At 36.8% G+C, this 924,208-nt stretch overlaps 2 protein-coding genes, 2 long non-coding RNA genes, 3 other non-coding genes and 1 pseudogene across 39 annotated transcripts; 4 read left to right on the top strand and 4 right to left on the bottom strand.

The window, feature by feature from the left end:
• Positions 1-35,108: 35,108 nt before the first annotated feature.
• Trnaa-ugc (transfer RNA alanine (anticodon UGC)) lies at positions 35,109-35,182 on the bottom strand. Its single transcript has one exon. It is a non-coding gene; the product is annotated as a tRNA-Ala (tRNA).
• Positions 35,183-130,329: 95,147 nt separating this feature from the next.
• On the bottom strand, positions 130,330-644,257 carry Pde4b (phosphodiesterase 4B). Of its 8 annotated transcripts, none has more exons than XM_021731099.3 (17): positions 644,073-644,224; positions 551,764-551,876; positions 543,492-543,730; positions 246,852-247,046; positions 238,116-238,152; positions 237,922-237,992; positions 229,409-229,458; positions 171,569-171,681; positions 148,523-148,616; positions 142,942-143,120; positions 141,077-141,175; positions 140,630-140,794; positions 138,693-138,792; positions 136,378-136,532; positions 136,163-136,285; positions 135,265-135,447; positions 130,330-132,370 (listed from the first exon to the last, which is right to left on the bottom strand). In XM_021731099.3, the coding sequence occupies exons 2-17, from the start codon at positions 551,803-551,805 to the stop codon at positions 132,002-132,004; spliced, it is 2,214 nt and encodes a 737-aa protein (XP_021586774.2). In that variant the 5' UTR covers positions 551,806-551,876; positions 644,073-644,224; the 3' UTR covers positions 130,330-132,001. The 8 variants fall into 8 exon arrangements, with proteins under 8 accessions (XP_021586774.2, XP_021586773.2, XP_040144732.2 ...); XM_021731098.3 differs by having other exon boundaries at positions 643,475-644,221; XM_040288798.2 differs by lacking the exons at positions 543,492-543,730; positions 644,073-644,224 and having other exon boundaries at positions 551,764-551,779.
• On the top strand, positions 189,428-194,108 carry LOC144368083 (uncharacterized). Its single transcript, XR_013427855.1, has 2 exons — positions 189,428-189,716; positions 189,976-194,108. It is a non-coding gene; the product is annotated as an uncharacterized LOC144368083 (long non-coding RNA).
• Positions 535,872-541,057, bottom strand: LOC144368082 (uncharacterized). Its single transcript, XR_013427854.1, has 2 exons — positions 536,122-541,057; positions 535,872-536,032 (listed from the first exon to the last, which is right to left on the bottom strand). It is a non-coding gene; the product is annotated as an uncharacterized LOC144368082 (long non-coding RNA).
• Positions 644,258-742,420: 98,163 nt separating the features above from the next.
• Positions 742,421-745,148, top strand: LOC101960696 (protein NDRG3-like; annotated as a pseudogene).
• Positions 745,149-747,693: 2,545 nt separating this feature from the next.
• On the bottom strand, positions 747,694-912,479 carry Lepr (leptin receptor). 26 transcript variants are annotated; one of them, XR_013427851.1, is made up of 27 exons: positions 912,159-912,462; positions 911,954-912,060; positions 886,898-887,029; positions 884,376-884,418; positions 874,092-874,137; positions 840,331-840,416; positions 837,780-838,444; positions 823,651-823,726; positions 813,650-813,979; positions 811,481-811,604; positions 793,179-793,387; positions 789,131-789,276; positions 787,484-787,628; positions 784,541-784,831; positions 784,268-784,385; positions 781,165-781,364; positions 779,173-779,321; positions 777,793-777,952; positions 777,593-777,675; positions 772,373-772,589; positions 770,619-770,801; positions 769,050-769,145; positions 767,031-767,136; positions 765,966-766,073; positions 763,002-763,091; positions 762,435-762,739; positions 753,737-756,197 (listed from the first exon to the last, which is right to left on the bottom strand). XR_013427851.1 is itself a non-coding variant. In XM_078026434.1 (26 exons), the coding sequence occupies exons 9-26, from the start codon at positions 823,688-823,690 to the stop codon at positions 752,021-752,023; spliced, it is 3,486 nt and encodes a 1,161-aa protein (XP_077882560.1). In that variant the 5' UTR covers positions 823,691-823,726; positions 837,780-838,444; positions 840,331-840,416; positions 874,092-874,137; positions 884,376-884,418; positions 886,898-887,029; positions 911,954-912,087; positions 912,159-912,213; positions 912,329-912,479; the 3' UTR covers positions 747,694-752,020. The 26 variants fall into 26 exon arrangements, 22 of the variants coding, with proteins under 22 accessions (XP_077882560.1, XP_077882565.1, XP_077882558.1 ...); XR_013427853.1 differs by having other exon boundaries at positions 765,998-766,073; positions 912,159-912,461; XM_078026434.1 differs by lacking the exons at positions 753,737-756,197; positions 762,435-762,739; positions 763,002-763,091 and adding an exon at positions 747,694-752,833 and having other exon boundaries at positions 765,998-766,073; positions 911,954-912,087; positions 912,159-912,213; positions 912,329-912,479.
• Positions 804,765-804,872, top strand: LOC144368792 (U6 spliceosomal RNA). The gene has a single exon (XR_013428371.1). It is a non-coding gene; the product is annotated as a U6 spliceosomal RNA (small nuclear RNA).
• On the top strand, positions 870,537-870,642 carry LOC120891020 (U6 spliceosomal RNA). The gene has a single exon (XR_005735459.2). It is a non-coding gene; the product is annotated as a U6 spliceosomal RNA (small nuclear RNA).
• Positions 912,480-924,208: the final 11,729 nt, after the last annotated feature.

Raw genomic sequence — 924,208 nt, 5'->3', positions numbered from 1 at the left:
AGGACACATGTTTCAGTGGCCTCTAAATTTCAAAATGAAAATCTCCAGAGACACACAAATACTTGTGACTTTTCCCCCTTATGTCTATAAGCTGAATTTTAAAAGCACAATGAATACCGAAGTAAAACCTACTTTAAGTACAAATTACACTGCTCTGAAATCTGCAGGAAAATTATCACAAAATGATTGGTTAGTGTGTGTATAGTTAGCAAATTGCTTTTTTAAAGTTAAGGACATGGATAAATATTATTGTCAAACAAACTGAGATAAAGTTGTGTCTCTGCCCTTTATCGAGGTGTTTGATCCTGGGCAAGTTATTCAACTCTCTGTGCCTCACAGATTCCTTATCCATGAAATGGAGATCATAATAATGATACCAAGTTCATAGAGCTATAAATAATGATAATAACAAACCTGTGTTATTCACTTAACTATGTGCCAAACAGTGTTCTAAATATTCTGCCAGTAAGTTACTTAACAATGTGTCTGGAGCATTCTAAGCCATCCATACTGGCTTTTCAGAATTAGCATTATTACTACAGAAGGGCTGGCAGGCACATCAAAAAAATTTGAGGCCAACTAGAAATTGTACACAGGCATAGAGAATATCTTAGTGAAAGACCAGGTAGGTGAGGCATCTTTAGTGGTAACATTGGGGAGTTCTGGGGGTTTGCTAAGTAGAAGAGTGATTAGGACCAAATGAGGTGAATTTGGAGAGGTATTTTTTTTTTTTTTTTGGTACCAGGGATTGAACTCAGGGGCACTTGGCCACTGGAGTCCTATTTTGTATTTTATTTAGAGACAGAGTCTCACTGAGTTGCTTAACTCGCTTTTGCTTAGGCTGGCTTTGAACTGGCAATCCTCCTGCCTCAGCCTCCTGAGCCACTGGGATTACAAGTGTGTGCCACCACACCTAGCCTGGAGAGAGATGGAATTTTAGAAGCTGGAAAAATATTGGAATGGTTTAGAGTGGCAGTTCTAAAGAATTTAAGGAACTCTAAATAAGAAATGAAATGAAAGCCCAGAAGTGCAGGAATAGGGGATACTGTGAGCAGAGTCCATGAAGCCCAGGCTGCCTACCCTCCCCTCCCACTGTAAGTTTCACAGTGTTTACCCAAGGTTCACAACAGTTTTGTTTTCAACAAGCAGCAAGGCTACCAGATAGAAAGTCAGTTTAAAGATTTTCTTTTGTTCTTAATATATTTTAAAATTATTAACTGGTAGATAATAATTGCACATATTTATGGGGTAACAGTGTGATACACAATATTTAATGATCAGATCAAGGTAATTGGCATATCAGTTACCTAAAAAGCAAATTATTATTTTTTGTGTTTTGAATATTCAAAATCTTCTCTAATAGATATGCAAGTATTTATGGTCAATCATATTTATTCTACTGTGCTATAGAACATTAGAAGAGATTCTTTGTTTCTAACTGAACCCTTGTGCATGATAACCATTATTTGTCCATCTCCTCATCTCCCTACACTTCTCAGGCTTTGGTAATCACTGTTTAACCTCTACTTCTATGAGTCAACTTTTTTAGCTTCCAGGTATAGGTGTAAGTGAGAAGTTGTGGTATTTGTTTTTCTGAACTTGACTTCACTTAATGTAATGTCCTTCAGGCTCATCCATGTTGTCACAAATGACAGGATTCCATTTCTCAGTGTCTAAAAAATATTCAAGTGTGTGCTTATGTGTGTATGTGTGTGTGTGTGTGTGTGTGTGTGCGTTCGCGAGCGTGCGCACATACTTATGCCCAGGAGTTCATCAGGAATGTGAAGGTATGTCCAGGATTTTAGTAAGCCTTTTGTTGCTGTGACCAAAAGACCCAACAAGAACAATTTGAGAGGAGTAAAAGTTTATTTGGGGTCTAAATTCATACATAGTCAGCTCTATTGCTGTGGTCCTGAGATGAGGCAGTCAAGTTGTGGAAGTGCATGGTGGAGAAAAGCAGCTCAGGACATGACAATCAGGAAGCAGAGATAGATGGATAGATAGATAGAGTGAGCAAGTGAGCTGTGCTTACCAGGGACAAAATATAAACTACAAAAGGACTCCCTCAGTGACCTATGTCCTCCAGTCATATTCTACCTATCTAGAGTTACACCTGGTTAATCCATATCAGTGGATTAACTCACTGATTGGGTTACAAAATGATCTAATCATTCACCTAGGAACCATTCTGCATTCTCTTACATAGGAGCTTTTCAAGGGATGCTTCATATCCAAACCATAATACCAGGTATGCCCAGAGATCACTGTACATTGTTAAATAGTATTTGCAACTGTCCAAGATTCTAAGACCAAAAACTTAATGGATGAAGTCACTAGGCATTTAATTTGTTTTCTGAAATAACATTTTTAAGGGAGTGATGATCTATTTCTTGTGTGTTTTGGAACCAAACTTCTTATATTCTTGCTATAAAAGTTGAATTCCTTCACTATTTCCCAATTTTAGTGTTTTGAAGGGCATGATCTGTCCATATTTTAGAAAGAGAAAAAGATCCTGAGAATTCAGTTATGAAGGAGGGAAGAAAATTAACATAATGGAAAAGTTCAGGAGATAATGATCTTAGCACTACTTTTGACTCCTGAGTCTTTCCATCTTGCTATCCCTTTTGAGACAATCTGATGAATTTGGAAATATAGACTTTAGAAAATATCATCCAAAGTCTAGAAATCAACAGAAGTTCTCACTTGAGAAGTTGGATTTCCCTGGGATGATATAGGTAAAAGATGTACACCTATACACAACACACACACACACACAAACACACACACACACACACACACATACAAACACTCACACACATACTCTCACATACACACACTATTAGGGTAGCTCACAGAATTATAGGAAGAACCGAACAACTGAGGAAAGCAACAACAAAAACATTGCTACACTCAAGTAAACTGAATCCTCAAAACTCTCCATTTCTCCCAGCATTTCAGTTCCTTTTCTCTTACTAGTTTTTATCCACGTGATCAGGGATCTGGCCATTAGACTATTCTAAGATCACATCTTTGCAATTTGACTATCCAAGATATCCTTCAACAAACTTCCAGGGAAGACCTGGCTAATCAGTGAGGCCAAGTTGATGGGGTCTCTTGATGGTTTTTGAAAAGCTAAAACCTATGTTGAAATTAGTCATATGCCCACTATTGTGACTAAACATGGGGTAGAAAGAAAGTCAAGTTTTGATGACAATCTTTAACAGTATGAACTCCTGATATGATTGGAGGGGTAGAAAAGATGTTGTCAAAGGAAGAAAAGGTGTTATTACCAGAAAAAATATGGGGAAAGAAACTAGGAAACAAAAGCTATAAACTACATAGATTTTACTTATGTACCTAAGATGAAGCTTACCAAGGACTCACTGTAGCAGAGGCACACAGTGGGGCACATTAATCTCATGAAACAGACTAGCTACATCCAGAAAGAAACCTGAAGACCTTGTAGCCACCCTCTTCCCCACTGGGGATAAAGATCCTTCTTGTTGGGCCACTTACTCTAAAGACAAGGCATGTCTTGTGATGCTTGCCACTCATTGGTCTATGCTGGTCCAGAGAGCCCTGTATCCATACCTCTGTGTGAGTGCTAAAGGAATTAATACCAACTGGGAGTTCTGCTTAGTTTATATCTATGTTGAAAAAAAATAAGCAGTAAGAATTGAATATATGAGGAGAATCAATAGTTTCAGAAAAGAAGGAAAGAACACAATTATGGTTTGCTACAGCAGAGGAAATAGCCTCATTGAAGCAGAGGAAATGTAGAAAACTGGAAAGATATTTTTTATAAATCTATTTTTAATTTTTATATAGTTTCAAGGATACAGAGCATGTTTCTATGATAACATAAGAACATAACAAGAGTCAGAAAGAGTACACAAAAGTAGTAAAAACATTAAATAATTTTAAATGCTACAACTATAATCAATGATGTAACAAATGCTGCCAAGATTATACATTGATAGGTCAGTGGCAATATTTTTGAAGCATAGACCCACAACCACAATAGCAACTGGCCCAAATATAGTGGAATTCTCTCTCCCTTTGCAGAATCAGTTAACTCGATGCAGCTTTAACAGTTCAAGAAAATAGAAGAAAAGAAGTTTACTTTATGAATTTTAGATCATGACAAAAATAATAAAGAATAGACTATAGTTCAGTCTCACTTATGAATATTAATGCAAAAATTAAAATAATTACAAACTTAATCCAGCTTTTCAAAAACATTATATATATATATACACACACAAATGCACAATATAGATCATGATATAGAAAAGTAATTCAAAATTTAAAAATCTAATAATATAATTCATAATATTAAACTATCAAAATAATTGCATCATTGTCTCCATAGCTATTGAAAAAACACTTGATTAATTTCCACTTAAGTCACTCATTAAACAAATTAAAATCTTAACATAAAAGAGATTTAAAGAACTTCCTTATGATGATAAAATATGCAAATCTCTGCCCCAAATCTACACCCCAAATCTACTATCTTGTAAATGGAGACATAATGAAAATTTCTCATTATTAGGAATAAGACTTAAATGTTCTTTGTTGTTTAATATTTAATATTGTTCTACAAATATTATTCTCAAATTAGGAAGATAAAGAAATTAAATTGTGTCAGAGACATTGATATGTGCTCATCACACTATTTTTTTTCTATCTGGGAACATAACAAGACTGTATGTGTCACCTTTCCTTATATTTGGGTGGGGTCATATAACTAAATTAAGGAAATGGAATTTTCCAGGCCTAGCCTTTATAAACATCCTGCATACTCTCCATATTTTTATTCCCCTTGAAAATGCTAGAGAGCTCCCTGATCTTCATCAGACTTTGTGAAAGAACTAAACTTTTATAGTGTTAATCTCTACACTATTCATATATATCATGTTTATATATTATATATGTGCACTATATATCATCCGGGGGGTGCTGTAGCAAAGTACCATAAACTGGGTAGCTTATAAACAACAGAATTTTATTTCTGGAGGGTGGAACTCTAAGATCAAATTCCCAGCAGATTGTCAAGTGAGAGTCTGTTGTTTGGTTTTATGTTCTCATGTTGTAGAAGGTCAGGAATCTCTCTGGATATCTTTCATAAGGGCTCTAATCCAATTCATGAGTACTCTGGCCTCATGATCTACTCACATCCCAAAGACCCCACCTCCTAACACTGTCACCTTGGAGGTTAAGATTTCAACAAAGGAATTTTAGATGGACATAACACTCACTTCATTGTGATATATGCCCACAATCTTTTGTGGGTGGTATGTTTTAAAATATGTATTTTTAATAAAAAGCTACAGGAAGAGTAATTCAAACATAGGAAACTCCTAGAAGAGAGGCCATCAAAAAGGAAAGAACTATGTATACTCTACAATAATGGTTGTCAGTTGCTCTGTGTGCCGATTCAGCCCTTGAAATATGCCTAGTCTAAATTGAGATATAACTATAAAATACATACCAAAATTTGAAGAGCATATAAAAGAGAACGTAAAACATATCATTAATAATTTTATGTTCATTACAGGTGGAAATGATAATTTTTATACACTTTGTGAAATAAAAAATATTACTAAATGGATTTCATCTGTTTCTTTTTAATGTTGTCTACTAGAAAATTAATTAGGTGGCTCACGCTACATTTCCATTGGACAGCACCCTTCCAGATTCTGAGGGTCAACTCAACGAAAACGAGCAAGGAAGACTGGCTAAGTTGAAGAGGTTGCATGTTGCAGGTGCATATACCCACCACACTCACATCCCATCATTTCTTCATCCAACAAAGACATGTTAAGAATTATCTATGCCAAGGCATTATGTCAGATTTAAGGACACAAAGATGGAAAAGGCACAAGCCTTTCAAGAAGCTTATTTAGTAAGGGGAGGAAGCAGATAAACAAACCAACAATGATAGTGTAGAATGCCACAGCAGCACAAAAAAAGGAGCGCTCAGGATGGAGGAGAGAAAACAAAGGCTCTCTAGCACAGGTACTCCTTGAGCTGCCCTTTTGAGGACAAGTCAAGTACACACTCCTACTGAACCCATCTATCTACTCCTACCCCCTTCCTCATCCTCATTTCTCCTCAACTTTAATCTCTCCTCCAATAACCCTTCCAGGGTTCTGTATGGATATCCAGTTCAATGGTGGACTGAAACATCTGTAGACACTTTAGCATCAACTTGCCTAAATCCAACCCTGGTTTTCCTTTAATGAGATGGTTTCTCTCCTTCCCCTGTATCTGCTCCAGTGGAAGCCATCACTCTTTCCCATGCCCTATCTTCATCCCCAACTCATTGAATGAAGAGGAGGGGCTGGTTTTATCTTAGTTCCCACCTGAGTTTCTGTGCCAGTTTCTCACGGCCTACTCACCTCCCAAGACCCCACCTCCTAACACTGTCACCTTGGAGGTTAAGATTCTTCTACGATGCAGCCTGCCTGCTTTCCCTCATTTTGGTGTTTTTACCAACCTCAGATCCCCTCCAGGTCAAACTTTCCTCTATGACTTCAGCAACTATATCACAGTCCTCTTTAGCTCACCACCTGTCCTGTCATTCATGACTTAGCATCTCTTCCATAATCTTGCATCTCTACCTTAAAGTTCCTTGACTCTCTGATAACTTTAATTTCTATTGTAGTTTATTCACCAAAAATATAAACCTATTTTGGACTTCATCTTTGTGTTTAATATTTTAAATCTAATTTGTCATCTTTGATTTATTTCATATATAGTCCATCATTAAAAAGAAATCTACACAAAGAGGACCATAAATTTCTTTTAACATTTCTTACAAAAAAACAACATAATGCTGGATGCAGAACCTACTTAGTGCCCAATAATTACTTTATAAACAAATATATCATATTTCACTTTGTGATATAAATCCAATAACAGTAATATTATTCTGCTTATTTTTACTATCTTTTTGGCAATGAAGAAATTTAAGGAAGCATAAATGTTTCTTGTTGGATAAGCCCAGAAAGCCCCAGGAAAATCTCAGTAGGAACACAAGCCCAGAAAATTGCCTCTCAGATTGGGGCTCTTAAGCCTGTCCTAGTTGGGTAGGAGAATTATTAGAGAAACCAAGAAGAAAAAACAAATTATTTATTATAAAAACAAATGTTATTAGAGAAACCAAGAAAAAAACAAAGAATATTATATTATTATATTAATAGCCAAAGTTTATTAAGTACTTTCTGTAGGCAGTCATCTAAGTGTTTTGTAACCATTATTTCATGTAATTTCCCCAAACCTATGGCTTTGACATTCTATTCCCATTTAACAGATGAGGAAATAGCGGTTCAGAAGTGATAAGTAGCTTCTCTAAGAAAACCACAAGTTACAGAATTGAGGCTTAAGCTCTCATCTATCTGACACTAAAGCCCACTATTTAACTTTGAGATTGAAGGAGTATAAACTTGTTTTGTGAACATTAATTGCCTTTGGCCTCCAAAATAATCCTTCTTTTATCTAGTAACACAACTCCTATTTTTAGGGAAGAAATTCTATTCTCTCTATGTACCTCCATAAAGAAGAAATGGTTTCTGTCATCTCCTTCCTCATGATGATGATTAGTCAAAAGAAACATATCTGGCCCAAGGTGAACCAATAATACCTTATGCCCCGGGCCATAAACCAAGCTGGCCCAATTAGAATCCAACACTAGGAGTAAAGATTCTAAAGAGGAGACTTTTCCTCTGAGGTCCTAAGTTTATAAGAATGGAAACCCAAAATTATGAATTGCCATGTCCCTCACCTTGAAAAAGCCTCTGTGCAGAAGAGAATGAAATAACATGGAGAGAGTCAGGTAGGAAGTCAGTCTTTTTGGCAAGTGAACCTTTCATGTTTTTTGTTCTTGATCTTCCCATGGTTAAGGGAACATAGTTCATTTGTGATTCTATGACAAAAGACCACAAACTGATTACCTTATAGAAATTTATTTCTCACAGTCTGGAGGCTGAAGAATCTAAGACCAAGGCACCTGTATGCTCAGTGTCCAGTAGGAACTGCTCTCTGTTTCTAAAATGGTGCCTTGTTGCTATTTCCTCCAGAGGAGATCAATGCTATGCCTCACCTGGTAGAAGGGATGAAAGCACATATGCCGTGTGAATCCCCTGTTACAAAGGCCTTAATCCCACCCAATCTGTGGAGCCCTCACAATCTAATCACTTTCAAAGGCCCCTTCTCTCCAAACAACTGCAGCAGGGACTAAGTTTCAACATGAATTTTGGAGGGGACATATACATTTGAACCATAGCAGGAACTGATAACTTCCCCATTTTGCTTAGGCAAATTCAGGTTGGCTGTCTGTCACTTGCAAAGGAGTGGCAAGATCAAAACCAAGAATATTGACAGGTAGAAAACCTTGTCCAAGAAGCAAAAGAAATGACAAAACTAAGAGATGAAGGAAAGAAGAGGCAAGTCAGAAAATACCAAAAGTAGTTCAGTGAGACAGACATTGGGAACGAAGCCATCTAAGATCATTTATTGTGCAAGAGCTCCAAGAAACATAAAATTCTTTCTTTTTAGGGTTTTCTAGCCAAAATAAAAATCAACAGGTCAACTTAATTTAAAGACATGAGCAGGGGGTAGCAAAGTGCTTGCTCAGCATGCACAAGCCCCCTGCTCCCTAAAAGACATAGACAGAGTAAGAACAATGATCAGAATATCATAAGATAAAATAAATTCTTTTAAGAGTCAAGCCCAAAGAAGGCCATCCCCATCCTAAAATAATGTTTTTCACTGGTATTCTTGCCAGTTTTTAAATGACAATATATATATATATATATATATATATATATATATATATATATATATATATATACACACACACACACACACACACACACACACACATATATATATATGAGACCAGAGGACAAAATCAAAATAAAAATCAAAGATATTTGCATATATAACATGTCATATTAGCCTAGAAACTTAAGTTATGGAGAATGAACTCCTACAAGAAAAAGAGCCTTAGTTTTTGGTAGACTTAATTTCACCCAGATGATGTGTTGAGGTTTTTACACGAGGAGATATTTAACCTTTGACAATGGACCAAGGGTGCACACTCCATTTCTAATTATATAGCTATAAAAAAAAGCAGCTTTCTCACTCTGCATTTACATTTGAAAATATAATTGCATGAGCTTAATTTCCTAACTGGGTTTAACTGGGATCAGTGTCAAGCTGCAAGCTCCAAGATGTCTATAGTTCATTGGTTCACTTTGTGATTGCCATAGCTACCAAGGACTTCAGTGCCCTGGTCTCTGCGAGGGAGGGCTAAAGGCTTGGATTGAAGCTTTATTTAGCAAATCCTTTCCATTTAAAACCCATAAGCTCCTTGTCCCTGTCAGCAAGTGTCCAAAAGGGGCCTTGTCAACAGATGCCACTAGACGGGGGGCACTACTGAGAGCAAAGAGAATTAGGAGAAGCCTTGGAGCTTCAGTTACAATCAGGCTTTTCATGTGTGTAAGCGCATGTGATATGTATGGTGTGTAGATGTGCATGTAGTCAGGCAGGTGTGTTTATCAGCTGAAACTGAACTGTGCTTTCATACTGCAGAGCCAAATTAAAAATAGTTCAACTGCTAATAGCTTCTTATAGATTTTATGATCATGGTTCAGAAAAGGAATAGTATCCAGCTTAATTCATTGTAGAATTTACCACCAGTACACATATGACCAAAATTTTTTGAGAGCTGCTCATTTAAATAGACACATGTGTCCAAATTATAATATTAATTGTGCAACATATTCTTTGCAGGCTTCAAATGTTTGGAGGGCTTAGGGTTTACACTCAAGAAAAAGCAGAAGGGCTTATACTGTGGCTTCCTTTTTCTTCTTTAAGAAAATAGTTGTACTCTTCTTTATTCACTTCTCTGGAAACAGGCCATGCTGAAGTGTTTCTACCATAAAAGGGACAAATTACTAATTTCTCTAATCTTATCACTTTTGCAGTTGACAATTACATCAAATTATGCTACTCATAGAATGGAATAAGAGAAGGGTCTTGATGAATAGATCATTTCAGTTTCAAGGTTGCTTGAAAAATAGTGATAGGGATATAAATTCTATTAAGTGAGAAACTCTACACTTTAAATTGGATACACATGGTGAACTTGAGAAATGGATTTGAGATGAGAAATGTATTCTCTTTGTGAACCAAAGTAATGCAGTGATTTCTAATTTCATTACAGCATTAGCTGATAATAATTCAGTGTGTTAATTTAATATTATGGGTGATAAGCTGTGCCCTAGTTCTAGTTCTGAACTGTAATAACCCCAGGTGTATCTGTATCCCCATTGTCAGACCATGCCTTTTGAAAGTGCCTTTGAATCAGCATCCTTTCATCTGTAGCTTCAATTGCACTGGTGGTGAACCTAACCTGAAAAAAAAAAAAGCTGGAAAGAATGTTAGGAATTGCATTTATTCCAATTAGCAGGCAAGGCCTCGAATTATTTGTGTTTACAGGGGAGCATCAGCTTGCAGAGAGTGAACTCTGGATTCCAGAGAACCCTCCACCATTTTATTCTGGTCCATATGCCAGATCTACCCTGTTTTGGTACTGACATCACAGGACCTGTTTCCTAGGGGCTCTGACATCTTTTCTGGCTTTATAACACATCCTTTAGTATCCATTTTCTGCTTGTAGTTTTACATCACTGGACATAACAGCCACAGAGGCCATGGGTACTGAATATAAACCACTGACAGATGGGCACTCAGTGTATCAGGCTGAATTTGTTCAAGAAAATAGAGCTATTATAGGAAGTAATGGGTATAGATAGATTTCATAAGGAAAATGTCGCTTACACAAATGTGAGAAGAGCTGGAGAGTATCAATCTGGAAGGCTGAGACTGGAGAATCAGAAAACAGTCACCATATTAGCCTGAAGCACAGGAGTTGGGAAAGAATGGTGTCACTTATGGAAGAGTCTTGAAACCTCTGTGACTGCTAGGTGGGAGGTTGTGAAGCATGGAAACCCACCCAATGGAGTGGCAAGGACATTTCAAACCCATTTACTTCATCTGTACCTTCCAAATATCTTGCAAGTTATTCATATTGGAGAACTCTAATCCAGAGCCATACAGGGAGATTTTAGGAAACTGATTTCCTAAGCTCTAAATGGAATCCTCAAGTTGCTACCAAATTGACAACAAACGAATACACTTGGCATCTTCCAGTATTTGCTATCCGTTTCCAGTTTTTTTTTATATTTAATAACTTCTAAGAAAAGAGTATAATCTCACATGAATTTCTTTATTACAATGTATACATCTTTTAACAACAAAAGACCACAAAATCCACAAAAGGAGATTCAAGTTCTATAAGTCATTTTTATTATCTCTGGATGATGTAAGTCCCTCTTTAGCCAAGTTAGTTACACTTTTGAGATCCTGTATATAAATACTAAAATATATGGGGGATCATTATTGTAATGTTTCCTATTACAGAATATGAAACTGATGATAAGATAAAAAGAAAAATAATCCATTAATCTATGAAAATATAAGAAAACCAAAACAAAAAAGTACATGAGCATAATTACTACAATTATTGTTTCTATAATTGATGATCTAGCCATAATTTGTACTTTTATCTTTCTTAAACTTTCCTTAGTCTATTTGTTCCCACTGAGTGGTGCAGTTGGTTGTAGTTCTGTGCTTAGTGTAGTTACCCATGTCTTCCTGAAGGATCTCTGTCATTAGTGGTCCTGTCTGCAATAATGTCATATAGTTTTCCACTGCCTTTTGCCATAGGCTCTGAGTACCAAGAGACATTTCAAAAAACCTTCTGGGTTTAGTCACACCCCCATTCCTGTTTTGCAGTACCAAGTGAATTTCCCCTTTATACATACACAGGATGAATTGCTGCATCCTTCCTAGTAACATCCTACTGTGCTGTTGGTTCTGTGGCATAGGTGCCTATAGTAGTTAGACGGCAGGTGTAATTTTTATTTCATAGTAATTATTGCTAGGTCTGCTCTCCTGAGGAGTTATGCTCTTCAAAGCAGCAAGGCCAAGATGCAAGAACTGAAATTAAAAATAAAGTTTAATGGGTTATTAGGGATGGCAATGAGAAGAGTCAGTATTATTTCCACGGTGAGTTTCCTAAGTCCATGCTTCCTGGCTGTAGGTGAAATAACCTCATGAACTGATTGTTAATTCAGAAGACCTACAGCTCCTTCAGGACATTTCCCAAGCCCTGTAGTTTATCAAGCAGCTAAAACCCTGTGTTTTCAAAACACTCATGCCAATGTTATATTAGGCCAGCTGCTTCAGAATGATGGAAAATACAGAAAGGCAAGTGAATTCTGAGGGTATGAACCTACCACTACATTGCTTTCACTGTACAATTCTTTCCTTGGTTAAAGAGAATGCCTGTGTGGAACACACAGACAGTGAGTAGGCATTCTGTAAGTCCACAGATGGTAATTTTAGTAGAAGCACTGTAGGTAAAGAAGGCAAATCTATCTATCTATCCATCCATCCATGTTTTATTTTTTTCAGTAAAAATAAATCACTGCCATCAGGAAGCTGGTTGGGCCTCCTAGGAAATGGTATCATACTGTTGAAATTAGTATTGATCTTTGCATTTGGCAGGTTGGCCACAGATTACAGTCAGCAGCCCTGGTGAGTGCAGTCTTCATTCCTGCTACAATGGCCATTTTGATCCTAAGCACATTGAGCAAGGGAAAGTATGGCTGGAGAATGAGATTGATGGACATCTGCACCTAGGATCATCCTGTTCCTGTGATTATTGAAACTTTTCCCTGATGTGTTATGCATTTAGTAAGTTTACATGGGACACAAATATCCAGATATTCTATGTCAATTTGGAGAGTTTTACTCACATATCTCTTCTTCAGATCTCCTTGTAATTAAATGTCCAATTTTGTGGTTTTTCAACTCCAGGATCATCTACCATTTAGATTCACTGTTATTGCCCACAAAACAGTATATAGGTCCATTCCTTAGCATCGATTTCCCTCCAAGGAAAATGACCAACAAGGGGCATTGCTCAAAGTTCTTTTCCCTGAGTATGTGCTACACTCCCATTCCTTAGAGTCACTCCTGAATGGTCTGCAGTGCTTCAATTCCCACTTCCAATTGTGAACACCTATGATGCAGTACCATAAGCAAAGAAACATTGTTTTCATCAAAGAACTGGTCATAGGTAACTCACCATGAGGTCATAGTTGCTGATTGAGGGAGCTGATGCCTTGCAGCTAGTGTCTCCAGGACCTACTTAAGCCCTGTCTTGTGTGTACTACTTCTACTTGATGATGAAATGTTGTTGTGTGCATGCAAATTTATAACTTCTTGAGCCAAGAAAGAAACATTCTATGGTTAGAAACTAAGGTCACATGGTAAATTGGCAGCCAATTATCCAATATTTAATTACTTCTAGGATCTAAGAACAAGTCAAAAGCTGTTTCTCAAAAATAAAATACTTATTACAGATGTCAACATAGCTTCACTTCAAAATTCAAGAGGTCTGTAGTGTAGTTTATTGATAGTGATCTAAGCCTCCACACAGCATTCATATCTGCAATGGGTGCTTTTTTATTCTTGGGTCTACAGAGTTATGTGGCTTAAGTGGCAGAGCAGCTTGGACAGTGGCCTGGACCTGTTGCAGAGCCTTCTCTTACTTTGTCCCCCACTGGGGACTGGCAGTCTCAACAGGTTACTCAATAAATGAGTCAAAGCAGCATGACTAAATGAGGCACATATTGCTTCAAAATTCAAAGAGGCGCCCTAAGTATTCCATCTTTTTCTAGTGTTTGGAGCCACATGTTCCTCACATTGTAGGGAAGATATTGATCCATTCCAGACTACAGAACTCCTAGAAATCTTACTGAGTTTGGATGCTTCTGAGTTTTCAATAAATGGGCAAGTCCTGTATTTTGTCGTCCCACACCTGCCATGCATACAAAAATATTATCTATTTCCTGTTTTCTAGTTCTAATCAGCCTGATATCATCAATGCAATGGGTCAGAAAAATGTCCTATGAAATTGCTCAACAATCATGGTTCCTGAGGACTGGGTTATAAAAGAAATCTGAGGTAAGGTAAAATATTGCTGTTCCTGTCACGTGAAAGAGAAATTAATTTTTTTCCTAATTGTGTTTACTCACTCTTATTCTCTATACTAATAAGTATAGAAAAAAAATCTACTAGATTAACAGTTGCACACCAGATATCAGGGGCTGTGTTGATACCATAAAAATTCACATCTGGTTGAAGTTGTCGCCTAGTTAAATGTATGGTAATTCACCATCATTTCTAGAATTCATCTTATCTTCTCACAGGCCAAGTTCATAGTATAATGGGCAGAGTGGGTAGGGACTAATATACATCAATTTTTCAAGTATTTGATGTGGTATCATGTTTGGTTACTGTTTTAGCCGTGAAAGGACTTTCTTTCAAGAATACCTGTCATTTCACAAATCAAGGAATTAAAGTGGCATGTCCCAGCATGCCCTCTCCAACTATGCTTTCCAGAATTAGGGAAATAGGTTGGAGACCTAAAAGATCTATAGTGAGACAGTCATGAGCCAGGACTTAATTAATCACACAGCCTTCATAAGCCCTAGTTTGACAATTTGTACACAGTTGGCATTTGGGTCTCTAGGGATGAACATTGGTTCAGCATCAGTTTCTACCAAACCCCTGGAAAGTTGGTAGGGCTACTATCCTTCTGGAGGTGATAGAAAATTATCTGTTTTCTCAATTTTTTTTATCTTTTAGAATCTACTTACATTGGCTCATTGCCCCCTTTTATCTTCAAAACCAATAGTGACCAGCAGAATCTTTCTCATGATGCTATATCTTTGATTCTGACTCTTCTGCTTCATTCTTCCATCTGTGTAAGGATCTCTGTGATTTCATTGAACCCACACAGATAATTAGAGATAACTTTCTTATTTCACAGTCAGCTGATTATAAACTTAATTCCACCTGCAACCTTGATTTCCCCTTTGCCATGTAACTGGACATATTTACAGAATCTGAGAATTAGGATGTGGGCATATTAAAGGGGCCATTATTTTGCCTATCACATCTGACCATCTTTTAAGAAGAACTCTAGATCTATGATTTATCTCATATTTTGGATTTTGTCAAGGTTACATGACTATGTATTGTAGTGATTCTTGTTAGAATCATAAGCTCAAGTTTTGGGTTTCATTTGTTTGTTTTGCATATACAAATCTAGAGAGATTTTTTTCCATTTCTATTGGTTTTATTTTTTAAATACATGACAGTGGAATGCATCACAATTCTTATTACACATATAGAACAAATTTTCATATCTCTGTATATAAAGTATGTTCACACCAATTCATGTCTTAATACATGTATTTTGGATAATGATGTCCATCACATTCCTCCATCATTGCTAACCCCCTGCCCCCTCCCTTCCCCTCCCACCCCTCTGCCCTATCTAGAATTCATCTATTCCTCCCATGCTCCCTCTCCCTACCTAACTATGAGTCAGTCACCTTATATCAAACAAAACATTCACTATTTGTTTTTGTTTGGCGGGGGGGGGGGGGGGTTTGGCTAACTTCACTTAGCATTATCTTCTTCAACTGCATCCATTTACCTGCAAATGCCATGATTTTATTCTCTTTTATTGCTGAGTAATATACCATTGTGTATATATGCCACATTTTTAATCCATTCATCTACTGAAGGGCATTTAGTTTGGTTCTACTGTTTAGCTATTGTGAATTGTGCAGCTATAAACACTGATGTGGCTGTGTCCCTGTACTATGCTGTTTTTAAGTCCTTTGTGTATAGATCAAGGAGAGGGATAGTTGGGTCAAATGGTGGTTCCATTCCAAGTTTTCCAAGGAATCTCCATACTGCTTTCCATATTGGCTGCACAAATTTGCAGTCTCACCAGTAATGTATGAGTGTGCCTTTCCCCCTACATCCTTGCCCAAACTTATTGTTGTTTGTCTTCATAATAGCTGCCATTCTGACTGGAATAAGATGGTATCTTAGAGTAGTTTTGTTTTGCATTTCTCTAATTGCTAGAGATGATGAACATTTTCTCATATATTTGTTGATTGTTTGGATATCCTCTTCTGAGAAGTGTCTGTTCATGTCCTTGGCCCATTTATTGATTGGGTTATTTTTTAAAATTTTTTATTTTTTGGTGTTTAGCTTTTTGAGTTTTTTATATATCCTAGAGATTAGTGCTTTGTCTGATGTGTGAGGGGTAAAAATTTGCCCTCACACAGATTCTCTATTCACCTCACAGATTGTTTCTTTTGCTGAGAAGAAACTTTTTAGTTTGAGTCCATCCTACTTATTGATTCTTGGTTTCAATTCTTGCACTATAGGAGTCTTATTAAGAAAGTTGGGGCCTAATCCCACATGATGGAGATTAGGGCCTACTTTTTCTTCTAATAGACTGGTTGTATTCCTAAGTCCTTGATCCATTTTGAGTTGAGTTTGTGCATGGTTAGAGATAGGGGTTTAATTTCATTTTGTTGCATATGGATTTCCAGCTTCCCCATCTCCATTGGTAGGCTTCGGATGGTGTCTGAATTCGTTTACTAGTTCTAGAAGTTTTCTGGTGGAGCTTTTTTGGGTCTTCTAGGTATAGAATCATATTGTCAGCAAATAGTGCTAATTTAAGTTCTTCTTTTCCTATAGGTATCCCTTTAATTTCTTTTGTCTGTCTAATTGCTCTGGCCAGTGTTTCAAGGACTATGTTAAATAGAAGTGGTGAGAGAGGGCATCCCTGTCTTGTTCCAGTTTTTAGAGGGAATGTTTTCAGTTTTTCTCCATTTAGAATGATGTTGGCCTGGGGCTTAGCATAGATAGCCTTTATGATGTTGAGATATGTTCCTTTTATCCCTAGCTTTTCTAGTGTTTTGAACATGAAGGAAGGGGCGCTGTATTTTGTCAAATGCTTTTTCTGCGTCTATTGAGATGATCATATGATTCTTATCATTGAGTGTATTGATGTGATGAATTACATTTATTGATTTCCTTTTGTTGAACCAACCTTGCATACCTGGGATGAATCCCACTTGATCATAGTGCACAATCTTTTTGATATGTTTTTCTATTTGATTTGCCAGAATTTTTTGAGAATTTTTGCATCTATGTTCATTAGAGATATTGGTTTAAAGTTTTCTTTCTTTGATGTGTCTTTGACTGGTTTTGGAATCAGGGTGATATTGGCCTCATAGAATGAGTTTGGAAGTGCTGCCTCTTCTTCTATTTCCTGAAATAAATTGAAGAGTATTGGTATTAGTTCTTCTTTAAAGGTCTTGTAGAACTCAGCTGTGTAACTGTCCAGTCCTGGGCTTTTCTTGGTTGGTAGGCTTCTGATGGTGTCTTCTATTTCATCACTTAATATTGGTCTGTTTCAATTGTGTATTCTTCCTGATTTAATCTGGGCAAGTTATAAATCATCGATGACTTCACTATCTTCTAGTTTATTGGAATATAAGTTTTAAAAATAATTTTTAATTATCCTCTGTATTTCTGTAGTGTCTGTTGTGACATTACCTTTTTCATCACATTGGCTGGTAATTTGAGTTCTCTCTCTCCTTCTCTTTGTTAGCATAGCACTAAGGATCTGTCAATTTTATTTATTTTTTCAAAGAACCAACTTTTTGTTTTGTAATTTTTTTCAATTGTTTTTTTTTTGTTGTTGTTGTTTCGATTTCATTGATTTCAGCTCTAATTTTACTTATTTCTTGCCTTCTACTGCTTTTGCTGTTGATTTGTTCTTCTTTTTTCTAGGGCTTTAAGATTTAAAGTGAGGTCATTTATTTGTTGACTTTTTCTTCTTTTAAGGAATGAACTCCATGCAATGAACTTTGCTCTTAGAACTGCTTTAATACTGTCCCAGAGATTTATATATGTTGTGTCCATGTTCTAATTTACCTGAAAGAATTTTTTAATCTCCTCTTTGATGTCTTCTGCAACCCATTGTTCATTCAGTAGCATATTGTTTAGTCTCTAGGTGTTGGAGTAATTTTTATTTTTTTATTTTGTCATTGATTTGCAATTTCATTCCATTATGATCTGATAAAATACATGATAGTATCTCTACTTTTTTGTATTTGCTAAGAGTTGCTTTGTGGGATAGAATATGGTCTATTTTAGAGAAGGATCCAAGTGCATCTGTTTGATGTAGGTTGAAATATTCTAAATATGTCAGTTAAGTCTAAGTTATTGATTATATTATTGAGTTCTATAGATTCTTTACTCAACTTTTGTTTTGAAGATCTATCCAATGGTGAGAGAGGTCTGTTAAAGTCACCAAGATTATTGTGTTGTGATCAATTTGTCTCTTGAACTTGTGAAGAATTTGATGAAGAAGATGCACCATTGTTTGGGGCATGTATATTTATGATTGTTATGTCTTGTTGGTGTATAGTTCTCTTGAGCAGTATGTAATGTCCATCCTTATTCCTTTTGATTAACTTTGGTTTGAAGTCTACTTTATTTGATACGAGGATGGAAACCCCTGCTTGCTTCTGCAGTCCGTGTGAATGGTATGATTTGTCCCAACCTTTCACCTTCAGTTTGAGTCTTTTCCTATCAGATGAGTCTCCTGGAAGCAACATATTGTTGGATCTTTTTTAAAATTCAATCTGCTAGTCTATGTCTTTTGATTGGTGAGTTTAAGCCATTAACATTCAGGGTTACTATTGAGACTTGGTTTTATAATCCCAGCCATATTTGTTTATTTTTGTTATTTAACTTGACTGACTTGATTTTCTTCTTTGATTAGTTTTTTCCGTTATGGTATTACCTCCCTCTGCTGATTTTCATTGTTGTTTTTTGTTTCCTCTTCATGGAATATTTTTCCAAGGATGTTTTGTAGTGTCAGTTTTCTAGCTATAAATTCTTTTAAACTTTCTTTTAATTGTGGAAGGTTTTTATTTCATCTTCAAATCTAAAGCTTAATTTTGTTATTCCAAGATTCTTGGTTGGTACCCATTTTTTTTTTGGAGCTTGATATATGTTGTTCCAGGATCTTCTAGCTTTCAGGGTCTGTGTTGAAAAATCTGCCATTATCATAATTAGTTTTCCCCTACATGTAATCTGACTCCTTTCTCTTGTGGCTTTTAAAATTCTCTCCTTATTCTGTATGTTGGGCATGTTCATTATAATGTCCCTTGGTGTGGATCTGTTGTGATTTTGTACATTTGGCATCCTGTGGGCTTCTTGAATTTGTATTTCCAATTCATTCTTCATATTTGGAAAAATTTCTGATATTATTTCATTGAATAGATTGTTCATTCCTTTGGTTTGGACCTCTATGCCTTCCTATATCCCAATAACTCTTAAATTTGGTCTTTTTATGCTATCCCATATTTCTTGAATGTTCTTCTGATGTGCCTTCCTTTCCAGCTCTGTGGGTCTAGGTTGTTATTGTTTTTACCCTATAGGTTTGTTAGTGCTCTTATAGTGTTATAAGACCTCTCCTTCGTGGGGAAGGACAATGTTAACAGATCCCAATATCAACAATATACTATCTATGAATAATTTGTTGTTATTAAGACGTTTACAGTTTAGTCTTGATGTATAGACATGTTGGATTCAATTATTATCTAAAATATAATCAGTAGTTTTGTGAAAAGGTTTACAGCTTCTGACAGTGGACAATAAACTGGGGGTGGGGCTTAGGACAATATGCTGAGGAGGTAAGATGTGAGGATGTAGAGTTAATATATCTTAGGAAGTACGAAGAAGAAAGCTAGTGAAGACGGTTAATAGCAAGAGAATAGACAGGAAGTAATTTAGGGTAGGCAAGTACGTGGGATGACAGCAGAGTACATAAAATAAACACACATATATATTTAGAAAAATACAGATGTTAAAACAGTAAAATTTGGAGGGGAAAAGAAAAATAAAAGAATAAAAAGGAAAAGAAAAAAGGGCATATACAACACCTCTATATTATATTATTCAGATGACTCAGTCCTCAAAGACCTATTTTAGTTTTACATATGTTGGGGATGTGAGGGCTGGAGGATGGAGGGGTAGAAGGGAAAAAACAAACAAACAAACATACAAAAAACTCAAAGGAAGAAGCCAGGTTTGTAGCTAGCTTTAGAGATCCATATCTTTCCTGCTTCTCTTCTCATCCGGTAGGTGGGGTTATCTATTTGTAAGCAGGTGTCTCTGCCCTCAGGATGGTGGCGGTAACCAGGGTGGGAAGACTGGTCCTGGCACAGGGTGCCTAGATGTGTGGAGTGGCACCACCAGTCCCTGCACAAAGCACCCCACAAGTCTCTTTTTGGATCTGCTCATATGACTTGAGCGCCTGGTACTATTTCCCTCTCTTGCCTGGAGATTTCCCAGTTCCTGGTCTCTCTGTTAGGCTCCAAACTTTAGCCTCCTCTCCCTCTCCTAGCAGTTCCCAATTAAGGAAACTCTCACCTGGGGATCCCGTGGGCGGCTCCCTGGTCACACTGCACACCTGTGTTGGGCAGCTACTGTGTTGGGTTACTGCCGCTGGAGAGGGGGCAAGGTTGAAAACCTGGTACCTGGCCACTGGAGATCCCATCTGAGAACTGCCCCACCTAATATGGCAAGAATGTTAAGCCAAGGTGGCGGCGGTCTGCTTTCAGCAACGGGGAGCCTGGTGAGGTGGGGAGACTGTGGTGAGGCGGGAGGAGCCGTGCAATGGCATTGTGCTGTGGTAGGTAGCAGCTGAGTGATCTGGAGATGTGTTGATAGGTGATTCTGCTAAGGCGCTCGCTGAGTCTTTCGTGGGCTGGAACTTCGGGCTTTGGGTCCTGCTCCAACACAGGGCATTCTACTCCAACCCTAAGGCCTGGAGCCCCCCACGGAGTCACAGAGCTGGTGATTTCTGCAGAGAGCATCTGGATAGGGGTCCTCTAACACTCCCGGAGGTGCAATATTCCGACTAGGTGAGATCTGCGGGTGCAGTGGCACGGGGCACGGGGTGGCTCACTCCCTTCCCGCTGCCAGCCATGTTTTCTATAATCTTTTTTTTTTTAAAGTCTTCTCATTTTTTAGTTGCTAATGGGCACAATACCTTTATTTTATTTATTTATGTGATGCTGAGAATTGAACCCAGTGCCTCATGCATGGGAGATAAGCACTCTACCACTCAATCTAGAAAGATTTTAATAGGCACTACATTATGGTCCTGGGAATCGCTTGATAAATTAGTCACCTCCAAAAAATTGTTTAGGCCAAATCATTCTGATTACTTCTTGATTTTATTACCCACTGAATTAAGGAAGTTGATTCGTTCGAACTCTTCCAGCAGCTCTTATTTGCTTTGCAGAGAACTGCCACTACAGTCTTTTAAGGATACTGATATTGTTTTCACCAAGTTGTTTCTTACAGGGTTGGTGAAGTGTATGTGCCCTGAACCCTCATAGGTGACATAGAGAGCAAGTGGGTAAGTAGCTCATTCATAATAAATTCACTGTAGCTTTCATAGCTCCACAAGTCTACGGATGCCCTTCTCTACAGCAATGATTTTCAACTGGGACCAGTTCTTCTCCCCTCCCAGGGACATGTGAGAATTCCTAGATACATTTTTGGCTATCATAACTTGGCAGAGGTGCTACTGCCATTTAGTAGGTAGTGGTTAGGCATACTGTTTAACATCTACAAACCACAGTCTTCCTCTAACTCCCAACAAAGAATTACCTAATCATGTGAATAGTGCCCAAACTGAAAACCATGCTCTAAAGTATACCAAGGAGTTTTCTTTTTAATATTTAATTTTTAGTTGTGGGTGGACAAAATATCTTTATTTTATTTTTATGAGGTGCTGAGGATCAAACCCAGTGCCTCACACATGCTAGGCAAGCACTCTGCCTCTAAGCCACAACCCCAGCCCTATCAAGGAGTTTGATATCATTAGCCATAGGCCACTATGGGATCCAGAGATGAGTTAACCAACCAGGAAACTTAGAATCATCCCCTGCAACTTGAGCTAATAATTTAATTCAGAATCTCTAGTTAATGTATTTATATTAATAAATTCAATCTGTGCTGGTCTAACATCCTCAAGAGCTCTTCCAAATTTTCCAAGTTTCTGCTGATATAAATTGGCAAAACTACATATTTTATACATATTCATATGGGGTATTATGGATTTGGGGCCATATTATAACATTAAAACCAATAGAATTAGTGCAAGCTGGTCTTGAAGATCAGTATTCACTTATAAGGAAACTATCCCTGGAGTAGTCATTATAGGTTTTGTAGGTACTCAGGGAAGGAAAGACTGCTTCATCTGGCAAGAGATCCTCTGGGGAATTTGGAGTTTCCAGGCCTTCAGCTTAATCAAAATCCAGACACATATCTTTTTCCCAATTTTTGCAAACTTGCTCTTTCCCAATCAATGTCCTAAATTTCACGTGAGAAACCCTGTGAATTCAAGTTGATGTAAATACAAATTGTGATTTATCCACCCATAGGATAATACTTTGGATTTGGTTGTTTAGAAACTTCAACTCTGAGGCTACAGGAGATAAGTTTTTTTCCAGGATGCACACAGAATTTTTCTGATTAACCTAGTCTTGAGGTAGAATTTTAGAGCCCAAAGTTGAATCCCCACCCTAAGTTCTTCATTATACTTAGAAGCAACCAATCTAACCCACAATCTTGATGCACATTATTTCCATTATAATGTTCTATAGCAGCAGCTTACAACTTTGGTTTCTGTGGGTCCTTGACTCTAGATGAACTACAGTGATAACTTAAGTAATTATATTGCCTGCCATAAACTACCAGTGGTCCATTACTCCTGAAAATGAAGATTAATACCTTCAAATCTAAGCATGTCAGAGAACTAATACAAGATCCTTATCCATATGTTTCTGTGTGCCTGAGACGACTTCTAATTTCAAAAGTTTCACTAATCTGGGGTTGATTGGGAAAACAGACTAGAATATATGAGAGTAAGTATTTTAACATAGAAATTAGAGTTTATGCAAATTGGGAGGATTTGCAGGGGGATTGAAATATAGGGAGTGTTGAAGTTGGACACCTGGAGAAATTTTCACTGTGATATCAGGTTAACACTGTTCCTCAGCACTTCTAGAACAGGGAAAGCTGCCTCTTGTGGGCAAATCTGTGAACTACTGCAATGAACAGGAAGCTGGTGAGGTCTGGAAACCTGCCAGGAATAACTGTTACCATCTTCCAAATGTAATGTTTCTGCTTTGCCTCTGCTTTCCAAACCACATGCAAATTCCTTCATGGGAAAATTCTAAAGGGTAAGGGTATTCTGCTGTTATAATACTCAGCCTTTAAAGGGACTGGTGATACCGAGTAGACATCAATAAATGTAGCACATTCAATTTTACAATTCCTCATGGATCTCCATCATGCATCTCCCTCCTTGACAACTCTTGTATTTCGATATCTGCTCATTTGGTTTTGGTCTGCTTTGAGACTCTTCTGAGCATTAATGAATTATATTCCAAAAGTAACTGCTGAGCATTTGTTCCTAAGATGTTTTAATTTTGCTTGCCAGAACATTACACTGGCTTGGGGGACCATGCTTCTGGACTTGTTGGCTGCTAGGCAGTAACTTATGGGGGCTGGAGTTTGGAGAGCTGAATCATTGAAGGAATGGCTCTTAACATTCCTTTAAGTTGTTCTTTTGTTTCCAATAAGGCCCTCCAGAGACAGCTACAGGAAATCAGCCAAAATTGTCCAGTCACTTAGACTCACTCTTGTAGGTGAACTAGAGTAAATTTGCTCATTATAATCTCATTGTAATGTAAAATTTGAGACATTCCCATTTGTCATTTTCTGACATGATATGTACGAAGAAACATCACTTCTAGCTGAGCATGTTCGGAAATGTGTCCATCTCTGCATGTGATATTGAGTCTTTCCAAAATGAACATGTTTGAGTTTCCTTAATAAAAGCCTCTTGCTTTGTTTAGAGAGAAACACTTCTTTGGAAAGGATCTCCAGCACTCTCCTTACTTAGACAAGTAATAAACATTTCTTCATTCTTTTATCTCCTGGTTGTGCTTATTGCCTTTGGGAAAAACCCATGGCGTTCAGTTATAGACTGACAGATTGGTTTGTGTATTTGAATTTGGTTTTGGCTTTAATATTCTTTGGGTTTTGGGAAACCAAATTTTTGTAGCATCGAAGCTAGAAAACCACTCTGTTTTCCTTTGCTCTCTGGCCCCATTTCTTCCAGATTTTTGTCCAAACATCACCTTCTTGGAGATGTTTAGCCTGACTTCCCACAGATCTCATCTACCCAGTCAGGTCAGACTGACTGCATTCTCAGAGTAGCACTGTATGGCTTTTATAGTGCTCATTATAGTGTGTAACTGTATAGTTGTATAACTATTTGATAAATGTCTCTACTCCCACTGAACTCCCACTAAGTGACATTTTTGCTCACCATTACCTCCTTTTGCTTGCCATTACACCACAGTGCCTGATACATAATAGGTGTTCAGTAAATATTTGATGAGTGTGTCATTTGAGAACATCATACCACCTCCTGCAGAGCTGACAGCATGACATAAAGAAAAGAGTGCTAATGGATGACCAGGAGAGCTCTGTTCTAGTTCCACTTCAGTTACTATCATGTCAGATGACCTTGGGAAGGTGACTTAAAATTCCTGTGTTTCAGCTTATTCATCTGCAAAGTGAAGCAGTTGAACTGGAGGGAGGGCCCATTATAGGTATGAGTCTGTAACTTCTCTGTATGACCAAATACTGTACATTGGGTTTTCTTAAAACGGGATGGCCATCAGTTACTCTCATTGAATATGGAAGGAGGGGATGGAAGACACTGAGGGTTTAACTTTGGGAACTGGTGTTTTCAATTTAAACAATAGCAGCTGAAGTCAGTAACTTGAGGCAGTGTAAGGGTTTAGATCTGGAATGTTCCGCAAAGGCTCACATACTGAGGGCTGGTCTTGGGTGCAGTGATGCTCAGAGGTGGGAAGTGATTGGATTGTTAGGAATATGACCTAATCAACAAGGGTTTCACAGCTGAGTGACCTGTTGGGAAGTGGCAGAAACAGAAGGAGGTGGAACCAGCTGGAGAGAGTGAGTCCTTGGGGACATGCCATTGAGGCTATATCTTGTCCCCAGTCCCTTCCTCCTTCTCTGCCTCCTGGATGACATGAATTGAGCAGCTTCCCTCTTCCATGATGTCCTGCCTCATTCAGGCCCCAAACAATAGAGTCAGCCTTTCATGGACTAAATCCTCTGGAACCAAATTAAATCTTTCCTCCTTCAAGTTGTTTTCTTCAAGTGTTTTGTCACAGTGATGAAGAGCTGACAAACACAGGCAAGAATATTTCTTTGGATTCAATATTAGCAATGTCTTTCTTATGTTTTTTTCATTTTTCTTCATTTGGTCAGTTTTATGGACTGTACTCACACTTCCATTTTTCCTGGAAGATGGTAGCCTGCTTAGTTAATGTCAGAGGCCTGGGCTCAGGAGTTGTCTACAAGTTTTCTATACTTGCTGCTCACCTAATCTTGATGAAATAACTATGCATCTGTGAGTCCCAGATTTTGCTCCTATGAGAGTTAAATATTACTACCCTATAAGATTCTTCGAAGGATTTAATCAGATAATTTTTATGATTACCCAAGCCCAGTGACTAGAATACAAAGACAGTTTAAAAATTGAATTAAATTTACAAATGGGGAAATTGAGGCAACAGGGAAACTGTGTGTGTTTCCGTGTGTGTGTGTGTGTGTGTGTGTGTGGGTGTGTCTGTGTGTGTTGCCCAAGCTCATGGAACTATAGCACTTGTTTCTCAATTCTGCCTGGATCCAAGGTCTATCTGGAAACATTGCAAGAAAAGAAAGATGATAAATTATGGAATGGGATCATCCACAAAAGGAGCCATGTGATGTAAATAACAGACATATAGGTGGCATAAATAGTTTTCTGTATCTCAAAGGACATTAAACACCAAGGACACTGGACATTTTTGTTTATCTTCTTTAATATCTGTTTTGGAAGAACACATGAAGGACTTAGCACAATGAATACCATTTTAATACTATACAACTTTCAAAAAGTTAATTCTAAATGCAACAGAATTTTCAACTAATTAACATGTTCAGAGAACAGGATTTTGACCGAGAAGGAACTCTTAATGCCATTTTTCCACTCTTGACTTAAAAACCTTTTAAGAAAAAAAAACCCCTTTTAATAAAAAGGTTTTTAAAGTTTCTAGCTATAATCTATAAAATATGTACATTTTGGGGATTTTCGGCTTATATATAAGAATCTAATAATGCCTGTGCAATCATTGATTATGTTATTTATTATTTTTCTATTTTTAATTGAAATGTAATATTTGTAAGCCTGGGGCAGTGGCGCACACCTGTAATCCCAGCGGCACTGGAGGCTGAGACGCAAGGATCGTGAGTTCAAAGCCAGCCTAGCAACTCAGTGAGACCCTGTCTCTAAATAAAATACAAAATAGGGCTGGATCAGTGGTTGAACGCCCCTGAGTTCAATACCCAGTACCAAAAAAAAAAAAAAAAGAAAGAAAGAAAAATACTAATAATATTTGTACATCTTTATGGGGAACATTATAGTAATTTAATATATATATATAACATATATATATATGTTATATATAACATGCAATAAAAATTTACTTAAAGGTACATTCCTCTTTAACAATTTATCATTTTTTTGTGTTGGAAATTTTATACTATTCTAGTCATTTCAAAATATATATATATTAGATTGTTTTAACCAATAGTTACCCTACTGCAGTTAAGAAAAACCAAAGTAATTCATCCACTCAGGGTTTTGCTGCCCCTTATTTAACTTCTTTCAATCCCCCTCCCTTCCCAGGCTCAGTGGCTGCTATTTCATTTCATTCTTCTAAAAGATTGTTTTCTTAGTTTTCGTAAATGAGTTGCAACATGACATACTCATGTTTCAGTGACTGGCTTAGTTCAACATGATGACCTCCAGTTCCATTTATGTTTCAGCAAATTCTAGAATTTCATTCTTTTTATGACTGAATAGTATCTCACATTTTCTTCATTCATTATCTACCAAAGGACATGTTCTGATTCCATGTTCTATATATTGTGAGTAGGACTGAAATACCATGAGAGTGTAAGCATCTTTTTGGTAGAGTGATTTTCTCTCTTTTGAATAGATACCCAGTAGTGGTAATTTTATTTTTAGTTTTTAAGGGAATCCTTATCCTACTTTCCATAATGGCTATTCTAATTTACATTCCCAGCAGTTTATAAGAGCTCCCTTTTCTCTGCATCTTTGTCAGCCTTTTCTATTTTTTGTCTTTTTGATCATAGTCATTCTTACTGGGGTGAGATGAAATCCAACTCTTATTTTGATTGCATTTCTTTTATGATTGTATGTGTCTGCTTTAGAGAAATAACCGTTTAGTTCTTTAGCCATCCTTAAATTGGATTATTTGCATTATTGGTGTTCAGATTTTTGAGTTCCTTCTATAGTTTGGAGATCAACCCCTTATTGGATGAACAACTTACAAATACTTTCTCCCATTCTGCAGGTTGTCTCTTAGTTCTGTTGATTATTTACTCTGCTGTTATATAGTTTGATATCATCCCATATTTCTATTTTTGATTTTGTTGTCTGTACCTTTGAGATTCTATCTAAAAAACCCATTGCCAGCACCAGTACCTTGAAATGTTTCCCTATTTTAGGTTTTAGTAGTTTCAGGTCTAACATTTAGGCCTTTGATCCATTTTGATCTAATTTTTATGTATGGTGAAAGGTAGGGATGTAGTGTAATTCTTCTGCATCTGTGTATACAGTTTTGCCAGCACTATTTATTGAAGAGACTGTCTTTTTTCTTCTTCCTTGGTGGCTGTCAAATATCAATTGGCTGCATAACCATGGATCAAGTTCTGGGTTCTCTACTTTGTTTCTGTTAGCCTGTTATTAGTTCTTAACCCAATACCGTGCTGTTTTAGCATAGTCAGGTATTGTGGTGCACCTAGCATTTTTTTCTTCCCAGGATCATCTTGGATATTCTGAGTTTTTTGTGGTTCCATGTGAATTTTAGGTGGCCCCTTCTTTCTGTGAAGAAAGTCTTTGTATTTTGCTGGGAATGGTATTGAATCTATTGATCCTTTGGGCAGTGTGGTCTTTTCCACATCATTGATTCTTCTGATCCATTAAAATGGAGTATCTTTCCATTTTTTTGTGTGTCCTTGACAATTTCTTTCATCAGTGTTTTAGAACTTTCATTGTAGAGCGCTTTCACTTCCTTGTTAAATTAAAAATTAAATACTTAATTTTTAATTTAAATATTTAATTCACAATAGTGAATGGGATTGCTTTCTAATTTCTTTTTTAGCGCATTGATTCTCGGTGTATAAAAGGGTTGTTTGTTGTATGTTGATTTTGTGTCATGCAACTTTACTGAATTCATTTGTGTGTTCTTATAATTTTCAGATTGGTTATTTAGGTTTTCCATGTATAAGATCATGTCATCTGCAGACGTGGATAACTGAACTTCTTCTTTTATAATTTAGGCTACCTCTGTTTTCTTTCCAGGATGCTCTTGCTGAGATGTCCAGTAGCATATTAAATAATAGTGATGAGAGTGAACATCCCAGTCCTCTCTACATCCCCCACCAAGACTGTGGCTGTTGCAACCACAAGCCTCAAGGCTATCGGGGCTCATCTCCGCGGAGCCTGACGACACACACCTTTGGAGTACTATGTCCACTGCAAAGTCACACAACTGCCTTCAGAACAGGCAGTCGAGGCACTCGGCACTGCTGACTTCAAAGATGACAAAAATCAGAGATGATGTTTTGGAGTTCCCTTATACCCAAACCCAAACCCCATCCAACTGACATCCTGCATCCCATCTAAACAACAACAACAAAAAAACCAACTTTTCCTACAAAAGCTACTTCATAAAATTGGAAGCAAACAAACAGTACATTAGATGAGTAGCCATCAACATAAAGATACAAAAAGCATGAAATGAAATGTTAACTTGTCTATCCACATGTATTATCCAAGTACTTGCTTTAATAGAAATTTTTGGTATTAGGGATGCAAAGACAGAGGGTAGTTTCTTTCCTCAAGATTTTCACAGCCTAGAGTTATGAATAGTAGACAAAATAGAAACGACTAAATACAATCATCATTGCTTTTATTTAATTATAAAAGCTTTCCTTTAAAATACAAAATATATAAAATAAACAGGCTAAGGATTTTTTTTGGGGGGGGGGTTGGTAGTGGTACCAGGGATTGAACTCAAGGGCACTTGGCCACTGAGTCAAATCCTCAGCCTTATTTTGTATTTTATTTAGAGACAGGGTCTCACTGAGTTGCTTAGCACCTTGCTTTTGCTGAGGCTGGCTTTAAACTCTTGATCCTCCTCCTCAGCCTCCAGAGCTTCTGGGATTACAGGTATGTGCCACCCTGCCCAGCTAGGCTGAGTTTTAAAAGGCTATTTCTTATTACCCTGAGTGTTTGAAGGGGGCTTCCCACGTGTTTTCTTTATGCAGTTCCAACCAAACTGATGTGTGATTTGTCCTTTCAAAGTTTTAAAACCAGGTTGGATTTTTTTTTCTTATTAATGGGTGCTGTCTTAGGTAACTTTTCATTTTTTTTCAAAATAGATCAGTTTCACCTACATTAAAAATAGACTGTTAATCACTGCCCCAACACACACACACATATTAATTCTCTCTCTCTCTCTCTCTCTTTCTCTCTCTCTCTCTCTAATACACACACACTAAGCCTCTTCAGGGCACCAAAGTCTCCCAGAAGCTGTTGGCTTCCTCACTGTTTGTGTTGTGCAGAGTCTAATAGGCCTGGAACCATGGCACATGCAAGAGCTGCACTGCAGTGTTCATCAATAGCATTTTCATCTTGCTGATCGCTAATCTTTTGACAAATTTGGAACCTTCTCCTGAGTGAATGTTAACCTAGCAGGCTTCCATGTGGACTTCTATCCACATACACAGACGCTCATCCATTGGGCCCATAGTGTCCTCAGGTCTTGCTGCGGCATTTTACTTACCTGTGGCATAATTTAATAGTTTCCTCTCAGAATATTTCCTTCTTATCATACTGTAAATTTACAGTGTTCATAATGTCACCATCCTCTGATTTTAGAAATCATCCTTTTTCCCCATTGTACATATTCACCTTTTATTATTAGCAATTACCATGCACTGTCCACCATCACCAGTGAAACACAGGATAATTGTCTGGAAGCAATTCAGACAATTCTGATGTGGGAACTTAAGATGATTTTCATTAGAATGGTTGGATAGTTTCCCTTAAGTTCCTCCAACTGAGATGTGGAACAGGGGAGATTTGAATTTAATCAGGTTGTTATTTTGCCTGCAAGTAAGATGAAGAACAATGGGCAAGGAATGGGCAAGTCAGCGGCTATAAATATTGACTTTGGAGTTTTTAAGCTGAGTAGGAAGCAAGAGAGGATATTGAAGCTTGAAGTGATAATGAGAAATGACCAATTGACTAGAGGTTCATGGAGAGATCAAGATTGTTGGAACTAGCATTCAAGATAGAGGGAATAAATAGGAAATATGAGAGATGGTGCTCAGAGTGTGGAGTGGGATTATGGCTTCATTGCAGTTAACAGTTTTAACAAGGTCTACAGTGTGACTGGGAGTGAGGAGGCTGAGGAAAAGTGGACGGCAAGGTAACTGGGGGGCGACATCAAGGGTCTAAACAGGAAGACAGTGAAATCTATACATATATATTACATATGTATGTATATATATGAATATACATGTATCTAACATGTCATATATATACTTAATATTAAGAAGATGAAAGTGAACTAGGAGCTTAAGTGACCAAAAATTTAGGGTAGAATGATAACCTATAGGTTAGCAAAGGACCTCAATTCCGTTAGATATGACAGTAATATTACTAAAAATCTCAAAACTGGGATAAAACACAACAAATGCACTTTGGACCAGAAGTCAGCAAAATACTAATACTATGAATTGAATGAAGCCCTTTGATGTTTTTATGTGACAGACAACACACTCAAAAAAAAAAAAAAAAGATTTGGATTAGTTGTTTAGTTGTCAACATAGAAAAACTGGGAGCTATCTGAAGTAAGCCCAGGTTTCTATCTTCTCTTGGAAAATAGGAAGATTGCCAATATTAGGCTCAAACTAACACACAGGAATAATGAGCTGGAAACCCAAGAGGTGACAGCCTGTACAGCACACACTACAATTTGCCAAAGGCCCCCGCCACTCCCTCCTGATCACACCTCATCTCTTACCCCGCTACTTCTTGGACCTGTATGCATGTGAGTTTTCAATCCTGTCCCAACATAATATTTTGGATAAACAACTACAAGGACTGCTAAAACTGCCCAGGAGGAGGGAACAAGTAACTTGATCTACCTTTCCTGTGGAATTCTAGCTTTGTTCTCCCTTTCCCAAGATCCTGTGCTCAATAAATATCTGGAAAAAGAGAAGTTTTAAAGTTTCTGAGTTGAAAACTGAAATAGAGAAGTTGTGGAATACTTGACCCAGGAGGTTTTTGTTTTGTTTTGTTTGCACAGTTAGCAGGCATCTCTTAAAAGTGAAGTTCAAAGAAAAAGTACATTATTTTTTTCAAATGGACTTGGGAATTACTGAAGTTTCACCATATTGCTCTCCCAGGGTACAATGACACACATTGAATTCCTAAGTGACTTATTTCAAATTACATTCTATATTTTTAGTTTTACATATGTAGAATAGTAGCCCCAAAGGGGCCTTAAGAATTACATTCAATTCTCTCAATTTGTGACTGAATGGAGCAAAGATAGTTAAATGAATGTTTTCAATGTCATGCAGTCATATTGCATGGCAGAACTTGAGTTCAAATTCTTAATTCCCCAAATTATATTTAAAGGCTCAAATTGGCTCAAATTGCTTTAGTTTAGGACCTTTGGAAATACTTACATTGTGAAATATTTCAAGCACAGAAGCTTATACTTTCATATATTAATGTGCATATTTATACCACTCTAGTCTATTGAATTTTAGTATGTATTTACTTATATTTGGGAATGAAATATTATTACAGTCTAAGCCCATTTCCTCATTTCTCCTCCCAAATTCTCATCCCTTCTCTCTGCCTTAGTGGTAAACATTATGGCAATTTTGGTATTTTTCCGTAACCCCTTTGAAAGAAAATAAGTTCTAAATGTAATTACATATTTACAGAGATATTTTATTCATGTGTGAATCTTTAATGCTAAAAGAAGAATGCAAAGAAAGTCTATTTACAGAGCTAAATCACCCAGTGTAAGAAAACTGAGTGTCCCAAATATGCCTTCCAGCAAAGCCCCAAATTGAAACTAGGCTTTCCTGAGTCAAGATCATATATAAGACACATTTGTTTCAGTAATAAGACTCAAGTCCTTTTTTTTTTTTTTTTCCCTAAAGTTGGAAATGAAGCGAGATCCTTCTAGTCAGGGCCAGCTTGATGTACATTTAACCAGTGTACTCACACATAGCCCAGGAACTCAAATGGTTAGGTTTAATTGTTAGGTTTAATCCTCTGTTCCCATCTTAAAATTCTAGATAATTTTTAAACAAGGGGCTTGATATTTTTATTCTGCCTTAGGTCTTGCCAGTCCTGTAGCTGGTTCTGGTCCCAAGGCAAGTTTCATGGGGCTGTGACAATGGCTGTCAAACCTACTTTGTCCTCAGGAGGGCGCTGTTCCTCCTTTAATACTCAGTCCTAATCTTAGAGGCAAACTTGTAATGCAAAGTTAAACATACACAGGAATTGTAACCAGGATTTTAAAGGATAGCCAGTTCAAAAGGGAAACTGACAGGGAAATACAAAGAGAAAAGAATGACAGCCACTTGTCAAGCTCTTACCTTGTGCCAGGTGCTATGCTAAGTATGGTAAATGTTGTTATTTCTTTATTAGATGTTTAGTAAAACATCTAATGATAAATACCTGTGATTATCCCCATTTTACAGATAAAGTTGAGAACCAGAAAGCTTACATACAAAAAACAAATAATTAGAAGAGAAAGAATTAGAATCTGAGCCCAGTTCTGTCTGCTTGCAGAGACTGAGAAAAGCAGTTGTTTTGTTTGTTTGTTTTAACCTAAGAATAAAAAAACTAGAAATAACTTCCCCAAATAGTTGTGTAAAAAATGTTTTTAAAAGGCTTTCCATGTTTTACATCATGTCATTCCAATAACACAAGAAAGAGTTTTCTTCGTGCATCATGTGCTTTCTGGATTAATCCTGCTAATTAAACCCAAAGCCTTGTATTAGCATCCAGTTCCAACAGGCATGCACCACCTCAAGTTTCACAGAAGAGTCTAGATTTCAACTATGCTGTCCCATTTTCTTCTCAAGTTCTCTTATGCCTGAAGTTATGAGCTTTGATTTGATGCTGTGAAAACAGCCACTGAAATTGAGACATAGATTAAAACTGGTACAACCCAAACCACCACCAACTCACTTTCACCAATACAACTTGGAGAGTAATTCATCAGCCATCTGTGCTCCTAAGCCACCCATGCACGCCCGACTGCAGGATGGAAAAGTTGACTCTATTGTTATGTTACAGTGCAACCCACTATAGCTGACTCCCCTGCAGAAGACACACCTGCCCTTGCAAGGGTTCCGGTTATTTTAGTATTAGCCAGTCCTTTCGTAATACAAGGAAAACATAAGTAATACACTGAATATGATATTTTCCTGTAGGGTTTGAAAAGATAAAACATATCAGATTAAGGAAATTACCTTTGTTTCCTCGTTTACAAAAATTGTTATCAGGAGTGGCTGTTGAATTTTATTGAATGTGCTTCCCACATGTTCGAGAGTTTAATGGGGCTTTTCCTCTCTTTTCATGAGAACATACTGTATCCAATTATATTAATTTGTCTCTAACATTTAAAATATTGAATAGTTGGGATAAATTCAACACATGTTTATTTTGTTATCCATTACTAGGTTTGGTTTGTTGAAATTGTCTATTTCATCTTGGTGGTCTCTTCAGTCAATTTCTGATTTTATTTTTAGAATCTTCTTCCAATAGCACCATTTTCAGTGCACGATTCCTTTAAATATTGCTCTAGTTCAACCCCACTTGTTTCAGTGTGTTTTATTTTTTACATTCAGTGTTGTGTATTTTGTTTTCCATTACAAGTTCTTTTTTGATCCATGAGTTCCTTACAAATATATGCTGAAATCAGTAACAAAGAGGTGGCTAAAAATATCCTCTAAAATGCCATCTGTGAAATTCCTTCAGTTTCAAATTCCCTAATTATCTTATTTGTGTCTAATCTAGCTTTTCCTTTGGGTATTAATTTCACTTATTATATATTTTTTTCATTTCTAAAGGTTTTGTTTTCTTTTTCATATTTTACTGATCATACTTGGATACTCATGGGTCATTGGTTTTTTTTTTTTAAGCTTACTAAACATTCTTTTAAAATACATTACCTGCCTATTAATTTTAATCGTACATCTTTTTGGATAAAATTCTGCAGTTGGCTGTTTCTCATCAATATTGCTTCATAAGGTTTCTGACTATAAATTCATGACTGGAAATTGTTCTGTATCATTTTTTTTTGGAAAACTCAATGTGATTTCCTCTAAAAGTCTTTTATGTTGTAAGATACCTGCTAGACACCACCTAACATTCAACTGGGTTTTTAAATTTCAAGTTCACAAGATTATGCATCAGTGTGAATTCTTATATCATGTGATCATGGGCTTGTGTTTAAGTACTTTTTACTTTTTTTTAGATCTGTCAGTGAGTGCTGTGCAGGCAACATCTTCCCTGTCTCCTTCTACAGGGCTCTGTCCCATCTAATTATCTCTTCAGGATATCATCTCTCTAGTCTGAGTGAAAAAATAATCTCTGGACCATCTTCCCACTGACTTTGCCTTCAGGAATAGCTTCTGGTTTATGAGCTAAGTCATTAAGGACCAAAGACACTTTCCAGGCAAATTTGTATTTGCCTGGAAGAGCTCTCATTTTCCAACTGGTTTCCTACTTTCTTATCTTTTCTGGCCGTATGTTGGTCTAACTCAGTTACATCTTTTTTTTTTTTTTTTTTTTGTGGTGCTGGGGATTGAACCCAGGGCCCTGTGCATGCAAGGCAAGCACTCTACCAACTGAGCTACATCCCCAGCCCTCAGTCACATCTTTAAAACACTTTTCGTAAGCACCTTTTGGTGCCGGATTGCAGGAAATTTTCTCTGCATCACTGAAGAGTCTGTCAGAAATAGAAGTCTGGGGATCCGTTCTAATAAAAAGAAAACGATAACACGGACCCACAAAATATTTTTATTCTTATTTTTATACTTTTGTGTGCTAAGAAGAAAGCTCAGTTTTAACAATTAGCGAATAAAACAAAGAACAGTGTTTAGTTAAATGATCAAATAATGGTAGGTTTGTCCAGATGGGTCCTGGTCCCTCTTGCTTCAGGTCCCAATTTTATTATTTCTCCACTTAATTTAATAGTTTTCCATTTCACTCTCAAAAGCATTCTTGCTCAGAGGAATGAATTATGGTCATTTTTACCAAGGAAAAATTTCTTAGATTTATCTGCTATATTTTTTTTGTTTATTGTAAAGAGATAATAACCTCTCTTAAATTTTTCTAATACATAACCAATCTGCCTTTACCTGTTCAAACTGTAAACATTCATATTACATGTAGATCCTACTTCTAATGGTAAAAGTACTTATGGGAAATAAAAAATCATGGCTAGGGAAGTAAATAATGACAGCTAAGAGTGTAAAGATCAGGATGTTGAAGCACTTAGATCAAAGTTATCGTTCTCTTTTAAAGTATTGTGAAATATTTAAAATATATAAAAGATAAAAATCTAATGTCATAATGTTAAGAAATACATCTTTAGCACGATTGATTGGGTTCCTGTTTATCAGCCTATAATGATACAGTACCACCCACTTGAAAAAGCTGACCCAAATTTGATTGTAAGATTCCAATTCCTTAATTTTTATTTTTTGCACTCTATGTATGTTCCTTTAACAACGGTTTCATTTTAGCTTGATGTTAATGACATCTCATTATGTGTATTGAATTATAGAATATGCCTTTTAAAAAATTTATTAAATATTGCTCAATTGTTTTCAAAAGTGGTTCTACCCATTTGCTCCCTCAGAGATATGTATGCTCCTCCACACCCACCCGCTCCCAGTATTCAGTAGAATGGACTTTTGAACATTTGCCTATGTGAAGGATGGTTTAAATTTTCCTGGAATGAAAATTAGAGGTGAGATGGAGCTTCTTTTCGTGGTTCCTCCTCTGAGATTTGCCCATTCATGTACTTTGACCTTTTAGATTGTTGGGCTTTTTTTTTCTTTTTCTTTCTTTTTTTTTTTTAACTGATTTGTAATTATCATTTATATGTTTTGAGAATAACTATTTTCTGTTAGTTGCATAAATATTTATCTTGTCATATAACTTACCTTTTCATACATTTTATGGTGCCTTTCATGAACAGATGTGTTCAATTTTAATGTAGTTGAGTGACTTTTTTGTTTGTGTGTGTGGCTTTTGTGTCTTATTCAAAAAGTTTATTTCCACCCTGAGAATGTGTAGATGTAGATATTTTTCAGTATATTCTAGATGTCTGACTGTATTTTTTTTCTGTCTTACAGGTTCCATTCCACCTGACAGTGATTGTTATGAGTCAAAAGAGGTAGAAAAATCCATTTCATTTTTTTCATTAATCTCAGTTGACCCAGTGCCTTTTCACAGTCCATGGTCTACCTCTGTGGTCTATCGGCTTTCCTTAAACACTGATTCTGCGCCCTCTGTTCTCTTCCACTGGCCTATTTGTCACTGTTCCAGTTTAGATAAATGTCCCCCAAAGATCCAAGTGATAATGGCTTGGTCTTCAGGGTGGCCCTATTGAGAGGAAGTGGAACCGTTATGAGATAAAGACTTATAGGAGGTCCTTAGGTCTTTGCAGGTATGACATCAATGGGGATGGTGGGCCCCTGGTCTATTTTTCTCTTTATCTTCCTGGATCAAAATGTAACCGGTTTGTTCTGCTACACGCTTCCTGACATTGCCATTTGGCATTCCCACCAGAGGCCCAAAGCAATGGAACCCTTCAAAGAAGGATCAGAATATCCCAAACTATGAACTATGCACACCTTTTTTTCTCTTATAAGTCAATAATCTCAGGTATTTTGTTATAGTGATGGAAAATCTACAAATATAGTCTTCTACCACAACTACTCTGTTTTAACATAGCTTTATAATAAAATTAATAGCCTTTAGAGCACCTTGTTTTTTCAAAATTTGTCTTATCTATTTATGTTTCTTTGTTCTTCAACACAGAATTCTTGAAAAATTTTACCATGATAGTGAATTGCTGGGGCTGCCATAATAAGCACCATGTATTGGGTAACTGAAGAAACAATTTTTTTTTCCTTACTGGAGGCTGTAATTCCAAGATCAAGGGGTTGGCAGAGTGATTCCTTTTGAGGGCCATGAGAAAAGAACCTATTCCCTTTTGAGGGCCATGAGAAAAGAACCTATTCCCTTTTGAGGGCCATGAGAAAAGAACCCATCCCAGGCCTCTCTTCTTGGTTTAAAGATAGCCATCTTCTCCCAAAAGGTTCTTCCTGCGATCTTCCCTCTATCCTGGTCTGTGCCCGGATTTTTCCTTCTCATAAGGACACCAATAATAGTGGATTAGGGCCCATGAGTGATGTGCCTAAAAATTACATAGTGGTTTATTATCAAACTATGTCTAGTAACTAACATTTGGTGTTCTTTAATTTTTTTTATTTAATCTTTGAAAGCAAGGAATATGAAAATCTACCAAACTTGCAAAAGAGTTTGTAACCCACTCATGAGAGAGAGCCACTTTATCCACATCCACACTAATATTTCACATTGCTTCCTTTTGTGATGCTTCACGGGTGTTTACAACCCAGGGTAGTTCCCATAGGCATTTAGTGTGATGTTGCCTGTTCGTTTTGTTTTTAAAAAGTAGAGGAAGGGAAACTTCCTTCACAGGTGACATCTCAGCTATATTAACTTTAGGAAAGAGTATAAATAGAAGTTGGACAGCAGGAAATCAATTTTTTTGTTTGTTTGTTTTGGTACCAGGGATTGAACCCAAGGATGCTTTACCGCTGAGCCACATTCCCAGCCTCTTGTTATTTTATTTTTTTTAATTTTGAGATAGAGCCTCATTAAGTTGCTCAGAGCCTCTCTAGGTTGCTGAGGCTGGCTTTGAACCTGCAATCCTCTTGCCTGTGCCTGCAGAGCCACTGGGGTTACAGGCATGCACCACCACACCTGGCTGGAAAGCAATTCTTTTAAAACTATCCTTGCTAGGATTCTCCTTAGAATGTTTTTGTTATCCACAGAAGCACACAAGACAGTGAGGAGTCATTGACAACTTTAAGCAAGGAAGTGGCCTGTTCAGATCTGAGGGTTAGAAGCACATCTTTGGCCAAAGAGGAGAGAGAGATCAATAGGTAGGTGGTGAAGTGGAGGAATTGGCACCAGAGGCTAAAAGAGTAAAACAGAAGCCACTCGGAACTACAGGACAGTACTATTAACTCACGATCTCCTTGATGTTGAACAGTCACTTGGACAGGAGGCACCATGTAGGAAGAACCTCAGGGAACAGTCTGGCACTGCCTGGCGAAGGGGGCACATTCTGAGAAATGGATCCTCAGGTGGTTTTGTCATGAGAACATAATAGAGAGTACTTGCACAAAGACAGCTACAATGTCACTAGTGATTTAATCTTGTGGGTCTGCCTTTGTTGCATGACTGTGTATATGTGAACTCACCTTGAGATTTCTTTTAAAGTAAATTTTCAGTAATCGCTGTTCAAAAAGAAAATATCCAGAAATGATTAATAATTTCCTGGAGTTGTGTACATTTTGGAAATAAGTAAAATAAATCAACTTTTATTCCCACAAAGAAATTATTTTTGGTAAAGTGGCTTGGACAGCATACTGGGAACCTACCTGAACACTTGTTCATCTTTTAAGATATGATCTTATATCTGATTTCTGAAGCATTCTGAAAGGAAGCCAACCTGTGGCAATCTTCATTTTATACTACATTGTTTACAATTAACTTCCCACTGCTCCGGACCTGGTCATTTCTTTGATATCATTTTGCAACTCCTTTTGGGGGAATTGTAATAAATTGCTACGAATTTTGCTTACGCACTTGATATTTAGCTTTACTAATGTTTATGCCTTGCAGCTCCCATGAGATTTTAAGTTTAAAGTATTCTGAACTTCTGGAACCTAGGTCTAAGGCTTCTCTGAGTCATCCCAAACGTCCAACGCAGGGTCATGCAAAAGAGACTTAATGGAGGTTTTCCAGTGGATTCAGTTATACCTCTTGCACCTTTCTTGTTTTCATGACCATTTATAAAAGTTGTATTATTCAAGTAACAATAAATATTGGCAAAGATGTGGGGAAAAGTTTTACTCATATATTGTGGTGGGACTGCAAATTAGGGCAATCACTCTGGAAAGCAGTATAGAGATTGCTCAGAATGAAACCACCATTTGACCCAGTTATTCCACTCCTCAGCATATACTGAAAGGACTTAAAAATCAGCATACTACACTGATGAAGCCACATCAAATGTTTATAGCAGCTCAATTCACAATAGCTAAGCTATGGAACCAACCTAGGTGTCTTTCAACAGATAGATTGGTAAAGAAAATGTGGTATATATACACAGTGGAGTATTACTCAGTCATAAAGAAGAATGAAATAATGACATTTTGCCAATAAATGGATGGAACTGGAGACTTTCATACTAAGTGAAATAAGCCAATCCCAAAAAATCAAAAGATGAATGTCCTCTCTGATATGTGGGTGCTAACCACAATGGTGTAGGGCGAGGGAGAATAGAAGTTCATTGGATTAGACAAAGGGGAATAAAGGAAAGGGAGGGGAGATGGGAATGGAAAAGAGTGTAGAATGAATTGGACATAACTTTTCTATGTTCATATATGAATACACGACCAGTGTAACTCAACATCATGTACAACCACAAGAGTGGGATCCTAATTAAAATAAGTTTTACTCCATGTATGTATAAAATGTTAAGATATACTCTAGTGTCATGTATATCTATAGAGAACAAATGAAATAAATTTTAAAAGTTGTACTCTTTTACCAATTTCTCTCTTAAATAGTATTTTCCATAAGCAGAAGTATCCAATAAGCACAAAGAGAAATGAAGATGTAACCAAAGCTTTTTCATTATTTTTTAAATTTCCTTCCTCCAACATCATTAAACACAGTGTTTTGTACTTACACCAGATTTTACCTTTGGTTGTAAAATGAATGGAGACTTGAAAGCCCAAAGAGGAAAAGAGAAACAGGAAGATAGCGCCTGTTTAATGCTACTCTACAGAGGATATTTTATACACGTTATCATACTAGCAATCTCTTGCAAAGATTGGGGAACAAAACACATGAGAATTGAAAGCTTTCGTTCCCAGCAGCCCTGTACTGATGGTTCCCCCTAGTCCTCTGGAAGTTTCGAATAGCAGATGTCTTTTGGTAACCCAGGACGTGGAGGCTCACCTAAATTTTTATATAGAGATGTGTTATGGAGTTATGGTTTGGATATAAGGTGCCCCCACAAAGCTGCTCTGTTAATGCAGAAGTGTTTAGAGGTGAAATGATTGGATTGTGACAACTGTAACCCAATCCGTCTGTCCTAGTTTGAATGCACTCAGTGGTAACTGAAGGCTGGTGGGGCGTGGCTGGAGGCTATGAATTACTGGGGGTGTGCCTGGAAGGGTGGTTCTTCTCTGCGATCCTGTCATGACTCCTATGACTTTTATCTCTGCTTCCAGACTCCCATGAGTGGGGCAGCTTTGACCACGCTCTTCAGCCATGATGGTGCTTCACCCTGGCCCCGGAGCAACGGAGCCAATCGTCTATGAAACCATGAGCCCCAAATAAACTATTCCTTCTCTAAACTGTTCTTGTCAGGTGTTTTGTCACAGCAATGCCAAGCTGACTAAGACACCATAGATCTTCTGCACATCAGTTTCTCTGCTAGGTGCTGGGGACACACTGGTGAGCATGGATGTGTTTCCCAGCCTTACGAAACTTTATTCCAAAACAGTATTTCTCAACCTCAGATCTATTGATATTGGTAGTGGGTAATCACTTGCTTTGGGAGCCTATCTTGTGCACAGCCTGGACTAGTATCTCTCCCTGACAGAAGCCAGTAACACTTGTGTCCCAGTCATGACAGCCAAAAATGTCTCCAGACGGCCATATTCCTCTTAGGTGGTTATAATCCTATCTAGTTAAGAATCACTGATCTCTGATGGAAAACAGGTGACTTCTTAGAAATGAAAAGCAGTGTTTCTCTCTTTTTCCTACTGAATGTGGATTGGGAAACATTTCCTGGTGGCTGCCATATTATGATCAATGGGAAATCAGCTGATGCTCTACGTGATGAAATAGAAAAATGGGAATAACATGGGATCTTGGTAACATAGTTTTTAGTTAGTTTTTTTTTTTTCTTAATCACTGTGACCAAAATCCCTGAAGAGAACAACTTAGAGGAGCAAAGTTTATTTTGGCTCACAGTTCCAATGGTTTAGTCTATGGTTGGCTGACTCCATATCTTTGGGCCAGAGGTGAGGCAGAAAGTCATGGTGGAAGGAGAACAGCTCAGGACATGGAAAACAGGAAGCAGAGATGGGACTCTGCTCACCATGGATAAAATATGAACCCCAGAGTCACACCTCACAACCTACGTCATCCAACTACGTCCTACCTACCTAGAGTTACCACCCTGTTAATCCATATCTGTGGATGAATCCACTGATCAGGTCACGACTCTCACAATCTGACCATTTCATCTCTGAAAATTCTCATATTGTCTCACACATGAGTTTTTTGGGGGACAACTCACATAATCTATAATACATGGTAAAGTCTTAGTCGCTGGGGTTTGTCTATGGACCTTTGAACTTGTTGAAATGATTCATTTCCACATTGTTGAAGCAAAAGCATTTCAGTTGCTTCCAGATAATCCTGATATGACCTTTCTGAGTCTCTTTGTCACCACTGTCTTTGTCTGAAGTAAGGGCAAAATGTCTGTAAAACACATTGCCCCCCCACTGGGCATACTGAGTCTGATTAATCAAGTAACATTATCGTTGTAATGACTATTATTTTATTTCCAAATGCTCAGCATCATTTGTGTATGCTTCTGTCTAATTCTGACTCAAGGGGTGCAACAAATACTAATTTTAATCAGTCAATTCCTTGGGGGAATGTTTTTTTTCAAACATACTTTGAAACTTGCCAGACATTATTACTTATTAATTTAATAGTGAGACAAGTCTATATTTAAACCTACAGTATTCTTAATAACCTTATTGTCCTCACCTCTCTAAATGTGTGTTCACTGTTCATATTGTAGATCATTAGTACAGTGAAAGGGTGTGCTATTACATTCCTTATCTTTTGGTGCCACTTCCTAAGAGGGTCCTGAACTGACAGCTAGGTCTCCAGTTAGGAAGGAACATGGACATTATGAATCTTCACTGTGTGCATATTGCAGCAGCCGTGTCGAAGGAATGTGGGTGAGATAACTATTGCTCACCACATGCAGCTTCCTTTATTTTCCTGGGCATATAAGAAAACACCCAGGCCCTTAGGCCAGGTGAAGCCACATGACTAGTTCTGGCCAATGCTTTGTTAACAGAAGTGACATGCGCTCTTTCTGCACTGCAGCATTTAGAGTAGGTGTGAGCTCTTTGAGGTCTCACTTTTGTGACTTTGGAAGCTATTTGTTCAGAGCATAGGCCCCAAACGGAAGCACTCTGGATCCCTGCTTAGAAGATGTCATAGTCCATTCAGGCTACTCTAGTAAATTACAGGAGACTGGGTGGCTTGTGAAAAAAAACATACATTTATTTCTGAGAGTTCTGGGGGCTAAAAATCCAAGATGAGAGTGACAGTATAGTTGGATTCTGGTGAGACCACTTTTCTGGTTGCAGACTACCAACTTCTTATTGTAGCCTGGAGGAGAGCGGAGAAGAGAAGAAGCAAACTGCTTTCACAAGAGAACTAATCTGGTTCGTGAGGCTACCCTGCAAAGGCCCCACCCCTAATGCCATCACCCCGAGGTTAGGATTTCAAGATAGGAATTTGAGGGGAGGAGAACACAAATATTCAGTCCATAGCAGAAAAGCACAGTCTTGGAGCGCTCTTTGAGATGTATGTGAATAAGAAATAAACTTGTCCATGTAAGATTGATAATGTTTCTGGGGTTGTTATCGAAACACAACCAATCCCATTTTAACATAGGAATGTTCTTTTTTGTCCATTTCATAGAATATAAACCCTGTGGCTACACTTAATTCCTCTTATCTGGAATATTGTGGAAAGGAGATATTCTACATTAGTGAATTTTACAAATACACAGAGCCAGTATGTCGAACAAGAACTACATGTGACTATCTCCCCTTATACTTTGAGAGAAGTTGGGAAGACCTCATGAATCTTCTGCTCAGTCTTGGGAACACACAGTATTATAGTTATTTTAAGTTGCAAGTACAAACTAGGCACAGTGCTAATCCCAGCACTTTGGGAGGCTGAATCAGGAGGCCTGGAAAGTTTGAGGCCAGCCTTAGCAACTTAACAAGTCCTTGTTTCAAAAAAAAAAAAAAAAAGGTATGGGATATAGCTCAGTGGGAAAGAATGCCTGGATTTAATCCCTGCTATTGGAAAAAAAAAACTGCAAATATTGTCTCAATTCTGTTTTTGGACTACCTACACAGTGTATGAATTGCATACTCTATTTTAACAAAAATTCTGAACTCATTTTGTTCCCTTTTCTAGCTGGAGGTCTGCTTTAGGCTGGAGGACATGGAGGGAGAGTCATGATGCCTGACCATCTAGTTTCCACTCTGCTCACATGTGGTTTTCACAAAGTAAAGTGTAGGAAGAAAAAAGATGGGATTGATAGCTTTTACTTGTCTGTTTTGTTTTATACCCTGTGGTCCTAGTAGTGGATGATTAAATCAGTACCTCTGGATAGACTGAATAGATAATAAAGACTGACTTTGAGTGCTTTTGTGGGCCCTACGAAGGTACTGTGCTGATTCTACTCTCTTTCATTTGTTTTGACCTGGGCAGATGCACCCTTTTCCACATTGTATAACTTGTGATTATGTTTTCAGCTTTTATATATCTTCTTGATCTCTAGGTGGCTCTATTGTGGATAGGACCCAAGAAACTACACACTGGTACTCTCCTATATAGCCCCGGAATGACCTACAGAAAATATTATTGCATCGTTTGCCCTGATGAATTCTGAAATAGAAGCTGATCCAATGCAAAAAGGGCTCTTTAGCCATTTCTGTAATTAGTCACCTCTTTTCTTTCTCAGAAGACCTTAGCCCCGAGACCACTTTGCTTTTCCTAAACATCAATCTTTTTGGCATCTCCCAACTATAGAAAACACATAACTTCTCTCCAAATGATCCTCTTGAAGATCATTAGATTTGAGGTGAGAAGACTGCAACTTCACCTCTGTTCCAAAGTTGTAACAGATGGACTAACAGGAAGGTAAATGTACTTCTCAAATATGTCTCCTTTTCTATTTTTTTCTATATGATCTTATGTTTTTATTTTTAAATTTTAATTTGTCATATATGTCATATTGAATCTCTCTTCTAATATTACTCAGCACATATGCACAGAATGCATTAAAATTCATATTACACATATAGAGCACAATTTTTCATATCTCTGGTTGTATAAAAGTAGAGTCACACCATTTGTGTCCTCATACATGTACTTAGGGTCATTCTACCATCTTTCCTATCTCTATGTCCCCTCCCTTCCCCTCTCTTCCCTTTCCCCTCAGGGATTTAAGAGATCTGAATTCTTTTCTCACAATAATTTGTTATAAATCTTCATTTGGGTAACCTACAGAGGCACTCTGTCTCAGGCTAATGTTGGCATCTTGATGTCTACAGTGTGGGTGCCTTACTTGTTACTGAGAGGGCAAATGATCTCCATTATAATGCCCTGTTGCATGATATTTTATTATTGGTGATGTTAATCTAATAACATTGATTACACACACATTGTTTGTGAACTTAAATAATTTACAGATGCCTGAAGAATTTTATTGTGTATATTCTTTATGTTATGTTCCTTCCCCAAATCCATGCTTTTAAGGAACACTGAAGAATGTGGATTTGTTGATTTTTGTATCAAATGGTCCCTACTGGCCATACTTTAAAAATAATGTCTCTGTTATAGTCAGGTTCTCCACTGATGTGACTGAAAGAACCTGGCAAGACTGATTGTAGAGGAAGAAAAGTTTATTTAAGGGCTTCAGTTTCTGAGGTTCCATAGACAGCTGGTTCCATTCCTCGTGGCTCAAGGTGAGGTACAACATCATGGCGGGAGAGTATGGCAGAAGGAAGCAGCTCACATGATGATCAGAAAGCAGAGAGTGAGTCTCCACCTGCCAAATGCAAAACATATACTCCAAAGTCATGCCCCAATGCCCACCTTCTCCAAGCACACCCCACCTGCCTCCACTCACCACTCAGTTAATCCCATCAGGGGATTATTTCAGTGATTGGGTTAAGGCTCTCATAATCCAATCATTTCTCCTCTAAACTTTCTTGCATTGTGTTTTACATGAGCTCTGGGGACACCTCACATTCAATCCATAACAGTCACAAAAAGAAATTGAAGAAAATGTGGAGCATTATGAAGATAAACAAGAATAAATGTTGGCAAGGATATGGGGGAAAAGGGCACACTCATACACTGCTGGTGGGACTGCAAATTGGTGCAGCCAATATGGAAAGCAGTATGGACATTCCTTGGAAAACTGGGAATGGAACCACCATTTGACCCATCTATCCCTCTCCTCAGTCTAAACCCAAAGGATTTAGAAACAGCATACTACAGGGACACAACCACATCAATGTTTATAGCAGCACAATTCACAATAGCTAAACTGTGGAACCAACCAAATGCCCCTCAGTAGATGAATGGATTGAAAAATGTGGCATACATACACAATGGAATATGACTCAGCAATAAAAGAGAATAAAATCATGGCATTTTCCGATAAATGGAAATAATGCGACTTCACCTCTGTTCCAAAGTTGTGACAGATGGACATTATTTGGAGAAAATAATGCCAAATGAAGTTATCCAATCCCCAAAAAACAAATGCCGAATGTTTTCTCTGATAAAAGGTGACTGACCCATAATGGAGTAGGGAAGGAATATAGGAGCATGGGAGGAATAGAGGAACTCTAGATAGGGAAGGGGATGGGAGGGAAAGGGAGGGGGCAGGAGGTTAGCAATGATGGTGGAATGTGATGTACATCATTATCCAAAGTACATGTATGAAGACATGAATTAGTGTGAACATACTTTATATACAACCAGAGATATGAAAAATTGTGCTCTATATGCATAATAAGAATGTAATGCATTCCACTGTCATGTATTTAAAAAAACAAAACAAAACAAAACTCTGAATTCATGTGGTTCCCTTTTCTAGCTGGGTCTGTCTCAGGCTGGAGGCCATGGTGGGAAGGAGTCACAGTCTCTGATGGAAAAAAATTAGATATACAAGAGGTCATAAAACAATTCTTTAAACATTTGAGGGATTTTTCTTAGGGAAGAGGGATGAGAATTATTTTATATTGTAGTGGGAAGAAGCAATCTCTGTGGAATTCTGGCTCATACTAAGAAGGAACTTTTGGCTGGACAGAACTGTGGCTGAGATTGACTTCCTAGTTATCAAACTTGTCTCTCCTCATCTGGAATGGGACATGGGTTTCAATAACACTTCTCAGCCTCCCTAGTAGTTAGGTGTACTCATGTGATTGATTTCTGGCCAACAGAGTATGATGCTTGTTGTTTTCAGGACTGGATTAAGATACCTTCTTTGGACAGTCTTCCATGTTCTTTCCTTCCACTGGCTTGATGCTAATGAATCTGGAAGATTTTGAAGATATATGCCAAAGGTGGGAGGAGATTGTGTCTTAATCAATACTTGATGGGGAGCCCGCTATCAATCAGATAAACTATTTTGGACTTGATTATACTTATTTGAGTATTATCTATTATAGGCACTAGCATTGTCCATGACGTAAGAATCATCTGAAAATGCAAAGGTCTCCATTGAGAAGTGCAGCCACAGTACTCCTTTAACAAGGATGCCTTAGAACGAATCAGACGTTTACCCCGGGGTTGAATTACACATTCTCTGAGATTACCCTCGAATCCTGATATTTTCCTTATTTTATTTGACCAAAGATTATTCTAATTTATGAAGCTCATTTGTTTTACAGTTGAGAGCGTATTTCCCATTAACAGTCTTTGAATCTCTCTTCTAATGTTATTTTTCTAAAAAGCTATGCACATTTAGACAATTAAACATGTTATCTTTGTGATTAAAATAACAGTATGAGGAAAGGTAGAATATAAATTTTATAGAATGCTTCTTATTTCACAATAAGAATATTTATTTCACAATAGTGAAATAAATACTATATTTCACAATAGTCTTATATGCCTATGCTTGTGAAGAAAAAAGATTAGAAGGAAATATACAAAATAGTGAATTGTGATTATTTCTGTGTGCTGGGATTATTATTGAATGCTTTTCTGTATTCTATTTTATTTATAAGTAGAAAAACAACTTTTGCCTTTAGTGATCTTTTTAAAAGCTAACCAATAACTATTAAGATTATTTTTAAATTAAAAATGAGCACACTAAGCTAAAATGAGTGGTAAGCATGTTCGAAATAGGCTTTAATTTGAATTTTGTCCTATCTTTTGATTCCATACAGTCAGTCTCTGTAGTCAGTGAATCAGGTGACTGATCATGGCCAGTTAAGCAGTATTACTTTGCCATGCACACACTTCTGTTTTATTTATACCCACCACCAACTTCCATTACTTATTGCTCCATTAAAAGGGGAAAGCAAGGAAGAATCTGCATTTATAGTTGATGTTGCAACTATTTATCTCATTTTTTATGGTTCATTTCATTAACTGATTGTTTATATACCACCTTTTGTGACCTCACTTAAATCTTTGATTGGAACAATTATTTCCAATTGCAGGCCTTTCAATGAATGTTTTTATGATGGAGAATTTGATGGGGGTATTATTTCTTATCCCCCCCCCCATAGAATGATAATTGGATAGCTCTCATTGTGGCTCACCCTTGTTTTATTACTCCCTGGTTCCCAGTTTACCTTTCAATTACGGTTTTGTTTAATTTTTCCCCCTTAAAATCTGCAGCTCCCGTTTTATATAGTCATTAGAGAAGCCTGTTTCTGTGATCTATTTTATCTTTCTCTTTAAAACAACTAGAAAGCTAACCATGGGAGGGAAATTAGGCTGAAAGGTTATATGTCAACATGTTTAGTTTGAAAATCAATACAGTTACCATGAGAGCCAGCCTAGAGCCTTGCCTGAGCTGGACAATGACAGTGCTGTATCCTTGCCCCTAGGACATTACCCTTTCATGTCACATTGAGTTTAATGGTTTTGGCTATGAGTGCTCAAGGGCCTTGGCTTGTCCATGGTGAGCAGTTTTCAGCCAGGAAATTTTCAAGCAGTTATCAAAGAATCCCAAACCAGAGAACAAATGTCCCTGGAGCCTTCTATCCAGTGGGTCCATGTATCTACAAATAGTTGATAGTGTTCCCAGACTGATTGAAGGTGCCTTCCTGAATGATGTGGATCCAGATCAAACAGCTAAACTATTTCAAGTTCAAAGAAATATTTTCCATACCCAAAGTCAGGAACTAGGTCTGTCACTATAAGAAGGACATAAAAATCTTTAATGTAGAGATGATGATCATGGTGACACAGTGTTATGGTTTAGTTACAAGGTTTCCCCCAAAAGCTGATGTGTAAGACAATGCAAGAAAATTTAGAGGTGAGATGGGTGGGTTATGAAAGCCTTAACCTAATCCGTGTGTTAATCCCCTAAAAGGGGTTAACTGGGTGGTGACTCCAGGCAGGTAAGGTGTGGCTGGAGGAAGCGTCCCGAGGGCATGCCTTTGGGGTATGTTTTGTCCTTGTTGAGCAGAGCTCTCACTGCTTGGTTCTGCCCAGTGCCCAGCGGCTTTCCTCTGGCACACTCTTAAGGTCCTGACGTTCTTCCTCATCTCGTGCTGAGGGATGGAGCTGGCTGTCCACGGACTGAGACCTCTGAAACCCTGAGCTCCTAAGTAAACTTTTTCAAAGCTGTTCTTGTTAGGTCTTCTGATCAGAGTTATGAAAAAAACTGACTAAAACACAGAGCTTTTCTCTTGCATTCTCTTTTATATAGCAATGAAAATTGGAGGCAAGTGAGGACTAACCTTATTCCTGTACTACAGATAAGAAACCAAAGACCAGAGAGATCAAACCATGTGGTCAATGTTAGATATTATCTTGAATACTTAATATTAGGGTTTAAATTAGGGACCATATTTGATAGCAAAAACATGAAGTGGATACATGATCATACTTGTTTACATACATATCTCAAATCCTATACTAAGGTCCTTGCTTAGCATCTGGATGGCCATCTTAACAGCCTAAGGAAAAAGTTTCCCTTTCCAGCCCAAGGGCGTTTCTGAGAAAGGCTCACCACTCCCTCCTACCAACCAACCCCTAAATGCTCACATTTGGACCTGTCTGGCTTTGATTCCTGAGCCTGCCCCGGAAAAGTCCCAGAACCCAAGCCTGTTTTGCTTCTCTGTGCTACAGAGAGATGGCTGTTATTTGTCAGCTTGGACAAATAAACTCTTCTGTGTATCTCTGCCTGATCTCCATCTTTCATTTCTTGCTTACCAGTCTCTTCCGTTCCTTGCTTTCCCTTCACTCATGGTAATCCTACTAGCCAGATAGATTGTCCTATTTTCCATGAAGGAAGTGAGGTTCAGTTTTAGTGACTTATGGTCAACCAGTGGGAACTGGATGGGGCTGGGAGAGAGCTCAGGTCACCTGATTTGAAAACCCAGGCTGTTTTACTAGATCACATGGCCAGGAACATTCTTACTGGAGTTGGCTCCAGAATATCTTCTTTTCTATGTTCTCCCTTCTCCTTTTCTGACTGGTTAGAGAGGTGATTCAAGAAATTGAGAAAATTAGGCTCTAAAGTAGTCTGGATAGTAGGAAAATTATTCCTGTTTTCTTCTCTTTGGAATTCAGCTATGAAGGTGGAGTGCAATCCTCTCTGTGTGAAGATAAATATATGATAGCACTGGTGGCCAAATGGCATTGTGAGCACCAGGTAATCAAGAAAAGATTACGGTGATGGGGGAAATAAAACACAGCTTGATATGAACAAATAAAGGCATAAGAGGCAAAGAAAGTAAGTCTTCAGAGAATGGAAGTCTGGAAAGATTTTATGAATCAATTAATTGAAATTTAGATTCCAAGAACTTTGTAAGCAATACACATTTAATTATACATTACACAGTTTACTCCAAAGATCAGGGCTATTCCTTTATAAACTCACTCTCTCTCTCTCTCTCTCTCTCTCTCTCTCTCTCACACACACACACACACACACACACACACACACACACACACACACAAAGAATGCTTATCTAATGAATTAAAGCTCTCAAGCAATGTGTCTTTTTGTATATATACAATCTTTTTGAGAAGAAAGAAAGAAATGATAATAAAATAAATTAATACTCTGGTTTAAACTCACACTTCTTTTAAATTCTGATTCATAAAATCTCAAGTTCAGGCTCGTTTATAAAGTCATCACATTATAAAATGATATATTTGTTCTAAAGTTAGTGTAATGATTAGGTGAAATAATCTCTCAGTTTCTTTCTATATCTATAGGGTTTTACAATAAGAAGTATTTTTTGTACTGCTGATAATCATGACTGCTACAAGATTTAATGTGTGATCATAGTTCATTAAAGATTCACTCATATGTATGAGTCATCATTAAAAATGCAAGGATTTAAATCCATTAGAAAAAGCTTCCATGTTTTTTTTGATTGAATACTTACTGTAGAAATTTTTGTATATATAAAAATCATAGAATGAAAAAATAAAAAATTTCCATGATCCTCCCAGAGATTATTCCTAAAGATACACATATATCCTTTTAATAGATATAGCAAATGCTATCAAAATTTTAAAAACTGACAGTAGCTGCTCCTGCCTTCTAGATTAAAGACAGAATTCTATCTGTAGGGGAGGCTTTCTGGTTTATTTGCAGAGATGGAGGTCAGAAAGCATTTGATGAGCCATTTTGGTGGCAATAGGTGAACAAGCTACCACAAACCACCAGCCCACTTACACAGACCATAATTTGAATAGATAAAGGCCAGTCAAGGGTGTGGTTCCATGCAGAAAAAGTAACAAGAAGTGTATCAGCATCATATTGGGAAATTTAGCACCCCAGTACATGGCTAGAGTCTCATAGTGCGATATAGCCAGTAAGAAACGGAAGAGAAATGAAAGATCGGCAGTTGTTAGATTTCTAGAAATGGTATTACCTGCCATTGAACTGGAAATTATTTTTCTTCCTGTGTTTAGTTTATTGTTTCCTCAGCAACCCAAACTTCTACCAACATTTGAGTACAATTTCATTATATACAAGAGCACTGTGTCTGCAAAATATTGGGTAAAAGGCATGTTGATTGAATTTAAAAGTTGAGATCATACTGTGTAGATAGAATATTGAATATTAAGTTTATAAATCATAAGGTTTCCCATGTCACTTGTTCATAAAACTTTTAAATTGTTGCCTAGAACTTTTTCCTGTGGAAGTGCTCTCTTTTAAATAATGAATCCCTTAGGTTGGAGGCATACACACACACACACACACACACACACACACACACACACACACACACACAGAGTTATGTGTCAGCTGGAAAGGCTTAAACAATAGTGGATTTATTATTTTACAAAACAAGACATCTGAAGGTAGGTGTCTCCAAAGTCTGCCAATCCAGTGGGATAATGCTCTTATAAAGAACCAGGTGGCTTTACTCTTTCCACTCCATGGGCAGGGCCTCCTCTCCTCTTAGCTGAAGCAGCATGATGTGCTCACAGTCATAGATAGAAACATAGGAGTTATTCATCATCACCTACATCTTTTTATCAGGATAAAAAGTATTTCCCCAGAGTCAGTGAGTCCAGAAGTATGTTTCCCCAGGCTATTGGCCAGTGCTTATAACATATCCATGAATAGACCAATCCCTTGGGAAGGGAAAGGAATAACCATAATGTTGGATGAACTGTAATAATTGGCTTCTCGCCTTCAGGGAGTGGGGAGTGTGTTCATTAGCTTTCTGTCGGTGTAATGAAATGTCTGAGATAATTAACTTATAGAGAAAAGGTTTACTTTGGTTCATAGTTTCAGAGCTTCCAGTCTATCACCTGATGGACCCATTGCTTTTAGGCCTCTGTTTGGAAGCCAGATAGCAAATCTGGGGACTATGTGATGGAGCAAACCACTCACCTCATAGCCATGAAGCCAAAGAGGAAAAGGGAAAAGGCTGGGCCCCTATAATCACCTTAGAAAGTATGCCCCTCATGATCCCAAACCTCCCCTAAGCCCCACCTTCTAAAATTTCCACCACCTCCCAGTAGTGCCACTCTGGGATTGGCAAACTTTGGAAACACCTATCTTCAGATGTCTTGTTGTGTAAAATAATAAATCCGTTATTGTTTAAGCTTTTCTAGCTAACACATTACTGTGTGTGTGTGTGTGTGTGTGTGTGTGTGTGTGTGTGTGTGCATGTGCTTCCAACCTGAGGGATTCACTATTTAAAAGATAGCACTTTCACAGGAAAAAGCAAAATGCTATAGCATAATCAGGTAATGCAGTAATGACTATCTTTAAAAATTTTGTATCTCCTCTCCCATAAGAAATAGCTGAAGTTCATAGAGGTTATGCAACTTGATCATGACCACCTAGCAAGCAGATGGCAAATCCAGCCAGAACAAGGCCCGTATCACTCAGGAATCTGCTGTCCACTCTGTCATACTGTTCTTATTGTCAAGGGAATCACAGAGCAGAGTGGATTTGGGGCTAAATATTAATGTAGGAGAGAATTACCCCCTGCTGTTTCTCAAAATTTTATAAATGCCAATCATGGGGTAGAAAGAGATATAAATGTAGAATGTAACAATGAGTCAGCTCTAGCGTCTGCCTTCATAAGACTATTCACAACCTGGTTAGGAGCTAAGCTATTTTATTTTATTATTTTATATTTTATTACTTTATATTTGGGGTCCAGGGATTGAACTCAGAGTCACTCAATCACTGAGCCACATCCCCGGCCCTATTTTTTATTTTACTTAGAGACAGGCTCTCACTGAGTTGCTTAGCACCTCGCTTTTGCTCAGGCTGGTTTTGAACTTGTGATCCTCCTGTTCCACCACACTAATTGGAACACTTTTAAATCTCATGCTGTCATAATCACATCAAGTTTGCTCAGTTTTTTAATACTGCACATTAATATCCTCTCCAGGTTCTGTAGACAACTTAAGATTCCTTAGTCTCATCCTAATGACCATCTTTGACTCCTTTTCTAAGGCTGCATGGTGTCTTTATCTCTGCCTCTTCTGCCTGTTCTACTACTCTTTGCTGGTGTATTTGCTAAACATCTCCTTTGTATCAGCATCTTTTATTATTATCCAGAATCCATTTTGATACAATGGTACAAGCATGAAATATATCATATTCTAGTTAGGATCCCACTCTTATCTTACCCATGCCTCCATGATTTCTTCTGGCAAATACTTGGACCAGAACAATTTTGTTTACCCATTTACCATGTAACCATCTCCTGAGTACCTAGTTATCCAAAACAAAACAAAACAAAACAAAACAAAACAAAAACCTACCTGATGAATTGAAAGGACAGCAGCAATTATCTTCAAGTCCTACCTTTTTCTAACAAATGTAGTTTTTTTCTCATGCCTTACTACCTTAAAACATGTTTATGAGTTAGTAGCAATTCTCAAGGATTTCTTTATGTATGAAGATACTTTTTCAGTTATGGAATAAGTTAAAATAATAAACTTTAATAAAATACTACAAATAGCATCAATTGATTTACAATCTAATTTGGATTTTAGTGATTTAGGGCCATAGAGACCTTGGGAGTCAAACTGGATATCAGAAAGCCTGAATTGCAGAAGAGTTTGTTAGTCTTCAATGATGTCAGACAGTTCCTTTCATATTTCTGAATACCTTAAAAATGTGAAAAAAAATGGACAATATCTATGTTCTGAAACATTCTATCATTATAGCATGTTACAAACATTTTTAAAAGAAATAATTGCTAACTTACTTTAGGCTTCTTTGATATTACTGTAATCTACCAGAAAATTTTTTTCTACATGGAAAAAAAACCCTACAAAACGTCTTTATACCACTGATTGAGTTTCCTGGTACTCTTATGTTTATTATCCCTTTGTTATCTGTGTGTATCATAAAATTACATTTATATGTACTAGTTCTTGCCTCATCTGGGATAAAAAAGATTAAGGAAGAGGCCCAATGATCAAGCTTTGCCAAGATTGTGAAGGTGTATGCCAGCATGATAATATCACAAACAACTGAAAGCAAAGAGTGACAGGAGAAGACTTGGGCTGATTCACCAGCCACCCTTTACCACTGATTCTTCTTTTGTCTCCCACCTAGAAGGTGACGAGGTTTATATGCATTAAGGAAAAAAGCTCTTCATTATGTATTTACACATTTATATATAACTTTTGACTTACTCCCCATAAAATAATAATCCTGGCAGGATATTGTTAAAATGTACTTGAGTCCAGTTCAATGGCACATGCCTATAATCCCAGCAGCTCAGGAGGTTGAGGAAGGAGGATTGCAAGTTCAAAGCCAGCCTCAGAAACTCAGTGAGGCCCTAAGCAACTTAGACCTTGTCTCTAAGTAAAAAAATAAACAAGGACTGGGGATGTTGCTCAGTAGTTAGGCACTCCTGGGTCCAATCCCCAGTACTTTTTTTTTTTTTAACATACTCCTAGTCCCGCTTATATTATAAGGCCCACTAAATTGACTTTCAAAGCCTGCATTTGGACCAGATTAAACTGATCTAACAGATTCTTCTTCCTTCACCAGTTTTATTAAAGTATAATTGACTAATAAAACTGTATACATTAAAGTCTATGAAGTGATGATTTAATATCTATTCATTTTCATGGAGTAGTTACTACATGTTAGGTGTCCGTCTAGGAACTGAGATGCAGAGGGAGCGATGCAGAGGGCTCAGCGTGTGAAGCAGGGTAGTAGTTGAAGAGCCAATGATAAGCACCAATTACATGATATGGAAAGCTCTATTGGTTTCCTGTAACCATTCCCCTGCCAACATTATCTTCTTTCCTGTACTGCTCCTTACTCTACAGTGGAAGGCTGTGGGAACAATTTTAGGAAAATCATACCTATAGTATGTCTTTCTTCTCAGCCCTCTTTAGCCCTACAGTTTGGTGCCTCCAACTCCCTTGTCATAGTCCATTCAAGCTGCTACAAGAAAATACCTTAGAGTGCGTAACTTATAGATAGTAGAAATTTATTGCTCACCTTTTTGGAGGTTAGGAAGTATAAGATGAGGGCATTGGCAGATTTGGTGTCTGGTAAGTGTTTCTTTCTGCATCATAGATGGTGTTTCCTAGCTGAGTCTTTACATGTTGGAAGGAACAAACGAGCTTCCTCACACCTCTATTATAAGGATGCTAATCCCATTCACAAGCATATAGCTCTCATGGCCTAATCATCTCCAAAAGACCTTAACCCTTAATACCATCATTCTCGATTTAGGCTTTAAGCAGCTGAATTTGGGAAAGGACACAAACATTCAGACCATAGTAAACCTGCTTTGAAGAACTTTACCCTTTGATACATGCGATGAAGTCTCATTCCTGTATCTTATCTAACATGTTCGGCTGGAGACAAAGGGGTTTCCTTGGTCCAGGATTTGATATCTCAAAAATGCAAAGATGTACGTTCTTAATCAATGAATGAGGAAGACTAAGAGAATAAGAGGTTGTTTTTTTTTTCAAATTATTTTCTCTTTCAACAAGATCTGTGACTGATTGCATCACAAATTAACTAGGAACAAACATTCCTTGCCAATGTATGTAATAATTTGATCTAACATAACTTACATTTATTATGAATTTAAGAATAACATATTTTTCCTATTAGAATATCTTTTGACCTTACTCCATAGGAAAGAATAATCCCGGTAGAATATGCTTAAGAAGAATTTAATGTACTCCTTAAACTTATTTTACAATACTTGTTACAGTAACTTTGTAAGTGTGCTTGGACCAGATCATCCCAATGTAAAAGATCTTCCTCCTCCCCAGCTTTATTAAGTTATAATTGATAAAAAATTTTATATGTCTAAATCATAGAATGTGATGATATATATGTATGATATATAATGTATTTTACTTATATAGTTTACTTATATATATATAGTGAAATGGTTACCATAATCAAGCCAATTAACACATCGATAACCTCCTGTAGTTACCTTTTAAGTGTGTGTGGTAAAAACATGTTAGATCTACCTTCTCAGAAAACTTCAAGTACACAGTACAGTATTGTTAACTGTAGCCACCATGCTGTACATCATTAGATTTCCAGAACTTACTCATCTTATGACTGGAAGTTTGCAATCTTTGACATTTCTCCTAAAAGACTATTCTTAATCATATCATCTCTTCTAAAATAGAAGCTCAATTCACCCAGTTCATCCAATTATATTATGAAGGATTGTAAAACCAGGGAATGAATAGACTTTGTCTAGGGGCACTGGTTATAAAGATTGTTAATGGGAAATGGCAGCAAAAATCTAAATACCATCTTGCTGAAAGAGGATCCAAATCAACATTAGGAGACATTCAAACCAATGTCGTGATCCAGGCCTGTCAACAATTTACAGTTTTTTTTTTTTCCTATTGATTCATTTACTCATTCAAATGTATACTGCATTATGTATCATGTATGGGATAAGATGGTAAAGACAGAAATTTTCTCATGTTGGTTACAATCTTTCGGGGCCTTTTATCTATCAAAAATATACAAATAGTTGTGACACACAAAGAAGATAGTTTTAGCACACGCTGCTTCTGTACTGAGAAGTATCAGAGATCTGTGTTATTCAGTTCGGATGAAAGATTTTCTACTACCCCTTATCTTTATTATTGAGAACATAGACAAAAATGATTCTTTAGCTTGCTGCTGATTCTCCATTGTTTGGGAGAGAAAGACTCAACTGGTGTCCTGGAAACCCATTAAAATAAAAGCACATTCTTAAAAAAATATAACCTGGATAATAAACCCAGTTTCTTAGCCTATGAGCCAGTCTTGCATTGTGGTTCTGTTACTCATGTTCCACCAACTGAGATGATCCTAGAAATGGTGGCAGATGAAGACCAATGCGCAGCTCAGTACAAAGGCTAACAAAAATCCCACAAGCATGACTTGGCCCTATAACTAATTCAACAAAAGTAACACAGAGCTAAGGAGCTTGTCATTTCCTATAAACGTCTGTAATGTTGGACCTTGAGATCCAATTGAGCTGCACTTGACTGCATGTGAATGGTGTTCCCTGTTAATTGGAAGAATCTCAAGTGTTGTTGGCTATGTTTTTGAGAGTGTCTTGAGTGTTCTTAAGCCTTGTAGAGCAGTGCTCAAAAAAATCTGTCTTTGGGGTGTTGGGATCCTGATGAAAAAGCTAATGAACTTAGGCTATATTCATTGAAGTGTGTCATAAAGTTGAAGACAGACTACAAATGGAATATCGAGTCCCATACTGGGCTATATTTCAACAGCCACACTGAACAGATAACATGCAGGTAGCGTCATCTAGGGCCAAGCCTAGAAGTAAAATTTTTTGGATATTTATTGAAAGGATACTGATGATTTTTCTGAAGAAATGAAGATTCAGGGATGCAGAAAATGGAAAAAAACTTGAAAGAATTGGTGTTATAACAGACACTAGTATGGCAGTATGTAAAAACGTGGATGTTTAACTGATATGATTCTGCAATCTGTATACCGGGTAAAAATGGAAGTTCATAACCCACTTGAATCAAATGTATAAAATATGATATGTCAAGAGCTTTGTAATGTTTTGAACAACTAATAATAAATAAATAAATAAATAAATAAATAAATATTTTAAAAAAAGAGAATTAGCTCCTTAGGTTCGCTTCAACGGGCTATCTAAAAACCCAGTGGAAGTTTCTGGTTGGCAAATGTAGGGATCTAAAGTAAGAAAGAAAAACCAGAACTCCTCGAATATAGAAAGAACTACCTCTTGAAACAGAATCTACCCCAGACTGAGATATTCCTGATGAATACAGGAACTCCACTCCATGTAGTCTATAGAATAGAATCCTGCAATTAGAGGAAGTGGATCTGATTTAGGTACACAGGATCCCAAACGCCTTGGGGTTGGCCATAACTGCATTTGTAGACCAGCTCCATAACTTCTTGCAGTAAGTTTGAGAAAGATATTTACTTTATCTGAAAAAGTCCTATCATTTAAAAAAAAATTCCTTCAATATGTTTGCTTTGAGATGAAAAAATAAGGCCTTTTGTGTCAATAGGCAATTAAAACGTCTAACACAGAAGACACTCCTCTTAATAACTTCTAGTTTTAAGAATTCCAAATTGAGAGAATGATGCAGGGAGTATGTAATATTTTTTATTAGGTAATTTTGTTCCATGCTCATTCTGTCTCTTTTTATACATGTTATGATCCTACCTAAATATGACATTTATTGAATTGGGGTACCTTGTATGCAAAGCTGTGGCTAGAGGATCTAAAATCAATGTGAAGGTCATTCAGGTGATATTTAATATTTTCCTCACAATTCCTCATGGAATTATATTCAATGTAATTGAGTTAAATTTAAGATGGTTTGTTTTGCATTATCTCTTGGAAAGAAAACAATAACACTTTATTGTCTACTGGGATAATAAATTTGTGTTTTGGCTTTATTACAAAGTAGTTCTCCAAATTTGGAGAAGTCTTTTTACCTCTGACGACCTCAGATTCCCTATCATTAAAACATTGATGTTGGTTAGATCTTTAGAAATCTTCCTATCTATAAAGAAATTTTACTGTATAGATAACTCTGTAGGATTTTACTGTATAGGTAACTCTGTCAAAAAATTTCCCGAATAAAAAGGGTAGATAGCACCGTAAACATTGCAATTTGAATTCCAAAGAACTCTTTTTAAGTCAAAGGAGTAAAAACAAATCAACAGAAAAGTGTTGTCTGTTGGACACTTTTCTAATGCAGGAAAAAGTAAATGGAACTAACTCAAGGTAAGAGCAATGCCAAATTTGGGTTACAGAAGAGACCTTGACTAACATGAATCAGGAATTACAGAATAATGAAAAGGAATGTGCAGGATGTTATGGAAGCTCCATATCTTATACACAAATGGTCAAGAAAACCTTTAAGATCTCTTCTTGATGGTAGGGGTGGGCTGCAGACAGAAAAAGCATTTAGGCCTAAGGCTCCAGTATGTAGGAGAAGACTCACTGCACTTTTCGAGTAGCAAGTGGGTTCAGCACAATAGGAGCTCCCAAGAGGGAGCAGGACATGAATTGAGAAACATAGGAAAGGGTCAGAGACTGAAATCAAATGGGATTCTGAGCTACAGTGCAGTGATAAACATTAATAGGAGCCACGGCAAAATTATTTCCCTCATTTTCTTTTTATAGAAAAAACAAGTATTTGTGGTTATAAAATACACAGGGATCATGCAAAACCCTGTACAAAAAGAGCTAACCCACTAACTTATTTCTTTCCTAACTTCCTTCCATACATATTTACTGTGCAGCCACATTAGAACAGACCTTGTGTGAGGTTCAGGACATTCAAATCCTCACATAGGCTGCAGGGCATCTCTCATCTGCACAACACTGTGATTTGGGAAATTTAGTCCATATTTAACTTAACTACCCCCAGTTTCCCAAAAGGTACTCCATCCTTCTGGAGCCCTCTGATTCAGGAGGTGACCTAGATTAAGGTCACATACCTTTCTTGGAGCCATGTGCAGAAATCTCAGGGGGACAGGGGACAAGCTGCTTCGCTCCAGTGCTTCTCAGAGCTGATATTTTCTAGTTCTGTCTTCTCCTGTCATGGGTGGTTAAGAGGTTAATAAACTACTAACCGAGCAAATTTCTGACTGGGAACAAATTATTTTCTTGCTGCAAACACCCCAAATCTTTATGGGCAATTCTCTTGGAGTTCACTTGATAAAGTGGAAAGGAAGCAACCATTCCTTGGCAGGTGATAATGCAGAAGAAACACTCTCTTGAGGGACTCCGTTCTTCCCCAAGGCCTCACTACCTTTCTTTCTTGTGGTTCTTCTTGTGCTGAGTGGAGGTCTGACAGTGTGGTTACCTCTCACTACACCCTTCGGGCAAGTGACTGAAGGCCCCGTGTTCTTGAAGTGTGGCTTACTCTGAAATGCCTTTGTCCTCTGCTTTGGGCCTTGACTTCACATTTATATTGTTTCTAAAACTTCATGGTGCCTAGAACTGGGCTGTGCCTTTTGGATATGGGAGTTTAGAATAGCAGAAGACAGTTTAGAAGTTTTGATCTAATTCTTTTATTGGAGAGATGAATTATAGAGACCTGAAGGGTTTTGTCCAAGATCGTGGGTTTGTTATTGGATTCCAGAGCTATGTCAGTTAAGATGCTGTCAGTCACCAGAAACAGGAAGCCCTGTTTAACCATGTGAAACAATAACAGAGTGTGTTATGTCACAGGACAGGAAGGGCAGATTTGGGGCAGACACAAGCCAGGGACAGTCCAGAGCACTGACTCCTTTACTCTGCTAGTTTCTCTGCTCTGCTCTTCCACAGGTGTCAGCTCTGGCTTCAGCTTTGCACCCTTCATGCTCTCAGCATGTTACCAGCCAAATAACTCTTTGACCTTGTCTAACCTATGAAAGAGATTCTTTTCTCCAACTATTGGATACAAGTTCTTCTTTGCAAACCAACCAGGCCACGTTGCTCATGGACTCGATCCTGGACCACCCAAGTCAGGAAGGAAATGCCTGAGCACTGGTTAGCTTAAATCTGAACAATCTGGCTAGTGGATGGAATTGCTATGACTGTCTTAGTCATCTGAATCCATTTCTGGAGTGCTGATGAGCTCAGTTCTTCTGAGTCACAAATACGACTGTCAGGTGGAAGTGTGTCTCCCCAAAGAAAAGTGAAAAGCGGGAGAAGGAAATAGATGTCGTTTACTATGATAAACAACCGTATCAACTGAAAGCACCCAGGGATACCCTGTGTTGATTGGAATAAAAGAAGAGTGTGTTGGCTTTTCATTGCTGTGACAGATGCCTTAGAAAAAACAATTTAAAGGAGGAAGCATTTATTTTGGCTCACAGTTTCAGAGGTTTCGGTCCTTAATCAGCTGACTCCATTGCTCTGGGCCTGATGCAAGGCAGAACATCATGGCAGAAGAGGGTGGCAGAGGAAAGCTGCTCAGCTCATGGCAGTTAGGAAGCAGAGAGGAAAATAAATAGAAAAAAAAAAGAAAAGAAAAAGAAAGGAAGGTCCAGGGGCAGGGTACAGTCCCCTAGAGCATGTCTCCAGTGACCTACTGCCTCCAACCACGCCTCACCAGCCTACAGTTTCCACCACCTCCCCATAGGCAACTGAAATTCTTAATACATCAAATGTGTTAGTCCACTAATGAGGTTAGAGCCCTCCTATTCTAATCATTTCCTAAAAACCCCACCTCTGAATATTGTTGTATGAGACTTTGGGGGACATTTCAGATCCAAAGTTATAATATAGAGAGACATATTTTGGAGAAATCTAGTGCTTAAAATAGCATCACATTTAAGCCTGGTGCAGTGGCACACGCCTGTGATCCCAGCGACTGGGGAGGCTGAGGCAGGAAGATCAAGAGTTCAAAGCCAGCCTCAGCAAAAGTGAGACACTAAGCAACTCCCTGAGACCCTGTCTCTAAATAAAATACAAAATAGGGCTGGGGATGTGGCTCAGTGTTTGAGTGCATCTAAGTTCAATCTTTAGTACCCACCCCCCAAAAACATGGTATGATTCTTTCTGTGAGTAATGTTGCTAAAACAGTCCAAACAGCAAGTCCAGAGAGCAAGCATTTTACTCTGTGCCAGGACAGTGCCATCTGCTGTGACATCACAGGTGGATGCAGCAGCATATTTTATCTTGTGAAGTTGCCAGGGCAACAAAGTCTGACCATGATAGCGGAGTAGAGCGGCAGCATAGAAATTGACATTTTTTCCACTGTGAAAAAACAATTTAGACTGAAACAGATCTTGTTAGAGAATATTTTAGATTTCAAGAGGTAGGGTAGCCAGACGAAATGGTCATTAATGCCTCTAGATGAGTGTTTTTCTTGGGCATTCGTAGGTCAGTTGAAATGATCAATAAATCTTTATGACCAGAGCCATCTAATGTATTCTCAGATACTTTGATTCTTCCTTGTCTAAATCTTTCAAAGTTTCTTATCAATAAGGCGCAAGTACGTGCAGAGCTGGATTTTTTTCCCTTGATTTTTTTTTTTTTTTGCTTCTATCAAATTTGTTGTAGCTGTTTGATGAATCTCATTATAATACTTTTTTTTTTTAACTACTCTTCACAGTGCCTGTCACGGAGCTGGACAAATGGAAGCATTAAATTATTCTTGTATAGGGATTAATTTTTTCTCATGCCTTCAATGCCAATTTTCTAAATTAAATTTTCCTTATTTGCTTCTTGTAGGGATATATCCAAAAGTCATAATAAGTTGACAATAGAGTTTACAAAACAACATGAATCTTATGTAAGAAGTGTCGCCACATGTTCACCAAACTAGATGCAATTTGTATACCTATATTTAAAAAAAAATTTAGTTCAGATGAACACGGTAACTTTATTTTATTTATTTATTTTTATGTGGTGCTGAGGATCTAAGCTAGTGCCTCACACATGCAAGGCAAGTGCTCTACCTCTGAGCTACAACCACAGCCCCTGGATACTATTTTATTTTTTCAATTAAGGGCTAAATTCCCATTAACTTTTGTGAGCAACATAAAGTCCAGTTAGAGGCTTCAACACTAACCATAGGAGAAAGCAGGGATTATCATATTCATTCATTTATTCATTAACCAAATTATCATGGAGTGACTGCTGTGAGTCAGGTGCTGTCCCAGGCACTGAGGACACAACAGTGAAAGAATTCTTCTCTCAATTGAAGAGAAAACTAGGAAATTATGTCTCAAACACCGACACTTTGATATTGTCTATAGGCGGAAGGCCCATTCTGCATCATTAGGTTGAAACCTGTCCACCACGCATCTTGATGCCTTTTGGTATTGATCTTCATATTCTTAACCAGTGTTGAACTACCAGCATGCCCTTGGGTTCAGAGTTCTAATTCCTTAGTTCATATTCTCAGCCATTGTTCTCTAAAGCTCAAAATGGAACAAGAAAAAAAAATATCTTGAAGGAACTATCTGCTATGCCACCAACACTGGCTTCATTAAAGAAGGTTGGATTCATGAGTAAATGCTAGAGAGTTTTAAATTAAAGAGACAAGACTCTAATTACCTTTAAAACCAGCTCCAGGACGGCTTCTCCTAGCTCCTGCCTCCAGCCACCTAGTGCACTGAGACTAGAAGAGACTAGAGAGGGAGAGCACGCCAGGGAGTGGGCTTTTATTGAGGAACAAAAAATTTCAGGGAAAATCCCATCCAATGAAGGTTAAGAAGGGCAGCATCCCAAGGTCAGGGGCGACGATTGGGTCTTCGGGGGCAGTGGCCAGACACGCCCCTGCACAGACAAGCCCTTGGACCTGGAGAAGGGTGGGGAAAGCTCTGACACAGCTGTGTCTAAGCGCCTCTCACCCAGCCAGGGAGGTAACTCAAATCACGTGCGAGGATGGCCTCTCACAGAACCATCTTTATGTGAAATGATTTCTGGCTAACTTTCACTCTGGTTTAAATTTTTTATAATGCTTATGCATTAAAATTATAAACCAAAACTAAAAATAAAATCAAAAACAAAATGAGACTTTTGAAAAGTACATCTGGGGACATTCAGTTTCCAATTAGGATGATAAAAATTGGAAAGAATACTGCTTCTATCTCACAACAGAAGATTCCCGAACATCTGCAAAATCCTTGAATTTTATTTGACAAATAATAATTAGACATATTTTGGGGATAAAGTGTGATATTTCAGACATATGCACATACATATCTAATCATGTTTGCCTTATAAAACTGGGTGTTCCAGCATTCAGGGCATATAAGTTTACAATTTTTTAAATTTTCTTGTTGAATTGAACCCTTGATCGTGACATAGTGAGTTGATCTCTTTTTACAGTTCTCGTCTTTAAGTGTATTTTTTCTAGAATAACAGTAACTACTCCTGCCTACTTTTGATTTCTATTTGTTTAACATTCTGTTATTCTCAGTCTGTCTTCACTGTGAAATAAGCTTTTCATAAATAGCATATCATTGGGTCTTCTTTAGTTCATTTATATTCAAGATTAAATATGAGATTTACTTCTGTCATGTTGTTAGATTTCTTCTCTTTGTTTTGAATACAATTTGTTCTATTTTTCAATTTTAATTTTTGGTACTGGGGATTAAACCCAGTTCAATTTACCACTGAACCACATCCACAGCCCCTGTTTATATTTTACTTAGAAACAGGGTCTTCCTAAGTTGCTTAGACCCTTGCTAAGTTTCTGAGGCTGATCTCAAATTTGTGATCCTCCTGCCTCAGGCCCCTGAATCATTGGGATTATAGATGTGCATAACGAGACTCACCCTATTTTTCTTCCTATACAGTTTATGTTTAGAAATCTACTCAGTCTAATGTGTGTTACCTTAAACGTGATTTGGTGCTTTTTCTATTAATTTTTGGAATTCTTTCCTTGTCTTAGACTTTTGGTAGTTTGATTCTAATATGTTGGGATGAATATCTTTCCTGGTCTTACCTATTTTAGGTCCTAATGGTCTCCTGTACTACCTGAATGTCCATGTCTTTTCCAACAATAGGAAAGTTTTAGCTCTCATTTCATTGAATAGGTTTTCTATGCCTTGCCCTTTATCTTCTCTTTTGAGTGCTTCCAAAAGGTGAATATTTCTTCATTTAAAGGCATCCTAAAGGTCTAAAAGTCTGTCTTCATTGTCTCTTTTCTTTTTGTCTGACTGGTATATTTCAAATGACTTGTTTTCAAGTGCAGATCTTTTTTTCTTCTGCTTGATCTAGTCTGTTGCTGAGGCTTTCTGTTTGGTTCTTTTATAAGCTCCCTATGTCTTTGCTGAGTTTGTCATTCATCTGGGCCTTTTTTTTTTTTCAAATTTCATTCAACTGTCTGTATTCTCTTGAATCTCACTGAGCTTCTTTATAAGCACTCTTTTAAATTCTTTAGCAGGCATTTCATCAATATCTTTTCTTTGTAATATTGCTAGAGAGTTCTTGTGACCTTTTGGAGACATGGTGTTACCTTTATTTTTTTATATTTCTTGTTTTATTACATCAAGGTTTGCACACCTGGTGAATTAGAGTAGCCAACGCTTATGGAACTTAGCCTTGATTCTAGCTGCACACCATAGAGTAGTCTCTCTATAGCTTTAGGTTTAATGACTTTGGGCACAGTGCATACACGTAGAGTTGAAGAAACCCACTGTCTCCAAGGACCATGTGGGAATGGGAACAATCTAGTGGCTGAGGTATAGCTCAGGTACGTGCTGTATAAACAACAGAGGGTGTGGGGTACATTGTGCATGGCCACCAACAAGGGGAGTGGTACACTCATCAGATGGTTTGTTTAGTCACCACTGCTGAAGCTCTGCAGCACTTGTATCAGCTCTGACACTGGCAAGGGCCTTTAGCACTGGCAGCCCCAGCAGTGGTAGGGGTCCGGAATGACCTCCATTTAGACCAGGCAGTTGAATGGGCCCATTCACTGCTCAGGAAGAAGCAGCAGCAGGAACTGCAGAGCTCTGCAGTGCTCCCAGTCTTGTCAGCATAAGCATCCAGATGGAGTATGGGGTGGGGTGGAGATGGTGATGGGAGAATCCATGGCACTAACTCCTATGCCTGAAACAGTGTGTTCTCACCCTCAGTATGGTCAGGGGCATGACCACAGAAACTGCTTGGATTTTCATTTTTAGTCCTAGCATTGATTTGAGACCACATGTAGCTGGCCATACCCTAGTCTGGGAGGACAAGTGCTCCAGTATCTCAGGGCAACTCTCCATTCCCCTAAACACCTATCTCCTTTAATGCAGAGCAATGAGGTGGACATGCATGTTGAGGTCACAGTTGATTTTGTAGAAAAAGTTGGGTTCGTGAGGCTGCAACCTTTTGTCCTAGAGTGATAAAATGTGTCTGGGATCCCAGAAATGGGGACACAAAGGAATTTCTGTCCTCTGGAGCAATATAAATTTGGACAATAGCACACTTTTCAAGAAGGAATCTTGTCAGGGAAGACTTGATTCTGGGGATTTGTGAAGTATTATGTGAGTTCCTTCTCCATAGCAAAACTACTCTGCAGATGCCAGATAGGTTGCAAGTCCATAATGACTATGAAACTTTCCAATAACTAGGATTGCTTGTATTCATGCTGATATGGTTTTCTAGGACTCTCTTGCTCACCCTGCAAGGGGGAACACTGTACGCTCCCAGGCTCAGGAACAGGGGTGGCAGTTACTTGCATGTTATGTGTCTCTTTGTATGCTGTGGTCTGAGGTTTCTGAGTCTTACATGGCTCTCCCTTGCTGGGTTCCAGCATTTTCCTATGGCTACTCACCTCAAAATGAAGGTATACACCTGTTGCTTTGGTTCTTCTTTATGGAACAGGAGGTGAGTGTTCAGCACCTCTATTCAAACATTGGAATCTTCCTCAATACATATATTCAATGTGCAAGGACTAAATCAGGATAATTAGCATTTCCAGCTCCTTATCATTTCTTTGTGTTTGAAATCATCCTTTGTTCTATTTTGCCATAAAATATATAATAGGTGATTTGTAAAGTATACTCACATTACTGTACTGTATACAGCTATAATTTAGTCCTCTGTGAATGTATTTTGGTACTTATTATCTATCTTTATTCTCTTCCCTCTCTATTATCCTTTCTAGGCTCTAGTAATTAGTATCCTATTCTAATTTGAAATCAATCGTTTAAGATTTCATATATGAGATAGAACAAGTGGCGGTTGCCTTTCTGTGTCTCACTTATTTTATTTTTCATGATATTCTTCAGTTTCACTAATTTTGTCACAAATGACAAGATTTCATTCTTATTTTATAGCTTAATTATATTCGATTGTATAACACACACACACACATCCATTCATTTTTAGACACCTCACTATATTGGTTATTGTGAATAGTACTATAATAAACATAGGATTCAAGTATTGCTTTTATATTTTTATTTCATTTCCTTTGGTAAAATCCAAACTTTTCTTAGTGGTCTGGAAAAGGAGAGTAGCCACTGTTAAGGGAAAACACAAAATCCTGTCCAACTTCTCCTTTCCTAAGAACTGAAAGACTTTGAGTTATTGGAAGAGCAGAAAAAACCCCTTTTCCTGGGGTGTAATTGAAGATTCATTTCCATTTGTGGAAGGAAAAACACTATCTGACTTGTGAAGTGGTAGGAAACCGAACAGGGCCCGACTATTTAAGGTATCCTACTCTAGGGGAGGGATAAGATCACTGAGAATGCCCACACTCTAAGATCCTTGGACACAGGACTTGTCTGAAAATGAGCAGAAGCAAGGCAACAGAGAACAGCCCACCACCATGCTAGCAAGCACCATGTAACAAGTGACAGAGGTCTTTTACCAGATGAAAGGGAAAAGGAATGGACAGATGACTTCTTTGATATGCAGATAACGGAGGAAGAGCCTAAAGATGGGAGTAGAAAAGACTCACTGAACAAAACCATCAGGCAAAATAGCCCCACCATAAGCACTTGCTAATGCTGGTTGAATATTGAAGTAACCAAACCAAACCAAACCAAAACCAAAACCAAAACAAAAACTTAAACCCAGCCAAATTTCTGACCTCAACATTAATTACCAGACAGAAGAGGTATTTGCATCTATAGGAATAAGTACTATTTATCTTAGTGTCTGCTGTTCAACATAGCATATCCAGCAATAGATGCAATAAAGATAAAATTACAAACATCAAGAGACAAAGCAGTCAATAGAATCAGAATCAGAGATACTGGTAACTATCAGATAAGAATTTAAATGAACTATGATTAATATTTTAAATATTCAAGGAGAAAATATGTATAACATATATGAACAGATTAGGAATGTCAGATCAAAGAACTAAAAATAAAAGAGAAGTAATAGAAATTCTTGAAATAAAAATCATAGCAACTGAGATGGAAAATCACTGTAATGGACTTTTTGGGAGACTTAGTAAGCACTTTAAGAAAATATCCAATCTGAAATATAAAGGGGGGGAAAAAGAATGAAAACAGAACAGAGGATACAGGGAAAAGAAAACAGAACAGAGAATTCAGGAATTGTGGAATATTAAAAGATATAGCATTCATGTAATCAGAACTCAGGAAGAAGAGAGAAATGAGGTAGAAAAATGGATATGAAGAGATAACAGCCAATCATTTTCCCACAGTAAGATGAAATACGTTAAACCACATATCTAAGAAGCTCAGAAAACCTCAAGCATAAAAATAATAAGCACTACCCCTGCCATGCCCTCCCCCAACACACACACACTAAGAATTAGCATATTCAAACACTGGGAATTAAAGCTAAAGAAAAAACTGTAAAGGCAGTCTGACAAAATGAAACACAGAGAAAGAAAAAAATTATGCAAGACTCTTTGGCGTGATGTATACAAACTAGCTGATAATGTACTAAAATCATTGTAGTGCTTAATCAAAAGAAAACTATCAACCTAGAATCATACACCCAGTAAAATTTCATTTCAAAAATGAAGGGAAAAATAAATACTTAAAAAAAATAAAGTTAGAAGAATTCAATATCAGAACATTTGCACTTCAAGATGTGTCACAGACAGCTCTTCAGGCAGTAGAAATATATTATCAGAAAGAGACTTTGATGTGCCCCAAGAATGAAGATCTCTGGATATGATGAAAGATAAATTTTCCTTACTTTTAATGACTCTAAAAGATAGTTGATTTTTCTGATGCAAAAATAAGAGTGATCTATTATGGGAGAGAGGGATTGGAAGCATGTACTAAAAGTTTCTTATGCTACCTTTGAAATAGTGTAATATTGTTTTAGGAACTGTGATTTATTGTGTTTTGTTTACTTATTTTTATTTAAATATGTTTTAGCTGATTGATAAATAAAAACAAAAAATTATACATATTCATAATGTTTCAATATATGTAAAAGTTTTGTGATGTTTAAACCAGGTTAAACAAATCTAGCTACTCAAATATTTATCATTTTTTTTTATGGTGAAGCTTTCAAAATCCTTTCTTCTAACTTTTGGGAATCTGTGCTTTATTAATGATGTAAACACTGGAACAACCACTAAAATTAAGTGTTTTTGAAGTATATATGAATAATAGGCCAAAAGCCAAGATAAGATTGATGTTAAATGTAAAAGTTAATGAATCCAAAGCAAACAGAATAAAAGGAGCAAAGAATGGATGAAATGAATTGAAAATAATTTTTAAAAATGTAGGTTTTAATAAAAATAAATCAATATTTACATTAATCATAAATTGTCTGAACATAACAAATTAAAGATAAAGATCATTAGATTGGATAAACAGGCAACTCATAAACTACATTCTGTGTACAAGAAATTATTTTCAAATATAGGTTACAATTAAAGGGATGCAATATGATGTACTATAAGAAAACTAACAAGAAGAAAGCTGGAATTATTAGATATCAGATACAGTGTGCTTTAGAAAAAGAAATATTACCAGGAATAATGGAGATCATTACATGATGATACAGAAGACATAACAATATGTATGTGAACCGAACAGTGAAACTTCAAAACACTGAAACAAAAACTAATAGAACTGAAGGTGAAATTGACTATCCACAACATTAGTTGGAGACTTCAATACTCCTCTCTCAATAATTGATAGAACACATAGATTTTAAATATCAGTAAGGACAAAGAAGAACAGTTCAATCAACAAATTGACATAACTGACAGTAACAGAACATTCTACCCAATGATATCAGAGTGTACACCATTATCAAGTTCAGCTGGACATACAACAAAACAGTCCATTTTGGGTGGCCATAAAACAAACATCAACAAATTTAAATGAATCAAAATCCTAAAAAACATAAAATGTATATTCTCTTATCATACTGAAGTTCATCTAGAAACCAACAGAGAAATGTCTAGAAAATTCTACCCAAAGTGAAAATTAAACAATATCATTCTAAGGAATCCATGGCTAAAAGTGTAAGATACAATATAAATGAGAAAATATTTGAAAGTTAATGAAACTAAAAACACAGGGTATTAAAATTTAAACAATTCAGTTAAAGCAGTACTTGAAGGAAAATTTATAGCATTATATAAGCTTACATTAGATGAGAAGACAGAGGTCTCTAATCAACATCTAAGCTTTTAGGTGGACCAATGGTACAGAATAGAGGACACAGAGACTAATCCACAAAGTTACAACTATCTTATATTTGATAAAGGGGCTAAAAACATGCAATGGAGGAAGGATAGCATCTTCAACAAATGGTGCTGGGAAAATTGGAAATACATATGCAACAAATGAAATTGAATCCCTTTCTCTCGCCAGCCACAAAAGTTAACTCAAAATGGATCGAGGAGCTAGATATCAAATCAGAGATACTGCGTCTGACAGAAGAAAAAGTTGGCTACGATCTACATATTGTGGGGTCGGGCTCCAAATTCCTTAATAGGATGCTCATAGCCCAAGAGTTAATAACAAGATTAAGTAAATGGGACTTACTTAAACTAAAAAGTTTTTTCTCAGCAAGAGAAACAATAAAAGAGGTAAATAGAGAGCCTACATCCTGGGAACAAATTTTTACCCCTCACACCTCAGATAGAGCCCTAATATCCAGAATGTACAAAGAACTCAAAAAATTAAACAATAAGATAACAAATAATCCAATCAACAAATGGGCCAAGGACCTGAACAGACACTTCTCAGAGGAGGACATACAATCAATCAACAAGTACATGAGAAAATGCTCACCATCTCTAGCAATCAGAGAAATGCAAATCAAAACCACCCTAAGATACCATCTCACTCCAGTAAGATTGGCAGCCATTATGAAGTCAAACAACAATAAGTGTTGGCGAGGATGTGGGGAAAAGGGTACACTTGTACACTGCCAGTGGGACTGCAAAATGGTGAGGCCAATCTGGAAAGCAGTATGGAGATTCCTGGGAAAGCTGGGAATGGATCCACCATTTGACCCAGCTATCGCCCTTCTCGGACTATTCACTGAGGACCTGAAAAGAGCGCGCTATAGGGATACGGCCACATCAATGATTATAGCAGCATAATTCACAATAGCTAGACTGTGGATCCAACCTAAATGCCCTTCAATAGATGAGTGGATAAAAAAATGTGGCAGCTATACACAATGGAGTATTATGCAGCACTAAGAAATGACAAAATCATAGAATTTGCAGGGAAATGGATGGCATTAGAGCAGATTATGCTAAGTGAAGCTAGCCAAGCCCTAAAAAACAAATGTCAAATGTCTTCTTTGATATAAAGAGAGCCACTAAGAATAGAACAGGAAGGAAGAGCATGAGGAAAAGACTAACAGTAAACAAAGACGAATGGGGGGAGAGAAAGGGAGAGAGAATGGAAAGCATATGGAAATGGTAGGAGACCTTCAATGATACACAAAATTATAAGAGGTTATGAGGGGCAAGGGGGAGGGGAAAAAAGGGAGAGAATTGAACAACAGCAGAAGAGGTAGAGAGGGAAGATGGGAAGGGAGGGGAGGGGGGATAGTAGGGGATAGGAAAAGTAGCAGAATACAATAGTCACTAATATGCCATTATGTAAAATTGTGAGTATGTAACAGATGTGATTCTGCAAATGTAGTTGGGGTAAAAACGGGAGTTCAAAACTCAATTGAGTCAAATGTATGAAAGATGATATATCATGAGCTCTGTAATGTTTTGAACAATCAATAAAAAAAAGTTAAAAAAAACATCTAAGCTTTTAACCTTAGGTATTAGAAAGAAGAGAACAATTAGAAAATAGGAACAAAGAAAAAAATAGAAAAATAATAGCAGGAAAAAAGCAGGGTTCATTGAGATTAAAAAAAATTTTTATGAATCTCTAGTTAGGCTGATAACAGAGAAAGACACAAATTGATATTGGGGAAGAGAACAGTCACATCATTGCATATTCATATAAATTAAAGGATAATAAGGAAACATGTGAATGACTTCATATCACTAATTTTGTGCCATGGGCTGGGTGTTTTAGAGAAATGTTTGGCTGATTTTCTAGGGTACCAGTGGACTACAAAGTGACAAAATGAAGAAATTTTTGTGAGTGATGGAACTGTTTTATATCCTGATAGTGATAATATCTGTATCTTGATTATAACATATGGCTGTATACCTGTGTGTATTTGTCAAAATTCAAAGAACTATACACAGAAAAGTTGATTTTATTTTATGTAAAATTAATTAGTTTCTGTAGTTAAGTTTGTTTCTTAATTATCCTTGACACATGCAATAGTTGTATATCACTGTGTGTAATTTCTATACATTAGAAGACTTATTAGATATAAGAATAGTTACTAAAAATTCATGTCTTTGGAGACATGACAGCTTCATGTAATATGGGCTCTTGAATTGGATTCTGGAGTAGAAAAAGAACATTGGTAAAACTGGGAAGATTGGAAAACAGAACAGGGGTTTGAGATACACTGTTTTTAACTTTTGCATTTAAACATATTTTTAAAACTAAAGAATGTAAGAATTCAGATGAGACCAAGAAAAATCGAAAACAAATTCCCCAAACCCTCCTTTATCCTAGGGTAATTGAATAAAGTCCCAGTGACACTCATACTAGCCATCTCTCAAGATGGCCATCTGTCAAAGCACAGGACATCACACAAGGAAGCTGTGCATGAGTGTGTGCAGCTTATATCTCTGGGCTCTCGATTTGGGGACATGTGTTACTCATTATTCATCAAGAGGCAAGGCTCAGAATCCCTTGGGGTCATGACTGAAAGTGAGAGGCCAAGTCTCATCTAAGCCTTGTCACAGACAACTTAATGAAGCTTTGTGTGGGATAATGACAACAAATAGAAAATTAAGAAATCCACAACTTTTTGCATTCCACTTTTCAGTTTTGATGACTATGAAAATCCTTACTGTTGAATGAAAGATTTCCTTGTTGATATAACCATTCCTGATATCCTGGGCAGGTCCGGAGATGCCCAGGAATTTTAGAGATTAACTCCCACTCTCCTTTTGCAATCCTCATGTTTTCCCCACACAATCTGGCACTCACCTCTTCCTTCCCATGCAGCATCTATGCCTTTACTTTCTACAAATTCATAATACATTTGGATTACAATGCTTCTACTCATAATTCCTCTAAATGAATGTCTTTTCTTAAAAGATACACATATATCAGGTACAAATTTTCAAGCCACATGCTTAACTATATAGAAAATATTTCTTTTATTTCCCTTAGAACTAAGTATGGTTTCTTCCTGAAACACCTATTTCATCAATAGTGGGACACAGTGTTGCCAATTCAGAGTAAACTGTCCTCTTAGGTTTTCATAGTTGATTTAGGAAAAATGTTTTATACTTTTGTCTCAATCCTTTCTTTCTCTGGTATAGGCATCTAGATTTCTGGGGACCTCAGAGCTTCATGACAATGGCAGGATGGGAGACTTGTCCTGGCTCTGGGCACCTCCAGTACCTCTGTCTGCTGGAGTCTTACCCATGATCCTCTTGGCCATACCGGAATCACCCTACTCCTTGAGTGCTCCACAGTGAGTGAAGGAGCCGAGCACCTGCATCTGGCCCCTCAGCCTGAGACCCTCCTGCAGCATTTCCTCTCTATTCCCATAACTGTGTTGGCAATTCTTTGTGTGCTACTTGCCTTCCAGTACAGGTGGGAAGCAACACACAGGCCTCCACTATTACAAACTCCTAGATATCCCCGAGTACATGATTGTTGCAGTCTGGCTGGGCACAAAATCACGAGCCACTCAAGCAGGAACAAACTTTATTTTTGAAACTGCCGTCAATGCCCCATATGCTCCCGGGAAATATGCCGACCGACATACTCGGCACTCGGCGTTCTCCTGGACCCACACACCAACAGGAAATCCCTCCTCCAGAATTCCCTCCTACCGCACTTCCCCAACCAATGAGAACTCTCCAGGAGTCCCGTAGCAGGCCAGGTGGACAACAGGGTCTAATATCCATATGAATGCAGATCTTAACATAATCATATCATTTCAATGGCTTGCTGGCGTCACCTTTCAACCAAAAATGCCATGCATCATACTACTTGGCTATGGCTCTTAGCACATGATCACTTCCATCCACCATAAGGGAGGACAGGGATCAATGACCATTTCTCAGAAGATTCTAACTAGTTTCTCTCTTCTCAACTCAGAGATATTTTAACATCTTTTCAGAACTCATGATTGTTTATTTACTTATTTATTGTGTGTGGGTGGCATAGAGGAAGGTTGAGAAAATGGAGTGGAGAAAAGTGACTAGAAAAACATCCTTCCCACTCTATGATTTATACCAGGACTTCTGCTTTTAACATTTCAAGAGATAAGAATTAATTTAATTTTCCTGAAATTCAGCTAAGGCCTCACTTCTAAAAGGCTATAAAAAAGGAGTGTACAATGGGAGCTAAAATTATTTTCCACAATTGTCCTGAGCTTTTCAGCATATAAATTTGCATATATCTCTGTAGTTAGATGTGACAGCTATTGAGGGCATAAAATGCATAGAAGCTTAAGGGACCTTTTCCTGTCCCATGGAATCCCGGGCTCCAGGAGAGATACCAGCAAACAATGGAGAGCAAACAATGGCTCAGGGATCTGGGGGGGAGAGAAAAGTCACAATTTTAGGGTAGCTTCTGAGAAAGACAGACACATGACGGGTAATGAGACCTTCTGTGAGGATGGCCTTAGGCCTGAGCCTAAGCAACTCCTATTTTAAAAACTCCAGTTTAAAAACTCCAGTCTCATTAGGCACACCTAATACAGCCCTCCAGTATGGCCTCAGACAAGACACTTCCCCTTACCTGGATAAAGAGTGAAGCCTCTGGCTGTCTGTCCTCACCTGATAAGAGGGAAAGGGGAAAAGATCAGGGTGGAGACCACCAGACCTGATGTTTCTGACCCCCGAGGTAAATGATGTCATGGAGAAATCCAGTGGTAGCTGATAAGGATTGAAAGGGGAGGGTGTCAAAAGCCCCCAATTTAGTATAAATAATCGAGATGATGAACAAGGAACAGGCTGGAGAGCCTGATGAGGACCTGGACTAACATCCCATCACTTGTCATTGTTTTCCTGATCCCCTGTGTGATCCTCACTGCTCTCAAACTCTATCATCTCATCTAGACCTTGGTGAGAGCCGCAACTTTTCTCTAGGACTCTCTCCTCAACTGGCTGTCCATTCCACGCCAGAAGAAGCTGCCTTGGTTCCGAACCTGGTCACCACGGTTTGAGTGAGCGTGCATCTGCTGGACGTTAAGCCTAAGACTTTTGAACTTATCACGCAGAGGGAATGTTTGTCATTAGCCTGTCATCGTTAAGTGGGTTTGTAGTGCTTAGAATTAATCTAGAATTGTTTGCTGTGAATTAATTAATCTAGAATTGTTTTCTGTGGATTGATTATGTTTAGTGCAGTGCCTTGCATTAAAGATTGTCTTTTTCTTGATGAAGAACCTATAGAGTGAAATTGTATTGAGTAATCTGAGTGAATAAAGCATTGAAAGGGGCAGACACATATGGACATTCTTTATTTCTCCCCCTCGACTGCATATGTCGCAATTTTGTCCTCTCACAATACCTTCTTACCCTGCTCTCTGAAATAGGAAGCAACTCATCGGAAACCCAGTCATTCCTTCATTTAATCAAGAACCAGTAACTTACTGACTGCAAGCCAGGTCTCGTGCCTTTCTCAGTGAATTGACATACAGGTCACTGAAAGAATATTTACTTATAAAGAAAGCCATGTAGACTGAGCAGTAAAGGAGAGGTGAGTACCACTGTCCCCAAAAGAACTAAGAAATACTGACGGTTGCTTACAAAGTATACTATTGCCAGGAACTTTTCTGAAGTGTTACCAACATTTTGTTGACTTTAAGATGCATCCTTCATTGTTATTTTACAAATCACTAAGAAAGAAAAAAAATGCTGCCAATTAAATATGAACAATGCTTTTTTACCACTTTGAATTTTTACATTGTTCTAATCAAAAGATGATCTTTATTTGCAGCAATTTTTAAAACCAGAGATAATCTTTATTCACGCATAAAGAGGAAAATGCAAGTAAAATAAAGTATTTCTAAAACTCCTTTACATTATTAGGAGGCCATCTAATCACAATTAGTTTTGATATAGATGTCAAAGTCCAGGTTTTTCCAGAGAATAAAAGAGTTATCGCCATCACTAGATTCATCATGTCATAGTTCTTGCAAAGGTACTTCAGGATTCCAATTCCAGAATTTTCTTCTAATAGTTGTTCCCCAGTTTTGATACTCGAGCTTTCTGGATCTTGCTACAAGGTGTTATGCTGCAGTCTGGCTGGGCACAATTCAGGAGCCACTTGTCAAAAGAAACTAACTTTATTTTTAGAACTACAAACGCCAAACAAAACAGCTCCTCAGGAAAAAACCCTCAGAGCCCAACTGCCACCACCGGCTTCCACAAGCCTCTCACCCACACAAGCCTCACCACCTCCCACAATCCTCCTGCTCTTGAGGCCGATTGGCTGGGTCGCATGGGCGGAGCCAAAGAAGTCCCCCAATGAGCAGCTCCGTGGTCTGAAAGGGCAGGGAAACAGCCCAATGAACATCACTGCAGAGGAGCCAATCAGCTAGATGTTGCTGGGGCCACTGTGAGCCAATCATCAGCCAGCAGCTGGAAGTTTGCTGGCAGCTGGAAGTTTGCTGGGGCTCCTTTGGCTGTGGCTCTCAACAGTGTTACACACAACATTTACAGCAATCAGGATTTTGTTTTTCTTCCTAAAATGGTCCTTAAATGATTTGTTGCACAGAATGGCTGGAGGTGTCCTATAGCTCACCTGGAACCACCACAATCTTAGCTCATCTGCTATCAGTAACAACTTCATCAGAACTGCTACAGGGCTGTCCACAAGTGTGAGCCCTGTTCATTGTAAGAAGTTCTTGATTTTGAGATGTTAAAATGTGGGGAAATGGTGGGCTGGGGTTGTGGCTCAGTGGTAGAGCGCTCACCTACCATGTGTGAGGCACTGGGTTTGATCCTCAGCACTACATAAAAATAAAATAAAGATCTTGGGCTGGGGTTGTGGTTCAGCTTGCCTCGCATGTGCGAGACCCTGGGTTCGATCCTCAGCACCACATAAAAATAAATAAGTGAAATAAAGGTATTGTGTCCAACTACAACTAAAAAAAAAAAAATCTTAAAAAAAATGTGGGGAAATGTGGTCTTAGAATTGAGGCATCCAGTTTGCTATGGTGGTTCAGATATGGTTTGTTCCCCAAAGATTCATGTGCTGGAGGTTAGGTCTTCAGTGTGGCAGTGTTGCAACGGTGGAGCCTTAAGAAGGTGGGGCTTGTAGGAGGTTGTTAGATCACTGGGGGCATCCCCTTAGGAAGGGATTAGTGCCAGACTTGTGGAGTGAGTTAGTTCCCGTGTGAACGAGTTGTTACGAAAGAGCAAGCCTGGCTCCTGAATCACTCTTGGCTTCCTGTCTTGCCATGTGATCTCTCCTTGCACGTGTCTCCACCACACTGCCTTCTGCTAAGTGGATGTAGCCCAGAGGCCCCAACTAGAGCTAGTAAATGCTGATGCCATATTCCTGGGCCTCCAAAAATGTGAGCTAAATTAATCTTTTCATTTTAAAGCACCCGGCTTTGGATATTTTGTAAGAGTGATGGAAAACAGACTAAAATTAAAATTATACACAAATAAACCATGTAATCCTCACAACACTTTGAAGAAATTATAATTATTTCCACTTTTATAGATAAGGAATCCAAAGCATAGAAAGTTCTAGAAAGTTATTCAGGTACACACAAAACAGGACTCTGATCCAAGAAGTTTTGCTTTCAATCCTCTCATCATATGGTTCCCTTGTTACTTTCTCATGTGTGTGCTAAAATGTCACCTGCTCAGAAAGTCCTTGCCTGGCCACCTCAACTAAGGTAACCCCTCATTACCCTGAGTATTGCAGGTCCAAAGGAGGAGTGGGGGTTTGCCCTCCAGTGTTGCAGTATAGACCCTGTTGTTCTCATAACAGGTACCACAATCAGACATTAGTAGACATTCATTCACTTTTTTAATTTTTGACCTTCTTTTATTTTTATTTATTTTTATTGTTGACCTTCTTCTCTAAATCACAATCTCCATAAGTGAAAAAAAAACCTCATTGTTCTACCCATTTATCTATACTAGCGCCTGGCATATAGAAGGCACTACATCATTGTTTGTAGAATAAATTGAAAAGGTAGAGTCAGAAATCTCAACTACACAGATTTCTCTCTACAAAGCTCAATGGATTTTTTTCCAAGGCTACCATATGTATTGTATTCCACAGGAGTGTGTTCAGTGCTTCCTTCCTATGTCTGCCTTTGAGAGTAGAGAATGCAGAGGTGAAGATCATAGATTGCACAACTGTCTGTCTGGGTTTAAACATTGCCTCTGCTACTTATTTGCTGTGTGAGCCTGGGCAACTTATTTAACATCTTTGAACCTTAGTTTTATAGCCTTTCAATTGTTAATAATAATAGTATACTACATGGTGTAGTGAGGATGAAATAAGCTAACACAAATGCTTAAAGCAATGTCTGGCACATTTTTCACTTGATTTAAATGTGGCCTATTAATATTATTGAAACCAGAGTCTGACACAAAGCTCCATTCTCTTATTCTGCTGGCGGTGGGACCTGTGCAAAGCGGCAGGCCTCTGTAGCTGAGAAAGCCTGTGCTAGTGTTAGCAGCCAATCACAGCAGGGAATGCCTACTGGTGTCAGGTCTGAGGGTGGCAACCAGCAAAGCCAGATTCTTCTCCACCACTGTCAAGTGGTATGTTGCTACTCTCAGTATTGCAGCTCCAAAGGAGGGGTGGGGGTTTGCCCTCCAGTGTTGCAATATAGACCCCAGCAGCTCACTGAGCAGACAATGGAAGGCAAGAGCAAAATGAATGAGATTTATTCAACTGTGAAGAATAGAAACAGAACTCTTGCAGGTGTAAGAGGAAACTAGGTAGCAGGTTACGATTTGAGTGTTATAGTCTAGTTGGGTCAACACTGTTGATCCAAATTTGTGCTAACAGGGTTTGGAAATGTACTACTGCTATTGGTTAGCCCTGCAATCCCATTCAGGTCTGCCCCATTCCCGTTTTCCTGCCACTTGTGGGGAGGCAGGATAACAGATGCTTGGGGGTCCCAGGCTGCGTTGTGGGCATTGTGGGCGTCCACAATGGACTTGCCTTGCCTCAGGCATGTGCCTGCATGGCAGGTTCCATGAAGTCACAGCCTGGGGCCATGCTCGCCACCCATGCTCCTGCCCACCTGCCCACCTAGGCCTCAGCCCACCTGAGCCCTCACTCTGGGATATACTTCACATTATTTATTTATATATATATATAGTACAGGACTCACAAACATACAATCCATTTTATTTATTTTTTAAATTTTTTCAATTGTGTATAGACACATATCTTTTATTTTATTTATTTTTTTATGTGGGGCTGAGGATAGAACCCAGTGCCTCACACATGTGAGGCAAGTGCTCAACCACAGAGCTACAAACCCAGGCCCTCCATTTTATTTTTCTACATATCCTGGAGGAAGGGATGGGCCAACAAATAGGGCCAAGGGCACACAGGTATAGCCACAGTTGAAAACTCACAAGGCCGTAAGGTTATTTTCTGTGATCGTTATGGTAATAGTACAGTTTGGAAAAAAAAATTCTGGGGATTCAGGCCATTCAAAATGCACTTTTACCTAGTTCTATGATTCCCAGGCTCCATTAACTTAAGAGTCTGTCATTCTTTCTTCAATAGCCCATCGTAACTACCCTGTTGTTGAGAACCAGGTGAATGTCAGAATATGCTTCCTTTTGTAGTCAGCCTCAATGGGTCTTGTTATTTATTTTAGGTGTAGGACACTGCTTTCCAGAGAGGCCATTATTTGCTAGCAGATTGAAGCAAAAGAACTTCTTGTATAAAAGATTGTGGTGCTTGACTAAACACTTTCCCCAAAGGTTAAACTTGTTCCTGTGTTCACTGTTTGCCTACCAGTGGACTAAAAGTGTAGCTTAATGGTAGAATCCTCACCTAGCAGGCCTGAGGCCCTAAGTTTGATCCCAGCACTGTCCCCCACTACTACTGCCAACAGTAAGACAGAGTATGATTTACATATTTTTTTTTAAAGTTTGATACTAAGCTGTGTGGCACAGCACATATCTGTAACCCCAGGGTGGCTGGGGAGGCTGAGGTAGGAAGGAGGATCATGAGTTCAAAGCCAGCCTCAGCAAAAGCAAGGCACTAAGCAACTCAGTGAGACCCTGTCTCTAAATAAAATACAAAATAGGGCTGGGGATGTGACTCAGTGGTTGAGTGTCCCTGAGTTTGATGCTGGATACACCCCCCCAAAAAAACCCCCCAAAACAAGAAACAATTTTGATACTAGTAAAAACTGTCAGCTTCCCACACATGGAGACAGTAGGCTGTTCTGTCAGTCTTTATAATAGGCACTGCCCTTTTTTTGGGGGGGAGGGCAGGAGGGAGTTACTACTAAAAGACTATATCTTCTAGTACTAAACATCATTCTGTTCATTTTACAATGTGTTGCTTTCTCTGACATAGATTCAGTTGAAAATGAATTAGCCTGGGTCATCAATTCAATAAATCCAACTGTCCCAGAGTAAAGTTCATATTGAGATTCTAAAGAGTAAACATAGATACCACCTCCTGATGTGTTTGGCTGAAAGAAAACAAGAATTATGGATCTATTGTTTAAAACAATATTCTAAGTGCTTTATGTGTAGTAACTAATTTAATCCTTAAAACAACCGAAGAGGTTCTCATGACCCTTAACAGTCATAATGAGCTTCTACTGCTTTTAGGCCTGAGAGGCCTGACGTCATAGATTAAGGAATGAGAGGGACCTGTCTTAGAAGACTGTCCTAGAGACCTGGCCAACCTTTGTGATAGTGAAGGTAGCAGACTAGAGGAAGCTGGAGGAGTAACAAAGAGAGATCTTTGTGATGTCGGTATAGGTTTTTATAATTAATGTTTGCTATGCTCCTCGTGTTTATTGTAAGGCCCACACAAATTGGAGGTTCTTGAATAAATACTTGGTGATTGGATTTAAAAATGGACTGCATGAACAATTTTGAGCTTCAGTGACAGTATTGCTTTATACCACTGGATGGTGCTATAAAACCACTCATGCAGACACAAAATGGCCTTTGCTGCGTTCTGGATTTCCAAGCAAAAGATTCCTCTCCACTGTCTAAGCTTTTCAGAGCATCTCGATGTGGATATCACGTAGCCTTTTCTTTCTGAGAAAACCTGGTAATGTTTCTGATCCATCTTTAAAAGCAATGATTGTTCCAGCAACATTTCTACTAAATTTAGATCCACACTGAGTTTTTATTTTTTCTTTCTTTCTTTTTATTTATTTTTTTTTATTTATATAGGACAGGGGAATGCATTACAATTCTTATTACACATATAGAGCACAATTTTTCATTTCTCTGATTGTATGCATATTCTCACTAATTTGTGTCTTTATACAGTACTTTGGATAATAATGGAGGAATAGATGAATTCTAGATAGGGCAAAGGAGTGGGAGGGGAAGGGAGGGGATATGGGGTTAGAAACGATGATGGAATGTGATGGACATTATTATTCACACTGAGTTCTGCAACTCTGACACCCAGAAGACAGATAGTCTGTGGGTCATGGTTGTTGTTATTTTGATCGGGGGTGGCTGTGTAGATTAATAAATGGAAGAAAGGAAACCAAAACCCTGAGGTTTGGATCCCTTCTCAAAGTCCCTGTATGACTTTCCTCAAAATGAAAATTGTCAACCTATCAGGTTTTGAGAGTGAAAGGGATAAGATGCCGAGGGAAATTCAAAGAAAAGGCATCAAAACTAGTGTGAGTGGGTTTGAGGGGCTTCCTAGAGCAGCTAGTTTTTAAATAGTACTCTCATTCCTTCTCCATGGCCCAAGGAGTCTTCAAAGATATTTTAGCTGCCCAGGTGTGCACATGTGTGTATGTGCAGATGTGTGTGTGTGTGTGTGTGTGTGTGTGTGTAGTGATTGCAAAGGGAATAAAGCAGGACTGTCTCTTCCAACTCTTTGGACCAGAAAAGCTACATATTGGAATGGGGTCTAATTTTTTTTTTTTAATAATGCTGTGTTAGAAGAAAATTTGAGTGAGTTATAAGGCTCCATTATCTTGATGCTCTCTCTAGTCCTTAGTTTCTGTGGGTCCAACTTCTTTGGTTTTCATCTTTGAATTTTTTAACCCTGGACTACTCACATGCACACTAAGAGGAAGTGGAGCTCCGGACCAGCCTGAAAGTGGCACCCTGCAGATCTATGCTCACCCTTAGCACCCTCCTCTTTCATCTCCAGATGCTATCTTCTTACTATCACTATGAGATTGGGCTGGCTTCCTGACCCAACTAAGTCACCACATCAAACAAGAGGTATCTGGAGAAAAATTGGAGGGACACAGAGCTTTCATGGCAATACAATTAGCTAAAGAAGAAAAGATGCCCACTTTTTATAGTGACTTGGAGGAAGTACATAAGCAGAAACTGAATGTCAGGGCCCTCAAAGAGAAGGCATTAACCCAGGGCAGACTGTGCACAGAGGGAGGAACAAAATGCCCAGAGAAGAAGGTTGCAGAGATGGGCAAGTAGGAAGACAATGTCAAACAGTTCTAGGAGTATGTTTTGAGTATGTTGTGGGCTCTCAGGACAGATGAATGTAAGGAGATCTCAGGAGACAGGAAGCTGATATATAGCAAAAGAGCTATCAGGCTATGTTTAAGTGCTTTGAGAGTTGAAGAAATAAGATGCTAGGAAAATTCAGAGATAATGCACCAAACCTAGTGGGTTTGAGAGATTTCTGGACGAGCTAAGGCCCAAATGAATTGTCAATTGACCTGGACACCACTGCTATAGGCCTTCTTGATTAAAATGTTTTTGTTAGATATTCATGGACTTCTTCATCTTCTGCTTATCTCTGGTCAGTTTCACACAAGAATGTAAACTTAATAGCTACTCTTTATTAAATTGTAAGCATAGTGCTAAACACTTTTAATACAATTCCACATTTAATCCTGACAAAAATCCTGCAAGGTAAACAGATAATTAAGATCCTTATGTTTGAAAATCTTTTATGGAAAATCTCAAGCTTTCCCCAAGCCCCTTTCCCTGCTTTTTTTTGTTAGTGGGAATTAAACCCAGAGGTGCTTTACCATTGAGCTATATCCCCAGCTCTTTTTATTTTTTATTTTGAGATAGAGTCTTGCTTAGTTGCTTAGGGTCTCACTAAGTTGCTTAGGCTGGATTTGAACTTGCAATCCTCCTTCCTAAATGTCCTGAGCCACTGGGATTATAGGTGTGTACCACCATTCCTGGCCTCTATTAACTTTTGTTTTAAGTACAATTCATTGTTGTATCCATCATACTGTTTAGATTGTTATCAGCCTGGGTACAGCTGTGTTTCATCTATGTTCCACACACTTTCAGATGTCAGGAGTATGTTAAAACAAATTCCAAACCTCAAGTCTCTTCATGTGTACAAAGGTCAATATGTTAAGCTGAGAGATGAAGATACTTCAAAAAACATAACCACAAGTCTACTTCCAACCAAGACAGAGTGCATGCTCCTGCCTGAAACTATAAGGACAAAAAAAGATATGATACTCACAACCATGTTCTTCAAGACTCTGGACAGCGGGCAATGAAGGACAGTGAGACCTAAATGATGAGAAACTAATCAATTGAGCTCATCACCCCATGTTATTGACTTGAGAGGGTTCAGGTATGGCATAGGGAGGAGGAATAAAGAGGAGCTGGATGGACTTCCGAAGCAGGATTGTGTGGAAATTGACAATTTGATTCTAAAATTCAAATGAAAATGTAAATGGCTTAGAGCAGCTAAAACAACTTTGAAAAAGAAGCATGAAGTTGAAGTAATAGCACTAGCTGATTTCAAGATCTAAGTTACAGTAAGCAGGACAGTGCAGATTGGTATCATGAAAAGCAAATAAATCAGTAGATCAGAATGGAAGGTCCAGAAATAGACTACATATATATATGACCACTGATTTTTGCTAATGGCGCAAAGGAAATCATGGAGAAAGAATGATCTTGTGTTTATTGTGCTAGAACAATTGAATACTCATAAGCAGAAATGAACTCTGCAATATACTTTTCATAATACAAAAATGGGTCATAGACCTAAATTTAAAACCTAAAGCTATACAACCTCAAGACTATGAGAAATTTTTGTGTCTTTGTGTTAGGCAAAATCTTCTTAGATATGACATCAAAAGCATAATCTATAAAGCAACAAAGATTAATAACTTGGACTCCTTCAAATTGAAAATTTGTGCTCATTAAAAACAATGATTAAAAAAAAAAACACCCATAACAGCGGCTCATGCCTGTAATACCAGCAACTTTGGAGGTTGAGGCAGGAGGATCACAAATTCAAGGTCAGCTTGGGCAACTTAACAAGATTCTGTCACAAAATAAAAAAATAAGAAGGGTTGGGGATATAGTTCAGTGGTAGAGTGCCCTGGGTTCAATCTCTAGTACTGCAAAGCAACCACCACAACTGTCAAACAATTAAAAGATAAGCTTTAGTTTAACAGCAGATGTTTGCAAATCATTTATCTCATGAATGACATGATATATATACGTGTCATACATAGCATACATAGATTAAGGGGTATGTTCTGAAAAAATGCATTGTTAGGTAGTTTTGTCATTTTTGCAAACATCATGGAGTGTCTGTACACAAACCTAGATAGCCTAATACACCTGGGCTATATAGTATCTATTTACATACCATATAGCCCAGGTGTATGTGATCCATCACACCATTGACCAAAATATTGTTATTTTATGTCAAAACATTGTCATGTATGACTGTATATAATGCGTGTACAATTTTATCAAGATACTTCAAAGAAAACATATGTATGGAAAGTAAGAACTTGGAAAGATGCTCAAAATCACTACCCATTAGGGAAATGCAAATTAAAACCACAGTTAAAGACCACTGCATACCTAGTAGAATTGCTAAAAGTAGCAGACTGTATCACCTGTTGGCAAGGAGGTCGAGCTTCCACTAGCCCAGAAGCTGGTGGCAACTCTCTAAACACATTTCAAATTGCCTTCCTTTGTCGGTGCCACTAGGCTGTTTTGATTAAATGCTTGCACACCTCATTAGTGAACCAATGTCTGAGGAACATGCAATAAATGAAGACCTCAGAATGTGGTCATCTGCCTTCCAAGTCAGGAAGACTGAACTATTAGGTACCTTAAGAGAGCTGAAAGTTGTCACTACTTGAATCAAAGTGTGAAATATGATATATCAAAAACTATGTAATGTTTTGAACAACCAACAATTAAATAAATAAATAAATAAATAAATAATGGTCCTGACTATGTCCCCCCCCCCCAAAAAAAAACACAAATCAAAATCACAGTAAAAAAAATCACTTTTCTGTTGGGATGGCTATTATGTGAGAAAAGGAAAAAAATCTCAGAAAATAACAAGTTTGTGAAAATGTACAGAAATTGAAAAAAAACATTGTACATGCTAGTGGAAATGTAAAATGATACAGTCATGATGCAAAACAGCATGGTAATTCCTCAAAAAATTGAAAACAATTCTTATCTGATCTAATAATTCATATATGGTTGGTTATATACTCAAAAAGAATTTAAAGCAGTGACTCGAACAGGTATTTGTAAACCTAAAGCCAATAAATGGATTAACTTGCAAAAAAAAAAATGCACACTGAGGTTTCAGTGGGCTCTAGATATGGACCAGGATGTAGGCCTCACAATTGGGAGGGCTCTCATCAGCAGACACTTATTCTTTTTGGGACTCTCAGGCTCCACAAATGAAATATTCATCACGAACTGAAGTTTGATATTGTAACTCAAGGATTAAAAAGACAATGGATTGAAAAGGGGATGGTGACAGCATCATGGAGAAACACTAGGTGCTTTTCCCCTGGTGAGAATGACTCAGAGTGTGAGGGAAAAATTCAATAGACCTTTTCAAACAATCAGGACCACAAATTTATTACAAAAACATAACACTAACTTCAGATCTTGTTTGTGATCAATAATTTAACACTACAATTTAACAAGGCAATAAATAATGAACATTTGACTTTAGCAGTTGCAGAAAAGAACAAATTCAAAGAGTCAAATTATAGAACTGAGAATTGGGAATTTTTTATTGTTCTGGACATAGTTCCTCTTATGCCCTACTGCCCTCTGCCTTCTTCTTTGGTCAAAGTTGTTGGGTTATCTTGACTAGTCCATTTCACCGTCTATTGCCTCCATTTTCTCATCTGAAAATAGATAATCATTATTGTGCTAAAGAGCCTGATGCAGGTCTAATATATATTCCTTAAGTGAACTAATGAACAGTTTCACTGACTCTAAAGTGCTATCACGGATCACATCAATGACCACACTCTTCCAGGGACACTAACCCTACAGAGGATATAAACTATTTCCTGACTCCAACTGTAAAACCCAACTTCCTCATTTCAATAGAAATGACACATTGACAATGAGTCAATGTAATAAAAGCGTGCATTTCCTAACACTGATATATTTTTCAAGAAAAATTTCTGTGCCTTTTCTGTTTCGTAAAGTTGGAAAGCGTTTCAACTGCCTTCTAGTTGTTCTGTTTTTTTACAGATGCGCAAAATCAAAGTCCCAATGACTGGATGACCAGCTTAAGCTTACATAGCAAAGACCCTGGCCATTGATCTTTCTTCTTTCAAAGAGTAGGTATTAGAAGAATTAACCACCTCCAGTTAAGTCCCAGGATAAATAAAAGTATCTAATGCCCCATTAAACCTGCTCTTGGGATTAGGTGGCAGATGTGAATCTGTTGTAAAAATTGACTAACGGGGTGGCAGGAGCCACATTGATAAAGGAGTATGGCTGCCTGGACTGATTTAATCCCCAACCACTTGAATCATCCTGAAGTTCTAATAAACAAATAAAACAAGGAAGCAAGTAAACCCAAGAGGGTGGGTGTATTGGAGAGAAAGAATGAAGAAGGTTTGCTTGGTCTTGCAGGTAGAGCATTAATGCAAAAAGACAGGGTAGTTTTGACTTCCCAGGAAATTATAGGGCAGGAAGAAGGGAAGGAGTGGACAAACTTTTCAGTACGATCCATGCCTGTTTGGAGACCCATTCCAACCCAGCTAGTCACAGTGAGATCCAAAGTGGTGAAGTAGGAAGAGAGAATTGTTGAAAAATAACATGGGTTATAATCCACTGGAACACAGTTGCCATTTCCAGAACATGGAACTTAAGAATAAGAGACAGCAGAGGAAAAGATACTCACCGTGGGTACTGAGGTTGCAGCCATCACATTTACCAAGTGCTGTTTGAAGTGCGTACCATCTCAAGTAAAAAATCCATGGACTGATTTCCAGTGGGCCAGGAAGAACTCCTGTCCACATGGTACCTACTTTCTGGGTCAGTTATTATAAATACAGTTAGGAGAGGAGAGTGGGGCATTCCTGGCCATGTCCATCCTTACCCATCATCCCCTCTTTTTAAGCTACAAGAACACTTATAAGTCAGAGTTGGAACACTGAAAGGAGAGGATCCCTAGAACAAGGATTCTATCCTGGTATTCCTGACATTTGGCAGTCATTCTTTTTCTGAAGGCTTTTCCTGTGCACTGTAGGGTGCTTAGCAGCATTTCTGGTCTCCTTCCATGAGAGGTCAGAGAGCTGTTCCCCAGGAGTCACGACCCAAAATGTCCCCAGAAGAAGGCACCCCCAGTTGAGAACCATTGCCCTAAAATACTGCACCCAACCATTACCACATCCAGTACACAGATAAAATAAAAATATTTGTAAAGATTAAGGAGTAACTGTAGGAGATATGTGATTAACTGAATAAAGTTCTGAAAAAATGATATGATTCACTTTTTACACCATGTATCATAGGAAAATGAAACAAGATATTTAGGAAAATATTAAGTTTATATAAAAGTTTTAAATAAAATTATTTATAATTTTTAGGTGAGCATTTGAACTTGCTTCCATTGAAAATATTGTGTTCAAATGGCTGCACACTTCACTGATTAAGATTCTTTAGTGGCCATTGCTTCAAATTTCTAGTAGTGTGGATCAACAACAAAGTTCATTAATTATGATGAACAATGTTCACCATCAAGAGGATGATTAAAAAATTTCAAGCCATTGTTTACAATCATTTGAACAATTGCAACATTTGAAACTGAAGATGCTAATAACTTGTCCTTTCCTTATACTGAGAAATCAATGCATAATTTTTTATGGTAAAGCAAAGGTGTTTCAAATTCAGACTTCTATATACCTTGTGATTCAAATTAATAAGGATCTAATTTGTATATTGCATATAAATTGTAAAGGCAGCTGACCTACAGCTTGCATGGAAGCCACTAAATGGGCTTCTTTGTATAGCAGCTGCAGATGGATATATATAAAGATAGGAATTCTGTGCTACCACTTATTGCTGAGAAGAGCAGATGCCCTGACCCCATCTGTTCACTCATTCACCCTCAACTGGCTGAATCTTGGAGTGAGCTCCAAGTTTCTGGGCACCTAGGCACAAATGCCCTCCTGGTTCAGTTACTGTTACCTTCTTCTTCTTTTTTTTTTTTTTGCGGGTGGGGGGAGGACTGGGGATTGAACTCGGGGGCACTCAACCACTGAGCCACATCCCCAGCCCTATTTTATATTTTATTTAGAGAGAGAGTCTCACTGAGTTGCTTAGACCTTGCCATTGCTGAGACTGGCTTTCAACTCGAGGTCTTCCTGCCTCAGTCTCCTGACATGCTAGGATTGCAGGTGTGCGCCCACCACTGTGCCTGGCTCAGTGTGACATTCTGTAACTGGCTGCTGAGAGACCCAGGCAGTAGAGAATCTTCTGAGCTGCATGCAGAGGATAATGGTGGAACAGTGCAGGGGAAATTGGCTCACTGTGACCACTGCCTTCTCTGAGGACAAGGAGACCCCTACGCTGCTCAGGCTCCCCCCATGAAGACCATGATGAGGCTCTTCTTGACAACAGGCAAGGGTCTCAGTAATTCTGGTGTACCTGCCATCTGTCTGTACTATGCCAGTGTGATACTACACATAGGAGGGGAAACTCTGCCTTATAGAGTTCTGCCAAACCCTGTAGCCCAGAGAGGGGTATGACTCACCTCAGGTCACACACTAAGTTAATGACAGAGTTGGGATCAGTATCTGATTCTTCCGGCCTCTGGCACCACACCCCTATGGAGTCTTCATGTCTTGTCTTTATTTTTTCCCCAGTCTTCCTTCCTCCCATTGACGTATTTACCACAGATTCCTCATGTCCCTCGCCCACACCCACTAGTCAGAGAGTTTGGCTTATACAACAGCAACCATTGAAAGGGCAATTCTTCTTAATCGTTGGGGTATGTAAGAATAGAACTTTGCAAATAGGGCGCAGTTTATGGCTATGTGTTTGTGCAGAGAATAGAAGCAGAAAAAGAGAAACAGGAATAAGACCTTGTAGCTTTTGCTAGATGATGTCTCTAGGGTAGCTTCTACTAACTAGTGTTGTAAATTATTTTCTAAAAAAAAACAAAACAAAGGAGTAAAATTCCCTCTCCCTTCCTTCTGTGCAGTTCTCCCCTCGTTTTATCTATTTGGAAGCTGAGAGATGTTCAATTTTGTCCTTAAATGAATGCAGGCCATTTATATGAAAACCCTGTGATGTATGGAATAGCTATGTCCAAGCTTCCCTGGTCCTGTGAGTCTTTGATCCTTTTCTATGTACCTCAAGTCCAACTACCAGCTAAGCCTTCCCTTGTTTGGGGCAACCTGAGTGGACATGTTTGTGCTAGGCACCCATTCTATGCTCCCCAGAAATGACAAAGCACAAGAGACACAGTGAAAGCATAAGACAGAGGTAGTGTGCTAGTGATAGGCTTTTTGAACTAGGGGTGTGGTGAAACTTGGAGCACCTCTGCCAGTCATGGCTGGGTGTAGCCTCATGTCACCATGTGGTTAAGTCCAGAATATAACCCAGAAATGGGCTCAGAAACACATTCTTACCCTGAGTCCATTTCTTCTCCAGATCCTTTTAAATAAATCACACTTGTGAGTGTGTTGTGTTGTTATGTTGTACATGTGGGTTTTTTAATTGTGTGTGTGTGTGTGTGTGTGTGTGTGTGTGTGTGTGTGTATGCAGGTAGATAATGAATGATGACCATGTTACTCATGTAGAAGGAAATGATTAGGTGTTCTTGATATCCACATTAAACACTACGGTGTATTTTCATCTCTACTTTGTTATTTGAGTCTCATAAAAGTTGTGTTAGGAGAGTAGAGTTGACAATATTTTTTTCTCATTTTGAGAAAATGGGAATTTAGAGATTTTAACATATTGTGTAACTTTGAACAAGTTATCCTCATCTGAGTTTCTGGATTTATTTTTTGTTGTTGTTTCTTTTAGTTTTTAATCCACAGAACAGCTATGCCAATCTTATGGTAACACTATATCATAATTAACACGTCCCCAAATTAGAAAGCTTGGAAGGAACATGACCTAGATCTTTCTTCAAGAAGCACTGCTCATCAAAGAGGGCAACTGTATGAGCAGTTAATTGGGGACCCGTCAATCTTGCTCTATCCAGGGTAATAGAAGCAAGAAGCATTCCCTGCACTGTTGTCTGTTGGAAGAGCCAGGGTGGTCCATGTGAATCAACACCCTTCATGTGGCCTGTGTTAGGGTCACCCTGCCCTGGGCAAAGACATTCCCATAAAACCACATGCTCAGAGTCTGTGAGTCAGGAATGTGGTGAGAAAATCAGGTTGGCCGCAGCAGCCCCTGTACAGGATGGTCCTGCTCTGCCACCACAAGCAGACATCAGCTTGCTAGAGGTTTTAAGGCCATCTCATCTGCTCCACTAGGCCTTAGTGTGGTCTCTCTGTCTTGCTACTTTTTTATTCCATATTTTTATTGGTGCATTATAGTTGTACATAAAGGTGGGATTTGTTGCTACACATTTGTCCATGCACATAATACAACAATACAATTGGGCCAATATCATTCCCCAGTACTTACCCTTTTCCTACCCTCCTCTCTCCCCCGGTCCTTTTCCTCCATTCTGCTGATCTCCCATTGATATTCGTGAAATGCCCCCCACCTTTCTTTTCTTTCTCCTCTCTGGCTTCCACATATGAGAGAAAACATACAACCCTTTGCCTTCTGAGTTTGACTTATTTCACTTAACATGATGTTCTCAAATTCATCCATTATTCTGCAAGTGACATAATTTTATTCTTCTTAATGGCTGAGTAAAATGCCATTGATATATACCACATTTTCTTTATCCATTTATCCATTGATAGACATCTCTCTGCCTCACTACTTTGAAAAATAGTGCCTTCCTTGCAACATCCAACTATGAGATGTAAACCTTACCCAGGATAGCAGGAACAGGTATAAATCAAGCTATAAATCAGAAGACTTCATCCTAATCCCAGATAGCTGTGTGAACTTGAGAAAGTGACTTGACCTCTTTTAACCCCAGTTTCTTTTTAAAAAAAAATGTTTTATTAGTTCTAATGAGTTCTACATGATAGCAGAAAGCTTTTCCATTCATTGTACACAAATGGAACACAATTTTTCATTTCTCTGGTTGTACACGATGTAGAGTTGTACCACATGTGCAGTCATACATGTACTTAAGGTAATGATATTCGTCTCATTCCACCCTCTTTCCTTACCCCACTCCCCCTTCCATTTCCTCCCTCCCTTTGGCCCAATCAAAGTTCCTCTATTCTCCTCTCACGCATTATGGATCAGTATCCACTTACCAGAGAGAACATTTGGCCTTCGGTTTTTTGGGATTGGCTTACTTTGCTTAACATGATATTCTCTAACTCCATCCATTTACCTGCAAATGCCATAATTTTATTCTCTTTTAATGCTGAGTAATATTCCATTGTGTATATATACCACAGTTTCTTTATCCATTCATCTGTTGAAGGGCATCTAGGTTGCTTCCACAGCTTAGCTATTGTGAATTGTGCAGCTATAAAGATTGAAGTGACTGTGTCACTGTAATGTGCTATTTTGAAATCCTTTGGGTACAGACCAAGGAGTGGGATAGCTGGGTCAAATGGTGGTTCCTTTCTAATTTTTCTAAGGAATCTCCATACTATTTTCAGACTCGTTGCACCAACTTACAGTTCCACCAGCAATGTATGAGTGTGCCTTTTCCCCACATCCTTGCCAACACTTATTGTTATTTGTATTCTTGATAACTGCCATTCTGACTGGAGTGAAATGAAATCTTAATTTTAAAAAATGCAAATCAAAATTTGATTTGCATTTCTCTAATTACTAGAGATGTTGAACATGTTTTCATATATTTATTGATTGACTATATATCTAAAAAGCTTCTCAGCAAAAGATATAGACAATGCAGTGATGAGACAGCCTACATTTTGGGAACAAATTTTTGCCACACATACGTCAGATAGAGCACTGATCTCCAGGATATATAAAGAACTCAAAAAACTTAACACCAAAAAGCACAAACAACCCAACAATAAATGGGCTAAGGAACTGAAGAGACACTTCTCAGAAGACGATATATGATCAATGAACCCCAGTTTCTACATCTTTAAAACAGACATGGTGGATTAAATCATCTCTAAGGCAGGTGTTCTTCAACTTTTAACAGGCTTTAAGAATCACCGGGGGAGGCTGCTCAGCTGCACACTGGTAGCAGTCCTGGTCCCAGTGATCCTGATTCAGTAGGTTGAAAGAGTAGTAAGGCACAGGAATTCTGACTTTCTAGCAAGTACTCTTAAGTGATTCTGCCAGAGTTGGTCTGTAGACAACAGAATCCAAAGAAATGTAGATTTGGGGCTCCTCTAGCTCCTCCAGTGTATATTTCCCCGTCTGTCGTTAACTGGTCACTAAGAGCTGGGAATTACTCAGGCACAGTCTTCCTCTTTCACCTCTTCTTTTCAATCCCACGGCAAGGAAGGCCAGTATTCTGTGCAGATTCTGGCAATGACTTCTGATTTGAATTCCTGCCTTCCTTATTCTACCTTTCATTCTCTCCCATTATATTTGCTTATATTTTTCTTAAAATCTTCTAACCAAAAGGCAACCAATGGCTAATAGTTGTCTGTAGGATGAAACGTAAACCCCTGATCCTCACCACGTTTCCTAGTTCTTGTCTTCCAAGCCTCCTCCATATGAATGTTCTGCCCAGTGAATAGTTGTGTGTGTCCTCACCATTGTGCCCTCTGCTGCTATCTGGTGTCCTTCCAAGCATGCTGGCCGTTCTGCTCTCTACCCACTGTCTAGATTCTATTCATATTTTTTTTTTTAGACAGAGAGAGAGAGAGGGAGAGGGAGAGAGAGAGAGAGAGAGAGAGAGAGAGAGAGAGAGAGAGAGAGAGAGAGAGAATCTTGTTTTTTGTAGATGGACACAACACAGTGCCTTTTTAAAATTTTATTTATGTTGTGCTGAGAATCAAACCCAGGGCCCATCCATGCTAGGTGAGCACTCTACCTCTGAGTCACAATCCCAGCCCTTTATTCATATTTTAAAGCCCAACTCTTCAAGTTCATGCCATTTACCGTGGTCTTTTTTGAACACCCCTTTTGCCCCTCAGCTTATCTTTATTCCTATAACTCTAGTTCCCCACCACAAAATGGTCATTTCTCTTTTCTGCCTTCATGGTATATCTTGGTATCCTTACTCATCCTTAGTAGGTGGTGACTGAGTAGCCATGCATTTCTGTATCCTTCACAATGCTCTGCACAGAAACACAGAGCTCACTTTAATTAGTTTAAACAGAATAGGTATTCAATACGGATTTTCTGAACCAGCTTTTCCCACAGAAGGCTTTTGCAGGTTCAACAGCATATGTAGTTTACACATGCATGAGCTAATTAACTTCTGACATTTTTCTGTGTTTGCAAAATAGAAAAGCCAAAACAGGATACTCCTCATCCCAGGATGTTATAAGAAACAATTTCTTAAATGAATAATTGTTGAGTAAGAAACACAACGTACAAGTGCACCTGCCTGCTTAGATTAAAGATGCTTCCTTTAAGTAATCACGCAGGATTTCTTCCCTTGGTGAAGGATTTCCTGGCCTCTTCAGAAAGCCTTGTTAATAATAATATTATTATTGACCTGTACAAGCCCTTCACCAGTAACCAACACAGTATGCACAGTATTGGATCCTAAACCACTTTCTAACTCCTACAATCTATCTGCATGTCACCCAGGTTATTAGCTACAAACACAGAGTTCACTTTAATTAGTTTAAGCAGAAAAGGAATTTAGCAAGGATCTTAGGGAGCTCACAGAATTTTCAAGAGGGCCACAGAATCGGGCTTTAGGGGGCTATTCAAGGAAAAACAACCCTTTGTGAATGAGGTGCCTGCACCACTGCTGCAGCTGGAAACAAATGCCTTGGTTCAAGACAGCAATGCTAGACTGAGGATCCTGGAAACCCCAAGGCTGGGCACCGCAGCCACCCCTTTGTTAAAGGTGGAGTCCATGGAGGAGCTGTGGCAGCTCATTGTTCTCAAAGAGTGTGGCACCTCTGGGTGGAGGAGAACACTATATATTAACATTCAAACTTCAAAAAAGTTGGAGAAAAGATTTCTTGCTTCTAACTTGGCAGAACAAAATTCAAAATGTGAGTCATTATCTCCAATGGAGGGAGGTAGTTGAAAAGATACTGAGAATGCCGTGAAATATAACTTTCATTAATATCTTACAGTCACATCAGAGCTGAAACTTATTGAGTATTTACTGTTGCCATGCATTTCGCACACAATCACCTTTCCTCCTTGTTATAGCCACACACCTGATAATATCAGTATCCCTATTCACAAGGGTAGAGAGTGAGGCTGGGAGAGGTTAGTTTCCTAAGGTCATACGTCTAAGGTGTTCTTGCCACTTCCCTGAACTTCTCCTATCACAACACTCTTCTCACTTGATTGCTACTACTTATTTAGCGATGTATTTTTTTCTAAGCACCATGTACATGTGAGGCTACCTGTTGTGTGCACTCTAGCATCTCCAGAACAGGTCGTATGAACCCATTCCATTAACAGATACTTAACTTTCTCTATGCACCTGGCACATTCAACCAGTTATTCAACAACAGTTTGTCTGACACGCAGGCTCTGCTGCTAGATACTGAGGATACCTACCGTGGGAACCAGATATGTAAGGTCCTTGCATCATGGAATTTACATTCTGCCTGAGGGAAACAATCAACAAAAACCTGTGTGTAATATAACTGGAGATGATAAGTGCTTTGAAGAAAAATAAAGCAGAGGAGAGGAGAGCGTATGGGGTTGGGTGATGAGGAAGTTTACTTTAAAGAGATGGTGTTTGATACACCAGATGTAGAAAAGAGGCAGTCTGGGGCTGGGGATGTGGCTCTAGCGGTAGCGCGCTCGCCTGGCATGCGTGTGGCCCGGGTTCCATCCTCGGCACCACTTACAAACAAAGATGTTGTGTCCGCCGAAAATTAAAAAATAAATATTAAAATTCTCTCTCTCTCTGTCTCTCTCTCCGCTGAAGAAGCAGTCCCATGAAGACCTGAGGAACTGTCAGAGTTTGGATCTCAACAGTTCCCCAAAGGTACAAGTATTAAAGGGCTTGTTCCCCAGCCTGTGGTGCTACTGATGGTGGAGCCTTTAACAGGTGGGGCCTAGTGGAAGGGAGTTAAATCACCGGGGACTTGCCCTTTAAGGGTATATTGGAACATCAGCCCTTACCTCTCCTTTTCTTTGCACCTGAGTGTCATTGAGGTGAACAGACCTCCTCTGCTATGTGCTCACACCGTGATATTGCCTATCCATAGGCACGAAGCAACAGGGTCAAGTGAACCTCTGAAATTGTAAGCCAAAACAAACCTTTCCTTGTTGTAATCTAATTATCTCAGGCATTTTGTCACAATAAGCTAACACAGAAGTCAAGCTCTGGATGTTGGGAATAGCCAGTGCAAAGGCACTGAGGAGGTCATGCAGTTGGCCTGCCCCAGGACAAGAGGACCAGTGAGTTAGAGTATCATGCGAAAGGGGAAAGTGCTTGGAGATGTGTTCAGAGATAATCAGGGACCAGGTCCCATACAAACTTGAAGCCACTCTCTTACTTAGGTTTTGTTCAATCTGAAGGTAACATTGAACGATACCAGAAGGTAGCAGAATTACATTCTGACCAAGGGAAACAATCAAGAAAACCTGGGTATAATATAACTGGAGATGATAAGTGCTTTGAAGAAAGACCTAGCAGAGGAGAGGGGAGCGTATGGGGTTGGGTGGTGAGGAAGATTACTTTAAAGAGATGGCATTTGATATACCTGAGTGCCATTGAGGTGATCAGGCCTCAAATGAATGAACAGACCTCAAAGGAATGCCAGATCTGATTTAGTTTTGACGAGACTTAGTTTAAACTAAGACCACAGTGGAGATATTGGCCTGGGACCAGGGCAAGATCAGAAATAAGGAGCTTGCATAGGAGACTACGTTAACAGTAGAACAGAAGAGCATGAACTTGTACTGGGATGATGGTGCAGGGGATGGTATGAAGTGATGGGGTTTTGACAGGTTTCCTAATGTATTCATTGGGGTGGGGAAGAAAAGGGACTAGAGGAACTGGGTAAATGGAGATTTTCTGAGATCAGAAGACTTGGGCAGGAAACTCTTTGGAGGAAAACCTCAGACTTCATGGTCCTTCCTAGACATCCAAGTGGCCATGCTCAGAGGCTTTGGGTACAGGAGCTGGGGTTTCAGGACAGGGGCCAGCCCCAGAAGCATCAACTTGGATGACATGACTAAGCAGATGTCGTGTCAAGTCTCAAGACTAGATGGGATCACCTTCGTTTGAACTCAATGAATATTTGTGCGAAATATCGATCAACTGTTTTAGGATAGAGACTGGGCTTGAAACATGGCTCCGACTCAGAGCCTTGAGATATGTCAGTTGTACTACTCAGCTGTATGACCTTGGACTAACAACTTTGTCCTTCTTGAGCTTCAGGACGAGAAAAAATGATTTCACAGAGGGAAAGAGAGAGAGAGGGAGACACTGAAGGAAAACACTGTGGAAGGAGTAGGACAGTTGGAGCAAAAAAATAAAACAAGGGAGAAACCAGCAGGGAGAGGGGCAGAAGAGAGCAAGACCCACAATTCCCAGCTGGGACACCTCTAATCTTCCATTCTCACGCACAGCCTTTTGCTTGATTACCATCACCTTCTGCCCAGTGAGTGTTTTCCTTGATTTTGTCAATCACATTTTCTAGAATTGCCCATCAAACACACTTTTATAAGACCTCTTGGGAGAAATTTATTTCTCTTTGTATAATAAGCTATCTTTCTGAGGAGGGTAAAACAAACTCCAAGAAAATCTAAGAATCCCATAACCTTCATGGGGTTTTCCTTTTTGTCAGTGCTGACAAGCTTAGACCACATGAGTGACATTTTTGCATGACCTTATTTCAACTAGATTTTATACCCGAGTCGTGCTTGTCTTTTTTTGTTTATAGGGACTTGTTTATGTTTTTTTTTTTTTTGTGTGTGTGTGTGTGTGTTTAAATATCTCTGACAGTTACCTAAACTTCTCTGTGGAGTAAGGCAGGAAATAAATAACAAACACGGCATCTGAAAGAATCTTTAGTTTCAAATCATACATATCTCTGCCCTTGTAAACTCAGCTGTCTGACGTCTGTTTGAGAAATACTGTCACTCAGCTGTCCATCAAGAACTATGCCCCAAGTTGCTTCCTTACCTTTCTTCTTCCAGGCAAAGGAGAAAATAAGCTCAGTTCTTTCCCCAGTTACTCTGAGGATGGGAGTTGGATGAGTTTAACTACTTCAGGAATAAGAGAGCCAATTGTTGACAGCACACTTATCATTAGCTCTTGGTCAAGCCTGAGCTGGTTCAATTCCTGATGCAAAGCCAGTGCAGACGCTTGATGGCATCAGCTTGTATCAGGAGTCCTAGTTTCCTAAACTGAAATTGTCTGCATCATGAAATACAGATGGTTCCAAGCACATATGAAGGACTGTGGGACGGGCCTCAAAAGGCACGTCCTTGCAAAGGTCTACTGCCTGGGCCAATGTCAGATCACAGCTGGAATGGAGAGGTCACCACGTTTCAGAAGCAAAGTCATAGCATAGTGGCTCTGGCATCATGGAAATTCTAATCTTGGCTTTAAGAGAAGACATTACCTCTGTAACGGGAAAAGAGGAAAATGGTGGTTAAGACCTCTTCTCAAGAGTCCAGTCCTTGAGGGCTCCTAGAATAAGCAAGGGAGGAATTTGAGGGGGCTGGGATCACTTTAGCAGCAAGCAAAGAAAAAGGCAGAGAAATATTGTTTTCTTAAAGAGTTATTGAGACCTAAGCTGGTCTGGCCTGGAGGAATACTGGTTACAGACTATTTTTAGAAGTAGTTGGATCATTAAGGGCTTGGAGAATGTTTATTTAAATCTTTTTCTGATAGTTTCCATGAACACTAAATTTGTCTGTAATGCAAAAGAATTGTTGGGAATAAGTCATATGCTAGAGAAAGGAAATGTATTTCTGGTCATCGATCAGTCATTTGTGAAAATTAAGAATTGCTAACAAGCTTGCATTGTGCTTCAGGCAGAACTACTTACAGGGAAAAATGTGGTTGTCATGGAAACTGTGGACAATTATCACCCACCACCCCCCACCATCCAAATGAGAACCTACTAACCCCCTGGCCAAATTTCTGTCTCCAGCCAAAAGCTTAGGAGCTTTAAAATTGTTCTAAAACTAGATTTTTGGGTTTGTGCATGACTGTCTTGTTCCAGTTCTGAAATGTGCCGAACACTCGAGGCCTCTCTGATGAAGAGGAAGATAATAAATCCACTAGGTAGCACAACCCTCCAGGTGCAAATCCATCCTTGTCTTTGTGCCTTTGCCTGCCTTTAGTTGCTGGTTGCAGAAAGAGCAAGGGTATAGGGAGGGGGAGATATCTTATACCCCAGGAGAACCAAGGGATTTATTCTGATACATACTTCTCTCTCTTGTTCATGCTAATGTTTTCAACAGGCCTAAAATCCCAGGGACAGATGACACAGTCTAGGACATTGGGCTTGAAATGCCCACTTTCCTCAAATTCCAGCTCTACTACTTAATGGCTCTTAGAAATCAGATAAATTCCTTAAGTCCTTTAAGATTTGTTGCCTTCTATGTTACACGGGGAAATCAGTTATCATATCACTTGATTTGCTTGAAGATCAAATGAGAAAATGCATGTGAAAAGTGGTTTTCTTTTTTCCTTTTCTAAATAGGAGTTTATAATTCTTATATTTAGATTCAAGGAAAGAGGCTTGCACGCAGTTCAGATCAATGTTGCACCTTATTTACCTTGTGTCCTCAGTCTAGCAAGGTACCTGGCTTCCTGACGTTTAGTAAATGTTTGCAGATGAGGAAATGACAGAGGGCTGTAATGTCTTTGCCTGGAATTTTGACATTTGCTTCCAAGAATTGGTCATCTGGTTCATGCCTCTGCCTCTGGCCACACAGAAAAAGCCGTCTGGTATGCAATGATTGGTGATCCAAGAACATCAATGTCCACGTATCTCACAGAGGATCAGGAGGGGCTTGGGACAGAGTTCTCATGGGACACAATACAGAGCAGATATGATCTAACTTCAGCTAACACAGGGTGTTTCCTGCTCTGGCACTATCAAGTTTATTTCTGTGAAAATAATCCCACCATCCATGTTTTCCTATTGATTTATGGGATAAGAAGACTCTGATTGAAACTACAAAAATGTTCTCTAAGAATAGGAGCTTACAGAGTCATTGATAAGTTCTTAATGGGACCACTGGATAAGTAAACTTTTCATGGACAATGAGAGTACAAAGGATTTAGGTTATTTCTTCAGGAGACTACACCAGCTAGTATGCCTCGGTAGATCCCAGACAACCTGAGGACAACACAAAAACACTGGGGAGAAGATGACCCAGAACAGAAATTATAGGAGAGGCATCTAAAGAGGGTGTGGCAAACTCCATCATTTTGACTAATCTTTAAGTTAATTAGAAATGTCAAGTATAGTTACCTTAATTGTATCATGGCAGTCTCATGACAATTGTGGGAGGTAGTCAGAGAAGATTTCTATAATCACTTTAGAGATTCAAGTGAGGAAACTGAGGCCCAGTTCAGCCAAGTGACCCTTGTAATGTCACTCAGGTAATTATGTGGCAAATAAGTCCTGCTGCCTCTCTGATTTGGACAACCTAACAATAAAACAATGACAGTAAAATAAAGATGATACTAGCAACCCTTTTTATATGGTGCTGTTACTAGTATCAGGCATTGTGTTAAACTTTTTATCAGCTGTCAGTGATAACTGATAAATTGTATTTTACTGGTGTGGGAAATGGGTCCTGGAGAGTATATATAAGGTTCCATAATTGTGCAGCTAGTGAGGGGTGAAGCGCTAACTCAAACCTCTATCTGTCTGCTATCAAAATATGGGAGTACTTAGAACTCTTGAGGATCTCTATACTGGAAGGATCTTAAAAGTACCTTGGTCTCATCATCCATCTAAATCCTTCTCCAATTGTCGCCTACATGGTTCTCTAGAGAAATCAATCTCCATCCCTCTTGGGGCATCCTGTTCTGCTTTAGGACCATTCTCATGGTTTTATCACCAAAAGTAGAGAATTTTTTTCTTTCAGACACACTTGTAAGAACATTTCATGAAAAAACACATTAATAATCTCCCTGGCAGCAGATCTCAGCCCCTGAAGGCCTGGGCTTTGGCTGGTGATGCTTCAAGAAGGGACTAGAGGATTGCATGAGAGAAAAGTCATAGATCCTGGAGGCCGGGGAGAATGAGGATTTAAGAAATGGAAAAGGAGGAGGAAGGGGAGTAAAATGGTGGCAAGTTGTTCTTCAGGAAAGCCCTCTGGTCCTCTCTCCTTGCATCAAACAAACAAAACTTCTGTGAAGTTTACACATCCCTAAAAATCCATTTGGATTTGTTTGTATATTTGCAGGATGGTTGGCCTGGGAATATTCCCAAAGAACTAGAGATAGTCCTTGTAGACAAAGGAATTGCCCAGAGAACTGGCAATGGAGGCTGAGATATATCTTCCCTAGTTGGTGGATTTGGAGGCCATGGTAATTCCAATTAGATCTTGATATTGGAAGGCCTCAAGGATGCTTGTACTATGGTATTCTTCCCACATGCACCCATGTGTTTTTCCCCCACTTTGGCTGGCTCATTCATTACAAGATGAGAAAAATTACTCCAGGAGACTCTTGATATATATAATGACATATTTTTGAGATGGTCTCAAATCTTTATCCTTGTGAACATTACCATATCCCATGATCTCTTAGAGATTAATATATAAATGAGGGTGATAATATTTCTCCAACAGGGCTTTTTGGAGGATGAAATGAAATCATGCATTAAGTGGAGACAAAGCTGCGTAGAGGTAGATGTCAGACAGTCTGTTAGGTTCACTTATTTGATAAATGACTTGCTTCTCCTTGTTTGATCCAAATGAGTGCCTCAGAAAAACTTTTAAATGATAGCATAACATACCTTGGGAGGGTAGCTTGATAACCATTGAGATCTCAAATGTTGGTATCTCAAGCAGTGAGCCCAGGGCATCTGCCATCTTTCTGTATTTTGTGTGTCAGATCTCAATATTGCATTTTAAAATATGCATGATCCAGACTGATAGTAGCAGGTCTTTCTTCTGTCTAACAATGATCTCATCTCTGAGGCCTAATTCTCTCTTCTACTAATTAATATCCAGGAGCAGGCAGTTACTATTGATTAGATTCCCCACTCCTTGCCTCTTATGTCATCAGCAAAGCTAATGAGAGATGCTGTTTAACTGCCACTAGAGTCATGTGGAGGACCAAGGGAAGGGCTGAAATCAAAGACCAGAGCTTGGCTGAATGCCAGGTTTGTGGGCTAAGGTCATCTTGTGTATACCTCCCAGGGGATTTGTGAGAGGCAAGAACTCCATTTGTTTGATTAGAGAATATGAATCTTTGCTAAGAGAATGGGTGAGATTGATACTACTGATAATTTTGGAAACAATAGGGTGGTACCAAATATTCTGTAGCCATCCAAGGGTGAGTTGGAATCCCAAGCCTGCACATTTATACCGTCTATGTGAGTCCTTCAACTCCCACCATGGTGGATGATTGACTCTTCTTGGAAAGTGACCAGCTCAGGTCCTCTAGCTCTCTAAAGATAAGACAAGGGAAGCAATGACAGGAGGCAGGAGGTTGAGAAACTGCATTCCCAGGATGATCAGAGGGAACTACAGAATGACGAGGGAATGTTATTCTTTGCAGGAAAGACGTGGCATTATCTCAGGACCATCTGGTAGCAGCAGGAATGAGAAGGGGAAAGGAGGCCGTGAGCGGTGGTCACGTAGCCTGTTCATGCTGTTTGCAAACGTCCACAATCGAGCTATTTCCTGACAGAAGGTCAATGAATGGTCTGGTCTTAGTAAAGAATAAGGCTTCAAGGGGATAAGAGAAAGGATCTACACAGGCTGCAAGGCTCCTTTAGCAAGGAAACTTTGAGATATAGCTTGAAGCTTCCTGTAACGTGGGCCAAAGTCTCTGGACTTGGTGAGAGTACAGAGTGTACTTGATCTTTCAGTGTGAGATTCGTCTGAATTCAGGTGGGCCAATTCTCTAGGAGTCTCAGCATCAAATGCCATTTGTAGTATCCCAGGGCTCAATCTGGACCACCTATACCTTCTGCATAGCCTGCATTCATGAGGACAGAATGGTTAAATTAGTCCCTAATTTTAAAATATCAAGATGTTTCAAATAAAATACAATTTCTGGCTCCTCTCAAACAATGAAAAGGCAATTGGGGGTCTGTGTTTTCACATAGCAACATTTGGCCGCAGTGAGTAGCTACTGCCTCCAGAAGCCACTGAGTAACTCTGCTCCCCCATGTTCCCCACCATCCATTTCACTCAAAGCCCCATTTTCCTTTGTATTTGTGACTCTTGCTCCAGAATGCAACATCACTGAAGGCAGGACTGGGATATGGGAGCACATATCCTGAGGGGTGTGGTAGCCCCAGTACATTTCTGAGCAGCATTGGGCATAGCATATTTGTTTAATAAAAGTAAAGAAATGAACACAACCGCGTTAAAGCAAAGCAGATCTGCATTTACATTCAGGCCGTGTGATCTTGGGTAAAGGACTGCATTGTCCAAGCCTCTGTTTTCCTCATCTATAAAATAGGGATAGAAATACATATGGCATAAGGTGGACGGACAGGGTGAATGCATCAGGCTTAGCACAGTGAGTACCCACACTTGCTGAATGCCTGAAAGAATGTGTAGTGAAAGAGTTGTGACCTATGGACCTCTTGTTGGATGAACCGGAAATTCATCTTATCAAGCAAACAAGAGAATCACGGTGGGCTAGAAAGGAATCCCAAATAGTGACAAAACAAGCAATTCTCTTGCAGTGAAGGGTTGCTGGGCAGGGAATGGTGACTCGTTCTTCTGTTGAGTTCTTGGTGAGCAGTGGTGACAGCATGGTTTGCAGCAGGAGGGGCAGGCTGCTGGATAAACTGTAGGGGTGGAGGTAGGTCTTATGGGTACAGGTTTTGGAGACCAACAGATGTCTAATATGTCCCAGACGTTTTGATAGGCTACTAAACACATTGGAGACCTGTTTTCTCTTTTACAAAATGAAGGTAGTAATACCTATTCTGTGGGCTTCTATCTGATTAGTTAATATACAAATCCATGTAGCACACTCAACACAATGGCTAGCACACAGGACGTGGTCAGCAAATGGCAGATGTATTGGTAGGAGAAAGCAAACCCTGCCTGGAGATTTACATCCTTGAGCATTACTATTTATTCTGTCACCTTAGTGTGTGGCCCCAGGCCATCCACTGTTTTCTTCTTTAGGATTGTTTCCTGTGAAGTGCGAGTCCTAGCTTGTGTAGTGGATGCTGTGGTGTGCCACTCAAGTACCTGTTCAAAGTGAAGGCACTCAAGGGCCCCCAGGGACTGGGAGCATTGGCTGGTGGTAGCTGGAATTAACTGATGATCCAAGGTTGTGTAGCCCTCTCACCCTTGCTGGGGGAAGGGGTGCACAGAGATATGAGGAGCAGAGAAATTAATTTGGGACATCTCTAAAGGGTCATCCCACCCTCAGAGCTCTCCCAGGGACCAGTTGAAACCTCTGCTTTGTTCCAGTTCAGCTTCTCCCTCTGCCCAGTCCTGTTGCTCTCATTCCCTGTGGACACTACCCCAGTGTCATGATTTAGATATGAGGTGTCCCCCCAGAAGCTCATGTGTGAAACCATGCAAGCAGGTTTAGAGGTGAAATGATTAGTTTGTGAGAGCCTTAACCTAATCAGTGCATTAATCCACCCATAGGGATTACCTAGGTGGTACTGGGGGTAGGGTGTGATTGGAGGACACAGGTCACAGGTGTGTGTGTGGGGGTGTGCCTTTGGGTATATATTTTGTACCTGGTGAGTGGAGTTGCTCTATTTCCTGGTGCCATTCTGCTTTCCTCTGCCACACCCTTCCACCTGATGATGTTCTGCCTCACCTGGGCAGAACAACGGAGTGGGTGGGCTATGCTCACCAGAGCAATGAAGCTGGCTATGGATGGATTGACAGCTTTGAAACTATGAGCACCAAATGAAATTTTGCTCCTCTAAAATCATTCTCTCCAGATCTTTTGGTCATAGTGGCAAAAACAAACAAACAAACAAAACCCAACTAAACACCCAGAGAGTGTTCTTCAAGACATCTGGGCACAAATCTCCCTCTTAGAGCCTGTTTCTAGGGAATCTTACCAATGAACCTTTGGATAATTTCAGCTTCAGTCTCTCTGAGCTCAGATTTGTTTGGCCATCTGTATTTGGGTTTGATTATGGGGCACTGACATGCATTATAAAGGATGGTCAAGAATATCTTCTTGTGAAATCCTCAATAGAGGATCTTTTGAATTCTCTAATGGGAATCTTGAAATAATAGAGGATTAAGGCAAATATTTTCTAGAAGAATAGAAGAATTGAACAAAGTGTCAGACCTCTAGAACCTTATGCAGGATCTTGGAGCTTTAGACACATGTAGCATGGCTCTGTTAGACATGCCTTCCAAGGACCTACATAGAAATGTGGAAGGAAAGATCTTGTCTCCAGCCTGGGAGAAAGATGCTGGAACACTCAGGCTTTCTTCCCCCAAATGCTGTCTGCAGGTTCTGCTGAGATCAGATCTTTTTGCCAGCAAGAGAGAGAGGTTTTGGTGCATGCTGCCTCTGTCCTAGGAAGAGGAAATTGTGAAAATCAGCTGGGAGAGGAGAACCAGTGCAGTCTAGTAGCACTAAAACTTGTTGGCAATTTCCTCTCAGACATTGGGCATCTCTATGCTAGGCCTGGTGTTGGGAGCCCAGCTTTTCCTGCAGCAAAGTAGATATCTTGCCCACTGCAGACTGACCCCCAGGTGTCCCAGGAGAGTAAGCTCAATGGGTCAAGGCCCCTTCACAAACAGAGTGTGCAAAAGAAGCCCCAGCTGCAGCTGGTGTTTGTACATGCTGTCCCCAGGGACCGACAGGCAAAGTCATGTGAATCCTCTGTCTGTTTCAGAGTTAAAGGTGCAGCACCAGGAAGCTAAATTTGTCCTCCCACGAGAGGAGCAGGAAAGTACCCTGGGCTAGACTTGCGGGAGGCCCAGTTGCAGCCATGATTTTGGGGTTTGAGGGGAAGGAGGCCTTTTCTGCAGGTCTGTCTGTAGACAATCTGCCAGGTAAACTGATTCCCTCTTGAGTGAGGTATTTTACCTCTGTGAACTTACATTCTTCCCTCTGTAAAGAGTATTGTCTTCCCTGGATGCTTTAAGGACTTCGTGAGGTCACGTACCTGGAGAATTTAGCACAGGCCCTGCCTTTCCGTACGCACCCCACATTGGTTGCTCTGCTTATCTTCATTCTCCAAGGTGGTTAGAGTGGACAGGTTCAGGCTGGAGGAGTCTGGGCCCCAGGTGCTTTTAGGTCTGCAAGATATAGCAACTCAGACCTGAAATTGTTATCTCATCCAGACTGGGCTGCCCTCCTACATTTAAAGTCTAAATCACTATCATAGATAGGGGAAAAAAAATAGTCTTTTCCTTCAAATATTCCAAATGTGCTTCTACTCATCCCTCCTGATTCCTGTGGCCTGCAGAAGGAACTAGCAGAGTTGTTTTCCTCCATGATGGATGCCGTTATTACACCAAATTGCAATTTCCTGTTATACCAAATTGCAATGAGTGTCATCTCATTTAATTCCCATACTCACTAGTGAGTGAGGCAGCTCCATCACATCAGGTGAAACTCTCACGGATACAGGAAGAGAACAAGCAAATGCAGTAGAAGCAACACAGTAGCCAATAAAACTGGTTCATGAATACCTGTGGATCCACCTGGAGACTCTCAGAGATCACTGGGGCATACTCTTAGGGCGAGGAGGCTCTTCAGGAGCAAGCAGAAGCAAGAGTCAGCCACAGTACACCCTAGAGAGTCCTTCTGAATTAACTCCTTGTCAAATGTTTTATGTTTGCTGTGAAACACCATCATTACCTTTCTCCGTGTTTCTGCCCAGGGTTTCTCTATGCCAGAATAAACAAAGTCAACTCTTAGCTCTTAAACACTCTCCTTGATAAGAGAGTTTATCTCTTCAATTAACCCTTTCAATCCACACATGGTGGGAGGGAACCTGCCCTCCAGGTGATCTCAGGATTATAGAGAAAAATCCAGTGTTGCTCCTGAGAACCCAGGACTCCTTTGTGAGCATTTCTCAGAAACTTCCTTGGGGATTTCCCTACTGGCGGATGCATTCCATTTCTGTAGAATAAGCCAGACCTTTCCAGAGTTTCTTTGCTCTGGAAAGATCGTAAGCAGAGAAACTGGCTTCCTTCCTTCCTCCTTCCTTCCTTCCCTCCTCTCCTCAGATCTCTTCTTTCTCTCTTTTTCCTCATCTTTTCTTTTTTAAAAAAGAAAAGTTTTTTTTTTAAGTTTTTTTTTTTTTTTTAAAAACTTACCCCCAATCCTGACTTAACTGTTCTCTCTGTATGTGTATTTGGGCAACTTATTCATCTTTTCTGAGCCTCAGTTTCCTTCTCTAAAATGCCAGAAGTGACTTTTCCAGCATTCTTTTCAGCCTAAAATAAAAGTGACACCAACACCCAGGATAGTCAATAAAACCTGGGGCACTGGATTCAGTCAGGAATTGGACTGAAGCCCCACTTTGCTACTTTCTGCATGAACATAGGCTGGAAAGGCTCACCTTGTGCCTCTATTTTTCTAACATAGGGAAGAGAATTTGATGTGATGACCGTGCTGAGCACATTTACCAAGCGCCTGCTTTTGCTCCAGATTTTACACGTGCTGGCTCAGCTCACTAGGAAATACCTGGGCATCGAGGCTTTTCATTTTGGGTCTCTGCTCATTTTCCTGTCTGTTTGCTTAATTAAGCTTAATTCCATCATTTCCTACTTTTGACTCAATTGCAAACAGCACAGGTGACTTCTCTGTCTTCTTTCAGTCTGTTCTTTAAACTCTGTGGTAAAGGCTATGGCCAAGAATCAGACATTAAGAAAACAGGGCTCAAACTTTGCACATTAGAACCCTAGAGTTTTTGAAACATTCAGCTGGCTGCTGTCCACACCAGATAAATGAAGTCTGAATCTCTGAGGGCGGGGCTAGGTATTGATGTGTTTTAAAGCTCCCCTATCTGTCTATTCAGGTGGCAGGACTGAGAATCACTGGCCTAGGTCATCCATCTAGAGATCCTGACTAGACTAACTCACCATCAGTGTGATTCAGGTAAGGAGGTCACTAACTGTGACTCTACCTTATCATCATATCCAAGCTTACACAATTAACACAACAGGCTGACCCCCCCGCCTTGAAAATTTGAATGAAATTTTTTTTGCACATGGCTGATCAGGGTACTCTGATAAACCTAGCAGATAAATGCTAGCTCCTAGTAGTGACTATTTTCATGACTAGATGTTTAGACATATTTTTTAGGGTTTTGCCCATATTGATGGCTCAGGTTTATCATTTCTGAAACTCAGCTTTTTTGAAAAAGGAAACTATATCCAGTCTTTCAGAACCTCACTCCGCACTCTTCAAAGATTATAAAAAGTGGCTCCCTCCTCATACCTGAAAGGTTTCTCAACCCTGTGTGTTATAACTTGCATGCATTTGCAGCCTCAAGGTTAATTAAGGAAGCTTAATGTTCTTTTTCTATCCCTTTACCCATTTCAGGTAGTGTTCATGTATTGGTCATTCAATCATTCCTTCAACAAATGCTGTTGAATATCAACTATGTGCCCAGAGCTCTGCCAGGAAAAAAAAATGACATATAGTAAACTCTGGGTGGAGCTGAGACTCAGCTCACTAATATTCTCTCTGAAGAGATTCTCTCTGAATCCTCAGTGTCCCACTCCACCCGTGCAAATCATCCAATGCTTTCCTATTTCCTTTCACACGTGTCTGAGTAGCAGCTTCAACTTTTACTGCAGAGCCTAGTATCTAGTCTGTCTCTTGTTGCTACGGTTTAGCATCTTCTTATACATGGAGGTGTGTGGACCACCTCCCATTGATTAAACCTGGAAAATGATGGCAGAGTACAAGCCTGCCCTGGGGATTGTTTCAACAAGGCGGAACTTCCCAGCAGTCACACTGGAAGCCAACTTGTGTTCTCCAAAACACTGCTCCTTGTCCTGGGAGTCCAATTCAACACAGCCTACGTGCCAGCGATCAGATCCCTGTGCTGAGAGTTTTCACAGTACACAGAAAACAACTGAGAAATCTGTGGTGAAAAGGTGAAATAATTGGCCTTTCTATTTTTTCCTTCCTGCTCCCTCGAAGGTATTTCCAACTTTTAATATTCCATGATTGTTTTCCTAACTGCCCTTTACATACCACGGAAGTTTATTATGATGGAGTCCATTATGTGCTGGATATTGAGCTCCTCGAATCCACACAAAACCCCTTGAAGGTGGATATTGTTACATCGATTTTGCAGCTTGGGAAGCTGATATTGCTAAATTGTTAAGTAAACGTCCCAAGTTCTGACAGATGCTATGTCAAGGCAGAGTTGTGATTCATACCTGGGTTGGGCTCGTGCCAGACCCAAGGTGCTTTCTGCACCCTGGGTGACAGCAGCTGGCTCCTGCCCATGCCAGGACCACTCTGCGAATGAAGAACAATATGCATTCTCACTGGATCCAGAGAGACCCCCTAGTGTCCCCTACATGATTCTATAGCCACTAGTTGTGATTCTGAGTTGGCAGGCAAGCTGAGGACTGTCACGCCTTCACAATATGATTCTTCTGTTGTTTTAAACTAAATCTAAACAGATTGCTTGAATTCCTATAGTCCGTATTACAAATCTTAATTCTTTTTACTGAGCTCCCTCCCTGTTTGAGGACACAGACCAATTCTATGAACTCCCCAATGACCTACCAACCTTGGCCCCTTCCTACCTTTCAGTCCTCATCTTGAACCTCTTTCTTCCTCTTTTACTGTGCTCCAGAGACAGTGAGAATATTTTAGCTCCTCAAATAGTTCACGTTCCCTTCTCCCACAGGACCTTTGCACATGCGATTTTCTCTGTAGTGTTCATCCTCCCCTTCTTTACTAGTTAACTTCTCTCCTACCTTTAGAATTTTTCACACTTTCTTTTATGTCTCCGGCTCAAGATTAGGTCCCCGTCTACCCTTTAGCTCCTGAAGAACTTTCTTGAATCATTGTTATCATCGTGAATATTCGTTCATGCTGTCTATTATTTAGTTATTTACATCATTCTTGCATTCACTTCTGTAGCCCCAGTTCTGGCACACAGTAGGCAGACAATGAGCAAACAAATAAATACAGACCAATGCCTTCAAATTCTGAAGAGCCACGGGAGTCACCAAGATGCTGACTTCCTTTGTGCTTTGACCATTTAAAGTATTAACCAAACGGCAGAGGACCTGGAAGGAATTTATTATGTGTTTGTCTAGTGAGGCAAAACCACAGATGGCAGCCCTCCTGTCCCCACACACAAGCAGCACACCTGTACACACACACACACACACACACACACACAACCCATTTCCACCTGGAGCGGTTGGAAGTGTGATGAGGGAGAAGGGAAGTGGTGGCATGAGGCTGTGGTTTGAATTGCAGCTCTAATGCTCTGAGGCTGTGTAACATCAGTCATGTGGCTTAACTTCTCAGTTCTTCTTCAATATCCTCCTCTGTTAAATACCTCACACATAGGATTGCTCTGGAGATCCACATGGGATTATGAATCTGAAGCATCCATCTAGCAGAATCTGATTTACTGTTTAAAACTTCTCTTCTTTCCTCTAGGGTATACTACAAACTTCGTAAAAAAAAAAAAATGACAATACATTCCTTGAATCAAATTACATCATATAAGTAGCTGATACTAGGTCAATATACTGTTCTAAGCATTTCCTTCCTATTAAACATTTTAAAATTTACAAAAGCCCCTTGAAGCAAATCCTAGTACTATCAGCCTCATTTTATGTATGAGAAAACTAAGATTTAGAGAGACTAAGTAACTTGTACAAAGTCACACAGCTAGTCATTTTTGGGCAAGGATTTAATCCTGAAGCATCTGGCTTCAGTTTATGCTATCATACCACTACACAATTTTTGTCTCACCACTGCAGAATCAGCAAGGAATCATAGGCAATTAAAAGAATATTGGCATTGAAAAGAAGAAAATTTCCCATTTCTACTACTTGCTGAGTGATCTTGGCTGACTTGGTTCTCCCTTCCCTGCAGTGGGGGTAACATGTCCCATTATCAGCATGACAGCCAAGTGAGGCGATGGTGTAAAACCCCCGCACAGTGGGCCTGGGCTGACACTGGCCTTCTCTCCAGCCTCATGCCAGCCTCTTAAGACAATCAGGCTGAGCAATTGATCTTCCTTTTATAAAAGAGTAGCCTTTGAGTTTTCCACCAACGACACAAACAGGGTAAAGAGAACCCTGGCCTTGGGCCAGCTCTAGAGCTTCTCCAACAAATATGATTGACAAGGAGCCTACACAAACCTGGAAACTCCCAGAGGGATCACTGCACCGACTCTGACCCAGCAAAGATTTCCCCTGAATTGTACAGAGTTTCAACACATCTGAAGCTCTTAGAAAGCAAAGCCCACGGTTCCGGAAACAGAGTCCAGCCTAGGGAGGGGCGCTCTGCTCCTTGCAATGAGAGCCAGTGTTCAGCCAGTGGCCGAGTTTAGCACTAGAGACACACTGCCCCTGTCCTTTAGAGCTGTCATGGATGTCTCTAGGGGCTCCTGCCCCCAACTCCAAAAGCATCAAAAGAAAAAAAAAAAGTGCCAACAGTGGTCTTTCCAATCTCAGAGTCACTCTGCTTTATTAAGGATAAGTAGGCTCAGGACATAGGCTGAGCCCTGTGAGCTCCAAGGACAGGCTGTGATCTACACTGTGCCTACATCTTCAGCCATGAGAGCCAGAAAGCAATGACCCCCCTCTCCAGGGGTCATGTCAAGATGCATTGTAATAGAAATGTCCAACGCCCAGGATGAGGCCTCGCCCTTAGGGAGCCTCAATGGACAGGAAGTCGCACAGCTGTACGGTTGCACCACGACAGGGGCCAGGCCACTTGCCCAAGATCAGACAGCAAAAGAAGTAAAGAAACTAGAACTGGAGCCAGGTGTGGTGGCACACTCCTGTAATCCCAGTGACTCAGGAGGCTGAGGCAGGAGGAACACGAGTTCCAAGCCAGCCTCAGCAAAAGCGAGGCACTAAGCAACTCAGTGAGACCCTGTCTCTAAATAAAATACAAAATAGGGCTGCGGATGTGGCTCAGTGGTTGAGTGCCCCTGAGTTCAATCCCCAGCAAAAAAAGAGGCTAGAATTGGAACAGAGATCACAGGGACCGATGAGCCCATCTCTTTCTACCCTCAAAAGCTCATCGGTCCCTATGCTGGACCTTGGTTTCCTACCATACACACTAGAAGGGCTAAAGCATATTGGGGAGTCTTGTAAGATATACCATGTGAAATGACCTGCTCCCAGCCCTCCACCTCATTCTGTTTGCTCCCCCTGGGTTCTGCCTCTTTAAAATGGTTCCCAGCCCCTTATCCTTCTGGGCCCTCAGGGTCCCCAAAGGCTTCCTCCAGCCCCAGAGATTCCCTGTGAGATCAAGGCACAAGCGGATGTTTTTCATCAGTGTTTTACTCCAAGTTCCCATCTTTCGCCACGCAGCGGGGCTCTGGGTGTGGTGGAGCACTGTCAAAAGGGGTGCCTGTGACCCACAGCTGTCTGGAGCCCTGGCACATCTGGTTATGTCCTGGCCTGGGTCAGCTTGGCCGGTTAAACAAAGACTCTGCTCCAGGGCTGCCTGACTGAGGGGGCAGGAGCCAGGTTGCCATGGCAACGGGTGTGGGGGGCAGTGGCACTCAAGGCTGGTGGAGACTGGAGCTGGAGGAAGCCTGGATCAGGGACCAGGCAGGAGTCTGGGAGGTACACAGAGTTTTTGTTGTGCATCAAAGGAGCTTGAGACATTATCCGAGTGGTTTAGCTTCCCTGAGTTTTAACTTTTTTTTTTTTTTTTTGCAAGCGGAAGATCTCAGTACCCTCCCTCTTCATTGGGCCCTGGGAGAACAAAAAGGATAATTCATATAAAAGAGATTGACTTGTTCTTTTCCTCTTCGGTTCTAAAAGAAATATAAATAGTGGGGCCTGGGTTCCAGAAAGATGAAAAGAGAACTTTCTAAAGTTTACAGTAACAATTCAGTGTTATTCACAGCCTGCGCACGGCATCCTCCTATCTTCTCAGTGGCCCTTAAAGATAAAGACGGTTACTGTCCACTGGGCACATGTGAGGAAACTGAGGACTGGAAGATAAATCATTTGCGCATCATCACCAGAAAGTGGTGGAGCTGGGACGTCAGCACAAGCCACTGTCTTCTAAGCTCATGAGTCATCCAAGCATGTCTGTCACCCAAGACTAAACTTGTAGCTCTCAGTGGAACAGCTGTGGAACAGGCTTCCTTTCAGCCTTTCTGGAGATTTCTCTCACAGCCAAAACTCTTGTGAGCAGACTGCTACTTCCTCTCTTGGTCTATCTCAGCTTCACCATCTTCTTTGGAAGCTGTCGATCTCCTCAGGCTGTCCCCTTGGAGACACAGGAGAGGAAGATGTGAGCAAGGGCAGGAAGGACAGATCTGCAATCTACACCCTTCTCCGAGAACCCTTCTCAGGCTGGCCTGAGCCTGGGGATGGTGACTTTGTGTGTGGCTCTAGCTGTCTCAGGGCTGTGCTTCTGGTTCGATTCTGGGCCCATCTGCCCCCTGTTGGTGGTGACTCTTCTCTTCTCTTGGGACCTGGGCTCTGTGGTGCACAGTTCCCACTTCCTCCCATGGTCACCCCTTTGCTTTCGACTCTGCAGTTCTCCGCTCAGCCTTCCAGGCTTCTCACAATCCAGCCCCAACAGCTGTCATTCCTCCCAACTCCTGGCTCCCATAAAGCAGAGCTCTCCTCACACCTCACCTGAGCATGACCCTGGCATACCCTGTTCCCTCTGCTTGGCAAGTCCTCCCTTTCCTGCCTCCTCTTGATGGAAAACTCCTCACCTCCTTCAAGACCAGGGCCAGCACATGGCCTGACTCTGCCATTTACAGTGTAGTGTATGGATTGCCCCCACCACTACCCTGGCCAGTCACCACCTCTACCACCAACCATAGCCCATAGTTTTAAGATGAAGTGTACTAGAGTATAAACCTGAGAACCTTGGGATACTTGGTGTGTGGTGGATAGAATTTGATGATTTCCTCAGTTACTTCACCTCTCAGATACATATGGAACCTTACAAGTCATGGACAAAGGAGCTCCAAATCTGTTCAGGGGTCTGGGTAGGAAGGACTGAGACCCGGTCATATCCTCCACTTTAAAGTTTCCAGCAGGAAGGGCCAGTGCAAGAGAAGAATTGGAAAATTGCCATTGGCCGTCTGTGCCCTTCCACACCCTTCCAATGTCCCTGAGATCCTGGAGGTGGAGGGGTGTCAGTTCTCTCTGTGGGTGCCTGAAAGGGATCCTCTGAAATAGGGTGGGTCTTAGGGATACATATTTACTCTGCTTGAAATAACATCTGGCCTCTGCCCACCCTCCAGCTCTCTGAGGCTGGTGCATAGGGGAAAGGAGGGGATTGGTTAAACTTCTTGCTAGTGCTCTTTCTACCCTTGACAGCCTATGGCTGATGGTCAAAGCTTTACAGAATATTCTTTATTCTTTTTGTCATGAAATAATGCATTCCAATTGTAGAAACGTTGTTTAAAATAAAGAAGCCAATCAAAAGTTTATACCTGAGAAAAAGCCAACATTAATGCATCCATGTTAACTATTCTTTTTTCTTATAGTAGGTATTTGTGTGTGCTCTTGTGTTTATCTGTTTATGTGCTTATTATGAAGCTTTTTAATTAATTTAAACCTAACCACAGGGGCTGGGGATGTGGCTTAAGTGGTAGCGCGCTCGCCTGGCATGCGTGTGGCCCGGGTTCAATCCTCAGCACCACATACAAACTAAGATGATGTGTCCGCCAATAACTAAAAAAATAAATATTAAAAACATTCTCTCTCTCTCTCTCTCTCTCTCTCTCTCTCTCTCTTTAAAAACAAACAAACAAACAAAAAACCCTAACCACAGCATGAAGCTAAATGGACATCATTCACAAATGTTATTTTCGTTCCATCATAGGATTCTATCATATAATTAGTTCTGTGTTGTTTGATATTAAGAATATTTAATAATATTTGAATGAGTATCTTATCTAGAAGCCTATATATATATTTAAGTCCTTCTCTTAGTCAATGTCACATAAAATAGAATTGCTAAGTTAAAGAATTGGACTGATTTTTAGGCTTTTGATATGTACTGCCCAAGACACTTCAAAAATGCATACTCCACTTCTGCCGCAAGTGAGTACAGAGCAGTTTGAGTTTTACTAGAATCTCACTGTTGGGCTTTAAAAATAATAATAATAATAATTACGTGGGCTGGGGTTGTGGCTCAGTGGCAGAATGCTTGCCTGGGATGTGTGAGGCACTGGGTTTGATCCTCAGCATCACATAAAAATAAACAAAATAAAGGTATGGTGTCCATCTACAACTAAAAAATATTGAAAAATAATAATTCTGTCAATTTGAGAAACTATTCTATTGTTATTTTCACTTGCATTTATTTTTTATTTATGTCTAATATTTTTCACACACAGTTGGCCACTTGAACCTCTTTTTACATGAATCCTCTGTGCATGAGCTTCATTAACTTTTTGAATACCCATATATTCTTTTTCTTATTGAATTAGTTTGCAAATCAAAATTTCAGCAAGCTACTCAAGGCTAATAATCATTTGCTTTCCATATACATGACATGTGTTTTCTACATTTGTTGTTATGCTTAATTTGGTTTATGGTGTTTTGACATAAAGATTTTACATTTTATGGAGAAAGACATCGATTAATTTTTTTTTCGGTCCCAATCCTTTCCTTGTTTTTATGCTGGGAAAAATCTATTTCTGTCTTGAGATAAGATAGCCTTGTAATTTCTTGTAATCCATTTCTACCTTTGACTCTGTAATCAATTTAAATTTAAGTGACATGTAATATGAAGGGAAAAACTATTTTTCTTTAATGATTAATAAATAGCTCTAGGTTGATCAATATTTATTAGGACTTCCCTTCCAAAATGACTTACTCTAAAGCCTCCATTACATTTTAAAATCTTACATATAGGAGCTGGGGCTGGGGCTCAGTGGTAGCTCACTTGCCTGGCATGTGTGAGGCACCGGATTTGATTCTTAGCACCACATATAAATACATAAATAAAATAATGGTCTATCAACAACTAAAAAAAGTATTTTTTAAAAAACTTTACACTTAGGGAATTCAGTTTACAGGCTTTTAGGTCCGTTTTATGAGTCCATTTTTTTTTTTTATCTTATTCCACTATCCTTTTTCTTAATTATCATGGTGTCTAATAATTTTAATTACCTGGATGTTCTTGTCCATTTTTTCTTCCAAAAATTATTCAGCTTATTTCCTGCTTTGACCATTTAGATGAATTTTAAAATTAGTTATTTATATCCACCCCCAAAACTACCATCGATCCTTTTCCTGAAATTATCCTAGGCCTGTATGTGAGTTATGTTAGGATACGAAGTCTTCCCACCTAGGTGTGAAGTGTGTATCACTACTTGGTAAAGTCTTCAAGTGTTTCTTTCTTATAGGTCCTATTTCCTCTTAAGTTTCTTCTTAGATTCTGTGTTTTTATATCCTTTGCTGAAATATTGCTAATGTAATTTAATTTTTGCTGTTTTACTTGTTATTATATCAAATTTTATATTTTCACTTTATTACTGGGCCCAGTTTACTGATCTGTCTTATTAATTTAACTTCTCATGGTAGCATGCAAGACAAATTAAATAACATTTCTTATTTCTTAGCAGTGCTGGGAAGCAGGGAGCTTGTTTTATCTCTGTTGCTAAACTCCATCCACCCACCGTCAGCCATTCTTTCCTACATACACTGAGTGCTTTTCCTGTGCCTGGATCTGTGTTTAGGTAATGGGGTTCAGCATCTTCTACCATCTATTCACCTTTCAGGTCCATTTGTCCTCAGAGTCTTCTGCCCCTAAGCCCCAGCGAGGGGTTGGGGGTGTGTGTTAATACAGTTTCTGGCAGCCTCATGATGCTCATTCAGAGGCTTCTCAGATTTGGCAGCACTAACTTCATTTTAATTAGCTTCTCAGGAGGTGTTTGCACAATTCATGAGATAAGCCTGCCTAGGGAGGGAGAATCCCAGCTCACAGTTTACTGGTGTCCTGGAGCAGAGTTTCAGAGAAGGTTGATTGATCTAAATTGGGCCAAAGGAAATGGCAAATGGGAAGCTTGAGCTGTTGCTGGAATTCATTGCAATGCTGAACCATATCAGAGATCAGAATGGGAAAAAAAAAAGAAAGAAAGAAAGAAAGAAATGATCAGTAATACTGACACCATCTTTACTTGAAACTTTTAAAATTTTGTTTACCACTGACTTTTTGTGTTGATTTTGATTTTAAAAATATTTCATGAAACTATTATCTTGATGACTGAATTCTGGGGTCTGTCCTTGTATTTTTCACCTGGCGTGAGTGCCTGACCCTTCTCCCTGTAGTCCTGCCTCTGTTGGAAATGGCCACGGAGTGGTAAATGTACCTGGAATGGCTCCCAAAACGATAAGCCCATGTCCTTGCCCCTAAGCTCTGTGAATGGGACCTTATTTTAAAAAAGAATCTCAAGATCATCCTGGGTAAATGAATAGGTTCTAAATCCAATGATCAGCATCCTTATTAGAGGCAGAAGAGGAAAATACAGAGACGCACAGAGAAGAAGCTGTGTGGAGACAGTTGCACAGATTGGAGTCACACAACACAAGGAAAGGAATGTCTGGAACCACAAGTTGGAAGAGGCCAAGGACCATTTTCTTCTGAAGTCTTGGGAGAAAGGGTGGCCAGGTAGCACCTTGATTTTGGACTTCAGGCTTCCAAAACTGTGAAGAAATAAATTCCCCTTGTTGTAGCAAGTTATGGAGTTTGTTACACTTGTTACAACAGCTCTAGTGGCCCAGTGGCAGCCTCAAAGGCAGGTGTGTTGACAAGAAGTCTGTAATTGGTGGGGGAGAAATCTCAACACTTAGGTCCAAAGCCAGAGGAAGCTGTAGGTGTTCCAGTGGATTGAAACAAAAATACCATACACACACACACACACACACACACACACACACACACACACACACACACACACGATTGCCCAAGCACAGATGTGTGTGATTTAAATATCTGGAAAGATCAAACTAAATTGTGAAGCAAATAAAGAATTCTGATTAGCTTTTCCCAGAATACTAGCCATACTCTTCCAGCCCCTTAAGGAGACCTAGCAAAACCTACTCCCAAGGGACTTCCCCTGGCTCTTTGTTGACCGGTGGCTGGGAATTTCCCCCCCTGCGTTGCAACATGAGTTTCACCTACCTTCTCCTCCTCTCCATGAATTAAGCTAAGTGAAGCTCAGAAAAGTCTAATTATTTTCTCAAGCCTTTATTCCCCCAGCACTAACTGTACATGTGTTGAAAGAATAACTTAAGCTATTTTTTATAACAGAACCCAAATAACCTTTTGAGAAAAACAAAGCTCCCAACGTATGACAGGTTGAACAAAGCCATAATAATCTTAACTTAGAAGATTTAGCAAGCAGATATTCCCGTGGGGTGGGGGTGGGGGAACCGAGAGGACATATTATGCAGTTGTCAAGCTTGTAGATTCTGGGACTGAGTTTCTGGGTTTGTGTCTCTCTGTTCACTAGCTGGACCCACGGTTCTCTCACCAATAAAGTCAGACTCAAAAAGGCATCTGCCTTACAGGGCAAAGGTAGGATCTGGTACAGGTTATTATATGTAAAGCGTCAATAACTGTTAGCTATTATTGTTATCCAATGAACATAGAATTTTGAACAATATAATATCCTTATGTGTCCTGCAAAATATACTTCTAGAAAAAAAATGAAGCATTAAAATGATATAAAAAGTTGTTAATTTTGACCTGGTAAATGTTGCTGAGGATTGAACCCAGGGCTTTGCATGTGCTAGGCAAGTGCTCTACAGTGAGCCACAACCCCAGCTCCTAGTTGTTTTTTTTTTTTTTCCAATACTTTAATGATATTGTTCTACTGTCTTCTAAAACTTAAATTATTTCTGTTTCTTTCTTCTTTTTTTGTTCTTCTTCTCCTCCTCCTCCTCCTCCTCCTCCTCTTCTTCCTCCTCCTCCTCCTCCTCTTTCTTCTTCTTTTTTGATTGAACCCATGTACTCTTCATCTCTAAGCTATATCCTCAGCTCTTTTACTTTGAGACAGGATCTCACTAAGCTGCTGAGGCTGGCTTTGAACTTGGACTCCTCATGCCTTAGGGTCCCTACTTGCTAGGATTATTATTGTGATTACTGGTGTAAGCCACCATACCTGGATCTACTATTTCTAATGAGAAATCTGTTGACATATTTATCTTTGTTAGTCTGTACACGACATGACATTTTCTCTCCTCTGGTTATGTCTAAGATTTTTTTTCTTTATCAAATTTCTTTGAACAATTTGATTATGATCTACACTGACGTACTTCTAGTTTCTTGGAGTTGGGTTTCATTGAGCTTCTCAAATTTGTGGCTTCTCAAACTTTATCTTGTTCACTGCTTGAGAATTTGGGTAATTTCTATCATACTCAGCATTTACTTTTATAATATTTTAACATTTGTAGATATAAAATATAAATATATTAAATCTATAATATTATATTCCTTAGAGAGGATGTGAATCAGAGTTTCTCTCCTCAGGGACTCCCTCTCCTGAGGTAAGCCAATACATATTATGAGACTTTTTTTTTTTTTTGTACAGGGATTGAACTCAGAGCATTCATCCACTGAGCCACATCCCCAGCCCTATTTTGTATTTTAATTAGAGACAGGGTCTCACTGAGTTGCTTAGTGCCTCCCTTTTGCTGAGGCTGGCTTTGAACTTATGATCCTTCTTCTTCAGCCTCCCTAGCTACTGGAATTATAGGCCTGCACCACTGCATCTGGCCATTATGAGACGTTTTGAAGTTGTCCCAGAGTGCAATGATCTGAATGGCAATTTATTTATTTTTTAAATTCTCTTCTCTCTGCGTTTCCTTTGAATATTTTGTTGTTGCTGTGTCTTTAAGTTCTCTAACCATTTTTTCTCCAACATACTATTGGTTATTAATAATATTTGCTATATTTTTTATGTCTCCCCTATCTCTACTTAATGTTTTGAACAAATGAAATACAGCTTTTATTGTATTCCTGTCTTCTAATTCTAATTTTTTTTATATCAGTTCAGGGTCAGTTTTGTTTGATTAATTTTTCTCCTCTTCACACGTTATGATCTCCTCTTTGCTCTGTGTCTGATAATTCTCTATTGAAGGTCATGCATTGTGGCCTTGACCTTGTTTGGTGCTGGAGAATTTGTATGCCTAGAAATATTCTTGAGATTTATTCTGTGATGGAGTCAAGTTACTTAGAAACAGCTTGATCTTTCTGAGTCTTGCTTTTAGGATTCATTGGGTGGAATTGTTGCAGCGCTTATTCTAGGACTCATTATTCCTTACTGACAAAGTTCTTCCATAGTCCTCCAAATGAAGCTCCATGAATCATGACATTTTCATTTGGACAGGTGGAGACAGGCACTATTTTCAGTGAGCACAGGACAATGTTCTCTCTTATCATTTCCAGCAGTTCTTACCATCACTGCAAGGAGTTTTCTCCCCCTTACGAGGTCAGGACTCTGTGGTATACTTGACGGGGGCTTCCTCTTTGCAACCTCCTCCTTTCTGTCACTACACCCCCCAAACCCTGACTTCTTCATTCTCCCCGACTCTGCTTTGTCTTTTCAACTCAGGGAGTCAGCTGGGCTCTGCTTGGATTACCACTCTCTGCAAAACCCTCTCCATGTAGTGAACTGGGACAATTATGGGGCTTCCCTCATGGTTTTTACCTCAGGGATCACTCTCCTTCATCAGCTAACATCTAGTGTCTTGAAAACCACGGTATTATGTTTTGTCAGGTTTAACTCTTTTAGTTGTTTAGGTAGGGCAGTAAGTCCAGTTCCTATTATGTCATACTGACCGGAAGTTTGATTCTGCCTTTTCAAATTTCTCATGTCCTGGCCCCTCTGTTACAGATCTAAAATCTGCTCTATCCTTTCTAGAATCTGCTTTTTTGTTTTGTTTTACAAAAGCAGGATAATCTGATGGCTATTTCCAGTTATAAACCAGAGGACCGGATCCTTGCTCTTCATAGCGTTAACCATGTACTAGCATCATTGCCCGAGAACTTGCTAAAAATGCAGAATCTCAGGCCTCACACCAGCTTGCTGATGTAGAAATAGCATTTTAACAAGATCCTTAGGAGATGTGCATGCATATTCAAGGTTGAGAGGTACCAGGTTGGCTAGTTTCAAAGTTTTCTTCCAACTCTAGATTCTATGTGCCTATGAAATGGGTAAGGTGAGGTGGATTTCTAAGAGAATAGGGTATATTGTAGAAAAATCATACTGTGTGAAAGAGACATGTTTCCAAGGTAGGTTTGCCATAATAACTGCAAAAAAGACCTAGCAAATGGAAAAATGAAAGAGCTATTAAAGAGGAAAAAAAAGAACTACTTGCTTTGCTTGCATTTATTTTTATAATTATTTGGTTAATGTTGCTCTATGTAGTCTGTGTAATTTTTTTTTTTAAACTTTGTATCCTAAGGGTCTAGACAGTGCTTAGCAAATGGCAAACAGTTAGTAAGTCATTTTTGGTTGAATGACCAACAGAATGAATGATTAGATACATTGTCAAAGTTGGGATTTGTGTGGCTCAAAGGGGTAATTTAGACACAAAAGAGCCAAAATAAGTTTACTCAGAAAGAGGTGGCTCAGACTACCTAAGAAACATCAGTGTTCAAGAGAATTTGATACAAGAAGGTCTCAGAAAGTTCACTCAATCATTTAATCAGCATTTTTTTTGTAATTGAGGAACTAATTAAAGGAACTGCAATTCCATGTAATTGCATCCAAAGAGGAAGAATGTGAGGAGGATACAACAGGAAGTTTTGGAGAAAGTGATCAAGCCCACTCCAAATTTACAAGAGCCCAATAGCTTGGGGCAGCAAATTTGCATATGAAAAGAGTTTAGACTTTAAGGTCCTACAGGTATGGATTCCAGTCTACTTTCCAGCTCTCCTGGAAGACTGGAGGCACTTCTCTATAGTCTTCTCTGGATCTCAGTTTCTTATCTTTAATATTGAGATGATTATCATAGTAAGGAAGGTGGTGGTGATGATGTTGGAATTGGTGGTACCTAATTTGCATTTGTAGAATCATTGGGATAATTGCAGTGATGTCTATGAATGGACGATGTAAAGCAAATAAAGTGCTGTACAAATGACCCTATTCTGGATTTTAGGAAGCAAATGAGAAAAGCTCATGTGTCTACACAAGAATGGTCTCTGAAGCATTCAGGTTGTACAATAATAGATATAAAAATTGAAAGAGGAGGGACAAATTTCTTGAATGAATAATGCAACAACAACAAAAAAATGGTGCCATAAAAGAAGAGTCAAGAAGGCCATTCAATGAATGTGAGAATGTGATGCACAGAAAACAAACAAACAAACAAACACAAAAAAATGAGAATAAACTAGGTGAAAATTGCTGGAGACAATAAAGGGGGTTTTCAAAGCTCTGGTGAAAACCAAGCCAAACAACACCCCCCACGCTGCAAATGCAAACACAGTCAAGGATAGGACAATCTTACAACTTGGACCAATAGTGTAAAGATAATAACATTCACATAAAAATTCTAGCCTGGCAACTTTTTTACTTCCTGTCTCTTCTTTCCCAGGGAGAATGAACTTCATGTTGAAGGGTACAAAATATATATATATATATATATTAGTTGTTGATAGACCTTTATTTTATTTATTTATAGGCGGTGCTGAGAATCAAACTCAGTGACTCATACATGCTAGGCAAGTGCGTTACCTCTGAGCCACAACTCCATCCCAAACATATGTTCTTTATGATAAAAATGGTAGAAGAGCATCTGAAGAAAAAGAAACTCACAACATCTAGCCTTCCGTATCATGCTTGAGTTTCTTCCTTCACATTTTCCCCAAGAAGTAAAAGTCTCCTTGAACAAACACTTCTAGAATCTGGAGATTCACCACATCTTAAATAAAATTATTTCACTTGGGGGCAAGAACAGTAAAAAAAAAAAAAAAAAATCTAGTTTTTCTTACTTCTAATTCCCGTAACTTCCGTTAGCTTGGGTCCCACCTGTAATATAATTAAGAACAAATTACTTTTCTTTTTACACACCATAAGAATGTCTTGCTATCATTTCCTTCTCCAAGTAGAGCTGTCCTGTCGACAGTTTCAACCTTCTCATTATTCTCCAACAATTTCAGTCTCTCAGCATCCATCCTCTGAAAGTGTTTAATTTGATTTTAACCAAGTGTTCTTTTTGATTAAAAGAAATGGTGAGAAGATATACTTTGTTTAAAAGAAAACAGAAGAAAGGAACACCTTCAATTTCCCTCTATAAATCCACTATACATGTGCCCCTCCTTTTCTAGTATACTGGAGAAAGTGACTTTTCTTCTATGACTGTTTTTTCCATCAGTGCTTTGAACCCCAGCACTTCTGCCTCACTAGAAAGATGTTGTCAATGATCCCATCTCTCCCCTGTACTTTCAGGATACTCTTGTTTCATTAGAATATATTTAAGTACCACCTATACTTTGGAAATTCTCCTTTACCTCTCATTCTTTTCTCAGTCTTCTTCTTTATAGCAACTTATCTTTTCTGACTTTTTCTATTTTCTTCTTTACCTCCTTTTAAAACTTACTGAAAACTAGCTACGAGGCTAACAACCCATTGGAGATATTCTCTAAATTCACTAGTGGTATACACATTTCTAAATAAAATGGAAATTTCCCTTCCCTTTTAAAAATCTTCATCTCTCAATAGGACTTAATATTATGAATCACTTCCTTCTTCATATATTCTTTCTTGGTAAAGTTCCTGGTTCTGTAGCTTCTCTTATTCATTCCACCTCTTTTACTGGTTTATCCCTTTATATTCATCTCAGAAATACCCAGCCAAGCATGGTGGCACACACCTATAATCTAGCTACTCTGAGGCTGATGCAGGAAGATTGCATGTTAGAGGACAGCCTCAGCAACTTAATGAAACTCTGTCTCAAAAGGAAATAAAAAAGGGTTGAGGGTGTGGCTCAGTAGCAGAGCATGCCTGGGTTCCATCCCCAATGCCAGAAAAAAAAAGAGAGAGAAGGGGCGGGGTGGGGAAAAGGCAGACAGACCAGAGTACCACATGGATGTGTCCTTTCCCCTACCCACATTCTCATAGATACACTCTCCCTACCATGTTCCCCGGCAACATGACATACCTATGTTCTATATGATAATTCCCAGCCTGAACTTCATGCATTCTAGGTTGTTGTATTCAGTTATCTACTTCCCAAGTGCTTGGATGTCAACACATCCAGCATTGCAATCCATGCCAACTAGCACTTCCCTACTATTTCTTGTTTCACAGAATGACTTTACCACCTGTCCAGTCACAAGAGCTCAAAATGTAATGTTTGTTCCTGTCTTTCCCCCTCTATCATAATCCATCACAAAGTCTGTAAAGGCATTATCTAAATAACTCCCCATCCAGCCATTTCTCTTCATCCCCACGGCCCCACCCTGGTCTGTCTGATATCATCTTGTGTTGGCCGCACTATGCAATAGCCTAATCGCTGATCTCCTACTTTCTTTATCATCTCCTCTCAGGATTTGTCCTCACACTATGATTAAGATGATGAAATGGAAGTAAGATTATGTTACTTCCCTACTTAAAATTTTTGGTGGATTCCCTTGGGTTTAAAGAGCCAAATTCTTTTAATGGCCCACCAGGCCTTGTGGGCTCCGGCCTGTGTCACCTCGTGGGCATCATTTCTTACTACTCCACACCTCAAGCCATACCAACCTTCTTTCAGTTCCTCCTAGGTGCTCTGCCGCCTCCCACCACAGGACTTGACGTAACTGTCATAAAATGCTTCCATTCCCCTTCCTTACAAATTGGTTCCTTTTCATTACTTTCATGTAACTGGTTATTTCTTTTGATTACTTTCATGTAACTCTATTTCCATCCTTGGGAGAACCTGCATCAGTTCCTTGGCTGCAGCCTTACTGAATGATAGGGAAGCTTTTCTCTGTTTGTGTCCTTCTGCTTCATATCCCCAGTGTCTACTAGAGCCCTTGGCTCATGGTTTGAACCCCCCAAAATATTTTTTTAAATTAATGAATCTATGAATGGGACTGAAAAATACTAATTCAAGTCCTCGACTGACTTTTTACTGGTTTTCCTTCCTCCTGGAATTCAGGCCTCTTGGCATTCCTTTCCAGATCCATTTGGTCTTTCGACTGCTTCTCGTTTAGGCTTGTTAAGCTCTTTCTCTTAATCTGTCATTTGTCAGAGGGCTTTGGGCTGTGATCTTTTATGATGGGCCAAAAAAAAAAAAAAGACTCAACTTTGACTCCTGATGAGAAATACTCCCGATTACCTCCCACCAGATGGAGTTAGGCATTATGTTCTTTATGTCTACCTCGAGGTTAGCACTTCTTAAAATGAAACTGAATTTTTTATTTGCACATCTGTTTTTCTACATCCTCCAATATGTAAGGCACAGGCATATGTCTTAAGACAGTGCTTAGAAAATGTTGGGAGATGGTGAGGGCTTAGAAAATGATACCCCAAAGTGAAGGCCTCAGGAGCAGTTGCAGAAGGAAACTTCCTCTCTGACCTTCCCCTACACACATACACACAAACACGCACCCTCCATCTCTCACCTCTCATTCTCCAAGGCAGGCCGTAGAAACTAGAATTCATCTTCCCCAAGGTGGTTCATAGAAACCAGATCCCTTTACCCCCAAGCCAGCATAAAGCTTAAAAGTATTACTCTAACTTTCCTCCACCTTTTTGGGTCAGAGTTGTCCATAACAAAATCTCTGGTCTATCATGTTTGATTGTAGGCCATAAAATCTTCCTTCTAGAAAGGATTCTTTCCATACCCAGAAGAAAGGAATGCTGCAGAGGAATGGCCATGAAGAATCCAAATAGACTAAATCATATTTTTTTGTGTGTCCAATTATATTTCTATTTAGCTGCCCCTGCTCCATCAAACATAAGCATAAAAATGGATAGTCACCCTGGATCTTTGGATCTCAAATCTGAAACCTCCATGTTACATAAAACAATGGTCGAATAAACTTGTTAAACTCTTTCTCTTAATCTGTCATGTATATTATAGGGCTTAGGGCTGTGATCTTGTATGATGGGCGGAAAAGAATTAACTCCCTTTCTTACCCCTTCAGACTCAGTATGCGTTTACTGAGTTACTCAACTGTATGTGCTGAAGCACCAAAATGAATTAGTGGAGGCTCCCCTGTCCTCCTTCACTGCTCCTTGAGCACCCCTCCTGAAACTGTAAGCCTGATGGAGGACTGTCTTCCTCAGTGAAAGGGAGATGCGCACTTACCTCAGCGTGCACAACTACCATGCTCTCCTGCTGGACTCGCCAGGTAAAGCAAAGTGCTGAAGGGGTACCTCTGCCCTTTAAGTGGTTTTATGTCTCTAAGCATGTGATTTCCCAGGCCACTGAAAGGAATTGACAATGTGTTTTTGGCTCATAATTGGTGTTATTTGAGAAATTAGAGAGAAAAAATAGGCCATAATTCTGGGAGAGTTTTCCATTTTCTAGAAAGAGTCTGGCACTGCAGTTGGCCAAACATAGTAGCATCAATTGTATGGAAAAATCCTAGAACAGATTATTAATATATGTTTAGTAGGCTCTATTCAAGAAAGAAGTAGCTGGCATTGGTTCTCTAATGGGTAAGCCGTGCTATCATCTCTTCTCAGTCAGTTAGGATTGAGGAGGAGAATGCTGATCTGAAAGTTTGCAGGTGACTCATCACTCCTCCATTCCATGTCCCATTCTGATTACCATTTGTACTTACAATGTTAATGAAAATATAAAATAGATTAGCATCGAAGATGAGATTACAGATGTTGAGGGAGCATTGGAGTTAATGAATTATCAGAATCAGAATTCTAGATAATATTTTAGGCCCCAAATAATAGCATCTAATAATATGAAAAATTTTTTCCATGTAAGTGTTATCTCATTTAACCATCATAGTAGGGAATTAATATTACTAATAAATCTCACTTATTCTATGCCTGGAATGTGTCAGACTCTTTGCATCTAAGTGATCTCAGTCTTCCTAAATAAACTTTTGATGTAGGTATCATTCTTCATTTTTACAGAAAGAAACTGAAGATCAAATAAGTGTGTTCTCTAAGGTCACAAAGGTGTATGTAGCTGGAATTTACAAATAGGTCAATCTGACACCCCAATTGAAAATTCTTTCCTGTATTCTACTGGTTTTTCAGATGAAATGAAGTAGGAAAGTATAAACTGTGCATTAATGTTCAGAAATTCAATTGCGTAAGTAAAAGAATTGAGAAGATTCAGTTTAGGAGTGGTTCATGTGAAAAGACATGGAAGGTTTTGTTTGTCTATAAGCCCCTTATGAATCATCCAGGTGAGTCACTGACATCCCCCAAATGAATACAAGCTTGGGCTTTGGAACAGGGCCCAGAACAAATAAGGGTAAGAGTTACACTGTGCTCTACCATGAATGAAACAGTGCTTGATTCTGGGACATTGAACCTAAGGAAACACTGTTATTTGAGCAAACCCAGGATAAGTTGACCAGAACTGTGAATGAAAGTCATATGAAAAATGGTAAAAGAAACTACAAGGTAGAAAACATTCTGCCTCTAGTTATATACAGCTAATATTTGTTAATGCATACCATAGCCCAGGTACTAATGTTTGAGCATTAACTCTCTATGAGGTATGATGCTAGAAATGTAGAGAGGGGAGAAAGCACCCAGCATGGTCCCTACCCTCACAGGTTACAGCTGGCTTGTAACCAGTTGGATTCCCAAGTCGTGGCCTGACTCTTCTTAAGATTTCCATGTAGGATAATGCTGGGGATGTAACTCAGTGGTAGAATTGCTTGTTGAGTGTGCACAAGGCCCTGGGTTCATTTCCCGCACTACACACACACATACACCACCATCACCACCATCACAACAACAACAACAACAACAAAACCCTATGAGATTCCCATGTAGGAAACTAGTAACATCGTGTAGTCCCATCATACCTGGAAGTTAGGTGAAAAGTCTATTGGAAAGAGAAAACTAGAACATAACCAAAATTACCATAAAAAAATTTCTTGACTATGCCATGCAGGCCATGATAGGTGCAAAATGAATGTCTAAAGACATGAGTGAAAGCCGTAGCTCCAAGCATGGTTTGGTTCTGAAACTATGATTCTCTACTCCCAATCACACAATGGAATGACCTGGGAAAAACTTCAACAATCTGATGCTTTGGGCTCCACCAAGATCACTTCAATCAGAAATCTGGGAGGAGAATGGTGCCCAAACATCAGTATTTTTAAAAATATATATTTTCCATGTGATCCTCATTTGTAGCAAGGGTTAAGGACCTCCTTCTCAATAGAAAAAAAAAGACTTGCAAATATTTATAGCTATAGGCATATTAAAAAATCATGCCTGTAGCACTTATAAGCAATCTACTTTGGTCACTAAATCAGTGGAAACTCTGCAATGGTGAGATATCACCAGAAGTCAAGGGTGATGGAAAGTCCTGGGGATGCTGGCTCTGCAGCACTGGCTTCTCTTCCCTTGTCTTTGCAAAGAAATTCAGTAATTTCAGCTTATAAAGTGCAGTTCTATCAGAGCACACCCTCCTACTTGTTAATAGACTACTTCTACTTACCACTTATAGTAAGAACAATTGACAATTCTTGTTTTTTTTTTTTTTTTCCCCAGTTCTAGGGATTTATTCAGGAGTACTCGACCACTGAGCTACAACCTCTAGAACCTTTTTAAATTTTATTTTGTGACAGGGTCTCCCAAAGTTGCTCAGGCTAGCCTTGAACTTTTGCTCTTCCTGCCTCAGCTTACCAAATTGCTGGGATTACAGTGTGTGACCCACTGATTCTTTTTTGCAAATGCCCCCCAAAACACACACACACACACACACACACATACACACACACACCTCTGTATAAATTTTTAAAATGCTGACTTCTAAGATTTCAACAAAACATTTAAGTGCTTTGCTTATGCTCATTCTTTCCAGAAAGAAAAGCTTAACCATACAACTAGCAAGATAGTCCTTGGATCATTGAGAAGACCATAAAAGTCCATCCCAGCTCTGTGGATTGTGGTTTAAGATGACTCTGGACCTCAAATTTGTCCTGTGTGGAGGGAATCAGTGAGTCTCTCTGACTACATTAAGCTAACGTGCTATGCTTCTGATTCACTTTTCTGAAGCACCCAGCCAAGCTGAGGACGTCCTGTAAGTCTCAACACATCACATTCTCAAAGCTGGTTCAAGGTGAACAAAGTGTTTTTTTGTGCTTTTCTTCACCACCTCCCTGCCTGTACCTCTGAGCTGAATGAACAGTTGCTGAATGAACCGGTGGGATTCTTTGGTAATAAATTCTAGAACCCCAGTTTGATGTTGATCAGGTAAAGTGTTTGATTTTCTTTGTGGGTTACAATTGGAGAAAAGAGAGGGAAACAAGATCTGCTTTAAAATACATCAGAACTAACCACAAAATAATTGGGCCTACAGTCTAATCTAATCATGCTTTTGTTTATTCACCTCATATAAAAGTCTCTTAGGAATGCATTTGAGCACAATATATAATAATAATAATAATAATAATAATAATACTATAACATACATTGTGAGAAACTTGAAAACAGTAAAATGTCCACCTGAAACAATGCAGTGTTTATAGACATACAAACCCATTGATCATGCACATTTGTGCCATTTTTTAAACTACTGAGTCACAATGCTGAACCGAAGCATGAAACATATTTTACAAACTGAAACTGACACCAGGAAGAGGCCTAACAAGTGTTATCAGAAGAAGCTTCACATTCGCATAATTTACTACATCAGTTCACATTTTATTATAAAAATTCACATTGTTTTATCATTTTCTTTCAGAATGAATTGGAACATGACATTGTCGCTTAGTGGCAGGCAGGAGGCTAGCTCTTCAAAGTCAGTAGTTTGGGAATACTTAGAAGAATCATCTGTGAGCAAATGTAGTGTTGCTTTTTGAACCGAAGCCACAATTATAGTAGAAACCGGTTATAACCCAACTCATGCCGTACACAGACTTGGATAGAACATGGGTAAAAACAACATCCCATCACCCCCTACCCCTATCAAACCATACAAAATAAAAGCTCAGTATAAACCTTTTAGTATCGAATATGAGAATCCTGTTTGCAAAACCTGTTCATAAAGGGGCTGTGCAGTATTAAGAACTCAGACAGGGAGAGGGCAGGCCCTCTTAGCAAAAGGCCCGTCCCTGTGTTCCGTGCAGAGGGGCCTGTGTCTCTCTTAAGCAATGTTTGGGTTATAGAATACACAATACAAAACATAACAAGAAAAAGTCGTAACTCTTAGGCAGAGTTTTCTACACAAATTCAACACCACCGTTGGCAGGCAATGTTAGATATATAAATTAATAACTTACAAAATATTACAGTATATACATGAAGTAATAAATACACGGTTATAAACAGGAATGGAGGTGTTAGCGCAGAAGGCAGTGCAAGAGGAAGACGGCAGCGTTAAATGGTAAACGGCATAATGGAGTGACTAGCATCATGGAGTGAAGGGGGTAGGCAGAGAACAGGATGGGGCTGTGCAACCCACAGAGGCACAGAGGCTTCAGGACACAAGGGGCACACTGCCTTATTAAGTTGAGTGCTATACAGACAGGCTGACATGGTGAACAATACAGCCACCTCCCCGCCCTGCCTCATCCCCTATTTTGTTCAATGTTATTCTGCTTAGAGCAAAATAGTGAGACCCTAGAGAGAAACTACTGTTAGAAGCCGGCAAATAGCCTGGGTTACCAGGGCTACTGTGGAGCTAGACTGGACAACAGGGGAAGGAAGTAGAATGTGGTTAGAGTTGTGTCCTTCCGGTCTGTTTGCAAAAGTTAATTGTAGTTAAAGCAAAAAATATTGCCCAAGAAAGAAGGAAGACTATTTTCTTTCCTTCCCCCCCCCCCCCAGAAAGAGTCAAAAAAAAAAAGTGTATGTCAGCTCTGAACACTTATCTGTGGAGAAGTTGGTACTAAACTCTAGGTATTCAACAGGCATTTTTAAAGACATGAAAATGTTTTACAAAAAAGGCACACAGGTTGGCAGACAAGGGGACAGGTGAGCAGATTTATAAATGGGGTTATTAATCAGTGAGTTCAGTCACTTGTCGGGACAGGTCCCGAAACTTAGTGCAGAGAGATCTCTCAGTTTTGTGTCTTCCATTTTTCAAGCCATTGAGTCGCGATGGGATACTGGCCTCCACTACCATAATAAAACTTCAGCTCTCCACCAAGCCTGCAGGCCAGGCAAGTCAACCACGGGATTCCTGAGCTGCTATTTGCTTCATGGCCTTGCATTCTGGCTCCAAACTCAAGTAACTGCAAAGGCCAGGTGACCTTTGTCCGGTGTGGGCCTTGCCCTGGTGATGGGCTGGCCCTACCATACAGCTGGCATGCTTGTCAAGGGTGGAATGTTCGTCTCCACATGAGCAGGGAGATTATGTGTCAATCGGGGACTTGTCTTCTGTCACAATGTCCACATCATCAGTCTCTCCCAGTGAATCCCTGTTTCCTGGATCGATGACACAAAGTGTCTTTGTGCTGCTGAAATAGTTGTGGCCCTCTCCCTCCTTTTCAGGTCCTTCAGAATCCTCCTCTTCCAGAGTCAGTTCAAACTGAAACTTCTCCATCAGACCCTGGCAGTCTCTGTTTCTTTCGTCCAGTGGTGGGGAGGGACTCTGGGGTATCATGCTCTGATACCAGTTCCTGTTGTCTTCTAACGTGTCCAGAATGTCCTGAGCGTCGGGTTGTACCAGATCTGCCCAGGTCTCCCACAGTGGATGGACAATGTAGTCAATGAAACCAACCTGGAGAAAAATAAGATTACACATCTGTCATTGCAAAGGGCCCTTGAAAATCAAACAAGCAGTCTTGGTTCCCATGCTAAGAGAGAGCCATTCCAACCTCAGAGAGGTCAGTAATACCTATTGCTTTAACAGAGTACTTTCTCTATGGTAGGTCCTACCCTGGATGCAATATATGCAGCATCTCTTTTTCATTTTGCAAAGTAAGTATTGTAGTCTGCCATTTGCAAAAGAAGAAACTCAGGAAATTAAAGACCTTGTAGAGGTCACATAACTAGTAAGTGATAGAGTTGGAACTGAGTCCCAGCTCTGTCTGATTCCAAAGGCTGTGCTCTCACAATATCACACTGCTTTTCCTTTTACATGTTCCAGGTAAGAAGACTGGCTGTAACACTGGTGTTGGGAATGACTGTGTCACTCCTTGGACTCTGTGAGTCATTCTCTGAAGAAGGCAGCCCCAGGTCTAGAGTGTTCTGACTCAACATTCTTTCCCTGATAACTTCAAAATATGCTGTTGTGCCAAAACAACAGGAGCGGGCATCTGTCTGCTCTGGAATTTCTCAAGTTCTGGGGGCTGCTTCTGACTTGTAGAGGAGTTTGATTACAAAAAAGAACCTGAAAATAACTCAAGCCCCGAACAAACAAAGATCCCCTCTATGGAGATGCCTGCCATTGTTTTGGATACATAGGACACATAGTCATTTCCATCAGAAGAGAGAAGGAAAATAAAAACAATTAAGCAATTCCTTTTGCTGGTGTTCCTGTGAATAAATCCAAGGCTTACGGTTTTGTGGTGGTTGGTGTAGGGGCTATGCATCCTGCAGGAGCTAGCCATGTGGCCTCATGTCGACCTCTACATTGTCAGACAAACAGGAAACGTGGGGGTGGGGGCAGGTAGAGAGAGAGAATAGACTATAGTTGGATGAGGGAATGGAATTCCCCTGTCATGGTCTTGGGAGCTAGAGAGATACTGGCTTGGGATTCAGGGGGAGATGAGCAAGGGCCCCCAGGGGACATTACATGGCTATCTTTCCACTCCATTGGAAACTTTCCTGTATTAATATTCTGGTGTTTGTCCAATCATTCGACCTATTCAAGTTGTTACTATATACATAACACTTGATCATATGTGACTCTTTCAAATATCTGGTTCTTTCTTAGCCTTCAAAAACAAGATTCACACCAAAGTTGGGCCATCTGTGATTGACATTGGTTATGACAACTTGACTGTGGATGAGTCAGATACTTCTCTTCTGCCCACATTTCATCCCTCCTCCCTTCTACTTCTTTATGCATATTTAATGGATTTGAGACTATTTTCAAGGTGTTTTCCAGGGACCAGAAATCAGCTCAAGGCAATGGAGAAAACTGAGTGAGCTGAACCCAGTGCTGTCATTTCCTTTCCTCGTTTGCTTTTGTTGCTGCTAAGAAATGCTTAGGACATTTTAAAAAGGTAGGGGCTAGTTGCTTATTTCCTAGCTCATGGGATGAAAGAACCCACAAATTCCAAGAGCACACAAATTCCATGAACTCTTTACTGCCAGATGAATCAGATAAAGTTCAACAGAGGCCATCTGTGGGAAACACCAGAGCGAGGTGGGGGTGGGGTGGGGGGTGATGTCATGGCATCGGGGAGACCTGACCAGTGATGGAGAGTGAAAAGCTTGGGTGGAGGGCAACCGGGTGACTAAGAAGAGAACAGCTGTTTCACTGGACACTGGGGAAACACCTGCTTTATCTGCCTTGCCTAGTTGCTTGGGGATTCACGTAGGATAATATATGGGACCACACAGAACATCATATAAATATAAACCATCACTGTTAGTAAGAAAAATGTAAATTACTTTTTATTTTATCTTGTTCCAGTTAAAGCTCTAGGTTATTTGATTTGGCCCAGATTAATTTAATTATATCTTGAATCTTTATAGCATTTAGATCACTTTTACAGATATTAAACTAATTTAGTTGGATTTCTCTAAGAAGCAACAAAATACTAACTGCAAAGAAACTACATATGGATACTTTAAGTATATACAAATATAGGGCTTACAGGTAGTGGGGAAAGAGGTTAGATGCTAACAAAAATCAGTCCCAATTTTTTTTGTGATGAACACCTTGGATATCCCATAAACCCATTTTGAATAATAGCACCTGGTTCAACCCATTTGTTGTCCTGAAAAAAAAAAAAGCATTTCAGCAGGTCTTGAAGCTATTGTAGGAAGACAGATACTTTCTAGTATACATATTCCACAACTATTAGCATCTGGGGTATTTCTGCAAACACACACCCTCAAAGTATTATTTCCCATTCTCAGAACACAGAATTTGTAGGTTTGGACACAACTGGAAAATGCTAAAATATTCCTAGAGGCACAGTTACAAAGTGGAAAGGGGACACAGACAGGGCTTTGATGCCCTCTGATGATGGTGGCAATGCATTTGATAATAGAGAAAGAGCCACAGCAAAGAACTGGACACAAGAGTGAGGAGTTGAAGATAGAGCTACAAGAATTCTGGAGAAATGGGATGAAGAGACAGCAGTAGTCAAGGATCAGCCAGATTTGCTAAAGTCATAGATGACTATCTAAATGGTTTGGGTATACACAGTCCAAATATTGATGGGTGTCTGGTGACCACTTCATTCCTGCCCTGTGAAATTGAGTGTAATGGAGAAAGCTGATGAGTCATGAGCACAATGAAATAACGGTGTGGCTGTCATTTCATTATTTCATATGTAGAAACAAGAGAGAGAGAGAGAGAGAGAGAGAGAGAGAGAGAGAGAGAGAGAGAGAGAGAGAGAGAGAGAGAGAGAGAGATTTTGTTAAAATAAAGAAACCAGATAGAACTCTCCAGTTCTACAAACACTAGAAATCACAAAAATTTCTCCTTTTGAATACCTGGGATTTTTCCACAGAAGCTGTGTGTTTATCACACATTGGGCTAATCTCCATTCCCCTCTCTCGTTCTTTGTCTCCTTGTTGGAAAAATTCCTCCATGATGCGATCTGTCCATTGTCGATACAATTCCAAGGACTTGGTGGGGTTGCTCAGGTCTGCACAGTGTACCATGTTGCGAAGGACCTGAAATCATTGAGTTTTGGAAATCCCATAAAATTAAGTGTAAATACTGCCAGAACATTTTATCCTTCTCTTATTTGTGCACTTAGTACCAAACCAAGAACATTTTAGTTGAATTATAATTATGATACATGCACCAAAAAAAAAAAAAAGTGTTACAGTGGTGCTGGCAAGAGTTGATTATTTATCATTATGGGGCCCAGAGGGGGATACAGATATAGATATTGACAAAGATATCTTCTTAAACTGATAGTCTTTGAATTTAAGAATTGAAAGGGACACGGGAGTTCAGATGCTGCTATCATTTCCTTTCCTCAGTTTGGAAAGCATCTAAAGAATTACTCAAAGTAGATGTCTTCAATTTTTCTGTTTGTGGAAAGAGGAGACTAGCTGATAGCACTATCTATAACCAAACAGACCTAATAAGTTTTAAGTCAGAGGGATTCAGGTTCAAATTATGAGCTTTGGGCACCAACAGTTACATATGTCCTATTATAAAAAGATTTTGCAACTTATTTTTAGAACTAAGAAATTCAATAAATGGAGTTATGTTTTTCTCATAAATGAGAGATAAATTTGAACATCCATTTTCTTCAGCTTGTTCTTAAAATAAGGCCAAAGTTGTAGCAGCAGCCTAGGACGTATCTAACCGAAGGGTGCTTCCTTTTTCTAGATGTTATTTGTTGTGCTTTGTAACACACCAAAATTCAGCACATACCTGTATACGATCAGTATAGTTGTCCAGAAGGAGAACACCTGAGCTCGTCACTTTCTTTGTTTCTACCATTGTTTTCAGGTCTGCCAGCAGGCTCATGTGTTTAGACATATCAGTTGCTAAAACCTTGGGTAAAAGCAAAATGAAAACTCTCGATAAACTTCGTCTGTAAGACGGTGGAAAAAGTAAATGAGGAATATACAGAGGTTGATTCTTACCATGTCAATAACCATTTTCCTGAGTGTCTGACGTTGCTTCTTGGTGAGATTCTGGAAGATGTCACAGTGCTCTTCTTGGAGCAGTTTGAAACCCACAGCCAGGTGATGGTTTTCCAACACAGACTCATCATTGTACATCAAAGCCAGTTCTGAATCTAATAGATAGGAAAAAATGATGCCTTTAATAAGCATACAATAAAAGTCGTATAATTAAACATGGTGAAATCAGATTTAGTTCTCACTAGATGATTTTAGAACTATGGCCCATAGGTCCTTGCCTCTTAACATAGTGCCTCTCTATAAACAGAAGTAGTCAGTTTCAACTATGCTTCTGGTAGATACTGGCGAATAAGATTTCACTTTGATTAAAATTCACTGTCTCTTAAAATCCTTTTTCAAGTTCTTCTCCACCTCTCATGAAAAATATGACATCAAGTAGAGGCATTCTTGAGCAGCTGAATTGCATTTTTAATCTCAGCTTGTAATTTCCTTTGTTTCCACACATTTCATACTTTGGAAAAGAACAAAGTAAAGATGACACTAAACTTCATCAAGTATATTAAGCTTTCCAAACTATATCCACTTTTATTTTTAAATTTTATTTATGTATTTACTTATTTTGTGGTAATGAGGATTTAACCTGGGGACACTTACTCACTGAGCTATACCCTGAGCCCTTCTTATTTAAAAAAAAAAAATGTTTTTGAGACAGGTTCTTTCAAAATTGTCCAGGCTGGCTTTGAACTTGAGAGTTTCTGGCCTCAGCCTCCTGAATAGCTGGAATTACAGGCATGTAACACTGCGCCTGGCCTATCTTCCCTTTCATATATGTTTCCCTCCATCTCTGGTAATTGTGAGTTTAGGATTTTCAAAAAAGATAAAGTGCTGGTGTGATTTTTTGTTTTACCCAAAGAATGTAGCTTTTTTTGGTGATTTCAGTAAATGTGACACTAAACATCAATAATTTTTTCGAAGAATCCTGATGTTGACATTTCTGCCTTCTGGCTCTCTATACCAGAAAGAATAATATCTAGGTACCTAAATCACAGCTTTCAGCCCACCATTTACACAGAAGAATTGCAGAAATCTTGTGCAGAGCTCTGCACTACAAACCCATGAAATCACGCTTTCTCTTAACAAGCCTAACAACCAAGTGACGTAATGTGTTACAGTCAGAGGTGCTGTTACTCATATACCATTGCTTTCATCCTGTGCTTTGAGTTATGTCCTGAGAAAGGGGATGGGATCTCTGAAGTTATGTGAGTTCCCTTGTTCTGGTCACCCTATGATCAAGAGCAAGCATCTATAGATGGCTATGGCACAAAAAAGCTTGAGCCTGTGTGGCACTAACTGGCCTGTATCTGGATTAATTTATGAAAGCACGCTTAGCCAGCTGATGCAACCCGTGCACACAAGCAGCTGGCTGCAGTTTATGTTCTTTCAATAGAAGAACACGTTTTTTAAAAAAAACAGTGTACCCCAAATCCAGATTACTCATTCTGATGATAGAGGATGAGGACTGACAAAAAGGACTCTTTTATAGCAATGAGCTCAAACAGTATTTTTATAAAACTATCAATGCTTGGTGTTAATCATGACCATAATGGGATAAATAATATCCTCAGAAGAAAAAGTACCTGAATTTTCAGCACAGAGAGAGATACAGCATTAACTGAAGGAATGAATGAATCATCAATAGCATGAAACTGAACATTTTGAGCATAACAAAATCTTTGAGTATGATTTGGAATCCTAAGGCTAGACCAAACCAAAAGATAGCTGGGTCACTCTCCTTGGTACAGATCAATCCTTGATCAAATCTGCATAATTGGAAAAGGGTGTGTGGAACTTTTAATGGCTTTCCCTTGAATTGTGAAAGGCCATTCCATTGCTTTTTGGGGAATCTTATTTCTGTTTGAAGCTTCTCTGCCTCCCCAGCGGAGAAGGACCCTAGCATGTTATGAGGTAGTGTGTGAGAGCCCTACATAATACTGAAAGTTGCAGTATGCATCCCCAAGCCTTTTCTAGTCTTACTGGATAATTCTACACATTACTCTTTCCTTTCCTAATGTATTTTCCAAACTTTGAGCCCTTTTTAGGACTTCCCTCTGACCCTCTCCAAGTTCTCTCTGTAGCCCAATCAATGAGCTGCCAGACTGGACACAGTATCCAGGAAAGGCCTGACCCAATTTGAGTGGAATGGAAGGATTACCTCCTTATCACCCTTGTTATTATCTATAATGAAAACATGAGGAGGAAGAAATGCAGTGAATCAGACAATTATCTCAAATGCCTTTTTCTAGTAGTGAACTCACTTGTGTTGATGAGAAACTGATTGGAGACTCCAGGGTGATCCACGTCGTGGATGGCAGCCGCAAAAATGGCAGCCAGGATTTCTAAATCGGTGAAGACGGCCTGTGGAGCAAAGTGAGGGAGTTTAATGCCATATCCAATTCACCTGTCCTGCTCGTTCAATTTCATTTGAAAGTAATGTACTTCACTCTTGTTGGGAAAGGGATTGTTGATGTATATAATATGCTAATTTAATTAAATGCAGAATCTGTTCATCAGCCTAGTCTTTGTTATGAAAGCGACGGTGGTGGCCAGAGCTCACTCCCACATCAAGCCCGCAGGCTGAGGTTTGGAAGGTCATTAGCACCATGCTCATGGCATGTGAATACCTGATGTCTGTTTCTTGGATCAGTGGTATGGCAGCACAGTGCTTATGGAACACAAGCACATACAAGTCAAAGAAGCGAGTCAGACTGGCTCTGCTCTTTATATTCAGGCTGAGTAACTTAAGAGGAAAAAAGGTTAAATTCCAGACTCGATAAGATAAGCAATAAATTATCACTCAAAGCTAAATTTATAGTGTTGTCCCAAGCTGTCATATATTCATTAATTCATTCATTTAATTCCTATCCACTCAATCTCCACCACAGGCAAGATCTGAGAATGTTACCAAGAAGTGAAACTTAATGCCGACTGCTCAACAACTTCATGTCATGTCATGAGAGTGTCTCTGTCCCCACCCAGGCACATTGATTTAAACCTGGTATTTATTAGGTATACATTGTTGCTGACTGTAGGACAGAAATGTCTCTCCTGATCCTCTGTGATTACTTAAATCTTCTAGGCCTTCAAATGACAGCTCAGCTTCTACCACTCCCCCAAAGACCAATCCTATTACTCATGGACATATTACACTTTCCTTTTCTAGAAGCTTGTGGCACTCATAGCCAATTTCTTGCCACATGATAGTTATCCTATCAATAACACTGCAAGGGTTATAAATGGTGTTGTTCTGCTCCATGATATTTATAGGAGCATAAAAACAATACTCTTTCTTTCCTTCCGGGGATTCAAACAGCCTTAGTTCCATCTCACTTGCCCAAGTCTTTTTGGATTCCTTTTCTTAGAAAATATGAAAACAAGTGACAGAGTTCTGGACAGTTTAATCTATCTTTAATTTCTAAAGTTAGTCTGAAAATGTGTCTGGATAGGGTTTGGCTAACCCCTTCCTGCAGTGGGTCAGTACATTTTGGAAGTATCTGACCACCATTTCCACGTGCCCAATGATAGCATGGCTGGGCCATTGCTGATTGTACTGTTAAATAGGAAAACGTTAATCTGTGAGAGAGGGAGTCATGGCCATCTCTTCAGATCTTGTTAAGTTACACAGAACATGGTTCCTCCTTGCTTCTACATTATTGATTTCCTCTGATGGAGATTTTCAGTTACTTTTTCTTCAACCTAGAGAATCAGTTTGCTGAATTTCTAGAAGAATAAGCCTATCGATGCTTATTCCTAATAGGAACTATACAGAGCATTGTATAGTATATTTCTATGATCCTCCACAGGGCCTGTGATGGTGTTGGGCAATTCTGATCAGTGCAAGCAGGTTGAGGATGTATGATAAACCAGATGTTAAACAAGACACGGAGATACAATGTATCCCTTTACCAGGAATACAATGAAGAACAAAGCTTGGACCCTGCTAATTGTTTGAAAATTAAATAATTTTCAATTGGAATGATGTAAAGGGAGGGTTCTTCTGATAGTAGAGAGCAAAGTAAGTAGAGATGTAATACCTTTTTATAAATAATCCAATGGATGGATGCTATATGTAACAAAGAAGCAGTTCAAGAATTTGGGGTCGCCCACTTACATTATTTTTGTAAATATATTGCATATTGCATGGCACTTTTAAAAGAGGTGGAACAGGTATGAAAAACAGGTTATAATTACTCACATCTAATGCTGGCGTAGAAAGAAGAACATGGGTTGACTGGGCTACATCAGCAGCGTGCAGGCTGTTATGATATGCCACGTCAGAATGGTAATGGTCCTCTAAAGTCATCATGTAGGTTACAAATGTGTCAGATGAAATTTTGAATGTCTTTAGGAGGTCTCTTTCCTATGTGGTAAAATGGTTTAGAATATGAATAAGCAGATGTCCAAAAATGGAGGAAGGTGGGGCTGGGGATGGAGCTCAGTGGTATAGCACCTGCCTCACATGCACCAAGCCCTGGGTTCAAGGTTCAGTCCCCAGCACCACACACACACACACACACACACACACACACACACACACACACACACACGAGGAATTCAAATTACGAAAATAAACTGTGATAGAATAAATATATCACAAACAGATATTCAATTGGATAACCAACATTCATTCCTGTTTACTCACCTGAAATATGGCATACATGATGCACGTTAGGGGCCGATTGTGAGAGTATCCAGCCACATTAAAGATATTAAGGCCCCATTTATTCAGGTCTTCAAGCTCCTGTAATTCAAATTAGAGAAATTTAGGAATAAGGATAATTTTTAATATTTTCTTTTAGAGATGAAGGGGTCTTGCTGTGTTGGCAACACTGGTCTCAAAACTCGTGAGCTCAAGTAATCCTCCTGCCTCAGCCTCCCACGCAGCTGGAACTACAGGAGTGAGTCACCATGCCCAGCTTTAAATATTTTAAAAAATATTTTTAAGTTTTATTTTTTGGGGGGCTGGTGTTATAGCTCAGGGGTAGAGCACTTGCCTAGCACAGGTGAGGCACTGGGTTTGATCCTCGGCACCACATAAACATAAATGAATAAAATAAAGGTATTGTGTCCATATACAACTAAAGATTTTTAAAAAATTGTTTTCTTGGACATTGGGTACCTAAGTCCTCAGAGCATTTATGTAGTGTGCTCTAGCTGCATGAAAATCTGAGAGTGGAATGGCTCAGGAGGCTGGGTGTCCTTATCATAATGACAAGTTTGTGCATATTTTTTTTTTTTTTAGAAAAGAAACAGTGTGTCTTCATTTGTAATAATTTTGTTGCTGACCAACTCTGCCATGCGTCACTCCTCAGCCATTGTTGCTTTTAAAGATAGCTGCAAGTGAATAGAGATCACTCTGGTCCCATTTCTCTGATTCTCCCCTTGCTTCTCACTGGTCCATCAGTAACAACTAGAAAACGGCACCAGGGAAACTTCTCTACCCTTTGGTTATTATCACTGAATTCAGGTCAGGGAGACTCAGCTGTCAGAATGTGCAGAAATAGGCCCCAATTTAATGCAAAAGGTCAGAAAGAATGCTGTTCTTGAATTTTATTCCAGGGCTCCGAGGCCACAGATAGACCTGGAGGAAGCAACATCCAGATCTGTGTTGTGGGATTATTCCAAGATTATCTGATTTAAGGAACAACTTATTCCATACTTAATAACTGCCCACAGGCTTGGCCCCATGTTTAATCAATCTTACTCTAATGACAGCTTTCAGCAAGTCTCGCTGAATGATCATTTCCCGAGAGTGAGCTCCTTTCACACTCTCACCAGGCTACGTGACCTCAGCAGTCATTTTGTGTTGCCTCCTCAAAGATATATGAATTTTTTCTGTGCCTTCTTCCAGTGTGAGGGTTTGGGAAAAGGAGCCAGTGCTGTCCCTGTCTCCTCATTTCTCCTCTGGCCCTGTCAATCAGTGCAGATTTTCTCCCGGCCCCTAGCATAGAGTTCCCAAAATATCCTCTGGGATAATTCAGACCTGCTCACTGGCTTTCCCTTGGACTTTCCCTGTATTCTTCAGAAGGATGCTCCACTCATAAGGAACTATCCACTACTAAATTCAATTCAGGATAAAAGAGGGAAAAAAAAAAAAACACAAAAATTTGGTATGGAATAAGGATCTTCAACCAGGTGCCCCAGCATAGACAAAAGAGAACACAAAAGACCAGGCACAGTGGCACCTGTCTATTATCCCAGCTACTCAGAAGGCTGAGGCAGGATTTCAAGTTCTAGGCCACCTGGGTTCCATAGTGAGACCTGTCTCAAAATAAAAGATACAAGGCTGGGGATGTACCTCAATGGTAAAACACTCCTAGGTTCAATTCCCAGTGTAGCCAAAAAAATTAAAAAAATTAAAAATAAATGTCATGTAGGACATAAGTTTCATTATCATAAAGTTTAACAAAGTAGAAGTGATTCCTACTATTTTCTAAATGATGACGGGGGGCCCCTGTGTGCTGTAAAGTTAAGAGCCACACGCACACAATCCCAGCTCATGCGCACCTTGGCCAAGTGATCTTCATTCTCGGTGTTGACTCCAAAGCGGGAGATGCTCGTATTGTTTAAGCTTGAACTGTGCATCAGTTTCTTCACTCCGCTTATCTGTGTCATGAGCTGCTGCTTCTTTTTCTTCTCTCTGTCTTTCTGGGTGGGAGACGGGATCTCCACATCATTCTGCTTGTCTACAACAGACAAAGAAATATGTTTTTAAGTTCCAATGAGTAGGCCCAGAGATATTCAAAATAACGCTAACTGTGGGTAATGGATTCTGACTCCAATAAAGAACTCTCATAGCATGTTCTCACTGGATAAAATATGGTCTGTTGCTCCATTTTATGCTAGGTGAACTGAGACCCAGAGGAACGAACTTGTCCAAGAAGAAACAGGGAAAGAACCCAAGCATAATCTTCTGTTCTTCTGTTCTCATTTAAAATTTTTTTGTTACAATGAGGTCACAGCATTTGAAAAAAAAAAAAGTGTCTAGCTGCTCTAAAAGTTCTTTATTTTATGCTATTAAAAATTTCAGCCATCAACTATTCTATTTCATAGTAGATGTATCCTGAGTACTTCTGGAAAAAAGAAAAAAACATGTCTTAACTCTTTCAGGCCACAGAGATGGCTGTGAGGGCACAGAAACAATAATTGATTAAATTGCTTAACCACTACTTCATTGAACTAAATGACACCCTGTGGCCGAGAAAGAGTTAATGCAGCTTTCAGAAGTGGCGGACATTTATCTCTGCTTGTTACAGTGAAAATTAGTACAAAGACAGCTTCTCCATTTGAAAATGACATGCTTCCAGATGGCATGCTGGCATCCACACTATCTGCGTTTAGACTCTTAGAGATGACAGCACAGTCATATGCTTTCCCCAGGGACCTCTGCCTGCTCACAGGCCCGGCTGACACTTCATCAAAGCAAAGTGAGACAGTACCAGCTTCACCTTCACCTTGCCACCTGGCGACAGGGCCGGAACAGGGTATTCTCTATTCCCAGCACACCCTGATGTGGTCTGTAGGGGATCCAAGCTCTTTAAACTATAGCTTTTACTTAGGGAATAATTTTAGTCATCTCAATTAGTTCAGGGGTTTCCAACTTAATCCAGAATCAGAAGCACCCAGGAAACTTTCAAAATATACAGATTGACGGGCCCCACCCAGCTCTATTGAAACAGTATTTTTTTAAAGATTCCCCTATGACTTGGATAAACAAAACCAAATCTAAGAACCGATGACAATCACACACTCTTATTTTTCAGATGAAGTCAGCAACTTGACCAAGCTCAAAGAACAATTTATTTAACAATTTTTTTTTATTCTGCAATTACGTTGTTCCAGATAAAACTATTTAAGAGCATAGAACCCAGGTCTTGAGGTTCCTGTTAAAAATCTTTTTCCTGCCATGCAATCTCTGGCATAGAAACCATACATTATTTTTGAATAATAATATTTCTTCCTGTCACTTTATGCCTAATAATCACAACTTTTTCTAAAATGAAATGCCACAATAACCCCTGCCTTTCCTGGCAACCATTTTTTCACATCTGGTTAAGAGGCTGTGAAATTCCCCTATACCTCTGCAGATGTAATAACCATCTCTAGTGGGACTAGCAGCTTTCCCCCTTTGTTTAATTAAAGAGTCCCTGCAACAGTGAGTAATTGAGCTGAACTACTGCTGTGTCTGGAACATTGCAATAAAGAAGAAGGTCATTATTCACAGAGTGCCAATTCGACTTTAATGGGAGTTTCCCTGTGCAAGCATTGGAACAACTGATAGGCTTCCCTGTTCTGAATTTCCTCTGTTAAATGCTTAGCCAGCATAGGATGAAAACAGCCTGAGACACAGACTCAAAAAAAAAAAAAAAAAGCACAAAAAACACAGTGAATTTACATATACAGAATGTCCAGAATAGAGTGGGGGAAATGGTTGGCCACTGTAAAACAAACATAAACAGACACAAAATAATGGTATCATCCAATCTCTTTCAATGGCATAATCTGAGGTACTTTGCTTGCTGAAGCCCAGCAGCATTTTACATCTGGAATATTCTAAGTTCTAGCTTCAAGACAGTAAGTAAGGAATTCAAAAAGATATTTTTTTTCTCTTGTCTGTAAAAACATTAAATTGTCATGTAATATCGAAAAATCTTGTTTTATTTATGTTCTCTCCATCTACATCCTGCTTTATTTTCCCATGAAATTATATTCTTCTATTTCTATTTGTGCCAGCAACCTGGAGCCCATCATCATACAAGAGCTGCAACACATATCTGGACTAGTAATTAGGACACCATCTTTTTAGATGGAAACCACACAAGTTTCACAGATCCCCAGATTAAGGGAATTCCCTCCTCCCAGGATGATGCATTTTAACACTAAATGACGCTTATTGAGATATTGCTTTTAAGTTTAACATTGCTAAAACCATCTCATTTTGCTCAGAGATGATTGCCATGCTCTGATCAAAGCCTTTTATAGTATCAGAAACTGTTAATAAACATTTCATTTTTAGGTCCAACAATTCTGTTTCCTAAAGACATTTTTTTCCCAAACAATGTGCATATTACTCATGTCATTTTCTTCTCTGTGTTCCGACTTCCTATCAGGAGTGGTAGGTATTTCGGTCTAGAAATCTAGGTGCTGGTTCTGGCTCTGAAACATATTAGCCAAGTGACCTAGGTTGATTTCTGTCATTCTTCTGGACCTCAGTTTTCTCTCTTATAAAATGAGGAAGTTATACCATGAGAACATTAAGGTCTTTTGTAGACATGGCAGTCTATGAAGAAGGCTTCATGGTCACCTGGAAACACTTATCATGCTCAAAAGATATGACTAAGAGTTCTAGGTTCTGCACTGGCAGTTTGGAAATAAGCTTTATTTGTTTGTTCATTTTTTAAGACTGTCAAATTGCAAGGCTAGGCTTTATCACAGAGGACCCAGGTTGCCAAGCATGTCTTAGTAAAACAGATAAATTTAGTCCATTTGAGAATCACAGAATGTTTGAGTCGGAAAGGATATGGAATGTCATCTATCCCCGTGCTCCCATTTTACAGATGGAGCAACCAAGGCATCTTGTTTTATATAGTTTTTCTTCCTTTATTTTCCCAAGAATTCCAATATACCTGTCTAGTCTGTTAATTGGGGTTTAGCACACATATATTCTCCTGTACACCATCCTCTTAATGCTAAGAGCATGTAAGGATTGGGATTCTAATAACTTTCCTCAACAATTTGTTCTTGATTGTTTAATTTTCAGAATAATGAGAAGCCAAAAAATTGGTGTTCCTTAAGGGATGTGCCTATAAGTGACTTAGTGAAATCATGTCTCAAAATAAAAACTAATAAGGGATGGGGATACGGTTCAGGGGCTAAGTGCCCCTAGGTTCAATCCTTGATATGAAAAAAAAAAAAAAAAGGTAGACATCTCTCTGTTCTTGACATATAGTTTTGAGACTGAAAGTTTATCTGTATATTTTTTTTCTTTTTCTTTTTCTTTTTTGGTATCAGGAATTGAACCCAGGGGTGCTTAACCACTGAGCCACATCCCCAGTCTTTTTTTTACTTTATTTAGGGATGAGTTGCTTAGGGCCTACCTAAATTGCTGAGGCTGCCTTTGAATTTAGGATCCTCCTGCCTCAGCCTCCAAGTTGCTGGGATGAAAGTCTTGTGCCACCATGCCCGGCCTATCTTTATATCTTATGCAATTTCCCTCTTGATAGCCAATGATGATTTAAAAAGAGATTAATTAGTATACCCAGGCCTTCTTGCTATCCTTGGTAAATGGATGTTCCAAGAGACTAGGAATGAAGAGGATTGTTTTGAAGGATTAAGGGCTCAGACTTCATGGATCTTTAATAGTGAGAATCTCTTATTTCTGTGTGTATATATGTGACTGCATGACCAATGTGATTCTGCAACTGTATACTCAGAAAAATGAAAAATTATATCCCATCTGATTCAAATGTATGATAGGTCAAGGTCATTGTACTGTCATGTGTAACTAATTAAAACAAATAAAAAAAATAGTGAGAATCTTTTCTGCAAAGACATATAAGCCATTGCATTTTAACATTTAACTAAAACAAGTTATTGCACTTAATTAATTTTATTCTTCTCTCCTGTAGTCAATAACCTGTAAAATGTAACTAAAACAGTACCCAGCTTATGCAAAATAATTGAATGTTCCAAAGAGTAGGATTTATGAAATGGTCAATGGAAGATTCCTGTATTCAAAAGAATACAGGAGAAAGCGGGGGAAAGAAAAGGCTCAATATGTCATGTTCCCTCTTCAATTAGATCCTAGACAATTCTGGGAGATAGGAGGTATAAAAAATTCTTCCTCTTTGTTCTCTGACGAGGTTGCTGCAAATGCAGCTGAAAAAATCCAAGGGCTACAGATACATATAGAAACAGAAGGCACTTGTTAATCCTGCTCAGAGACCATTGGCTGCACAGTAACGTGCCAGCTTTGTACTAGGCTGCTCAAAGAGAAAGCTGATTGATCTGCTGCTGATAGCAGGAACTGCTTTGGTGTTAAAGAAATAGGATTGATCTTTTCATTAACAGAACTAAAGAGATATGTGCATCCATAGGCATCAAGGCAGATGCTCATTGATTTAATGATATGTGACTATTCCAAAAAGGAGAGTGTGATGGTCAGCTGTTACAATGGGTCATTTCCCTGGAAAATGGAATTTCATAAGCAAGTCTAACTCAACACTAATTGAAAGTCAACAGAATAAATATCTAAATGCTACCCATTCACTTTGAAATACAGATTTGCCAATTCTCGAGGCCATATTAAAGAAGTCAAAATAGGTTCATTTTACAACAGAATTGCCTTTAAGCCTGAGATCAGAAATCCCTAATAATCAAACAAGATGCATGATGGTAATTGAGGGTCATTCATGCAAACCTTTTTGGTCAGTGTCGTGTGTTAATGTAACAACGGAGAATGATAGGTAAAGGATCAGCAGACAATGATGCTGCTTAGAGAAGAATCAAATCTTTTAGAGATATGAAAATTCTCCTCTTTCCCACTGTTTATTTTTAAGAAATAACTTAGCAAAGCAGTAGTCAAATTACTTCCAAAGCTAGTTCTCTAAACTCACTATGGAATTAGTCTTCCAGCGTATCCCTTAAAAAGCACCTTTTTCTCAAAGCCCAGTTATTATTGGAAGAATGGAAATAATACTGTGTCAGAGGAGCTAATGGAGTTGTCACTAGGGTTTGGGGAATTGCATGTTCTGTGCTACTTCAGAGATCTTGGCAGAGATGGAATTGGGCTGGTAGATAAGAGGGACCTACAGTCATATAAGTCAGCCCATAATAAACGTCTGTCTTTAATAGCATTTGTATTCATTTCTATTTATTAACTTAATAAGCATTTGTACTCATTTCCCCCCATCATTTTCCTGCTTAATTTTTTTTCCCTTAAAGATTGGCTTCAGTTCTTATTTTAAATGGATTTTTTAAAATAACTTAGCCCCATTCCAAATTCACATGGAATATCCTTGATGGGTTGTGAAATTAATCTTGAAAAAGTTCAGTTATGAGACAGCTTTTTTCCTTTTTAATATCTTACCTAAGAAAGTATTTGAAATGTATTCAGACACCTGGTTCCCTGATCGGCTCATCTCTGAGAGATGTGTCAGCTCCCGGTTCAGCATTCTTTTGAACTGTTTGTAAAGAAGAAAAAATGCATTAACCACCATTAAAGAAAGAGCAAATTATCACTTTAAATGTTTCTAACTTTACTTTCTAGGAACCAAGAAACTGGACTAGCACCAAGAAACTGGACTAGCAGATACTGTTAGATAAATGATACCGATTCTAAAGAACATAATATCCCCTTAATTTGAAATTATTCCAACGTCACTTTAGGAAAGAAGGTTTTCTTAAGATATTTTAGAAGTAACAACTGATTTTTTTTTGAATATTCAAACACAGGAAAATAAATTCCATAGAGGTCAAAAAAATTTTTTTTACTTGAAAAATGAAATCGCTTTTAAAAATACATTTGTGGACAATTAACTCTAAAATATAATTGAGTTGATAACCTATTCAGCGTAAGGAGAGTAGATGTAAAGTTTAAAGGAAAACAAAAGCATTCTTTAAATATTAAGTTGGGTAAGAACAGGATTAAAATACATTACTGTATATTTAAATACAATTTCACAATCAGAAGCCAGTGGGTTAAATGAACACACAAATCATTACGGATGTTTTCCACTTCACAGAAAACATACAAATGTAAAGGTTTCACATTCTATCACACACAAAACACAATCGAATTAACCCACCTTGATATAACCCCAAGATACAGATAACAAATAGTTTGCCTCAGGCATTTTGAATGCTCTTCTTGATACAATCCACAAATCCCTTTGAAAGAATTCAGTTCTGAGAGAGAGCAATCCCGAAAGGATCAGGAAAGCCCTGCAGATCCAGTGGTAAAATAATCAAAACTTAGAAAAGACAAAGCCTCCAAAATTTATGGCATTTCCTAATCCAAACAAAGCCCATCACGGCACTCCGTTCTTGTTAGAAGCCTATGCTCCCTGCTTATTTCCTGGCAGAAGAGAGTAATGAAATCAGGAATTGTACAGAGGAGCAAGAGTCTGTCCAAATGCATTCAGCTGGCTGGCTTGAAACACTTATCAATTATGAAGAGTCCTGGTGGCCGCGGGGGGTTTCCACCCTAGATTAGTCCTACTCTGCTGAACTCTGCAAGGAGGCAGCAATTCTCCAGGCTGGGAAACACAGCCATCTTTTTAAAAGGAGAAGATTAAAATGGAGGAAGCCCCATGAATATTTAAGTAAATTTGAAGTCCCACCCTCCCCCATTTCAACTAGGTATTCCTTAACCCTCTCTTTCCATTGCAGACCAGCCCTTTGAAAATGCAGCCTCCGCACAAAGCTCAGACACTCTAATTGTCTCAAAGCGATGGTGCATTTGATTAATTCACTTTCTGGGTTTTTTTTTTTAATTGAAAAACGTCAGGAATGTAGTTGTTTTCAGACTATGCTTCCAGTATACAAGATTTTCTTTTTTTTTTAACTAGCTTTTTGTAGGGTTATGTGCCCACCAACAGTGTGCTGATGCATTTAGCCTTCTTTCACAATAAAATGAATGGGAATGGAATTAATTTATTTTTTGAAAAGTACTTCCTTATGCAGCCTGCAATTTTCTGCACTCTATCAGTTCATTAATATGCATGGTAGATCACATTCAGCAAATGGATTAAACTCATTTAACCTTTCCCTCCAGGATTTAGAGTGTGTTAGGAAATACAAGATATTTGCTGAGTGAACCATGAACAACTATTCAGGGTTGAGTGACTTGCTGGTTTTGTACTTTAGTGTTACATCCTCTAATTCATGTTAGAAATAATTAGGAGTTAAACTAATTTTTCTTTTAACAAGCTAGGAGATGTTGAGAATGTCATTCCTTTCCTGTAGGCTCCCCTGCAGCCCGCCACCCCCCACCCCACCTTCTCCTTGTCATCATTATTGCACAAGAAAGAGGAAAAGTGGAAGAGCTGACTGCAGTGGGATTCCCCACCCAGGCCCACTCGGCTCCTCTCTTCCCTCCCCTCTGTTACCCTGCCCTAGACTCCCAGGAGCTCTGTACAGCTTGTTGAAGGAATAGTCGAGTGCCATGGCAACAGCCTTAACTTGCAATTGGCTCTCTTTCCTGAGAGGCATTCCCCTTCCAAATGAGCATCCTGCTTCCGACAATAGCTTCACTTCAGGCATCCAAGCCCGGGGTCATGCCATTGCCTGTGCCCAGGAGACCTGGCCTTTTGAGGTGAAGCCAATGCAAATCAGTAGGGCTGCCTGCTGACTTACTGCACTATGCATTGTCCTCAGAGAGGCTCTATCGCCCTCTTTCTGGGTAATCCTGCTTGCATATGTATATGTTTTCCCATGAGAAAATATGTTAGTAACAGTAACCAGGCATCATCTGAATCAATCATCTCAGCCACTGTATTTTACTTGTTGAAATTCTGCAATTTTGAACTGCAGGTAAATTGCATAAATTCCAAGCTACTTATTTTTAAAGATGCAACTGGTCTGTCACAATGGCCTCTCATCTTCTGTCCTCTAAGACTTCTACGTGGAAGTCTTAGAAGCTAGAAAAAGCAGGTTTATATGCTCTGACTGATCTGCTCAATTTTAGCAAAGAAGCAAACTTTACTTAGACCATTGTAAAAATATCTTGTAAAAAGCTTAGAGGCAGATGATTTCCTCCCTAATTTTTTTTTTTCTGTACCCGACTTAGCCAAATGAAACAAACAATTATCCTCCATTTTATTTCTTTGGAATCTCTGAAATAGTTGGAGTCAATCTGTCTTGCACTAATCAATAATCCCATTTTACCAAGTATTTAACAAATATTTATTGAATGTTCAAAATGGCCAAAGCAGTGGAGATAGAGCAGTGAAAAAAAGCAAACAAACCAACAAAAATTCTTTTCGTGCTTTTAATCAGCTTTCATTTAAGTAGAAATACTGGGAAATATTAGGGTGTGTTGGTTAACCACAACAGTTAACAGTCTGGAAGAGGGGGCTTGTTCTTTATTAGCTATATTGACCCCTCAGCTCAGGGAGATAGGAGCAGGTAGAAAACAAATCATAAAACGTTAGAAGAGGCAAGATTTTTCTCCTCATTTTTTTTTTTTTTTGTAACTTCCCATTGCCATAGGGGGCCCCTGTTGGGATATATTGTCAATAAGTCCCAATGTGGAAACAGGGAGGTGACTCTCATCTCCAGCTTCTCTCTTCTCTTGCATACTTAGAAGGGGTCCCTGTAGTCATGGAAGTAGTGAACAAATACTACTTCCCTTCTTCCCACACTCCAATTAATTCTCCTATGAGTCTTGCTAAGGGTGTGGCAATGCCATCAAAAACCAAAGTCATCTTTAAGCAACCATAAAACACAACGTGATGAAGTACGCAAAAGGAGGTCACTCAGTGTCAGAAGCCAACCCACTCCTTTAAGTGTTGCTTAGCAACAACCGTTGGTTTTCCTCCTCCATAAGGGAGGGCCCAGCCACAAGTGACCAAAGCAATCATTGCTCTCATCATAAAAACACTTATGAAGTGCCACACTTATGTTGGGCTGTGTATGAAGGAAGGAGGGGGGGCCAACGTGGCTTTAAGGACAGAGGGTATCGAGGTAGAGTCCAATTTGTATGATTAGCTCTGGCCTGTGTGACCAGACACATCAAGGAATGGAATGGATATGACATATATATGAGGTTAAAGCTGGGAAGACACTTGAGGAACTCAGTTTGTTTAGGCTTTCAGAATCTGACTCTCAATTTGGAGTTGCTTCTGGTGAGCTAGAGAGGTGGCCATGATGCGGTCAACGAACCTTGACTTTCATTCTCAGTTCTTACTACCGGTCTCATAAAGCCACTTCACCTCTCAGATGTGAAATGAGAAAGATGCATGATTTTAGGATCTCAGTTTCTCGGCCCTGAGCTTTCATGATTCTCAGATAAATTTTGTGGCAGCCTCCTACAGTTTGAATGCATTACTTACCAGCAAACAATACTTCCCAGAAAATAAAACTCCCTCTACAATACCGAGAAAATAGCAAAGAAGGGAAAAAAAAAAAAAAAAAAAAGGGAAATGCTTCATTCTGTAAGAATAAGTCACCAACAAAGGAAGAGAGCTATTTATCATATCTCAGAATTTTCCAGTCTAAGACTCTTGGAGTCTCCTTGTCTATCAAGTTAGGTGTTTTGAATACGAAGGTAAAATAGCTTCTGAGTAAAACCATGCCCCTAGGAATTACGGGATTGAACATTATTTAGTCTATCAAATTCAGTAAAGAAATCCATAAAACAGGAGCACACTATTTCAAAGATAAATGTGTCTCCACTATATGTACACAGATCCTATTTTCCTTTAAGAATCTGCCTTCACACACACAAAAAAACCCCTGCTAGAGCCTACCTAGAAATAATGTCCCCAGAGTAAATGACCAAAGCCCCTTTTCAACACAGACAAGCAAAGTTTGTGAATGAACCCTTAGAAGACATATTCCTCCAGTGCCTACCAAAGTTTATGCCTAACATTGTAAGCATTGCTAAGAAATTAGTTATTTTTTTATAAAGGGTAGAAGGTACTAATTTTTATATAAAAATTTAATATTGTTTGCTAAGGATACCTTCTCTGTAAAAGCAGCTATGATTTTTTTTTTAAAATAAAGCTTCCTTCAATAATAGAAGTTGTTTTAAAAAGACACTAAATAGCAATAGCTAAAATTCAGCCACACTTGATAGTGAAATTTTGTTTCATGGCTTCAATTTTTTCTCTGGTTTCATTATTACATATGGAGGTTGTTTTCTTCTGAGCCAGTTTCTTCTAAAGTGATGGAACACTTCAAAGGACTAACTTAAGGTTTATGCAAAGGTCCACAGGCACATGAGACACTATCTCGATATTGAGTTATTAGTTAAACTAACCACACAGGAAAGGTGGACAGGTATGGTCTCAAAGTCTCCATAAATCTAAAATTTGTTGATTTTATGTTTCTCAGAATAAAACAATCCAGGAGAGAGATAACTGCAGGGAACTAATATCAAGAATGTGGAAGAGCTGCTATTAAGAGTAATCTAGCTTTGTTAGGGGTAAATCCTAAGTGATTAAAAAAAAATACCCTTCAGCCTGTGAAAGACTAGACAAGGCAGGTACTTTCTTCTCATTGATAACCTCCTGATGAAGTCAGTAAGAGGAAAATTGTCAGGAAGGAAAAAAGAGGTGCCAAAGAGAGGAAGACAGCCCCAGTAGTTAACTCCTGTGGGTGGCCGTCTACACATGAGCCCAGCTGTGAGACAGGCGCCTTATTGTGTGGGATCTTCCTGTTTTTGCTGTATGAAAACAACTGCCGAAGTCATTAAAGTCACAATGACTTTATTAGGGACTAATTTTTGACTCATATTTTATACTTTGTTAGTCATAACTTTGTAAGAATTCCTGGGCATCAGGAAAGCAAAGTGGCTGAAAATTCCTCCTGAAATTACAGAATGCTAGTGGCGGCAGAAGGAGGTCAAAGCTGGTGGCATGGTTTTAGTGAGCTGTGATTGCAGAACTTGTCTCTGTTTTCTCTTGCATTAAGCAAATGTGTAATCTTGTCCATGAAGAATGGACTTCTGGGGGCTTTTATTCCTTAGTTGTAAAAATGGCTAATTTTTAAGGTCCCTTTTGATTTTTAAAAATATTGCTTCTTCCGTAGGAAGAGATGAAAATCCAAAAAAAAAAAAAAAAAGGAACGTGCATTCTTTAGCATCTACACTTTCCTTTGAAAAATCTGGCTCTAAAAGAAAAATACAAGAAACGGAACAAGGGTATAGTGGACTTTCTGTAAAGCCCTTTATAAAACTCACAATTTCCACAATTCTCGACATTTCAGAGTATCTGATGATGAGCATCTCATCTCTTCTCTCCTATCTTTCCCTGTGAACTTTACCATTCATTTGAAACCCAGTGATCCTTTTCTTTAATAGCAGATTTATCTTACTTGAGAGGCAAGTAAAATGGAATTGGGTGAGATGGTGACGAGAGAAAAGAAGGAATAATGGAGCTACCATTGTCTTCTAATATGTAGGGAGCTAGAGGCTATAGTTCCAGGACCATCCTAGCAAAGCACGGCCCTGCGACCTGGAGATGTGTGTGGTGCTCACTATCCCTGCACCATGTCAGAGGAACTCTCCTAAACACATTAGAATCGAAGGATTGCTCTGCTAAACTGTGCGGTTATGTAGTAATATTTAATGAAAAACAACCATGAATATCTCTACCATAAATCTGCAACAAAATATTGGCATTTATGATGAAGCGAAAACAATCAATTCCATTTGTTGGTTAGAGGACCAATATTTGCTCAAGTGACAAAGGGTGAAGTAGGAACAACCCACAAGTGCTCTCACACAGAAAACTGAAAAATTCAAAGGAATTTGAATATAACTCCTCTCCAAGTTGAGATTCAGTGGCGAACAGCCCTTAAAATCCTTAGGCATTTCTTCCACCTTCCCTTTGCTGCTAGCCATTTTTTTTTTTTTTAAGAATTCTGAAATCTTTACAAGAGAAGATATGACACATATTATTAGAATGCTAAAAAATGACCCTTCCTAGACCCACAGTAATTCCCATTAGGATGTTTATAGGAATTTCTCACGACCCAACATTCCCTTAACTTTGAAAGTCGCTGTAGTAATGAGATTAAATAGACAAACGACACTATAACTATTTATGCCTAAAGACCGATATAGTCATAGCATTTTTATACTAGATATAATATTTATAAACTGTATATATTTGTAATATTTTATATATAAGTATATTTATGCTTTCACATATGTGAAAGGGTTTCTAGATTTAGCAAATAAAAATTCAGGATGCCCAGTTAAATTCGAAATTCACATAATAATTTTGGAAATAGAAAAATGTTTCAGATATTACATGTTCAAATATCCCATAAAGAGATACCAAGCCATTCAAGTCCTCATAACATTTCAAGGTTAGAGGTACTGTATTTCTTTAAATAATTTAAAATTTTTAAACTTTATATTTTTGACAGAGGCCTCTCCTTCTGTTGAGAAGATCTGCCGCTGTTCCTGAAACTTTATAGTATCATTTTATGTTCTTGACTGCTCCCTTTTAATTTAACTTTTATTTTTAATTTTTCAATTACATATACATTGTCAAATCTTGAGCGCTGGCCTAAGAATTAAATATAACATGACTTTTTTCAATAGATGAAAAAGTCATCATAGCAACCAGCAAAAGTTGAGGCATTATGATCACTTATTTAGTTTCTCTTGCTTTTCCATTTAAGGCTTCTGTAACTTTTTCTGGGTAGCTGTGATGGCCAATACTTAACTCTAAGATTGAGTCAATTCTTAGGCCCCGGGGTGTTAGTGTGATTCTGAAGTAGATGATTAAGTTTTCTACTGAAACATATTACAGCCAGAACCTCTTCAGTGTAGACTAATCTTTTAAAAATAGAAATCGTAGAAATGGACCGTAGTATCCTCTCATGACGGTAGAAAACAAGACCTAGGCTTCAGGACATTGGTATTTGCCTTGAAAGTCATTGCAAAGAACAGGAAACCACCACCCAAGTGTTTATAGACATTATTATCATGGCCCGTAAATATTGCTCATGATTCCTAAGAACTGATTTCCACTTTTCAGTCGGTAACGTATCTGGGATTGTTTTAAATCCTGCTTTGTTAGAATCTCCAGTATTTTTGTAGCTATAAAATTCTACCTAGCCTGTTTTTGAAATTATGGCTCTATATGATGTGTGTGTGTTTAATATTAATTATATTGATCTCAGATAGTGACTTACACATACTCCTTGAGGTAAAAGGCAATGGGAGGCTTCAGAGTTGCCTTTGGAATCCCTGCTTCTGGATTAGCACTTTCTCAGAGCTAGGGCAGTCCGTACTATGGAGATTTTCAAGGTCCGATCTGGGGCTTACCAATTAAATAAAGGAAAACCCTGGACTACGCATACTGAATCTTTTTTACCCCAAAACATACGTCTTATCTGTTTTGGTAATTTGATCATAAGATCATAAGACTATACCCATGATCAAAAGACTATATTCATGCAAGAGAAGAACTGGCCACAAGTTGGAGGTTCCAATATATTTTTAAACCATAAAAGATGAAAAAGGCAGTCTTAAGTAGTTTTAACCTATTCACAAAAGATACCTATATATTTTGCTTTTCCTATTATAGTTACTGGAATTTAGAAGAGATGAAGGCATGTTTTGAAGAACAATACCCCCCAAGATGTACAGGTTTCTTGGGTTCACAGAAGGCTGACAGAGCAGTTCAGAATTGGCTGCACAGCTCAGACATGAAGGCAGGTGCTGGTTACAGGCCTGCCTTATTAGTGGGCTCTAATAACACAGAGTAGACCCCAATAGCAAACCCAACTTCATAACAGCACCCGAGTCTGAAAATAAACTCCTAAACACTATAACTTAGTCTGAGAAGTCTTCAATTCAGTCAGATTGATTCACTTAAGTTTTCTCTAAAATGGGAAGATCAGAAATGGTAGAGTGGTTGGCAAGGTGATTGAGACCCTGGGGGTGCCCTTCATTCCACAGGATTTGTACTTGAAGCCATGTTTTGCCTCTGGATTTTAAAAGAATAGGAACTCCTGATATTTTGCTCATTTTGGACTTGCTTTGGGTGGAGGTTTCAGCTGACTCTTTGGCACCTAAAGTCTTTTCATTGTTGACAGTGGCTTATATAATTAAATGCAGGTTTCCCACAACGCAGCACTGCAGGTGTGACGCAGTGTGGTGTCACACAGATTATGTGACACAGGAGTTACTCATAGAAGCTCAAACTCACTGGTTGACAATAAGATTATTCAACTAAGGAGTGTAAACCAGAATAGCTAGAAAAATAGATAAGGCATATCAAATGAAAACCTTAACTCAAAATGGCTTTATGTTGATACCATACCATAAAAAATAAAAAAGCCTATTTGGAAAGGTCCAACTATTGGTAATTCATCCATTCATGCTTCCTTGATGTAGCTGATTTCTTCAAATTAAGAGACTTTAGAACTTTTCTTGTATGTCTCAAAGCCATGAATAACCACAGATTGCCTATGGATAACTGTATAAAATATGAATTTTGCTCAGATTTTGACAGATTAATCCAGTAACAGATATGAATTGATTGCAAAGGCAACTGGGGTGAGGGAAACTTTAGAAATATGCCAGGAAAGAAAAGCATAAAAGGCTGCTCTTCTCCAGACACAAGAGATAGGGAGAACGGTTAAGATTCAGACAGAGCACATGCTCCTGAGTAAGCTCCCCAATGACTGTTCGACAGCTACTGCCAGTCTCTGGAGGGCTCAGATTCTTGTCCATAGGATGCAGACTTTTTAAGAGAAAGGTAAATCAAGCAGTACCAAACCAAAGCAACCAACCAAACGAAAGTGCACATGTGCATGCACACACGTGCATACACACACACACACACACACACACACACACAACCAAAGATGTGCTTCACATTCCCACTCACAAGAACATCTGTCCCTGAAAATTTGCAATTTGTTATCTGGGTTGGAAGGTTAGGAGAAGGCCTCAGGAATGTGCTTCCAAGTGTCCATTCCATTTCACACACCAAGTACATTCAATTAATTAATACATGTTACCCTTCCAGGGTACTTTGAGGAGTCATTGTGAGCTAAATTGAAATTTTTCAGCTAAACTAACAATTAGAAAAACTTGAATTAGGCATGCCAAGTACCTATGTGTAGCACAATAGAAAACAGGATTTCTGGGTTCTAATGCATTTTTCCACTAACCTTCTAGTGGATTCTGAACAACTTAGATTAAGTTTCTGAACCTTATGCAATGGATACTTATTGAAAATGTGTATTTCAAAGTCTACCATGTACTTAGAGCTATTCTAAATGCTGAGAGTACAATAATGAACATGGTGTACATGCTCCTCACAACCTTACAATCTAATGGAGGTGATGAGTAAAAAACCAATATCTACAACCAAGGACAAAAACCATGCATTGTAATACCAACAAGCTGCTGAGTGAGGGTCACAGTGGAGAAGGTCTAAAAATCATAAGGAGCCTTGGTTGACCTCTAGCACCAAATTTTTATTGATTATGTGTGTTATTAATGAATTATATAATAAATTACCCTGGGGGTTTCCCTTTAGTTTTTATTTTTAAATCATTGAGCAAAGAGAATGAAATTTCAGTCTAAGCCTCAAATCCATTCTGCACAAATCCATTCTTCCACTTGAGTCTTGGTTTTGCATTTGAAAATGGGATAACAGGATTCTGCTCAGGGGGAGCATCCTGTGAGAGTAGAGGGGAAGCAGGATCCAGGTGTGTTTCATTACTGTGCTACATTTGCATCTAGCAACATGGAAATAAGACAGAGCCATACATTTCAAGAGAATGACTCTTTATTTAATAGTCTATCCTGGGACCTCAGGGAGATTTCACAGAAAAGAAGCTTTAAAAGAAGAAATGGGCCTTAGAAGTCTCTGTTGCCCCATTACCAGTATTTCCCTCAGGCCGATGCAGAGTTTTCTGGGAATTGTAGTTTTGGATCATGTGATTAGATTTGAAAAGCAGTACTCAAAACAGAAAAAAAAAAAACCAAAAAAACATTTTCTGAGTTCTTTTAACTAATGTTTACTTATGAAAAGAAGCTCATATTTTATTCATCTTAATTAGAAATATTTACCATACTTGAAAAAAAAAAAGACCATTTCTGCCCAGGGGTTCATATTTTGGCAAACTTTTCCTATTTTAGCACTTTATTAGGGGCCCTAAAGAATCTTTCTTGAAAAGATATATAATTTCCGTTTGCAAATTTTAATGTGCCAGACATAGAAACCAACATTAGACAACAATCTTGAGATTTTAAATATATGAATGAAGACTATAAGTAAAAGAGTTTTTATCTATTTAAAAAACTTAATTTAATTATTATTAAAGTTATTTTAATTACTTCCTATAAAAGCAACAAATTCTTGGGAATTAAATGATAGTAATTTTTAATTTTTTTTTACAAACAACTCTAGAAAATCTTGACATATTCTCAAGGAAGCTTCCATACAATGGATAAGAAAGATGCAAATAAGCTTTGTGAAATCAGATCTTCAATGTAAAACATAGCAGGAAAAAATTCAGTGGCAGCTCACCCTGACAAGCACACAAATAATGTACTGGCCTAGCCAAGAAAAACATATCCATTGCATCAGTAAACACAGACATATCTAAATCATCTGTCTCAATTATAGACTAGAGCCACGAGTAGCAATCACAACGGGGGTGGGGGGGCTGCAGGCCAGAAGGGCACTATGCCCCTTTAGCTTGGTGGGTAAATGGGGAGCATCTGTCCAGTTAAACCAAAGTATATGAGTGGAATCGCCAGAGTGAGAGTTGGAGACTATTTCATTAGAGACCCATCATAAGGTCCCTAGCTTCTCATAATCAAATAGATATGCAAAGGTATATTGGAGTTATTTGGGAGGCTGAGGCAGGAGGATTTCAAGTTGGAGGCCAGCCTTGGCACACTTAGCAAGGCAGTGTCTCAAAAACAATAAAAAGGCCTAGAGATGTAGCTCATTGGCAGACCCTGGTTTTAATCCCTAGCGCTGAATAAAGAAAACAACTACAAAAAAAGTATATTGGAAGTTCACACTGGATAGTCTAAAGATGTTCCATAAATTTAAGTTTTTTGAAAATGCTGAAACATTTCCCTCTTTAGTATTGTGCCTATCAGTGAGGGTATTCCCTGTCCTAGTATTGGTTAGAGGAAATAACTAACAATAATCAAAAGTTGCCATATCAACAAATGTCTTAAATGATCAAATCAAGTAGAATTGCTCACATCTTTCTAAATAAAACAAACCCCAAATCAATTACCACCAACTGACAAAAGCTTTCATTTACTTTTCTCTTCCTTGCTTACAATTAATCAGAAAGAGAGCTAGGCCTCCTGGATACTTTTGAGCCTATCACTATAAGCCAAGTGGAGTCCCAGATATTCCAAAATCTGATTTCAAGCCCTAAGGGTTTGCAGTCTGGTGCAGACACAACTTAAATTCCAGGCAACCGAAATGTTAACTGTGACACTTACAAATACAATTGGTAAGAGGATGGTATGGTCATCTGAGAAAGGCTAGAGTAGGCAGAGGTCTAAAAAGAAACCCAAGAAGTTTGTACACCAGGGGTAGGCCTGATGCTACGTGTGAGGCAAGGGGAAGTTTTCTAGGCAATGGAATTACATTCATTCTCGAGTGATGATAAACTCTTACTAATATTCTTAAGCCATGTTTTTAATAGATGTTCTGACATCAAGGGTAAGAGAGGAAATTGGAAGCCCACCGTTTTGATTCAACAGGCGTTACTCATGTTATTTCCACCTCTCTTATACCAGCATGATTACTCTGGCTCTTAAATGTTTTCCCCCTCAGTGGAATCCCATTTTAAATATTTTAGTTTTTTAGTTCAAGCTTTTTAAATATCCTATCCCAATAGACAAAACACCAAACATTTTTATTCACGCAGGAATTAGAAATTTTCTTCTCATTTCTTACATTATATGTTAAGAAAAGTTTTTTCTTCCTTTGACCTACTTTATAATGTAAATAATTATTACAAATGAGGAGATACTGAAAGAGTCAAAGTTAGAATGTCAAGAATTTTTTAGGCAGGGAATAGTTTCTCTAAATCACATCATACCAAAAATTCTCCCTTAGTCATTTTCTCTTCATTTTTCTACTATATTGCCTCATTTTAAATAATTAGATGAATAGAGCATTATCTGCACATATTTTATAGTAAAATGTTTGCAATATCTGATAAACTCAGAGGTCTAAATACTAAATAAAAACTAAAAGTCATCTTAAGCTAACTGAATACATTTAAAAAATCTCTTATTTATCTTTTTGTCTCTTGTTTGTTTTACTTTGCGTAATGTTTTCAAGGTCCGTTCATATTGTAGCATGTATCAAAATTTCATTCATTTTTCCCATACTTTTTACTGGTGTATCATAGTTGTGCATAATGTTTGGATTTGTTGTTATATATTTATATATAAATACATAAAAATATCTCTCTAAATATATGCTGTGAGTGACGTTTATGTAGCATACCCATTTCTCATGCTATCAATATTTAAAATTCATACAAGGCATTCATTCCATTGGTATTATTTCTCAATATGTAGTTGACAACACTACTGAACCTAACCAGAATGTTGGAAGTATGGCTCAATAATCAAGAAATCAGTTGAATAGTGAGAGCTTCACACTGAGGCATTGGGCAGAACATTCTCAGGTAGGGAGAGGGTCAAACTGCCATATTGATTTCAACTTCCCAAGCTAACAGCTCTGCTGAGTAGTGGAAAGAATCTAAGGCTTGGCTACTTTCTCACCAGAAGGTTAAAACTCTCCAATTTATCATCTTAAATTCAGAGAGAGGCAAGGAAGAAATGGAAAAAGGTTAAAGGAAGTTACACTAACCACAGGATTTTTACTACTTAAAACTCTGGCAATGGGATTAGTAAGAAAGCAAACAGGGATCAAGAGCCTTTAACCCATTAATTCCATTTGTGGGATTCTAACCTAAACTAAGAAAATAACCAGAGATAGTAGAAAGTTATAATGATGAAAAACTGAAGACATTAATTACAAATTGGGTAAGTTATTAACAGTACAGTTTTTAAACTGAATATCATATAGATATTAAATATCAGTAATGAAAATTAATTACCAGAAGAGAGAGAGAGGCTATTATTATATTAACTGGAAAAGTTGAAAATAAATGATCTATAAGCATCATTTTAATGGAGGATGAAAATTCTAACTCTGGTTGCCTTTGTAAGATTTTTTTTTTTGGTTTTACATTTTTGTTTTACTTTTTTAAATTAAGAAGTTAAAATAGCAAGAAGTAAAGAAAAGCAATGAGTGTCAATGGCATTTAAAGTAACTCCTTTCAACAATTTCCTGCTATATATGATCATCAAATTTTCAGTAAACTGAATTTATTCTCTTTATTTGAACTGATTATGACACACACAGCTTTTACTCAAGAAAGATAAATGGAGAATAATAAGGTTAAAAATTAGTGCAAACTAAAGAGGGGATGTCTAATGTCTTCTTCAAGCATGATCAGACTTTTGTTGAAGATCAACAGCAAGTTGGACTTGGACCCATATCCTAGTTGCCACGGTCCCACTAATTATGCTTATGACTCTGAGAACTCATTCCATAACAAAATTACTTTTTCAGCAAGATTGTGCTTTATATTTTACAAAGTTCTAAAGAGTACCTTGTATTCTTAGTCCCTACTTTTTGTTAATGAGAAAATCTATACCTCAGTTTTCTCATCAGTAAAATGACTTCAAATAGATAATATTTAAGACTCCCTTCTGGCCTTAGAATTCTATGAATTTTGTCTAGTAACAATCTCTATAAAAATAAAATATTTAGATCGTTTTGGTGGTTTGATTTATCAAATGTTACCGTCATCAGTGTCCAAAGACGTTAAATAGTTGCCAATTTAACACTTTACTCTGTCTTGTCTGATAAGTTTTTGCACAGCTAATATGATTGAATTGGAAAGGAATTTTTATTTAGTGACATTTTTTCCTTACTGTCTTATTTCCAAAATAATTATTTAAAATTTTTCTTTTCAGGTATCAGATGCCAACACTTCTTGTCTTAAATATAAAATGTTTTAATTGGTCTAATCATTTTGTGCCTTTAGGTGTCTGAACTCCAAATTTATTTTTATAATTGGTTAAGGCCTAAGATTATGCATTGTCCTGTGATCAAAGACAGAAAGTAACATGGCTGTGTAAAGCTTTTAGTAATCAATACAAAATTCACTATTTTGTATTGATTTTTTTAGTTGTCAATTTTTAGTTGTCAATGGACATTTATTTATGGTGCTGCGGATTGAACCCAGGGCCTCACACATGCCACTCAAGTGCTCTACCACTGTGCCACAACCCCAGCCCCAAAATTCACTATATTTTTAATAGATTAAAAAAAAAAGACAAAAAGTGACCGAACCACGAAGATGAATTTTATTTTAATAAGCTTGCTAAACTTTAAGCTTGGAGGGTTTTAGGTTTGTAAAGTGATATATTTTTAAATTGCAAGTCATTAGCGGAAAGGAAAATGTGACGACTGATGAGCAGAATTGCACGGTTTACAGCTTTAAAATCTACTCCATAAAGAGGAAAAACTATCAAGCACTTCCCAAAACAGAAACAAAAGGAACAGGAGTTTTACTGTCTTCTTCATTTCTAAATAACTTAACAGTCCTTTCTTTGTGGAAGCACTTGGCTACTTTAAAGTAAATCAAACAAAGGAAGTTACAGTAAAATATCCGAGAGAGACTAAACAGTTTGGCACCAGTTGAGGGAAACATCACGTACAAGTGGGCAAGACACAGAGGGGCTGGCAAGTCCCTGAAAAAATCCTCCAGTGAAGGGATGTGCAGGGAGGCACATCGACAGTTGGCACAGGGCCTGCAGGAGCGTGACACCTATTGACTGTGGCGCAAGTTTGCCCTGGCATTGTCTGGTTTAGCAAGTCCTGGCTCCCAAAGAGTCCAGCTTTCTGCACTACTGAGCCATTCTTACTTAGAAGTAAACAGTGCCCGAGCAAGCTCCGCCCTTAGCTTTCCTTTCATAGATAACAACGTCACAGAACTTGGTGGGCTTTTAGATTGGGTTGTACCCAAGAAGAAAGCATGAATGATAGAAATCAAATATTTATTCCATTTATGTACTGTAGCTTTATTTTCAAAGATTGGTGTTCAAGATTTATATTGGACCATCTAAACATGACTTTCTGAATGTTTTTCCCAGGTGGATAGTGAGGCGTCCTTCACTAAAATGACATTTATTAGATTTTTGAGACTATCATGCCCTCTTGTCAGTGAGCCAGAGTCACATCAATCAAAGGTGATGCCCCTCACTTAATTCCTGTCTGCATTTTAGAGATTTGCCCACTTGGGAACTTTCAAGTGAGTTAGCAGAAAGCCTGATCGAAATGGTTCTATGTACATATCAATGCAAAAATATTAAATTAAGCAAAATAGACTACAAATCAAATTTATTACAAAGCACTAAATAACTTCTAAGCTCTATAGTTTGTTAGTAAGACTGGAACTTAAAATATTGAATTGCACCCAATAAGAGAATTCTATTTTGCCATAGAGTAATTGCAACAATGAGACATAAGGAATAATCAGCTAATTTTCTCTTTCATCTCTGTTTGAAGGGAAAGAACAAGGGAAATAGTCTACAGGTTACTTTGAGGCAATTTGCCTGTGTGTCATTGCTGCTGAAGCATCAAGTCTCTGCCTCATGGTCATATTACATGCATTGAAAAGGATGTAGTACTTGATAGAATTGCCCAATCATTTGAATGATAATAAAATTCTTAAAAAATAAGAATGGTAGAATAGCTTCTCTCTGTTTTCTTTTTTATCTTGGTAGGCAGGGAGAAAAAGAGAATTTAGAAGTAGGCTAGGGCACTTTAAGCCAAATTTTATTGTTATCTCCGGCCATGTTGGAGAATTTTAGGAAACAAATAGGTCTTGAGTTTAGCACACTGATTCACAAGAGTTTAATGTTTAATATTGTTGTTCGCATTCGTTGCCTATAACTATAAATCTTCCCCCTTATCTATGTTAGTAGATGCTACTTCCAAGCCAAAACTGACCCTAGAGTGATGAATGGCTGGCCTAGGGGAGGAGAATATGGTAGTTGGCAGACTAGAATTTTGAACCAGATGTAACTAATAATGGACAGAATTAGAAACATAAGACCTCCCACCAATCACTACAATATTCCCTTAGAAGAATTATAAATACCTCCAAACTTTTTCTGCATTTATCAGTTTCATTAGGCTCATTGATAGTGAGCCAGATGGCCCTGGCTATGAATCCTGCCTCCCATTTTTTTCCCCCCTTTGGTGGTAATAGGGATAGAACCCAGAACCTTGTGCACGCTGGACAAGTACTCTCCCACTGAGCCACATCCCAATCCTCAAGGAAAAAAGTTGTGTGTGTGTGTGTGTTTGTGTGTGTGTGTGTGTGTGTGTGTGTGTGTGTGTTGCTGGAGATTAAACTATGAGCCTCACACATGCTAAGCAAGCACTCAAACACCAAACTATACTCCCAGCTGTGGCTCTCATTTATTTACCTCGGGCAAGTTATTTCTACTCTCTAAGCCTCACTTTCCTCATCTGTAAGACAGGGATAATAATAGTACCTATTTCCCAGGATGACTGTAACCATTAATGACAGATTGTAGGCAAAGAGTTTAGTGCAATGTCTACAGAGTCTATAGCTGTAAAAGTAGTTTGTTTACCATTATTATTCTATCAATGAATGTAGGATCTGAAGGAGACCATGGAGATAATCATCTTCAACTATTATGTTTCATAGATTAAAAAAATGTGGAGATCAAAATGATATAATTGTCCTTGGTAATGTACCTAACTGCAGGCAGCTGGAACTCAAACTTATAGCTTATTCCTGAGCTCTCCTCATACTCATCCTGAGCTGTCAATACTTTATAAATCTGACCAGTAACGAGAGAGAGAGAAGTCAAACCAAAAAAAACTCATGCATGCCTAGTTGGCTGTCAGAACTGATTTTCATTCTGTCCTGCCCTCTAACTCAAGGTCATCACTAACATTTGTGGGCCATATACTAAGTCTAAATAAATATATGAAGATGTCAATTAAGCTATCTCCAAAACTCCTACCTTGACAGATATTCCTTCATCACAGCTGGCAGGTCAGCCTGAGTTGGGAATTATTGAACTTCTTGGATTTTATGGTAGGGCAGGGGCACCTAGCTTTGGACCACTCCTTGCCCTCTTTCCTCACCACTGTGGAGCTCAAGTGCAGGCCTGTGTGAACCTTCTGCCATAGCCTGCATATTCAAGTCTTTACCCCACTATTCTCCCCCACCCCAAGTTGCTACCTCTTGGCTACTGGGCCCAGGGGTGAGCACTCCTGTAGTCCATTCAAGGAAGAGGCCCTGGACATTGAGTCAAAGTCATTTGAGCAGAGAGTGGAGGATCAGAGGAGCAAAGAGTGGTCTAGAGGGGTGAGAACATTTGTTCCTTTGGCCTGATTAACTCCTCACCTCCTGGATCAGATGGCAGCTGGAAGAAGCCCAGGTCAAGGCTCTCTTAGAGCATGGAGTCCAGGAAAAGGACCCCTCTTGTTACTAAGGGGTGTCAGTGCTCCAATCATATCACTGAATTTTAGGCAAAAGTGGCACTTAACCCTTTCAACAACTGGTTTCCTGCACACCATCAACTGAAAGAGTTCTAAGGTGTATCAGATGCCTCAAAGATCTATGTCCTTTCAGTTCTGCTGAATGAAATATTTCCCCCAGTATTCGTTGTTCAGTTATATAGAAAATGATTCACCCAACGTTAGGGCAATCAGCCTGTCACGATCACCTTCCAAGGTCATGCAACCTGGCTCCCATTCAAGAGCGTGGACAATCAGTTGCTTTTACGCTCAGTGTTTGCTATTCCAGTATAGCTACTCCTGGAACATGGGAGAAATATAGCTGGGCAGCCAGGAGGACTCACTTCTCCAGCAATGATGTCTGCAGCTGATTTCATGAGGCTTTAAGAAAGGACCGCCCGTTTCCCGTTCCTATCTGGTAGGTTTGCCCAGCAAACCTTCACTGAAGTGTCCAGTTCTAATGCTTTGTTCTAAAGAATGAATTGACATCCAGTACTACACTTTTCAAAAGCAGAACATCTGTTTTCACAGCTTCATTGTGCACGTAAAATTGCCCCTGGGCAAACCTAGCAGAGGAAGAAAAGGCCAAAGGAGAGCCTTTGGGAGACAGTTAGGACAGTGACTGGTTGCTGGAATATAGCTCTTTACTGAGTAGCATGGCATGTTCATCTTTTGACAAACTTCAACATCCTGGGTACCAATGACCTCTTTGACTTTTTTTCCACCTGAAAATCCTAGATGAGAGCTCATACTTCTCAGTAAAATAGGGGAGGGACCACTTCCCCATCCTCCTGTCAGTCATCACAAGATACCTTCCTGGGGGTTGTTCTGGGTTGGTCCTTCCTCAGCCACTGTTGTTGCAACCCTGTACTTTTCTGACTGTCTGTCAGGAAGGAGACAGGAAATTCTAGTCACCCTCACAGCAGCTGCGCCATTCCCCCTATCCTCTTCCAATGACGTTGGTTGGCTTTGGCGACAGGAGGTCAGGAACTGAGCCATAGTGAAGGTCAGAAAGACAGGTCACTGTTTATGCCGTTGTTGGGCTAGGGATCCTGCTGAGGGCTGTTTGCTTTCTTCCTTTCTATACTGTTTCTCTTTCCGTTCCTCTTTTTATGCTGCACAACCAAAGCATCCTGTTTTCAAAACATGAGACTGTTTTGCCACTGAGGAACTTTTGCTCTGAGGCATTTTGCTGAAGTGTAAGACAATTCTAATTCAGGAGGTGATGAACATTGAAACACAAAATTTAATGAACACATCTAAGAAGGCAATCTGTTTAAGCAGAACAGCTCTAACCCATCTAACTGAACTTGAGCGGCAGGCAGAAGATTCACTAGACATCCCCTCCATCATGAAAAACAGTGTCACTGCCTTGTAAACTCCTGCTGACCATATTCCATCTTCTTGTTTTTTTTTTTTTTTTGAGAAGATGACCTATATGCAATATTAATGCACCTGGCTACAACTTTCTTGAAACTTTTGAAGTTCCATTTGACCTGTGACTAGTATTAAGCGATCAAGAAAACTTGGGTGAAGGAGAAGACTATGGTCTTGTAAGTCACATAATTAGTTCCTTATCTAATTCCCTAGGTTCTGAAGTACACTTGGGAAAGGCAATTGTAATCTCTGAGTCACTCACTCTTCTTCAGACTCTAAAAGGGTTAAAGAAAACAAATAAACAAGCAAAAGGACAACCCTACCCAGATGAGACAAATATGCAAGACTGTTTGCCTCTCCCACTATAAACAGTTGACTCTCCACCATATGCATGTCGACCAGCACGTATGTCATCTGCACATGCCCCTTCTGTAATGCCTCTGGCTTTCCTATCTGCACCCTAAAGTTCAGACATCACAAACAAAACTCAGTGCTCACTTAGCTGAATCAAAAGCAGGGACAGAGATCCTTAGGGGAATCAGAAGTAGGGGCACAGATTCTTTTTTGCAAAAAATGTAGTGGGTGCTATTAATAAGTGATCATCTATTGAATATTTTCTAGTGGTCAGGTTTCTTATGACATATTTTATTTCAATCTACACAGCAACCTTCATGAGGGAGGTACACCACTTTTATTCCCGTTTTATAGATGAGAAAATCGAGTCTTAGAGCAGTTAAGTAATTCAGTCTCAGTCAAACTGATTACTAAATGGAACTGACAGGATTAGAACCACAATTTTTCAATTCCAAAGCCTGTACTTTTTATAGTCTCCTTCTCTAAAATGCATTCACATTTCCAGTTCTGTAACTCAGATTTGCTGTGGTTCCTTTGTTCAGAGAAAGGAAATGACAAATGTCCAGATAAGCTACAGCTACTTGGTAATATTGTGATAGTGAGGATGATATTTTTAAATGGCAATTTGGATGAAGACCTCAAATAATTCTGACAAAATTTAAAGTTGAATGTGGAATATTATTTTTTATCATAGACAATTCAGTCCCCCCCCCCAGTATAAATCAAGGGATTTTTTGGTGGCCACAAAAACATTCTCATTGTTTTGTTATCATATGTGTTGTGGTTTACATTATACTTGAGCTTTACCCCATATAACTAACGGAATAATTCAGACTAAGAATAGCTAAATGAAAAGAGACTTTTTAGCTAAATAAAAAGAGATATTTTATCAAAAATTGAAATCGACTTCACCTTTTGGGTTGACTTTGTTTATCTGCTGGATAATTGTTTTGCTCTACAAACTTGCTTTAGAACTTGAAAATTGGTGAAGGACATGGGTCTACTTGAGCTGTGTCATTATTGAGCTTTAGCCCTTTATTTGGGGTTAGCTCTATTCAACTTTCATTGTTTCCTGCACAGGATACCATAAAGGAGGACTAGAAACCTGGGGGGTTGGAATTCTCACCAGGACCTACACAGCCCCTGGTTTTAAGCCTTATAAAATAATATGCTGAAGATGAAATTATTTTAATTAATTTGAAAGACAGACAATGTCTAATGTCAGCATTCCAGGTACTATTGTTAAAATGCTATGATGCATCAACACTCAAGTTGAACAATAATGACACTCTGTAGTTTCTCTGTGAGCATTCTTTTTCTCCTTCTGGAATTAGTCACCTGCTTTATCTTGGTGACTCCAGAAGTTCACCATGCCCTCTAAGATGAAACATGCTGGAAAAAATCATCCCCAAATATTGGATCTACATCTTGTATAAGTTTCAAGTGTCACGAAATACAGAGACAAGCGTATTTGCTAATGCTTTTAAATAGTCTAAGCATGTATGAAAGTCCTTCTATGTAGAATCCCATGTAGTGTGATTTGGAGAAGTTACATAGGTTAGCTCCCTCCTGGGGAAGCAGTTGGTTAGGTTTTATACCAGCCGGAAAGTCCCAGAACTTAGCACTCAACTGAGAGTTTCGAAGTCAGTGAATGATATTTAAACCTCAAGGGTGCCCTTTTGTTTTTTCCCCCTGCCAAATTGAACTCTGAATTACAATTTCAGAAAGAGACTTATTTTGCCCTTTTATCAACCAATAAACAAATAACGAGTTCCAGAGTAAGAAAAGCTGCCCCTCACCTCACACCTCCTCTCCTTTTCTCCTTCAGGACCTCCTAAGGCTGCACTGCTTCCTCTGCTCAGATGTTTTGAGCAGGAGCCAGCCAGCCTCAATCCAAAGATGATTCTTTAACCCCCGGGGAAAAAGGGAGGAGGGACACACATTCACCAGGGCACCTCAGGCTGGCAGGTGTGGAACAGAACCTCTTCCCAATCTCAGAAATGTAAGACAATAACAGAATGCCTCGGGCTAGAATGATTGGGAACTCTAAACAGTGCTCTTGTGAGGGAATAGGGACAAGGCCTTCTATTAAAGTGTAATATATCACACATACATACATATATATATATATATATGTATATATATCACATATATGTGTGTGTGTATGTGTGTGTGTGTGTGTGTGTGTATGTGTGTGTGTGTGTGTGTGTGTGTGTGTGTGTGTGTATGTATGAGCGAGACAGCGCCAGCATTCTCCAAGAGGGTAAAAATACAAACAACAAGCAACAACTCTCACTATATAACCTACATAAATTAGCACCCTAAGTCCAGGTGTTAATTAAACAAATGATATAATGATAGAAAATTAAAGCTTTTCAAAACTACGTTTTGTCTGGAGTTGGTAAATAAATCCATTTTTTGGCAGTATGGGTAGACCTTAATTTCAAAGGATTCCACTTTGAAGATCAGCAAACTTTTAAAAAAACTCTGTCTTCGACAACAAGGTATATTGTTACTTTTTTATCTTAGGTCATGTCAGCATCACAAAAGAAACATTAGATTGTCTCCCACTGTCTTTCTTAGAAGGAATTTACCAAATTTAAGGGCAAATCATTGTGTCCCATCCATGTAAGGAGGTTGAATTAATTTACTAATTAATTAATTTCATATATATATATATATATATATATATATATATATATATATATATATTTGTTTTTTCACCTTACTGCAGTGCAGCCCTGTGGACTCTGACTCAGATTTTAGTTTTCTGATGATGGTAAAATTTTTAAAAAGGAAGCATTGTCATTTGTATACTAGCTTGGAAGACATATCCTTTGCCTTTAACATATTCTGAACTGCATCAGTTAGAGAAGCTTGGTTTCTGGTAACAAAGCTACACTTTTGCTATATAGCACGGAGACATAAAGTGTAGCCCTTCGGAACAGTCTCCTGAGAGCTCAGCAGTCTTAACAGTCGCTTGTGCGGTCTGCTACATGCTGCTGCAGACCCAGGCTCAGGGAGCCAGAGCTCCGGAGGGAGCAGGTCATACTTTAACGTAGAAGAAGACGGTGGTGGTCGCTTACCTTGTTAGAAGCCATCTCACTGACAGAGCGGTAGGTCTGTATGGTCTGTAGCTGGTCTAAGCACCAGTCTAGTTCCTCCAGCGTTTCCATTGCTAATTTTTGATAAGATTCTTCTGCAAACAAACACACAGACATGTAGTTAGGCTGGAGCGGCTGCAGGCTGTCCATAGCAGAGTCAACGCTGCCACTGCTGATCGCCGTGCTGCTGAAGGTGCCCCCTTGCTCCTTCATTATTTGCTTGCGGACTCCTTCCTTCCAGCTCTCTCCACCAGGAGAACAAATCACCGTGGTGCTCTGCCCCAGACGGCTGGTGCCAAGTTCTCAACTCCTGCCTCCCCCCCCCCCAGCCCCCGCCTGGATGAGGTGTCAGTGATCTACCAAGAAACTTCCTCTGAGGAAGAAGGCGGGGGAACAGTCTCTTACACGCTCATCTGCATACATGTGCCCTAAAACTAAAGGCAGACGAAGGGAAGACTTTTCTCAGGCTCTCTCTGCCTTAGTCATTCCCGGGGCTCTTTAGGGTATGTGAGGTCATTTCTGAGTGTTTGCAGTCACAGAGGAGAAATGAGGAAAGCTTTTCCTCATTTTGCTTTTCTTCTAAATGGAACCGACATTGGAAAGCTGGGGGAGAACCCTTTGACCACTACGTTCTGCTACATCGTCATTCATTCTGGGAATGTGTTGGTGTTGGAATAACTGTGGATTCAGCAAACACTGACCTGCACAGATAAAGGGGCGTTCGCTGCTCCTGAATCTCACCTTTAACTAAAGGCAAAGTGAGGTCTCCCTGATAAGACTCCAGTCTAGGAGAAACAGTCTGGAGTTTTTACGTGAACACGTTTATTGGCCTGGGAGCCCTGCAGCTCTTGTTATACTAAACAAAGTAAAACTTCCCTCCTGCAAGTGCCAGGGTCACAGGGAAATTCTGAACCGGACTTTCAGGTGGAGCCAGATGTGAACGCTGTAGATTTTCATTTTAATTAAAGCTGGGGGCTCTGATTTGTGGGCTCTGATTTGAAGCGAGAATTTCTGGGAATATTTCTAAGTGTTTCATACAAAAAAATACTGTTTTCAAGATCACTTTTGCTGGACAATTAAAACTTTTTTACTAATTCACCGCATGTCATTCCATATCCAAAGATTTGTGGGTCTGAACAAATACTTCAGGTTATTGACTTAAGAAACCTATGTGAATAAACACTAAATTAATTTTATAATCCTAGATGAATTAATGAAGCTACAGGCAGTTATAAAAAGCAGTCGGACTTTCCCACTTCTTGAACATTTTTGAGGGAAGTGACATCCATTCGTCCTGCTGAGCTTTCTGGAATGCACACAATAGGCACTAATAAAATAAGAAATTTATTTTGGAGTCCTAATATAACATTCATGTCCGATTTAGAGCACATTTCTTATACAATTATACAGAAATCCTAGTGAGACCACATAGCTTTTTATTTTTATCTGAATAATTTTGTGTGTGTGGCACTCCAGTACTTGAGACAGAAAGGGAGTAAACAGAAGTGTAATTCCAAGTGAATGGAATCAATTGGCCACAGATGCACATTTCAAAGAATCCTTTCTTTGTTTATTCCCCTTATACTGGTACACTTCAGGATAAAGAGGGGTTAAAATTCAATATCCTGTATGTCATACTTGAAAAGCCACAAAACCACCAGACGTAACTTCCTCCATTTTTTTCACACTCCTCAAAAATGTGTAGACAAGAATTGAGGTGTTTTTAATAAAATGCTTTTAATGGCTTTCTTCTTCTCTTTTGCAATACTGCCTCATCATGAAGATTTTCCTCACTCTATAATGTGTCCCCAAACACCCCCTTGCCTCCTGGGTTTACTTCCAGACGAGCACTTCTTCCAACGAACCTTACCCAAAGGTAAAGAGCCTTCCCGACCCCATTCCCTCTAACAAAATAAAAAGTGCAACCATCTCCCAATGCCTTGGGCTTTACTGTCTTGTATGCAAAACAACTGTAAGATGATATAGCATGGTTCTCCTTCATGAAGAGGAAAAAGGAAAAATCATTCTACTCTAACCACATAGAAAACATAGTAAGTATACCAGCAGAAGCTCTGAAAACAGAGGAGCACTCTTCAAAGACATAATGATTAGGTATACCAGCATACCAGCAGCTCATTTGTGGCCATGACAGCATAAGCGCATAAGTACTGTGCTTCCAGACTTGGTCCAAAATGAGGTGTGGGACTGGCTGATAGATGCCAAAGAATTTTGCACCATGGCCCTCTATTCTTCAGGTCAACCACAATATTTTTTTTCAGCAAAAAATTATTATATTTTGAAGTTATGTAGTTAGACTTGTCACTTTCCAAAGTCTTCATCCACAGTCAAGACTGCCTTATCATTTATCATAGCTGCTAACTAAGGTAGGAGGCACAGGCATAAGATTGGGCTGTGGCTGTGGCTCAGTGGTAGAGCACTCATCTGGCATGTGTGAAGCACTGGGTTCGATCCTCAGCATCAGAAAAAAATAAAATAAAGGTATTGTGTCCACCTACAACTAAAAAAATACATATTTTTTAAAAATGGACTATATATGAGGTAGGAGGCCTGAAATGCCTTCTTGGACACAACCAAAGAAAGTGACCATTGCAGCTTAGGGCTGGCCTCCATGCTGCAACTTTGCAACTCTGGCACCACACCAGTGTTTGGTCCCCTAGACACCCAGGAAATACTTGGAGAAATGGAAACCAAAGTGCCTGCCCAAGCTGCCTGCCAAGCCTTGGGTATCTGGAGGCAGAACAGCACTTCGGCAATTACTACATAAAAAGCACCAGCTTTGAAGTAACAATCAGAAATATTGACTTTCTCTTCTACCAGTTATTGTATGATACTACATCTCAACTTCCTACATCTATAACATACGAAAAAAGAATATTTATCCTATGAAGTTATAAAGGGATTAAATGAGATAAAATATATAAAGTGCCTAGTAGAGTAGCCAGTTCTTAGTAGGTGATCGATACATACAAGTAATTATTAATGATACTCAAAGAAACTCAAAGGCCTAGCACTGAGAGTAAAGAAGAACAGGAAGAGGAATTGGAAGGAAGAGCTGCATATTCAACAAGGGATATTACAGTAAGAATTGCAGCATCATTTGCAGGACTCAATGTGCAATTGAAAGTGCAGGGACCCTTGTTCCTAAAGCAGGAAAAAGTGCTGTTAGAGGTACTAGTGATGATGTTTCTTCCTTTCTTCTGTCATGTTGGGGTTCTCTCTACCCCCAAATTTCCAATTTTAAAATACTTTTACACTGGCTGAAAAGTTGCAAAGATAATGTAGAAGGTTTTCCACTTACTCTACATCCTGGTTTATCCATTGTTGACATCTCACATCTTATGGTATGCTTGTCACAATTAATGAATGGCTTCATGAGTTTTACTTAATGTCATATTCTTTCAGGCATTGGCATATTGTGAGGTGAGTACAGACACTCCCAGGAGACCAAAGGCTTTGCCTGTTACAACTTAGGGCATACATACATACAGCTTACCAACTACCGGGTACCTGTCTTGCCAGTTGCCAGACTGCTATGCCCCAGCGAGAGGTGGGCCCTCCACAGCAGAAAAATCCTTAAGGTATTATGTGTATCCTTATGAGTACCCCCAAATTCTTTTCTGGGATGTGCTAGTTACCTGAATCAGAGGTAAGCAAAAGGCTTATTCCCACCAAGACATGGTCTCTGTCTACCGCATTACAGCCTTACCAGCCCAGGGCAGGAACAACTACAGCCATACCCACACTTTATACTTTGCAAGGCACATGTGACCAAATCAGATCCTCCCTGTACTTGCACCCAGAGACCTGGTGGGGATGGAGAGAAGCAGTGATCATGCATGGGGGCAGGAGGAAGGAGGCTGGAAGAGTCTTGGGGTGCCAGGGATCAAAGGAAGAGGATGGTAGAAACCTAAGACTGGGGATGTAGCTTAGTGGTAGAGCACTTGCTTAGCATTAACAAGGCCCTAGGTTTGACCCTTAACACTGAAAACAATACAAAACAAAATAATAACTAGGTGAACCAGCCCAGGGAAGACAGGAAGGTGGCAGGATGTTGGACAGTGTGTGAGTCAAGTGTGTGCCATTGGCACACACTCCATTATCTCATCTGATTTCACTTACCAAACACAAGTACAAAAATAAATTAGGAGTTTCAAGATGGCAAACATGGAGTCCTTCTGAGCGTGGGGTCCTGTGCAACCACACAGGTTGTATGCCCATGGGGCTGGCTCTGTGCTTATCTTACTTAAGATGGTCCAAGAAAAAACAAGCTTAACTCTGTAGAAGTAAGTCTCAAAAGAGTAGCAGTAGCTAATGTAACCATGTATGGTCATTAAATCAACTCTGGTTTCAAATATTTTCAGAGGGAAGGAGCAAGGATAACAACTACCTTCCTTTCCTCCTTTTTTTTTTTTCTCTTTCTTTCACTCCAACAAGAGTGGCAAAGGAAGAATTTCTTCCTTTTGCAGGCCTGGTAGATATTATATTTGATCCTGAGAAACAGGAAAAGAAAATGGATGAATAATTATATTTACTATAAATCTGGTAATAATACTTGGCATTCAAATAGTTCTTTTCTTTAAGAAGCTCCAGACACACTATTCATTAATCCTTGCAACACCTCTGTGCGTTGGACATGGAAGAGGTGTGATTATCTCTGATTTAACTTTAAGGCACAAGCTAAGAGGTCAGAGGTTAAATTGTTAAGAGAAAATAGTCCCTCTAGATTTCCAGCCAGACTGTATCTTGGTCTGTGAAATCGAGGTTTCACTTCAGCACTGAAAAGCACAGGTATTATTGAAAATGCTGCATTTAAAGTTGCATGTCATCTTTTGAGTCTTTTCTAGCTAAAGTTGCATAATTGCTTTCCTAAATGTTGTCAGCTCTTGAGTCTCCTCTTCCCTTTTCTGATCCACTTTATGCTGCCCTCAGGAAAGGGAGGCTGTGCAATATTTACTTGGAAGACCAGGTATAGTTCTCATCTTGCGTCTTGCTTCAGTGGGCAGCCTCAGGAAAATTACCTAAGTAATCTATTTACTTCTAAACTGAGGTTGGAAAACTATTCTGGTCTCATGATGAAAGCAGAGTCATAGGAGAATAGATATAAAAACATGATAATTTTAAAATTATTGTATACCTCTTGCAAATATCTCATTTATTATTACAGATGGGATATAAGTACACTGTAAAAATTTTAAAAAATTACAAAGAAGACAACTTTGACATGATAAAAATCTCACATTTTTTTTTAAATGAGAGATCACCACTGTTAATCCCTTGGTGTGTATCCATTCATGTATATATGCATGTATATGTGGGTGTGTATATACATATGACAAATAGAGCCACAACTATGCAGATGGTTGAGCAGAATAATCTTTTTTTCATTCAATGTCTTTACTTTTTTCTGTTTTAATAGTTTTTCAATTCAATTATTATTTGGTTCATAGTCCAGTTTCTCCAGTTATTTCTTGAGAATTCAGTACCAATGTGTGTGGGTGTTATAAGAATGGAGTTGGGAAGAAGGACATATCCAGAGAAGGGTGACATTAGGAAAGGTAATTGGAAACCTCTGCCTGGCCACGGATAGTTAGCTGTTCGTTGTTAGAAAACATGGGAAGAGATTTTTAGCACTTATGAAGTCAATGGCTGAGCTGGTAACAGACCTCAAGTGCCCTAGAAGCTGGTCTTCAATCTGTGCAGCCAAGTGTGATCTCATTATCCAACTGATCTCATGAAAAAGTAGGGACAGAGGCTCTCTAACATTTAACATTGAAACTCTTCATGTCATCACTTTCTTTTTTTAAATGTTTATTTGTTCTTCAGTGGATATCATCACTCTTAATACAGATAAGTATACTGAGGTCCAGAAAAGTCAGTGCCCAAATACACATGATTAGCAGGTAAAACCTTCACAGTATACCACAAATATAAATTTGCTACAAATTCCATCTATATGTATTTTTAATATAGCTCGGAGTAAATCAGAAACCTGTCATTTTCCTCCACATAGAAAAGAAATGCAAATCATCATTGTTTATCAGCTTCACATCATTGAACTTTCCTCTCATTACAGAGGGTGGTTTCTACTTACAAGGCTATATTAGTGGTTAAATCAATCAGAACTGCCACATGCATCTCCTAAGAATAAATGAATGCTGTCTTCTAAGTGTGGAACAAAAGAAACCAAATGTTAAAAAATACATGAAAAAAAGTACGGTTCAATTTTTTAAAGTTCCAAAGATGCAAAAACGGATCTACAATGTTAGAAGTCAACATAGTGGTTATCTTGGGGTAGGGGATTAGTGACCAAGATGGAATTGAGAGGCTTTCTACAGATCTGGCAATGATATATTTGTTGGTCTGAGTGTTGATAAAATAACTTTTCATTTTATGAAAATTTACTGACTTCTAAACTTACGATTTGGGAGCTTTTCTCTGTCTTTCAGTTTTTCTGAGCAAGTTTTCAGATGGAAAAAAAAAAGCAAGAGTAGGATTTGCAAAAACACATTTCCTTTCCTTTGGTTAAGCTGTAGCCATGGTTATTTGAAAGAAAATTTTAAGTCTCACAGAGCTGAGTTATAACAACAAAAAGATGTTGGTTTTGAGATGACATAGACTAGGTTGCTCCTACTAATCCAAAATTCAGTAGATTACTTTAGAGTCTTATAGCTGTTTATAAATCCTGACTGTGCCACTTGCTAGAAGTGTGATCTTAGACGAGTTAGGTAGCCTGTTGTATCTCCACCACTTCACCTGGGAAACAGGAAGAGGCCTAAACCAGCTGTGAGAATTGAATGAGTCATCATACACTAAGCATTTGGTGCAATGCCTGACACACGTCAGGAACTTTTTCCTCCCTTCTCACCCCTTCGTCTCTGGTCCTGGGTCACTTTCTTGAGGGTAGATGGATGTATGTGATACTAAATCAGGTGGAGTTTAGCTTTGACCTGAGAGAAGAGAGCCAGTGTAAGGTTGGCCAGGGAATCCTAAAATGTCCCTCCCACTGCATAACTTCATAACCTCCTTTAGTTAGAAGTTCTTGGTTTACACCAAACTCTGACACACCTGAGCAGTGGTTCATTAAACATGGAGAATTGTACAAAAAGCTGTTCACTTATTCATTTGTTCCACAAAATACATAGGGCATCTCTTATGTGTCAAGCCTGTCGCTGGGTGGGCTGCTGGGTCACAACATGGGATAAAAGATGCCTCAGGAATGGTAGTGTCCACTGTACTGAGTTATTATACTGGAAACACCTTTACCGTTCTCCAAATTATCAGTCTAAGAAGATAGGTTCCTTCTTTATTCTTCAGATCCTCGCCAGTGAGAAGTGTGTGTTTGTTCGATTCTTCACATTTGGTATATGACTAGCTTCTAGCCCTGTAGATGTCCTTAGTCTATTCCTCCATAAACTCGGGGTGCTTTGGAATTAGCATGCTTACTTCATTTTCCCCATAATACAAAAAATTAAATCCTTTTTTATATGTAAAAAAAAGTAAAATAGTTTCATACCTATGAAGATCAGTCTCTCATCCAAAGGGGTTAGGTTGAGATTATTGGCCCATGTATTTAATGGTCTTAGTATGGTTTTTCCCTTATTGTTACCAATATATTTCTTCATCATAAATTTTGATGTTCAAAATTGATGAGAATGTAGTAAATGCAATACACTTGTGTGAGAGCTCAACATTTCAAACTTAAGTGAAACATTCTTATAACAAATCACAGTAACTGAAATATAAACTGCACAATGCAATTCTTCCAAAGGCAAAGTTTGGAAGCCCTATGTGGCCTTTCTTTAGACAGGATTTTGTTAATGTGTTTTTATGAATATGGAACTTTGCAACTGTATGTGACAGGGATTTCACTCTGGGTGGATTCACTGAAGAAGAGGTCCACAGCCCTCAAGGGAAATCACAGGGAAAAGTAGGTCATTTTGATGCTGTTCTCTTTAGCAAACTCCTCTAAGACAGCAAGCTTAAAAATCTCCAATCACAACCAGCTTTTGTATATATAACTTGATAGTGTGCCAGACACTTTCACTTGCATATCTCATTTTTCCTTGAAAAAGAAACCCCTGGAGATAGAAATTATTATTATGATGACATGCATTTTCCATTATGCACATGAGAAAAGTGGGGCTTGGACATGTTTAACCACTTGCTCAAACTTATTAGAGGAGAGAAATAAAAGGGGGTTAGGGGAGAAGAAGGAAGAAGGAAGGGAGAGGGAAGGAAAGAAGGAGAGAGATAATTGAAATAAAATTGTATGATCTAAATTCTGTGATTTTTTTTTTTTTTTTTGCTAAGCCATGGGGCCTATTACAAATAGGCCAAGGTTCTTTATGTCACTGAGGTGGTCTTAGACAAAGCAAAATGATATCTTTGATGTGGCTGCCTCATGATGCACTCTCTTTTGCTCCTCCTCCCATTCTTTTAGTGTCTACCTTAACAGAACCTGCTCTCCAAAAAGACCGACTTTGGCATTGACTTACTTATGAGACTCTGTGCTCATCCAGTTAAAACAGAACCACCAATGTGAAAGGGACTTTCACCACCAATGCTCAAGGAACTTAATAATCTACCTGGACTAGTATTAATGACCAATGGCACATGGAAGTGATCAGAAATGGAGGAAAGTTGCTGTCCAATCACTTTTATAACAAATTAGGCATATATAGGGAAGATTTATGAAGATTATAGAGTAGGGGTTAAAAGCTTGGTCTCTAGAGTTAGATTGCTTAGGTTCATATTCTAGTACTGTCACTTGCTGTTACTTATTGAACCTTAACCTTGGGAAAGTTACTTATGCTATTTAGCCCATTTAATGAGAATAATAATAATAGTATCTATTTACATGTGACAGCATTAAAAAGTGAGGCCTTCAGTAGATCATGAGGGTAGATTCCTCATGAATGGGAAAAACAACCTTATTCAAGGACTGAGGGACCTTGCCAGGCCTTTTGTCTATTCCTCTGTATGAGGATGCATCCTTTGTCTCCTCCAGAGGTTGAAGCAGCAAGGTGCCATCAGGAAGCTAAGAGAGCAACTCTCCTCAGACACAGAACCTGCTGGCACCTTGATATTATATACTTCCAGTCTCCAGAACTCTGAGAAATAAACTTCTGTTCTTTATAAATTACCCAGGCTCAGATATTTTGTTCTAGCAACAGGAACGAATTAAAATCGACTGCTTTTTAAATTCCAGTAGCCTGTACAGAAGATGGAGATGCGTAGAAACAGGTAGTAGCAGTGGAGATGGCCGTGCATGCCCTTGAGACATTTGTGACTCACAACCATTGACTTCAAGGGTGGTGGTGCTTGACTACTGACCAAAATTCACAGTGGCTGCAGCTATTCAGGTCTAGAAATGAGATTTCTATCAGTGCATTTTGAGTTCACTCAGCTCAAACTAGCCCAACTCATAAGAATTCAAAGAAATCAGAGGCCAATGCATTTACATTGAGAAAGAACAATCATCTACAAAGAGCTTTCCATGTCTCCTGGTTATCTCATGCTTTTCTACATGGGAGACCAAATTATAATCATAAGGATACTTGGTAGGTGTAAAATCCGAGAGGAGTCAGTTGGATGGTTTAGAGGGCTCCTTTCTCAAGCCCGATAGACTCAGCTCTGTGACTGCAGCATGAGAGCTGTTTCTGTTCAATCATTTCCATCTGCCCAAAGTGCTTCTCCTGGGCTTTTTTTTTTTTTTTTTAACCTGGCTAACTCTTACTTACCTTTTAAGACTCAGCCTAGAGTATCTTTTCTATACCATTTCCTAAATGTTCTGAGGTTGAATTAAACTCCCTTCCTCTAAGCTCTCACAATATCACCTGAAATCTGCTATTTTCTTTCTGGTTTTGGTGGGTGCACTGGAGTTTGAACTCAGGGGCACCCAATGACTGAGCCACATCTCCAGCCCTATTTTGTATTTTATATAGAGACAGGGTCTCACTGAGTTGCTTAGCACCTCACTTTTGCTGAGGATGGCTTTGAACTGTGATTCTCCTGCCTCAGCCTCCTCAGCTGCTGGGATTACAGGCATGTGCCACGACGCCTGGCTGGAATCTGTTATTTTCGACTGATCATATTTTGTAACTGTTTCTGTTTATCTCCCCTATTATCTGCTAACCTTCCCAAGATCAGGCTTGTCCTTCATGCTGCTCCTACCTAGTTGTGGCTCAAAAATATTGCTTGTCCTATTGACTTGCCTAACATATTAAAAGATGGGATTCCCATTCCCAAAAGGAAAGGAAACTACTACTGAATGGGATTAAAGACATGCTATCATAATTCTTGTTTCTTATCCTTTTTGCCAGTACCCAAACAAAACACCTTCTTTTTTGCTGATTTATTCAATGCTACCACAATTAACGAGCTCTATATTTCTCTGCAATCTTGACTGGATTTCTAGGGTGAATAGTTTTTAAATGGGGAAAATTTTGCCTCTATGGGACTGTTGCATAATCATTTGCAGATTTTGTCATTTAACTTTCCCTAAATAGCCCAATTCAGGAAATTTTGTGCAGGTTTCTCTGCGCCACATGTTACTAGAATTCCAAGTGGATTTTTCAGTTGTCATAAGAAAGAAGATAAAAGCAAAGTTCACAGGCAGCAGAGCTAGAACTTCAGAACATGGGGAAAGGGAAATCAGGAGAGATTTGGAGGCTGATGAAGAATGAGTGGAATTTCAAGAGATGGAAAACTTGAAGTAAGAAAAATGAAGTTAGAAATATGTCATACCATTCAGTCCTGTTTGAGGAGGACAGATATGCCAGTCCTATTTGGTTAGAATATTTGGTTTGAGTAGAGTGGGATTAACTAGTAAAAGTAACGTGGTCACAGCCAGGACTTGAAGAACTTTTTATGCTAAACTAGGGAATCTGACTTGACTTGGCAGGCACTGGGGAGTCATCTAAAACTGCTCAACAGGAGAATGACATGCACAGAGTGCTTTATAAATCTCTTAATACCATTTTATATTTATCTAATGTTTTGCAGATATAGATCATTTTCGTATGTGTCATTTCTTTTAATCCTCATCATAGCCTGTGAGAACACTATTATTGTCTCTATGTTATAAAGGAAAAAAAAGAAACTCAGAGAGTTTAAGCATCTCATGCCAACTCCTATAACCAGTAAATGCAGAATAAAGAGCCTTTAATCCAGTTTTGCTGATTCTAGATTCAGTGCCCTTCCTATATGCAACATAGCCTATAAGAAGATGAATTATTAATTTGATGGCAGTAAGCTACAAGAGTCTAAAATGTGGTAGAGAATAAGCATGTGGTAAATTATTAATATCAAACAGTAGTATTTGTGGGAAAAGTTAGGAGTTTAAGAACAATGAAGTTTCAAATTAAGGTTCTATCAGAGGGAATGCAAAGGTTTATTTATATCTCAATTTTAACTTTATTTTAGAAGGAAAATTGTCAAAGGTATCTCAAAAAGGTGAGAAGTAGAAGCAAACATGTTTGCTGTTAGGTGTAAATGTGGAGGGTAGGGAGGAAGAGAGGAGAAGCTCTCCAATTTCCTGAAGCATTAGCTGCTTAATCTCTTTCATCTGCCTATAGGAAAGCACTATCTACCCAGTACTATCTTAGGTGATATCTCAGATCACATGGGGCTTGGGGTGGGTCACCCTCTGAGAAAAGCATTGCATTTGATAGTGCAAGTGTTACAAAGAGCAGAAAGCCTGTTGCTTGCAGTCTTTTCCAATTAACAAAGAAATTTCATTTTTTTTCTACAAGCAAAGCCATTAAATGTATTTCTGTTTTTACAAATGAGTCATTGAGTGCTCATCAAGGTGAAGGGACTTACTTTAGAAACTGGAATTCCCACATTGTCCAATGTTGCTACTAACCACATGTACCTATTGAGCATTTCAAATGTCACTAGTCTGATGTGAGATGCATTGAAATATAACATAACATTTCACAAAAATATAAAATTTTACAGTATAAAAATGCTGTAAAATAGCTCAATAGATGTTACTTCATGATTTTAGATAAAATAAATTAAGTAAAATACATTGTTAAAATAGTTGTGCTTTTTTATGTGCTTACTAGAAAATTTGAAATGGTCTATGGGGCTGGTGCTGTATTTTTATTGTTTATTTTATTGGGTCATGTTATTCCCAATTGTGAGACTACAGCTGGGACTTGACTACTCCATGGCCTGCATTCATTCCACATAAATGCTTACTTTAAAAGAGGTGATAATAGCAACAAGAATCATAGCTAATATTTATTGAGTACTAGTCAGTATTTCTAAGCACTTCACATCCATTAACTATTAATCTTTATCATAATTTAATGACTTGAATATTTGTTTCCATATAATAGATAATATTATTTTATAGATGAGAAACAAAGAAATTCAGTATCTTTCCCAGGGTCACATACTTGGTGGAGCCTGAATTCAGATTTAGGAGGTCTGCCTTCAGTACTATTAAGATTGCTTTAGTTTGGCTTTCTCTTTTGGCTAAGTCCCAAAGAAATGTTTGGATTGGTACAACTTTATTTTTTACCTACTGTAAATGAGGCAATGCTTGAGAGACTTTGTATATTATCTCATTTAATCTCTGCAATAACCTCAGTAAGTAGTTGAGTCTCAGAGAGGTTACACAATCTGCCCAAAGTTACACCACTAAGTACATGCTAAAACTCAATTTCTAATCCAGCCTGAATCCAAAGTTGATACTTATCACTACTCCAGTCTGTAAAAGTGCTGCATCTGAAGCTCCTGGGGGCGATTCCCAGGTTAAACCCCAGGTGTGTGGAGCAGTCTCCCCAGGGTGGCTTCTGGGAAGTGTTCTTTTTAGAATTGCTGCAGGAGATCTCCATCCCCAGCCTGATGTGATAACCATCCTATTTGAGTCTATGATTTTCAAACTCTTTTTCTAGAAGTCCCATGTCTTCATTCTGGTCTAGGAGCTGATGAATTTTTTTTTTTAAACAAAGAAAATTAGAATATTTCTTTCAGGCAGTCTTCAATAGGGCTGACCATTCACCTTCAACAAAATCCCTGCTGCTCTCAAATCTCACCATCTGCCCTAAAATGTGGTAGGCAGTGGTCTAATTAAGCAGAGATCATCATAGAATCCAGAGAGAAAACGGTCTCTCCCAAACAACCACCACAACAAAACAAAAACAAAAACCAAACCAAACCCCCAAACCCAACTCTTTTAGCAAACTTCTCAGCACTTGCAGCCTGTCTAAGGTGTGAAAGGTAGGACTTTCAGAAGTACAGTCATGGTGGGTTCCAGGAAGGAACACATTAGCAGGAGACTTACAGTCTCTTGAGGTGATTTACGGGTTGTGGGTGATTCAATAAGAACCACTGGATGTGAATGAAGACTCAGAATCAACAAAGCCAAGCGACTTTCAGGTGTGGGTTTTAAGTGTGTGCGTGTTGGGGAGGGTTAACAGTGTGCTTTTCTTGCAGCCTCTGTGGGTAGACAGACAGTTGCTTTATACAAGAGATTCAGAACTTCCAACGAAATATAAAATTAGGCTGGGGTTTCATGGCAACCCAACTCTACACAGTAGCAAACAAGAATTGTTTGAGAATCAGAGAAAGAAGCCAACCCTGTGTATGTCACAGCTCTGCTTTCCTTTGGCCAGTTTCTCCTAATTTAGCAGTACTTCCGTCCCTGCCCTAATTTCCCTTGGTTCGTAAACGACGTCACTTAACTGAACACCGCTCCAGACTTTAGAAAAACAAAATTTTGTATTTCAGCAGAGGTTTTCTTGGCATTTCTCCCTTGGAAGAATTTTACTTAATTCTGATTTTTCCCTTTTTTTACTCTTGAAAGATCATAGCTATCAGTTGTGCTCGCTTTCCTCCTGTTTCTTCCTTTCCTCTGCACTGTCTGCTGGAGAATAATGCAGGGTCTGTTTAAATGTGATTAAAGATTTCAGTGTTTGGTTCAAACCAATATTTACCAGTGAAATGCTGCCAATGTAAATGTGCAAGCAAGGTAGAAAATATTGGTTTAAATCAATCTCCCCCCCACCCCTTGACACACGCATACTCACAAGCACTGTGGATGTTTGACATGTCACTTCTGATATCCTGGACTCTTTGCCAGCTTCATGCATATAGCAGCTGGACACGGATTCAGAACAATCTTAAAAATAATATAATCTAGATAATAAACTCCTAGAGGAATTGGTTCTAAACTTGTTTTCTTACTAGCTAATGTGGTTGTTATTGCTATTTATTTATTTTTTGTTCTGGTGATTCCTCTGGCATTTATCACACGAGGTCATGTTATCTGGTTGAAAAGGTTCCCCTGGAGTAGGAAAATTTGAGTTATTTGACACAGTAGTAAACACGGGAATGCTAGGTCTTTAAGAAATAGGTTATACTACAAATCTTATTGCAGAAATATAGAACAGACATTTAGAGATTCAGTCAGTCTTGCTGAGTGATTGCTTTAATTTAGCAAACCTTGATTGAATTGGATTTATTCACTGATTGAATTTATTGAATGAATGAATTATGGTTACACTTTGAATGAATTTCAAATAGTTGTAGTTTGGATTAGAAATTAGTGTTCTGAAACTGAATCGTCTAGCCAACTAGCAGACAGAAAGCCCCAGCTGGCACCTGGCAGCTCAGTCTCAGGAATGAGCCCAGCAGGGTGGAGAGAAAGTGAGATTTACGAGGGAGGTGAAGGCTCGGAGCCCAACCCTCAGCAAAAACTTTTGAATTGCACAGTTTCCATACTTTACTTCCATCTAGGTGGGAGGGTTGGTCTGAGCTGAGGAAGAGGGCACGGCTCATCTATAAGAAAGGCCACTGAAGTTGCTAATGGCAGCCCTGCACAGTACCTGGTAAACAGCAGGAACTTAGTAAATGCTTGCCTCCTGAGGAGGGGAAATGAAATGCCTTAATCTAACGTAATTTATGTGGCTAAGTGTGGAATTTTCCAGCTCAAACTTAGGGGCAGGAATAATAATGTGGATGTCTCCTAGTGATAAAATCCCCTCTGTTACTTTCTCTAACTGCAGATGCACCAAAGACTGAAGCACTATGGATGAATGGACAAGAAGGACAGCATTCACCATCACAACCATCATCAGACGTCCAGTCTGAGCAAAATATCTCTAAGCTTCAAACAACGCGGTGAGGGAGATTTATTATCATCAATTTATTCACAGGACAGAAGAGGTGAAAAGGAAATGGCAAATGGGTCAGGAAAGGTGGTCTGGGTGGCTGGACTTAATAGCCACAATTGGGGACAGAAAGAGCCAAAATTCCAAAGAAACACTGTCCTTATTATGGTTTAGATAGGAGGTGTCCCCCCGCAAAAGTTCATGTGTAAAAACAGTGCAAGAATGTTCAGGGGTGAAATAATTAGATTATGAGAGTTCACTGATATGGATTAACTGGGTGGTAACTATTCAGGTAGGGTGTGGCAGAAGGAAGTAGGTCACTGGGGGTGTGCCTTTGGGGTTTATATTTTGTGCCTGATGAGTAGACCTCTCTCTGCTTCCTGATTACCACGTCCTGGTTTCTCTTTTCCTGTCCCACACCCTCTTGCCATGTCTTCTGCCTTACCTGGGGCCAAAAACCTATGGTCACCTGACCATGGACTGAACCTCTGAAACCATGAGTCAAAACTTTTCCTCCTCTAAATTGTTCTTGTCAGGTCTCTTGCTCATAGCAATGAAAAACTGATTAAGACAGTCCTCAAGAGGTGTCTGGTCAGTGTGGGGTGCAAGAATGAGCAGATGCAGAATGATGTGTCTGAATGAATGGAAACAATAAAGGCAAACTGTAGATTGCAGGGTGGATTATCACAGAATGACCGGCAGCAGCAGAGGTGTACTTGTGCTTTGAACAGAGCAGGCCCTTCCTAAATATTTGTAGAAGTACACTGAGTTAAATTAATAAGAAGCCAGGTAAAGGTAATCGGAGGAGGAAGGACAGGGGACCACAATGAAAGGAAAAACAGAGAGGAGGCCATCTGACTAAATAAAAGAGTGTTGAAGAAAAACAGAAAGGGCCAGATTATGCAGGGAGCAGAGGAGTCTAGATTTAAAGCAGGAATAGAAAGTTCCAGAACAGGGGAGAGTCATGAGGAAAGAGGGAATGTGGGACAGTCAGGCTGATGGGAGTCTGTAGGATGGTTCTCCTTGGGAAGTAGCTAGGGTTAGGAATGCTGGGATGACCCTACTGCAGGGGTCCTTACTGAAAACAATACAGGCTAGAACAGGTGGTGACAATAGAATGGGAGAGAAAAGGTAAGTTCTAAGCAATATTTGGAAGGAAAAACATGTAATCATTAAAGATGGGATAGAGAGGAGTAGGGAAGGGAAGGTGTTCAAAGTTGTCACCAAGGTTTCTAGCCACAAGAGCAGAACCACTGATAGATATAAGGGACCTGAGCTAGTGGGGGTTCATTTGTACTGCACTGAGTTTGGCCTGATTCCCCTGTGGGTCTTTAGCCAGTGGACAGAGACTCAGGCATGGGTTGCTGCAAAGGAGCATATTGCTCCCTCCAAAAGGCCCCGGGAGCTGCCTTCTAACCAGTTCCTGGAGAATTGACAATAACAAATACCTATAAGACCACGCGCCCACCCGCCTAAACCAGGTGATCTCAGCCAGTCCTTGCTCTCCTACTCCCTGTCCTACGTGTCATCACTCCCCAGCTGTCCCACTATAAAAGCAAAGCTATGAGTGATGAGGTCTTGGGTGATTTCCAGCTCTTCAGGGCACAAGCTAAGGCAGGAGATTTCTCTCCTCAGCGTCTGTAAGGTACTGGAAAATCCTCCCAGATGGAAAAGACCACTGAAGCTATTAGGGCCCTTAGAGACTGACCATATTTTACCCAGATCCTTAGTTGGAGCTAGGTGTTAAGACTTAGGCTGGGAGAAGGGAACTGACATCTGCAAGAAAATACAGCCTTTCTCCAAGGAGCAGAAAAAATCAGCAGGGGGATACCAAAAAGGGTAAAAGTAACAGTGACGGCCATTGGGACACTTACATTCCAGAAAGACTGTTCAAGAATAGTACTAATTACTGGTCCTTGGGTGGGGGTGTTTTGGGAAGAATTCTTAGAGGAAGTTATGCTTTGGCAGGGCTTTAAAGGATGAATAGAAGCTTGCCTGCCAAGAGGTAGAGAGGAAAGATGAATGTATTCCAGGCAGGAGGCACAGCATTTGTCAAAGTAAAGGGATTTGACATTCTACGGTGCTTGGAATTGTTGCAAGGGTTGAATAGTTTCATGGTAACTGGAGATCAAGAAGGAACAATTGGAGAGTCAGTCAGGATACTGATAGAACTTAAATTGGGGGTGGGTGTGGAGGTTGAAGAAAAAAAATAAAGAAGACACCCCCAAGGTGCCTGAGTGATGTTCCAAGGTGTTACAATCACAACCAGATAAGTGTATATGGAGTATCACAGAGAAGTTAGTACTGTTTTCTAAAGGGCCAGATAGTAATATTTTAGTCTTACGGGTTATATGGTTTCTGTTGCAAATAGCGTACTCTGCCGTTTTAGTATGATAAAACTACAGACAGCACATAAGCAAATGTGTGTGGCTGCATTCTAGTGAAACTTTATTTGCATAGACAGGTGGCTAGCATATGGGCCATAGTTTGCCAATTCTGCTGTACAGCCTTTGAGATCCTGAAACCACTTTCTGTATACAGAATAATGGCCTTTCAAAGATGCTGACCTTCTCATCCCCGCAAACTTGAACATGCTTTGCTATATGGCAAAGGCGAATTAAGGTAGCAGATACACTTAAGGTCATTACTGGGCTAACCTTAAAATAAACAAGGAGATTATTTGGGATTAGACCAGCGGGCCCAGGGTAATCAACAGATCTTTACATGTGGAATAAGGAACCAGAGAAGTCAGTCACGGGGATGGGATGTGAAGATCTGACTTGCTGGCTTTGAAGATGGAAGGGGGCCAGGAGCCCTGGATCATGCATACCTTCTCAGAGCCAGAAAAGGCAAGAATGTGGATTTTCCCCTTCAAGTCTCCAGAAAGGAATGCTGCCTTGCCAACACCTTGATTTATGCGGTTACAAGCCACTATGTTTGTGCAATTTGTTACTGCAGCAATAGAAAGCTAATACACCACCCAGGTGAGTTAAACCTTCTAAATATTCTGGAGCAACCCAAGACCCCAGAGTTAAGAAAGCAGGTTGGACATCCACTGAAATACCTCATTTAGATGCAAAAAATAGGCTAAAGGCATCTGGATGGGGATGCTGGGAAATGAGGCAATACTTTCAGGGAGTGTTTAGAGTAAGGAGCTGTTTTTACAACTGAAAAGGCTTTATGGGTCCCTGATGTAGTATAAGAGGCATTGAAATGACATTCTCTTTATTTGTGTTTCTCTAGGGCTTCTTAGACCTACAGGCTTGCAGATTTATATCTAAGGAAGGAGAACCTCTGGGCATGAGGGTAAAGATGAAAGTCTCAGAACTGTCTCTGTGTGCGCTACTCAGAGTGGGGAAGTGGGTTGTCAGAAATCAGCCCTGACTTTCTATTCCGCTGGCATTAGGCCACCCTCTGCCCTCCTGCTGTGCCACTGTACCATTTACGTCATGGGGAATACAGTTTTCTGCTTTAAAATGTGTGTTATGAGGGAAATGAGAATATGATACTGATGACATTTGACAAAGGGGCCAGCAGACAGGCTTGAACAGGCTTGGCATACGCATGCTGTTACAGGGTCACTTCAGAGACTGCTGCTGCTGGGCACCCACTGAAGAAGTCGACTGAGGTCAAAGGCCCCTGCCCAGAAGTTCTCTCAAGCTACCTGCCATGGCTGTAGGCGGAGGCTGTGGGCTGTGACCTCCCATCCACACTGCAAACATCTTGAAAGCAAAGACCTCACAGCACATAGCCAAGGGATCTTCTGTATGCATGAGCAGTCATAGCAGTGACTAATTAATTATTAGGTAAGACAAAAGAGACAACGAGGGCAGATCTTCTCACAGTGATGATCCTTGCAAATTTCTAAAGTTTATGTCAGTTTACAAAACACTCTCTCATACATAATCTCAAATTATCCTTAAAACAGTGCTGTAAAGCAAGTAATAGCAGAACCATTTGGCTAACAAAGAGAATGCGTTTTGCAGACATTGAGTCACTGGCTAAAATTCTACAGTCAGTAACTGGAAAAACTTGGGCTTGAACCCAGACCTACAGTTTCTTAGGATGGAGCTCAGCTGTATCCCACAACTGTTCCACCCTTCTTTCCTTCCTTCTCTCCATCTCCTTTGAAACATGGAGTACCTACTGGGAACCAGACAACACCATTCTAGTGGACACAAACCCAACCAATGTGAGGTTCTAAACTTGTAGGATATAAAAGTTGAACAGGGGAGACAGACAAATCAATGTGCCAATTGTGACACATCCTACTATTAAGATATTTGAGTACTCACTATATGCTAAGTTCTGTGCTGAGAAACTTCACACTATTCACACCATATGAGGAGGTCTTGTGTTCCCCACTTTACAGAGAAGGAAATGTTTAGAGCCCTTTTATACCTATTATCAGCCAGTATCCTCATTCTCTCTTGGCTCAGATCTCATTCTCTTAGCCACCATACTGTAGTAGCTCAACAAAAGCATTAGTGTATAGCCGTACATCTGGGCAGGGCAAGGAGATAGTAAGGGGAAGATGGATTGACTGTCCATGGCAATTCAGTTTCCCAGCCACGGCCCTGACACACCTGTAATCCCAGGAATTCTGGAAGTGAAAGCAGGAGGAGGATGGCAACTTCCAGGCCATTTGGAGAAATTTAATGAGATCCTCAGCAACTTGGTGAGACCCTATCTCAAAAAATAAAAATGACTTGGGATACGGAGTATAGCTCAGTGATAAGGTGCTCCTGGATTCAATTCCTAGGCCCATTAAATAAAAGAAAACAACAACAAAAAGGAAGTTCTCCCTAGAATGCAAGGCATTTGCCAATACTGCAGCATGAAGAAATGAGCCAGTTATTTAAAGGTGCTCTTTGAAGTTGGTCTCTGCTCTAAAAATTGAATATAAGAAGAGAGTATCCTAGAACTTTCACACCACACATTTTTTTTTTCCTGAGTGGCTATTGTAGGCAAACATTGTCTAGGGGACTCTAAGAGGAATACCATTCAAACTCAGCTCTTGAGGAGGGGCAATCCTATATTTGCACTGAGAGGATGGGCCCCTTCCTGAGGGTGATTTGTTGGAGAAGAAAGACTCTGACCTGGGAGTTGGGAGAAGTGGGTACTAATCCCAGTTCACCTTAGACAAGCCCCTCAGCCTGCCAGAGCTCTGACTCTTCAGCTGTGAAATGTGGGTGTTAGGCTAGATGACGTCTAGAGGTCTCTCAGTGCTACTGTTCCTTTATTCTAAGACTTGTAGAGGAAATATAGGAAGGAAGAAGGTGTATTTGGGAGGGTGCTGTGGAGAGAGGACAGTAGCTCATCTCATCAGAAGCCCTCTCACCTGAGCACACTCTGGCACCTGAACCCTGAAAGTGCCCAGCCACCACAGAGTGTGGACTGCTAGGGTCCAGGGCCTGACCTCTGTCATTAATCTGGAAGGGTTCCCGTACATAATATTACAGCCAAACAGAGAACCTGTCAGGTACCCCAGGAAGTTAATAAACATTAACACATCAGCAACATTAAATGGCTGCTTGAAGCTATGATACTATTATTATTATTATTAACATTATAGTATTATGGTAACTGACACTATTTATTAGAATAATTCTATATACCAGGTGCTGTGCCAGGAGGAGTGCTTTACTTACAATTACCTGTTCCCCTTGGCGAATCTAAGAAGTGTTATTACCTCCTTTATAGAAATAAGTTTATGTTTCAGGAAATTAAATAACTCATCTGAAGTCAAAACCATTGCTAAGTGGTAGAGCCAGTATTCTCATCCTGTCGGATGGTCCAAAGCATTGTTCTTCCTCACCTTGCTAAACTTTGCTGCAGTCTGTGGTTCTTTCCATCTGGGTTTTCACCCTTTACGATGACACACAATGAGAAACAGAAAGAACATACAGCCAGTTAAGAGTAATACCATATTCTTACCTCACGATCTGCAAGGTGCTTTCTCAAGCCACATCATCTGATTCTCACAGCAACTCAGAGAACTGGATGCAGCATTATCTTTATTTTATAGAAGAAACGGAGACTTAAGGGAGATTGAGTAACTTGGAGGTTTTAAAATCCATTTGCTACACTAATCACGTACTTGCTTAAATTTCTGACCACTTGGGGACATGGTTTTTCAGAACATTATGTCTTGTGTCTTAAAGTGTATCCAGTTATTTATATTTGTATTGCAGAGTGGTTAACAGAGGGCCTTCCCGGACAGATATTACTGAACAGCAGCTGGTGTTTCCTTAAATCTTCTTCCGGGACTACGTAGACATCATTCCCAAACAACTGAGAATAGTTTGGTGCATCCTAAAGTTCCAAACCCTTGTATAATGATAGTTTTCTTCCTTCAACGTCAGTACATTGAACCCTTTACTGAGTTGACTATGTCTATGTAAACTATATTCAATTTTGCACCTACATTTCTTATTATACGGCTGTATGTAGTGCTGTAGAGTAAATTATGCAGAACTTCTTTGGAAAGTTTCTATTATGGTAAATGCAATTTTAATAAATCTCCATATGTATTAGAAATGTATCTGTCAGGTCTCCTCCCACTTTTAACCCAGAGAAAGCACATAGAAAAGAAAGGTACATAAGTTCTTGCTTATCTGCCTCATTCTCCTTCATTAGAGAAGGTGGTGATTATTTGCAAAATTAAGTTCATGGTTAAGTTCAATCAGAACAACTGCTCCATGCAACAACAGGGAGGGATGACTCTTGCAAGACCAAAAAAAAAAAAAAAAATACACACACACACACACACACACAAAAAAAAAAAACCTCATGAAAAAAGTATGATTCAATTTACTTAAAGTTTCAAAGAAACTAAAACCAATCTGACGTTAGAAGTCAAGACAGTGGTTACCTTGGGGGTTTGGTAACCAGGAAGGACATGAGGCTGGTAATGATCTGTCTCTTGTCTCTGGGTACTGGTTACAATAGTGTGCTCATCTTATAAAAGTTTGCTGACTTCTACACTTGTGAATACAGGTTGAGTATGTCCTTCAAAAGTTCATGCATTGAGAACTTGGTTCTCAGTGTGGCAATATTGGGAGATAATTTGATATCTTTAAGAGGTGGGGTTTAGTGGGAACTAACTAGGTCATTAAGAGTACAGCCCTCAGAAAGAATTAATGTAGTTCTCTGAGGATCCTGGTTAGTTCTCTCAAGAGAGTTGTTACAAAAAAGCACATGTGGCCCCTCCCAGTCTCTCTGGCTTACTGTCATGTAATCCCTACCGCCATAATAACATCTGCTGTGATATAATATATGAAGAGGGGCCTTTGCCTGAGCTGTTACAATGCTGTTTGTTTGGACTTTCCACCTCCAAAACTGAGAAAAATAAACTTCTTTTCTTCATTCATTAACCAGCTGCAGGAATTTTGTTATAGCAGAAAACAGAATAATATAATGTCATACTTCAACAAAAAGTTTCTGGGGGAAAAAAAAAAACCTCAAGAACTCTCTGAATCCCTGGGCCTTCCCTTATATCTGTAACTGGCAATTTGCTTCTTCTATCATGGCTGCTTCAGTTAGAGCTTATCAATGTATTGGAGCTTATCAATGTATTGGAGTTTATCAATATAGAAAGCATTCCATTTTAATGCTGAAATTCCTCTTCTATTTCAATCACTGATTTGCCCAACTCTGCATATTCTTTTTGGCAACTGGAGGTAACAGCAGACATGGTTGGAAGAGGAAATTCTACCATTTACAGTTGTGTGTCCTTGAGTAAACTGTTCACTCAATCTGAGTTTGAGGATGTCTAATTGGGGTGATCGTGGTGACCTCATAAGGTTATGGTGGCTGATCATGAGAACTAAATGACAGAACATGTGCCAAGGCCAACAGGAGGATGGATGTCAAGGTACTTTTGGGAAACCTGTGACCCTCTATGTGACTTCAATCTCCTAACTCCTTGCTCCTGCATTTTCTCAGTCAGCGTGGCTCTTTACCTTACATGAAATCCATCATGTTTATAGCAGTAATTTAAAAATTAAGAAAAAAAAAAACAAGAAGAGAACATTATCCTATCTGGGAATTTTGGGGGAAATTCCCACTGTCCTTATTTTCTCCTCTGCTTCCACAGTTAAAAAGCATTAATACTAGGTAGATTAGGTCTAACCCCAAATGTACTACTCCAACCCCAGCAGGCCTCCTAAATGAAGTTTTATCCTGACCCTACTCTTTCCCCACAGTTGTGAGGGCAAAACATTTCCACCACTCATAAAATCCCCATCCCTACTTCTCACCTCTTACTTTTTAGGATCCAAACTCCCACTGATAAGATAAAAGTCACTTTGAATTCTGTCTGCTTTCCCCTTTCATGTTTCAAGAGGTTTCTTTGTTCCTGCTTCTCTTCATCTCTCTTCCTCCTTCTTATCTCCTCTGTTTTTTTAATTTTTGGTGCAGGGCTTCACTAATTTCAATGATGCCCTCACTCATTTGCCCCATCAAATTCTCATTTGTCATGCATGGCCTTTGCTGCTGCTACCTGCACACCCATTTATGTTCCATCTAGAAACAACCTAAAAGGTCTTGGTTTTGTTTTTGTTTTTAGACCTTGCTTCAACAATATCTCATCTTTCTCCTTTTACTGCCACCTTCCAGATACATTGTTTTAAATCCTTTTTTTCACTTCCTATAAATGTTTATAACCTTGCTTTTCCTCCCACTGTTCAATCATAATTCCCCTCTTCACCCTCATTAGATTTGTCTGAGCTCTGTCTGTTTTTGGAAATATCACCTACTTACATACCTTCAAATGTTATGTTCATTTAGATGTCTCCCAAATCAGTGGCCCTGATCTGTTACCAAAGCAACACATCTACATTTCCAACTGACCACTGTAAGTCACCACGTGATTCTATGGCTACAAACTCATTGTAAGATGGATCATGTTATGAAAGGAACACCATTTGGGAGAACCAGGAATTAATATTTCCCAAATCAGCTATTTTACTAGCTTATTAAGCAATCACAAGAAAGTCATTTACTATCATTGGACTTCATTTTTACATTGAACAAAGGGATTAGGCATTATCATGATGACTTCAATGGCTGTGAAATTCTCTAACCCAGTGTTTAAAGATAAAGTCAGCATCTTCAATCCACCTAAAATCCACCCCTTTTACCAACTTCCATATTTTTATTTCCCTAGTCATCTAAATTTAAATCTCAGCTTTATTATCAATGCTTTAATTTTCCTTAACTTCTACATTCTATCAGTTGACAGGCTCAGGGGTTTTTACCTCAAAAATATCTACTTCATTCATTTTCATCTTTCTTTTTCTGTTGCTATCAATTAGAGTCTTATTTAATTAGGCCCTTACAGTCGCTTTCTTTCTGGTCTCCATGTTTTATATTGCCCTCAGACTGGGTTTATCCATTTTTGGCTCTTATTATGTAAGTGCCAGATCAGGAGTCTTTTTGTGGACTCCCCTAATTTCTCTCACACATCAAGATTCCTTTATTTGTCATTCAGGATTCTTTACAACCCTGGTTGAACATCTCCTAGTCTTCTCCTTTGGTTATTCACTGCTGCAACCACATAATTGGACAAGTCCTGTTATTTTAACTACTTTCTCCTTTGAGCAATTTTCCCTGGATGATGTTCTCTATAATCCCTTAGGAAATTCTTGCCATCAATCAAGGCCCATGTCAGATGTTAACTCCTGTATGAAGGTTTCCTTGATTCCTATGACTGAAAGCCATTTCTCCCTATTTAGATGTTCAGATCATTGTGTAACTGTGCTGCAGCCCTTTATCATGATCTAAGCAGATTTAAATGACTTGAATAAGCTATTTTTTTTCTATTTTACTTGAGGGTAGAGGCTGTGCCATCTTTTGTATACAGAAAAGAGTCATTATTGTAAGATTGCAATAGAGGGGAGCTAAATATGAACTAAGAACTTAATTTTGTACTTAGAATATGATTTTTAAAAAGTTAGAGGTGATATGCCATCCAATGAAAGACCACTAGAAAAAATGTAAGATTTCTGAAATATCAACACCAAATTGAATTGTGTCTGCTTTAGATGCAGATTTTGTTCCAGATCAGCTCCAAAGGAGCTGGATGACATTAGATATGATTTATCATGGGCCACTTTTTCCTATGAGTAAAATGTAGGCTTATTAGATTTAGCTCAAACAAACAAACAAACAAATCCAAACAAAAAACAAGGCACCCCAGTTAAATTTAAATTTTAGATAAACAACATTTTTTTTTAGTTCTCATACTATAATAAGTCTTTATACTAAAAAAATTACTTCTTGTTCCTCTCAAATTCAAATTGAACTAGGAATTCCTGTATTTTATCTGACTACTCTAAAGGAGAGAACTGTTTTTGTCACCTTTAGAGTCTTTCTACTGCAATATTATTAAGTTCAATAACATTTTCAGAAAAGGGAAAGATGAAAGCATGCTGTCCCCTCTGCCTACAGTTCTCCTAGATCTCTGTACTCAGGGTTTAGCTGGTTGCAGCCTCCTCAAGCCTTCCCGACCTCCATCTAAAGTAGCACCTCCTTATCCTTCCAATCCCCCGCTCCGGGCACTCCTTATTCCATTTATCTTATTAGTCTTTGGGCACATGTTGTTGTCTATCTCTGCTATTTCCAGAGACAAGAGCCTTTATTGTCAAGTTCACTGTTGCATCCCCAGTACCCAGGACAATGCCTGGCCCAGGAAAAACTTAAATAAAGGTGTGGTCTTGGGGGACAGTGGGAATTGCTTGAATAAGCTGAGGAACCTTTTCAAACAATCTTGTGACCCTGCTTTTCTGTCCTCACTGGCCTATGTGTACATATTACGAGAGAAGAACACTATGTTTAATGTCAAAAGAGTTCTCAGGGGATTCTGATATGTACCCTTTACCCCACTGAAGACATCTACCATAAAGGATGAGTTGTATTTGACTAAGCAGAAAATACGAAGAATGATATCTGCACAGAACCATGTGAGAACGCAAAGAAAAGAAAAAGAGCATTAAATATCAGGGAGGCTGAAAGCACTCTTCAGACTACAGCACAGAGGCTTCAGCTTGTGGAAATTGGGGAACACAGGAAGGATTTTCAGAAGGAAATAGAATAGAGAAAATGGGAATTGGTAGCTACCATTTGTTCTGGGCATGGAGAACTATGGTATACCAAACATGGTCCACTTCCTATATTTGTATTGTGCTTTACTGGAACACAGTCTTGGCCATTTGTGTACCTATTACCCATGACTGCTTTTCCTTGAAGTTCCCCCACAATGCCTGTAGTGACCATCCTTTATCAAGCTCTGCATGTTCTTTAAAAGATTCCGCCATTGCAGATGGCCTCACTGGAAAGAGTGGACTGATTCATTTCATAAGATGTTATGTTTGTATATTCATTAATTCCTAAGTACTGGAAAGGATTTTATTTATTCAGGTACAAGGTTAAATGCTGAGATCCATATTGACATGCCTTAAGAGTCCTAGGTCTTGTTTATCCTGTGTCATATTTATCATATTCCTTCCATATGTGGTTCAGATAATATATCTCAGGGATATTGTGGGACCTTCCAAACTGACCCCAAATAGGAAAATGTTTATAAATAACCACATAAGCAAGTCCATGTCTTTTCCTGAAAGGGATATCTGACAGCTAAAGGTTTGGCATGAAATTTGGTTTCCAGAATAGCAGCAGACACATGAGTAGGCCCAGTGTCATAGTTCAGTTTTCCAGTAACTCCAAAAATATCTGCTCTTATCTTTCCCCATTTAGTTACACAAACACTAACCTTCATCTATGTCACACTTTCAGTCCTGCTCCAACTCCAAAGATGACTTCTGGGAATGATCTAACATTTTAGGCAAATGGCTTGAGTTTGATTTCCTGAGAGCCCCTGTCTGGAGATGGTAACTGCTTACATAGCTTAGGCTGGACAAAGTGGTAAGGATCCAGTAAGTTCTGCAGGTATGTTGTACAGCATGGTGAATATGATTAATAATAATGTGTTGTATACTTGAACATTTCTAAGAGAAGAGATCTTAAATGTTCTCACCCCCAAAACAATGGTATGCATGTGAGGTGATAGATTGTGCTAATCAGCTTAATCACTTCACGTTGTATCACAAAACATTACATTATACAGCAAAACATATACAACTTTTATTTGTCCATAAATATAGCTTCAGAAAACTGGGGGTGGGATAGGGAAAGAGACTTCAATCCCTTCCTACCCCTGAAGGCAATGTAGAGATGAAACTGTCTTGTGGCTAGGGTAGACTGTGAAGCATTTTCTTAAGAAACATTTATCTAGCACCTACAAAGGCAAAAAAAAAAAAATAACAATTACTTGAGACTGACTTACGAGTAACAAGTCAGTGCCTGGATGGAGTCACATTTTAACACAGGCAATTGAATTAGAGGGGTGAGGATGAAAGTGGTGTTTATCACTGAAACACATAGGATGGGTATGTCTAACAAAACCTTCTTGGAGGATGTGCTTTCCAGAAGAGGAAGTTGAAGAAGTCACACCGTCAATGAGGTTGGAAGAGGGGGAGATATAAGAAGAGAAGGTGTGAAGGCCTTGAAAGAGTATCTGGATTACCTGTTGATGGTGTGCTACAATCAATTGTTGACTGAGGGTAGAAAGCTTTACAGTAGATTAGAATCACCCTCTGGTATGTTGCACAATGAAGAAAAGACCTTTGGCTTTTATTCTGCTTTTTGTATTGCCTCATTTTTTTTTTTTTTTGGCAAACCCTGGCCAGTCCCTTTTACTTTTAAAACATCACATTTCTCATTTGTCAAATGGTGCTAAGAATATCCTCAAAGGGCTTTGTAGAGATCCAGTGAGACAATGTGTGGGAAAGTGCTTTGCAACCTCTGAAATGCAAGGGATTATTATTTTTCACTTAATTCTAGCCACCACCCAGGACACTCCCTGTTTCCATTCTCCATTTCCCATCCAGATTTGTTCAGCTAATGTAAGCTAATTTTAATATCATCTGCTGACAGTTAATCAAATAGGTGATCAAAAGCCAAAAGCCTAGTTTTTAGATTCCCTCAGTCCACATAACACAACAGCCCATGTCATGGTAACAGATAACAGAAAGATGACCATTCACAAAATTTATTAAAATGGGAATTCTGTAACATTCTCTCCCCACCCCCACCCCTTATTTGACAAATGGGGGAAATTGGTATAGAAAAGGGTCTTATGAATGTCATCCGCCTAGGAAATGATAGGCTGCTTTGTGGATGAACTATGCATTTTCATGATCTCCCATCTCCAAATCCAATGGATTTCTTCTGCTTCAGGCCTTTCTCAAACCCTCCAGCAACCAATATGGGCAGTGTACTGCAATACGGAAGCAGTTCAATTTTGCCAGTTTTCCCTCAGCAAAGCTGTGTCCTGATCTCTCCCTGTTCTTAGGCTTCCTATAATTGAACAGTACAAAGTTATGTGGTTTGGGAGGCTAATAGTCACCTTCCAGACTAAGTCAATCTGTTGGATGAGCAATAAGCTCCCAGCTTCCGGAGAAGCTTTCTTTAGAGTTATAAAAGCTAAGTGACCATATTACTTGTATCTGTTCCATCACAAATTCATTACCTAGGAACAGTCCAGTAGCAACCCCTGCAAGAAAAAGGTCTTTACAACTCACATGAGTTTAACTTTCAAACCTGTCATTTGGGAAAGTAGTTCAGTCATGCCCATGGGTAGGAAAGGCTATGGGATGGATTCATGACCTAGTTTTAGGTGGCATTGGAAATGAACTTTAACATTTCACTTTGCTGTTATTATTCTATTATGTGGTCACATTTATGTGCTTGCAAAAATTTCTTTCTCTAGTACCTCCTGTGTTTTTAAAAACTGTGGATGGGTATATACAGAAGTAAAAAAAAAAAAAAAAGCCCTACTGTATTGGATAGAAGACCAAGGATCTGGCCCCAGCTTTACTGCTTATTAGTATTGAGGTCTTGGCAGGTCACTAAAACTTCTGGACCTCAGCTTCCTCCTCTCTGATGGAGTAATAATATTACTAGTCAAATGGAGAAAGAATAACAATAACAGAAGAATGTGAAAGTGGGTTGAGGATCCTCACCTCTGACTCAGTAGCCATAGGCTAAGCCTCCTCCAGGGCCGGGACACAGCAAGCCCCAGAGGAATGCTTGTTGCTCTAAAGAGGAGCTCCAAGTTGAGTTCTTAAAATGATGGGGCAAAAAAAATGTCCCTAAATTATTAAAACTTACTAACTGAAAAAAATATGCTCATCTAATATTGGTGGTACAGTGACTATTGCAGCCACAGGAGGCCTAAAGTATACTTGTAGCTTATACTGTGGTCCATACCCCATGCACACACACATACACATACACATGCACAAACACACACATACTATTCTCTTTAGAGAGAAAATGAAGCCTCTTTGTTGATCCTTGTTGATTAACCTTAGGTTGATCTTCAGATATCATCAAATATTATTCATCATTACTGCTACATTTGGGTGAGAAACCCCAATAAGAAAGTTAAAAGACCCATAGAACAGGTCATTTATAAAAAATACATTTGGTTACTGAAAATACGACCGTATATGGCCAGTAGGGATTGCCTAACCCAGTCAGGGTAGAGAGACTGCCCTGGCATAGAGTCACGTTCCTAATGGAACACAGACCCTCTGGGAAATCAAAAGCACAAGTCAGGGTGAAGGCCTCCAGTGCAGGGAGTAAGCCTAATTCATCTTTGAAGTCACAGTTACTCATACACTATGGGCATCCAATAAATGTTAGATGAGTGTATGAATAAGTGAGTGACTAGGGGTGGAAAGTGTTCTGGACTGGGGAGTCAGGAGATGTGAATTCCAGCCCATATTTTATCAGCTATGCAAGCACAGGGAGGTCACTTCTCTCCTCCACACACATGACCCTGAGAAACCAGCAGTCCATCATCAACAGAGTGCACTTGAATTGACTGATGTCTGAGCAGCGACATGGGGCCATATTTTCCTTTCCATTCAATGTGATTTTCAGTTCCCTGGTGGACAAGAAGAAGGGAGTCCAGCCAGCCAGGAACTCTAGGCTACACCTGGGAATGCACTCCAGGTGCTGAGCAGGTTCCTGGAACTAAACGGGTAATATTCAGTTTTTTGATCAATGTTTTTCTCAGGAAGGCTTGAGAAGAACTAAAATCCACAGAAAATGGATTTATTCAAATAAACTATCAGCTTTCGTTGTTCACTCTGCTTGTTGCTGGTGAGCCCACGGACTCTGAGAATGAAATAGAATCCCTGAAAATATCCTCATTTGGCTAAGGGAGATAAATCAAGAACAATTGATCCCTGAGCACGTCCAAGATTGTGTCACAGAGTGAATGATCCCAGTATGTATTTGGTTGGTGTTAGCGTTTGTGCCTTTTTATGAGTTCATATTATAATATTTGATTTTTCTTATAATATTTTCATTCAGAAATCAAATTTATTATTATTTTTTTTAAAACTATACTACAGAAATGGCTAGTGTGAACACAACACTTCCCACTTCATTAAATGTTTTCAAATCTACCTAAGAGACTACTCAGGCCTCAGCGGAACCATTCAGAGTAGAAGGCTGAAAAGATGGTATCTCAAGTTCATTATGTGGAAACTTTCCCCTTGATTTGTTGGAGAGCATCTGTAAAGTGCCAATGTAAAATTGTCAAATGCAACACATACCTGACTGGCCACCTAACAGGTTTAACTGGAACCTTCTGAGATTGTGTGGTTACTTTTAAAAGCACAAATTTTGAATGCTTGGATTCAAATACAGATCTGCCCCAATAAGAATTCTGTGCCTTTGTGGACAGGTGATTGAACTTCAAAAAGTTTTTTTTTTTTTTGATAGGCAGCAGTTAACTTATTTCTCAAATGGGTGCAATAATCTTTCCTGGAGTTTCAAGGTCAGATTGTAAAAGCACACAGTAGGGTTCCAGAAATGGTAGCCCTATTCTTTGCTCCAGATAGCTCTATATCCTGGGAAGTACTGTGACCCTATCTGTCCCCTGTAACTGAACTACTTAAGTGCAATGTACTAGATAGTCAGGGAAGCTTCCCTTTGTCCTAATTTGCTTAGTAAAGTGTATTCTTTCCCCTCAAAATAGGCTTCTCCTCCTATGTTCAACATTTCAATGAGGAGCGCCATCCAGCATGATGTGACTGCAGTGACTTTGGAGTAATCTTAAATTGTAGAACAGAAGTCAACATGAGAACAAAAGTATCTAGCTCTATGGTTAAAGTTAAAATGGCATTAAATTCCCAGCACTTTAAGTTTTACTATTCTCTTGTATACGTGCTCTCTTAGCATATCCTCAAAGAATTTGTGAGAAGAAGTACACTTCCAAATGGTATCTAAGTTCATCCACAAATGAACTATCCACAAAAACAGCTTTTGGTCAACATTAATACACAATAGGCAGCAGTTATCTTATTTCTAATAAGGGTGGCTAATAGGACAACCCTGTGGTCCAATGTTTTTCAACCCTGTGAATTGTCAGGTAAGCCACCATAGTGGACTAGTAATCTGAATTGTTTACTTCTGCTATTTAAAAGTTTCTACAACGACTTCTACAATTAAAGGACTGTTAGGACAAATGTATGAGAAAGTAAAGGAAGATGAGAAGATTCTCTGGATCTCTTTATGTTACTATTGATTTAACATATTATAGAAATGATGCAATGCAATTCTTTAATTCAGCCTGGCTTGCCAAAGAATTTGAGAACTGCATTTTAAAATGTCTCTCTCTCTCTCTCTCTCTCTCTGTGTGTTTAATTTTGGGAATTGTGATGCATAGAGATGTCTACAAGCTGATGAAATTTTAAAATGCTCAAAAGGATACCTTTGTTATGGGTACAACAAGTTATTTGAAGCAAAACAAATAATAAAAATGGGAAAGGCCCAAAATGTAATCTTGGAGTACAAATATCCATTCATGTAATAGGAAGCAACAAAGGACATTAGGCAATAATGGAGATCCCTCTCTTGTGGAACTTACATGAGATCTTTACAGGGGAAGGGAGAGAAACAACTCCAGGAACACTGAGAAATCTCATAATTCATCCCAGTTCTTTGACTCAGAAACTGTGTGAGTCTATCTAATGTTCAGTGAATAGTGACATGGAGGATAAGAACAGAGACAGAAAAAGAGGAAAGAATGGAGCACCTACATGTAGATACTCAGAAACAGAATTGCAGAACTTCCACAGAACCAAAGAGCCCTGAAATGACTAGACTTAATTCTTGCCAGCCTGAAAAGCAACATTCTTGAGGAAGACGAATGCTTCTACATATATCTGTCCCACTGCATGTTGGCTCTGGAGCAGTGTCTCACAGGGTGGGAGCTGAATTTCTGATCACATAGAACATAAGTGATTCTCACACACATCAAGCATATGTCAAGGAATCCTGCACACGAGTTGTTGAGAGGTTCACCCGCATCAGGGTTGCCATGAATTAAAACATCCGTTGGTTCCACAAATTAGAATCGTTGTTTCTAAGTCTATGACAGTAAACCAAAGTTGACAAGAACTGCCCTCATGGAGTTATATGCCATTATTCAACAACATCCTCAGAATCCTAACAATAGCTAGAGAAGATTTTTATTCTTATTTTGCAGATGAGGAAACTGAGATTTTAAAACAATTAAGTGACTTGACTAAGTTCCAATTCAAAGAAGCTACAGAATCTGAGTTCTTAACTACATTGCTATGCCACCTCCTATTAGCAGCAGCAGCAGTACCACCACCACCAACAACCACAACAACAAGGAAGGACTCCAGTGGGGTCAGCTCTGCAAGGCATATGAACATTCTTCATAAAAGCATGTTTCTTGTTTGTGGTGAACAGACTACAGCTTATCAAAAAGACAGCCCACTCCATACCAAGAGACTATCAATAAGACATTCTCATTTATCTGAAATTTATTAATCAGGCAAGTATAAAGCATTAGACCAATATTTACAGATATAAAAGAAGACATGACTTTTGCCTTCAAGGAGTCTAGCGGGAAGGAAAAGCATATCAATGGATCATCACAACATAGCATGATAAGGTTGAGAAAAAGATAAACCCAGAATGTTCAGGAGTATGTTGAAAACAAATAAATAGCTAAACATCCTGAAAGGAAGGCACCTTGACCATCCCCCACCCCTTGAGTCTTCACCTGCTGGAGTTGCCTGGTGAGGAAAGGGGAGGTGGAGTGGGAAAGTACTGACTCTCTGAGCAGAGAATGTCTGCGGGGAAGTGAAAGACAGCATAATATTGGAGGCACTGCAAGTACTGTAGCAGGAAGGATGAAGAGTGAGAGACGTTCTTGAAAAACCGGCTGTGCTGTATTTTAATAATGTGTATTCTTTGGGGGGATTTCATTGGTAGATGCACTTAGATATCCAGTAGTGAGTTATAGAATCTATTTAGTAGGTCTTGGCCAGCATTTGTTTAAAAACAAATGAATAAGATGGAACAGATTAGAAAATATCCGGCATAGTGAGTATTGTTGCATAAAACACAGGGATATGTGGGGACTAAGTCTTGAGGTAAAAAACCCACATCTTACTGTGAGTCATGGTAAAAAAAAAGTTTGAAAGCCGCTCACCTAGTATGCACCTTCCACAGGTCTGTTCAGGTTGCCTTAGGGACCTACTATCTATCTGTTCCTTTGAGAGACAAAGAGGCTGCTAAGAACAAACCTGTCCCACTTTTTTAAACATTGTTCATATTTCAAAGTCCATGATCTAATTTAAGTCTCAAGTGGCTATACAGATAAACTCTAATATCAGGGCTATTTCTGATAAGCAATTAATATTTCCATTATAGAGAAATGAGGAAAATGAAGCTGCAAATAATTCCAAGAAAGTTTGGGGCCTTTAAAAAGGGTCTCAGACCCAGCACTGTTTTGCACCACATGAGTCTCAGGTACAGAGCCAAGGCATGAGTCATAAACACACCCTATGCTGTACCTTTGTGGTCTTTCCTCTAAGGGGGTGTGGGGGGGATTTTCCCTAAAAATCCCCTTGGATTTTATTCCTCACTTTCTCTTCTACTCCAATCAATGCTTTTCTACTTTCTCTGTTCTTTGATTTTTCCTATACTGTGTTTTATTTCTCTTTCATCTGATGATCCTGAGTTAACAAAATTAGTTAATATATAAAGAACATATCTATAAAATATTGCTTTAGAAAGGAAAAACTTGAACTGTATTGCTTCTTTTATATCTATGCCTGACCTGCTTGCAAAGCAGAAGAGTCAGAGAAAAATATTGACAGAAGTAGTTTAATAAATATCTCTTAACTGAAAAGACTGATAAGACATGAGTCAAAAATTCAATTTGGGCCTAAATTAATTAGATTTCGTGGCTGGTTATCAGTAGAGTTTATCAGAAGATTGTGTTTTGGAGGTTAGTCTATGAATAAACAATCAGAAGTTGATGCTGGAAACGACAGATTATCCTCCAGGTCCTCATGGTTATCCTTTTCCAAGACTGTCTTTCTCTTCTCTGAGCTAGAAAAGCAGCACCTCTATCATGAACAGTTATCAAAGAATCACAGATTTTCGAACTTGAAAGAAATCTTCAAGAGCATCTGATCCAGAGTTTATCAGGCAAGTATATGGTCGAATATCACATACTCAGAATTTATGTGGTTTTGGATGGCCTCTTGCTTAAGATTCTGTGCTTCTTATGTATCTATTGGCTAATATGATTTCATCAAGTTTTATTTTCTCTGGTTCCTAAAGTTTCCTCCTCCTCCTCCTCCAACTCCTCCTCCTCCTCCTCCAACTCCTCCTCCTCTTCCTCCTTCTCTTCCTCCTCCTCCAACTCCTCCTCCTCCTTCTCCAACTCCTCCTCCTCCTCCTCCTTCTCCTCTTCCTCTTCCTTCTTCTCCTCCTTCTCCTCCTCCTTCTTCTTTTCTTCTTTTTTCTTCAAATTTTGAAGATGCAATGGTGAAATATTGCCTTATTAAGCTATTCACAGAACTTGAGAGTTAATAGATGTAGTCCTAATTCCTGCTTGACAGATCAGGAGGATGAATCCCAGAGATTCTATAATTTTAGCCCAGACTCTATCCTCCATAAACCTGGCATAGTACATGCAATCTATATAGCAGGTATTTAGTAAATATTCAATTCAACCAACTTTAAAATTATCATAAAGAAAAAGGAGTGATCAAAGAAGTGAATGACCAGAAATAGACTCATTGAGCTACAATCCGATGGCTAACATTTTGCTCAGGAGGGTGATTCCCGAGGGGATTTCAAATTTGCCCTACATTTCTGTCACATATTAGTCACTTTGCCAAGAGCCCCATAGCAAATGGCTGCTGCATGTGAGGGGACACTTGTCAAAACAAGCCATGTAAAAAGAAAGCTGCTTTGTGTACAGTGCCCAGTGCTCCTCTCCCTCCTTCCTTGCCTGACCTCAAGAACCTCAATAAAGGTCATTTGTGAAGCTCTCCTGTGTACCTGAGAAAACCTGAATCATCGTATGTCACAATCAGAACCACTAAGCCAAATGCCATGGGCCAGAGGTTACCATGCCATCCCCAAATAGGTAATTATAGCAGGTCTGGGCTTCTAGGTCACCAAACATTCCAGCTGAGTTTGTTTTCAACTTACCCCCAGGGAGCTCTGGCCCTTTGCAAACATCAATATCTAAAGTTATTAAAAAATATATCTTGACTTCATTCAAACTTACTTAGAAAGGACAGAGAAACAACAGAAATATTTATGTCACTTTTGGAATTATGTAGAATTAGCGTTTTAGGGAGTCTCAGGCACTGATCACATCTAAAAGAACAAAGGGTAGGAGGAGGTAGTGCTGATTATCACGGTTAACTGGGACATTGAAGACAGTGAGAGAAGACTGTGTTTTATATGGGACAAGTACATGTTTACTCATTATGGCAATCAAAATCATGGAGTACTTGCTTGACCTTGCAGCTGTCTCCATCTAATAATGACAGCCACCACTTAATGAGCATCTACAACCTGGAAGGTGTGTACCTGATGCTTTATATATATTGTTCTGTCTTTTTTACAATAGCCATGCAAAATAAGTATTATTAACTTCATATTTAAGCTGGTGAGTAGTAAAGCTGTGATTTATATACACGTCTGGATATAAATGATTTGACTTTCAAAGGGTATAGTGACATTCTCAGTTCTCATTTTGCCTTTTAGTAACAACTGTGTGTGACCTCAACCTCCCTTCATTTCATTTTCCTTATTTTATAATAGAAGTAGTGATAGTCTCTGCCTAAAAATTTGTTACATACGAAAGAGGAACATAAAGCACCCAGGGGCTCAGAGTAAGCATTCAATCAGATATTGGTTTTTATTATTTATCATTGCAGTGAGAGTCAAACCTGTGAGACAATATCATTTAATTATTCTCAATATGGAAAGGACAGGAAAGAAATCAAACAATTAAAGGATGATTATTCATTTTTAAGCTTGAATCATTTGGGGCTTTATTTAAAAATGCAGAGTCTCCAGACCCTATTATAGAAATTGAAATATCAAGTTCAGTACTAATGAGTAGCATTTTCTCTGATTATATGTAGAGAGTGAGGGTGGATCCATGCAAATCTACACATTCTTCATGTACAGAAAAGACAGTTCACAGGCTGCAGCCACCCCAAAGTAGGCAGTCATTGAGACCTTACCATCTGTATATACACAAATAACCTAGACAGTTATGACACCCAGATATTTGAGACTGAAATTTTCTTATTTACTTCAATCATCTAGAATTTGTTTTAAAGATCAAATCTCAATTCATAATTACATAGTGGGAAAAGGTGAGGTCATCACCAGTTCTTAGGGCCCATGGAGCTTGGTTTATATTGTGTCACATTTCAGTACATTTGACTTCAGGGGAAATTCCTAATGTAGGTCACCAGGCTTGCTGAAAAACCAGTAATCCATAAACTTTTTAACAGGCTGATGCTCCAAAAGAAAAGAAATATATGTGTAAAATCCATTAATTCTCTAACTGTCCCCAATAAATTAGTCCCTTATTTTGAGAAGATCAGAGAATAGAAACTGGTCTTCATATAGTTGGAAATAAACCCCATACCTTTCCCTGGTAAAATGTGTGGAATGGCAGCAGAAGATACATGCAGCAACTTGATCTGTCAAATATACTCCCTGACTTGCTGTCACACAATCCTTGTTGAAAGAGCTGAGGCTTTGGACTCAATTGCCTTGTATCTACTCTTGACTTCTGTACTTGTTAGCTTCCAATCTTAGAAAAAGTGGTTAATCTGCATAAAGTTCAGTGTTCTATCTCTAATGTGGCAATTGTAAGGATTGTTACCTGACTGTGTTGTTTCAAAGATTAAGAACAATTCCACCTATAAAAGCACTTAGCCCCGTTCAATAAACATTAGCTATTGGTATTTGTTGTTATTTTAAAGCATTACGTATCAAGTACAGATTGAACACCCCTTCCCCATTCATGAAATTTTGGTAAATGGGAGAGTTGCTGGTGAATTCCTGGGTAGAGGAGATACCCTTGCCCCACTGAGAACCCTGGCAAGCTGTGAGGTAGATCAGGACAGAGCACCCGGCTTGGACCTCTTATAGGTATAAAGTTTAAATTCACCCATCAGTCTCTCACAGTCTCAATCAGCTCTTCTCCTGATGGGCTGCTATAGTTCACTCTGCCTATCATTATTTCACGGACACCACAGCTAGGATGCTAGGATGGAGGACCAGCATGGTGGGTGGAAGGCTCCCTGTGGCCAAATCTCCAAAGTGGCCTCATGAAAATACATTTAAGGCTAGGATACTAGGAGGGGATTCTCATGGGCTTGATTAATACTCCTGGCATTGGAAATTATCCTTACCTCCACATTAGATGTCAATTAAGTCAGGCTGTTGAAGATGATGGCTGGGTACTATGATAAATCACTTTCATTATGTTTTAGATTCACTTTGTAGTCCTGATTGCAAATCTCTAATGAACTCTCAACACAGCCTGGAAGCCCCATTCCTGTCACCTCCTTCCCCACCCCCCTAATCCAATTTATCATGCACATTAAAGTATGAGAGAGTTTCAACAAAATGTATAATTTTTCAATTTTTAGAGCAGTTTCTAATTTGTTGTAATATAATCCACACTGCTTAGCATGGCTTATGAGACCCCCACAAGCTCCAGCACTACCCATGCACCATCGACTCCATTTTCTAGTACTCATTCCCAGCTCACTCCACTCTAGTCACATTGGTCTTCTTTCTAAAACAGACCACTCTCAAGGCCTTTGAAGCGTTCCCCAGCCAGAATAGTCCCTTATTCCTTCTTAACTTTCTATCCTCTGTGAAAACATCACCTCCTTGGAAAAATCTTCTTCCATTTTCCCATCTAAATAACCCTCTGTCACCTCTTATTATTTGCTACTGCTGTAACCCCTTAACATCCTTTAAAGCACTTAAACCAAAATTAGTTTATTTTCTTGTTTATAGTCTGTCTTTCTCTTTTGGGTCAAAGGGATGGAAGGTCCATTTCCGTTTTACTCACCACTGCCCCACAGAATGCATGGGGACTACACACGTACTTTCTCCATAAGTAACTCAGTAAGTAAGCTGCTACCAAAGCGTTAATATTCAGCAGTTGAAACTGTAGAACTAAAGCAGAGGTTTGGCCAAACTCTCTTAAAAAGTTGGACCATGACAAATTGTTCTCCCAGAAACTGGGGCCAAGTCCTGTGGGTGATAGAGCATCTTGTGACTGTGACCTGATCCTTCCTTCCTCCAGCTTTTGCAGATTATATGCCTCCTCTGTGAACTCCCTGCCTCTGCCATTTAATCCCTAACCCAGGTCCAGCTTGAGTTCCTTGTCCTTGATGAAACCCTTCCCCATCTCTTTCTTTCTTTCTTTCTTTCTTTTTTTCTTTCTTTCTTTCTTTCTTTCTTTCTTTCTTTCTTTCTTTCTTTCTTTCTTTCTTTCTTTCTTTCTCTCTCTCTCTCTCTCTCTCTCTCTCTCTCTCTCTCTCTCTCTCTCTCTCTCTTTTGTGATGTTTGGATTGAACCGAGGGCCTTGTGCATGTGAGGCAAGCACTCTACCAACTGAACTATATCCACAGCCCCCCTTCCCCATATTTCTAACTCACAAAATCTTCTTGATAGCACTCAATCAATATTTATACTCTATTTTGTGTATTTATTCCAAGCTAAGCACTGGTTGAGGAGATGGAGACAAACAAAGTTCTTTACTACTCATAAAGCAGTTTTTGTGACTGGCAATGTCGGGCCTTTGTAATAGTAACACTTATTAATTCTCATAGCAAACCAAGCTTCCGTTTTCTTTAATTTAACAAACATGTTTATAGAACATAATATGCACCAGGGCCTGGTCTAAGAACTAAATTGGAATTAGTTCATTAAATCCCCACAATAAAGCTAAGGGGAAGATAGTACAATTTGAGTTTGGTAAACTGAGGCAAAGAAAAATGATTTGCTCATAACCACAGAGCTGACAAATGATGAGCCAGAATTTGGGCCCAAGAATGAAAGCTCCAAAGTATTCATCCGCAACTACCATCAAAGGTCACTTCCCAGCTCCTGTGAAGAAGGTGTGATGACGTCTATTTTACCAGAGGAATAGAGACTAAAGGCTATCTTTGCTGGTGCTATACCTTTATCTTATGTTTTCAGCATCAAATATTTACAAAGTATCTACTAAATGTGAGGCAATGGCCAGCTTCTGAGCTACACCATGTTTAAACAGGCGTTTTCTTCGGTGACTTCAAACTCCACCTAACACATAGGCAATGTGGGATGCAGACTTACTAGTCTCCAAAGCTCACTGTCTTTCTATTTCTTTTCTGATCGAGTCAAATCAAAATGGTTGGGTTCAGAGATTAATTCAAATTGCCAACAGAGGGGGCTGGACTGCTCTGAAGTTCTTCACTAAGGAGAAAAACACCACTTACGAGAGTTTTATTGTCATATAACAGCCCCCCACTGGCCCTCAGCTCACAGTGCTTGGGTCTTGTTACAAATTACTGCCAAGGAACTAGGTATTTTGAATAGGCTGTGACTCGGTTAATTTCTTGTAGCAGCGAAGGAAGCTGGCAGTATTAGTTTTGCTGCGTTTAAGATTTCTCCAAACTTCTTCAAGCTTGAACACTTAATTACCAGGGCAGACATACACTAGCTTTTCCTGGCTTTGGGGGGACAGTGACTCAAAGACTTAATGTCATAAAACCAGGGAGTATTTGGAGCTCTCTACCACATGGGCTGAGTCCTGTGCACTTCCAGATTCAATATTGTCCTCCCTAAGGATGCTCACAGCCCCATCCGCTGGCTACCAAGTCCTCCGGAACAAGAAGTCCTGACTCTGTGACCACAAATTGTCCCATGTTTATGTTGCCAAAATAGGCAAACCGTGAATTCTCGCGTTTATTTTTCACCCATGCAATGGGGAAGCTCCAATACACTGGTCCAAGGAAATGATGAAAAACCAACTCAGATGTATGCAGAGTAAACCCCACTGTTTGCCATACTGTCTTGTTTGTTTTGGGAAATGTGGATTTATTAATAATAAAGTTTCACAATGTGGCAGGCACATCAGTGCCACAAAGTATCAGTCATAGAAAGTCATGTGGGGGAAAAACCCCATTAAGTCACCTAGTCCTGCATCTGCCAAGGCTGAGGACTACATTTCTGCCTTTGGAGTTTTAAGAGCATTTCAAAATAAAAGATGAAATGTGAGGTGTGCTGCCTTACCTGTGATTCATAGCTGTCATTAATGATGGGGCTCATGATGGGAAAATGTAAAGCAAAACATAAAACTTTTCAGTTTCTCAAAGTTCTAGCTAATAACCCTAAGTAGGGCCCCCTCCCCCCCTGCAAAAAAAAAAAGATTTAAACAAGAAGAAAAATTAACTAGTAGACTTCAATCAGCAGAAGCACGTGGCTTCTTCTACACAGACTCGTGCGGGAAGAAGAACTCTTATTTATTTAGTAATTATTTATTTAACCTTCTGGCTGGGTTGGGTTGTTGGATTTGGTTTTACATCCTGAATGACAAAGTTTATGATGGGAAAGTGTGTCAGCTGTTTGCCAAAGGAAGGGAAGACCTCTGTTCTTTGTCTTCCCTTGTTAACAGAACCAAGTCTCTCAAAGGCTCATTTAGAGAAGTGAAAGTCTAGTAGAAGTGAGAGCACAGCCATACTTGGCTTCAGCTACATCTTCTGTTCTTTCTCCCAACAGCATCCCGGGTAGGCTTCTGGTATTTCCAGATAGGACCACTGTGCAGCCCTCCACTCCATCTGGCCTGGGGCCACTCAAGTCAGAGTGAGCTATGATTGTTTGAGAGCCAACCATGGCCTGCTCCGTGCACAATGTGACCAAGCATCCTACATTTAATTCAGTGACATGAGGGAGGATACAATATGGACAGTGGCCAAGAGCACAGGCTCAGGTTCAGGCAGGGAGAGTGTTGCATCCTAGTTCTACTATTTTGGGGGGAAGACTAGGAAAGTCGATATGCTCATATGATAAGTAGGAGTAAGAATAGTGTCCAATTGGCAGAGCTGGTTTGGGTTTGTTAAATAACCTTATTGAGGCATATTTTGCAGATCATTTACTTCACTTTTTCAAGTGTTCAAAGATCTTTTAGCAGACTTACTCAGTTATATAACCCTCAACGCCAATCAGTTTAAAAACATTTTTATCACCCTAATAGGATCCCTCATGCAACTTTACTATTAATCTCTGCTCCTGGCATTACCCCCAGGCAATAAGCAATATATTCTTTGTCTTTATAGCTTTGCCTTCTCAGGACATTTCATATAATTACCATAATACAATGATTGGTATCCTTATCTGACTTCTTGCACAGGGCATATCATTTACGAGGGTCCTCTGTGTCTTACACAGCACATATCTTTAGTTTGTTTCTTATCTGTAAATATTGTTTTGTTGCATAGACATGGCACATTTTGTCTAGCCAGTATCATTTGATAGGCAGTTAGGTTGTTTGCAATTTTTGGTTGCCATAAATAATGCTTGTAATATCATTTGTGTTCAAGCCTTTTTGTGGATACATGTCTTGGGGTCTCTTGTATAGATATTTAAGAGGGGTACTGGTGGGCCATATAGGTTAATTTATATTGAACTTTTTAAGGACCCATATCATTGTTTTGAGGCTTAAACATTACAAGTAAATGGTCTAGCACAATGCTGCTCACAGAGTAGCAATCAATAAAAATTACTGTGATTGTTGCTGCTGTTGTTTACAATGGGTTTCACCTTGCTTATAGTATAGAGGAGGAGGCTAAAGTTCAGAAATGGTTTCAAACTTGCTCAAAATCACACAGTTAACTGATGGCTGAACTGGACTTCGTATCTCTCTCCCTTGTCTTCTAACTTCAGGTTTGTTTCTATTTTCTTTCACCACAGCAATGCTATATCAATTGTCCCCCACACCATAACTCCAGTAATGTACCACCCTTTTGAAAAATATCAGTGTCTTCTCACTGCACATGAAATAAAAGTTCAGTTGTGTGATAGATATAACAAACCATCTAACCCTCTAGTTTTTTTTCCTACCCATCCTTCCTGCCCAACCTCCTGCTCTGTCCCCCTACCCTCACAATGTCAGGATAACTTTCATTCCAGTAACAACTCACACTTCTTGGGACTCTACACCTTTGCTTGAGCCTAATCTGCTTTCTTAAACAGTATTTCTCACTTTGTCTTTTGAAGTCTCACCCATCCCTCAAGGCAGAGCTCAAATTGTATCTCCTGTACATTCCTTATTCTAGTGGCCCTGATCAAAATGAAGGTGTGTTCTCCTAATTTACTTGCTTAGAATAGGTGCTCAGTAAATGTGTTGACTTGAACTGAAATGACTTAAAATTTAAGCCATATAAGAAGGACCCAGCTGCAAGAAATACTAATTTTTAAAATTCCATAAAACCCAATTTGTAAATTTCCTAGGCATAGTGCTGTACAAAGTGTGATTTTTACCTAAGATAGGATTCTGCTTCTAGCTATCTGCCTTCTTCTATCCTTCCAGAGCACTCTATTCATGCTTCTGGCAAATTCTTATCACACCGAATTATATATCAACCTCTGTTTGTATGCCCACAAGACTATGAGCTCCTTCAGGGAAGAAACTATGGCTTACTCATACCTGTGTCTCCATGACCCAGGACAACGCCTGATTCAGGTTGTAGCAGTGAGTACTCACTAGGTGCTTTTAGAGTGAATGGATTAGTGAACTAGACAGTGAGTGAATGAGAGGATGAGTCTTTCTCTTCTCTCTCTGATACAGAAAACATATTAAAAGCAGATGACTCTCTCTTGTCTGACCAGAGTTCTGAAAGATGTTTCTCTTTTAAGAAAGATTAACCTTCCTATTAGCATGTGGCTAACCACCCACTCCTGGACAGCTCACCTGATTAAGTTAGTCAGTGTATACTAGAATGTCTCCCTACTCATTGGTATCCTTTATAAACAAAGGGGAAGAAAAGAGAAAGAAAAAGAATAAAGAAAAAGGAAAGAAAGGAAGAATATTTTAAAAAGAAAAAGTCTCCAAATTACACTAAAATAAGCTCTAAGGCATGGTAATATTTTTCCCAAGGTAAGTTCTAAAGAGTTTAGTTTCTAAACTAATCCAAGGATCTATCAGAGGGCTTTTCATATAACAGAAGCATTATGGATATTTTTGATAATTGTTTCTAATAGTCATACATTAAGTGCTAATGAACAAGATCCAATTTCAACTTCCTGAGATGCCTGGCTCAAGGTGGGTGACAAATACACAATTGTCACAACTACGTCAATGGTGTAATCCATCATGACTCTGACTGGCACAATTTTCAGTGTATTATATGAAATAACATTCATCCTTTATAACATCCTTTATAACAAGAAGGATGAAAAAAATGAGAAAGAAGAAAATCTGGGGTGTGTAAAAGTGTTAAAAAGTAATTAGCTTAAAAAATAGTATAATTGGGATCTAAACGGAGGCAGTTTGGATCCGGAATCTTCCTACAAAAATGCTTTTAAGCTTAATGAGGCACCAGGTCCCTTTCTGTTTTGTTTCTTTAGCACTCCTAGGCATTCACTAAAGATTTGCTATTGCATTGTACCAACAACAAGGCTAAAAGGGATTGGGAGAACATTAAAGACACACTGATTTATGGAATCATGGTGGGGCCTGATGTCAGGGTGGAAGTGAAAGGTGCTCCAGCTCAGTGCACTCAAGAACACGTTGATCTCCAACTCAGTGCACTCAAGAACACGTTGATCTCCAACTCAGTGCACTCAAGAACACCTTGATCTCCAATTCAGTGCACTCAAGAACACCTTGGCTTGATGGAACTCCAGATTCCCCAGTTACTAGCTCAGGGGCCATTTCTTTTCTGAAAAATAATTTTCCATCCCAACACCCCCACACCACCATATCTAGATCACAGGCCATTCTAGAAGATTGAGGGCTCTGAAATGGAATCTAGACTCAAAGATTCAAAATGAAGATGACCAAGTCTGGAAGGGTTAAAGGATTGACTTCAGGTCACACATCTGATTGGTACGAGGACTCCAATTCAGGTTTTTTTTTGATCTCCAGCTCAGTGCACTTTCCCCTAAGTCACACAGTTTCACCTAAGGTAGAGAACTTGAACAAAGAAAATTATATACAATGGGACTTTCCAGAGCTAGTCTATAAGTGGGGAGCTACCTCCTTGTGTTCAAGCAAGACATATCCCAGTTTCACTATAGATCAAAAATCTAACTATATCCTTGTGATGTCAGATGCCAGGGATAGCTTTCTTGCAGTAGGTAAGCTCTGCTCTGCCCTAAAAATTCCTCCTCTCCCTGCCAAGATTTCCTATTCCCAAACCCCATGGTCTTCCAGTGGGAGACTCACTCCTGGAAGAGAGGAAGGCACAGTCACTTCCCTGTTGGCTCAATTCTCTAAAAGAAGATGAGAACCCAAAGCATCTTTTCTCCTAATTTCTCCTAAATTCTAGTTCTAGAATCTGGAAAAGCTTAAATGTAGCACAGGAAGTCATTGTGACTGGAACACCAGATGCAAATATCATGACCTGGGAATGTACCTTTAGAACAGGTAGGTATCATCTGCAGCACTCTTAGTTGGTGCCGAGCAAGCCAGAGTTCCACTCCTAGCTCTGGAAGACCCTGGCTGATATGCTCATCATCATGTATCATATTCTTTATTTCCAGAAGGTGCACACTCAGGATCAGAGACTGGGTCTTATTTATAGGAGTGACTCTTTGCCTCCCGGTATCAGGCCATAATTAAAGGATGTGGCTTAAGAAATACATACCACCTGAACACATGGGTGAATGATGTAGGAAAACACAGGACATGTATGGTCCAATACAACATGAATGAAGTAATTACTGATAATAGACAGGACTAACCATAGGAGGTTTCCAGAGATCAAACTTTAAATTAGACTGAGAATATTATACAGAAGGTGGCTGGGAAGTGTGAGGGGCATAAAGAGAGAGCTAACTCAGGAAGGCCTAGAAAATGATCTGTGGGTGAAAAGAGGCAGACAGGCTACACTTGCAATGAGAAAGGAAAGAAATAATGGAAAAGCAGGTCAGTGAGAACAGAGCCCCATTGTGTTGACAAAATACATGCAAAGAACTCCGATTTTTCCCTGGAAAAGAAAAGTAACAGACCAATGCTCAGGCATGCTGGTGTGTGCATACACACATGGTACAGAACTGGAACATTCAGAGAACTGGAAGATTTGCTGTTTGTCAAGGCAAGTACCCCATGTAGCTGCATGAAGAAACAAAGATGCCTGTGGTACTGAATGCCTGCAGTCTCCAAGCTTACAAATACACGAAGAGACTCTTCCAATGCTCACGTGCCACACTTAGGGTGTTTTGTGTCCTTCCTTGCACTGAGCCCATGTTCCTATAAGGCCTTTGTAGCAACGAGAGCTGAAAAGGAAGTCACCGTGTCCTGTCCCTGGCAGGACGACTGACTCTTTTGGTGGATCCGTCTTGCAAAGGCAGAAAATTGAGAACTCTGGAGGTTTATAAAGGCTTGCCTTTGCCTTCCAGAGAAATAGTCACATTGCCTAAGAGAATGAAAAAGCTCTTTCATAAGCTCAATTTTCTGTTTGTGCAGATGGCAGTGCACATTGGCATCACAGATTTTGAAACAAATTTTTGTCCCATGGACATTGTTTCAAGTTCCCCAAAGCTGTAACAGCTGGGCAGCTGCAAAGTCACTCAAGTTTCTCTGTCCCCAGAAGCAAACTCCTTGTCAAGACAGACTCCAGGAAGTCCGTTTTCCAGAAAGGACAGCAATCTTTCTCCCCTGCTACTTCCAATTGCCTACATTACCTCTCTTTCTTTGTGTATTCACTATTCAATAAATATTTTTTGAGCACCTGTCCTGTGCCAGGCATTGAGGGTCAAGCCTAATGATGTAATGAATTAAGAAAATAGGCAGAAAATACACAAAACAGCTAATATCTATTTAATGCTTTCTGTGTGCCAGACACTTTTCCTACAATGAACTAATTTTTGTCTTCTAACAATTCTATGCAGTAGGTTCTATCATTATTCCCATTGTAGAGACGATAAAGCCTTGCCCATAGGTATAGAATCAATGTCTACAATCATGGGGAAAGAAAAGAATAGAACTGGACCTAAACTCAGGCAGTCGAACTCCAAAGCCATCTTAATCCTAGGTGGATAGAAGGGTCAAGAGCTGACAGTTGGACAGAGAAGCTCAGTATCGGGGAGCACTCAGGAGGTGCTAGTAACCCCCACTTAGAGCTAAGAGAGAAGCTTTGTATTTAAAATTCAAGTCAGACCATATCTACCTACTTCTCAAAATCTTTTAATGGCTATCAACTGAATTTATAATAAAATATACACATCTGCCGTGACCTCACCTCTCTCAGTCTGGCTGGCCTTGTTCCTCACCATTGCTCTAACAAGCCAAGTCCCTGGCTGAAGTACCTTTGAGATGTCGGTTACTCTCATCCACCCACCTCAACTCCTTATCAGTGTTCAAGTCTCAAGTGCAAGGTCACTTATTTACAAAGGTCTTTTTGTTGCCTAATCTACTTTAGTTCCCTAATAACTAATGACAATAATAATTACAGCAAATATTAAATACTATTAGGTGCCAGACAGTGCTATAAATTTTGATTTATGTATAATAACTCCTTTAACTGTTACCACAACCCTTTTGGTAAGTATTGGTGTTATTCCCACCATTACAGATGAAACAGTGAGTCCCAATGCTTTCCTTCATTACAATGATCCAATGTACAATCATTCATTTATTCATGTGATACTTGGTAGACTGTAAGCTCTATGAAATCACTGTCTAAATGCATTCCCTTCCTCACTGAATGCTCCACAGTAGTGCCTTATATACAATAAGCATCTTCCACATGTTTTTTTGCAGAAATGAATGAATGAACAATAGCACATATGAAACATACTTTTTTAAATACTTAGGCATTTGATTACTGCTTGGATTAAAATCAATATGGTTGAAAGGAATAAAATAGATAATTACTGTTAAAAATAGCTGTTATTAGGGTTGCTGATAATCCAGTAGCATTTTTGTTCCCCTGTTGTGACATACGCACCCTTCCTTCCCTTGAGCTATTATGTCCATGGTTTACAGGCAGAAAGAGCACTGGTTGCAAGAAACACAGATCTGCTTCAATTCTGATGTCATCACTTGCTAACTACACTTTTGAGTAAACCCCAGATACTCCTTTTCTCAAACCAATGAAATAGTGACAGTAATATCCACAAAATTAGGGGAGATGATAGATGAAAAGGTCCTAGCAGAGCGCCTGGCACAGAACAGAAATGTCAAAACTACTAGCTCCTTTTCCTCTCCTGAAATCAGACACAGGGCACATTAAGCTTTGGTAATGATCTAATTTGCTATGCTAGCAGGGCTATCCATTCTAGACCCTAGAAATTTGAAATCCCCAAATACAATTGGTGGTTAGGAGGTGCAGAGAGAAAGCCTTCATTCTCTAACCCACTGCCTCCACTCGTCCGTCGAGCTGGATGATTACCATGGCCCCAGCTCACTCCGTGGACACAGCCAAAGAGGGGCTAGGAAAAGTCCACAAAACTCTGAGGAGTCACTTTTGGTCCTTGTCAGCAGCTTCTGGCCAGGAGGAAGTCAAGACAATAAACTATGAACCAGTGAGTTCTGTGGCCTGTTCTCTATTTCAAGGGGACAGTCCCTGCTTTGTTTCTCTTCTCTTGGGTGAAAACTGTTCCCTGAAATGCTCCTGGCTTCCGAGAACAGCTCTGGAGGTGACTCCATAATGTGCTGGCCAGCGGGTGATCAGAAGTACGCAAGCAGAATGCACCCTGCCGCCAGGATCCTGCTGTCTCAGGGATGCGGGATGCAGAAAAGGGAACTTAGAGGGTCCTCTTCCTTCCTCCTTTCTCTCCTAGCAAATGTCCATATTGTTCTCCTCCAGACCAGCCCTGACCTGCTTTTAAAGAGAGGAGAAGAGGGTAAGGTGAGTATGAGGGTGTTTTCCCATTCTCCATAGTAACTGGAAAGGGCACGAAATCTTTCCAAAGGAGTCAAACTTCTCTCTGATTCTTCTCCTTCTCCCTGCTGAGTGGCTTGGATTAAAGAACCTGTTTCTGCATTGGTGTGTGCCAATCGTGGGTTTGAACTTCAGTACAGTTGTGATGAGCTCTACAGCTGTAATCATGCTACCTTAAAACTGTCCTCCTCTCGGCTTATTTAAAAGAAAGTTCTCAGTCAATGCAGATCTATTTCATCAGAATCCTAAGTAATTTGGCTTTCTTCTTTCCACTCTGCTTTTAAGAGAAACCACCATACTGAGGGTCCTCTTATATTTAGTGTTTCCATTCTGTCTCTTGGGCTTTCTACTATATGTCTTAGAGAATCCTACCTTCAGCTCTAAATCTACTTCTACATCATTGGATTTTTATGGTCGCAGGGGAAAGACTCTTAAACTTCAAAGAAAGAGGGTTTTTTTTAAAAAATAAATTATTTATTTTATTTTTTAGATTGTACAGTAGTTCCCTCTTAACTGTAAGGGATATATTCCAAGACCTCCTGAAACCACAGATAGTACTGAACCCTTTAAATGCTGTTTTTTTTTTTTAAATCCATCCCTCTGATAAAGGTTAATGTATAAATTAGACATAGTAAGGGATTAACAACAACTAATGATACAACAGCTCAATTATTGTATTGAGTAAAATAAGGGTTGCTTGAACACAGCACTATGATACCACAGTGGTCACCTGATAACCAACGTGGCTACAAAGCAACTAACGGGCAGGTGGAGTATACAGCATGGATATGCTAGGCAAGGTGGTGATTCACATCCCGGGCAGGACGGAGCAGGATGGTGCAAGATTTCATCATGTTATTCAGAAGCGCATACAATTATAAAATTTTGAAATTTTAAATGGAATTTTTAGCTTGATATTTACAAATCATGCTTGACCAAGGGTAACTGAAATCATGAAAAGTGAAACACAGATAAAGGGGGACTACTGTATTACCATGGAAGGGAAGTAGACAGGAACCTTCAGAACCATCTCAGCACAGCTTTCTGTTTTGGTTCCCTACTGCTACCAGAAGGCCTGTTCTCTATGGACCACACTCTGAGGGCTTGCCCTGTACTGGGCGCTGTGTGAGGCTGCTTATGGACTGATACCACCAACACTAATGCCGGCAGCTTTCCAAATGCTTGACCTACGTTAGCATGTTTAATCCTCACCACAAACATGTGAAGCAGGTGCAATATCCAACCCAATCAACCCAATGCTGGAGCTGAAGCAAATGAGAAACAAAAATCTGAAGTAATTTGACCCAAAGAAACCCAGTAGGAGAGCTGGACTTTGAAAGAGGCAGCCTGGTTTACTTAGAAGCACTCTACCTAGGATTTCCAATTTAATCCTAACAACAATCCTATGGAACAGAATATTAAAAAGGTCATTTTCCAGATAAGAAAACTGAGTCTCAGGGAAGTAACCTGAGAGATTGATTCAGATTCCCAAATTAGCATTCCATTGAAGTACCTACTTTGTGTCTGGTCCTGTGCTACAAACTAAGAGGAAAATATCGACATATTTAGTCATTTTGTTTTCTTCCATTTCTTTTAACATGACCACTTTGTGCTGAAGTGATATAATAAAGAGGTTACTTCAAGTGCATTGAAAAAAATCACATGTAGTCAAGGTCAGCCAGGGATGCCAGCGCTGTACACATGCCCTGGGAGCCAGCAGATATTTAGGCAGGCCTGAACAAAGCCAAATATGCACCTAGTTCCTTTACAGTACTTTTGGATTCAGGCATGGCCAGGCATTCATTCAGTTGTATTTGCTCATACATTTATTGGGCATTGATAATGTTTTATGTTATACATCAGGGCTACAAAAAAAAAAGAGGATTAGTATTTGAATTTGGAATGCTGCTCTTGATTTAGAAGAGGAGGAGATTAATAAAATAATTACAACTTAATATGACAAGTACAATAGTTAAGATTTTTGAGACCATAATCAAACAATAATTTTGGGTTTGTTGAAGAGACTGAGACAGCAAATGGGATGAGTCCGGAAGGATGAAAAAGGGACTTTCCAATTGGGAAGTAGTGTTTTGTAAGCATTTACTATATACCAGGCCTAGAATAAGACTATATATATATTTTTTTCACCTGACTCTAGAATCTAAGAATTAGAGAACATAACTTGTTCATAGTTTCAGTGTAAGAAAATCCCTGATCTGAATATGTGATGATATTTTTGGGGAGAGGCAATCTAAGGAGAGGGAAGAGTAGGTAAAAAGGTGGGGAGACCAAAGAGCCAGTACTTGCAGGAAGAGTACTCTCAGAAAAGTCCAGCCATCAGTGAGGTGCATGGGGGTATAATAAGGGTCATGAGGTCAGAGAAGGAGTTAGGAGCAAAATTCCAAGGGCCTTTGCATACCTGGCAAGAAATTTGGATCTGATCTTAAAGGCTAAAAATAGCCAAATAAGAAAATAACATAACTATAACTGGGTTTAGAATAATAGTTCTAGAACCGGAATAGCAGCTGGATTGGAAGGTAGACTATGAACCAAGTTGAAGATGACCGTCATGGTTCAGGTGTAGGATGAGAACGTACTGAACTCCAGGAGAAGCAATGGAGAAAACACAGAGGAGGGAAGATTAAAGACAAAAAAAAAAAAAAAAAAAAAAAAAACCCAAAAAACAAAAAACAAACAAAACCAACCACTGGCTGTTATATAGACAATAAGAGAGATAAAAGAGGTGGTTAGTGACGTTGCTCCTGAAAGCCAGGATGCAGGAAAAGGAAGAGTGGTGGAGGGGTGATGGATCCGGGTCTCCAGATGGACCAAAAGGGGTTGCCAAAGGTGTTCAGATGGCTGAGTTTATATGCATGCTTAGTGATGAGCCTGGGACAGCAGGGAGTGGCAGGACAGGGACTGAAGTGAGAGGAGGATTATACAGCCAGTGTGTGGTAGACTCTGACAACCAGACTTTGAGAAATCTGCTGAAGGTGGCTCCCTGACATTGAGCCTGGGAGGTGGAAGCATGCAGGTGTGAGGTGAATTTTTGGCTCTGACTCCTGAGGCTGCCCAGGTAAACAGAGCTGTCAAGAAGATCCAGGAAGAGGCAGCTGTTTTTTGAAGGGCTCTCTGACACGCCTGGGAGCTGCATGATCAGGCTTGAGGCAGGCAGCAGCTGGGGTTTGGGAGGACACAGGCACGTGGACAGCCTCCTGCAGAAGCACTGCATGAGGCAGCCAGGAGAAGGGAATCTTTCTTCCCAGCCTCCTCCTCCCTTTGCTACACAGCCCCGGTGCCCCAGCACCGTGCTGGCTGCATAAAGAAAGGTTGATTCATAGATGCAGCAGTTTGAGCCACATGGAAGCAGCAGAAAGGACAAATTGTGTGTGTGTGTGTGTGTGTGTGTGTGTGTGTGTGTGTGTGTGTAGGAAGCTGTTTATTTAGAAAAATATATATCAAACACAACCTTACTCGCAGACAATTGCGATTGGACTAGATAATTTAAGCCACCAAATAAACATCAAGATTGGCTGGGTAGAGCAAAAGGTGAGACTCATTTTTCCAAGTGGGGTACCTCCTGTCATGGTCTTAATTACAGGAGATACTTTTGCACACAAAACATCCGGGAACAATATCTGGGTATCTTTCTGAGCCTACTGTATGTAACCAAAGAGAAAGAAAGGCCGGAACTAAAATGCAAAAGAAAGAAAGAAACTGTTTGGAGATAGGTCTGCTACAGTATAAACTTTTCCCTTTCTCTGGCTTACTGCTATAGCAAAACCTGATGGTTGTCTTTGTAAAAAACGTGTCTGTATCTAGGTCTCTGGCAGTGATTTGCCTCTGGGAGGGCCAGCAATCTATTTAATGACTCCATTGACGTCAATAGCATAACTGAAATACTTACTAACATGCATGATTCCAACTTTCAAGGGGGGTGGGTGGATGGTGTTTCTCAGCAGTACAAAAAACATGAAGTGGAGTCCATGCGGAACGAACTCAACTCTTCAGGCAGCTGGTGAGAGATTAGATGCTGCAGGTCTCATAGGTTCCATTTAATATGAAAAAATATCCATGTTAAATTTAGAAATTAATTTTAAATGAGTAAAATTAGCTGCCAGTGAACAGGGCATTATTTTTGGCAATGTTTGTTCAAGGGTAACATTTTAACTATTCACACTTTAGCTAACTTGCTAATGTTTTTGCCACTGCCCATACTTAATTTTAGACATATATGAAATAATTGCAAATCAATATAAACAGCTAAGTGTTGATGCTCTGGGGGTAAACTTTCACAAGAGGGCTATTTTAGACAAAAGCAATTCTTACAAAACAACCATTTAGGGAATTATTCTAAGAATTACTTGGGACTTTTCTGGTGTACTCGTCCTATCATTTTGTATGCAGGTTGCTTAAACACTCAAGGTGGGTAATTAAGCCACTTATCCCAATAATTCAGGTCACACAGCATTAAAAATGCTGAGGAAAACATAGTTTGATATTTCTACTTTTTCTATTTGTCATTTCCTCCAATCTGTCCTTTATTGTGATTGGACACAGCCTTTGGTAACAAGATTGATTTTATTCCTATTTGCCCATAAGTGTTGTAATCCTGCCTGACATTTCTTGCTTAATGTAGAAACCAAGCAAAGGTTCCGCTTGTGCTAGGCTTCATTTCCAGTCATCTGACATAGATGAGCTCTCAGGCCATTGTTGGATTCTCAGACAGCCCTGTGCCCCTTTCTCTTTCCAGGCCTTGGAAACTCTGGCAAAGAATAAGAACTGAATCAATGTTTTGACTTTCTGAATTGCTTAGACTCAAAGACAATCCAAACTGAGCTCTCATCTACTCCTTGAACAGATCCTGCATCTGGTACCTCCACTCAAATCTCAGAAATACTCATAATCAAGAAAAGATATGGGAAGAACCAACATAGAAAAATAGGCTTTCCAGGAGAAAACCTTTCATTTGTCAACTGGTAAAGAGTCATTTCCTCCTTCAGAATAGCCTGGATATATATATATATATATATATATATATAAGAAGAAATATATTTTCTGAAGCACTGGAAAAAACCTACCGAAACCAGTTTTTTCACTTAGGTCAACCCATTTCAGACTTTACTGGAAAATGCTGTACTACCTCATTTTATCTCTCTGAACACAGTCTCTTCTAGAAATGCATCCTAATTGACTAATGTTAGAAACCACCATAAACCAAGCCTGTAGATACCCAGGCTGAGATAGACTGCACCTGCAGCAGTCTGGGCTGAAGTCCTTAAGACAATTTTCTAATCATTTGGGTGGTTTGCTGTCTTTTTCGATGAACCATGGACTTCTAAGTTATTCTTATAATATCTGATCTACAAGTGGTGATGTTCCTACTCAACATGTTTCATGGAAAATTCTAGAACAAAAAAAAATAGTATAGAACATCCTACTTTACACATCAGTTTGACTGTTAAAATATTATATATGGTTCATTTTATTATAAATCAAGTCACATTCATATGACTCAGTGGTGCTGACTATTAAAAGCAATAGTTCTCCAATCCTTTTATAAAGCAAAGAATCATTTCAAAGGCAGAGATCACTTGGTAATTGTTTTTCTGAGTAAATCCTCACATTAATGACATTCCTACAATCCTTAATAAAATTAAAAAATTACATGATGTGATTTTTCTCTATTGAAGATAGTTTTGGGGCCTGAAATCCTGTGAATTATTTCAGTTTTCCATTTTGAATACGTAGAGGTGACAGAATTCGAGTTCCTGCCTTGTTTTAGAGTTTCCTCTCTTCTATTTTTTAAAACTTTCTGTTTCAATCCTTGAGCACCACACAGAGAAAGCCTGGATTTCAAGCTTGTGAAAAGGCAAAATGTGAGACAAATGGAGATGCTCATTAGACTCCAGAATTTGCATTTTCTACACCCCCAGGAGGATTTATTGCCTGATTTTCCTCAACCTGGGAGCATATGGCTTCCACTCTGCTCTTCTCCCTGGGTTGAAAAATCATTACTCTTCTCAGTTTTCCTCCTCAAGACTTAACTCTTTTATATTGTCTATTTTTTGGTACTGGGGATTGAACCCAGGGTACTCTACCACTGAGCCACATCCCCAGCCCTTTTTATTTTTCAGTTTCAGACAGGGTTTTGCCAAGTTGCTGAGGGCCTTGCTAAATTTCCTAGGCTAGCCATGAACTTGCATCCTCTGGCCTTCAGAGAAGCTGAGATGACAGGCATGCATCACTAAACCCAGCTAGATTTAACTCTTTTTATTCAAAACATGCACAGACACACTGAACATGTATGCACAATTATTCAATGCAGCAATTGATTTTAATATGAAAGATAAGCATGACTGAATATTTTTCATAGTCACAGAGATAAAAATACTGGCTCATTATTAAAAAATTAATTTTATGAGCATTTTCCTCCAGTTGAAGTCCCCACATTTTATGTGGTTGTCCTGGTTGATTCAGCATTTATTGCATTTCTACTATGTGAAAATCACTGTTGATACACTGGGAATGATAAAGAGAGGAATATAGCACAGCCTGAACCTTCAGGAGCTTCAGCTCCAATGGACAAGCCATTCCAGCCAGGAGTTACAATGCATCGCAGAATTAAATCAATGCCATGACACAATTAAGGAACAATTATATATAAAAAAAATTTAAATGTCTTTTCAAAAAAGAAAAATTTGTGTTGAGCTATGAGAGCTGAGAATTAGCTTGGTTCAACAATGAGAAAAAAAATGTATTTCAAACTGAGAGATTTCTTTTGACTTTTGCGTGAAGGATCAATTTGCAAGAATAAATGTCTCAGTTTTTTGACTTCTGAAAATTAGCTGTTAAAATGAGTTGTACTTCCTTTATTTATATAGAAGATAAAGAGAAGGAGAAGGAGGTAGAGGAGGAAGAGAAGAAGTAGGAGGACATAGAGAAGCTGCCTTTTAAGAAGATTCCACTTTTTCTCTCTCAAACTTGCTTGTGTGCAAGAAAGCAGTTGTCTGAATCAATCACGCTTTGCTAATGAACTACTTTGTTGCTAAATCTGCTTACATTATTGTGGATTTTTTTAATCTTTTATTTTAGATTTCAATTGAAATACATGAGTACAGTATTAATAAGTGAAAATCTGATCTTATTATCATGAAAAATCATGTTTCAAAGCAGCCACTCTGGTTCTCTATTCTGTTTGCTCTGAGCCATTTATTTTTCATTCCCCTTTAAAGTTTCTATTTAAACACACCTCTTTGTCATATGCTGATAAATATTAAAATAACAGGAAAAATCTGCCTGACTTATTTAAGCTGATAATAAGAACAAAACACGGGATGTGTGTCTCCTCCTTCCTTTTCTGACTGTGGTTAAGAAGATTTTGAAACCCATAATTACGTAATAATTGGTATCACTACATTCTCTTCCCAGTGAAAAGCCAGGATTTTTTGTAGTTTGCCACAAAGACAGACAAAAACAAATTGCCTAAGTGGTATTGTCATTTCTGTGCTCCATTGTTTTAAAGGAATTTAGCAAAAGAATCTCTAGCTGCCAAGCTGTAGTTACTGTGCCAAAAACCACAAAACAATCTTTCCAACAGCATCTTTGGCTAATGAACTAATTTATAGAACCATAAATGTCACATATTGTCCTAATATCTGTCGGTATGTATCACAAGAACAAGGAAACAGTCTAAATATTCAAATTGATCTCAAAAACATCTTAGCAAATTTGCCAAACAGAAATACCAGCAGCCGTTACCTGACTGGTCAGCTAGTGAGATGAAATGATAGATGTTTCAAACCCAGCTCCTTTCATCTCCAAGTATGCAACACCAGTTATATGATAAAACACTCTATTTTGTTTATTTTTGTAAAACTTCTAAAGGAAACAGTACATCCAGCACCCTAGGTTTTTGAAGTCCATAGTTAATAGTATTATTTACTTCTATTTATTTCCTATCATGGGGCTCCAGAGTAAACTCATCCTTATTTAATGTCTTTCTCTCACTTTTATTCTTGTCTGCTATCTTTCTTTTGTAAAAATATTTTTAGAAGCGTCTGCCATAAATACTTTGGAAACCCATGAGCCAATAGAATCGAAGCTTTTGTTCCCTTCTTTTAGAAGCTGGGCTTTTGTGATACTTTCGTGATACTTATGGTCATAGTACTAGCATGAGATCAGAACTTCCAGGTAGGGAAGAGCTAAGTCTAAACGGGAGGGTACCGTGCTGCTAGAAATGGAATCTTGTGAGAGGCAGTGTTAGATGTGAGGTGGGTATGCTTTGAGTTCATCTTAATAGTTTCTTCTGTTGTTTTGCTGAAATTCACTACTACAAGAGTAGTGCAGGATCAAGGGGGAAAAACTGCATTTGGACTTAAAAAAAAAAGGTGATCTAATGGTTTGTGTATTGTGTCAATAATTTGTGTTCAACTCATCTGCATGGTGTTCCCTTATGGTGGGCCTTCCTCTCACCATTCTCAATACTGCAGGAAAAGCAGATGCACAGTACTGAATGATGAGAGATTAGGGTTTTTTTTTTTTTTTTTAAGAAAGTAACAAAAAACACCTTGGAGGAACAAAGTTTGAAAATCTCCACGAGAAATGATTTGTGACCTGGAAGAACCTTCGGTTTCACACCTGGAAAAGATGTAGGGATGTAGGTGTGGTGACAGCTATAATTGATGCTAAGAGGAAACCACTAACATATCCTTGGAACCCCTGAGGCCAGTGTGGGCACCTGGCGGGGGGGGGGGGGGGGGTGTCACTGAGGTCAGCTCTCCTGGAATTCACTGGAGCCTCAAGGCTTAGGTCAGCCTGCACTCCATCACAGCTCTGATGGCTGCTCCTCTGGTGGGAAAGAGCAGCCCCATTCCATCCATCACAGTTGGAAAATTTGCCCAAGCATAAAATGGGCAATTTTTTTTTTAAAAAAAATACTGCTTTTAATTTGGTTTTACTTGGCATGAAGTGAAGTTTTAGTATACCTTTGAAAAAAAAAATCACCAAGAGACATTCTTCTGAGAGCCATAGCATGCAAACAAATGTTATTCCAAAGGCAGTTCTGAATAAGAGGCACAGTTCTGATTTTGAAACATGGAGATAGCTCTGGTGACATGGCCTACCTTGCAGGTTGACTCTGGAGACAGGAGGCTGACTAGCCGCTGGGGACCTCCTGTGGAGAATGAGAAAAAGAAGGGCTGAGTTCGTGTATTAATGCTCCCACCCCGCTGTGATCACTGAGGAGTTTTCCAGGTCATAATGAGCCATCAAGTGACATAATGCTATCTCCGGAAGGCAGGCTCCTGTAACGTGGGTCGATGACTACAATTCTCTCACATCCAGATGGCCTGGAATTTCCCTCTGCACAGCCTCAGGATGTTCTCACTCTTCAGGAAGGAAGTTGTTTACCAGGTCCCTAGTCAGCCCCTCTGTTTGGTGTTTTGCTGTCCCAGGAGTCATCGTTCCAATGTCAGAGTGAATTCTAGTTCCTTTGGGTAGTGCTGCAGAACGTTACAACCAGAGGAACCCTTAGAGAGCAAAAAAAGTTCAGGCCCTGCAGTTTTTGTATCTCAGGAGACTGGGAACTCAAGAGCTGAAGTTACTTGCTAAAGGTCACCCAGCCACCAGCCACAGTCACCCAGCTTGCTTAACTTCGGGAACTGCCTTTTCATGGAGGAACTGGGGCCTCATTCTTCATCCTAGCAAGTTTCCTGATAACAACACTCAAATGAAACAAGCAAACAAACCCATGTTACACTAATAGTGGGTCTTTTTTCTCCTTTTTGTTTCTTTTTCCTATTCTGTACCTCTTTCCCTAATTTTGCTGGTTTTACCAGCCTCGTGCTTTGCAGAACTAATGTCGGCAGACTCTTCTGGATTCCCAGATTCCTGAGAATCTCCCAGTGTTATCAAATTTTAGGGTGCACTAGAATCACCCCACGGGCTTATTAAAACATTCTATTAAACACTACCTTTGGAGTTTCTGATTCAGTTGACCTGGGCTGGATTTGAATGTTTGCATTTCTAATAGGTTGCCAGGTGCTGCTTGCTGTTGGGGGCTGGGGACTCTACCTTCAGAACCACTGGTATTAAGGATTCTCTATCCCTCTAAGGAGCAACAGGATGTTGGCAATGAGCAAGAGAGTGGCACCTTAGGCCAAAAGCTCTCAAACATGGATAAGCATCAGACACATTTGGGGGGGTCTCTTGAATCCTTTTCTGAATCCCTGAAAGTCCATTCCAGTATATCTGGGATGAGGCCTGGGAATCCATATTTTTACTCCTTTGTGCATTCCCAGGCACAGAGAAGTTTGCCAAAGAAGCCAAATTCTGAACGGTAGAGAAAGACCTACCAAGTTGTTGCCAAAGAAGGCTCTTCCTACTGATTTTCCTACATAATTATTTTTCTAAGTACTCTATCAATCTCTGATCCCTTATGGGTAATCCAGCTTCGACATAGTCATGCACTGTAGCTAGAGTCTGTAGAGAGGGTCCATATTCAGGACTAATTTCCTAGCTGAGTGATTCTAGGCAGGTACTTTTTTGTTTGTTTGTTTGTTTGTTTGGTACCAGGGATTAAACTCAGGGGGACTAGAACACTGAGCCACATCCCCAGCCCTATTTTGTATTTTATTTAGAGACAGGGTCTCACTGAGTTGCTTAGTGCCTTCCCATTGCTGAGGTTGGCTTTGAACTCGCAATCCTTCCGAGCTGTTGAGATTATAGGTGTGTGCCACCACACCTCGCTAGGCAGGTACTTTCAAATCCTTTGTTGCACCAAATTTTCATGTGTGACAAGAGAAGGGAAATTATCATCCAATGATCATTTTCTCTGTAAGACACTGTACTGCTTCCTTTGGTGAGAATACTATTTCATTTTAAGGATAAGGAAACAAGTTCAGAGAAGTTATGAAAGCACACATAGTTTCCGACCGGCAGGATTTCAAAGCCAAGTCTTTCTGAATCCAAAGTGCAAGCTCTTTCCTTTATACCCTCTGCTGATAACACCTGCATGAATACTGAGGGCTGTTTTTCAGGAAAACTGAGAGATTAAATTCCAAACCCTTGGCCTGGAGTTCAAAGTCCTTCACTCTCACGCATCAACATACTTTTTCTAGGCTTATCTGAATTCCTCCTGCTTGACATTTCTTCTCAAACCACTGACTATGTGTTCTATGCATCTTGTACTGCTCCTTTGTAGAACTTTAAACTTGTAATTAAAATAGTCCCCAATTAGAGTTCCATAGATGACTCCTTCAAGGTAAACTGCATATGGGTAGGCAATGACTTGTTCACACCTGGATCCCAGCATGGCATACAGGATGGTATTTCACTTATCGATCCCTCAGCAATACTTGTTGAACTAAATAAGAACTGGATGGATGGATGGATGAATGAATGAATGAATGAATGGATAGATGGGTGGACTTGGAAAGATTTGATTCATGCTTGGCCAGTGCCAAACTTGATTACTTTTTTTTCCTTGAATATGTGTTGTCTGTTTCCTGCTACTGCTCAGGTCATTCCTCTGCCAGGGAAGCATTTCCCACCTTATATATCACCTGCTGTTCAAAGACCAAGCATCTTTCTCAAAGGATACTCTGCTCAGTTGAAAATCATTCTTCCTCTAGACTCTAATGTGTCTTTGAAGTAATTTCCCATGTTATGATTCATATAGGTACATATATCTCGACCAATAATCTGTGGCAGAATCCAGTTCTTTATATCCTATGCAAGACCCACCAGCTTCCTGGCAAATAGTTGAACTCCTAAAGCATTGGCAGACTTTTGATTGGATGGACCTTTGGCATAAAAGTGATTTAAGGAACCAAATACTCCATAGGAATGTGTTCCTTTTCACATAACAGTCTTGGTTCTATATATGTCTCACTGTCTCTTGAACACGCATAATCTAATTTATGGCTGTGCCTTTGCATACGTTTTGTTTAGTTGACCATCTTTCTTCTCCTTTTTAAGTAGCTAATTCTTTCATGTGACCTGGGACTGCACTCAGAGCCTACGAGTGGGCTTTGACTGGTGCTATATTTCCTGAGTTTACCCCATCATTGCTGTGCTTACAGTGTATTGCATTTACCACTTTTCTATCCGTTTGCCCAACTCATCTGTGAGAAATGTAAGCAAAGACTGAGTGTTATTCATAGTAGTACCTCTAGAATCTAGCATAATATTTGGTATGATGTAGGTATTCAAAGCATATTCACTGGACTAATAATCCATTTTTAATGATTTTATTTTGCATCAATTCTTGAGTTCCAAAGAAGGCTTTGTGAAAGGAAAGAGTAAACTAGGAGATTCTAAATGTTGTCCATCTTTGCTTACAGCACCCAATTCTCTCAATGACTTCTTGGAAATTAAACATATTACATAAACTCCTTCATCTCAGAAGTTGTTTTTTTGAAAATATGACTTTCATTTAGAGTTGATAATTCAGATAAGCATCTCTGTGTGTAAGCTTTAGAAAGCCAGGAACCATGGTTATGTGGTTCATCACTTATTCTTGAGATCTGGTGCAAGAAAAAGGTTTAATGATTTTAAATGAATGACTTCTGAAAGCCACATTACTGCTTGGAGGACATAAGAATTCCAGTGAGAAAAATGTGATGAATTCAGGGGGAAATGATATTGTTGGCCTAACTTCCAATGGCCCATAACTTAGGGAAAGATCATAAGAAATTTTCTGCCTGGCTGCTGGAGATGGTGATATGAACAGGGAGGGCCACAACACTTAATTTTTTCCAGCCCTGAATAGTACAATGGAGAGAAAACTGGACTATGAATAAGAAAGCAGGAATTCTAATCCTGGCTCTAGCACCTTCCAACTGAGTAGCCCTCGGCAACTCACATGAACCTTTTACTTTCTTCCGGACTTGGGGAGAGCAGGCAGCAGCTAACATCTACTTCTGATTTACAATGTGCTAGGCCTGTGTGTGGGGTTTTTCATATATTTTTCTGACTTACTCTGAGGAAATCTGGCTAGGTTCTTTCCAGCCCAGAATGCTCAAGATTTTATGATTCTCAGCTAATTTAAATCCCATGCCAAAGTACATAAAGCAATGAAAGGCATATCAGACATACACTTTAAAAAAATGAGATCATTAATTCTCTCCCAAAGATTATTTATATTTTAATTAGATTATGCTTTGGAAGAATGTTAATAGAAAGATGTGGCGTTGATTTCCTGACAGTCACAGGTAACATGCATGATGTTAGTGACAAAGTGGGATGAGGAAGGACACCTTGCTACAGGCTGGTTACTGGTTACTGACTCCTGGGCTGTAGGCACTTTCACACAGACATCTGATTACTCCATCAGGAAAAGTCTGAAGCCAGTAAATAGTTTAGGGATGCTTATCTATATTAACAACTCTAAATGAAAGCCATATTTTCAAAATTAACTCCAGGGACAATGGAAATAAGGCTGAATGTGCAGCCAAGAAATACAGGCCCAATCAAGTGTCCCTCTGTGTGATACACCATGGAGATGCAAAGAAATCAGTTCAATGGGAACCTTTCGATTTTCACCCTTTGGGTGGTAAAATTCAGGCAGACAATGGACTACTTTTATGCAGAGCAAAGAGCCAAGAGATAAAAGAAACCTTCACTCTGAGAAGTGCTATTCTATGTGGGAGTTCCTTTTCATATACAAACCACACTAACCAGATGTCTCATACAAACCACTCCAAGGAAATAATTATTGCTTAAGTGTTTCATTCAAGACAGGGAGTGGCACCCTGAACCCAAGTCAAATATCCCAGAAAGCAACTTCTGAAGTCCATGAATCTTATATTCTTGATATATGTGGAGGCTGGGGTTGGGAAATAAGTGTACATCTGAAATGTCTTTCATTGCTCTTAGGATGCTGTATCCACTCCTGGCAGATAATATTATCTGCACTTCCTTCTCTTGGATTTTCTCCAGTTGTTTGAGGTTATTGACTATCAAGGAATAGACTATCGAGAATTCATTAAATGAACCCTCAGTTCTCCAACCTGCCCTTGCCAGGCTGCTCCAACTGTGATCCAAACCCATCATTCTGGTACACTCCTTTTGTAGCTCGGGCTACACTTCCTTTGGTGAAGCTCTAGTGGGGGTTTTCCCTGTCTTAAGTTTTTTGTTGCTTGCTATAGGTTATAATAGCAATTAATAACAGGATCAATTCTGTACAGACATGTTGGTGGATTTAAGAAATATCAGTCAATGCAGCTATCTTATAGCTGGAGATCTATTCTGTTTGGTAGTTGTGGTTTGCTTTGGACCAAAGGTGACACAAAGGGCCACGATTTGAGAGGGTAGAAACAGGCTGTAAGTCAGGTTTTGTATGGCAATTATGGTCTCAGGATATTTGATTCATAAAAGCTTATATGGCCCCAAACCCACAGGACTATCTGAGGACCTGATTGTTAAGAAAGTAATTTAAGCTGACATAATTTATTTGTCAGCAGGGATAGGATGAATGCCCCAGTACTAACTAGGAAAGACCACCTAACCCATGCTAACGAATCAGGTTGAAATCACTAAGCCCGCCCCTCTTTTTCCTTGGAGCTACACAGTGTAGTGGTTTGGGTACAGTCATGCTAAAGAACCCTTTAAAATGTGTCCTTTTTCATCCTTCCTCTCCATTCCCGGCTATAGCATTTTGGCCCTCACATTTTATTTCCTGCAAATACTATCTTAGCTAACGTCTCTGTCTTTGGGCTGTCTGACTGTCATCAGTTCCATCAGTTCTTCTTAAAGGTTATTGTTCCAAAGCTCTCCAGGGACTTCTTCCCATAACCCAGAGGACTTAGTTGGGGTAGAGAATGGGAAGAGCTCTGCAAGGAGAGCCAGAAAGCCAGGTTTCTAGTGTGACTGCTGCTCCCAAGACGTGTGTGGCCATATGCTTGTCACTTCCTCTCCTGAAGCTGTGTTTCCTAACCCATAGAGAGGAGGTGACAAGGCCTGCCATGAGATTGATTTATGGTGGTTGTCACTGAGAAAATGGCTACGAAAACACCACAGTGTTACCGTGCTTCTGGATTTAGCAAGAGAAATTGTCTATCATTAGAACAGTTTGAATTTGCTGGGCTCGATGGTGTTTTGAATGCTTTGCAAATATCGGCTCATTTAATCCTCAAAACAACCCAATTTTACAGATTAGGAAACAGAGATTTAGAGAGAGGAATTAACTTGCACAAATGCATAATTTTAAGTTATTCTACAGAAAGCAAAAACAAAAATATAGGGATAGAGGAGAAATCACTTCTAGAAAATAATTTTCTAAAAAATTGCGGAACTTTCCTGAATCATTACTTATTCAGAAAATCATATATATGATGACTATTTATGGAAAATTAAACTGGGTGTCCGCATTCTACTAATTCTTGGGAATTCAAAGAAAAATAAATCCAAGTTTCCCTCTAAGAGCTGCACAGTCTAGTGATTGGCCAAGATCCACAAAGGAATGTGCTAGGGTCTTTAGAATATCTTCCAGTCACATGAGGGCCCACTATGCTATGGAAGAGTAAGGGAAAGCATTCTGATAAGGTGATCCTAGAAGGGACACCATATCATATTATCATAAAATAGAGCTAGGACCTGGCCAAGAGGACACCACTAGGAGGAAGGAGACATTTCAGGAAAAGAGAACAAAACGTCCACAATTAGGATGGAGAAGAGAGCATGCAGGGAACCGCTAGACCACAACTATTGAACACAATCCCATGTGGCTGGAGACCTGGTCTGGTTATTCACCACTGGATCCCCAGGCACTTCCTATTAGACAGTAAGCCCTGAAAGGGCAGAGAACTTGTCTGTTTTGTTCACTATTATATAATCAGTACTTGCCAAAAAGTAGGTGCTTAGCTAATATTTGTCAGTGCACGTGTACATGCATGAATGAATAGTACATACTGAATAAGTCCTTACTGGATGGATTTTGATAAATAAGTAAACAGAGAGTACCACTCCAGAAGAGGCTGGGTCAAGTCTCAGAGTTTCATATACTGGCTGACTATCTGATATCTGAAATGCTTGGGAACGGAAGTGTTTCAGGTTTGGGATTTTAGAATATTTGCAAATACGTCATCATATACCTTAGAAATGGGACTCAAGTATAATCACAAAATTAATTTTTTTGTTTATACACACCTTATTATACATGGAACCTGAAGGTAATTTTATACAATATTTTTAGTGCCCGTGTGTTTTCAGTGCAACCCATCATGACAGGTCTGCTGTGGAACTTTTCACCTTTGGTATCATGTTGACTAGCACTTAGTTTCAAATTTTGGAGTTTCAGATTGGGTGTTCAATCTATCCGTACATGACACTAAACATAAACCCAACCAACAATCAGTCAAATTAATTTGATCTGGGCTGTAAGGTACCTTGGGTACTAAGCACTAGCTTCTAAATTTTTTTCTTAATGATGGGAGTGGACCACTGCAATGGTCCACAAATATGCATTTTATTCATTAACCACGTGAGTGCAACCAACAATTCTGATCAAACAGAAAGTTTGCTCTGTTAGAAATCTGGAGAATAGTTTAGAAAAATAGAGTCCAAAGGTGGGAAAGCCTCTGCTCGGGTAGGCACATTCGTCTCACATGGAGGCTTAAAAACAAGTTATAGGACAGTGAACCGAAAAGAAATCACTCAAAATAGGCTACTCTCACTTTTAATAAGCCCACTCTAGGGAGATTTGAATGATCACAAAATAGAGGATGGGTGAATGACTTTACAAAGACCTCAGACAGGATATTCTGTACCTTGAACACTGAAAAATCAAAAGACTTAAGTTTTGGCCCCTCTGTGTCTTTTACCTATGTCATGGTTGCTAACTAGTTGCTGGGCTCCTGAGGGCTTGCATTTATCTTTCAATTAAACAAAAAGGTTGAGCATCATGGATTCTATGACCCTCAGAGCCTGAGGATCTATTAAAACATGTAAGAGAGTGAACTGTATAGCACTTATATTAGGCTTATGGATTGAAATGATTTTGGAAGAGAAAGTTATTGTCAGGAATAACAAGTTCAACCCCATCACCTTACAGATGAGGAGACCAAGGATTGGCAATGTTAATTGAAACAAGAAAGGTCCTGTATTTCACTAGGGAAAGAGAAGAATGTAATTCCACTATTAATCATCAAACTGCATGAACCTGCTTTATGTATTTTCAAAAAAACACACCCCTCAAAAAAAGGAAAAAAAAACAAGTAACTTGAACTTGAGCTTTGGGTATCTTTAATTTTAAATTTGAGTCTCTTAATTCATTAACATCTTATTAAGAATTTTTGGTCATTTTTGGCCAATATGACAAATATAAAAATTTTAAAATTATCCTCATCTCATTATTTCATTTATTGAACTCCTCTAGTATAGTTAAGGGTTCAAAAATCAATAAAACCCAGACTAGATAATTTCTAATGTCTTACCAGTTTCAAAATACTGTAGTGTTCTATCTTATTTTCAAATTTCATTGTGTGTGGAAATACAAATTTCATTGTGTATTTAGTTTGGAGAGCAAATTTCCATGCAATACTTGTTTATTTAGGGGGGGTTTAAAAACTGCTGTTAGGTGGTTTTTGTTTTGTTTTGTTTTTGCTTTTATTCATAACTCCAGAGAGTCAGTGCTTACTTGTTGGATGTTCCATGAAGGTTTGTCAGTAGAGTGAAGTTATTTCTCACACTTCGCAAGCTGGCAAGGACCTATAAAGAAAAGGTTTCAAATGGTTAGTGACAAAAGGGGACAGATGCCAGACTCCAAGGCCACATTTAGGAACCACACCCAGGGACAGAGTGAGATTGAGCCAAGACCAGCATAATACGTACCTGGGCAAATGGAGTGACAATCAAGTCATCGCCGTGTCTAAAGAAAAGAGAGAAAAAGAAACATTCAGAAACACACCTCAATTGCAACCATGACACACAAGCTATAATATAACTTGATCAATATTAGCAACACATGTATTCTATAAATACGTCTACCTGGATAGAAGGCAGGATTTGCAATCAGGCAAAAATGGGGATCCCAAGAGATTTTAAGAAAAAAAAATAGCACCAAGTTCATGACTCCTAGATTTATGGTGATTTCACATACAAGCATTTACAAGTAAGCTTATATCCTCAGGGTATCATTCCATTAAACAGCAGACCCAGAGTACTGTAATTCAAAGCGACTTGTGGATTTTGGTTGTTAGAGCCAGGAAATTCAAAGGGAGGGCTGCTCACAGGCACACACAGAGTTGGAAAAAATGGTATAACAGTCTGGATAAAGGTTAACTTTGGATTTCCTGGCTTTTGTTGATTTAAACCACAGCTTTAATGCCATTTAAACACAGATTTCTGTCTGGGAATCCCATTACTTTTTTAAAAATTTTTAATATAATTTTTTTTTCTTAAAGTACCCAAGGAAAAGCTTTTAGTGGAAGTGAACAGACTGAACCTCCTAAAACCATACCATTGTTACTCATTTGGTCCTGAAGGCCTGATTAATGTGTAGCTAGTGTTTTGTAAATCTGTACTTGGGACTAGTCAGAAAAGTGTTTTCAGAAGTGTACCTTCGCTCTCTCTGATGCTTGCTTTAATAAATCCACTTATGCCGACATCCAGCAAGCTCTCTACTGAAGATCTTAGGCCACGTGTCAGCCTGAGCTGCAGTCACAAAATCAGGACAATTTTTTTGTCACGGTGTGAATCATAACAGCACTGAAACTGGTGACAATGAGCTCCCCTCACAGTCTGTCTCTCCCTTCTCTGTCCTCATGATTGCCATATGCATGCAAATATGGCAGCCTATTCATTAACCATATGAGTGCCTCCAACAATTATTAGGCATGTGCCTCATACCAGCCACTACGTGAGGCCGGGGGTGGGGTGGGGGTGTCCAGATTTGAACAACACATGCCTCCTCCTTGACTTCTTCTTCTCTGGCTCAGGCTTTTAGCCTGGGCCCTATTTAATACTCTATGTCCCTTTCCATCTTTGTCTTTAGCTACGAGCCTCATTCAATTTAATCTAGCAAACTTCTTGTGTGCCCACTTTGTACAATGATAATAAAAAGAATATCAACAAAAGGGAAGCATTCTTTGTGTGACTCACAACAGCAGCACAGAAGATGGTAATGGTGGGCTCCCTTCTGTCTACCCCTCTGTCCTCATGATTGCTACATAAATATGTGTGTGTCAGCTCCTTTATGCACATTATCTCATTTGAATCTTAGAACAAGTCTTTCAGGCAGGTACTGTTTGGTATTCACATGTGATAGGTGATGCCAGCTGCAGAGCAGTTACCCAGTTGCTTAACCAAAAATGTTAATCAGCCAAAGAACTGAGACTGATTCCCACAATCTGTGCTTTAAATATTATGCTTCCTATTTTACGGTGACACTGCACAGTTGACAAATCAAAATAGGAAAGGCTAAGTACTGTTTGAGGTGAACTTTGAAGGGCAGTCTTTCAGAGAGGGCTACAGACATTTGTAGAGAAGAAGGTGAGAAGGTCTCCACACCCATATTCTGGGTAGCCTGGTGAAAGATTATGGAATTGGTGCTTAATTTGGTAGGAAGAAATAAGCAAGTGAAGTTTCTTAGTGAGATGGGAAGTAAGAGAAGCAAACTGAAAGTGTTTTTGGAGGTCAAATGCTAGGGAGGCCAAGGATAGATCAGAGAGGGGACATACTCAGAAAGAAGAGTAGGAAGTATTGCAGATGAGAAGGTATGGGTATGGCCAAGATAGGACAAGACTAGCTCAAGACATTCCAGAGGTCTTGCTAGGACTCGGTATTTAAATGAATAAAGAAACATTGCTTTTAGTTTAAAAATAGGTATCCGAGACAACAGTCATGAGTAGGAACAAGTGACGAGGAGTTGGGGCGTTTGGAGGATTCTCTGAGTTTTCAGAGCACATGTGGTATTAAGGCACTTGGCAGAGACATCAAGCAATAAGGCTGAAATGCAGTAATTAGATCTATAAAGTTAGGAGTCTCCTACAATCATAAGGATACTTAAGGCAATAGCAGGGGATGTCTTTCTCTAGGTGGCAGTATATATAGATAAGAAGTCCAGGGAAGAACCTTAGGGCTCTTGCAAAGTAGTCCAAAGGAGAGAGAATAAAGAATTAGAAGAGGAGCAGTTGTGATAGATGTATGATGAACTGTATCAAAAACTGCCCCTTCCTAGTTGTTTTCTTAAGATGAACTTTGAGAGGGGTGAAAAATCTTGCTGCTCATTGAGATTGCTGATGCAAGGTCCGTATTGTTCCTAAGATGTCAGAGTGAGTTGGTCATGAATCAAGCAGATCTCTTATGACTCCTAGATTTCTGGAGTGTAAATATCTGTTGAAAGCAAATAGCACAATCAAATTCATATACTTGTGGTACTTAGAGCTGATGTATTGGTAAATGAATTGGGAAGCTACTAAAACTTCATAAAGTAATGATTAAAGAAGATAAACAAACATTAATAGGGAATGTTATCACTGTTGAGCTTTTGAAATTCAGAAGAGAATAATGTTCCAGAGCAGGAGATGGATTTGATGGATTTGCAGATCCTAAGCATGTTAACCCACAAAGGATTTGAGCTGCAAAAGCCAATGCTGGATGTCACTGAGGGCTACTAGAGAAAATATCAGATAGTTTATAATGAGTATCAGGACAGAAACAAAATAAAATTGTTGAAACAAACAAAATATTCCAAGTTATGAGACTATTTGAACTTTGAAAATCATAATTTAATGTATTACCAATTAAAAGTATACTGGTGTGGAAATAACAAAACACTTGATTAGAAACACTAGTGCCTTTCTTGATTTTCCAAACAACCAGAAAAAGCCATTGTGCTTAGGAACAAGGCTGGATATTCAGAACTGTCGCATGAGCAACATCTAGTGAAAAAACCAGCACATTACAATTTTGTAGAATAATTGGAGATGAGAACTATAGTCTTGAGTCTTAGCAGTGGGTTTTGAAATTGACTGCATGTCTCCTCAGAACAATGAAATGTTTCCCCAGAAAGCAAAAAATCCTGCTTCTAACTGCTGTACTCTACACTTTATGGATTAACTTCATCTTCCTCTGATATCTTCTTGTGCAGAACTGTAATTTTAGTCTGCTTTATAGAGATATGCATACTATAGTGGGTAGGAGCAGATTTGGGAGCTAGACAGCAAGCTTTGCTTTACAATTGTGTTATTACTAACTCTAAAACATTAGATAACCTGTGTTATATCTTCTTCATCTGTAAAATAATAATTAAATGAGTTATTATATATGTACAACTCTTAATGGGGATTGTCATATAAAAGCATTTATTTATTTCATCATAGTTATTTTAAGTTAATAGTAGTATCTTTATATTATTTTATTTTTATATTTATTTTATATTTACTTTTGTTAATAGTGGTATCTTTGTAACTATGATTAAAGAGTTGCATGTCTATCTTCTAAGCTGGTGAGAACTTCTTCAAGATACACCTGCCTGTCCCTGTTGCAATCAAGAGGACGTGAGTTTACAATGTACTTTACAGTTTACAAAGTGCTTTCATAGACATTATTTCGTGTGATCAAAGGAAGCTCCGGATCCCAAGAAATGATGCGACCACTTATCTCTTTGACTAAATTTGAAACTTCCTTCTCCTCATCCCAACAATCAACTATAGACCCCTTTGATCCTAACTTGCAAATGCTTATTAATCATCCACTGGACCTGCTCTGAGAATTATTCTCTATTATATGGATTACCCAAGCAACCTACCACCTGCTCTTTAGGCTTGGTTGCTCTGCAAACCATCCTTCACTGTGCAACCAGAGCTGTCTTTTAAAAGCAAATATCTGATTATACATTTTTTGGCTTAAAAAAGTCTAGTAGTCCTGGTGCTTGTCTATAGCTGAAGACCAGCCTGCAGCACAGGCCCTTCATGGCAAGGTTCTGGCTTCCTTCTCCAGCCTCTCACACCACATCCCCACCCCGTCAACTTCTCTGCCTCAGTCATGCTAAGCTGTGGTTCTCCACACTGCTCCCCTGCAACTGAAGACTTCATTGGCATGGCCTGTCCTCCTGTACACCCTTTCAGTCAGCCTAACTCTTCTGAAATGTCACCTCAAAGCCTCTGTTCAGCCTGCCTGGCCAAACTTTTCAGTCCTATGCAAATCTCTGTGCCTTTGCCCTTACCTAAAAGTACTGAGATCACCTGTTGACTAACAAATCTTTTAGTTCTCTTGAAGGAATTGAAATTGTCTCATTTTTAATAAGGTGCCTAAGTAAATATTTATTTAAAAAAGAATTGAGCTGCGAGTGGTGGCACACACCTGTAATCCCAGCAGCTCAGGAGGCTGAGGCAGGAGGATTGCAAGTTCAAAAGCCAATCTCAGCAAAAAGCTAGGTGCTAAGAAACTCAGTCTCTAAATAAAATACAAAATAGGGCTGGAGGGGGGATGTGGCTCAGTGGTTGAGTGCCCTGAGTTCAATCCCCTGTAACTGCCCCCCTCCTCCCTAAAAAAAGAAAAAGAATGAATGGGATCTTGTAATGATTGGAAAGTTAGGCAGAACAGAGATGTTCAGTCTCATTTGGTATTTATGTGCTCAATATCCACTTGGTTTAGCCACCTGGACTCTTGGGACTCAAGCTTTGATTCCTATTTGGTTTCCCAATGTTCCCCTCTTTAAAATAAGAAAATGATAGTACCTTCCACATTGTAGATGTAGATTTTGAATGAATTAATATATGTAAAGGAATTTAAATAGTAAATAGCATGAGGAACTTGATTAATAAAAATGTGCTTTTACTTACAGATATGAAAGCAATTCAATGTCTCAACAGCCATGGTGAGAGAATGGGATGGTTACAGTCTTTAACTTAACTCATAGGAACCACGTTGTACTCTTTGGGTCACCCATCAGCCATCAGGTCTTACGTTTGAAAAACTGTTCTTTGTGCTGTTCCTCTTGGTTTTTCAGTCTCATTTCCCTTGACAACTCTCTAGAAACCACTTAGTTCTCATGTAAATTGCAGCTTGAAAAAACTCCTTGACTTCATAGAGATTTACAAATGGGATGACCAAATGAGAGAAGCCAGGAGCCTCCTTTCCTTAGTTTTGCAGGTGCATAATCAAGACTTCTTGTTGTCTGGGGCAGTTCCTGTCACAATTTTGGGCAATGAATCTGGTTTCGTCAATTTTTAGGACTTTCTGTACCGATTGGGAAATCTGTACCCGGGTATGCAAAGGCAATACGTGAGAGATGACTGCAACCCAGCAAATGAACAGAAAACAACAGATTCTTGCCACATCTAGGAATGCATCTAAGATTTCCTTTTGGAACTCCATGGTGATCTTGTTTGACTTCTCTAGAAAGCCATTTTTATTTTCCATTCACATTTTTATGCTTAATAACTAACCCATTCTCTCTACTTTAAATTTTCTCTTACTCTTCTGAAAGAGTTCAGACAAAAAAAAAATGTTTAAAAGCTAGTGTCTCCCCTATTATTAGAATTTAATGCAGTGGAATTATGCAAATTTTTCCACTTCGTATAAATTCATCATTGCTCTGCTGGGTTGAGGCACTCCTGAGCAGAGAACATCCTGTAGCCCACACAGTGGCCTTCATTTCAAAACTCTTAGTTTATCATCACCCATTTTCTTCCTGGATCTATTGGGAGAAGATATGGGAAGCTTAGGGACTGCTTCTGTATTTATTGCAGTTCATTCTGAAGAGTAAAAATGGGAAGAAAGAGGTTTACAAGCATTACTTCAGTTTAGATCCAGATGCCTGTGTGGAACGGGATTTTCCAACATAGTGCTGATCAAATGAAATACCAGAAGAACCTGGGTATTATTTAAATTCTGATTTTTTTGGTTATGTTCATATGTATAACACCTTACACTAGCAAAACAAAAAAAGATTTTATTGTAATGTTGAAATATTTTAAAACAAAATCTTTTGCTATTTTTATTACAAACAGTTTAATATAACCTGTTATCTGCATAAGGTGGCATTAAGTTGCCAACTCTGTTTTCTCAGGAGAGACTATTATTGTGAAACTCTGACCTTCCATCATTTTTTAAAAGTCCTTAAAAAGTAAGAATGATACAAGATAATTTACCTTTGTAAAGCTTACTTGTCTAAATTTAAAGTTGGCATCACTGTGTGGATTCTAGGGTTGGGGGAAACTTTTATTGGTCAGTAAAACTTCAGAAAAGGTAACCCACTAGCAACAGGGATACCAGGTGCAGAGTAATCCAAAACTACATCCTGTTTTCATCAGCTACAGACTGAGTTGGGTTGTGATCTTCAAGGTCTCTTCAAGGGCAAATTTTCTCTAATGTTTGATTCGGAGGAGAGAAACACCAGAGTTGAGTCTGAAATTTGGATGGAGTCTTCTGTGAACATGGAATGCCTGGAGACTCATCATACTACCTAGCACAAGTTTGGTGAACTATACCTGAGGAATTAATTTAGGGAAAGACTTTTTTTCCAAAGCTAGTCTTCTATCTGTAAAATGCCACATGAATGAAGTTTGGATTCTTTGAGCTCACTACATTTCCAATGCTCTCCTATGATGAAGTCTAGAAAAGTCTTTATCAAGGTGGAAGTAAGGATTCCTAGTGTATTCACTGTGAATGGTTACCACCCAAGACATAGTCAGAAAATATGGAGCCTGCATAAAGCATAACCAAATGGCCACCCCTCCTCCAGCCTCAGGTACCTCTATTTTTACTCACGTTTTCTACCTTTACAGTATAAAGAACATAGACAACAAGAGTTCAAAACTTTTGAATATGACAATTGCTATGTCATATTGGTATCTCCCAAGAGTTCATATTGCTCAAAGTTGGGTCTTGGTATGGTGATGTTGGGAGGTAGTGGAACCTTTCAGAGGTGGGACCTAGTATGAGGTAATTGGGTCATTGCAGGCATTGCTCTTGCAAGGAATTAATGGAGGTTTTGTTGAGTGAGTTCATTCTCATATGATAGCAACTTGTTATAAACCAAGTCCAGCCTACTCAGTTTGGCCCATTTTGTATGTGGTTAGTTCCTTTTTTATTTCTCAGACAGGTTGAAATGCAGTCAAGGGGTCAGTGCCATGCTGTTTCAACCCTCCAGCTGCCAGAATTGTGAGCCAAATAAATTTCTTTCATTTATAAAGTACCGAATCACAGGCATTTTGTTACAGCAACAAGAAATGGACTTGATTCTTAGCTACATGGGGGGATATAGTATGAGACATAGTCATGAGACAGGGGCAAGTTTCTGAATCTCTCAGAGTCTCAGTTTCATCATCTACAGAGTGGGGATAATAATGGGACCTACCTGACAGGGTTGCTATGACAAATAACAGAGAATACATGTAAAGGAAACTGGCCCCAGGGTAAATGCTCATTAAATGCCATGTTCCTTCTACTCTGTAGAGTAAAGTGTGTCTGTGTGTGTTCCTTTGATCATTCCTGGTTAGTTGCAATCTCCATGAGAACAAGCAAACTTTGGGGGAATGCTTTTAACTCATCTGTGAATTCTCCACTGTGTTGTTCAACATTTATCCCCACATTTGTCTGGCACATTACACAGCACATAAGAGTGTTCAGTAAATATTAACTAAAAATGAGCGAAAAAAAAAAGAATTTTGGTCCACACAATGATTTAAATATTTTAGGGCTGGGGTGCTTCTGTTAAAGTTTTCTAGTAGAAATAACCAAGGAACATTTTCTTCCCCCCAGCTTTAAAATGCCCTCTGCCCCTTTACAAGAAGGTGAACCTTTTTGGCTTCCTCTCTAATAGAGAAAGAGAACCCAGTGGAATTTTCCAGGCTGGAGACTTTAGGGAGCTACTGATATTTTTATAACATATGATGTTAAAAGCAATTGTATGTGTGCCCAGAAACCTTTTAAGGCATGGATTTTAGCATCCAATTTTATTTGGTTTCAGAAATTTAATAAGCAGGCAATACAACCCAGTCATTGTTCTTTAAATAAAAATTAGAGATATACAATTAATAGGAGCAAAACAAAAACATCAGCTGTGCTTTGCGGGGCGGTGACGTGTGCTGTGTCTCACCAAGGAGTCAGGCAACAAGCGGGTATTGTGTTAGGTTCCAGAGAAAGGACAAAGGCATGTATCTGAGTGACGACCTAAATGCCACCAGACAAAGGCCAGTGTAAGAAATGCAGGTGACCAACCACCATTTTTTTCTTCTCTGTGGGAGCCTCATGCAAACTGCACATGCAGCTGACAACTCAAGTGTGATTTGCGAAATGTGTTAAGGTTCTTATTCCATAAATGATTCAGCAGTTCAGGAAATGAAGTTCAATGAAAAAAAAAATTTAAGGGTACATAACAGATGTGGACTGAACGCTGTGCCTGAGGTGTTGAAACACCTTTGGAGACCCTAGTTACAAATTCACATGCTGTAAAGCACTGATGTCGTTAAGATGGTCAACCCTGTCACCTCTGGTCATGTTCATTTTTTTGTGTCCCTTCTCCCTCAGGTTAAAGGGCAGCTGATGCTGCCGCTGCTATGACAGGGTGAAGATGAGGTAATGCGAGGCTGGGAGCCAGACAAGAAGAACACTACTCACTGCTCGCTTGGAAGTGATGAGTTTCTTGACATCGCCTTTGGTGACAAGTCATAGTCGCTGTCTGATCGGTACAGAAAGGACTCTCTGCGCTGGCTGTGCCCAGGAAAGGTGGCGTGAAGCACCAGCCCAGAGGAAGAGCTGGCCTGGGGGTCCAGTGGGCTCCGACCTGGGGAAGGGCCATTTTCCACATCAAAGCTTAAAGAGAAAACAGGAAACTCGGGTCATATGAGAGTCACAGAAGAAGACATCCAACATACTTGGAAAACCCACATGTGGCACTACTGGGTGCCAAGCACACTGCATGAAGCTTTATGCTTTATGGAAAATTTTAATTCATAAGATAGCTCTGAGTTAGAATCATTATGATTCCCATTTTTTAAATATAGGAAACCAAGTCCCACAGAATTTCATTCATTTACCTAATACCATCTTCATCAATAATGACCATCAGAATCTGAACCCAGGAACAAATCCCATGACCTCTTTCAGCAACATGAACAACTATGACAAATTAAGAATGAGAGTTGGAAAGTAAAATAATTTGTGATAATAAGCAAGTCTGGAGGGGACATCTAGCACAGCTCTAGGTGTCAGACACAGAGCTGTTATGTGAATGAGACTTCCTAGCTGGAAGATTTCTTCCTGCCATAAATAAATATCACAGTCTCATTAAAAATACAATATGCACACTTTCCAAATGTTTTGGGAACAAAGTGTTATCATGAAAACATCCACTCTCTGATTAGATGGGAGGCCCAGCCTGAGATTTAATATTCATATGCAAGTTTAACCACAGAAAAGGATTTAATTAATCTGATAACACCAAATTACTCTCCAAGGCTGCAGAGCTTGGTCTCTGGAGAAGATGCCCTCGATGGCTCCCCCAGAGGAGTGCCAGTGCCATTTCTGATCATCTGCTTCTCTCTGGGGAGATGCCCTCAAGTTCAGAATTATTTGAAGACCTCATCAATGATCACACAGACAGGTGTAGCAGAGGTTTTGTCTCTTGTTTTCTTTCCCCTTCCTGGTATCACCTAGGCACCGTGTCCTTCCTTTATTACCCCATATGCATTTTTTTCCTGCACGCACAACCTCCCTCAGCTTCAAATCCACAGTAACACTCCTCTCTAGTACTTCCCTCTGACATGCACGTCTCCCCAGCTAACAGTTTGCAGAGAGAGGTATCATGAAGGGGGCTCAGGGCTGGGGTGTTCTTTCTTCCAACTTAGACCACAGTTGGCTTCCTTTAGTTACTCAGTCAGCTGCTATAATTGTTTTCTACATTTTTGGTCCTTTTCTTTCATTAATTCGGACAATGCTCCTCTCTTCTGGTGCATTTTACTTAATGTTTCTTCAGTTTACAATGTGTTTTCTGATAGATTATTTCATTTAATCCCAACAATTTGGCAAACAATATAATAGGATTCTACTCTACTTTTGAGGTAAACAAGATTTAGGGAGATATAACTATTTGGGTTAAAGTAACAGGCTAGAACAGTAGTTGTACCCACACCCTTATCCATGGGGGATATGTTCTGAGACCCCCAATGGGTGCCTGAAATATCAGATGGTACCAATCTCTCTGTGTACTGTTTTCTCCTAGAAATACATACTTATTTATGTATATTAGGCAGAGTAAGAGATTAACAACTGATTATAGAACAACTATAAAAATATACTGTCATAAAAGTATTTAAAAGTTATGAAGTTTTAAAAAATTTCCATGCAACAATTTTGAACTATGGTTGACCACAGGTAGCTGAGACCATGCAAAATGAAACTGCAGATAAGGCAGTTTCTACTGAAACTTGTAGATGAAGCACCAGAAGACCCACAGTCTTCCAACTAGTCTCCCTACAACCTCAGATGTTCCTTATCACTGCATTCCACAGCAGCCCGCTGGATAATGGAATGCGTTTCCTCTCAGTCTCTGGATTCAAAGAGAAATTGTGCTTGGTATGTAAAGAGTCAGCCAGACTAGAAGCGACCTTGGGTGCTATTTTGTATGAACACGGGAGGCAGAAAATTACCCTGAAGTAGTTTTTCTTGAAACAGGAAAAGACATGACAGGATGTAGGGTTATAATGCTTCCCAGAGACCACTCTGAGGCAAGGCTCTGGGGCAACCCACAAACTCCAGGTGTCTGATAAGAAGCAGCAAGTGAGAATCTCTGGGCAAAAAAGAAAAGAAAGAGCCAATTCAATATATTTGGGCTTTCAGGATACCACAGATGGATTTTCTCAGCAGGCCAATGGTGTGGAACAGGGCTACCTTTTAAAGATTGCAGGCCAGTCAGCCAGGGCAGGTAATCACCCATGTAGACCAGCTTTCCTGGAGGTAGAGTTACGCTGTGAGCCACCTACATCACTGCAAGTAAAAAGTACAATGAAACAGACCCCCAAACATCCCCTGGTGAGAACTGCATTAGCTGTTGAATGAAATGAAGAGCTGTTTTGTGGGATAAAGGCTCTTTCATGCATCCCCAATCCTGCAGAACCTGTAGGCCCTGATACTGATCCCTTCTTAAGGTCAAAGAGGACAGGTTCTTAAAAGGTGAAGGTAGGATCACACAAAGCCTGACAGTAGACATGAGCTTTGAAATTTCATGTATAGTCCTGTTGTTATTCATCTGGTATGTATCTGCACAGCTTTTTGGATCTTACAAAAGCAAAATACGTTTTGAACAGTTGACATCCAGCAGCCCATCAATATGAGTTGGACTTCGTCATGATCCAGTAACCAAAGACTTGGTATCTGCAGCAGTGGGGGATCTCTAGCTCCAGTACTATGGCCTACAGCCACTAAATTGGTCAGTGCTCATGGGGTACCAGTCATTAAATGTTATGAATATCACCGCTGTGTACCTGTGCTAAAATCTTAGAAGGGAGGCCAAGTGCGTCTGCCCACCAGTCTTAGAACTTTTTCCATTGAGGGTGCCACAAGGGCTCACTCTGCCTGCTTTTTTTGCTGGAGGCATTCCTACTGGGCAAAGTAAGTCCACAAAGCTGGGGCCCCAGGGCATTCCGTCCCTAGTGCCGGTGTCAGAAAGTTCACCCGTGCCAGGTAAACTGGGACTAGACCCAGGTACCCAAACTCCCTCCATGTCATTCCTGTTTGGGCTTGTTTTCTTTCTCCCTTACCCTGCCTAAACTCATAGGGGAGATTGCTGGAATTTAGAGGAAGCCAGGGAAGAATTCTCTGGTGCAAAGAAGCAGTCTTAGTGAGACAAATGGCCTTTCATATTCCCTGGGGCACTGTTTCAAAGCAACCAACACAGATGTACGACTTTGGAACAAACATGAATCACCAACCAGACACCAGCCCCAGTCACAGCAAAATTAGCGGGCAGACATCACAATACTTCCCACAGATCCAGGGAGTGAGGGGGTGTGCTCATGGGGGAGACTGAGGACAGACCTAACGAGCAAAATGAATATACCACACGAACTGTGATGCAATTAGGAAGAAAACTGAATTTTCATGGGAGAAACAAACACATCAAGGGGGCTATTATTTATTTAGGGTCATTTTTTGTCTCTGCTCTAATCAGGACACACATTTCACCCTTAGGTTTCTTTAGATTAAAAAAAAAAACATATAAGATTAATTTAAGAATGTTATATAAAACATGAACAAAAGAGAAAAGAATAGCTTCAATAGCTTTGTATTTTTCCATCTGAATATTCTTTTCATCCAGGTTTGAATCTTGATTGCTTTTAATAGGGTTTTATATACTGCAGTTTTCAGAATTATCATTTTCTTTGGGCTACTTAATAGTTCATCCGATATACCTGTACTACATTTTTTTTTCTTTTTACTGTTTTTCTTACCTCTTTGGTCATCATATTTATGATTCTAAGTATTGTGGCAGTTGATAACTTTGAGTTCTAGCTACTCTAATGTTTCACTAACGTCATACAGAAGTTTCAGGTAGTTTAAGAAAGGGCGTCATTCGCAGGTTCTTAAAAGGTGAAGGGAGGATCACACAAAGCCTACTCAAATATCGCAGGTTTCTGGACATATACCTGCCAAGAAGAAATTGCCTATATCCAACACATGAACTGCAGCAGCAGTAAAAGTGGCCTTTCTGGCTGGGCGTGGTGGCGCACGCCTGTAATCCCAGCTGCTCTGGAGGCTAAGGCAGGAAGATGGCGAGTTCAAAGCGAGTCTTAGCAAAAGCCAGGTGCTAAGCAACTCAGTGAGACTCTGTCTCTAAATAAAATACATATTGGGGCTGGGTATGTGGCTCAGTGGTTGAGTGCCCCTGAGTTCAATTCTCAGTACAAAAAAAAAAAAAAAAAAGGCTTTTCTTTTAGGATCAGAGACCCCTCCCTCCCAATCCTATTTTCTGATCTCCAGAATTCTGTGTGCTCCCTCCCCACTTGCATCTGCCTGCTTCTCCCTGCCGCTGCTGACCTCCTTGCACTGAATCAATGGCTTGTTGTCTAAGACCTTACATTTTAACAACTTCACTCTGCTTTGTATCTAGAGTTCTCAGTTTGTGGGGCATGGTGGTAGATGACACCATATCTAAGAAGTGATGCTCCCTGTAACTGGAGTGCCCTTCCCATTATTGACTCCAATAAGACATCACCATCTAAATTCAGGTCAGGTCACATCTACAGCCAGTTCTCTTTGACACAGATCAATTTAGATACATTCTTCTCACCCAAGCTCCCCAACATTCCTTTATCACAGTATAATGAGCCCTTAGTATCTGCAGAAGATTGGTTCCAGGATTCCCCATAGATACCAAACTCCACAAATGCAGATGCTTATGTACCTTATATAAAATGGCATAGTATCTGCTTATAATATGCAAACATCCAGTGTATATCTTAAATCACCTTTTGATAGCATAATACATAATGCAATGTAAATGCTATGCAAATAGTTGGTGTTCAGTATTCTTTAGGGAACAATGATCAAACAAAGTCTATACAAGCTCAGTGTAGATGTACTTTTAAAACAAATATTTTCCATCTCTGGTCAATTTTAACTACAGAACTTAGGGTGCAGAGAACCAACCAAGGTACTTGTGCTTCTTTGTTTAATTCTCTATTTATATAGGTGCCTCCCAATAGATTGTTATATTCAACAGAGAAATATTACTCATTTTATACCAGGCATCTCTGTCAGAGCCTTGTAAATAAATAGTAGACCTTCAAAAAAAAAAGTCAACTGAATAATTTGGAAAATAATGTAACTTATTCCAAATTATTTTCTCCTATCACCTTCTTCTTCCTGACTCCCAGGCCTCATCTCAATTCCCACTCAAACAGATTTCTTCTGTCTCCTTTAAATGAGTCTATGGAGATGTGGCTTTAATTTCTTTTATTGGCCTTGTGAGACAATGATCTAAATATAAATTTTTTAAAAAATTAAAGCACAGCTGTGTTCTCCCTGAGCAAAACAAACCTGCTTAGGACTATCACTAGTTTAGTGTCTGAGATGGTGACATGTTTGCACCAACCCCTGTGCTGGAAAGGCCCTCTGTGCCTGCTTCTGTCTGCCTTGTTCTCCTCTCTGTTTTTTCAGTAAAAGTAGGAACATTCTCCTTCCCCACACCCTCTCTCCTGGTGGTCTGCATCGCCTAGGTATCCCTGCAAAGCCAGCCAGCACAGGCTGGTGACTGAAAGGAAGGAGCCAGCAGATGGCAGAAGACTGCCACCGCGTCCTCAGACTCCAATCTGAGCAGGTGGGGCAGCTCTGCAGTCTTGGAGGGAGAAATAGGACTCCAGCAGCTTCTTCCTAAGCCTGGGAGGAAAAATCAGGGATAAAGAACAGACCCACAAGGTGCACATGAAACCTTTGATTAAATGAGGAGAAGCTTTACCTCCAAGAATTCAAGCTAAGCCAGGTGGTCACAGAATAGCCTGCAATGGTCCCCACGGTGGTTGTTTCCTGATCCCCAGCTAGAGCACAAACCCCAATTTCTGTAACAAAGACTCAGGAAGCAACATCCTAGGAATAATTCATTTCTAAACCAGTGCAGATTTTTCTTTTTCAACTCAGCCATTCTCTAGGTGAGTTTCTTTGGCTTAATCTAAAAAAAAAAAAAAAAAAAAAAAAAAAACAAAAAAAAAAAACAAAAAACCAGCCCCACTGAAAAGACTGCAGACTCTACAAAAGAGATTTAAACTCCTAGGTCAACAGAGTGCCTCTCCGCCACTCAGGGAGAGAGCTCTGCTGTCTTGAGTTTGCCTTTCTTTCTTGAAAATGACTTGCTAAGTATCTTTTGCATCACTGAATTCTTCCAGCAATTCCAGTGGGCTAATTCTCTTTGTCCTGATTCAAAAAGGAGAAGACTCCAAAATGCATTTCATTTGAGAAATCCTGAAGTGTGACTTTCTTTCATTACACCCTGAAATCTGTGCCCAGATCCTTTCCTCCACAGTCCCTTTGATCTCTTCTTGATCTCAGAATCTGCCATGTATTTCTTGGTTTACTTCTCTCTTGTGACCTCCTTGAAGCAGGAACTACGCCTTTGTTCATTTCTGTATTCCCATGGCCTAGAGCTGAGTCTCACACCTGAAGGCCCACACAAATACTTGTGGAGTGAATGTGGAGACATCACAGTTTACATATCTCATATGACAAAAAAAAAAAAAAAAAAAAAAAGCCAGGGTCATTTGTATTAAAAATCTTTGGCAGGGAAAGGCCACAGTGGAATTCCTAAATGGAGCCACTACGATCTGATCTTTGATTCCCCAGAGCCACCTTCCCTGCATAGCCTAGGAGGCTTATCCCAGGAGATTTTGCAGATGAAAACTGTTTTGTCTATAATAAGTTGTTTTTTTGTGGGGTAGATTGTATGTATAGGAGGGGTGTTATAAATGCTGTTTCTTTAATGTCCTGTTAGAAAATTTCTATTTCCCTCAATTATGCTTTCAAACTAACATCTTAACATGCTAATCATTTTGATAAAAATAAATAACCATTTACCCATTTACTTACATACTTACAATGGCCATCACCTCAATATGCTATCTGCTATCTATCAAAAGGGAGCTGGATAGGGACATGTATTTTACTTGTGAAGACAATGACCCATTTTTATAAAATTAATGGCTGCAGACAGCAGCCAGTCTTAATTTCTAATGAAGGACTTAACTATGCAAAATCACAGCTAGCATGATGGAGAACCCATATCTTAACTGAAGGCAGACAGAACTTCTTTGGTCACAGCTACAGCAGAATCTTGCTTTCCTTCTATGACTTTCCTTCCACAGACCAGGAAGGAGAACTCTGATATTCAGCTCATCTGAATTCTAGAAGCAGCTCCCATAACTTTCTTCTCTTCCCAGGGGTTTTGAAAATTACATTCACGGCAAAAGTACCAAAATGCTTTTCCACAGAAAGGCTTAACCAGAGGCAGCCTTGGAATGCTGAAGAGCTCTGCACACTGGGGATCTGGCCTCCAGTTCCTGCTGTGGGGAGCCAACTGAAATGAAACAGACTCACTGTCTCCCCCACCCCCCAAACACACACACCTCCATTGGTCGTTGACCACTGAAATGAAGCTGTGAGATAGATCCGTAAGATAAGCCGTCTTACAGACATTTTGGAGATAGACAAAGATTGGCTCTCAAGTGTGGTTTTTGTGTTAAGGGTAATGATCATGCACTCATTCAATAAATAAGAATAAAACACCAACTCTGAAAAAAAGTCACTGTTCTTGGCCTTTGAATAGAGCAACACAAGATAGAAAATGTGGTAAATGCAAATCAAATAATATAACTTCAGATAAGATAAATGCCATGAAAAAAAAAATAAAACCCAACATTGTGGTAGAGAGACAAGCTGGGCAGAAGACTGCCTCTCTAGATTGGGTGGTCAGCAGGTCCGTACAGCCACATGGTTGCATATTGCCCTACACCAGGAAAACAATCCATCTTTCTCAAATGGTGTCATTTGAGTTGAGATCCGGTAGAGGTAGTAATAAATGTTATCCTGGGATCTTTTCTACACACCCTTTACCCAAAGAATTGAGTCAGATGAGGCTTAGGTTTGAATTTGGTACCAGTTGTGAAATTAGTGATTTAATTTTCTCCATCCCTACCTTCCTTTCTGAGTTATTTGCTCTTTCTCATACAGCTACATCTGTATTGATACTGGTATTTATTCATCTGGACCATAGTACTTGTCCTGCATACTTGTTAATTTGCCCCAAGGACTGTGTTTCCAAGAACGCAGAACAGCTTTTCCATGTTTTTCACCTCAGTGCTAAGGGCCATGACTGTCAGAGTGTAGATGATAATAAATGCCCAATCAATAATCAAATGAAAAAATGAATGGCTTGAGGACAAGCAACTTTTACAAACTGCCCAATTTACCCATCATCCACAGCACAGATGTCCATCTCCAACCAGAACTGTGTGGTATGGGGAAACTGAGACACCTCTTGCCCCTGCCCTAATCCATCCCTCCATAAAGAAGAACCAGGGGTTTGCTATTATATACCACCTACAAAGAGGGGCTGGAATATCTCCCATAGGACACCCAGCCCACAGGAGAAGGCCAATGACCACGATGCACGGCAGCAACCTCTCTCATCCTTTGGTGTTGAGGATGTGACATACAGAAACACCACAAATATTCCCCATGGCATTCCTTTGGTAGAAAGCTTCACTTTTACTAAGAACTTTATCTTGCAAGTCATCTAAGTTAACACTTGAGATCCTTTCTTGGGGTATAAATATTTCACCAAAGAAATGGGAGAACCAAAGTGATACAAATGCCTGATTTTTATAATGAGGTCATAAGATAAGGGCCATTTTTAAAATACTTTGCTTTCAATGCTTGAGAGCATATTTTGGTGTAAACGTTTATTAATGTTGTCCTATGTCATACTACTTAATGCACAAGGAAAATAAGACCAAAAATAAAGAATCCTTTTTCATAAGAACATTATTTTTAACAAGTTTTTTTTTAATGCTGTTCTTCTATTTCAGTGTTCAAAAATGTTTTTAGGAATGAGAATGTTATAAATAAATACACATTTCTCTTTGTTTTCTAAGTATGGCTGAAATTTCATGGAATCACTCTCAAATTTTCATCTACTAAAACCCCTTAAGAAATGTGATAGCTCCTAATAGTGATAACCACTTTCTATAGGACAGTCTTTCTCAGGAAAGATAGGGGTCCCTAATGAGAATAATTTTGTGTGGGAATGTGCTTTGTATGAAGAAATTATAAAGGGTAGGGGGTAAAATTTGTTTTGTTTTCCTCGCAGTATGCACTGTGGGTACACACATTATCCTACCAACTCAATATTTTTCAGACTATACTTTCCACTTAAAAAAAAAGTTGTCATAAGAGATATCCAAGTATTCCTTAACAAGATATAAATATTCCAATTTATAAGTTAAGTAGCCTTACCAATGACAAAATCTATTAATTAAATAAAACATTTATTGTGTGCCAATTTCCAGTAGCTCATAGGCAATTGGGCAGATGAGAGCAATCTGGGAAAACTAGATGTTTTTCAACCAATGATGGGTTCAAAAAATTGCTGCTTTCTTCTATAAATTCTCACATACCATGGAGAAATCAGTTTTAGAAACAAGTTTGAAACCAGTGCCTAAAATATTGGAGATCAACGGTCAGTTGGCCTCTGGTTGGCATCTTTTACATGCCAGTGATGGGGCCATGTTAACACCATGAGATGGTGAGTTTCATTATTGCATTGATTTAATTCTTTAGGAATGTATTTTATCTGTCCCCCCTGCTAGTTCCCCTTTCTTTCTCTCATCTACTGACTCACCCTGATTATCCCTCATTGTGTAAATGCAGTGACCACCTACTCAGTTCTATAAAAGAGAATCATCAATAATTTTACTTTTGTCCTTACCCCCTTTGCCTTTCAGTTGCTTGACATGTGCTGTCCATCTTACACCCAAACTATACCCTTCTCTCCATCCTGCCTACCACTGTTTCAAAGCATTAAAACCTTCATATGGCCTAAAAGTCCCTGGCTATGGATCTCCCTGTTTCACCTCCTCTCCCCCACTCTTCCCCATGGAACAGCAAGACCAGGCTTCGAACCCAAAAATAAAATTCTGACATTGTCCTGAGAATAAAATCCAAACAAATTCTCCTCCACAGATTGCAAATGCCCCCATCATCCAGCCCTGCCACCTCTGAACCTCCTCTTATACCACACTGCTCTCTGCTCAGAATGTCAGCCTCAGGGACTTATTTTCTGTTTCAGAAATGTCCAAATCATTTCCCTTTTTGGCAATGGCATGCGTGTGTTTCATTTACTGGTATATCTTCTCTGCTTCTAACAAAACCTGGCTCATAAAAAGTGCTGAATAAGTATTTGTTGAAAGAATGAATAAATAGTGATCTCTCTGCTTGGTTTCTATATGGTTGCCTTTTGGTCTCTATGTTGTGCCTTATCCTCATTCTTTTAGCCTTGGATTAAGTCACCAACTAGAAACTTTCTTCTCCAACACATTATTTAAGTAGGTCTTCTTTTCTTCAGTGCCGATTCCAGCTTTTGACAACATTTATTTGTCTTTTTAAAAAATCGTCTTCCACTCTTATAAGACTCTATGCCCCATCAGGCCATCTGTTGTGTTTTCCAATGCATTAACCATAGTGCCTGGCACTTGCCTGGGAACGAATGTCTTCTCAGTGCATTAATGAATGGATCATTGACTGTGTGAGAATATAAACACCAGCAATCACCTTGGTGATTCACAACAGACCCAGCTTATTCTTATTTTTCAAAAGTAGTTTTTCATTTGGAGAGGAGATCATTTATTTCCTAACATTTGTCCAGCTCTAACATCAAACCTCAGAAACTCGAATTTAAAATATCAGTTGGGTTGGGCATAGTGGTATATACCTGTTATTCCAGCAACTCTAGAGGCCAAAGCAGGAGGATCCAAGTTTGAGGCCAGCCTCAGCAACTTAGCAAGACCCTCAGCAATTTAAAGAGATCCCATCTCAAGATAAAAATAAAAAGGGCTGGGGATAAACCTCAGTGGTATAGCTCCCCTGAGTTCAATCCCCAGTACAAAAAAAAAAAAAAAAATCAGTTGGTGTACAATCTTGTCACAGATTTAAAACATGTGTGTGTGTGTGTGTGTGTGTGTGTGTGTGTATGTATGTGTGTTATAACTCTGGGCTGATTTCAGGAAATGAGACTGGTTTTCAGATCGGATCAAATTTCAAGTCATTGGCCTTTCTGATTGAGCTTCAAGGTGGCGGTGTTCTATATCAAGGATATATTCCCAGTCCTAGGTTTGCAAAATGCCATTAGTTAACATTTTAAGAACTTTCTATTCAAAAAAATAATTTATATTCTCTTGAGAATGAATAAGCTCTATAACTCATTTTTGGTTGAGGTGGAAGGGGGTGGACGGAGTGGTAATAAACTCAAATAATAATCATAAAATTGGAAATCAATGCCTCAGCCTCCGGTCTACATAGCACTTAATAGTGTTTACGTCAGTTAACATCTGGCCTCCAAATGTTATCAGTCTTGAACACTGCACCTGCAGACAGCCTGGCATTTGGATCTTAAATATGTTCTTCTGGGAAGAAGGGCGAGTGAGAGAAGGGGGAGAAGAGAAAGAGGTGGAAAAATGAGATCCCAGAATCCTCCTTACTCCTTTACTTGGGCAGTGAAGCATAGAAAAGCTACATTTTTTTTTTTTTTTTTGCTTAAAGGTATTGAGCACATACAATGTGCCAGACCCAGGGCTAGATTTGGAAAACACCACCTCATCTCATTGCTGTCATCACTTTGGGAGGAAGGAAAGAATTTGTTTTTATGAATATGAAAGCTGAAGGTCAAAGGGTTTGAATAACTTGCTGACAGTCACTCAGCTATTTAGTGGTAGAGCCTGATTCAAACCCAGTTTGAGCAGATCAAAAACTGATCACCTGTAAGCATCTCTTCTGTCTTCTTGTTTCTACAGATAAATGAACACGGTTTTATTTGAAGCCAGTCCCTCTGCTCTGATGGCCGCCCTTTCTCTCTCACACAGACTGTGCTCCGATGGCAAGTTTGCTCCCTCCTGCCTCCACAGTTTCCATTTTGCACATCAGCAAACAATCACACTAGAAAGATTTATACGTAAAACAAGCCAACCCACAAACAAAACCATAACCACTCAAAATGTGTCCATCAAACACATAAATGTCAGAAAGATTCATCACCGGCAAAACCCAAGGGCAAGAAAAGTTAAAGGAAACCCTTCAGGCAGAAGAAAAGTGATACCAGATACACAAGGGAATATTATTAAAATCTCTTTAAAAGATAATTGATTGAGAAGTAAAAATATTAATGATGTATTGTGAGATTAAGAACATATGTAGAAATAAATCATATGACTATAAGAGCAGAAAAGACAAGGAGGGAGAAACAGAGGTATATTGTGGGAAGATTCTTACATGATATGTGAAATATTATATTGCTTGAAGGTCGATTGCAACAAAATAAGATTTACACTAAAAATCCCAAATTAACCATTAAAGTAAAATCTGAAGGGTTATATTTAATAAACTAACAAAGAAAGAAAATGGTAGCACAAAACATTTCGAGTGTGAAATTAAATTAAACTTTTCAAGCTGTTAAATTGAATTAAATTTGGCCTGAGTATGCCTCCTTACTTTGAATCCTTATGTAACGAACTATGGTCCATTTCAGTACTAAACAATCTGAAAGGCTAACTTAGGAATATACTTTTACAACAAATAACAGAATCTTAAGCAATTACAACAGCTGAAACTCACTATCATGGGCTGTCAAATGATCAGGCCATGTTCAAACAAGGCAAATGCCAACCTATAACCAATCAGGCTGTTTCTGCATCTAACTTCCATTTTTTCTGAACAAAAGTACTGTCTACACACAATATGGAGTGAACCATTCTGAATTTCATTTGGTTTTGAGGATTGCCCCATATGCAAGCAAATCAATCTTTCTTTCTTTCTTTCTTTCTTTCTTTCTTTCTTTCTTTCTTTCTTTCTTTCTTTCTTTCTTTCTTTCTTTCTTTCTACTTTTTAGTTACATATGGCAATAGAATCCATTTTGACATAATTATACCAGCATAGAATATATGTAGATATGAATTAGAACAAACAATTCTTTCAATGATTTAACTGTATTAATAAGTTTAGAGTTTTCTCTTTTAACAGAATAGATAAGACAAATTAAAAAAAAAAAAGAGCATATGGAGGATTTAAATCTGTCCACGGCAATAAATCTCTTTATATAAATGGTTTAAACAAGACAATTGAAAGATGGACATTTTCAAGATGGATATAGATAGTATGACCTGACAATAATGTTGCTTATAATAGGACATTTTAAATACAAAGACACAAAGAATTAGAAGGAAAGGAATAGGAAAGATATATCAGAATGATACTAATCAAGAGAAATCAAGAATGGCAATATCTACAAAGACAAGTAGATTTCAGAGCTAAAAATATTACCGGGTATAAAAAGATTACTTCAGTATGATAAAGGAACTAACTCATGGAGCAGGTATACCATTCCTCATTTTTATGCACCTAAAAACATAATTTCAAAGTTCAGAAGGTAAAAACTGAAAGGGGAAATTGAGAGTTCAAAGGGGAAATAAGAAAATCCACAAGCATAACCTCATTAATAAATAAATAGAAAGTCAGTAAATTTATAGAAGACTCCAACATCATGATCAATTTGACATAATGCCTAAGAGAAGGTGAACATAGAGTTTCTTCAGGTTTTCATGGAACATTACCATGATAGGTGATGTATTCTAAAGTATAAAACAAGTTTGAATACATGTAAAAAAATCCAAGTTTTACCAAGATTTTTCTCTAATCAGAATAAAATTAAATTAGAAATCAACAACAGAAAGGTCTCTGGTAAAGACTCATGTATCCAGAAAACTAAACATATTTTAAACAACTCATGGATCAAGACAAAAATCAAAAAGGAGATTAACAGTATTCTGAATTGAATGAAAACGAAAATGTTACACATTAAAATTTGTGAGATGTAGCTAAAGCAGTATACACAGAGAAATCTATAGCACTAAATGCCTTTATTAGAAAATAATTTAATAATTGACTTCAAAACTGCCTTTAAGAAATTAGGGAATTAAACAAAATGAATCCCAAATAAGCCAAAAGGGTGAAAAAATAAAATAAAAAGTGGAAATAAAAGAGAACAATGAAGCAAAACAGGTTCTTTGATCCATAAAACTCAGAAACCTCTACTTGGCTTTGCAAAAATAAATAAATAAAAGGATACAAATGACCAATATCAGAAATGAGAAGGGAGATAGCAGAATAGACTCTAAAGAATTTATGAAGATAGTAAGGAAATCTCTGTAGGCCAGTAAATGTGACAAATTTTATGAAAAGGTTAAATTTTGTGAAAAGACACAAACCTCCAAAGTTCACTCAAGAAGAAAGAGATAATATGAATAGATTCCTATCTATTGTAGAAGTTGAATTTCAAAGTTCAAAACATTCCCATACAGAAAACCACATGCAAACATTTAATGAACTTTATACTGGTTCTCCCAAACTTTCAAAGCACCAAGGAGAAGAATACCTCACAACTGATTGCATTAGGTCAAGATTTCTTTGATACCAAAAATCAGAGAAAGATAATCTCAAAAAAGAGCTTCTGATAATATCCTCATAACACAGGTGGAAAACTTCTTAGCAAAATTGTAGCAAATGAAATCCAGTAATATATGAAGAAAATTACACATTTTGATCAAGTAGAGCATATTTAAGGCATACAAGAGTGTTATAAGACTCAAAAATCAAGAAATGTAATTCACCACATTAAAGACTGAAAACCAACCAACCAACCAACCAACAGATAGTCAAACATGATCATCTCAGTAGATGTAGTAAAAGTACTGAACATAGTCTAACACCTGTTTCTGATGAGAACTTACAGAAAACTAATAGAGAGCAGTTCCTCTACTAGGTACATAGCATCTATGAAAAACCATAAATTAACATCATAGTTCAGTGAAATAATGAATTATTTTCCCCTAAAATGTGAGAATGTTGTGTCCTTAAAACCTTAGCCTACATCTCATTGGAGATTCTAATCAGTGATGTAAGGCAAAACAAAGATACAAAAGCATCCACATGAGAAAGGCAAAAGTTAAATTGCCTTTACGAATAGATGTGATGATTGGCTATGTAGAATATTCCTTGCAGCTTTGTTATAATGAAAAGCAGGATATAATGCAAATGTATCAGGTGAATGGATGATCAAATTGTGATGTATCTGATAATAGAATACCCTTCAGCAACAAGAAAGAAGGAACGGTTAATACCTGCACTGACATGGATGACTCCTAAACTAATTATGCTGAAGGAAAGCAGGTAGATTAAAAAGAGCTGCTTCATTTACATGAAATTTATATAAAATCTTGGAAAATAAAACTAATATTTAGTGACAGAAAGCAGACCAATTTCCTGAGTGTAAGCAAGATGATAGAAGGAAGAGGTGGCAGGGGTTACAAAGTGACACTTTGGGGTTTGATGAATATATTATTATCTTGAATATAATGATAGTTTCAGGAGATTATATATGTCCAACATGTGTACTTTAAAAAGTGCATCTTTTGCATGTCATTTATACATCATTAAAGATATTTTTAAAGAAAGCCATATGATTACCCTTAGGCGACTGACTTTCCATGCTCACTTTTGGGTACCTTTTTAAATACAAAGCTCTTCCAGTTGTTATTCAAGAGGTAAGAAATATTGGTGAGGGTATAAAGCAGATAGGATCCTTGTACATTATTGATGGGAATGTAGATTGCTACCATCATTATGAAAAACAGCATGGAGGTACCTAAAGAAATTAAAAATAGAACTACTGGGGGGCTGGGGCTATAGCTCAGTTGGTAGAGTGCTTGCCTCGAACAAACAAGGCCCCGGGTTCAATTTCCTAGTACCACCAAAAAAAAAAAAAAAAAAAAAGCAAGAAAAATAGAACTACTATATGACCTGGTAATCCCTCTTAAGTATATACCCAAAGGAGAGAAAATCACTACCTTCCTTCCTTAAAAAGTCTGTATTCCCATGTTTGTGGCAGCATTGTTCATGATCACCAAGAAATTAAAACAACTTAAATGCATGAAAAAGTTAGAATCTGCCATTTGCTATAACAAGGGTTGAACTGGAGGACTTTATGGTAAATGAAACCTAAATAAAGAGACAGAAAGAAAAATACTGCATGATATATAATAATATAATACCTGATCTCATTCATGTTTAGAATATATATTTTAACTATGGGGATGTATACATTCTCTAAACATGGTGGAGTAAGGAGGTGAAAATAAGGATGGGCTTCAGGGAGAGGAACTGGGGAGATATAGGTCAAAGAATATAAAATAAGCAGATATGTAGGATGAACAAGTCTAGAGATCTAAAGTACAACATGAAGAATAAAGTTATTATATTTTTACCATATAAGGGATTTTTGTTAAATACGTAGGTTTTAGTTGATTGCTACCATAATCATAGAAATGTTGATTTGCTTTACAATAGGAATCATTTTACTATCACACATATCTGATAACATCATGTGTAAAGCCCAAACAGACACAGTAAAATTCACTCCAAAATATAAAATACAAACATTCAAACTCTGCAAAACAGCAATAAGTGTTAAATGCAATGGCTCTAAAATACAATCTAGAATTTGTTAAAAAGGTGCTTTTCTTGTCTTCATTTCCTTGATACCTATCTTGTTCTCGACACACTACAATCAGAAATCCCTCTGATCAAGGTAGTGTCCTACATTTGTGTTCCAACCAATGGTCAATGCTCAGTCTTCATCTCTCTCAAATGTTGGGGATATCTGGCCCAAGTTATCCTTTTCTTTATTTGGCTTTCAAGATATTACCTTCCCCTAGTTTTCTTCCTATTTCTTTGACTCTCCTAGGTTTTTTAATCTTTCCCCAACTGTGAGATTTGGAGAGTCCCTGGGCTCAGCTCTCTTTTGTGTATGCTCATTTCTGAGGTGATTTTGATCATCTGTTCACCAATGACTCCCAAGTGTGATTAAAACAGTGAGAAGTGTGGGTCGATCCAGCTGGACAGACAAAGCCAACATGCTGAAGCTCCAACAACGGCAAAGACAGTTCAAAGGATAAAACTTAGAAAGTGTGGTGCGGATGCCAGGTGCTGCCTGAGAGGCACCCAGACGTTGTTCCCAGGGTATTCCAGGCACTGTCTGCAGGGCTCTTGTGCGTCACTGTCCTCAGCTCTGGTGGTAATCTTATGTAAAATGCATCCAGTTTCCATAAAACTACTTAGCATTGATTTTGCATCTGAAGAGTTTCAGAAACGTCAACATTCCAAAAATAAATGGTATTGTGATTCTATTAGAGCTCAAGCAAAGTCTCCAGGCTTTGCCATTATTTGCCATTATTTTTAGAAATTAAATCTTCCTGTAATTTAAACCAAATGCCTCTGAGCAGGTCATAGCTTGCCCTTCGTCAGGCTGGGCAGTTCCCCAAATGTCAAGGTAAGGAGGAACCAGGTAGATCTGAAGGACAGCCTCACCATTACAGTGTTCTTGGAGAGCTATGACAATCCCTTACCTGGCACTTGGCCCTTGTGTGCAGCATGAAAAGCTTAAATCACTATGACACGCTTCAGTTTTTCTTTCCAAAGCAATATTCATAAGAAGGATATGGGAGCAGATTTTTGAAGTGGACAGAGAGGTTCTTCCTCTTGGACCCATGTGAATTTGTTTTCCTCTTCAGTTATCAATTGCTATTGAGATTTCTATTTTGCAAAGGGCATTGTTACTTTGCAAATCCATCTTTTTCATAACAGAAGCAGTGACTACCTCACAAGCTAAGGACTTGAGAACACACCTTTGTAAAGCATTCCTTTCAATTGCTTCCCTTACAAGCTTGTCCTTTGTCTCACTCATAGTTCAAGGAGTCCTTTTCATTGTTGACTTATTCAATAGAGTCATCCCTGAATACTTCTTGGTTCTATCAATAAATCCACTTCCTTGTTTTATCTTTTCACAATCAATCCTACCAACATGGGTTTCCTCTTTAATACTCAATTATCTTAACTTACTGGTAAATCACGCAGGTTAACCAAAACACCACTTTCAGTAATCAAAAGAACAGAGGGCTCTTCACACAGTATTTCTGACCCACATATCTCTGACTCACAGATGAATGTACTGTTTTCTCTGCGGCCTCAATAATGTGACATTACTTGGACAAATAAAAGCCACCACCTTAAGCAGTCTAGATGCATTTATTATTTGTTGCTTCTCAGTTTTATTAGTGAGTCATTTAACTTCTTCAGCATTCTTCCATGTTGTTTTAAGATTCTATTCTGAAGTATGATTCTAGCATACTCTAGACAAAGAAGCCATAATACTCATTCCATCTTCCATGCTGGCTTTATAATCCAGAAATAATTTTAACATAGTATTGGGAGATGCTCAATGTCATTTCTTACTTAATGTAAGTAGCAGTGACTTCTATTCTTACCAGGAAAATTGAACCGGTAGATAACTAATTTTCTGTTTTTGTCTGTTTGTTTAAAGGCTAGCAATTCTTCTGATGCACAAGCTCTAAGTCCCATTGCTATCTGGGAAAAATGACCATAACAGAAAAAGAATCAAAACTCTTAAATTTCCCTTAGTAATTCCTGAAGTAGGACTATCATGTTTGCTTGGTTCTAAAGACAATTCTCAAAAGAAAATTTGAAGTTGGAGCACAGAACACAAAGTGCCATTTAACTCTCCTGTATTGAAACCTCTCATTTATCACCACTGTTGACAAAAGAAAGTTCAAATGTCTTTGCCTGGCAGTCAAGGTTCGAATGGTAGGATGTGGTCTTGACCTTCTAAACTTCTATGCTACCATTATTTACCTACACTTTAACCAAGTGGAGTTATGGATTCTTCCAGAGCTATGTCGACTCACTTTTGTCTATGTTGACTCACTTTTGTCTATGTTCTTCACTTTACTAGACTTTCTGTCCTTCTAGAACATCTTTCCTGGCATTGCACAAATCAAAACCCAAATGCAAGCCAGGGTCTTGGGTGGCAAGTGGAAAGCCATGAATTAGGGAATATTCAGCAACTCTAAGTGGGAGTGAATACTTAGAAACTTCTAGGATTTCCTTAGTTCTTAAAACCATTAAAAATATGCAGTTACCTAGCACATCCTATAGATAGTAGATTATAACTGTCTTGGCGAATATATATTTAGAAGTACTTTAATGTAATGAGTCAGGCAAAAGCTTTGCATTGAGGAAGATCTGTTTTTGTTTTTTTTTTTAATGGAAGTCCAGCCACTTGCTCACTAAGAGGACTTGGATGAGACATAGTCTAGTCATATATGAAATTGTAATGAGAGATTAAGCTAAAAGATTGCTATGAGGACTAAATTAAACAAAATGTGTAAGGATTTAGATGGTCAGCTCTTCAGTTTTCCAGCCATGCCCGCACTGGACAAATGTGATAGAAAAGAAATAACAGTATGGTTTATTTAGACAGAGAGCCTGAGAGTTTTGCTCTTACATCTCCACTCCCTGAAATGTAATGTCCCAAGACCTGTAGATACCACACAGTGGACCCTAAAGTTCTCATGTGGCCAGGGAAGCTGCTGAGGAGGGGAATTCAGCAGAAGTGAGAGGCCTAAGTCATGAAGGAGTGGTGGCCATCCTGTAATGTAGGCTCCAGGGAGGATGGCCCAAAGCCAGGAGACTGGGTAGACTTTTGGAAACTCAGTGATTCAGGAGCAATGAGATGGCTGCCCCATAGGCTCACAAGATCATTGACTTCTACTCTCCCTTGAAGTCAGGAGTGTCCTAGTGACATAGCTCTGGCTAATGAGATAAAGGCAGAAGTTTCTGGAGGAAGAGGCTCTCCAACCATTAAGAAAGTACAAATGAATTGTCATTTCCATAGGTTAATATATGGTTGAAAATCAGCCATATCAGATAGTTCAACCTACAGAAAACAAACCTGACTAGCTAGGATAATTCCTTCCTGTTGGTTTTGTGTCCTCCTCTTTTTTTCTGCCTTTGATAGGGAATTGATGCATAGGCAATCAGTAGCATCATTATGGCTTTGAGGTAAGCACCAGGATAGTGGAAAAAAGATTAAATGATTTTGAAATTTTGGTGGTACCACAGCATGATGTATGGCCTTAGACTAACCGCTGAAATTTTCATTGCATAAGACAAAAATACAGCCCTACTTGTTTAGACACTGCAGTAGAGTAGCTTATATTGCAGTTGGAAAGAATCCTAATTGATGCCAAGGTGCTGAGTCCATGGGAAGAGGATAAGTGGACCTTCACTGGATGGAAAAACTGGCTTTGGGGAGTACAGTACCTCTCAGAATGGGCAAACCATTTGAATAGAAACAACCCTGGTGCTGCCTTGGAGGGAACAGGGTATATTAAAAAGGAAGGAATGGGAGGGAAAGAGGAGGGAAGGGAGAAGAGGGGAGGAGTACAGGGATAGCTTCGATCTTAAAGGGTGGTCAGGCTCCCAAAGCAAGACATCAGGGAGGATATTGGGATATTTGAGTGTCGGGCTGAGGAAACAGCAAAGTGCACAGGCAAACATACATCTGGGAGTTGAAATAATAGCAAGCAGGCCACTCTGCCTGCAGCAGAGTGAGTATGGGGGAGAGTAGCAAGAGATAATGGCAGGGGTAACGCAAAGCCATTTTACATGAAGTTCCATAAAGCATGTGTGAGAAAGACAGGGACCAACACGGACTATAAAGGGTTATACCTGAGCAATTAGAAGACCCTAGATGGTATCACCTGAGATAAAGAAGACAGCAGAAGAAGAAGGTTTGAATTTGGGGGCAAGGGTCAAATCATATTTAGTTTGAGATGATAGATATCAAAGAAGAGATGCCAAGGATGGAGCTGACTATAAAAATCTGGATTTCAGTGGAGATACACATATTTAGGTTCATTGGAATGTCTCCTAGATGAATGTTGCGGGTAGTCTGTGCAGGTATTCACATTCTGAAATGTGAAACGTAAATTGTGTTGGCATGAATCTGTTTCCAGTCTCCTACAGACCGATTTAGTGAAAGTGGTGATGTGATGTGTTTGGGAGGATTAGGTCAACCGATGTACACAAAGGGAATATTTCAGAGGAGACGTTCAATAAATAATACCTAATAAATATTTTGCGCTTATATCTTTCCAGGCACTTTGTTAAGTACTTTGCATAAATTAAACGATTTAATCTTCATTATCAACCTAACAAGGCACATAATATTTAACATTGTTATATACATAAGAATTCTGAGGTCTAGACAACACAAGGATTTTGCCCAAGGTCACAGATCTGATAAACAGAAGAACTTCAATTCAAAGATCTTTTTGTACTTTTCAACTAGTTTTCTTAGCTACCATACTACACCAGACTTACAAACTCAGAAGCCTTCAGGGGTAATGTCCATGGAAAAGTGACTCCTAAATTCATTGCCTGATCAACATTTATACATGGGCCTAATGGGCATTTTCAACTGTGTGTGCTAAAACAGCATTCCCCTCCCCCACAAATGAATAGATTCCTCCTTTATCCTTCCTTTCTCAGTAAATGGCACTGTTATCTGCCCAGTTACTGAAGTCAACAATTGTCCTTGTCTCCACTGTTTCCCTCATCAGGTACATCCAATTTATCAGGGAGACCTTATGGCTCTATTTCCAACCCCTAGCCCATATTTATATATTCCATTCATATTAATAGTTCCAAACCTCATTCAAGCTTCCATTGTCTGTTATCTGGATATTCAGTTGTAACTGGTATTCTTGTTTCCATTCTTGGATCTTATAAACTATTTCATCATATTATCCCAAAGTTTAAAAAAATAAAACAAGATCAAGCCAGGCACATTGGTACACAGCTATAATCCCAGTGACTCCAGAGGCTGAGAGGAAGATCACAAGTTCAAAGACAGCCACAGCAAAAGTGAGACTAAGTAACCCAGTGAGACCCTGTCTCTAAATAAAATACAAAATATGTCTGGAGATGTGGCTCAGTGGTTAAGTGGCCCTGAGTTCACTCCCTGGTACATCCCCTACTCCACAAAAAAGATGACTCTTTAAATCTTGCATATCTGAACATCATATTTAGAGTACAATTCAAGATCCTTATTATGGCTTATTTCCAATCTCTTTGTGTATTACCACTCTTCTTGCTCTTATTTTGTACTGGCCTTCCCTTCCTTGAACAAACCAAATTCTTCCTGTTACAAGCTATTTACCCTTGCTGTTGGCTCTCTTTAGCATCCTCTCTTTGCTTCTTCACATAGTAGCTTGTTCATATGATAGAGTCCTCAGAGCAAATATCAACCACTCAGAAAGGCTTTCCTGGTCTTTGCAATCAACATTACCAACTCCACTGCAAATACTCCACCTTATACACCATCTTACTTTATTTACTTCAATGCACTTGTCATTATTTGAAATTTTCTTGGCCATTTATTTTTGTATTCATGTTCATCAGTCTCCCAACATTAGAATTCAGGTTTCATGAGATTTTGAACTTTCTTCTAGCTTGTTTTTTGGCTATATCTCCAGGCTCTGGAACAGTGCCCAATACATAGAAGGCCCTTAACAAAGATTATATTAGTAAAACTAGTTGGATATAAGATAACAGGAAGTAATGGAATTCTTAGCTTTAATTTATTTAAAATACTTATTGACCAAATCGAAAGGTCTGTTGGAACTCATAATCTCTATTCCCTACTATTTATTTCCCCTATTCATTCACTTTTACCAATTCCATAAGTTCAAGGACCTGAAAATACAGAGGTAGGATGACACTGAGTTTCATTATGAAAATAATTTTTTTAAAGACAAATATGATGCATACAGTGAATATGTTATTTCTGGGGAACTTATTAATGAGAAATTGTTGCAAATCCATGAAATTAAAGTTTTATTATTGTTGTTGTTGTTTTTAACATTGGGAACTGGAGCTTCCAATCATCAGGAAAACAAAATACAAAGTGAGATTTAAAAAAAAAATCAACAGTTTGAATGTACATTATTTAAGCAAAGGTTGATTAAAGAATATTTAAAATATTCACAGCCTAGTTAAGCATCAAATATTTCTTCTCTCATTGCTGGGCTCAAGTGTTCAGTCTATGATATTTGAAGGCCAACTCTAGATGAATCCTGGTTGGCATTGTGCCTAAGAAATCTAGCTTCAAAGTCCATGAGGACCGTGCTGAGGGAGCTGATGTACCTGAATCAAAAGGAGAGACAGGCCCTCCCCACTTAGTTCCATTCAAATCCACTTAATGAGGGCAAAGGAATTCAGGTTCTTTAGGGACACTTATAAAAATGTGAAATTGGAAAAATATTTGAGTTCACATTAAAAATGCAGTAATCCTTAGAAATATGTACTGAAGAGACTAAAATAAGTATTGATGGTGTGCTATAGGTTTTGATGAAGGCGAGGATACTATTTTTTAATCTATTTTTTTTATTAATATACCACAATTACACATAATAGTGAGATTCATTATGCCATATTCAAACATGTACAATACATACTTTGATCAGTCACATTCTCCAGTACCTTCCCTTTCAGGGGAGAACATTGTTGATGCTATTTCCATTTGGGTATAGTAGACAAAGTCTTATTAGAGTGGGTTAAGGTAAAAATGGGAGCTGAGGAAATAAACACAATTTTCCCAAAAGCTTTGTTGTAAAGGGGAGAGTAGAGATAGAAAAGTAACTGGCGGGGGCTGTGGAGACCATTTAAACCACACTTGTGTGTTTGAGAAAGGGAAGTCTTTCAGGAGGCAAGATGGGATGGGGCCCAGTATACAGTGGAGACGCTGAACTGGGTGCACAGACTTTGGTGCATCCAAAGAAAAAGCCAAGCCCACTGGTAGATTTTTGTGACAGATAAATTATCTTGCTTGTGATTTCTTCTATTTTTTTTTAAATTTTTTTTAGTAAGAGTGAGACAGATGAATGTGGTTTGGGAGGTTTACAAAGAGATAAGGTGGTATAAAATAGTTGTTTTGGATATTGGGAAAGTGAATTGGCATGAAATAAAATTGTACAGTGATTCTAACAACTCATCTCAGATTTGTGTTCATTAATATAGAATCAGTCCAAGCAGTATAGTTGAGTGTTTTTCTTCAGTCATGTTTGTTTGCTCTTGTCCTGATTCTGAGTAGGTGAGAACTAATTTAACCAACTCTGAAATTTTGCCCAGAATTTTGGTAGGCAGCTTAAGGGTGTTTACAAAGGAATAATTTTAAAACAAACGCTGAAATCTAAGCTGGGTAAGGGAAAGAAGTGGGGGATGTCTGTGAGAACAGTTGAGGGGAGTAAGGGACATGAAAAATTGGTAGGGTCAATGAATTGGAAGTCATTATGGAGTCAAAGTCTAAGTGAAAAATGGAGAGATGAGCTGGAAAGATAGGAAGTGGGAGTTACACAATGGAAGGCTTGACATCAATATTTTAGAGACAGTTCAGTTATTGTGTCTAAAAGGAAATGGGTAAACAAGAAAAAGAAAATAGATTAGTGTGGAAAAAAAGGATGATTTGTGCCCGGTGTGGTGGTGCATACCTGTAATCCTAGCAGCTCCAGAAGCTGAGGCATCGTGAGTTCAAAAGCAATCTCAGCAATTTAGTGAGACCCTACACAATTTGTCAAGACCTTGTCTCTAAATAAAATATAAAAAGGACCGGGGATGTAGCTCAGTGGTTAAGCACCCCTGGGTTCAATCCCCAGTACCCCCACCCCCACAAAAAAAAAGATGAAGTGATAGCAGATAACTCTTTGCTAGGATATTGAATAGATTACCCACATGGATACAGAAGTGATCAAATAATGACACCATTTGTTGTGGAGACAAAAAAAAAATGAGTCAGAGTCAGACGCTGTAGTATCAAGTGAATTATAAGAAATGGCATAAGAATGGCCATAACAAGGAGAGGCAGAGGGTGGTGTGGTCTGATGGTGTGCACTTTAAAGGAGCCATATTTTTGAGACAGGGAATAAAATGGTCTCCAAGCAACAATGAAAAGTAAGGAAGAGGTCTTGTGTACCTCTAGGTCCTACAATGTGGGATATGGGATAAATAAATCAATCAATAGGAGCTTTTTTTTTTTTTTTTCTTTTCTTTTTTCCCTAAGGACATTGCAAGTGTAGTTTGGAGACCAGGGGAGAACCAGGAGTCGGTTTGAACAAGGAAAGGGAATAACAGCTGAAAGACTAATGATGGAGGAAATCTTGATGATCCCCAGAATAGGACTCAAAAAACATGATGAAAAGTTCCTGGGAGATTAGTTCACCTGAGGGAGTGAGTCAAGCCACCTGGGCAAAAAGTCAGGGTGATTATGGGAGGCTTGGACTTTGGATGGTAACTGAGAGAAAGAGAAACAGAAGGCAAGTTGGAGTTAGTCCCAGTAGAGGAGGGTCCCCTGGGTTGACAGCTCCCTTCGGCTGTTTGCTGTGGTTGTCAGGGAGTTCTCACCAGGCTTCCTTCCAGATGTCTTTCCAGAGAATTTCATCTGAAAGGGCACTTGCCATCTTCTCTGTCTCATTTACCTGTTTGTCTTCACAACATGTGTTGCTGCATGAAGTTACATTATTCATGTTTTTTGTTTGTTTGTTTGTTTTGTGCCCCTAAATGTGTTTCAGAAAGAAAGAAACCTTGTCAGTTCTTGTTGATTACTGAATTTCTATGATCTGAAACACCTGGCACACAGTGGGCACTTCATGAATATACATTCAAGTTGATGTGGCCATTAACAATGATAATGAGGGACCATCGAATTCAAAGTATTTCTGAGTTCACAAGCAAATTGTTTAAGTTGTTTTTATTGCTTCTTTATTTTATTCTTCATTTCATAAAATCATAGCAAAAATCCATAAACTTGCCAACTTTTGAACCCCCCCAAATAAAAGCCACAATTAATAAATGACTATAAATCTTTGTGATGTAGAGAAGGCTGGAGAAAAGTAGTCACATTTCTTGAGTACCTATTAGGTGAGGAACAAAGCTCAGAATATACTTTTTACACTCTATGGCATCAATTCCACAAGGTAGACTTTTATCATTCACCTTGAAGAGCGAGGAGATAAAGGATAAGATAGGTTGAATTACTTGTTCAGGGGCAACCAAGTTGGTTAAGACAATCTTTGACATTTGGATGAAGTCCTAACTGACTTTAAAGATTCTATTTTCTCTTTTAGGCCATGAGATTCCACAAACAACAATAACAACAACAAAGGAGATGAGCCACTAAAGGTAGCATGGGTATTATAAACTTTCACTAGTGCTTATTATTTCCCTTTTGTGAAGAAGTGCACACCATTATCTCATTGAATCCTCACTACAATTCTAAGAATCATCATTAATTAAAGGTCAGGAAACCTAGGCTCAGGAGATATTATATTTACGCTTGGATTGAGCGTAGCCATGTGAGTAAATTCTGACCAATGAAAGAAATAAGAGCAGAAGGTGTTAGGAGGGACTTCTGAGAACTTTTCTTAGGAAGACCATGGACAGCGAGGGGAAACTCTTATATGCTCTTCTGCTCTTTCTCCTTGTTCTAACCTGGAGCCCCTGGAATGCTGGCTGGAGCTCCAGTAGCCATGATAACTAATAAAGAGGTTTTTAAAATGGAAGATAAGACCAAGAAGGTGGAATGGAAAGAGAGGAGAGACAGACAGACAGACAGACAGACACTGACTTTCTAGGGCTTTTGTTCCACACCTGGATCACCTAAGCTTTTATGTAAGAGAATAAATCTTTTCATGTTGAAGCCACTGTTACTTTAGAATTCCCAGCAGATTCAGCCAAGACTTATCCTAATTCATATAAACGTGGGAAGAGAAGACAATTTGTCAATACGCTGTGTACCTGACATTCATCTTTTCATATCCAAATTACTTAGGGAAGACAACCCAATAAGCTTTCAGTAATGTTAGCCAAAGAGAAAAAGGAATGCTGAAAGAAATGAAGATGGAGGGTGGGAGGGCAGAGAGAGGAACAAAGAAAAGATTTGGGAATGAAAGTTCCTCAGGGATCCTATTGATTTGAATATTAAAGCACCAAAGCATAGGAGAGATAACAGGGAAAGACCATAAAATATATCATCACTTAATTGCTAAATTATTTGAAAGAATTCATCTGATATGGGGGCTGGGGTTAGAGCTCAATGGTAGAGTGTTTGCCTCGCACATGTAAGGAAGGCATTGGGTTCTATCCTCAGAACCTCATAAATATAAATAAACAACAACAGAAAAATATATGTAAAATAAGAGAATGCATTCAATATATTGAATCCAAAAATTCAAATAAATAAAGTATCTAATCTATAAAGTAATTATATTACCTTCATATTTCAGAGTATTGCTGTAAAATGATATGCTTTACATTTTTAATAAAAAACTATAAAGCACAATGATTCTTTTTTTTAGTTTTGGACATTCATTTTTCATTTTTAATAATAGTTCAATTTTCCCTTAAACAATTCTTTCTTTCCTATTAGGGTCTGATAACTCAGTAATCAGAGGTCCAGCATAACCCAACAAGGGGCCCACATATGATGTCAGCAAGAACAAACAAGATACCCTGACCTTGGAATTTGAATTCTTGCTCCTCTCCATCCCAGCAAGGTGGGCATTCTCTGATGGTTCTGATTGGGGGAGGCCTGGTTGGAGGGGACTGGTTTTGTCTCTAGAACTACCTTGGCTCTTGCCTATTTCTAGGGCTGGCTCTTCAGATTTCTAACAATTGTAGGTGCTCCAAATATCTTTTCAATAAATCTTCTTTTAAGTTAGTCAAAATCAATATCTGTTGTAAGAAATCAGACAATCCTAACAGACATATTAATATATATATATTATGTAAATATTGCTATTGCTACTAGTAATAGCAGTAAAAATAATGTCTGTTTCTTACTTTCCACAGAAATAGCCAAGGCTTAATTTGGGGGAAAAAATAAGAAAAACATCCACTTCATGTCATTTCCTAGAGCCCTGGCAACATTTTCAACTTACTCTCCTTCGAGGGACCATCAATTTCGATTGATGTTATTACCCATCTCCAGAAAACTCTTGGCAACAATTTTAAGACACCTTTCTAAAGCTCTAAATTTTCCAAATCAGTGAAAGCAAAGCCAAACCTATGTCACTAAGAAATAGTGGCAGAGGGACAGGCAGTTTAAGAATGTGGGTGGAAAAGGATAAATCACTGATAAAAGGATAAATTAGCAACCTGAAAAAGCAATGGCTTAAAAAGGGAGCATTTATTCTAATTTATAATGCAAAAGTCTCTGCTGCTGTCATCCGTCTTAGCCTGCAAGCAGCACATAAGGCTTCCTTGCAATTTCAATAATCAGTTTTGATAATATCCACATTAAAAGCTGCTCGACTTCATACAGCATTAAGAGGATGCTAATGTACCAGGCTCCAAAATGTCTCCTACTTTATCCCTTAGAACTTGTGAAGAGACAATTTGGAAACTATGAAATGTTTTCTCACTCTAATGGAAGGGAGGTGAGGCTAAAAGAAAAGTACCTCAACAAAGAAACACTGAATATTAATCTAGAGCTATAATGCTTTGAAGTAGAGGGGATCAAAGGACATTCTTTTTATCAGCTACTCTGCTCTTCTGTCTCCCAGCAGTATGCAAAGCATCCAATCATGTGAGCATTTTGGCTGCTCTGCCCCATATCACCTTCCAGCCTCCACAAGTTTCCTGAACTCCCTTCCTTTACCTAGTGAGTCCTGCCATTAAGAAGCTTTTTCTATCTCTTGGGAATTTTCCCCCAGCCTCTAATTCCCTGTTGTCTTGGAAGATAAATAGGTATGTTGCTCCAGTTTTGTGGCTTCCTATCATTATAGGAAAACTATCAAGAAATAAACAACTGGGCTGGGGATGTAGCTCAGTGGTATAGTGCTTGCCTAATATGTGTGAGGCACTGGGTTCAATTCTCAGCATGAGTGAGGCACTGGGTTCAATTCTCAGCACCACATACAAATAAATAAATAAAGATCTATCAACAACTGAAAAAATGTTAAAAAAAAAGAAAAGAAAAAGAAATAAAAAACTGTGGTGGGCACAGTAATCCCAGTGGCTCTAGAGGCTGAGGCAGGAAGATTGTGAGTTCAAAGCCAGCCTAAGCAATCTAGTGAGGCCCTAAGCAACTCAGGGAGACCTTGTCTCTTAGTGGTTGAGTGCACCTGGGTTAAATCCACTGTAGAATAAGAAGAAGAAGAGGAGGAGGAGGAAGAGGAGGAGAAGCAGGAGGAGGAAGAGGAGAAAAAGGGAAAAGAAATAATGAATTAATAAAATGGTATAAAGTGGTAAGAGTTTCCAGAATTCAACTGAGTTTGTAGTCTCTGGTCTTTTCATTTCTCAATCATCATGGACTTGGCAACCAAAAATCTTTTTAGGTCTTGCACTCTAATTTTATTATCAAAGATGAGGCTTATATCTAATTCTATACTTTGTCTGATCCTATTCCTCTAAAAGGTCACACAAAAAATCCTTCCTAAACTATATCTTCTTGCAGGTGATTGACCAGAAGATTCCAACCAAATAGTTTTTATTTGGATAATTTGATCTCTGTGTTGCCAGTTAAAGTGACACTCCTTCAAATGCCATTGCCCCACCAGCAATCATTATAACCTCTTAAAATAGCATTAGAAAAATAAAAATGGGGCACAGAATCTAAAGGTACATCTTTGTACATTTCTCTGGATTTCAATATTCCCCATGACTTGGACTCCAACACCATAGATTAAACAGAGACAGGCAGAACACGCTGTGACAACAACCAAACCACAATTGGGGAATATGTTATTATGTATGAAATTATTCCTATTAACTAGAAACTCCTTCTAGAAGAATTTATGAGTACTTCAACATGTGTGGAATTTCTCAGGCACTAAGTAAAATCAGTGGATTTCTACTAGCAGTCAACAGAGCTGGTTAAAAAGCTGCTATCTTTGCACAGTACCATCTAAGTCTACCAGGATCGGCCACCAATCCCTACCCTCATTCTGTCCTTGCCTCTGGACTGTGTTCCAGGAGAATCCATATTAGAAGACTACTGGTGTCTTAACTTTCCTGAACCTACATTTGAGAGGTTATACAGGTCTAAGTTCCCCACTGTTGTGAAATTAGGTAGCTCCTGATGAGATGTAATTTGAATTTATTTATTCAGCCTGAGAAGACAGGAACACTGACCCTATGAAAAGCTATTGGCATAAGTAATTCAATTAATAAATTCACAGATAGCATGATTTTTCTATAAGAAAAACAAAATTGAACCCCATAATTAAAACTGATAAAATAGACTTTAAAAAAAAGATGGCTGCTGCTGTAATTCTATGTAACCATTTAGCCTACATTTATTTCATTCTATGAAATGCGAGACCCCACGCTAGATATTCACAATGCTGAAGTGAATAAATATCTCCGTTTTCAAGAACATCACAGTCTAGAGGTGTAATAACCGATGCACAATGATCTGACAATGGATTTCTTCCAAGAAATTTCTGAACAGTAAGGAAGAGGCCCAAGAGGGGTCATGGGAAGATTAAAAATTGCTAGAGTGGGGGTGGTTGGTGAGCACGGATACTGAGAAAAAGATTGATTATCTAGGAGGAGTATAACTTTTTGGTAAACAAAAGACCATTAAAGAGAAGAAATAGTAATAATCACTGAGCCCAAAGTATGGTGAGTGAGTCATCTCCCTTCTCCCACTTTGGTACTTTCCAAACAGTTAAAAGAGAAGGTGAAGGGGGAAAGAGGGCAGGGAGGGAGAGAGAGGGGGGGATAGACAGGGGAGTGGGGGATGGAGAAAGAGACTGACTCTGTGACTTGGGGCTTGATTCATAGTGGAGGCCTGGAACCACTCCTCTCTCTTACTCTTGGAGGCCAGGAAATTCCTATCTTAATTTCTATGTCCTTGGAAGTCAAGAGCCATACTCTCTGTCACTGCATATGAGATCTCAGCTGACCCTGTGAGCTGACCTTGTAGGTCCCTCCTTGTCCTGAATCTGGTAGTTAGGAGCTACTGCTTTGGATGTGTACTGAGTCATCCTGCGCTTCTCATGCACTGGATAATAAACCACTAATTTTGCACCAAACAACCTGAGAGATTTGTTGGAAGGATTATTACCAGGCTAGTGTTGCTTCCTCCAGCATTTTCCCCAACTGTTGTAGTTTGGATGTGAAATATCCCCCACAGACTTGCATTGAAGGCTTGGTTCTCAACGCAGCAGTGTTGAAAGTGGAGCTTTTAGGGAATGACTGGATCATGAGGGCTCTAATTTTATTATCAAAGATGAGGCTTATATCTATTTCTATACTTTGTCTGATCCTGTTTCTCTGAAAGGTCACACAAAAAATCCTTCCTAAACCATATCTTCTTGCAGTTGATTGACCAGAAGATTCCAACCAAATAGTTTTTATTTGAATAAAATAAAAAATTCACCGATTTTACTTAGTGCCTGAGCTTTTAGGGAATGACTGGATCATTTGATGGATTAATAATTTGGTTGGATCACTGAGAAGTGACAGAAACTGCAGGAGGTAGGACATAGTTGGCGGAAGTAGGTTGCTGGGGGTATTCTTTTGATTGGCCTCTTCCTTCCTCTTTGCTTACTAGAATCCATAAGCTGAGTACTTTCCTCTGCTATGCCCTTCTGCCATGATGTTCTGCCTCATCTGAAGCTCAGAGCAATGGAGTTGGGCCACCATGGGACTGAAAATTCTGAAGTGTAAGGTAAAATAAACCTTTTCTCCTCCAAGGGGTATGTGTCAGGTATATTTGTCATAGCAACAAAAGACTGATTAACACACCATTAATCCATTAGTTATGATGTTGTCAGCTTTATCATTTCATAATGTATTTTTAAATAAGCCACTCCCTTTATAAGTATGTCAAAATATACTCTACTGTTATTTATATCTAAAATAAACAAATAAAATTAAAAAAATAATAAACTACCTCTTTCCATATATACTTCAATGTTTTCTGATTGTTCATCAGAACCTTTGCTAGCCAATGGAAGCTCTCAATGATCTGTCTTAAAGCTACTCTTCCAGCCTTTGTGTCTTCTCCCTAAACCCTAACCAGCAACTAAATAGAATTTCACAAGTCTCCTGTATATCATTCAATTTTGGCCTCTGGATTTTGCTAAGTTTTCCATTGCTTGGTGAACACTTCTCTCACACCTTCAAGTCCCAGCCGTCCTCCAAGGTTCTTTCAAAGGATGCCTCCAGAAAGCTTTCACATGATACAACACGTATACTTTGTGGAAAATGACCTTTTAATTTAATTCAAAAGATAGTCAATAAACAGCAATAAGTACATGATACTATTCAAAATACCTAGGATTTAGATGGGATATAATTTCTCATTTTTCTGAGTATACATATTGTAGAATCACATTGGTCAAACAGTCACATACATACATACAATAATAATGTCTGTTTCATTCTACTACTTTTCTTATCCCCATTCCTCTTATCATTGGTCATAAATAAATGATATATTAGATACATTATTTGGAAGATCCCAATGCAGTTTCAGAATCATGAATGTTACTAGACTATAAATAACAATTGCATAAGAATACTCAGGCTTTGACAGAGAAATAAATTTATTTTTTAAAATAGTATTTCAATAATAAATGCAGAACTAATAAGTCTAATATATCAAGCCATTTAAATACTCAAAATAACTAGGTCAATTATTCCCCAATAGTCTTTCCCTACCCTCACCCCAAAAGCCTTCCTCCACCTGGTTTGTGGGCCAGGGGGCCCAACCATGGGTTCCCTTGTCCTCTGACTTTTGGGTGAGTTCCACCAACAGGAGACAGGAAGGCAGGAGAAGAAAGACACTTCTGGTCCCTTGCTGCTTCCTGTTTGGCACTCAGTTGTGATGGCTGCTGGTATTCTGTACCATTTGCATCCTGTTTCTTCCTGCTGCTGCTCAGGCCTTCCAGTAGTAACCACTTCCTACTTTGAACATCTCAACATCCCTTATTGGTTCCCTTAACCCCGACTACACTGTGTAAATAAATTTTTAACTATTGCCATTTACAATCCTAGCTGGGTGTGCTTTATGTCCCCTGCCTAGCCAATGACAGCTACAATGTTGGGGTAAACTCTTGATGACTAAATGTCCCAGCCTCACATAGACTTCAAGTATGAATAAGTTTGAACTGATCCAGGGGACTACATATAGACACCAAAGACATGCACAGACAAGAACCTTGAAGAGAGTAAACTGAGACTGTCATAAACTACCTCATTCCCCCTCTTAATGACCTGCCATGTTTTTCATGTTGAAAGAAAACACTTGGAGCAAATGAAGCAGGTAGGATGGCATAAGAAAAGAGTCATTTAAATCCCAGGCTTTCTTCCATTTCAAAGCAAAAGTTTATAACTTGGGCATGACTTGTCCTCAGTCCACTTTGGTATGAGTCGGTAACGAGGCTGAGATTGAGAATGTGCTATCCAGAGAGTCACAGTCACATCTAAAAAGGCATCTAAAAAGAAGGAGGGCAAATTAATAATTGTGGTACTGCAAAAATTGCCTTCTTCTCCAAACAGTCTCATATTTTCTGTGGCTGAAATGAGTTATTTCAGTCCCCCTTTTCCTTGACGCCCTTTCTCACTGTAAACGAAAAGTGAACCCATGAAATTCTGTCCCTAAATAATAGTTAATACTTTGAGACATTTTCAGAGATGATGTCTTAAGAAAGTAGGGCCCTGATTAAAATGCCTTCCCTGGGCTAATAATATGGTATGCTTCTGTTAAAAGTAACTTGTTATATTTGAATACTAATTGGATAGATGTGCTAGAACTAAACTCATAAAACCAGTGAAGGTAATTCAGAGATATAGTTGAATATTCATAACTATGTGATGTGATACTGTTTTATAACACCATTATAACCAGTTTACTGCAAAATTTCAATTTTCTTGGGAGTAAACCAAGAATAATTTTTAAATTGTTTTCTTAAAATATAGTGTATTAGTGTATTAGTCTAGACTCTCCAGAGAAACAGAATCAACAGGAAATAAAGCCTATTACCTTGAAAAGGCAGACTGATCTACCCAAACTATGGTTTAGAATGTTAATCTATTCCAAATATATCATCACAGACAAACCCAGAATCTGAAGTAATGACTTTATGCCAAATCTGAAGCAATGACTATAATTTGTTAAAGGGTTTTAGAATTATCCAGACCTCAACTTACATCTTCGGTCTTCCACTCATGACTTGGGGTATATCATCTCCCTGATCTACAAATTCTTGGTCTACAAATCTTAATACAGTTGCTGTCAGATTAAGCAAGGAATATTTTATCAAATATAAAACACCTGATTTTTTAAAGACATGTCTGCATAACCAAATACTGGCACACCTAGGGGACCAGTCAAATTGACACGTAAAATTAACTATCAAATATACAGTTTCCATATCTGAAATGAGTTCCATATCTGAAATGCTTGGGACCAGAAGTGTTTCAGATTCACAGCATTCTATATGTCAGAATATTTGCATAGATCTTACCAGATTTGAGGATTTCCAAGGATTTTAGATTTCAGGATTAGGGCTTTTTAGTCTGTACTTTTTTGGAGTTTCCCTTTGCCGAGACACTTTAATAACATCCTAGGTAGTTCCCATCACTTTGCATGCACCGTGAGTTTTAGAAGTGCAACCTATGCCACTTTAAAACTGCAACCTCCTATCAATGTCATATTCTCTTCTCCCTCATTGCTGGATGCATATTTCTCTTTGCTCTTTTCACTACTCCCAGCCCAGCACCTTGAGAGATGGGATGTGGAATTTGGTACTGTGTCACTTCTTCACGTCTCCCTTCAAGACTTAACTGCTCTGGGGCTAAGGGAAATGCTAGGGAAATGAGGGGATGCAGGGATAAACTTAGCTAATGGATCACTTACTGGTCCAGGGGACTTCTCCCTCATTTTCCTGTGGCCGATGCTGATGAATTGCTTTGAATATGCTTTTCCTGTGGCATGTTCAGCTTTCAGCCAAACCTCCAGCAGAGACAAGACATCGTATTGCTCATTGGCCTCAAAAGGAATCTATGCCCTTGTACAGCTAAAGGCAGAATGCCATGTAACTTGAGCAGCAGCAACCTGGCCAGCTTATAGATCATACCTCTTCTGTGGGCACCTATGTCAACCTTCACCACAAGAGTCAAAGTGACTAAAGTGTAATTCTTCCTATTTCTATCAAAGCAATGCTACAAATCACAGTTCCTGCATCAAGCCTAGGGTTCTTTGCATTATGTTATTTGGCTCTCTCATCTTCTGGTATCTCCCAACCCCAGGATTTTGTTCTATGTGCCATCCTAGAAAAATCATGTTCATCAATGAGCATCAAAACTATTTGCCTCCAGAGTGAAAATATGTGCAGGCATCAGTGTGTGTTGTAACCTTTCTGTGGACGGGTGTCTGTCACCTGCTACTTGTTGAGAGATCTCTGAGGTTCTCTGTTTGCATCGTCTTGTACTGTTTGTGCTGAGCTGTCTACCGCCCAGGCTCTGTCTGCCTGACAAAACACACCACTACCTCTAACTAAACTTTCCCTCACTGGTCACAGCAAATTTCTACTGCTATTCACTAGAGTCTCCACTTTCTTTTTTTGATCCTTACCTGATGCTAGTCACTTTTCATCCCCATGCCACCCACTACCTTTCCTACTTCAGTAGGCATTTGTGATTCTTGGCCTGGACTCTCTCATTAGTATTTCCTCCTTCAAGTCTTGTCATATGGTGAGAGTGGATCTCGTCTCATTTCATTTAGTTCGGTTACTTTTGCTAAATGAGATGATTTTGGACCCTAAATTGTCATAATGAATAGTAGTCATTTACTCCAAATCTGAAGTAATAATTATAATTTCTAAAGGGTTTTGGAATTATCCAGATCTCGGCTTAAATCCTCATTCTTCCATTAGTGTCTTGGGATAAATAATCTCCTTGATCTACAGATTTTTGGTCTACAAATCTTAAAGAAGTTGATGTTCAGATTAAGCAAGGAGTATTTTATCAAATATAAAGTATTTGATTTTAAGACATTTCTGACATATTCCAATTTTAAATAAATGTGGATCTTAGATTTATGTGTATAAATCTAAATTATATAAATTAAATTCATATAAATTAAATTATATATGAATATAATAATATATGATATGTAATATGTACTATGGTATCATATCTAAGATATATATACACACACACATATATACATAGCCCTCATTCCAGTTCCTCACTAGCAGTAGGTGTTCAGCTGACAGAAAATTCCTTCTAAGACCCTCATCTCTGTGACTTTTCTCAACCTCACTGCTTCTTTCCTCTTCAAAGATCTCTACAAGTTAGACCAAAATTGAGAAGAAAATGAGAAGATGAATAAGAAAATCTAAGGAAAATTTTTATTTTTATTTTTGCCTAAACAGAAGTTTTTCTTTGTTTAAAATCTAAACATAGTCCTAATACCAGATAAATAGTTTCCTGAAAAAAAAAAAAAACAGTTGTTCCAGTTTTGAAGCTAGGGGACATTTCATAGACTAAGAATCAAAAAAGTTTTTCACTTAATAAAATAGGAATGTGGCTTAGCTTCTAGTGTCTTCTTCCTTAGATCATATTATTTCTCTTACCACAGGTATATTTAGGAGGATACTTTCATTTTTTGATAACAATATTATTTTTAATATAGTGGGTTTCTGTCTGGCTGGAAGAAAGTTCTGGAGAGACAAGCAAGACTAAACTATAGTGAATTTTTGGTTATGTTAATTAGTCTAAACTCTTCCGATGAAAGTGGAAAAAAATGGGAAGATTCTTTGTGACTATGAATAAGATCATCAGGTAAGCCTATATGCATGTCCAAAAAATTATTCAGGGACAATGTGACAAAAAAAAAAGAATGAATGAAGTAGAAGTGCTCTAAATATACATAGGAGCCAAAAGCTACAAATTATCTTAAATTTCAAGTCAAAATAAATATATGGTAGAAGAGCAATGGACAGAAAAATAAGTCAACATTGGGAAGTCCAGCCACACATGTGGTCTCCTATCAAGCAGAAAGAAGAAAAACGTTAATTTTAAGAGTTGCTTCTTTCTTATTCATCTTCTTATTCATTTTCTTATTCATCTTCTGATTTTCTTCTTCATTTCTTCTAACTTGTAGAGATCTTTGAAGAGAAAAGAAGCAACTCTAAAAATTAATGTATAGAGCTGGTGATTGGTTACATATTCAAGTGTCAGAAAGGAGTTCCTAAAATGAAAAAGGCACAAATTATGTTACGTCAGTTCAAGAGACTCTATGTAGCTTACAATTTTGCAGTAATAATAAATGAATATGATGCTTAATCAAAAATTTCTATAAGAAGCCACAGATATATAGCAAAGATCTAGAGATGAAGATATCCCATGGCACCAAAAATCCTAGCTGCACACTTAATAGACATCTTAGTGTAAATGTTATAAGTAATTTCAGGATTGATAGTCTTTAGCTTAATGTATGGGGGAAAATACCTAGAAGAGCATTCTCTGTGTGGGCAACAAAATCATTCCAAAGAAGCAGCTCAGATATCTTGGTCCTTTCTTGTGACACTTATTCATGTTGTGCTGTTGAAATGTCATCCTGTTCAGCTTAAAAACTCTGTTCAGCTTCCTTAGAAAGGAGATTTCCTTTAGGAATTTAACGATGCACAATGAAAGGATGTTTATAGGAATGCAGACTAATTAATCACAATGTCTCTTAGACCCAAATAAACGAGCAGAACCTAATTTGGAAAAAAAAAGAAAATAAAAACACAGAAAAGAAAAAGATAACAAAGAAAAAGAAAAGAAATTCTGGGTCTGAAAAATAAGCCACTACCAAGAGACAGGAACAAACCTGGATGGGCCTCCATAGACTTTGGAAACAATAAATACCACACTATGGTGTGCTGTCTAGACTTCCCCAGCAGGTGCCCTGAAAGGTTTTCAGCTTTGAGGAAGATCCAGAGCAAGAGGAGGTCTTACTGCTGTTCTGTGCTGCAGTCAAAGCAGCCATTCGACTTTGTCCATTTTATCAATTATGTTCTAAGTGTTAGCATAGACTGGGGAGCTGTATGGAGTCTACAGTAGGCCTCAGAAAGAATATCAGGATGGAAATTGTTGTGGTTTGGATATGAAGTATTCCCCAAAGACTCATGTGTTTAACTCTTGGTCCCCAATGCATCAATGTTCAGAGGCAGGGCTTCTAGGGGATGACTGGATGGATCATGAAGGCTCTAACCTTGTCAGTGGATTAATCCATTTGATGGATTAATAATTTGGATGCATCACAGGGATCGATGTAAACTGGAGAAGGTGAGACCTAGCTGGAGGAAGGAGGTCACTGGAAGTGTGCCTTGGAAGCATATTTCCCTTCCTCTCTGCCTCTATATGCTTCTTGGCCATCATATGCTGAGCACTTTTTATCTGCCTTGTTTTTCCAACATGATGTTCTGCATCACTTCATGACCAAAGCAAAGGAGCCAGATGATCATTGACGGAAACTTTTGAAATCATGAGCCAAAATAAATATTTCCTCTTTTAAGTTGTTTGTGTCAGGTATTTGGACCACAGAAATACAAAGCCAACTAAATGCAGAAGTCTCCAGAATCTGCGTCAACTCAACATATAATTAATGAGAAGACCAGGATTGTCCAAGGACGTCAGTGAACACAAAAGAAATGACATCATGGAGTTTACATTCTAATAGGGAGAAAAGACAATAAAAATAATAAATAATTAAAATATATAGTATGTTAGAAAGTAATGAATGCTATAGAAAAAAAAAAGTAGGTAGGATCAGGAGTTCTAGTGGGATAGGAGGAGACAGCAGGTTTCCTGGGGAATGTTTAATTTGAGCAAAGGCCTGGAAGAAGTCAGAGAGTTAGCCATGTGGACGTGGAGACGGGGAGCATTCCAGACAAAGGAAACAGCCCAAGCTACTCTCAGGGCAGGAGTGTGCATACATGGCTTGTGTGAATGACAGTATGGAAGCCTCTGTAGTCGAAAAGAAAAGAGTGGGAAGGAAATCAGAATTCAGAGAAGTAATAGCAGGGCCAGCCAAAAGGGCCTTTAGGAGAGGAAGAAGATTCAAGGTTTGGTACCAACTGTAGACAGATTCTGTGACATGAACTAGGAGAGGTCACCTAAGGGTGGTCACAAAAGAGTGGGAAAGAAAATTTTCCCAGTGACTGAACCCTTTGGTGTCATCCTTCTTGAAAGAGGAGACTAAGGTATAAATTCAAATTTATTCATTTGTTATACATAAAGGGGGTTGGGAAAAACATTGAGGGAGTCAGATGAATTCTTTAGATTACTTTTAGATACTCCATGACAATCATAGAAGGCACAGCAAGTGTATGTCAGTGCTATGCATTCAGGATGTCAAGGACAAGACCCACCAAGAATAAAGGTTTGAACTTCTCACTGGGTAAGAACATGTATCTGCTGGAATGCAGACTGAACTTATCGGTTCACCTGGAATGAGACACCTGGTGAACACCAGTGTTATTTTATCCCCTACAGTAAAGAATACCACAAAATTGGGAGAAAAAACTAGAAGTTAAGTAAACCTGTCACATACTGACGGTGTCATGGTGGACAAGTTACTCAGCTCCACTAAGCTGCACTTAATTTATGAATCAGAGCTAATTAAAGTCCCTACATGAAAACTGGATGAGAGGATTTAATGAGATGAGGCAGGCATAGAACTTAGCAGTGTTATTTTATTATTAGGAAACTACTATCATTTACTGTATTATACAGTAAATGATACAGTTACTATTTTATTGGCTTTAGATAGAAGGATAGGTAATTTATCACTAGCCAAGAAGTATATGAGTCCAGATGCTAATATCTGGGGGAGGGGGGGTCTGTGAAAGTCCTCTTTTGATAACTTTAACAAAATGAAGAAGAAATCATTGATAGAAGTTGGGGATGGACGAGGAAGTGTCAATGGGTTATAAACCAGTGAATTCATAAAATGCTCATTTAGAATTTTAGAGAGAGTAGACTTGGAATGTACAGATTGATTGCCAATAGAAGTCTATTCCATTTGCACAAGAAGTTGCATCTGACTAGTGAGTGAGTCTCAGGAAAGACTAAATCCATAAACCCTTTCATATCGTGTTCGCACCAAATGGGGGTCAGGTGATCCTGTGGCCAATCTGTCCATTGTGAATGGAGTGTCTTCTCCATTCCATTCCCAGATTTGAACTCAGTCATACACCACCATTCATACTCCATTCCATTCTCCATTCCCAGATTTGAACTCAGTCCTACACTACCCTAGGGTGTTAGTCAGCAGGAGGAAAAGATCAAGAAAGTCTTGATGTTACAATGAGAAAGCAAGGGCTTTTGATCCACACCTGAAGTATGTCTTCTGCTGATCTATTATTCCTGCCCAGCTCAGATCAATGGCCTTGCTAGAAGTTTCTTAGGTACAGCTGTATAAAGATGAAGAGGAAATGGAATAGGTACTATAAAGTGAGTCATGCATAACTAATGATGGTTTTATTAGCAGGAACAGAAATAGAGAGTCAAGTGTGGGCAGCTGTGACAGCAGAATTAGCAGCGGACTGATTTTGTTATATGACCCTGGCAGCTGCTTAGCTTTCCTTGTACCTATTTGTTTGCTAAACCTTCTTCTACAGGTTCTTGGGGATTGTATGAACTTCTCTATATCCCGACCACAAATTCACCCACTTTTAGTGGTGAAACTGAATTGGTTTCAGTTGCTAGGAACTAAGAAGCTTGACTGATAACAGTGATGAATTTGACTTGCGTGGGAACTGAAGAGATCACTGACCCTAAAAGCAATGTAATCCAGGGGAAGGGTGTATTGTAATGAAAATTGTTATTCAGTGTAACGTATAACCAAAACATACTGGCCAGTAGCTTAAGTTTGAGAAATTAGCTGATGTCATGTTATATTCCATGAGATAGGGTTGTAACCTTGGGAAAATTACCGCAGATCATTGAAAACTGCTATCCTCCCTTATTTTAAATGTGGTTAAAGGAGATAACATATGAAACTTCCCAGTATATAGTAGAGACTCAATAAATAGTGGTTTTGATAAATAACTAAACTGGATGGATTCACGATACCATAAGTAATATACCATGCAAGCTTTCTCTGAGCGAAGCAGAGGCTAGTAATTCTTTGCATGTAGATTGTATGAGAAGAAATTGCCATCAAATTGAAGGGTGACAAGAAATTGCCATTAAACTGAAAGGTTGTTATCTATAAAATGAACATAAAGAAGGTCTAAGCTTTATAAGGTGGTCTGGAATGAGACTCAAGATTCATATTACTGCTTACATCATTGAGCATGACCTCATGTTGTTGAAAGAAACTGAAGCTTATATGGCTATTTAGAATTAGAGCCTGTTCTTTGGAGTCAGCACTGTCCTGATCTTACTAATTAAAAAACTGGGGCATGCAAGTGCCTTCTCTAAACTTGAGATTTTCATCTATAAATCAAAGTATATATTATACATTCCTCAAAGAGTTGATATGAGAATTACATGAGATGATGCAAGCAAAGCATTCAGCACAGTATTGTTTTATAATTTATGAAACCAATGGTTTTTTTTTTAACATTTATTCAATTGACCTATTTATTTGTGATAACTTTCCATTAAACAACAGATAGAACATTTAGGTGACTTTGGAGGAGCAAAAACTATATTATAGGAAATTTAATATGCTTATTGCATGGTTCTAGTTATAACAATAAACTTACTATGTTAAAACGTATCTTAGGTTCCCCATGGGTACAAAGACAAAGAAACAGGGACTTCTAAAGGGGAAGAGTAGTATAACTTCTCTTGACAATTATCTTAGTATTCGTCCCAGAAGAATTTTCAAGGAGTCACACACATATTAATAACCTGTGTGGGCACTTCTGTCCGTGGTCCAGCTAACTGGAAGTTGGTACTACTTGGATCATGAAATCTTTGAGGATTCACCAATCTCTCTATTCCCATGGTCTGCCACAGCCTAACACTCAACTCAGTTAGTTGGCATGGGGGTGGGAGAGAATAAAAGCAACCAGAATCAATAATTGCTTATGTAAGAGAGCTATGCTTGTCCCTCAAGGTTCCCATAAGGGATTCTTAAGTAGTGGCTAAAAATGGCAGAAAATACTGAAGAGAACACACACAGAGAGCATGCAACATTAGCAACACAGACTATTTATACAGGAAGCTGTTATAAGTAGTAGAAAAATATCCCATGTCATTGTGAAAATAAGAGGTTTCCCTTAGGATTTATTTAAAATTAGTCTAAGTAATTGAGCCATACAAAAGATACAGAAGTCACATTTCAACACCTAGGAAGCTACACTATTAATTGGTAAAATCAAATATAAAGAGGATAAACAAGCTGAGATCAAACCTTATGATTCTTTGTGCAATTGTGAAGACTTAATTTCAGGATACGAATGTACTCAAAGAGTATTTTGTAATTACAAACCAATAAGAAGATCCAACCAGGAGGAATAATTATATAATTTCTGCATGGCTTCATTGTGCGAGGCTTAGAGAATTGCAATAAATAGATTCCTCTATCATTATGACTGCTACTGGCAATGACTCACCATTACAACTGGGACCACATCCTAGAATAGTTCCCCCCCCCTTGGTGTATCATATAAAAAATTAAGCAGACTATAGTTCCAAGTAACTTAAAAATTTTGTAGAAAACCCTGAAACTTGATTCCATTTCTGAGATTCTTGCCAGTAACAAGGTCAGCAATAGAGTTATGATACAAGAAATTTCTGTTTTGAAATGGTTTCCATTTGCCTTAAAGTGCTGATCTTAACTGGTAGGAAACTAATTTATATTTTCGGTGACCTGTGATTCATGAATATTTATGAGAGCAAAATGCCACCTGTGTAAATAATTGGGGTTCAGTTCTTAAATTCTTGAGACTAATGCTATAAATCACATTAAGAACCATTTAATTTGCATGAGTTTCAATCAGTGAATATTATAACAGCCTCATTATAAACCTGCCTATTATTAATAAGAAATGATGGCATGAAAAGTCTAAAAATCTAATAGATCAAAAAGAAGCAACATGACAACACAAGTTACTCAAAAAATAAAAATACAAATCTTAAGCTTTTGATCATCCATTAATCTCAATATGAGTCAAGAATTTATAAATGCTCTCTGAGTTACATGTATTTAATCAGTTCCATTACTAATTCCAGAAATGTGGTGGCTGGATTAAAAAAAAATGTAGCATTTCTTTTCAGTACAACTCTTAGTAATCTTTCACCATACAGTGGGCACAGCCTTGAATTTTTTTTTGCCCGAAGACATAACAAAGCACTAAAGGACAGCTAGGGTGATCAGTCCATTATAAGGCATGCTGTAACACAGAATCTTGTTCATGTTTACTCTGTAACCTATCTTACTGTTTAAACTCCCATGAAAGAGTTTGAAAGACAAATGAAACCCGTTCTTGATCACACAGCCTCTGAATTTTACACATGATGAGATTAGTTGCCCTATGGCTAATCAGCTGTGTCAACAAAAGCCACTCTCAGATTTATATTCCAACTCTGCCACTCACCTGACTCCTCCCCTGTGATAAATTGCTAAAAAGGCATATTTCTGAACCAAGCCAGCAGCTGGCAAAATGAATTCAAGGTCATTATAATAGGTGAACTGCATTTTCCAATATTACTTATTATTATCCCTTTCGAAGGATTGTGTTAAGATAGAAAATGATCCAGAAGGCTTGGTACAGTTAGCCTGACCTGAGCTTCTTGCTGTGTCCTCTACCTTCCTTTTTAGGGTTAGTAGCACCCCTCCATTCTTTGGTCATTGGGCTCTACTTCAGATGAGATGCTGGGACATGGAGTTGGGCCACCTTGCTCCTTTAGATGTTTTGATCTGTTTTCTGTGCCAAATAGCTTCCTGTTGTTGGTTATTGAAACTAGTTCATAACTGCATATCTCTGGAAAATTTTGAATTTTCCAGAAGAAAATTGGATTGGGAGGAGAAACAAAGAGGGGCTTCTGAGAGAATATGCCCTGGTGTGAGGAAGCCTGGGTGCAGTCTATGAGGAGGATCCATTGTCTAGGGAAAAGGAGAGACTATGCCCCATCATTTGGAAGCCACATTGTCACCCTTACCCAACTAATGCCTTGATTTCCAAAATGTTGGTTCAGCTCCCCCTCCCAACCCTTCCCTTTGTCCCTGTAATCAGTGAATGTCTATAAAGTCACTTGCTAGAGAGATGTTGCTGCATACTTAAAAAGTATGCCTTGAAGAGTAACAGCAGAGAAAGTTTCCCTGAATGCAGAAGAATACCAGGGGAGGCATCAGGGCATGGACTCCAGGGAATAGGTTAAAATCTGACTAGAAAGGACTATTTGCTAGTTGGACAACTTTTGTTTCCTTTTTTTCCATTGGAAAAATAGGGACATCAATAAGAATGCCATGTTTCATAGCATTGTTGGGATGATGAAATGGAATGAAAGCTATGAAAGTATGTTGTAACCTGTAGAGAACTGTAAGCAGGTTAATAAATATCACTATACGGTGGGAGTGAGCAATCAATATTATGTAAAGTTCTTATCAGCAGAGTACTTGCTTCGTGCTACTTACTGTAGTTGCCACTACTTTGTAGTTTTTGCAGGGCGGGGAATGCAGTGGGTGAGTGCGAAGGGTGAAATATTAATTGCAAAAAGCAAAAATTTTATAAGCAGAATGGTATTAAAAACATTAAAACATATAAGCTTAAGTAGGGAACTAGAAGAAAATATATCAAAATGTTACCAGTAACAAACACCCTGTGGAGGAATTATAGGTTTAGAAGGGAGATGTATTGGAATGTCTGTCTCCACTCCCAAGTCCTTGGATGCAATGGAAGCAACTTTGCCCTTTCAGCAGAATCTTCTACCTGTCCTGGGCTATGCATTGACCTAAATTGGGCCCACAAATCTCTTTCTGAAGAATCTAGGTATGGAATGGTGAGAGACTATGATAAGTAGTTGTTTGTTTGTTTGTTTTTCCTGCATAGGTGGGGCCATAAATTCTAAAACTTGAGGGATTTGGTTGTATTTTCTGTTACACAGCTAAGAAGACTAGACTATCCAAGATGGTTGAGAACACAGCAGAAGCATAGAGAAGATCAGGAAGAGACTAAAAGTGAGTCCTAATGGTCTCTGAGGCTTTGGAAACATGTGCTCTCCTACCCATAGATTCTCTGAGACACCTCATGATACCCGCAACAAATGCCACTTTTTGCTTTATCCAATTTGAATTTGTTTTATGAGTATTTTACCAACTACAAGGAAAATTTTTTCTTTATGACTTTTTGTTATTTTTATAAATTTTCCACAGAGGACACACATTTCTTTTATAAATGGAAAAAAAATATTAAGTTATGGACGTGAGAGATGTAGAAAAATAAGATCTGGAGTCTCTGATACCAGCTATTTTTAATTTTCTCAGAAGAGAGCTGATATAGATGAGGTTTAAGAAATGACTTCTATATCCAGAGAATACTAGAAAAGGAAACTGGGGCCCAAGGCAGAAGAGTAGCCACTTGGTTTGTTCTTAAGTCTCCAGATTCAAATTAACATTAGTGACATTAATAGGGTATTAATATAAAGCCACAGCCTACTTGATCTCCACTCACATTCTTCTTGCAACTGCGTATTTCTTACAGCAGTCATGGACTTGATCCAAAAAAGCTCTTTGCAGAAAGTATTAAAAGCAATGTGATTTCCTTGGCTTGCTCTCTTCACTTGGTTCAAGCACACTCCACAGAATTTTGCCAACTCAACAGAAACCTGTTCCTTTCTATTCCAGTGAAACAGAAGTAAAATTTGAACAGAAATATATAGCATTCAGATCTTCTTTTTCTTTCTTAGATTAAGTGCTAGTGAATTTGAATATTTTCAGGATAAATTATAGGTTGTAGGGAATTCTAAATTTTGTCTATGAACTGCATGTCTGCTTTCCTTAAAATCTTATATTTATTGTTCTTTCTTTTTTTAAAAATTTTGATCTTTGGAGGGAAAGAACAAATTTACACAAAACAGAGGAGCCAAGAAACAAATAGAGTATTTAGTAGGAACTGATGCCCTTTGAGATTTATGTTCTCTCATAGTAGCACAGAAAAAGATCAAAGAGTTAGTCCTGCACCATAGTTTAGGTGAGAAACATGATTTCTGAGTAGTATTCTATTTTATTTATTTTTTTTAAAGAGAGAGTGAGAGAGGAGAGTGAGAGAGAGAGAGAATTTTTTAATATTTATTTTTTAGTTCTAGGCAGACACAACATCTTTGTTGGTATGTGGTGCTGAGGATTGAACCCGGGCCGAAAGCATGCCAGGCGAGCGCGCTACCGCTTGAGCCACATCCCCAGCCCCAGTATTCTATTTTAAATAAGCATATATATGATGTGTGTCTCTGGCTGGTATTTTTTATTCCCTTTAACAATAGGAAAGTCTGCTGCTAGTTATAAGAGAGTAACATCTGAAGGTTATTTTGCTTTTTGACTGGGAGAATTAAGTTGATTTATCATCTGTTATGGCCAAGAAAATGTCTCTAGGCTGCGTGTACAATTAGACACAGTCCCTTTTCAAGTGCAAAAAAGAGGGAAAAAACACAAGCTTTTGAAATACATTTTTTATTCTAAATAAAGATATCTAATTTAGGCCTTAAGTGGGAGATTCACAAATATCTATACCTTCCAGCTGCATTGAAATTAAATTACCAAGAGTGATATTCCTATTTGGCAAATTCAAGAGGGACTGCAGCAACACAATTGGGTCCAGATTTCAATCTTTGAAATCTGATTTAGCAAAGTCAATTACTGGCCTGACTTCAAATTGCTATGGTTTTCACTCCTTTAAAAAAAAATGTTTTCTTTATTCCCGACTCCTGCTTATGCTTTTTAATTTTGCTGTTTTTATGTTCCATTTGCTTCTTCTTGTTGTTGTTGTTGTTCTTTTTACTTTCCATTTAGCAAATTAGCAAGATTTTCATCTAAATTAGAAATGTCAGAAGCAAAGTACCTGCAGAATTCTTTTGTTCACACTGGGACAACTGATCTTCCCTTGCAGTGTTGTGCTGGCCTGAGGGTCACATCCTTCTGCAGAAGTCCTTAGTGTCTGAAGCTTTGACCACATCACAAGATGAGGACTGAGAACCTCCTATGCCCTAGGCAGCATCTGTCTGGGAGAGCAACAATGTCTGAGTCCCAGCACTGTAGATTGTCAGATGCAGAAAAAGGCCTATCACATCATTCTCTTGCTTTAGAATGAAGTAAATAAGATCTAGAGAAGAAAAGTGTCAAGCCTCAGGTTATGTAGTTTGTGGAGAGCTGATCCTGCACTCAGGGTTCCTGGATTCCTGTGTAGAATTCTTTCTCATCCCATCTGGCCTTGGCAGGCAGTAATCAATCTTCACTTTCAAAGCTATATACTTTTTTTTTTCTTTTTAAAACTTAATTCCCCCCAAAAAAGCAACACGTTCTCAGAGACTTATAGCTTTGTGTCATTATCAAGTAATCAATATCACTCTTGAAAAGAAATTCAATAAAACGTTCTATCAAAGAGTTTCAGCTGAGTCTTGCAGGGGTCCCTTAAGTCCATGGAACGTACTGGTTTTGGTCATCCGACTCTTACTTACAAGATAGGCAAAGAAAAAGAGTCCCGAAGGTAGCAGTAGGCAATGAAGTTGCCAAGACACCAACAGTGCTGTGAATCTTACGATTTAGGTGACATATTTTCATTTTACAGAAGAGAAAGCTGAGGTTAGAGAGGCTAAGTCATTTTTCATAGGATCTGCATGGGAAAGCCGTGGCAAAGCTAAGATCTCAACTAGGAACACTTGACTGCAAAGCTCATGTTCCTTGAACCAAATGTTTGTAAACCAAGTAAAAAGACAGGGAAGGAGCTCTTTAGAAAGATCTAAAATTTTATTCACTGCTTTTAAAGTCTCTGACATAAAAAATTTCCTGAATAATTCCTCTGGCCCTTAGACAGTATTCTCCCTGGAAGGTCAAGTAGTTAAAGGATTCCTTTTAGTCATGTTGTTAATAAATAAAACCATGTTATTTAGACCTTTGGTTGCATTTGTCAGTCAAAGATATCACTGATTTTCTCTCCCCGCTAGGGAAATATTTTACAAGGTCATGTGTGCCCTGGAAAAAATATAAATTTTTCAGAGTAGTTCTGTTCTCCTGGTGCCAGGGAGACTTTTTATTGGCTCCAGAAGGTCGCCTTAGTCACATCTCAGTACATTTGTCATTATCAGATTGCTCATCAGAAGAGATCAAGCATTAAACTCCAAGCAGTAAGCTTTGCACCATTGATTGTTCATTTTGGGAAAGTTGTTTTTAGATACATTTTTAAAAGATGTGCAACTAATGGATAACAGAAATGTTCCTGAAGAGACAAGTGTAAATCAAAGTTGGGTTTAAATTTTTTTTAAATTCACAATTAAAATTATTAATAGTCATGATTCACAGTTACATAGAGTTCAATAGTTGACTAAATATTTTCATGTATATAATCTCATTTAATTCTCACAAACACTCCTTCAGTAAAATCCAAGCACATGTGGATATGTTATAAATTGAGCTAGGCCCTGGAGATAGGAAAATAAATAAATTAAAAAATGGTCTTTTTCCTCAAAGACTTTACTATTAAAATTACTATCATCTTCTGTAACATATGAGGTAAGTAAGGCTCAGAAGTTCCAATATACATTTTCATTGACTCCTTTTATAACCAGGGCTGAACCTGGGGTTGTTTGGTAACTCAAGTTAACTGTCTTTCTACCTAAGTTCTGTTTAGCCTGAGAGTAGAAACTTACAGTGAAGCAGGCATGGACATATTTCATTCAATTATTTTCTTTAATTATTGTTTTGGGTTCATAATTTTTATAAATTTGGAATTTTTAAGAAAATGTACACTTATAATCTCTCTTGCTATCAATACAATGCTTTGCATTTCTATTGATAAAAGAAAGTATTATCATTACATGTTGGCTTAATAAATAGAAACAAAATCCAATTTTAAATATCTAAGATATTCAGCCGTGTACTTTATAGGGCATTAATAGCTACGTATGCCTATATATATATATATTATTCTAGGTCTCACAGCTATGACGATGAAGACCTGCAGAGAGCCATGTGTGCAAAAGGCAGGTTACAAAAGGACAAGATAAAAAGAAATGATGAAGAAAGATTCAAGGAATTTGGCTTTGTGGTGAAAGATGAATAGCATCTTGATGGCAGTTTTCATGTACATGAGGAGGTATTGTACTCTTTGTTTTTTTACCTCTAAGGACAGGCAAAATGAGTTCAAACTGAAGCCCTAGGGATTTAGATTAGCTATGAAAAATGATTTGCTGACAGGTGAGATTCCAGTTACTGGAACAAGATACCAAGAGAAGTTGTGGACTCTCTCTTAAAAAGAAAAGAAAAGAAAGATTTCTAATTTCTTTTTTAAGTTTCAAATGTGACATGGCCCTCGGCAGAAAGTTGGACTACAGGGCTCCAAGTTTCCTTCCAGCTTAATGATGATTACTCTGATGTCTTCAGCCATGCAAAGCATTTTTGCATGGTGTACCCAGCCTCCCTTTTACTTCCCATATAAGAATTCTGTAGAAGTAGTATCTTCAATTTATGGGTTTTTTCCAAAGGTCAGCTACAGTCAGTTTAAAGGTGCCTTTATCATTGTTTCTAAAGGTTACAAGACTGAATGTAGGAAATTGCTAACATTTTAAAAACTGTTGTCTCTTTCATTCATTAAGTTTCATAATGACCCTAAATCATGCAGAATCCAGTGGAAATTGTTATTTTAAAGCTCTAAGATGAGAATATCCACTTGCAAGTGTCCCCCAAGTTTCAGGCTTTCTCTCACCAAGTTAAAAAGATCTTGGTCTTCAGAGGATGATTGGAAGCCAGGGACGCAAAGATGAATGGGCAGGAATGGATACCATGAACCCAGGACATTATTTCACTCAGTCATGGGTTTGAAAATTAAGAAATACACTCAGGTATTGTAAGGAATTGTGCAGGATCATACAGCTTAATAAGTACACATTCTACATTAGAATTCCTGTCTTTTGGCTTCCTATACAAGGACTGTTTAATAAAATGTAGTTTTCATTTTTGAAGACCAAAAGAAAAGCAATTTTTAAAAAACCCTCATATTCAAAATATATCCAGATGTTTTAAAGGTCAATTAACATGAAATTCCTTTCGGAAGCCTCTGATTTTCTCTCCATCTGATGATCATAAAATCAGGTATCTTCCTGTACCAACAGACATATATCAGTCATTTGATTAATATGCAACTACGTACGATATTGTAGTTCTGTGTACAAATATAATCCATATCTTTTCTTATGGGTTTTCTATGTCAACTTGCCAATTTTCTATAACTGTTAAAAGTAGGCTTCAGAGGTAGAAAAAAACTCTGATTTGACCTCAAAATTTTCACATCCAAATAGCTGTATGACTTGGAGCAAGTAACTCAACCTTTTTTGTTTCTTCTTCTGAAAAATGAGGATAAGAATATTTACCTGGACTGAGTGAGGTATTAGGATGTGCTAGGTGCTCAACACAGCAAGGGCAGGCACTGAGCACTCAGTAAACTATAGTAGCTGCTGTTGTTACTATTGTCATTGTCATGGACCTCAACACTCAGAAAGTTACCCTGAAAGAATAAGCCAGGCAGCCTTTCTAGTAGGCATAAAGGATAAAGGTTCTTAGAACAATGGAACTTTCTTCTACAGCTCTGAAAGCCATGCCTCCATTGTCAAAAGAATATTCAGTTGAAAAGACATTTCCTGTGTTTCCGGAGGACCTAATACATGCCAGAGGAAGGAGAGGATCCTGCTCTTTAAGGATTTCATGGCTCAGAAGTCAAACAATCATCTACAGAAACAAATACAATATGACATAGAAAAGAAGAGTCAGGACAATGCACAGTGAGAGGGAGCTAGAAGAACAGGAAGGGTGTTGGGCAGAATAAGGAAAGGTTTGCCAGAGACTGTGAACAGTCCAACTGTGTCTAAATTCTAAGCAAAATAACAAGGGATGATGATTACTAAGCAGCTTTGTTGTTAAACTGAAATTTTATTGACAAAAACAAGTCGCTGATCAAGTTAGCTACTTAACTGCCTCATCTCCATTCAATTGGGCTGAAAGAATCACATCTTCTATAGGGAGTGGGACAGAGTGAGACAGAGAGAGGCAGAGATATTTGGGGCACCAAGCCCTTAAACATATACACGTACATATAGTATTTACAGTATTTATTGAGTCAGACTTTTTCAGTGAATTTGCATTTCATGGGGAAAGATAATCGGTGGGTCATTATCAATGTGAGAAGGCCATTTTATAGCATCCTATTTTTACTAAGAGGACTCCTCAAAGACAATCATGCAGGTAATGTTTTCAGATCTCCACTTTTGCTTGCATGTGAGTTCTCGTTCTTACCTTGATGAAAGACACATAAAGAGGGTCATTACTGATATCCCCAGGGATTCTATTGACTGGATTATCTGATTATATGGCTCATGTTTACTTAGATGTGAAGTAAGATTTTAAATTCTGCTAACTTTTAAATAAATGTGGTTAAAAAAACTTACTAATAAAGTGCTCAACAGATTAAGCCTGTTAAATAAAGTTCTGCCCTTAAACCACCCGCATTCTCTGTAATAAACCATTATATTAATAACCCCAAATAGATGGTTAAATGTTTAAAGCATTAAATGCTTATGATGATACAGCTTGCAAAATGTATTAACACATAAGACATGATCTTTCTCCATTAGGCAGAGGAATCTGTATATAAGAATTAAGGGCTCCCAATGTAACATGCAGTATCATTTTTCAGAGCATATACTACAATAGCATATAAGTCAAAATCACAGCAACAATGAGATAAAAAGATTATATGGCAAAGTAAGTTCTAATCAGCATATGTATTAGTCATTTCCTTTGAAATAACTTTCCTGAGACTATTTGAAAACTCACAATGAATATAAACATATTTCAATTAATTGATTTTAAATGATAAGTAAATTTGGAAATAATTTACCAGATTAACATCTTAAAATATTATTATATTACTATGAAAACACACTAAAAACACCATTCTGAACTCATAATAATAATATCTCTCTCTCTCTCTCTTTGAACCAGGGATTGAACTCAGGGGCACTCAACAACTGAGCCACATGCCCAACCCCCCTTTTTTGTATTTTATTTAGAGACAGATCCTCAATGAGTTGCTTAGCACCTCTCTTTTGTTGAGGTTGACTTTGCACTTGTGATCCTCCTGTCTCAGCCTCCTGAGCTGCTGGGATCCTAATGATAACCTTTAGATAGCACTTCCTTGCTTTGCCCTGAGAAGCACTACTGGTGCACCAGAGAAGGTGAACTTCGTAGAGAAAGTGCCTTTTTAATTAACTAAAGGGTGATGGGCATACTTTTTCAAGCAGAGAAATTCCCAAGTCAGTCCTCAATCTTCTTTCATTCAGAGCTGCCTGCTAGTAAGTACTGTTCATTCTACCCCACAGTATTTGGAGAATCTTTTCCCTCCTTTACATTTTGTCTTATAATGACTGAAAGACCTAGGAAGGCAGAGAATTTAGTCAGTCTGTTATTACTATATTCTCAGACTTAGAAGAATGCCTAATTGATGGTTGATATTCAATAAATATATTTAAGCAAATGAATGAATTTATAATAGTCTCAATTTATTGTTCTCTCAACCTCCTCCCTTCCTGTGGAACCTCCTAATTGGCATCAGGAGCCAGGTTTTCTTTTCTCTTTCGCACCTTATACAAGACTGCTTAACCTTGTATAAAGCACAGATTTGTTTTATTTCTTTGCTTGAGGCATTTAAATGCAAATGCCTCATTATTATTAGAAACTCCTCAGGCTGGCATGCTGGCATATAAGAATTGCCACTAATGGACCTAGCCTGCCTTTCACCAGATCCCAGTCTTCAAACAGTACTGTGTCCCTCCTGTCAGCCCTCGGACCATCTTGTGTATTTGATTCTGTTCATGCAGGTGTCTTGGCCCAAAATGGTCTTACCATCACCTTTACCTATTGAGCTATTACCAGCTCTTAAATATTTCTCTTGAAATGCTCCCTCATTCAAGATGCACTGTCAGGTGCCATTGTCTATGATATCCCTAAGGATATCCCCATCTGTGTTATGCACCTTGTGATACAGTCAATGCCTAGATCCCCGTCTTATCCCCAGTTTGCTAAGCTTCCTGAGTCCAACAATTATGTACTACTTATCTTTTACCCTAAAGCACCTACCACATGTAATAAATGGTCATTACATATCTGTTATATTGAAATGATTTCAAAAGGGAGGTCGTAGGATCGGATAAAATGGTCATCATTAAATTAGTTACTTGTATTCACTGTCTCTATAGCTTAATTAGGAAAATGAAAGTGATGATGTTTTGTAAACTTTAAAGAACTATAAAGATTGAGTTGTTTGAATCATATGCCACAGAGCTGGTTGCACGAATAAGAAATCAAAGCTACTTAGTTATTGTCTTTCCCTGCTATTTCTGGTGGAGAATGGGGAATAGAGTAAGAGATCATTTCCCTTTCCTCAGCAGCCAAATTTCCCAGCAGAGGAGACATTAACATTCGAACATACTTTAACACCAATGCTCAGTCATGTCACTAAAATGCTATGTGACAGGATTTAGAAAAATTCCCTATCATATTTTGAGGATTAGAGTTTATCATGCATTTAATGTATTAAGCTCATCAAGAAGCTTTGGTTTAGTTGTATAATTTTTAAAAAAGAAAACAAATCTCCAAATAAACAAAAAACCTTTCTTGGAAAACACTGTAACTCCCGTCTATGCTCCTGTCATTGTCTATGGGGGGCCCCTATTTAACACTCAGGTCAAGAGGCTGCATATGAAGAGGAGAGGAGGGAACTGTACTGGGGATTAGTTTGGCTAGTGGCCCTGTCTCAAGGGAAGCTATTTCCCAGGCCATTTTATGCTTCAGATACTCCTGATTTTAGAGACAAGCTGGATACAGGTTATGATATCTGAGAATCCTGGACAAATGGGGCTCATTGGGATATAATCTGATTTCAGAAGGGCTTACGCAATTCACATTCCTTGTCTGAGGCTTTCCCACATTGCTGGGTAACTGATGATATTTCTTTTCTTCTCTTTCTTGCTTTTTTTTTTTAATGCAGGAAAGAAGAAAACATCTGCCCATTATCTGAGACAACAGAGCAGCCACCTCTTTGGAGTGAGGGCTGGGTTATGAATCAGTGTTTATCTGCTTCTTCCTTTCATTTACGTGCAGGTTTACTAGACACCCTGGGCTGGTTTGAAACCTCCCAATGACGTCAATGGAGCAGAGAAATTGGAGCAGCGGAGACAGCTGCAATGCACCAAGTCTACTGAGGTTTTATTCTTTTCTCCCGGGGTGACATCTGAGACAGATATTATCAATCAAGCCCTCCTGGCTCAGCACCAAATCAAAGGCACTTTATCATTCAAAGCAGTAAAAGCTGCAATTAGAGGATCTGTTCAGCTTTTTTTTTTCCCTAGGAATATTTTGTTCATGACAATTAATAATGCAATTAAAACTGAATTAAACAAGAGAATGCTTGCTAAAATATTTAATTTAAATATGGGAGCAACTTTCTTTAACGTTTCATTTATTAAATTATTAGACTCTTCTGTACATGTTTTGTATAAAAATTTCAAAACAATCAAAATACTAACTTTTCCAAAAATACAAACAAACGCCACATGATCAACTTAAACCAGTATCCAGGAAATATCCACATGTCCAATAATAAAGAAAAAAATAAAAGTACATATATAGCATAGCTTTACTGTCATTTAAGAGACAAGTACAACAACAACAAAAAACCTGTGACAAGTGACAGGAAGGAAACTAGTATTCTGCGAATTAACATTTCTTTCACAAACATTCAAAATCAAACCAAAAAGAAGAAAGCAAGCAGAAAAGAGCCAACTGCTTTTTTTGTTTTGTTTTTCTGTTTTGTTTGTTGAGAACAACATATCATTTTTTCAAGCTCTTTCTGACTTTTCAAGCTCTCTTCTTAGGTATAGTTTTACTTGCTTGAGTATTTAATAGCATATTGAAATCTAAAAGAATATAGCACTTAATCTAATTATATAGTTTTAAGGACAAGGTCTCCACTCTGTCTCTTTTCTTTCTAATTTTTTTCAAGGAGGTAACACTAAACTACTAAGGATATGCAAGGCCAATCTGAGCAATAACAAACATCCTTAAGGAGAATTTTTTTTTTTTTAAAGTTACCCAGGAGAGCTAGGCGTAGAACATTCCCACCAAAGAAAAGGATACAGAACCAACTGCAATCCCTTTCCTTATTTTTTTTTCCCCTGGAGTGCCTGTTAGCATACAGTGCTGGGGACAAAGTAAGTGAAAACCGTAACAGAGACAGGACTCGGGTAAAAATATGGGAGGAAACATCAATGTCATTCTCAAGGTTTGGTAGCCAAACTGAAGAGGCTGTAAAGCCATTTAGTTCAGAAAGTCAAACTGGCCAAGAATAAGAAACAGGAAACAATACTCTTCAGCAAATTATCCATTGTCCACGAAACATCATCATCAATTCACTCTGTGATTGCATCTGCAAATAGATATGTTTTGCGTTCCTCCAACTTAATAACAGATTCCCCAACCATGAAAGACCATGCAGGAGTCTTGGTGTTTCAGTGAGGAGCAAACAAGAAATCTTGTGTTTAAAGTCAGCACTAAAAGTTTAGATAAACTAGGATAACAAATTTCTTGCCAATCCAGTGATGTTTACCCCAGGGAGGGTGCTCTTTGTTACTTGGATTTAAACAATAAGCTTCTCTTTTCATCCTTTTCCATGCATTTAGCTGGTGTTTAAAACTACAAATAAGTTGTGCATTATTTATATGATATACATATTTCTTTACTGAGTCCTGAACTTTCTACCACCACTGGAGTCACCATATCATTTCTTTATTTAGTGGAGGGCATTGAGAACTGATGGATGTGAGAGTGTAGCCCAGCTTCAGTTTTTTTGTAGATACTTGAATGATTATGCATATGCACATTGATAATGAAATGGCCGCACTCAGAGGCACTCTAAGTGTGATGTTTAAAAATATGTATTATGATGCATCAGTGCCAAGTTCTGTGCTAAATAGTGAGAAAACACTCGCTCTCTGTCTGTCTGTCTGTCTCTGTCTCTCTCTCTCAGAGCAAACCTAGACAACAACTTGAAAATCATTCTTACCACCCACACCAAGAAAAAGCAAAGTAAGGCCCTTTCACAGCGGTGAGAAATCTGATTTGTCTTATCAGCCAGTGGTCTACCAAACCTTACCAACGTCATAAGCAAGGGTAATGGCCTAAGTGGTTACCCAGCCTGGAGGTTGCCCTTGAATTTCTTGAGTTGGTTTCCTCTTTTCAGGCAATGGATGCCCTACTTCATTTCAGTAACATCTTTCATGGTTTTCTGCAAGAGCCTCCCAAGCAGCTCTTCAGCCTTGAATTCCGCCTATACAATCATCTTTTTACATTATGACTGGCCATGCTACTTGCTGCTTAAAAATGACTTCTCAAAGCTTCTCTGGAAGTTTCTGTTTCTCAGCCTGTCACAACAGACCCTATATGATATGGAGCTTGATCACTTTTATAACTTTACCTTTCCTGATATGACACTTCATATCCACTAATACCATATTCAACTCATATCGTTTCACATTTCCAAATATATTTTTTTGTCCTTTTCCTCTATCTTTACTCTCCAATTCCTGTTAATAAGTGCTTTTTTGATGACAGATACCAAATGGCCATCCATGTGTTTGCTCTCTCCTCTGCTTCCTCCTTACTTGACCGTGAGTTCTGAAGAGTCATAACTACAGGTTATCTGTTTCTATTTCTCCTAACTAAGTACAGAATGGCACACTGCATTGAAAAAAGGCTGAATGAATCAGTGAACATCAGTATTTATGATTTCAATTGATCTACCTCATCAGAGAGATGTTAGAAAACATTCTGTGGAAAAGGGCTGGATCTTCAGGATGCCTACTGGCCATTTAGACCTCCCCTCTGGAAATAAGTACTGGATAGATTCCGGAGCCATAGGAGATGATAACGGAAGTTCTAGAATTGAGTTCAGAGAAATGGACTTCAAGTTCACACACACTCTAAGGCGTTCCCTGAGCTTATAAGAAGTATAAAGTTTACCACATTAATCCAGAAACTGCAGTGAAGTCAGAGGTGGGAGCCTATATCCATGCGGACAGCAAGCATATTAGTCATTTGATAACAACTTGCATTAAATGCCCTAATGACCTAAATGTCCTGGATCATTTACTTATTCATTCATTAGGCAAATATTGACAGATAACTCTGCCATCCTAGATTGCAGACTCAATGATGAGCAACAGTTAGCTTGTATTTAGAAAGCATCTACTCTGGTATACTTTTTTCTTCCTTCCAATACATTTTGATGTGTGATCAGCTCATGTAGAGGGCCCTTCGTACCCATGCGCAGATCTCACCCTCAGTGCTACATTACTGAAGTTCCTTCTCCATGGAACTTTTGTTCCTGTATTTGGAATCTACCCTCCATCATACTCTGAATTCCTCCCCCACCCAGTCTCTCTTTTGTAGTGCTGGGCATAGAACCCTGGGCCTTATACATGCTAAGCATACACTCTACCACTGAGCCACATCCCCAATCTTCTCCATCATTTCTATGTTGTTACCCATCCCAAATGCAGTCCCCACCATCCATTGACAGGTAGAAAAGAGAAGGATCACTGCTTTCTACGCATGCACAGATACCTACATAGTCTGGTATTGGCCATTTACCATTCAATGGTGCTTTGGTATTAATAAAGAATTGCTGGGTGAGTTTCCATAGTAAGATTGACAAACACTAGTGAACCAGTGTCTTTTAATCAATCAAAGCAATAAAAAGTCAAGGTGGAAAAAAAGTGAAGGTAGATCCTCTTTGACAGATGATTGATATTCAGAGTCTAGATATGGAGTATATATGCTTCATTGGCCAGACAATTGGAGGATCTTTGAGAGCCTTTCACTTGTTTGCAACAGTTTTAGTTATTCCTTACTTGTAATATAAATGCCATAAAAATCTGTTGATTGCTATATTAGTGAAAATATTTTTAGACAAGTGCACTAAAGAGTTTCAAATAAACTAGGAAATAAATATTATTTTTGTTCACAAAGGTCAGAAATGAATTTAAATATATTCATTATCTAAATTTTAAATATTTATAAACTTCATAAATAATAATTTGAAATAAAAACCATGACCAGCAATTATAAAAATTGTATTTATCACGTAGAAAGAGCAGAGTTTTAGAATCTATATTATTAGGGCTGAGTTTTCATTCAAATTTTGCTTAATATTTGCTCAGTGAAAACTGGAAAATTAACACCACAAAAAGCCTTTAATAATTTAATCTGTAATATAGTGACAATAGTCCCTATCTAATAGGGTCTCAGGAAGGATCAATGAGTGTAAATCAACTACTACAAATTGTCAAGAGTGGATATTTTATGTTCCTAAACAATATAAAATTTTTCAATAATTTTGAAGTTGTTAGAGAAGAGAAAATCACTATGTGATAATTTCAGAATATATCACCTATAACTGAGCTTTTTCAAAAATATATAAGAGAAAAAGAAATGCATATACAATCTCTTCCTTTCTTTCTTCTTTTTTTTCCTTGAGGGATGGAAGTCATTGCAATGAAACTTTTGGTATTATGAAATGTGAATTATAATTCCACTTCTGCTTCCTTTATATCATAGAAAGTGATTTTGGATGACCTGACTAACATTTCACTGGATTTTCACTGAAAATACTGCCTACCAAATCCTGTGTTGACTCTTCTGAAATTATCTATTTACAAGACGTCCCCTCTCTTTTAAGAAAGGCTATAGAACATTCCCACAGTCTGATTGATTACTTGGAAATCGATAAAACACCAGAACCTGCGCTAAATACCCTTGAAGTGAGGTTCCTAAATGTTACAGAGCCTGAATATTTATTATCTGGCTTTATTATATGTGCTATGGCCCAAACCCTACACTTGACTTATTCCCACCTGCAGCTTATGATACTGCTCAACAAAAATAGTCCTTTATGGGACTTTGAAACTTTGTTGCTATTAGAATAAAGACTACAGAATGATCCTTTATTTTTTAATAAAATCCTCCTTTAGGTTGTTTTCTTGAGGATGCAAACAGAGTCCAAGACCAAGGCATGTCAGAAGTCATTTATACAGTTAAACTCTTGGGTATATCTAAGTACCAAGTCACACAGTTACACACACACACACACACACACACACACACACACACATTAGGTTAAATATTTATTGAGCACTTATATGCTAAATGCTAATAATTTTAATTATCAACTGATGAGACAAAAATTCTGCCCTCATGGAGTTCACATTCCATCTTGCTGAGGTGAATAATATGGGAGTCTTGGGGGTAGAACTAAATCATACATAGAATACATTCAGTAATCTTCATCAGTTTCTGGGCCAGTCATACCCATTCCTGTCTCCATCCCATTGCCTTTGGTTCGGTTTCTCTCCAGAATGCCTCCCATGTTATCCTGCTAGACCAAGGTCAAATGTCACCTTCTCTGTGAAGTCTGTCTATCTCTCCTTGGGGCCTTGTAGGACTTTACGTATAGCTTTGCTCTTGCATTTCTCAGACTGTCTTCTTACAGGTAGGTGTCTGACTCTTCCACTAGAGGATAAGCTCCTCTTAATTCAGACCAGTGCTAATCATCAAGATGACTGACCCAGAGTACAATAGAGTAGCATTCTTAATAATGTTCACTTGGCAAGTGAAGGCAGCTGTATTCTACCATAAAGAAAAGAGAGATCGATTGTGAGGTTAGCTGTAATTTGGAAGCTTCTTTGCATGCCATACATACCAAAGTCTGAGTAATTCAAGAACTTGACTGTTTTGCTTGAAATACAGTCATTTTATTTAAAATGCATTAGCACTGTTTCACTAACAAGTGATTCAGCAGGCAAGGTAATTCAAAAGTTAACTTTTAATTAGTTGACACAAATAGCCTTGATAAAAATACTAATTTTATGACTTGATTATCTTTTAAAATGCTTAATTTCATCGGTGCTTTCGTTGTTTGACTTAGTTGAGGACTATAGTTAAACATTTATTTTCTTCTAATTATCACAAGAAAATTAAATTAACTGTCCTACTTTAAGAGGGGATTTTTAGCCATCTGACTAATTTAGTGTGATTGGCACAACAGAGCTTTCTTTGGAAAGCCCAATTTAAGGCAGGGAATGTCCACAGGTGGATGTCCCTGAGCCATCAGTGCAGCGAGCCCATGCCTGTCTGATGTGCAGTTTTGTAGATGGGGCTCTCTAGACATATCTGGCAGATTAGCTGTTTCTTTGCCAATTAACCTCCACCTCCAATCTTGGGAACTTTTTGTTGTTGTTGTTTTGTTTTTCAATGTGTCTTCAGCTTGGAGAACTTTACCTTTCTTGATTCAACTATGCAATCAAAGAGGAAACTGCATTTCTGACAGGGAGGAAGGTCTTGAGAGACAGCTAACATCCCTTCCTGTAATCAACTCTCAGGATAATTTTAGGTCTTCTATTGAATTGATAGCTGGAGCCATCTGCCTTGAACTAACTTGTAAGTGCTAAGTACCTTTTGGAGTCAATAAGAATATGCTCCTTCTTGCTCTCCTGTCTTCTGAAAATAAAATCTTCTGTGTGGCTTTTTCAAGGAAATAATCTCCTGGAAAGAGTTTGTTTTCCTGTCCCCAGTGTGAGGCAACTGCAGTCACATTTCTTTTGTACCCCATCCCCTGGTACCTTGCTTCATGGAGAGCCCAGGAAACATGAGCTGAGTGATAGATGACTGACTTGTAAGTGTGTGTTGTGCTTGAACAGGTTTGTGCAATTCTTTTAAGTAGTAGAAGAAGGAAAAAATAATGTATGTCTTCCAAAGTTATATACATTTTTCCTCATCAAAGTAGATTATAGATATTTCCCTCATACTGTTTGTTCAGCTTATGGCTAATGTCTCAAGAGGAGGATAATGTTCATGGCACAGAAAAAAATAACCACAGATATTTCAAGTCTTGAATATATGTAAATAAATTAGTTGTTAATTGAAATGAATTCTTCTGCTGTTTGTACCGATCAGTGACTATTAGTACAATATAACGTATTCAAATTGTTGTGAGTGTTCAAATTTTACTTGGCTTTTATGAAGATCCCAGGGACTTGATCTCAGGCACATTTTTTTTTTCTCATACTGGCTTTGGTAATTAAGCAAAGGGTCTTTTCCAAGCTTAAAAAAAAGCTACCTTTCACAAGAGATCTACACACAGGATTGTAACCTAATGGTTGTCAAAAATTGCCTTTTGATCATTATAGTCTGCTCAGTGGTTAGCAGTGACAAATACACTCTGTCAGGCTCTATGGATTTTCTATTAGTTCAAAGAATAAATATTTACTGGTTTCTGGGAGTCTTTACAGATCTATAATATAGCTTCTAACATGATGGCAATGGCAGCCAACATTGTTTTTGCTTAAACAGTTCATCCTACCTACTAAATATACTAATATGTTCTGCTTTAGAAATATACATAGTACTATATATATATATATATATATATATACACACACAAATAAACAAACATATACATGCATACATACATACATATATATGTATATAAACAAATAAATTGAAAAGTAATTTCACTATCAGAATAATTGTTCTCATTACTGATGATTTTTCCTGGGGATCCTTTAAAGTTCAGCTTCCACAGTGCATTTAAGTGATAGTTTGTTTACATATAATTAATTGATGTGGGTGTACTTGAAAAGGGAGATTCAATTTTGTTACCTAACCTGAATTCACTGTTAGCTGTAGTTCAATAGTAAAAGAAATGCAGATAAAGTAACTTAAGAATTTAAAGTCAGATGAGTTCAACTGGAAAAAGAAATTACACATAATTCCTAAGGGGTTATTTAAAGGGAGATAAATAATTTTCAGATAGATGGCTTAAAAGAGTAGTTAAGCAGGTTTTGAAGCTTTCACTGATGACACTTGAAAACATTTTACCACTTTAAAGTTCAACAGTCTAATTGGGATATTCCATTTCCAGGTTGTCATTAAGAATTGACTGAACTGATATCCAGCAACAGTTGACTGGAAAAGAAAATGTGGTATACATACAGAGTGGAGTTTTATTCAGACATCAAGAAGAATGAAATTATGGCATTTGCCAATAAATGAATGGAACTGGAGAGCATGATGCTAAGTGAAACAAGGCAGACTCAGAAAGTGAAGGATTGAATGTTTTCTCTCATACGCAGAAGGTACAGCAAAATAAGGGGGAGACAGTGGAGGGACAGAAGAAGGGGATGAGGGGCAGAGAGAAGGAATGGAAAAAGGGAGGAATGGTGAAATGAAATTTCAAATCATCCTACATACATATATAAATATGCCACAGTGAATTTCATCTTTATGTATATCTATAAAGCACTAGTTTTAAAGATGAACTATAAAAAAAGAATTGATTGAGCCATTGGTGTATTGAGCCATATACCTCAAAGATTATATGGAAGATGCAAATAGACTGTTGTGCGTTTCACAGCACTTGCCTGAATTCTTTCCTCCTAAAATGGAATACAACGTCAAAGCATCCTTCATAGAAACCAACCCAACTAGCCACTCCTCCATGCTGGTTCCAATGGGTGATGTTCTTTCCTGCTTTAATATCCTTCATGGATTCCCATATCTTCCAGGATAAAAAGACACCATTATGAAGTAGGTTATGGTATATTATTCCTGGAAGTTCTTTCTTTTGGTTTTCTATTTAGTTATGGCCTACTTTTCTATCAAAATTCTTACTATGGGGCTGGCGTTGTGGCTCAGTGGTAGAGCGCTTGCCTAGCATGTGTGAGGCACTAGGTTCAATTCTCAGCATCACATATAAACAAACAAATAAATAAAGGTCCATCAAAAACTAATAAATTTTTTTAAAAAAATTCTTACTATGGGTCACCTCCTTAATGCCCCCATCTGATAAAGGTGCAAAAATGCTCTGAAAGCAGATTGTGTACATGTCTATCATTATTGTGACACTAGTGATTTATACTGGTTAGTAATTTAACAGTGGTTGATTTATTTGTGGGTGCACCCTATCTGATGGTTAGACAACTTATGATTCCAGAAGCCTACGTTATACCTGTTACATAGTAAATGCCCAATAATCATTTGTTGGGAAGATAAATGAATCAACCATTTTAATGGATAAGTGAACTTGTTAAAAAATTGATTTGAACAACATGTCAGAAGATCTGGACTTTCAACAGTGCTAGACAACTTACAGACAATATGAAGAAGAGGAACAAGCAGTAAGGAGGTTTATATTTACAAGTTAATTCTTTTTTTGAGAGAGAGAAAGAGAGAGAGAGAGAGAGAGAGAGAGAGAGAGAGAGAGAGAGAGAGAGAGAGAGAGAGAGAGAGAGAGAATTTTTTATATTTATTTTTTAGTTTTCGGTGGACACAACATCTTTGTATGTGGTGCTGAGGATCGAACCCGGGCCGCACGCATGCCAGGCGAGTGCACTACTACTTGAGCCACATCCCCAGCCCATGAGTTAATTCTTTGGGCACTGGGCCAAGTGCTTTGACATCTCATATAAGCACCACAATTAGAGATCAGACACATAATACCAAAATTATATTTTCATTTTTCATCTCAAAATTCAATTTAGTTTTTATTAAGTACTTCATTTGTGCCAGTACCTGTGTTAGGCACTTATTCTATGAGCCCAAGATCATAGTTGTAAATTGGAATTTTCAACTGTGTTGTTCTGGTTCTTGAGGTAGAGTTTTTATTGAAACAATATCACCACTGGGTGTGGTTGGTGCACACCTGCAATCCCAGCTTCTCAGGAGGCTGAGGAAGGAGGATCACAAGTTCAAGCCTCAGCAACTTAGCAAGACTCTGTCTCAAAATAAAAAATAAAAAGGGCTGAAGACTTTACTTAAGGGGTACAGTGCCCCTGGGTTCATTCTCCAGTATCAAAAGAAAAAAAAAATCACCACCCAACCTGTGTTCTAGAGCTCCAGTGAGATATCCGTAGGTATTTTACCCCACAAGGGGTGATCAGAGCAGTTTAAATTACTTTTTATCCTTTTTCATATGTCTTCCTTTGAGAAATTCATGATAACATTAATTGTACATCACAGATCTGAAAACCAAAACTGGGCTTAACTTTCTAATCAAGTGTTTCCTAGTTTTATGAAACTGACCTTTTTTTCATGTCTTTGCAGAACATTAATGTTCCACCCTGTGAGTTCATGACTTCCTTCAACTGAAGGTATATTAAAATGTGAAGGAAATGGTTCTTTTATTCTGAGCCAATGACTCAAAATTCTTTTTTGAATTCCACAGTTGAAAGGAATAGTAAAAATTCTAAGCTCCTTTTCCTTGCCTGTCCCCCACATTGTTGATTGATCCTAGGAAAAAAAAAATGTGTTCAGGAAAAATTGTGTTTTGACATATGAGAACTCATTATGCTCAAAATTAAGATTTTTGTTTCTCTGATTTCCTTCTCAACCCACCAAAAATATTTCTTGAACGAACCAAAGCACGAAGCTAGGTATACTGTGCAAAAAAAAAAAAAAAAAAAAATGCCAACTATCATTTCTGCCTTCTGGAAGCCTTGGCATTTATACCAGTTCAAAATTTTAACAAGCAATGTCCATTTCAAAAATATACACTCGATTCCTTTGTTTTTTTTTTAATACAAGTAGATTGGGGACTATTAGATTACACAAATGAATGAATGTATAACACATCAACTGTCTGGTGCTAGATGGTGATGCCCTTATACTCCCCCACAATCCCATGTTTCTTACTGTGTTAACCCTCAAAATGGAGACACAGTTCATAGACAACAGAAATATTTTAAATAGTGCAAAGTATTTTAAATTTCTTCCACAGTTAAAAAAAAAAACAACATTAAAATAATCATTAACTATTCATTAACCATATTATATATATGGCTGTTATACTATATTATATATAATATGGCTAATGAATATACATATGTATATCCATTAAATATGATTAAAATATGGAGTGGTTAAAAAATCTTTGTAATTTACAGTGATTTTGTTCATCACCTTATATTTCATTTTGTAAGAGTTTAATAGATGAAAACCTTTCAACTGGAAACTTATTTTAAACTTCAAGTCAAGAAAAATTAATAGCATTTATGAATTTTACCCAGTCTGAGGAAACAGATAACAATATATTCTTTACAGAAAAATTCTACTCCATTCACTCTCCTAAATTTTTTTTTCAAAAGCAGAAAGTCCAGAACTTTTATTTCATGAATCTACTGAAGCATTTCCCCCCGAATCATGTAACTCTACAAGGTATAACATTTCCCCATTGCATTTCACTTGTTTTCAATTTCTTGTTATTCTGTGATTTAAATAAGAAACCACCTCCCAGCTCGGTTACTGAACTGTCAGATAAAGTTTGCTGCTTGTAGCATCACGGCACCTACCATATCCACGAATGTCGCCGAGGAGGGGGCAAGTCACTAACGTGCAGCATCCCGAGAAGCTGACGCTCTCAGCATCCCACCACTCAACAACTTAGTTCATTTTCATTAATTCCCCTGTGTTCTTGCTGCCACATAGTTATTACTGAGCTCTTTGTCCTTCTATTTTTCTTTCTGATGGCATGTCACTTTCCAGTGCAGAGTAGATATCATTTTCAATATGAATACAAATGACTTAGCAATCAACATATAAGCGTTCAACAGGAACAGCCTCAGTAGTTTCCTTTAGAAATCAAATGAGAAAAAAAAATCGATCTGCAGCCAAATCTGAATGATAGCTTCCCAAGGAGTGTGTAGCATTTCATCCAGTTTACCTCAGGAAAGGCAAGAATTGGAGTTTCCAAAATTGTAGAGAAATCTCCCTTTAAACAGTATCGTCTGTTTTCTCTGTCATTCTGCATTTCTCCTCCGTGCCTGGTGATTTGTCTGCATGTTTGGGGTTTTTCTTTTATGCCGAAGTTCTCAGGGATCAGGTTCATCAAATAAAATTCTCTCTCCTTCTACCTTTTGCATTGCATTTGGAGCTATCGAACCTCCTTGTCTGACTCGTTCTGCATTGTTTAGCTCACTCAGTGCACGATGAGAGAACACCTAACATACGGGTCAGATTTCCTGAATGACATATGTTGGACCACAACAAAGGAGAAAACCCCTGGAGAGATTATAAGGCCTTTTCATTGCAGAAGATTACAGAGCAAAGAAAATGTCTATGTTACACAAAGAAATAACAGTGTGACTGGAATAATGAATTCCACTTTCAGGTTTGGGACCAACTCCCCTCGCTGCTCTCAGCATGCTGGTGTGTATTTAAACTTTCACCTCTGGCCCAGGAAAATGGGTCTCTAAGCAGACAGAATGACCCTTGAAGGTCAGTGGGCTCACCGTTAATTCAGCACAACAGTAATAGGTTCAAAGATCCTCAGATCCCTGAAGAACTAAAGGCATCTCACAGAGTGACGAATTATTCAACAGGGACAAGGGTCTCAGCATTCTGGATGTCTGAGCAGAATACGATCATTAATACTAGTCTGCCATCAAATGAGAAGGCATGTTTGAGTGACCTCTCTTTTGTCTCTTGTTTTAGAACTTAGTCTTATGTATCTTCCTTTTGGATCCTAATAATCCAATATTCTTATTGGATCTGAATTCCTGGAGGGCCACCTGATTTCCCCATCTATATCTCAACTTCCCAACCCTCACAATGTCCCAGAGAAGGTGACTTTTGGACAGGACTGATTTTGTTCAATGGCAGAAACAGGTATGAAAACAAAACAAAACAGGTTCACAGAAGATGAAAGCTTACTCAGGAAAACCAGTTTTCTAACAGGACTTCCTCTTGTGCCCTTGCCCCTCTATACTTTCAAAACAGCATCTAGGATAATCCTTTAAAAACCTAACTCAGGTCATACATAATTCATCAGCCAAACACCTTCCAACTGATCTCCACTTCATTCAAAGTGAGAGCTGAAGTCCTTGCTATGGTCTAGGGCTCCTGGACCCGGTCCCTATTGTCTTACTAACCCCTTTGCCCTCCTTCTTCAAGCTGCTGGAGTTACTGTGGCCCTTGGCTGTTTCTAGAACATTCCACGAATGCTCCTGTCTCTGGGGTTTTTCAATGGCTATTCTCTCTGCTTAAAAATGCTCTTCCCCAGTTTGCTGCATGCCTCACTCCCACATTTTCTCAAGTCATTGCTCAAATGGCACCTATCCTGCCTATTGAGACCTATCCTGACCACCGTTACCCTAGCCCTCTCTTTACCTTGCTTTATATTTTTTTCAAAGACTTTATTGATAACATGTCATAATTTGATTATGGTGTGCATCATTTGTATCCTTGCACAAAAATGCAAATCTGAGAGAAAGAGGGTTGGTGTATTTTTTTTTCACTGCTTTATTGTCAGTGTCTAGCACAAAGTTGGTGCTCAATAAATACTTGTTGAAAGTTAATTAAAAACAGAATTGAGTGACAGTCCACAGGCTTATAGTTAACAAGGACAAAGATAATTGGCTTATTTCGTAACTAGATAGAAGTGATGTTTATGAAAATAGTTTGGGGCAGCACCAACATTCAAGCTAACCATCTTATAGGAAAGAACCACTCTGGTGTCTAGGGGCACAATGTAATTATTGAGAAGGGCTAAATTTCTAGAAAAGAAAAAGGCACTGGTGAATGTGGTTCACTTAGGCAGCAGTATTATTTTTGAGAAAGCCACTAAAGGGTCATTTTTAGGTTGTGAAGAAATGTACATTAACCAAGGCTATCTGGGGACTTTTAATGAGGGGAATTTTAAATTCGATGGGTGGCTAATTTCCCACATAATTTATCACTACAATCACCAGCAGAGACTATGCTTTTACATTTGAGATGGAAAAAAAGTTATTTTCTTGTTCAATTTGATAGAATTATCAAAAAGCTTAAGTTCTTTGTTTCAAATAACAGATTTATTAAGCTATAATCCCCCATGCTCTCCTTCAAATTCACCCTTATAAAGTGCTCAATCCAGTAGTTTTTACTATATTCACAGTTGCACACCTATCACTGCTATCAAATTTTATCACACTTGCATCACCCCAAAAAGAAATCCCAGCTCCACTCCCATCCCACTCCAGTCTCTGGCAATCATGAATACATTTTTCTTTCTTTATGGATTTGCCTATTCTAAACGTTTCACATAAATTGAACCATACAATATGTTTAAGTACTATATATGTCAGACTGATATATGCCATGTATACAATCTGTGACTCTTTTCACTTAACATAAAGTTTTCAAGGTTAATTCATATTGTGGCATATACCTAAATTTTTTCATTTTCAAAGAAGATTCTATTGAATGGAAATATCATATTTTGCTTAGCTTGACTGCCATATGAGTAGTTTATTTTTTAGCTATTATGAATGAATAATGCTTCTATGAACACTTGGGTACAAGTTTCTAAGTGAATGTATATGTTCTAGGGCTCTGGAACCAGACTCTATTATCTTACTAACCCTGTTGCCCTCCTCCTTTATGCTGCTATAGCTACTGTGGCCCTTAGCTGTTTCATGCCAGCAATGCTCCTGCCTCTGGAGTTTTTCAATGGCTATTCTCTCTGCTTAAAAATGCCCTACCCCAGTTTGCTGCATGGCTCACTCCCAAATTTCCTCAAGTCTTTTTCATTTTTCCTGAATATAAATCTAGGAATGAAATCTGTGTATCATACTATAACTGTATGTCTAAGGTTGTGAAGAACTGCCAAACTTTTTCAACACGTATGTGTCATTGTAGAGCCCCACTAGCAATGTGGGAGAGTTCCAGTTTCTCCACATTCTTTCCAACACTTGTCAATTTCTGTCTTTTCAGCTATCACCATCCTAGCAGGTGTAATGTAGTATCTCATTGTGGTTTTGGTTTGCATTTCCCTGATGGCTAGTAATGCTGAGCAAATTTTTATGTGGTTATTTGCCACTTGTATATCTTCTTTAGAGAAATGTCTATTCAAATCCTCAGCCCATTTTTAAATAAAAATATTGGTTACTTGGTGTTTAATTGTTGAATCATAAGAGTTCTTTATATATTCTAGAAACAAGTTATTTATCAGATACATGATTTAAAAATATTTTCTCTTCTCTTTGAGTTATCTTTTACTTTATAAAAAATGTCTGTGGATGCAAAAAAAGGTTTTAAATTTTAATGAAGTTTAGTACATCTATTTTTGTTTTATCCCAATGTTATTTGTGCCTTTGGTGCCATATCAAGGAGATCCTTGACTAATACAAGGCTATGAATATTTACTTTTATGTTTTCTGACAAAATTTTTATGGTTTTAGTTCTTAACTTTCAAGTCTGTGGTTCTTTTGAGCTAATGTTTTAGATATTATGAATTAGGAGTCCAACTCTATTTTTTTTGCACATGCATATCATTTTCTTAGCACTATTCATTTAAAAAAAACTATTGTCCCCATTGAATTGTCATGATATCTTGTTCAAAAATAGATTTGTCATACATGTATGAGTTTATTTCTGGATTTTCAGTGTTATTATGTTGATCTGTATGCCTACCTTATGACAACCTACTGGGGTTTTGTTTTTAGCAAATTTTTAAATTTGTGAAAGTATGATTTTTCCCACTTTGTTCCTCCTTTTCAAGTTCATTTCAGCTATTTTAGATTTCTTACATATCCATATTAATTTTTGGATCCTCTTGGCAATTTTTCCAAAAAAAGACCACTGGGATGTTGAGAAAGATCATGTTGACTCTGTAAATCAATTTTGGGAAATGATACCATCTAAAAAATTAAGCCTTCTGATCCATGAACATGGGACGTTTTCCTAGGTCTTCTTTAATTTCTTTTGACAATGTTTTGTAGTTTTCCGTGTACGAGACTTACACTTCCTTGGTAAATATTTTGTTCTTGATGCTATTGTTAATGTAATTGTTTTCATGATTTCATTTTCAAGTTGTTTCGTTAATAATGTACCGAATTACAATTGATTGTGTATTTTGATATTGTATCCTGCAAAGTTGCTCACTTATTATTCTTTTAGTTTTTCTTCAGGGTATTAGGGTTTGTGTATTCCTTAGGATTTTTCTTCATAAGAAATTATGACATCTGTAATGTTAAGCTTTTTAATGATGAGATTTATTTCTCTTAATCACCAAAGCTGAAGGAGTAAAAGCATTCTTTTTTTGAGTTCCCTAAAAGAAACCTACTGACCCTAAGATAAGTCTTTAAAAAAAATAATAAACTATTATTTTTACTTCTTATCAAATGTTATAATGTTAATATTGATATAACAATAGGAATAATAATAACAATATATATGAGGAACCACACTTTTCAATTTTATCTTAATCTTCCCAACATTCCTCTGAATTAACAATTTTTCTGTTCTCATTTTATAACAGGAAGCAAGCCTGAGAAGGGATACACGACTTACCCAAAGCCACAATTAATTAGATAAAGTGGCATTGTAGGGATTCAAATGCAAGGTGAAGAAACTAAGTCTGAGAGACATGGATTCAAGAAGACCCCAGCTTTGGCAATGGAGTTCTTTATTATTTCATTTGCAATATGCCCTAGGGCCTCTAACAGAGATTGTTGGTCATTTTCTAAGAGCTGAATTCATAAGAGTAGGGATTCCTCTGGATGGGGGAGACCATACATATGAAAGGCATTACTCTATGATTACACCTGAAAATGGCTCTCTTGTGACTTTCTATTAAAGTATGTCTTGCTGATAGAGTAGATCTTGGTTTCCAGCTGAAAAGGCTGGAAATAAATGGAAGAAAAATGATGGCAGAGACTTGCATACTTATAGACAAATACATCTCAAGATTTGTGCTTAAAGCTCACTAGGAGGAAAAGCAACAAGGAATAAATGTTATCTGAGAATGGAAAGGCACGTAGGCAGTCCATCAATAGCTAACAGCATGAAAGACACCAAAACAACCTTGCCTGAGCAAGCAGTTTCATTCAGTAATAAGTCACGCACTAGTGCCAGGTGAAGATCTTCTACAGGCTGGCACGAAAAATCTGAAGTGTGATTGGCAGCTAAGCAGCCAGTAAGTACTTAAACAGGGAAGCACTTCACCAATTTTTTAGCTTTCCTAGTTTTTAAATAGCATTTTAAAAATTATTTCATTCCAAACCATTTTACATGTTAAAATATGACTTGATTAAAGTGTATTACAGTAAATGTTGTATTTCTGAACAAAATAGGTTGGACTGAAGAACGTGAAGTTTTATTTTCAAGCGATATTTTTACATGAGCATTTGTTTGATATGAAAAATCAGAATCCGAACTATTTGACTTAGAAACAGTAACAGCTGCAATAATGATTAGTGTAATAATTATATATTCAAAGGACCATAAAAAGGTTAGTAATAGGTTTAAAAATTACCTTTAAATATTATTTTGAGTTTCCAAATGGTTTTCACATATATCATTGCAATTAATCCCTACTAAGACCTTTGAAAGTTGTATCATTATCTCAATTTAATAAATAAGAAAATTGACATTTAAATATAATCTCAACAAACATCAGTGTATCAGATACTATGCCAGGTGTTGCCCCTCATGGGATTTTATCTACCAATAAATCTTATCTAGCACTTACAATAACTATTGAGGCAGGTATTGTTAATTCCTTTCTGCAGATTAATCTCAGGGAGAAGTAAAAGCTTCCTGATCCTGTAACTAGTAGGACAATGGAAGGATTTGAGTATAGTTCTTTGGAGTCTAAGGCTAGTGATCTTTCAGCAAGAAACCTTATACCAACCTGTAAAGGACAGTAGCATTATTATCTTTTTTTTTTAATACCAGCGATTGAACACAGGAGTGCATAACTGAGCTGTATCCCAAGCCACTCTTATTATTATTTTTTTTTTAATTTTTAAGACAGGGTCTTGGTAACTGGCTTTAGGCCTTGCTGAGGCTAGCTTTGAACTCGCTATCCTGCTTTGCCTCCCAAGTCACTGGGATTACAGGCAAACATTACCACACCTGACAGCAATATTTTCTTGATTCAGGATATTGAAAAACAGAACTGAGAAAAGTTCAATAGCCTGTCCATGACCACAGTAGGACTAATTGAATTCAAGTCTTATTGAATTGGACCTTCTATTTCTTATACACAAAACCAGAATTTATAATTAATAGATTTATTACCCAAACAACTCATGATGTTTAACTCTTTCCTCAGTTTATCTAAAGTCCAGCAGCACCTGATCCATACATTACAGCTAGAAGCCAGTGTAGACTGAGCAGCATTTAGAAATCTACAGTTACAGAAAATAGAGAAGCTAGCTGGGTTACTCAAAATCTAATGCACAGAGTTGACCAGCTCTGCTTGATACTAGTTCCAGATGACAGCACTAAGGGAGTACAGTCCGGTCTTCTTCCCTTTCTTGGAAACCACAGACTGCTAGATTCTATGTGTGTAAGTTTACACACAGGTGTGTTTGTGGGAAGGAGGGTTAAAGGATCACCAGAATGGCAAAACGTAAAGTAGGCAAGTTCATGATTCTTATCACCAAAGAAGGCTGCAAAACCCCAGAGTTTGTCCCTGTGCAGAATTTTTCAAATAGCAATAAATCAAGGAGGTAGAAACTATAAAAGTCGCACTGAACATATAGACATTGGAGCTTCCACAGACCTTCTTATATCAACCCTAAACAGCATTTTTTTTTTTTTTTGGCGGGAGGGAAGGGGAATCAAAACCACTTGGATTAAAACTAGAGCTTTCATTTGATGAGTACCTGCTACACAATGACCAGGGTTTAATATAATTCCTCAATTAATAGTCACAACAAGTTTATAATTTTGTTACCATTAATCCCACTTCAGAGATGATGGAAGCAAGAATGCAAGGGATTAATTGGCTGCTCAAGGTCACAAAGCTAGTAGGTGAATTTGGGATTCCAAACCAGATGTGTATATCTCTAAAGCCCCTGATCTTTGACTGTTGGAAGCCTGAGTAGAATATCAGTGGTGTAAGTGGCCTATCCTGAGACTCACACCACTTATTAGCTGTGTGTTCCATGATAAGTCATTTATCCCACTGAACCCGAGTCTTCACCTTTAAATGCAACTAATGAATTGCTTTGTTGCTAATTTAAATAGGTAATTTTATAAAAACACCTGAATAATAAAATAGCATATGAATATAAATTTTAAATAATGAAAGTTTTTTTTTATACAAAAGAGAATCTAAAAAGATGAATTGATGAGTTGATTCTCTTATTCAAAGAATTGAGTGTTAAACCAGAAATGCATTTGGGGGTAACATTATCCTAATCTTTTAAACTTGGGTAAGTATCAAAAAGCTCCTAAAAGGGCCAATTTCCCAGAATCCAGTCTAAGAACTCATTCCAAAGACAACAAAAAGGCTCCTCTGTGTGCATGTACGTGTGTGTGTGTGTGTGTGTGTGTGTGTGTTTGTGTGTGTGTGTTCAGGTTTGCATGTCAATGCCTGTTAGGGCAGGTACTGAAATGAGCTTCACTGTACTATCTTTACTCACAACATGGCCATCCCTGGAGACCCAGTGTTCTATAGGAGCCATTAGGCACCCAAAATGAATGCCCAAAGAAGGTGCTTACAGTACCCATTCCAAAGGAATGCGTTTCCAGAATGTGCGAGGGTCTACTCTGATTTTCAAAGAGGAAAAGAAGAACTGTTTTTTCATCTTCCAGTGGATTGATTGTGACTACTTTTTAATGACTTCCTGGCAGTGCACACATGTCCTTCAGGATGGAACTCTGATCTGGAAATAATAACACACTGGTGTTCTGACGGTGCTGCTCTGGAGTTATTGCTGGGGGCAAGACGCCAACTTGGCTCAAGATCACCAAGTCTGACAGAGGCACCTCTTCTTGATGGCGCTTTGTTTTCACATTTAAATAAATCCTAGAGGCACAGTCAGTATAATTAGATCTTTGGAAGCACTAGGAATTAATTTGCCTTTAGAAAACTTTCCATTAAAAAAAAAAAGAGAGAGAGAATCTCAGAGGTCAATGATTCCAACTTGATCATTTTACGTTTTACAAATAAAGAAACTTAACCAGGGACTTGTATGAGCCACTGGAAGAGCTCAAGTTTTTTTGGTTTTTTTTTCCATCTTTTCTTTTTTAAAGGTTTATTAGAAGCTGTATCCATGTTTTCAAACACTTAGCAAATGTCTCATGTTTAACTGGTTGAGTCTATGTCCTTCAGAGAGGTACAGATTTGTGGCACCACAGTGTGGAAGACAGAAAAGGGGGGATGAGAAAGCCTATAGACCTGCACTGGAATCTCATTTAGCCTCTTAAAAGGTAACAGTAATTTAGTTTCTCTATGCTTCAGAATTTGTCTCTCTAAAATGATGACATAATGTACTATGCTACTTAGGGTTCCTGCAATTGCTAAGACCAAGCATCCAGTCAAAATGCACATAAATAACAAGAAGATACAATGAAGCCATTGTAAGAACTGAAAGGATAGAGATGGTGCCAACCTCAAGAGAGACTGAATGGAAGGATTCAAGCACCTTGGGGTCTGTCTGTCTCTATTCTCTGTATGTCCTGTAAATTCTTTCAGTCTAGCTACTCCACATGGTGGAACATGGTCATAGTCTTTTCCTTACTGTCTTGTGATTAGAGGATATTTTTCCCTTTTAGTACTTTCTGTAAAAATTGGCTTATCTTTGGTTACCCGACAATTTCTCTGGCCAGCAAATAAGAACTGCAAAGATCTTATTAAAATAACCAGGACTAGAGTGTCCTACAGCAGCAGGCTCTTGACTAGTATGAGTGAGACCTGGGTTCACTCCCAAGCACCACAAAAGCAAAAACAAAAACAAAAAAGCCCTTGGATGGGGAAGAGGAGTTTCATATAAAGAGGGAGGAGGCTATTATTCGGGACAAAGAAGATTATAGATGTATATACTCCAAATACCCAACTCAGGAACTTAGAGATCAAATAAAACATGAGACTTAAAATGCTGGACACAGTAGGTGTACCATAAATGACAGCAGCTCCATCCTGCTGTAAAGTCTTATTTAAGTAATTTTAAATGTCTGCCAAGCCAGTGTGGGGAACCCTGAATTCATGAGAAATAAATACAGAGAATGCAGGAGTTTTTAAAAGTCATCTGTACAGGAGAAAAGAACGCATTACCCCAGTAAGCCAGCACTGAGGTCACTAAGCAGCCCCTGGACAATATTCAAGCCCTGTCCATGATTCTGTTACCCATGGAATTTTGCAAGCAGATTTCCTGAAGGGCTTTAGTAAACTCACATTTTATTTTCTGCTCTTTTTAATTTCCCTAGGTCAAAATGCAAAAACCTAACGATTTCTCTTTTTAAAGTGATTCGTCTGCCACACTTGCACTGCAACTAAATCTACACAGTGGGATATTAGCGTGAGATTACTCTAAAGCAGTGGAGAAGGTGCTGATGTCTTTATCATATCCACCCCACCAACATGAACTGCCGTTACACAGTTGTCCTGGTAAGATGCATCACCATTTATCTAGAAGAATCTGAAATCAAGGTTCTCAAAATGTCACTCCAGAATATTCTTGAGACATCAAAAGATATAGAAAAATGACCATTTTTCGTGTGACCTTTGGGCCATGGGGAGAGCACTTGACCTCTAGTCCCAATATTTACCATCAAGTCTCATTTCTTCATTCCACAAACACTTGTTGAACACCTACAATAATATTGTACTAGTCTCAAAAGTAGAATCTTTAGGAGGGAATAAAATTCTTACCTTTATACTCTAGTGAGAGAAAGAGGAACCATAAATAAGTAAATACAGTCTATGTTGACAAGTAAGTTAATGAGGGAAAAAAAAAGAATAAGGGACCAAAAGTTTTAGGATGGTTGGGAAGGTATGAAGACCTTTGAGCAGAATCAGAAGGAAGTAAGGGAATGACTCGGGGAAGATCTGGTAGAAGAATATTCCAGACAGCACTAGTTAGTGCAAACATCCTAAGGTTGATATAATCCTGGATCGAAAGGCAGGGACCAGACAAAGCAGGCCCTACAGGTTTGGGGAAAGAATGTGTTTCAAACAGAAGGAGAAAGGAATCCCACCAGTTAGTCTACATTTAAAAGGACGACTTTGGCTGCACTGTGGCAAAGTGACTGCAAATGAGGCCAGAAAGGAAGAGGAAGACCTGGTTAGAAAATTATTTCTGAAGTCCAGGCTGGTAACTGATGAGATGCTGAGTCTATGGAAACAGAAGCCTTAGGGATAATACTTCGGTTTTCAGCAAAGGTACCTTGAAGAATTTGGTATCACTTTGTGAGAAAGAGAACACAGGTGCTAGAACAGGGTCTTTCAGAGTTCTGTTTCAGGAATGCAAGCTTGAGATCCTTATTTCAAAAGAGTAAAGAAGGCAACTGGATATAAAAGTTTGGAGCTTAAGGGAGAGGACTGGGTTGAAAGCAGTAGCCACCATTGACAGATAAAATTGAGATCCAGCTTCCTGGTTGAGATCACCTTGGATGTGAGTATAAAGAAGAGACAGTGGGACATTTAGAAGTATAGTGGAGGAGCAAGTGAAGGTGTCAGAAATCCCATGGAACAGACGGCATAAGAAGCTCAGGACAGAAGAGCATTTCCAGGAAGTGAATAGAAGAGATGGATGCTCTCAGTGATCTTGACAAAGGCAATTTCAGTGGTGCTGTGGGCCTGGCTACCATCTTGATTTCAACTCCAATCAGATCAGAACTGAACGGACTGAGGAAAGAATCTCAGCTGAGAAAGTTAGAGACAGTGAACATTGTCAGCTCTTGGCCTTTGCTGCAAGAGAGAAGACTCACAGGGTTTGTTTCTCATGGGGGCTACTATGTGGAGAGAGGGAATGTTAAGGACAGACATTACAGAATGCTTGCACACCAAAGATAGTCCAGTGGAGACTGAGAAATTGAGTTTAAGTGGGATAATAAATGTGAGTGTGCTGTAGGAGTGTCAGGTGTTTTGTAATTTGATTTTAAGTGAGCACTCATAGTCTAACCTTCCTTAACCCACTTCTCCTAAAACATTGTATCATGACCCCATTATAAATATTTATGGTGGTATCATAAATGCTCTCCTGACCATTGAACACAAACTATTTCTTGTTTGTGTTCAATTGATAACAGTTGCTTTGTTAGCCACAATAATAGCTATTGAGTTTGGAAAAGGATGAAATTGTTCATGTCCCAATGAACTCACCCTTTTGGGTTCCCTTTCACACACTCATTCCTACCAGATCTGAAGCTGGATGAACAAATGGTACTTTTTAATTCCACTCTCACAAGAACACATCAAATCCTTACTGCGTAGGTTTTGTGAGATTTACATGTTAGTTAAGATATGATCATCTAGACATTAAATTCTATCAACCTGTCTCTTGAATTTATCTTCTCTTACCCTGTGATTTCTCTTTCTTTTAATTCTGCCTCATTTTAAGGCAAGAGCATAAAATAGCATAAAAATGTCACAGAACATTGGCTTTTTAGAAGCATAAAGTACAACAAATTTGACAGGGTCAGGAAATAAAACTAGCAAAGTTGACAATAGATATCCTCATATAATTTGGATGATAAATGCCATTAGTGATTTTAAGGAAGAAATATCATGATTTGATTTATGTTTTGGAAACTTCACTCTTATGAAGGTGGAATTAAAGGAGGTTAAGTAAGGAGGAAGGGTTATCAGTTAGCAGTCATTACCACTAGCACAGAGTTTGGTTTTCTCATAGTGGTATCCTCATGTTATAGGTTGAACATGGTTTGTGTTCTCTAAACTTATGCTGAAATTTAATCCCCATTATGGGATATTAAGAGGTGGGACCAAGTGGTACCTTTAGAAGTGATTAGGGATCCCACGCTCCTGAATGGATTAATCCTTTCATGAGATTAATGGTTAATGGTTAATGGGTTATCTTGGCTCGAGTTTGGCTAGTTCTCTTGCCAAACCCTCTTTCTCATTGTGGGATGGCCTTTACCACCTCAGGACTTTGCCAACAGGAGCTCACCATATCAGAACTACGAACCCAAGTGAACTCTGTTTATAACTTACCAAATCTGTAATACTGTTACTGGCAACAGAAAATGGACTTGGAGACTCTGTAGCATAATTTCTGGCATCTCACAGGGCCTACATATTTAATAGAGTACCTCGTATAGGAATATAATAAATAATCTTGTGACTAGAACAGGTTAATTATAATACATAATCAGCTCTTGATTAAAACAAATTTTCTGTTGTTCAATCCTGCTAAATATTAATTTAAAAAACCCATTTGTGGACAAACTTAAGTTAGTATGAGTGAGGGGGTATCTGTTTGAAGGCATATATGTTTGAAGCTAAGACATCATGAGGTAGGGAGAATCAAGGGCAGCCATGATGGTTCATGTGAAGTTGTGAGGGGGAAGAAATTATAGTGAGCAGAAGACATGAAGAAAGAGAAGAGACACCAAGGGCAGGCAGAGCAAGAGGAGAAATGGGGCAACTTTGGACAGAGAAGAGACATCATGAGAAAGAACTCATTCTGTGAAGAATGGAACAGATAATAGGAGACTCCCATGGCGCCCTGGCTACCATCTTGATTTCAGCTCCAATCTAGAGGCATCTTTAAAACTCTAGACCTAGAACGTAAGGATATGTGTGTAGGTCTGTATTCCTTACAACCATAGAGGACTTGGAAAAGCCACATTTTGGATGTTGTTACTTGATTATTCTTTGAAGCAAAGGGAGCCAGTAGGGGATGGGAGAGAGTGGTACAAGAAGGAGATTTATGCTCTCTATTTATGCAAAAGTAAAAGACATGTTGAAAGTACTTTTGCTTTTATAAAGGAAGTATGTGTAGCCACTTTCACACTTGACAAAATTCTTCCAGGCAAACTCCTGCCAGCCGATGGTGCATCAGATTTTGTATTATAGAACAAAACAAAACAGAAAAAGGCATATTTAGTTCACCAAGTGTTTTACCCAGGAATGAACCCAGAAACTGGACAATAAGGACAGCTGGAATTAAGGGTGGCCCCAGGCACAAGAGTGGTTTCCCTAAGGTTCTTTTTCTTCTACCTCAGTTGTCTTTCATCAAATTGTCTCCTACATATGCCTAGGGCTTGTTCAATCAAAGAGGAAAAGCAACGTATAGATGCACCTTCACAGAGAACCACAGAGTCATTCTAAAAGCCCTTAAAAAACATGCCATAATGTGTTTGGCACTATGCTAGGTGTTGGAGTCACAGAGATGAAAGCGATTTTTTTTTCTTTATGATCTCAGTGTAGTGGAGGAACTCAGGCAAACAACAAACATAACGATAGAGAATGAAGAACCTATCCTGTTGTAGATCTAGCTGTTGGAACAGGCATAGGATGTTACAGGGATCCAGAAAAGAAGCCTCTAATGCCTTTGGGTGTTGGAGTCTTCCAGGAAAGGTTTTTGTTTGTTTGTTTGTTTGTTGTTGTTGTTTTGTTTTTGCTAAGTTTTAAAGGAGAAAGAGAAATTACAGATGTTAAGAAATAAAGGAAAGGAATTTGAAATAGACATCAGCATAGATATTTAGTAATTCCTTCCAGATGCACTTGCTGACAGATTAATTCTGAACAATGAATGAATTACCAAGAGTGGTATGTCAGGCATCTTAGCAACAGAGATATTTTTGGATCGTTTGGCCTCCTTGGTGCTCCTCAAATCACGTCACACACACTGCTCCTGTACAAGTCTTATGAGGACAGACCTTCCCTGTTCACTGCAAGCCTGCCATCTGCTCTGGGTTATGTCTATAAGCAGGAGTATTATGTTGAGGGCATGCTGGGGTTAAAAGACTATTCCTCTACAGTAAGAATGAGTGAGTTCAACAAATACTGATAGACACCCACAATTTACTGATTTGCCTTTCCCATGAGACCACAAAGTCTCAGGGTGCTGGAAACTTGTTTAATTAATTGATCTTTGTGCTTCTGGATAGTCAGCACAGTACCTGGCACAGATTGAGGATGAAGACTGGTGCATGAATGAAAGCTTTATACCCTGTGAGGAACACAAGAATCAAAACAAAACAAAGCAAAAATTCATAAAGGTTCTTCCAGCCACAAGGAATGGAGAATGGTTGCCGTGAATATATTTAAGAATAATGCAAAGCACAATCCAGAGTTCCTTCATTCATTCAAAGCAGAGCAAGGTGACTATCTTGCCTGGAAGTCTGCTGGGGGTTCAAGAGATGATATTTCAATAGGAAAGCAGTCAACATTTGGGAAGGAAAAGGGCATTTGTATACAGTCCAGGGGAGATGATTAGAAATTTGACAAATGGGATGAAGAAGAAGGAGAGAGAGAATCTGGAAAGAGATAGAATGCCTGGCAAAGGCATCAAAAGACACAGAAGAGCAGGGCTCCTTCAGAGCAGGGTTAGAAGTCTGGCATGAGGTATGAAAAGGCTTGGAAGATGTGAGCTTGGAGAAGGAGTCTGGTGCTACACTGAAAAGGTCCTTGTGATGACTGATTTTACCCTAACGTGACTACACTCTAGCACTCAGTTAATGCAAGACTCATCTGTGTGGCCGTGAAGGTGCTCCACAGATCTATATCAGCTGACTTTAAGTGAAAGAGATTCCTCAATAATGGAGGTTGCACCTCACCCACTCAGCTGAAGACCTTAAGAACAAAGACAGGTTTCTCAGAGAAGATCAAGTTTGGCCCCAAGACAATAGCACCAATACCTGACTGAGGTTTTGGCCTGGTTGCCCCATTTAATGAATTTCAGACTCAATTTCCAGCCTAATTCTCTATTTTATCCGCTTGCCTAAAATATTTTGACTTGCCAGACCTGATAACTGCATGAGCTCCCCCTACACACACACACACACATGTATGTACATACATGTCTATATACATGTGTGTGGCATGAGCCACATACACACGTATGTACATACATGTATTTATACACACCTGTGTGTAAATATAAATATACATGTATATATCTACTGTGTTTCTACATATTTTTATTGATTTGATTTCTCTGGAAATTCTGGCTAAACTCTGGTGCCTGAATGAAAGCTTTATACCCTGTGAGGGACAAAAGAATCAAAACAAAACAAAGCAAAAATTCATAAAGGTTCTTTTAGACACAAGGAATAGAGAATGGTTGCCATGAATCTATTTGAGAATAATGCAAAGCACAATCCAGAGTTCCTTCAAATGGGTCATATCAGACCTTGGGCAGGGGTTATAACTCAGTGGTAGAGTGCTTGCCTAACATGCACAAGGCCCTGGGTTCAATTCCCAGCACTGTATAAAATGAAAAGTACAGACCTTGGTGAGGTACCACTGGTGTGATGCTGCTGCCACTCCAATCCTGCCACTCCACCTGTACACCTTTATCTTATAACAGGGAGAATATAAGAAACACTAGCTCTCTTTGGGGACCCTGCGGTGTTCCTGAGTTTCCCATATTCTGCGGCAGTTTAGTAAACAGCACTGGGAATTGCTTCCAGACACAGAAAACAAAGCTTGTCACTGAAAAGCTTATAAAATGGATTTCCCTTCTCCTAGTATCAAGCAGTATTATTATTATAACAACCAGCACCCCCAAACACAGCTCAGTTACACCACAAATCTTCAAGTATAATTATGTATCAAAACACAACAAAATTGTTTTTGTATTTTCAAAAAGAGATGTCATCCAAACAGATTTTTATCATTTCAATTTTTATAGCTACTTTGAGGCTTTAATGGTGCCTTTCTACTGAAGAGTTCAAAATGTGCTACTGACATTATAATATTAATTTGTCATTCAGTAGAGATAATGTCAACGAACATTTATCAGCATTAAACCAGGTGCTGTGGGAAGTATAAAGAAGTACAATCACATCTCAGCTATCCAAAATGCTGGCAGGGGTCCTCATTTTGAATAGCTGGGTGTAACCATTAATTCAACAATTATTTATTGAGTTTCTACCATGTGCCATTGTGGTAAGCAGGAAATAGAGAAGTTAAATGTGGTTCCTGCCTTTAAAGAATTTATAACAGGGGGCTGGGGATGTGGCTCAAGCGGTAGCGTGCCCGCCTGGCATGCGTGCGGCCCGGGTTTGATTATTAGCACCACATACCAACAAAGATGTTGTGTCCGCCGATAATTGAAAAATAAATATTAAAAAAAATTCTCTCTCTCTCCTCTCTCTCTCTCCCTCTCTGATTCTCTCTTTTAAAAAAAAAAGAATTTATAACAGTAGAGAAGCAGAGAGATTAACAAAAATCACCCAAAATGTTGGATGTTCTTCACTGATATTTTATTTAGGAACATAAAAAACTCTTTTGGTGAACATGATACTTGAGATGAGCCTTAAACCCTGAGTGGGCATTAGTCAATTGCACAAGACAACATCAGGGAGGAAGCAGGAATGAATAAAGGTGTAGTTTATCCTGAGGAGTAAGAGCTTTAAGAGCAAGGTCATGAAATGGGAAATTATTTCTAGGAAATTGAAAATAAGGGTTCATTGTGAACCGTGACAGACTTAATCCAGTGCCTAGAAGAGAATGACTGGTAGTATCAATAGTTTAGCATGAATGACATCTAGTGTATGAAAGAAATTTAATAACAAGTGAATGCATCTGAGAGGTTAGGCAAGTTCCATTTTAGGGAGAGCCATGAATCTAAGACTGAGGAGATGGGATTTTAATAGGTAGGCAATTGGAAGTTACTTCAGCTCCAGCTGCTCTGGCTTTCTGTTATTTGAAAAAATAGTCAAATTCTATTACACCTGATTATTCTCTTTGCCTACAAATTCCTTGATCTACAAAACACCCAACAAAGAAAATCTCCGGGCCAGATGGCTTCACTGGTGAATTTTACCAAACACTTAAAGAAAAATTTCACAAATTCTTATCACACCCTTGCAAAAGAAGGAAAAAAAGAGGAAGCACTTTCCATCTCACCCTATAGAGCCAGTACTATTCTGATTTCAAAACCAGACAGAAACATTACTAAAAAAGAAAAACATAGGCCAATAGCTCTTATGAATATAGACATACAGATGGGAAAATCTTCAATAAAACGCTAAGGAAATTAATCCAGCAACATATTAAAGCCTCAGACACCATGATGGAGTACATTGAACTTAAGAATCTAAGGACAGTTTTATATACAAAAATCAATTATAGTAATATTTCATGTTAATAAGATAAAAGGCAGTAGTTAGTAGACACAGCAAGTAAAACATATGGCAAATTCCACATCTTTTCATCATCAAAACATCCAACAGATTAAATAAAAACAATATCTGTTAAAAACCACAGCTACCATCAAATTTAACAGTAAAAGGCTGAATGTTTTACCCGTACAATCGGAAACAAGTACTCTCATCATTTCTTTTCAACACTGTACTTGAGGTCCTAGCCACTAAATTAGACAAAAATAAATAAATAAATAAATAAGATCCACTGGAATTTCTATTTGGAGATGACATGATCTTGGTAGAAAGTCTTGACTCTACTAGAAAACTAATTGAAGTATAAATAAGTTTGGCAACATTGCAGGATATAAACTCAAATTATAAAAATTAGTTGTATCCCTACATGCTAGCAATGAATAATATAAAAATAAATTAAAACAATTTTATTTACAATAGCATCAAAAAGAATAAAATACTTGGAAATGATGTATAGTATATACTATAAAAAACTATAAAACTGATCCAAAAAAAGGAAAAAAAATTTGAGAAGACATCCCATGTGTATTGATTGAAAGGCTTAATACTGTTTAGATGATAATATTTCCACGAGCAATCTATGGATTCAATGCAATCCCTATCAAAATCCCAGTGGCTCTTTAAAAATCTTTTTACCTAGCAAAAATGGAAAAGTTGATTCTAAAATTCATATGGGATTCAAGGGTCCCTTAATGGCCAAAATCACCTTGAATAAAAGCAAAGTTGATTGGCAATTTCTGGATTTCAAAACTTAACTTAATCAAGACAGTGTGGTATTGACATAAAGTGTGGTATAGACAAAGAGACTGATGGATAGAATTAAGAGTCAAGAAATAAACTCATGCTTCTATGTTTCCACAAGGGTGCTGAGACAATTCAAAGAACAGTCTTTTCAATAATTAGTGCTGAGACAATTAAATATATCTACACACATAAAAAATGTAGCTGGATTCCTACCTTATAACATATTAAAAAAAAACCTCAAAAATGTATCAGAGACATAACTATAGGAAACAAAATTTTAAACTTTTATAAGAAAACACAGAAATAAATCTCAATAACTATATTAGGTAATGATTTCTTAAATATAAGACCAGATCACACATTCATATAATTAATATGAGTTAATATTTAAAATTTAAAAATCTTGAAAGAAAATAAAAGACCAGATCACAAATGACTAAAGAAAAAAACCCCATATATTTGATTATATCAAAATGATGTGCCACAAATGATACCACTGAGAAAGTTAAAAGTCAATATAGAGAATGGGATAATATAGTTGAAAATTATATAACTGATAATTGGACATACTTATGTCCAAAATGTATAAAGAACCAAATAATTAAAAGACAATATGATTTAAAAATAGGAATTTAAATAGTACTTAAAAAATGTATACAAATAGCCATTAAGCATAAGAAAAGATACTTATTACTATTCAATAAAAATGCACGTAAAACCCACAATTATATCTAACTTATATTCACTAGGATGGCTAAAACAAATATGGTAATGAAGACAGTCAATGACAAGTGTAACAAGTGTTGGTGAGGATGTGGAATACTTGAATGCCTACCCATTTCTTGTGGGATTGTAAAGTGGTACATCCACTTTGGGAAGTTTGGCAGTTCCTCTACAGGTTACTAGATGACGTACCAAATCCTCTCCTGGTTATGTACAAAAACTTATACACTAATACTCATGCCAGCATTATTCAAGATAGTCAGAACATAGAAACAACTCAAATGTCAATAAATTGATTAATGGGTAAACAAAATATTACATGCCCATACAATGGAATATTATTTGACAATAAAATGAAGTATTGTAATAAGCTATGTGAATAAATTGTGACAATATTGTACGAAGTGAAAGAAGCCAATCACAGAAGACCACATATTGTCTGATTCCATTTATATGAAATATCCAGAATAGTCAAATCTACAGAGACAGATAAGAGATTAGTGATGCCTTAAGGACTGAGGAGGGTGGGAGGGAAGGAAGAATACCATTGGAAAGTGAATGCTAAGTCCAGGTTTCTTTTGAGAATTATAGTAACAAACAGATTTTGGTGATAACAGTACAATTCAATGAATACACAAAAAAGAACTAAATTGTACACTTCATGAGGGTATATTTTATGATGTATAATTACAACTCACTAAAGATGTTAAAAACAACAAACATAAACTAAGTTATAGCAAGTCAGGTATGAAAGTTATCATAGAAGATAAGTGTTGGTGAGGATGTGGGGGAAAAGGTACACTCATACCCTGCTGGTGGGACTGCAAATTGGTGTAGCCAATGTGGAAAGCAGTATGGAGATTTCTTGGAAAATTGGGAATGGAACTACCATTTGACCCAATTATCCCTCTCCTCAGTCCATACCCAAAGAACTTAAAAACAGCATATTACAGGGACACAGCCACATCAATATTTATAGTAGCACAATTCACAATAGTTATACTGTGGAACCAACCTAGATGCCCTTCAATAGATGAATGGATAAAAAAAAAGTGTGGCAAATATACACAATGGAATATGACTAAGCAATAAAATAGAATAAAATCTTGTTTAATTTTTTGAGTTCTTTGTATATTTTGGATATTAGGGCTCTGTCTGAAGTGCGAGGAGTAAAAATTGTTCCCAGGATGTAGGTTCCCTATTTACCTCTCTTATTGTTTCTCTTGCTGAGAAAAAACTTTTTAGTTTAAGTAAGTCCCATTTGTTTATTCTTGTATTTAACTCTTGGGCTATGGGCATCCTATTAAGGAATTTGGAGCCCAACCCCACAATATGTAGATCGGAGCCAACTTTTTCTTCTATCAGGCGCAGAGTCTCTGATTTGATATCAAGCTCTTTGATCCATTTTGAATTAACTTTTGTGCATGGCGAGAGAAAGGGGTTCAGCTTCATTTTGTTGCATATGGATTTCCAATTTTCCCAGCACCATTTGTTGAAGATGCTATCCTTCCTCCATTGCATGCTTTTAGCCCCTTTATCAAATATAAGAAAGTTGTAATTTTGTGGATTGGTCTTTGTGTCCTCTATTCTGTACCATTGGTCCACCTGCCTGTTTTGGTACCAGTACCATGCTGTTTTTGTTACTATTGCTCTGTAGTACAGTTTGAAATCTGGTATCGCTATACCTCCAGATTCACACTTCCTGCTTAGAATTGCTTTTGCTATTCTGGATCTTTTGTTTTTCTGTGTGAATTTCATGATAGCTTTATCTATTTCTACAAGAAATGCCGTTGGTATTTTGATTGGCATTGCGTTGAACCTGTGGAGAACTTTGGGTAATATCCCCATTTTGATGATGTTGGTTCTGCCTATCCATGAACAGGGTACATTTTTCCATCTTCTAAGATCTTCTTCTATCTCTCTCTTTAGGGTTCTGTAGTTTTCATTGTATAAATCTTTCACCTCTTTTGTTAGGTTGATTCCCAAGTATTTTATTTTATTTTTTTGAAGATATTGTGAATGGGGTGGTTTTCCTCATTTCCATTTCAGAAGTTTTGTTGCTGATATACAGGAATGCCTTTGATTTATGCATGTTGATTTTATATCCTGCCACTTTGCTGAATTCATTTATTAGTTCTAGTAGTTTCTTTGTAGACCCTTTTGGGTCTTCTAGGTATAGGATCATGTCGTCTGTCCGCAAATAGTGATATTTTAAGTTCTTCTTTTCCTATTTTTATGCCTTTAATTTCTTTTGTCTGTCTAATTGCTCTGGCTAGTATTTCAAGGACTAAATTAAATACAAATAACCCTATTAACAAATGTGCCAAGGATCTGAACAGACACTTCTCAGAGGAGGACATACAATCAATAAGTACATGAAAAAATGCTCACCATCTCTAGTAGTCAGAGAAATGCAAATCAAAACCACCCTAAGATACCATCTCACTCCAGTAAGATTGGCAGCCATTATGAAGTCAAACAACAGTAAGTGCTGGCAAGAATGTGGGGAAAAGGGTACACTTGTACATTGCTGGTGGGACTGCAAATTGGTGCGACCAATATGGAAAGCAGTATGGAGATTCCTGGGAAAGCTGGGAATGGAACCACCATTTGACCCAGCTATCGCCCTTCTCAGTCTATTCCCTGAGGACCTTAAAAGAGCATACTATAAGGATACTGCCACATCAATGATCATAGCAGCACAATTCACAATAGCTAGACTCTGGAATCAACCTAGATGCCCTTCAATAGATGAATGGATAAAAAAAAATGTTGCATTTATACACAATGGAGTATTACGAAGCACTAAAAAACGTCAAAATCATGAAATTTGCAGGGAAATGGATGGCATTAGAGCAGATTATGCTAAGTGAAGCTAGCCAATCCTTAAAAAACAAATGCCAAATGCTCTGTTGATATAAAGAGAGCAACTAAGAACAGAACAGGGAGGAAGAGCATGAGGAAAAGATTAACATTAAACAGAGACGAGTGGGGGAGAGAAAGGGAGAGAGAAGGGAAACTGTATGGAAATGGAAGGAGACCCTCATTGTTACACAAAATTACATATAAGAGTTTGTGAGGGGAAAGGGGAAAAAAACAAGGGAGAGAATTGAATAACAGCAGATGGGGTAGAGAGGGAAGATGAGAGGGAAGGGGAGGGGGGATAGTAGGGGATAGGAAAGGTAACAGAATACAACAGTCACTAATATGGCATTATGTAAAAATGTGGATGTGTAACCGATGTGATTCTGCAACTTGTATTTGGGGTAAAAATGGGAGTTCATAACCCACTTGAATCAAATGTATGAAAGATGATATGTCATGAGCTTTTTTGTAATGTTTTGAACAACCAATAAAAAAAATAGAATAAAATCATGGCATTTGCAGGTAAATGGTTGCAGTTAGAGAAGATAATGCCAAGTGAGGTTAGCCAATCACCCAAAACCAAATGCCAAATGTTTTCTTTGATATAAGGAGACTGATTCATAGTGGGATAGGGAGAGGGAGCATGGGAGGAACAGATGAACTCTAGATAGGGCAGAGGAGTGTGAGGGGAAGGGAGGGAGCTTAAAAATTATGGTGGAATGTGATGATCATTATTTCCCAAGTACATGTATGAAGACACGAATTGGTGTGAATATATCTTGTATACAACCAGAGGTATGAAAAATTATGCTCTATATGTGTAATACGAGTTGTAATACATTCCGTTGTCATAAATAAATTTAGAAAAGAAGAAGATAGGATTATCATAGAAAACTTTAGAGACAGGGATTTTAGTATTCCTGAAGATAAATAGGATTTTGAGTGATAAAGGACCAGCTCATAGAAAATTCCATGGGGAAGCTAGTGCAAATTATTATACTTGTATGAATGTATTCCTTTAATGATAGAATCAAGATAATAATCCCAAAAAGGAGAGAAAACATGTTTAATCTTATTTCTAATTTCTGCCAGGCTTGGTAGGGTTTACTTTGGTACAGTACAAATAATTAAAGCCTTAAGCGATAGAGTAAGGCCAATTCATTAAGGACACCTGTCAGGACATAGCTCCTACAAATCTGGCTTTCTCATTCTAGTTTCTCTTCCTGAGTGATTTAAAATATTTCCAAGTGGGATTCCCAGAAGTAGAATAAAGCAGGTAAGAAATACCTCCCTGGAAGCACACGATTACTGACATCTATAATTTGTTCATTCCATCATGAAGTCTGACTGAATCCAAGGTGACAGGAAGATTTACCTGATTTAGAAAATAGCTTTTACACTGTACCAGGCATCTGAACCAGAAAGGGCAATGTGATAGATATGGACTACTTTCCCTCTTCCTCCAAATGGTGTGGCTGAGAGGAAACTGAAAGTTGGACATGTGGAAGGTGTCCCAGTGTCAAGGATGGTGTACTTTCAATGCACCTGTGGGCAGGGGCTTTAGGGTTTCTCTTTCAATTCTGCCATCAGCTAACCAAACTACCTTGGGAAAGTCAATATTGAACCTCAGTCCCGTCTTCTGCAAAATGGCAGTATTTTTCAATTTACAGGTTTCTGGGCAGGCCAAATATGATAAATGCTAATTGACTTAATAGACATTTATTAGAATCTATTCTGGTCTATGGTGATGGGAACACAGAATTTAAAGATGGTCTTTGACTGAAGAAACTCACAGTCTAATGTGAAAGCACATTATTTGGCCTACCCAGATAAAATCCACCGATCGATTTTAAGATGTTATTTTTGTTTTCCTTCCACGTGAATTGTTCCTTACCTCAGAAATTGGCTTACTTTGGTTTCATGGGCTGTTGACCTATTTCAAGGATATTTGGGTGTTTTATTAATATAACACAAACCCTTGAGAGCATGGACCCCAATATCAAAACAGATTGAATTGTCAGGCTCTAGGGTTGCACAGGGCAGCTCATCAGAGAAGCTACCCTTTAGGTTTATCCATCAATTTTTGTGTGCAAATAAGTACAAAAAAAAATTTACAAGATTGTAAACAGGATAAGTTTTCCTGGAACATATTTTTTCTTATATGTGTACTCAATTTAACATGTGATTTTTATCTTAAAATAAACAGACATATGTTGGAATAAAAGTGAAATTTACATTAAAAATTCGTATGTAACCTCGAGTCTTCAGGACAGCAAACAGACTCCTAATGTGTTTGGTGGTGCTAAGTCAGGCATATTTCAAATATCTTAGTTCAAAGCTATGAGGTTTGACCATGTGGATTGTTTACTGCACAACTTCAGGGCGACCATTCACAGGGACTCTGATTTGCTCCCGGGAGTTGTGCAACAGTAGTAATTCTCTCGAACTACTCATCTCAGGAAACAGTCTTGGTCAACTCTATAAAAACCTTGTTGCCTAGGCTCTGGTCTCCTAAGTTTTGTTCAAGATGAGTGGTTTTGATATATTCCTGTTTTGCTATGACCAGAAAAGAAGGATAATGATGTGTAACAGCCATGTGTTAAAAATCACTTCCAGAAATGGGGAGTGGACTGGTTGACCAGTCAAATGCTTTTCTATCCTTGCCAACTTTTGTGAAGCAAAGCAAATATCACAGTCATGCAGTTTTCAAAACTCGTACAAACAATTCTTCATACCAACAGGGATCCTTACTCAACATCAGACAGCTGATACTATCACTAAGGAAATAAACAGGAGAAAAATAATGCTCAGTATCTACCCAACAACGTATAAAACTTCACTTCGGGAAGCAAAGCGGCATTGGCATTGAACTTGGCTGGAAGGTACCTCCTTTGTTTTAGCTCATAGGAATAAGGCATAAAAATTCTGTGGAAATCACTGACCCCCGTGTGAAGACCACAGGATAATCACTTAAGTAGAAAGCTTAGAAATGACTTTCAAAGCTCCTTGATATTCAAGACCTCAGGTCACACAAGGCATGCATCACACAAAGGTAGGTGATTGAAGGGAAGGAATAGGAAAGACAGTGGAATGAATCTGACACAACTTTTCTATGTACAGACCACCAGTGTATTATTAGAATCAGTTGTATTCCACGTATGTATATTATGTCAAAATACACTCTACTGTCATGGAAATATAAAAAGAACACATTTTTACAAAGTAAAGATAGATGATTGAGTGCCTTTATTCTCATAAAAGGGCCCTGTGTGGGCTTTTGTGGTATGGAAGAGCTCACAGCACCTGAGGTATAGATATTTCCTTGGGAGCTCTTATCTACCTCTTTGTAGGATGGTCCAAATATCAGGACTGAGAAATAATAGTCTAAACTCATTGTTGCAACATGATTTCTAATGCTGCTTGAGTTATATAATCTACAAGATTCTCTAGGGTCTGATACTATCAAATCTGCATGGGCTTCTTGCAAATTAACTATGTTCGTACTTCCTATAGCTCTCATAGTTCCTATTTCCTTTTGTAGGTGTGGACTCCCAGGAACTTGAGGGCAAGCACCTCACCACTCTATTTTGTTTTATTGTTACCTCCCATGGTGTCACCTGCATGCTAGGTGATCAAGAATGTTCAATGGATGTACAAAAACAAATAAATGAATGTTCAATCAAATATTTACTTTAAACACTAACAGTCAAGATTTTGGATTGCTACTTGTAGCCAATAGGATCATCAAAGCGTAAAGAGGTGATTCCGTACACCAGCCCTTTCTACTATGCGAAGAATTTAGATGTTTCATGGGGGTACAGTGGTTCTTAAAAGTGGGATTGGGAGCTTCTGGAAAGTCTATCAAAGCAGAGTAACTAGCTGTAACTGTCCATTAGTAGTATTTATATCTCTCCCAAGATGATCAGTATTTTGCTTTTTAACTCATTTTCCTTTAGGAAGACCCTGATTTTGTGTTCTCTTATCTCAAAGTCACTGGTAAAAATGACCATGGTCCCTTTTTTCTACAGCATTAACAGGATGTTTTTCTCATTCTTCCAGCATTTTCTGTGCTTCTTATTTTAATTCACTGCCTGACTCCTATAGTGAGGTCCTCACGGTGTATCCAAAGCCTTTTATAAATGCCTGCACAATACAGATGCCAGACTTAGTCCCTCTGACTAATTTCATTCTTCATCTTACCCACCCATTCTCTGATGCCAGGAAAATTTTGTGTAGAGATATTTCCTGGTGGTTGATGTGAGGGTTGAAGACAACCCTCAAATGTTCTTTCCTTCTAGCTTCTTTTTTTCTGAACTGAAGGTTGCAAACACATAAAAATTACCAGATGTGATGGATGTCAACAAAAGAACAAAACCCAGACATTACAAAATCATTAAATCAGAATATGACTATGGCACTTCAAATAGAATATAAAGCTTTGTCCACAATGCAAAGGACATGTGTAACTAGCAGCAACTTTTTATCCTTCTTATTCATTTATAAATTTTTACACACACACACACACACAAAAAAAAAAAACCAGTCCAGAAGTTGTTTTCTCTTGACAGTAGGATATTTTTAAAGCAGGTGTTCTTATAAATGAACTCTATTTTGCTTGATTTCTAATGTTGCACTCCATCAACAACAACAACAACAACAAGAACCATTGTCAGTGTGTTGGCATTCTGCAACAAAATTCAAGTTTCTCTTATGGCTCTCTTTATTAGAAAATATTTGCATACTGAATTCTTGGCAAAGGATTACAGCTTTTCTAATTTTGGAGTGCTTTGAGCCAAGCAAAGCAACATGTGAACTGGCAGAAGTGACTCTGAATATCTCAGCACTATCATTTATTGACTTCCTTGGGGTTATATCAAATTATTCCTACTCCCATGCTGTTTTCAAGGCACCTCAAGTGCACAATACATTGGATTGCTGTCTTATTTTGAGCAATGACTGACCTGGAAAAGAAGCCCATGTGGCTATATGTAAAACAGATCAACCCTGGCCAGGGAGATGCTGCTCTCAAGGTGAATGTTCTAAGTCTTTGAAGTCCTGCCTCTCATAGGCCCAGAAAGGATTATTTACTGTGCTGTGACTTCCTCAGAGTGAGTCGAGAAGATGGTCCCCACTCCTTGCTCCTAAGTGGATTGAAGCAGGGAATCAATCACCTGTAATAGAAGTTACATCCCAGAGCAAATCATACAGGTCTCTGAGAGAATTGCTCTATCTCTTCTCATTCTCATCCTCCTTTCCTTCACATCTCACCTTCTACTAAATTGGGGAATGAATCTGGTCTAAAAAGATACCATAAAAAATCAGAAACCTGAATAAACAAATTAGTTATCTTCATGACTTGCTCCATTCTTTCTGCATCAATTTAGAGTTTTACTTTTAGGTATTTCCAAATACTTGCATATGTTGCTGGCTGCTATCGCAGCATTAACCATAATATAGCTTCAGTTCTCCCTCAATTAATATTCTGAGAGCTCTATGTGTGTAACTAGCTGCAACTTTTTATCCTTCTTACTCATTTCTGGACCCGGGGTCCCGTTTTTAAGAACATCAGTATTCACAGCATTCAGGAGTCTGTGTTCCTATGTTGTACAATCTCCATAAATGAAATGGAGAGTGAATTTTCCAGATGTAGTTTATATATACATACACTTATCAATGCAGGTGTATAGTGCATATACATGTTTATATATGTATGTGTATATTTAGCTTTTCTTAGATTGATATCTTTGACAACCAAAACCTGGTAAAATTCTGCATCTGCCAAAGAATAGCATATGTGGAACTACTGTATCCAGACAGAGACCTAAAATGTTAATATGATGTTTTTAAATATATCTCACAAGCTTCAAAACAGAGATCTAAAATGTAAGTGGGTGGCAGAAGTAGGAAAACCAATTGCCACAGAGCTAATTTTCGAGAGAGCAAAAAATATATGTGAAACCATATTCCAAGTAGTAGAGCAATCTTCAATACACCCACTCCTCCCAATGGAAATGTGTCCTCCATAAATAAGACTTAACTATAACTTTAACAGGCACACATACAGCATTTAAGTACTGTCGTAAGTTAAATAATACTCTCCTATGCTCAAATACATGCACAATCCTTGAAAGTTATGATGATTTTTAAAAGATGAATATTTTTAAAGTGGGTAAAATAAATAGAAAGATTCCTATAAACAGTAGGAAAACATGACGGACTTTTGTATTTTTACATTACAAGACAATGCCATTTTTACTTTTCATTTTTTTTGTATAGTACAAATTGAGATGTTTAACACATTTTGCAAGTTTTTCTCACATGATTAAAGAATCTTCAGTTCTTTTGACATTTAAATTATATTTTATGCTGCTTATGTAATGATGTGTCACTCTTTGCATTTAATTTGTGGTTGTAAAATTTTGCACCAAGTCCTTTGTTTCTTAGTTTTCTATATTTAAACCAGTGAGCCTTTATTGACCCGCCCCAGTTCCTGCCCTCTCTGTAGTTGTCTCAAGTGGCTGGCCTTCCTGGATTTAAAAGACTGGCACTGCATAGAGGTAAGTAAGTCACATGGCAAAAAAAACCTGTGCTCTCTACCCTCTTCATTGTTTTTATCTGGGTGAGGATGGTTTAAAATGAGCATCAAGAACAGCCATCAAGAGGAATAAGAAGTACTTCTTTTAAAGGCATTACTGCTGCATCTTATATTTATCTGTACACTTGTCATTACTCTGAGGCACAGGCTTTGTTTGAGTTGCTTTGAATCTGCTTTGGTAATTAGCATACTGTCTTATGTCAAACCTAGTAGGACCATGGCCAACCTCACCATCACAATTGCTACCTTTTACTGAGTTGAGAAAGGTTCAGAATTTGATCCATTGACCTCTGTCCTCAGTGTACACACACACGCGCGCGTGCACACACACACACACACACACACACACACACACACACACACACACACACCCTTGGAGGGAGAATTGTCTTGCTTAGGCAGAAGAGATGTTTGGCAGAAGGAAAAGACAGGGAGGATGTACCTTTGCTGGTTTAAAGATGAAGGGGTTGATGTGACAAGGGAAGTAGCTAAAGTGAAGGAGCTGAGAGAGGCTCCTCACTGGTTTTTATCAAGAAAACAGGGACTTCAGCCTTACAGCCATAAGGAACTGAATTCAGCCAACAATATGCATGAACATGGAAGCAGTTTCCTCCTTGAATTCTCCAGAAAGAAAGGCAACTACACGGACACACATTGATTTTAGCTTGTGGGTCTCCAAGTTGAGGACACAACTGAGCCCTGTCATATTTGGCCTAGACAACCATGAAATAATTAATGGATGTTCCAAGCCACTTGCTCTGTGGTAATATGTTATGTCAGCAATAGCAAACTAATACAGAGGTTGGAACCAGACCTTTGGTCCCAATACAAGCTTTTCCTTCTAAGATAGCTTTGTCATGTGGCTAACTTAGAAAATACTTAAATCTTATGAGAATCAAAGAACTTACCTAGAAGGAAAAAAGATAAAGTCCTTCACCCACTTATTTATTTATTTATTTATTTTGGCATTCAATGTTATTAGAACCTATCACAAGGCTGGGAAGGTCCTAATTTAGAAGTTAAAGGCCTAGGTAGGAATTTGTCCTAGAGGAGGAAAAGTCTGGCTTGGTGTTCTGGTTTTAATATCAGAGTAAAATAGTTTATATGAATGCACAAAAAAGTCCAGGTCAAGTCTACCTGGACTATTGTAGTTTAATCAATTCAATTCAACAAACACCTTTTAGCCTTTGATATTAGTAAGATATGTGCCAATGTGATATAGAAGTGAGTAAGGTATGGTCTCAGACCAAGAATCCTGATAGCTTCAGTACATCCAACCAATAAATACTGGTTGGATGGAGGCATGCACAAATAAATGAATATGAATTTTTGGCTTTGTCTAAAACCGAGCACTTTCTTTGTCCATTTTCTCATGAAAATGAAAGATGGGTATAATTTTGATGGAATCTATGACGGTTGCTGCCTTTTTTTCAAACTTCATCTACTCTTGCCTCTCCTCAGATTAGAGTAAATCAAACCATTTTAATCCTACTTGCAAAGTAATCTAGTTTACAGTAACTCTACTTCCTGCATTTCTAGTCATCTGGACTAGTCATTTTTTGGTTCATTATGCCCTGTATTTTTGTTGTTGTTATTATTATTATTATTAGTTCTGTTAACTCACCCTGCCATTGACTTTTGCTTTCCCTAAAGAAGATAAACTCCATAATAGTAGAAATAATTGCAGTGGGCGGAACTATGGACATTGGAGCTAAGCAAGCCAATATTTTCACCTAATATCTGTTTATAAGTTAGTTAACCTCATTGAATTTTGGTTGCCTTCTGTATAATATAAAGATAATAAGAGTTTTCCACCCTCATTGGATTGTCATGAGGATTACATTCATTTAAATGTGCACTTAGAATAGTTCCTGGCACAAAATAAGTGTTCACTAAATACTAGTTACACATATCATTTTTCATCACAGCTCTTCTCACAGTGTCTAGAGATATTAGATATGCAGGAAATAATTGGCAAAGCTTGGTTATTGAAAGGAGAGGGCAAACTTGATAAAGGATATTTAAATGTTGAACTATATAATTTTCTACTTTCCCCCTGTTTTTGGTGGACTAATAAAGAGGAAATATAAAAATCTCTTGAGATTCTCAAGTGTCAGTCTCCTAACAATCTGAAGACCCCTGATGCAGTCCAGACTCTAACATTAGACACTTGGATGAACTCGAGCAAGTCACTTAAGGGTTCTGAATCACTGTCTCCACATCTCTTATGTTAGGCATAATAATACCACTCCACTCGACTCAGACCTTCTAATTTCTAAATGGGTGGATTAGAAGAGGTGACTCAGATTCTGACTCACCATGTTCAATATCTTTATCCCCTGTTTCAGTGAGAAAACTAAAGCCATCCAGTATGATCTCTTTCAACTTTCTGCCACCATGAACAAACACATCAAAATGCGTACTCATGTTTCTCTTCTCCCTTTTCAGAGGACAAAATATTTTTCTTCTAATCAGTCCTAACCTCTTTCCCATGCTCTTGATCCCTTCCTCCCTGCACCTCATTAGACCATTCAAGGGCTCATCAGAGAAATATTCAGCTTCAGCCACCCACCCCTCAGTAATACTGTCTTTCCTGGCTCTTCAATTTAGCCCTCACTGATGGCTGCTTTCCCTCATCCTGTGAACATTGCTTGTTCTAAAAACACCACTTTGATCCCATATCTTCACAATATAACATCTAGTCTCTCTTTCTCTCTCTCTCCAAATTTCTCAAAGACCCTTACTGTTAGAGTCTGTAAACAAGTCTGGATGGCGCCTGAGGGAGTGGTTTATGAGGTGGAGCCAGCGAGCCATTAAGTGTGGAGATTTCTTATTGGTTGACTGCTGTATCTAGTTTATGTTAATTAAGATAAGTGGAATGTATAAATACCTCTGTTGTCCTACAATAAACGGCTCCCACTCCTGCTGTATCAATGTACACAAGTTGTTTGCAAACACCCCCCCCCCCTCCGTTATTTTGCTGCAGCCAGACTGCGGCAGATGGTGGCCCATACGGGGAACGAACCTGCGACCTTGGCGTGCGCCATCCAGACTTGTTTACAGACTCTAACACCTTACCATTTTCCCTCTTTTTAACTGGATTTTCTTAATACAGTAACAAAGGATTTACTCATTGCTAAATCTAATATTTTCCTTCTAGTTCTTATCTAGCTGTACCTTTTTTTTTTTACAACTTTTTATAAGTCATTTATGACCTCCTTGTAACTCTCTAGTTGGCAATTTCTGTGACTCCTCATTATCATGGTTCTACTTCTATCTCCATGCCCACTATTACATCTCTGTCTCTCCTTGTCTGCCTCTGCCCACCTTCCAAATGACGGCTTCCCCCAGCAGTGTGTCTGTATTCCAATTATCTTCCTCTTGTAAGTATTCTTTCTCATAGGGAGCAGTTGAAGAGAGAGAAAAGACCCATCTTTTCATTACCATTTCTAATTGAATGATTCACACATTTCTAAAATAGAACACAAAGTGGGTTCCTCCCACTTTGGTTTGGTTAAAACCTCAAGTCAACAAATTTCAACTAGTACTATATTTTGGAATAAAGTACACTGAGCAGATTTTGAAGGGGAAATGATATTTCAGATTAAAGCCATACAAGGGTATCATTACAAAATGGAGTGGAAGATAAAGAAGAATGAAATTATGGTATTTTCTAGTAAATGTATGGATCTAGAGACTATCATGCTAAGTGAAATAAGCCAATCCCCCAAATCCAAAGGCCAAATGTTCTCTCTGATAGGGGTTGGGGAAGAATAGAAGAAATTCACTGGATTAGACAAAGAGGAATGAAGGGAAAGGACAGGGGATGAGAATAGGAAAGACAGTAGATTGAATTGGACATAACTTTCCTATATTGATATACAAATACAGAAAGAGTGAAATGCCACATCATATATAACCTCAAGAATGGGAAGTTATACTCCATGTATGTATAATATGTCAAAATACACTTTACTGTCATGTATATATAAAAAGAACAAGTTAAAAATTAAAAAAACAACAACAACAACAAAGTGGAATGGCAGGGATGAGGGTAGAGAGGTGTTCTAAGTAGTCTTTGAAGGAGACATGCTACTGACATCAAAGGAATTGTAGTCAATACAACTCAGTAGACAATTTTCCAATGAGTCCATGAAAGTGACCACAGGGGGAGGAGTCACCTTGAAACATGCAGAACAACAAGAGCAACAGATTACATTGGTATCCATCAAGAGAGACCTTCTAGACTTCCTACTTTTCCTTCCTCATCCCATCTTTTGCATTTTCAAAGTGTGGAAGGGCAGAGATTTAGCATAAAATACCAATTTGAGATTTCACCTACGACAGAAAGTCAGATAATTTAATTAATGAAATGAAATTGTTGGGGAACTGAAAGTGACCAAAAGGGTCCTATGATTGCAGTCTCTTAAGATACACTTATTAAGTGTATGAATATATCTATATTTCTTGGTCATCACCCTTCTCAGAGCTTCAAGTTCATGATCCCAACATCTGACAGTGCCTCTTTGATTCCCATATGTAAGAAACAATTCCAAGGGCCAGATCAATTGTCAAGCATTGCTCTATATTTTTATGCTTGATATTTATTGTCAGTGTGTTAATTCACATCTTTGTCATTGCTTTTCTGGAATACCAGTCTAACTTGTGTCTCTGACACTCTTCTTGATATCCCAAATCTAACTAACACAGTCAATCACTTCATTGTGGATGTCTATTAAAAATAAAAATCTGGTAGTATTAAATTTTTCAATAATTTTTCATCATCTAAAGAATCATACTTTAGTTCCTCATAAGAATAAACTGTCCCTTTACTATCTCCTCATTTGCATCTCTATTGCACGCTACATGTTGCTTCAAATTGCACACTCCAGCTGTATGTATATATCTGTGGACACTTGCTTCCACAAACACACCAGTACATGGGGGCTTGCTGCTTTGCTATCTTTTTATATTACATTATTGCTATCAGGAAGGTCTTGGCAAACTCTTTATTCTATAAAATTCAAATTAGGAATCAACTTTTTCATGAATTCCGTTACTACTGTCTCATATAAACTATGCAGTTATCTTTCTTGTGAATAATATGATGAAGTTTTATCTTCTTTATGGATACTATTTCACACTGTACCTTTCTGTTTATTTATCTGTTCCACTAGACTTATTGTTTGAAGGAAGTGACTGTATTTTATTCCTATGCATAGCTCCAAAGCCTGGATAACAACAAAGTATGAGCACATTATGTACACATAAACTTTTTATTTTTTGGAAATAAGCGAGCAATAGTATAAAACAGAATTTTATAAATCACCTGTGTTAGTCACCTTTTTGTCACTGTAACAAAATACATGACACAAATCAACTTAGAGGAGGAAAGCTTTATTTTGGCTCATGTTTTCAGAGGTTTCAGTTCACGGTCAGCTGGCTTCATTGTTTCTGGGCTTGTGGTGAAGCAGAAAATCATGAAGAAAAATATGGCAGAGCAAAGCTGCCAAAGCATGAAGGAGAGAGTGACAGAGAGGGGAAACAAGAGGAGGAAGGGAATAGAAACAAGATATTATTGTCCCCAAGGGTGGACCCTCAAGGACCCACTCCTTACAACTAGGTTCTACCTCCTACAGTTTCCAGTAGTCTATTCAGTTTTCAGTGGATTAATCCAGCAATGAGGTCAGAGCCCTCGGATCTAATCACTTCTCCAAACTCCACCTCTGAACATTGCTGCACTGGAGACCAAGCCATCAATCAGCACATGTGCTTTTGTGGGATGTTCCACATCAAAATTGAAACACCATCTTTTTTATAATATTTCATTTGACCCTCAAAACAAAATTATGAAGTAAATATTTTTATTTCTATTTTACAAGTAAGGGAAATAGTCCTAAATAGCATCAGCCACCTACTAAAGACCACCAAATGAACTAAACGTAGCCAGGGATGTGTACTACATCTTCCTGGCAAAGGATCTCTATTTAGCCCACTGAGTTACACTGGCATCTTTTGATGTTGAATCCAAATGAATCTGTGAAATAAGGTAAAGGGCATCTGTCAACAATAGGGGTTTTCTCCAGCTCCAAAACATCAAAGAGAGAAGAATCAAATGCAGTAAAAATAAAAGAGAACCAAGACATTCCAGAGACTCAGTAAAGGGCCACGGTACCGTTGAAAGCTTTGTTGTTTTATCTGCCATGTGTATTTTAGTGCGGGTGCGTCCTATTATTAAATAGAGAGGTTTTTAAACTACCACATAATTGCACTGGCTTATCCAAAGCAACTCCACAGTGCCAACTCTGTAGCTCTCTGCCTAAGACACCATTGTTTCTTGGGCTGAATCAAAGTATGTTTTCCCTAGGAAGTCAGCATGGTTCTGGCACAACAAGAAAACTGTTCTTTTAGTTTCAACATATTCATCCAGCTCATCTCGGGAAAAGATTTCCACTCTTTAACGGCAGTTTAGAAGTCTTTTTTTTTTTTTCCAGTTTTGTCTATATGATCTAGGAGACAGCAACTTATGCTTTTCTCCTCCTTCCTTTTCACTCTTCCATTCTCTTCCATTGAAGCAAAAGGTATGCTCTGAGCTCATTGCCCCAGGGAGACAAAGGGCAGAGTGGAAAGCTTTTAGGATAGCAGCTAAAGGGTACTTACAGAGAGTGAGCATCTAGTCCCTACTACCAACTTCTTCTCATTCCCCAGGCTAGCATCCTAGAAAGGTTCTAGGCTCTGCTTCCCAGTGCTATCATTGAGAAGGTGGCAAGACCCCAGACAAGAGATGGATCCGGGGGCTGCTAGTAGTCAGGACCAGAGGAAAGTTTCCTTGAGATTCCTGGGTCCCAGTGATGGCAAGGAAGCAACAATAGGAGCCAGTGTAAACCTAAAGAATTGGCAGGATTGGGAAAATGGGCTTTTTCTGATGGGCAAATTGTCCTATAGACCCAATGGCCAATGATAAGGTTGATCATAATTGGCTGTAAGATCCAGGAATTGTAACTCACCATTGAGGATAAGAACACCAGGGAGACAGAAGCTTAAGTTCCCCACCAGCTAAGCAGAACAAGACACAGAGACAGAAATTAAGATACTAATAAAAGTAAAGGCAGTAATGTGTCACAAAATAAGCAATGATAATAAGAACACATATTGGGATTTTCAGGTACCTGATTGATTGTGATATTCAAAGCGGCCTCTAGCATATGGGAAGTTAGGAGGTTCATCTGGACTTTACAATTTTGAGGGGAATTATATTGTGCGGAAAATGTAGGTAACACTACATAAAGACTATGTATTACTGACTGAAGAACAGAGACAACCTTCCAACTTTTGTACATGAGTCCTTGTCTCAAGGTCTTCTCCTCCTCCTCCTCTTGTGTTCTTCTCTTTTAACACAACAGTAAAAATACAACATGGGAGGGAGGTTTCTGGGACTCTTTACTCCTTGATACAGTCCCTCTAAACAAGCAGACCTGGTTGTATGATCTCTTGCATCTAGCCGCCACCTCAAGAATAGATTTCCCAAACATGACAGTTTCCATGCTGTGCCACTGCTGCCTATGAGCCTTATCTGAATTTCCTAATCTTAAAATGCCTGCTAAAAATTTGGATGACCTCAGTCTTCCCTAGTGTCATGTTCTTGAATCTTTGCAAAAAAATCAAAGAAGAGAAACATTAAATGCAAATTCACCCATTGCATAAATGTATTTTAGTCAGCCCAGGCTACTACTTAAGGTTGCTTTGTGTGATCTGCAAACAACACAAACAGTAGGCCTGAGGTCTCAAGGCATACAATTTCAAGGCAATGAAAAAAAGATGAAGAAATAAGAAAGTAACATTTCAGTCTTGTGGCCTCAGCAGCCCTTCACTGTGAACTACCTTTGAAGCTAAAAGGCCACCAATAAAACAATTCTTTTTCTCTTGAGAAAGGACAGAGTTTATTTCTAGGTCCAAAGCCAACAACAACAAAAAATAATATCAGAAAGAAGATAGTACAATATACATTGTGATCTTATATTCCACGTTTGTGTCCATAATATAATATGGAGAACTGGTCTGTGTTCAGAGTTGAACATGTGTCACTAATCCTAGAAATGGCCCTGCGACCTAAATTTCATCATTACTGTTTACAAACAGGGAAATTGGGACTCTAGTTTCCAGTTACAAAGAAACAGCTGATTTTGAGCTTAATCAGACTCCAAATCTTACGTTCTCCCTACTGTCATGTACTACTTTCTCAGAACCTCCTCTTCACCACACTACTATAACTAACACTTGATTGTCTGCTAAATATGCTCACATTTCTCAGGGCCACTCCAAAGTCAGAATGATATTACAAAAATAAATACAAATAAAATCATTTCACTCCATGGCTTAAGACAAACTTCTTAGCACAAATACAATTCATATCACTGATTAAACAGAATTCTCTTCACACATAGAATAAAATCCAAATTCTTTCAGGGTCTACGAGGGATTAACTCTTAACCTAACTCTGAAACCTCATCAATAATTTCCCCATCACTTTTCCTACTCTATCAATCTTGCCTTTCTCTCTGTTTTGCAAAGCTTATCTCATTCCCGCATAGAGCTCTACATTGGCCTTTTGCCTAGAAGCTTCCTCTCACAGAAGTGGCTGACACCTCACTGCTCAGATGTCAACAAACAGGGAGGTATTGTTCAGGTATTTGCTGACTTGTCAACTATATGTTAGAGCTTGGTACAATGTAAGATAATGAAAACTAGGACTATGTCTCTTATTCATTGTTCTATCCCCAATGATTAGAACAATGCCTGGTACATAGTAGGTCTTCAATACTGTGGATTGAACTAATTTCTTATTATAGGTTGGGCATCCCTAATCCAAAAATCTGAAATCCAAAATCATAAGCTTTTTAAGTGTTTACTTGATGTCACAAGTGGAAAATTCCACAGCATTGAATTGTTTTATGTAAAAAATTATTTAAATTATTGTATAAATAATAAATAGCCTTTGTGCTGTGCATAGATTATATGTGAAATATCAATGAATTATGAATAAGTGTTTGGGTCCCATTCCCAAGATATTATGTATATGCAAATACATAATATAGAGATAAATACATAAATAAATAATATGTAATACATAATACATAATATAAATCATTATGTGTCATTTTGTCCAAGTAAATATATCCAAATCCTAAAAAATACTCCTGCTACTGAGGATTTCAGGTAAGGGATATTTAACCTGTACTAAAAAAATTCAAAATATTAAATTATCACCCTTCACTTTTTAGTAATATATATTTAGCATTCACAAAATATTGAGGGTTAATATTGGCATTATCTCATTTTCCCATTTTCATAGCTAACGTAAATATTTTCAAATATAAATGATAATTCTTGATTCAGTACTCTTTTCTATGTCACTAATAGATTTTTTTTTAAAAAAAACATGATTTCTCATAAACATTTAATGTTCTTATAGTTCCTTATTTTGATCATCTGATTTTTTTTGTAATTTGAAAATAAGATTTCATAAGTATCTACTTAGTGAAAGTGACTTCTTAACAAGGTCCAAATGGTATAAATGTCTGGTATAAATGTTTGGTTTGGTATACCAAGCCAAATGGTATAAAAGTCTGCTTTCAATTGCTGAAAATGCCAAATTTCATTTGTCACCAGCTTCTGTTGTCTTCCTGTTAATGATAACAGCAGAATTATTCACCCTACCTCTAGATTTACTTCTGCATAACCTTTGGCAATTCTGAGAGCTTCAGACTGCCTGTCTGGAATGAGAAGTTAAAGGGTAGGAGCTATTCCAACCTTGCATCCCATTTCTATTTGCTGAGTAGTTACATCATGCATGGCATCTGGAGTCTGCATACTGACCCCAACTTAAATTGCATGTATTTAGATTCTCCATGAATAAAGCCCAGTGTCTAGGAGTGAGACTGTGAGTCTTAGAGATTTACTTAGAGGTTTACTGGCCAGTGCTGTTGGGAACACCACACCTAAGAGGGCAAGGAAAACAGGATCAGACAGAAGAAATGCACTGTGATTTTGTTGCAACAAAAGCCTCAGCTGAACCTACAGGGGTGCTGGCACTGGAATAGCACCTCAGCAATGCCCCTAATTGGGGCTACATATAATGTATTTCAAATAGTAATGGGATTCTGCCTCCAGGAGGAAGGATGACTCTGGACAAAGTGGCTGTCCTTGGTTGAGATAAAGTTTCTGGGTGGGGAGTCAAGTAAGGGCCTTTCTGTGCCAACATTTGCCCATGCTTGGAAAGTGAGTGTAATTCAGTATGTGAAGGGATCTGGTTGGTAGCTAACGACATCCACTGCATGTGCCTAAACATATTCCTTGCCAAATGTCATGTGATTTCAAATAAGATCTTGTACGTGCTGCTATAAACATTGATGTGGCTGTGTCCCTTTAGTATGCTGTTTTTAGGTCCTTTTGGTATAGACTGAGGAGTGGGATAGCTGGGTCAAATGGTGGTTATGTTCCCAGTTTTCCAAGGAATCTCCATACTGTTTTCCATATTGGCTGCACCAATTTGCAGTCCCACCAGCAACATATGAGTATGTATTTTCAATAGCTAAAGTGTGGATCCAACCTAGATGCCCCTCAGTAGATGAATGGATAAAGAAAATGTGGTACATATACACAATGGAATATTACTGAACATTAAAAGACAAAAAAATCATGGCATTTGCAGGTAAATGGATGGAATTGGAGAATATAATGCTAAGTGAAGTAAGCCAATTCCCCCCAAAAAACAAATGCCTAATGTTTTCTCTGATATAAGGAGGCTGAAATATAATGGGGTTGCAGCAGGGGTCATGGGAAAATTAGAGGAACTCTAGATAGGACAAAGGGATGGGAGGGGAAGGGCGGGGGCACTGGGGTAGAAAAGATGGTGGAATGAAATGGACAACTTTACCCTAAGTTGGAGTATAAAGACATGAATGGTGTGAATATACTTTGTATACAACCAGAGATATGAAAAAATCGTGTTCTATATGTGTACTATGAACTGCAATGCATTCTGCTGTCATATATAACAAATTAGAATAAAAAATACAAATAAAAATATTTTTTAAAAAGATCATGTACATGCACAGTATCTAACCTAGTCCTTGGCATTAAATAAATGTTATACAAATGAATGAATATATACACAAATGCTTTACTGATGCCATAAGTTGTTGTCAATAGTCTCTTTTATTTTTGAAGAGGCTCTTCTGGTTTTCCTGCAAAGGGCCTGTTTCCGTTTCACATGTTGATCCATTTTTTTTTTCATCCACTTTGGTGGACAATCTATACTTCTAAGTCACATAATGGTTTGGGATGAGTGGGTTGAGGCAAGCAGCTACATGTTAGACTTCTGAAGACAGAATTTGGGGCATTTGTAGTAGCAGTTAGGTTGACGGAAGTGTAGACTTTCACGGAATTTCAAAAAGAAATCATTCCTATTTTTTCGATGATAGGGATCAGCTACCAAGTAATATTTTTAAATTATTTCACGTTGTCTGGCCCATACATGAGATCTGTACAAATAAGAAAACCGTAATGCATCTCTTGAATTAAGAGAGTCAAATTACATGTTTATTGCTTTGACAAAGTAAGAATTCACACTCCTCTTTATGAAATAGTTCTCATATTTTAAAGAAATTCTTCCAATAAATATATTTTCTACACACTTTATCTTAATTAACAACCTTATGAGGTACATACTTCTTTCACCATTTATAGAGACTCAGTGATATGCTGTGATAGGACTAGGAACAGGCCAAGCTATGATTTCTTATTTTGACCATTATGCTTTTGCACCAAATTCCATAGTTACTTTGTTTTCTACCTAGAAAATGTACTTTTTAGTGTATAATCAATGAATTCTTTCGTTCCATCATCAACATTTTTTTTTGTAACACTTGTGATAAGCCAGGTCCGGGCTGAAAAACAAGTGACATAGTGTCTCTAAAGCCAAACACTCCCATGAGCAAGACCAGGAACCGAATAATGAGAGAGATCAGAACACAGCCTCAGATTTCTGTGACCTGAATTTGTGACACTCAATTCCATATCTTTTATGCAACCAGAGAGTATGCAAAACCATGCTATTTGAGTGGTTTTGATATTTTCTTTAGGAGAAGTAGTCATCTCCAACTTCAAATAAATACCAATAAAAAGTGAAGTTCTTTTTCAGCCTTTAGGGTGACAAATATCACCCTTAGAACAGACTGTTTCCTCTCAAATGGACATCCTGAATGTGTGCTATTTAGACTCCAATATAAACATAACCTAGTGGTCAGAGAAAAACCGCATTCTCTCAGAATTGGACATTTTATAACTCTAATAAGGTGATGACAACAACTCTGTTGTTAATTTTTTGAAACCTGATATCATGATGATTACACAAACACAGGATGATTTTGGAGGAACAAAAATAAAGTGTTCTTTTGGAAAAATCTTCAATGAGAGCTATCTTATGACATGGTATCTCCCTGGAGACTGGCTATGGAATTTTCTTGCAGAAAACATTTTATGTGATAAAAATGGAGTGCATTTGTTTCCTTGGAAACAAACCCTTTCACCTTGATTGCACAGAGTTTTAAGCAAAGAAAATTTAGTAATTAAGCCTAGAACCTACCTATTTTAAACTAGTGAAATTGTCAAACACATGATATTATTAGAAATAATATGCAATAAAACCCACTTAGCTCAGCTGAGGTCAAACAAATAAACCTTTACATGACTTAAAAGTATAGATGTCTTGCATTCAAAATACTGACATAGAATTACCTAAAACTCATTGTTGAATAGCTTAGAAAATCCCCTAATTAAAATCATCCATTGATTATAACAATTTCTGTCAAAATAGAAAAGCTAAGAAAGGTATCAGTTGAATAACAAAAATACTAGTTATTAGAAAGTTTTATAATGTATAAGTCAATACTGTGATGTCAGGAGTCTCAAGCTATAATATCTCTCGGGAATAGAAAATGTTTTTTAAAGGAAACAAATTCTGGTTTCTTTACTAAGGATGGGCCTTCAGGCCCCACTCATTTTTGTGCTTCAGAACCAACTCCCTGGATAGATTAGAGAAATCACATGGTTTCTTTTTTGTATTGCATTTTATTTTTAGGGTAAAGATCTAAACATAGTTGGACACTAAAGAGGTTAAGACTTATTCTGAAATTAAATAAGACTACTCTTGGGCTCAAAATAATTACCTTGGCAAAAATCAATCATATACTTAAATTCTATACTTTATTTAAATTCTAGAATAAAGAAGTTACAGAAATGCATCCATTTTTTCTCTATTTTAAATTCTTTTAATGCAATGAACATTATATCCTGCATTAAACATTATACTCTATCTTCCAAGTTCAAATCACTGAGAAGCATCTCTGATGTGTAAATACAATTATCTTTTAGATTTTTTAAAATTTTGAAATAATTTTAAACTTAAGCAAAAACTGAAAAAAATAGTAGAGATTTTTCATGTACCCTTCACCTAATTTCCCTAATGTTAACATCTTGCATATCCACAGTATAGCTCTAAAAACTAGGATTTTTTTGTTACATAATCCAATCCAGTATCTCGTATTACATTTTGTTTTCACATTTCCATAATCATGTCTAGTCTGTGATAGTTTCCTTCTCTTTGTCTTTCATGATCTTGATACTTCAAAGAGAAGTGATCATTTTGTAGAATGTCCTCAGGAGTGATCCACCCTCTAAGTGTATCTTATGAGGAAGTAGATGATGTTGATGCAACTTACTGTAGTTGATATTAAAATTGAGTACTCTGTTAAAGTGTAATCTACTGGGCTAAAAAAAATAGTATTTCTTTAAAATTAGTATTTCTACTTTTGAAGTTATTAAGTATGTTATAGTAGATATTTTAAGACCATGGAAATACCCAGGCTTTCTCAAACTTTTTCCCAATAATTTTATCATTCATAGGTGGCTCTTGCCTGAATCTATTATTATTACTGCTGTATTCTACTGACAACTTTCTGTATTTTTTATTCCTACTACATTTACTCACTGGAATTCTTCTTAAAGGAGGAACATGTCAAAAATACACTCTACTGTCATGTATATCTAAAAAGAAAAAACAAAAAATGATGAAATAGAAAACAATAGTTTTTATTTTGAAAATAAGTGATCATTTTGATGTTTTGCCTAGGTTTTTCTGAAACACACATAAGTTTTAGAAGACCATAGCTTTTATCTTAATATGTCCAGGCTGAGATGAATCAATGGCATCATCAGCCAAGAGAAAAGTTGAAAAGAGGAGATACCTGGAGTAAATACTCTAGTGGAAGATTTAATATTGAAAAAAACACATGTGTATTTGATATTAGAAGCATTAGAAGCTTACTACAAAGTTATCAAATCTTGATCATTTTGCTAGATAATGAGTTGAACTTTCTGTCAACAAAATTTTTCTTCTCAAAATACTCTGACACTCTCAGAAGTAATTATCCACCCTTTTTCATTGTACCTTAGTGGATTTGCCCTATATATCTGCTACATTTATTATATTGTACTTAATTGTCCAGACCTTCCTGTCTTTCTCTCTCCATTTAAGACAAAGGCTCTTTGAGATCAGCCCACCACATTTTATCTTGTATCTTGATAGCTTAACAATATACTGATAATACATATGTGCTGTGAAGGTTTGAAAGTGTCCCCCATGAGTTCATGTGTCAGAAACTTAATCCCCAAATTCATGTTAATGTATTGGTTTGTGAGACATTTAGAATTAAATGAGGTCATGAGGGTGAGGCCCCCAGGATGACAGGAGTAGCTTTGTAAAAAAGTGAAGACATATATTTGTTGATTGATTGTATGTCCTCTTCTGAGAAGGTACTTGGCCCATTTGTTGATTGGGTTATGTGTTTTTTCAGTGCTTAGCTTTTTGAGTTCTTTATATACCTTAGAGATTAGTGCTCTATCTGATGTGTGAGGGGTAAAAATTTGCTCCCCGGATGTAGGTTCTTTGTTTACCTCACATATTGTTTCTTTTGCTGAGAAGAAACTTTTTAGTTTGAATCTATCCCATTTATTGATTCTTGATTTTAATTCTTGCACTATAGGGTCTTATTAATGAAGTTGGGGCCTAATCCCACATGATGAAGATTAGGCCTACTTCTTCTTTTATTTGACCCAGCTATCCCTCTCCTTGGACTATACCCAAAGGGCTTAAAAACAGCATACTACAGGGACACAGCCACATCAATGTTAATAGCAGCACAATTCACAATAGCTAAACTGTGGAGCCAACCTAAATGCCCTTCAGTGGATGAATGGATAAAAAAAAAAAACGTGGCATATATACACAATGGAATTTGACTCAGCAATAAAAGAGAATAAAATCATGGCATTTGCAGGTAAATGGATGGCGTTGGAGAAGATAATGCTAAGTGAAGTTAGCCAATCCCCCCCAAAAAAAATGCTGAATGTTTTCTCTGATATAAGGAGGCTGACTCATAGTGAGGTAGGGAGGGGGAGCATGGGAGGAATAGATGAATTCTAGCTAGGAAAGAGGGGTGGGAGGGAAAGGAAGAGGACAGGGGATTATCGAGGATGGTGGAATGTGATAGACATTATTCAAAGTACATGTATGAAGACACAAATTGGGTGTCAACATACTTTATATACAAACAGAGATATGAAAAATTGTGGTATATATGTGCAATAAGAATTGTAATGCAAAAAGCAACAAAGTACATGTATAAAGACATGAATTGTTGTGAACATACTTTATATAAAAAATATGAAAAATTATTCTCTATAATGTGTAATAAGAATTGTAATGCAAAAAGCAACAAAGTACATGTATAAAGACATGAATTGTTGTGAACATACTTTATATAAAAAATATGAAAAATTATTCTCTATAATGTGTAATAAGAATTGTAATGCATTCCATTGTCATGTATTTAAAAAAATAAAATCAATTAAGTAAAAAAAATGAAGACAGATATCCCAGCACACTCTGTCTGCTTGCTATGTAATAATCTCTGCCATGTTATGGTGCAGGAGGAAGCCATGTGTCAAGCAGATTCTTGCACCATGCTCTTGGTCTCAACCTCTACAGTCATGAGACAAAAAATTCCATTTCCAATTACCCATCTCAGGTATTTTGTTATAACAAGAGAATGGACCAAGACATGAAGCTTTAATTAATATTTAATAAATTCTTGATGAATGGGTGGACAGATACATTGATGAGTCAAAGCACCTGTCCTCAGAAAGTTAAATCTAGCAAGAATCCAAATTATCATAGGCAAAAATGGGGACAATATATTAAATGAGCCTGGCTTAGTCCTTAAAACGTCATGTGGCCATAGCAAAATCACTTTACCTACTGAATTTCAGACTCTCTATCAAAATAACTGATTAGATGATCTATAAAGTTACTTTCCACAATGCATCCATCATTCTAACATCTACTTGGATGTTGCAGAAATCTACACACTGATTTCAAGGTACCCAATTGACTAAAATTTATAAGCAAGTACGTGCGTTCTTCCTAGCACTAGAAGTTTTATACTTTATCTAAATTGCATCTGTGTAAAATTAGATCCTGTTTTATATTACTGTCAATCTGTTAGCTCTTCAAAACTAACCTCAATGAGTGATCATTTTCCATTTCAAGCTATGGCAAAAAGTAAGCATACTTTTGGTTCTTTCTCCACTCTTCTAGAATTACACTTATGCATTCAGCTGGTGTTGCCTCACTACAGCTGATGTTGTTAAGCACATCACCTTCACGAGACAAAATTATACCTTGAGAAATAAAATTAAATGCTTAATGGCATCACACAGATTTGTTTCAGTGCAGAATGGCTTTCTCTGAACTTGCTAGTGAAAATAATTAGCCTTGCATTTGCTTTGCATTTTATATTTCCAAAGAGCTTTTACCACCATCACTTTGTACATGGGAACATTTTAAGTACTTTCCTGAGATGAACAAAAATTAGGTATTGTTATTAGCATTACTGTGATATGATAACCTAGTGTAGTACACAGGGAAAGAGTCTTTACCTCAGTGCATCAGTCAAGTAAAAAAGTCCCAGGCAGGCTCAGGGATTTCTCATGATCACATGTGCTATGAGCAAATATTCTTCTAGCTATTCTGGAGGACACGTTGTACTTGATTTAAAGGCATTCACAACTTAATAGATGGAATATAAACACAACTCAGTGTTTTTATTTGATGAATTAGTTTATTTGATGGTGAAAAGTGAAAATTATCTGCAACAAATATTTAATGGCGATGTGTACTAGTTTAAGGGAGGAAGGAGAAAGGGAGGGAGGATCATATCCCAGTTTATTCCATTACCTCACTTGAAATATCAAATGAGAAACTTGTAATTTAAACATCTGAATGTGCTGATGAAAACAGAATTTTAAAAAGTATTCATAGACATACAGAGGTACTATAGAGGGACAATACCTTCAAAAACGATGTCAAAAATGTTACATTTGAACTTTCTTTTTGAACTTATGAGGATCCAGGTTGTCAAACCTATTCAACTCACAGGTTATTAGAAGAGGTCTAAGTTGTGCTGTTTTTCTCTTATTAAGCTCACTGTCCTAAAAAAAATAAAGGAATCAGAATTGTACTGTGTCAACAATTTCAAGTAAACTATGCTTACTTATGTGTGGAAGAATACTGACCTTTTCAAAGGTCAAGGTAAGATGGGTTACATATTCCCGAGAGAGAGAGAGAGAGAGAGAGAGAGAGAGAGAGAGAGAGAGAGAGAGAGAGAAAGGAGAAAGAACTACAGATAAACAAATGTTTAAAACACAAAGGTCCTGAAATGTCCCCAAAAACTCAAGACCTTCTCAATATGTCATATCATAGCCAAGTTGTTCTACCTCAATCAACAAATAGGATACATCTTCAGCATAGCATATGCTTTTAAAAGTGATCTTATGATAATATGGTTAAAATTAACTGACTTATCATTCAGTATCCAATAAAATATTTTATTAACTTCACATATGTGGGTATATATACTATATGTTATTCCATAATAACAAAAGTCTTTGCAATACCAAAATAAATCTCTTGCGTCTAAAACTAAACAAAGAAAGAGCTATAATTTACTTCTCTCTATATTTTCAAAAAAATCTATCCTCCATGCAAAGGAAGGTGAAAAAGAAAAGCAGAAGTTATAACAACTGAAACAATAGCTAACATGAGTTCTTAACATGTGCCGGATACTGCACTGTTTTGAATGAACTCATGTATGAATATTCCCGATAACTCTATAAAGAAAGTATTATTTTCCCATTTTGTTGATAAGAAGGCTAAATCTCAAGGAAGCTAATAGTTATCTCAAGCTTCTACAGTTAATTGTAGTGCTAAGATCATAACCTAGGTCAGGTGACCCTTAGGTCAGGTGACCTCAACAGGAAGCAAAGAAGGAAAATGGAGAAAAGAGATGGCAAAAGGAGGAAGGAAAGAAAGAAGGGGAAAGACGAAAGATATGAAGGGAGAAAAATAGATAAGTGATGAAGAGAGGGAAGAGGAAATTGAGAGGGTGAACGAAATGTAGAAAAAATGTGAAAGGAAATGGATTATCTAATTCAAGTTTGGACATGACAAAGTCGTTTTCTCGGTACACAGTTATGGAATTCAACTAATAAGTGATTGAGAACACTTTTAAGAAAGTGAAGAATGCTGAAATGCTCACAGCAGAAAGTTGGGGAAGGGGAAGTCTCAACAGAAATAAGAATACCATATTGCCACTTCAGGACTGCCTGCCAAGAGCTGTTGTTTTGTATCACTTTCTCTCCAGACTGCCACTGTTAGGAGAGTGAAGAAAATTCTACCTTGAAATCTAGGATATAAATATGAGTGGTCATTTTTCATTTTGAGCTTAACCAAAGGTACACAGCCTTCTTGTCTGATACCAATTATGTCCAAAGAATAAGCATAGCTTCTTTAAGACTTATAGCATTGCAGCCTAAACTCCTTAGTTCTGACATTCATGCCACAGTCAGATAGTTCCAAGTCATCCTCTCCAGCTTTTCCCCATGATTGTTCTCAGCTTAGTCAAACAGAACTATTTGTTATTTTTCAAAATTACTCCATAGTTGCCCAACCTGATGCTCATTTTTCTTCACATTTGGCCAAATGCTACCATTTTCCAAATCCCTGCTAAAATGTCTTCCCCCTCCACTCAAAATGCCCCAATGCCCCAGTCAGAAGTTCTTTCTTCTTCCACTGAACTCTCTGCTGACATTGTCCATATTGGATGTCACAGTTTCACTCTCTTCTTAAGTCTCCCACATACAGGACTCAAGATCTCATTTCCTCACAGCAGGGTGAATTCCCAATGTAGCACCACCCCTTTTTAAAATTTTTTTTTTAGTTGTAGATGGACCTTTATTTTATTTATTTATTTATTTATGTGTGGTGCTGAGAATTGAACCCAGTGCCTCATACATGCCAGGCAAGTGCTCTGCTACTGAGCCACAACCCTAGCACCCGCCTCCCTCCAACCTATCTTTATAGAACTCACAATACTTAAAAGATTGGTTTTTAGATAATGGACAAAAAGATTTTACATAAATTTTATTAATTTAATTTACATAAAATTTCCACCAAGTTTATAATACTACAAGGACATTTCCATAATCATACATATATAAAAGTATATAATGTACACTTGTACAACATGTGAGGCATATAAAATCACTTAAAATAAATTTTGTATTCCCAGTGAAAATAGTAGGAAAGTAAATTGTTCTCACCATAATGTCTACAGAGTGCCCAAACTACATTGTCTGTAGGTCCAGAGTGAGGCATTCATGACTGAAGAAGGACTGGGTCTTCTGTAGCAGAAATGGGCAAAGGTGGGAAAGTGACAAAATAAACAGTGCACACCCCTTCATAGGTGACCACCTCTCATTGGAAACGAGTTAGAAATAGCCAATAAGTATTGCATAAGAAAGATGACCCACTATGCAAGAAATTCAGATGTCTTTATAGAATCATGCAATTTTAAAATCTTGTTATTTAAAAAAAAAGTTAAATAAAATGATGTGCAGACAAATAAAATTCATCTATGTGCTGAATCCAGTATGAGACCTCCAGTAGGGGAAGTTTGGTCTGAAATTCAGGTAGATAGGACAGGAAAGTAAGGGGTCAGAGATCTAGGACATTTTTATGAGTCACAATCTTTCCTATAATTATTGCCATTAGTACTGTGGTGGTGGCTGGTGGTGGGGAGGACTTAAATTTCCTCAGGAGACTGGAGAAGGGCGAGATGTTCCTAGCCATGCCTGATCCAAACCAAAGGTCTAGGGAAGGAACTCAAGGGGAAGTGGTAAGTGAGGTGAAGCTGCACAACCTACTGCAGATGGATTCAGGGAAGTTAGAGCTAGAGATTACGCTGTCAGTTCCCAGCTTCCTTTTGGAAAAAAAAAGGAACTGAAATTTAGAGAAGTGACATACAGAGATGAAAGCAAGTTAGTAATTGTATTAGTTTCCTACTGCTGTTGTAACAAAGTATCACAAACTTGGTGACTTGAGCAACAGAAACTTATTGTCTCAGAGTACTGACACTAGAAGTCTGAAATCAAGATGTCAACAGGCAGGTTACAGCCCTTCTGAGGGCTTTAGGGAAGATTTCTGCTCCATGTCTCTTTTTTAGTTCCTAGTAGCTTCTGCATTTCCTTGGCTTATAGATGGTGGTCTCCATCTCTTCCCATTGCCTTCCCTCTGTGCATGCTATGGATATGGTTTAATTGTATTCCCCCAAAACATTACATGCGGGAGGGTTGGTACCTGGGGGGTGCTATTGGGAGGCAGTGGAATCTTTAGAAGGTGGGGTCTAGATGATGTCTTTAGGTCACTGAAGCCACACTCTTGAAAAGGTAGCTCTTGGGAGTTCTGTGGAAGAATTGTTGGAAAAGGAGAATCCTGGCCCCTTCCATTCTCTTTGGCCCTGGTTTGAGACATAATCACTTGCTTGCTCTTACATGCACTGCTACCACTGCTATCTGCGCCATGAGGGGATGAGTCAGGTGATGGCCCTCACCAGAGAGCCAGAACTATACCATTGGGCTTTAGGAGCTAAAGAAACCTCTTCGTCATAAGTAGCCTGGTCAGATACTACATTAAAGTGACAAAGAGCTGACAGAGTACATACCTGTCTCCAAGTCCAAATTTCCCCTGTTTATAAACTCACTAGTCCTTTTGGATTAGGGCCCATTGTAATGACCTCATTTCGACTTGATCTGTAAAGACTTCTGTTCCCAAATAAGGTCACATTCACAAGTACTGAGAGTTAGGACTTCCACATCTTTTTGGAAAACACAATTCAGCTCATAACAGTGACAGTGTCTACAATCTGTCGTTTTTGCAGCGCTCCCTCTGTAATTGGAAATCCCAGGAGAAGGTTGGGCCAGGAAAAAAGAATTGGGAATTGTGGCAGTAACATCAGTTATGAGGCAAAGTCTGGGAACACAGGATTGCCCTTCTACTTCAGTTTATAGAGAATGATAGACATTGCATTATTTCTCTTTAGAAATAAGTAAATATATTATCCTGTTTTCTGAGGATACTCTCCATCACCTGTGTATGTTGTCAATGCACAAACAAATGTTCTATGTGCCCTACTGCCTTTAGGGCCAGGTCCCACCTGATTCTGTGGGTCTTAATGTACTGGATACCTCTCTCTCTGACTCCACACGGGCCAAAACCACAGTGAGCTCATTGCTGAGCTCATGCAAATACACAAATTACACTAGTAAAGAGATTTCCTACAAGTGTGTCCTATAATGAACTCTTGGTTGCTCTACTCCCCTGTTCACTCCTCAGACATATTTCACATTCAGTCAAAATAGAGATGATCCAGAAACCAGTTGTGCCATGCAGCTGGATATACAGAGATAACACAGGTCTTGATTGAAACATCTCTGTCTCTCTGACATTAAGCTCTTTCCAGGCTTAATCTTAATAATGAAACTATTTCTCTGTGTAAGATTTGCTTATGGTAAACTGAAGAAGTTGAATGTTATGTATGAAAAGGAAGGTGATCCCTAGAAGAGACAGCACTAACTATTCCTGTGGGAGTCTGGGGAGGCCTCACTAAAGAGGTAACATTTGAACTGATTTGGGGGAAGGTTAGGAGTTCACAGAGAAACAGGGAATGAACATTCTAGGCAAAGGAAAAGCATATGCAAAAGAAGAGAAGAAAGAAAAAAATAAGGTTAATTAACAACAAGGAAAGATTGTATTCACCTAATTCTTCAGTATCCCCAGCTCTAAGATACCCATCAGTGCAGCAGCAGTAGTGGGCTTTTTTGGAAAAACAAGCACTAATATCTTATCTGTACATATCAATTTTCATACACCTCTTATTTTTCAGCAACAATGACACATAAAAGAGAAGAATGTCCCAGAATATAAGAAAAATTAGATGACCTGATAAATTCCTTCTAGCTCTAATATTTTATCAATTGTTGGTTTATCAGGCTCCCACAAACTTCTTTACTAGTAGAAAATTGAGTCCTTACTATGGATAAATATCTATACTAGATGCTTTGAGAGGGATATATAAATGCTTCAGAAATTAGATATAGCCCTGTGTACTTAAAAATGTCTAGGAAAGTTCTCTCTGTGTTATTCTCTGCTATTGTTTGGATCTAAAATGTCCCTCAAAGGCCTCTATGTTAAAGCGTTGGTCCTCAGCATGCCATTATTAGGAGGTGGTAGAACCTTTAAGAGATAGGGCCTAGGGGGAGGACTTAGGTCACTGAGAGTGAGTCCTCCCTCAAAGGGGATTATGGCACACTATCCATCCATTTTCTCTAGCTCTTCTTTATTTCTTAACCACAAGGTGAAAATGTTTTCTCTGCCACATACACCCGCCATAATGTATTGTCTCACCATGGGTCTAAAAGCAAGGGGACCCACCAACCATGTACTGAAGCCTTCAAAACTATAAGCTAAAACACACCATTCCTCTTTTTAAAAATGATTATCTCAGGCATTTTATTATAGTAATGGAAAGTTAACACACTCCATGTCTTCTGACCTATATACTTCATCTGTAGTTTGCCTGCATTCAAAACACAATCTTGCATCTACCAGTATTAAATGTTACCTTGCCAATATTAAATGTTAACTTGCCAGATGATTTCCATAATTATAGCTCACGAATATCTTCTTGACTCTTGAGTCTTTTGTTGAAACTACATTAAGTCAGCATCACAACAGAGTAGTTGTTCATAGACAACTGCAAAGAGAGTTGGAAGTAATTTCTTGTAAACATTGTAGGACCTGAGTCTATGAATTTCATTTAAGAAAAATCTCTATTCCATCATCCTTTTTAAAAATAGTACAAACTTTCTTGACAAAAAAAAGAATGGAATGTAGCTAGAAAATTAGAATTGTGCATAGTCTATATTATTTAACTTTATGATGCAGCCCACATGCAATAATTTCCCTAAATGTTTGCTTTTTCTTCATTCACAGGTATTTGTTTCTTTTCCCTCCTTAGATATTTTTAAAATGAAAGTGAAATTTTCAAAACAGTGATAAATGCATAATGACAAAGAGATTAATAAATTGTGGTCATCAGCACTTTGGAAAACCAAAGCTGAACTGAGGAGTGGTAGATATTGAGTTTGGGCACAGCTAGATTTAGCTCAATGCCATCTTAGGGGCTGTAGTTGAAAAAAAAAAAAGAATCAGAATGAACACTGGACTGAAAATCTTACAAAAAAAATAATCAAAATCTTTATAAAGACCTCCAAGTAACTAAACCTATATCCCAATCCTCAAAAAAAAAAAAAAAAAATTAGAAGAGCTCTTCTAAAGAATTTGACTAAACCAGACGAAAACTGCCTTCCAGGGTGTGTGTGTGTGTGTGTGTGTGTGTGTGTTTGTGTGTGTGTGTGTGTGTGTGTGTGTGTGTGTGTGATGGGTGGTGGGGTAAAGAGAGCTTAGCACAAAACTGCCAGTTAAATGCCCTGTCTCCTCTCTCTGCCTGATTACCCTAAAGCTAGGCTTACCCTTGAACATACAGCTCCAAACCAGCCACTTAATTGACTCATTCCTAAATATGAATTGACAATCAAGAATCATTAAACATTGGAGGAAAGCCTAAAACACGAGAGAGACCCAGAAAAAGAAACAGAAATGGAGGTAATTTGACAAAGCTTTCAAAATTTGGTTACGGTCATGCAAGTGAACATCAACCTGGATGAGCATCGCAGCAGAAAAGTAGGTTAAGTGCTGACTGCTCTTGTAATGTTTGCTCCATCCCTCCAAGTTTTTGTCATTTGTGCACATGATGAGCATCCTATAGGCTCTCTGTTTCAGGAACCTGGAATGGACCCTTTGATTAATATGATCTAGGAAATACGATAGAAATAGAAAGCAATCAATCAATGCTAAAAATTACTCTAAGATGAAAGCAGGGGTGATGTATAAAATCGTAGAAAAATAGGAGTAAAAGAAGTAAATTTGGCAGTGTTAATTTATAATATCCAAAGAACCTCAAATCTGTAGGACAAAGAATTTGGAAAGTATTGTCATCAGTTTTTGAGGCAGGAATATTTAAACAGTATTAAGTTAAATATTCCAACATTATCTACTCTTTCTGCTCAGCTTCCAGCCTTCCAGAACAATGACTTGATAAATTTGTCTGTCTAGCTAATATAAAAAAAAATGAGAGTTTTCAGACAATGGATGCGTACCAAGAAAAGTCCCCATAATTTCAGTATTCTGATATATCCAATATCACACATTTCATATTTGATTAACATGTTATCAATTTCCTAAGGTCTGATTAACTCACACACAGATAAAATCAAATTCGGAATTCAGTGCTTGATAAACACACAAACAAATGCCATTGTGCATCTCCTTAACTACCTAGGGCAGCTTAGGCAGCTAGGTAGCTCCTTGTCTGGCTTAATCCCCTATATTTAATGTGTATTTCCCTATATTTAATGGGTCTCACATTTGCATCCTCCAGAGAATTATAAAAAATTCTTATGCTCAAATTAGCTTTAGATTTTCATGTCAATTTGATCTCCAGCAGGAACTTGGCACTGACGTGTTTTAAGTACTTCTTAACTAGCCCAAAAGGATTCAAGAGAAGAGAATCATTGCTTAAACTACATTGTGGCAGGTTGGGAGTTTAAACTAGTATTGAGCTGCTGACAGCTCAGTATGGATTACATTATGTTGCCTTATCAGTATTTGTTAGACTCATTTATGGTAAAGGATCAGATAATATTGATGGAGAGAAATTATAGAGAAAAATTATTACCTAAGAGATTAAAGACTTTTTTGGTATCTAGAACTTCTCAGGAGTAGATGGGATTATAAATTTCTGAACTTGGAAGAGTTTGAGATTGCACAAAATTCAATACCAATGTTTTCTTTTTTTATTTGTTTTACTTAGTTACACATGACAGTACAATGACTTTGACATATCATACATTTGAATCAGATGGGATATAATTTATCATTTTTCTGAGTGTACAGGTTGCAGAATCACATTGGTCATACAGTCACATATATACCCACAGTAATAATAAAAAAATATCTGTTTCATTCTACTATCCTCCCTAGCTCTCCATCCCCTCCCCTCCCCTCCCATCACTTCTCTCTACCTAATCTAGGGTAATGCTATTCTTTTTTTTCCCCTCACATCTTCATACCTGTATTTTGTATAACAATTAGAGTCTCCTTCCACCATCCATGTAATTCCCCTTCTCCCTCCCTTTCCCTCCCACCCCTCTTCCCTATGTAGAGGTAATCTTCTTCCCATGCTCTTCCTCTCGTCCCCATTTTGAGTCACCCCCCTTATATCAGAGAAGACATTTGGCATTTGTTTTTTTTGAGATTGGCTAACTTCACTTAGCATAATCTGCTCTAATGCCATCCATTTCCCTGCAAATGCCATGATCATATTATATTTTAGAGTTGAGTAATATTCCATTGTGTATATATGCCATATTTTTTTTATCCATTCATCCATTGAAGGGCATCTAGTTTGGCTCCACAGTGTATGTTTTCTGTTGGACTGTTTGCAAGGAGATCCAAAAATGGGTAAGATAATGTTTTTGTTTCCAGTTCTCAATCTAATTTGCTTTTCATTGTAAGCTTATGCAACTAACACTTCAATTATTTTTATCAGACTAATAATAAAATTCAAAACCAAATAGTAGTACTTTCTTCTTTTTCTTGGGCTTCAGTTTTATCTGAAAATTGGCTTTATTATTTGATGCTTTATCTGCCTCTTACTGACTGTAGAACCTTAGGCAACTTAACCACTATAATTGTCAGTTTCTACATCTTTGTAAAGTGTTCCTCTCTCAGTTGGTTCAGGCTTCTGTGATGAAACACCATAAACTGAGTAGCTCATAAGCAACACAAAGCTATTTCTCACAGATTCAGAGGCTAAGGAGACCTGGATGAAGGTGTTGGCAGATTTGGTGTTTGGTGAGGGCCTGCCCTCTGGTTCATGGGTGCTGCCTTAGGCTGTATCTCTGAGGCCTCATTTAGAAGGGTACCAATCCCATGTGTGAAGACTCCACCCAAATGAGTTAATCACTTTTCATAGACTCCAATTCCTAATACCACCACCTTGGTGATTAAATTTAAACCACACCAGTTCGTAATAGTGGAAGGGCTTACTCTCAAACGATTCTTGAAAATATTAAATGAACTTGTGTCTATAATGTCCTTAGCACAGAGCCTAGCTCAAAGTTAGTGCTTAATAAAAATTTACTATTATCTATTGACTCTCAAACCAATATATCCAAGGCACAATATATGATATCTTTTCTTCCTGTTTTTATTATAACTTAGAGAAACTTCCCTAACCCACCAGCAAGAAGTCTATGGACAGTATATGGAGCAAACACATTTTTGTGCATTTTCAAAGGAGATATGAAAAGTAAGAAACACCTTACATATGAAATTATACTTATTGTCAATCTAGTTCCAACTGCCAATAAGGCAGACATTCAATGCACATTTTATCATCAGCCGTTTCATTTTCCTATTCATCCTGGTGCTCTTCATTCTCTCAGAGCAGCTGCATAATTCAAAGATTAGAATTACCTTATTATGGATGAGCACAGTGAAAATGAAACACATGTATGAAAATAACAGGATCTTGTATTAGGAAATGATTACAACATAGAGCAGCAACAGCAATTTTGTACTCACTTGTCCTGATGAAACCCATTTGGGTTTTATAAATCATTAGATATTTTCCAACTCTGCAAGATAATGTAAATTGATGTTTTCCTTCACAAAGTGCTAGTTAAAGTAAAATTTTGATGACAATTATAATTGTAAATTGATCATAAGCTTTGAAATACCAAATGCAAATAAAGCCACTCAAAGCATAGGACATCTGGAGGAGCCCAGCAATGCAACTTCCCAGTATTTTCTGCAGTGCAAAATGTTCTGGTTGGGTAAACAGATTAACCTTTCTGGATGCTATTCGCACATTTGATTCAAATCCATGGGGAAAACCACCTTTCAGAACTTGTGAATTCTAAATGCAAATCCCAATTGTTATCTCAAAAATGCAACACCAAGGAAGAAAAGAACAAAAAGGAAACTTGGCCCCTTTAGAAGCTGCCATAACCACTATAGACAAAGTGCAGTCCCATCCCACCGCTCAGGGCAGCATTGGATTTGGAAGTGGAAGACCCAGGTGGAAATTCTGTTCTGCTATTTTCTTAAGGTAATATCTTGGGAAGAATCATCACTTTTCTCTGAGCCTGTTTCCTGTTTTGTAAAGTGGGGAGAATCGTACTTGCTCCACAGAGCACCTATGGGATTTGTTGGTTTGTGGGCAAGAAGCCCTATGCAAACTCAAAATTATGAAATAAAAATTATTAAATATGATCAGGAGTGGATGCACTGATGCTGGAGACACAGAAGGAAAACACAAGCCTTAGCAGAGACAAAGGCAGACTCACCTTGTATACATCAGGCAGTGTCAACAACAGAGGATCCTACACACTTGGGTTGTCCTCACTGCCTTGTCTGTAATTGTCACTGTGGTTATGTCAATTAAATGAGAACCTATGTAAAGAATTTGACTCACCGTAGGCCCCTCCGAGAGCTGCGACAGTCACAAATTTCAGTACTGTTCCTCTGCTCATGGAAACACTAGGTTTGGAAGTAGAAGACCCACTTTGTGAATGTGATTATCCATTTTTAATTGCTAACCTAAGGCATTTTTAATATCTGGATTTATGTGGTCACTTAATTCAATGGATATTTATCAGTGCTCATCATCACAGGAGTGAAAAAATGGTTCAAGTCTGCCCTCCTTGTAGGCAGGAGTGAGATATTTAATAAACAATTTCTCCACATTTATAATTATAATTTGCAATAAATGATATGAATGTAAATAATAAAAAGAAGTATGAAATAAAAGTTGTTAAATATGATAAGGAGTAGATACACTGGTGCTGGAGACACAGGAAGAAAACACAAGCCTTAGCAGAGACAAAGGCAGACTGACCTTGTATAACCATCAGGCAGCATCAACAACAGAGGATCCTACACACTTTGGTTGTCTTCACTGCCTCGTCTGTTCCCAGAACATCCAACTGGGAAGAGGTAGAAAAAATTTCTACCTTGATAGTACTTTTACTTGTCAGTCACATCTCCCTTTTCTTCATAAATACTCCTAGGCATGATTCAGTTAATTACGTTTTTTTTTTTTTTAATGCTCTTGGCATCTCACCTGATTTTTTGCCTATAATAAGTACTCAATGTACATCAATTGATCAGCTCATTGTATACACTGCTTTTTGGTCACTCTGTTTTAGATTTATTCTTAAGTACAATGCAAAGGTTCTAAAAGAGAAAACTTCTAGATTTATTTAGATTTAGAAATTGTGGGTTTCCATCAACATGAGTAGAGAAACAAAATGTAGAATATATGTGAGTGTGTAATATTATTTATTCAACTTAAAAAAAAAGAATAAAATTGAGTCAGGTGTGGTGGCAAATGCCTGTAATCCCAGTAGCTGGATTATTGAAGGAGTATTGAAAGTTCAAAGCCAGCTTTAGCAACTTAGTGAGACCCTTGTCCAAAATTTAAAAAAAAATTAATTAAAAGGGCTGGGGATGTGACTCTGGTTAAGCACCGCTGGGTTCAATCCCCAGTACCAAGAAAAGAAAAAGAGAGAGAGAGAGAGAAAAAAAAAAGAAACACACATCAACTATTTTAAAACACATAGAGTAACTTATTAGAAAATAACTGTCAATCTTATTATTTAATCAGGCCTTTATGAAGTTAACAATTTGGTGTGCCTTAAACCTGTGATTAAAATAGTACTGTTTCATCTCTACCTATAAATAAACCATGTGATAAACTGATAAAATGCTTGTTTTTTTTATTAGATAGCTTAATCCTCATGATAACCTCACATTGACTTCAAAGATGTTACAAAGTACACTTCAACCCTGCCCAAATTGGTCAGATTAGTCTAGTTGTGACTTGTGCAATAGCTTGTCCAAAGCCCTTACAATTTTCCAGACAGTTCCTAAAAAGACAGGCAAAATAACCATAGCTGCAGAACTAGTGGTGATAGTAGTAATGGTCATCACTATCCTAGTTATAGTAGAAATAAGTGATTGTTAAGTTGGGTGCTTAGTACATACCAGGTGTTGTTCTACTTGTTTTGTGTGTATTCTCACTCATTTATTTTCCAGACAACCATAATTGATAGATGTTATTATTATCTTTAAAGTCTTAGGGAAGTTGAATATCAGTCTCAAGTTTACCCAGTTGGTATGGAGTAAGCAATATGAAAATATACATATCCCAATCTGTGTATGATGTGTCAAAATGCATTCTACTGTCATATATAACTAATTAGAACAAAATGCAAAAGGAAAACACAAATGATTTGACTTCAGAGCCTATGTTTTTAACCCTTCAGCTTTCCTACCCTCTTCACTATCTGCCAGGAACTGTGCTGTGGGTGCTTTGGTACCCTATCTCACACAATCACATCCACAAGTTGGTTTAGTAAGGGCCACTATTTCTGGAGACAGTTCATCCATTGCCCCTTTTACTTTCTCTAAGTGGATGCCTGGAGCTAGGTTTACCCACTGGAAGTTTCCCAATCTAGTAAAAGTTGCCTAAATTAGAGGCAGCGAGAAGCTCCCAGTTCCTGTAAACACCTTCACATCATTCTTCCATTCTTAGAATTGTTTAGAAATATTATTTTTACTATATTCTTTAATTATGATTTCCTCAAACTGAAAACCAAGTTTTAAGTAATGATTTAAAAATCAGGATCCTGTTTACCAGCATAGTCCTGTGTTTATGAGGGCTTTCAAATGGTTTGCTAGAGTAATTAGATTTATACGTTCCCTAAGTCCTGTTGGAGATTTACATTAAAGTTAATACTGCAATTGAAAAGTACTAACAGTGAACACTCATTTTTCGGCAACCAGACAATCAGAAAACCTCTAAGCTAGGAGTACTACACAGAAATGAACCAAGTCACCTGGGTATTATTTTAAGATGAGCCCCGAAGATTCCACCCATGATATCCTAACAAGAAAGCCTACTGCGAAAATTCTAGCAATTTTAAGATGGTCTTTTAACTCCCCCTACAAAACTATTGTTATGCTCACTCAAAGGATTATCATGTTATCATTTTTGTATTTTGTATTTTCATATGTAATTTGATAAAGAAATTCTAAGAAATGAAAAGAATTTTTAAAAGTTTCCCACAACATCTGTTGGCTTATTTTAGATATGTTTCCACCAGGACATTCCAAAATAGTTTCACAGATTCTATGCCCTAATTTGATGCTTTAATCACTTTATCTCTTAATGATCACATACAATAATTAACTTGAAATATTCAAATATGTTGTTTATTTCAGTTAATACAGACTTCATCCCTCCATTGTCCATCAGCATTGCAATCAAGAATGTTTGGACAGAAAATGTTGATTAAGACAATAATGGAATAAGGCCAGTGGTATAGGAATAAGGACTTTCTACATGACAAGTGGTTTGACTTAAATTCTGTCAAAAACTAGGAATGCAATCCAATTGCATTTGAAAATGATATCACATCATTTGATGTGACAAATCAGTTGATTTAAAATAGCTCTGTAAGTTAAAACTGAACATTGTGGATACCAGACAATAATCATTAACATAAATTGACAGCAAAATGTCATTGATTAAAGACAATAAAATGAACTTGCATCTCCCTGATGATTGGTGATGTTGAACATTTTTCCATACATCTCTTGGACATTTGTATGTCATCTTTTGAGAAATGTTTTTTTTCATATAAGTTGTTTGTCCATTTTTAAAATCAGGGTTTTAAAAATTTGTTTCTGTTTTTACTCTTGAGTTGAGTTTTGTATCCATTTTGAATATTAACCTCTTCTTAGCTCTATGGTTTACAAATATTTTCTCCCACTTTTAGTTGTGCTTTTCCTCTGTTGATTGCTTCCTTTGCTGGGCTTAGCTTTTAAATTTCATGAATCCCATTTGTCTAGGATTGCTTCTGCTGCCTGTGTTTTTGGGGTCAAATCCAAAAAGTCTTATCCAGACCAATGTCCTGTAGCATCTCCCCTGTTTTCTTCTAGTAGCTTTAGTTTCAGATCTTATGTTTAAGTCTTTAATCCATTTGGCTTAAGTCTTTAATCCATCTGGATAGATTTAGAGGACACTATGTTAAGTGACATGAGCCAGGCACAGAAAGACAAACAGTACATGCTCTCACTTATTTGTGGAATCTAAAAAATTCAAACTCATGAAAGCAGAGAGTAGAATGAGGGTTGCCAGGGGCTGTGGTAGTGGTGATGGAGCAGGAGTCAGAGGGATTGGAGAGAACTGATCAGAGGATAAAAATTTAAAAAAAAATTTTTTTAGTTGTTGATTGACCTTTATTTATTCACTTACATGTGGTGCTGAGAATCGAACCCAGAACCTCACACATGCAAGGCAAGCGCTCTACCAACCCAGCCACAACCCCAGCCCAGGACAGAAAATTTTTAATAGGTAGAGTAAATTCAAAAGGTCTATTGCACAACATAGTGACTATAGTTAATAGCAAAGTATACTTGAAAATTACTAAGTGATTTGATTTTAAATATTATCTATACACACACAAAGTGTGATATAATAGAAACATATGTCAAAATATGTTGTATGTCACAAATACATACGATTTTATGTGTCAGTTTAAAAGAAAATTAAAAATAAAAATGTATCTTTTTAAAAAAATCCAAATGAAATGTCTCTCTCTAGTTTCACCACAATGTGTGAAGATTTGTTGTTACAATTGTTTTATATTGACATTTATTTCACAACAGTGAGAGCTGCAAAACAACTTTTATTGTCTTGGATTGATGCTTTTACGACTAAGATTGTACATATTCACCTGGTAGCTTAAAATAGTCTTGCATTTTGCAGTAGCCAATTTGTCTTTAGAAAGTCTTGCTTTATCTATCTCGTAAAGGGTTTAGAATCATGAAAGCTCCTAAAGGGAAAAACACTAGGGAATTACTTGGTGCTCAGCCTAGAAATGAATATATCTCAATAACAATATGTCATTTCCTATAGCAAGGAGACTAACAAGTAAAAAGTCTGATTGGTCATCATGCTGGACTTACCATGAAAAATCCAACAGGAAGGCTGGTATGTTTTTACTGTTTTCTAAATTACATGAACAACTGAAAAAATTTTGTAAGTGCAAAAATCAAAATAGTTTTTAAGTTAATCAGTTTAGAATATATTGTTTTCATAAAAAACCCCATAGAATCCTTTCTTTTATATAATTATAATTAGATATAACATTTTCTAATAAATAGGGGGAAATGGGTTGACATCAACAATCCAAGTTCTTTTTGTGCTTTTTTTCATTTCTGGGACATATTGAAAATAATAAATGATGCCTCTCAATCCTAATATAATTTGTATATAGTTGGTATTTTTTATGCATTCACGGTAGGTTATTACTCCCTGTTTCTTGGAAATGGGGCTTGAATATAAACAGATTTTGCAAGAAAAGCTGAATTTCACTCAGAGACCAGAATGTTCTGGCAGACTTCATAGAGGGAAAAATATCTATAGCTAATTCTTTGTGGATAATGGTTTTCATACCAATTCGATGTAATGGAATTATATTGCATTATATTATTTGCATTTATTTGCTTTTGTGTGTGTGGTTTAAGTATATACTGAAAGTAAGAAATTGGAAAGGTTGCCTTGGCTAGTGAAGCCAAGGCTCCTTCTAGAGCTTCATCATGCTGAATCAGTGTCTACCATGTCAATGTACAGAAACAGATTAAATTTCATGGAAAGGGGAACTCTATGGCCATTTTTTCAATGATAGATATGTTGGTTCCACATCAGAAGTTTAAAACACAAAGTTGGAAGCAGGGCAAGAAACTGGTATCTGGGGCAAGGAAAAGGACAGATCATATAAAGTTCCAATCCCTTGGACACATACATTCATCAAAACTTTGTCTGAGGTCTGTGAGCTTCCTAAAGGTGTAACACACAAGGAGGAAGCAATGTGAGGAAGTTTACTTACATAAGGCAGGATTTTTCTCACTTCATTATTCTCAACATAACAACAACTCATTTTAACCTTTAGGTGAAGAGTCATAGTGTGTCTTTTGCAGCAGATGCAAGTTGTTTAACAAAATCAATAATTTACAAATTTTAGAATATTACAAATTCTGTAGACATGCAACTAATCAAGATATCATTAGGAAAGCAAAGAGATTTTACTCTATCCCTAATAATAAGCCTTAGCTAGTCAATTGTAGGACATATTGTTTTCATAAAGAACCATCAAATCCTTCCTTCTATATAATTAATTTTCTGAAAAGCAGACTGTGTTGTATTTTCTGGTGTATCTATCTCTAAGAGGGAAAAAAAAGGACAATTGAAACAATACTTAGGGCATAATATATAAGGTATTTGGAATCACAGAAGCTGAATGAGTTTGCAAATCAGATAGGGATTAGTGATTTCTAGTCCCAGCTGTCATTAACTTCATGTTTTTGAAAATGTCATGATCTGACTCAAGAAAATGTATCTCAGTTTTTTCATCTGTGAGTTGAAAGAGTGGATCTAAATGATCATGGAGATCCCTTCTATTTCTGTTCTTTTATTCTAATGATAAAATATTTCTTTGCTTTGTTTTATTAAGTAAATATGGAAGTCAAATCAAAATAGAAGAGATATATTTTAAAGGGATTTTAGCAGAAAGCCCCCTATTAGGATTTCAGAATAATCCTAGTGATATTCTTGGAAATCCAAAATGTGTAATTTTTTTTAAAAGACAAATTTCCAAAACATCAGTCACTAAAGCAATAGTCCTTCTCAAATTCTACTGGCTATACTTATAGCAAAATTAATTCCAATATTTCCCATGTGCTACTAGAATGATAGTTTCTGATTTGCAAATCTAGTCTCTCTGAGACTAGTTACATTTTAATAGCATTTAAAAATAAAGAATAGACACACTTAATAAAGGTAGACACATTTATTATCTTTGAAAATCTGATGATGAAATTCTATACTCAAAGCAGAGAACTAGTTCAATGAAAAAACCTTTTTCTTAAAACACAAATTAAAAAACTCTAAAGATCTCAATATATAAAACTACTGATGTCTATTCAAATTAATTATTAGAATCAAAGGAAAAAAAATTTATAGTTTAGCTTACAGATAGGTAATAATAAAAGCTTTAGGTATTTTGATTCAGCAGTAATGGCTTTTGAGTATATACAATTAAACTTGACACACAGAATACCTTCTTCACAAATATTAGCAGGACTGGAACTATTCTTGATGAGTCCTAACACAGCTGTTCAGCAGTGGGAGAGTCTAGTAAGCTATGATCATTCAGGCTAAACTTGAGCATATCCATACCTATTAATAGGTAATACGACATTTAGTTTTATTCATTCATTGATTAAGCAAATATGTATTAAGCAGTTGCTTGTGTTAAACACTGTTCTAGACTTACAGATGCTATGATGAACACACAGATCAAAATTCATCCTCTCACAGAGCATACTTTGAATGAGAAGGAGAGGAGAATAAAAATATAAATACATAGTATAGGTAGTGACAAAAGATATGAGGAAAAAAATAAATCAGAGCAAAAGAAGAAAGTGTAAAGAGGTAGTCCTAAATTAGGGAAAAAAAGTCCTGGGAAGTCCTCTTGGATGAAGTGACAATTAAGCAAGAGCTTGAATGAAGTAAGGTTCAAGATGGGAGATATGTGGGTGAAGTATACTACAAGGTGGGGGAACATCTCGAGCAGAGAAAGCAATCTGTTCTGATGGCACAAGGAAAGAACAGAATTATGGAGTGTTTCTGCATGAGGAGAGAGCCCACATTTCAGCTCCGTGTATTTCCCAGCACCCATCCCAACATGTTGCACAAAGTGGGTGCCAATATGTGCTTGAGACTGGGATATATTAACTTTAATTTACTTCTTGCTGACTCCAGTAGTCAAGAAAAGAAAAGAAAGGATATCAGCAGTGGACTTCCATTTTATCAGAGTTTACTGAATATCAGCTATGTGTTCAGCACTGTCAAATAGAAAACAAATTCATTCACTGCTTTAAGCTGGACTTTTACTATTAAAATCATAATAACACGAATCACTAAAACATAATCCTCCAGCCTAATTGAAATTTTATACCTTTGAATCAATAGTTCCCTTTTCCTCGTCTTTCTCTTCTATCTCCTGGCTTTCATTTTTCTGAGATCAACTTTTTAATTAAAAAGTAAAAACATTACAAAAATCATAGTAACATAAAAAAAGAGACATCAGAACCACAAAGTATAAAAAAGAGTAAAAACTACTAAAAATATATTAAATGGCATCCATGGACTCATTACTTTACATTTTTTAACATTTTCACCAAGCCAGGAACAAAAGATCTGAATATTAGATTTTATTGTAGACATTATGGGGTATGTATTATTGTGATTTAATTATTCTCATTCCCAAGTTTGTGTGTGTATGTGTGTATGTGTGTGTGTGTGTGTGTGTGTGTGTGTGTGTGTGTGTTTTAACAGAAAGTGCAATGTGTTTTAAATGGCCTTAATGAAAGCTAAAAATGCAATACTAAAGTTTAGCTGAGAAAGCAATTTATGGGAGAATTAAAGAAAAATGTCCCAATTAAAATGTTTTTTAATGCCTAATTTGATATAGAAGGGAAGCCTTAAAAATTTAGAAATGGGCATTTTTATCCTAGCCTGTAAATTCTTACCTGGGTTTCTCTCAGCACCTAGAGAACAAAATTTCAAAACTGATCTCTATGAGAACTACCAAAGGTGCCGATATTTGGAACTGTTGATGGAAAAAAAACCCTCATGCTGTGCATTTAATATGTGTGGGTTTGCAAGATAATATTTTATTTCAAAGTTAATGCTTCCAGCAATGATGGAATAATGAAATGGATTATCACCGTCACCTTAAATGATTGAATTACTGGAGAGAATCAATGAAATAATTGACTGCCTGAGAGAAGGTAAGAAAGAATGAGTTCAATGATGCCCAGTGTAGGGCTTGATAGCAGTTGCTAAGTTGCAGTTAAGAGAGAGGAACCTGGACAGACAATAGCATTTAGCTGAGTTAGGAAAGAGATCAAAGTTTAGGAAGAGCAAGGGGGCTAGATATTGCAAGACAGCATACCAGAGGTGAGGGAGTCACACAGAGGGTGAGCTCCAGAAATCTGTTAGGGGCCTCTTGAGTATGGCTGAACACTGATATGCAATTGTATGAGAAGCAGCTACCCAACACCAAAGAGCTTCAATCTGAACTATTCTCAAAGTTCATGTGGAGTTAACCTTATTTAAATTTGCACCAGTCAGTGTGGTTGCATAGAACGTCAAGAAAAATCATCATATAGTTATCACCATAATAATACAGATTAGTTAGACCTAGACTAATGAGTACTGTGAGCCCGCTCCAACAAAGTTTAAAAGCCTGCTTCAGAAGAATCAAACTGATTCCAAGGAACCCAACTATGTCAGAACAAAATCTATCTGGGTTACATCCAGCAGTAAATATTGTAAAAATCTAAACTGTCCAACAATTGAAAGTTAGGAAAATAAAATCAGTAAGCAATAGAAAATGAACCAATTAAAAATAGATCCCCAAAATAACAAATATAATAGAACTACAGATAAGGATCTTTAGAAAATACTACTACAACTATATTCCATTTGTTTAAGAAGATAGAGGAAAAGATGAATATGGAGAAGAAAAATGTATAGAATACAACAAAGTGCTGATGGGAAATTTAGAGATGAAAGCTGAAATACCTAAAATGAGAAATGGAATATACTCTATTGCCAACATACTTAAGTATTATAGAAGAAAATACAGTGATCTCACAGACAGAAAAAAAGTGATCACAACATTTATAAAGAATTCTTTACTCTTTTGACTCAGTAGACAAGTTAATTGAAAGAAAATAGCAGGGGTGGAGGTTAAAAAATGTGAAAGACACTTTTTACCAAATAAGAAATATAAATGGCAAATAAACACCTGAAAAGATCCTCAACATTACCAGTTATAAGTAAAATAAACTAAAACTACCACAATGACATAGACAGCCACCTGAAACACAGAAATTAAACAAGAACCACAAAACCAAGTTGAAGAAAATGTGGGGTGACCGAAATTCTTTCTTATTTATTACTGATGGGGATGTAAAGTGCTCCAATCACTTTGGAAAAACTTGGCAGTTTCTTCTAAAGTTGAACATATATTTATCATACACCCAATAATCCCATTTTGATATGTTTATCCAATAGAAATGAAAACATATGTCGATAAAAAGATGTGAAATGACATGTTCATACCAGCTTGATTAAGAATAATCAAAAACTGGAAACAAGCCAAAGGACCATCAGTGGAAAGGCGGAAAAAACAACGTATGGAATATTCATTCATAGATACCATCCAACAATAGAGTATCAAACTACTGATTCATGAAACATGGATTAATCTTAAAAGTATGATGCTAAAGAGTTGTCTTTATCATCACATGATAGTGGTTACCTAAACCTGAGCATTTGTGAAACTCAGAGAACTGTACTCTAAGTTTGTACAATTTGTTGTATGTAAAGTATCTTTGAACAAAGCAGACTGAATAAAAAACACCAAGTCATTGATTTATGAGTTTGCTAACATAAAAGATCTTTCCTAGCACATTTGAGGGTAAAGCCCAAGGATACAGAAGCACTGTAAAAGCAAATAACAAGAAGCAAATCCCTGTGTGAGGATTTTATTACTTCACTGGGAAAGCAAGAGTGATACCTATTATATGATACAGAAAATAGTATTACATATAATATGTAAGTAAGAGGATCTATACTCAAAATTAAGCAAATTAATTATAGGAAATAATATCAGAGATTCTAAACTAGAATAACAGACATACAGAGGAATTAACAGGATATTTTTCTCTAAAACTTGTCCCTACTAAGTCCTTTGTGTGGTTCATTGCAAGAATTACAATACATAGGAAACCTGATTTGTATCCTGGACATCATATAAGTACCTACCATGAGATAGAATTTCTCTAAGTTCCTTATAATTGTTTCATATACCATTGCCTCATACATACTCAGTGCTCTTTTAGACACTTCAAATCATTCCTTTCACTTGACTATATTATTTTGACTATATTATTTAGTAAGTATGAAATATCCAAATTTTATAGACAAGCAAACTTACAAAAGTTAACTTGCTCAAGATTACAACTGCCAATCACAAAACTGGATTTAAACAAAGGTTCTTCTAGTTTCAAAGTCCGTGTGCATTCTGTTTAACAACATTACCTTTCTAAATGGAGTTTTAGCTAGACATTCTCCAAGGTCCATGGTACTATGGAGCCATAAAAGTAGTCATTAAGAACTCAAATTCTAAACTCATACAGAACAAGCCTGAAATCCACCTCCACTGTGTAAGGGTGTGATTTTGGAAAACGTACTTCATTACTCAGTCTCAGATTCTTTATACAGTCTAGTATATAATGGTTAAATGCAAAAATTCTGGAGCCAGACTACACAAAGTCATTGCTTAATAGCTGTGTGACCTTAGGGCAGTTACTTAACCCTTGTGTTCCTCAATTTGCCCCATGTTACAATAGAGTCCAGAGATTATTATAATAGAGTCCGAAAGATTATGAAAACTAAATATGTTAATCTGAAATGAACATTTATAATGATAGCCAGCTCTATAAATAGTAGCTATTATAATTGTGCTTTAGATGAATTCAAGATCTTTTTAAATTCTAAAATTATTTGATTCTATAATTTATAAAATACTGTGCAACCAACATAGAAACATATTCTCCCTGGAGAGAATGACTAAGTCAAATAATTAACTTATGCATTATCTCATATAATTATTTTTGTAGTGAGAATACCTAAACTCCACTCAGTAATTTTCAATCACCCAACAGTATATCTGTATTATCTGTAGTCACCAGGTTGTATAACGGATCTCTAACTCATTCCTCTTGATCCATTGACCAACATTTCTCCCACTCTCCCTCTCTCAACCTCTGGTAAATACCTTTCTACTTTCCACTTCTAAAGAGTTCAGTATTTTTAAATCCCACATATAAGTATGTAATGCAGCTTTTGCCTTTCTGTGCCTGGCTTATTTCACTTAACATAATATCCTCTAGATTCATGTACATTGTCATGAATGACAGCATTTTCTTCCTTTTAGGGGCTGAATATTGTTTATATATAACATTTTCTTTATTAATTGATGGATGCTTAAGTTGTTTTTACCATTAGCTATTGTGAATAATGCTTCAGTAAACATGGGAATGCAAATATCTCTTCAACCTACTGACTTCATTTCCTTTGGAAAGATAATCAGTGGTGGGATTGCTGGATCATAATTATGGTAGCTCTAGTTGTAATTTTTTGAGGACCCTCCATACTGTTTTTCATAATGGCAGTACTAATTTACATTCCCAACAAGAGTATACAGAGGTTTCTTTTTCTCCACATTCTCTCTAATGCTTGTTATCTTTTGTCTTTTTTTTTTTTTGATAATGGCTATTCTAACAAAGGTGAAACGATATCTTATTATGGTTTTAATTTGTATTTCTCTGATTACTACTGATGTTTAGCATTTTTCACATATCTCTTATCCATTTTATATCTTAGAGAAATACACAAATATATATTATAAATATATCTATTTAGATCCTTTGCCAATTTTAAAATGGTGTTCTATTCTTACTGTTAAATTGTTTGAATTATATATACTTGTATATATATGGGGGAGAGAGAGAGAGAGAGAGAGAGAGAGAGAGAGAGAGAGAGAGAGAGAGAGAGATTGATTAACCCTTCATCTCCTGTATGGTTTGAAAATATTTTCTCTCATTCTGTTTGTTGTCTCTTCACTCTATTTTTTAAAAATATTATACAGAAGCTTTTTAATTTGATACAATTCCATTTGTCTGTTTCGAATTTTGTGCTTCTGCTTTGGTAATAAAAAAGCCAAAGAATCATTGTCTATAGAAATTTTCTATTTTTTCTAGTTAGTTTTATAGTTTTGGGTCTTACATGTAAGCATTTAACCCATTTTTAATTTTGTATAGAGTGTATGATAAAAATCTAATTTCATTGTTATACATGTGAATATCCTTTTTCTATTGTTCTGCATATCTAGTTTTACACCACTACCCCTATTTTGGTTACTGTAGCTTTGTAATACATTTTGAAGTCAGGTAGTGTGAGGCCTCTAGCTATTTACTTTTGTTCAAAATTGTTTTGCCTATTTGGGATCTTCTGGAATTCCATATAAATTTTGGATATTTTTTCTATTTTGGGAAAAAATGTCATAGGGAATTTGATAGAGATTGCATTGAATATGTAGATCTCTGAGTAAGTTGTATGGACATTTTATCAAAATTAATTATTTCAATCCATGAACATGGGGAATCTTTTCATTTTTGGTGCCTTCCTCAATTTCATAAACATTTTGTAGTTTTCAATGCACAGATCTCCAATCTCCTAGATTAAATTTGTTCATATGTAATTTTTTAAAGATATTGTTAATGGTTTTGTGTTAACAGTTATTTAATGGCCTCTACCAGCAGGCCTTGACATTGACATATAAGTCTCTAAAATATACCTTGTTAGTAAAAACAAGACAGTATTATTGAGCCCTATTCTTGAGCAACTATAACTCAGCAGTCTTCATAATTGGCCTGTCATATGATTTTTGAAGCATTTAATTTTCATTTGCTGATATGTCTAAGAATAGTAGTCAATTAATTAAAATCTATAGAAAAAGATCAGAAAAATATTAGGATGTATGACAAAAATATCAAGTATATGACAAAGACCATGAAAAAGAACATATAATCTAAGATATGATTTTATTTGCAATCTCCACATTAACATTTATTAGTGTTGTTAATGCCCATGGGAGAAATTTCTTCATTATAGACACTCAGCAAGCAGTAACCTGAATTTTTTGGAATCTCATTCTTTAGGAGGGCTTTCTTCTCTGCTTTTGAAGTTGCCCACAAGAGCTATGTCATTGCATATAACCAAGGAAACCACAGGAAACTTGGTTGCTAGGAAACCACTGAATTGTCTCGGATGAAGATCACCACAGTAGGCTTGGCTTGAATAGAACAGATGCTAGGGAAATAAAATTATGAAGTTACAGTTACTTTTTTAAAAAAAAAAAACTTAGGATGCCTCTTTAATTGCCAGTTAAATCTTTCCTCCTAGGAGAAACTATCTGTCATTTCTGAAAGGCCATTACACAGGTAGAACAAGGAGGCCACAGCAGTGTGCTACCAGGGACTGATGGGAAGGGGCTCCAGACAGTGTGAGAGGCACAGCTCCTGTAGACATATTCTTCCTTTTCCCACTTAATTTGGTTACCTAGGGAAAGGGATATGGGGACAGTTACTATCATTTAAGTAGAGGGATAGATTTTAAAGGAAACACTCTTTAATTGAATATTGCCAGAACAATGACTTTCAATATTCTCTAGCCTCCTTAATCCAGAGTAAAAGAATTTTGTTTCTTTCCTTAAAAAAAGTCAAAATGCTTTTTATCTAGTATTTCATAATGTCTATAAACATAAAAACAAATACATGAGAAAATTATTTTGTCATCTATGACTCTGATATACCTATGGCTATTTATTCCTCTGTGTAATTGTATTAAGAATTCATAAATATAGGAACAAAGGAATAGCTAAACTTGGTCAAGCTCTTGAGCCAGCCAACATAAGTTCCCTTTTAGAATATAAAGCTACCCAAAGTTATTCTCAAATATCATGTTTATGTTCCTATTACCTCTCTTGCCCTCCATGGTACATTACTCATGTATTTACAAATCTATCTAAGCCTGTTTAGGATCAAAATGTATCTGCAGGTTGTACCATCCCTGGAAGAAATCAGTTGAACAGGATTTCTTGAGAAATAATCCTTTCTTTCTACTCTTCTAGAAATAAACTTACCTTATTAATACTCTTGTCTTTTTTTTCTATCCCTGTTACTTATTTATCAGCTAAGGTCACTTTGTCCCTGAATTTTCATCTCCTCTACAATTCCAACCAAGTTTATTTTCAAAATCAATTCATGTTACAACCACAAGAATGAGAAGTTATACTCCATGTGTGCATAATATGTCAAAAAACACTCTACTGTCATTTGTATCTAAAAAGAACAAATAAAAAATTTAAAAATAAAAAGACTAAATTTGTGAGATATGATTGCTATCAACCCTTCTATTTTCTAAGAGTTGAATTTACCCTTGACTTACATGGAAAGTCAAGGGTATATTAGATGCTTTTCCTTAGGTAGATTTAGATTTTCACTTGATATGCAAGTGGATAAAGTTTTCTATAAATATCATCCTGCAGAACCAATAGAGAGCTTTAAGTAAGGGAAATGGTATAAGCAGGTGATCAGATCAAGAGAAGTAAATCTGTGATGTCACAGAGATAGATGTTTGGGGTAGGATTGCATTAGAAGAAAAAAGAACACTTGAGAAACGACTTGTACACTTCATATTCCACAGACCAATAAACTTGTCAGAGGAAAAAAAAAGGCAAAATAGCACTAAATAAATAGTTTATAATTGTTTAGGAAACCTATGTGATTCTTGGCCCTTTTTAGAAATTGTTCAGATAGATAGCATATCTGAGAATCTGAATGCAACATTAATATAAGAGAGAATAAGCATCACAATCTATAACAAAATCAATACATTAAAAATGAGTAACTGCCTTAAAAGATGGAGATTTTAATGTGGGAAATAGCTACTGTTTATAAGGTTCTTTGCATATTTTGTCTTCAATGCTCTAAAATTCTGACAAATTCAATATCATTATTCCTGGCCCCCAAATAAAGAAACACAGGCTCAAAGAAGTTGTATAACTTGCTTACAATTAATTAATTAGTGAAAGAGCCAGGACTTGACTCATTGGTTAAGAGGTAGTCAGATTGGCTAGTTTAGGCTTTGAGAAAAGCAAAAATAATCTCAGCAATTTAATGAAACAAATTTCTTTTTTCGTTCATACTATCTGTCTACTGTGGGTCATATGGGGAATTCTGTTCATTTAGTCACTCAGGAAATGACTGGTTGATGGGGGCTCCTATCTTCAAAGGTATAGAGGCAAGAAAAGGGGATGTGGTAAATTGCAAATTAACTCCTAAAGCTTCTGCCCAGAAATGACATGTTCTGTCTGTTCTCTTATTTCAAAAGCTAAAAGTTAGTCACATAGCTTCCAACTCACATAGGCTGAAAAATATACAGAAATACAAGCACAGCATAGATTAGATCTCTCCCACTAGCAACATGTATAAAAATGCTTAAGAATTATTAAAGTAGAATCTTGAAATGAGCCATCTATATAATGACCCTGAGTGACTAGGTTTTATTAATAGCATTGTAAGTCATGATTCAACTGGCCAGTAAGAAGTCCCTTCACTGCCAAATCCATCTCCTGTGGAAATTTTTCCCAAATTCCAGACTTCTTTATCTAACTAAATGCAAGACATCACCATTTGGATACCAGAGATATGAATCATTCCATAACTGATCTTATTCACTTTTTTATTTATTTTTTATGTAGTGCTGAGGATTGAACCCAGGGCCTTGCACGGACTATCCAAGCACTCTACTACAGAGCCACAACCCCAGTCCCCCTTATTCACTTCTTAACTTTAAAACATACATCACTTTATTCTATATATGCCTTATCTAGATTTACATAGTACCAGCTAACTCCCTAAGAACCTCATTCCCTCTGTTGTTTCCCTCTCCTCTCTCTCAAATGGCCAATCACCAACTTCATTTATCCTACTTAGCAATCTCTCTCCATCCCAAAGGTCTCAGTCCAAGTTTTAGTTCCTCTCAGGTATTCTCAAAATTACTCCCATAAACTATTAACTAATCTCCCAGCTACTAGCAGATCCAACTCCAAATAATTTGGATACCTTCAACTAGAGTGATCTTGCCAATATGCTTTTTAAAATATTGTCCACCTACAATATCCATAGAATAAGGCCCAAGCCCAATGTAGAAGAACGTAAGGAGCTTCACAATATGGATCCTACATCTCTGGATTCATCTTTTCCCCTTCCACTCCCATTTTATGAGTTAGTTCTTGAATATACCCTCTGCTCTTCTACAATTCCATACTCTTTTACTTTCAGGTCCCTTATCCTGGCATGAGTACTTTTCCTTTAAAGTCTTGTGAATTCTTATTCTGTCCTTTAAGATCCAAATCAAATATCACTTTTCCCCATTACACTTCTCTCTTCAAATACCTCTATGCATACCATTGTATCACTGGCATTGTATCATTACAAGTCTATCTCCTCTGCTAGACAACATGCTGTGGTCGAGTTAATAGTCCCAGAACTTAACATGAGCCTTAAAGTTTTAGAAGAATTAGGATGGAGATGAGCTGGAGAATGAAATGCTAATGGGATGGAACTAATGATAGAGTTTTCAGAAAAAACAACAACACTGGGTTAAGATTTTTCAAAAACTAGAAGTAAAGCGTGAAAATGCCACTGGCAAGAGAGAGAATTCATTTATAAAAAGTAAAATGTGATTATTAAGAGGATTAATGTTATTGCCCAGATTACAATAAGAATACTAATTAGAATTCCCTAATACTTAATGGCATAAGAAAATATTGAGAATGTGAGAGAGTAGTAAGGTAAAAAAAAATGGTTTAGAAAGCATTTAATAATAAACTGCTGGCCTGGGTCAGATGGCTGCAAAACACTCAGTTGATATTTTACTCTACTGCACCTACAAGCTCCTTCCTGAAAAATCTCAAGCAGCAAGATGCCAAATATTAACAGCACACCTTACTGCATGCTCTTTGAGGAATTTTAAATTAGCACAAAGGAAAGTGTTTCCCTTGAGAGCCATTCTGGCATTTCATACTCACGTACTGCAACTGGTATATGAGACCAAAGCAACACGCTTTTAATAAAACACCCCACAGACATGGGAGGGGTGTTTTTCATTACCCTGGTGATAATTCTGCTTTTTTTCCCCTTCAGAGTAGAGAGGCATTGAACCCCACTGAGCTGATAAAATAGGCTGATGAATCCCTATGGAGAGAATAGCATTAGCAATGGGATTGCATAGATTTCCTATTGCAAAAGCCTAGATAGCATTTCATTATTGAAGTTGCCTGATTGCTCTGGCTCAAACCTTATCCTCAATTCCTTTCTTTCTCTATTTAAAATCACTACAACAAATAAATGAAACAATAACACAACCAGTAGCAGCGTGGGTTGAGCTCTTCCTCATCGAAGACAGCTACACAAACTTGCAGTCAAAACATCCATTTGAGTCTCACCAAACACAGCTTGCCATGATTCCGTACAACCTATCAACACCAAGAGAAAGGTGCACTGCATGAGCTGGATCTTTGTGCTCATGCTGATAAAATGTGTCCAGAACCAGGGGAACCTTCTGGAGACTGAATGCCATGCTACTCTGCTTATTACAGAAGCCTATCCTCCTGTTTTCCTTCACTGCCAAGGTATTATTTCCCTAGTTACATGGAGTGACATTCTAGATTTTCTTTCTCCCAAAATAATACTTCCAGATGCTCTTTGAGCTGCTTCACAGGAAGGTAAATGGCAGGATGTGCTGCTAGCTCATATTAAAACTTCCCCTTTCATTAAATTTTTACCTTATCCCACTAATGAGAGGACTTCTAAATTTCCCCGTCTGCATTTCTCTCATAAAAAAAGCCTTTTTTAAATTCAGTGACTTGCTTCTAGCCACTTCATCATTCTATGTTTCATAAAAAATGTAGTGGTATCTAATCCTCTGAGTCCCACTGAAATTGCTCTGTGCCCAATGTCAGCCCCAAGTCAACCTCAGAGCAGGTACTTCTATCTGAAACCTATAGGTTCATCCTCACTTCGTCTGTAATTCAGTGCTTCTCAAATTTTAGTCCTCGGGAGAATCACTTGGGGAGTTTGCTAAACATGCAGCTGTCCAAGACTCAGTGGGTCCTGGGTGGGCCGTGGGAATGTGCATGCTGACAAGCACCCACAGGTAAGTCTGCTCCACACACTGAAGACCACTGCTGAACCTGTGAGAACAAAACTCAGCACAGACATAGTTACAGCCCCACCTCACTGATCCTAAAATTCAATGTGCCCTTATTCCTCTCTACATCCACTACATTAATCCCACAGTCTCGTCATTCCCACTTTAACTCTCTGTATGTGGACCAGTATTAGCTTTGGTTTCTCGCCTAGTTCTTCTGCTCCTGGACAATACAAGAACTATGGGCAGAATCTCAGTCCAATTTGCCTGGGCCTTGCCTACTTCCCATCAGGAAGAGTCTCTCCCAGTCTTTAGCCCCCATCATACTCTGAATTTCTGCTAAATTCCAGACAGACCCTAAGTAGAATAAAAAGGCTACCATAAATCTGAAAAGATTATGAAACAGTTAAGATCTGGTTCCCCTGGATACATGCTATATTCCCACTTCTGAACCTGAAGCTCTATAAATCCCTGAAGTATTGATTTGGACCAGAACCTTCTTTAAGCGTTAATACGACAGCTTTGCTATTGGAAAAATTTCTTGGGGGCCCGCATCTGAGGAATTCTTACTGTATTTCACTTTGTTGCTATGATGTCACTGGCTAGACTGTAGAACATTATAAGCAAGATTTCTATGAAACTTTTTATTGTGACCACTGTAACAATATTGGCAAGGATATTGTTCACTACTTTACCCAATTTCTCCTTAATGAGACTCCATGGGGAGTAATTTCTGTCTGGACTTGATACCAAAAAATAGATTTATTGCTCATGAGCAGTTGATTTACTTTTTATCTCATGGACTCTAAATTTTATAAGACAGAGGCTCCTTTTTTACCTTTGACTGCTAGGAAGCAGACTGTACCTCTCTAGCATTATGGTGTATGTTTTAAGTTACATTCCTGGCAACATTGTCCCTAATTTTATTTTTATGTTTTCTTTCATCCCCAAACATGCTCTCATTATATTTCTCATAGCTCTTACGTCTTAATTTTTTTTTCTATTTGAATTAAGGCTTACTCTTGACTCCTTCCTGTACCACCCATTTGAACCCAAGAAAACACAATTACTGAAAGACTGAGGATGAGAACCCTATCAACAGGTCTGTATTTTTTAGTCACCGGAAGCTCAGAAGAACTGCAACTTGTCTTAGGGATTTTTGAAGTAAAGCAGAATATTTGTTCACAAAGTACCTGCAAAGTCACTGTGGAGAAAAGACAAACATATAGAGAGTAGTAGCACATAATTCAAGGGTAAAGGTGGTATGAATGATTAGTATTTCAAGAAGAGTTAGACGTTTTCCAAGAGATAGAACTTAGGCTGTGAAGAAAGACTTTCTGGGTCAAATGAACAGCACAGAGTGGAGGCACAGTGAATAAGATAAGAAAGTTGAGGGAAACAGATTTGGGTTTGAATCCTGGATTTCTTAACCAATTCTTTGAGCTCTCAGAATCCTCTTCCTCATTTGTAAATCAGAATGATAATACCTAATAATCTTGCTTTCAAAAAATTAGAGAAAAGCTGTGTAAAACAGCTAGTGCAAAACCTAGCCCATATAAGCACTCTGATTCTACAGGCTAGCCATTCCCGTGACAACAGTGACAATAAGTATGGAGGTGAGATTCAGTGTCCCCAATATGTGGATTCCATCCTCACAGATGCAGCTACTCAGCCCTAAGGAGAAATGGAAAACCCGATTCCTTAGTTAGTCACCCACCTCTATGGTGAGTAGTTTTGTAAGTCAGCAGTCAACTCTGGATGTGATAGAGGAGGAACCAGTGAGCTATTTAGAGTCACAGAACAGGGCAGTGACAAGATGAAAGCAGTGTTTAAAGAAGATTAATGTGGCTGTGCAGGAAGAGAGTGAAGGAGAAAATACTACAGGCATGGGCACTAACTAGAAGGCTGTGTGGTTCAAGGTCTCAAAGTGACAGAGTACAGGATGAGGGAGGTGGCAGAAGACTATAAAAGGGCAAGTTTGAAATACTTTAGAGAAAATATTTCTTTCCCTTTCTTTGGAAAGGACTTTGGAACTGATACCCAAGGTAGACAAATGAGACCAAGGTCAAGCTTAACCATAGTAATTGTCCAATAATCTCCCGCTGTTCATCTCCAATATCTACTATAATCTGAATTCCATAAGGAAAAACACTATTTGTGAATTCTTATTCTGTCCTTTAAGATCCAAATCAAATATCACTTTTCCCCATTACACTTCTCTCTTCAAATACCTCTATGCATACCATTGTATCACTGGCATTGTATCATTACAAGGGAGTATCTGTTCACCAGGGAGTTCCATAGCACTTCAAGTATAAAGGATACTTGCAATATTTCAAGCAAATTTTGCTGGTGAAAAATGAATTAATGGAATTTTGTTCTTAGAAAATAAATTTAATGGGTACATAATATTAATGACTGCCACAAAATATTAAACATTTATTGAGCACTTTCTAAACACTTTTCGTCTTATTTCAATCCTTACAAGATTTCTGGGAAGCCAGATACAAATGTTATTTCCATTTAAACTCATAAAGAGGGGCAGAAGCATGTCTAGGCAATCACCCCAGGTCACTTAATTGGAAAAGTAGAATCCAGACTTAAACATAAACCTCTGATATCACAGCCTATAAACTTATTTAAAGAAGTGGGAATAGGACTTTTAAAAAGAGGATGTCCTGTCAAAAAGAAAATGTGACAGAAGCCAGTTAACTCTTGTGTATCTTGTACTCCATAAACATTTAATCTTTGTGTCCATTTCATAGGCAGATATTCACTTTGGTTTAAAATTATCTCCTACTGTATATAAGTAAGGTGCCACCAAAGGGAGACTCCCTACTTTTAGGCATATGACAGAGGAGAGGAAATGTGAAAAGCAAATTAAGCATAAGACACAACTGTTCAGGATGGAATGTGAAGCCACACTTGGCTAAGTGCAATGAGCGTGCAGAAGATTAACAGATGTTAGGATGTGGGGAGGAGGAGTGAACACTATCATGTGTCTTCTGTCCAGTGCTCCTAGAGCTTGTTTTCTTACTTTTTTTTCTACACATATCCTTTCAATTCTACCTCTGTTATAAGGTCTATAAAATATGTTAGCCTATCTTAAGAGTATTTTACCCAAAGCTCCCTTTCCTGGTATTGATTGGCCTGTGAAATAAGAACATGACATTTTAGCAGACAAAATAGTGCTTTTGAAAATACAGGTTATTTGTGGTATGTGTATTCGAAGTGTGTGTTTTCAGTCCTATGTAGTATGTTTTTACAGAAGAGGATGGAGCCAGGTGTGGCACACACTTGTAATCCTAGTGACTGAGAGAACTGAGGCAGGATCCCTAGTTCCAGCAACTTACCAAGACCCTATCTCAAAATAAAATTCAAAAAGGCTGGGCATGTTGCTCAGTGGGAAAGCACCTCTGGGTCAACCTCCAGTACCTCAAAAAGAAAAAGAGAAAAAATTGAAAAGGATGGGTGTTTTATATATCACCTGTCACAAACAGAGTCAACTTTGACAACATCAACCAACCAAATGGCAGAACATCCGATGCTCATGTCTTCTGTTCACCATACCTGTGTTCCTTCTGGTTATTCAGCATCTGGCTCTTCCTCATTCATATATGGAAGGTTATGTCTCATGTGGCTTATGGGACCTGAACTAATTTTAAAATCCAAAAGTTCCAGAAGTGGGTTCCCAGATAATGTCAGAGACTATCACTTCTTGAATATTTATCTCATGGCAGGTTCTGGAAGAAGGGATTTTTTTTCCCCTTTGTTACCTTATTTGATGCTCACAGGGACCCAAAGAGTGAGTGTTTTGTTCAGGGTCCTATCATAAAAACCAAAAGCATCCTAGATATTTCAAACCAAGTGAATTCATTACACAGATGAAGTGGTTGAGAAAGAAAAAGATGCTGAGACAACCAAGGTATGAGAAATGCGAAAAGTAGCTAATAGTCCTCTAGTTGGAGAAAAAAGAAGGTGTAAGTTAACAGAATCCATAAGTTCAGGCTCTGTCAGTACCTACCCAAAGAAGCCTTACTTGCCTGTGGACTTTCTCCCACCTCCCATTTCTCAACTCACTAGTGCCTCCCACTGGCAGAACCTGACTGGAAGCTATCAAGTGAGTTCAAGAAAGTGGTCCACAGAGCTCCATCTCTGGCGCTGCAGAACAGTATTAAAAGAGAAGGTTTTGAGGCTGAGAGAAATAGGAATATAAATAAACAGGAAGGTATTATGATTTTCCTTGATTTTCTAGAGAGAGAGCAAAAAAAAAAAAAAAAAACGAAATAACTTTCCCAAAGTTAAAAATAGAGGAGAGAAAATTCAAATCTGTTACCACATCTTTGCTTTTAACTGCAGATCAACACTGCCTTCCATGTGGTGCAGCCTTAAAAATTTCAGGCCATATTAAGATAATCATATTACTTAATGAGGGTAAGGATTTTTTTGAGCCTTGTCTGGGTGACAAGCTTTGGGTTAAACCCTTTATATGAATTAGTTTCTCTCACAGTAATACTACTAATAATTCTCACAATAATATAGTACTATATTATCAACCTTGGTGATCAACACCAGGAGCTCTGAACTCTTAGGTAGCTGGGTTCAAATCCCATTATTATCATTTATTAATCTAATATACTCTAGGAAAACTATTTTACCTTTTCACATTCTCTCATCTATAAAAAGGACATTAATAATTCTTAGCTCAAACAACCATAGTGGGAGGGTTAAATGAGCTGATCTTATTAAATTCCTAAAATTTCAAAGAAGTATTCCATAACTATTAGCTACAATTGTTATTCCCACCTTGAAGATGGTAAATGTGGAACTCTAAGAGGTTAAACTAGACTTTTACAAGTGAAAAAATTAAATTTATGTGACACAATCAGAGTATTCAGACTCTAGATTAGTGGCTATCCTAAACTTTGTTATATAAAATTTATAAAGATAATCTCAAATTCTAATACAATGGTATAATAATAATAAACCTTTGTATAATACCTAGCTTGTATCAGACAATATTTTAAATACTTTATATGTTGTAACTAATTTAATCCTCAAAATTCTATGAGGCACATACTATGATTTTCATCTGTTTACATATTAGGAGACTAATGAGATGTTCAGTAATTTATTGAAGGATGCATAGATAGTAAATGGCAGGACTAGGCTTTTTACAGGAAGGCTTCTTAGTATACAGAGGGAGAGGGAATAATTACTTTTTATGTATCTAGAAACGAATGTTCAGCAAGGTGACTAACTTAAGGTCAAGTAGCAAGTGATTCGAGGGCCAGAAAATTTTTCTGGCAATATCACCTCAGAACTTTCTCCTACTTCATGTTGCTACCAAGTTCTCTGCCAAAAAACGAAGGCTCCTTGGAATCATCAACAATTAAGAATTGTACTGCTAATTCTATGAACAGAATTTTTTGTATTTCTGAATTACTTATTATATATCTTTCATTCTACTTTAATAGAATCTAATCATCACATATTGATGATTAGACTTCTTGTTTCAATGCAATTGTTTTAAAAACATGACTTAAAGAGAGTTACTTTCAAATCATGTTTTCTGTAAACTGATTTTTGTCAAGATTTTATGGGGAAAGTGTAGACCACAGAATGGTGGGAATATGGAATAGCAACTATATTAGATTCTCAGACAAAGGCTGGTAGAACTTAACATGCAAGTGAAGAGGATTCAGAACTAAAGGTTTTTTAAAGTATTATTATTATTTTGAGCAACAAATCCTAATTTATGGGACACAATGTGATTTTGTTATCTATGTATCCAAATGGCATGATTAAATCAAACTAATTTACATTTCCATCACCTCATTTACCTATCATTTTTATGGTAAGACCTTTGAAATTTACTCTTTCAGTTATTTTGAAAAGAATATAATAAATTATTACTGATTGTTGTCACCCTGATGTGCAAGAGAACTCAAAGACTATTCACCCTAACTGAAACCTTGTACCTTTGGTCAATAATTCCCGATTCCCTCCCTCCTCTCCATCTGCCAGCCTCTGGTAACCATCATTCTCCTGTCTACTTCAATGAGTTCATGAGTTCAATTTTATTCCATCTCACATGTAAATAAGATCACATGGATTTTGTTTTTCTGTGCCTGGTTTATTTCACAGGACATAATGGATTACAGACTTGTTTGTGTTGAACAAGTCACAGGCTCTCCCCTTTAAAAAGGCATATGCATAAATCTGAATGAATCTGCAGAAATCCCTTTGACATATTGCATTCTTCTCCATGTCAATATCCAGTTTTACAACCACTAAAGACACTCTCCTTTCTGTGTGTGTGTGTGTGTGTGTGTGTGTGTGTTCTCGACACCATTGTCAAAAGTCAGTCAACCATAGATGGGTGGGTTTATTTTCAGGTTTTCTATCCTGCATCATTTGTCAGTGTGTGTGTGTGTGTGTGTGTGTGTGTGTGTGTGTGTGTGTGTATTTATTTTTGTGTGGTTCTGAGGATCGAACCTAGTACCTCACATTTGCTATAGAAGCACTCTACTGCTGAGCTACAACCCCAACCAGTACCATGATGTTTTGATTACAATTACTTCAGAATATGTTTTGAAGTCAGAAAGTGTACTGCCTCCAGATTTGTTCTTTCTGCTTAAGGTTGTTTTGGATTTTTAGGCTCATTTGTGGTTCTGTGTAAATTTAAAGATTGTTTTATCCATTTCTGTGGGGAAATTGAATGGGAATTTTGATAGAGATTGCAGTAACTCTGTATATCACTTTGAGCGGTATAGATATGGACATTTTAACAACTTTGATTCTTTCAGTCCATGAACACAGCATAACTTTTCATTTATTTGTGTTTTTAAAAATTTCTTTCATCACTGTTTTATACTTTTTAGTATATAGGTCTTTTACCTCTTTGGCTACATTTCATCAAATGCTTTTTCTGCATCTGTTGAGATGACCATGAGATTTTTATCTTTCATTTTGTTAAGGTGGTATATGGCATTTATTGATTTGCAAGTATTGAACCATCTTTGTCTCCTTGGGATATACCACTTGATCATGGTGATGATTCTTTTAATGTGTCCTTGAATTCAGTTTTTTAATAATTTATCAAAGATTTTGGATCTAAGCTCTTTAGGAATATTGGCCTATAAATTTCTTTTCTTGTAGTGTCTTTGTCAGACTTTGATATCAGAGTAATGCTAGCTTACTAAAATTAGTTTGGAAGTATGCCATCAACTTCAACTTTTCTGGAATAATTTGTGGAGAACTGGTGTTAGTTTGGCAAAATTCAGATGCAAAGCTATCCAGTTCTGAGCTTTTCTTTGATGGGAAATTTTTTGTTACTGACTCAATCTTCTTATTCATTATTGGTCTGTTCAGAGTTTCTGTTTCTTCATAATTTAGTCTTGGTAGGTTGGATGTGTATACGAATTTATCTTTTTTTCTAGGTCATCCATTTTATTGGCTATTAATAGTTCATAATAGTTTCTTATGATTCTGTATATTTTGGTAATATCAATTGTAATGTCTCCCCTTTCATTTCTCATTTATTTAGGTAAGTTCTTTTTTCCCCTAAGTCTAGCTAAGGGTTTGTCAATTTTGTTTATATTTTCAAAAAATATTTTATTTTTCCTATTATATTTTCTAATCCCTGTTTCATTTGTTTTTGCTCAGATCTTTGTTATTTCCTTCCTTCTGTTAACTTTGGGAGTACTTAGCTCTTCTTTTTCTGGCTCATTGAAGTGTAACATTAATATGTTGACATAAGTTCTTTCTTCTTTATGAAATAGGCATTTATTGCTATCAGTTTCCCAATTAGGACTACTTTTACTGTTTCCCATAAGTGTTAGTGTGTTGTATTTCTATTTTCATTTGTCTCAAGGTATATTTTGATTTTCTTTTTGATTACTTCTGTGGCCCATTTGTTGTTTAGAAATATATTGCTTAATTTACACATATTTATGTATCTTACAATATTTTCCCTTTTCTTGATTTCTATTTCATGCTATTATGATCCCCAAATATACTTGATATGACTTCAATCCTCTTAAATTTGCTGATACTTGTTTTAAGGCTTAACATATGATCTATCCTAGAGAATGATCCCTATTCAGGTGGGAATAACATGTATTCTGTTGCTATTGAATGGAATGTTCTGTAATGTCTGTTAGGTCCACTTGATTTAAAGTAGATCTTATATCAAGTTTTTTTTATTATATATATGGATGATCTGTCCATTGTTGAAAGAAGAGTATTAAGTTTACCTATTATTATATTATTGAAATTTATTTCTCCCTTAATATCATTAAATGCTTTATGTGTCTGGGTATTCTGATGTCAAATGCATATATATTTATGACTGCTATGTTTTCTGGGTGAATGAATTTCTTATTAATATATAATGACTTTCTATCCTTTTATAGTTTTTAAAGATTATACTATCTGATATAAATATAGCTATCATTGCTGTCTTTCAGTTTCCATTTGCATGGAACATCTTTTTCCATCTCTTCATTTTCAGTTTATGTGTGTCCTCACTAGTAAAATGAGTCTCTTATAGGTAGCATGTGGTTGGATCTTTTTAAAAATCATTCTTTCATCCATTCTATATCTTTTCATTGGACAATATAGTCTGCTTACATTCAAGGCAATTATTGATAGGTAAGGATTGTTGTTCTGTAATTTAATTTTTGATTATTTAGTAGGTTCTTTGTTTTTTTCTTCTTTTCCCCCTCTAGCTACTTGGTCTGTCGTACGTGTGTGCGTTCTCTCTCTTTCTCTCATCAGAAAATTACTTTGTTTTTCTTACAGAATATTTTTCACTGAAAAAAAATTCTTGGTCTGCAGTTATATTCTATTAGTACTCTGAAAATACTAGATAATCTTTTATTTCTATTGTTTCTGTCAAAAAAAATCTACTGTCAGTGTACAAAGGGTTCTCACTGGGAAGAATCTGTCTTTGTATTCCAGATGTTTTAAGAGTTTTTACAAATCTTTTACTTTTTAGCAACTTTACTTTTTATATGCTTATTTATTCTCATTAGAGTTTGTAAGATTACACGAATATATGGGCTGATGTCTTTAGTTTTGCCTTCCTTCCTCTCTTGCTGTCTTCTTTTGTGGTTTGATGACTTCCTGTGGTTGGATGTTTTTTGGTTTTTTGTTTTCCCCAGGACTAAAGGTTTTGAATGAGATTAAAAGTACTGATAACAGAACAGACGTATATACTGGATGCAAACTAATCACAATCTACAACAATGTTAGAATCTTTATTACATGAAGACTAAACATTATTTTTTGTGAAAGGAGAACATGAAATAATAAATTTTAAAAAAACTCACTATATGAAAAAAAAAAGGCCAGGGAGTAAGCTCTCTAAGACACGCAACAGCAATAAGGAAGACCATGAGAAAGAAAAGGATGCTTAAAAGGTCTGCCCTAGGAACCACATGCATTACAAATGGTTTCTCCTTTAAAATTTTATAAAATTCTGCGAATGGATAATAAGGCCAAACAGCATGAACCTGTAATGCACAGAGGTCACCTCAGTGTTGCCTCTATAGTAGGGGCTGTTAGCACCTGGGGACACTCCTCCACTTTGTTTTCTTGTTTCCCATTATATGTTAGGCTTTCTATCACTTTTTTTCTGGATTCAAGTTAGCTCAGAAATAGCATCCAAATGCTAAATTCCTTGCCAATGTTTTTAATGATTATATGTTAAGTTTTATTTATGTCATCAAGCTTCCTCTTTTTCCATTCTTCCCCATCCAAAACTGTAGTTTAAGTTATAAGCCATTCTCATTTCACTTAGTAGAAGATAACTATCTTATTAGGTTGGCTTTGTCAGAGTAATGATTTATCATTAAATTCTTTATGTATCTAGGTATTCTGATGTCATCATATTTTTTCAGTTTTCAACAACTCATATTACCAGTATGTTCCATTGTTTGTCTGCTAGTCATTTGGTGGGCTTGGTTAATAAAACTTTGACACAGTTCTCCTGTGAAACTGAACTCACTTTCTCAGAATAAGTAAACACAGTGGCATAGAAACATGGAAAAGTCATCGGCTGGTCAATGATTCACATTGTTCTCAGAAATGAACTAATGAAACAAAGTATTAGAGTAGTTCTTTTAATATTGGTATATTGGCCCTCTTGTTTACAGACTGATTATAGGATTTTCAGTACATTTACTATAGAAATATTTAGGGCACTTGTTGAAATGAAAAGATTGCTCAAATTGGAAATTAATAAGTACCTAAAAGAAGGTCATTTAAACTGTCCAGCAAGTATTACATTTAAAATTGTATTAGTCTATTTTCCTATGCTTATTTTTTATTTCTTTAAAAAGAGGGTTTCACACTACAATGAGAAGACTACTTCATAATTTCACAAATTTTATTTTAACAGATTTTGCAATACTTCTTTTAAATATTCTCATTCTCAATTCTGTCTCATTGCTGTTAATAGTACTTCCTTGTATTATATAAAACATTTTTTTCTCCTTGACATTTTGTGTCTTCAAATAATATCAAAGAGCCATTAACTCTTCTTTTAGTTTCTGTTCAGTCAAGCTGTGCATAATTAACTCCTTTAATCTTTTCTCTAAATAACTCTCTCCATTCTCTTAATCAGTTTTTGATGCATTTCTCTGGAGTTTCTTTAATTTACTGGCATTTGTTGAACTGCATTACTTGTAGCTTTACAGGTATACTACAAAAACCATGAAAAATACACTTGATTAACTACTTTGCAAATGTCCACAGGGGAATTAAGAGCACCAGCAGGTTAAGGTGACCTATTTTCCATGAAACCTCTGCAAGAAAGCCAGGAGGTATATTTTAGTCAGCTTTTTCGCTGCTGTGACTAGAAGATCTGTTAAGAACAATTTTAGGGAAGAAAAAGTTTATTTAGGGGCTCACAGTTTCAGAGGTCTCTGTTTATAGATAGCTAGCTGCATTCCCCAGGGCCGGAGATAAGGCAGAAATTCATGGCGAGAGTGTGGTGGAGGGAAGGAGCTCACATGATGATCTTGGAAGTAGAGGGAGACTCCACTTGCCACATTCACAATATGTACCCCAAAAGCATGCCCCCAGGACCCACCTCCAGCCATACCTTACCCACCTTCAGTTATCGATCGGTCAATCTTATCAGAGGATTAATTCACTGATTGGGTTAAGACTCGCACAACCGAATTATTTCTCCTCTAAACCTTCTTGCATTGTCTCCTACATGAACTTTTGGGGGACACCTCACATCAAACCATCACAGAGTATATATCCTCAAGCTCCCTCAAGTCACCCACAAGGACACCTGTAAATTCATCAGGGGTTTTAACTAAAACTAGTTAATATATATAAATTAATATATATATATATATATATATATTTTCACACTTCAGAGTCCACCTAGAAACCTTTAAGTGGGATTGAGAAATCCCAAGGGAACAGAAAAGAAAAGCAATGCAGAGACACATGGGAACGCAGAGAAAGGGTGCCTAGAGCACACATGCCCATTTTGAATCCTTTTTAAAAAGAATCGACAATATGCCATTAGAAAGATACACAGGCCATATGCTTGCAGACTTGTCACAGTTTTAGTCACCATGGTTAACCCATCTGATCTAGCTTTATCTGTGGTTAAGTTCCTCAGAAACAAGGAACAATCTACATAAGCACCTAGGAAAGGCCCTGAAAGAAAGAATACTTCTCGAATAGGTGAATGAGGCATAAATGATGGGGGGTTAGTTCGTCACCTTCCTTTCCTTACTGCCCATCCCCCCCAAGCTATAAGTGACCTACATTTCAAGAAGACAGGAACATTCTTTGATCCCAGTTATAATGCTGTTCTACCTACCTGCTAGAACCTCTCGCATGTTATGTGCTTTTCCCACAGCTATGCTGTGGTGCAGATATGATATAAAAGATGTGATCCAAAAATCTGTAAGATTTAAAGCACAACTTAACATAATAGTAGAGGGAAAAATATCACAATTTTGTACAAAATGAACTACACAATAAACACCACAGCAGATCAGACAAGGGAGAGACACATGTTTCTGACTGGGTTCTGGGTTCTGGGTGGAGGGAAAGAGAAGAGGAATTCAGCTTTATGCAGGTAGTAAGTACCGCAGTTGGAATGTCAGTTCTGCTAGTCAGGTAACCTTGAACAATTGCATCAATCTTTCCACAATTCAATTACTCCTTAGTAAAATGGGCATCATCATAATAATGACAGCCAACTGTGCTAAGTGCTTACTGATATAAATGCTTTGTATGAACTAACCCATCTAACCCTCAAAAATTCCACAAATTAGGTACCATCAAGAGAGACAATTCCTATAAAACTCTTAGAACAATACACAGCACATGGCAATCATCCAATCAGATTAGATATGACTGATTACATCACTGTCACCATTTTGAAGATAATTAAGATGAGGTACATAGATGTATGCTATCTGACCAAGACCAAACAAATCACAACCAGCAGAAAAGATTTGAATCAGGAAGTCTGCTTTTATTTACACACCTAACACCTTTACACTGTGAACATTAGGAATGAGTTAATAACTGTGGCAAGTATCTGGCACTGTCATAAATACACAGAAAGCCTTAAATATCAGTGATTGTTCACTTTTAGAATTATATTCAGGGACAAGCACAATTCATTCAATGACTTATCTAAAATTTAAAAAAAATATCTACATGCATTTTGCACAGGAATCAATCCTGGTGTCATACGTGTAAAAAAGAAAATTGTCCTTGGCCTTGCCCAGAAGCAGTCATAATATGTAAAGAAAGTAAAATTGAGAAATAAGTAAATAAAATAGGAAGTGCTACTGGAATGTTGGGAATGAAATTATTCCTACTTCACTGGGTTGGCATGAGAATTGAATTAAGTTGACATGGGTCAAACGCAAATGCTTAGAGTAGTAGCTACAAAATGGTATTTGGTATAAACGCATTAGCAAGTATGGATTTCACTATTGGTATAATCTTCTAGGTGGTGATATACTCACAAACAAAAAACAAGCAGCCCAGACTTGTTGGGCTTGCAGAGGGTATTTGTTTTGTTTTGTTTTAAATGTTAATGAGTTGCCACCATTTAAAAATTAGATCACATAAAAATTTCCAATGTCTCCTTAAAAAATCGAAAATCTGCAAGTCCATCTCTGCTTGGCAGAAATCATTAAGAGCCCAGGTCTAACCAGCTCATAAGGTTTAGAGATCCTCTTACTCTTAGATATATGCCAAAAACAATTGAAAACAGCTGTTCAAATAAAAACTCATATAAAAATGTTCATAGCATAAAGATAGCATAGCCAAAAGATAGAAAGATGTATATGTCCATCAACAAACAAATGGACAAATAAAACATGGTATATCCATCTGATGGAATATTATCCAACCTTAAAAATAAATAAAGTACCAATACATGTTACTACATAAATGAACCTTGAAAACATGCTGAGTAAAAGAAGACAGACACAAAAAGCCATATACCATTTGATTTCTTTCACATGAATGCTCAAAATATGCAAATGAATATAGACAGAAAGAGAAAGCAGCCTAATGTTAGCCAGGATCCTCAGGAGAGGAAAATGAGGAGTGATGGCTACTTTCATGAGTGTAGGATTTTCTTTTGGGGTAATGAAAATATCTGGAACTAGGTAGTAGTAATGGATGCATAATATTGGGAATGTACTGAATGCCACTGAATTGTATATTTCAAAGTGGTCAAAATTTAAATGTTATATTTATTTTACCACAATTTGTTTAAAAAGCTGTTGTTCATAGGACACAGGTTCCTAAAGAACAGTAGATGTTTTTTGTCCACATATCTTTGTTCAGGAAGCTTTTCTTAAATAAGTAAATGGCTTACTCAGGACCAGAAGAAGGAATATCAAATCATTATTTAGTGAAAGAAAGCATCATATGCCTATTCTTCACCAAAGGCATTGGTACTAATACTTTTCTGATGAAGGACACATTTGAATATGTTTGCCATTATATGCCATGCATTCATTCAACCAAAGGTCCTGTAACTCCTTTGCTGAGGATATAACAATGAGTAATCCTGTCTCCAGAACCTTTTCTGAGACAGGTGGTGAGTCTGAAATGGACAGGGGTGCCTGCCTAAAAAACAGGTGCTGTCTGCCTATGATCGACTTACAGAGAAAAAAAAAAATTATAAGCAATGGCTAATGGACTTCCAGCGTGGGGGTTCCCAAGAAACACGCCACTCTGCATTGACACCATCTCTGCATTTAAAGATGAATGTCAAATACATTGTGTCTACTCTTTTCCATACTAAATATCACTGTCTTTCTACCCTTTCCTTCCATGAAATGCTTTCCATAATTAAATTGCATATTCCTCATCTGCCTCTCCTACTCCTTCCTCCCCTCCCCTTCCCTTCCTCCTCTCTTACTTTGTTTATGCTCTTAGGGACAGCATCTAAAGCTAGGCTGAGTATTTCAAATGTGGCTCATGGGTTGCCAGAGAAGGATTTCCAGAGTTCTGGAAACTTCTATTGATGCACTTTAAATTTATATTTGCTTTGGAGAGAAGCATGTTATCTGGTGTCCTATTGAGTTTGTGACCATCTAAAACATGAAGAAGGCCACAAATGATTTTGTTTTTCAAAACCATAGGGTGAGACAAAGTTGTTCCATAGTTGCTTCGTATCCCAAGGAAGGGACCGAAGGTAGGAGTCAGAAGAGTTTGCTCAGAACCTAGAATACTAGTTTTCAGGAGATATTTATTATGTGTAGTTTAATGACCTAACTGTCACCATTTTTTTCCTTTGGCAGGGAAAGGAGTGAATTGGCCATGTGGGGACCATGTGGAAAGGCTATATTGTATAGGTGCCAAATCTTCAAACCTGCCAAGCTGAGTCTATGAAAAGGAAGCTTCACTGTTCTGTGCCTGAATAGACTGGAGAGCTACCTAGCTGCTCCCCCAAGACATGTTGAATTCACAAACTAAAATTGGCTGCTAAAATCATTTTGATAGTAGAATCTTTCTCAGAGAAGTCACAAGAAAATGTCCACACAATGAGGTGGAAAATGTTAGCACTAAGCAAAGAGAAGTTTTCACCAAATGATTATGGAAGAAGCTGAGTCTGTCTCCTTTACTTGGGAGGGATTTGGATGCTATTTAGGGGAGGTAAATCCTCTTTAGACACAAAGACACACTCTTCACCTTTCTTTTTTTTATTTTTATTTGTTGTTCAGAACATTACAAAGCTCATGACATATCATCTTTCATACATTTGATTCACGTGGGTTATGAACTCCCATTTTTACCCCAAATACAAATTGCAGAATCACATCGGTTACACATCCACGTTTTTCTTAAGCAGCCTCCATGACATTCGCAGGCATCCAGGACTTTCTTTAGAATCATGCAGTTAAGGACTTCTCAAAGTTTCCTTGGCATAATGATTTCTTGGTGTGTGCACTTGGTTGTGGCAGCTGAGGAGTAGGTTCATGGAGATGAGGGTGTGGGCTACAGTATGACCAAAGGTTCTGGAGATATACTTGTGCCACGGAGAGCATGCTAGACTGGCAAATAAGAGACATGGCCTTCAGTACAGCACTAAACCTCTTTGTGCCATAGTTTTCCTCCTTTAAAATGAAACATTTGGAGGCATTCACCTCTAGGTTCCTCCTACCTATAAAAATATATGAAACTAAGAGGATTTTTTTTTAGTTGCCTAGAAAGTCTGAAAACCCAACATGCTCTATTTTCCTATAATCTTATAGCATCTGAAGAGGATTTTCTTGTAACCTACTTTCTAAAATATAAAAAATCATAATAATGGGTGGGAGAGCATCAGCAAAAAGTCTACATGCTCTTTTTTTTTTTTGGAATGCTAAACTCTGAACACAAAGAGAGGAAAGCAATTCTCAAAAAAGAAGGTAATTCTGTCTAAGTATGACAATTAAGGTCTATCAGTATCTAGGAGGAAATCATGTATTCTCTGTGAGCTCTTCACATTTCAGTTTTCCAGGATGGAAAATGTAAGGAATCATTTCAGAGTACATTATCTAAAATATTCTGCAGAGGGAACTTTATGATTGAATCCTACAAAGTTAGAGAGAACACTTATGTTCAATATCCTGCTTTATCAATTTGAATTTGTACAGGTTGCATTTCTATATACAGGGGACATTTTGAATCACACAATTTCTATATATTTCTCAACTACAGACATGTTGTCTGTAACTCCCTCATGTTTCTATAGTGATTTGATGACCAAAATAGCCAAAATAAAATTTTAAAACTAAAAAGGATCTCAAAATTCATGTCATAAAAACGTGTTTGGAGAAAAAGCCTGTTTTTATTGAATCATAACACTTGCAATGTTCTTCTCATAGTATTTATAGAGTATTTCCTGCACTATCCAGTGCAGATAAGAAGCAATAATTTAAATTTCATTAAGGAAAATGTCATTGTTATCACATACCCCAAAGAAAGAATAAAAAGATTCATGTTTAAAAAATAATGCTTTCATACCTTATATGGTACATATATCATATTTTAAATGGATTTTATAATCCTGAAAATGATGCTTACAAAACAAAAACCAAAGAATAATTCTTAGAATTCCTGTGAATATAACAACTATGGTCTGGAAATAATGTTCTTAAATCTTTGGTAATGTTAAAAACTAAACTACACCAATCACTTTGGATTAATCATTTATTTAGCTAAAATAAATAAGAAGAAATCCTTCAAGTGCATGTCTCTGAATGTCCAAGTTTCCATGGCAACTATCTCTTTTCTTTCCTACTTCCTAATAAATTTGTCGATCAATATTTTATGATAATTGTTTCCATGGAAATTTGAACTGGTCTACCTTCTTCTTAAACCAATCTCCACCTTCCCCAAAGGTGAGACAAAAATATAGAATTTATCAGCAAAGATGAATTTAGAATAGCCAGAACATTGGGATAATTTTTAAATGCTTTATTTTCACTTTGTGTTTCACTTTATCACCTTTCACCACCCCCAGCCTCCCACTCCATCAACTTCTCCCTCTGCTTTCTCCTGTACACTGACACATTCTTTCTTCTCCAGCTTGCAAATCTGTCTCTTCCACCCTCAAAGCCTTTTTCCTCTATGTAGTTACAGACTATATATAGTAACAAGAACACTCATATAATCCAACTAAAAATTGCAACAGTCCTTTTCCTCCTGAGGGGGTAAAATGTATACAGACACATTAATCAATCTAGTTCACCACTTTGACAAAGTTCCTGCCCTGCTTTATAAGCACTAAGCTGAGCACCTTTGGAAATGATTATGAGTACATGGGGGCACTTATCCCAAAAGAACCCACAATCTTGTAAGGTGTACAGACACAGAAAGGAATTGAAACTTCAAAGTAATAAGTATACAGAAACACTGTATGACCTGATCAAGATTTTACTGTCTCACTGAATAAACTCACATACAAACCCATAGTAGACACACACACACACACACACACACACACACACACACACAAGCGCACACATCCATAAATATCAGTATAAGAAAGCATGGAATAAATATTTTAACAGAGATTTGCAAGAAGAATTAAAAAGGAATAAATTTTATTTTCAAAAATTTTTTAAAAATGGTACTGAGGATTGTACTCAGCTACATCTTTAGTCCTTTCATATTTTATTTTGAGACGGGGTCTTGCTTGCTAAGTTGCTGAGGGTCTTGCTAAGTTACTGAGGCTGGCCTTGAACTTGCCAGCCTCAGTAACTTAGCAACTTGAACTTCCTGCCTCAATCTCCTGAGTCACTTGAATTACATGCATTCAACACTGAATCCAGAAATAAATCTGATTTTAATAGTCATAAATATATGAGGTAAAGTAAAAAATAAAAAAGAATTCCACCCAAAATGATTTAAATAAGATAATGCAACAAATGTGTATTTATGGAATTTTTTAAAATTCTATAAATTGTTATATACAACAGCAGAATGCATTACAATTCATAGTACACATGTAGAGGACAATTTTTCAGATCTCTGGTTGTATATAAAGTGTATTCACACCATTTGTGTCTTCATACATCCATCTCATTCCACCATCATTTTTATCGCCATGCCCCCTCTCTTCCCTTCCCTCCCCTTTGCCCTATCTAGAGTTCATCTATTCCTCCCATACTCTCCCACCAACCCCACTATGAGTCAGCCTCCTTATATCAGAGAAAACATTTGGCATTAATATCTAGTTTCCTCCTGAAAGTTTTTTCTGAACAAGACTCTCACTGCTACCTAAAATGAAGGTTAACTGAGATGTCACTACTCTGTTCCCCTTGACACTCTGTTTTGTACTATCATGGTAATTGCTCCATTTTAGAGATTTTTGTTTTTGTGTCCTAGAATTGAGTTCTTGGAAAGCACAGAGCATGCCCATTTCATCCCATACTGCTAGTATCCAAATACAATATATGATCAATAAATGTGTGACATCTGTTCGAAAAGACAGAATTATGGATAATTAGAGTTATCTAGAAATTAGTATGATGCAAAACTAACTGTAGCAAATTCAACAGTCAAATTACAAAAATATACCAGGGGAGAATTGGGATAATCAAGAAAATTGTCTTATTGGACAGTGACAATTTGAGTTCTTATTGGACAGTAACAGTTTAAACTATGCTTTAAAGTTTGGTTAGGCTTTCATCACATGAAGATAAGGATCAAAGGAATGAAAGGAATATTATCTGTGGCCTTGTGGGAATGAGAAAGACATAAGATGGTGCTCAGAGAAAGAAAAATCTTAATTGGATATTGAAGGCACAATAATGGGAATAAGTTGATTGGAGCTGTGGGTCAGATCTAGTCAGCTGATGAACTTCCATGACGGAGTCCAAAAGACAATAAGGAACCACTAAGGACAGAGCAGGGAGTTAACACAGGCACCAAAAAGAAATAGGCTTATCTGGAAATTATTCTTAGAATGGCTACAGCCTGTTCCACCCACCCTTTGTCAAACAATTCTTACTGCATTTATCAGTGAAGTATCCATCTGGTCCTGGCATCTATCTATGTAATTCAAAGTTTTATTTAGTACTAATATAAAAGATTGGAATGCTTCCAATTAAGATTTTATAAAGACAAGATAAATTTTAATTCAAAGTGATTTAGTCACATTGTGAGGTGAAATATACCTACAGTTAATTAAACAGGGAACCGAACAGACATCTACATTCTACAAACTGTAAATAATATACTTATGATTCCGGTAATAGGGCATTGATCAAAACAATGGAAAATGTCTGGGTCCTGATCTCATTTGGGTCTCCTTTATCCATGATCCTGGACTAGTTTTCTTCTGGGTCCCCTTATATTCTAGGTCCCATTTCAGTCTATATTATAATAGCTTTATATTAAAATATAATTTGTATTAGTGAATATATGTAAATGTAAAAAATGATTCTATATTTTCTTCATTGATTGTTCAAAGTATATTAGTTAACATAACAAAGCATGTATTATCATATTTCCTCCATCAAGAGATGTGAGTTGATTGTAAAACACAAAATTAATTCAATTTAGTGGAGGAAAAACAGGACCTCCACCTCAATTACAAGATTAATTTCAAATTCATAAATATGAAAATACAAATTCTGAAAAGTGGTTGAGTGTTCTATGGATTTAAAATATGAAGATATATTCAAAATCTTTTCAATTCTTAATCATTCCATAGTTCCAGTTATTGTCAAATTTTAATAATCGCTGCACAAGTCTCCAAGGAAGTCTTCTCTTCTCAATTGCAGGCTTTACAAGATTCCTACTGACTCTTGCCCTCTTTCCCTAGGAATAGCTTCATTGGTTTAAAGCAGTATTTCAGCTGTGTGCTGTCCTTAAAGACAAGTTCTCCATGCAGTGTTGTACTCCTGACTCTTCAGTAGGACAAGAACAATTTATATATACAGCCCCCTTAAGGCACTGACTTTGGTTTCTATAATTGTATATGTTCTGCAGCTCTACAAATCTAATCTTTGTTGTGTAAATATTGCAAAAATAAAAACAGCAACTAAAACATATCCACCACTATGCACTGAACCCCAGCTCTCCACCCCATTATATTCATTTTCTTGCTAAATTTTAAGAATAATCTTGAGAAGTTTCCATTATTTTTCTATTCTATATGCATGAAAACTAAGTTGAAGAAGATCAAATAGCATGCCAAAAATCACACAGCTAGTTAGCACTCTGAGCCAAGATTCATATTTAAGCCTTTGGACCTAAAAACCAACATTCCTAAAACACTAGGCTTTGTGTGTTATGCCTTCAGAGATTAGCTGGGGAGGATGAATAAGAGCTGTAGATAAAATGCATTGAAAGGCAAAAATGAATATGAAATTACAAATTTTTAGCCAGAATGAAGAAAGTTAAACAGTATTTATATGCAAAATTATGTTCTGTAGCTTTTAAGGAATATATGAATCCACCTGGAACTTTCAATTTTTATTTACATTTTTCTGAATGTTGACACATCACATCTACGTTAACATTTCAACAAAACTAAGTGCCAAAGTATGGTAGTTAAATTTAAAGTCAAAATCAGCATTGTTTACTCAATAGAAATACTACCAATCATTTCCTACATATGTTAAAAAATAACTTATCCTTGAACACTTAGGAACTTCGTAATAAGTACTACTCACCAAATCTACAAAGCTTCAGGGCAAGCTTTTTATTTTCATGTAATCAATGATACAGAAGTAAATTTAGACAATTATATACTAGAAAATCAGTATATTAAAGCACATTGTTCTTATGGCAAAATAAAAAATATTTCAGTGTATTCAAAATGTATGTTTCTGAATCCCACAAATCTATATGACTCTAAAATATATAGATAATTTAGGTTAATTAAGGGTGCAGATGAGGGTGAGGTTATCTCATTACTAAGTACAACAAAAAAAGTTAAGATCCTGAGAATACTCATCATAGAAGTTGAAAATTGCTTGATAAGAACTGCATGATTAAACGATCAAATTACTTATATATATTCTATTTTTAGGCATAAAAACACATACAAATTACTTATACTTTTAATGTTTTTATTAGTGAATAATAGCTATAATAATAGTGGAATTCATTTTGACATAATCACACATATGGAAGATAATTGGTTCCATTGTTTTGGTCCGCAGTATCTCCTCCCTCTCTCCCTTCCCCACCCCACCATTTCCCCTCCTCTACTCACTGACCTTCCCTAATCTATTTATTGTTTTTTAAGTTGGTACTTTAGAGGTATATAGACAGGTAGAATTCACCATGGTACATTCACACATGGACATATTAGCACTTCTCTGATTCCCTCCTTGATAAACAAGGAGACTCGATTAGATCACTAAATGATCCATAGAGTCTCTTCCATTATTAATATTCTGTGACTCTATTCTGTAGTCACACTACAGAGAATATTAAAGAATAACACACCTCTTGTATTTAAGGCACAGACTTACTGAGAAAAGAAGAGCAACAGGCAAAAATGACTAGGACTCAGATAATCTAGTTTTGCTTTGCTTTGCTTTGTTTTATTTTCATTATCTCTGGTTATAAATCCCAGGTTATAAGTTATTTTCCAGCCATAAGTTATTCTAAATAGCTTGCAAATGCACTATTTCAACATAACGGATATTAATTGTCCAATTCTAAAACATACATTTTATTTTTAAGTTGTAATGCTTCTTAAGTGAGAATGCTACTTATATTTGATGGTAACTTACATTTAATGATGTATGTAATAGTCATTGAATGAATATTTCATTCCATGAATAAATGGATGGATGAAATAAAGAATGTTTGGTGTTAACTAGAAACAAACTGATTTTAATTTCTTATTTCATTTATATTAATGACAACATAATATAAAATGTTCCTTTAACATTTAAAAAATTAATTTATTATTTTAAAATCTACCTCTAAACCAATATTTTGATCTAAAATACTGAAAGAAAATGTTCTATATAGAAATAGCAAGTATATAAAATATTTTAAATATCAATAAAATCAGCAAATTTCATATTTATTATTTAAAAGTAAACAAAATTTTAATATGAATTTCTTAAATTCATATTACAGAGTTATAAAATGGAAAGAACAAAAATATCATTTCCCCCCAGACAAAACTGTAAAAATTTCTGAAAAAAAAAATAATTAGCCTCTGATTTGGCAAGGAATACCAAAGACATAGAATTTATTCCAAATAATTTTTTAGTAAATGCTACTAATAGGAGTTGGCACCCCAAGGAAACATATGGTGTAACATTTTAATAAAGATAGGAGAGCAGAGTGCAGAGTCCAAGAAATCAATAAGACAGACCTACTGCAACTATACAGTTCCATATCAGTAGCAGGAAAAAAAAATAGATTTCAGGTCCAAATAAAACGATAAACCAAGACAAAATAAGTCAATGAGAAACATGACAGGTAAATGTTCTAAGGAGGAAGATCCATGTAGCTTCTGTTTGGATTTGATTAACATTAACCCCAGCAAGAAACTGAAGGGCAAAAGAAAGACAGGCCATGACTTTCTCTCCCACTCCTCCTAGCTCTGGTCTGCTTCCCTTTAATCCTTTTCTTTCTTTCTTTTGTTTTATTTTTTCTTTCTTTTGTTAGCAGTCATGACCTTTCATTGGCCGAGCCTCATGGGGTAGCACTTCTCTGCAGCTTTAGCTCATTGCCCAGGTGACGCTATTTTACCCTTTGCCCCTTCAGAGCTATGCTTCCCACTGTTGCTAGTCTCTTGGTGGCTCATCAACCACTGCTTTGTCCCTTACCCTGACCTATCTCTATAAGCAGTTTCTTCATTAACATCTCCTGATTAGAACCCTATTGGGTGAATTCTGCTTTTGCCGGGTCTCTGACAAAAGCTGAGATACATTTCAGTGTAACTTAAAGTGTGAATAATCGTAAGTCTGAAAATCTAATTCTGCTCAGTTAAATCTAATGTTTTTTTGTTCATAAGTTATCTCATTACTCTCAGGAGAAAAGCACTGACTCAAATTTGGGTAACTCAATGGCCCATTGTTAATTCTGATTGTCCCCAGATGTCATTTTCATGTTCAGTATTGGGAGTTCTAACTAAATAGAAAAGCATCTTCTCATTTCAGAGAAATTAGAAAAAAAAAATTAGATTTTCTTTATGGATTACTTTATGTAAAAACATCCTCTATAAAAGTTTCTGCTTCTAATTTTGGCACTCATAGTTCATTTATCTTAACACATTTAGAAACTGTCTACTTTGAAATTTAAGAAATGAACATATCAAAAGGAAAAATAAACTCACTCCTTTACGCAGTGTTTTGTTTTGTTTTTTTAAAGAACTGCTGTATTTTGGGTAAAGGCTAAGCTTTTATAGAACTCTAGAGAATACGAATAAAATCATTTATTCACAACAGAATTTTAGAGAGATAAAAACTACAGCAGAAGCACTCCTGGGACCTCAGGTAGATCATAGCTGTTAGATATGACAGTACTCAGGATAAGAAAGCTTGCAAGAAGCGAAAAAAATGTCACATGAGAACTACCTGAGAGGTGATTAGACTAGCTAATGAGTACCTGAATTACAATCCCTATTTTCCTTATGTTTCAGGCATAGCTGTAGAATGGGTCTGTTGGACAAAGACTTAAGTAATTTTTCTGAGAACTCAAGGTTTTCTCGGTTGGGAAAGCAACTAAAATGCTAAGTAGTACAAAGACAGCTGAGTTCCTCAAGAAGCACAAGGTCACAGTCATTGTGTAGGGAATAGGTTCCAGATACTCCTGGAATCACAACTTAGAAGGTTGCAGGTCATATACTCTGACCCCCAGATTTTTATAACTCACTTTGCTTCATTGTGACACTTTGAAGATTAAGGTCTTATTCTCACAATCATCAAAATGCCCCCTTTCATGGTATTGCTAGGAAACAGCCAACATCACCCGTTCCTGAGGGTCTTCCACCCTACTTGGACGCAGCCTTTGTTGTTGCCAAGACTTAAGATATGAGATGTTTTGCTTCCTTATCAAAGCAAAATTTTTGTGACATTCTTCATATATTTACTTAACAGTTTAAGGCAGAAACCCATGGTCTTAACATTTGTTTAACCTGTTGTAGCTTCTCTATGAGAACAAGAATCTTTGCATCTTCACTTACTCATTCATGCACCTTCTCAATTGTTTATTTTAATAAATTTTTTTTGAGGCTAGCAAACACATAATCCATGCCAAAAACTATACTAAAAGGTGCATCAATGGATTGAGTCTAGGTAGTATGCTAGCTTTGAGGAGTTTGGGTTTTTATGTGAAGGTAAACAAATTGTACAACAGAGGATATATCATTCTGAAGAGAAATGAACTGACCATGCCATGGAGGAGAGCTGCTAATACTTCCTGGAAGACATTTAGGAACACTTCAGGGACAATGATGCAGGAGTCAAATTTTAAAAATGAACACGCATTCTGTTCTTAAGTGAGAACAGAGCATATCAATCTTGTCAGTCTGATGGTGTGCCAGGTGCAAAGGTTTGGAGGCAGAAAAGAACAATTGTTTCCTTATATCTTTAGTTCTTAACTCTTACTTCTACATTCACCACCTCTGAATGTGAGTTTAGAGAGCGGGAGGCAATAATTCCTAGGGAAGATGGTTTCTCTTTAAAATAGAGCCAAACAAAATTTCCCTACAGAAATGAATACTGGATCTATGGGACAACTGTTAAAATAAAGAACATCTCTTCCCGTTATTTAGAAAATGTTTGAAATTAATTTTAAAAGAGTAGACACAGCGGTTACCTAACTTTTCAAACAGTGTTTTGAAATGAATAAATGGTGAGATGTTATTACCTATGAGAAAAAACCAAATGGCAGAATATATAGGAGTTTGTAAAGAGGAACTTATTTTAATTCAAGTATCAAGAATACCTCTATGATATTCTTTTCATTTACATGCCTTCTGATATTCCCTCATGACTGGAATAAAAAGAAGACATATAACTGTCAGATCAAGGACATATACCAATGGATCTATGCCATCCCTTATGTGGTCTCAACAGAATTTCTGACCCATCAATTATTTTCTGCCCTTCTTTAAAATTATGGAGGAAATTGGCATATTGTCCATGGACATCTTAGCAGGTCTATATGCTCATGAATAATCTGAAATACTCCAAGAAAAATTGATTTCTTCTGTTTGAGAAATTAGAAAAGAATAATAGAATATAAAAAAATCCTTTATTGGGATTAAATAAATAATATATTCTTTAAATCATCATAAGTACTAAATTTTATAACTCAGTATCAGCATCTGTTCCTTGAAAATAGTGAACATCAAGAATCCTAAAAGTCTTTTGTATAAATATCACTATTCATGAAAATTTTTATAGCATCACAACTCAAAGATTATTTATAATAGCATTATTCTTTACCATTTAGAAGTTTATTAGATTAAGAACCAACTTTTCAATTAACTAATCACTTCCAAGTTTTCAAGGGGTCCTTTTAACTCATTGTATTTTTAGATTCCGAACAGAAACTCCTTGATACATAAAATATTCTTTAGTAAGCAGATAAATTTTAACCCTGATAGAAAATTATAGTTTGTCACAACTGAGTAGCAATTTTTTATAGGAAAACCTTTCATATCCTCATCAGAAATGATCTTCCCTTTCACTCAGCTCAGCTAATGCTGTTCATCCTCCTCTTCATTATGAAAGCCTTCCCTAGACATCCCTGTTTAAGTCAAATCCCCATTTTACATTTCCCCATAGACCTTTACTTCTCCTGTCATAGCCACAATTTTACAATTTAAAAAAAAATTAAACAAATAATCACTTGGAGGACAATGACAAAATGTATATGTACTATGGGACAGATGGGCACAAATAAGCTTCATAAGGTCTACTATATCTCCAGTGATGCATGAATGAATGACATATCAATTAGATAGAATGTTAAGCAAGACGGTTCCTGGAATTGAGTTTTAAAAAGGATACAGCTTGTTGTAGTATGAGAAATATCACAATTTGGAAGAATCTGCCAAAATATTAACCATGAGTATGTAGGAATGCATGGTCAGGAACAATAGAGAGGTCTTTACCAAGTCGAGCAGGGTCACAACTGGCCTGCTTTATAGACCCTGACAGTCATCATCACATTGCAACAGTGAGCATGCTGTACTGGCACTGCTTTTTGGTGTTTTAAAGTATCTTTCAGACTCAGGTATATTGCTGAGACTTAGAACTTTTGAGAACATACTACAAACTCAAGTAAAAAGTAGGGAAGACTGGTGCTTCTCAACATTTGATTCCCATTAGAATCAGCTGGGGAGCTGTCAAAAAAAAAAAAATACCAGAGCCCAGCAACCAGTTCAGATCCATTGCACCAGAATCTCCGAGGGTTATGACCAGACCCTTCAATCTCCAGGCAATTCCAAAGAATATACAGAGTTTAGAATTACTGAAATAAATTATGACTACCTTCTCTTCTTGCTCTAATGTTTTGTTATTCCAACTGAGTAAGAAACTCAAGATGCATTCCCAGCTTCACATCCTTTGTGAAGTTTTTAAGTTCAATGTCTTTTAAATACTCATTGTACAAAACGTTTAGGGCACAAAATGTGTATGTACTATGGGACAGGTGGGCACAAATAAGCTTCATGAGGTCTTAACTGGTCAGTGTTCAAATGAGGTCAGAAAAGAGACAAGCCGAACCAACAGAACTCTCAGCTCCCAGGCTGTTGCACAGGGGAGGGCTAGAGAAACATCTCTCATCATCCATCTCTCAGCAAAAGGGCTCTTCTTGAATGTTAGGACCCACAGTAATAAATATAATCCCAACTGCACTGAAGAGGGGATGCAAAAGAGATCACAATGAGTCATAGTACAAATGGCCAACTACTTTAAATACATAAGTGCAATTCACTGGGATTTGCCATGAACAATGTGATACAGTTATTGAAAGTTTTGTTGTTTTTCAGAAAACTGATAAGACAAATCAATAATTGATTTTCATAGAATATTAACAAGTTGAAGGGTCTTTGAACATTGGCTTATCTAATAGTCTACCTAATTTCTCTATGAAGTGGAAATCCTATTCTAGCATACATTATAATAGACTGGTGTCACTCCTCTATCTAATGTATTTCTGTCATGGATAGCAAACTCTCCAGCACCACCAATTTCACTATTATTTCTATTTTTTAGGAGGCTCTTTGATAAATTTAAATTAAATTGCCTTCTTGTTTAACATTGTTTCTTCTTCATATTCCAGCTGAAGTCACGAAGAACAAGTCTAATTTCCTCTATCATCCAAGTGCATTTTCAGTTCTTAGAAGAGAGGAATCCAGAACTCCTAAAGTTGTCTCACTAAGTATATTTTCAGTTATCTCCTGTCAGCTCTCCATTGATGCTAAGAGTCGTAGCTACCACTGTTTCCATGAATAGTACCCAAGGGCTTATCTATTAAACCAGAAGATTGCATTTTGTAAAGAAATCCAGAGTATCTCCTGATTTTTATTTTAACAATTATATTATAATGTTTGAATTTGCTAGCTTGGACAAAATCATGCCTGTTTCATGGCTCAGGATATAGAATATTAGCAATTTTCATATGCTAAAATATTCAATATTTTGCAAAACTAGATGAATAAGCAACCTCCCACCTCTTCTCCTAAAACAAGCAAAGGCCCATTTGAGGAACTAAGTGTGATCATTTTTAAATTGCTTTCATAGGAACCTCACAATTATGTCCCTTTTTCCCTGGAGATAATTAAGAATTTCTAAAAACAGATGCTCATAAGTAGTTAGAGGATATTGAAAATCTCGTCCTTTTTGCCAACACAGGGCTCATGGTTCCCTTTGGTGCATCAGCTTTAATAAAATAATAAGATTCAGATGAGGAGAGGGTAATATTAACCTTTTACCAATTCCACACAAGAGGTGTCATCCTCAGCACTTCAGTAAAACCTTGAAACAACAGAAGAAAGGACCTTATAATTGGATGAGGACTTGGAGACTATGATTTAACTTCCTCTTCTTGTCTTCATTTTATATATAGCCTATCTATCTGCCTACCTCCTGCTCTCTGTGAAATTAAGAAGTCTTGGTGGGAGGAGAGTCTATACCTGTGTCCAGCAGACATCAGACTTGGTTTCTTCCTGAGAAAACATTGGCACTTGGATAGCCCCTTCCCCATGCTCTAAATACAGCATAACAACAAAATGACAAATTATATAACTCCACACAATTTCAGTCATTGTCTAATATGAAAACAAGGTGAAATCACAGTGTTTAATCCATCCTATCCAGTCCTCCCTATTCCCTCAGTAAGGTTAAAATCTGTTATTCTCACATTCTGTGGGTCCACATTTCTTGCTAAAGACCATATGTGAGCTTTATCTGGTGAGTAAAGAAATGGTTTTTCCCATTTTCAAGAGACAGATTCTAGAGATTTCCTGAAGAAAAGGACAAAGAAACTAGTTATTACTGACAGAAGATGCGGCACACTCCTCTTTGTCCATTAGGTTCGCTTCTTTTGATGGCATTCACAGAGATTCTCATCTTTCTGTTGTATCTGTGACACCTATTATCCTCTCTTTTAACCAGACACCCCCTCTGCAACACCAGACTCCAGAGTGGCTTCACAGAGCAAGCAATATCTACCTCGTGGTTAGTTTTTGAGCATCCAAACATGGTTTCCCATATTCTCCCATAATTGACATGATTAATCTAATTATATAAAGCATTAGTGTCCATTAGAAATATGACATAAGTCACAAGAGCAAAGCACCTATTGCAATTGTAATTATTCTGGTAGCCATATTTTTAAAAAGAAAAAGGAAAGGGTAAAATTAACTTTAACAATACATTTTACCTCGTCAAAAATATATCCAAAACATTACCAATTCAACATATAATTCAATTTGTTATGAAATGTTATGAAAATACTTTTTTCTTTTGAACTAAGTCTTCAGACCCAATGTGAACATCTTACTTGTGTTACATACAGTTTCGACTCAGCATATATCAAGTGCTCACTAGTCATGTGTGTATCTAATTGCTACCATCGGAAAGCACACAGACACTGTCACATCTTTCTTTCCAGGAAAAATAGATATTATACTATGCATTTCGAATCTGAGGAGAATTTTTATAGTAAGTATAAACTCCTTGAATTTTAGGTTCCATGTATTTTTCTTCCTAGTTTTTGCTTAATGCCTAAAGAGTTTGAAGTAGTAGTAAAGAACACTGGAGAAAGAGTCCACATCCATTTGTCCTACAAAATTAATTCTAAAGCTTCTGAACCCAATGACAAATGAAGCAAGACTGAAAACCACAAGACATAAATTGTTGGCTGTAGTCCCTTCTCAATCAAATACGAGCTGTTGACATTCATGAAACATGCCATGCTATAGCAGTTGAAGAATTAATCTTGGCAGATCTGTCATTTATGATTTAATTTCACAGACCAACTTACTTAAAAACTGTTTCTGAAGTCAGTGTTGGATTCCAAATGTGTGTCTAGACTTGGAATTCTATTTGGGCTTTTTCCTTGCTCACTGCCGTTTTGGCCAGAAATTGTTTAAAATTCTCCAAAATTCCACTGTAAGAGGTGTATCTTAGAAGCAATGAGATAAACCCAAAGAAAATGAGCTCTCTCCTGATTCCACATTAGATGTGGAAATATTAAAGTACATGAGCATACATGTCTTAGCTTCAAAAAGGCTTCTGTTCCTGGAAAACTGTTTATGTCATAATGCTCGAGTAGTGTTGAGTAGAAACAAAGGAAGAAAGAATCCTTATCAAGAAATGTGCAATCTAAAAGGGGAAAATCCTGGCAGAACTAGTCATGACTAACATTGTGATAATGTAGTAAGAGTAGGAAACATGTCTACTATTCTTTGTAGCATCTCCAGCACTCAACAAAATTCCTGGTATATGTGAAATGCTCCAAAAATACCTACTGAATGCAGGAAACAGTTCTTTGTGAGCTTATGGTGCAGCAAATTGAGACTCCCATACGTGAATTTGCTTGGGTAGGGGATGGTAACTTATTTAGGTATTACTAACAGATCACAGCAGAGGTGAACAGACATAAATTCAAAACTACAAAATTATATTTATTTCCCTCAGTGTAACAGAAAATGTGCATATGATTGCATTTGTTATTAATCACTGCTGTACTAATTAACTCAGATTTAGTGGTTAAAGCAATGCAAATTTATTTTCTTATATACATGTAATTCAGAAGTCTGACACAGGCTTTACTGGGCAAAAATCAAGATGTCAATAGGATTTTTAATCCTTCCTGGAGTCTTTAGGGGAGAATACATTTCTTTACCTTTTCCAGATATTAGATGCTGCCTAAATTTCTTGACTCATAACCACTTTCCAATATCTTTGAAGCCATATTATTCATATTATTCTCTCTCTATTATTCTGTAGTGATATTTCTTTCTGACTACAGACAATAAAAGCAGGAAATGTTCTCCACTTTTATAGATGCATGTGATTAGACAAGGCATATTTGAATAATCCATACAAGATGTCCATGTCAAGGTCTATATCCTTAATTTATATCTACAAATTCTCTTCTACCAACAAGATAAAATATTCACAGGTTCCAAGTACCATGGTGTAGATCTCTGTGGACATCTTTGTGGAGATGATTGTTTTCTGTATACCACAATGATAAAGGTGAATTGCAAAACTGTATGTATGTGTGTGTTTGTGTGTGAATACATAAGTTTTATATATATATACATACATATATGAACATGAGAGAGAGAAAGAAACTTTTCTTGCTTTTATTATATCTAGATGCCAACTGCATTTATCAGTTATCCTACATTCTCAATCAACATTGCATCTTTCTGATCATTGATTTCATTTATTTCATATTTATTTATTTCATTTATTTCATATGCTCCTCTGACCACAACCACAGAAGGTATTTTACACACACTTCTCTCCTATCTCCTTCTCCCCACAAGCCCCCATTATTGTCCAGGGATCTAGAAGAAAATAAATTGCATGAAAATAGAAATTTAAAATGCTTCTTATTTTTCTCAGTTTATTATTGCCTATAGACATCGGAATAGCCTGAAAAATCACTGTATAATAGAATAATAATTAGAAAAATAAATAGCAGTAAACATCACCTACATGGATAAAATATATTCAAATAAAAAAGCTGAATCAATTATAGGCAAAACACAAATGAAAACACTTTGCCCCCATTATTTTCTACTGGAGGTACTATAGTCAGTAAAAGTTACAGACATTGGTATTTACAAAAAAAGTAGCTCTGTTTAAACTATTAATGCAAACTATATTGAGCAAGGAAACATTTCTGATAGTTTCCCTTGTGTGAACAAAATATACAACCACAAACTCCCTGTGTACCTAAATCTAACATCTAACATATCAACATGTTTAAGGTAGAATTTTGTCTACTGTAAATATTCTGGTGTTTAACATGTTACTTTATAGGAATAAGTATGTTTTAAAAAGTTAAAATGTCTGTTTCCTCAATTTTCAGTACTGAGGCACAGGGGGAGAGCACCTACATAAATCCCAATGCAGACAAAGAAGGCGTTGCTATAGATGGAAAGAGTGGGATGAGTTTAAAAATAGTTTTTTATTCCTGACCTAGAGTACTAACCACAAACATCCATTCCCATGTACTTGTTGCTGCAGCAGAATATTTGAAAAAGCAGAAAATCAGTTGCTTCTTAAGGTACTTTTATTCATGAACATAATAATACTTCTGTAGGTAAGACTAATAACAGCTACTATGTGCCAGGTACCAAACTGGCTATTATATTAATCCTCTCAACAGCTCTACATGTCAGGTATTGCTAGCCAAAAGATTACTGAGGCTCGGAGAAGTTGAGACAAATGCTAGCCGAGTTTCTTCCTGATCAGTGTTATATAAGTATGTTCTGTACAATGCAAGAGCTTTTTCCACGCATCTATGATATACCACCTTCAAATACATAGACTCTTACCATTGGTTGATTCAGGTTGTTTTCTATGCCTAAGGTCATGCAATATGAATTAATATTCCTTAGTTCCTAGACTGAAATCTCCTTTCAAAATATAAATTAGCAAAACCAAACCTTTGATATTACTGATGCTCATCTAAATCATTTTCACCCTTCAAAAGTCAGCTCAATTAATATCTCTATGAAGGTATCCATGACAACACTAGTCTAAATGCATTTCTCTCTTCTCTCAAATCCTAAGGCAGTTTTATCAGTACTGTATTATAGAGGGGTGTAATGAAAATGATGAAGGAGGTATGGAGAATGGGTTAGGGAAATGATAATACTTAGAGAAGGAGGGGCCTAAGGAGGAACCTGATGAGAGAAGGAAACTGAGAGGCTCCTGTGGATACTGAATGTATACATCAACTCTTTCAGACCCAGGTGGGAAAGTAAAATTGAAGGAGAGTACACATGAGAAAGGTTTCGTTCAGGAAAGACCCATAGGAGAAGGGTTAATGAGATATCTATGTGTACCACAAGCCCACAGAGACTTATGGAAAATAAGGAATAGGTACATGACCCTGTAATCTTCCTCAAGTTACTTTATATCTCCGTGTCTCAGTTTACTGATGTGTGAAAGGCCCATACTAGTAACTGTACAAACTTTAATTGGGTTGTTTTGAGAATTAAATAATTAATATACATGAAGCACCTAGAGCCTGTCTAGGATATTATAAGCAGCAAATGCAAGTAGTTATCAGAATTAAACCTTGTGGAAACATGTTTTCTTCTCTGAAAGAAGAGATGAGGAAGGGATGGGACTATAGCTCAGTGGAGGAGTGCCTGCCTAGAATGTGTGAGGCACTGGGTTCGATCCTCAGCACCACATAAAGATAAATAAAGGTATTTTGTTCATCTATAACTAAATATATATATATATTATATAATTAAATAATTATATATATATAATGAGATGTATATATATGTATATATTATATAATTAAATAATTATATATATATATATATATAATGAGATCTTAAATAAAACGTCCCATAATTCTCCAGTGTGTGAATATAAAAATTTGTATGGTATTATTTATTCATCAAACATTTAATGTATTTATGTGAAAGTGTTGAGGACATGCTAAAGAGTTATAAAAATATTATTAAAGCATTGGAGAAAAGATAAACAAATCTCAACTACTTATTTGCTTAGATATAAGATGAAAACAGAATAAGTCCAGATCATACACCGTGTGACGTAGTTAGCAGTAAATACAGGGTCTTTCCACACTGCAAAGGCTAAAATGTGCTCTGAAATAATGTGTTTTTCTAAACCACAATACCCCCTGGGGCACTTTATTGAATCTGAAATACTGGATGCACTTCTTGCACTCCTGGGAGGAGGATACTAATGCGTAGTCCTGAATGTGGAATGAGGAACACTGTTCATCAGCCTGCCTCCTGGATACGCAGAGGAATCCTGGCTTCACCTTGGAGAACTGCTTCCTGTCATAGGGTTTAGAAAGGGCTCTCTAATTTGATGAATCTGAAGCATAGCTTCAAGCTGGCAGAATTACAGGAGCTACCTCTACCCTTTGTGTACCTTCACATACACCACACTCCTAAGTGTTTCTTTGAATAGATTTTGCAGTTCTGGGAAATAGCTTAGGGATATGGGGAGGTAAATCAGGTTCAAGAAACAGAGGAGGAAAGAGGAGAGAAGAAAGGCAGAAAAAAAATGGTCTCCAAACACAGAAAGCTAAAGGAACTATAGGCCTGCCTGTGTTCTAACTCCCGTGTAACTGCCAGTGAGTCCTTTAATCCGCTGGGCCTAGGCTCTCCCATTTGAAAGAGTGAGCTTTCCAGCATCCTTAGGGTCTTCTTAAACCCTGTAATTATAGGCATTAAAATTATAGGCATTATAGTCTGAAAAGTCTTTTGTAGCTAAGATTCTGCATATAAAACATAAGTAAACTGAAATTTTGTAAGACTTTCTTCCTTTCTGTATGAATTCATTTTTTTTAAGATTGTATAATAATATTTTTCTCCAACATTTTTTATTGGTGTGTTGTAGTTGTACATAATGCTAAATTCTTACAGAATAATATAGATAATTTGAAGCCACACGTCCATTTGAAATCTGACTTTTTAACTTTATGGATATTTCAAGTGGAAAAACATAAATTTACCCACATGAGAATTTACTTGCAATACAAATAAGTACATGATGCCAGTTCTGGTCTACAAAAAGCAGAGTGCCACAGTAAGTTGTTTCATTAAGGAGTGTTGTTGGATTTGACACATATGAAAGGGAGGGGAAGGAAATGAGATTAGCATTAGAAAAAAACTGAGCTATGATGATATCCCTCCCACTAACTTGGTCACCTCCACCAGAAGTGTTCTCTTACACTTACACTCCCACCTCCACCAGCCATGAAAGTAAGTGGCTCTGGAAATGAATTAATGACCTTGGACAAAGAAGGAGGAGCTGGGGCAAGATTTTCCCTGAAGAGGTATCTCAAGGCACATTATGCTGTCTACTGGAGAATAGGAATGATATTAATCTGTGGGCAAACATTTCTAGAAAATATGCTAAATTGTATAGAAATAGTACTTTTTATATTGTAATCATGGCAAGGAGAGATGATTAAAATAAAATTTTACTTTGGGAATTTATCCAAATTAGCAGATGACTGAATCATATCAAACCTTTTAAGATCTGTTTAAAGGTCAAAAGTAACATTTTAATAGCACTTTATTGTTTCATTTTGTGATCTAATTATATATTTATAGATACAAAATAAATATTTTCCACCTCTGTTCACAGTGTTCAAACATAAACAAGTTATTCTCCTTTTTAGGTGGTTGAATCAAGAGTGGGGGAAAGCCTCCTCTTTTCATCTTCTCTTCACTCTCAAATGCTAAAATAATTTATATTCCCAGACTCTATGTTCCTTCCATGGGACAGGGCTTAAATTTGGTTCTCCTCATTTTCTCACCCAGTAATTGTGAGGTCAAGTGACTTGTCCCAAATTCTGGTTCAGGAATCAAATACATAACCTAGCACATACTTCAATATTTTCCTTATTTTGCTTTCTTTCAAATTTAATTTCAAAGAAAACTTAAGGATTCAAAAAAGGAGCTCACCAGGCAAAAAGATAGGATCTGCCTAGTTTAGAAGAAAATTTAATTTTCAAAAATAGAAAGGTCATTATTTCTTTGTATCTGCCCAAGCTGTGGTACTGTTTCCCATATTTCCTTCAGGAATTTTCAGTATCTCAGTTCTACCATCTACTTCATGCTATTATTCTCTCAATGCAGGATTCTTGTGTAGAATCTTCTATTCTCATTAATGGCACCCCTTCCTCCCGTTGCTTTTCCACTTCTCAGTTTTCAGTTTGTCCTTTGTGTGTCCATGACTGGAACAGCACTGGTTTCCATAGCAACAGTGATGTTCCCCTCACAGATCTCCCACACCAGTATAGCCATTCAGGATACCCTCCATTTCATCATTTTTAGTTAGTGAGGTCGAGACAGAAAAACTGAAAAAGATCTTTTTTAAACGAAGGTGTGTTTCAGTATGGAATTAATGTTCTGTGTTTCTTGGCCCTGTTAGGTCCATATGCTGTACAATTTAAAGATATTGCTTTTAAAGTAGACCATGGCCTCACATTTCAAAATCAACACTCTTCCCAGAGTCTATGGGTATTGTGAAATTTATAATTAGTAAGAAAATTTAGATAAAATATTTGTTATGTATGTGTGTGCACATATATATGCACATATAAATATACACATACATAGATATATACGAATTAAAAAGTATACATATAAAAATTAACACAGTCAATTGCACTTTCTTAGTATTCATTAGGTTCTCACAGAGTCAAGCAAAGAAGCCCCTCCTTTGTTCCCCAGATTTTCCGAATTCTATTTCCACTAAATGATGTCACTAATGTCATGGTTACAACAATGCTGCACAGAGCCTCATTCCTGCCACTGGCCACTGATACAATAGATCCCTTGAGCAGCTGAATCATTAGTAACAAACAATAGATTTTCTACTGATATTGAATTAAATGATATTGCCAATTACACATAGGAGCTATGGAAACAAATTTTTAAGTTTCTCGGTTAAGTCACTTATATTCTTTAATTATTCGAAGTCATATTAGTCTGATTGATAAATCTCTGAATCAAAGAAACCGAGCTATTCCTCAAAGCTACTTCGTTTTCAAATTATTATTCTAGAAGTATTTTAACACACATTCTTATATCTTTTTGTAGGATCTCCACACTGCTTTTCTTTAATTCTGCGCGTTACTGTGGGAACCTTAAATATGTTTTTCCATCTTTAGGGCAAAAAGTAGCTCAGGATTCAATTTATGTTTCTGTAAAAAGAAAACAGGAAAGCATTTGGGGAAGTCCATAGTAGGAGAACATTGAGGGCCAGCAAGATTGCTGGTATCCTGAGCCACCTTGCTGCCTTCATGTTTACACTTTCAGGAAGACCCATGCGGCACTGCAGGGAGCTTAAGTCTTTTAACTATGACATCTCCTGCTTTAGTCCCTTGAAAGGTTATTTAGGAATTTCATGCTTCTTCAATTCAGTTTTAGGACATATCATGCATGTCAGCACACTACTTTTAATACAAACCAGCTATATGATACTTACATGACTATATTTTTTAATCTAAAACAGAAAGCTAGTTGAAAAACCTCCCAAAATTTCCTAGTGCTCTCACCCCAAAATCCCCTTCAACATCTTCTCATTACTTTGTGGGACACCCTGAGAAAGTGTTTTGCTGTTCAAACCACACTAAACTCCTGTTTTAAAGCACACCAGCTGGCAATACTAACAGAAATGCCAAAACAACCACCCTTGTCCCTCCAAAAACCAGGCACTGGAAACACAGGAAATGAGATGAAATGATCTGAAAACTGTAACATTCAAGGATTGTTGCTTTTCCCATTCATAATAACTAAAAGGAAACCCAGACAAGATCATTTGGGCAATGCTCTAATTTTACACATAAGGAAACTGAGGTACATGTAGGAAAGTGACTTTTTCACAATCAGGCTTCATGTTCTAAGAGAGAATTTGGAGTAGAATCTAATGTCCTTCAGGTTTATAATCTTTCCAGTCTCAATGAGTATTTAAATATTAATTCAAATATAAGATATGGAGAATCTAGTAATAGTTCAGGATGCTAATCCCTTACTGAAGCAATCATAACACATAGATTCAAGAAATATCTAGAGTCTGAGAGTTTTCTCCCCTCCCCTAACAGTACAACTTAAACTGGTGGAGACCACATGTATTTCTCACTTAATCCATCAGTGAAGTATTGATATATTAAAAGAGTGGGCTTCTTGTGTGGCCTTGCACATGTCACGTGAAAAAAAATGTGCTCTCAAGGAGGCTTCCAACCAAAAGTAATATGTTGGAAGAAGTATCAGGTATAAAATGCCTGAGAGCGAAGAGAACTGGGCTGTGAATCAGAAGACTTTATTCCAGTGTCACATGTCAAGGCAATCGTATTACTTCTTTTAGTACTAAATACTCATGCATCCCATGGATAATGTACCCTTAATTACTTCCATTGAAGCATAAATCATATCTAACATGGTAGTTACAATTTCCAGATAAAGGATTTAAAAGCATATTGAATAGCATACACATATTGTCCTATTCTCCCCAATCTAAAAATATCTGGTCAAGACTCTTCACCACCAGCCCCAAGTCATCAGAGGATACAATTGTAGGATCCTATAGTATTGACTGCAGATAAGATTATTCATTGCTATGTAGGAGGACGGTGGAGCTGATTGCTCCTTAGCTGTCAGGAAACGGCTCATCTAGAAGCCTTGGAGTATGGGGGTGGCTCAAAAGGAAAAGTTTACTCATAAATACAAATTATGCCTAAAAAAAATGAGAACTTTACTGATCAGAAGCCAATGGCAGTGATAATGGCAGTCGCCTAAACCTTGTGCACAGAGGATGGTGCAAGAGGCATGGCAATGAGAGGACAGTGAGCATTCGCCTGAGTAAAGGGACAAGATGCCAGGATGCAATAAATAAATGAGGATATTGGAAGCAAAGTCTGAAAATGGCAGTGGGCTGCCAGGACCATTGCCTAGTCACAATCCAAAGAACAGAATTGATGGGCATACCCTGTGGAAATGACTCATCTGTCACTTAATGTGTGGCCCTATTTACACCCACAGGTGCCCAACTCCAGTATTAACAAGAGCTCAAATGCTAAGTAAACAAGCAATCCCTTCCTTAGCAGGACCAGACAGCTAACACTGGGGTGGAATTTACTGCTTTGGAATATGCAATCTGCCTTTTCAAAGGGTCTGAATCTACACCACCAAAAACAGGAGAGGCCAAAGTCTTACCAAAATTGATGATTCACATGCTCCACAAAAGTCCAAGCTTACAACAGTATTTCCCTGACCTCCTCACATAGAAAGGTTATTGTTAATCATCTTCAGAGATTGTCCCCTGTAGAGTTGAATTTATGGGTCTGGGGCATGAAAAACTGTATAGAAGTTTCATCGACCTCTAAAATATTTATAATTTAGTTCAACACTTAAAGGAATCAGGTATCATCTCAGAACACCCTATTGGAAAACAGTTTGAGAAACTGGACATGAGCTCATCATACTTTGCCACAGTAAGGAGAAACAAATTTTGGAATCAGAATAACTCAGTTGTACAGGGATTTCTAGGCTAGTCTATGGAAAACTGTTTTCTTCAGATAACAACAATAACAAACCCTTATATAATGCTTAAAATGACAGGAACTGCTTCTAAGAGCTTTCTGTACCTTAACACCTAGAATCCACTCAACACTTTAGTAAGATAGGTGCTATTATTATTCCCACTTAATAGGTGAGAAAAATTAGGCACAAAAAGATTAAGAACAACCAGTAATAAATGAAGCCTGGAGTCCAAATTGGTCAATCAAGCTCCAGAGTTCCTACACTTGATCTTTATACTATACTTTCTCTCAAATAGAGATAAAAAAAGAAAAAAAAAACTTCAACAATGGCATATTTCACTCAATATTGCCACATTTCTCACGGCAGTCCCTGGCTGTCTTGAAAATGTGAACAGAATCCCAGGAGTTAATACTGTCAGGCTCATATTTGTTATGCTCCAAATAAAACAATTTACAAAATCTTGTTTATTCCTAGTTTTGCTATCTTGTTTCTGCTCATATACCTCAAGTTCTGTAAAACTCTAATTAAAGTTCGGAAAAGTTTGTCTGCAATGATTCATTACAGGTTTCAAGACTTTGGGTACTGGCAGAACCTATCATATCTGAATAATGGGGGACATTTCATTCATCAAGATACAAAAATAATAAATACTACAGGGGGATAGTGTTCCTATGTAAAGCAAGGTCACACGGTTTCTCTTCATTTCCTCATCTCCTCCTTCACTCTTATTATTAACAATTATCGTCATTATTCTATTCTCATGGCCAAAAAGTATGTCATTCCCAATAATTCAAAATCTTCATGATAAAAGAACTGAAGATATTTTATGCAGAAAAGGAAGAACAGGCCTCTGTCTGAGCTGACTGTCCACCAGACAGGGCTGCTGCTCATCACCAAGAACAAAAGGTTCTGGGACGGATCATTCCCTCTCCTGATTCTTTTTGAATGCTGAATGTCATCTCATCGCTGTCACATTTCTTCATGTTGGGAGATACTAGAAAGAGCACAGTTTTAGCATGTGGCTTAGGAGAAGCTGACATGAAAAAACATTCAGTTTGTGCTTAATGAGCTCTACGTATTTTTCTGAATTTTGGTGAGGCTTGTGAGCTTAGTCATTTGCTTAAAATGCATAACCTTGTGATTTTTTTCTCATTCCAAATAAATATTTGCTTCCTTGTTTAATTTCAAATTGGTAATTTTACTCTCTTCCTTTTAAATTGCATTGATTCAGGCCTCACAAAATCTGGCTTTATTCTTACTACTCAGTGTGAACATGAAGAACTGCCATGCCTTACATGATTTATTTATTAAATCATGTAAGAACTGTCTTCTATTCCATCTCTGAACCTAGTCCCAGTCTTCAGCATATATCCAACCTAGGCCATTTACAGTCACTTCTTGACTAGATTCCTTGCCTCCAGTGATGCCCCTTTAAAATATCTCTTCCATACTGTTGCTAGAGAATAATTTAACTAATAAACACTCCAGAAGCACCCCCACCCCATGTACAAAATCAAGGCTAGTTCCCTAGCATAACCTCTTTATGGCCTGGTTCCCTCTCCATAGCTGACTCTCCTTCCACCTCCCTCACTTCTGTACACAGCATAATTTAACTGCACATAACTTGTAGAACGCAGTGCATAGCTCCATGTCCTTTGTCCCACTGCCAGTCATTTTCTTAGTCTCTTACTTCTCATTTTTGAAGAATATCTCTTCTTGCATCAGATCTTGTATAGATACATCCACAATATTCCACACATTACATCTTTATTCCCATATTTACAAGAGCATCTTGGGGGCTGAGTGGTTGCCCTAGCTATATCTATATGCAGAACACTCAAATAGTATCTCCAATAGATGAGGCAATTTATCAATGCTTAATGAAATTCTAGCTACATTTTTAAACAAAATTAGGAGATACTTGTCAGGAAGATATGGAAATGGAAGAAAATTTTAGTAAGACTCATTTCAGTAAAACATGCTAGCGGAACCTATTTGAAGGGAACTTGGTGACTTTGGTCAGACTTCTAACTTTAAGGATGTCTTAATTTTGAGAATAAGCATTACCTGTGAAGATCAAAGGGAATTATATTAGGTTTCAAATCAATGTCAACAGACATTTGGTAACCTAGCATTACTTTGAGATTCTACAGAAAATGGAGGGGGGAAAAGAAGAAGTATGTCTGGAAAGAGAATAGTTCCTGATAAACTCTATCAGAAGACAAAGATTATCCATGTAGAAGGATCTTTACCTGTACCATATGGCTGGAATTAGAAAGCAGGTAGCCAAATACATGAATTGTTGGTTATTTTACTCCTGTCATGGGGACTTTAAAATATTTTGGTAATAAAAATACTACAAAGAATTGGGTAATATAAGTATTTTTTTAAAGCCAGCACTAGTTTTTACCCAAGATTATTTCATAAAAATTGCATCAATGTCAGTTAATGAAATAATTCAATAACTAAAGTTTATAATGATGCCCCTGAATTCCAAGAAAAGTAAAATTTTACTCAAGAAATGGTTACATGAGACAGGGTAATATGGAATTTTTTAGAGAGATCTTTACTCAAAATTCTAAAAATAAAATCTTTCCCTCATAAAGTTCAGTTTTAGCTATGTGGAATATTTCACTACATTTCATGATATGTAAGAAATTAATAAAATTTTGCTAGACACATGAATTTTAACTACAATGATTTTCCAAAATTCCTCTGCTCACGGTGAGTCCATAATTTTTAATCTAATTAAAGACATGGTCAGTTTTTCCAACATTTACTTGAAAAACATGAAGTTTGTGACCAATCTGCTAAAGCAATTTAAACAACAAGCCATTCTAGTTCTAAATATTCAGAGAGAAGCCCTGGATAATCTACAAATTGTTCATTATTTTTTCTCTTCTAAAAGATAAATCTTTTCATTTCACAATAGATATCCAATGGTGTTGATATTTGTTCAAAGGCATAATTAAAATGTTGAGGCATGCAAATTCTCTACAATAATGTGTTTTGAAAAACATCTGTCAATATTTTGAGGGCAGCAGCACAGCCTACTCTTACTATCTGTAAATCCATACAACTGAGAGACAAATTATAAACATCTCAACATAAGTTGTGAAGTACTGAAGAGAGGTAGAGCCGCAGCTGGGATTTGATCCTGGATCTACCCCTTCCAAATCATGTGATCTTCAGAAAGACACTACATCTCTTTGGGTCAGTTTCTTCAGGAACTACAGAGAGCTTAAAATACTTCTTATCCATTGAGGTGGTAAAAAAAAAAACTAGATGAGAAAGAACATATAAGAAGTTTAGCATAATACTTGACAGACCCTCAATGAGTCAACACCCTCTCATATCCAAGAGAAAGACAGGTTTTCTGTTTATCATTTCAAATGACATCCATATAGTCCTTCCCAATCATGGTCCCCAGCTATTTGTAGTTGACAATGCTTAATCTAATCTTCTCATTTGCCTCTAGATTATTTCAAAAGAGAAACAAAATTCTTGCACCATCTCTGCTTCACTATAAAACACAATTCTGCCGCCTATTTGGTTTTGGTTCTGTTCTGGACTCCACTTACATTTAGGTAAACCAGTCCAAGTGCTTCTGCACATTAAGGAGATTAAATTGGATTTCCTCCTCTCACTGCCATTAGAAATTAGTTTTCTTAAGTTTGACTTTCCATGGTTTTATTGGTCATTGGGAGAAATTCAGGAGGGAAAAAGGAAAAAAGAAAACCCCCAAAACTGAAGGGTCCTGCAACTTAAGAGACCTCTGAAATAGTAGTTGATCTCAGGTGGTGTAATGAAAAGTTTACTCTCTATGTTCCCCTTGAGTTTCCATATGGAAGTTATATAAATTGAAACCACTAAACCAGTTCAATGAAACCCAAACTGCTGAGTTCTGTACTGCTTTTAAAAAGACCACTGTTTCCTATCCACATGATCTTGGGAAATTTTCCATTTAGTTGGATAACCGTCATGTAAGCTGCTCGACCAGTTTTGCTCAACAACTCAATACGGATTGACTGAACCAGTGAAATAAATCCCATTAACTGACATCTACATTTCACTGTATTTTATAAATGGTCAGAAATTCAAAGCCATTTTTTTAAATTTCCTTTCTTTCTTCTGAAAGCTCTAAAAAAGTATTAAGGGCTTAGACTTTTTTTTATCCACCCCCCCCCAAAAAAACCTTAGTAGGCACAATAAGAGCACAACAGGCACACTGATCCATAGGTACCCCTTTTCCTTTATGAGGTCTCCTGAAGGATGGATTTATAGCCTTAAACTCACAAATTACATCAGACTTTTATAATCCCAGGTTCATTAATGAACATGTGAATTTCATAAGAAAATAGTCAACATAATAAATGACATTGCATAGAACCTCATCATGGCTAGAAGAGAATTTCAACTTGATTTGTTAGGATTCATCCTACCCTTCATGTTTAGAAACTGAAAAAGCATTGGGTACTTAAATATTTCTAGGCAATACATCAAATCTATTTTTATGTTAACAACAAATAGTTATAAAGATTTATCTTTCTTTAACAGGTATGAAACTTTTCAATTACCATGAAATATCTTACTGAATCTAGACAAACTCAAAACCAATGCTTTAACAACATCCTTAATATCTTTAAAGAAAAATAAAATTCTTAAAAGAAATGATGTGAGATACCTGGGTCAAATGTTGGTTTCATTCCAAGTTTTCTGAGGAATCTCCATACCATTTTCCATAATGGTTGCACCTATTTGCAGTCCCACCAGCAATGTATAAGTGTAACTTCCCCCCACATCCTCACCAACATTTATTGTTGCTTGTATTCTTGACAATTGCCATTCTGACTGGAGCGAGATGAAATCTTAGAGTAGTTTTGATTTGCATTTCTCTAATTGCTAGAGATGTTGAACATTTTTTTTTACATATTTGTTGATTGATTATATTTCTTCTTCTGTGAAGTGTCTGTTCAGTTCCTTAGCCCATTTATTGATTGGGTTATTTGTGGTTTTTTTCTTTGTTTGCTTGTTTGTTTTTGTTTTTGGTATTCAGGTTTTTGAGTTCTTATATATCCTGGAGATTGGTGCTTGTAGTAAAGAGTTTCTCCCATTCTGTAGATTCTCCCTTTACATTATTGATTGTTTCCTTTGTTGCTATCCCACTCCTTGATTTATTTCCAAAGGACTTAAAATCAGCACAGTGACACATCCACAACAATGTAGCAGCTCAACTCACAATAGCTAAACTAGGGAACCAACCTAGGTGTCTTCAACAGATGAACGAATAAAGAAAATGTGGTCTATTACACAAAGGAATATTACCCAGCTTTAAAGAAGAAAGAAATGATGGTTTTTCTGGTAAATGGATGGAGCTAGAGAATATTCTGCTAAGCAAAATAAGCCAGTACCAAGAAACCAAAGGCTGGATGTTTTCTTTGATATGTGGATGCTAATTCACAATGGAGATGGCTATGGAAGAACAGAGTTACTTTGGATTAGGCAGAGGGGAGTAAAGGGAAGGGAGAAATGAAGAGGGTAGAAAGGATAGTAGAATGAATCTGACATTATTACCCTATGTACATATATGATTATATGACTGGTGTGATTCTATATCATGTACAACCAGAAGAATAAGAAGTTATAATCTATTTATGTATGATATGTCAAAATGCATTCTACTGTCATGTATGCTAATAAGAACAAATAAAAAATATCTTAAAAAAAGAAATGATGCTTTATTGGGCACTGGTTGTATGTTTTCCCCCACATTATTTCTTCAAACCTCTTAACAATTGAAGCAGGTGACATTATCAACTTAGACAAGACAAGGAAAAGGGGTTTAAAAAATGGCAAGTGACTTAGCAGACTCCAGAGCCAGTAAGTGAGGAGGTTAGAGTTTCTGCTCTAGCTTGTTTGCCTCTAGTGTTGTCCTCAGGAACCTCTCAGCTCTGGCCTTGCCTGTACTTTGCTCTAAATTATTTTCTATATCTCAAATTCAGTAAGTAAATCTCTCATTCAAAAATTTACTTCAGACACACGAAAGAAATTCTTGACTTTATGTATATAGCAATGAACCAGCACTTTTAAGATATATTTGGCCTCAACATTTACTTTCTTCAATAATTAGCAAACATATAATTATTTTTAAATTAATTAAGGTTAAAATATATCATAAAATTAAGTCACAGTAGTCTAGCTTCCTCGTTTTAGAAAATACATAAAGAAAAACCTGTTATTTTTGGTCTGAAATGTTACTATTAAAATACTTCTATTTTTAGCTACTTAAATTCTAGTTTATATCAATCATGCTAATGTCTAGGAAAATAATTTTAACAATTACTTAAATTTAAGTTTTTGGGGAAGAATAATCACCAGAAGTTTCTTGAAAGGTTTCTTGAATCACTACATGATTAGTGATCTCCACATCACTAATTAAATACATATTTAAACTTTTTAAAATAAAAATAGAATTGAGGGATTTATTTTCTTCAGGAAAATTAATTCCTTAGAAAACATTTATTTAACACTTGCATGTTATATATCCATTATGTAAAGCACTTGAAATTCAAATATTCATTTATTCTTTCACCTATTGATACCTGCTGAGTCGGATACCATGTTGATTTATGCATTGGGTTGTGTGTGTGTATGTGTGTATATCTCAAAGCAAAAGTAAAACACCGTCTCTCTCCTCAAATTTAATCATGATCCAGGAAGAGAAGCAATGTCACTGGAACACATTGGAGAGACAACTATGTCACTGAATTCATCCTGCCATTAGCCTTCCTTTCAGGAGATCTTGAGTCTTGTCTTAAGGATTCAGCAAATGAGGCAAGTGGAGAAGTGAAAATGTTCCAGCCATTTAGTACAATATAGGCAAAAATGGTACATGGTTGAAGCTACACACAGAGCTATATGCTAGGTCTGAAGTTTAGAGAAATCGGGCCAATAAGGTCTAGTGACCTCTACCTACCCGCCCCCCAAAAAAGAAGTTTCAGATGCTACACTAAATATCAAAGGATTGCCACTGAAAAGATAGTGGTCATTTGATTCTCAGGGAAATGCTAAAACATTTTTGAGAATCTATTAGATGTTAAAAACAAAACAACTAGAAGACAAAGAGGAAAAATCAAGCAACGTTAAATAGTATTTCAGCAAGCAGGAGGTATGCCAGTGGTTTATCTTTAGGCCATCATGATCTTGAAGCTTCTTTGCTTAGCATGTTTATCCAAGGAATAGTTAGTTACCACTACGCACTCCTAATACACACATTAATATGGATCAGTTCTAGAATGAATTACTCTAATCAACAAGAAATCACTTGAGGATATACCCAGTTCCTATCCATTCCAGAAAAGACTGATGAAAAAAAAATTTAAAGAAGGGACCACTAAGCCAAAATTAAGCCCATCTGGTTTTTATTAACAAAATTATCAAGTGATAAAGGTATGGTTTTTGTCTTTTCTACTTCTCTGCCCCCCCATTCCTATCTCCTTCACTCCCTCTCCCTCCCCAATACTTGAGGTTCAAGGTTAACTTCCCAAATAAACCAGATACAATGCACTTGAAATCATCCCTACCAATTGGACATAAATTGCAAATTCCTCCTTTACCTGGGCTCTCTCTATTCTAAAACTCAATTTACTGGGTAAAGTTGCTTCTTTAAAACTGGATCTAAACAGTTTCAAACACTAGATGATTACATTTTTGTACTGTACTAGAAAGGTAACTTCTTTTATTCCCAGTTGTCATCAAACTTTTACCTACTCTTTATTTTCCAACACCCTGTACCTCAGCATGTTCTTATTAAAAGAATCCCAAAGCAAGCAACTTTTTTTTTTTCCTGGATGCCTGGTTTATAAAAGAGAAGTGTCACCTGTCATTTTAATTTCTTAATGCAGCAAAGAATTGTAACACCCAGCCTACTCCCTTTCCATAGCCTTTCTCTTTGAGAGTGGGAAGTAACATGCATCCATCCCCTTTCTTCTTGCTGGCTAAGGAAGCAGAGATAAATGAGCAGAATTGTAAAAGAGAACCTGAAATTCCTCTAAAATAAAATAGGGTTCTTATTTCTCCATTCAGTAACAGTCAGGGCCTGCATGTCCTGGGTAACCTCTGCTAAAAAATATTATGTATTAGGATTGGGCATAGACACATATACACAAAGGAGTATCAAGACACATTCTTCCTTCACTAAGATGGTCATCCTAATGGAAAACGCTGAAAGATGGATCTAGAGTCCTAGGGACCATCAGTGTTCAGATGGTGCAACTATCTTTCCTAGCAGCAGGACTCATATCACCCACCATCTGAAGGCTCCAGTTTAGATGCTCATGGAGAGAGAAGAATGCAGAATCTTAGCTTCTTCCTCTCAGCCCTTTATTCTTAAACAGTCAGAATCTGAAACAAAAGACATTCTTCTCAGATGCCCACCAAAATTGATGAGAAACATTAAGCCAGTTATTGAAAGCCATAAACACCAATGCCTATTTACAACTGCATAACAAAGGCACCATCAAACACACACGAAGTTAATAGCCACTATGAATGGGGTATGAATTATTAAATGCTTCCAAGATATTATTTCTAATCCAAAGCAAAACAAAAACTTTACAAGATGAGAAAATTTTCACCATTTTAAGATGCAGAAACTAAGGCTCAGTGACTATATGACATTTCTGGGTCACAGCTAAGTGGCTCCAAAAATATGTAAATCCGTGTTTACCTGGATTCAGAATACACACACACATACATGCACACAAGGTTATAGATTAACAGAAACAAAAAGAGGGGGTATAGAGAGAGAAAGGGTGAACTGTATTATTGGGGAATTTCTAAGACCAAACACTAAGAATGGAAAAGCCGAAAATAACTGGATATATTTAATACTGAAAACTAAATAATGATACTATTAGATAACTCAGTTATCATGCACGCTATCTTGAAAAGCTACCGATCTTTCTGCTTTGGACATGCAACTGATTTCAACAAGGTAAATACTAGCTCTTTCTAAATTATAGCCTTTTACTAGAAGATACACTAAGACACTAAGCAACGAGACAGCTACTGTGGAAAAATATGAAAACTGCAAGTTTTGAGCTTCATTTCACTATTCAGTTGATCAGTAACAATATCTGTATGGGCACAATATTTTCCAAATCTTGCCCTAAGTTCCCTGTATAAAATAAACAACTATCCTAGCCTATGGAAAATTAACTGGTTGATTCAGGGAACAGGGACATAAATAATTAATTGTTTGAGGTTGTGGGTTAACAGAGGTAGAAATAGAATTCTGTGGGCTTATGGGGGAGTAATAATAACTCCTCCTGAGAGAATAGGGCAAGATTTTACCAAATATGACTTTCGAGATACACAGAACCCCACTTATTTAAACAAAAGTGAAAAAAGTCACAAAAGCAGAAAGCATACACAAGACATGTTTATCATGGACATTAAGCCATCCTGATTCATGATCTTATTATCCCATGCCTGTTTATATGTAGTGATCTTCCACCCAACTTTGTCTTTAGCCCTATTTTGCTCCAATTACTCCACAATCCATTGCTACCGTTCTTAAAGCAATACCTTCACCACTTCACTTCCTGCTCAAGATGTTATTTACCAAACAATTATTTTTCACCAAAATGTGATCTCACCAAAAATCCTACATCTTCATTTTCTATTTCTACTATCTCAGATGTCTTCCTTTCTCATTTTCAACTGCTCTCTAAGTGCTGAATTCTTCTCTTTAAATTTTAAACTGTAAGTTTGACAACAGTTGTTAACCATACATCAAAACAAAATAAAAATACTTTTTTTTCACTTTAAATTTTGGCTAATATCATTTCATGGTGGAAACACTGCTCAGAGGTTGGATTTGGGGGAAGCAATTGGATCATGAGGGTTCTGATTCATCAGTGGATTAATTCACTGATGAATTAAAAATCTGATGGCATTATTGGTAGGCGGTGGACATTTTAGAAGGTGAAACCTAATTGGAGGATGTAGATCACTAGAGGTACGCTCTGGAAGGGATTTTCTTGTCCCTAGCCTCTCTCTTCTTCTCCTTTCTGGTTATGAGAAGCTGAACAGCTTTCCTCACCGTACCCTCCTGCTATGATGTTCTGCCTCACCTCAGGCCCAAAGCAATGGAGCTAGTGGACCATGAACTTCAACGTCTAAAACCATGAGCTAAAATAAAGCTTTCTCCCTTGAAGTTGCTCACATCAGGTATTTTGCTCACATTGACAAAAAGCTGACTATCACAGCTGGGAAGCTGTTCTCTGGCAGAGAGAAGATTGATACTAGCAAGAATGGAGATATGATGGTGAACTGAAGGTGAAAATATTTAAGTAAAACCCCTCCTTCCACTCCATCAAAGCAGAGAGATGCTTTAGCAGACAAAAATAACCAATTTGGTGTGGTGCAGGGGCTTCCAGAGAGAAAGTAAGTATAAGATCAAAACTTGATGGCCAGAAAAAAAAAAGCTGGAGCAGACAGAGCCGAACAGAATTAGAAATAAAAAGGGCATCGGGTCTGAGTTTCAGCATGTACAATGTAAATTTCTAGATATCTTAGGATCTGAACACATAAGAAGTCTTCCAAAGAAGAGAAGGAACAAAGAACAAAGGTAGTAAGTTAGTTCAGTGCATTTCTAGGCTGAGATTTGTGCAGAATTTTTCAGTATTTAGATGCTTTCCCTTTTTTCTACCCTCTTAGTATATATTTCAAATAATGGTTTCTGTAGTTAAACCAGTTCATGAAGCTTTGTGGCTTAAAAATTATAGAAACAGGCAACCCAGCAATATTCCATGATAACATACACACATAAAATTTCTTATATCTAATAATATTAATGCTTAATTTAAGGATGATGATTCCTTTTCTAACAAAATATTCTGATTTAATGCCAATGGCGGTATTGGATTATATGAAAGAAATAAAAAACCACTTTCCCTCTCTTTTGAAGTGTTAAAGTTTAAGCTTCCAACTTACATGTTACTTAAGAAAAAACTAAGATTGTAGATAATTATTAAATAACTTCAGTTATTATTTTAAACACTCAACTCAAAATCCATAGCATATGCAGACAATAGTTAAACAAATACCAAAACATTTTGAGAAAAAAAAAGAAAGAATGCTGCCTCAGAAAAAAAAGGGAGAAAGAAATATAGAAACATAGAAAGACAGAGGTAAAGATTAGGAAAACAGAAGAAGATGCAGAACAGGAGGCAAAAGAGACTTATAAAATGGGATGAGAGAAGTATGTGAAAGTTTTCACTTCCATAGCACATATGATAAAATTAGAATGATACAGACAAGATTATAGATGATCTCTGTGCAAGGATTACCCTCAAATTCATGAGGTGTTTAAGGAAGAATATCAGAGCTTGAAGATAAGCCTAATAAAATAAAGAAAAAAAGACAAGTAAGATAAAAAGAACACAAAAGATCCCTGGGACATTATACAAAGATCAAAAGCCCACAAACCTGTCATACCTGAGGGAGAAGAACTACAGGCTAAAGACTTAGAAAACCTATTCAATGAAATAACAGCAAAAAAAATTCCGAATCTTGAGAAAGACATGGAAATCCAGATAGTGGAAGCATTTAGAACCCAAAATAGGCATGACTGGAAAAGAACTTCTCCACAAGATATTGTAGTCTAAATTCCAAAAGTATCAAACAATAAAGTAATATTAAAATCTGCAAGGAAAAGCAACAAGTTACATGAAAAGGCAAACCTAATAGCAGATTTCTCAGCATAAACTCTAAAGCCCAAGAAACCATGGAATGATGTATTTCAAGTCCTGAAAGAAGATAACTGCTAACCAAGATTGCCGTATCCAGCATGATTAGCCTTCATAATCAAAGAAGAAATAAAGATCTTCAAAATTAAGCATAAACAAAGGGAATTCATGACTCCTAGACCAGCATTTCAGAAGATACTTAGGGAAATTATATCTAGAAGGGGAAGAAAAATCACAATTATGAGAGCATATGAAAGAATAAATCTCACTAGAAGAGTAAATGCACAACTGAGAAACAGAAAAAGAAACGAATGTTATTAATACAATAGATCAACAAACTCTAAAATCAATAAGAGAAGAAAAATATAAAGTATTAAAAGCAAAAGAAAAATAACAAAGTGTCAGGAATAAGTGCATACTTTTCAATAATAATTCTCTATGTAAATGGTCTTGGTTCCCCAATTAAAAGACACAGAATGGATAAATGGATTAAAAACTAAGAGCAAGCAATGTAGATTTCTTGAATGAACAAGAAACTCAGCTCACCTGCAAAGACATGTGCAGAATGAAAATGAAAGAATGGAAAATGACATTCCAAGCAAATGGAATATGGAAAAAAAGCAGGAGTAGCTATATTTATATCTGACAAAATAGACTTTAAGACAAAAACAGAAGAGATAATAAAGGTCACTGTGTATCAATCAAGGGAACAATTCATCAAGTAATAAAAATGAATATGGGCCAAATTTCAGATAATTTAATTTCATAAAACAAACACTAATCGATTAAAAAAAAGAAGAGATAAGCCCCAATACAATAATGGTGAGTAACTCCCATACCCTAGTCTCATCAATAGATAAATCATTCAGACAAAAAATCAAAAATGAAACATAAGAGTTAAATTATACCATAGATCAATGGGACATAAAAGACATATATATAATATTTCATCCAACAGCTGCAGTATACAAATTGTTTTTATCAACACATGGAATACTTTCCAAAATAGACTGTATATTAGGCTACAAAGCATATCTTAACAAATTTTTAAAAACTAAAATAATTTCTTTCATTTTATCTGAAGGCTATGGAATGAAACTAGGAATCAATAGCAAGAGAAATTGCAAAAATTATATAAAATCATGGAGAATGAACAACCCACTATTAAATGAATAATATGTCACAAAAGAAATCAGAAGGGAATTTTTTTATTTCCTTGAACAAAACACAAACGGAAACATATCAGAAAAGAAGTATTAATATGAAGGTCTATGGTAATAAATGTCTACATAAAAAATAGGAAGATCTCAAATGAATAACGTAATGATAAATAATCTAATAAATAACCTTAGGAAAACAAGAACAAACCAAATCCAAAATCAGTAGAAGGAAATAAATAATAAATATAAAAACAGAATAAATTAAATAGAAATAAAGAACATCACAAATGAAACAAAGAGTCAGCTGATTCTTTGAAAAGATAACAAAATTGACAACCTTTAGCTAAACTAACCAAAACAGAGAAAAGATCCAGATAAATAAAATTAGAAATAAAAAAGGAGATATTACAACAAACACCACTGAAATTCCATGGTTCATTACAGAATATTTTGAGAAGCTATAAGAGAATAATTTGAAAAAAATCTAAAAGAAATTGCCAAATTTCTAGACACATCCGACCTATTAAATTGCACAAAAAAGATATAAAATGCCAAAACATATCAGTAGCAAATAGTGATATTGAAGCAGTAATAAAAGGTCTGCCAACAAAGAAAAGTTCAGGACAAAATAGATCCACTGCTAAATATTACCAGATGTTTGAAGAAGAACTGACACCAATGCTTCTCAAATTATTACACAAAAAAGAAAAGGATAAAACCCTTCCAAACTCATTCTACAAATCTAGAATTACCTGATAAGGACACACAAAAAAAATCAAACAACAGAACATTATTCCTAATGAACAAAGATGAAAATTTCTCAATAAAATACATGTAGCAAATCTAATTTAATAGCACATTAAAAGGATCATAAAGGGAATGATCAAGTTGTCTTCATTCCAGGGATTCAACAATGGTTCAAATTACACAAAGTGATTAATTTTATGTTGATTTGGTATTCTGCCACTTTCCTGAATTAATCAGTTCTAAAAATTTTGGTGCAGTCTTCAGGATTTTCCATGTATAGAATCACATTGTTTGTAAATGGGGATAATTTGACGTCCTCGTTTACTGTATTTTATCTTGCCTAACTGCTCTAGTTAAAATTTTAAGTACTATATGAAAAATGGCAAGAGTAAGGCTGGGATTGTAGCTCAGTGGTAGAATACTTGCCTAGCATGTGTGAGGCACTGGGTTTGATTCTTGGCATCACATATAAATAAAATAAAGATCCATTGACAATTTAAAAAAATATTTTTTAAAAAGTGGCAAGAGTAGAGATGTTTCTCTTGGTCCTTAGAGGAAATGTCAGTTTTTCCCCATTCAGTCTGATGTTGGCTATGGGGTTTGTCACAGTATAGCCACTATGGAAAATGGTATAGTGACTTTACAAATAACTAGAAGTAGAACAACCATATGATCCAGCTATACCTCTCCAAGGTATATACCAGAAGGAAATGAAGTCAGCATGCAAAAGAAATCCCTGCATACCCATGATTATTGTGGCACTATTCACAGTTGCCAAAATATGGATGGAATCAGCTTAGGTGCCCTTCAACAGATAAATGGATAAAGACAACGTGGCATATGTTATAAACAATGGCTATTATTCAGTCATCAAGAAAAATGAAATCTTGTCATTTGCAGGAAAATGGACAGAACTGAAGAACATCATTTTAGGCAGAATAAGCCAGAAACAGAAAGACAAGAAGCACATGTTTTCTTTCATATGCATACACAAAGATAACATTACATATTATCTGAAGGTAGATTAGGGACTACTGGGGACTAGAAAGGGACCAGAGAGAATGAGGAGGAGAAAGCAAGAAAAAAATAGAAGGGAAGATGGATATTAATAATGCAAAATTTATGCACATATGGAAATGTTATGGTAAAACCTATTAATTTGCACAATTAATACAAAATAATAAAAAGGAGCACATGAAGATTAAGATTTAAGGAGGGAATTCTGGAAAGCCAAGTGCAGGATAGGGGTGGGGCTGGGACCTGTGTCACTAGGTTAGTCAAGCTGTCATTTGGAACATGTGACTCACAGAATCATCAGCCACTATCTTTATATGAATGTTAATTGACTGAAGTCTAATTTGTAGTCCAAGAAGCACAAGATGATTTGAATGAAAAACTTAACGCAAAATTAAGGGAAAGAGAGAGACAGAGATGGAGACAGAACTTCAGCCTTTTCTGCTCCTGCTTTGCAATTTGGTGCCCTTGTCTTCTTGTTTGATGCATTTACCTTCTCTCTGGCATCTTTCCTGACTTTATCTTGCTCTCAGCTGGCTACTAACATATTCCAGAAATGATTCTAAATAAAAGTAAAGCAAACCTAAGTATACTACTTCTCAGTAGCATGTACTTTTTGTTTGTCTTAAGAAGAGCTCTTCTAATGCATTCAATAACTTGAAGCATCATATGCACCAGGCCTGGGACATAAGAGTAAATAGATCACTAATCTCTGGGAGATGAGTGCAGTATGCAAAGAAGCCCCTGCTAGTGTGGCAGGATGAACAAAAAGAGCCTGGGCCAGGCAATTCCTGGCAGGAAATGATGGGAAGCGAGTTAGTTTGGCAAATAGAGAAAGAATGAGAGTAGCATGTTCACTGCTCCCGTCTGCCAGTGCTATCTTGTAGGATGCTTTCTTCTGGTGCATCTGCCGAAGAGTTTACTTGTGCACTCTGAGATTAAAGTAACATCTAAACATAGAAGACTTAGTGGGTAGTGACCAGCCACTACTTAAGAGACTGTGGTACTAATTTTACTTCATTAAAAAAAAAATGGTGTTTGGTATTAAGGAAGGAGATAAGAAAAAGAGGGAGAGAGGGATGCAAAATGAATTGCTTACTTATTATTGAAATAATGCCATGGTATTAAAAATGTCCACTTTAGAGGCTCTGTTCTGAAAAAATATAGAGCATATTTGCATGTGGAAAAATTGGATTTGCCATCTTCCCCTGTGAAATTACCTTAACTGTTTTTATATACTGTCAAAAATTATATTGAATCCTAAGGATTTTCACCAATTCAGTATCTTAAGGGATAATTTACAACTTATCAATTTAGAATAGTTGAATTACATATCTACATACATCATATACATACACTCATTATATATATACATACATATTTTAAATTATACACATATATACACACACATAAATAAATCATATACACACACACATACATAAACCTTAGAATTGAAAAACCATAAACTATGTATGTGTCAAGAAAGCCACAGTGTAACTGGCATTATCTCCACCATTTCATCATCCTGCCAGCCTTTTATCACTATGAGTATGTCTGAACAGGGATTATTAAATATTGATATTAGTAATAATACATGACAGGCACTTTCTGTACATTACTTCAACTTTTAGATTGGTTTTATGAGGTGAGCACTATTTTTATTACCATTTTAATGAGGAAAAGTGATGCTTACTCAAGGTATCAGGTTAGTTGATGGTGAGATCATGGTTTGCATGCAGACAGATCTGTCTCAGTCCTGCATCTGAGCTATACTCTGACCATTTTATCATCTGCATCAGTACTTCACAGCCTGTTCAATGGAAACCCCATGTCTTTAAGGAGCTACGTTTGGGGCCACCAGAGAGGAATGGAAAACTGAATGAGTCATGAAGAAATACTCCTTCTTATATAAAAACCCCAAAGCTTGCCTTACACACAATTTAAAAGTTTAATTCTAAATTATAATTTAACTTGAGATAATATTTCTACTCTTGGTGGGAAAAAGACAACTTTGAGAACCACTGATCTAGATTTTCCAAACTTGATGGGTTTTTTTTCCATGATAAGTTTGAATTATTGAAGAGCACTGAGCATCAGAACCATATGGGGTTCATCAAGAGCTAAAGAGCAAGGAAAAAACACAATTCCACCTCCACATTAATAGAAAATGAACCTTACAGGCAGCCAGCCGATCAATAATTAAAAATGAAAACAACAAGTGCTCTCTAATTTATTTGCAGGCTACAGCCCAATTCTGGAATAATAGAAGAGAAAAATACCACACCCACACACATCCACACATATAAATAAGTATATGGGTCACTGAAATATTTTATTTTCCTTCTAAGTTATCAATTCAAAAAATTATGATTTTAAATTGTTAATTTAAAAATATAAATTTGATTTTATATTTTAGGTGTGCTGCATTAAATTATCACCAATGGGAACTAGCTCTGCTTCCCACAAAACCATATTTATTACTGTAAATCACTTTCCTTTTTGGACCACGTCTCCCTGCCCCATCCCTTTCCTTGGCCCTTGTCTTCAAAGGAATGCCAGATGAGAGTGAAAATAAAAAAGGGAATATCAATTCCTTTTTTATTAGTCTGTAACAAGAATGCTATATTTTCACCTGCAATTTTCTAATCAATTCGTTTAGTCTCTTCACCCTAAATACCTGTAAACGTAATATTTGGCATCAGAAGTTCAGGTTTGAAAATCACCTATGTGATTATACTTCATTATGTCACTTAATCCCTCAAAGTCTTCCGAAAATAGGGTTAACAATTTGCGATGAGCAACAGAAAGAGAATTGCTGGAGCATACTTTTGTATAAAAAGCAAATATCATACATTATTGTGATCACTGGGAGAGACATTTGAAATTGGCCATTTCAAATTTAAGATCATCTGAAGTTAGCCCACGATGGTGGCATCAGGCCTTTAATCCCAGCTGCTCAGGAGGCTGATGCAGGAGGATCAAGAGTTCAAAGCCAGCCTCAGCAATTTAGTGAGGCCCAAAGCAAGTCAGTGAGAGCCTGTCTTTAAATAAAATATAAAAATGGGCTGGGACTGTGACTCAGTAGTTAGGTGCCCTTGGGTTCAAACCTCAGTAAAAAAAAAAAAAAAAAGATTATTTGAAGTCAATTCTGCTTTCCATAATATTGAACCAGAATTTCTTTAAATACTGTTATCCCTGAGCTTTCCAAGGACTTTGTAATATCTACAACTCTCCATCCTTTTTATTATTTTCTTTATGTTCACTTAATTTTGTTTCATTAAATAAAATTTTTAAAAGAAATAAGTTTGTATGAAGTCAAATATATCTTAAATTACATATTTAACTTTTTGCCTAGCTAAAAATAAGTTATTTCATTACATTATGGTCACTACAATTAAGAAATGTGGTCAATAGTGCTTAATACTACACTAAATATGACATATTTTGCATCAAAAAGTTAAATAATACTCATAAATTTTATGTTTGAATCAGTGTTAGTTACCTGATTTAGTTTAAGAAAAAAGAGTCAGAAGACTTTAGATCATAAATCTAAATCACTTTTTTAGCAATGATAAAATGTCAAAAAGTATGCCATAAAATATTTGTAATATAAGTCCTATTTATTTCAAGATATTTCTACCTACTCTATGACATTAAATTACATTCTACCAACTTAGAGCATACATCTATCTGATCATATATTTTTTTTAATTTTACTAGGTTATAATACTAAAATAGGGAAGTTTGTTAGAGCTAATAGGTAAGGATCAAGAATTTGAACATACACATTCACAATGACACTGAGCACAAACAAATAAGATTGCTCAAAGCAAATATTGGTTTACAGCTGCAAAAAATGCACAGTAAGTTTCCTGAGCCATGTTATGTATTGTAGTTGAGACCTTTGCAGGCATGTGTTATGATTAAAAGGTGAAGCACACGCCCGTTCTTAGGAGGCCATTTACCAATTCTATTTTGTTGGTTTGTTCAGTGAAGCAAAGAACACGAATTTGTATTTTGTTTTTTTGTACCAGGGAATGAATCCAGGGGTACCCAAACACTGAACCACATCCCCAGACCTTTTTTATAGTTTATTTAGAGACAGGGTCTTGTTAAGTTGCTTAGGACCTCGCTAAGATGCTGAGGCTGACTTTGAACTTGCAATCTTCCTGCCTCAGCCTTCCAAGCATCTGGGATTACAGGCGTGCATCACCTTGCCTGGCAACACAAATTTGCATTAAGGATATACTTCTATTTGTTTTGCATTGTAACCAAAGTCTGAAATAAACTTAAAGAAATTGGAATGCAGTTCCTGGCAATAAGAATGATAGCAAATACTTAGGAAGCACCCTATGCCAGGCTCTAGGCTGGGTGCCTTATATGAATATCATTAATAACAAACACTTAGTAGCTACTAGCGCTAGTTGGGGTTCTAAGTACTGTTTCATATATTAACTGGTAGGATTCTCAAAATGACCCTGCAAATAAAGTGCTTTCATTAACCTCATAGATCACAGAATAAAACAAAGAAATTGAATCCATTTTCCTTCTTATCATAGTATGACGTGTATCAGACCCTCTGATACTAAACCTGAGAATTGAATCTTGGTTTGCTGTAATTTCACCTAACTAGGAATACATGGGATGCCAGAGAACATGAGACACAATGTTATCTAGATCTAGAAAAGGGCCATTGACATTATAAGCACAAACTCTATTCTGAGTGAGACTTTGAAGACTATTAAATCTGTAGGGTGGTTATCTAAACTGGTAAGAAAGAAGGGTAACAAAGCATTATTTTTTTCCTTTTTCTTTCTATATCTTAAATTTTGCCTCCATGCAACTGTGTTCTTCAAAGATATTTATTTTAATAAAATCTCAGATTTCTACTCTATGGGGTGATTAGGCCTCTAAGAAGAACAAGATTCGAGCTTATTTGGCACTGTTTCAAACTTTACTTCTTTTTATGTGCTGTTACAGTGGACCTTCGGTCCTTTACCAATTCTATGTTAAAACCACATAACTTTCTTATACATTTTTTTTCAGACATTCATTATATCATATCCTCCCTTGAAGTTCTCTTAAGTTTCTCAATGTCGTCTCAGGGTCTATTTTATTTTATTTTGGTGAGTTTAATGTTCCTGAGCCAAATTTTAAATACTACCATATTGCAAGCACTTCAATCTAATTAGAAAAACAAAGATGTAATGGTCACTACAATGCTATTTTCAAGAGAAGTTAAAGATTTGAATAGCTAAGAGAGACACAAATCTCATCCTTATCGTGGTCTGCAACATGACATATATGTTTTATTATATAAAATGTGTTTAAATATGCCTAGATTACATATGTAACATTTTAATTCAGTAATTCATGTTTATAATTTGAAAGTAAAGACATAAATGTTAAATTTGCCTGAGTTTTTCTTCACTGATAGGGTATGCAATAATAAAAATATTATGTCACCACTCTAAGGGGATATTAGGACATTAATATGGTGCATTTTCATATCCTTTACTTAACATGTAATACACCAAACTTACATCTCTATCAAGAGTTCACCCATTATTTAATAATGAAAGGTAAAAACTATTATAATTTATTCATCTCTCCACCCATATATTGAAGCAAAACATTAACCAGAATCTGTCTTTCCACGGAGGACAAATATATTCTTATTTGTAATTTTATCACTTGAGAAACCTAGAAAAAATTTTATACAAATTATGTGTCAAATAAATTGTGTCAAAAATTTTATGAATTTACCTTGTTAGTGTATCTTCCCTCAAAAGAAACTGGAACAGTAGATTTCAAGTCACAAGGACAGACTACAGCTTAAAGCAAAGCCTTTCCAAGTGAGTCAACAGTGAAATGGCTACCTTGGAACAGTTAGCTTCTGTCTGAAAATCTTCAAACAGAGGCTGGTGACCAGCCACCACAAAGGTAATGCAGGTTGGATGGCTACCTGATTATATTGGGGGTAAATGAGATTACCTCTGAAGTACTTCCAATTGCAATATATTTTCATGCTATATTTATATTTTGGTAGACATTCTAAAAATGTCTTGGCAAATTAAGTACTATTGAAAACAATGTTTGTATATTATCTGTAACCATTGAGTAATTTTTTTCTGTCCTCTATGACTCTTTGCCAGTATAAGCAACTCTACTTCACATTAATAGGGGATATTTTATGGAGAGTCCCTCAGAAAGCTGTATCCAAAAGTCAAATTGGGCAGGAGCATAAGCAGTGAGTGAGCAGGCAGCTCAAGAGGTAAAAATGAATTCTGCTGAAATAACATGATGAAAGATCAAAATATGTATAACTAAGATCTTTCAGATACAAATTTTTTTTCCTTTTTTAATGGATTTTCTTCCAGAATTTAATTTTTCAGCTAAGTGAAAACATCATATACTTATAAAAACTAATACAAGAACAGAGCATAGTAACTCAGAGACAAAACTTCAGAAAGTGCCCTACTTAGCCCTATCCAATACTGATCATTTATTCCTAAGATTATCTCCTAAGCATTATTATTAAGTTTGTGCTCTCATTACTTTGCATACTGCATAAATAATAATTCTAACATTAGTCTCTGGTTACATGTTTCTTGTCTTTTAATGGTCTTCCTCTGAAATCAATGGAATGTTGATGCTCTTTCTCCACCTGGAAATCCTCTCGGGTCTCTCAGGTTGTCTGAATTTGTCTATCATGATAAATAATGTGCGGAAACTTTCATTGGTTCTATAGCCCTCAGCAACAATTTCCTTCACTAAACTCTGTTTATGGTTTCTACCTCTAATTGTACGAATTGGAGCAGAGCATATGCCATCTTGTCCTTGGCAACACTTGTCCTGTCTCAGCCAAAAAAATGTTCCTTTCCCTGGAGAGAGAATTTTCCAACACTGTGAACTCCTGATAAGCCTATTTGTCTTCTGCAGTGTGTAGGAACCATGAAGAACCCCAAAGCATTGCTCATGATCTGGTACTAGATCCAAAAGTGTTTTAATAGGCTTAAGATGATGTCCGAGCACCACACAGATTAGTCACAACAAACTGGAGTGCGACTGCAGTAAATACCTTTAGTCTCACCAAATGAAAGAACTATTCAGGTAACCCTAAAACTAGGAGAATGAAAGGCCTCAGTAGAACTTTAACAAGATCAAAGTCAGAGGTTATTGGGAGCTCTCCAAAGTACCAAGAGACAATCCCCAGTCTCCCCACTCAGTGTAAAAGGCCTTGATTCTTAGTGCTCTATAAGTGATATGATATATTTGGAATCCTGCTTCCCTGACTTCCACTACTATGATGTCAGACACCTGTTTTAATCAGAATTCTACTCTACCTGACATATTCTTGCAACTGGCATAGCTACACTATTGACCAGAAGCAAAATTTCCTGGCCAGATTTAAAACAGACATTTTTAAAATATACATATATAATCTCCTAACATTAATGAAAATTCTTGAAAGAGAAATTATACCTCTATGTATATTTGTTGATAATGATGAATTTGTTTTTCTTTGTACAGGTTTGAGTCAAGAGTGACCACTTAGTGAATTCTTATTGACTGGCTGACCTAAACTAAAGAATTGAAACCTAAGAATAATACCCACAAATGAACCAGAGAAGTACCCTCAGCTCCTGTATCTCTCTGAGTGCACTGTTTACTTAAATAGTTCCTCCAAACTGCACCTACATAGGCTCCCAGTTTGAATTTAGGTTAGGACTATACAAAGGATTAAACAAACAAGAGACTAGTTAGATGTGAAAATATCTAATTGTCTGTGTCTCTGGATGCAAAGGAATTCCCATATAATATTGGTTTCCAGTAACTGTGAAAAGATGTAATCTTTTGGAAATAATTTTCTAAAAATTAGTTAATCCTATAAATTTGCACAGGACATTTAAATAACTTCATGTGACCTGCAACATATTCTAAAAATTGCTTTTTAAGTTAATTGGACTTCAGTTCCTTAATTAATGATTTCTAGGCTAGAAAAAGCACTAATACATTTAGTTTTCATTGCAATGATATGAAAATAAAACATGCCAAAGTCTAATAGCCCCAGGCAATGCTAATAAAATTTTTTAACAATATTAACTAGGTCATCAAAATTATATGTCATCATATGAGATGTATTTAAATGTAAAAACTGTAAGAACTCCAACCATTAATTTGAGGGTATAACTATCCCAAAAGCAGAAAAAAGTAAAAAAATGTTTTCAATTTCATAGGTAGTTCTATCATTATAATGTGAAATTATCGCAATTCCCACAACGGGTAACATTTTGTCTTCAAATCACACTCTGTATCACAAAAGCTTTTAATTGTTATAACACAATTGTTATCTACCTAGCATACAGTATGCCCTCAGTTGGTACTGGTTGGACAAATACATAATATAAGCATATTCTATTAATTTGATTGTGTTCCATAAACATTCCTTAAAATGATAGTATTTGATTTCATTTTGAAATCAGTCTGATCTCTAGTTGTTTCTAAACCCTACCCTTAAATTGATATATTTGAAAGACCGCCTAAGCTGCTGATATCACTGCCAATTTCTAGGCACTTAGATATTTTGATATGGGATATTAAAATATTAATCTTGTATTATAAATGTCTTGTAAGATTTATGTTGCATCTACACAAGCAAAGCAAAAAAAAAATCGAAATACATAATCTTAAAACCAACTCAGCAGACCCCACTCTACTCTAAAAGTAAAAACCACACACCCTTTAGGTGAAAGTGTTTCTCTTATTTCACTGAGATAGCTTAATGCATCATTTTAAAAGAGTAAAAGCAAAAGAAGAAACAACTTCTACCTCTTATACTCTGATCTATATAAAGAGAATATAACAGATAGCCATTTACCCCGGTGTCAATCTGTAAGTAGTCTTAAAATATAACTGTAATAAATGATGCCAGTTAACTCTGATTTCTGCATGAAACTGTTTATATACCTGGTGAAATATAACTTGCTCTTTGAACCCTTGAATGTAAGTTTTTAAGAATTCTACCAATACTTGCCTATGGCCATTAATATTTTTTTTACTGAATAATATATAAAGTCAGTGAATAATAACTAATTACTTTCAACTGAGTTTCTGAACCCAAAAAAGGCAGAGTATAGAATCATTCTCTGGGAAGGAATTTATTTTTAAATTTCCTAAAGAGTTGGTTGTTCTCAAAGTCATAAAGAAGCCTAAAAAATAATACCTATAGAACTATGAAAACATTTTTTCTCACTCTACAATATTGATGATGCTTGAACAGAGCAAATTAAATTAGCAAGATAATATGACTCCATCTGAAAATTTGGGCCACAGAAAATCAGTTGTCTACTACTACCATGGAATGCATGCAGAATAATTAAAAGGCTATTGGTTTATAGAATGCTAAAGAAATCCTGGCTACAGTAACCATATATTATATTGATATGTTTTACTGAGGTAAATTTAAATTTTTAAAATATTTCAATATTGAACAAAGTGCAGTAAGTTAACTATGGCAGTATATGATAACCTTCTTCCAAACTTATCACTTCATTAATTGTTCTAGTAATTCAGTATTATTTACTAAAGATCTTTTATATACACAACACAATGAGAGATTCTGGTTATTCAAAGACAATAAATTCTCTGCTTTCAAACCTTTGCTCTAATATTCAACAGTCTAATTTTGAATATCAATATGTAAACCTAGAAATGGCATCAAGTGTTTATATTGGTACAATTCAAATTCCAGAGAATTACCCTCAGTTTTCCTGCTCTCACACAAAACCCCCTATCCTAGCCCAGTTCTGCTCCCCATCCCCTAACGGTTCACCTTTTTCTACTGCAGAAATCTACTCAAAGAGCCACACTCCTCCCTTTTAGAAGGTGCCCTGTATATTATTCCCCCTAGAATAGCTCCTTGCCCAAATATCACCCCCATCTCAAATCTGCTTTAGGTATGAAAGCAAGCTACATTTTTCTGCACCTTATCTGTTTATGGCCAGCCCACAGAAAAAGCATTAAAGCCCTTTTGGTTGTATTGCACTGTTAGAATAGTAGAAGATAAATATACAAATACATGAAATATGGGCAGATTAGGGAATCTACAGAGTTATTGATTATTCCATTTTAATGGCATCTTGTATTTTAAAAAATATTTACAGTTGTAGATGGACAGCATGCCTTTATTTTATTTGTTTACTTTTTTATGTGGTGCTAAGGATCAAACCTAGTGCCCGATACATGCTAGGCAAGGGCCATGCCACTGAACTACAGTTCCAGCCCCATCCTGTAGTTTTTAATCTCTTTTTATTGTATGTCTTGGCTAGAAACTTTTATCATCTTTGATTCCTTTTTTATGCTCTTTGCATTTTTCCTCTCACTGACTGGATTCCACTTATCATGGTCCACAATTGCAATTAAACAATTGTTTGTGCAATTTATGTCACTAAGTTATGTATTCTTCCCTGCACTGAAGGTCTCATTGAAGAGAAGGTGTTAAAGTTTGACAGCTGAATAGTTGCATCAAAGACAATCCAGGCAGCAAGGAAGAAGTATGCAAAAAAGCAGAAAAACAACATCTGGAACATAGTAGGCACTTGGTATATGTTTACTAGACAAGTCAGTGGTGAATGAATGAACTCAAACTTCCTCTCTTCGATTTTCCTAACTTTTGGACTAAGTTAACTAGTTTCTTTATGCCTTTTTATAAAATCATCACAACAAAAATAGTTAATAGTTACTGAGTCATTACCATGTCTCCAGTACTGGGTTTATTTTTTATTTTTCAGTTTTTTAGTTGTAGATGGACACAATACCTTTATTTTATTTATTTATTCTTATGTGTGCTTATCTTGTGAACTTAGAGCCTCACACATGCTAGGCAAGTGTTCTACCATTGAGATATAACTGCAACCCCTCCAGTACTGTTTTAAATGCTTAATATTCTCAACCTCAGAAATATATAAAGTAACTCAAGAAATTCCTCATTTTATATGTGGAGATATTCAGACACAAAAAGGCTAAATACCTGACAAGGTCATATGGTCAATAACTAAGAGTTCTATCAAACCATCCATCCATAAATACACACCATGGGCTCCCTGGCATAGACTTCTCTCTGATTCATCTCAGTCTCTCTGACACTCACCCCTAGAATGGTGTCTAAAATACAGGAAGTGCTTGGTAGTTTTAATAAATGGATGAAAGTATACTCAAATATTTCAACAATAATGATCATATGAACCAACCTTGAAAAACAAACCAATTCTTTAACTGTCATATTTTTATTTGTTCTTTATATATATATAAAACAAATTCTTTACAAATCTGCTATTATAATTTGGATCTGGAATGTCCCCCAAAGGTCCCTGTGTTAAAGGTTTGTCTTCCAGTATGGCACCAATGGGAAGTGGTGGGAACTTTAAGGTGGGAGCAGTGAGAGGTGACCACAAAGGGAATTGTGGAGTCTCAGTCTCTCTCTCTCTCTCTCTCTCTCTCTCTCTCTCTCTCTCTCTCTCTCTCTCTCTCTCTCCCTCCCTCCCTCCCTCCCATTTCCTTGCCAGGAAGAGAAAGGCTTCCTCTGCCTTGCACTCCTCCCACAATGTACTCCGCTGCCACAGGCCCAGAGCTATGGAGCCAAACCGGTTATAGACTGAAACCTCCAAAACTGTGAGCCAAAACAAATCTTTCCTCTTTATTAGTTCATCATATCAAATATTTGTTAAGGAAAGAGAGCTGACTAATATGTCTACCAACTTCAGATCTCTAAGGTTGAGAGGCTCTCTCAAACATTCTCCCTATTCCAGGGAAGTTCTATTCAATAATAATTTGATCTGTCATATAAAGCCATTATTATCCTTCCTAACTCATATTATAGTTTCAATGGGCTTATTTTTATTTCTCGAACATGCCAAGCTTGTTCTCACCTTAAGAGCTTTGCCATTGTATTTTCTAATCTTAATGTGGAAATACTCTTCCAAATTTTCTCATGGCTGAAGACTTTAGCCAGTCAGGTCTCAGCTCAGTCATGGCCTCCTCAATAAAGTTTTCTGATCATGACCATGCGATATAAAATTTCCCTATGCCCTAGCTCAGTTCAGCAGAGCCATGCTTTTGAAAATTAAATCCAACTATATGTGTAAAATTTGCTTATGTACAATAACTTATTTCTTGTTTATATTGTCCTTTGGGCATTTTCTCCTATAAGTAGCTCAAAAGTAGAAGTAGTATCTGGGCCAAGAAGGCTGTAGACGTTTTTGTAATCCTTGTTCAGAGTTGAACATTAGATTCTATCATTAACCCTACAATGATTTGCTTCCTAACTGAAAGGAGAAAACTAAAGAATAAATTAGTTTGTACATTAATTTATAAATTAGTTTTAGGGCAAAGTCATCGTGAATGAAAGTGAGAAAGACAGCCTTGATAGCAAAAATAAAATGCCAAATAGCATTCTGTCATTAAATACCTAACAGAATATATCTGAACTTCATGTCTTTTGAAACCAGCTAACCATATATATGGGTCTGTGATCTTGGATTCTCCAATTTTCAAGTCTTGCAACATTGCCCTAACTCATTGTACTCTAGGTCAGGGTTTCTCAACTCCAGAACTATTGGTTCAAAGGGAACAGATAATCCTTTATTGTAGGGAGGTGTCCTAATCTTTGAAGGATGTTAAAGCAGCATCCCTGGCTTCTGTTCCCTAGCTACCAATAGCCCCATCCCCTGCCCCAAGAAGTTACAATGAAAAATGTCTCCAGATATCACCAAGTGTCCTAAGCAAGAAAAATGGCTGACAGTGGAGAACTCTAGAAATGATTCCTTTTAAATCCATTTTTATTTGAACCAAAATATGAGAATAACTAAAGGTTTATAGTTAGATGGTTTGAGTTTCATTTAAAACTGTCTTTTCAACAAATGGTGTTGGAAAAGTTGGATATCCACATGAAATAAATAAGTTGGACCCTTACCTTACACAACATAAAAAAAAATCAACTCAAAATTGATCAAACATTTAAACATGAGAGCCAAATTTAGAAAATGCTTATAAGGAAACTTAGAGGAAAAGCTTCCTGACCTTGGATGTGATAATGGTTTATTGACTATGACACCACAAAGCATGAGCAAGAAAAGTAAAAATAAGTAAATCAGACTCCATCAAAATTTAAGATGTCTATGTATGCAAGGACACAATCAATAGAAAAAAAAGACAGCTTGAGGAGAGAAAATATTTGCAAATTATTTATTTAACAAGGATTAATATCTAGAATGAAAAAGAACTCCTACAATTCAACAACATCCTATCAAAAATGTCCAAAGGACTTGAATATATATTCTCTAAAAAGTCTATTCAAATAGTCAGCAAATACATAAAGAATTTTAACATCACTAATTATTAGCGAAATGAAAATCAGAACCATAATGATGTGCTACCTCACATCTACTAGGGTGATTATTGTAAAAAAAAATCAGAGAATAACAAACAAATATTGGTAAAGACATAGAGAAAATGAAATCACTGGTGCACTGTTATATTGTCAAATGGTACAGCTATTATGGAAAATATTAAGGCATTTCCTCAAAAAAATTAAAAATAGAATTGCAATAGGATCCAGCAATTTCACATCTAGGTATCTGCCCAAAAGGCTTGAAAGTAGAGTCTCCAAGAGATATTTGTACACCTATGTTCATAACAGCATTATTAACAATAGCCAAAAGATGGAAGTAACCCCAATGTCCATAGAGAGATGAAAGAATAAACAAAACACAGCTGTTGCTGAAAGCTGGAAAGAAGGGTAAATGTGGAGTTGTTTGATTGGTACTGGGTTTTAGTTCTGCAGATTTGCTGCTAAACAAGGTGAACACAATTCTTCTGAACTGCACACTTAGAAAGAGTTGATAGTAAATTTTATGTTATTTATTTTACTATAATTAAATTTAAAAAAATAATATTAGAGATAAATTAGAGAAACAGTTTTCTCAGATTTGAAAATGCAAACTCCAAAGCATGATCTTGATCAGACCAGGGCTTTAAATATGGGTTATCCTTGAATCCTGGAATCTACCGGCATTCTGAAAGAACAACAGCCTATCCACCAGCTACCACTATAATTTACCTTTGCTATTTAAAAATATGGCAAACTTAGTTATTATTGCATGTGTTCTTAAACTTCAGAATAAACAAATGTTCATTAATTGCCAACTATGAGTCAATTATGCTGTTGGAGGGAAGTTACCTAGAATGTACAACTCAAATCTGGGAAAGTAATGATGGATTCTTGGGCTAGGGTTGTAGCTCAGAGGCCCTGGGTTCGATCCTCAATACCACATAAAAATAAATAAATGAAGACATTGTGTCCATCTACAACTATAATAATAATAATAATAATAATAATTATTATTATTATTATTATTATTATTATTATTATTTCTTGTAACTCTGCAGCACACCACTATCAATCATAGACTAGTTTTGTAGTTAGGACCATGGTGTTTGGAATCTGAGTACCTAGATTTGATTTTTGACTCTACCACCTGCTAGCTGTGGTATTTTTGCCTCAGTTTCCTCACCTTTAACTAATACTCTTCTACCAATCAAACCTTATTCATAATGCTGCTCTGAGGATCAAATGAATTACCACGTGTGAAGCTGTCAGAGCACTGCTTGGTGTATAGGAACAGCCACTCACTAAACAAACCCACGAACATGCATTGAACTTCCAACCACAGAGAAAACCCTGCCTAGAAGCTTTGAACTTTTGCTCAAACTGTGCCCCAGAACCTACTACTTAATCCCCTTAGAAAAGGGGATTCCTAGTTGTTTGACTATTTCAAGAAAATGTTCAAGCTCTTGAAAATATCCTCTCCATCTGTGATGACTGAGAACAGATTGTTAAATAAAGAGAAACTATGACGACTGCTAAGCTTCCTTGGACTGGGCTCGCAGTGTGGTTACTTCTCCTGCTCTGGCAGCTTCAAACTACACAGAAGGAGTAGGGAATAAGCTTTGTCCTCATGGTGTGCACACTATAATTATTTTCAGAGAGAAATGAACCGATAAAATCAAATTTTCTTCCTAGGTTTAGAAAAGAAAAAAAAAAGGCAAAACAAATCCAAAGTTTTAAAAGCATCTCCTCTATCAGACTGGAGTCATGGATAGAATTATAATGATGCTTTCTGAGAAGAAGTCTGAGCTGCATTACAAATGTGAAATCTTTTATGAGGACCAGATGGAAACATTAAATGCCTAGAGAATTTGAGAACTTGTTAAAAATGAAAATCCTAATCCAAACACAATAACTATGTCTGATGTATGCTACTGCAAAACCAAAAAAAAAAAAATTAGGACATAAACTCCTTAAAAGATTGCTTTTCATTGAAAACTAAACAACCCTTAAGAGTTCACAACTGGAGACAACTTGGCTAAAACATTCTGGTATGGTATGGAGGTTCAAAAAACAGCATCTGGGCCTGAGAAAAATGGTAAAAATGTCATTCTTGATACTTTTCATTATTATGAAAAGGAATACAATGGTAAGTATTAGGTCTTAATTAACAATGAACTCTTACCTGAATCTCAGGAATAAAGAGATTTTAAATGAATATAACCTAGAAAACCATGCATAAATCATTACCTTTATATCAAAAACACAATGGGTTGTTTTCATTTTGCTAATATCTGTGGTACAACTGTTCATATTTTCATTTTTTTGACAAATAATCTAATTTTTAATAATTCTGATAATTCTAGTTTTTTGATAAATGATATGTGGGTTCATTCCTTGGGGGTCTTTATTTTCAAATGTTATGTTATTATAGCCCCCTGACTGCCAATCTCATTGGCAAAATACAAACTTAAATAAGTCTGTCCCACATGCAACCAAAATATAGACGCCTCAGAGAAAAAAATAATTAAGAATTTGAACAGCTACTTTCCAACTATCATGTTCAGTGAAACAGCACCCGTCCTCAAAGCGATGAGGCTAATAGAATGACTCCTGGTTATTTTTTCTTCACATAATGCCCTTGAAATAACATTTACAACTGTGATTCTCTTTTCTGAAAATACTCATTTGCCATTGCTGTTTCAATAGCCTGTCTGCAGCACACACAAAAAAAAATTAGCAATGGTTTTGATCTATGTATAACTCCTTATGCACTTATTCAATGAATGTCCTTTTCACTTCCACTGATTCATGACATATCGGTGGCATGATAAGAACCACTGTTCTAGTGTGAGTCAAAGAGATGTACATCCAATTAAAGAATAAATACTCACTTATTACCAACCTGCAATGTGACAGATTTATTCGACTTTCCATCCATAGAAATAGAGCTAAAGGACACACTAGTTCTTTGAATATATTACATTGTTGAAGCAAGGGGACAAAAAATGATTAATCTTTTAACGGTAAGGCTGATTATAGCATCACAAAAACTCTTAACGGGAGGAAGAATGGAAGAAAGGCCATGAGATGAGATTTAGAAAATCAATGAGAAATTATACAGGAGTAGTATAGATTATAGAGGGCTAATCTGTAAATATAAAGTGAAGCACTGGACATGTGAAGAAAGAGAAATAATGTCTACTGAATGCTTATTTTGTGTCATATTATGTGACCCAACCTTCACAAACATAAAACAAATTTGATAATATAGTAGGAACAATGGGAAGAAGACACTGAAATAGTCATTTGCTTAAGTTCCTACAATATAATGAAAATATGAATTTTGGCAGGAATAGTAACATTAATGATTTTTATTTTATTTTTCTCATTATATTTCAACTTATCTGTTTATATGTCCCTCTCATTCAACTAGGAAGCTAAATGCTTAAAACAGCCTGCAATTCATTTATCACTTCATTCAAAAAATATGTATCAGTTGCCTCCCATATGCTAGCTTCTATTCTAGCTTTGGGGATTCAGCAATGAACAAAATAAATAAGGTCTCTGTCTTCATGAAGTTTATATTCTAGTAGGGGGATTCAGACAATAAGATAGATATAGATTAGATAATAGGTGGTATGAATATGAATATCAACATTGATATAGATATTTATATATACAAATATAGGTATGTATGTATACATTAGGTCATAAAAGTGCTATACAGAAACCAAAGCAGGGTCAAGAGTGATAGGTTATGGTAGGGAGGGTTATGTAATTTTGATGGCCAAGAAAGTCTTCTACAGTTAGGTGAATTCAATCAATGATCTGAGAGAAAAAAGAAAAGGATTATGCAGATATCTGGAAGAAATCCTTTCTTGATAACAAAGAATAGCAAAGCCTTGATAAGGGATGCTGCTTAGATTGAGGACCAACAAGTAAACTGTTGTGGTCATAATGGTGTGAGGCAAAGGAAAGAAGCTGGAGAAGTAATTAGTTGAGAGAATGGAGCCATGCAGGCATAAGTACCTGCACATTGACCCAAACACTTAAGTGAGGTGAGATGCTACTAGAGCATTCTAAATGGGGGAATGGCACAACTGCTGAGACATCATTCAGGATCAAAGTGGCAAAAGCATGGGAAATACATTGTAAAAAGGATAGTGTGAAATTAGGGAGATAGGTAGGATGTTAATTTAATAATCCGAGGACAAGGTAATGGTGACTTGAATCAAAATGTTTGGCGATGAGAAGCTGTAAGATTCTGATTTCATTGGAGAAGTAGAGCTTGTTTATAGGATTTGGAATACAAATATCAGGGGAAAAAAATACAGCCATGCAAGACTCCACGACTTCTAGGCTGAGCAGTCAGAAAACTGGAATTTCATTTTACTGAGTAGGAGAAGATTGGGAACAGACTGCAAGGAGAGTAAGATGTGGGAGTGGGGGGGAGTGAAAACCATGATGTCAAATTTGGCTGTTTTGACTGTTAAGAAAGCTATTGGAAAGATCTAGGTCTAGAGTTCAGAAGGAAAATAAAATCCTGGCTAGAGCTATAAATTTGAGAATAATTAGTATACAGATGTTACTTATAGTCATGGATCTAAGTGAGATACTTGGCCTAGAAAATGACTGTAGACAAAAAAAAAATGGAGGAGAAGAAGGAAGAAGAGGAAGTTGGAAAGGGAAAAGGGGTAAAATGAGGTCTACATGCTTCTGGGACATTACAGTGTTTAGAGTTTGAAGATAGGAGGACAACTCAGCTAAGGAAACTAACAAAGAGCAACCAGTCCATGAGGAAGAAGAGATATTAGTGTCCTGGAAGATAAATAAAGATAAATAAAGACAATGTTTCAAGATAAAAGGAGGAATCAGCTGTACTGTTTGCTGCTGATGGGCTGAAATCAATGAGGACTAAGAGTTGGTCAGAAGATTTGTCACATGGATGCCATAACCTCAGTAAGAACACTGTTAGTGGAGATCTGAGGAGAAACCTTGATTAGAAGTTTCCAAAAGAGGACTGAGGAGAGGAAATAAGAAGAGCAGTAAAGAATCCATTTATGGGAGTTTGGCTATAAAGGGGAAAAGAAATAGGGCAATAGATGATCAATGACTCAAGAATATAAGTCACCAAATAGAGGCAGATTCAAGACTCACACACATCCAAAAAAGGGAATAGCACTATTGCTCTTCTAAACTTGTCTCATAATCAGATTGGCATTGCTTGGTAGCAGTGGAAAAGCCATTATATTTTGTACTTGCATAATTTTAACACTTTTATATGTGCAAATAAAGCTATTTCACACGCCAAGTGACCACACACTCTCCTATCAAAGGTCCTTGGTGGCAATGTGAATTGTATTAGCATCATCCAATAATAAATATTTGTTTACTGGCATTTATCATTAGGTAATGGGCTATATAAAAGCAAGAGGTTCTGATGCACTACTGCATGTAGTGTGACTATAGATAACAATAATGCATTCTACATTTCAAATTAAACAGTATTTTCAAAGTTTTCACCATTAAAAAATGATAAATGAAGAGATAAACATATTTAACATGATTGAAACATTACTATGTAATGTTTACATGTGTTGAAACATGACATGGTAACCCATTAATATGCACAACTTTCATGTTTTTATGTATCACTTAAAAATTTAAAAATCATTTTTTAAAAAAGTGAAAATGCAAGCCAAACATCAAAGTTAACTCACTATGGAACGTCCATCTGGGGTTTAACCTTTGAGTAAGTACTAATGAGCAAAAATGCAGCAACACTCTAAGAAGCCCTAAACACAAACTTCTTACCATACAGAGTACATGGCAAAAACATTTCTAAGATTCACATAAAATATAAAATTTACTAATATATTTTAAAGCTAAGATATTTTTAAAAAGTGAATATGTATAAATATTTTTAAGAAGTTTTTCTTTTTCTTCTAAATGCCTCTGTCATTTTACTTTGCAGAAAACCAGACCACCCCATAAACATTGGTATTGAATATTCATACCAAAATTCATAAGGTAAGGGAGGTACAGTATAATTACCAGTCCCAATTGACAAAATAGTTACTAGCAGAAAATATATGTGTACAGGCTCCCAAGACATTCAGAATTAAGCTGGCATTAAAACTCAAATCCCTTGAATTCCAAGCAAGCATTGTGCTTGTGAAGATAGCTCCTTCAAAATATTAGACCTTGCAAAGTTGTATTCAGGCAAAGCAGCTGCTTAATTTAATCTACAATTTCCAGATAGGTTTCTAAAAATCCTACTTTTATTAATTTAGACAACCAGAAGCCTGGAACAATTCTTGTAAAAGCCTCAAAGTATTTTATTTTTCACTGTCACTAAGTTTTGAGTTTATTCGAGGGACTATTTTTCAGTAACATACCAGTTCATTTAAATACAATCCCATGTCTTAAAGATATCACTGTTATCTGCCTTTAAATTCCTAGGAGAAGAATCAGGCTGATCAAAGATAATGTGAAAAGGAAGTCTTTGTCAAAAGAGAAGAAATAACCTTTATTTTCCTGCTCTCATCCTTGAATATTCTTGGAAATGACCAAGAAATAAAGAGCAATTTGATTTAAATGTTGTAAAGTCATCCAGATAAAGGTTAACTACAACTTTCACTGCAGTACATATTGCTCATATGAACTTGTTATTATCTTTCTGCAGGAAGTATGAGAATGATATAAAGTCCCTTGGAGGTAGATAAGGTCCAAAAGTACCATTTAGTCTCACTCCTGTCTCCACACAGTCTCTTACTTAAGTGGAATCATACAGTAGAAATTCCATTTGCCTTTCATAAAATAAATCTGCACAATGATTAAGGTATTGAAAATGTTTATTAACAGAATGTTCTACACATAAAACCCAAATACACTTGCAGTATTGAAGTGTAGTACATTGCTTTTTAAACAATTACTAATAGTTCATCATTATTTTCTGTCCAGTAAATTTATCTTCCTGCACCCATGTTTTCAACAATATTTGTAAATATCATAATAAGAGAAATAATCATTACCGTTTATCTTTAATTTACTGAGTAGGAAATTGAAGCACCCAAAGAGTAAATAAGTTCCCCTTCCCCTCTCAAAAAGTAAAAATATGTAAAAAAAAAAAAAAAAAAAAAAAAAAAAAACACTTTGTGAATGGTAGCACCAGGATGCATGTCTAGATATTTGACTCTCTAGATCCGAGGTGCTTTTCCAATGCCTCAGGAATAAACTTTCTTATATAAACAGGTCAAGGGGAGGTTAGATTCAACTCACTAGGAAAAACAACCTAAAACATTTTAATACTTTGAAAAGACTTTTTTTTTTTAGTTTAGTAGAAATTTATTGCCATTTACTTAAAGAAATAATGTTTCATTGATACTAGTTTTATTAATGAAGAATATTCAAGAAGATAAGTAGAATTTTAAAGAAGAAAGATTATTATATATGGCCAAAGTCATTTACAATTATCTCTGTGAAGAATGAAAATAATTTATACATAGAAAAAAATTCTTTATAACATGTTTTTAAATTTTTTTAGTTTTTGAAATTTCACTGGACTTTAACTAAATTTTAATATGAGCTTTAGGACAAAGTAATATCTTATGAAGCTAAGTCACATCTGAGTGGTCTAAAAAGAGTGATTTTAGGATTACTACAATTGCTCAATCAAAGCTTATTTAATTAAACTATGGCATATAAAATATTTAGTTAATTTATGTTACATATACTTTTAAATGAGATCATAATGTCTATGTACATTCATGAACTAATGTCTGCTGGTTACCTGTCATTGGGCCATGGATTGTACCAGTCATTTTACCAACATTACTTCATTTAATCTACTGAGATATAGGTAGTATATTTATAATTTGCAGATGCAGAAAGAGGAACTAAGTTAGACTAAATGTTTTGCCTAAAACCTTGTGTCTAGTAAAATGTGAAGTTGGAATTCAAATGCTATACTCTTAGGACCACACCACCTGGCTTCCTGAAGTCCCTATGTTGTTTTGGTAAACATGAGCATGCTAGAGACACACTCTATTTTAGGGATAAGCTCACATCTGGCTAAGTAGGCTGACTGGTGAGGGCAAAGGCCACAGTTATCCCCATAAAATTAAAATTTGCATATGGATTAAAGTATAAATCTCAGGGGAAAGTCTTGGGCCGTTAAGACACCTGCAAGAGAACCTTGGTGCTCAACGTTTATGTGTTCTGTCTTTTCGGATCTCTCTTTAAGAGGCATAAAAAGTCATGATGGTGAGATAAAGGTTTCCCGTATGAACTGCTGGGGTAATTATGGACAAATAAGCCACAAAAGCACTTTAAGGTCCTGTGAACTGCAACCGTTAGAGCTTATTAATTTTGTAGAGGAATAGAAAGGATGGCAAGAAGACATTTTGAGATAAATGAGTTTTTGATGACACTGGAATTCTTCCCAGGCATTTGTTCACTGAATCTATATTGGCTTTTATATGTGGGATCCTGAAATAGACAAGACATCTTCTTGTTTTGTTTTTTCTTTTGCTTTCAAGTTTGTTGGTGCAATGGGATGGACTGACATCAAAGTGGTTCTCACCATATCTCTTTCACACAGTGGATAATAATATTTTTTTAAAAAAATATATTGATGATAGCGAAACAAAGCTATGAAGTTTCCTATTGGAGATATAAGGTATTCACATTGGGGCTTCTGAAAATTAGTGCATTTTTGTATGATTTAGCTTGGCTCATTAGGATGCTATTTTACTTAACAGTAAATGAATGATAATTGTGTTTCTCCAGTATACTGAATGGTCACAGTCTGGACATTATAAATTACTTCTTTACAAACCCATGTGCACTTTGACTCTTTCAAATTGGCACATTTCATACACAAAGATACTTTTCAAAAAATAAAAATGAATTCTTGCTTGTCAATCAAATCTGACAATACTGTGCATGTTTGTTAATGTTTAGAGATTCAGTAATATAATTAAACAGCAACATATATTATGTGACTTATAATACTTGAAGTATTATGCTAAGTACTTCATTATCTCAAGAGAGAGATAGCTGGCTAGACAGGTATGTTTTTAAAATTAAATTAATATTTAAAACTATTTGAACATAAGTTTATTTTATTCATTTTGTAAATGAAAGTATTGAAGTTTAAGACAGTTAGTTGACTATCTTTAATGTAATAGTACAGAGAAAATACTGATACACAACCTAGTTTCCTTGACTCTAGATAAAGTGGCATGAAAATGGTCAATAGTAAAAAATAAAATTCAAGATGACATCAAATTTATACAATAATAGGGGCTGGGGCTATAGTTCAGTGGCAGAGTGCTTGCCTTGCAAGTGTGAGGTACTGGGTTTGATCCTTAGCACCACATAAAAATAAATAAATAAAGACATTGTGTCCATCTACAATTAAAAAAAATTAATTATATAATAATAAAACCCTGTGTGTAGTTTAGGATGCTGTATAATGTTCCATACTAATGGTCAAGTTAAATAATTTTAGAAAAAGAAATTGCATCCTTTCTTAGAAAAGGAAAGTTTGAATGTTTACAGACATCCTCTTAGAATTCTTCTAAGCCTCCACTATAACTGTTTCAATAGTCTAAAAAAGTGGGGCAACTAATTTATTCATGACTTCCAGTAAGTTAGCACACTGTTAAGAATTAAACTCTTTAAATTGGGTATAAGAACATACTGTTGGAATGGAAGTAATTCCATACTGTTAAAATATATATTAGCCTCTTTCATCTCCAAAATACCACTCTTCATCTGAATCTTCAATCAAATATATATATTTGTGTATATATATATATATATATATGTATATATAAATATATATATATAGAGAGAGAGAAAAATACAGAGATACAGAGAGATAAATATGTACAAATAATAATAATTAATAAATTAAAAAAAACTAAATAAAAGGCACTCAATGCACTAACCTTTCAACTTCTGGAAATTTTATATTTTCACTACCAGTGACCTCTCCTTGATTCACATATATCTCTGTCCTCTTTCTTTATCCTGTTGCCATTGCTGGACATATTAGATGCACATGATTTTAACATTATCAACTATCTAGAAATTTCTGTAACTCTATGAAGCAGAGCTACACTGCTGTTTTCTTTCCCCCCACTCATTTCTTTCTTAAACTTGTGGTTTTCAAGTACATGGAAATAATCATGGAATCCATGTAAGGATCCTCTGGAGTTCTCCAACTCTATAGTTCTCCATGTGGCTTTGCTCAGACACGGGACAGGGAATAGAACATTGATGTTCAAACACTGATGTTCCAGAAAACAGAGTTTGAAAAAAGCTCTACTTAAAGTCACACCTTTGTTTCCAATCTGATCTTTTGCAATGAGCCTGAGTTGTAAGAAGGAGGAGGACAAGACAGCCTCTGTCTGTGAAAGAGTGTCACAGGCATTTTCTGTCACAAAGGTCTTGCAACACAGTCAGTCCTAGTCTCCCTCAAAGGCAAAATGCGTAAGTTCTAGCAAGAAGCAATCTAAGAGAGTCAACAAGTTACATTTTTAAATTTTTTAAATGCATTATTCATATAGAACCCTGTGTGTAGTTTAGGATATTGTATAATATGTCAAACAAGTTGTATCAAACAAATTCCTAGGAGCAACAAAGGTTTCCAACCTACCAAATCAGAAAAAATGATATGGAACCAAGTGAAAGTCCACACCTAATCATGTCTTTTCTAGAGGGTTAGGGTTAGTCATTCACACTTTCCTCCATCTGCAAGTCAAGGACTTTACTTCTAAGCCCAGGAAAATCCCATTAAAAATCTCACATTACTGAATCTATTGCTAGAATTAGTATTATAAATGTTGCATCAGTGCAAAAATGTAATTGAACATTCTAATATATAATACGTAAACACTTAGAAGTCAAAATAACAAATAGATTTCTTTGTTCACACTAACACTCAGACAGTTAATGAGAGATGCATAGAGTTTTCCTGAGCTGAAGCACCAACTGTGCTGTTTGATGCATGAAGAATAACCAAATAAACAATTCTTCAGTGCCATAGACAAATATTGACTTTATAGCACTACAGGCTAGGTAGTATGATTTGTACATGGTGGCTTAATTAAATAGGCTACCATGTTAAACACTTAGCCTCTAGTAAGATATTGTAATTAAATCTGCATCTGCAATATCATAGAACATAAAATAAGAAGCAAGTTAGAGTAGTTCTACTGGCAGAAAAGGAACACAGCTATTAAGAGATGGATGACGTAAGGGAATGTTTGTAGAATTAGCATCAACTAAGCTTCCTTTCCTCCTCCTTCATATCAGACTAAAGGAAATATAATATAAAAATAAAGAGCCAAAAACAAGAAACCATGTTCATGCTCTCTTTTATTTTCTTCCATAAATAATTTTTAAATACCAGCTTTTCTTATAGTTTCCTGGGATGTAGAAAACAGGACATAATCCATGCCCTCATTACAATTTGGCAGAGATAAAGACAATAAAAGGAAAAACAATATAACAAAGAAGCATGTGTGTAATGTATGTTCAGGTAAATATAAATGCCAAGAAGAAAAATAGAATAAAACACTAGAATGTGAAAATGTGCTATCTTAGTGGGGAGGGGGGCGGTCAGAGGGAAGTAGTTATGGCCTTGCTAGCTTGATATTGAGTAGAAGCCTGAATGGAAATATGAGAGTGAACCATGGCAACATCTGTGGTACTAAAGCCTCCCAGCAGAAGAAAGCCAGGTGCAAAGGCCCAGAGGTAGAAACACGCTCGGTTTGTTGAAAAACAGAAAGCCTCACATAGTTAGAAGACAAGGGATGAGGTCAGAGTCAGCCTGAGGCCAGACAATGTAGGGCCTTATAAACCTCAGTTAGCCTTTCAGATGCTTTTCTAAGAGCCTCTTAAATGCCCCTAGCATAATGTTGCTGTGGCTTGACAGTGATGTTATAGAAGGAAACATTATAAAATCCAAGGAGAAAAACTGGGAGATAATGAAAGAGGAAGGAATGCAAAAATGAAGGCAAATAGGATTTTGCAAAAGGATCTTAGAATTTAGCAGTCAGGGGCTGGGGTTGTGGCTCAGTGGTAGAGAGCTTACCTAGCATGCATGAGGCACTGGGTTCGATCCTCAGCTCCACATAAACAAAGGTATTGCGTTCACCTTCAACTAAAATATAATTTTTTTAATAAAAGAATTTAGCAGTCAGGCAGCAGGCAAGTTTCCTGGGCTTTGTTTCGTCCTAGGAGTTTTTACCATTACTTTACAAAGCCCTTTTAACAATAAGTATTTTAAAAATTCAATATATGGAGGACTTGAGGACACTAAAAGTCAAGAGAAATACCATTTACAGACTTACTGATAAAATTTTTGCCCTTATTAAAGTAACAGACTCAGGATATGAAGTACAGTTTTCTACTGGTATTTGATTCAAATTGTGGACTAAAATAATTCCTGTTTAAGAAAGAATAAAGAGGAATCTGCATTTAAAGCATAACATAAAGCACTTCTAGTAAATTAAGACAGAGTTAATAGACAGGGTTTTCCCAAGATGTACCCATCCTCCTATGTACCTTTGCTGTGGTTGTTTGATACATGGGGTGGGGGTGGGGGTAGCATACCAGACAGTCCAATGCAAAACATAAGCTGTAGGTGATAAATCCAAGGGATACCAAGTTCACATACTTTCCCCCCATCTACCATAAACAGTAATTTGTTAAGTCATAAAGAATGTCATAAGCACAGTTTTCAATGTTATGGGATTTACGATGTAATTAGAATTCATTATCTCTCAAATGCACATTCTTCTTTCTCCCTTTGCCTCTCATCTCATCCTCCAATCCATTCTTCTCTGTCTACAAAATACAGCTCCAAAGTAAAAACCATTTATGGCAACCTCTTCTCTCAACCTTGCAATCTCCCCACTGATGTTGGACTAAAGCCCCAAGTCTTGTTCCTGATATTGGAAGCCCAAAGTATGGCTCTGGTTGACTAGCATAGTCTTATTTTCTACATTTCTCACCTTACAATTTAGACCATAACCCCAGTAAGCAATGCCCACTTCCCCATATTTGGAGTATAATCTTAGTCTAGCCACTTTCATTTTCTGTAACTCTGAGAAAATTACTTATATTCTCTAAGGTTCATTCCTTTGCCTATAAAACAGAAATAATAATACAGGTTCAGTCTCACTAATCCAAAATTCCAAAATCCAGAATGCTCCAAATTCTGAAACTTTGGGGACACCAATATGATACCTCACACAAGCAGAAAATCTCACACCATGAAATTTTGTTTCATGTATAAAATTATTTAAAATATTGTATAAAATTACCTTCAGGCTATGCATGTAAGATGTATATGAAACATAAGTGAATTCTGTGTTTAGACTTGGGTCTATCCCTGAGATAGCTCATTATGGGTATGCAAATATTCCAAAATCCAAAAAAAATCCAATGTTTGTTTCCAAACATTTCAGATAAAGGATACTTAACTTGTAGTACATAATACATGGGCTTTCCATTGGTATTAAATGGGTAAATACATTTAGAACAATGTCAAACACTTTATAAGTGCTGAATAAATGAGAGCATTTGTAATTTATTTCCTTGCACTCCCTCCAACCAGGGGGGGAAAAAAAGCCCTTCCTGCCCACTCTTCTCTTGGAAAACTTCTATTCATTCTTCGAGAGCCCACATAAATGGCATCTTTTGTCTTCACCTTCCCTAACATATTGACTCATTTTCTAATGATAGTCATTTCTTCTGTGCTTAATGATATGTTGAACATTATACTTCAATAGCATTATTCACACTTCATTGATTAGTTATTAATGCATATGTGTCTTGCAGCTGTTATATGAACTCCTTGAAGGCAAAAGCTTCTTCTCCTTTTGTATCTTCTAAGCCCAGGACAAGGCCTAGAGGATAGTAGGCTCTCAACCAATGTTTATCTTCAATCAATATTCAGTCAATATGTTTTCTTTTTATTCTCCTCCAATTACTCCAACTTCGTCATACCACATATAAGTTCCTTTATAGTATAAACATAGCCTTAAACTTTAGGATATAAGCTATAATATTTTTACATTCAAATATTAGGTGCAAAAGCCCATTTCATGAACCTTTGTTAAAACAAGAAAAGATTTTCAGGATGTAGGTAGAACTAAATGAGGGAAAGGAAAAAGAATACAAGCTTTTTCTCTCAGTCACTGCCAACCAACGCCAGCTACTCCCTGTATGTAAGCATGGACAGACAGAGGATGGTACTCATCTGTATATTTGCCCTTCAAGCACACTGTGGGCAGGTGTGCAGTGGGGCCTGGATGGATTCAAGATCATCACCAGCAGCTTATCTCATGGAGAAGTGATGACTGAGGTTGGGACATGATTAAAGGAGGGAAGTTTGAAAGAGTTGGACACTGTGTAGCAAGTACAAGGCGAAGCAGCTGGCCATACAGCTCAGGTAGAATGGCTTGGAAGTTGTCACCTTTGATGTGGGGTTAGGGATAAATAATATTCTGACCTGAGAATTCCGTCAATAATCTCCTGACTCCCTATTCAGCAATGAAGAACATTCCATTAATACTTTGTAGTGTATGACATGTTTTTTTATTTATATATTGTCACATCCTGGAACAATGAATGGAGCATCCACTTTGGGGATTTCAAAGAAGAATTTAGAAATCTGGGTGGTGTTCAGAGTCAAAATAATGACTAATGGAACTGAAATACTTAGAAAAAGCTAAAGTAATTCAGAATACCTTTCATATCTGCAACATGTAATACTGGAAGAAGCAAATTTGAAATACAAAACTTAAATGAGATAACACAAACATTTTGGTGAAAAACTTAAACTATACTAGATGTTGGAATACAATTGGCTCAAATCAGAATTTTTGCTCTTCATGTTCATAGCAGGGTTCAATTCTGTAAGTTAAGTGAATAAAAAAGAAAATTCTAGGACCAGTTGATAATGAGTTTCAGATTCATGCAGGTTCTTACAAATCTTTTCTTAATATCTACTGAGGGGGGTGGAAATAGATTATATATTACATAAAAATTATATAGGTTAACATGAGGGAGGATTTTCCAATATCTAGACTATGAAATAGTAAAAGTGTGTATGTACTAAGGAAGGATGCAAAAATGTTTTCTCTCCCATCCTAAAAGTAGAGCAGATTTCCCTATGTCAAAGATGGAGTAATTGTGGCTCTATCTAAGGGAAAAAGGAAGCAGTGAGATAATCACCCAAATCCCTTCCAGATTTGGGATTGTATAAATATTCTGATTGTAACAATACATTGAATATCTATATTTCTTCAGATATTTTAAAAATAATCGAAGAGTTAGAATTTCACAAATGTTTCCCACATCTGCCGCCATTAGTCCATACTTCATAACTTGGGTTCTCAAACCAGGACTACACATTCATCTAACCAAAATATGAAATCTACAAATAAATCAAGATTTTAAAAAACTGTCTAGTGGATTAAGATATAAACTGCATCCTCTGCATTGTTTAGCTTCATCATGAAAATTACTTTAATTTTGATGCTGGAATCAAAACAATCCAATTCCCTTAAAAGAAGCCTACTGTCTACTGTAAAGTAATAACATGTTTTTAGAGACTTCTAAGTGCATATCTTGGAATTTCTAACTTAAATGGATGGTTTGGAAAATACCAATCGTTGATCATAAAAGGCTGGTTACACTTCTTTATGACAAAGAGACAAAAAATAAAGTACTTATGCTTTTATTTCCTTGTGTAACTATTTCATATGATATGCAAAAAAGCAGCACATAACTTTTAATATTTGGAAAGAAATTATTCAAATAGATAAGATATATGCCTATTTTCCAAAAAGAGATTTTTATTGCTTGCTTTATGAAAGTTAACTTGAAAACTGTTAAGCACTTAGTCAGATATAAAACAATAGAAATAAATATAAAGGATAACTTAATCAGGAGCTGGAAGCAAACTGTGATAGAGCTTCACTAAGAAACATAAGAAGGGGAGTATATGATTATGAGGGGAAAAAGGATGAAAATGAATCATAGTCATAACTGAAGTTATTTTATAAGTTCGATGATTAATGAATTCTTCAAGCCTATACTATGGTTCACTATACCAAAGTTATGTGCTTTCTTTTTTGGGAATTGTGGAAAATTTTGTTTTAACTCACCTAAAAGAGGATCATTTTATTAGCATAAGTTACCTCAAGATATCATTAAATTGTTCTTTTTGCAACTTGCAGCAAGAAAATTTGTATAATGCATGAGTAAAACTGGCTCTTTAATCATTCTAAAATTTGGGTTATTTTGAAAAGAAAAGAAACACCAGTATTTATAGCTCTCTGTTCCTAGCACATCAAAAAAAAATCTATTCTAAGAAAAAGAAAGGTCACATTATTATACTCAAGAATTGAAACTATCTTAAGGAAAATATTACCACAGTTTTTTAAAGATTTACCATCATTTAATGGTTAAATATTCATTTGAGTAGTAAGGCATATGCACATATTAATCAATTACATATTTTCTATATATGTTCCTTTCATGAGAACTAATAAGGAATACTCTATTTATCTTACCCTATTCAGTTATACTACTACTCAACAAACTACTTGAAAATACACATCTTGTTAGGGGTAAAGTATGAGAAAGAGGATTTCTTTGAATCAGTACATACTTTTATTATAAACCTTCTCTTTCTACAAATGCTATCACCATCAGTAGGTTTTGAAAAAGTAATCACATATTCTAAAATAATAAGATTTAATTCATCAAGGAGATGTTTAAAAAACTCCCCTAAAAAGCAAACAGATACATAACAGTCTACAGTCAGAAAACAAGAATAACCATATCATATTTAGCCAAGTAAAGTACACATTGGCAAACCATGTGGTGTTCATCAAAAGCAAGCTACATCTTTCTATGGGTAACTTTAATTTGCCAATATGCCATGCAGTAGCTTAGGCAGACCAACATTTCAGATGAGTAGAAAACAATTCAAGTGAATATTAATTTTTGAAAATCAGATATCCTCAGTTTGTGATGCTGATTGGCAATCTAGTGTGCAGACACAAAATCAATGTGTTAGAATTGCCTTTAAGAGGCACCAGCTCCCTTTAATGCTATGGTCCCTATTAAATAAAACTGAAGGACACATAATTAGTTTTGAAGGGTACCTTGATCTGAAAGAAAATATATCCTTCAAAGAAATCTGAAATGGCCTAGATTTTACAAGTCCAGGTTATTTAATTTCACTGTGCTTTTCCTTACATGACATTATCAGGCTGGTTTAAGGAAATCATTCTACTGTATTTACATTTCTTGTAGCACATATATTCAAGGTGGCAAGCTGGGTGCAATATTTGCAGAGGGTTCCTGAATTTATTTACTTGGCATTTTCAAAACATTATAAATTTTAAGTTAACTTTCTAAAACAACAGGTTCTTAAACATAGCAGCAATTTGGAATCATAAATAAAAGTAATTAACTGTGCAATTCAGAAGTAGTAACTTAGTTTTCCTTTCCTTAAGTAGTGCAACGATAAAAGTCAATAAATCAAAAACTCAGGGGCTTGTACACTATAAAATATGGGAATCTTATAGCTTAAGTTGGACTTTATGTATCCTTTTAACAAATAAATTAGAACTAATATGAAAATATTCATTCTAGTATCCAAAATATACTATTACAAAATCATCAATAACCACAGAACAAACAAAAAAAAGTCACCTATCACTTTAACAGAGTCTAAACAAAAATCTCACTTCTAAAAACTCCTTTATTACTGCATGAATCTAGAACTAGCTACATATTTTTATAAGCAGCAATTTTAAGGAATCTCTACAGTTAGAGACACATTTCATTTGGAAACAGCAGGTAGCACCATGACAATTTAGCACACAGTGCATTTATGATTTCTTCAGCTGACCCGGTCTCTCCATTCATTTCACACTTGTGCTATTTGGAACAAAACTCAAAACGTTCCCATTTCCAACATTTCTAAACCACGGCTGCTAATGAATATGAAAAGCACTAGAGATACCTCTATGCCCTGTCTTACCATGTATGAGCCACAGTGAAGCGACGACGCTGCCGGATGCTTTTATTCACCAGCAACTTTCTGAAAAAGCATGGTGAGTTCCTTGGCGAACTGCGTGGAGAAATTTTGGGAGATGTAGGTCTGTTTCCCGGTAGTCTTGGAAGCTCAAGTTCTAAGTGCATTTGCTCCTTGAAAGTCTTAATGCAAACCTCAGACTCAGAAGCAGTAAGTTCCTTTGAAGAATTTTTTGCTGTCATGTCTTGTATGGAGTGCTAGCTTTCACCATCCAAAGCAAACCCCTCAAACATAGCAGAGACACTGCTGTAGGTTAAAAGGCTGATAAGTCTGCAAACTCTTTAATTTGGGAAGCTGTGGCTCCAAGGTTGGAGCTGCTCAGAGCAAGAGCAGCACACTCGAAGAATGGCAAGTCAGGCTGTCACAAGGAGCTTTATCAGGCTGGCTTTGCCTCTGAAAATGCGCCAAAGTGCTTCCTATGTCAGTAGCCTCCTTGTGGATGAGGTTTGTCTGCAAGCTACACACTGACACTCACTGAATTCATTCAGCTGAATATATCAACTCATGAAATATTCATAAGGGCTCCTGATAAATCCTTCACATGTATTTTTTTAAAATCTTATCAAATGAGCTGCATCCACTACCCGATAGTAAGCCAAACCCAGTTAGTCACCTAGTCACTTATTTGCACAAAGAACAGAACTAGAATCCGTCCAGCATGTGAAATGTTTAAAGTCTTCATTCAGAATTATCTTGCTCTGTAATGCACACAACAGTAACTCCACCTACCAAATGCTATTGGCCCAAGATTATTTAAACAACTGCTCTCTGTTTCCCCCTTAAAAACATCCTCCATCTCTAAGATTTTTCACAAAACGTGTGAGGCTACTCTTCTCATCACAGTACGAACAGAATAAATCAAGGATTGTCAAAAAGCCTCGATAAAACAGCCTTCTAAATTCCATTTCTGATTCAAAGAGCTCATTTGCTGATTTTTTTTTCCCTCCCTTCTCTAAAAGAGCCAGAACAGCATCAATATAAAAAATGTCAGTGAACAAGAAAACATTAGATTTGGTTCCTTCCCCCAAGGAATTTCAAGCCTAATTTTTATTCCAATAAACATTACTCTCATTCTTCTGTTTAAGCTCATTGTTGTCCACAGCAGCCACTCTATGTTGAGTATAAAGGCAAAGCTTCCACAACTGAACTGCAGGAAACAACTGAGAAAATGAGTGCTCCCAGTTAAAGTGGGAGTCCAAAGTCAGCCACCACATATGTGTTGGTGAGTGTGCAGGTAGGTGGTTATATGCCTACTTGAGACGTGTGCGCACTGTGTTCACAAGGACTGTAAGTGACACATATGGACAGGGGAGTCCAAAATACATCTCAAGTCCAAAAGCAGATCATTATAACTTGACATTTTATTTAGTACTGGCATGCAGCTTCTATACTTTAAAAAGCAAATTTACATAGAAACAATATATATCATGGTGCTTGAAGTTTCTAAATGTTGTGAAATGTCTATACCAGTAATGATTGTCACCAGGACCACCCTGATCTCAAATAAATCTGACAAAGCAGACTCGGGCTAGAAAGCAGGATTGAAAGGAAAGGGATGATTCATAGTACAATTTAGGTGAAAAAGGAAGACATTCATTTGCTCTACTAATGGGTAAGGTCTTCCACTCTCATAAAATCATTCATATATGTCAGATTATACTCTGTCTTAAAACATGCTAAATATCTCACAGTCTAAGTAAGAGCAGATCATCACCTACACATAGGACAATCATCCCACACCAGATCATGGGGAAGTGGTTCAAGCTTAATAGGAAAGGCTTAAACTTCCAATTTTAGCAGGCACTACCTTGGGAAAGCTTATCAATATTCATACCCCATTTGAATCAAATGTATGATATGTCAAGATCATTGTATTTTCTTGAGCAACTAATAAAAAATATATTCCAATAATTAACTAGAATACATTATGAATAAAAACATAATCATGGAATTTTAGACTTGTGTTGAATCCTAGTGACCACTTGGTTCATCTCCTCATTCCAAAGCAGGGAAACAGTTAAGAGAACTAAGTGACCTATGCAAAGTCATACTGAGTTGATGTCACAACCAAATCTAAGGCTCAGGTTTTCTGATTCCAAATTGAATGCTCTTTTTTTTTAATTTATTTTTTGTTGTTGTTGTTGTTTTTAAAACATTACATCTTTCTTAATATATCATGTTTCACAATTTGATTCAGAATGGTTATGAACTTCCATTATTACCCCGTATACAGATTGTTGAATCACATCGGTTACATCAGTTACATTTCCATTGATTTACACATTGCCATTAATCCAATAACAAAGTTGTGATTTTGGCCAAACAGATCCTAGTGTATATTTTTTTAATATATGGAAATATTTTAACTGTCCTATTTGAGAAGACATGTTATTAATAATATCATGGGAGAAGATATGGCTGATGCTACCTACTATTTGCTGTATTATGAAAAGTCAATTTGACACTCATCCCCAACAAAAATAGGACTGAAAATTGGGACATGAGATAATGTGATTCTGCTATTACTTAAAGTGATTTAATAATAAAAATAAAATATCAATTTGAACTCACTAAAGCTACTTTTCATATTTACTTTTCAAAGCTGCCAAAATACAGTGAGTATTTTAGGGATTTCTTTCCAAAAATATTATGGCAATTGTCACAATGCAGATCTAGTTATATGTAGAAACTGGGATTCATAACAGAAAATGCTGATGTAAACTCATCGAAAGCAAAATAACAGTGCCATTATATACCTTGCCATCCTTATTGCCAATTCATGAGATATTGTGTGACACTCCACATCATTGTTCCCACCTTACATCCTATTCCAATGTCCCAGTTAAAGATGATTTTAGAATCATCCTAAGAACTAAGGTTCTCACAAATATGGAAAGTCCATTAACCTTAATTCTAAAAAATATTCAGGAGTATCAAAGACAGTTCACTGAAATATAAAATTAAAAAGATAGTCAAACAGTGCAAAAATCTGAATTCTTTATCACTGATGGGAATAAAACAATGCATGTTGACAGGTAAATGCATGAAAGTTTGTTTCCCGAATCAAAATGCCAAAGTTGGGGGAGAGGGGAACATAGTCAAATGCTAATATCAAAAATGAGTCAATAAGGCAAGAAGAAGGAGATGCTAAGAAAAAGTAAACAAAAGCACAGTAAAAGAAAACGGCCTGAAATTTTTAGCAAAAAAAAAAAATACTGTTTTGAAGAGAACAGGACAGAAAACAGAGTTTATGGGCCCCTGTGTAGTATCCAGGAAGGAGCTAACAAGTAAAGCGAAAAACCTTCCTATCCATATATAATCCTTGGCACTTGTCACTTCAAAAGGAGGAATGAATAATTCTCAGTTTATCAGTGTACAAATATTTTCCCTATGAATTATTTGAGAATTCTAACTATAGCTATGTCTTAGTATTAAATAATGAAAATTCCAATATCCATCTTCTATCAAAGCAATAAGAATCAAGAATTTATCATAATAAAATAATATTAAAATTTTAAATGAAATTATAGTCAATAACAATCAAATAATGTATTACTAACAAATATTATGAAGATTGAAAACATTCCATTTTGCTAAAGTGAAAAGGAAAGCCAATTAATTATAAGCAAAGACAATTATAAATTTGTAGTAAGAACATAATATTATGGTTTAAAATGTTTTTAAAAGTCAACAGCTTTGTAATAAAATCAGTTAAGATGAAAATAATTACATTCTCTTTATATTTAGTATCCATTGAACTTTAAAGATTGAATTGGAATACATTTTCTCTGAGTTGGAATTTTTAAACTCTCATAAAACTAAAGCATTTTACAAACATAAAACTGTAGTTTGTAATGATATTTTACCTGTATAACACTGACTTCAAAATAACATTACTCTCATGTACTGCAAATGCAAAGCAGGATATTTGAGAAGACAGAATTTATTCAGAAGTTTCTAAAAAAGGGAATAGATTTAAGACTATCAATATTAACAAGTAAATTATTAATGATATTATTTCACTGTCTAGTTCCTTTTTGCTAAAATAAATATCATCTGAGTACTGCCATGAGGCTCTATTCAATTAAAGACACTTAAATGCCCTTTCTTCAGTCAAAGGCAATGTAATGAGTATGAATGAACACCAGCCACCATATAAAACAAATACATGGCTTTACACATCACTGCAGATCACAACTTCTCCCAATTTTTCTATTTCAGTTTTAAGAAACTGAGCTAAAGGATTATTCTAATATGATTGATGTTATATAACATCAACTGAATGAAAATGGTTATTTAGACATCTCGGGAAAACACATTAACTGAGAAATCTCAAGAATGAAAGGGATTATGGGGCTGGCAGTGTTGCTCAGTGGTTGAAACCTGAGGCCAGGTTTCACTCAAAGGCCAGGTTTCAATTTCACTGGGTTGAATCCCCATCACTATCCGCTCCCACAATAAAGGGTTATGGAGATATAACTTACATTTAGTACAGACCTACTGGGTATAGACATGGCAACAAGCATTCCAAGAATTGTTTTCATTTGACCTTCCTAAACATCTCAGACAAATACAGTTGAAATTGTTGATTTGACTTCTTTATATTGTGAGATCCTTCAGGGCTGGGCTGAGTCTGTATTTCTAGTATGTGAGACAGTCTGGCAGACAGCAGGCATTCAATAGCTATTGATGTACATTATTTTGTCCACTTTCAGATAAGAACAACAAAATAAAAAATTATATAGCTATTAAGGAGTTGATGCAATAATCAAACCCAGGTCTTCCCACTCTTATTATAGCATCCATTCTGTTATACTTCACCAATGCTACACAATATTATCATAAGAGAACACCACTAATGGGACAGGCAAGGAAACATACACTTCCAGAGTGCTCTAGTCAGACCACTGGCAGTTTATCTTCACAAGAACTAGGTATCCTGAGTCTAACAATATCTACCATGCTGTCTTTATAAAATGATGTGAATGCTTCACATTTATCCATATGATGCTACGCAATCACTCATCATTAGTGAATTGGCGCTCCAAAAAAAAAAAATCACTTACAACCTGCACCTCTTAGTAATGACACCTGATTCCTAGGGAAGAGGAGGGAAGCCTGTATGTAGATGCTTAAGCATGATGACATGTTTCTTAGAAATTGTAGTGTCAGGAAAGAACTGCCCATTCAAAACCCTCCAGAGATGCCTCAAAACTCAGTGGAATAGTCACAAAATAGTCCTTGGGGACCAACATGGGCCCTCCTATCCCCATCTGAAGTACCCCTCTGACTTAACCTCCTTCTACTCTCCCAAGCTCACTCTGCCCCAGCCATACCGACCTTGTTCACTGAGCAGGTTGTTCAAGCATCCTTTTTTTCCCAAGACATCTGCATGAACTGCTTCCTCATCTTCTTCCAACATTTGCCTAAATAGTACTTTCTTCATGAGTCCTCACACAGTCACCCTCTTTAAAACTACAATCTCCCCTATTTGGCTTAATTTTCTCAATAGTATTTGTCACCATGTATAAGATAATAAATATCATTTAATTACTTGCTAATCATCTGTTTAATTCCCTTAGAATTTAAGTTTTATAAGGGAAACGACTTTTTGGTTCACTCATTTCTATAGTCCTAACTCCAGAACAGTGCCTACCCCATAGTAAGTATTTAAATTAATACTTTGAATGAGTAAATCACTGATCTTCTCCGTGAAGAACAAAAGGGAGGGGGCATCAAACAAAACTGGATAAAAATCACTTTCTCCAGTTATAGCAAGAGATAATGTTTATCATTTTAACTATCTTTTTTAAATTGTTATTGTTGTTATTCACATCCTTACTGTAGTGCACAAGTAGAATACAGGTGTTGTAGTCTATTCATTAGGTGGTATACTAGTAGGATAGACTTGCCAAACCCTCTCCTCATAGTGCTTTTCTGGTATTGGCAGAGTAATTAGCTGCTTCTTTCACAAAGCACATTCTGAGAAGGAAGATCATGTAGAAGAAAAATGCTAAGGAAGTTCCTCTCTTTGTTTCCTAGGTCATTGTTAACATCAAGTTATATTAGCAAGGATGAGTCAGATCCTTAAATGCAAGAAGAGAAACTGTTCCCATGGTAGGTATTTTAAAAACTGTACCAAAGCGGGTACTCTAGTTCCCAAAGATAATACCAGCCTGTCAGCAAATTGCCTAAGAGGGTGATTTCAAATGAATAAAATATCAAGGACAAAGGCATTTAATGTTAGAAACAAAGTCATATTTGGGAAGACCTCTTTTTCTAACATGTGCTTTTATCTTTTCAGTAGGTTCTATCGTTCTGCAGTCTTCTATGAATTAGGTAAGAAAAGAATGGTGCAATATTGATCCATCGTTAAAGATTTCAAAGGCAAATAATTACATAATTCTAATTTACTGTGATGCTACGAAGATTATAGAAAGAGTGTACCCACATATGAAAATGAAATGAAATTAAAACCATTCCATTACTCCTGAAAAGAGAGTATGTAGGGATTTGTTTCATATTCACATTTGCAAACTATTTCACAGCAATAAGATTGTCCTAAATTAATATTTTAATGACTTTTTAAATGGTACATAACAATATTTCAAAAAATGCTTCAGAAATAGTGAGTCAGATCAAAATTGCCTCACTTAATGTCAATATTTGTTTATTCACTGCATATATTGCTAATTTTTGTAGTTCTTTTTATTCTAATTTGTTATATATGACAGCAGAATGCATTACAATTCATATAACACATATAAAGCACAATTTTTCATATCTCTGGTTGTATACAAAGTATATTCACACCATTCGTGTCTTCATACGTGTACTTAGAGTAATGATGTCCATCTCATTCCACCATCTTTTCTAATTTTAAATATGTTTATATTAGAAATCTTTGTTTGGGACTGGGGTTATGGCTCAGCAGTAGAGCGCTTGCCTCGCACATGCAAGGTCCTGGGTTCGATCCTCAGCACCACATAAAAATGAATAAATAAAGTTATTAAGAAAAGGAAAAGTAAAATGTCTGTTAGAAAATATTTTTAAAAAAGAAATATTTGTAAATCCAGTAGCATTAATGATGATGGCTTGCTGGTTTATAATGAAGAAAATAGAATTTTTTTCTATCAAGACTTTCCATGAAATCCTAAAATTAAGAAGTAACTCTAATTGCATGTAAATATTTCATTTCACTAAAACCATGCAATATTAGCATATTTAAAATCATATTGAGATATTTTGTATGTAAGCATGCTAAACTTTATAGCAAAGACTTTAAAAAAGAATCTATTTTAGAACACTTCCTTGATTACATTTTCATCTTTGTTTTGTTTCAATTTATCATGAAATAAAACTGACTATATTCTTACTCTCAGTACACTGTTCTATAAAATCTAACACAGGTGTGGATTCATGCAATCACTACCACAATGAGGATGTAGAATAGTTATTTCATCTCCAAGAAACCTCTCTCCTGTTACATCTTCATATTCACAATCTTCTGTCACCCCTAATTCCTAGAAACCCCCACCTGTTCTCTATCGTGACACTTGTACCTTTTCAATAGTGTCAGCTAAATGGAATCATACAATATTTAAGCTTTTGAGACCATCTTTGTTCACTCAGCACAATGTCTTTGAATTTTCAAATTTATTATTAGTTCACTAATTTTTATTGCCAAAATGCATTTCATTGTCTGGGTGTGCCACAACTTGTTCAGTTATTCACCCATTGTTTTCCAGAATGATTATAATATCATTTTGCATTCCTACTAACTATATGAAGTCTCTGGTTGTTCTACATATTTACCAACCCTTCTTCTTGATAATATTTTTAGTGATTCCAATAGATGTACAGTGGTATTTTATATGGGTGTTATTTTTTGTTTCCCTAATGACTAATATTAATCATCCTTCTATGTGCCTACTTGCTCTCTGTATATCCTCTTTGGTTAAATATCCGTTCAAGATTTTAGCTCAGTTTTCAAATTTTGTTTCTGAGTCTTCTCTCCCAATCTGCCTATTAGTGGTAACATAAAAAATTCTCCAACAGTTATACTTTGCATTGTTCCCCAAACTTAAAGCTATACCTAGAAGTAGAGTCAGAATGGAACCTACTACCCCTATCTTAACATAGAACCAAACCTTTAATAGATTAATATCATAAGAAAAATTATGAAATTTCCAAATTGGTTTTATAGTTATAACCCTTTTCATTAACTCTCTTCTCAAAACTTCATTGTTTATAACCTTGATGTTACTATTTGCTTAATTTGTAGGTATTGCATCTTGAACCACCAAGGGTCATTTCCTAATGTTTACTTCTGCTGTGATTAATCCTCAATGCTACTGAGAAATGATATTACTGATGAACAATACAAGGTTTAGTGCCATTTGTAGTTATTTAGTGGGAACCTCTTCTAGCAGTGGACTCCAATTGCCTCCTAATTTATATCTCTTCTCCTGACAGCTTTCCAAAGCAACAGTCTCCTTTTTTCATTGCTGTCATGATGTCATGATAAGGCTTCAAAATATAGAAGAAAGGAACATCTTCTGTTTTCTCCTCCTCCTCATTTTATATTTCTACTAATTTATACATTCTTCAAACATATACTTACTGAATAGACACCTTGTGCCAAGAACAGGATTTCTATTACTTTAGAAAGCCAAGTTTTTTCTTGAAGTTTGCATATTTGTTACTAAACATAAAATCAAAGTCTTATAAAGCTTTATGAAATTTCTATTACAGTTGACTTGATCAACTTTCCCAAATAACATTATTGTCAACTACCTTTTTTGTTTATTTCACATTTGATTATACACACAGAATAAATCTCCATTGGAATACTTAGTATACTACTTAAGAAAGTAATTGCTTTCTGACATGTACATGCCTCACAAAAACTCTATACCCTTAGTGTAAGGAGCACAATTTATTCTTCTGTGTTAGCTAATTTTTAAATAAAATATAGCTTAATTTAACTTTAAAAAAAAGCAAAATGATATCACATGGGAGATATTTTACACATACCTTATTAGTACAAATTTAAAGTCTGGCAATTTTAAGTGTTGGCAAGCCTGTGGCACAATGAGGTCTCATAAACATTAGTTACATGTGCTATGATCACTTTGGAAAACAACTTGACACGATCTAGTATAGTTGAGACTTCTTTTCTCTTAGGACTCTTAGGAATATGTCCTAGAAACACTCATGACCACCAGGTGTCAAGTTCAAGGCAGTACTGTTTATATGAATAACAAAGTGAATACAAATTAATTGTTCACCAATAGGAGAATGGACAAATCAGTTGTTATATATTCATAAAACAACTGCAACAATAAAAATTAATCAACTGTATAATTGAATCTCAGAAATTTAACATTGAAAGAAAGAGTCATGAAATATGTTATTTTAGTAAACTTGGAAAATAAACTAAGAAGCAATAGTTTGTTTAGTGATACATAAAAGTGTGGTAAATTATCAACAGCAGGAAAGGGATGATAACTGGTAATGGTTGCCTTATAACTTTTTTATCTTAAATTATTTCATACATATCTAAAATACTTGATCATGATAAATGAATATTTTAAAACACAGGAATATGAATGAACATTAGGTATTCATTTATTGAGCTGGTCTCAGGGACACTATGTTGAGTAAGCTAGACCGATCTCTGCCCTCATGGTACTTACAGTATAATGGCAGAATTGTCACAATACAATTCTAATCATAACTATGAACCTATTTGCCACCTTATTCAATTGCTCATCTTTTAAAGGAAACCAACAAAGAATTCTCTTTTTTCTCAGTAATTGGGTCCTTCTCCCTTTCACGTGGATTATCCTCATTCTAACTATCCTACAAAATTAAATATGGAGAGATATTCTTATTCTGAATTTCTGCATTTCTTTTCATTAGTCTATCCTGTCATTCCCTATTCTTTGCTCATAGTTAGACCTTTGACTTTTCAAAAAATATCAAAGGAATGTAAATACCCATCCAATGACACATACCAATAAATTTTAAAAAAATGAACAAACACATAAAACATCCATCTATTTTACCTCTCCTTGAATTTTAACTAGAACAAAGGTAAAGTTCTGCATAGTTTTAATTGTAATTAACAAGTTGGTTTTTCTTTATATTGAACAGAATTTTGACTCCAAGTAATGTGTCCTCACTGGTCCCACAGTTCTACCACCTGGAATTACAATGAATAAGCCACATAAGCCCTTCAAAAATGTGCTCTAATATCTTTCTTTTCCCATCATAAATAGGTATATCTCTTCAACCATTCCTAGGTCACATAGTTTAGGAAACCCTCATAAAAGGCTGAACTTCTGACATATACAATAGTAGTGGGGGAGGGCATACTAGTTTGCTGAGGCAAGGACTACCACAACAAAGTGAAGAAGACTGTGTTGCTTAAACAACAGAAATTAATTATCTCACAGTTCTGGAGGTTGGACATCCATGAGAAGGTATTGACCAAGCTGGTTCTTTCTGTGCATTGTAAGGGTAATAATCTGTTTCAGCCCTCTCTCCCTGGTTTAATAGATGGGTGCTTTCTCCAACTGTCTCTTCACATTATCTTCCCTCTATCCATATCTCTGTATCTGAATCACACTTTTTTATAAGGACATCAGCCATACTGAATTAATACCAACCATAATGACTTCATTTTTAACTTGATACTCTCTGTAAAGATCTGTTCTGATGGGTTGGGGCTTAAAACTTTGTGTTAATTGGTGTTCTGTTTGTTCCCATAACAAGGAAGAGAAAAGATCATTTTGGCTCAAAATTTTAGAGATTTTAGTCCATGACTGGCTCATCCCATTGCTTTAGGCCTGTGGTGATATATCACAGGGGAAGCACTTAGTGGAAACAAAACATTCACCTGATGGTGAGAAAGTGAAAAAGAGAGGGAGAGGAAGAGCAAGCTCCACAGTCCCCTTTGAGAGTATGACCTAAATGATCTGAAGACTTTTTTTTCTTTTTAATGTTTAAATGAAAATTTTGTGTTTTTTTTTAATTTTATTTGTTCTTTTTAGTTATTCATGACAGACCTGAAGACTTTTAAGAGGCCCCACCTCTTAAACCTTCCACCACCTGCCACAACACTGCCATGCTATGGACAAAGTCTTAACACTGGACTTTCAGGAACACTGAAGATTCAAACTAACACAGACTTCAATATATGAATTGGGGAGTGGCACAAGTCATCCTGTAACAGTCTGTCCTTCAGCCCCCCAATTCATGTCCTTCTCATACACAAAATACATTCACCCCATCCAAACATCTCCAAAAGTCTTTGTCAAGCCAGTATCAACATAAGTTCTGAGTCTCATTTAAATCATCCAAATCAGTTATGGGTAAAACATGGAGTATAATTCATCCTAGGACAAAGTTTCTATCCATCAATGAACTGTAAAACCAGACAGATTATCTGCTTCCAAAATACAATGGTGAAACCATCATAGATTAGACATTCCTATTCTTAAAGGGAAAAGTTGGAAGAAATAAAGGGGGCATAGATACCAAACAAGTTCAAAATCTGTCAATCCAGCTAGTAGTGTTTTGCATGATATAAAACTCTCAAAAATCATGTTGGCTTCAAATGCAATACACCATCAGACAAGAGATTCCTCCACAGATCTTTGCTGCATAACTATACCTCAATTCTTTGCATTTTTACAAGATAAGTTGATTGGATCCATGATTTGCATACCCTTTTAACAAGATGTCATTCACTCATACCCTTGACCTCCTTCCCAGAACATGGTTTCTCATATTTTAAAATATAAACATATTGAAATTTTCCAAATCTTCAAGTTCTGGTTAATTTTTTATTAATAATACCTCTTTGATCTGTCTCTCCATATTTGACTATAATCACCAAAGAGAAAACAGAATTTATTTGCAATACTTTGCTCAGAAAGCTCTTCAGCTAAATATCAAGTTCATCACTTTTAAGTTCTGTTTTCCAAACCAAACAAAGCAAAACAAATAAACAAAAACAAAAATACAATTAGGCCAGTTATTTTCCACTTTCTAACAAGGATCGTCTTCCTCCGGTTTACAATGAGATGTTTCTCATTTCCTCCATAGACCTCATCAGAAATACCACAAACATTCATATTTCTATCAATTGTCTCCGAAAGACATTCTAGAACTTTTCTACCAAGCACTTCAAATCTCTTCCAGTCTCTGTGCATAATCAAATTCCAAAGCCATTCCTATAATTTAAAGTATTTGTCATACTAGAACCCTAATACTTCTGGTAGTATCAGAGATGAAGTGACTTAAACAACAAATATTTATGGTCTCTGAGTTGTAGAGGCTAAAAAGCTAAAAATGAAGAGATGAGCAGAGTTGGTTCTTTCTGAGGAAAGGATCTGATCCAGCCCTTTCCCAGAATGAGGGAGAAATAAAAGAAGCAGAAGGAGAAAGAGAGCCAGCTGAGGAATAAGATATGATAAATAGTATTTATTGAGAGTTTTCTATGTATAAGGCACTTGATATACATTATGATCATATTCAATTCTATAACATCCCTTTGAAGCAAATAATCTACACTGTACAGATGGAGCAATTGAATTATAAAGTTCCAACAAATTATCCATGGTCACCTAGTTAATAAGAATAAGAACCCAAGGCCATTGAACTCAAAACATACACTTTAATCCACTCTGTATCACTAAAAAGGAAAAATGAAAAAATAAATAGATATTCTCTCAGCAAAAATACAACCCACCATATTAAAAATCTGCTAATTATAATTGTTATATCCTTAAACTAGAATCTCTTTGTGTCTTCATAAATGCCATATTTTAGTACATCACAAAGGAACTTGAATATTTGACAAAATTAGTTTTACCCAGGAAGTAAACTAATTTTATTAATGAGTTATTTTTTAAAACTAATTTTGTCTGAATGCTTTTTATATCAGTCAAGTCAATTTTGGAAGAGAAAATATTGACTTAGTGTGCCTTAGCACTTTATTAATTTGTAGTTCAAAATTAAAATTCCTTTGACTTTCTTTTCTTGTGTTGTTAAAATATAAAAATTTTCTTATGTGCCTCCTTCACTATCTTTCTTATCTTCAGTATTCGGGATAGAAATACAGTCTTACGATTCTATTCTAGCCTCTTTTACCTTCTAATAAACAGTTCAGAAATTTATATTTGAGTACTCTGAGGTTAGGTACATAATTCTCATGACTATCATTACTATGAACAGTGATCTGGTGTGAAATCTACACAGGTTTTGCAAATGCTAGGCTGGAATTTGAAACGATTTGATTTGTGCTCCATTAGTTACAACCAATATTTTCATTTTATTTTGGTAATTTAGAAATGTTTGAGGTAAGAGACTACATTATTAATAATTCTACTTTTGTTTTATCTCTAAAATTCTCTCCTTATTTTGATGAACTCTTAGAAGAAGGTGCCAATTCACATCAACCACCAAAGTAATATACATAGACTCTAATTCCTCCTTCCTATCTCTGCCTAGCACCATTTCTGGGTTTAATTTTCAGGATTTCCTGACATATATCAAAATTTGTTGGTATAGCATCCATTAAAATAAATGGACACTACTTGTTATAGACTGCAGCCAAAAATTTTTTTCACTTCATTAAAATGTGAACAAAGTCCAAGTACAGCACATTGAGAACACAAATGAGAATCACATGAAGTAAAAAATGAACACCAACACTCCCCCCCTTATAAAAAGGGATTCATATTCCAAAATCACTGCCTATGATTACAGTTGTGGATTCCATCAGATTCTTACAGCTAAAGAAATGTGCCTCCTTGGGCAGAGGTCCAAATCTCTGAATCGTGACAGCAACAGCTGAAGACTAAAGATAGACAGTCAAAACACCATTTTCTGTACATTTTCAGTTGTTAAAAAAGCAGTTACAGTACATTATGTGTGAAGTATATTGTTTTAACTCTGTGATGGTTCTACTGGGAGCAAGATTTATGACAGAAAATATTACTCTATGCCTTTATAGGTAGTTTTTAAAGTGGTCACGGGTCTTCTTTCTTAATGTGTTATTTTCAAATGCATTTTATAACAATGTGTATAATCATTATCAACAGAAAATCCTCATTTTTAAAAAAGAGCTGCATTTACATGTGGCCCCTGTCACATGACCAAGCATACATACTCCTCAGGGGATATTTTCTTTTACCCCTACCTGGAAAATACTTTCTCTAGATATTTCTGTGGTTCCCTCCCTTATTTCCTTCAAGTGCCTTCTCCTCATAAGGTCGTCCCTAATGATCTTATGTGAAACAGCACCCCCGTCCTCTTTTCCTTACCCTTTTCCTCTGACAGATACAATCACTCTCAGGCATTGCTATGGTCTGGCACACCCACTGGAATAAAAGTCCCTGAGCATAGACACCTTTAAGATTTTACTTACCACTTACTCCAGCACCTATAGCAGTGCCTGGCATATGGTAGGTGTTCTGTAAACATTTGCTTAATAAAGAAGAGTCACAAAGTTTGCCTGCAAAAGCTCTGGGCTACCGCGAAGCACCATTTGCCTCATTCTCAGTCACTTCAACCAAGTTCCTAGGCAATTTCATTTTTATAGCCACCGAGAAGAGATGTGGAAAGATGCACTCAGAATAACAAGACCATAGCAAGGATAAGCCTTGTCTTAAATTTACAACTGCTGGGGATTCTATTGAAAGCCTAACCACTTTAAGCCACCACTGCTGGGGTTTCATTGAAAGCCTAACCTTCCATAAGCAGAGACATACTACAATTCTCTCTTCCTTAGAGGAAGAGAGACTGAAGGCAAAGCAGACATGAACTTGTGACCCTCCCAATGGAGTAGCTGTACCACCACCCAGCAGGGTTTGCTCTTTCAGATAGCACAATGGTAACACTGTGTACTGAGGAATGATTCACAGGAGAAGTAGGAGCTCTGCCAAACACAGGAAGGCAATCTGTACAGAATACTATAAGCTGAGAGGGCTTTCTTTTTATTTCAAAATGAGAAGCGAGCCGTTTGTGGGGGATGGTAACTGCCCAAGTGATGTTACATGTCCCTCAGGTAGAAGACCAGGGATCTGTGAATCGCTTCTTTTTTTCCTACTGTGGAATGCCAGTAAAGGGCTTCATTTTAGCACAGTAATCAAAAGGCTCTTTGAATTTACTTTTTAACAGTTTTTCACAGCTCAATAAATATGGGAGAAAGGAGAGGATGAGAATGCTAAACATCAGGGAAACAGTTCAAATACTAAGTTAGATGACCAAAAACATAGAAAGCAATAATGTTTAATTGTATTTGTAAAAAAAAATCTATTAAAATTCCAGTTGGTGAACAGGAATAAGATGCCAAGGTGAGAGACCTATACATCTGTATAAAATTCTAAAATCTTCAGTATCCAAAACATTAAGCTTGTTGTCAGGGAGATTTATGGTACGCATAATAATTCTCTTCTTAATTCCAAGCTATCATTTATACTGTCCAAAAACATGGCATTGAAATTAAGAACTATTTTGTCATAGATAACACTACATTTCCTAAAGAGTACTCCTGATACTTTTATTAAGATTAAGCACAAAAATACAACAATCTATAAGGAATCTGCATGTGAAAATACTTACATGGAAATAAATTAAACCCCTCATAAGTTGGAGAGCAATCAAATAGAAGAATGACCTAAATGAATGAATTATTTATTAGAAGTCTGTGCTTTGAGATCAAACCTAAGCCAACTTCTTTATCACCCTTGAACAATTCCTTTGAGCTTTCTGTTTCTCAATTCTTTGTCCCTGGACGTAAAATGTTGCATACCAAGTATTCTGCAGGGTAATTCATGTAAATGAACAAATTACAATGTAAGATGTAAATGGCACTACATTTGCAATGCAATCTGGTACATATATTTAGAGATCATATTCCTTACAAGATCTAAAAGGTGCTATAGACATTATCACGTTCATTTTTAGGTATTATCTGGAAAGAGAGAAATTCTGGCCTCAATGTGACTTTAAGCTTCTAACACCGTCATCTTCTGGACGTTTGTCCATTTAACAAGCTTCAATAAAGTAAAACTTTCTCCTTGGGACCTAAAGCAAGTTTTCAGAGCAAAGGGAAAATATGGTATGATCTTTAGGATGATATAGAGTGAGTGCCTGAAGATGAGAATATGTAATGCTTCTTAGAACAAAGAACAAGAACAGGACACCATTGGCCCCATCTTCCTATCATATCCAGAACAATCTTTTATTAGTAGTATTGCAAAGTAAAAAAAAAAAATGTACTCAAGGGGAACAACGGTTTGCTGAGGGTTTATTTCAATTAAATGCTAGAATTTTCAGGTTATGCTTAAAATACTGCCATTATACATGTTTTATTATCAAGAAACTAAAGAGGGGTTGAGGCTGTGGCTCAGCAGTAGCACACTTGCCTGGCATGTATGAGGCACTGGGTTCTAGTCTCAGCACTGTGTATAAATAAATAAAATAAAGGTCTATCCACAATTAAAAAAAAATTAAAAAGAAACTTTGTAGAGAAAATTTGAGGCTCAATAGATGCTCAGAGCACTACTAATGGTATTCCCTAGGCTTTTCTGTCTGTGATTCTTTGTTACTTTCATCATATCAGTGGATGATACCTCCAGAATCACTTGGGGTTATACTTCCTAAAGGTATTTTGGACCTGTTCTTAAAGACTGTTACCTTCTAAATCAGAAACTCCAGAGGTGGGGCTTAGCAATTTGTGCTTTGACAAGTCTTCAGGTAATTCTAATGCACATCCAATGTTTGTGAACCATTGTATTCTGCCAGTTGATATCATGTAATCTCATCATGTATTGAAATAAGAAAAGAGGACGTCCACAATAAATCTAGTTGGTCAAGTTTCCTAAATACAGATTTACTGGGCTAGAAAGTCACTTCAGTTAAGATAGTGAGCATGTGCTGTCTCAAACTCAGAATGCTTACACCAGGATGAAAAATGGGTATTATCTCATGTGTCAAGCCAAATAATTGGTTGTGACTGCCTGAAACACCAAGATAGGAGGTTTTTGCATTCAGTGGGAAAAATTGCCATGATCAATGTCTGCCATGGACCAGGAAGAAGAGGACTGTAGCACCCAGGCAGTGGAGAGATCAACAGTGAGCATCTGTAATTATGTTGGTATCTGAATATTTCCTATGCAAGAAGCCAACATAAAGAAATCATTTTAAATACTTATGGTTTACAACAGAGAGAATTTAATATTGAATCAAAACAACCCATGATAATTACAAGCACCGTCCTACTTCTTGTGGTTGGACCATTATTGATAATGTTTCTCAATAATATCTCTGAGTTTATTAAAAATACTCTTACTATGTCCACATCTAGAGAGAAGATCTCTAAATAGAGACTGGAAGAGAGGAGAATAATGATCTAGAATTTCCATCTTGATGAATTAAAAATTATCCCTGCACTACAGTTGTCGTGTCGTATAATACGTTTTGCATCACGATTGTTTCCAATTTGCCTGATGTGCGAAAATATCTACTCCCCAACCAAACTGACAATCTCCTTTAAAGACAGAGATCTTATATTCTTCTTCTTATATTCTTCTTCTTTGTGTTTCTCCCACAAAAGTTTCCTGTACTCTTTTGCTCATAATAGCACTCAAATATTTATTAAAAATAAATTAACAACAAAAATAAAATAGCTACCAATTCCTGGGTGTCTACTCTGTTTTAATAGCTTTGCAAATGTTATAATAACTTACACAATGTATTTTCATCTCCCATTATACATTTAAAGAAAATCATGTTCTGAGATTCAAAGCCAAAGACCACTAAATACCAAAGGCTTTATTCAAATCCAGCTCTGTCTCACTCCTAAGTTCTTTCTCCAATAAGTATATCTTCTCTAAAAATCAATTGCTTTATAAAATAGACTGAATAAATATAAGAATAGCCATTGTGTTTGACTGTCTACCTTAGGAAACCTATATTTATTCATAATCATCTGTGAATTGAAGCATTTCTCTCTCATCCCTTTACCTCCAGTGTACTTTTATGGAAGTAGGACTACATGAAGGAATATTTCCATGTGGCATTCCGATTAATGAGGAAAAAGTTTTGGTTATGGAACTGTTTTCCTCCCTCCTTTCCCCCAATATTTTGAATTTAAGCTAATGCTCACAGCTGGGTAGCCCTGGGTTTTCCTGGAAAAAGTAGAAGGGACAGATTTTCAGCCAATAGAACACTTTGCTCCTAGATCTTTGCCTAAATCCAATCAAAGAATATTCAAGGGCTGGCAGTGAAGCTCAGTAACATGTGGAAGGCCCTGGGTTCAATCCCATACCATCAAAAAAAAAAAATCAAGACAAAATAGTGACTAACCTGAAAGTTTCCTAAGGCAACAATTTATCATGTTCAGTTTTAAAGTATAAGGCATGACACAAAGTAGCATTCAATGAATGAATGGTAGTGAAGTTCAAAACTAGAATGTGTTATTTTCTCCTCTCTTTATTGAAAAGGTATATTTGTAAGAAAATTCATTATAGAATACCTTCATCTAGGTCAGAGAAAATAAATCAAAGTAATGATATAGAAACACCAAGTCAGTCAGAATACATCAAATAGAATATAGTCTCATAACTTTTCCTCTACTTCCAGTCAATTTTTTTTTCAGAAAATAACATAGAGCTTCAGGTTGGTTCTGTCTCTCATCTAATTCCACACTCACCAAGTGAAGAATGCCCTTTAGTCAAACTACTTTCCGTCCAAGAAAGGGTGAAAAAGAAGATTACAGCTTGTTCCTTCCTCAGAAAGATATTCAGCTTCACTACACCCCTTCTAAAATAATAGAGAACTACAAAAAGTTTTATGAAAAAAATAATCCTAAGACTCAAAAGGTTAAGATTTCAGAAGAACTCAACAGCTTTAACAGATACATAATGCAAAAGACAAAAAGTCATTGGTAAGATGGCAAGAGAAATGTCTGAACTTGATCAGCAGGCCATTTATAGGAATAATCTCCTAGCTTTTAGGAGACTGTCCATCCAAAATGGGACACTGATTCCCAAAACAAACAACTATTTCTCCACAAAATATATATATCAAAACACAACTGTAAATGAAAGCACACAGAATCCAAATGCCTTAGAAACTTAAAGTTCAAGTATATCTATTTGAAAGAAATAGAGAATTCTACAAAAGCAGTCATTAATAATTATTTTTTGGTACCAGAGTCACTACACAAACTTTGGCAAAAGCAGTATAATTTTATAACAGAGAAGTAATGGTGATGGGTGGCTGTTTCCAGGTGGCACAGACCATGACTTTGTATTCCTAAGATAAGGACATAGCATTTCAAAGTCGAAGAAAAGAGCATATCTCACTTTGCTTCATTCTTGACAACAAAGGTCATTTCTGAAACCTCTCAAATGATCTATTGTTATAGTTACAGGAACATAGCAGAACACCTGCTTAGGCATTCTAGAAATGATATTTAGAGTTAGTCGATTTTGGCACTGATCATTCTCCTTCATTTTTATTCTTGATTTGTCTAAAAGAGCTGATCATGCTGATAGCTGCATCCTCTCTGAACAATGTCAAGAACTCTCATATTCACTTTTAAAGTAGTTGGAATAAATATCACTCTCAGCACTTTTATTTTACTTCAGCTACACATCACGCTTCCAACTATGCCGATAGCTTTAAATGTGACAAAACTATTCACTAATGGGTTCTTGAATTTAAGTCACACAAGGCTCTTCATGAAATGATCACTTTAGAAATCTCCCCAGTATTCCCATTACTATCTATTAATAGAAAAATCTAAATAAGTACTTTGTACTGCATAGACTTTCATAGCTGAGAGAGCCAATGACTATTATAACAAGTCTGCTGCTTTCTAACAAACACATCAGTACTTCAAAGAAAATTTAATGGAGTTTAATGGAGAAAAAAGCAACAAAGTTGTTAAAGGACCAGTTTCCATTTTTCTAAGTATATTCATAAGATTTTAAAGTACAAGAATTAGTCACCCACTCCATCGCCTGGAACCTCATCACTGGAGAAGTAAGCTGAAGATGCAAAGACCCATTTTGTGTGCCTCTAGGTCTCACTGTCTCTAGTTGATCCTTGGCTGTTCTGAACATCCCAGACTGACCATATCACTCTCTTGCTTTGTAAAATTCATTGATTCCAGGTATCTGCCAGATAAATTCCAATTCTTTTAGATAATGCCTTTCTGGGAGCTCTCTGATCTCTCCTTTCTTATTTGGAAAGAATATGCTGAGACAAACCCAAGTCAAGGTCCTATTCTGTTGGCCCTGCAATCTTCTTTCAGTATCATCTCCTGCCACTCCTCCCCACCTCTCACTTTCACAGGCCTCCACCTGCACATTTTCATGCTTCCATGCATTTAATTATTCGTGTTACTTGTTACACTTCAGTGTTCTCTTCTCTACACCAGCACATCTCACCTCAAGACCCTAGTCACATCCCACTCCATTATCCACTTGTGAAGATCTCACTGGTACCTCCAGGTCAGTTTTCTACAACTTCATTATGTTTCCATTGTACTCAAGAGGTTCTCTCACCATAGTACATATTATTCAATTGTTAATTACATATTAACCTGTATTTTTCCAGTTGACTTTGAACTACATGAGAATATGAACTATTGTTTCTTATTGATCTTTGTGTCCTAAATTCTTACTAACATGTAAGACCTACTGTACATACATAATCACTTTGGGTTGGTTAAGAAAATATAAAACCAGAATCCCTAATAGTGACATATGCTAGTACCACCAAGTCAATAGGCTTCCAAATGCATGCAATACTCCTCTGCAAAGGGCAACACAAAAGAATGAGTCTCATCTCCAATCCTGTATTTCAAAATGTACTTTCTGTTGTTAGGCATGTACTGGCAGTTTCAGATAGACTAACAGGATCTGTAGGACTCTTGAAATATAACTTTCTTTAAAAAAATTATTATTTTACTTGTAAATTTTTAGTTAAAACTATGTAATAAAATAAATTTGAGTGCCTCCTACATAGAAGGCGCATAATAAAGGTGTGTTGAACAAGTGAATAAATACATTAATACAATTATTTATATATATATATATATATAAATAATACTTCAGATTAAAGATGTAAATTAAAAGGTATTCTAGACTGTTTACCACTTTAGTTGAGTAATGAAATCAGTCTTTGATACTGATATCTGGAAGTACCTGAGAATCTAAAATGATTTGACAAATTTCTGGCTTAGGACTAAACATTAGAATGAATAATTAGCAGAGTACTTTCAAAGAATAATACTGAAATTAAAAAGCAAACCAAAGCCCTGAAGAGTCTACTAAAGGTGGTGGGGGGGCATTAAAAAAATCTACTATAACAAAATCCTAGAGCCATTGGCAAAATTATAGAAGTATGCTTCATCACAGTATTGTTATATTTCTAAAATTTGAAGATATTGATAGAATTCCACCAATGTATCATATAATGCAGTAAATCTTTTTGAGAAACTAATGCTTTGACATTATATTGGTCAACTTTCTCATCAATGTGACCAAAATACCCAACTAAAACAACTTAGAGAAGAAAAAGTTTACTTTGGGCTCAGAGTTTGAGAGGTTCAGTCCATGGCTGACCAACGCTATTGTTCTGGGCCCGAGATGAGGTAGAACATTATGGAGGAAGGGTGTAGCAAACAGAGTAAAGCTGTTCATCTAAGGGTAACCAGCTCAAAAGGAGCCAGTGTAAAGATACCATCTCCAATGGTATGCCCCAGTGATGGACTTCCTCCAATCATACTCTACCTGCCCATTTACCACCCAACAGTCCATTCAAAGTATTAATCCATTAAATGGATTAATCCACTAATAAGGTTACAGGTCTCACAATCTAATCACCTAAAATCCTCACTTCTGAATCTTGCTGTATTGGGGACAATGTCTTAAAAACATGAGCTTTAGTAGTGGGCTGTACTAAAGATCCAAACCATAACATATATGTTGTAAAAGAAATTATTTCTCAAATTACATATTGTTAGGAAAATCAAGAGTTAATTGATTCCCTAGCAAATTAAGAGAGCTAATGCCTGAAAAGAATTCTTTCATACCATGCATATGATATGAAAATAATGAGAGTTACTCATCATGTATCCCAGCTGTCTTCCTCCTAGGCAGATGGTAGGATAGCACTTTCTGGCTCTGTACAAGCATACAGAGCACATGACCAATTCCTACCAATGATTTGCAATAGGATATAAGCACACAGCTCCCTGAAATGAGGAGAGACCCTCTGAGGCTCATTTTTCCTTCTCCTACTTACCATGGAAACATTTGAAATGATGGCTGCTGGTAGGCTAGCCTGAGTTCCAGTTCATCCATACCCAAGATGAATGGGTTATAGAATTAAGAAGGAAAACCAAAGTATTTTAAACCTCTGAGAGTTCAAATTTGTTTGCTACAATATCATAACCAGCCTCCTGATTTATAAACCCTGATAAAGTAGAATTTTTCTCAGGTAAAACTAGATGAGATATTTTAATACATTCTCTCTTGTCCATATTATTAGATCAAAGCAATAAAAACAGCCATGCTGTGCCAAAATAGGGCTGTAAATATTTTAGTATAATTATCTCCTGCTTTGTATCAATGTTTGGAGATGCAATGCATTAAGAAAATTTTTAGATTAAAGAAAAGTACGGGTTGGGTAGTGACTACATGATAATCTGACTCATTAGACAGTAGCAAAACATTCAATTTACTCAAGTGCACTAAAAATGTAATTGTTTACAAAATATGACTTATAAACTTCAATATAATGTGAAATATACCCACAAAGTCACTAAAAAGCTAGAAAACCTCAAATCTGTGATTATTTTGATCCATGCAAATAATTCAAAAAGAAATGCAAATTAAGAGTTTAGTCTTTCTAGATTCTTCTGTCTCATCAAAGAGCACTCTGTAGTAATAAGCGATTTCCTCCATAAAAATAACTTCCCATCCCTCTAAGATCTTATTTTAAGTGAGGAATAAACTTAAAACATGTATATATTATGTATATGTATATGTGTGTATATATACACATAAATATATATAGTCAATCAAGCAAAGGAAACACAATTCTTTTACTGGAGAAAATCCAGAAACTGTGTATGTTTGCCTTGTTTTTTGGCCTGTTCTGCATGATATAGCACAAAGCCTGACATACAGAGAGGACATTCAGTAAGCATCTGTGGAATACATCAATAAATACATAGCTTGTGCAATAGGAACAGAAAGGAAAGAAAGCCTGAGGGATAACCTGTAACTATAGGTACTTAGATCTAAAAGGAAACTCCCAAAGGAGTTAATCTAGTCCAATCCCTTTTTTAATGCATCAGTAAATAGAGTTTCAAAGGAGAAGCCATATATTGAGTTAATACGAGAGCTGGGATTAGAACTCATGTCACTGATCCCTCAATCCACAATTCTTTCCACCAGGTCATTTAACAGCAAGCACAGATTAGGAACCTCCAGGTAAGCATATTTTCTTTCTCTATCCAGTTTCATATTTTATGATAAGTTTGAGTGCATGTTATGTGTCAGGAACTGTATTAAGCCCTAGGGGTGAAGGATGAATATGATGTAATTTCTGCTTTAAGGAAATAAATTCATGGGAACATTGATCCATTAATTGGGATCCATTACAGTTGACCATGTTTATAATCCAATTACACATTTTTCACCATCAGATAAACTGTTTAAAAAATGTTAAGTCTCATGTTTCCATGAAATAAGAGCATCAATTTTAAGTAAAAAGAAAAAGAAAAAAAAAACCTGAAAATCCCCCTGGAACTATTCACCACTGTTTTATATTTCAACCTGTGAAAGTGGCTAATGTGGTTTGCTCTATATCAAATGTATTTGATTTTTATCCCAAAGATGCCATCTTTCTGTGCTGGATTAACTTTGACAACAATATGTGCTTTGTAACCCATTGAGAATAGGATCCTGCACTAATTTCACTGAAGTTCGTAACCACAGTCTATGCAAGGCAGAATTCTAATTAATATTACAATAAAAGCTTTGTTCTCCTTGCTCCAGGGAAGATGTCTTAACTCTTTAAGCAGGCATCAATTCGTGTTGCCCAAGGTGTTGTAATTCCTCAAGTTATCCCTCTTCACCTTTGTAAAACATATCCCTAAATAAGAAGGCAGGAATTTAATGACTGATTTAGATGTCCCTGCTCCAAAAACTTAACACACATATGCCTCATTTTATAGTAAATTGTGTAAGACTATGCCCTTTAACGTTCAGTAAGCTCATGAGAACACAGCAAAATGAAAAATATAAATAGGAGAATAAAACAATATGACTTTTATCCCTCTACCTAGATATAGCCACTGTATGTAATTACCATTAACAGATCATATTTTTGTAGTCCTACTATCTATCACAAACAAACACATGTAAAAAATGTTATTATAAAATTTTATATCTTGTTTTCACCACTTAGTAATATCTTTTGAATATCTTTCCATAGCAGCAAATACATAATTTAAGGCAATCCATTATATAGATAAAAATTAAATTATGCTCATTTATTGGAGATAGAGAATTTTTACTCTTTATTAGAATTTTAAACAACGCTTTAGCAAACATTTCTAAGGTACTACTTTATAAACATCTATTATTTAGATTCATGTCATCGTTACTTTGCATTTACAAGTTAACATCAATGTACATATTAAAGGGCAGAGAACTTTCTGTGAATTGATTATCACACTATGGTTTACAAAACTTCATTTCTCTTACTACAACCAAAAGTCCCAAGAACAGTGAATCTGGGCTTTCTTAATACTAATGTATATGTACTGACAGTTGGGACTCAAGAGTCTCCAGTTACAAATGTGATTTCATAGCTTATTTTTACAGTGCTTTGGAATAATTTGTCTTGGAAACCTTTTAATTACTTAACCATTTTTTTTTATTGCTTGGCATGTGATCTGGGATGACTTTTGTAAATAAACAATTGTTTAAACAATATTCCTAAAAAGGATCGTGTTAATTCAAGTACAGAATTGTCACTTTACTAAATTCAATTTTGTCTGAGAACTACCAGAAAAGAAGGGTGTGTGAGTGTGTGTATATGAGAGTGCATGTGAATGTGAATGTGTGTGTCTGAGAGACAGGCTGTGTAAGTGAGTGTGTAGTATATATTGTATGTGTATGTGTGTGTGTGAGCTCATTCATATGCCCGACTTGAAATAGATTTTGTTCATGCCTAAGTGCTATATCAATCATTTAACGCATTTAGGACATTCGGAGGATATGTTGTCCACTCTTTTCACTTCTCAGAAAAAAAGTTAAAATAATTGCTTTCAGGAAATCTGGTAGAAATTGAATTCTCATAATATTTCACAAATCTGAAAATGTGTAAAGATCTTTAAAAATAAAAGTAACAGAAATAGGAATGAAAAGGAGGGAAAGAAAAAATCTAGATTCCAGGTGAGAATGTAATTGTATGATCCAGTCTCAACCAATAAGCTTGGGTAACCAGTTTCTGTCCAAAGCAGGATGGGAGCAGATTCTGCTTTTTGGAAGGCAAATATTCTATTACTTGAAGAATGAAGACTGGACATAACATATTTGCCTCAGGCCAATGTGAACAAGCTAAGAAGAAGCACTAATCAGGCAATGGGCACTCAAGTAGCTATAAAGCAAGATCATCCCATAGCTGAATCAATAAGCTTTATATTCTGTTTATGGACTACAGCTGACAGAGGATGGTGAGTTAACGACAATAAGATCTGGGTAAGAAAGTCAGATCCCAGGTCTCAGAGTTCCCTAAGAAACTGGTGTTTACTGCTGTCACAAGTTACTTTCTAACTACTGACAGACAAATGGGAAATCACAGCAGAGCAACCTTGCCATAGGGGTACAATGAGTGACACCTGAAGCACTCATTCAACAGGTGTTTTTTTTTTTTTTTTTTTCCTGACAGTTACTATATGCTCTTCATTGTGCTGGGCATGACAAGGAACAAAAGAGAAGTTTTAAAAGTTTTTTCCCCCCTTGAAGGAGCTTGAGAGCAGACTTGGAGATTGATTTCCCACAGCCTAGTTTCAGGTCCAGGTACACAACTCTTCTAGTCAGTACTTTTGGAATACAAAGGTCACACACTCAAAGAACGCAAATAAAAGTGAAGGGAGGCCACAGAGGGAAGGATATTCGATAGGATAACAGGAATCCAGGGGTGTGCTGGAGTCAAGTTACCTCAGCTTGAGAAAGCTATGGTTCTATTTTCAGGAAGTTTTCAAGCCAGTAGTTATCATACCTGTGGCTGGCAATCAGCCATGGAGGGATTATTTACACCAAGGAAATTGACAAACACTGCCAATCAGATTTTGGACCATTGTGGTTATTATTGCTGCTGCTTTCTGGAGAGAAGTTGCTGAACACTTCCTAACCCACCCCTGCGTACACCTGTTTCCCCAGGACTTTTCCAGTTTATACCTGTAGTTATTAATAGCACCCACTTTCACTCTCAAAAGTGTGCCAATTTGGATCATAAATGATACGGTCCCATAATTGTAGGACAGAGAGATCTCTAGGATCCAGGACAGGAGATAGACCTGCCTTGTGAGAGCTAAAAAACTGGAAACTAAAAATGTGAGTGAAACCCAAGATCTGCTCTCTCCACTTCTTTTTCTCAGAGATCTCATGAGGGTTTGACTTTGCTTCTGGCTGCCCTTGCTCCATTTTCCTCTTTTAGTAGACAGCTTCCTAATCAGTTCGAAGGTAGCCTCCAATGACTTATTCAGCCCCCAAATTTGGATAATCTCCCTATTTCAGAGTCCTCCATTGACCAGCCTCATGGATTTTAAAGAAAGCATCTGTTTCAGCCAACTCATCTATTTGAGACAAGCCACACAAGTCACAGGTCCCTAGTAAAGAAATGCATCCAGCTACATTTGGGTCAGGATTCTACCTCTGCCTAATCAACCATTGCAAGAGCAGACCCTCCCTACACAACCTGCACATAAACACCTCTATCACATTGGATGCTACAGACTCTCCAACCACACCTAACTGCTTGCTATTTCCTGCATACACATACCATGCTTTTGCAAGCTTCCATGTCTTTTTTTCCGTGTCTTGTTTCTGCCAAGAGATTTTTTTTTCTCTCTACTTTCACTCTCAAGGCCCCTCAACCGTATCTTCAAAAGCACAAGTCACATGGCACCTCCCTCGGTAGCTTTCCATAACCATTCCAAGTTGTTAAGCATTTTTCACTCATCCATCTTTCCATTGAGTAACCCTGCACACAGAAATAAAATAAAATGCTGCCCCACCAACTTACTGAATATGTAATCTTAGGAAAGCTATTTAGATTCTCTGAACAGTAGCAGATAATTATATTTATTTGGAAAGGTTACAAGGACCAACCTAGCACATAGCAGATCCTCAATGAGTACTAATTACCATCATTATTCTTATTATGAACACCTATCAAAAATGAGCTATGGAATTATAATATTATAATAGATATCATCTCTCAAAAAGATAATGAATTACACAGAAAATCCAGTAATTAGTATATATTTCCCTGGCCTCCCTGCTGTTTTGCAAATATCCCATGCACACCCTTCCTTATATTAAAGCCTTTGACTTTCTGCTCTCTCTTCCAGCAACTCACTTTTCTGAGATGTCTAGGTGGCTCATTCCTTATTTCATTCAGATATTTTCTCAGTTTCTACCCTCTCAAAGAAGGCCTTTTAGATATCTGTCTAGACTAGCAGCCTCCATCATTCTCTAACTTTTGAAGACTTTGGGTTTTCTGCATATGACAACTGTGTCCTACCTATGCCACCCTTACAAGGATGAGCTCTAGGGGCACAACCCGAGTCTCTTTTGCTCATTGTTTAATCTCCAGTGCCTAGAGAAACACACATTATAGGTTCTTAACATATATTTTTTTAGATCAGTGAATACTTCCCTGACATGTACTGGTGCTCAACAGTATATTGACTTGAATTAACTAGATGAGCACATAAGTATAAGAATTTAGCAATTAGAAGTTGAGTTCAGAGAAAGAAGCCTTTATAATGATTTTATATTTTATAAGGCTTTACAGTTTATTAAGCATGTTCACAACCATCTTTTTTTCCTACTCCTAATTTCTTGCTTTCTAGAGACACCTAGTGGCTTCAATGGGCACTGCTCAGAATTGCAGATGACTGAGTTAAAGAAATGTGTGCTCTTGTCACAAAGCAGAGCAGATTTTAAAAACCGTAGCCATTATTGATCTAATGTGTGTGAGAAAAAATATATTAATATGTGTGTGCACGTACACACACATAAATACATATATTTCACAGTTCTGAAAAATTGATATTTATTCTTACGCTTGTTTCACTAATGAAGAATCTAAGACTCAGGGAGTTTGTCCAAGACCAAGAGCCAGAAAACGGCAAGACTGGGACTAATATTAAAGTATGTCTGACTTTTAAAGTGATGTAAAACTCAAAAGATACAATTCTTGGGTAGGAATAAATAGCAATATCTCAAGAATGTTAGCCACTAGGAATGACTGAAGTCATTTCATTTTCTCTTTCCAAAAGTTAAGATGGAATCCTAACTTCCACATCCATCACTGGCAGAAAATGGAGCTGGAGCTCTACCATCTTTGGTACCTTGGTTTTCTGGTGTTATGTGAACCTACTCTGATACATACAAAAGCAAATATCCACTTCTCATTCACTGATTCACTGGGATAGTGAAACAATTCCAAAGGGCACTCAAGAGTCTTCTGCACCTCTCTTGAGATCAAGATTCTAGACAAAGGGCACGAAATAATTCTCCAGATGTGAAACACTAGAAATAATGCACACAATCCTAAAATAGAGACTTACATAGCATTTTATATTTTATGTTCCGGGTTACCTAGACCAAGTCAAATATATGAACTTGATGTGATAGAGGATGGAGAAGTTCGAGTATTCATCAAATTACTGTTTTTGTAGAATCACAGAATTTACCCTCTTTTACAGTTGATGGAGAGGCCGTGTGGAGTGGGGAAAGCCTGGGGTTCACAGTCAGCCCTGGCCCTTATACGTTTCATGAAGTAAGAGGTAAGTCAGCCATACCAACCATCCTTGTCTGTAAAAATGGAAGTATTAATACCTGTTTGGCAAGATTATTTCATTTTAAAATATGTAACTGAAGCAAATAAAGAATCTAAGATAATGAGTAGCAGAAATATCTGGTATTTATTATTACTACTAACATTGCATTCCCACCCCACCCTGCATCTCCAAATGAATTAATCCTATGGACCTGCCACAACACTCAGCCCCATTTCACTTTCTCAGCCTTGTGTTGCATCTGAGCAGAAACTCATCTGCTCTGGGGTCTACTCATCCTTGATAGCACACAAGTCTATCTCCTGATACCCTATTTCCTGGTAGTATGATTGAAAGGTCTATGTTTATAAATTCACATTTCTAGAAAATTATAATAGGTTGCACAATAGAAAGCACAATACTATGTAGGCTTCTTAGAATCGAGTGACTGAAGCATCAGAAACAATGAAGGAAATACAAAGTGTGTATGAACACTCAACAGGGGAGACTGTTTTCAAATCTAGTATGAAAATGAATGTCATGCAAGTGACAAATAGCCAGAGTCTATGTTTATATAAATTTTGATCCATTTGGAAGAGGCTTCTTTGAATTTAAACTATACAAACTAACAGCAGCATTGTTTCTACAGGAAATGAATAGTGCAACAATGCTGCCCCCTTGTGTTAAAAAATTTAAAAATTAAAATGTTTTCTTATGGGTTATTTGGAAGCACAAATCAACTCAAATTTAAATGATTTCAATATATCCATAGCATTTTTCTAATACATAGTTACGAATTTAATTTTTACATAAGTTTTATAAAAGTAAATTCACAATCAGAAGTGAGGTTCCTTAAGTCAAAGCTTCTGTAATGTCAATTGCTTCATCGGCCTATTGGGCTTTCTGTTTTGCACAGCTCCCTCCTTATCTAAGACAAACACTCTGCATCCATTGATTAATCACAGCTTTGGCTTTCAAAACTTTTTTTCAGCAAGACTTGGCCTGAAATCCCCTCTTGTACATCATGGAATATACATGTATATTTTGTTGGTAATTGGTTTACTTACCAGGAGGAAGAATGCATGGGGCCCAGAAGAATTAGGGGTACTGTGGCATGGATTCTGTACTCGGTGCAACTATGTCTAGATCAGCTTTTAAACTTGATGACTGGAACATAATAGATCTTCACACCTGTTGTGTATTTCACTCATTTGCTTTGATGTCAAACTTTTTTTAGAGGGAAAACAAAAACTAAAAGCAAGAAATAAAATATTGTTTGGATGAAAAGGCAAGTGTATTTGTTTTCAAGGCAGGTATATTTGTTTCTGCCAACAAGAAATTACTAGAAGATTGAATGGCTAAAACCACAGGTGAATTCTCTCAGGACTGCAGAGGTCAGAAGTTAGAAATCAAAAGTATCCACAGGACCATGCTCCTCTGAGACTCTGAGTAAAATCCTTCCTTGCTTCTTCCTGGCTTGTGGGAGTGGCCATAAACCCTTCGCATTCCTTGGCTTTCAGCCACTGGTGTCTCTCCAAACTCTGCCTTTGTCATCAGAAGGTGTTTCTCCTCTGTCTACTTTCCATGTGGCATTCTCCTCTCCTTCTAAGGATATCAGTCCTGTGGAAGTAGGAGACCCACCTGACCCAGTATAAATTCATCTTGATTATATTTTCAAAGACCCTGTTTCCAAATAAGGTCACATTCCTGATACCAGAAGTTAGAACTTCGACATATCTTTCAGAAGGGAAAAGAAATCAATCTATCATGGCAATAAAAATAATTTCTCCTAAGATTCTTGTGAAAATACAATTATTTCAATATTTGCCTAAATCTTTTGACAATTAATCTACTAGTAATCAGAGAGCATGATTCCAAATGCAAATAGTAGGGGGGAGGGGACCACCTAATGGAAGAAAAATGTCAAAAGGTATTGTCTTAAGTTAGGCTGCAAGAAAAAAAAAACATAGAACAACAGAAATTTATTTTCTCAGTTTTGTAGAAAACTGAGAAGTTTGAGATCCAGCATGGCTGGGTTTTGGTGATGATTCTTCCTGGCTTGATGATGGACACCTTCTCACTGAGTCCTCACAGGGTCTTTTCTTGGTGTGCATGAAAATGGAGAGAAAGCTACCCTCTTTCTTCCTCTCCATATAAGACAACTAATCTCATCATAAGGACTTCATCGTATGGCCTAATGAACTCTAAGAGTTAGAACTTCAGCATATGAATTTGGAAGAACACAGATTCATGAAGGGCAAGGTTGAGTTTTGTTACAAAGCAATAGTAACAAAAACAGCATGGTGCTGGCACCAAAACAGGTTGGTAGACCAATAGTACAGAATAGAGGACACAGAGACTAACCCACAAAATTACAACTATCTTATATTAGACAAAGGAGTCAAAAGCATGCAATGGAGGAAGGATAGCATCTTCAACAAATGGTGCTGGGAGAACTGGAAATCCACATGCAACAAAATGAAATTGAATCCCTGTCTCTTAATATGCACAAAAGTTAACTCAAAATGGATCAAGGACCTAGGAATTAGACCAGAGACTCTGCATCTAATAGAAGAAAAAGTGGGCCCTAATCTTCATCATGTGGGTTTAGGCCCCAACTTCCTTAATAAGACTCCTATAGCACAAGAATTAAAAAGCAAGAATCAACAAATGGGATGGATTCAAATTAAAAAGTTTCTTCTCAGCAAAATAAATAATCTGTGAGGTGAATAGAGAGCCTACATCCTGGGAACAAATTTTTACCCCTAACACATCAGATAGAGCTCTAATCTCTAGGGTATATAAAGAGCTCAACAACATAAGAACCAAAAAAAAAACAAATAATCCAACCAAAAGATGGGCCAAGGACCTGAACAGACACTTCTCAGAAGAGGATATCTAATCAATCAACAAATATACAAAAAAATGCTCATCTCTAGCAATCAGAGAAATGCAAATCAAAACTACTCTAAGATACCATCTTACCCCAGTAAGAATGGCAGCCATTATGAAGACAAACAACAACAAGTGTTGGCGAGGATGTGGGGAAAAAGGTACACTCATACACTGCTGGTGGGACTGCAAATTAGTGCAGCCAATATGGAAAGCAGTATGGAGATTCCTTGGAAAGCTGGGAATGGAACCACCATTTGATCCAGCTATTCCTTTTCTCGGATTATACCCAAAGGACCTAAAAACAGCATACAACAGGGACACAGCCACATCAATATTTATAAGAACACAATTCACAATAGCTAAACCATGGAGCCAAGCTAGATGTCCTTCAGTGAATGAATGGATAAAAAAAAAGTGGCATTTATACACAATGGAATATTATTGAGCACTAAAAAATAATAAGATCATGGCATTTGAAGAGAAATGGATGACATTAGAGAAGAAAATGCTAAGTGAAGTTAGCCAATCCCCCCAAAACAAATGACGAATGTTTTCTCTGATATAAAAGGGGTGACTCAAAATTGGGTAGAGAGGGAGAGCATGGGTGGAAAATTACCTCTAGAGAGGGAATAGGGGTTGGAGGGAAAGAGAGGGAGAAGGGGAATAGCAAGGATAGTGGAAGGAGACAGGTCATCATTATACAAAATTCATGTATGAAGATGTGAATTTGGTGTCAACATACCTCATATACAAACAGAGATTTGATAAATTGTGGCATAAATGTATATTAAGAATTGTAATGCAAAAAATTATGAATGTAATGCACTCCTCTATTGTGATGCATGTAAGAAATAATAAAAAAAATGGACAATGGACCTTATTTCTCTTTTGTTTAGTTATTCACTACACTCTATCTTGGATCCATTCTGAGAAATTTTGCAAAACCTTGAGCTTCCTTTCAGAGCTTATCTTAGACTCTTTCTAATTTGGTTATGACTAATGAGATAAATTATGACTAAAAGAGTTACTGTACTCCAACGAGGTCCCAAGAGCATAAAACTGAAGACAATGAACATACAAGCATTTTATGAAGAGTTTGTGCTTCCAGAGTTTCTATTATAAAGGTAAAACTGTACTAAACCATACTAGAATTTTATCTATTTAGAACATATTGACAAGAGATTACCCCTCCTCCTTAAGAATACACTGATGGGTCCAAGGTAAATGTTAACTGGTTTGTATCTTGCTAAGGATAATCATTTTACTCAGTGGTTTATAGCTGCCATGTCCTACATTACAGTGTGTTCATACGTTCCCAACCTTTTCTCCACAAAGATCCCTTTGATTATTTTCTTCTGGAGTCTATATGCTTTAGAAGAGTTTGGGTGCCTTTCCTAAAAACAGTACCAGGTAACATTTGAATGAGTACTACATCCCAGGCACCATGCCAAAAAGTTGCAGTTAAATGACTTATATTCACAACAACTCTATAATTTTCAAATGGAATGCAATTCTGTTCAATGCTTAATGAGCTTGCCCCACATAGCATGTGGATAAATTACAGAGCTCAGATATAAAGCTAGGAAATTCAGTTCCAGAGCCCACTGACTAAGCCTTACTAATTCTTGTTTCTTTCACATGGTAACTGTTGTAGCAATATTTTTTAATTGTTCTTTTAACCAGCAAATTGCAAATACATGCAGGCCCTGTTACCAATATCTTTTCAATGAAGATAGAGATTCATACAATATTGGGGACAGAGGCAGGATTTGATCCCACATCTTTCAGATTTCTAAACAGCCCATTCCTCTACCTATACTGAACTGTCTTTCTAAGACCAGCCATTATTACAAAGTCCATGGAGAAATAAAATCTGGGAATTCTTAATCAAAACTGACTATGAATTTCAAGGCGCAACAGAGTGTTTCATCAACAGCTAAGACTTTCTGAATGTAGGACTCTGTGATACAGACCACATTCAGGAAGCCAGCTCTGCATCTATTCCATGCCCAATAATTTTAAGGGTTTTGTGGGAAATAAGCAAGACCTGTTAAACTTCTCTGTTGTAGTATATTATTTGGCTTTCTTTTCAATAATTCTTCCTCCTCCTCCTCCTCTTCTTCTTCTTTTTCCTTCTTTTTCTTTTTTTGGTTCAAAAGTGTCTGAAAATAACAAAAACATTTGGCAAAGAGCCCAGCAGGGAACACAGCACTTTAGCTGGTAAGTGCCGGAGTCTCTGAGGCATGGACCCATGGGTAACCTGAATCACAAATTATAGGGGATTTAAATATCAGAGTTCAGGCCCTTTTGTTTGGAGGGAAAAAAATGAGACAACAGAACAAGTTGGTGACCTTTTGTGAATTACTTAAACTCCAGAATCCAATTTTTCATTTTAGAATATTATACTAGATTATTTGTATATGGTTTCCAGGACTGAAATTCATGACTTGGTGAAAATATTTTAAATATTACTCTGGAGGGAGAAAGGAGCCGTCTTAGTGCTAGAACAATTTTAAAAGAAAGATTAATTTAGGTCAAGTTCTCCCAGGAAAATAGAATCTGAGATAGAGCTACATGTGGGGAGCAGGATTTGCAGAGACACTGAACGGTGACATAGGTGGCTCCGTCAACTCCGCAGGGATCTATAAACTAGGGTGTTCTTTGAGTGGCGTTGTGAATTGAAGGTGCATAGTCAGACATAGACGATCGTCATTGGGCATGCCATTCTCTTCTGACAAAGGCAAATTAGAGAGGATAAGGGTCATATGTAGAAGCCTACACTCTCAACATCTAAAGAAATGAGTACTCAAGTCCTGGACAAGAGCCTAGAGAGAATACTGTGACTCTCCAAAACATGCACCACAGATTCTACACAATTTTGTTAATAGTCACTCCATAGATTAACAAACATTGTCACTTTCTCTCCAGACCTTCTGCTCCCAGCAACATGGTAAACTAGACTTTACCAACTTTCTTTTATAAAGCAGCCAGATTCTTCATAGGACTACATTTGTAATATAGTACTGTGCTTCCAAACCCTACCCTACCTAATAAAACAAACAATTCTTACACTGGGACAGCAACCCAATACAGTGAACAGAGAGGGTGATCACAATACCTTGGCAGTAGGATTCTGAGTGAGAGGAACCAAGCCTGTGGTTCCTTCAGCAAGCCTGGCTCTAAGTCTTAAAATAGAGCTAGTTCAGTGACACCTCCTAGATCCTGACAGACACAGAGAGAGAAGCCACCTCGGTTGAGGTTAACAGGATTCCCACACAATAAAGATCAAGTAATAAATACACATTAAAATATCACAAAACATATTTAGGTGGCAAGCTGTGATAAGTAAAAGTCAGGATATTGACAAATCTAATGCTTATGGGTTTTGGAATATCCAAAACAGAATGCAGAATTGTTAGGCTTGAAATTTTTAAAAGAGTAAAGAATAGAATCTTAGTGATATTGCATTGTAGTTTTGCAAGATATTATTATCTTTGGGGGCATTAGGTCACAAGTAGACTAGGTAAAGTGTACACAAATACATGTGAATCCATAATTTTAATTATCTTAAAACAAAAAGGTTAGGATTCTATAAATAAAAGCAGTTGGAGCAAAAATGATAGATCGCTTCAAAAAACAGATTGTTAGAGATCATGCTTCTGAACAACATGAAAACCAGGAAAGAGTAGGTGGAACTGGTGAAGAAAAATGACTGTCAACCTAATATTGTGAATCAAGCAAAGTAAGCTTTCTAAAAAAGAAGAAAGGAAAGACAAATTCAGACCAATGAAACTGAGTGTTGACACCTTCAAACTTTCACTCAAGGAAAGTTGACGAACATACTTCAGAAGGTAAAAATGATTCCAGGGTGACAGATCTAATATGAAAACTACAAGAGTAGAAGCAACCAAAATGAGAAATGCATAACTTAAATGAAATAAATACAGAAAGAAATAACGAGGGTATCAAACGTGTAGCTATTATTTAAAAATTGAAAGCTGAAACAGCATGTGAATCAAGGACATGTTTGAGGTGAAAGGCTTTTTGGAAAGCAATGGTTTAAAAAACCTCTGCCAGAAAAGAGTGGAAGGCAGACAATAAAATTAAGAAAAAAAAAACTTTTAATCAATCCAAATAAAAAGGAAGGAAAAAATGCTTAGGAAAAGAGAACAGAAAACGAAAGTAACATGAGAGAAACGAGCCCAAAGTTACCAATACTCATGATAAATATGAGCAGATTAAGGATCTGTTTAAAATAGGATTAATTGAAAAAATAAAAACAAAAACATATTTCATATATCTACCATTTAAAAGAGATAAGGACATGAAAATCTTAAAAAGAAATTCATGGAAAAAGGCATCCAAGAGAAACATGAGTTAGAAAACAATAAAACCAAAACAAAGAAATAAAGAAGATAGAGGCAAATACAATAGCGTTATTATCATTATAATTACTATGTAGGGATGAAAGTTCAGTATATCGAAAATATGTAAGAATTATAAAGTTATATTCGAGTAAAAAATAACTTCAAAATTCACCAATTGAAATTGATAGAACTACAAAGACACATCTCCATCAGAATGGATGATTTCCACCAAATCTCAATTACATACAGATCAAAAAAATTAAAAAGAGAAAATCTGAACAAAACATACACACATATACATGTACATATACATACAAATTTTACACCCAATAAATAGAGAATCTATATTAAAACACACACAGAGTAGATAGCACACCATGATAAATGAATTTCATCTCAGGGATGCAAGGTTGGTTCAACATAAACAAATCAATAAATTTAATTCACCACATAAATAGAATTAAGGACATAAATCATATGATCATTTCAATAGATAAAGAAAAGGCCTTTGACAAAATCCAGCAGCCATTTGTGTTAAAAAGCCTGGATAAACTAGGTATAAAAGGAATTGAACTCAACATTATAAAGGCTATATATGACAAACCCAAAGCCAAATCACACTGAATGAAGAAAAACAGAAAGCATTCCTATAAAATCAGGAACAAGACAAGGATGCTCACTCTCACCACTCCTATTCACTACAGTTCTTAAAACTATAGACTGAGCAATAACACAAGAGAAGGAAATTAAAGGTATTCCAATAGGAAAAGAAGAAGTCAAACTATCTGTTTGCTGATGACTTGATCCTATATCTAGAAGACCCAAAAAACTCCACCAGAAGATTTCTAGAGCTGATAAACAAATTCATCAAAGTACCAGGACACAAGATCAGCCTTCATCAATCAATAGCTTTCCTGTATTTCAATAGTGAATCTGCTGATAAATAAATCAGAAAAACTATCCCATTCACAATGACCTAAAAAATTTTAAAAAACAATTAAAATGGAAATAAGTCTAACCAAGGAGGCAAATGCCTCTACAATGAAAACTATAAAGCACTGAGCAGACTGAAGAAGACTTTAAAAGATGGAAAGATTTTCCATGTTCTTAGATAAGCAGAATTAATATTATCAAAATGGTCCTAGTATCAACTGCATTAAACAGATTCAATGCATTCCCCATTAAAATACCAATGAAACTCTTCTAAAAACTAGGAAAAAAATAGTTCTAAAATTCATTTGGATGATTTAAAAAGAATAGGTAAAGCAATCCTGAGGAAGAAGAGTGACACTAGAGGTATCAGAATACCTGATCTCAAATTACACTGAAGAACAACAGTAACAAAAACAGGCATCACAATAGACCTGAGGACCAATGGAATAAAACCCGCACAGTTAATGCCATCTGATACTCGGCAAAGTTGCCAAAAACATATATATTGGAGAATAATTTTTCAAATAATGGTACTGGGAAAACCAGATATCCATATGTAGGAGAAAGAAACTAGGTCCATATCTCTCACCACGCACAAAAGTCAAACCAGCATGGATCAAAGACCTAGGAATTACACTAGAAATTTTGCAACTGCCAGAACATGGGGTCAACACTCCAGCTTATTGACACAGGCACCAAGTTCCTAAAATTCAAGAAATAAAATTCCTAAAATTACACTAGAAACTTTGACTTAGGAATTACACTAGAAACTCTGCAATAGCTAGAAGAACACAGAGGGTCAATAAATACCCCAGCATATTGGCACAGGCACAAAATTCTTAAAATGCAAGAACTGAAACCAAGAATCAATAAGTGAATTAAATGATTCTACACAGCAAAGAAAATGATTAAAAGCATGAAGAGAGACCACAGAATGGGAGAACTCTTTGTCAGCTATTCCTCCAACAGGGGATTAAAATCCAAAAATACATAAAGAACTCAAAAAATTTAACATCAAAACAACCAATCAATAAATGGGCAAAAGAACTATATAGATTCTTCTCAAAGGAAGAAATATAAACGCCTAACAAATAAATAAAAAAAAATACTCAACATTCCCGACATCAGAAACATGGAAATCCAAATGACATTGAGATTTTATCTTACTCCAGTTAGAATGATAATCATCAAGAACACATATAATAATAAACGTTGAGGAGGATGTGGAGAAAAAGGTACACTTACACATTGCTGGTAGGACTGCAAATTAGTACAATTACTTCAGAAAGCTACATGGTCATTCTACAAAATACTAGGGGGAAAAACAACATATGACCCAGATAACCCATTCCACAGGAGAACTAAACCCAGCATACTATAGTGATACAGGAACATAAATATTTATAGCAAAGCAATTCACAATAGCTGTTATAGAACCAGCCTAGGTACCCATTAACAGATGAAAGAATTAAGAAAGTGTTAAAAAATAGTTCTAAAATTTATATATATATATATATATATACACACACACACACACACACACATACACACACACACATAATATGGAACTGAAGAACATAATGCTAAGTGAAATAAGCCATATTCAGAAAGTAAAGGGTTGAATGTTTTTCCTCCTATGCAGAAAGTAAAACAAAGTAAGAGAAAAGGGGAAGAGATATGATCTAAAAAACAAAGGGAAGATCAGTGGAAAAGAGGAAGGAAATTAAGGGGGAATCATGGATGGGGAAAAGGAGGAAACAGAAAATAAATTATTTGACAAATTATGTTATGTACATATATGAATATACCACAGTAAGTTCCACCTTTACAATATTTATAAAGCACCAATTAAAAAAAAGACGCAGATGGAAAGTCACTAGTGTAGAGAACAGGGAATAGGAAGAGGGAGAAGGGGAGAAAAAGAAGAAGCACTAGGGACAAAATGGAACAAATTAAATTCCATGCATGTGTGACAATGTTAAGCTGAACCCCATTATTATGTATAATTATATTGTACTAATAAAAGCATTTGAAAATAATAATAAAAAGAAGTATACACACGCACAAAAAAAACCCACTGAAATTACAAAAGAAAATAAGCCGGAAATACATATGCCAAACACCTAACGTAAGAAATTAGAAAAAGACAAAGTTAATGTAGATAAATTAGAATGGAAACGTCAAAGACAAAGACATGCAACAATGAAATGGAAAACAAATATACAGTAGAGAGGATCGTCAAAGCTCAGAGTGTTTCTTTGAAACGACTAAAATTAGATAAAGTTCTGACATGATGGAGCATGAAAAAGAGAGTGCACCAACAAACAATATTAGAAATGGAAACAGGAAAATAATTGCAGATACAACTGAGATTAAAAAGGTAATAGGAGCCAAGAAGACTGAATGGATGGATGTGCCCTTTGCTCAACTGTACTACAAATAGGGAAAGGCAGGGAAAGAGAAACTGTATTTCAAGAAGAGAGAAAAAGGGAGTACTTTGGAAATTAGAGAAAACCCTAATTACCAGACTCAGAAACAGCCAATTAGAAGGGGGGAAAAAAAAAAGAAATTTGCAACTTCGACCCTGAAAATGATAGAGAACCTGCTACTCCTTAACTAAAGTGCCATCAACCCCAATCACAGTAGCAGACTACAGTCTTAACTGCAGAATTCCACAATCCTTGCAAGCTTCAGACCCAGTTTGAGGAGCTGTTGGTCTAAAAGTGACTCCTCTGCTCCAAAGGAGTGCTCACTTTGGACCTCCCCCAACCCCCCCCCCACACCAAACTTACACTACAATAGTTACTGTTAGGCACCATCTTGGCTTAAGAAGCTGCAGTGTAAATGTTGAACTCTGCAAGAAGCCTGGAACCAGGGCACACCTCACTGGGCAGAAGACAGTCCCCTCAGCATCCTGCACCTTCAGGACCATCTGCTGCTTTAACCACAAACCTGAATCCCACCAACACTACTCCAGTGGGAAGACCTAGGAAAGGTCTTCTCCACAGCCTATAACTTTGGGACTATAGCTCCTACTGCAGTCTCAGTTTCCCCCAACTCTGTCCATCAGGAGCTGGGATAGCTTAACGCTGTTCTCTAAAGCACCAGGAAAATGGCTGCCAATGTCCCCAATCCCCTCTCCGCCACCACCAACACCTGCACTCACCCTGAAAGTGCTAGGAAAGGTCTCCTTGGCAGTCCTCAGCCTTGGGACAATAATTGTTGGTGGAAAAACCTAGACATCACTCAAATATGTCCCTGGAGACTGGGAAAAAAGGCCCACTAAGGTTCTTCAATTCCAAGGACACAAACTTTGTCCCCACCAAATATTTTCCCTTATGACCCAGGAACATTCCTATCCACACCCTGCAGCATCAGGACCACACATTCCAAAACAAAAGCCCTGGCCTAAGAAAGGTCTCCCCCACCTCTAAAATGTAGATACCAATGCCACAAGTCCAATCATTATCTGCACATGCCCTGAACACCTAGGGAACATCTCCTCCATAACCCAAAGACTTTGGACCACAACTGCTGGTGCCAAAAGTTCTAGCATCCCTTGTGCTTGTTTTCTGGAACCTGAAGAAGGTATCATTTGAATTGCACAGTGCCATAAAATCTGCTAACAGCACTACAAACCTCAGAACCAACTGTAATGACCGGCACAGGACCCAGGTCAGGTCTCTTTTGTGTTCCAAATTTTCAAGAACATGGATACCAGTACCACAGATCCCAGCACCACCTATGCTCATCCATGGGATCTGGGAAAGACTCTGTCTGATTCTTTGAATCCAGAACTGTGGCTGCTGATGTCACAGGCCCAGATATTACCCATATTCATCCCAAGTGTCCTAGGGAAGGGCTCCTTCACTCATGAGACCCAAGGATCATGACTTCTGGTGTCAGGACTCTTGGCATCATCTATACTTTCCTTGAGGGATCTGGGGACAGTTCTCTCCATATTCTGCACAACCAAAAGTACAGAAATTGCTATCACAAGCCTCAATACCATCAGGATTCATCTCTGTGGAACCTAAAAACATACACCTTTGGAAGCCTATGTCCACTGCAAAGTCATGCAACTACTTTCATGAATTACTGCAGTCTAGGCTACTGATGCACTAATAGACACTGCTGATATCAATCAAAGGTAAAGAAATCAAATAGAACCTATACTTTTGAGCTCCCCTATAACCAAACCCAAGGCACCTATTTCAATTGATGTTTTATATCCAATCTAAACTTTAAAAAAAAATTCCCACCAAAGCTACTTCATAAAATTGAAAGAAACAAATATTATTCCAGATGTGTAGACATCAAAAAGTAAGGACACAAGAAACATGAAAGGAAACATGATATCTCCAAAGAAGAACAATAATTCTCCAGAAACTGATCTTGATTTGAAGGAAATTTATGAAGTGCCTGAAAAAAAAATTAAAATAATGATCCTATGTAAACTCAGGGAGATGCAAGAGAATACCAAAATACAAAGAAACTGGAAAAACATTTTGGGGTATGAATGGAAAGTTCACCAGGGAAACAGAAATCATAACAAATAATTAATTAGAGGGGCTGGGGTTGTGGCTTAGTTGTAAAATGCTTGCCTACCTATACTATTGCAAGGCACTGGATTCCATCCTCAGAACCACATAAAAATAAATAAATAAATAAAGGCATTATGTCTAACTACAACTAAAAAATTATATATATATATGTATATATAATTTTATTATATATATAATTAGAAAAGAACTAATTAGAAATTTTGGAAATAAAAACTTTAGACAATAAAATAAAAATATACAATAGAGAATGTCTATAACATAAAAGAAGCAAAAGAATGAATTTCTGAATATGAGAACAGGTCTTTTGAATAAATGCAAATAAGAAAAAAAGAAAAAAAAATTTAAAATAAAGAAAGCTTCCAATTCTGATTGGACACTGTTAAGTAAACAAATATTCACATTATGAGAATTCCAGAAGATAAAGAAAAGGGGGAACACATTAAAACATATTTCATGAAATAACAGCCAAAAATTCCCAACTCTTCAAAGGGAAATTGACATTCAGATTTAAGAAGCACACAAAAATTTCATTCAAATTAAAAAAAAAAAAAACAGTTCTTCACAAGACATGATTATAGTTAAAATGTCAAAAGTACAAGGCAGAAAGAGAATCCCCAATACAGCATGAGAAAAGTATCAAGTCATATGTAAGGGAAGGCCCATTAGATCTGTAGTACATTCCTATGCAGAAATCTTACAGGTCACAGAAGAATGGGATAATATATTCAAAATATTGAAAAAAAAATGACTGCCGATTAGCATAGTGGTGCGGACCTGTCATCCCAACATCTCTTTCCAACTCTATACTGAACAACCAATGTAATCACAAGAAAAAAAAAATTTAAAGTGTAAAGATGAGAAAGGAAGGAATGATATTTACAGAAAAAGGTCTATGCATAAAGCAAAGAAACCTCTAGACAAGTTATTCTAAATAATAATAGGGTAACAAGGAGCCAGCAGTTAAGTCAAAATACAAAATCTAATTTTATTTTCATTTTCACAGAAAATTGATACTATTCACAATAGCAGCAAAAGTAAGGAATGCCTAGAACTAAATCTAACAAAAGGTGAAAGATCTAGGTCAAAATTATAAATCTTTAGTAAAGATTTTTAAACATCCAGAATAATTGGAAAAACATAGTGTGTAAATGGATAGGAAGGCTCAAATACAACAAAAAATACCAATTCTCCACAATGGCTCCAGAGAGTCATTGTAATTACAATCACAATCCTCATAGGTTTTCATAAAATTTAACCGATGATTTTAAAATCTGCAAGAATGAGCAGAAGACCAAGAATAGCTCGCCATTTCTGAAGAATAAAGGGACAAGGCAGAAGAGGTGTTGCTTAGAGACAAAAATTACTAATTAGGCTCAAGGACAAACACACAGGCCAAACAAATGAGAATAAAAAGCTCATAAACAGCCCTGTGCAAATGGAGTCTTCAGAGATGACAGAGATGGCACTGCAGATCACTGAGAGAAGGATGGGTCAAGGAGTGCTGAAATCCTAAACTTCAGATTTTTAAGTTGAAATGTTTAAATCTTAAAACATTTAGAGAAAATTTAAAAGAAAATCCTCTGGACTCAAGTTTGAAAGGATTTCTTAAACACAAAGCATGGACTACACAAAAGATTCATCAAATTCAGCTACACAAAGATTAAGAACTTTTATTTGTCAAGAAACATTATGAAGAAAATTCAAAGAAGCCAGCCCAGAATAGAATATTTATAGCACCTACAATGGACACAATATTTGTATTCAAACATATGTTATCAATGCCTACAAATCACTAATCAATGAGAAAAAATATAGAAAAGCAGACAAAACACATTCATGGGCTTCTTCCAGAAAATAAAACAAATGGCAAATAAATACTTGAAAATTGCTGAATTTCATTATTAATTGCAGACACACAAATTAAAGCCACGGGGAGACATCATTGTGCACTGACTAGATTGGCAAAAATTAAGAAGTCTAACAATGTGAAGGACCAGAGCGTGTACAAATAAATAGGAACTTTCATGCACTGATGGTGATAGTGCAAATTTTCAATCACTTTGAAAAATAATTTGGTGTTTCCTGATAAGGTTGGAAGCATACATACCTCTCAAGCAGCAATCACACCTGCACCATCATTCTTGTATAATAGGTTATCAGGAGACAGGTATCTATAAAACATTCAAAATAATGAATAGCAAGGTAGCAAGGTTATTTCAAGCTCTACCTGAAGGTAGAACTTGACTCATTCTCTCCTTTATCGTTCACATAGTTCACGAGCATTTACTCAGGTTCACTATCTCACAAGAAAGACCCAAAAAGGAAATCCTCAAAACTTCAAAAAACTGTGATCTATACTGCTTTCTATACCACACTTAAAATAGCATTGCACAGGTGTGTGTGTGTGTGTGTGTATGTGTGTGTGCACATGCACACATGGCCTGTAGATGTTTGTGGTGTGAGTTAAAGAGAGTAGCTTTATTTTTTTTATTGGTTGTTCAAAACATTACAAAGCTCTTGACATATCATATTTCATACATTAGATTCAAGTGAGTTATGAACTCCCATTTTTACCCCAAATACAGATTGCAGAATCACCTCGGTTACACATCCACATTTTTACATAATGCCCTATTAGTAACTGTTGTATTCTGCTACCTTTCCTATCCTCTACTATCCCCCCTCCCCTGCCCTCCCATCTTCTCTCTCTACCCCATCTACTGTAATTCATTTCTCTCCTTGTTTATTTTCCCATTCCCCTCACAACCTCTAAGAACATGGAACAAAGAGTGATTTTGCTTGAGAAGGATAAAGGTTGACAGGCTTCAAAGACTGAAAAACAGTGTTCAATGTGCTATGAACTCATAGTTTAAACCAACACCTTTTGTTTTGTGAATTAACACAAGACTATTTTCCCAAGAAGCTAAAAATACTGACCTTTAAAATATGCTGGGCTAAGACTTTCTTAGGCCTTAAATACATCCCAGTCATAAGAATGAAACTCTGACAATTCCAGCAACTCTCTCAGGGCCTCAGTGTGTCATTTACAGGTTACTGCGTCAGGTTAAATATCAGACAGAATTTGCTGACAACATTGAATGGCCCATATTTGAATAAATTACTGAAGAAAACTATGGAATTTTTTCAAGAGTTCTCTTAAAACATCCCAGTGGCCATTCATCTGGGACCTAAAGACATTTGAATGGCTTCTAAATGTCATGCCCATACTTATGGAGCTATATTTGCTGAAATAAAATGGTACTGGGTTTCTTTTTTAAAATCTAGAGCTTCCTTATTATACCATATTCAGCTCCTAATACAATCTGTGGAGCCTCAGAAATGCAGGAAAAAGTAAAACACAATATCTGCCTCCTTGATATTTGTATCAAGAATAAAAATAATAATAAATTCTGGGGGTTGGGAAAATAACTCAGTTGGTAGAGTGCTTGCCTAGCATGCACAAGGCCCTGCGTTCAATCCCCAGCATCACCAATAAACAAATATATCATATTCATAATAAATGCTAGAGAAAATGTAGAGAAAAAGGAATACTTTACACTGTTGGTAAGAGGCTAAATCAGTACAACTGCTATGGACATTGGTATGGAGGTTCAAAACACTAGACATGAAACCACCGTATGACCCAGCTCTACCACTCCTGGGTATTTACCCTGAAGATGACTAATTAGTCATCTCCCTACAGTGAAATGTTCAAACCTATGTTTATAGCAGCACAATTCACAATAGCCAGACTATGGAACCAGCCTTGGTGTCCATCAACAAATGAATGGATAAAGAAAATGTGGTATATATCCACAATTAATTTTCATTAAGCCAAAACAAAAAATGAAATTATGGCATTTTCAGGAGAATGGATGGAACTAGAGACCATCATGTTAAGTGCAATAAGTCAAAGAAGGTTAAGGGTCCTGTGTTTTCTCTCATATGCAGAAGCTAAAAAAGGAAAAAGGAAAACAAAGGTCAGGGTGGCTCTCCTAAAAATCAAAGGGAGATCAGTAGAGAAAAGGGGTGAGAGGTAGGGAGTGAGGGGGAAAATGCTAGGGAATGATATTGGTCAAATTATATTTATTATATTGTATGCATGTATGAACATGTAACAACAAATACCATCATTATGTATAACTACAAAACAACAATAAAAAAATGTGGAAAAAATCCAATACCTGCCCTCAAGGAAATAAGTAAAAGACTATCATGCAATCCAATAAAAAATTAAATACAAGTGTTACTTGTAACATCAGAAATATGCATACAATGTTCAAAAGAGAATCAGGAATCTTCCCCCAAAGAAGTCAAATATGAGTCAATATGAGATCAATGTGAAGCAGACCTGGACTTAAATCCCAGATCTTATTGTTACTGATGCAAATTTGGGATACACTAATAGAATATACCTTGGTTGCTATAGTCCTCTTTCAGGTAATAGGAGAAAGACAAATTTCTGTGAGTAAAGAATGCACCGTCTAGGGGGCTGGGGTTATGGCTCAGTGATAGAGCACTTGCCTAGAATATGTGAGGCACTGGGTTTGATTCTCAGCACCACATATACGTAAATGATTAAAATAAAGGTTCATCGACATCTAAAAAAATATATTTTTTTTAAAAAAAGAATGCACTGTCCCATAATAAGTTATGTTCCCCAGTACCAACCTTAGTATCACAGAGCATATCTTAAACTGCCCACGCTCCAGAAAACACTTCTCTACATCTTGTGTCCCAGTTCTCAGAACAAAAGGCCATTGGGTGTCAATGCCTGAAGGTTTATTTATGGGCTATGCTCAAATTGGCATCTTATACAGAAGTGGCTTCAGCATATAAGGAAGGATTAAGATAAAAAGGAAAGGCAAATTAATTACTCAAATCTGACCTCTAAGATGGAAGAAATGCCATGGATTCTTGCGTAACAACATATCATTTTGTCCAGAAGTGCTAAACTCCATTATCTTACATCTCTCTATGTTCCCCTTCATAGTTCTCAAGGCACTCAGAAATTGGAGCCGTGTGAACTGGCTTGCTATTAATAACTCAGCAAAAGCTTACAAAAATACAAACAGATCTAGGTTTGGTTACTTCATTTAAAAAAAACAAAAACTGTTTTTGAATTTTTTGCATATGAAATATCCAACAAAGTGACATTCAGATAAATTATTTAAAAGTTAGAAAAAGAAAATAAAAATGTGGGCAGGAGGAGCATGAAGGAGAAGATTCATGCGCAAATAAATGTTGAGACTATATTCTGGCTCTTTTAGACCTAGTTATATATCTGTTAAATGAAACCAGAGAGTTGAACAAATTAAGCAGTATACTTCTATTTTTTTTTAATTTTTCTTTTAATCCCCCAGTACTGAAAAGATGAGGAGGGGATCAGAGTAGAACTTGAAGCATCTCAATATTGCTTTATGGTTATTGAAAATCATATCCCAAAAATTTATTTAATCAAAATAAATATTTGCTGGCAATATTCCCAAGATTATAACAATGTATCATATATGACCCCATTAAAATGTGTAGATATGACATAAAAACTAGCAGTTTATTTCTAAATCCAAGTATTCTTCAAGAAATTTAATTACCATTCGGTTGCTACTGCCTTGGTAGAGCCATTTCTCCACATTGAAATCAATTTTTAAAACTATCCCAGAACTAAAATAGTTCAAGAAAAGTGACCTAGTTTGGCAATACTGTCTACAAAAAAAAAAAAAAAAGAAAAAAGAAATCTCACTCAGGATTTATGCTAAACTAAAGGCAAGAAAAATGTTTGAAACTTAAAAATTAACAAATTATATCTTTTTGGTTATTCATTCAAATATCTCTGAATCATTCAATGACGTTGCTATACAAAATAATCATTAAATCCAGCCATCACTGATATTTCATCAACTTATAATCATAAAAACATTTGTACAAATTCAGAAATTCTTGTTGTTATTAAGATAGAAGGGTTATTAGTTTCACATCTGCCAACTCCTTTTATCATGTAAGGTTAACATGTTCACAGATTCTAGAGATTGTGATGGCTGTTATTTGGCCTATGCAGAGGATAACATGTTTTATAACCTGCTCTGTAGAAAAAAAATATAAATACAGACCACATGACACTCCAATTTGCACCCCTTGCTCCAAGCCATGCAAATGCTGGGCATGGAAACTGGTGTTTCCCAGAAACCACAGCCTAGGTGACAGGTTTTCAGAGAATGAATTACAATGTGGACTGTGGGAGTCATACATGGAGGATAGAATTGCTGCATCTCTTTTGGCTAGGACTCCAAGGACCCAAGGCATGCTTACAGACATCTGAATTCTAAGAGTAAAAAGTGTTCCATGCCCTGTGGCAGTGGCTTAGGAGCCATGAATTGATGATGGCTGAGCTCAACAGTGACTTATTACTCTTTAATGATCACCTTCTATGAGTCAGACACTTTGAGTTGCTCTACCATCATTACCTACTTAATTCCCAGCAGTCTTGAAAGGTAGGTATTATTATTGCTATCATTTCACAGGTGCAGAACCTTCATATCAACATGATTAAGTGACAAGTTGGAATCAAGGTCTAGTTTGTCTGACTACAAAATTGGTGCTTTAACTAGTAGAATATATTTGCATATCTTATGAATCGCTGTTTCCAATTACACAATAAACTGGGAATTTATGACCCTTTTATTATGGCCAAGCCATTAGGAAAGTTAGTTTAAATGCTACGCCATAAAAAATTAAGGTTTGTTGTGGTCTGAAGTACTAAAATTGGAGAGCATCCCCTGAGGACAGCAGTGTGGCATCAAATGTGATCAGTAAGGGACTCCCTCTGACAAAGGTTCTCAAACATGGTAGCTTTCAGAATTACCTGGAAGGTTTATTAAAACATGGATTGCAGGGCACCACCCCCAGAGTTCCCATGTGTTTACGTATCTGTGTTTTATTAGTGCATATTGATCGTACATATTAGTGGGGTTCAATGTGACATTTCCATACATTCATACAGCATATATTAATCATATCCAATCACCCTTCTTCCACTCTTGTCCCACACCCATCACCCTTCCTAGTCCCTAGTAATCACTATTCTACTTCCAAGTCCACTTTTGTTGTTGTTGTGGTGGTGGTTTCCATATGTGAGAGAACACATCATATTCATTCAGTGTTGGCCTATTTCATGTCACGTGATGTTCTCCAGTTCCATCCATCTCACTGCAAATGACAGGATTTCATTTTTCTTCATAGTTGACTAATAATATTCCATTGCATAAATATGCCATATTTTCTTTCTCCATCTATCTGTTGGTGGGCACTTAAGCCAATTCCATAGCTTAGATGTATGGTGCTGCAAAGCATTTTCGTTTTTAACAGTCTCTCTGGTGATACTGATACTCTGGCCTGGAGACCACACTCTGAGAACACTGTCAGAGATGGTTTCTTAGAGGAAGGAACTTCAGTGCACAATAGTTGAAGCCCCCAAGTTTCTGTCACCATTTTTCCCACAGGGATATTCATCCTCCATGTTGATCTCTAGAGTACCAAAATTTGCTTCCTCAAAGTTAAGTTCAAACCCAAGTCCTAGAATCATGGGTGAATTTCAAAAACTAGAAGTTCAAAAGTGAAGGGGGCATTCTGTTACAAGCAAGAGAAAGAGTCAGGCTGGAGCAAAGGATTTAGATATGGGGGAAATGGGATATAAGAAAAGAGACAACTTCATTATCAACTTTGGAGAGGTTTATTGAAAGCCAAACCAATCCTCATTTCTGTATGGATTTATTTTTACAGTTTTCAAAACACTTTTGCACATATCACTTTTTATCAAGTGGAGCACAGAACAGTGGTGTGCTGAGTTGTGGGAAGTAAAGAGGAACAGGATGCTTCTCATTGTAAACTGCCTCAGGTCAATTCAGGGAGACAATGACTTATTTCTAGACCCCTCAAAAGCACTAAAGCCCTGAGTTGAGGTTACACTTTTTTTTTTACTTGATCAAGAAATTCAAATTCCCAAACTCAAAATGAAAACATAGGAAACCAAACTCTCACTCTTAAACATTTGTGCATTGTTTTTGGATCAGTACTTCCGTTTTTCCTTTATTACTGACCTCTTTTCAGAAATAGTACATATTAGAATAGGGACATTCTCATGTGCACATGAAAAACAAAATGGTAAAGCATTGTTTTCCTACCACAATGCTAATGTAAGTAGAAAAATATATCTAAAAAGAGATACATCCCTCACATTATAGAATAAGAGTAAAGGTGAAAAGGAGGAAGAAAAAGATATATCTGACCAGAGGTTAGTGGAGACTCTAAGAGTGAACAAGATGAGGAGGGGAAGTCTCATTTGCATTAGGGGTCCTATATGTTGGGCAGACAATATGGAATCTATGACCAGTTTTATTGAAAATAATCTACTGAAAAGGAGAGAAGATAAAAAACCTTCCCTCCCAAGCCTAGGAAAGACTTTCAAACAGTTCTCAAGGAGGATGCAGAATAACCCAAAGAATTTGCTAATCACTTGCAGATCATGATAGCTCTGCACTGCTATAGTAGATGCTGTTGATATCTACCTAGATCCCTTCCACTGGTTATACCATCTCCTATTTGCTGTGAGTGATAGAGATGACAACAAACAGTTCACCTGTTCCAGAGACATGCTTTGCACCAAATGGAATCCATTTGCCTATGCCTCTTCTTCTCCCCCATCAAGACTGACTTGGCTAATAACCTGCTTACATGGGATACATAAGGCTGGCCTCTTTGTCTCAAAGTGGGATTAGTCGTGTCATGTTATTTATCCTTCAGAGTGTTTCATAGAATCAGAATGAAGATAGTCCCTATTTAAACCACAGTCTTGTTTGATAGTCCCTTTGTCCTTAGAACATACCCCTCAAGCTTTGCTCTGGGGAACCCAATGTAAGACCATTGATGCCAGAAGTGTTCCTAGGAATCAGACTTTAAAGATGGAGATTCTGGAGTTCAATCATTTTCCAGCTGGTTCACAGTGAGAACCCTCACTGGTGATAGGTAGAGTACTAATAGTCCTTGGAAAGCTGGTGCAATCTCCTGCCTTTAACCAATGATGACCTGAGATGGAATGCAAATGGAAGGAGCTCAAGAGCTGGAAGAATATCCAGGGTATTTTATAAGTAGGAGGAAACAGCATCTATAAGGATTGAGGAATTGGTTGGCTGTCTCTAAGCACTGCTGATTGAGGAGAAAAAAAATAACAGGCTCAAGTTATTAACCAACAAATTAAAGCAAAGGGTGACAATGAGAAGACCTCCTTGGCAACATGTAAAGAAAGCGTTCGCTCCCACAGTTGGAAAGCAATCATAGCTGAAGAAGAGGATCAGGACTGAATTACCAGCAGAGCTTCAAAGAAGGCTAAATTTCAGCTGAAGCAGGTCTCTTAGACAAACTGAGGATTCTGATAAGAAAGGAAAAGAACCTGACACTTGGATGGGATATCTATGGGAACAGAGTTAAAAAACTGAAACTTTGGGATTATCCTGAATCCTACATGCCTAAAGAAATGGCCAGTTCACCCTCATTAGATCGATCTCTCTCTCTCTCTCTCTCTCTCTCTCTCTCTCTCTCTCTCTCTCTCTCTCTCTCTCTCTCACACACACACACACACACACACACACACACTTGAAGTTATACAAATACCTTGAATGGGATGGGTGGCTTAGGTGACATTTATTGCCCTCTTTAGAATTTGACCCACTTCCTCTCATGGCTCATAATCAAGTCAAATCTCAGCACAATCTGAATCTTGAACTGCTGGACCACCTAAGGAAAAAGAGAAATGCTTTGCCTAAAAAGTCTCAGAGCCTGGATAACATGTTACTACTGGGAATTTGGGGTGATTTCTGAGGGCTGCTAGATCAAGAGGGACAGGATATAAAGCTGTATGAGGAAGAGTCCTCCAATATGGGTAAAAACCTCCATACAGAGATGAGAATAGCTATAGGCAAATGATGGATTAAGGACTTAAAAGGCTCAGAGGAGCATGCATACAAGAAATGGGATCCATTCCAGAAGACAGAACACCCTATAACTATCCATCCATATTCCTTAAGGAAGCCAGACACTTCCTTTATCAAGGCAATAAGGTTAGAGGGATACTTGTATCACCCAAAAGTCTAGGAATAATAGTAGGCAGACATAGTAGCAATAGGGATAATAGAATCTGAGAATTAAGAGTCCAGATGGCCACACATACCTATCAGAACTGAGGAGAGAAGAATTGCTATAGTCTCTAGCAAGTTTAGAATGAGTCAGCAAGTCCTGACCCACAGAATCTATGGAAATAGCTCCCAGAATATATTGTCCTTAGAGGAAATATAGATGACAGCCAATAAATTTAGTCATATCTTGCACACATTGCAAATCCACTGTACACCAAGACCATATTGCTAGGCCATAGCCTATTGCTCCTAGACTACAAATCTACACAGCATGTTACTATACTGCATACACAATTATGCCACAATAGTATTTGTATACTTAAATATATCTAAACATAGAAAGAGCACAGTAAAAATACCACAGGAGTAGTGGCCCCTTTATGATTCCATTTAGCATAGTATTCAGGCTGTGCAAAAAATGGGAATGAACCATAGAAGATTGAAATAGACTATCACAAGTTAACCAAGCAGTCACTTCAACAGCAGCTGCTACAGCACATGTACATTTACTAGCTATTAATACATTCTCAACTATCTGGTCACCATTGAATGAATAAATGTTTTTATTTTATTCCCATCAGGAGGAAGGATCAGGAAAAGTTGCTATTCACATAGATAACAGTATTCATTTACAGTCTTACCCTAAGGCTGTGCTAATTATACTGCTCGGACCATAATATTATCAGAAGAGTCTTGGGTCATCTAGACATTCTGCAGAACATCACACTGATTCACTGTATTAAGGATGTCATTTTAATTGTATCTGATGAGCAGGAAATGGCAAGTATTCTGGATGCTTTGGAAAGGAATGCATGCTCCAGATCAAGCTGAAACCCAGAGAGACTCCTGAGGCTGCCACATAGAAATAGTGTTTAGGGGTCTAGTGTTCTGAGAATACTGGAATATCTATTCCTAAGTAAAGAATAAGTTATTTGTTGTCGTCTCCTGCCACTGAAAAGAATGATGATATTTTATAGGCCTCTTTGAGTTTGAGAGGCAGAATTTAACACACTAGAAAATACTACAATGATCCATTTGTCAGATAATGCAAAGAAACACTAGTTTTAAGTGGAGCCCAGGACAAGGAAGGGTTTTGCATAAGGTACAGTATTGTTTCTTGGATTCACATTACTACAGTTGTTTGTGATAGGAAAGTATGTTTTGTATATTGCATACTTTTAATGTGCCAGAGCAAAGCTATTGCATTTACAGTACAGACCTATAAACTACTGATAAACAAGTCTTGTTATGTCATTGGGCCCCATTAGAAACTGAGCATTAAATTCCAAGACTTAAAATGACATCATGAGGCCATATGGCCAGAACTGCCCATCACTGTGCTAGAGACAGTTTGTACCAACACATCTCTTCCCAATTAACATTCTGTGACATCATTTTGGCATTTGAAATCAGTAATAGTGGAAATATTTACACAATAGAACTCAGCAAGTGCTACAAACATGGGCAGTGTTTTTCAAGAAGAAATTATTAAATATTTACCAACATACCACAAACACTGCTAGACTCAACAAGTCACAAAGCCAAATAACTCCAGCAGTAATTCACCATAACAGGGGTGTGATACATCTGGAATCAAACTTCAGCAGGTCCAGAGGGTATAAGAGCACTGCAAAAACACATATCACAAACCCGCATGCCATCTGTCACTGTTGCAATGAGTACTCTTTATATCACACTGTAAACTCATGAAGGTTTCACTATGATCTGTTGATGAAGGAGACGGAAAAGGTCCAAAATGGATTCATGGATAGATCAACTCAATATGTAGATAAACTAAAAATGAACCGCTACTACACTAGAGAAAGCAGTAGTTAGGAGAAGAGAAGTGGACTGTAATTAAGCTATATAGACCAATGACTGTCTGAGCAAACTCAGAAGTTCTAGCTAAGAGGCTTATAGATGGACTTACAGGAGTGAGAACAGAGTATGGGGAATGTTATATTGTATGTTCATGCCTATCATTGGAGAAAAAGCCTAAATAATCCCAAAGGTGCCTTGCCCAGTAAATGTCAGTCAGTTTTTGATGCCTAGGTAATGGTCTTGTGAAGAGCAGCTGCAGTGGTAGAGGTGGAGGCTATGAAGGCACCTAATATCATCACTTCAAAGCTGACCCAGTAACTGATCTGCTGAATACTGGGCCTGCTAATGATAGAAAGCAATGTGGGTATCATCTCTCAGGAAGCCCACCCTGCCCCCTGGTGGCAAACTGATTGCATAGGACTCTTTCACCCAAGAAAAGGCTTTATTCAATCTGGCCAGAATTAACACTGTATTCTTGGTTTGGGTTTACTTTTCCTGCTCACTGTGTCTCAGCCATTCCAAGGTGGACAGGAAATAAGCAAGGGGTTCACTGATTATAGTGAAGCAAGAATTAAACACAGGCAGTCACTGTAGATAGGTGATGGGGTTGGATCAAGAAAATGGAAGCTGGTTTTTGAGTTCAGGAAGTTAAGAGACAGCACCTGGGAAACTGGAATGTTAATGTCTCCGGAGTCCTTTGATTACCAAGATTACCTGCCTATGTAACCCCTTCCAGAAGGGTGCAGACAGGGAGTTGTTAGTGAATGTCTCCTGGAATGCTACTTGTCTGATCACTCCATTTGGCCCTTCCCCCTGCCCATCTGCTTCTTATCTTTTGGCCATTCCACCCCCTGGCATCTCCTGGGCCTAGTCATGTACACAGGAAGAGAGAGATAAGGAGGAAGAGAGCAGGAGAACAAAGTTTAAAATGTATGAAAGTGGAGCAGGATGCTCTCACTTCTTGGGATACTAGGATACCAGCTATGGCCCTCTTCTCCCTTCTGGGAGAAGTCTGTGTAACTATTAAAAAAAAAAAAAAAACCCAAAAAACTGCTTTATATGCTTGCCTCAGCATGCTTTGCAAATGTTCAAACTTCAACATTTGAGGAAGCAGAACTCTTCACTGATAACCAGTGGTATCGCTACTCCCACCACACCATCCAGAAGCCACCAGCTTAAGAAAGGAACGTAATGAACTCTTAAAATGTGCCACTGAGGAGCTCGTGTGGAAATGACACCCTATAGGATGGGTCACTGTCCTTTAAGAAGAAGTACCCACTTTAAATCAATGTCCACATAGGCCAAGGAACTATGGCATAGGAGTGGCTACATTCGCCATCAGTGGAACTCTTACTGTGTTTCCTGGTAGAAGTATCCTCATTTAGGAACCATGGCTACTAGATTCTTAGAGCCTAGAGTGCGGAAATAGGAAATCATAAATGGTCTTCAAATTGCCAGACTAAACCACACTTCCTGCTCTTATTTTACTTATCTGTTGCATGAAAAACTTAATGGCTTTGTTCTTCCTGACTCAGATCTCCTTGTTCCTGTACTGCCGGGGCTGCTCACTAGTGCTTCATTGTCTTCTCTTGCCCTTTACACCCCCGCCCTTTTTCAAATGTCCTGTACTCACTCTCGAAGCTTTATGAGATTTCATCTTCCTTGTCTATAAAAAATTCAACTATCAGTTTATCTACTAAGACTTACACATCAGCATCTCTACATCTAATCTTGCTCCTGAGCTACACAAATATTTCCAGTTGCTTGACTCTCCTCCAGGGTTGTAATTTTTTCATATAAATATGTTCCTTCTATATTATCAATATTGGAAATTATGTGGTAGTAAATATTAGAGGAATAAATGAAAGGCACAACATCAATATAACTAAGAAGGGAGACTCTCGAAACAATGATTTTAACATTTGAAAAATATGACAGTCTATACTAGACTTTCTTTAAATGCCTACTCCAATGCAAATGTTCAAAGTATATGTGGAAGTGTCTATTATCCATATGGGGAAGTCAGCATTTTTGGATCCAAATTTATGTATTTAACTTGATTTAAATAAGGCATATGGTCATACTCATAAGAGATTAGAAATGCAGAATTTATTTAGGTTTGACCTCTGATTTATATGACATTGGTTAGATAAAGACTGCTGTTGTTGGGAAGTTACTTCTGACTTTGCAATAATCTTTCATAATGTAATTCATAATAACCATTATTTAGTGCAATAATCTTTCATAATGTAGTTCATAATATAAATATCATTTAGTGTAATACTGATGTAATTTGTAAGAATAATTTGACAAATGTTTTTTAAAAAGGAAACCTATCAAAATACTGACAGCAATAATCAAATATATTTGGGAAATTAAATGAAAACCCTTAAAAGCTACTCTTCCATTGTAATCTCATTGGCCAGAGGAGGGACTAGATTAAGTTAGCAATTAATTAATCATTAAATTGAACCAATATATTGATATTCTACACAAAATTTACATTTTGTTGATAAAAGGAGGTATAAGGGCATGTTTATGACTACAAACAAGCCCTTGTTGGATATTCGCAAAACTAAAATATTTCTTTAAACCATATTTATAACCTATTGCAAAATATCATTTATTAGTATTTTGTTATTGATACTTTTGCTTCTGGTTATTACTGTTCCATAAACAGGACAAAATATTCAGGAGAAATAATTGAAAATGAGCAATTTCTATTTAAGAAGTCTTTTTTATTAATTTTTTAATTTGTTTTCATTAGTTATACATGACAGTAGAATGCACTTTGCACTTTGATATTCTACATAGATGGGATATAATTTCTCATTTTTCTTACTATACATGTTGTAGAATACTATTGAACATACAGTCACAGTCTTGACCAAAAGCCAGGCACAAAGACTGTGTAATCTAGTTATATTACATCTGGACCTAAAGACTTCTTTGCTTATCTCCAGGGACACTTGAAAGTCAGGTGCTAATTCTTGGCCAAGACTACCATGAGTAGGCTAATGATAAATCATCTGCTATTTAAACTCTAACACTCTACCCATGGCACTCAGGCCTGTTTGTTTGTTGATGGCTTACAACTATTTTAACCACTTAAAGAGCCTGGCATGGCTATGTGACCAAGGGAGAATAAGGCTTTCATGAGTCAGTTCTGTGGAATAAAATATCCAAAGTGTACAATTCTTGCTGAAGTTGCAAAGGTTTCTTGACTTATTAAAGTCTAACACTGCAGTTAGTAAGTACTTTTACCATTTTCCAGACATCTGCATCTTAGAAAGGAAGACTGGCTCTGCCTCCAAGCATTTTAGTCCCACTCCTGCTGGAACTAGGCTGACATGACAGTCCAAGCCCCTGGCTGCGGGTCTCTTGAGTCTCTACCTATTTCTACTGCTAGGGTCCTTCAACCACTGTTTTATTTTCCTATTTCACTTCAGGTCTAGAGATTTTTTTTAAATCTTTAATTGCTGTGTTATTTTTTTTAAGAGAGAGAGAGAATTTTTTTTAATATTTATTTTTCAGTTTTTGGTGGACACAACATCTTGATTTTATTTTTATGTGGTGCTGAGGAATGAACCCAGTACCCTGTGCATGCCAGGTGAGCGCACTACCACTTGAGCCACATCCCCAGCCCAATTGCTGTGTTCTTAAAGAAGAACTTATATTTTATTAGAATTCCTCATATATGTATTTCAAAGTCTATTTAATTCTCAATTTAACTATTCCTTAAAAACAGCACGATGATTAGAGTGCATTTGGTCCAATCTGAAAGCCTCTGTTTTGATGAGAGTATTTAACCCATTAAAATTTAATGATAAAACACCTGTATTTTATTCTTTCATAATTTTTATAGTTATTAACCCTATAAAGCTAGAGGAGAAATTCTTACTTTGTGGCATCCGCCCTGTACTTTTTTTCTAATTTGATAAATGCATATTCATTTTTCCAACTGTAGTTTGGAAAGACTACTCTACTTCAGCATTCTATTAACAGTTGCTTCACCTTTTCCAGTGCTCATATTCAAACCAACTTTTCTCTATTACATAAGAAGACATTAACTATGTCTTTTACCATGATGTGCTCTGTCCCTATGGCCCCAAATGTGATCAAACTTTTATATCTTCCTCTCCAAATTCTCATCCCCCAAACTATTCAGAAAAAATTTTTGGAAGCCTTTTATTGAAATCACCAAATCCCATGCTGTGCTGAAACAGTTATTGTGTTTATTTACAGATATTTATGAGTTTTTCTTTCCTCATGTCCATTTAATAATTCTTATTTATCACTCTAATATATTATCTAATAGTCCATAATTTTCCATTTCATTTAAATTTTATATGTTGTACAGTTCATTTCTAATCATTGTTACCAAACTGTTATCTGGAGTTTTCTGTTATAATTTGCCACCATTTTTAGTTCTTTATTGAAAACTTTCCTCCATGTAAATGATAAATGCTGTAAACCAATCTATAGCTACAAATACCTTTTTTGGTTTGCAAGAGGGATTTTATTCATTTTTTTATTCTTTCTGAAATAAATCATGACAAACTAGTGGCTAAGAAAACGCAAGCTTGTTAGTTTACAGTTCTGTCGGTCAAAGTTCACTACAGGCCTCACTGGGATAAATCTTGTCTGTGGGGCTTGCCTTTCTTCCTGGAGGATCCAGTAGTTATTACTGTAATCAGCTTTCACCTCAATTAATAGACTCCTATATTTGCTAATTTATTAACCAACTTCCTTAACTTAGGGTTAAGTTAATACATTAAATAATGAGACATAGGTTGGGATCACCAGCTTCAGTCTCTCTCGTTGCACTGGTTGGCACACCTATATGCAAGGAGCTTGCACACTACCTGATCCTTCTGGTCTGAGGAGTTCTCACTGGCCAGCATGTGCAGACTATAAGCCTCTTCCTTGCATGCAAATTCCAGCTAGCACTTATTCTGAATGATAACATGCTAAGCTTAACAGATTCCAATTCATTTACATAATTACATGGATTTAAATAACTTATTCTCTTAGGTGATTGCATTTGTGGGGTTCATGGCTTATGCATACCCTTCACATAAATCTCTACTATAACTGTATATCTCCCCTATTACTTAAGATGTAGGTTCAGATTCTGTGACAAAGAAACCCCACCAAAAAAGATAGAATTTTATTTATTTCACATTAAAATCCAGTCTGCTGTGGTGAGTCTCCTCCATGAGGTCCTCACTCACTTAGGGCCCTTCCATCTTGCTGCTCCATCAGCAGCAAGCTACATGGTGCAAGAAATCCCACCACTGCAAACCTGCTTTTGAAGGTTTGATCGAGACAGACTCATCTACCAGCTTCATTGAAGACTGAGAGGAAGCTGCAAGAAAAGTTGAAAAGTAGTCCATATCCTGAGTAGCCAAGTGCTCAGCCTCAACTCTGGAGTTTCCTGTTGAGAGAAGAAAGGAATAGGGGCTTCTCTCCTATACTCGGTGAGAATATAAATTTCATAAACATAACTTCTCTGCCCTCTTTCAGCATTGAATTTTGGCACCTAAAACAGCATTGGGTACATTTGTCTCCCTCTGGCCATCATCACTGCTTGCTTAGAGAAAACAGTATTGTTTCAAAGTGCCTTTTTTCCTCCATTCCTCCAATCTATTGTCTATACTGCCATCAAAGTGAGTTATATAAATACATTCTTCCAGAATGGAAGAACTCTGGATTAGGCAGAGGGGAGTGAGGACAGGAGAGGCCGCATGGGGGTAGGAAAGATGATGGAATGAGATGGACATAATTACCCTAGGTACATGTATGATTGCATGAATGGTGTGACTCTAAATCATGTACAACCAGGGAAATGAAAAGTATGCTCCATTTGTATACAATGAGTCAAAATGCATTCCATTCTGTAAAGCCCTTCAAAAGCTCACCAGTGCCCTCAGGAAAAGGAAGAAAGGAAGAAAGGAAGGAAGGAAGGAAGGAAGGAAGGAAGGAAGGAAGGAAGGAAGGAAGGAAGGAAGGAAGAAAGAAAGAAAGAAAGAAAGAAAGAAAGAAAGAAAGAAAGAAAGAAAGAAAGAAAGAAAGAAAGAAAGAAAGAAAGAAAGAAAGAAAGAAAGAAAGAAAATCCAATGTACCAGCCCAGCCTTCAAGGCCTTTTCTAATTGGATCTTACATAGTCACCCTGCCCTCCAGCCAAATAAAAGTAAGTATTGTTTTCTCAATATGCAATACTCTCTCATAATTTTATGACTCTACATAATTACTTTTCAACTCCCTCTTCTGTTCTTATAGCACCGTGTAAATGCTATACAACATATTTCTTTATAGTGTGTTAACTTACATGTCTGCCTCTTTGATTAGACTATAACACTAAAGAGAAGAGCAGAAGCCAAGTTTTGTTCACCTTTCAGTTCTGAGCCTTGAGTCAAGTACAATTTGTTTTTTAAAATCTGAAATGGCCACACATTTGTTGAACTAAAGCATTAGCCTATCTAAAACTAAGAGACCTGTTGTATCTGGCTACCCAGCATCCTCTGCTGGATGCTGAGCAGTCCCCTGCCCAGAAATTTATGAATGTCAGGATGAAAGGCACATAGCAGGAACAGAAATGAAAAGAAGTTTACAATTCTCATGCTTCCCTAGCAAGAGGGCTCAGGTTTTGTCTAAGGTGAAACAAGAGGAGATAGGGGAGGTGATGTCTTAGTGTTTTATTATGGTTAAGGGTTTGGAGAAGGGATGAGGATTCCTAGACAGGACAGGAATTTGGATGGTTTTGAAATTCCCCACCAGCACCAATGGAGTGTTTAACTTTTCTTATCTTTCCCAGATATAGTGGAAAGGGGAAACAAAGAGCAGTAGGAGTTGTATAGAGGGGATGATGTGAGGTTTTAAATATCCTTTGTCCATTATCTCACACACCTGAGGTGGGCAGCCCAGGCGGGTCTCAGCGAATTGCTGACTTGTCAATTGCTGGGCTTCATGCACACACCATAAATGCTGTTTCTGAAGCCGAAGGATTTCAGTAGGAGGTGAAGCCTGGAGAGAGCTGAACAGATGTGCATGTCATCAATGTCCTATCCTCACACCAGCTTTTGCTGAATGTCTGGCATTTGCTCACAGCATCTGAATATTTTAATGTTTAAAAATGGGGTTTTAGAATCTGTAGTTGAGAGGCAGCCTAGCAGTATAAAATATTTGCTTTATAAACCTCATCAGTTGGTCAACTTGTGAGCAATAAATCCGAGGCCCAGAGCTGCCACCTCTATGGACCAACCCTTTCCCCTTCAAGATAAAGAGAATACAGGAAAATGCTTTCCAGCCTTGCAGGAAGCCCTGGGCAAACAGACCCTGCTCTCCTTGATGGAGGTGAAAGGCGAGACTGTGGACATTAAGGACATCACACCTAAATTAATAGATGCCCAAAGCATGTTCACAACTAAAACACTTAAAGAAGCAAAGCACAGCCCTTAGGCTAATGGAGGTAGGAGACAAACATATATTTATATCTTCTTTGAGGGAACAACAAAGGAGAAACCAGAACTGTTCCTTATGAAAAATGCACCTTAAGGAAAACTCGGAAATAAGAGTCCTTGCCTTATTTATTTCTGTGCCTCTTCCTATCCAACTGAAAACAAGGCTGCCAACATTTCCCTGATATCATTATGTTGCATTTCCCAAACATTACTGTGACCTAGTGAGGCCAGGGGACAAAAGGACAGTCAGTGTAGGTAATGAATAATTGGGTCAGGAAGATGGGGGCTGATTCAAGAGGAAATAAAATGCTAATACCTCCAGAGCACTTTCCCTCCTCCACCTGTTGCCAAGGTTACCTGCCTCCAGGGATATTTTTCCTCCCAACAAGGAGCTGTTAATGAATGCCCCCTGGGCCATACTCTGGAAGGTTCCTTTCCCACCTTTTGGCCACATAAGGGGAGGAGGGGGCATGAGAACAAAGCAAATATGAAATCTATAAAGGGGCAGGATACACCCACTGCCCTTAGGCATCAACTTGAATCCCCTCTTCTGCAGAGGACCCTGTGTGTGTGTGTGTGTGTGTGTGTGTGTGTGTGTGTGTGTGTGTTTTCTATCCTTTAAACAAAACATTTTGCTCTTGCCTCAGTGTTTCTCAGGCATTCAGTCTTCAATACCAGGCGAACAAGACTTGAACTTGATTCTCAACACCAGTATCAGAAGCACCTGGAAGGAAGTTCAATCCTACCAGGGGTCAATTTTCCTAGGACTTGGCCTAAAAAAATAATGTCGTAGACAAAAATCCTCTGCTTGCCTATGGCTGAGAGCAGAGGAGCCGTGCTTGTTTATTCTCAGCAGATGACCTCATAAGAAAAGTAAATGTAAGCCGATAGTTCCCCAAATGTGGTGCAAAAGCCAATACTACAAATATGCCTCAGGATTTGATAGAAACTCAAAAATCTCAGATCCTCCCCTAGACCATCAATCCCAGGGTTCCAGCAATGTGTGTTGTTGCAGTGTCTTTCCAATGATTCTGATGCACCTAAGATTTGACAGTCTCTAATCTCCACCTTTGGACATGAGGTTCCCCTATTTTTCTCCCTGTCATTTCTAATATATTCATTCCTTTCTTGACTTGGATTTACATATCGCAAAAGAAGAAGTTTTTGTCTAAAGTCAATCCTCTACCCCACACAATGCTTACCATATTCTACAGCAATTACTATCCATTGCTTTCCTCTTCCATCTCTCCCTCTGAGTGCCTCCTAATCAGCATCTGTGGGCAAGTCTCCACACTGCCCCTTCATCTCGTTTACCCCCAGTCAGCTTCCATTCTCCCTTTCCTTTACCAACAAAAATCTTAAAAGAGCAATTTTATTGCTATCTTTTACTACCTCCAATGCGTGCATCTTTTAAAGTTTTATTTTATACCCTAGTATCACTTTCACTATAATATCCAATGTGCAAGGGGAAAAAATCATTAAAACACAGAACTGGAACATTACCAATGCATTTCTGTTCATTCCTCCTGACTTGGGTCACCCAACTGGGACTGTGTGCAGTAGGATTACTAACGTCCACTAAATTGATTTGTCCAAAGGCTTTTTGTCAGTCTTCATTACACTTATGCTCTGTGCAGCCTGTGTCTTGGAGTGCTAAACCTTCTCTGTGACCTAACTTCTGCTTTTTCAGAATCTCTATTATAGCTCTACTTATTCCTCCTTCCTGATTGCTTGTTTTTTACCTTCTCTATAGCTCTTTCTTTTCTTTTTTTTTTTTTTTTTTTTTTTTTTTTTTTTTTTTTTTTTTATTCCTTAGGCTGTGCCCTTAGTTCAAGGTAAAATTGATGCTAGCTAGCTAATCACTACACATTTGGTCTGGAATGTCTCTCATTCCACTGCTTTATTATCATTTGCAAACTATGATCTCCAAACTATGACTACACACACACACACACACACACACACACACACACACACACACACCACTGCTTCATTAGCATCTGCACATATGATCTCCAAACTATGACCATGCACATGCACACAAACACACACGTTTTTAACTATTCTCAATGTCCACTTAGCACAATGTTAAATGTACTTTAAAAATCACTGTTTAAAACTGAACCCATCATCTTTCACCTTACACTTTATCCCCTTATCCATGTTTTGTTCATCCATAGCATTACATTCCTCTAGTTGATTAAGCCAAAAACCTCTGCATGATTCTTGGCTTCTGCCCCATCTCCCAATCTATACCCAACTGAGCACCAAACTCCCATCCATTCTATTCTAATACTATTCAATAGTGTCTTCTTCCTTTCCAGTTTAGTTATCTCCGTACTCAAATTTCTCAGCATTTATTACCCACATTACTCTTCAACTTTCCTCTCTTGCTTTATAGACTCCAACCTCTGTCTTCTTATTACTTTATCAAAATACATATATATATTTATTTTACTTAAAAAATTCAGTGGTTTCAATTTATTAAAGCCAGAATTTCAAGACTCTTCATGATGGAACCCCTGACTATGTTTTCAAACTCATCTTTCCCACATTTTAAGTCATATCTCCACCAGCACCTTCTCACATACCCTACATACAATATGAACATTTTCACTTCTTGAGTATGCCACTTTGTCTCAGAGTGATGAATAGCATTCCATTGTACAGGTGTATCACAATTTGTTTATCAAGTTATCTATCAAAGGATATCTTGGTTGCTTTTGATTTTTGGTAGATTTTTCAAATAAAGGTGTTAAAAACATTTGTATGCAGGTTTCTGTGTAGATACGTTGCAGGGCAGAGGGGCACCCCTGAGCTATTTGAAAGGCCTCTAGTCAGCCTTGGAGCCAAGGAGATTTGGGTCTGGCATTGAAAGACATTTTGTGGTTTCTCCCACGTAATGGATTACGCAAACACATGGCGACCTCAGTCTTCGCTCAGCTAGAGAGGCTGTTCAGTAGCTCAGGACTTAGGCGTTAACCATTGGTCTTGGAAAGCCCTCCTCCTACTTTATTTGGCAAAAGTACACTCCATGAAGATCCTCTGAAGCCCCCTTGTATAAATAAATCAAATGTGGGCTCTTCTCTCTCTCTCCTTCCAGTGTGGAAGCAGGATCCCTAAGGTTGTAGAGTCGAGTCGTCCCATCCCCACTTTTTGAAAATTACTTTCTGTGTTCTGAAGTTTTCACTATGTTTCTCACACAGCACACTTCTCACAAGGGAAACCAAAATTCATAGCCCGGGGCACAGGACATGGGTGAGAGATCTACTTCCATATCAATTAGGTAAATATCTAAGAGCACTATTGGTAGATCATATGGTAACACTGTAGCATTGGAAGAAATTGCCACAATGTCTCGGAAAGCAGCAGCACCATTTCATTGTTTCATCAACAATGAATGAGAACATTTCTGTTGCCATGAATCCTTGCCAGTCACCTGTATAACAAGGTCTCTGAATATTAGCCATTCTAATAAATATGCAGTGCTACCTATTATTGTTTTAACTTGTAATTCTCTAATAGAATGATGTTGAACAGTTCTTCAAGTGCTTATTTGTCATCTATATCTTTTCTTTAGCACCGTATCTCTTCAAATCACTTGCCCATTTTCTAATTGAATTGTTTTCTCATTGTGATGCTTTTAAAGTCTCTTGTATATTTCCTGGATATAACTCCATTATCAAATATGTGTTTTGAAAATATTTTCTCCAAAATACATAGATTTAAAAAAAATTCTTTCAACATAGTCTTTCACCGAGCAAGATTCTGAATTTTAATAAAATTCAGTTTATCCTTTATTTTTTGTTCATAGGTCTGCTTGATGCTAAAAGCTTGATGCCAAACTAAATGTAACCTATGTTTTCTCCTATGTTATGTTTTAGGAGTTTTATAATTTTTGCTTACATTATGTCTATGGTCCCTTTTGAGTTAATTTTTGTGAAAGATACAAGATTTATGTCTAGCTTTACATTTTTATATATAATAGTCAATTTTTCCAGCACCATTTATCGAAAAGGCCCTACTTTCTCCATTAAGTTATCTTTGTCTTTTGTCATAGATCAGTTGACTATATTTTTGTAGGTAAAGTAAAGGTCTATTTCATTCCATTAATCTGTGTCCATTCTTTGGCCAAGACAATGATGTCTTGAGTAATATACCTGTTTTAGTTTAGATTGGTGGTATCCCCCGAAAGCTCATATGTGAGACAATGCAAGAAAGATTAGAGGTGAAATGTTTGAGTTATGAGAGCCTTACCCTAATCCACTTGAATGGATTAACTGGGTGGTGACAATAGGTGAGTAGAGTAGGGTGTGGCTGAAGGAGGTGGGACACTGGGAGTGTGCCTTTGAGGTTATATTTCATCCTTGTTGAGCAGAGCAGTCTCTCTCTGCTTATTAGTACCATGTCCTGAGCTGCTTTTCTCCACCACATTCTTCCACCATGGTGTCCAGCCTCATGTTGAGCCCAGAGCAATGGAGCCATCTGTCTTTGGACTGGGACCTCTGAAACCATGAACCCCCAAGTAAATTCTTCCTCCTCCAAAATTGTTCTTGCCAGGTCTTTTGGTCACAGCAGAGAAAAAAGCTGACTGAAACAATACTTTTAGGGGAAGTCTTGAAATTAGGTACCTGAGTCCTCCAACTTGTGTTGTCAGTCTCCTCCCCTCCCCTCCTATGTCTCCTCTTCTTTATTCTCCCTCTCCTCTTCCTTCTTTTTCTTCCTATTATGTTGCCTATTCTAGGTCTTGTGCTTTTCATATGATCCTTAGAAAGAATTTAAAACAAAGATACCTGTAAGTATCTGGGAAAATCCTAATAAAAACTGAATGCGAAATATATGCTAATGTTCTATGGGTAAGTATAGAAATAATTAACATACAGGAAAAGTGTAAGCAGGGAAGAACTAGAAGGAGTTTGAGTGTTCTGAGATCCTCATGGAGAAAGGTTAAAGTGATAGATTAACTGTAGACTTTCAAGGTTCAGAGTTGACTTATTTCCTATGTTCAGTTATGGGAGGTTGCTTTGGTAAATTTGCTGATCAATAAATTCCTTAAATCATTTAAAAAGTGAAGCCTGTCAAGAGACCTGGCATTGCACTAACATGACTTCTGTGTGACTGAAGGAACTAGAGCCTTCACTCTGATGATGCTGAGGCTGCAGCTGGAGAGGAAACCCCACTTCACGCCAAGCCTTATGAGCCCACTGACAAAGTAAGAGACTTAAGAAGATAGGGAGGATGAATTTGAGGCTTTAATTTCATTGGGCTTTAACTTACAAAGTAGGACAAGAAACTTTGATTTCAGGTTTTCCTGCAGGTAGTTTTGTGAGAACAGCTACACAAAGATTTTGTAAGATTGCCTGGGTATATTGCTGACATCCCCCTACAGAACTGCTGTCCCCAGTGTGGTGGCCCATACCTGTAATCCCAGCTGCTAGGGAGCCAGAGGCAGGAGGATCACAAGTTCAAAGACAGCCTCAGCAATTTAGGGAGGCTGTAAGCAACTCAGTGAGACCCTGTCTCCACATAAAATATAAAAATAGGGCTGGGGATGCAGCTCAGTGGTCAAGTACCCTAAATTCAATCCCTGGTACCAAAAAAAAAAAAAAAGAACTGCTGTCCCCCCTCCTGTTGCATGTTGCATTAGACTTAAGGTGAAAAGATTGAACAAAATCAATTGGGTAAGGTTAAGAAAGAACATTCCTACTAGCTTTGGATGTCCCTCTCAAGGTTTGGGAATGCCACCAGCCTAATATTTCTAGCCTCTTTATTCTTCTTTCCTCATTCTTCCCCATAGAGGAGGAATTTTTAATTCTTGTTGATGCTTCCAAAAGGAGAAAGTGGCCATACACAACCCAGCTGACTTTCTCACATGATCAGGATTTCTACAGATCCTTCATGTTGCAAGTTTTATAGGCTAGGTTTTCTGTGTGTGTGTGTGTGTGTGTGTGTGTGTGTGTGTGTGTGTGAGTGAGTGTGAGTGTGTGTGTCTGTGTAGAGGGTGGAGGGGCGCCTGCTCTGACCAGGAACCCTCTATTCCCAACTAGTAGGTCAGTGTAATTGTGGTGTTCAATGTTAGGAAACTACTTGCCCATAGATATAAATTACATATTCCCATGTCAACTTGATCGGCAATAAAGGTAACAACTTGTCCTCATATCTAACTTCCTCTCTCACCTGATTTCCAAATTGATTTCAAGAACCCAAGTGGTTAAGTTCCTTAAGAACCACCAATAATGGAAAATACATAACTCTAGCTATTCCATCTGAATATAACAGTAATATGACAATGATAACAACAACAAAATAGCCTTGGTCACCAGTTACTGTGCTACCCTCACCACAAACGTTTATTTATCATGACAAAGCTGAAAAGTAGGTATCATCACCCCTGTTGTTGGTTCACTGGAGTCATTGAGGGAGAAGAAACAAGGAAACAGGACAGAAATTACCCCATAAAACTGGACTCAGCTCATTTCTAACTCTTTCTTGCTCTTGTGATCAGTTAAAGTGCTATCCTTATATTCCAGGCATTTCACCTGCAGTGATGGCCCGCTCCCATCATTAATATGATCTCCTGAGGAAGCATTATGTTTATGGTAATGTTTTATATTTAACTTTATGTACAATAAGGGAATATTTTTCATTTGTACTCAATCTAATTCTTTTCGCTGGCTTTGGTGGCTTGACCTAGTGCACAAAATCCCATACTGATGACTAATTTGGCACACCCTCTAGGATCTCCAGGTCAGTCTCTGCCCTTGGTAACTATCAAAGCAATTACAAAATTGGAGTCATGTTCTCAGTATCTTTAGTAGTCTAGAACCGGGGTCAAAAAAATTCTGACTGATGAGCCAAATTCAGCCCACAGTCCATTTTTTTTTAAACAAAGTTTTATTGGAACACAGCTACTTACTCATTTATACGTTACCTATAGCTACTTTCACAATGCAAGAGCAGTGTTGAATCAACATCACAGAACTTAAAGTTCACAAAACTGAAAATATTTGCTGTTTATCACTTTACAGGAAACATTTGCTGACTTCTGGTCTAGATATAGGGACTGGTCCCATATTCTCAGGGCTCTGAGAGGTTAGTGTAATTCTTTCTCACGCTGGCCCTAGGCTGTCATCCTCTCCTCCATAATCATTCACCAAGTTGATGGCAGCTATGATAGCTGGAACCCTACTCACTTCTCACTAGATGATCTTGAATCAGATTCCCTGCCAGCCATTCTGGCTGTCTCCAACCACCAAGACTCTAATAGAAGCATTTTCAGGGGAGGTATAGAAAAGCTCTTAGTTTTAAAGTGAATTTAGACCTAATGACTGGACACTGTCACGCTTTCACAAATATATAGTTGATTAAAATAAAACAGACATGTTTCAAATGAATTACAAACATGATGGTAGCTTATTATACAATATAAACTCTCTGGACAATGGCTAACTCCTCCATTTTGCCGTAAACTACTAACATCCAGCATGAAACTACTGATATCTGAGAATGGGGTATCAGTATTTTTGAAAGGCTTTATTGAGTACTGAATCAAGAAGAGGGAAAGTAATCTGTGCTGGTTACCTAATATATGTTTTTTACTAAAATAATTAGATTATTTAATCCTTTCCATACCATAAAATGTGATCATTGTCATCCTCTTTGTACAAATAAAAACATTCCACTTAGAAAAGTAAACAAGCATGCCCCAAACGTCAAGGTCTAGATTTGATATTTCTAAGAGACAATTCCACAACTCCTAAAATGCCCTTGAGTTAAATCAACTCAAACTTTAAAAGGTATACTTCATCTGGGATGGTATTCACGATACCTAAGAACTGCTGCTATAGCACCAACACTCACCAAAATAAACTTCCACTTGTTGGTAATCACCTCGTTATTGTTGGATTACGGGGAACTCTAGGGGCTTTGGGGGAAGAGTCTCTGTGGCAGGTGCAATCAAAGAGCCAAGGCAAGCATATCTTCATCAACTGGTATGGAAGCAGTATTTTAATATTTTAATAATTGGTAAAACTGTACCAGTGCCAACTTGCTGAAAAATAAATCTGGAAGCCTTTAAGACTCCAAATTCACAATTATGCACAGCATGACCATGATTCATCATGTGAGCTATTTGCCTAAGTAAGCTGTATGGGAGCAATATGCCCACTTTAGTTGTTGAGCTCTTACTGTTTTAATATTAATTCAGTCAAGCAGAAGATAGAAGGCAGCACTTCTCAAAGTTGTAACCCACTTTCCCTGCAGTAGCTTAGCATGCTTCTCCGATTGTCTGATGAACTCTTTCACGCTGGTAACTGTGGTGTCTGGAGTTTCAGTGATCTATTTCTTGGTATAATAAATAAACACGGACTAAGGGAGGTCCTGTGGCATTCAAAGAGCACACATGGGGCCACACATGAGCACTGTAGAACTCAGCATGCAGCAAGGTACACAATACACCATAAAAGTCACACATTGTCAGGACTTACAGAATGAATTTGTGAATAATTAAATGTTTAGTCCCTCTCCTTTATAATAAATCATCTAAACCAAGAGTGATTTTGAAAGTACCACATTATAATTTAAAGTTACAGACATCATCGAGAAATTATTTTTTTTTGTTTTAGTGATAAATTGCTATATTATAAAAGCAAGCCATTCTTGGGAAATATTTGTAAATTAAGTTAAATATTTGTAAATCAAGTTAAAAGTAGTCACATTTTAACCATCGTTATAAGAGTTTATGTTCTTGATTAACATTTTAACACTAGTTAAAAATAGCCTCTTTCACAAATATAGACTGTTAATAGTCTGATCATCTCTCACAGCACGATTTCCATTTCTCTTTTGATTTACAAAGAAGTGTTTTATTTTATAGCAGTAATAACTGCAGTTTGCTAGGTGGAATTATATTTAAAAAGAAGTAAGGGATATGTGTGGAGTATAGCAATGGAAATACACATATCATATATATATATATATAATCTCCCATAGAATACACTGATATAATTTTCTTCTTCTAAATCTAAAAGTATTGATGCTCACTGAACAGTACTTTTTGAAAAAAACTCAGAGCACAGCATTTTTCTTTCCTTTGACATTAATGTGAATGCATCTCACTCCCTCCCCAGCGGGTTCCATATAAAATATGATCCTTCCCATCTTAGGAAGTAGAAAATATCACTTCTGTTTAAAATGCCTCCTCTTGATACTCAAAAGGAAACAAACTCTCAAAATGTCAATAGTCTTAGTTGTTCCACAGATAACTAACATTTTAATAACATGAAACTGTATTTAGAGTAAGTGGAAAATAAAATTCAGAATTGACATTTAACATGCACCATCTGGGATGGTATTCAAAATACCTAAGGCTACTCACCACTCCTGGCTTACAGTTGTTATAGCAATGCTTGGAAGTGTCATCAACGGTAGCGTGATCGGCCTGGAAATGCCATCTCCCTCGGGGGTCCTGGCCCGTTCACTCTGTCTTTGGGACAATGGTGGTAACTGTAAGTTTCCTGAGCAACACCTTCTCCCTCTCCAGAGGTCGATCCCAAGTGTGTTACTGGAAGAACTGTAGGATTTACTCAAGCTACATTCAAAATAATCTTTAACATTCTGGAGGAACCACAGGGAAAGAAAAAAGAAGAAAAAGAGAATAAAATTCAAATGTATATCAGGGTAGAGTGAAACAAGAAACTAAATGGTCAAGCTGTCACTTACAAAGTCTCAATTCATGGTCTCACAATCGAAATCTAACATTGATGTCAAATGCTAAAGAGACCACAAAAAGGGAGGGGTAACTGAGTCTCAGCTTTATGAACAAACCTATTAGTTGCATATTCCTGGAGATTTGTAGGTACATAATATTCTCCCTGAAGAGAACATGGATTAGAGTGCTGCTTCTTTTCTTTCTCTTTTTATTTTTCCTTTTTTTTTCTTTGTTTTTTAAATGTACTAAGATGAAATTTGCTAGATTCAAAATACATTTTGCAAATCCATGTTATCATTTTGCCATATGGGAGCAAACTTTAATAAAATATGGAGTTCCTTCTTCAATGTTTTAAAGTAAAAATATTTTCTATCTTAAGATAGGAGGGTATTGAAAATCAGGAACAACTGACTATGTCTGTTCCTATTTTTTTTTTTTTTAATCTCATGATTGATGATTTTCTGTTTTGTTCCATTTTGTTTGGGTCAAATCATATAAAGGCTGAGATCTAGTCCTGAACTGCCTTGCTCAAGTGCATGCCCTGAAGCTGATATAAATCGAATCCTTGTGAGAGGACAAAAGCACAGTGTTAAACCATGATAAGAGTTATTCATCCTTCCCATATGTCTTGGTGACTGTGGTTCCTGGTGCTGTTGGGAGTGGGATTCCCAAGCGATCCTCTGCCTGTTGAACCATTTATATCAGCTCAATGGCAAAAAATGCTGCAGCACTGCAGTGGCAGCTGAGAGCAAGAGGAAATATCAGAGCAATCATTTCACTCTCCACACTCATCTTAACAGAGAATAGTGGAAGCATCAGGTCAAAGTTGCTTAACTGAAAGTCATCCTAAGAACACAAGCACTTCCTACCAGTCTGTCAGACTAGACAGAAGGATCTGAGACTTGACCCCCTAGGGATTAAACGAACAAAATCCTCTACTGCCCTGACCTCTACCCAATTGGCCCAATGCTAGTTCGTACAGGAATAGTTAACTCAAGTTTGAAGATCTGAGTTCACTCAACAAATATCTGATGCACGTCTATTACAGGCACACCCTGTGCTACTTTAGAACATAACTAGCAAGAAGAAACATCGTGGGGCTGGGGATGTGGCTCAAGTGGTAGCGCGCTTGCCTGCCATGCGTGCGACCCGGGTTCGATCCTCAGCACCACATACCAACAAAGATGTTGTGTCCGCCGAGAACTAAAAATAAATATTAAAAAATTCTCTCTCTCTCTCTCCCTCCTCTCTCTCTCTTAAAAAAAAAAAAAAAAAAACAAGAAGAAACATCGTATCTCTCCTCAGCCCAACCTGCATTCATTTAACTGATCTATACAAGACTCTATTTCCATGGCAGAAATCTGGACCAGAAGAGGCTTGATAATTTTTACAAGCCCCACGCTCCCTGCCTGGAAATGGGATATTATCATATTTTCTTCTTGACTTATAGTTTTGACATGTCATTTGTCTGAAATTCAGGAGAGTCACAAATTGATAACAAGAAGAAGAAAAAACAATCCAGAATTTGAGAGTTTGAAACATCCAGGAATGCATCAGGTTTACTGGTTAGTAACTCGTCATTATAATAAATCCACTATAGGTCTACTAGCATATACTGCATGGCAATGTGTGTGTTAAAAATTAGAGACTGAAGGGGATGGTTAGCATATAAGTTTCATTTTTTTTTTCCATGGTATTGGCAATACTGGGGTTGAAACCAAGGGTTGATCTGCCACCAAGCCACATCCCTAACCTTTTCTATTTTTCATTTTGAGACAAGGTCTCACTAAATTTGCCCAGGCTGGCCTTGAACTTGCTTTCCTCCTACCTCAGCCTCTGGAGTTGCTGGGATCATAGGTGTGTACCACTGTGACAACAAGTTTCATTCTTAGGGTGCAGTGGCACAAGCCTGTAATTCTAGCAACTCTAGAGGCCAAGGCAGGAGGATCATAAGTTCAAGGCCAGCCTCAGCAACTTAGCAAAGTCCTAAGCAACTTAATGAGATTCTGTCTCAAAATAAAAATAAATAAATAAATAAAAATGGGCTGGGGATGTGGCTCAGCAGTTAAGAACTCCTGGACTCAATTGGTGGTACCAAAAATAAAAATGATAAACTAGTTCAGGGGACAAAGTATACAAAATATTCCTGAAGAGATTTAAAAACAAACTAAAGGCCAGTAATCATAACTTTAAGGATCAACATAGTTCCAAATATGCAGATTGAAAAAAAAGTATTAGCTATCCAGAAAGCAGACTCAACTATACTGCTTACCTCTTCTTCAAGAAATATTTCTTCAAGAAATATATCAAAGAACAGAAATAATGATGTAACTTAGCTAAACCAGGGCCTGGTTTACTTGCTGGGTATTTTTTTTCCCTTCACAAAAACCAAACAATACCAGTCAGGTTTAATTGCAGTAAATAAACTAAATGTCCTTATTTAATACTTTTTATTTGAAAAGTAACAGAGTCACATACACCACAAAATATTTTCCACACTAACTTGCCAATGAGCTTGAATTTACAGATTTGAAGTTATTCTTTTGAGTTAAAAGGATTTGTTTTGGAAAACCCCAATTAATGTGCAAATACATTGCCACAAAAGAAGAACATAAAGGAATAGTTTTTCAGAAACTAATTGAAATATGAAATCATTAACATTGTTTTAAAAACACTCATTAATCCATGTAGAGCCATTCATAATTATCTTAAACCCTATAATTCATATTCATAATGTATATAGTATTCTCCTCAAATTATTAACAATCTCAAAGAAAAACTCTAATTCAGTCATTTCTCAATTACTGAATTTGTGGTCTTGGTCTTATTTTCCTAATTTAAGCACCATGATTCTGACTGATGCTATGCCTCTCATCAGATCAAATATTTTGGGGAAAGGATCATGAACTTGAATGTCATTTCTGGAAATCACGACTTTTAAAATGCATCCTACTTTCAAAAATTTACTTTATGTCTAGATAATCCCTAAAGAAACAACCTAGTTTGAGATTATACATGTTTCTAAAATACTTGTCTGTTTAAAAATCAGTATTCTTATCAATGCAATTCCAAATAGTTACCACAAAGGAAAAACTCATGTGAAATCCTGCACTTAATTAGGGTAAGTATGCAGGAAGGAAGGCAGGGGATACCATGGGGGTTTTATCTCTGTCTCATCCTCACATCAAAATCCAGTCAACACTTGAAATATCCAGAGTCAAGACCCTAAATGCTTTGGTTTTTCTTTTACTTTGTCAATTTCAATCATTTTTTTAGTGTTCTTATTTTTTTTTAATTCTTCCAGTTAAATTCAGGTTAGAATCTGGAAAGCAGGATGAAGATGCCTCAGAAAACTAGGAATGAAGCAACCATTTGACTCGGTCATCCCATTCCTTTACATATATCTAAAGGATTTAAAATCAGCATGCTACAGTGACACAACCACATTGATGTTTATAGCAGCACATTCACAATAGCTAAGCTGTGGAGCTAATCTAGGTGCCTTTCAACAGATGAATGGATAAAGAAATTGTGAGATATATATACACATACATACATACACATGCACACACACACAATGGAATATTACTCAGCCATAAAGAATAATGACTTTATGTTAATAAATGGATGTATCTGGAGACTATCATGCTAAGTGAAATAAGCCAATCCCAAAAAAACCAAAGGTCAAATGTTTTTGTTGATATGTGGAAGCTGAGCCACAATAAAAGGGGTAGAGAGAGAAAAGAAGTGTAGTAGATTAAACAAAGAGAAATGAAGGGAAGGAAAGGGGATAGGAATAGAAAGAAAGTGGAATGAATCTGACATGATTTTCCTATGTAGATATATGAAAAAAACCTAAGTGAATCCTACCATCGTGTATGTCCATAAGAATGGAGTCCTAATTACAATAAGATAGAATCTGTGCATGTATAATTTTATCAAAATAGATTCTACTATCATGTATAACTAAAAAAAAATCAATAAAAATAAATAAATAAATTCATTGTTAGAAAACTGGATAAGAAATTTTTCCAAGGACTTGTAACATGCTTTGGTGCACTTTCCATTGGAACCATGAGCCAAATTTCTCAAACCTTATGAAATTAGAGACAGAAATTTTGGGACACATTAAAGGGACATTCAGGCTTCCTACTGAGGATAAATGCTTAATGCTCCATGAGACAACAATAAAAGTAATTTTGTCTTTGAAAAATTTGGTGTCTTCATCAATTACAAAGAAGTTTGTCTGAAGGTAATTTTTATCGCTCTTACTGATTACATTTCCTTCTTTTGAAATAATCTCCAAACATCAATGATTAGAAAAGCAAAACTATGACTGAGTTGTGGATGTGGATATATGTCTTTGGTTATAATACTATACATAGACACATACACATACACATATATTACATGTGTAATATAGGTATATATAAATATCTATAGCATTATATATGTATATGTGTTGTGTATATATATATACACACACATACATATTTATGGCACATTATGTGTGTTCACACACACACATACACACTTCTCTCCCGCTCTCTCACTTATATGCATATCTCTTGATTCTTCCCTCCTAGTCTTACTCATTTTCCACTTTTCAACTCCTCTCCAAATCTTCATCTTCCTTTCCTCTAAGCAATATTATTATGCCTTTTATCATGATGAATTCTTGTGTTTGCACTTAATTTACCTCTTACTTCTAGAACTCAGTTCACAAATGCAAAGCTTTGAATGTGTGCTGTTCCTGTGACATTCCTCACACTGAGTCTCCTATTATTTATATACTACAAGAATACAGAGCCTGAAGGTTCTTCTCTGTATTCCTACAGACCCAATCACGGTGTCCTGAATGCAGAAAGGGCTTTGCCACACTGTTTCCTTCCACAGAGCATCCGAGGGCTCACTTCTCTCTGCTTGTGAGTCATCCTGCCCACATGCTGTCTCCTCACACTGTCCTTTCATAAAGACTGTAGTCTCACTATCCAATCATTCTTTGTACCCCTGACCAACTTCATTTTCTATATAGCCTTTTTCATAGACAGGATTATTTCATAAGCTGCTAATTTATTTTTGTTTTTCCCTATAGATCATGGAGACAGGAACTTTATGCTAATGCTTCATGAATCTTTAGAACTTAGAACCATATTTGACCCACAATAGATGCTAAATTAATATTAGGTTTATGTTTAAATAACTGAATAAAATTTTTCTGAGTTCAAATAATGAAAGTATAATAAGATATCCTTGATTAAGGGTAAAAAATTATTTAACGTGTGACATATAAAATACATTCTGCTAAATCGATGTTGTTTTGTGGGACATTCGATAAGGCTGAGCTGCACAGTGAAAAGTTCTAGGTTGGTACTGTCCTAATGTGTCATTTAAATTTTTCTAGTAACCACATTAAAAAGTAAAAAGAAATAAGTGAATTCGTTTTCATAATATATTAGTCTAATATGTTTAAAATACTATCATTCCAACATGCAATCAATATTAAGAACTATTAATGAAATATTGTGCATCTTTAAGATTTGTATATATATTCAAAAATCCAAAATATTTTATGAATATAACACATTTCCATTCAAATCAGTGTTTAATAGACCCAAGTAGCTATAGTTACCATATTGGACAGGATAAATCTATGTGATATTTATCTGTTCTGGTTGTGGTGAAGTTAATTATTAACTGTGGTTTTCTTTTTCTGCTTTTTCTTTTTTTTGGGGGGGGGGAGGGCGGGCTGTAATCAGGGATTGACTCTGGGGGTGCTAAGCCACTGAGTTATATCCCCAGCCCTGTTTATTTTTTATTTTGAGTTAGGGTTTCATAAAGTTGCTTAGGGCCTCAATAATGTGCTGAGGCTGGCTTTGAACTTGTGATCCTTCTGCCTCAGCCTCCTGAATCACTGGGATTACAGACATGGGCCACCACCCCCAATTTGTTGTTTGTTTTGCTTTGTTTCATTTTTGCATATTCTGGCAAGCCATTTTCCTCCTCTTTTGATTGTGGCAACCGAACTCTCAGGGAAGGTCAGCATTATTTCTATACATTTACAATGAGAAAGGAAAACATGGGTTGTCCATCTTTTATGAACATTTCTCAATTTTAATATTCTAAAAAAACAGAGTTTTGTGCACACCATAAATACATAGTAATAAGTAAGGGATAATCCCAAGGTTTTTTTCTCTTTCTCATTTTTCAAGAAGAAAAACAATTTCTGAATTCTAAATGTTTCCCTGTAGATATCCTAAGCAGAGAATAGATAATCATAAGGCAGGGTTTTTTTTTCCCATCAGTACTGAAAATTTAGAATGTAAGAAGGGAAATTCCCTTTTGGTCCAGGAGCCAGGAAAGAAGAAAAGAAGAAAGGAAATATTGTCTCGGATGAGGACAGAATTGGTTAACTAGGTCTCTTAACACAGAGGAGGAGAAATGGCAATAGCAAAGGCATGTGTTCGGGAGGCATTACCCTAAATAGCATGCCTGTGTCTCCCCCTGCACCTGAGAGTCCTTGAAGTTCCCATAAGGCCCCAGGGTCACAGAAGGAACCTGAGAATCAGTCCCAACATGTCTGCCAAGTGTTGGCTACATCATAAGGTGAAAGAACCACGGAGTCCAGGGAGTGAGCACCCAAAGATAAGGGTTGGGCAGTAAGTTGAGCTGTCTCTTAAATGAACAGAGCTCCACAGAGAGACTAGGTGAAGGGCCCAGGAAGTGAGACTTTCAGTGAACTGAGAAAGGTGCAGGGCTCACACGGAAGACAATCATGCCCTGCTATATATACCACCCCACCCCCCAAGCAATGCTTGACCAAGGCAGAGATTGCAAACCAAAGACCTGGGTGAATGAGCCATCTCACACGTGGACAACAGCAGGGGTTAGTAGAAAGGGACAACACAAGATGAGGACAACACTATTCCCTTTCTGCTAGAGCCTAATTGAATGTTAGTTTTCCATTTGACAACATGCCCCCTAATTAAAGAAAAAGAACAAGAGCTGAAAGACTAAAAGACCACTAATTGGCAAGTTCAAGTCCCTCCCAGCCCCTCCCCCCATTTGTGACACAGGAGCTTAGCAATAAGATGAGCTATGAAAGAAAGCAAAGAAAAATCACTGCTTTTCCTTCCTTCCCTACCTTCTTTTCTTGTGCACATCTGATTAATTGGCATTTAATTTTTATCTCAAAGAATAACTAGGTAAAAAATAGATGATTAAAGATACACTAATGTTGGATCGACTTGTCTGTTGAAAGCAAGGAAATAATTAACCTCAACTGACCCAAATCCAAAATCATGAGGATGGCGAGTTTATGGGCATCTTCAAATGACTCAGATTAGAGCTTCTCAAACATGATGTACATGCCCACTCACACTGGGATCCTGTCAAGAACACCAATTGGTTGGTAGATCTGAGGTAGGGGCTGAGAATCTGCATTTCCAGTGAACACCCAGGTGAGGCTAAAGCTACTGGTCTAAGGTCATTCACAGCAAAAGCCTAGAAGATGTGTGTATCACAAACTTCTTAGGAGTAGGTGCCAAAGACCCTACCACAGGGAGTGACTTTTAAGGGTTAGCGGTCCATGGTTACCAGTATGGAAGAAAGTCCTTGAAAAATGGATAACACAAGAAGCTGGAAAGAGGAATTAACCAGGGGTTAGGATGTGAACATAGATCAGTGGTTGGTGACTGTGCAGTGAAAACCCAAAGCTGAAACAGCCCATCTGCAAACTGCAGAGAAGGAATGGTTCCTGCTGTCCACCTCTTAGAATGCTGGGTCCAGTGCTGGCATTGCCCACTTCATCAAAACCTCTGGTCACAGAATGGTGATGCTGAACACTCTTGTCTGCCTTTGAATGGAATTATAGAGTGATTTCTTCACTGAACAGACCAAGTGTGGGAGGCGTGCGACAGCTACACCCTCTGCTACTTACATCATCCGCCGTCACCGTCATCACACTCCTGCTTTTCTTCATTATAGAGCTGGGAAATGTTCCCTCTTAGGATGTCTGCTGTTTGGTGCAGCTTGGCTGATAACTGTTATGACCTATAGGAGAAAAACACACACAAAAAGTACAGCTCTTTATCCTTAGTCAAACAAAATAGGTGACATATTCTCTAAACTGACACTTGAATGTGTATGATGTGCATGAGGAAGAAAGGAATATCACAATTTACCAAGCCAATTAAGTACGACATGCTGAGTAAGATTAAAAAAACTACTAAAATCCAAGACATTTGTGAAAAGAGAAGAGGAGATAAGTATTAGGCTCCCAAATGATCGATGATCATGAACAATATGTAGATAATATGCATTTGATGTGAAGTTTTGTAGTTTACAAAGTACCTTCTCATAAATTATCTCATTTGATTCACAAGACATCTGCAAGATTCTTTTCATTTTTTTGAAATGAGACAACAGAGGGTCAGAAAGATTATTTGGCTGAAGTAACACAGATAAAACATGTCAGATTTAGAATTTAAAGAATGGGATTCCTTGACACTGTCTAAAGAAAAAAGGAAAGAAAAAAAATTCAGCAATACAGATGTACATGAGAGAAAAATAACAATCTCGAGTTTGATTACTGGTTTAAACCTGTCACGTGTGTAAATACACAGAAAGTATTCATCACAGATAACTTTAGCAACCAATCTTTACAAAGAGCCTGAATCTCCTGGTTTAAATCGTCAATCGGGCACTTTTGAGGTAGAGATCTTGAAGTTCCTGGCATTTGTTTTGGGCAGATCACCAGAACAAACAGAGAACCACAATAACATTACCCAAATTTAACGTTTCACCCTGATTTTGCCAGCTTCAGAATAAAAACTTGCCTTGGGTTTCTGAGGACTCAGGCTAAACAGGCCAAATTTAAAGTCTAGTCCTATAACCAATGACAACAGAACACAAAGAAATCTGAGTTTGCAAAATTTAACTGGAAATGGATGTACTATAAAAATTATCAAGTCCAGGAAGTATTCGTCCATATGGTGGCTTGGTTTCACAAGATCTTGGTATCAAAAATGTCCTGTACTGTTGCTGAGCTCGGGAACTCCTATGTATTTCTTACTCGGTATGTTCAAATTCTTCGTATGTGCCTGATTGGAAAAGTCTGCTTCCCTAACATGAAGATATATATAGATTAGGAGCATGATGGAATCATAGCTGTGTGACTAGGAATACTAAGTAGTCGTATTGTACCATCACCCAGGAAACCAGGGTTGAATTTCTAACACATAATTTGACTATATTATGCAGGAATTGGCAGTGAAACTGACAAAAGAGTGTGGGGTGGGGAGGTGCCATTGCTTTTGTGAGTGTGCAAGGGATAGAGAATAAATGAGTAAAATCTAGTCTCTTCAGGTGTTTGATCCCAGGCGTCAAGGAAAGGAATCTCCTCCACATACATCAGGGGACCATCACAAATGCTGTGCTCTTTTAAAGCTGACCAAATAGTAGCAGGCAGAATTTTAAAGCTTTTCCTCTCAGGTTGCTTAAAACCTCACAGAAGTAGACAAGTAGCAGATATTTTATCATTGAGTTTTATTCAATCTCAAGGGCCTCTTAAGGGCTTACCTAAAGCCAGGGGCAGGAGTTATGCTGCTAAGCTAAAAAAATAAAACAAATAAGATTCAATTTTAGTTCTACATGCAGGATCTAGAACTATACAGACACAATGAGGCATAGAAAAAACTATTGATGATAACAATGAAAATTACATAAAGGTTGAAGGAGATTTTCTTTTTGTTATTAAATAATGAGTAGAATGGGGCTGGGGTTGTGGCTCAGCGGTAGAGCGCTCGCCTCGCACGTGTGAGACCCTGGATTCGATCCTCAGCACCACATAAAAATAAATAGGTGAAATAAAGGTATGGTGTCCAACTACAACTAAAAAATAAATATTTTAAAAAAATAATGAGTAGAATGTGTTTAGTGGAGATAATGTAGAACAATCTAGTATTCAAAAATATAGGAAGGAATTTAATATGCCAAGAGTGTAATAATGCATAGAAGAAGACACCATGGTAAGTAAGCACAGGCAAGCAGGAAAACAAAATGTTCCAGGGGAATATCAGTACATCTTATTGTCAAGAATATTCTTTGAGGTCTTAGCCACAGAAATAAATTTTATATTTTATGGATTTTTTTTTTAATGTGAGAACTTACTGGATAAATTCATGTGCCTTCAACCAGGAACATGTCCTGGCTAGGGAAAAGAAGGATTGCAAGTTACAGTGCAGTTTTCCAAATGTTCTACAATAAAAATATAGTATTTTTATGTTCAGAAAAAAAAAGGCAACATCTGTTATATAAGACAAGACCAAAGAAAGCAAGAAAGATGGATTATTTCCTGGATATTCCTCATCTCCCCTACAGTTCCACGCCCCTCTCCATCTGCTCTGTGCCTGGGAGGTTGATTCTCAGGGATTGTGTCCATGATCTTTTTAGCCTCCCCTAGTGGCCACCAAGCTCTTACTGTAGGACCCAGCTCCTGCAGGAATCCCTCTGTAGGCCTGTAACTGGCAGCAGCTTCTACTATTGCTACCTTCCAGCTGGTTCATCGTGCGTTTGGTTATCCTCAACCCTGCCCATAGGTTTTCTCAGTACTACCTCCACTAACTTTTCCCTGTCTTTGGGAGTACAATCCATTCCCTACTAGGGTCCTGATTGATATAGACTTGCTCTGAAAACTTTACAAAGTCAGAGGACAATTTAAAAATATTCCCCCTCAGTGCCTTAGTACAGTAACTGACAATAACAAAGGTCTCCATAAAAATTGTTTGAAGAATAAATGAGTAAAATCTAGTCAGAGTTCTAAAATGGTTTTAGTACTTAAAAAAAAAAAAGGTCAACAGGTAATATCTCAATTTGCTTTGAGGCAGATATAGTTTATGTCATCAATCCTGGGTGGAAATTTTGATTCTGCTCATGGATTCTGAGAAATATGAGAATGTGGAATATACATGCTGTATTATTCCTGATTGTTTGTGACTACTGCCTTTCATAAATTGGCTAACATAAATTGAGGATTTTCTTTTTTTTCAGTTTAGCACTTTACATGCATGATTTTAACGATCTCATAAGAGCAACCAACCAAACGAAGCTGGTATAATTATCATGACAAGCAAGGAAATCAAGTCTTGGAGTAGCAATGAAACATGACCAAAGTTGGGCAGTCCACTGGTTATGGCCAAAAAATTCTAGTTATAGATCTTTAATGCATCAGCAGCCTATAAGTGATTGGGTCTTATGAAAAACTTTTCAAGGTATAAGTAAATAAGTTTCTACTTTTTTTAACTTGTTTTGATGTTAGAAATAGAAGTTAAGTTGGTCTGTTTTTAAAACCATGCTCTCTAATAATGTAAGAACAAAAAGGAAGTGATGTAAAAAGCTACTGAAGTTTTAAAATGCCTGAAATTCAAGATAAATATAAATAAGAGGTTAGAGTCTCTAAATTTGAGATTATTCTTCCAGCATTAAATTTACTTTCCAATAAATAGAACACCATATGCTTCACTAAAACAAAGTGTTTCTAAGGATTTCTAAAGTGATGAGTAAGAGTGATGACTCTAAGTTCCATGTCTCACATATTTTCAACAGATTTTCCTGTGGCTTTATATTTTAGCACTTAAAAGATGCTCTTATTCAAACTCCTATCCACCCTTCATAGCATTCTGTTACACTCATTGATAGTTATACTCTTTATATCATTGCACCTCATTAAAAGTCTAAAATGAAGGAAAGACCTCTGGCTACTATAGAAATGATGTGAATTTAACCTTCAACAGGTTACAGGTACGAGTGATCCCTGGCTCATAAGAATTTCAGAGAATAATAAGAGTCATTTAAAACTCCTAAGTTATACTTACATGTGAAACCAACCCATGCAGAAGTGAGGAAAGTAAAATTGTTAATTTGAAGTTATTAGGAATGGTACTGTTTTTCTGGTTGAAAGACAGTTCTTTATTCTGGAGATGATGCATAATAAAGTCTCATTTTGTTGTTTATTAATTTATTTATGGAACATTCTGAACTTGATAGAACACAGATATGAATAAACTGGTTTAATTTTTCTCCAACGAGTGCATTCCATCTGCAATGTAAAACCTCTTTCTTCTTCCTTCATAACAGTTTCGATGGAGTTCATAATGCCAATCCTATAACTCCTTCCCTTTCTTCAACTCAGCTGGGTGGAACTTGGAGTTAGGAGTGGGAATAGTCTTCATCATCACTCCTTTCCTCTTCAGGAAAAGGGAGTGGCAAGGTAGAAGAAGAAATGGAAATGGGAAACATCTTGCTTAATTGGGTCCTCTTTTTAAGTGCCAACACTTCTCTAGCAAAATCATGTTTCCCATTGATGCCTTCTCCAGGGCTTGTGTCCAGATGCTGGCTATCTCTCAAGGAGCAAATAGGAGCTTTCATGCTAGGAAGAAATAAACTACTAATGTCCCCTGTTCAACCTGACTGGTACACTCTAAGACCCTTGCTGGTAGGTTCCCCTTGCACAAGTGTCTACCTTCTTAGAGTATTGACAGGTGGTTTTGAGCCAAAATGTTCACTTAATTCAGAATACTATGTAGGCTGCTTGGCTGAGATTGTGAGTCTCTGTCCAGAGACTCCATTTTTATTTCTCCTTGTTCAAGAAGACACAAAGAGCAGATCAGAAAGTCTTCTGCATAAGTGACCGATGGACAAATAAGGTACCATGAGTTATTTACCAAGTTCTTTCAGCCTCAAGCCAACCATCCTAAATTCTGCTCTGTGGCACTGCAGACTCCATTTGCCAGCTTCTCTTCACAGCTGGCTTCCCTTAGGTGCTGCCAAAAGGAATTGCTGGTGGGAAATCACAAGTGAGCTAGAGAGAAGGGGTCTTCTCTTCCAGGACTGTGAACAACTTGGATACTCCCTCATGACAGACCCAGAACAAGCCCCAGGAACCCCGTCAGAGGTCTTCTCACCACCTTTAGTGCACCCTTTGGTGGTCCCAGCTCCTACAATGATGACCCTTCCTCTGGCCTCCTCGCTCTTGTGACAGCACCTTCTACTTTTCTCAGCTCTAGCATGGTAGCTGGTTAGATTACCTAGAGGCCCATTTTCATTTTCATCATCCAGTAACTGTATACTATGTTTCTTGTATTAAATCACTTTTACCTTCCTAAGAAACCCAAGGAATACACAATACTTCCCCTTGCTGAAGTCACCCCCCCCCGACCCTGCACCATCTCTAGAAGGGGTTCTTCACTTTCTGTAGGCCAATAACTCACTACTCCTACACCTTTGTTTATATAAGTCTATTGACGAGAACTGAGAGTTGCCAAGATGATAATTGGTATTGAACCTGTTGGGTTCAGAAGGAGGTGCCTGGCCATATACGTACGCAGCACTGGTTAGAGAATGTGGAGTACATCGGTGGTTCTCCATCCACTGTTCAGTCACATGGCCCTTTCTAGCTTAACAGGAAACGTCCTATTCATCATCCTTTCAGATGTGAAAACGCCCACTTATGAAAGGATCATAAAATAATGAGGCAAGAGTATGTCTTCCTTTTGTTTCTTAATGACCTTAACTTCACTAAAAATGGACAACTCCGTATTAGTCCTTTTCTAAACTCTTTGAAAATTTCACTGAATTTATAAATTATCAATGTCTCCACTAAACCAACGAGTCTTAGTGTCTTAAAATAACTAGCATAAAGTCTAGTTCAAGAAAATGAGTCTGACTCATTTTCTGGTCTGGATGAGCATCAAATGCAGGATGAATCAGGGAAAGGGATGATGACAAGAGAAGAGCCTGACTGCCCTGTCTGCTCCCAGCCCCTATATCCTAGGTACAGCTATCCACTGAGCTCTGGGTCTTTGGCTTCCTCAAGTGTCCAATGAAGGAACTGGATTATAGTTATCTATGAACTTTATGATTCTAATGAAATTTCAGGAAACTGCTGAAAACAAACCCAAACTATTAAAACCACCTTCAAGACACAACACTGGATAAACACGTCCTGAATTCAATACATAAAAGTACTAAACTCCTCCCTTGAGTTTGCAGATACTGGTCTCATCATACTTTCAGAAATCTGGACCATGGCACTCAATTACTGCTGCTTTCAGATTTGAATATGGGGGAGATAAATAAGATAGACAAATGTGCTTCCTGCTAAAAGATTGTTGGAGTGGGATGATGCAAATAATGGAGAGTAAACAAACAAATTTGAGAGGGGAAAAGTATATGCAATGTACTAAAACAAGCAGATCGGGTTCTGTGTAAAATTGTTCAAGATCATAACAGCTTGAATCCAACATTTAGATATAAGAATTTCCTAGAAAAAAAAAATCAGCTTGTTCAGTTAGGTAATAAGCATTAAAGACTTTTGATATAAAAATTGCAAAGCGTTAGGAATTAATATGAACTTAAACCATTAGCTTAGCCTGAGAAAATGATAAGTAACGAAGAGATAATGATATTCTTTTAGTAGTCGTCAAATGGCAAAGCAGCTATGCTAAATGCTGCTCTGAGTAAACTGTCTTGAAACAACCACTTACAACCAAATTCTACAATAAAATGTGTTTTTTTTGTATATTACTAATAAGGGTACAAACTTTAAATCAATACCCATGTTGGCAAAAGAAGAATTTTAGTATGTAATTTGTTTTGAAGAATGTTAATTTCCAACAGTAACATAACAGAGAGAAAGTGACAGATTAATCCCATGTTTCTCCTTGTGTAAATTATACCTTAATGGATTTCTTAGTGAATTTCTCTGCAGTAAACACTAAGTGAGAAAATTTTAAGGAATTAAATTATTTCTCCTATTCCAAAAAAAAAAAAAAAAGCAACCAATACCACTAATTATTTTTTTTAGGTTAAAATACCATAAGGTGAAATGTAAATTGTTTTGTTTCTCAGCCACTTTTGCTTTCATCTGAAATACAGGCGAGAAAACTAAAAAAGCCCTCTTGTGTTAGCTTTCCATTGCCGTGACAAAATACCAAAGATAAACAATTTATAAGGAGGAAAGATTTATTTTGGTTTATGTTTACAAAGGGTTTAATACACGACCACTTTGCCTTATTGCTTTAGGTCTATGGCAGCACAGTACATCATGGTGGCCAGGAGACAGAAGAAGAGAGGGAGGAAGGGGCCAGGGTCCTAATTTCCCCGTCAAGGGCACACCCTCCATGACCTAATTTCCTCCCATTAGGCCCTACCTCCTAAAGCAACCCCGCATAGTACCACAGGGTGGAGAGCAAGCCTTCAACACATAGCCTCTGGGGGAAATTCCAGAGCCAAACTTTAATGCCTATCTTCCAATCAATGAGTAATTAGATATTGAAAGGCCTTACAACATCTGAGGGTTCTGATTTCTGAGTTCTCACAGAAGCAAAGTGAAGATGTGATTATGGAAGGTTTAGGAAGGATTAAGGAATTCTTTTTTAAAAACTGTATTTTATTTATTTATTTTTTATGTGGTGCTGAGGATTGAACCCAGTGCCTCACAGGGGCTAGGCAAGCGCTCTACCATTAAGCCACAACCCCAGCTCAGATTAAGGAATTTTTATGGTCTTCCAAACTGAATTATAGAGGATATAAAAAGAGATGAAAGAGCAAATACGTTGGAAACATGTTCAATTCACTTAATAAGTATTTGCTGAGTACCTGCTCATGCTCAAGTTTAGGTCTTCAAATGCCGCATCATAGCTATTCAGTAATTTTATAAGCCTATTATCACTGCTCTTATATTTGAATTAATATTACCAATTTCAATGTGAATATAAAAAATTAAATTTCATTCATGATCCAAAAATCCCCATTTTCATCAATTATGAATATGGACCACTTCTCTTTTGATTAGTTCCTTGACCAAAAAAAAAAAAAAATGAGAACCCCAACATGTAGCAGAGATTTGCTAGAGGCTATGAGTAATACAGAGATGAATCTGATATAGTCCTTGGCCTTAAAACGCCCACTGTCTATTCTTGGGAGAGAAGAATCAATGGTTATTCATTCTGCAGTATTGAATGCAGCCTTGGCATGTGTCAGTCTCACAGTGCAGTGTGAGACGGACCAGACAGGAACAAAATGAGTGAAAGCTACTGCATAGGCAAGAAAATTATCAAAGACAGCTACCAGGCTACAATCCTTATACGTGTACTGTGTAGAAGGAACAAAGAAAGAAACCCTTCTATCCACTCACAGCTCTTCTCCAGAGTAATCGTTTAACAATGCAAATGTCCTTATATTACTCCCCTGCTTTGCCTCCATCACAGCTTCCTGTTATTTCTGGAATAATGCAAAGCCTTTGATATGATATTTAATAATACGAGTTCCTACAGATCTGATCCCAACTTGCCTTTATAGCCTTAACTTCCTTTTCTATCACCGGCCGGCTTCCCCACGTTATCTCTTTAATTCATTTTCTTTAGTCAAATGACGTAGAGTTTATTTAGCATGCCTTGTCTCAGAACTGTAATGATTCCTCAATTTTGCCTAGCTAAGTCACTCTTTTGCCTTTACTTTTAATGTTATTTCTTCCAAAATGCCTTTACTGATTTCCCCTAATTGTCATGAATTCTTAATTTTCTTATTCACTATATTAATCACAATTTATATTCATGTATGAATGTATATTTTTATACTTCATAAGTTCATAGTGAATACTGTATTCCTGTGCCAAGCAATAAATATTTGCTAAAAAAAGTTTTGAATAACTAAAATGAGTGTCATGCCTCTTCCTAGATGCACTAAAATATCATCTCTCAAAGGCAGCAGCTAGGAGGAGGCAGGAGATAGAATCGGAATGCAAGATGAACATCAGATCACAGATACTAAATATTGACAGGATATATGTTCGTACTCTTGTGATAGGGAGTTGATTACCTTTGTGACAAGTGTCACTCTGTAGTCCCTAAGTGTGCCCACTCATGTAGTTCTCACAACTGTTTATCCCTATTTTAAAGTTGAGAATTCTGACACACAAAAGGGGCAAATGATTCATTCAGGCTCACTCATCTAGGAGAAGGCAGACAGTATTCACACCCAGGCAAAAAAAAATATGCTGGTGGAGCTTACCACATTAGCCATTATCCTCTACTGTCTCTTGGCAGCAGCAAACAAGCATCACTTATCAGAAACAAGGAAAAGAGGGTGGTTCAGGGCCAAGGTGTAAAGGGTGATTAGGAACAAAAGTGGGATCTCAGAACCAGCAAGGTAATCAGGTATTTTTTAAATAATGAAACAAAAAAGAAAGAAGACTCTGATATTTGCCAAGTGTATGGAACCTGTGAACAGCTATTCCTTTATGTAATCTCATACAAGTTTACATGAAATTAAAAAACTTAGGCTATGTATATGAAACTGTGGCTGTAAAACATAACCAAAAATGCGTAATAATTTGCCTCTGCTTTATCTTATGTTTAAAATGAGAATTTGCAAGTATTTTTCTTCTAAATTTATTCTTTCTTTGCTACAATATTTAAAATTATGTTTTTTTTAAGTCAATGCAGATGGGATTCATTCACTACTGCTGCTTGTACAGATTTCTAAGTGGTCCACCAGTGCTATGTTGTCCAAATGTGTTCATGAGACATGTGTAAAACACACAGATTTTGTTCCAAGTCTTTGTTTTAGGTTCACAGACCCTAGTAATTTGTTATTAATTGCATTTTTGTCCTTTAATGAGAAGAAAACTAAACCAAAGTGTTAATCATTCATTAAAGTCTTAAGGAAGCATATAAAATTTCTATATATTCCTTTTGCAGAAATATAAATACTACATGATTACAGATTTCTTATGAGGAAGATCGCAGACACATGTAAGGAATCTTCGCAGGACCTCAAATTAATTAATGGCATGATATTCACTGTTTTAATTGGATTAATTGAATATTAACTGGCAATGATTACTGCTTCCTTAAAAAAGCAGACACCTGATTTTGAGACAAACATTCTGTTCATCCATATTAAAAGGTCAGAGGATCCAGATCTTCATGTACACAAGAAAAAAAAAGAAGCAATTGCAAGAACATAAGGTAGAAACTAATGTGGTTAATAAAAGAATAATATGTAATATTGTCTTGATAGAGTGCAGATAAGCACAGAAGGCATATTTGGTCTTTAAGTATCTCCATATTTAAAGTATGATTTCCATGTTTATTATGTTTATTTTTAAGATGCAAAATTAGGCTATACCTAGAGATGGAGTCATCCATGAATTTCACAAGCAACTAATATATTTGATAAGCAGAGGGGCAAAATGGTAGATTAGAGTATGGCAACATTTCTCCTAACTCTCATAACTCATCAGGAATACTACTTCTCCCCAAGGCTTAGCGTGACTGGAGGGGCAGTCTGCCCTTACCAAACCAGAGCCTGTTTGACTCATTAAATGGATCTTAAAAAAAAAAAAAAAATCCCTGAGTTTATCAATCAGCTGGGGGGATCTCATCCAGGAGCCATCTTGGGACTGTAGCTCAGTGGAGCCAAGGGATACTAGAAACTGTTGAGTTTGCAGCTAGGCCTGTGTGGGCCTGTCTGAGCCTAACAAGGACTTGTCAGGGCTTGCAAACCTGTGGAATGTCAGAAACTAGAAGCATTTTGCTTGGAGAACACAGGTTAGAGAGCCTGGAGAGCCCCCTGGCCCTGCTCAACTCTCCCCAACCTGGTGAGTCCTGTGGCTTGCAGGGAGTAAGGGCGGGGCAGGTGGATTTGGTGGCTCTCAGCTTGTCTAGCCAGCAGGGCTGGCACCGGCCAGCTTCCCAGAACCGACCTAGGCTCGCACCATTTTGGTCCCAACACCCTCCAGAGTCCCGCATCCACTGGCCCCTGTCCCTGGGAACCCCAGGTTTGGCACCAGTCCAGCCCCCATCAGGGCCTCCCTGCCCCACAGTCCCAAGTCTCCCAACCCTCTAGCCCCAAACCCAGCCCACCACTCTATCTACAAGGCCCACAGCTTTGCCACCAGCCCATAGCCCTGCATGCCAGGCTTCTGCTTCACTGCCAGACCCATCTGGCCCAGCACACAGCTTTGCTGCCAGTCTGTATGACCCAGAGCCCAGGGCCCTGACACATCTGACCCAAGCCAGCTGGGGCCCCACTCCTGGCCAGCCACTTGCTTCCCATCTGCAACCCATCTTGTCCCACATGCCACATCACTGCCAGGCCTGCCCAGCCCTATACACATCGTTGCCATGAGCCCACAGGACTCAGCATCCAGCCCTGATCTATCTGGCCTAAGTCAGTTGGCTCCCTATACATGGGCACCAGATCCCCTGGATGTGACTAGCACCTCAGCCGCTTACCTACAACACAGCTTACTGGGCATGCAACTTTACCACCAAGCCTGCCTGACCTAGCAGCCACTTCTCACTCAGCCCACAACCCGGCCCACTCACACTAATCTCCCCATAACAGAATTGGGAAGTCTTAAACCTCAGTGTTTAACTCAGTGAGCACATAATACAAAGGAAGGACTAAATAACCCACAGCCTATACTCCCACATTTAGTTCATACCTCAAGAAGAAAAGAAAATCAACTGGGCACAGACAGTGACCATATATGCTCATTGACTATTTTGTCCACCATAGTGGAAATGACTCCTTAATTTCTTAACATTTCACTAAGATGTGTTGTTGTTGTTCTGTTTTGCTTTCTATTTTAAGTTTTCTATATTGAGTTTTTGTTTTATTTGAATATGTACTAATTGATTCAAGGATGCCTGTACATATACGTATTTGTTTTTCTCTCAATTCTAATATTTTTTCCCTTCCTTTTATTTTTTTAATGTTATTTCCCCATGCCCTGTATTTTGAGGGTTGGGGTTTTTGATTAGCATATTTTAATTTTGTTTTGTATCATCTTTGTCACTACTCTATCTTTCTTGTCCCCTCTCTCCTTTTTCTATTGCTGCACCAAATTCCATTCTCTCTCTCCTCGTTTATAGTCTTCTATTTTTCCTTTCACATTAACAACATGTCCTAAGTTACCACAGCACCTGCCTTATTCGCCCTTTTAAAAAATAAACAATTTTCCACCCTCTTATCTCTTTTTCTTTCTTCATACACAAAAAAATCCTTAACATCTCTTAATACTAATTGAGGCACAAAATGTCTTCCCCTACCACCAATATCACAGCAATAATTAACACAGTAGAAATTGATAAACAACATCTATTGTTTGATTTTACACCAGACATAATGCATGATTATATGATTTTTTTTACTGATGGAAATTCCTAATCCTATTATTTTTACATATTGTACCAACTAGTACTAGATACCAAAATAGGAACTAAGAACCTCGTCTACAGCTATATATTGTTTACATAGATTGTTGTTATCATTGGACTCCCCCCCCCCACCCTATCTGTGAGGTACTGGTAACATAGAGGGACACTATAAACTCCTAATGTATTAACTCTACAGCATCAGATTCATCTAGAAAGATGGGTAGACATGCAAACAATATGAAAAGGGCAAGGAAATTAACCATCCCAAACAACACAGAATACCTCAACAATAGACTCCATTAACACCACAGTGGAGGAAATGTCAGAGTTGGAATTCAAAAAGTTCATGGTTAAACTGATCTATGAGTTAAAAGATGACATAAAAAATGATATCAGAGAGAAAACATAAAAAGTGAAAGTCATTTAAATAAGGATATAGAGATCTTGAAGAAGAATCAATCAGAAATCCTGGAAATAAAGGAATCAATAAACCAAATTAAAAATTCACTAGAAAGTATCACCAGCATACTAGGCCTTTTGGAAGACAGAGTTTCAGGCAAGGAAGACAAATTTTATAATCTTGAAAATAAAGTTGACCATGGAGAAAAGATGTTAAAAGACCATTAAGAAAACTTCCAAGAAATATGACATAACCTGAAAAGACCAAACTTAAGATTTATTGGGATCAATGAAGGCTTAGAGATATAAACCAAAGGAATGCACAATCTTTTAAATGAAATAATATCAGAAAATGTCCCAAACATGAAATTTAAAGAATAAAATTTAAAACAAAATACAGGAGGCTTACAGAACTCAAAATACCCAAAATTACAACAGACTCACACCAAGGCACATTATTATGAAAATGCCTAACATACAGAATAAGGATAGAAGTTTAAAGGCTCCCAGAGAAAAGTGGCTTTTGGAGGAAAACCAATCCAGATCTCAGCGGATTCCTCAACCCAGACCCTCAAAGCTACGAGGTCTTAGAATAATATATACCAAGCTCTGAAAGAAAATGAATGCCAGCCAAGAATACTATACCCACCAAATTAAGCTTCAGAATTAACAATGAAATAAAAACCTTCCATGATAAACAAAAGTTAAAATAATTCACAAAGAGAAAGTCTAACCTGCAAAACATACTCAATAAATATTTCATGAAGAAGAAATGAAAAATAGAAGTGAAAACCAGCTAAGGGAGAAACTTTTTTACCAAAATCAAATTAAATTAAAAACCAGGAATAAAACAAATTAAAAAACATAAATCAATAATAACATTGAATGTAAATGACCTAGACTCATCAATCAAATAGAAATAGAATGACAGATTGGATTAAAAAAGAAGTCCAAACAATATGCTGCCTCCAAGAGACTCACCTCATAAGCAAAGACACCACAAACTGAAGAGAAAAGGATGGGAAAAACAACAACAACATATAATTCATGTGGATCTCATAAATAAGCAGGGGTTTCTATTCTCACATCAGAAAAAAATGGACTTCAAGCCAAAGTTAATCAAAAGGGACCAAGAAGATCATTTCATACTGCTTAAGGCAATTATATTTCAATAAGATATAACAATTATAAATATAAATACATATACCCACAAACAGTGGAGCACCTATGTACATAAAAAATGTCCTTCTCAATTTCAAGAATCAAATAGACCACAACACAATAATACTGGGTGATTTTAAGGCTTCTCTCATCACTGAATATATCCTCCAAACAAAAACTAAATGAAGAAGCTACGGAACTAAAAAATACAATTAATAATTTAGACTTAACAGACATATATAGAATATTTCAGCCATCAAAGATAGAGTACACTTTATTGTCAGCAACACATGAACCCTTCTCTAAAATAGGCCATATCTTAGGCCACAAAGAAACTCTTAGCAAATACAAAAAAAAAATAGAGATAATACCTTGCATCCTATCAGATCATAAGGGGATAAAATTAGAAATCAATGATAAAACTAAAAGCAAAAGTTACTCTAACACCTGGGGACTAAATAATATGTTATTGAATGACCCATGGATGATAGGGAAATCATGATAATTAAAGTTAAATGAGAATAGTGATACAACATATGGAAATCTCTGGGACACTATGAAGGCAGTTCTATGAGGAAAGTTCATTGCACTGAGCATAGACTTTAAAGCACTAGAAAGTCACCAAATAAATAACATTACATCTCAAAGCCCTAGAAAAAAGAATAAATTAACATCAAAAGCAGCAGAAGACAGAAAATAATTAAAATCAGAGCCAAAATCAATGAAACTGAAAAAAAAATCAAGGAAACAAAATTTGTTTCTTTGAAAAAATAAATAAAATCAATAAACCCTTAGCCAAGCTAATGAAGAAAGAGAAAATACCAATAACTAAGTTTTATGATGAAAAGGAATTATCACATGAATACATTAGAATACAATAATAAGAAATTACTTTGAAAATCTATACTCCAATAAAATAGAAAATTATGAAGACATTGACAAATTTCTAGAGACATATGACCTATCCAACTTGAATCAGGAGGACATAGAAAATTTAAACAGATTGATTTCATGTAAAGCCTACTAACAAAGAAAAGCCAAGGACCAAATGGATTCTCAGACAAGTTCGACCAGACTTTCAAAGAAGAACTTACACCAACACTCCTCAAATTATTCCATAAAATAAAAGAGGGATCCCTTCTGAACTCATTCTATGAAGCTAATATTACCTTGATACCAAATCCAGACACATCAAGAAAGGAAAATTTCAGACCAATATCCCTGATGAACATAGATACAAAACTTCTTAATAAAATACTGTCAAATTGCATGCAATATTAAAAAGCTAGTGCATAATGATCAAGTGGGGTTCATTCCAGGGATGCACAGTTGGTTCAATATTCAGAAATCAATAAACATTATCCATTACATCAAAGACTTAAAGACAAGAACCACATAATTATCAACAGATGCAAAAAAAAAGCATTTAAGAAAATTCAACATCCATTCATGCTCAAAACATTAGAAAAACTAGGGATACTAGGAATATACCTCAATATTGTAAAAGCTATATATGCCAAACCCAAAGCCAACATCATTCTAAATGGAGAAAAATTGAAAGCCTCCTCTCTAAAAACTGGAACAAGACAGGGATACCCTCTTTCACCACTTCTATTCAACATAGTCCCTGAAACCATAGCCAGATCAATTAGACAAAAGAAATTGAAAGGATACAAATAGGAAAAGAAGAGATCAAACTATCCCTATTTGCCAATGACATGATCTAAATTTAGAAAGCCCAAAAAAACTCCACCAGAAAGCTCCTTGAACTTATAAATAAATTCAGTGAAGTAGCAGGATATAAAATTAACACCCATAAATCAATTGAGTCTATGCACATTAGTGATGAATCAGTTAAAGGAGAAATAAGGGAAAATACCCCATACACACACACACACACACAAATATATATATATATATATATATATATATATATATATTAATCTAACAAAAGAGGTGAAATACTTCTACCTTGAAAACTACAGAATAGACTAAAGAAAGAAATTGAAGAAGACCTTAAAAAATGAAAAGATCCCTCATGTTTTTGGATAGGCAGATTTATTGTCATTTTTATTAAAATTCCAATGATTTTCTTCAATGAAATAGAAAAAGCAGACATGAAATTCATTTGAAAAAATAACAGGCTCTGAATAATCAAAACAATCCTTAGTAAGATCTATGATGTAAGAGGCATCATAATACCAGACCTTAAATTATACTATTAAATGAGAATAGTGAATAGTAAAACAAAACAAAACACAAAAAAACAACAACATGGTGTTTGCACAAAAACAGACATGAAGATCAATGGTACAGAACAGAAAACACAGAGACAAAGCCACAAAAATACAGTTATCTCATACTAGACAAACATACCATAAACATACAATGGAGAAAAAAATAGCCTCCTCAACAAATGGTGGTGGGAAAACTGGAAATCCACATTCAGCAAAGTGAAATTAAACCCCTATATCTTGCCCTGAACAAAACTCAACTCAAAGCAAATCAAGGACTTAGGCATTAGACCAAAGACCCTGCACCTAGTAGAAAAAAAAAAAAAAACATAGACCCAACTCTCCATCATGTTGGCTTAGGAACCTACTTCCTCAATAACACTCCTAAAGCACCAAGAAACAAAATAAAGAATCAATAAATGGGATAGTATCGAACTAAAAAGCTTCTTCTCAGCAAAAGAGACAATCAAGAATGTGAACAGAGAGCCTACAGAATGGGAGAAAATCTTTGACACCTGCACCTCAGATAGAATATCAATCTTCAGGATATAAAAAGAACTCAAAAAACTTAACACCAAAAATACAAATAACCAAATCAATAAATGGGCAAAGGAACTGAACAGGCAGGCACTTCACAAAGGAAGAAATACAAATGGTCAACAAATATATGAAAAACTGTTCAACATCTCTAGGAATTAAAAAAAAAGGAAATTAAAACAACACTGAGATTTCGTCTCACTCCAGTCAGAATGGCAATGATCAAGAATACAAGTAAAACTAAATGTTGGTGAGGATGTGGGGAAAAAAATCTTCACTCATACATTGCTGGTGGGACTGCAAATTGGTGAGCCACTCTGGAAAGCAGCATGAAGATTTCTTAGAAAACCTAGAATGGAACCATTGTTTGACCTAGTTATCTCCCTCCTTGGCTTATACCCAAAGGACTTAACATCAGCATACTACAGTGAGGCAGCCACATCAATGTTTATAGCAGCTCAATTCATAGTAGCTAAGCTATGGAACTAACTTAGGTGCTCTTCAACAGACGGATGGATTTTAAAAAGTGTGGTTTATATACACTATTGAATGTCACTCAGCCATAAAGAATATTGAAATTATGGCATTTGCCAGTAAATAGATGAAACTGGAAAACATTATGCTAAGTAAAATAAGCCAGTCCCCCCAAACCAAAGGCTGAATGTTCTCTCTGATATGTTGATGTTAACACACAGTAAGGTATGGGGAGGGAAGAATAGAAGTTCATTAGATTAGACAAAGGGCAATGAAGGGAAAGGAGGAGGGATGGAAATAGCAAAGAAAGTACAATAGATTGGACATAACTTTACTCATAAATGAATACATGACCAGTGTAATTCCACATTATATACAATCACAAGAATGGGATCCTAATCGGAATGGGTTGCACTCCATGTATATATAATATGTCAAAATTTACTCTACTGTTGTGTATATCTAAAAAAACAATTTTTAAAAATAAATAAAATTTTAAAATAATATATTTGATATATAGTGAATACAAGACCAAAGAAGAGGTATTAGAGGACAAAGAGGCTTGGCTTAGTAGCCACAGAATCTCAATTTTATCTGTTCGCCTTCTGGAGCTACGTCAAATTTAGGTTGAAAAGAGTTCTTCCTCTTAAAAGACAATGTTGGACAACCAGTAGAGATCTACTCCAATGTCCTAGAACAGTGGTTTTCTAACTTTATTCAAGTGACATTTTTGTAACTTTTGCCATGTACGATTCCCTCATTTTACTAGTGAAATACAGAGCTCTATAAAGGTTGACTTGTCATGCATCAAGTTATTCACCTACTTAGGACTAAAATTGCCATAACCTAGCTTTTGGTCCAGTTTATTCATGACAGTGCATATGTTTGTTGCCTCTAAATTAGAGGGTTATTTTGTCTTGTATTTAGAAAGGCTTATTCATACTTTAGGGAATATCATAAACTTTAAAAAATATGTCAACATCATGAATTTCTTTATGAATTCATATGTTCATGGACTCAAGGCATTTATTTTTTCTTTCATCTATCCATTCATTTAGTCAACTACTTGCTGAGTACTAATGAGTGTCATATATTATAAAGGTACAGATGAAAAGAAATGATTTCTCTCTTCAAGGACAGTGGGGTATAAGTGGAGGACTGAGTAGTAACGGACAACTGATAAACCAGTTATATTACAGAGGTACTCAGAGGTACTCAGTTATATTACAGAGATTCTGTAACATTACAGTAATATCATGGAGGAAGGCTCTGTATGTTAGCTCACCACGACCTGGGAAGGGTTCATGAAGAAGATAAATCTGAACCATGCTTTTGTAAGATACATAGAACCTTATTGGAAGATGAAAGAGAATTGTTCATAAACAAAATAAAACTTCTCACTGATCTTTAGCTACCAGTTAGAGTTCAATTAGCAGTTATGCAAACTTTAGCAAGTCATTCAATCCTTCTTGTGTTTCTATTGGTGAAAAACAATTATTATATGTAATTATTATCTGTATTCATCCTATGGCTATAATAATTTGTGATGAATATAAGAAAATGTTAAAATGTTGCATGCTTTTAGGAGGAAAAGACCAGTAATATTTCTGGTAGCAGTAATGGGCTCTTTGCAGATTTTTCTATGTAAACTCTATTCAATACAAGCCAGGATTGTGTTCAGGAAAGCTCTCTAAAACTGAATTCAGAAAACTCTGGATTGAGATTCAAATTCTGTCACATATTAACTGTGGTACATTCCACAATTGACCTCTCTGAAGCAGTGTTTTTGTTCATAAAAATAGGGATAATGCTACCTATTTCACAGGGTTATATCATGAGGATTAAATTAAGCTGAGTGGTGCCTGACAGGGTCTTACACATAGTAGGTCCTCATTACTTAGTTTACTGAATTGCAGTCCCATTAACACATTTCATGTTTTATTCTTTTCACCTCACTACCAAGATGTTCTCTTTCAACATTACTTCCTCTTAAAAATCACAACTGAAATAACATGACTTTATGTAACTCTTCTCTAGAGCTATTTATGCTTGAATTTTCTTATTACCAGAGACTGTAACACATACCTCATGAAGGAGAAACATTCTCCTGGGATCTGAAGAGGTACTTTTGATGAATTTGACAAGGTAAATATAATCACCATAAAAGGACAAACCATAAGATGAGTAAATAATAAAATCTAAAATGATATTAATCTCAAGTCCTTTAGACTACAGTCTACTCAGAAATGATCAAAGGAAATAGCAAACAGACAAATGATATCCACATGAATGTAATCCTCACCAATATTCCCCCAGCGATCAGTGAACAAGTAGCAACATCTCCTTCTATCTTTTCTTATGAAGCTAAAAAACATTATCCAGGTCACAAAACGTCTTTTCAGATCCATTAACAAATGGATTATATATACATTAGCCAACCCAGGCTAAAAAGTTTAATGCTTTTTCTACTGGGTGTGATGTAAAAATTACACATAAAAATTAGGAATAAAGATCAAAATTTTAAAAAAATAATAGCTGCTTTCAAATACAGAATGCGAAGGTTACACAGAAACTTACTCACTTCTTAGGGAACTCTTATAGATGACTTCAGGTAGTAATATTATTTTCATTTTTATCTTTACCAAGATGATAATAAAATAACTGCTATTATCATTCATTAAAATGCTAAGTCTAATACTGTGTTAAATAACACTGAACAGAGAGAAAATTATCTTCATATTACACAATTTTTACATCTGTGAGTTTTCCTCTTTCATTATCATCTGGTCATAATTTTTAATACTCGATGGGAAATGAGGCGTTGGTCTCCATTCTAAATCTTACAAAACGGTCATTCATTTATTTAAAGAAAATAAATAGTATGTCTTTACCATTTGACAGATGCTGCTAACAAAAACCAGTCTGCTTACCTAAGAACTCACAGCCTAAGACAGGTGTAGACTGGGCAGTGATGGGCACTGTGTGTTATATATGACACAATACATAGGAGGGACTAACCAGCACTAAGGGCACAGATTTATACCACACATGGTTCTAAAGGATGAATGGACTCCACTGGAGGAAAACACTTGGAAGAAACATCACAAAGACATTCACCATCACCAGGTGTTTGGTGAGTTAAATGCAGCTTGTGTGGGTCTGAAGAATAGGATCCACAGGATGAAGAACAATGGAGGATGCAGTTGAAAAGATGTCTAAGTGACAGAACATGTCGATATTTTAATGTAATGCTAAATGATATGGATTGTATTCCATATGTAGATGGAGGTGGCAGATGATTGTGAATAATTTTAAGTGAGAGATCAAATGCTCACCTTTACATTCAAGAAAAATGTATTCTTGTGGCGATAAGAAAATAATCTGAAGGGAATAGATTCTTGAATGAGAGTAGTGAGAAGACCAAAAAGGATTATCAAAAAGAAACTAAGAGGACAAAAGGTGTAGAAAACTTTTAAGAGACACAACATACAGTCTTGGGGCAGAAAAGTCAATTAAAATAAGGACGGAGAAGTAACTGTTAAACAGACAAATTAGGTGGTCATTAGCTGCCATTAGAGAAGAGTGTCCAGGAAATAACAGAGATAAAAGCTTAACTTTTAGGGGGCCACAGGATGGAATTAGTATAATTCTAAACCCTAAACCCTGAAAAGATTAGAATGTATCCCCTTGTGGAATTCAAAATAAAAACAATCCTGCTGAGCCATTTTATGTTAGCTGAGAAGAAATAAAGACTAAAATAGGTCATTCATACACTTAGCTCTGACAGAAGAATTTGTTTTGTTCCTAAAATTTCTGACCTCACTCTCAAATAACTCCCCAAAATGTCAGTCACGAACTCACTTTACTCAGAAATTAGTGAGAATCAAAAGTGAAAGACACAAGATATATGCAAAGAAAATAAAAGAAAAAATTTTTAGGCAATGTAGACATAATAAACAGATGACAAATTTTCTCTATATGGAAAATATTACCATGAAACCCAGGTAAAAACTTTTAACCAAGCACACTACCATTCAATTTTGTGTGTGTGTGTGTGTGTGTGTGTGTGTGTGTGTGTGTGTAGAGAGAGAAAGACAAACATCCAGTTTTTCAAATGTCACTTTTAATAATCAGCATATCTGAAATAAAAATATAATATTAAAATTCACCAGATTTGAGTTTATTCATATACAGCATTCTGATGTTAGGGGGCCGAAGGATAGAATTAGCATAATTCTGTCATTTACAGAGCTCTGTATATGACTCAACACCACCATAGTCATGATGAAGGAATTTCCTCTTGCCTGTTTATGATACATCCCCCATATAGCTCCTGGCAACCACTGATCTGCTTTTCATTATACTTTTGATTCTTCTGTGATTTAATATGAATGAAATATATAGTATGTGGTCTTTCACATATGAATTTTTCATTTAGCCTAATGCTTTTGATATTGATTCATGTTGTCATCTCTATCAGTAATCCTTTTGTTATTTCTGAGTAATATTCCATCTAATGGGCTTACCACAGTTTATCCAAGGACCACACATTTGGTGTTTTGAGTTTGGACTATTATGAATAAAGGTGCAATGAACATTCTAGTAGAATAAAATATTTTAGTATGCATTCCTCAGAGGTAACTACCTAGGACTGGGTTTTCTGAGCCACTTGGTAAGTACATTTTTAACTTGAGAAGGAACTGCAAAGCTGTTCGCCTGAATGGCTAAAGTATTTGCATTCCCAGCTACAGTGCATGAAAGTTCCAGATGTTCAGCACCCTTGCCAAAATTTTCCATTGTCAGGACTTTTAGCTTTTTGTTTCATTTTAGCCATCCTAATGAGAGTATAGCAGTATCTAATTATGGCTTTGATTTATATTTTGATAATAAATAATAATTTGAGAACATTTTCATATGTTTATTTTTCATTCATATGTCTTCTTATGTGAATTGTGTGTTCCATTTTTACCATAATTTTATATGGTTGTTTTTCTCCTTCTTGATTTATAAGAGTTACTTGTGTATTCTGAAAACAAATTCATTACAAGATGTGTATTTTCTAACTATTTCTTCCAAAACTGAGGTATTTAGTTTATTTTCTTAATAGTATCTTTAAAAGAACAAATGTTTTTAAGCTTAAAAATAAACTAAATTATTTATTTATGTTGTGTGCTTTTTGTATATTCTAAGAAATTTTTAAATCCATGATCACATACTTTCCTTCTAGAAAAGTATATATTTAAATTTATGTATATGTCTGTTCATTTTTAATTAATTTTTATATATGGTGTAATGATCCACGTTCCAAATTAAAAAATTTTTCCATCTGTATGTCAAAACGTGAATACTAATTGTAAAAAATATTCTTTTGACTCACTGAATTATGTAGGCAGCATAGTTTGAAAATTTTATAATCATATTTGCATAAAACTATTTCAGGACTATTTATTCCATTAATCATTAGTGTCCATGAAAATACAACATCATATTAAAATTCATTAGTGTAGATCTTTCAAGTTTAAATTGTTCAGCCATCCAAAGACCTTTGCATTTTAATTTAAGTTTAGGAAATACTTGTCAATTTTAACTAAAAAATAAACTTGTCCACATTTATTTTTTAGTGTAATTTAAGTCCAGGGTAGATCAAAGACTGTAGGGGAAAAAATTCTGCAGAAAGAATATCCCTTCCAAAGAATGACTCCTAAATACCTCTCTTCCACAACCACCATCCATCAACTCGGCTCTCCTTCCTTTAGGAAATACAATTAGCCTTGGTTACATTGCATTTTATTTATGAATTATACCTATTTACTTTTATGTCATTGTTTATTTCTCATGTACTTTTTTCAATGAATAAATTTTGTTTCATGGAAATTATGAAATTTTATGAAAGAACTGAGGGGTGAACTGGAGCTAATAAAATGAAGTAAATGTGGGCAATTTATTCATGAAACTAAGCTTTAGAGCAACAGAGAAAAAGATGCAATACTTAGGAAAAGCAACAGAAGAGTCTAGAAGACTGGCAAAGCCTATTTGCTAAGAGGGAAAAGCTGAGATGCAGGGGACCTTTGAGGGGAAAAAGGATCATGATGAAGTAGAAGTTCAAGGACAGTCCACCTTAGGAAGCCTGAGATGAAGACAGTTGCAGACCCAGACACATTTTTACATAGGGAAAGAGGCTAAGTAGAGAGAGCTTATATCTAATAAACACAATATTGGGTTTTTTTTAAATACTGTCTGATGGGAGCTGGGGACATGATTTTCAGGACTTAAGAGTCAAGCAAGAGGCATAAATAGGCTGCTAAGGGTGTTTTGTTTGGTGACTCCCTCTGACAATAAACAAAGGTCCTGACCTATTTAAATAGCATTGTTCAAACCGAAGTAGTGACTCAATTACAATAGTCTCTGTCAAAATGCCTGTTGTATGCTTAAAATAGTGTGACTATTAGTTGTCTCTCTGGTTTGAAGATACTTAAAGGCAGAAAATATTAGTTTTCCACAGTGATTTTGTCACTATGGTCTTAAGCAAGTATGATAACTCTGCTGGCCTCAGTTTCCTCAACTGTAAATTAAAGGAACTGTGGGAGACATTATGTACTCCCTTCCAGCTCTAAAACGTTATGGTCTATGGCTTTGCTAGACCTTAAAAGGCAAATCTACTAATTACTATTATAAAAATTTCTCTTCAAGGAATAAATAGATGAATTGAAATGAAAAAAAAGAAGATACATAGAGGATATTAATAGAGCAGCTTTCCTCCAGACAAGGTCAAGTACAAAGGAGGTGATCAGATCCCAGGGGTCTGACATCATAGGTCATCTGAGGCAGTATCCAATCCTATCAGTGACTCTTAGAGCAGCTTCGTCACTTCTAAACAACAATGATTTCATGTTCCAAATAAGACGTTAAATAACATGCTCCTTAAAATATTAATCACACAATCCATCACAACAATTTACATAGATGTCAACAACTATAAGTTCATTGTACCACGGAAACTCTACTATGGCTTTCATTAAATGAAAAAGCATTTCATCCTAAAATCGATTAAAGCAATAAAATAACAAAAGTGAGATAACTAAGATTTGTTACATTGAACTGAATCTGTTTAATGTTTCTTATGGAACTTAGACTTTTGTCATTGAAATAAGAAAATTACCTTTCTAAACAATGAACTTGAACATGTGTGATAGGCTAGTGCCTTCCCTGGGATAGGTACATGGCAGATAATTCATCAAAGATGTATATAGCATAATCATACTAGAACCTTATAAGGGCTATAGTAACTATTCATGGAGCTACCACAGAAATAAAAGTTACTGATCCTTAAGACAATATACAGTTCCATTGGCTGATAACTATTTACTTTAATTCATCAGGTAATAATTACATGATGTGTTCAATGATCAGATGCCCTTCTCTAAATAATACAACTCACTTTGAGCATGATGTTTAAATAGATACTCCAAATCTAAATGTTGAATGTTAATTAAAATAAAAGACATAGGCTCTGGTCTCAAGGAACAAGAGCAAACTGACAAAATAAAGACACTCATCTATGCATGAAGGCTTTACCCTCATGACCCACACACTTTCACTAGGTCCTCTCAACACTGCCACACTGCAACCTAATTTCAACATGAGTTGCAAAGAAGACAAACCATGTTAAATCATAATATCTATTAAATGTCAAATGCTCCTGTTATCTGTAGGATTATTAGATTTCTTTTCCATTTACAATCTTTATTGAAAACCATATATGTTTATATATTTGTACATATTTAAAGCAATACATAAAAATATATAAAAATATTTTTAAATTCCTCATCATTCTTCCATGAACTGGCCCATTTATATACACATAATATTTCTCAAAGAGTTACCATCTGCAAGCAAATTTTATTCAAAACCCATTTTTAAACCTACCTTTATATTAGAAACCGTTTACTGTGCAGCTATTCAATGTTAACAATGGTTATTAACTATATAGTATTCTATTATGTCTTTATTACAATATCTAACTACCCATATAATAGACATTGAGATTAGGTCCAGGTTTCTATTAGAGAATATGTTGTTGAGAATAAAATGTTCCTGCACTTGTAAAAAGGTTGATTATTCTGTAGCCATGGTAATAAGTAGCTACTCAGCTGAATTTAAACCTGTATAATTGGTCAACAATTCACTTCAACAGACATATTTCTAAAAGGCATTTGCTCAGGATTCCGAAAGCCAAACAATTGGGAATAGAGTCACTTCAGTGACAACACTTCTAAAGTCAGTCAATTGGCATGTTAGGGTTTGGATCTGGATTGTTCCCCCCAAATGCTCATGTATTGAAAGCAGTGATCCCCAATGCAGCAAGTTCAGAAGTGGGGGGTTTTAGGCAAAGATTGGGGCTCTGACATCACCCATGGAGTTGCCATGATAGCTGAATGAACTACTTGGTGGTTGATAACTGAAGTCAGGTCCAGCACAGCTAGAAGAAGTAGGTCACTGGGAGCATGCCCTTGTCAACTATATCCGTCCCTGGCCCCTTTCTCCTTTTCTTCTTCTCTCTCCCCCATCCCTCTCTCCCTCTTTCCCTCTCCTTCTCCTTCTTCTTGGTTGCCAGGAACGGAGAAGCTTTCTTCCACCACACCCTTCCATCATGATGTTCTACCTCCCCTCAGGCCCAGAACAATGGAATAAGCTGACCATGGATGGGGATCTCTGAAACAGTGAGCCAACATATACTTTTCCTCCTCTCAGTTGTTCTTGTCAGATATTTTGGTCAGAGCCATGAAGAGCTGACTGACACACAGCCACAGACCTACAATGGTAACCACATTTCCACAACTTAAGATCAGAAGTGGAACATTTCCATTGAAGAAGGCCCTTAAATCCCTGGACTCCACATTTCCGAAAAGCCTATATAAACTCAGTTTTATACATTGCTCACAGAGGCTGTGCCTCATCATCAAGACTCTCCTTTGCTGTAAAAGGTAACAAACTTAGTATTTTAATTCAGATATTGAGTGTTGGTCTCTTCTTGCAAAACAGAAAATTTGTGTATATAGATTTCTTCTGTTTTTAATTGCTTCAGAATAAATTCTCTAGAAAGTGCTTATTAAACCAAACATCATAATGATATGCAATCTTATGCTATTTTTCTCAAGGGTTATTTTGGTTTATGATGTCTTCAGCATTGTATAAATACATCTGTGCCATAACAACTTCAACAATACTAGAGGCTATTTTAAAATGTTTTCTGACTTAGTAGGCATAAATTGGTAGTTTAAGGTGGTTTTAATTAGTATTTCTAGATCATTTTTCAAGAGTACAGTTTAACATGAGTATAAGACCATAAAGGAACCCAGGAAAAGAAGCACATTTTTTTTTTTAAGAAATGGTATTATAAATCCCCCAACCCCAACATTGAGATCAGCATTCCATGTTTAGAGTATTCTTTGGATCCACATGTTTGGAAGTATGGCCAAGGAGGCAGGTCTGGCGGTGCTAAGTTTTGGTATATTCCAAATGATAGTCTCTAGTAACCCAGTGGATTTCCCAAGTTGGGTCCAAATGGCCAGGCTATATACCTTGATCATTCTTTGAAGGCACACTAGCCCAGAAAGTGGACTGGACCTCTATGAGGTCAAGTGAGAAGGCAATTCCTGAGAGCTGGGCCATTCATACATCAGTCCTAACAAGTATTCATCATGTACCACAGCATCCAGCACACGGAGAATACACTCAAAGGATTTAACTAAAGAGCATTAAATGAAGGGACATGTCACAGAGGTACAGGCAGGATCAAGGACACAGACAGGAGATAGTGAAGCACCCAAAGACTAGCAACGGTAGGGTGTTATCACCTATAGGCCTAAGGAACAAGGGAAAGGGTTTAGTGCTCTAGAAACTTGGTAAGAATTGGAGCCAAGATTCAGGAAGTAAGACACCTCACTCCTCACAGAGGAATACAGCATCTGCAAAACCACAAACTGAAAGGGAGGAAGAGGGCTAATAAATACCTCAATCACTCTCTTCACTTTCCATTCCTTCTATTGCTTCCCACAAGCCTAAACCAAATGGAATCCAAGGGGCAGGCAGCATTGCCTTAGTCAGTTAGGGCTGCTATAACAAAATACCACAAACTGGGTGCTTAGAAACAACAGAAACTTATTTCTCACAGTTTTGGAGGCTGCGATGTCCAAGATCCAGAGCAGGTAGATCTTATGTCTTATGAGGGCCCACTCCCTCCTCCTGACCTGTGCCTTCGCATTGTGTTTTCACATGTTAGATATATGGAGGGGTTCTCTGGGGTCTCTTTTATAAGGGCAGTATTATTCATGAGTCCTCATGATGTAGTCAAGGCCTAAAGACCCTGAACCTTGGTGGTTAGGATTTCAACATATGTATTTGGCATGGAGCATAAACATTCATGACAAGAGGCCTAGAGATCAGCTTCTTAGAGCACAGAACAGAGCAGAGAATGGTCTAGGAGAGCAAAACAGAATAACCAGCATAGACAGAAAAATATTTTGCCACTCAAAGACTTACATTGCATTGATGGCAACCGATGTGGGCCTGACACGCTTCACTTTCATTCAAAGTCTGAGTCCTTAGTAATCAAGGAGATGCAGGTGTTCACAGTGGCCAGCATGACTGGAGATGGCAGCTGATCAAGCATTAAAGGGACACTGAAGCACAGCTTGAGCAACGGCCTGGCTTATTTCTTCCCCAGCAAGGCTTCTATCTAGCCAATGAAGGTACAAAGAATCAGGAACCAGACACGCTGCCATCACCTGCACAAGTCTTATAGTAATCACGACACACACAAACATCTGGGGAAGCCAACAATACTAATTGTTTGAGGAAGGCAAGCAGATTGCATTTTTCCTTTGTAATTCCACATCATGACCCTTACATAATGCAAGAGAAACACAAAGACCAAGAATGGCACAGAAGATGGATACAACTAATCTTCAGAAATCTGGGAAGCATATAGCCCTTTAATATTTATTTGTGGGTCGATTTCATCCCTTACTAACAAGCTGCTGGTTTTATTTCAATCACATACACAGAGCAAGTGCTTAACATTTTTCAAACAATGAATGACCAAGGAAATTTCATGTGCAATCTGGAAAGATAAGAAAAAAGCAGCATACTTTTGCCTGCTATGCAACAGTTATGTGCTAGTTTTGGGCTTGTGTGCACTGGATCCCCTCTTAACCCTTCCCCTGCTTTGCTCTATATTTCTAGAGTGTTGACTCTTGAACACTGTGTTTTCCTGGCATTTCTGGCCCCTGGCTTCTGTCTGGATTAGCCAATGGAATCACTGGTGGGGGACTGGAGGGCAAGACAAGGGGAAAGAAAATAGCTATAACCTTTCTATCTCCCAGTTGTTTGTTTAATTTCTAAAATGAAAATAAAACAAAATATAAAGTGTGTAAAGAGTCTAGATAACAAACAGAACACAATAACCCCAACAAGTTATTCTCATAATTTAAAGATTTTCTAAATGTTTTCATATTTATTTTAGGGCTGGGAGTGTAGCTCAGTGGCAGGGTACTTGCCTAGCATGTGAGAAACCCTGAATTCAATCTCCAGTACCACCAAAAAACCCCCCCCCAAAAAAATGAAGAAAAGAAAATTCATATTGACTTCATAATTTTTTGAAATTTCTCAGATCACATTAATTTGAAAATGTTACACAGAAACATACTTTCAGGCTATAATTCCCAACCATGAAAACATTTCAAATGTTATGAATATAAGTAGTAGTTATTAATAATTTTATTGTACAATGTGTCAAATTATACAAATGTATTAGTCAATAGCTGTATGATCATATATTTAGGAAACCTTAATCACTGAAAATTAAAATAAGTTAGTGATGAGGATCCTGAGGAGTATGGTCATGCACTTCCACTAACACAAAAAAGATTTGATTGTAAATAAAATAATGTCTTTTTTAATTTAATAAACTTCTAACAATAGGATTTTACACACATGCAAGTGTTATGTAATATGCCTTATGTAGCTGTATTAATTTTTTTAACCATTGGACAAAATATATGTATTTTTACATTGTCTGCTGCAATATTCATAAGAAGCTTTAGGATCCTAAACAACAGATACTGATGACTTCTTAGGGACAATGTTCTGACTATTAAATCTATGTAAGGGCTGACAGCATTAAACCACAAAACAAAATGTCCACAATAAGAAGCTTAAACTGTGCATTTATTACTAAGAGTGGGAAAAACTACAATAAAATAACTATCAGATGATTCAGGTTAAATAACAAGGTTTATGATATGTAATAAAAATCTTTTCATCTCTATTGTTCTTTAAATCAGAAAAAATTCATTCTTCTCCCTTACCTATATTAATTTTTAACTATTTCAATTGTCCATGAAAATAAGTGAAGCAACAGATCAGGATGAGAATATAAAGAAAGATGAATTTAGAGGGAATGTCTTTGAACAAGCTGCAGAGAATAAAGATAATTAGAGCTTAAAAAAAATCTCTAGCTCTATTTGTAGAATATCATGTCAAACCCTGGCACAGACATGTAGAATTTTATGCATCTATGAAATACTGCACAGGTCTTAGACAATGATCTCATGGAAAAATATCTTGGTAAATGAAAGAGGAGAATTGTTCATTCCATATACTCAATCAAAAGAGTTCTTTTATATTAAACTCTAAATTAATAAATTTAAATTCTTAATTATTCTAAAATTAAATTCTTAATTATCCCCAAATATACAAAAATATCTTTCACATATTTCAAAAGAATAATTAAGTAAAGTCTGTTATAATTATTATAACAATTGCACTGTGCAATATAATTAATTGTAGAAGCCAAATGCTTTAAAACATTCATCTAAAAACTCATTTTGTTTCTAATCTCACACATTGCAATGTACAATTCACAATCTACCACATGAATCTTAATTTATCTTTTAGATCATTGTCATCCATAAAACCTCTCAGCAATCTCCCCTTCCAAAGAATTCAAACTTTTTACCTGGTTTTTCAGGGCATGGTCCCAAACTTTCTTTCTAGTCTTTTGTTTGTTGTTGTTGTTGTTGTTGTTGTTTTGTTTTGGTATTAGGGATTGAACCAGGAACACTTAACCAATGGGCTATATTTTGTCTTTTATTTTAAGATGGAGTCTCACTAAGTTGCTTAGGGGCTTGCTAAGTTACTGAGGCTGGCCTTAAAATTGGGATCTTCCTACCTCAGCCTCCTAGGTGCTGTGATTACAGGCATGTGCCACCACTCCCAGCTCTAGTCATCTTTCATTGCTGTCTCCTACTTTTCTTGTACTTCCTGGGTTCCAACGAGCTGCTTTGTACTACCTCTCCTTCCCTTTAAAGGAAAGCTTCCCACAAAAATTTAACCTCAATACAGCAGAAATCAAGTTTTGCTTCCAAAAGTAAAAAGTGCATTCCATTTATCTGCATCACCAATCCAGAGCCTAGCATGTCCCACCTAGAACTGTACCCCTTCCATCATCCCTTCCGATGTAAGAGCCCAGGCAGAGCAGGATTTCTAGGGTTTGCAACAGCACCAGTGCTTGGCACCATGCTTGCCACGTAATAATGCTCAATAAATACTTTTGCATGAATGAATCCACATTTACGTATGAAGATGTGAATCTGATGCCAGCTCCATGGGTCACTGAGAATATCATTCAATCTCAAAAGACCTCAGTTGTCTTATCCATAAAGTGGGAAAAATTATAACATCTATATTTCTTCTTCACAGGGATGTGGTGAAGAACACAAGATAATCTATACAAAAGAATTTTCTTTGCCTAAAGAGTGCTATACAAATTCTCATATTATCCTTTTTTATATTCTTCCACAATGCTCAGTATACAGAGCTTTGTTCACCATGCTTTGCATACAATAAGTATCCAATAAAACATGATAGGTGATTCAAGATGGAGAAAATTCCACATCCATTAACACTGTCATCCTGTCTCCCTTTGAAAATTGTGATGCCTTAATAGCTGCTTTCCCTATTCTTCACTAGACATTAAACAAACTGAGCTTTACTTTGGCAATCTAGTCATTGAGTGCTGAGGATTACAAAGCAGCCATTGTTCAGAACTGTTAGAAACTCTTTGATCTAAGTACCACGCACAGGAAACATTAAAATCACCACTGTTCTTCATTTACTTCTCATTTTCTAGTGAACCCAGTGTCAGCTGAAACTGACCTAAAAGAGCTCTGTCTGCTCATGGTTTCAGGAATTGTGAATTATTTGAGGCCAGAATCTTTCTCTTGACTGTGGCTCATTATTTGTCATTAATTAATAATAATTATTCAATAAATTGCACATGTTATTTCACGACTTACAAATGTAATCATTTTTCTGAGAGTGATTTCAGGCAAAGTCCTAAATAATTTGGTGACCAGGCAGGAATGACTGTTCTAAAAATTACATTTTATGTAATTTATATGACTAAATCTGCCACATATGAATTTGTGGAAAAAACACAAGTTTGATAAGCACAAAGGAAGAAATATGATAGTAACTTAACATGATTTATATAGGGTTTTCCCATAAAATTATATAGGAAACTCGAATAGTAATCATGACGAGAACAATTTTTAGCTTCAACCAGTCTTTGTAAAAAAAAAGCACAATCTTCTTACTCTTAACACATTGTTCACATTTCACAGAACAATTATATCTGCAAGAAATAAAAAGCTCTGCATTAAATTCAGGAGTGAAAAATGTCATATTCAAAACTTAGGTAAAAACTGATCACTATATTAAATGGACATCTATGGATAGGACATCAGATGTTGTGTTTCTTGGCAAACATTATTACAGGATTTTTATTGATACTTACAGGACTATCACACAATTCAGCCAGGCAGGCAGGCACTATTAAAGAGGCAGAAAGAGCAGCTTGCAAATTCATGGTCACACTATGAAAAGCCATGTGTCATCTGGAGCCTGATTCAATCCTTGGCAAACTTAAAGTCTTCTTTTCCTACCTGATAACTATTAGTAGCAAAAAGACTACTGAGGTACGTGCCATGGATTACACAAAGAGTCTTACATCAATCCTAACAATAATGCAGTGAACTAATTTTCTTATATGAATTTTATAAATAAGGAAACAGAGACTTTAAGAAATTAAAAGCCTGACATGGGCCCCAAAGCAATAATAAGGGTAGCTGTTGGATACCAATAACCTCTAACTTTAACCACCACGCTACATTGGTTAATAATTAAACTAACAGACCAGTTCAGATTAGAGGGAAAAGGAACTGTGTTTCACCAGGGAATGAATCATAAATGGGAAAAGTTGATATTTTAATTCTCACTCATAAGCCCTAGTGCAACATTCCCAGATCCAGGACCAATTCTAATCTTGGTCATAAAAAGATTTAAAATATTACAAGCAGTTCAAATTAGGCCACCATTTGAAGGGTTCTATCTTTAGAATTCACCCCAATAGCCAAGCCTCTATCTTGTCCTTGGGAGCAAATCTGTACCTTGAACCCCAGTTGTAATAGCTAGGTACCCATCAGGATAGGCTTAGTCCTCTCATGTGGTCTTATTGCTGGTGATTTTGTTAAGTGGTCTAAGGTATGTGGGGAAAATGTAGTCCTTCTTCTCCCACTATAAACGTCAGCTCCTTTGTGATTTGAAAGATGTGTTGTCATTTGTTGAAAGGGTTGTTGTCAGTACTTTGCTGATTTTCTTTTTAGTCACAGAGACTTTCTACTAAGGAGTGTTATCTAAGTAATCAGATGGAAAAGCATTGATTTGCTTGTTTCGTTTCAAGGTTTTAAACTTAAAGCTCAATAATTTCTGAATAATTTGGATGTGACTTAAAATAGAAAGTGATTTTTAACTATTTTATTCCTTAAATTTTCAGTAGTATTTTTTTCCTTGGGGATGAGGCTGTAAGGAAGTGAAGGAGTTAATAGAAAACTTGAGAAATGGCTAACTTCATGCTCAATATGCAATAGAAGGTGCCGTAGTGAGCATTCAGGACATGATTCGAAGACAAAATAACATCTAAGAGCATTAATATGTTAGTTCTGGAGACACAATGAGAATTTGAAAAACTTTCATACATACCTTGGCCTTGCTTTGCAATTTATTCAGCCTAGATAAGAATGTATGCATATATTCTTGGAGAAGAATACATTCACATATGCATAATGAATCAGCCCTCTTGGGAAAGAATTCTGTCTCTCTGGTCGAAAATCTCTTGGTTATTTTAAACTTAGCAAGATACTGTAAAAGTGGAGAAAGTAAGTGAGCATTGAATGGAAAAAATATCTGGTCTAAAATTAATCTTATGACATATGTGAGCTGTCTTAGTTCTCAAATCCTTCCCACAGCTATACTTATATTTTCACCCTCTCTAATGAAAGCTGTTGAAGTTATAGCTACAACGATTAATGGCTCTGATAGCCTTTATGGGAGCATTTCCATGAGCTGATGGCCAAAAAAAAAAAAAATCAGTATTTATAAGCTAAAATAAACCAGAAGTTTGTCTTTTCTACTAAGTAATATAAAAATGCACATTGTTTAAAAGGTGATAAAAGCAAGTCATGGGTACAGCTTTTCCAGTGCCCTGGTAACTAAAAACTAAAACAAACTAATAGAAATATCATCTCAGAAATTTTAAGAACTGAATTTAAGCCAGCTATTGACACATGTGCTGAAACCATACAACCCTTTTAGAAAAAAAAAATGCATGTATTCTTTCATTGGAACTAACAACTACTACTTACATTATTGATCACTAGTTCACAAATTAATTTTTTCATTAAGTTCCTTCACACTCTATGTATACACTAAACACATGTACACACACACACACGCACATAAGCACCCCTTGCTGTTTGATCTGTCAGGAAATGCTGCAAACTAATGTTAGTTCAATATCCCCAAATCTTAAATACATTTATTAAGCACCTTCAGGTGACAAAAATTCTTGAATTCTTGAATTATAGAAACTATTTCTAATATCCCAATAACCTATAGGCTACGTCCTCTTTGTTTCATTTACAAATATAGAAACAAGGACCCAAGATAACATAATTTTGGATGTGAACTTGCATAAATGGTACAGATTGTATCTAAAGTGAAAAGTGTTATCTACCTGAACTTCCAAAGCCGTGTGACCACACCTCTGTCCCAAATTCCTGAGATACACAGCCTCTGCCAAGAATCAGACCAGGTAGATTTGATCTGTGACTGACTGATCCTATGCCACTCCCCTGCCCTAACCCAGATTGTCTGCATTCCCTACATGGTCTCTTTGCTGGCTCACTGCATATTCCCTGTTCAATCAGTGCTTAGCAGAGTCCCTGCTGCATAGGAGATGTTGAATACTTTCTATTCAGTGAACAGCTATGTGGAAGAGAGAAGAACAATGAAAATCAAATGTCAACCCATCCCTCTGTGTCGTCCTTTCAAACCCAGGCTAATGCTCTCTGTGAAGCCTCCCTTTAGCCTCTTGCAGCATCCCTTACAACTCTCTATTTCTGGTATACTTTTGTTCTATCATAGTATCTATTAACAATCTGTGCACCAATGGAATGCCAGGTTCCCATAGCCTTGTACAGAGTAGGATACTCCACTCCTGGTCAATGAATGGAAGATAACAGAAATACCTATATTTCATTAAAGGGCATATCAATTGATGACTTTTTAGAAAAACAGAATAAGCTTCTGCCAGACAAAATCTAAGAAACCATCTGGAAACTGAAAAATAATTATAAAGTTTCTATAAGGCAAGGTCACCCATGGCAATTTAGTAATGAAGAAAAAAAGTCAAAACTAAGAAAAGAATAAGGGAGTAAAAATCATGTCTTACATATACGCCTCTCTGTCTCTAAGATCAAACCCCAAGTCAGACATTGCCATCCCATCCACTCATTATAAGTTTATCAGGTGACCATGCAGGAAGTGTACTGCTGAACTTATGACATCAGTGTGAGTAGAATTTGCAATAACAAGTAAGTGGAGAATTAAAGGATTTTCTAGAGAACAGATGGTAAGACAAGGTACATGTCTTTTTTCTCCATAATCTCTAGGACACCAATAAATATATGTTGGTTGACAGATTGGCATCTGCTTCTCTCTGGCATATATCTGAACTGTTCAGAATTGACAGCTCTGAACATTAATGTGGGATATAGAGAATAATTCTAAGTAGACGGGATCACGGGTCAGATTTATCATATAGTCTTGTACTTCCCAAGCATTTTTAGCATCTGACACATATAAAATACAACAGTATCTGCATAGCATATTAGTGCAATGCAAGGCTGCAAGTAGCTGGAGATTGGAAGCCTTAACCCATGAGTTCAAACATTCCAGTTATTCCAGGAACAAAAGTCAGTCATTCTTGGCACACAGGTCAGGAAGCCATGGGAAGGAGACTGAATTTATAATTCCTTCAGGCTTTCAGTAGACTAGCCCTATCCAATCAAAAACTATGGCCACCATCCTTCAAGTGGGTAATTTACTCCCCCTCCAAAGACAAGAATAAGGGGCAAAACAAGATACTGGAAGTATTTTTCTAATGTTTATCTCTCTGCAGGGAAATAAGAAGAGTGGAAAAATTTCCTAACAAACAAGCAATTTAACTTCATTAGTTTAATGTGCTATATAATTTTTTCCGAAAACTGAATTGCCAACACTGATTACACAAGTGGAAATCTAGAGGCTGGGGCTGGGGCTCAGTGGTAGAGCACTTGCCTAGCACGTGTGAGCAAAGGGTTTGATCCTCAGCACAACATAAAAATAAGTAAATAAAGGTATTGTATTCATCTACAATAAATAAAAAGCTATACTTATCTAGGTCAGTATTTATGTTTTTATGTCAGTTATTGTTGGCTTAATTATTGTTGTTTTGAATATATATTTACCATTGATTAATTTTCAGTATATTCTCTTCTTAACAACAAACTATTTTTGGACACCAATTGGTCATTATGACAACTGGTACAATATGTACATTTTAGTGTATATACAATAAAATACAATAATAATTTTAATACTTTTATCAAAATATCTTCATTGCATTACAAAACACAAAGGAAGAAATGTTGCAACATATACAAAACAGGAGCTACCCAGTGACCCAAACACATTCACTTAAAAGGTAAACATGGTATGCTAAATATTATCTCGTATTTGACATCTCTGTACCAGGCTCCTGAGATGATTCAACTCTCCTAAATTTTTCCCAATTCAAACTAATGCTAAACTTTGCATTAGTTATTTTGATGTCAATTGATGTTCACTTTGTTTCAAAGTAAACATAAATGCAAAGTGCAAAAAAAAGTATCTGAATAATCCAGAATGTGTTGTATCAATTATCAAATAGAAAATATAAACATTCTGATTATATTTATGAATAATCAAAAATAAAATCCAAGGATCTATTATGAATGCCACTTTGGAAAATGCTGGGCACTGAAGGGCAATATACAAATATCTGAGATAGAATACCTGAATGCCAAATTGCAGCATTATAGTATATACATGAGATTCAAACATCCCAAAGAAAAGTAAGAATTCACATATTGCCAAAAGCAAATATCTCTCAAATGAAAGCAAAAGGCTCCCTCTTCCCACCTTTCTTGATAGAATGAGAATTGTTAAATAATGTAAGGGATGTTGAAGTACACAAAGATAAAGACATATATAAAGTCCTATGTAAAGTTTTGAGTCAGGCTAGAGACATCATCTAATCCCATACTGGTAATGGAGGTTTACTCACTTTTCTGAAATATTGTGGTCTCTTTTTACTATAGGTCACTCTGAAATTCCAAGGGACCACAGTTATAGCATCATGACGGCAGGAATACAGATTTTCTGCAAAAATGTGCCAGACCAGCATTCAGAGCTGAACTGCACCTCGTGTCTCTCATTCACCCTGTTCAAAGATGCCTGGGCTAATGAAGGTCACAAGAATGATCCCTGGCCATTCTGTGATCAATTCTCTGTCCCTCTGTTAACAAAATCACCAAAGTAGTTAAGTGCTAAAATAGTCAATCTTAATATTTGATTTTCTAACCAAGAGAGATAGACTCACAAGAAGAAAAGACTATAGAAGGTTGCTAAGATAAAACACAACTTGAGAAGAAAGAAGAATAAAAATGCTGTAAGATAAGTTTAGAGTATTTTTGAGATCTGAAGATTTAGCCAAGGCCTGACACATGCTAGGCAAGTGCTCTATCACCAAGATCCTCCTCCAGCCCTACTTAATACTTTTAAATTTCCAAATCCTACATACATTGATCATCACATTTGATTCGAGATAATTAAATGTTTCCAAGTAAAGGTAAACTCCCAACTTGTCATCAGGCTATATATCAAAAATGTTTGTAGATCAATTACCTGGAACTTACAGCCAGGTAACCTTCACAGTTGCTCAGAAACTGGATACAGTTTCTCACATAAAAAGATTATAAACATCATACATATAAAATTATTAGAACCACAGTTCAGCTTCATGTGAATAAAATAGGCTTTTGTGGGTTGGCCTGTGCACCAAACCATCATTTAAAATAAGAGGTGGCAAGGAATAAACACTGATTATATGAATTCAAATGTTCACCACTGAAACGAACTCATTTTTAACACTTGCAAAGTGGTTCCTAGTGACTACAATAAATTGCCTTGGAACTTAAATTAATGTTGCCATCTGAGAATGAAACCTTTAGAAAGAAAACCACAAATGACAAAATTAGTTCTCAGCAGAAATAACCCACTCCAAAAGATATATACCTGAGTCTATTTGGAGACTTCCAATTCCAAGCCAAATAACCAGTTTTCAAGTCCAAGAAAATATGTGTGAATACAAAAGAAAGCTCTAGCTGAGTCAACTGTATTATGTAACCTGCCTGTGAAAAAAAGAACTTGGCAAAACCAACACCAGTGGCCTGTGGAAGTCTAAAAAAAAAGGGGGGGGGACAGGAAATCAAGAATCTGGAAGTTTTTGTACAGCACTATCAAAGACAAAGTACTGTGTCACTAAGATAATTGACTTCAGATATCATATTCCACAAATCTCTCTGGAGTATATACTATGTGCTCAATGGTGTTTTAGGCAACCAGGATGTTCCAGTGATTACAACAGTCAGAAATTAAATTCTAGGTCAGATAAAGGAAAAATAATAACAAACTGATAAAATATTCAGAACAATGTTCAATGATGACAAATGCAACAGAGTCAAAATGGAAAAAAGAAGAGGAATCGTATAGAGAAAAATGAGCAGCTTTAAATAGGTTGATCACAGAAGACCTGAGAATAAAAAGTCGTTGACATTTAGAGAAGCAATGAAGATACCTGATGAAAAATTAAAAAAAAAAAAGTGAAAGGACAGAAATGCTATGGCCCTCGGGTGGAAGCATTCCTACGTGACAGAAAAAGCAAGGTCATCACTGTATCTGGAAATAGTGAGTGGTAGGAAAGGAGAAGTAACTGAGGTCAGTCTGCCTCAGATTCTGTAGGCTGCTCTAAGAACTCAGCTTTGGGGTGAAGTGGAAAATCATCAGAGTTTAGAACAGAAGATTAGTATGATCTGACTTACATTTTATGTCAATATTAGGGAAAGGGATAGGTGCAGGGAGTTAGGAAGTTATAACCTTCCAGGCACAGAATAACATCGTTAGGCACCAGAATGGTGGCAATGGAAATGGACACATGAGGTTGAAGTATTTTTTTATATTTATTTTTTAGGCGTAGATGAACACAACACAATGCCTTTATTTTTATGTGGTGCTGAGGATGGAACCCGGGTCCCGCCCATGCTAGGTGAGTGCTCTACCATTGAGCCACAATCCCAGCCCTGAGGTTGAAGTATTTTGACAGAATTTGCTAGACTGGGTTGTATTAAAGATGACTTCAAGATAATTTGGCATGATCCACTGAGGTGGGACAACTGGGGAGGAGCATATAAGACTGAAAGTGGTTGTAGACTTTTCTGTGGCTGAGGCAAACATACCATTCAGAACTTCCACCTCCTTGTACACTGATTCCACACTCAACAGAAAACCTTTTAATTATTAATGCAATCCACCCAGTAGACGGAGAGATTACATCCAAGATAACAAGTAGGTGTACTTTGGTCATAAGAAAGTTTCATCTTTTACCAAAAATTAATAAAGAGTCAAGATGGTGGGTTAGAGTATCTTAGAGACTCAGATTTTTGGATATATTGAACAGAGAAGAAAGAGCCCATTGGAGCAAAGCCACTTGGGACAGTCACAGAAGGAGTGGTGCTGGTTCACCACAGAGGGAGGGAGGACAGAGAGAGAAAAACAACACACATATTTGGTATGGGAAAACCTGAGATCAGAAATGAAGCCTGAACTTAGCTGATCCAGAGACTGCACTGTGCAGCCGTGTCTGAAAAGTGCTCTCCCAGCTGGCCTCAGAGAGCTGAAGCAGGAGCCATCTTGAGGAAGCCATGCTCCAGCTACTGCTGTGGGAGCCAGGAGATCAGAGCAAACACTGCCATGCTGTTCCAGCAAGAGCCTAATCTGTGGAGTGAAACAGGCACAGAGAAAATTGTACCCAGTGGAATTCAAGTCCGAAAAATGAAGAAGAGCCCAACTCACATCTCCTTTGAGTCTGGAGGACCAGTTGAAGCAGTTTTGGAATATGAACAGGTAGGTGTGAATACTCCCAAGGACTAAGCCTGGGAAGGCTGTTTTCTTGGGCACCTGAGTTCTAACCAGAGTGGAGAGTCTTCATGGACCCCTTGGAGTAACAGTGAAGTTCCAGAAGTTCTCCTCCAGTAATAGGGCCAGGCTATCTCCAAAAGAAGGCACACTCTAGATTCATTTTATCAAAACTTCTTGAAAAGTTCTAAAAGAATCAGGATAATCTGAAAGTAATGTAACCAATAACTAGAAAAAAAAAAAGCTCAAGGAAGAGAACAATATCCAGGCACTCAATAATGTGAAATCACGATAGCTTGAAGCTAATAAGAAAAAAAATAGTCATGGAAGAGAAATTTCTAAACGTGGTAAGTCTTATCCAGGAAAAATTTCAATCCACAAAAACCAACCCTGAAGATGAAGATAGAATGAGCAGGAAATAACATAAAGGCAGATATAATTACCTTCTAATATTTAAAGGAAAGTGTATATATTATGAGAAATGTGGAAAAGAACCAAATGGACTATGTAGAAATAAAAAACAATGTTAGAAAAAATTCTTTGATAGTATTAAAAGATTAGATACCATGAAAGGAAAACAGTAAATTTGGGGGGGGGAGCAGAATATATATATGTGTGTGTATATATATAACATATTATATATTTTTATGTGTGTTTGTGTATATATGTATATATATATATATATATATATTATATATATACACACACACACACACACACACACAGAGTGTTAACGGAAAGAGTGCACTAGTGAACAATAAACAGAAACTCGATGACCTGATACACAATACTAAGGGATCTAACACTCATATAACTGGAGCTCCAAAGGAGAGGAAAGAAACATGAAAAATACTGGAAAACTTAATGGCTAAAATTTTAATAAATTTGATTAAAATTATAAACTTACATTCAAGAAAGTAAAGAAACCCAAGTGGGATATAAAAACAAGACAGGCACACCAAATAAGTCAATTGAATTGCCAAAGGCTATATAATAAATATAAATACTTTAAAGCAGCTACCAGAAACAAGATACATGACATGTAAAGAACCACAATGAGAACGATCACAGATGTCTCCAGTCAGCAGTCAACAGAACTGCAATGAAAGAAAAAAATTGTCCATCTAGAATTCTAAGAGAACATTTTTTTTAAATGAGAACAAAATAAAGACTTACTCAAACAAATGCTCAGAGAATTCAATACCAGCAGGCATGCAATATAAAATAGGCTAAAGAAAGTTTTGCAAGCAGAAAGAACATGATAAATGAAAACTGAGTCCAAAACATGAATGAAGAGCTTGAAAATCTGTGAATACATAAGGAAATGTAAACTAAATTGTACACATTTTTAATTTCTTTAAAAGAAATTTTGATCTTTAAAACAAAAGTTTATTGTGCTATTTATAGTATATGGTGATGCAAAATACAAGGCTATTAAAAAATAGGAGAGAAGAGGTAGAGATGAAATTCTATTTTTTCTTACATATGAAGTCTTCTAATATTATTTGAAGATAGACTGTGATAAGCATACTGCAAACCTTCTTAGAGCATCTGTAATCAGCCTAGAGCCCTGATTTGACCCACAGAGTGCAGAAAACTATGTGAATGGCTATTTTTATTTATTTATTCATTTTCCAAAAGATGATAACTAGTTCAATATTGAACAATTAAGAAAGATATTGAAAGGCAACAGAATACAATAGACACTAGTATGGCAATATGTAAAACAGTGGATGTGGAACCGATGTGATTCTGCAATCTGTATACGGGGCAAAAATGGGAGATCATAACCCACTTGAATCAAATGTATGAAATATGGTATGTCGAGATCTATGTAATGTTTTGAACAACCAATAATAAAAATTTTTAAAAAAAGAAAACATCCGACAAACTCAAAAATTAAAAGAAAGATATTAGTTTGTTATATTTAATAGATGTTTTCATGAGATAGAAATTTAGAGATATAGAGAGAAAACTAAGGCTCTGAAGGAGAAAAATGCCTATTGGAATGCAGAATGGGAAGCTTGTAGACAACTCATGAGCCATTAGTTGGACCAAGGAATCTAAGGGACAGAAAGAGACCATTGACCTCGTGCAGCTAGAGGACAACATTTGATAGGAGGATGACCCACTACTTGATCACCTGATAGACCACCTGGCTGCCAGAAATATTTATGTAAACTAAAATCTACATGCCAGCCAGACCCCCAGCGAGAAAATACAATCCTGTTCAATATTTCCCAATCCTGAGGGAAATCCAGCCCCTTGGGATCATGTATATTCTGCCTACTTATATACCCTAATAAAAAACCCAGTCTTACACCCTGACAGCTTGTCTCACTCTTGAGGCAGCCCACGTTCTGCTCTGAGGATGCCTATCTTTTCTTTTCACTTTCCAATAAAGAAAAATTTTCCTCTTAGCTAAAACCTGACACATTCTTAAATTTTTTTCTGAGATGTGTCAAGAACCTGAAAGGTTCAAGTAGAGGTCTCCTCTGCCTCTGAAGAGACCTTCTCAAACCCTCTTATGGTGATCTTAGGAAATTACACTTTAATTCTCTCCCCTTCAATTCTAAAGATTGCCAGCTTCTTAAAAAATAAAGGGGTTGCAACCAAAAAGCTAACAGTGGAGGGTAATATTAAATATTTTGAAATATTCAGAAGAAAGTTTGAATAAAACTTTGAGAAAAAAAATGATGAGAAAAAAATAGGGGAAAAAACAGATGATAGATTTAAACTCAACACTTCTATAATGACATTAAATAGAAGTTTAAACACTCCAATCAATTAAAATCCAGTGATTGTTAAATTTGACAAAATAAAGCACATGACCCAATTATATACTGTCTACAAGAAACACACAGAGAAAGAGAGAAGGAGAGAGAGAGAGAGAGAGAGAGAGAGAGAGAGAGAGAGAGAGGAGAGATTGATTACAGGGAAAAGCATAGAAAAAGAAATATCATAAAACCTGTAATCACAAAATTACTAGTCTTTCTAATATTGACATAATGTTATAAAAATAGACTTTAAAACAAGAATATATGACAAAAATAAGCTTGTCTTAATGATAAAGTCAACTAATCCAGGGAATATAGCAGTTGCAAATGTATATGTACCTTACAACAGCCTTTAAAATACATGAAGCGAAATTTGACAGAACTGAAAAGACAAATAAACCCACATTATAACTGGAAAATCTAATACTCTTCTCTCAGGGATTGAAAGAAAAAAATAGGCAGGAAATCTGTAAGAATAAAAAATTCCTGAACAACATTACCAACAAATTTTCCAAAGTGATATTTATAACATATATACCCCATGACAGCAGAATCCAAATTTTCTTCAAGTTTATATGAAATATATACCAAGATAAATAAGAGTAATGGGCCATACACAAGCAACTATTAACTTTAAAGGGTTGTAATAATTCAGAGGATGCTGTGTAAATAAAACAGACAAACTAAAATCAATAGGGAAAAAAATTACATGGAAATCCTCAAATTGAATAGATTAGATAAACATTGTAGGGCAAATGAAAAACAATGTGTGATGAACATTTAAAGCAGTATTTACACTGAATGGTATGAATTTAAACTAGAAAATAAGTCAGAAAAGTCAATAAGCTTTTACATTAAGATTAGAGAAAAAGCAAATTCAAAATAGAAATAAGAAAATAATAAAGTTAGAAACAAATTAATAAAATATAAAATAAATAGTAGGAAAGTAAATGAAAACAAAGTAAGGTCTTTGGTAAATTGATAAAAAAAAATTCCTTGAACAAAAGTTTACTAAAATCAATTTAATAAAATAGGAGTGATCCTACCATGGATCAGTGATGATTTGGAGCAATGGAAACTCTCAACCCTCACTAGTGAGAATACAAGTGGCCCAACCACTTGTAGAAAATACCTTGGCAATTTTTATATTAACATACAATAGTAACATGTGACTCAGCAACTCTGCTTCTATGTATTTTCAGTGTGCCAGTTACCAGTCTACTGACTCAGCTCCATACCCATTTTTCATTGCCTGCTCTCTGACAACAGAGCAAATTTCTGTTCATATCTCTCTTTTGCCAGGTGGGACAACATAAGGCATTATAAGAGAGTGATTTGGAAAGAAAGTAGAAGAAAAAAGGTTTCTGCTTTTGGTTCTGGCATGTTCCTTACATTAGGCCCTTGCAAATCACGCAGGTTTTTTTGTTCCTGTTTTTGTTTTGTGGTGCCTGGTAGCCAAAAGCATATGGCCACTTCCCTTAGTAGCTTCCCTTGGCACCCCCTCAGACAGCTTTGTAGGGGAGTCACACTGTCAGGGAATCTCACTGTGCTTTGTTTCCTCCAGGGACCATTAGAGTGGGTTCCCCACAAGTGCCACTTGCTCAACACATTCCCTTGAACAGCTTTTCCTGGCAAAGGGAAGTGTCACCGGCAAAACAACTCCACTCAACCAATTTCCCTTAACCCCTCAAGGTGCTTAAAAGGCAGTGGAGCACTGACAGCCTAGAACCTCTTTGTTTTCAGCTTCCCCATGACCCCTCTAGGATACTTTCTCATGAAGTGCCACTTTGGCCCCCTTCTGGATAAACAGCTTTTGTTGGCAACCCAGATAGTAATTTCCTAATAGTACATCTAACTAGGCACCTCCCACTTGGACAATTTCCCAGCCTTTCCCTGGGAATCTGTGCAGTAGTCCACAAGTGAAGCACGTCCCTGTGGACATCCCCTGGCCCCACTTCCCTGGCACTCCTAAAGGCATATATCCAGTGGAGTCTTGTTGGCGAAGCACTTCACAGAAATTCTCTACCATCTTTGAACCATGTCTGTGCCCTCACAAATGAACCTAAATCAGTCCAGGAAGGGAGTGGCCTCTTCCTTGGATATTCAGTTTCTCTTAGGGATAATGGTTACTCCCTCTTCTACTAATCCCATATTGTTCAGAATTCTCTTTACCTCTTATTAACCAATACTCCTTTATTTTAAACATCGAATGATGATCTACTAGTAATATCATATACTTAGTGATTTTATAATATTTTTTTCCTTAAACTGTCCCTATTCAAATCACTGTATGGTTTCTGTCTCTTAAGTGGAATTTAATAACCCAAGAAAAAATGAAAAGTTCAAGTGCAAAAAGACTTGTACACAAACATTCAGAATAGCTTCATTCATGATAGCTAATTGCTGAAAACAACTTAAGGTTTGGCAAAGGTCAACGGACGACCAAGTTGTACTATATCAATATAATAAAATATTATCATCAATAAATGAACTACCAATACATGAAACAGCATGAATAACCCTTGGAAACATTTTGTTGAACAAACAACAGAAACTACACTAGTGTATATGACCCTTTATGGTCAAATAGAAAGAAAATTTAATCTATAATACCGGGAAACATATCGACATTTTCTTGGAGTTGAAGGTTAGCACATGAACTGACTAGAAGTTGGTACAAGAGACTTTTTGGAATAATAGAAAGTTCTACATGTAGATTGTGCTTGATGTTTTACTATTTCATACATTTGTCAAAATTCATTAAACTATATATTTAAAATATAGATCCAATTTATCATCTAAAATTACACCTCAAGTTGATTTAAAAAGTAATTAATTCATGAAATTAATCAATACATTTGTTCCCAATTTAATTTTGATGAAATTATCTCACTGAGCTTACTCAACTCTTATTATACTGACAAAAATGAGTTTTTGGATATTCCAACTAAGAACTTGATGCTAAATGATAATATTACATTAAAGAGCTGCCACCTTCAACAGCTTTCCTTGATACCAGCCACCAATTACTGGAAGGTAGGGTTGACAATTAAGAAGGGACAGTCAACTCACTTGCAGGCTATTGAAAAAGATAGAAAATCAGGGAAACTCACATTAAAGATAGATGTGAAGAGAACAGCTGTATAAGTTTACTCATAATAAGCCTCTTACCACATCCCTCATATGTCTGCATATACTAGGAGACCCATCCTGAGTCTTATACTTCCCCAATCAAGGCTGCATCATTGAGGAGCTCAGCAGTAGAACCTAGACGGCTTAGATGATTTCCTAGTTCCACCTTTACTTATAAAATAGCATCATCAAGAAATTTAACCTCTCTATGCCTCGGTTCCCTCAAATGTAGAATGGAGATAGTGACAGTGCCTTCCCCATGGTACCTCTGTGGGGCTCAGTTGAGCCTGAGGAAAGTGGTTTACAAAAGAGAAGGGATATAGTAAAATCTCAATAAATGTTAGATCTTGTTGCTGTTTTTATTTTACTTTACTATATGTTGCCATCCTACAAATTCACAGTGGGTAGAATTGTGAATATACAAAGGGCAATCAATGATATTTCCCAACAATATCAGAAAAGCTTATGACAGCTGAAAGCTTGTTTTTAAATCCACATCAGTGAACATGTTCAATAAGAACCTATTACTGTATTGCCACTGTATTGTTATAATTCTTTCTCCAATCAATCAATACCAAGGAAGAGTTATTTACTGTATACAAAGACTATATTGTTATCTCTGTAACTCCAAGTAAAGACTTTCATGGAGTGGTACATTTTATGAGACCTACTTGCTGAAAGCGAAGAAATTTCTAATCACACAAATTTCAGATGAAAAAGATTTAATTGGTGTCAGATGAATGAAATATAAACCACTGGAACTCCCAAAAGCTATAGTAACTCTAACAAGCACCAGAATCTAGAATTCTAGAGCTTCAGAACCACTTGCTACTAACCATATCAGCCCTGGAAATGCAATGCAGACAACAGTGTCCAAACTTGTAAGCATCTGCCACCTGGTTTTGTTCATGACTATGTCCTTAGCATCTAAATTCCTAACTCCTGGAATCTTTTGTTTCTGTGACTTGATTTTTCATTACTTCCCTATGTCACAACCAAATTAGACTAAGTCTTTGTCTCTGAACATGTCCATATTCTTCAACTCTGTGTTCATGTTCATGTCTCTATCTGAAATCTCATAATCTTGCCCTATGTTTACCTACTGATATATGATTTATCCAGTATTTACAGAAGCTTCTCAGTCTCCACATGCTTTGGGGAGTGCAGAACTCATGCTATTTCTGGGCTTCCCCCTTGCTAGAACTATGTGAGAGAGGCTCCAGGAGATCCATTCTCAGAGACCCAGACAGCACTGACATTCACCCTGGTTGGATAGTTCCCGCCATGGAATTGAGCAAAATGAGGGAAGGCTTAAATTACAAAAAAAAAAAAGTTGAGAGATATGTGAATGTAGAGGTTGGGTCCTTTTCTGAAAAAGAGATTTTTAAAGATGGAAAGATCACCAAAATGGCCAGGCCAGCAAGGCTGAAAGCCACTATGATACAGTGTGCCTTAAACAACAAGATGGAACCCACTTCCCTGTTCCCAAAGTTCCAGAGAAGGCACTACAGCTGGTGTTGGGGGTTTACCTGTGCTCCTATAATGAGAAACAGAACTCAAGAAAGATTTGACTCCCTCAATCTGAAGGAGTTCTTGGGAATAAAGAAGGCAGCTGAAAAGCTGAGCTCTGCCCAAAGATGAACATCCTAGCACTTAGGTAGCCATCACTCTACCTCAACCAGAGACAACCAAGATCAGCCAGTACCAGGACACACTACTGCAACAGCAGGGCGGCATTCCAGCATCATCAGCAGGACAATCATACTATAAGATCTCTGCTTCCTGGTTCTTTCATTCTGTCCATGTTTCCCTAATCTAAAAGAATTTGACCTCAAAGAGCAAAGCCCAGAAGGCATTTCAGAACCAGAACATATTTCACCACTCAATAAAGCAGGCTTCCAGCAGTAGCCCACACTAGGGGAAGGAAGCTTTGAATTACAGATGAGATTGAAGTCTTAAACTGAATTACACCAAGTTTTAATAACTAAAATATCATTAGAAAAGCCATAGAATTGATCCCAGTTGTTGTTAAAGGATGCTAACAAGGAATTCAAAGATCAGTGTTGAAAATTCCAGATTGAAAAAAATAAAAACCTTTCATGTTTATTCTGCAATAAATGTGTGTGTTCTTCTCCAAGTCATTTACAATGGTTGATACCTACAGAAGTAAATATATTACAAAAATTCACTTCTGAGTTGCCAAAGTTGTTGTGTTGGGTGCTGAAATATTATCTAGAGAAGGAAAAATGGTTTACAATACTAATTAAAAATAATTTATCATATCATAAAAGCCCAGAGGACAGAAATGATAGGTGCCTTCGACAGATGCAGTGGGCAGAACTTTCCACTGTAGCTGCAAATTCAACAGTTGGGGCTGTCCAGGCTCATGGATACCATTCACATGTCAAACCACAACCAGTTCCAAGTGATCCAAACCCCCACAAACACCTCCTGAGTAGAACTGCTTTACAAACCATTTTCACTTCAGAAGTCCTTAATAAATCTATAGTCAAAATAACCGAAAAAAAAACTGCCTATAATAAAGAAATCCTAAGAAGCCAAATGAGTTTTTGTTGTTGTTGTTGTTTCCATTTCTTAAAATTTCAGATCCAACACAAGATGCATTAATAAACTACTTTTGTCTGTCAAGGTAAGAGTAACGAATGAGCCTGTTTAGCTGGCAAGCTTCCACGTGTCTAGGAGACCACAATGGTCTCTAAGATTCCAGCTCTGACAGAGTATTTCTTTGGTAATGTTAGACTTATTATCCAGGCAATGCCAAGCACTCCCATGTGCGCTACTTTTATTCTTCTTCAAAAAAGCATTTGTGTTTAGACTGCCTAGCTAAATTGTAGGCTTACCTGAAAGCATAGAAAATATTTTCTTTCTCAATTTTGTTATCCCCTGAAGCACCCAGTGCAATCATTAGTAGCCAACAAATGCTCTTATTCTGTTGACTACTTTTGCTGTCTTGCCCACAAGGCCCAAGTCCACATTTATAAAGCAATTTATGAGTGCCGGATGTCAGGACCTTCAGATGTACCGAGTATTAGGATTACATATTGAAGATATGCAGGTAAGAAATGTTTGAAATAAATGCAGTTAGTTTCCCTCGGGGTCAAAGAGAAAGTAAAAACCGGGAGAAAAGAAACAAAAAATCTAAGCCATCCACTCATAGAAGACTTAGATTCTGGTAACTCTGTTAACCAGAATTGTCTATAATTATCTTGTTCCCATTTATGTCACATTCTATAAACAGGCAAGTAATATTCAATTGCACCAAGCAAACATATGTAGAGATATGCCATTTTTAGAATAATTATATTTAACCAAAAGTAAATTTTAAATTACAGCTTTAGAAATATGTCTTTATTTTTTAAAAATTTGGAAGAATGATATGTTTGGGTACAAAACTTCTTATTTGCAAATGTAAGAAGAACTCAGCCTTCCAACTCTTCCAACATCCACTGATTTAAACATAATCCAACAAATTGATGAAATGCATGCATTTAGTTTTAAACTTTTAACCTTATTCTTTTAGATGAAGAAATAAGTTTAGGTGTCCTAATGAATATGCCTCCATGTCACACAGTTAGGCAGTAGAAGAGCCTGAAGCCTAAATATAGCTTAGGTTTTTACAGTGTAAGCATAGAATGCCTCTCCATCTCCCTGCCCCAATGGCTTTAGTAGCTCTTAACAAATGTACCTTGTAGAAAGAAAGGGCCAAGGGGCTGGGGATGTGGCTCAAGTGGGAGAACGCTCGCCTGGCATGCACAGGGTGCTGGGTTCGATCCTCAACACCACATAAAAAATAAAATAAAGATGTTGTGTCCACCAAAAACTAAAAAATAAATATTAAAAAAATTCTCTCTCTCTCTCTCTCTCTCAAAAAAAAAAAAAAAAGAAAGAAAGAAAGAAAGAAAGGGCCAAGTTCAAGTTCCCCATATAGGAATAAGAGTATCCAGGCCATACCAGGCACAATGAAACATACCTGTAATCTCAGCAGCTCCAGAGCCTGAGGCAGGAGGATTGAGAGTTCAAAACCAGCCTCAGCAAAAGTGAGATGCTAAGCAACTCAATGATACCCTGTCTCTAAATAAAATACAAAATAGCACTGGGGATGTGGCTCAGTGGTCAAGTACCCCTGAGTCCAATCCCTGGTACCCCTCCACCCAAAATTGAGTATCTAGGTCCTAAGGTGTGAAGAAAATGATGGAAGCGATGCCAGCAAATGAATCTCTTTAAATATCTTCTTTAGTAATTTTCCAGGACCTTCCTAAAGGGTATGACTATGCTAATAGTATGTAGAAAGCTGGACCTTCTCAACCTGACTCTTGCTTGCAACTATTTGTAAGATTATAACTCCTACATCACTTATCTTCATAATCCCTCAGCATACCCCAGTCCTTGAAAATAATTCAGAGTTCCTTAGTATGACAGATAGGTCCCTTAAGAAATGTACATCTCCAATCTCATCTTTCCCCTTTCCCTTGTCCATACACACCCTATAAACCTAATTAATTTCCCGACAGTTCATGCCTACACAATGCAATGTCTTCTGTCTGGAATCCCTTCTTCTACTTCCCTGTCTGCCTTTCATGAGCTCCTACCCATCCTCCTTGATGCCACTCACATTCTGAGAATGTCAATGTGTTTTCTGTAAAGCCTATTTGGATTTACCTCTTTTGATTTCCAAACAGCTCTGCAACCACGTAACACATTGTTTTGTATGATATGAACTCTTTGAAGGCATGAACGTATCTTCTTTGCCTCTATTCTAGATACTTTGCACAATCCTTAGCATAAGTGGTTATTGATTGATCTTTTTAGTGAATACATTATTGAACACATGCCAAGTGCTAGACACAATCTTAAACTTGGTAAAACAAATCAGATGAACTCTATAGAACTTTATGGAACTTATAACCCAGTAATGCTCAATAAATAATAGCCCTTGTTATAGCTTTCTTAAATAGTTCCATGTGGGAACCTCCATGCATGCTGGTCCTTGAGCCTAGAATGTCCAAATTTCTCCTCTATGTTTACCCAAGTTCACTTGCCCTTCAAAGCCCATATTCTGTGCTCCCAAGCTTTACATGACTGTTCCCATCCACGCTGACCTCAATGAGAGTTAAACGTCTGCAAGCATCATTCCTTCCATAAACAATTTGTCCTCTTGACTTTCTTATTTCTGCCAACATCAACAGCGTACTCAAAAAAAAAAAAAAATCTGACTCATCTTTGCCTGTTACCTTGCTCAGTCCCAAACCTCATGCACTGTCAAATCCTGCTTCTCTGCCTCTGCAATACCACAGAAATCCATTTCCTGCTTTTTATTCCCAGTGGGCTCACCTCTGTCTAGCTTCTAGCATCTCATTGCTTCTCAATGAACTACTGCTATAGCAGATCTTCTGTCCCTGACCCTCCCCACATTTCCATTTACCCTAGGTGAAGCTTCTGAGAACACACTTCTGTCTGTTCTTTCCTTTATGCATAAAACCACAATACTTTTCTCTCCCCAGGATAAAGTTCAGTCCCTACCCTTGCCCTGTGCTCTAGGTTAAGCAGATGATGTATTGTGTCACAAATGTGCCCTTAGCCAATGTCTCTGCCCTTGATGCCAGGCTCTGCTCCATCTCCCCTATTTATAGATTCCAGCACAACCACAGTTCCATGTCTTTCACAGGCCTTGTTTTGATCATTCTCTCATGCCTGCTTCCCATAGATGACAGAGAACTCTCCTACCCCAGATGCAGCATGACACTTAGTAACTAATTATGATATAACATATGCTGTCCTATATTTCAGTTTTTTATATATTTTTTGTACCACTCAGGCTTGAGATCACTGAGAGTCAGAACCAAACAGGGATCCTTAGAATGGCTCTTCTATTTTCCCTTACAACTTTTCATATCTGAATTAAAATACTGAATTACAACACGATGATTATTTGTTTCTGTGTTTATTTCCTGCACTATAATAGTTTTTAATGCCAAAAGACCCTGTATTATTTATTAGTATTTTCTTGTGTCTGGCATAGAGTCAGTACTCATAAATGTGTCATGCATGAATAGATTAGCACAGCACTTTGAATGTTATCTCCTTAATAACAGTGCTAGAATTAATCTCTTTCAATTAAAGCCAGTATAATCTTCAATAGAGCTTCCCTCTAATCTTCCATGTTATAAGATTCATCTCAACAACAATCTTGAAAAGGAAGACTGGGTTGATTTAATCTTCCTAATTAGTGGATTCTTTGAAGAAAGATTTTGGTAGATCTTTTGCTAATTCCTTTTGTTATTACATTTCAAAATATATAATGGTTTTCAATAAATGTCCATTAGTTGCTTGATGGATTAATTACACTATAAATGTAGAAAATGGGGAATAACCCAAAATGGCATTTCTCTTGTGTAATAACAAGCTGAAAGGTTTCTATTCTGATTTTAATGTATTGATTAAAAGTTTTGCATGTTATTCTAAAGATGATTTTTCAAAGTAAAATAATGATTTTTCAAAGTAAAATAAACTCTAGAGACAACATTCCCACATCATTTTGCACACCATTCTGTCTTCTGTCTTCTTGAATTCTAAATCATTCAAGACCTCTAAGATCATCTGTGACTTCAGGTTAGCATCTTTCTTTGGCCTACATTCTAAAGATGGAGAAATTGCCATCTCAACGATGGCAGTTGCTTGCCCAAGATCTCATAGGTTTCTTATCCTCAGACTCCTGCACTTGCCATTATACTAAGCATTAACAGAAATGGAAAAAAAATTTAACTTTCTAAACTGTAACTGCAATGATTTTATTGAATACTGTTAAATCATTTGCATCCTAGAGACCTTAAGAGAATCTACAACAGGGTTCTCTGCCATTTACAAAATTTCTAAGAAACCCAAACATGATTCAACATAGTGATTCTGAAATCTCAATTGTTCACTCTGACAAATATTTGAATCAATGCAACAAGCAGATATTGATTGCCTTTTATGTCTTCAACTCCGTGCTAGATACCAAAACTATAAGATGCACACAAGCTAGTCACCTCATTTGTCCTTAGAGACAGAATGTGAGTTTAATTCATCCAGTGCCCAGCACAGGGCCTGGTAGCTTATGAAAACTCCTAAGGTATTTCTTGACCTTAAACAATTGAAGAGGTAGCTAATGCCTTAAAAAGCTCATATTTTCTATGAACATTTTTTCACTTTTATTTTTATTTCCCAGACTGAATCATTAATCTTCTGTTTTGTTTTGGTTTTTGTTATTGTTAATGCTTATCATAATATCATAATATTGAAAAATGTTAAAAATAAATCAACCAAACTTTTATTATTAAAGTATAACTTTCTTTAAAAATATATCTATTCAAATATATACATGCATATATAGAGATACCTATATTTAAACTACAATCCTTACCATAATTGTTGAAGAACAATATAATTAGCAGAACTATTTATTAACTGAGTTTTTAATGATACTGTTAGATTTCATAGTGTATCTATTTTTAGTAATCATCTTTTCTATCATGTTTTGTAATTTACACACCCTACTTTCATTTGAAGTATTTCTTTTATTGTTTTTCTGCATTTGAAATTATGCCAAACTGTGCATCGAGCAGAAGAATTCAGAGTTAATCGTGGAAAGCTGGAGGAAAATAATATAGAGACTTTTAATTCAGCTGTTGTAGTTATTTTCATATCCTAAAGAATAGAACAAAAGTAAATATACCCATTGCACATGCCAGTAGTTACAAAAAAATTAATTTTCCTTAGTTCAATCTTTTTAAGTTTATCATACAACAAAATGAGATTATAAGAACATTCATTAGTTTCCAGGTGTTTTTTAGTTCCAAGAAAACCTTTGCTTGCACTTTTAAGCAGTAGAAACCTGAGATCTTCTGAATCAGTAAGAATAATTAGCATTTGAAGAGCCCTTTGAAATATGCAAGAAACTCAGGATTTTTTTTTTTTTGCCTTTCTTATTAAAGTGAAAAAGAAAGTGAAGGAATGCAATTAGGTAACCTGCTATTATCAAATCATCTCCCAGGGATAGATCAATCACTAGCACTATGTGTTCCTGCAATAAATAAATTGGAGGGGGGAGGGCGGAATATACATACGCACACACAACATGATCTATAGGAAAGTAGAATTAAGAGGACTGAAATGTAAACTGTCCTAACCCAAATTATTTCTGCATTTGAAAACCTTGAAGGTGTACTTCTGTTGTAGATTTTATTTCTACATAAACTCTAATTTCATCCTTCACCACCAAGAGGCAATTAGATTTCTTGTCACTGTGTAATTTTTAATGATCTAGAACACACAGTAGCAAAAATATTAGTGAAGTCTCTTCACTAATTGTTTCAAAAACCAATGTTAGTTCTGAAATTATAATCAGAAATTTATTGGCTCAGAGGTACATTTCTAATTTGAACAGAAAAAGAAATTGATAGGGAGGAAAAACAATTCTTTCACACAACTAAATATGTTCCATCTAACTATGAAACTAAAATAAGATATATTTCATTTTGTGATATGTTTTATAACCAAAGAGGAAAAAACGACAACATGAAAGTATAGCAAATTAGATCTGCTTAAAATCAAATCATTTCCCTGAAAGGCTGCAAGCAGCTTTTACCTCACACTCTGGTCTTCAGGTTCCTGGAGCAATTAGTGTATTGGCAATAGCATCATTGTTCTTGAGAACCAGTACTGTTTCAAAAGCTAACTACTTAGACTTGATAAGCACTCTGTTCTTATATATGTATCTTATGTAGTGTTTAAAAAAATGCAAATTGTTCTTTATATATGTGTGTCTAGGATATCTATCACCATGGTAGCTTAATGATAAAGAACTGGTACTGGCTGGTATATTTAAAACCAAGAAGTATAACATTTCCAACAATTGAATTCTTTATATTATGAGCAAATCATACTCAGCAAGTTTGATGGAAGTAAAAGAGTAAGTATTTTCCATGAGTTCTGAAATCCCTTTTAAAATCAATATGTTTTCCTGCTTCAAGCCTTATAAAGCAAATAGTGTTTCTTATAAGGAGAGAACACAAAGAATGAGTGGGCATGCATGCTCCTTTGACTTCCAGAAATGGGCAGCCAATGACAGAACACCACCCTTTCCCTCATGAATAACTCTGCAGCCCTCCTGCTCTAAAATATAGAAAACAACCATCTTTTAGATGATGATAGACATAGAGATGGCGGTGGGGAAAGAGTGACAGAAACAGAAACATAAGAATTAGAAACAAAAACTGCAAGTGATAAAGGGTTAAGGTTATTTAGAGTAAGCACAGAATGCCAGGGCAATAGGAATCCTTAGGGATCCCCTGGTCTAATCGCTTCATTTAACACTTGAAGAAAATAAAACCCAAGGAGGTTGACTGTTCAGGAGGAAGATTACTGTCTGCCAAATACCAACTTTTGTTAGCTATTCACCCATGAAACGTAATCAGTATTGCATGGGGCAAGTGACTATCAAAAGATATAAGCACTGGCAAATAACCTTATGGAGTAGGGATGAACAGACATAGAGCATTGGGAGATGGAAGGGATGGTCCTGAGCTGGACAGTGTATGACCATCTAATGGAGTTAAGCACCAAAACTTAGCTCAAGTGGATTTTCGCCTTGTGGTTAATATAGATCTTGAGCTGCTGGATATACTGAAATTTTAAGGGAAGTCAGAAACCCAGATTTTTTAGTGGAAATTTGATATTTAACTGGGGAAACTAATTCAGTTTTTTGAGCTTCCATACAGATCAACTTGTCAGTAGCCCAGATACTGTCTACAGATTTCTAACTCATGAACCCTGGTCTATAGCAGTGCAAATATCCTCAGACAACATTTTTTACTCTGTGGCCAAATGGGTCAAAAGGTGGTACCTCTAGGGCTTTCATCAAGACAACCTGTGCATTTCAGTCTGGGGAATGTCCCAGCGAAACCTCTATAACAGTGGGAGTGACTTCGCTTCATTTTATTTGCTCAGCCTTCGGGGAGGGCCACCTAACTGGTCCTGGATTCTGTGCACTGATAGACAAACCACTTCACAGCCTTAGCTTCTTCTTTAGCTTTGTTGAGATTGCATTTGGGGGATTAAGATTTCTTTCTGAGTGAAGATCTCATTTCTTTGCCTGTAAAATCAGCACTCTTGCCTGCAAATACACTTGTACTGAACAGAAGGAAGAAAAAGAATGTCCAATTTTTCTTCAGGAGCTTGTGAATGGCTCAGGGATTACTCTGGGAAGCTCTTTGGAGAACTAGAAGAGATCATTTCGTTTGCAAACTGAATAGCATTACATGCCATTTCTTACATGTTGTCCCTGTAAAAACAGCCAAGGCAGGCAGACCAGAAAGCAACTTCTAGTTTCGACTCATGCTCCTTGCTTTCTCTCACCATGATTCTTTGAAAATTCTGGCTGGCCCTGATGTGAGTCAGTCCTTAGTTTATACAATAAATTAAAATGTTTCCAGAACTGACAACACTGAACATAACAAAATTTGTATCCTCAAATTCCAGAGGTGGAGACTTGGATGGATACAGTGCTGTGGGGGTAAATATTTAACAAGCAGTTCCCGGGAACAAGGCTCTAATTTGTTGCATTTGATACTTTCTGAGGTATAAATACTCCCACTAGGGTGGATTTCAAGCTACTAATGTGACACCAGGAATGCAAAAGCACACTGTACATTATATAATGTTCCCACTATCCAGACAGGATAGATATAAATAAGCTTAAAATAACAAATGTAGCCAAGAAACTAGGAAGTGGTGAGTTTTGAGTGTTATAACCTAGTTTTTTGATATAATTTATTTAATTGTTTATGTAATTTAATTTTTTAATAATGTCTGTGCTTAACAGCTAGCTCTGAAAATTTAAACATTGGTTCAGCATACTAGTAGACAGACATAGTAGATGAATAGAGTTTTAGTATAAACAACTTATGAATTCAATGAAAAACTAAAGTGAGAATGAGATAAAGAATAATAGAGGAGGTTATTCATTCAAGAGGCCTGAGAATCAAAACTTAGCTAGAAATGGGCAGCCAATGACAGAACACCATCTCCCTCATACCTGTGCTGTGTAGCCAATCAGTGCTTTAACACTTCCTGTGACAGCCGCTCACTTGAGTGCCTTGTTCTATCTTTGGCCATTTCTCACTGAAGGAAAGAACTTCCTTTTATTGAGCCAAAAGTCTATCTTCTGTAGCTGTGATTTTTCAATTGTATTTTGGTAAGCCTTAGGAGTTCTACAAATAGGCACCAACAACCTCCGAGGCTAGTGAGAGGAGGAGGTGGGAAGGCTGTTAGAAGGGGCCATTCTCACTACTGCTTCTAACAAAGCTGCTGCACCATTTAACTGGTTGTATGTTGGCAATCTCTGCAAGTTTGTGTTTGAGAAAATATTTTTATAGCTAAAATCCACTTCCACAATTACGTCTTATATTGTCAGCAAACTAGAAATTTTGATATGAACATATATCTTGAATAAAGGATGTATTATGCAACAGCAACAAATTATCTTTAAGATCTAAATGGTTTAACATACAGAAGTTTCTTTCTCATTCATGCACATTTGCATGAATGAGAGTCCATATAACATTGATCCCTCTGCTCACTTGTATCCATTACAGAAAGTCATGTGGTTACATTATCTACAAGGAAGAGGCAGAGAAGGGCAAGGTCCCCTGAGCTCAGGAGTAAAACTGAAAATATGATTAGCAGCACTAATTTGTACTACAATCTTGTAATCATTTGGCTACATGATTTACACCTCCCTAATAATTTAATCTGGAATATATACAATTAGACCTTTAGAAGTTCCACATGAACTTCTGATAATTTATCACAACCATTGCTTTTATACCCTTCTGAATATCAGTTCAGAAGACAAACTTTTCTACCACCACTAAAGTTGTTTTCTATCCAACCAAGTCTTGGTGATACCTACAAGATCAATCATATTTCCCCAGGTCATAATCAAAATGCATCTTTCCTGTGGTCTGTGGTTTGGTATCTGAGATAGTGTTGGTACTTCTGGGCTTTTCCTAATTATTTTCTCCTGTGAGTCACTGGATGCCGCAAGCATTCTCAGTCTTATCTTCCTTCTCTGTGGCTCAGCACACAAAAACAACACTCATATGTTTATCTGGACCAAATTTTCTTCTACTTCCACATTTAGTGTAAGTCAATCTTGACCAAGTCAGCTAGATGCCAATTACATTTCTTGCATGCAGATCATGATTTTCCGCTTGAGCCAAAATCTATTTCAGTTCTTATTCAAGTTTACAGACAGCAGCTGTTTAACTTCCATATCGTCTCTCTTCTGAAGTTTCATCCTGCAGTGGAAACACCAACTGTGTTCCCATGTGCTCCCAGATTCTTAAGTGTCACCTTCTAACTCAAAATCTTTATAAGAATCTCTCTAGACATTCTGATTATTTCTTCTAATCTTATATATATCTTTAGGAGTCAAAAAATTCATGAATAAGAAAATTCACAGTTGTATCCTAGCATCTTAAGAAAATACCATGCACACATTTTGTCACTTCTCTGTCTTCCAAAGGAAATTCATTCATTTTATAAGTTGTTTATACTAAAACTCTATCCATTTACTATGTCTGTCTGTCTAGTAGTATGCTGAACCAATTTTTAAATTCATTAATAACTAGGACCAATCTCTTTCTCAAAAAGTTACAATGAAATTCTTCTTGTCATCATTTGGGGGACACCCAGAACCTAACATGTTAGGTACATGGTAAATGTTGGAAAATGTAAATTTAAAAAATCTGACTGAAGGTATTTTTGCTTTCATTTGGCTCCAGATAGGTGTCAATGGGAGGACTCCCACACGTCTTCAATTTTCTGCAAACCAGTGTTTTTTAAAAAGAGAATATTTTATCCTGAAATGTTTTGTAAAATTTACTAGTTTCCTTTTTTTTGGGGGGGGGTTTGTAGGAATTTTAAACTAAAGTCCCTTTATATAATAAATAGAGGGCTATATATTTGGATTTTCCAATCTTCTTGGATTTAGCAATTTTTTCCTTTCAAGGATTTTCCCTAATCTCTCACAGTAACTGAATATCTGATAGGACTCCAGAAGGAAACAATCTATAAGAAAGTTCGATGCCCATTTCTGTGGACCCAAGGATTCTAGTCCATAGCCAGCCTTCGGAATTTATTTTTAAAAGTCTAAATATTCCAGTGTATATGCCACCTTCATTGTCTACTCATTGTGAACATGTGATCCTCCTGCCTCAGCCTCCCAAGTTTCTGGGATTATAGGCATGTGCCACCACACCCAGCTTGCTGTTGTTTTTATAACCTTTTCAAAATCAGTGGTTTTTGTAACCATTTCAAATGTATTTAGGTCCTATTTCTCTTGCAGGTGCCTCTCTCTCTCTCCAAATTGCATGTGTGGTGTTGGTTATGAAACCTCAGTTCCTTGATAGGTTCCAAAGAAAATATTAATTTGCAGTTTGTTGCACTTTATTCTTCTTATAAGTGTGAGAGTGGAAACTCCTTATAGTTATCTACATTTCTAAGCTGAAACCAAAAGTTACCTTCACATTTATTACACAGATACAAATGCTAGGGTGCTAGAATATTATCTTCTCTTTATTTTCTGTTACTCTCCCTTATAACTCCTCTGTTAAGTACTCCAAGCTGTTCTACCTATGCATTTGAAGAGGTACAAGTTTCTTACCCTTCCATTCTGGAAAAACCTGCTAAGACAAAAAGTAGCTAACTATAGCCTGTGAGTCCAAATGCATCTTGTACCTTATTTCTGTATGACCCACAAGCTAGGAACAGATTCTATATTTTGAAATGTTTATAAAAACAACAGCAAGCTGGGTATGGTGGCATATGCCTATAATCCCAGCAGCTTGGGAGGCTAAGGTAGGAGTATCACATGTTCAAAGCCAGCCTCAGTAACTTATCGAGGCCCTAAGCAACTTAGCAAGACCCTATCTCAAAATAAAAAATAAAAAGGCCTAAGATATGGCTCAATGGTTAAGTGCTGGGTTTAATCCCTGGTACAAGAAAAAAAAAGCCACAGTGGCCATATGTGATCCATAAAGACTAAATTATTTAATAGCTGGCCCTTCATAGAACAAGTCTGCTAACTCCTGTTGTACATAAAAAAACAAATATGCATTGAATATCAATGCTATAAGGTCAATGATCAGGAATTTAAGGGGTATGGACAAAATGATAACTTAAACTACTACAGTTATTTTGCAAGGAGCATCAAGAGGGTTTATTCATTTATCTAGCTCCCAGAGGGCAACTTTTTCAGATTGAGAAGTACCATGAAATATTTAGAAAATGTGAACTTTAGAAAGGAAAGCTATCCTGTAGATGAAGAACTTGTTTAAATTCTCCAAAGAAACAAAATCAGAAATTCCTCAGTAAACCAGGCTATTCGGACGAGTCCAGAATATCTGATGTCAGTTCTGATATAAAATATGATGAAATCTGAATATGAGTCAGATTGCCATAAGATGATGATTCCATGACTTTAAAAGTATTCACAAATGTGCCAGAAGGATATTGTATATTAAGAGAATGAGTAAGAAGTCGTTTAAAAAAGTTTTAGGGAAAAAAAGAAAAAAACAACTAAGGGTGATTCTTGAAGATCATTTCAAACATAACAAAAAATTACTGAGAGCTTGTTGAGATGATGGATAGATGGATGTTTGGATGGATATATAGATGATAGATAAATCTTTTCAGATTAGAGAGGGAATTATGAATGAATGACTCTTTCAACATGTGACTATCATCAGGGTACATTCAGCTCTGTGTAACAGAAAACCCAATAAACAGTAAATGAAAAAGCACTTATGGTTTACTCATACACATGTATGGAGCTAAGCTTCTCCACAGTTCATGGCATTGCTCAGAGGGCCATGATGAGTCCATCTCTCCAAGCCTTGCTTTCTGCACGTGTAGTCGTTAGGGTACCCACTACAGTTCCAAATGTAGTATCATCTCACCAGTATTCTAAGAGAGAAGGAATTAAAGAGGGAAATGCCAATGATCTTCTTGTAGTCACATCCCTTTCACTGGGAAACATATTATCTTCTGAAGGTCCTCTTCAGTCTTTCTCTTACACCTCTTTGACTAGAACAGGGTCACATGCAAGTGTCTGGATTCTCAACTTCTAACGTAAAGGAACCAAAATAAAAGAACAAAGGGATAAGAAATGCTCTGGGGTCACATTCAGATCTGCTGCTGATCTAAATGCGATTGGGGATTTCATGAAAGACAGGTACATTCCTCCATCACTGTGAGAGAGAGCCTAGTAGCTTTAATGGACATTTGGTATCACTCAAACTAACCACTCTAATAATGGAAGCATCACTAAGGAGCCTGATTCAGCTTGGCTTCAGAAAGCCAATCCTCCTTATTTTCTGCACACCAGCCCAACTCAGAGACCTGAGGAAGAAGCAATGACTTTCCATTCAGTATCATTAGCATACACCACCATCAAGAAAGGCTTGTTGTAATATAAAATTATAAAACACCAAGGATGGTTTTAAAATATATACACAAGAGAATTTACTGGTATATGAATTTTACAAATATGGAGATTGTTTGGGGATAATTATATATTTTCTAGAAATGCTGTCCTCTCTAAAAGTGTTCCTTGGAATATTCACATAGAAATTATTTTAGAGCAAATTTATAAGTCACATAAGAAAGTCGGTCATATTCCTTTATATTTCCATATAATATTCTTTTAAAAAATTTTTTTTAGTTGTCAATGGGCCTTTATTTTACTTATTTGTTTACATGCAGCACTGAGAATCAAACCCAGTGTCTCACACATGCTAGGCAAGCACTCTACCACTGAGCTACAACCCCAGCCCTCCATATAATATTCTTAATATTATATCTTTAAGATTTTTGCATATAGAGTCCCATCAATTTTTTGTGAGAAGTAGTATTACATAGTTACTTAATTTTATTCACCAGGTTTAATACTCAATAAATTTAAACTACTTTTTTTTAAAGAGAGAGGAGAGAGAGAGAGAGAATTTTTTAATATTTATTTTTTTAGTTCTTGGCAGACACAACATCTTTGTTTGTATGTGGTGCTGAGGATGGAACCCGGGCCACATGCATGCCAAGCAAGTGCGCTACCACTTGAGCCACATCCCCAGCCCCTTAAACTACTTTTTAAAGCAAATTCACACTAAAATACTATATTTCATCACTAAGAATTCTTTCAAAGTGTATTTATTCTTAAGGGTACAGTTAATGGTGCACTTTTAAATATAGTTTCTTAAACAACAATAATGCCCATGGCTTCCATTTAATTTCACATTAAGCATATAAAGATGCTGTGGGAAAAAGAACGCACATGCTTCAGAAGACTCAATTATTGGCTTTGACTTTATTGATTTTACAGAAAGGGAAAAAGAAGACTGAAACCTGAGACCTAAGTCTATTTCTATATGGTTCTATTTCCATTTCACAATCTCATTCATTCATATCCCAAAATAGTATCATCACCTAGTATATAAAAGATGTCAAGATGGATGGGGATGAAAGACTACCTCCCTGGACTACCCAATGGTAAACACAACCATAAAACCATAACACCAGGTAGAATGTGATAGGGAGGACAAGGAAAATAAACGATTACAAAATATTATAACAGTTTAGAAGACAGTGAAAAAAAGTGAGATTATTTCCAGCTTTTAGGTGATAGGTGGCAGTAAACAGTGGAGCTCATGGATGGCTAAGTACAGAAGGAAGAAACAGTGGTGCTCACATTGAGATTAAAAAGATACTGGATCAGCAGAAGTCAAGGGTAGGTGATAAAACTAGAGGAACTCAATATTAGAGGTGCAGGTAGATATGAATACACAAGAAGTTCAGAATTGAATTGCAGGCAATGAGAAGTCACCGGTACTTTAAAGATGAGAGTTAGACATCATTTAGAACTGGCATCCAAGAAGAAGTACCTATTCAGATGCACTGATGCTAGGGAGACTGGAAGCTCAGAGATCAGTGGCAAGAATACTGTGATAGACAAGATGCTGAGTATCTGAACAAGTGCAGACATAATGGTACCAATGAAGAAGAGACACAGGGAGAGACATAAAGGCAGTCACATGTATCCTCAGCTGCTCTTCAGAATTACCAGTGGAATTTTTTAAATGCAGGGGAACAGCAAGAGATAAATAATAATTTTTCAGAAGAAGATGCAAAACTGGCAGATATACATAGAAAAGATACTCAGCCTTATTACTTATCAGAAAAAGGAAAATTAAAATCACAATAAGGGGTTAGGGGTATACCTCTGTGGTAGAATGATTGCCTAGCATGCACAGGCCCCAGGGCAATACACACACAAAAAAAAAGAAAGAAAAGAAAAGAAAAAGAAAAAGAAAGAAAACACCATGAGATACCACTTTATATTCTCCAGTATGAAATTTAAAAAAATCTTGAGTTGTGTCTTAGGCTATTCCTGCTGCTATTATAAAATATGACAGACTGAATAATTGATAAACAATAGACATTTATTTCTCGTAGTTCTGGAGGCTGAAAAATGTAAAATCGGGCCACTGTCAAATTCAATGTCTGGTGAAGGTTAGCTCTCTCCACTTCCAAGATGGCACCTTGGTGCTATATCCTCTAGAAGGGACAAACTTTGTTCTTTAAATGATGGAAGAAATGAAAGAACAGAAGGTTCTAGCTAGTGCCCACCAGCTCTTCTATAAAGACACTAACATGACTAATGAGGGCACAGACCTCAAGACCTAATCACCTCCCAAAATCTCCACCTCTTAATACTATCACCTTGGAGTTTAAATTCCAACATATGAATTTGCAGGTGCACACACACATTCAAACTTCAGCAGGCAATAACAAGTAAGAACAGAGTTAAAAAACAAAGTTCTCATACACAACTGTGGTGTTAAATGGAAACAACCACTTTGGCAAAAATAATAATAGTAAGTATTATTTTGCAAAGTCGAAATGCAAAGGTGGACATAGTCCAGCAATTCCACTCCTTAATATATGCCAGAGAGACATTATTTAATATGCACACTGTTCCTTCCCCCTAAAAAAATCACTGGAAACAATCCAAATATTTATCCATGGGAGAGTGGATGAATAAATGGTGCTACGATCATTAGTGGAGTATTAGACTAAATAAATGAGCCACAGCTGCAGGGGCCAGAATGAATGAATACCAAAACCTTAACACAGAATAAAAAGGCAAGTTACAGATTCTATAGAGTCTGACAACATTTACATAAAACTCAAACAAAATTCAACCATCAATTGTTTAGAAAGACACATATCTATAATAAAATATAAGGGAAGGGTGAATATAATATTTATAATAGTAATTACCCATGAAATGGAGGATAAGGAAATGATGGATCAGGAGAACACAGGAGGAATCAGCTGTATTTATGGTGTTTAGTTTTCTGAGTGGGGTTATAGATAAACAGTCATTTTATTATATTTTATTTTTGTATTATCCTTATTTTTCAATATCTATGAAATGTTCAGGACACAATATATCCGGGGATGGATTTCAAGAGTCACATTTTCAAAAGGCTCCACGGGGGGCACTCATGCATGGCAGGAATGAGAACCATGAAACCAGGTAGACAAAATCGGAGATCAACAATTTTAGATTTGAGGATGAGGTATATAAAATAACACTGAATTTTGAGCTTCTGTCTGTAAAAAGAGAAACAGATACCATTAACCAAAATGGGAAGTCAGAAGAAGAACTGGATTAGGAAGAAGTAGAGACGAAATACATTTAAAGTACAAGTAAATGAATAAAGCAGCAAATTTTCCAGTTAGTGTTCATAAAATGAAGACCAGGACTAGAGAAAGTGGTTTTCCTCAGGAAGTATTTTTTAGCCCTAAGAATGATTATCCAGAACTTATGCTACTTTCCAGGGAAGTGTTGCAAAAGAACTAAATTGCTTTAAAATGAGGAGGTTTTGAATAAAGAATCAAGGTACTAGAACTTCCCAAACCTCCAGTCTCTCTACCAAGGGTTATCCTTGTACTTATCTGAATTGGGAAGGACAGCTGTTGCTATGGCAATTACTCTCCTGCAACCTTAAGCAAGAATAAAAAGGCTGGCTGTTTATAAATGAGTCACCACTGTAAGCTTTCTAGGGGCAGCACGAGCTGTGTTCCAGTGTGCCTGACCAAGCTGTGGCGGAGTTAGAGTCATCCTAAGAGACAGAGTGCCCTCTTTCCGGCTCTGCACTCATCTCTCCTCAGTAGATTCGGACAATCCACAGTTTGCACATTATGACCAGGGTACCGGGCAATTATTTATTAAGATTCCAAATCGCTTCCTGGATCTTAAGGCTCTGGAGAAAGAAATTTCCACTGCTGGGGATCCTCATGTAGCACTGTTAAACCCAACTTACCTGACCATGATAGTTTGAATTTGGTCTCCCAAAGACACTATGTTAAAAGGCTTGGTCCTCAGCTGATGGTGCTATTGGAAGCTGGTGCAACTTTTCAGAACTGGGAAGAAGTTATATCATTGGTGACATACCCTCAAAAAGAATAGGGACCCTGGACGCTTTTCTCGTTTTGCTTCTCAGTTGCCACGTGGTAAGTCGCTTTGCTCTACCACATGCTCCCCAAACTCCTGACCACAGCCCCAAAAGCAATGAGCCAACCAACCACAGACTGTAACCTCTGAAACCATGAGCCCAAGTAAATCTTCTTCCTTTTATTCTAAGTTATCTTAGGTATAAGGCCCACCTTATTTCAAACCTATGTTCTTAGGTTACCTCTATAATTTCTGTTAAGAAAATTCGCATTGCCCTTCTGAATAGATTGTACTAACATACATTTTTGACCTTCCACAATCTAATCTCAGAAGTGAGAAAGCAATGCTTCAAGCCAGGCACAGTGGTGTACACCTGTAATCCCGGCACCTCTAGAGGCTGAGACAGGAGGATAGTGAGTTCAAAGCCACTCAACAAAAGTAAAGTACTAAGCAACTCAATAAGACCCTATCTCTAAATAAAATACAAAATACAGCTGGGGATGTGGCTCCATGGTTGAGTGCCCCTGAGTTCAATCCCTCGTACCCAAAAAAAGAAAGAAAAAAAGAAATTCTTCAGTGATTTTTTTATGATTTCATAGTTACTTTAACCATAAGAAAAGACTATTAGAATCTCCAAAAGTGCCTATCTAACCTACAATATGTGAATTCCAGTTTTTTCTATTCTGAATTGTTAAGATGGTTTTTAGTCATTCAAGAAGATAAATGTGGTTATTCAGAGGTAGAACTCATTCTTCATTTTTAAGGCACTTGCTTCTCTGTGTCTGAGAAGCAGCCCATCTAAATACACTGCAAAAAGAAAAGCTCTCTAAACATTCATTATGGACATTAACTCCATCTCTGATCTCAGAAAGTCCTAAAAGATAAGTACTTTCACTACCACATCTACCTTTGAAAGTTTGATCACCTGAGAATCTCCACTATTTGCTCTCTTGGCTCCACTGAAATATCTGAAAGCAAAGTTTTTTTCCAACCAAATCTTACCATCCATCTTTTTTTTCCCCTAATCATTATCTTGTGCTTCATACTGTCTCTTATGCTTTTCCTTGGAAGTTTTTTTTCTGAACGCTATTTCTCTGAAACTATTCATTCCTGGCCTCATTCACCTTCTGTGTACATTCTTTTTCTAACTTCTTTTATAGCCATAGCAACTAACTCCCTGCTATTGACAGAATATTTTAAAACAAAGCAAAAATAAGGGCTATGGTTGTAGTTCAATGGGAAAGTGCTTGCCTGGCATGTGTGAGGCACTGGGTTCAATCCTCAGCAGCACATTAAAATAAATAAATAAAGTACATCTGCAGAATAACAAAACTTGGTACCCTTAAGGGAAAAAAAGCAAAAATAAGAGGAAAATGAGCAGAGAAGGAATATTAGTAAGCACCTAATACGAGTGACAATATGAATAGGAAAGTCATTCAGAGTGGTCTCTGAAGTCAGACTAATCAAATCACAGCCCCAGTACCCCTACGAGCTTTGGAACAGTCAATCCTTCAATGACCAACTACTGAGACCTACAGTGTACAACGCACAGGGTGCTGGATGGGCAGTTAGGATCAGCAAAGCAGTTAGGATCCCTATGATAGGTTATGCTGTTTTCTAAATATTTCATTCTTCCTCTCTGCAGGGCCATCCCAATAGAATTTCACATACCCTCCCTGCTATACTTAGGAAGACCAGGTGACTTGCTTTGGCCAATGAAACATGGGCAAAAGTTCAAAAGACATTGTGTGGTTCCATGTCCCCTTTCCTGCTGCTGTGCAACTGGCAATGTTCCACCTAGAGGCTGATCTGACAGGTCCCAGAGTTAAATCTAAGTGTGGCAGAGTAGCATCCAACTTCCAGTGAGCAAATAGTATGTGTGAGAAATAAACTATGTTGTGTTATTTTTTTTGGAAGCTACAAAAATTGGGGGATTTTTTTTACTGTAATATATCCTAGCCTATCTTGATTAATACTTTCCCAGTCTTTGCTGAGCTTACCTTCCAGTGGCAGGGATAAATACTAAGCAAATAGCAACACAGTAATTAGAATATCTCCAAGCTTTATTTTCTTTTTCTTTATCCTTATTAAAATACCCATCTTATGAGTTTGTTGCAGGGTTTAAAAATGTAATATATTTGAAAATCAAAAGGAGATTGGTAGAGAAAAGGGACAGGGGAGGAGAGAATGGAGAAATACTGGGGAATGATATTAGCCAAATTAGGGGTTGGGGTTGTAGATCAGCGGTAGAGTGCTTGCCTAGCATGTGCAAGGCTCTGGGTTCAGCACCACATTAAAATAAATAAATAAGTAAAATAAAGGTATTGTGTCCATCTACAACTAAGAAAATATTTTTTAAAAAAGAAAGAAAATAGATGACTTTTTTTAAAAAAAGATATTAGCCAAATTATATTTTTACACTGTGTGCATGTACGAATATGTAACAAGTAATCCCACATAATGTACAACTAAAACACACCAATAAAAATATGGAAAAAATAGTAATAAAAGGCAATGAATTTATTAGCTATTACACATACAATAAAAGGCAATGAAGTTATTAGCTATTACACATATAAGTATTAAAAATTTATTTTATGCCAGGCACAGTGATGCACATCTGTGCATCACCTGTAATCCCAGTGGCTCAGGAGGCTGAGACAGGAGAATTGAGAGTTCAAAGCCAGCCTCAACAAAGGCCAGACACTCAGCAACTCAGTGAGACCCTGTCTCTAAATAGAATACAAAATAGGGCTGGGATGTGGTTCAGTGGTTGAGTGCCCTTGAGTTCTATCCCCTGTACCCCATCCCCTGCAAAAAAAAAATTTATAACAAGCCCTTAGCTAGTTGAGGAGAAGGTATGATTCTGGCTTTTGAAAATATCCTAATATTTATTGGGGAAAATATATGAAGAAACAAAATTACAGGTGTGTACCTGTGGCATTGGGAACTCTGCCAGATAGAACCAAGCTCATTAAAGGAAAGTTAATTGTTTTCTCCAAAGAAAGGAACAGTAACAAAAATGAAGAAGGAAAGAGTAAAAAACATGAGAAATAGAGAAAAAAAGCATGAAAAAAAAGGCCACAGCGCTCTAGGAAAATTACAGGTGATTTAATAAGGCTGAAGACTAGGATGCCAATAGGAAGGAAGCAAGACACCAGGGAAGACGTGTAGGCAGAGTCCTGAGGGGGAAGGGCCCAGGACACCAGCCTGAGAGCTGGGTTTTACGACACAGGAAGCAACTGAAGAATTTTAAGCAGGGAAATATCACAGCCAGATTTGCATTCCAGAAACATCCCTCAGAAGGCTACACTGAGGATGGAAGAGGTTGGAGTGGGAACACGAGGAGTCTGCTGAGGCATTCTAAATGAGAGATGACGGGGGCAAAAATCAATGGCAGTGACAGGTGAAATGAATTTACCCTTGTTTTCTGGTAATCAAAGCCAAAGTGGCCCTATATTCTTGTCTGATGAAAAAAAAAAAAAACAAATCTTACAAGTTTATCTGGAGAAACATTTTCCTGAGGTGTTCAGGATGAATGTAGTATGTGTATCATAAAATGCAAATCACATAACACCATGGAGATCTGGTTCAGTGATAACTTCATAAAAGACATTTTTGTAATATATGTTTTGTGCATAAATTATACACATTTGGTTTTGAAAATACAAGGAAGACTAAAGATGAGAATAAAATGAATAAATAATCCTACCACTAAAAGACCATTATCATTAATTTTGAGTGCATATCCTTCTAGACCTTTTCACTCATTCGGAATGAGTGCAAAACACAAACACAATTCTACAAAAAGCAAAACGCAAATTTATTTATAGAATCAGGTCAACATGTCAATAAGAGTTAAAATAATAAAGGAAGATGGGCTAGAGATTGACATACCACAACAGGGAAGAAATAAACCCAATACATTCCAGGGAGTGTGGATCCCTCAGTAAACCACACACACACACACACACACATACACACGCAATTATGAATAGTCTCAATTTGATAGGTAAAGCTCAGTTCTTTTGTTTTTAAATTTCAACCTTAAACTAAATCCAAGCTCCTCTAGAGATTCTTCTGTCACCAACAAAAAAATGGACCTTGGCTGACTCTTACAAGTGGTAAAAGTAAGGAGAGGCATCCCTAGGCACCACCTTCTCACACTGAAAGACCAACTCTTCCAAGAAGAGGAAGAGAAGCAAAATCTCTCCTAACATAACAGGAGAGACTTCCATGCTCGCTCAGATTATTCTCCTGGTTGTTATTTCTCTGACACGATGGCTGGAGATACCTTCTGCATAACACACATCACAGTAATGCCCCTTTCACTGGCCCTCTCTCCCCACACATCTTTCTCCCCAGAAGACACCCACTTCTGCAAGGTGCATGGTGACCTTTGCTCTCAGCTTCAAACTTCAGCTACAAGTCCTGAACACAAGATTAATATTTCCAGTGTGGTTAGGAACATGGTTGGTTTTGTTCTGTTACAAAATTATTTTTCAAAAGTATAATTTTAGAAAAATGCTTTTTACAAAACTTATTTTGCAGCGAGAGACTGCTTATGAAATGGATTACATTGCGCACATGGGATTTACCTTGCTTTTATCTAATTTATACTATAACCTATTCATTTTCCCAGTTCAATAAATACACTTCAAAGCTGCTTTTCATGGCTTTAATCATAAGTAGCACAATATGCCCATATTACACAATAAAGCTCTTTCCCACTTTTGCCCATTATACATAGTGCAGTGATTAACATTCATGTTTATAAGTTATTATGTGACACTTTGATAAATACCTTAGATTTTACCCTAAGCTTGAAATTGAGTATGAACATTTTATGGTTATTGATACAAATTGATAACTTGCCTTTTAAGAAAACTGTATCAATTTACATTTCTATTCACAGTGTTAAAGTTCCTTTTACTACAAAGCCGTCAATTCTGGCTATCTTTCCTTCTGAACCCTTTAATCAATTTAGTAGTGAAGAATGGTACCTTCTTGCATTAAGCTGCATTTTTAAAATTACTGTAAAGAATAAATATATCTTCAAGTGTTTATTAGCTGTCAGGGTTGGGATATTTAATCAATCTTCCACCTTACACCCAAATCAAATATTTCCCCAATTTTCTCTTTTCTATACATACACACATGAGCTCCCATGTGCCCTCACACACACATAGTACACTAATAATCACTCAAAAATAGAAACAGGAAGCTAATCATAAAAGAATATTTGAGTTTTGATAAAACATGGGCTCTTCAAGATTCTTCTAAAATTGAGGGTGGGGGTTGTAGCTCAGTGGTAGAGTGCTTGCATAGCATATGGGAGATGTGGGGTTCGATCCTCAGCACCACTTAAAAAAATAAATAAAGTTTAAAAAGGAGTCTTCTAAAATTGAAATACAAGCAGCAGAGGTGCATCAAAAGGAAAAATAGAGAAAGAGCTGCACCGCGTGTGTGTGTGTGTGTGTGTTTTCTCCCAAATTCTTAAAATCAAATCATATAGGTAAACCCTCCCTATTGCATTTAGGACAGAGTGAAAGACAGGGAAATTGGAAACTGACAAAGTCTTAGACCAGCTGAAGCGTTCTTGCATAGAAACAGGAAGCAGGTGACAGGGCTGCTTTCTTACTTAATAATATAAAAATTATTTTACTGTTTGCTTCTATGTCACTGGCCCATTTTTCTTTTAAGGAATTAGCTCCCCTCCACCACCAGGGATTGAACTCAGGGGCACTCAACCACTGAGCCACATCCCCAGCCCTACTTTGAGTTGTTTAGTGCCTCACCGTTGCTGAGTCTGGCTTTGAACTCCAGAACCTCCTGTCTCAGCCTCCATAGCTGCTGGGATTGCAAGGATGCACCACCACACCCAGTTGAATTAGCATTTTTAATATTGACATGTGAGTGCATTTTATTTAATCAGGATGTATTTTTGCAACATACACATTAAATATTTTTCTTGGGTTATTTTCAGCAGTAGAACAATTTTAATTGAGCAAAAACTCTTAATTATATATTAAAATAAGCTTTTTATTTTTGAATCACTTTAGATTTACAGAAAAGCTGTAAAGATAGTACAGATTTCCCATACACACTTCACCCATTTCCCACTAATGTCCTCTTACTGTTCCAGCATCCAATCCAAGGTAACATATTGCATTCAATCTCAGTTTGACTTTTAGTTTTGGTTGCATTTCCTTCTGATTTACTGAGCCAACACAGTTCAATTTCTTTTCCCAAGTTGACCAAATATTTGATAAATAATTATGTTCTCCTGTGATTTGAAATACCAACTTAATCACATACATGGCTTCCAAATTGGTATTTCTTAAATTAAATTTCAAAATTTAAAGCAGAGATGCAATATTTAACTTTGGCTCTTAAAGCACAGTGTGTGTTTGCTCTAAAATGTGTATTGACTGAAGAATGAATAAATTCACTTATTCTGGGAAATGCATTAACTTTCATATAGTCATGAACTTTTTGATTGCCTAAAACAAACAATCTGTAACATAACTGTTTGCCCAAAAAACAAATGAAACATATGTCCGCACAGAGACTTATACAAAAATGTGTGAATTTACAATAGCCTACAACAACCTGAAAGCCAGGCATGGGTAAGTGGATAAAGTGTGGTATATCCATACAGCAATAAAAATAAAAATCATTCATTTTTTTTAAATAGACAAAAGGAATAGATATTATGTAAATACATTTATAAAAATTCTAAAAATTACAACCTAATACACAATGCAATAAATCAGAACAGTAGTTGCCGAGAAAAGAACTATGAAGCAGATGGAGAAAACTTTTAATAGTCGTGGAAATATTTTTGTTTTGGTGGTTTCCTAATTAAATACATTTGTCAAAAATCATCAAATTGTAGACTTTAAATAAGTGTCATTTATTGCACTGAGTCAAGAATTCGATAAGAACTTAAAAATGCAGAAAGCATAAAGAATACTCCATTGGTTCTAGGAATGTATGTTATTATTTACCTTTTTATTGATTTATTTTATCTTTAAAATTCTCTGTGTCCATCTATTCTTAAGAGAATCTTCATACATACCTATAATATGACAGATTATTTAAATAAATTTGGTAACAGGGATGAGGGAGGAAAAGATTTGGAGACCAACCATCTAGCACCCTAGAGGAAAGGGTGCTTATACCTAGCCTGAGTCTCAACCAGCAGCTGCTGTGAGCAAGGCTTTGGCAAGAGATGTGCTGCAGTCCAGTGCCTGGAGTGTCCCAGCCCTTCTGTTCACCTGGCTCTCTACTCTGGGTAATGCCCAGAGCTCAAAACCTGGCCTTCTTCACTGTTCTCTCTCTAGCCTAACCTTTTGCTGAATGCTCACATATGCTCAGGGCTTCTGATATCATCACACTACTGAATACCCACAAATCTGTATCACAGATCTCTCTCTCACCTGTTTTCCTTTGCCAACCAACCACTCCTGCTGTCCATGAGACATTTTATTTTCCAAGGTTCTATCTGAATTCAAATACCTATTCCTAATCATGCATCTTCCCCCTCAAAATTCTTTCATACTCTTATATTACTGTCAAAGAAAAATAAATGCCTCTTTTACATTAAAAACATAATTCCTGCCAGTCTGTCCTTCAGGTCTTAATTACTACCTGCACCACTAGTTCTTTGAAACTACGAGAACCCTCTCCTCGGAAAAACTCCACCATATACATTTTACTTACATTGTGCTATGATTTCCATTTTCCCATCATGAAAACATAGATCTCTACAAGGTTCACTTCTAAGAACTGGTTTCTTTGAGGTGACTCTCAAGAATTCCAGAAGCACTTTTCAGATAACTGTAATTGCATACTGCACAAATGTCTCCAGACTTGGAGACTAAATATGCCTTCGCCCTGCCCCAAATTTGCACCTTCTTCCTGATCCTTTATTTTTCAGTCAGTGGCAATACAATGCCCTCAATTAATTAGAACACTAACTTAATAGTATCATTGACTTATTTTTTCCTATACATTCCACTTTTAAATAGTAATTATGTTGGCCTTCCATAATTGGTTAATTGTGTAAATATAGTCTCTTGGCAAGAAAGGTGTTAAATAAATATCCAATTGCTGACCCATCCTACACATTCCAGCCTTTTCTATCTGAATAAAAATGAGTCTCACTCTTTACAAACTATTACAGTTTGGATCAATGTCTCCCAAAGGTCCATGTGTTAAAGGCTTGATCTCCAGAGCAGTTCTACTGGGAGGCAATGAAACTTTGAAAGGTAGGGTCTAGTGGGAGGTCCATAGGTCACTGCGGATGTGCCCTTGACGGGGATTGTGGGACCCCAAACTCTGTCTCTCCCTGCTTCCTGACTTATGATGCAAGTGTTTTGTTCTGACACATGCTCCCTTCCATTGCTATCTGTAATCCTCACGAGAGGCCCAAAGCAATGAGGTCACTCAATCTTGGATTGGAACCTCCAGAACCACACGCTAAATAAACCTTTTCCCTTTATAAGTTAATTTCCTCAGGAATTTCATCATAGTAATGTGAAGTTGACTAATACAGTAACCAATGCACCAAACTCTCAAAACTTCATTCCTGAATTTTCTCCATAGTCTCCTAACTCTCCCTATTCCTAATCTCTTTCTAGTTCTAATATCTCCCAGTATGTTTTTAAATGGACTCTGCTATTCCTTTTTCAAGCTCCACAGAAACTTTGGTGTCATTGTCCTCATTCTGAAAGCTTTCTATTCCTGAGACAACTTTTCTAGGACTAGCTGATACTTTCAGATAGTTGATAGAAGAACAGAAATAAGGAAGCTAGGGAGTAATTCTTATGTATTTGTGTTTCCATGGGGGACCTTAGAATACAGCTTCCCAGCCTCTGTGCCTCTATACATAGTGTTGACAAGAAGCCGAGATAATCATACTCTCCATTTCCAGGACAGCCCTGCGGGTCCTGTAATCAAGAACAGTTTTACTTGTGTATCCCATAATATTAACATTTCCAAAGCATGCCAAAATGATGGGGAGAAAAAAAAAAAGGGGAGGCATTTAAAATAGGCCTTGACAGGCACCATGAAATACCATGCAATGGTATTTTATTGTCTGAGGAATTCAACATCAATGACCTATGGTGAAAATCTTCATGATTAGATCCAATTATGTTTGGAAGAGATATTTCCCAGTTGGCCCAGGACCAGAGGAGCAGGAGATGAGAAATGTCACCTCCAAGCAGCTGATGCATCTCGGGTATAACAGGGCATAAATGTCATCCCCTAAGGATGAAGTCCAACCGAGAAACAAAAGCCACTCAGTGACTACCTGAGAGGGGACCCAGGAATCCAGTAAAGGAAACCTCAGAGCAAAAGCTGAACAGCCAAGAACAGAACCCAAACATGAGTCAGAGGAAATGCGACAAAAGGTCAGACCTTGGGGAGGGAAGCGAGAGGTGCCAAGCCAGCAGAAGGCTGAGGACTGGGATCAGGGATGTGTCCATCTGAGGCCAAAAGAAGCTCTCTCCCTTGAGCCACCAAGAGGGTTAATAATTCTTTACTGAAATGAAACAAAACTTAATTCTTGGTTGAAACCTGAGTGATCTCAGGAGGTTATTTTAGTCTGTAAATGGGCCTCTGTTTGGGGTTTGTTTAGCTTTACTTTCTCCCTCTATTCTCCTCATTTATCTGTGTGCTTATTCACTTTATGTAATTTTTTTTAAAATTTAATCTTAATAAGATAATAGCTTTCAAGTTAGCCAGATAGATAAAAGAAAACCATTTTTTCTAAATTGATTGAAATAAAAGTAGATCTAACAATTTCATACAGGGAAAATCCAAACCATTTATGATCATTAAAATATTTGTATTACTGCTAGCTACTATTTACTTATTTTTTTTTAATTGGTGTCATGCATTGTACTCGTTGACTTCTGTATGTTCATTTATTGATTCCTAAATGTATTCACAGAAGGGATTATTATGGTCCTAGGTAGATGAGAAAAGCAAAGCTAAAAGAGATCAAAAAATTTCTCAGGATTCCATAATAAGTAAATGGCAGGAATGAGATGCAGACCTGTTATGTCTAATTCGAAAGCCTGTGTTTAATTACTATCTTAATTACTGTACAAAATAGGTTTTATTTAAAATATTCTGATTTAAATAGGACCCGCATAAAGCATGTCATTTGTTTAATGAACATCTGCCAAAGCACTGCTGGATATTAACTACTTTTCCAAGTACACTTGGGACCAAAGAAAAAGAGAATTTAACTGTCTCCAGCCTTTCCGAGCTCTCAAGTTAAACTTGAAGACAAGACATAGCACAATGAAGCCCAGCAAAAGTCATCCCAAGGTCATGAGCCTCGAGTTTGGGCTCTGGAGATACCACTTCCCAGCAATGTGACCTTCCGCAGGTCGTTCTTACTGCGTAAAATTAAGATCATAATGATGTGAGCTTAGAGGGTGTTTTGAGGATAAAATGAGTTAATGGAGACAATGTTCTCAACCTCAGGTGACTTCCTCCCCACAAAGGATATTTGGTAATGTCTAAAGGTTGTTTTGGGTTGTCACAACTTGGAGCAAGTGGAGTGAGTCTGCAGGCATCTAGTTGACAGAGGTTGCAGACGCTGCTGAACACCCTCCAATGCACAAGACAGCTTCTCTTCCCAACCAGAAATGATCTCATCCAAGACATGAGAAGCCTCAAGGTTGAGAAGCCCTAATGTAGACAAGCATTTAGTAGAGGGACAGAGGCATTTAGCAAGCCTTCATATTAACTCATTACATTTACGTGAAAGGTGGAACCACTTATAAGGAGCAAAAGAATTAAATAGAGGGGCTGGGGTTATAGCTCACCTAGCCTGCATGAGGCACTGGGTTTGATCCTCAGCACCACATAAAAATAAAGAAAATAAAGTCCATCAACGACTAAAAAAAAAAAAAGAATTAAATAGAAAATAATTGTTAAAAATAATAATCACTTTAAAATGTAATCCTTTAAGAAATGTCTTACAAGACAATATAGAAGGCGAAAGCACAGGCTTTGGAGTCAGATGGACTTTGGTTTGAATCCTCACTATGTGTAATGTTAAAGAAATTAGAGGGCTGGCATTGTGGCTCAGTGGTAGCATGCTCGCCTGGCAAGCGCAAGGCCCCGGGTTCTATCCTCAGCACCACATACAAACAAATAAAGGTATTGTGTCCCACTTCAACTAAAAAATAAATATATAAAAAAAGAAAGAAATTAGATCCATCAAACCTCTAAAATCCCCCAAGCTTTAAAATAAAAATAAATACAATTGCTCCTCTTTTATATGGCACAGATTAAATGAGTTAATTTATATGCCTGGAACATAAAAAGCTCTTAAGTATTTTTAAAATTTTAACATATTGAGTCTTAAGCAAAGACTAGAAAAAGTAGAGACTTTGGGTTGGTGAGAGGAAAAATAATCAGGCCTTGCTATATAAACTTAAGCAAATTACTTGGCTGGGCCTTGGTGTCTTCGTCTTTAAAATGAATACAATAATGCTTTCATCCCAAGATTATAGTAAAGAATCAAATGAGACAGTATTTTAAAGCATTTTTTAAGGTGTTTAGCACAATAGATGTTAACTACCTAAATAATTATTAGTTACCTTGTCTGGGGGAGTGAGGGACCAAACTACAGACGTACTAAGTTGAAATAAATAGTAAAACTTGCCTTTGCCAGAGCAGAAAAGTGAGGTGTTCTAGAATTCTCCAAAATGTATAAACACTCCACCTTGCAGAAGCCCTGCAACTGCATTTGAAAAGGAAGCTGCACCTTCTCACAACCCCCATCCTTCAGGAAGCTTTCTTCTGTTGGCCCAGGATGTCACTATGACTTATCTAAAGCTGAATGAGAGTACAGCCCTTGGCTGCAGTTACTGGAAAAATAAAAATTGAATTCTTGAGCTACAAATTTAACTGCATGTTATGAGCATCAAAAAGATCCACAGCAGTAACTATTCACAAATGAACTCAGCACAAGGCATGATTTATCATAAGATATTTGCCATTCTACCTCTAAAAATGATCGCTAATGACGTTTTTATGATCGTCTCTGAAAATCGCTGTTTGTCAAGCAGTCATACCAGAGATGGAATTACTTACTAAGTAACCGACTTCAAACTAGCCAATATAGATTCTATCCAAAAGTATAATAAATGCTGTTTCAGAAAGCACTGTGTAAATTTCAATGAAAATAATCAGAAACCATCTAACCCAAGTTCTCTTCCATGGCCTTTTAAAATGTCCTATACAATGTGCTTCAGATCATTTCCAATCATTTAGACCCCCTCATTTATTCTAATATATCAAAGAGAAAAGATTTGTCCACCTATGAATGAAATGTTGTTTTACATAACATATGTAACTTTGCTAGTCTAAAGGACTTAATGAGTGCTTTTCCATTTGAAGTTCTACATTTGCTGCCATTTGGCAAAGTTGATGATCTCATGGCAAGGCTATAGGGTGTCTCTCTCGCACTTTCTGAATTCATTTTGCATTTTTATATGCCAAATATCTGCCCACATACCACATGGCATGTTCAACAACAATTTCACTTTCGGTTACAAACTATACATTTTCTAAAGGCCTGACCTGTCTGTCAAAAAAAACCGAGCTACTTCCTAAGTTGTCTCTTTTTGGGAAATAAAGAATAACAACAATCCTCTACTGGAAATATTCAACTGTTCTTTAAGACTGTTAAATCACCCACAACTGAAAAATTCTATCCTTTATTAAATATAGGATGCCTGTAGAAACCAGTAATAAAGCAAATATTACCTGTATCTGTTTCCAATATTCTAAACTTTGCTAAAACATGGCAAATATCAGGTCTCATCAGACCAAGATTCCAAGAAATTTTAGATACCCCCCAAGATTCCAAGAAATTTTAGACACCGCCCACTGCTCTTAAGGTAAAAAGTAGGCTCCTTAAATTCACATTCAAGGCACACTAAAAATTTCCACTGTGAATACACAGTGACATACACAGTGACCCTGGCTACTAGAGGCTAAATAGGAGGATCAAAAGTTTGAGGCCCACCTGGGCAACCTAATGAAACCCTGACTCAAAATTAATTTTTTTTAAAAGGGGGTTAGAGATGTAGCTCAGCGGTAGAGCACTTACCAGCACATGCAAGGGCTTCCCTGGGTTTAATCCCAGAATGGTGGGAGAACAAAAAGAACTCACAAAGTGACCTCAGGCCACTTTTCAACCATGGAGTCAAATATGTTCACCCATTCCTTTGCACGGGGAGAACTGTCTAAGGTCAGCATTCCCTCACTATTCCTCAGACCATCCGCTTTCAAACATCTGTGCTGTTCCACTTGCTTGTGGGCCCTCCTTGTCCTTCCACAGACTCACAGCCCACTTACACCTCACCTATTCATTGCCCTGAGGCCAGAGGCTGTGGTTCTGCATTTTGCACAGATACAATAACTGTGGCACCTGGAAAGCATCCAGCCCCTTAGGGAAAACAATGAAAAGGATATTTGTGAGGGCTAAAGGATTTAAACCACAGAGTTCCCTGGACCTCCACAGACAACAGGAGCAGGAACTACTCATTTCCTGCCAGCCACAAGCTTTCCGGATATCCACCAAGAGCTGCTCCAGCTGCCCAGTCATGCCCACCCTCCTCCTCAGGCAGGCTCTTTCTCTCTCCAAGGACACCACATCATATGACACGGTTTTCCAGACTTCCTGGTAATCAAAGAAAACAAACTGAAAACAGGAAAGGATGGTTTCGTTTCTGCTTACATTGATCAAAAACTGAAAAAAACCCAGAAAACCTTCTAGGGATGTGAGGAAGTGATGGATCTGATGGATAGCTGGTGAACATATAAATTCTGAAGGAAATCTGGTGTCAAAAAGCGTCTACGATGTGTATTTTTCTTAACGTGGCATTTATAAACATTGATATTAGGATATTTATTAAAGTACTGGTAAACTGCAAAAATTAAAAAGGAGCAATTTAAACATTCGTCATTAGAGAACGGACTAAATAAGGTATTATACATGTATGTATTCAATAGAATACTATGCAGCCCTTCCTAGAGATGCTTGAAATCTATATTTTAAATCAATGTGAATGCAAAATCAAGTTGCAAAGCTGCATGTATAATATAATTATGAATCTATGCAGAGAGACAGCTGGAAAAAAAAATGCTTCCTACTGCTTCCGGGCATGGTTCCCTGAGGTACCCGAGAAGGGATGTCTGAATCATTAATGTGGTACTGCTTCCGTTTTGATCACCTCCCAGCACAGGTGAGTCTTCTAGCATACGTGCAGCTTCTAGAGGCAGAGGAACCCTAGGGATTCTCAACCATTTCTGTTTCACTTTGAAAATATTCAAGTTTACCTTTACCTTACAATTAAGGTACACAAGGAGAAAAGTAAGAAACTTGGTTTAAAAAGATACCCAATTTTCAGGACTGGGGAGGTGGCTCAGTGGTAGAGTACTTGCCTAAAGAGAATAACTTTTTAGAGGATTAATCCAGATGGTTCAACATCTAAATACTGTGTACATTTTCCACATTATTATAGCTCGGAATTCAGGATTCATCTTAAATTAAATAGCACCTTACAACTGCTATCAGAAAGACAGCAGTAATGTGATCGGTGCAATGACCTACTCATTCATAGAAACTGCAGAACGAGTGTTAGGTTGTTTGAAAGAAAATGTATAAGACAACAATGGAGCATCTTTGAACACTTAGAAGTTTTACATTTGTGAGGAAGGGATAGGAGAAGTGGGGAATTGAGCATGTTTAACAACAGTCCCCAAAGCAGGAATCAGAAAGCAAGCTTGATCAACATAATTGCTAAGTGTTTTTTTCAGAACCAGAACTATTGCTGGCACATCAAGTGGTACTGCATGGATAAACACAGACATTAATGATTTGGGATTCAAGAGATGGATTCTGAATGTGAATTTTAAAATTCTGAATATGAATATGTTTTTAGAACCACTTATCTGTCTTAGTGTGTTTCCTTTTATACATTCATAGGAAAGAGATGATATTTACATTTAATTAAGTCTAAACATATCCTTTCAATAAAATTAATTTTCCAAATAACAAGAAAAATTTGTTTATATTTTATCAGCATATTTATTCTTAGTGATACATAAAATAATGTCTTACAATAAAAAGATTAGATAAAAGTAAAACAGTAATTATAGAAAAGGAAAATCAAGAAAACCAATTGAAAGAATTCACAACATTTCAGAGAATCTAAGACTTTTTGCTGCTGGTACTTTTTTACATAGAAAGTGTCAGCAGAATATTTTTTTACCTCACCAAGTCACAAAGGCCACCTGGCTATTAGAAGATATCATCACTTTAAGATTCATCCCAATTTCCTGACTTGTGGTAGTTGTAGGGAAAACTGATTTGAAAATTGACAAAACTGGTAATAGAAGAATAATTCCCAGAACTGAAGGACAAGTATACCCAGAAAGAAAAGACCCACTGAATCCCTCCCACACAATAAATTAGAAATCACCTGAGCAGAGGCACATCATCTCGAAATCTCAAAACTCCAAGGATAACAGGATAATTGCTAACAGCTTCAAGGAGAAGAAAATCACATTTCAAGGATTAAGATTCAGCATAGCACAAATTTCTCCATGGCTAAAATGGCAACAAAAAGACAAATGTGCCTTCAAAATTCTGAAACAGAATGACTTCCTAAAATTCTAGATCCAGAAAAACTATCCATCAAATGTAAGCAGAAGGAAAATATTCTCAGATGCAAAACATTTCTCCTATTCAAGTACTAATTAGGCTCAACCCTGCTTAGTTAGCTTCTGAGCTTCCGAGATCAGAGGAGATCTGGCATGTTCAAGGTGGTAGGGCTGTAGACTCAGATGCACAACATTTCTAAAGTTCTGCCTTTAACACACTTTTTCCTAAGCAGGTATTGGAAGATGTGCTCTATCATCAATGGAAGGCATTAAACCAAGAAAGAGCAAAGCATGGAAATCAGGAAACAAGGCATCTGACATCAGAAAAAGGTAAAGTAATCTTCAAGAAGACTGTACTGAAGAAACTATCAGCTGTCCATCATCACACCCATTTCCTCTTCTCTAGACAAACCTCCACACCAAAAAAACAAAAAAACAAAAAACAAAAACAAACAAACAAAAAAAAACATCCCAGGCTCTCCAGCAACTGGGGTTAAGTAATGAAACTAACATCTGGACAATGAGATGTACATGGGAGGGATATGTGCCTCTCCCAAAAATGGACTATAAAATTCTCCCACTTTTTCATGCTCTGACTGAATGGATTTGACCAGGAAAGCTCTGGAATACAAGTACTGAAGTTAGAACTGTCTCTGTTCTATTCAAGGTCCCCGAATGACAGCAGGAAGCAAAATATACTGGCCCCACTCATCTGAATCAGCAGACAAGAGGTCCCTGTGCCACCAGTAACAGCTCAGTACTGTTATATGACCAAAAGAAAAAAAAAGATTCCTGTTGTACACAACCAAAGAAGAGTCACTATTTGGAAAATGACGGATGAACCTCTGTTTGTATTTAGCAGCAAGAACTCCCCAATCCCCTCTAATCTCTCTTCTATCTTCTCATTCCTCCTAATTACTGCCACTACTGCTACTACCCATCTAAACCACTTGCCTGAATTTGTCCTTCCTTTTAAGACAGCCAAGACAATTAAACAAGGTTTTCTGAAGACTAGGAGTAGTACCAAATGAGATTAAATTATCTAAATGATCTGATTTATAAAGTATGATACACTCTCCTTAATTAACCAACTTTGTTCCATTTTAGCTACTATCTCTTTAGCATATGCTATTTATTAGCCTACACCTGAGCACTTATCTTTAATAAATTGTCCAAGAGAATAATGCACAGAGAAAAGCAAAGCCTCCTTTCCACTCTTCACAACTTGGATTAGAGAGAACTGTTCTCATCAGCACATCATACAGGTCATTTCCCCCACTGAACAGCACATAGAACCCATGGCATTTAGGTTAGAAATAACAAACCCACTTTCCATCTCAAATTGTCTTTCAAGGAGTAGAAACTGTGGCCAAAGGGATTCAAAAACCCTTTATTGAAGGTATTACAAATGCCTCTATTGAAAATTTTTATGAGTCAGGCAGAACCTCATTATTTCCAAGATATAGTCATTGGAAGTTCCATTCTAGATTTAAAATTCGATTTCTAATGCTGGAAACTATATATTTTAATAAGAGTTTTCCATTTCACTAAACACTTTGAAAACCCAAAAGATTTTTTATATGTGGGCAAAATCTATTATCATGGCACATTATTCAATAAATCATCTATCTTTGAAGCTTTTTCAATATAATCTTTTTCCCTCAAAATGAGGTTTACCTTTGATATTTCAATGTAAGAACATAAGAATGTGTTGGTATATTGATCTCCATCCAAAAACCGACATTTAGGACAACACTCAAAATTCTTGGTTATGATACTCACTTTTGGAAATAATCAGCCATCATCTTGTTTATATTTTAGTAGTACTATTTATAGAATTTATATAACATCCTTTAGTGCAGAATAATGCACTTCACATCCATTATTTCATTTATCTTTACAAAATCCCTGTAAAGAATGGTGAAAACACTTGCCTTGAACTATTTTAATTGGAAAAAAATTAACCAAAAAAGATTTATAATTCTTCTTGGTGTATATAAGCAGGTTCTAAGTAGAGTGCCTGTATTAATTGGAGTGTAAACTCACAATTACTCGGGATATTTTTGTCAATATCAAGAATGAGGATAGCAAAGTCAAATTTCTGGGGTTTAACCAAATTTATGCTTTTTAAAATAATTATTTCTCACAGGTATTATTTATATGTGTTATTAAAAAACTGGGAACAACAAACTAGCCTACAATATATAGCTGCAAATTAGAACAACAAAAATCACATTATTGGGCTAGGGTTGTAGGTCAATGGTAGAGCGCTTGCCTAACACTTGTGAGGCACTGGGTTCCATTCTCAGCACCATGTACAAATATAAAAATAAAATAAAGATAGTGTGTCCATCTACAACTAAAATATTTTTTTAAATCACAGTATTTCATGAATAAATAGTATGTAATATTGTCACTGTTTTTTTTCACAATTTCACACTGATACGTGTCATTACTAATGGTAAAAGGAAATTATGACCTTTTGGCCCATGATTATTAGGTTAATATCAATAACCATCAAGATTTACTTTCAGTTTTACATATCAGTCAATTATCTTGACACAAAGTAACAGCTGATAGAAAACTTTCAATGATTGCCCCTTACAGGAATTTAATACAAATAATTATTGATGACTATTTTAAACTATCACACATTTTAAGAAATCTCTAGATTACAAATGTATGAGACAACACTATAGATATGATTTTAAAAGCTAAGAAATATTCTTCGTGTGCAATAACAATAATGGGTTACCAAGCAAGTATCTTTGCCTGTTCACTACAGAACAGAATTCAAATGTTTTATAAGGAATTGATTTTCCCAAATTAAAATGAAAAACAAAACAAAACACCCCACTATTTTTCAGACTTCCCTAGACTTGGGGATGGCAATTGACATAACTATGATCAATAAGATATGAATAAAAGTATACCATTCACATCTTCCCAGGAAGCTCTCTTTTTCCTTATCAAAAAGACAAACTCAGAAGCTGTGTGCCTTCTGCCTGGTCCTTTCTTGCCTGTGGTACAGATGCCATGCCTGAGAGGTTCACTAATTGTCTTTACAATGGGAATATAAAAGACATAAACTAATGATAGTGGAGCCAACAGCAAGGAGGTGCTGGTTTTAAGGACCATCTCCTTCCAGACATATGAAAAATAAAACTCTTACTCATTGTAGTAATATGTGTCAAACTTTTGGTGACTCCCAAATAAGTGCAATCCTAACTGATAAAATATCACCATTATATCTCAATTGAATCCTTTTTTTCCTATCATATGACTTAATGCAAAAATTAATTCCTGCACTTAAGTCAGGCAAATTCAAATGGAAATGTGTATATGCTATATCACAAGCACACACACAAAATATATTCTTCATCCTTTACATTTACTTATTGCAAATGACCATCTCTTCTTAACTTTGAAAATGTATTTCTTGATCGTGAAATCAAAAGGAAACTGCTGAAAACAAACTTACATTAAATGGTAAAAAGGCCAAACTACTCTACTATACATTTTTTCCTATAACCCAAATGGGGGAAATAACATTTTTTAAAAGCTTATTAGTATTCTACAGCTGTATCCCATCTTACCAAAGATTATAGCTAAGTAGGAGGTGTGACTCACAGAAATAGAGTTTTCCTCTTATAAATTGCACCCATTGAATAAAATTTTGGAATCTTTTCTCAGCAATACAAAACAGAAACTCTTGGAGTTTCATGCTATTCTTTCTGCAATGAACAACAGAAAGAAACTTATAATTTTTCCAAAATTTTCATGCCCCGACTTCTTCAGAATGAGAATATTTGTATAAGCTCGCCTAAAATGCGCAGTCCAAGATCAGTAACTAAAAAGATCTTTAGACACTAATTTTTTCCTTCAAAAATATAAAATGAAAAATCTTAACAATGACCTTACATGTTCAGTTAGAAATGTGTTTGGCTTGGAGTAACAGAAAACCTAACAGGGGGTTATTTATAATTAGGGGGTTATTTTTTTCTCACGGAACATTAAGTCTAGAGGTAGGCAGCACAAGCTGATATGTCTTCCCTAAGATGTTACTAAGGACCCAAGCTACATCTGTTTTTCTGCATCATCATCCTTAGCATATGGGTTTATTCCTCGTGCATGCAAGTTGGCTACTCACTTCAAAGCTGAGCACCCATATCCAATGGTCTAGAGAAAGAGTGAAAGTCAAAAGTAAGAGCATTCTCCTTGCGAAATCATTCCTTTTATTTAGAAGAGAAGAGCTCCCCAGAAATCCTTGTCCTTGGAACCACTCCTATCTTCAAGAAATATGGGGAAGCTGAATGTTTTTCTTGCCAACTTGTATAGCAAAGGAAGAAGAAAAAGAAACTGGGTGAATGGATGTTGAATTAGCCCATCTGCAGTAACTGCCACATCTCCAGAGAATCATACCTGGTGCCATCCACATGAGCATCACCTCCTATTTTAGCCAGCTTTTCATCACTGTGACTCAAATATCTGACGAGAAGAACTTAAAGGAGGAAAAGTTTATTTTGGCTCATGGTTTCAGAGGTTCAGTCCACGGTTGCCTGAAACTCTGTAGCTCTGGGCCTGAGGGGAGGCAGAACATCATGGCAGAGGGTTGGCAGAGGAGGGCTGCTCAGCTCATGGCATCCAGGACACAGAGAGAGCGCCTCTTGCCAAGGACAAAATATAAACCTCTAGGTATGTCCCTCATGATCTACTTCCTCCAGCCACTGCTATCTGCCTACAGTTACCACCTATTAATCTATTCAAATTATTAATCCATCAAATGGATCAATCCACTAAAAATTAGGTTACAACGCTCATAGTGTGATCCTTTCACCTCTGAACATTATTGCATCGTCTCAAACATGAGCTTTCAGGGGGATACCTCATATCAAATATAAATATAACCAAGACACAAACACAGAAAATGTGGATACTTTTAAGTAAGCATTGATGATAAACGCAGTAAAAGAAAACATTAATTATATAAAAATGTCCTGGGGATATAAATAAAATGTGGTGGAACTTCATTTTGAAACATGGGAGATGATCAGAATCAAAACCGTACAACCCATACAACGTCTTTATGTTGTTCAAGAGACTGGGTGTTATTATTAATTTCATCAGTTAAGACAAAATATGGAACATAAGAATAATGACTAAAACCATTATCATTGTCAACATGAATGGATTTGTTCCCCCCAAATTGTGCTATGTGCTGTACCTATGTAATGGGTAAATGGGGTAAGACATTTCTAACTATTGTAATTTTCTGACCGTATTAGGGTATTATAATAATTTTAATTTTAAAATTAATTTTCTGAACAACTTTCTTATGAATGATACTTAATTACATGGGCCTATCCCAAAATTCCCCTAATGTTTTGTCAAACAAGATCCACAAATCTGACATTTAACCAAACCATAATACTGGAAATAACCTCCGCGATTTTCATAATTATACCCTTTGATTACACAGAGGATGCCACTGACCAATTAGTGGCATCTCAACTTTGAAACTCAGGGCTTCCAGAGCCTCGTCCTCATTTACTCAGTCAAGGCACTACCAAAACAAGGAAACGCGTCTCCCCCCCACCCCCACTCAGGGAATTGTACTAGTCACAGAGAAAAGTGTATATAGGGATATACTGGCAGTGTCCTTGAAAGTAATTTCAACTATTTTAACAAATACTGGAATAGGAAAGAGAAAAACCAACATTGGCCTTTCTTTCTCATTGGAATTCAGAGATGTTTAACATTCTGTAGTTCTTTTAACATTCTGAGATTACTTTATAGATGTAAGATAAGAGAAACATAGCATAGTTTTCTTTTTACCCTCAAAAAACCTTCCAATAAATACAGTCAATGAGAGTCTAGTTTTTTTTTAAGTCCCTAATATTTGATATGAGTGAAGTTAGTTTTAAGTGAGTAATTTTACATGAGAAAGGGAGAATAATCACCCAAAGAGTACTGTCTTTGTGCAGTAAGAAGGTCAAACTAGCAGCAGATGGAAGGATCTTTTCAAGGTATCTTAAGGTATGTGTCTAAGTCCATGCATGTACACATACAGTGGAGGAGAGAGCATATTCTGGGGGCTGAGTGGCCTGTTTGTGTTTCTCTCTGTTTGAACACCTGCCAGTCCTGCTATATCCTACTGACCTACTGGCTTTCTAGAACCTGCAGGAAAATAAATCCTCCAGCATACCAGTGTACAATGCCAGGGCAACTGTCACTATCCACAGACCTTCACAGGCGACTCTGACTATAAAACAAGTTATTGTCCCTAAGTCATTTTCCCTAGCAAAGACAATAGGCAAAACAAACAATATCTAGAAGTCTTTCCCAGGAGTTTACAAACCCTCAATATTGGATGCAAGTGTTTTAGTGTATAATAATTTTTCTGAATAACTGAACCATATATTCATCAAATTTTCAAACATACCTATTTTTAAAAGACTATCATGTTATCCCAACTTATTAAAATATTTCCTTCCCATTCAAAACGGGTATTAAGGAATCAAAACTCACTATAAATTTAAATGTCTTCTCAAAATAGGTCAATTCTGATTTCTTATAGGAAACATAAAGTTAGAAAATACTAAGAACTCAAAATAAATAAGCCCTGTCACTTTAACTGAAGGAACTCAAGTTCTCTTATGGCCTTTCAAGGTCTCAATGTTCTTAGGTATAAAACAATAAGTTTGAAGTAAGTGATTTCTAAGATCACTTTCAGTTCTGAAAATGAGTCAGCACTGTGATATAAGCCAGGAAAGGCAAAGACTGAGAATCCTGGTATTTTTTTCCCTTAATCCCCTAAAAATATCAGCAAGTTGCTTGTGCAAATAGTGCTATTTACTTTCTCTAAAGTTTTAAAGTATCCATCTGATAAAGGATTTTCTTAGCATTTCCCACAGAGACAGCAACAGATAAAAAGTACTCATGTTTTTCAAATGCTTTAATACAACTTGGAGAGAACTGGTTTCATAGAGAAAATATTACCTACATAGGTTTTTGTCATATATTTCACTGATAGGATGAGATTTGACATTTAAATCACCAGTTTAAAACTAATAATATTAATTAATTTAAATAAGAGTTTTAAACTGATGTTTAGGTTATATTTCTATATAAGATACATATTATAGGGATACTCAATCAAACTAGTATTTTCAATGATATTAATGGATACTGTGGCTGAGGAGTTAAAATAGAGTGTTTTTTTAAAAGCACACACTTTCAATTCAGACAAGACAGCACATATTCATCTATCCCTGCCTCTTCTTTATAAGAATAATTATAAGCCCTGGAAATAATGCAGTCATCCAAAGGAGGACTCCAAATGGTGGAAAGAGGGTGGTGGACCAGTGAACACCCCTGAACTGCAGAAACAAAGCCTCCTATCTAACAGTAGGTTACTCAGGTGCACAGTCCCTGACCCTGTCCTAGCAGCAGAACACGGTACTGAATAAATTACCCAAATTTTTCTTTAAAATATTTTTAACTAAAAATATTTACACCGGGAATAGACATGAACAGGAAAAAAAAGGTCCAACATATATCTAATATGAACTTCAGAAGACATAATCAAAGCAAGACAATATATGATAAAATTATACTTCGAATTTTCAATAAGAAACACAGGAGTCATCTGATTCATGATGCATAAAAACATTCCAAGAAAGAGCAATAAAATGTAGCCCACAAGAGCATCCAATAGTGGGATTCATCTTAGTGAAACCACAGAACTCCAAAGACAATGAATAGCCTTAAATATAACCAAGACACAAACACAGAAAACGTGGATACATTTAAGTGAGCATTGACGATAAACGCAGTAAAAGAAAACATTAATTATATAAAAATGTCCTGGGGATATAAATAATGTGGTGGAACTTCATTTTGAAGCATGGGAGATGATCAGAATCAAAACCATACAAGGTCTTTATGTTATTCAAGAGACTGGGTATTATTATTATTAATTACATCAGTTAAGACAAAATATGGAACATAAGAAATAATGACTAAAACCAGAAATAGGATATATAACATTCAAATCAATAGAAAACAGACTATAGAAACATTATAGATCTAATAAGAGTCAAGAGGGAAATATAAAACAGAAGAACAGAAGAAGAGCAAGGACAAGGAAATGTGCCCCAATAAGAAATGACACCACATGTCAAAAGACAAGTTTGTTAAAACTGACAAAATAAGTGTGCAGTTCTATTAAGGATGGCCTCCTTATGAATGCCTGAGAAAGGATGGGGAAGGAAGCAGATATGGGCAAAGGGAGAAAGAGCACAGTAATGCAAGCCCACCAGGAGCTCCAGAGCTACAATGATCCCTCTGAGTTACGCCGAAATGGACTAATATTTATTCTCCACATGGATCAGCCATTGGATGGGAGCTGCCCTAAAAAAGAGTATGATCTGAAACAACGGGGCTCTCTACAGCTCAGGCATTCCCTGAAGTGTCTGACAATTGAAGGCCACTTGTTGACAACATGCTCAGGCTCGGGTCACCAGTCCTTCCTTGAAGAAGGATTTGGCACATCACAGTTTCCACCATGTTACTATAAAGTGGTGCAACAACCCATGTTCAAAGGAACCCATGTGTCATTATCAACAACATCCCCATGTCTTCTCCAAACCATGCTGCTTTTATTTTCTTAGAGGAATGGGTGAAGTTTCATGTCACAATAATAAAAGATAAATCCAAATGACTAACCCTGAAAATATTTCTAACTTAAGACTCCTTGCTCTCTACTTGAAATAAGTCAAATAAGATTTAAAGAGATACCTGGGACTCTTTATTCCTTCATGATTTTAAATGTTCATTTTATGAACCAAAATGAAAAATATCATTTCTGTGTCTAGTGTCTTTATGAAACAAATCTGTAGTTGTACATACACAGCACCTGTTATTTTTAAATACCTCTAGAAGGCAAAGGACTCCCAAGTTCAGAAAACCATATATGATTGATTTCTTATTCCTCGATCAAAACAACCCTATTATAAAAGCAAACAAGCATGACCAAGCGGGTACCCTCTAGAGAAATTTAGGATAATTTATTTTTGCACGATATGTCAAGCTAGAAATACACTGAAAAGTAAATAAGCTGATAAAAATACAAGTAGACACATGGCAGAATTATTTAGCTCGTAACTGTATAAGCAATATAGAAAGATGACAGATATATAGATTAAACCATCTCAATCCATCAATCATGCCATCTCAACAATTTCAGTACATTTAACACTCTTACTTTTTTTGTAAATTAGCAAAAAAATGGCACCCTGCTGTTTAAAAAAAGAAAAACAATAGAAGCATACAGTAAACATGTTGCTTGCCAAGTCCTATAAGTATTGATTTGTAGAGTTGAATAAGCCAATATTATGCTGAAGACACATGTTGACATTAAGGGGTTCCTCTCTTGGGATGTCAGAAGATAAATGAGGTGCCCTGAGAGGGAAGCTCAGCTGAACTTTCCTCTACCTGAAATGAAATCACTGGCTTTTTCCACCTTCTTGTCATTTCATGTGCAGAAAATTCCATATCCTTCCCTAAACCTGAGATTGGGGATAATACATTTGAGGCCCCCAAATTGTTTTTGGTTTTATGAAAATTATTGGCATAACAACAGTTTTTAGCAAAAGGAAAGGGAAGAATTTATGATCCACTGCAAGTGGGGGTAAGTATCTAGACTTTCATTATATTTTATTGTAATTTTTTAAATTTAATATGATGCCTTCGATTACTACAATAAAGCCAAGACTTACCGGCAGCTGAAAACCTCTGAGTTTAAAAAATGCATGTGATTCAAAAAACAGTTATATCACATACAGATGAAAATGCAGAATGCACACAATGCATTTCTATTTAGTAGCACAACATACATGTGATGTAAACATAATGTAAATGCAATGCAGTTTTAAGTGAAAGTTTCACAATGTTGAAAAAACTATGTGTATGTCATACATGTGATGAATGCATAATTAAGATCTGTTCCTGTAATTAAGAGCTATTCCTCTACGAGCTCCTCCTAATACTTGGTTTAAAGCTGTTGGCTACAGTGGGTTCCGATTTTTGTGTGAAGTATGGCACATGGAAGGTCGTCTGTGAGAAAGGGAAAGAAAGAAGCAAAACAGGAAGAAGGAAGAAAAGGCAAGAAGAGAGGAGTTGGAGGGTAGAGGGTCTCTCCCCACACTTACAGCTTGGAGCTGGGTGTCCTGAACACAACCCAGGCCCCCTCACCAGACATTATGCAGAGCTTCCCAAAAGTTCTTGGCAGAGCCTTCATTAGTCCCAGGTTTGGATGCATCCCATTTGGTGCCCCAGATCCCTGGGTTTGTCGGGGGCCACAACCCATCAAATTCTTGGGTACTTCAGGTTCCCACCAGTACTCACCACCCGCAACCACTGGGCACCGCGCTCCCAACCACCCCCAGCACTTGGGTTTCCTTCTATCTCACTCCATCCTCCCTTGGATCTCCCTCCTTGCCAGTGACTCGCCAAGAAGTCCAAGGGCAGCAGCACTGGCAAGAAGGAGAGGACGAAAGGGAAGAGGCTAGTCATTGGATTGACTCTAAAGGGGCGCCAACAACGCCGTCAAGGCGACCATCCTGGCTCAGTGGCTCCATTCCCCTTCTCCTCGCATCAGCCCCACAACACCCACACTCTCCATTCCGACTTGGATGTGTGATAAAGTAAGAGAAGGGAGGCTAAGGAATAAACCCGCAGCCTCCTAGGCAGCCCTTACCTTAGGCTACCCTGGTGGAAGCCGCGCTCCTCCCGCCGGGGGCGCCTCGTTGCACCACAGCGCTCTGGACCCCGGGCTCCAGCCGTGGCTCAGCCGGGTGCGGCTCGACAGGGTATGTACTGGGAGCAAGCCTCCTTGCTCCGTGCAGCCTGGCCGGCCACTAGGAGACCGAAACTGCCCAGGCGGGGCCAGGAGCCCCAGAAAAGGGCGCTCGGGCCGGGCCGGGGGCGGCTGAGGAGCGCGCGCTGTGACTGGCGGACTGGCGTGGGGGTTCCGGATCAGGACACCTCAGTCCGCTGTGATGCACCCGCGAGCTTTTATCTTCTCAGCTGACCCTCAACGCCCTGTCCCTATGCCCCCGCCCGGATCCAGTCCCCGGAAGAGACAGCTCCCGAGTACCACTTGGTCTGCAGCGCTGCGCTCCTCAGCCCGGTGCGGGGGGAATAACAATGTGACCGTATTGCACGGACTAGAAGCTGTGTAGTAGGTTGTAACTGCTGAGGCCACCACCTGTCAATTCTCGGGAGGAAAGCATGCCGCCTGCAGTGAGCTGGCCTCTTCCTGATCGCCCTCCCCTCTTCTTTCCTTTCCCACCTACCTCTCCGACCTCCCGCAATACTCCACAGGCACGATACTAGGGGAGTTTTGCAAAATAGCCCTCACTCGCAGTCGGGAGCTCACAGCATCTCCCTTTCCACCAGAGCTGAAGGATTACGCACAGCCTTGTGTGCCTATCAGCCGGATGCCGAAAATCCTGGTTTGAACCTCACGCTTGCCCGGGCCCCCTCCCCCGCCCCCATTCATAATCCCAGAGGCCGTCTGCCACTACACACCTCCCCCAGCCGCCCGCGCTTGCTCCCATTCGCCTTCCCTGGAACGTGTCAGTCACTGGCTGTTCATCTGCCATGAATACAGTAGGAAGGAGTCCGCAGCTAAAGACTGCACAAAGGGGGATGGGGCGGAGGTGGACGGACTCAGGGCCGGGGGTGGGCGGAGGCGATGCAAGGGAGCTAGCCAGCGCGTGTGGAAGGAGCCAGAGCGTGGGAGCCCGCTCTCTCCTGTTGCACAAAGGACTCCAGAGTGACAAGCGCAGTGCTCCCCAAACCAACAGGTTAAATCACCTCTGAGGTAGTCCATCAAGAGGGTCTGGGAGTGGGTTCCATAACTTGGGAATTCGTGACACAGCAACAGGCAGAGGCCCAGGAAACCTGACTTGATCCCTGATCCGGCTTTAGAAACCCAGCTGGGTGGAGTCGTGTGTGTGTGTGTGTGTGTGTGTGTGTGTGTGTGTGTGTGTGTGTAGGGGAGGAGAGAAGAGATGGGAAAAGTCCAGGTCTCCTTTTCCCTGGGTGACAAGCCCTTTCAGAGAACTAGAGAGGAAGCTGGTTAAGGTAAAGAGAAGGAAGATAGGAATGAGTAACTTTGTTTGTTGAACTACTACATTAGCTAGATACCAGAAAGACTTTAATGGATTAAATTACCCATTTCTTAATTCATCCTAGTAAACACACTCATTTTGCACTGAACAGCAGTATACCCTGTAGATACTGGGGGTACAGGGATTATTAGGGCATAATCTTTTATTGGATTCAAGCAGTTCACAGTCCAATGAGAGAAATAACTATGAAAACCCAAAATGTCTAATGCTAGTTATTATACAAGGAAAGTACATACCAATTACATAAGTGGAAGCAATTTTCTCTATGTAGGAGGAGGAATGGGTCAGGGAATTAAATCCCATCGGAACTATATATTAAGGAACAAATAAGGGCTTACCAATGAAGCAGTAATAACTTTCTATTATTCTCCCATTAACCCAAACCAGTTTTACAAACCATATAATGAAAGGCCAACCTGATAGCTTTTCAATGTCAGGACTCAGTGGACTCCTACTCTGAACTGTTTCCTCAACCAATAGCTGCCAGAGTGAAGAGCATCCAATCTGTACATCCAAAATGCTGCCAACTGTCCAAAGGTTATTCTGCCTTCTTGTACTTGTTGCTTTGCATTCTATACCATCCACCTTATCCATTACCTTGAAATTGAGCCCAAAGCCAATATTAATAATATCAAGGCATTGGGCATCTGAATGAAGCCAAAACGCCCTTTAATGTAGTCATGATTTAGATACAGTTTCTGTTAAACGATGACAACATGATCTTTGTGAATTACAATGATAATTATTTAGGCTTATTAAATATAAAGATACCATTGCCCAAAGAGAGTATGGATGGGAACCTAAAATCTGACTTAAAGAAAAAAAGAATCAACCTGAATGGCATGCTCCCCTTCTCCGAATATTATACCTTTGAAAGATATTAATGATTATCAAGACTCTCAAGGTTATTACATAATATTTAGAAAAATATGTCCAAAGTGTTCTTATTGCAATATGAATTAAATAATGTCTACTGTTTATCTTTCTCCTTCTAGAAATTATATAAACTAAAAAGAGATGGGAAAAGTTAAATGCAGGTTTTAGCAAACTTATACAGATTTTACCCACAAACTCTAAAGTATTTGTAGAGATTGTCAAAAAGCAGTTGAATTTGGGCAGAAGTCATATGGAAAAGACCCAAGGAGAGACTGAAGGAAATAATAAAAGAGATCTCTGAAAGTACCAGAAAAGAAAACACACACACACACACACACACACACACACACACACACACACTTCATGAAAATGAAGGACTTACTATAAAATTAAAACCTATGTTTCTCCAAAACTGGATCAGAAGAAGAAGGAGTAAGGAAGAAGAGAAGCATGGATACGGGCATGGACAGGAGGCACCAAGAGTTTCCAGGGAACCCAGTTGCAGCATATCTCCAGGTCAGCAAAAAATCAGCAGAACTATAATCCTTTAAGTTGATAAAATCCCTATGAAGTGTGAAAGTTGCATATCTTGTCTGTAAGAACTGGGAATTGTGGACTTATTGCCAGAAGGTCTCCTGAACCTAATGTCACTTTGAAGACTCAGAAGAAATGAGTATGCAGGGACACCAAGATTATTGGAAGCAACTCTAATTTTGAGGCTGCAGTAAAAATGAATCTGTAATCTACTGTTGCATAACAATGGTTTAGAAAGCAACTAATCTGCCTGCAATTCAGTGATGCCATGCATTAGGATGGGCTCAACCATGTAGTTTATCTCTCCTCTGGCAGGTCTCACTTATATATCTGAGCCTCAGAAGGAATGGCTTAAACATCTGGGATTCCTTTCCAGAAAGCTACTCAGACTTTTGCACATTGAAGATAGTTGCTAGAAGCAAAAAGCAAAAAAAAAAAAAAAAAAAAAAGACAGCCCTAAAGTTCACATTCTTTAAAGGTTTTGCCATGTATCATTCTTGCTACTTTTTCTTTGGCCAAAACAACTCAAAAGCTAAGTCTAGAGTCATGGTGGGAGCCAGAAATGCAAGGGTATGGATATAGGGAAGTGACATTTGTTGGGGCCATGAATATAACAATTTTCTACAGAAAGTAGGAGTTGTTTGGTTCTGAGAACAGGAGAGCTACCTTTAAGCCTTCACTTCAGACATTTTCTCCAAAGATTTTAACCAGAAAAATGATTAATGCAATAGTGAATAGTAATAAAGAATTAACTGGCACAAGACAGATACCAACATATCATTAAGAAAAAATATTAAAAATGAGCATCAAAGCTTATAGTAGGAGAGGGGAAAAAAGTGTTGCCACAGAGCCAATGAAAATTTTGAGTATGACTTTTATAATCAGTGAAAAGCCTTCATAAACATAAGTAAATATAGTATTTATTGTTGCAAGGCAGTGTTCCCAGCACAATTCTATGAGTTAATTATTAGCAAATCTCCCATTATACAGACCCAAGTAACTTGCTCAAGATCACACAGCTAGTTAGAGGAGGGGCCAGTGCTTAACCCAGTGAGTCATGCTCCACAGTTGATGATCTTATTCATTAAGCTATCCTGTTTCTCTAAAGGAAGCATATTTACTATATTTTAATAAGCATTATAATGTATCAAGGAAAACACAGATGAAATGAATGAAAAACACAGATGATGAGGAGAATTAAATGAGCTGACACAAATCAAGCAAGAAGACGACGAAAGAACCAGGCCACTCAGGTATGAAGACAATAGAAGAAGAAACACAAGGTGGGACTAAGTACTGCGGGTAAGTAGGAGCCAATGAAGACAGGTATAAGGAGAGGGGTCAAAATTAATTGAAAATGAAGAGAAATATTTTAAAGTTGCTTGTGTGAAACTAATAATGATGGAAGAAATACATGACAGAGCCAACACACATATAACCAGTGTCTCTGCACAGTGGACTGGAACAAATACTTTGAAAGTAAATTAAAAAAAGAAAAAAAAAGAATCTTCCTGAAATTGAAAGAAAAAAAATCAGACTTGAGGCTATATGCTGAAAGTCAACACCATATGCTAAATAATATTGATTCATAATGGTCAAACCAAGACACGGGTTAATAAATTATTGAATATTTTTCAGATTCACTTTGCTTTTATTATGCAAATTACTAAATTTTGATTGTAAAAAAGAAAGACACCTAAAGCAGAAAAGCAAAGAGATCAAATGCCTATAATGAAAAATAAGTCAGCCTACCCTCAGCCTTCCTCAAAACAACATTCAGAGCCTAACAGCAATGTCATAAAACTTTTGGCATTCTCAAGGAAAGAAAGTGTAATCTAAGGATTTTATGTTTAGTCAAATTATTCATCAAATATACAAATCATAGTTTTAAGAAATTAGAAGTCAAATAATATTCCTCACATGAGAAAGAATTAATCTGGGAAATTTTTCTCAGAAGGACTAGTGGTGAACGGTGAACAGGGAACATATTTTGTTATAAAACTAAGACTATAAAAAAACATATGAAGCTTGGCAAAATGATGCACAGCTGTAATCCCAGGGGCTCAGGAGGCTGAGACAGGAGGATCACAAGTTCAAAGCCAGTCTCAGCAAAAGAGAGTCTCTACGTAACTCAATGAGACACTGTCTCTAAATAAAATACAAAATAGGGCTGAGTGTAACTCAGTGGTCAAATGTCCCTGAATTCAATCCCTGGTACCAAAAAAAATATGAAAGTTATTGGCTTTGAAAATATTGAAATGACATAATTCAGAAATACTCAGAGGGGAAAGGAAAAAAATTCACTGATTGACTCACTTGTAATTATCATCCAAACAGTAGTTTAAGCATGTGTAACAATGTGAAGATAAACTCTAAGAAATGTGACTTTTTAACAAAATATTATACTGGATAAGGTGCACTGTGGGAAAGAGGACACATGTCAATTTATCATTGTTAATAACTAACAGTTATATATAAAACCAGAGAGGATTCTGATTATTATATAAATCTATTATAAAAAATAGCCACTAAAAAGCAAATCTAGAACTTAATGAATAACTTCCTAAATTCATGCATGTGTACAGGGATGTGCACACACATTCACATGAGAGCAAATAAAACTAAATATTTAGTAAAAGATCTACACACAAACAAATCTATATATGCAAGATTTGGACAAATCCTTCTCAATCAATAAATATTTTAAGGTTTTTTTTAAAAAAATTACAATAAAAGCAAAACTCTATTCTATATACCAGAAATATGTCGATAAGGATTAAAATAGTTGAAAATAAAAGGAATATCAAAGTTTTACTCAGATAATGTCCCTTTCCCCTCAGACACACAAAGGAATAACAGTAATAAACCAAAAATTATGATCTTTTTTAATTTTTTTATTCTGATTTGCTAAAGATGACAGAGGAATGCATTACAATTCATATTATAAATATAGAGCACAATTTTTCATGTCTCTGGTTGTATACGAAGTATATTCACACCATTCGTGTCTTCATATATGTATTTTGGATAATGATGTCCATCTCATTCAGACAAGTTGAAGTCAGAACCTATCATTATTATGTGACCAAAAGATATATATAACATAAGAAGCAGAAATCACAGTGAAGATGTGAAAGTTATAAATGCCGACAAAGTAGATGCACAGCTGTAATAAGTTTAAAACAGGTGTTACAGGCAATACGAAGATGTGGAAATACAAAGGGATTTTAACTAATCTTTCAGTCTAAATCCAGATCTATCAAACTCTGTGCCTCAAAGTTCTTTTTGAGAACTAATATCATATTTATAAAAATTCCAATATAGTAATTCAAAAAGTATAAAAAATAATTATGTATAATATTCTATAATTACAATTCCACAAATCTAGAAATTATTACAAAAATCAGAAAAACAGAAATCCTTCCACCTAAAAATTATAAACAAAAAAATTTTTAAGTAACCCTTATGAATAAAATTGCAGAATTTCTAGAAAACGATGATAAATGAAGACACAATCAGAACTCTGTGGTCACTTTAAGCTTAATGAATTAAGCATCAATTCAAGAAGTTAACAAAACAACTATTAAATACAGAGAAGCAAAATAGGGAAAAAAAGAAATTAAACTATTTAGAGGAATCAATAAATAAGTTAGAACATTAAAGTGACTAGAACTAATATACAATTCCAGAGCTACTTTTTTTATATTTATTGTTTAGTTGTAGTTGGACACAATACATTTATTTTACTTATTTATTTTATGTAGTGCTGAGGATTGAACCCAGGGCCTCACATGTCCTAGGCAAGTACTCTACCACTGAGCCACAACCCCAGCCTCCCCAGAAGCTACTTTTTAAAGATAGAAAAGTAAATTATTAAACTAAGAAAAAGTAAGTATAAAAACAATAAAGAATTAAAAATAGAGATTATTAATATAAACCTAAGAACTACTTTAATGAATTGTAATGTTTCTCAACCATTTTTTCATTTTTGCTTTCCCAAGAAAAAACTTTTGTTGCTAATGAGAAAAATTAATCATGAAAACATCAAAGACGCATGGCTCCCACTGAAAATACATCCCCTACTATAGGAAAATGTATTTGAAAGCCTGGATTAAATGGATAGTTGAGCTATATAATTAACCAAACTGACTTTAAAGGATAATCCATAGAGAAAAAAATCCAGAGAAAAAAATTGAGAAGGTCGTTAATTACTCACCCTCCTCCAATGAATTACCAAGCCAGTATGATTTTCCTAGGGGAATTTTACCAAACCCTCAAAGAATTATTATTATTATTATAACTATTAAGAAGTACAAAACATAAGGAATAATTTCAGTTCCATTTTATTAACAGCACATCTAATAAGGTCTGCAAAGAAAATTTATAGACTAATCTCACTTGTAAATCCAGAACCCAAGAACATAAAAATAAGTCAACACTAGTAAATTTATTCAGATAAATGGTCATAGGGAACGATTTAAAGAACAGAAACAATTGAATTATTTCTAAAGACATTTGAAAAATTCAACAGTCATTCCTCATTTAAAAAACTAGCAATATCTAGACATGTATCAATGTTTCTATAACAAGTTAAATATAACGCAGGGCTGTGGTTGTGGCTCAGTGGTAGAGTACTTGCCTAGCGTGTGTGAAGTATTGGGTTTGATCCTCAACACTACATGAAAATAAGTAAATAAAATAAAGGTATTGAATCCATCTACAACCAGAAAAAAAAATTTAAATAAATAAATGAATCTATCTCAGCCCAAAAGCTCTGTTCAAAGATAAAACTTTAAAGGCATTTTCACTAAAGTAAGAAAAAGTAGCATGATGCAATATTACATTTTTTTTAAACATTATACTGAGGCTATAAGTCAGTACAAAGAAAAGAAAATTAAATACTGGAATATTTTATGTGTCAACTTGACCTAGCTGCAGAATACCCAAATATCTAGTTAAACATTATTGCTGGGTATATTTATGCTTTAGTCAGCTTTTTCATCACTGTGACCATAAAATCTGACAGGCACAATTAGAGGAGGAAAAGATTTTCTGGAGCTCAAGGTTTCAGAGTTCTCAGTCCATAGGTGGCTGACTCCATTGCTCTCAGACAGAACATCAGGGTAGAAGGGCTTGGCAGAGAAAAGCAGCTCAGAACAAGACCCCAAGGAACAGAGAAAGGTCTGCTTGTGAGGGATAAAATACATACCTCAAAGGCATGTCCCCAGTAATCTACCTCCTCTAGCTACACCCTATCTGCCTACAGTGACCAACCAGTTAATACATTCAAGTGGATTTAATGCACCAATTAGGTTAAGGCTCTCCTAACCCAGTAGTTTCACCTCTAAACTTTTGGGAGACACCTCCTATCTAAACCATAACAATTTGTGAAAGTGTTTCTGGAATAGATAAGCATTTGGATGCATCAACCAAGCGAAGCAGATTGCCCGCCCCAATTACAGTTAGACACCATCCAATTCATTGAGGGACTAACTGAGACACAGTGCTGAGAATGCAAGAATTATTCCTCTTCTTGACTGCTTGACCTGGAACATTGGTTGGCTCCTGTCCTTTGACGGGGACTTAGCACCATCAATCCTCTGGTTCTTACTATGATCTTTTAGAATAGAACTCTCCCCATCAGTTCTCCTGGCTCTCAGGCCTCAATGCTCTGTTGGACTGCACATAATACACACCAGCTTTCCAAAGCCTCCATCTGCTTTCAGACGGCAGATCATAGGACTTCTTCGTCGCTGTGATTATGAAGCCAATTTCTCATAATAAATTTTTACATATACATATGAATCCTTGTTGAGAGCCATCAGTGGCCTGTGTGTGGACCAAATCAGCATGGAAGCCCACTGAATAGGAAAATCTGGTATTTGGGAACTTCCAGTGGCAATTTTGCTGATAAGATTGCCCAGATACATGTGAGTTCTATTCACTCCTGCCAAGGTCCTACACTGCCCCAGACATGGGGCTCTCAGAGATTGGTGTAGCCTGCCAAGATGCCAATCAACTTGCTAACTGCAAGACATCATGAAGCAAGACTCTACCCCTGATACCTTATCCCTCCCGTTGATGTACCCCCTTAAGTAAACCACCAGAGCCATTTTCTAATTGACTCTACTTTTAAAACCTATTCTTTGAATCGGCCTCTTATTTCTTCACCAATTATCTCAGACTTTATTTTCTCAGGTGGTTTATCCCCTCCTAAGCAGGAAAAATTACTGTGGCAAGGTGCTAGCCACTTCACGATAAATTCTAGTGGTTCTGTTGCTCTAGAGAGCCCCAACTAATACAGAGGTAAACCATCACCATTTGCAGAAAATATGAGACTATCTGAAAACCCAAGAAAATTGAAAATTGTTATAAACAAATATTATATCATTAAAAACATACATACATACATATATATGTGTATTCAGTTGCATATTTACCAACAACAACATTATACCAGATGATATAATGATTAAAATATATAATGATTAAAATATCTCACAATAGCAACAAAAAATGCTGAAATGTCTTAGAACAAAGTAAACAGGAAATAGATAAGACCTGTATACAGAAAACCTTTGTAGACTACTAACGGATAGAAAAGAAAGCAGGAAATCATGGAAAGACAACCTATGCTGTGGAAAAGGTATATTCACATCATAAAGACAATAATGTTAAATTACTTTATAAGCTTAAAGGAATTTCCACAAAACGTGACTTTTTAGAACCAGAAAATCTAATTCCAAATTTCGTATAGAGAAATAATGAAGAAAAGTTCTAGATGAAAATACAGCAAAAAGATTAAATCTAAAAAGCCATGAAAGTAATTTGAAAAGTTTGTCTATATAGAAAAAAGAACTTTATGCACGAAGAATAAAAAGAGTTAAAAAATATATTAAATAAACACTATAAGTAAAGTCAAAGGCAAAGAATAAACTGGGATAAAGTTTTTGGAAGTTTGTTATTTAGTTATTAAAAATACTGAATATATTGAATTGAATATACTCACAGTTACCAAAGTTGTCCCCACACACACACACACACACATACATACACACACAAATTCATTTGCTGCAACATTATTAGAAATAACAAATGATTAGAAATGGCCCAAATGTTTTTGAACAAAGCTGTAGCAATACAATAGAATACTACTATACACTGTAAAAAATAAAAGGAAGCATTCCACATACTAAGATATAAAATTTTCCAAGATATATTATTAAATTTTAAAAACAGTCGGTTACCATCGAGTAGCAAAGAAATAAAAGTAAGAATATGTATTTGTCTTAATTGAATATTAATTTTTAAAAATCTCTGAAAAAAAAAACCCTGCCTCTGGAAGTGAATGAAGCCTGAGACACACATGGCAAGTTTCTTGGTGAATTTTTATATTGTTTGATTTGAAAAACATGATAATTATTATCTAATTAAGCATTAAATGAAATGGGCTTGAGAGTCATTCAAAGTATTATGTATTTTTATGTGACGTGTTCTCTTTGATCTGGAGGATGATGCACCATAGAACAATAGTAGTACTACAGGTGATTTATTTCTATGAAAAGGTCAAACTAATTTTCACATGCAAGGTATAATCATGTTAGCAGACATGATTCACATGGCTATTTCAAGTATGTAATCTTCCTTTTTTATTAGCTAATCCTATATTCAAGTGTCAAAAGGAATGAAAATTTCTAAAGAAATTATGTATTTATCTATAGTCCTATTTGAAAGCTCTTTTGTATTCGACTTTGGGCCAAGATTGGCTAATGTCAAAGCATGAGGTTGAGCCTAGCTACTTAATGAACACATCTACAAATTCAACTCAAACCTCAGCCCTTAAGTGAGAACAGAGTCATTCTCTGATAATACCAACCTCAGAACAATGCCCAGTTCTTTTTATAAAACACCACCAGCAAGAATTCAAAGTAAGGGTTACTGTCAATACAGAATCAACAGTTCATGTGGTCTGGGAACCTTCAGACTTGCTCTGGATCCCTCCCCACCCCCACTCCCAAACTGTTCTTTGGAGAACAAGCATAAAAAGTGAACTATTTCCAAGTGAAAGCATGGCTTCAAGGCAATTCAAATCTTCTTATTCCTCCCAACCCCAACAACCTACCTTATAAATAAACTTTAGTTGCCCCGGGTTCTTAAAATGCAAATATAGATTATGGCATGCAATGTTTGAAACTCCATTTATTTCATCCATAAAAAAGTCCAGAACAACAGCAGTGTTGTTAAACTTAACAGTTTTCTTTATACTGGGATTACAGGAGTCTCTTGGCAGAAGTTGTCAGGATTTTGGATAGCTTTGAATATCTGCAATATGTGATAATTTTAATATATACAATAAAAAGTACTCTAGAGAGCTGTTGAAAGAGTCCATGAGAAAATGTATGTAGAGTTCTTGGCATGAATTTGACTCATTCACTTATTTTCTGACTAGTGACTAGAATCAATTTTCTTGGTCACGGTGAAATCAACCAAATCTCTCTTTGTTCTGTGTATCAATAAATCATTATTTATAAATTTAACAAATTCTGAACATGACATATTAACCAATGACATGTTATTGTTGTAAAACAGTTTCTTATCATTTCCTTGAGAAGTATTAACAAAATACCTTTACTTTACTGAATAATTTTGAGGAGTGACTTCTAGTCTCATCACAAGCACTATTAAGCCTACAAATGACAAAGTGATATAAAAAAGGTGAATTTTTTATTGGTTGTTCAAAACATTACAAAGCTCTTGACATATCATACTTCATACATTAGATTCAAGTGGGTTATGAACTCCCATTTTAAAAAGGTGAATTTAAGTATAGCATATTTAATTCTGAAGAGCTTATTTACACATAGGGGAAGGGTCAAAAGACATGTTTATTTCTGACCATGCATTGAAAACTAAACCTTAAAAAATAAAAAGAAAATCTTATTTAATATTCAATATTATAAAAGAAGACTTTGTTCTATGTTCATTTTTTAATCAACATTCATCAAACATATAACACACATTGACCATGCCTATAGATCACAGATGATGCTAATTGATTAGAATACACTATCAAGTAGGATGAGCACCAAGCCTACCAATGACTATCAAGGTCAGACTTCACTTCTGCCTAGACTAAAGCAGTATATTCCAAGGTACATTTGGTCAATCATCTGAGTTCTTCCGATTTTTCTAGAAGAAACACAGCAATGCTTTGCTATTGCAGCTTAAGGTACAGAGGCCCAAGAAGTAGGATCCAGAGTTAAGTTTCAGAGGTGAAGTTAAGTTCAGCTGTGAAGTAAGATATGGCAACAACTATCCCATCTTTCTCATCCACAGGCCCAGGGTTTTCTAGAACTACATAGTGACCTATGACAAGAAGCAGTGTAGTAACTTCTACCAACAGGAAAAATGAGGTCTAGGATGCTGCACGCATACTATCACACATACTCACCACACTGAATGTTGCCCTGTAAATTAGGAACTCCTTAGTATGTAGTTAGTATCTAAAATCATACATCTAGATAAGTTCACCTGTTCATTGAGTGTAAATGCAAACAGAGAAGACACAGAACTTAGAGCACACACTTAAGAGGTCTGGGAGATCGGGGGAACCCAGAAAAAGAGACTGAAAAACAGAGGGAGAAGAAAGAGAGAAAGTGATAGTGCTAAAGCAAGTGAATAAAGTGTTTTAAAAATGAGAAAACTTACCAATCATGACAAGTGATCATTGATTATTTATTATTGATTATTGATTATTTTGATCAAATAATATGAAGACTGAGAACCATAGGTTTTGTCAATGTGAAGATCACTAGTGACACTGACAAGAGTCAAGGAGTGGGAATAAAAATTTGAACAAAGTGGATTCAAGAAAGAAGGGAGGAACCCAGATAGGAAGTAGAAACAGTGATTTTAGGGAAGTCTTCTGAAAACATTTCTGTAATTTGGAACAAAAGAACAAGGCAGCAGCTATAAGAGTATTTTTTTTTCAAGAAGGCAGATAATAGAGCATTTTTTTATGATGTATGGGAATAGCCCAGGAACCTGGAGAGATTGATGATACAAAGGCAGACATAATCAGAATGGATATTATAGAGGAGAAAAAAAGGAGTTGGATCCTGTATACCTTAGCTTAGAAGAAAGGACAGTTTATCCATTGAACTAGGAGTGATGCTGTATTTTATAGATAAAACTAAAGGAAACTAGGAAGATATGATGGTGACATCACATGGAAATGCTATCAATGTACCTGCTTTCTCATTGAACATAAGGAATGCAGGACCATCAGCACAGGGTGAGGAGAAGGATGAGGTTTTAGAGATTCAAAGAGAAGAAAGTAAGTTGACTTTCTTTTCTTTTTTCAAAAAAGACTGGCAAGTAAATTTATTGGAAATAAATATATAATAGGTTTATCAAACATCCCAAGGACTGCCCTGAAGTCAACCATCATGAATATAAGAACATTAAGCATCATAGGGAAAAGCTGGGACTTTGACAGGCATTGAATTAAATCTGTTGACAAATTTTGGAAGTGTTGATATCTTTACAATACTAAGTTTTCCAAAGCATAAATGTGGAAATTTTATCCTTTTATTTAGGTCTTCTTGAATTTGTTTCAACAACAGTGTGCAATTTTTGCATGTACCCATCGAGATGAACATGTGGCCTTTGTCCTTTATTCTATTAACATCACTGTGTGCTGCACTGATTATCACATGTTAAATCAACTTTGCATTAATGCAATAAATTCCACTAGGTAATTGTGTATAATGTTTTTGTGTGTGTGTGTTGATGTATTTAGTTTGTTGTATTTTTGTAGAGGATTTGTGTATGTATATCCATAAGGGATGTTGATCTGTTCTATGGTTCTCATTATTTGTCTTTATTGAATTTTGAAATCATTATGATATCAGCTTCATAGAATGATTGGGAAACTATTCCTCCTCATCTTTTTCTTTAATAGTATGAAAGATCATTATTAGTTTTGCTTAAAGTCTTTGCAAATTCATCTGTAAAGCAATTGGGGCCTGAGCTTTTCTTTGTGGGAAGTGTTTTTTTATTGTTAATAAAATCTCTTATTACAAGTCTTTTCAGATTTTCTATTTCTTCTATAGTCAGTTTTAAGAACTCCAGGATTTTATCTTTCCAGAAATTCTTTCTAGAAATCTGTCCATTTCAGCTAAGTTATCTGATTTATTGGCAAAGAATTTTGTTGGTAATTTTTAACTTCTTCATACTCCTTTCTTATATTCATGAGGTAGATAAGTGATATCTTTTGTGGGGCAGTGGGAGTATCAGGGATTGAACTCAGAGGCACTCCACCACTGAGCCACATCCCCAGCCCTATTTTATATTTTATTTAAAGACAGGGTCTCACTAAGTTGCTTAGTGTCTTGCTTTTTTTTTTTTTTTTAATGGTGCCATGCTACATCGTGTACAATCAGAGAACTGAAAAGTAGTACTGCAATTGTGTGCAATGAAGCAAAGTGCCTCGCTTTTGCAAGGCTAGCTTTGAATTTTCGATCCTTCTGCCTCAGCCTTCCCCCAACTGCTGGAACACATGTATGTATGCAATGCTGCATCCAGTTATGAAATCTTTTTTATATTACTAATTTTAGTCATTTAAATTTTCTCTCTTTTTTTGTAGGTCAGTCTAGGTAGTCTCTTTTGAAGATATTTTTCAAATGACTAATGTTTGGTTTAGCTGATTTCATCTATTTTTTTCCTATTCCTTCCACCTTACATTTTATTATTTTCTTTCATCTGCTCTATTTGGATTTAGTTTGCTCTTCTTTTTCTAACTGCTTAAGGTAAAAAGTTACTGACTTGAAATCATACTTCTTTGTAATATATGTCTATAGATATCAATCTTTCTTTAAGCACTACATTAGCTTTATTCTGTAAGTTCTGTTGTTTTAATTTTCATTTATCTCATTTATTTTCTAAAATAACTTCATTATTTCTTCTGTAGTCAGATAGTAATTTAGGAGTTTGTTAATTTCCCCATATTTTTAAATTTCCAAAATATCCTGATTACTGATTTTTTAATTTTATTCCATTATGGGTAGTGAATATAACATACTTTGTGTGACTTACATTCTTTTAGATTGAGGATTGTTTTATGGTCTAAGATATGATCTACGCTGGAGAATATTTCATATGACTTTGTGAAAAATGTGTATTCTCTTGTTGATGGAATGTTCTATAGATGTCTGTTAGTCTGGTTGGTTTATGGTATTAAGTATGCTATTTTCTTGTTAATCCTCTGACCAACTGTTCTACTCACTATTTAAAGAGAAGTATTGCCTTTAAATTGCCATTTTATTGGTAATTTTTAACTTCTTCATACTCCTTCTTTATAATCATGAGGTATATAAGTGATATCTTCCTTCAATTTTGTCAAGTTTTGCCTCTTGTAATTTGGAGACCTGTTGTTAGGTACATTTATGTTTATATTTGTATATTTACCTGATGAATTGATCTTTTATATAAAATGTTTTCGTGTTTTTTAGTAACAAATTTTATCCAAAGTCTAGTTTTCCAAATACCAGTATAGGAACATCAATTCTCTTTTGAATATTGATGACATGTAATATGTACTAAGTTGTGTCCATCCAAATTTATATACCAAAACCATAAATTCCTATGTGACTATATTTAAAGAGAGGGCCTTTAGGAGGTAGTTAAGTTTAAAAGAGACAGGTCATAGAATGATGATTTTCAGTGGAACTCCAGATAGGTGAAATAGTAACAATTCTCTAGAGATGAGACTTCTATGGAGCACAAAACCTATTCTGCACCCTGTAGTGGCTATTAGACCACTGGTTTCACAGTGATGGTAGTTTCAAGGATGTTAATTGTTAAGGCTACCATGGAGTGGCGGGGAGGGGAGAGAGACATTGATTAGGGCAAGCTAAGAGACTCAATTCTTATCAAGATTAAACCATGTTTCTTGACTATTATTGCAAATTTTAGTTAATTTCCAGTTTTATATAAAAAGTTTATTTTGACAGTTTTTCCCAGTGTTCTTATTACTTTTATGGAGGACTGGCTATTTTATAAAGTCTTTACAATGAAAATATAAAGTGAGCATGTATGAAATATTTTATTTAATAACGAAACTGGACACAACTCTATAAATTAATCTCTATTCCTATCAAGTTGTAAAGTACACTCGTCAAGAGATTAAGCCCAACATTTACACTGAAAGTATACCCCATAATGTCCTTTGACTCTTTCTGAATTTTCTAAAGTTTTTCCCTTTGGGATTATCTCCAAATAATACTCATGATGATAAAAAAAAAAAAAACCCAACCTGATCTTGTTAAGTTCTTTCTGATTATTTACATAAGTGCAACAAGAATACAAATTGTCAAATAGACTTTGAGTTTACTTTGCAAATCTAAACTTTATAGAACTATTAATGCAAAAACAATTAACTTGTGTTTGGAAATTTTCATAAGAAATCTTGGATTAAATTTTCTTAAGTATCTATGTTTTGCCATTCTAGCCTGAATCCAGGAAATCAAGACTTTCTCCACCCTCTAACTGCAATGCCTATAAATTTGGATAAATTCACCTCTTTTGGAGGCTCCTAAAATGTGTTCAGGAGTAGCCTGCTAAGGAGTATCCTTCATCACCTATGAGACTAGAATCCTCCATGCCAGGTGCTATGACAATGCTCTTTGGAGAGCTTTATACATTGACACCTCATAAAATTGATGCTTACTCCATATAAGTGGGCTTGTTGTACCTGATTAAAGGAGATTTATTTTCAAATATGGCATTCCAGGTATGGCATTGGTTGAATAGTTGATTTGTCTATTACATACTGAGAGATAAGAGGATAGGTTCTCATTGAATATAGACAACTATATTGCACAAAAATAAAAAGATTTAATAAAAAGGTTTGTTTCTCAATTCTGAGGTATCAGTGAAAATCAAATGTCATTTAAAGTGTTTTAAGTAGAGTATCAAATGGTTTAGATAAAAATAGCTTAAGATGAATGAAAAGGGACTTCTTTGTACATCCATTAAAATAGAACATTAAAGTAATATCAGTAACAAACTAAATAAACCTTAATTAAATGTTTTTGGGGTTGTTGGTTGGTTTGTTTGTTTTGGTAATAGTAGGGGGTCATAATCAGCTATATTCCCAGTCTTTCTTCTTTTATTTTTAGATAGGATCTGGCTAAGGTACCCGGGCTGGCCTCGAACTTGGGATCCTCCTGCCTCAGCTTCCTGAGTAACTGAAATTACAGGTGTGTGCCACTGTGCCCAGACAAATTTCTTCATTATTTATGTGGATGTTGTATCAGCAGTGGACTTTTGGAAGTACAGCAATTCCAGATTGAAAAAGTCCTGAAAGTCCTGACTAAGTGCACTCCTATAATATGAAAATTGTCTAAGCAATCCTACATTGGAGACCACCATCAAGAGTTTGTTTTTTGTGTTGTTGTTGTTGTTGTTGTTGTTGTTTTGGCACTAACAGTTCAGTTCTTTCTGCAAGGCTCTGAGTCTGTCCATGTGCATTGAAAAATTATAGCCTGAAGTAAGATCATTAAACAAGTATCCGATGGAAGGAAAGCCTGCTTAAGAATGAGACCAAGTAGTTATTTTAATTCAGGGAGAGTAAAACTTTGTATTGATGTGCAGCACATCAGTACATTATTTCTTCCTAAGAGGCTAAAGGATGTTCCCCTGAGGGTGAGTACAGATTATGAAACCATTGAAAACTTTCCACAGTCTTCCCATAAAGTGTATAATTCATGATGTCTCTACAAATAGCATATTTCCTGTACAAATTTAACCTAGGATAAGCATCTTTTCTGACTTGTATTCTTGACATCTATTCTTCCCATGTAGTTTTTATAATAACGTTACTCTAATTAAGAAATATGAAATATCAAACATTATTTAATCATAGCTCTTTTTTATAAGGCACAATAATGACCTTTTGCATATTTCCAGGGGCTTTGTATAAAATCCGAAAGGTAATCTCAAATGTGAAAAATATCCCCAAAATTCATTTTTCTCTTTTCTTGCTTTGCAATTTGGTTTTGAGAATAAAAAAAGAAAACAAAAGATTTTAAGGAGATACCATAGTTTAATAAATATGGGGTTGTTGATCCCTGAGAAATAACACTTAGCCACCTGCTAATTAGTCACAGAGACAAGAAAATAATTTCAAATAAACATAAAAGCACAATATGGACACTTAGCTTCTTGACAAGTGAAAATTTTTTGTTCTTAAGAAGAAAAATAAAAGGATTCAGTTTCATTTTGTTGCATATGGATTTCCAGTTCTCCCAGCACCATTTGTTGAAGATGTTATCCTTTCTCCATTGCATGCTTTTAGCACTTTTGTCTAATATAAGGTAGATGTAATTTTGTGGATTGGTCTCTGTGTCCTCTATTCTGTACCATTGGTCTACCCTCCTGTTTTGGTACCAAATGGATCAAGGAGCTAGGAATCAAACCAGAGACTCTGTGTCTAATAGAAGAAAAAGTTGGCCCTAATCTCCATCTCGTGGGGTCAGGCTCCAAATTCCTTAATAGGACACCTATAGCACAAGAGTTAAAATCAAGAATCAACAAATGGGACGTATTCAAACTAAAAAGTTTTATCTCAGCAAGAGAAATAATAAGTGAGGTAAATAGGGAGCCTACATCCTGGGAACAAATTTTTACCCCTCACATTTCAGATAGAGCTCCAATCTCTAGAGTATACAAAGAACTCAAAAAGTTAAACAACAAAAAAATAAATAACCCAATCAACAAATGGGCCAAGGACCTGAACAGACACTTCTCAGAGGAGGATATACAATCAATCAACAAATACATGAAAAAATGTTCACCATCTCTAGCAATCAGAGAAATGCAAATTAAAACTAAGATACCATCTCACTCCAGTAAGAATGGCAGCCATTATGAAGTCAAACAATAACAAGTGCTGGCAAGAATGTGGGGAAAAAGGTACACTTGTACATTGCTGGTGGGACTGCAAATTGGTGTAGCCAATTTGGAAAGTGGTATGGAGATTCCTGGGAAAGCTGGGAATAGAACCACCATTTGACCCAGTTATTCCCCTTCTCGGACTATACCCAAAAGACCTAAAAAGAGCATATTACAGGGACACAGCTACATCAATGTTCATAGCAGCACAATTCACAATAGCAAGTCTGTGGAACCAACCTAGATGCCCTTCAATAAATGAATGGATAAAAAAAAAATGTGGCATTTATACACAATGGAATATTACTAAGCACCAAAAAAATAACAAGATCATGGCATTTGCAGGGAAATGGATGGCATTAGAGCAGATTATGCTAAGTGAAGTTAGACAATCCCTAAAAAACAAATGCCAAATGTCTTCTCTGATATAAGGGGGGTGACTCAAAATAGAGTAGAGAGAAAGAGCATAAGAAGATTACCACTAAATAGGGAAGAGAGGTGGAGGGAATGGGAGGGAGAAGGGGAATTGCACAGAAGATGGAAGGAGACCCTCATCATTATACAAAATACATGTATGATGGTGTGAGGGGGAAGAAAAAAAAGAGAAATGTGTCACAGTAGATTGAGTAGAGAGAGGTGATGGGAGGAGAGGGGAGGGGAGGGGGGGATAGGAAGGGCAGCCGAATACAATAGACACTTGTATTGCTGTATGTATATACATGGCCTTATAACCAATGTGATCCTGCAACCTGTACACGTGGAAAAATGAAAATTCATACCCAATTTGAATCAAATGTAAGATATGTCAAGATCATTGTATTGTCATGAGCAACTAATAAAAAAATAATGCAAAAAAAGAAGAAAAAGATATTTGATAAAGTAAACCAAAATCAAAGCTTATTCTGATGAGATATGGAATCTTTTCTTTGGATAGATTATGTGGGAAGTAAAACTCTAATGCCAGTTTATTTATTATCTGTTCAGAGAGATGACTAAATTCTAATTTGGGTTAATTTATCTGGCAATAAAAGTTTCATGAGCTCACTTTTTTCACTAAACTTGAATTGCAAATATATCTATTGAAATTTTATGAACTTTGCCAAATTTAAAACTTTTCATAGGACCTTTATAGAATTAAGTAATAAATATCTATGATATAAATTAATTATGACTTTTAATAAAAGAAACAAATTCTATTTTACAGAAAAAATAAAAGATTGATTATTAGCAATAACCTGTCATTCACAAAGCTTTTAAAAGATGAGCAAATCCCTTGAATAATCACAACTTGATTCTTTCTATCCACATCCTCTTTTTTGTCCCACAAAAATGGATGTGTTTATAACATCACCCAAAGACACAGTCATTCCATAGAGTATATTAAAGTAGAAGCAAAAGTTTATAAACTTCCAATTACACTTAGTATTCAATGTTTCAATAGTCCATCTTAATTATAAGTTATCCAGCTACTCAAAGTTTGTTAAAAAAATTCAATTTAACATAAGTACAAGTATATAAATTACCTAAAACTTCAGAAAATTGTGTTTTAAGTGGCACCATAAAACATGATTGCTATCGTAAAAAAACAGTTATTAGGTGCTAGCCTGTAGCTCAGCGGCAGAGTGCTTACTTGCCTCACACGTATGAAGCACTGGGTTCCATCCTCAGCACCACATATAAATAAAACAAATAAAATAAAGAAAAAAAATATTTAAAAAAGAGTGCACTATTTTTAAAAAAAATAGTTATTATTGGAATTATGATTAAACTCAGGTCAATACCAGTTGGATTTGCATTATTCATAATGTAAACAGCATATAGGAATAATGTTAAATTATTTGGTCAGGAAAACCATACAAGCAAGGTTAAACAATCATGTTTTTTGATATTTTGAAAATTATTTTTTTTAACAGTTTTGGAGATCATTCCCTGATGTGCCCCTATTTTTTTCCGAGTGGGCATGAAATTCACCCAACAGAGACAAATAAATTGTGTCATCAGAGTTGTACACCTCATAGGCCACTAAGCCCAGCTACATCTTCTCAACTCCCTGAGTATATTCCAAGTGATAAGAAAATTTTGAACTTTTGCTAATTGTGTGTGTGTGTGTTTATATATATTCATTTAGTTTTATTTTTCACCCCTGGTTTCTCCTGGCTGGGATATTATTCTATTCTATAGGTGGAAATTAAAACTCTGATCTGGTCATTTGGTGATTGCCGTGGGAGGAGAATGGATGTCTATGTACTTCTGGACAACAAAACAAGGTCAAAAAGTTTAACTTAGCTGCAGAGGACAAAAAAGATAAATTTTTGTATGCTTATTTCACACTACATAATGAATAATTCAAAGATAAACACCTGTTATTGATTTTTAAAGCAAAAATTATTAAACCACTTTAATTTGTTCAAATATTCATCATGATTACAGAAAATTAGATTATTATACAAAATGATTCTGAAATAGAAGCTTATGTAAGGATTTTTTTTCTTTAAAAGTCTAGTACAATTAATTAGAATTTCAGTTTATTTTTATAATTGTAGTAAACATTCTACTTTTATAAACGCTTATTCATCTGATTGAACCAATCAGAACAAAATCCTGGTGACTTAAATATTATAATAATTTAATTTACTTATGCTTTCTAGAATTAGAAAAATATTTTTCTTTCATACAAAGGGAATTAAAGGCTTTTTCTGACCTTAGGCATACAAATACATGAGGATTTTAGCATGTTTCACAACTAGGTCATAGATCAGAAGTAATAGGCACAATAACACAAAAACTCACTGATCTTGATCTCAGACCACTATTTTCTTCCAAGTAGGCATGAAATTCTTAATTAATTTGAACTCATGGAGTGACCCAAAGTAAACTAATAAGCTGCATTCAGCTCACCGTAATACATCACTCAGAAGTACATGGACATCCGTCCTCATACCACGGCAATCACCAAATGACCAGATCAGAGTTTTAACTTCCACCTATAGAATAGAATAATATCCCAGCCAGGAGAAATCAGGGATGAAAAATAAAACTAAATGAATATATATATATATATATATACACATATATATATATATACACACACACACACAGTTAGCAAAAGTTTAAAATTTTCTTATCACTAGGAATTTACTCTGGGAGCCGAGAAGATGTAGCTGGGCTTAGTGACCTGTGAGGTGTACAACCCTGATGACATAATTTATTTGTCTCTGTCGGGTGAGTTTTATTGGGCACATCAGGAGATAATCTCCAAAACTGTTAAAAAATAAGTTTCAAAATGTCAAAAAACATGATTTTGTATAATACAAAACAAATGCCTGTCAAAGACTTTATTGAATTCAACAATTAATCAGAAAGATAGTAAAAAGGTCCAAAAAAATATTTTAGAAGCCAAATATCTCCAGCAATTTGGTAAAATAATACTAGAATAAGACAGCTATCTTAGATAGAGAAGTAGTTAATGTCTTCCAGGGCAGTAAATTATAAGTTTTGTCTATCTGATCCACAGGACACACATTATTGACCTATCAGAAAAAAAAAAAATTGCCAATAGAAAGCCAAGCCCAGTACTGCCCTAAAAAATATCCCATGGGTCTCTTTTCCCTATCTCCAAGTTTGGGAGAATTTTTCTGATTATCAGTTTTCTCTTCTAATACTTACACCTTTTCACCTTCATAATATGAATAAGGGTGTGTTTTAGTCAATTTTCTCACTGCTATGACCAAAAGACTTGACAAGAACAATTAGAGGAGGAAAAGTTTATTTGGAGGCTCAAGGTTTCAGAAGTTTCAGTCCATAGATGACCTTCTCTGTTACTATAGTTACCACCCAGTTAATCCCTATCAGGGGATTAATGCACCCATTAGGTTAAGGCTCTCGTAACCCAATTATTTCACCTCTAAGCTTTCTTGCATGGTCTCACATATGCGCTTTCGGGGACACCTCATGTCTAAATGATAACAGGGTACAAGTCTTTTCTTGAGCTAGACTCAATCTTTAAGTTCTTATGAATTTTCTGCCTCGACCCTCTCTCTAAGAGCTGCATTTTAATTCAGGAATCCCAAGGCGTGAATCTGAGCTGGTATATATTCTCACTTCAGCCAGTCTCTGGATGAGACATTCGGAATCAACTGTCTTTCCTTGATTTTTTTTTAACTATATCTGGGAGTCAGCAATGTCAGAGAGTAGAGACTGTTACTTAAATAAGGTGCCAAAATGGGCAGGTGCTGTGCCCAATGAGTATAGTTATAACACACCAAGAAGGGGATCTATTCCATGCGGTACGTTTGAGGAAGACCTCAGAGACAGAAGGGTTTTCAGATAGTCACAATTTCAAAGCTTAGAAACAAGAGACACCCTGAACAAAGTCAATGACTTCTAACATCCAGCACTAGTTCTTTTTAATTCCCCTTTTCTAGGTTTATGCATCCTAAGCCTGTCTCCTCATTTTTTCCCCTGATCCACACTCAATTGTAAGCCTTTCTTTTAGAAACACCTAAGATGTCTCTAAGGTACTTACACTTATTATTTTCATAAAGAAACTATGCAAACTTAAATCTTAAGTATGATGATCAACTATACTCACTTCTTCTAAAATAGATATTTAGAGCTTGAATGTATCTGATAAGCACTTGCCTATCTTAGTTATGCTGCAAAGTGTAGTGGTATCTTTGAGAAATGTAATGGAACTACTCTGTCAGAGTAAAATTTGATATTAATAAACCATTAGAAGCATGGCTCTACAGAGATAATGCATTTTTAAATTCCTTGCAACTATTGTCAGTAACTGTTTAGACAGTCATTGACATAGAAAGAATATTTAAAATGTAATTTGCTTCTCCTATTTTATTGTCCTAGTTGATTTTCTGTGTTTTGTTAAGCTTGGGTGATTTGAAACTCTTGTTCACAGTCAGTAAAATTCTTTTCTGTCTTGATGATTATGCTGCCTAGAAGTCTTAGAGGAGAATGACCTTACCCGTGCCTCCAGGAATTTGTTCTAAGGACCCTTATAAAAGGTGATTTCAGAAATAGCCTTCAAGGGTAGAATCAGAGCATAGCAGGGAAGAGAAACAGAAAAGAGAGGTATGTATTGAAATGCTTTGCAGGTGCTTCTGATGGTCAGAGATGTCTCTTGCTGAGAGCATCTACTTTAAAAATGTTTGAAACAATGGCTATAGATCAGTTAAGTTCACTGTGGAACTTAAGGAATGTGTCTATAAGATATATAAGCAACTCTGAAAATTTTTAAAGAAAGTTTTCTGCAGATTTAAATAGCCACAGGTTAATAAAAGAAAATTTAAGTCAGGCATGGTTGTGCATGCCTGTAATCCCAGCATTTGGGGAGGCTGAGGCAGGAGGATTGTGAGTTAAAAGTCAGTCAGCAAAAGTGAGGTGCTAAGCAACTCAGTGAGACTGTGTCTCTAAATAAAAAAAATATATACAAAATAGCGCTGGGGATGTGGCTAAGTAGTCGAGTGTCCCTGAGTTCAATCCTTGATAAAAAGAGAAAGAGAGAAAAAGAGAGAGAGAGAGAGAGAGAGAGAGAGGATTATAGTCTTGCCTCTGTTCTCAAGAAAAGGCATTGATAAATTTTATTTCTTTTTTTTTTCTTTAACATACTTTAGGTTTATTGGTGGGAAAAGCAAAATAACTATGATTCTTTCCAGGATTTATTTACCTGAATTCCTGTTTTCACACACACACACACACACGTGCACAAGTTCAATGATTTTTAATTCTCTTGTATTCAAGTCCTGTAATGAAGTAAACTGATCACTAATGCTTTATGCTTTTATAACAGACCATTTCTCACAGTAAGATTCCACTCTGGTGGTAATTCACCTCTGCCAAGATACCTTTTAATTTTTCATCAACTGTTTATTGAGTGTTCTTAGTATTTGAAAGCAATTAAATCCTCATGAATGCCCAGATGATTTATATGTATATTTCCAACCTTTTGCAGAATCTCTAAATTGTAATGTATTAATGTCTCCATTTTTTTTGAAAGGGGTACGTTTTCACAGCAGGATGGCAAAACTGTTGTGAGTGTGCGGTATTGACTGTCACTATCTGCAATGAGAAGGTAAAAAGTAGCTGGGTGCAAAATTAATAAGACAGAAGGCCGCACAGATTGTGGCTCACACCAGCAGATCACAGGCTCTGAGTATAAATAATAAGTGAATTAAAAAGGGAAGCGCTTCTTTAATCTGTGGTGCTTTGCTCATTTTTTTCTGAGGTAGGATGATACGCTTTCCTCTGCAATAATAAATCCCTTTCAGAGTTGGTTTCTGCTGCCCACGTGGTAGTGTTGGAGAGACAGTATGAAGAAGTAGAGAGAGGTCTGGGGCAGAAATGGGATGGCATGGATATGATTTCCAGTGGATTTCTTGGAGTCAGTCATGTAAATTCTCTTTGCCTAGTTTTCAGTCTTGAGAAATAAAATACTTTCAAATCCACAATATTTTTCTAGGTTCAAGGGAGAAAACCCATCTGATAAAATATAAAGCACCACCTTCTACTTTGCTACATAGATACCAAATAAGGAATTGCAAATAGGAGGGCACCCAAAGGTTTCCTGATCAAAACACATCTCTCAAAGAGCTCAATCATGATTTTTTCAATGTTATTATCTCTCCTGAATTGCTTCCAAAACTTTGAAAAAGCAACCTATTAGCTCCCTAGATTATCAGTGGGAGATCTTTCAGCACATTAATAAATGCATCTGTTGATTGCCTATTTGGAAACTATGCTAAAACCAAAGATTTGTGTTGGTTCCTTTGTGGTAGTCTCTGCTTGGCCTGATTGGATCATGTCAGAGTCACCCGGGTCTCTGGCCAACCATCATGGAGAGACCCAGCAGCTTAAGGTGCCCCGATCGCAATCTGGGTATGTATGTTGTACTTGTTTCCCAGTTGGTCAATTAAACATTTTCTAGCCAAGACTTAGCTATATCTTTTTAAATGCCCATAGTTTTCCACTCAGCAACTTACTATACTTAAGTATTCTATATTCTGACCCATATTCAAGCCCTAAACTTCATGAAATCTGTAACCATGTTTAACTGACTATAAAATCAGGGTAGTAATCAGGTCTATCTTCAAAATGTGTCCTGAGTCTGGCTGTTCTGAAAGAAGAGAGCAAATGTGCCAGAGTCTGTTCTGAAAGACAAGTATCAGGGTTTTGCTGGTCACTGCCAGGAGTCAAACACATACTTCCACCACTCCCTCTTGATCCAAGCCACCATCCTTGCTTCAATGTTCTCTCTCTAAAATGGTGAAGTGGCTGGTACATGAGAGAAATTCAGAAAACATTTGAACCACAAACACGTTTCTAAAGGTTTTATGAGAAATAGATATTTTCCTATAAGCTCTAACACATGCTTGATGCAGAGATCATATCCCACAAATGTTCCCTGTATTAGACTACCTTGTTTTCAGTGATCTTCATACATGGAATTTCCCATTCATGGAGCAGAAACATGGCCCTAAACCTTTAGATCTCTTCCCCACTATCTAGAGGCTTCTTCAACCAAGGTCAACAGAATTTATTGTCATAAAAAAAAAATAAAACAGCTCAACTGGAAACAGATAATAATTCAATAAACAAGCTTTTCAGTATTCTCACTCTTTTTTTTGTTGTTGAATCGAACCAGCCTAAACTGTTAGAGATTCCTTAAACATGGCTGCAGTTCATCATCCTTGAACTCCAGCAACCTTGACTACAGGGAAATGTCACTAGTTCTGTTAATACAGAAGTCAAATGAGATTATCAACTGGGTGGCCATTCTCAAGCTCTTGTCTCACTATTTACACTTTATTCAGTTGAAAATCATTGCTAGTTCTATGTCTGATATAAAAATAAGAGATCTATACACAAAATATCCCTAAGGTTTCTTAAAGACACGTAATCATAACTTACATGGCATAAGACAAACAGCCTTACTTATTTATTCCCCGAAGATTTTCAAGTATATTATCTTTTCAAGGAGTAGGTAAATTGTAAAAGTCAATACACATTTATCTCAGTTGATTGGAAAGTAAAAGGGGCTTTTAAGAGTTTTTATTTGTTCTTTGTAGTTATACATGACAATAGAATCTATTTTGACATGTTTATGTAAACATAGAGTATATCTTCTTCTAATTAGGATCCCAGTCTTGTGGAGGTACACAATGTTGTACCTCTATGGTATATTTATTTATATTTATATGTTATATGTTATGTCAGATTCATTCCACTGTCCTTCCTATTCCTGCCCTCCCCCTCTTTCCTTTATTCCCCTTTGTCTAATCCACTGAGATCTATTCCTATACCTCTTGTAAAGACCACTAACTAACTGGTCAGGTGTGAATACCAGAGTTCTGGACTAATGGTTAGGGTGGGGAGAATTCCCCTTTCCTTTCTTTAGGCTCCTAGTGTTCTTTCAAGCCATCTCTATCAGTATGGTTTAATCAGAAGGCAGAAATTACACAGTAATGTAAATGGGGACATTTTAATACAAAGGATTTTTAAGCTACCATTTGAGAAAACTATAAACAGGAAAGTAGAACTCTAAAGTATTTCTTGGGACTCAGAGTGAATATGCAAAGAAGGGTAAAGTTGGGAGGGTGATTATATCTCACTGAAGAAAGTAGCAGCAGTTCAGTCTCCAAGTGTGCAGAAACAGCCTAGGAATGTTAGGAACTGAAGTGGGAGGCAGATACGCACAGGGTGGGCAAGGATGGAAATTGTGTCTGGATATTCTTTTTGATTTGTTTTATTTATTAAATCAACTCCTACAGAGTACTTACTATTAGGTCAGACATGTTAGATTGTAGATTTGATCCTGCTCTTAGGGAAGTCACAAATAACCATGTGTAATTTTAAATGGGTTTTTTTTTGTGTGTGTGTGGCATGACTAATAAAAGTGAACTAATGAGATAATGTCTTTGGAATGACTCTTCTTTACATAACATTTTAAGCTTTCTCTCTTCTTCCTGCTTCCTGTTCTAATAGCACACCCTAACTTCCTGGCCCCAGGAGTAGGCATGTGACTATGAGTGGGTCAATAGTTGTACTCCATCACCTCATCCAAAGCTGGGCACATCCTCAGACCAAGTAGCCTCCTTCCAATTAACCAAAGCTGGTTGGTTTCTCCAGAAACAAATCTGTAAGGATATAAATCCAGAGCTTCCTGTGGTCATAGTTACACATTTATGGGAATAAGTAGCTCGTAAAAAAGAAGTTAATATGCGGAGAGAAAAAAAAAAGATACTGAGATGGAAGCAGAAAATGAGAAACAACAGCAAGAACCAGGAAGAGAAGGTTTAGTCAGCTTTGCATCACTGTGACCAAAATACCTGACAGGAACAAATTGAAAGAGGAAAAGTTTATTTGGGCTCCTGATTTCAGAGGGTCAGTCCATGGTCACCTGACTCCGTTGCTCTGGGCTCAAAGTGAGTCAGTACTTCATGGCAGAAGGGTATGATGGAAGAAAGCAGCTCAGGACATAGCAGTCAGAAAGGAGCAGAGAGAGAGCTCACATGCTTTGCTCACCCTGGACAAAATATAAACCACAAAGTCACATTCTATCTGCCTACAGTTACCACCCAGGAATTAATCCATCAGCATACTAATCCACTGATGATGTTAAAGCTATCATAATCTAATCAGTTCACTTTTGAACATTCTTGCATTGTCTCACACATGAGCTTTAGAGGGACACCTCATATTCAAACTATAATATTCTGCCCCTGGTGCCTGAAAGATCATGCCCATCTCACAATTCAAAGTATATTTAGTTCATTTCCAAGTGTCACTATAATCATAAATGTTTCAACATTGCCCAAAAGTCCAAGTCTAAAATCTCACCTGAGACTCAAGGCAAACTCTTGAGTATGAGCCCCTGTAAAGGTCAAAAGCAAGTTACATTGGTTTCTTCCTAGTATTCATGGCACATATAATGGCACAGAGTAAACTTTTCCATTCCACAAGGGAGAAATAAGGGCATAGGAAGAAGGAATGGAACCAAAGCAAAACCAAAATCTAGCTGTGCATGTAAGTCCTGAAGTTCCACATCCAGTATCTGGGGCACGTAACATCTTGATGTTCTCTTCAAATAGCTGTGTTGCTCCACCCCTGTGGCCTTGCTCGTTGTAGCCTACGTGGCCTCTCTTGGCTTGTTTCTGCTCAGTTCCTGCAACTTTCCTCAACACATGCCCCACAGTAATGTCATTTCTTAATCTTGGGGGCCTCTACTGTAGTTACAACTTCCTTCTCATGACTTCATGCATCAAGATGCTACCATTTTGAGCAGTAGCCAAGCATCCTGGGACCATCGCTGCAATAGTTTCTGAATACACGGGTGACTAAGCACAGTGAAACACTTTTCTGGTGCCCCCCACCCTTGCCCCCAGGCAATCAAGAAAATTCTCTAAGGAATTTTCACTCGAATATAGTTGAGCCTAAGATGGATGGGTCTTACCAATTCCTGTCATCTTTCCTACAGTCTCTGTGAAAAGTAATTAGCATCTTTTTAGTGCGAAGTTAGTGAACAACCATAACTTCCTTATCCTCTATTTTGAATTATTTCCAATAATGGTCATTCCTCTGAAACCTCACGAGCCAAGTCTTTACTGTTCACAGTCCTATCAGCATGCTACTCTTCTAAGCCCCCACCAGATTACCCATTAAGCTCTGCTTACAACAGTCTAAAACACTTCAGACATGTATCATTAAATTTTCAAAATTCCACCCACTACAAACCATTCCCAAAGGATTCTGAACCACCTGTTTACATTAGTCACAGCCATGACCATACTTCTCAGTACCAATTTCTGTTTTATAATCTTTGTGTTGCTGTGACCAACATGTCTGACTAAAACAACTCGAAAAAAAAAAAAAAGTTATTTTTGTTCCTTGTTTCAGAGGTCAGTCCATGGTTGGCTGAATCCATACTGGGCTGAAGGTGAGGCAGTACATGATGGAGGAAGGACTGACAGAGGAAAGCTGCTCAGCTCATGATAGCCAGTGAGCAGAGAGATCTCTGCTTACCAGGGACAAAATTTAAACACCAAGTTTAGTCCCTTAGTGACCTACTTCCTCCAAGCACACCCCACCTCTTTATGGTTACCACCCAGATAATCCACCAGTGGATTAATTCACTGATTAGATAAAACTCTCATAATCATTTCACCTCTGAATACTCTTGCATTGTCTTACACATGAGCTTTTGAGGGACAGCTCACATCCAAATCACAACCCCTACATGTGACCATCCCTGACGTCAGACCAGCTTGGCCTTCTGGTTCTTAGCTGAGCCAAAATTCCTGACAACAGTCTTAAGAGTACTTGTATATGAATAATCAGTTCAGCAGAGTGCCTTTGGAACATGTTAACATGTTCTTATTTGACTTAGAACCTGACACATAGTAGGAACTCAATATTTGTCGGATAAATGATTACAGCAACAAAACCTTTTAAACAGTACACAGAAAACACAGTGTTGATGTTGGAAAGATTCTGTCTGGATAGCTTCAGGAAAGCTAGACAGGAACTGTTAGAAATTGCAAGTGCAGCAACGCTGTTATGTTTTAACTTAATTGTCCAGGATGAGATATGTTTGAAGTCACGTTTATTTAATAAATGTCCTATCATAATACTTCTTCTAGAAGCCTCCTTCCTGTTTTTCCCCCTTCCATGTACTGATCTATTAGTAAACTCTATTTGCCCTTCTTCCTGCTGGGTGAATCAGCTACTATGGGACATCATGTGGGGGTGGAAAGAAGGAACAGAAAGAGCCATCTACTCCCCACATGCCTTTGAGTTGAGCTGTGCTGCTCTCTGTGATCAAACATCATAAATGAAAGCCTCTCTATGCAAACGTAAAGGAGGAGGAGGAGGAGGACAAATATTAGTGCATCCTGTGTTAACGTAGTTAAAAGCAGGTGTAAGATGTAGGTGGAACCCAGAAAAAAAATAAGCCTATCATAAATAAAATTCTTCTTTATTTTCTACTTTTAAACATGGGAAGAGAGTCATCTTTCAACCATTTTTCTTCCTAGTATTCAGCCCAGAAATTCTATTAGAACATCAAATTCTATAAAACAGAGACCCTTTTTCATTGCAATAGAAATTTGCCCTGGGTATTACTTATTTTTTAAAACATGAGCTTAGAGGAAAAAAGATATGAAATTTCTTCTAAATCCTATTATCTGTAATGCCACCACTAAACTGATAGCAACAGACTCTGCATAAGCAGTTATCCTCTGCAAAGCATTTTCCTACCCTTTATTTTATCTCAACACATCAGAAGGTTTACTATGCATTTGGACAAGTCATTTACTCTCTCCAAGCACCCATTACCTCTTTGTTGTGGTTTAGATATGGTTTGTTCACCAAAGTTTCATGTACTAGAAACTTGATTCCCCTTATGGCAGTGTTGAAGTATGGGAACATTTAAGAGATGGGCTTTGTAGAAAGTAATTAGGTCATCAGGGGTTCCACTTTCATGAATGGATTAAATCTCACTGGGAGGAGTTGATTGTATCTCACAAAAGTGATTTGGTTTTCACGGGAGTGGGCTGTTACAAAAAGAGTGAACCTGTTCTCTCCAAGGTCTCTTGCTTCTTACCTTGCCATAAGTCATCTTCTGTACCTACCCAGAATGTCGACCTAAAAAATTTATTTTCTATGTGAACCTCAGGTATTTTTGTTATAGCCATAGAAAATTGATGGATACATTGTTCTGTGCAATAATTATGGTAATACTCACCCATTTAACAGGTTAGTAAAAGAAAGTACAACTAATAAATGACTTGTACAAGGTAACTAAATGGCTGAGAAAGGCAAAAAAAATGGGAACATAGGTCTTTTGTCTCTTCTGGGATTCCTTGAAGAATATTATAAATATTATTTATAATATTTTTATATAGGAATATATAAATAATTTAGGGAAACTATTTCTATATTCTATTGAGGTTTTTAGAACAATGACATTAATTTTTAACACTTGATGCCACCTCATTATAAATAGGACACATAGTTTTTAAAGTGTATAATGAAAAATTTGGCCCATAGACTTTAACCCATGGAAATGAACACAGTAATCAAAGTTTCTCCATGCATATGTACCATAATAGATTAAAGAGCAAAACTTTTTCTTTCTTTCAGCATTTCAACCAATAGAATCATGAAGGGCTATGGCTGTGACTCAGCAGTAGAGCGCTCACCTAGCATGTGCAAGGCCCTGGGTTCAATCCTCAGCACCACATAAAAATAAATAAAGTAAAAGTATTATGTCCAACTACAACTAAAAAACTAAACATTAAAAAAAAAGAACCATGGAAATGCTATCAGATACCCGCTATGGACTTTAGCTTTAACCTGTGAATAATTTGTTATTCCTATTATTGTCTTAAACTTTGAGAGACCTTTTTAAAAAAAAGAATCTATAGGTGCAATTCATTCTAAATTCATTTTTCTCATTTATCAGTCTTTGGATCTGCTTTTGTTCATCTCAGGATTGTTTTTCTATTAACCCTTGCAGATCTTTTCTACTTTTTTGGAATCTGTACTACAAAAACACTGTTAAGTTATGCTTCATAATTTTTATTATTTTTTATTTAGTTATAATTATCTCTAGAATTGTTGTACACACTTTATCTTTTTTCTCTTTTATGTGATTATTTCCTCTCCGTCTTCCATATCAGAAATTTGAATGAATCACATAGTCTATTTTTGATGTTTTTCCCTTTAAATTTTTTATCACTCAATGATACTATTCTGATGGAATATATCTTGCTCACCTTCTCAGTTTCCTGTATTATCCTCTTCCACTTATTTATCTTAACTCTCATCTTACCAAATTCATAGTTCTTTAGCAAAAAAGTTTTCAGAGGCACTTGTCCTATTAACCTCGAGTTACTTTTTTCCAGTCTCAGTTTTCAATTTTTCTTTTCATAATTGTTTGCCTCTTTCTCCTCCTATTTTTACTCTTGATATTTTAGGTAATTGACATACATTATTTTTAGAGTCCAGTGCTAATGCTTGCTACTCTTTTTTTCCCCCCACATTTTTATTGGTGCATTTCAAATTTGTACCTGTACACAATACAATATAATTCGTCTAATATCACTCCTCAGAACTTCTCTCCTACCCCCTTCAATCCCACTCCCATACTTTTGTCCCTTAATTCTACTTATCTCCCTTTGATTTTCATGAGATATCTCACCATACTTTTTCTTTTTCCTCTCTAGCATCTACATTTAAAAACATCCAACCCTTGATCTTCTAAGTGTGGCTTATTTTGTTTAACGTGATGGTCTCCAGTTCTATCCACTTTCCTGCAAATGATATAATTTCATTTTTCTTTATGGCTGATGAAAGTGTGTATATATACCACATTTTCTTTGTCCATTCACCTGTTGATGGACACCTAGTCTAATAAATGCTTGCCAGTCTCAACATACATTGTATTTCTTCGGATCTTCTGTATCCTTAAGCTTCTCATTTTTTTCCTTATCTGGCGAGTATGAAAATGGAGGATGGGTTTGGTGAGATAGCAGCTTGGGTTTCATGCAGATTCTGTAAGGGGACCTTAATTATGTTCTCCTGACATAGTGTTATCTCTTATCATCATTTACTTGACCTGAGCAGGTATATCCTACTAAAGGTATCACAGTGAGTGAAACCTTTAGCCTTTGGTTGTCCCCACTATATAACACAGAGCTTTGGCAACTAATGCTTCATCATACTTGTTCAATGCTAGTTGTTAACTTTGTCACTTTTGCCCTCTCCTCAAAGCTGCTTTCATGCCATTCAAGACAAAAGAGGAGGGAAAATTAAAATCTACTTCCTAAGTCGTCTTCTTTCTAAATTAATGGTCAAATGAGCATTATCAGAATTCGGTTGACCCATTTTCTTTCCCTAGAGCTGATTTTGTGGAGTTGGAACCAGGATAAGAGGCAATAAAACAAGGCTCAAGTTTAATTCCTTCCAGGGCTACATATTTTTTTAAATTTATATTATAAATCATTGACAATTTCCCTGGTATGTTTCTGATTATTTTTTTCCTAGAATTTGTGGGTTTCTTTATTGAATGGGATTTTCTTTTTTTCATACAGTTCAGTACTAGAGGGAAATTATATACTTCGTCCTCATGCCATCATTTTACCTAGACATGAGTAGTAGAAAATAATATTATCCTATACTCATGATGCTTTTATATTTTATTTGTTCGATATGCAATATTTTTTACTGAATACCTACTTTATGTCACACATTGCCCCTATCCCTTTGTAGTCTAGAGGAGGAAAAGTAGATTTTTACAATGCCAAAATTGCATGATCTCTTTCCCCACTCTCAAAACAATATCATCCATTACTTTTGACTTTATTACTTTGGCAACTCCTGAACTGTCAGGCTCCCCAGTTAATAATACACACCCCTCACCTTTTGCATCACCACTTATCACTTGCTACTCTTTCATATCTTCTCATATCTTCTCCAAAAGCTTTGACAAATGTACAAAAATCTCTGCACCAGAAAGAAAGACTGTTTGCATTCAAAGAACTGAAGATCTGGGGCTGGGGTTGTTGCTCAGTGGTAGAGCACTCTCCTCGCACGTGAGAGACCCTGGGTTCCATCCTCAGCACCACATAAAAATAAATAAACAAAATGAAGATATTGTGTCAATGTATAACTAAAAACAATTTTTAAAAAAGAACTAAAGAACTAAAATTACATATAATATAATAAAATGAATAGATGTAAGCTTGGAGACACAGATTAATAACCAAGTATAACTTCTAAGAAGAAAGAAATTCTAATTTTTTAATGAAGTAGGTATCTGTGAATTACTTTCATGCCCCAGAATCTTGTTTTCAGAGGCAACCCTTCAGTCTTTACAAACATAGAGGGGTAGGATCCAGTAGTGGTTGAATCACTGCCTCATTATCCCCTGAGCCTTTATCTGCCCTGAGTACTTGGGTGGGAAAGGATGACATAACCATTAGTTCTGTCTCTTGCTTGTGCAAAGGGGATTGTCAAGACTGAGTGTGACTGGCAGTCTCTTCAATTCTTATTGAGCAGATCTTGGGATGTTGTCAAGAAACATAGCCCTTTCCAAATTGAGGGCTGCCATGCGTATAGCAGGGTGCGTGCCTAGTGTGCAAAACTGGAATGATCATGAAGGAGGTAAACACAAAATGTCTGTATTCTAACCAGAAATACAAGTTTTGCATAATAATATCTCACAATTGGTAAAGTATTTCTTTGCAGATAAGTTCTACCTTTTATACTACTTGTTCAGGCTATTCTTACCAAGTTAGCTACTCTCTAGGGAAAAAGTTAGATTTATACTAACATCTAATCGTATGTTATGAAAAGTGCTGAATTCCTCTCAGAAGATTATTCTATATGTTAATCTTTAGGTCTGTATCCTTCTTTGGCACTCTCATTGGTGTTTTACATGTTATAGAATTATTCCAACTAATAAACTGTGGAATTGGTATATTTGTGTATCTTGTATGAGGTGTGACAGAGATTCTCCTATGCTGCAATTTAGGAATAAGTTCATAATGATCTATCCCAAAGAAGGTGACATGATTTGTTAGTTTTTACACCAGCCATGTTTAATGCCTTTCTTGAATACATAATTAAAATAACCAAGAAGAAAGCTGAGGATCTCAAGATACATTCATAAAAGATCTAGGGTTTTCAGAACCCATGACCTGAAATTTTATTTCAAGATTCAAAAGTCTGATTATAAATTTTCTGACTTGGTCTTGAAGTCTCTTTAATGACAACAACTGTAACCTAAAGCTCTACCCAGATGGGACTCCAAGGGCTTGAACATGGTGTTTACATTGTGCTTTTCACAGGATACTTCTTAATCTTGACAGACTAATGCCTAAATGTCTGACCCATGACTAGGTGTCGATGTCACAGGAAACTTTGTGGTGATAGACAACTTTGTGGCTCTTGTCTGACCTGTGTTCAGTTTATTCCTACCAAGATGGCTATTCTCTGGAAGAGCTCTAACCAGGAAAGAAGTTATGTTCAGGTGGGTATCAGGTGAGACACAGTAGAGATAACAAAGCACATGAAATAACAGATACAGTCTATTACTCATAAGTCTTAGAAAGAAGAGGGCAGCATGCTCTCTGGGCCAACAAGAAGAGGGGAGCCATCCAGAACATATGTGCTCAACCAGTGGGTGAGGAGCACACATAGGAGAAAGGGATCTATGAGATTTGGCCTTTCCTGGGGCCCCGGATGTTACCCAAGCAGAATTCATGCAGGGAGCTTTAATTGGTGGTTTGGTGGGTTTGAAGCAAGCTATCACAAGTCCCATGGGTCGTTCAGTAAGAGAGAAGGTTGCCATAGCATATCTGTGCAGTCCATATAGGGTATAGAGATCAAAAGCATCTATAGGCAGGTTGTGTCTAGCTGTCCCATGAGAAGGCATTCACCAGGTGGTGGTTGTATAAGGCATATATAACATTAAGGAATTGGGAGGAGGTAGAGAACTGGAAATTGTGTCAAGTTAAACTTGCATTCAAAACAACACTGAGGCAACATAAAACTATAGAAAGTCACTACACGGGGTTGAAATGTAAATACTGTGAGCTAATAACCCATTAAATTCTTAGAAACCTCTAAGTGAATGATTAGTTAGACATGAACCACTCTTGATATCCAACACTTATATTTTATATTATCTTGGTAATGAATCTTGAATTTTCCAAATAGAAACCAACCTTTCCCCTACTTCCTACCTGTTTCATGAGAGGAACATATGATTTAACCTTAATTTAAATATATTCTAAGTACAATCAGCATAGCACAACAGCTGGCCACATTCAGTGCTTAGCTTCTGAAGAGCAAAGAGATGTTCTGACTGGATTTATATCATCTATCTGATTCTTCTTCTTTGAAGTCTGGCCCCTGAGCTATAAGTCAGCTTCATTAAATACAAACACCAGCTATCCAGACATTCTACAATAGCCCTCAATCATAAAATATCTGTCAATCTGAAATAGGCATTCATAATCATCCTATATCTGCTCATAATGCTGTCATGTCCTTCACACTTAAGCTTAACATGGAACATAGCAGGAATCACAGGAGACACAGATTTGAGGATTGCAAGGGTTCCTGGACAGCATTTGTAGAATGATATTCCTAGAAATCATTCCAGAGAGCTACTGCAGTGGCTCAGTGGTTCAGTGAATTAGACATTCCAGGCAAGATTTGGGAGGTGCTAAGATGCTGTTAATTGTAATATGGAGCTCTTGCTCCTTGTGCAGACCACTCTCAGATTCTGCTGCTTTGAAGGTAGCCAAGAGCAGAGCAGAGGGGTGGGAAACCACTCTTCCTAGGCAATGAGCACAAGGGAATATATTCAGAATTGTGACCCTGCTAAAATTCTCATAATTAAATGGTATTTTTAATGACCAAAGACACAAAAGGATGTCAGCTATTTAAGAGCCACTCTTTCTCTGCAGAACCCAGCTGCAAGCGACTGATTCTGACAGGACTGAACAAGTATCTCAGCAACAGCACCTCCCACCAGTGCACCACTGGCCAGGTCTCCTGAACCCTTCCCTGCCTTTCTTTTTCTCATTGGTCACTTTATTCCTTTAGTCTGTTTAGACACTACTCCAGCTTGGATCCTGTATCTCTGTGAATCTTGAATTCTTCGTGTCCTGCCTCCTCTCCAGAGGACCTTCTTATTAGAACTTTTATCACAGTTTACACATTTGTTGCAAGCAGTTTTGCTATGCCTATTAATAGTACAATGGATCCCCTGCTGTGGTCTCTCTTGATATAAACCATCTTGTCTCTAGTTCTTTTCATTTTTGAATATTTATTTTTTAGTTGTACACAATACCTTTATTTTGTTTGTTTTACATGGTGCTGAGGATCGAACCCAGGGCCTCACTCGGGCTAGGCGAGTGCTCTGCCTTCTTTTCTAACTTTCCCTTTTCTCCCCTAGCATTTGGGTGTTTACTCATTCTTCAGAAAATCTTCACGAGTAATTCTCATAATTTTCCTCTAGGAAAATCATTTTTAATCGAGAGATTGCAACAGACACCATTCCTCAATGCCCAGCCACCATGACCATTTCCTTTCTCCTAGAATGACTGATTTTGTTCAGATAACCCCCATTTTTGCACAAAGCTAAGTGCTTCAGAAGAAACTAACTTCATTCCCAGCTCCCGTGGGGAACACTTGCTAGTGTAGCCCAATAGGATCATCTTTTTCCACATTCCAAAGATAGGTTCAGAGAAGGGAATCAGTTCTGGTAAATGAGACATGAAGAAAAATTTGATGGGGGTCTTGTGGTATGCTCTCAAGAAGGCCACAGGTGAATGTGACCCTTTTCTTCTACTAAATGCCATTATCATGCTTTGATGTGAGGCCTCGACCTGTGGCAGCCATCCTGTCTCCAGCCTAAAATAAATATCAGCATTGGAAAAGGAAGAGCTAAAGAAAGCCCAGAAAGAACTGAAGCCCTGCTCTCCTGTTCATAGAACCTCTTGACTCCTATTATATGGAGGTGGAGGATGAATGTCTGTTGTTTAACAGAATTTAAAGCAATACTCGCTTTCAGCTGGAAACTTCCTAATGAACACTTTGTAGAGAGCTGAAGCATAGCTCTATCTGTAGATGACTTAGGCAAGTCAGTTACTTGCTGTAAGCTTCATTATCTTCATAATATAAGGAATAGAATTTACACAAGGGTATATTAATGCAGGAATCTTAAGGACTTTGATTACTCCTTTTTTTTTTTTTTTTTTTTGGTACCAGGGATTGAGCCCAGGGGCCCTCAACCACTGAGCCACATCCCACATCCTAACCCTTTACTGTATTTTATTTAGAGACAGGGTCTCACTGAGTTGCTTAGTGCCTTGCCATTGCTGAGGCTGGCTTTGAACTCGAAATCCTCCTGCTTCAGTCTCCTGAGCTGCTGGGATTACAAGTGTGTGCCATCACGCCAGGCAGATTTCTTCTTCTTAATATTAGGGAAACAATCCCTGAGCCCTGGTTATTTACACAACCTTAAGGAGCTTCCATGTAAGAGTCCACAGCTTCAGGACTGGTCATTCCTTGTAACTGCTTTTCCAAGTGCAATTTTCATTCCTCATTCTTTTTCTGTCATTCAGGAGTTGGTGGAGCTAAAGATTTATATGCCTGTTTTATGATAGACCTGAAACATCACCCACGCACCTCTAGGCAGAGATGTCTGTTGTCACTGCTTCAAAATAAGAAAAAGAATGTCCCTTGTGTGCTTAGTTGAAGAAATTCCCACAACAAGGGTATTCATTGTAGTCATCCCGCAGCAAAATTGCTTGTGCTCTCACGTTCTTCAGCATCCAGAGCCCTAACTTTCAATTTATACATGTAGCCTGTAGCAGATGTTGCAGACTAGTTTTTTACAAGGAGAGTAAAACCTTAAAAATAACTTTTCTCAAACCACGGAGAACTGACCACAGAGTTCTGAGCTCAACTGTCTTCTCCAAGCACAGATACCCACACAATATTCAAAAGACAAGAGCAATGTGCAGACTGCACCTCAGCTGCCTTTACCACTTTGACTGGCAAGCATGATCATGGAAGCATTAGGAATTTCTGCAGCAGGGATGACCCAGGCATTATGGTATCAAGGGTGGTCAGAATATGGGGCATTTGTTTTGCTGGCATGGATCATGGGTGAAGTGGAGTGGAACTAGAAACCAACAATAGTGGTGGTGACTTTTGGCTCCTAGGCTAGTAGATAAGGTGAGGTATTCTGCTTCCAGCCATTTACTGATTCCTGTACTTTGTGATCATCGTGTGACATGGTAATAACCCTGACTGGTCAATATGGTACAAGATGTCATTCCTGGAAACCCATTGATGTTGGATCCTCTGGTCCTTCCAATACTTTTGTAAGCATCTATGTTAACTCTCTTTCTGCTTAAGGTAGTTTCTCTGATCTGGAACTGAAACTCTGACTGATATATAGCCTGTTTCTCCCAGGCCTATAAATACAACAGAGTAGCTAAGTGAGAACACCAAACTGATCTCTGAAGAACTCAGTTCCTCAGAAGAACAATGCATAAAAAAGAACATGTTTACCTTATTTATAATGCTAGTCTTTTTCCTTCCTCATTAAAAATGTCACTCACTTCCCTTTGTTTCCTAAATGCCAGCATGTGTTACTGTGTTAATCATCTTCCTTTCACTATAACAAAATGCCTAAGATAATTAACTAACACGAGATAGGATGTATTTTGGCTCACAGTTTAGGAGGTTCCAATCCATGATCAGTTGATCCCATTGTTTTGGTCCTGTGGCAAGGCAGCACATCAGGGCGGGAGAGTGTGGAAGAGCAAATCTGTTCATCTCATGTCCAAGAAGCAAAGATTCAGGGGCCAAGATCCACAATCCCCTCTAAGGACACACTCCACCATGTCCTAAGGTCCTCACACTAGGCCTCACCTCCTAAAGGTTCCCCTACTTCCCATAACTCTGTAATGCCAGAGTTGTGGGACCTCGATAGACCTCCAGGAGCAGAATCCGATGCCATCACACAAGAGTCTTTATTGCAAGCTCGAGCCTGGACTCACAACAGTTCCCGATGCAGCGGTCCCAGGGAGTGAGTCCTGGTCCTTTGTACAGTGAGATTTTATAGGTTTTGGGGGGATACTCTATGGTCACAACATCACAGAGCAAATCATTCCATACCGTGGGAAAATCAAACAACAACGTTTAACATTGATTAGCACATTCACTGGAGGGAACAAGTTGGGTAAGGGTGATTGGTTAGTACAAGAGGGGGATTCCTTTGAACTGATTGGTTTAGGCCACAAGGGGAGTACGTGCTGAACTACATGGTTTCCCAACATGTTATCAACCACCATAAACTACTGGGGGGTCATCTGGCATCCCAGGTATTTTCCCTGTCTCATGCTGACTGGAGGTTGCTAGGGGGGTTGCTATGGGTCCTCACCTAGCTTAACTGAGTCAGGGACACCTGGCACCACAGACCTCTCCTGTTATTTGTAGACAAACAACTCAGGGTGGATATGTGCCTAGGAGTGCTCTGTGGGTTTTTCCAAGGACAAGGGTCATGCCCCCTTCCTTAGGACAGGCCTTGAGGTAGAAGCTGCTGTTTTTTATTTATTTTCAAAAATGGAGTTACATCAGTTTCTCAACTCCACCCTGGGAAACAAACCTTTAACATGTGGGCCTTTGAGGACTCTCAAGATCAAAACTACCAGTTGAAACTACCAGCATTAATCTGTCAAATATATCCATATACACTTTAGGCCCAGTGACTGACAGGTTTAAACCCTTTACCCAGAATACTTCTCAGTGGCTAATGTGGATTTGTGGGTATAAAAAAGTGTGGGATGTTCATCAACTAATTCCACCTGCCAGGAACCTCTATGCCCTAGCCTTGTCTGGATAGGATGGGACCATTCCTAATTTTACTTCCTAAAAGTACGTACCCAGCCAAAATACACACACACACACACACACACACACACTAAACAGACATGACTTTGTTGTTATGAAGACCTGATAAGATAATACAGATGAAAATGCTGAGCACAGACCCTTGACCATACTAGGTGTTAACATATATTCCTTTCATTTCAGAGGGTAATCTGAGCAATTCTTATAAAATGATTTATGGTTATTTTAAACATTGTCATGGAAATGTTGACCAGGTCTGATTTAACATTACGTGTAATTTTGTTTTTCATGTCTTTTCAAATTCAAACACTAGAAGAAATTACTTCTTGTCATTGAGAATATTCTTGTCTCTTAGCCCATATTTCACAGAATGTCCTAAATGGAGCTAATAATTCATCCATTAATTCAACAAATCCATGCACTTACCAAGTTTTTATTATAGATGATTATTAAGTAATGACATAATCAAGATATTCATAAACTTGTACTTCAGTCAAAATCAATTGAATTTTTTTCTCTTCTTTTTAATTTTAATATAATCTCTCCCCTTCCTTCCTAATCTTTTCTGATTATCTGATTTCATTCCCTCCTTCCTTCTGTTCAATTAATGTAACTAATAACACTGTATTGCTAGGTACCTTTTTTTGGAAATAGAGATACTAAAGAGAAGAAGAAAAATAAACATTTTACAGTCTTGGAGCTTATATTCCCAGAAAAGGAGATAGACTAGAAATAAGTTAGAAATAAATAAATAATATGATTAGTAGTTGTTGAGAGCCACAGACAAGTCAAGATGGCCCCTGGCACTTTGCCAAGAGGAGTGGTTTGAGAAGTAATGCCAGCAAGCCATTAAGATGATAGAGATTCCTTAATGACTGACTGCTGTGTCTAGATGATGTCAATTAAATTAAGCTGTGTATAATTATTAAGATGATGAGGATTCCTTAATGACTGATTGCTGTAACTGGATGATGCTAAATTGAGTCAAGCTGTGTATTCAGTAATGTATATATACCTCTACTGTCCTACAAAGAAGCGGCTCCCGCTGTATCAACCTTCACAAGTTCCTTGTCACTTGCCCGCCCCCCCTTATTTTGCCCAGCCAGACTTCGGCAAGCAGTTAGTGTAATGGAGGAAATGAACTGATTTTTAGAAAGTGACTAGGGGGAATCTAAAGTAGGCAGCTATTTTAGATAGGTTGGTCAAGGGAACAGAGGACTGAAGAGTGAGGAGCTGAACATTTGAAGAGTTATAAGAAATATAACAAGCAAATAAATTTGAAGACCACAAGGCAGGAACGTTCAGCTCTTAAAGAAAGACAAAGGAGGCCAGTATGGTTAGAGCTTAGTGAGCACATGGGAGAAGAAGCAGATGAAGTCACAGGGGTGGACAGGGAGAGGCCTTGTGGGGACTATTAAGGCAAAGAAATTTAGATTTATTAAGTGTGTTGAAAGACATCAATAGGATGTTGCTCACCAATGCTTGCTTTCTCCATCTTCAGATCCAACATGGCTGACAGTCTTTTAGAATGCCATAGTGTTAAATATGGACATAGCATCCGAATGAGGTAGAGGAAGGCCCACATAAGAAGGCCACTTTTTTTTTTTTGTCATTACAGTAGAGCATTGAGAAAAAAGAACTACCATCATAAACAATCATTATCATCCTATAACAAAAAATATTTTAATACCAGAAAAACAAAAAGGTAAGAGAGCTATCATCTTGAAATTTGCTTATCAGATTTCTTAAAACAGCATCAAGAAAAACTCAATGGAATATCCTTTTCGTTTCTCTTTTTACAGCAATCAATGACATTTGTCTTTGGGCCAGCATCGTGGAAGCCCTTCTCTTTTTATGTTTCTGTTTAATTGTTTCCTGCAATTATTTTTCAGTTCTAAATTCTGAAATATCTTCATAGTTCCTTTTAAGTCTATTATTTCAATTTATTCATCAAGGGACAGTCACCTACTTATGTTCCAGGGTTAGGAAACAATTTTTAAAGTGAAGGAACTCAATACCCCTAGAATTTTGAATGAACATTTTAATTTGATAACTAATTTGAATACTTTGGATAACTGTTCTCTTTGGGACTTGACTATGATTCTTATATGTCATACTTATTTAAGATGTATGTGCTGTAGTGTGAAAAATATCCTCTACTTTTCCTTTTATGACAGAACCCTTGGCTTCATAAACAGGAGACAACCTTTAATTAACACTGAGTGATAATGTGAGGCAACCACTTTTCCATGCCACCCAAAAGGGCCTCCCTGGGATGCTGGAGAGGTACCATTGGAGGCTCTCCTGGGTAGAAGATGCATTCATTTTCTTAGTCATTAAATATCAGAAAGTAGTTCTCAAGTCTTCTATTTTAATGATATTATAAAATGACACTTATAAACATAGTATTGTAAAATGGTATTTATAAAATGGTCTAAAATGGTGTTTGGCAAAACAGCTTTTATTTTTAGCATATAGATTTGTTAGACTCAAAAATTTTGTGAATATCTCCTCCAAACACAATAGCTTAACACCCCAAATTAGCAGTAGATAAATAATCTTATTATTTGTGATGAGAGAAAACCCAGCCACTAAAAGCATCTTAAGAAAGGATTTAGAAAATAATATATCAGTTCTAATTTCTGATTAACTGGAAGTACTAGTATTTAGTTTTTAAGTCATATTATTCCTAATACTTCAGATCTCAAACTAAAATACAGAATATTTTACATGAGAAAAAAATGTAATGTCCATTTAAATTGTTGTGATTATCAATTGTTAAGTCATTATGGGTATTCTGTTATGCCCCATTAATATTGATTTAAAAGTAAGTAGCATTAGAAAACATGGGCAGCAAGAAAAAAAAAGAAATCTATATATTCTACATATTCCTTTACTCGAACACCTGGAAGTTAATTTTTTATAAAGTTTTGTTAAAAAAATCAATCCATAAAAAAATCAATCCTTGAAGATTTTAAGTGGTCCCAACTTTAAACACTATAACTTTTACCTACACCTTTAAAACCAGAGACTGAGTTTGTATCCCAGTTCTTACCACTTTATTTTGTCTGAATCAGGCAAACTACTTAAACTCTGACTCCTAACTTCCTCTTTTTAAAGAAATGATATCCGAATTTCCTCACAGTGGTATAATAATGACCGAATGAGATTATTAACAAATTACTTTGTAAACTTAACCAGAGTTCCTTTTCTAAATATTATCTGAATGAAGCATGCTTATCTTTTCAATATATCTAGAATCCTACTTTATTTTCTTTTTGCTTCTCCACAAAGGAACTTCTGTTGATGGGATGAAGTGACATGTAAAAATTATCTGGCACTATATTTGGTGATAAGTGGAGCTCATTCAATGAAATTTGTTTTCTTAATTCATATCTCAAAATCCTCCTTTATTAATAGAAAGTTATTGAATAAATAATTTAAAGGACAAAGGATCCCGTGAATGACCACTTGAACCCTTTGGAAAGATGCACTTCATATACTACTTACAATAAAATTTCCATTTGTTGAGCACATATTTCTCTCAGTCTCACTGGTTTATAAATTATCTTTTCTCCTCCATGCCTCTGAAAGGTATGTGTTTTATTCCCTTGACATTTAGAAGATATAGCTTTATACAGATAACAAAATCACAATAGTAGCACAATTTTTTTTATTCATGATGTATTTGTCATTTTAATTCAAAGTTTCTTCCTTGCATTTAAAAACTCTTCCAAACATGAACATAATTATTAACTAACTAGTATTCTATGGAAAGAAATGTTTTTTAAAATATAATCATAAATCAAATCTAATTTGCTACATTTGCTGTTCAATTATATTTTAACAATATTTTTCTAATTACCTCATTAGTATATAATCTAAACTATTTGGAGAATCAGAAGCAAAAGTGGAATAATTTTTTTATCATCCTCTGTGAATAGTTTTGTATGCATTCTTCCAGTATTTTAAATTCAAGTTTGTAAGATTTATAAGTATATTGCAATACTGGTATCATATTGCATATATACTATTCTATCGCTTTTTTTCAAATTTAACAATATGTAATGAACAACTTTCCACACCAAAAATATCCATCCACAACACAATTTTTAGTAATCTTGTATAATATTCAAATTTATTTCTTGGTTATAATATGTAGTTGGACACTGAGGGGTTTTTTTTCAGTTTTTGCTATTACAAATAATACTGTGATAAACATTCATATGGAAATATTTTGCCCATTCTTCTGATTGCTTTATTTACACAAATTCTTAGAAAGAAATGTGCTTGGTAAATAGGAAAGCCACTGTAACACATTGTGAAAATTCACTCCAAAGAGATGGTGTCTTTTCACCAGTACAAGGAGAGCATAGGATTTTTTCCTTTGCTCTTTGGATTTTTGAGAAAGAGATGGAAAGTTTTTAAAAAAATGAAGAAGCTTCATAACTAATATAAAAAAAAAATTCATCGGACTAGGTGTGGTGAGACATGCCTACAATCCCAGCAGCTTGGGAGGAAATCACGAATTCAAAGCCAGCCTCACCAAATTAGCAAGGTCCTAAGCAACTCAGCAAGATCCTGTCTCTAAATAAAATACAAAAGGGCTGGGGGTGTGGCTCAGTGGTTAAATGCCCCTGAGTTCAATTCCCAGTATGGAAAAAACGAAAGATTTTTTTAAAAATGAGTTGGAAGACCATGTTTTAGATTTGCAGTCAAACTGGCTTGTGATAGCTGACCCCTAAACCAGTTGAATTCAGACTCTCTCTTACCCAGATGGACCTTCCACAGGCTACATGACCGGAGATCTCTCTACTCATAAACCCATCCCATGGAAGAAAAGAGATTACAAACTGTCTGCAGACAGACCTTCTCAGGATTAGAACTGAGAAAGTTTAGGGAGAGTGTGTTTAATTTCTTCTCCCAAGCTCATAAGTTCCTCCTTGTCCCATGGGAAGCAGTAGAGGTAAAAACAGGCCTGGGAAGGGAGAAAACAGAAATGTTACTCTATCTCAAATCCCTTCTGGTGTAAAATATAATCAACACAAATTGAGGTTCTGCCAAAACATTTGCCAATACTTTTATCTGAATTGTTTAGTTTTAAAATATAATATGCTGCTTTAACACAGGGGAAAAAAAGAGTCTAATTTTAATGCGTTACTTTGATTACTAGCAGGCTGAACTTTTTTATACCTTTTGGGATTTTTCGTGAATTTTTTTTACCAAGTTTATATTGAAGATTCACCTCTTAACTTTGATTTGTAATACATTATATGGAAGGATAATAATAATTTTGTATATCTATTACAAAAAAATTCCTATTTGCCATCTGCCTCTAGTTTTTTTTTGATGAGTATCACTGTTGTTTCTCTAAAATTATGCATATCATTTAAAAATCATTAAGTAATCTAAAAATAAAAGAAAAAAAGTGGGAAATCTCTAGTAACTTTCCAATTTAGAGATAACTCTTTTTAAGATTTTGTGATATGTCCTTCCAGCCTTGATAGAAGGATAAGATGGCTAGATAAAAGTGTGTATATAGAAACAAGTACACACCTGTCCTTTCACAGAAGCTGGGTCATATTGATATTTTTTAAAATAATTTATTTTTAGTTGTAGTTGGACACAATACCTTTATTTTATTTATTTATGATTATGTGATGCTGAAGATCGAACCCAGTGCCTTGCAGGTGTTAGGTGAGCCTTCAGCCTTTGAGCCACAACCCCAGCCCTCATATTGCTGTTTTATAGACTACAGCATTTGCTTTACCATTCTTAGAAATTTATCTTTATATATGAGTCCAGTTTTTTCTTTAGGACATATTTGTAGAATGTTTATGCTTTTTATGTAAAGTGAACTCACTTATTACACATCAAATGTGTATACTGCTAACAATGTATATAACTTTGATACAGTGGCAGAGATGGGAGAGATTTTCTATACAAACTTAAATTCATATAAGCATAGACAGTTACCACTGTGACATACTTGTTCTGTATGGTGAACAATAAATTTATTTATTTATTTATTGAGGAGGTTACCAGGGATTGAACTCAGGGGCACTCAACCACTGACCTACATCCCCAGCCCTATTTTATATTTAATTTAGAGACAGAATCTCACTTGCTTAGCATCTCTCTTTCTCTGAGGCTGGCTTTGAACTCATGATCAGCCTCCCAAGCCACTAGGATTACTATGGTGTCGCAGTCTGGCTGGACACAATTCAGGAGCCACTTGTCAAAAGAAACGAACTTTATTTTTAGAACACACACACCCCGCACCACACAGCTCTTCAGGAAAACCCTCAGAGCCCAACTGCCACCACCAGCTTCCCACAAGCCTCTCCCCCGCCCACTCCTGCTCTTGAGGCCGATTGGCTGGGTCGTGTGGGCGGAGCCAAAAAAAGTTCCCCAATGAGCAGCTCCGTGGTCTGAGAGGGTGGGGAAACAACCCAATGAGCACCACCGCAGAGGAGCCAATCAGTTGGCACCTAGAAGTTTGCTGGGGCCGCTGTGAGCCAATCCTCAGCTGGCAGCTGGAAGTTTGCTGGCAGCTGGAAGTTTGCTGGGGCCCCCTCAGCTGTGGCTCTCAACAATAAGGGTTTCTTAGAAAGAAGGAACTTTGAATATTAAGGCTATTTATTGTTAAAATGTAGAAATACTTGCTCCCTTTTATTTTTCATTTCAATGTGTTCTCAACTATGCTTTTCTTTTTTCCCTTAGAGCTCAGTAGCAATCTTCAGAAAATGGTAGATACTTCAGGCTTTGTAGATATAGCAGTTTCCTGTCACAAGTCCTCAATTCTGCACAATAAAACAAAGGTGTCATAGACAATGTGTAAACAAGTGGATGTTACTGTGTTCTAATAAAACTTTATTTACAAAAATAGGCAGTAGTCCAGATGTGGCCCATGGGACTTGACTTGCAGACCCCTGTTCTAGAGGACCATAGGAATCATTTTGGGGTTGGGATATGGCTCAGTGGTAGAGCATTTGTCTGGCATGCATCATGCCTTGGGTTTGATACCCAGCACTGAAAACACACACACACACACACACACACACACACACACACACATTTTGATTGACATTTTGTCAAGATTTAACCTGAGGCTAATCTCTTCACAATAATGAGACTTCCCATCTGAGAACAAGATACATCATTGGATGTATTTAAATTTCTTTTGTCCCTTAGCAAAAAAATTCTCTAAATTTGAAAAACTCTACTGCTTTTCTATTACATGTTTGTACAGCACACAGCTACAGATCATGTCCTTTGTTCTTGAGTCTGTCTCAGAACTCACCATTTTGGGTAGAGCATTCTAAGGGATGGGTCCTTTTCCCTCCCTAGTCACAGGTATATCGGTAGCTGCGTGGTTCAGCTATTTTACATGCAGAATTTGGCTACTCTTCTCTTATAGATCAAGGCTTCAGATTAACTAAATGGAGAAAACAAAAAGGGTGAGAGGGTTGAGGAAGGAGGGAGACAGATTTGTTAAGAATGTTTTGAGAAGTCAGTTTGACCTTAAGAAAAAAAGAAAGCTAATGTAATCACAGTGACCTGCTAATAATTTTTCCTTTATTCCCCCCAAATGTTTTCTCTCTTTATGCTTTATAGCCAAGAGAAAATGCGTGCACATTTCTCTCTTTGGCACATTGTAACAGGGCATCTCTTTTGATTATTAGCCTCCATTCTGAACAAGACTTGTTTATTGGGCCCAAGACAATGATGCTCATTATTATAAACATGTAATTTTCTCCTTTGGATGTAAAATGGTATGTTTAGAGTTTTTTCCATTTCCATAAAGTTTCCTTAGAAACATTTACCCTGAAGAATAATACACTTGTATTACAGATGAGTTTGGGATAAGGATCATTTGGGAGAATATAGCCAAACTCAAATGAACTGAAATGACCCCGTGTCCCATGTTAATTACATATAACTGATGTCTTTCTTTGTAGGAAGAAAACAAGCAAAAATTGAAAACCATTTTCCCCCAATTCAGTAAGAGAAGTTATATCATTCAAAACCTGTTGACATTAGCAGATTGATTATTGAGGACAGATGTTTATTTGGAATCTAGGAAATTTAATTAAAATCTTTGCTCAAAATATACACTACATTGTATCCTTATAAACTTCTTTTACCAAAGCTTTTTGGCTTACATATCTTAGAGGTTCTCTGCTGCACAGAACCTACAATTAACAGATGAGCGATCACGTTCACTGAAGAACAGATTTCAGTATTGTCTTCTCCATTAGCACTAAGCTTTTTCTCTTTACATATATCTGTATTTAATGTTGGAAGCATGAACCTTGTCACTTTGATAAACTCCTCAAGCCTGGATGGCATAAGACCTAATTATTTCTTCTTTGCAAATGCTCATAATCCATTTAAAATCCATTATGGAAAAATTAGAAAACACAGGTAAGAAAAGTGATGATTGTGCCCAACCAGACTGTGGCACCTTATTTTCCTACATTTTAATATCCTGAAATTAAAAGTGATGATTCCAAATTCCACTACTTAATCATACTTACTCTTAAACTGTTGGTTCTTCCTGAGATAGATAGATATATATATTTATATACATAAATATATACATTTTAAAACAAATTAATTCAAATCTATACATTCTTCTGTGTGTGCTTCTTTAAACATATTCTATGTTTATCATAAATTCATGTACTAATTTTAGATGATTTCATAAAATTCCACCAGATGATAAATGATAATTTAGTGAAACTCCCTGGTTAAACTTCTATATTGCTTCACTGATTTAAAAAAAAAAAACAGCTTTGAAAAAAATGTCTTTGCAGGAATTTTTTTGTTTCTTAGGATTGATTTCTAGAATAGAATTTCTAGGTTGAAGACTGTGTGGTTTCTCAGTCTGTTGATACATTTTGTCAAATTATTCTTCAGAAAAGCTGTAATGATTACACTTTTACCTGAATTATGTCTTTCCCACCCTTCATCAATACCAAGTATTCACACACTTATGCTAATATCCTTCTAAGTAGCTTCTTTTTATTAATAGGTGGTTGCCGTGCATTCAAAAAGAAGAAAGGAAGAAAACCAACATCATTTTGGTGAAGCTCTAAAGGACCACTGGTTATTCCCCCACTTAATGAACCATCACAGAGCTCCACATCAAATCTCTAAGTCTTATTAATATAAACTCGTGCTCCTAATAATTCTTGTATTTAAATTAAGTGTATTAAGAATTGCTTATTTTCAGCAAAGCCACCATTAAACCTCAAATTGTTATTCATTTCAATATCCTGCAGCTATCAATTTACAAAGCTTTTAACTAAGTCCCTAAGGCTGAATATAGACATCCTTTCCCGTGGTTAAATGAAATAAGCAACAAAGAAAATAGGCTTAAATCAAGCTGCGACTTGCTCTAAGATTTGACCTGCTATTTTTTTCTTTGTCTAATCTGGTGAGAAGCAGCAGATAAAGTCTGTGAGTTCTCCTGTTGTTAAAAAGAATCTTTCTTATCGCAGTTTTAACTAATAGGTTTCATAGCAGATGATTCCAAGCTACAGGTAAAGTCTACAAAAGAGGGTTGAGAGAGTGGATATAGAGATGAAGAATTTGTAAAGAGACTTCTATAGAGAGAGCTTGCCTGTGCTGTAAAACCCCATTCTATTCCAGCCAAACAGAGGGGGTTTATCTCCGTCACCGTGGTCCTAGGGCATCCAGTTGGCCTCTACAAGGGCTTTACATTGTACTCTAAAGTTGGAAAATCCTAAGGAATGTTACCCTGACCCTAAGGAGAGAAAAATAATGTACTTAGGATGCAGAATAAAATCTGCCACATCACAATGGGCAGCACTCCCAGAATTTGTCTGATCAAGTGGCAAGTGCCTGTTCCCTGAGGTCCTGATAGGAGCCACCACACAGGAGAAACAGTCCTAACTCATACTACTTCCTGTCTAGAGAAACGTCTGGGAGGGTGAAGAATTTCAGCTATGAATTAATCAGCTGGAGAGAGAATTAAAAGACCAGAGGGTTGAGGTGGCCAGGTAGAGTGAGGCGGTGAGGAGAAGGCCCAGCATTGGGAGCTGCTGCAGTGAGATGCCACAGAAACCCTGGGGGGAATCATGAGGCCACCTGGTTAGGGTCAGGGTGAGGGTCAGGCAGGGTCAGAAACAGCACTGGCCTGCTGGGGAAAAAGACCAGAAACAGAACTCAGCAATTTAGCAAGGCCCTAAGCAACTTAGTGAGACCCTGTCTCAAAATAAAAAATAAAAAATTGCCTGGGGATGTGACTCAGTAGTTAAGCACCCCTGGGGTCAATCCCTGGTACAAAAAAAAATTATATAAAGGAAAACACACTTTCTTCTCTAGAAGCTGAAGGCTTACCCACTAGGGGAACTCCTAGCTTTCAATCTATACACAAAAGAAAGTTGGTATCTTGGTCTGGACTTTGATTTATTTATTTTTTAGTTGTAGATGGACACAATGTCTTTATTTTGTTTTTATGTGGTGCTGAGGATTGAACCCAGTGCCTACCACCTAAAAGACAATCACTCTACCACGGAGCCATACCCCAGCCCTGGACTTTTTAAATTTATGAATTCAGACTTATTTGAAAATTCTAGAAACATGACTATCTTTGGGGACCTAACAAAGACAAAGCTTTATCCAGGAAAAGGAAACTATTTCCTCCCTGAAAAAGATTTGAGAGTACAACATTAGACCTAATGACAGCCACCAGCACAAAGGTCAGGTTCCTATGGCCATGCACTATTCTAAACTTTTATCACCTTGAATTCTTCATCTTCACCACATTCCTAGGAGGTAGGTTTTTTTGGTTTTGGTTTTGGTTTTGTTTGGTCCCCTTTTTACGTGAGCGTTCTGAAGCCCAGAGAGTAACAAGTTTGACAAAGATCACATCAAGCTATGATTATGTATTTAACAGTCTAATTCCAGAATCTCTTCAACTCCAAAAGTCGGTGGCACACACTTGTTAAACTCCAAAATTCAGTGGCAAACACCTTTAATCCCAGTAGCTGGGGGGCTGAGGCAGGAGAAGCAGAAGTTCAAAGCCAAACTCAGCAATTTCGCAAGGCCCTAAGCATCTTAGTGAGACCCTGTCTCAAAATAAAAAATAAAAAATTGCCTGGGGATGTAGCTCAGTAGTTAAGCACCCCTGGGGTCAATCCCTGGTACCAAAAAAAATTACATAAAGAAAAACATCTGGAAATTATGGCATTTGCTGATAAATGGATGGAACTGAAGACTAACACGCTAAGTGAAATAAGCCAATCCCCAAAATCCAAAGGCAGAACGTTCTCTCTGATATGCAGGTGCTGACTCAAAATAAGGTGGGGGAGGGGGAATGAGGGAAGGGATGGGATCAGAAACACAGTAGAATGAACTGGATATAACTTTCCCATGTTCATATATGAATACACAAACAGTTTTAACTCCACACCATGCACAACCACAAGAACGGGAAGTTGCACTCCATGTATGTATAATATGTCAAAATGCACTCTGTCATGTGTATCTTAAAAGAACAAATTTAAAAATTAAAAAAAAACTACACTGAGATTTCATTTCACGTCAGTCAGAATGATAATCATCAAGAATACAGACAATAATAAGTGCTAAAAAGGATATGGAGAAAAAGGAACACTTTTACACTAATGGTGGGATTGTAAATTAGTACAACTACTGTAAAAATCAGTATGGAGGGTCCTCAAAAAAATAAGCATGGAACCACTATATGACCCAGCTATACCACTCCCCAGTATTTTCCCTAAAGAACTGAATTATGCTATATAGAGATACATGCATACTCATGTTTATAGCAGCATAATTCACAATAGCCAAACTATGGAACCAGCCTAGGTATCCATCAATGAATGAATGGATAAAGAAAATGTGATACACAATGGAGTTTTATTACTAAAAATGAAATTATGTCACTTGCCCGAAAATGGTTAGAACTTGAAAACATTATGTTAAGCCAAATAAGTCAAAGTCAGAACATCAAGGGTTCTGTTTTTTTCTCACATGTGGAAGCTAGAGAGGAAGAAGGAAAAGAGGTGCGGGGGGGTGTGAACCCTCATAAAAATATTAGGGAGATCCTTAGAGGAAAGGTAACAGGGAGTGGAAAGAGGGGAGGGAGGGGGAAGTGCTGGGGAGTGATCCTGACTAAATTATATTGTTATATTCATGCACATACACATATGTAAAAATAAATCCCATCATTATATAAAACTATGATGCATCAATTTTTAAAATGTGGAAAGAGCGAAAAAGAAAGAAAACATCTGAAACATCCACATGGACACTTAAGGGGAAAATCTCTAGGGAATTTAGGAATCTTGAGCAATCTGTCCTCCTCCCCTGCACAAGGCATAACAATATTGCCAACTGCCCAGGGACCTTTTCCTTCAGTTATTTGGGGGCAGGGGTGCAAATATCATGTCTCCCAAATTAAATTGTAATCTCCTTGGATCAAGACAATATCACTCACTCTTATTGCATAAATGGATTATCTACTCTATTCCAGATGATTTGATTCTAGTTTATTACTTTATAGAATTCTCACTAGGGAGATAATTAAGAGATGATTGCCATAAGCTATATTTAGCAGGTTTTAATAATAATGAACATTCATTGAGCACTTTACTATGCCAGGCACTATTTTAATTTTTAAATGAATTCATGGATACCTGCAATAACTGCATGAATTACCATTTATCCCATTTTATGGATGAGGAAATCAAGGCACTAAAGGGTTAAAAAAACTTTTCCAATATTACACATGTAAGACGTGGAAAAGTAGGTATTTGAGCCCAGGAAGTCTATAACAAAGCCCACTACTATACTATTTCACAGAAGAGGGAAGCCAGGATTTGGGTGTTTAAGTCATATATCTAAGGATCCAAGGGAAGGATTAAGATTGGATTTGAAATCTAGTCACATTCTTGTGTGCTTTCCTTTCTTGATCTAAAATAAGTCAGTTGACTCCACCATCCCCCAAATAACAGACAGTTTTACCCCTAGCTCTTCCATTTGGGACTTGTATTTTAGTATCTCAATCACTGCAAGAACTCTTTTGGCCATATTCTCCACGTACATGTATGGAACAGAAATACTAATAGACCTTAATAAGAACTTCTGCTGCTCTTGATTTTAAGATTTGTAAGAGCAAGTTTGTCAGTGTCCTGGAAAGCCATACTCTGGGGCAGATTTTTACTTCTACTTTAATGGACACCAATCTGACAGACAGAATTTGAACTTAGACACATTCTATTGATTAGCAATTACTTCTTCTGATTGCCATTTTAGATTGTCTTTGTGGCTAGAAATATGATATTACCATCTCTCTTTTACATATTATAGGCCCAACATTTCTTTTAAGGTTCAGCTCACATCCTACCTCCTTTATGAGAAGTCTCAGCACTTTTTCTTACTCTGAACTTCTGTGTGGCTTTTCTATACTGACTAGTCAGGGTCCTGTGTAAGCTACCTTGAATCAGGTATTATCTGTTGTCTTATAATCCAGGCCTTTAACAAGATGGAGAGCAAGAACGTTGCCTTTTTCTTCTTCATATCTGCTGTAGCCATGTTCCCTCAATTACCAGGCTAGTTGAAAATAAATGGGATCAAAAACCAGGTAGAAAGATATCATAGACTTAGTTACAGAGCAGATTCCACAAGATAGCCAAGAATCTCCCTCAAGATGCCCACAGAGAGGAGTTGATATTTAAAATATTTAACGATAAGAATGGATTCTCAACTAATCTAAATGAATGTCAGCTACTAAAACTTAACAGTGTGCTGCCCGGGGTCAGGACCAAAACCTACCTCACACATGGAGCCAGGAACCACCGTGGCCTTGCGGAGATGAACACCCACCGCAGTTCCCTGTCTACCAGCGTGTGACTGCACCCAAACCACTTCCATCTTGGGACACTGCAGCCACCTTCATAGCCCTTCCCACGTGGTAATCTCCACTGTGGGACAACAAACAGGGCCAGGAGGAAACTATCCATTGCAGCACCACTCGCCACAGTGTGCCATCCTGGAATAGGTCACCCAATGCCATCGCACAGCCCATCCTTTCAACCCCATCTCTGAAAGTGGTTGCCTCCATCTTGGGACACCTCCACTGCCATCTTGGGTTACCTCCACTGCCACATTCACCACCTCTAGCTGGGGCAGATGCCATCGACTGAGGGCTGGAAGCCCAACAGCAAGGTACCTATAGGCTTGACACTACTGCCATCACGAACTAGGGATGCAGCCGCTCCCATCTAGGGACAAAAACCAGGACCTGGAAGACCATCATCAAGGTCCCTGTGGGCCTGGTTGCACCAGAGGTATCCCTAGTAGATGTGCTAACAGTCACCATCCTGTTGCAGAGGCAACATAGAGCCTTTTATGGGGCCACTTCTCTCTTTTTTTTCCCTCCTGCTAACAGCCAACTGCTGTTAATTCCCTTTTCACTCCTCCTATAATCTAATACCTCTATGTTCTCACATCCTACCTATAAACATCACATCCTACCCATCCCCCTCTCTCTCTGTCCACCACTAGAAATTGTAAATTCTTATGCAAACCTACTGGCTATATGGTAGAAGATAACTGTCCTTGTCATTTCTGTTTATAGCAGCAAAACTGTAAGTGTATAAATAGAAGCTAATTGATTTATGGCTGCATATCAGTTGCATTGGGTGCTGTAAACATTGATCTACCCCCTAAAGATGAGGTATTGGTAATGTGTAGGGACACTATAAAATTATAGGGTATTAACTGCAATGTCTCAGATCCACACTGCAAGAGAGGAAGACACATAGACAACATGAAAAAACAAGGAAGGAAAATGCCCCAAACAAATCAAGACACTATAACAATAGCATCCATTGACAGCACAGTAGATGAGATGACAGAGTTCAGAAAGTACATAATTAAAATGATGTGCAAATTAAAGAATGATCTAAGTGAGCAAATATAAGCAAAAATTGATCACTTCAATAAAGAGATAAGAGGGCAAATACAGGCAACTATTAGTCACACCAACAAAGAGATAAGAGAGCAAATACAGGTAGCAAAAGATTACTTCAAGAAACAGATATATATTATGGGAAAAAATAGAAGTACTTGAAATGAAGGAAACAATAAACCAAATAAAAGATTCAATAGAAAGTATCACCAACAGACTAGATCACTTGGAAGACAGAACCTCAGACAATGAAGTCAAAATATACAATCTGAAAATAAAAGTTTATCACACAGTAAGAAACAATGAATAGAACATTCAAGAATTATGGGATAATATCAAAAGACCAAATATAAGATTTATTGGGATAGAAGAAGGCACAGAGTATCCAACCAAGGAATGCACAATCTCTTAAATGAAACAATGTCAGAAAATTTCTGAAATATGAAGAATGAATTGGAAAATCAAATACAAAAGTCTTACAGGACACCAAATGTACAAAATTACAACAGATCTACACCAAGGCATATTATAATGAAAATGCCTAGCATATAGAATAAGGATAGAATTTTAAAGGCCACAAGAGAGGAATCAGATTACATATAGTGGGAGAACAATTTGAATCTCAGCAGATTTTTCAGCCCAGACCCTCAAGGCCAGGAGATCCTTGAACAACATACCAAGCTTTGAAAGAAAATGGATGCCAACCAAGAATTTTATATCCAGCAAAATTAAGCTTCAGATTTGATGACAAATAAAAACCTTCCATGATAAACAAAAGCTAAAAGAATTTATAGCGAGAAAGCCTACAGAACATTCTTGGAAAAATATTCCATGAGGAGGAAATGGAAAACAACAATGAAAATCTGCAAAGGGAGGAACTACACTAAAGGAAAGGTCAATCAAAGAGAAACAAAATCAAGTTTAAAAAAAAATGACTGAGAATACAAACCATATTTCAATAATAATTCTGAATGTGAATTACAAGATATAGACTGGCAGATTGGATTTAAAAACAAGACCCGAAAATATGCTGCCTTCAAGAGTGTTATCTCACAGGAAGAAACATCCACAGACTGAAGGTGAAAGGATAGGAAAAAAATGTATCACCCACATGAAACACATAAACAAGAAGGGGTTTCCATCCTCATATCAGATAAAGTAAACTTCAAACTGAAGTTAGTGAAAAGTGTTAAGGAAGGACATTTCGCACTACTCAAGGGAATCATACATCAACAAGACATGAAAATCTTAACTATCTATGCTTCAAACAATGGGGCATCTATGTGTATCAAACAAAATCTTCTCAACTATTTTGAAAATTTATACTCCAGTAGAGAACCTCAAAGACAAATTTCTAGAGGCATATGATCAACCCAAACTGAGTCAAGAGTACATACATAATCTAAACAGATCAATTTCAAGCAAAGAAATAGAAGACACCATCAAAACTTCTCGAGAATCAAATAGACCACAATACCATGATACTGGGTAACTTTAACATACCTCTCTCACCACTGAACAGATCTTTAAAAAAAAAACTAAAACAAAGAAACTATAGCACTCAATAAAACAATCAATAATTTAGACTTGACATATGTAGAATATTCCATCCATCAAATATATTCTTCTCAGAAACGCATGTATCCTTCTCCAAAATAAACCATATGTTATGCCACAAAGCAACTCTTAGCAAATACAAAAAAAAAAGAAATAATACCCTGCATTCTATCTGACCATAACAGAACGAATTTAGATATCAATGATAAAATAAAAAATAGAAGCTACTTCAAAACCTGGAGAGTAAATAATATGCTACTGAATGACACATGGATAACAGAAAACATCAGGGAGAAGATTTAAAAAAAAATCTTAGAGGGAAATGAGAACTCCAATACAACATATCAAAATCTCTGGAATACTATGAAGGCAGTGCTAAGAGGAAAGTTCGTTGCATTAAGCTCATTCATTAAAAGAAGAAAAAGTCAACAAATAAATGACCTGACATTACATCTCAAAGTCCTAGAAAAATAAGAACAAACCAACACCTAAAGTGGAAGAAGACAGGAAATAATTAAAATCAGAGCTAAAATCAATGAAATTGAAACAAAAGAAACAATTTCAAAAACTGACAAAACAAAAGGTGGTTCTTTGAAAAAATAAATAAAATTGACAAACCCTTAGCCACCCTAATGAAAAGGAGAGAGAAAACTGGAATTACTAAAATTCATGATGAAAAAGGAAATATCACAATAGACACTATTGAAATATAGAAGACAATTAGAAACTATTTTGAAAATTTATACTCCAGTAAAATAGGAAACCTCAAAGACACTAACAAATTTCTATAGGCATATGATCAACCCAAACTGAGTCAAGAGGACATACACTATTAAAAGATCAATTTCAAGCAATGAAATAGAAGACACCATCAAAAGCCTACCAACCAAGAAAAGCCCAGGACCAGACAGATTCACAGCTGAGTTCTACAAGACCTACAAAGAATTAATACCAATACTCCTCAAATTATTCCATGAAATAGTAAAGGAAGGAATCCTTCCAAACTCATCCTATGAGGCTAGTGTCATTCTGATACCAAAACCAGACAGAGACACATCAAGGAAAGAAAATTTCAGAGCAATATCCCTACTGAACACAGAAGCAAAAATTCTCAATAAAATTCTGGAAAATTGCATACCAAAATATATTTAAAAAATAGTGTACCATGATCAAGTGGGGTTCATTCCAGGGATGAAAGGTTGGTTCAACATATGGATATCAATAAATGTAACTCATCACATCAATAGACTTAAAGATAAAAATAATATGATGATATCAATTGATGCAGAGAAAGATTTGACAAAATACAGTACCCTTTCATGTTCAAAACACTAGAAAAACTAGAGATACTAAGAACATATCTCAGCATTGTAAAAGCTATCTGTGCTAAATCCAAGGCTAACATCATTCTAAATGGAGAAAAATTGAAAGCATTCCCACTAAAAACTGAAACAAGAAAGGGATGCCCTCATTCACCACTTCTATTCAACATAGTTCTTGAAATTCTAGCCAGAGCAATTAGACAGATGAAAGAAATTAAAAGGATGCAAATAGGAAAAGAAGTACTCAAACTATCATTATTTGCCAACGACATAATTTTATACTTGGAGGATCCAAAAAATTCAACCAGAAAACTACTATAATTAATAAATGAATTCAGCAAAGTACCAGGATGAATATCTGAAAGAGTAAATAGGAAAACTTCCTCATTCACAATAGCCTCAAAAAAATAAAATAAAATACTTGGAAATCCAACTTAACAAAAGAGGTGAAAGACCTCCACAATGAAAACTACAGAACACTAAAGAAAGAAATTGTAGAAGACCTTAGAAGATAGAAAGATCTCCCAAGCTCTTGGATAGGCAGAATTAATATTGTCAAAATGACCATATTACCCAAAGCACTATACAGATTCAATGCAATTTCAATTAAAATCCCAACATCATTCCTTATAGATATATAAAAGGCAATCAAGAAATTCATTTGGAAAAATAAGAGATGCAGAATAGCCAAAGCAATCCTTAGCAACAAGAATGAAACAGGAGGCATCACAATCCAGACCTTAAACTATACTATAATGCTATAGTAACAAAAACAGCATGGTATTGGCATGTAGACATGTAGACCAATGGTACAGAATAGAAGACACAGAGACAAACCCACATAAATACAGTTATCTCATACTAGGCACCAAAAACACACATTAGAGAAAAGATAGCCTTTTCAACACACCGTGCTGGGAAAACTGGAAATACATATGCAGCAAAATGAAACTAAACACCTCTTTCACACCATGCACAAAACTCAACTCAAAGTGGATCAAGGACCCAGGAATTAGATCAAAGACTTTACACCTAATAGAAAAAAAAGTAGGTCCAAATCTTCATCATGTTGGATTAAGCCCCAACTTCCTTAATAAGACTCCTAAAGCACAAGAAATAAAATCAAGAATCAGTAAATGGGATTTATTCAAACATAAAAGCTTCTTCTCAGCAAAAAAAAACAATCAATGAGGAGAACAGAGAACGTACATTTTGGAAGCAAATTTTTGCCACACACACATCAGATAGAGCACTAATCTCCAGTATATAAAGAACTCAAAAAGATTAACACACACACAAAAAAAACACTCAATCAATAAATGGGCTAAGGAGCTAAACAGATGAACAGACACTTCTCAGAAAATATACAATCAATCAGCAAATATATGAAAAAATGTTCATCTCTAGTAATTAGAGAAATGCAAATCAAAACTATTATAAGATTTTATCTCATTTCAGTCAGAATGGCAATTGTCAAGAGTACAAATAATAAGTGTTGGCAAGGATGTGGGGGAAAGGCACACTCATACATTACTGATGAGACTGCAAATTGGTACAGCCACTCTGGAAAGCAGTATGGAAATTCCTTAGAAAACTTGGCATGAAACCACCATTTGACCCAGCTATCCCACTGCTTGGTCTATACCCAAAGGACTTAAAAACAGCATACTACAGTGACACAGCCACATCAATGTTTATAGCAGCACAAATAGCCAATAGCCAGACAGTGGAACCAACCTAGATGCCCTTCAATAGAGGAATGGATAAAGAAACATGTATATATATATCTGTGTGTGTGTGTGTGTGTGTGTGTGTATACATTATGCTCCATTTGTGTGTAATGAATCAAAGAGCATTCTGCTGTCATGTATAACTGATTAGAACAAATACATAAATTAAAATATATTTTTTAAAAAAGAAAATACTAAAAAAAATGGACAAAGGACAGAAAAATAGTCCAAGGAAAGAAAACATGAATGTCTATTTAATGTATGAAAAGATGCTCAATTACTTCATTGAAATTTCAATCATTCTGAGTTTATGGGACTGGGAAAGGTTAAAATTAGGAAGGTAGGGAACACATTGGTTACTACTACTTGGTTTTGGGGAATGTGATCTGCACAGTAGAATGGAGAACAAGTGGGCAATCAATATTGAAGTTCCTAATTTACATGTTCTTTGCTCAGACATTTCCACTTCTAGGAATTTATTAGCCTTCAGATAAATTCACACATATGCCAAATGGCTTAAATTCTCAGTTAATCAATGTAACTGGTGATAACAAGAGTTGATATAACAAACCTTGCATCCTTGGGGACTGGCTGCATAAATTAATACACCATGGAATACGGGACAGCTATAAAACAAAGGAGAAAGTTCCTTTTTCTTTATTTTTTTCTGGTACTGAGGATTGAATCCAGGGTAGCTCTACCACTGAACTACATCCCCAGCCCTTTTTATTTTTTTATTTTATTTTATTTTATTTTTATTTTTTTGAGACGGAGTCTCACAAAGTTGCTGAGGCTGGCTTCAAAACTGTGATCCTCTTGCCTTAACTTCTGGAGTTGCTGGGATTACAGGTGGGCACCACCTTAGCCTGACAAAGAAAGTTCTTTATGTACTAATATAGAAGGACATTCAAAATAAAATTAAAAGTGAAAAAAAAGAAAGTATGTGCAGCATGCTACCATGCAGTATACTGTTGTGTAAGAAAAAGAAAGCATATGTAAATTTTCTCTTAATGCATAAACTCTGTCTGGAAAAATGACCAAGAAACTGATAATAATAATATGTATCGTCAAGATAGAGTCTGGATGCCTCACTGACAAGGACAGGAGGGAGGACTTTCACCTTGTGTCTTTTGTACCATTTAATTTTAAACAATGTTAATATATTATCTATAAAATATTCATTACACATGAATTTTTTATATATGATGTAAAGGATATAGTGATACCCCAACCTGGTCTATGCTTATCCCAAACTTACTGCAAATAAAGCCTCTTGTTAATATATAGAGAGATATTTGATTAGGAAACAAAAGAAGATAAATAATTTTTTTACTTGAAAACTAAAGTTCCAAAATAAAAATCGTATAAGAAAATTAAAAAAGTGGAAGATGAAAAACAGTGTTTCAACAATAGAAATAGTAGGATCACCATTTGTATAAAGCAATCATCCAACAACTACATTGTTGCTAAGGAAATATACTAAATCTTTGGCAAGTACAGAAGTGATGAGATAATAAATATAGCTTTTATTAGATTAAAAAAACTTATCAGTGTGGCTAAATATTCTCCCTGCCTAAAGTGATACTGATTATGGCATATTACTAAGGAATATGAACTCTAAAATTCGATGACTTGAATTGAATCCTGGTGCTGTTTAACCTTAGGGCAATTATATTTGTTTCTCTAAACTCAATCTTCTCTTAAAAGAAAAGATATAATAATAATACTTTCTTTGTAGGGTTGTTAGAAAGATTAAATAAGATACAGTATGCAAAGCATTTGGAATTATGCCAAGAAGATAAATGCTCAAGTACATGATACTGGTAATTTTGTTAATTTCTCTGAAGTTTAGGGTCTACTCTATGTTTGTAGCTAGGTCAAGGCACCAGGAGAGGTAAAACTTGTTTGATTGTCCATGCCTCTCCACTGGTTGACCACTGTTGAAGTAAAGCCCCTGAAGGCCAGTAGAAGAAGGACATATTCCTAGGCACAGGAGTAAGGATGGCAAGGTCTAGGCCCAGAGATATCTTATTTTAGTGTTTTCATCCAGACACAGCAGATTCTGGGATTACAGTAAAAAAAAAATTACTCCAAAGTCCATCAACTGGTGAAGGTGACAGATGTAACAAAGTCTTCTAACATATGCTCAGGGATCAGGTAGGTGCTGCTTTGCGGGCTGGTAGTCATTGGTGTCCATATCTAAGCAGAGCCAAAAATAACAAGGGCTTTTCCACCTTCCCTACAAAATTTGGATATTCTAGCTGATTGTTAATAAAATGTTGAAAGAATCATTCAGTTACTCACAGTTATTTTTTTTTTGAAGGTATAGTATAGTCTTGGCACTGTGCTCCTTGCTATTCAGTAAAGAATAAGACATATACTACCAAAACCAATATACAGTTTCAATCCCTATTTAAATACCAATGACATTCTTTGCATAACTATAAAAAACAGTCCTAAAATTTATTTAGAACATTAAGAGACCCAGAATAGCCAAAGCAAGAAAACGCCGGGGGCATCATAATACCTGATCTCAAATTATATTCCAGAGCTATAGTAACAAAAACATTGTGGTATTGACATCAAAACAGACATGAAGACCAATGGAACAGAAGACACAGAAACAAAGTCACATACTTATAGTCATCTGATACTTGACAAAGGTGCCAAAAAATACATACTGAAAAAAAAAAGATGACCTTTTTAACAAATAGTGGTAGGAAAATTGGATAACCGTATGCAGAAGAGCAAAACTGCACAAAAGTCAAATCCAATAGGATCAAAAGTTTAGGAAGTAGGCCAGAAACTTTGCAACTGCTAGAAGAAAACAGAGTAAACACTCCATGTATTGGTGCAGGCACTGACTTCCTTAACAAGACCCCTAAAATTTGAGAAACAAAACCAAGACTCAAAAGTGGATTGCCTTAGAGGCTGGGTTGTGGCTCAGTGGCAGAGTGCTTGCCTTGCAAATGTGAGGCACTGGGTTCCATCCTCAGCACCACATAAAAATAAATAAACAAAATAAAAGATATTGTGTCCATGTATAACTAAATATACATATATTTAAAAAAGTAGATGGCATTAAATGTGAAATCTTCTGCAAGCAAAGAAAATGATTAAGAGAATGAGAAAGGAGCCTACAGAATTGGGAGAAGAGCTTTTCTATCTATTCCTCTGATGGGGTATTAATATCCAGGATATATGAAGATCTCGAAAAACAATGCCAAAAAATAATAATAATAACCAAATAAGTAAATGGTCAAAAGCAAACAGACATTTCTCTAAAGAAGAAATACAAATGGCCAAACTAAATGAAAAATGTTGAGCATATCTAGCAATCAGGGAAATGTCAATCAAATTTCACCTTACTTCAGTTAGAACGACAATTATCAAGAATGCAAATAATAATAAATGTTAGTGAGAATGTGGGGAAAAAGAAACTCCTATATTGTTGGGGGGACTGCAAATCAGTACAATCACTCTGGAAAGCAGTATAGAGATTCCTCGAAAAATTAGGAATGACCCAGCTATCCCACTGCTGGGTATTTATCCAAAAGAACTAAAATTAGTATACTATAATGACACAGTCACATCTAATATTTATAGCAGAGAAGTTCACGATAGCCAAGTTATGGAATCAGCCCAGGTGCCTTTGATAGATGAACAGATTAAGAAAATGTGGTGCATATACACAATGAAGTTTTGCTGAGTCATTAAGAGGAATGAAATTATGGCATTTGCCAAGAAATGGATGGAACTGGAGAACATCATGCTAAGTGAAATAAGCCAGACTCAGAAAGTCAAGAGTCAAATGTTTTCTCTCATATGTGAAAGCTAGAGCAAAATAAGGAGAAAGGGAAGAAAGGGAGTTGGATATCATAAAGATATATGAAAGATCAGGGAGAGGGAGAGGGAGGAAGGAGATATGGGAAAGGGGAGGAAATGCAGAATGAATCTAACAGAATCATGCTAGGTGCATATATAAATATGCCACAGTAAATTCCACCTGTATGTATATGTATCAAGCACCAATCAAAAATAAATAAATAAATAAGTGAAAGTAAGATCAGTAGAGTAGAAGGAGGAAGGGAGAGGATAGTGGGTAGCAAGGGACTGAAATGGGTCAAATAAAATTCCATACATGTATGATTTTTGTCAAAATGAACTCAAATATTATATAACCATAATGCTCTAATAAAAAAAAAGAAAGAGACATATAATGGTCTACCAGGTACATATCAAATTTATTCTATAGTGCAAAATTATCATCCTTTAAAACTTACTGTCCACCTAGATTTTCAAATTTGTTTAGCTGGTATCCTGGATATAAAGGTAAGAAATATTGAGATAACAAATTTTTCAATCTATCCACAAAGCTCTCAACCTTAGGTAGCACCTAACATTCAAATACTTCTAAATTCATTCATAAAAGAAGTTCTTTTAAAAATATTATTTCCCCTTCAGAGTACCAGCAATGTAGGGCGGATGCAGTAAGCAACGTTTGAATAGAAATATCCACCCCTCGCACATTTTCCCCTGAGATAACTACATATTGAGTTTTTCTTTTCTATAACTAAAAAAGTCTTGGAAAAATAAAAATGCTGTGCTCTGGTAAAGAAAAATTTTCTCTCCTTTTTTTTTTTTTGTGAGAAATCATGCTTTTTTAATAGGGAACAAACACTCTGGCTCTCCATGCTCTAGTTTCACAAATGGAGTCAGTGATCAGACAACGAAAACAGAGGCCTTCAGAGCTCCAGGCCAGAGGCACCTGTAACAGCCAGCACAATGCCCACCATTTCCAATTTCCTGCAACTGCAACTGCTCACAGTGACAGAGGCTTTGGAAACTGAGGACCCCAGATCAGCACTGCTCAACTTCACACACACACACACACACACACTCCTTTGTATCTTTGTTCTTAACCCTTCAACTTGGCAGAGGGTAGAAGATGTAAACCTAGTTGAAAAAAAAAAATAATTCCATCCCTTGGGCTTCTAACGAGCTGATCCTCTCTCACACTTGAAGGAGCAAATTCCATCATTTTTGTAGCATTGGGTGTTAAATGGCTCCTCAGCAGGTGCTTGGTAGCTCAGCTTGTAGCGCAGCTGGTATTAGGCTCAGAAAGATGAAACTAAGAACAGAAGTTTTGCCTCCACCTTTAATCAGTGGCTTTCTGCAGCATGCAGTTTGGCAGGCTGTTTGCAGTCTGAACTTGCCTTTTCTCCCCCTTGAAGGAAAATGGAAGTTGGTAATGAGAAGAGAAAGATGGCAGCTCTCAGGCAGTCAGTCAGTGACCCAGCCATACTAGGACTATTGCCTCCCTTTATTATCTGTCCAATACGTGTTTTTTTTTTTTTAATTGTTGTCGTTTGTTTGTTTGTTTTTAGTTTTGTACCAGGGATTAAATCTAGGGACATTTAATCACTGAGCCACATCCTCAGCACTTTTTATATTTTATTTAGAGACAGGGTTTCATTAAGTTGCTGAGGGTAGCTTTGAACTTGTGATCCTCTTGCCTTAGCCTCCTGAGCCGCTAGGATTACAGGTGTGTGCCACCTCACCCACAGTGCTTTGCATACCCTGTGAACTTTCCTAAAATCAGGCCCTGACAACAGATATGCTGAAATTTAAAAAAAAAAAATCTATTCTAAAAAAAGCAGTGTCCTGAGCCAAATATTTTCCCCAGAAATGTTTGATGATCATGAAGTCAAAGAATGAGAACATAAAAAAGTCCAGGCTCATATCATCCTTATCCTATTCATACAAACAAATATTTAAATGGTCACAGACCTTGCCTTATGGAGTTCACATTTGAAGAAGGGAGACAGACAACAAATGAGAAGAATACCACAACGATCATCAACGCTAACAAGAAATTCAAGGTGCCATCATGGGGAATGTAAGCAGAATCGGATCTAGACTGAGGGGTCCCAGAGGTCTTTTCTGAGCAAGGACAAATGACCTCAGAGCTACAGGATGAAGAGAAACTACTGGGGATGGAAGTGGAGAGAAGAGGAAAGTACATTTAGAGCAGAGGAAATACCATGGACAAAAAGTCCTGGGGTAGAGAGCAACATGCTGAGCACTGAAGGCCAGCCAGAGTTGCTGGCCCACTGCAGGCCACGGAGAATGTAATATGGGATAAGACTGATGGGTTTTCTATCCCATGTTAAGAATTAGGACTCAATCCTAGAAGCAATGGGAAACTATTAACGATTGATTTATAAAAAGGATGGAAGAAAGATTTTTTTTTGCATTGCAGAGAGCTCTAGTTGCTGTAATGAGAATAGATTGGCGTTGAACAAAACTGCAGAGAATAATTAGGTGGTTTTTGAAGAAGTTCTGGCAAATGGATGATGATCTGGTCTAATGAGGACAGTAGAGAGGGAAAAAAATAAATAGAGTCCAGAGTCCAAATGTTTTTAAAGAAGTAGTTGGTATGCTATTTGGGTATTCACAACTCAATTTATATCATCATTTTTTTGCTCATTCATTTATTAGATCATTAAACAAACATTTTTATAATGTTTGGAGGTGCTAGACTATAGAAGAATAATTACTAATGAATAAAGACGAAGTTCTAATTGGAAAATATTGCAAAGGCCCATTTAGCAGAGCAGTCAAGAGCACAGTCTTTGGAGTCAGATGTATTGATTTAAATTCTGATCATGACTCTTACCAGCTTTGTCAACTTGGGCAAGTCAAAGACTCTGGGCCACTTTTATAAATGGATATAAATGATACCTACCTCGTAAGTTTTTCTTAAGAAGGAAATAAAAACATGCATGTTAAATTAATGACAGGAAGATTGCATTTAGAAAATTTTTAATAAATCATAACTATTTTCCTGGTTCTTCAATTAAAGTATCACAGTTACATCAAAGTTGGCATATCTGCAAATGTAATGGTTTATTTAATTGGGTGATATGAAATCCCTGTAAGCTAATCACCCATCCTAGAAGATGTGCTGTGGTTTTTCACATCCTCTGACACAAATATGTAAGCTAAGAAATATCTGCAACTTCCACATTCTCTCTAAATGTTATTCTCAAAACCCACCCAGGTCTGTTATGGTTGAAATCATTTGATCATTCAAAAGTAGCTATAAACAACTGTATAAATTAAAGCCAGTACACTAGTTTGGCCTGCAAAATTTGCTATTATAATCTTCCTTTTAAATAAAATACAATAGCAAGGAGCAAAACTTTATGTATGACTGCTAATAATTTGGAGAATTCTTTCATGGTTCCTGATACAGCAATGACTAGGTTATCATTGAGCTGGATGAAGTCAGAATCAGTGTTCTGAGTGTTTGGGACAAGGAATCGTTAAGAAAATTAGGTTATCTGGGAAAATCTTCCTCCACCAATTCTTGTTCCATTCAAAGTCCTTCAGAGGCATTCATGTGTGTCAATATGACCATCGAAAATGTCAGGATAAATAATGCTAATTTTTAAAGTGGTTTGAAAATTTTGTAGTAATGGGGCTGCCTATAGTTGCTGTAGGAATGTCTATCAGGAGAAGGCATCATCTGAAGTCCAAGTTAAATAAACTTTTCAGTCAATAAGTTCCACGTAGAAAAAAAATCTTCAAAAAGCAACATTCATTTCTTAAATTCCATCATTAACTGATTCACTTTATTTTATTCATTTTATTTAACCTTATTTTAGTGATTAATTTTGGAATTAGTGTGGTTTAAAATCAGATTTCAGACACAGATTACAGACTTCAACATATCCTATAGGAGAGCTCTAGTCACAAAGACACATCTATGACCATTATCCACAAGCAAATTAGGTCAGTAGTTTTCAAACTGTTCTGAGAATTCTAACAATTCTTTAGAAGTGTCTCAGGGCTGCAGCTGAGCTAGGGAAGCAGAGAATTTCCCAGAGTACATCAGACACTGTTCCCACCCTCAGCTTCATCAGTTTTATATAGTCTTTAGTAGAATATTTCTCTTGATGAAAAAAATTTGCTCCCTTTAAGTTTGAAAATCACAGAATCAGGATTTTTACAAAATACGAGTGGGCTATCAGCTATATGACCCCAAGCCTCAAATTCTTTTTTTCTCTCTATTTTCTGTTCTTCCTATTGCGGTTCCTCTTCCTCTTTCTTTCATCCCCTCTCTTTCTTCTCTCCTCTCTTGCATTTCTGTATCATAGTAAAGCACTTGTTCCATTTTTAATAGCACTTTAAGGTTTACCAATGATTACATATTTAACAACTACTTACCTCTGAAGATGTTTGTTATTGTCATGTTTAAGAAGAACCAGGTGCAGAAGGGGGTAATATTCACAGAAGCAAACCAGGAATTAGAACAGGATGTGCTGAATGATGGATGTTAGTAGAGAGCAGATTGTCAGAGGTTACAGGTGTGTTCTAGGGTCAGGCTGCCTGGGTTCACAATATGCTCACCCAGCTACTTACTAGCTGTGTGATCTTTGGCAAACTTCTCAATCTCTGAGCTTCGGTTGCACATACCTATACATTTTCTACAGAATGGAGATGTATCATTCTCTGCTTCCTTTGGCTGCTGTGAAAAGATAGCTGCAGGAAACTCAAATCAGTCCTTAGCCTGTGGTACTGGTTCAATGATTGTTATTTGTGTGCTTTAAACGTAAGAAGTTTCAGGGCTGGAGTTGTAGCTCAGTGGTAGATCACTTGCCGAGCACATGTGAGGCACTGGGTTTGATTCTCAGCACCACATTTAAATAAATACATAAAATAAAGGTCCATCAACAAGTAAAAAACAATTTTTTTAAATGTAAGAAGTTTCAAATGCAGAAGGGCCTGGCATGGTAAAAAAAAAAAAAAAAAAAAAAAAAAAACTCTGAGAATCCATCATATCTAAGTTGAGCTATGAAGAACGAGCGCACAGTTATCTTCAACAGACTAAGAGAGGAAAGCAATATACCAGGAAGCATTCTAAACACCTTAATGGAAAAAAAGCATCAGGCTCTAGGTGTTCATATTGACAGTAACAGATCATCAGAACTGTGTAAGACACAAAAAGTACAAGAAAGTAAAACTAAGATTTTCCTTTAATTGCATCCAGACATAATCACTGAATACTGTGCCTATTTCCTTCTAGCCTATTTGTAAAGCTTAGAGTTTAGATCAATGGGTTCATTTTTAAAAATGCCTCATAGCCCACTTGTTTTTCTGAATACCAATTAATCATGAATGATTATATATGCCATTATTGTTCTACAACACAATTGAAATAGCTATGACGTTCTCTGTAGAACTTAAATGCATTTCAACTTACAAAAAGCACACCAGTTCATATTTTTTAGGAAGTTGTAATCATTTCCTTTGACTAATTTCCTAGAATTGGAACTGCTCAGTTAACAGGCATGCCCATTTTAAGGCTTTTGATACATATTTATTGTTGAAATAGCCTTCAGATAGATTAAGTTATGAATAGGGAATTTTCTGATTATCCTTTTTGGCCAAAATAATGCAGGCACTTGCTAGAGGATACACATCTGCCCACGAGTAAAGGAATTTGATGGGTAAGGACTAAGTGTGCACATAATACAGCAATTAATTAACTGTGAAGGCACAATAATTATTCTTATGTACAGAGGAAAAGGTAAACAGAAGTGTGAGTTTGGAAAGATTAAGATTACCATGGGCTGTTGTTCTGTATTCTGCCAGTTGACAAAGAGAAGAAAATGGCTCTGTCCCCACATTCTTCGTTTTGTGCACTCCTGGTAATGTCTTTCTTTCACAAGCAGGTGTCCTATTTGATAAAGGAATTTACATCACTTCCCTGGTTCACTCCCATTAGCAACTACAGAACTGCCTGCCTTATTTCTGACCACTTCTTAACTCCCATTGAGACTGGGTATGTATGAAAGTGAGTTTCCACAATTGCTGTTGCCTAGGTCTTGGAACAAAGTCATTTTGGATTTTTAAATAAAGATCATTTTGCAGAAAAAGGTGAATATTTAGTGAAGACAATGTTGAAAGATGGAGGAATGAGAACCTAATATTTTTTAGGCATCTACTATAAGCCAGCAATCTACAAACATATCTCATTTAATCTCTAATAACTGCCAAGGTAGTCAATATTATAACTATCACCATTTGACAAAAGAAACAATTTTAACTCAAAGATTGTAACTTAAATGTCTCCTTAAGTAACTGATAGAGCTGAGATTCCAATCTTGCTTCTTCCACCATTTCCAAACAGTGGAAATACCCCAAATGTGAATTCCACACAAGCTTATCTATGAGCTATTTCAGTAGTCTCCTTTTTTTTTTTTTTCTGCTGTTAACTGGGATAACTAGGCAATCTGAACTGCCATATTAAAAAAAGAAAAAATCTTAGTTTAGAAACAAAAAAGACCAGGGTAAAGAAGTGTGGTGCTCTGGGAAAGTCTAGGCAACAAGCAATAAGAAACTAGCACCAAGAAGTTGCTCCATTTCTGTTTCTTTGTTAAAGAAGACTCTACAAACCAGGCATAGTAGCATATGCCTGTAGTCTCGGGGCTCAGGAGACTGAGGCAGGAGGGTTGTAAGTTCAAGGCTGACCTCAGCAACTTGGCATAGTATTTAAGTGCCCCTAGATTCACTCCCTGCTGGTATCAAAAAAAAAAAAAAAAAGATATTTTCAGATTGCTACTTTACTCTTCTTCCTCTATCATACCACCTGCTGGCCACTCATTGAAATGACAAGAATAATATTTTGAAACTGTTCAGATCAAGGCTCTGGCTAGAACCCTGCGTAGGAGAAACTTTTTATCAATCTTGACCAAGACATATAGTTTGCACTTGAAACCCAGAGCTCTATTAACTGTCAGATTTGCTTCTTGGCTCCAAACTTTTCATCTGGATTGCCTTAATGAGCTGGAGGGCTGCATTGAGCATTGACCTTGAAACTACCCTTACTTTGGTTCTCAGGACCTTGACTTCCCTCTCAACCTAGCCTACTTCCTTGAGAAGGAAATAGGAGCTCTGAAAGGTTAATACAAGTAGGCAGAGTCACACTGAGAGTAGACAGAGGACAAAATCCTCGCACCAAGTTAAATATTCATTCTGAGCCTGGTGTAAGGGCAGTTAGGACTCTGATTCCTGTGGATTATTAATGAAATCCATGCTGACCCTAAGGGAGTGCAGCTCCCAATGCTGCTCTGTTCTTTGGAATCATTTTTTAGCCTTAAAGGGGCCAAGGATCTCTTACTTTTGAAAGCTCCCTATATAAAATCAAGCACATTAAAATGCACTTATTTGTCATACTACATTTAATGAATGTATAATATGCTTCAGTTGAGTGACAAAGTATTTTCTTTGGTAGACAATTAAACATTTATTCATTTCAATTTTGCAGTTCCATGTAAAGCCAATACTTTAGACCTTGGGCATTTTCATAAGCTTCAGGCTGGTGAAGCTTCAGCTTTAGGACTGTCATAGAACATTTGGTGTCTGTGCCATTTGGGGAGGGAAAAAAATGCTTCTAGGCAGATGCATTACAATCATGTGCACTTTATGGCTGACATTCAGGGCCTTCATATTTCCAGCTCTGATTAAGCAGGTGGCAGAAAGGGGGACTGAAAAGCTAAGAAGCTGCCTTCCTAAGGGAAAAGGAGGCTCTCGGTGAGACTGAGCCTCTGAGTGGGGTTAGGTTGAAGGCTGAAGGTGGGGAAAGCTGAGGTTCTCCTCAGCAGGAGTCACCCCTCCCTGCAGCAGGTCATCCCTCAAGGAGACATTCAGGGACGTTCAGCTCAGCCCAATCCCTATTTCCCACTATCTTTTCCAGAGTCTCACAAAACTTGGGGTTAAATCCTTTAAGTCTAATTCTTTTGGACATATTTTGAACATGGAAAAAAACATGGCCTGGGATCAAAGGAACCCCTTCACCATCATGAATGTTGAAAACTTAGGAGTGAATAAAATTCACTGAAAGGAGAAGGGAGAGATGATACAGATGTAGACTCTCCCTGATCTAAAATAACATAAGACAACAGGAGACAGAACTTTGGAGTATGTGCAGCATGGGTGGTGACAGTTGTATACCTTGAAGATAGTATCACCTCGGAGGGTTGTAAGCTCATGTGCCTTTTGGGTACTGGTCCTCAAAGTTAATGTTGGAAGTGGCCACCTGTAAGACAATTTTTATATGTAGTGTGTGTGGTGCATCGAGTGGGCCTGATATTCAAATGAAAAAAGGAAATGGATTTTTCTATGAGAAGTAATGGGGGAGTCTCATGTATTCTTATAAATATTCAGCAAACATATTTTAGCTCAGTAAAAGGATTAAAGAATTCCTGGTGGAAAATGCAGCTTAGTAGAATGAATTGTTTACCCAAAGGATTAGATGAGAAAGTGAACTTCATTAGGGTGATTGCAAGAATTGCGTAATTTTAGAATTGAGCATGCAACATGTTTTCCATTTGGTGAATACTTGGAGGAGAAAGGAGCAAATTGGCAGAAAATTTGGCCTGACAACATCTACAAAGTTTTTAATCCATTTAAATTGGTTTTGCTACATTTTAAATTTTTCATTGTGTATTTTTTAAACAAAAAAGCAGAGAAAATAATATCATGAAAGGTCAAGTACCTAAAAAAACACTTTCGACCAATGTCAATTTTTGCCATTATTTTTATTTCATCATACCTATCTCCCCTCAACCCACCACCATACACACATATTACTTTTACTTTTGTTGAACTAGGTTAAGGCAAATTCCAGATATAAATGTATTTCACAGTAAAAACCTGTTTTAGTCAGATTTTTCATTGATGCAAAGAACATTTTTGTAGGAAGAAAAGTTTATTTGGGGGGCTCATAGTTTCAGAGGTCTTAGTCCATAAATAGCTGGGTCCATTCGTTGGGGCTCAAGGTAAGGCAGAATATCATCGCAGAAGGGTGGGGCAAAGGAAAGCAGCTCACATGATGATCACGAAGCAGAGAGAGAGAGAGACTCCACTTTTCAGATACAAAATATATACCTCAAAGGCAAGATCCCAGGGACCTACCTCCTCCAGCTGCACCCTACCCACCTTCAGTTCCCACTCAGTTAATCCCATCAGGGGATTAATTCACTGATTGGGTTAGGTTCTCATACCCCAATCACTTCTCCTCTAAATCTTCTTGCATTGTTTTGCACATGAACTTTTGGGGGGTATACCTCACATCCAAACCAGAACAATACTACATAAAGTGTTTTATCAGGTAAAAGGCTGACAGATGAAAACTTTGATTTTAACATAACCAAATCATCCAACAAAAATGTTAAATTCCTGAACATCATGTAATCTAACTATGCTTAATTTTCTTTGATAATATAATCTTTCAATAATTGAAGGTCTACATATTGAATTTTATCGATATTCTTCTTAGATCCCTTTTTAATGTCTAGTAGTTTTTCTTTGTTTTCATATCATTTATCTTTTGAAGAAAACAGGTCATTTGTTTTGTAGGATGCCCCACATTCTGGAGTTGACTGCATTTTTATGGTGGTATTTCACATCTTCTTCTAGGCACTGTAATTTTTGGTTACTTGAGGTTAAATCTAGAGCAGTGGTCATCAAATTGTAGCCTGAGAACCTGTTTTTGTGCCTAAGATGTTTTGAGCCCTGCTCAATTATTTATGTATTGTGTATGTCTGCTTTCATATGACTGCTACAGCATCAGAGTTGACAGTTGTGACAGAGACCATATTGCCTGTAAAACTGAAAATATTTACTATCTGATCCTTTAAAATAAAAAGAAAAAAATGCTTGCCAACTCCACATCCAGAGAATTCAATAAATTCTGTGTGTTCCAAACATCCCATTGGAACTCCTTTGTTTGACTGTTCACATGCATGAGTCGACCAAAGCATCCAGTGGGCAGCAGCAACTTCCGATTCAGAAAATTATGAAAAGGGCCTTTCCTGGAAGACCGTTCCCAGTCCTATGAGAACAAGGACCTCTACCCACAGAACTTGAGGCTGTGAGAACACAAAGCACAAATTCCCCAGCGGAGTCACTGGAAACGATAAAGTCAAACTTACTTCCATCTCTTTCTTGCTTTCTGGATCCATCTATTCCAGTTTGGAGGACACAGTACTATATATTTGCCATTGGTTTCTTTAGCACATATTGGTTTCCCTTGAATGGTGCTGACCCAGAGCTGGTGTTCTAGGTAAGGCTCAGAAGCCTATTCCAGTGCTTTTAGGGCACCAACTTCTGAGAACTAGAGTAATAGTATCATCAATGAACAGAGCAATCAGACACCCATTATCTCACTTCCTTTCCAAGAATTGGGTCCCTTAGTCTAAAGAATCATTATTTCAGATATTGCTTCAATTGTCACAGTTTCGATAAGCCCTCAGAATTTGGCACTGACAGAGATACTACAGACAATGAGTTCCAATAGGTATAAATTCCTGCTAAGGACAAATGGCTCACCACACCATGTTAGAAGGTGTGCAATGTGAACACTCCACCTGGTAAAATTCGGTGGTTAGGACTACTTTCATGAGTGCAGAATTTGTTAAGTCAACAGGGCCCCACCCTCAGAGGAGTCAACATTAGGCTTATGTTTGCTGTTATCTTGAAGAATTTTTTTTTGAGTGGAGGGTGGTACTGGAGATTGAACTCAGGGGTGCTTGACCACTGAGCCACATCCCCAGCACTATTTTGTGTTTTATTTAGAGGGTCTCACTGAGTTGTTTTATTTAGAGGGTCTTACTGAGTCTCACAGGCTTTTGCTGAGGCTGGCTTTGAACTCATGATCCTCCTGCCTCAGCCTCCCGAGCCAATGGGATTACAGGTGATTACATCACCACATCTGGCTTATCTTAAAATTCTTAATAATTTTTGAACAAAGGGCCTCTTAAGCTATCTATGTAGCCAGTCCTGTGCCTGATCTCCCTCAGAAGGAGAAATAAATCAGCTTTGAAGAAAAGAAACCAAGTAATTGACCCTAAAAAATAGCATCTACCCCTGCCCCAAATGGCCCATGTGCATAAGCCCTGATGTGAAGATCGAAGCCAGATGGACATTCACAGGACAAGTCATTCCATCCACCTGCTATTTTAGAGCCTCCTCTGATGGGAGCCACTCATGCCTCGTGTCAGTGTAAACCTTTTAGCACCAAACTCACCTCCCTCCCATGGTGATTTCTGCTGCCTGAGGTTATATCAACTCAGGCTACTAACTTATCAAATAATTTCTAATATCTTAAAACTCTAAAGGGAAGAAGTCAAATGTGTTCCCTTGGTTCCAAGTAAACTCAAGGACCCCCTACTGACTTCCTCCCTGGAGACTTTTCATGTGCTTTCCAAGGGTCAGTCTCTGCCAAACTTGAAACATCCTACGGTGCTTTCACACAAGGCAATGGGTACAGGGCCACCTGACACTTAAGAGATGGAAAGAGATGACCCAGGTGACCCTTTCCAGAGCAATATTTGCTCCTAAGACTCCTTCCCTCTAGATAAATTAGAACTGAAAGCCCTTTAAGTGGCAACCTATTTTATATAAAATAAAGAGCCCTCACTTGAGTAGAACTCACTATAAGATCATAAGGAGGATAATAAGCCATGCTGGGGATTTTGTGCTTTTTCTAAGGGTAGAATTAGAATTGAGGAATTTTGAATAGAGAAGAGACTGATGAGATTTGTATTTGGGGAAAAATATTCTAACTCCTATGTGGAAGCTGAGTTTTAGAACAGCATGATTGGAAGCTGAGATTCTCCTAAGGGGGTAATTGGAGGTTACGGTTGGCTAGACTGAAGTTGTGACTGTGATGATAGAAATAAGTAAATTGAGTGAAGACACTTAATATGTGGGACTTATTTGTATATGGGACATGAGGGAGAAGAAGGAATCAAAATAAGCACCCCAGTTTTAGACTTGGACAAGTGGACGAATACTAGGATTGGCCACTTACTCTAGGTACACAGAGGAAAAGAAGGGCTGGAGGGAGAAAGAGATGATGATATACTACTCAGCTTGGGATTCTCTGGATTGGATACAGACCAGGGGCTCTCCAGCCACGGTCTGGATTAAAGCAAAGTCTCTTGTATCACAGTTTGAGCCCTCTAATAGAACACAGAGGGCCGTTCAAATGAAGATGTCCAGGAGAGAATTAGATCAATGGGCCTGGAACTAAGGAGAAATAGCTGATGAAAGACATGAATCCATGCATCATCAGAAAACGGTAATAGGCCAAGCCTGGTGGCACTTGTCTGTAGTCCAAGAAACCCAGGAGGAGGACCACAAGTGCAAGGCCCTAAGCAACTTAGTGAAATGCTGTCTCAATATAAAAAATAAAAAAGGCTGGGGATGTGACTCAATGGTTTAGCACCTCTGAGTTCAATCCCAGGTGCCAAAAGAAAAAAAAAAGAGAAAATGAATAGAAACTGAAGCTATGAAAATGAATAAGCTATTCCAGGGAAAATATGTATACTGAAGAAATAAAAGGGTCTAACAGGCCCTAAGAAACACCAAGGGAAGAAGAGTCCCCGTGGGATGTTGAGAAAGAGTAACAAGAGAGGTCGGAGAAACATGAGAATAGGAAATCATAGAAGCCAAGACAATATTGTGTTTAATGGAAGAAAAAGTTCTCAACACAGTCACATGCTGCCAATGGAAGAAATAAGATCCGCAGCAAGAGTCACTTTTCTGCTTACACGGCCTCCAAAGACTCACATTTCCTTATAGAGTCATGTTCATGAGCATGTAAGCGTTGGGGTCTGCTCAGGGAAACAGCACATTAAAGAGAGGATTTGTTGCAAGGAAGCCAGTCTTAGAAGAGTGAAAGAGCAAAAGACCACTGCAACAACCCAGGGAATAAGCACAACAGAAAACAACTACACCTCCCAGGACGGACATTAAAGGGAACAGACGGCGATTCCAGAACTGAAGAGGTGGGGCAGCTTCGGAGGGCCTGGAATTCAGTCTTCTTGGAAGAAACTCCAAAGAGCTGGTGCTCAGACTGCTGCAGAAGGACAGAATCCAGGCAAGGCCCAGATTATTAAGGGATGTGAAGCCCCCTCCAGTGAAGGACTGTGGCAGGGCCCATTCACTGACCTCCAAGGGAATGCCCAGGGACACACTGGACTGGCAGCTAAGGGGCACGGAGGCACTTATCCATGAGAAACATACACAGGAATAGGAAGTCCACTTCCCCTTCTTTCACTTTCCAGCCTCCTTCTACTACCTTCCATTGGCAAAACCTACCGGTAAAGCAGCTGGTGAAAGAGTCTGGGAAATGCAATTTGCAAAGTCCCAGGCCCAGCCTCACAGATCATATATTAAAATGTGGGTTGGTTGCTGAGAGATAACAGACTTTTTAAATGCCAGAACACATGGCACATAAGACCCTGCATAATCTGCCCCCACAAAATAATGTAGCTTGAGCTGTGAAATCCAGCTTTACCACTTACCAGCTGTACAAACAGGAGCAAGTTACCTACTTCTAAGCTTCTGTTTCCTCCGCTGTATAATGAGAAATAAAATAGTACATATTCCCCATTGCACAATATATATGGCCTGAAAAACCAACTCGTGTGCTACAAAAAATCACACTAAAAATAAAGGACTCGGGGGGAAAGTAAAATTGGGCAGATTTCTCAAAAGCTGTGAAGCTTTGCAAGCAGAACACTAATAAAAACAATAGAAAGCTCAACTCTAATAGGGTGGAGATGATATCATGGAAGGACTAAGAAAATGCAGCTAGCAAAGGAAACTGCAGTGAGTTCAGACAGACAGGCACGTGGATCTGCCATGAGCCAGAGGCTGCTGCGGTAAGGCTGGACTCTCCAGAGAGGGAGCCCCAGGGCGAACTCTCATTTTTAATTTTCTTAAAATAGAGCAGTAAGGGCCCTCGTCTAAGCCACAGTTGAGCTGAGGGCTTTCTCATTTCCTGCTGAAAGTTCTAATCTCATTCTTGTTCTTCCAATTCCCCTTGCCTAGAAAAAAAAAAATTGTTTGGACCAACCCAGTTTCATTATTCTGAAATCATTCCAATCATGTGTGAGTTATTAGTGTTATGGAAACACATACTTTAATCTGAACAAATGATGCCAATATCACAGTGTTTTGTGACAGTAAATAGGATGTTTTAGCCAATTTTTTCACCATTGTGACTACTTTTAGCCTGACCAGCACAGTTGTAGAGGAGGAAAAGTTTATTTGTGGGCTCACGGCTTCAGAGGTCTCAATCCATAGTACAGCAGATTCCATTCCTCGGGGCTCAAGGTAAGGCTGAACATCCTGGCAGAAGAGTGTGGCAGAGGGAAGCAGCTCACATGATGATCAGGAAGCAGAGTAAAAGCAACTCAACACATCAGATACAAAATATATACTCCAAAGCCACGCCCCCAATGCCCCTCTTCATTCAGCCTCGCCCCACTTCATCCAGCCACACCCCACCTGCCTTTAGCTACCACTCAGTGAATCCTATCAGGTGACTGAGTCACTGATTGGGTTAAGGCTCTCATAACCCAATCATTTTTTTTTTCTTTTCTGAACCTTCTTGCATTGAACTTGTGGGGAACTCCCAAACCAAAACATAAGATAAACAATGAAAAGTGTTGAGCTGAATATGGAGCCCCCAGGAAGATACTGCTAGTGCCATTTGGGCCCCAGCATCATCTTCAGCTGCATCCTCCCTTGTAACCTGTGCTCCAGCCATCCTAAACTATGAAGTAGCATCTACCATTGATTCTTGCTATCTGCATGGTCGCTTCCATGGTTGATTTTATTAACAGTGAAGGTTTCTGGTCATAGAACTTGTTGATTGCATCTCACACAATCACTCATAAACAAATAGAAGATTAAGATAGGCAAATAAGTTCAACAAATAAAGCAAGAATCAGAGAGTAATATCTAAGTATTACTTTCAAAGGAGCCAGATGTTTAAGACAGTGAGCAAGAGGGAATCAAAGCCAGAAAGCATCTAAGTAAATCAGATAGGCAAGTCCTTGGTTACCTCCTGCAGCCATACAGCCTTTCTGGTGACACTGTTCAGCCAGGTTTCTGCTTCTGAAGTGTTAATGCAAGTGTAGCAAGTCATGTGAGTGACGGCACATACCCTTGATTTGGGAGCAGGTAATCAAGAGCAGCCCTGTTACCAGGAACTACATCTGAAAAGGAAATTTTTTAAAGCAAAAAGAAGAAGCTTGCAAAGCAAGACAGGCAGCAGTCTGAGGTTGAACACTCAGATAGCCTTGTCTACAAGTGCTTTTATTCTGAGGTGGTGGTGGTCTCCCTGCATGCTTGTGGTTCTAGCAGAGTCTTTTGTGACTGTTAATATCAGGCAGTCATGCATAAGAAACCCTTTCTCCACAACTTCCCAGCATTATTTACTTTTTTGATAGGGTTGACACAAGTGATTCCATTTTGATTCATTTCTTTTACATTTCCCCCTTTTGAACATTGCAAACCAACCATACTGTAGCTAGGGTTTGACTGTCTCTTGTCACTGAAACACACCTGATCCAGTTGTTGGTCTCATCAAGTTCCAGGTTGGAGGGGAAGTGATTAATGTTTGGGAGTTGATGTCAAAACCCTTTTAGCCGTATTTGAGAAGCAAGGAGGTTTAGACGTGGAATTTCCCAGAATAAGCTTACCTAGAGTTCATTTCTAAGTTTGATTCTATCTGTTGTGCCTCAAAGCACTGGACCAGCATTATTTTGTTAGGAGTTGTACTTCTGCAGAATTTTATAGGAAGCAAGTACCAAGATTACTAATCAAAACAAAATTGACAAGAGTAAAACAAATCCAACCTGTATAACCAAGAAACATATTTTTTTCTTTTTTATTAGACCAATTTTTGCCAAAGATCAGAGAGCTGTATTCAAGAGAACTTACTGCAGTTACCTTTATGAACCTCACTTTAGATCCTCTAGAGGAGAATCAAAACTGTGGGTGCCAATAGCCATAGTTAGAGATCTGACAACCGTTCACAACTGACAAAAAGCAGTTTAGTACTGACAGTACAGAGCAAGCCATATCAAATTTCTAGGAATCTCATACAACTTTGGAATTCCTACAGTAAAAGTCTAATATGTGTCTTTGGACTTCCAGCAACCCTCTACACCAAAAAGATTTAATTCTAGATTTTTTTTTCAGTATATCAAAGGTTTAAAACACTTGGTTAAAAATAAAACCAAGCTGAAAAATAATTTTAAGGCACAAAGTATAAGAAATGATAGAATCTTTGTTTTCTAGGCCAGCTGCCTAAAAAGTGAAGAAAAACCTCACAATCTCCTGTCAAGAACAGATGACTGCTCCGAGAAAACTGCCACCTAAACACAAGGGATCAAACACTAGCTTTACACCAATGTACCTTCAATATCAGTGCTCAGACTCCAGAAAAAACTATCAACAGCATTTGCCAACTTGATCATACATGAAATCTCCCTCGAGATTCATTCTTTCCAAAATCCTTTTATAACTTTTAAATCTTTCACTTGCCCAAACCCTTAGTTTTGTCTACCTTTTTCCCCAAACATATCTTGATATTCTATAACGTCATTCAAGAAAACATGTCTCATTTTCCCTGCAACAATGGTCTGATTTGCTCCTGGAATTTTTAATCTTAAAGCAAAATCTAACCAGCAATCACCTCAAGTTATTCCCTTGTCACAGTATGTGGCTGTTCCGCAGCCTGAGCAAAATCTCTGAGAAGTTAAGTAAGTACCTGAGTATTTTGTAGATCTGAAGACACAGCTGCAATAATAAACAAGTCTTATTTAAAGCAATTGGTTTTGTGTTGTTTGAAAGCATTTAGGATTTAATTTATGAATGCTCATTTATTTCTAAATCAATTCGGTACCATGTAGACATGAAAGATATACACATGCATACACAAGTATAGATCAAATGTAGACAGAAGAAATTCTTACAGTTTTCATTTAGATTCTTCATTTGCTAATGTCCAATAAGGATTTGTAGACCTTTAGACTATAAATCTTCTGATAACCTCCTCCACTGCCCTAAACAAATCTTCTTAAGTCTTTCCATCTTAGCTTGTTTCCAAATCAGATCCCTGACTTTGGTGCAAAACCCTTCAATGAATAAGGCAAAGAGCATTTTCTATGCATGTGCAGCCTGAGAGAGTGCCTGGGAAAACTTCCTTGGGTTTTTTTTTTTTTTAAGCTTTTAGTTTATCACAGGTTTCACTCATTTTAGAAAGAGAATCTTACAGGGAAAGAATTCCAGAATCTGTGGCTAAACTCCTCATTGCTCTGCTAGACCTAGGTTTCAGAGCATTTCCCTTTTTCCCTACCTGGAAGATGCACCCAGATAAATGAGACAAGCAGAAAGAACTGGGAGAATGGAAAAGGACCACACAGAGTATCAGGTGTTGAAGTTACAGGGATTGTCTTAAAGAGATTTTTAAAAGGGAAAGTATCAGGGGGAAGCCACAGCTTTCCATCTGGCTTACCAAAAATTGTCATAGTTCCAAGATTAAAAATCCAATCCAGGCCCTGGAAGTGACAGCCCAGAAGTCTGCCCACCAGACCACTGTCTCCAGTGCGGGAGAAAAAATGTTAGAATTTTGAAAGAACTTTTGTTTTACAAACAAATTCATAAGAATTAAGGTTACCTATTCATATGGGTTAACTTTTTGAAGTTTTTTCATTGTAGGTCCTATGTAGGCTGTGGACCAAAATTTTCAGTTGAAGCATATCCCATAATAACTTGTTTTTTTTCTTTTCTTTTTTATTTTAAAGGCTCTTTTTCCTTTTATCGCCCTTCTTTCTTCTGTTTCAAATAAATTGAGTTAACTCTTAGTTGTTGACATTTTTGCCAGAACTGCATGAAACAGCAAGCTATCAAGCAGAGTCAGCCAATTCAAAATAGGCAAAGCTAAAAGCCCTTTACATGTTAACCTTATAACTGCAGTTTAAAAATTATCTGAAAGATGTCCACAAGAAATTTTTCAATTAGCCATCTTGATCAAACAAAATATTAAATTCAGCCTGTAGAGGTCACCAGAAAATGTCACAATATGCTAAAGAATGCAGGAGAGATCCCTACAAAACAGGAGTGGTGTGGCCCCAGGAACCCTCACCACAAAGCTTTACCCAGCAATTCTGGGGGCAGTTTAACTGGATGAATTTGAATCAAATTCTGGCTCCATGACCCATTTTCAGGCCATTTCTTTCCTGATTTCAAGAGTACTGGGACAAGGCTGTAGCTGAAAATCACCCAGTTTGGAAAATCACCCAGTATGTCCCAACAGGTTGCATATCGGAATTGAATTAACATGACCTATTTCTTCAGAATTCAGACATGGCTGGTCAGAAGTGTATACTTACGTAATTTATGCTGCAGCCCAAACCGAGTCTCAGAAATCAAACAAAACCAAGAGAATTTCTTTGAGCAGAGATTCCCTAATTTTCCCCTATTAACAGGTGTTCCCTAACTCCAGACCGTCTCAATGAAGGATAAACCAAGGTTTCCTTTCATGAGTCAAATATAGGGCATTTTCAAACCAAAACCTTCACAATGAAGGCCAAACCAGAGCAAAGAAGAATTAGGACTCCAGTTACCTGTACTCACCAAATAAGATGTCTTCCAAACCCACAAACTGTTTCTATATTGCAAAAATGAAATTATGTTTGTGAGAGCACCCTGCTGGAGATAATCTCCGGGACAGACAGCCCAAACAGCTGCTGCAATTCATCTGTAGTTCTCTGTCTACTGGCAAGGAGCTGAGAAACTGTGGAAAAAGTTCCCTCTGGATTGGCTCCTGGCTGATTTGCCAAATTGTTACTAAATGAGGCTCATTTTGCCCACTGCACAGTTTGTCAGTTACTGAAACAAATTTTGCAAGTGAGAGTTTATTCACCAGGCAATCAAGAGCGAGATCATGGGAGCCCCAAGTCTCATATCTGCCTCTCCAAGAGTAGGGCTCAGAAATATTTATTGGGGGGAAAGATGATTGGAGGTTAAATAAGAGCAGGTGAAGTGGCTTAAGTATGGAGAGTTTAAGAAATAACAACTGGTGAAGCAAGTTAAGTCTAGAGAAGCAAATAACTAAGAACAGGTGAAGTTTAGAAGTTTCAGAAACTAGGAGCAGTGGCTTATTTGTGCTTAATTTCAAGAGTACTGACCATCTCTGGTCAAGCTCCTTCTGCATTTTCTCGGATGGCCAGCAGGTGGCAGCACAGCATAATGCAAAGTAGAAGGACCTTGACAGGTGCTCTGGGAAAGCGGTTTGCCAACTGTCCCCAGTTTACCATGGTTCAATTCACCATGTTTTACTTTATGATGGTGTGAGAGCAATATTTCTCATTAGGAAACACTTTACATTTTAAATTTTGAAGTTTTCTCAAATCAGTGATATGCAAGATGATATCCTCACAATGCCAGACGGTGGCAGCTAGCTATAGCTCCCTGGCAGTCGTACATGACATATGGAAGGAAAAAGGCGACTACAGTAGTGTCCCATTGCTAAGCTATGAAGTCCAGAAGATTAGCTGTGTTAAATGCAGCTTGATATGCTTTCAACTTGTGGTGGGCTATCAGGATGTAACCTCACTGTAAGTCAAGAAGTGTGTGCACTTTTTCATTATGATAATTGATGATACATTTTCACTTCTTGAGTAACTTACTCCTACTCCAATTAACAGCCCCATCACTCATTGGAGACATGGAGCCTAGCAGCCCGCTGTCCTCACCCACTGACCATTCTAGTTTTTACATCATGGAAAACCCTCTGTTTAAGTTGAGATTTTTTCTATGAGAAGCACCTATTTGACAAACTGGTTTTGACACAAGTCTTTTAACCTCCTTTTCTCATTCTTCTCCTGACTGGTTCTGAGGTAATGAATAATTAATTATTCATTAAGTCCCCCATTTTCCCACTAGGAATTTTAAGCATTACAAGGATTTAACTGAGAACACAGAGTTGAATGACCATCATGACATTTGCTACATGCGACATCCTCAATGACTGTCTGCTATATTGCCCCTTCCTAAACAAAGTGAAGTGAATCGAGAGATAATCTGTTATGGAGAAGAGGAGTGTCATTTCAAATAGTTTAAATAATTTAAAAGAGGCAAAAACATGATCTTGAAATAATAAATTTTAAATAATAATAAATTTTCCTTATTGGCTTATTTTAAAAAAATTTTTTTAGTTGTTGATAAAAATTTATTTATTTAGATGTGGTGTTGAGAAACGAACCCAGTGCCTCACACATGCCGCGAAAGCCCTCCATCGCTGAGCCCCAGCCCCAGCTTGTCAGCTCATTTTTAACTATCTTGCAGAATGTAAACAATGTCAACATTTCATTGTTCTAAACATTTCAAGTTGATTTTGTTCAATTACCTTCTATATACCAGGCACTGTCATAGACACTGGAGGTACAAACAGAAAGAATACATTGCTTTGTGCAACTCTCTGGAAATGGACAGTATAATAGGAAAGCAACAGAATTAATGAAACAAATATTACCTACTGGAGAGCCCGACTCTCACCATCCACACACATGGTGGCTCTCTAAGAGGAGCCTGAACCAACACTGTAGAAGATGTTCTCCGTCAGTTTGCACTGACCAGCTTCTTAATTCCCCACCTCCCCCAGTGTTGGTTATATGATTTGTTTATTGTACTTTGAATACATTTGTCACAGTCAGCTTTCCATTTTAACCCCCAATATCCTATTAAAAATCTCATCACAGTAAAATTCACTTTCTGTGATGTAGGTTCACAGGTTTTGATAGATGCATGGAACCAAATGTCCAGTACCACAGTTCTATACAGACCACTTCCATTGCATGCTTGGCCATCAAGTGCACATGCACCCCTTTTATCCAAAATCCCTCTCATTACCTCAAGCCCTGGCACCCACTGATGAGTTTTCATCCCTGTACATTTGCTTGTGAAATCAAACAATATGGTGTCACATCTTTCCCTTAGCAAACTGCAGACTCAGTCACAAGGTGGTCAATCAATGGTGTGTTCCCTTATATCGCTGAGTTATGTTGTGTAGATGGGCCACTGTTTATTCATTCACCAGCTGAAAGACGTGGGCTTGTTCCCAAGTTTAGACAATTATAATTTCCAATTATAAAGCATCTGTAATGATCTATGTAATTATTTTTATGTGTGTGCATGATTTTCTTTAATGTGACCATAGATATTCATCTTCCTTGGGTAAGTTCCTAAGAGTGAAATTACCAAATCATTGGATGGTGTACAGATATATCATTTGATGGTATATAGATATATATTTGATGGTATATAGATATATTAGAAACTGTCAAACTGTTTTCTAAAGTAGTAAAATCCCTTTCCATGGTAACCAGCAATATCAGAGAGTTCCAGGAGCCCCACAGCCTCTCCAATGCATCTAAATAACATACTTTTTGACTTTAGACATTCTTATAGATGTTTAATGGTATTTATATCATTTTCCTCCCTCATTTTTAGTGATTTGGAACCCTTTTTCATATGCTTATTTTCCATCTTTGTTGAGATGTCTGTTCAGCTTTTTTGCACATTTTTTATAAAAAAGAATTTATTTTCTAATTGTTGAGTTTTGAGAATTTTCTCAAAATTCTCTCTACTGGTTAAAGCTCTTAGTCTGAGATGTGAATTGCAAATGTTTTCTCTCAGTGTGTGGCTTATCTTTGACAGTGTCTTTCTAAGAAAAAATAATTTAATTTTAATATAAAGTCCAAGTTTTCTTTTACAAATTATGATTTTGGTGTCATATCTAGAAATTGTCTTCCTTAACCCAACATCATGCAACCTTTCTCTCAGGGCACCTTCTAGAAGTTATGTGGTTGTAGGTGTTGGTCTATGATCCATTTTTGGTTAATTTTTTTATACAGTGTATGTGACCATAGTTTTCATCTTCCTTGGTTAAGTACTTAGGTTCTTAGTAGACTCGGAGTTTTTTCTCTGTTGTGATTCTTCACCATCTTTATCAAACATTTATTGTTATGTTTGGTTGAACTTTTTTCCTTGGCTTTCTGATTTATTCTGCTGATAAATGGGTCTGTCCTTTCACCATTACCATGTTGTCTTGATTACCGTGCCTTTGTAGTAGGCAGAAGTCAGTAGTGTATGTCTTCTTTCTTTTGTGCTGGCTATTTTAGTTCCTGTGGCATTCCACATAAATTTTAGAATCCGCTTGTCAAAATCTATGAGCAGGCCTTCTGGGATTTTTACTGAGATACTGTTTATAAATCAACTTGGAAATAATTGACATCTTAATAAATTTGAGTTTTCTGATCTATTAATAGTTTTTTTTTAATTTGTTTGAGTCTTTGATTTTATTCTTCAGGATTTGTAGTTTTCAGCATACACATCCTACATGGATATTGTTAGATTTATACCTAAGTATATTTTTTGGTGTTATTCTAAATAGCATTTTAATTTTTAATTCCATGGTTCATTGCAAATATTTAAAAACATATTTTAGTTGTAGATGAAAGAAATTCATTCTTTCATCCACCCATCCATCCATCTATCCCTCCCTCCCCCTCTCTCTCTCTTTCTTTCTTTCTTATGTGGTGCTGAGGATTGATCCTTGTGCCTCACACATGCAAGGCAAGTATTCCACCACTGAGTTACAACCCAAGCCCTCAAATACAGTTTATTTTTGTATTTTGAATTTGTATCCTGCATGCTTGCTAAATTTATTTAGTAGTTCTAGGAGGTTTTTTGTAGTCTTTGGGATATTCTGCATATATTATGTCATATCATCAAACAGAAGGAAATATATTTCTTTTTTTTTTCTAGCCTGATGGCTATACCTTCTTCTTTTTCTCCTTTTTGTTCTTTTTTAAAAAATCACTATTTAGGATTTCTTGTATGATGATAAATAGATGGTGAGATAGCTAAATAAGATTGGCTTATTCTCAATCTTAGGGGAAAAGAATTAAGTCTTCCCCCATTACCTGTGGTGTTAAATGTAGGAATATTTTTAGATCTCTTCATCAGGCAAGTTTCCTTCCATTTACAGTCTTCCAAGTATTGGGTGTTGAATTTTGTCAAATTCTCTTTCTGCATCTACTGAGAAAATTATATGGATTTTCCTTTTAATCTATTAATATGAGGAATTACATTGATAAATTGCTGCTAATGAACCAGCTTTATGTTTCTGCAATAAACCTCCACTTGTTTGTGCAATACTATCCTTTTTACATTTTACTAGATTTGTTAATGCTTTCTTAAAGATTTTTATGTCTGTAGCTTTTTTTTTTTCATGTAATGTATTTGTCTGGTTTTGGTACTGGGGCATCCAGTAACAATAAAATATTGAGAATTGTACTCTTCTCGTTTTATTATGGAAGATATTGTACAGAATTTAAAGTTTGCCAAATGAATTCACCAATGAAATCATCTTGGCCTAGAGTTTTCTTCATGGGAAGGTTTAGAATAATAAGTTCAATTTCTCTAATAGGTACAGAACTATTTGTGTTATCTATTTCTTCTTGACCAAGCTTTAGTAGTTCACATATTTCAAGAGATAGGACAACTTTATTTGATGTTGTACCTTCTAAATTTTTATTGGGTTGTGCCATTCTGAGCAATTCAACAGTCAGCAAGATTTAATATCTTCAAAGATTGACTCTGAAAAGCACCTGGCTTGAGATGTGGTTAGGAACCCAGTGATGATAAAATTATGGCAATTCAATACATATTTATTTAGAGAAAAAATGACTAGTTTGCTCTTTCAGGCACTGTTCTAGAAATTATGTAGAATTGAATAAAACAAGTATCGTGCCCTCTTGAAGTTTATATTACAGTGAAAGATACAGATATTTTAAAAGTAAAGCAAAGTCAATATTAATATTACTTCAGTTGGAGGATGGTTTTGTTTTTCTAAAAAGAGCAAAGTGGAAGAGCACAGCTTTAGATCATTTAGGTCTTGGAGGGGTTCTGAAGAAATCAACTTGGGCAAACATTTGCCTGAAGTGAGGGAGCAATTCATGAGAAATTTCTTGAAATTTTAAAAAATGCATTTCATGTAGACAAACACAAAACAAGAACCAAATCACCATGTTCTGATCAGCCTGAGTCTAACATGTTCTTACCCAGTTGCACTCCTTCTACCTCTTGACAAGGATTTTGGTGAGCCTTCCTCTTCTGTGGGTTTCTTCCACTTTCTTTCCTAATTAGGAGAAACAAGAAAATACTACTACAGCCCATCTTAACGTCTATATATTACTAACATGTAGCCCACAAATCAAATTTTTATTTCTGCAAAGTCACTAAACTTACTTACTAAGAGGTTTAATTTCATTCACAAGCTGAGCTTGTGGATTTCTGGGTCATCAGATTCATGTCTTTCATCAATTTTGAAACACTGTCAGTCAGAGGACCCTTTGGCTAGTACTTTTCCCCTGTCCTCTCTATTATCTTTCTATGGAGCTCAAGAGAGCTGTGTGGAATCTTTTAATCACTCTTCCTTCTTTATCTTTACAGGCAGCTAGCTGTACGACAGGCCCAAATGGCTGTAGTGAGCTCCCCTTGCCAGAACTTCTAGTGGGCTGTGTTTATAGTGTGCAGTCAAGGTCATAAACACTCTGATTCAGCATATATATATATTCAAGGCCATAAACATTTGCTTGTGAGCCTGCACCTATTGACATAACCTCTTGGCAGTGTGCCTTCTTTGTTTGGCCTGCATATAAAAAAGGTCTATGGAAATAGCTCTAGGGCCTAAATGGAACTGGCTGGGGTTGATGCTAGGGCTGGGGGCTGGCTAAAGACTATTGCAGTGTCTGAATAAAGCATGTCTACTATCCAAACTGCATCTTGCATATTCTTCTTCCTGCTAGATCCCAAATCTGTTTCCCAGGGTCTGAAGCATCCCCTGAGTTCAATTCCAGGTATAAAACAAAACAAAACAAACAATCAACAACAAACAAACAAACAAAAAACCATCTTCCCAACTGGATAAGATTTCAAAACTAATCATCATAATGTATTAGTTTTCATAAGTAGGATTAGTGTTATATGTCAGTGAAGAAGATTTATTTCATAAAACTAATTTCCTCTTTTGTAATGTTTTGTAACTATCCTTTCTGTGGCTTTCAGTGTGTATATTTTTGGGTGACCTGCTGACCTGCATCCCCTCTATCTCCAGGTATTCAGCCCATGAATCTCTTCCTTTCAGGCTTGATTACTTCTTGTCTGAAGTTTTCCTGTTTTTTATTGTGCTATTCTTCCCACAGCCATCACACCTCTACTGATTCCCTTGCTCTCTGGCACTCTTGGCCTATACATCTGGCTGATCTGTTGAGTCCAGTCATCAATCTCAGCTGGGAGTATTTTTTCTGCCAGAATTTGTGAGCAGAGTATGCATGGCAGATAGACAATACTGGGCACATATCGCTGAAGTTGCTGAAAGGGGGAATTTCTGGAATTGAAGTGGGCAATTTGTCACAAGGACTCTAATGAGTCAGTTGCCCTGGAGAATGTAATTAGCATTTCTGACTTCAAGTGCCCTCTACCGTAGGTCAAACATGTACCAGCTCTGAGAGAAAAACCACCTCCCCAGTGACTCTCACCTACTTCACCAAGATTTCCTTTCCTTTCAAGCATTCTCCTCAAAGGCCTCATTGGTCTAAAATGAATCATCCCTTCCCCTGATGTTTGACAGGGACCTTATGAAGCACAAGAAATATGGTAACACTGAATGTAGGTGGTTTAAGGAACCTTAGTGAAGGCCATAAGAACTTCAGCGCACAGCATTCAATGTTCCTTTCTACCTTCACTTCCCTCCCACCCCCACTTCAGGGAAGAGGTCACAAGGAGATTCTCAGAAATAGTCAATGATCACATCAATAGTGGGTCCATGATCAAAAGCAACCTATGACCAAACGTGAAAGATGACGGTAGGACAGGACAAGAGTGGTAGAACTTAACAACCAGCATGTCTTTCTCTCTCTCTCTCCCCTCCCCAACCTCCCTCTCTGTCTCTCCTATGGAATACAGAGAAGGACTTGAATCTATACATATCCATAAGTAGAATCACCATGAGAGATAAGCCAGGATAGCGGTTGAAACAGAGATCATAACATTTTCTTCTCTTGGAGGTTCGGACACTGATGAATTTCCAGTTCCAGTTCCAATCTAGACTGGAAGCTGTTGGCCACATGGGCGGGTGCTCATGGATCACCACTGAGAAATGAAGAGGAATAGACGGAGAGCCCAGGCCCTCACTCTTAAGGTAACCATAGAATGAAAATTTTTTTTCAAAATAAATGTAAAGAATATTCATTCACTTCATGAAATAGCATCAGTTTCACAAAGATTAAACAATTTATACTCAGTTGGAACCAACCAAAGTAGCAAGTAAGAAAGACTCTAGCATGTAAAAATTTCATGAGTTTGAGAGATTATGAGGTCTAAAGTGTTAAAGTTGATAAAGTGACCCTTTTGCATCTCCAGTATTCTCAGAACATTAGGAAACATACCACAGAAGGCCTATTTAGCTAAAGTTATTGCTTAAATTAAACCTCTTCTTCCTTAAATTGTGATGGATATTTTTTTTTAAATCAAAAGAGCTTATCCCACAAAAAGATATGCAATAACTTAAGATGATCAGCTAGGATCCAAGACTGAACCCAGTATCCACTCAATGTGTCTATATGCATGAAGCAGAATGTGGGGAGTCTGTTTTAAGCAGTAGACTAGATATTTGCAAGTCTAAAGCCAGCCTCACCAACTTACCAAGGCCCTGAGCAACTTAGTAGGACCCTGTCTCAAAATAAAAAGGGTTGGAGATATAGCCCAAAGCTCAGTGGTTAAGGGTCCCTGAGTTCAATCCCTGGTACCAAAAAAAAAAAAAAAGTAGCAGTCAAACATCAAAAATGAATCCACAGTTTAAGAAAACACAAGAAAATAAGCTACTATGAGCTAGCAGAAATAGTAATAGATTTAGATGATTTAAGATTTAAAATACTGGCATCTTCAGCTACAGAATATAAATGATTACTTAATAAGCTACATTAAAAAAATAGATGTTGGAATTTTAAAAAGATGAACAAGAAGCCATAAAATTGAACAGGTAGATTTGGAAGAGAATTCCTAAAATTAAAAAGTTAATATCATTGAAATTTAACATGTTATAAATATTTGATAAGGCAAGGGTAGGCTGCTCTAACAATAAGACACAACAATAATCCATTGGTTTAGAGGAGACTGAAGTTCATTTTTCCTCTCACATAAGAGACTGAGAGAATATTCAAGATCAGCATTGAGCTGTCCTTCACTTGGCAATCAGGGGTACAGTGTGCTGCTCTGCCATTCTCTAGGTCCTTTCTTTCAACATTTTGGGGTTGTAATGGATTCCTGCTAATTAGAAGGGAAAACACAGAATGAAGGAGGCTGATCAGGCTTTGCATTTCCATCTGGTAAGTGACATACATCTTTTCTGTTTGTATTCCTTTGGCAAGAACTTATACCTAAGTGCATCCCCAGAGTCCCTACCCAACCCACTCACCTCACGCAAGCACTGACTTACTTTCTGTAACCATAGATTACTTTGAATTTTCTTGAATTTTAGATAAACAGACTTATATGGTATATAGTCTTTTATTCCTTAATCTGCCTTCTTGAAGTCAGTACAATTATGTTTAAGCCAATTCATATTTTTGTCTACATTAATCATTTATTCCTTGGTATGTCTGTACCACAGATTTTGTATTTGTTCACATGATGACTAGAACAACACTAATACCAAATGGATTTGTCAACATATACAGAAATTTCCACCCAACCACACAAAACATTCTTAATAATACACAAAACATTCTTCAGTGTAAGTAACATATTAAGTCACAAAATAAATAAGTTTAAGAAGACAGAAATCATACAATGTATCTTTTGTGATCACAACAAAATGAAACTAGAAATCAATAACTGTAAGAAAATGGTGATGTTCATACTGTATGAAAACTAAACAAGTATTCTTGAATAACCATTGGGTCAAATAGGAGATCAAAAGAGAAATTTTAAAATATCACAAGACAGATGAAAAGAAAAACATAACATACCAAAACACAGTGTGCAGCAAAACAGCACTCAAAAAGAAGTTTACAGCAATCAGCTCCTTCATTAACAAAGAAGAGTGATCTCAAATAAACAATCTGACTTCACATCTCAAGGAACTAGAAAAAAAAAACAAACTAAGTTAAATTAGTAGAAAGAAGGGTGGAAAATAAAGATTAAAGCAGAAACAAATGCTTAAAACATTAGAAATAATGAACAAAACAAAAAGTTGTTTTTAAGAAAAGATAAACAATATTGACAAACCTTTGCTCACTAAGAAAAAGAGATAAAATTTAAATAAAGTCAGAATGAAAGAGGAGACATTACAATAGAAACCTCAGAAATGAAAAGAATCCCAAGAAACTTATAAACAATTATGAGCCAACCAATGGGATAATCTAGGGATTAATGCCTAGAAACTGTCAGCCTACCAAGACTGAATCAAGAATAGAGAGCCTGAAAAAAAATAGTGACAAATAAGGAGACTGAATCAAAATTTAAGAACCCCAATAAAGAATATGTGGGTCCCATGAAGCCTAGGCTTTAGGGATGAATTCTAATGAACATTCAAAGAGTAATTTAAACCATTCCTAAACTCTCCCCCTAAATAGAAGAGAGTACACTTCCAAACTCATTGTCTGAGGCTATATGAGTCTAACACAAAGCCAGACCAAAGCACCACAAGAAATGAAACTAAAGAATGATATCCTTGCTGAACATAGAAGCAAAATTCATCAATAAAATACCAGCAAAGCAAATTCAACAGTACACTTAAAGGATCACACATCATGGTGAATGGGATTTTACCCCTGGAATGTAAGGATGGTTCAACATATCAAAATAAATAAATGATACAACCACATTAACAGAGGGCAAATAAAAAATCACACAATGATCTCAATAGATCATAAAAAGCATTTGATAATTCAATATCCATTCATGATAAATTCTCTCAAAAAGCAATATAGAAGAAGGTATTTACCTCAACATAATAAAAGCAAGATATGAAAAGCTCACTGCTAACCCATTATCAACAGAGAAAAAAATGAAAGCTTTTCCTCTAAGATCCATTGCAAGGCAAAAATGCCTTCTTTGACCACTTGTACTCAGCATAGTACTGTAATATTGAGAAAAAAGAACAAACCTAGAGTCATCATACTTGCTGACAAACACACAGTAATCAAAACATTATGGTACTGGAGTACAAACAGACATACAAACCAAAGAAAGACTGAAGAGCACAGAAATAAACCAATGCATTTATAGTGAACTGAGCTGTGATAATGGTGCTCATGGGGAAAGGACCATCTCATCAATAAGCAGTGCCAGAGAACTTGTTGTCCATACACAAAACGACGAAATCTCATGCAATTTAAAAAATCAATTAAAAATGTATTGTAATCCCAGCTGCTTGGGAGGCTGAGGTAGGAGGATGGCAAGTTCGAAGCCAGCCTCAGCAAAAGCAGGGCATTAAGAAACTCAGTGAGACCCTGTCTCTAAATAAAATATAAAATAGGGCTGGGGATGTGGCTCAGTGGTCCAAGTGCCAGAGTTCAATCCCTGGTACCCCCTAAAAACAATGTTTTAAAGACTTAAATGTAAGATCTAAAACTGTAAAAATATTAGGAAAAAACTTAGGGGAAAAATTCTTGATATTCTCCTGAGCATTTTTTTTTAATATGGCACGAAATACACTGACAACAAAAGCATATAGACAAGTGGGGTTACATCAAACCAAAAAGATATGCACAGAAAAGTAAACAACAAAGTGAAAGGTTAACCTACAGACTGGAAGAAAATACTTACAAACCATATGTTATGGTTTGTATATCATTTGTATCCACCAAGTGTCCTTTGTGATTAAGGGCTTGGTCCCCACAGTGGACATGTTGGGAGGAAGTAGAATCCTTGGGAGGTAGGGCCTAGGGGAAAGTCCTCAGATCGTTGGGGGCATGAGGTAGTTTGCATGCAAACCCTTGTCCCTTGGTAGTGCTTGAGTTCTCATGGGAGGAATGTTATAAAAGGAATAAGCCTGGGCCTGCCCACTAGTCCTCTTTTTATTCTCTCTGCTTCTGGTTCAAAATGTCACCATCTGCTTGCTTCTACTTGTGTACCTGCCATTGCAATCTGCCATTATGTGACATAGCCAAGAGCTAAACCAAAGCAGTGCCATGCCTTGAACATCCAAATTAGTGAACTAAATAAACCTCTTCTTCATAAGTAGCCTGTGTCAGGTATCTCCTTATAGTGATGAAAAGCTGAATGATGTGTTTAATAAGAGGTTGATATCCAAAACATAGAGGGAAGTCATACAACTCAATACCAATAAAATATAATAATTCAATTTTAAAAAGAGCAAAATACCTGAATAGATGTTTCTCAAAAGAAAGCATAAAAATGGTAGAGAGGTATATGAAAAGGTGTTCAGTCTCACTAATCATCAGAGAAATGGAAATCAAAACCACAATGAGATATCCCCTCACACTTCTTAAGATAGATAATTAATAAAACAGACAAAAGATGATAAGTGTTGGCAAGGATGTAGAGAAAATGAGACCCTTGTACACTGTTGATAGGAATGTAGTTGGCACAGCCATTGTGGAAAACAGTATGGAGGTTCCTCAAAAAGTTAAAAATAGAACTACTACATGAAACAGCAATCTCACTACTGGATATATATCCAAGGGAAGGGAAATCTATATGTTGAAGAGATATTTGCACTCGTGTTCATTGAAGCATTGTTCACAATAGCCAAAGCATGAAAACAACCTAAATGTCCATTAATGGATGAATGGCTAAAGAAAAATGCACACACACACACACACACACACACACACACGCACACAAATATATTTCAGCCTTAACAAGGAAATTCTGCCATTGCAACAAATGGATGAAGCCAGGGGACATTATGTTAGGTGAAATAAGCCAGACAGAAAGACATAATCCCATTTACATGTAGAATCTAAAATAATAAAACTATATAAGAAAGGATTAGAACAGGAATTTCTAGGGGCTGGGGTTGAGAGGCAATAGGATAATATGGGTTGAAAGTATAGAATTTAGTTACACAAGATTTTGAGATCTAATATACAACACGATTGTTAACAATATTCTTATACATGTGAACTTTGCTAAGAGGATGCATCTTAAGTGTTCTCAGAACACTTAAGAAGAAAATAGTAACTACATGAAGTGACTAATTGTTAATTATCCTGATCATTGTGATCATTTCACAAGGTACACATATCAAAACAACAAGTTGTATACATGTAATTTTTTTATCAAAGTTTCAGTAAAGTTATTTTTTGAAAAAACTAAACATGTACTCACCAAACCACCTAGAAATTCCACTTCTTACAATCAAGAGATTAAAATTAACATTCAACAAAAACCTATACAAAATTGTTCGTGAAGTTTCATTTGTAATAGCCAAAAATGGTAAACATCTAAAATGACCTGCAATCAGTGAATGTTTAGACAAAATGATCCGTCTATACCATGGAATACTACTCAGCAATAAAAAGGTGCAAGCTAATTCTTTCTTTAAAAAGATTTAATAAGGAATCTGGTACTTTTTAAAAGTGGATATCTGAAGGATTGAAACAAATGAAGAGATGTGCAATCTCATTTCTCATTAGAGAAATGGCAAAACAATGTAGTAACCCACCACTGCACATTCTCCCAGATGTGGTGATCTACTGGGTGTCATAAGGAAGAGGGACAGTGGAGTCAAAGTCTCTAGTTCACCACATTGCTGGATAAAAAAAATGTTCATCTTATTTTTGATAAGTAGGTACATATATACAAATAACAGCTATTTCCTACAAGGCAGCTATTTCCAAATGACATGATGAAAGTAAATTTATTTTTTGATGATCTGTAAAAGGAACCATAATTTCCAGATGCTCTGTCACTAAGGACCACTGGTATTTTAAAGTGATAAAAGCAACGGTAATAAGTATTGCCACCAGGACCAGTCCTTTATACTTAGGTTGGCCATGTATTTTGTTGTCTAAACTAGAACACTTTTCAGAGTTGAAAGAGTCAAGAATATGCCACAGCAAGATAGCTGTTCTTGTATATTGATGATTTCGAATTAAAGGGACTTAAAAAAAAAAAAAAGCAGGTACAAGAAGATCACTCTGCCCTTCATCCTATTTCCTTAAAAGCAGGTGCTCAAATTCCCATGTGAGATATGTCTTCTTTATATTTTTATATAAAGAATATTTTTATCATTTTTATATTTTTATAAATATTTTCATATTTTTATAAAATATTTTTATCAGGTAGGACAGGAAATTGAAGATGAGGGAAATCTGTACAAACACACTTTGGTAAACCAACCTTCATCTTCTTAGTCACTCCTCTACACAGTTACCTACCCTAGCAAAAACCCCTTCACCTTACCACATTTTCCAACTTACCATTCTTTGTCTAATTCTGTAGTGGTTGTCTTTATTGCTTTGAGTCTTCATTTCCTTATGGAGGCTTCCATGCCATGTAAAAGTTATATTTAATATAGTTGTATGCTTTCCTTCTGTTAATCTATCTTGTATCAGTTTAATTCTTGGTCCCATCCAGGATCCTGAGGATGGAGGTGGAGTTTTGCATCCCTTACTGGGACCACCAGTGAAAGGAGTCACTATTTATATGTGGAGGGGACTTGGTCAGATACCGTGGAATGGTTAGCTACCCGATTTATAGGGCTTGCATTTAAACACAGTTTCCAGCACTTCAATGGATTGCATGTTTGTGCCCCTTCCAAATTCACATGCTAAAATAGTCATTAATGCTATTAGCAGGTAGGCCCTGTGGGAGGAAATTAAGTCATGAGGATGCAGCCTTCTTGAATAGATTTAGTGCCCTTTTCAAGGTTACTACAGAGAGCTCTCTAGCTTTTCCTTCTGCTAAGTGCAGACACAATGAGACAATGAGGGTCTGTACTGACAAGAAGATTCTCACCAGACTCAGTCATGTTGGTATCCTGATGTCAGATTTCCAGCCTTTGGAATTATGAGAAATAAATGTCTCTTGTTCTTAAGTCATTCGGTCTATGGTACTTTTTTTAATGCATCCTGAACTAAGATAGGAACTTACCACATTTTTGTTCTCTAACATAAAAGATGAATTCTGGAGAATTTTAATAATATAAATATGGTATGAATGAGTTGTCTGGATCATTATTTAAGAAAATATAAGTAGTATTTTTCTCAAGTTTATTTTTATTTTTTTGCACTGGGGATTGAATCCAGGGGTGCTCTAATATTGAGCTACATGCCCAGGCCATTTTATTTTTTATTTTGAGAAGTCTTACTAAGTTACCAAGGCTGGGTTTGCACTTGTGGTCCTCCTGCCTCAGGTTCCTGAGTCTCTGGGATTACAGGCATACACCAACTCACCTCACTTTAATTTATTTTATAATTAACATATAAGCTGGGACTAATGAATATTGTAGTGATAACATTTTTCAACACTTTTGTTTTCACTCTACTTGAAATACCAAGATAACTTTGTTTTTCCCCAAAACAGACTAAAATTGCAATAGAAAAAAAATGCCAATTAGATAGAATGAACGGAGTGGGGAATCTAGCTCTCCAGATATTAAGTTTTATTGAGTAGCTGTGATAATTGATAAATTTAGTGCTGGAGAAAAATAGATTAAACAACTAATGAAAAAGAATAGAGCCGGGTGTGTAATCCCAGCGGCTCAGGAGGCTAAGACAGGAGGGATCGTGAGTTCAAAGCCAGCCTCAGCAATGGTGAGGCACTAAGCAATGCAGTGAGACCCTGTCTCTAAATAAAACACAAAAATAGGGCTGGGGATGTGGTTCAGTGGCCAAGTGCCCTGAGTTCATTCCATGCTACCAAAAAGAAAAAGAATAGAATGCCCCCAAATAAACATGGATATACATGAGAATTAGTAAATGCAAAATGTGACATTTTATGTGAGTGGAATAAAAGACTTTGTTTTCCCAGAATCGAACTCTGTTGGGACAACTGAATAGCCACTTGGAAAAAAATTAAAGCTATATCACTATTTCTTATACCAAAGTAAATGAATTAGAAATGCAAATCCAAAAGTAATAGCAAAAAATACCAGAAAAATTCATAAATTAACCAAGTATTGGAATTTTTAATGCTTTTCTAAACATGGTGAAAAATCCAGAAGGAACAGAGGAAAAAGTTGAAAAATGTAATGATGTAAGAATGAAAAATGGCCATGTGTACCCATGGTACATGCCAGTAATCCCAGCACCTCAGGAAACTGAGGCAGGAGGATCACAAATTCCAGACTAGCCTGGTCAAATTAGTAAGACTGTGTCTCAAACTAAAATTTAAAATCAGAATCATAAAATTTAAAATCATAGCCAAAGCACCCCTGGGTTAAAAAAATAAAAAGCGTACAGAATGGATGAATGGCCATAATACTACAAGTCAAACTACAAATAAAAAGTTATAACAAATGTTGATATGTATGAGAGATAAGGAAGACATTAATATACAAAGAATTTTTGTACACTACCAGGATGACTATAACAGAGTAATTGTATTAGGTTTACTTTCCCATAAACAACTACAAAACTTGACAAAATTTATAGCACAACTGCTTTCTGACATTAGCCCTGTGCTAGGAGCCACAGCAAAAGTATTATGATACATGGCACCTTTGTTTTAGGTGACTGCCAGCTAGCCATTGAGATGATATGATTATGTTAAGATTTACATTCCTATGGAAATTGGACTCCTGCTGTTCACCTCGGCCTGTTACGGGACTCATGTTACGGCACTCCCGGAGAGTTCCCATTGGTTGGGGAAGGATAGTAGGAGGGTACTTCCGGGGGAGGTGCAGGGCCCCTGGTTCCGGTAAGAACACACACGTGGGTGGACCGGCTTGCTAGGGGGACGTACACGGGTCTCTGGCGGCCTTTTAAAATAAAACTTTGTTTCTGCTCGAGTGGCTTGTGTTTCTGTGCCCAGCCGGGTTGCGGCAGCCCTGGGAGATAAAGAGAATGGCTTTGTCCCTTGGGTTATTTTTTTTTTTAACACAGAGAATTGGAGCCTAAGAAGAGAGCATTAGTATCCCTGGGAATGATAGTTGTGAATGGCAAGGCCATTAAGATTTGAGGGCAAGTTACTCTGTAGGAGTGAGCTGTAGAGAGGAATCCCCCAAATATACATGAGATTGCCCTTGGGTCCTTGACTAAATCCTAAGCTGGGTATTCATAAGATAAAACTCTAAGATTCTTAATAGAAAATCTGCTTGTGAATTAAAAGTTTATTAACGGTAAGAGCACAATGTTAAAGAAACGCTTATATTTTTATCCCAGCTAGAATAGACAGACATTAGTGAATATCCAGGAGATTGGGGTGCAACCCTGGAAATACTATGACTAGGGTTAATAGTAAACAACACTATATTAAAAACTAAAATACGGCCTTCCTAGGTAGCCTAAAATATAGCACCAGTGTGATCCAAGTGACCCACCAACAATTTGAGTGCCTAGAAGAAAAAAAATTCAACATTCTTTGTGAGACATAACTCAATCCAGAGCCTCTACAACATATTACTTGTAATATCCAGTACATTAAACAAAAATTACTAAGTATCTGATCAAATAGGAAATTGGGATATAAAATAATTAATGGAGGCAGATGCAGAAATAATACACATTCTATGGTTCAGGAAACAGCATGTTAAAATGATTAAAATTAGCACGTTAAAAGAAAGGAAAATAAGGATGAAGTAGAGCATTTTGAGAAACAATTAAAATCTGTAAAGTGGAATCAAATTGGATAAAAACCTAATAGATAGGTTTAATTATAGACAGCTGGTAATGAGTAACATAATTGGTAACCTCAAAGATAGATCACCACTACCAATGCCACTGTACTGGCATTCCCAACTTCAAGGACTCCAACTGTTAAGAACATGATGGAGATGCAATTCATGATATGGTTCACATCCTTATAAGAAACTTTCTAAATGGAAACAGAACAATTACACTAAAGTCATGATCTTTATGCATATCAGTCATAACTCTTGTTTCAATTCATTCTTTAACTCTGAGAATATGTAAGAGATGACTTGACTTTACTGTCTGTCATGTGGATGCCTAGGCCTACCGGAAGGTGTGCCCTATTTCCCAACTGAGAACAAGTGCTCCAAGATTGATAAGATGGCTAAAATGCTGCTTCCTGTTCTTACCCACTTCAGTGTGAAAAGCATCACTGGGACTGGAGTTGGGGCTCTAGGTTACATCATTAACAGATTTGCAGTCAATTATCCAGAGCTAGGGAAAGGCTGTGTGCTCATTATTAATGTTGCTTCTTGTACTGGATGCTGAATTGACTGGGAAGATTTCTCTCAGGCTTAACAACCAATATTGTGAACATTATTTTGACTTATCACTTTGGACAGAATAAGATTGATCCCCCATTATGTTTCCCAAGAGACATTTCAGTGCCCTTGAGTTTCAGAAATAGCTGAAGGTCAACCTAGATCTTCTTCCAAACTACAGGCTGCATATTGCCTAAGATAACAACCAAGAAAACCTACAGCTCTTCTTGGACTCCTATAATGGATGCAGAGACCTGGAGATTGAAAGAACATACTGGGCCAAAGTGATAACAGATTAAAAACACTAAAGTGTTCTACTTTACTGGTGGGAGGGGATAATTCACTTGCAGTTAAGGCTGTGGTTGAATGGAATTCCTGCATGAATCCTAAATTATAACTTTGCTAAAAAAGATGACAGACTGGAAGACTGCTCCAAGTAGTTCTGCCAAATAATCTCACCGAGGCTTTCAAGTACTGTTTTTAGGGAAAGGAATGGGCTACATACCACCTACCAGCATGCCCAGCTCACCTGATCACTAACCTACTCAACTTGATATCACTTCTGGAGAAAATCCAACTGGCCTGTCACCAGCATCTGTCAGATGGACTCAAGAATCCTTTGAGTTTCCTGATGTCCAGGATACCAGAGGTGTCCTGATAACAGACCCTCTCCCCTTGGGCCATGCAAGTCCATCCTTCTTTAATTGACCACCCCATAATACAACATACTGTCCTGTAAACTAGCCTCTGTTATCTTTAACTCATGCATGAACACAGAACCTCTTTCTAGTAGCCTGGATTTATCATTCTCTCTGCTCACCTACCCGCCTTTTTTGTATATACCAAGAACCATATCCATGCCATAACTCTAAAATTCCAACATATATAGCTGAATCCATCTCCATATCTTCTCTTTTTAACTTTTTCCTGAGTCCCAAACTATGTATCCACTAAGATTCTTTGATTCCAACTCTTGTGCGTACATAAGTATGCATATCTATGTCTCTGTGTTCATATTTCTCTGACTTCAGACTTGCTTTCTTATAGAACTTCTGCAAAAAACAAAAAAGGATTTTTTTTTATTTCCAATGGTGTTTTTTTTTGTTGTTGTTGTTGTTGTTTGGTACTGGGGATTGAACTCAGGACCACTCTACCACTGAGCCATATCCCCAGACCCAGCCCTTTTTTTTTTTTCTTTTTTTAACTGGAGATTGAACCCAGGGGTACTCAGCCACTGAGCCACATCCTACATCCCTAGCCCTGTTTTGTATTTTATTTAGAGATAGGGTCTCCCTGAATTGCTTAGTACTTCGCCATTGCTGAGGCTGTCTTTGAACTCAGGATCCTCCTGACCTACTGGTATTACAGGACTGGATCACCACGCCCAGCTCCCAATGGTGTTTTTAAAGGAAATGTGCATAACAGGTTTCTAGGTTGGATAAGCCACTGCATTCTCCTTTGGTTCCAAATTGATCAATGAGATGTGCAGAGTGGTTCAGAAGAGAGAAGCTCTGAGCAGTATAGAAAAGCATAGTTATTGTTTGCACTACTGATTATGAACAATAAATGACCTGTTACTTAGAGAAGGCAGCGGATGGCCAGCCATCTCCTTCTGTCCAAATTAATTCATCTTCACAATTTTATAAATACAACAGAGAGGTAGGTTCTGCAAGTGGTTCGTGAATGATGAGGTTCTAATATAATATTAAGTTTTCTCTTTTTTTTCAGCTTTTTAAAAAATTTATTTATTTATTTATTTATTTTTTATTGGTTGTTCACAACATTACAAAGCTCTTGACATATCATATTTCATACATTAGATTGAAGTGGGTTATGAACTCCCAATTTTACCCCAAATGCAGATTGCAGAATCACGTTGGTTATACATCCACAATTTTACATAATGCCCAATTAGTAATTGTTGTATTCTGCTACCTTTCCTATCCCCTACTATCCCCCCTCCCCTCCCCTCCCATCTTCTCTCTCTACCCCATCTACTGTAATTCATTACTCTCCTTGTTTATTTTCCCATTCCCCTCACAACCTCTTATATGAAATTTTGTATAGCAATGAGGGTCTCCCTTCATTTCCATGCAATTTCCCTTTTCTCTCCCTTTCCATCCCATCTCATGTCTCTGTTTAATGTTAGTCTTTTCTTCCTGCTCTTCCTCCCTGCTCTGTTCATAGTTGCTCTCATTATATCAAAGAAGATATTTGGTATTTGTTTTTTAGGGATTGACTAGCTTCACTAAGTTTTCTCCAAGGAAAGACCATGATTTAATTACTGAACTCTCTTAGCAAAGGAAGGTGGAAAACGAAATGCTAGGCCTTCACTCTGCAAGAACAAACTGCTGAATCTGTAGTGTCTGATGCTACTTTAGACATCTTCACATCTGCAGAAAGTGCCTGCCTCCCAGGTCTATGATGGAGAGTGGTTTTCTATCTGTTCATCACAAAAGATAGAGAAGTATGGCTTAAAAATCAGAGATGGTGAGGAAATTGGTGTGAAGAGAGGAACAGTCATTGGCCCACTATTGTGTTTGATAAGCATGTCCTTGATTTCGGCAGATGAATGGAAGCTATGTTAAATTCATATAAAAATTATTTGTCAGAAAGATTCTTAATCCTCCCTTTTGAAGGAGGGAAGGGGCCAATCCTGTCCAGGGAAAATCATTCCCTTCTCTTGTCTACTGTTAATGAAGGGTTCAAAGTCAGCCAGAGAACAAGGCCAGGAGAAGAGAAGAGAAGAGAAGAAGCTTGCAGACCTCTGCCACACAGCAGGAGCCTGACCTTTTGCACAGGAGGTAAGCTCCGGCCACACAGTTCTAAGCCTATTGTTTTCTGCTGTAATGAGGAATGTGTCACTCTGCTAGAAGGCTATTTACAAATTATTAAATAAAGCTGTAATGTGACTCATTAAAAAAAAAAACAGAAAATAAGAACCAAAAGACAGCATTGTATCTAAAACATTTTCATGGGAGTTCATAACCCACTTGAATCAAATGTATGAAAGATGATATGTCATGAGTTATGTAATGTTTTGAACAACCAATAAAAAAAAATAAAATAAAACATTTTCAGACCCTTTTCAAAAGCAAGGTATATGTTTATAGGAATTTGGAAGACACAACCAAAGGCCAACAACAGATGAAAATTTTACAATGCCTACTTATATAAACTATAAAGATTACTTCTTATTTTCAAATGCTTTCTAAAATAATACTGAGTTATTTACCATACCATGGATAATATAATCCTAAAATAAATTTATAATAATTGAGAACATTCATTTCTCAAAATTGTAACATTCCTTAGGGTTCATAATGATAGATAAAAATATTTGGTCATAATTTACACTGCATTATCTATGACTTTGGAAACATATTGGGGAAGTAGGAGAACTAAATTTTTATAAAAACAATTAGTAACACACATCTTGACACTTGCTTATAATATTTATTACCATAGCAATTGTGACAAAAGTTAACTGCATGCCAGACACTCAGTGATAGGTTTCAATAGTACATTATCTGTAAGTATTTTACTACAAAACTAAGTCTCTTACTTTCAAATTTATTCTTAGTTCGAATTTATTCTTAGGGTTTTTGAATAAACGTGTGACTTAAAATAACCCATCAGAGATTCTCACAAAATCAAATTGAATGCCACATATCTTAAGCTCAATTAATTTTGAAAAATAGACATTTTCAGCAGCTTTCCAAAATAAATATAAACTTTATATAAAAATAATTAATTCAATATAAAACCTCAGGAAAACCACATCTTGATGCTCTGATACATGTAACAGGATCTCACTTCGAATGCACTTTCGTATTTTAAGTCGTGCTCCCAACATTGGGAACAGATGCAGATGTGCATTTACTCTTTGAAGCTAGTCTTCAATAGAGTACAATCACTGACTTGGCTCACTTCCTTCTGTGAAGACCTCTTCACATTCTTGTAACTACATTTACATGTTTTCTCGAATGCAGTTTAGGTTCATCAGAGTAGCACGGACAATTTTGTACTTTAAAATCTGAGCGCGAGATTTCTCAGTAACAAATACTTCAGAAGAGTTTGTTAATAGAACTACTAAGATCACCCCTGGAAGAGAAAAAATAGAAGAAACTTTTTTTTTTTTTTTTTTTTTTTAGAAATACAGGAAGTAATTCAGGAAAAAAAAAAAAAGCCTTTTGTTTGTATCCATATGCTAGGAGACATGAACCTTTGCAGTTGCCATTGTCCAAATCCATCAGCACAGTCCACTCTACACAGGAGCCCTGTAGGCACCCCTCCCAACAGAGCAAACCGCTAGGGTTCATCTTTCTTGAACTGGCAAGGGGCTCATAGTACTGAAGGAATGCGACCATATGTTTGATATTTGGAAAGAGGGAGTTGGTTGTTGGAAAAGAATGAAAGGAAGTAGAGGAATGTCACGATGAGGGTCATAAATCCTTATTCCGAGTTCAGGATTTTCCACTAGTTTGGGAACTTCATCCAAGTCCTTCTATCACTTGAAGACTTGTTTTAAAAATAAAAGATTATCTGTCCTATTCCTCTTGACAACACAGAGCCCATCTCTAAATGGAATACAAGGCTTCAGAGGGAGGCTCCTACTCTTAGTGAGGTGTAACTCAGTTTTTTACATTTCTTCTTAGGGGTTTCAAGCTGTGAATTGTATCATCCCATTGACCCTGACATAGATGTTTTATCTTTTCAATTTATTTGTACGTGAAACCATACCTCAAATGATTAATTTATGAGTTTCTTTTCATGAACTTCAGATGAAAAGGGTCTGATTAGTAGCTTGTTGTTGTGACATAAGGTCACTAAATGAAATATTCAAAATTCCAGGTTTATCACAAGTTTGGACGTCCAAGGCTGAGGGGAAAGCTGAGCATGTACAAGGGCCTGGATTTAATTCCCAACACTGAATAAAGACAGGGAGGAGGGAAGGAGAGTGAAGGAAAGAGAGAGAGAAGGAAAAAGGTCCAAAGCCCATATTTGAGCTCCTTGATCCCTTAAATACTTTTTATAGAGGCTCAAGTAAGGAGAGTATCTGAATGTTCTGAAATATACAACACTCCGAATTTTCCCTAAGTTGTGTAAAAATACACTAATTAATAGTAGAAACCTTTTACAGTCCAATAAAACATAGCAATGGAGAAGTAAACTTTCAAAAGTGAAAATTAGAACTGAAGTTTACTGACAATAATAAACATGAGTTAATAAGCCAAACTATGTTAGCTCAGCCCTATGAAAGAAAGTACCTTTTGTTTACTTGTTTGGGGACCAAAGCTGCACCAAGATGACATCAATGACCTCAGGTTAATGTGACATCACTGAATTCCCTTAACTTGGGTCTGCAGCACTACAATGATCCTAGGACTGATTCACTCCAGTGTACACACAGCATGGAGCACTCTTGAATTGACTAGAGCTCTTGGTTTCTCTTTTCTGTTGTTTTGGGTCACAGATCATAGAAGAATGTTGTGTCTCAGCGGATATGTTCAATGATTAATCTCCCGTTACATGCAGAGTGAGGCAAAATTTAATTTCCCATCTCTTCCATAACATACCTTCAATTAAATGTCTATATTTTGTAAGCATGTATTAAAAATAAGTCAGTTTTACCAAAATTTCCATGCATATCACTTATTTCTGAATCTCTAAAGTGTCTTAAAAATCGGTGAAAAAACTATCTTCTTCATTTGTCTTTGTATAGAATTAAGGTTTTCTCACACGAATAAGTGAGTTGGTATGGGTGCTCTACCATTTTTTTATAAGAGGCTCATCTGTTGAGTATGAGATCCTGAGACATCTTAATAATATTTATAACATGAAACTAACTTATTGATTTCTGAGTGGCAAATTACTATGAAGTGTGAAAACAATATCTTTTAAAAGGAGTCTGGGATCTTTGTCATTGTTTATGATGTTTATTATTATTTATGAAACTTTGCTTGTATCATAAATAGAGAAGGAATGTAAGGATTTACTTAGAGTAATAGTAAAATCAACAGAATCCTAAGTTTAAGTAGAAACTCTGATGATGTTTAGCAACTCACAGATGTATTTTAAATAATATTTATTTTGATGAAATCGATAATCTTGAACTTCTTATTTCTTGCCATGAAACAACGAAATGTGCAAGTTTCTTAACCTAGATTGTTGTCCACTATGCTGGGCTTCGAATTCTCTTGCCATATCAAAAGCTCAAATAATAACCTTCTGTATTAATCTTAAAGTCAAGGGTGAGATCTGTGCAAACCTCACATAATTTTTCAATCAGAAATTCTTAATAGATTCTATTTGATTGCAATTCAGTTGTTCTTTAAAAACACAATTACTAGCATTGATAAGTTATCGATGATGTAAATCTGAATTCTGGTTCCATCACCCATTAACGCTGTGACCTTGCGCAAATTATTTAATCTCTTAATCTTTAAAAGAAGTATAGCAACACATCTCATACAATTATTGCAGTAATTGAGTTGAAGTATGTAAAGTATTTGTACTGTGACTAGTGTATAGAGAGAATCTGAGGGAGGGAAAAAAATGGTGTCCATGTGAGTGGGGCTGGGGAAACACATTGACTCCAGAGTGGTGCAGAATGACACTGGCCATGTAGTTAGTTATATTTCAAAGAGAGGAGTTTTAACAGACATTGTTTTAAAAACTACTTGTGCTATTATCAAAACACTGGCTGTGGGTCCTGCCATTCTAACAGATGATTTCATTCTAAGCTGTGTAACTTAAATTTAGTGCATAACATTTGGCTAATTTGTTAGTCTTCACAAGTATAACCCCTCAGACCAGAGCTAAAGTCTCTACTTATGTTCAACATTTAATGATATGCCTACTTTAAATCACACACTTTGGTAGCACAAAATACAAACACATCACATACTTTCAAAATCCATAACTATTAAGTATAAATGTATGTGTGTGTGTGTGTGTGTGTGTAAGGGAATTAGTGCAAAACAAAAGCAACTGAAAGTAAAGCAAACACACCCTTGAAACAACATCTGTATCTTACAAATATTGGTGAAAAGCCTTCCTTCAGATGGTGGTGTGATACAGAACACTGTTTTTCTTTCTACACAGGTCTAATATTCACAAAAGATGGTACCTGCTGGGCTTGTTCATAGCTAACAACAAGAGACCTTCCCACGGTGGCCTGTGAATAGAATTATTTGTAGTGTCTATTTGCATGGCTAGGCTCATGAGGGTTTTCTCACCTTTTGGGGGTCTATATTAGAGAGGAAAAACAGATATCATTAATTTTGGAATCATTTTCATATTTGACTCTAATGATTTTCTCTGGTGTTCCCCCATTTACAACAGTAAAGCGATATATTATAGGCCACGTGATCCACTATAATACAATTCTGAAGGTTTCTTGAATGGAATCACACAGTTAGGTCACACATCTTGTTTTCCATAATCTTATGTGTCTGAGTGGAACAAGTTTGAAACTGGGGCATGTAAGATACAAAAGTCTTCTTGCCAGAAGTTCCTAAGTTGAAGTTGTTCTCTACAAAGTGGGAACAAGTGTCCTGGAGGATTCTGATGTCGGTGACTAAACAGTGTGCTGGAAATGGGCATAATACTCCTGACTCATCACTTTCTCTTTTTTTGATTGAGGTGACCCCTAAATAATAGACAGACTTTTCACTATTATTTTCTTCAGGGAACTTTCCCTCCAGTTCCAAAAGTTCATCCAGTCCTTCTGAGAACGAAAGGTGTGGTGAAATCATATTGGGATGCCGCTCTGATAATATGAAAAATGCCTGGGTCTCTATCTCCCAGGAGCTATTAGAGAAAGAATGTTTTGATGGAGAATGTTTGCTAGAGAAGCACTTGCTGACTGAACTATGTATGAGCCCCTGCTCTTCATCCGTTTCGCTTGACTTGGAATTACTGACCAGTGTGGCGTATTTAACTGAGGGTTGTCTCTGGCTTTCGTCCTCACAGACAGCCGGGATGCTCCCAGCCTCAGAGATGTGAGGGCTGTTGCCCTGGTCACTAATACAGGCAGAATCCTGCTCAAGATCTTCAGCTGTCAAAAGCAGTGAGACCATAGTTGCTGGCACCATCTCATCTTTATTTTTCCATGGTGTATCAACACTGATGTCTTCTGAAATGGTTTCAGGCTCCAAAAGAAGAGGACCAAATGTCACTGATTCTGCATGCTTGGTAAAAAGATGCTCAAAGGTTTCAGGCTAAAAGAAAAGACACATTTTAATGCTCAATTATATTAAATTTTTTTTCATTATGCCATGCTTGCAGAAATCCAAGTGTATAAGGTTAATAATGATGGACATAAGTCAACCCCCAAATGAACTACTTTGAAACTAAATATACATCAAAAATCATAAAGGAGAGTCAGCTTTAAGTGTTTAAAAGCAGGACAGGACAGACTTAGGCTAGAGTTCTTTTGATTCTGTGAACCACACCATCCTCTTTGCCTTTCAGTATCTTCACCTGTAAAATGAGTTTAACATTTGCTTTGTTGTGATATGCCTAGAATTAAATAAAATAGTGTCTGCAAGTGCTTAGCTTTCAATTTAGAAAGATGACTATAATTATAAAATACTATCTGCTGAAGAATTTCTTGTGTTTTACAGTAAATTATATTTCAACAAACTGAAATTTAAGTCCCCCAAAGGAAAAAAAAAGATTGAAATAAAATAAAATGAACAAAACAACTTGTCTAAAGATACTTAAAAGAGGGGCTGAGGTTGTGGCTCAGCGGTGGAGCGCTTGCATAGCATGTGCGGTGACCTGGGTTTGATCCTCAATACCACATAAAAATAAATAAACAAAATAAAGGTATTTGTCCAACTACAACTAAAAAAATTTTTTTAAAGATACTTAAAAGAACTATTTTATGACATAAGATATGGTACAGAGGTAAAATAATCATGAACAACTATTTAAGAACATATCTGCCTTATATTGAGATGCTGCTTGAGGTTATATAAAAATAAGAACTAATATTGCCTATTTGTTAAAAACAATGATGGTGAGAGATGGTAACAGACTTGTGAATTTCTATTCTTTATACATAATTTCATATAAAATATACACAGACATATGGAATGAAGACAAATACACAAGACAAATGTACATCATATTTTTTATAAGAATGATGGTTACATCACAACAAAAATCTTGCCAAGCAGCCACAAATCAAGAATCTGTATGCACAAAGCTCAATTCATACAATATAAACACAATGAAAAATAAATGCAAAATAAAAAATACTGTGGATGCATCATATCAAAAAACTAACACAACTAAATTTAGTGCTACAGAACATGTGTTCAATTTATATATCATACATGTAATTTAACTTTTTTCACAATTTTTAAACTAATAGAATGAATTCAGTTTTTGGTTGCCTGGGACAATGGTATCCTCAGCTGTTCTGAATGGCAAGTATATTCCATACAAAAATGCACTTTATTTAGTACAGTTTCCAAATCTTATTAAAACCATAAAGGAATAAATATACCAAACACTAAATATAATAATAATGGAATAGACTTACACATGTATTAAAATACTACATAAGGACAAATACTATGTCAATACAACTCTATTATGCTACCAACTTAATATAGGAAGAGAAAACTATTCCTATGCCTATTTTTCTTCTAACATAAATCTATAGGTTTCTGATTATCTTCCAATATTTGCTTGGTCATTTTTTTAAGGCTTCTACTACACATAAGCATTGAACTGTTTTAAAATTTAAACAAATTTAGAAATTAACATCACCAAATAATTAGATGCAATGAATAAGAAAACCAAAAAAAAATGTACAAATAGGATGAAAATTCACATGTGTTCTTCAAACAACCTATCTGACATATTTTATGTTCCCTAAAACTTCATAATGGGCAACTAATTATTGAAACCAAAAATTGCATGTGTCTTAAAATGAATTTAGGTGGAAGACACTAATACCAAGAAATTACATACTCATATACTATTGAAATATTATTTTATCAATGGGCCACAAACGTCATCAAAACTTCATTAAAAGTATGTTTGTTTAAAAAACTATTTTGCACCAGACAGAGTGGCACATGCTGTAATCCCAGTGGCTTGAGAGGCTGAAGCAGGAGGATCTCAACTTCAAAGTCAGACTCAGCAACTTAACGAGGCCCTAAGCAACTTAGCAAGATCCTGTCTCAAAACAAAAAATAAAAAATGGGCCTAGGGATATGGTTCAGTGTAAAACACCCTTGGGTTAAATTCCTGGTACCAAAAAATAAAAATAAAAATAGAAAACTATTTCACCATATGTATCTTTTTTTTTTGAGATTCTAGAACAATCCAGGCATATGTTAAATATATGTTCAGCTGGTAAGGATTAAAGGATATCCTTTCATAATTTCACACTTAGATTTCACATTCCAATGACATCTGTTAATAGTCAATGGAGGGAAGAAAAGAGACACATTCTTCCTGTTTGTTAGTTTTTTAAAGACATCCATATAAAACTATGAATAAAATCTAAGTTACCCATAGATATCCTAAATTTGAATATTATTTGGATTCATCACTCGACACTTTGGTTTAGTTTGTAAGCACACTTAGCATGCTAATTTCACAGAAGTTGCAAGTGCTCTTATTTTTTCGGAAGAAAAATTATGTCCTCACCATGAACTATCTGTAAAAGTTCCAAAGAGACTCCCTTCCTTTCATCACTGCACACTTCCCTGACTGCCAGAAGTCTTGGATGGTTCAGTGGAAATAAATTAAATTTAGGCAAGAATTGCACAAGGCGGCTGGACTGGAGGTTGTTCTTTTCTGATCTGGGGAATGTGACCTGAGCATGTAGGGTTATCCTGATGTGAACTGTTAATTTCCACCATTCTGTGACTAGCATGAACTACAAATTCTGGCTTTCTTTGAATTGAAATGAAAGTTAGCACTGAAGTCATTTTCAAAACTATTGACAACTGAAATTCCCAGATTGACCAAAGTTAGACACATCCAAGCTACAAGGCATTCAAAAAGAAACCCAAATGGGTCAATTTATAGTCTCAAGTGTCTATTAAGGAATCTCAGAGAAAATTTTTGACATAAAAATATAAACTAAATACTTTCACTGCATTCTGAATGAGATGGAGTCATTGTGTTTGCAAAGATGTGTGCCAGAAGTTGCAGTTCACCTCATTACAGGATTACCTATTAGGTATTTGATAATATCTAGTAGGTATGTTATGACAGCAACAGTCATTTAGAATCTTATGACCAGTAAATTGATAAATCAAAAGCCAGAAATCATGAATATTATTTTTTAAAAACCAGATGACCTGAAAATTAATCATACATTCAAACTGAAATGAATTCAAACCTATGAGACCCAGAGTTACACATCTATTTTAAATTCTAAATGAAATATAATCCACCATATATTAGTTATCAATAGTTTAATGAATTTTTTTAAAAAAGATTTGCTCTCCTTCTTCAAAATGTAAAAATCTTCTAATACTCTATAGACTGTTGGGAAGTTGGTACATTGGGTTCATCTGTAGTGATCATGATTAGACTTCAAAGAATGTCCGTTCTCTGTTTAGATAAAATAAAAAAAAATAAGAAAGCAAAATAAAAAAAATGACTCAGAAAACAAATGATAAAATATTTAAAAACACTTCTGTTGTTTTGGTCTATAAGTTCTTCTGCTATAGCAACACATCCTTTTTTTTAGGAAAGTGAACCTTTTTTTTTTTTTTTTAAACCAAGGTGGCTTCTCTCATTTTTTAGTGGTACTTTAATATTGCAATCTAAAGATAGTTTTAATTGCCACAGGAATAAAAGAATAAGTAAAAGGAAAACACAAAGACTGGAAAAAATATTACTGTTGGGATAAAACCAACAGTTATATTGGAGAGTTTGCAACAAAAAAGAGAAAGTAAGGCAGTGAGAAGAAAAAATTTTAAGAAACAAAGAGAAAGATGGCCAAAATGATGAAAAATAGAACCACAGAACCAGTATGATGAATTTATTTTTCTCAAGGCAGAAAAAAGATCTAAGAAATAATCTGGCCCAAGACTCTCTTCATTTGCTTAAATAAAGTGTTGAGGCCTGAAAGATTATTTGGTTAAAATTACAACTTTTTGAAGCAAGCTGTAAAATTTACTTAAAATTCTTGAAAAGACTGACATAAATGTAGATAAAGAAGCATGTCAGATAAAAAGAAAGAAAAAAGCAAGCCCCAAACAAAAATAATGAAATGGAAGATGAGAAAAATACTGTAAAATAAATTAAAAATGGGAAGAAATGAAATGAATTCAAGGTAAATTAAGAGTTTTAAAGTATATTCAACAAGGGAAGTTCAGCTAATTTGCATCTAAAAAAAGGGGTACAAATCAAACCAAGAAAGGTTATAGTCTTACATACTGTAAAGCCTGAATTATAAGAAAAGCAAGGTTATTGAGTTACTGCATTTTCCTATGCCAAGAATTCAATCTTTGTTTATGACTAATTTTTAAAGTATAAAGAAAAATGGCATAGAGAAAAATTCTGATTTAAGAGGCAACAGGGAATGAGTAATTTTATTCATTTCTAAAAATGGAAAATAATTAGAAGAGTATGGACCACAGAAAATGAGCAAAAAATTAAGGAAGACCAGGATATATCCAGGTGGACTACAACTGAAGAGAAAGTCAGCCAGCCTGGCTGAATACACTGCAGATGGTGACTGAAGAAGTGGCCAATAAACACACAGAAGAAAGGAGACCACAGGCTAAAAACAGGCCTGATGGGAGCTCTGCATGTGGAATGGGGTTCTTCTACTCTCTGCTGAACTTGGAAGTACCTTTGTGCAAGAACAACCTTCCATACCCAGATTAAGGGTTTGTTCTTAAAAGCAGCTGAGGAACTGTGAGAGGAGACAGCAATTGTGAGATACCACTATGTTGGAGCACATCTTTTCTCATTCTGGCCAGAGCTTTGGCTACACAGCTGGCATGGCAATCCCTGCTATATGCACGGCTACCATTCCGCCTGTCTGCTATTTCATGCAAATATGAAAAGGAAAGCCAAGTACTATACTTGGGGGTAGTCTGAGACAAGAAAAGTCAATATAAATAAGTGAAAAACATGACCTAACAGAAATGGAAGAATCAAGAAATAGAATTTTATATAAGCAAAAAAAAAAAAAAAAAGCCGCTAACTGGAATTTCTAGTACTATTTCAGAAAACATTTTATGCATAAAACTGGACAACAATATTCTGAAAAATCATACTTGGAAATGTGCAAATAATAATGGCAAATAAAAATCCAACAGCAGCATTGGAATAATAGAGGGTGGCAAGATTAACAATGAAAAAGAAAAAAGAAACCCAGAAACTATTAGAGATTAAAATAACAATAATACATAGAAGATCCATTCAGAGTGCTCAACTTTCAACAAATACAGATACTAGAAAGAACCAAATGAGAGGAAATAATCAAAGAAATAATAGAACTTCTTAGAGTTGACCGAGGATAACTCTAAGAAATTCAAATTGCTTCAAATGGTAACTCAAAAATGAAAAAATTACCACCTTAGGCTCAATGCTGAAATTTCAGAACATCAAAAATAGAAAGTATATTTTTAAAAAGAGAAAACTGCAAGTAACCAATGAGAAGCAAAGTTTCACATCTGACTTCTCAGAAGCAACCAGGGACATCAGACCATAAAAGACAGGTATGGTTTCGAAGTTCTTCTGGAAACTTTTCAACCTAGAAACTGACACTCCACCAAAATTATGAGTAAAGGAAGGTGGAATAAAAGGAACTCCAACACACAGAGATCAAGATATTTCACCCATATTTGAGGCATCTGTCGAGGATGTAGTGAATCAAGTGAAAGCAGGGAAAGAAGTCTAGGAAATAGTAATGAGCAGAAACCAGTTAAGGGAAGGTTCCGAATAATAACTTGTAGCAATTTTACAAAAGGCCTAATCCTGATTTAAGTAGAAGGATGGAGGGTCTCCTTGGCAGAGTGCGCTGCAGACAGGTCTCCAGTGAAGACAGGGACTGGATGAAATAGCTCATACAACAGATGTACACAGAACTTGAGATGACAGATCAGACAGGCAGAGTGACAATTAGGAACTCTGGGGAAAGAAGAAAAACTAAAAATGAAAAAGATGAAAGCAACAATATTTGGCATAATTTTGATCAAATGTAATGTTTCTAATATATTTTCTAATACTTCTACGACATTGAAACCACCAAGAAATGCAAGCACATTATGGTTGTGCAAGGAACAATACTGACATAATCATAACAGTATAAATTCAATTTATCGGTTTTTTTTTCTTTTTAAAAAATGAACCCATGGACAGATTATAACACAGAACACGTTATCAACCCTGACCTAAGTATAGCTATAATTTCCAGAGATTAGGAAGTGAGGGGGAAATGGAGGGAAATGCGAAATGGGTAATGCATTTAATAAAAACAGGTGAGGAACTCCGAGGAAGTTTATTTGATAGAACAAAAAAATGAAAGCTTAAGTAGATTTTTCTGATGTTGCAGAGGAATTGAAAAAAAGTAGTAGAAAAATATGTGGTAGAAGCATGAGGAAAGAAGGGGAGAGAAAAGTACATAGTGAGTAAAGTCCTCCTTTCAGCCAGAAACCAGCAGTTTGTGCACAATCCACTGTGACAGAAGCATATGGTTTTTTAGAAATGTGAAGATGACCTGTTAGAAAAATTAAAAGCAAGACAGTTAAAGTAGTGGCATTTAGAGAGCAAGACTAATTTCAAGGCGGAGTGGAGGAGTAGATTATATTTTCATTAAAAATTTTTCTAGACAATTTCATTATTAAGCCATGCACATGTATTTCTTTCAAAAAAATTTTTTTAATTATGAGAAGTATCCAGACATATACCTTAGATAATGAAGGGACATATATAACCAGACTTCCTGAGCATTTTTGTAATAAATAGAAAAAGAGTTCAAACAAATATCCACTAGAAGTGGATTGGACAAAGGAACTGTGTGGCATGTTCATGTGATAGACCAGTGTGGAGCAGTCCAGGTATATAAACTATGCTAACTCTACATGGAGAGAGCTCAAAACCAAAGCTGAGAGAACAAGTAGTTTGGAATCATGTGGATGGTATGTTAACATTAGCAATTCCCCAAGGGATCACTGTGCACGTGTGGGTGTAGGAAATATTTAAGTACAACTAGATGAACAGAAGTGGTGGCTCTACAGAGGAAGGGAAGGAGGGATTAGAAAAAGGAAGGGAATAAGTGGAACAAACTTTATCTGTGATTCTTACTTAAAATAAGGCAAATATGGAAAATTTCTAAAATTTTATAAGTATATAATAGGCTAAAAGACATTTTAATATAATCCCCCCACCATTGTTTGTTTGTTTTTGCAGTGCTAAGGATCAAACCCAGGGCCTCACACATGCTAGGCAAGGGTTCTACCACTTAGCTACATCCCCAGACCCTACATTATTCTGCTTTTAATATATTTACATTTTCTGGGGGGGGGGAACTGAAAGGGAAAAGGAAGTATAGCATGCAAAAGAAAGATTTTGAGGAAATTATATTAGAAGGAATTATATATGATTAATATAAAATATTATGTTAATTACCTTTGGTTGTTACCCTACTGTTATTAGTAAAGTCTGGCATATAGTGCTTTAAATAAATGTTTTCTTGGGGCTGGGGATGTGGCTCAGGCAGTAGCGCGCTCGCCTGACATGCATGCGGCCCGGGTTCGATCCTCAGCACCACATACAAACAAAGATGTTGTGTCTGCTGAGAACTGAAAAATAAATATTTAAAAAAAAAATCCTCTCTCTGTCTCTCTCTCTCTCTCTCCCTCTCCTCTTTCTTTAAAAAAAAATAAATAAATAAAAATAAATAAATGTTTTCTTTTTCTTTTAGAGAGATATCAAAATACTGGCTTTAAAAAGACTTTTTGCATCTTTGATTTGCATAAGTCATAAATCAAAGGAAGGAGAATAATAGCTTAAAAAGTGGAACAGACTAATATTAGAGAACATTTTAGAGATCAGGCTGGATGTCTAGGATTTACAGGTACAGAGCCATTTCATAAAAATCACTGCTCCTGGCTGGGCGCAGTGGTACAGGCCGGTAATCCCAGCTACTGGGACAGGAAGATTGGGAGGCTGGGACAGGAAGATTGTAAGACTGTAAAATTAGAAAATTTAAAAGCAAGATAGTTAAAGTAGTAGCATTTAGAGAGCAAGACTAACGGCAGGGTGGAGTGGAGGAGTAGACTGTATTTTCAATAAAAATTTTTCTAGACAATTTCATTATTAAACCTGCACATGTATTTCTTTCAATTTTTTTTATATTATGAGAAATATCTAGATATATACTTTAGATAATGAAGGGACATATATAACCAGGTGGACAGCCCTGTCAACTTATAGAGACATTGTCTGAAAATAAAAAGAGGTAGAGATGTTGATCAATGGCAAAAAGCCCTGGGTTCAATTCCCAGAATTGTAAAACAAAAATGTTTCTAAAAATCTGAATTTGGAGAACAAATTAAAGAAAATATTTTATATAAAAATTATTACTTCCTTAAAAAATGACTGTATTTGAATTATTTTTAAAAATGATGGGCTACTGTGGTCTTTGTTTTATGGTACTTTATAGGGGTTTTATTTGCTTTTTTATTACTTTTGTTTTAGAATTGAATAAACTTCATTTTATTTACCCATTCATTATTTGAAGGTCATTTTACTTCATGTTTCAATTATCATGAATAATCCTGACATGAAAATTCATGTCAAATTTCCATGTGAATAAATTACTTCATTTTACGTTGGTGTATACATTGGAGTGGAATTGCTGAGTCTCATATTTAATCTTTTGAAGATATGTCAGACTATATTCTAAAAGGGTGGTACTATTTTACAATCCATTAGAGTAGATGAAGGCTCCATTTCTCCACATTCTCACCAATATTTATCCTTCTTTTATAGTCATCCTGCCAGATATGATTTGGGACCTTTGGTTTTTGACTTGCATTTCCTGAATGTCTAATGATGTCAAGAATATTTCACTTTGTAAGCACAAATGGTTATTTCCATTCCTCCTTTGGATATATACCAAGTCAGATTTCTTGCCCATTTATTTACTATGTTAAAACATATAGACATGAAATTTACCATTTCCATTATTTTTAGGTATGTAATTCAGTAGTATTTAGTACATTAAGGAATAGACACATTATTATTATGGAACTAATGACCAGGGTATCAGTTTGCATCAGATGGACCTGGGTTGGAATGCAGGTTTTTATATGTACTGGCTGGGTGGTCAAGACATGCTACTGAACTACTCTGAGATTCAGTTTTGTCATCAGAGAATACTGGGCTCTTTAACCTATGAAAGAATTAAATAAAATAACAAATATAAAAGCACAGGACAGGGAGTAAACTTGTCACTTTTTCTTTGGTAACATAAAGTGAGTTTCACTGTATTGTTTTTTCTTTAATATGTAAATTTTAGTTATTTAGGAGATTAAAGCAGAAGACTAGATATAATATTTTTCTCTTTTTTATGAGAATTTTTATCATTAATAAAATCTTTGAAGTTATATTTTTCACTCTTTAAATATTCCTACTTTATTAAAAAAAACTTATTATTTCTAATTCACCTGTTAAGTCCTAGTAATAAACTAAGCTTTTGTGACTGTTTAGAAAATATCTTCTAAGATTAGAAAACCAAATATTTGCAAAGATAAAAAAACAATCAGTCTTACTTATAAGTAAAGATTTTCACATCTTCTGTAAGTATCAAAAAATTCTTTAATTTACCAGAATCTGGAAATTTTTGGTGATATTTCATTTTTCTTGTATGTAAGATCTGGCAGATGACCAGCTAGGCACCATGTTGATCTTCAGGGTATTTTAAAGCAGACAGTGGGGTAGGACGGAGTCCATGACAAAGTCAACCACCCTGTACCCACTCAGCAGTTCTTTGTGCCAGCGTTTTCTAGGGAAAGTCATCTGGTGTGGATTCACACTGCACCTTGCTGAGGTGGGCCTGATCTTTCCCTTGCCAGGTAAATACTTAGAAGCATGTCCATGGTGGTTCCCAGGTAAGGTGTCGCATGAACATGCTGAAGAGAGAGGATTTTAGTTCTTTCTAAGAAATAATAAGATGGTCATCCATGAATTAATATAGACTTATATAGAGAAGTTTTAATCTTTATTTAAATAGGTAATTATTTTGACAAAACCTTTATATTTAAGAAAAAGAAAAGTCTCCAGCTTACTCTTTCACCTCCAGTCCATTTCCAATTTGTAAACATGCTCTGATACGTCCAACCACATGGCTTTGCAGGTGGTCTTACCAGAGCCTGTGAATAACTATTTACCTACCAGATCTTGGGTCAAAGGTCAAGATTGTGTCTATGCATTCTGGAAGAACAAGGAGGCTTGTGTAACTGGAGCAGAGTCTTCAAGAGGAGGCTATCAATACAGACAGAACATGTGGACCTGAAGGTGTTGGAAGGATTCTTACTGCACCTTCTTAACTGTACCTGCTCCTCCCCACCCCACACACTACACCAGGCCACACCATAAGTTCTTAGCATCACTGTAGTTTATGATTATAATGTTATTTCTATAATAAACTAGTTAGTGCTCATCTTTCCCTGCCAAGGAATGTCCAGTACTTTCCCGGCCAGGAATGTGCAGTACTTTTCTTATTATTACAACACTATGAGATAGCAAAGTGACTAGTGTAGGAAAGGTATTCAATAATATCCTAAATTAATGAAATAAATACATGAATGAATGAAAAATGAATAATCTATTTTAGAGAAGCAAAAAATACAAGTTCTTCCTATTCTTTCAATCTAGTCACTCTTCTTTAACTTTACTGTCTTATTTTTTAGATAGGAGAATTGCTTGGAAAATCTGTTCTACAGATGAGCAACAACCTAACCATATATATATATATATATTTGCTTCTTGAAAAAATGAATGACTGATATATATATATACATACACACACATATATATGTATATATGCACCTGAAATATAACAATAGAAAAGAAGAGAAATAAATGTTTTGTAATTGACAAAAATCAGCAACTCTGTTGTAATAAAGGGAGATTCCATGGTTCACAGTGAGCAACAGCACAACCAAGGAGCATGCAGGCCTGTGGCTAAAGTCAGGCAAGGGGCAGTTTCCATAAAGAGAAGGATTATATGTGAAACTACACTCCCGGCTCTTCTGAAAATAGGGCATTGCTTTCTTCTGATAAAAGAGTATAACTCAGTCTTCTGTATTGTTAATTATGCTTACAATATTACTTGTGTATTCATTCATTAATAAGCTGTAAATTACTTTTCCTAATTTCAAGATCATAGACCATTGAATGTTCTGAAATCAACTTACTGGGTTACAAAGAACATTTTTAACAAATGAAATAGAATTTTAATAACATTATATTCCTTCTATTTCAAGCAAGTAGTGGTTTTTTTGTTTCTTTTTAACACTGAAACACTACTTTTAATGACGTATAAAATATTTTAAATAATCTTTAATAATTCAAATAATGTAAGTTAAACTTAAAGTACATTTTTAAATAATTATAATCAATAATGATGAGGAGCAATGAGATAATTTTATACATTCCTGATAGGAATATAATCATAAATTCAATGTTTTAAAAAATGTTTTTATTAGTGCATTATAGTTATACATTGGGGTTTATTTTGATCATACAAGCATGGAATATAATTTGCTCCACCTGTGCATCTTTTGTTTTCCTTTTACATCTCTATATCTGTGTGTGTACTTGGCTGAAAGGTGAAATATATTTCTCACTGTGGATCATGGTCAAATATAGAAGTATATAAATATATATATAGAAAGTCACTGCTTATAGAACCCCCCTATAGGCTCCAAAGTCAGACAAGTTGGAACACTAATCCTGGCTTTAAAACACTACCTCTTCTACAAAATGGAGCTAATAATTAATCTAAAATATGTAAAATAATATCATAAATAATAATGACTAATATTTATTGAGACCTTTCAATGTCATGAAAGGTCCATCTCAATGTCATGAAAGGTCCATCTCCTTTAATCTCCAAAACAACCCAATAAAGGTAACTTAACCTCATTTTACAGGAGAGGAAACAAAGATACTGAGAACTGAAGGGACAGTCTATATGAACCCAAGAGTATTTATCTCAGTGATCTGCACATAAATAAGTGCACAACCTTGTTAGGAACTACCAGAAACTATTTAATGAATCCTACTTTAGCATCTTGCATGGAGCAGGAAAAGTTCACAAACATGTGTGATGGATAAAATGCAGTCTTTGCACTCAGAGAATTATCCACAATAAGGTCTAGGAAATCAAATAAGTCAGAAATTCTTCTGAACTATATTCATGAAAGGAAAGCTTGGAGAAAGAAGGGTGTAGAGCAAGATCTTCCCCGAAGAGGAAGACTCTGCATAGCTAGAATGAAACAGTAAAGGTACAACCAAGGCCCAGGGGAAGAAACAACTGTACATGAAGACTGACAACAGAATGTAGAGAGAAGTGTTGAATACTAGATTAAGAATTTGTATCCTGTAGCCAAAAAAAGAAAAAACCCCACTGAAGACTAAAATGAGTAATGATAAACATGTAATCGCTAATACTACATAATAACCTAGAAATAATTACTATTTTAAAAATTGGGTATTTTGACATGAAGAGCAAATTTGATTTTTTTCAATGTTATAGGTGGAAAGTCAACCTTGTTCAAGGAAAATTATGAGGATTAATAAAAACATTCATTAAACTCTAGAATTTTCTAAAATATTCTATTATAGAAGTAAGTTCAAGTTTTTTTTAATAGGTAACTATTACATAAAGCATTTTAGCTTAAAGGGGAATATCTGCATAAACATGAGTTTTTATGATAAATGCATTTTTCAGTTTGTAGAGTTTGAGGACAAGATTATTGATATAATTTTCAAGTTTCCTTAAATAATTATGGACATTAAATCATAGTTTAAATATAACGACACAAAGCCTTTTGCCTAAAGAGAATTTATACCAAAAAAGTGGCCAAATATATTATTCATCATATTTGATCCTTAGTATTCTACTATTCATTTTATTTTCTACTATGGCCAGAAGAAATATATGCATATTGTCAAGTCATATATAAACTAGTACTGAATTTCTTTTCTTCCTAATTTCAAATACCTGCATTCTGATATTTTAAAGGTCTAAACAGACTCAAATTAAAATGAATTAAATAAAACAAAAACTCTTATATCTTAAAACATGTTTAAAGTTTTAGAAATCATATGGCATCTAAAATGCAATCTTACATATTTTGGGTTAAAAAGATTGAAAAAGCGACCTTCTGAAAATTGAGTCCTTGTGCCCAGGAACAATTCTTGGGGTTTGGAACATCTTCCCATAACAGCTTCTTCATTCTACAAAGGATAAATAAATAAGTCATAAGAATTACAGAAAAACATGCATATTGAAAATGCTAAAAGTTAATGCATATACAAAATAGAAATTGGTCCTTCAGGGCAGTTATGCTTCAGGAGGGTCTAATTCATTTTTACATTCTGTCCCATGAAGAGTGCCATCAAATTTCTACCTAGAGCCAAGTTAATGATGCATCATAATAAAATAGCTCATTTTATTGAAAGCTTGTGCCAGGCAACAGGCTAAACACAGATTTTTTTGCATAGATTTTCCTCAAAAAATAAAATATTGAAAATGGCTACCTCATGGGTGTCAGAAACAAACCTATCTGATAGAGCCCCAGCAACTCAACTGACCAAAAAACAAAAACAGATTCTGAAATCTCTCCCTCTTTTTTCCTAGAAGATAAAAGTCTCTATAGAGATTTGGCATGTGTGAAATAACCTCAATGGTCAGGAGTTCTCAGCAGGGAATGATATGGCAGCCATAGAACCATCCAGGGAACTCAAGGCCATTTGTCTGACAAGCCAGGCAGGGCTGTTCTCTAAAGAGCACAGTGACTGCTCATTGCAAATGAACAACTGCTCCAGGTCACAAATAAAGTCCATTTTTAAAGTTCCGTGATCACCACTAAAATCTTCAAACCAAATTTGAGGGCTCCAAGAGCCATTTTTATCACATCCAAGAATATGCCCAGGCTTCTATTTTTAGTCTATTAACTCCTGAGTGTATAATAAGAGGGGTTAAAAAAAAAAGACTCAACTAAATTCTTCCTTAAGGTATATGTTGTTCTATGAAATTGAAAAGTCATTTCCTGAAAGCAAAACTGTTTACTTTATACCATCTTAACTGTATAATGAATACATACAAAAACATTTAGAATACTTCAACATTCATGATTTGAGTTTTAATCTTAGAACTTTTGCCATAAAGATTCTTAACATTAAGTACAATACCTTTGGTGTGATATTAACAATGTTCCAAGCAGTAAGACAGAAGAGGAAATAATTATCGGCACAATTACATATAGACCTGCATCATTCTTGTGTTTTTCAATATCATCTGAAAAATAAATATAATTCACACAATTCAGATACTTAAGGCAATCTTAATTTCTTTCTGTATCAAAATTATAGTAGACTTTTTCAGATTTCAAAATAAATCTTTGTCTTAAAAAATAAGAGGGAGACAAAAGTATATTATATCCACATTAATGTTTTGTTTAGCATTATACTTAAGACCTAGCAAAAATTTTTTCCAAAATTATTTATTTGCCATGCCACTCCATCAGATTATCTTTAGATATGAGTCAAAGTATCAAACTTGTGATGATGACACAGCCACATCAATGTTTATAATGGCTCAATTCACAGTAACTAAGCTATGGAGCCAAACCAGGTGTTGAAAGACACCTTCAACAGATGAGTGGATAAAGAAAATGTGATACACACACACACACACACACACACACACCACACACACACACACACATCACACACACACACACACACACACACACACACACACTTTGGAATGTTACTCAGCTATAAAAAGAATGACTTTATAATTTTTGCTGGTAAATGGATGGATTTGGAGACTATCATGCTAAGTGAAATAAGCTAATCCCAAAAAACCAAAGGTCAAATGTTCTCTCTGATATGTGGAGGTCAACACACAAGAAGGGGGAGGGAAGAAGAATAGAAGTTCAATGGATTAGACAAAGGGAAAGGAATGAAAGGGAGGGGCGATTGAAATAGGAAAGACAATGGAATGAATTGGACATAACTTTCCTATGTTCATATGTGAATATACCACCAGTGAAATGCCACATCATGCATAACCACAAAAATGGGAAGTTATACATCATGTATGAACGATATGTCAAAATACACTCTACTATAATGTATATCTAAAAAGAACAGATTTTTTTAAAAAAGTTTTCATGATGAGTCGTAGCATCTTCTCCCAACAAACCCAATCTAAAATACTTGCCAAACTTTATCTTGTTCCCTCCAGACACACTGACCTCCTTGCTGTTTCTAGAATTACTATGCTCCTTCTTCAGGGCCTTTACATAAGGCTACCCCTTTGCCTGGAGTGTTCCTCCCTTTTATACGCAAATATCAGCACCACGAAATTACCATTTCTGGCCTTACTAACTAAAGCAACACATTTTTAACTCCATTCTTTCATCTTACTTTTATTTTCCTTTAGGTACCTATTTCTATCTGACATTATATATTACATACTTTCTTTGTCCATCACTCCTATTAGTGCACTGGAGTTTAGGCTCCATGATGACAGAATCTTATGTTCACCCTTTAACCTCCAGTTCTTAGAACAATATTATTTCTTTGCCACGACACTCTATCAGATTACCTTTAGATTATATCAATAAATGTTTGTTAAATACTGAAATAATTTTTAAAATTATTTTCATTCTAAAATCAGATAAAATGTTTCTTTATAAAAACTACATTATTGGGAACCAAGCATGGTGGGGCACACCTCTAATCCCAGCGGTTTGGGAATCTGAGGCAAATTCAAAGTTAGCTTCAGCTGTTTAGCAAGGCCTAAGCAACTTAGTGAGACCCTGTCTCAAAATAAATAAATAAAAGGGCTGAGGATATGGCTTAAGTGCCACTGGGTTCAATACCCAATACCAAAACCAAAAGTATATTATTGGGTTGTTTGAATTTGAATACAATTAAAGAAAAATAAGATCAAATCATTGGTAATTCAAGTACAATAAATCACAGTAGAAATATAAAAGGTGCAGTGAATGTAACTGTATAACTATCTATTTTTATTCTTAGAGAAAAGATATTTTCTTTTGAACCATCCTATTTTACATTTACATAAGACTTGACTCTTCCATGATCTCATCAGAAAAAGAATAATCCAATGGCAACATAATTTCAAATAAATCTGGAAACACATATCAGTGTAAAATGATCTAAAAGAAAAACTTTTACCTTGGGTGAAACTAGTAGTTATCTTTGGTTTTCCCACTCCTTCCATAAATACTGGGTAAAGACTGAACTGATATTTCTCAATAGGGATAAAATGATCTGAGGAGGAAAATACAGTAAAAGTTCATTTCTGCTTAACTAATACTGAGGAGACCCTATTTTTTTTAAAAAAAATATACTGTTTTCCAAACAGAAGTCAGCATCAGTTATTTATAGACTGAACTGATGATGGAGTTTTGAAAATAACCTAAGCATTCCACACTCCCTAGTAATGATAATAGTTTTCCAAACAACTTTTCAAATATATTACTCAGACACAGAAGATTGTGATTTTTCAAAGGTGTGTTTCAGTTTTAGCCACTATGTTCAATTCAGAATAAGAGCTTTCTTTCCTTCACTTTTCTAGAATAATATGTATTCCCTTCTCTCCCTTATCCTCAAAGTAGGTAATATTTCCCTTTACATATAGGAATTTAGTTAACTTAGTTTTCCCAATCAAAGGTAACTGAAAGACTAAAGTCTTGTGAAATCCTTTGCAAAACGGATGGATATGATGACCAAGCCTCCTCTTGCAATATATGGAGGTCTAGATACCAGGAGAACGGCCATGCTTGTGGCAAAGCTCAAAGACCTAACAAGGATTTTCATGATTGTTAATAACATGTGAATATTATTCTAGAAGAGGCAGATCTTTTTGAAGCTTAAATTCTATATCCCCATTATTTAAAGAAAGGCAGAGAGAGTAACCACCTAGACAACAGTGGTCATGAACTCAGTTCTCTATCAAGAATTTATAAACAAATTTACCCTGATGCTAAATTATAAGTTTCTGGAATGAAATGAAAGTGTAAGTCCTTTGGATGATTTTCTGTGATAAGATCATGGTAATCCTTAGTTTACCTACTTACTTTCCCTTAATCCTTACTCTGACTTGGAGAGGCTGTATTAAACACTTACAATCTGTGCTTTACATGTCCCTTGGGATAACTGTTATACTGCTGAGAGATCACACTGGCGTAAGTGGTTACTTAGATGCTTAGATTTGTGGCCTACCACTCCCACTCATTGCTAGTGACATTATAAGCGAGTACATACTTTGGGAAAGCAATTTGGCAATAGTTTTAAAAAGGTAAAGCTGAAAGCAACATAAATAATCTCAAGTAGTTTAAGCAGATTTGGAAATAAAAAATTATATAGGCATTAAAAATAATGATAGAAAGGATTGAGTCAAATATATATATGATATATGATTACAATGATGTAAAGTATTAAAATGAAAAAAGGTCAAGGGAAATAGAATCAAATGTTTTGATAAGGTGATAGAAGTATTAAGCTGGTAGTACTATCTATGTTTTTAAAGTTTTCATTAACTAGCTAAATTATTTAAATTAATTTATATAGTATCATACTAATCCATGAGCTAAACTTTTTAAAATACAGTAAATTTAGGACTGGGTATGTAGCTCAGTGGTAGAGGGTTTGCCTCACATGCATGAGGCCTTAGTTCAATCCCCATTACCACAAAAAAAAAAAAAAAAGAAAGAAAAGAAAAAAAAAGTATAGTACACTTACCATGGATATAATATTTCTTAACATTTGAAGGGATTCTAAGCCATTTAATTTCATCATCTTCATGGAGATTTTTCCATTCAATGATAAAGTACATGAGACGGTAATCACTGGGTGATAGCACCCAGGAAAGAATCACACAACTGCTGTTTAAAGGATAAACACTGAGCGACTGCATGAGATTTACTGAAGGGAAAAGAGAACATTTATTTTTAAATTAAAATTAATGAAAATTTATTAATACCCTAGAGGAACTTATGACCTATTGGATGAAGGGAGAAAAGACAGCAGACAATTTATGTAAATGTAATACATACCAATTATTTTTCCATCATGAGAGTCACATAAGCAGAGAGAGATAGGAATACATGATATGGAGGAGAAAAATGATTCCACCTAAGATCTAAAAAAAGGAATTTTCTCGAGAGTCAAAATTGTTCTCAGCTGGAATCCTGCACAAGCCTATTAACCATCCTCTAGGATTCTCTCCAAACTCTTCTCTCCTGCTGACACAGTGATACTTTCAAAGCAAAAAAATCTGTTCATTTTAATACCCTCAGCACAGATTCTGACTTAAAAGCCTCCAGTCGATTTCCACATCTGAGCCTAAAATTCCTATCATGCCAAAAAGGCTCTGAGGGCTAAGTCTCAGCCTACTTCTCTGACTTTTGCAAATTTCTACAATAAAGCCATCCTGGTTTTCCTTCTTTTCTTATCCTGTGCTAAAAAGACTTTTGATCAGCTGCTCCTCTGTTGGGACCAATGTTCTTCACCCCACCCCACAAATGAGGAAATCTAAATTCTATTCACACTTCAGATTTCAATTTAATACCATTTCCTCAAGGTGACTTCTCTGATCCTCAATGCCAGGTCATGTTCCTTTTTATTTATTCATTTTTTAATTTCATAAAATTATATTCCTTTCTTAAGGACACTTAGCTTATAAGTAGCCAATCACTTGTATGATTATTTGATTCATATCTATCCCATCCATTGACTATGCCTCATTATAGTTTTTTTCTCATGTTGAAACTTCCCCACTTAGCACACTGAAGCATTCAACAAATACTTCTAGAACACATTTACTGAAAAAAATTTAAGTATAAATATTGTACTGGGCATTGTCAAACTTACAAGAAGTTTACACAATAAGTTAAAAAATGTTGCATTTTTATTAAAAACTTATACTTTGAATATATAATCAGAATTCAAACTCCTATTGAAAGTGGTCTTTGATTCTCTGATTAATCATATATCAAAATTAATGAAAAAGGGTTTGCTCCTCACAGTAAATGAAGTCTACAGTAATTTTCAAATCTCAGCAATTATCCTGTATTCATATTACTATGAATGTATAGTGTTTTGTGTATAAAGTATTATATGTAAATATACCACATATTATAAAGTACATATATATAGTAGACTATCTATAATATATATTTATACATAAAATACTATATGAATTTATTTTTGCACATGCACAGAGAAAGGGGACACTGACCTACAACCTCCATTGCTCCAAAAGTTTAAGTATTAGATTTAGTAGAATATTTTCAATTATTAGAATACCATTTCAACAATGTTCTATCACATGAACATAACCTGTGTATACTATATTTTGTTATTTTTCAGTCAAAGAAGAGATGAAGCATGAAAGAGAACCCCAGGCTGCTCAGAACATAAGTTTAAAAGGGAATGCTTTGCAAAAGTTAAATATTAAAAGGGACAACAGATTACTACTCTGTATATCTTCTTACCTTTGCTCATAGCCCATGACAATGTTAAATTAAAATTTTCAAAAGAAGCACCAATTGAATTGATGGCCAGAACTGTAACAGTATGTGCTTGCTCTGTCCACAAGAAAGTGGATTTGGTGTGATTTCCCACATCTTCTGACCATGTTCTATTGTGGGAACTATGATGCTTTACCACATATCTCCTCACACTGCACAATGAGTCATTTTTCATCAGGGGCTGTAGTAAACATAAAAATTGATTAGTTTTAAGAACACAGTGCTTTTTATATCAGCTGAGCTCATGCAGCTTTTATACATTTGCCATTGGGAGGCAGGAATCAGACCAGGCATTGCCTATTAATAATGCGGAGGGACTGGGAAGGTGGGGAGAGATGGAGGCTGCCTGGGACCACAACCACCATACAGATGTCTGGGTAATTATGGAGCATAGGAAACTTACTCTCCCCCCCCACACCCACATTTTTCTTTGTTTTAGTTTTTTGGTTTTTTTTTTCTTAAGATTGGGGGAATAAATCCCTCAAAAATAATGAAGTAATGAGATAATTAGGACACTTTTCTAATAAGACACTTCACTCTAATTTTAGAGAAAGAAAGAATGACAAGACGTAGGGTTTCCTCATCTCAAAAGCAAATAAGAATTAACTCTCATATTCTGTAAAGTAACAAGAAAGAGCTAAGAAGATATTACTCATCATTTACATTAATCCTAGTAAGATCTGTCAGTCATTGCTCTGATATGCTTGGAAGATTGGGGAAAGGTTAACAAACAACAGAGGCTATCAGCATTTCTGTCCTATAGTTTTATTTTTCTCAAATCACACTAGGTCAAAGATTACTATGTAAAATATATACTGAGTACAACTCTATTCTATTCTACAGAGCTTAAAAACATACCCAACTTTTCCAATCATCTTGACCTGTTAGAGGTAAGATTAAAAGCTACCAATCCCTTATAAAGCCATAGAAAGGTGACTACATACTAGAAATCTGCTTTTATTTTTTTCCCCCATTTAGATGCCTCTAAGTCAGAAATGATAGAGAAAAACAAACACATGTATTTCTTAGAATCCTGCGCATAGATTGGGAGTAAGATGTTAGCAGCTACAGCAAGAAAGAAATATCTCGAAAGTCATGCAAACTTTGAATCTTATTTGAATAATCCATGTCAGTTTTAATATACAAATATTTATTATTGTAATCATCAATAATAAACATCTTCTACAAGATGCTATAGACTCATATAGTTTTTGCCCCAGCCCTAATATTAGCCATTTCTCTCAAGATCCCTGTTCCTTTCTTTCTTTTTCTTTTTTTTTAAACATTTCTGATTGTAAATGGACACCATATGTTTATTTTTTTATTTTTTATGTGGTGCTGAGGATCTAACCCAGTGCTTCATACATGCTAAGCAAGCACTCTACCACTGAGCTACAACCCCAGCCCCTGCTGTTCCTTTCATTGGATAATGATATTAGAAATAAATCTGGGCATGCTTCTTATACTTGAGTGTCATTACTTTTAGCTCTTAGCTTACAAATCACGGAAATGTACGTGTGAATTAACTCCTGCATATACATATATCTCTAAATATTCCCTCAAAAGTCCACCTATACTAAGCCAAATATGAGTTTATATTCCAACTCGAATCCATGATCATGTCTTCAATCCTAATTAATGACTATATGGATCACTCTAGCCTCCCTCCTTGCTTATCTGTAACTTCCCCTTCCAACAGTGAGAAACCTGTATCTCACCACTTGCCATTCATTTACTTACATGTTCTATTCTAGGATATGTATGGTGGTTCAATACTGTTAGTCTATACTCTCATGAGAGACACATCAACTACATTTCAGTGTTTATTGTGGTTTCGTTCAGCTTTAGTAGTAAAACTCCACACCTTTCCACTTAAGGACTTTTCTCTGACCACCTTGTCATGGTCTATATTCCATCCTGGGATGTTCCAACATCCTTGGATTTTTTTTTAAAAATCTACATGCGTTTCAAATCACTCCTTGTGCTATAAAGCTCATGGGTTTTGGCAAATGCACAGTGCTATATACCTATCATTTCAGTATTACACAGAACAGTTTCACTTTTGAAGGATATCTTGGTTGCTTCCAGTTTAGAGTGATTTATGAATGAAGTGGTTTGAACATCTATGTGCAAGTTTTTATGTGAACAAATAAGTTTTCAAATCACCTGGGTAATAACTGGGAGTGCAATGCTGCATCATATGGTAAGGCTACATTTAACACTTTAAGAAACTGCCAAACCTTCCCAAGTGGAGGGATGATTTTGCATTCCTATCAGCAATAAATAAAAATTCTTATTGTCCTGCATCCTCATCATCAATTTGTATTTCAGGTTTTTTTTTGTTGTTGTTGTTTTTGTTTTACTTTAATCATTCTAATAAGTGTGGAATGGTATCTCATTGTTGTTACACTTCAAAAGTCCTTAATGACAAATTTTGTTAAATGGTTTTAATATTTTTATTTACCATTAGTATATTTACTTTGGTTAGATGTATGCAATTGGGTTGTTTTCCTATTGTTTAAATTTTAAGGGTGCTTTGTGTAATTTGGTTATAAGTCCCTTATGAGATAACATTAATCCATTAATTAAAAAAATAAAATATAAAATATAAAAATAAATAGAATACTGACTAGTAAAGGAAAGGGAACAGGAGTAGAAGGAAGGGAGAGAAGTGCTGGGGACTAAATTGGAGCAAATTATATTCCATGCTTGTATAATATTGTCAAAATGGACCCCAATTTTATGTATAATTATAATGCACTAGAAAGAAAGAAAGAAAGAGAGAGAGAGAGAGAGAAGGAAAGAACCTTCAAAATCTGAAACACATCTGGTCCCAAGCACTTAGCATAAGGAATACTTAACCTGTATTAGAACATGACCTAAAGTATAGTGTGAATATGCATTGTTCATAGTTATAAATAAATAAATGTAGGAAAATATATGAATCTCCCATGCAAAATCTCAATAATTTAAGTAGATCCTCCACTCTCAAGGAGGTGGAGCATACAGCTCTCACTCCTTAAGCAGGGACAGTACATATTGAGTTTATTCCCCAAAGTACAAAATGGAAAGGGGGAAAAAAGAGTAATTTCACAATGGGAAACTGATAAACTACCTCAGTCAAGTGAGCAGCATTAGAACCAACTTTATTAAGTCACATTGGTAATAGGCAGCCTTAATATGATATGATGGAATGCCTCTTTACATCAGTGGTCTTTCTCCCAAAAAGTAAACATTAGGGAACATCAGACAAAACCCATTTCTACAAAATATCCAACCAGTAATCCTCAAATAAGTCAAGTTCATCAAAAACAAAGTCTAAGAAACTTTTACATCTAGGAAGAGTATAGGGTGTCATGACTACTGAAGCTTTAATGTGATGGACCAAAAAGAAATCCTTCAGAAAAAAATAAGGAAATCTCAATCTGAATAAAAGAATTTCAGTAAATAATAACATATGTTGTTTAATTATAACAAAGTATAATGTTAATCTAAAATGTTATTAATAAACTTGATATGAGATAGATGGGAATTTTCTGTATCTTTGCTATTTATCTATAAATACAAAACTGCCCCAAAATGAAGTTTTTATTTAACTTAAAGCCAGAGGAAAAAATACACACACACACACACACACACACACACACACACACATACACATTGTTCTTATCCTGTGGTCTTGTGGCTTATTCATTATAAACCTTTGGGCAAATTTTACCCCAGAGGTTTGAGAAGCACAGCCCTGGGGAACATCTATGGTTTGGTTCTTGAATGTCCCTCAAAGGCCATGGATTAACGCCTTTGTCAATAGCTTGTGGTGTCACTGGAAAGTGGTGGGACCTTTAGAAGGTAAGGCCTAGAGAAAGGAAGTTAGGACATTGTGGGTGTGTCCTTGAAGGGGGTTATTGGGACATCACCCTTCCCTCTTTCTCTCCCTTTGCCTCCCCTCCACAGTAAGGCAGCCAATCTCCCCAGCCATGTGCTTCCACCATGATGCTCTGCCCTGCCACAAAGCCAAAAGCAATGGAGCCAACTGACCATGGACTGAATCCTCAGAAACTGTGAGTCAAAATAAATTCTTCCTCCTCCCTGTAAGATGTCAGTTGGAAAGCTGGCTAACACAGGAACCATAATCACTGACTTAGTACCTCAGTTTAGGAAACCAAAATAAAATCATACAAAACGAAGTTAATGAAAGATAATTCAGTTAACAAAAGGCATTCAAGTTCCTTGAAAAATGGTAGATTAGTAAGGGTCAATCTCCCTCCCTCAGAACAACACTGAAGAACACACAGAGTTGAGGTGTGTATCATGACGGTCACTAGCTATGTGTGGCTATTTAAATTTAAATAAATTAAAGTTTTTTTTAAAAAGTGTCAGTTATTAATGCAAACTTTACATTAAAAATATTGAAATAGAAAACATTCAAAAATTGCATTGCTTATTAGCCAAATGAAATTGTATAGTATTATTGGGTTTACAAACTAAAAGTATATAAACTCTTATACATCCTAATTTTTCAGGCAACCACTTTCAAACATGTTAATTCACTCCTGAGAACTGAACTTGAGTCTCATATGTAGGGTGATATAAATACTACTTTATTCCCAAATCAGTCTTACATTTGGTGTCTAATGATTAAATAATTTATTCACTTGGGATAAAAATCAATTCATTGGGAGAAAGAATACTCTGGAATTTCTATCAAATTTCCATTGTTTATGGAACATTATTTATATGTCATTAAATTGATAGAACAGTTTCATATGTCTTAGATGCTTTTGAGCTATGAGGGGAAGACCACATTTACATTGTTCAGGATTAAATATAAGGCAGTTTGGGGACTCAAAGGAACACTAAATATCATTTAGTCCACTCTTACATTTATACAGATGAGTAAAATGAAGCCCCAAAAGTCAAAGTATAATAGTAATAGCATAGTTATAAAATGGTAAACTGAGAAAAGAATGAGAGTCTACTAACTCCAGGCCAATGCTCCAGTTACTATACATCCTATCTCTTTACATTCTATCACTATACATCCTACTCACATTAAAAAATGAAGTGAAAATATGGGATTGCAGGTCCTTTGAGAGATTAATATTGAAAGGATTATGAACAATAAGTACATCTTTTAAGAGTATAAACATAAAGTTTAAGAATGACATTAAAAAGCAGGAATACCTTCCAAAGTAAGGTGACATTTCTCTCGTTTTTAGTAGTATCTCCATTAATGATTCTCCAAAATTCAGGTCCTTTGATAGGAACTTCAAAAACAACAAGAAGCCCAAGTTATACATATGTTTTGGGAAGGAATATTTTCAGTCATATTTGAAGCACACACTTATGGATTTTCAAATCATGTTTACATAATCCTTGCAGACCTTTGACATCCATGACAACTGTGTAGGCTGGACTGCTCCAATTACTCCAATATCCTAGTCCATCTAACCTCTTACAGCGCACCTGAACAGCATAGACTGCACATAGGTCTGGCACTGGAAGACTGGCAGATTTTGATTTTGCATCATATACCTCATGTACCTGTAAATTAAATCAAAGCATTAGGTTAATCATTACTGATGCACATGTATCTAAAAGGTCTTTGGTGCATTTTATTTAAAACCTTAACACTTTTTCAAAATTAGAAGACAGCTGATTTTGTTTTTCTGGTTTCAGAAATAGTCATATTAAGATTGGACTGAGCGTGTGTGGGAGAGGGGTACAAAAGCCTACAGCACGGGGTATTCCTAGGTGGTCTCCCATCCAAGTATTAACCAGGCCTGACTGACCCTGCTTAGCTTCTGAGATCAGGCAAGATTGGGCACGTTCAGAGTGATATGACTGCAGTTGGTAAAGTGCTTGCCTCACATACACACACACACATACACACACACACACACACAAAAAAAAAAAAAAAAGATTGGACTGAGTGCCTTTAAGTCAAAGATCTCTTTAGGACAAGATTTTGGACTGGTCCACTTGCAACCTCGTTTTGCAAGTACTCTTTTACCCTTTTACTAATCTTTTTCCTCTAATTCTTTATCCACAAAGACTTCTCAGAATTTTAATTTAGTGGTTACCTCTGTAGAGAATCTCTGCATTTAGTCTCGCTCCACAAGCAGATAAACTGTTACATTCATTTAATTGTAAAACTTATGGGCTAATGGACATCACTGGGGTTCCTCATATTGCTAGATTTCTGCAGGCTGCCATCACGAAACTGTCATGGAAAGCTACCATATACATGCTTGTCACTATGGATACAAATCTGATTGTTTAATAAAAGCAGCTTCTTTCAAAATGCATTCCATTGAACAATGGTGTACTACAAGATATTAATAGATGTTCGAGGAAAAAGAGTTTCTTAGAAAAATGAGTTTGGGAGACTTGAGATGAAACAAATTCACAAATGTTTTTTTAATGTAGGATCTTTATGTCTCCAGACCTTTACTGTGTAAAATACGGCAACTCTTCATGAGGAAGATAGAGAGGTGCAAGGTTTCCTAAATTTGTTTAGCCATGACACCTTTTCTCAAGGGACATTTCACAAGACCAATGTTCTATGAGACATACTTTTGGAAATGATGGAACAGCAAACTCGTCCCTAAAAGGGTCAGACTTTAATCAATCTAATTAGTGAAAATAGCTACAGAATTCAGACGGATATATTTTTATGTCAATAAAATTAATCTTGTGTCATGAAATTATTAAACATTATATAAAACTGCATATAGTGAGGCAAGCTAAGGAAAAATGTGTACCTTCCATTGTACTTCTTTTCCACTTAATCCATATCGAATCTGAAACTGAAGATTATTCTCTGGAAAGACTGGCTTTTCCCAAGAGACTTTCAATAAGCCAATATTTACAGTAATTTCTGCTTTTACACTAGATGGAGGCAGTGGTTTCACTTGAAATTTAAAAAACAATATTATGTAATAAAAATTTAAACATTTTAGATTTCCATACCTTATTTAAAAGCACTATCTTTTTAAAACAATCATTCATTGCCTTATCTGATCCCCTATAACTTTATGTGATACATAAGAAAAGGATAATCTCTGTTTTGCAAATAGACTGATTAAAAAAAAAAAAGAAAAATATCCATGTTACTCCAACATGGTAATAATAATACCTGATTAGAAATTTAGATATTGGTTCTGCATGCAAATTTACCATACTGAACACATGATAAATATTTATAGTAAATTCTGTTCTACATGCACCTTTAACTAGAGATCAAAACATCATCAATTTCTACATGCATCAGTTTCAAACTCTTCTCTTGATGTCTATTATTACTTATAGATTGAGGTCAAGATCAACAGTAGTCTCTTAAAGTAAAATCTTGGTGTTGTACAATCTGAGGAAAACAGGTTAATAAGCAGAAAAACAGAAGTAATATGCCCTGATATTTCAAAACAGCATTTTAAAAGTTAAATATATAGGAAAGACATATTATATTTAAAGCATAATGTAAAAAAACAAACCATAGAAATGCAAAGAAAAAAGTTACCTTATTTTCTTATCACCTTTTTATATTGCTATTCTCAGAGCTAAAGTCAAAACTTCAGCTTATGTATGAAATATGTGAACTACAGAAATTTTCCTAAGTTCTTAATATTTTAATTTGAGGGCCTCTCCTCCTAACAATAAAAGTCAATATGGAAATGTGATGCATTTGAAACTGAAAGCCTGGAAACCCAAGCATAACTGGGAGCTTCTAGAGCTCCTCTGTCATAACTTCAGGGATCAACTTCACAAGGCCAGTTCCACTACCAGCCACTACCCACAACAACCATAGAAACCACTAAGCAATTCAAGCCATGATGAAGATTAAATGTAGACATTCTGTCTACCTTAAGAGATTATGTGTTATGTGGAAAATTAAGAGATGATGTGTTATCTGTATGTGCTGTTGGGGAAGAAGGATTCTCTGCTGTCCGAAGATATTTAGCACCAGAAAAATGTCACGTGAAGTTAAAACACTTACTTACAAGGGAATTATATAATGGGAGAGAGAATCAATTGATTATGACTTAACATTCAAAAAAGAAATCTAGTAATTAAAACAAGTTCATCTTACATTTAACAATAAATAGGTTCTAATTCAAAAATATTCTTTCACTCTGTTTTATAGTCACTGCCTAAAGATTTCACAATGGTTTTGAAGGGGTAGCTCCAATTTTCAAAGGATTGTCTAAATCCTCTGAAGTCAAAGCACCTTTTGAAAAGAATATTTTAATATCATGATAAACGTCATCATCTTGTCTGTTTTAGGCATTTCACTTTAAATATTCCAAATGCTTTTACAACACAGACTCCAAATTAAAGTCTTGGACTATGACTATCCAGATTACAAAGACCCTAGAATATCCAAATTAAACTTTCGGATTAAAAGTATTGATGTTTTCATAACTTCACTAACAAAAAACAGTGCATTATTTAGAAAAATATTACTAAATTTCATTCATAGTGACCCATGTAATTCACCAAATAGTGTGCTGGAAATATTTCAATTGCTGAATGCTATAAATAAAATTTAAAATGTATAACTTTCTAAGGTTAATCATCTCAATTCCATTGTAAACAGTTTTTTCCAAATTCCAGTGTAATCAGAAAATAGCAAAATATATTAATCCTGAATCCATCTGCAACTAAATCTGCTAATAAAAATGGAGACAGAGGTGGAGATTCAATCCCTAGTATTGCAAAAAGAAAATAAAGTGTAAACACAACACAGTTTAACATACCTACAGAGTCAGGAAGGACACATGTTGGTGTAGAATCCAGTGAACCTAAAGAGTGATTGATCCTAATCCACATTGTGTAGCCAGATAATAGAAAGATTGGCTGGAAAATGCATTCATAAAAACCATCCCTCTGCAAATGGCAATCCTTGGGTTCAGATATGGGATGAATAGATGGAATATCAGAACAATAAAGACTGCTCCTTAAAATATACAAAAATAGTCAATTAATATACAACACTGATAAAACCAATAGGAAAATATTTGAGAATTTTGACTTGTTTAAGATATAGTTTTTATGTCTACAAATAAATGTTCTATCTACAAATAAATGTTCTTATTAGAAAGGCATTCTTGAATTCCCAGCTATATTTTAATCTTATGTTTTTCTATAGGCAGCAACTCCTATAAAATGTTTCATTATGTATTAAGTGGAGATGCAATAAATAAATAAATTGTAAAATAAACCCCATACTCCATTAATATTATTTATGAAATAAATGCAAATAAATCCAGTTAAAATCTAAAATACTTAGAAAGTTAAGCTAATATTATATATTAGTGATATAATTTTAAAAGTATAGATCAAAAATAGTAATGGAAACATTCTTTGAATGGGAAGAGGCAAAATTCTCACACAATAAATAGGGGATTAAATTCCACGACAAATGGAAAATATAGCTGATGGTACACAATATAGCTGAATTGATAGTACCTAATATTTTTGAGTTCAAATTAATATAATTAAAATAATACCAATTCCTGATACACATATGAATCATAAAGTCAAGTAGATTATTCATTTTCTCAGAAAACAAAGTGAAAAAAAAGTTTTGAGTCTCAACGAATACATCCCACTTCTAAACATATAAAACATTTCTCCTTTCCTCTGCAAACAGCTCTTCTGTCCTCTACTTGCTCTGAATATGGTATTCAAATGCAAAAGTAGCAGTTACTCTTTACATCAAAGTGGGAATGAGGAATTCAGGAAGAAATCTAATCTATATTCTCTCATTTCTCATTTTTGTAATGATTTCTTATTTCCTGAAGATTACCAAATTGAAGATATAAGTAATAATAAGAGGGGAAAAATAAAAGCAAGAGATGAGGGACCATTTGTGGATAAAACATAAGAACACTATAGAAGCATAGCAATATCCACTTGAAGTCAAATGTTTAGCATCATTGTCATTCTGACAGCAGTAATCACTTACTGAATGTTTTCTAGAAGTTATATCATTTAATTGTAAGTAAATGAAATATGGCATTATTTTTCATAGAAACCCTTTAGGTCCTATCTATAATAGCAAAGGAAGTTTAGGCTTGAGGAAGTTAAACCCAAGAATGTACAGCTAGTGCCATGGTTATTCTATAAATGTTAGTGAGGTCAATGGGGTATGGGGTTTATATTACAATCTTCCATTAACACCTCTTTTAATGTGAAAACACCATGCAAAGAATGTAAAGAGAGATTATAAAAGTAAAATGCCATATCATGAATATTATATTGACTTAAAAACTAATACCAGGTAGGATAAAGACAGCTATTTTTCCTAATTTGGGAAATGCAGAAATAGTCACCTTTTTTTTTTTTACACTTCATACGAATAGAATCATAGCAACTAGGAACAGAAGTCAAATCACAATATTTGAAGGAGGGGATTCGTTCTTCAAGTAGAAATTTTAGATTCTAAAAACAAATGAGCATGTTCTACATGTTCAGTCTCCAATACAAATAAAGACCAAATTGGAGCACAGTGTTTAAGAACAGTATACATATTTTAAAATACTATATTTTTTAAATGACACTGTATCTAACTTCTTATCAAAGGTGATATCATTCTAGATAAAATGCTTTATAGAGACAAGAGGAATACTGTGAGAATATTCTTAAATTGTTTTTTTAATGCATTCTTTTATTTTTCAAGAGGAGTGTGTTTTTCCTCCCATAGCAACTAAAATTCTCTAATAACTTCATTTTTACAGCAAGATGGGACTAGAAATTTCTTAATGAATATCTTCTATGGTGTCAAACTGTGTGACTGTGCTTGAAACAGCAAACAGCTTCTGAGATGAGTAGCCATTTGCATCTCAAGGTAACATATCGTGTGATCTTCATGTGGGTACAAATCAAGAATCTCACATTTATTCCTCTTCATCCGCATGGTCTTGAGCAAATAAAGGAACTGACATCACAGTCTCCATTACAACTATCAATGACTATATGCTAACCATAACTCGGAATTAATTAGATTTTTGGGTTGATTTTTCTGCCCAGTGATGCAGGGGGTGGTATATACTGAGCATTTAAGATTACAGAAATGACTATAACGGTTCCTTCACAATTTGATTTCTCAAATTGTATTTAAAACAAAGAAAGGTAAAAATCAGGCACACATTTCTCTTTATTAGAACATTTTACTCTTCATTAACATATTTCCTAAAACATCATCCAGTTCTAAAAAACATTCATATTGTCTATTAGAATATTTTGTGTCTGCCTCTTTTTTCTAAAATATTAATCTTCAGCCAAATGATAAACTTTTTTAATCCTCCACATTCTTCTACTCTAGTCAATTTTCTAGGTCAAATTAAATTGTATATAAACTATTTTTTCCTGAATATCATTTAAGAGTTAAAATGCAATTTTAGAAAATTGGTTGTAAGTAACTATAATGCACCAATAAAAAACATGGAAAGAAAACCAGTTGTTAGATAAGATAATCTGAAGTAAAAAAAAGTTACAAATTTTTAAACCTCAGGTATAAATGATTTTCAAGAATTATCAACTTATTTAATCCCTCAAAAATTTCCCCACTAATTATATTCTACCTTCTGCTTTCAGGAAGAAAATCTACAAGAGTACTATTATCAGTGGTATTTCCTTTTATTGTTTAAATTTTAATTATAGACAGACACAATATCTTTGTTTTATTTATTATTTTTATGTGGTGCTGAGGATAAAACCCAGTGCCTCATATGTACTAGGCAAGTATTCAACCACTGAGCCACAATCCCAGTCTCTATCAGTGGTATTTCTATGGAAAATTTTTATTTTTATTTCACCATACACAGAGAAAAATAAAGCGGCAAAAATAACACATACCTGTGATACCTCAAGTGCAGAGTACTTCCCACAAGTGACTGGACTATATTGGCTGGCCATCTGCAAGTCATTTTAGTTAAGTACCCATCAGTTTCACATGATATATTGATATTGACATCTATTTAAAACACATTAAAATATTAATATAAAGCAAAAACACCAGAACTTTTAATGAAAAAAACTGTCCTAACGTCTTTAATAGGCCACTGATATAGGGTCCATAATAAAAATGTGTCTAGCGGAACTAAATGAACAAAACCTCAGAATTCTTACCAATCACATATAATTCAGCATAACGATGGTGGCATTCATGTTCATTGCAGCAGTACACTGCATCGTAGGTAAACTTCCCTCGAGGCTTGGTTGCTTTCAAGTTGGGAAAAGTAACTTTGCTAACATGGTCACTCACAACATGATACTGGCTTTGAGGAATTTTCTCAGCCAAATTCATCCACCAAACAATATTTTTTGAGGAAACAATCTTGTTTTCATTTTTATAAATGCAGTGAAAAGAAACGTTAGACCCAACACTTGTCAGAATTTTAGGGGGAAAGTATATGACATCTGTAATGAAAGAAAAGAAAGAGAGAAGCTCAGATGAAGACAGAAAACATCATGGAAGCGACATACATCTTGTAAAAAGGATTCACAACACATTCCAGGAATACACTGACAAAAATAAAACCAGTATTCTAAGAGCTGGAAGACTCTAAATGCCTGTTCATGGCAGCTATTCAGTGTCTCAAGAACTCCTGCTCTCAAGTGAATCAAGCTGTCAGGAATGTCTCCGCTGTCTTCTAAACACAGAGGCTTATTCAGTGCAAAATATGTTTTAGTAACAGTCACTTGCAGCAGTATCTTTGCAAGATCTACATGAATGAACTTTTATTAAAAGATGAATTCTGATAAATATTAAAATTACGAATTACTCAAAAAAATATAAATCATGAATCAAAAAATTTCAGATACAGTTATTTGAATAGGTGTTTGTTTCAGAAAATAGGTTTTTAATTCTTGGAGCAAATGTATCTATTTTTCTTTAAGAGGAAAATAATGTCTGTATCCCATTATAAGAGCAGCCAACAGTGAAATGTGAAAATTGCATAATGTCTATTTCTTCTCTTCTTTGATAACATCAAAAATGCTTTTAATAAAGTTGTTTTCAGTACATATCATAACCTAATTGCAATATTCTAAGGTTTGGTCAGTTCTGGTAAAAGATCTGGGTTTTCCTCTAAAAGTTAAGACCTTCCAACAGCTATAGAGAGTAAACCCTGTCAATTCCTTTCAAGAGAATTTCTAAGAATTCCTTGATTAGGAATAATCAATCCTTCATTAACTGCACACTTCGTAGGTACAACTGTATCAATGAATAAAAGGAACTTTAAAGGTAATAATAATTCATATTGTTTGCTATGACAGGACTATATCAGGCAATCTCTGTTCAAAAAAAATGATAAAATCCAAATTGGAAGTGAGGTGCTCATATTAGTTCATGGTATATAAATTCATGACAATATCATAGGTCAATCTCATAGGTCAATATCAATGCTGTTATCAATAAAAGACAATCCAATAATATTAAGAACTTTGACTTAAGCAAGAAGAATTCTCTATACAAAGAATAGAAAGTTCCCAAGGTTGGAGAAACCTGTTGTGGTGTTGTATACCATTCAGAGGATAAAGTGCAAGTATCATTAATTGCTATGAAAGTAGACACTGCTGCCAAGACAATTCAGCAAAGAAACAAACAAAAAACTCCATGCAACTCTAAAACTTCATTTCCCACATACTGCAAAGGAAATTATGTTTTACATAATTTTGATTAATAGGTTTGAGTACCAATTTTTGGTGTCACTGGAAATGTTACATAATTATAATTATAGATGGTGCACTAATCTGCCTTGTAGTATGTTTGCAATGGACATTGGAGTTAGACAGCAAGTCCTACCACTAACTGTGTAAACTTTTTTTTTTACAAATTACTTCTCCAAATCTCAATCTCATATACAAAACAGAAATAATAGTACTTGTTATATGTGTATGTGTATTTATATAAGAATCCATAAGATTTTACATATATACATATGTGTGTGTATATATAAATACATATATATATATATAGAACCATAAGAATTCCTTGATTAGGAATAGTCTATCTTTCATTAACTGTACACTTGCCTGAAATACAGGAAGCATACCTCATACCTGTCAACTGTGGTTATTTTTCAACAGGGAAATCTGAACCTGGTTATATATTTAAGATTTTATTTTAAGATTTACATACCATCATATAATTACATAATTACAGTAAACCAGCAATACTACTTGCTTTCTGACTAATTAATGCTTTTTAGTAGTAAGTAATCAATAAATAAACTCATCACATTAAATGACTTGAATATTTGCTTAATATTTAAATGGTACTTGTTATTTCCAAATTTATAATTCCATATTCCATATTCATAATTAAGAATAAGGAATAAGTATAAGGAAAAAATCAGAATAAGGAAAAAATCCCTTCAAATAGATCAGACAACCAAAGGGCCAGTAAGTCTTTTCCTATAATCACAACTTAGCATGTGACAGGGCTAAGACTATGCCACAACTCCTATGTATCTACATCCATCATCTTCATGAAGAAGTTATAATAAAGTGCAGTTTTTCTGATGATAAAAATAAATTCAGGGACTGGGGATGTAACTGTGGTAGAGTACTTGCCAACCATGCACAAGATTCAGGGTTCAATCCCCAGTACTATGAAATAAATAAATAAATAAATCCTTGAAACAATAAAAAATATATATATATATATTGAAAACTGTAAAATCAAGCATTTGGAGTGACAAGAATTCATCTGTTATGTGGAATATAATATTAAAATTTTAATATTTCAAATTTATATCAAATAAATATATACTTGGTTTTCAAACATAAATTAAAGAATTACTAATGGAATGATGTTCTGAATTTGTTAATTTGGGATTTTATATTAACTTCTAATAAAAAGCATTTCAACAAGATGCTGCTGTGGAAGCATATAAACACAGGAATTCTGACACGATTTTAATTAACAAATTAGCCTATTCTAAATTTAAAGAAAATATTGTGCCCCTGCTTTTGTTTTAGAGTCATAAAACATAACCTGCTGACAATGTACCATAGGCAAATTGAGAAATATACTTCCCTCTCAACAGAAGCTATCACAAAACCTACCTTGCGTGATAAAGATGCGAGGGGTACTCCAGTCACCCCAGATTCCAGGGCCATCCAGTCTCTTGCCCCTCACCTGAACCTCATACAAGGACCCAGGAAGCACACCATATATTAGAAAGGACGTAGTTGAGACAATCTCATCAGCCTGTTAAGTATTATTTTAAAACATCAGAGCATCAAATTAATATGAAACCTTTACCAAAAGTGATCTCAACAAATTTCAATTAAAGTCTTGCAGAGTAGTTAATTGATAACAATGTGATTAAAAGAGCAATCAGTGACCAAATAACAAATGTTAGTATATTATTTAATATAATTTTAGATAGCCCATGTGTTAAAAAAATATAATGAATGTGACTTTTAGAATTTTGAGAAATGAAGCTAAAATCAAGCCACTGCAGCCATCTATAACACATGTGATAGAAAATGAAGTGCAGTGGTGGAGAGAGAGCTACGAGGGTTCCTAGAGGACAGCTGCGTGGAAGGAGAGCATGAGTAATTTTTAAGGACCTGAGTCTGAGAATAATCTACAGGTCATGAGTCAATACATAGTTTATAAACCAGAGTAAAACATCTGAGACAATCCCTGCACTAAACAACCTCTGGCTAAAAATGATCTGGTGAATAAATTCAGTTTTCCAATAATGTTCTCCAAAGTTATTAAACTCTCTGGCATCTTAAGACCGTGGAAGTCATAGACTAAAAATGATGGAAAGCATCAGCAAAGCATGAAACAATATCATATTGCCCATAGTTAAAATCCTATTATCTCTATAGATGAGAGAGCAGAAAACCACAGACACCTTAACTCTACTTTTTCCCATATATGACACAGTATTACCAATCTTCTCTTTGTGAAAATAAAACCTTAAAAAAATTAGCCCAGATCTAAAAAGACTGGTGTTTACTTCTGAATTATATGACACTTAGTTTCATGAAGTAATAGCAAAACCAGTCACATGTCCCAAGAAGCTATTTATGAGCTCTTCCTTCTTTACCCCACTGATACTGTCCACCACTACTGGGGCTAACTTCTTCAGCCACAGTGGCCTCCTCTGCATTGCTGTTCTCTCTGCTTGGAAGCTAATTCTGTCAGACACCTGGCCATCTCCTTCAAATCCATTGCAAATGTCACCTTCTCAATGCGGCCTACCAGGTTAAATGTAGGTTACATTTACTATTATAACCTTTGTTTCCCACCGGTACCCCAAATTCTTCTTATCCTGTTCTAGTATTTCAACATTTCCCGATGCACACAGAACAGCTCCCAGCACCAAAGAGGTACTCAATAAATATTTAATGAATAAAGAAAGTTTTGACACACTTTACGGTAAAATCAATAAATTAATGTGTAAACGAATATATGAAGCAATACTAAAACGATGAATTGTAAAAAAATAGTCTGTAGTTGAAAAACAGTTATAATTATGAATTAAAGTTTCTGCAAATGGAATTCCTGTGGCCACGTGCATGTGTGTATATGTATTTATTAATTATAACGAAATTATAATTCATTCAATAATAATTCATTTTGCTCTAAAAAGGAGCACGTATATTAACACGCAGAGGATAATTTTTATGGGATTTGGGTAAGTCTTTAGTCTTTAGCAACTCAAGTTTTCATATTATTTACTGAAATATACTTACTTCCCTTGTAACTGTCGTAGAATTTTCTGAATATTTCACTTGATATTGAAGTGGAAACGGTACTGATGTTGGGCTGTGCCAAGAAACCTCTAAATCTCCATCATCTGTGATTTCCATATGCACATCTAATGGTGGATCAGGCTTCACTTAAAAATAAAAAAGAGAGAATACTTTAAGTCAAGCAATTTTCATGATAACCACTCTCTGAATAAAATGAAGTCAACATGAATTTTAAGCATATCCTGCCTTTTAACTACTTAAAAGGTAACTTCACTCAGGGCTAATTACAAACCAAAACAAAGTTATAATATTGGGCTTATTCTTTGTACCTTATCATAGCAATCCACATATCTTCATTTCCTTCCCCCTAAGTGGTAAAGACTATAAATTGGTAAATGAGATTATTTTGATAAATGTGATTTCCTGTATAAAAAGCCTGCTAAACTTTATTTAACTCAATATTTCTTAAACTTATTTGAAGTCTTTTCCCAATCCCCACCTTGCCTGTTTTAGTGAATATCAAGTGGGAAAAGCGCTTTACAGAATGCTATTTGAAAAATGGATAAATTATACAAAATTCGGCATATCTATTCATTCAAAATCACAATACAAACACACCTGTTAAAATAACCCACAGCATGAATATTACCACACAATAAATTTACCATCCATCCTGGTTGTCACCAGAGATAGAGATGAAGTTTCTAAGCTTAATAGAGTTTTAAAAGGTATTTGTGAATTAAAATGTATGTGAACATGTTTATGGATATGTACGTATTGATTTAAGAGTGTGTGTCTGTGTATATATGTGTGTATGTTGTTTTAAACAATAAAGCCTTTATAATATTTGTAGAAATTAAATGTATTTCAATAAAGAATTGCTCAAATAAATTATTGTTCATACCATAAATCTATACAGCCAATCTTCTTGCAGAATATTGAAAATGTTTATTTATTGTTACTAAGTTTTAAAAGTCTGTCTTATACTTGGATTTTTGATTTGTTGAAGTTAATAAATAAAAAGTATATATACAAGTATATATTAAAAACCAGAAGATGATCAAAATGGTAGAAAATAAATATGCATTTTCTTCTTTGCACACCTATATTTGCAAGATTTTGCAATTAATAGGAGTTACTCATAACATAGAAATCATCATGCCACTGAAACATTAACTTGTTGGAATTTCATTCTCATAATTAAAGGGGTATAAGAGATATTTTCATATTCCACATTTTCGGGAATTTAGATGTAGTTTTCTTCTTCAGTCAAATTGATAAGATTTTATTTAATGGGTCATATTATAAATTGAAGTTACTTTAAAGCAGGGATAACAAAACATAATATCTGGTAAGCAATAGATGGATTTTACTGTGTTTCCATGACCTAAAGCAAAGCAAAGTTAAATCATAAAATTATAACTACTATATATTTCTTATCAATATACTAATGTGCATCAGTAATAGAAGTATAAAAATAAATTTTCCCTGAATCCCCTATATGCCTAGTTTCAGATTTACTCACACCTAACTGCTTCTTCCTGAACAATGTTCCTCAGAATTGGCATGGCTCACTCTCCATTTTGCATGCCATCCTCTATCTACCTACTCCAGTCATACCCTGCTCATCAACTTACTGAATCTGCTCTTTACCAAATCCAATGGAAATTACCAATTTGCCTTCCTCTGCCTCCCACCCATGTTCCACAATGCTGCTTACTCCCTTCTGCTTGAAATACATTTTTTCCAGGACAACACACTCTTTTATTCCTTCGTTCTTACAGATCACCCCTAAGTCCTTCTCTTCCTGAACTCTAAATGAGTGATATCATACAATCCTATATGCTAACAACTCCCAAGTATGTATCTCCCCAGAACTTTAAAATCACATATTCAATGGCCTACTCAATATCTCTTGGGTTTCTAACAGGGATCTCAAGCACAATGTGTCCCAAATAAAGCTCTGGATTTCTGCACATACATCTAAGCCTCAGTTTCCCCTTAGTATCTGGTATTACTTTCCCTTGGATGCTCAGGTCCAAGTCTAAGGGTTATCCTTCATTCCACTCTTTCACACCCTGTAACTCAATTCACTAGAGAGTCCAGTCAGCAGCATTTTCCAAATAAATCCATATCTCATCAGTTCTTTACTTCTCCCCACTGTTACAACCCCAAACAAATTGGCCTTCTCTGGGCTCCTCCTTCCATTCTTCCAACTGTCCTTCATTTCCTTCCTTATCAGTTTCATTCTCTACAACGTAGAGTAAATTTCAAACACACAAACATACATCTGATCATATCAGTTCTCTAATTCAAAATCTTCCCCTATGATTGGAAAAAAATCCAAACTCTATAACCCTGGCCTCTGATATGCTCTCAACCGGGACAACTCTGAACTCACCTAATATTTCTGAATCTCATTCACTCTAAGACAAAAACCTTCTCTGTTGTTCCTCAAATTGCCAAATTCATTCCATCTCAGGGACTCTGTAGATGTGTTGTTCCTGCTTGGAGTACCTTCATCCCTGAATTTTTATACAGTTGTGTTTTCTTCATCAGTTTAAGTACAATGCTCTAAAAGAAGTTTTCTTTGACCTCCATAGCAGAAATTATTGCATCTAACCCTGACACTCCATTATACCTCTTGTTTTATTTCTTTCAAAGTACTTAGAATTTTAAGATATCATTATATATGTCCAAATATAAGAAAAGATTTTTTTCCTAAATTATCTCCACATAAAGACAAAATTAAGAAAGTTTTCAAGTTCTTGTTAATTTATCATAGGAATTTACTACTTTAAAAAATTAAAATTAATTAAAAGCAATGCTAGCTTAAATACTTGTAAAAATCACCATGTGGAAATTAGTGTTAAAGATAAAAGAAGATAATACTTAACAATGTTTTTTAAATTTTTTTCACTGGTGTAATTTCACAATTGAATCGCTTGGATATCACTATAAATATATTGGAAAGATCACAAATATATCCCTGGAGAACAAATTATTTGAAAATCCTAATGTTAAAAAAATATATCATGCACAGATTCAAAAAGACTTAAAAAAGAAGTAAAATTGTAGATGAATGGAAAATTTTGACAAATAATCAGAAAAGTGACACCAGTTATGTTAAAATCAATGGTGAAAAGATGGATATACAGTTGCATATAATTATTTCAGGAAATATAAACGGAAACTAGCAACACTGCTGAAATATATATAATATATAAGATAGCTTAACTTGTATATGCAAAACTGAATTAACAAATACTTTTACCTACCATTTGTGTCTACTATTCATGTTTGTAATTATATATTTAAATTGACCAAAAAAGGTTTGGGGATCTTTGCACTAAGAAAAGGGCACCATCTATTATTTGAGGTTTTCTTATAATCAGCCTTGTGCGATAAATTGCTCACTTGTTTGTTCACCTTTTTATCATTTGTTACCTGTTCTATGAGACAGGAATTACCATTTGCCCTGTTCTATGAGACAGGAATTTTCTCTTGTTCTCAATTGTTTCTCCAGCCCCTTGAACAGTCCATGACAAACATGATTTGTAAGAAATATTCATTGAAGAAGTAAACTCAGAAATATACTTGTAATAATTTTCAGAATTAGTTACCTGAGATATGAAAAAGTGATAATCAAATAATACATATCCATTAGATCTAGGATTTAAAGAAATCAAAGTGCTTTTTTAAAAGAATTTAAATGAAAATACTATTATCTCAGTCTAGAAGATGATCATAATATATCCTACTATTACATTTACCATAACTTACAGTGTTGGTCAAAAAGATATAAGCCAGTGAAAAATATTTTTTAAATTTTTATTTTTTAGTTGTAGGTTGGACACAATACCCTTATTTTATTTATTTATTTTTATGTGGTACTGAGGCTTAAACCCAGCACTTCACATGCACTAGGCAAGCACTCTACCGACTGCTGAGCCACAACTCCAGCCCCAGTGAAAAATCTTTTAAGCAATCTGTAACCTTACTGTATAATTGATGTTGAGGTTTGTTATCATTTTAATGCAGGACTTACCAACATTTATGGGCTGAACTGACATTAGGGGTGACTGAAAAGTTACTCCACCAGATGCAATTTTCAAATACATAAGAAGAGTGTAGTTGAGTTTGGCTGTTGGTATAGGCACATGACATTCACAACATTCTTGAGCACTGCAGTTGCACTGGACAATCTGAAAACTGCCTCTCTGGGTGGCCAGTGGCAAATCTTCTGTCACTTCAGGCCTACAGTAAAATATAAGGGCTAAAAATTAACATGGATGTGAAAGAACTGGATAGTTTTTAAAAGGAGGACATCAAATCCATTGAGGTAAGCTATTACTGACGCCAAGTTCAGAGTTTCTGAATTTAAAAAAATACATTATATCAGAAAAACAAAGATAAGGATTACAGTAACATAAATAAGAAGATAGTGCAGCAACAGTGAAGTACCAAAAAGCTGCAATCCTAAAATCCTAAACCCAGCAAAAATATTTTTCAAAATAAATATTAAGTGAAAGGCTTCCTTTAGATATCCCAAAGCTTAAAGAATCCATAATCACCAGATATGCATGAGGGAAAAAGTATTAAATTCAGTCCTCTGGCAAAAAGAAAATGATAGAGATGGTAATCTGATTTCACATGAAGAAATAAAATTTCACTAAAAGAATAATTATTTATTAGATGTTCAAAGTAAAAATAGCAGCCATGTAGTGTGGGGTTTATACACAGGCAGATGTGAAGTATATGAAATTAATACCAAGTGAGGAAGAGGAGAAATATAAGTATAAATTGTGATGTTTTTATACTATGTATAAAGTGGCATGCTATATCTAGTAATATATCACTTAGACTACAATAAGCTAAGACATATATTATAAATCCTAAGATAACAAATCAAGAAGCTAAAGCTAAGAAGAAACAAAGGAGATAAAGTAGAATCATAAAATAACATCAATCCAAAAGATGGAGTAAAAAGGGGGAAAGGAACAAAGAATAAATAATATATGAAAAGACGTAAGTCTAACATCTCCATAATCACACTAAATATAAATGGAATAGAACTCATAAATGAATATCCCACTTAAAGGTAATGATTATCAAACTGGATTAAAGAGTGAGGCCAACAAGAAATCAAATTGAATTATAAAACACAAATAAGCAACAGGAAACAGGTGAAAAAGCTGTACTATTATAAGATTAGTCAAAAGCAAGTTGGAATGGCCTCATCAATGTAAGATAAAGCAGCTAAAGCAATGAATATCAGCATGGTCAAGAAGGTCATTTCATAAGGACATAGGGGTCAATTACCAAAAGAAGCTAACAATCCAAAACATTGATGTACTTTAATAACAGAGTTTTAACACACATGAAGCAAAAGGTTAGTAGAACCACAGGGAAAAAAGACTATTAGACAATTATTGACAGAATTTCAACCCTTCTCTCAAGTAGACAGAAGTCATTAAAGATAAAGACTTGAGCAACACTATCAATCAACTTGACACAGCAGACATTTCAAGAACAGGTACACATACTTCTCAAGAGCATACCTAATATTTACCAAGGGAGACCACATTCTAGAACATAAAACAAGTCCAAATAAATTTTTAAAAGATTCAAAAGTCACATTAAAATAGAATTAGTAACAGAATTCAATAACAAAAATATTTGGAAAGGCCTTAAATATTTGAAAACAAACTACAAAATAACTCATAGATCAAAGAAGAAATTTTCATTTAAATAATTAAAAATGGAACACACAAGATATTAAAAAAAACTATGGCATGTTGCTTAGAATAATAATTCCAGGGAAATTTCTAACACTAAAAATGTGAACTATTATGTATAACTACAATACACCTATAAACGATATGCAAAGATGTGGATTCAATGCTTAAATTTAAAAAAAACGAAGGTCTCAATGAAATTATTACTTTAGTTTCTACCTTACTTAATCTTGAGATAGAATATAATGAAACAGAAAACAAACAAAAAATAAACAAGGTCAAGAAACCTAAAAGCTGATTAAGAAGTTCAGTAAAACTGATAAACCTTTAGCCAGATGAAGAGGAAAAATACTAGAAGACACAAACTAACACTATGAAAAATGAGAGAGATAGAATCACTACATAGACCATGGGTATTAATAATAAAGGAATATTTTGAGCAATTTTTATGTCACTGAATTCATATTTGAAAACTGATGGAATTGAAATTGTTTTAATGGAAAGAGACCCTCATTGTTATAAAAAACTACATAAAAGAGGTTGTGAGGGGAATTGGAAGAAAAATAAGGAGAGAAATGAATTACAGTAGATGGGATAGAAAGAGAAGATGGGGGGAGGGGGATAGTAGAGGATAGGAAAGGTAGCAGAATACATGTCACTAGTATGGCATTATGTAAAAATGTGAATGTGTAACCTATGTGATTCTGCAATCTGTATTTGGGGTAAAAATGGGAGTTCATAACTCACTTGAAACTATTGTTCGAAGTATGATGTGTCAAGAGCTTTGTAATGTTGTGAACAACCAATAATAAATAAATAAATAAAATACCAAAAAAAAAATACGATTTACAATACATCAAAAATAGAAATACTTAGGGAATATATTTGCTAAAAGATGCTTAGGATCTATGCACTGAAAACTACAAAATATTTCAATAGAAATTATTACAACTACAATGAGAGATACTGTGCTCACAGATTGAAGACCTAATAATGCTAAAATGTCAACATTACTGAAATTCATCTATAGAGTCAATGCAATGCAAATCCAAATCCCAGCAGACTTTTTATATAAATTGACAATATGATTTTGAAATGCATATGGAAATACAAAGGATCTAGAATAGCCAAAGAAACTTTGAAATGGAATAATATATTTGAGGAATAATACCACCTTATTTAAGACACATCATAAAACTATAATAATAAGGCCCATGAGGTATTTGTGTAAAAATGAAAAAGAGATGAATGAAACAGAATAGAATCCAGAAACAGACAAATACATATATGGACAATAGATACTTTTACAAAGTTAGAAAAAGTACCTCTATGGAGAGTGGATAATCTTTGTAATAAATTGTCCCAAGATAAAGGGATATCTATATTCAAAAAAGGTAGAAGAGGAAGAGAAATAACTTTGATCAATACCTCACATCAGATACAAAAATTAATTTCAAATTAATCATGAACCTAAATGAAAAATCTAAAGCTATGAAACTTCTAGATAAAAATATTGAAAAAATTTTTGGCATTGAATTAATTAAAAATTTCTTATATAAAATACCAAAATCATAATCCTAAAGGATTGAATTAATAAAGAGGCTGTATCAAAATTCAAACCTGTTCTTTGAAAGGTACTATGAATGGCACTAAGACAAGCCATAGATAAAGAAAATGTATTTGCTAATCATTTATCTAATTAAAGGTCTGTATCCATAAGATATGAATAATATTCAAAACTCGACAACAATAAAGCAAACAACCCAGTTAAGAAACAGGCAAAGATCTCAATTAGTCACTTTACCATAGAAATTATAGGAATGACAAGTCATTAGTCATTTAAAAAATATAAGCTAGGCTGGGGATGTGGCTCAAGCGGAAGCGCGCTCGCCTGGCATGCGTGCGGCCCGGGTTCGATCCTCAGCACCACATACCAACAAAGATGTTGTGTCTGCCGAAAACTAAAAAATAAATATTAAAAATTCTCTCTCTCTCTCTTCCTCTCTCTCACTCTCTGTTTTAAAAAAAAATATAAGCTAAACTCACAATGAGATATCACTATCAACACATTAGAATAACTAAAAGTAAAAAAGATTAACCATGCCAAGTATTGCCAAGGATATGGAGAAATTGGAACTCTAAAGCGCTGCAGGTGGGAAAGTAAAATTGATCCAACTTTTGAAAACACTTTGGCAATTTCTTAAATTGTTAAACATACACCTGACACATTAATGTACCATTCCACTCTCAAATATTCCTGTCAAGAAAACTGAAAGTACATATCAATTCAGAGATGTATAGCAGCTTTATTTGTAATACCCCAAAACAGTAAACAATTCAAATGTTTGTAAAAAAGGAAACAGATAAAAAAAGAACTTGTGCTGTAAATCCATAAAATGGAAAGATACTCAGCAATAAAATAGATATATACTTTAAGGAATTTCAGAATAATCACATCATGCAAAAGTACATAATTGCATTTATATAAAATTCTAAAAAACATAATGTAACAGTGACAGATATCACAACAGCCATTCCCTAGTGGTGGTGATAGTGGATAGGGGAAGGATAGGAGTAAGAGGGTGGGATTATAAAGAGGCAAAAAGAAATATATTCATTTTCTTTATTAAAGTGATGGTTTTATGAGTGATTTCATCTATCAAAACTTATTAAATGTAATCTTTATGTATTATGTATAAATATCAATAATATACCAGTAAAGCCATTTACAAAAATGGAAAGAAAGAAAATTCAGGAAAATCTTTGTAAGCAATATTTTATCATTATAAATATTCAAATTAGTAGGTTAGCCTTAAAAAACTGTAATTAGTTGAGTAAGATTACCTAATTGAGAGGATAATGAATAACAGCATGTAACAGACAGAAGTTATTCTTTCTCATTTATTAGATTTTTTTTTAATATGACTTGTCCCTTAGGGAGTTTAAGCCTTGGTGTAAATGAGATAATTTAGGAGTGGGAGTATTCATGGGAGTAACAGTGCCTCATAGTCCCCATTTCACCTGAGTGACCCCATTCTGTCCTTAAATAGCTACTGCCTTATATTGAAACCACTCTGCTTTTTAAAGAGCTCATAGATAGAGAGAGAGAGTACTGATATTTAGGGATGATCACTACCTTCAGAAACATTGGAAGGAAAGAACTGTTAATGATAAATATAAAAATTAAAAATTCAGCTGGAAAAGAATTGCTTTAGAAACAGTTTTAACTAACAGAGATGAGCATTCAAATGTAAATAAAGCATGAAGAAACGAACCCTAGTCTTACACACATCCCACTAGTACGGTTTTCAATGATAACAGATTTTCAAGTTTTCTGAGATGAAAATTATTAATAATCTATTACTTAAAAATCAATTAGGAAACAATATTTACAGAGCTTTGATGTGCAAGGAAGTCTACTGGTTACAGTAGAAGGGCTATAGACTAAATTAGAAAGCACACTAAATTAACACTGAGATCTAAAATCAAGTACTTCTGTTTGCTTATTGATCACAGACAAGTACCTTAACATTGTGAGCTTCAGTTTTCTTAATCAGTATAAAAAAGAAAAATGCACCATCTAACTTTACAAGGTAGTTGTAACAATCAGAAAATAACTACTTAAGTATTTAAAATTTTTCTTAAATATTTATTTTTTAGTTGTAGTTGGACACAATACCTTTATTTTATTTATTTAATTTTATGTTGGTGCTGAAGATTGAACCCAGGGCCTTGCACATGTTAGGCCAGCGCTCTACCATTGAGCCACAACCCCAGCCCCTTAAAATTTTTTAATTGCTACACACCCATAAAATATTGTTTTGAATCAGCATGACTTAGTGCTTTCAATTTTATTTGCACTTTTAAATAAAACCAGTTAACATAATTTTTAAAAATGAAGCCATATCTTCTACATGTTTTTCAAATATTACAAGTTTTAACAAAAAGGTATAAATAAATTGAATAAATTGTGGTATTTTAAGTCAGAAACATGTCTACAAGGTATATTCTTCTTTGACAAAAAACTCCCCTATATATTTATTTATTCATGCATTATAATTATACATAATTGTGGAGTTCACTTTCACATATTCAAAAATACATATAACATAATTTGCTCCATTTCAATCCCTAGTAGTATCCCCCTGCTTCCTTCCTCTTCTTCCCCCTGATCCCCTTCCTTTATGCTATTGATCTTCCTTCTTTTATTTTTTTAACTGGTACATTATAGACATGGAATTGTGAAATTCATCATGATATATTCATACATGCACATAGCACAGTTTGGTCAAGTTCTTCCCCTTTCCCATCACTCCTCCTCCTCCCTCAATCCCCTTTCTCTCCCTCTACTGATGCCCTTCTATTTTCATGAGAACCGCTTTTTAAAAGATTCCTTATTTCTCTCTAACTTCCACATATGAGAGAAAACATTCGACCCTTGACTTTCTGTATCTGGCTTATTTCACTTAGGATGGTGTTCTCCAGTTCCACCCATTTACCAGCAAATGACATACCTGTTTCTTTCCTTTTCCATTCATCTATTAAGGAATACCTAGGCTGATTCCTTAACTTGGCTATTGTGAATTGTGCTGTATAAACATTGAAATGACTATATCATACAGATCTACTGACTTTAGATCTTTTGGATATATACAGAGGAGAGGAATGGCTCAGCCATATGGTGGTTCCATTCCTAGTCTTTTCAGAAATCTCCCTACTGCTTTCCAAAGTGATTGTACTCATTTACAGTCCCACCAACATTACATCAGTGTACAACATCCTAATCAGCAGTTAGTATTTGTATTCTTGATGACTGCCATTCTAACTGGAGAACTTACTAGATGTTAAGACAAAACCAGAACTGAACACAAAATAAGACACATATTTTCCATTAATATTTTTAAGGAGTAGAAAATTCTAGTCATATTTTTTCCTTTTATAAGACAAAAAGTTAGAATCATATCATCTTACTTAAATGGTTTCCCAATGTCATTCTTTTCTAAATACAGTGGATTTTTATAAAAAAAAAATAGATGACTATCAGATTACTCTATAGTTTCTCCAACACTATTATGTTTTCTATTTCTTTCTCATTTTGGCAGTGATTGATTGATTGATTTATATGCGGTGCTGAGGATCGAACCCAATGTCTCGCACATGTTAGGCAAGCAATCTATCATTGAGCTAGGGTAGCAATTATAATATATGCAAAAATCATGCATGACAGTATATACCCTTAATAGTGACTATATGTAGTATCCATACTATAAGTACATTCATTACAGCAATTCATAATTTGTTTTTTAAAAAAACATCAGCTTTGGGGCTGGGGATGTGGCTCAAGTGGCAGCGTGCTCGCCTGGCATGCGTGCGGCCCGGGTTCGATCCTCAGCACCACATACAAATAAAGATGTTGTGTCCGCCGAAAAAACTAAACAATTAAAAAAAAATTCTCTTTCTCTCTCTCTCTCTCTCTCTCTCTCTCTCTCTCTCTCTCTCTCTCTCTCTCTCTCTCTCTTTCTCTAAAAAAAAAAAAAAAAAAAAAGCATCAGCTCCTTTCAGAAATTTCCCAAATCACTGCAACAGAAAACTTCATTATTAAGTCATGAATTCAATCTAAATTAATTTCTATGTGTTCTAAGGTAGGGGCCTGCAAATTATAGCCCACAAGCCAAAACCATCCTTCTGCCTGTTTTTGTTTTTGTTTTTGTACAGCCTTAAGAATGGTTTCCTACATTTTCAAAAGTTAAAAAAGAAAAAAAGAAAAAAAAAAGGATCTGTTGTGATATGTGGAAATGACATGAAGCTCAAGTTTCAGCATCCATAAATGTAGTCAAGCTAATTCATTTACTTAGTAACAATGGCTGTGTGTATATAAGGGCAGAGTTAAATACTTGTAACAGACATTATGGTATGCAAAGTCAAAAATACTTACTATCTGTTCCTTTAAGAAAAAAATTTAGCCAGTTGAGGTGGCTCACTCCTGTAATCCATCAGCTTGGGAGGCTGAGGCAGGAGGATTGTGAATTCAAAGGCAGCCTCAGCAAAAGCAAGACACTAAGAAACTCAGTGAGACCGTGTCTCTAGATGAAACACAAAATAGGATTGAGGATGTGGCTCAGTGGCCAAGTGCCCCTTGGTTCAATCCCTGGTACCCAATTAAAAACAATTTATTTTTTGCTCACCCCATATTTAGTCCCAAAACATTTTTTACTCCCTCCAAAGGAATTCTTGATGAACAAAGGTCACAAAAATAGAGAAATTTGTTCAATATACTGATAATTTCATTATTACAATTGACATGAAACACTCCTAGGAACATTATTTAACCCAAGTTTTCAAACTACCTTGTCAGATTGAAGTAGGCCCCAAAAGACCCACCATAATTAAGCTTCTTGTCAGTGAGATTTTATAGGGTCAACAGGATTTCTGCAGAGAGCTCAATGTGTTTGAAGCTTCCTCTTTCTTGTAAATGCCAGGTTTGCAAACAAAAGGTAAGATAGACTCTCAAGAGAGCTTGCTATAAAAAAGTTACTGTTTTCCTTGGTAAAAACTTGTGGAACCTGTCTGACCTAAAACATATAACAAAGAGTAACTTCTGTAGCTACTCACTGTCAAGTAACTACCCCACTGAGTATAAATCTGAAAGAAGTTCTAGACCCAGGGTCCAGAGATTTTTAGGTACTAACCCCTCTGAACTGCTGCAGCCAATAAACCTGCTTCCTGAAAATTCCTCAGGTGTCCAGCCTTATCGATCCTACAGTAAGGTAACTGTGTCTGCTTTATAGGTTAGGAAACAGGCCCATAGAGAGCACAGAACTGGAACTCAACTAAACTCTTATGCCCCACATTTGATGTCATTTCGTTACACTCACTACATGCCTTATGACTGCAAGGCAAATCTCACTGACTGCTATTTTTATTTAGGGTCAATAAGACATTAATTCTACAGCTAAAGAATAACTGTAATCTGAATTATGTTAATGTTTCTATAAGTCAGAATATTACAGAATTATATGCTCACATTACTTGTTCTGTGAGGAAAAACACTACATATTTCTTATATACATGAGAGTTCTTCCAAGTCTGTGTAAGAAGACCTGGAACCAGCCTCATTACATGCCCAAGTCAACAAAAGAATTAAGAACATTTACTTTCCAAACGACTTTTAAGTCTTCATGGATATTAAACAAAAATCTAAAATTTTTGGTGATTTTTAAACATATAAGAATAAAAGAATCATCCATTTTATAAAATAGAGATATACCTGAATTAAAAGAACTAAATCTTAAGAATTTTTGAAAGTTTTGTATGCAACAAAGTCTTTTATGCCTTGCCAACACACACACACACACACACACACACACACACACAAGTGCCACTGTTTGTTTTACCCCTTGACATATATGAATAAACTTTAATTTTAAGTGAAAATGGTATAAAAACATTTGTCAAATGAATGTTAAATTTGGCTTCTCAGGGCTGGGATTGTGGCTTAGCAGTAGAGCACTCGCCTAGCGCAGTCAGGACCCGGGTTCAATCTTCAGCACCACATAAAAATAAAGGCATTGTGTTGTGTCCATCTACACCTAAAAAATAAATATTTTTAAAAAATGGCTTCTCTGAAAATTTTCCTTTTGAGAAATTTTTCTACTCAGAAGTTACAGACATAAGAGTTTAGGTAGCCATACACAGTTATAGAAAGTACCCTCTGTCCTCTGACCCTTGATCCAATTTTTTTCTTTCCCCCAAATTTCTCTATGAATATGTTAAAACTTCCCCAAATAGTAATCTACACTAGGTTATGACAGAAATAACAGCAAAGGTGTGCCACCCACGTTATTGATTGTTATATAAACTGATAGCAAAACATAATAGACAAAAAACAGTGAAGAGAGATTAGAATACTTAGTATTAGCTTCATAAATCATTTAATCAAGTCACTTATTTTTAATCTCACACTGGAAAATCTATCAAAATGTTAACCAATTTACCTTGCTTATCCCAAGGAATTTACAGACCAAGTTAGTGTCTCAAACTAATCTCATCATTAAAATCACTTGAAGCTCTTGTTAAACTAAATTCCTAGACCTTTCTTGAGGAATTCAGTAAGTTCGGGACTAAGGATTCTGTTTTTCATAAATGCGAACAATGAAGCTCCACCTCAGACCTACTGAATTGGGTAAAGGTGAGAACTGACCAGATATGTTCTTTTTCAAGGACATAAGCTTATGAAGTATTTTGTAAAACACAAGATACTCCTCCAACTAAGATACAACTGAGCAAACAGAAAATCAACAAGGATGAGAGGAGGAGAATTAAAAAAAAAAAAAAAAAAGAGGAATGCAAACAGAAACAAATGAACCCATCAATCTGTCAAGTTAATAACATAACCACACAGAAGGGAGGGGGAAGACCCATCCTGATTAACTTTGGAACAAAATATTTTGATCATGTAACCTTTAGCCTTAGCAAAGATTACAAAGAGTGTAAACAATATCGTACTCTGTTTGGTATGTTTTTTTTTTTTCACAGTGGTATGGGTTAGACATTCCGCAACTACCTAGTATACTCTAGGGCTAAGCAAATAAGTAATACACAACTGTGTACTGTGGAAAAGGGAAGCCAGGTTTCTCACTGCCATAGAAGGAGTTAAGAGATAGAGATAGAGAGAGGGGAAAAAAAAGAAATGGGCCCTGTGGTTCTAAACTTGTGTTGTATATTGTACATGCACATACATATGAGTAGCTTTATGTCCTTTATGAAAGGGCTAGAAACAATGTCAACTCACTAACAATGAGCACCAGCCTCCAGATACTAATTTGAAGATACCTTTTCCAATAAAAATATAGGTTCCCTGGAGAAATGGCTGGTTCTTCTGCTATATCAGGAAAAATATAAGATCAACCAGGAATGTCCTATAATGATAGAAAATAGGAAAGTTCTCAAAAAAATAAAGGGACACAAAATGAAAGAACACAAAAATCAGCTTAAATAGGCTTCCACAGGCCAAATATGAGTCAATGTGAGTAACTAAATAATGACAGTAAAAGATTATCGTCCATAAAATAAAAATCCATACTATTTATTTTTAGGTTTTGTTTGTTTATTTAGGTTTTTGTCTATTTGTTTTTAGTTAGTGTCTTATGGATACACATGATGATGTGATTCACTGTGGTATATTCATATATATACAGAGAAAAGTTAGGTCAGTCTCATTTCACTGTACTTCCTTTATCCCATCCCTTTTCCTTTTCCTTCAATCCCCTTCATCTAGTCTACTGACCTTTCTTCTATTTTGATGGAACCCATCCTTCCTTCCCTTCCCCTTACCCCATTATTTTGAGCTAGCCTCCACATATCAGAGAAAACATTCAACCTTTGACTTAATGAGTCTGGTGACTAAATTCATTTAGCACGATCATCTCCAGTTCCATCATTTACCGGCAAATGCCATAATTTCACTCTCATTTATTACTGAGTAATACTCCATTGTGTATAAGGCCAATATTATACTGAAGAGAGAAAAATGGAAAGCATTTCCTCTAAAAACAAGAACAAGACAAGGATGCCCATTCTTACCTCTTCTAGTCAATAGAGTCCTCGAAACTCTAGCCAGAACAATCAGGCAAGAAAAGAAAATTAAAGGGATATGAAAAGGGAAAGAAGAGGGCAATTTATTTGTTTACTGATGACATGATTCTATATTTAGAGGACCCAAAAACTCCAACAGAAGACTTCTACAGCTGAAAAACAAATTTGGTAAAGTAGCAGGATGTAAGATCAACATTCATAAATCAATCACTTTCCTATACTCCAATAATGAATCTGCTGAAAATAAATTTGGAAAACTATTCCATTCACAATAACCTCAAAAAAAAAAAAACAACAAAAAAGTGCTCACTTTGGCAGCACATGTACTAAAATTGGAATGATACAGAGAAGATTAGCATGGCCCCTGCACAAGGATGACATGCAAAATTCATGAAGGATTCCAACTTTTAAAAGAAAACAAAATTAAAAATAAAATACATGGGAATTAACGTAACAAAGGATGTGAAGGAGCTCTTCAATTAAAACTATAGAATACTGAAAAAAAAAACAGAAAGATACCTCCCATGTTCATGAACAGGTAGAATTAATACTATCAAAATGGACATACTACCATGTTACACAGATTCAATGCAATCCCCATCAAAATACCAATGGCATTCTTCATAGAACTGGAAAAGGCAGTTCTAAAATTCATTTGGATAAAATAAAAGACCCAGAATAGCCAAAGCAATTATAAGCCACAAAGTTTTCACACAATTTATTATACAGATAATTCGTGCATATATTGGAACAAGGAGATGGGATACTAAATACTTAAAATATAAGAGTGGCTTTGGAACCAGACAACACCCAGAGACAAGAAGAATTTGAGGAAACATAGCAAGAAAAGTGTAAGGTGCCTTGAACAGGCTGTTAGTAGGAATCTAGACTTCAAGTGGAACTTCTGGGGAATGATATTGGCCAAATTATATTGTTATATTGTGTGCATATTCAAATATACAGCAATGTGTTCCATCATTATGTACAACTATAATGCACTAATTAAAAGGTGGAAGAAAAGAAATGGCAAATTTTTTTTTAAAATGGATCTAGACTTTAAGGATACTGCCGGTGAGGGCAAAAAGGATATGAGAAACATGTTATAGAAACTGGAAGAAAGGAGATCTTTCTTGAATAGTGGCAGAACTTAGTGATACCACTTCCATCGTGTTTATGTGGAAAGCACAGAATACAACCCCTGATGGGGCTTTACAGGAGTTTCCAAGCAAGCAGACCTCAGAGTCTCTTCTTGCTGAAAGAGGAGATATAAGCACTGAAGTTTTGAAGTGCAGAGTCTTTCCCAATGGCACGTGGCCTAAAAGTAAGAAACTGCTTCTGAGCAAAGATTAAAAAGAAAAGGGCTTATCTCCAGGAGATAATCCCCAAAACCAAGTGGAGTAAATTTCACAGGAGGTCCATGTAGTTCTATAAGAGAATTAAATTAGTAAAAATGCCCTTAACATAAAGACTTAGAGACTATACAAAATGGAAAAAAAGCCACAGGGTTCCCCTAAAATTGCACTGACGACAGGTAGGCTGAGAAACTCTCAGGGACAGATATGTACTACCTTCCAAATAGGTGGCTCAGGCAAGAAATAAGTACCCAGAGGGTCAAACCAAGAACCATGGGGAATTATCCCTGGAGTTAGGTAACAGAGGGAATGACTAACATGAGGGGTTAGGGGAGAGCAGTCTAAAAGTGGGGCTCTCAAAACTGAGATTACAGAAAAAGCAAGATCACCAGTAATGACAAAGTCCAGAGAATGAGTGAACGAGGTGAGGCAAAAATATAATACCAAAAGCATTCAAGGAACTGGGAGATCATCCACACGGCTGCTGAAATCACTAAGAAAGCTGACAGTAACTGTGATGAGACAAAGCAAACTAGATATTAGTAATTACAAAAGTCCAAACTCATGAACATGACCTGCAGGGGTCCTCGAGATCTGCTCTGACTTATTCTTTTGCCTTGACCTCTCTTCATTCCCAGCCCAAGCATATTCAACATTTCCAGTCCTCAAACATGCCATATGTGACTCTGGGACTTTGAGAATGCTCTCCTCTCTCTGGCTCATTCTCCTCTGCCTACCCTGAAGTGGGCTGGATGTTCCTGGGTATGTTTCTACAAGTCCCTAAAATTATTACACCACAGTATTTTTAAACTTGGCTCTTATGTCTTGTTTTTAGAACCCTGTTAACTCCATGAGAGCCAGGGTGGATCCTATAGTGTTGAACAGTGTTCCCCACACTCAGCTCAGTGTCTGGTAGACACAGCAGAGACCTTATGAAGGGAAAAGACGATTTCCTTCCTAGGTCTCAGATAAAACGTCTGAAGCAGTTTTCAAAATATCCCATTTCTAAGGCACCTCTCCAGATTCTTTGACAAACATTAATATCTGAGTTCAAATAATGCTTTCCCTTAGCAGACGAATATATGGGGTTTAAAATCCCTTAGGTTTGTAGTTTCTTAAAACAATATTTTTTTTACGCATGGAAGCCTTAAAAAGATTTCTCTCATGAATTCCCTGATGTTCACAAAAGGAGAAATTAAACCACCATGATGGATTTTCCCTTCTATAGAGATTTCATTTGTTATACTGACCAATTCTTCATTTTCATCTGAGGAGGTTTATTTAAATTATTTGGAGCTATAGTGCCTAAAGAAACACATAGAAACAAGTCAAGGTAGAAGTAGAAGGTGATCATTGATACAATGGACATACATACTAACCAAATCACAGAGAGCTATAATTTGGCACAAAAAATTGAGAGACTGTTTCTCCAATTACCAGAAATATAAATGATTATAATAATTTTAGAAAACTGATTCTCAAATAAAACACCAGGCAAAAAAAAAATCTTGGATTTGTCAAATAAGTAAGTTTTAAAAACTCATTAAGTTATCACAATTTTCTCATTTTTCTGGGTTCTGTCATTTACATAAATGTTTAGTTGACTTGATTAAAGTCAAAATTATCAGGTATAGCCAAGTTACTACTCAAACTTTTAATGCTCTGCAATATATATATTTATATATAAATCCTCACACATGTTCACGTAACTTTAAAACTGAATACCACTGCTCTAAGCCTGCCAGTAAGATTTTAAATTCTCTAGCTTAGGCACCAGTATTTGGTCACCATCCAAAGCATTAGACTCATTGTAGGAATGTACCATTTTGCAAAGGATGCTTTTCTCTGAACTCAAACTTATTTGCTCAATAAAGCAGGAAAATTTCTGTCCCAAATCTAAAATGTGTCTTCATCTACCACAGTGCTTGCTTTCTTCTTTCAATACTTAATTAGCTGAAATGAACCTGTTACAGTTTAGATCTTAAATGTTTCTCAAAGGCCATGTGTCTAAGGCTTGGTTACCAGCCTGTGGCACTGTTGGGAGGTGGTGGCCCCTTTAGAAAAAGGGGCCTTATGGAAGGAAGTTAGATCACTGGGGGCATGCCTTCAAAGGGGATATTGGGACGCTGGCCCCTTCGCCTCCCTCCTTCTCCATCTTTCTTTTCCCAGCTGCCATGAGATGAACAGCTTTGCTCCCTCATGAACCCCCATCATGATGCTCTACCTCACCACAGGCCGAAGGCAACCAAGCCAAGAAACCAGGAAGTAAAATTCAGAAACTGTCAACCTCCTTACCAATTTATTATCTCAGGTATTCTTTCACAGAGATGGACAGCTAACCAAAACAGCCTCCTTCATTTTAAGACCAATCACATTTGTGGTCTTTCTCTGGTTGTTGCTTTTCAATTATTCACTCTCTATAAATGTCTTCAGTGGGTCTCCTTCTACCATATCTTTCAATTTTCTTTCCCCACTGAGTCATTTTCTACAGGCTAGAAACAAGCTCATGCTTTCCTATCCTTTAACTATTGCTATGATTTCAAAGTCCCTCCAAAACTCATATTGAAATTCATTGCCACTGTGATGCTATTGAGACCTGGGTCTTTTAAGAGGTCATGAATGAATTAAGGCCATTATCATAGGAATGGCTTTGTTATAGAATTGAGCCTGCACACTCTCCTGCCTCTTACCCTCTCATTATGTGATCTGCTTCTACTACTTGCAGCCCCTTGATTTTGGATTTCCCACCTTCCCAACTGAGAGAAAGAAGTTTCCTTTACTAATTACACAGTCTGTGGTATTCTGCTGCAGCAGTAGGAAATGGACTAAGACAGCTATTCACCTTGGATATCTATAGTATGCTTCGGTATGCAGGTGTTTATAATATATTATATTCACTATTTTTTTCTCAATCTCCTCCTTGTAATTTTATATAAGAACTCTTGATAGTGTTAACTTTAAAATTTAGCTTCTAGAATACTCATTCAGATAGGATTATGCCTGAGTATGAGAAGCAATTAATATTGCTCAGAAATGGCACGCCTATAATTCTAATAACTCGGGAGGCTGAGGCAGAAGAAGATATAGCTCAAGGGCAGAGTACCCTTGGTTCAATTCCCAGTACCACCAAAAAAAAAAAAAAAGAAGGAAGGAAGGAAAAGGAAAATGTATACAATGACGACTGGGGCAAACCATTATCTCACTTGAGAGAGAGGATAAGAATGCCTCTTTTTGTTTAAAGTGTAGATGCATCTTACTAAGTGAAAGCATGAAGTATAGGAAAGTTGTAGAAAAACTCAAAAATATACAGACTGGAGAGTGCAGGCTAAGAAGCCAAAGGGGTGGACTGTACTGGCAATGGGGTGCTGCCTCTCAGCTTCAAAGCCACCTTGTTTTGCCAGGCTGGGGCTAGAACTCTGCAAACCACAATATTCTACCACCTAGGTTTTTATTAATTTTTTTTTTAAATAAACTACCTATAGGGGTGCTAGTGGAAGAATAGAAGGCTAGTGGAGGAACAAAGAACCTGGTCCTTCCTGTTTTGCTTCCCATTATTGAAATGTATCACCCAGCAAAGGTTTCCCACCTAGGCAGCAGCAAGTGGTTCCTGTAACCAGTGTTTTTCCACATTCTCAGAACATGCCATAGTATGCCCCCTCAGAGACACCTCCTCCACAGACATCCCACATCACCTCCTTGAGTATATAAGTTCCATCTCTCAAAGCCCTTCTCATCAAGAGCCTGAGGAATTGATTAGATTAAGGCTCTCATAGCCCAATCATTAAACCTCTAAACCAAACTGGGCACAGTGGTGCATACCTGTAATCCCAGCAGCTCGGAAAGCTGAGGCAAGCGGATAGTGAGTTCAAAGCCAACCTCAGTCAAAAAGCAAGGCACTAAGCAACTCAGTGAGTGAGACCCTGTCTCTAAATAAAATACAACATACGGCTGGGGATATGGCTCAGTAACCGAGTGCCCCTGAGTTCAATCCCTGGTACCTAAACACAACAAAACAAAACCTCTATTACAGTATCCATTACTTCTACATTGTCAAGTCCATTGATATAAGTCTGACCTTATTATATCTTTCTGCTATATTGGTCACTCAACTTCTCTTGAAATTATTACTTTATTAATAATTTTTGGCTAACTAAAACATTTCTGTAGGGTAAATTAGAAAGAAAAATAGAAGCTTTTTTTATTCATTCAACAAATAATTTTAAGCATTTATATAAATATTTCCATTGAGTTAATTTCTATAGGTAGAACTACTGCTCAGCATAGTAAGTGCTATGTGTGTACATTACTAAGTGATATGACCAGGTAATATGTCATATCAACTTCTATACCAGGGACTCTCAAAGTTGAGTTCTAAAGAATCATCTAAAGCGCTTGGTAAAATAAGGATTAGTGAGGCCCATCTCCAGAATGTGGATTTAGTTCTGGGGTGGAGCTACCTTAAATTTTCAGAAAGTATTCACATGATGCTGATCTCTGCAAAATACTACACTGCCCACACATGTTCCTGTTAGTTCTTATTTACAGTTAAAAATTCAACTCAGCCATATCCTTCCTTAAGCAACCTTCCCTCTCTCCTCTCTTTTCTTACCAGTTGGACTGAATGCCCTCTCAAGAGTCAAGGGCTGCCAAAGCAGCATATACCCACCAAGTACGACTAAGTAACCACTGAAACTGAAACTTTATACATGTCTGTCCCAAGCACTAGCCTACAACCACCTCAAGGGCAGAGTCATAACTATTCATCTTTATATTTTTAATTTTCTTTTCAAAAACATTTTATTGCGGTAAAATATATATAACACAAAATTTGCCACTGTAACTACTTTTAGTGTCAAATTCAGCAACATCAATACATTCATGCTGTTTTGCAACTTTCACCACCATATGACTCCAGAACTTTTTTCATCTTCTCAAACTAAAACTCAGAATCCATCAAGCAATGACTCCCTACGGGATATACCCTCCTCCAGGCACCTGATAACCAGAACTCTACTTTGTGTCTCCATTTGTCTTCATATGGATAGGTTTTAGCATATCACCCCATGTTATGTCTCAGTAACTATAGTACTAAAGGAGTCAAGTTTCTCTTTAAGTACCAAATAAAAGAATGAATGAGAAAAAAATTAGAGTTAAAATTAAGAGTTCATATTATTATTGGAGCATATAAGAAAACTTGAATATATTACCTGATAGAATTATAAATATATGGCTATTTCAAACCACTTTTTTGGTTCTCTGCCTAACACAAATAAATATCAAGTATTTGTATTTTTAAATTAACCAAAAATATCACATATAGAAAAAATTTACCTGAGGAAGAAATACAAAATAAGTTTTTCCCTTTTCCACTTAAATATCTAGGATCCCTGAACTGAGTTCACTTTTCTTTCAGACTGTATGCCTATTCATATCTGCAATATCTTGCTACCTTAATCAACAGGAGGAGCAAAAATGAAATCTAATGGAGAAGAGTGTTGTACATAAAAAGAAACATATATGCAAAGAACCCTCTATAAATGGTTAGCTATTAAAGGAAATGTAGGGACGGGAGAGGTTTCATAATATACTTTTGTAGACAGAAACTCTTGCATTTCAGGAAAAAAAAAACTCTGCAGAAATGGCCAAATTAATTATTTGTTACTTACAGAAAATAAAAAAGATGGACCTTAAGGTCATAATTCTTGAAAGAATTCTTTAATAATGGCTCCATGTAACAGATGAATAGATTCAAGTCCCCTTTCATCCAGCACTGTATGTTCCAGTTTGCACCTGAATTAAAAATAAACTGCATTAAGTCTGAAAAACATTCTGAACAACTCAGTGAAAGAGAAGAGCTAAATTGAATTTACTTATGTTCTGAAGCAACTTCCATTGCCTGTTCTGAGAGAAAAAGACTAAGCTCTAACTACTGGTAGGCTTGCTCAAGTGATGTAGTACCTGTGACCCTCAGTTTCCTTCTTTGTTATGTAAGAGAATTAAATTCAATGATTTCTTCTCAAACTTGTTTTTAATAACAAACCACTTAAGTCAGACAAAAGACCTCAAAATTCACTTGATTCAGTTCTTTTTCACTTTTCAGGAGAAAAAAGAACAATAGATATCAGTGAATAAGCAAATCTAGAGGGATATTTACATGGCTGTTTTGGCAAATAAAGGCACAGTGACTCATATCTGAGCTATGATCCATGTCTTATATTTTTGTTTATTAAAATATCATAGACCCCAAATACAACTAATAAAAGTACATTTCCACTACACATTGAAACACACACACTTGATGTGATGAAGATAAACTATGCATAATTTATAAGGCAGGAATAGTAAATGTTGGAAATCATAACTAACTTAAGACAACACTAACACATTTTCCCAAACCATAATTTCTAGCTACTACGGACCTTGAAACACTGTTGCCCTATGAAAGCAGCAGCCTACTTAGAAGAATAAACTGAAATCCTCAGGAATCACTACTTAACTTAGCAATTTTAGTTATAAAAATTTAAACTCACTTAAAAGTAGATAGTTATCAGCCTTCATATGTAATATAAAATTAAAATAATAATCATAAATAATTTTATCATTTCAAGACTCATCACTGGGACCTGACTTCTTCACTTAATTCTTGGCATATTTAATAATTACTAAATTGGCTAAGTTTCCTTACACATTTTTAAAAGTACCTCATTTAAAATGAAGTTAATAGCTATGAATGGAATTGAGGACACAGTGAGTTATTGCTATTACCTTATTTTTTAAATATGATTTTATTTCAGATTTATGTTTCATCATTATTCCTAAACTGATTTCAAATACTGGAGTATTTCTCCACATCATCATGTCTATCAATGATAATGAATGAGGGTTGATTTTGTATTTCAGGGCATATCTGGCAATTCCTAGAGACTTTTTTTCATTCCAGTTGGGGAGGGAATGCTATTGGCATCTAGTGGGTAACGTCCAGAGCTGTTGCTTAGCATCCCACAATGTATAGGTTAGCCCCCCAAAACAAAGAATAAAATCAAAATGTAAAGATGGCTTTTTACTGAAGACTTTTTTTTTTTTTTTGGCAAGGTGCTTACCCTGACTTCAGAACAGCTGGACAAAATGTACCCAAGATCCTCCAAAGTATAAGACCTTATAAAAGTCATCCATGCCTATGCATACACCAAAATGGCAAGAGTATCAATTGGAATATCCTGAGAGGCCCACATGGAAGTGTTATGCTTTACACTTATATTTTTATAAAGTCTCTTCATAAGGTTAAATCAGTTAACTCTAGTCTATTTAGCTTTTCCAGAAGACCTGTAAATAGTTTTGTTGTTTATATTTTCAGAGGCAGAATTATTAACTAGACTACCTATATTTATTATGCATTATACTTAAAACAACAAACCCCTTGATTTAAAATGTATGTGGTTTTAGAAAGATGCCTTACCTGAACAAATCATTGGAATTTTTAAACTATTTAAAACTTAACTCATTCAACATTGTCATTAATAAATTGATATTTTATCTAATTAACAAAAAATACAATGATTTTGTTAAATCAAAGAAAATTTAGAAGACTACAGGAATGTTCTTAAAGGTAAAAAAGAGTTCACTTATTGCATTTTCATGGGATATAAAATAATTTGGAGCATATATATTAGCTCAGTCATATGGTAAATCCTAATTTTATTAATAACAAGAGCAATAGTATATGTTAAGAACAATATCCTAAGACATCTATTTCCTACAGGTTTTAGAGAATTAATACACTCTGTTTGATACAGTTAAAACCTAACAGTTAATGTCTGGAAAATTAAAATACTTACTTAGATGTTGAAAAACTAAGGAATTTACTGCTGAAACAAATGTTCTCCCATCGGTGCCGTCCTCAGATACAGAGCAGTTCTTTTCTTGTTCATTCCAAAAACAACAGTGGAATTTTGTTTGGGATAAGTTAGAAATGTAGGCAACACTTGAATTAAATTTAGCTTCAACAACTGCCTCATAATGTCCATCCAAACGTGAAGCATTCTTTGAGGTTCCGGCAGGCAAAAGGAAGTCATCACCAGTTGCATTTGCTGGCATACAAGACAATTTGAATCTCCAGGGAGTAATTGGATATGTCGAATTAAACGCAGTTATCACACAAAGAAATTCTGTAGGACATTAACAAGAAACACAGAATGTAAGTCATCATTCTGACTAAAATATAAGCTGAAAGAATCTGAAACCATGTAGCACCCAGTAATAATTATTCAACTTTCAAAGTGCTCAGTCATATTTAATGACCAGCTCTGCGCTTCCATATTACAAAGTGTTAAACTCGAGATTGTTCACTTATTTATTCAAATAACTCCCACACTCTGTCAGCTCTTTTTTGAAAGTTCACACATCATTTTTCCTTGTTAATCTAACATATTTATAATTCAATGAATGGACATTAATACTCAATATATTATTTTTATTTTCTATAATAAAATCATTCTAACATCTGGCAGAAATAAGAAATATCTGGATGTGAAATTATATAAACAAAAAATGAAAGCGTTCTTTTAGCATTTATTGAAGAGTAAAATCGAAACATTAGCGCTGCTTTTACTGAGCGCTTTTGAAAACAGTTTGCCCTGACATGAGGATAGTTGGACAAACTATGACCAGGATCCTCAGATATAAGATATCACATAAGACATGCATGCCCTAATTAGCACTCTCCAAGAAGTGATACACAGCAACAGATTTCTTCCAGAAAATTTCAACTGCTAATTTAATTATCACTTTCTAAATATAAAGATTAAGAACATTTATATAACGTTTACTAAGAAATATTCAAAAATTAATCTTTAAATAAGTAATTGTTTGAAAATAAAATAATTATTAACTCTACAATTCTGAGGGAAGGTTTTGTTCATTTGTTTTTCAAATTATCCAAATATTCCAAAAAGTTTGTTGCCATATATATATACACTAATGCAGAATGAAAATTCTGAGAATTTTGTATGGCTTTCAATGGAATTTGAAGAATTATGGTAAATGCAAAAAAAATAAGAAAACAGAAGCAACAAAGGTGTTCTGCAGTAGATGAATGGATAAATAAATTGCAGTACATTCAGACAAAGAAATATTAATCAGCTCTAAAAAGAAATGAGCTATCAAGCAATAAAAAGACATGGAGGAAACTTAAACGCATAATACTAAGAAAAAGAAGCTCATCTGAAAAAGGAGATAACATCGTTTGATTCTCAACTATGTGCCATTCTGGAAAAGGCAGAACTATGAAGATATTAAAAAGATCAGTGGTTTCCAGGAGTTGGGAGAAAGAGGGATGAATAAACAACACATAGGACAAACAGAGGTTCAAACTACTCTGCATGACCCTGTAACAGTGAGCAAATGTCATTAGACTTGGCAAAAGTCATGGAATGTACAAGAATGAACCCTAATGCAAACTGCAGACTTTGGGTGGCGATGAAGCACCAAAGTTTATCAGTTAGCAAATGTTACCATTCAGGGGAGGGATGTTGATAATGGGAATGGTTACAAATGTGTGGAGGCAGCAAGTAGACAGAAAATCTCTGTGTCTTCCTCACAATTTTGCTGTGAGCCTAAAACTGATTTTAAAAATAAAATCTATTAAAAATGTAAGAACAAAGAAATCTTTAAATATAGTTCACAAATTTTTTTAAAATACAAAAGCAAAATGTGTAAAATACTCAAATATAATATATAGGTATTGACTTACTAGTTTGGTTTCTAAACCTTTCTCTAAATATAAAGTAATATAATATGTATTGATGCAAAAATTAAGTCAAAATGTTTAACTTGAGTAATGTTACCATCCCCACACTGATGACAATTAGGTATCATTAACATCACCAAAAGAAAATGTTCAGTATAACTGGATTTGTCTGAACTTCAACCTTTCTAACAACCTTCTGTTTCTGAAAACAGAAGATCTCTATGAAATCAGAATATTTTCATTTTTAAAAAATTAATATTTGTTTTGTGGGGTTTCTTTGTTATGTTTTTTTAAAAAATAATGAATATGTTATACTACTAATTAAAGCATTTTATTTTATAATTGCACATGGAAAATTCAGTGAACTGAACTGAAATTAATCTCAAAGCCTCAAATATTGAAATAAACAAACAATTTAAATTCATAAACATAGCAGCAATTAAATTGCTTTAATTAAAAAGATGAGACTATTTTGTTTACATGCTTTCTTTGCAAATATTTCTTTCCCTCAGAATGAATTCTGAAAAGCAAGATATCCAGCATTTTTCTCCAAAATGCTGTCCAGTAATAATAACCTAGGATATCTTCTGATTTGTGAAGCTAAAACAAATCTTTCAAAAGCCAGCATAAAACACGAGTCTAATAAAAATTAGAAAAAATATAAAGAATAATTAATAGTTCTTTTAAATATATAATAAAATTAGATGAAGAATATAAATGATAATTATTTCTCTTTGACAGTCCCAGTAACATAGGTTTTTGGAAATCTGTAATAGTGGAGCTATTCTGAGTATTTTCTGGAAGGATACAGATGGCTGCAATGAGAAACAACAGGATGTACAAGGTGGACTTGTAAGGAAGCTTACAAGAGCACCTTTACATTGGAGCAGCAAAAGTTATGCTCAGAACTAGTTGACACAAAGGTAACAATTGCCAGATAAAATAAGTTCAGTTAAAGATAGCCTGACTTTAATTTCAAAACTTTGCAACCTAAACAAAATTAGATTATTCAGATTTTTAAAAATCAGAATATGATGAGAAGCAAGTAAATACCATTTGTTGAAAAGTTACCAGTAATTGGAGAAGGTGGAGCAAGAAGACAGATGAGAACTCTCCACTGATCATCCCCTAAAGAAACATCAATTAAAACAACTATCCATGCATGAAAATACCCAGACACCCATGGCTCCTAAACACTATTGGTACCTAAAAAGTGAGTCTCCTGACCTGCCCCACCCAAATGCAAGATTGGACCTCACAGCCCTTGCAATGATCGCTGACTTTGGAGTCAGAAGGTTGATCTGATCGATCTGATCTCTGAATCAGAAGTTTGCTGACCTATATTACAGAAGACTTAGGTTTGAGACAAACCTCAGAAGCAAGGAAGCCTCAATGGACAAGACTTCAGGTGTACAAAGTACTGTGGTAGCCATGGCAACTAGAGGGCTTTGAGTGTATCCCAGTGATGTGCCAACCTGAGTAGTCAAGAAATTCTCAGTTGGCACTGTGTGCTGTACAAGTTTTGGCCTTAGGACATCCTATAGTGCTTCCACAGCTGCAGCAATCATAGGCTTAGGGACCATACCAGATGGCCTACCAGATGACCAGAATTTCTGCACAGGTTTCCTGCTAAACAGTGTTCCTGAACAAATCCAATCTGAAAAGACTTGAATAAGTAAATACTTCAAATACCAATACATAACCACAAGGATAAAGGAATCAGCAGGGAAACATGCCAGCACCAAATAGAAAAAATAAAGTACCAGTGATCCATCATAAGTAGATGAAGATGCATGTACTGCTTAACAAAAAATCAAGATAACTTTTTCAAAGACTCAACAAATTCCAAAAAATACAGAGAAACGATTCAAAGAAATGGGGAAAATAAGGGACCAGAATATGAAAAAACAGAGACATTAAAATAATAATAATTTTAAAAACCAAACAGAAATACTGGGAATGAAAAACAGAATGGATAAATAAAAAAGGGCATGGAGAGCACCAATAACAGAATTAACAAAGCAGAACAATCTATGAACTAGGGGTTATTTGAAGATATACAATTAGAGGAGAAAAAAGAAAAGGAAATGAAAAGGAATAAAGGAAGCTTGTGAAATTTATGGGACAGTATCAAAAGAGCAAAATTTCAAGTTACTGGCGTTCAAGAGCAAGTAGAAAACAAAATATATCAAAAAATTATTAATGGGTCTGAAAGGAGAGGTAGACTGCCATACACTAATATTAGGAAACTTCAACACCCCATTTTTAGCAATGGACAGATCATCCAGATAGAAAATCAAGAACTTAAACTACGCTTTAGACCAAATGAACCTTATAGATATATGTACAGAATATTCCATCCACAGCTGCAGAATGTACAATCTTCTCAACTGCACAGGCAGCATTCTCCAGGATAGATCACATGTTAAGTAACAAAATAAGTCTTCCTAAATTCAAGAAGACTGAAATCAATTATCTTTTCTGGCCACAGTGGTATAAAACTAGAAATGAATAACAAGAATAACTTCAGACGTAGTGGCACACGCCTGTAATCCCAATGGCTCGGTAGGCTGAAGCAGGAGGAGCTTAAATTCAAAGCAACTCAGGGAGGCTCTAGCAACTTAGCAAGACCCTGACTCAAAATAAAAAAGAGCTGAGGATATGGCTCAATGGTTACATGCCCCTGGGCTCAATCCCTCATATGAAATAAAAAATTAAAAAGAGGAACTTCAGAAAATTTACAAATACATGGAAATTTAAAAACCAATGGGACAGGGGCTGGGGATGTGGCTCAAGCAGTAGTGCGCTCGCCTGGCATGTGCAGGGCACTGGGTTCGATCCTCAGCACCATATAAAAATAAAATAAAGATGTTGTGTCCATTGAAAACTAAAAAAAAAAATGGGTTAATGAACAACCAATGGGTCGATGAAGAAATTTAAAAGGGAATTTTAAAAATTCTTGAAAGAAAGAAATGAAAATGAAAACACAACATATCAAAACTTATTGAATATAGCAAAAAAAGTTCTAATACATGTTTTTGGTAATAAATGCCTACTTCAAAAAAAGTTATAAAATAAATAACAAAAAAATTGATCACAGAAATACAAAAGATTGAAAGAAATGTAAATCATCATACTCAAACAAATTGGGTATCATAGAAGGAATTAATAAATTCTGGAATTCATACAACCTTCTAAGATTGAATTATGAAGAGACAAATAATCTAAATATACTAATAACAAGAAAGAAGATTGAATCAGTAATAAAAATTCTCCCATGAATGAAAATCTCAGGGCTTGATCACTTCACTGTTGAATTCTAATAACCATTTAAAGTAGAACTAAAATCAATTCTCAAACTATTCCAAAAAGTTAAAGATGATGTAACATTTTCAAACTCATTCTACATAATTGACTCCAAAACCAGTCAGGTACACAACAAAAGGAAAATAAACAAAAATATAGGCCAAATCCCTGATTAACATAGTGGCAAAAATCCTCAACAAAACAGCAAACTCAATTCAATAGTACATTAAAGAGATCATTCACCATGATCAAGTGGGAATCAACCCAGGGATGCAAGGATGGTTCAACACATGCAAATGACATACCACATAAATAGAACAGAGAACAAAAACAATATGATCGTTTCAAGATATTCAGAGAAATCATTTGACAAAATTCAACATCCCTTCATGATAAACCTCTCAACAAATCAGAAATAGAAGAAATTTACCTCAACAAAATAAAGTCCATATACAATAAACCCACAGGTAATATCATACTAAATGAGGAAAAGTTGAATTCTTTTCTTCTGAGATCTAGAACAAGACAAGGAAAACCAATCCTGCCACTTTTCTTCAACATATGTTACTGAAAGTACTAGCCAAAGCAATTAGTAAAGAGAAAGAAATTAAATTGAAATGAAGAAGTTATATTGACCCTTTTGCAAACAAATGATCTTATACATTGAAAATCTTACAGTCTCTGCAAAAAAAAATCTGTTAGAATAAACAAATTCATTAAAGTTGCAGAAAAAAAGCAAAACCCAGTAGAATTTCTATACAATAGTAGCAAACTATATGAAAAAGAAATCTTTAAAAAAAATCTCATTTATAATAACTACAATATATGAAAGATTCCTATACTGAAAACCATAAAATATTGATTAAAGAAATTGAAGACACAAATAAATGGAAAAATATCCCACATTCATGGATTAAAGGAATTAATGATGTTAAAATTTCCATCCTACCCAAAGTAGTCTACAAATTCAATTCAATGCATATCAAAATACAAATGACTTTCTTAACAGAAATAGAAAATACAATTCATATGTAACCCAAAAAAACCCCAAATAGCCAAAGAAATCTAGATCAAAAGGAACAAAATTGGAGGTATCACAATACCTCACCTCAAAACATACTACCAAGTTATAGTAACCAAAACAGGGGCTGGGGTTGTGGCTCAGTGATAGAGCACTTGCTTTACATGTGTGAGGCATTAGATTCAATTCTCAGCACCACATATAAATAAATGAATAAAATAAAGGTCCATCAACAACTAAAAATTTTTTAAAAAACATCATTGTGCTAGAATAAAAACAGATACACAGACCAACAGAACAGAATAGAAAACCCAAAAATAAATCCATGTTTCTACAGCCAAGTGATCCTCAACAAAGGGAGAATTTATAAGTCAAAAACATTCATTGGAGAAATGACAGTCTCTTCAATAAATGGTGCTGGGAAAACTAGACATTCTTATGGAAAAATAATAGAAAGATGGACCTCTGTTTCTAACCATTACAAAAAAAAACAACCCCAAATGGATCAAAGACCAAACATCAGATATGAAACTACTAGGAAAAAAAAACTAGGGCCAACACTTCAAGACATTTGTACAGACACCAATGTTTTAGATAAAACCCCAAATTACAGACAACAAAAGCAAAAATAGAAAACCAGGATTATTTCAAACTAAGAAGCATCTGTACAGCAAAGGAAACAATCAACAAAGTGATGATACTACCTGCAAAATTGGATGAAATATCTGTATACTATATATCAAATAAGGGGGTTTACATCCAAAATATACAGAGAACTCAAAAACCTCTGAGGAAAAAAAAAGCTCCACAAATAACCTGATTTAAAGATGGGAAAATGACATAAATAGACATTTTTCAAAAGAAGATGTACAAATGGTCAACAGGTATATGAAAAAATGCTCAATATCACAAATCAAGGAAATGCAAATCAAAATCATGATGAGACATCACCTATTCCTGCTAGGATGATTATTATCCAAAAGACAAAGGGTAACAAATGCTGGCAAAGTTGTGAAGAAAAGAGAACCCTTGTACAGTGGTGGTCGGAATGTTAATTAGTATGGCCATTATGGAAAACAGTACAAAGATTCCTCAAAAACAAAAATGAAAAATAGAACTACCATTTGGTTCAGTACTGGGCATATATCTAAAAGAAATAAAATGAGTATATATAACAACAATTCCCATAAATGTGTACAAACATAATGCACCAATTAAAAAATATGGGAAAAAATGAAATGAAATCAGCATTAAAGAGATATCTGTATTCCCATATTTATTACAAAGAAAGTATGGTATATATACATTCTGAAAATATTAAGCTGACACAGGCTAACTTTATAAGCAAACAAGTTCATTTAGCTCATTTTGGAGGCTGTCTATCCAAATGACATAGTGTAGGCTTAGCAATGACTGCCTTCAGTCACATCACTTCAGGGTATGGACATAAATGGGAGAAGTCCAATAGGGAGGGCAATCAAGAGATTATATTTCCAATCAGAAGCAAGGGGAAGCTGGAAATGGTCACTCTTGCTTCTTTTACAACAACCTTTTCAAAAGAACTTTAGGTCTCACATGCCTCAGTGATGTAAGGACTTTTCAGTAGGCCCTCTTCTTAAAGATTCTACAGCATTCCTTCATATCACCTCCTTGGGAACTAAGGATCCAATTACAATAGACCTCTGGTGGACACTCAAACCACATCCACCCCAGAGCAACAGAACACTATTCAGCCATAAAAAAATAAGGAAACACTGAAATCTGCAACAACATAGATAAATCTAGAGGACATTATGTTAAGTGAAATAAGCCAAGCACAGAAAGAAAAATACTACATGACCTCACTTACATATGGAATTTAAAATAGCTGATCTCATAGAAGTAGAGAGAAGAATGGTAGTTATAAGAGGCAGGAGTGACAAAATGAAATGTCAAAGAATAATACATATTTATAATTGGGAAGAGTAAGTTCAAAGAGCTAACATGTAGCACAATGGCTACAGTTAATGATGATATATTGGGGGAGGTTTCAAGATGGCGGAATGGAGCAGGTCACTTTCCTCTCATCAAGGCATATTATTATGAAAATGTCTAACATACAGAATAAGGATAAAAATTTAAAAGCTGCCATAAATAAGAATGAAATTATGGCATTTGCTGGTAAATGGATGAAACTGAAGACTATCATGCTAAGTGAAATAAGCCAATCCAAAAACACCAAAGGCCAAATATTCTAATATGTAGATGCTGATTCACAATAGGTGGTGGTGGAGCAGAGTGTGTGTGTGGGGGGGGGTGGTAATCAGATTGAAGAGGGTGGAGTGAAGGCAAGGTGGGTGGGAATGGAAAAGACAGTAGATTGAATCAGATATAACTTTCCTATGTTCATATATGAATATGTGATCAATGTAACTCCATATGATGTACAACCACAAAAATGGGAAGTTATATCCCATGTATGTATGATAAGTCAAAATACATTCAATTGTCATGTGTAACTAAAAATAACAAATTTTAGAAAAAAGAAAAAAATGATAATATATTTCTTGAAAAATATTGAGACAGTAGATGTTAAATGTTCTTACTACAAAAACAATAAATATGTGAAGTAATGGCTTTGCTATAATTAGCTATATTAAACCACTGCAAAAAGCATAAAGACTTCAAAAGTCACCTTGTACATGATAAATGCATATAATTTCATATGCCAATTTAGAAATATAAATAAATTTGAAAAAAGAAAAAAATTAAATGAGAAAAAAAATTAGCTTAGTTTTCCTGTCTAAAATTAAAAGTTATCAGCAACATGTGACTTATTTCAAACAAAAGGTTGAAAGCTAAGACAATAAAAGATCATGTGAAGCTTTCTCTGGAGGACAATCCTGCAATGTGTAGGAAGAAAAGCATTTAATTTCTTAAAGCATTCTTCTGGTGGTTTTTGTTACCATTCCTTGGTAACCCTTTACGTTCACACTTGTCATTACTCTCCATTATAATACAGAATAGCATTTACAACATGATCACCCTTCTGTTTGAAAACAAACCCATCATTTTGTGTCACAGTCACATAACATGTGACTATTATTACCAATTAAATTATTCCTTGACATAGAAAATTTAATTTTTGACTATTATCTAGTATATTTTATAATTTAAAATTGCTATATTTGCTAAGTAAAATTAAAAGTTGTCACTTTAGCTTATTTAAAGTATATGTTAGTATATCATAAATTTTCTGTACTGTAAAAGAAAATAATTACAAAGCAAATATTGGGCAGTAAGGAAATATTTGCAAACATGACAAACTGTTAAAGCTTATGATGGTTCATGTTGTGTTTTAGCTTGACTAGGCCCAGGGATGCTCAGATATTTTGTCAAACATCATTCTGGGTATGTCTGTGAGAAAAATTGTCCTGATAAATTGATAACTTGTTAAGTGGAAAAAGAAACATGCAGATCAAAATATAAAGACCAATTCTAGTTTTGCAACTATAAGATAGGGGTGTGTGTGTGTGTGTGTGTGTGTGTGTGTGTGTGTGTGTGTGTACGCGCGCACACGCGCACATGCACTAGAATTCTGGACAAGTAAAGTATCAAGTTGTTTTCAGGAGATTGAAAAGGGTTTTTGGTTTATAGTTAATTATGAGCATAAATAAGAATTCCTGATTGGAAAAAGGAAATTCTGTTAGTCAATGAAACAAATAACATCTCAGAAAGCACAATCTCCACTTTATATAAGTACATTAAAACAGCAAATAACTTACCCCAATGTAACAAAATCACAAAGAGATTTTGACGAGTCATCTTACTTCAGAGACATGTACCTGAAAAACAGCAAATCTGAAACAAAAACAACCCATACATCAGGTGTCTGTAGAAAATATAAAAGGAAAAGAATTATAAATAAGTATTTAAAATTAACCCTCTGTAATAATCTGGATCACTATCAGAGAAGTCTTCCACTCTGAATTGAAAGTTATAGATTTATTGCTATGCACATATTATCCTACATAGTTATGCAGCTTATATTTTAACACAGAAACAGGCAATGTTCCTCTATGCCATAGAAACCAGCACAAGTGTCACAGGACAAAAGTGAATTTTCAACTAAACAAAAATGATCACAGTATCAATTAAATATATGGCAGGTAATCTAAAACCATTAATATCACAATCTTAACTGTTTTTGTTTTTTTTATGTTCAGGGTTCAAACTTCCCTTATTTTCTAAAACCTTTATCTTTACTGTGATCATACAAAGTCAAATGGTTATAGCACAGGTTATGACATATTTATTTCCAATAAAGAATAAAAAAATTTTCCAAAATGTTTTTGGAAAACCTATTATTCATTTGCAGACAATATTCACACTAAAGAGTTACCAGAATAATTCAGGGAGGGCCTCATGACTTAATTTATCCAAATGCTAGGAATGACTTCATACATAAGCTTTCCCATGAATTCTACTCAATTTGAAATACATCATCAATAAGATTATTTATACTACTACATCATGAATTAGAATGGCAGTAAAATTTTAATTCATTAAGTTTGGACTTATGATGAAACCCTATAAGATTTGGATGTTTAAATCTTTTTTTATGATCTCAAATTTGGGATTCAGTCCATCACACATATGTAATCTGAGATATTAACAACAACCAAAAAAAAAAAAAAAAAGCCCTGAATTGCATCAGGAGTCCTGGATGCTGGCCTCTACTACTTTTCTACTGATCAGCTTGCAGGACTTGGGATTTCAACTGTATCGACCTCTGGTTCCTCATCTACAAATAAGACCGCTGGATGACCTCTACAATTTCTTTCAGAGCTGCCTATGATTCTGAGAAATTTTTACTTTAAAACAGAAATCACAGCTTTACTACAAAGAATATTAGAAATTATTAAATAAGAAACATGCCTTATAACTCACCTGAGGAATGGCCCCATATGAAGAGTAAACAGAAAAGGGGGTTTGTTAATTTTACAACTTCCAAACTCTTAGGAAGAAAATGGATGCATATAAACAATTTGTGTTCTGGTCTATTTGTTTTTCAGAGTATCAGTTTTTCATTAGAATTTTGGTTTGACAAAATTCGTTGGGACTCTGTGACATCACAACATTTCTTTAGGATCTCTAGGAATGGGTGAAGTACTTAGCATCCACATGATCTAATCATATTAATATATGCAAGCATTAATATGATTTTAATATTTAATATAATGTTTCATATAAGTTTTTATTATCTGTTTCTGATATAAAACATCCCCACAAAATAAGCTCAAGATCAAGGATCATAATCAGTATGTGTCATAGATACAATACACCTGCTTTGATTAAACTAGTGACTAATAATTTAGTCCAAAAATTGATTTGACTCACATTTAACTGAAATGATCTGCTAAGTGACCAAACAGATCAGCTGTCATCCTTACATGAGACAACTATTCCTTTATTTAAAGTTCCATGCAAAACACTAATTATTCTGATGGTTTGAATTCTTTCCATTGGATTTCATTCTAATGTAAGAGAAACAATCACAACGTAAAAAGGGCTAGAAACAGCCTTGAAGAGAGGGCGAAAGGTGGCATCTCACATAGACTCAAAGAGAAAAATATTTATATGCACCCTAAACTACAACAAAAGGAATACAAGGAGGTTTACAAAATAAACAATACAGAAAAATATAACAAAAAATTTAAACTATGAGAAAAAAATCGAGTATAGGGTAATCAAAATAAGTCAACTGCATCAAATATGCCAAACAACTATCAATTTGAATGTGCTTCCTAAGCCTGACCATAATTTGTAACAGTCTAATAAATTCACCTAGTATGTAAAATGAAACTAACAGCTTAGGGGAAAAAGTAAATTGATCCTAACACTAAGAATAATAAGATATTTTCCTGATTAACTGCGTAACATACCGAGTACAGTACCAGAATTTTATGGGAATTTCAAATTTCAATAACTTATCTCCCCTGCAACCACCAATATCCTGTTCAGAGTCACCATTATCTCTTCCTTAGATTACAAGAAGAGGAGCTTTATAGGTCTCCCTGTTCAGTGTTCAAACTTCCCTTATTTTCTAAAATCTTTATCTTTACTGTGATCATACAAAGGTAAATGGTTATAGCAGAGGTAATGACATATTTATTTCCAATAAAGAATTTTAAAAATTTCCAATTCCCAATTAAGTCTGTTCTCAACACAGCAATAGTCATGTCTCTCTTTCTCAAAACACTAGAATACTCCCTTTTCACTCAGAATAAAAGTCTAAGTCCTGCACAAGACTCTGAGGACCTGGATCCCAATTGCCTCTTGATGTCACCAACCTTTGCTTTAGGCCCCTTCTCAGAGGAGCCCTGCCTGGCCAGCCCATCTAAAGTCACACAGTTTCCCTACCTCGAAATCTCATATCCACTCTTCTGCTTAAAAATTTCACCTTATCACTGAACACTAACTTGAATATCTTTTTTTTTCTTGTTTTACTGTCTGTCTCCCTACTAGAAAAAAAAAAACCTACAAACTAAGGGATTTTTTTTCTGATTTATTTTCTCATTATATCTTTCACAAACATAAGCCTGCCCTTCATGCAGCAGGTGCTACATATGTAGTAAGTAGCTGGACAAATGAATAAAAGAAAGAAGAATAGCAAAATACACATCTTTCTTAAAATATCCTCCAATACAGACTGGTGGCATCACACCAAGACAAAACTGAATGAAAGAGGCATCCTAATATCATTCATATAGAGGTTTTTGAGAATGTAGTTTAATATCAAGAAGTGCTTCAGAACAGTGATTCTGAATGCTTAAGCATTTTCGGAATAAGGACCTCATTGAGAATTTGGTGGGAACAGTGTAAAAACTGCCAGGAGGAAGCACATGTACCAAATGTTTTAGGTGGTCAACAAACCCTCTGAAATTCATCCAAGGCTCCCAGATTTGAGTTGCTCATATATATAAGTAAATGAAATACACATTCCTTAGGCAATCTTCCACAAGTGCAATTCCATGAATATGGAATCTACAAATAAGAGTGTATATCTGGCCAGTGCAATTAGGCAGATGAAAGAAATTAAAGGCATAAAAATAGGAAAAGAAGAACTTAAATTATCACTATTTGCGGAAGACATGATTCTATACCTAGAAGACCCAAAAGGGTCTACAAAGAAACTACTAGAACTAATAAATGAATTCAGCAAAGTGGCAGGATATAAAATCAACATACATAAATCAAAGGCATTCCTGTAAATCAGCGACAAAACTTCTGAAATGGAAATGAGGAAAAACACCCTATTCACAATATCCTCAAAAAAAATAAAATACTTGGGAATCAACCTAACAAAAGAGGTGAAAGATTTATAAAATGAAAACTACAGAACCCTAAAGAGAGAAATAGAAGAAGATCTTAAAAGATGGAAAAATATACCCTGTTTATGGATAGGCAGAACTAACATCATCAAAATGGCGATATTACCAAAAGTTCTCTATAGGTTCAATGCAATGCCAATCAAAATCCCAATGACATTTCCTGCAGAAATAGATAAAGCAATCATGAAATTCATATGGAAAAATAAAAGACCCAGAATAGCAAAAGCAACTCTAAGCAGGAAGTGTGAATCAGGCGGTATAGCAATACCAGATTTCAAACTATACTACAGAGCAATAGTAACAAAAACAGCATGGTACTAGTACCAAAACAGGCGGGTGGACCAATGGTACAGAATAGAGGACACAGAGACTAATCCACAAAGTTACAACTATCTTATATTTGATAAAGGGGCTAAAATATGCAATGGAGGAAGGATAGCATCTTCAACAAATGGTGCTGGGAAAACTGGAAATCCATATGCAACAAAATGAAACTGAATCCCCTTCTTTCGCCATGCACAAAAGTTAACTCAAAATGGATCAAGGAGCTTGATATCAAATCAGAGACTCTGCGTCTGATAGAAGAAAAAGTTAGCTCCGATCTACATATTGTGGGGTCGGGCTCCAAATTCCTTAATAGGACACCCATAGCACAAGAGTTAATAACAAGAATCAACAAATGGGACTTACTTAAACTAAAAAGTTTTTCTCAGCAAGAGAAACAATAAGAGAGGTAAATAGGGAGCCTACATCCTGGGAACAAATTTTTACTCCTCACACTTCAGATAGAGCCTTAATATCCAGAATATACAAAGAACTCAAAAAATAAACAATAAGATAACAAATAACCCAATCAACAAATGGGCCAAGGACCTGAAGAGACACTTCTCAAAGGAGGACATACAATCAATCAACAAGTATATGAAAAAATGCTCACCATCTCTAGCAGTCAGAGAAATGCAAATCAAAACCACTCTAAGATACCATCTCACTCCAGTAAGATTGGCAACCATTATGAAGTCAAACAACAACAAGTGCTGGCAAGGATGTGGGGAAAAGGGTACACTTGTACATTGCTGGTGGGACTGCAAATTGGTGCGGCCAATTTGGAAAGCAGTATAGAGATTCCTTGGAAAGCTGGGAATGGAACCACCATTTGACCCAGCTATTCCCCTTCTTGGACTATTCCCTAAAGACCTTAAAAGAGTGTACTATAGGGACACTGCTACAACAATGTTCATAGCAGCACAATTCACAATAGCTAGACTGTGGAACCAACCTAGATGCCCTTCAATAGATGAATGGATAAAAAAAAATGTGGCATTTATACACAATGGAGTATTACTCTGCACTAAAAAATGACAAAATCATGGAATTTGCAGGGAAATGGATGGCACTAGAGCAGATTATGCTAAGTGAAGCTAGCCAATCCCTAAAAAACAAATGCCAAACGTCATCTTTGATATAAGGAGAGCAACTAAGAACAGAATAGAGAGGAAGAGCATGAGAAGAAGATCACCACTAAACAGGGATGAGGGGGGAGAGGGAAAGAGAGAGGGAAGGGAAATTGCATAGTAAAGGAAGGAGACCCTCATTGGTATACAAAATTACATATAAGAGGAAGTGAGGGGAAAGGGGAAAAAAACAAGAGAGAGAAATGAATTACAGTAGATGGGGTAGGGAGAGAAGATGGGAGGGGAGGGGAAGGGAAGGGGGATAGTAGAGGATAGGAAGGGCAGCAGAATACAACAGACACTAGTATGGCAGTAGGTAAAAAAGTGGATGTGTGACCGATGTGAATCTGCAATATGTATATAGGGTAAAAATGGGAGTTCATAATCTGCTTGAATCAAATGTATGAAATATGATATGTCAAGAACTTTGTAATGTTTTGAACAACTAATAATAAAAAAAATTAGAAAAAAAAAAGAGTGTATATATAAAGCTGGCACAAATAATGACAAGGCCTTTACACATGTTGACATTTAGGGTGCTAGACCTTCATCATCAATGTCAGCTCCTTAACTAAATGCATAAAATGAAGCAATCAATCAATAGACACTACCCCTATGCAGAGAATTAACATTCTTCTGTTTTCACTTAATAGCTATGCTCAATGAAATCATGAATGAAGAGTTGAAGAAAACCTTTAGCATAATGTCAAAAGTTTTATTAAAAGAAAGAAAAAAGAAAACAGACCACCTGGAGACACAGAAACAAACCAAAGAAGAAAAAATAAATTTAGCAAATGTATAACGAGTTATTCTTGGGGACATTTCTGAAGATTTTGTAGTCAGAGAATCGCAAAGGAAAAAAAAAGAATGATTAAAGGGAAATAATGAACTTAAGATTTTCCCTCTGGAATAAAAATAAGAAACAGAACAGGAATGTGTTTCACTTCAAACACTGAATGTTAGAGAAGACAACCTAGTAGTTGCCTAATAGAAAATGGCTTTCATTTTAGAGTTCTGTATCTAGTGAAGAATTACTAGAAGGAAACAAATAGATTTTGCAAGAATGCAATGACTTAGAAAATTGATACTGTATGACCCTTTCTCTCAAAAATAACTACAAAGTGTTCCACAAAGTAAAGAGTAAACCAAAGGAAGACGGAAACATGCAGGAACATGACCACAAGCCTGTTAGATGTCTCTGCAGACCAGGGAGGGAGCAGTCAGGATAGGAGCTACAGCACAGATGGCTGAGAAGGGATGACAACCAGGAATGTGGAGATGGAAGACAACTTGATACATAATGTGATTATGAAACTGGAAAATCTTGAAAATAAGGCAAAAAAAACTCAGAATAACGCAATGGGCAAAAGGAAGTCATAATTTGAAATTCAAGCTACTAAACCAATTTAGAAAATGAGTCAGTGGACTTAAAAAATACTGCAATGGATTCTGAACAATAAAGAGAATAAGTAGAATCTGAAAATTATTAAAGATGAAATGAAGACAGTCCATTTACTTTTTCCCAATAATAAAAAATAAAGTTAATTGAGAAAAGCTTTTCAGAAAGTCATGATATAAATATGAACCCAGAATAAAATATGACATTATTCTAAGCAAATACAGGACTTAAAGAATTCATTTAAAAGAAGGAAGAATCCAGGTAACCTTGATTCTTGTAACATTCTTGGAAACATGAATGAAACATTCTCTTTTTAATTGCTGTATCAATATTCTGGACAGCCCACAGTATGATTGTTTGGAGATATATTGATATCAACAGCTCCACATTCAAAAGCAACTCAAAACAAAACAAAAAAACAGACTAGGAATATGAATAAGAAATCCTTACCTAAAGTATTTGATTCATACATTGTATATAAGAATATGATTTAAATAGAAATTTTTATCTAATTCTAAATGAATTATTTCAATAAGTATAGAACTAAAATTCTAAATGATGGGAATGTATTACAAAATATTTAAATAGGTATCTTTCTTAATGATAAAAAAGTGGTAAATCTCAAAATTCCACAGTGTCTTAGATTTTTAAGAATGACACGCCTTAGAAAGAATAGATCAGTGGTATTACTTCTAGTTTGAGAAATCATAAAAGACTCCATTGAGTGCATACTTAACAGCCCCTGCAAGAATGGGGACAAATATGAAGCACAGTGTTAGTAATGTAACCTAACTCTCACAGAACCTGTGGTCAGTAGGAACAAAGATCAGCCACAGCATAGAGGTAAAAGACAGCAGGACCTCCTGTGCAAGAACTGATCTGCAAGTTTAAAATCATGGAGTCAAAAGACCCAAAAGCCACATGACCAGATGACTGCTTTTTATACACCATATTTTTACATCCTATTGGTTCTATGAGAAAGCTTTTTCCCCATAAGCAACATTATTGTAAGACACCCAGGACATCAGAGAAATACCCAGCTATCTCCTGGATAGGTCTAATATATTAAGTATGTCATGATTTTAAGCAATAGCATCTTGCTAACATACAAGCAACTGCAATTAATGAGCGTTTATGTGTGTGCCAGAAGGTTCTGTCTACGTATGCACGTTTGTGTGTGTCTTTGTGTAAACTTTATTTTCTTTCCTCTCCTAAACATTGACCGGTTTGGTTCAGAAATTCTGTAGTTACCTACAGAAATCTAATTGTTCAATTATCTCCTGTTGATAGTCTCTCAATGTTCATACATTTAGACATCCAGGAACAGCTGCTAAGTAAAATTAGAAAATATAATTCTGAGAAAAAGTTGTCCTAGACCTTCACAAAACAGATATTTGGTGACAGCCATTCTTAAACATGACTTCACATTTTTAAATCCTATTGTAATATCATTATGGAGACTCCTGAGAATCTCTATTTGGCTTAAACCTTTAGCTATCATCTATTATAACAGATAAAACACTTACATGATGAACTGACTGAGTCAAGAGTGGGATGTGCTCAGCTACTTCCATTGCACTTGGGCACTCCCTCTCGTTCCCTTGCTCAGCGTTCCTCATCCTTTTCGCCTTCTCTATTTTTTTTTCTCTTTTCTGTAGCACTTATCACCTTCCAATATATGGCACAGTTTGCTCATTTAGATTGTTCATTTTTCTGTCTGTCCCCTGTTGTGTTTAACAAGTACAGCGATGGTCATTTGTTTTATTCAACATCTAAAATAATGCTTAACGCAGACTAAGTGCTCAATAAATGTTTGTTGAATAAACGAATTTCAAGATATTGGTAATATATGTCAAGAGAGTTTAAATGGGGTTAAAGTAAGCTAATGCCCTTGTATGTTCCTCGATTCATTACTGTTCAAACTTCATTCATTTTCAAATTTGATGACTAAAGGACTCATGATTCTTCTACAATAATCACTGAATTATAGAAATTTTTAAAGTAGTTATAGAAAATTTAGAATGAAAAAAGGAATCAATCTAAAATATAAAAATAAAAAAGGGAGCAATAAACCAAAAATACAGCACAAATAAAAATGATAGATGAGTAAACACAAATCTAAATACATCACTAATCAAGTTGAATAGAAATTGACTAAATTCTTCAGTGAAAAGATATTGAATGTAAAACATCTTAAGGAATATATGTTGTTTATAAGAAACACATCCAAAAATTCAGCTTGAATGGAGAAGGATGGAAATAAGACATATACCATCATATGGAGATATATCCAAAAATAATATGAAGAAATTGAAAACAAAAGGATGACAAAAAAGATTTACCAAGCACATACCAACAAAAGAAAGGTAGAGAAGTTATATCAGTATCTTCAATCTCACTACTAATTAAAGAAATGAATATTAAGGATATGATACACACCTATCAGATGAGCAAAACTTAAATGTTCAGTCAATACCAAGTTTTGTCAAAGATATACAACAACAAAAGTAAGAATATAAATTGGTAAGACCACACTTAAGAAGTGTGGCATTATCTAATAAAGTGGAAATCTGCAAGTCCTGTAACCCAGGAATTTGCCTACTACTTGTATACTCTTAAAAAATCTCCTGTACCTATGTACTAGGATAGTTGTAAAGGATGGGTCACAGCTGCTCTATTTATAGTAACTGGTAGGGTCTGAGTAACTTCCCCCAAGTTCATGTGTTCAATACAACAGTGTAGGGAGGGGGAGCTAATAAGAGTTGATATAAGGTTATTAGGGCTCTGCCCTCATGAATGAAGTAATTGACACTATTGCTGGAATGGGTTTGTTCTAAGTTCAGCCCCCTCTTGCCCTCTCTCATTTGTGCTTGCTTGCCCCTCTGTGATGCTATGAGACAGCAAGAAGACCCTTATCATAGGCGGCTCCTTGCTCTTAGACTTCTCAGCCTCTAGAATCATGAACCAAATAAACTTCTGTTACTTAAAAATTACCCAGGCTGTGGTACTCTGAAATAATTCAGTAACAAAACAAAAAGGAAGAAGAGAACAAGGGAAGAAAAGGGAAAGAACCTAAATAGCCATACTCAGAATCAAGATTTAAAATGTATCATATTTATACAATGAAATAAATCCAGCAATGAAAATGAACAAGCAACAGTATTCAATCAACAGGGAAAAAAATATGGCTTTCCTCTTAAATGCTAGACCCTATTTCACATACTAGGGATAAGACAGGATGAACCAAACAGGGAAAAAAATAATAATAAAGTATTTTAAAAGGTAGAGAAATGCTATGGTGAAAAGCAAAGGAAAACCAAAAAGATATAATACAGATAAAAGACAATCTACAATTTTAAATTGAAAGGGAAACCTTTGAACAAAAAGGAAATGACTGTGACAGAATAAATCATGCAGATCTCTGGGAAAAGAGCATTCCCAACAGAGGAAACAAAGATGGCTCCCAATTTATCCAAGGAATAGCAAGGAGCCCAGTATGGCTGCAACTAAATCAGAGGAAGAACTGTAGGAAAAGAGATTAGATAGGTAAAGGGAAGGGCAGAAAGACCAGAAAGGTTATCCTAAGGACTTTGAAATTTACTTTGTATGAACTACAAAACCATTGGAGACTGGAGCAGAAAAGTGTCAAAATCTGACTCTGACTGTCCTTCTAAAAACGAACTGAAGAGAGAAAAAGATTAAAAACAGGGATACTGGTTAGAAGGTCCTTGCAGTAACTCAAGATGAGGGCAGTTTATATCAGGGTGGCAGCCATGGAGGTGAAAAAAAGGTGATTATATTTATTTTGAAGACAAGGCAAACATTTCCTAATATGTAATATATAACATATGACAGAATGAGGGAGATCAAAGATGACTCCAAGGTTTGGGGCTTAACCAACTGGAAAGTTGAAGATAGAAAAGACTGTAGAATACGTAGGTTTGGGCAAGATGAAAATTCCATTTGGAGCCTGTTTGAACTGAAAATGTCTATTAGACATCCAAATGAAAATGTTGTTAGGCAGCTGGATCATAAGGTCTGAAGTTCAGAGGGCGATATCAAGCCTTAAGCTATTGCTTTTTGAGTTCTCAGTATAAAATATAGAGATTGCATAAAATCGTCAAAGAGTATAGAGAAAAATTCTCTATACCTTAAGGCGCTGCAAGGTTAAAACCTCTGAGAGAGCCAGATGTGTGGCACATGCCTGTAATCCCAGTGGCAGGAGAATCTCGAGTTCAAAGCCAGCCTCAGCAACAGTGAGGTGCTAAGCAACTCAGTGAGACCCTGTCTCTAAATAAAATGCAAAATAGAATTGGGGATGTGGCTCAGTGTTCCAGTGCCCCTGAATTCAATCCCTGGTACCAAAACAAAACAAAACAAAACAAAAAAACCTCTGAGAGGAGAGTCCAGCAAAGCAGAGAGAAAAGAGCAGCCAGGGAAGGAGGAAAATCAAATAGTGTACAAGGTGTCCTGGAAATCAAGAAACAGGGAAAATAAGATGAACACTAACAATTGACTGATGCATTAGCAAAGGTGGTATCATTGTTGACCTTAACAGCAGCAGACCTTGAAGTACTTCTGGCAGACTACTGAAAACTGAAGTTGGATAAGAATGGGGTTAAGAAAAAGTGCAGAAAAAAATTAAAAATAAAGAAGAATCGGCTTCATCTCACAAACAAAATGTTAAGCAAAATAATCTACAGAAGAATGCTACTAAAGTCATGTTAATTTTCTTTTAAGAAAATTTCAGACTCAGCTTGCAATAAGGAGAGATCAAACAACAAGTTTCCGGATGTCGGCAATGTTCTTTCTTGAGTACTAAGTAGTGAGGCCTTATAATTCTGTTAAAATCATCTGTTATGTGTATATCAATAAATATGTCTTATATACTTGTTATTTGTGTTATGGTTCAAAGTATTAAATTTTTTAAGATTACTAAGATCATGTGTGTGAAAAGACAAAAGATATCTTTTTTATTGAATCATAAAAAGTATTTGAGAAATAATATTCCAAATTATAAGCAGATGAAATTTGAAGAGAAAATCCAAAAGGCTATATGTACTAAATCTGGCCAGTAGGTGAACGTTTGAGCCTTTCTAATTTAATTAAAATCGGAATTTGTAAATCACATAAAATCTTAAGAATTAGAACAGATCCTAAGCCTTTTTCTTCATTTTTAACTCCACAGGACATATTTTTAGTACATGTGTTTGGCTCCCAGAATAAAAAATGCAGTACAGTATCAGCCAAGGGAATTCTTTTTTTTTTTTTCCTCGATACATTTAGGTCTTAATTCTAAGATTTTCTAAAGATACTTCACAAACATAAAAAGTTTAGTCCTACAATAGTGATCTACGTGTGAAAAGATGGTCACTTTTTTCCTTGATAAATTTGTGAAAGAGTAACACTGCAAAAGAGGACTACAGCCTATGCCAACCACAAAGACACTCCCAGTCCATGAATGAGTTGGCTGTGGACCATGAGCAATCAAATCCATCCAATGATTCAGTTGTTTTTTAAGCAATAGCAGCCAGGGTATGTGAGTTCTACTATTACTCCCTGTTCTATCAACAAGCAATTTACTTAACTCTATGAGTGTCTGTTTCAGGAGATGCCCATCTACTTGACCAGAGAATATGAGGAAAGATAAATGCTTGAATGATTGATATTTCCATCCCAAAGGCAAGACAATGAAAAGTAAGTTAAAACACATTTATAAATGAGTACTTCAAATCCATTCTACTCTCCCAAACTGTACACATGCACATGTGGGTGGTTAAAGGTGATTTTATTATTTTAGGCCAAAGCCAACAAAAAGAGCTAGAAACACTTCTAAGCCTATCCTAACTAGCCATGACCAAATCTCAAATCATTCTGAAAACACCATGGTCAATATTTGTTACAAGGAGTAACAAAAGCTATTTAATCATTCTCTGCTTAAACAAGTCAGGGATTGTTTCTAGTTTTTTTAAATCAAAAAGGAAGCATTAGGGACACTGAAACTTTATAGTACAAATTTTGTGTGTGTGTGTGTGTGTCAATACTTAATTTCTGGTTTATCTGTTTAGTTAACCTCTGCTACTTTCTGGGATTCATTCCAAGTCAACTAAATATATTACTAAAATTGGCATCTCTGCTATTGAGCTTAATTTCAAAGAGGCTCTGAAGTGGTCTGAAACCATTTTTTTAACATTCTGTACACAACTTTATGCTAAAAAGTAACAAACATTCTACAAAAGCAGTAATTGATAGCAAAGATACAATTTTTGTTTATCTCCAAAACAATTTTTATTTCCTCCAAATGTATAATACTGGAAGAGAATAAGTGCTATGCTAAAGCCACATATTTTTTCAATAGTGTTGCAACTATTGACCTAAAGGTAAACCTGATTCTTAAAGTTAGTTTGGGGGGTGTTCTAAATATTCATATAAAAGCTATATATTTCTGAGTTATTTGCAAATGTTTTGTATTCTCTACAACTTTGGGCTGGAAAACCTGAAAATATAAATAATAAATGCATATAAAACAAATGCCAAGATACACACACATCTATAGATAGATAGATAGATATAGATAGATAGATAATGTGTGTATATACATATATATACACACACATATATATATATACACACACAACACACACACATATGTTTCATGAAACCAGCAATATTTGTAACAGATTAAAAGAGTTAAAGAATTACACATTTTTTTAAATCTGGGATACAACTTAGATATTACTAAAAAGCCCTCAGAAATGATCCTAATCCAGCTCTCTCATTTGAAAGATGAAGAAACTGGGGCCCACAGAGGTTAAGCTAACCACAGCATCACAGATAATATCAAAATTCAGATTTTCTGACTCCCAAGTCCAGAGCTCTGAAAGAGCATTTGTTTCAATATACTTAAATAATTGTGGACACTCCAGGCAGCTCCTTCTGTTTAAAGAACTTCCTGAGGTTTACAAGAGTCACTCTCATCTTCTGTTAGCAAACACAATTTCTAGAAATAGCACCGGCAATAACCAATTTCTTACCCGGCAACATCATACCTGGGGTTTCCAAAATGATTCCTCAGGTGGATCTCTTTTCAGCACAAATCCCTTTAAATCGGTGCTTTGGTTGGACTGGGGCTTGGGGTTTGGGTTTATTTGGTTGGATTTGTCTGGGGGTGGGGGTTTGTTTTTAATTTGCTCCCGGGAAGGTGGAGAGGGTAGGAAACTGAAGCCGAGATCTACAGTCTCAACAAACACATTTTTTTTTCTTTTATCATTTAAACCAACAAATTCTCCCTCGGGGCCCCAGGGCTTACAGGTTCAAGTCGCAGTTCCGTTTCCAAAGTAGACCGGAGGCCTGGAAAAGAAGTTCCCCCGATGGCAAGTCCTCTCCGCTGCCCCGCAGGTGCGCGCCCAGGCTCCACCAGCTGCAACCAGTGGGCGCCCCATCCTGCTCGCCCCGGGGACCAAGTCGCCCAGCGACCCACGCACCCGCGATCCCGCCGCTTGCTGCCCCTCGAGACCCTGAAAGGCTGGCCTCGAACACCCAATCCCCAAGTCCCCCGCGGGCTCTGCGCCCGCCACACGCGCCCCAGCGCGCCGCTTCAGAGCTTCCCGTAGCAGGAAGGGTGACAGCAAGAGTGGAGGAGAGGGAAGCGGGGAAGCGGGTCCTACCTAGATCCAGAAAGCCAATGCCTACCGAGGCAGAGATGGCGGCGGCTCCGGGGCTCGGGCACCTGCGTCGCTAGCGCTCTGCTGACCGTGGGCTCCGCTGGGCTGCCGTGTCCGAACTCCTGGCCGTAGGTGCAGGGAAACTCTCCGGAGAGGAGGGCGTGTGGGGAGGAGTGGCTGAGAAGGAGCGGGCTGGGCTAGGGAGCGGGGAGGGCGGAGCTGGGTGGTGGCTCCAGGGAGGGAGGAGCGGACCCGGAGCGGAGCTGGGGGCCGCGTAGGTGATCTGGGTGGCGGCAGGGAGTTGACCTCGGGAAGGAAGACCCCCTGCCAGCAGGAAGGCGGAGAACACAGGCAACGCAGCGGGAACACGGCGTCGCTAGTTCCTCGGGGAGTCAGCCACAGCCTCCCCCCTTGAACCAGTGGCTCTCAGACTTGAGGGTGACACTGGGGTTCCCCTTTTCTCCCCGACCCCTAGGCTTCCAAGACCTCTGCTGCAGCAGGTGTAGGAAGTGCTAACCATAAAGCTTTCAATAATTGGGAGGAGTGGGGAAAGAAAGTGAAATAGAAAAGACCAGAAGTTGTGAGGGAGTGAGTCTCCTGTCATCAAAGATGCTTCAGCCAACATCTTGGTCATCTGGTCAGGAAGGCTGAAGAGGGCACTCATGCATCTGGGAGGAGAGGTGAACTAATGACCACTTATTCTTCGATCCCGAAATTTAATAATATTGACGTGGGGGTAAAATATTTTCTGGTTCAGTCTGATTCCAACACCAAAGAAAATAGACCCTTTTCTTGGTTTCTGCTCAAATATTCACTTATTTATTTGTTTACTTATTTACTGCATTTCTATTGAGGGCATGTTATGTGCCAGACAGTGTGCTAAATGCACTTTTATTATGTTCTTTCAACTAAGAGAGTGAGAGGTAGGAAGGCAGATAAGCAAGTATTCATAAAATTCCCAGTAGTGCTGAGTGATAAGAGGAAAACCAACAGGGCGAAGTAGAAAGAATAAAGGGGAGTGGACATACTCTCCTTTGGGTGAATGATTGCTTTAAAGGCATCTAAAAATTAATTTAACCACACTCTCAGAATGGCACATCAGGCAATAAGAGAAAGTGAGTTGCTTGAAGTGCCACAGAGATGATAGGGCTGGAAGCAAGGTCTCCTGGCTCCCTGGTCTAGAAAACTGCACACATGTGGAACTCTGTAAATGGGACTTTGCCCAGGTAGAAATATCCTTTCAGGACCAGTACCACTTTTTTAGAAAGTGTGTGGCTCTCCAGACCACTATTGAAACCACTTTATTTAGAAATGTCATATTTGTGAAGCAGTTGTACTTCCTTGGGCATCTATGGTAGGTAAAAAAATAATAATAATAATCAAGAAATGCTAACCTTTGGCTTTTCACCAAACATCAAAACACAGACAAAAGTCTCCATTGGATGGAAGCAACAGTTGAGGTAGAGATATTGGTTTCTCCAAATTATTATGAAGCAAAACAACACCAAAAGAATCCTTAATTAAGTAATCTGTATGAACTAGCATATTAGTTTCCTTGGCTGCTGCAATAAATTACCACAAACTTAATGCTTAAAACAACAGATTTTATCTCTCAACATTCTAGGAGGCCAGAAGTCCAAAATCAGGATGTCAGCAAAATCATGATGTCTGCACTCCTTCCCACAGCTCAAGGAGAAAATCTCTCCTCCCCTCTTCCCCTCAGAGAATTAAGTCTCAGGTGACTTAATTCTCTGCCTCCATCCAAACATGATGTGTTGTAAGGACACACTTGTCTTTGGATTTAGGAACCATCCTGATAACCCAGGATGATCTCATTTCAAGATCCTAACATCCTATACAAATATTTCTGTAGGTAATTCAATACCAAGTGTCCACGTCCCTCACGTTCTAAGTCAGGAGCTCTATAGATCACTTACATTCTAGGCGATGGGACACTGTTGAATCTCATTCCCTCTGGTACAATGCTTGATGCTTATCTCAGATCTGATAAAAAGTTGTAAATGAGTAAAAATAAGTCACTACCAACCCACTAGGCAATTATTAGCACATTGAAAAACATCTCTATAATACGAAAATAGAATTATGAGAGCAAAACAGATTAGCACCCTGACTCATTCAGTATTTTCTTGAGTGAAGGAAAAAAATCCCTAAAAGGAAATCTTTGATTTAAAAAAGAAATTAATGAGCTCACCTATCTGCTCTTTTGAAAAAAAATCAATGAAATGCCTATTTACACAGATTCAAATCCTGCTGGGGACAATCAATCATGACTGAACTTACAGTTGCTTAAAGTGAATATTTTATCCAAGTATTTTGGTTGTTAACTTCAAAACATAAACATTGCCCAATTATCAAGTTGATAATATTGATGCATCACTTCCTGAAACCCTTTAGAGTGCTTTCAGTGATTTTACTCTCTCTAGGTTCCCCTCTTTGCTCTATGACTTCCCTTCTTACTCTTTCACTCTTTTGATTTGGAATAATCAACCAGCATGTTATTAACTACCAGGCTGAATCGAATTCACGGACTTACCTGGTCACAGGCCCATCTGTGACCCAGTCGTATGGTCAGTGAGTTGGAATATGATGACAGAACAGGCGTGAGTCACCTGTGTACTCCTGGAAAACAGGAGATGGAAAAGATATAATTTCATCCTAATCAAATAAATGAGAGTGAGTGGTATCCCAAAATAAAATTAGTGTGTTATTCCTGAGGGGGATGTAGGCCCCAGAAGGCATATATATCCACTACGATAGAAATTCAGAGAGGTATTGTTGAACTGACTGTAGTTTTAATTAAACAGTGCATTGGTGCCCTAAAAATTTTCTGGAATTATTTTCAAAATAAAATAACAACATTTGATTATGTGTATAGTCATCACACAAATCTTAACAATTTGCACTGGAGGCAATATAGGCAAGCATATGGGCTCTGAAGTCTGATTGCTTGAGTTTTTATGCACAGTTACTGTGAGCCCTTAAATAAGTTCCTTACTGGTTATTTCTTTCTTCTTTTTTTTTCTTTTTGGAAAAATGATAATCACAATAATCACCTCTCTGAACTGTCATGTAAGTAATGCAATAATAACTGTGCCTAAAAAATAATAGTTACCTAGTAATCTATTGTTTGTCTATTATTTTCTCATTTAGTCTTCATAACATCCTAGAAAACATTTTATGTAGATATTCTTTGACCATTAATTTTTCCCTTCATAAAGGGAAAATGCTAATAAAATAATCAGTATCTATTTACCTTATGTATGTTTCACCTTCCATATTGAAAACACCTGGGCTCTGGAATGATGTTTTCAGATTTTTAGAGGAAAGAATATTCAAAGCATGTGGAATATGACAGAGAAAGAAAAATGGAGGGCTTTATTTGGCAGAAATATCTGTTAGGTCTGGGCGCGATGGCACACACCTGTAATCCCAGTAGCTCGGGAGGCTGAGACAGGAGAATTGAGAGTTCAAAGCCAGCCTCAGCAAAAGTGAGGCACTAAGCACTCAACATTCTGGGAGGCCAGAAGTCCAAAATCATGATGTCAGCAAGTCTGCACTTCTTCCCACAGCTCAAGGAGAAAATCTTTCCTCCTCTCAGTGAGACCTTGTCTCTAAATAAAATACAAAATAGGGCTAGGTATGTGGCTCAGTGGTTGAGCGCCCCTGAGTTCACTCCCCCATATCACTCTCCCCAAAAAGGAAGGAAAGAGAGAGAGAGAAATAAATAAATAAATATCTGTTAGGACTAGTGCTTCTCAAAGTTCAAAATGCAAATGAATCCACCTAGGAAGCTTTGTGGCACAAATTTTGATTTAGGAAACCTTCAGTGGGCACTGAAGTCTGCATTTCTAACAAGCTCCAGGGTGAGGCCAATGTTGCTAGTCTTTGGCAAGGCAACAGACTATTTAAACAACGCTAATGCCATTTTCAGCAAAAAGAAATCTATGTTTAATGTACATGACACGTTCTTAAGTCCTTGTCAGGAAATCATTTTCAACTTATAAAGCTGTAACTGCTAACTGAAGAACTATTTTGTTTAATGAGTCCATTATATACAAATATTTCTTTCTTGAGTCTTAACAAATTTCTGAGAATAAAGCCTTGTAAAGCCTGAATTTCCCATGAAAATGAATGGGTTGTATGTGAGGAGACAATTTTGGTTAGTGGAGAAATATGATACAGGACACTGTGGTGGTCTTTTTAATGTGTCAACATGACTAGGCTACAGCTCACAGTTATGCAAGCAGACATCAATATGTGTGTTACTATGAAGGCATTTTTATATGTGATTAAAGCCCATAATAATATGACTAAGAGAGATCATCCTAGATAATTGGAGTGGGCCTAATTCAGTCAGGCCTTCCAGTCAGATGAAAGGCCTAGAAAACAGAGCTGAGTGTTACAAGGAGGAGGAGGAGTGTTACAAGGAGGGAAGGGGTAACTGGAAAGGGAAAAGCAGAAAGGGAAGATGTCTACCTGTGAATAAAAGCTTTAGCCTATGGCTGAGGGTTCCAGCTTGCCTTTCCTAGTAGTCCACTTTATGATTATGGGCTTGGTTTGCCATTTCCTACAATCACATAAATCAATTCCTTATTATAAATTTGTCACTATATAGCTCCTATCATTTCAGCTTTTCTGGTACAGATTTTGGCAGAGAAAACATATTACCTCAGCAAATATCTAAATCATCATAAACATCTTATTGGTAGAAATGTGGACATCAAAGTGGTTAGTGATAAGGACTCAGAAGGCAAAGAGGATCATGTTACTGGAAACTTGAGGAAGGGTGATGCTTGTTATATAGTGGTAGGAAGCTTAGCAAAATCACACCCTCCAGTTATGTGGGAAGCAAAACTTGTAAATAATACAATTGAGTGTGTAGGTGAGATTTCCAAGTAAAGTGTTGAAGATGCCTCCCGGCTTCTTCCTGCTTATAGTAAAATGTGAAAAGAACAAGAGAAATTAGGGAAATGGTTGTGAAACAAAAAGGATCCACACACAACTCAATGATTTAAAGTTCTCAGTGAAGAGATTCACTATTGAGAAAGTATATCGTAAAGAAAAAGCTGAGTGTGTCTGATGAAACTTCTCCTAATACCTCAGAAAGATTACTACAAATTGAGAGTATTCAGTCATACAAACAACTCTGCAAAGAAATTAAGTAAGTGATTCATAGATCATTTCAGCCATCTAACAGAACCCCCAAAGAGAAATGAGATTATCTAAGGAAAATTTGTAGACAAACCTCTTCCTTCTAATATGCCAGAAAACATACAAAGTTATTGAGAATTTTTTTGTCAATAGAAACACTTGCATCTTGAAATTAAAAACATAAAATTAAAGAAAACTGTCAGACCCTCCTAATTCTATAGACAGGAAACAAGTTGATAAAACTACTTAGCTTCAAATACAGACCACACTACAAAAAAGACAAAAATCCTAAAGATCACCAAACACCTAATGTATGAAAACCTCTGCGGGTAGAGAAACAGGACTCCACATTTTAAAATCCATGCTAAATTAATTTGGAGAAAATTAGCTTTGGGAAGGAGGCAAGAATTAAATTTCACTTCCAGCATCAGAATGATTGTCCTGAGGAAGATGTGGTGGACTATTCTAAGTAGTTTCTATAAGCCAAAATAATATCAGTGAGTGAAAAAGCATAGGGACCAAAGTTAAACCAAATTTAATTCTTTTTTTCTTTTTTTTTTTTTTCTTTTTAGTGCTGGGGTTTGAACCTGAGGCTTCACACATTCACACATGCAGGACAAATGCTCTATCTCTGAGCTACATCCCAAGCAACTCCCTTTTTTATTTTGGGACAGGGTCTGTCTAAATTGCCAAGACTGGCTTCAAATTTGTGATCCTTCTGCCTCAGCATCCTAGCGGCTTACAGGCATGTGCCACAATGTCTGATTCCTAAAGGATAACTTTTTAACTCTCACAACCATTAAAGATGGAATAGGCTACCTGATGAAATAATGAACTTTTTATCATACATACTTTTAAACAGAGACTAAATGACTCTCCCTCAAGAATGTTCTAGGACAGCATTGGATGAGAAACAGGTGAGATGGGAAAATGGTGATTAAGCATTTCCCCATATTAAATACTCTGTGATTTGAAACTGCAACTTCTGAGCACTTACATGAAGGTCTGGGGTGATAATGATGAGTTGTGAAGTAAAAATGTTACCTACCATCCATGGTAGAGTTGATCAACCACCTACAGAACATGAACATTTTTTTCTTCCAAAGGTAGTGATTGCCCATATCTGTTCTCCATTGTGAAGAAGAAGAGGAGGGAGAGGAGAAGAGATAATATACAGTCATAACTTGTTTTCAAGATGGTTGATTGATAGTTAGCTATATAGATAGACAATGTAGAAGTATCGATCCCTCATTTTCAAGATGGTTGGGTGAATTAGCAAATCTAAAACAGGAAAAATAACTAAAACAGATTATTATTTAAATCATAAATACACAGGTCTTGACGTTAACCAATGCAGTTAAGAATTCAAATAACCATTAGATAATCTTGGCAGCTTATGATGTGTCTGCTCTTGTGTAACCTTCAGATTGATTATGTCTGAATCCTTTGGGTCTAGAACACCAATACCCTACCAAAACTACAAGTGTCTATAGTTACAAAGTTTCCCTGGCTTTGACCAGCTTTATATTCCATATACCATTAGTAATATCAAATAAGTCTGGAACAAACTGGTAGAGGTAGAAAATACTATTAGGATCAAAAAAATATGGGATATTATAGAAACATTAAAATTCATGAGAGTGTGCTTGAGGATATTTGGTTATTAAGGTTCTAAGCATTACCACTAAGCCTTGTTTTTGCATTGTAATTTTTGTATTGCTATCCCTGCTTTGATTTATTCTTGCCTTTAGAAGGGAAAGGAGTTATGCAGCAGCAAAATTGAGATCTTAGAGTATGTGATAAGGCTTAAAGAAATGGATTCAGGAGCACTTTGATCTAACAATTAAAAAGATGTGTTTTAAAATTTGAAAGGTGTTATGATGAAAAGAATCCATCAATATAATCCATAACAATAATTGTCCTAGTATATTCTTGGATTGGGGTAAATGTTTTCTTGTATTTAGTGATAGTGAATCCCATTAGCTGGATAAACAATATAACTGCTTAATTAAATAATGGGTTCTAAGACCAAAGTAAACATTGGAAGAGAAAACCTTTTACATAAAGGTGTTTTAACTTTGAAGTCACTTGACATGCTATTTGCAGATAATTAGCAGGCTCACTTTCATGAATAAATAGTAGCTAGAACCTTTGCCTACACTAGAAGTGTATTTAACCAGGGAAAGTGCAGCACAGATAATGTAAAAGCTGACTTAATGAAAGCTTAAAATCAATTTTCCATCTTCAACACAAACAGTACCCCTAAAACACATCCCATTTTTCAAAAGTTTTTAGCAACTCAAAGTTAAACAAAATGGTTAATAAGCAATGCAAGGGATATACTTTAAAATTTTTGAAAGGAAATTGAAGAAAATATGAGGAAATTTTTAGTTTCAACATATTTAATAAATAGGATAATTAACATCAACTAAACAAGTTTGGCTATCTTAAGTACTAACAATTTTTCTTTAAATTAATGATAGTCTAGAATCACAGGCTTTGGGACGAGAGTACCCTGCTTCTCCTTGCTAACAAAGCAATAAACCATTTTCCTTTTTCTCAAAACTATGTCCTGATCATTAGATTAGCATCCAGGACAAGGACTGAGCTTTTGGCAATAAATTTGTGGACCCAGATGGGATCCAGGAGCAGCCCCCACTCCAGCTTTCCAGGACCCCACTTCCATGCAGAGGATACAAGGTGCTGGCGAACTTGTTGAGAGCAACTAATTGCAGGGGCTAGGAGTCAGGTGAGTTTGCATCAGGTTGAAACTGGAGGAGCTATTCCTGTGAGTAAAGGGAGAAACTGAGGGACAGTCCCAGCAGCTGCTGAAGCTCCTTTTGCTTCAGGGGAACTCCTGCCTTTTCTCCCTGAATAGTACGGGTTGCCCCATCATGATCCACTTTGATAAAAAGAAAACTGAACTCAGTAAAGTCACAACACACTTGGCCATCTGGTAAGTCTCGCTATGTGTATCCGGAGACCCTTAACTCCGTACATCTGGTTCCTCTGTGGGAACAGCTGGTCCGTCTTTCTGGGACATCTGTGGCACCACTAATGTAGGGATATTTACTCCCTTCTAATCTGTTTGTTGTCTTTGGGTTTGAGAATTCCCTCTGGTTGTCTATCTGCATTTTTGTTTTGTTTCTATCTGTTATTTCCCCTTTTAAGACATGGACAATACTGCATAAGTCATGTAGGAAGTCTCCTGGAAAAGATCTTGGCTGGTCAATTTAAAGGTTTCTGTCTGTTGGCCATGGTTTGGAGGCTCCTCTCTGATTGTCTCTCTCTGTTTCTTTTTTGTATAATCTTGCAATTGAAGTTTGTCAGTCAGAGAAAAAGTAATTTGAAGGGCCACCTATAGGTATAAGCTAAGATAATGTTTTACTGTTTTGATCTGGCTTTTGAATAGCTTTCTGGATTATTGTATAATCTTGACATTGAAATTTGTCTGTCAGGGGTAAAGAATATGAAAGAGATTCTGTATGTACAAACATTTATGCAGTTGCATGATAAGGGCTCTGAACAGTCAGAAACTAATTTGAAGGTGCCAGATGGCACTGCCTCTGGTGTGCAAGGATAGCAGGACACCAGAAGAAAGGGTTCCAAAAAAATTTAAATGTTTTAAACCCAGAGCTGGCAATCCTAGCACTGTTTCTCAGCCTGGCCCCAGGCAGCCGTAGAACATCTCACTGTGGGTCAAGGACACCAGCCCTAACCTAGGTGGGGAATCCCAGAAAATCTGCCTGGGCTGTAGAAAAATGGCCAAAGAGAACCTGGCCTCTGCCCTGCTCTCTTTTGCCACTGGGGGGTGGAAGCTGCTGGCCACAAGGATGTGATGGTAGTTTCCAGCATTGTTTATGACAAAGGGGAAGGAATAGTCTCCCCTTTTAAGATCTGACAGGATACCCCATTTGGCCAGGAGATATTCAGCATTGGGGCAAAGAAATTCTTTCTATAATAGTATCCCATTAAACTAAATACTAGGGGGGGGGGACTGGCAGACTAAATAACTGCATCCAGAAAAGAAGACAGAAACTAAAGCCAACCTGTGTTTTGTAGGCAGCATCCACAAAAGAATTTTCAAAGAAGCCTAAAGAAAAGGATGGAAAGAGCCTCCTCCCTTGCATATCAGTATGCCTAGTATAAGAAAAAAGCCCAAAAGGAGCCTCTGGGTACAATTGACAGAGGGGCACTCACTTAAAATTGATGACATTGTGATAATGATAACAGAGACATATCAGGCTCAAAAATATCCTGTGCTCCAACCCCTTGCATGCAACCTGGGAGAAAAAGATTAAGGCACAGTTTTTGTATATGCTGGATTGTTCAACCCTCTACTGGGATGAAATTTGTTGTATAAATTAAAGGTATAAATAATGTTCTTAAGGACTATTTCAGAATATGAATTTAAGAAAGGGTCCAAAACTAGAAAAAGATGAAAGAAAGATATAGGTATGGAAATATATTTTAGTATAGAAAATTAGAAGGTAAAAGAAATGTTTCTGGATGAGAAAGTATTTTGTCTGGTAAAGTAATAATCTTGGGCTAAAGTTCAAGATGAAAGAAAATTAAGCATGTAAAGTAGTGACTGTCTAAGTAACTTGCAGAAGGTTTGTGGAAGGTAAATCTCAAAAAGTTTATATTTCTGGTGGTTAAATTGGCTATAATTAGCATAATCAGTTAAAGTTATTTGAACTTTAATGTACTGATGTGAAGCAAAGTCTGAAACATTGATCTGCTCTTATCAAGATAATTTTCTTATATTAGTTAAGGTTTTATTATTTGGGGAAACTAAGTCTTAAAGTAATTAGGGTTTGTACCTGTTTTAAAGTTTTAAATGTTTACTTTATAACTGTTAAAACAAACAACTGTTATTTAAGTTGTAACAAGATAGTTGACACCCTACCTATAGGCGACTAGGTATATGTATGCATCTCAGAACTCTGTCTAAGCCTTGTCTAAGTGTTATGTAAAAGTTATAAAATGAAAGTTTATGTAAGATTACTGGCAAGATAACCAATTATTGTATCTGACATACAAAGGCCACACTGTTATCTGAAGACCTGTTTTATACCTGTTTGCTTTCACTAAGTAAATTTCTGATCATTAACACTGTTTTCTAAATGTATAAGAGATTTAAGGCCATCCTTTGATTTTTGTTAACCCCTGCAGACCTGTGATTATTGTTACCATACACTCTGGATTCTAAATTGGACTTTAAAAGCTAGACTTAGTTAAGTGTAAAGCTTAGGCGAGCACTTTGCCAAGTTGGCATTCTACAAAACTAAAATTATGTATAGCAAAAGTCTCTGATTTGTATAAAAATAACAAATTTTGTTGGTATTTATTCATGTTATTGGATGTTTTATTGATGGATAAAGCAAACTGTTGTCAATAAGTTACATATATAATTTTGTGTTAAACACTGGAATTGGAATTGGAATGTATTTTTGGAAGATAATAAGGAGATCCTGATCTGTTTAAAGGTGACATTGAAAAACATAGAAGTATTCTGCTACTTCTTCCACAAAAAGAAAGTTAAAAGCTCTCTTAACCTTTCTTTGAATCATGTTTCAGATATAAGGTTATATTGTATTATTTGTGAAGAGTCCCCCCTTACCTGAGATAAAGCCCTGCTTCCCACCTTATTCCGTGTTAGAATGGCTCCAAAATGGGTTAGACTTCAGCTCATTTAAAGTCGTGTTCAAAAAGTTGATTTTTGTTGTAAAGATTACTATGATCTCAAACTGGGGATGCAATGTAAAGGTTTAAGATTATAAAAGTCATTTTTCTTGGTTCATAGCTATTACACAAACTGAATATGTTTTTGCTTGTTAATTTCATTTTGTTTGTGTTTTCCTTGAAAACTTCATAACTGTTGCCTATAAGTGTTTTCCAGAGCACTGCTTCTTAAAAAAAAAAAAAAAAAAAAAAAACCTGGGTTAATTTGAGATAATAAGCCATCACCTATAGGACAGATAGTATATAATGCTGACTAATAATAACACAAAAGAAAGTGTAACAGTAAAATTATATATATTAAAGTTATAACCTGTTACACTCTCTTTAAGACTAGTGAAACTGGCTTCCTGGGTCTTTAAAATTAAAAACTTGAAGACCAAAGTCAAAGAAGTAAAAGGGTCAAAGAAAAATCAGCCACATTTTGGCTCTTGCCCTCTAAGTTCAACCAGGATTCAGAGAACAACAGGAACCTTCTCTGGGCCTTGAAACTCTGGTGAGTCACCCAATCTGCTGATCAGAAAGATCAAGAGAACCCTAGAGAATAGGGAACCTACCAGGAGCATCATTGGAGCAGGAAATGTTCCTGATGCTTTCAAGAGAAGCAGGACCCTGACCCATCCTGGCCCAGTGGCACTACTGGTAGAAGAAAGCTTAAGAAGCTGAGAAACTTCACATCCATCCCCAAGAGTGATCTCTGAGGAATTTCAGCTGACTCTTAAGAGTAAAAAAGAACAAAATCAGTTTTGACCAACTTGGTCTTAAACACCTGGCAGGAAACTACAGCCTAAGCACAGTTCTATATGGACATTTAAAAGGAATGTTGTTGTTTTTTTTTATGAAACTTAAGATGTACACTTGTGTCAGCCCTACCAAAAGTAAATAAAGCTGAAGACTATAGAGAAAGGGTTCTTGTGTGAGAGTATCTAATAATAATGATCACAAAGGACTCCAGAGTCATCAGTTTGTCCTGAGTTAATTTGAGCCTGATCTCATAAACTTACAAATCTTCCTAACTTCCTACATTGATAAACTCGATCTGTTTTTCACTGATATGATTATGAGTTATTGTATTCATGGTTTTCAGAGACTGGCCTTAAATACTAGTTGCTTTTGTGCAACTAGTAATGCTTTCCTGTCTTATTTATTGATGTCTTAACATGATCCCTGTCCTATGTATGCCTTGTCTAATCACCTACCATCGGCCACTGTGGACCTCTGAACTTTTCTGATGCTGAATACCCTTAACTGTCCATGCCCCCACATAATAGAGAATAAGAACTTTGGGTTACTTCCTCCAACTTTGCCCCCTTTCAGCAGGAAACAGCTTGAAGATGTCATCGCCCATTTTTCCATAGGAATGGAATATATAAACTGACAGTGAGAAAATGTAACAGTGGTCTACTTTATGCTTTGAGTATAGCCCTTGCTGCTCTGCAACTGCAACTTAGTTTTTAAATGGATAGATTTCTTTCTCTTCCTCTCTTCCTGCTCCTTCCTAATCTCTCCCTCTCCCTAATCTCAGGGGGAACAAGATTACCTTTCTTTCCCATCCTAGGCAGAGTTATATATCCTTGAATACACACCCACCATAGGAATGAAGTAATCCAGGTTTGAGGATTATACCAGAAGATCTCAGAAATGACTATCTCCCAAATTAACAAGTGAATTACAACTCTAGAGAACACATGGGATATAGCCTTTGAATCACCTTCAAAAGCCCCTGTTCCTGAAGATGGGCAAAATCACAGCCTTTGGGATAGGAGTCCCCTGTGTTTCTCCTTTGATAGCAAAGCAATAAACCTTCTTTTTTTTCAAAATATTAATTAACTAATCAATTAATGATATTCAAAATCTCTCTTGCTCAAGCATCTCCAGTCCCAGAATTTACATCAAATTACCCAGGAGACATAGTCCTATAATGCTAATTATATACTATTCATGTCATACAATTACTCCATAAATGCTTTTCGAGTGAATGAAAAATTTTATGAAAGAAAAAATATTTGTTCTTTTGTCAGAATAAATGAATACTTTATTGTCAAGCCATAAATTATATAAAAACAAATACTAATGACAAGGAAGTTGAGACATTAAAACACATCAAGAAATTCTTATGCTTTTGTAACAACTTCTAATAATGTATTTTGGGGGGGATACAAAATAAATGTGTATTAATAATTTATATCTTTAAAAAATTAGATGATTAGAAAATATTTATATGAACACCTCCCTTCACACATCTGGCCACATCTTTCCTTCTAAGAATTTTAAGTCAGATATATACATATTTTTCTTCAATGTTGGAAATCAAACCTAGGGCTTATATGGTAGGAAAGCACTCTATCACTAACTACACCCCCAAGATCCACCTGATGATATTCTTAGGGCACAGCCCTGATCATTCTATGTTTTTACTTCAAACTCAGTCTCGAATTCAATTCATTCTCTGCACAGTCAGCTTAGTTCATAGATACTTTCTTCCACCACCAGCGACAATTAGCAGTTATCTAAACACATCTCTCCTTTCTTTTCCCCACTTCCTGATTTTGTTCATGCTATTCCATCCTGAATGTTTTTCCTCCATTCCATGAGGGGTTACTCATTCTTCAGCCACCATCATATGCTGACTGAAATCCTAGCCAATATGCGAAGATTCAACTAAATGAGCCTTCTTTACAATCTCCCAAATTGGAAGTATGTTATCTGTGGTCTATATCATTTGCAAATTTATTTTGTTGTCCTTTTGTCATGAATCACTATTATCTGATTTCATTTGGTAGTTACTTATGTGTATATCCAGGTAAATGCCCTGATGTTTATTTTTTCTTTATCTCTTAAAGTATTTAGTACACTATCTTGTTTGTAGAAATTGCTCAACTAGTAGGCATTGGACTGACATAAAAAGGTATATCTTATAGTTTTCTGTCTGTACAATTAAAAAGAACAAACCCAAAGTGTTTTTTGCATAATTGCATCCCAATTATTATATATCTATAGTACTGTTTAAAATTCACATGTCATTTGTCAGTAAATGGATGGATCTGGATAGTATCATGGTAAGTGAAATAACCCAATCCCAAAAACCCAAAGACCAAATGTTCTTTCTGATATGCGGATGCTGACACACAATAAGAGGGGTGGAGGGAATAGAAGTTCATTAGATTAGACAAAGGGTAATGAAGGGAAGGGAGGAGGGATGGAAATAGAAAAGACAGTAGAATGAATTGGACATAAGTTTCCTGTATTCATATATGAATACATGACCAGTGTGATTCCACATCATGTATGACCACAAGAATAGGATCCTATATAAGTTATACTCCATGTTGTCAAAATGTACTCTACTGTCATGTATATCTAAAAAGAACAACTAAAAAATAAATTCACATGACAAAGAGGGATTTTTATTCTAAATTTCCATAGGACATATATTATAGGAACTATATATGTCACATAATCTCAATGGATGTTGAGTACATGGGTGAAATATACACACATAAAACAATGATGAGAAATATACCAACATATTATCTGTAGCTATCTTCAGATTAAGAAATAATGAAGGAATATACTTTATTCTTTATTTTTACCTTTACAAATTGTCTACAATGGTCATATATTACTTTTAGAGTCAAAGGGGAGAAGTGTTATTTGAAAATATCTATGTAAGGTTGTGTGTTCTTAGTCTAGTCCTGGGAACTGGGAGCCATTCAGATGCTCCTGAAGGACTAAGGCAGCCCAGTGACTGTGGGGTGTTATTTTCTGGCCAACTGCCCCAATCCAGAAACCATTCAGGCTCCCAATCTTTTGGAATACCTTTCCTGCCTGCTAGAATGCTGGTGGCATGAATACAGAAGAATCATATTACCTTGACTGCCAAAAAGCTGTGGAATACTGGGATGAAAAGCTGTTTAGAGTTGAAAGGCACATTATTTACAATTCTGTACCAGAACAAAAATGAATTAGTACCAGAACTAAAATATTACTTTTCCTTAAGGAATTTTTTTAGTACTTTATGTTGCTTTCTTTTGTTACCTATTTGCCTGTTTATTGGTAGGGGGTGCAAGGATGTAAGAAAAACTAAAAAATTCTCCAAATTTTACACATAAGCCATGTCAACTATTATTTCCTTGCACCTGAAAGAATATAATGAAAAATAAATTGAAAGAATAAATATTGGGAAAGTGCTTCTAGAACATTTGCCTGGAAAAGCTGCTGAGAAAAAAAAATGGTTGGAATAAAATCATTTCAAAATTATGCAGCTAAATGAAGTTCTCATAGAAATGCATTTTAGATTTGAGTCCCTATGGACTTAAAGGTAAGTGACCAATATTTCTGATTCTCCTGATGATCAGTAATACACATACTGCAAACCAATTTTCACATAGCACAAAGCACTTTGTTCTCTGCAGGAGTTTAATAAGATCTGAGGACAAAAATCACCAGACCTATTCACTGACCTATAAGCAAACCCTTATAGTTAAGATGCTGCAAAGTTTTCAAGTTTACGATGAAAAGCATAGATAGATAGAGAGAGAGAGAGAGAGATGATTTATAGTTTTTTTCTCCAGAAGCCAGGTGTCAGTTCTGAGCTAATAAGTCATAAAAGACATAGTATCTTGTTTGTTATGTTGATTTCTTGGATAATATCAATGTGACATTGATGAACTTTTATTAGTATGGTCACATGAGATAGAAAAACCACTTTGAAGTATCAGCCAGCTCCTCTTCTCTCTTTCCTCTAGTCAAAGCGCTTCCTTTTGGTAGAGACACTCATTTTTCACCTAACTTCAACCCCATGGATCTGGTCAGGCTTCCAGTTACAGCACCCAGACTGCAGAGGCCGCACAGCCTGTGATCTAGGTGGAACCTATTATAGTAACTCCCACCTGGGACTCTGTAACTGGAAGACAGTAAGGAGTGTGATTCGAGAAGAGCTTTTACTTTTCAGATGATGACTGGGTGAGCCTTCAAGTCTGCAAATTCCACAACCACAGATTCAACCAAGAGCATTTGAAAATATCGGGGGAAAATTGCATCTGAGCTGAACAGATACAGACATTTCTTCCTTAACATCATTTCCTAAACAATACAGTATAATAATTATTGACATTGTATTAGGTATTATAAGTAACATAGAGGTGATTTAAAGTATATGAGAGGATGGGCATAGATTTTATACAAATACTATGCCATTTTATATAAGCAACTTGTGTTACATATGGAGGTCCTGGAATAGATGGGTACTTTTTCATGGGTACTGAGAGACTATTGCATATGTGTTTGTAAACTGCAGCTGCTAGTAGCCTGGTTCTCTGTTACAGGTAAGAGCATGGTCTGTGAAAAAGATACAATTTTAATTTCTGGTCACATAGCAAGGGTTCAGGAACTCTGCACCTGAATTTAACAACTTTAATGAGATCCTGTCTTAGCAACTAAGCCTCAAGGGATTCTGGTTGCTGTTTCTATTTTTCTTTTAATATTATTTATTATATTAATATTATATATTGCTCCATGCTATTCCAAGTTGCAGAAAACACAGGGCTCTCCTCTCCATCCCTAGCTCCACCTAGAATAAAGAGTAATAGCTCTTTGTACTCTGATTCTCTCAGGTCTTAGATTCCTCTCAAACTCATTGAGAGATTCTGTTGTTCCTTCCTCACAGGTTTCAGTCTTGCAATATGAACTTCATTGAGTACTTTAAAATCCTTATTCCATTAGATTAGATGAGTCAATATTATAAAACACATTCAATTTTAATGCCCACTATGTTTTGTTCAGTGATGGATGCTGAGCCCTCTGCTCAGGGATTCAACAACTGAGCTCTCTTTGCTTCCCTTTGGTTTTCCTAGTTCCTATCTGGTGTGGGATAGCTCTCTTAGTTTTCAGAGCCTGAGTTCACTCCAGGACTGTGTTCTGGTTACAGGATAAACAGAAGGAAGTGCTGAGGGAAAACACACCAGATAATCAAAATATTCCTCCACACAGGGCACAATGCTCAGACAGGGAAGGAGCATAGGGAAAAATGAGTTCTGATAGTGCCCCAGACCTGGCACTAAGCTCCAAGTGTCTCCTGGCTCTCAGTGGAACAGTTCTTCTGTTTTCTCCCAGCTATTTTAGCATCTACATTCAGTTCCACCTTGTTTCTGAATCTAATTCTGGTTATAATTGTATCACCTTTGCCCTTTAGAGTCCCACCCAAGATTAGCCAAAAAGGAGTAACTATTATTTTATGAAAACAGAAAGATTTCAACCAACAACAGGAAGAAGAAAACAACCAGAATCACCAGTACCTTTCCCATCTCTTACTCCATATCACTTCTTGACATGAGTTTCATTCCTCCCTAATGACCAACTTTCTTCACATAATGGAAAACATACTGAAACCATTCCCAGTTTTACTATCAACTGGTTTCTACCACCAGATAAAAGAAAAAATAACCCAGAGTTAAAAGTTTAATTTTTTTAATTTCAATTAGAAATGTAAAGAGAAAGGAAATCCTTGGGTTTGGTAATTAATCTTCCATTCCATGTGAACAATAGCTTGTGTTCAGATTATAACTATTAAACTTTATGACTAAGCCTTGTAGCCCTTTTAAAGTTCCCTTTTAAAAGTGTATGAAGAAGTTACTTTAGATTAGTTAGAAGGGAGTGAAGGGAGGGGAGGGGATATGGAGTAGGAAGTACATACATAACTATAGGACCGGTGGGATTCTACATCATGTATAACCAGAAGAATGAGAAATTATGCTACATTTATATATGATGTATCAAAGTGCATTCTACTATCATGTACAACTAATTAAAACAAATAATTTTTTAAAGTATATGAAAAAAAGGGTGAATTTTAAAATATTGTGTTGTGTCTTAAACACAGAGAAGAAAAAGTAATGAGAATAAAAATAACAAAAAATGTTTTTAAATAGATGAAACATTTTAAAATGTTTTAATGGCTTTGCAGCCAAAATTAAATGTGATAGGACACAACAAAGAAGGATACTGCTTTTTCAGCATGGAAAAATATTAAAGTCAAAGAGACTAAACCATGATAAATATATGCCCTACATTCTTGTACCCTACCCAAGAATAGGGTACTTCAAATTTTTTATCTCAATTATAGATCGAAGGTGCTTGACATTATGAAACACATTCAAACATTTAAAACACCAATAAACACAAATGTCCAATGCTGTTGCTTAGTGATAGAGTCATCTGTAAATGAGCTTTTGTAATGATTTAGAACCAAAAATACTTTGGAAGAGTGAAAATGTAAATATTTCTAGATCTATGAACATGGAGTTTCTGAGTCATTGTCACCAAACATCTGCAAGTCATTCAAGAACCCATTCAATCTCTTGCCCGTCCTCTGAGATTTATTCTGTGGCTCATTCTCTACCCCTCTCCACATCAGTTTCCCAATGAAATATAATACAGGTCTGTGTTTGTGAGATTCAAAACATAACGTGGTATAACATCTCCTTATGTGGCAATAGGTACAGAAAATAACCACTTTAATTTTTATAGTTCTTTTTATATTCCCTGATCCTATTTCCCTTTTTACCAGAAATGGGACAATAAGTCATACAAACAATGAACCCCAGTAATCTGAGTGTCCTCTGTGACAGCCTTTGGCAACTTTCACCAGATTTGTAAGATTCCTGTGGTAAAATAAATTACAACTGGATTCCTTTAATGTTTCAAAGCTGAGTTCTCATTTAGATCAATGGTTCCAGATTCTCTCATTAAAAGTGAAATTTCAAAAATATGTAGAGAACCAGCGTAGGTTTTCCAACTCTTGCTAAGTAAAGATTTAGAGAAAGTGATGTACTCTAGTTTCAGCATAATTTTGTTTAAAAATGGACATTTTTAAGGTCAATAAGTAAACAGTACAGTATATTAATTTAAAAGGATGGGTTATCTTTCTCAAGAACAGAAAGCTGACAATTTAATACTAATTGTGTTGTCAGAATTTTGACAGGAAACAGTACCCTCAAAGGGTCAAAATAAAAAATATTTCAGTAGACAATTCACACAGGTATAGGAAAAGTTAAAAACACAAACACACACACACACACACTCACACACACACACACACACTCACACACACACACACACACACAAAGAGACTAGCCACAACAGAAACCATTACTCCTCCTCAACCTGAAGGAATGAGGAAAGGAAATCATGGTTGCAGAGTGGAGAGAAGAAGTACTCAGGAGCAGGAGCTGCAGATACAGCCACTCCCTGATGAGGAAAGAGTACGGCTGAAGGTACTGACTTTGTTGCCACCATGCCTGCACACAAATGGAAGTCAGGGAGCAAGGGAGCCTAAGCATTGAGCTCTTAGTGGCTGCCTCCTGGAGCACAGAGAAGGCTAGAAAAGATAGAAAATGGAAGCATGGAACCATGGTGAGGGTCCACTGGTTGTGCTTGGGAGGGGAGGGCACGGTATGGCGATTAGATAGAGAATAGGGTATGCCTATATATATATTTTTTTTCATTTTAATTACAGGAAAGTTACAAGAGAAATTTTAAGATATCATATTGCTTGTAATTATACACTTGATACATTTGTCAATTAGTGGCTCCATATCCAATTGTAGGACATCAAGTGGTACTGAAATGGGCAACTTGTTCCAGGACTTTATTTTTAACTCACTCATAATTAAAAATTCAGCTCCAAAGAGGTCTAAAATAAAAGCAACACTCAACATTTTCATTTAGTTCAGAACATTTTTGAGTGAATTAAGGAGTGCCACAATATAATGGCCTCCATGGCTCAGGAACTTCTGCCCCAGAGGTTCCCAAACCTTGCTACCCATTGATAGGACCTGGGACCCTTTCAAAAAAATGCTGATGCCTGGCTCACATCACTAGAAATTCTGACTTAATTGGTATGGGCTGAAATTTGGCATAGTGATTTTTTTCAATAAAGTTTTTATTTGGGAAGTTGTAAATTTACAGAAAAATTGTAAAGATGGTAGCATTCTCATGTACCTTAAACCAAGTCTCCCTTCTTGCATCTTATTTGTACCATTAGCATGGTACATTGGTTGCATTAAACCCAAACTGACCCATAATTATTAACTGAAGTCCACATTTTTTTGAGATTTCGATAGTTTTTACCATCTATTCTTTTTCAGTCCCAAGATTCCCTCCAGGATGCTGCATTATATGCAGCAAGTAAGTCTCCTTAGGTTGCTTTGGATTATGACAATTTCTAAGAGTTTTCTTGTTTTTGATACCCTTGATAGTTTATTTGGAACTCTTCTACACAGATCTATCTTTTCCACCACTTATATACTTATTCAGTCACTTATTTATATCAGAGTATGCATATTTTATATTTTGGATTATAATACAATACTACTTAAACATGGGTGACACATCGTTGAAACTATGCTACCAGAAGCTAAAGGTATGCCAAGGGCCATGAGAACCTAGAAGAGAAAAAAAAATGTTCCTTCCACAGAAACTTCACATGGAGAATGGCCCTACCAACGTCTTGTATGGACTTCAAGCCTCCGGAACTGTGAGATAAATTCATTTTAGTCCAGTTTATATTACTTTTTAAAGGCAGTCCTAGGAAATGAATATGTATTCCACAAGAAGATTGAGAAGAAACCAGAAAGATACTGGACTGTTTCAGAATTTGGAAGAAGAAACTGGATGGAGATGTCTGTGTATTGTGAGCTATCCTAAACAGGCTAGATAGTATTCAAATGATAAAGTGTCCATTGAATTTAGCATTATACAAATGTCTAGGAGTTTATTATCAATGTCATAAGAAATTGTTAGGCAACCTCAAAAAGCATAGAGATCACTTTCTGTTTGACAGGTTGAGGAAGATTTCATGGAGAATGTGACATTGAGATTGGAATTTAAATTAAGATTTCAATATGCAAAAAGGGATAGTAGCAGCAGAAAAAAGGTGATTAAAATTAAGGAGGAAAAAATGCAGGACATGTTGGGGAAAGGACCAATAGAATATTAGCTCTTTATTAAGGAGAAGTCATTTGGGGTCAGATCATGGATGTCCTTAAAAGTTATGATAAGAAGTTTGAATTCTTCTCTTGAAAATGGGGCATGACATATTATTAAGTTAGGAAAGATGTATATAAAACATTATAGAGGTATCATGATGTAAGCAAACAGTAAAGAAGACTAGGAGATACTAGGATTCTGGCTGGGCATGGTGGTTCATACCTGTAATCCCAGAGGCTCAGGAAGCTGAGGAATGAGTATCATGAGTTCAAAGCCAGCTTCAACTGCTTAACAACTCATCAAGGCATTTAACAACTCATCAAGACCCTGTCTAAATATAACATAGAAAATGGCTGGTGCTGCGGCTCAGTGGTTAAGCACTCTGGATTCAATTCCCAGTACCAGAAAAAAAAAAAAAAAAAGGATTCTGCAGGTATGAACTCTATTGACAGTGGAAATGTAAATGCAGTCCGTTTCTATCTTTGAATCCCTCCCAGGTATCAGGTCCCCTTCTGGCTTCCCTGCATTAACTCTGATAACATCTCTCTGTGGTAGATTTATTACTCTAATTATATACTGTGTTTGTGGATATACATTCAATACCTTGACTGAATTCACACAGACATGAGACAGACATGAATGAACCAATTTCTAATGACACTAAATTGGAAAGAAATGGTGGGCTTAGGATCTAGCTCAATGGTAAAGCACATGCTTGACATGTTCAAGGCCCTGAGTTTAATCCCTAGAACCAACAAAAAAGGGGTGGGGCTGATGGTTATACCTAGAAATTTGGAATATTCTTGGGTTCCTGCCTCATCAGCATATCCCAACCCATGCTGCAACTCTTTTAAGTAAGGTTTTATACTTTATTCATTTTTCACCCACTCTCTTCCCCTCAAATAGGGGAAGAAGACTATGAAGAGAAAAAAAAATTTATTGAGAACTTTGGTGTGAACATACCGTATATACAGAGATAAGAAAAATTGTGCTCTATGTGTGTAATAAGAATTGTAATGCATTCCACTGCTGTTATGTATTTAAAACAATAAAATCAATAAAAGATTTTTAAAAAGAAGAAGAAAGAAACAAGCAATGCTCTCGGGAAACTTGCTGTATTCTTGCCTTGCAATCGGTTTGCCATCTATTTTCCCCATCTTTCCTATCTCCTAAATAACAGTGTTTCACTATCATAAGCATTTAATAGCTTTTTCCACTGGCACCAGTGGACATCAGGGGCATTTTGACATAGTAAAGGCCCCTTTGAACTATCTTTAAAGTGAATGCTGCTGCTCAAGTGCACATTGGTTTTCCTTTTAGACTGGGATCACTTAGTGCTCCTCTGTGAGACTCACTGATGACCATTTACTCTTGAGACAGACAAGAATGAACCAATTTCTAATAACACATAATTGGAAAGAAAGCTGCACCTTGATTCCTGCTCGTAAGTTTATTGCCTCAAAATAAAGATGCAAACTTTGAAAGAGAACATTATTTTTTGTGCTTGACAAAAGAGCACTTGAGCTATTCTTCAGTGAGCTTTTAAAGAAATCCTTGATTTATTTATTTTTAAATAATGAAATATCATAGAGTCCGTTTACCTGCATGGCCTGCACATTTAAAGAAATGACTGATGTCACTGCAAGGTAACTGGCTTTGTCTTAGGTTTAGAATCTCAACTAAGCCAAAAACAAGAGAATCTAGGATTAGGAAAGAAAAGCACAGGGACCAAATCAATGCTTTTCCTTCTTCAGTTTATCTAATAAATGCACTCATTGTTGCCATGGCAAAAGAGACAGTCTGTTTTTCCCATTCCTCTATCTCTACCCATTATTATACTCAATACCAGAAAATGTCAGATTTCACCATCGTCATTCTTAGATCATTGTGTTTATCCATCTACTCTGCGTTTACCACGCTCCTCCACAGTCTTTTTCTCCGTAATACTCAGAAAAAAAAGGTGATTGCAAGTGAGGGAAGTGGCTTCCAATGCAGTTAGAGGCAGAAAGAAGAAAAGAATGGTGGGAAGGAAGTGAAGAGAAACAATCACTGAAGCCATTCAGCCAGGAGGCTCTTCCTAATCTTGGAAAGCCCCTCATATTTCAAAAAAGAACCTGTAAAAAATGCCATTAAAAGCAAATTTTACCTTGTTAAGAAGTTTAATCAACTTCATAGAGGACCATTTTGGCCTTCTAAAGACAGATTGGCCATAATGATGGAGCTGGTATTCTTTTTGTTATCATTAGGTTGAGCTCATTGGAATATAAAGTCTAAATTAGGGGCACTGATAAATAGCACTACTCTGTGTAGTCATATGACACAGCAAGTATTCAATTCAATTCCCAAGGCCACCTTTTATCAGGGACACATGAAAATACATGTGTTTTCAAAAGATCACTTTAGGTCTTTTTACCCCATTACCCCAGTCATTGAATCACTGGTGTATTCAAAAAAACTTAAATAAGAGTACATTATGTGCTAAGTATGGATTTCACTTGAAATCTAAAAAAAAAAAAAAGACTTATCCTTTCTCTCAAAAAGTTTACATTCCAATCCTGACATGCAAGAGTATTTTTTTTGTTTAGAAAAGAGAAGTCTAAGTTTGAAGAGCTGTCCCTGAGAGGATAGAAAAGTCAGGAAAATGCCAAGATCTGGAGAAAACAATCACTGAGGGTGAAACAAGTGGTTTCATCCTGTTTACATGCCTTGAGGCTTGAATGCATAAACAACCAGCTTATAATGCTCTTTCTCATTCCGATTCAATTTATCACAAGGGAAAAGGGGTGATGTAACCTGCCTCTCTTTTCATAAATCCCTCAGTTGCAGATGCTGATGTTTATATTAAGACAAATCCTGCAGAACACTAGTACTATTGGAAAGCTCAAGGCAGGAAGAGTTCCCAACCTTGAATACCCTGGGAAGAGTACAGGGAAGGAAAAAAATTTGGATTTGGGCTTCAAAGATTTGAAGAGCTGTCATGTGCAATAAGGAACAACTAGACTTAAAGTTATAAGAAAACAATTTGAGATTGACAAGTGAATATTAGAAAGAATAAACTTTCGGGGTTGGGGATGTGGCTCAAGCGGTAGCGCGCTTGCCTGGCATGCGTGCAACCCGGGTTCGATCCTCAGCACCATGTACAAAGATGTTGTGTCTGCCGAAAAAACTAAAAAAATAAATATTAAAAAAAATTCTCTAAAAAAAAAAGAATAAACTTTCAGATCAATATATATATTTTAAAAGGAAAAAAATCAAAAGCAATACTTTTTAAATTGTATGTGAATCACCTAGATATCCTGTTAAATGTAAATTCTACTTCAAGTCTGAATTGAGGTCTTCACTTCTAACAAAATCCCAGGTTGTTCTGGTGCTGGTGGTTCTAGAACCATCTCTCAAGTTACTGAACAGTCATCTGACAATGGGATTCATTGAGGCCTACTTTGTTGCCAATCATTGGAAGTATTTGAGTAGCTGCTAATAATAACAGAAAGGATTTCTACACTGCATGTGAGAATGGGTTCTATATTCCCTTTCAAATCTAATGATTTGATTCAATGCTTTTTATAATAGAATTTTCATGTGATTGTTTCTTTTAAGTATTATAATACATTCACATACATAATTAAAAAAAGTAAGGCAAAACTTTCTTAAATAGATGGAGAATGAAAAGTCCTTAGATAGTAAATGACTAGTTCAAAATTTACTCCATCATTCAACAAACTTATTGAGCATCTACTCTCAGCCAACTCGGGCACAGAGCTGGACATTCAGCAACAAATTAAACCAACCTGGCTCCTGCCCTTCAAAGTTCAAATCTAGCTGAACAGCATGCAACATTTTATGGCATACATCTTATTTGCTATAGCACATTGAATTGCCAAAGAAGCCAGGATCAAAGAAACTAATCAAGACAATTCGACCAAAGGGAAGCTCATTGATCATTTAGTGTCAAAAGGAACAGCAACACCAGAGAAAAGCACTACTGAACTGTGCAAGCAGCTCTGGATCCATTAAGAATAGACAGAATGATCCTGGCACTTTGACAGGCCAACTTTTCATCGCACTCCAATGAAGCATAATATTGGCAAGAATTAAATCATCCTAACTACTACAAACAAACCAGAAACTCTAGAACTTCCATGTACTCACCTCCCCACCAAACGACCCACCCTCCACTGCCCATTTTGTAGGCTGAGACCAAAAACCTCCTACAAGGCTGTCTTGCAGCCTTCACACTGGAAAAGTTGGTTCACTAGGACCTCAGGGAGATAAAAACCTTATCAAGACCTTGCAGGCTGAATGTATGTTTAGTTTTGGTGTGAATTTGGACATTTCTTTCTTTCTTCAATACTCTGGAACATACAGCATGTCACCATTACTCTCTCTCAATCCCCTGATGGTCTCCATATTTTATCATCTTTTGAAGACTAGAATGCTACTAAGCTCCTTATGAATTAATGCTCTCTGCAAGGTTCTACTCCTTTCTTGTTTCTCTATATCATCTTTGTTTAATATCCTTCAACCAACTATTCTTCCCATTTTATATTTAAGCTCATATATTAGGAAAAAGACGGAGATAAACTGATGTATCTTTGTATGGTCTCTGGTAGCCTATTATGGTCAAAGGCTAGTTTTAACCATGAAACAGGTCTGATGGAGGTTAGCAAGCAGGTGTTTTTTGTTTTGTTTGTTTGTTTCCTTTTCTTTTCTTTTTTCTTTTTTTTTTTTTTTTTTTTTTTTTTTTTTTTTGATGAGGACCAAACCCAGGAACTTTCACATGCTGAACTATACCCCCAGATATACCAGGTGGATTTTTTTTATAATGGAATACCATCTGCAAGGGAGTGAGTGAAGCAAAAAAACAACAACAACAAAGAAAAACGCAAAATAGCTGCTACAGATGCTTAAGTAGTTCTTTAAGGAGCTCTATTTGCAACAAACACAGAGAAACTTTGTACCCCTGAATTAATCAGTCATAAGAAATGGACCTGCTCCTGAGCTGGAAGCAGAATCTTAGATGAATCATTTCCCTATTTTGAAGGGTTAATCCCACAGTTAGATTCAGCTATGAGATGTCAGCACACAGTACTGCTAACAGCTGAGGAAATGAGTCTCAGTTCTTAAGGTGCATACAGCAGCATCTATTACAAGCTAACTCCTGAACTAATGGGATTTATTTGCTTCATAAAATAAATTCATTTCATCTGAAAAGACCTCTTCCAGGATGGGCACCCCCCTCCATTTTGTCCTGGGGATTGAACCCAGAGGTTTACCACTGATCTGCATCCCCCGTTCCTTTTTTATTTTGAGACAGGATCAAACCAGAAACTAAGTTGCTGAGGGGCTCACTAAATAGCTGAGGCTGGCCTTGACCTTGCAATCCTCCTACCTCAGTCTCCCAAATCACTGGAATTACAGGCATAAACCACTATGCCCAGCTTTTTTTTTCTTTTCTCTTGGAAAAATTTACAAGACAAAGGATGGTGGGAAAAACTATATCCTCCACTACTGTAGCTAGCCTTTGAGTCACACTTGATTCTTGTCATCATCTTCCTTTCCTTCTATTCTAAATTGCCTCACCCTTAGCTGCATCTCTGCTAGTTTAACTGTTGGGTGACCCAGGGACTCATTCATGAGATGTAAGAGCCCCTGGTCACCAATCCTTTTTCTCATGCTGTGGTTACTTCACTTGCACATTTACCATTAACTCAGGCAGGGAAGTGTCAAGAGACACTTGCTAGATTATCTGGATGTTAAATGTATTTTTCCCTGACATCACCATGTAGCAACAGCCTACTACTTCCAGGAGTTACCACTATTAGCAAAGTGTCTCTTTTTTGCTATCTCTTGGCATAAGGAAACTAAACTTACTGGTATTAACTAAAACAAATTATGTAATGGAATTCCTGATATAAAATAGTTCCCCTCTGAAATCCTAGAAAATATTTTCCAAATTGATCACTGGGAGTGATGGTGAACACAGGGAAATTCCTGCTTCTGTCCCTTGCTTCATTTGTATCTTACTGACTGGGAACACAGTACTATATAATGGTCACTTATTTAGGATATATGCTGCATCCTGGAGGATTGCACTCCATCTGTGCAGAGTATCACCTCTAAGCTGTTACTATAATTGTCTCTGCAAAGTTTACTCCATCACTCAAATAGACCAGCAGCTTCTGGATGTTACAATATGTGATAGAACCAATGAATTCACAATCTTGATGCTGCACATCTCCTTTTGTTGTAAAAGACGTTTTTTAATCCATGCTGTGTTTTATCAGATACTGTGTCAGTGGATCAAACATTAGGTAAACCTTCATAGAGTGGTGTTGGCTAACCAGGAAAGGCTAACCAACACCCATGTCACTTGTAATCAATATATGATTGTTCTTCTTCCAGGGCAAAAGAAATCTAATGTAATCAATTTGCTTTCAAGGGGCTGGTTGGTATCCCAGAGAGATGACTGCAAAACACACTTTTTTGAAGGAAAAGTAGTTAAGAGATTCCAAAGTCAAGAGAGAAGACAAAAACAAAACCACTAAAGGAATTCAAAGCCCCTAGTAAATATTAAGAGCAGTCCAATTCTTAGCCAGATTAAAGGAACATTTACTTCAAATCCTATATCCTGCTTTCAACCAAAAACTAAAAGGCAAGAAAAAAAACAGAGAAGAGACAAAGCAAGTATCAGAAGCCAACTCAGATAAGATTCAAATGTTGAAATCATTTCTGACTGAAGATTTGAAATAACTAAGAATAATAACTTAAGGCCTATAAGGTAAAAAGTAAGCAGCATACAAGAGATGGGTAACATAAGTAGAAAGATTAAGAACTCTAAGAAAAAAATTAAGAGCTAGAAACCAAACATACTGCTACAAAAGTGAAGAATATCTTCTAAGTGCAGATTAGTAGACTTAACACAGCTAATAAAAAAAAAAAAAACTGGTGATCTTGAAGACCAGTCAATAGAAACAGCCTAAATTCAAATTCAAAGAAATAAAAGAATTAAAATGCCAAATTAGAATACATGAAAATTGTAGGACAACTTCTAAAGGGGGCAACGTATGTGAAACTAGAAAACCAGAAAAAGAAGAAAGAAAGAAAGAAAGAAAGAAAGAAAGAAAGAAAGAAAGAAAGAAAGAAAGAAAGAAAGAAAGAAAGAAAGAAAGAAAGAAAGGAGCAAAAGAAATATGAAGTAATAAAGGATGAAAATCTTCCAAAATCAATGAAAGATACAAACCCAGAGATCCAGGAAGCTCAGATAATATTAAGCATAATAACTTTTTTCTTAAACTACACTTGGTATGATCAAACTTCAGGCAACCAAAGACAAAGATAAAATCTTAGAAAAAGCCAGACCCAGGGATGTGAAGGGCAGAGAGGCATCTTACAAGTAGAGAACCAAAAATGTAGATTACAGCAGACTTTTCATCAGAAACTATGCACACAAGAAGAGAGTGGAATGTAATATTTTTGTGTTGAAAAAAAAATCAGCCTCTATCCAGTGGAATTATCCTTCAAACATGAAGAAGAAATAAAATCTTCTCAACAAAGGTAGAAGGTATTCATTTCCAACAGAATGGGAGATACAAAGAAATGTCAAAACAAGTTCTTCAGGACAAAAGGAAAAATTATATAGAGATGTTAATATAAAGGAGTACAGCAGGAATAAAACAGAATAAGCTTACATCCCATGCAAAAGCATGGATGGATGCTAAGTGCAGGTTGCTAAGTGAAAGAAGTCAGTGTGAAGACACCACATACTATCTTCCAATTACATGACACTTGGAAAAGGCAAAATGATAAAGACAATTTTTAAATCAATAGTTTCCAAATCCAGATAAATGGACAAGATATAAATAGTTGAAGCACATGGATTTTTTTTTAGTGCAGTAAACTTATTTTTTACAACACTGCTATTATAGATATGATTTGGATTATGCATTTGTCAGAATTCATAAAACATAATATGATATGAATCCCACTGTGTATGCAAAATTGGAAAAAAAATCATTGAAGAAATCACAGGAAGAAATTCAGCATGTGGCAAAACAATCTATATTACAAATATATGAAATAGTCTCACTGAAGGGGGTTGAAGAGAAGGGTGCAACTCTAAGTAACTTTGGAAATAGTTTTAAGACTAAAGGCAAAAGAAACTGTACATAAACACCACATCTAATGTGTACTCTGCAGGAACCTTGTTTTACTAGCAGACATAGACTCTGCTATCAATGAAACAGTGCACATCTTGAAAACATTTCCACTTATGTAAGCAAGGGAGAAATAAAGGAGCAAATAAATAAATAAATACATTTATCATAAACATCACAAATTGCTACTAGTTTTCATGGCTTATAAACCCCTTCCAGTGATAAACTGGCCTTTCCGCATTTCTTGTCTGTAACTTCCTACTCAGACAGTAAGAAAGTTAGCTCCCACCATCTGCGACACATTTACTTTTATTCAATTGTAGTGTATGTGCACCATGGTTTCAGAATTGTTCCTTTATGCTCCTGTGGGATACTAATTTATCAACTAGTATAAAGACATGAAAAAATGTTCAGCACCTCTAGTAATTAGATAAATGCAATTAAAACTACTCTAAGATTTCATTTCACTCCACTCAGAATGGTAATTATCAAGAATACAAGCAATAATAAATGTTGGCAAGGATGTCGGGGAAAAGGTACACTGATACATTGCTGGTGGCATTGCAAATTGGTGCATCCACTGGAAAGCAGTATAGAGATTGCTTAGAAAACTTGGAATGGAACTAACATTTGACCCAGCTAGCCCACTGCTTAGTTTATACCCAAAGATTTAAAATCAGCATATTATAGTGACGCAGCCACATCAATGTTTATAGCAGCTCAATTCAAAGTAGTTAAACTGTAGGAGCAACTGAGATGTGCTTCAATAGATGAATGGATAAATAAACTGTGATATATATTTTCATAATGGAATATTACTCAGCATTAAAAGAGAATAAAATTATGGCATTTGCAGGTAAATGGATGGAGTTGGAGAACATCATGCTAAGCAAAGTAAGATAATCCCAAAAAAACCAAAGGCCAAATGTTCTCTCTGATAAGTGGATGCTGATCCATAATCAGGAGGAGGGACATAGGAAGAATGGAGCAACTTTGGCCAAAAAAGAAGCAGAGTAGGGGAGGGGGAATGGGGACAGGAAAGATGGTGGAATGAGATTGACATCATTATGAGGAACATATAGGTGTGATGCTACATCATATACAATCAGAAAAATGAAAAGTTGTGCTCCATTGGTGTTCAATGAATCAAAATGCATTCTGCTGTTACATATACCTAATTAGAATAAATAAATAAATATTTTTAAAAATCAATATTCTGACAAATTTCAGAAGGCAGAAGAAATGTCAACATGGAACCCAGAAACCCTTGGTCTGTGATCACTGGAAGAACTGATACTTTAAAATTATTTGACACAAATAGTGTGGTTTGAAGCACATACGAGATTCAGGAACTAAATATTATTACTTTGATTTGAGTTATAATTGAAACAGTTAATTTGTACTTTTAGTAGTGTGACTTGTAAAGGTAGCTTTGTTAATCTACTTTCTAGGAAGATACAAATTTTGTTTCCTATTTTAACTTGAATTGTAGTATTTTAATTAAAATGCCTGATATTTTATGTTTAAGAAGTTACCTGGTCCAATGTCTAGGGACAAACTGGTACTTGCTGAATACATAGTGAATGAATAAATAAATAAAAAGCCCATTAAAAAAAGAACAGTGTGCCAAAAATCAATTTAATTTTTCTATACAATTATGATACATGGTAAAATCCATTTTTGTGCTTCCTCTTTCTCCATTAAATATCTCTTATAGACAAGTGATTTAATGTGAGATTTTTGAGAAATCGAGGAAAATATGCTGCTTGATTGAGAACAGAGAACAGTCACAAAGCCAAAACACAGGTAAGAAAAATAATTTTGAGAAAATAAATGGGAACCAGAGGTGACTAGAAGAGACCCTCTGAGAACCTTTAGGGACATAAAGAAGAGGATAAATGAGTTTCCTCTAAGTCTGAGGAATGTGGCTGGCAAGTAAAGTATAAATCTGTAAGGCTGCTAGGTAAGAGGACACATTGTTGGTAGTGTGTGGAGGCCTGCTTTAAAACAGGAATTTTAAAAGTATCTGCCACATGCAATTTTATGAGCATAAAATGTTAAACTCCAGTTCACATCAGCCACTTCAAACAAAAGGAAGTTGTGATTTATTCATTGCCATCTTAGTTGGAAAAACCGAATGCCAGCACAGAAACTTCCTTTCAATTATGTGTTCCTGGCTTTCTGCCTTCTTAAAATAAATCAAGCAGCACTGCCCCACCTCCCAGAACAAAAACAGCACCAGCACCATGTCAAAGTGAAGTCAAAAGCCAAAATCTCCAAAGCAGAGGCAACCAACCCCTTACACCAGCCTCAAACTCGGTTGATTCATCTCCCTTGCTTGCATAAGTGGAAATGTTTTCAAGATGTGTACTGTTTCATTGACAGCAGAATCTAGGTCTTCTAGCAAAACAAAGTCCCTGCAGAGAACACATTAGAAAAGAACCTGGAGAAAACAATTCAATTTCATGAAGCAATTATTGGTTATACCAGACAGTCAATAAGAGATACCGAAATCAAGAACTCTGCTCTAACTTCAGGAGACTTTCAATCTAACAAACCAACAAGTAAGTGGCCATTTAAACAATGTAAAAAAGGTTGCTAGATGAAAAAAGTTCAGGTGATTGGTTGCACAACATTGTAAACAGACTTAACACCCCTGAACTGTACACTTAAAATGGTCGAAGTGGAAAATTTTATATGTAAAATTTATTTTATCACTATTAAAATTTTAATTTAAATATAAAGAGAAAAATGAAAGTGAAGATAATATTTTTTTTCCTTTTTGGTACCAGGAATTGAAACCAGGGGTGCTTAACCACTGAGCCACATCCCCAGCCCCCTCCCCCCCCTTTTTTTTTTTGTATTTTACTTTGAGAAAGGGTCTCACTGAGTTGCTTAGAGCCACACTAAGTTGCTGAGGCTGGCTTTGAACTCATGATCCTCCTGCATCAGCCTTCCAAGCTGATGAGATTACAGGTGTGCACCACCATGTCCAGCTGAAGAATAAATTTGTCAACCACCCTACTCTGTTGGGGAAAAAGACAGGGAAAGTCTGGCATTGACCTGGCCCCAGGCAAGACTGGATTCTGGGGAATGGAAGAAAAGCAAATTTTCAACCAAGAATATACAGTTTGGAAAAAACAGAGAAGTCAGTTCAAAATCCATTCAGGAAAATCAATTATAAAATGCAAGAAAACACCAGAATTTGTGTGAAAGTTCAGAGAAAAGAGGACAGAGATGGACAAAGTTATTGGCAGAGCACAAGAGCATCCCAGCAATAAGAGGAAATACAGAGCAATTGCCAACTGTTTTGGGCATCTCTGGCTCCCTCTTCAAGTTGCAAGACAAGGATTTCATGATGAGTAGGTACAGAGTTGGTGTTAGATAGCAAGGGTTGATGCAGGACAACAACCGACAAGGATCTGCCCAGATGGAAGGAGGAAGATCAAGAAAAGCTTCCTGGAAAAAGTGACAGTTAACATGAACTTTAAAAAATAGGCTGGGCATAGTGGCACATGCCTGTAATTCCCAGCAATTTGGGAGGCTGAGGCAATAAGATCACAAGTTCAAGGACAGCCTCAGCAACTTAGATCCTAAACAACTTAGCCAGACCCTGTATCAAAATTAAAAAATAAACAAGGTCGGTGGTGCTCAGTGGTTTAAGTGCCCCTGGGATCAATCCTTGTAGCAAAAAAAAAAAAAAAGTGTGCTTGCTTTGGCAGCATATATACTAAAATTGGAGTGATACACAGAGGATTGGCATGGCCCTGCACAAGAACAACATGTAAATTTGTGAAGTAATCTATATTTTTCTGTTTCCAGTCTTTCTCTGTTTTGTGTTACATTCTCCAGTTTAAAATTTAGCATCATAATCTCAGCTTTCAGATTACTAAACTGTTCAGTATACTAGGAAAAAAAAAAGAGATGCATTTTGAACATGAGATGTACAAAAGAGCATTTCCATGCGATAAAAATGACATGCCCAGTAAAGCTAAGGAAAGTCTAGAGAATGTGGTAATGCATACCTAGCAGATGCATTGATCTAAAATGTAAGAAAAATAACACTGTAAGGTAACCCTGGAAAAAAGATGAGGATGGTACCATTAGGGTCTCTCAGGTCAGAATACAGCAATAAATAAAATTAATCTGGTAATATGTTTTTAATGCATTTGAATAGGGAGATATAATACATAAAAATGTATTTAAAGACTTTTTCTGTGACTAGATAAGAAGATTATGCCTAATATGAGTTTTAGCTTGATTATTGCTGGTATTCAGTTACTAATACTTAGTATCTAGTAGGTATAGATGAATAGCAGTTATTTGCTGAGTTAACAAATCAAAAAAAACACTAATGAATTAATTAGGAGGATCTAAGCTAAGGCTATAGAAATGGTAATGAACAATGAGAAATAAATAGAAAAGTATTGTTGAAACAAATTCAATATGATTTAACATTAGATCAAAAGGGGAGAAATAATACATGATTTTGAAGTCTGGGGTCTGGGAGATTTGAAGATGGGGTAGGGGAAGATCATGGGTCTTCTACCCCAACCTGTGCATAGGAAAGGCTTTTTATTGTTAATCCTTCTCATTGGAGGTATAAACTAGAATTGAGTTGGGAAATACCCACAATACAGAAAGGAGTACAATAAGGAGATTATAACTGACAGGAAATTGAATTATCTAGCTATACATTTTGGGATGATTAGAAACAGTGTTCTTAGCTAACCTAACAGAATTCTAAGCAACTTGGATATTTCAAAGAATGGATAACTTAGGTGTTACTCAGTTTTTCTCAGTAGCAAATATAAAACAAACAAAAAAGCTAATTAAATTGAAAAGCTGCCCTATAGCTCGTCTCACCATTTTTGAAGCAATCCATTTTACTTTAAGTACTCCTAACAAATACCTTCTAAAAGGCAAAGATACCGGTAAAAATGAAACTCAATGTTCCCAGCTCGCAATGTTTCCATCTCTGCCCTGATGGATGATACAATAATGAAGATGATCTACATACTCCCTACCGCAATATCTGACTATTTTCTAAAAAAGATGTTTCCTTTTTACACCATAGAGAGACAGAGGTTCCCCAGGTAGAGAACAAAGACCTCTCTCCTAGAAGACAAAATCTTAGAGAGTAAATTAATTGTATTGATAAATCTAATCATAATTCTGTTCGAATCTTAAACTAAAGCACAGATAAAGGATGATGTAGGTTATTTTAATAGTCACTTAACAATAGTTATTTAGTGACATATTTACTAAGAAAGTTTATTTCTTGCTTCAGGGTAACATGAGAACTTGAGATTTTTTTTAAGTTTTACAACCTAGCCACAGACATATTAGCTGAAAATGAGGTCTCTTGTTAGAGTTCTTTGATTCCCTTGGTATATTCTGGGAATACAGTAAAATAATTGTCTCTACCATTTACCATAAAGAAATTTAAGTATATAAAAAAACATTAACCACTTCACATCTGAATTAACAGAACATGTTCTTGAGGCCAGGCTGATCTCTCTGTCAACAGGGACTCTGACCTGAGGAGGGGGGTACAAAGTAAGTAAAAAACACAGACTGGCCTTTGGGGTGGGTGTGTGGCAAGTAAATGTAAGCACATTACATAACCATATACACAACTGTATATTGCTCAGCCAACAGTGTTCATTTTGGAGATACAATCTTGTGATCAACATCCAACCCAAGATCCATCCAATCCCTTGTTTTCCAAATAGTATTCTATCCTGTTATTTAAAATCTATGGGCATCCACATTCCTCAGCCTCCCCTGTGAGTTTGATTGGGTTTCTCACAAATATAAATTATATTCACTTATGACATTATGTAGCCTCAGTCCTTTCTAATTCTTCATTCAAATCCGAGGAAACTCTCATAGGAAGGTGCTTGGAAGGTATTTCCACAAGTCATCCAAGAGGGTGGAGACCAAAACACTAGCATTTCAGCCTTCAAAGGCACAGCAGCTGGCTGGTAAGAACTTGTTCCTAATTCCAAAAGTAAAAATACACAAAATAGGCCATTTTCTTACAAAGTGTCTAAGAAGAAATGAAAAATTATTATAAAAGTATCTGGGGTCTTAAAATATGATAATCTTAAAGAGCTGCCATTTCTCATATCTCTTTTCTCTAAATACCATTCCTGCCACAGCCCAGATTGAAACAACTAGAATTGAAAGGGGAAAAGTTCATGAAACCCACAGTGAATTAGGGAAAACAGACTCTACACCAAGAAAACAAAAATTTAAGAAGCACAAGGGAATTTGCTCTCACAGAAAAAGAAGCTTGGTATTGTCCTCACAAGAAAGTGCAGGATAGAGCTCTAAATAAATAGTGTTATCACCAAAAAAAATAATAATAATAGCATTTAAAACTAACATCAGTAGGAACAGAAAACGTATAATTCTTTTTAAAATTCTTCTTCTGACCTTAATCCTGTACTTCACAAATCATTTTCTACATTTCTCTTTGAGGGCATGGACATCAGAATCCTCCAACAATTGAAACAGTGCTAGAAACAATCACCTATTGAGCACTTACTAAGTACCACGGACTATGCAAAGTGTTTTACAGACAAATTCTTTTAACTCTCACAATAACGCTATTGGTGATTAAAATGAATTTGCACCAAGTGAAAACTGCACTGGCATTTGGACTATGGAAAAAATGTGCTTCTTCATCATGTCCCTTGTCATCCCTGAAGTTGAACCCAAAAGTGATGGGGGCAACGGGGATCCCACACAAACTAGAACTGCAGAAAAGCAACTAGGAAATGGGTATCTGAATGTTTGGTTTAAGTAAAGGGTGGGATAGAGGAAATGAATTAAAATCCTCGTGAATAGACAAGGTTAGCCTACAGTTTTACTCAAAATGTATGAATCAGAGATTGAGATTACCAATATATCTGCTGGTCTGTACATGCAATCACATTTATTTATAAAAAATAATAAATAAAAATAAATTGACTCTCGTTGGATTAGTTATGGTGTGTGTGTGTACATATACTTAGGTTTAGATGCAACTTATATGAAATCTCCGTATACATACATATGCCTAAAACCATACATATAACCAGGTATCCAATATTTACTTACCACACATTCGACAACCAAGAACTTAAGAGGGAAACACACAATAAGCAAAACGTTCTCTCTGCATTCAAAATGGATGTGGTAAAAATCAGGTTCTTAGAGCACTGCCTTGTCCCTCCTGCCCACTCTCAAAGCTAATTAACTTTTATTTACTTACCATTGCTCAGGGGCTTGGTATTAGTAGCCTGTTTATTTCTATTCTCCTAGATAAGAAGTAAGAAAGGGAAAATTATTAGAGATAAAGATCTGCATTGGCCACAAAAAGTGACATGACTTGAGCTTTTTAATACCTTGTTGCTGAACAATTTTGTGACTGAGTAAACTTTACCCAGAATCTATTATACAGTTGTCTTAGCACGAATTCTTATTTTGGGGGTAGGGGGACTTAGTGTTTTAGTTTTCTGTGCCCAGAGCTGAGTCAAGAATTACTGTTATATGGGTTGGGGTTGTGGCTCAGTGGTAGAGCACTTTTCTAGCATGTGTGAGGCACTAGGTTCAATCCTCAATGCCACATACAAAAAAATAAATAAAGGTCCATCAACAACTAAATATGTATATAAAATTTTAAAAAAAGAATTACTGTTATGTTAGGTTGAACAAACTATCTTTTTCAGTGATAACTTGATTGTAAGGAACAGAACTAACCTAGGCCAACTCCATTCCATGTGTATGTAACTGTCCCTCTGGGGGAGATAATAATTACTCTCACAGACACAAAGAACACCTGACCCTCATGGAAATTGGAGCCACAGGCAGGGAAACAATCAGGTCCACAGTTCACCTCACTCTCCCAGAGTGTTTCTCACCTGTGTTTTGAATCTGTGTAAAGAATCTCTTGGTTCTGCCAGGAACTTTGAGTGGCGTCTAGTTTTGTCCTTACTTCCAGCTTCAACGTCCCACCTTTCCGCTCATTTCCCCAGAAATAGGTCTAATTCCAAATTCCCCCAGAAATGAATCTGATTGGCCCAGACTAAATCAGATGTTTACCCTTAGTCAAACCAGTTGTAGCCAAGTATGGCAGGGTAAATGTTAGAACCATTACTGCCTAAAGCAGCCATTCAGAAGTTATTCATTCAACCACTTATTTATCTGTTTCCTTATAATAAGTGGTCTCTCGCCACATGGAACTCATGCTTGAGAAGAGATTATTATTTATTCTATGCTGTTTTGAAGGCAGAACTCAGATCGAAAATGAAAATGACAGAAAAAAAGAACTATGCAACCACTGGTGGACTCCAGAAATGAAATGGAAGATTCCAGGATGCTTTACCTAGCTCCTCAACCACAGCAAGTGGCAGTAACTATCAAGAATAGTGTTGAAGTGATTCTAGCATGGGGGAGAAGATGGAACTAAAGCATTTGCTAGTCTCTTTAAACTCCATGATTCCAGGGGCTGGGGCTGTAGCTCAGTAACAGAGCATCTGCCTAGAATGTGTGAGGCACTGGGTTTGATCCTCAGCTCCACATAAAAATAAAGGTATTGTGTCCATCTACAATTAAAAACAAAAACAAACAAACAAACAAAAACCCAACCAAACAAAAAAAAACACTCTGATTCCAAAATGGAGCTTCACAGAATGGAGTTCAGAAACAGAATGACAACATCTGAAACTACAGTTGACCGCAGAGAGGGCTTCCCAATAGGCTTCATTACGTTATTCCCCATCCTTGATCTTCATAGATGTACTCTCTGTACTAAAGACATTGTGCAAATGTTCAAAGAGAGCCACCGTGGCTCTGAAAGAACATTTTTATAAGCCATGTTGTAGGCTGACTGTACAAATCCGTAATAGAAGCACTATAGGATCTATTGTGACTAATCTGTTTTTAGAACAATACTGAGAAATGACACCACTTCTAATCAGAAAGGGAAATGGGCTGATCTCTCTGAGTATATGTGTGTGTCTCTGCCTGTGATGCAATAAAGGATTTATGTAAACAACCTTGAAGATCATCTGTGACAGGCAATACTCTGGATGACAACAGAGGGAAGCAACAAACACCAGGGTTTTAATGCTGACTTAGAAACCTGCCAATGTGTTTCAGTCTGGCTCACTCCTGTCTGGCCTATACCTTTTTCTTTATTTGGAAGTAGATAGAATCACAGCACTTAGTTCACATAATGATAAAAAGAAAAAATAATAGACTTAAGGCATTTAGCCTAGTGCAATGTGTGACTCATAGTGAACATTTAGCAATAATTTGTTACATAGTTTATATAATATGAATATGTACTGACTGCTTTGAATTTTATCATTATTCTTCCTGGTTTTAAAGATGAAGAAATATTTTATGGTTGAGGACATTGAGACTCAGGGGAGTTAAGTAAATTGCTCAAAGTTAAATTTTGAGTGGCATACCTATAATTTGCACTCAATTTGTTTGAAATCAAGAACTTAAATCAAGTAGTTTCTGACATCTTTAATATTAAACTTCTGCCTGGCATTTCAGGTAAACAAACATATGTTTAGAGATAAGTTCTTCAAATAAATGATTAAGTTAAAATGAGGCCTTTAGTGTAGACCTTTAATCAATCTGACTGGTGTCCTTTATAAAATAAGGAGATCTGCTACACAAAGAAATTTAGCAGCAGGTGTGCCTACACAAGGAGAAAAGAGTACATGAGGATGCTGAGGATGCTGTTAGCAGGGCTTCTGCAAGCCAAGGAGAGAGGCCTCAGGAAAACCAAACCTACAGGCACCTTGATCTTAGACCTAACACCTCCAGAACTGTGAAAAATAAATTTCTGTTGCATAGGCCACGTGGTCTGTGATATTTCATTTTGGTAGCCCTAGAAAACTAACATATTCCTCACACATTTATTAAATATAAGCTAGCTATTCAAAATATTCTCATTTTTCCTTTTCCTTTTTATTGTACATTTTGCTTATTCATGTCTTCTTTTCTTATCAGCCTTGCTGGAGGCTTTCTGTCTTATTTAAGAATGAAACAGGGGCTGGGAGTGTTGCTTACTGCTACGGCACATTCTTAACATTGATACATTTATAAATACCTATAGGTATTTATACCTATAAATGCCTATTTATACATTTATAAGTACCTATATGTTCAATCCCTAGCACACAAACACACACACACACACACACACACACACACACAGAGAGAGAGTGAACCAAATATCCTTGTTCAGATTCTACCTCTGCATTTCTAGTCGCATAAGCTTTGATAAGCCACTTAGCTTTGTTTCCCTCTATTGTAAATGAGGATAATTATAATGCCTTCCTCCATTGAGTTAAGACAAATAAATGATCAATTAATATAAATGAATAACTTAGTAACAATGCAAGTAAGTACTAAATATTAGCTGTTTTGTTATTTTGTTATAGCTAATATTTTTATGGTCAAAATTTAAAGTATTGCCTTTGGATGTTATTCTCTCTTTTGTTTTATTTTACTATAATTTTATCTTTACGTTCCATAATATACTTCCTAGTTTTGGTTTGGGGCTTACTTTTCTCTTTTTATAGTTTCTTCCAGTCTTTGCTAATTTATTTTTTAGTATTGCTTTTTCCTGTCAGAAAATGTATGCAAACCTATACATTTCTTCTGCTTTAGCTACTTTCAGCAAATTTTGATAGAAAATTGAAGGTATTCAGCTATAGGTATTTTATAATTTCATTATAGATTAGGACTTATTGGATGACTTGGATACCTGAATTCTTTTTTAGCCTACTTTCAGAGATTAGGAGTCCTTCTCTGTTATCTTACATTGCTGTGCTCTTTAACAACCTGCCTCCTTGCAGCTTGCAATACCCCAGGCAGGCCTTGTGCTTCTGGTTTGTAGGCACCACATCTTCTTGTGCTTTTCTGAATGTACCAAACTATTTCTTAAATATTCTTCTGCATCCCAGAGCAGCTTTTTTTTCATATAAGTAACTCTTTTTCTGCCCAACCCCCAGTCTTCTTGATGCTGTTTCTTTTCAATGTTGCACAGTATGTGGGGACTCTTTTATTTTTCTTTTCTACCCCTTGAATAAAGCAAGAGTTATTCCTCTCCATGTTCTCAGTAGGTGGGGAGGGTGGAGTTTTCCTTGTCCATCAGGTGGCTTGACTCCTTTTCTCAAATCTATTACTACAGGGCGGGTTTATGACTTCACTTCTTCCAAACCTAACTTCTTTGGGCCTACCTCTTCTTTTCATAGCTAATATGATTCTTCCACTCAAGTGGTTTATTTTATTTTTTTTAAATTTTGTTCGTCTATTTATTTTGTCTGCATTTATTTACTTACTTACATATTTATTTTTTAGTGAGCTGACTGGTTAAGTACCCACTAAGATCAAGTTTCCTCCTTTGAACTTAAAACTTTAGGACCATGTTCCTCGGAGTTATGTTCTTAGAATGCAATGAAAGCTGCTGATTGTCTTCTACTTTCTACCCAATTGTTTGGGGAGGGGGGGGTCATAGTTTAGTATTTAACGGATGAAGAGGAGGATGGTTGAGTTTGATGGTGGATTTAAAGATGAGGAAATATGCACTCTTTATTAGAAAGCAGCTTTAAAGGGGCATAAAAGATCTCCTCTAAGTCCATTTTCTATTTGAGCAGGTGAAGAGATATCAAGTATTTTCCTGTCTTTTGTCAGATGGATATTTCTGGAACTGGGGTTGATGAATGCCAGACTTGTTTTGGAAATTGCTTCATGATGTATCCTGTCTCTTATCACTCCTTTATAGGTAATTCTTGGGTTCAAGTTTTTAACCTCTCTGAGTCTCCATTTCCTAATCTATATAAAGGGGATAGCTACCCATTGGGTTATTATGGGGCAGAAAAGGGATAGTCCATGTAAACTACTTAGAGCTGTGGCTGGCTTAATAATTCTCCATAATTATTACTATTTAATAATGCTGCTATTGTTGTATAAAAAGTGTCCTATACTGAAAGCTATAAGACTAGGTCCATTTCCAGATTATTCTCTTCCAACTGAATAATCTTGAGCTTTATTTTCTTCTCTATGGCTTAATTGTCTCATTTTTAAATTTATAGTGTTCATAATTCACTTGAATCAAATGTATGAAATATGATATGTAAAGAGCTTTGTAATGTTTGGAACAACTAATAATAAAAAAAATAGATTAAAAAAAATTAGGGCTGAGGAAGTGGCTCAAGCGGTAGTGCGCTCGCCTTGCATGTGTGCGGCCCAGGTTCCATCCTCAGCACCACATACAAACAAAGATGTTGTGTCCGCCGAAAACTAAAAAATAAAATATTAAAAATTCTCTCTCTCTCTTTTTTTAAAAAAATTATAGTGTTAGGATATATAATCTTCAAAATCCTGCCTGCTCTGATTTACTAACATTCTGTGGAAGCTGTAGCAATACTTTGCTTCATGTACCTCTGGGAAAGAAAATTCTTTATAAATCTGTATTAAAGAAACGCAATTCTTTCTAAAACCCACAAAGCAAAATACTTTAACACAAAGTTCATTTGTCCTTAGTTGACCCTAATGAATGATTCCTTTGCAGTGTATCTTTCTTTTTTCTTCTTTCTAACCTCGTCTCTGGGCTTCTTTCCCTCCAATTCAGATCTCAGTGTCATTTTCCTTAACAGCATTGTAATCTCCAAAGTGAGATAGATCCTATATTAATCAATTCATTGACTAATTATACCTTGATATATAAAAACTTTTCTCATTCACTACACAACTTAAAGCTTTATTTTCATGGCAAAATATGTTCCCTGGTATTATTATGTACTTGTGAAATATGTCTAGAAGGGGAAAAGGTAAAAACAATTTGACAAATCACACATCCATGATTTCTTCCACCAGCCTGAGGCTTTATCCTCAATATCACCTAAGCAAACCCTGTGATAGTGGGCTATTTTCTACCAGGACTGTGCAAAAACTATCAATGAGAACCCTCAGCTGGATTCTGTCTGGTTCAACCTGCTAGTAACTACTTCTTTCCCATCACAGCTTCCATCCAAGTTGTGCATCCATCTCCAAATCCCAGAATCACAATTCAATCTACCATAAGCTACTATCTACCCAAGAATTTCAGGTGTTTAAAATAACTCAGAGACACAATTCTGATCCAGAACCAGTGCTCTTAATATTTGTATAATTCCATACTTGGAAACAGAATTTCCCAATGGGTATTCAGCAAAAATCTGGTTCCATGAAATAAAAATTGTCTTTGTGAAGTAGAGGTAAAACATAAATTGGGAAGCACTCAGCCAAATGAAATCAAACAAGTTTGTTTAGAACAAGACTCACCAGAACCTTTAATAAACCTATACACTGGGAATTTCTAAGAGATTAACAAGCACTTTTAAACATAGTCCCATTCAAAGAACATCTGTGAAGGTTTAGATTAATATTTAGCAAGTCACACTCTCAGGCCTCATTATGGTGACATGTACTTCTCAACCCTTCTGATATTGGTCTTAATAATTTGACCTGTTTTGGCCAATGGAGTGCTAGAGGATATGATTGAAGTTTGGGCCTCAATACTTTTGTATCAATTAGTTTCCTTCTTGAACTTTGTCTTTGCCATGAAAAGCCATCTTCATTAGCCATCTGTCTCAGAATGATGGGAATTGCATGAGAAAACCCAATTACAACCAGTAGCATGAAAACCAGCCTACATGACCCACAACCTTGAAGTCAAGTAACCCAAGGAGCCCCACCTAGACAAGTCCTCTTGATAGGTATCTTTTTCATTATTCTGTTGTATTTTTCCACCATAGACACTATTTTATTTTTTCCTTTTCTATTTAAAAAAGTTAAGACTTATTCCAGCTCCAGGTTTTCAGTAACAGGAGTGAGTAAAGATATTCTTGGTCCCCACACAGTGTCCATTGGTGTAGGCAGTAACTACTTTTCTCAAACCTGTAACTGAAGAGTGGATCCACTGGTACAGTTGAACTGCAGACAAATGAGCAAGAGAATGAACGTGGATGGCTTAGAAACCACTTAGGCAAAATTAATGCTAGATGGGAAAATTAATGCTAGATGCCTTCAAATTCCCTCTTCTTACCAACCCACCTTCATTCTTCAGTGTTCAGCAAAATTAGAGTGCTTTTTAGCTTGGACATATATGCAGTTTTCATTGTGATTTCCATATTTATAATTCTACACAACAGACCTGAAGCTTGTGAACTGAGATGACAGCCCCATTATCCAACTCAACGTGGAACTTGCAGGGCTAATAATTGACAGAGCTGTCATTGGGATCCACATCTGAATCTAAGCCCTGGTGATTTTCCTTGAAACTCTACTCCCCTTAATTCTTATAAGAGGGGCTTCATGTCTTTCTGTGTCTTTAATTCCAAATTTTTTACCTTCAGATCTGTCTGATTTGGAAAGACATCGGGTAATTAGAGAATGATTTCAAAACCAACCTCCAGTTGAATAAGAGTGCAGCTTGCATGTTTTGTGGCTTCCATTTATTTAGTTGAATAAAAATAGAAATCCAATGTCCTATATCCAAAATGATCATAGTAACTTTAAAAGCTACTCTAAAGAGACGAAGAGCTGCAGGAAATGACTAAATGGCACTGAAAGCAGTACTCTGCTCTTCAAAAGTTCAAAAATTAGACAATATGGGTGGCAGAAAGCTGGGATCTGAAGGAACCAGGAAATGGCCCTGAACAAATCCCAGAAGTTGTAATACAGACAAGTTATATGCACAAGTGCTGAAACCAACAGCTGAGTATGTTTATTAAACACTCATTGAACCCATCTGAGGTCAGGAGAGCTCTTTCCTCATGGCCTTGCTCTTGTGTGTAACACCTGCTGTTGACCAGGTGGCCCCAGACACAGTAGGCACTGCCTGGGTATTGCAAGGCTCCTGACACAGTGCCCTCTGCGAGGCAGTGAGGCTCCACGATTCTATCCACCAAAAAGATTTTACTGATACAGTACTGCCTTCCACTTCTCATAGGAGGGGAAACAGTACTGAATTTCTGAAGGGTACTTTGGCCTTTGAATTCTTTCATGTATTCATTATTGGATAAAGAGTGCCCCTCTAGGGCTGGGGTGTAGCTCAGTGGTAGAGTGCTCGCCTTGCATGTGGAAGGCACTGGGTTCGATCCTCAACACCACATATAAATAAAATAAAGGTATTGTGTCCATCTACAATTAAAAAAAATTAAAAAGAGTGCCCCTCTATGCCAGGCATCCTTGCAGGGGCTGTAGCTGCTATAATGAACAAAGCTGACAAAACTCTCCACCATTATGGAGCTGACATTCTTGTGGGTAGAGGTATAAGCTACTCCGGTGGAGAAAAATGAAAGGTAATTAATAAGCACATTCTGTGGAAACCACTTAAGCATTAATGTGAATGGGATGGGTTAAAATTTTAAATAAGGTGATCAGGGAAGATCTCATTGATAAGTTGACATTTCTCCTAAAATCATGTTTTAAACTTTACAGCTACAGAAGAAGAAGAAGGAGAAAGAGAAGGAGAATGAGAAGAAGAGAAAGAAGAAGGGAAGAAGAAGAAGAAGAAGAAGAAGAAGAAGAAGAAGAGGAGGAGGAGGAGGAGGAGGAGGAGGAGGAGGAGGAGGAGGAGGAGGAGGAGGAGAAGAAGAAGGAGGAGGAGAAGGAGGAGAAGAAGAAGAAGAAGAAAAAGAAGAGGAGGAGGAGGAGGAGGGAGGAGGAGGGGGAGGGAGGAGGAAGAGAGGGGGAGGAGGCGGAAGAGGGGGAGGGGGAGGGGGAGGAGAAGAAGAATGGAATCACAACCAAGTGCTCTTTATGATTATCTCTAGATCTGAATGGACTGAATTCTGTATGTATGCGTGTGTCTTTTCAGCTGGAATCTTGAGAAGGTATCTCTACTTTAAAATAACACACACACACACACACACACACACACACACACACACACACACATACACACAACTCCCCCAGCAATTCTGATGCATGGTTAAATATAAATCTGTTTCCTTCCCACTTATATTTTAGATTCTAGGCTTTAACAGATCCTGGTGATTCTGGGCATTCCATATTCCATTTTTAAATCTTCCCAAAGTTTTCACCAATTCAATAGTCAAAGAGTCGTGCATAAATAGCTCGAAGCACACAGTGAGAAATAAGTGATGTAATCCTTGTCGAGAGGTTAGCATGGTGCTCAATACATGTTTCACTGTCATCACTATTGTGGTTACTATGAAAAGCTTAATGGAGAACTCTCTGTTCAATCCGGACCTTGGAAAAGGAACAGGATATAGAATAGAAAAGGGATGTAGCTAATACGCTGACATTTGATTTTCGAGGCTGGAGAAATTCATGGCCAAAGACGTGGGAAAGCAGCTTATCAGGAGCAAAGGCAATTCTTCCTTTTGTTCAGTGCACAGTCACGGGGCTACTATACCACAAGCTCTGCAGGGTCAGGAGCTGTTTGTGTCCTCCCTGTCCACTGCTTTGTCTCAGCACTTAGCACAACCAGTACAAACAGATGGCAACATATGTTAAAGGTTCAGTGTTTTGTTCACAACTAAAAGCATATTCATTTTAGACACATCCCCAGGCAGTTTCTATGTCATCTACCAACATTTTAATAAGAACCTAATCAGAAAGAATATGTTAAGCAAGATATATTTAAGCTACAAAAATAATACATAATCAATTGTTGGATTTGTAGGCTATTACAACTATGCTATTGCTAGAAAATCAATTGATTTGCTGTTGCTAGGAAATCAATAAATTCTTTAGTATAGAAATATCCCTTTATGCCAAAGTTTGGAATTTTAACAATGCTTTATGGAAATATTCTTAATTTTGTCACAAATATCTGTAGTTTTCTAAACATTAAATATGGAATAAAAATTGAATAAATCTGTGTCAATTAATAAATTGTGAGCAGCCAAAAAATACCTTTGGCTAAGTTAAGCAAACAAATAGCATTTTATTAGAATGATTTAGTACACTCCCCCAAATTAAGGAAAAATGGACAACGAGTCTTGAAAAGTCAGGGACCACAGTCTCAAGGTTCTGTACAGAAGGGAAGAATAGAGTATCTATTCAGAATACCATCATGAGGATGAATTAGCCCAACAGTTTTGTGTTGCTCTGCTCAACATCCAAATTCCTGCAAGACGGCGACTGACCTGGCTTAGACCACAGGCTCAAACTTGGCCAGAGGAGGGAAAAATACCATAGTGTTGTTTCCTTTGGAACTAAATACAGCTTGGAAAGGTTATTATCCAAATGAAAATCAGAGCAGTGCTTCCAGAAGAGAACACAACGAACACTGAACATACAAAACCAGAATTCCAATGCAAGAACTAGTAACCACTTTGAACATCAATCATAGTACTGAGTTACATAATTCAGTGATATTCTTCAGAACCTTCGAAGCTGGGGTCTTTTCCCATTTACTTATTGGTCTCATATTTCTGCAGAATTTTTAGTTTCTAATTTTTATATGTCTTTCCTCTCTCCTTTTAAATTGATTATTTGCTACTTTTAATTTACCTACCTTGGGCAGTCTCTATCCATTTTCATCTTCTACTCACCATGACCTAAGAAATGAAAAAAAACAAGCTTATTGGACATGTCCATATGTTGAATCTATGACTAAAATGGATATGCTAAATGCCTAGGCTTTGTGTCATCTACATCAGCTGCTCAGAGACTTATCTTGCTAACATTTAGACAGTGAAATTTATACATGATATGCCATCAATTTTAAGAATGTAATATCCCTTTATAATTACTTTAAAATTCATCTTTGCCATATCATCAAAAGAAAAGAAAGGGCGAATATTTGCTCACTTTTACAAGTATAAAAATGGAGCCCCAGACAGCTTAAGTACATTGGTGGAAAGTAGTGTTTAGCCCCAGGTGTCCTGGTTTTCAGTCTACAAGATAGTTGATAGACTCAGCTATGTCAACATCAGAAGATCTACAGTATCATAGGTCAGAGGCAGCTTAAAACTCAAGGAATCATTGGGGGATACAATTGCAGGAAACAGAAGAGCACAGGGAAGATTCCACACCTAGTTGCCAGTAGCTGCTATACATTTACAACTTGGACAACAGTATCACAAACGAAAATAGACTTTGACTTCTCTGTTTAATTTAGAAACAACTTGAAGGTACTCATAATAATTTTGTAAATCTATAGGTGTCTCAAAACCATCTTAATTAATTAATAACCTAGAAAGGGTTATTAATATATTGAATGACAGAAGCAAGATTCCAGGTGGAACTATTGACTAAAATAACTAAGATGAAATTTAGGGGTTGGGCTGGGGTTGTGGCTCAGTGGTAGAGTGCTTGTTAGCATGTGTGAGGCACTGGGTTTGATTCTCAGCACCATATGTACATAAATAAATAAAGGTCCATCAACAACTAATAAGAACATTTTTTAAAAAGAAATTTAGCATGAATTTTTAAATTTCTCATATCTAAAATCCAAATTTACAAACATGGTAAAAGGAAAATCTGACTTGACATCAATTAGATAGGTTTTGATTTACTGCAAATAAAGAAATAATAGTAACACCATTTATTTTGACATAGTGCTTGCTGGACATTATGCTAAGTACTATACATACAGTGTCAATTTTCACAATAATTATTAAAAGTAAGCTGCATCATCTTACTGCTCCCTCCTCCTTATAGGTGAGAAAGCTGATTATTTGAGAAGTAAAAATACCTAAGAGTCTAAAAACTAGTCAATGTTGAAACCCACAGTTAAACCTACATAAATTTATGTCTTAACCAACATATTGTGTATCTATGTCTTAACCAATATAAATGTCACTCATAAAAGACTCAAGGGAGGGGCTGGGGATGTGGCTCAAGCGGTAGCGCGCTTGCCTGGCATGCTCGTGGTGCTGGGTTCGATCCTCAGCACCACACACAAATAAAGATGTTGTGTCTGCCGAAAACTAAAAAATAAATATTAAAAAATTCTCTCTCTCTTAAAAAAAAGTTTATTAAAAAAAAAGACTCAAGGAAGTCTGTTCGTAATGCATATTTAATTTGGAGAACAAAGTGCAGTTTTCAGTGTGTGTGTGTGTGTGTGTGTGTGTGTGTGTAGTTAGAGAAAGAGAGATATAGATATATTTTTAATATTTTTTTAATTGTAGGTGGACACAATACCTTTATTTTGCTTATTTATTTTTACGTAGTGCTGAGGATCGAACCCAGTGCCTCACACGTGCAAGGCAAGCGCTGTATCACTGAGCCACAATTCCAGCCCCAGATACAGATATCTTTTATGGAGAGAGTCATATTTATTCTGAGAGTACTGGAAACCATGGCATATAAGTTATGAATGAGGAAGCTGAAAACAGATTCTTAGAGGTGCCTTCAAATATACAAATTTGAAAAAAGAGTTATGTGTGTTGTCAAGAATTGTGCCTAACCCTGTCTCAAAATTTTTATAAAAATAGAGTGGGCAGGAGGGAGCAGGGGACATAGCTCCAGTGGTAAAGTGTCCCTGGATACAATCCTGACATGCAACAGAGAGATAGAGGGTGGGGTTGGGGGGAGAAAGGAAGAAAGAAAGGAAGAAAAGGAGGGAGGGAGGGAGGGAGGATCGTGCCTAGGCATTGAATTTGGCCAGACTGGATCACCTCTTCTAACCATGTGACCTTGTACCTGTTTTCTCACCTGTATGTGCATGATAATCATTCCTGGTGCTGCTGTTTGGAAGCATTAGAAACAATGCATTTGAAATGCCTTTGCATAGCCCTGGGACATGGAAAGTGATCAAAGCAAACATGGAAAGATTTGTTTTTTGTTTTTGTTTTTATTATTGCTGCTCTTTGTAGAAATTAAAGAACAATGAACTTTGCCTCCATGTAAGAAAGAATGTTCAAAGATGGTAACTCTCAAGAGATAGTGCACTACTCCCTAGGGGTACTTAGGCAGAGTTCATATATGTTTAGGAGAATACTACACTGCATAGCTTGAGTTTGGGATTAGATGCTAACTGCAGTCCCTTTTAAAGAGGAGATTCTATTTAAGAAACCATCTGCTTTCTCTTACCTACAAAATGAGCTCTCTGGGCAGCGGGGAACGCTTGATTTGAGTTGCAGCAGTAGGATGAGAGTTCAGGGAAAGATCTTCACCATTTTTTCCACTCCCCATTGGGGTCAAGTCCATACCCTCTGCAGAAGTCTGACAAGGAAAAGAACTATTTGTAATCTCAGGTCAATGGGCACACTTCACAGGGGAAAGCAGCCCTGAAAGCATGGTAATTTTGGCATCAAATCATGCTTTTTTCTTTTAAATACCTATATACTTTTGACTTATAGCCCCAGCTAGATGGCCCAGAGGAATAGAATTAGGAATGGAAAGATTGCATGTTAACTTCCTTAGCCACTCCACTCCTTCTCCCAAACTACAGGCCTGCTATTGAATTACAGCATATGTTCTGAGTTGCTTCATTTTACTACCTCACACAAACATACCATTGGTGAATGGATTTTATCCTTTGCTTTTTTTTTTTCCCCTTAGTGTTTGGTAGACCTGGGGTTTTGAAGATATGAGTTGCTCTTTGTTTCATCTTTTGAACTATATTTAGTAATAGCATATCTATAAAGGTGGAAAAATATTTTACTCTTACTAGAGTAAGAGTAAATTTGGAAATTCTTCAGGGATGACAAAAAGAGAAATTACAAATTGATCTCAAGTCTTAGGGAAGTGCCTTGGGCCTTTTGTTTACAGGCTAGAGAGATGAAATCTGCCACTTTGAAGTTTTCCTCTTGACACATTTCTGGCTAGACTGAGGTAAATTGATGAGATTTTTCTAATATCACGGGATGTTATGTTTCTCTTTTGGACTTTGGAAATTGTTCACAATATGAAATTTATTAAAATCAAAGTATACTCTGTCCCAAATGCTGTTCCTCCTGCCTGTAAATCTCCTCCCCCCTTTTTCTGTTATAGTTTTATTGGTACATTATAGTTATACACAATAATGGCTCACTGTGACATATTCATATATGCATATAATATAATTTATTCTGATGTATTTGCCAGTATTTCCTCTTTCTCTTCACTCTTCCCCTTCCTCTAGTCTTCTAGTCTTTTATTTTTCTACTTTTCTTTAGGTCTTTCCTTAAATATATCATTTTTCATAGAGCCTTCTCTGACCACCCTCCAACCTGCACGGTGTCTCCTATTCTATGCTTCCATAGAATTCGACCATTTTCCTTCTGCAAATACTCAAACTTTGTAGTTATGTATTTATCTATGTGATTAATTTATCTCTCTCCCTAACCAAAGTATAAAATACCAGTTATATCTTGCTTTCCATTATGCCCTAACACTTAGCAAAATGCTTGTACATGATAAGTGCTTAATAATATTAGTTAAATGAGTGAATGAACTAATGATATTAAATCAGAGAGAAATAAACCAATGTTAAATTCCTAACATGTTAAGTCTCTTCTAAATGTTTAAAGTCACTATAGCCTTTTTAGTACCCACATACATGAATATTGGTGAGTTGATTTTACCCTTGCTTTGTTTTTCTTAATGAATGTTTGGTAGTATTGATGCTTTGAGGCCTATGCTGCCCTTTGCTTTATCTTTTTTTTAATTTATTTTTTAATTATAGGTGGACACAATATCTTTATTTTATTTAATGTGGTGCTGAGGATTGAACCCAGTGCCCCATGCATGCTAGGCAAGCGCCACAACCTCTGAGCCACAACCCCCTTTGCTTTATCTTTTAAACTGCATTTCGTAGTGATGTATTTGCAAATGTGGAACTTTACTCCCCATTTTTTTATTTTAAAAGGCATGACACTATAGGATTTTGTTTATGAATAGATCCTTCTTGGAAACATGATTTTCTGTTTGTCCATCAAAGATTCGGTCAAAGGTCTTCTGCAAACACAGGTCAACCAGATCATTTTTTTGACTGGCCATGTGGATAAACATATTCATGCACAAAGGGCATGAGCAGCATGAACATTGTACAGGTACAAGACCTGACACAGTTTCATTACTGCATTCCCCAATATTTCCTAGGACAACAATGTTGTCCAGACAGTGTTTAGGGAAAAGTAAAAATTTAACTCAAAAGGTTAACAGCAGTGGTTCTGAATCAATCTGACAAAGATTTACTTTTTGGTTTTGTTTTTTGTTTTTTTCTATACCATGAACCCCACTCCCTTACCATAAATTCACAAGGTAGGGCCCACATCCACCATGTTCCTCATCTTACTCCCGGTACCCAGCACACAGCAGGTGCTCAATAAGCAATCATCAAGTTGAATTCCACCTTATTCTAATTCTCCATGCATGGAGGCAAATTAGGAATAATCTGACCAAAAATAAATAGAAACTCTTATGTCAGCAAGAGAAGTTTGGTTATAAAATAATATCTTGGTTACCAATCATCATGAGTATTGTCTTTCTTTACTGCTGCTGACAAGAACACTTTGGATACCCATAAATCAAACACATTCCTATACATCAGTGATGGATCCACTGAAAGAGAAATTTGGAAAACTACTCCATTCACAATAGCCTCAAAAAATAAAATAAAATACCTGGGAACCAATCTAACAAAAGAGGTGAAAGACCTCTACAATGAAAACTACACAACACTAAAGAAAGAAATTGAATGAAACCTCAGAAGATGGAAAGATCTTCCATGCTCCTGGATAGGCAGAATTAATATAGTTAAATGGCCATACTACCAAAAGCATTATATAGATTTAATCAATTCCTATTAAAATCCAATGACATTCTTCATAGAAACAGAAAAAGCAATCATGAAATTTATTTGGAAAAACAAGAGAGCCAGAATAGTCAAAGCAATCCTTAGCAAGAAAAGTGAAGTAGGAGGCACCATTATACCAGACCTTGAACTACACTACAGAGCAAAACAAAACAAAAACGGCCTGGTATTAGCACCAAAATAGACATGTAGACCAATGGTACAGAATAGAAGACATAGAGACAAACCCACATAAATACAGTCATCTGATACTAGACAAAGGTGCCAAAAACATTCACTGGAGAAAATATAGCCTATTGAACAAATGGTGCTGGCAAAACTGTAAATTGATATGTAGCAAAATAAAATTAAACTTCTAACTCTCACCTGCACAAAAATCAACTCAAAGTGGATCAAAGGTTTAGACACTAGAACAAAGACCCTGTGCCTAAGAGAAGAAAAAATAGGCCCAAATTTCACCATACAGGCAACAATACATATTGGTGAGGATGTGGGAGAAAGGGTACACTCATACATTGCTGGTGGTACTGCAAATTGGTACAATCATTATGGAAGCAGTATGGAGATTCCTCAGAAAACATAGAATGGAACCACCATTTGACCCAGCTATCTCACTTCTTGGTTTATATCCAAAGGACTTAACATCAGCATGCTACAATGATACAGCCACGTCAATGTGGCTAACAATAGCTAAACTATGGAACCAACCTAGGTGCCCTTCAATAGATGAATGGATAAAGAAATGTGGTATATGTATTCAATGGAATATTACTCAGCTTCACAGAAGAATGAAACTATGGCATTTTCCAGTAAATAGATGGAGTTGTAGAATATCATGCTAAGCAAAATAAGCCAATCCCAAAAAACCAAAAGCTGAATGTTTTCTCTAATATGTGGATGCTAACTCACAATAAGTGGAAAGCACTAGAGAATAATAGAGTCACCTTAGATTAGGTAGAGGGAAGTGAAGGGGAGGGAGGGGAGAGGATGTGGGGATAGGAAGAATAGTAGAGAGAAACAAACATTATTACTTTATGTATATATGTGACTACATGACCAATGTGATTCTACAACATGTACACTCAGAAAAATGAGAAATTATATCTCACCTATGTATGATGTATCAAAGTGCATAAATGCATTCTACTATCATGTATAACTAATTAAAACAAATTTAAAAAATTTTAAAAGACACTTAGGAGCTAGCTCCTCTGTGGAAACTGCCCTTGGAAGCTGTTTTTGAACCATGTAAGAAAACTGTCTCCTTAATTTTTAATCACACCAATTTTACTGCCCCCCAACAATTATTAGATGTCATAATCATCCATTTTACTCAATTCTTTACTTCAAATAATTCCTTGTTAAGTGTTTAAAATTATCTAATTGTGACAAAATATTTTGGACATTTTTAAAACTAAGGGTAGGACCTTCCTCCATCCTGCTGATCACTGGTATAGGATACACTCATTTGGATACCAGGGATGTTCACTGTTCAACTTCTCACATAAAGTTTAATTTCTATAATATATACATGAGTTTTCATTATAAATCTTAAAGGTAAAGTCATAAGTGAGGGGCTAGGGCGATAGCTCAGTGGCAGAGCGCTTGCCTAGCATGTGTGAGGCACTGGGTTCGATCCTTAGCACCACATTAAAAAAAAATAAACAAAGGCATTCTGTCCATCTACAACTACAAAAAATTTTTTTAAAAAGTCATAAGTGAGGTTGGCTTATCAATGATACATCATTAACATTAAAATAAAAATTCTTCTGTTTACTTATTTGGGAAGGAAGCCCCCTCCACTCCTTCTACCAAATGACAGCTATGTTTATAAATTACAGTAGGAAAGGATACTATTCATTTATTAAGGTTGCTAAGAGTTGCTATTAAAAACAAGTGCTTGTTCATATGATGAAAATGAGATTAGAGCTCTTTCGAACTGTCTCACAGGACAGAACTAGAACCAAGAGGTTAGAAGTCAGGAAAAACAACTTATAATCGTTGTTAGGGAAGACCAACCAACAAGTAGCAAAACTCTATTTAAAATACATAGCTACCAGTTGCTTGGCTTCTGATTTCTGTGTTTGCAGCATAAAGGATTCACCATAAAAATCTAGAAATTATCTCCTTGGAGAAGGGGGTGAGGCAAGAAGTCGTTACTTCAGTCTCTCTGGGGCTTTTGAAACACCAACATTAGCATAGTGAGGGTTTGAAATAATGCTACTGATTAGAGAACAATGTGCTCATCCAGTAGCCAGTAGAATTTGAGAGTTTCCAATAAAAATTATGGACTAAAATTTAGAGGAAAAGGGTAGCAGGGTGCCCTGGGGAGGGTAAGAAAGCCCAGGCAGGCAGAGAGGAAACATTTCCCCCCAAATAAACCCTTTTTTCATTTTGCTGGTTGTATGCCACCCTTTATAAGGTCTCCTGGCCTACTAGGACCTAATCTCACATCAAATGTCACTGCTGTGTGCTGTGTGCACAGGTTAGGCATGAGTTTCTCCATTTCACCAGCTCTGCAATAATCCTTGGGGGAGTCAAGAAGCGCTGGAACAGAAACAAGAATGAGGATGAATACAGCATTTTCTTATCAATACAAAACTGGCGTGCCCATAGGAGCTGTTCCACCTGGCCAAAATAGGTCAGCTTAACCAAGTACAAATACCTGTGTATCAGATAACTATACAAAGGCATACGTAGACACCCTCTGGCTGTTATTAATGGCCACCTTCACCTGAACAAAATCATCCTAACTAGATGCAGTGCATTGATTTACAGAGCCTTGCTCTTTCTGGCTGGAAATTTCAGGTGTAAATGTCAAATTTCTCATTATAACTCCTGATTTCTGCTCCTTCAAGAGAACCTGGGGATTAGTCATATGTTGCCAATGGCGTAAATTTCAAATGTCCAGGCCTGTTATATCTGGCTTCAGCCTAATTTTATAGCCCAATAACTGCTTCTCCCCTTCACAAATTCTCCTTCCCGTCACCCATTACCCCCTGTGATGTTCCCTTAACTTTTACTCATGCCACTCTCTTCTCTGCATCATCCCAAACTCTCAAGGACACACACACACAGACACGTACTCTCAGAGATTGATTTCGTCATAGCTCAGTACGTATCAGTAACTCCACGCTTCACACCACAAAGACAGCCCCAGTTCATCTATAGTAGAGATCATTGCAAACTGCAGTCTGAGGACTATGTACAAAAGCATTTCCTTTGACACAGTTAGGGTATGTAGGATGTTCAACAAAAACTTCCTGAAATCATTGCCAATGTTTAAAAAGTGGAATTTTCTATATTAAAAAAAAAATCTGGACTTCCAGTTTCTTTAAAAATACTAGAGAATGATGTATCTCAGCTCACCTTTCTACATAGTCAAAAATCAGCCAGCACTGAGCAGCAGCTGTTCTCTTTCATCTGAGGCTTTGTTACAGTTTCTAGCATTTCTGTCTTTCTTTTACACCCTTGGTTTATTTATTCAGACTCCCTGGTTGAATGCTGTGGGCATTTGAGTTTGCATATGCAAAACACACATACATAAACACACACACACACACACACACACACACACACACACACACACACACACACACACACCCCACCAGGGGAACCTCAATGTCCAATCTACATGGCTCTGTAGAGCTACAGTTCTCAGTAAGGGTCCTGAGACAACAAAGCAGAAACAAGATGAACTTGCTCACATAGTGTCAGCCCATCTCCTAGCCAAATGTTATCGCCTCCCTTCCTCCTATTCTAGGTAGTAATGCCAGTTCTAGTCCTCTGTGGATTTTGTTCCAACATTTTTTATTCAAAGGCTGCAAAACAAAAATATTTACCGTGGCTCTTCCATCCATATTCTCAGTAAGTTTTTCAATTCAGAATGCCTGGATCACAGAAAAGTTGCTAAGATAGAAAAGATTGCTCCCATCTTACAACACCCCATACTCACCTTTTTCTATTGTTAACATCTTACATTGGAATGGAATTATGCTTTGGATAAAGCTCCTGTTAATGAAGAAAGTATTCAGAGGTGAAAAGATTAGATTTTCAGAGATATAACTTAATTGGTCCGTCCTTATTTGAATGACTGAGTGGATGGTAACTGTACCTAGTTAGGACATGACTGCAATAGGCAGATCACGGGGGGCATGTCCTGGAAGGGTTGTTCTTACTGAACAACCCCACCCCACCCTCATTTCCTGACCCACCATGAGTTGAGCATCTTTTCTCCCCTGGGCCTTTCCCCCATGATGGGCTGCCCAGAGCAATGGAATCAGCCATCTATGGACTGAGACCTCTGAAACCATGAATCCCAAAAGAACTTTTCTCCTCTAAGTTGTTCTTGTCAGGTATTTTTGTCACAGTACCTAAAAGCTGACAAAAACATATGGTTTACTTGTGACGATTGTAAACCAATATTAACATGTGATTATTAACTAACATCCATACTTCATTCACATTTCCTTTGTTATTTATATTTTCCCACCTAATGTCCGCTTTCTGTTCTTAAGATTCCATCCAGGATACCACATTACATTTAGTCATGGTGTTTCCTTAGTCCCCTCTGGGCTATAAGAGTTTCTCAGGCTTTCTTTAAAAGTTTTGTTTTTTAAAACACAGTTTAAAAAACAAAACAAAGCAAAACAAAACAAAGACAACCATAACAGATTTAAGGAGTACTAATCTAGTATCTTACAGATTGCCCCGCAATTGGGAATTATTTTTTTTTTTCATGATTGGACTAGGTTATGAGCTTGGGCAAGAAAGACCACAGAGAGAAAATGACATTGTCATCACTTCATATCAGGAATACAGATTGTTGATCTGATCCCCTGGGTGAGCGGGTGTTTTTCAGGTTTCTCCACTGTCTTATTCCCCCTCCCTACACTGTACCATTTAAAGGGAGTCATCATGTGCAACCCACACTTAAGGACTGGGAAGCTGAGCTCCGTCTCTTTCAGGACAGACTATCCATAGAAATTATTTGGAATTCTTCTGGATGGGGGACTCCTTCATTCTTTCCTGTTTATTTGTTCAAACATTTACTTGTATCAGTAGAGATAGACTTGTGGATATTTATTGTATACTTTGGATCATAATCACATACTACTTTATTGATTCTTGTTGCCCAAGTTTTTCTTTCCTTTAGCTTCTGCTTCTCTTTAACATACCGCTACCCTTGTGTGAGGTTTGTTTTGTTTGGCTTTTTTTTTTTCTTTTTTCTTTTTTTTTTTTTTTTTTTTTTGCTTGCTTTCTGGTACTTTGGGCTTATTTTTATGTTTTCTGCCCCAGTGCTGGAATTAACCATTTTTCCTGGGAAGCCTGTTTATTTCATTGGAGAGTAGTATTTGAAAACAAGATCTGGATGTCTTTATCCATCCTATGTGTATTTATTTTCCCCAGCAAATTTCTAGTTTTCCAAAGAGTTCCAAAGGTAAGCTTTTCTGTGAAGAGTTCCACGACTCCTTTCTCTAATAATTTCTTTTCTAAAAGATATTAAACACAGTACTATTTGGAAGTGGGAGTGAATGTGTGAGTGGGTTGGTATCTATGCCAAAGCTATGCCCTGTGAAAGAAAAAAGAGATGACATGCAATTTAGAGGGAATATAGATCAAAGTCAGGCTAGTTTATTTTAGAAATTCACTACATCAAGTACAAAGATGCACTCTTTTTAGGACACACGGAGGCAGATGTAGAGAGCAATGACAATCAGATGCACCCTGATTGGGCAAACCTGAGGTGAATCTTCACTTTTCTCATTGCTGATGTGTAATATGAATTAGGTCCAGACTCTTGTTTGACTTACATTATGTAGATAGGGGGACACAGTTTAAAAAACAAAACAAAGCAAAACAAAACAAAGACAATTCAGTGATAAATAGAATGAAGAAAACTGAACAGGAAAGCAGCAGCAGGTATGAGAGACACTGGCTCTATTTTAGATTATGTGGTCAGTGAAGTCCAAGTGAGGAGTGGCATTTAACAAAAACCAAAATATCAACAGAGTTAACTATACAAAGGCTTGGGGAGGGACTATCCCAAGGTCAAGCGCTCTTGGGTAAGATAAGCCTAGAGTGTTAAAATAACACAGAAATGACTTGAACAAAGGAAATGACACAGAGCTGCCCACTGAATAGGTTAAAGAATCATACAGAGGGTAGATAATTGCAGATCTTGGCAAAATGAATTGGAATATATTCTGTGTGTAACAGGAAGTTGTGCCAGTTCTTCATAGATAGCCTTTCAGCTCTCTTCACCTTTCTTTGCCTTGTGCAGTGATAGCAGAGTTGGATTTGGGGAACATTTCTTCTTTTGCTGTGCAATGCCAAGTTTTGTCAGTAGTGGGTACCAGAAAGATAAGGCAGAAAGAGGGGGCTTCACTTTTCTGGTGTGAGTACTTTTTTCCTCTTTTTCTTTTCTCCTTCCTTCCTTCTTTCCTTCCTTTTCTTTCTTTCCTTTTCTTTGTCTTTTTCCCTTGTTTTGTCACACAGCTGTCAGACAGGCAAGAGGTGCTTTCCCACTAAGTTTCGATGGTACCTCAAGGGGAAGCTTTCTAATGAGTTTGGCCAACATTCATCCCAGGGGGGCAGTTCCATGCACATTTCAGTGACATCCATAGGTGGCTTCCCAGCAAGTCTCAGCAGCACTCAGCTAGCGGGCAGCTCCCAGAGGTTAACTTCCTAAAAGATTTTAGTAGTGCCCCTGCTGGCTTCTTAGCAAGTATTACCTGCAACTCTCCAGGTGATTTTCTGTATGCCAGCAAACTTAGCAAACTTCACCATCCAGGGCAAGTAGAGCAAGTCTGTTATCCTTGGGGCCAGGAGTAGGTAGAACAAAAAAAATTCCACCCTAGGGGAGGAGCAGGAATACATGCTGAATTCCTAAGCAGATAAGCATAAATTTCACACTAAAGGAGTATTTACATCAGCTCCCTCTACCTATTAGTTATGTCTTACTACGAGAAATGAAGAACACATTTGATAGACTCATCAGTAGATTGAACGTAAGAACTGGTGGGATTGCACAAGTGTCAATAGAAGCTTCCAAAATTGAAAAACAAAGAAATGAAAGACTGGAAAAAAAATGGTACAAGCGTCCAAGAACTGAAGGACACTTACAGAAGGGTAACACCAGTTTGAGAATAACAGAAGGAGAAGAAAGAAGGGAACAGAAAAAAAATATTTGAAGTAATATTTTATCAGATAAAAATATGAGAGTCTTACGAATGGTATGAATATACTTTGTATACAAACAGAGATATTTTAAAAATTGCTCTATATGTGTAATATGAATTATAATGCATTCTAATGTCATATATAAAAATTAGAACAGAAAATTAAATATATATATTTATCTGAGAGTCACTCAGATTAAGTATAAATATCACCATCAACTTCAATTTTAAAACTATATAAGTTATTTATATTTTTAATTCTGCTATGCTGTTAGTAATGAAAGAAAGTTGTTATATCTAAAATTTTAAAACAGGGGCTGGGGATGTGGCTCAAGCGGTAGCGCGCTCGCCTGGCATGCGTGCGGCCCGGGTTCGATCCTCAGCACCACATACCAACAAAGATGTTGTGTCCGCCAAAAACTAAAAAAAAAAAAAAATATTAAAAATTCTCTCTCTATCTCTCTCTCTCCTCTCTCACTCTCTCTTTAAAAAATAAAATAAAATTTTAAAACAAACACACTTATTTGGAATCAAAAGAAAATTATTAAATAAGTTTATTACAAGAAACTGATAAACCTCTGAACAGTGTTTTAAAAAAGGAGTAAAAAGAAGATATCGCTCTACATTCCACAAGCTTTAAACAGGTAATAAGGGATTCTACAAACAATTCTAAGCTAACATATCTGATAATGTAGATGAAATAAATTTCTTGAAAGACATAACTGACAAAGCTTACTTGAGATGAAAGAAATAACTAGAATCCTCACCTGCCAAAGAACTTAAACTTATAGTTTAAAAAGCACAACCAATCAGAGAAAAAGACAAAATTGGACTTCATCAAAATTCAACTTTTATGCATCCATGGACACCACTGACAAAGTGAAAAAACAATTAGAAACACAATGGGAGAAACTATTTGCAAATATTAATCTGATAAAGGACTTGCATCTGGAATATATAAAGAACTCACTCTAACAACTCAGTAATGAAAAAACAAACAACCCAATTTAAAAATGGGCAAAGAATCTGAATAGACATATCCAACGATATACAAATAGCCAAAAAGCACATGAAAAAAAATTGCTCAGGATCATTGGCAAGTCATGGATTAATCTTTTCCAAAGAAATGTTTGATGCTTTATCTGTTTCTTGGGAGGTCATCTCTAAGCTCTTGAAATGTCCCTTTGTTGATCTGAAGGTCTTATGCCATGCTGATAGTCTATGCTAAAAATATGAGTCAGAATGGGTGTCTACCAACTTGCTGTGTGGTCTATGCTAAAAACAAGATTTGCAGTAGACTCTTTGGACCATGAAATACAAGGCAAACCTCTCAAAGAACTAGAACTAAGGTCAGCCATGTGGGTGGTTAAATATGTCTACATAGCTCACAGAAGGTGTTTGTCATATTCAGTTTCTAATTATGCATGTGAGGAATTTAGAAGTTGCCATTCCATCCTAATAATATACTTATTTGGATGTTCAGCACTTTATTTGTTCAGTAAAGTGCTGAACAAATGGAAAATTCCACAACAATTTTCAGATCAATGAGAAGGAATGTCACAGGTAACCATTGCCCCCACCCCCAATTGGGGGCATATAGGCAAGAGAGAATCACAACACACAGAAGGAACTAGTGCTGGAATAGGAAAACTTGAACTGGAATTAATAAGGTGCTAGAGGATCAGTGTATGTAAGACTGAGAATGACAAATTACAGGGGGATCAAATCATAGGAGGACTCTCATGCCTTTCAGTGTTTTAGATCTAGAAGCTTGACCAGGTTCTCACAGTACATGTTGGATGAAAATCCCCTCATGTTTCTGATGAGGTCTGGAGGGAAGGAAATGAACCATTTTGAAATATACCAGAGCACTGTTTTTCTTAACAAGGTCTGTCTTAAGAGGAAATTAACTAACTAAAGCCTAACCTGCTAGGGTTTTAACAGAGTCTAACTGACCTGGAGGAAGAAAAATACCCAACTCTAGCCCTATCTCATCTTCCTGATTCATCAAAGCAAGAGAAAAGGCTGAGAAACACTTGTGCAGTTCAGTCCAGAGGCACAGGCTTACTAAAAGACAAAACTAGTCATAGAACTGTAGAAGCTTCTCCTCTCCTATACTTTACCACCATATTACTAAAGGCAATATTTACAACACTTCCTTTTACCCAGCACATCATGCCCAGATAGCAAGAAAACATACAAGGCATACTAAAAGACAGAATCACAACTTGAAGAGAAAAGAGCAAGTATCAGAACCAGAAATGGCAGGAATACTGAAAAATCTGATAAGTAATTTAATATAACCATGACTAATATGTGAAAAGCTCTAAGGGATAAAGTAGATAGTGTGTAAGAACAAATGGACAACTTAAGCAAAGAAGAAAGAACCTAAAGAAATGCAAGAGAGGAGAAAGATATGGAGAATGCCTTTAGTGAAGATATTATTAGACTGGACATGGATGAGGAAAGACTCTCTGAGCTTGAGGATCAATCAATAAAAACTTCCCAAGCTGAGACTGCAAAGAGAATGAAGACTAGAAAAAAGAGAAGAGATGATTCAGGAATTAGATAATTATAAAGGTCTAACATATTGTATGATATAAATGCCAGGAGGTGAATAAGTGAAGTTAATATTAAAATGTTTATTTTTTTATTTTTTATTGACCTAACAGATAACAAGTTCAACATTATAATAGCAATAATTTATTTGGTCATGTATGGTTAGGTATATATCTTGTGTATATATATATGGTATGTATACTTAGATAGAAGTGATATGAATGACAGCACTGATAACAGGGATGGGAGGGAAGAATAAGGTTATTTTGTTATTACAAGGTATTCACACTACCCATGAAGCAGTGCAGTGCTATTTGAAAGTGGGTTTGGATTTGTAAGTTTATATTACAAAATTTGAAGTAATCAGTAAACAAGTAAAACAGAAGAAGAGAAGAGGAGGAGGAAGAATGCTACTGAGAGAAAATAGAATTACTTCAGACAGTCTTTCTTTAGCCATGTCCAGTCTACTAATGAGTCCATTAAAGGTATTTTAAATCTCTGTTCCCATGTTTTTTTCAGAGGGCTATTAAACAGCAGCAAAGAAGTCGATTTTCCAAGGAAACATATCAATCCTTAACATGTGTGCGGCTAAAATACTCAAAACCACAAAAGGCAGAAAAGGAGTGGAAGACAAAAACAAAAACAAGAACAAGGACAACAAATAGAAAATGGTAACAAATACAGTAGATGTTAATCCAGCTATGTCAATATTCACTTTGAGTATCAATTGTCTAGATGCACCAGACAGATGACACAGATTGCTGGAGTGAATAAAAAAAAAAAAACCTAACTATATGCTCTTTATAAGAAACCCACTTGAAATATAAAGACAAATATGAGCTAAAAGTAAATTGATAAAAGTATAGCACGATAACAATAATCAAAAAATGGGAGTAGTTGTATTAATTTTATTAAGAGCAGAATTCAAAGTAAAGTTCTCATGGAAAAACAGGGATATTAAATAGCAATAAAGAGGTCAACTCTCCAAGAAGACATATCCATCCTTATCATGTATGTGCCTAACAACAAAACATCAAAATATGTTAGGAAAAAACTTGATAAACTGCAAAGAAAAATAAATCAATGCACTATTATCATTGAGCACTTCAATACTCCTTTGTCAGAAATGGAGAGATCCAGAAGTTATAGATTCATTAAGGATATAGTTGAACTCAACAACACCATCAACTAACTGAACATAATTGATATCCATGAACTATTTTATGCAACAACAGCAGAATACATATTCTTCTCAAGCTTACATGGAACATTCACCAAGATGATCACATTGTATGAAGTCTGCATAATCATTTATGTTTTTATAATGTTAAGAGATTTTTACCTGTTAAAGTTAGGTTAATTGAAAATGTAATCAAGCAATTGATTAAATCTTCCTTTTTAAGTTAATGGACTGGAGGTATAGCTCAGTGGTAAAGCATATGCCTAGCATGCACAAGTCCTGAGTGCAGATCCCCAGCACCAAAAAGCAAGCAAATAAAACTATTCAATATCTTTACAGGTTATAGATCTTTACTTAAAATTATTAATACTCTGCAAGATTTATAATTAAAGAAAATTCTTTAGTTAATGTAAATACCAAAAGCTATATAGAAAAATAAGTAATGGTTGATTCTGATAAGCAGTTTACCCAAAGACCCACTTATTATCTTCACATTATAAAATACTTGGAAAAGGAAGATGAGATTACAGCCATCACACAGTGATATCTTACACTATGGTAGACACATAAACTTGAAATGCCATTTGGGGTTAGATGGACAAAAGGAAGAAAGATACCAGCAACTTTGCCCCACATACATTATATTAACCAAACTCTAAGCATGTAACATTCCTTTTACAAAAACAAACCCCTAGGTTTCTCAGTGGTGAAACATTTGCTTAGGATGAAACATTAAACCCTTGGTTCAATTCCCAAAACAACACACACACACACACACACACACACACACACACACACATACCACACACACACCAGGAGTAGCTTTTATAATATTCGTAGCACAGAAAATGACTTTCTGACCTTTGTTAATTTGTATCAGCTTTATATCAGTTTTTATCCATAGGTAAGGTAACAACACTTCCAGGGTGCCCAGGAGGGTCTTAATTTACACCTATTGCCTTGGAGTAAATGAAACTTACTTTTACTCCTAAAAGTGTCCCAGTTAGGATATTAGTCGATAATCCACACATATAGCTTGCTGTCCATTTGTTGGCACTAAATAGACAGGTCACTACCATTGAAGTTAGAAAACAGTGTAACAGTCATGTTATTTCTCCTTCAAGGAAAGTGCCTTAACCTCAGGGAGCCTCAAAATGCTCCTGCTTTTTATGTTGCATGAACCACAAGGAATCACATAAATGAAATAGCTCTGTAAACTATAAATGACTATATAGACACATATTATGATAACAATTAAAGCAAGATGTAAAAGCAAAAAATTGTGATAGAATAAAAGAATTAAAAATGTATAGCAGTTTTTTGACCCAGTGTTACATCTCTCACTTAAATAAAGTTATTCATTGCTTCCTGTTCTCCTCTCCTTTGTATTCTTCCTTTCAGCATTTTTTTTTGAGTCTCTGCTATGTGCCAGACACTATTCTAGGTACTATATGAAGTAAGGATAACAAAACAAACAAAAAAAGAGTAAGACATAGCCCTTTCCAAAACTAATTCATTTTATCATTTTTTCAACATTTATTGAGTGCTTACAACTTTAGCCCTTAATATTTATTTATTTACTTATTAGTATTTTTAAAATTTATTTATCAGTTCTAATCAGTTATACATGACAGAAGAAGGCCCTTTGATTCATTGTACACAAATGGAGCAGAATTTTTCACTTCTCTGATTATACATGGAGTAGAATCACCATTCATGCAATCATACATGTACCTAAGATAAGGATGTCCATCTCATTCCACCATATTTTCTTTCCCTTTACTCCCTCCTGGCTTCCCTTTGCCCTATCCAAAGTTCTTCCACTTGTCCCATGCTCCCCTCATTATGGATTAGCATCCACTTATCAGAGAAAATATTTGACTCCTGGTTTTTTGAGATTGGCTTATTTCATATAGCATGATATTCTCCAACTCCATCCATTTACCTGCAAATGCCATAATTTTATTCTCTTTTAATGCTGAGTAATATTCCATTGTGTGTATGTTACCACAGTTTCTTTATCCATTCATCTATTGAAGGGCATCTAAGTTGGTTCCACAGTTTAGCAATTGTAAATTGAACTGTTATGAACACTGATATGGCTGCATCACTATAGTATGCTGATTTTAAGTCCTTTGGGTACAGACCAAGCAGTGGGATAGCTGGGTCAAATGGTGGTTCCATTCCAAGTTTTTTAAGGAATCTCCATACTGCTTTCCAGATTGGTTGCACCAATTTGCATCAATTTGTTCCACCAGCAATGTATGAGTGTACCTTTCCCCTACATCCTCGCCAACACTTATTGTTGTTTGTATTCTTAATAACTGCCATTCTGACTGGAGTGAGATGAAATCTTAGAGTAGTTTTGATTTGCATTTCTTTAATTACTAGAGATGTTGAACACATTAGAGCTTTATAGTTATACTTGGTAGTTGGATTCATCCAAATTCATACATGCATGGAAATTGGTTTCAGTTCATAACATCCCTTTTTCCCTCCCCTTTTCCCTGCTCCCATCCTCCTCCATCTCTGCCTTTCTCCATCCCCTATTATTTTAGACTTCCTTTCACTGGTCTATTAATTTGTATTTGATTGGTTCTTTGTGCTTATCCTTCTCTCCCACTTTCCTTTATTTTACTCCAGCTTCCATTTAAGAGAGAAAACATTCAACTTTTGAGTTTTTGAGTTTGGCTAATTTTACTTAGCATGAGATTCTTCATTTTCATCCATTTATGGAACATGGAAGAAAGAAATTGAATTGGATTACTTTACCTCTTTAGTGCACAGTCTTCCGTTGCTAAAGTATCCTGGAGTGATCTGGATTGAGATCCCCCTCATAGATGTGATGTCCACAGTCTTTGTGTTATTTCGTCCTATTTCTGCTATAGCAATGGAGGTGAGATCTAAGGGCCCACACTTAGCTGTTTCTACTTGGAAACTGGTCACAAGAAGGTGTGACAGAAGGTAGTTTGGCTTTTTTGTCTCTTCTATTTTTTGTATTAAAATGTAGCTGAAGATTGTGTGTCATTAAATTTGTGTGTGGAGCAAGGTAAGCTGTCTACTGGTTAAGTTTAGTTCAGCAATAGTCTCTACCCTGTGAACTTGTAGTGTCCCTATAGGTTTCCAGTACCTCAACGACTAGGGGGAAACAAATAATAATAACAAGCAATGCAAACAATATATAGCATTAAACTAAATCCTTGGTTCCTACTATGACATCTACAATGTTAACTGCCATTAAAAAACAGAAATGTTGGGGTCAACTATTTCCACAAGCAAAAACAATAAGTAAGTATGAAATATATCTTGCATTAAATCAAACAACAGGTGTGAACTATGTCATCTATAGCAGTAAGAATTGCAAAAGCATTAATGGTGGGGGGGGGCAAGAATTACATAAACCAATTAGTGCTAAAAGATGATAAGAATACAGCTAATTAAGAGCAAAGAAAATGTGATAGGAATGTAGAAAAGAGTTTATAGTTTCAAAAAGTGAACAGAGAAAATGCATAAGAGAAATAGAATATGATGGTTATAAGGAAGAAGGAGAAAAATAGAAGTAAAAAATTAAAGGAAGAGAGAACAGAATTTGGATTTTAGGCAGAAGAAAATAGAGAAACAAGAGAAATAGACAAATAAAAAATACAAAACAAAACTAAAATATACTAATCAAAAACACTAACCTTCAAAAGACAAGAGAAATAGGCAAGGAAAAATAAATACATTTTAAAAACTTACAAGTGAGAAAAAAAGAAACAAATATGTGCATACACACCCACACCCACACACACACACACACACACATACATATATATGAACTAATCAGTACAACACATACACACAAACACATACAAAGAAGAAAAAGGAAAAAAAGAGAAAATGGATTCTTTTTATTATATTATTTTTTAGTTGTAGTTGGACACAATACCTTTTATTTTTATGTGGTGCTGAGGATCAAACCGAGGGCCTCACACATGCTAGGTGAGCATTCTGCCACTGAGCCACAATCCCAGCCCCAGAAAAAGGATTCTTAATGAAAAATCAAGGAATTGTTTCCACTGAGGTGGTCAAAGTAGTCAATGAGAATATAGATTCACTGTCTATAACTGTCTCTTTTTGTTTCTTCTTGAGCTGAGCATGAGAGTAAAGGCCAATGGTTCTTAAACCGTTCTGATTTTTGTGTTGCTCTCCAAGTTGTCAGTTGGAGTTCAAAATTTATCAGCTTTCCTGTTTTAGGGACACACGAAGCAAGGCACTGAAGATAGCTGCAGCCAGGTTCACATAAAAGCAGAAGTTCACATAAAAGCAACTTTTTCTTTCACTGTTCTGGGCAAGTTAACCCTTCAAGGACAATATCTGAGAAGGGGAGAGCTTCTTCTCCCCTTTATTTCCTCCCTCTGCCAGCTGTTACCATAGAGCCCAATTGGTAACTTCTCTTATCTTAGAAATGTAGACATCTCTGTGAAGCCAAGCTCAAGGGCAGAGGCCTTGTTTACACATTTTTACAAACTACTATACTGGATACATGTTTGTGAGAAACTAGTAAGGGGGTGTCCAGCACCTGGAGTGCTGATTTTTTTCTGGTCAGTGTCCAAGTAAGACAGGGCAACATGAAAATTGGAAGTTTATCTACATTGAACTCTTTTGTAAAGACTATTTTGCTGATAGTTCTAAAATCAACCATGGTGAATATTTCTGGAGAAGCCCAGTTAAGACTTTTCTGTGAAGAAAGGGGGTGCCACTACAATTCTCCCCTTTAAAGATGCTCCCCATAACTTAATTCTTTAAATTTAAAAGCATCATTATCATCATCTAGGCTTAAAGCTTTATATAATGCCAAAACCTTAGTTGTTGTCTCCTTTCAACAGCAGCTTCCATAGTGGACCCAAAAGTTTTAATGCACAGTGGAGCCAAACATGGGAGCAATAAACAGGTTAATAGCAGAATACCCACTATACCAATTAAGTTTTTAAATCTACCAAGAGTTGAAAACCATTTCCCAAAAGTGTGTTTGGGACCAAACTTTAATGCCCTTCCAGGTATGAACTAGCACATGGGCTAGGTTTCTTATGTTGTTGGCTATATCCTTAACTGTTTGTCTATTGTCATTCATTTGTATGCAACAATTTGAGCTGTTGAACTCTCCACATATTTTTCTTTCCTCAGCAAGTAGGTAATCTAATGCCAAGCGGCTTTGATAGTTAGCCACTCTCATCTGGGTCTGTTGTGTGGCTAGGAGTTCAAAGGCTGTGGCAGTCTGATTGATAATAATCTCTAGTACAGCTTGTAAGTGAATAATTCTGTTTAGCATGTAAATAGGAGTTCTATTGCCCCAATTGCCATTTTGTGCCCAGGTAGCAGGACCATAAGTGGCAGTAATCCTCTGGGGTGGCCAGTTACCTTCACCCCAAGATGGGTGATCACCTAGGTCAAGTTCCTTCCCAATGGACCTCTTTTTTTCTTCCCAGTCATCCATCTATAGCACTCCTTTGGTGTGACAGATCCTAAATAAGTTTTACCACCTCTTGGTTATAGTGGATTGGACAGACACGTGGTTCGCATGCTCTCCACCATTGGAATAGGAGCAAGGCAGAACCCCTTAATGTTATCAATGGAAACCAAGCTAAATAATAGACTAACATTTTGGTTAGCATAAGCAGCATAAATTAACAAAGCCAAATAATAACACCAAACAAATCCTAGAAAACTTATATAAGCAAGATAAAAAAAGTATAAATGAAATTTTGTTACCCAGAGTCAGGTCAGTAGGAGTTACTGTTATCAAACCAGTAGCAAAACCCAAACAGAAAACTATGAATATATGTAGAAGCAAGGGGTAGCAATGCATTACAGTATAAGAACTATCTTAGAATTTGAAAGAGTTCATTAGTCCTGGTGGGAAGCTTATCTTTCACCGTGCGTTGATCAGCCAGTCCCTCCAGTGCGGCTGAAACAAGGCCTTACTCTCAAGCTTCGGCTGTGCATAGACCAGTCAGCTTCTGGAATGACTAGAGCAGGGCTATTGTCCTCCTGATCCTCAAGCTTCTCCGGTGCTCTTTTATTTTTCCCCAAGGGCGTAGCAGTGTCTGGAGTATATTCCCAGTCCACAGCTACAAGCTTGAGTCTGGTGTAATGAATCCGGGACCTATCTCTGCAACATTTACTGTAGTTGGGGTGGATATAATAGTGAATGGCCCTTCCAAAGAAGTTCAGAGGTTGAATATTCCATTTTTTTTTACCCAGACTCAATCTCCAGGCTTGAAGGAATGTACACCTGTGGTCAAACTTACTGGCAATCTTTCTCTAACCCATTGGTTGAGAACCTGTAAAGTTTTCCCTAAGGCCTGAAGTTGTCATCTCAGGGTTAATTCTCCTATCTCTTTTAAGTCTCCCTGTAGTCCCCTAATAAGAGAGGGGGCCTCCCATACATTATCTCATAAGGAGAGAGTTCAGTCCTCCAAATGGGAATGGATCTAATCCTCAACAGTGTAATAGGGAGAAGTTCATCACAATGTAAGTCCCCTGACACACCTTACCCAATTGAGCCTTAAAGTCCTGTTCATCCTTTCAACTTTATCAGAACTCTGCAGCCTATAGGCAGTATGTAACTCCCATCTGATATTTAAACTCTTCTTTAGTAATTGTATCACTTCTGCCCAAAAGCTGGCCCATTGTCTGAGCCAATAGTTATTGGGATACCAAATCTGGGAATAATTTGTTAATAATAAGTTATTTATAGCCCCATGAGCATGGTAGTTCAGAGAAGTCTACTTCCAAGTCTTCAAAAGGTGCTCCTCCTACAGTTTGGATTCCTGGTGGAAGCTTTAGCCCCTAACAAGGATTGTTGTGAGCACAAACCTCACATTGTTTAAGATCATCCAGGTGATGCTTGAGAGCCAGGAGACATAGAAATGTTGACTCAGAACTGTCTCAAGTGCTATATGTCCAACATGTGTTCTCCTGTGGAACTGTCTGATAAAGACAGTGGGGCTAGAATCTCCAGGATAGCTCTGTGGCCAACAGAAAATCTCCACCATCCACCTGGGAGAAAATGTTCTTTTTCAGTCTTAAACCACTTACTTTCATATTGGGAATATGTTGGCTCCCATTCTGTTAGATGGTCAGCCAGGGCAGCATTTAAACCTGGGACTGGATTTTCTTCCTATTTCTTGTAGGCAGCTAACCAGGCCTCTCTGTCAGCTCTCCGGTTGCCCTGAGCAACCAGTGTTTCCCTTTTGATGACCTTGGCAATGTATAATCGCAATCTTTCTGAGAGCCCACACTGCATATGAAAGTTTAAGAATTTCTTGCCCGTACATTATGCTTTTTCTTCAGAGTTAATTAGCCCCTTTTTCTTACATAAGCATGAAGGGTAGTGAATGCACATTTTGAGTCTGTGTAAATATTCACATAGGCTCCTGCTATGTACTGAGGTGCTCGAGTCAAAGCAATAAGTTTTGCTTTTTGTGTTGAAGTTCCCTGAGACAGAGGTTCTACCTCAACAGCGGAGTCCAGAGTGACTACTCCATGTCCAGCAAAACATACCCCATCTTTTATAAAACTGCTTCCATCTGTGAAGTACTCCACATAAGGGTCCCTGAGGGGCTGGTCTGTCAGGTCTGGTACTGGAGAATACTTCATCCATGACTTCAATACATTTGTGATCAGGTTTTCCAGGTCCAATGGGCAGCAAAGTTACTGGGCTTAAAGTCTGGATGACTTCCACACGGATATGGGGGTTTTCACATAACATGTCCTGGTATTGACCAATCTCTCATTAGTCAATCAATATTGCACTTTGTGCTCTAACAATGTCAAAACTGAATGAGGAACCCTGAAAAACAATTTTTGTCCCATAGCCAGTTTATCAGCTTTCAACATCAGAAGATCTGTGGCTGGCAAGGGCCTGAAACAAGGTGACCAGCCTTGGGCTACAGAGCCCAGCTGTTTGGATAGATGTCCATGTCCCTGAGCCAAGACTACTACAGTCACTCCAGACTGTCTGTGGGGTGTACAGAAAGAAAAGCTTTGTGAACCTGTAAAGTTTTCCCTAAGGTCAGGGAGCCCTAGTCCAGGTACCCTGGGAGTGCCTGTTTAATGTCCTCAAAGGCCTTTTGCTTAGTTGGCCTCCATATTAGAGGATCCCATTCTCCCCCCTTTGTGGCTTTATAGAGGGGTATTACCATAACTGAAAGTTGGGGATCCGTATATGACTAAATCCAGCAACCCCCAAGAATTCTCTAGTCTGATGGCAGATTGAAGGGACTGAAATTGAGCAGATCTCCTGTTTCTTTTGAGGCTCAGTTGCTGTTGTCTGTTCTGTTGCTGAGTCAGATGGTAACCAAAGTATTTGACTTTTTCGTGATAGATGTGGGCTTTTAAGTCAGAGTCCAGAGCCATCCCAAAGATGGTGTACTCAAGCCCCTAGGAGGAGCTGTCATTTAGGGAAGAGAAGCATTCACAGAGCCTCTGGCGCTTTAAGACGCAGGAATTTTTTTTTTATTTTAATTTTAATTTTTATTTTTTAAAGAGAGAGTGAGAGAGAGGGAGAGAGAGAGAATTTTAATACTTATTTTTTAGTATTTGGCGGACACAACATCTTTGTTTGTATGTGGTGCTGAGGATCGAACCCAGGCCGTATGCATGCCAGGCGAGCGCGCTACCGCTTGAGCCACATCCCCAGCCCAAGATGCAGAAATTTTTATTGTTATTTCCCAATGCAGGATCTTGGCTGTTGGGATTCTTCAACTCTTAAATCTAATGTAAATCTTAGCAGAGATTGATGACCTGGGACATCATTTGTATTAAAGGCACCTTTGTAAATCTCACTGTGGGCTGTCTGCAGGGGTTGAAGGGCAGGTCCCATGCAGGTCCTGTGCAGGTTTCCTACAGGTCCCGGTGTGGCAGCCACGTTGTGCCCACCTAGGTGTTCCTCTTTGTCTGCGTGGCTTTCTCCTCTTGTCAGGTGGGAGCCTGCTCTAATTGTATATAGCAGCTGTCCCCACTTGTGTTTTTTTTCACTATGCCTGGGTGCTTGGGGCTCTGTGGCCCTTCCTGCTGGTGGCTCAAAGCATGTGGCTTGGAGCCGAGGTGGCATGTCTTTTTGGAGTGTGCTCCCAAAGGCCCACTATTGGCTGTTAACATGAACTTATTCCCAGTGTGTTCTTGGGCTTGCAGCAACTGAGCCCCTCCTGAGGTCCTGGGTCCCATGGATCAGATAAAGCTGAGTGTGTCTATCGAACCCCTGCCATTTTTGTCAATAATCAACTTTGAGCAAGTGGAAAGAAACTGAAAAGAGGGGCTGGAGCCAAAGGCTGGGGGGAAACATTTGGTCCTTCTTTGTTCAAGTCTTGCTTTTGAGCATGGCTGTGGGTATTTGCCTGCCGAAGCCACTGGAGGCTTCCCTTTGTGTCTGGCCACGTTTTTCCCCCCTATAAACATTTGGACCATTGACTTTGTTCTAGTGAGACCACCACCACCCCCAACCTTTGAGTGGCCGCTAGGTTTGTGGTGAGGGCAGCTGTAAGGAGATCCATTCTCGTTTTTATCTTTTTGGCCTGCCTGTCTTTGAGCCTCTGGGTCTCAAATGATAAAAACTGTGGTTAATCAGTTCATTGACACACTTCTCAGTAAAGCCCTCTAGTTTTTGTAATTTTTGGCAAATGTTACTCTGAACCTGTCCCACAAAGGCTGCACTGATCACCTGTGGTTTGAGCCTCTGCATCTCTTTTCTGACAGCTGCTATGCTTGTATGGTATCCCTCCTCCGTGTGTCACCTCTGGGCAGGGAGAGGGGTGGCAGCAGCGGTGGCCCAGACACTTGGCTCTGAGTCAGTTTGGCACATCTCTTGATCTTTGCTGCCAGTTTCATAGGGCAAAGGGACCGAGGCAGATATGGGGCTGAGAGAAATGTTCAGAGATATTGAGGGTGCAAGGGTGTGTGCGAGAAGGAGATGCTGGAGCAGCGGGAGGCTTATTTGGGCTCTGTTTGTCTGCAGATGCACTCACCTTAGGCTAGGGCTCAGGGCTGGCTCCGATTCCTTCTCTTTTTTGTTTTGTTTTGTTCTCTTTTTCCTTTTCTCTTAGACTTCCTACGAGGGCTTCTTGACATCTCTTTATATTTTCTTCTTCATTAGGACCCCATCCTACTGTGAAATTCCACCATAGACCGTATGAGGTGCCACGGAACCGTGGATCGGATCTGGATAACGAGCCGCATCAGACAGTCATGGCCCAGGGCTTCTCCGTGTAGGAGGGAGTATGATTTTTCCAGCTTATGAGTGCAATGGTGGTGCAAGGCTAGTACACAAAACTGCCTTGTCTCCCTCAGATGTTTTCTTTGTGGTCAACAAGAGCATGTCCTTTAGTCCCTTGTAGGGGCATCTGGAGAGCTCTCATCTGGATTGTGGCTCTGGGTCTTGGGACAATTCTCCCACTTTAATCTTGGGAGGTGAAAGAGTCTCTGGTTCTAGGAAACCATTGGCTCTGAGGACATCACAGAGGAAGGAATAGCCAGTATTGGGGGCCATCATTTGTTGCCTCTGAGGACGAGGGGGCTGAGGGGACAGTGGTCTTGGCAAAGTTGGGTAGAGTGGCACATAAAGTGGTGGATCCTTTTCCGGCTCCTGGGGAAAACTGTTTCCCTTCAGATCTTTTCTCTGTCAGGTTCTCTGTCTAGCTGCTTTCCGCTGGGTCTTAGAGACCGCTATGCTCCCAGCTAACATCAGCTTGTGATGTCCACTTAGATAGGCTTTCAACCAAGAGGGCTGTTTCTGTACTATCTCTTGCCAGCAATCAATATAAGGATTAGTTCAGTTCCCCTCGCGGGGACTTAGGGCCCTCTTATCAACCCTGGACCTGGAGCTTTCATCTTGATGTTGGTTGGTGAAATTCCACTGTAGACCGTATGAGGTGTCACGGAACCGTGGATCGGAACCGTGGATCGCAACCGTGGATCGGAATCGTGGATGGGAATCGTGGATTGGAACCGTGGATCGGAACCGTGGATCGGAACCGTGGATGGGAACCGTGGATTGGAAGCGTGGATTGGAACTGTGGATCTGAACGGTGGATCGCAACCATGGATCGGGACTCTGCACTCACTTTGGCCCTTGGGTTGGATCGAAATCCTTCTCTTAGTTGGTCTCATTCTCATACTTTCACACACTTTCACACAGACATGGTCAAAACAAAATTTCTACTGCCCAAATTCCAACAATTCCAAACCAAACAAAAGGGGAGTAACAGTTTCCCTCCGCTCACTGACCCCGAACAGAGACTACTCGGGCGACTCCTCGGGTCCGTTTCAGTTCCAACCACTTTGGAGGGTACTCGGGACCCAACAAAGGTTGATCAAGTTTCCCTTCTACCTGCTTAGGCCTCGAAGGGGAAGTAAGGTGGGCTGCAAAAACAAATGGACCCAGGTCCTACCTGTTCAGATGGGCGGTGCTCCGAAACCCTAATTCTGGTTCCTGCTCCTTGTGGGTTCCATTGTGCTCCGGGTTGGCAGCTCCAGGGCGCGGGGTGAGTGGCCTCTCCTTCAGACCAAGATTTGCCTGTGAGTGCTAAGGGGAAACACTGTCCCCCACTGCTCCCGGGAAGCCGGAGACAAGAGAGGCAGAACAGCCATTCTTACCTCCTCTGTCCCATCTGGGTCTCCAAAATGTTGTAGGGACAGACAAGGCAAAGCCCTGAAGATAGCAGGAAACAGTTTTATTTGGCTGCAGTTCAGAGAGCACAGCTTTTGTTGTAATCAATCAATCCCCTGAACCCCGAGTTCAGGTAGTTTCGGAATTTTATACCAACATTTAAGGGGAGGGGCTCAGAAGTTCACAGTCTGCAGAAGTTCACATAAAAGCAGCTTTTTCTTTCACTGTTCTGGGCAAGTTAACCCTTCAAGGACAACATCTGAGAAGGGGAGAGCTTCTTCTCCCCTTTCTTTCCTCCCCCTGCCAGCTGTTACCATGGAGCCCAATTGGTAACTTCTCTTAGAAATGTAGTCATCTCTGTGAAGTCCAGCTCAAGGCCGAGGCCTTGTTTACACATTTCTACAAACTGAATATGTTTGTGAGAAACTAGTAAGGGGGTGTCCAGCACCCTGAAGTGCTGATTTCTTCCTGGTCAGTGGCCAAGTAAAACAGGGCAACACGAAAATTGGAAGTTTATCTACATTGAACTCTTTTGTAGACACTCTTTTGTTGACAGTTCTAAAATCAGCACCATGGTGAAGATTTCTGGAGAAGCCCTGTTAAGATTTTTCTGTGGAGAAAGGGGGTGCCAATACATCCCTTCTCGCCAGTGTGAGGCTGGATGGGAAGTACTCAGTTTTGTCTGTATAGACCAGGGCCATGCACTCCCAGGGTGGGGCCACTACAGAGTTCTAGGAGTGGAGCACCCCCAGGGGGCCTTAGGTCTAATCAGGCCTCAGGGGCTTTGTTGGATGGTGACAGCTCTGGAGAGATTAAATCAACACACCCTTGGGGACTGGCAGTTGCCACTCCCTACTCGGGAGTCTGGATCTCAGGAGTCTCCCTAGGATTCTACTCATTGGAGGCAGGGCAACCAGCCAATCATCTTTCACCCCCTCTGCTGCCCAAGAACACAGTCTTTCCTGGCTTCCCAGGCTTAGTCCCCGAGTGTACTCACACCTACCTGTCCAAATTCCCTACCCACTTAAGCTGGTCTTATGAGCAGTCAGACTCAAAAGTGGGAAGCCCAACTGGCTTTTCCAACTTGAATCCCCACGGATAAAATATCCTCTGTGCCTCTTTCACTCTCATTCTACCAGGCACAGCCTAGGTCATGGGCAGGCATTTGTCAGGACCATGTAGCTGTTTTGGTCAGATCTCCCAGCTCCCACAGCAGCAACTGCAGTGTGGCTGTCTCAAGATGGCTCCCGCCTTAGCTCTCTGTGGCCAATTGGGAAACACAGTGCACTTTTCATATGCCAGCCTAGGGTACAACCTCCAGATCAGCTAAAGGCAGGTTGCTTTTCTGATCTTGAGGTCTTATATACTAAACCTGTCTGTTGTGTCTCTTTGCTGTTCTCTCTTCCTCTGTGCTGAACCAGTACCGCTACTGCTACTGACCAGCTTGGTTCCAATGTACTCTTTTTTTCTTTGTTTAGTGTACACAAATTTCTGAATCTCTAAGACACTGACTGTCCAATATTGAATTTTAGTTCAATCGCTCTTTCACCCACCTCACAGAGAGAAAAGCAATATTCCCCACTGCTTGAATCCCAGGTCACGTAGTGATAAGAAATGCAGCCTTCCTCTAGTCTGCCATCTTGATTCTCAGATTGTAGTTTTTCTAATAGTTTATAGTCTCTTGGAGTTTCTAAGTAAATAAGGATGTAGATTGCAAGTAACAATTTGTTTATTCCTTTTCAGTCTTGCTAGCATTTATAACTCTTTTTTAAAAATATAGTATTTTTAATTAAAATGGACACAATACCTTTATTTTTATTTATTTATTTGTTTGTTTGTTTATATGCGGTGCTGATGTGTGAACCCAGTGCCTCACGAATTCCAGGCAAGGACTATACCACTGAGCCACAACCCCAGACCCATTTATAACTCGTAATACAATGTTTGAACAAGTGGTCAGAGTTAGCATAATCAGGAATATGGCCAGAATCCTACTGCCATTGATTTGTGCATGTCTGTCCCTGACTTACAATGTCCTCAAGATCAGGGCTGATGCCTCCCCTCCATGGGTCAGTGATTCAGAATTACTACATCACAGACTTCTGTATATGGATCCTGTGTGCTGTCTCTTATGGTAATTCTCCACAATGTGTGCTGAATTGAGTAGAATCTCATGTCTGCAAGTTTTTAAAGCTTCTGTAGGCATAATTATGTGATTAAAAAACAAAGTAGGTTTTTTGTTATTTTTTGTTGAGGTACGTCATATATACAGAGAGAAAGGCATCCATACTGTAAGTGTACAACTTAATATAACTTTCACAAACTGCTATGTAACCAGCACTAGATCAAGAAACAGAACATTTCAGCATTCCTATAGCCCCTTTCATATTCTCCTACTATTACAGTGGCCCTGACAATATGCTTTTCTGACTTCTAACAGAATGGATTAGTTTTGCCTACATATTTACATATATATATATATATATATATATATATATATGTATATATGTAAATCATGTAGTACTTACTCATTTGGATCTGATTTCTTCCATGCCACATTATGTTTGTGAGATTCAGAACTTTAAAAGTTAAAATGGCCAGGGGAGAGAGTGCCATGTACATATCACCTGGGGAACTGAATCTCCTAGAAGATACAAAGTTCTGAAATCTAACAATACCTTTCAAGGTTTGAGAAATACCTGAGTGGCCTGTTTGCCTCCTGACCTGGACATTCCAGTTGACTTACAAAATTAATAATCATTCTGATTTATTTCAGTTTTCATCTGTCAAACTTGCCTCAACTCTGCTTATCTCTCTCAAAGAATGCTGTTTTGTAGACCCACTCCTCACTGCCATAATAGACCAGGTACATCATCCCTGAAAAAGGGCTCAGACTCTGGTTGAACCTGTATTTTCCTGACTTGCAAATCTGTTTTGCACCCAAATAAAACTGTCTTTACTTCTACTTTAACTTTGTGATTTTCTTTGTTCACCCCTTGCATATGTTTGTAGTTGGTTCGTTCTTATTGCTGTGTAGTATTCTATGACACAAAAATTCTACCATCTATTTATCAGTTATACTGCTGAGCAGTTGCACTCAGGTTTGAGCTTTTACAAATAGTGCTGTGAATTTTGTTAAATTCTTAAGCAATATTTTTATACATAATAATTTAATAATTCATGACAGTCACAAATTCTTAAAAGTAGCAAAGTGTTGGCTAATAATATACCCATATAACCCAAGGATACCTACCTCAGTGTTCCAAAGTCTACCAAGATGTATATGTGTGTGTGTGTGTGTGTGTGTGTGTGTGTGTGTGTGTGTGTGTATCTGGCTTGAGTCTCAAAGTCCTTCCCAATAAACACTTCTGAGGATTTGGGGATGGTTTACTCTTTCACTCATCTCTTAATGGTCCATCTTGATGCCACCAAAGCTTTCCTCTTCTCTCTTACCCCCCATTACCCACAACATGTAACCAGTCTCTTTACATGCAATCCTACCACCTTCTCTATATCACAGAACAACAGAGTAAGCAACAGTATATAATCCAGGCTTCTAGTGAAAGTCTGGGACAAGAGAAGGAAAGGCAATGGGGAAAAGGTGGTGTTATGGATTATATATAAAGTGTCCCCCAAAAGCTGACTGTTGTACACTGCAAGAAAGTTTAGAGGTAAAATGATTGGATTATGAGAGTCTTAACCTGTTCAATGCATTAATTCCCTGACAGGGATTAACTGAGCAGTAACTATAGGCACATGGGGCATGGCTAGAGGAGACTGGTCCCTGGGAGCATGACTGTGAGGTATATATTTTGTGAGCTGAGCTTAGGTTCTCTCTTCTTCCTGGTGCAATGTCCTGAGCCAGTTTCCTCCACCTCACTCTTCTGCCATGATGTTCTATCTTGCCTTGGGCTCAGAGCAATGGAGTTGGCTATCTATGGACTAAGACCCCTTGAAACTGTGTGCCTCAAAATAAGCTTTCCCTCCTCTAATTGTTCTTGTCAAGTCTTTTGGTCACAGTGGCGAGAAGGCTGACCGAAATTGGTAGGGATATCACCATTGCCCCACAAACAACATTATTACTAGGCACACTTATTCTCAAATTCCTTAGGCCATCATTCCCAAAGGAACATCTCTCTGCACTGTTGTAGCCTCAGATCATGGCTGTTGGGGCCAGGATTTCTACCCCCAGCCCAGTTCTGTTCCACTAGGGTATCCTTCCCCAGCAGTCCCCTTTCATAATTCTAATGCAAAGTAGAAACTCTTCTCACTTTAGTATGCAAAACATTACTAACCCTTTATCCTATCCTCTTAGCATGAAAATGGCCCATCAGAGTTTAAATAGATAACAATAGACTTTTTTTCTTTTCAGAAGAATTGTAGTATCGGCCACTAAAATAGTAATTTTACTTCTGGTCCACTAAATGAATGAAATAAATACAGACCAGGAGGCTAATACTCACAAATCAATTTCCCTTTATTGGTAACTTAAATTAACTAAGTTAAGCTTCAGCCTTAACAGCAAATATGCCTAAATTGCATCTAAGTCAGCTCCTAGGATCTCCATAAAAGGATAGAAGCCCAGTGCATCTGCACTTTTCAGGACCATCTCCTTGCCTCATTCACCTTGCTCTCCTCACCCATTCTGCTAAATCAAAGCTAACATCTTTGTCTCTGGGCTGCAGGGTCTGAAGAAAACCCAAGTGGTCATCGCTAGGGATCTAACTCATCAATCTTCACCCTTAGGACATAGTTTCAGTTGTTTTGAGTTTTCAGAGTATTCTTTGCCAACATCGTTGAAAACATGTTTTCATGAGAACCCATCTCATTCCACCTACTGTCAGCTAAATTTATCTCCACAGAGTTTAACAACATAGAATAATTAATTAGGGGCCAAGCCATTTCCTGAGTACTCTGGACATAACTGTGATTCTATGACTCTATGATTCACTCTCATTGTTTTGTTCCCAAACAAAATGCATTTATTTATGTTTTCTGGGGTTTGTTGTTCTCTTTTCCTTCTTTCAAAGCCATAAACACAGCTGATTTAGAAAAGCAAGTTTATCCCTTCTCTTTACAGAGTAGTTTAAATTAAAACACAACTACTGCACTCCAATAAAGACCTAAATCTTGCCTTCTCAAATCCTTCTAGTGACTTCTTATCTCTAAGTAAATACTAAAGTCCTGGCAATGACCTCTGAGACCCACAGAATCTATCTAATCCCCCCGCCACACACACCATTTTAGCTGCCTCCACTCTCCCCTGAATGCTCCCTGCCAAGCAGCAGATATGCTCTGGCTCGGGACCTTGCACTTGCTCATTCCTCTTTTGGGATCATTTTTCCCACTGTCACCCTCCTAACCACATAATTCTTTCCCCACTTTCTTCAAATATGGTCTTCCTAGTTAACTTTTCTTGGTCACCATATCTTACAAAGAAACCACCTATACCCAAACACACACTCATGCAACTCCATATCCTTTCTGGATTTTTTCACCCTAACGTTTCCTCTAACATACCATATACATTTTATGTATTTATGTAGTTTATTCTTTGCTTCTCTACAAAACAGTAAGCCGCATGAGGACAGGGACAGAGGGGTTTTTGTGTTTTTGTTTTTTCTATTTTATTCACTCCAAGTACCAAGAATAATATCTGTCACATAGTAGGTACTCAACAAGTATTTGTCGAAAGGATAAAAAAAAAAAGTATTAAAAGAATAAGCCTAAAAGCAGGTTCCACTGTGTTTTCTCTTTCTTATAATTCACATTTCTGCCCAATAATGAATTATTTTGTCCATTCTAATTAAGAGGTTCCTCCTATAAATCAATCTCTAAGCCTTTATCCTGAGTTATTGCTTCATAGCATTGATGACTCTCAAATTTCGTTTACTCAAACATTTGTTACTTAAAAATAAATCTTTGTCTTGCCCATTTAAAAGCAAGCTCTATGACAACAACAAATAATTTTTTCTGTATCTCCTTAATTTTTATAGAAAATGTTTTCCTAATCAAACATAATTTGGCCATATATGTGTAGATCTATTTCTAGACTCTTGGTCCTGTTCCATTGTTTGCTGGGTGTTGGTTTATTTATTTTTTTGCATCTAAGTCAGCTCCTAGGATCTCCATAAAAGGTTAGAAGCCTAGATTTTTCCAGCAAATATCTATTGAGTATCTACTATATGTCAATATCACACAATTTTAACTAATACATATCTTTAAAACAAGTCTGGGAATGCACATTCATCACTCCAAATTTTTTTGCTAAGATTTTGATTAGGATTATGTTGAATCTATAAATCAGTTTGAGGGAAATTAACATCTTAATAATATTAAGTTGAATTCATCAGAGGAATATGTATCCCTCTGAAGATCCCTATAAAAAATGTGGACCCATGCCCTGTTCCCTGATACTATCCTGGAAAATTGGCAAGACCTAGGAGGGGAACTAGCTTTATATTTGAAGCCTCATAAGAAATGCCCTTGCACCAGTCGTGGGCCCAAAGGTGCAAAAACTATTGGTCCTAAAAAGAACATGTCATCTGAGTAACTAATGATAAATGATCAATGGCAAAAATCTTGAAAATTTCTCCTTGGCTTAATGGTTGGGCTCTCTGTTTCTAGGTTTCAAGGCCAAGAAAACTGGAGTTGGATTTCTCATTAGTCCAAGGACACAGAAGGAATAAAGTTGAAGTTAAGGTGAAATAAGAAGAACAGCAAAATGAGATGTATCAGTCTAGGTTCTCCAGAGAAACAGAACCAATAGAATCAATGAATGGATGGATATAGATAGATAGAATTATTATAAGGAATTAGCTTATATGTTTATAGAAGATGAGAAGTGCCAAGATAGAGTCAGCAAGCTGGTGATCCAACAAAGCCAATGCATAGTTCCAGTCAGAGTCCAAAGACCTGAGAACCAATGGTATCAGTTCCAGTCTGAATTTAAGTTCAAAGGCAGGAGAAGACAAATGTCCAAGCTCAAAAAGAGACAAAAAAAAGCAAATTCTCTTTTACTTAGACTTTTTTGTTCTACATAGTTCTCCAAGGTTTAGGTGGGAAATCCAAAGACACATTCAGAATAATGTTTAATTATCTGGGCACCCCATAACGCAATTAAGTAGACACATAAAATGAACCATCCAAGAGATCAGTCTTATATCTGAGTCTCTAGACCAATACTTACACCCATGACATTAGAATCTCTTTTCTGACTCTCTTCAGGACCTAGGTCTATAGGTCCACAAGCTAACCTAAATAGAGAAACAGAGAAGAAAGAAAAGAAATTGTAGAAGTATTTAATTTTTATTTGACAGTTAAAATTGTATGTATTTGCATATTGCATGTATAGTGGTATGTTTTGAAGTATATATACACTGAAGAATGTAGCTAATTGGTATATGCATTATCTAAAAAAATTACCATTTTGGGGTGAAAATATTTTATATATACTCTCAGCATTCTTTAGGAACATTCCATTTTTCAACCATTACTGAGTATAGGGCATTTTTTATTATTATTATTCTAGGGATTGAACCCAGAGGTGCTTTACTGCTGAGCCACAGCCTCAGACCTTTTCATTTTCTTGAGACAGGGTCTATGGCTTCACTAAGTTGCTTGGGTCCTGGTAAATTGCTGAGGCTGGTTTTGAATCTGTGATTCTCCTGCCTCAGCCTCCCTAATCACTGGGATTATATGTATGAACCATCTCACCTGACAAGGAACATACATTCTTAAATAACCAGAAAGCACAATCAAACATATACATATACCAGTCTACCAGTTAACTTAACTCAACTGTGAAACTGGATGTTATTTATTCCCAGGTTAAGAGTAGTGTTAAGCAAGCATGGTGGTGCAGTTTAAGGCCAACCTCAGCAATTTAGTGAGGCCCTTAGCAACTTAGTGAGACCTTGTCACAAAATAAAAATAAAAAGACGTGACTGCATGACCAATGTAATTCTGCAACCTGTACTCTCAGAAAAAATGAGAAATTATATCCCATCTGATTCAAATGTATGATATGTCAAGATCATTGTACTGTCATGTGAACTAATTAAAACAAATTAAAAAATAAATAAATAAAAATAAAAATAAAAGGGGCTGGGATGTGGCTCAGAGGTAAAGTGCTTTTGGGTTCAATTCCCATACCAAAAAAAAAAAAAAAAAAAGAGTTGTGTCAAACCTAAACAAGATCACTAAAAGGCAAATTTGATAATCAATTAAAGACACTTTTAATAGAAACCACTAGTTCTAAATTGCCAAGGACTGAAAAGCAGAAGCTAAAATATAGATCATTACATAATCTTTTTAATCTAAGCAAAATAAATCTATTTTTAGCTAAAGCTATTTAATCTTACTACACTAATCCTTCACTAAGAAACTCTATACCAATTAAGTTGTCATTTCATATTCTGAGTTCCTAGTATATGCCAACTGTATTTATTCTGATTAAAATACTTTAGTTCAAATGAAGATGTCCAAACCAGAATCAATTTCACTTGGTAAAACATGTGAAATTATGCTTTCCTAATTGCTAATAATGCCTCAAAGTACAAGAGATTCGGCAGTTCTATTAAATCTTTTAAGCATGTGAATAATCATGTAGGTTATGTCAAGTGCCATGGGGTTTGTAATCTGACTTATTTGGCTTAGAATAAAAGAGCCCATTACCATTGACTGTTTTTAGCAGTTTCCAACCTGCATGAGAACACATTTAGATAATACAGAAAAATAAGATAATACAGAAAATTTTTCTGACATTGCTTTAATTAGTCCTCAAAAAGTGACAGTAGCTACAGTGTTCAGATGCTCGAATCTCAGCTATTGACATGTATCTTGAGTATTAAGAGTTTCTTTACTTACTCTCCATCTCAACCCCTTTCTTCTCTATCAAGACCATAACCTAGCCAGTGTACCAACTAACATATAACTTCACTTCCTAAATCAAGAATTATTTTGTTTGAATGTTTTATTTCTTAAACTATACACACCAAAGCTAGTTGGAATTTTTTTAAAAAGATACAGAAAAATAAGTGCAGATATATTATACAAAACTATATGTATGTATATATATATATACACACACACATATATATATAATTTAAGAATTATATATATATAAAATTTTTTAATCCGGTACCAATTTAGAATACATAAATTTTAAAAAGACAGAAGAGAAAATTCAAACAAAAACTAGGTAAATGTAAATTTTTACTATATGGTAAAGGTGATATTTGAAATTTAATAAATTATTTAACTAACATTAATCAATTGAAATATTTAGCTAAAGATACTGAGAGAAATAATCTTACCTATTATTTACCAAAGTAAATTCTAAGGGAATTAAAAATAAATATAATTGTAATGAACTTATAAAAGCTTTAGGAGAATTTTTCTTCTCTCATAATAAGAGAACTTTTTAATGCATATAAATTTATAATTTTAGGAAAAAATTAAGATATTTGGCTAAGTAAAACTCAGAAAAATTCACTAAGTAGAAAAATTACATAAAATTTAAGATCATAGGACTACTTTTTGCTAATCTATTATCAGATTTAAAAAATATTTATTAAGTATAAGAGAAAAGATGAACACCCTAAAAGAAACATAGGAATCCATGAAAGGTAAGATAAATAGCCAGAAGCACAAGCATGAAGAATAATTCAACATCCTTTTAAAACATATGTTCAAGTTAAAATAATGAGATTGTGTTTTCTTATTTTTTTCTTGAACAAATTAGCAGATCTTTTAAAACATAAAAGCACATATTTGGAGAGAAAAGTATTCTCAAGAACTGCAGAGCAGAAAGATGATTTGCACTGTAAAAAATGTGTATACTCTTCAACTCAATGTTGCTTCCCTAGGAAAACATAAGAAACTAATTAAGGATGAGCATAAAGATTGACTCTTCCAGCAAAAAGCTGTATGTGCAGCTCTCCTTCTCACCTCTTTCAGGTTTGAACTTCACAGTGAGGCCTACATGGCCACCCTATCTAAAATTTCAATGTCACACATACCACTTATCTCCCTTCCCCACCATATTTTTTTCTTTAGCAGTTATCACATCATATGCTTTATCTAGTTATTTTTCTTCATACACTGAAATACAAGCCCTGTTAGGCAAGTATTTTTCCCTTTCTTTTCAACATTGCTGTAGCCAGGGACAGTCCACTTATGCAATGTGGGGGTCCTCCTTAAGACAAAAAAAAAAAGGGCATTTTAAAAATAAATTTAAAATTCAAATTTTAGAATCTGAAAAATAGCTGGGTGCAGTGGTGCATGGCTATAAGCTCAGCTCCTTGGGAGGCTGGGAGGCTGAGGCAGGAGGATAGCAAGTTCCAGGTCAGCCTGGGCAACTTAGCAAGACCATGTCTCAAAATAAAACTGAAAAAAAAGGCCTAGTGATTTAGCTCACTGGTAAAGCACTTGCCTAGTATGCAGGAGGATCTGGGTTCTAACTACTATTCCACAAAAAATATAAGATGAAATAAAAAGTTGAGAAAGAGATAAATATTATGAAATGTAGGAAAACGGCAATGCAGGTAAATGAAAAAATCTAATAATTTGAATTATTTCAATATTGGCTGGATTCCTGAAGACATTTTCCCACAAAGCCTAAGAGTAATTGATAGACTTCAGTAGTTCAGAGTTCATTTATTCTGATTTGCAAATTTATTGAGATACAATTCACACACCATAAAATTCACCTATTTGCAATGAACAATTCAATTATTTTAGTATATCCATAGAGTTGTGCAAACATCACCTCCACCAATTTAGAAAATTTTCATTACTCAAATTAAGCTTTTACCACATTTTATCAATTAGTGGACATCTGCATTTTTCTACTTTTGTGAGGGTTTTTAAAAATTATGTTGTAGTTGTTATTGAAATTAAATTCACATACTACATAATTCTCTTTAAAGATGTACATTTCAGAGCTGGAGTTGTAGCTCAGTGGTAGAGCACTTGCCTTGCATGTGTGAGGCCCTGGGTTCAATCCTCAGCACCACATAAAAATAAATAAAAATATAGTGTCCATCTACAACTAAATAAATATATATTTATATATATTAATTATATATATGTACATATATATATACTACAGTTCAGCAGCAGTTTGCTGTTATTGGGCAGGGGGTAGGTTTGTTTGGTACCAGGGATTGAACCCAGGGGCGCTTAACTACTGAGACACATCCCCAGTCCTTTTTATATTTTATTTTGAGACAAGGTCTCCCTTAATTGCTTAGAGCCTTGCCAAGTTACTGAGATTGGCCTCAAAATTACAATCCAGTTAGAAAGCAATAATTTAGACACACTATTGTTTTGAACCACAGTGGTATTAGTGAAGGGTTAAGTATTCAGATTGTGGATACATTTTGAAGCTACAAGCAACAAGATTTCCTGATGGATTTCATGTAGGATGGTAAAAATGAAAAGTTCTGAAACACTCAGTCTTTTGGTCTGAGAAACCGATATGGAGAATCAACAGCTTGACTTTGTACATATTAAGTTTGAATAGCCAAGTAGGCATTAAAGTGGAAGCTGGATATAAAATATTGGAGTTAAGGAAGCCTGGGTTACAAATTTGAATGTGTGAGCAGGTGGCATATAAAAGATATTTAAAGTCATGAAAGAGCATGAAATCACTGTTAATGAGTTTAGAGGGTAGGAAAGGTTTTTGCTAAACAAATAGTTTACTTGTTAATGTATGATATTTATATAATTTCCTATTACATATTTCAAATTAAATTTGTCAAAAATGTATTAAGGCTGTACTGAAGTGGCACCCCCTTTCTCCACTGAAAAGTCTTAACTGGGCCTCTCCAGAAATCTTCACCCAGACTGATTTTAGGACTGTCAGAAAAAGCGTCTCTGTCAAAGAGTTCAATGTAGGTAAATTTCCTATTTTTGTGTCGCCTGTTTACTTGGCCACTGGCCGAGAAGATACCAGCACTCCAGGTGCTGGACACCCCATTACTAGTTTTTCACAAACATATCCAGTATAGTACTTTGAAGAAATGTGCAAACA

Source organism: Ictidomys tridecemlineatus, chromosome 11, assembly GCF_052094955.1.
Source record: "Ictidomys tridecemlineatus isolate mIctTri1 chromosome 11, mIctTri1.hap1, whole genome shotgun sequence".
Classification (NCBI taxonomy): domain Eukaryota; kingdom Metazoa; phylum Chordata; class Mammalia; order Rodentia; family Sciuridae; genus Ictidomys; species Ictidomys tridecemlineatus.
This window is presented reverse-complemented; position numbering and strand designations above follow the sequence as displayed.

Bases quoted from the DNA above. Each gene is read 5' to 3' on its own strand.
- Pde4b (XM_021731099.3), bottom strand. From the start codon at position 551,805: ATGAAGAAAAGCAGGAGTGTGATGACGGTGACGGCGGATGAT. The intron at 140,795-141,076 runs GTGAGTAAACAG...TTTACCACATAG, and splicing joins TCATGTATGCCATATTTCAG to GAAAGAGACCTCCTAAAGAC. The intron at 135,448-136,162 runs GTATGTGCTGAA...CAATGATTTCAG, and splicing joins ACTATACTGATCGTATACAG to GTCCTTCGCAACATGGTACA.
- Lepr (XM_078026434.1), bottom strand. From the start codon at position 823,690: ATGACTCGTCAAAATCTCTTTGTGATTTTGTTACATTGGG. The intron at 784,386-784,540 runs GTAAGAATTCTG...TGTTTTAAATAG, and splicing joins TGCTGAATTATATGTGATTG to ATGTCAATATCAATATATCA. The intron at 781,365-784,267 runs GTATGTGTTATT...GTATATTTTAAG, and splicing joins CTGCACTTGAGGTATCACAG to GAGCAGTCTTTATTGTTCTG.